This window comes from Lagenorhynchus albirostris, chromosome 9, assembly GCF_949774975.1.
Source record: "Lagenorhynchus albirostris chromosome 9, mLagAlb1.1, whole genome shotgun sequence".
Lineage (NCBI taxonomy): Eukaryota > Metazoa > Chordata > Mammalia > Artiodactyla > Delphinidae > Lagenorhynchus > Lagenorhynchus albirostris.
In genome coordinates this window covers 67636323-68743492 of record NC_083103.1, presented here as the reverse complement: position 1 = coordinate 68743492, position 1107170 = coordinate 67636323, and the positions used below count along the sequence as shown (strand labels likewise).

Sequence of the window (1107170 nt, the reverse complement as noted above, 5' to 3'; positions counted from 1 at the left end):
TTTACCAGCAGTAAAAGAGGCAGGAAAGAAACATAATGCACGTAGAGTAGAACCTAATGCTTGAATTATTGAGCCCAAAGTGAAAAAGGTTAGCAATGAGATCATCCCTCTTCCACTGACATGAAATAATTAATCTTACCATTAATATTATGTTCCATTTTTATAATTTAAATACTTATCATGTCTCTTTCTAGTCAATTAAAATTAATGGTCCACGAGCACACTGAGTAAACCATTCGGTGGTTTGGGGATAACAAAAATTTGAGAAATGCTGGTGAGAGATTGTTGGTGGAAGGAATGGCTAAGGGAATTGGCTAGGTTACAGAAGACCTGACAGTAATGAAAGAGCGCCCCCAGGTGGTTTTTCCTGGTTGTGGACATGGAAAATTGGGAATCAGTGCTGAAAACGGGTGCAAATGTAGGCATTTGCCGTTGGTGACGACAATGAATATGGGGATGACTGAATCTTTTGAGACTTAAAATATAAGTGATGGAAATTATCACATTTTTGTAAAATAAATTGCATCATTAGTCACCATTTTTCAATAAAAATTGAGACACTGACAGAATGACAATAGATCAGAAACCCTTTAAATCTGCCAAACGATGCAAACAATTTTTCCTCTGACAAGAAGATTCACTTGCCAAAATTTCAAAATGCAATATTGCTTTTTGTACGGTATTCGGGGCATCTTCTCTCGACAATTACCGTGAAAAAGCTCATTGAGCTTTGGGAAAAAAGAAACAGGTGAAAGAACAAATATTTTTGGTATCCACATATTTTGTTAGTCTTAGGTCTAGAAATATTTTCACAGCAAGAAAGAGAGAAACTCCCTAGATACTAAATCTCATAATATTATCACCCTTCAATTCAACCTCATTTTCAAAATTGATTAACTCAATGAAATTGCATCATGATGGGTATAGCTGGTAGGAAAAAATTGTTCTAATGGTATGTTAGTCAGGACAAGTAATATAGCTACTCTAACAAATCATCCCTGTAGTCTTAGGCAGAGGGAAAATGTGCTCCTAGGAGCTGTAAACATTATAAAATTACTACTTCTTGCTCATTATAAAATTTTACTTCTTGCTCATGTCACAATGTGCTGTACGTTGGATCCGCCTCTCCCATGTGGGGATACAGTGATAATAAGTTCTTTGCATCTTGTGTCACTGCCACATTAAACTCATGGCCTCCAAGGTCACCAAGGAAGAGAAAGAGAAAGCATGGACAACCTTTAGTGGAGCTTTGTGGCCAGACCTAGAAGAGGGGTACATCGCTTCTACCCACATCCCATTGCCTAGAACCTCATCACATGGTCTGTGTTACTAATTCCAAGAGGGACTAGGAGAGTCTTTCTGTTTGCCCAGGAAGAGGGAATGGGGTTGGCAATCATGTAGTAAGTCTCAGCTAGAGATGGTAATAAAAATACTATTTTACACCAAAAAACAATTATACTATTAAGATCCAAAAATCATGTAAATTTTAAAAATATAGCACAATAATTTAAAGAAATTTTGAGCTTAAGGGTTTCGATGGAGTTAAACTATGGACCCCTGAGAAAACACATTCGCACACTGATGTTTGAAGAGATATCTCGGTAACGAAGTTTGAGAAGTTGCTAGCAATGTCCTCAGACTGAGCAAGCCACATGTTTTCATCTTGGTGATTAATCAACATCAGAGGGTCAGGATCAGGTACATGATCTGTACACTTAGCACAAAGCTTCCTCTCACACATTCCCTCCCATCATTCCATTAATGGACATAACCGACTTATGAAAGATGGAAACAGCTGAGGTGCTGATCTTATTAGCGCTGTGATCTGAACAAGGAGACCTCAACATGGGAACCTAAAAGGAGGAGGTGATTGAAGATTAATTGCTGTTGTAAAAGGGGTGGAGGAATCCAGTCTGTTCAGACTTTTAACAATTTAAAAAAAGGAGAGGAGAAATTTCACAGTGGAGAGGAATATGGAATGATGTTTCACACGTGCTTCACTCCTGAAATTTGTATGTAATTTTTCTCTTCAAAATAATGGTTAGAACCGCACAAGAATCAAACAAGGAATGCAGCCACTGAACCAAATTTAAAAGTCCCTTCTGAACACTGCAAGGTGTCAATAAACATTTGATGAATTAAGGAACAGAGGTAAAGAATTGGATTGCAGTACTGACAGCTCCTGAGTATAGCGCCCGGTCATTTTTCATTAAAAAGGTAAAGTCAATCATTAAACTTGCTGTTTTGAGAATTAATTGCCTGGAATTTCAATAGCATTAAACATGTAATCATTACATGACTTCAAGTAGTTACTGTAAGTTTCATGTTGTTAAGTAAAAAGCATAATTTAATACAGTTAGAATAAATACATCTGGAGATAACAGGTAAACATGAAAGTAACCAAACCTTTACAATGAGTGTAGACCCTACCAAATCACAGATTAACCCTATGTGGTTTGCAAATATTTTCTCCCAGAGTGTAGGTTGCCTTTTCATCCTTTTCACAGGGTATTTTGTAAAGCAAAGATTTTAATTTTGATAAAGCTCAATTTATAAAGTTTTTATTTTATAGCTCATGCTTTTGGTTTCAAGTCTAAGAACTCTTCGCCTAGACCTAGATCCTAAGGATTTTCTCTTACTTTCAAAACAAGTTTTACATTTTTGCCTTTTACATTTAAGTCCATGATCCATTTTGAGTGAATTTTTGTTTAAGGTATGACGCTTAGGTCAAGATTCATTTTCCCCTGTCGATGTCCAATTGCTCCAGCACCATGCAATAAAAAGGCTATCGTTCCTCCATTGAATTGTTTTTACACCTTTGTTAAAAATCATTTGAGGTTATTTGTGGGTCTATTTCTGGGTTTTTTATTCTGTTCCACTAATCTATGAATTTATTCCTCCACCAATATCACACTGTCCTGATTATTGTAGCTATAGAATAAGTCTTGACGTTTGGTAGACTTTATTCTTCATTTTCAAAATTGTTTTAGCTCTTCTAGTTCCTTTGCTTTTCCACATAAATTTTAGGATAATCTTGCCTGTATCCACTAAAAACCTTTTAGTAGGTTTTTTTTTTTTTAGCATAGTTATTTGCTTACAACTTTAAAAACAACAAATGTGAGAAGTCATTGTGTAATCATTTTATGTTCACATCAATTGTGTTCCCTTCTTTCTGGAGGATTCCAGTTTCAGCCTGAGGTCTTCAAGCCTGGTAGTTGTCCGTCTATGTGGGAGCACAGAATGGCTCCCATCAGAAAGAGATGGAGGTCCTCATGCTCCCTTTCCACCAGCTTCTCACCCCCAAGAATCTGCCTCACTTGGCATCCTGAGTATAATGCTGTCTAACCCCTTGGTTTGGCATCTTGCTCCTTACTTCTAACCTGCTGCTTTGTGTCTCTATTAGACTCCGTTAATGGAAGTCCAATGCAGAGAATAAAATAACCTAGGAATTATTTCAGCTATTTCTGATAGTCACTTTGCCAGTGGTAGCTGAGAGTTGCCACCCAAGCACTTCATCTAAAGATTTTTCACAATAGGGGTCAGCAAGGCTTAGGGGCACTTGACTTCATAAATGGCACTTAGACCATTTATGTAAGAGACTTGAGCATCCCCAGATTTTGGTATTGGGGTTGGGGGAGACCTGGAACAAATCCCCCATGGATTAGGAGGGACAACTCTATATATCATATTTTATCACTTCTTTGTGGAGGACAATGACACTGAACAGTTAAGGGATCAAATTAATTATCATCCTCTGACATTATTCAGCTTTAATGGTAATAGCTCTTGGCATTTTTCAAAAATCAGACAATGAAGTAGTAACTTCTTTAGGTGATTATACGAATGCTGCCAGGCAGTTTTACTCTCCTTAAAAATGTAAGGAGACAAAAAAAAGGAGACAAGCTCAAATTAGAGCAGGTCAGATGTGAAAAAGAAGTTCCCAAAAGTGTGATAGACATGGAAATGTTTTATTGAAAGATGGAGTGCATTATCTTGAGATGTCTGCAAAAGATTTAAAGATTTCAGCTTGGAGCAAGAGGAATTGATTAAATTAATTCAGAAAGTCTTTACAGTCTTTAAAGTCTTTTCATTATTAAGGAAATTCTGAACCAAAATTCAGATCCTTGAAAACATGTCTAAAACCTCTTTGGTTATAATAAGGCAAGACCAAACAATCCCAAATCTCTCTGAATTTGAGGATTATTCAGACAATTAAGATTTTGGTATGAATTTAGTAAATTAATTTGGATTAATGTTACAATTAAGATTTTATTACCAATTAGGACCTCCAAAGAAGAGTTGGCTTTGCAATGAGAATTGCAATGTTACTTCAATATGGCTGAAATATTTTGGACACACACACTCATATACCATACATAAGTGTGTTGCAGATGAATGTGTGCATACTCCTATGTCATTAAAATTCTTCTAAAGTATTTATATAATTAAATGAAAACTTCTAAAAAATATATTTTTTATTTCAGTTACATGTTTAGAGATATAAAAGCAAAACATCTGACACCCAAATGTTGCAAATAAAAAAAAAATTGAAAACTGTGCTATAAACAACACATTTTAACTGCTGAAATCCCAACACTATGGATTTAACTGAATTCAGTTTCATGAACATTGAGGGAGCATCTTCTAAGTATTGATGTCTATGTTGAGTACAAGATTTTCATCTCATGATGGTGGACTCAGCACATATTGGGCTGTCCTCTGTCATCAGACCCCTCTGAAATAACAGCGAAGAGATACAAAGGGAATAAAGGCATTATAGCAAAGAGAATCGCAGGAGAGTTGTCAACAAATGAAAGAGACTTGAACTCCAGGACCTTGATTCAGACGTGTAAGCTCCTCCATCCATTAAACCAGGGGTCCCCAATCCCCGGGCGGAGGACCTGTTAGGAACTGGGCTGCACAGCAAGAGGTGAGTGGTGGGCAAGTGAGCGAAGCTTCATCTCCTGCTCCCCATTGCTCCTCGTCACTGGCATTATTGACTGAACCATCCCCCCCCAACCCCATCCGTGGAAAAATTGTCTTCCACGAAACAAGTCCCTGGTGCCAAAAAGGTTGGGGACCGCTGCATTAAACCAATGAATTCTCTGTTGCTGACTCTGGGCTCTTTCTTCCGTCTTGAAGCTGCGCAAGGACAGGCCTTGTAGGCCTACAGGGTGTAGGGGGGAAATGAACAAGGCGGGTGATGTGGTGCTAGTTGGCACTCTTGATCCCTCGTTTCTTGCCCCCATCAAGGAAGCCCAGACGGAGCAGAACTTATACCCTCACTCCAGAGCAATGAGACTGTGAGTAAATGCTCCCGTTTCACCAGGATGTATCAATGGGGTCAAACTGGGAGCTGAACTTCCACTCTCGCCTAGACCAGTACCCTACACCTAAATTGAGTGACTGCCTGCAAAAATGAAGAGAAATAGGATCCAGGACTGATCTTGGGTGGCCTTGGCCTGCAGCAGCTTGAAGCAAGATTTCAGTTCTGCAACCAGAGATTGAAATCAGGCCAAGGCAATGAGTGCTGAATCCTAGCCACTAGACCAGTGGCCAGTGACAAGGCCCTGGCCTGTTGGCTTTGTAGAAATGAATTCCCACAAAGAGACAAGTAAAGTGAAAGTAGTGAAACAAGTAAAGTGTTTATTAGGAGGAAAAAGGCTACGTGTGGATAGACACATGGGCGGGCCCAGAGAGAGTCATGCCGTTGTGGTAGTTTGAATCACTTCTATGGGACATTTCTTCCAGGTTTCCTTTGGCCAATCATCTTGCTTTGCCTGGTTCTGAGTCCGTATTTGGTTTAGCTCAGGGTCCTCCCGTGTGTGCATGTGCATCTCTTAGCCAAGAAGGATTCTAGCAAGGAGGTCTATGGGTAGGTTGACATGACTAACTGTGGGGTGGTGCCCCCTCCCTTTTGACCTCCGAGGGGCCTTTCTGCACATGTGTAGTCGGGAAGGCCTCCTTGACTTCGAGAATGAGGAATATGTGATCTCGTATCTGGTCAGGGCACAGCTCCTTGCTCCTGCTATTATCTTCATCTTGGAGAATCTGCGCACAGGGGACAAACTCCAGCTGCTCAGCCTGGGGCCCGTCTATCTCCTGCCTCAGGATCTCACAACATAATATCCGAACTGTGGGGTACAACCAAAAAAATCACTTATAACAAGAATCATCTCAACGTGAATGAGAAAACACAATCCATGGACGCTGCAATGACAGAGATGTTGGCATTAGCTAGCGAGGATTTTAGAGCAGCCACCATAAAATGAGCAGTTAAGACCATGTTTGAAATAAAAGATAAAATAGAAAGTCTCAGCAAATAAATGATATATATGAGGAGAACAAAGTAGAAGTTTTAGAATGGAAAAAATACAATAGTGGACATTTTAAAAAGTCCTCCATAAACTGACATAAAAAATGAGTCCTCACTGGATGGACTCAATAACAGAAAGAATGTGACAGAGGAAAGAATCAGTAAACATAAAGATATGAAAACAGAAATGACCCAATCTGAACAACAGAGAGAAAATGGGTAGAAAATAAATGAACAGAATCCCAGGGACCTGTGAAACTATAACAATAGATCTAACATTTGTATAATCAGAGACGCAGAAGGAGCAGAGGAAGAGTGGGGCTCAGAGTATTTGAAGGAGATAATAATAATTTAGACCTTTTGGAGCAAGAGATTCCTCTTTTATTTTTTATTTTATTTAAAAATTTTTATTTTGTATTGGAGTATAGTTGATTTATAATGATGTGTTAGTTTCAGGTGTACAGCAAAGTGATTCAGTTATACACATGCATATGTCTATTCTTTTTCAGATTCCTTTCTTGCATAGGTTATTATAGATTACTGAGTAGAGTTAAAACAGCAAAAATTTTCAGAGGCCTCCCCATGGTAGTTTCCATACTTTTTATATGCATCCATAGGAAAAATACAAATAGCAAAAAACTACAATGAATTTAGTGGTGTTTTAAGTAAACCTGTATTGTGTTATCACAATTACCTTGGACATTAGCAAGCATGGGTGTATGTGTGAAATATTTCCTCAGCCGTCCAAACAAGACTTGTTGTACACCATCGTTTGCAGATCCCATGACATAACTCTGACTTCTAAGGATGGTCACTGGTTCATCCACTTGTTCAATCATTCAACAAATACTTACTGTTCCCTTAGTCTGGCCCACGTACTGGGAAGTGTAGTGTTACAGAGAGATTTCTGCACTGGCCACTGCTGTTTCGCAGCTGACCCATCACTTTCTGCTGCTGTAGGAAATGTCTCCTCTTGGCACTGGCCAGCATCAGCTTATCAGTGTGTAGCTTGTAAATCTGATGAGGACCTAGTTGGTCTTTTTCGGTTTTGTTTTCTGAAGTTCTAAAAATCTTCTTTGTGTTAGAAAGCCATTTTGTTATTTGCTATTTAATGTTCTGTAAACAATCTTTCCTTGTAGTTGGGTTTTGGTTTTGGTTTTTGTTGTCACAGTGTCCTGTACTTATTCAACTCTTCACCAAAAGCCCAGTCTCATTCTGGTTGGATCTTTCTGTTATGGAACTACCTTCTAGTTCCCCATGACAATTGCTGCCTGCTTTGTCTGTTACCATCACTGTTGCAACCACTGTCAATAGGTTTGGTCAAGACCATGTGAATTACTGTCAAATGAATTAGAAATTTGGGTGAAGGGAACTTGTTTCTACTTGGATTGAATTTTAGGCCCAACAAATATTTTGTGACCATCTTGCTGTGTTGACCAAGATGGCAAAAGGTCACATTTCTATTCCTCATCTTACTAATTACTGAAATAACAATTTGGTACAATTACTAATTAACTAAAAGTTTGTGAAAATTAAATGTGATGTCAAAGGATAATTTTCAAAAATTGATAAGAAATCATGACTTTCAGATATAAAATGAACAAAGATTTTATTCAACTTATTATATGCATGAATTATAATTCAGTAAAGAAATGTTGAAATAAATTTACAAAAACTATTCTATGCATAGGGCAATAGTCAATTTTATCCCAGCAGGGCACATCTAATTTACATTTCCATAGACAAAAATTGTTTGCATTGCTGTCAGTTTGCAACAAATTAACTTCTATCTCCACAGAGTTGTAAAATAGCCTAGTCAAAGTCACCTGGTGATGGAATTAAATATCAATAATTCCCGGGGCCTTCAGCCTTTTATTGAAAGGACATCCAGTAACCTCTCGCCCATTTCAAAGTCTTAAATTTCTCTCTATAGTGACAAAAGCTATAGTTTTCCTTAGCACAGTTATGGAAGGCAGAATAAAAAACATATTTGCTAAAACTACAGAGGAAGAAATTGCATCTCTTTTATGTCTTGTGCTTAGTTTTTTTTAACAGATAAAAAGAACAAAGCAAGCATAAATATTAATAATTATGGTGAAGACATTGTAAAGACTAACTTCACTTTAGTTATCCAAAATACGAATAAAAAATGCAATAACTATTAACTAAATGCAAAATAGAAACTCATGGTAAATGTGTGTTTTGCTTATGCACAAAGGGCATACACCCTATCAAATGAAAATAGAGATTTCTGTTTTTTTAAGATGTGGAATTATTCCAATCAATTCTTTTCCTTTTAATGAAAAAACATGCACCCCCATGTTAGTAAGTCAGCTGGGAACATGGGCTCTTCTTGCTTAATGTAAATAGCCTAAATGTGACATTCAAAGTGATCTCAGGTGGCCTCAGCCTGCAGTGGCTTGAAGCAGGATTTCGGTTTCCAGCTAGAGATTGAAGTCAGGCCGCGGCAGTGAGAGTGCTGAATCCTAGCCACTCGATCACCAGGAACCAGTGGCAGTGACAAGGCCCTGGCCTGTCAGCTGTGTAGAAATGAACTTCCACATAGAGATGGAAAGTAGTGAAACAGATAAAGTGTTTATTAGGAGGAAAAAGGGTACTTGTAGATAGATCCACGGGCGGGCTCAGAGAGAGAGCTGTGCCCTCGTCGTAGTTTGAATCACTTCTATGGGACATTTCTTCTGGGTTTCCGTTGGCCCATCATCTTGCTTTGCCTGGTTCTGAGTCCGTATTTGGTTTATCTCAGGGTCCTCCCATGTGTGCGTGCACATTTCTTAGCCAAGATGGATACTAGCGAAGAGGTCTATGGGTAGGTTGACATCACTTACTGTGGGGTGGTGTCCCCTCCCTTTTTGACCACCAAGGAGCCTTTCTGCACATGTGTAGTTGGGACGGTCTCCTTGACTTCGAGAATGTGGAATATGTGGTCTTTTATCTCTTATGTGGGCAGGGCCAAGCCTCCTCTCTTGCTCCCGCTATCTTAGAGTATCTGTCTACAGGGGACAAACTTCGGCTGTTCAGAATGGGGCCCATCTATTTCCTGCCTCAAAAGGAGTCTGAGACGCAATTTCCTTAAACTATGGGCATTTGGTTGACTTATTTGATTTAAGATTAATTTATTCTTTTGTCTACAAGTTCAGTGCATTTTAATTTTCAAACAGTAGTTTGTTCAGCAAGCATTGATTATATATCTTTACTAAGTGCCTAAAGCCATACGAACTAGTTTTGTCTTCTATCATTCAATACTATAAAAAATGTTATTATTAAATCAAATTGTAATCAACCATAAGTGGAAGGCTAAGATCAAAGCAAAATTTTTGAACTCAACTGGTAGGAAAGCTAAGTGGGTAAGACAGCACTGGAAAATGCTCACTTCTTTGACTTGGATTTCCAAAAGACATTAAGAGCTAAGCAGTATGTTTCTCCTGCAGCTCCCCCCCACAACCTCATACAAATTCACAGACCTCACAGAATTCTTTGTAGAGTTCAGACAAAAAGGATGCTCATTCACTTTTCCACAATTGTACCAAAACAGAATTCCACACATTGTCATGTTAATTTCCACTACCGGAATCCCACCCCTATCTCCTCCTTCCATACTACACTGAGTTCTTTCTAGGGCAAGATTTGTGTCTTGTACTTAGGTAGGCACCATACGCATGTTCTTAGCACCTAGAGTGCCTAGCGTATAGTAGGCATTTTTTTTGAGTAAAAAGTTTGTTAACAGGTTAAAAGAAAGAAGAAAGAACAAGTTGATAAAAAATGAACAATTAGAGATTTTTCTGAGTTATCAAACATCCTCTATAAAAATTCAAACTTCTCCTAAAGGATTACGGGATCACCAATAAATGACACCTAGCTGATTACTTTCTGATACCCAGCTGTAAACAAAAAGGTGTTGGAAGTTCTGATGAAAGAGCCTGGGGAAGGATGGAGATGTTGTTTCTGAGCTTGGGGCAGGAAGGAAAAGACAGTGCCAGGAATTGGGAGAGACAGCGAGAGATGGGAGAGGTTTGACAAATAATCTCCTTTCCTTCATAGCTCTGCCCCTTACCTACTTGCCTGGGAACTGCTAGGGAACCATTTCTTTTTATAAAGACCTGTGCACAGCAGTAATAAAAGTTGATTGGGTTGATGAATGCTCACCATCACACATCAACCCCATCATCCCACCTTGGAGGGCCAAGGAGGCCAGTGCAAAAACCAGGGTTCTTATAGCCTGGGTGAGGAATGGATTCTCCAGACCCTTCTTCTTCCTATGATTTCTGTTTCCTGGGTAAGGGAATGTTATCCACTGGGAAGAGCAGGGATCAGCCCTGCAGGAAAGGGCCCCTTTTTCTATGAGGAGAACTGAACTAGATTGCCAACTTGCATCTCACAGGCAGCCTTGCTTCTAACATCACTGAAGTCACGGTGACACCACAGGGGAACTCCCTCAAGTTCCCTCTCCTCCTTTCCTAACACCTCTCACAGCAGCACCACCTGCATTTCTTTCTCTCTTGGGTGGGCAGGTAGAGTTATAGACATGAAAAATGCTGAATCTCACAAACAAGATGTCCTCTAGTAGGTGGATAAATAGACTGGTACATCCAAACAATGGAATATTATTCAGTGCTAGAAAGAAATGAGCTCTCAGGCCATGAAAAGACATAGAGGAATTTTAAATGCATATTACTAAGTGAAAGAAACCAATCTGTAAAGGCTACATACTGTCTGATTGCAACTGTATGACATTCTGTAAAAGGCAAAACTATGGAGCAGATATCCTAGTTAATGTTTTTAGCGCTGTAAGCAGTTTGGGGCAGGAAAGAGCTCTTTGCAAGAAAGAGCTCTCTACAGGAGGCCCCTTTTGTCTTGTCACTAAACTTAAACCAGACACCCCCATGCTCTATTAGGAAGTTTTCTAATGATTACTGCTGAAGGATGTCTTGCAATCATAAGAACCACGAGGGCCAGTCCAGTGGTAAAATTGGTTTGGAAAGGGGAGAAGTCTGTGGGGATCTCACTAGGGCCCAGGTGGGTGCCCCAGGCATTTCTAGCTGGTAATGTTACTATCCATGGGCTGAGACCAGCACAAAGCATTCGGGGCACCATGCACAAACACTAACAATGCTGGAATGGCCACTTCTCATTACGTACTAGAATACTGGCTAGAACATTCACCTGTCTTGAGTGGCACATAATAGAAAATGCAATCCAAACTGGGATAAATGAGAAAGAAGATTTGTTGGTCTGTGTGCCTGGAAAGTCCAGCAGAAGAGCAGGCATTAGCCTTTCGGATCCAGCAGCTTAACAATGTCATTGCCAAGGGTGCAGTTTGCTCGCACGTCTTTCGCTCTGCCACCCAGAATGTTAGTTCCATTTACAAGCACATCCCAGTAAGTTGGAAGCTGCCTGACTTCCAAATGAAGACTTGCAGGAGAAAAGGTACATCTTCTGCCCCAGCATTCCAGGTGGAATCCTGATCGGACTAGATTAGATCATGTGCCAAGTCTCAAGAAGATGACCATGGAGAAGACAGTCTCATGGTCACAAGTGCTGCTCAGCCCTCGGTATCAGGGCTCACTGCAGGCTGGAGGGGAGGCTAGTCTCCCCAAGTACAGGGTCTGCAAGGGGCAGAGATGGAAACCTGAGTACTGTAAGCAAGAGGGGAGGGGTGACCAGTGCTGAGTAGACCCCCATAAATGTCCACTAAGTCGCCCGAGGACACTGTATGGGAACCGTGAGTTTAAGTGCGATCAATCACTGGGAGTGATTGAATGAAACCAGGAGTAGAAATAGAATAATGCTGGCTGTGAATTTTGTGAGCATTTCTTTTTTAAAAAATTTTTAATTGAAATATAGTTTCAGGGGTACAGCAAAGTGATCCAGTTATATATATATATATATATAACTGAATATGTGTGCATATATATATATATATAAATTTTCAGATTCTTTTCCATTATAGATTATTACAAGATATTGTGTATAGTTCCCTGGGCTATACAGTAGGTCCTTGTCGGTCTTGTTGGTTGTCTACTTTACATATAGTAATGTGTATATTTTAATCCCAAACTTCTAATTTATCCCTCCCCACCCTTTCCCCTTTTGTAACCATAAGTTTGTTTTCTATGTCTGCGAGTCTATTTCTGTTTTGTAAATAAGTTCATTTGTATGATTTTTTTTTTAGATTCCACATATAAGTGACATTATATTTTATTTGTCTTTCTCCATCTGACTTATTTCACTTAATATGAAAAATTTTAGGTACATCCATGTTGCTGCAAATGGCATTATTTCATTCTTTTTTATGGTGGAGTAGTATTCTATTTTATATATATATATATACTACATCTTCTTTACCCATTCTTCTCTTGATGGACATTTAGTCTGCTTCCATGTCTTGGCTATTGTAAATAGTGTTGCTATTGGAGTGCATGTATCTTTTTGAATCATAATTTCTACAATATAGGCTCAGGAGTATGATCACTGGGTCAGGAAAAAGGTATTCCATGCAAATAGAAGTCAAAAGAAAGCTGGAGTGAGCATTTCTTTCTAGAGTTAAGGGCAGTCACTAAGTGTGAAGGCCTGTTTGTTTTCAGAGCAAGAAATCCTTATTTGGGGAGTTAGATCTGAAATGGTGCCCAGGCTGAGTACGAGCTCTTCCTTTGGCCGAGTAGGTTTCTCCTGAGCTTTAAGTGACTTGGCTGCAAGTGAGGACGAACAAAATCACTGGGCTTCCTGGAGGTCAGCACATCCTGGGATGCTGTCTGTGCTGGCTGATTGGCATTCTCAGCACACAGAGAAAATAACAACTTGAGTTTCTGCTTCTTTGTAGCAAGGAAGCTCATAGGAGATCTCAGAAGTCAAAAAAAAAAAGAGCTTAAGCCAAGTGTCTGGCAATACTCTGACCTGGGAAAGGAAGCCCAGACCATGGGGAAAGGGTCGCTTACAGAGGCTTCACCTCTATTGGCCTGGCACACACCTCTCTGCTTTGGGCCACTTCATGCCCTGAGAAGGAGTTGACATATCATGAGTCCTGGGTTTCTTCATTGCCCTTCAACAATATTTAAGGAGGAGCTGGAGAGTAGGGATGATAATGGACATGATGGAAAGGAGAGGAAAGAATGGCTGGAGAGCGTGGGGGCATGTGCATATGTGTGTATGAGATGTGACTGGACCAGCAGAGGTGGATTGGCCCTTGGGGGCTACCTCTAGATACAACCCAGAAAGTTCCCTGACTCTGTGTGTCCTCTTAGTTTTCTTCTGTCTGTCTGAAGAATCTGGTCTGTAGGTCTGAGTCGCCTGGACATTAAATTGCTAGAAGGGTGAGCAGGAAGGGAGCAGATAGAGCAAACCACACAGTACCCACATGGCACCCACATGGACACAGTGCCACTGCACAAAGCCAGGGAGGGGCCCGCCTTTCAGACCCAGCCAGAAAGATGAACCGTGCTGCTACCAGCCATGAACTCCCACCAATACAAGGAGGAGGTTCAGTCAGGACTCAGGTGACAAAGAACAGAAACTCTCTCAAGTTAGTGCGATAAAGGGGAACTTTCTGGACCCCAGGGTAGCATGTACGACCGTGCCTAATGGGGTCTGGGAGGTTGCTGGGCAGCTGCCCTCTCCACCTCATTTTTCTTGACCACATAGCCCTTAACTTGGGTTCTTTCCACGCTACTGCTCTGGTCTCCTCTCAGCAAACAACTTTCTCTACCTTCCCATAAGTTCAACTTGCACGTGGCTTGTTGTACCATGGTGCTGATTGATCCCAGCTTGACAAGACTTTATAGCTCCAGTACTCAGAACCTGTGACCACCCTTCCTGTGCCAGTTAGTTAGTTAGTGAGAGCCAGCAACTCTGTGGTCAGGGTGGAGTCCCTTGGCATAAATGTGGCCACTTAGGCTCCTTCCCTCAGTATGGGCTGTGGGGATGAGGTGGTCATGCATATTGGGGGCATGTTTATATTAAAAACTAATTTCTTATTTACCAGAAATTCAAATTTAACTGGGTGACCTGTATTTTTATTTGCTAAATCTGACAACCCTATAGGGGGCACTCTGAGGGAGTCTACCATAAGGGCCAAGGAAGCGATAATCTTTCAAGAGCACCTTTTTGTCTTTCAGTCAAAATATCAGCTTTGCTGTTTGTAACAAGTTTGAATCACGTAATTTTCTGAATGAAAGTTATGAAATGGGAATAATTATCTTATTAAATAAAAATAATTAGATAAGATAATTATTTACATTGTTCTGAAATAAAATATGAAATAGAATAAAAAATAAAGCTAATGTGAGTGGGTGGCAGATTTGATCCTATGTGTTCCAGGGGCCGGACTGAAGAATCACCAGGTAAAGTAAGTTAGGCTTCTAACAAACTGTGGAGACTCAGTTATTTTTGGTTCCATTGCAGCTTTCACCTTTCCTCTGCTTTAATCCACTCTTTTATAATGAACAATTCTCACGACTGTCCCATGAACATCCAGAGTTTCTTCTGGGGGCTTCTAATCGGTAACTTGAGAAATACTAATTAGTTGTAAAATACATTTAATAATAAATGTATCTATGGAATGATGGCAACCCTGTTTATTGTTTTAGTATGTGTAAGAATGACAAAGAAAATGCAAGAATTGTTAAGGTAATGGGATGGTGAGGGGTTTCTTTTCTTTACAATTTCATTTACAGTCGAGGTGCTGAGGTAAGGAATACAACTTTATTTGGAAAGCCGGCAGACCGAGAAGATGGCAGACTAGGGTCCTCCAAAAGCCATCTTATTGGGTCTGGATGCCAATTTCTTTTATAGAACAGAGAGAGGGAGGAGGTGAGGAAGTAAAGTAAAAAGACCATTTATCTTGCAAAACATCTCCTTGCATGGCCTGCACAGGGGAGGGGATGTGTTAATTTCTTCTTTTCTGCAGCCGTTCACACACAGGTGGGCACAGTCAGATTGTCACCCTGTGAGCTGAACAAAGGCACTTCAGTTTAACATTCAGGCAGAGGGGCAAGGTTCTCTGAGGCAGGCCATTATGTCTGATTATAACAAAAGCAATGAAAAGCAAAGGTTAAAGTCAAAGAAACAGATCCAACATGGAGTCAAAATTGGCTCTTCCCTGTTACAACTGGATTAAAATGATAAACGACCACTCTACCCAGTGGAGGAGTAAATTCTTTCTAGAGGAATGTTACCTCTTCTGGAGCTTAAACATGGTTTTGTACACGATGCCTGGCAATAAATAAACATTATTAGGCATGCCAAAGACAGGACACTATGACTAAAACCATGAGAAAAATAGTTCTAGAAGACCCAGGTGATCCAAAGATTAGAGTTAGCTGACAAGGATTTAAAAAGAAACATGATTAATATATTTTTTAAATAGAGGAGGAAATAGGTAAAATAGATGCAAAGATGTAAACTTTCATTAGAGTTTGGAATATAAAATAATTAAATTAATTCTAGAACTGAAAAAATATTATAAAAGGACTAAATAAAAATTTGAACTTTAAAATACAATAACAAAATTTAACAATTCAGGGGTTGTGTTTGACAACAGATTAGACACAGCTGAATAGAAAACTGAAGAACAGGAAGTTAGGTCAGAAGAAATTATACAGAATGAAACATGGGGAAAGAAGAGGATGAAAAATACAAAAAGAGGGTATGAGACATAAAGGAGGTAGTGAAAAGGTGTACTATATGCTTAAATGGATTTCCAGAAGGAAATGAGAGAAAGAAAAGGACAGACACCACGTGTGAGGTGATAATGGCTGAGAATTTCCCAAACATATGAATGATCTTCAATTCACAGATAAAAGAGAAAGTTCTGCAAACCCCAAGTATGATAAGTAAAAACAAATCCACACCTAGACACCTCAAAATAAAACTGGTGAAAATCAAAGACAAAAAGAAAATTAAAAAAGTAGGCAGAAAAGATTACCTTCATTGAGGAACTATTACACTGATAGTTGACTTCTCAACAAAATCAAAGTATAGAATTTTGTAGAAAGAGAATAGCTATCAGTCTAAAATCCGATACCTGGCAAAAAGTTCCTTCAAGAATGAAAGTGCAATAAAGGTATTTCAGATATGCAAAACTGAAAGAATTAATTACTAGCAGGCTCTGAAGGCAGAAAGGATATTATCCCTGAATGAAGTTTACAAATATTGGAATAAATAATGAACAATGGAAGAAGGCAAAAATGTCAGTAAATTTAAATGAATATTGTTTCTATAAGCTAATAATAATAATAAATTGTGACTTATCCATATGTTAGAAAGAGAAGGACACAGAAAGGGAAAGGAAACAGAAAGAGAACAAAGAAAAAAGTAAGAGAGAGAGATGGAGGTAAGGGGGAATTTAAATATATAACAGCATATACATCAGCAAAAGTGTAAAAACTGGGAGAGGGTGAATAAAGTTAAATTATTTGAAGCTCCTTGCTTTATTGGGGAAATGAGAGGAAGTAATAAATTAATATTTGTTTTCAACAATTCTAGAATTAGTATTATAGTTCCTAAGAGACTAGTAAAAGAACATATTACTTCTACATGAGCATAAGAAAACAAAAGGAATCATCAAAAAGAATCCGAAAAAAGGCTAAAAAGGAAAGGAAAAGGAACATAGAATAGGCAAGACAAATAGAAAATACATACAAATGTATGTACAAATATATAACAGATAGATATAAATTCAAATACATCAGTAAGTACATTTAATGTAAATAGCTTTATATCATAAAAAAGGTAAAATAATTCAGACATTAAAAACAAACAAAATCTAAACACAAGCTGCTTATAAGTGACATGCCTTAAATAAATAGATACAGACCTTTGACTGCAAAAGGACAGAAAAAAATGCAACTATACCAATATCAGACAAGATACGTTTTAAGTCTGAAAGCATTACTAGAGATGAGAGATGCTTCATAATTATAGAAGGTTCAATTCAACAGGATAATATAACAATTCTGAGTTTGTACGAATGAAATAACATGGACTTAAGCTATATAAAGCAAACACTGACAGAACGACAAGGAGAAATCAACAAATTAACAATTATAATGGGAGATTTAACATCTCTCTCTCAGTAACAGCTAGAATAAAGACACTAAATCATTAAAGCTATAGAAGATTTGAACATCATGATAAACTTGATTTAATGGACATATCTAGAACATTGCACATGACAGCCACAAATAGACCTTCTAATGGGTCATAAAGCAAGGTGTGAAACAAACTTCAAAAAGTGGAAATCATACATTATATTTTCTGTCCACAATACAATTAAGTTAGGAATTAAAAATAAAATATAACTAGAAAACCTTCTTATGTTCAGAAATGAATAAATATATTTCTAAATTTTTAAGAAGATGTCAAGTGATAAGTTAGAAATGTAGTACCTTGGACTATAGCTCAAAGCAACGCTTAAAGAAAAATATTTGTTCTTAAATGCATATATTTGAAAAGAAGTAAAGCTGAAGATTAATGAGCTCAGGATTCATCTAAAATTTGAAAAAAAACCCTGCAAATTAAATCTAGAGAAAGTAGAAAAAAAGAAATAATGACAAGAACAGAAATTACTGAAATAGAACAAAAGTGGACTAGATCAGCAAAGCCAACATGGTTTACAACAGCCCAGGGGAAAGGAATTAAAATTTACTGCATGCCTGTTCTGTGTTTTACAGTCTGCTAGGGCCCTTAAAAATGCTATTTAATTCCTTTTAATAGCTTTATTGAGATATAATTTACATACTATAAAGTTAATCTATTTAAAGCATACAGTTCAGTGGGTTTAGTACATTCACAGGGGGTGCAACCATAATTACAATCTAATTGTAGAACATTTTGGTCCCCACACAAAGAATCCCCACACTCCCAGGCAGTGACTCCCCATTCCTTTCCAGTCTCCCCTCCCCTTTCAAGCCCCTAGCAACCACTATTCTACTTTCTTTCTGTAAGTTTGCTTTTTTCTGACATTTCATATAAATGACCTCTTACAATATACTGTCTTTCATGACTAGCTTCTTTCACGTAACATAATGTTTTCAAGATTCATTCATGCTGTGGTATGCATTAATACTTCATTCCTTTTTAGAGGTGAATAATATTCCCTTATATGAATTACCACATTTTGTTTATCCATTCATCAGTTGAATGACACTTAGCTTGTTCCCACTTTTTGGCTATTATAAATAATGTTGCTGTGAACATTTTTGTACCAGTTTTTTGTGGATGCATGTTGGATTTCTTGAGTTGCAGGAGTTCTTTTTGTATCCTGGATACAAGTTCCTCATTAGATACATGATTTGCAAAATTTGTTCCCATTCTGTGGGTTGCCTTCTCACTTTCTTGACAGTACTATTTGCAAAACAAAAGTTCTAAATTTTGATAGAGTCTTAACAGTTTGGTAGTTTTAGCAGTTACATTTAGGTTTATGATCCATTTTTTGTTTATTTTGTGTATAATTTAATGTTTACAACAGCTCTGTAAGATGAGTGCTATTCTATTCATTTTATATGAAAAATAACTGTGACTCAGAGTCTAAAGTAGCTCCCCAAGATGAAACCAGCATGCACTGAAACAGGGACTCAGACTCAAATTTCAAATCAAATCCAGATACAAAGTTCATGATACCAAAAAGCCTGACTGGCATTTCTAGCATATGAAATCTCAGTCCTTTTTGAAGTTGGCATTTTATTCAAGGGTATACTCATTTCATAAAATGCTGTTTCATTTAGTGTTTAAATTGAAAAAAAATTAAAGCAGTTTGGCCAACATCTTCTGGGGCTGAAGTTCATTAAAAGGACATGTACTATAAGATGAAAATACATACCAGAAGACCAACTAGACTCTCCAGAGCATGGTTAATGAGTCTCCTAAACCACATCCCATTACATTTTATTTCTTAATTAAATGCTACATAAACTATTAAAATGCACCATTTCTACTGTATAGCTAGCAACAGCACTACTATCAAAGGACAGTAAAGAGGTGTCTTAAACCAGCTGCTTCATGGCATCAAATAGCTGATGTTTTCTTTGGGTGAAGAAAACTCAGATGATGCATAAATGAAAAATAGTTACCAGGAGAAAGAATAAAAATAAGTCAGGAAGGAGGGAGCCATCACTTATTTTTGAAGGCAAATGATCTAAACAATGTTTGTTTATGAAACTGTCAGCCTAAAATGAGTCTAATGAGCTGGCCATTTAGGAATATGTTTTGCTGGAAAGTTTCAAAGCCTTGTACAAAGTGCAGAGAGAGAAAGAAGAGAAGAAGAGGGAGAGACAGAGAGATACACACAAGTGATGAATGCTTTCTTCTGTATAGAAAATCTGATGACTAAACACTTGCTCCCTGATTTGGAGGTGGCCTAGAACTCAACTCTCCTATGGATCTCCCAAGAGACAAATTAAAGTACTTGAAACTACTTCGCTGGAAGAAGAGATTGGCAGCAATGGAAAAAGTGAGCCATGCAGGATGTGCTGACATTACAAGTGTATTAGCAAGAACTTTAAGGAGAATTGTGCTTTTGGTTTACTGTCTTAGTCCATTTGGGCTGCTCCAACAAAATACCATAGACTCGGTGTCTTAAACAATAAACATTTACTTCTCACAGTCCTGAAGGCTGTGAAGTCCAAGATCAAGGCACTAACAGCACTGATTCCTGGTGAGAGCTCTCTTCCTGGTTTGCAGAATGGATATATTCTTGCTGTATCCATATGTGGACAAGAGAGAAATTATCTTTCTGCAGTCTCTTTTTAAAAGGGCACTAATCTCATTCATAAGGACTCCATCCTCTTGACCTATCACCTCCAAAGGCCTGGTTTCCAAATACCATCACACTGGAAATTAGGGCTTCAACATATGAATTTGGGGGAGACACATTCGATCTATAGCACTTACTAATACATGAACTGCATACTATAAGTAGAAATGTAAGACAAATTACCAAGAAGAATTTAGTGAGCTTCATACAAGTACCCTAGAGCATAGGCAGTCAAGAAGTGTGGTGTTGTTTTAGTAACAAACATCCTGATTTTCGAATAAAATCTTCTAATCTGTCTCAGAGCTCCCAGTATGTGAAATAAATGAATACAGAGCCTGTCTTCTCTTAGTGGAGGAAATAGCCCATAACCCCAAATTGTTCTGTCTCCTCCACTTTCATCTAAGATACCTTTTGTAAAACATCAGGAAAACTACAGCTGCTCCAGTGCAATAAATTTTCTTTATTTTCTTACAGCATTAAAAATATTTTAAATGAAATAGTGGAAATAATAGATGGCAGGTATTTTGTTTTTAAGACTTTAAGATTTGTCTTGGCAAAAACAAAGCAAAAAAACTGGCAACTATACATCAGCAATTCAAAGTTTTTAGAAAAAGAAAAGCAATTAAACTGTTATGCATTGAGTTGTGTCCTAGCAAAAAGATGTTGAAGTCTTAACCTCCAGTACCTCAGAATGTAACTTTATTTGGAATTCGGGCTTTTACATAGGTTTCATTTCAAACTAAATTTCATTTCAAACTAAAATGAAATTATTAGGGTGGGCACTAATCCAATATAACTGTGTCCTTATTAAAAAAAAAAAGGGAAATTTGGCCACAGTGCCATACATGTGTAGAAGGAAGACGATGTAAAGACACAGGAAGAAATCCATCTACAAGGCAGGGAACACTGAAGTTACCAGAAGCTGGGAGAAAGGCACAGAGCAGACCCTTCCCTCACAGCCCTCAGAAGGAACCAGCATGCTGAAACCTCGATTTCAGACTTCTAACCTCCAGAACTGTGAGGCAATAAATGTCTGCTGTTTAAGTAAGTCACCTAGTTTCTGGCATTTCACTATGGCAGCCTAGGCAGCTAATGCACAAACAAAACTTGAAATCTCAGAGTCTGGGGAACACTGGATAAGCAGACTCAAAAGAAAAATAAGACACTGTCTTTTCCCAGAGAAGGAAGGCAACCAACCTCAAGGGAGTCCCTCCCATGTCCCAGGCATTGGGAAATGTTTGATTGTACTCATTATCACATCTAAATTCTCATAGCAGCATTAAGACATTGGTTATGAATCCAGTTCTATGGATGAGGAAATTGAAACTCAGAGAGAATAATCTGATCTTGTCCAAGATCACAATACCCATAAGTGGTGAGGCTGAGTCCAAAAACATGATAGGTAATATTACTGAACATTTCCTATGTCTAGAAGCAATTATAAGGGGTTTACATGTATTAACTCATTCAATTTTCATAACAACCCTGTGAAGCAACAATACAATTATCTTCAAGGAATTTTCCGCATAGATATCTTGTAATTCTTTCTTAGATTAATTCCTCTAAAATATAGTTTTGTTGCAGTTATACATTTTTCAGTTGTTTATTGATAGTAGAAATAAGTGTTATTAATTGTTGTGAGTTATAGAACACCATGGTTAGTGTCTAGGCTCTAGGTCCACACCATCTGCAGTTTCACCCCTTGCTCTGTGACCTTGGGCAAGGTATTTAATCTCAGCTTTGTGCCTTTGTTACTTTATTTGTATAATGGGGATAATAATAACACTTATAGAGCTGTGCGAATTAAATGAATTAACATATTTAAATTATAAAACTGGTTTATAATAAGTATTACCTCTCAGCATCATTATTTATTGTTATTATCCCATTTTATCTGTAAAATGTAGTTTTTGCCTGTTTGGCCAGAAAAATAGGTTTTCAAGTCAGGCTGACCTGGGTTTGAAATGCAATTCTGTCATCTACTAGCTGTGTGACTTTCACAAAGTTCTTCTCCAGAAGATGGGGAAAAGACAGTCTCTCTAATAAGTGGTGCTGGGAAAAGTAGACAGCTACATGTAAAAGAATGAAATTAGAACATTTTCTCATATCATATACAAAAATAAACTCAAAATGGATTAAAGACCTTAATGTAAGACTGGAAAACATAAAACTCCTAGAAGAAAACATAGGCAGTACACTCTTTGACATAGCCCTTAGTGATAGTTTTCTGGATCTGTCTCCTCAGGCAAGGGAAACAAAAGCAAAAACAAGCAAGTGGGACTTAATTAAACTTAACAAATTTTGCACAGGGGAGGAAACCATGAAAAAAATGAAAAAACCTACTGAATAGGAGAAAATATTTGCAAATGATATGTCTGATAAGAGGTTAATATCCAAAATATATAAACAGCTCAAACAACTCAATATTAAAAAAATCTGATTAAAAAATGGGTAGAGGAACTGAATATACATTTTTCCAAAGAAGACATACAGATGGACAACAGGCACTTGAAAAGATGCTCAGCATCACTAATCATCAGGGAAATGTAAATCCAAACCACAGTGAGATATCACCTCACACCTGTCAGAATGGCTATTGTCAAAAAGACAACAAATAACAAATGTTGGCGAGGACGCGGAGAAAAGGGAACCCTAGTCAGTGCTAGTAGGATTGTAAATTGGTGCGGTCTCTGTGGAAAACAGTATGGTGTGGTTCCTCAAGAAACTAAAAATAGAACTATCATATTATCCAGCAATTCCACTCCTGGGTATATACCTCCCAAAAAACAAAACCACTAATTCAGAAAGATTATGCACCCAAATGTTCACAGCAGCATAATTTATAGGGCTTCCCTGGTGGTGCAGTGATTGAGAGTCTGCCTGCCGATCCAGGGGACACGGGTTCGTGCCCCGGTCCGGGAAGATCCCACATGCCGCGGAGAGGCTGGGCCCGTGAGCCATGGCCGCTGAGCCTGCGCGTCCGGAGCCTGTGCTCCGCAATGGGAGAGGCCACAACAGTGAGAGGCCCGCGTACCGCAAAAAAAAAAAAAAAAAACAAAAAAAAAACAGGTGGGTTTCTGTATTTAGGTCATATTATATACATTTCTGTGGAAATTTCAGTAAGACATCCTCTTCATCCTCATCATCAAATTGTCTGGCAGGTTATTACATAAGTGTATATGTTGTTTCGAACTTCAACCTGATGGTGCAAATTTCTCTACTAAACTCCTCATTTCTGGAAAAATAGTATTTGCAATATAATCATTTCTTATTAGGCATTATCAATATTACTAAAGGGGCTCAAGTAAGAACAATGAAGAAAACTTTCTCTGTTTCTCACTGAGATTGACAACGTCCTTTCAGACAAAGGGATACACGTTGCTTATTAAACTTTTATGTTTTCCTTGTCCTTTTGCAAACACTCTCACGTCATTTTTAAGTTCTTTTCTCCCTTTATCATTAAGTTGTTTTTCTCTTTCCATATACACCTGTCTTCATATCAAGAGGGAAAGATTAGCCATTAGAGTCCAGATACCCCTCACATTGTTGGATTTATCTTTCAGTTTATGTCAAGGGAGCGGTAGAAGGTCAACCTTCTTCTTCTTCCAGCGTTTTCTTTCTGTGTGCATAATTGTAGTGTTTTTATGTAATAGAGATGACAAGACCCCTTTGTAGTTTGAACTCATGCTCTTCCCCCAATCACAGGTAAGACAAAGAGTACCACGGAATGGATAACAAGGAGTATCATATCATTAGTACTTAGCTACCTCATTACTGTTTTAAATAGCCTGTAACTACTTTCAGCTGCTACTAATGAGCTTCAACTGTGGGGAAAACACCTCCTTAAGTAAACATATGGAAAACTACATTTGCTCACCTTTTCAAGTCAGTGGAGAGAGTATATTGGCAGGCTTATTGGCAGTAAAAGTCAGGATGATTTCTTTTCTGTGGACAATCATGTTGAACTTTCATCAGATTGACCATCTTCACTCCACATTTTGGCTTCTATTTTTCCATGAGATTTTTCTATTCAGGGATCAATCTCTGTGAAGCATCTGTTTAATTTCATTCAGTTCACTAAAATCTGGAGAAGTTTTAGCTGAAGGAATAATTTTTTTCCCCTGGTGAGCATCTTCAGCTCACATGCTCAGAGTGATTAGTGTAGACTCTTAACAACCTTGGTAAAGCATATAAAGAATTATGAATAGTGTTTACTCTCCCAAAAGCACCCTCCTTCATTCCATTCCTCAGGAATTCACTGAGCATTTACTATATGTGTTTTTTTTTTTTTGCGGTATGCGGGCCTCTCACTGTTGTGGCCTCTCCCGTTGCGGAGCACAGGCTCCAGACGCGCAGGCTCAGAGGCCATGGCTCACGGGGCCAGCCGCTCCGCGGCATGTGGGATCTTCCCGGACCTGGGCACGAACCCATGTCCCCTGCATCGGCAGGCGGACTCTCAACCACTGCGCCACCAGGGAAGCCCTATACGTGTTTTTGCATCACTGGGCTGCTGAAAAAATTTCACTGGTGTTCCATTGCTTACAGAATAAAATCCAAGCCCCTTAGCCTAGTATTGTAGATGCTACTAGGGTGAATCCACTCCCCATCTTCCCCCAATTCCTACCAACACACACACACACACACACACACATACATGGCCCTCCAAACATGAATACTATTCCTACTTTTGGACCTTTGCTTATGCTCTGGCTACTGCCTAGAGACCCCCTCTCATCCCTATAGATACAGATCCTCACCATCCTTCAAGGATATCTATTATAAGGAAGCTATAGTGTGCTGGTAAACATTGCACAATCAGCTCTCCAGAAAACAAAACAAAACAAAACAAAAAACCCCACCCAACCTAACAAACAAAAAACCAAAAGCATTTACTGACTTCCATAGAGTAAATATTTCCACTCTCGCCAATTTCAATCTACCGATGTGATGTCACTGAAGGCAGAGCTGGGAAGAGATGAGCAGAAGCACATCTTTATAAAGTATTTCTATCATCAGATACAATAAAATAAAATAATCTGAAACATACAGATAATAATAAAAGAAAGTAAAATAATTAAGAAGTAAGGAGTTGAGGGGCTTCCCTGGTGGCGCAGTGGTTGAGAGTCCACCTGCCGATGCAGGGGACACGGGTTTGTGCCCCGGTCCGGGAAGATCCCACATGCCGCGGGGTGGCTGGGCCCGTGAGCCATGGCCGCTGAGCCTGCGCGTCCGGAGCCTGTGCTCCGCAACGGGAGAGGCCACAACAGTGAGAGGCCCGCGTACCGCAAAAAAAAAAAAAAGAAGTAAGGAGTTGAGTATCACTTTTATTTGTAATATATTTAATTGTAACTTTAACTTAATTTTTAGTAATGGCTGTATTTAACAACTGAAAACTTGACACTTGTCTCTTGCAAGCTGGCTAAAGCCAGCTCCAGCACACCCCTGCATGGACCCTACCATACTTCTCAAGCCCACAGATATCTCCCTCTGTACACATGTGCCATCTATATAACTATTTTCATAATTTATTCAAGCAATCATTTATTGAATGGCTACTATGAACCAGACATTCTAGTTCAGGAATTCAGGCAAAAGGCAGATAAAGAAATAAAAACACAATTTCAGCTGTAATCAGTTCCACCAAGAGGACAGTGACTGGGGGGTGAGAGGTACCATTTATAGGGAAGAGAGAGACTAGTGGATGAGCAGAAGTGGGGAGCTGAGGCAGAGGAATAGGGCTTGGTGTTAGAATACATTAGGTTTCAGATGACTTTAGAGCTGAGGCAGAGGAATAGGGCTTGGTGTTAGAATACATTAGGTTTCAGATGACTTTAGACACCCAAGGAGATGCAATTGGACAATTTCTATGAAGATTCTACAGCTCAGAGTGGAACCAAGGCTGAGGGTATAGTTAAGGGTATCATAAGCATAAATGGTATTTAAAGTCACAGGAGGTGATTGAATCATACACAGAGTAAAGATGGAGAAGAAAAAAAAGACAGAACCCTGATACTCCAACATTTGGAAACCACGTGTTATAGGATGAACTCTGTCCCCCTAGATTTCTTCTGTTGAAGTCGTAATCCTCAGTACCTCAGAGCCTGACTGTATTTCTGTTCGTGCAAGTTTGTGAGCCCGATGCACAGTGAGGCCAAACGAACCAAAATGTCGGAGTTTGGAGCAGAGAAAGGTTTGTTGCAGGGCCCTGAAAGGGAGGAGGTGGGCGGCTCATGCCCTAAAAAGCCCAAGCTCCCCGAAGGGTTTCGGCAAAGCATCGTTAAAAGCCAGGTGATGGAGGGAGGTCCCAAGGTATGTGATCAGCTCATGCACAGTTCTCTGATTGGCTGATGGTGAGGCAACGGTGTGGTGTCACAGTGTTAACATTATCAGTACTTAAGCTCTAGGAGGCCTGGACCTATGTGCTCATGGCCAAGTAGTTAACACCTTCTATTTGGTGGGGGGTTTTCACAGCTGTAAAAGAACTCAGGAAATGTGCAGCAAATACTGTTATCTTGGTACTTCAGAGAGGAGTAAAAGCAGTGGATATGGGGGAAGGCCTGTCCCAGAAAGGCCCCCTAGGGTCCTGCTCGGTTACATTTGGAGACAGGGTCTTTAAAGAGGTAATTAAATTAAAATGAGGCCAGGTGGGTGGGTCCTAATCCAATGAGCCTGAGTTCTTATAAGAAGAGACTTTAAGACACAGACAAGTAGAGAGGGAAACCACGAGAAGACCCAGGGAGAAGATGGCCACCTACAGGCTAAGGAGAGGGGCCTCAGAAGTAACCGATCTTCTTGACACCTTTATCTCAGACTTCTACCCTCCAGACTTGTGAGAAAGTAAATTTATGTTGTTTAAATCACCCAGTTTGTGGTACTTTGTTATGGCAGCCCTAGTAAACTAATACACCAGGCAAAGAAATGAAATATATTTTGCCTTCCATCCACTTTTCAAATAGGTATTTCTTCTTTCCTCAGCTAAACTATAAGCTCCTTGAAGACGGGAACCTTGTATCCACCCAGTGTCTATCACACAGTAGTGGCTCTTATCATTCTTGCCTGTGTGAGGGTTTAATTGGGTCCAACGGCAGCAGAAGAGTGGCTGGAGCCCTTTATAGAAAGCAGAAAAACTGCAGAGAACATCAAGATCTTTGTTCCATGCAAAACAGCTCTCAGGCATTCACATCACCCCCTGCCAGTGTGCTTGTGTTATAGGAATACTGGAACGTCTTATATGTGCACTGAATTTCTTTCACACATCATCTTTCCCCCCAGTCACCCACCTGCAAGATAGGCAAAGTGTGTATTTTTACCACCATTCTACAGCAGAGAAAGCAGGCCCAGAGAGGGGCAGAGACTAGCTTAAGGCAGGTCTGGGGCAAGGTCAGGGATTTAATTCAGGTTTCCTATATCCCTGCCTGATAAGAGTCCTAAGGAGTTCTTGGTAAAAAGGCTGATCCCTCAAGGGAACTCCAGGATCCAAGAAAGTATCACATTAAAAGTGTCTTCAAGAGTATAAGACAAAGAATTCCCCAGAGAACAAATAGCACATAAACCAAGGAAGGAAGAAACAATCTTTGTACCAAAGTCAGAAGTAAACAAGTTTGTATTATGCGTTATTCATAAAAGACATTCCCTGTCATGACCCAGAGTGTCATTTCCCTTTACTAGGCTGGGAATTGATCATTTTAATAATAGATTCAGGGGTTCCAGAGGGAGGAACACTTCCTGCATTTGTAAATACAACCTAATTTCCTTTCTTTTAGAAATGACCAAAATGCAGGCTTTGGGTACCAACAAGGAAATTAATATAATTTGCTCATAATATGTTTCTCCAAGGACAAACCTAGAATACATATTCTGACACACCTTCTAACTCATAGTCTCTCCAGACTCTTCAAAGACTGGAGGCAGACTGATCTGTAGCACAATTATCTAGCATAAGTTGCTTTTTCATCTTTGTCTTTGCACAGGATGTAATCCTTACACAGCTGAAAAGCTTGCAAGTGCGTATTTGCCCTGCCAACAAGTCCTCCAAGTGTCAGTGGTCCATTTCACAGGAAAGAACACCTAGCTACCTGCAAGCCACAGTTGGAAATTTTCTGCACATAAAACTTGTTGGACCATTTTAGAAAGAACTGACTGGTGCATTTACCTTTTTGCTTAGTGTTGTTTTTATTTTTATTTATTTATTAAAAATCCACATTAAGTTTAGTTTCATTTACTTGCAGCCAGATGCATCCCAAGAACAAACATAATTTGTAAATGTCTTCAGTCTTTTAGTCTATTACTTACGTCTGTAACATGCTATTTTTTTCCCATATTTTCCATTTTGTATTGTGATAAAATAGACACAACGTAAAATTTACCATCTTAATCATTTTTAAGTGTACAGTTCGGTGGTATTAAGTACATTCATATTGTTGTGCAGCCATCACCACCCATTTATATACATTGTGTATTTTTATATTTAAAAAATATATTTTTATATTTCTAAAAATCATCAAATCAATCTCTTAATCAGCAAGTCACATCTGTGATCCACATAACAATCTATACACATCACAGACACAAGAAGGCAGGAAGAAGAAGCTGTCAGAGGGGAGCTGTTGGATGGGGAGAAAGTGGACTAGTGAAGGAATTAGAGTTCCCTGGGAGGCCTAGGAGTGTTTTGAGGAGGGAGGTAAAAAGAGAATGAGAAGGTCATAAATTGTGTTCAATTAGGAAGAGAATGTGGTTTGAGACAACACAGAGGGAAGATTTCAGGAGAAAGCGGAGGCATGGAACTGAGGAAGTCAGGCAGCAAGTTGAAAAGATAGAAAAATGCTGACCTGTCTGCTGTGGGTGAGTCATGGAGATGCGCCCCCCCCCCCCCGCCCCGCAACCTTGTAGAGAAGCCCTTCCTAGGGTCCAGACTCAAAGCTCTATCAACGGGCCAGTTGCATCCATTCACTTGTGGTGATTAAAGGGCCAGTTGCATCCATTGACTTGTAGCCTTAAATCAGCAAACAATGCTCAGATTGCTAGTCGCACCAAGTGGTACCTCAGCTGTCCTTTTGGCTGAGCTCTGCTGAGTCTCCAGGAAGATGCAAGGTCTGGTGGAATCTTGATAAAAATGGCTCAAAGTGTAAAGAATTCATGTTTACCTGCAATCAAAACACATGCTGCATCACACAGTGATTCCTGTAACAGTAGCAAGTACACCTAGTCTGAGGAGTCAGGGATCTTCCTCTGAGGAAATGACACCTAGGCTGATATCTGAAGGAAGAGTAGGTACTGAGTGTACCTGATGATGAACATTTGTACCCTTTTCAGTTTGGGGAAATATGAGAGTTCCAGTTGCTTTATATTCTCACCAACACTTGGGACTCTCAGACTTTTTATTTTTAGTTATTGTGGTCAATGTTGTACCTTATCACGTTTAATTTGCATTTCTCAGAAAAGTCATGAGGCTGAGTCTCTTTTCATGTTTATCTGTTATTTGGATATCCTCTTCTTTGAAGAGCTTATGTCTTTGCCCTTTTTTTTTATATTGAGTTCTTTGTCTTTTCCTTATTGACTTGGAGGAGTTCTTTCTGTATTCTGGTTGAGTCTTTTGTTGGATATTATTATTGCAAATATCTTCTCCAATAAATGGCTTGCCTTTTCACTTTAATGGTATTTTTTTAAGGAACAGAAGTTCTTAATTTTAATGAAGTTCTGTTAATAAATCTTTTTTTATGCTTAGTACTCTGAAGTATTATTTAAGAAAACTTCTTCTACCCCAAGGTCATGAAGATATTTACTTCCAAAATTTTCATTGTTTTACCTTTAATATTTAGGACTATGATCCGTATGAAATTAATTTTTGTGTATAGTGGGAAGCATAGATCAAATTTTTTTGAAAAAAACATATGAATATGCAATTGCTCCAAAAACATTTATTTAAAAGACCATTCTTTCTCCTGAATTGTAGTAATGCCTTTATTATAAAGTGACTATAAGTATAGATTTGTTTTTGAAGTCTCTATTCTATTTCATTGGTCTATTTGTCTACCCTTACAACAATACAAATTGTTTTGATTTTTATAGCTTTAAAATAAGTTTTGAAACCTGGTAGTTCAGTCCTTTATCTTTGTTTTTCTTTAAAGAATTCTTGGCAATTCTACATCCTTGAATTTCCATAAATATTTAAAAATCAACGTTTAAATTTCCAACAAAAAACCTGCTGGGATTTTGATTGAGACTGTATTGATTGAGACTGTATAGATCAATTTGAAGGTAATTGACATCTTAAAAATATTGAATTGTCCAACCCCTTAATACAGTTTATCTCTCCACTATTTAGAAATGTAGATTTCTCTCAGTATTGTTCAATAGTTTTCAGTATAGTGGTATTGCATATCTTTTGTTAGATTTACTTAATTACTTGGTGGTGTTTGACACTATTGTAAATTGCATTTTCATTTTCCAATTGTTCATTGCTAGTACATAGAAAAACAATTCATTTTTATATACTGTCCTATGTTCGATGATCATGCTAAAATCAGTATTTAATTTTAATCATTCATCTAATTAGATGTTAATTTTGGATTTTTTAATAAACAATTATTCCATCTGTGAATATGAAAGTTTTACTTTCTGCTTTCTGATATCTACACCTTTTATTTATTTTCCTTGCCTTATCCCACTGGCTAGGACTCCCAGGTCAATGCTGAATGGACAAACTTGTCTTTTTCTCATTTTCATTGTTTAGATGCACCTGTACCTCCTGAGACATGGGAATACTTAGGAGAAACAAATGGTTTTTTAAAAAGAGGGCAAGAATTGGAAGCTGTAGCAAGGTTAAAGAGGACTTGTGTTGATTTGGGATGACTTCATGAAACTTCAGTGATGACTGGGACAAGGATGGAGATGAAGCTTCCCAGGCTTATTTTGAAAGGCTGTATCTCTTTTGAAAGAAATGTTGATATTTTTAGACCTTACATGAGGACAGTTATGAAGTATGACTGTGAGGGTGTTGAGGAATGTTAAAAGACTGTTCAGAAAAAATATGGTCAAAAAGTGGATGAGACTTCTACAGATTGTAAGAGGAAACTTAGAAGAGGACTTTCTAAAAAGTAAAAACTCAAACAACAATGCATCCATGGAAGGAAAAGGTGACAGTAAGAATTCCCACAGAGAACCATACCATCAGTCCATAGATTTTTCTCAGAATGTTTTACACACACACACACACAGTCACACACACAGACACAATAGTGACAATGGCTTTTAAATACATATTAAACACAGTAAATACATAGCTCAATGAATGAACCAAGTCACAGGGACCTTTTTGAGACAGCACACACATACATATATACTATGAAAAAAACTTCTGTGACAGGTTACACCTCCAGGAATATCTGATTCCCCCCTGCTTGAACTATATATAACTAGTAATGATGAAGGTTTATCTGCAATGAATATCTTTTCTTCCTGTCTTGTAAAATTAGAATAGAGGAGCTTCTGTGGACTAGTCAATATCCCCATCTCTTAATTAAATGTGAGTCTGATAGATCAGCCAAAGCAATTTGCTATCCTTAAGGGACATTTATTGAGTTGTCACTTAATAATAGTGATCATATATGACCAAGTCTGTTGAAGCACTGCTGGGGAGAGTGACACAAATGTCAATTTCTTCTATTTTTAATTTGTTAAGACTCTTGAAGTATTGAGATTTGTTACAGCAGTTAAAACTTTAAGGTTAGTCCTTTTAAAAAAGTAAAACTTTAAGTTAACTTAAAAGAGAAAATGAAACAAGTGAAATTAATTTTAATAGGTTTCATTTAACCCATTTCCAAAATATTATCACTTAACATGTAATCAATATGAGATATTTTACACTCTACCATCTCCTACGAAGTCTTCAAAATTCAGTATATTACCTTATAGCACATCTCAATTCAGATGAGCCTCATTTCAGCTGCTCAATAGCCACATGTGCCTAATGGGATACTATAGTTCTAGGCTTGATTGGATATAAACATTTTGGGCAAGAATACTTCATAGACAATGTTGTACACTTCATATCAGGAGGCCTAGGATGTCATGGTGTCTCACGATTAGTGATGTAAATTTTATCATTTGATTAAGGGGGTGATCATCAGATTCCTTCATGACAAAGGTATACTTTCATTCGTACATCAGTGAGAAATCTGTAGGCTGATACTTTGGCACCATGCAAATATCCTGTTCCCCGATCAAATTTCACCTACAGATTTTAGCAACCAGTGCTGTTGTTTGCCTTACCGTAACAGAGGCTGGACTCTACTGACTCTAGTTCCATTATTCTTTTATATTCATTAACTTTACATTCGTAAAGAAGAGCTTTATCTCATCCTTTCCCCCTTTTTCGAGGATCACTATGGCTTGTGGATTTTTATTTACTTGGTATGTTATGATTAAATCAGGTTTTAAAATATTCAAATTATTGTGAATTTTGGTGCCTTAAAGCTTATTTCTGTAAAGCAACTGGTAAATTTGTCTTTACTTAGACACTTGACTAAATAGCAGTTTTCCAAAAAACCGTATAATCTACTTTAATATATAATATATATTATCTACTTTAAGTAGATAATACTTAAAGTATTATCTACTTAAATACTTAAAGTATATATAATAATATATATATTATCTACTTTAAGTATATATAATACTTAATATATATATTATCTACTTTAAGTATAATCTACTTTAAGGTAAAATACTGATAACATTTCAGAAGATAACATTCCATAGTCTGTAACATGGCTATATCACAGCTGTTTTTAAAGGTTCATTTCTTATACTAACAGTGGCAGGGATTATCTGTCAGCCAGAATGTAAAAATGTATTCCACCGTACTCTGTCTAAACAATGGGGTTATTTATTTTATAAATAAAACAACTGGTGCTGAGGCAATCATAGACTGCTACTGCTAATCTTTCACTGTCCACAGACGTGCATCTCCCGACAGGTGTTCCATCAATCGTGGTGATAAAGATTATGATGTCATTCATAAGCTGACTCGTGGTATTTTGTTTATTTTGTGTTACCTTATGGGTGATTTTTCACTCTTTCCCCAAACTCATACCTTCCCCCACGCTAATAAACTAAGAAATTTATTTCACATCATTTTAAAAGAACAAAAGCAGGAATCATAAAAACTCTCTTTCCTTTTATAAAGTAAGCCAGGCTTTTCCTGTATGAGCAACTATCCTCATTCAACATCAGGATCATCTGTAGTTCCCCAGATTCACCAGACAAGCATGTTTGGGAAGCTGCACATCCTTCTATGCCTTCATGTTTCTTCAAGATAAACAGTGGAATTTGTCATACGCTTAAGCGGTGATGGAAACATCCCTCCCTTGGGCTGGTGCTTCCCTGTGCCAGGTTGCATGGCAAAGTAGTCCAGGTTAGTAATAATACACAAAACATTACTCACTTACTTTTACTCCTATAGCCCTCTTCTGACCTCACGGCTACTTGCTTATGTTACTTCATCTTATTCAGCAGAAGTGCTGGATTTTCTCTGCAGCATCAATTCGCATTGTCCAATATTTCTGCACGTGGAATATGAGTTTGGTGCAGGGCTGGTCCATTGACCCTCAGGAAAGACATGTCTAAGCATCTCTTCTTTTTGAACACACTCTTGGACCAGAGCTGGTATAGCGCACAGCTGCAGTCTTTGTCTTCCCCAGTCTATTTAATCAGAGCTGGATGAAAATTTGTCATTAGTACTGTCCAGTAAAAATATAACATAAGCTACAAATGAAAGCAAACTATGTGATTTAAAATTTGCTGAGGGGCTTCCCTGGTGGCGCAGTGGTTGAGAGTCCGCCTGCCGATGCAGGGGACACGGGTTCGTGCCCCGGCCTGGGAAGATCCCACATGCTGCGGAGAGGCTGGGCCCGTGAGCCATGGCCGCTGAGCCTGCACGTCCGGAGCCTGTGCTCCGCAACGGGAGAGGCCACAACAGTGAGAGGCCCGTGTATCGCAAAAATAAAATAAAATAAAATAAAATTTTCTGACAGCCATATATTAAAGGTATAATGAATAGGTGAAATTAAGTGCAATGATATAGTTTAATTAATACATGCACAAAAAATCATTTGAAGAGATAATAAATATTTTAAAAAATCATTAATGGGATATTTTACACTTTTTAAAAATGATACCTTTGAAATTTGGTGTGTATTTTATACTTACATCACATCTCACTTTGGACCAGTCACACCTCAAGTGCTCAGTGACCCTCTGTGGCTAATGACTGCATTGAACAGCACAGGTGTAACCCTATTTTCCTCTGAAAAGGAAATAAAAGCATATTCTTCATTTGTTCCATCTGATGACAGCTCACCAGATAAAACTTCTTGTTATATTCTGCTAACAACTGGTCAGAAGTCTCAGAACCAGAAAGATAACAGAACATGCTAGCAGTTGAGGAATTTGACTGTCTCAACTACACTTTGCAGTGCAGATCTGGTTTGGGTGGATAGAGGAATTTTACCCTTAAGGGTATCAAGGGCCATTTCCGTGATGATAGGAAATAGATTGCAGTTTTGCTGTGTTTGGAGGATGCTCACATAAGTAATTCCAATAGGCTCAGATTCCTTAGCCTGCCGTCAGACACTGCCAAGTCTGCATGGTGCAGAAGCATGCGGCTGGATTGCTGGAGGATTACCCTCCTTTCAGCCTCCCAGAATGAGCATTTCCTTGAGACACTCAGAAGCAGCTGATTGGGTGCAAAGACACCTGCTTTCAGTGGGAGTTCATCAAGGAGCCAAAACGTTGAGGAGCTTCCAGTGCATTTAATTTACCCAGAGGTCTCTGCAGGGACAACTAGGTGGCACTGTGGAGGGCTTCCAGGAGGAAGCACACATGGATGGAGTACATCTTTCTAGCCTATGTAGTTATCTGTAATTTGCCTTAGGCAGGTGCTAAAAATTTTGTGATTATATTGACAGCATGTTTTCCCTTGCCCTGTTCAGAACATATTTAGAATAAGGTTAAGGACCGTAATGGTAGCATGACATGCTTGGTGTGGCATTTAATGACTTTCCCTATTGCCCATACCAACAAGCTTACAGAGCTACGGCTCTGCATCACTCAGTATTGCAGGAAGTTTCCATAGATCCGATGTGTGGGAGACAGTACTCTTCCTCACTGTGTAAAGACTACCAGCACCGGACAATTTCCTAAGAAACTTCTGATAACATCTTATCTCCATTTCCCACTAGTTTTGTCCTTTCTCATCCCACCCCCCACCCCCGACACACCCTCACATGCGTACACAAGTTTTTCCCAGAATTAAAGGGCCTGGCTCATATCATTGTCTGTCAAAGGATTCAGCAGCCATAAAGGCATGCTTTAAAGTCATTAATAATCACACGCATAAGGTCCCCTTGCAGAGTTTCTTTTCCACATTTTCTTTATCCTTCACAGTCCTCCTTACAAATGATGGCCTACTGCTACTTGACGACACTCGAGGGTTCATTTTCCCGTTTGGCAATAATCAAACCTGGGGTCCTTTAAGCCGTCAAAATTAACTTTGGCCGCTCTACCCAGCATTCAGTGTGGATCATTATTTTGAGCACTGTCGTGTTTTAGAGCTATAATACTTGGGGTCTGCACAAATAAATCCTCAATGTGATACCCAAGTGGTAATTCACTAGAATGTTCACCTAGATAATTACCTAGAGATGGGTTCCAGTCCTCCTCTGTGATGCTGAAAATCTCAGGGTCACACATGCCAAAGACACCTGCTCTGTAATGCATGCTCTAGTAAAGTAGCCTCTGATGATGTCTGCTCTGGTCCACGTGGGGCCTTTGGCATCCTTCCAACCAAACAAAGCCATGTCAGCACCTCTGAGTTTTCAAGAGGACATATCCGAAGAAGATGAAAACTGATGGTTGCAAGCTCTCACGCTTCTCACTAAAGTGGTATTGGAGAGATTGGACCATACTTCAAATTTATTCCTCCAGCAGCAATCTCATTAATATGCTGGGGGTTCAAAGTAAACACTCTCTAAAGCAACTGTCCTCAATACAGGACCGCTGATGACCGCACCCCAGCTGGGAAAGTAATGCTTCCTGCTTATGACAAAGGTGATGAACAAAATCACCCAGAGGACTTTAAAACGCCAAGCTTCACACGTCTCAGGAACATTATCTGTCACTTCCAGCACTGCATTTACTCCTACAGTACCCTACAGAATACCAAGTCACTGCTGTGGCTTTATATGCCTAGAGGGATGGGTTAGCTGATCTCAGCCTGGGTGCAGTAGAGCACAAATATTAGCTGTCCATCCATCCTGAGAACAGAGCAGAAAAACATGCCCATTAGCGTGAATACAATTGAGCCCTTTTCCAGATCAAAATGATGGTTTTCAGTATCTCAAAGGTATCATAATTAATCTGTGGGTGTATTTCATCTTACCCTGAAAGTGATATAAACTTACGCTATCAGAATGGCAGAATGGAGTGCCATCTCACCCGTCTTTGAACAGTGGTGTAAGCACATAGCGTTCATTCAAACTCCTCTCCCCCAAAGGGATCCCTGGGTTGCAGAGGCAGGGGTCGACCGTGCAGCTTTCGAAAGCCCATCCTGAAGAGAGACCCTCTAGAGAAGGCAGTTGACCAGGGACCTAGAGGATGTCACCTCACAGGCTGCTCTAATCACAGCACTGCGCTCACTCCTCTGAAGCAGGTGAGGCAGCCAGAGAAGAAAACAAGCACTAAATTCACTGGACACTGACTCCAAGGATCACTGCTCCCATCACAGCAGGCAGGCCACGTGGAGATGTCCTACAGTACACTGGATACCCTAGCACTCGACAGCTAACCAGGATGGAAGGACCGTCCCACCCAGAGGTGGCCATCGGGGAGTCACCAAGTCAGCACGCGTGTATGGACAGTTGAGGCTGCTCAGCCATGCACACAGAATAGAGAGCGTCATGTCCACTGCATACATATTCGAAAAGATAGATTTGTCTGAGTACTATCTTTGCAGAATACCAGCCATAATCAGAAGCTGTACATTCTTCTTCCAGCAATGCCATCACTCTCTCTACGGATCAAACAACTTATTCTCTTCGTTCCACTGTGAAAGCTCTTCTCTGTCAACTGGTATCATCTGGCTGACCTCTACTATTTCAGAGCTCTCATGGACCTACATATTTTCGATTCTGAAGCATTTTTGTAAAATGGGGGCGTTGTCCCATATTCCCCAGGAAGCCCAAGGCTCAGAGTGGTCTCTTCCCAAGTGATCGTCTGCTGTAATGCACTCATGCTAAGTCTTGAATTGTGGGTGATAAACAGTCTCAAAGATCAGCACTGGGGCTTCCCTGGTGGCGCAGTGGTTGAGAGTCCGCCTGCCGATGCAGGGGACACCGGTTCGTGCTCCAGTCCCGGAAGATCCCACATGACGCGGAGCTGCTCGGCCCGTGAGCTATGGCCGCTGGGCCTGCGCAGCCACAACAGTGAGAGGCCCGAGTACCGCAAAAAATAAAAAGATCAGCACTGATAAATTTGTTTAAATATTATTAAAATTGGTTCTCAAGTTCTCCCTTTAACTTATTCTGAACATGTGTGCTACATAATTTAATATGAGGTGTGTAGCCTGGGTTCTTATATATATTCTAAGTATTTTGGGGATCCAAAAACACATATTTACCCTTCATAAAAGTCCTCCACTTATGCCATAGCAGAGCCTCACATTCATATTTCTTTGAGGAAACACATCAAAACTCTGACCATTCAGTGTCTTTCTTGAAAGTTAATCTGTGTGTAATTGTCTTTCTGTTGTGCCATTCTGAAAGCTTAGGAGGAGCGGGGAATGCGGTGTGGAACAATTCTCATGCTATGATGATAGACAGCTGTGAGAAAAATATGTGTGCAATTGCGTTGGTGTTTATTCTTACAAGTTACATGGCATTGGCCACAGATGTGAGTCAACCCAGAAACATCCTCATATTTGTCATTCTGTTATAACAATCAGAGTACAAATGTATAAAAACAAATTGGGGGCATCGCTGACTCCCCAGAAACAAGGTGTTCCCGTTCACCATGGTCACATATTAGCCACATCTAAATGTTCCTCAAACAATTCCCCACCTCTCTGCTGTGTCATTGTTTGAAAGGAAGACCCCCAGGCCTTGTGAAGCACCCCTACCTGGGGCACCAGCAGCATCTTGCTTTTCTCTGGGAACTGCATCAGGGCGGCAGCAAAAATAGGAGTGAGCCTCCAAGGGATTAAAACTCACAAGGTGTGAACATTATAATGAATCACCTGAGTACAAAGAACAGATTTTAAATTTCTATGTGCCCTTCCTCTGATTATTTACTACCATCATGTTATCCTCCTCAATCTATCATCAATAAGCTTGCTTTACTCTGCAACAAGGAAGCCCACAGCCTGCTGGACTCACATGAGGCCCAGGGCTGTTCACACTTCTCTTGGTTATTGGAGATTATCATTATTAACCTCGAGGTCCACCTCTGCCAATGAGTCTCTGCAAACTCTTGATGGCTTCTATAAATTATAGTGTCTGGTTTCCATTCCCAAAATGGAATTTGTGGTCATAGTCAATACTATGAAAATTTCACATAGAAATTCTCAGTTTCTTTAAAAAAAAATCTTTTCGATCTCCCCGTTGTGGCCTCTCCCGTTGCGGAGCATAGGCTCCGGACGCGCAGGCTCAGCGGCCATGGCTCACGGGCCCAGCCTCTCCGCGGCACGTGGGATCTTCCCGGACCGGGGCACGAACCCGTGTCCCCTGCATTGGCAGGCGGACTCTCAACCACTGGGCCACCAGGGAAGCCCCTGCCATATTCTTAATAATCTGTGTTTCTAACTTCAATTCTGTTATTGTAAGCAGCTAAGCATTTCCATCAAGATGGATGAGAGCTTGCTATTTTAACCTCACAGTGGTTTATTTGCTTTCAGCCAGACTACATAATATTATAATCTACATACATACAAAATATATGTATATATTATATATACATATTTGTAATATTAAAATTTTCAATAGCACACACCTGTATCACAATTTCCAACTCTTAGCGGGCTTATCACTGGCACGTTTTTGTGCATCCAGGGGAGGGCTAGGGGTGGTATTTGAAACTGTTTTCAAATACCACCATTTTTATTGCAGCTTCTCTCATATTCATATAACAAAAGCCATCACCATTATATAGAAGACGGAATATGTGTCCAAAAAAACCCCACACATTTCCTTAAAAAAAAAGTTATATACACCAATTTTAAACATACTTTCCTACTAACCCTCAAAAAGGAAATGTTTTCACTTACCTTGTGTTGTAGGTATAACTGGACACATGGGGTGAAAAGGTATCAATACAACAAACCAGCCTCCCACCAATTCCCACCATAATTTATTCAAATGGGTAAGAACTGCCCCATATTCACTTCCAAAATGTTTGCTTCAAATTACTGGCAGGTGAGATTCAGGGATCAATCAAAGTGACTTGGTAGGATTAACAGGTGGGCACGCAGCCTCTAACGTGGAGAGAAAAGAGTGGGCTCAGATTACCCCTTTATTTTTGTTCATGAAGGCAAAAATAAAGCACAAATTGAGAGGAACATCTTTCCTTCCAAAAACCAGGTTAGTTACTACACAGACTGTCTATATTTTTGAGTCTTTTCTAGATTGTCAGGAAAGGACTCTTACCACAGCCTGAGGAATAAAGAGGCATTTGAGCCATTTCAAGTCAACAAAGTGTCCTTTTTTCTAATGTCCCCAAATAAGATCACCAGCCCCACCCCAGGGATTTGTTTGCTTCAGATGTCTTTCTGGAGACTTGAATCCTCCTGGAGTTACATGGTTGGTCCAGAGATAGCCCACTCACAAAGCTTCTTTCTTAAATACTGCCGGGGAGATCAACATTATACCATCTGACAGGAAAATTTATGATCCTGCTGACAAGATCATGCCCTTATTAAGTGGTTAATGAGACATACTTTCGGAACGACTCCATCCATGTTGGTGCTGGCAAACCTTTATCCATTATTTTTCAAATGAAAGGATGCTATGCTCATATGCAGACAAGATACCTCTACATATCATTGACAAAATGTGTTAATAAAATTACTACTCATTCCTACAAAAAGTTATAAAAATACTACTTAGAGTAGCAGAAATGAGTCTTTTGGGAATTATTTTAACCCCTCCCACAGTAACCTTGGGAGTTGATGGAGTGCCAGGATCTATAGACCCAAGTCCTTTCATTCCAAAGTCATGTCTAAAATGAGTGATATGCATGCCGATGGAATGTTTTGTTTTAGGTCTCATTGTCTCTTTTTTGGAAACATTTAAGTTTTCAGTGCTATAGGAATAGGGGAGTGTGTTTTTGTATTGCTAGCAATTGCCAGAATCATCAAAGGTCAATGGTGAGAATTTTTGAGTCTGACTTTGTGAGAATTTTATACTTTTAGAAAATATGGTCTATTTTCTATATAGTAATTTATTTAAAAATACTTTAGTAGTAAAAGTGTGGCATAAATCCCTGTTCAGGTTAACCTTATATTATTCAGAAAGATTTGTTTAACTGAGAGTGTCACTCCCCCACACCAGCCCTGCCCACCCCCCAGGAGAACATTTTCAGAAACCCTAGCCAAAGAGTGAAGTTGATTCCCTCTCTCAGACATACAGCATCGCTGGTTGCTGGTTTACACGTCTTCTGGTGTTTGAAGGCAGCTGTTCTCATTAGTACTCTCTAGCTGTGAATGGGAGTTAGAGACCACCACTTCACCTGTTTGCTCACGCCCCGGGAATAAAAGAGGAGTGGCTTCATGTTTCCAAAGGAGAGAGGTACCTTCCAGTATGCTTCATAGGGCAACAAGAAGCATTTTTCAGAATAGGTCACTCTGTCACCATTACATAGGACTGGAACAGCACAGGTGGGCTGTGCACATGGACTCTGTGCTCAGAGAGAAGAGAAACTTTCAGCTGCTTTGTGGGCCTTTCCATTCACCAAGGGCTTTAATTACCTTTAGAATAATGGCAGCTCCAGATCTATTCTCTCCAGCCAGGAATTCTTACCTGAGCTCCAGATAGACAGATCCATTCAGCTGTCCACTGGCTCTAGTGTCCCACACATGATCATTATTCTCTCCCCAAAACCTGTCCCTTGCTGCTGTTCCTCCTCTGTATCTATGCCACCCAGTGTGTCCTCACATCACCCGCCATCCAGAACCCTGTGTGTGTGTCCATACTTCTGAAAGGTGAACAGCTTAATTCAATAGAATTTTGCTTTTCATTCATGGTGGGGGAGTCTGTCTCCTTTCTGTCCAGCTGAAAGATGCCATTTTCATGTGTGGCTCCCAAGGTCACTCTGGACAAGGACACCCAGGCATATGACAAGGGCAGAGAGAGTACATTTGGCCTGCAGCCTGTAGTTTGCTGACCCTGGATTGAGAATGTCAGCTCCATAGAACCAGGAGCCTTGCCTGTCTCATTTATATTTCCCGTGTGCTCAGACATATTTGACCTTCTTGGGGAAGAATCTTCATATTGTGTTTGAACTGAAATCTGCTGGGGTGCTCTTTAGTTCAAGCAGGATGCAGAGGGAAAAATCTTTACTAGATTCTGATGTTTTCTCGCTAATGAAAGAAAGCACTCAGCATATATAAAATAATGTGTTAATTAGGAGTAGACTTGATGTGTGCATTTAAGGCTTGTGAGCAAAATCAGTTTCCTTTAACAAGTGTATTTGACCGTCTAAATGAACAAATAAAGTTTCCTAGAATAAATGTTAAACAAGTTTTGTGGTTCTAACAAATGTATGGCTAAAATTTACAGTGCTGTGAAAGTAAATGAAATTTTTGTAGTTAAATAACTGAATATCTTGGAGAACTGTCAACTTGCTTTTCAACACCCTGGAATTATTGGTGGGAGAGAAAGAGAGAAATTTTAATCAAGAGAGAGACATGTAACCAAGATTCATTGGCTATCAGTAGGCACTGAAAAAGGGAACATAATACAGAGAGGGATTACTTGGGCCAACTTTCCTCCTGAAAACAACTGCAAATACTATATCTAAAAAATACCTCCTCTGTCTGACTTATTTCACTTTGTATGATAATCTCTAGGTCCATCCATGTTGCTGTAAATGGCGTTATTTCATTCTTTTTTTTATGACTAATATTCTATTGTGCATATATACCACATTTTCTTTATCATATAAAATATTATATGACATCACTTATATGTGGAATCTATTGATTTAAAATGATACAAATGAACTTATTTACAAAACAGAAATAGACTCAGACATAGACTACAAACTTATGGTTGCCAAAGGCGAAAGAGGGCAAGAATAAATTAGGAGTTTGGGATTAACAGATACACACTGCTATATATAAAATAGATAACCAACAAGGACCTACTGTATAGCACAAGGAACTATATGTAATGTCTTTTAATAACCTATAATGGAAAAGAACCTGAAAAAGCTGAATCACTCTGCTGACACCTGAAGTTGACACAACCTTGTAAATCAACGATACTTCAATTAAAAAAAAAAAACCTCCTTAAAAACATTGAAGAGTTGACAAGTATGCTAGTTATCAGGGATGTTTAGCACTATTTCAAGTTCTCTTCCTGCTCATAGTAGCTTTGCACTTCCCTACCCTCTTGAAGCTGATGCAGCCTTGTGACTTGCTTTGGACAGTGAAATATGAGCAGAGGTAAAAGATTTGTACTCCTCTTGGCAGACCTTCAAGATCAATGTGTGATTCACCACGACACCTTCCTCCCACCATGACAGCCAACAACACTGCAGACGATCATGCCTCTGTCAGCCCGCATGGATCCGTGAGAAGGGAAAGTGTGGAACACACCACTGCAAACTTGACACAGAGATGTATGTAATCAAGAATACATCTGTGTTGTTTTAAGTCACTGATATTAGGGGGCTTTGTACTGCAGCATACATTAGTTTATTCTGACTTATGTATTAAGATTGTAAGAAATTACCAGACTAAATTGTAAGGGAGAATGTGAACCCAGATGGCTTAAGCAGGAATAGAGCACGTAGAAGCTGTTTTTACCTTGGAGACACTTGCTGATCTGGTAAAATTTGAACTTGGTTTTGATGGTCTTGTGGTGCTGGGGATAGAGGTCAAAGTCCAGGGACTGTCAAAGGAGACCCCTATCATTTTATCCTCGAATCCTAAAGGAACTACACATTAGGGTAAGGTTGAGTCAGAAGGAAACTCACTCTCTGCGCAAGAGACTTCAAAGAAAGTTACCTTAGCATAGAGTACAGCCAGGAAGGGATTAAAAACAAAAACCAAAACTCATCCTTGCAAAATTGAAACCAAAATCTAGCCCTGTAATGGATTTATAGTCCAAATTCTCATCACATCACCTGGTGGCACTAGCCTGGAAATGCCTCCTTAGATGCTTTACAGAGGAAAACACAAATTCTTCCTACAGGAAGGATCTTTTATCCTAGACCTAAAAGAACACCACAAGTAATATTTCCAGGACAGTGATCGGTGGTATACAGTAAGATCAACTTTACTAAGTACACAAGGAAGCAAAGCACTACAAGTGAGAGCCAGCAAAAAACAAGAATTAGCAGACAGAGAATTATGAGGACTTCAGATATTAGAATCATCAGAAGCATTTTTGGTTTTGCTTTTAAAGAGGTTTATTTTGTTTAAATAGAGACAAACGTGAAAATAACTGCAGGGAAGAATGCAGTGATGTAGAAGATTACAAAATTAATCAAATAGAACTTCTAAAAATGAAAAATGCATTTCCCTATTGCAGAATATTAATGACCTACCAGACAGTTTTAAAAGCCAATTAGACAATAGATGAAAAGAGAGAGCTAAAAGAGAGGCCAGAAAAAAGTCATATGCAGCACAGACAGGTAAAATAATAGAAAACATGGAAGTGAGGTTAAGAGATTGAAGGACAGAGTGAGACCTTCTAATATATGTTTAATCTGAGTGCTAGAAGGAAGAAGGAATGGATGGGGCAGAGGCAATATTTGGTTAGATAATGGTTGAGAGTCTCCCGGAACTGATGGAAAAATACCAATTCACAGATCTGAAATTATGATTCCCAAGTAGGATAAGCATAAAGAAATCCCATCCAATACACCATAGTAAAAGTGCATACAGTTTTGCATGCAAAGAATAAATCTTAAAAGCAGCAAGGGAAAAAAAAAAGGTAGTTTCCTTTCAAAGGAGCAATTTAGTTAGATCACCAGCTGACTGCTGAAGATCTTCTGTGGGAGTGTCAGGAGACAGGAAAGCATTATCTTCAATGAGCTGAGAGAATGTAAACTTCCCTTCTCAAATCTATAAAAATAATTTTTTAAATGAGAGTAAAATTGACGTTTTTTCCAGACAAACCGACACTGAGAGAGTTCACCAAAATCAGTCCTGATTGAAATTCTATGGATGTACTTTAAGTACAGGTGGAAGTCTGAGGTACCAGATGGAAGGAAGAGCTAAGAAATGGTAGATCTGTGGGTAATTCGAAATGGACGTGGACTGTATAAAACAATATCAATGGTTTGTAGGATTTTAAAAATAGAATGAAACCAATAATCTAGGAATTATTAGAGGTGTAAATGAAGTAAGTGCTCTAATGTCCCTGTATGATCCAGAAGGAGGGTATAAGATTTGATTAACTCCAGAGGTCTGTTAAATATGCATGTTTAATTTCTAGGGTAACCACTAAAAGAAAAGAAGCTTCCAAACTACTGGAATTAAAAGGAAATTACCAAAAAAAAATTGAGCCCACCCCCCAAATAAAACCAGCAAGAAAGAAGAGACAAGGAATATAGAATAAGCGGGACAAATAGAAAGTACAGAATGTATACTGGTAGACTTAAACCCGAGTAAGTCAGTAATCATATTAAATATAAATGGATTAAATGTCTCAGCTAAACAATTAAAAATTGAGAAACCAGGGGATTGATCTTGCTTAAATGAGGACAGAAAAAGTTGAAATTAAGAAAATAGAAAGATACACAATGCAAATATTAACCAAAAGAAATATAACTACATTAATATCAGTTAAAATAGCTTTAGAGGGTTTCCCTGGTGGCGCAGTGGTTGAGAGTCCGCCTGCCGATGCAGGGCACACGAGTTCGTGCCCCGGTCCGGGAAGATCCCACTTGCTGCGGAGCGGCTAGGCCCGTGAGCCATGGCCGCTGAGCCTGCGCGTCTAAGCCTGCGCGTCCAGAGCCTGTGCTCCGTCCGCAATGGGAGAGGCCACAACAGTGAGAGGCCCGCATACTGAAAAAGAAAAAGAAAAAAAAAAAAGCTTTAGAGCAAAAAGCCTTAATTAATGATAAAAAGATCATTTTTAATGATAAAGCATTAATTTACCAGGAAACATAACAATTATAAAATCCTATTCACCAATAATGTCACCTCAAAATGTATAAATCAAAAATTTATAATACAAGGATAAATAAATCTAAAATATGGCAACAGATTGTAACATAATTCTGTTAGTAATTTGTAGAAGAAGCAGAAAAATGATTTCTAACCATATACAAAATTTTAACAAGTTAACAATCCTGAATTAATAGATGTATACATGCTCTATCTGACAAATGCAGAATACATACTATTTTCAAGACTACATAGAATGTTTTTATAAATTGACCAAAATAGGTCCATAGTGTATGACCAACGTATTTCAAAGGTTTGCACTCATTCAGAGCATATTCCCTGACCACAATGAAATAAAACTAAAAATATAACTAGAACATATCTATATTTTGGAGATCATAAATACTTTACATAACTCATGAATCAAAGAAGAAATTATAATCGAACTTAGAAAACATTTTACACTAAAAATTAACAAACTATGACATATCAAACTTGAGATGCAGCTAAAGACAGACTCAAAGGAAAATTTATCTTTTCAGTGTGCATAATAGAAAAGAAGGGAAGTTAAAAAATTAAAGAGCTAAGCATTCAAACAGCAAAATGAATGCAATGAAATTTTTAAATGAGACAATAAAAATTAAAAAAGAAAACAAACATAGAACAGAAACGTTCTTTGTAAAATTAAGAAAACTAACAAATTCTTAGCAAGATTCGTAAAGTAAGAGAGAGAATTTACAAAAGAGAGAAATCTCTCATTTGCAGCAACACGAATGTACCTTGAGGACATTATGCTAAGTGAAATAAGTCAGACAGAGAGAGACAAAAACATATGATCTCATTTATATGTGTAATATAAAAAAAAAAAAACTGAACCCTTAGATGCAGAGAACAGATTGGTGATTGTGGGGGTAGGGGGCGGGGCATGGGAGAAATGGGAAAGAGTGTTCAAAGGTACAAACTTCCAGTTCTAAAATAAGTGTGTCATGGAGATATAATGTACAGCTTGGTGACTATAGTTAATAATATTGTATTACATATTTGAAAGTTGTTAAGAGAGTAGATCTTAAAAGTTCTCATCACAAGGAAAAAAATTGTAACTGTGTGGTGTGTTGTGATGATGGATGTTGACTAGAATTATTGTGGTGATCATTTCACAGTTTATATAAATATTGAATTATTATGTAGTACACCTAAACTAATATGTCAATTATATTCAATTAAGAAAGAGAGAGAAGGTACAAATAATCAATGATAGAAATATAAAGAAATATTACTACAGATGTTGCAGATATTAAAATACAGTATTATTATAAACAATTTTAGGGCAAAATCTTTAAAAATTTATATGAAATAGACAAATTTATAAAGAAATGCAATTTATCAAAACTGACAAGGAGAAATAAAAACTTTGAATCAGGTGAAAATCATCTAACAAATTGAAATCAGGTAGCAAAGAACTTCCCACACAGAATACAAGCCCAGCTTATTCCAAATGCAAATTCTATATATTTTTTAAAGAAAAAGGAGAAAAGGGAGGAAGGGAAGAGAAAGGAGGAAGATGCGAGAAAGGAGAGAGAGAGTATAAATATTGGAAAGGAAGAAATAAACTTATCATTATATGAAGATAATGCATATATTTATTTAAAATCTAAATGAAATCTATTTAAATTGATAAAAGAATTTAGCAGGGTTGCCACATTTTAAAAAATCAATATATAAGAGTGAGCTATATTTCTACATATTAACAAGAAAATTCTAGAAATGACATTTTAAAAAGTATTCCATTTACAATAGGATCAGCATTGTTAGTTGCAAACAATGGAACTGACTCCAGCGATTGGGTAGCTCATGTTGATGCTAAGCTTCTAGGAACAATGGTTTAAAATCACACAGCAGAACTGCCCTGAAAAGGAGAGGAATTCAACGACTCCTGCCCTGACTGATGCCTTCTCTGCTCTGGAACTCAACCTTGTGACTGCCCTTCAAAGCTGAATAATTCTGTCAGAGTCCTCACCTGTGAAGACTTTCCCACAGGGGGACGCCTTCCTCAAGTTGCTCACTTCTAAATTGAAATCTCATGTGGGTGAACCTGGTTGGTAAAACAGGTGCAAAGGACACTGTGGAACAGAACTTTCTGGGTTCACTTACTTTAAAAATATGAAGTATCTTGAAAAAAATCTAATAAAATGTGTTCAAGAACTTACAGAGAAATTTATTGGGCTTCCCTGGTGGCGCAGTGGTTAAGAATCTTCCTGCCAATGCAGGGACATGGGTTCAAGCCCTGGTCCAAGAAGATCCCATATGCTGTGGAGCAGCTAAGCCCGTGCACCACAACTACTGAGCCTGCACTCTAGGGCCCGCGAGCCACAGCTATGGAGCCCACATGCCACAACTACTGAAGCCTGTGCACCTAGAGCCCCTGCTCTGCAACAAGAGAAGCCACCACAATGAGAAGACTGTCGACACAACTAGAGAAAGTCCATGTGCAGCAACGAAGACAGAACACAGCCAAAAATAAATAAATAAATAAAAAGAACTTACAGAGAAATTTATAAATGTTACTGAAATAAATTAAAACAGGCCTAGATAAATTGAGTAGTATACTACAATCATAGAATCAAAGACTCAATATTGTTAAAATGTAAATTTTTCCCCAAATTTATGTACAGATTTTTACAATTCCAATCAAAATCCTAACTTTTCTGTGGATTCAACAAGATGATTCTTTTTTTTAATAGAAATTGCAAGAATGGCGTAGAGATTTTGGTCTACAGGAAATCAAGTCTCATTTAAAAGTTACAGTAATTAAGAACATGTGGCTTAGTTCAGGGATAGATAAATAGATCAACGAAACAAAATAAAGAGCCCTGAAATAAATCTATTAATATATAGGTCGAGACACATGATAGAAGTGGCACTGCAGAATAATGGAGCAAGGTCAGTCTTTATGTAACAGGGAAGAACAAATCTGACTCCATATTAGATTTTTTTCCTGTACTTTAACCTTTGCATTCTATTGCTTTTGCTACCAGCTAATCACTAAAGTGATGTTGCCTACAGTTTAAAATATACATAATGGCCTATCCCCTGGAACCCTGCCTCCCATGCCTGAGTTGAAGCTAAAATACCTTTGTTTAGCTCACAGGAAACATCCTGACCAGGCCCACCTGTGAGTGGCTGCAGGAAAGAAGAAATTAACACATCTCTTCAGGAGTCTGGCTGGAACCAGGAAACATTTGCAACAACTTATCAGCTTTTTTACTTTACTTCCACACCCCCTCTCTTTGCTCCGTAAAAGAAACCAGCATCCAAACCTGAGCAAGATGATTCTTTGCGACATTAGTCTACCATCTTCTTTGTCTGCTGGACTTCTGAAAAAATTCGCTATTCCTTGTGCCAATAACTTGTTTCTTGGTTGATTAGGCTGTTGTGTGGTGAGCAGTATGAACTTGGACTCAGTAATTTTACCAGAAGTGGTGCTGAGACAAGTAGGTATGGGTATGGATAAAAATGGAATTGCATTCCTACCTTATACCATACACAAAGTCAAGTCCATGTGGAAGGCCAGATTATAAAGGATAGAGGATGATTCTTTCAAATGGTAAAAGGTTAAAAAAAAAAGAAGAGAAAGAGTAGTAACAGAGGAAAAGTTTGATATGTTGGACCACACCAAAAAAATTATAAAGAGAATAAAAAGGTAAGGCACAGAGAGGGAAAAGGTATTCATATCACATAAAACCAACAAAATACTAGAATCCAGAATACAAAGCAAACTCCTACAAGTCAATAAGATAGAGATTAACCCAGTAGAAAAATAGACAAAAATTCTTGAACTGTGTACTTCACAAAAGAAGAGATCCAAATGCACAATAAGCATATGAAATAGTGCTCAACATACCAGTCATCAAGGAAATGCAAATTAAGGAGATAACATTGCTTGTCCTCCTGATTGGCAAAATTTAAAACATCTTGCGCTACCCAACGGTGACCAGGAGAGGGAGTCTTAATAGGCACCATCACTCTGAAAAACAATTGGGTGTGTTAGTAAATTTGAAGATGCCCCACTCCTAGGAGTATTCTCTAGCAAAACACGTGCACCAGGATACATGGCTGTTCATGGCATAAAAGAACACACACTGTATGATTCCTTTGTACCAAATTCCAAAACAAGCAAAACTGACTGATGTTATTTAGGTCATAAAGTGATAAAGAAAAGCAAGGAAATGATTATGACTCAATTTAGGGCAGTGATTAACTCTTTGGGTGGAGAGGTTTGTGATGGGGAAGGGGTACAAGGGGGCTTCTGGGGTGTTGACAATATTCTCTTGCTTGACTACAGTGGTAGATATGTTAGTATTTGCTTTATAATTATCACTAAATAATCCTTACATACTATACATTATGCACTATTTGCATGTGTTACATTTCACAATGAGAAAACAAGGAGTGTTTTATTTTATTATTTGTTTGATTTTAATTATTCTGTATTGGTTTATAACATTATAAAGTTTCATGCATATAATATGATATTCTGACTTCTGTATACTCTACAGCCTGCTCACCACCAAAAGTTCAATTTCCATCCATCACCATTCTGTTCATCCCCTTTACCCATTTTGTTCTCCCCCCACTCCCTTTCCCTTTGGTTACCACTATTCTGTTCTCTGTATCTATGTGTTTTTGTTTGTTTTATTCATATATATTTTTTGTTTTTATTTATATTCCAAATATGAGTGAAATCATATGGTATTTTTTAAAAGTAAGAGCTTTGTTTTACTTGCCTAATCCCCTGATGGTGCTCCTTTTTCATTGTGCTCCTGTGATCATAAGAGTGCAAATATTCCCTGACTTTCTCTTTCTCATTTGCTGAGAATCCAACAGTTGGATTCTCCAAATACTTCCTTCAACAAAATTATTTTCTCTATGAAATATCATAGTAACATCATTTCTTTTAATACTTGCGAAGTCTGATTTAAGTTTAAGCTTATCCTTGAATTCCACGTACAGTAGGTTGCTTAAATTTGTCAAATGAATGCATATCCCATCCATACAATCCTTTTCAGTATAAAGAGTCTATCTCTTTTTTTCTCCTAGGAAATATCCCTTGATTTCAATTATAGTTGCACTGGAAGCCTCTGTGGGGACTTGTAAACTTGTTGAAAGTACTAGAAACCAGAGTTGAATTAATTCCATTTTTCGTAAAGAAGAAGAAAGCGGATTTTGCAAGTCTCTGACAGGTCAGGATGAGGTCAGTTCAAAGCAAGATTCTGGGAAGGGTTGATTGTGATCATATAGATCTGATTTTAGCACTCTTAATAAAACAGGATGTGAACATTTTCTTGTAGAACTAAATAGTAGACAAAGCTTTTTTCCTGCTAGTAACCAGCGTGAATTTTTTTTCAATTTCGATAAGAATTAATAAGATAAGATAAGATTAATAAGATATTAATAAGAATTATATATAATAGAATAAGAATTCTATAATAATTCTATAATTATTCTATAATTATATAAGAATTCTATAATTCTTTTTAATTCTATTAATTCTATAATATATATATAATTCTATTATTTCTATAATAATTCTATTTCTATAATAATTCTATTAATTCTATAATAAGAATTCTATAATTCTATTCTATAATTCTATAATAAGAATTCGATAATAAGAATTATCGAAATTGAAAAAAAATTCACGCTGGTTACTAGCAGGAAAAAAGCTTTGGCTACTATTTAGTTCTACAAGAAAATGTTCACATCCTGTTTTATTAAGAGTGCTAAAATCTCAAATTTTACTGTAAGCTCCTAGGAAATAGCTTTAGGCTCTACATATCAACTATGAAAACCTTTACAGTCTGCACAATTGCATTCTCTTTTCTGCCCTTTGTCAGTCTTCCTATTCTGATTTAGAGCTCCTTGGTCCTGCTTTATCTTGCTTATTTGTGCTCTACCATTACAATGTATGTTTACCGTATAAGACACTTTCAAATCCTTAGTAAAACAAGATAAAGGCAGCAGGAAGAGAGAGGAGGTGAGAAAGGAGGCCAGGGAATGTAAACCTGGTAGAGAAAACCATGACCGTAGGTTCCAGCATAGTTTCTTTGAGCAACAAATCATGGTGGACAAATCTAATTTCCTTCTTTAATGATAAAGAATTAGATTGGACAAATAGATAAGGAAGGTAGGGAGCATAGGTACCTCTGTTTGGGCAAGGTCTTACCTGAAGTGTCATGATACCCTTCTGGTTGGCGTGGAGAAATCTATAACAGAAAAGCACCAGGGAAATTTAGAACACTTGCCCTCAAGTCAAGAAGGTGACCCAGAGGGAGTTTCTGAGTGGCAAGGCTTGTGCTTGGACCCAGGCCCTGGCCACAGGCTCAGTATCTTCACCAGTGACTTGGGTACAGACCTAAACAGCATCCTCATCAAAGTTGCTAACATAGTAGATCACAATTGGGACCATGCATGGAATGCAGTATATCAAAACTGAACGGGGCACGGAGTAGGAGTGAAAAGATGCTGGTTTCAGATTCTACCTCTGCCCACCTATTAGGGTGTCATCTTGGGCAAGTCATTGATGAGCCTTTCTTTCATAACCTTTAAAATGAGAATGTTAATAATATTTACCTTGAGGCTTGTTATGAAAATTAAAGGCAATATATACAGCACCTGGCATAGAGTAGCTACTCAATAAATGTTGAATATATTTGATTGCATAATTAGGATCAGAAAATATTCGGCAGACTGGAGACATGAATCAAATCTAATGAAATAACATGAGATGGTTTTATTTTATAATTCAGATTTGGTCAAAAACAAACAAACAAGCAAATACATCAAAACAGCTTGCAAAAGTTCAGGAAGAGAAAGCTGCGGGCATAGCTCTCTCTACAAAACTGTCTGCACTGGACTCTGACCGGGTCGCTTTGTGCAAACCTTTTAGCCAGAGCAGATCTTGTAAAGAACTGGGAGCTTTTAGTCAAAAAGCAAAATCCCCATATGTCAGTTGTGCGATCTGGTACCACTCCGACAACAAAAGCTGGTGGTTATTCTGCCCTAGGAGTCTGCATGGCAACCTTCCAATGATGGAGACCGTGGATCCCACCACAGTCATTTACAGCCCCCAGGGCAGCACATGGAAAGCATTTGCTAAATTGCATCTCCCTCACTCTGCTTTTCCTAAATCCATCTCGTCCCTGCTTTGAGCACATTCCAGGAAAGCTCTGGCCCTCCTTAGAATTCAGAGGTAGAACTTATTCTTGGTAAGGACCAGAGATATATTGGATTAATATTTTATCTAGACAGATTCTTGACAGCTTCCAACTCATAGAGAATAAAAATAATCTCTTGAACTTCTTTATGCCTGAAGAGACCAGGAGGCTTAAGAGTTTCGCACAAATCCCCTTCACCAGGTCTGAGGAGAAATGTAAATCTAGCCTTTGTTTTTTGGCCCCATTTATTCAACAGAATTTGGTGTGTAGCCACCATGTGTCAGGCACCACATTAGAAACATAAAAATTGTCCACCGAAATAATCAATGCCAATTTATGATAGAAATAGAAGAGTCTTATGTGAGCCAAACTGAGGAATATAGCCTGGGAGACACAGATTCAAGAAGCACTTGAATTGTGTTCCGCCAGACTGCAAAATGGGGAAGTCTTATAAAGGTAAAACCCACAAAATTATCAATACCTAAGTTGTTTGTCAAGAATTATAACTGAAGGGGCAAGAAGTAAGGGTGCTTTTTAAGCAAGGATTGATTGGGGTCTGAAATAGTCACATAGTTACAAGGGGAGACCTTGAGACCACAAGGTTGCAGTTGGCATCTGCTAACAGACACTGTTTTGAGAACAGGCTGGTGGCATCCTTGAATCTGATACAGTTCAGAAAGTTCAAGTTCTCAGTGATACAGGAACGTGCCTGAAACCATGTCCACGATGGCCTCTCAACTCTATATTAAATGAACCACAGTTACTCCATTTTTATTTTTTAAATGCATTCTTTTCTTTAATGGGTAAAGCAGATGTATAATGCAGGCTTAATAGGCCATAAACAGGCTGTTCTGGTTGGCCTAAAGTTCAAGTTAAATCATGTGTAAGCCAGAATGACTTCCCCATAACTCAATATGTGAAAATTTTTTTCGGTCAAAAAGAATAACACTGTCTCGTGTTGGTCCCTTAACTGGCCATGCCCAATCATGCCAGTGGTCACGGACACCCCGTGGAAAAGCAGTAAGCTCGTCCCTCAATTCTGGCTCAACTCCTCCAAGCTCGTATACCCTCCACCCACTGTGACAGTCAGTTCTCTGAAATCCCCAACCTGCCTGCTTGTTTAACGCCTCATCTATTCTCATTTGACTTACACACTGGACTCAGACTCTTACCTTGGCTCTGGCCCAAAGTCCACCCCGGGCTGCATCCAGTGACAGCCTCCACATCCCACACCCTGTGCCACAGGCAAGTCGAGCCCAGGCCTGGGTCGCTGTAGGTTCACCGGCAGCCTCCCCGGCTCCTTAACCACCCAGGAAGGGAGAAACAGCAAACTTCAGTGGATCTGTCAACTCACAAGGCCCTCCAGACCTGCCTGTCCATCCCACGGCCAGCACAGCTTGAAGGCTTCCTCACAGACCCCCCCCCCCGGGCCCCCAAGTGCAGACCAGGTGGGCTCTCTGTATTCTCCTTGGGAAATAATCCATGCAAATGCACAGATATTTAATACTGGTATTCACAGGGCTCCCAGGACCTGGAAGGGATAGCCAACCTGTTGGGTCTCTGCTTACCTTTAGCTGTTGCCTCACTGATGACAAGCCTGCACCTGCTTCAAAGCCAGCCGAGCCTCTGCTCTTGACATCCCACAGCTGAGCTGCACAGCTAACTAATGGCCCACACAGCTGGGTGCCCGGCTTCCAGGTGACTTCTGCCATGAGCAAGTCTCAGCAGCATATGCTCATGCTAGAATCAAGGAGCCTTTCATAGGAACTCAAACTGGCTGCATTTCACAGGCAGGAACTCTCCTTTTCTGCCATTAACCTATCTCATCAAAAATGAGTGTTATTCCCCAGGCTTGAAGGAGCTGGAATGTTTCTATTAAGAGAAATTGCACAGTGTAGCCAGAAGAAATCTGGACTAAGCAGAGAAAACTAAAATTTATTAAGCACCTACTATTTTCCAATACTTTAATCTTCATCACAGTTCAATTTGCTAAATATTTTTACCTCCACTCTACTGATAAGGAAACTTTGAGACTCAGGAAACTTCGAGACTTTGGAAAACGTGCCCAGTACCATGTGGTTGGTAAGTGGCAAGGTCAGGATTTGCACCCAGGTCTACCTGGAAATCTTATCCACCTGCTCCACTACCAGCCTCCTTCAAGCCAGGAGCACTGGGGGGCCATCTTGGATGGTGGCTCTCACACACCACATGGACCAGCCTCTTTCACTCACTTGCTGAGCCCACTGTCTCCTCTCTCAGAGGGGAATGGCCGACCTCACAGTACTTGTGATAATCAAATGTGAAGGCATTTTAACAACTCTGAAGCCCTGAGGCCTGAACTACACCCTTGAGGTAAGAACTGTTGACACCAGGGAATCTGCATGCGCCCTCAGTGGCTGGGACCTTAGGCCACAATTTAGAATGGAAAGGCAAGTTCCCCCGGGGTAGGCAAAGTGAGGGACACAGTCAGAAGATTCAGATGCCCCACTTCACTCGCACTGGGACATATCTCTACATGGGGACTGGAAGGCTGTGACTTAGAGTCCATCTTGTCTCAGCTCCTGGGCTAAAAACCTGGGTGATACCTAGTGCGATCCAGGTATAAGTATGAGTCTTAGGGAAAATGTGGGGTTTCTTCTTTCTGAGTAAGGGGGAAAAGAGGGTCCTGTAATCACTGAGAGTGAAAGCTAGTGGTACTAACAAGGCCAATGGGCAAGACCCAGAGGAGCCTCTTGCCTTCATGAGTGGGGATTACAGTCACTCAAGAGAGGCAACGAAAGCCAGGATGAGGGCCTTCCAGGAGCAGCTACAGAGTGTGAGAGTAGGGGAAACCAAGGAATCCTCATAGGGACTCTCAGAAGGGGACCTTTGCCTCAGGCATCTGGGGCAAAGGGACAGGATGGATTATAGGGTAACCTTTGTATTGGACTGTCCAAATTAACCACAGAAAAGAAATTCAACTCCTTACGGTTGGTTAGGATACATCTGTATGTTAAGTTGTTGGGGAAACAGTGGATCTTTCCAACCTGACCAAGATTCATATCATCTCTACAATTCATGCCTTCTACATGAAAGAGGTTAATCTGATTTTTCTTGTGAGGGTAACAGCCAATTTGCATATAAGTGTATGACACCAAAATGAAGCAGTATCTCCATCATTTTAAATCAGTGATAACCTTTTCTCTCCCTTATATTCATGGAAGAAAATTAAAAGATGCAGACAAGTGAAAAGAAGGAAAAAATACCCATTCTCCTGTGACACAGAGATGGCCCCTTGGGGGAATCTCTTGAGGGATTACCCTTCCACATGCATTTTTACACAAATATTTTCTAGAAGTAAGGTCATGCTATCCCTGCTGATTTATGTGCCTTTTATTCACTCAACAATACGTTTTTAAAATATCAATAACTATTCATCTTCAACATCATTTTTGATGATGGCATACTATTCCACAGCATTGATGTAACTTGATGATTCTTCTACTGGTTGAATATGTAGATAGTTGACTATTGAATTTTTAAATTTTGGGTGGCATATTTATTTATTTTTAAACATCTTTATTGGAGTATAATTGCTTTACAATGTTGTGTTAGTTTCTGCTGTATAACAAAGTGAATCAGCTACATGTATACATATATCCCCATATCCCCTCTGTCTTGCGTCTCCCTCCCACCCTCCCTATCCCACCACTCTAGGTGGTCACAAAGCACCGAGCTGATCTCCCTGTGTTATGCAGCTGCTTCCCACTAGGTATCTATTTTACATTTGGTAGTGTATATATGTCAATACTACTCTCTCACTTTGTCCCAGCTTCCACTTCCCCTTCCCTGTGTCCTCAAGTCTATTTTCTATGTCTGTGTCTTTATTCCTGTCCTACCCCTAGGCTCATCAGAACCATTTTTTTTTTTAGATTATATATATGTGTGTTAGTATATGGTATTTGATTTTCTCTTTCTGACTTACTTCACTCTGTATGACAGACTCTAGGTCCATCCACATCACTACAAATAGCTCAACTTCATTTTTTATGGCTGAGTAATATTCCACTGTATATATGTGCCATATCTTCTTTATTCATTCATCTGTCATTGGGCACTTAGGTTGCTTCCATGTTCTGGCTATTGTAAACAGTGTTGCAGTGAACATTGTGGTACATGACTCTTTTTGAATTATGGTTTTCTCAGGGTATATGCCCAGTAGTGGGATTGTTGGGTAGTATGGTAGTTCTATTTTTAGGTTTTTAAGGAACCTCCATACTGTTCTTCATAGTGGCTCTATCAGTTTACATTCCCACCAACAGTGTAAGAGGGTTCCCTTTTCTCCACACCCTCTCCAGTGTTTATTGTTTGTAGATTTTTTGATGATGGCCATTCTGACCGGTGTGAGATGATATCTCACTGTAGTTTTGATTTGCATTTCTCTAATGATTAGTGACTTTGAGCATCCTTTAATGTGTTTGTTGGCAATCTGTATATCTTCTTTAGAGAAATGTCTATTTAAGTCTTCTGCCCATTTTTGGATTGGGTTGTTTATTTTATTGATATTGAGCTGGGTGAACTGCTTATATATTTTGGAGATTAACCCTTTGTCAGTTGCTTCATTTGCAAATAGTTTCTCCCATTGTGAGGGTTGTCTTTTCTTCTCATTTATGGTTTCCATTGCTGTGCAAAAGCTTTTAAGTTTCATTAGGTCCCATTTGTTTATTTTTGTTTTTATTTCCATTTCTCTAGGAAGTAGGTCAAAAAGGATCTTGCGGTGATTTACAGCATAGAGTGTTCTGCCTATGTTTTCCTATAAGAGTTTTATAGTGTCTGGCCTTATATTTAGGTATTTAATCCATTCTGAGTTTATTTTTGTGTATGGTGTTAGGGAGTGTTCTAATTTCATTCTTTTACATGTAGCTGCCAATTTCCCCAGCACCACTTATTGAAGAGACTGTCTTTTCTCCATTGTATATTCTTACCTCCTTTATCAAAGATAAGGTGACCATATGTGTGTGGGTTTATCTCTGGGCTTTCTATCCTGTTCGATTGATCTATATTTCTGTTTTTGTGCCAGTAGCATACTGTCTTGACTACTGTAGCTTTGTAGTATAGTCTGAAGTCAGGGAGCCTGATTCCTCAAGCTCTGTTTTTCTATCTCAAGATTGTTTTAGCTATTTGAGGTCTTTTGTTTTACCATACAAATTGTGAAATTTTTTGTTTTGGTTCTGTGAAAAATGCCATTGGTAGTTTGATAGGGATTGCATTGAATCTGTAGATTGCTTTGAGTAGTATAGTCATTTTCACAATGTTGATTCTTCCAGTCCAAGAACGTGGTATATCTCATCATCTGTTTGTATCATCTTTAATTTCTTTCATCAGTGTCTTATAATTTTCTGCATACAGGTCTTTTGTCTCCTTAGGTAGGTTTATTCCTGGGTATTTTATCTTTTTGTTGCAGTGGTAAATGGGAGTGTTTCCTTAGTTTCTCTTTCAGATATTTCATCGTCAGTGTATAGGAATACAAGAGATTTCTGTGCATTAATTTTGTATCTTGCTACTTTACCAAATTCATTGATTAGCTCTAGTAGTTTTCTGGTAGCATCTTTAGGATTCTCTATGTATAATATCATGTCATCTGCAAACAGTGACAGTTTTTCTTCTTCTTTTCTGATTTGGATTTCTTTCATTTCTTTTTCTTCTTTGATTGCCATGGCTAAAACTTCCAAAACTATGTTAAATAATAGTGGTGAGAGTGGGCAACCTTGTATTTTTCCTGATTTTAGAGGAAATGGTTTCAGTTTTTCATCATTGAGAACAACGTTGGCTGTGAGTTTGTCATATATGGCCTTTATTATGTTGAGGTAGGTTCCCTCTATGCCCACTTTCTGGAGAGTTTTTATCATAAATGGGTGTTGAATTTTGTCAAAAGCTTTTTCTGCATCTATTGAGTTGATCATATGGTTTTTATCCTTCAATTTGTTAATATGGTATATCACATTGATTGATCTGTGTATATTGAAGAATCCTTGCATTCCTGGAATAAACCACACTTGATCATGGTGTATGATCCTTTTAATGTGCTATTGGATGCTGTTTGCTAGTATTTTGTTGAGGATTTTAGTATGTACGTTAATCAGTGATATTGGCCTGTAGTTTTCTTTTTTTGTGACATCTTTGTCTGGTTTTGATATCAGGCTGATGGTGGCCTTGTAGAATGAGCTTGGGAGTGTTCCTCCCTCTGCTATATTTTGGAAGAGTTTGAGAAGGGTAGGTGTTAGCTCTTCTCTAAATATTTGATAGAATTCTCCTGTGAAGCCGTCTGGTCCAGGCTTTTTTTTGTTGGAAGATTTTTTGTTTTAATAAATTTTTTCATTTATATATTTATTTTTGGCTGTGTTGGGTCTTTGTTGTTGCACGCGGGCTTTCTCTAGTTGTGGCGAGTGGGGACTACTTTGTTGTGGTGTGCAATCTTCTCATTGCGGTGGCTTATCTTGTTGTGGAGCACAGCTCTAGGCACACAGGCTTCAGTACTTGTGGCATGCGGGCTCAGTAGTTGTGGCTCACAGTCTCTAGAGCACAGGCTCATTTGTTGTGGCACACGGGCTTAGTTGCTCTGCGGCATGTGGGATCTTTCTGGACCAGGGATCAAAGCTGTGTCCCCTGCATTGGCAGGTGGATTCTTAACCACTGTGCAACCAGGGAAGTCCTTGTTGGATGATTTTAAATCATAGTTTCAACTTCAGTGCTTGTGATTGGTCTGTTTAAATTTTCTATTTCTTCCTCGTTCAGTCTTGGAAGGTTGTGCTTTTCTACGAATTTGTCCATTTCTTCCAGGGTGTCCATTTTATTGGCATATAGTTGCTTTTAACAATCTCTCATGATCCTTTGTATTTCTGCAGTGTCAGTTGTTACTTCTCCTTTTCCATTTCTAATTCTGTTGATTTGAGTCTTCTCCCTTTTTTTCTTGATGAGTCTGACTAAAGGTTCAATTTTGTTTATCTTCTCAAAGAACCAACTTTTAGTTTTATTGATCTTTGCTCTTGTTTCCTTCATTTCTTTTTCATTTATTTGTGATCTGATCTTTATGATTTCTTTCCTTCTGCTAACTTGGGGTTTTTTGCTCTTCCTTCTCTAATTGCTTTAGGTTAGATTGTTTATTGGAACTTTTTCTTGTTTCTTTAGTTAGGATTGTATTGTTATAAACTTCCCTCTTAGAGCATCCCTTAGGATGTTCTAAGCATCCCTTAGGATTGAGGTTGTCGTATTTTCATTGTCATGTGTTTCTAGGTATGTTTTGATTTCCTCTTTGATTTCTTCATTATTCTCTTGGTTATTTAGAAGTGTATTGTTTAGCCTCCATGTGGTTGTATTTTTTTTACCGTTTTTTTCCTGTAATTGATATCTATCTAGTCTCATAGCATTGTGGTTGGAAAAAATACTTGATATGCTTTCAATCTTCTTATATTTACCAAGGCTTGATTTGTGACCCAAGATATGATCTATCCTGGAGCATGTTCCATGAGCATTTGAGGAGAAAATGTATTCTTTTGTTTTTGGATGGAATGTCCTATAAATATCAATTAAGTCTATCTTGTCTAATGTGTCATTTAAAGCTTGTGTTTCTTTACTTACTTTCATTTTTGATGATATGTCCATTGGTGAAAGTGGAGTGTTAAAGTCCCCTACTATTATTGTGTTACTGTCGATTTCCCTTTTTATGACTGTTAGCATTTGCCTTATATATTGAGGTGCTCCTACGTTGGGTGCATAAATATTTACAATTGTTATATCTTCTTCTTGGATTGATCCCTTGATCACTATGTAGTGTCCTTCTTTTCTCTTGTAATAGTCTTTATTTTAAAGTCTATTTTGTCTGATATGAGAATTGCTACTCCAGCTTTCTTTTGATTTCTATTTGCATGGAATATCTTTTTCCATCCCGTCACTTTCAGTCTGTATGTGTCCCTAGGTCTGAAGTGTGTCTTGTAGACAGCATATATATGGGTCTTGTTTTTGTGTCCTTCAGCCAGTCTATGTCTTTTGGTTGGAGCATTTACATTTAAGGTAATTATCAGTGTTTATGTTCCTATTACCAGTTTCTTAATTGTTTTGGGTTTGTTTTTGTAGGTCTTTTCCTTTTCTTGTGTTTCCTGCCTAGAGAAGTTCCTTTAGCATTTGTTGTAAAGCTGCTTTGGTGGTGCTGAATTCTCTTAAATTTTGCTTGTCTGTAAAGGTTTTAAATTCTCTGTTGAATCTTAATGAGATCCTTGCTGGGTAGAGTAATCTTGGTTGTAGGTTTTCCCCTTTCATCACTTTAAATATGTCCTGTCACTCCCTTCTGGCTTGCAGAGTTTCTGCTGAAGTTCACCTGTTAACCTTATGGGGATTCCCTTGTATGTTATTTGTTGCTTTTACCTTGCTGCTTTTAATATTTTTTCTTTGAATTTAATTTTTGATAGTTTGATTAATATGTGTCTTGCCATGTTTCTCCTTGGATTTATACTGTATGGGACTCTCTGTGCTTGGACTTGGACTTGATTGACTATTTCGTTTCCCATATTAGGGAATTTTTCAACTATAATCTCTTCAAGTATTTTCTCAGACCTTTTCTTTTTCTCTTCTTCTTCTGGGACCCCTATAGTTCGAATGTTTGTGCATTTAATGTTGTCCCAGAGGTGTCTGAGACGTCCTCAATTCTTTTCCTTCTTTTTTCTTTATTGTGTGGTAGTTATTTCCACTATTTTATCTTCCAGGTCACTTATCCATTCTTCTGCCTCAGTCATTCTGCTATTGATTCCTTCTAGAGAGTTTTAAATTTCATTTATTGTGTTGTTCATCATTATTTGTTTGCTCTTTAGTTCTTCTAGGTCCTTGTTAAAATTTTATTTTATTTGCTCCATTCTATTTCCAAGATTTTGGATCATCTTCACTATATTACTCTGAATTCTTTTTCAGGTAGACTGCCTATTTCCTCTTCATTTGTTTGGTCTGGTGTGTTTTTACCGTGCTCCTTCATCTGCTGCATATTTCTCTGTCTTCTCATTTTGTTTAACTTACATTGTTTTGAGTCTCTTTTTCACAGGCTGCAGGTTCATAGTTCCCATTGTTTTTCGAGTCTGCCCCTAGCGGGTGAGGCTGGTTCAATGGCTTGTGTAGGCTTCCTGGTAGAGGGGACTGGTGCCTGTGTTCTGGTAGGTGGGGCTGGATCTTGTCTTTCTGGTGGGCAGAGCCACATCTTGTGGTGTGTTTTGGGGTGTCTGTGAACTTAGTATGATTTTAGGCAGCCTCTCTGCTAATGGGTGAGGCAGTGTTCCTGTCTTGCTAGTTGTTTGGCATGGGGTGTCCATGCTGGAGCTTGCTGGCCATTGGGTGGAGCTGGGTCTTTGTGTTGAGATGAAGGTCTCTGGGAGAGCTCTCACCAATTGATATTACGTGGTTTCGGGAGGTCTTTGGTGGACCAGTGTCCTGAACTCGGCTCTTCCACCTCAAAGGTTCAGGCCTGACACCAGGCAGAAGCACCAAGACCCTGTCAGCCATAAAGCTCAGAAGAAAAGGAAGAAAAAAAGAAAGAAAAAAAGTTATTAAAATAAAAAAATAATAATTAAAAAAAAGAGGAGAGCAACCAAACCAATAAACAAATCCATCATTGATAACAAGCACTAAAAACAGTACTAAGATAAACATAAATATCAGAAACTCTTCTGTCACACACAGTAAACCCCAAGTCTACAGTTGCTCCCAAAGTCCACTGCCTCAATTTTGGGATGATTCGTTGTCTATTCAGGTATTCCACAGGTGCAGGGTACATCAAGTTGATTGTGGGAATTTAATCCACTGCTCCTGAGGCTGCACGGAGAAATTTCCCTTTCTCTTCTTTATTCGCATAGCTCTTGCAGTTCAGCTTTGGTTTGGGCCCCACCTCTGCATGTAGGTTGCCCATAGGCATCTGTTTCCTGCCCAGACAGGAGGGGGTTAAAGCAACACCTGATTAGGGCTCTCTTGCTCACTAATGCCAGGGAGAGGGAGGGGTACAGTAGTCGTAATTGGAACACGGGGCAAGCCTGCGGTGGCAGAGCCCAGGGTGATGTTCCAACAGCCTGAGACACACCATGAGTTCTTCCAGGGAAGTTGTCCCTGGATCATGGTACCGTGGCAGTGGCGGGCTGCACAGGCTCCCAGGGGGATGTGGATAGTGACCTGAGCTTGCACACAGGATTCTTGGTGACAGCGGCCAGAGCGTTAGCATTTCATGCCCATCTCTGGGGTCCGAGCTGATAGTTGCGGCTGTTGCCCATCTCTGGAGCTCACTTAGGCGGTGCTCTGCCTTCTGTGGGCATACGGTGAAGGAATCCCCTTTCCTTGCACACCCCGAAACAATGGTCTCTTGCCTCTTCGGCAGTTCCAGACTTTCCCGGATTCCCTCCCAGCTGGCTGTGGCGCGCTAGCCTCCTTCAGGCTGTGTTCACACAGTCAACCGCAGTTCTCTCCCTGGGATCTGACCTCCAAAGCCCGAGCCTCAGCTCCCAGCCCCCACCCTCCCTAGCGGGTGAGCAGACAAGCCTCTCAGGCTGGTGAGTGCTGGTCGGCAGCGATCCTCTGTGCAGGAATGTCTCCGCTTTGCCCTCTGCACCCCTGTTGCTGCATTCTGCTCCATGGCTCCAAAGCTTCCCCCCTGCACCTCCTGTCTCCGCCACTGAAGGGGCTTCCTAGTGTGTGGAAACTTTTCCTCCTTCACAGTTCCCTCCCAGAGATGCAGGTCCTGTCCCTATTCTTTTGTCTCTGTTTCTTTTTCTTTTTTGTTTTACCCTAGCTAGGTACATGGGGAGTTTTTTGCATTTTGGGAAATCTTAGGTCTTCTGCCATCATTCAGTAGGTGTCCTGTAGGAGTTGTTCCACACATAGATGTATTTCTGATGCATATGTGAGGAGGAAGGTGATCTCTACATCTTACTCCTCCACTATCTTGAAGGTCCCCCTGGAGCATATTTAAAATAGACCTAACAATATTTAAAAAATTGCACAAAAATATCCATGTGAAAATTGCATTTTGACTACTATAAAATAGATCAAAATTCTTGTAGTTAAATCTTTGTGCTTATCTTTAATTACATCACTAGTATAAATTCTTGGAAGTTAACTACTGTCTCAAGTTGTGTGCACATTTTCTCCCAAATTTTTACTTTTAAAGTATTCAAGTGTAGAGAAAAAACAAAAGAATAGTACAATAAACATATAACTTTCACCAAATTCATTTCACCACATTTGCTTTATCTCTCCCTATAATTTTATTTTGGAAAGTATTAAATACTACAAACATGACGTTTCACCCTTGTCTACTCCAGTTCACATCTCCTAAGAACAAAAGTCACTAACCCTTTAACCACAACACTAGTAGCATGCCCCAACTTTTGACATTGATTCAGAAATGTTACCCAAATTTCCCCAATTATCCTCCAAATTCCTGTTAGCTGTCACCCGCATTTCCAGGATTCAATGACAAGTTATGCGTTACATTTGGTTGCCATGTTCTTTTTGTCTCCTTTAATTTGGAATAATTCCTTTGCTCTTTATTTTCTTTCGCAATGTATTCGTTATCTACTGCTATATAGTAAATTATCCCAAACGTAGTGATTTAACTCTAAACACTTTTTAACTCACATTTTCTGTGTGTTAGGAATTTGAGAATGACTTAGCCATGCAGTTCTTGTTTGGGGTTGGTCATGAGACTGCAGTCATAAGTCACTTGAGGATGCAGTCATCTGAAGACTTGAGGCTGGGGGCTCACTTCCAAGGTGGTTTATTCACATGGTGGACAAGATGGTCCGGCTGTTGGCAAGAGGTCTCAGTTCCTCACTACATGGACCTCTCCACAGGACTATTTATGTGTCTTTCACATGACATGGTGATTACCTTCCTCCAGAACAACTAAGAATATACAAGGCAGAAGCCACAATGTCTTTTATGACCTAGTTTTGGAAGCCTTACATAGTCAATTCTGCAATATCCTATTATTTACACAAGTCAGCCCTAGTCAGTGTGAGAGGGGACTATACAAGGGCATGGATACCAAAAACCTAGGATCACTGTGGGGGGGGTGCATCTTAGATTGTGGCTATCACACATGACATTGACATTTTGAAAAGTCCATGCCAACTGTCTTATAGGATACCACACGTTCTAGAGCTGTCTGATTGTTTTCTTCTAACTAGATTCAGATAATGTGTATTTCCCATTGTATTACATCTGGAGATGCATAATGCAGTTTGTTCTCTTACCGGTCATGCTAAGTTTGGCTACATAGTCGAGATATGCACACTAAGTTTTTGACTCACTATTACCTTCTTGACCATCTCTCTTGGCAAAGCATCAAAATCACACATGCCAATGTCTGAGTTGATTTCTCCACCAAAAAATGGAAAGTTTCCTTGTATTTTGGTTACTGAACCAAACTTTGGTCTACTTACCCAAGCAGCACAGAAAAGCCAATCTACTGACACTGGGTTGTGGTGAAGGAAAGTAAAGCATTTATTACAAGATACCAAGCAAGGAACATGGGCAGCAAATGCTCAAAAGGCCCAAACTCCTGAATGGCTTTTGGGGAAGGGTTTTTAAAGGCAAGGTGAGGGAGAGGGTTGCAGGGTGCCTGATCAGCTCATGGATATTGCTTCTAATTGGTTGGTGGTGAGGTCACTAGATGGTATTTGGGGAATCTTAATTATCAACCTTCTAAACTGGTCTGGGATCTATGGTGGGCAGCAGTTAAGTTCTTCCACCTGGTGGGGCTTTTTAGTATATGCAACACAACTCAAGGATATGGCTCAGGATTTTACCCATAGCTCATGAGGAGGAACTAAATGTCCTTGACTTTGTTTTATGGCTAAACAATTATTATTTTGTCTTGACTGTTTTCCTTTGTTTCTGCATTTTCTCACTTCTCTGATTAAATTTGTCTTTGGAACTTGGGGGAGGCCTAGGAGGCTAAAGTTTTTCTACAAAGAAGAAGCAGGGGAAAGGGGTGGGGGAGGGAATGTCTGTCCCCAGGAAGTTCCCACAGGGTCATGCTCAGTTTCATTTTTACACTACTTATCTTTTAGTTAGCAACAACAAGCTGTGTGTGTGTGTGTGTGTGTGTGTGTGTGTGTGCTGTGGGGAGTAGGGTGTTTGATGTTGATATCGATGGACATTTTGAACTGAAGAATGCCATTTCAGTAGGGAAGAGGTGAAGGGGCACACCAAGGAGTGAACTCTGTTTTATTTTTCCTTGTATTCTGATTGCCTTATACAATGTTAGACAAATAAGGTAATAGGCACTTAACAAACATGTGTTGAATAAATGCAAAAACAAACAAGAAAGGAAAGAAACCAGGAGAAGTAGAAAGGCACTTTCTAATTTATAAAATTGTAGAAACCAAAATATTACTTTCCACCAAAATAAATGATTAAGTCCCTCAGAAGTGCAGCCCCTCCCATTCCCATCTCAGGGTGGTTTAAGTCTTCCGTCCCTCCTGTCCTCAGGCCCTGCCATCATGAGGGTTCTGACTTCTGACAGTCCAGGTCTACAGTCTCCATGCTTCATTAGAAAGCACACTACATTCATCATAATAAAATAACTTTAAATGAGAGAAAAAAAGAATACATATGTGTATTTGCACAAAGCATTTCTGGAAAGAAAGAAGAAAAACTTGATACCAGTTACCTATAGGATGGAGCTGCTAACATATCACTGTGTGCTCTTTTGTGCTCTTCATATTCTTTAGCATGTGTCTGCTTTCCTCTTGTTTAAATAAATGGCCAAAAAAAAAAAAAAAAGAAGAAAGCACACTACATTCTAAACCCACTTTTCCTTTTCTGTACCATGATGACAAACTGCTCGCATTGCATCTTGAGTCTTGCTTGACCACTTAGTCACCCCAGGAAGGAAGTAAAGTACTGAGTAATGATATTTTCCTAATGGTGAGAGCCACGGTAAATGGAATTGCCTGAGCTAATCTGAATGCACTTCTGTGTTCAGAATTACCCTCTCACATTCAATTCCATTTTCAATTCATTTTCTCTGTGCCATATTGATTCATGAGACCTTTCTGTTAGTTGCATAAAACTGTAGTAATGTGTCCCATGCTGAAGAAAATAATTAAAATGGAAGGTCTCAGTTTGTAACAGACTTTTCTATTATAGAAAAAGAACATGGAAAAGCACCAGGTACCATGGAGTTAAATGCCCCCTCTTCAAGCCTACCTCATTCAATGCCCTATTACCAAGCTAAGCTGGGTCAGTGGAGGATGACCTTCTCAAACATTTTCTTTCTCTGATCCATTTATATAAATGCAAGAACTGAGAAGCCAGAACATAGCAGAAAGAAGAAAGGAAAGGAAGGAAGGAGAGATTTACCCAGACTACTGTGTCCAGGCACCATCACACAAGCTATTAACACCTCACTTGAGAGATGAGGGCTGAAGGGCATTTATAACTTGCTCAAGGCCACAGGTAGTCAGGAAGTGTCAGGCGGAATTCCAAAACTAGGTTCTCTCTGCTGCCAAAGCCAGTGCCCTGAACATCACACCATCACACTATTATGCCTTTTTCACAATTGGGATAAAAAGCCCTACACCTCCAACTTTTGGGGGCTTATCTCCCATACCTCCACCCGCCCAACACAGTCATACACACCCTGAACTTCAGTCATAGTAGACGATTCTCTAAATACACGATACACTTTAAAGTTATCTAAGGGTGTATATATCCAAAGGAAATGAACTGAGGATCTCAAAGAGATATCTGTGTTCCCATGTTCATCACAGCATTATTCACAATAGCCAAGATATGGAAACAACCTACCTGTCTGTTGACAGGTGAATGGATAAAGAAAATGTTGTATACGTGCACAATGGAATATTATCTAGCGTTTAAAAAGAAGGAAGCCTTGACATTTGCAACAACAAGGATGAACCTGGAAAGCATTGTGCTAAGTGAAATAAGTCAGGCATAGAAAGACAATATTGCATATCTCACTTATATGTAATTAGCCTAAATGTCAAATTCATAGTAGCAGAGAATAGAATGGTGATTACCAGGGCTTGTGGGGAAGAAGGAATGGGGAGATATTGGTCAAAGGGTATAAAGTTTCAGTTATGCTAGAAAACTATGTTCTGGAGATTTAGTGTACAGCAAGGTGACTACAGTAAACAACACTGTAATTTATACTTGAAATTTGCCAAGAAGGTACATTATAAGTGTTCTCACTACAAAAATAAAAATGGTAACTATGTGAGATGACAGATATGTTATTTAGTTTGATTGTGGTGATTATTTATTACACTATATATATCTATGTCAAAATATCAAATTGTACACCTAAATTGTATGCAATTTTATCTGTCAATTACAGTTCATTAAAACTGGGGAAAATTTATCTGACGATGTTTGACAGGTAATATGGTTACATTCAAAAAGTATATCATGAACATCCTCTTGTCCACTTCTGCACCCCACCTCCCAGTTTCCCTCCTCTGAGTCTACACATTTTGTTTCTTGTTCCTTTTCAGAGACATCTTATGCATACATTGCTGAATACTTCTGTTTATTCTTTATTCTATTTTGTCCACTTTATTTACATAAATAGTGGTCTTCCCTACCTGCTGTTCTGCACCTTGTGCTTTTCCTTTATACTATATCTTGGAGATCATCCCATATCGAATTATAAGGAGACTTGTCATTCTTTTATGGTGCCATACTGTTGCATTGTAGGACTACACTGATGTTTCTTTTCACAGTCCCCTGTGACATACATTTAAATTGTTTCCAGTTTTTTGCTACTACAAGCACTGTTGCAATAATTAACCTAGTATGTTTTGCACAAGGATGAGTGTGTCTCTGGGACAACTCCCTAGAAGAGGAATTGCTAGATGACACGTCGGTGCCTTTGTAATCATGAAAGATCTGCCAAACTGTCCTCAGTAGGGCTCAGCCCAGCTTACGCTGCAACCAGCAACACACAAGAGGGTTTGTTTCCAGCACTGCTGATCACACGGTAGCATATACATTTTTTAATCACTGGCAATCTGATAGGTAAAGAAATCAGACTATACATCTCAGGCATCTGTGCCATTGCTTTCGTAGTTTCCTCTGCCTCTCACACCCAGCTCTCTCTGACCGGTGGCCTATCTACTCTGAGCAAGGCCCAAAGGCCAGTCTCTATAAATCCCACAAGCAGAAGACATGTTCCCACAGCACGTTGTCCTTTCTGTTATTACAGGTTCTACATTATTTGTTTAGGTGTCTATCTTCCTGACTATTAATTTCTCTAAGACAGGAGCCTTAATCACCTTGGGGTCCTCAGCACCCAACACCAGGCCTAGCCCATATGTACTTGTTTAATGAACACTAAAAATATTTTGGTTGCATGTGAGTTGGTGACAAAATTAGCACACTAGATTTTCGTAGTTTGAAGTACTTTCTCCTCTCTGGTATATTTGGGTGATGCCCTGCCATACTGGAGCCTCTCTGCGTCAGGAGCCTCCCCTGCTTTGCCTCTTAGTACCCATTCCATGCAGACAACATGGAGATGGTGACTGGAAAAGAACTGTAGAGTCCGTCATCAGACCTGACTCCATGCTTCCTGGAAATGGTCTGGCTTTGACTTCTGAATGCATGTGAGCAAATCTGGAAAAATACTAAATCCTTTCTGCTGTCATGAGTGCCAGGCTTCAAGGGAACTCACCCCATCCAAGACTTAACTAGAAAGGTGTTATAGCTTTAATATTTCAGCCATGGAAAATTTCTCCCAATTTTCCTTGCAAATGTTCATCACTTAAATAAAAGTTTATATTATTGCCAGATAGAACAAGGCAGATTGCTTTTAACTGCAACCGTGGAGCTAGTTTGTACACTAAATATGAATTTGAGGTTCATGAGAACCACTCCTGACTACCCTGAAAAGGAAATGAATGTGACTTTATCACCAACTGTGCCCATTTTTCTCATTATGCAATGTGTCTTCCTCCTAGCCTACTTCTAAGCTAGGTTAAATGAAGAGAAATGATGATGTATCACATCTATTTACCTTAATTTCATTGTTTCTCATCAAAAGCCATTTGTATGAGAACTGACATTAATTAATTCCACCTTCATCTATCATGTAGTTCAACATTTAATCTAGTCCCATGTATCAGATAAAAATATAGTATTCTAAATTCTGGAGTTTTTATCTTGAGTGAAACAGGAGGTCATAAATCTAAGACAGCATTTGTGTCTCTTCCTTTTGCCTGCCACTCCATCAACTGTAAGTAGCTACTGGCTTGAGGAAAGTTCAGGAGACAGAGCCATCAAGATTGATGGACTTAATGTGGAGGTGTGTATTACTGTGACCAGACTCTCAGTTCCTAATGACTCTCAAAATATGAAGTCTATTCTGAGGAATATTATCAGCAATTCTAGAAGCCTTCACTTTGAGTCAATTCTATTTCTAATATTTCTTTATTGTTGTGGATTCCTTTTTTTGAGCTGCAGTCCAGACCCAGCACATTCTGACTCTACAGCTTTGGAGAGCCAACCAAGAGGTTAAGGTCTACAGCACTTTCTCAATCACCTGGAATGGCACCAACGTCTGCCTGTGTTCCCTCCCTACAGCCTTCTTACCCAGAGCTCAGAACATTTGACCCTCAAGTGTAGGCTTGGACCTACCCCTCACACTGCTCAGTGGTCATGTTATAAGTGAGTGGATCTCTTATCTCTGTTCTAAAACTGGGCTCTGCCTTTTCCTTTACAGGTCCATGGCTGTGGCCCTGTCATTCTCCCTGACTCAAGTTTATGTGTCCTCTGAAGGTTCTCATTTGCTCTTGTCACCTCCCTCTGCTCCACCCTAAGGGCTGAGACCCCTCCCTTGCACTTGAAGCTTTGGCTAGGCCTCTGATTTCTGCTGCCAAGCACATTCCAGCCTACACTCCTAGCTAGCCACCCGGGGGTAAGGATATCCTGTACATCTCTGGGACCACAGACACTGGCGGTTTGCCTCAACCTGTTACCTCTCACCATTGTCCTTGAATACATGATTCTAGGTGTTGGGTGTACTTCTTCCCAGTCTTATCAATGCAACAACATCTCCCTCACCCCATTGCTCTGTTAGTACATGCAGATCCAAAGAGTTCATCCAGACCCTGCTCTGTCTGTCCTCTTTTGCTGTGGTTAAGCTATCCTTGCCCAGTGATATCATGATAGATGACAAGTCCTAGCCATGTAGTAGACTTAAAAACATTTTTGGGGAATTTCCTGGTGGTCCAGTGGTTAGGACTCTGTGCTTCCACTGCAGCGGGCACTGGTTTGATCCCTGGTCAGGGAACTAAGATCCTGCATGCCATGCAGCATGGCCCCCCCTCAAAAAAAGTTTTTAAATCTTTAATTGTTATTAAATAAGACATCCTCACATTGGAAAAACCAATAAAGAAGTAAAGTGTAAACTGAGGGTCCCTCTCCTTCAACCACAGTCCATCGTTTTCTCCAAAGGTAAAAATTTGGTAAATATATCTCAAGACTTTTTATTGTGTGAAACACATTATAAGCAGATGAACACACATAAAAAAGATATATTTGAGGGGGGGAAATGATACCATACTATACATGATTATCTTCATTTTGTTGTTGTTTTTCATAATGGACACAATTCCATGTTGGTATGTAAATCGATCCTTGAACACCTACATAGTATTCCATAGTTTTTATGTACTATTTTCTAGTTAACCATAATTCTGTTGATATAGAATCCAATTTTTCAGCGCTACAAATAATGAGGTGATATACATTCTCATACCAAATGGTACAAATCGTCCCACAAGTTAAATTGTTAGGTACGTACATTTACAAGAGAAAGAAACAATGGAGCAGCTGATCATGCAGTTGGAGAGAAAGGCAAGGAAAAATTCATGAAGAGCTTGTGAAATTCATAAATGTGAAGACATACAAGAATGATTTTCATAGGAGGATGAAATAACCATTTGTACATTTTGGAAAAATCACTTTGGTTGGATTATGAAAAACAGATTAGAAGGGAGTGAGATTAGAGCCACAGCAATATTAAAAGATTGTTGCCACATAACATCCAGGCTATTGTGATATGTATATACGTGGAGGGGGGGGTTGTTCACACATCATTCAATAGGTTAAATAGCCCTTCAAGCTACATTAATAATGATTCATCATTTTAAAAGGCAAAATAATGAATTCACAAATACACTGCTAGCATATTGATTTTTATCAATATGAGGTAATGAGGTAAAGCAGTCAACAAAGTATGTACATAAACAGGAAACTGGGCAATAAAAGTTGCCTACAAATAAGCTCCTAGAAAGATTTTTCTGAGTCACCAAAATAAAGGAGACTTAATCTCAGGCTACATTTTAAATTCCATCCAACCTAATCTTCTCCCTGGATGAAATTTTGAGAGGGGACATCGAGCTTTTTGAGGTCTAAAACACGACTTTAGATCCAATCAGTTCTAAACAATGATTCTGGCTATGGTATTGGGATAACTGGTGAGGCAGGCAGTACCCTTCAAGGGCTCTTGAAAGGGGCTCCAATCAGATTGGGGTAGGGGGTGTTCCCCACTTAAGCATCAGGGATCTGAAAGCCAATATGCTTAGAAAATAGTTCATCTCCACTTGGCCCTCAGGATACAACCCATTGTCCCTCTGCATTTTCTTACAGACTAAGAAAGAACACGGGCATTTCCTTTTGCGTTAGAAATGTTCACCATTGTCTTTACCCACATTTTTATTTTATATTCATTTAATATCAATCGATCAGTTAATATTTGGTGAGAATCAAAGAAACACCCCTGAACTGGTTCTAACCTCCAGCTGGAAAGTTTTCAGTAATTCATGAACAGATATCATCTATCTCAAGACACTAAAAGCTCAAGGGAAGAGAATTAGACAGGAAATCTGAGGCTGAACAAAACGGGAGTCATCGGGCAGGTTTGCATCGTCTATCTTTCCTGATAATGGTTCTGCTACTTGTCATAGGATGTGGTTGTTATAGTGACAGCATAGAGGAGTGGGGGGAGTAGAGAGGGCAAACTTGGACAGCAGAGTGAAATGTAGCAAGGTAAAAGAGCTGTGGGCATATTTGCTTCTTCTCATTTAACCGTGCTCAAGTCTTAAGACACCCATAGCCTGCTGACATGATGAGGCCAAGAAGACCTTGGATTGGCTCCTTTATCCTCCCTGACACTGACATGCAGGCATTCATGCGGGTTGTGTCCCACTGCGCCTGACGCCTTCCACTCACTTTTGATGATTTTTCTGTCATTGCCCCCACCCATGCTATCTTGCTTCCATCACAACCACTTCAGCAGTACATCAACCCTTCTCTGTTTATGCTTAAGCTTTCATTAGAAACAATGTGTCTAGATACTGTGTGGTGTGCTGTCACCTGTTTTCCCCCAGCAGCATATCCGAACCTGAGCTCCATTCAGGCAGGATCCTCACTACATAAGGCGCCCAACACAGTGCCTGGGACACATTTCAAGGGGGATTTATAATAAGGGGAAGAAGTAGATAAATGTTTCAACACACTAAACCAAAGGTACAAAAGATAGAAAAGAGAAAGACAGCTATAACAACAGTACAGGACTATCCCAGGATACCTAAGCTGATGAGCTTTGGTGTGTGGATTTGTGTGTGTGTGTGTGTGTGTGTGTGTGTGTGTGTGTGTAAAGAATACAAAACAGACTAAAAAAGAATCACCAAAGACTTTGAAAAGAACTAGAAGAAGCCAATCTGGTAAAGCCAAATGCAATTCTGAATTTTAACAGAGGTCTAATTTTTATACTTTTTGCCTAAAAGGAAAAAAATAAGGATTTTACATTCCCTTTGACTTATTTTCCTTAAACATTTTGGAAATCTTTCAAAGCACTTTTAGAATGAGCTTGTTGTGCGCTGGTCATGTGCAAGGCCCAATGTTGGCATCTTCAATTGAAATACAGGTGGCACTGCAGACAGTGACAAAATAAATATATAAACAGCTCTAATATGAGGCAAAGTAAAGGAGGTAACAGCAAGAATGTGTGTGTCCAGGGGGATGGCATTTCACAGAAGGGAGAGGCCTCAGAGCTCGAGGGAAACATGCATAACCATGTGTGATCATGGTCTCTGAGAAAGACAGGATTCAAGCAGGCAGTGCAGGCAAAACACAGGGAATCCTGTCTAGTGGTGGACCTCAGATGGCTGGGTTTGGCTTGATGCTTGTCAACTCTGCAGAAGATCACCAGAAAACCTCTTGGTCAAAGCTAAGTTCATGCAGCCGGCTGCAGGAAGGGAGAACACCACATTGACGGACTTAGTAGTATCTCAGAAGGGGGAGGTCAGGGAGGGCATTTGTAAGGTTTGCGGGGGGGGGGGTCTGCGTTTAAGTGGTTTAAGGTGAGTCTTTCATGGTGGGTAATTAATTTGAGGTAACAAGTTTTGTGACATAATAGTTTAGGAATAGCAAGTCTTGATAAGTAAACTGTTGCCTACTAGGAAGCTTTCTAAGGTGCTCAATATATTAAAAAATAATACCCTAGTTTCAGGAAAAGGTTTGTAAAGCACGTGAGTTTTCTCTCACTCTTGCTTACCGTCGTTTCTCCTGCATTATATATGAAGTTCTAGGGATGGGACAACTACTTTGCTGAACAAACTGGTGCCAGGCCCTTGACTACACGCAGTCATCAATTCTCCCCGTGAGCGTTGCAGGCGGTTATTAACCTCCACATTTCACAGATTAGGAGCCTGAGGACCCTCTGATGCAGGTCAGAGAATTTAGACGATGAGTAAGTTCTCACTGCTGGTGAGTGGCAGGTCAGTACTGAATTCCACATCTATTTGATCGCCAGCCCATGCTGCCTTTCAGAGGCTCAGTGCGCAAACCCAAAGTGCAAAGGGTCCCTCGGCACCTCCACCTCCAGAGCAACGTGGCTTCATCCTTCTGCTCCTTCCTCAAGGGACAGGCTGCTCCTGGTGGCCAGCTAAGTCCCCCCCTTGGAGAAGCCTCTACCCACACCTCTTCTCTTGCAGCACAACGATCCTGCTCTTTATTGCTGTTACTGTCACAACCCCTGACACTCTCCGCCCACTCTCCACCACCACCTTTGGCTACATTCACGAGCACTTTCTCTGGATCGGGCTTGTCTAAGCGCTCTGCAAACATTGTTACGTTGGGTTCTCACAGAAAGCCTTGCAGGGGGATGGGGAGTGAGGCATTTAAAGGACTATTTCAATTTATACCTTTAATGGGTTGAATTCTTCCATTTCTCTCGCAAGCATTTGACTTCAGGTGGACAGAAGCTAGCATGACTGCTTCTGACAGATCCACCGTATCAGTTTTCTTGCAGTTTTCCCTTGTATCAGTGGATTTTCTCTAAACCTAGAGACCATAGTTTCCACGTTACCCGGGATAGTCTGATTTGGACATATTGTCTTTACAGAATCATTCACAGTTCCTCTTTCATTTCCAAAAGCATTTGGTCATCCTACCTAAATCTGCCTTTGCACCTAAGGAGAAAGAGTACATGTTTTGCAAGGCTGTAGGGCTCACTGCAGTCTGTAAGTTCGCGCTGGTTTCAGAAAGCCTTGCCCAGTGGCAGCATCTTCGCAACCAGCAGGTACATCCCAGCTGTTTTCTTCTCCTGGCCCAGGCCAGGCTTTGTTCAGATGAGTGATGCTGACTGTGTGTGCACGGTGGCTATCTCCGCACCTGATGTGTCACGCTAGCCCAGGAGTGGGCTAGAATTCCTCTTCGCATGATGAAGATGAAAATGATGTGATTTGCAATCCATGCTAAGGAAAACAGATAGCCAAGGAAACACGAGGGCTGGGGAATTTTCATGCCCCGCATCAAGACGAATTTCCCGGTTTCTTTAGAATGCATTCATCATCAACAGCAGTGTACGGGCTCAGGCTGTGGGCTGTTGGCGGTACAGAACCTGATTTGGAAATTGCAACTTGGTCCAACGTTAAAGTTCTGCTTTTTTAAACTTCCGTACACAATCAGAAAAATGTGCTACCATAGCTATTAAAGAGAATTTAGCCCCTGAGAAGGGGGTTATTGGGAACAAAGAGCCCCCTCAGAGATACTGTGGATAATGAAGCAAAGTTAAGAATACTTTGAAGAAAAAAGATGCTTGCTTAGAGATAATCTAAATTGACACCCGTGTCAGTGTGCCTGCCAAACAAATAGGTACCTTATGAGATATTTACACAGTGGGGCTTTCCATGATATGGACCTTATTTTCAGCAGTCACATGACATGTCTAACTAGTCTAGTCTTACATTACTCCTGTGGTGGTGGGCAGAAGTGATTGTCCGGTTTTATAGATGGGGATACTGAGGCTTGGAGAGTGCCCTGGATTCTTCCATGTGAACTGACACCTCCTGCTGGGGTCCACCTCCTCCATCCCCCCCTTTACTGCCCCTCTCTACTACAGAGGTGTGGAGACCAAAAGAGTCAGGGGTTTAGAAGGAAAGCCTAGAAGAGTTTTCTCCTTGCTTTTGAAGTCCCTCCCATAGAACTGTGAGCTGCTCAGAGGGGTGAGACCATCTGCACCTCCTTCTGCTGACCAAACAGTGCCAAGCACAGGTAAGGCAGTCCACAGGTAAGAATCACTGAGTGCAGCTGGCTTGGCATGTGGCAAATCAACGCCACCATCCCTCTCTCACACCAGGCATGTCTGGCGGTGCACAGCGGCCATCTGAAGCAGGTTATCGGCAAATTGCTTCATTCCACTAGGCCCTTTGGGTTTTTTAATTTAATTTAATTTTATTATTTTTTAAGTTTTAAATTAAAAACAATTTTTATTTTATATTGAAGTATAGCTGATTAACCATGTTGTGTCAGTTTCAGGTGTACAGCAAGATGATTCAGTTATACATATACATGTACCTATTCGGCCCTTTGTTGACCTAGCTTCAGGGTGGGGTCCGCTGGCAAGCAGATGTGGGCCTCGTCTGTGAGCATTGCAGGTGGCTTGTTGACCTCCAAGCTTCCACTTTACTACCATAAAAGAAATGGCACTGCTGCTCTATGAGTGTACTCAGAGCTGATCATAACTTGTCAGCATGGGATTTTCTAAAGAGAAGAAATAGAGAACTGTATTACTACTTGTAATCTTTTTCATTGCCCAAAACTGAAAAAACAAAGAATAGTGTTACTTAGTTTACCCTAGTAAAACAAAAATGTGTTTTGGAAAATTTTATATTTAACAGTTTGAATTTATTCGCTAAGGTCATTAGGCCAGTCAGTAGATCTTTCACGTTTAGTCTCCCTCCATTGGGTCGTTGGGTCTTAAAGAGGCAAAATATGTGTTTGAAAACGCACTAAGATTCACACATCCAAATGTGTGTTGTTCTTCACGACGGTCCTCTTGGGGCATTGTACGCATGTTCCTACAATGCTGTGGTCCCAGGGGACATGTGGAAATTCCTCTTTGGGAACTACCTTTAGATGTCAGTCTATAAACTGCACAAGAAGATCAAGCTCAGCTTCCAGGTGTAGTTTTCAATGCTGGCTGCACTTTAGACTCACCTCATGGGGCTTTAAACAAGACTCATGACCGGCCTCCCATAAGCCAATAAGTTAGAATAGCTGAGCATTCTTGATTATTTCAAACTTCTCCAACCATTCTAATGTGCAGCAAGGACTGAGAATTACTCCTCTTTCTTTAACAGATACACCCAATTTCTCTTTGAATGATTTTTGACTGTTTGCAAATTTTAAATCTATCATCAAAAGGCAGGAATGTAGGGCTTCCCTGGTGGCGCAGTGGTTGAGAGTCCGCCTGCCAATGCAGGGGACATGGGTTCGTGCCCCGGTCTGCGAAGATCCCACATGCCACGGAGCGGCTGGGCCCGTGAGCCATGGCCCCTGAGCCTGCACGTCCGGAGCCTGTGCTCCGCAACGGGAGAGGCCGCAACAGTGAGAGGCCCGCGTACAGCAAAAAAAAATTAAAGTTTTGACATTGGGAAGTGGCGCTGGAAGTTGGAGTGATCTGGGGTAATCTCAGTCCTGCCACTTTGAACTTGACCTAGTCACTGAACTTCTTTTCTCTGTGACTATTGTTTCTTCCGTTCCCTTCTTTTCTTTTGGAGCCCTCCTTCCCCCTCCTCACACACTCCACATGATTATTTCTGTGAAGAAAATCCCTTCTTTCCCATGTGGGAATACTGGTCTCTGCAGCGCCCACTGGCTTCCTGGCTGAGTGGCAAAGAAGCTTTTGGCCCTTGCAAGCACATGTGGAGAGAGTCAAGAGCGGCTGGGGGCAGGTGCTAGCTCAGCCAGCTGTTCCCGGGAAAGCAAGTCAAGCTCTGCCGTGTTCGTGTGGCTCATCCCCTAATAATGCCCCAGAAGCTGGCAAACAGCTTGTAACTAGTGGGAAGAACACATTCAACTCCACGTGGAAAGTGTTTCAATTACTCTCCCCCGTTACTCCTGGGGTTCCTGGAGTAACAGTAGATCCATCTGCCCTCAGACGTCATACCATCTCCCGACTTTCTTGACATAATTCCAAGTTAGACAAATAAAATTCTTGCTTTGTCTCCCATCTGTAAGAAGCCAGACCCTGTCTAGATGACAGTCAAAGGGAGAGCGAGTTCTCTATTCATGTTTTCTCCAGACAGGTGAGAAATCAACCAGGACACACAGCACAGCTTAACATCCGGTGCACAGGTTTCTAATGAATATTTATATCACGAATCTTGGCGTGACTTATTTCCATCTGCCTCTATCAGACAGGGCGTATTAGTGCAGACAGACCTCAACAACAAGGTTTTGTACTAATATGGAACTCCCTTCCCTTTGCATTCATATACAAAGCACGTCCCTTCACACATACAGCCACCATAATCCCCTCCCCCCTGGCCTACTTTCTCCTTCTTTTTGGGAAATCTAGTCCTTAATGGGAATCTGGAAATCTGAGAAGGAGCCAGCAGATGTTCAGCTATCTAGTTTTCATCAGATAGGAGAATTCTGGAAGATAAAGCTCTTCCCTGTACCCACCCTATTTTCCTAGAGGAATTTCTTGGTTTTAAATTCTCTGGCCATTGAGCTAAAACTGGCAACGTAGAAATAGATAGTCATTGAGTCATTTGCTCAACAAATACTGCAGAGTGTTTACTAGGTATTGGCTCTGGCCTATGCTGGGGCATGGTGAGCAAGAGAGACACATCCCCTCCTCTTACAAAGCTCGTGGTCTCATAGAAGAGACAATTCAATAAAATCAAGACGTGATGAGGGTTACGATAGGGAGGTAAACAGATGATCTATCATTTCTAACAGGGTTAAACTTTCCATGCCTTGAGGTCCTCTTCCATCCTCCATTTGTTCAAACGTGTAATATATTTATTGAGCACCTATCACACTTGGGTAGGGTGCAGTGATGGATGAAAGACACGCCCCTGCCATTGAGATGCTGACAGTGCTGTTGGGGAAAGAGACACAGAAACAGTGGCTCTTCAGTGTGGTGAGAGTGGGTTGGAGGCTAGCACAAGGTGGTGGGAACAGTGGGGAAGAACTAAGTCGTCTTGGGGCTGAGGGCAGTACTGGAGGATGGGGCTGGTTAAGCAGGACAATTCAGCAAGGGGCCGGACAAAACCACAAAGGCCTGCCTCCATCCCAGGATGGCTGTTCACCTCAAATGGGATCCTACATGGGAAAAAAATTTAAGACATAATAACAGTCTCCAAACGAATGTGAGATATTCTTGTTAGTTATATTCTGGGATAGGCATTTGAAATAACTGAGCAGATAATTTATTAAAAATGTCACTTCCTCACAAATACTAAAACAATGCACTTTTATATTAACATAAGCTCCTAATTAGATTCCCAAATTCTTTGAGGGTGGAGATTGTTTTCTTCCCAAATCACATTGTTTGTGAAAACCCTGGAGCGTGTGGATGAATCATACAAGGGTTGAGTTGAAATCTAACATCACGTTAATTTAAAAAGAAAAGGATTACTAAGCAAGCTAATCATATAAAAAAATAGGATGGGGGTATTTTAACCACTTAAAAGAATAAAATATATTTAAGAGCATATGCACCCATTTCAATAATTAACTGAGATGCTTATTACAAAATCATATTCCATAACCATCAAGGCATTGCTTGGAAACTCTTATGGAGTCATTTTATTACTTTAATTATAACAACAAAAAAAAACCCACCACAATTGTTATAGTACCTTGACGTTTATAATGTGCATTCACGTAAACGGACTCAATTGTTTCTCACAAGAATCCTTTAAGGTTGATTGCATGATTTCCATTTTACAGATCAAGAAACCAACACCCAGAATATGTGAACAGAGAAAGAGGGAGAAAAAGCAAAAAGAGACACAAGAGGAAACCAGGAAAAAGAAATGTCAAAGGGATTAAGGGTGTAGAGTTTTTGGTCATCCACAAGAATGAGAAAAAGCAGAAAAGTGCCCATGTCACCTGCCAGTTAGGAGATCAGCAGTGATGTTAGCAAGGGTGAATTCTGTTGAGTGTTGGAGGATAAACTTTTGCACTGGAGGCTGCCCTCCCAACCAGCTTTGCCTTCAAGAGAAATGGAGAGAAATGGATGGTACTTGGAAAGGGCTATCCTTTGATGGAGAGATTGTGTAAGATATTTTTTTTTCTCTTCTCTTTCTCTCTCTTTTAAATGAGAGAGGCTTGTATCTGACACACGATAAGCACATAGCAATCTTTTTCTCATTGGAGTATAGTTGATTTACAATGTTGTGTTAATGTCTGCTATACAGCAAAGCGATTCAGTTATACATCTATATACGTCCTTTTTTATATTCTTTTCTATTATGGTTTAATCACAAGATATTGAATATAGTTCCCTGTGCTATACAGTAGGACCTTGTTGTTGATCCATTCTATATATAATAGTTTGCATCTGCTAACCCTACACATAACAATTGTAGCTATTATTTATTATTGTAATTTTTATATTATATTATTATTAGTTTTATTTATTATAGTTTTATATTATTTATTATAGTTTTATATTAGTTTATATTAGTTTTTATATTATTATAAAATACAATTATAACAGTTTTATATTATTATTACAAAGAACAAGAAAGAGGCTCAGAAGGTTGGACTACGCTCCCTGGGAGATAAGATGTGAGAAGTCCTATAGGGTGAGGACGATGAAGAAATTAGGACATTGCATCTAGAGTGTAAATACCCTCAGAACTGCAACTTTACTTCCCAACCCCCTAACTTTTCCTCTTTCAGCCATAAGTATTTTAAACTGTAAGACCTCACAGCAGCATAAGGATCTTCTGAGTTTTGCCGCATATCATGCTAAATACAGACTCCGACTTTGTGCGGGGGGAAGAAAAAGGCAGTCTAACATGAAAGTGCTCACACGCGGGGCTGCTAAGGACTCTATGGGAGGAATTATCGAGGATTATGAGCTTTCCTGATTATTTGGCTAAAGACATAATTAAGAGATTTAAAATGCTTTCATTTTTGCCTGGTAAAGAGAAAATAAGTATTCAGAGCCGAAATGTGAAGTTGGAAAGTTCAGGCAATACCAGGGACGGAGTCCAATGGAGCCCAGTTTGGTTTTCAGCTGATAAGAAGCCCTCCGAACCCCAAAAGCTCAGCAGGTTAAAAGACGCCTGTCACCAAGGGGCATCTCCAGGCGTATTCAGTGGTAGGGTAGAGCCTGGATGAAGTGGGCTCCACCTTACCTTGTAACACCTGAAGGGCAGGGGCTGTGGGTCTATTAAATATTTCCTCCAGGCCTTTCAAGAGCTTTTGCCTAGGGTCAGCCTGCTTATTCGATCATCATTTACCTCCTCGATCAACAAGTGGGAGGAAAAGGGGACGCATGGCAGGCTCCGCTTTAATGTAACTGGGGATGCCAACACGTGCCAGGCTGAAAAGCCCCATCAGGAAGGCTGCAATGCAGTCACCGGTTCTGGATACGAGATGATGCAGACTCTACGCATCGCTGGGCATCCAGAGGACAGAGTGGATTCCGGACAAGGACCTGGGTGTTCGGCAAGCAAATCCTCCATGTTTTCCTGTCAAATAGTCCACATCCTTTTTCCTTACAAATCACAGGGATGTCCTAGGTATGGCTATGCGTCCGCTCACTCATAACACCTCTCCGACAGCCTCTTAATCCATCTGCGGTACAAAAATCCAGTGTCAGACCATGGCTCTTGGTCGTCACCAGGGATATTAGGGTCCCTGTGCTGATGGGCCAAGAATCATGAATGCTGTTGTGCTCTCCCCTTGCTGACGGAGACTATCTCGATGTTACAGTAAGGACACGTTTCTCTCAGCTCTCTTCTGTGTGGCTGACAGTCAGGATGGCGCAGGTAAGGGCAGGAGGCTCGATTTTACAGGCAGTTTAAAGCGGGCAGCCTCCAGCCAGACGGGCAAGAGGCATATACACACTACTATATATAAAATAGGTAACTAGTAAGAACCTGCTGTATAGCACAGGGAACTCTACTCAATACTCTGTGATGACCTATATGGGAAAAATCTTTTTTAAAAAAATGAGTGGATATATATATATATGTATAACTAATGCACTTTGCTGTATACCTGAAACTAACACAACATTGTAAATCAACTATACTGCAATAAAAATTTAAAAAAAAAGACAAACTCCCTAAGGAGTCACTGGGGCACAGTTTTACGGAGCCCACTGGCCACACAGGAACAGCAGGGATCAAGATACACCCTAGTGCAGGTGCTACTCGGTGTCTGAGGACAAGAGTCAGGTGTGCTTTGGGCTTTCAGTGCTCAGAGCAATTCAGTTCCATGAGAATTGTACTGATGGCGTGAGCGGTGCTGAGTAGACCTCACCTCATAAAGCAAAATTAATAGCTTCTGTCTCACTGCCTTCCTGGCATCTTGTCCACTTCAATTTGTTTCAGCAAGTCTATATTCAGTTTTAGAAATGGAATAAAAGTCTCCGCTCTCAAGGATCTCACAGTCCAGTGAGGAGAGAAAAAAAACTAAGAGCAATACAGTGAGGGAGGTGTTGTATGGGGAGCCTGGGCTGGGCTGGGGAGGGGGGAAGACAGTAACCACACCTTTTATGCTATTAATGATAAAAATCAACAACCCGCAGGGGAGCTGAGGAAGGGGTTTGAAAGAGATATTCAATAGCCGAAAAGAGGCAGAGAGCTTCCCAAGATGATAGAGCATCAACCTAGATGGGTGGGATGGCGGGGGGGCAGGGAGGTCCAAGAGGGAGGGGATATATGCATAAATATAGCTGATTCACTTCATTGTGCAGCAGAAACTGACACAACATTGTAAAACTATACCCCAATTAAAAAAAAAAAAAGAAGAACACAGACCGTGTGGGAGAGACAGCAGCTCGTGTTGCACTGAGTGGGAGAAGTGAGACAAGTCTGTGACATTGAGGGGGTTAGGCAGTTCCCGGAGGCTTGTTCCAGCCGTGCTCTGGAGCTGGACACCATTCTGTAGTTGGAGGGTGGTCCCTGGAGGCAGGGGTGACCCTGGCCGTGGTAACAGGGAGGGTAGAGGAGTGGGGAAAGCTGTCTGGTGACTATGGACATGGTTTGCTCAAGGGAGGATGAGGGTGTATATTGGGGCAGTAGGAGTAGGGGGGGCAGGAAAGGGGGAAATGGGGAGATGCTATGAGACAAAAGTCAGGAGGGCTTGGGGAATGAAGGAACCAAAGAGGACTCCCAGGGATCAGGTGTCCGAGAGAGGAAGAGAGGAAGGAGGTCCAAAAACTAGCATCGGGTAAGCCGAGGGAATGGAAGGTCTCAAGGAGGGAGTGGCCCTCAGTGTCACACACAGCACAGAGGGGCATTTCCCATGAGGGCAGACCCCAGGGGGCTGAGGAGGAAACGGGAAGCAATGAGGTGATTAATGGATGCAAACTGTTATATTAAGATGTCTGGCTGAAAAGAGGAGAAAGGTAGCCCCGAAGTTAGAAGGAGACATAAGACCAAGGAAGGATTTTTTTCTCTTAAACAAAGGAGCCCCTTGTGTGTGTGTGTGTGTGTGTGTGTGTGTGTGTGTGTGTGTGTGTGTGTAAGCTAAAGGGAAAGAGACAGAAATGGAAAATACAGAAGAGAGAGAAGGAACTTGATGGAGGAAAGTTCTGTGAGAGCAGGAGAGGAAGAGAGAGAAAATACAGGGATGAACATTGGTGAGGTCTGGGCTGGGGATGAGTGACAGGGGCGGGCACAAGGAAAAGTCCTCAGAGCCTGAAGTGTGGCGGGCCCCAGAAAGCACACACCGAGAAATATGAAATGCCACCAGTGCCACGCAATGTGTGAGGCTCTGGAAACATAGCAAAGAGTGTAACACACACCTGGCCTTACCTTCTAAGTTGGGGCAGTGCCCTGAATCTGCCCCCCATCTTCCCTCCATCCCTTCCTGTCTGCCCTGCTCTAGTGCCATCTCTAAAAACGTCACCCCAAAGCACGAGCAACAGAACCTGAAGACAGGGGAGTCCCTCCCTCAAAAAGGACAGTTAATCTAACCACCTACCCCGCTGTCAGGAACATCCCTGCTATGAAGGATGACAGTCTGCTGCACAGAGAAACTGGGTTTGTAAGAGTCAAGTAGAGGATACTGACACCTGCTAAGAATGCTGCTGTGACTTTAATATGGGCTGTGTGCCTTAGTCATTGGAAATACACATGTTCTCATTGTCACAGCCCTATTTTCTTAATAACGATGAATTAAGGAACCAGACTCAATTACAGAAAGCTCTAAGATAAATGTTTCTTAAAGTAAGTCCATACCCTTCAGTAAGAGAAGCCCTGATTAATAGTGGAATGGGTGCTAACTATTCAAACTGCTGTAGGTTTTCAGGCATCTTCTGAAATCTCAATCTGCCAAAGTTATTTAGTTTACATTAATACTATGATTTTTCATAGTATCGGTGTCTATCATCAATAAAGCCATGGGTCAAATAAAAATTGGTTGTGTGACCGGAACAGCCTTTAGTGAATGTGTCAGGAATGAATATCATTTAGATAAAGTGTGAAAATTTTTTCTGGTGCCGGGCTGTAGCAGACTCAAAGGGAGTTAGGAAGGATAGGACATACGGCATGCCAGCAACTTAACAGTCTCATTACCCACCCAGGCCAAATCAATAAGGTTTCCATGAACTTCGCTAGGACGGCAGAAGAGACCAGTCCTCCTCGGGACGGAGGAGGGGAGAATAAGCTTGTCTCCTTCAGGCAAAAGGAAGAAGCACCCTCAACCTTCAGCCACCCCGCCCGCGGTAGGCAGCCCACCGGGTCTCCTCTAAACACCCTGCTAGTCAGGAAGAGAGGCTCTGCCTCCTCCTTGCCTCCCTGGGCAGGAAATGAATTCTTGTGGCTGCTACAGAAGGGCGATAGGATGGAAATACTAAATACAGCTTTCTGAGAGTAACCTGCTCTTTCCTAGGAGATAAGCCTCTGCTCAAAGGACACAATCATATCTTGAAAAAGTTACTGCAGATAATACGAGCATCCACTACTGAAATGACTGAGTTAGAAAGCTTACTTTTTTTTCTTCCAGTTTTATTGAGATATAATTGACATCCAGCTCTGTATAAGCTTAAGGTGTACAGCATGATGATTTGACTCATATATACCATGAAATGATTACCGCGATAAGTTTAGTGAACATCCGTCACCTCATATAGATACAAAAAGAAATAGAAAAAAAGACATTTTTCCTTGTCATGAGAACTAGGATCTACTCTCTTAACAACTATCATACGTAACACACAGCAGAGTGAGTTATATGTGGCCTGTTGTACATTACATTCCTAGTACTTAGTTATCTTGTAACCGGAAGTTTGCGCCTTTTGACTGCCTTCTCTCAGCTCCCTCTCCCCTCAGCTCCTGCCTCTGGTAACCACAAATCCACTCTTTGTCTATGAGTTTCTTTCTTTGTTTTTGAAGTATAATTAACCTATAACAATATGTTAGTTCCTAGGGCACAATACAGGGATTCGCTGCTTCTTAACATTTCAAAATGATCGCTACGATAAGTCTAGCTACCATCTGTCACCATACAGTTACTTCTTCTTAATAATATGAAGTTTCCAATATTATGCACAGAAGCTCACATTTTTATTTTTTGTTTGTTCTTTAGATAAAAATCATGGAGTCACAGGGCCACATAAAATATATACAACAATTTGTTTAAAATAGCCTTTCTGAATGGTCAGCCTCCTTAGAAAAGCATGTTTAAGCTATATAGTTGGCTTTCTGCTATCTTTTCATTTTAATTCACTCTAATATTTGAGTTGCCTCCAAGACCCAAACTGGGAAATGACAAATTGACAAACGGGTCATTGAGCTTCTCCCCAAGCTGGAATGGTCAGTGTGCTCCAGTGACCCTCAGGGCCAGAGTTTAGAGACTCTCTCCCTCTGGTTTTGTTCCCTGGCACACCTGAATATGGGAAAGTTGAAATGAGAGTGGATGGAAAAGGGGAAAATATTCTCAGGATTGCAACACTATTTTGCCAAATCACTATTTTAATCTTCGTTTAGTCCTACGAATTCCCTGTCTTCATTAAAGACCACGGTTATCACAAAACAATTTAGTTCCATCCAAGCAGAGGCTGCAGATGTCTGCTTTTGGCACTCTGTTGTTTGGAACCAAGATGAGGAGATAAGTCTAGGACGAAAATTCACTGGAGCGTTTCCATTCATTCACTCATTGTCTCAGCAAATATTTCCTAAGCACCTGCTGCGTGAACCACAGCGCTTGGCAGGCGATGGAGGTGTTGAAGATGGTGAGATTTCTGTGGCCAGGGAGGGGCACCATGGGGACCCGCCCACAATGGAGCGCCTTGGAGAGCTATGGCTTCCAGCTGCTTGGATTTCCACAGCGCCCCGGTCTGCCAAAAAGTGCGCAAGAAAAACTTCGCCCGATTCACGCTGCCACTGATGCACCAGTGCTTCCTGGTCCACTTGCTAGAGCCGCAAGTCGGGGAAAGGCAGCAACTCACCCTAACTTTTGAGTTCAAGACCAAACTCGGGGACTGGTGAGAGAGAAGGGAACACGGCACGGGGCCCTGACGAGGGACAGGATCAGGGTCAGGGGCAAGACCAGACACCAGAGAGGGGCCCGACGCAGCAGCGGGCGTGGCGCGCACCTGCGTTCCGGAGCTTGCGGTTCCCGAGCACCGAGAGGATGACCAGGAGGTTGCCCACGATGGCCACCACGGCGGTGACAATGAGCCCGACGGACAGCGCGGGCGCCACCCAGGGCGGCCGGGGGGTCCCGGAGGGCCGCGCGCCTCCTGCCCCAGTCCAGACCCGGCTCTCCGCTCGGCCGCCCGCCTCGCAGCAGTTGGCGAAGGAGCCGTTCTCGGGTATCGTGGACCCTCCCGCACCGCGCCAGCCACCACGCACCCAGTCTCTCCTCAGGCTGGGTGCGCAGTGCCAAGTCCGGCGCTCCTGCCGCCCCCTTCCCTACCCAGGTCACGCGGGCCAGGGAGAAGGCCAGTGGGGAGGGGCCTGGAAGAGATAAACATGGGCAAGGGACAGAGAAAAAACGTAGGGACGGGAGGAGGATTTGGGGTGCAGGCGTTGCCCAAGGAGCGCGTCCCCCGCCCCCCCACCGCTAGCTCAGGAGCAGCTGTGACGGCGCCGCCCCTCACTGCCACCCGGAGCCCAGCACGTGCCTGGCCCAGTTCGGGCCTCAGTGCCTGAGCGCACCGTCAGAGAAGCTGTGTTTAGGGACACGCATATTTTCGGACTAGAAAAGGTGCAGTTCGTCGGGGACCTGCTGATTGGTTGTCGGAAGGAAACCATAAACAAGACCAAAAGACAACCCTCAGAATGGGAGAAAATATTTGCAAATGAAGCAACTGACAAAGGATTAATCTCCAAAATTTACAAGCAGCTCATGCAGCTCAATAACAAAAAAACAAACAACCCAATCCAAAAATGGGCAGAAGACCTAAATAGACATTTCTCCAAAGAAGATATACAGACTGCCAACAAACACATGAAAGAATGCTCAACATCATTAATCATTAGAGAAATGCAAATCAAAACTCCAATGAGATACCATCTCACACCAGTCAGAATGGCCATCATCAAAAAGTCTAGAAACAGTAAATGTTGGAGAGGGTGTGGAGAAAAGGGAACCCTCTTGCACTGCTGGTGGGAATGTAAATTGATACAGCCACTATGGAAAACAGTATGGGGTTCCTTAAAAAACTACAAATACAATTACCATATGACCCAGCAATCCCACTACTGGACATATACCCTGAGAAAACCATAATTCAAAAAGAGTCATGTACCAAAATGTTCATTGCAGCTCTATTTACAATAGCCAGGAGATGGAAGCAACCTAAGTGTCCATCATCCGATGAATGGATAAAGATGTGGCACATATATATAATGGAATATTACTCAGCCATAAAAAGAAACAAAATTGAGTTATTTGTAGTGAGGTGGATGGACCTACAGTCTGTCATGCAGAGTGAAATAAGTCAGAAAGAGAAAAACAAAACAAAGTGAGGTAAGTCAGAAAGAGAAAAACAGACCTACTAGAGAATGGACTTGAGGATATGGGGAGGGGGAAGGGTGAGCTGTGACAAAGTGAGAGAGAGGCATGGACATATATACACTACCAAACGTAAAATAGATAGCTAGTGGGAAGCAGCCACATGGCTCAAGGAGATCAGCTCGGTACTTTGTGACCACCTAGAGGGGTGGGATAGGGAGGGTGGGAGGGAGGGAGACGCAAGAGGGAAGAGATATGGGAACATATGTATATGTATAACTGGTTCACTTTGTTATAAAGCAGAAACTAACACACCATTGTAAAGCAATTATACTCCAATAATGATGTTAAAAAAAAAAAAAAGAAGGGCAGGGTTTGAGGTCCCCATGGGGCTGTACAGCCCCAAAGAGGTGGTGACTCCAGGCTATGGGGACAGATCCCAGAGCAAAATAAGGGAGAGGGTTACACTCTAGGCAGCTGCAGGAGAAAGACGAACCTGTGCTATTTATTGAGCACTTGCTGTTTATGTGGGAAGTATTGGTGACGTCTCTGCCCTGTCCTCCTTAAAAAGCCATGACAATACTTAAGTAGATTTAGGAACATCTATTTAAACATAATAATACTTAAATAGATGTATGGTCAATACTGGGGGTTATTATAATGTGGTTTTTGGAGGGGTTAGAACAAGAAGAAGAGTGCACTATGGTTATAGGAAAGAAGGAACTTAGATGCCCTTCCTTTAAAATGCTTGAACACTTTTACTCTGATAATAACAACTGCTCATCCCTCTTGAGGGTAAATTTATGCCAAGCACTGTCTTAAGCTCTGTTTGCATCACTAGAATCAAAATGACTGATTATCTATCCGGCGAAGAAGTAAAGTACCTGGAACTCTCATACATCGCTTTTATGAGAATGCAGAATGGTACAGCCACTTTAAAGTGCTTGGTAGTTTGATAGAATTCTTAATTTATGTTTTATAGAATTAAAACATAATTTTTATGTTTTAATGTTTTCATGTTTTAAGACATATAGAATCTCTGTCTTATAGAATTAAACATATACCATCCTATGACCAGAAATGAAAAGAAAATGAAACATATGCCCACAAAAAGATTTGTGCACGAATTATCCAGAGCAGCCTTACTTACAGTAACCCAGACATGGAAACAGCCCAAAGGTCCCTCGAGAGATGAACGGGTAAACAAATTGTGGTAATTGTGAATACCACCCAGCAATAAAAACTACTGATATACACAACAACATGGATTAATCTAAAAAAATATTATATTGAGCAAAAGAAGCCAGATACGAAAGGGTACATTCTATACAATTCCAATTATAGAATGGCCAAAAGGAGGAAAGTATCATCTATGGTCATCGTAATCAGAGCAATGGTTGCCCATGGGGGTGAGGATTGACTGGAACAGAACATGAAATGAATTTCTGGGATGTTATTTGTATGTATGTTATTACATGTAAATTATAGTCTCCCACCGCCCCCTCCCCCAAATAAAAACAAAAAAGAATGCAGTGGAGAGGAGGGACTCTAATGGCGTGATGATGCGGGAGAAGATAATAATTAAAGCAATAAACTTGAGAGGTGAGCCCATCCGGAGCCCAAGGAAGGTAAATTATTGTTAGGAGAGAGAGGCTTTCTTCCCTACAGTAGAAATGAAGCAGAAGCCAGTACAAATTCAGAAGTGTTTCTAGATTGGCATGAGATGAGGGAGTTCCTCTCTGGCTGCTGTATTCTCAGGGTGTTCGACGCTGCCTCATTAGATTCAGGGGAAAAGAGTGTGGAAGATTTGAAGACAGGAGAAGGTCTGAAATGTCATTACAGAAAAGAGAAACTTTAACTAGGAAAGCATGGCAGGTGTGTCAGGAGAGCATGCGCCACTGTACAGCTTAAGATGATGGTTTAAAATGAAGCCAGTCAGCCTTGCTGTATTAAGCAGTAACTTGGAGCCGCTCAGGATAGACACAGGGAAGGCAGAGTGAACTTCGCTCAGGATTTCGATTTTCCGGTGAGGAGTAACTAACAAAAGGAAGTGTGAGGGTGTGATGGGAAGATGGACCCTAGGAGGACATTAAACAAGAGAAGTTGAGAAAATGGGGCAGTGGGGGGGGGCTGGTGGGTCATGGGAAAGAGGCGGGATCAAGGGATGGGAGGGGTTGAATTCAAAGAGTTGTGGTGGATGAATCGGAAAACATAAATTGTGAGATTGAGAGAGTGACTTGTTTGAAACTGACATTTCTGAGTGTGGATTTTATTGATATGAGGGCTCTGAGGTGATGATGGGAGTGGGTTGCTGGACGAAGCTTGTTTGAAACGAGAAGGTCGAGGACCTAAGTCACGGGCTGAATGTTATGGTGGTGAGAGTAAAGGAAACCCATGATTTGGGGGCGAATCCCCAGTGAACAAGGAGGAATGAGCAGCCAGTCTGTAGGAGAGCAACAGGAATGAGGAAGAGACACAGCTGGATGGTGTCTAGGGGCATTTTCAAAGAAGGGACAGCCATGCTCTCCCTGTTCTTACAAGTGCACATGTAGCAAACATAGAGTAGCACTTCTCTGGCTGTCAGTGGCCCTCAGAGCAATAGGTAAGTTAAATACAATATATGTTGTCCCAGTTCAGACACACCAATAACACACAATTGGTTAACTGTGTATGAAACACAGGGTATTTGCCCTGTGCTGCCCTGGTCTGGGATCATGCACATAGCCACAACAGATACCTCAAGACCTTTGGACATTGGAATTGGGGTGCTTACCGCCAAGAAGTCCATGCTGTCTCCTGGCACAGCTGACCAGGCTGTGCCTTAAAAGGTCAGAAGAATGGTATAGCCAACTTGAAAGACAGCTTGGGACTTCTCTGGTGGCGCAGTGGTTAAGAATCCGCCTGCCAATGCAGGGGACACGGGTTTGATCCCTGGTCTGGGAAGATCCCACATGCCGCGGAGCAACTAAGCCCGTGTGCCACAACTACTGAGCCTGCACTCTAGAGCCCGCGAGCCACAACTACGGAAGCCCATGCTCTGCAACAAGAGAAGCCACTGCAATGAGAAGCTGACACACCGCAACCAAGAGTAGGCCCCGCTTGACGCAACTAGAGAAAGCCCGCACACAGCAACGAAGAACACAGCCAAAAAATAAATAAATAACAAATAAATTTTTAAGAAAAGACAGTTCAGCCGTTTCTAACAAAACTAAACACACGCTTATCACATGATCCATAAATTGTACTCCTTGACATTTCTCCAAAGAAGTTGAAAACTCATCTCCCCACAAAAGCCTCCACATGGGTGTTTATAGCAGCTTTATTCATAATTTCCCAGAACTGGAAACTACCAAGATGTCCGTCAATAGGTAAATGGATAAATAAACTGTGGTACATTCATACAATGAAATGTTTTCCAGCACTAACAAGAAATGAGATATTAAGTCATGAAAGGACATGGAAGAACCTTAAATGCATATTACTAAGTGAAAGAAGCCAATCTGAAAAGGCTAGTAATGTTTCCAAATATATGACATTCTAAAAAAGGCAAAACTATGCAGGCACTAAAAAGATCAGTGGTTGCCAGGGGTTAGGGGAGAAAGAGAGATGAATAAACAGAGCACAGAGGATTTTTAGGGCAGTGCAACTACTCTGTGTGATACCACAATGGTGTATACATTTCATTACATTTGTCCAAACCCATAGAACATACAACACCAAAAGTGAGCTCTAATATAAACTATGGACTTTGGGTGATTCATACATCTTCTGGCGAAACAGAATCCACCCTACCATCAACAAGACAAACTAAAGCAAATCTAGGGAGAGAAGTCACGATGATGGGGAGATTGGAGCTATGACATCCAAGGTGATGGACAGGAGTGCCCAGATTTAAGAGAGAGGGTATCACATTCAAGGAACTGAAAAGACATCCCGAAAGAAGTAAGTTCAGGCCTGAGAATCAGGCTAGAGAATAGGGCAGGAACTGGTCCAGGGAGGCCTCAAGTTCACCTTGAGGACTCTAGACTGGATCCCAAGCACAGTAGAATCTGTTGAAGGGTTTGCCGGGCATCTGCATCCTGCCCCACTCTGGCAGCTTTCCCTTCCAATGCAGAGAGGATGTCTGCCACAGAAAGCAATTGCCATGTTGACGTCCAAGTGTAGAACGGTGGTGACTGCTTCCAGTGTTCCAGGCTCATGGCTTCTTTTCATAATAGGTGAAACCAACAGTGACTGCCAACAGTGAAATTAAATTATATGGGAAGAAAATTCAAACCCTAGAGAAGGGAAAGGAGAGAGCCAAAGGAGAGAGGTTCAAGATTCCTAGCTGGTTTCTTTAAAAAGTAAATCAACAATCTGAACACCTATGGAGTGTCCTCGGGCTACAAAAATGAGCAGTACTGGCGTTCTTTATGCCTGACCCCCAAGTTCAAACGCAAATCAAAATATGCTCACAGAAGCTTAGCTTCCCACATCCCAACAATAATACCTTTCACTCTGAATTGTACTTGAAACCTTTTCCAAACCACTTTTACCCAGGCCATCTTGTATCTCCTTTCAACAGCTCCATGAGGCCTGGTGGGGCAGGTATGATTGGTCCAGTTGGAAAAGAAAGGAACAGACTCTCGGAGATAAATAATGTGCCCAGGTTGGTGGCTGATGAATGGCCAAGATGAGTCTGTAACCCAGCTGTCTAACAGAATCCAATTCTTCTTCTTTTTTTTTAATAATTAATTAATTAGGTTGCACCAGGTCTTAGTTGCAGCGGGTGGGCTCCTTAGTTGCAGCTCGCGGGTTGCTGAGTTGCAGCTTGCTGGCTTCTGTTGTGGCATATGAACTCATAGTTGCAGCATGCATGCCGGCCCCATGCGTTGGGAGCACAGAGTTTTAACCACTGAGCCACCAGGGAAGTCCCAGAATCCAATTCTTTGATTGAATGTATAATGGCTTATATTCCCCCATATGAAATATACAAAGCATATAATCAAAACTTTCTTTAGGTAATCAGTTTGCAACATGGTTGAAAGAGCCACTTGCCCTTTTAGTAATACCAGAAGAAATAATCATAACAGCCACAGCTAACAATGAGTGTTTTCTGTGTGCTAGGAGACATATGGATACTTTCATTTAACCCTCCCATCTCTATGGGATGGGTAGGATTACTGTCTACTGTGAAGAAACTGAGATTCAACTGGTAGGTCTCAGAGCTAGGATGATTCCAAAACCTGGTACACTTTTTCCCTTGCATCGGGGAATATTAAAACCTCTGGGCTCCTTTTCACCTTAAGAGAAGGGGAGCTCGATGATGTTGGGCAGGTTGAACCCTGGAAGAAAAAGCTTGTGTGAGTTTTGAAAACGATGGCTTTTATTTAGATAACTTAGAAGATATACCACTGCTTAGCATCGAGAAGCTGCCCTAATCTTTTCCTGAGGTGTGATCTGGAAAGAGGGATATTGTACAAGAAAGGAGTGAAAACAAGACAAAACAACGAAAACAACAAAAACCCCACCTCTGGACGGTCTTCCTCCTGTTGCCCAGCACGTGCTCATGGCAGAGACCAGCAGAGTGATCCAGGGACCCAGCTGGGCCAGGCAAGGTCAGAGCAGCAAATTCTCTCCGCTGCTGGTTGCATGATCTTTACCTTTTCTGACTTTTCTTTCCCTTCAGAGGAGGCATCAGCCTAAGAGTTACTGTCCTGGTTACTTCAGATTTGAATCAAATCTAACCGCTCAATGTTCAAGCAGCAGGGCTTGACCCTTGCCTTGGAATCCAGTGAACTCCAGATCAGTGTTTATTATCCCACACTATCTAAGATGAATTATTTAGCATATATGTATCATTTATGTATTTATCTAAATAATTTAAATTGTTTAATTCTTGCTTTATTGGAAGATTTTTTTGTTTATAGTTTACAATTAACCAGAACAGTATGTTTTCCTAGTAAAAATAAATTGAAGCAGAAAATCGTAAGCAGCAAGATTCCAGTGAAAGGGCTACACCAAATGTGGGAGGGTTTTGACTTCTGCAGAAGGAAGTTTATCTTGGAATCTTAATGCTTTCCAGTCACAGGGAAATTTCCCAGTCACAGGGAAATTCATTCGAGGGACAAACTGTTAGGGAAGAGAGGTCTCCGAGCTATTAGGGAAGTATCGTCCAAAGGCCAATGTGGATTCCATTTCCGGGGACAGAGGGTGCTGGTGTACCCTCCTGGAGCCTCAGCTGGGTGGGGTGTGTAACCACCCTCCCGTCTCGTGGGGGCATGTTTATTTTAGGAGAATACCCCTGTGTTCCTGCAGAGATGCTGTTAGCAGACCAGGCCTCTTCCCCAGAGACTGGCTCTTATCAGCCCCCAAGGGCCTCAGTCAGTAGTGTCATACCTTTGCCTCCAAGGCCAGTGAATGGGACACTCAGCCTGGGGCAGAATTTTAAACATGAGTGACTTGCTCTATGTTCTCCCTGTGATTGCTTAATTCATGCTATTATTTTCCAGCCAAGTTAATTTGCCAAGGCCTGGCCTGGTCCCCAAACTAATATCCACAGCCAGCTGAAGCCTTCTTGATTATAGAGAGTTGAGTCTGTTCCTGTACTTGGAGAAGCAGCCCTCCATAATGCATGGCAGTGCCTGTATCTTTGGCCTAAAAGTCACCTAGACCAGACAAGCCTGGTTGTCATTAAAGAACATATGGATTAAACATGGAAAACCAGCTTGTTTGGAAGGGCCTGTCATCACCTGTGCTACCAGACAGGGGGCAGAGTACTGCCAGCCACCACTTGATTGACTTCCTGTGATCTGTTGTTGAGGACATGAATGATTTGATCTGGAAAGTGGCCTGTCCTAAGAGGAGACTGGATTCTTCATCCTGTGCCCGGGAACATCATGGGAATAGATGGGCACTTGGCTGAAGTTCCTGAGAATTCACTGTCTACTGTTCCACCCAGCACACACCTATCCCCACTTTTGGTCCCCGCCTCCACTCCCTATACACAGGATCCTCTGGCATTCAGGATATACCTTCATCAACAGGAGAAAGCAAAATAAGCTTGGTCCTCTTGTGGGGTCTATATCCCCCGGCCTCTCATTGTCACCCTTTACTCCTACACCTCTTCTTTTTACTTCTGCACCTACATTCCCTAGCCAGGGCTGCATCTAGTAAGAATAGTTGTTTATCGGGCATATTCAGATAATGTGTTACCACTTCCTGTGCATTACTAAACAACAACTCTCTGATGTAGGTAAGTTTATTATCCATGTTTTACAGATGAGGAAACTGAGGCACAGAGACATTAACTAATTTTCCCAAGGCCATGGAGCTAAGAACTGGCAGGCCCGGGCTTGTCTGCTTCCAAAGCCACTTGTCTTCTTTGGTTAATAATATCTCTGAGATATAGAGTGTAGTAGTTAACCCTAGAGCCAGACCACTAGCTGTGTGACCCTGGACAAGCTGTTTAACCTCTCTGTGCCTTAGTTTCTTCATGTAATATATAAAAATGAAAAATATATAAAATGCAAAATCTTCACACGTAGATCCAGAAATGTCCTCATTTGACATTGAGGTCCTGGAGGATTTTGCAGCTGGTGGGGAAGCCAGAACAGAGGCAACTTCCGGATCCCTGCGCTGGACCTCTCCTCTCTCACTCTGTAAGCATACTGAGACAGGTGGCCCAACCCGGGTTCGAAGACATCTCCTCAGTAGCCAACCTCGTGAGTTTGCTGTGTGCAGGCTCACACAGACCACTGACTCAGCAGAACTGGCTAGTTCTGAATGTCTAGACCCAGATCCTACAGGCAGGAAAAAATATAACCGGGGAAGTTACAAGTGCCCATTGCACGCATACAAATGTTTCTAAGATCCGAACCTTGGAGTGATTGTCTGACAGCCTGGTCTCTAAGGATGTGATGTTGAGGGTCTTACCTACAGTCCTTCGACACTCTGAGGGTAAGGGAGCAAAGCTTGGAGCCTCGACTAAATTAAAGCTAACCTACAGCTGATGATGACTCAGGCCCCACCCTCCTAACATGAAAATGAGACATATCCTGGGCATAAAGCTTCTGCTTACCCTCATCCTCAGGATGCACCAGGCACCTCTTCACCTCCCCTGCCCTCTGCTTTCATATCTTCCCTTTTTAATGAGCCTTCTTTTTTGGTTACCATAGCCAATCCTAGAACCTCGACTCTTTATGACATTCCTTTATGGTCAAATATCTCATTCTGTTGTCAGACCTTGGGTTCCTCCCATTCTTGGTTGGAAAATGCAGGCAGCACACATTTGTCACCTTTAGTCATGACCACTCTTTGTGGCACAGGCTTAGGTAACCCTGGCTGTGTTTCATTCTCATCTCAGAGAAAACACAAATAGGACTACAAACGCATTGAAGAGGACCGTAGATTATTTTTTAAATGTCTTGGGTGTACGGGGATTATGTACATACCACACGGCAAAATATGTCGAGGTCCCTTTAAGCTTTGCCTTCTCTTTTCCTGAAGTTGTTTTCCCTTCATCATCTGGATCTCTTTGCTGCTGCTCACTGTCCCCCTTTGCCCCAGCCTTTCTCTTCCTCTCCAGATTCTCCGGCCCTGAGTCCATTCTAGAGAAATATAGGTCTCTACTAACCTCCTTAACCCGTCACCCTCGTTAGCAAAACAAACTCTCAGTGTTTCTTTTCTTGCCCACTTTCCTTCTCCAACTGGAGGAAGGGATTTCACCCTTCTTAGAAAGCAGTAGGAAAGATATGAAAAAATATTGTTTCATAATGAGAAAGAGGAAGAGGTTGAACATATATCACGCAACCATTATATGCCAGAGATATTCTCATTTCCTGCCCAAGTTAGTATGTGTTATTCATCCAGGGATACGGCAACTTGCTTAAGGACAGGACCCATTTCTTCAGGGAATGAAACCAGGTTGGCTTGGCCACAGAATTATGGCTCCAAAGGTGTTTTCTAAATATTTTAAGTAGATGCAAACCATTAGAAATAAGATCTGGGGCTTCCCTGGTGGCGCAGTGCTTGGGAGTCCGCCTGCCGATGCAGGGGACACGGGTTCGTGCCTCGGTCCGGGAGGATCCCACATGCCGCGGAGCGGCTGGGCCCGTGAGCCATGGCCGCTGAGCCTGTGCGTCCGGAGCCTGTGCTCCGCAACGGGAGAGGCCACACCAGTGAGAGGCCCGCGTACCGCTAAAAAAATAAATAAATAAGATCTAAGCCAAAAAAAAATGACATCTGGCTTCGCTTGAAAAATTGGAGTTTTGGCATGCCTGGCCTGACTACAGTCAGAGCTTCATTGGAGCTGCCACTCCTACCTTCCTTAGCTGGGGCCTGCATGCCACAGGGAACCACCACTCTCTACTGTGCTCTTCATACCAAAGGAGAATCCATTGCCATCTATCAGCATGCTTGTACTATTTCCTCATGGTAAATAGTTAAAGTTAAACGTAGGTACATAAGAGATCTCGGGGGTTGTGCCCCTTGCTCCTACCCACTAGTTCGTTGATCTCACCTGCCTGGCTCCTGCAAGCACTCAAGGTTGGGAGCCTACATAACTGAGCGCTTCTTTCCTAGCTTCTCGTGGTTCTGGTGCCGATGTGTGGCAGACATCCCACAATTCCCGATGGATTGAATGACCAGATTAAATCCCACAGGCCAGGGGACAGCCTCGCTGTCTAATGTCTGCTCTCCTGCATCCTCCCTCCCTCTTTCCTGCTGCTGCCCAAGAGAAGTAGCCCCTCCTTGGTCGCTCGACAAAGCTTGGAGTGCCCTTTTGGGCCAGCTAGTCCAAAATCTTCTGAAACACCTATGACTATGTAAGCAGGAGAAATATTTCAAAAATATCTTAGCAGCACAATATCAGTAAACTATGGTAGGGAGTTCCCAATTGCTGGGTTGTTACAAGCCAAGTCTAAGTTAGATATAAATAGCTCACAGTTTTGTGAATCAGCCAATTTAGTCCAGAGATTGATTTATAATCTATTAAATCACTCAGCTTAGGCTCCCTTTCTCAAAGAGAATTGGCCAAGTAGGGGTGGGGTGGGCAGGAGAGACACTGACAAAGCAACAAATAATATTATAGGGCATCTGTTCTAGATTTTCCAGTACCCCTAATTATGCCTTTTTAAATAAGGATAATCTATTAATTGGGCAATCAAATGTGATCTAATTCTTATGCCTTTATAAATATTTTCATATAAATAATTTTAATAATTAGGGAGAAAAATTCATTGTCACACTATCTGTCTAGATTTTATATGATAGTTAAACTATACAGTTCCTTTCCCAATAAAACTGATACTTGCTGGGGAAACACAAAGAATTCTGAGGCTAAGGTCACCGGGTGACGTTAGGGCTGGGGAAATAAGATATGTATTCCTCAAGCATCCTCGGAAAAATGATGATTTTATTTATTTGTGCCTACCTCTCTCTCTAGTCTACTTCACCTTTATTTTATACCCCATTTAACTCCCTACTGGTTTCTAATAAATGTACCCTCTCCCTCTCGTTAGACCAGAGCAATTTGAGGATGGAGTGTACCTTCTTTTCCTTTTTTAGCCCCATTAGTTCCTCACGTGGTACCCAACATGCAATAAGCTGAAAATTGCTCCGCGAATGAATGAAAATATTTTTCTGCTGAGTAGAAACTCTCACATGTTCCATCACTGTCCCCTCTCACAGCTATTCCTCACTGCTCCCTCCTCATGTGGAGGGAGACCCTGAGTGGGGTGGGGACACTGGAAGAAAGAAGCCAGAACCAAACCCACCTGCAGTTTTTCCCACTTCTGAAGGAAGTGAGGTATGCAGGAGCATCATTGTATCATGACTGTGATGCTCGTGTGAGCTGGGGGTGTGGGCTCACAGGAAGGGGTGGCCAGCTGGACAGCTGGTCCTTAACTGCTGTGTGCCCACTGTGAGGACTAACCCAGCTATTTTAATGGATGCCCTCAAATAGCCTCATGCCCTCCTCAAACTAGTCCACTGGCATCTTATCCTTAATGCTTTAAAAATGAAGTTACCACAGCCATCCCCAAACCTGATGGTTCTCTTTCATCTCCTTGTAAGAAGACCTCCCATATTCATCCAATTCTTTCCATTCGCTGCCACCATCCTATAGGTGTTACTGAACTCAGGTTCCGCTGCTCAACAATCTAATACTGAGAGACAAGTGTTGCGTAAAAGGAAAGATAGTTTTATTGAGGAAGCCAGCAATCTTGGGAAGAAGATGGACTCATGTTCCAAAGAACCAACTCCCCACTGCCCAGGTTTTGTTCAGAGATAATAGAGTAAGTCCTCTACATACAAACGATTTCTGTTGCGAGAGCGCGTTCATAAGTCCAATTTGTTTGTGAGTCCAACAAAGTTAGCCTAGGTACCCAACTAACACAATAGGCTATATAGTACTGTACTGTAATAGGTTTATAATACTTTTCACACAAATAATACATAAAAAACAAACAAACACAAAAAATAAAGAAAACGTTTTTAATCTTACAGTACAGTACCTTGTAAAGTACAGTAGTGCAGTACAACAGCTGGCATACAGGGGCTGGCATCGAGTGAACAGGCAAGAAGTGTTACTGACTGGAGGAGGGAGAGGAGGTGGGAGATGGTAGAGCTGAAGGATTGTCAGCAACAGGAGACGGAGGCCAGGCTGCAAGTTCACTCCTGCCTGACATTGATGGCACAGGTTCTGGTTCCTTGCTGGATTCAACTCTATCTCCCCTCTTGAAAAAACGATCCAGTGATGTCTGGGTACTAGCTCTTCCTTCCTCATCATAGATGACAGGTAGCACTGGATTGCTTCTGAACGGCTGCTGCAACCTTTGTGTACCATTCTATGTTTGGGTCCTGTGCCTCAAAAACTAACAGTGTCTCCTCAAATAAAGAAAATCCCCTTGCCATTTCCAGCTACATCACTGCTGCTTTTACTCTTGCTTCCAGACATCCTGGGCTTGAAATAAAGTTACTGTACTACTGTACTCTATACAGTACTGTACAGTACAGTACACAAAAGCACAACCACTTGTAGAGGATGCATACACATGACAATGTACGGCAGGCACGTGAACTAACTTATGTGATTAGACATGTGAATGCATGTTCGCATCTTTGGAAGTTGGCAACTAGAAGGTTCATATGTAGGGGACTTACTATATAGGGAAAAGAGGAAAAGGACTACTCACTGAGGAGAGGGGTGAGGGGTGAGTGATTGGCTTGAGGACATTCTTCTGATTGGTTGGTGGTGAGGTAACCGGGAGTCAACATCATCACCCTTTTGGTTCTAACTGGTCTGGGGTCTACGTGCATATAGTAGACTTGGTGGGAGTTTCAGTATCTGCAAAACAGCTCAAAGGATGTGGCTCAGAATATTATCTAGAGGAGGAACCAAAGGTCCTTGACTTTGTTTAATGGCTAAACTATTATTATTTTTTCTTGTCTATTTTCCCATGTTTTTGCATTTTCTCACTTACTGATTAAATTTATTCTTTGGAACTCAGGAAAGGCTTAGGAGGCTAAATGTTTTCTATAAACAAGAGGCAGGCAGAAGACTTGGAGGGGATCTGTCCAGGGGAGGCCCCACTGGATCCTGCTCGGTGACAATAAGGATAGGGTGGCAACTCAAGAGCCCCAGATTAGTCAGTCTCTCTACTCCTACCTTGCCTGTCTCCAACCCATTTTCCATTTAGTAGGCAGGACTATTTTGTTTTTTAATGTAAATCAGCTAATTCCCCAGCCCAGTACCCTTCAATGGTTTCCTCTTACACTTAGAATGAAAACTCCAGGCTCCTTCCCCTGGTTGCATGATTTGACCTCATTTGCTACCAGTGTCCCCTTCTCCCCATCATTCCAGCCTCCTGGCCTCCTCATGGGCAGGGTCTCTGCTCTCTCTGCACCTTCTCTCTGAAATGATTCCCTTTCACCCTGTCTTTGGAGGCTCCTTCCTAAGAGAGGAAGCCCCCTTGCCACCCCCAAGCACCACCACACTGCCCTGCTTCATTTTCCTCCTGGAACTTAGTATTAACTGCAATTATCTATTCCACTTATTTCTTTACTTGTTTATTACCCACCTCCTCCATGTTGCAAGATGTTAACAGCACACAGATTTTCAAAGACATTGTTTGGGGTCTTTCCTCACCTTTGGTGAGAGGATTCCTGAAACTGTAGTTGCATACATGAACTCGTTCATTTTAGTCAGCAAAAAGATTAAAGAATTATTGCTAACTTTTTCAAGGAATGACAATGGTATTGTGATCATATATCTAAAAAGTCTTGATCTTTTAGAAATATATATTAAAATATTTAATACTTATATATTGACATGAGACAATGTCTGAGAATTGCTTTAAAATACATCAGAACAGGGCAATGGGGGATGGAAGTGGATAGGAGTGTTGATGAATTGGCTGTAAGTTGATAATTACGAAAGTTGAGTAATACATGCATGGGAGTTCATTACACTAGTCTTTCTACTTTTGTATATGTTTGAAATGTTTCAAAATGAAAAGTAAGAAAGAAAAAAATTCTTACCACATTTTCTGAAACCTGTCATAGACGTAAAGGCTCTTTCATTTAGACAGAGACACACTGTCTGCACTTCAGATCATGCCAACTCAAGTTCATCCTTGGATTGGGCTATACACATCTCATTTTAACAGCTGGCAGAGGTCCACGGTGCACTTCCAGAATGTAAGCCCTGAGAACAGGGAACTTACATGGTGCTCCTGGATGTACTCCAAGCCTCCGGACCGGTGCCTGGAAAAAAACAGGCACTCAGTAAACATTGTTAAACACATAAATAAAGTACCCGTTTCAGTTCATGTCATCCTTATCTTCCCAGTCACTCAGATGACAACTTCGAAATCACCACTGCCTTCCTTCTCTGGACCGCCTCTCTCACATGCGGCCCTTTGGTTCATCCCAGTGTCAATGTCCTTCATCACCACTCACCTCCACCATTGCAACAGTCCAAACTGGTCTCTTTATTCCAGCCCTTCCCCTCGCTAGAGCGTACTTTGAATGTTACCAGAGAGTTCTTTCTGAAGCACATTGAAAAATCTACTTGAAAACTTTCCCTGGTTCCCCAATCTGGCCCCTTATTAGTAATAAACATATTTTATATTTTCACAATGTCTTATAGATGGCAAAGCTCTCTCACATGTCTTTTGATTGAATCCTCATGGTCCTCTGAGGCAGAAATCTCTCTCCCCATTTTACAGATGAAGAAACTGAGACTCAAAGACTCAAAATTAAACAGTGATGGAGTATAGACAAGAATTCAGTGCTCTACAGAATAAGGAGTTAATGGGAAGGAATGTGACTTGGTTGTGGGTTGGAGCAGGATGTAGACAGGGTGTATTGTTAGGTTGTTCACATCTTTTGTGGATTCTTGTAGTGTGTGTGTGTGTGTGTGTGTGTGTGTGTGTGTGTGTTTTATTATAATGAAGTAGAAATTTTCACTTGAGTTCACTTGTGAACAAGGAGGGCTTGTTCTTTTAGCAAAGCTGCCAGGTAGGAGGTGAAGCACACTTTCCTACAGGTGGGCTGGCAGGGCTGAAAGAGGCTGGGAGGGAGAGCTTTCTAGCAGTGGCTGAGCGTGGACCTCTCAGCCAGGAGTTGTGTCTACACAGGCCCTCCAGAGGCTTGCTGTGTGGTATGCTAAGCTAAGGTAGTTCTCTCGCGGCTCCTTCAAAGAACCTGCAGTGAAGATTAGCGGGTCACAAACTGGAGGCTGTGAGCCAGGTGCTATTGGCAGCTGTGATTTTTCAGAAGCGTAAAAAAATTTCTGAGCCAACATTTACAGATGCCCAGAGTCTACGTGGCTTAAAAATCGGAAGATCTGGTGTCCGAGGCCCGTCTTCCAGCACACCCGCCCTGGGCTGAGCCACGTGGCAGCTGACCTCTGAGGAAGGGCTGAGTCTCAAGCCCAGACTAAGCTGATCAACTTTTCCATCATGCCTTCCGGCTCCTGCAAGCATCTGAGTTTGGGACCCTAAAGCTTCATTAGCTTTAAGACGTTTGGAGCAAATGCTACCCTCACATTAGGTGCGGCCAGAAGGTTGCAGAGGTCTTTGGGTTATTGCATCTTTTCAATGAGAGTATATTATCTGTATGTAAAATCCACGTGGATAAAGAGAGAAATAATCGTCAAGTACTCTTCCTGCCAGTCCACAGCTGCCTAACTCATACTTCTACCTTATGATCCGGCACACTTCCCTGTGGCTCAGGCATTCAGGGTGTGCCCATCTACCCGGGTCCCTGTCTCTGAGCTCATGCTGTCAACAGGAACATCCTTCCTGCGCCCTGGAAGCCCATGTCAGATTCATCTTTATATCCTTCAAGTCATTTTCTACTCATTTGCAAACATATCCATATGTGATTCTTTTTAACCTAAACGAGGTCATACTTTAAACACTGATCTTCAACTAGAATGCAAACTCTTGAGGACAGGAGTTTTGCCCGAATTGTTCATTGTTATATCTCATATACCTATACCACTGCTTGACATATAAGTGCTAAATAAATATTTGTTCCATGAGTAAAGTGAAAAGGTAAACTTGTTTTCTTGCTCATAATGTCTGAGAGATCTTTCCATGCCAGTAGATATACGGATCTATTGAATTCTTCTGAATGGCTGCATACCAGTCCATGTTATCAGTTACTGTAAATAAACACCTTGGTGGCATTTATATTCTTTCCGAATTTTCATTATTTTAAACGGAATTGGGAATGATTGTTTCTCCTTATGCATAATATGACTTGCGCAAGTAATTTTTGTAGAAATAATTCCTGGAAGTGAACTTTTGGGGTCAAATTGTAAACTTTGGGGGTCAAAATTTAAAAATTTTGAAGTATAGCCACTTGGTGCTCTTAAAAGGCCAGGCCAATCTATAGTTCCATCGGCAGAGTATGAAAAGTGTCTTCTTCTCTATTGCCTTGCTAACCCTAAATATTACCTATCTGCTTTATTTGGCCAAATGGATTTTAGCACCTTTATTTTCCAGGAGAAGAAAAGGAGGGAAGACAGAAGGAAAGTGGGAAAAGAGGAAAGGAGGCGGGTGCATGTGAAGGAAGTGAAAATGTGTCTTGTTGGATTCCATGGGAAAAACATTGACAAGAGGTATTTCATTTTGATTCTATAAATTTTATAAGATTAATGCTAAATCTGGAATATATTATTGGCCATTGGTGCTTATCTCTGAAATACTTCTGGGAAAGTTGTCAGAACATAGGAAATTGTTGTCAAGAAAAAAAAAAGAAGGAAAATTATAATTAGATCTCTATAAACATTGCAAGATTATCACCATACATGTGAGGAACAAAATTGTTTTCAAGGAAATTTTAGCTATTTTGCTGTATATGATATTCACAAGAACCTGTAGGTGTGTTTCTCCATTTTTATTGATTCTCTGAAGCACAGAAAATCCAAGCAATTAGCTTAGCATCACTCAGTCAAAGGCAAAGACAAGACTTAGAACCCTGCTTCTGACTCTCAGCCCAGTTCTCTTTCCTCTATGGTCTGCACAGTGATTAAACCACCCTTCAGTCAAATGTGGTCCGCAGAAGCACATCAGAGATGTTTTTCAGCTCTTGCAATGTGACACCTTCAACATATTGTTTAGAGCTGGTCAGTGCTGACATGATATCGTGGCTCTGAGAAGGAGAAAATGGTGAGTTACTAAGAACTTCTGTGTGTGTGCTTAACTCAAATCTATTATATCCCAAATGGTGTAGAGCCTCTGGAATGATCATTGCGCTCAATAAAATTAATACACGTGGCTTTCAGATGCAAGGGCTCCTCAACTTGGGGTCCAGTTTTAAAACAAAAAATATAAATAAACAAACAAACAAAATACTTGACTAGATTATGTTCTCGAGGGCCAAAATGATTTTATTCACCTTTGTCTTGCCAAGCATGTGCTTGGCATACAGAAGGAGTTCAAATATCTGTTGGATAGTTACAATAATAGCATACTCTCATTTAAAAACATGAAAAGCAATAACTTCTCTGGAGTTGCTGAAGAGGAAGACAAACAGTTGCATAAAGATTCTTGCATATGTGCAGAGTCTCTGCATTCTCTGAGATGTGTGGATGTATTGATATAATAATTAAGAGCAGAGGCTTTAAAGTCCAGACTTCTACAAAACGTCTGTTCAAGGCCATTTAGGATTTCTCTAACCCTCTCCTCAAAATCCTCCCAGCCTCCTTCCACTGCCTGCACTCCTACATTTTTAGATATTTATTTCAGCCACACTTCTTTTCCAGGTACCAAAATCTATATTAGTTACCTGTTGCTGCCTAATAATTTATCATAAAATTAGCCCCTTAAAATAACAAACGTTTACTGTCTCACAGGTTCTGTGTGTCTGGAAACCAATGTGATGAGCTGGGTGTCTCACACTCAGGGTTTCTCACAAGGATGCAGTCAAGATGTTGGTTGGAGATGCAGTCGTGAAGGCTCACAGGGATGACCCGCTTCCAAGCTCACTCACTTGACTGTTGGCAGAAATCAGGTCTTCTCAAGCTGTTGACCAGACATCAAGACCTTGCCACACCATGCTCTTGATGGAGCAGTTCACAGCTTGGAAGCTGGCTTCCCTCAGAGCCAGAGTCAGAGAGCAAGAAGGATGCTCAAGACAGAAGTTACAGCCTTTTTGTTACCTAATCTTGGCAGTGACACTCTACCACACTTGCCATATTCTGTTTATTAGAAGTGAGTCACTAGGACCAGCCCACACTCAGGGGAGGGTCACACAAGGGCACGGATACTGGAAGATGGAGTCACTGGGGGCCATCTGCCACTTATACCGGCTTAACATATGTACCTTCCATTCTTTCCTTCCCTCCTTTTCCCATCCTCCCTCATTTCCTCTCTACTTTCTTCCAGCACTTACTGTGGGTCTACCACCACCAAGGAGCTACACCAGGCTCTGGCAACACAAAGCCTGAGAACACGGAGGTGCCCAGCCTAGAAAGAGCCAACAAAAATAACCATTTCCCAAGCTCAGTCCCTCACTCATTTGGCCATAACATGGACGTCCTAAACCTTTTCTTGCTTTCTTTCTTTTTTCAAATTGAAGTATAGTTGAGTCACAATATTGTGTTAGTTTCAGATATACAGCAAAGTTTTCCAGTTACATAATACATTTTTTTTTCAGATTATTTTCCATTATAGGTTATTACAAGATATTGAATATTGTTCTCTGTGTTATACGGTAAGTTCTTGTTGTTTATCTGTTTTACGTATAGTAGTTTGTATCTGTTAATCCCATACTCCTAATTTATCCCTCCCCTCCTTCTCTTTCCCCTTTGTGGAATCTAAAAAGTATTACAAATGAATCTATGTACAAAACAGGAACAGACTCACAGACATAGAAAACAAACCTACGGTTACCTAAACATTTTCTTATTCAATGTTTTCTTTAAGTTGATTTGCCTCTAAACTCTGACCTCATCTAAGCCAGTTCTTAACACTGGCTGTCCTTTAGCAGCACATCAGGGGGCTATTTAGCCTATGGGTGAAGGAGATGTGGTCCACATGGGGCAATTCTTCCCATCACCCCACAGCTGCTTTACCACCCACTTACTCCCACCTCATTCCAAGGGGTCACCAGCAGGGAGGTGGTGGCTTCCCTGGGAGGAGGCTGCTCTCCTGCCCTGCAGCTCCAAGCTCCGCCCCCTCTTATTGCCCCTCCCCACCCGCGCTGTCCCCGCACTTGCCCCTTTCATCAGTGAAGGGGCAAAAGGACCTTGCTGCAGCCACACACAGCTCTCATTTACGAAAAAGAAACTCCTTTGCTTTCTCAGAAAGAGATGGAGCATTACTGTGGGCGCTTGTGACCCCCGGTGGTAGAGAAGGGAAAATACAAGCAGTGGAGTCTAGGAGGCTGGAAGGTAGCATCTGTCACCTATGTCCTGGAGTCTCCACTGACACTGTGCACAACGGTCCACAGAGGGTGAAAGCAACACACACACAACGATGAAACACCCTGCCTTTCACCTCGTGTTAAGCAGCTTTATTCACTTCTAAGCAATCAGCACCTCCACTAGTACAAAAACGTCCAGAAGATACAAATGCCCCTATTGTATCTGCATTTTTGTCCCCAGTATATTGGAGCAAGATGTTGGAGGAGCTTCTCAAACTTCCCAGATACCCTACTGGCCAGGAGGACTAATCTATATCTCTGGGGGCCTGGGGGGATAGTCCTAAGCTGCAGTAGCCAAACCAAAATTGTTTTGTTTTTGTTTTTGTATTTTTTTTGCGGTACACGAGCCTCTCACTGTTGTGGCCTCTCCCGTTGCGGAGCACAGGCTCCGGACGCGCAGGCCCAGTGGCCATGGCTCACGGGCACAGCCGCTCCGCGGCATGTGGGATCCTCCCAGACCAGAGCATGAACCCGTGTCCCCTGCATCGGCAGGCGGACTCTCAACCACTGTGCCACCAGGGAAGCCCCCAAAATTGTTTTGAAGTTTCATGATTTATTATAAAAAAGCTCATGTGAATGCTGCATTCCAATGCACTAATGTATCACTATATTTAACATAAAATGATATTTTACCCAACTCTCTGAATAAAATCAACTCTGTAGAAGGATTCATCATCTTTATGCAAAGCACCTTACCCATGACCCCTGGGCCTAAGGGTCCCCAGTGTGAAGGGCATAGAGGTCATGGTCCTCAAGGAGCCAGACTCCTCTGGGTCCAATCCCAGCTCTCCTGTTTCCTGTCCATGTCACGCTGGCAAAGTAACTCCGTGCTCTGAAACACAGTTTTCTTATCTGTAAGAGCCATGTGAAGCTCTGAGCTCTGGAGAGAGCCAGAACTGCCGAGAATGGTGATACCATTATCCATACAGTGTTTTACAAGTTACCAAGCATTTCCGTGTGTTACCTTATTTAGATCAGGCACCTCGATGTGGAAGGAAGCCAGAAACCTAGGCTTGTGCCCGGAGGGACTCTGTGCTCCCCGACAAGTGATTTAACACTTGAGAGCATCTATAGCCTCACGCATGAATGACCTGTGATAATGATGTTGCAGGTTCTTGGGATAATTAAGCATAATTTCCCCCCTACCCCTTCATGAGTTCTTTTGGCTGGCCTAATGATTAAACTGACACAAGACAGCTTAACGGGAGAAAAGAAAAACAACACATTTAATTCATACGCACAGAGGTCTTATAGAAATAGGACAATAGGAAATGACCAAAGTATCATTTTCAGACAAAGAAACTATTTGTGAAGATTTGACAGAACAAAGGGGCTTGTGCTTGGGGCAGCAGACTAATGAAGGAGTAACAAAGTCTCTCTATACAGCTTTCTTAGCCTTGAATTCCCTGACTCTGGTGATAAGGTTGCTTTTTATCTTCCTGGTATGGGGAGGACACCTTTACACGGGAGATTTATTTCCTGCATTTGGGGGCAAGAGAGGGGTCAGGTGTTTGGGGTTTTGTTTTTTGGGGTTTTTTTTGCGGTACACGGGCCTCTCACTGTTGTGGCCTCTCCCGTTGCGGAGCACAGGCTCCGGACGTGCAGGCCCAGCGGCCATGGCTCACAGGCCCAGCCGCTCCACAGCACGTGGGATCCTCCCGGACCGGGGCACGAACCCACGTCCCCTGCACCGGCAGGCGGACTCTCAACCACTGCGCCACCAGGGAAGCCCTGGGTTTTGTTTTTTTAATCTCATTTTTTCCCCCACAGGCTCTTTCTCAATTAACTTTAGTTCGAAATAATCAATATGCCATTGAGGCATATTTGAGGGCAGCCTGCCCTGGGACCCAACAACATCTGTAACGTGGGCAAATCTCAGTAAGCAGTCATTTTCCCTGGTGCCTGGAAGCAGCTGCAGAGTGTGGGTAAGTACACCAGCTCTGCAGCCAGAATGGCTCAGCTCCTACTAGCTGGGTGACCTTGGGCAAGTTACTTAACCTCTTCTGGTCTCAGTTTCCTCATCTGTCGGAGAAGTATGAAAACAGCATCCTCTCAGAGGGTTGCGAAGATAAATGGCTTGATAGAAGACACACTCACAATAGTGGCTGGCCCATAGAGTGTTAAGGACTCCAGTAGGTATTTGTGTGTAGTTGATTGGCCATAGGGACACAGAGGCTCAGAGAGGTTCCCCTCAAAATCAACATGTCTTCCTTTCCCCAAGTGGAAGATCCAGGATTTGAATCCAGATAAAGATTCCAGATCTAGTCATATTTTTGCTGTTCTCCAACAGGGTCTCCTGGGAATAGGGGCTGTGCACGCTACATCAATTTATCCTCCACTGGAAGCCTCAACTCCCTGGAATGGGCCCATGGAAGCCAGGGTTCATCCAGTATTCCCTAATATAAACAGCAAAGCTTCTCAGGCTAATTACTTCTAGTTCCTGAAATAATGCATTATTGCTTCCTGGAGACGTTGGAAGATAGACAAAAGCCCTGTGTTTAATGGAATTTCTTTCTGAGACTAAGCAGCCTTCTCAGTTACCTTAAGATACTATAGGGAGCCAACACCATTGATCTGATACCTAATACCTGCCTGGGCTCAAAAGAGTTATAAAACGTAAAAGTAGAAAGAGACTGTAGGTCATTTCCTCCAAATATAGAAGGGGATTGAGGTCCATCGAACGTAGAGCCCTGACCCACACTCTTATATCCGTTTTGATCTATTCTATGTAATAACCAGAGACTTCCTCATCTGGGCTCCACCAAACACTTTCCCCCACCTATTATCGCTGCCTACACCCACCCTCTGTCATTCTGTGTCCAAATGTCTTCTCATTTCCCTGAAAGACTCCAAATCTCCCTCTGACCTTCCTCCTACTTACTACAGAGAGAAAGTAGAAGCCATGAGGGGAAATGCCTGTAACTTCCACGGATGCACCAGCCGCTCCTTGCCTGTCCCTGGAGAAGAGGGGTCTCTTCCAGTGCAGTGTCTGGGTACCATGCCATCATGCCTTCTTAAGGAACTTATACCATATTGGTTTCCTCACTGTCTCATAAATCTCCCACATCGCCCTCTGCTGGTTCCTTCTACAATAAGTCCCCTACATACGAACGAGTTCTGTTCTAAGAGCACGTTCGTAAATCCAATTTGTTCGTTAAGTCCAACAAAGTTAACCAAGGTACCCAACTAACACAATCGGCTATATAGTACTGTACTGTAATAGGTTTATAATACTTTTCACACAAATAATACATAAAAACCAACAAACACAAAAAACAAAAAAATGTTTTTAATCTTACAGTACAGTACCTTGAAAAGTACAGTAGTACGGTACAACAGCTGGCATACAGGGGCTGGCATCGAGTGAACAGGCAAGAAGAGTTACTGACTGGAGGAGGGAGAGGAGGTGGGAGATGGTAGAGCTGAAGGATCGTCAGCAACAGGAGACAGAAGCCAGGCTGCAATTTCAGTCACGCCTGATGTTGTTGACACAGGTTCTGGTTCCTTGCTGGATTCAAGTCTATCTCCCCTTTTCAATTGAAAAAGCTATCCAGTGATGTATGGGTAGTAGCTTTTTTTCCTTTTACCTTCTTTTCCTTCCATAGATGACACAGTAACACTGGATTGCATTCTGAATGGCTGCTGCAATCTTCGTGTACTAACTGACGTGATTGGACATGCAAACACGTTCGCATCTTTGGAAGTTCACAACTAGAAGATTTATATGTAGGGGACTTACTGTAATCAAAATTTGCACATGCCTCTCCCATCTTTAAGAACCAATGAAAATCTTCATTGATCTCACACCTCCCTCCAGCCACTTCCTCATCTTTCTCCTCTCCAGGTTTCAGCCAGTTTTCTCCAGGTTGTCCAAGCTCATGGAACTCCATTTCTTCACCTCTCAGCCTTCACAACCCCCTCAGTCAGCCTCACACCCTCACTGCACAGCCAACAGGGCCATCACCAAGGTCACCAACAGATGACTGCTATGTCAATTTATTCATGAATTCAAGGTATGTATTTGAATATCTGCTGTGCTGCGGACACTGTCCCAGGCACTGAGAATACACTGTAAGCAAATAGCAAAGACCCCTGTCCTCATGTGGCTCACCAGCTGGTCATGTAGGAGTGCAAAGGTCACATTTCAGTCTTCATTTTCTTACCAAAACTCAGGTCTGGCTGCTCACCACTCGAAAGCCCATACTCGAGAGGCAAGTATTGGTAGAAAGGAAAGTCTGCTTTATTTTGGAGGCCGGCAACAGTGGGAGAGGCGGACTCATGTCCAGAAGCCAACTCCCCACAGTGGGCGGCCAAGATTGCCCACTGATCTTTTAAAAAAGATCAAACTCTCTTTTAAAAGAGAGTTTCAGGAGCGTATAGGAAGAGGGAGGGGGCTACATGCAGAAACAGTAGAGTCAGCTTTGACAGTCATCTTGAAGTTAATCATACAGTGGTCTGGTCAGTGTCGTCTCGATTGTTTTTGGTACAGTTAATCTTCGGTTCCATTTCTTTGGGGCCAGTTCTCAGAACAGTGTCAGCTTATGTAATGGTTACAATCTGGTCATCATGTAGTTAACTTCCACCTGGTGGGGGTTTCAGTATCTACCGAAGAGTTCAAAGGATATGGCTCAGAATATTATCTGTAGCGCTTGAGAGGAACTAAAGGTCGTTGACTTTGTTTAATGACTAAACTATTATTATTTTGTCCTGTTTGACTGCTTTTCTTTTGTTTCTGCATTTTCTCACTTCTCCGATTAAATTTATTCTTTGACTAAAGTTTTTCTACAGACAAAAGGCAGGCAGAGGACATGCAGGGGTGGTTCTGTTCTGGGAAGGCCCCATAGGGTCCTGCTCTGTTTCAATTTTACTTCATCTTCAATGGAATCTAATCACTCACTTATTATTTTTTTTAATGTCTTGTGCTGGGCACCACTTCTCTTAAATGGCTGATATAGCTCAGATTCCTTATCATCCTACCTGATTTTAAATTTTTTCATTCAACACATTTTTATTGACTACCAAGTATGTGGCAAGCACTCTTTCTGGGGCTGAGAAACAGTAGTGAACAATAGAAAGACGAAAATCTCAGCCTTCATGAGGCTTATGGTTTAGTGAGAAGGTAGATGGAGAGTGCCAGGTGCAAGTGGGGCTAAATAGGGTGATCAGTGTCACTTCACTGATAAAGTGACATGGAACTAAGGAGACAAGCTATGCAGCATCTGAGGGAAAAGCATTCCAGGCAGAGGGAACAGCCAGTACAAATGCCCTAGTGCAGAGTAAGAGGGTGAAGAGCTGACAATAAGGTCAGAGAGGAAATCAGGTGGGGGAGTGTGTGTGTTCAATTGTGCAGGGCCTTGTGGTCCACCACCCTGAGTGAGCTGAGGGCTATTGACGGGTTTTGTGCCAAGGAGAGAAATGATCTGACATGTGTTCTAAAGGGAACACCCTGACTGCCTTGTGGGGAACAGGGATGATGGTGGCTTGGACGAGAGTGATGGTGGTATAAGGGTGAGAAGTTATGGAATCCAACAGGGCACTGTGGAGCTCCGCAGGGCTCTTCTCCCTGAGGAGAACACTGACCTTTTCTCCCTGGGGAGAAGAACCATGGCTGCTTCTCCCTGAAGAGAAAAACCATGACCTTTTCTCCCTGAAGAGAGAGCCCTGTAGTGAGATGCCACTTGGGTGACCCCATCTCCTTCCACAGCTCCAACTGCCTTCTGCTCAATGACAGGTCCTACCCAGGCATCTTCTCTGAGCTTCTTCTCGGTGTTTCTATCTGGTTCTTAAAGTCACCTCCAAGTCTGCATGTCTTGCCCCTCTTAGACATGCCACCATCCACCCAGTTGCTAAGCCAGACATTTTGAAATTCACCTTTGATACCTCCTCCTGCTTCACCTCCACATTCACCTAGCTCCATGCCTTGGAGTCACCACTTCTCTCCACATCTTCTCTAGGCCACCACTGTGTTGGCACTAGCCTCCCAACTGGACTCACAATGTCCACGCCTGTGCCTCCAATCCCCACCCCTTCCCTAAGCTGAGGCAAAGAGAACTTTTAAAAATACAGATTTCAACAGATCATACCCCTGCTTAAAATCCTTAAATTCCTTCCCATGGCTCCTAGATAAATCCTTACTAAACAAAATCCTCACAAAACAAAATTCCAAACATACCCTGAAGCACCTCACCCCTTCCTGCGTCTCCAATCTTTCCCCATACCCTCTCCATCCTTCTCTGTACTCCAGACGTGTTAACCTTCTTCGGTTGCTTCCCACTTTAGGGCCTTTGCATGTGATGTTTCTCCTGCCTGGAAGACTCTCTGTCACCCTCTTTACTTTCTATAACCTCTAGGTCTCAGCTCATGTAGCTTTCCCAGGAAGACCTCCCACAAACCCTAGGTGGTGTCAGAGCTCTCTCTCCATATACTCACAACACCTTGGATTTCTCTTTCACAGCATCATCACAATTGGAGGAAATTATTTAAGTAGCTGTTTAATTCTTATTCATATGCTATGCTCTGTATCCTGTCTGTCTTCTCATCATGGTATCTCCCATGTCAAGGACAGTGTGAGCAACAAAGAAAAGGCCCTTAGACATAAGCAAGAAGGTCCCTGCCTGGCTCCTGCTCCTGCCCTGCTCCAGTGAGACCTCGTCTCATGGCGCAAGGAATCTACAGGACCAAGGGAATTGTCTATTCAAGGCTCTGGATGCCCAGGGCCCTGGAATTATTTACCTCAAAGGCCTGGGATCCACTTAGATTGCCCCCCTAAACACCTCTTACCTGAGTTTCCCCTCACAATGGTAGATGATGCCATCAGAGGGAGCCCCCCCTAGGCCTGGGGTGGGTGAATCTGCACAGTGCAGTTGGGACACGCAAGCTAGAGCATCCGTATGCCCGTGTGCAAGGACACAGTGTGCAGACCGAGCTGGGATGGGAAGAGAAGGTGTCAGGCCATGGGCGGGGTCGAGGTCAGCAGTCCTGCCGCATTTGGGCACAGAACTCTGAGAATTCCAAGAATTCTAAATTCAAACCAGGCTTTCCAGGTCAGCTTGAAAGCAAATAAACCATTTTATGTAATGACTTGTTACCTCGATTTAGAATTGTTGAATGGACACATGCTATGTGGATCTCTATTTGTATTCTAGCCCAGAGCCTGATAATAAGTTCTGTTAAATGAATAGATTTTATCCCTGGATCTCAGCTCAACTCATGGAGTGACTAGATGAAAAAATGGACGGACGGTTCATGCAAATCAATCCCCTCAATAACAAATGCATTTTATTTATTTAAAGTGAAGATCCGAGTATGATCCGAGCTGCCGCGTATGATCTGTCTACCGTGGGTGAGATACTTTTCTCGGCGCAGCTCTGACTTGGATGTGTCCTTTCCATGATTCAATGACAAGCATGATTAATCACAATAACTATCATTTATTGGGCCCTTATGTTCAGGCACTGTTTTAAGCTCTTTACATGAACTGATTCATTTAATAGTCATAATCCTATGAAATAGGTACTGTTATCATCCTCTTTTTACAGATGAAAAATTGAGATTCAGAAATGTTAAGTGACTTGCCTAAGGTCACACAGCAAGTGAGTAGCAAAGCTAGAGTTAAGTTCCCAGCAGCCTGGGCTACGTATGTGCAGAAGCCCAAGTCTTCCTGTGCCTCTCCCTTGTTATGAATCCCTGGGAGCTCTTGGAGTCTAAGCCCGAATCTAAAAGTGTTAGGGCCGCACTCCCTAATGCTGAGTTGTCTTGCAATGCGTGAGAAATAATAAGGGATTAAATATGGAGTTTAATTAGCCGGATGTCTAATACCACCCCGACGAGGGAAGCATTCCACACAATCTCTACTTTCAGTCTCCTCTTGTAGCCTTATAGGAATGCAGAGGTAGAACAAAGAGCATCTCATTAGTTTTTAATAAAGTTATTGGATTTTCATTTAATAATCATGACATCAAGGGGCCTGGATGGGGGAAAAATCATAGTTCCTTAAAGGTGAATTTTTTTACAGGCTGTAAACTTTAATTAGCAAATATACTGACTCCCTGAAAATGCTCTAGTCTCACCTGAGTGGGTATTTATTGTTAAGCTGGGAAAACCCAAATCCCAAAGTGAAAACAGAGAAACCCCTTCCTGTTCTCAGGCAATAGGATCACTGGTAGTAGCTCCAAGGACCCCAGGGGCGGTCTAAGCTTCAGGGCTGGAGTAAGAGAAGTAGGATGGGGGAAAGAGAAGGGAGGCAGGACATAGACTCAAAGCTGTGTAACCTTCAGAGAATTATGTCCCCAGCTACATATTTTCAAAAGATGCTCACATTCTCTCCTGTGTGTTGAGGGGAATAGGGGAGAATGAGACCATTACCAAGGTCAGGCTCAGTATCAGATTGATATACGCCCTGCTCTCAGGGACATTAAGAAGCCCCTAGAGAAAATATAGGGTAGCTTCAGACAATGTCAATATTAATCAACAATTTAGATATTTTGCGTGACAAAAATGTTTTTATTTTAATGTTATTCTCTGCAGCATTATTCATAACAGCAAAAAAATGAAAACACCTTTTGAACTCTGGGATTGGTGCTCAACGCATATCAATTCTCTTTTCCTCTTCACCTCTCATCCTGACCTTCCACTTCCAATTTTACAAACCTGTGTTTCACAGAGTCGTTCGTTATGAGAATAAAATGAAACAAAACCTTTCTTTGCTCAACACAATTGCCATTTACTAGTAACCATGATTTGTTGAAATGACGTAATGTAAAATTTCCTAACACATGGTAAACATTGAACACATTTGCTAAACAAAACAAAAATGGTTAGAAAATGGCTAGACTTAAAATGACAATGATCTCCCCTTCCAAGCTTCTGTGGATATGTCCCAAACCAGAGTGATGGAAATAAACCAGACTGCAAGCTTGGAATGGTCCCAGTGATTTCAAAGCAGGTAACAAAATCCAGGCTTTGGCAGCAGTGTTCCTGAAATAAACTGCACACACTTCTCAGAGGAGAGTTACTTCTGGTCCAGCAATTGGCTACCTTCTCAAATGGTCATTCAGAACGTACATTTGTCCTGCACCAGCAAGCACTGGCTGTCTCCATGACTGAATGTGATCTACTCCTTGACACAGTCACCTCGTCTTCCCCTCTGCTTGGTCTCCCACCCTGCTACACAGATGGTTCTTCCCTTCTTGTCACACAGCCTGTTTTGGTAGGTAGATCGCATGGGCCTGGACTTGGGAAGCCTGGAAGTAGAGTCTGGCCTTGTCCTGACCCTGCTTTAGCAATTGACCCTCAGCAAGCTGTCGGCCTCTCTCTGCTTCAGTATCTACATCTGCAAAATAGTAATGGTCTGGGACTTCCCTGACGGTCCAGTGGTTAAGACTCCGCACTTCCACTGCAGGGAGCGTGCAGGTTCTATCTCTGGTCTGGGAACTAAGATCCCATGTGCCACATGCCATGCACAGCACATCCAAGAAAAGAGTAACAGTCTGGTCACTGTGGGACCGTCATGTTTGAGAATCTCTTTCCTGAAACGTTTACTGAACCCTCCGGTCTGCACTACCCTAGCTGTGTGTTACTGAACCCTCCCACTCTCTCGCCTCCGGTTTGCGCTACCCTAGCTGTGTGTTACCTCTCTATTAAAGCACTGTGGATGCTTTGGTTTCATCTTTCTTTTTCTGCATCCCTGGATCTCAGTCTCCTTAGTGCCTGGACAGAGCGATGCTCAAGAACGTTTGATGAATGGATGAATGAATGAATGGGAAAACACTAAAAAGCACAATGCTCTAAATGAGGCAAACTTATTTATAAAAGTCCAGAGTTTACAGCTCAGGCTCTGTGGGTCTGTTGCAACCACTCAGTCGGCTGGTGTGTCCCAAAGCAGCCATTGACGTAGGTAAATGAATGGATGTGACTGTACTCCAATTGAATTTTATTTATGGACACTGAAATTGGAATGTCTGTCATCTGATTTTCACATACCATAAATCATCCTTCTTTTCTTTTTTACTCAATCATTTTAAAATGTAAAAGTCATTCTTTACACACGGACCACACAAAAGCTGGTGCAGGCCAGATTTGGCCCACGGGTCATAGTTGGTCAAGTTCTGCTCTAAAGTAATAGTAGATATTGTTTTTATTACAGGTGATGCTGAGACTGCCCATGGGTCCCTTTCCTTTCATGTGGATAGATACTGAGATCCGCCGAGTGTGTGACATCAGGCCTGTGTCTCCCCACCATCCGTAGGGAGGATCCTCCTGTCACCTGCTGCTTTTTCATCCTGAGGGTCTGACCAGCTACCTTTCTCCCTTCACTCTGTCCCTTCAAAGGATCTGTGACCCTCCTACCCCTGGGGTACCTGGGCTGGTTTTCAGCACACAAGTCATCTTCCCAGCAGTGCGTCATATGTGAGCAGAACGAGGGTTATGGGGGTTCTGACATTCTTTGGACATGTAATTTGGTTAAGAATTGGGGTGAATTCACCTCTATCCTTGCTTATTCATTGTGCAATTATAAATAATGATTCATATTACAATTATAAATAATGATTCATATTACTTTCTTATTCATTGTGCAATTATAAATAATGATTCATACTACAACACCTTTTATTTATTGAGCACTTACTATGTGCTCAATCAACACTGTGCTAAGGGATTTTTCACGTTGTACCTCATTTATAAAATGATTTCAAAGTAGAATTGGTTTCTTCATCACCATGATGGGCTTCTCTCTCTTTGAAGACCTATTTAACAGAGGAAGGTTGGTAGGAACCAGCTTTGGAAGTGTAACAGATTTGTTGAGAAGGGAGGCATAATAAAACCGTCAGTTACTGAGAGTTTAATATATACCAGGCACCATTCTATAGATCCTCCCATGAGAGGATCAAAGCAAATGTAAGAGGGTAGATAATATCATTATTTCAACTTTATGGTGCGAACCAAGGCTTATGAAGGTTTAACTGGTTGACAGTCATTTATCTATAGGAAGTAGTAGAGTGAGGTTTGGCCCAAGTGGTCTGACTCCAGATCCTCCTAACTTCTAACAATTCTGCCCACAACCTTAAAGTCATAAGTGTATCTCATCATTTTCCACCATCAGCATAAAGTATTGGCAAAGTCCCCTCATCTCCTTCCTTTATGTTATTTTTATATCATTCCATATTCTTTTAAAAAATCCTGTTTCTTCCACCATCACCATGGTTTTCCCTATCTCTTGTTATGACCTTGAACTTGAAATCATTCTATCAATTCGGTGCCACGACTTGAAAAAGGTATTGGAGGGGAGAGGACCCTTCAGAAGCTTTCAAAAGATGACCTAGTGACCTTTATTTCAAGCTCAAAGGATCATTTAAATCTCCTTTTGGTTAAGGTCCCAGCCTATTCATTATGATTGAAAATATCCAGTGTGCTCCCATAGGCCTACATGAAATGCCACTTCTACCATAAAGACCTGAGAATAACAAAATATACTTGCATTATATCAGGAAAGCAATATTCCAACGGGTTTTCTGTATCTCAGCAACTGCAGCTGTAAAACAGGGATTGTAATAGTGTCCAGCTCATAGGGTTATAGTGAGGATGAGATGATGCAATGCATGAAGAGTGCTCAAAACCGTGTCAGAAGGTCAATACATACTCTTTTTTAAAAAAAATTTTGTTTATTTATTTTTGGCTGTGTTGGGTCTTCCTTGCGGTGTGCGGGCTTCTCATTGCGGTGGCTTCTCTTGTTGTGGAGCACGGCCTCTAGGCGCATGGCCTTCAGTAGTTGTGGCTCGCAGGCTCTAGAGTGCAGGCTCAGTAGCTGTTGTGCACGGGCTTAGTTGCTCCGCGACATGTGGGATATGCCCGGACCAGAGCTTGAACCCATGTCCCCTGCATTGGCAGGTGGATTCCCAACCACTGCGCCACTAGGAAGGCCAGTACATACTCTTAATGATTCTTGTTATTTTACAGGTAACCCAGTCTTTGGGGTGACAAGTCTACTGGTGATCTTTGCAGTTTACAGTCAGGCTCTTGCTTTGTTCAACAATCATCAAAACAGGCTGGAGGTATGAGTCTTTTATCTTCCCAGTCCAGACCCAAGATGGGGATCTACGTGGATCCAATGGTCAGAGACAGGGCACTGTTTTGTGTTTTAATGGTGTGAAAAAAGGACAGCAATAGCTTACATTAAAAAAGACTTTATTCTCACGTTTGCAGAATCAATAGGGTTTGAAGGGGTCATTTCAATGTCCCAGTTATATTCATACTACATTACACAGAGGAAATGATAAGCATGTATCCTATACGTACATACATTATATGTAGTATTCAGAAGTCTGGGGATTCAAGGTTTGGGGACATCTCTTGTGATTGTTAAGTGCCAAAGATGAACAGGAATGCGATTTGTTTCTTTATATAAGAAATATGACCTCCATGGGGACTGCTCTTCTGTACTATTTTTCTAGGCTCTAAACCATTATTTTCCAAACTGTATTCCTTAGTGCATTAGTTCCATGAGTGGTTAATTGTGTACCTCTAAAAAAGTGTCCCCCAATCAAATACTTGGAGTGATTAAAATGAGTTTTCTTTCAATGAAACAGGGCTCCTATAGAATCTAAAGCATGGATTGCTCTGTTCTCATCACTGATGAGGCTGCTGCTCTACCCTGTGCTAATGAAGACACAGTTCTCCCGCCACTACATTTTTATTGGCTTCTCAGCTACTTAAATTGTACAGATTTTTGTTTTTTGTTTTTTGGGGGGTTTTTTGCGGTATGCGGGCCTCTCACTGTTGTGGCCTCTGCCGTTGCGGAGCACAGGCTCCGGACGTGCAGGCTCAGTGGCTATGGCTCACGGGCCCAGCCGCTCCGCGGCATGTGGGATCTTCCCGGACCGGGGCACGAACCCGTGTCCCCTGCATCGGCAGGAGGACTCTCAACCACTGCGCCACCAGGGAAGCCCTGTACGGATTATTGTTCAGCTGGGGCACTTCTCCAGAACATTAACTTCACCAATTACTAATGAATTCTCTCATTGTTTCTTCTTTTTCAGTTTCATTTTCTGAGGGTTAGAAAAATAGATTTCCTCCGTATGCTGACAATAGCCTCAACTCACCTGCCTAACCTTACCCTCATTCTTTCTGTTTTCATTCCTTCTGTTCTTGCCAAGTCTTTCGACTACTTCAGTGCTTCACCAAAGGTGGCAACCTTGACCTTTTCTACTTCATGGCATCCCCCTCTGCACCCTCATTCTTTGCATGAAGGCTACAAATGTTTATGGCCTTGTTAAAGTAACTCCTCATTCATTCGTTCACTTGTTAAACATTAAGGACCTACTATGGGCTGGGCAGTGTTGTAGGATCTGGTTGAAAGGATCAATAAATGAATGGATTTCCTCCTGCTGGAATTTGGGAAGTTCTGTTAAGTAATGCATGGTTAGGTTATGTTTATCTTTTCGGGAGAAAAGTGCTCTATAAATCAGGGAACTATTATAACATTTACATATTGGTCCCATGAAAAATGATTTAAGCAGTTTCCCTATAGTACGAATCCTGATCATTTGCATTTATATAGCACATTATTGGCAAAACAACAACTTTGTCCCTCTGAGTAGCTTCACTTAAAGTGGCTTTCCTTTAATTATCTCTCACAGAGCAACTATAAAATGATTGTAAAACAATAGGCAAGTATGTGTGTTATCCATAAAGGCTAAATAACAGTTAAATTATAAACACTGTGCAGTGAACCTGACATTCCTCGGGATAATATTTTAGATGTTCACCTGATGTACTGTCAATTCTGGAGCATTAACATCTGGATTAGGACAGATGTGCATCTGGGGAGGTAAGGAAGAGAGTGTGTTTGCCTTAGGAGCAACCCAGAGGAAGGAGAACCTTGCTTTACCCTCTAATTTTTTTTTTGTCTGTATCTTACTGTCTCTCAGTAGACCAAATGAAATGATTTCCAAAGGAGACCAAGGTAGTCATAAAACATGTATGTGTTCAAGGGCTAACAGCATGATTTCAGATTTATAAGATGCTTTAAATATTAACTAACGAATCGACACAATAGATATCTGAGTACTTCCTTTGATCTTTCATTAGTGGGCTCTATGCAAATCACTGTGAATGGCATCTTGGAGACAGCAATGAATAAGTTCGTCATGATCCCTGAGCACCCATCAAAAAAAGGAAGCGTCTGATGATATTTACATAATCACTTTTCTCCTCCAGTGCTCTGGAAGTAACATCTATTTTTTGCCAGCATTGCAGAATTAAGTTTAAAGTCCTCAGTCTCTACTCACTTTGAGTACAGTTGCTCTGTGGATCCCTCATGGACCCTACAGTTTCACTACCAACCCATTGGCTGATTCTCTTAAGGACTGGTGGAGGGAAAAGCAGGAATGTTTATCAGTCCTATTCTATAGGTGAAGAGGCTGCGATTCAGAGTGTCAATAGCTCATGCAAATTCACACTGATAAATGAGAGAAAGAACCTGAACTTAGATTTCTAGAATCAAGGGAGGGAAGGGTGCTCACGTATATGGGATATCCACAAAATGATTTTCCCTACAGCATATGCTTCACAATGAAAAAGGTTAGAATTGGAAACATGTACTTTCACATTGCTACGTGAATGGATGAAAGAATGAACGAATGGGCAGTTCTATGCTGACATCTTCCACCGACTTCTCAGACTCTTGCTGGCTTCGAAAGGAAATCCCCCGGGACATTAACTTTACCTGTGTCTGTAGCATCTCTCTTCTAGCCATGCCACCACCACCCCTACCTCATCCTATTTCCTTCTCCATCCCTGTTGAACCACAGATGAAAGGAGCCCCTCCTTTGCCCCAGTTCTTCCTCTGGGACACTTCTCTGAGCAGGGCATGGGGCTGGAGAAGGGGAAGCCTTGAACAGTTTCACTCTCCATCCTGTGCTGCCTCTGGGCTGAAGTTCAGAATTCACTTGCTTTTGGATTTATACTTCTATCTGGCTTATGATGCAAAGTGAGTAGAGATTGGGAGACTCCAAATTAACTGCAGTCTTGGCAGAGAGATGTCACCCCTAGAACACTGGGGAGGAAAAGCAATTATGTAAATAAATATGATGGGGAGCTTCCTTTGTTGGATGAATGTTCAATAGAGGCACCTGTGATCAAGTCTGTCAGCAGGGTCTACTGAAGGCTTCTGCTCCCACTGCCTGTGTACAGACCTCTGTATTGTGATAGCCTACTGTGTGTGGGTGTGAGTGCGTCACCCTAGCTGCCTGGGACTGTCACATTAGCTGGCCTGGGAATTCCTAGAGGTGCGGATCCTTCTTGAACCACACCTGACACGTAAATGTTTACGTATTCAAATCAGATTGAATAGGACTTGCCTGAGACTCAGTTTTTACATCTAGGATGAGGTGCTGCACTAGAATGATGCCTAGGGGACTTCCAGGAGGTAGCATGTCCTGACTGCGGTAAGTATGTTGTTTTTAGAAAGGAACATGTCTTGATTAAAATTCCACCCCTACTCCTGCCTACATGCTGGTTGTGTGGTCTGGACAACTCATTTTACTTTTCTGAACCATATGTGAAATGGAGGTTAGGCAAAAACAGCTTTGGGGTGGGGATGCAGTAACACAAATTGCTCCGGAAATATTTGTTGAATGACTGATGCTCAGAGAGTTCATAGGAAAAGCTTTCCATTTTAATAGGGCTTGACTAGATCTTCCCACACTGCCCTTTCCCCTTAAAGTTGTCAAGTTCTGGAACTTGAAGGCCCTCTCCCTTTGTCTCTGTGTAAGGAGTTGTTGGAGTAGAAAATCACTAATTTAGAGTCACTCCAATATCCAGTTCTTTGTCTCCTCCGGTGCTTGGACTCCAGCTCCTGGAGTGTGGGCTGGATGAGCCTGGTCTCGCTTCCCTCTCGCGCTGTTGAGTCAGGGAGAGCGGATATCCTAGTCTGCCTCATGCTTCAAGACCACCACGGGAAAGATGCTCTGTAAGTATTTGTGCAAAGAAATAACTCCTTCTTTCTTAGGATTTGATTTCCTATTTTTGCAGGTCTGCAAACTGGATATCTCCTTATTCAGGTGATCAGACCCTGGGAAAGTCAGCTTTCCCTTCTTCTCATACACACACTTGAAATTGGATTGAACTAAGTCAAAACATTTCTTTTTTAAAATTAATTAATTTTTAAATTAAAATACAATTTGTTTACAATGTTGTATTAACTTCTGCTGTACAGCAAAGCGATTTCAGTTATACATGTATCTACATTCTTTTTCATAGTCTTTTCCACTATAGTTTATCACAGGATATTGAATATTGTTCCCTGTGCTATATAGTGGGACCTTGTTCTTTATCCATTCTATATATAATAGTTTGCATCTGCTAACCCCAAACTCCCACTTCATCCCTCCCCCACCTCTTCTCCCCGTTGGCAACCCTCAAGTCTGTTCTCTATGTCTGTGTATCTGTTTCTGTTTCATAGATAAGTTTACTTGTGTTGTATTTTAGATTCCACATATAAGTTTCAGGTGTACAGCACAGTGATTCAGATACATATATATATATATATATATATATATAAAAAACTGAAATATACATATTCTTTTTCAGATTCTTTTCCCTTTTAGGTTATTACAAAATGTTGAGTTCAGTTCCCTGTGCTATACAGTAGGTCCTTATTGTTTATTTTATATATAGTAGTGTGTATCTGTTAATCTCAAACTTGTAATTTATTCCCCCCCTTTCCCCTTTAGTAACCATAAGTTTGTTTTCTACATCTTTGGGTCTATTTCTGTTTCGTAAACAAGATCATTTGTATCTTTTTTTTTTAGATTCCACATATAAGCAATATCATATAATATTTGTCTTTTGGCTGGCTTACTTCACTTAAAATGATAATCTCTAGGTCCATCTATGTTGTTGAAAATGGCATTATTTCATTCTTTTTTATGGCTGAGTAATATTCCATTGTATATATGTACCACATCTTCTTTATCTATTCCTCTGTCGATGGACATTTAGGTTGCTTCCATGTCCTGGCTATTGTATCAGTATTACGTGTTGAACCTTTACCTTTAAAGTTCCCCATGACAAACTCCAGTTTGTTTCACTTTGTGGGTTTCTTCTAAAATTTACTGGTACTGTTGTGCAGACTTAGTCTATGTCTGCGATGGGTTCTGTCTCTAGAAACCTGAATAAACTGAGGAGATCTCATAGCTACACCTCTGCTCACTAACTCTAAAGACCAAGAGGCTTTGGTTAATAGTTACGTAGATAAATTAATTAATATGTGTATTTAGTTCATATGCCAATATTGGTCACATTGTCTAGTTTTTTATGAATCAACCCTCTCTGGAGTAACTTTTCACTACAAAGTCACCTCTTCTTGTATTTATGCAGTTGCCCAACAAGCACATCTTGATCTTATAACTACGTTTGTCTCAGTGAATTCTCATTGCACTCTGCTTGTCATTCTAAATGATTTTATTTCATCCCAACTCCTCTGAAGCCTGTATTACAGTCACTATAGATTCACTTCTAATTCTTAAGTGTCCCAGTCCAGAAACCCTGATGACTTTCTGTTTATACATTGTAAATACTATTTCTAATAAAATGAAAATGAATTGCCAGGACCCTTCGAATTTGTAAATAATGCGAATATTTCCCTAGCGGCCGCCAATTACACTAGGCTGGGAAAGTCGTTCTATCAGGAGTACTTACCCTTCAGCTGATTCCAATGTCAGAAAACCTCTTCATTCTGATTATTCTTTCAGTTCTGAGTCAGCCAAGCCGCAGAGATGTAATGTAAATGGCTTAAATGGAAGAAGTATAATGATAATAATTCTTAATGAGGAGACAGTCTGGCTCAGCAGAAGCCTGGAAACCCTGAGACTAAGGGGTATCCTCCCGTTTCTTCATTTATGGGTACCGTGACCTTGGGCAAATTGTTTGGTCTGTATGTGAGCACTTCACCTCTCAGTGAGTGGAGTCTGGCAGCACAAGACAGGGAAAGGAAGACAGGACCATAGTAGATACTGGTTATGGATCACTGGCCACGTGCCAGGCACTGTGCAGGATGATCAAGTTCAACCTCAAGCGAAGCAGGAGGTAAGTATTATCCCCATTTTACAGATGAGGCAACGGAAGCTCAGAGATAGAAAATTCACATAACTGGGAAGTAGAAGAGGCAGGATTTAGACTCAGGTCTACCTGATTCCGAAGTGCAATTGTCTTACATTCTGAATTTGCCTTTGTGCTATTTCAAAGAGGCCAAAACAAGATGGTACTATAGTCTCACTGTAAGACTAGGGAATTTCAGATCCAGACCAGGGAGAGATCAGCTCAGCTGCACCAGGTGGAAGGGCTGCAGAGTCAGGAAGGAGTCTAGACTCTGACCCTTTAGAATTCACTGCAGGGTCCTCTGGGTACTCTTTCAGGGGCTTGAGCTTGACTTTGGGATGAGGGAGAAGATGTTGACAAAGTCGTGTGTTCCTTATCTTGATGACACGGGGTCCCCCCTCTTTTTTCTGACCCCCCCCTCTATTTATGTGGCATACACGTCAGCTGCACCCCTCGGCTGAGGCCCCATTCCCCACTGCCAGGACTCCTGTGGTGGCCTCCTAAGGGGCTCCCTGCCTACAGCCCCAGTCTCTCGGAGCTTCTCATCACTGAAGGAACAGAGTCATTTTTCCCCCGAGGGCAATAAAGGGTAATCAAGAGATTGAAGCAGGAGGATTACATAATTAGACTTACAGTTTAGGAAAACTAAACTCTGAGGAATTAATGCATAATGATATTCCCCCTTCATCTCTTTAGCCATTGTTTTCTCCCATCCACTTCCTGTCCTCCAGGCAAATTGAGTACAGAATTGTGTTCAACTGATTATTCTACCTGACCAGCACCTCCCTCCTCTATGGGCCTTGAGATGCCATGGTCTTGAAGACCTGTTAAAACTTCTCTGTGAAGAGGTCCTCATCACCCTACACACTTGGGAACTGTCCAAAAGAGCCTCATTCTTAGCCCTCATGACGCACTCATTACATGGAAATAGTTTCTTTGTGGTCTGTCTCCCTTACTAAAGTGTGAACCCCTCAAAGACAGGGGCTGCATCACTCACATTGAATCCACAGCTCCCAAGGCAGAGCTAAGCAGTGGTCCCTCTTACGTGTTAGTGGAATGAATCAGTGGGCTCCGTAGCTCTGCTTCTTCTCTTCCAAAAAGTGACCGGGTGAGGGAAAGTTGTTAATAGTGGGGGACCAAGGAGTTTCAGAACCTTTGGATAATCCTTTGAATATCTTAGACCTTGATTCTTCTATAAAATTGGGGGAGGGAAGGGAAGGGACAGATGTTTCCTGAGGACCCCACTTCTCTGACATTCTAGCTTTTTGGTTCTTTAGGGGTAAATGTGGGGATGATGATTTAAGAATGAGAAATGGGCAATGCTCAAGGAGGTGGGCCTCAATGGGATGGGGAACACTGAAAGTCTAGAGTATTGGTCTCTTGCCATCCTGGGTCCAAGCTTGCGCTGGGGAGAGGGGCTGGAGAAAGTCAGCATTGACCGTGTGTGAGTGATTGAGCCCTGCTGAGAACTTTCCCCGGGAGGGAAGAGGACATGCTCAGCCTCAAAGAAAACTCCAAAGAACCACAGCCAGCCTCAAAGCAGTCCCACAAGCTCTCCCTCAGCAATCCCAGACTGCTGACTTGACGGAGCCCCAGCTGGGATTGCTGTCCGTCATGGAGCCTGAGAGCTTTCCCGAAGTCAGGCCATGACTGCTTCCTAATTCGGAAGCCTCAGCCTCCGGCAGAGTGTTGAGCACTATACTTCTCAATAAACTGCTCAATGAATGAATGAATGGCCACAACCTCTCAGCACCTTAGTCTTGGAAAGTCGCATGCAAAGTCTGGCGCCATGCAGCATTCATTCCTGCCAAAATTATTTATTTCTCTTTCTTTCTATTGTTTTCCTATTTCCAAAATCTTCCCTTCCCCCACTCCACCCACACACCTTCTCACCCACCCTCTCTTCACCCCTATATTCAATCAGTCCAAGAAGTAGTCTGTGCAACTGGGCTTGGGGGTAGGGAGAGGCATTACTTAACCAGTTCCAGCTCTGGTATCAGATTTGGGTGGGACCAGAGGAGGGTCCAGTGCTAGGTTTATAAAAGCAGGAGGCACAGCTGCTGCAGCTCTTGCTGGATTAACTTTGTTTCTTTTTCTCTGGAGGTAGGGACTTGCATGGGGCAGGAGAGAAGTTGCAAACTATGGCGTGTTGGGGTTTCTTGTACAGGAAGTGTGCTGGGGGGGAGGGTTGGATGGGGGGATTGGAAGGATGGGAGGAAGGCCCACACGGGAGAAAGGATGGATGGGCCAGGACTGCTTGGAAGTACCAGCTGTGGAACTGGGATTTTGACCCCTGCCAGGGCGTGAGCCTGGCAAGTCTTTTACTTTTCAGTTGATGCTACCATGTCCCAGGCTCCGGGCTAGGCTGTGAAGTGGGGGTGGGGGGGATGCTGGGCAGGAGCAGAGGGGAGGGGAGGGGAGGAGAGAGGCAGGCCTGGAACGCTGTGGCCTCACCCGCCCCGTGCTCCCCTCTAGCAGTGACTGAAGGAAGGAACCCACCGCCATGGGCAAAGAGACGACCCGTATCAATATCGTTGTCATCGGCCACGTGGACTCTGGCAAGTCCACCACCGCCGGGCATCTCATCTACGAGTGTGGGGGGATCGACAAGAGGACCATCGAGAAGTCTGAGAAGGAGGCAGCCGAGGTAAGGCACCCACGTGCGGTGTTGATGTCTAGCAGTGGGGGCGGGGAGGATTGGAGGATGGATGTCCCACTTCTGGGTGGGTCTGGTGGCAGAGCGCGGACAGTAGGGTGCGCTGTAGGGTGCCATTGAATTCCCTGGGATAGGTCAGTCTGCTGGCCATCGATGTCCTCTACTCACTCCCCACCCCTCCCCAGATGGGTAAGGGCTCCTTCAAGTACGCCCGGGTGTTGGACAAACTGAAGGCAGAGAGAAAGCGTGGCACCACCATCCGCATCTCCCTGTGGAAGTTTGAAACCAGCAAGTACTACATCACCATCATCGATGCCCCATGAACATGATCACAGGCACCTCCCAGGTAAAGCAGCCCTTGTTCCCAGGGCCTTCCCTTTCGGATGGGGGCGGGGCAGGCGCAGAGGAAGGGAGGAAACTCAGGCTTTATTTCCGGGACTCTGGGAAGGAGGGTATCATAAGCCTCAGAAGGTTTTCCTCATCCATGCCAATCATCAATTCTGAAAGAACCAGAGGAGGACAGACTCTGTGAGGCTCAGATACGGGCCCCCTTTCAGGCTGGGGCAGGGACCAGGTTTTCTGATGGCCAGACAAGTAGATCACTTGGGGAGGAAGGAACTACAAGCTCATTTATGGGACTAGGTGAGAGTTTGACTGGGAGGTGGGACCTCTGTGCATAATAGTAACCAAGGGACCCACGAACTTATCAACTTCTGGGGAGCATCCCATCCCCGAGCTTTCCCAAGGGGCCTGGGACTGTCCGGAACTCTAGCAGGCTTCCCTGCCCGGCCGGCGCCCCCTCCCCTAACTAAGCCCTTGACCCCGTAGTGTCTGTGTCCTGCAGGCCGACTATGCAGTGCTTATCGTAGCCGGCGGCGTGGGCGAGTTCGAGGCGGGCATCTCCAAGAACGGGCAGACCCGCGAGCGCACGCTTCTGGCCTTCACCTTGGGCGTGAAGCAGCTGATCGTGGCCATCAACAAGATGGACTCGACCGAGCCCGCCTACAGCGCAGGGCGCTTCCCGGAGATCACGGAGGAAGCGAGCGCCTACATCAGAAGATTGGCTACAACCCTGTGTCCGTGGCCTTCGTGCCCATCTCGGGCTGGCACAGCGACAACATGCTAGAGCCCAGCAGCAACGTGAGTGCGGACCGGGTCTGCGGGCAGGCGGAGTGGGTCCTGGTCCTGGTCCTGGCCCTGGGGTGGGTGTGCTGAGAGCAATGCCCCAGGCTCACCTCCACTGCATTCTGCATCCTCCCGCAGATGCCCTGGTTCAAGGGCTGGAAGGTTGAGCGAAGCACCACTGGGGTGACTCTGCTGGAAGTTCTGGACTCCATCCTCCCGCCCACTAGCCTTGTCAACAAGCCCCTGAGGCTGCTTCTGCAAGACATGTACAAGATTGGAGGCGAGGCGACAGGGCTTCTTAAGGAATGAAGGAGCTGAGAATGAGGTCTGGTGTCTGACTTGCCAGGGTTCAGATCCTGACTTGTAAGGTAGGATGATGTGCCAAAGCCCCCAGCGTTTCCAGTGTATCTGATAGATACGTAGCATAACTAAGCCAGTCCTGGGTCCTGGTGCTTCCTACTAGTCCTGTAGGTGGCCTTGGTCCTTGCGCCCCAGGACAAGGGACTCCCCCAGAAGCCAGTTCTCACTGGGTGGGTCTAGAATCTTTCTGACTGCCCTTCTTCCCATTGCACAGGCATCGACACTGTGCCCTTGGGCCGTGTGGAGACCGGCCTCCTGAAACCTGGCATGGTGGTCGCCTTTGCCCCTTGCAGCGTCAGCACTGAGGTCAAGTCTGTGGAGATGCACCACGAGGCCCTGCCCGAGTCCCTGCCTGGCGACCATGTGGGCTTCAACGTGAAGAACGTGTCTGTGAAGGACATCCGTTGTGGCAATGTGGCCGGAGACAGCAAGAACGACCCCCCCTGCCTCCCATGGAGGCCGGCAGCTTTGTGGCGCAGGTAAGCTGCCTGGGAGGCCACGGGCCTTGGTGCTTGGTGGTGGTGGAAATGCTTCTTAGAAATTAGCCCCAACTTCTACAGAAGGCACAGGTTGGCCGAGAGTTGGCCCCAGATCACAGGTGCCATCCGATCTCCTCTAATTCCATCCTCCTTCCCCACCAGGGTATAGTCTTGAATCACCCGGGACAGATCCATGCCAGTGCTGGACTGCCACATGGCCCACGTCTCCTGCAAGCTTGCTGAACTGAGGGAAAAGATTGACCGGCGCTCAGGCAAGAAGCTGGAGGACAACCCCAAGGCCCTGACGCAGCCATAATGCAGATGGTCCCCAGCGAGGCCATGTGTGTGGAGACCTTCTCTGAGTACCCACCTCTAGGTGAGCCAGGGACTGGTGGCTGCTGAGTCCTGGGAAGGGAAGCACCTCTGACGGAGGCCAAGGAGGCTTTCCTTCTATGCCTCTTTCTAGAAATTTCACTCTTTCTTCTTCCTTCCTTCCTCCTCCAGGCTGTTTTGCTGTGCATGACATGAGGCAAACATTGGCCACTGGCGTCATCAAGGCCATGGAGAAGACAGCATCTGTGGCCAGGTCACTAAGTCAGCAGTGAAGCCAGCAAGAAATGAAGCGTGTCCTTCTTCTCCCTGCAATTCAGTTTCCTCAGCAACCTCCACTATGTAGATTAGATACTTCTGTGTATTGACTGAATAAAATTAATAATAAAATTTAGACTAGCTGTCACGGTTTCTTCCAAGGAAGAAAGCATGAGGTCAATGAGGAACCTCTGGGTAGATGATCAACTAACTTAAGGCTCATAAGCTTCAAAGCAGTTTTATGCTCTGGTTGGTGAACACCCCATTCAGGTCTTAACAGCCTTCTCCTGCCCAGGGCTCTATCCTATCTTCTCCTGTTTCCCATAAGGAAGAATTGTTTGGGGATGTGGTAAAGTATAGTCACGATGGCATAGGGTGGGATCTCAGTGCCAATAGGTTAGTCCAACACTACCATGTCCTCGATTCCTGATGCTAAGTGCTGTAGCATTCAGACTCCTGAAAGAGTCAATGCGAATTTCTCTTAGGCAGAAGGGAGGTACTATATATGGATGTTGGGCTCAACCTGCTGCCCACCATGTTCACTTAGGTTAGGTTACGATGCCTCGAGGGTGAGGAATGAATGGAGCTCTGTAACCTTTTGTTCCCTAATTTCTGTTTTCCATTTTTCAGATGCAGCAGAGTATCGCCTCATGGCACTTAATAAGCTAAATTACATGCTCATTCATCATATACTGGGAATCAGGCCCCCGAGGTCTGCCTGTGGTGTATCCATCCATCCATCAAATATTGGCAGAATTTGTCCAGATGTTAGTGTGACCCCTTAGACTTACTTAGTGTGTAGAGACAAGTAAATATCAGGGGGTGATAAATGCATAAAGCAAGGGAGCGGTGAGAACGGTAGAGGTGGAAAGTGGACCATGAAAGATGCAAGGCAGTGAAGATTTCCAGTCACCCAAGCAAGATGGCAACTTGGACCGGGAGGATAGTCATGATGGAGATAAGCACTGAGAAGTGCTGACTATATTTAGAAACTGACAAATATCTAAAAATTGGATGTGAGATATAAGGAAAGGGGGTTAAAGGTGACATTTACGTTCTTGGCGTGAGGAATTAGAAGGATGGAGCTTCTATGATGAGAGGTGGGGGTGGATCGCTAACTAAAAGAGACGCTGTTCTGGAGAGGGGAGAGGTCCAGGCTGAGATAATCAGGGGCGTAATTAAAACATGGAAGTTTGATCCCTTGCCCAGAAGCATCTGCTAGGAGGTGCTAGGACATGCACATACACCCAGCCTTCCTGGAAGTAAGTTAATCAGCTGCATGATAATTGCAATCAGTTCTCTATTGGAAAAGTCATTCATCTTCAAACATTGAGAATGCTATTAAAAAGTATGAAGGCCTAAGAGGGCTGTTGGAGTCCTTTCTGTAGCCATGTTGGGAATGGGCAGGAAGTGATATTCCCAATCACTTTGGGACTTCGATGTCCAAGATTTAGACCAAGTGCGCAGTGATCTATTTTTTTTTCACTGATCAATAACATTACCTGTTCCTGCCTGTCAAGTTGGCTTCCTTGCATGTGCAAATCCCCAGGGAAACCCCACACCCAGCACAAACCTAGAAATAATAGTGGGATGACACATCAGAGCTGTCACTGTGCCAGGTATCAAAAAGCCCACCTGTCTCCAGTGCCTTGAAGCCTGTCAAATTCCAGCTGCTGTCAGCATGACTCTGCCTAATGGAACCCGGACCAGCTTTGAAGCACCTCAAGCCTGTCAATGTCAAAGGCTACCCAGACCCAGGCCAGTGCAGGAGCTGTGGCTGGGATAGAGCGCAAATTGCTCACCTGTTGGATTCCTCATGCCTCCTGCGGTCTGTGGAAAATGGCTCGTCCTTTTGGTCCTCAGAACACTTTATTTAAAATTCTCAAAAGCATAACCACAGCTTTGCTTAAAATGATTGAGGAACTAAACTTCCAACTTAGATGTGTCCTTAATATATACTTGAAAAACGTTTGTTGATTCGTGAGTGAACGTCCACCTACTTCTGTTGAAATAAGTGAATGTTTGAGTGCCAATTTACTCAATTTTCAAGAACACTCGCGGTCTTGACCTCGTTTCTTAAAGATTCCTTAAATTCAATTTGAAAAGAACATTAAAAAGTGTCATGGTTAATCCTCTAAGTACCATATTCTCTACTGAGTAATTCCACACTGGGTGGGAGTAATTCCACGGCTGGTAAGTGAGCGAATCTCATCTGATTAGAAACTCCAAGAGCCTATCTGTGCAGCACAGCAAAGAGCCACCAGAGTTTGGCACCAAACCATGGCTACGGCAGTTCAGGCTTGTAGCGAGAGCTCCGGCATTTTACCTGAGAAGTCGTGTGTGCTGGCCCAGGCCCCCTCCTTTAGTCCTTAACATGATGTTGCAAATGGACCTAAGGCACCCCGTTCGTTCACAGTGATTAGGTTCTTGGTGGGCAGGTATTGGAGGCCTCTACTTGTTAGATATCACGCCCACTCCTGAGGCCAGTTAGTACGATGAACCGAGTCTCAGACAATTCCTTCACGTATGCTCCTATTAGCAGGCATAAAACAATCACATGTCTGTTGTAGAGTCTGATGAAGTCTCTGAGCCACCGGAGACCTTTCAGTCTCTGATGAGCACCTGGTATGCAGGTGGATGACATCCCAGCAGCAGGTTTCAGCTGGCCTTCTAGTGGGGGACAGAACCCCCTGAAAATGACTCAACACAGGATAGAATCCTTAGGTTCCGGCTGCCACTTCAAAGGGTCAAGGCCCCTGGGTTCACCTGTTCATCCAGGAAGATGCCCGTACAATAGTTCTAGTCAACCCATGTGTCAACTCCGCTCCCTTCACCAGTGAACACTCTTTACTAATACCCATGACAACAAACAACACACCCTCTGGTGCTGATTGGAGATAAATACGGTTGAGACGTGTGATTATGCTGTCCCCTACACCTCTGAGGTCAGAGGGGCTTCTGATTACTCTTTCAAATGCTAAATAACCATCTCTAGAGTCTGTTGTCCCACTTAGAGAACTTCAAATATTAAACAACCACCCCTACTGTACAGAATAAAACTACCCTACCCTGTCACAACACGCCACCTCAGGCCCACTCTTTCCTGAGAGGTCATGTTGCCCCGACCCAGCCTCCTCTCTCACTTCCCGGGAGGCTTGACTCACTTTCCGGGCAGCTGCTTCCCTTCCAATCATGGATGGACGCTGGGGGAGCTTCCCTGCTGTCACTGGATCACCCAAAAGCCTCAGACCCAAAAGGAAGCACCCTGGCTCTGAAATTTTAGTCTATGCCTGTGTCAGACTCCAGGGCTCTAAAAAGCTTCCTGTCAGGTCATCTGTAAGCCCATCTCCTCAGGCCAAATAAGGAGGCTCTGCAACTCCCAACTCACTCCTTGGGGTGGTCTGTGCTTTCGCGAAGGGAGCTCGTTCTGCACTGACACACAGCTCTCACCGGGTCCCAGCCACTCAGCACACCAGGCTGCAGCTGATAGCCCCCAGTCCTGAAGACTCACTGCGGATGCCCTGCTTCCTCCACCTGAGTGAGGCCAGGAAGACACAAAGTCACTTATTCTTCCATTCATTCATCCCCTCTTTCACCAGATGTTCACTGATGGCAGATGGGGTTGAACTGGATTGTACACTTCATCCTGTTCACTTAGATCCCACCACCTGGCAAGGGAGACAGACAAGTGAATAGAAAAGTATAACATGATATAAGAAATGCTGTGACAGGGCTAACTTCAGGACGCTACGGAGAACACAGGAGGAGCAACCACAAAGCTTGAGGAATCAGAGAAAACTTACTGGAAATGTTGACCTCTTAAAAAAATACATGTACAAAGGCCCGGAGGGAGCCGAAGCCCGGAGGTCAGGATGGGGGGCCTGCGGATTGGAAATGTCAAGAATGGGCAGGTCTTCGAAGGGCTGTGATGTCAAGCTGGGGCGTCTGGACTTGGTGGTGAAGGCAGTGAGAAGCCAAGCTCAAGTGAATAGTGTTTCTCTGCATGAGAAGTGTAAGCTTTGAGCTGCCTCGGAAACTTGTCTTGGGCTCTAATGCAAAGAGAACACGGTGACTAGATCTGATTTGACACTCCCCTCTTCTGCTAGGTGGTCAGGGTACCCCTCTGCCCACTTTCATCAGGCCTGAGAGGGCCTACTAGTGAGGGCATCCATGTCATTGGCATGGAAATAAAGGAGCAAATCTACCAGACTGAGGTAGTCCCTTCCCAGGGTAGAAGCTAATTTGGAATTCTAAAATGACTCTCTTGTCATTTGTCTGAATGCAATGGATTTCTTCTTGTTATACTAAACCAAGTCCCAGATTCCAGAAACACAAATCCAAGCCGCCATTGCCCATTCATATAAACAATTGGTATTTTGGCCGTGTAGGGAGATGCACCAGCTCATGTTTACAGAGTGGTTTGCATTTAATGATGACAACGTAACACAACTGAGAAAAGCCACCCTATGGAAAATCTGTTTTCCTTCTGCTCTGAAAAGAAAAATCCCACCACATCAGACAGAACAAACATGTCCAGCATTCACAGATAGCAGTAGACGAAGACCCTCAAAGAGAAATCTGCCCCCCTCCTCTTTACTTATAGGTCAACTTGAAGTTGGAAATATTTCCAGAGAAAAACTTCATACCTTACTCACTCACATTCCCGTAATTAGCCAAGCCCTAATTATTCCCTGTATTGTCTTTGGCACATTTCTTTTATGAGACAATGGCGTGTAAGACAATGGTTCATAACTCAAACACAGGGCCAATCTAAATGAGAAACTGGGGGAGGGCTCATGGGACGATTACATTATTCATGAAAAGACATCAGAACAATTGGAGGATAACATTAGGTTTTAAATCACAGCGGCAATTACAAGACAATTATCCAAAATGGTGTAATTGCCACAGCTACAGGGTGTGTGGCAGAACCGACACAGCGTTTGTGCCACTCTCTTTTAACACCATGATTAAAACTGGTCTGTTTATTGTAAGAGGAAATTCTACAGAAGAAAACATTTGTATTCCCTCCTTCTATGCCCCATAGAGCTGGCAACCCAAGCCTAAGTGAAAAATGGAACCAGAGGCCACGCTCAAGTCTTTCAGGCCCCCCTGCTTTGCTTACTCCAAAATGTGCCGCTCTCAGTTACTCTACCTTGTCCTTGAATTTCAATCCAAGTATAGAACCTGAATTCCACTTTTTCTAGATGATTTCCCTCAGCCAAGGACACCCCATGGGGGGCAGTGGGAAGTCACTTGCTTAGCAGGCAGCAAACTGGGGTGTACTCACTGTTTCAATACTTACTGACAACCCAATTTAGTATCTGCTCTTATAAAGGCAGCTACCATGCACTGAGTGCATACAACATGCAACATGCTTTTCATATCTTTTTATTTATTTATTTATATTGAGGTATAGTTGATTTACAATGTTGTGTTAGCTTCCGGTGTACAGCAAAGTGATTCACTTATATATACATACACACACACACACACACACACATATATATATATATATATATATTTTAGATTCTTTTACATTATATGTTATTATAAGATGTTGAATAGAGTTTTCTGTGCTATACAGTAGGTCCTTGTTTTTTATCTATAGTAGCACTATTTACAACAGGCAAGACATGGAAGCTACCTAAGTGTCCATGAACAGGTGAATGGATAAAGATGTGAGATACACACACACACACACACACATACACACACACACACACACACACACACACACTGGAATATTACTCAGCCATATAAAAGGATGAAATAATGTCATTTGCAGCAACATGGATAGACCTAGAGATTATCATACTAATTGAAATAAGACAGAGAAAGATAAATATTATATGACATCACTTATATGTGGAATCTAAAAAAAAATACAAATGAACTTATTTACAAAACAGACTCACAGATGTAGAAAACGAACTTATGGTTACCAAGGGGGGAAGGGAAGGGATAAATTAGGAGTTTGGGATTAACAGATACACACTACTACATATCTTTTCTTATTTAACTTAACCTCCATGGGTCTTGGTTTTCTTTGTATTATTTATTCAACAAGTATTTCTCTATCTAGCCTCTTCTTTTTAATCAGGCTCTGCTTTGTTTTTTGGGTTTATTTTTGCGGTACACGGGCCTCTTACTGTTGTGGCCTCTCCCGTTGCGGAGCACAGGCTCCGGACGCGCAGGCTCAGCGGCCATGGCTCACGGGCACAGCCGCTCCGCGGTATGTGGGATCTTCCCGGACCGGGGCACGAACCCGTGTCCCCTGCATCGGCAGGCGGACTCTCAACCACTGCGTCATCAGGGAAGCCCAATGAGGCTCTGTTTGAACAGCTTGGGTTGCATCAATGACAAAACGAAGCCCTGCCTTCTTAGCGCTTACCTCATGGGAATCATTTTGCACAACCTCATGGATACAAAGTACTGTCTACAGCATGGGTAGAGCCAAACGCTGATTGGCTGCCAAACATTGTCCACCTTTTTCCTAATCTCCCTCTTTCCTTCCCTTTCCTTTTCTCTCTCCTTTCCTTCCAGGCTGGATTTGCTTCAGAACTCTGTGTCTTTTCAGATCAACTCAACAAACACTCCTTAAGCACCTGTTAATTTGATAAGGAAGGTCTAGCAATATTTAAAATGAGTATATCTTTGATCTTATAATTTTGCTATTAGATCTTTATTGTACAATATTCTTGCACAGGATTGCTAAAATGTGTTCAATGTCCCAAACTGGAAACAAAAATATCCATCAACAAGGGAACTGTTAAATAAATTAGGGTGCATCCTTGCAGCAGGATATTATGCAGCTGCTGAAAGAATGTACTGATTATAGGAAGATGTCCAGGGACTTCCACAAAGTGAAAAGGGCATGTTTCAGATCAGTGTGTACCATTGGGTCCCATATTTGTAAAACAAATTTCACACATTTACATTTCATTATTTTAAAAAGCCAGAGAATACGAATCAAATTATTATATGGGGGTGCCTTTGGGGAGTGAGTTGAAGATAGGAAAGATTTTAGCTTTCTTCTCTATTTGTCTTCTGATTTTAAATGTGTGTAGATAACTTTTATAGTTAAAATAAAAACATATGAAGAATTCAGAGATGACTAAGAGGACATGGCTTTCAGCCCTGGAGGAAGTTAACATTATGTGTCAATTTGGCTGGTCTATGGTGCCCAGATATTTGGTCAAACATTATTTATAGTGTTTGGTTAAACACTATTTTGGTCAAACAGTATTCTCTGAAGGTGCTTTTTTGGATGAGATTAACATTTAAATCAGTGGACTTCAAGTCAAGCAGATTATCCTCCATTATATGGGTGGGTCTCACCTAATCAGTTGAAGGCCTTAACAGAGCAAAGACTGATCTCTGCAGAGCAAGAAGAAATTCTGTCAGCAGACTGCCTTTGGACTTGAACTATAACTCTTCCCTGAGTCTCCACACTGCTTGCCTACCCTATCAGATTTGGAACCCACTAAATCACCACAATCTCACGAGCCAATTCCGTAAAATAAATCTCTCTCTCTATGCATCCTGTTGGTTCTGTTTTTCTGGATAACCCTGACTAATACGAGGAGCATACGGTTTAGTGGACTAATGACTCTCCCAGGGGAGGGGTGGATCCTCCAGGGAGTCCTTGAGCTAAACATGTGTTCAGTGAGAACAGCAACACAGTGACTTGGGGGTTGTTTAGAGCTCCATAATTTTCAGCCACCCCAAATAAATGTGAAACCTAAGAGTGTGCTTGGCCTGCAAAAATAGCTTCAAGAAAGTCTTCATAGGACCTTGTGGAGATTGCCTCTGGAAAACAAGGCATGGAGTTTTAGAAAGCACCCATACCCATTCCTCATGACCAGCAGGGCCCTGGGCTTTGGTCTCTAGGTCTCCCAAGGCCTCATGGAAGCATCCATGTCTCCAAGGGGGCTCATCCTCAAACACAAGACCCTCCCAACCCAGTGGACAGGCTCACGATCCTGGAATGTCCAGAGACAAGGGGGCCTCCTTCTTTCTGATACCAGCCCCAGAAGATTCAAGATTCTTCTCATTCTCCCCTCCTCTCAGCTTTCCCAGCTTGGAAGCTTCATTTTCCATGAATTCATCCATGACCCTCAAATATAAAGAAGGTAAATTATTATTATTATTTTTTAACATCTTTACTGGGGTATAATTGCTTTACAATGATGTGTTAGTTTCTGCTTTATAACAAAGTGAATCAGTTATACATATACATATGTTCCCATATCTCTTCCCTCTTGCGTCTCCCTCCCTCCCACCCTCCCTATCCCACCCCTCCAGGCTGTCACAAAGCACCTAGCCAATATCCCTGTGCCATGCGGCTGCTTCCCACTAGCTATCTACCTTACGTTTGTTAGTGTGTATATGTCCATGACTCTCTCTCGCCCTGTCACCGCTCACCCTTCCCCCTCCCCATATCCTCAAGTCCGTTCTCCAGTAGGTCTGTGTCTTTATTCCTGTCTTACCCCTAGGTTCTTCATGACATTTTTTTTTTAAGACTTCAGGTGAACTTTATTGAGATAAAACTTACATACAATAAGACGCAACATTTTAAGTATACATTTTCATGAGGTTGAACAAACCTACGATCCTATGTAGATACTAGAACAGTCAAGACATAGGACATTATCCCCTAATGAGTTTCAGAGATCATGGATCACCACTGAAATGCAATACGGTTCTCTCATCATTTCTTTTAATGGCATGGTCCTTGGGCTTAGGCATCTTGTGTTGAGAAAGTTCTATATCTTACTGTTATACTTTTCAGAAAAGAAAAGGAAGGAAAAAGTGGTCCAACTGTAAAACAGGAGCACATCTTATCTCCATCTGTTCTTTTTTTTTTTTTTTGAAAATACACCTTTATATTTTATTTTTTTATTTTTTTTATTTTTTTAAAACATCTTTTTTTTTTTTTTTTTTTTGCTGTACGCGGGCCTCTCACTGTTGTGGCCTCTCCCGTTGCGGAGCACAGGCTCTGGACGCGCAGGCTCAGCGGCCATGGCTCACGGGCCTAGCCGCTCCACGGCATGTGGGATCTTCCCAGACTGGGGTACGAACCCGTGTACCCTGCATCGGCAGGGGGACTCTCAACCACTGCGCCACCAGGGAAGCCCTAAAACATCTTTATTGGGGTATAATTGCTTTACAATGGTGTGTTAGTTTCTGCTTTATAACAAAGTGAATCAGTTATACATATACATATGTTCCCATATCTCTTCCGTCTTGCGTCTCCCTCCCTCCCACCCTCCCTATCCCACCCCTCCAGGCTGTCACAAAGCACCGAGCCAATATCCCTGTGCCATGCGGCTGCTTCCCACTAGCTATCTACCTTACTACGTTTGTTAGTGTGTATATGTCCATGACTCTCTCTCGCCCTGTCACAGCTCACCCTTCCCCCTCCCCATAACCTCAAGTCCGTTCTCCAGTAGGTCTGCATCTTTATTCCTGCCTTACCCCTAGGTTCTTCATGAAATTTTTTCCCTTAAATTCCATATATATGTGTTAGCATACGGTATTTGTCTCTTTCTTTCTGACTTACTTCACTCTGTATGACAGACTCTAGGTCTATCCACCTCATTACAAATAGCTCAACTTCGTTTCTTTTTATGGCTGAGTAATATTCCATTGTATATATGTGCCACATCTTCTTTATCTATTCATCCGATGATGGGCACTTAGGTTGTTTCCATGTCCTGGCTATTGTAAATAGAGCTGCAGTGAACATTTTGGCACATGACTCTTATAGAATTTTGGTTTTCTCAGGGTATATGCCCAGTAGTGGGATTGCTGGGTCATATGGTAGTTCTATTTGCAGTGTTTTAAGGAACCTCCATACTGTTCTCCATAGTGGCTGAACCAATTCACATTCCCACCAGCAGTGCAAGAGTGTGCCCTTTTCTCCACACCGTCTCCAGCATTTATTGTTTCTAGATTTTTTGATGATGGCCATTCTGACTGGTGTGAGATGATATCTTATTGTAGTTTTGATTTGCATTTCTCTAATGATTAATGATGTTGACCATTCTTTCATGTGTTTGTTGGCAGTCTGTATATCTTCTTTGGAGAAATGTCTATTTAGGTCTTCTGCCCATTTTTGGATTGGGTTGTTTGTTTTTTTGTTATTGAGCTGCATGAGCTGCTTGTAAATTTTGGAGATTAATCCTTTGTCAATTGCTTCATTTGCAAATATATTCTCCCATTCTGAGGGTTGTCTTTTGGTCTTGTTTATGGTTTCCTTTGCTGTGCAAAAGCTTTGAAGTTTCATTAGGCCCCATTTATTTATTTTTGTTTTTATTTCCATTACTCTAGGAGGTGGGTCAGAAAGGATCTTGCTGTGCTTTATGTCATAGAGTGTTCTACCTATGTTTTCCTCTAAGAGTTTGATAGCTTCTGGCCTTACATTTAGGTCTTTAATCCATTTTGAGCTTATTTTTGTGTATGGTGTTAGGGAGTGATATAATCTCATACTTTTACATGTATCTGTCCAGTTTTCCCAGCACCACTTATTGAAGAGGCTGTCCTTTCCCCACTGTACATTCCTGCCACCTTTATCAAAGATAAGGTGTCCATATGTGCGTGGGTTTATCTCTGGGCTTTCTATCCTGTTCCATTGATCTATCTTTCTGTTTTTGTGCCAGTACCATACTGTCTTGATTACTGTAGCTTTGAAGTATAGTCTGAAGTCAGGGAGCCTGATTCCTCCAGCTCCTTTTTTCGTTCCCAAGATTGCTTTGGCTATGCGGGGTCTTTTATGTTTCCATACAAATTGCGAAATTTTTTGTTCTAGTTCTGTAAAAAATGCCAGTGGTAATTTGATAGGGATTGCATTGAATATATACATTGCTTTGGGTAGTAGAGTCATTTTCACAATGTTGATTCTTCCAATCCAAGAACATGGTATATCTCTCCATCTATTTGTATCATCTTTAATTTCTTTCACCAGTGTCTTATAATTTTCTGTATACAGGTCTTTTGTCTCCTTAGGTAGGTTTATTCCTAGATATTTTATTCTTTTTGTTGCAATGGTAAATGGGAGTGTTTTCTTGATTTCACTTTCAGATTTTTCATCATTAGTGTATAGGAATGCCAGAGATTTCTGTGCATTAATTTTGTATCCTGCTACTTTACCAAATACATTGATTAGCTCTAGTAGTTTTCTGGTAGCATCTTTAGGATTCTCTATGTATACTATCATGTCATCTGCAAATAGTGACAGCTTTACTTCTTCTTTTCTGATTTGGATTCCTTTTATTTCCTTTCTTCTCTGATTGCTGTGGCTAAAACTTCCAAAACTATGTTGAATAAGAGTGGTGAGAGTGGGCAACCTTGTCTTGTTCCTGATCTTAGTGGAAATGCTTTCAGTTTTTCACCATTGAGGATGATGTTGGCTGTGGGCTTGTCATATATGGCCTTTATTATGTTGAGGAAAGTTCCCTCTATGCCTACTTTCTGGAGGGTTTTTTATCATAAATGGGTGTTGAATTTTGTCAAAAGCTTTCTCTGTATCTATTGAGATGATCATATGGTTTTTCTCCTTCAATTTGTTAATATGGTTTATCACATTGATAGATTTGTGTACATTGAAGAATCCTTGCATTCCTGGAATAAACTCCACTTGATCATAGTGTATGATCCTTTTAATGTGCTGTTGGATTCTGTTTGCTAGTATTTTGTTGAGGATTTTTGCATCTATGTTCATCAGTGATATTGGCCTGTAGTTTTCTTTCTTTGTGACCTCCTTGTCTGGTTTTGGTATCAAGGTGATGGTGGCCTCGTAGAAGGAATTTGGGAATGTTCCTCCCTCTGCTATATTTTGGAAGAGTTTGAGAAGGATAGGTGTTAGCTCTTCTCTAAATGTTTGATAGAATTCGTCTGTGAAGCCATCTGGTCCTGGGCTTTTGTTTGTTGGAAGATTTTTAATCACAGTTTCAATTTCAGTGCTTGTAATTGGTCTGTTCATATTTTCTATTTCTTCCTGATTCAGTCTTGGCAGGTTGTGCATTTCTAAGAATTTGTCCATTTCTTCCAGATTGTCCATTTTATTGGCATAGAGTTGCTTGTAGTAATCTCTTATGATCTTTTTTATTTCTGCAGTGTCAGTTGTTACTTCTCCTTTTTCATTTCTAATTCTATTGATTTGAGTCTTCTCCCTTTTTTTCTTGATGAGTCTGGCTAGTGGTTTATCTATTTTGTTTATCTTCTCAAAGAACCAGCTTTTAGTTTTATTGATCTTTGCTATTGTTTCCTTCATTTCTTTTTCATTTATTTCTGATCTGATTTTTATGATTTGTTTCCTTCTGCTAGCTTTGGGGTTTTTTTTTCTTCTTTCTCTGATTGCTTGAGGTGCAAGGTTAGGTTGTTTATTCAAGATGTTTCCTGCTTCTTAAGGTGGGCTTGTATTGCTATAAACTTCCCCCTTAGAATGGCTTTTGCTGCATCCCATAGGTTTTGGTCGTTGTGTCTCCATTGTCATTTGTTTCTAGGTATTTTTTGATTTCCTCTTTGATTTCTTCAGTGATCACTTCATTATTAAGTAGTGTATTGTTTAGCCTCCATGTGTTTGTATTTTTTACAGATTTTTTCCTGTAATTGATATCTAGTCTCATGGCGTTGTGGTCAGAAAAGATACTTGATACAATTTCAATTTTCTTAAATTTACCAAGGCTTGATTTGTGACCCAAGATATGACCTATCCTGGAGAATGTTCCATGAGCACTTGAGAGAAATGTGTATTCTGTTGTTTTTGGATGGAGTGTCCTTAAATATCAATTAAGTCCATCTTTTTTAATGTATCATTTAAAGCTTGTGTTTCCTTTTTTATTTTCATTTTGAATGATCTGTCCATGGGTGAAAGTGGGGTGTTAAAGTCCCCTACTATGAATGTGTTACTGTCGATTTCCCCTTTTATGGCTGTTAGTATTTGCCTTATGTATTGAGGTGCTCATATGTTGGGTGTATAAATATTTACAATTGTTATATCTTCTTCTTGGATTGATCCCTTGATCATTATGTAGTGTCCTTCTTTGTCTCTTCTAATAGTCCTTATTTTAAAGTCTATTTTTGTCTGATATGAGAATTGCTACTCCAGCTTTCTTTTGGTTTCCATTTGCATGGAATATCTTTTTCCATCCCCTTACTTTCAGTCTGTATGTGTCTCTAGGTCTGAAGTGGGTCTCTTGTAGGCAGCATATATAAGGGTCTTGTTTTTGTATCCATTCAGCCAATCTGTGTCTTTTGGAGGGAGCATTTAGTCCATTTACATTTAAGGTAATTATCGATATGTATGTTCCTATTCCCATTTTCTAAATTGTTTTGGGTTCGTTATTATAGGTCTTTTCCTTCTCTTGTGTTTCTTGTCTAGAGAAGTTCCTTTAGCATTTGTTGTAAAGCTGGTTTGGTGGTGCTGAACTCTCTCAGCTTTTGCTTGTCTGTTAAGGTTTTAATTTCTCCATCAAATCTGAATGAGATTCTTGCTGGGTAGAGTAGTCTTGGTTGCAGGTTTTTCTCCTTCATCACTTTCAGTATGCCCTGCCACTCCCTTCTGGCTTGTAGGGTTTCTGCTGAGAGATCAGCTGTTAACCTTATGGGGATTCCCTTGTGTGTTATTTGTTGTTTTTCCCTTGCTGCTTTTAATATGCTTTCTTTGTATTTAATTTTTGACAGTTTGATTAATATGTGTCTTGGCGTATTTCTCCTTGGACTTATCCTGTATGGGACTCTCTGTGCTTCCTGGACTTGATTAACTATTTCCTTTCCCATATTAGGGAAGTTTTCAACTATAATCTCTTCAAATATTTTCTCAGTCCCTTTCTTTTTCTCTTCTTCTTCTGGAACCCCTATAATTCGAACATTGGTGTGTTTAATGTTGTCCCAGAGGTCTCTGAGACTGTCCTCAGTTCTTTTCATTCTTTTTTCTTTATTCTGCTCTGCAGTAGTTATTTCCACTATTTCACCTTCCAGGTCACTTATCTGTTCTTCTGCCTCAGTTATTCTGCTATTGATCCCATCTAGAGTACTTTTAATTTCATTTATTGTGTTGTTCATCATTGCTTGTTTCATCTTTATTTCTTCTAGGTCCTTGTTAACTGTTTCTTGCATTTTGTCCATTCTATCTCCAAGATTTTGGATCATCCTTACTATCATTATTCTGAATTATTTTTCAGGTAGACTGCCTTGTTCCTCTTCATTTGTTAGGTCTGGTGCATTTTTATCTTGCTCCTTTATCTGCTGTGTGTTTTTCTGTCTTCTCATTTTGCTTATCTTACTGTGTTTGGGGTCTCCTTTTTGCAGGCTGCAGGTTCGTAGTTTCCGCTGTTTTTGATGTCTGTCTCCAGTGGCTAAGGTTGGTTCAGTGGGTTGTGTAGGCTTCCTGGTGGAGGGGACTAGTGCCTGTGTTGTGGTGGATGAGGCTGGATCTTGTCTCTCTAGTGGGCAGGTTCAAGTCTGGTGGTGTGTTTTGGGGTGTCTGTGGCCTTATTATGATTTTAGGCAGCCTCTCTGCTAATGGGTGGGGTTGTGTTCCTGTTTTGCTAGTTGTTTGGCATAGGTTGTCCAGCACTGTAGCTTGCTGGTCGTTGAGTGAAGCTGGGTGCTGGTGTTAAGATGGAGGTCTCTGGGAGATTTTTGCCGTTTGATATTATGTGGAGCTGGGAGGCTTCTTGTTGAGCAGTGTCCTGAAGTTGGCTCTCCTACCTCAGAGGCAGAGCCCTGACTCCTGGCTGGAGCACCAAGAGACTTTCATCCACACGGCTCAGAATAAAAGGGAGAAAAAGTAGAGAGAATCAGTAGAAGTATGAAGAAAGAAAGAAAGAAAGAAAGAACGAAAGAAAGAAAGAAAGGAAGGAAGGAAGGAAGGAAGGAAGGAAGGAAGGAAGAAGCAAAGAAGGAAAGAAGGCATGAAGGAAAGACGGGAGGGAGGGAGAGAGGAAGGAAGGAAGGAGGGAAGGAAGGAAAAAAGATAGAAAGAGAAGATACAGTAAAATAAAATTAAGTATAATAAAGTTATTGAATTAAAAATTAATTATTTTGAAAAAAAAAAAGGGATGGATAGAACCTTAGGACAAATGTTGGAAGCAAAGCTATACAGACAAAATCTTACACAGAGGCATACACATACACCCTCACAAAAAGAGGTAAAGGGGAAAAAAATCATAAATCTTGCTCTCAGAGACCACCTCCTCAATTTGGGATGATTCGTTGTCTAAAGTTGGGAAGGAAGGAAGGAAGAAGGAAAGAAAGAAAGAAAGAAAGAAAGAAAAGTATAATAAAGTTATTAAAATTAATTATTAAGAAAAAAAATTTAAAAAAAACCATGGACGGATAGAACCCTAGGACAAATGGTGGAAGCAAAACTATATAGACAAGATCTCACACAGAAGCATACACATACACATTCACAAAAAGAGGAAAAGGGGAAAAAATCATAGATCTTGCTCTCAAAGTCCACCTCCTCAATTTGGGATGATTCGTTGTCTATTCAGGTATTCCACAGATGCAGGGCACATCAAGTTGATTGTGGAGCTTTAATCCGCTGCTCCTGAGGCTGCTGGGAGAGATTTCCCTTTCTCTTCTTTGTTCTCACAGCTCACATGGGCTCAGCTTTGGATTTGGCCCTGCCTCTGCCTGTAGGTCGCTGGAGGGCGTCTGTTCTTCACTCAGACAGGACGGGGTTAAAGGAGCCGCTGATTCGGGGGCTCTGGCGCACTTAGGCCGCGGGGAGGGAGGGGCACTGCGTGCGGGGCGGGCCTGCGGCGGCAGAGGCCGGCATGACGTTGCACCAGCCTGAGGCCCGCCGTGTGTTCTCCCAGGGAAGTTGTCCCTGGATCCCGGGAACCTGGCAGTGGCGGGCTGCACAGGCTCCGCGGAAGAGGGGTGTGGATAGTGACCTGTGCTCGCACACAGGCCCCTTGGTGGCGGCAGCAGCAGCCTTAGCGTCTCCCGCCCGTCCCTGGGGTCCGTGCTTTTAGCCGCGGCTCGCGCCCGTCTCTCAAAGGTAAATTATTAACACTTAATTACGATGCCTTTGTAGAAGCAAGAAAAATATTTAAATATAACAGAGTGAAAAAACAGAAGATGAAATGACGTCTGTACTGTGATTACAATTATGAAACATTATGCAAATGAATGAAAGACTGTAATGATAGAAAATGAAAACAGAAATTGTTAGGGTAGTAGCAGTGTGGCGAGTTCTCCTCTCCTGCAACAAAAGCTTATTTCATATTGCTCTTGTTGCTTATCAATCAAAACTATTCAATCAAAATGAAAAAACAGTCATTTTGCCTGAGGAGGACAGGGTTAGCTATCTCTACTGGGTTTGTTTCTTACCTCTAGGCCTCCTGGAACTAGAAACTAGAATCTTAACGTGTGCCAAGCACCTATCATGTTTGTACCTGTAAGCAGCATCTCATCCCAATTTTGTAAGGTAGATGTGGTGTTTTAACACCAGATTTCAAAATCCATGTGTCAGCTGGGTTCGTTCCTTCTGGAATTTCTGAGGACAAATCTGTTCTGAGTCTCTCTCCTAGTTTCTGCTGGTTGACAAAAATCCTAGGTGCCCCCTGGCTTGTAGTCATGCCACTTCAATCTCTGTCTCCGTCTTCATATGGCATTCTCCTTGTGTGTGTGTTCTCTTCTTATAAGGAAAATAGCCATAGTGGCTTAGGGACCACCCTAACCCAGTGTGACCTCATTTTAACTTGCTTACATCTGCAATAACCCTATTTCCAAATGAGGTCACATTCACAGGCACTGGAGCTAGGATTTCAACATCTTTTCAGGGGACAAAATTCTGAGTGGGACCTTCTGAAATCTTGATAGTACAGTTAGAGATTTTATAGGTACTAAATGAGGCAACAGATATTGGAACATCATTGTAACTCTCTTGAAAATGCACGTCGGATAATTGATGTATGAAAAAGCATCTCAAGTACCCTTGGAAATAGTTAAATAAGCAATGCCTGAAAGAATGTGAAAAATGGGTAATTTAAGCACAATAGGTTGTAGCCCATCTTCTGTGAATGCTGGGTTCATCAAAAAGTGAATTTTTTAAAAAGTGAATTTAATTTTTAACTATGAGTACTAATTGGGGTCTAAAGCTGTTGACAGCCTCTTCCTGTCAAGGAAAGAGAGTTTAATTTGGTGGTAACTCAACATAACCTCCATTATATATCAGAATAATTTATTCATCCCCTTTGTCCCGGGGCAAGTAATGAAATAGATTCACACACACACACGCACATAGTAATTACAAAGAGAGCAACATGGGCAACTTAGTGTTAGAGAAAACGAGAGTCAATTGTAATTTGTACATTTTTCTCTCAAGTATTTTTTCAGCTCTGACAATCATTTCCATGATTTAGATTCAATCATTTGATCCTAACTTTTGCTGCAAAATCAAAAGAAATAATTTAATTTGCTCATTGCACTGTCTGAACATTGCTCTTTACATTATCCAAATTTAAACTCTATGCCACATGACAGGAAAATTAAATTTTCTCATTGTTAAAAATGATCAGAATAATTCAGAAGCATGCCTCCAGGTTACAGTTTCTCTAATTACCTTGTATCTTGAATTCTTAATTAATTATATTCTGAGACATGAAAAAGTCCCTTTGTGCTCAGAGCCCATCCTAAGCTTTTTCCTGTGCTAGGTGAATTATTTACACAGTAAATCTTATCACTGCATTTCAGTTTTGCCCCTGAAGTTGCTGCCCTTTTGGTCATTTTAATCTCATTCCTCTCAGAGTCAATTTCCTACCATTTAGAACAAGCATTCAGACAGTTAGCCTCCCCACATACCAAGATCTCGTCACCTGTCACTGAATTCCTTTGTGACCTAGTTAAATGACATTCTTTTTTTGGGTAGGGGGCGGTTCACAGGAATGATACAGCCTTAAAAATCTCTGCCTGGGGCTTCCCTGGTGGAGCAGTGGTTGAGAGTCCACCTGCCGATGCAGGGGACACGGGTTCGTGTCCCGGTCCGGGAGGATCCCACATGCCGCAGAGCGGCTGGGCCCGTGAGCCATGGCCGCTGAGCCTGCGTGTCCGGAGCCTGTGCTCTGCAACGGGAGAGGCCACAACAGTGAGAGGCCCGCGTACCGCAAAAAAAAAAAAAAAAAATCTATGCCTGGAGAAGGAGCTTCTGAAATTGATCAGGGGTTCGACTTCATTAGAAAATAACTGGGTGAGAGAAAGGATGGGCCTCAACAGGGATGTGCAGCTGCATCAAGGCCCTGTACCTCTTATCTGTGCAAAACACATTTATTTAAATAAGAGGCTGGATAATGCTCCAAAGAGTTTTCTGGCAAAGCATGACTCCAGAGAACACCGGAGCATTAACTCAAAGGATGTGTCTTTTTTATTAATAGCTTTAATCTTTATGAACTGAACTGTTCCTCCAGCAGCCAGACTAGTTGGTGCTCTTGGAAATGATGAAAGCTGCTTCTATACAGGAGGACCAGGATGAACATTAGGAGAAATCATATGTGGCTACGACTGGAGTGTTTCTTATTTGTCAGACACTGTATGCATTGCATCATTGTCTTCCTGTAACCTGCCCGTCTTACAGATGAAGCAACTGAAGTACATACAGAGTGATTAAGTAACTCACCCAAGATCACACAGCTGGTATGTATCAGAGTCCAAGTCAAAAGTCCAGCGGTGCTTCCCAGATATTCATGTACATACATACGTATCACCTGGAGAACTTAACATGCAGATTCTGATTCAGTGGGGCTGGGATTCTGCACTTCTAGCAAGCTCCCTGCTGAGGTTGATGCTGCTGGCCCCATGGACCACTGTCTGAGAAGCAGGATGGTAGAGCCTAACTCCACAGCCCCTAAAGCAATACATTATAGTTCCTGTCGATGGTCCTTTTTTGTTTTCAACTGACAGAAGCTCATATGGAAATTCATGTTTTAAGGCTTCCTTTGTGTTTTTCTACATCACACAGATAATCTTCAGGTTCAAGGTTGTGGAATAACGATGGCTCAGACACAGACTGATGTTATGAGAACCTCAGCATTCAAGCTCTGTAGAATCTGCTTACATTTTTCTTGCCAAAATCTGTCTTGCCTGGACCCTCCTGTTCAAATGTACAGCCTGAAAGCCAGGCATTTAGTGTTCCAGTGAGAATGAGTTCTAGGTGGTTCTGCCAGTCAGCTGTCTGGCCTTCCTCTGTGAGCCCTGCCCTGCACAGGCAGAGAAGAGTGGCCCAGGTGACAATATTTATAGAGACTTAATGGGTCATTTCTCATGGTGGCAGCAAGTTGCCGTAGCAGTCCCCAACCTAGGAGCTCCTAAGAATCTAGAGCTGCAGTATGGCCTCTGGAACATGGGGCCAGCTCCATGTACTTGGTGGAGAGAGTGAGTTATATGTTGCTACATACTGTGTGTAACTATTGGTGAGATTATTATTTGATGAAACCATTTCGAAAGCAATTAAAGTGGGAGAAACACTCAGACTTAAGAATGGACATATTCTTTGACCAAAAAATTCTGCTTCCAGAATCCATCCTTCAGAAATCCTAACACATGTGTACATTTACATAAGAATGTTTGTGAGAGCCTTGTCTGTAATATCCAAACATTAAAGCAGTCCATCTAGAAGAGCATGATTAACTTATATGTGGAATCTAAAAAGTAAAACCAACGAATGAATATAACAAAATAGAAACACGTTCACAGATATAGAGAAGAAACTAGTTGTTACCAGTGGGGAGAGGGAGGGGGAGAGGGACAAAATAGGTGTGTGGAATTAAGAGATACAAACTACAGGGCTTCCCTGGTGGCACAGTGGTTGAGAGTCCGCCTGCTGATGCAGGGGACACAGGTTCGTGCCCCGGTCCGAGAAGATCCCACATGCTGCAGAGCGGCTGGGCCCGTGAGCCATGGCCCCTGAGCCTGCACGTCTGGAGCCTGTGCTCCGCAATGGGAGAGGTCACAGCAGTGAAAGGCCCGCATACTGCAAAAAAAAAAAAAAAAAAAGACAGTGAAGGCTCAACTCTGCCTTCTGGTCTAATGGGGGAGCCAGTGGTCTGCTGGTGTTGGCTTATACCGCTTTTCTAGAGTCCCAGGAATCTGTATGCCAGTTCACATTACCTTGGTAGTTTGAAACCCGCCATGATACAAGTGTTTCTATTGAAACCCAGCAGGACGCTGTGGGGTTCCTGGGCATGGAAGTCTTTCTGTGTCCCCCGCTTCTTGTTTGTAGGGAATAGGCTTCAGCCTCCATGACCTTCCCTGAGTTCCAAACGGTAGGTTCAAGCAGTTGTTAATCAGGGAAGGGAGGGGATGCAGAGACAAGGGAGAAGCCACCAAGAAACAATAGTGCAGCCTTGGGACAGGATCCTGGTTCTGCCTCAAGAGATACACATAACAGTATCTGCAGAACTCAAAGCCCCAACAAATGGAGGATGTTAACTACTTGATGAAGTATTCTTCATTCCGGAGAGAAGGTCACAGTTTGATAACCTCAGGAGAACCACAGAAGCTCATCAGGAGACCACCTGAGACCAGATTAAAGGATTGCACACCCTGATTCTCATCAGCAACCCCACCCTTGAACCACTGCTATAAAACTCTTCACCAAATTCCCCCGCGTTGGGACACACAGTGTTGAAGGGCATGAGCCCACTGTATCCCCCTTTGCCTGGCAAGCAATAAAACTCTTCTTTTCTACTTCACCCAAAACTCTGTCTCCAAGATTAGATCTGGCACTGGTGCACAGAGGCTGAGTTTTCTGCATCGATACCACGGAAGTTGGCAAATGCAACAAATTGGTGCACCCTCTCTTTTATCCAGTTCTTAAGCATTTACGTGCCTACCAATACGTGGATGGACAAGTAACCAGAGGATGCAGCACACCTAACTCTGCCCACGGTAAGGATTTCCAGTAAGAAGAGACTGAATGCCTAGCCAGGGGACAGTGGCTCCAGGCTCCAGGATCCTGGTCAGGGGCAGGTAGGTGGAGTTTTGCTGCTGGTGCAGGCAGGGCCAACTCCAGGGGTGGCCCAGGGCCTGAGGAGGGGCCTTTATGCAGCTGGTGCTCAGACAGTGTGGTTCTTACAGCAGGACCTCGCCTTCCCTCACCAAGGCTGGGCAGAGGGTGCCCCTCCCCTTCTGGAGTCCTTCCTGGTCTCAAGCTAACCTCTTGTAATGTCACTTCTTTGAAAGGTCAGTTTGTCCCTCCTCCCCAACTTGTCCTGTATATGTTTTGACTTTCACTTTGTATAAAAAAATTTCTAGAGCTCTGGTCTTTGGAGGAAAACTCAAGTGCTAATTGTGCCCCAAGCTTTTGGATTTATTTATTTATTTTTTTTGAGGGGGGACGAGGCTTGTTGGAAAAAGCTGCCTAGAATGCGTGGGGATGTGTTTACGAATGAGTTCTGCAGAGATGTGGCTCGACGACCCTTATTTGCTCAAATCTCGAGCACTGTTTTCGTTCTAATCAGGAGAAAACCCTACAGGGTGTGTGCCCGGTAAGAAGCTACAGAAAGTTCCAGCACAGGTGCACCAGAGCCAATGGAAATCTTTCTGGAGGTAAGAAGTTTCTGAGAAAACTACCATCCCTACAAATGTAAGTGCCGTGGGAGCAATTAGCTGAAGACAAAAAAAAGGCAACACTTAAAAAGAGTCAACACAATTGCTAATTTCATTTTTTTCTTTTTACTTGAAAACTTGTTTTAACCATCAAATTTTGGCAGTTACAAACCTGTACACTGTTGGGTTTTTTTTTTTTTTGGCTGTCTTTTTTTGTTTTTCTTTTATTTTTTAGAAAAAGAACACAAGAGTGAATACTGCCAACAGCATTATATGCACAAAAAAATCTATTTCCATAAGGGACAAGACCCACTTTAAGTGTTAGCTTTCCCTTTGCATAACGTTTGGTGTGTGATGTGTGTGCAAGTTTAGGTGAGTGCACATGTGTGTGAAGAAATGATGTAATTCATTCTGAATCTGAAATGGCATAAGAATCAGGTATTTAGTAACTGAGCAAAACACACTTGTTTTCTAAAATATCAATAAAAGCATTTTCTTGGAAACAGAGAGAGTTAAATGAAAATAGTAGAACCAAAGAAAGGTTACAGTACTTTTTGAAATGTTTTCAAAACATCATTTTCAAATGTAAAATGCTTTGTGTGTGTGTGTAGTTACCTCAGAAGTTTGCAGAACAACAGCATGGATGACTTAGAATTATATTCGACCCCCCAAATTAAAGCATCCTGATAGGCATCAAATACAGTATATCTACAAAAGCCTGGAAAATTGAAACCATTATATACAATTTTATAAACATTTTAAACACCAAAACATACATCTTTTACAAACCAGCCTGTTTGTAACAGGTAAATTTACAAGACAATCTCTCTGATACAGTGCTTAAAAAGAACTGCTTCCATTTCCAAACACATTTGAACACATTTGTCACTTCCCGAAATGCAGTATTATGGGCTCATAAAATTGTTAAATAGTAGCAATTCAGGTATTTGCTTGCCAGAAGGGTACTACAGTACATACTAATGGGTCCACACACGCTCCAAATGACTCTATGATTCTCGAGTGCATTCTAAACACTGCAAGAGACTAATTATGGCCTTTGTGTAATATTACATACTTGTAATTATTGCTTTTTCATTATTACATAAGGAAAGAAAATCTTATTCTTTTCCTGTCTCTTAGCTAGCTGGCTAAATGTTAACTGATGCCAAATCCACACATGGAGACTTTAAACCCCAGAATTACACAACCAGAAGCTTAAAGACATTGTGGATTTCCACCAGAATACTGTGCAGTTGAACATTGCAGGACAAAACCCAACACAAACACAGAACCCGCCTTCTCACAGACCACACAAAATGATGACGCTAAAGAAATGCCTCTTCAAATCTCCATTTCTCATGGTTTGAAGCTAAAAACATAAAACATAAAAGCCTAACCACTTTAGCAATATCTGTGCACTGGGAAGGCAGCCGAGTGGACAGCCCAGACAATTATCTGGGCAACCCATGCAAAATGAACACCAGATCTTCCTGAATTATTTCCCATGAAAGTGCTTTCTGGGTCCTAAGTGATTTATTTTGCTAATGTCTATTCCCCGACGTTGATTATGTAGACTCAGCGTTAGTGGGGGCAGTGGGCGGGGTGAGGGCGGGAAGTAAACAGGAGTTGGCCAATAGTGTTTTCCTTGCTTTTTTTCCCAGGCTCTGCTAGTGATTCCCTAGGGTGGTTCCAGGTAAGTTCCAGGAATGCATCATCAATTCCCTTTCTAGGTCTTCACCCTGATTGTCTGATAGGGTAAACCTCAGATGCATAGACCTGACCTATTCATATCACTAAGTCTACCTCAATGGCATTTCATGAACTGGCAGGATATGAGTACATGGAAAGCTGGCGTGGAACGAAACTCAGCAGAAAAATACTCATAGAAGAGAGCAAATAAATTCAACACCTATTTTATTTATCTTTTACAGCCCTATAGCTTCTGCTTACTATATGACAAACATCACTAGTCCAGCTATCCTCAACCTAATCAGAATGTGTGCAATGCAAGTAAAATGCCTACAATAGGCTATGGAAAATGGCTTCCAGAGGTAGCACATACATGTTAGAAAAATATGTATGGGAAAGATACAAATTGGCTTAAATCTTTCCCCCGTGGTTCAGCACGGTGAATGGGTTAGGAATAAACACCAGGGTGGGGATGGGGGAAAAGGAAGAAAAATAAATGCACCTAGTAGGTAATATAATCAAAGTTTTACTGAATTTGCTGACTGGTCTTAGTTCCATTCTGTAATTATCATTCCATCCTCATTTTAGTAAACATTCATTTGGCGAAAGCAGTTTTGATAGATGTCCAAAGAAATGTGTGAATTCTGTAACTGCACCTTTCCTATGGGGGCTGCAAGGAAACCTAGGATCATGAGGCTTCCAGAAAAATACTCTCCATGAGTTCTCTCTTCTAGTATATTCCAAAGCAGGAATGGTGAGAAATCAGAAGGTCTAGCAGAAGCAGGCCAAATGGATGGGTTCTAGTTCTTGTTCAGCTACTTACCTCCCTGTGTGAGCTTGGGGAAGTCCCTTCCCCTCTCTGGGTATGTTTATTTTTTTATAAAATAAGGGGATTGGACAAGCAGACCTTAAGGACCCTTCCAGCACTTGAATCAGTGGTCACCCCACCTAGTTCCATCTTGGCCTGACTGCAAACCATTTCAGAATCTACTGGGAAAGCTATCCAAAAAGTGAAAAGATATCACGAGTTTAAAGATAATGAATCGAAGTATGACACAAGGTTATCTGGGATACATTTAGCTACGGAGCTACTCTGCAGAAAATCAGGGGAAGATATCCTGAAGAAAGAGGTATTTTATACAGGTCAGAGCCAAGAGTGGGCACAATTTTCATGGGTGATTTCACAACCGCATTAGGGTCTATTTATTCCTTCATTACTGTGTTGGTTAGGCACTCTGCCTGGAGGGGATGCTGTGTAAGCAGGACTGACTCATGGGCATTAATCTCCTTCTAATATTTCCTGGGGGCAAGAAATGAATTGTTGGTTTTACTTTGATTGTTTTTTATGTCATTGCATTATCGAAAGTGTAGCAGCAGTTCTATTCTAGACCATTAGTTCGTCATTTTCTCCATGATTCTTGCAAATGGTTTCTTACATAAGAGAAATATCAAAGACTTTATTCTCCCAAGCAGCCTTAGTGAAATTCATTTATTTCAAGACCACAGTGCGGATAATGCTTCCATGAGTAGGTCTGACTAGGAGATAGGAAGAGGAGAAAAGCTGAGAAACCTGTGAAGTTTATGCATAGACTCAGGAAGCTTGGGAATGAAAAGGAGTTTTTTTTTTTTTTTCCTTAACCACGATCTTTCAGAAACACTGACTCCTGCAAAGAAGTGGATTGAACACAACTGAAGCAATTAAAAATATGTCTGAGTGGATGACACACAGATCAGGACAGTACGGTGGACACACCAATGCCATATGTCATCAGAAACTGTGGACACAGAGATTTGCTCATATGCAGACAGTGCAAATATGCATTTATTTAACCATGGCCGCTGCGCCCGTGGCCACGATCTGATTGAAGCAAAAGAGGAAAGTCACTCAACCCGTCAACTTTAAGCTTCGACTACCGGGTTTTTGTATTTCCAGTGGGCTGATTCTCCTGTCAAATTTGGAAACTCAAGGCTGAAGCCCACAGGTCAGATGAGAGGAGAACCCCAGGGTGTAATGAAACTTTACACATTTTTCAAATGAGAGTTTAGTTCTGGAAAATTATAACAAAATACAGTTTTTTTTTTCCCCTAAGAAAGCACAGTTTTGCTTCAAGTTCATATAAATGGCAGTACCAAAATAAAGTGAACTGAACCAGAATAAAATACGGCATTTGGTGTTTCTCTAATATCATCAAGATCAGAGAAATTGGAAGGTTGGCCTCATTGGCAGGATTTTTAACATAGTCTATATCCTAAAACCTTCCTGTCAGCTTTCCTCAAGAGCAGCCTTATTGAGTGCAAGCACATATTTGTACATAGGACCAGAAACACACACTATTATAATTTACACACAAGAACTATCTACTTTCTTCTCCTTTTTTAAAAACATAATTGCATTTATAGTGATGATGCTAACAGTTTAAAACAACACGTACCTTTTATCTGCATTATCAAGAATTGTGATTATCTAGCTGAAAACTTTGAAAGTATTATATTTTCTTTTTTTTCCCTGAATTTGTGAATTCTGCTTAAACCTCTCAATATCTCTCATTCTAGAGAACAATGTACCAAAATATTCCTTTATTTGTCTTTTTATTTCCTGATTCTCAGAACAAAGCCCAATTTCTGCAGCAATGTTAAAGTTACAGCCAAGAATATTTACTGGAAAACACAAAGACAGATAATCACATTCTTTCTAATGTTTGCACAACCTACAAAATGGTACCCAAATACCCTCACGTATTCCTCTTCATTGATATCTTTCTCAAAGATCATAAAATCCAACTATATTATATTGGATGCTTAACACAAACAAACAAACAAAAATAACTGAGCATACTAAACATGTTACCCAAACCTAATTTTATAGCTGAAAATTGGGCAGCTTATTAAAAAAAAAAAAAAGAGTTGATTTGAAAGCCTTCATCCCATTTTCTTATTTATTTAATAATATTTATTCCTCTTTGCTTTTGCCTAAGAGACTAACTTTTCCAACAATCATAACTACTATTTTCATTCCCCCCTCCCCATTGGCTCAAAATTACATGCAACAATGCCTCTTGGCTTGTTGCCAGTTATTAATACTGCAAGGACCGATGCTGTAACACTTTTCCAGGGCACAGTACTGCACAAAGCCATACAGGTGGACTGTATAACAATGGGTGAAATTGTTTCCCCCTTTAAAAACTAGGTGCGTCTTGTCGGTCATGAGCGCAGGGATGCACTGCCAGGGTGATGGGTCACCTCTCAGAAACAATTTCTGAACCTTTCCTTTTCAGCCAGCTAGAGTCGAGCTTGCTTGTGACAGTATGGCTCGGGAAGAAGTTCCCAGAAGAAAATCCCGCATTTCCCGCTCGCTCAACACAGGACCCTTCGTGGAGATGCGAGCCCAGCCAGTCTCGCTCCGCGTTTCTGTAACAAACCGCGCGCGTCACCCGAGCGCATCCTCTACACTTGGGTCTGGTGCTGGGTCTCCATAAAGGGAATGTGAAGGCTGGCGAGGCTGAGCTCCCCGACGCTCTCATAGTCACTCATGGCTACTTCAGAGTCTTCGAAGCCGCAGCTGGCTGACACATCCGAGGACGAGGTGCCTCTGGAATTGTGCAAGGAGAGAGACCCACTGTCTGCTGGGCCCGCTGCTGTCTCTGTGCCCTGGTTCATGCTCACGGCAAAAGTACTGAATTCACAGGTGGCAGGAGGGCCCACCAAATCCGTTTCGTTGGGGAAGGGGTGGGGAGGGAGGTACTGGCTGGGATGGAACTGGGGCCTTCTCCTGCAGTCTGGGCTCAGCGTGCTGGCCAGTGAGACCGGCTGGGAGGGCGGCAGGGCCTCATACTGGTCCGGGAAGTCCTCTGGCAGGGGTGGGGGCAGCTGGTCCTGACTCAAGAACTCCTCTTCGTGGGGGGGTGGGTACTCGCTGTCGATGTCGTAGCCGCCCAGGTAGTAATCGCTCTCCAACTCCCGCGTGCTGCCCTGGTGCGCCGAGCCTCCCTCCTGGTTCTCGTAGTTGGGTACCTCTTCTATGTCCGACAGGCGGGCCCCCGGCATCCAGTCAGAGGTGTCCCAGTGATAGGCTGTGAGAGAGAAGCCGTGTCAGTTAGTTTCCTCCAGAATGGAGCTGGAGTCAGGGCTCCGAAAGGAGCAGGCAAGGAACCTGACATGCAATTCTTAACATCCAGGAGACCCTAAGAAGCCAGGGTCACCCGCATGCTTTTTACAAGGGTCTCTCAGGACCAGCCATGCTCTGGCCCGGGAAGTACAAGGCAATGGCAACTCTGAGGATGACACCTGGTTGCTGCAGCATCTCCCACTCAGCCATGCCTGAAGCGATGGCCAGCGAGGGCATGCCGAGCAAACAACAGTTCTAGAACCCTCTCTCCTCTTCCTAGCCATAGGCTAAGTGCACATCCAGGCTGGCAACATGCTCGAAGAGGTAGATGCATCAGCCGTCCTGTGGACCACAGAAGGGAGGGAGATGTGCGTGCAAACAAGTGAGTTGCTGGAGCAGGGGAGAGGTTGGGGGAGGGAGGATGCTGGGCTGGGACTTTCACTTCCAGTACCAAGCACACAAGACACCTGGAACATGCAAAATTCAGATCAAAGAAACTCAGAAAAGATGGAAGGAGAGTGACAGGGTAAGAACAAACTCAGCAATTCCAAACGCATAAGTAACATATTATGCTGGGGGCATGGCAGAATCACCTCGGTTGTAGTTCTGTCCTTGATCCGTGACAGACACTGTTTAAATACAAAGTGAGAAGTAAAACTGACAGTCCAAGTCATGTGAAGAAGGTACAATAGAACATTTTAGAGGATGTAAAAAAATGTTCCTATTTCTCCTTGTTGTTATTTGCGAAACGAAAAGATAAGTCGCATCTGTACCAGGCCCTAATAGTATTAAATCACTAATAAAAGTTACCCGATTGAAATCAATTCCCATAATATTGTAGTTTTGAATGATTTCTTAAATATCCCCAGCTCACAGTAGGTGCTCAATCAATACATGTTGAATGTAAGGATGAATTTAGTATTAATCTGGATTTCGATTAAGTGGGTACTCTTCTCTCGGAAGGGATTTTATAAAAAGAGTACCTCACATATGAAAAGAACTATGACCTGGATTTTTTTTCGAAATTGTAAAATTCACTCCAATCCAGAGAGAGACGTTCAGCGTCTCATTGAAACCACCTGTACCGCCCCCTCTGCTGCCAACTGATTAAAATCACCTCTAGTTCATAAAATAAATAAGCTACAAAGCTATATTGTACAGCACAGGAAATATAGACAATATTTTACAATAACTATAAATGGAGTATAACCTTCAAATATTGTGAATCGCTACGTTGTACACGTGAAACTTATATAACATTGTACTATACTATACTTCAATAAAAAAAAAAGTCACCCCTAGTTCAAAGTAACAAGGAAGTGATATTTCCAAAAGGTTAACTCTGCACAAAGAAATGCTATGGAAGAAAACAGTAAATACCTTCATTCTCTATAGTGTCAACTACATTGTTGACAAGCTGAATGACAGTCACTATGGATGCTTGTGGCCAGGAAAAGAAGACAGGAGGGAGGAGAAGGACAGCTTCAGGTTAGTTATGTATTTTAAACATACATTCACTTGTCTTAACAACAACAATGGTAACAACAAAGGCACAGCATGCAAACACCCAGAGCTTCCCATAGTCCATCCATTGGACTCCAGTGGACACTTTCATCCCCCTGGCTTCTTGGAGGAAGGGAAACAGCAACAAATCCGGGGCCAGTCCTCCTGAAAGGCACGATCGGCAGGAATTGCTGGGTCATAAATTCACACCTCGTGGCCCAGTGAAATCAATCTAGGAAGGCAAAGGCCATAAGCTTATGCTAATTTCTCATTAGTGACTCCCAAAGGCTCCAAGGAAGACCTCACTATCCCCAGGGATAATTACTTGCTGGTCAGCCATGCTGCTCTGAGCCAAATGCCAGTGATGAAGGATAACCTTTGCAGCACTGATGGTTTCACACTCACATGACGTCACCGATAGCCTAGAACGACCCGAGGCCCAGATCCCACCCGTCAAGTGTAGATGAGAGTCAGCATTTGGCCTCTGAAATAGTCAGAAACTGGGAAGGAGATTTCTGTGCTCATATGGGTTGCCTGAGCACCTGATACCAGTAGCTTCTGGAGAGGTGACCAGGCACTTTAGGAAGCCTGCTTTAGTCAGGACCAACCTAGAATGCTAAGCCTGAAAGCCCAAGTGTGTGATGAAGAAGAGCCTGTGAGAATAGTCAACCAGGCATTATCGCTGGAGCTGCTGCCTGGAGTTTGGAAACACTACGTTCTTAGCTGCTTCTACATAAAATGCAAACCAGCGACAACTTTTCTTCTGGCTGGGGATGAAGAAGGGAGTAAACACCAAGGTAAAGAAATCTGGAGGCCTGCATCTGACCTTCTGAGATTGCTCAGAAGAAATCCACTGTTACATGGTTTGTTACCCCAATGGTCAGATACACTGAGGTTTCCGCACCTCTCAGGAGTGCCAGGGATTTGGGATGGAGGTGGAAGAGATTTGGGGCTGGTGATGGGGAAAGCAGACTATTTGACTTCCATGACTGCTTCTATGGCCTCCGGGCTCCTTTGTTCCTGTCTTTACCTGGGGCGGGCCGGGGGTGGGTGGTGGTTGGCAAAGACTATGTCATTTTCATTTTGTTCTTTGGGCTACAAAATGCCCAGCACAGGATTCAACATTCAGGAGAAACTCAGCAAGGGTTTATGGGGTGAATGATTACATAAATTATAAATATCCAATTTTGCCAATTGTTGATAAATGGGAAAGTAGCATAAGGTATAGACTAAGGTAAGCCTGCCTGTCACTGTCAATGACTACTTGAAATTATTCTTTGTTCACCACCATGTGGTAAATTCTCACTGTTTTATGACTATTTCTGCACCCTTTCCCTGCCCTGAGGGGACCAACCCATCCTCCAAAGCTGGTTCCTCAAGCTCAGAAAACCCAGTCCTTCATTAACGCCCTCTCCACAAACATGGGTTCACAGGAGGTAGAGGCTGCAGCTTTGGGGTGTCAGTGAGGTTTGTGAACCACATGGAATTGTATGCAACATTTTGGGGGTATGTGCATTTTTCTAAGGAGCTGATCCATCGTATCTAAGATTCTCCAAAGGCCCATGACCTTAAATGATTGAAGGAGAATGAAGATACTGCCTCTCTGGGAAGGAGGTTCTACGAGAATGAGGTCTTGCCTCTGAACTAATTTCTAATGATGGGGAGGTTGGGTGGATAGTGAAGTGTGAAGAGATCATCATGAGCTAGAATAAAAAAGGAAACAAATCACACTTTGCTAGAGAGTATCCTTTGGGATGAGGTAGTTCCATCATGTACTAAGTCAAAGAGGACGCATTACTGGAGGTCTGCGGGAACCTCCTCTACTTCTGTGCCTGCTCCCAGCTGCGGCTCAATGAGTGCTTGCTTTTTCAGCAGACACGCAACAGTGGAGCCCAGCGAAAGCTGTGAGCATAAGCAAAAGCCCACGCTTGGGCCAGGAAACAGGATGGGTCCCAACACCTTCCTCTCAACCAGTGATCGCCAGCACAGGAAACAGAGCCCACCGGGAGGGACAAATTCCATGACTTCTTACCATTGTCGTCACCAGAATCTGACTGGAAGGAGCTCAGGGACTGAACTTCTGAGTTGCTGCCTTTATTACTGCCTGCAAAGCAGGTCACTTCTCCTGGGTCATCAACCCCTTTGTCTTCGTGGACAGCCAGAGAGAAAGCAGAAATGACACTGGTTACCTTGTGCGCATTTCCAGCCCCGCCCCCTGCCAGAGTTCACTTCTTGGGGCACTTTCATTTGCTTAGAGAAAATAATTTAGTGCACAATAGAAAACTGACTGTACCATCAGGGGCAAAGATCTGTCAATCAAGAAATTTACATTATGGATTCGAAACCCTTAACCTGTGGTAAATGAGCTTCCAAATAGCTGACAGCCGAAAGTCGCTGTTCCATCCTCAAAGGGAAGCGACTAAGTGAAGAGGAAAGCTAGGATGAAGTGGCTGGGCTGCTCTTTGCCATTCAGAGTTAATTTAGATCATTTACATGAACTGATGTGGTGTCAACACCAGGTTAAATGAGATTACTTTTAAAATAGGAGTATAAATATTTTATAGGCAAGAATGCCATTACACTAATCCGAACTTCCCTCTCTGGGGAGCGAGTGGAGTTCTCAGCTTTGCCTTCTAGAGGGCAGCGCCACATCATTTTTGGGAATGACAGCATTCGGCACTCCGGAGGACAGCAGTCAGCGGTGTGGATGTGCTCTTAGCCACATACTTCTCCTTCTTTGCCATACAAAGAGAGCCTGCACACACACACACACACACACACACACACACACACACACACACGCACTACAGGGCTACTTTCTTATTTGATGGACTAAAAGAAGCAATAAAAACCCATATCTTGAAGTTGTCAAGTGAAAAATGAATTAGTCACCCAGAGACTGTCTCGCCAGCTAGCTCTGCCTTGCTTAACAAAGGGGGAAATGTAGTCGATAAAAGCTCAACAATACTTTGGGGGGACATGTGAGTTTTGGCCTGAGGTGGATTCTGGAAATAAAGCTGTCACATTACGAAGTGGGTGGAGGGAACTGATCACCAGGAAAATCATCACGGAATGTGACGGTATGAAGAGACGGGGACTCGTGATTAAGGGATCAGTTGTTCTTCATGACTAGAGAAATCGCTGTTTCTTCCACAAAACGTGCAGGCACTGCAGCTCTGCATCTGCCATCAGATGCTGAAGCCACAGCAAAACGATGAGTTGGATAAACAACCGATACAAGTGGACAGAGATGCCAGGGAGATATTCACCTCCCAACAGCCATGTGGCAGAAAACATGTGCCTTGGAAAAGCACAAGGTGGGCACCAGGCTTAGCCCTGAACACAAGGAAGGAAATGCCAAATGATCCACCCTGGTGAGTATAGTGCTGTGCACAAAACTCCTTTCTCCACTCTTCCATTTATTCAAAATCTTCACTGCTAAATGAAAGGAGGCTTTCTACTAACCAGGGGATTGGCAAGGCTGCAGGAAAGTCTAACTCTACCACTAATTCGAGAGGGAATATATTTATGGTTAAAATCCAAGGGGAAGGACTTGAAGTATAAGTGTGTCTACTCAAAGGTGGAGTCAGCAGAGAGCATAGTTGGAGCGGTACTAGAATAGAGGCTGTCCTCCATCATCAGGAGACTCTGTCCCTCTCCTGTCCCTCTCCCACTTCCCTGGTAAAGCTCCCAAGAGCGGTCTGGGTAGAAGCACAGGCTTTGGACCCTGATGCACCAGGTGCCAATCCTCACCCCTCCCTTTCCCAGTTACTGCTCTAAAGTAAGTCAGTTCACTTATCCACTCCTCCAGTTGGTCCCATGTGGGGCAGCTGTGGGGATTTAAGGAGACGATCCAGCACACGGCAGTGGTGGTTTTTCATGTTCATCTGCTGCCTCTGTTTTCTCACCAAATCTCTTCGTCCTTAACCCTTGCATGCTGAACTCTGTCTTGAGGACTCATTGGGACATTCTTAAGATCACTAAGAAACTTCTAGGTGTCAAGTGCAGTATTTTGTTAAGACTGTGTCTTCCTGGATGGTTTTACGGTGCTCAACCCTGCTGACCTTATTGCTGACCTTATTGGCTTCTGCTTGGCTGCCCTTTCTGCTTTCCTTGGCCTCTTTTTGTTGACATGTGTTTGTTTCCCTTCCTGGCCCCAACTCCCTGCCCACCTCCCACATGTAGGCATCTCCAAGATCCTTTCTGAGGCCCAGATGGACCATCCTCTCTCTGTTCCTGCTCCCTCGGTGAGTTCACACTCTCAGAGATTCAATCATTTTTCATGTAGTTGGTGTCCAAACTTTCACCTCTGGCTGCCTTCCTCCTAAACAACACAGCCAGACACCCTCAGGTAACCCCTCACGTGTCCCCTGCACTGACTGAGCTGCTTCCTGTTCCCATTAGGCCCTCTCCAATAGTTTCCTACTCAAATCTTACTCATGCTTAAAGACACCAGTAGGAATGCCCCCTTCCTTCATGGAGACGCCCTGTATCTCCTTGGGTCCATGTGCTTTCTAGCTCCATTTGAAACCAGCCTCCCCCCTCCCCCCTTTACCCCGACATACATCATAGTACTGTAATCCTAGCCTTTGGAAACTCCTGCTACCCAGGGTGTCACTGCTACTCGAATATAAAGCCATTAGGCCTGATGAAAAGTCGTAGGATACAACGGAGCTTGCCTTAGTTTCATTCTGACTGATGTTAGGACAGAGAAAACAATCACCACCTCTCCCCAGGTGTTCATATAGGACAACAAACTGGTCTCTGCTCCCTCCCTCTTTGGTCCTATTTAGTCTCTTCTCCATGGATCAGTCAGAGCCATCTTTTAAAAATGTAAATTAGATCAAGCTACTTACCTGATTAAAAACTGCGTTAGGGTTGCTGTTAAAATGTATCCACTCTCCCCACTGCTCACCAAGCTCCAATTACATTGACCTTGTCTATGTTCTTCAATATACTAAAGTCTTTCCCACCCCAGGGCCTTTGCACTTGTGGCTCTTCTCTTTGCCTAGAATTCTGCTGTATGAGGCCAAAAGGAGAGGGAAACACTAGCATCTGGCCTGGACCACTTTTCCTGCTTGTGGTTCACCTTGTTTCCTGAACCCTGCATTCCAGCCAAACAGACGGACTTGCTTTTCTTCTGATCATATGGGTGCCTCCATATGGAGGTGTGGTGGAACACCCTCCTTTTCCTGGACCTTTGATCCACCATGGTCCAACTCAAATGTCCCTCTGCTCCCCTCAAGTCTTCACCCTAAGACTAGAAATACTCTCTTCTGACCTTCCATAGCACACTTCCTGTATATCACATAAATGGCTACGCTGCTTGTTTTATTGCCAATGGTGTGCTATTGTGAGAAGAGCATGGGTTCTACCTAAATGGGAAAAGAATTTGAAAAAAATAGATACATGTATATGTATAACTGAATCACTTTGCCGTACACCTGAAAGTATCACAACATCGTTAATCAACTATACTCCAATATAAAATAAAACGTATTTTTAATTAAAAAAGAAAAAGAAGAGCATGGGTTTTAGAGGCTGACAGCCCTGTATTGGAGTACCAGCTTCCTCTTACTAGCTGTGTGATATTGGGCACATTATGTATGTTCTCTGAGTCTCATTTTCCCCATCTGTAAATGGGGATAAGAACCAGGGCAATATTTCAGGGCTGGTGTGAACATTTAGGGTCAGAACATGTCCTACTGAGAGCTCTGTGCCTCCGGGGCGCTCTCCCTTCCCGAATTTCCTTCCAGTAAACACGAGTGGAAGAAATAATGATGCATTACTACTTCCGACTCACTTTCAGTTCCGGCATCCCAGCCATTCTTCCGGATGGAATCGCAGTCAGAACGGCAGGGGGACACGGCAGGGAGGTTGGGGGCCACACTGCACACGACCACACCCCGCCTGGCCGTCAGGATGCGCGGTGACTCGGGGTGAAATGTAGTCATCTCCTGGTGCTCGCCGCCCAGCCCGTCCGCGATCTTGTCCAGGTTGCTCCTGGAGTCGCTCTGGAAGCACGGGGTGTAGGCCATGGGGCGCACGGGGACCTGCGGGGGCCCCACCTCCTGGTAGACGTTGCGGCTGTCCCCGCCGCCCCGCAGGTTCCGGAATGGAATGCCGTTGCTCTTGTTGAGCAGGGCGGCCGTAGCAGGGTCCTGCACCAGTGTGATGTTGTTGCGGGAGTAGTTCTTGCGGAAGACCTTCTTGCGGAAGAAGATGAAGAGGATGACGAGGACGAAGATGACGCAGAGGACCACGGCGATGCCGATGAGCTCCTCCTTCCCCACGTAGGAGTGGCCGGCCTGGATGTTGGGTACCACGACGGGGCGCAGGCCGCAGTACTGCCCCACGTAGCCTGGTGTGCAGTTGCAGAGGAAGGAGCCAAACACGTTCACGCAGGCGCCGCCGTTCTCACACTCCTCCCGCTCGCACTCGTTGACGTCCTCCTCGCACCTTCGCGACAGAACACACAAAAGCCCCCCTCAAACATCAGGACCTGCGGACGTTCCATGTTAAACCGACATCTTTAAAGGAGAAAAAGCGGACTTCCCTGGTGGCGCAGTGGTTGAGAGTCCGCCTGCTGATGCAGGGGACACGGGTTCGTCCTCCGGTCCGGGCAGATTCCCACTTGCCGCGGAGCGGCTGGGCCCGTGAGCCATGGCCGCTGAGCCTGCGCGTCCGGAGCCTGTGCTCCGCAACGCGAGAGGCCGCAACAGTGCCGCGTACCGCGAAAAAAAAAAAAGAGAAAAAGTACCTAAAGGGTACCTGAAGCAAGACAAAAATGATGTGATGCAGTGTATATGGGAGGTGGGTGAGCATTTATGCGCCCACCGTAGACCCCGGTGATCATCATGCATTAAGGGATTTCTCCCAATGCAGTCTCTCCCACATTCTGACCCTAGCGGGTCGGAGGAAGGAAACGGCTGCCATGGGAGAGAAGAGAAGGAGCAGAAAAAGAAACCACAGATGCTGTTGAAGACGTACTGGTCTCCAAAATGCTCAGGGCCAGATGCATCTCAGAATGTAAAATTTTGCAATTTTAGAGATGACATACAGTACATACCTTTCATATTACGTAGAATACCCACCCCATCCCAGGAAGTGGTGCTGACATAGGCCCCATAGTCAAATATGCCAGTGTTTCTACAGTAAAACATACGGATATTCACAATAAATGAGGGAAATAAAGACTAGAAGTAGCCTCGGAATGGGTTTGGCTGACTTTGCCACCAAATTAGTTTGCCACGAATTTATCCTCAGTCCTTTTAGTTCTCAGAGCTTCTGGTATTGTAGAGCTACACTTAAAGAGCTGTGAAGCTAGACACCCTATAATAGAGTTTCCAGGGAGGAGAAAGTTTTTGGTTCTGACATTTCTCTCTAATGGATACAGTCATTTTTGGTCTCTCTGGGAAGCAGGGGTAATAGGGCGTATGTAGGCAGTGGGTGGAGGGCTAAAGCATCGTATCTTCTGGATTCTATGCTTATGTTAAAGGCTAAGGCTAACGTAGATTATCAGGAAAAATGATTAAAGCATTCTAACGAAAAATAAATCCATTTTATTCTCTTTAAAGCAATCCGTGACTTGTTTTGAGTATAATTATAAGGCAAACATGTAAGTCTTACTCTTTCTTAGTTTAACATTATTTAAGAACATAGATCTTTCTTCTTCCCTGTCCTCTACTTCCCCAGTTATTCTGATATGTTCATTTTAAAAGGCCCGATCACTTCTATCTTTGGTAATCCACCTTTTAAAATGTAGTCAAATGTCCCTAATTTGAACAGATTGAGGCCAGGTCAGCTGGAAATTAGTCAGAATCACAGAGTATTTAAAAATAAATGCAGCTTTATTACTTTAAATTACATCCAACAATTCAAAGTCAGCTAAGTATTTCCTGGTGAAGTCCTCGGGAGATTTACTTTAATGAATACGTAAGACTGATCTGTAATTAGAATATCACTTTGCTTGAGATTACGTATACATATATATATATATACTTCTAAAACCATCAAGGATAGTTGAAAGCATTGTTTTACTAAGAACTTAAAACATTCCCTTTCCAGTCGGCTCACACTTTAATTTCCCTCTTCCTTGGGGGAAAAAAAGATTTGCAAAGGAAACGTAAGTGTTCAGTTTCTCAGAATGATCATAAAATGCTAGAAAGTAGAGCCCAGTTTATGAGTTCTGGGGAAATGGATAGTATATCTGCCTCAGAGCTATACTGGAAATATTAGGGGTCAGAGAAGACTTTCTTTAAAAGGATTGTTTTCCTGATTACAGAACACATAGTAATTGTATAAATTTTTGAAAATATAGAGAAGTATAAAGTAAAAATATAATTAACCCATAACCCCACTACCCAGAGATAATCCCTGATAACATTTTAGTCATTTGTAAGCACGCTTTATATTCAGATAGTAACCCTTTGCCCATCCTATGAGTGGTGAATATTTTATGCCAGTTAGGTGTTTTGTTGTTGTTGTTTTTTGCTTTAATATTTATTTATTTGGCTGCGCCGGGTCTTAGTTGCAGCATGCGGGATCTTAATCGCCGGTGCGGGGTCTTTAGTTGCAGCGTGCAGGATTGTTTTTAGTTGTGGCATGCGGGATCTAGTTCCCTGACCAGGGATTGAACCCAGGCCCCCTGGATTGGGAACATGGAGTCTTAACCGCTGGGCCACCAGGGAAGTCCCAATCCCAGTTAGTTTTTTACTGTTTGGTTTTCTTAGCAACAAGAAGCAGCGTAGAGAAAGGCTAATTGCACAATCTCACTTACGTGACTCCAGTGAGCCCAGCTTTGCAACTGCAGATGAAAGTGTTTCCTATGGGGTCACAGGAGCCTCCATTCCGGCAGGGGTTTGGGAAGCAGGCTGTGATCTCCGATTCACAGTTTCTCCCGGTGAACTGGGAGAGACAGGTACACTGATAACCTGGAGAAACAGAGGAACTCATGAGCCATGGATGCCACTGGTAATGCTCAGAGTGCACGGACTCGGCCAGACATGGCCTAATTCCTCTGAATCAAATCTTAGGCAGGGCCCAAATTCCCAAGATGATTAGCAAATTGGTTATTTTGAACTTGGAACCCATCTTGCCACAAAAATGCCAAGTAATGGTTTGGAGCTTGTGCTAGTCCACAAAAATTCACCTAATTAACCACATACATGAATGCTAGTGAGAATGGTAAGCGACACCCAGGGAACAGATCCCAAAAACAGAAACCAGGATGGGGCAGAAGATGCTTTCCCCACCAGGCTGCTACTGTAAAAGGTAGGATGTCTCCATGAAGGAGTTTATCGTAGGTTCCATACTCATTTCATTAGAACTCATTCTACAGTAGCTTCCTGAGAAGGGGTTTATAAGAAGTCAATGTTGTGAGACCTTGCACATGTTTTTACTCCACCCTCACACTTCTTTGATAATTATGTATGGAATTCTAAGCAATTCCCTCTATGTTACTTTTGAGAAATCCAAAGTTGTTTTGGTTCCTGAAGTTTGTGTGTGACCTACTTTCTTTTTGTCGCTAACAGTTTGGAGGGGCTTCTCCTGTCCCCAACAATTTTCTGAGCTTTCACAATGATGTACACTTAACTTGAACCAGTACTGGGCTCTCACAATTTCTCTCACTGGAAATTGTGAAACTTTATTGCATTGATGATTTCCTTTGTTTTCTCTATTCTGTTTTTATGGAAGTTTTATGGTTTGGATCTTAGATTATTTGGATCTTCCTTTAATTTTATCTTTCTCTCATGTTACACTTCTGTGGGGTTTTGCTTTACTTTCCGAGAGAGTTTCTCATCTTTTGAAACTTTTATTGAGATTTTCATTTGTGTTATCATAAATAGTTTCTTCCAAGTTGCTTTTCTCTGTTTCTGTGATTTGGTCTCTGTGAAGGTAGATTTTATGTATCAAGCTGATTAGGATACGGTGCCCAGTTATTGGTCAAACACTAGTCTAGATGTTGCTGTGAGGGTATTTGTGGATGTGATTAACGTTTATAATCAGTTGACTTTAAGTAAAGCAGATTACCCTACATAATGTGGGTGGATTTTATCCATTCAAAAGAAGGCCTTAAGAAGAAGGAATGCTGCCTCAAGACTGCAACACAGAAATCTTGGCTGAATTTCCAGATACGAGGATTTCAAAGTAAAGACTGAAAAATCTACTCTTCATGAATTTCCAGCCTGCTGTCCTGCCCTATAAATTTCAGACTTGCTAGCCCCACAATCTTGTGAATAAATTTCTTAAAAATCAATCAATCAATCAATCAGTCAGTCTATCTCTCTCTCTACCTACCTATCTATAATGTACCTATCTACCTTTCCATCAATCATCTATCTATCTGTCTATCTATCGTATTGTTTCTGTGTCCCTGGAGAACCTTAATACAGTCCATCTCTTCCACATGAGAGGATTTCCTTTTTCTGGTAATCCTGGCTTATCAGCTCATATTGAAGAGTGGGGTCGAAGAAAACTAGAAATCGAAATCTGATAGGAAGCTCTAAGCACATCAGTGGAGCTTGTCAACAATACTGTGTCAGTACCCTTGGGTTGCTCAAGGTTGGTTAATTTCCACATTAATGGCTCTATCATCTGCCCAGAGGGAGGGTAAAGGCTGGTTTCTAATGTTTGGGGGAGTGGGTGGTAGTAGAGGAAGAGTATTTGTGGGTCTCAGCATCCAACAAGCACATCCTATTTACTTTGGTTTGCAAATAACCATCCCCACTCTTATTTGAAGGGCTCTTGGGCTAACCTCTGCTCCCCAAGTGGTCAGTGACTGATGCTGGGATATTGTAGATTGATCTCTATAGGTATAAGATAGCTAATAATCTATAGATTGAAATACAGCATGCTCTCATGGACGTTTTACTGAATCCCCACTCCAGAGAACTCTCACATACAGGAGGACATTATGACTGTGTGTGGGTGTTCATAGGTTTGGAGAGAGAAGGACTCATCTTCAGGAGGCAAGTGGAAGAGGCAAGAGAGAAATCTTTACATTCCTAAGAGGAAGGAACTGGGTAGCCCCAGCCTCCCTGGCACTAAGAACCCAGAGGGCCAGAGGTTGAGGCTCTGAGAGAGAGACATAATACTCTTGAATGCAACACCAATGAAATACCAGGGAACTAATATATAAGGAAAGACCACTGTTGATGCAAACTGTGTCCAGAGATGGGCGGCCTGAAGTCTATGGGCAGGATGCATTAGTCTGGGGTCTGCTTGCTTCAAATTATGCTGCTGACTTGGGGTAATTTTTTTCCCAATTTGGGCAGTTGCTCACCTAAATGGAAGTGGGGATTGCTGAAAGCAGTTGGAACTGGGAAAAATGCTTCTTTTTGTCACCTGGCTAGTCTTTGGTGAGGATGGCATGCCATTTAGAGGGAGAGTGACTTGTGAGAATGAAGTCAATTCCTTTTAAGACTAAAGGGTGGGGCGGAGCAACCACAGTAGGGAATCTGCAAAGTAGGGCAGTGATGAGTAGGGAGGGCAGTCAGGAGGGGGAACCTAAGGCAAGGTGGGTCAGCTCAGGTACAATTCCTCCCTCTCCAGCTCCTATTTGACAAGCCCTGGCCCTTTCTCAAATAAAACCATAGCAGCAGTAGTAGGGGGCCTGGGAGGGGCAAGGAGGAACTGTCTGGAAATAAGGGACATTTGAATCACTATTATGGAAACTGGATTCTAACGAGGGTCATGGGTTTGATTATTTTGATTGGGTGTCTTTCTGCCTTGGAAAATCAGAATTTAAAATGAGGCACTCCCGTTGGGGCTTCCCTGGTGGCGCAGTGGTTGAGAGTCCGCCTGCGGTTCGTGCCCCGGTCCGGGAGGATCCTACATGCCGCGGAGCGGCTGGGCCCGTGAGCCATGGCCGCTGAGCCTGCGCGTCCGGAGCCTGTGCTCCGCGACGGGAGAGGCCACAGCAGTGAGGGGCCCGCATACCGCAAAAAAACAAAAAACGAGGCACTCCCTCTAGTGCACTGTTTTACTCTCACACATTTCCTTCTGCATTTTGTCATTTTCATTACCTTCTGCGGGATATCCAGAGCTACTTGATGCAGCCGTCAGCCTGACTGATTAACCTATTCACTGAGTGTCTAAGCCATCGGCAGCAGTGTGCTGGAGCCAGCTCATCTAGGGTGGAGGGTACTGAATTTTAAGTATTCAAGAATTGGGCAGACAGTTACTAAACCACTGTTAGCCTGATGCCAGCAAGGCTGGGAATATTTACACCACAGAAATCAGCAAACACGGCAGATCAGGGCTTTTGTTTTTAGAGACTTGGTTTTCCAGCACACCCCTGAAATAGGGACTGGGGATACAAAGCCAGAAAAACACCATCGACGAGCACAGAGAACACTACTAACTTTGCACGAGGCAGAAGCCCTGTTCTACCTCTGAGAAAACTAGCTGTCCATTTTGAAGAAGATGATGATGGTGGTAGCTAACATTTAGTGACATTTATTATGGACCAAGAACAGTTCTAAGCACTTTACATGTATTAACTCATTTAAATCTTAAAACAAGCCTTCAATGAAGGTACTATTATTATTCCAATTTTATAGATGAGGAAACCAGGGTACAGAGAAGTAGAGTACTTATTTGCAGTCATGAAACTAGTGTAGACTTGACCCCTGTAGTCTGGCTCCAGAGTCCTGAGTTGTTCAGTATTATCCTGAATTGTAAGTTTAACAATCATACTTTATTACACTCTCTATCTGGATTTCTGTTTATTAAAAAGAGAAGCAAACTTTCTAGAATCTGTTCTCGTGATGTCAAACCCATGGGACAAGGGAGGCAGAGACCCTTTTGAAGAAATCTTGCCTAAAAGCAAGAAAAAACTTTAAATTTGGAGGGATTTTTATGTCAACATGATGAAAGGGAAAAGCAATTGGATTTAAAAAAGTGGTCAGATTTTCTTTTTTAATGAAAGAAAAGTTATATTTGCTATTTAGCCTTTGTGAAAGAGGCTTGTTGATAAAATTAACCTGTTCTAATGAAGCATTATTTATGATCTCATTATCCTGGCCTGGGCCTTATTATTAATAATTTTTAAAATGTCAACAAGTCTGCCATAATGATATTAAGTGATGTAACGTCTAAAATCACTTTGTCATTCTATGAAGGATCACAATAATCCCATGAAAGGTAAATAAGAGGCCCCATTAACATCCCTACTCTATGGGGGTGCTGGAGAGAATAGTGGCTTAGTTCAACTATGTATAGCTAGTAAATGATCAGTTTGAACTTGAATCCAGGCTTTCAGATTCTCAAATCTTTCTACAAGACTGTATTGGCATTGGAATTTGTCAGTAAGCCAGAACTTACAACTTACTAGGAATCAGGAGGGGCTTGTAGTTACTCCCCACAACTCTCCAGGGAGCCAATGAGATGCAGTGAGACGGACAGCATCAGACATCCTTCTGGGAGCCAAATAATCATCAAATAATAAAGCTAATAGCATAATAAAGCTTCTGCTCTCCCAAAGCATTACCATATGTTGATATAAAACACAAATAGAGGGAACAGAATTCCCAAAGATAGCCAGGCATTATTTGATCACAAATAATATTTTAACACTTTTGTGAATGTAAAAGAAAAATAAAATTCAGTGGATAATCTCAAAGTCTTATTAGAAAGAGTAGATTTTTTGTCTTGGGTTGGGGGAGAATGTCAAATAAGTAAACTATCACCAAGAACAGCAGCTTATTATGCGCTAGGAAAAATGCTAAGAACTTTCCATGCATTATCTCACTTAATACTTGACAACAACCCTCTGCTGAGAGTACTATTATTTTACCAAAGGGGAACTGAGGCTTACATAAGATTGTTTGCCCAAAGTTACACAGTCAGTAAGTGGCAGATGCTACTTCGTACCAGTTTCCAGATGTAAAAAAGATAACTGTCACACTAGCACTGAAATACCTATTAAAAACAAACAAAAACAATGCCATAGCTTCTCTCCTCTCAAATCCTTGTGAAATGAAAAGTGTATTTTATTTTATCTAAAAAATTTTTTAACATCTTTATTGGAGTATAATTGCTGTACAATGCCGTGTTAATTTCTGCTTTATAACAAAGTGAATCAGCTATACGTATACATATACTCCCACAACTCCTCCCTCTTGCGTCTCCCTCCCACCCTCCCTATCCCACCCCTCTAGGTGGACACAAAGCACTGAGCTGATCTCCCTGTGCTATGTGGCTGCTTCCCACTAGCTATCTATTTTACATTTGGTAGTGTATATATGTCCATGCCACTCTCTCACTTCGTCCCAGCTTACCCTTCCCCCTCCCCGTGTCCTCAAGTCCATTCTCTATGTCTGTGTCTTTATTCCTGTCCTGCCTCTAGGTTCTTCAGAACCAACTTTTTTTTTTTTAGATTCCATATATATATGTGTTAGCATATGGTATTTGTTTTCCTCTTTCTGACTTACTTCACTCTGTATGACAGACTCTAGGTCCATCCACCTCACTACAAATAACTCAATTTCGTTTCTTTTGATGGCTGAGTAATATTCCATTGTATACATGTGCCACATCGAGAAGTGTATTTTAAAGCCTTGCCTCAAAGCTGTGCTCTTGTTTACAATCCTTCTAGTTACAGCCGACACAGATGGTTTTGAAATCTGCACCCAGATGAACTTAAAATGCCCCCTCCTTTCCTTGCTCAAAGAAGAACATTGTAAAACCTATGAAATGCAAAAACAGAAGTGGTTTGAGCAATTATAGAATGAATTTGGGCTGTGTAGGCAAATAATCAAGATAATTCCTATCTTACTCCTTTGACTTTAAGTCATTTTCCGACCTGATTCACCCAAGTAATAGCGTCCACCTTCGGCCCTGTTCACCTGGGGTAGGTGAACATCATTCTGATCCAGTTTGGCTGCCTCGATAAGGAAACATCTACCTTCCGCACGAAGGTGGAAGTAACGACAGATGTGCAACTAGCACTTGGGATCTGAAGTCAGCGTCAACCACTATGCTGCTGAATTACGACTGCATTTAGACACTCCAGGAACTTTACAGTTTGGGGAGGCAGCTGTGATGTGGTGGGTCCACGTCTAAGTTCTGGCTGCTCCTCACCAGCTGGGTGTGATCATGGCCGAGCCGCCTGACCTCTAGGGACCTCCCTGTTTTTATCTGATAATTAAGCCTCACTAATACCCACTTCATAGGGGATAATAAGGTTTCTGGATTCATCAACCACAATGCAGCCCACAAACATTAGGTGCTTTATTGTTGTAATTACTGTAATTACTCTGGATTCTGAAATCAGCTTCATTTCTGGGTTGCTCATAAAGCAAACAAAAGAAAGCCATGGGAGTTTTTTCACTCTGACTTTTAGGCTGAATATTGGGAAATACTGAAAATTCTAGTCCACGTGAATCTCAATGAGTTTGAGAAAACTGGTGGCCACGTTATCACGTGAGATGCTAATCATAAGTGGCGTGAGCTTAGCTGAGGACTATGGCCTCTGTCATTACTTCACCCTCTCAACTTGTAGTCACTCTGACCTTTCTCTTTCCCTAAGCAGGGTCCATGCAATACCTTTAGACCTTGTAAGATGAAAACCTTTGCAGGTGAGACCTCTAATTTCCCCTAGGAAAGCTGGCCCACATTTCACATATTGTATATTGGGCTGAACCTCTAATACTTTCCTTGAGGACCTGGAAACATTTAATGTGTTAACATTAAGCACAAAGTAAATTTTCACCTTCTGGCCTGTTCTTTTGTGTCTGCACATAACCTGGCTGCTTTAGGGTTTTTCTATTAATATCAATATTATATTATTAATGCTGTTACCATGAGGCTTTTCTAAAGTACCCCCCAAAATTACCTCAGTATTTAGAAGAAAGTCACCCAGAAAAAAACACTTTTTCCCCATTAGCTGCAAAGCTCAGTCAAATTTGCCCATAGTATATTATCTGGGAGCCTGGCTTTTCCTTTCTCTGTCCCCCTGTGCTCAGTGGGCCAGTGGGCTGAGCACATACAGGGAACCTGTCTAATTCCCTTAAGCCAGCTGTGAAGGGTGGGAGGCCACATAAGTGGATCCACAGCAACACGGAGAATTTAACACAGAGCTCGACACAAATCAGTCACTTCATTAAAGTCTGATAGACTGAATTAATCTAGACACTTACAAGTTAGGGGCCCAAAGTACTCAGCAAAATGATGTGCTACTCAAAGTAGCACAGGTCACTCTGTAGCTGAAGATGCTCTATGCCCAACTATTAACAAAATCTGGGAACTTGTTGTTTTATGCACCTTGCTTAGAGGGAGTAGGTATGCACTATTACTTTTATCTTTGAAAGGGGGCTCAGGTGACCCCAAACTTCTGACTGTCTGGGGAACAAAGTTCAATCTTTACACTAAATCAATTATTAAAAATGCAGGCTGTGCATCTGACATTCAATTTCTGAACGTCTTATGTTTCCTGTAATTCACTGATTCACATTCTGGCAAATACAGAGTTTACTGGGATTCCCAAATGTCAGTGGTTCTCAAACTCAGAATTGCATAAAACTGTCTTGGAGGCTTGTTAAAAACAGAGATGCCCGAATTCCACACTTGCAGATTCTGAGATTCTGATTCGTAGGTTTGGGTCTCTTTCTTCCTCCAAAGTTTTCACTGAGAAATTTTTTCTTGGTGGTAAATTCAGTAACTTGCAAATACAACTCAGTGACCTAGGAGAATGTTCCTTGGATGTGGACAGTGGATGACAGAGACAAGTCAATAGATTCTCCTTTTCCCTTAACAACCAAGAGACTCTTCTATAACAAGGTCTTGTTTTAATCAGGTCCTCAGATGGTACAGAGGCACCTTGGAGTTTGAGAACCACTATATACAACACACAAAAACAGAAAAGAACTCATTTCTTTTTGGCGTTTCAGGGCAGTTCAGAGACAGAGAGAGAAATCAACGTATCACCTAGGGATATTGTTAAAGTACAGATTCTGATTCATTCTGAGTTGCTGCATTTTTAACATTTCCGGTGATGTGTCTTCTGCTGGTCCCTGGAACACACTTTGAGTAACAAGGGTTAAGAGCATAGGCTGGGGGGCTGGGCGGGGGGTAGGAGTTCCGCAAACCTGGATCGCATCCTGCTTCTTCACTTTACTGTGTGATGTTGGGCTAGTTACTTAACCTCTCTGGCCTGTTTCTTTATCTGAAACATGGGGGTTGAAGGGAGCAAAGAATAGTACCGATCCAGAGTACTGGGGTGAGAACTGTGTCACAGCACAGGTAAAACAGTACCAAGCACATAGTCACAAAATGACAAACTAACAAATGGAACTCTACCATCGAAAAAGTTATCAACTTCTCATTTTAAGAGTTAAGCTTGCAGTCTCATGGAAGTCATCTGAATGACTATTTCTGACCTGGTAGTCATCAGTTGCTGCCTTGCTTCGCCAAATTATAGTTTAGCCTCAACTTGGCATTCCGGTCATGGGCTTGAGCTGAGTAGGATAGGATAAGGCACGAAGGACTGGGGCCTCCTTTTCAGATCGTGGGTGCTCACTGGGCTGCTGCCCACCCACTGGGTCTGGAAACGCAGGGGTCACGATGGGACTAGGCCATTTCTTTTCCATGGTGGTTGCTATTTCCAGTTCATGTTTATGAAATACATATAATTTTAAGGCTTTACCAAGAGAGAGCCTTCCCTCTGTGGTTGATTTATAGAGTCATATTTACCCTCTTATTACAAGTCAGCGTTCTGGGCTTTGACTCCCCTGGGGTTCCCGTGGTTTGCTCCTGGGACAGTCAGAGGGATAACCCTGGTCAAATCTGCTGACCATGCCATTCCAAGCTAGTAGACTCGGCTTCCTTGCCCCTCATGCCAAGGGTCTGGTTGGGTTTGGAGGTGACTGGAGCAGAATGCTGCTTCTCTGAAAGAAATCTGCCTCTTGCTGTGGGTTGCCTGCTATTAAAACTCTGAATGCTCTGGAACAAGGGCCTGGTGCTAGGATTGTCACAATTAGAGAGTGGAGTCTGTCACCAGGAGAGCCAATGACCAATACCCCAGCATTCTTGAAGGGCCAAGAGAATGATTATGCTAAAATATGTCTCATGGAATTTTAGAGCAACACATAACTCAGGGTTCCAACAACGGTAAGATGTTCAAACCATGAACTTGTGTTATCAACATTCTCACATGGAGTCACTTTAAGCACCTCACTCTACTTTCTCCAGTTCACATTTCCTATCTGAATACTCCATGCATCCTAGCCTTCGATCTGGGGAAGCAAGACTCTTTTCCTGTGATTAGATACGCTAGTAGCCAGAGGGAATTCTTCCAGGCATGAATATTCTTTCATTAATGACTCAGTATTATTGTTCTTTTTATTTTATTTATTTTTTTTATATTGTTCTTTTTAAACCATCACTCACAACTAAGATTTTTCCTTCATTTATTTATTTATTTATTTTTGTGGTACGCGGGCCTCTCACTGTTGTGGCCTCTCCCGTTGCAGAGCACTGGCTCCGGATGCGCAGGCTCAGCGGCCATGGCTCATGGGCCCAGCCGCTCCGCGGCATGTGGGATCTTCCTGTACCGGGGCACGAACCCGTGTCCCCTGCTTCGGCAGGTGGACTCTCAAACACTGCGCCACCAGGGAAGTCCTCCTTTATTTTAAATAAGCTTATAATTAGCGAAATACTTTCATAGATATGAGGTAAAGGGAAAATTGTTGTTTCTTCCTTTTCTTGTCCTCCCATCCCTCCCTACTATTTGGCAAGAATTTAGGGAATTTGCAGATAGGATACGGAGACCTACCAAGAATCCCTCTGATAATGGGGGCAAGAAAATGGATTCTCTCTCCTCTTTTCTTAGAAATCAAAACCCTGATCCTGACAGCCAGGAAGCAGGTAGGTACCTCCTCACACATCAGAAGAGGGCTCCTGGACTCCCCTGGTGGTGCAATGGTTAAGAATCTGCCTGCCAATGCAGGGGACACAGGTTTGATCCCTGGTCCAGGAAGATCCCACATGCCGCGGAGCAATGAAGCCCGTGCGCCACGACTACTGAGCCTGCGCCCTAGAGCCCGCGAGCCACAACTACTGAGACTGCGTGCTATAACTACTGAAGTCCTCGCGCCTAGAGTCCGTGCTCCACAACGAGAGAAGCCACCGCAATGAGAAGCCCACACATCGCAACGAAGAGTAGCCCTCACTTGACGCAACTAGAGAAAGCCTACACAAAGCAATGAAGACCCAATGCAGCCAAAAAAAAAAGGCTCCTGTGCCTTTGATTCCCCAGGGAAGCAACAGAAACACTCTTCCTGGATTTTCTGGTGAGTGGCCACGAGTTTGGTGGCCCTGGGCTCAGTACTGTTGTGCATGAGAGCACGGTACTTCCCCATCTGGACCACACCCAGGGGCTCCTGAAATAAGGACCACTGGGCCCTCTCAACTAAACGGGTAGTAGGCTTGAGAGAAGGGAGTTGTATAGATGGAGGTGAGGAAAGACACTTTCTTTGTCTAAGGAAAACATTAGCCTCCTGGTACAAAGGAGAGCTTGAGCTGATGAAAGTCTTTATTCCCTTGGAAGAAAGAGTACCTCCTGTAGAATCCCAAGTCCAAGCCCAAGCCCAATCACAGGGGAAAGTGAGGAACAGGGAACAAAGAGGAGTTTGAGAGAGGATGCAACCCATGGGTAAAGTTGGGTCGCTGGGGAGGGGGAAGCAGGTTCTTTAGACCATGTGAAAAAGTATATGGCAGGTGGGTCCTCAGTCCTGAAATTTGGTTAAACCAAACGAGATTAAAAAAATAGAGGAAAATTGCTGTTTCTGATGTGGTTCATAAGGGTCATAGTCATTTAATGAACATACCTGCACTGAATATTTAGCTCAGGGATTTCATGGCAATTAAAAAATTAAAAGGTACACTGAAGAAAAAGCAAGATTCCTCAGTCTTTTTCCTTAATACAGTGATTATTACTATTTTAAAGCTAACCCATTGTGGAAGCCCATAGCTTTGCCGGCAAAAACAACGTCCTGCCATCGTTAAAAGTATGTTACAATTTGTGGCTATGTACCCAGCATTTGACATGGAGTGGTGTTCTATTTCAGCCCAAATTTAATTACATGCTCCTTTTATATATTGTGGATGGCTCACAGTAGCAGCATTATTTTGCCTGGTGAAAAACTGGCCATGACTTGTCATAATGGGCTGGTTTATAGAACCACTGAAGTATAGTTACTGCCCTTCATTCAGGAATTATGGCGCCGTAACAACCCTTTACTTACATATACTGCTGAGACAGTAAAAACAGCAAATAGATTTCTTAAATCGAGACAGCAGAAATTTCCCCCCAGGGCACTTGGCCCTCATTGTGGCAGTAACATATGCAAGTCTAAGTAACTTCGTTGTCTGTGTTTCGGCACTGCATCATTTCATGGGCAGTTTATAACATTCTAATAATAAAATCGACTCTACATTTGGAGTTGGGCTTCACGAACATTAGATGGTAATGCACACAGCAGAATCTCTAAGTGATTTGTGAGGAAGGTTTAAATTTGGTAATCACACTCCCACTGAGAGGCTCTGCAGAGGAGCTAAAGTGGAATCAGGAGTTAGGCTGTTGCGGTGGCAAAGCCTTCAACCAGGAGAGCGCCTGACCTAGTTTATATCAACACGGATCCTGCATCTGGGTAAAGTCAGGGATGCTTTCATCGTCAGACTCCTAGGACTTAAATAACCTTGGCTTTTCCCTCAAACAATAGAAACCCTCTATAAATCTACACCACTCCTGTCCTCTTTTTTGGCCTCCCCTGTTCTTTCTTTCGTCTTCATGATGTATCTCTGGGGGGAATTTTACAGGGGTAAAGTATCATTGCCCTCACTGACTGGTTTGTCCTGATATTTCATGTAAATTGCCCTCTCCTTATTCTCGACTTCCTAATCCTTCATAGAGTTGTCCCTAGACTTATTTGTAATACACACGTTTTAAAAGCATGCTCTAAAACATGTCCACTACACTTCTATTTCTGGGGTGGTGGGTTCACCCCACACATCCTTTAGCTTCTAGTAAAATTATATGGCTACCTGTGAAAGGATAGTGCATGGATGCCATAACTCAGACTGCTACCCATTGTTCTGCAGTGACTTGCAAGTGGTCCAAAGGGGCAGATACTTAAAAGGAGATCCTATTCCTCCAGGCTGCTGAGGCCTGGAAGGGTGTGGAGTGGGCAGGGAAGGGGGCAGCCGTGCCAGCATCTTCTGGGCTCCTGCAGCCAGCTCACTGCGCCTGTGGGATGCTGCAAACGGATTGGCTAAACTGGACGTTCCTGTAATTGTCAAGCTGTGTGACTTCCTTAAAGGGGATTAAGAAGCTGGGCCAGCATTATGGGTGCATACACCTCTCTGGGAGAGCACTTGGGTTGGTCATGCTTGTGACAGCGAGTCCCCCTTCAGGTCTGCCCCCCATCGCCCCTACCCCCCCTACCTCCCCCCACCCCCTCCCGGCAGGGGCAGGGTGCCCAGGGTGCAGGCGCACTCACCCCCGGAGGGCAGTCCGGCGCAGCTGCCTCCGTGCTGGCAGGGGCTGCGCTCGCAGGCGTCAGGGTAGAGCACGCAGCCCAGCTTCAGCTCGGTCAGGCCCACCACCTCGGCGAAGCTGCTGCGCTTGTTCTGCAGCGGCAGTTCGTTGTTATTCAGCACCACGGAGTCCAGGCAGCCCTGGAAGCCGCTCAGCACCTGCGTGACCCGCGTGTCGGTCAGGCTGCGGATGTTATCCGCCTGCACCAGGGCCCCGAAGTAGATGGTACTCTCGGTGCTCAGCGTCTGGAAGTAGAGGGGCGCCCTGCGCCGCTCCACGTAGCTGTCGTCCAGGGACAGGCTCGTGAAATTGCGGTTGAGCTCCAGGAAGACCGAGTGCCAGCTCCCGTCGCTGACAGCGCGGCCCGAGATGCCCAAGATTCCGGGGCCGCTGCCGCAGTCCAGCTGGAACCACAGCTTGCCGTCCACGATCTGTGCGGGAACGAACACCGCAGCGCTTTTCAGTATGCATCTGGCAATAAGTTCCTGGACACCCTGTTCCCAACCAGCCTGGGCTTTAGAATGGACAACGCTTTTGATCCAGCCATAAATCTGCTGTGGTTTGATTTGTAATAGTAACTCTCCCTCCTCATTATATGCCGTGCAAATGCATGCCTGATATTTCACAAAGCTTCTTGTATTTATGAGCACAGGTTCAGAAAGCCACACTTACATATTTAAGAATGCTCCTAGTCTTTCCGTCTTCGTCCTTTAAAAATTCACAGCTATTTCTTGTTTAGGGAGTCTGTTTATTCTCTGCGCCCTTCCTAGTTACTACCAGCACAGGAATGATTTCTGTGGACTCATTAATATTAATTACGAATATTTATTGAACATCTACTATGTGCTAAGCAATGTGCTAGGTGCTATGGGGACCACTGTTAGCAAAAGTGGTCTGCCCTCATGGGGCTTATATTTGAGTGAGGGAGATGGCTATTAATCAGATCAGCACAGAAATACATATATACTCCCCAGGTAAGTTTGTGTGACTGTGCTGTAGGGGAGAGAAAGAGGCCAGGTAGATTTCTTACTTCGCAGCATCATACATATTTAAGATGTAAAAACCCTCCTATTAAACACTAGCCATCTTCTTAAAACAGTTCTTCAGGACCCTGCTCATCATTTAGGTTAAGATTATCTCACAAAGTGCTCAGGGCTTGGCCATTTGCTAAGAATGTATGTATATTTGATGACCTCTGGAACTCCAGAAGGATCTGGTTAACTCTTTACACCTTGTAGATACTTCCAGACCCTGATCTGGGGTCAGCTACAACAGAGACTTGCCTGCTTTTTTTATTGCACTGGTGCAGAGAGGGCATCTAAGTCCCCCCACCCTCAGCAGCCTGACCCCAGAGGGACACCAAAATCAGGAAAGCGTGCTACTAAAGGATGCTGGCGAGTTGAAAGCTGTTGGGCAGGTACTGGTCCTCCATGGAGACCCAGGTTCAACTGTTGCCGAGGACACAGGCTGGCCTTTGAATCCTCTGTCGTCCACCGTCATCTGCATTTCTCAGAAATGCAAGATGGTTTGAGGATCCAGGGATTGAGGGCTGGACCCATGTCTAGTCAACAAATTGTTATTGGTCCCTGAAGGAATTCACAGCTCGAAAACTGTGAAACAGAAGCTACTTTTCTGGTCTTTGTCCCTGGATCTTATGGAGGCCAGTGTCTCAGTCACGCCAGGGCAGCTGGCCTTTACTTAGGATCTATGTATATACCTATGTGAAAACCTGGGTAGAGAACATGAACTTGTGGAGAAAGAGAGGGGAAGGGACAGAAGGGGAGGGAAGACAGACCTTCCAGGCACTAAGTGCCAAGGAGGTACAAATGTCAAGTGAATTCATAGAAATAAACTGAACCAGTCTTTCCAAAATGCGTTTGGCTACTGATAGATCTGTTAGGAATGATCACAACCTCACCCACCCTCACAAATGGGGTATTTTTCTACGCTTCAGTGTCTTCCGCAGACAACTAATTCTTAGGGTCTCTCATGACTGCCCCTATGGCTCTATGAATTTGTTGTCACCCTCTCTTCCTGCATGTAAAGTTTATGCCACATAAATGTGTGTATATGAAAGGCAGGGGGCTCTGTGAACCAGGCAGAGCCCTGGGAATTTAGAAATGAGAAATCTAATTCTGGCTTTGTCATGTATCATCCAGGTCCCTTGGAGAGCACTGGTTGGCCCCTCTGGGTTTGAGACTCCTTCTATGGAAAGCTGTGACTTATTTTATAAGGAGACTGACTGTGTCCACTGCAGCACAGTCAGCCCCTCATTCACAGTTAGTACATACATCCTGCGCTCTGCAATGCAAATGTACGAATGTGAAAAGACTGGAGACAAATTTTAATTTTCTTTTCAGAGACCTTTCGTGTGTAATCTTTGCTGTTGCCTTTGTCATTTTTTCTGTTGTTGTTCAACAAAATGGACTGAATGAATATTGTAAATCATGCCAGAATACTTGCTCAGTGACAACTCCTGGATAATATCCGTATCTTTATTTCAGTGTAGGTAATCAAATGATCAGATGTGACTTTAGGGACTACCTGCCCCTGGCACAGTCCATCTGCTGTTCTGCTCAGTGGCTACAGGGTGGGGTCCCCAGTCTATCAAGGAAAATCTTGTGGTGAGGGTGCAGTTCATCTAAGGTTTGGAAAAGGATGCATTCAATTAATGTATTACTTGGTCCATTCCCCTCCCTAACGCCCTACCTCTTGGGATAATAACCAAGTTACAAACTCATCCAGGAGAACTGATGTGGCTCTGACAGCCTCACATACATCGACGTTCTATCACTAAGGAACAGAAAATTCTCCCATGGTAACACCGAGCATGGTTAAGTTTCCCTTTTTCTTTCCTGTTGAAAAAAATAAGAGCGGCAACACCGCTGAATGAATAGAAAGCCAGATGCCTACATAAGCCTCAGGCTTTTGAAAACAAAAATGATCCGTACCTTCAAAAGTCTAGGAGTTTGGAATTATAAGCCTTGTCTAGATGACAAATAAGAATGTGGATACCAAAAGCTACCTTGCAAAAAGTAATGTTTGGCCATTTCACAAGTATATTATGCCAGGGAGAGGAAAGAACACTTTCATATCTGAGTCCTCTCATCTTGGAAAATTATGTGCCGATCATATTTAGTATTTCTGTCTTCAGAATAGGGTTTATCCAGTTTTAAAGGATCTCTCTTTTAAGAGGACAAAGCTTTCTCAAAGCAGAGGGCAAGCTATTTTAATAGAAACTGAGGTGTGCGTGAAACTGTAAGAAAAGTCTACAGCGAGGATCTGAATGATGTGCGGGGGACGGGGGAGGGGGCAGAGGCACGTAGGCAATGTGTTCAATGAAATGCATAATTCAGAGTGTGGCCCTACTGTTACGAAATACGCAGGTGTTCAGGGTTGTCTGAAATCGGTGATGTGCTTTAACCCGGATCTTCTGTGGCCTGGAGCTTGGGAGACAAGCTATCAGAGCTGTAAGAAGTCATCTTGTAGGAAAGTACGATTTTGAGTAAAAAGTATGAATTATGGCATAAGTCTTACTGCTTCAGATTGTTCATGCGTGGCTCTAGCAAATGCACCATCATGATAAAACTTTTAAGGGGGTCATTAAATATTCTTTGAAAAGCGAACTTCTTGAAAACCTGTTTTTAAGGCAGCCATGAATAGCTATCTGGCATACAGTAGATGCTCAAAAAATACACTTTGAATGAATACGTGAGTGAATAAATCTCATTCCTTCAAATCTCTTCTTTTGATAAACACTGCTGTACTCCTGACCTGTTTGCCACTGCCAGAGGGCCAGGTCCACTACTGATTGGTTTAGGCAAGTCAATGATTCTCTCTGAATCTCAGTTTCCTCACAGGCGAAAAAGTAGGCACTCACATCTATGCACAGGAGAGTGAGAATAAAAATATATGTACGTGAAAGTACTTCATAAACGCTTAGGTATTTCATTATTACTCTAACGTGTAATTATAAGTTAGCTCACTTCTCAGTGATAGCTTTCATATATCCTTGAAACTCTGTGAGGTCTTCCTTGTTACTCTTCTGATCTGTGTTGCAAGGATCTGGCTCTTCCAAGTGGACTGTTTTATAAACCAAATGAGCTTTCCTTGACTATCTTCCTCTTAGTCCTGGGGCCTTAACTAGCCATGTCTGAGAATCATCAAAATGAAGTCATGTTTCATCTATAACTTTCCCCAGAGATCAAATGTGATATTTCTAGATTAACAAGCAAGTACTTCTCGTGCTTCTGCTATAATATTGCACCTGAGAGACTAACATAGGGAAAAAGTTACTTGTGTCTCTCCTGGTGATCTGACATGTTTCTTTTATAGGTTCGAGGACAGCCACAGCATCTATCCCACCATTTTCATCCTGAGTTTGGCTGCCAGGAAACTCAGAGTTATGGTTTGTGTTCAACTAACCCCTGGTCTAGATTTTTCAATGATGATATTCTGTCCGTCCCTATTTCATTGGTTGAGTCTTAACCTTTTGTTTTCATCTTTTTAAAAATTCAAGTATAATTGACTTTGATTCGATATTTTTATACATTACAAAATGATCATCAGCGATAAGTCTGGTTACCATCTGTTGCCATACAAAGTTACTACAATATTAATGACTACATTCCCTACACTGTACATTACATCCTCATGACTTATAACTGGAAGTTTGTACCTCCTAATCTCCTTCCCCTATTTTACCTATCCTTGCTTTCATCTTAATGGTGCTTTGATTTTATTGCATTTGAGTATTTATGGTAAGCCTGGAATCTCTTTTGGAAGGAGACAGGGTATCAATGATGAACAGAAGAACGAGCGCCTTTACTGCTGCTAAAAGACAGCGTTGCTCCTCGTCCATGAGAATGTTCACTTCCCGAGGTCTCCATGCAGTTCTTCAACTGTCTTGAAGGGGTGCTCTTCACCCCACAGATCGTCTTAAGTACTTTTTAGGGAATGTGCTTTAACCGGGAAAATATAAACAACCAAGAGGTGCAGTTTAAACAAAGCATTTCAGCGTAGTCATTGAACCAAAGTGCAAGGCACATACTGTACCTAAAGCCAATGAAATTAAATCTTGCATGAGGCTGAAAATGTTAAGGAAACAGATTCAAATCCCCTAAGTGGATATTCCTGGCAACTGTAGGAAAGTATCTGCAGTAGTTCAGTACAGCTCTGTCCTGCTTTGGGCAAAGCCAACATATGAAAAGCAAACTTACAGAACAGACAGATTGGGGGTGATCATTCGCATCACAGAGGGACTAAGGGAAGGGTTCCTTCAAATAGCAACCATCCCTAGTTTATTAGAGTTCCATTTATAGAGATTCAATTGACACAACTTTCAGAAACACGCTTGTTTCACGAAATACAATATACCTTAGGAGCTAGCACTGACTAAAAGGTTTAATTATTCTTCTTTCCCATCTCCAGGGTTCTGCACATTTTAGACACTTGCCAGTGAAGTGTCAAATGGCAAGCTCCGCTTTAGGACCGAGCCATTCACGTCCAATATTTTTGTTCTCTTTCAAATTTAATGCCATTTAAGAGAATTGCTAATAGAAAGTATTTGCCTCCTAAGGACGTTCAGCAACAAGCCTTACTGAAGCTTGAAGGGGAGAGGTGCGAGGTCAGCGACACCCAGGCGCAGCCCCTGGGAGCTGGTACGTCTGAATGGGCAGAGCACCTTCCCAGTAATTATACAAACCCCACTGCTCAGGGCTAGCTAGAAAGTGAGCTAAGGACCCTAGGCAGGTTGCTTCACAGGCTAGGAGGTTAAAAAGACAGAACTTAGGTTTTTGAATTTATATTCTTCCACCATGAAGATCTGGTTGGAATTCACTGTTTTCTAAAACTGTGCATCCAGAGCGTTTAGCTTGTTTTCTTTTGAAAACACTGCTTTCCTAACAGAGCTGAAATTATTCTCTGAGTTGAATGAGTCAGGGTATTGGGAGATTGCCCATGAAAATGGCCCACTTTAAACTCCAGCTCTGTGCTCACTCCCTCTGGACACCAAGTAATACCTGGCAGTACAAGAAGGAGGTACATAAAGGTCTATGTGGTAGGAGAAGCCACAGGCATTTAATGTTCTACATACTTTCCTCCCTCCAGGATTAAAGCCTGGGTCATCTAATCAACTTGGATGTGACCTAGCAATCAAAGAACAGAAGCTAAAAAAGCCCACCAGGATCCCAGTTAAGCTTAGTGACAGAACAGTAGGAAGGAGAAAATCGCTAGCCATTTCCACTTGGATGGGTATCTCCTACTGGACAGACTTCACCCGTCTCTGAACACACTTACGGTGGGCTGGCATAGCAGCCTGGTGAGAATAACGTTCAATTAAACATGTCTTCCTCCTACTTTTCCCTTCTCCTCTCATCCTGGAAGGCTTAATCTTGTCTACAGATGCCCAGATGTGATTCTGGATGAAATGAGTTATAGTTACAAAACTGAGAGCTGGGGAGAGCATCAAGATAAAGAGCATGGTGTGAGAGACACTGGAAGTCAGGTCCAGGCCTGCCACTTATTAGCTGTACAACTTTGGGTAAATAACTTAACCTCTCTGAACCTCTATATGCTCCTTGATCAAATGGGGCCGATCGTATATATATATAACACATTTATTATATTAGCTTTATGACACAAATCAAATGAGGCATGTCATGCTGTTAGTATTATTGTTGTTGTTTTCATGAAGGGACCAGAAGCTCTGATCTGACTACGAATGCCAGACTTGCTCTAAAGCAGTGGTCCCCAACCTTTTTGGCACCAGGGACCAGTTTCGTGGAAGACAATTTTTCCGCAGACAGGCTGGGGTGGGGTTAGGGTTGGGGAGATGGTTCAGGAGGTAATGCGAGCGATTGGGGGATGGTTCAGGAGGTAATGCGAGCGATGGGGGGGATGGTTCAGGCGGTAATGCAAGTGATGGGGGGAGGGTGGTTCAGGCGGTAATTGGAGCGATGGGGGGGGGATGGTTCAGGCGGTAATTGGAGCGATCGGAGGGATGGTTCAGGCGGTAATGCGAGCGATGGGGGGAGGGTGTTTCAGGCGGTAACGCGAGTGATGGGGGATTGGTTCAGTCGGTAATTGGAGAGATGCGGGGGATGGCTCAGGCGGTAACACGAGCGATGGGGAGCGATGGGGCGCGCCAGATAAAGTTTAGCTCACCCGCCTGCCGCTCACCTCCTGCTGTACAGTCCGGTTCCTAACAGGCCGCAGACTGGTACCCGGCCACGGCCCAGGGCTTGGGGACCCCCTGCTCTAAAGGAAATCTGGTGCCTTTGGAGGGTTTCTGAGGCTGGGCATGTTTTAAAAATTGGGCTACTTGGGCCATAAGAGGGCATATGGAATCTTCTACAGCCCAGATGTCCAGCTTCTTCCCTGAGCGAGAACACAAGTGACCTTCAGGGGTCATTGGGGATAGACCCGTGTGGTAGGAGAGGATACAGTCAGTCTTTTGAAAGGACCACCCTGCCGTGGAATTGATCAGGAAACACATTCTAATGAACTGTTGAGTGATTACAACTCAGAGGAGGCCGGCTCTTGAACCTACTCCAGAGAGAGGTGCCCCAGTCTCCGAAGAGCTAATTTTGAAGCTGAATGTACGAAAGGAAATGGAGTGTTGGCACACTTCCCACTTCTGCTGCTGCTCCCCTGGCCCTAAAGCCGGCTTCTGGTTTCTGAACTTAAAAGACAAAATGATTTCAGACCCCAATCCAAGAGCCAAAATACTAACATGAGAACTGACTGCAGGAAAAGAGAACCTATTTTCATTACCTTCAGAATGATGCAGGGGTTTGCTCTGGTGTACATTATAATCCCATTGCTTTGCAGTGTTCGCAGACGCAGGGCCAGTTTAAAGTCCTCTTCTTTGCTATTTTCAGAAAGCCGGTATTTGATGTAACTGTTTCCAGCAAAGCTGAGAGAAGTGTGCCCTGAAAAGACCATGATGAGGAGATACAGATACTTTTAACATCCAGAAACGAGCAGGGACACATGAAACCACCCAACAACTACCAAGCAAGTGGATGAAAGACCATGGGAAGTTAGGGAAGCCACTGAGGAGAAACCATTTTGGATTAAAAACTGTTTCTCCATTTCAGGTCACACTCTAATTTCAAAGTGAAAAAAAATTTACTAGTCAGATGCTGAAAAATCTTAGTTCTCTCATGTCAAGGACAAGTTGGTATATTCTCTAACCTGAATTTTCTTAGTGTCACTAAATTCCCAATTCTATTTTCTAAAATTAGCACTATTAAAAGATATCCCTTTATGCCCACCCTCATCACTTAGATATTTAAGAATTTTCAATACTATGAAACAAGGGAAAGACAAAACTATTCTCAAAGAATATCCAGGGCTTCCCTGGGGGCGCAGTGGTTGAGGGTCCGCCTGCCAATGCAGGGGACGCGGGTTCGTGCCCCGGTCCGGGAGGATCCCACATGCCGCGGAGCGGCTGGGCCCGTGAGCCATGGCCACTGAGCCTGCGCGTCCGGAGCCTGTGCTCCGCAATGGGAGAGGCCACAACAGTGAGAGGCCCGCGTACCGCAAAAAAAAAAAAAAAAAAAAAAAAAAGAATATCCATATTCCCCAAGTATCCTAATGCAGAACAGACAGCTTAGGTCATTTGCACAAATGTTGATAAGGATAATGATATAAAGGAAGTTCATGTCTTGTGCAGTCACAGCTCTGCCTTTTGACCATTCATTTCAAGGCTCCCCTTCCTAGAATCTTTAGTTGCACCCACATCACCCAATTCTGAGTTAACCCTCTCTTTTTTTTTATTGTCTCCATCTTTATGTTTTAACAAGCAAAGTAATGGCTGAAAAGCCCTCTGGCTGGTGGGGGGTGGGGGGAAAGGGTGGAAAGGGTGGAAATATGCCAAATGGATGATAATCGTGGATTATGAAGAGTTTTCCATATGGAAAGGAGAAGGGAGAAGGGCAGAAAGGGACACCTGAAGTTAGGAGACTTGGCCTTACTGTCACCCTGCAGACCCACCTGCTGTGTACACAGCAGGTGTGTTGGGGTGAGGTCAGCATAAATATCTTTTAAGTCTAAGCCCTAGAAGCCTTCAAAGGCAAGTATGCGGGTGATCTCTTCAGTTCAGGGGCAGCTCCATTCTCGAAGTCAACTCTGAAAGAGCTTTGGCTTCCATTTTTTAGAACGGTGCTTGTCTTTGCAAAGGCTGAGTTTCTAGAACCCAGTGCTTAACAAGTGCCTTGCAAATACTAGGCGTATTTATTCCCATTATAATGGCTATTATAATCATCACTCAATAAATATTTCTTGGATTCCAAAATTGGTATCAGTGTGCCTATATTTGAAATACATCTTCTACCAAAAAAAGGGTTCTATTGGTACCAAAAATGAACAGGACTCTTTTTAGAGGAAAGAAGTGGTAGAGCATATGTGAATCAAAAGAAGTATTGAAGTTGAGTGATAATCAGAAATGGAGGATCATTTGGATTGAAATAACACAAATACTGATTTTTTTTCTTTCTTTAAGAAACAGAGGTGAGCACCTCCCTCGCCTTTTGGGAACACGCAGTTAGTTGTACATGTGCAGTGGAGAGTCTCTTGATCTAGGCTGGACTTACCCTACAGAAGGTCAACTGAACTGGCTCAGCTTTACCTTCTGTTGAAAGGTGGAGGCTCTGAACATCAAAGGCCATGGCACAGATACTCCGACTCCTCTGCCTAACCAACAGCCTTCTATTTTCCATAATTTCACACCCTTAACATCCATGTGACATGATTGAAACACATGCTGTGACCTCCCATTATATAAGGAGCCCACAGGCATTGCATGTTTCCTGAGCACAGGCTGCAGCTGTAATAAATCTCAAGTATTTGAGGGGGGAGGCTAGCTGGGGTCCATGCGGAAGGAAAACGTTGCATGCAGACAGAATGTGAATTTAGACCCTCGTCATCCCGCCCCGCTCTGCACCTGAGCACTCTCCGAGCTTCCCCGGTGGACACTGGCAGAGGAACGGTCTCCTGCTGGCTTCGTAACCGACACACTGCATGTCCCCTGGACACGGCTTCTCCACGCAAGGATCGTTGGACCCTGGGCACAGTCCTCCTGTGACAGAGGGGAACACGCATGATCAGTAGAAAGGCAATCACTCTACACTCCAGGAAGTCCAGGAAGCACAGGAATGGGTCAAGAGCTGGGCTCTATAGGCTCTGAGCTGAGAGACAAAATGGCCGCCCAGAAGCAGGAATGCCTGCATGAGCTTCACCTGGTGTGGGTGCCCATCAAACATCCCTGCATCTGCCAAAAGCTCACTGCCAGAGTGAAGTACGTTGGGGGCAAAGAGTCAATGGTGCTCCTCTGTTTAGGCTAAAATATGCTAAGGTTGTGACTGGGCCAACTTCTGGTGAAGAAAGATCATACCACGTGGGCTCTCGTAGTCTTTATTGGATGGGGCTCCCGCATACTGGGGGCCATTTGAATGCATCACTTGAGTTTAGACTTCTTCTATGCTCCTTGCCTGGAGCCCTGAAAATCTTAGGTAGACTTCACAAGACGTCAGCTGTTGTTTTCAGATTGAGGGAAAAAAAGACTTTTCTAAAGAAAAGTATGACTCATTCTAGATTGTGAAAGCACAACTCGCATCGTTTCCTAATCCCTTCTGCCCCCTGCTATTGTATTGATTAGCTGTAAATGTGCCCTGCTGACTATCAAACATAGCAGAATTTTCCTTGGCAAAGGAGGGCTTCCTTTTCACCTGTTCAATGTTCATAGCACAGTGAGATGAAAGGTTAATTCCTCAGAAAGAAAATTCTGGAAGGCAGATTATCTGATTAAGGTGGAATTCAGGACCCAAGGGAGTTTTTCAGAACTGTGGTGACGGCAACTATGGGTCCACCAAAGAAAACGCACTTTCCAAAGGTCTTGGGTATTTCAAATGTAATTAGGCGAGAGTTTAGGTGGTAAAAGGACTGTAGAAAAGAAGACACAAATTGAAAAGAATTCACAGCTGGGTTAGCAGTGGACTAAAGAAGAACCTTTTCTCTGTGAACCAAGAACACACTGGGCCTTAGCAGCATCTTTCCTCAGCAAGATCTGGCCCATTCTCTTCTTCCTTTCTATACCAACTCTTTCCTCCTCATTATGCATATTATTCCATTATACAGTCATTTCTTTGCCCAGGAGAAAGCAGACATTTAATGCTAACTACACATAAACATTTTAGGAACTGTAATCCTGGAGGGGAGAGATGTAAGTATAGCACTAGCAAACTCAGAGTTCATAAATCTTATTTTCCACTGGTTGAGAGCTCAGCCATAAAAGATACTCTTGGCAATGACCCAGCTTACAAAGTCTTAGAAGATGAAGGGATTTTTAACTGAAAATTCGGACTGATCTTCACAAATGGTTCTAAAAGACCTGAGTGCCCTGAAATACATCTTCCTCATTTCATTCCAAGAAATCTTTATTCCTGCCATGTATTTATCAATATTTATAGAACCTAAAACAGCTGTTCAGCCACTTTATGATCTGTTTCAAGTGGCTTTTGATACCAGATTTTTTTTTTAATTTTTTAATTTTTTTGGCCACACCATGTGGCATGTGGGATCTTAGTTCCCTGACAAGGGATCAAACCCGTGCCCCCTGAAGTGGAAGTGCAAAGTCTTAACACTGGACCACCAGGGAAGTCCCTTCAAGAGGCTTTGGATAACCAGTTTTGGAATTTTTGATGCATTCATCCAACAACAAAAAAATTTTTAGGGCCAGCGAGGTAATAGGCCTGGACATATAAAGATAAAAAAAAAAAGGTCCCATCTCTTCCTCCCCACAGGAAACGACACGCACACAAACACATGATTACAGTACAATAAAGTAACTGCATTGCGAGAGGTATGTGAGTGCAAGGGAAGCCCTAGAGAAGGAACAATTGTGTTTCCTGGGAGAATGTCAGAAGTCCTTGCAGAGGAAGAAAGCATTTTAAAAACTCTGGCTTGAAGGATGAGCTCTTTTGAGTAGCAAGGAACTGTGTTTCTTGGGGATGAATCTACCATCGTTAGTGGCTTGACCGCATGCACGTGTTAATGTTTACCTACGGTAAGTTCACAACTCTCCCAGCCTACTCTGTGCTGTCTCCATGATTGGATTCATTTCCGTTTCTGAGGCTGCAAACTCCTAGGTGGCTCCTACCTGTTGACTAGTCAGCATGGGCTCAAAAATGGAACCACGCCACAGGGAGGTAGCAATGAGCATAAAGGAATCACAGAATTCATCCCATCAAATGGATGTAACTCTAAATTACCTGGGCATTAATTTCCAGTTAGACATGGGAACAGTAATTTATGTATTTAAGAAGTCTGTTCCTTTCCATTCTGTGGACGTGCCTCTTCCCAGGTCCTAGTTCAGCCGGCCAAAAGATATCCTTTCTATAAATGTCTGTGTTTGTTTCTGAGATACAGCTACATATACTACATTCAGAGTCTTTTTTGCCCTAATGCAATGGCTACGTTGCTTAGAAAACTTGCATTATCAATAATGCAGTTTCAAAGCCTCTGTTTGAAAGGGGAAAGGAGGACTAGATAATTTCAGACCCATGATAGCAAAGCTATTTTCTCCTGCCAGGAGTTATGGTAAAAAAAAATAATAACAAAAATTTAAAAAAAAATTTAAAAAAACCTCAGCTGTAAGTGCATATAATAAAGGCTAAACACTGTATTTCAGAATAAACACAGCATTTGAGTACTTCTCCCTTTTATTCACATGTTTTGGCCTTTTCTTTTACCACCAGTCCTGCCCTGGTAGTTAGCATTGGGCTTCTCACTTTATCACCCATATCGCTTATATTGGGTTAAAGCACAAAGTCACTTAGATCAGTAACTGGAGTTCAAATTCACAGCTCTTTTGCTTCTTCTTTCCTTATGTCATAACCATAGAACCCATATAGTTAAATTCATTAAATTAATGAATTGCATTAGATCCAGCCCCCCTTATAAAAACTCTAGCTGGAAGACAGATAGAAAATATATTAATATATTATAATAAGTGCATTCTAAATTAATATAAATATTAAACATATAATAATGTATATTTCTATTCATTCCAGCAGTCATTGACTTTGATAGGTTATTTTTCCTTCCTTTTCTTTTTAATAGGTTTCCTAAGGCAGAAGGGACAGTTCTGGCAAGCGATCTGTCTCTCGATGCTTTAAAAATCCTAGGGGGCCACCTCCCTGCCTCCCGGCCCGGGACGGGAGTAGCCGTAAACGTTCTGGCTCCAGCTACTGCTGTCAGTTTGCTCTGTTCACCATCTGCTCTCTTGTGGCTCAAGGAAGTATGAAGGCAGATTAGAGTCTGGAGGTCAGTGTAAATGTAACATGCTCCTTAGCTGGGGACAGATGTGAGCATGTGCACGAAATGCAGTCTTTTCCAAGTCGAGAAAGACTTCTGGTTACTGAAAAACAGGTTTCCCCAAACCAAATACCCCCCATATGCGATACTGTAGTTCTTCCCTCTCTTCAACTATGATAAGAAATTAGGTCCTTTCTGAAATATTTATCGTGAGAGGGACTTGACCCTCATACGCCAACCCTGAACAATGCCGTGTGTCCTTTGACCTCCGATGTACCCAGGCCTGGGTCTTTGGGACACTTTCCTGGGGATGACAACCCTCTTCCCAGCCAAAGCCGTAAAGTTTCCAGCAACACAGAATCCAGTATGCTTTCAATGGGTGTTGAGGGGTTAACTTGTTTTGAGAAAACATATGCTCACATCATCCCCTGTGCAGAGAAGCACTCATACCTGCTATCGTTAGGAGTCTTAAAGACCCTCTCTCTGGTGGAGGAAAGTGCCTCATCCACTCCTGTACAACCGTTAAGGGACAACAGTGTCTGCTCCCATTGGCTTCTGGGAGGAAGTTTATCTTATTAACTGTCGTTAAATAATCCAGGTTTAATTAACTTGTTCTGTGATCAGTGACAGCTTGGGGGGAATGCAGGCTCTAGACCTTCATGATCTGCATCTCCAGGCATCCATCAGTTTGGTGTCAGAGTGAGCATGAAGGGAGAAAGGTCCCACTTTATCAAACCCACTAACACCATTTGTGGTGAGTCAGGGCAGGGCAGAAGGATCAGATGTTTTTAGCAATTGTCAGAGCATAAAGCAGGCAGAGAAATCTCTGTTTCCCATCCCTAGGTCCCCTCTGGAAGGTGGGGCGCTGTAATAGGAAAGGGTGCGGCATTGACAAGCAGCAGCCCTGGATTTTGGCCCTGACTAGTTATTCAACGTATTTCCTGTGTGGCTCTGAACAAGTCACTTGACTTCTCTGGGTCTTGCTTTTCTTTTGTGAAAAATGAGGATAATGATTCTTCATAGAGTTGTGAGCATTAGATGGGCTAATGTACGTGAAAGCAACTTGTAAAGAAAAAAAAATTAGAATAAAAACCAATTACTACAATGTCCCCAAACTGGAGACACTAGGCTGACAATATGGCAGAGATCTAAACTCCAGTGTAATCCTTTTCTTGCTGTTCTTTCTGGGTCAGAGTCACGATCTGTAAACTGACAGATGATATGAAATACTGTGTGCACGGGAGGAGCTTTTTATTAATCAGCGTCACAGGCCATGTGCAGCTGGGTTAGCCCCTCCACAAGCTTATCTCGGACAGAGGTATTCTTTTCACAAAGTCTCTCTACCAGGAGAAATGTGCCCATGATGTGGCCATTCATCACAAGGATTACCACCCCTGAAACTTCGCTCGGTTGGAAATTTAGGTCACTTTCTACAGAGCTGACAATATACAATTCACTTGAGCAGAAGCTCAGAGCTTTGGAACCTGCAGGGAGGAGGAAGGTGATCCTCCCGTGGTTTTAAAAGGGTCTTACTTCCCTATGTATGACTCTCCTCTCCTTATCTCCCCAGAATTCCCACAGCTCCCAGCGTTAAGTCTATGCCTTTAGCTAATACATCAGTATTTAGCTGTGACTATTATTGCTGCCACTTTGAGCTTATTCAACCTCTTGATTTATATCACTGCCTCATTATACTGAGAATCTAATGACTGATGGTAAACATCCTACACCCTGAGTTCGCATGCTTTGCCAAGATGCCACGTCTCAGCCAATGCCACATAAGTCAATAAGCTTCCTTCTTAACTCCTGGCCTGCATGAAGTTTTAAAACACATTCTCCTAAGGTCCCTTGGCTTCGAAGTGGTTTCTTGTGGTTCTCCCAGAAGCACAGAATCATGTTGATTGGTGTTTGCTTGGCTCCGCCATATTTTCTGGATGATTCTGCTAAAGGCTGAGTACAGTTTCATCCAACATATCCTCTCTGGGGCAGCTGTGTGTGGATGGAATATATAAGGGAGGTGAGAAGCTGGTGTCACCTCCACACTGGGTACCTCCAAACCTCTCCTGGCACTCCAGGACTCATGCATGCTGGAGATCAGGGATCTGCAGAGACATATCTGTTGTGAATGAGAAATAAAAACTTCCCAGTTTTTAGGGGGAATCTGGTTAAGATTCGGAGATAACACTAAATTATTCAGAATCCCTGGGGTTGGCACAATGGGCTCTGTCCTTTGAGAATTAGCATTAACAATCCCCAGCCCAAGTGCAAACCCAATCTCAGGTTGTTTTATGTTTGTTTGTTGTTTTCTTTTTTTTGTGGTACGCGGGCCTCTCACTGTTGTGGCCTCTCCCGTTGCGGAGCACAGGCTCCGGACGCGCAGGCTCAGCGGCCATGGCTCACGGGCCCAGCCGCTCCGCGGCATGTGGGATCTTCCCGGACCGGGGCACGAACCCGTGTCCCCTGCATCAGCAGGCGGACTCTCAACCACTGCGCCAACAGGGAAGCCCTGTTTTATGTTTTTTAAAAACTCATCAAGGCTAAGTTTTAAGTGTCTTACTGCCTTGCAGAAGCGTTCATCATTTTATTTTATTTTATTGTGCTTATGAGAAGTACATCACTGTGGCTGCCTCTCACAGGCTCCTTTTACCTGTCTTACCATATTTTTCCAGGACTGTCCAGACTCCCCACCATCCAACTCAATCCAACTGAGCTCCCTGCTGTTCGGTTCTTGGTCCATGAGAATGGGGACCATGTTAGCCTCACTCACCACTGTATCTCCAGCAGCCCGCCTAGGGCTTGGAAAAGTATTTAATTCACTGTTGAGTGAGTGAGCAAATGAAAGGGTGCCCCGAATCCCTGGGCTTTTCTCTTCACTTCTCTCTCTGCTCAAAATACCTTCCCAGGACTATTCATTGCTTCCAGCGCCTTTCATGGACTCCTTCAAGTAGGACAGAGGATTCCTTCCTTTATGCTTTTTCTGTGCCCCAACTACAGGAATTACAACTCTTTCTAGCTCCTATTTTTCACAGCCAAGGAGCAAAGGAACTTCTGTTGTTTGTCTAGAAAAAGAGATTCAAGGGGTCCTAAAAACTATCCTTAGATGACTGGAGGGCATCTTGTACAGGAGGGGTTAGACAGCTCGGGTTCTGTGTGGCTCTAAATGGTGGAGCTGGGTGACATCACAGGGAGGTGGATTTTGGTGCCCTAGAAGAGAGAAGTTGTCTTAGGTCCATCTTGTGAGGTAGTGAGTGCCCGGACTGGGGTTCAAACCTTGGCTGAATTATTTTGCCAGGAGTACAGTGAACAGGATGTCTGTAGTGGGTGGGAGGTTGGACTGGGTGAATTTCAAGTTCCTTTCACATCTGTGCAGAGGTGATAGGGTACAGTGGTTAGGACTGCCAGGTGTGAATCCTAGCTTGACCCTTACTAAGTCTGTGACCTTGAGCAAGTCAACTGATATTTCCAAGTCCAAGTTTCCTTAGCTTTTGAGGAAAGTTAATGATACCTACCCTTGAGGGTTATGATGAGGGTTAAATGCAATGACACCTGTGTGAAACACAGGACAGTAACAGGTCACTGCTCACTAAATGTTAGTTGCTATGTTTGTCCCTGTCTTTATCTGTGCACTGCACTGCACGCGGTTTCTCGCCTCTATTCCTTGGCTCTAATGCTCCTCAGGCTTGAGCACTCCCTCCCCATCACCTACCTAATTCTAGGCATCCTTTCAGACCTAGTGCAGGTGGCATCACCCTCAGTGTTCTTCTCCCTGCCCTGCAAACCCTCATAGTGGCATCATACACCACTGGCTGAGGGCACGGCTGCTGTCACCCTCAGCCCTGCCAGCACAGAGCTCACCCACGGCAGACGCTCCACGCGTTTTACTGGAGCTCCAGTTTCTAGTCTGGGTTCCATATCTGAACCAGGACTAGACAAATCAGGCATCCACTTCCACTAACATTCTCATAAACACATTGGTCTTAAACTCTGATGGTCTCGTGGCGAGTCCATTCTCTTGGACAAAGCGTCTCCTTTTTGATATATTTCTAGATTAGACTTTTGAAAAATCAATGAAAATTTTCCAAACTGGACAATCATCACTGCCCCATGGGCTGCCCCAATGCTCTGTCCTCTGGCTTCCGCAGAGGAGCTCAAGGGCCTTTATCATTCCCCATCGTTTAGGTTGGTGTCGGGCTTTCTTACCCAAGTGCCAAAGTTCACCGAACATCTAAAGTTTACCAGGAGCCACCGCACGACCTCAGAACTCTCTCTGTAGCTCTCAAACTTTTGTTCAAACGTGATGCTTCATGGGGGCTGGAATATAATGAGGCTCTTTGGCACTAAATTTCAAGCCTGTTTGCATTTTGTCAAAGCAACTCAGCATTTTGGTTTAAGATGCAAATGATGTTAATTTGACCCAAAAGTCTGCATGAGAGAAAGATGGGTTGGAAGTTGGGAGGAGGGCAGAATATTGAGGCCAAATCTGTATAAATATTACTACACAGCCCAGAATGGGCAGCTACCTCTATTTATCATCCTAATTATTCCACCAAGTGGTGGGAAAGTCCATTTATTGTATCTGCCAACCTTCTAGGGTAAACAGACAAGCAGCAGTACTGGGTGTGCGTGTGTGTGTGTGTGTGTGTGTATGTGTGTGTGTTTGGGGGCCTGGGGGCATTTACTGACTTCAATTACCTCTCCTTTCCAATAAATGAGAAAATGTCTAAAATGATTAATGCTTTCCTTAACAGTTCTTCACTGTATTTTTATTTACGAGGATACTTCAGAAAAACCGAGAGAGCCATTACTATGATAATTAAGAGTTTGCCCTCTGAACCCAGAGGAAATTGTTTCTATTTTATGTTGATGTGAGATTTCTTAGAGTTTGGTTTCCTCACCAAACTCGCCAGAATTAGAATCACCCAGGCTACATATATAGTGGCTCCCAGGCTCCACCCAAAACCTCCTGCTATATTTGAGTGTGGGTCTCAGGAGTGGGCATTTCTAGTAAGTCACAGGCATAGTGGAGTCTGAGATCCCCTGCTGTTCTGCCATGGGTCTATGAGGTTGGTGATCAGTCAGGAAAAATGGGGTTATTTGAATATTCTTATAGAGTACATAGCACTGGGGTTATGAATCATATAAAAAATGGAAGAGTTCCTGTTCTTAAGATGCAGGGAATAAAACAAGGGCCCAAGATGAACCTTTATTGAATCAGCATGCCCTTCTCACCAGCCGTATGGCCCTGGGCAAGGCAGGCAGCTACCATATTTATAAAAGGGAGATTATCGTATATCAGCTGCTGAAGATGGGGATTGGGCCAGATGATGTTCTGAGGTCCTTTTACCACTAACATCCAGTATTTTATTTTGCAGCTTAATTACAAGAGTGACTTAAAGGTGCAAAGGGGCTGAGAAGTGAGGCTAGTCTGCACAGGACTGCACAGGACTGAGTTCTTGTTCAGGAAATGCTTGCTTTTTAAACCGAGAAAGCCTCCTCTTGGGACGTCTCGGGGCTGAATCACAAAAACTTCCAGCATTCTGGGTTTCCCGGGAGTGGAAAGATTTATGGGGACTCGAGGACAGGAGTCCTGGGCCAGGATACCACCTTGAAACTCACTGCATTTAAAACATCAGTGTCTCATGCAAAATGCAGAGCAAGACCCCTCTCTCCAACAAAATCTAAATCCCTGCTTTGAAGAAAACTGCTAAGCCTGCCCTCCCCTTGTCTCTTCTTGAAGAACTCATACTCATCCCTCAAAACTTAGAATATAGGTGGTCTCTGGTGCCTAAATGTCACAGAAAGCTTTCCTCTGGCCACGACAGGGACTCTGTCCTTTTTCCTCCCCAGCATTCCTTATAACACCATTAATGCCAACAGGTACTTGCAACAGCTGAGTTCACAATAGCCAGCTCCTAAGAGCAGGGACTGTGTCTTTTTTCACTTGGAATCTGCAGTGCCTAGGACATTGCCAGCACCACAGTTTTCTACTGAATGAAATGAGTTCCCAGAGCACAAGGATTAATTAGCTGGTTTAGTTTCTCCTGCAGAGTCTGCACTGTCCCGTCTCGAACCTCTTTTGAACCCTGCTGTGAATCACTGCAGGAAGGCTCTAGCAGAGCTCTGGTGCATAAATCAGTTTGCCTACAAAGGAAATATGGGTAGGGTCTGGACGACCGGCATTCATAAATCCTGCATGTTGGTGGCTTCTGCCAGAAATGCATTACACCTAGCACACATGCTTGGAGTTCCTTTGGAGCTACTTTGGAGCTAATTTACATATTCAACAGTTTGGATATCACTGCATCTACGTGATGAAAACACAAACAGAATTCACTGGGGACCACGAAGTGAGTGGCCAGCACTCTTCTAGGCTGCTTGGAGGTCATCAAAAGGTCTCTCGAGGGAGCTGTGATCTCTGGGGCCTTCCTCTGATGAACTCATTCTCCAAAGTGCAACACAAAACGTTCTACAAGGGAAGAGGGCAGGGGCCCTGCCTGTCCTCAATTACCTAAAGGATGTTTTATAAATGGCTTCTCTTCTGGCCACAGTACCTTTAGGCCAAGTTTTCACTGGCTAGAAAAACTCCAGGTGCAGTTTTCTTCGAAGAGGGCAGTGAATTTATGGTGCCACATGTCAGAGAGAGAAAAAGAGGGAGAGAGCAAGGTTTCTTGCTGACCACTGTGGTCATGCGACTCTGTGCAGCTATGGCCTCTGACCAGGGAAGGTCAAGGTTCAGAGACCCTAGTTACGTCGACAAATACGAACCATTCCATCTCTGCCGCTCTGAGGGCTGAATCCACCCCTTGACTGTGCTCCGGAATATCTGGCCCCTGTTTTTCACTGAAGCAAATCCAGCTGCCTTTCCCCTCTGCGATAGCTTCTGAACTTCTTTCCCTGCCTCTGGCCCGGCCCCGTCTAACCCATTCACCTCTGCAGCCAGCAGGCTTTTCATGAAATACAGACCTGATTCTGTCACTTCTCTCCCCTCAAAGGAGCCAATGGCTCCCACTGCTTTGAGATAATTTCTAGAACGTCACCCTGGCTAATGGCTCTTCTGTGATCACTGGGCCGACTCACAAGTCTCCTTTGTCATCACCGGAAATCTCTTTCAATCCCCTCATTGTAGGTTGCTGTCTTGCCCCTCAGCCTCATACAAACAGCCCCTCCACTGGAATGCTGTTCCTCCCCTACCTGTTATCACATGTCTAATTCCTACATTTTTTTTTTAACATTGAAATATAGTTGATTTACAGTGACGTGTTAGCTTGAGGTGTACAGCAAAGTTATTCAGTTCTACATATATATATATATATATATATATTCTTTTTCAGATTCTTTTCCATTATAGGTTATTACAAGATATTGAATATAGCGCCCTGTGCTATACAGTAGGTGCTTATTGTTTATTTTACATATAGTACTGTTATCTGTTAATCCCATACTCCTAATTTATACCCTCCACCTTGCCCCTTTGATAACCATAAGTTTGTTTTCTATGACTGAGAGTCAATTTCTGATTTGTAAATAAGTTCGTTCATATAATTTGTGTTTGGATTCCACATGTAGGTGATATCATACGATACTTAGTGCAGCCACCATGGAGAACAGTATGGAGGTTCCTTAAAAAACTAAAAATAGAGTTACCGTATGATCCAGCAATCCCACTCCTGGCCGTATATCCAGAAAAGACAAAAACTCTAATCTGAAAAGACACATGACCCCAATGTTCATTGCAGCATTATTTACAATGTGCAAGACATGGCGGTCAGTAAATATTTTGTCCAATGAGTGAATGAACGAATGCATGCATGCCAGGATGGTAATCCAGGCCACCTCTGAAAGCTCAGGACTGGGGAGGGTACTCTCCGAACCACACTCACCGTTACAGGTGCAGCGCACGTTCCTGTAGAAGCGCGGGCACACGAAGCTGATGCGAGCTGTGCTGTAGGTCATGAGCGCGTGGGAATCCAGCGACAAGCCTTGCTCGCAGTGCTGCTCCTGGCAATCCAGCCCGGAGCAGTTCTTCTCCAGGATGGCTGAGATGCGCATGACGTTCTCCAGATGTCTCCTGGCGTTGGACAGCTTCTGGATCAGGTAGGCCGGCTTGTAGAACTCACTGTTGGGCGTCTCCACCGCGAACAGCATGTCCAGCTCATGGGTGCCCGCCACGGGCTGGATGCTGATGATATGCAGGCTGTCCTGCTTCTGGGTGAGGACCGCGTTCCGCAGGGTGCGCCGGAACCCGTGCATGTGCAGCCCCACAAAGTCCTCGGGGGATACGTTCTCAAAGCGGATGGTGACGGTGTTCTGCAGCATCTCGTGCACCAGCTGCTCCACATGCACGACCACGTCGATGGGCACCTGGAAACGGCCATCACTCACTGACACGTTCAGGATGTACTTCCCGCTGTCCAGGCCTCCTAGGGCGATGATTTTCCCATCATGACTGTTCACCTTGAACAAGCTTTTCTGCTCCGATTTCAGGGCGAATGTGAGGACATCATACACATCTTGATCTGTGGCATGGATCTTCCCAATGACCCCACCAGGAAAGTCGTCCTCCATGGTGACAATGAAAATTTCCAGGGGGATGGCTGTGGGCTTGTGGATGCTTTCCTCGATGACCCGCACGCGGATGTAGGAGTGAGAAACTTGCTGAGGTTTGCCTGAGTCTTTTGCCTAAAACAACCAAGAGGGAGAAAGCCAAGGAAGTAAGAAAAAAAAAAATAATTAAAAAAAGATCAACAAAACTCTGAAGATGTCTGTTCCTTTAACCATGTTTGCTTCTTCCTCCATCCCCTGCCACTATTCTGCAGAATGTTGAGGATGTGCATTTAAGTAAGAGGAGTGATTTATCACCTGGGGTCCCCATATGTACACTCTGTTATGGACAATAAAATGTGTCAACACAGTAAAGCCATGGGGGTGAATTGGGAGGGAGAACAGAGGGTGCTATAGGATCCAGCATGCCCACAACAGGCTGGCCTTGTTTTAATTTTGGACAGAAGCCACAGGGGAACCCCATAAAGTGGCATTCCCACTTGTAGGAGAAATCTTTGTTCTCTTTGGCTTCTTTGCTTTTGATTGGACCAGACAGCACTTTTCTGCACATTTAAGAAACAATGTTATTTAAAGTGAGAAGTACACAATATCAGGGTTTAGAATAAAAGATGGTACACTGAAGGGCAAAGTAGGTAGCCTGAAAAAACCCATTTTGACTTCCTTCTTTACATAAGAATTGACAGAACCACTACCCTGAAACAGATCATTACTGAGAAACTGCCATGTGCAATGTGAAGGTAGTCAGTGCTGTAGGACTTCTGAGAAGGGCAGATTCTCAGGGGCTGGGTCCCCAGGGTGGGTATCTCGAGATGTGGGGCTGCAAAGGACCTTGCAGGCCAGGTACCATCTGAGGAGATGTGTCCTTGTATGTAGAAGGCAGTAGAAAAGCACAGGCTTGCTCATCACAGAGACCTGAGTTTGAATCTTGGCTCTGCCTCTATGTGTCTGGCCTGGAGTAAGTCACTTAACTTCTTCGAGCTTCAATTTCTGTATCTTTAATTTGAATAAAATAGTCATATCTACCTCACAGGATTCTTGTACTGCGGGGATTAACAGACAGAGTGATTGCAACGTACTTAGCACAGGCTTGACTCATAGAAGTACTTAGTATGTGACAGTTAATGTAATGTTGTCATTTTTATTATTACCATCACCATATGCTTTTAAAAATGAATTATATGAACCGGAGATGCTGAAATGGAAAATTCATGTAAGAAGAGATAAATTTAGCAAATTAGGTTGAACTTGAAGTGAAACTGTGTATGGCCTCAAAAGACAGTGATGGGGCTTCCCTGGTGGCGCAGTGGTTGAGAGTCTGCCTGCCGATGCAGGGGACGCGGGTTCGTGCCCCGGTCCGGGAGGATCCCACATGCTGCGGCTGGGCCCATGAGCCATGGCCGCTGAGCCTGTGCGTCTGGAGCCTGTGCGTCTGGAGCCTGTGCTCCGCAACGGGAGAGGCCACAACAGTGAGAGACCCACGTACCACAAAAAAAAAAAAGACAGTGATGAGTTTGGACTCTATAGGCCAGAGGTTGCCCACTCAGATGTTGAAAACCAGAAGGGTGACAGAAAGGCATGAAGCCACTGGGTGTAAGGTGGCAGACTCATGGGCTTGCGGCCTGAGAAGGACTGCACAGTCATGCCTGCCTAAAGTCTGAAAGAGTCAGAATTCACAAGTTTTCAGGCACTAGGGAGCTCAGATGGATTTAGTTTAGGGGTTGGCACACTTTTTCTGTAAAGGGCTAGATAAGAAATAGTTTAGGCTTTGGGGTTATATGATCTCTATCAACTACTCAACTATCATTCCAGCAGAGAAGAAGCCCAGAGCATATGTAAATGAATCGGTGAGGCTGTGTTCTAATAAAACTTTATTTATAAAAACAGGCCGAGGACAGGATGTGGTTCAGGGGCTATTATAGTCTGTTGACCTCTGGTTTAGTGGAATGACATAATCAAAGTGGACTGATATAATCAAAGTGGAATGATTAGCCTGGAGGGGTGTAGGGATAGATCAGAAAAGAATGAGGCTGAAGCCAGAGGAACACCCGGGAGGCTTCTGCAATAGTATGAGTATCGGGCGATATAGAATAAAGTGGGGTGATGGCAAAGGGAACATATCTGATGCACATGGGGACCTTATGAAGGCAGAAACGTGTGACTTGGTGGTAGTTTAATATAAGGGACTAGTAGGAGGAAGCTCTCCATGGTGTTTACAAAGCCTGAGTTGTGAAATATGCTCTCTAACAACCAGAGAAGGTATGCAAAGAACTGTACTAGCTTCTGTGAGAAGGCATTAAAACTCTCTCCTTGCCCTTGAGGACCTATACTGTGATATAAAATCATTCACATAATATTGTTGGACGCGTGGTTGGCAACTGAAGAGTTTATCAATGTGCTTGGACCCAAAAGTCATTAATTTGGAAGGTTTCGTGGAGTAGAGTAAGCCATAGTTTATCCAGAGAAATAAGGTACACAATGAAATGCTACATAAAGAATGGCTATTGTTGTTATTGCCACCATCAATAATGAGTTTAGGTTGCCCTCTGTGCCAACTGTGGGTAAAAAAAGTCACTCAGTTTCACTGATGGGACCCACATCTTGGTACTGGCAAAATTTGCACCCAGTGAATTTTTGGTGCTCTCTCTTTCCTGCTCCTACCCACACCCTTCCCATAATTGCCACTTTTGCCTCTTTGTCTCACTTCATTTTACACCATGACCTTGAAGAAGCTGAAATGTTGGGAGGCCATTGCCATCTGAATCCCTGTTCCCCTCCCATCTCACTGGGGAAACTTACCAAGTTGAGGTCTCTTCAAAAGCAGAGGCCATGAAATAGCTCAATCACATTAGGACAAGGATTGGTTCCTTCCCCACTTGGGTTGACCTGGGAAACACTTCTCAGTACCAAGCAGCAAGGCTTGACAAATGAGTTGTCTTTGGGGCTCGACTAGAACCCCAGGACTTTTCAGAATGCAGATTTAAGCCCAGTGACCGTCAGCCCGGCACACCCTACGGGAACGTCCCACTTCAACAATGATGCTTCCTTTCCTTCCTGTTCAACTTCACATACAGAGGCCACTTTTATTGGTGTGAAATTGAATTTGAGATTAAAATGAGTAATGAGTTATGTTGACTTGCTTGACAAAGAAAACCCAACCAACGGGCCCAGCAACCAGCACGAGAGAAAGCTGGCCTGATGCGGCCAGAGGATGAGGCTGTACCTGGACACACAGCACATACTCTGGAGACTCCATGTGCTGGAAGACCACGGCTGAGCGCAGGATCCCATCCGAGTCCAACACGAACGCCTCCTCTTCGTTTCCCGACAAAATAGAGAAGGAGAAGGGAGGCCCATTGTGAAAGGAGTCTCTGTCTGTCACCACGAGCTGCAAAATGCTGGTGCCTACTGGCTTATTTTCCTGCATAAGAGAGTATATTAAAAGGGAAGATAAAATTACACCTCTCTTCACATTTAAAAAGAAAACCCATCATTACCAGCTGAGAGTGCTGTGCTAGAAACAGCGCTTTTTGCGGAAGGGATTCCCTGTGATGTTATCTTGTCTTCTGAAAATGTGCTGGCCTCTGTGAGCGTCATGTTTCCCATCCTTCGCTGCCACTCCACAGCTGCCCTGTGAGACAGTGAGCTGCAGGTGAAAACATGAGGACTTGGCTTTGAATGGGTTTGCAGGTTCCAAGGATGCTGCTGGTTATACCCTGTCCTCGAAAGGCTGGAATTGCCCTGAGTTCACCCGAACGGCTCCAGAGATACACGGTGCTCATCAGCCTTCATGACGATGTCAGAAATCCTCTCGGGCCAAGAAAACATCAACCTTTCAGGATGGGAAAGCACTTCGTCACACTTACCACAGCACAGTTATGCGGAGGCCCAACATGGTGACACAAAGTCACAATACCGGACTCTTTAGGGGGACATCCTGGCAACTTCCCAGGAAAAATACAAAGGCGGGTGTCAGGTGAAAAACAGGGCTTTTCACCCCAGCCATCAGAACACAGTTTTGCTATTTCTTAAGGGAAGGGAAAGGGGATGGGATGGATATTCCTCAGTTAGCGAATGAAGAGAAAAGGAATCTGTAAGTTTCGGAAGTCCGGATGTCATTATGCCAACAGGATTTTGCAGAAACTCTGCCTTCTACCCCAGATGGAAACACAAAGGCTCCTAGTTACTCCTTCTTGGGCCCAAGGTTGTCCTTACTTTGAAAACACCAAATTGAACTCCTCGGTAGCTCAGGCACTGGTTTCCTTGCTCTGCGCTGTTTAGACTTCAGCATTCCCACAGCTCGGGCCTGAAGTCATTTTCATTCGTTCAGGCCTTCTGATGACATTGACTTTGGATTAACTGAGTTTGGGTCCCAGAGATGGAGACAATGATACCCTACATGACAGCAGTCACGGGCGGGGTGGGCACACTCATGTGTTAGGCGCTGAATTAGTCTTATGAGAACCATGTGTTGGAAAAAGAAAATCATTCTGGGGTGAACAATGGGAGGAGCATTTTTTTTTGCAGGAGAAAAGAACCTCAGATACTTCTCATGTTGCTTCTCCTCTCAAGTGGCCTTTTGGTTATCAGGAACTAGACACCGTCTCCCTCTGGAATAAGTTGTGGAAACGTCCCAGCCCGGCGTAGATTTATTAGTGCAAGCTGACAGTATCCTCAGCCCCACACAACACAGAAGATTTATTGATTTGTTTGCTCTCTCTATAAAAGCCATTTCCTCCATACAAGAGAGAGGGTAAGAGTATGTGTGCCTGAGGGGTCGCATCCGAGGAAGGAGGGTGAAAGAGAACACAGACGGGCCCAGTGTTGCAGACAAGAAGCCACGGTCCCCGCTTGTGGGCTCAGAGTCTCTGTTCTCTCCCTGCTGACTTCCTGAAGCGCGTGTGAGAACAGTCTGTCAAGCTGATCGACGCGTGTCATAACACTGACCTTGAGTAGGCAGAGCCCATTTGGCGCTGGGCTAGTGAGCGGAGGTGGGGGAGGGGGGGCAGAGAGCAGCATCGTGGGGACAGGTGGGGAGCAGAGCCATGGAAGGAAGCGGCAGTAGGGGAAGGGGCAGAGCCTGGGGGGGAGCTCTGTGGAAGCTGGAGAGGGGCAGGAATGCACAGCTGCTGGAATGAGCATCAGAGAGGAGAGGAAACCAAAATACCGCTGGGGAAGGAATCAGGTTTCGCTGAGAAAGGGGTAGGAAGGGAGCAGAGAGCTGCTCAGCCTGATGCTGGGGGGGCTCAGTGGTGTGGGGAGCTGGGGGCCTATAGATGGCCAGACTCAAAGTCTTGAATGTTGTTCCAAAGGCGCCCCTCAAGATGGGCGGGTGATTCTGAGGCTGATTTCCTAAAGTATCCGTGGTCCCCACAAGACACATATATCCATCCCTGTCTCCTGGAAGTCCTCCATGCTGACAGTATTCCTGGACTGGATTTCCTGATCCTCTTGAAGTCGGACTTTCAGCTTCTAGAAATACTGGGAAATGGACGTAGCTTGGAGCTTAGTACCGTGCTCACGAGATATCTTTTGAATTAAAAAAAAAAAATAGCTGGGAAGAAAAGTCGTTCTCTCTGAGAGCAGAACACCAGCAGTAAGTCACTCTCTCCTGCAGTCTAATTTTAGAGAGCAAGTGGGTTTAAACTGCTAAACAAACTGCTTATGGAAGACTGATTTTTTTTTTTTTTTTTTTTTTTTTTTGCAGTACGCGGGCCTCTCACTGTTGAGGCCTCTCCCGTTGCAGAGCAATAGGCTCTGGACGCGCAGGCTCAGCAGCCATGGCTCACGGGCCCAGCCACTCCGCGGCATGTGGGATCTTCCCGGACCGGGGCACGAACCCATGTCCTCTGCATGGGCAGGCGGACTCTCAACGACTGCGCCACCAGGGAAGCCCTGGAAGACTGATTTTAATGAGGAGCAGCTCTAGCCTGATGGCCAGTCTCCCTTTGACAAACAAGATGGTTCGTATCAACCTCCCTCCCCTGCTAGAATAGCACAAAGTGGCTTAAAGGCAGCCTGTCCCTGTGGGAAGAGAATAGTCTTTTCAGAAGACAGACCCGAGTTCAAATGCTGACTCTATCACCTAACAGCTTCATGATCTTGGTTGAGCTACTTAACCTCTCAGATCCTTACCTCCTTCACTATAAAGTGAGGGTGGTCGTGAGGATAGACCGTGTACGGAAAGCACCTGACACTTGAAAGAACCCCATTGGCCATAGCACTGATCGACGTTTTATGAATCAGTTGCAGTAGAAGAATCAGGCTCTTTTCATACTAGCCCTATGATGGGATGAGTTGATATTAGGTAAAAACAAGAGTAAACCATGATGAGTAACTAACAGCGGAGGAAGGAGGATGAGTGCATAAGGACAAGAGCCTGGGAGGCCAGATTTGCTCACCTGAATCACAGCGGTGTAGTTAGCAGGTGTAAATACTGGGCTGTTGTCGTTTACATCAGAAATATCAATGTTGACAGTGGCAGTTGAAGACATCGCAGGAATGCCGCTGTCTACTGCCTGGATGAGCAGGGAGTATCCAGACACCTGCCAAAGCACAAAGGGCCGACAGTGAAGAATCGCAGCGCTTGCTTCCTTCTGGGCTCGCTCAGGCGCTGCAGGCTCACAGGGCTTTGCGGAAGATGAGCCATCTTCACGTTGAGTCTCTAGACCGGGGTGTTTCAACCTCGGCACCAACTGGCCTTTGGGGCCAGATAATTCTTAGTTGTCGGGGGCGGACCTGTGCGTTGCAGGGTGTTTAGCAGCGTCCCTGGTTTCTACTCACTAGAAGTCAATATTGCCTCTGCCTGCTTGTCACAACCAAAAATGTCTCCAAATAGTGCCAGATGTCCCCTGGGGGTAAAATCAGCCTGGGTTAGAACCACAGCTCTTGGCCGTCGTTCAACCTATAACAGTTGTCACAACTGATCTGTCCTAAGTATGACATTTCATACTTTGGGAGTATATTACGGGCTTCTATTACCCAGTGAAGTCTTTCTACGTTTAAGCGTCACGCCTATGGCATCTTTTTCCATAGTTAAATTTCACTTTGAAGACATATTTTTGGTCAAAAAAGTCAGTGTTTAGAAACTTAGTTTAACCTCGGGCAGAGGAATCTGCTGGATCATTCTTTCTGACCTAGATACCTTCAGGTTATCCTTTTGTATCTGCTCACTTAGGGTCAATGCTGTTCATGAAACCAGGACCACAGGATCCCGACGCTGAATATACTTTTCTGCTTTCTTGCTTTGGAAGGACCAAAATTCAAACCATCTAGAAAGCCAGGTTTTTGCTTTTTCTTTAAAGCCTCCAAAAATAAGAAAATACCAGCATCTACTGGCAACAAATTCTTTCTAAGGTCTAATGAAAATACTTCCTGCTGCATTTTAGTCCATCCCTATTTACTCCCATTATTCAATGTGTGTTTTTTTGTTGTCGTTGTTCGTTTGTTTCTTTTTTTTTTTGGCTGCACCTCGAGGCTGATGGGATCTTAGTTCACCGATCAGGGATCAAACCCAGGCTACGGCAGTGAAAACGCAGAGTCCTAACTACTGAACCACCAGGGAATTCCCACTCGCGTTATTTAGAATGGAGAACCTTCCCACTTATACTCATGGAGTCTGGCCTGATTTCAGTGAAGGGGTGGGTGTGGATGGGAAGGGAGCAGGCCTAAACTAGCTTACCCGTTCCCGGTCCAATTTCTTTTTAACCTTCACAAGTCCCAAGACAGGATCCACAGCAAATTCACTGTCTCGATCTCCATTCACAATGGAAAATCGAATCTGTCCATTGGGCTGGCTGTCTGCATCTTCTGCTATTAGCTTCACGGGACACAAGCAAAACAAAGCAAAGACATGACACGACAGACAGAGAAAAGGTTTATTCTTAGGGTCCCAGGTCTGTACAAATGGGCACAACTCTGAGAGTTTTCTTAGGCGTTCTACTCACCAATGCCAGGGGAAGAGATTTGGGGTTGGCCGAAGAAGGAAAGCACTATTACGAGAGCTGCCGTTTTATTTATGTTCATTTTTATCTGCCTACAGCCTGATGCTTGCTAGGCCTGATTCTCCTCAGGCCTTGAGCCAGTAAGGATAGACCCAACACTAACTGATAGGGATACTTCGGGGATTCTTTCCCAATTCGGCAAAACAATGGTCTCTGCCACTGAGTCAGGTATTTTCTAAATGTATGCATTCCCATGTTAAGGAAGTCCAAGAAAATTCCCTTTCCCACATGGCAAACACACAGCCCCACTGTCTGCTGCTCCACATTGGTGATGTTGGGATTTATATGTATGGAAATAGTCTTGTAATCGTTTCAGGCCCCAGGAGAAATGGCCTGGGAAGTCTACCTTGGATGTGTAAAGAATGAACAGCTGGTGCTGCAGGAGCCAGATATGAGGGTGGGTGGAAGGGACCTCTCCCACCTAGGGGTAATGAGGGTGCTGAGGACGGGACTGACTCACTGTTCCCAAATGTAATTTCTATGTCTAAGAGAACCTGTGTCCTCCTAATACATAGCTTGCTCTTATTGGTATAGAAAAAATTCCTTCCAGAAAGAGCTCCTTTAAGAGTAACCAGTCAGTCTTAAGCTTGATCCCATTTGTAGCTGTCCTTCTGTATGTGTGTGTGTGTGTGTGTGTGTGTGTGTGTGTGTGTGTGTGTGTGTGTGTATGTGTGTATTTGGGGGGGGTGGGAAGGATGTTTTTATTCTGTCCTTAGCCATCTACTAACTTGTCATCCAAGGTCACAAGCTAGTAGGAGCTATCATTAGAAATTCATTCCATGGTCTGTTTTGTTTCTCAAAAAAATACACTCCTGGGAGGAACATGATGAGTGATCACTTACACCTTGATATAAATGAACTTTATCAGACCCTTTCTAACAATGTGGAGAAGGAGTAGTTGAAAGGCTGGTGTCTGACTAGAGTTCTTGGGGACCAAAGGACGCTGAAAAGAGGAAGTGCGAAGAGAATCCGAGATAGACTCTGCTCCCTTTTTTACTCTCTTGAGGATTATTAGTCCCAGGTGTCTGGACCACGCCCCTGGCACCTACCGAAATGACAGAGTCCCCGACCGAGGCGTCTTCACTTATGACGGCACTGTAGACATCCTGGCTGAACTCGGGAGGGTTGTCATTCACATCTGTGAGGTTGATGTTGACAGTGGCCATGGCACTGAGGGCGGGGGTGCCCCCGTCTTTCGCTTCCACCACCAGGTAAAACTTTCTGCATAGTTCAAAGTCCAGGACCTCAGACACGGAGATACTCCCTTTGAAGGAAAATAGGGAGCTTTAGATTTGATTAGGAGAAACTCTGGTCAGCAGTCCCACAATCATGGTAATATTTGTAACATCATTTCCAGCCAAGAGTTTGAGATATTCAGGAATTGGTTTACTTAATACCCAGCTCAAAGCAACCCAGAGTCTGATTAACGCTGTCAGTTAAAACATTGCTATCCATCAGACACAATGCTGAAGAAATCAGGTCTTTGCATGTTTCCGCAATAGCTTCTGAACTTCCCTCGGGCAGCCTGAAAATCTCTGGCATTATTCACTCTCGGGCAATTTGGGAGGAGGGACCGGAGCAAGCATCCCCTATGAGCATCTCCCCAGGATTCCTCAGGTGGACCCAGGCAGACTGAGAATGTGCCAAGATGCGTGGACGTGATTGTATGACCCCGTCCCTCATCAGTAAGTATATACTTGCAGACTTAACCTACTCTTAAACTGAATTAACCACTAAGGTGCCTCCCCTACTTATAAGCCGCTTTTCTGAAACTTTTATGGCACAAAGAGGACAAAGACCTCAGAAAGTTCAGGATGTAGTGATGTGACGGAAAAGGAAACACTTGGGAATCTGTTACCAAATAGCAAGCGTGAGTTTAGTGTCTACAACTACAGAGCAGAGCTAATACCCATGGCACAGAGTTCTTAAATTAAGCAAGGAGAACAGGTGAAAGCAGCTAGGTGGGGGCACCTTCGCGAGGGGCTCCTTGAGTGTTCTTTCCCTCCCATCCTAGCCCTTTCTGGTGGGCGACCCAGTCCTGCCTCCTGCACTTGGTAGCTGGTCATTGTACCGTCTGCAGAGCAGTTCTCGAGGGCATTTACCTCTCTCTCCCACCTGGAAAACAGTCACTAGGACCGAGGTGAGTACATCACATCTGTTCTCTTTCCAGACAGGCAGCTTCTCAGGGAGCTAAGCCTGCCCTTCTACTTAAGGTGAGAAATAGAAGTCGTACCTAAAGCAAGAGCCTCTTTCTCTCCATAATTATGTTTTCTTAGCAATTACCACCCCTAGCGCTTTATTTCGCATCCCAGCCTCGTTATCCAGAGCCAGATTTAAACAGTACTCAACCATTTCCCCATGGTATTCATATACAATGGCCATAACTAGACATGCTAAGGCTAACACACATTTAAATGAGGAAAATCCCCATACATTTTAATTTGAAGTAATGCACTTAATAAACAGGGTTATTAAGTGGGAGAAGCTGCTGCTGCAATCCTTCCATTAACGTTTCCACCCTCCTATACTAAGGCAGGGACTACGTGTCCTGCAATTTTTGCACCCCCATGGCATAGCAGTGCTATATAGAGGTTAGAGCATGTATTCCAGAGTCAGGGAGATCTGACTTCAAATCCTGGATCCTCTGCACCACCCACAACTTACTCACATTGGAAAAATTAACCTCTCTGAAGCCGATTTGCTCATACAGAAAATGGGAGAAATAACTAACGACTTAATAGGAATCTGGTGTATCTGCCACGTTACATGAACATTGCTAATTGTGATAGTTTCTTGCTCATATGTCTTAGATTATCCAACAGAAAACAGACCTCCTTTGCCCTCTTGCTCAACAAGTACGTATTCCTTGAGTGATGACGGAATTATGTCCAGTGGCCAGAAGGTATGAGGGACTCACCTTTCTCATCTGTGAAATGGGCTGCCTTGCTTATTCATAGGGGGATAGTAAACAAATAAGAATATCCACAAAAGAGCTTTGAAAATATTAATATAAACACTCTTTGAAAACGCAAGGGTGAGTATGTTTACTTTTCAAAGAATAGCCAAACTTTTTTCTGAATTATCCTCTTCACTTACTCAAAACAGCCCTAATAGCTATTACTCCCCGAGGAAGAGAAAGCCCTAGGGTTCTCTTTGTTCTCTTGGTTTCTTTCTAGACATCTCTTCCCCAGGAGATGCCACACCCTCCCGCAGAGTTTGAAAAGGGCGTGGTGAGAAATGGCGGTGTTCTGACTACGGGAGCAGTGAGTAGGAATCAAATACAATGCCCATTCCAGCCGGCCGGGTGCTGGGTTTAGAAGGCCTGAAGGTCACCGTGCAGATCACTCATTAACATCTGCCTTGGTAGGTGACCAGAGAGTGGCCACCTGAGCGTGGACAGTGGCAACTGGAGGCTAATCCCCAGGAGCTGTTCCAACACAGAAATATAGGACCCAAGTAACAAAAACAAGCAAACAGAAAAGAGAGAGAAACAAACAGACCCTGAGGCTCCATCTGCAAATACTATCTCCCCATCTTGAACCACATGACTGTTCCTGAGCTTGTCAATCTGAAAAATCCTGGAGCCAACCTAGGGGCCAAGTATTTGCCCAGTGAGCCCACAGCAAGGAGCTGAAACTTAGCAGGGGGCATCCTTGGAACAGAGTGTCAGAGGGCACTCTGGGGTCGGCATGCAGGTCCTGCTCTGAGAAGACTTGTTTCCACCGAGAAGGGCGGTTGATTAGAGGGTTAGGAGGAGAACCAGGGTATAGTGAAGGCTTAGATTCTAAGTTGGTTGCTGCTTACCCACCTGTCTTTGGGTTGATCCTAAATTTCCCTTGCTCGTTTCCAGACCGGATGAGGTACGTAATCTCGGCATTTGTGCCTATATCTTGGCTGGTGGCAAAAACAACAAGGACTTGGGTGCCAGGGGAGGTGTCCTCAGGCACCGTCACCATGTAGTCCCTCCTCTCAAACACGGGGGGGTTGTCGTTAATGTCCAGGACGGTGATGGTGACAGTGGCCAGAGAGGACAGGGCCTGGCCGGGGCTCTGGTCGGTGGCCTGCACGCTGATGCTGTAGGAGGACTGTTGTTCTCGGTCCAGCGGCTGCTCCAGGATGATGATGCCAGACGAGCTGTCGATGGAGAAGAACCCGTCGGCTGAGTCGGCCAGGGAGTACACGACCTTCCTGTTGGTGCCTGTGGGAGACGCGAGAGCGTGAGCGGAGAGGGACGCAGGCGGACGCTCTCTGCACTAGAAGACTGTGGCTTTGATGACTGTCTAACGGCCACACAAAGAAAAACGGTAACTATGGAAACCAATGGCTTTGGTCCTACGACGACTTCAGTTTATAACAAATATACAACTGAACCAAATGGTAAAGAAACGGAAAATATGGGTAAGAAATATCAGAAATAGTTGGATCTAAAGCAAAACGTTTTGCATGCATGTGTCACGTTGTTATGAGTCCTTTCTTCAATGTTTTCAAATAACTGACCAACTGTCTTGATCATGTTAGAGAAACTGACTTCAGTTCTTCTGGCTCGTGTGGCTTGGACAAGTTACAGTCTTTCTTACCTGCCTAAGCCACAAGTAAGATGAAAAACGCTTTGAAAACAGCGAAGAACATATAACCTATTATTATTCAAGCCCTCAAGCAATTTCTTCATATCTTTATAACCTCCATCTGAAACTGTTATCCTGAGGATCGCTATGCGTCTCCTAATAAACAATCCAGCAACTTAATAAAAAAAGAAATAGTTGGATCTTCTCAATATATTAAAGAACACCATGCATCCTTAAGAAAAACTCTAAGATGCCAATAGGTATAAGCGTCTCTTTCTCACAGAAAGAGAAAGACAAATTAATTAATTAACTCGACACATTTTTATCTAGACTCTATCAGGCACTATTCCAAAGACTAGAGATTCTCATAATGGACAAGAGACAAACATTTCCTGAGGGAAATTTTTACTTTCTGGTGAGAGTAAATAAGAAATGAACAAGAACAAAGAATCAGTAAAATACATGGTATGTTTGGGAATAAAAAGGGAGAAGAATGAAGCCATAATGGGGGGGAATCGTGAGTGCTGGGGGGAGAGGGAGTTTGGGAGCTGGGGAGAAGGGTGGTCCTTTTAATACAGGTGGTTGGAAGCTTGGCATTTGAGTGAAGACCCGAAGGAGGGAGGGAGGGAGTGAGCAGTGCAGAAATCTGAGGAAGAACGCCGCAGGCAGAGGGACCCAGGCAAGCCTGGGGTGGGAGCTGAGCTCGTGTGTTTGAGGAGCACGGGGGAGAGGACCAGTGTGAGCAGAGTGAAGAAGAGAGATGCAGGCGATGAGAGCAGGGTGGTGACGCACTGGGGAGCAGATCGCCCGGAGGGGTGGTGGTTGGTGGTAGTTGGGAAGCGCTGGAGGGCTCTGAGGAAGGGAGTCACACGGTATGAATTAGATATTAACAGGATGGCTCAGGCAGCTGGTTATGAACAGAACAGCAAGACAGGAAGCAGAGACCCACTGGCAGTCTCCTGCAGGAAGACAGGTGTGCAATAAGGGCAGCTGGAATGGACGGTGGTGTTGGAAGGGGTGAGAGGTGGTCGGGTTCCAGATGTACTCTGAACACGTGGGTGTGAGAAGTGAGGGGCCCTAAATGTATTCTGAACTTGGAGGTGGTGAGAATAGATCGCTTTCTCACCGTGGAGCTGGCAGGATGTGGGATGTGAACGAAAGAGAAGATCCCAGAATGACTGTTAGGTTTGGGCCTGAGCGACTGAAAAGAGGGAGTTATCATCAGTTGCCATGGAGAGGACTGACTGCGGGAAGACAATAGGATTTGGACGAAGATCACGGGCCCTGTTTTGCATCGATTAAGTGTGAGATGGACATTTTATATTTAAGTGGAGATTCAAGTAGGAAGTTAGCAGAGGAGGCTGGAGATCAGAGGAGAGGTCCAAACTGGAGTTACATTTTTGAGGGTCTTCAGCATTCAGAGAGCCAGCAGAGCCATAAGAACGGATGCGGTCATGGGCTTCCCTGGTGGCGCAGTGGTTGGGGGTCCTCCTGCCGATGCAGGGGACACGGGTTCATGCCCCGGTCTGGGAAGATCCCACATGCCACGGAGCGGCTGGGCCCGTGAGCCATGGCCGCTGAGCCTGCGCGTCCGGAGCCTGTGCTCTGCAACGGGAGAGGCCACAACACTGAGAGGCCCGCGTACCGCACACACACGCACAAAAAGAATGGATGCGGTCGTAAGGGAATATAAAGGGAAAAAAGAAATACAGTGGCCAGTAAGCCTAGAGCACCCCATCAAAGGAGGGAGAGGATCTAGTCAGAGGGTGGTCTCCAGTTCCATGACTTAAAGAAATGCACGTAGTTATCAAAATACCATTTTACCTTAATATATACTAAAGCTAAAACCTACCAACCAGGAAATGTTCATTAACAACCAACAAATCAATGAATGATGATTGGACCAACTTCCGATTCTGAAGATTGATTTAACTGTTTTCATCCGAGGAGCTCAGCACTTCAAAATGGTTTCTAAACCTCAAATTCACTAGGAGTTACAGTTTATAAGAAAGAAAACATAACAACTTCATAGGCTGAAAAAGCATCATGTTGAGCCTAAACACTCTTAATGAAGACAGTCATCAGTCATGACTTTAGCTATGACAACTACCTGAAAATGTCTTTTGCGAATCATGGACCCCTAGAATATAAGCTCTTACAGGGAGGGCCTACGCACTGTCATTTTCTACTACACCATCTCACCATGGGGACAGGCCTTTGGCAGTAATAAGAGTTAAACGTTTTACTCCCTCAATGTACAGTTTCCCTTAAGCCAAAATTCCAAGCAAACCAATAAAATCATGGAGGGAATGACAGAAATTGCATTATGTGGCTTTAACCAGAAGGTCAACATTGAGCGTTTGTTCATGGTTCCATTCCAGAGAGTCCATTTTTTCCAAAGTTTCATCATTTACTTCTATTTCTCTTTCAAAACAACCACCCCTGGGCTTCCCTGGTGGCGCAGTGGTTGAGGGTCTGCCTGCCGATGCAGGGGACACGGGTTCGTGCCCCGGTCCGGGAGGATCCCGCATTCTGTGGAGCGGCTGGGCCCGTGGGCCATGGCCGCTGAGCCTGCGCGTCTGGAGCCTGTGCTCCGCAGCGGGAGAGGCCGCAGCAGTGAGAGGCCCGCGTACCGCCAAAAAAAAAAAAAAAAAACCAACCACCCCGTGATATATGAACATCAACCTCTGATTTTATTGGTGCTGGGATGAAAAACAAGAAGTCTTTGCTCTTTCCTTGCTGTCCCTTGAAATAAGGCCCCAAAGCAGGTGTTTTAGGGATGCTTTCTGGCTACTTTCACAGGTGGCTGCAAGATTAAACTTTTCAACATAAATTCCTGGGGTGAATACACAGAGGATCGCGGAGGTGATCAAGCTTGCACCTGAAAAACAATAACCCTGCCTGGGTGTCGGAGCTGACTGTGTGCCCTGGAAGCTGCCTTGACTGACGGGATAGTGTCAGGACACCTCTCAAAGACACAAAAATGCAGTTATGGAAACACATCAGTGATTGACGTAAGTACACCACATGGGTTTTCAAATCACACATGTTCCCTGGGGATTTGACTCCCAGCCCCAGCATATGGAAGAGCACTCTTACCAACAATAAGATGGGGCAGGAAGTTCATGCAGGATCTTTCCTCTGAACATCTGCTGACAACACCCACTTCACTGACGCAGGGATTTCCCTGGGGCCACTAGCATATGTAGGTAAGCAGGAGCGACAAAGTCCTATTTTCAGATGTGCTCCTGGATGAGCTTCCTCTTCAGGCTTGAAGATCACGTAGGAAGAAGGCTATTTCTGACCCTGTTCTGAAAGCCATGGTGCTCCAACCCGCTGAGTTAGGAGAGGTAGGGGCTGGGTTTGCACACTGCCGCTCTCTGTGGCAGCAAGGCCCAAAGGGAAGGTGCTTTTCATGACTGCCTGTGTTTCCTTCACTGGGACAGATAGCTGAAATCTAATTAAAAATACTGCCTGTGTTCCCAGTCTGCAGATTTCTCTCCCAGCCCTATTCAGAGGCCCTCGGCTCTGCTCAGACCTCCAAGCAGGAGAGGCCGTGTTTTCAGAGCTTCCAGCTCAGCCGGTTAGCCCTGTTGTTGGAACCCTGCGTTTACAAGGCTGACACTGACCAGCCACACAAAGACCACGGCTCCCCTCTGGGTAGGTTCTGTTCCTTTAAAGCTTAGGGACAGGAGTTTCTGCTTTATCACAGCAGAAAACCATCCCCAACAAGTTGCGGACCCAAACTCCCCCCACTCCCTGTATATTTTGCTTCTGACAGTATCTTGTGCATTCACACCAGGAGGAACAGGGAGATTTACGGTTTACCTCTCCTTTCTGTTACCAGTCAGACTTAAATGAAAGTAAGACTAGAAAAGGTTGGGGCAGGGTGGGCACCCAAACCAACAAACCTGCTAAGTGGTATCTCTTGTGATTTGGTAGTTCTGAAGAAAAGAGCAGGATATATTTTTGGAATGTATCTAAACTCCAATTTAGACACAATTGCAACAGATTTCAGTGGTTTCTAGAAATCAAGTCAGATGCATAAATGTCAACGTGCAGGCAATACTTCTGTTGGAGCACTCGGGTCTTTTGCTGTATTACCAGGCAATGGGGGCTTTTTGTTAAATGAATGCAGGTCCCGTCACTAAAGTGGAAACTTTCTATCCAAGGGCATTTGATAAATGCCATTCTTCAAATCACCAGCTTTTCGCTACGTACCGGGCAGAAAAGATGAACCCGAGCAGAAGACTTGCTTGCTAATTGGTCTAATGCTCTCACTGCATGTCACGACGTGTTATATTAAGGTATAACATTAATCCATCATTTCGTGTCTGTGTTTTTAAGTACGTAATTCTCTTCTCCAATTTGCACTTAATTTAATGAGGACGGAGCTACTCAGCTTCTTAAGATGCTGAAATGCCAGACTACCAAGAGAAGTATGATTTTCATTGCATGTGAAGTTTCTGCGCGTTAACTGTGGCACATGGAGCAGGCAGGCCTTCAGAGGATTAAAATCAAGTAAACAGAGAATGCTTAAAATCCCGATTTGCTCAAAGGAAGTAACAGGTAGTGGCATTTTGTGGAGTGGGGTGAGAGGAAAGAAATAGCATGTACAAATTCCCAGAGAGAAGGCTATGAAATCCTGGGGCGGGTGGGTTGCCAGGGGCATCTATATTCCCTCCCTTGGAAGATTTCTAAATGGAGGCTAGGTTCCTCTCAACTGGGCCAAATGAAAAGAGGGACTGTTTGGGGAGCATGGACTGTACAGAAAAGTCAAAGTTTCAAATGCTTAGGAATGAAGGCAGTGTGGTGCAGTCTTGGAAGACAGGAGATCTTGCTTGTAGCCCATGGGTTTCCCAAGTATACTCATGTAGCTTAACCTCGTTGGGTCTCAGGTGTCTTTATTTTTAAAATGATAGAACCTAGTCCATTGAAGTGTAAGATGACCTTCCAGCACTGTAATTCATTTGCAAGTTAATTAATGGAGTTGGTTTCATTTTTATTTTCAAAGGGCTGACCCTCTCCTCCAACTGGCCATGAAGTTGCTGGACCTGGGCATAAATGGGCTGAGTCACCAAAGGAAAAGTCCATGTTCAACCCAGTGATGATGAGCTATTGCACTTTTCTGGATGGGATGGAAACTTAACACAGTAGTTTCATACCATTCAGTTACATGTTGAGAGTTCACGCATATAGTTTACAGCAAGGCTTTTATACCTCAGTGAGAAATAACGCCCACTGCTAGGATCATCCCCAAGGATCTCACCTAGTGTCAGAAGAGCTCAGCTTGATACTTGAGATTGTTAGAATCAGTACCAAAACCAAATGGCCAGAGCAGCCAACACAGCAAGGACACTGAGACTTTTTTTAACCTGGTCTTTAAAAATGTTTTCTCCCCTCCTTCTGAGATCAAGCTCCCTGGGCTTAAGGAACCTACAAGAGCTCTGCTCTTACTCAGGGGGTCTCATGATGGCTACTGCTTTGACTCTGTCAGGGCAGGGCCGTGTCTGTGACCTTCACACTCTATCCTCCAGTGCCTGCACAGGATCTGGCCTGCAGGCAGCACACAGAAAATGGGGGTTGTACTAAATTGCTGTAAACCGGCTTTTCTAAAGGGACTTGAATTTATACAGAATAGATATCCGGGGAAAAAGTAATTTGAAACAGTCTCAACAATCATACTCTAGAAACACTTTTAATTTTGGTTCTAATCATGTGCTTTCATATCAGCTTGATTGATATACTGAGGTGTCATAAGTTATGTACAATAACCTGAACACATGTGAAGTGTCTAGCTCATAAATTCTGAGAAAAGTACATCTCCGTGGAACCACTATCCTCATTAAGATACAGAGCATTGCAATTGCCCCTTACAGTTCCTTCATGTCCCGTGGCTGTCAGTCCCTCAATCCCATGACCTAGGCAATCTAATACGTTGTTTTGAACCAACACTTTCTCCCGTCTTCATGAATGTCTATTTATCAGTGCTTGAAATCCCACAAGTACATTTAGATTTCAGTCTTTAGGACCCAGGCGTGGTGACTAAGACACATTCTTATTTAAGCTACAAGGATTACCTTTTGAAGAAAAATGCTAAACAAAGCTTTGGTTCTTGAATATGTCATTGCGTTCCTTTGCAATAGCCTTATCCTTAAAATATAGTCCTTTTGAGAAGCACAAGGGTTCTGTCTTTCTCACCAGAGACCCTGGCTATGACCCTCCCATTTGATAGGGATTTGTCAAGTGCCACTTGTTTGACTATTCCAGGCACCATGCTGAGGTGAAGTGGAGCCCAAAAGATGCTTCCCTAATTCTAGGAGCTTAGCAACCTGACAAGGAATTACGTAAACTATTAACTATGTATTAAAGTAATATCTTAGCTATCAGATCGTTTAGGGTTTCCTGCATGTCTTCCAATCCTACCTGAACTGGAATGTTGAGTTCTTTTGATTCTACCTCTGAGAGACTTCTTGAACGTCTGTGGCCGAGACTCACAGTCAGGCAAGGCTCCACCTTCTCTCACCTACACTGTTGCAAGAGACCCCTGATTGCAAACTCGACTCCATCCCTTCCTGGCTAAATTTAACCAGAGTTAAGTTCCTAAAACGCTGGGTCCAGTCCTGCCCCACCTGCTCAAGATAGTTACTGACTTCTCACTTCTTACAGCAAGAAGTAAAAACGATTGAGAATGGCTTTCCAGTCCTTTCCAGTCTGGTCCCAGCCCACACTCTCCAGGTCACTTCCTGCCCCACTTCCCTGTTGGGTGGTCTACTGCAGTCACTCCTGAAGACACACTCACATTTACTCTTGCAGGCCTCTGCTCATGCTTTCCCTTCTACTCAGAACATCCTCTTCCCCGCCTTCACTTGTCAAAATCCTACATATTCTTTGCAGGGTCTCCTCTGGGATAGCTTCCTTAACTTCCCCAGTTTCTCCCTTCCCTTTGCTTCCTTAACATCATTCTTGCATTCTCATTAGTTATATTTATATCCTTTCTCCCACTAGATTAATGTATCATTTAGGCAGAAGGACCATGTCTTTTTTTTTCCTTTCCACTTTACTTTTTCCCCCAGTTTTATTGAGATATAATTGACATATAGCCCTGTATAAGTTTAAGGTGTACATAATGATGTGACTTACATATATCATGAAATGATTACCACAGTAAGTTTGGGAATAGCCACCCTCTCAGGGAGATACGAAATTAAAAAAAAAAATTTTTTTCTTCATGATGAGAACTCACATAGGATTTGCTCTCTTAACAACTTTCATATATCACATAGAGCAGTGTCCATTATACTTATCATGTTGTACCTTACATCCCTAGTACTTATTTATCTTATAACTATAACGGGAAGTTTGTACCTTTTGACTGCCTCCATCTGATACTCCCCACTCCCACCCCCTTCTAAGGGACTGTGTCTTATTATCTTTGTATCCTGGTTCTGAGACCAGGGCCTGGCACACAACAGGAGAGAATGAATGTTGAACTGCAGAAGAAACAGCCAGGGGACCACAGCAAGCGTATGATGAGCCTGCTAACACGATGAAGGTAGGGGTGGTGTGCACACTGCTGTTACATGCCCACCGCAAATGCATGGGCCAAAGAACTGAAGAGCCTCCAAACAGTGTGAAGTGGAGAAGTCAGAAATATTTAATACTAAAAATGTACATAAAACATTCATAGGGCTTCCCTGGTGGCGCAGCGGTTGGAGTCCGCCTGCCGATGCAGGTGACACGGGCTCGTGCCCCGGTCCGGGAAGATCCCACATGCCGTGGAGCGGCTGGGCCCGTGAGCCATGGACGCTGAGCCTGCGCGTCCGGAGCCTGTGCTCCGCAACGGGAGAGGCCACAGTGAGAGGCCCGCAAAAAAAAAAAAAAAAAAGAAAAACCAACAACAAAAAAAAACATTCATAGATTATATACAAAGCTATTGCTAAATAGATGTTCTCATTTGTGAAATAAACTAGTAACTACACAATTTTCCAAGAATAAGGACTGGCTGAATAGAGCACAGCACATTCATATCACAGAACACTATATATATCATTACGTAAAAGTGTAAAAGAGTATATAGTGACACAGAAATATGTTTGCAAGCCAGTGAAAAAAGCAGGTTACAAAACAGTATCTAGTTTAGAAGCCCATTTCTGTAAAGAACAAGGTGGAAGGGACTTCTATCAAAATGGTAACATTGGTTAGAATTGACTGTTTTTTTCTTTTTGTCTGTCCTTCCAGATTTTACACAGTGGACACAGATCATGTTTGTAATAAGTAAAAGAACTATTATAAAACTCATGTACACAGAAAATAATTCTTTAGTATCTATCTTAGAGAGTAGTCAAATTTTCAGGTTATTTTCCAGGCCAGTTTATTTCTCAACATACATACTACTTGAAATAATTGTAGAAAAAGGTATCTTTATAAGATTCTTTTTCTGGATCTTTCCATTCCTCATTTTAGTTTTTGCTCAGAAAGGCACTGACTTTACTTAGAAAATCACTTTTTTGGGGGTCAAAGTTCTTATTATAAAGTTATTTCAAGGGATACATTCTTAAAACTATTTAAGCAGTAGAAGAAAGTTGCTAGCCTCAAATTCTTCTCTCATTGTCTGTGGGAGGCAAATAAAATTCTATCACAGTGAAAGAGCTCAAACTGAACGTTCTTTTCTGTCTTTAAAATATGCCTTCCGATGATAGGAAATAAAGCAGAAAGTTGCCCTGAGGAGTTCCATGGAATTGCAATTACTTCTGAAGTCATTTCTGACTTTTAAATAGACTCTCTAATTATGTCTGCTTTAAGTGCCTTTTAAAAGTTTTTCATTGGGTGATAACTAATCCTGACACATTCCCACATGCAAAATACCAACTCTGGGGTTCAGTAGTCCCTTTTGACTCTTTTTGACTAGTCAAAAAAAAAAAGACAGAAGGCAGCACCAGCCACAGAGTAAGGGAGATCCTGACTGTACCAGAAACTTCTTGGGGACTTGTCATTTGGGCTGGCACCGGCTCTGCTGGGTAAGACTGGCCACAAGATGTGAGTTCTCACAGAACATAAAAATGCAGGGGTCCTTGTGTGTGTGTGTTTCTGTTTATCCTTCATAAATTCAGTTATTTATTTTTTTATTGGGGTATGGCTGTTTTACAATGTTGTGTTAGTTTCTGCTGTACAGCGAAGTGAATCAGCTATATGTATACATATATTCCCTCTTTTTTGGATTACTCAGCAATTAAAAGGAACGAAATTGGGTCATTTGTAGAGACGTGGATGGACCTAGAGTCTGTCATACAGAGTGAAGTAAGTCAGAAAGAGAAAAACAAATGTCTTATATTAACGCATATATGTGGAATCTAAAATGTTAACAAATGACTTATTTACAAAACAGAAACAGACTCACAGAGAAAACAAACTTATGGTTACCAAAGGGGGAGGCATTAACAGATACACACTACTATATATAAAATAAAATGTTAAAAAATGTTTGTTTAAAAAATGTTTAAAAAATGTTAACAAATGACTTATTTACAAAACAGAAACAGACTCACAGAGAAAACAAACTTATGGTTACCAAAGGGGGAGGCATTAACAGATACACACTACTGTATATAAAATAAACAATAAGGACCTACTGTATAGCACAGGGAACTATATTCAATATTTTGTAATAACCTGTAATGGAAAAGAATATATATATATATGTATATATCTGAGCCACTTTGCTGTACACACCTGAAACTAACATAATATTGTAAATCAACTATACTTCAATTACAAAAAAGAGTGAAGAAGTTTAGTGCAGCCCCAGCAGAACATTAAACCAACGTGGGGCCCTTCTAAACACGGGGCCCTGTACAGTTGCAAAGGCTGCACACTGATAAAGCTGGCCCCATTGCTGAGATTGCCTTCTGTGATCCCTCAGAAGTTGCAGCTCATCAGGGTATAACTCTTTCAAGCATCTATGGCTTGGCACTTTGCTAACTGGGATAGTCAATAAATTTACTTATGTATTAATCAATTTATTAATTTATTTTATAAATAAATTAATCCATCAACCATGTACTCAAAACTCCATCTCTATTGGGGCACAGAACTTCTATGCTGAACTGCTACTCAGCAGTAACACTAAAAATGTTTCCTGGGTGGGTTGTTGACGCTGACCATTGGATCAATTCATTCATCCATCCAATAAATATTCACAGGACTTCTGCCATATGGTAGGCACTGGGGATACAAAGAGGAGGGTCACAGTATCTCTACCCTCAAATGTCTCCTATTTCTCAGGAGACAAACATGTATATAGCTGATTGTTGGAGAGAGGTGGCCAGGGGAAGTTTCCCAGAGATGGAAACAACTGAATTGAACCATGAAGGAAAGACAGGAGTTGTCAGGAGTACCAAAGTGGGAAAGTGACAAGAAGAAAGGGCATTTCGGGTGATGGGAACATATGTGAAGTTAAGAAAGATGAAATTGCAAGGGGCACTCAGAGAAGGGTTAAGGGATCAGTATTGCAAAATTACACATTTAGAAGGGCAGGTGCTGAAGCTGTCTGTTTTCAGAGCTGCTAGCAAATTACCAGAGCTGTTATAAGCAATTATAGCTATAGTAAATGAAAAACTGTGCAGAAGTTAATGGATAAATTAGCGGAGAGAGAAGAAGGAAGATTGGAAGGGGTGAGATGGAGAGGGTGTGTGGGTGGGAAGTGCTATGTACTATGGGAGAAGTTATTCCAAGAGCTCCCCACTGTTGATGGACAACATAATTGCCCTCATCAAGGAGGCTTCACAAGGTGAAATGATAGCACATATCCTGCAGCAAAGCTGATAAGCACACTCCACTGACTCTCAACATCCCCTGCAGAGGCACCGAGCCAAAGCTGGGGTCCTCGGATTCTGCACAAAAGGCACAGGGGTGACTAGAAATTCCTCCAGACAGCTAGCGCTCCCTTAAACCCATCCTGTGTACTGCTGTGTGTTGGATCAGGATCGATTCAAAGGAGCAGCTCAGAAGGCTGTTACCAAACTGTGGCATCTATGGATGAGACAGCGTGTGAACGTGTGAATTCACGGGAATGAGTCACAGAGATCAACTCTTAGAAATCAGAATTCCCTGCCTATAGGTGACCGCTGCAACAGTTCACTAAGATACTCCTTTCTGAAAGGAATGTGCTGTTTTATTTGGTAACTATTGTTTTGACCTCCCCCTGCTTGGAAGACTTTAAAAAGATTAATAATAATAACTTATATGTGTCCAATGCAAAGACTCCTAAACCAGGCAAGACATCACAGTCAACTATAGAAAAAAAATGTACGTCCAGACCCATCTCAGACTTCCTGAATCAGATTTTGGAGATGGAGCCCTGGCCTGTATGTTTATTTTTAAAAACTCCCAAGGGGATTCTGGTGTACAGCCAGGGTTGACAACCAGTTTGTCTGATTTTTGTGTGTTATTTTATCTCTGCTGCTGGATTCTGGATTTGGGAGGGGGTAGTTCCTAGTGCCCTAATCAACTGAAGGCATCCTATTTTCTTGGGCATAGGGGAGGTCAGCCCATTCCCAAATTAAGCCCCGTATGACAGAAATATTATCTCCAATGACTGGAGAGGGGAATTTTCAGCCTCTGAGATTTCTACACAAGGGAGCCCAGGCTCTGTGTGTAAAAACACTTGAGAAAGGAATCCACATATGTTCTAGATATGACGTTAGGGGATTTAGGTGGAATGTCTACTTAGTTCTCCCAACAACTTGGCAGTTCAGCAGACATGTATCGAGCATGTACTGGGTGGCTGGTGCCTTGCCTGCACTGGTGACTAGGCTGGTATGCCAGCCCTCCAGGAGCTCACAGTCTGGAGAGAAAACAAGTAATTAATATCTCATTTTTCCAGGGAGGAAGAGGAGTTCAGAGGGGTTGGGGAACTTATTTAAGGCCAGACAGTTAGTAAGGGTTGGAACTGGGATATTTAATCTGGTCTCAACCCAAAGCCCCTTTGTGATTCCCAAAGTGACAGGACAATGTGACGCAGAGGTGATGGGGTGTCACAGTCTGCCACGTAGCTGCATGTATTGCAGCAGACGTCCTGATGGGTGGAAGGTAAAGAATTCGGGGAGGGTTTTATGGCGCCCTGGAGCTCTTTACTCAGGACTACTACCCATTTTACAGATGCCTTGGGAGGGGGCACGAAGCCTTTTTGAACTTCAGTTTCTCCACTTGTCAGTGGGAGTATCAAGGTCTGCCCTAGCCGTAGCAAGATTACATGTGTAAGGGTTTGGGGCTCTTTGGAGAAAGGCTTCAAGCATGAGATTATCTTTTTTGATATCTATAACAGGCAAAGGGCTTTGGCTACATGTGCTCCAGAGAACAGCTCATGTCTCTGTCTTTAGGGGGATTATTTAGTTTTTACAAACATTTTAACAGTTTCTCAGCTGCCTTCAAAGATTTAATACTTCAGAAAATAGCAGGGCTTGAAAGTTAAGAGAATAAATCATAAGAGTTCTTAAAAAAAAAGAAAATAGCAGGGCTTTGGGGAAGGAAAAGAAACATATTAAATCACTGATTTATACAGCTTAGAGGTAATAATTTCTAAGGCGTTAAGGAAAGACATAGAATACATGATACTTAAGAGCACACAGGCTGACATCAGAATTGAATCCTTCTCAAAACATCTTCTGGAATATATATATTTATATATGTATAACTGAACCACTTTGCTGTACACCTGAAACTAACATAACATTGTAAATAAACTATATTTCAATAAAATTTTTTTTTAATTTTAAAAATAAAATTTTCATCTCTGTCAGAAGAATTGATGAAGCTATTAAAAGCTATTAAGGGCTTCCCTGGTGGCGCAGTGGTTGGGAGTCCACCTGCCGATGCAGGGGACATGGGTTCATGCCCTGGTCTGGGAAGATCCTACATGCTGCGGAGCGGCTGGGCCTGTGAGCCATGGCCGCTGAGCCTGCGCGTCCGGAGCCTGTACTCCGCAACGGGAGAGGCCACAGCAGTGAGAGGCCCGCGAACCGCAAAAAAAAAAAAAAAAAGCTATTAAAATATAAAAAAAAAAACAAACCCCACAACATCTTCTGGTAGAAATGACTAGAGAATAGAAAAGAGCATTGAATTGAGGTGTCAGGGTACCCTCCTTTTAGATCCAGCTCTGCCACTAATGAAGTCATCTTGGGTAAGTCTCTTTATCTCTGAGCCCCAGTTCCCTCCTCAGAAAAAGAAGGGTTTTGACTGGATTTAGTCTCAGGTCCTTCCCAGTATAACACCCCAAGATCTATAAGGACTATGATTCACAGAAGGAGTAGGCCTAGTGCCCCAGGGAGAATCCATGAACCCAGGAGAAGAGCAGCAAAGAGCAGCCAACAGCTGTTACGTCATGACTCACCCTGCCCACGTCATGGCAGCCGTGTTCTCAGCCTGGCTGAGCCGCTTCTCCTGGAGGCAAGGCCCTGTTTTGATTGCCCCTGACCCACGTGAGCCCTTCTTCCCTCTGGGTAAAGCCTGTGAAAGGATAATGGCTATGGTGGGGAATTCTTAAGGATTCGTGGGTAGAATTCAGGAGGTCCATGAACTTGCACTAGTGTATTAGTTCTCTATTGCTCCATGCCAAACTACCCCAGAACTTAGCAGCATGAAACAACAAATATTTAGTACCTCATCGTTTCTGTGGGGCAGGAATGGCTTAGCTGGCTGTCTGTGGCTCCTGGTTTCTCATGAGGCTTCAGTCAAGCTGTTGGGCAGGGCTGCAGTTTCATCTGAAGGTTCCAGTGGAGGCGGGCATGGGGTCCACTTTCAAGCTCACTCATGCAATTGTTGGTGGTCCCCAGTCCCTTGTCATGTGGGCCCCTCACAGGGCTGCCTCACCATATCCTAGCTCTCTTCCCCAGAGTGAGTGATGCAAGAGAGAGTCAGAGGGACTGCTTTGCCCAGAATTGTGTCCCCCACCAAATCCAAATGTTGAAGAGCTAACCCCTAATGTGACTGTATTTAGAGATAGGGCTTTTAGGAGATATTACGGTTCAAGAGGTCATAAGGGTGGGGTCCTAGCCCAACAAAATTGGTGGCCTATAAGAAGAGGAAGGCAGAGAGAGCTCTTTCCCTCTCTGCGCACACCAAGGAAAGGTCATGTGAGCGCCCAGTGAGAAGGCAGCCACCCGTGAGCCAGGAACTGACCATGCTGGCATGCTGAGCTGACATCCAGCCTCCAGAACTGAGAACATTAGTTTCTGCTGTTTAAGCCCCTCAGTCTATGGTACTTTGTTATGGCAGCCCAAGCAGACTAATACAGAGAGCATGCCCAAGAGGGAAGTCACAGTCTTTCTGTAAGCTAATCTCAGAAGTGATATCAGCCATCACTTCTACCATATTCTATTCATTAGAAGTGAGTCAGGAGTCAGCACGTCCAGCAGACTCTCAGGGAAAGAGATGGGAAGACCAAGAGGTAGGGGGGTGGTCGTTGGGGGCCATCTTAGAAGCTGCCTACCACCGAGGGAAAAATTTACATCTTTATTTTCATTAACCTCTAACTGGATTTAGCACAACATTCAATGGTAAATGTTGGCCACCGATCACTGTAGTATGGGCAGCAGCTGTGCTTCTGTAACCAACAGAAACCACAACTATTTTCATAATTTATAGTTGTGGCACATACCCACCCTGCTTACCACTACTCCAAAATATAAAAGTTATGAGATCTACTGTGCTAGATGTTATTTAATGTATTAAGGCAGAAATTCATATTACTATATAACAAGTTTAAAAAATATTTGGACCCCATTCCTTCTGTAACTTTTTGTATTTTATTTTATGAATTGTAAAACATTATCCTGAGACAAGATCTGTAGGTGTCACCAAACTGTTAAAGTACTGGTGGCACAAAAAGTTTAGGAATTCCTAAGCAAGTGGCTCTCCAAGTGCGGTCCTGGGACAGCAGCATTAATATTCCCTGGAAATTAGTCCGATTTCCAACAAGCTCTCAGGTGATACTCTTGGTCCAGGGACCACTTTTTGAGAACCACTACCCTTGACTAAAATATAACTATTGATATCTATTAACCAAGCCTCCTTTGGTGCCACTAACTAGTTTTTCTTTCAGGGCAAGTTAACCCTTCAGAGTTTATTCACATGTTAAATAGAACAATAACAAAAATATCTGCCAACCTGCAGAAGTTGTTGTGAGAAGAGGAAATAATATATCTGCAGTACTTGGCACGGTGCCTGGTATGTGGTAGAAGCTCACAAAGTAAATGTTATTAGTCGTATTATGATTTTTGTCATTTAAAATTCTTACCAAGCCCCAGTCTTGCCTTTCGGGGCTTAAGAGTAGGAGAGAAGAGATATGCAAGCAGTTCCATGTAAGGAAAATCTTGAGATGCTGCTGGAGATTAGAGCAGGATATCCAGCTGCAAAGAGGGCAGATGTGGCTCAATGTAGTTCCCTCATTTTAGTCACTCTTGGGTGAGCCTCTCACTCACCCTTCAAGGTTGGCAAAGCAAGCACTACACCTGTCCTTCTAACATTATACTCATAAAAGAGGAAACAGTCTGAGGGAGACCAGTTACTAGCTGAAGGTCATGAAGCTTGCACACAGCACAGGGCACTAATCATCCAGGGCTTTCCACACACCCATGTGGCCTCTTGATCTCTGGTTACTAGGAGATGTGTCCCTGAAGGACATTTAGGGATTAACCCCACGATATGCAGGGTCCAGAGGAGGCCAGGAGTGCTGGCTCAGCTGAGGTATGAGGCTGCCAAGAAGCTATCTACTTGGGAAGTCCTAAAAGAGAAAAATGGCAGGCCACCTGCATGCCTCCATTGTGGGATACATGGGTACCTACAACTTCCTTCACAGACTCCACAGACTGACACTTCTCTCTGCCCCACACAGCTGGGTGCCAAAGGCTATGGAAAAGGAATGCTTCAGAATTTATCTCTTTTGTCAGGTGTGACATTTTTCTTTTGCTTTTGGGGCCCAGTGTAAAGGTAACATATTCAGCTAAGTCCTTCCAAGAGTACATGCTGAATGGATATTTGTTTTCCTCCATGAGACTAGAAGGTGAAGATGAAAGATTTAAAATCAAACTCCATTACAGGGACCTCTGTGAGACCAGAAGGGTGACGAGGGAATATTTAAAATCTAACAACATCCCAGGAGTTGAAGCTTTGGCCATCATATCTGAAGGTAAGGGAGAGCTCCAGTAGACAAATGTTTCTGACTCTGACAGACTGGTCTGAATGACCCTCCCTCAGACTTCATCCCAGGACGATGCAGGAAACAGCCAGCCCAGAGCGCTCAACCCACATGCTTTTCTGTCATCCTTCCAGCACTTTGTGGTGCACTTGCACTTAACTCATCTCTTAGCTGTTCTACCTGAGACTTTTTTCACGGCTCAACAAGTGGCAGCCACACAAGGCTAGGAATGTGTCAGAAGAGGCAAGAAACAACTGGAGAGATCCATTTAAAGTGGTTTGGTCAGAAAGATCTCTATTTAATAACCCTCAGTGGTTATTTTCGTGAACATTCCTCTCAGGTAAATAATTTCCCACTCTTTCATGAGGAGCTACACGCTCAGATCAAATGATGCTCTGAGATACTGGGCCAGCCCTTCATTCTAACAAGATCCATTCTCTGGAAAACCAAGTTCATTCCAGCTTCTGCCCCATGAGAGCACGCTTGGAGTCATGATGCCATCTATCTCCCTCGTGAAATATGCAGAAAATGAATCCCCAAATGGACCGCAAGCTTACATTACTACAGTGAATGACAGTCCAAAATTAAGGACGCTGAGGGCTGCTGGAAAACAAACACTTGGGTAAAAATGGAAAAGTTCTGGGAATTCCCTGGTGGTCCAGAGGTTGGGACTCCGCACTTCCTGGCTGGGGAGCTAGGATCCCACAGGCTACGTGACGCAGTCAGAAAAAAAAAATGGCAAAGTTCTGTCAAGAGGTACGTGTTCTCTGTTTTTTTCCTGATCTGTTAATATGAGGATCTAACTATTAACTTTAGAGGGAAAAGCATCATTCTGGAAGACTCTGAGAGAGAACTTCTCATCTTTTCAATTTATGTAATTCACTCTACCGGTTGCGTCTGTTCATTTCTATAACCCAGCACCTACAGAGCCCTCAGTGGGTGAGGAATTTCTCTTCCCCACTTCTTTGTGACTCCCTCTCTTGTTGCCTTTAGCCCCTGAAACTAGCTCCCTTCCCTCACCTCAGAGCGCCCAGCCCAGCTGCCACCATGTTAGTCTCCTCTTACCACACGGAGATGTCTGAGGGTGGATGTGTGCCTCCTAACTGGGTTATCCTCAGCATCTCCCTCTTAGTTTCTTCCTTTGAGTGTCAGTTGTTGTTTTTTCTTTTTGCCCCTCTCCTTCCTTTGATTTCTAAGGTCAAGTGGTCTCTCCAAACTGCTGAGGCTCACCCTTCCTACTCATATGAGTAATGCTACCCTCTCCAGTCTCTTTGGGACCTGCTGGGGCAGTTGTCCTTTCCTGCTTTCATCATTGTGGCAGAGACAACGAGTGCTCACCAAATACCCCATGGCCTCTCCTAAATTCCCCAGCCTCTTCTGACTACTTCTGGGCAAGGGAAAGTGACAGAGTGATGTGGGTCTCTCCCAGGCTGAGTTAGCTAAACGCCTGTGTGCCTCCTTCATCCCTCTCCTCTCCTGCTGCAGTGACCTTGGGCACCAAGGTCCAGAAGATCCTGTTGACAGGATGGAGGGACCAGATCTCCACGTCACTGAATGGACTCATGCTAACCTGCACTTTGGGGCAAGAAATAAACTTTTGCTGGACTAAGCCACTGAGATTTTTAAAAAGTTACCTCAGTCTCGTCAAGCCTATCTTGGCTAATACGATCCTCATCTCTTTCTTTCTCTTTTGCTACTGGATCGTTCCCCTCTTCTTGACCCAAGTTCAAGCCCCCACCCTTTTTTTTTTAACATCTTTATTGGAGTATAATTGCTTTACAATGGTCTGTTGTTTCTGCTATATAACAGAGTGAATCAGCTATACATATACATATATCCCCGTATCTCCTGCCCCTTGCGTCTCCCTCCCTCCCACCCTCCCTATCCCACCCCTCTAGGTGGTCACAAAGCACCAAGCTAATCTCCCTGTGCTATGCGGCTGCTTCCCACTAGCTATCTATTTTACATTTGGTAGTGTATGTATGTTCGTTCCACTCTCTCACTTTGTGCTAGCTTACCCTTCCCCCTTCCCATGTCCTCAAGTCCATTCTCTAGTAGGTCTGCATCTTTATTCCCATCTTGCCCTTAGGTTCTTCATGAAGATTTTTTTTTTTTTTAGATTCCATATATATGTGTTAACATATGGTATTTGTTTTTCTCTTTCTGACTTACTTCACTCTGTATGACAGTCTCTAGGTCCATCCACCTCACTACAAATAACTCAATTTAGTTCCTTTTTATGGCTGAGTAATAGTCCATTATATATGTGCCACATCTTCCTTATCCATTCGTCTGTCAATGGACACTTAGGTTGCTTCTATGTCCTGGCTATTGTAAATAGAGCTGCAATGAACATTGTGGTACATGACTCTTTTTGAATTGTGGTTTTCTCAGGGTATATGCCCAGTAGTGGGATTGCTGGGTGGTATGGTAGTTCTATTTTTAGTTTTTTAAGGAACGTCCATACTGTTCTCCATAGCGGCTGTATCAAATGACATTCCCACCCACAGTGCAAGAGGGTTCCCTTTTCTCCACACCCTCTCCAGCATTTATTGTTTGTAGATTTTTGATGATGGCCATTCTGACCAGTGTGAGGTGATACCTATTTGTAGTTTTGTTTTGCATTTCTCTGATGATTAGTGATGTTGAGCATCGCTTCATGTGTTTTTTGGCAATCTGTATATCTTCTTTGGAGAAATGTCTATTTAGGTCTTCTGCCCATTTTTGTATTGGGCTGTTTTTTTGATATTGAGCTGCATGAGCTGCTTGTATATTTTGGAGATTAATCCTTTGTCAGTTGCTTCATTTGCAAATATTTTCTCCCATTCTAGGGGTTGTCTTTTCGTCTTGTTTATGGTTTTCTTTGCTGTGCAAAAGCTATTAAGTTTCATTAGGTCCCATTTGTTTATTTTTGTTTTTATGTTCATTTCTCTAGGAATTGGGTCAAAAAGGATCTTGCTGTGATTTATATTGTAGAGTGTTTTGCCTATGTTTTCCTCTAAGAGTTTTTTTTTTTTTTTTTTTGGTGGTACGCAGGCCTCTCACTGTTGTGGCCTCTCCCGCTGCGGAGCACAGGCTCCGGACGCGCAGGCTCAGCAGCCATGGCTCACGGGCCCAGTCGCTCCACGGCATGTGGGATCTTCCCGGACCGGGGCACAAACCCACATCCCCTGCATTGGCAGGTGGACTCTCAACCACTGCGCCACCAGGGAAGTCCTGAGAGTTTTATAGTGCCTGGCCTTACATTTAGCTCTTTATTCCATTTTGAGTTTATTTTTGTGTATGGTGTTAGGGAGTGTTCTAAGCTCTTTCTTTTACATGTAGCTGTCCAGTTTTCCCAACACCAATTATTGAGGAGGCTGTCTTTTCTCCATTGTATATTCTTGCCTCCTTTATCAAAAATAAGGTGACCATATGAGCGTGGTTTTATCTCTGGGATTTCTATCCTGTTCCGTTGATCTATATTTCTGTTTTTGTGCCAGTACCATACTGTCTTGATTACTGTAGCTTTGTAGTATAGTCTGAAGTCAGGGAGCCTGATTCCTCCAGCTCCGTTTTTCCTTCTCAAGATAGCTTTGGCTATTGGGGGTCTTTTGTGTTTCCATACAAATTGTGAAATTTCTTGTTCTACTTCTTTGAAAAATTCCATTGGTAGTTTGATAGGGATTGCATTGAATCTGTAGATTGCTTTGGGTAGTATAGTCATTTTCACAATGTTGATTCTTCCAATCTAAGAACATGGTATATCTCACTATCTGTTTGTATCATCTTTCATTTCTTTCATCAATGTCTTATAGTTTTCTGAATACACGTCTTTTGTCTCCCTAGGTAGGTTTATTCCTAGGTATTTTATTTTTTTCATTGCAACGGTAAATGGGAGTGTTTCCTTAATTTCTCTTTTAGATTTTTCATCATTAGTGTATAGGAGATTTCTGTGCATTAATTTTATATTCTGCTACTTTACCAAATTCATTGATTAGCGCTAGTAGTCTTCTGGCAGCATCTTTAGGATTCTCTATGTATAGTATCATGTCCTCTGCAAACACTGACAGCTTTACTTCTTCTCTTCTGATCTGGATTCCTTTTATTTCTTTTTCTTCTCTGATGGCTGTGGCTAAAACTTGAAATACTATATTGAATGACAGTGGTGACAGTGGGCAACCTTGTCTTGTTCCTGATCTTAGTGGAAATGGTTTCAGTTTTTCACCATTGAGAATGATGTTAGCTGTGTGTTTGTCATATATGGCCTTTATTATGTTGAGGTAAGTTCCCTCTATGCTTACTTTCTGGCAGGTTTTTATCATAAATGGGTGTTGAATTTTGTTGAAAGCTTTTTCTGCACCTGTTGCGATGATCATATGGTTTTTATCCTTCAATTTATTAATATGGTATATCACATTGATTGATTTGCGTGTATTGAAGAATCCTTTCTGGGATTATTCATGGGATAAATCACACTTGATCGTGGTGTGTGGTCCTTTAAATGTGCTGTTGGATTCTATTTGCTAGTATTTTGTTGAGGATTTTTGCATCTATGTTCATCAGTGATATTGGCCTGTAGTTTTCTTTTTTTGTGACATCTTTGTCTTGTTTTGGTATCAGGGTGATGGTGGCCTTGTAGAATGAGGTTGGGAGTGTTCCTCCCTCTGCTATATTTTGGAAGAGTTTGAGAAGGATAGGTGTTAGCTATTTCTAAATGTTTGATATAATTCGTCTGTGAAGCCATCTGGTCCTGTGCTTGTGTATGTGATTGGTCTGTTTATATTTTCTATTTCTTCCTGGTTCAGTCTTGGAAGTTTGTGCTTTTCTAAGAACTTGTCAATTTCTTCCAGGTTGTCCATTTTACTGGCATATAGTTGCTTATAGTAAACTCTCATGATCCTTTGTATTTCTGCAATATCAGTTGTTACTTCTCCTTTTCCATTTCTAATTCTATTGATTTCAGTCTCTTTTTTCTTGATGAGTGTGGCTAATTGTTTACCAATTTTGTTTATCTTCTCAGAGAAGCAGGTTTTAGTTTTATTGATCTTTGCTATTGTTTCCTTCATTCCTTCTTCATTTTTTCTGATCTGATCTTTATGACTTCTTTCGTCTGCTAACTTTGGTGTCTTTTTGTTCTTCTTTCCCTAATTGCTTTAGGTATAAGGTTAGGTTGTTTATTTGAGATGTTTCTTGTTTCTTGAGGTAGGATTGTATTGCTATAAACTTCCTGCTTAGAACTGCTTTTGCTGCATCCCATAGGTTTTGGTTCATTGTGTTTTCATTGTCATTTGTTTCTAGGAATTTTTTGATTTCCTCAGTTATCTCTTGGCTATTTCATAGTGTATTGTTTAGCCTCCATGTGTTTGTATTATTTACAGATTTTTTCCTGTAATTGATATCTAGTCTCAAAGCATTGTGGTCGGAAAAGATACTTGATATGATTTCAATTTTCTTACATTTACCACGCTTGATTTGTGACCCGAGATATGATCTATCCTGGAGAATGCTCCATGAGTACTTGAGAAGAAAGTGTATTCTGTTGTTTTTGGATGGAATGTCCTATAAATATCAATTAAGTCCATCTTGTTTAATGTATCATTTAAAGCTTGTGTTTCCCTATTTATTTTCGTTTTGGATGATCTGTCCATTGGTGAAAGTGGGGTGTTAAAGTCCCCTACTATGAGTGTATTACTGTCGATTTCTGCTTTTATGGCTGTTAGCATTTGCCTATGTATTGAGGTGCTCCTATGTTGGGTGCACAAATATTTACAATTGTTATATCTTCTTCTTGGATTGTCCATTGATCATTAAGTAGTGTCCTTCTTTGTCTCCTGTAATAGTCTTTGTTTTAAAGTCTGTTTTGTCTGATATGATACTTGCTACTCCAGCTTTCTTTTGATTTCCATATGCATGGAATATCTTTTACACCCCCTCAATTTCAGTCTGTATGTGTCCCTAGGTCTGATGTGGGTCTCTTGTAGACAGCATATATATGGGTCTTGTTTTTGTATCCATTCAGCCAGTCTATGTCTTTTGGTTGGAGCATTTAACCCATTTATATTTAAGGTTATTATCGATATCTATGTTCCTATTATCATTTTCTTAATTGTCTTGGGTTTTTTATTGTAGGTCTTCTCGTTCTCTTGCGTTTCCTGCCTAGAGAAGTTCCTTTAGCATTTGTTGCAAAGCTGGTTTGGTGGTGCTGAATTCTGTTAGGTTTTGCTTGTCTGTAAAGGTTTTAATTTCTCCGTGGAATCTGAATGAGATCCTTGCTGGGTAGAGTAATCTTGGTTGTAGGCTTTCATCACTTTAAATATGTCCTGCCACTCCCTTCTGGCTTGCAGAGTTTCTGCTGAAAGATCAGCTGTTAACCTTATGGGGATCCCCTTGTATGTTATTTGTTGTTTTTCCCTTGCTGCTTTTAATATTTGTTCTTTGTATTTAATTTTTGATAGTTTGATTAATATGTGTCTTGGTATGCTTCACCTTGAATTTACCCTGTATGGGACTCTCAGCATTTTCTCAACTTGATTGACTATTTGCTTTCCCATATTAGGGAAGTTTTTGACTATAATATCTTCAAATATTTTCTCAGTCCCTTTCTTTTTCTCTTCTTCTGGGACCCCTATAACTCAAATGTTGGTGTGTTTCACGTTGTCCCAGAGGTCTTTGAGACTGTCCTCAATTCTTTTCATTCTTTTTTCTTTTTTCTGCTCTGCAGTAGTTATTTCCACTATTTTATCTTCCAGGTCACTTCTCCGTTTTTCTGCCTCAGTTATTCTGCTATTGATCCCTTCTAGAGAATAATTTCATTTATTGTGTTATTCACCATTGTTTGTTTGCTCTTTAGTTCTTCTAGGTCCTTTTTAAATGTTTCTTGTATTTTCTCCATTCTATTTCCAAGATTTTGGATCGTCTTTACTATCATTACTCTGAATTCTTTTTCATGTAGACTGCCTATTTCCTCTTCATTTGTTTGGTCTGGTGGGATTTTACTTTACTACTTCATCTTCTGTGTGTTTCTCTGTATTCTCATTTTGCTTAACTTACTGTGTTTGGGGTCTCCTTTTCACAGGCTGCAGGTTCGTATTTCCCATTGTTTTTGATGTCTGCCCCCAGTGGCTAAGGTTGGTTCAGTGGGTTGTGTAGGCTTCTTGGTGGAGGGGAGTAGTGCCTATTTTCTGGTGGATGAGGCTGCATATTGTGTTTCTGGTGGGCAGGACCTCGTCCAGTGGTGTATTTTGGGGTGTCTGTCACCTTATTATTTTAGGCAACCTCTCTGCTAATGGGTGGGGTTGTGTTCCTGTCTTGCTAGTTATTTGGCATAGGGTGTCCAGCACTGTAGTTTGCTCATGGTTGAGTGGAGCTGAGTCTTAGCATTGAGGTGGAGATATCTAGGAGAGCTTTCACAGTTTGATATTACGTGGAGCTGGGAGATCTCTGGTGGACCAATGTCCTGAACTTGGCTCTCCGACCTGAGAAGCACAGGCCTGATACCTGGCCAGAGCACCAAGACCCTGTGAGCCACATGGCTCAGAAGAAAAGTGAGGAAAAAAGAAAGAAAAGAAAAGAAAGTAATTAAAATAAAAGAAAATATTAAAAATTAATTTAAAAAAAGGAAAAGAAAGAAAGAAGAGTCCAACCAAATGAAAAAACAAATCCATCAATGATAACAAGTGCTAAAAACTATACTTAAAAAAATAAAAGTAAACAGACAGACAGAACCCTAGGACAAATGGTAAAAGCAAAGGTATACAGACAAAATCACTTGAGGAAGCATACACATACACACTCACAGAAAGAGAAAAAGGAAAAAAAAAAAAAAGAAATATATATCATTGCTCCCAAGGTCCAGCGCCTCAATTTTGGGATGATTCATTGTCTATACAGGTATTCCAGAGATGCAGGGTACATCAAGTTGATTGTGGAGATTTAATCTGCTGCTCCTGAGGCTGCTGGGAGAGATTTCCCTTTCTCTTCTTTGTTCGCACAGCTCCTGGGGTTCAGGTTTGGATTGGCCCCGCCTCTGCGTGTAGGTCGTCTGAGGGTGTCTGTTCTTCACTCAGGTAGGACAGGGTTAAAGTAGCAGCTGATTCGGGGGCTCTGGCTCACTCAGGCCGGGGGGAGGGAGGGGTATGGATTTGGGGCGAGCCTGCAGCGGCAGAGGCCAGCGTGACGTTGCACCAGCCTGAGGCGCGCCGTGTGTTCTCCTGGGGAAGTTGTCCCTGGATCCCAGGACCCTGGCAGTGGCAGGCTGCACAGGCTCCCAGGAGGGCAGGTGTGGCTAGTGACCTGTGCTCGCACACAGGCTTCTTGGTGGCTGCAGCAGCAGCCTTAGCGTTTCATGCCCCTCTCTTGTGTCCGCCCTGGTAGTTACGGCTCACGCCTGTCTCTGGAGCTCGTTTAGGTGGTGCTCTGAATCCCCTCTCCTCCGGCACCCCAAAACAATGGTCTCTTGCCTCTTCCGCAGTTCCAGACCTTTTCCCGGACTCCCTCCCGGCTAGCTGTGGCGCACTAGCCCCCTTAAGGCTGTGTTCACGCCGCCAACCCCAGTCCTCTCCCTGGGATCTGACCTCTGAAGCCCAAGCCTCAGCTCCCAGCCCCCACCCGTCCCAGCGGGTGAGCAGACAAGCCTCTCGGGCTGGTGAGGGCTGGTCGGCACCGATCCTCTGTGTGGGAATCTCTCCACTTTGCTCTCTGCATTCCTGTTGCTGTGCTCTCCTCCGTGGCTCCGAAGCTTCCCTCCTGTCACCCCCCATCTCTGCCAGTGAAGGGGCTTCCTAGTGTGTGGAAACCATTCCTTCTTCACCGCTCCCTCCCACTGGTGCAGGTCCCGTCCCTATTCTTTTGTCTGTTTTTTCTTTTGCCCTACCCAGGTACATGGGGAGTTTCTTGCCTTTTGGGAGGTCTGAGGTCTTCTGCCAGCGTTCAGTAGGTGTTCTGTAGGAGTTGTTCCACATGTAGATGTATTTCTGGTGTATGTGTGGGGAGGAAGGTGATTGCCTCGCCTTACTCTTCTGACATCTTGAAGGTCTCTGAAAAGCCCCAACCCTTAAAACCCAACTTAAATGCTACTACCACTTTGTGAATCCTTCCTGAATTGTCCCACTTGAAAATTCATTGCTCATGTTTTCATGTTCCCACAGGGACCTGTGTTAGCATTTTACATGTATTGACTAATCGTTACAAAATCCCTATTTTTTCTGGAGAAAATCATAATCCCAAAAGATACATGCACCCCAATGTTCATTGCAGCACTATTTACAAAGCCAGGACATGGAAGCAACCTAAATGTCCATTGAGAGAGGAATGGACAAAAAGATGTGGTACATATATACAATGGAATATTACTTAGCCACAAATAAGAATAAAATAATGTCATTAGCAGCAACATGGATGGACCTAGAAATTATCATACTAAGTGAAGTAAGTCAGACAGAGAAAGACAAATATCATATGATATTGCTTATATGTGGAATCTAAAAGAATGGTACAAATGAACTTATTTACAAAACAGAAACAGACTCACAGACTTTGAAAACAAACTTATGATTACCAAAGGGGAAACATGGGGGGAGGGATAAATTAGGAGTCTGGGATTAACATATACACACTACTATATATAAAACAGATAATCAACAAAGACCTACTGTATAGTGTAGGGAACTCTACTCAATATTCTGTCATAACCTATATGGGAAAAAATCTGCAAAAGAATGAATATAGGTATATGTATAACTGAATCACTTTACTGTACACCTGAAACTAACACAACATTGTAAATTAACTGTAGTCCAATATAAAATAGAAATTAAATTTAAAAATAAGCAAAATTCCTACTTTTACAGATGCAACTCTCTTGTAACATTGATTCCATTTTTCTTTGAATGTTCTTTTGTGCTTGCCTGTTTCCCACTATGACTGTAAACCGCTCAAAGGCAAAGCCTCCTTACTCTGTCATGATTAACAAACTTATTATCTTTATTCCTGACTTTTTCCTGAAGGACTGTACTTTAATTCCCAATGTGTCTCCAGTTTTTCATCTTTCTACACCAGGTCCTGCTTCAGGCCACCTAAGCTATTTCTGCGCAAACAGCACCTGCACCTGGTGCACGAGTTTGAGTTCTGGTCTAGCCTGTCCATTGTGCCTTCAATCCAGTCAGTACCAAAATCGACAGATTTCACATGTAAAATCTCTCTCTCCTCTGCCCCTTCCTTTTATTTATTTATTTGGCTGTGCCGGGTCTTAGTTGCGGCATGCGGTATCTTTGTTGCCGTGTGTAGGATCTTCATTGTAGCATGTGGGATCTTTAGTTACGGCATGTGAACTCTTAGTTGTGGCATGGGGGATCTAGTTCCCTGACCAGGTATCAATCCTGGGCCCCCTGCATTGGGAGCATGGAGCCTTAGCCACTCGACCACCAGGGAAGTCCCTGCTTCTTCCTTTTAAATCCCAAAGCTACTACTCGAATTTTGCCCCCTGTGATCTTTCTTGATACTCTCCTAGAAGATTTCCTAATGCCCATGTTAGATGCTCCTATCAGATTAGCATTTCCCAAACCCAGAACTGATGAATTTCTTTTCTCCAAAGTGCTCGGTGTTTCTTTTCTATCTATTGGTTTAAGCACACAATTCCTGGTCTTTGTGAACCACCACAATCAGGCCCAGATGCCTTCTCTCATCTCACTGCCTTCTCTCTGTCCTTGACCATGTGATGATCTCCCAACTATTTAATTGGGTCCAGAGTTTCCCAGCTTTGCACCTTCATCCTCCTGGTTCCTGTTTTCCTGAAGGCCTTTCTCCCTCTGCCTGTTGAATCCCATTCATTCTGCGAGCTATGCCTTTTATTCAAGGTCTATGTGTTGCTGATTCATGCCCTTCACTACTGCATAGAACCTAGGCCTGTCACTGCACATTCCTTGTATAGTTCCTTCAAGAATGCCTGCTATGTAGCTACTCATTAAATATCAGTTATATTGAATGGAAAATAAATGTAATGAATGTTACAAGCTTCCAAGTTTCTCCAAAATCCCTGAAAGAAGTTCTAAACTTTGTAGGAAATATTTTACAGGAAAGGGGTGAGTTGCTCATGCGAACATTTCCTTACTTTATGTCCCTGATCCATAAGAGGAAAAATATGTCCTCTTGAATCTCAAATATCTGGACATTCGCCTCTCAATAAATCATGGTCTCTGGCATATTTTCCAGTGCAAGTTTACATTTTATTTCCATGTCACTTTGCCTAAAATGGTCACAGATTTTAGCTCCAATTTTCACCTCTGCATATTCCATTTGCTAGCTTAAAAAACCCTCAAAATTGAGAACCTGGACACAATTCCTATCTTAAGAGGTACGGTAAATAGTAAAATATTAACCCCAAAGAGGTGGTGCAAAAAAAAGTCTCCTAATCTTTACTGAAAGTATTAAATTTTTGTAAATGTTAGGTCTTAATGTCATGTCATTAGTTCATGGGATTGAGGATGTTTCCATTTTACAGGAAAACTAAGAATTTAACGCTGAAATCTAGACAGTTGCCATGCTATTTCTTAGAACTCATAAATTGGGTGCTAAAATGGTCTTGTCTTCCTCTGTTTTTATTTTATTCCTGACCTAGGCAGTTGGTTCATTATGAATAATGAATTTGGCATAGGAAAAGAGTTGTTTGGCTAAAAGCAATAATATTTTTTAAAATTAGGAAACCAGGATATGAAAGGTTAGCAAGTCACTGTAAGCATTTTGAATTTACGAAGCAAGGGAATCGGATTTCAGATTAATATATCTTTGTCTTTTCTCTGCGGTTTATAGTGACTTAGTATATACTGCAGCCAAATGCTGTTGAAATCGTTTGTAACTTGAGGTAAAGGAATATGCTTAACAAAAGAAGTTTCATGAGCCAAATAGCCCTGTCATTTTTACAAATGGAACCAATGTTCTTCACTAGGGTCAGAAACCAGTTAGACCACTTGGATGGATCTCAAAGGAATGATGCTGAGTGAAAAAGGCCATTTTCAAAAGGTGACAAACTACACGATTCCATTTAAATAACATTTGTGAAATAACAAAATTATAGATACGAAGATTAGCGGTTGCCAGGGGTTAGAAACTGGGAAGGAAGTGTGCGGAGGAGGTGGGTGTGGTGGTTACATGAAGCTTCACAGGTGATAAAGCTGCATAGAACCACACCCACACACAACCACACACAACCACACCCACACACAACCACACACAACCACACCCACACACAACCACACACACACACCCACACACACACAACCACACAACCACACCCACACACAACCACACCCACACACAACCACACCCACACAACCACACACACACACACAACCACACACACACACAACCACACCCACAACCACACCCACACAACCACAAACACACACACACAACCACACACAACCACACACACACACACACACAACCACACACACACACACGTACCTGCGCCAAAATCTGAGTGTACTACAGTTATGCAAGATGGTATCATTGGGAGAAAGGGCTGGGTGAAAAGTACATGCCACCTCCTGTACATTTTTGTTTTTGGCAACTTCCTGTGAACCTATGATTATTTCAAAATTAAAAGTTCTTTAAAAATCAGACATTTCCTTGTCACTTTAGAGAGGGGCCTATGAAGTCAGGTGGTAAGATAAGGAAGTGAGGTGGCTGGGGATTGGGAGGGTGAGAACTGGCTGGTATCAAGGAGGCAGCCGCTACTAGGCTCCTACCATGGTGGGACTGTGCACCTGGAATTGCTGAGTCTTCTCAGTGCTGTGTTTAGAAAATGCCAGAAATTGAAAATTCAAATCAGTATCTCTTGACTTTTATTGACAATTAATTAATTCAAACTTTTTGGAACACTGTATGTAAGCCAAACTCAAGATACTGGAGGGCTGAATTCAGTCTTAACGATTCATGTGCAAACTCAGCTTCAGGCCAGAGGCTGAGTTTGGCCACCAGATGATTCGCCCACTCCACACACTGGTCATCTCAGTATGCGGCTCAACGCTCCTCTGTGCTGCCTTACAGAAGACAGAGAAATGGGGAATCAGGCTGCTAATGAAAATGGCATGAGCCCCCAGTCACTGACACCCGGGACTCTGGAGAATGCGGGTTTGACTCTGGAATCCCCCTGCAGGCTCTGACCTAGACCTTCACACCCACCTCCTCAGCATGGTGCCTGGAAATAGCAGGTGCTCAGCTTGCCTTTTTAGAGGTGTTCATTTGTTCTTTCCCGGCTGTCTTAGTTTTTATTTTTTTAAAGCTAAATGAATTCTACAAAAACTGAGAATATGACCCAAAATCTGGTATCCTATGCTCTGGTTTTCCGGAAGCGAATACAATAGCCTGGTGAACACATCTTATATGAGCAACACTCATAACTCCGTGTCTGTTTGAAGCTCTGAGCGTAAGCTAATTTTTTGCTAATTAGTGCAAATGAGCACAGGGAGGTGCCGATAAGGTCGTTATTCTGGGTTTGGTCTTTGAAAGACTTTATCATCTCTGCCCTGCTAATGCCCAGAGTCTGGTCAACCCTTCTTCCCCAACTGCCAACCCGGACAGCTGACTCAGAAGAAGTGAGAAGGACGGAGCTAACTGCATACCCTCCAGCACAACCACATCTGTGAGTCAATAACCTCTCCCCACCTCCACTGTCTGAAACATCATGTGCACTGATCAGACTCCCTCTGTGTTCTGTACAATCTCTAGTACATAGAGCATACCCAGTTCCTTTAGGAAGGAGGTGAGTAGAAAAACTCCAATTTTTTAAAATTGAAATTTTAGTTTAAATTAAAACATTTTTAGATCTTAAAATTTCATCTCTGGCCCAATTACACATTCCCAGAGTTAGATTTAAATTATTAATGATTCATTTGCATGATTTCTGTCCTTTTTCCCCAAAAGTCTGCTATTAAGAGTCCACAGAATGTTTTCCAATCCTCATTTAAAAAAGAGTATTTGTAAATATTACATAATTATAAATCAATAAAAGAGTCTTTTCCGGAATTCCCTGGCGGTCCAGTGGTTAGGACTCGGTGCTTTCACTGCCAAGGGCCCGGGTTTGATCCCTGGTTGGGGAGCTAAGATCCCATAAGCCACGTGGCACAGCCAAAATGAAAAGAGTCTTTTCCTGTTTATCTTTTTTTTTTTTACCAAGCTTTACAATATGCAGATTTTTAAAGGGTTGGTTCTCAGCCTCAGAAATTATGCTAATGAGGTAAGAACAATAATTCATAGTGTAGCCACTAATTTCTCTAAGGGGAAATATGCAGAGACCCTGGGCTCTACATTTGTTTTCAACTAATTATCATGTATTTACTTTTCCATTAGTCCAATAATTTTTCTTTCAATTCAGAATTAAGCAATAAGACCCTGAATTATATAAAGGCCTGTTTAGCATAACAGACACACCCCATCATTCCCCAGTCCTCTGATTTACAGCTCTTAAAATGCACAACCAAGAGGCTGTCTATATGTCCTTTCCTATTTAGATTCCATCATGCAGTCACCTCAATAACTTATGCATTCTCGGAAGGACTACCTAGCAATTAACTCCGATCTTTTCTAACTCACCATCTCATTATGTAAAGTGGATTGGAACACAAACTTTATTAGCAACTTTCAATTCTAATTCCTTCTTATCGCCCACACCTACACCCCTCCTAGTGATGTCAGTTTATATGAGCAAAATACTCTGGAAAACGGCAGTTAAAAGAAGTCCACATTGGACTGGCAGCACATTTCGTAATTGGTCTTTGCACTATGGGGTACCACCATAAATCGAGATTGCCGTATTTCAGCTAAAGCATGGGATGCAATTCTTTATAGAAATGGAAATGAATTCTCCCTGCCACACAACACAGCATTTTAACTTTGTTCAGGAAGAATGGGCAAGTAAGAAAGCTATTATTTTTATGCTAAAGGTTTAAAAAAGTGCAAACCCCAAGATCTTTGTTAAAAGGAAAAGGAATTCATAGTATCGCTTCTTCAAATCCTAGAAAGAGGTGGGAAGATGCCTTGCAGAGTTCTCTTGTGCATATGAAGTGTGTCAGTGGAAGAGCTGAAATGTGGTTTAATGTACTTGTTTTCATGATAAGGAGCCAGGGTGGGCTGATGAAACTAAAGGACAGGTAGCACCTGAAGATGTGTCAGATGTACAAACAGGGAGGCATCCCATCAGTGCAGCTGACTTACCGACATCGGGATCTACTGCTTGAACTCTGGTCAACAGAGCCTTGGTGGCTGTGTTCTCATAGACACAGGCGTTGTAGTGGTCGGACGAAAACACTGGGGGGTTATCGTTCACATCCTCCAGGATCAGACGGACGTCAGACTGGCAGAACCTGCCACCCCCGTCGGTGGCCCTGGCGATGAGGCTGTATGCAGGGACCCTCTCCCGGTCCAACAGAGCCAAAGTTTTTAACTCACCTGTGAAAATAAATGACGTAGCTTTTCAAAAACTGTCTTTCTTTGAAGAGCAGAGAATCAATTATTGTATATACAGAATCCCCAGTACAGGAAGGATTGCTGACATCTGGCTCCAGTGCATCATGCTTTGAAAAATCGAGCAAGTTCAATTTTTTTAAGCATCAGGGAAAAAGTGATGGGATTCTGGACGCAACAAAAAACCAACTGTACGACCTTCAGATGAATTAATCCCACTGTGAAGCCTCTTGTTTCAGGGATTCCTTCTCTTGGCAGCATGGAGAAGCTCCACACCTCTTTAAACATCTCAAGGACTGCTCTGGAGATCGGCCTTGTTTCTGGATTTTCTCCAGAAAAAAAGCATGAAAAATGGACCAGTATCCTTAGTTCTCTAACGGTCAATCAGGTCCATGATTTGTAAACTCAGAAGGGGCAGTCTGTCTGCTTCCAGATATTTAACATTTTTTTTACCCCATCTTTTAGAGAAAAACAGTCAAAACAGGCTGGCTTTAGCAGAAAGAGGTCATGAAGGAGTCCTACTGTGCCAGGCGAACCCCACTTGCTGGAGAGTGGTAGGGCCTGTGGCTGTTGGGGAAGGATTCCAGTGGGGGCTTATCTGAGAAGCTTAAAGCAGCAGCTCTTTGGCAACCAACATGGAGGGAGGTTATGTCTGTATTTTAATCACTCAGATAGCTGTACTGGTCCTGAGTGTCAGCCCCTGTGGGGATTTTGTTATTCTTGCTACCTAAATTTCAATGGATGATGGCAATAAGCACAATGACAGAGCTGAATAAATACTGTTTGGTGAAAAGTAGGACTCATGAAATATTATTATGTACTCTTAACAAAATCAGTAGAAGTCACTGGGACGAAGCCATCTATACTTATAAAGCTGTCCCTCCTATGGCTTCCTGACTGCAGCCAGTTCTCAAATCTAGCCTGGATCATTCTCCCCTTCTCCAAAACACCCAGGGGTTTTTCAGTTGGGCATTCAAGACCCTCCAAAATCTGACCTAAAGTTGTTTTTCCACCACTTTTCTCACGAGCCATTCTGTGGCTCCTCTGACCAGTGACAATGTTGTACACAGCTGTCCCTGGATGTGCCGTGCTCTCTGCCCACGCTGCCCCCGTGACCGGCAGTGTCCTGCTTTAGCTCCTAGAATCCTGGCTCATTTCAAATGCCAGCTCTGCTTTAAAAGTTTCTCCTTCCCTCTTATCAGAATATTAGCTACTTCTTCCTCTGTGCCCAGATATATCTCTCCTGATATCTCTCCCGGGCACTCATTCTGTCTTTCACTATTACTGTTGTTATTTCTGTTATTATTAGTATTGACTTACAGCTCTGTCTTCTCCACTGGGTTACAGTATCTCTTGGGGATGCTTTGTTTGGTTCATCTTGGAATCGAACACAAATATCCCATAAGGTACTTTTAGGTCTAGTAGTTAATAAATGTTACCTATTCAATAAAAAATTGCCAGGCCTCTTTAGCCAAGTAGCATATTGTTATGTAGCTAAGCCCTTCCCAGTAAGATGCACCGGACATGGGAGAGAGCTAGGGAGGAACTAATACCTCCTGGAGACTCAGAAATTAGTTGTTGTTCATTATGATGAACACAACACTGGAAATATGCAAATTATTCAATCTTTACACTTCATTGAAAAATTGTCAATGGATGGGCCATCCAATACACAACACGGAGATAATTTACCTCCATAGACAATGCCTTTTCCATTATCTATGGCCTTCAATGCGGGCATCTGCCTTTAGGGTACATAACCTTTCACCTTATAAATTTTACCTCAATATGTAAGCAAGTCTGAGGACTCATAGCTTTGGAGAAACTAGACAGGAATGATGAATTAAAACCAGACAAGGGCTTCCCAGGTGGCACAGTGGTTGAGGGTCCGCCTGCTGATGCAGGGTACACGGGTTCATGCCCCGATCCGGGAAGATCCTACATGCCGTGGAGCGGCTGGGCTCGTGAGCCATGGCCGCTGAGCCTGCGCGTCCGGAGCCTGTGCTCCGCAACGGGAGAGGCCACAACAGTGAGAGGCCCGCATACCGCAAAAAAAAAACCAAACAGACAAGTATGTTAATAAGCATCCCTATGGATGTAAACCATAGGGATGTAAACATAGGGATGTTTCATCCCTATGGATGAAATCCCCAAAAGGGATTTCAACAGGGCAAAACTCTCCTTACTATGCACTGCTGTCTGGTTTGCATGGAAACTTGCATTTGTGATAGAATTCTATTTATACTATTTATAGGTCAGCTGCTTTCACTCATGGATATGAGAAAGAGGAGAAGCAAACAGACACATCCAATTACTTGGTGCTGCTAAATGTAGGTAAAGTCAGGGCAAGTTTTATAGGCCACGTGAGGTTTCTGTCCTCCAAACACCATGTGCTACTGGTATTTCTTAAGAGTCCAAGATAGCAGGGCATCATATCAAGGCTGTTGTATACTAACTACCCCCTAGTGATAAGACCATGTGAGAGTTTAACTTCTCTCGTGGATTAACAATGGCATTTACCCAAAGAATAAATTTCGCCTTACCACTTTGTGGATCTAGAAAAAATTCATTGTTTCCAGATCCATAGAGTGAGTATCGTATATCTCCATTGGATCCAATATCAGCATCCTTGGCACTGACCTTCAGGATGATTTTGTTTGATGGAATGTCTTCGGGAAATAATGCTGTATATGCAACCTAGGCAAAGGTAAAGAAAGGGAATTGAATCATTAGTGTTTGTGGGGCAATTGTCATATTTAGCATTATAAATGATTTCTTTAAAAATGCATTCGCATAATTTATCTTCAGCTATGTTTTTCCTTTACCACAGAATCATCTTATACCATATGATGAAACAGAGAATATATATCTCTTGCTTTGCGCCTCCCATGCTCATCATCAACAACTACTGATTGGGCACCTACTGTGTGCTAGGTACCACTGAGATGCTAGAAGTACAACGGAGAAGAAAACAGACAAAAATCCCCACCCGTGTGGAACCATGACCCACATCACATATTGATCATGCCCCTCTCAGTCCTTGGGACCCTTCCACTCTTTAAAGAGCCACTACTAACATCTGGCATTAGTATGAGAGACTAAATCTATTTGCAACACTTTTCTGAGCTAAAGAGCACCAATACTGTCTCTCAATCCACATGTAAGGAAAAGGTAAATGAAGAGTGATTTAACTTTGGTAAGAAAGGAAATAAAATCAATTACTGGCACCTTGCATTCGCTGTCACGCTTTGAACTGTGGTGGAAAGGCCACTTCATAAGGGGTCTGGAGACCCAGCTTCATTACCAACGTTGCTACCAACCAGCTGTGTAACCTTATACAAAAAAAGTAATTCATACTTCTGAGTGGTCCATTCTTCTTTTATGAAATAGGTGATTCAGACAGAAAAATTCATAGTGTCCTTTATGAGTCCTTAAAAATTATTTAATTTTGAGACTCCTGGTTCTATTTTTCTGTTTGTTTGATTTTTTTGGTGGGCAGAATTAGGTACTGATCGTGCTAACTATACTCTTTTCATGTTTATAATATTTCATCCTAGAGTCTGCCTCTTACCCTCTTATAACCATTTGGAGCTCGTTATTTAAGGAGATAAGATGAGAAAGCAGCCTGGCCTTAAGGAGAAAAGTGAAATGGGTTTTGACTTAATTTTAGATAAGCAGAGTAAAAAGCAGTGATATATCCGACACAGCCACAAATCTCACCTGATCACACACTGGGCTGTTGTCATTCACATCACTGACAGTCACTTCCACCATGGCCTGAGTGACAAAGAGCCCATCAGTGGCGGTGATATTGAGGAAGTAAATGTCTTGTTCTTCTCTATCTAGAGGTCTCTTCACGTAGACCTTCCATTCGCTCTGCACCAGGCCCAGGGCAAACCTTCCTCGGGGGTTCCCTCCTGTGGTGAAAAGAGAGTTTTTGAAGATGTGAAATGAAAAGCTTTGATCTCCACCTACAGCAAGAGGCCTGTGCGGGGTCATCCAGGTGCCTCTCAAACTGCATCGTTTACGATGCTGAAAAAAAATGGACACTCACTTCCTTTTGACTCTCCTGCAACAAAGCACGATATTTATATACTTGGCTTGTGTGGAAAGTAAAACAGTAACTTTCCAAGAGAAGAAAAGCACTTAGAGAAGCTGGAGATGATCTCTTGTTTAGCTCCCCTTAAGGACAATCAAATTCAAACTGTGAACAATCAATCTTCTTATCGGGCTGATACAACTGTCTTTCTACTTCGTCTCAAGAGAGAATGTAATACACCATAGCTCTTGTTACCAAGACAATTTCATTAGCCGATGATCATGCAATCAAGGAAAGCCAGTCAGTTCTATTAAGGAATCTTAATGAAGCCTTTATCATACCGCAGCTCTTCTTATAAGGACTGAAGTTTGGGGAAGAAAAGTTTGTGTGACAGAGGAAGACCCATTAGGATTAAATAGCCTCAATGCAGGGTCACTGAAGGAGCCATTCAAAGATAAGCACTGCCATTAGATCAAATTTAACACAGGGAAGCTGGTGAAAATGGAAGAAACACGTAGAAAAGCTAGAGTGGAACCGCTCTTGATGAAGCTGAAACAATGAATGTGGTCCCAGCAATATGACTTTCCCACATCACTGAATTACAGGGAGACAAAAGCAGCTTGGAGGAAGGAAGAAGAAAACCACCTTGACCTTCCAAACCTGAAGGGGGAAATAATGTCACTTCAAACACGGAGGAAGACTGGACGAGACAACTGGCAAGAAGTCCGGAATCCAGTTAGGTCATCGCCGTCTCGTTTGTTTGAGCATTCACACGTATTTGTCACCTGCTCTGGGCCAGGCACTGTGCCAGGCAGTGGGGCTACAGCAGTGGCCAAAAGTGACCAAAATCCCTGCTCTTGTGGTGGAGCTCACCTTCTGATGGGAAAGACTGACAACAAACAAATAAATAAGGAAAGCCTACTGCTTGCTGGCTGCTGCTTCACTGAAAAAGGGGAGCCACCTCATCTTCTTACAATGAATCTGTAAAAGAACAGAGGGCAAACCCATGGTCCTGACGGAGGGACTGAGTGAGAAGTAGTGGAACCTTGAGCGTCAGACCGCACTCTGGATATAAGGCATGGGGGGTGGGGGGGACGGGCATCCAGGGGCTCAGCAGTGTGGAACAACTGTAACCAAGCAGGACCCTATGAGGCCTTCCTACAATAGACCTCCACCTGCCTTTTGTCTGTAGGAAAACTTTAATCAAAGAATAAATTCAATCAGAGAAGTGAGAAAATGCAGAAAGAAAGGAAAACAGTCAAGCAAGACAAAATAATAATACTTTAGCCATTAAACAAAGTCAAGGCCTTTATTCTTCCTCAAGGGCTATAGGTAATATTCTGAGCCATGTCCTTTGAGCTGTTTTGCAGATACTGAATCCTCCACCAGGTAGAAGAATTTAACTGTGTGCTGCCCATAAGCACGTAGACCCCAGACCGGTTGGAACCAGGAGGTTGATGAAGCTGACTCCCCATTACCTCACTACCAGCCAATCAGAATGTCTGTGAGCTGATCACGCCCTGCTGCTTGAACACTAGACGACTCTTCATTACCCTCTCCAGGGTGGGACACACAGTCTTGAGGGTATTAACCTGCTGTGGCCCCCTTTGCCTGGCAAAGCAATAAAGCGATTTCTTTCTACTTCACCCCAAACTCTGTCTCCAAGATTTAATCTGGCACCGGTGCACAGAGGCCAAACTTTGGCAAAACAATGACAGGATAAATGGACCGTACTGGGCAGATAGTGCAGAGAAGGTGAGGGCTGCACATTCCTCTAGGGCAGTGGTTCTCAACTCAACTGACAGTGGCTGTGCGCAAACCCCTGGGACATTTGTCAGCGAGAGACATTTCTGAATGTCACATCAGGGGTGATGCTGGTGGTGGTGCTACTGGAATCTAGTGGAAAGAAACCAGAGGTGCTGGTAATCATCCTACAATGCCACAAGAGACTTACCCAGCCCTCAATTCCAGTAATGTTGAGGCTGAGAAACATGCTCTGGTGAGGCACGGGGTCCTCCCTGGAAAATCACTTTCCTCTACCACGGGCTACGATGCAATTTTACTTCAGTTGAATATGATTTCAGCATGCACAAATGTAACCTCTCTATTAAATGCTTCTGGTGCAGGCCCACACTGCTCTTTTGCGAAATAAAATGATTAATCGTCCTTTGTTCATCAGTGGCAGGTCAGCCAAGTTGTGTGACATCAAGAGCAAAAGTTAAAGCTAATAAAAATCCATTGGTGGTTGGCACGGCTAATAGCAGCAGTAGCTTGAAGCTACTCTGTTCTCATTACTTTGGTAAAGTTAGTGGGATGGTCCCTTCAACCATCCACTGAGAATTCAGAGACGATGTGTAAATAATTAAAGCTGAGTATTTAACCATTCTTCCAAATAGAAAAGTATCCTCAGAATGCCTAAGAAGGGTTTCCCTGGTGGCGCAGTGGTTAAGAATTTGCCTGCCAATGCAGGGAACACGGGTTCGAGCCCTGGTCCGGGAAGATCCCACATGCCGCGGAAACTAAGCCTGCGCGCCACAACTACTGGAGCCCGCATGCCTAGAGCCTGTGCTCCACAACAAGAGAAGCCACCACAATGAGAAACGCGCACTCTGCAATGAAGAGTAGCCCCCGCTCGCCGCAACTAGAGAAAGCCTGTGCACAGTCAAAAATAAATAAAAATTTTAAAAAAACTTAAAAAAAAAAAGAATGCCTAAGAAGTTTTTTGTCTGAAACTGAATGCAAATGAATCAAAGTTGTTGCTTTACTCACCTTTCTTTCCTTACCACTATCACTCATGTCTTTACTGCAGAAATATACATTTCAATGAAAAAAAAACCCACAATGAACGGTATCAGACAAAGCACAAATGCATTAAGACCTTTAAACAGAAAACAGCACCGAGAAAACCGTTCCATAAAGAAAAAGAGTAGTGCTGTGGAGGGGAGGTGTGGTGGTCCCGAGCAATGACACATACGCTCTTCTGTGGATCTTATTCTGCAGTGATTAATTAACTTTCCCACTAACATACTTAAGCAGATTCTGTGCCCTGAGGGCACTCTAATTAATTCATTTTTCTCTTTGAATAATGTAGTTTTTCTAAAGGGAGGCCACCTGACTACAAGTACGGATGGATTCTTTAAAATCTTTTGGCACTTTGCTTATGTTCTGCCTTTGAATGTCATGACATCAAAATATTAGCTTTAAAACCCCCAAATAGTTTTTAGGAAGACTGCTCCCATACCACCAACCCTCTCCTCTTTGCAGTTTAAGGCCAGTCACCCCCAGAAAGCTCTTGCTGATCAGTGACACCTCTTCTTCACTCTGACATGAGATCCTCTGCCCCTTAGAGTAATGGTGATGCTTTTTGGGCGCTCTGGGTGACTTCATTTGTCTACCTTGGCTTTCTTATTGCACTGCTATCTACTATCTGGAAAGACAGAAAAGGGATCCAAGAAAATTGTGATGTCAGAAGACATACCCTTTGACTTGGAGTTATAATTGAACATTTTTCAGCAAAAGGTCAAACCGTGCCCTTTGATTTGTATATGTGTGTGTTGTGTGCGTGCACGCATCTGAGTTTTTACTACCAGGAAAGACTTGTAAGTAAAGCTATTTATTTTTCTTACTGTTACAGAAAGTAGGAGAAAGGCATATACTTAAAAAAAAAACATACATTCCCCTGCCCCCCAATCAAAAAGAGCTGTTATTTTCATTTCTTCCACTGAGATATTTGGCTGGACTCTTTTTTAAATGATAAAAATTGACTCGAGGACTGAGTACCAATCTGGGTAATCTGTCATAGGCAAAACAATAAACTCCCAACTAAGGCTGAGTTAGTAACAACCAAAAAACTGACGCTACTCAGATATTTTCCTCAGCCCCAGAGAGGTAAGATAACTTTTCAAACCCTCATCTCATCTTCCTTCTTCTCTCCTACTCTTACCCCTCTGCCACCTTCCATCTTTCTTTAGAAAGCAGAGCACATAGTGAAAAGCAAGGGTGACAGACTTACCTGTAATGTGATAGCTCACTTGTCGATTGATGTCAGAAGAGTCTCTGTCCCATGTGCTGAGGACAGCTACCACCTCGCCCGGAGGGTCGCTCTCCTTCACGTTCCCTCGGTACACCTCGTGGGCAAAGACCGGAGCGTTGTCATTTATATCCGTCACTCTGACAGAGACCAATGCTGTGGAAGAAAGAGAGAAGGCCTCCCCGAGGTCGGAGGCCACCACGGAGAAGGTGAACGTGGGGTCTGTCTCGTGATCCAGGTCTCTCAAGGTACTGATCCAGCCTGTGTTGCTGTCAATGTTGAACGCTTGCATCACCTTTTCAGGTTGGGAATCTGAGTGGAGGGAGTAGGTGACCTGCCCATTGGCTCCCCAGTCCATATCGATGGCTCTCACCTGCGTGAGTTTGGTGCCCACAGGCATCCCTTCCATGATGATCGTCTCATAGCTTGAAGTTTCAAAGACTGGCTTGTTGTCATTCATATCCAGTACCTTGATGTCTACATCCACCGTGAACACAAGGTCTACCTTGTCCAGGGGTATAGTGGCTGCTACTTTGAAGTGGAAAGCTGGGCTGATCTCATGGTCAAGACGTTTGTCCAGCTTGATGGTGCCTGTGTCCTGTTCTATGATGAAGACAGCTCCTTTGTTATTTTCCAGCCGCTCCCCATTAACTGTGCTGAACTTGACTTTCTGAGTGGGCAAAATCCTCAGGGTGTCCACCGTGCTCCCAATGGCTGTATCTTCTGAAATGGTGAAGGAATACTGAGACTGGGTGAAGGACGGCAAAAATGTTTCAGGGGGTAAAACGTGGATGTAGACGGGGATGAGGGAGTGCTTCACTGGAATGCCCCCATCCACTGCTTTGACAAAGAAAGACAGCACTGTGTTTTTCAGCTGGTTAAAATGGCCTTTTGTGACCATCCAGCCATTGTCAGGATCGATTTCCAGGAGGTCAGCCACCGAGACCGAGGCCTCGCTATAGAGGGAATAAGTAATCCTTGCATTCGCTCCATCATCTGGATCCATGGCTTGAACCTGAGTGACCAGGTGACCCCGTCCGACATCTGCCCTGACGCTGGCTCTGTATTCCACCGTCGTGAACTGGGGGGCATTGTCATTTTCATCCACCACAATCACCCTCACGGTGCAGAAAGTTGTTCTCCCTCCGCCATCAAGGGCCCTCAGAAAAATACTGATGTCTCCTTCCAGAGGGTTTTCCCGGTCGAGCCTTTCTGTTGTGATGACCTGTCCATTGCCATCTATAAGGAATCGATCCTTAGCAAAGTCATTGATGATGGCGTAGCTGACCTGCCCATATGTCCCTGGATCCCCATCCGTGGCTCGAACGTGAATCACCTTTGTCCCAGCGGCCGTGTTCTCTCTCACCTCAGCTACGTAGGTGCTTTGAGAAAAGGCAGGGCTGTACAGGTTGGCCCCGAGGACCCTGATATGCACCTGGGCAGTGCTAGTGAACAGCCCATCAGAGACGGACACATTGAGACTGTACAGAGGCTCCATCCGCTGCTTCCGGTGGTTGGAGAGCGTGATGACGCCACTCTTGCTGTCCATCAGAAAGCTCGTCCGGTCATTCCCAGATAAAATGCTGTATTCCAACCTGTCAAAATCAGAGCTGTCTGCATCGGAGGCTTGCACACAAGTTACAAAATGGCCCCGGGGGGCTAATTCACTCACATATGACTCATAAATGAGCTGATTAAAGACTGGAGGGTTGTCATTCACGTCCGAGATGTAGATATGAACCAGGACCTCGCTGCTCAGTGATGGGAAGCCATTATCCGTGGCTCTGACTTTCAAAGTGCAGTGCTGCACTAACTCATGGTCCAGCATCCGCGCTGTCAGGATTAAGCCACTTGCGCTGTCTATGTGAAAATAATCTGTGCTGTTGTAAGTATCCTGGACAATCTGATAATGGACCATTTTATTGTTTTCTGAGTCTGCATCCGTAGAGACAACTTGTAAAACAGGTGTCCCAATGAGAGAAGCTTCGGATAACGTTGTATTGTACGTGGGTTGATCAAAAATAGGGGGGTTGTCATTGACATCATTAAGTAGCAAGTCAACGGTGACTTCAGCCCTGGCCCCAGTAAGGGCATCACTGGCTCTTACTGTCAACTTGTAAACAGAGGTAATTTCATAATCCAAAGGGCTAACGACTTTCAGGACCCCAGTGTCAAAGTCGATGTTAAATTGTTTATAAAGGTCCCCATCAATAATGATGTATATGATGCCTTGGCCTTCTGGGCTGGTGGCGTTGATGCTTAGAATGGGGGTGTTGACGCTGATGTCTTCGTTGATGGACGCTGTATAAAAAGGCTTATCAAACACAGGCATTGCTTTGTTGACAATAGTGATGGGAAGTTCCACGGATGTGGACAAAGAGGGTTTTCCACCATCTCTGGCTAGGATGGTGACTCCATACTCAATGTTGGACAAGTCAGAGTTGAAAGCTTCTTTTAAAATAACTTTCCCTGAATTAGGGTTAATTTCAAAGTGGCCATAGTCATCCTGTAAGAGGTAGGTCACTTCTCCATTTGCACCTTTGTCTTTGTCAATGGCTGTCACTCGGTAAATCAGGGTGCCAGGCTCAGCGTCAACTTGCACAGCAGCATAGTAAGGGAGGCCCACAAACACTGGAGAATTGTCGTTTATGTCTTCGATGTTGACCCTGACCACCACCCTTGCCACCCGCAGATGGTCTAGCTCTCGGCTGGCTTCCACAACCAGCTCATATAACTCTTGTTCTTCACGGTCAAAGGGGACTCCGGTGGTCTGAATGACCCCTGAGGTAGATTTTATCTTGAACTTATTTCCTGGGTTTAAGATGCTGTACTTTAAGGGCTCATTAAGGCGATTTCCCACTGCATTGACAATAGCAACTTTGGTTATGTTCGTGTTGTTCTCTGAGATGGAGGTGGAGTAAAAGCTTTGTGTAAAGTGGAGGCCGCTGTCCATGGCTTCTTTAACCAAGATGGTGACCATGGAAGTACTGTAGAACTTTCCATCAGACACCTTAACTATCAGCATGTAGTGATCTTTGGAGAGGTTGTTGTTTTTAATAGTGAGCACTCCACTATTTGAGTCAATTAAAAAATGATCCAAGCTACCTTCCATTAGGCTGTACGTCAGTTCCGGGGGCACCTCGGAGTCAGGATCCGTGGCACTAACTTTCAGAACCTCCACTCCGACATAGGTAGGTAGAAGTAAGACAGTCTCAAACACGGCCTGAGTGAACACAGGTGGGTTGTCATTCACATCTGTCACTTCTATGTTGACTTCAACGGGACTCTCTGCCGTCAGCTGGGGGCTACCACTGTCTCTCACGTGCACATGAAAATGGAAATGGGCGATGGTTTCATGGTCCAGGTTCGCGATTGTTCTGATCGCACCTGTGCTGGAGTCCACTGTGAAGAACTTCTTGGCCGTGGACTCAACGATCTGATACACAAGCAGAGCATTGCGATTGCTGTCGGCGTCGGTGGCTCGAATCACCAGCGGGCTGTTGTGCAAGCTCCTGACGATGCTATTGATGGGGGCTGCCTCGCTTAGGCTACCCGAATACTGAGAAAAGAGAAAAACTGGCGCATTATCATTTTCATCAACAACCTGAATATTGACTGTGATGTTGGAAGCCATTCCTGCCATGTTCGTGGCCTGGACAATGAGTTGATAAGAGGAGGTATGCTCGTAATCCAGTGCCTTGCGTGTGGTGATGACTCCAGAATAGGGATTTATGGTGAAAACCCCATCAACGTTTCCATCTTTGACTTCGTAAATGAGGGTGGATTGACTGATGGCAGAGATTAGAATGACTGATGTTCCAATATCAACATTTTCATTTACTTCTGCTTGGTAGTCTTTGTGAGTGAACTTGGGGTGAGAATTATCAGACATGGTGACAGAAATTCGCACAATCGCGGTGGCAGACATCGGCGGGGAACCCTGATCCGTGACTTTGACTGACAGGACAAACTGACCCATTGTTGTCATGTCTGGCTCTTTAGAAACAGTGATGATGCCCAGGACTGGTTCTATCTTAAACGTGTTCCCAGTGTTCCCTACAATAGAAAAATCAACAGGGAAATGAGTTCAAGTGGGTCATTTTCTGAAGATTAACTCTTCATCTTAAGGCTACTTTACACAACATGGCCAACAGCAATTATTCATTTTCACTCCTCCTCATTCTGAAATAAAACGAGAGACTTCCCTTTTAGGGGTATTCAAAAGCAACTGAAATGAGTTTTCCAGTAAATTGTGAATTTCAGATCAGTATCTTCTTAATTCAGGTTAACAAGGACAACAACACAGCTCTGTGTACATTCAAACTGGGAAATAGGAGAGTTTGTAGGAAAGACTTTCCCGCTTAGGATTTTCTTATTTCCAGACTGGGCTGGCACATGCCAATGACGCTGATAAAAAGGCATTTATCCTGAAACCAGTGCCATAATTCTGTGTTCTACATTATAAGAAAGAGGGTTGTAGGGATTTCCCTGGTGGTGCAATGGTTAAGAATCCGCCTGCCAATGCAGGGGATACAGGTTCAATCCCTGGTCCGGGAAGATCCCACATGCTGCGGAGCAACTAAGCCCATGCGCCACAACTACTGAGCCTGTGCTCTAGAGCCCGCAAGCCACAACTACTGAGCCCACGTGCCACAACTACTGAAGCCGATGCACTTAGAGCCCATGCTCTGCAACAAGAGAAGCCACTGCAGTGAGAAGCCCGTGCACAGCGACAAAGAGTAGCCCCCGCTCGCCACAACTAGACAAAGCCCACATGCAGCAACGAAGACCCAACGCAGCCAAAAATAAATAAATACATTTAGAAAAATTTAAAAAGGAAGAGGGTTGTAGGAATCGCTTCAGAACATTATCATACAGTCATTCAGTTTAAGACTCTCCCAGAGGTAAGCTTTGCTATGTGGAGTTGGTATAGTTTCATACATATCATCAAAACCAACTTCATCCCAAACACTGCTTGGTGACGGGGGTTTGCTCAGGTATGGAGAATTCTTCTCAAGTCACCATTTGCTTTGTAAGCTGTGAGAATGTTTTCTGACTCTCCTTCTATTCTTCACTTCCCTACACCCCAACACACACATCATATGCACACACAGACATAAAAGTAGACACAAAAGGTATAATGGTTCCATCTGTAACCATTCTAGTTGCTCAATATTTGAGACGTTTCTGATGAAATAAGAAAGTGTTAAAAATCTGAAGCAGCACAGAAACCAAGAACTTGAGCATAATCCTTATGAAACGAAGAAACTGGCACCCCACTTTGACAAACTGAAATGGGAAGGGCTGTGAACCATGACACTGTGGAAAAGAGGAGGAGAGAATGGGGAACACAAAACTTGAAGAATGTAAAGAATGTGTCTCACAGGTAGTGAACAGTGGGAAGCAGCATCCTTCACCATGTTACTTTTTCTTCTCTCATGAGGCTTTCCCATGCTTCTCAAAGAACACATGCTTGTGTGTCTAGATTTTTTTACATCACAAGTTAAAAGTTTGGTTATTCAATTATATCTGAATTTTTCTTTCTTTTTGAAGTGCTATAGTATGGCAACATACAGAGACTTGAAATGTCTTATCATTAAGATAGGCTCCAGGATTGAGAGCGCAGTTAGATAATGTGTTTGAAATATACAACACATACAGCTATTTGCACACTTCTTACTACATACTTATTACTTAAACTTTTCCATGTCTGAAAACAAAACTGTCATGTTCGTATAAAATCTATTTCTATAAGATGCTTACTTATTTCTCAAGAGGGAGCAAGTCCAACAAAGAGATAAAGAATTTGATTCTAGACCCCAAATATGAATATTAAACAAAATTATCTTTGACGTCAGCATGATTTTTTACTTTGCCACCTGAACACGACCATTTTGTGGTGACAACAAGAATGTCAATGAACTCATGAACAAACTTGCAAATTTTCAGTAAATAGCACCGTGGAATTACGTGTGATTCCAATATTCGATTCATAGACCCTCACAAGGAGGCAGGAATCATTTCACGTTAGCATCTCAGGGGAGGAAAATATAGAGATACCTGAGTAATGGTCACCTTCCAGCAGTGGCAACACATGCAACCCTGAATGATGAATGCCACATCCTCATTATGGTGTCCCATGTGGAGTTTCAAGGTGAGTCCTTTCTTACTCCAGGCTCGTACATACACAGCAAGATATATATGGCAGGGATGAAGGAAGGCCAGCTTCCGACCTTGAGGAGAGCTTCCCCATCCCGCTGTTCCATGGCTGCTGACCTGCTTGTTACCCGCTTCCAGGATGCTGTGCTCATATGTCAGGTCCAAATGGGCTCTTTGCCTCTTTCCCTCTCCAATGCACTGTCCCATTTTTTTAGAATCCACTTCCTGCTTATTCTCTTCTTCTGTACTTAAATCTTTGGAAGCTAATCTCTGCTTGCTTTCTTGGAATCTATGACTTCTTATAGACTTTTGGCAACTGGGCAAAAGCTGTGCTGACCTTACTTATCATTATTAATCTGGTATACAGCACAGTGCCTGGCACAAATAAAAGGTGCTCAATAAATATTTGTTGAATGATTGAGAGAGGTAGATCAAAAAAGATGTTTAAGTCTCTATCTGTATATATCTTGGGGTCCAATATGCCCCCATCCTAACTCAACACTTTCTTAGTCCTGGTCTCTCCTGTACTGCCCTGTCTCTGAGCCACCCATGAACCACTGTTGGCACCAAACGTCAAACCTGAACTAAATATAAGACTCGAAGTTCTGCACTTGAATTCCACCTCAGTCTTTCAGGCCAAAATGAAAAGGTTCAGTAGTTGCTTTAGGCCAGACAGGGGATAGGAAATGTATGGCCCACCAGTAAACAGAGTAAAATCTTGCTTCTCTGAGGTTTTTGAGAGCACTTAAATAAAACATATACTTTACACCAACCTCTTGTTATTTGATTCAAAGTCCTGAACTGTCTGGGATCTGCTTGTATCCTACCATGATCCGTGAAGAAACTTGACTTAACTAAAACCAGTCCAGGTCAAGTGTAGGTCTGTCTGTCCTGTAATTCTCATTAGCTTTTTACACATCCAATCAAAGGATACTTTTTGAGATACCAAGCATTCCTGTGGGTTTTCTGGAAACTCGACTTTTCTATATAAAAGATGTTTTAAGGAAATAACTTTTCTCTCTAGTTTTAGCCAACTGTTGAAGAAATGACTGAGTCCTTTCTCTATGTTCAGCACCCAGCTATAGTCTGTGGAAGCTGAAAGACAAGCGAGGCAGAATTTTCAGCTTTATGGTAAATTACTCTTAAATTACTCTGAGAACCTCCAAATTGGTTTCAAAATGTCTGGCTATCTGAGAGGAGTATATGTAGTAGCCTCCATGACAAATATAAAAAGCAAGTACACACGCAGACAAATGCTTAGAAGATGTTAAGAAAAGTAGAAATGAAACCCTATATCAAAATGATTACAATGTCATGAAACAATGTATATGCATGAATGAATTACGAGAAAAGGAAAAATACATAAGATTAGGGGAAAACTATAGAACGGACATAAAGAGTTCTTGGGTTAGGTGACATTTCCTGTGGCAATATTTAAATATATGTATTTTAAAGTTTCCCTATATTATTTGTGAAGCTAAAAGAACAAGGACTGTGTAATGAAATAATTAAAATATCCTCTGACAAACAAGAGATGAAAAATAGCGTTTATAAAAAGAGTACTGTCAGGCTTTAGGCTAAAAGGAAATTCCATGGAAATCTGGAAAAGAAAGGGGTGAATTCTCTTGGGGTACCTGGCTGTTCTGAACCAACATCTTTTCTTCTTTTTTGGTATAGAGTTTAGCACAGACTCATGTAAAATGTAGATGCCTAATAAAGGAAATAGATTTAGATTGTCATTAAATACAGGGGCTATTTTTAAAGAAAGTCATTGGCTTTTTTTCTAATATTTTTTAGTCCAGAACTGTCATTCTAGCATTCATATTTTAATTCAACCACTCACAAAAATGCTCCATATTTACATCAAGGGAAAGAAGCCTTTCCAGTGCTGGCATGGAAGGAAACAGCATTTGGCATCATGCACGACAGACATAATGTTGCAGAATGTTTTGGGAATATGAGGCTTGAATATTCAAAAAAGACAGAACAGGGGAAGGGAAAATAGAGCAGATAAAGGATATTTGTAATTTTTAGGCTCACAGTCCTGTCTTTGCTTGGACATTCATCTCTTCTGTCTTAATTCTTTCTAACTGTCCAACTGCAAACCATCAGGAAACTACGGTCTTGCTTTCTAGATACTAAAATTGATTTAAAAAAAAAATCTCAAATTTAACAACACGAGAATCTGCATTTATTTATCTGTCAGGTTAAGCAAGCAGTTCAGTACCTACCAACTACTCTGCTACTCAGATCACCTCCAATGAAGTGAGTTTGTGCTACACCTAACCCTAACCCTAGGAATTTCTGAAGCCCACAGCCCACAGCTCACCTACTGACAAGTAAGCATTGACCTTTAAGATTCAATTCACCGAACTCTCTGGCAGCCCTCAAATGACGGGAGGCTTTGGTTATTTTAGTCTGAGGCCAAGGCTTGTTGACCCATCAGTAAAAGCCACCGAGTTTATTACACGTTCTTTTCTCTTCTCCATTCCAGAAAAATCTGAGATTGAACACAGTAAAAGGAAACTCCTTCTTCGCTGTCAATGATGGAAAACATCTTACTGAAATGCCAAGAACCTGATACACCATCGTTGTGCGAATAGGGCAGTTGCTTGGCCAAAAAATTCATCTGGAGACATTCCAGTGGTAACTATGTGAATTTTACATGGTGATAAATACTACTGAGGGTCCAATGCCATGCATGACACTGCAATCTGCACCAGCTCTCACCTGCTTCTATGGTATATATGAGTTCTGCATTTTCCCCTTTGTCTTTGTCCAGAGCCGTCACTTGCAGTACAGCTGATCCCAGAGCAGCCGATTCGAACACAGATGCCTCATACAGCGGGTTGGTAAAATAGGGGCTGTGATCATTAGCATCTTCCACGTTCACAATGACTCGGGCCAAGTTTCTTCGATAAGGAAACTCCTGATCTCTGACCTTTAGGCAAAATATAAGAAGCAGTAGGACTAAAATCTTTAAGTTGCAAAGAATTCACCTGGCTGTGCCTAAAGTGAAATCAAAATGAAATAATGCACAAAAACCGCTGGACCCAGTCCCAGGCCCAGAGAAGGTATTCAGTAAGCAGTGCTATTATAGAGCGAGGACGCTGATCGTGAACACAGTGAGAGCTGGGGCCACGCTGTCTTTATTGCTCAGCATTACGCCTGGCCTCTGGTCTGTGTTCAGTCTGTGCTTGTAGAACTGATGTCAGGATATCGAAAACACAGCACTTTCCTCTGCCCCCCCCTTCACCCTCCACCCCCCGGAATTTGTGTATACAGTTGCTAATGGAATGGTGGATGGAGGCCCTTGTAAAGGGGAAACTAAAATGTGGAATGTAGCCACTGTCATTCATTCATTCATTCAACAAACCTTTATTATCATCTATTATCTACCAAGTCCTGGGATTGACTCTTGTGGTTCAGCGGTGGATGAGCTACAGTTCCTGACCTCAAGAACCTTATAGTTGACTGGGGAATCCAAACAAATAAGTAGAAAGATACAAGGCCCAGAGGTAAGTGCCAGAATATGAGTAATTAGTAAGGATGTTAGCCTAGCTTGGAAAAGGTAACAAAACCAAGTAGAAGTAGTAAAGTGCTGGGGGGCGGGGGGCGTGGCATATATTTCAGGCAAGAAGAACCAACATGAATAAAGTCCCAGAACTAAGAGAGAACGCTGACCACTGGGAAGATGAACCAAATCTTAATTTTTGAAATGTGAGACCCCAGCACTGTGAAATCACCAAAGAACTTTGCCTGATTGCTTTAAAGTTTTCCCTGGTTTGCATATGGCAGAAGCTTGCAACTAATCAATTCTTTAACTCTAACACATGATTTTGCTATAATTATATGTAGCATTAATCCAATGTGTGCTTTTTGCTTGTTCAATTTTAGATCCCCTAACTTCAGAGAGATTTGAAGAAATTAGAAAATATACCAAGAAAAGCTATCAAAGGGAAAGGGTTTTTCAGAAATATTAACCTAAAAGGAATTGAGCAAAATGACTATAAGGGCTTAGCTTGGAGAAAGGCAGCATAAAGGAGTTGTCTGCTCTAAATATTCAATTACATAAATGATAAATGATACAGGGTAAGTGCACTGAATTCTAAGTTTGTTAAGGAAAGAATGAACAGAAATGGCTTGAAGAAATCGTGAGAATAGAGTTAGTCACTGGCAGTAGAGTTCTGCTCCTGAAGAGATATATGCAAAAGCTAGCCGGTGAGTGTGATGAGCTTCCCTGTCTGTAGACCAGCCTGCCCCACCCAAGGACCAAACTTGACTCTGTACTTTGGGATTATTGAAATCTAGGTCTGTTCCAATCGAATGTCCAAAGGTGCAGGGACTTTGTCTCTTTTATATCCTCGGTGCCTAGAACAGAATTTAGTATACAGTAGATGCTTGAGAAATATCTGTTGAATGAATGAATGAATGCCCAGAGGGATGGATCTGATGAACCCTGAGTCCCTCTTCCGTTCCCTGGAGTCTCATCTGGAAACCATAGCCAAAGGCATGGAACTCTAGTTTCTTCTTGCCCAGAGACTTGGAAAGGAAGAGTAGTACTTAGTGGAACAGTACTTCAGCTGCTTGGGAATTGGTAGCATCTTAGTGTATTTTAAAGCCAATCAGTACAAAGATTACATCTCTGCCATCCTACCTGGTCTTAAGGAACTCAGGGGGGCCCTGTTAGGCAGTGGCTGTACAATTGTCCATAGGGTTCTTGGATAGTTAAAGGGACAGGTTTTAGGTCATAAACAAGGGTGTTTATTACTAATCTTTACTTCCCAATTATGTAAACTAGCCAAACTTGGTTTTAAAATGAAAGCATCTTCTACATAATTTGGAGACCCCATGAACCCAAATTCAACATTCTCTGTAGGCTTTGGTGAGTTTTGAGATCTCTTTTGTGGGCCAGTATTTACCACTAGGTCCAATGCCAGTGCAATAAGTAATCAATCAGTTCTCTGAATGCTTCCAAGGACTGAGCATTATACAGGTTGATAAATGATTACCCTTGTAATTAACTTCTCAAGGAACTTCTTTTAAACTTTTCCACAAAATCTTCTGGATGTGAACCAGTACAGAAACACGGCCTGTTCCTTCCTGCTCAAATCAGGCTGTCAGCAGCCTTTACTGAGCGGCCACTGTCTGTAGAGCTCATCTAATATTTCAGTTTGGCAAACATATGGAGTCACTATCTAACCATAGTAATTCCTCACTGAACTAAAAAGGCAAGAATGAATGCAACCCTGTGGTTGAAAAGACCAAATTTACTACTACTTACAAAATTCAAGGGCCCTGTACATCTGAAGGCTAAGGCATGTGCCTTGGACGGTCAGTGATTCTGCTAGGAGAGCATATTAAGCAGTTTGGTCCTACCATTATGTTGAGTATGTGCTTGTCCTGGGCTTCGTGGTCCAGCCTCTCGGCTGTGTAGAGCACGCCAGTGCTGGGGTCAATCCGGAACTTCCTCATGCTGACAGAATCTATGCTGCTGTGGACAGTATAACTTAGCTTGTGCTTCTCATCTCTGTCTGTGGCTTCAATCTGCAATATCTCGGTATCTGGAAGCACATCCTCGGAAATTGTCACATCGTAATTTGGTTGAGAGAATTCTGGGCCATTATCATTATTATCCAGCACTTTGATAAATACCTATAGTTAAAAGGAGACAAGAGTGATGACTAATGCCAATTTACTCATTTCTAGTAAAAGAGGTTCCCTCCTTCTCTCCTCCCTCTATGTTCCTGGATCCCAGCTTCTAGCAACTACTTTAATATGTAGGAAGATTCTTATGAAAGCACTCTGTAATTAGAGGTTGACGATAAACCCGTAGTTCACATTAGCAGGAACATAAACTATGAGGATCAATATTCTCACGATTAAGTGAACAGATGAGACAGCCTCTGGGGTGGGGGGTGATAATTCTAGGAGATTATTTGAGGCACAATGTAAGAGATCACAAGGTGACCTTAGTTTGTTAAGCTCCTATTATCTTACATTCTTGTTATGTGCTTCTTATAGTAGACCTAATGTGGAGGCAGTGACAAGATAAGTAACAAAGAGGCAGAGGAAAGGGAGGTGTGAATACAGAGGTGGCTCTCCTTCAGATGGGAGGTGTCTAGCAAAGAACATGGTACTAATGATAGTTAAAATATGAAGTTCCCAAGTTGTTTCAAAATTTTTCAGGCAGATTTTATAAAAGTAATAGCTTAATTAACCCTGAATATTTATCACTCAGCTTTGATAATGATCAATTCATGGCTAACCTTGTTTCATCTTTATGCCCACTCATCACCACCTGCTCCCTCATATTATTTTGAAGCAAGTCCCAGACATCATATAATTTCAGTGTACATCTCTAAAAGATAGGGACTCAAAATAAACACACACATACACACAATACCACTACTGCATCTAAACAGAGAAAACAGGAATTCCTTAATGTCTTTAAATATTCAGTTGGTGTTCATACTTCTGTAATTGTTTTGTAATGAGTTATATATGTTTGCGTACATGTGCATATATATTTTCAGTTTCTTTTAACCAGGATATGCAAATAAGGCACAGACATTGCATTTGATTGACATTTCCTTTAATTACCTTTTAATTTGTAGGTTCTCCCTCTATCTTCATCGATTTCCTTGCAATTTTCATGTTGTTATTGTTGGCAATCAAAAAATTGAGCCCTTTCCTCTTTAGTTCCCACAGTCTGAATTTTGCTTATTGTATCCCCATGGTTTTGTTCTACATGTTCCTCTGTCCCATGTATTTCTTATAACTTGGTAGTTTTATGTAGGAGACAATAAAATTCGCATTCAATTTCCTTCTTTTTTTCTTGACAAAAATCTTTTATGGGTGATATACTTCCATTTGGAGAAACATAATGTCTAGTTCTCTATCTTGTTCCATGATATTAGCAGCCATTGATGATCATGATATAGATAATATTAATTCATTAAAAATACAAAACAGTAGTGTTTTAATTCTATGATTTCTTCCCCACTTATTAGCTAGAATAGTTCTAAAAATAAAGTTTTCTTCAATTATTCGGTTACTCTGAAGTACACTTCATGTTGAAAAGGAAGGAGAATTCTTTTCCTTGATCATTTCAAAATAATGAGTTGGTTCTTCAGCTCCTCCCAAAGTGATCAATAAGGTATTTTTTTTCAAGCATCATTATGAGCTCATGAATTTAATCACATCTGATGTGTTTCTGTCCACTGCAGTTACTATATTTATTGATGCACAAATGGTCCTTCCTTGGCCATGGGGAGCCTCTTCAAGTTGGCTTCTGCAGTGTTCTGACACAACGCAAGTAGTCTTTGATAGCTTCCTTGCTTTCCAATAATTGCTGCTGGTAATTTTTTCAGGGTCATCTTGTACATATTTTCTGCCCCAGTCTTGAATTATCCATTTCTCCAAGAAGTGTTGGTTTCTTTTTAGTTAGAAGTGGCATTTAGAGACCACAGTCTGGTGCTAGGAATGCTTATTGCTGCTAGCTTTGCTAGTTTTTCAGTGGACAGAGTCAGGAAAGTGTTTTGTTTTAAACAATTATTTCATGAGTTCATATTGATACTACCAATTCAAAATTAAGTTGTCAACAACCCTATCAGTGGCATGGCACCAGCCCTGGGACCCTCCGAATCATGTGGCCAGCTGCACTGGGATCCAGCCCCATCCACTGTGGGACAGCAGCCACTGCATGTGGCAGGGCCTGGCAGCCAACTGAGCTGAGAGCCTACCAGCACATCCACAGTAGTTGACCTTGCCACAACAAAAGACCTCATGCAGCCCACATAGGAGGCACCACTAGAACATATAGCCCTGGTGACAGGAGGGTAGTGTGCAGCTGGGCTGCATAGGATGTCTCCTACACAAGGCTACTTCCCCAAGACCAGGAAACATAACTGAACTACCTAATACATAAAACAAACACAGAAAATAAGGTAAAATGAGGAGACAGAGTAATATGTCCTAAATGAAAGAACAAGACCAAACCCCAGAAGAAGAACTAAGCATAGGGGAGATGAGCAATCTACTCCCATGGAATTTAAGAGGATGATCATAAAGATGCTTAACGAGCTTGGGGAAAGAATGGATGAGCAGAGTCATAAGTTTTAACAAAGAGTTAGAAAATATGAAGAAAAACCAAACAGAGCTGAGGAACATGATAACTGAAGTAAAGAATACTCTAGAAGAAGTCAATAGTAGAGTAGATGATACAGAGTAAAGGATCAGTGAACTAGAAGACAGAGCAGTGGGAATCCCAAGCTAAACAGAAAACAACAAAAAAAAGAATTACAAAAACTGAGAATAATTTAAGAGACCTCTAGGCCAACATCAAGCACACTAACAAGCACACTAAAGGTCCCAGAAGGAGAATAGAGAGAGAAAGGGGCAGAGAGCATACTTGAAGATATACTAGCTGAAAATTTTCCTAACCTGGGAAAGGAAACAGACATCTAGGCCCAGGAAGTACAGAGAGTCCACGCCAAGACAAATAATAATAAAAATGTCAAAAATTAAAGATACTCATCCTTTTTTATCATTTTTATTTTTTATAATTTATTTTTTAAATATTTATTTATTTGGCTGCACGAGTCTTTGTTGCAGCATGCAGGATCTTTCATTGTGGTGCATGGGCTCCAGAGCACTCGGGCTTAGTTGCCCTGTGGCATGTGGGATCTTAGATCCCTGACCAGGGATTCAACTCACATCCCTTGCATTGGAAGGCAGATTCTTAACCACTGGACCACCAGGGAAGTCCCAAGAGAGATCCTTAAAAGCAGCGAGAGAAAAGCAACTAGTTATAAACAAGGGAACTCCCATAAGACTCTCAGCTGACTTTTCAGCAGAATATTTGCAGGCCAGAAGGAAATGGCATAATATATCCAAGTGCTGAAAGGGAAAAAAGCCTACATCCAAAAATAATCTATCTGGTAAGGATATCATTCAGAACTGAAGGAAAGATAAAGAGTTTTAAAGACAAGCAAAAGCTAAAGGAGTTCATCACCACTAAAGCAACCTTACAGGAAATATTAAAGGGATTTCTCTAAGTGGAAAAGAAAAGGCCACAAATAGAAATTTAAAAAATTATGATGGGAAAAATCTCACTGGTAAAGGCAAAATATAGCAAAGGTAGTGGACTAAGCACTTATAAAGCTAGTAGGAAGGTGAAAAGACAAAATCAGTAAAATCATCTTTATCTATAATAAGTAGATAAGGAATACACAGAATAAAAAGATGTAAAATATGTTGTCAAAAACATAAAATGTGGGGTGAAAGGAGTAAAAATGTGGGGCTGTTAGAATGCATTTAAACTTAAGAAATCATCAACTTAAAATAGATACCCATACATATTAGATGTTATATATGAATCTCATGGTAACCACAAATCAAAAACCTTTAATAGACACAAAAAAATAAAGAGAAAAGAATCCAAATGAACACTAAAGATAGTCATCAAATCACAAGGGAAGATTGCAAGAGAATAAAAGGAACAAAGGAGAACTACAAAAACAATCAGAAAACAATTAACAAAATGGCAATAAGTACATATCCATCAATAATTACTTTAAATGGAAATGGACTAAATGTTCCAACAAAAGACATAGAGTGACTGAATGGATAAAAAAGAAAACAAGACCTACATATATGCTGCCTACAAGAGACTCATTTCAGATCTAGAGACATGTACAGACTGAAAGTGAGAGAATGGGAAAAGGTACTCCATGCAAATGGAAATCAAAAGAAAGCTGGAGTAGCAATACTTAGACAAAATAGACTTTAAAACAAAGACTGTAACAAGGGACAAAGAAGGGTATTACATAATGTTAAAGGGATCAATCCAACAAGAAGATATAACAATTGTAAATATATATTTACTCAACATAGGCACACATAAATACATATAGCAAATATTAACAACATAAAGGGAGAAAATAACAGTAATACAATAATTGTAGGGAACTTTAACACTCCACTTATGCCAATGGACAGATCATCTAGACAGAAAATCAATAAGGAAACATTGGCCTTAAATGACACATTAACCACATGGACTTAATTGATATATATATATATATATATATATGTGTGTGTGTGTGTGTATATATATATATATATATATATATATATATATATATAGAACATTACATTCAAAAGCAGCAGAATACACATTCTTTTCAGACACACATGGAACATTCTCCAGCAGAGATCACGTGCTAGGCCACAAAACAAATCTCAACAACTTTAAGAATATTGAAATCATACCAAGAATCTTTTCCAACCACCACATTATGAGACTAGAAATCAATCTCAAGAAAAAAACTGCAAAAAACACAGATGTAGAAGTTAAACAATATGCTACTAAACAACCAATGGGTCACTGAGGAAATCAAAGAAGAAATAAAAAAAATACCTGGAGACAAATGAAAATGGAAACACAATGACCCAAAATTTATGGGATACAGACAAAGCAATTCTAAGAGGGAAGTATAATGATGTAAGCCTACCTCAGGAAACAAGAAAAACCTTTAGCCAGACTCATCAAAAAGAAAAGGGAGAGGGCCCAAATAGATAAAATTAAAAATGAAAGAGATGTTACAACTGATACCACAGAAATACAAAGGATCATAAGATATTACTATGACAAATTTTATGTCAATAAAATGGACAACCTAGAGGAAATAGGTAAATTCCTAGAAACTTATAATCTCCCAAGACTGTATCAGGAAGGTAGAAAATATGAACAGATCAATTACCAGTATTGAAACTGAATCAGTAATCAAAAAACTCCCAACAAACAGAAGTCCAGGACCAGATGGCATCACAGGTGAATTCTACAAAACGTTTCAAGAGTCAGTATCTATGCTTCTCAAAATATTCCAGAAAATTGAAAAGGAAGGAATGCTACTGAACTCATTCTACGAGGTCAGTGGAACCCTGATACCAAAACCAGACAAAGATACCTGCCAAAAAGAAAATTAGAGGCCAATATCACTGATAAACATAGATGCAAAAATCCTCAACAAAATATTAACAAACTGAATTCAACAATACATTAAAAGGATCATACACCATAATCAAGTAGGATTTATCTCAGGGATGGAAGGATGGATGGTTCAGTATCCCCAAATCAGTCAATGTGATACACCATATTAACAAATTGAAGAATAGAAATCATATGATAATCTCAGAAGATGCAGAAAAGGCTCCTGACAAAATTCAACATCCATTTATGATAAAAACTCTCAACATAGTGGGTATAGAGGGAACACACCTCAACATAATAAAGCCCATATATGACAAACCCACAGCCCAACATCATACTTAATGGTGAAAAACTGAAAGCATTTCCTCTAAGAAAGGAACAAGACAAGGATGCCCACTTTCACCATTTTCATGCAATTGGAAATTCTTTTACGTATTGGAAATCCTAGTCACAGAAATCAGACAAGAAATTTAAAAATTCAGATTGGAAAAGAAGAAGTACAACTGTCACTGTTTGCAGATGACATGATACTATATATAGAAAATGCTACCACCACCACCAAAAAACTATTGGAACTGATAAATAAATTCAGTAAAGTTGCAGGATACAAAATTAATATACAGAAATCTGCTGCATTTTTATACATTAATGATGAACTATCAGAAAGAGAAATTAAGAAAACAATCTAACTTACAGTTGTATCAAAAAGAATAAAATACCTAGGAATAAATCTAACCAAGGAGGTAAAAGACCTGTACTCAAAACTGTAAGACACTGACTGATGAAAGAAACTGACAATGACACAAACAGATGGAAAGATATACCATCGTCTTAGATTGAAAGAATTAATATTGTTTAAATGACCATACTACCTAAGGCAATCTACAAATTCAATGCAATCCCTATCAAAAAAAATTGGCATTTTTCACAGAACTAGAACAAATAATTCTAAAATTTGTATGGAAATACAAAAGACCCCAATCTTGAGAAAGAAGAAAAAAGCTGGAGGTATCATGCTACCTGAACTATACCAGGCTACATTAATCAATGAAATATGGTACTGGCACCAAAACAGAGACATAGATCAATGGAATAGACCAGATAGCCCAGAAATAAACCTATGCTTATATGGTCCATTAATCTATGACAAAGGAGGCAAGAATATACAATGGTGAAAAGCCAGCCTCTTCAGTAAATTGTGTTGGAAAACCTGGACAGTTATATGCAAAAGATCAAACTGAACTACTTTCTTACACCCTATGCAAAAATAACCCAAAATGGATTAAAGACTTAAATGTAAGAGCTGAAATCATAAAACTCTTAGAAGAAAACATAGGCATAACACTCTTTGATGTTGTGTTAGCAATATATTTTTTGACTATGTCTCTCCAGGCTATGGAAATAAAAGCCAACAAAGCCAAAACCAAAACCAAATGGGACTACATCAAACTGAAAAACATTTGCACAGTGAAGGAAACTGTCAACAAAACAAAAAGGCAACCTGCTGAATGGGAGAAGATATTTGCAAATGATATGTCTGATAAGGGGTTAATATACAAAATATACAAAGAACTCACACAACTCAACATCAAAAACCCAACCTGAATAAAAAATGGGCAGAGGACCTGAATAGACATTTATCCAGAGAAGACATACAGATGTCCAACAGACACATGAAAAGATGCTCAACATCACTAATCATCAGGGAAATGCAAATAAAAACCACAATGAGATATCACTTCACACCTGTCAGAATGGTCAAAAAGACCACAAATAACAAACGTTGATGAAGAGGCTGAGAAAAGGAAACCCTCATGCACTGTTAGTAGGAATGTAAATTGGTAGTGCTGTTATGGAAAACAGTATGGAGGTTCCTAAAAATTTTTAAATTGAACTATCACATGATCCAGAAATCCCACTTCTGGGTATTTTTCTGAAGAGAAAAAAGCGCTAATTCGAAAAGACATATGTACCCTTATGTTCATGGCAGCATTATTTACTATAGCCAAGATATGGAAGCAACCTAAGTGTCCATCAATAGATGAATGGATAAAGAAGGTGGTGTGTGTGTGTGTGTGTGTGTGTGTGTGTGTGTGTGTGTGGTGTGTGTGTGTGTATACATACACACAGAAACACACACACAAACAATGGAATATTACTCAGCTATAAAAAAGAATGAAATCTTGCCATTTGCGACAATATGGATGGACAGAGTATTATGCTAAGTGAAAAATCTCAGAAAAGGACAAATACCCTATGATTTCATTTATATGTGGAATCTAAAAAACAAAGCAAACATAACAAAACAGAAACAGACTCATAGATACAGAGAACAAATTGGTGGTTTCCAGAAGGGAGAGGAGTGGGGAAAAAAGTGAAATAAGTTAAGGGGATTAAGAGGTAAAACTTCCAGTTACAAAGTAAATAAGTCACAGGGATGTAATGTACAGCAAAGGGAATACAGTATAATTGATAATATTATAGTAACTTTTTATGGTGACAAATGGTAAGTAGACTTATCATGGTGATCATTTTGTAATGCATAAAAATATCGAGGCATTATGTTGCACACCTGAAACTAATACGATATTGTAAGTCAATTATACTTCAATAAAAAACAAAACAAAAGACAATATTAAGGTACCCATCAAGGTTTTTACTTAATCTCATTCTTTTTACCTATCTTCCTTCTCTCATGATGACATTTCTCATGCTCAATGACATCACCATAATTATTCACCTATCTGAATGTTCACATATCTGAAATACATGCCCAAGTCTCTGAATAACACCAACATTGTTATTATAATCGCATTACAATTATGGTCATTCAAACTAATTTAATATTATTTTGTCTTTTTGTCCTTTGGATTTATCCCACTAGGCATATACAGTCAAATTAGTATATGTAAAGTCACTTAGAATAGTTCTTCCCTGTGCATACATGCTCCCAACTGGATACACATATATGTTCATCTGCTTCCATTTACTTTCAAATTTTAGACTTGCTTTTTTAACATTTAATTTTGTTTTATATTATATGTAAATTACCAATGTTAAATTTACAAAAAGTTATAGTCAAGCTTAGCTTCTGTATCTTTCTCTTTCATGTATTCCCTTCTTCTTCAGGTAAACTTTTTTTTTTCAGTAATGTTACATTTTATCCATCTATTTTATTAATATTAACATACTGTATACACTCCCCTCAACAGGTTATTTCACTTAACATTATATCCGGGGTCCCCAACCCCTGGGCGGTGAACCAGTAGCAGTCCGTGGCCTGTTAGGAACCAGGGCTGCACAGTGGGAGGTGAGCGGCAGGCAAGCAAGCGAAGCTTCATCTATTGCTCCCCATTGCTTCCCATCACTCACATTTCCACCTGAACCATTCCCCCTCCCCTCCTCGTGGAAAAAGTGTCTTCCATGAAACCGCTCCCTGGTGCCAAAAAGGTTGGGGACTGCTGCATTATATCAATAGTTCTCAACTGAGGATGACTTTGTCTCCTGGGGTCATTTCACAATGTCTGTAGACATTTTTGGTTGTCACAGCTCGGGGGAGGGATTTTCCTAGAACCTAGTGGATGGAAGGCAGGGGAGTTGCTAAACATCCTAAAATGCACAGGATAACCCCTGCAACAAAGAGCTATCTGACTCAAAAGGTCAATACTGTTGCTGCTTTATATCATGAAGACCATGCTACAGCAGTACAGAAATACTTCTCCATGGATAAATGTATCATAGTTAACTCAATCAGTCCTCTATTGACGTGCATTCCTATTTTTGCTCTTCGAATGACCGTGCAATGAAGAGCCTTGTGCTTGTGTCTTTTCACATTTTTGCTAACATATATTTCTGTCCCAATTGGGATCGCTGAAACAAAGAAGTGCTTATATGGTTTTGTGAGATACTTCCCATATTCCCCTACCTATAAGTTTGATTACTTTGCCTTTCTATAGCAGTACTTAAGAATGACTGTCTTCCCACAGCCTTGCCAACAGAGCATGCTGTAAAACTTTTGGGTTTTTGGCCAAGCTGATAGATGAGAAATGTCATCTCAATGTATTTTAAATTTTTCTTTCTCTTGTTATGAGTGAGGTTGAGCATCTTTTCATATGTTTAAGAACCATTTGCATTTCTTTTTCTGTTAAAACTATATAAGTTCATTCTTCTACGGGTTAGATGGTACTTTTTTCCCTTTATTTTGGGAGCATGAGGATACACATTGCAAATGTTTTCAATTTTGTCATTTATCTTTATTTTGTTTATGGTAATTTTTTTTGCCATGCAAAAGATTTTATTTTTATTTTCATGTAGTTGAATGCATCAGTCTTTTCCCTTATTGTTTCTGGATGTTAAATCATAGTTTAGAGTATTTTCTACATTTCCAGATTTTGGTGATCATGCTTATTTTTTTAAAAAAATTGAATTTAAATGCTTCTTTTTTCTTACATTTACATCTCTAATCCATTTGGAATTTTTCCTAGTATATTATGTGAGGAATGGGTCCCATTTTATTTTATTCCACATGGCTCTCTATTTATTTCAATGCTACTTTTTAGCAGACCATCACTTCCTTACCGATTTGAGAAGTCACTTTTACTGTATACTAACTCTACCTATGCAGATAGTATATTTCTGGCTTTTCTATTTTGTTCCATTGGTTTATCTATCTTTTCATGCAACAACATCAAAATGTTTTAATTACAGAGGCTTTATAGTATTTTTTTCCTTCCAGTTTTCTTGAGACATAATTGACATAAAGCACTGTGTAAGTTTAAGGTGTACAGCATAATGATTTGACTTACATACATCATGAAGTGATTATCATAATGAGTTTAGTCAACATCTATCATCTCATATAGATACAAAATTAAAGAAATGAAAAAACATTTTTCTTTGTGATGAGAACCCTTAGGACTTACTCTCTTAACAAATTTCACATATAACGTACAGCAGTGTTAATTATATTTGTCATGTTGTACATTACATCCCTAGTACTTATTTATCTTATAACTGGAAGTTTGTACCTTTTTACTACCCTTCATCCAGTTCCCCCTCTCCCTCCCACCTGCCTTTGGTAACCATAAATCTGATCTCTTTTTCTATGCGTTTGTTTATTTGTTTGCTTTTGCAGTATAATTGAGCCACAATACTATGTTAGTTCCTGGTGCACAAATAGTGATTCCATATTTCCATTATATATATTTTAATTGTTTGGAAAAGCTAGGCCTTCTCTTTGTTCTCTTCAGGATTTTCATGGTTATTCTTGATTGTTGTTGTTGTTGTTGTTTTGTCTTTATTGAATTTGTTACAATATTGCTTATGTTTTATGTTTTGTTTTTTTGACCATGAGGCATGTGGGATCGTAGATTCCCACCCAGGGATCAAACCCGCACCCCCTGCATTGGAAGGTGAAGATTTAACCCCTGGACCTCCAGGGAAGTCCCGATTGTTGTTCTTCTAAATTAACTTTATAGTCAACTTCTATAGCACCTGACAAAATGATAGCATTTTAAACTGGGGTTATGTTAAAAGTACAGGATAATTAAGGAAGAACTAATTTCTTCATGATGGAGTCTTCCTATCCAAGAACATAGTTTGTCTTTTTTCATTTGTTCAAATCTACTATTTTGTTTTTCAGGAGTGTTTTAGTTTTCCTCAGATAGGTTTTGAACACTTTTAAAGTTTATATATGTGCTAACCTAAATAGTTTCTTTTTCATTACACTTTTTCACTGTTTTTTTTTGGGGGGGGGGTGGGCTATATATGGAGGCCATTAATTTTTGTATGTTAAATTTATAACCTGTTGCTTTACTAATTTTCCTATCATTTGAAGTAGTTTTTCCATTCCCTCCTTGGAGCTTTTCAGATATATAATTACACTACATGTAAATAGAGGTCAGTTTACCTTTTCCTTTATAATTCTTATAACACAAATTACTTTATCTTAGCTAATTGTATTGGCTAATACTTACAGCACAATGTTAAATAGTAGTGGAAACAGTGATATTCTTGTCTTATTCCTGACTAATAAGAAAGACTTTAGTGGTTCTCCATTAAATAATATGCAAGCATCTGGCTGCATTCTAGACAATTATTTACTCTTAGAAATAAATTTAGTCAGACCATGGTTGTTCTCTTAAATAACTGTACTATCCATCACTTTGGTGGAGATGTGCTTTTTGAGTGAGAGGAAAAGGGCCGTGCTACGACTTCTGTGCCAGGACGACCTGCCGTGGGAGTGAGCTTGACGCGGGGACAAGCTTTGCTTGTAGTTTATGGTAGAAAAAGTTTAGAGAAGTGTGCCTATAGCATTTTGGGTATTGTTTTATCTCCACTGTATTTGGAAAGCCATACTAGATTCTTTGAATGCCAATTCTTTCCTTTAAAAAGTTCCAGTTAACTTAGTCAAGATGCTAAAATATTTGTGTTCACAGAAGCAGTCATATTAATGGGATAAAAGAGCCTTTCCGGCCAGCAAGCCTGCCCTGACCGTCCTGAGGTTTCAAAGTTGATGTGCTCTTGAAAAGCTTGCCTCTTTCTGCTTGCTTTGTCCTGAGCCTAATCTACAGTCTGAACAAGTGTTTCTCTGTAAAAGACTTCCCTTTCCTCATTTGCTTTTTATTTCCCACAGTTGGGGCCATTTGTGAGCTCCTGAACTACCAAACAAAGCAAAGTAACTCTCAAAGATGTTGTGTTCAAAATGGTAATTGAAATGCCTAAAGAAGTACAATGGATTCAAAGCAGGAGGAAACCTGAGTGTGGGAAGCCTCTTCAGAGCTGGTTTCAGTGCTGCTCACCACAAACACTTTGGGTTTTGCAGGCTCGTCTAAGCTAAGTCTGGGTAGATGCCAAGTCCAGCCTTACAAAGGCTCATGGCATGAAGTGTCCATGGGGTGAGTTGGAGGCTAAGGCCTCTGTCTTTTATTAGAACCAATTAAATCCTGAATTACTGAAAATTCTGTCCTGCCTCTGTTTGCATTTCAAAACCATACTTAAAACATTCTACAGTTGTGATTTCAAGGATGATGCCTCTTGTATTCTCTCCAAGCCTACAAGTTTTGTTTTTATGCCTAAGGAGAAAAATCGTGTGCTTGTTTTCCAGTTTATAAATCTGTACCATATTCATTTCTTAAACTGTATTATCTCTTGTTTCTCAATGAGGAAAATGAGAATCAGAGAAATTAAGGGATGTGCCCAAGTCACAAGGGCAAGGCCACACTCAAATCTAGGTCTTACGGGGCCAAATTCTGTATACATTCCATTATACAGTTTCCATGTGCACTTAAATTATATACACATTAACTATAAATGTACAAAACATACATGTGAACAAACATGTGTGCAAATATTACGTACCTTGCAATACAGAAATCCTAATTTACCAAACACATAACTGACACGACCATTCTCATTTCAGGAACATTAATCAGGGATTATTCTGAACAGAAAGTTCCCTGCTGGGTTTCCCTGGTGGCACAGTGGTTAAGAATCCGTCTGCCAATGCAGGGGACACGGGTTCGAGCCCTGGTCCGGGAAGATCCCACATGCCGTGGAGCAACTAAGTCCATGCACTACAACTACTGAGCCTCTGCTCTAGAGCCCGCATGCCACAACTACCGAAGCCCGCGCGCCTAGAGTCCGTGCTCTGCAACAAAAGAAGCCACTGCAATGAGAAGCCTGCGCACCACAATGAAGAGTAGCCCCCGCTCACCGCAACTAGAGAAAGCCCACGCACAGCAACGAAGACTCAATACAGCCAAAAATAAATAAATAAAATAAATTTATACATTAAAAATAAAGAAAGTTCCCTGCTGCCTTTAAAATTGGAATCCATTGTTAAGAATTGATTTACTCATAAGTTGTCAGGCACGGATCTATTACATTCAGTGAGATTTTATCATTATTATTTTTTTAACAGAAAGTCTCACAGTAGAGTTGGCTTGCTGCCTTATTTCATCTATATAATTGCACTTGTTCCAGCATTGTCTTAGCCTAAATATACAAGGAAGCTTTGGGCCACTGCCTTTTTCACCTGCTAAGAGGGAGATGATATTAAAGGAAACAAAAGAAAACCCTTGATGAGGGTGTCCCTTGAAAGCCCCTCGATCCAGGGATCATGGAAAGGCATTAGCAAAAGTGATTTGTTTCTACCCTCCACCTCCTTTTAAGCTGGTGCAAAGTGGAGGAAAAGGGTAAGACAAAATCCAAATCTTCAAGTTAAAGTCTGCTTTGTAAGAAAGGAGTCCAGTTAGGAACTCCCAACATCACCTAGAGATAAGAGAGGAATGGAATCCCCATGGCCGTCAAGGGCAAGGCTAACCCAGGAACGCACATCACAGACCACCCAGCCCCAGAGAATAGGGACCCGCTGGCTGGAAGGCTTAGCGGCCAATCTAAATTAACTGCCTTGTGGGGCTTAAGAAATGTGGAAATGATCTGAAAGAGAGTTTTAATCTCAGGTTTGGCTGTGGAGCATACAAATACAAGCTGATTTTCATATCTTTATAGATCAAAGCAGGACATGAATAAGAAAAGCATATGAAAATCACAAAAGCACGTATCATAAGTCCCTGAATAAAATCGATGTAATTTTTAGATTATTATTTGGGCATGAATATCTCTGCCGCCTTTCATGAATAACAGTAAAAGCCACACACATAATATTTTATAGTTAGTAGGTATATTATTACAGTTTTAAGTTGAGAAAAGACTACAATAATAAAACCTACATGTGTCTGACACGTCACAGCTCTCATGATATCGCATAATATCTTATTTATTCTTACAATAACCCCTGAGGTATGTAAGATCTTACTCGCATTATGTTGGAGAAACTGAGTCTCACAAGAGATAGAGCTTCCTCCTGTGGTAACACAGTCAACCACTGGTTAAGTGCTGACTTTGAACCTGGGTCACCTGATTCAGGGTCAGCGCTCCTTCCACTAGACCAAATACTTCCCCTAATGAATTAAGCTGTATATTTTATATACATAGACATGTAAGGGAAAGTTCCTAAGATGGTATCTGATTTTGAGAAGGAAGAAGTGGCTTTGTATATCTACCTGTGTACACCTAGGGTGGCCACCTAACCTGTCTGTGCCTCAGTTTTTCACTGGAAAAATGAATGTAATGATAAAACTTGATTTAACTACTCCCAGAGTGTCAGGGAAATGAAGCTTGTTAAGTGCTATTATGCAAATAACAGATGTTATATATTAATTTTCATCTCTTGGTCTTTTGGACGAGCCAGGCTCTAGATTTATTTAAATTTGCAATGAAGATGCAGCAGCTCATATGGGTTTGGTAGCTATATGGGGAAAGTTGTTAAAATTTGTCATTTCTCATCCTTGGTAGTGTGTGTCTCCGTAGCTCATAAGCTCAGTGGGTGGCAGGGAGGGCTATAAAGAGGTTGGGGTATTTTGCTCTCTTCCTAGCGTGTATGACCAGCGATGAAACATTCTAATGGCCATAGGTGGTGCCATGTTTACAGGGCAGATAGTAGAGCCAGATGAGCGTCTCTTCCTGCCTTAGGATAGGTAGCAAAGATTTAATCCTACTTTTGCGAGGCAGCACGGTGTAGGGGTTGAGAGTGCAGAGCAGTCTCTAGAATCCAACTGCCTACATCTAAACCCTGATCTGCTCAAGTTACTTAACCTCGTTTTGCTTCAATTTCCTTATGTGTAAAATGGGGATGCCAACAGGGGATTCTTTTCCTATTTCCAACGTAATAAGCTATCACAGATTTAGCAGTTTAAAATAACACCCATTTATTATCTCCTAGTTCTACAGGTCAGAAGTTTGAGTATAGTGTGGCTTAGAGTCTCATAAGCCTGAAATCAAGGGGTCGTCAGAGATGTGTTCCCTTCTGGAAGCTCTGGGGATGAATCAGTTCCAAGGTCACTCAGGTTGTTGGCTGCATTTAGTTTCTTGAGGTTAAAGGCCCGAGGTCCCTGCATCTTTGCTGGCTGTCAGCAGGATCCTCTCTCAGATCCTTAAGGCTGCCTACATTCCTTGCTGTGTTGCATCTTCCATATTCAAACTAGCGATGATGTTTCAAATTCTCTCATATTTGGAATCTCTGACTTCCCCTTTGCTGCATCACTTCCGACTCCAGCTGGACAAAATCATCTGCTTAAGGGCTCATGTGATTCGACTGGGTCCACCTAAATAATCTAGGAGAGTCTCACTATCCTAAGATCTGTATCCTTAATTACATCTGCAGGGCCCCTTTTGCCATGAAACATATTTACAAATTCTGACGACTAGGACAACATAGACATCTTGGGTGTGGGACGTGGGTGCATTCTGCCCACCACAAATAGTACCTGCCTCATGGAGTAATTGTGAGAGCTAAGTGAGTTTGTTTGTTTTTGAATATAATATAAACACTTGGGTTTTTAATCTATTTTAAGTGTTTCAGTCCATTATAATAATTATTCTTTTTGATGCTCAAATTATCCCATCTTTGACCAGTGGAAGGCAGTTCAAGTTGTCTCTCGTCACCTTCTAACAAGATTCCACTAGGTTTTTCTGGCAGGATAAGATGCCCAGGCTCCTGCCCCAAACCTGGAATCAGCTATTTCTATGAGGAATCCTGGTTCCTTTCCATGGGAAATGGTATGTAGAGACCACAGTCTGGGTGCTAAGAGTAGAATCTCTCTTCAAATGGATTTGTAGTGCTCTTGTATGTTTGGACAATAACTTCATCCTTCTCAGCATCTCATTATTCCTGTCCCTTATGAACCTCTGGTCTCACCTGGATGTTCCCACTTCCCCTCTTATTTATAACAGCCAGTGTTCCTGTGATTCCTCACCTTTCCGCCAACCAGACTGTCCCACTTCTCTTAATTTTTTCATTCTTCTCATCTAAGCCAGACACCCTTGCTCATCTCTGACCTTCTACGACATCAAGTGGGGAATACTTCCATAATGCTGAAGAATAGTGGTACCCTTTTTCACAGATTATTTCTATTTTAAAAAAATTTCTTGAAGGGAGCTAACTTCCTATTTGCTATCCAGGGCTTTGGTAGGCAAACTCAACTCTTTCTTAACCCAGAACAACAGTGCTTTGAAACACCATGGCAGCAGCCAGCCCAGTCACCAGAGCAGGGAGGCATCAGAAAACCAACAACCCCCTCAGGTATGTATGTTTCCTAGGAAGCCTGGGTGACTGCATGTTGAAATTTTTAACTAGAGTTTCTGAGTAATGAAAATATTGAGGAGTTAGTTTACCTTAACCATTTTTGAGCCACCTACCCACTTAAAAACATGATAAATACTAAGGGGCTACTCTCTGAAAAAATATACATGCACACCAAAATATATCAACAATTTCATAAGCTTCAAGGATCTGCCAGGGACTCAAACTATCTTGAAGAGTCTAATTTGTTTGCAAAACTAAGTTCTGATTTGCATTAGCTTGTTGGAAGCAGCTGGATGTGGAGGTTGGGAGGGGGTGTGGACAGAAGGGAACATAGCTGGAACCAGGGTATTGGTTTTAAATTTCTCCACTCAACATTATTCATGCTCTGGTCTAGACCAATGAATGTTATTTCTGGTACCAGTCATGAATTATTTGCTACCATTCTACAATATTATATTTGTAGAAATTGGAAGTCAGCTCTTAATAACTTGGGATAATTCTTGGAATACAGAAAGCACTCAAAAATGTTGGCTGGTTTTAGGCAAAGAAAAGACTGTCAAAGAGCTGTCAAATGTGGCCAACCCGGGAGGGACCATCAGGAACCAGGAAAAGCTCACTAACATACTCTGGGTCTTGTGTGCTTACAGAGCTCTTGACAATTTCTATATGGTTCATCAGCATTGACAGTGCCTTAATGGATCATCTCTCACTTTCTACCCCAAGACTAGTCAGATGGTTTCCAAGATGGTTCTCCACTAAAGGCTTGGGATGCAGCACTGGATAATCCCTTCTTCAGAGCACTGTCTCAGGCACTCACTTATTTCTCACAACAACCTGTGGGGCAGTCCCCATGATACAAATGCTCAGAGACGTTAAGTGATAATGGTAATAATAATAGCAGTAGTAGCTACTATTTATTGAGCACTCATTATGTTTCAACCTCTTGCTATTATTCTTTTGTTTAATTAATTTATTTTTTTATTCAGCAGGTTCTTATTAGCCATCCTTTTTATACATATCAGTGTATACATGTCAATCCCAATCTCCCAATTCATCACACCACCACCACCACCCCCCGCTGCTTTCCCCCCTTGGTGTCCATACGTTTGTTCTCTACATCTGTGTCTCAATTTCTGCCCTGCAAACCGGTTCATCTGTACCATTTTTCTAAGTTCCACATATATGCGTTAATATGCAATATTTGTTTTTAACTTTCTGACTTATTTCACTCTGTATGACAGTCTCTAAATTCATCCATGTCCCTACAAATGACCCAGTTTCGCTCCTTTTCATGGCTGAGTAATATTCCATTGTATATATGTACCACATTTTCTTTATCCATTTGTCTGTTGCTGGGCATTTAGGTTGCTTCCATGACCTAGCTATTGTAAATAGTGCTGCAATGAACATTGGGGTGCATGTGTCTTTTTGAATTATGGTTTTCTCTGGGTATATGCCCAGTAGTGGGATTGCAGGGTCATATGATAATTCTATTTTTAGTTTTTTAAGGAACCTCCATACTGTTCTCCATAGTGGCTGTATCAATTTACAATCCCACCAGCAGTGCAAGAGGGTTCTGTTTTCTCCACACCCACTCCAGCATTTGTTGTTTGTAGATTTTCTGATGATGGCCATTCTAACTGGTGTGAGGTGATACCTCATTGTAGTTTTCATCTGCATTTCTCTAATAATTAGTGATGTTGAGCAGCTTTTCATGTGCTTCTTGGCCATCTGTATTTCCACTATGGAGAAATGTCTATTTAGGTCTTCTGCCCATTTTTTGATTGGTTTGTTTGTTTTTTTAATATTGAGCTGCATGAGCTGTTTATATATTTTGGAGATTAATCCTTTGTCCATTGATTCATTTGCAAATAGTTTTTCCCATTTTGAGGGTTGTCTTTTCATCTTGTTTGTAGTTTCCTTTGCTTTGCAAAAGCTTTTAAGTTTCATTAGGTCCCATTTGTTTATTTTTCTTTTTATTTCCATTACTCTAGGAGGTGGATCAAAAAGATCTTGTTGTGATTTATGTCAAAGAGTGTTCTTCCTATGTTTTCCTCTAAGAATTTTATGGTGTCCAGTCTTACATTTAGGTCTATAATACATCTTGAGCTTATTTTTGTGTATGGTGTTAGGGAGTGTTCTAACTTCATTCTTTTGCATGTAGTTGTCCAGTTTTCCCAGCACCACTTACTGAAGAGACTGTCCTTTCTGCATGGTATACCCTTGCCTCCTTTGTCATAGATTAGTTGACCATAGGTGTGTGCATTTATCTCTGGGCTTTATATCCTGTTCCATTGATCTATATTTCTGTTCTTGTGCCAGTACCATATTGTCTTGATTACTGTAGCTTTGTAGTGTAGTCTGAAGTCAGGGAGCCTGATTCCTCCAGCTCCATTTTTTTCCCTCAAGGCTGCTTTGGCTATTCGGGGCCTTTTGTGTCTCCATACAGATTTTAAGATTTTTTGTTTTAGTTCTGTAAAAAATGCCATTGGTAATTTGATAGGGATTGCATTGAATCTGTAGGTTGCGTTGGGTAGTATAGTCATTTTCACAATACTGATTCTTCCAATCCAAGAACATGGTATATCTCTCCGTCTGTTGGTATCATCCTTAATTTCTTTCAACAGTGTCTTAATAGTTTTCTGCATACAGGTCTTTTGTCTCCCTAGGTAGGTTTATTCCTAGGTATTTTATTCTTTTTGTTGCAATGGTAAATGGAAGTGTTTCCTTAATTTCTCTTTCAGAGTTTTCATCATTAGTGTATAGGAATGCAAGAGACTTCTGTGCATTAATTTTGTATCCTGCAACTTTACCAAATTCATTGATTAGCTCTAGTAGTTTTCTGGCATCATCTTTAGGATTCTCTTTGTATAGTATCATGTCATCTGCAAACAGTGAAGTTTTACTTCTTCTTTTCCAATTTGTGTTCCTTTTATTTCTTTTTCTTCTCTGATTGCCATGGATAGGACTTCCAAAACTATGTTGAATAATAGTGGTGAGAGTGGACATCCTTGTCTTGTTCCTGATCTTAGAGGAAATGCTTTCAGTTTTTCACCATTGAGAATGATGTTTGCTGTGGGTTTGTTGTATATGGCCTTCATTATGTTGAGGTAGGTTCCCTCTACGCCCACTTTCTGGGGAGTTTTTATCATAAATGGGTGTTGAATTTTGTCAAAAGCTTTTTCTGCATCTATTGAGAAGATCATATTGTTTTTATTCTTCAATTTGTTAATATGGTGTATCACATTGATTAATTTGCATATACTGAAGAATCCTTGCATCCCTGGGATAAGTCCCACTTGATCATGGTGTACGATGCTTTTAATGTGCTGTTGGATTCTGTTTGCTGGTATTTTGTTGAGGAATTTTGCATCTATATTCATCAGTGAGATTGGTCTGTAATTTTATTTTTTTGTTTTGGTTTTGGTATCAGGGTGACGGTGTCCTCATAGAATGAGTTTGGGAGTGTTCCTTCCTCTGCAATTTTTTGGAAGAGTTTGAGAAGGATAGGTGTTAGCTCTTTTCTAAATGTTTGATGTAATTCACCTGTGAAGCCATCTGGTTCTGGACATCTGTTTGCTGTAAGATTTTTAAACACAGTTTCAATTTCATTACTTGTGATTGGTCTGTTCATATTTTCTATTTCTTCCTGTTTCAGGCTTGGAATGTTACACCTTTCTAAGATATTGTTCATTTATTCCAGATTGTCAATTTTATTGGCATAGAGTTGCTTGCGGTAGTCTCTTAGGATGCTTTGTATTTCTGTGGTATCTGTTGTAACTTTTCCTTTTTCATTTCTAATTTTATTGATTTGAGTCCTCTCCCTCTTTTTCTTGATGAGTGACTAATGGTTTATCAATTTTGTTTATCTTCTCAAAGAACCAGCTTTTAGTTTTATTGATCTTTGCTATTGTTTTCTTTGTTTCTATTTCCTTTATTTCTGATCTGATCTTTATGATTTCTTTCCTTCTGCTAACTTTGGGCTTTTTTTGTTCTTCTTTATCTAATTCCTTTAGGTGTAAGGTTGGATTGTTTTTTTGAGATTTTTCTTGTTTCTTGAGGTAGGCTTGTATAGCTATAAACTTCCCTCTTAGAACTGCTTTTGCTGCATCCCATAGGTTTTGGATCATTGTGTTTTCATTACCATTTGTCTCTAGGTATTTTTTGATTTCCTCAGTGATCTCTTGGTTATTTAGTAACATATTGTTTAGCCTCCATGTGTTTGTGTTTTTTTCCTTGTAATTGATTTCTAATCTCATAGTGTTGTGGTGAGAAAAGATGCTTAATATGATTTCAATTTTCTTCAATTTAATGAGGCTTGATTTGTGACCCAAGATGTGATCTGTCCTGGAGAACGTTCCATGCACACTTGAGAAAAAAGTGTAATCTGCTGTTTTTGGATGGAATGTCCTATAAATATCAATTAAATCTATCTTGTCTATTGTGTCATTTAAAGCTTGTGTTTCCTTATCAATTTTCTGTTTGGATGTCTGTCCATTGGTGTAAGTGAGGTGTTAAAGTCCCCCACTATTATTGTGTTACTGTTGATTTCCTCTTTTATAGCTGTTAGCAGTTGCCTTATGTATTGAGGTGCTCCTATGTTGGGTGCATATATATTTATAATTGTTAAATCTTCTTCTTGGATTGATCCCTTGATCATTATGTAGTGTCCTTCCTTGTCTCTTGTAACATTCTTTATTTTAAAGTCTATTTTATCTGATATGAGTATTGCTACTCCAGCTTTCTTTTGATTTCCATTTACGTGGAATATCTTTTTCCATCCCCTCACTTTCAGTCTGAATGTGTCCCTAGGTCTGAAGTGGGTCTCTTGTAGACAGCACATATATGGTTCTTGTTTTTGTATCCACTCAGCAAGCCTGTGTCTTTTGGTTGGAGCATGAATCCATTTACGTTTATGGTAATTATCAGTATGTATGTTCCTATTACCATTTTCTTAGTTATTTTGGGTTTGTTTTTGTAGGTCCTTTTCTTCTTTTGTGTTTCTCACTTAGTGAATTTCCTTTAGCATTTGTTGTAGAGCTGTTTTGTTGGTGCTGAATTCTCTTAGCTTTTGCTTGTCTGTAAAGCTTTTGATTTCTCTGTTGAGTGTGAATGATATCCTTGCCGGGTAGAGTAATTTTGGTCGTAGGTTCTTCCCTTTCATCACTTTAACTATATCATGCCACTCCCTTCTGGCTTGTAGAGTTTCTGCTGAGAAATCAGCTGTTAATCTTATGGGAGTTCCCTTGTATGTTATTTGTCATTTTTCCCTTGCTGCTTTCAATAATTTTTCTTTGTCTTTAATTTTTGCCAAGTTGATTACTATGTGTCTCGGCATGTTTCTCCTTGGGTTTATCCTGTATGGGACTCTCTGCACTTCTTGGACTTGGGTGGTTATTTCCTTTCCCATGTTAGGGAAGTTTTTGACTATAATCTCTTCAAATATTTTCTCGAGTCCTTTCTCTCTCTCTCTTCTCCTTCTGGGACCCCTATAATGTGAATGTTTTTGCGTGTAATGTTGTCCCAGAGGTCTCTTAGGCTGTCTTTATTTCTATTCATTCTTTTTTCTTTATTCTGTTCCGTGGCAGTGAATTCCACCATTCTGTCTTCCAGGTCACTTATCCGTTCTTCTGCCTCAGTTATTCTGCTATTGATTTCTTCTAGTGTATTTTTCATTTCAGTTATTGTGTCGTTCAACTCTGTTTGTTTGTTCTTTAATTCTTCTAGATCTTTGTTTAACATTTCTTGCATCTTCTCTACCTTTGCCTCCATTCTTTTTCCGAGGTCTTGGATCATCTTCATTACCATTATTCTGAGTTATTTTTCTGGAAGGTTTCCTATATCCACTTCATTTAGTTTCTTTTCTGGGGTTTTATCTGGTTCCTTCATCTGGTACATAGCCCTCTGCCTTTTCATCTTGTCTATTTTTCTGTGAATGTGGTTTTTGTTCCACAGCCTGCAGGATTGTAGTTCTTCTTGCTTCTGCTGTCTGCCCTCTGGTGGATGAGGCTAAGAGGCTTGTGCAAGTTTCCTGATGTGCAGGACTGGTGGTGGGTAGAGCTGGCTGGTGCTTTGGTGGGCAGAGCTCAGTAAAACTTTAATCCACTTGTCTGCTGGTGGGTGGGGCTGGGTTCCCTCCCTGTTGGTTTTTTGGCCTGAGGCAACCCAGCACTGGTGCCTACCTGGGCTCTTTGGTTGGGCTAATGGTGGACTCTGGGATGGCTCATGCCAAGGAGTACTTCCCAGAACTTCTGGTGCCAGTGTCCTTGTCCTCATGGTGAGACACAGTCACCCCCTGCCTCTGCAGAAGACCCTCCAACACTAGCAGGTAGGTCTGGTTCAGTCTCCTATGGGGTCACTGCTCCTTCCCCTGGGTCCTGATGTGCACACTACTTTGTGTGTGCCCTCCAAGAGTGGAGTCTCTGTTTCTCCCTGTCCTGTCAAAGTCCTGCAATCAAATCCCAGTAGGCTTCAAAGTCTGATTCTCTAGGAATTCCTCCTCTGGTTGCCGGACCCCCAGATTGGGAAGCCTGACGTGGGGCTCAGAACCTTTACTCCAGTGGGTGGACTTCTGTGGTATAAGTGTTCTCCAGTTGGTGAGTCACCCACACAGCAGTTATGGGATTTGATTTTATTGTTTTTGTGCCCCTCTTACTGTCTCACTGTGGCTTCTCCTGTGTCTTTGGATGTGGGGTATCTTTTTTGGTGAGTTCCAGTGTCTTCCTGTCGATTATTGTGGAGCAGTTAGTTGTGATTCTGGTGTTCTTGCAAGAGAGACTGAGAGCTCATCCTTCTACTCTGCCATTTTGAACCAATCTCCCTTGCTATTATTCTGTTTATGTAATCCTCACAGCACCTCTAATGATGTAGGTACTGGTACCCCCATTTCATAGATGAAGGGACTAGGGTGCAGAGAAATTAAGTGACCTGCACCGGCTGGAGGTGACTCAGTTAGTAAATAGTAGAGTTGGGATTAGGACATGGATTTATTCCCTACAAAGCCCAGTTTGTCAAATACTATGCTATTTATATAAAGCACAATAATATCCTACATAAAATCAACAACTCTTTTATACTGAGGCCCTTGTCCAGGAGGTTTTTGTAAAGAGGATGCTTTGTTCTTGTGTTTAGTACGTCTGCATCCTTATAACTTGAAGTCCACCGAACCCTTTTACATTCTGTACTCATGCTAGAGAATCTCAGAGAGGAAAAGGATGTTTATTCGTCACCAGATATTGTAGCTCTGAGGCACAAGAATTCTGGGAGAACAGGCCAAAACTGAAGATGAGGGAACGGTTTTCTTGTAGACACAGAGGTCCCTGAGGCTGTGATTTATTTGACATTTGTGAAGTGAAATTCAACAGGTTTTTTATGGCTGATTTGAAGCCCATGTCATACCATGTTTCATGGTTCCAAATGAACAAAGTAGAGAAAAGTTCCCCAAAGAAAACTGAACAGGTGTTTTGGGGGCTACAGGACATTTCTGTTATATGGTGAAGAATCTCCATTTGATGGTAAATCATTAAGTTGCCTCAGGTCATGGGTTGGAGTGTGCTTTAGTGGTTTCTAAAAGAAGCCTAGAATGCCTTTCCTTTCCACAAATATCCTTTTAGTAAAAATGTCCTTGACACTGAGGGCTTTGACTAATTCAGAAATTGCTCCTGTCAGCACTGCCAGAGGAGCCATGGCAAATGTGAGCAGAGGCCTGGACTGGCAGAGGCTGGTGGGTCCTCAGGCTCAAATACACCCAGATAGACAGAATATTGGTTTTCTGATGGTAATAATGATGGCACACAAATTTATGCTTTGGAAACTGTTAGTTCTCACTTCTTGAGAAGGTCATGGCCCTGGAGACACAGGGTAACTTGGGAGCTTCTGACAAGAAAATCTCTTGATATCCTAATTTATTAACCTATTGAGCTTGGGCTTGCCAAAGGGAACCTCCAAGTTCACCCCAATTCTCTAATTCCTAACTGTACACTAGTCTGAAGTAAGATCAGCAAAAGCAGGATGTGAACAACGTGTACATTCAAAGTCTTGTAATACATGCTTCCATATTAATTTTTTTAAGTGGGTGCACATCAGTTATCTGGGTTTAAAACTCTGAACCACTGTGACTTCAGGCATGTATTACAGTTCCCTGCACATGGTATGAACTCAAGAAATATTTGTAGAAAAGATGCTGTTGAATGATTTATCATCTGGTCCTAATGAAATTCTGAAATAAAAGTTTCATAGATAATTTTTTTTGGTTAACATTTATCAGCTGTGTGCTTTGGAGATCCAGCATACCTGCCATTCAGACCCTATTGAAAATGTAATATCTACTATCCATTAATTCATTCTAAAATATTTAATATGTATCTATAACATTCTGGGCACAATGAATCACCATTTAATTCCACTGTTATGAAACTCTGGAGAAAAGTAAGTAATGAATAGGATTCCATGCTTTTATTTGTATTTTATCCAAATACATCTTATGTTTCTAAGTGGTGCTAAAAGGTTGAAGTTGGATATGTTAAGACACGGCTAATTTAAAAAGTCTAATTTAAATTCCCATTTAAAGTGAATTAGCACTAAAGACTTAGCAATGCTACAAGTGGGTTGTTTTGTATTAGTCTTTAGATTGTGTGATTCATGCAGGATCTCAATCTTGGGGTCCTTTCCAGGTATCCCTATCTTTTGAAGATACTCTGAAGCAGTCTGGATTTAGGTAGGGTGACCATACAATTTACTGTCTCAACTGGGGCAACTTTGAGTGTGATAATTACACCAGTGCAATAAGTATAAATGGGATTCTCTCAGGCAAATAGGGTCGTATATTCATCCTAGGAAAGGACATGGGTTGAAAGATCAGGAGTTGATACACACGGGCTGCCTTATCAAGTGCATGTCACGTCCCCTTTCTGGGTTTCAGTTTATCTGAATGAAAAGTAAAAGGGTTGTACTAAAACCAAAGCTACTGTTTCCTTCAAACTCCGCCACTTTATGCTTACAAACAGTCTCAAAGGAAAGAGTCTCATTATGTTTTTGAAACAGCTTCAAACTGAGAGACAGCTGGACAGACAAACACATAAAACCCTTCTCCTCTCCCCTTTTAAAAACCACACTGTTATAAACGCTTACATCATAGTTGAAATAAATCAACACTTGCTTACTTTAGGGTTGGTAAACATTTCATCTTCAATACCTGAAGCATTGTGTTGAGAAGGATTCTGAGGCCACATCTGCGCTCAGCAGGAAAGAAACCAAAACAACCAAACAAACAAAGACCCTTGATCCATTCGTGATGGTTTCTGGGGTCATGGGAACAGAAGAGAGAGGCAGGGAGGGTGGGAGGGGTTAGGGGCTGTGTGTGTGTGCCAGTCGTCCGCTATAACTGGCTTAAGGTCTCTGGTGCTAAAATACAAAACAAACAAACAAAAATCTCATATGTAGGGTAGATCTGCTCCATATTGATATCTAACACTGTATTAGTCTCACCCAGAGATTTTTTTTTTTTTTTTTTTTTGTTGCGGTACGCGGGCCTCTCACTGTTGTGGCTTCTCCCGTTGCGGAGCACAGGCTCCGGACGCGCAGGCTCAGCGGCCATGGCTCGCGGGCCCAGCTTTTCCGCGGCATGTGCGATTCTCCCGGACCGGGGCACGAACCCGTGTCCCCTGCATCGGCAGGCGGACTCTCAACCACTGCGCCACCAGGGAAGCCCTCACCCAGAGATTTTTTTCTCCTCTTCCTTGTTCTCAGCGCCCTTTCATGAACACTCAAGTAGCAGAGTAGAAGTGATGGTCCTCAAGCCTGGCTGCATGTTAGAATCACATAGGACCTCTGGGATTGGGGCCCAAGCTTTATTGGTTTTAACATCCTCCACAACCAGGGGATTTTACTGTCCAGCCAGGATGAAGAACCGCTGGCATAGGGTCTGGAACGGGAGATGGGAGCCAGGACACCCAGCTCTCTTGTTCTTTATTAAGGCTGTGTGACCTTGGATATATTACTTAGATTATCTTAGTTTGTAAAATGAATTTGGACTCAGGCATTCTCTAGCTTTAACTTTCTGTGACTAAAGCATGAGGAGGTGAAGAATAGCATGGTGTGTTAACTCAGACACTACAGATGTCCTTCTCTTTGTAAATTCAAGGAAAGCTGACTTTGTTGTCAAAGAGATAAATCTTACAGGAAATGATCGGGAAACAAATACACATCACTCTCCCATGCATGAAAAATCATAATTTCTTGAAAGAGGCAGCTAAGTTATGTAATATTGTTGATAGAATCCTTTGTCTAAGCTGTTCTTGCAAATGCTTTTTTTTTAAGTGCTAAAAATCCATGGACATAATTTACTACTTTCAACACATATTTTAATTGCTTGTACCTCTGACTTTAGCAGACTTCTCGGCATTCCCGCTATTTAGTAATTTGACATCTTACCTGAGTGACAGCAACATTTGTCCCATCGGTGACTTCCACACTCATATTATAGATGGACCTCTGCTCTGCATCCAAAGGTTTTGCAATGACAATGGTCCCAACGCCCTTCTCTGCGTCAAAAGAGCTGTCAAAATTGCCCCCTGACGAGTTCACAAAAACAACAGGAAATTAGCATATCTGAAAAGTTATTACACATATTGAAGCATACAGCTTTAAAGGGACATCTTATATAGAAACGTTTTTTGACAGGCATCCCTATTGCTCAATTTTGTACATCTTAAATGGGACCCTTTGTTTTTTAACTTAATTCATATTTCAAAGCACAGCCTCTACAATGCATAACAAATATCACAAAAAAGAATGTATTGCAAAAATCCCCTCAGCACTAATGTTATAGCAGTGAAGCATAAGCTGACTCCAGAAAATATTTAGAAAGCCAAAGTCCCTTCAACCCCTTGTGGCTTCTGGGCTAGGAATTTGTAGATCTTTTGCTTTTCCAAAGTATTGATAGATTAAATTCTAGGTAAACAAACAGTCCAATTATTATTAACAAAAATGAGTAGACACTCTGAAATCCATTCCAGGATTGATGGTAAACATGTGGTTGGTAGAGTTCAGATTCCCTCAATTAGATGTCAGAAATAAAGTTATAAATATTAGAAAATAAGAAAAAGCAATAAAATTGAATTTCTTATTAAAAGTTCTCTCTCTGTAAGTTGGGATATTTATAGAAATATATTTTTGCCATCTTGACAGTGTGACTTAACTTCCTCCCCCCAAAATAGAAAGTTTATGGGAGATTTACAAAATGAAATCTGGAAAGAAGAAGATGAAAACATCAGCTATGGAACATCAACTGATAAAATAATCCATAGAAAAGTTTAGAAAACTTTACTTTTCTCCCCCTGAACTAGGTGTAATCCATAAGCTGTAACTGATGTGCCTAAGACAGCATAGACTTTGTGGAAATTACTGTAGGTGTTTCCATCTCTGTGAACCAAAGTGTAGTTTATGATCTTTTTCAAAATGAAAGATTTTTTTTTTTTAAGGGGAGAGAAGATACTGGTATAAGTGCTGGAACAATTTTAATTAATTATCAGTATATGTTCACAAGCTCTATTTACTTTAGCCTGAAATTTCATCATGTCCACAAATTTTGTTCTTGGACAGTAATTTTATTTAACTACAGCACGTAGGGCAATGCATTTACTGAATTTCATATTTTAGAAAAGAAATTTTGGCTTCTCTTTTTTGCATTTAATTTTGATTATCAGTCAACAATATACAATTTCTATGATATTAGAATTAGAAATGGGCAGATGAGTTAAAGGAAAAGAGAATTTTACCTGAACTGCTGGAATCTGATGTATAATGACACGAAATAAATAATATGGTGTATTTAAAAAAAACCTGGTCATACATATGATCAGGTTTTTCAGATACTTATTGCGTGTAGCTGTCATATACACTTGAGATTATTTAATTGCTAGAGAGAACATAATTGCCCTTGACATTTAATTAAAGTTAAGGAGATATGGGTGTACCAGAGAATTGCTTGGAGATGTATTTTTCAAAAATTTCATCTCAAAAAGAGACTCATCTTCCACTTAATATCTTTAATTGATTTACTGAGAAATACTAAATGTTAACTCCAAAAAATGTCTTTTGAAGAACAGGATAAAGAGAAAGGGGAGGAAATCTAGGCTGAAAGGGAAGTAAGCCTTAGGTCACCATGCCTATTTCAAAGGGAATGTTTCATCTTGATAATCACATGAAATGAAATGTACGACTGATTCAAGTGTCTTGAATAACCCTCCTAATGAGCAAAGAAAAATCATTTGCTATCAAGTGGTATATTATGAAAAAAAAACCTCTGCCATGGAAACTTTCAAAGAAAAGACATAAAATTGCCTCAGACTGTGTAGAAGGAAAGATGGGAAAGCAACTTCTCAAGCCATTTCTAGTGGGTATTAAATCATATTTTAAATCACATTTAAAATCATCTTTAGAATGTCTTCCTAACCAAGATTTTTACTTTCTTAAATTTGAGTACTATGATTTTTTTGGGGGGGAGTGGAGGAGGGTCAATTATTTTGGAAGGTGAAAATTTGTAGGTCAAAGTAAAATAGAAACTACACTAACTATAAGCCTTTAATTTGCTCCAGTTTGAAGACAAATAAAAATGAAATTTAGAGAACACACAAGCAAAGATTTCCAGTTTCAGTTACTGTTTCCATGGGGCAACTCTATTTCCTCTCCCTCACTGCCCTAGAGTCACATTTTCCTCGGGGCCTTCCCTATACAGAAATACATCATCGTTTCATGTGCTTAGTGGCATAAAATTTACATATTTTACATATGGCATATAGATTGTGCACCTTCTTATTAGTCATTTTTTGTATCAAAAAACATTTTTGGCTACGTTTATGGTGGTGTTTTTTAATTTTTATTTTATGTTGGAGTATAGTTGAGTAACAATGTTGTGTTAGTTTCAGGTGTACAGCAAAGTGATTCAGTTATACATATACATGTACCTATCCTTTTTCAAATTCTTTTCCCATTTAGGTTATTGGAGAACACTGGGCAGAGCACAGGGAACTCTCCTCAATATGGTAGTGATTTTTTACAGTTTTCTCTCCTCCTGCCTGCCTGTGTGTGTGTGTGTGTGTGTGTGTGTGTGTGTGTGTGTGTATCTCCCCCATTCACCTTTACTGTTTCAAATACTCTAGAACAGAAAAGTTGAAAGGGGCAGGGGAGATAGACAAAGAAAGCCTGTGAGTGTCTTTCCATCCATCAATAAGGCTAGCAGCCTCTGATACTCACTTCTAGGGCTTTAGCTCCTAGTTAAACCAAGATTTCATGTAAAACCAGGTTCCCCAAATCTTCCCTGAGTTTTAAAATGAATTTCTGACAAGGGATACAGAATCTGGACCAGCAGTTCACCATCAACCCTCCCACAATTTCATAACCTACCACTTAAGCCTCCCATTTCATGAACGACTCCATCTCTCTCCCCCAGGCCTCAGTTTTCAGGCTCCCTTTTAGCCTGAAAGGTTATTTCATTTTGTAGGAACCCATGTCCAATTCATCTGGGGTGAGAATATTAAATGGAAGGAGTCTGCTTTCACTAGCAGCATTCTGTTTAAAGAAGATGTGCTTCCTCAGAGCCAGTAACAACATGCAAAGCCAGAGTGTGCTGGGGCAGCAGCGCTGGGCTAAACAAAGGGTGGGGAGGAGGGAGGACACTGCGGAGCTGGTCTGATTTCAACAAAGTGGGGAATTAAGAGAAGTCACAGCCTGAGCGTTGCTGCAGGGGTGTGAGGCAGAGATGGTTAAAAGCGAGGTTGTGAACAGCCCACATAACAGAGAATTCATGTCAGGGACATTTCTCTTTGACCATTTTCGGTCAAGACGGGTGTTAAGGAGTAAACAAAGAGCACGAGAGAGGCGTGTTGGATTTCTATTGGATTCTAAAGTTAAACATTGCAAGTCAGAGTGTCCCAAAAAGCTTTAAAAATGGGACAGGAATGAAACTACTTTGAGCCAGCAGCTACTGCTGGAATGTACCGGGCAGCAGGGTGTTGGGCCATGATTTAGTTAAGCTTTTCTTTAAAGAATCACCATCTCTCCATAATGAGATCCAATGCTGACTATCTCACAGCTTTCCCTTTAGAGAAGCTTCCGGGCCGCTCCCCTAGCTATGATTCCAATCCACTCTACGTGCGATGGTAAAAATACCAACCAAAATCTAGTAGTCACCAAGGGAGACGAGCTATGGGAGAAGCTTCCAAAACACTGAGCCGCTGAATCTCAATGAATTACAGGAGTTGTTCGCAAGCTGTTCATTCAAGTTCAGCATGTACACCTAACTTAAGGAAAAATGCTAAACACCATTTCTATGGCTTGATCATGAATAATTTTCTGCCTTGGAATGAAGCAAGCACAGTACGGGGCTAAAATGGATATTTACATGGAAGGCAGGAGTTGCAGGCTGGAGGTGGGAAACAGTGGTAGGAAGGAAAATCATGTCTAGAATCTGGTTTGAAATTCATTTTCTTACAAACGATAATATCCGAAGCTGTTTTAGGCTTTTTATTATTTTCCTAAAGTCTCTTCAGGTGTGTTCCTATGGACCACATTGTTGCTATGGAGAAAAGAGAGGCATGTTCGGGATCCAATTAGAAGAAATGATGTCAAGTGATGACTCTGAGCAAGCGTCATCGTGATGGAGGAAGAGCTGTATTAAAAATGGGACACAGACATGGCTTCACTTGGGAGGGGTGTGGGGGAGTTTTGTGATAAAGAAATCTGGCCACGAGGTTAGAGAAGACCCAGAGAGATGAAGTGCTAGTCAGGGTACCATCAAAGACTTTACCTTGCCTATTTGATGGAACCCTATTAAGGGATGGCTCCATTAGGGACAAGGTTGTCTAAGGACAGGTATAAGCTTATGAGACAGAAGCAGTCAAGAACCCAAATTCCGCAGGAACCTATGACAAACTAAGGGTCCAGGCAGTCCTTCTGAACCTGCAACACAGAAATGTATTTCCGCTAGAGCTGGACCCATGTGTTTCCTTGTACCATTAGAGGATTATTTTCAAAGAACAGCCTTTCTCTCCTCTACATATTGGGTGAGGCAAATGAACAGAGATATTTTAAGTGCTTACTGTCTACAAGGAAAACAGTTTTTCTAGTCTAAGTCAGGGGAAAAGCTAGAAAAGTGGGTGGTAGCCTCCCCCATCAAACTGGAGGTAAAGAGGAATGGTTTCAAGTGTGTAATAACGGTGATCTTTACAATACAAATATTTGCCCATGGGATAAGGATACAGGGACCAGATTGCATGCACATTAGAGAGTATGTAAATCAAGATGCTGCTGAGTTGAAATCATAGTCTCCTGAGAAGTGTGAAGATATGTGATAAAGCCACAAAGGATTGTGGGTTAGTTTTGTTCCCTTCATTTTCTTTCCCTTTTAACACAGAGAAGGAACATGCCGTGCAATGGGCTGTTTAGCTACAGAACAGCTGAACTTTATAATGTTTCCTTTTAATTATAGCTTTCTTAACTCGGTTACAAGTGGGCTTCTGTTTCTGGAAGCTGAGGAGAGTCCAGCTCCGTAACATTGTAAGCAGTGGTCTCTCTGGAGGCACAAGAAAGTATCTGGCAGGTCCTTGTTGGTGGGATCTGGACTTGGGAACGAAATCTTGCTCTCGACATGGTTTTTGTGAATTCATATCACGGTGGGAGGAAAAGAAATGCAGTTAAACAAGATTCGGGCAGATTTCGAAATATGGAAATGAGGAGACAATACTCTCAGGGGAAAAGGCATGCTGGAACACTATTTCTGCTGATTTAATGAGAATTCATTAGTTATAGCATTTGTAAGCTATAACTGTTAGGCTGGGAGGTGGTATTGTCTGTAACCATAAGTGTCTGTATAGGTATCTATCCAGCTATAGTACACTGCTATGTTTCTTAAGTACTGAGAATCACTTTCCCTCTCTCTCCTCTATGTTAGCCTGGCCAGGGAAGATGTTTAGGTAAGGAGGAAGGGAAGAGACAGCAGAGAGTTTCAGTGGCCAAGGATAAACAAGCAAGAAAGCTTGAAAGTAAGAATGAAACATCTGAATATGATAAAGGAAACAATAGGTTTTTAGAGAAGGGGAAAGGTGTTGTCAGCGGGTTGAAAAAAATATGACTCTCTTAGATCAGAAAGGATTTTCAGGAGGGGGATTTTCTGGAAGGAGGACCATATCCATTCTGAGCGCAGCCAGCACCCGGGGAAAAGTTTGTAGTTTTGCCGTGAAATAAAGAGTTGACATTTTAATATGTTGGCTGGATGCGGGGATGGAAATAAAATCACGTTCTGTTTGAGCATCTGGCCCAGTAAGTTCAATTTTCAGGAGAAGCTTGACTAGATGTTACGAGATATACAGTGACATCTGTGATGGAAGTATCTACACTAGAGGAACAACCCGGTAGGTCTTCATTAAGAGAAGTACTTGTGTACTAAAACTGAGAGGATTCTATAAAAAGAGTATAGATTTAGGAATAAAGATGGAGAAACATGAAAACGGATGCCATGTTTTTGATCATGATTCCTGGATATGGATTTGAAGCAGCCTAAAGGGACTCCTTCCAGTGAGGACTTTCATCTGTCAACTGCCCGTCTCTTCTTGGACCAGTCCTCATTTGGTCAAAGGTGCTGTGTTGCTCAGGCTGGGAATACAGTGGAAGGTCACACTGACTCTGGATGGGTCTCAGGGGGCATCAGTAGTGTTAACACATGGGCTGCCTGGGGCATCTCCATCGGTCACCATTGTTTATTCCACTCACCGTGGATGGACATCAAAAGAAGCATTGGCAGAAGGAAGGAATCAGGAGGAAAAGACCTTGACCTTAAGGGTTAACAATGAAGCTAAGATAAACACAAATGAAAATGTACACTAGCACTAATAATTCTGGCATGGAATTCATGCAAGTAAGGTTACATGTAGCACCACTAGGCATGCTTACCTATATACACCATACACACACATGCAGGGATGCTGAGGAATTGCAAAAGTGACTGGATAACTGGGGTCAGGTGGTTGGTCAGACTGAGCATCAGCAAAAGCTGTGCTTGCAAGATTTCTGACAAGAAGTGCAAACAAGGGCATCCTGGGGTGGGTGGGATGTGCTGCACGTCAGGAGGTTGCATGCATGCATCACACAGGGAGAGAAGCAGTGCTGTCAGGCTGTAGAGGTGCTTGCAAACTGGAGCGTCAGGGGAGGAGGGAGATGAAATGGTGGCTGATGGCAGAGGGCAACTCCTCTCACATCTCGGGACAGCATGGCAGGAGCCCTGCAGCCTGTTGGCTTTCCACTGTACTCTTCCTCAAGTTATTTAAAAGAAGTCATGATTGCACCAGGGACACATTGAGACTGAGATGCATCTTCTGTGACTGACTGAGGGTGGTTCTGAAGGAATCACCAAAGGTGACAGCACAGACAACCAGACGATGCATAGGTGTGACCCTCTGTTTCACAAAGAAAGAAGACACTGCATTGGATAATAACTTAATGACCTGAAAATGACTGAGAAGATACAGAAGCGGAGACATCTTTAATGGATCAGAAGAGGTTCCATTTCAAATGCGTTAAGTGGAAATGAAGACGGAGTTGAAAGCTTGGGAATGAGGATGGTCATGTACAGGGATGGTGTGATTAATGCCCATTAAGTAAAACACAGATGTTCTACTGGCATTCCATAAAATGAAATTGGCAGAAAACAAGTCCTTTCTTTTGGGGAGTTCAGAGGACCCTCTACTGAAGTTTGACTGGGGGCCATGGGGCGTTCTTTTTCTGTGCTTCATTGAAACAGATGTGGAATGTTCTAAATGCTTTCCCCAGACCCAGCCATTCCTGGGAAGAGAGGCAGGTTCCTACCCATCCTATCCAAGCAGTGACATGTGGAAGGAAATGATTCCCCCAGACCAGCTCTCTAGATTCGCTGCCTTCCACGGAGAACCGTGGGAAGTCAGCTCCAGCTCGACGCAGTGTCAGATCCAGGGCTGACGCACTCTCTCTCCCCTCGTTTTGTTTCCTGGCCCTCAGCACTTATTTCCTCTCCACTGCCTCTCGCTGCCTGGTTGTGGAGGGCAGTGGTGCTGTTTTGCCCTCTCTTTTTGTAGCCTTGCGTGCTTGCTTGCTTTCTTTCAAGGAATTTAAAGGTTGGCTTCCAAGGTCTATCCTGCCTGCATCCATCTGCTTTCTGTATTCAGTTCTCACGGGAAGCTCTCCCTGGCTATATATCTAGGCTGCATTTCCTGCTCTTCCTATTGTGGACAGCAGCCAGGGACTCTCCTGGTGGGGCCTTCTGGTCTACGAATGGCACTCCTGCTGCAAAACCGAGGGGTTGGGATCTTCTTGAATTTAATTTTCAATTGGAAAAGGCCCAGTTAAACCAACCTACAAAAAGATCAAAACAAAACAACAAAAAGCCCACATACCTCAAAACCAAAGAACAAAAAATTTTTTTAAGAAATCAAAACAACCTCCCACCCCTGCCCCAAATCCAAACCCATCAAACCTCAAACAAAGGAGTCACTGGATACGAGTAATGCAATAGCTGTTAGAGGCATGTATGAAATTTGTGGGCTGCACTTCAGCCTGTCACAGGCAGTTATGAAAGATGTAATTTAATTTGCTTAAAAAAAAAAAACCCGTAAAAGGCAGATTGGATAGCTGTATTTTAGCAAATGTGTTTGCACTAAGGGTACCTTCTGTTGAACAGTTCTGCCCACAAGCTGTCTGTAGAATATAGAACATCTCTCGAGCATGCTTGCCACCTTGAAGCAGGGCAGTCGGGAGCAGAAAAAAAAAAAAGAACAGAATGCAGAAAAAGGTGAAGAAAAAGAGAGAAATGAAGGACAGCAAGTCCAGTACCATCAATACATTTAGAAATGAGATTAGCCAAGTGCGACAATAGAATTTAAATGACACACAGAAAGACATTAAGATTGCAGTAAATAACGTACTATGGAAAATCCAGCCAGAGAGCACTTTCTGTTCAGCTTAGCTACAGAGTCAGAATGAAAGCACAGGTCGATTATTCATTTTACTGGCTCTTTTGCATTCCAGCACTATATATCTTTTAATCTTAGTGCTAATCGTTGTGGTTTTTGTTTGTTTGTTTTGTTAGTTGCTCTGAACAGTCAATGATTACATTGCCCAGTACTGCTCTGGAGGACTCGAACTTACCAACGATGTCAAACCACAGAGGGGTGTTAGCTGGCTGCACAGACACCACCCCTACAATCTCGGTGACTCTATCGCTTTCCATGACTGTAAAGTTATAAAATGGCTCATCGAAGGTCAACGGTACAGGTGAAGGAGGTGGTTTCTTAATCCATTCAATGTGGAGGCGGGCCGTGGAGGACTTCTGAGGGCGCCCATTGTCCACTGCCTTTATCTACTCACACACGGAGAGAACAGAAAACTGTCTTAGAGCCTGGATCCTGGTGGAAGTCTCGATCTGTCACTCAAATGTTGTTGGGCTGAGAGTCCTTCCTCATCACAGGGCCAGCAAGGGGAAGAAGACAATGGAGATCTGGAGAGAATGGGCTCAGGAACTGGGGAAAACAACTTGGTCACGTAGGGGGCCCACACGACATCTGCCAGAAGGTGATTTGAATCACTGCCAACCTTGCAGATGTGGAAAACTTGAAAAATAAATGGTGCACTTACAAATTTTAGTGTTTTATGGACACGAATGATAGTTACATGAGTAGCAAGAGCTAATTTGATTCCTTATACCTCTGGTGGTAGTGTTGGAAAGGGAACAAAGTGCATCACATAGACACATAGAATTGTCACATAGGATTCCAGGAGGATAATGGGAGGGAGTGTGGGAAAGGCATCAGCCTTGCAAAATTCGTCTCAGAGGCCCTTCAGTTACGCTAACTCTGAAGAGGTGAAAGAGACCTCTCTTGGTGGAAACATGGGCTCCTCGAGCCAGTGGGGTAAGGAAGAGGGTGTTAATGACTCTTCTTTATGGTCTGATATAAGGACTGAGTAAAGCATGTTTCCTTGCTCAGATATGCAGGGTTAACAGCTGTGATGTCCTGGATTTAAATGTGTGTGTTGGGTGGGGTGGGGGGGAATGAAGTTAAGTCCGACAAGCAGACATCAATGACAGAAATTTAAAAATCAAAATAAAAAATGGATTTAAAAATATTACATCAATAAAAACATTTTTAGGTGCATAGCTAATAGCTATAGCCTTTAAAAACAGTGACAACTCATAGCTCCCTAATGCTATGTTCATGGATGAACACTCTACCCCAGAAAATTCCTGTGAGATGAAGGATGCTTGAAGGTAGATGTCTTAGGTAGGGTTTCCTAGGAGCAGAGTCTGAGATAGGGATTTGTGTACAAATGGTTTCAGGAGGAAGTGTTCTCAGGAGAAAGGGAGTGAAGAAAGCAGGATGGACGGGGAAGATGCTAAGCAAGGGTGTGGTCTCAGTTGAAGTCTAACTTCAGCCTGATCCCAAAGGGAGTTCTGAATAATTGTATCAAAGTGTGGATACAAAGTGGATCCACCTGGAGGCAAGGAGGTTGGACTTTTATATCTGGTGTCAGTTAGTAGTTATTGGCTGTGGGCTGCTGGGCTGGGGTAGGAGTGTGGAACGACTTGGGCCAAAAAGTTCAGCCAAGGATGACCCTCTGGAGAAGGGGGCAGCTGTGAGCCCTTAGCAGCCAACACTCACAACAGTTGGGGGATGTCTGCACCAGCCTGATAATGGGGATCTGGACAGGGTACCAACAGTATCCACTGCAATCCATCCAGTCCTCAAAGATTCCCATTGGCAAGTCTCACACAACTGCAACAGCACATATTACATGAGAGCTGCTAATGGTAGAAACAGGGCTGTTTTTTATTATTATCATTATTTTCTTTTCTCTGCCCACTCTTCTGGATACATTACTGAGCAGGGAAAGGAATCCAAGTCCAGACCATAGGAGTACAAAGATAAATAAATGCACTCTGACTACCCTTTAAAATAATAAAGGATTGACCATTCACAGTGGACAAGGCTGAAGACTAAGAGAAGGATGGAAGATGGTGCTAACTCTTGACAGTTGTTGAGACCCTGGGAAGTGTCCATCACCTGTGAGGCTAAGCAGTCCCCCTTTGGGCATAGGCATTACAAGTCTAAAGTGGTTAGGGGTGGGGAGTGCAGGCTGGCACCTTAGATATGGGAGTTTAAGCCTCTATTTGAGATGGTGCTCTTGTTTGGTTTAATTTTTAAGTTTCTAACAATGAAAAATTTAGTCAGTTTTTACTTAAGTTTTTTCACTTTTTACAGAATGAGCCTAGCTATGATTTGTGTCTCACAATTTATACAGCTAAATTCATGTTCTAACCCATTGTCAACAATTACAAGAGTTGTTTTCTTTGGGAGATTTTCAGGACATAATGAGTGGTGGGAAGGTTATGTCACTCTGCTGTTCCCCTCCCCTCAGTTTACATCTATGCTCAGTACCTTGAAGTGATCTGGGGCCACAGGAAGTGTAATTGAGTAAATGATGGAGCAGGGTGTGTACTGGGAATAGGGAGTTTGGCTGATAGGACACAACCAAAGGAAATGGCCTCACTAAGAATATCACTGAAACAGAAAGTAGCCTTCCACTGTTGTGTGGCTGCACTTTTTACCCCAGAGATTTTTTGCTTAAAAAATATACATGACTAAGAAAATAACTTCCTCCCCCGCATTAATGTTATTGAGGTTCAGAAAAATCTTACCGTTAGAATGTCATAACTCCCTGCTGTAAATTGCTTTCTGGAAGAAACCATGCCAGTCTTAGGGTCAATGAAGAACTTTCCATCATCATTCCCATCCACGATACTGTAGGAAATTTCTGCGTTGGGGCCCTCATCTCTATCAAATGCAAAAGCCCTATAAATGGGTTCTCCCCTCTTCTTCCGGTCACGTTCTGGCAGCTTGATCTGGTAGACCTTCTCTGGGAACTGGGGCTTGTTGTCATTTTCATCCAAAACCTGAACCACCACCCAAATGGTTGACTGTTTTGGAGAGAAACCACCATCTGTCACAGTCACCTGAGTTTTGAAAGAGAAAGCATTTTACAATTAGAAAAGAGAAAAACGTTTTTCGCCACTCTTTCCCCTGCCACCCCATGAAAGGTCTATTCTGTGCCTTAGCGCATCTCAACTTCTCTTATTCCTGTAGCTCATGTCAAATGCATAACTCTTCATAGTTCATCCATAAAAGCAGGGAAGGCCGTAAATCCAGTCATGGTAATCATTGCTGAAAGGGCAGGAAGGAGGCAAGGCTCTTATTGTGGTGTGGAGTGGAGAGGGAGAAGAAATAGGATTGACTTTATGAAATGTGTCAGGTTATATAGCTGCAGTAGACTTAAAATATGCTCCCCTCAACAGACACAAAAAACAATATAACCTTTATTATATGTTAACCCATGGGTATTTCATCTAATTCTTGGGAACTGCTATCAGCATTCGAATTCCTTCAGTATTCATGTTCCTTTCTTTCTTTTCCATCTTCCTGTAAAATTTGTGATTTTTACATTGTCACCGAACAAAAGGAAAACTCTGATGTATACTTCACAATTTTGATGGCTGGTTGTAAGCACCTTTGACAGTTAAAATATGTTTTTAACAGTCACAAAATAATTTTTTTCCTCTGTGGGAAGTGGGGGGGATGGACAACCCCTTTCCATATCTGAGATGCTATTCTTATGCGTGTCTGTGAAAATTGACAGAAGAGAGAAAAGAAGAATATGTAGATAAGGAATTTGCATGGCAGATGTAAAATGTCTTTGAGTCTTAGTGTGGATAATCTTCTTCTTGGTCATAGTGATGATAATTATTATCATATTAATACTTAATATGCAGATGGGGCCATATAAGCACTCTTCCATGTACTATCTCATTCATTTTCCAAAAACACTCTCCTCAGTAAGTGGGGCAGTTTTGTTTACTCGCATTTTGCAGGTGAGAAAACAGAGGCTTGAGGTCTCATTGTTATTAAGCCTAAAGTCAGGTATTGAACTTTTGGCAATTCTTGATATCGTGTTTAACCACAAAACCTAGAGGAACCTCTACTCAATCTTTAAATCATTACCTTGAATAAGACAGCTTATTACCTCAAAATACATATTTGGAGGCTGGAAGGAACATAAAGATGCATTCAGCATCAATAGGAGAAAAACAACAGTAAATTACAGCCTCTGGTCATCCAGTTTTCCACCTAATGAAGCAACCTGACAGGAAGAATGAGGGGGAAAAAAGGCCCAAAATGTAGAAAAACAAATTTATGGCTTTTTAGAAAATGGAACTGCAATCTAGTTAGGTTTCTCTTACAAGCAGCTTAGGAGAATGGATTTAATAGACTTCAGATAAATTTTCGTAGGAGTTCTTGCTTTCTTTTAAAAATCCATCACCCTGATACCAAAACCAGACAAAGATACTACAAAAAAATAAAATTACAGACCAATCTCACTGATGAATATAGATGCAAAAATGCTCAACAAAATACTAGCAAACAGAATCCAACAACACATTGAAGGATCATACACCATGATCAAGTGGGATTTATCCCAGGGATGCAAGGATTCTTCAATATATGCAAATCAATCAGTGTGATACACCATATTAACAAACTGAAGAATAAAACCCATATGATCATCTCAATAGATGCAGAAAAAGCTATTGACAAAATTCAACACCGATTTATGATAAAAACTCTCCAGAAAGTGGGCATAGAGGGAACCTACCTCAACATAATAAAGGCCATATATGACAAACTCAAAGCAACCATCATTCTCAATGGTGAAAAACTGAAAGCATTGCCTCTAAGATCAGGAACAAGACAAGGATGTCCACTCTCGCCACTATTATTCAACATAGTTTTGGAAGTCTTAACCATGGCAATCAGAGAAGAAAAAGAAATAAAAGGAACACAAATTGGAAAAGAAGTAAAACTGTCACTGTTTGCAGATGACCTGATACTATACACAGAGAATCCTAAAGATGCCACCAGAAAACTACCAGAGGTAATCAATGAATTTGGTAAAGCCGCAGGATACAAAATTAATGCACAGAAATCTCTTGCATTCCTATACACTAACAACGAAAGATCAGAAGAAAAAATTAAGGAAACAATCCCATTCACCACTTCAACAAAAAAAATTAAATACCTAGGAATAAAGCTACCTAAGGAGGTAAAAGACCTGTATTCAGAAAACTATTAAGACACTGATGAAAGAAATCAAAGATGACACAAACAGATGGAGAGATAAACCATGTTCTTGGATTAGAAGAATCAATATTGTGAAAATGACTACACCACCCAAAGCAATCTACAGATTCAGTGCAATCCCTATCAAATTACCAATGGTATTTTTTACAGAACTAGAACAAAAAGTCCTAAAATGTGTATGGAGACACGAAAGACCCCGAATAGCCAAAACAATCTTGAGGGGAAAAAAAACAGAGCTGGAGGAATCAGACTCTCTGACTTTAGACTATACTACAAAGCTACAGTAATCAAGACAATATGATACTGGCACAAAAAACAGAAATATAGATCAATGGAACAGGAGAGAAAGCCCAGAGATAAACCCACACACCTATGGTCAACTAATCTATGACAAAGGAGGCAAGGATACACAGTGGAGAGAAGACAGTCTCTTCAATAAGTAGTGCTGGGAAAACTGGACAGCTACATGTAAAAGAATGAAATTAGAACTCCCTAACACCATATACAAAAATAAACTCACAATGGATTAAAGACTAAACGTAAGACTGGACACTACAGAACTCTTAGAGGAAAACATAGGAAGAACACTCTTTGACATAAATCACAGCAAGACCTTTTTTGACCCACCTTCTATAGTAATGGAAATAAAAACAAAAATAAACAAATGGGACCTAATGAAACTTAAAAGCTTTTGCACAGCAAAGGAAACTATAAATGAGATGTAAAGACAACCCTCAGAATGGGAGAAATTATTTGCAAACAAATCAACGGACAAAGGATTAATCTCCAAAATATATAAACAGCTCATGCAGCTCAATATTAAAAAACAAATAACCCAATCAAAAAATGGGCAGAAGACCTAAACAGACATTTCTCCAAAGAAGACATACAGATGGCCAAGAAGCACATGAAAAGCTGTTCAACATCATTAATTATTAGAGAAATGCAAATCAAAACTACCATGAGGTATCACCTCACACGGGGTTAGAATGGGCATCATAAGAAAATCTACAAACAACAAATGCTGGAGAGGGTGTGGAGAAAAGGGAACCCTCTTGCACCCCTCTTGATACAGCCACTATGGAGAACAGTATGGAGGTTCCTTAAAAAACTAAAAATAGAATTATCATATGAACCAGCAATCCCACTACTGGGCATATACCCTGAGAAAACCATAGTTCAAAAAGACACATGCGTGCTTCCCTGGTGGCACAGTGGTTGAGAGTCTGCCTGCTGATGCAGGGGACACGGGTTCGTGTCCCGGTCCGGTAAGATTCCACATGCCGCAGAGCGGCTGGGCCCGTGAGCCGTGGCCACTGAGCCTTGCGTCCGGAGCCTGTGCTCCGCAATGGGAGAGGCCACGACAGTGAGAGGCCTGTGTACAGGAAAAAAAAAAAAAAAAAGACACATGCACCCCAGTGTTCATTTCAGCACTATTTACAATAGCCAGGTCATGGAAGCAACCTACGTGTCCATCGACAGACAAATGGATAAAAAAGATGTGGTACATAAATAAAACGGAACATTACTCAACCATAAAAAAGAATGAAATTGGGTCATTTGTAGAGACGAGGATGGACCCAGACTGTCATACAGAGTGAAGTAAGTCAGAAAGAGAAAAACAAATATCGTATATTAACGCATATATGTGGAATCTAGAAAAATGGTTACAGACGAACCGGTTTTCAGGGCAGAAATAGAGACACAGATGTAGAGAACAAACGCATGGACACCAAGGGGGGAAAGTGTGTGTGTGGGGGGGATGAACTGGGAGATTGGGATTGACATATATACACTAATATGTATGAAATAGATAACTAATAAGAACCTTCTGTGTAAAAAAAAGAAAAATCCATCCAGTTTCCTTCCAAGGTTATTTTCCCAATTGGTTTGTTATGTTTTACAAAAGAAACACGTCAGGTCATTAGGTGCCAAGGCTGGATTTTGACTCTTGAGCTAATTCTTGGACATGGTGATTTCTGGAGAGGCATGTTTTACTGCTGCTGCTGAACTAAAATGTTATACTCCCAGGTGAGCTGTGTTGACCAAAACATGTTGATTTCTTGGCTGCTCAACTCCTCTGCCTCTCTTTACTGCTTGAACGGCTCCTTTTCCAGACAACTCTCGCTGTCTTTACCGTGCACAAAATCACCTCCTCATTGCTTGTCAACAAACTCCCTGCAGTGAGCTCCGAGGTGGAGCTCTGGGGCTGCCTCAGGGCCAGGTGGCTGCCAAGGAACAGAGAGGCCCTCCTGGCTGCAGTTCACTGCTCACCTGAGGCTTCTGCTGCTATAAAGATGCTTGCTTTCAGGGTTGACCTGGATTGAAAAACCCAGGTCCTCGAGGTCTCTGCTTATAGGCAGCGAAGGATGGCAGCTGCAGAGGCTCATGAAGCAGCCCCCACGCATGAGATGGGAAGCAGGTACACCTACATCACCGCCTCACCCTGGGCACCAGCTCTCATGCTCCCCCAGGCCACGTGGGCATCCTTCAGGTGCTCCAACACAGTGTCTTCCATCTCAGGGCATTTGCACATGCCGTCCTCTCCCCCTCCCTTCACTGGATCTTGCCTACTCATCCTTTGGATCTAGCTGAAATGCCATTTCCTCAGAGACGCCTCCTTGGCCTCACAGACCAAGTGACGGCCCCCCACTTTCTCCACCTCCTGAATTATGTACTCTTAATTCACCCTATAGTTTTCTTTTGCAACACTTACGGTTGTGGAAGTTAATTAAATACATGGCTCTCCACCAAGCTGATAGGCTGCATAAGGGCAAAAACAGATTTTGCCTTTTTGTTCACTGCTCTCACCTTTGTGTCAAGCCGTGCTCCATGTTTACTTATTTAATAAATTAGACTCTAACTCAGGTCCTATTTGGACAAGATCTTTAGCCAAAGCTGTCTCACCTTGTAAAGCCTTCGTAGATCATTCAAGGCCCTTTATGAAGTCACCCCAAGCTGCCTCTCCACCCATAATGCCTCCGTTTCCTTACCCAAGGCTTTAACCACCACCTGTTTGCTGATCATTCCCCGATATGCACTCTTGTGTCTAAACCACGTTCCCTACCTCCAAGCCAATGCGTTCAACTATTTCCCAGGAATCTTCTCTGTGGACCTCTCACATGCACCCCAACCAAAAGTCACAGACAAATCATTATCCTCAAACCTCCTCCTTCTTCCATTTGTGTCGTCTCAGTGATGACCACCCCCCCCACACACATTCACTCACACACTGGTCTGCACCAGGATCCTGGACATCCATCTAGTGTCCCTGTTCTAACTATCCACATCCAAGCAAATGTGAAGGCCAGCAGGCATCTCTCACGTGCACCCCTCACGCCAATCTCTTCTGCCATACTGCCCTGGGACAGGCCTCATTTGCATCTTGCTTGGACTCCCACAGGGGCCTCCTGGTCTCCCTGCCTCTAGCCTTCACCTTTGTTGTAAGGCGTTATTTCTTCCTCAAAAATCTGATCATGTCACTGACCTGCATAGCATTTTTTCAGGGGCTCCTTGAGGCTGAGGATCTGGCCTGCCTTGATTCTCAACATGTGCCACCTGCCCCTTTCCACCCTCCATGCTCAGCTACACGGTGAGCCTGGGGGGTCCTGAGTATGCCATGCTCTTACACGTCCATTCCTCTGCATAGCTGTTTGTTTCCATAGAAGTCCTTCTTTTGGGAATACGCCTGACTCATTCCAGAAGCTTGAATTCAAACACTCCTTCTGCGAAGCCATTCCTGCCTCCTGCAGACTGCTGTAGACGCCCTCACCTTGTTTCCACTCCACTATGTGCATAGTTCCAGGACGCTAATTATCATCTTACAATTTTATGTGTCTGTTTGCTTGTTGGTCTGCGCTCAATCCTTCCAGACCATGAGCAACTTGAGGTCAGGTACCATCTCATTCCTTGCTCTGTTCTGACACCTGGGACAGTTCTAAGTGCCAAATACATGTTGTTGAGTGAAACTGAGAATTAATCTACCCCAAACTCTTCCCTATTATAATAAATGGAGAGAACATTCAGACAGTAAAGGGTCTCTGCTTCTTTACCTGTAGGAAATGAAGAGACTGATAACGTAAGATCTCTCAAGTGCTTTATGATTCTCTGAATGGGGGTCAGGTAGAGGTAGGCACAATTTTAACTGTGCACTCTAGGATTCATACCCATCTTGTGTCACTGAGGACATTGCCGATCCCATGATTACTCATAACGATTTCTAGCTACTTCCAAAACTGTGCTTGCCACTGTGGACACTTGTCTACAGTTTACTCCAATGATCTATTTGTGTGTTGGCTCCTTCAGGACACTGTGAGCCACTCGAAGGTAGGAACCTTGTTTTCTTCATCTCTTTACTGGAAACTAGTGTACTCTTGATAAACGTTTGCTGAACTGAACTAACTCAAAGTCTTAAGGTCCGTTATCACTCCTCTAGACCCACTCATGTCTCCAGCCATGTTGGTACCTGGAATATTAATTGTTGACAATTCCGTCAGCTCCTCAGACTTCACACTTCATGCTACCCTAGACCTCAGCCCGTCACGTGGAATTAGCCTATATGGAAGGAGGAATAGCACTGGAGACCTAAGCCAAACTGAGATGAATCCCCATTATCTCCTCCTCTGCATCATTTTTCATTAATGATGCAAGGAATTAGCCATTGTTTAGAAACTATCCATGTGTCCTCTCACTCTGCCACCCTAACCTAGATTTTCTGTTCTCATCATTGATCAATAGTCAGTGGCTTGGCAATTAATCAAAGTTCTGAAAGATTAATTTCTTTAGTTATTTACAGCTAACAAAAGGAACCAGAAATAACACAGTACCCCTGAAAGGACAGCACAGCCCGTTTCAATTTTCTATGATACCCTTGTGGTCTGTGAATACCAGGCAGAGCCAGAAGGCAATCAGCATGGCCCAATGCATTATGATGACAAAATTACAAAGAGGAACCTGTTGTTAAGTCTATCCATGGAAGATGCAAGAGCTTTATAGGACCAAAAATGCGTGAACGTTGAGAATTCTGGAGTTATGGCAGCTGTTGGAAGGCCATGTTTCTCAATCATTGAAACTGCCTGATGTATTTATTTTAGTTTTACCTCTCCATGTAGTAGAATATAAGTACATAAGCTGCCTGAGAGCCGAGACCTTGTGTTTCGTCCACTGCCTTGTCCCCATTACAAGAGTGTCTGAGAATATATTCAATATTTCTAAGATGAAGAGTTCAATTCTGTCATTCTCTTCAGCCCTTAATTTACCAAAAATGGCTATTTCCAGGCCACTAACCACTGGACTGCCAGGGAATTCCCCTATATTTAAAATGATAAACCTCTCTTCAGGAATTACATATCTCCCCCCCTGCTCCACTTTATATTTGCCTTTGACACTTTATATCATCTGATATATTATATACACTTCACATATAAGCTTGTTTATTGCATGCCTCCCTCTTTAAGAATATGAGCTCCGTATATGCATGGATTTTCATCTCTTTTGTTCACAGATATTTCCTGAGCATCTACAACAGTGGATGTAATAAGCATTCAATAAATATTTGTTAAATGAATTAATAAAATATTCATCCAGTGCCTTCTTGGTACAAAACTCTTTTCTAGGCAAATTGGGACATCAACCAACCAACCAACCAACCAACCAGCGAGCATGGATTCCTATCAAATTCACCCCTCCCCCATGCCCCAAATCCTCTGCAATGTTCCTGACCTGCAATCATCTGGCCTTAATTTAGATATTTTCAATAAGAAGAACTAATCCCTTATGAAGCAGTCCACTTGTTGTTTGATAGGTTCAATCTTCCCAAAGTTCTTCTTCTTATTGAACCTGTTTCTATCTACCTATTCTTAGCCTAGAGTGACTGTAGCTTCCTATAGACTACTTTTACTCTTTGTAACTCTACAAAGTTACAAAACTCAAATTCCTCTCCCACATTGTCCCAGGTATCTACTGCTGAGTAACCCCAAATTAGGTGGCTTAAGATAACCATAATCTTTTTATTAACTCTCCTTGTTCTAGGGGTTGAATGGAGCAGTTCTTGTGTGGAATCTTTCATGCAATTCAAGTCCTAGGTATCTGGGCCTGTGGTCATCAAACAAGTCTTTTGGTTGATGGTGGCCACTGGCTGGGACCTCAGCTGGGGCTGAGGTCAACGGGCCCAATATCTACAAGTAGCCTCTTTGTGTGGCCTGTGCTTCCTCACAGCATGGTGGCTGGGTTCTGAGCAAAAGCCCTGAAGGACAGGAAGTGGCAGGTGTCAGTTTCTTAAGGCTTGAACCAGACATTGGCACAGCATCACCTGATCCATATCCCGTTGGCCAGCAGTCCCCGAGTCCAGATTCAAGAGGTGGGGTCATAAACCCCACCTCTAGATGAGAAGAGGGTCAAGTAATTTGGGAGCTATATTTTAAAACTACCATACTCATAAATCCTTAAGGATATTTGAGAATCCACACCCCAGACTGAAAAAATTCTAATTCATGTAATGTTCTCTCAGGTCATTCATTATGTATAATGAATTGCTATTCATTATACTGGTTGCCTCTGTCAGGATGTTTTCTTATATACCAGCTTCCTTCTTAAAATACGATGGTCAGGACAAAACAATAGTATATCAACCTTACTCAGACTTGTGTAAATTGCTGTAGTCTTAGAGACAATCTCAAGTCCATTTATTCAGCTCATGACTCTACTTATATTGAGTGGCAGTCCTGTCACACAGCTCTGTGACATGATTGAATTAAACCATTTAGGTCTTTTTCTTACGAGAAGCACTAAACTATAAGTGTGTGGTTTCCTTCTGAAGGCCAAAGTACAGGATTTTACATTCATTCCTATTCAGTTTCATCTTACTGGAGGTTTTGGCTCCCTATCCTAGGTTACTGGGATAATCCTAACGATGACAGGAAGCAGGTGTCAAAAGCTTACTAGGGGGCTTCCCTGGTGGCGCAGTGGTTGAGAGTCTGCCTGCCGATGCAGGGGACGCGGGTTCGTGCCCCAGTCCGGGAAGATCCCACATGCCGCGGAGCGGCTGGGCCCGTGAGCCATGGCCACTGAGCCTGCGCGCCCGGAGCCTGTGCTCCGTAACAGGAGAGGCCGCGGCAGTGAGAGGCCCGCGTACTGCAAAGTTCAAACAATCTCATGAGATAGGTACTACTATTACAAGCCATTTGATAGACAAAGCAACTCAATTTATGGACTTGTCCAAGGTCACACTGCCCATCGTGGCAAGGCCTTGATTTATTCCTAGCTGCTTGATTTTAAACCACGGATCAGCACACTACAGGCCAAATCTATCTGGACACTTGTTGTTGTAAATAAAGTTTTATTGGGTTGCAGCCACACCCATTCATACCATCTATGAACATGTTTTCTATGACTGTTTTCCTGCTTTAAAGGTGTAGTTGAGTACTTGAAGTAGAGATTGTATGGGCCACAGAGCCTAAAATATTTGTTATTTGGTTCTTTACAGAAAAGTTTGCCACGATCTCTCTTCTAAACCTTGTGTTCCGCTGCCTCTTTGGTTACACGGATATCACTGACTGCATGTCTGCTTTGCTCAGTCCTCTGTGTGATCGTTTACATTAGCACGATTTTTCACAGGAACCCTGGAGACGCTGCCATTTCTATTCTACAGCTGGGGACAATAAGACCCAGAAGCGATGTAACTTTTGCAAGGCCATTCAGCCAGTAAGTGACGGGACGTGGGTTTGCACCCCAGTCAGCTTGGCGTCCCAGCTCCTGCTCTTTTCCCTATCCTGAGCAGCCCATCCCGTGTAGAAGCATCTGTTAACCATCTGTTTAAAATTCCCTCCCCAAGTGTGGCTTTGGATCAGCATCAAGCTCGTAGCTGTGCTTCTAGAGTCAAGCTTTTCCCTCCTTTGATAATTGCGATCATCTTCGTCTCCTGCCTTGTGGCACCCTTCCTGTTCTCAATTGCTGAAAGACTGCCACCAGGTCATGGGTTGTGGCTACAACTTCTTTCAGCTCTCCAAGACTTATTTAGTGCAGCTACACCTTCTCTTACTATTTTGTTACACGTCTACACCTTCAGCTCCCTCTTACAGAATTCGCCACGCCCTTCGCCCTGATAAAGGCAGTGGGAGGAGGGAGGGTGAAACTGAGTGGTCCCCAGTGGCCATTTCTGTTATCTCTTACTCATCAGGCACTTAGTGTTTACTCTGTGCACATACTCTTCTAAGTCCTTAATAAATATTAACTCATTTATCCTTATATCAGTCCCAGGGGGAAGGTGGGATAATTATCCCCACATGGCAGATCAGAAAGAGGTTTAGTGGGACTTCCCTGGAGGTCCAGTGGTTAAGACTTCGCCTTCCAATGCAGGGGGTGCGGGTTCGGTCCCTGGTCGGGAAGCTAAGATCCCACATGCCTCGCAGCCAAAATGATAAAATATAAAACAGAAGCAACATTGTAACAAATTCAATAAAGACTTTAAAAATGGTCCACATCAAAGAAAAAGAAAAAAAAAAGAGGCTTAGAAAGTAAAGTGGATTCAACCTGGGCCAGGGTCTGTGCCCCTAACCACCACCCCATGCTCTCTCTCATCTAAATGCTCGTCCCAACCCCTTCCTGTGAACATGGTTGGAACATGCCCTTTCATTGGCCTCGGCACCATCGTTTCAGCTTTGAGCAAAGCTGGCAAGTCTATGGCACGTCGGCCCTGGCAGCTCCAATCTGGCAGCTGTACCCTGAGGCCACAGTAGGCATCAACAGTTCACTCTTCACACCGCAGGTGGGATGTGGCCTCACACATCTAGGATGAAATCATCCAGAGTGCTGTTACTACCAACCCATCTGCCACGGTCTAGGCTGAACACGCCCCAAATCCCAAATATCTCAGCCTCCCGACTTGGCTGCCACATACCTTCTGCCCATCTGGCAATACCCTTTCTTCTTCCGAAGTACTCTGTGCCCTTTTTCTGAGTCTCCTGATTGGTCTGAGCTATTTCAGCACCTGATACTTTTCTAAAGCAGAAGACAAAGCCTAAAGGAGAGTTATTTTTACCTCCCCCCGTTTCATTACCAAAAGTCTAAAGACCTGGCTAATAGATTCTGTGCAAGGAAGAAATCTAAAGATAAAGCCAATTAAACTAAGGCAGAGCTTCCAACCACATGAGGCAAGTCAGTGTCAGATGTGCTGCAATATTTGATCCTCCTAACTCTTGAGTAGATGCCTGTGACCTCTTACAGCTGGATCTCTAACTGGGGCTGGCCTTTCCCTTTACCTAAAGGTATCATACAAATGTTATCATCGTCTATGTGCACCATAAAGGGAAAATGGTTGGGAAGCCCTGTAATAAATTACAAATAATGTCACCCTTCTCTTGGATCTGATTATATTCTAACACAATATGCCTGGAGGTCACTGGATTCAAAGGACACTCCCTCCATGGGTAGGATTTTAGATGCTGGTGCCGCTGACAGTTAATTCTGGTGAGGATGCCTATCCACTTTCACCAAGGACCAGTTGTGGATAGCACAGTTTTTACCACTTACCTGTGCTTGGGTGTCTCCATTTATGGTCACCACACAGGTAGGCAAATGTATGAAAGGACCACTGTTGAGTAATTTCTTATCCCTGCCATGTCGCCATATGTATTGCAGAACCTCAGGGTAGGAGAAAGTCTCTTTCCTTACCTCTATTATATTCAGGAAAGCACAGTCACTAGACGTTAAGAGAATTCAAGAGTACGTAGAGTTTAGACCCCATTCTGCCTCAATCTGCTCACTTTACAGATGAGGAAATGGGTGTAGACCAATGAGCTTCTTAACCCAACATCATGTTACTGGCAATAACCTCAATCTTTCCAAGAGATTACTTCCACAATTTCAAGCTGCCCTTTGAGTTTCAAATGAGGCATACATTCATAAATTCCCAGATATAAATATCTGTGTGATTTCAATATGGCAGAGGCTTTAATTTAGGTATTTTTCAAAATGCTAGACTCTTGAAACAATAAAAGAAATGTGTTTAGAGTAGATGTTATGTTTACTTTTCATGTTTACTTTTTATCTTCAAAATGTTTCCCAAACATTAAATCTTTAATCCACCCAAGATAGCAGAGGAGAGGTTGAAAACAACTTTATCTCCTCCTCACAAGTGAAGCAACAGAGAATGACCTTCTCAAATAATAATCAGGGGCTGATACCAAGGCAGGGGGTGGAATTCAGGCTTGTGTGCCTATGGGTTCAGACTCCTGCATTGCTGGGAAGACAAGTGCTTCCTGCCATTTCTAGAAAGGAAACTATGAGCAAACAGTAAATTAGAGGGTAGGTTTCAAAGGAGGAGCCACTCTTTTTTTGTTTGTTTTTTTTGGTTTTTTTGGTGGTACGCAGGCCTCTCACTGTTGTGGCCTCTCCCGTTGCGGAGCACAGGCTCTGGATACGCAGGCTCATCGGCCATGGCTCACAGGCCCAGCCGCTCTGTGGCATGTGGGATCCTCCTGGACCGGGGCACGAACCCGTGTCCCCTGCATCGGCAGGTGGACTCTCAACCACTGTGCCACCAGGGAAGCCCTAGGAGCCACTCTTGAAGATAAACTTTCTGAAACCCCCAGTATCACTCATATTTTCCATGGAGGAGGAAAAGAAATAAAAAACCAGCCATAAACTATCTGCCTTTAGATTTATTACATGTAATTCCTCTTATTTGACCTAAAATTTGGCATTAAGAAACCATGTGGGGATGGGAAGGTATCGTGGTCCCTTCCCACCCTGCATTCCCTATCCCATGTTGCTATCTATTAGGTACAGATGAGGGACATATTCTCAGGTATTTTGGGAGATGTATATTTACTAGGTTGAATACATTTAGAGAACGGTTTGTTTTATGAGGGAAGAGTCTCTATCTGAAATTTTTAAAAAGGAAGGGATGAGGAATGAAAGGAAAGAAAGGAGGGAGGGGAGGAAGAGATGAGAGGAAGGAAAAGAAAAGGAGGAAGAAAACATTAAAGTATGCGGTGAAGTAGGGAAGGAAAGAAGGGGAGGAAGGAAATAAGGAAGGCAGGTAGGTAGGTAAGATTTAAGAAGAGGTGAATCTGGATGGAATAGAGCAGTTTTCTGAAGAGAATAGGAGAAAGCCATTGACAAAGTCATGGAAACGAGAAAATTCATTCACTTGGATAAAGAAGATACAGTGTATATATACAAAATGGAATATTACTCAGCCACAAAAAAGAATGAAATGTTGCCATTTGCAGCAACATGGATGGACCTAGAGATTATCACACTAAGTGAAGTTAGTCAAAGACAAATATCATATGATATCACTTATATGTGGAATCTAAAAAAATAATACAATGAATTTATTCACAAAACAGAAACAGACTCATAGACATAGAAAACAAACTTATGGTTACCAAAGGGGAAAGGAGGGGTGAAAGAGATAAATTAGGAGTATGGGATTAACAGATACACATGACTATATGTAAAATAGATAAGCAACAAGGATTTACTGTATAGCACAGGGAACTATCTTCAATATCTTGTAACAACCTATAATGGAAAAGAATCTGAAAAAAATATAAATATATAACTGAATCACTTTGCTGTATGCCTGAAACTAACACAATATTGTAAATCAACTACACTTCAATTGAAAAAAAATCCATTCACTAAATGCTAGGATTGCCAATCTTTGGGGAACAGATTGGAAAAATCTAATGAGAGTTTGCTCTGAACTGCCTTTCAGAAAGTTTGTTTTTCCTAAAAAGTTGTTATTGAAAAGGTACAAACCAGAGGGGCTCCGTGACCCATGGAACCATGGAACCATGGAAGTTAGGTCCTCAGGCCACTGAATCCTACTCCTCATTTTTGTGATCTTTCTCCTTGCCCAGAGACACCACATTACTGGGGAGCCCCAGGACAAAATCTGCTCACAGTCCATCCAGAGACAGTGCGCCTGTGGTCTGTCTTCTGCAGGGCATTGATTCCCACAAGTCTGTGAGCCACTCCCAGGGCTAGAGCAGTGCTAGCGCAGAGTTGGTGGTCAGTACGTATTTGTTGGTTAAATGCACGTTTGAACCTTGCATCTCAGGACAATGAAGGCATCTTTTCCTTGTCACGTGTAGACCCAGCAACTGCTAAATGGCAGCTTTTTAAGAAAGATCCTTGACCGATTCACTTGGGCAGTGGCTGCTAATATTACATCTTTGTCCAAATCCCTTCTTCGCACTTCAGGAAATAAAGTATTTCCCAGCCTGACATCTCTTAAAGCTTTTCTTTCCCTGCAGAGAGGTATACATCAGCTACTAATCTCATCACATTTCCATTTCCTTCCAGGCTCATCCGCTCATCATTTTCTATTCATAAAACTTGCTTGATTCTAATCTTCCCTATCAGCAGGAACTAAACACCTCCTCAAAGTTTATTTAGAAGGATGGGGATTACCACACATGTGCTAACTCCCCCTTTCAGACAGATGGGTCCAACCTGTGTGCTCACATGTGGGCCATTAAGAAAGTTCTGCCATGAACCAAGGTGTGACATCACATTACCCCTGGGACTAAATCCCCCTGCCCTATTTCGCAATTCCCCTGACACCAAGGCCTCAGTCAATCAATACATGATTCCACGCTCCCCTCTCTGTGAAACAGAATCCACCAGGTATGAATTATAATGGGAAGTGTATATTAGTAGCTTTCCCCTCTATTTCACAGCACCGGACCTCACACCTTACGTTACTTTTATCCTGGCAGACTCTCATGCCTTAGCTCCATTGATGATGTGATTTGGTTGTAAGCTCTAACACTCTCCAGGCACCAGATTTTTGGTCTTCCTTTCCACAGTAAGGGCTTAATGCAAAGATAAGGACACTGTTCTAACTACCAGCTCAGGAAACACAGCTTTTCTCCTCTCAGCAATTCAACCTAGGTTTGCAGGGCAACTTAGCGGGTCATTTAATACTTTGTCTACCTAAAAATATGAATTTTAAGGCTATTAATTTAAAAAATTGAGGCCCATGTATGATCGCACATATGGACTAAGGGAGGGATCATGAACTGGCGGCCAAGAGATATACTTTTATTTGGCCCATACAGTGTATTGAAAATATTTCTGTCTCCATTGAAAACTACAGAGATATCACATAAAAATTCAAATGCCCAGTGTCTCCTGAAAAAATCACAATAACTGGCCCACCCCTCTCTATTGTGTTCCTAACTGCCGCCATGTCAGGTGTCATTCATCATCAATACTGTGCAGACATTTTTCTTGGAGTAGAGAAATATTTCTCACTATCCACATTCCTATCAAAAATGGCAGGGCTGGGCTTCCCTGGTGGCGCAGTGGTTGAGAGTCTGCCTGCCGATGCAGGGGACGCGGGTTCGTGCCCCGGTCCGGGAAGATCCCACATGCCGCGCAGCGGCTGGGCCCGTGAGCCATGGCCGCTGAGCCTGCGCGTCCGGAGCCTGTGCTCCGCAACGGGAGAGGCCACAACAGTGAGGCCCGCGTACCCCCCTCCCCCCCCCAAAAAAAGGCTATAAAAGTTAGATGGAGAAAACTATATTCAAAGGCAAAAATGGAATAGAGCATATTTCTTTTGGTAAGTTAAGTACATTCTCATAAGTTTAATATGCAAACACTCAGCCTGCTACATATTTGACTCATTTATGATGCCCGAGTGGGCTCTGTAGACATTTGAGTGTGTAACCCTTGGTTGAAGGTCTTGGTAAAAATCTCTCCCTAATGATAGGATGTATTTATATTTTCATGTGTGGTAGAGAGAAAAACATAGCTCTTGGCAGAGTCTGTTAAGAGGAATATAGATGGACCTTCATCATCATTCCTTCTCCAGGTATTATGACTGCAGATACTATGGTTTTAGAATAATTAAAAGTTTGCAAAAAAAAAAAATTAAGGCATCTTTGGCCATGCGATCATTTAAACAAGAAACATGAGTCATCTTGAACACTTCTCTTGCTTTCCTCCCACATCTCACCAGTCATTAATTAGGGATACTGAAGCTGTGAAATAGAAACAGGTGTCCTTCCTCAGGATGGATGCAGCCCTGCATCTGGAGGCACAGCTTGGTGACAAAGAGTGCAGGCCAGATTCATGCCCAGGGACCACCTTGGCCAGGAGTCCCTGAGCAGGGCACAACCTGTGTCACTCCAATGACAGCCCTGACGAGTTCTACCTCTGAAACGTCAATTGTAGCTCTTGGTTCTTTCTTCTCTCTTCTTGGGGTCCAGCTGTCATTATCTCCTGCCTAAACCAATGCACCTGTCATCAACCTGGTCTCCCTGCCTCTGGTCTTGCCTCTCCTGAGTCCATTCTTTAGAAGATCAGAGAATCTTCTAAAATGAAATTCAGATGATGTCAATCTCCTGCTGAAAGGTCTTTAATGGCTCTCCATTACTTAGGACAGATTTCCATAAAATGTGTCATGGAGAACACCAATCCTGCAAGGTGAAGAGGGTCCAGGATCCGAGAAGTTTGAAGAACACTATAGAACTTTCTTGGAGCTTCACGATGCACATAAGCAGAGTGATGGCTCGGAGAAAATCTAAGCAAAGAAGTTGCCTTAACATTGTTTAAACCAGCATTTCCCAAGCTTATTTGACAACAGAATGCTTTTGTTGAGTGATGTTTATTAACATCCTTCATATTTGACATTTCAAGGAACATACTTTGGAAAGTGCTGAATTACAGGATAAAGTCCATACTCTTATTATTTATTTATTTTTGGCTGTGTTGGGCCTTCATTTCTGTGTGTGGGCTTTCTCTAGTTGTGGCAAGCAGGGGCCACTCTTCATCGCGGTGCGCGGGCCTCTCACTATCGCGGCCTCTCTTGTTGTGGAGCACAGGCTCCAGACGTGCAGGCTCAGTAGTTGTGGCTCACGGGCCCAGTTGCTCCGCGGCATGTGGGATCTTCCCAGACCAGGGCTTGAACCCGTGCCCCCTGCATTGGCAGGCGGATTCTTAACCACTGCGCCACCAGGGGAGCCCCATACTCTTCATATTAACCTTCAAGATTCTTCAGTGTTGATACAGCCTGTCCACTGGGCTATTCTCAACCTCTAGTTTCCACCCACTCTATACCTAAAGTTTTAATCACATAATCAGATCACTTATTCAACAAATACAGTGCTTACAATGTGCAGGGTTTTAGACATGGGGTATACAGTGGTCAGCACGATGGGCTCCCTTCCTTCCGGGACCTCAAGGTCTACCTGTTCTTCTAACATGAAGCATGTACTTCAACACCCTTGCAGCTTTGCTGGGGTTCCCACTGCATAGAATCCCCTTTACTTCCCTGTTCTTGCAGTTCTTACAAAATCCTCCAAGGCTCCGTGCAAATGTCTGTTCTTTTATGATGTCTTCTCAAGAGATCATGTGCAGGTAGGATTACTCCTTTTCATTTTTCACTTGATTTCATATACTAATACAATGCTGATCACACATCTCATTATTACATGTCTGTCCTCTTTAACACCATTGCATTGAACTAGCCTGTAAGCTCCCTGGGGATGAAGCCAATGCCACATCAATCACTATATGGGCAGCATCCTGCATGATGTCCCGATACATAATAAATGCTAAACTAACATCAGTTTCTTTTGGTGTTCATAAGAGGCAGCAGGGAAAAAAGCCCTGCTTTGGTGAAGGAATTATTTATCCTGGTTTTTTTTTCTTATTCTAGTGGCATGTTATCTTAATTTTGAATCATAGCAGAGATAGTTAATAAATTAGGATAAATTAGGTAGATATCCTATGGGTTAGAAACAAACATTATTCATTATCCCATTAACACAGCCATTAAGAAGCCTGTGTTCTCTTGTATTCAACACAGAACAGGTAGGGTTTGTTCTTTATACACGATAAAATAAAAATCCCCGGGGAAACATGGTTCAGGATACAGCTACTAAAAGAGAAAGATGGTTCCTCTTAGATATTTAAAGCATCTTAATTACTTTCACAAGACAAAAGGGAGCATATGCAAGTTTTAAATAAAGATCAATTCAGTAGACTTAAATAGATTCACAAAGATAAATTCAAGGGTGAATATAATGATCAATATGCACTATTTAGGAAGTATTTATCACGTATCTGAATTCAGCAAATTTGTCAGATGTGTATTTACATTCATCCAGCTTTTGCCTTCCAGGGGAATATAAGACACGCATACCCAGTCCGAGGTCTAAACTATGTCTCCTCTTCTGGGAGCCTTCAGAATTTATGCTTATTTCTATCAAACCATCTGTAAGTCTGTATTAAAACTGTCTGTGAGTTCCTTGAGGGCAGGAACTGTGTCTTTCATTTTCCCATTCTCAGTACCTAGAGCAGGATGAATGAAAGCAATGTATGGAAAAGTAAACTGCCAAAGCTATGAAAACTCAGCCATGAAAAATACTAGCAATAAAGGAATTCCATGCTGTACCCAGAAAATGAAAACAATCACAAATAAAAATATAAAACCTATCCATCAAAGAGCCTAGAAATGTTCATATTGTAGCGAAGAATGTGAAAGAAAAAAAATCACACGGATGCTCTAGTATCCCTTTTATTATAAATTCTTGAAAATATGAATGACTGTTGCAAAATCAAGAAGGCAACAATTTTCTTTTTAAGCATTTATATATTTTTTTAAAAATCCCTTCTTCCAGAGATAAGGAAAAGAAAAAAGCCAAATTATCTTTTGACAATGGAATCAAATAGATTTCACAAATCCAATAACTTAAGAAAATAAATAATCACGTGAAAAACTTAAAAAAAAATGACTAAAACTTCCACTTTGTTCCTCGTCAACACTACCTATTGAAATCCCGTTTAAAGCTTAATTCTTCACTTTTCACTCTTCAGCAGTAGAGGCAGAGGGCTAAGTAAAAACATTCTCATCATTATGCCCCAGGCAGCCCTTATCACCAGGCCTAAGTAATGAAAAACAGTGGCTGGTGAACTTTCTGCCTGTGTCAAAAGCAAAATAGATTAAATGTGTTAAATCATCAAAGATAAATGAGTCACAATGCCCAGGAAGCAATTAAAAATGTATAACTCAGGGGCTTCCCTGGTGGCGTGGTGGTTGGGAGTCCGCCTGCTGATGCAGGGGACGTGGGTTCGTTCCCAGGTCTGGGAGGGTCCCGCATGCCACGGAGCAGCTGGGCCTGTGGGCCGTGGCCGCTGGGCCTGTGTGTCTGGAGCCTGTGCTCCGCAGCGGGAGAGGCCACAGCAGTGAGAGGCCCGCGTACCACAAAAATAAATAAATAAATAAAAGTAGAACTCAGTTGTGTGTCTATAAACTCTAGAAATAGTCTTTTTGCCCAGCCAAAACTATTGAAAAGGCATTTGAAACAAAAGACCTCCAAGAAGTACTCAGTTTCTCTGCTGGGTGGAGATATAATACAGTAGTTTCCACAGATGATACTTTACAATCTTGAATTTTATTCTTGGAGTGAGATTATGATGATCAGATATGACTCCCTAGGATGTACCATATTCAGACGGGCCACCGTTGTCCCCATGCTTAACAGATACACCCTCCCCATTCATTTTGTGAACCGCGGCTTGCCATTGCCAGGACAGTTCTACTTTCTCTATTTCCTCCCCAAACTTTTTCTCAGAAAATCATGTCCACAAGTACCTACGAGTGAAACCTGAGATCCCTGGTGGGCAGCGCTGGAGAAAAGTGAATAATGCATAATGAATGTCTCTTTGCAAGAACTCTACTTAGCAGGGAGCTGAAACTATTTTTACTTTATGGCAAAAGCACTCTGAGAGAAATATTCCCAAACCACGTTTCAAAATGTGTGAGAGGCAGCGGAGATTGCCAAGCACTGGGTGAGATTTAACACCACTGCACACTCAGGGAAGGTTGAGGTGTTTTGCTCCAATTGTTCTGAAAAATCTCATTCCGGACATAAACATGGAACTCTGTGAAGGTGCAAAGTTCCTTCTCCTTCTGGCTTTGTCTAAGGAGTGTTTCAGGGATCCCAATATTTGACCAACGTAAGAAAAAAGAATTCACTAAAATATATGGAAAATGTCCTAGGAAGCATTATAGTTTGCCAGTAAGAGGAGCTGGATTATGAAGCTCCCAAGCAGATTGGATTTTTACTAGAATAAAAAACTAACAGAAACAGGGCTTCCCTGGTGGTGCAGTGGTGGAGAGTCCGCCTGCCGATGCAGGGGACACGGGTTCGTGCCCCGGTCCGGGAAGATCCCACATGCCGCAGAGCGGCTGGGCCCGTGAGCCATGGCCACTGAGCCTGTGCGTCTGGAGCCTGTGCTCTGCAACGGGAGAGGCCACAACAGTGAGAGGCCCGCGTACCGCAAAAATACAAAACAAACAAACAAAAAAACCTCACAGAAACAGACTCCCAGACATAGAGAACAGACTTGTGCTTGCCAAGAGGCAGGGGGATGGACTGGGAGTTTGGGGTTACTAGATGCAAACTATTACATTTAGAATGAATAAACAAGAAGGTCTTACTGCAGAGCACAGGGAACTATATTCGATATTCTGGGATAAACCAGAATGGAAAAGAATATAAAAAAGAATGTATATATGTATAACCGAGTCACTTTGCTGTATAGCAGAAATTAACATGACACTATAAATCAGCTATTCTTGAATTAAAAAAAAAAACTCAGCAGAGAGCTTATGAAAAAACTGACTCTTGAATAGACTTAAAGAGGGTGGGAATATATATTGATCATAAATAGTTATCAGTTTCCGTGCTCCAAGGAATAGGCCCACAGCCTTCCTTGGAAATCTCCAGAAATTATTCAAACAGAAAGATCACACAAGGCATCAGGACGTTGTGTCAGCAGCAGCTGAAGGCTACCTGGCAGTGAATGATGTATGGCTGTTATCCAGGTTCTGGTCCTTTTGGTTTTGAAATCTGATGGTCAGGGGCCCAGGACACAACGCTGCAGCCCAGGGCAGGCTGAGCGTGAGATAACCTGTGCTCTCACAAAGCTGTCCCCCTCTGTCGTTTTGGGTCCCTGAGCCAGATCAAGTCTCAGGGCTCTTTCTCAGTGCTTTTGAGTTTGGTGGGTCTGTCGCCAGGGTGATTGACTATTGAAAACCACAGGGTGACAGGGACCCTTCATATTCTGGATCCCTAAGCCACTACAATAACATCATTGACGCCACCTCATTCATGCCACCCCTTTGGAGCACTTTCACATTTGTTCTCCCAATGAATTGACTAGGGAAGTTGCTCAAGCAATATTAATCCCATTTGACAGCAGATGGAAGACCCAGCACAGCACAGGGTCCAGTCCAGGCTGATGCTATGACACCCTCACAGAATCACAGGACACCAGCTCGAATTCACATACACTCCTAGGGAAAATCAGCTAAAAGTGGGGAAGTATCATATCTTTATATACGCAAGTGTATCGTTTATATTAGAATACTTTGCATTCACTATTATCAATCTGAAATATGCATTGTGTTCAATAATTACTTCTTGGGGACCTGCAATGAGAAAGCACTCTTGCAGGGAGAGATTATGAAGATAAATAAGAACACAGTCTCTGCCTTATGTGAACTTACCATCTGGAAGAGACAACAGATATGTTTACAAATAATGAAGGGGTGATGGAAGAGAGAAAAAGCTCTCTATGTGGGCTGTGTATGGAAGTAGTCCGTCTAAAACTTCTTAATGCATCATCAGTGCAATGGCGCCTGGGGTGTCCCAGGGAACCCGGTGTTTTAAAGGAATGCCCTTTACTTTTGGAAAATCAAAGTCCCAGAAAAGAAATCTATATTATTGATTTTTCTTTTTCTAAGGCGATTATGGAAGTCTTCCTCAAAAAGTGAAATGTTTTTAAGTGTATCTGGAGTGATGTAGTTGTGTTGTTTTGGAGGGCTGCCCAGAGGATTTCTCAAGGTTCTGCTTGTCCTTAAGACCTGTACTTCTCACAAAAAATGCTATAGAAGAAAAGCTCATAGCCTTACACATCTTTTTTTTTAATGGGTTTATAGGCTATCAAGGTTATTTACCACTGATTCTCAGCTCCCCCGCCTCCCCTGCCCCTCTAGTCCTGTGTCAATGTGAACAAGGAAATAAGTAGTCCTAGTTGTTTCATAGCCTTCTTAGAACCAAGAGGGTCAAGAGGGATGCTAGCTTCTGGATGACCTGACATCAAGGACAGCAGCGTGGAAGAACTAGGTTTCTTAGCATCTTTACACATCTGAGCAATTCCTAGCACTGCATGGCTTCTGGACTCTTGTTATGTGAGTTATGTGGGTAATACATTTTCTGTAACTTAAAGTTTATTCTTCCCAAACTTCAGTAACTAATTCCACTGAATTAAATAAACAAAAAGTTAACATAATTAAATATTTGAATTTTTATATTTCATTGAAATATACTGAGATTTCTGACTGTTCATTTTTAGAAATTCTGTGTCAAAATTGAACTAGCCAGGTAAATTGTTATCTAATGGCTGGGTTATCAATTTTAGTTATTCACATGGCTTTATCATGTGTTCGTTTATGAATAAACTTTCCTACGCATACATGCAAGCACACACATATACATAGTGATGCAGACGTACACACACTCTGTAACTGTGGTTTAGGAAGATGCTCTGGGTGAGGTCCTTAACCTGCCTTTGGATGCTGTAGGTAGGGATTAGGATCAAATTACTTGCATCTGACACCACCACATCATAATAGAACAAAATGCTCTTTGCTATTCTTTAGACTATAAGTACTGTGGCTACCCAGAGAGAAACCCTGTTCATAATGAAAGGATCCCAGATAAATGGAAATCAGAGACTAAAATCAGGGCTGGTATATCCTCTTTGTTACAGAGCGTAATCAGCAGACCAGGCAGATTATTCAAAATTCCAATTTCTTCCCCCTCTGCTGACAGTACACTTCATCTTGTGCTTTGCCAAACATTTTGAATTGTGACTGAGAATTCTGTGAGGTATTACTGCTTCAGTCTTCTGAAAGTTGCAATTAAGTACGCTCTATGTAGATGTCACCTTGCCACCTTTTTGGACAGGTATAAGAGAAAAAAATTAGCCTTCAGAGGAAATGAATTCATAGTTAAGACTCTTTCTTCTTCCTTAACCACATTCTGTTGTCTCTTTGTGGCGACAAAGGTCTGTAATCAGAGCCTGGTTCCAGCTTTCTAAAGGCATCAATGAGATGAGCAGGAGTGGGGTGGGAGGGTCGCATCTCCTTTTACACGTATGAAAGGAGGAAAAAAAAAAAAAAGACCACCCTGGAAGTGACTGAAATTGCATCTGAGTGACAGATCTTTTAAATGAATGGATCAGATTTTGACCAGATAGCTCAAATACTAGGAATCCTTCTTTTTCAAAAAGGTACAGGTGTTGTTATATTTATGACTTTCTTCCCAAAGACAAACTTTCTACCATCTCAGTATCTAAATGAGGGCTGGGGACTTTCTGGAGTTTTTGGTTAGACAATGCTAATGGCCTCTGGCAGCAGGGATTCAGAGAGAAGGCATAGGTATAGCCTTAAAATGGATTTGTTCTTTTAGCAGTCTCTTGTGGGTCTGACCAAACACCTAAAGGGTCAATTGGCATTCTTTATTTTCTATTACTTAACAATTCTGCCTCCACATGCCATTCTTCTACTCCATTTCACTCTTTTGCAGTGTAATTGGGTTCTACTGAATCAATGGGAATCGTTTTCATGGTTATCTGAACGCAGTCTGGTGGCCTGTGGGTGAGGAGATTACAGTGTGCTCTGTGGAGGGTGAACATCTGGGCCTGGGGAGCATCCTGCAAGGCTGGGGTCATAAAAGTCATTATCTTGTTCATTTCAAAAAGCTGGTGGGCTGGGGGCACCTCAGCTCAGGCTCTCTGCTGGTGTTTCTTAAATGGCAGCTCCAGATGGAGATGTGAAATGTCTGTCAGTGCAAACAAGTCGGCTGCCAAGAGTGGGACTTCTCCGTGATCTGGAAGAATAACTCGGTTCCCAATCACAGCACTGTGCAGAAGCTCAAGGAGGATCACATTATACCTTCAAAGAGCCATCTCCAAGACGGTGGAGAGCAAGAGAAAAACAATACTTCTGGATCACAGAGGTTTGTGTTCGATTCCAGTTTTTCCACTGCTTCCGAGCTGATCCAACCTTTTGGAAAGTTATTTAAATTATGCCTCAAATGCCCATGTCTGTTATATGGGAATAGTGATATCTACCTCATAGAGATCTAGAATTAAATGAAATATTCTGTTAGCTATTCAGAAAACATGTTTAGAGCACCAACTACCTGCCCTGGGAATAAAAAGATAATATATCCTCCACCTCTGTCTTCCAAGAGCTTTCTTTTCCCCCATTGCAAAATGATTACCACTATAGCTGACCACCCCCATTGCATCACATAATTACCATTTCTTTCTTGTGGTGAGAACATTTAAGATTCACTCTCTCAGCAACTTTCAAGTATATAACACAGTATTTCCCAAAAAAGGTATACAAATGTCCAACAGGTACAGGAAAAGGTGCTCACTAATCATCAGAATCAAAACCACAATGAGCTATCACCATATACTTGTTAGCATGGCTACCATCAAAAGGACAAGAGATAAAAATTGTTGGTGACGATGTGGAGAAAAGGGAATCTTTGTGCACTGTTGGTGGGGATGTAAAGTGTTATGACCAAGAGCTTTGAGTCTAGTAGTGTACATAAGTGTACAAAACAGTACCTTGCATGTAGCTGATGTTTAATAAATACGTTTGCTTTCTACTAAATTATTTTCTTTTAAAATGTAAAAAACTTATTTTAAAATTTTTATTATTTTTATAATTTTCCTTTAAAATTGTTAACATGCTCATGGAAGCAGAGCAGTAACTACTATTATTAATTTCTTTTTTTTAACATCTTTATTGGAGTATAATTACTTTACAATGGTATGTTAGTTCCTGCTTTATAACAAAGTGCATCAGTTATACATATACATATGTTCCCATATCTCTTCCCTCTTGCGTCTCCTTCCCTCCCACCCTCCCTATCCCACCTCTCTAGGTGGTCACAAAGCACCGAGCTGATCTCCCTGTGCTATGCAGCTGCTTCCCACTAGCTATCTATTTTACGTTTGGTAGTGTATATATGTCCATGCCACTCTCTCACTTTGTCACAGCTTACCCTTCTCCCTCTCGTATCCTCAAGTCCATTCTCTAGTAGGTCTGTGTCTTTATTCCTGTCTTGCCTGTAAGTTCTTCATGACCATTTTTTTTTTTTTTAGATTCCATATATATGTGTTAGCATACGGTATTTGTTTTTCTCTTTCTGACTTACTTCACTCTGCATGACAGACTGTAGGTCCATCCACCTCACTACAAATAACTCAATTTCGTTTCTTTTTATGGCTGAGTAATATTCTATTGTATACATGTGCCACATCTTCTTTATCCATTCATCTGTTGATGGACATTTAGGTTGCTTCCCTGTCCTGGCTATTGTAAATAGAGCTGCAATGAACATTGTGGTACATGACTCTTATAGAATTATGGTTTTCTCAGGGTATATGCCCAGTAGTGGGATTGCTGGGTCGTATGGTAGTTCTATTTTTAGTTTTCTAAGGAACCTCCATACTGTTCTCCATAGTGGCTGTATCAATTTACATTCCCACCAACAGTGCAAGAGGGTTCCCTTTTCTCCACACCCTCTCCAGCATTTATTGTTTGTAGATTTTTTGATGATGGCCATTCTGACCAGTGTGAGATGATATCTCATTGTAGTTTTGCTTTGCATTTCTCTAATGATTAATGATGTTGAGCATTCTTACATGTGTTTGTTGGCAATCTGTACATCTTTTTTGGAGAAATGTCTATTTAGGTCTTCTGCCCATTTTTGGATTGGGTTGTTTGTTTTTTTGTTATTGAGCTGCATGAGCTGCTTGTATATTTTGGAGATTAATCCTTTGTCAGTTGCTTCATTTGCAGATATTTTTTCCCATTTTGAGGGCTGTCTTTTCATCTTGTTTATGGTATCCTTTGCTGTGCAAAAGCTTCTAAGTTTCATTAGGTCCCATTTGTTTATTTTTGTTTTTATTTCCATTTCTCTAGGAGGTGGGTCAAAAAGGATCTTGCTGTGATTTATGTCATGGAGTGTTCTGCCTATGTTTTTCTCTAAGTGTTTTATATAGTGTCTGGCTTTACATTTAAGTCTTTAACCCATTGTGAGTTTATTTTTGTGTGTGGTGTTAGGGAGTGTTCTAATTTCATTCTTCTACATGTACCTGTCCAGTTTTCCCAGCACCACTTATTGAAGAGGCTATCTTTCCTCCACTGTATATTCTTGCCTCCTTTATCAAAGATAAGATGACCATATGTGGGTGGGTTTATCTCTGAGCTTTCTATCCTGTTCCATTGATCTATATTTCTGTTCTTGTGCCAGTACCATACTGTCTTGATTACTGTAGCTTTGTAGTATAGTCTGAAGTCAGGGAGCCTGATTTCTCCAGCTCCATTTTTTGTTCTCAAGATGGCTTTGGCTATTTGGGGTCTTTTGTATTTCCATACAAATTGTGAAATTTTTTGTTCTAGTTCTGTGAAAAATGTCAATAGTAGTTTGATAAGGATTGCATTGAATCTGTAGATTGCTTTGGATAGTAGAGTCATTTTCACAATTTTGATTCTTCCAATCCAAGAACATGGTATATCTCTCCATCTATTTGTATCATCTTTAATTTCTTTCATCAGTGTCTTATAGTGTTCTGCATACAAGTCTTTTGTCTCCTTAGGTAGGTTTATTCCTAGATATTTTATTTTTTTGCAGTTGTAAATGGGAACGTTTTCTTAATTTCACTTTCAGATTTTTCATCATTAGTGTAGAGGAATGCTAGAGATTTCTGTGCATTAATTTTGTATCCTGCTACTTTACCATATCAGTAATTTCTATTTGCTTGTCTATCTATCTACCTACGTCCATCCATTCATCCTTCTAATCATTCATTCATGTACAGTCTGTGTCCATCAGTTTAACACACACACACATCTGGAATGAACAAAGGATTTAGTGTTCAGTGGACTTCTGGGGTGCCTGAAAATTTGAGGGCAAAAGCTGTATAAATAATGACTTTCATGACACTAGCTTCATGGAGTGGTCTTAAGCAAATGACTTTGCCCTAAGATAGTGAAATCTTCTTCCAGGAAAGACCCCTGTGTGAACTGTGATGATTACTCTCTCTGAACTGCAATTCAGTTTTACAATCATGAAAATGGCTATGATTAGCCCCCTAGTGACCTGAAAGTGTTAATGCTACTTCCCAAGGTGTCAAGCAAACAATCAAGGAGAAGAGAATTGGTGCCGGAAAAATCAAGCTCATCATTCAGCACAAGGTGGGGTCAGATCTGCATATGCTCCAAGTCAGACACGACCTGCCCGGGCTCTACTGAGAGTTCCATATGGTGGCTTTTGAGAACCCTTGCCTGTTCGATCAGCCACCAAGTTCCTTTAATTCTACCAGCCAAATCTATTAAAAATCCATCTTCTTTTCTCGATCCCTACCTTAGTTCAGATCGTATCCATTCCCCTCCAGACCGGGGCAATAGCCTCCTGACTTGTCTGTTTTATCCTGGTCCTGTTCCAACCATAACCCTCCTCCCTGTTGCAGGCTCAGGGATCATTTTGTACAGCAAACCTGATCATTTGCTTGACAGCATTTTCAGCACAACCTCCCAACACATCTGCATACCATGCCCACTCTTCCTCTCTCTGTATGTGTACACACACCTCATTCCTTCTTTCTGGAAATAAACATACCTTATTCTTATTCTTCTCACCTATCTGGCAAAGATTTCTTTTTTCATTTTTGAGCACTTATAGTGTTCCAAGGAAACAAGTGCATTGCTTTTTTTTAAAAAAAAAAGTAATAGACTTTTTTTTTTTAGAGAAGTGTTAGGTCTGCAGAAAAGTACAGTTTTCACATGAGGTCTGCAGAAAAGTACAGTTTTCACATGCCCCCTCTTCCCAGTTTCCCCTATTGTTTTTTGGGTTTTTTTTGCGGTACGTGGGCCTCTCACTGTTGTGGCCTCTCCCGTTGCAGAGCACAGGCTCCGGACGCGCAGGCTCAGCGGCCATGGCTCACAGGCCTAGCCGCTCCACGGCATGTGGGATCTTCCCGGACCGGGGCACGAATCCGTGTCCCCTGCATCGGCAGGCGGACTCTCAACAATTGCGCCACCAGGGAAGCCCCTCCCCTATTGTTTATATCTTGTATTACTGTGGTGCCTTTGTTATAACTGGTGTACCAATATGGATATATTATTATTAACTAACATCCCTGGTTTACAGTAGTGTTCATTCTTTGTCTTGTACATTCTATGGGTTGACAAATGAATAATGACATATGTCCATAATTACAGTATCACATACATTAGTTTCACTGCCCTAAAAATCCCCTGTGCCCTACCTATTCATTCCTCTCTCACTCCCTGAAAACTCCTGGCAAGCACTGAACTTTTTACTATCTCCAAAGTTTGCCTTTTTCTAGAATGTCATATAATTGGAATCAAACGTAGCCTTTTCAGACTGGCTTCTTTCACTTAGCAATGTGCTTTCAAGATTCCTCCATGTCTTTTGGAGGCTTGACAGCTCATTTCTTTTTATCATTGAGTAATACTCCATTGTATGAATATACTATAGTTTGTTTATCCACTTACTTATGGAAGGATATAATAATTGTTTCAACGTTTTAGCGATTATGAATAAAGCTGCTATAAACATCCGTGCGCAGATTAAAAAATATATATATATATTTATTTATTTGGCTGCGTTGGGTCTTGGTTGCCGCACATGGGATCTTCGTTGCAGCGTGCGGGATATTTAGTTGCTGTGGCACGCGGGATTGTAGCATGCAGAATCCTTAGTTGTAGCATGCAGAATCCTTAGTTGCGGCATGCGGGATCTAGTTCCCTGACCAGGGATCGAACCGGTGCCCCCTGCGTGGGGAGCACGGAGTCTTAGCCACTGGACCACCAGGGAAGTCCCTGTGTGCAGATTTTTGCGTGAACACAAATTTTCAACTCATTTGGGTAAACACTAAGGTGCCTGATTGCTGGGTCCTATGTTTAATTTTGTAAGAAACATCCAAACTATCTTCCAAAGTGGTTGTACAATTTCACATTCCCAGCAATGAATTAGAGTTCCTATTGCTTAACATCCTCACCAGCAAATACTGTTGTGTTTTGGATTTTAGTCATTCCGATAGGTGTGTAGCATGTATTTCATTGTTGTTTACCTCCACTTTTTTTTTTGAAAGCCAGCTCAAGTGGTTCTATTAACTTTGTAATGAACTCAATGCTTATAAGAACTCTCTTATATCAGGTGTTGACGTTCTTGAACTAGAACCTCTATGACTACTATGATTTTCAGATATCTGCAGGCAATGCAAGTACCATTTCATTTATGTGCTTAATGAATATTTTGTTAGTCATAACATTGTTTGTCAACTAAGTCAGATAAACAAGCTTATGATATAAACTTAGCTATAGCTAGATATTACGTATAATAAATGTGCCCTGGATTTGACATCACCAATAACTGCAAGAGCTCTGAATCTCTCAATTTCAAACATAACCCTCTGTGACATCACCTCCTACCCTCCCAGCCTGCCTCCCTCAGCACTCCTGCTCAAACGTCACTATTACTTGTGAGACCTGATATCCACTGGCCTTTTCACAGATTCACTATCCACCATGTCCTTCATTCATCCCCTCCTTACTCAGTTTGGATTCTATTCTAGCCCACTCAAGGGCTTTGCTCTTGCAATTTTCACTGCTTTTCCCTGTACCACCATTTTTAAAAACATTTATTTTATTGAAGTATAGTTGATTTACTATGCTGTGTTAATTTCTGCTGCACAGCAAAGGGATTCAGTTTTACACATATATATAATCTTTTTCATATCCTTTTCCATTATGGTTTATCACAGGATATTGAATATGGTTCCCCGTGCTATACAGTAGGACCTTGTTGTTGATCCATTCTATGTATAATAGTTTGCATCCGCTAATCCCAAACTCCCAATCCTTCTCTCCCCCTGCACTTTCCCTTTGGTAACCATACATTTGTCTTCTATGTCTGTGAGTCTGTTTCTGTTTTGTAAATGAGTTCATATGTGTTATATTAAGATTCCACATATAAGTGATATATGATATTTGTCTTTCTTTTTCTGACTTACTTCACTTAGTGTGATAATCTCTAGGTCCATCCATGTTGCTGCAAATGGCATTATTTCATTCTTTTCTATGGCTGAGTAGTATTCCATTGGTGTGTGTGTGTGTGTGTGTGTGTGTGTGTGTATCACATCTTCCTTATCCATTCATCTGTCGATGGACATTTAGGTTACTTCCACATCTTGGCCATTGCCAATAGGGCTGCTATGAACATAGGGGTGCATGTATCTTATTGAATTATAGTTTTGTCCAGATACATGCCCAGGAGTGGGATTGCTGGGTCATATGGCAGCTCTCTTTTTAGTTTATTGAGGAACCTCCATACTGCTTTCCATAGTGGCTACAAAGATTTATATTTCCACCAACAGTTGTCCACCGTTTTTGATTCCCTCAGTACTGGATCATTACTTCAGAATAAGTAATAGCAGTAGTCATCTTAAAACAAAATGAAACAAAAACGTTTCTTAACTCAAAGCTTTTTTGTTACTGTTATTGCTTCATTTCTTCACTCTCCTTCACAGCAAAACCCCCCAAAGACTTGGGTCTACTTGCTATTACCACTTCCTGACCCCCTCTCCCAGTCACCCGGGCTTGCGCCTGCACAGTTCCCTTGAAACAGATTTATCAGTGTCACCAATGCACTAGCCACAGCCAATGGTCTGTTCTGTCTTCATCTTACTTGACTCCTCACTACTTCTGACACCTCCAACGATAGCCATTGTGAAACACAATCTTCTCTGAGCTTCCAAGACACCCCTGCTTGCCTGCTTCCCTGCTGCCTTCACTGTCTCCCGCTCTGCTGTCTCACTAAGATGTTGGGCTGCCCAAAGCTTTCAGCACTTTCGTCTAGTCTATCTACATTCTCTGTCTCATGGCTTCAAAAACTATCCATATGCTGATGACTCCCAGGTGTAGATCTCCAGACTTGACTCTTTTCCTAGAGCTCTAATTCCCTTGAATGAATTAGAGTGTAAAATCCGTTAATGGCTTCCCATTACATTTGGAGTAAAATACAGAGGGTTATTTTTTTTGTTGTTGTTTGTTTTTTTAAACACAGTGTTTTCTTAACCACGTCTAAGTGCTTCCTCTTACTGCTTCCCCGACTCCATCTCTTGCTGCTAACTTACCCATTTAATTGGTCCCAGCGACTCACAGTGTGCTTCTTTCTGCCCCTGAGACGTTCATTCCTGATTGGGGCCTTTGTACTTGTTGTGGCTTCAGGAAATCTTTTTTTTTTTTTTGCGGTACGCGGGCCTCTCACTGCTGTGGCCTCTCCCGCTGCGGAGCAACAGGCTCCAGACGCGCAGACTCAGCGGCCATGGCTCACGGGCACAGCCGCTCCGCGGCATGTGGGACCTTCCCGGACCGGGGCACGAACCCGTGTCCCCTGCATCGGCAGGCGGACTCTCAACCACTGCGCCACCAGGGAAGCCTGGCTTCAGTAAATCTTATGCCCTACCTGCCTTCTTTTCATTTAGGTCTTAACTCAAATAGGATCTCCTCAGAGAGGTCATCTGCTGACTATATTTGCTAAAGCAACTCCCCCGCTCACTCAACTATATTATTTTACTGGTTAATATATTTCTGGTCCATTTCATCCCACTTCAACACCAGCTAAATGAGGATAGGCACTGTAACTGTCTCATCTCTACTTTATCCTCAGTACCTGAACAGTGCCTGGCACAGACTAGATGCTCAATATATACATTTGGTGACAGCTGACATTATCTCATTTAACTGCAAATGTGCCTTAGCCTTTAGAGTTCAATTCAAATGATTGATTTTTCTACCCTGCTTCCCTGATCAAGGAGACCTCTTCTTCCTCTAGAGCTTTACAGCCTTTGGTACAGACCTGTATTTGAGCCCTTATCCACGTTCACTGTGATTGTTCCCTTGAATTGCCCCAAGAAGAATTTGCTGTGTCCCCAGTATTTGACCCACTGCCCAATATATATTAGGCACTCAGATATGTGGGATTCTTACTGACATCACCGACACCAAACTGAACTTCAGCTTGCTTCTTTATCCTCACCAGAGATTTTTTTTTTTTTTTCCCAGAAGAAGGAGGTAGAGTCCCATACACAGGATCTGGTTATTAAGAATTCTCACCATAATTAAAGTAGTGATGTTCCCCTATGTATTAAAACATCAGACACTCAGAGAGTGTTTCGGAGTCTGGAAAATTTAATGCAGCTTCCAAAAGTGCCAATTTATCACAAGGGAGTTACTGAGGACCCTGAACATGCTGGCTTATTAAGTGGAAGCACTTATTAACCAGATGCTTTCCAGCAAAGAAAAGTATACTTATAAGTGCCTCTCTGTTAATAAAATGTCAGACTGAAGCAACTAATTAACACTAGAAAACTTATTTTAAAAAACGGAAATAAAGAACGTGAAGAATCATTTACTTACTCTTGAACAATCATCTATGTTTTGATGATCCCCAGATCTGTACCTCCGGCTTCAATTTTTTGTTTCTCCCACATAGACCCAAGGTCCAAATGGGAAGTTTCGCTTTTTTGACTCCCTTGCATCTAAAACATAATGTGCCAAACTCAACTCACTATTCTCTCTCTCAAAACACATCTGCCTATTTCATCCTGGAACCACCATGCCCTCATCTATCTCAGCTTATAGACTTAATAGGCTCTCCCCTCTCCTTTTCATACTGTTGGTTCTTCTTTCCTGAAGACTTCTATCCATCTCTTCATTTCTGTTTCTGTTGCTCTCCCCAACACCTGGTCTGTAGTTTCATAACTAAATAACAATTACATATCCGGTATCAAGCCTCAAGTCTCTTCCTCATCTAGGACCCTGTATACATGGTGCTAAAGCACCATGTTTGGTATATCACTTTGCAGATAAGAGACCACCATGATGACCAAATTCCATTATAGTCTTGCCTCATCATACTTATTCAGATTGGTTTCTTGAACTTTCAAACGTGAGCCTTGGGCTAGTAACCCCAGAATATGCAAAGTTTACTTGAGTCTTCATCCCAAGCCCTTCCAGAACACACGACTATTTTAGTCATCCATTATATGGTTACCAGGCACTCTATGTCTCCCAGTGGCTCCCAGTTGTATCCAAACTCTCTAGTAAGACCCGCAAAGCCTGTCGACATCCAGCTTTGCTCCTCAATCTTTGCTACTCTGGTGTTCCCACTGTTCCTGTCCCTTTCCTCTCTCTCTGTCTCCTGTCTCCCCTAGATTTCAGTCAGCTACCTACCCCTCAACAAACCTGCCATCTTTATGTCTGGAACACCCTGTTCAGTTTCTTCCTGGGATGAACTTCAACTGTTTTTAACATCAAATTCAGTGGTTTTCCCTCAGGAAGCTGTCCTTTGTCACTTTCCCAGCAAACCTGCTCTGTGATTGCTTGCACGGCACTTATCAAACTATCCTAGAAGGTTTGTTTACTGTCAATTTTTTCCTCACCAAATCATGGCCTCTTTGAGGGAAGAAACAATATCTTACTGATCTTTGTAATCTCTAGAAACATAGAAGGCACTCAAAATATGCTTATTGAGTGAGTGAGTGATGGACAAAAGAATACCTGTCCAAATCTCATCCTATTTTCAGGAGTGTAGATTGGGCCAATTCACTTTCACAGGCTTCTCTATGGTTCAATTCTATTTTGATCTTTCTATGCATGGATTCCTATAGCATCCAGCCATTCTCTGTATTATAATTAAATTCTACATTGCCATATTGTCTTGCTCTCTCATTCCTGAAAGATAGGTCTCTTATGCCTTTCTGGCAATGCTGTGAGCACCTAGCATAAGAAATAATTAGTAAATTGATGAATGAATTAACTGGGTGAAAAATAGATCCCCAGATGGCAAAAATAAAACCAATGGAAAAAGTAAAACTGAAGTTAGAAGGCAGAGTCATTCTGCTGAAGTTGATGGGAAACCACAGGCAACTGAAATTTATGATCTATAACTTGAATACGAAACTCTAAATACAATTAACAAACATTTATTACGCAGTTTTTATGTGCTGCCATTACCCTAGATACTGGCATTATGCCATAATTTAATTTAATGAACTGACCAAAAAAAAAATCATCCTGAAATTATAACAAAAAAACCCCAAACCTATTCTATTAGAGATACAAAGAGAGAACACAGATGAAGGAGCAACCAACTGTACTCTCGAGGGTCTTCTTACTGTCCTGAATTCTTTTTTCCCCCCAAAATGAATCTAAGGTCTCACAGAAATTCTTAAGCCACCAGAGAGCAAAACACTTTCATTACCTTAGATTTGAGATGATATGGGAGCCATTTGCTATGCAAAAGTTACAGAGAAGAAGTAAGAGTGAATCTGGATCTCTTAAATGATGCTGGACCCTCTGTTTTAAATGCATGTTTTGTAAAGCCTGCATCTCTGTGCCTTTCAGTGGGAAAAGAGCTGGGAACTCCTGTGAGATGGAGCTGAAAGATGGGTGCTGTTGTTCTATCCCAGTATTTTTTTTTTTTGGGCGGTACGCAGGCCTCTCACTGCTGTGGCCTCTCCCGTTGCGGAGCACAGGCTCCGGACGCGCAGGCTCAGCGGCCATGGCTCACGGGCTCAGCCGCTCCACGGCATGTGGGATCTTCTCGGACCGGGGCACGTACCCGTCCCCTGCATCGGCAGGCGGACTCTCAACCACTGCTCCAACAGGGAAGCCCCCCAGTATTTCTTAACATGTGCAGTATTGATATTTGGGGCCGTATAGTTCTTTGCTGTGAGGGATACCCTGTGCACTTGGGGTGTTTAGCAGCATCCCTGGCTTCAACCCACTAGATGTCGCCTTCCCTTGTGACCACCACCAAAAAAAAAAAAAAAAAAAAAGTCTCCAAACATTACTAAATGTCTCCTGGGGGCAAAATTGTGCCTTGTTGAGAACGAGTGATCTATGTTGTGCTTTGGAAGAACTTCGGGGTTTGAGAACTGAAACGCAAACCAACAGTTATTTTCTTTATATGCATTTCCGTATGCACTAAAAACATTTTTCCTCTCTTAATGACTTTTACTATGAGTTTTCTTTTTTGACATAGCTATTTACATATTATATATGGATAGGTATGTCTTAGTCACATTGTACATACAGTTTCATCTATGGTCTTTCATTTATCTTTGTTAAGAAACTCTAAATATTCAAGACCTCTCTTAATAATAAGGATAACCTGTCTTCTAGGATTAGTTACAAACCTAGTGATCTCAAACCTAGTCTCTGACAATCCTTAACGTTCTAAATAAAGACTTCCCAGGAATATAAGTTCTAAAACACTACAACAGCGTAAAAATACTCCCTAGCAAGTGTCAGAGACCCAAAGGCCACATCTAATGAATTTTAGGTGTTCAACCCTGCTGTGTAGAGGCCCAGGAATGCTGTGACCAGCCAATATGTTCGCTCGAAGGCTGAGAACTCTGAGAAGGGCAGAAGGTGACAGAGAATTATAAGAATAAAAAATGAAGAAAAGGAAAGGGAAGCGGTGAGATCAGCCCCAGTGAAGGCAATGGGAAGCAGTTATAGAACAGCATGCAGCAGGCAGAGGGAAGCCAGGAGCTTACAGGTGAGTGAGACAAAATACAGAAACATGTAGGAAGTTTAGGATGTCACCTTAAGGACAAAGATCATCTTTAGGGCATGTGAGGAAACAGAAAGGGCCCCTACACAAGAGGAACATGAGAGACTTTAAAGAAAGCCAGCCCCTGCTCCTCTGTCAATGCCCACTTGGCCCTCGGTCTGCACCTGCTCCGGCAGCCCCACTGCATGACCCATGACAACAGATGTGGTGATGCTCAACTCTACTCCCATAGTCTGTTTCGGCAGGCAAACACTGCATTTTCTATTTTTATTCATTTAAAAATAAAAAGCTCTGGCTAACAGGTCCTCCTCTCAGACTCACTCATTTCACACCATGCTTTTATTTTTTTTTAAATCTCTTATTACAACTCAAGCTAAATAACTATTTGTGTAACTTTTATTTAATGTGTGTGTTCCCTGTTACAGACGGTAACCCCCATGAGTTCAGGGGCAACATCTGTCTGAGTCACCTCTGTACACCTACCTTCCTAGCCCATAACTTGTGGCACTTGATATTTATTTTAAAAGAATAAGTCTTTGGGGCTTCCCTGGTGGCGCAGTGGTTGAGAGCCTGCCTGCCGATGCAGGGGACACGAGTTCGTGCCCCGGTCCGGGAGGATCCCACATGCCGCGGAGCGGCTGGGCCCGTGAGCCATGGCCGCTGAGCCTGCGCGTCCGGAGCCTGTGCTCCACAACGGGAGAGGCCACAGCAGTGAAAGGACCGTGAACCGCAAAAAAAAAAAAAAAAAAAAAAAAAAAGAATAAGTCTTTGATTATCTACTTTGTTCCCTGAGGGCACCAGATATCAGAAGAAAACCAAATTGCTAAAAATCGATAGGTTGAAATAAACAATATACAGAATGACAAGTTTGCCAAAGCCAATTTGGCAAAAATCAATGTGCTAAACTTACCAAAACATCTTATTTTTTGTAACTGTTTACAAAGTTAATGAAAATTCATATTACATTGAGTGGTTCTAATAGCTTTTGACGATTTTAAGGAAACATTAGATGACTTTTTTCATTTTATTTTAAGAGCAGCATTTTACTGAATGTTCATTTTATTGAGAGAGTTAAGAATCAGAGTGATTTAGATTTCTACTGAATAGATTTAATATTAAGATAAATTTAATAGTTTCTCAATCTTTTGAGTAGTCCCATCCTATTTCCTTTCTACTGCTTTGGACAGTTCTCATTTTTCACGTTAAATCTGCCTGCCCACTGCTACCATGGTGACATATCCCATTTCTCAGATATCCCAGTGGCTACATAATAACAAACAGGCTTATCATTTGAGATGGAAAGGCTTTAGACATTCCAGATTTCTTTAGTTGTTTTTGAATGTCATTTTCTGTTATGCTAGAGTTTGACCTTTTTCATACTTTCAACCAGAATGACTTATCAGCCTTAATTTGGTGTTTTTGGCAACTCGTTAAATTTTATCATGTCAAGTGTGAAAGGGTGGTTTTGGGCATCTATCTTCCATCCTTTGCCATTAAAAATATTTCAAATTTTATCATTCTTTGACAAATGACACAAAGGGTGTTTCAACTTAAGATTTGTATTCTGTTGTTTTAATTTATTTATTTATTTATTTATTTTTGGCTGTGTTGGGTCTTCGTTGCTGCGCGCAGGCTTTCTCTAGTTGCAGTGAGAGGCGGCTACTCTTCGTTGTGGTGGCTTCTCTCTTGTTGCGGAGCACAAGGCTCTAGGCACGTGGGCTTCAGTAGTTGTGGCACATGGGCTTAGTTGCTCCACGGCATGTGGGGTCTTCCAGGACCGGGGATCAAACCCGTGTCCCCTGCATTGGAAGGCGAATTCTTAACCACTGTGCCACCAGGGAAGTCCCTTAAGATTTGTATTCTAACAATGAGTAACCATACTCACCATATCTTATTGATATGGTTGTTCTGGGTCTTTCCTCAGCAAATTCATGTTTATGATGAATATATAGGAAACTAGTGTCATCCTGAAATTGTAGTTGTTGGCAATAAAATATATTTTTTCTAAAGATCAAACATATTGACAAGAAAATTAAACTATCCGTGATCCTTAGTTTTTGAGAAATTAGATCTTTTTAAAGTGCTGGATATAGAAAAGAAAAACTTGAACTTTGTAGAAACTGTCAAAGCTGTTAAAGCAATTCAACCCAATGTGAAGTTCTGTAAACTTTATAGTTGGTATTTTAATACATTTGATGAAGTGGCTTAAAGCTCTAGACAAGAGAGGTTTTTTTGTAATTGATTAATTAGAAGTTTTAAAAATTAAACAATCTTTAAAATTGAAAAAATAAATGGTCTACTTGCAGAGAGATAATGGAGAGATGTAAAATCTCTCCAGTGTGGCACCCCGACAAGGTTTTTGCCACTATTCCACTCTTGACTCAATAGACAGAAATGTCGAAAAAGAGCCTCTATATAACGGTAAACCTGAGGATTATAGCAAAGAAAAAGGATCTTGCTTTGAAGAAAAGAATAAAAGCTCTTTATAATCCTAAATTAACATGCTATTAAGAAATTTGCCTAGTACTTTTATTAGAAAAATCTCAACTGTATCTGAGGCAACAGATTATAGAAAGAAAAATTTTAAATACCATTTAAGATGCTAGATTTCTCTATCTATAGAATGAGCTTTTAAAAGGTCTAAAGGAAGAAGGTCTTTTTTTTTCTCTTCTTCTATCAGGTATCTTGGAAGCAAGCATTTAATATGATACCATCACTTGGGGAGCTGTGTTCATAGAAAATGAATGCCTAGGGATAGGAAATCAAACTGAACACTCCACTTTGATTAGGTAGCTGGGCGATGGATTTTTCTCCTTGAGACCCAAGCTTGAACCTGAAGAGGATTTTCAAAGTTGGATTGTAAAATTTTTAATGACTATGCACAAAGGTCTTTGTGCTCTTAACTAATGTCAAATGCTGTGGAGCTGAGTGGCTTTTCTGACTCGACCCCGGCCGTCTGCTTTTCACCTATAAGGTGAGTGCCCCTCTCTTAGGGACAACTGGCAGTAAGATGATGATGTCACAGATTTAACAAGGTTGTGAGATCATCTTTGGCAAATTCTGACTAGTTGCTATTGATTTTCCTTTTGATGAGTAGCTTAAACAAGATTGTGGATATTATCTATTTCTTTTCTAACATTAGTCAATAGGATATAGAGTGTTATTTCCCACTCTTGTCTTGATGTGTTTCTTGTTGTTTTCATGTGAATGCTTTGGTCTACTCCTGAACTTTTCCCATTGCTGTGAGAGAAGTTCTAGCTGATAAGTAACCAGAATCAGAACAAAAATTAAAATGAAGTTGATTCTCAATTAGACAATGTGTACTAATTACAGCATCATTTTAATCCCATCCTGGGTTCTCCCTGCTCCTCTAGCTTTGGGCTTCTATTTAATGCTATTCACTTTAGGAACACAAAGAAATATGTATGCTAGGTAAATCTGTGGCAAAACTCAGAAGCAAAATTTGAACAATTTTAGCCATAGCTGCTGCTATCCCTGCCACTTTCAATGGGGTGATTAATATAAAATCAAATACACGTGTAAATATTATGACTGTACATTTAACGACACCCAGGGCCAAATTATCTTCATCATGAAACTTACTTTATTGAAAATGTAAGGGGTAAACTGAATAGCACCAGTTAGATTCAGCTAGATTGTTTGTCATGGTGGATTGTAAAAATGGCCACAAAATTTTGTAGCTCCTCATAGTGAGAGGTGAATTCTATTTCCCTATGTTTTGAATCTGGGCTGCTTGGTGTTCTGGACTGAATGTTTGTCCCCCATCCCCGACCCCACTGTGACGGCATTAGGAGGTGAGGCCTTTGGGAGGTCATTAGGTCATGAGAGTGGAGTCCTCACGAGTGGATTAGTGCCCTTATAAGAAGAGCCCAGAAAGCTAGCTTGCTCTGTTTTCTTCATGTGAGGGTACAACATGAAGTTGTCAGTCTGCAACCTGGAAGATGGCTCTCACCAGCCCCTGTCCATGCCATGCTGGCACCCTGATCATGGACGATATAAACAGTCTATGCCCATTTTTTATAGCAGCTCAAACTGAGTAAAGCATTTGGTGACTTGCTTTGACCAATAAAATGTAGTGGGAGTGACCCCCTGTGCAAGTTCCAATCCTAAGTCTGAAGCTAGAGGATGAGAGGCCACATGGAGGAAAAGTGAGCACCTTGGATGCCAGCCTGCCAACTGCCAGACAGGCGAGTGAGTCTGTCCCAGATCAACTGGCCTTCACGTCAACTGAATACAATCTCTTGAAAAAGCGGAGATCAGCCAAACCAGCCCAGATAAGAACAACCTAGCAACCAACAGCATTGTGAGCTAAATAGAATGATGGTTGTTTTAAGTCACTAACTTTTGTTACATGGCAATAGGTAACTGATGCAGATGTTTCATCTTTTATACTTTTGACTCTATGGGAGCAGGCCCATCACAGTGGGACTCAATAAACACCTGCTAATTGTCATGAGCATCAAGGAGGCAGCATTTATATCTCTTAAGATGCAGCCATGGCCATAGATAAGACACAACTTTTAGGAAATTTCCTAGGAAGTTGATGTTTTCACCTTAAATGTTGCAGTTACTCCGTTTCAACTGAAGTTTTTTAGGATCACTGATGCCTTTATAAGTATATGTAAATTAAACCATTATTTCATTCCTGCATCAGGACACAGCTTTAAAAAAAATCAGCTTTATCAAGATATACTCTACATACCATAAAGTTCCCCTGTTTAAAGTGTGCAATTAAATGGGTTTTAGTATATTTACAGAGTCATGTAGTCATCACCAAAATCTAATTTTAGAACATTTCATCACCTCAAAAGGCACACAGCTTTTTGCTTCATATTTTCTAATACCGATAGCTAATAAGGACCTTTAACATCCCATTTAATTTGTGATAACATATTTCCTGCATCAGCCCAATTATCCTATATTGAAACACATGCAGTGTGCCTTGATACTAAAAACCATGCTACGGCATTTAGAATCCTGGACCATCACACAGAAATCTGAAGAGCAAAACAACCGCTGAGTTCAAATGTTATTTGCATTAAAGGAGCTTATTTAGCAGATTTTGAATTTGAAGTCCCATGGTAGTTTAGTAATTTATTTTTAATGCAGAAATATTAAGCAAATTTAGATGGCTATTAAGACACTTCAAATTGCTATTAACAAGATGAAGAAGAGTTAAGTTCCAGAAGCTGGAGTGTGGAATCTAGAAATGGGAATGTGGAATAGAGTTGAGATATGTTGCACACTTCCAGAAGTGTTAGAAAGCATGTCGGCCACTCCATCATCCAGTGTGCAATACTGTCCAATTAAGGGTGTTCCTTCACCAAATATTTCACAGTTCAGTGTTTCAAGACACGTTTTTAATGAAAACATATCTCTATTTGTATGGTTAAAAAACAAAATGGCAGGGAAATAGATTCATTTTATAGAAACTAACACCATAGCTCACCTTAGGTGTACCTATCTATTTCCTAAAGAAAGGTTAACAAGATTACATTTTTAAAGCATTTTAAATTATAGATTAAAACAGCTATACTGGCAATGACTTCTTGATTCATTTGCAGTATATCAAGCTCTAGGTAAAAGCAGATAATCAACCCCAGAGTTTCCAAGATATTAAAGTGCTCCTGAAGATCAATTAGTAATTATTCCACAACAGGTTTTAGTGCCTAAGAGTTAGATGCTATGATAAGCAGGGGGAGGATACAGATGACAATCAACCTCTTATTCTACTTAACAGATATCCCCTGGGATCTCTCTGTAAAGTGGATGGATTTCAAATTCTAGATCCCTGCATTCTACACGTTCTGGTCATAACTAAGAACATTAATTAAGCCCCGATGGCATGGAAAACATCTCAAGGGAGAGTCATGCAACAAACATTTATCAACCATTTCAAATGTGCTATGGGAGACACAAGGTGAAAAACAATCTGTCCCCCATGGAGTAACCTGAAGGCATGACTCTCAGCTTTTCCCCCAGGGTCAGGTTTCCCTTAAACAGAGGAACGACAACGGAAAGTAAAGTCTTCCTTGGACTTTTCTGTGTGTCTCAGGAGGAAGCATCCACTTATTAATTACTAATACCAAACGTACTTCCAAATAAGGTTTGAGAACACTTAATAGGAAAAGCATGTGTACACATTTAATCATTAAAATTAGGTATATATGTAACATATGATCCAGCAATCCCACTCCTGGGCATATATCCAGAAAAGACAGAAGCTCTAATTCAAAAAGATACATGCACCCCAATGTTCATTGCAGCACTATTTACCATAGCCAAGATATGGAAGCAACCTAAGTGTCCTTTGACAGATGAATGGATAAAGAAGATGTGGAATATATATATATATATATATGTATATATTTATATATTTATATAAATAAAATGGAATACTATTTAGCCATACAAAAGAGTGAAATAGTGCCATTTGCAGCAACGTGGATGGGCCTAGAGATTATCATACTGAGTGAAGTAAGTCAGAGAGAGAAAGACAAGTATCATATGATATCACTTATATGCAGAGTCTAAAAAAATGATACAAATGAACTCATTTACAAAACAGAAACAGACTCACGGACATAGAAAACAAACTTCCGGTTACCAGAGGGGAAAGGAGGGGGAGGGATAAATCAGGAGTTTGGGATTAACAGATACATACTACTATATATAAAATAAACCATAAGGGCTTACTGTACAGCACAGGGAACTATATTTAATATTTGGTAATAAACTATAATGGAAAAGAATCTGAAAAAGAATATATATATAAGAATCACTTTGCTGTATACCTGAAACACAATATTGTAAATCAACTATACTTCAATTAAAAATGCTTTAATGAAAAATTAAAAAAATAAATTATATATACATATTTAAAAGAAAGGTAAAAAGAAAAGGGTTGGGGGATAATAATATGAAAAAACCTAGGATAAGGGAAGCTACTACTGTTTAGCACAACAGTTCATTCCATAAAAGAGGGCTGAACTCTTCATCTCAGAGAGGAGGAAATGCCCCTTAGCCCCACCTCTAAACTCTGAGATCCTGCTGCAAGGGTCCTTCCTGGGAAACAGTGAATAACATAGGTAACAGTATTCTGAGTGGCACTTTTAAAAAATATTCAGAGATAGCTGGATATGGCTCTGTAGCATAAGAACTTCAATAAAAATCAAGAAAATAATGCTGTAAAAATATTTCCATGAGAAGCCAGAGTAAACCAATCCAGGTAGACGGTGTTCTGGCAATCTGACTTGATACAAGGATATAGTTCAAAGCATAGAGCACCAAAGGCTAACATTCCTCAGCCATTCCTTTGGGGGCATCAACTTACAGGAGATGCAGAGCAGGTCACTCAAACTTAAGATCATTAGAATTACCTGCAGTGCAACTGCTCTCTGATGGGACTCTAAGCATCAGGACTGGATACAGAGAAACTAATGTTCACTAGTAGAAGTTCATTCATATACACATATTTACTGAGCACCTACTATGTACCAGCACTAATCTAGAGGCTGAGATTCAGGGGAGAACATACAGACTTGGTCCCAGCCATTACTGAGTTTACAATCCATAGAGGGCAGAGAAGGTAGAGAAATAAAATAATATACATATAATTTTGTTTAAAAGATAATTTCAGGTGCTAAGTGCTACGAAGACCCTTGCAATAAAGAGTAACAAAGAGTCTGACTCCATTTTTCAGTTTGCTGATGGCTTTCAGGCCTCACCACGTTCTCTTCCCCTTACACTCCACATCTGGGCAAGCTGATAAGAAAGCTCAGGTGCACCTTTGGTGTCGGCAAGAAATTCAAGCCATGTCAGCCCCAGCTCAAGGGCAGGAACCCTCACCCCAGCCTCACCCCAACTGCCATATATATAACCCCAAGCCCATCTCCCTTCCCTGCTTTCTCAAGCAACTTTTGGACCAGCTTAGGCGTTCATCCTGCTCACCCCAGAAAGCACATTACTCCAATAATAGACCCTTTCATACCCTCCTGGTGAATGTGTGGCAACATGAGTCTTGACATTTGAACCAGAGTTTGGATGGAGGGGCCATATTGCCTCTGAGAAGTGATCACATCACAAAACAGGGCAAAGTCTCAGGATTACATGCACTATAAGAAAAGCAGCAAGGTCTCTTGGGGCTAGGCTCAGAAACTGAACAATGTCACTTTTGCTGAATGCTATTGGTCATAGCAAGTCACCAAGCCAGGTCTTCACCTCTTGATAGGAGGAGCTGCGAAAATGTGTGGCCATTTTCACAATCCACCACGACCATCTAGCTGAGTGCAGTTGGGCAACACCCAGTGTACCCATTTCGTGGTAATGTGAGTAGAAGTCTTTTGATGAATATCACGACGGATAATTTTGTCCTGATGAAGGGCTTCTCCACTCTGCAAGAGGTCGGGGCTGGGGTCCCAGGGGGCCAAGTCTTATCACCTTATATCCCTGTGAAGCTCAGTATAAAACCTGCATATCCTAGGCACTGAAGAAATTATTATAGACGTGAACTAAAGTGAATTTTAAGCTAAGCACAATGTCATAGCTAAAGCATAGGAGTAGAAGGGAAACATGTCTGTCATGAAACATTTTGAAAAATTTTCCATATATGTCCATACATTATCTCATACATCATTCACATTTTTCAGTCACTTTGAACTCAGCAGTGTCAGACTGAGGCCTCTTGTTAGATGGATGACAAAGCCATTGGAGATCATTCTGACACTCTAATAACATAATTAGGCACCTGATCTGTAGGAGGGTGAGTCATCATGAGCCTCCCGACAGACCTGTGAGATGGGATAGAAGGGCTCACCTTGGGAAGTGTGATGCATACACCCGCAGTTCTATGGACGCGTGCTAGCTGAAGTGCTGAATTAACTTCCCCCGTTGGAAGGCAAACGTGTGTATCTGATTATGGATGCCGCTGCCTTCCTTAGCTCTCAAAATGCCCTTCTGATCTTGCATCCATTGGGCAAGACTTCGCTAGGACTGAGCTAAGCCTTAGGAACAATGAAACATACAGGGGGTTTTGCCCTGAAGAAGAAGGAAACTAACGATACTTGATATATCGCTCTATGCTAGTCTCTTTGCATATGGTTTCTACGCAGCACTTACAACAGCCCAGTGAGGTTTTAATATTATAGATTAAGAATTTGTTCTAAGTCTTTCACCAAATATATGGCAGAATCTTGATTCAACCCCTGGTCAACTTCAACCTACACACCCAGGCTCTTTCCAGCCTATAACAACAGGTTTAGTCCAGTTATGCAAATATTCCATCAGTTTCGATTCTTTGTTAGAATACTAGACCAGTACTACAGTTATTAAAGGAAAACCTCCCTACCTTCCCCCAATGAATCTCTCTTTAGATTCTACCTCTACACAACTGCGATTCCATGGGAGGATGGGTTCATCAGACAACGTGGCCCTGGTGAATGAACTGCTTGCTCGTCAGGGTCAAGTCCCAAGTACATGCAGTAAAGAAGGAAATTAAAATACATGGACGCTAAGTCAAACTCACTTCTGCTAGAAACAGTGCAGTTTCCAGATTAAGTCCTCCCTGATAAATCCAGCTCTTAACTCTTGTAGGACATACAAATTGTTTCTCACAATTGGGTGCATAATTTTTTTTTTTTTTTCCGGTACGCGGGCCTCTCACTGTTGTGGCCTCTCCCGTTGCGGAGCACAGGCTCCGGACGCGCAGGCTCAGCGGCCATGGTTCACGGGCCCAGCCGCTCCGCGGCATGTGGGATCCTCCCGGACCGGGGCACAAACCCGTGTCTCCTGCATCGGCAGGCGGACTCTCAACCACTGCGCCACCAGGGAAGCCCCTGGGTGCATAATTTTATTACGTACTGTTCTGCAGTTAATTATTGATTCACTTGTGTTATTCTGGTGACCTCCAACTGTTTTAGGGTAAACTTGAGTGTAATTACCATGTTTTATGTGTTGCAAGTACTCACGTGTATGTGTGTATATGTGCGTGTACACAAATATGTGTATCTGTAGTTACTTATTTATTGTATTAACCATGGGCTGTTAACCAAATTTCACACCAAATATTTGCATATTCTCATGAATGATAATTTACATAGATTCAAAGTTAATTTAAATATGCCCAGAGCATTTTATTACACTTATTGATAAAATAGATTGTTAAGAAGTAGGCTAGTTGCCCGACAAGCCTCAAATGAGATACGAGAAAAGTTAAGGATTTTTTTAGGTAACCCCAACAGTTTTCTCCTTTTAAATGAGGTTCTAGAACAGATGGGGATTTCCCTTCATAGATCATTCATTCATTCATTCATACAACTATATAGTTCCAGAATGCTTACTGGATGCCAGATACTGTGTCAGGTATCAAGGACATTACTGGTATCAGAGCTCTCTATGGGTAGTTTCTATTAAGCTAAAAGGAAAATGCAATTTCATAGGAGAAAATATGTGGAAACTATCAAGATACTCCAAAGTCTAACGAAAGCTGAATTAGGCTGACGCACAAACTTGGTTGTCCTGATTAAAAAAACGTGTTCCAGCTCCATTTGATTTCTATTTCAACCTCTTCCATGGATACAGATTGATTGAGGTTGGTCAGAGCTATTTAACTGTCACAGATCTACTAGAATTTTCTCTGTTTCCTTCTTTTTGTGTTAGGGGATTGTGATGTAGATGGCTTGGAGGATAGAGACTGGAAAAGCCAGGATATTGAGCCTCTAAATTTTAGTGTGGGAAGTAAAGTTCCTCTGCGTTTAAATGAATTCTTGGACAACCCAATGGCTTTGCTCCAAAAATGGCCTGCTGGAGTGGAGGATAATCTCACATGGGTCATTACACTTCCAAGCGTTAAGCCTCAGAATGAGCATTAAATTAAAATTCCCTGCACCTAGTAGGCAGAACATTGTGATGCTCAAAAGATGTGGAAGTGCTAAATGAATTCTGAGCAATAATATTATTACCACTGCATATTTATTGAGTTCAACAGGGTGCTAAGTACTGCACAGACAGATAATACAAGCAGCCTATACAGAGAAAAGCAACAGCAGTAGTCTTATAACAGTCTCCCATTCATCTACTTTAGGAATAGACAGTGTAACTAGACTTGTTAGAAATAATCTCCTCTTTTCAAAAGCATCCTCAAGGTTTTCTACGCTTTTGTTTGATTGGAAAGTGGCCGATTTTCCACAGTTACCATTTATGAATGTAGCCAAGTCTCCCAATTTCAAAATTACCACAAGAATGCTGCAGGCATTAAAATGAAGAACTTCATCCCCTTGCAACTGGAAATTACGAATGGAGTTTTCTGGGAAATCTTAAATCAGCTGTAAAATATGATATTATGTGCCACTATGTTTTTTATTTGACTGGGGAAATATGCATTCTCAAAATTAATAATATTGCTCTTTTTAACTAGCCTTCAATTTTCTGAAAAAAATGCATACATTTGAATGCCAAAAGAATTTAAAACTTGATGAGTGAAAATATTCAAAGTTGAAGCATGAAGCAAATTTCCTTTTTTAACAAACCTAGACACAAATAGAGGAAAAGTTCAAGTACAGTATACCCAATATGTACATGCAAGAAGCAATAGGCATGAGGATGAGCCTCAAGAATAACTTGGCATACACAGAAGCTAACTGAATTTCAGAATCCTAACTTTATTTAAATGCCAGCCCATCAGGGTTAGAAGAAGAAAAAATTAAGCATTTTAGAGAAAACGGGTTATAAACTGTCACTGTTGAGTTTAGTGTTCTGACAACTTTGAAAGTAACTATAATGTAATTTCTCAAGTTGGTAGCTAAAGTAATGGAACATCTGGATGCCAATGAAACGTATGACAGTCAAGGAGAGAACAGAAAAGCAGCGGGAAAAATGCTTTTCCTCTGCTTATAATTCTTTGTGGTTTTGAGCTCTTGTTCCAAACCTTGGCTACGGCAGTCAAAGGTGGCTCTCTTCTCAATGATTCACCTATCATTCCTGATCCTATGAGCCTATGTCTGGGCCTACTTATCATTTCCAGTAGCTGTCCTTTCCACCAGCTTGCCTCCTCAATGTGCTATCAGGCTTCATGCCTGAACACCTGTGTGAAGTGGTAAGCAGTGTGTATGATGTCTCACGTAAATGGGTCAGATTTCAACCTTGTAGGCTGGGTCTGGCCTTTGGAAATGGTGTCTCCAGATAAAACCTTTATTAAACAAACGCAGAATCCAGTGCATGCTGTCCTGGGGTTAAGTGACCCTAACGTGGACAATATAATGAAGCTGAACTGTAGAGAAACAAGATCCAGATACATTTGTCTTACCAACAGGCAACCTCATAGATGCTGCTTCCTTCTATGGTTTCTGAACTGGCCTTGCCACTTGTCAAATGACTAAAGTTACATATTTATGTCATTGGAAATATCTGGGCCCAGGCCTATGCAGCTTAAGCTCCTCGCGGATAAGAACTAATTGTAACTGAGTTGAGATTCATTTTCTCCTTCCTCTGTCTAACCACAATAAAGAGGATGGAGAAAGAACATTTTCTTTTTCAATTCAGTTCAACCCATACTTACTTGGGGTCTAATAAGTGTAACCTCAGTGCCAGGAGGAAAACTGAAATTGTCATTAAGGACTTCGTAATCTATGGTCTCATAACAGGGACATACTCATGAATGATATATTTCTTTCCATTTTTACCTTAAGAAGGGATATTTCATAGAAGCATATTATTTTTCCTGCCATCCCTCACTAAAAACCACACTTCAAGGTTGTCTGAAAGTGGAGTCTCTCTGGGTGCAAAGATGACTTATTCTTGGCATGCGCACCAGAGTCTTTCCAGAGTCCCTTTTACTTACCAGCGCCAAGTTGAAACTGATGTGACATGTATAGGGAGTCAGGGCTGCCCTTCTTCCTACTAGCTCTCCTTGCCATCATTTGATGGGATTTTGTTTTGAAGCACGGGAAGGCGTATGTACCCTCTCAAAGACGTGTCAAGCCTCAGATACAGTTTGGTTTGGATCCTTTCCCTCTTTTGACACCACAGTTTGTCACCAGTAGAGAATGCAGACAGCCATGCCAAATGTGAATGTCGCCTGCATGCCCACATTTGGCAAATGTTGACCCAGATCTTTAATTTGGGATTTAAACAGTTCATCATCTAGTAGACGATATCTAAGGCCTGCTTAACGCCGAAATTTTATGATTCTGTGGGATTTATTTGCACTTTTGTGAAAAGATGCTGACAATACATCATTTTGCCTTCACTGAGAAAACGTTATAAAGGAAAATATTAATCTACAGTGGAACAGATGGGGATAGTTCGTGTTTGTGGAAAAAACGTTCAGAAGTATAACGTACCTATTTAGTTTACGTGTTCAGGTTTCCAATATAATTTTCCAAATGACATGAGTGAATATGCAGTAGTCCCTTTTTTTCAAGTGTTTTGGAGATATTTATGTAAATATTTTCTGACGCTGCATACTTTTGCCTTCAATAAGTGAATTCTATAAGGTAGGGTCTCACAACTTCAGCCAAGGGAAGGATTTTTGCTTATATTTCTGTGCAGGCTGGTCAAGGGCCTGAAACAATCTGCTAAGTGATATTAGATCATGTCCAGGGTCTTTCTTTCAGTTGATCTACAAGCAGGAGGTTAAGGAAATGCCTGCTTGAAAGTGGACTCCAAACCCACACTACAGAAGTGTTAATAGGAGAGCTAGGAGGCTAGGCTGTATCCATGCAGTCTTCCAGAATAAGTGATGATGGTCCATTACTTAAGGTCATTAAAAACCCTACCACAGACTGCTATTTAATGAGATCTTATGCAACCAAAAAAAAAAGCCATACTGAATCTGAATCTTTTAACATAAAAATTTCCCACAATAAACTGATAAATGCAAAAAGGAGGTTATACAACTATAGGTATAGTATGATTTCAATCTTTTTGACAAATTTTATGCAAGATTATATGTAATATACGAGCTTATACACATAAATGCAAAATAAAAGTTCCTAGATTTTATACTCCAAAACCTAAAAAGTAAACATCATTTCATGCGGAAATTATGAGTGTTACATTTTTCTTCTTTTTTGCTTATCTTTATCTCTCTATTTTTTAAACAACGAATGTGTATTATATATAACATGCTTCTGGTACATCATAGTTACATGTTTCTACTTATTCTGTAATTTGAAATAACTGTATTTAAAAAAGAAAATCCTACCATAGGAACTAAGTAATTTCTCAAAGAAGAGTTTTGAAATAAACTCTAATTTTCTCCCTTTCACTGAAGTGTATAGACACATGCTTTAAACCATTAGAAACTGAGGTCAATCTTCCTTACATACGGATGTCCTTGTGATATGACAGGAGCTTTTAAATGAGTTGCTCCTGGAAGCATCATTTTTGAAGACGGGTAAATGGTTTCGTGCAAGTATCTAAGCACATATCATGAGTCTGTCACAGTCTTGCACAGAGAGATTTGTAATTCTTCACCCTGAGGTGGAGCAAGCACGTCCTGCTACCACTGACAGACAGAACAACGTCTCTTGTTGTAAAAATGCTAAATAAAAACCCCATCGTGTTCTCTAGCTGAAAGCACCTCTCTAATTCCTGGACACCACAAGAGTCTGTCTGCCGTAGCCCTGTCTCCCTGCTGGCAATGCTATAATGTGCTTTAAACTTAATTTTAGCCTTTCTGACTTGATGTTAGTGATGATAAAGGTGAGACTTTGCCAAACTTATTCACCATGGCAAAGAGGCTGCCCCACATTGTAAAGAGAAAAATTCAGTCATCTGGTATCTGTGGGATACCAAAAGTTGCTTTCACAACACTCAATTTAAAGGCAACACAAGAGAAGATCAATTCTCTCTATATGGAGAAGACATTCTGCTTTTTCAGAACACAGGGCTTGATTAATCAGAGGCCCCCTGCCCCGTGGGTACTAGTTTCTTAGTTTAAAAATGTCTTTGTGATGCTTCTTAAGAGGGCTATTAATGAGTACTTATACATTAAATAAAATATTGAGCTTTTCCTATTTCATTTGAAATAGTATCCTAAAAGTAGATTTTATCTCAATTACATATTAGCAAAGTATACCATAGCATGGAACTTAGCCCCATGTGCAATTTAAAGATTTATTAGCATCTTTAAAAATGTATAGTGGCATGCCAAGAGTTATAACAGGGTACCTCATGAAAAGTCTTCCTTCTGAATTATGTATTTATGACCTCCTGAGGATGACAGATTTCAGGGAGGTAAATGTGATGTAAGAACTGCTTTTAGGCTCCAAACACACACTCGGGGGTTTGCAAGAGGCCTCTGTACTGACAGGGATGCAGTGGGGTGAAGGCTTTTCCCTTCCTGCATGGTAGCTGGCACCAGGGGAGGCCTGCCAACCTCTTGCCTAGGCACCGACTTTTGTGGGTTTCTGGGCAGTACAGATCACTGTAGCCTGGGAAGCATGGGTTATCTGGTCTGTAGATTTCCTGGAGCCCTAAACTTAAAGTTCAATCTTTTGTGAACTTTAATGCCCATGATGTTCCAGGTATTGTTCTAGGTGCTGGGAGTACAAAGAGGGGCACTCCTTAGCTTGCCCCCCCCATCCTACTGCTGGCCTCCGCCAAAGACAGGGCCAGGAAGGGAGACATTGCCGAATCTCTAGGGAGCCCATCCTGCAGCTTGCTAACAGAGCTGAGATGGCCTGAAGGAGAGGCCGAACTTGAATCTACCAAGGGCAACGAATTTTGAATTACGGTATCTGTCACTGGGTATTAACCATGGTGTGGAAGACCTCTACTGAGAATCTCTTGCCTATTCATGATCAGTTTTATTATTTCCATTCAACTGAGGTGTTGACATCTGAATGAATCAGGAAAAATTCCCATTATGTGTTTAAATATTAACAACTAAACACAATTTAAGGCCTTAACGTCACTATAATTCTGGGGAAAGCTTGGGAGTTAGTGATGAAGCTGGCTAGGCCTAGAGATGGCTAACCTGGAGAAATTAACGATCTGGGAATGCTACAGCTCTGCCATTTGAGCTAGGATGCCTTAGTCTCCCATCTCAGAGTTTGGCTTAGAAAGCCAGGGGAACTGCACATCATCCAGCAGGGCCCCAGTGACCTTCTTCATAGCCAGGCTAGACCCATGGTTGACTCCTTATTCTGCCTATCTTTGGAGAATGAGCTGTTCCAACTTAGATGGTCATAATCCATTTAAATGGATGCTGGCAAATGGAAGAGGATAAATCTCTGAAACTTTGGGCTTGTCTCCAGAAAAGGAAGGAAGAAATTAGTACTCTTTTGAGTGCACACCATATGCCAGCATCTAGGTACATTCATAGATGCTATCTTGCTGAAGTACTATAAATATATTCAACAACCATGAGCCAAACTATACATGCAATGTAATATAATGCACTAAGTGCTCTGAATTCTGCCACAAGAAGACTGCTTCAGGAATCAAAAGGGAAAATTGTAAGCTTCTAATCATAATAGCTGACACGTGTTAAACTCTTAATATGCGCAATGTACATGCACCATGCCAATCCTCACAAAATCCTATGAAAAAATATTATTATTATTATCCCAATTTTACAGGTGGGGAAACTGAGGCTAGGTAGATTAAGAAAGGTTACGTGAAAAAAAAAAAAGAAAGGTTACGTGGCTAGTGAGTGGCTAGGCTTCTCTGTCTCCAAATCCTAGGCTTTAACCATCTCTGTCTACATTTGTTGTACATGATTAGTTTGATGTAAACTTTAAGAGGACTACTATAATTAGGACATTGTTATGAGAGATGCTTTATTTCTCACTGAGTCAGATTAAATAATTGTGCAAAATACATTCAAAAAGATGAAATAACCAAATTTATTACAGGTTTTCTCAATTTTAGAGGAACTGTATTTGCTCCAACATACTGACCTATTTTCCTGGGCTCTGAAATCTGGGACTCTCTTGACTTACCTTCCTTACAATCATCTGTATCCTGCTTACAACCCTCTCAGCATTTCACTAAACCAGTCCTGCTGCAAAATAGATGAGGTTGGTAGCCCCTGATTTGCCATGAAAGCAAGTCCCTTGAAAGGTCCCCAAACAACAGCTCATTTGAATAAAGCTGTCTGCGGCATGCAGGAAGCAAGCCAAAGTAGTTTTCCTTTTTACTAATAGAGGCAATTGAGTTGAAATCTCAGGTTCTGAACCTGCTGCCACTCCATTTTTTATTTTCCCACAGACAGACTTAAAGTGCTCAGCTGGGTCATATATGGTGTTAGGCATGGGTGTGGGTGGTTTCTGCAGCACCCCAATGAAATCAGACTGGACGGATCATTCTGTAGCTCACAGAGTGTGTTGCACAAATAAACTAGAAAAGCAACACAGTGGGAGAAGAGGGAAAAGGAGCTAGGGAAGCAAACGGCAGAGGGTCAATTTACCATCTCGGCACTGTGGAGAAGCCAGTCCGGGCTTCCGGGCCGTGTGGTTTGTTGGGAGTTCTCATGATTGTTCAGAGCCAGGCAGGAAATCTGAACCTCTTCTCTGAAATGGGATAAGCCATTTGTGTGATACCAGGCTTGCAGGGTAAGGGGTCCCCCCACCGGCCCACAGGACCCAACCATCGCTTGCCCCCGAAACTTGAAGGAAGCAGCAGCATGGTACCACATCAGGAAACCATTCCTAAGTGAAAACAAAAGCAGCGTCTTGGCTCCCTGCAGCCTGTGTGTGCACCTCAACAAGCTGTGATCCCACTGGAGCAATTATCTATCTGCCCGCACATTCCCGGTGAGCAGAGCGCAAAAGCCCGCTCCTTTCCAGACTGAGCCACTGGCTGGAAGGACCATCCCAGGTCCAAGGGAACAGGTTTCATTCACTGTTACTCTACTAATCAGAGTTCAGACTTAAGGGGAAACAAAACAAATGCAACCTTTCACAAATAGGTAAATTAGAGGGTGGTTATTTATGGAATCAAAGATTTATTTCAGGTAACTCTCTTAGCATATGTAAGTGTTTGCCTGCAGGTTATGAACTTGGAGGCTAACCAGGGGCACAGACAAGCAAGGTTAAGGGGTGGAGAACTGCCAGGGGCAGACAAAGCAGACATGATGCCCAAGCAACTCTCTGTCACCCAAGGACCCAAAGCAACCGCTCCCTCCTTCCCTCAGTTCACATGGAGGCTGAGTGGGAAGACGGCCCTCAGCTGAGATCCTAACCAACTCTGTACACTCTATCATTTCGAACCTCAGCAGTCTCTCTTAAGACTTAGCCCTGAGCTCATCTCTTATTTTTTTTATGGGCCCAAAGGGTCATGCTGTGAAAAAATGGGTGAAAAGATGACAAGAAATTAATTGCATTCTACAATACATGTGAATTACTTCCCCTGTGAGATGATTACATATTATGAGGCAAGTAAGAAATCTTCCTTTATATCAAATGTTGCAAAACAGGGGCTCACTGGCTTACAAAGTGTTCCAAAAAAATGGAGGTGCCAAATTTGGTATGCAGATCTGATTTCGTTTTTGGAAAAAAATAAGACTTTCTGGTAAAACTGGCTGCTTCATCTGCCACTGGCTGAACTTTTATAGAAGGGCCAGGTGAGACCCACAGTACTTCTCCCTTCTACCCTCACCAGCACACATGCTGGTCCTCTGAATTACCTGCCCAGCCCTGTGGGCATCTGGCAAACTCTGTTTTGAACAAACTATCTTAGAATTAATTTTTGCTTTGAAAAATTTGCTTGTGTGTCTGATTCAATATTTACTCTTCCGTCAGTTGGGAAAATCAAGTGGTCCGTCTGCAATTCACACTGCTGGGGATGCTCTCACAAAAGATCATTCTTAAGGACCCACACAAACGTAGACTGCTCTGCAGGAATTAGAATGGCAACCCTTGCTCTCACCTCATATGCATGTGTGTGCACACACACACAGACACATACACCACCACCACCAATACTCCTTTTTAACTAGACTGGAGTGCCCAAGGCCATCCCTGCCTGGTTTGCTGGGGCACTGATAAGACATAAAAAATGACACTAATTTAGGAAACTCTACGGATGGGGAAGGGTTTGTTCCTGAGCAAGAATAATTCCTGTGGGTAAAGAGACAAGATTTCTGGGAAAGATGAGCTGGAAATGCTCCCTGAGGAGAGTGGAGGGAGCAGGCAGTCAGAAAGGCAGTTGCTTGAGCCTAGGGAAGCAGGAGAGACCTTCTGTGAAGAATTTTCACTTGCAGGTTCTCCCCCTCCTTGTAGTATGGAGTGTGGAACATGGAGATAATCATATTTAGATGGAGGTTTTAGCCTCCCACACTGTAAGTGTAGTTGCCCTGGTCCCTTAGTAAAGTCTAATGCATGTACGTAGCCTTGTAAGGTGGTGGTGTGAGAAGAGAGGGGCAGGGACAGGCAGTGAATGGTCTGGCCTGCTGTATGAGTTACTAGAGCTGCCATTACAATGGACTACAGACTGGGTGGCTTGAACAACAGAAATTTATTTTCTTATGGTGCTGGAGGCTTAGGAGTGTTACCAAACCAAACGGGTCTGCTCGCCTGTGCGCAGTAAAGCCAATCTACTGACACCGGGTTGTGGTGAAGGAAAATACAGCATTTATTGTAGAGCACCGAGCAAGGAGAACAGGCAGCTCATTCTCAGAAGACCTGGAACTCCTCAATGGCTTTCAGGGAAGAGATTTAAAGGCAGTGTGAAGGAGGGGCTGCAGGGTGTGTGATCAGCTTGTGCACAATCTCGGATTGGTTGGCATCAAGGTGAAGTTTCAAGCATCATCAACTTTCCGGTTTCAACCAGTCTGGGGTCTATGTTCTTGCGGTCAGTGGTTTTCATCTGGTAGGGGTCTGTTTCCTGTAAAAACAGCTTAGAAGTGAGTGTCAGGCCTTCATCTATGTCTTTCAGGGAACTGGGAGTTTGGTGATTCTGCGGTGTGGCAGATTTATAGTCTAAATTGTTACCAGTTTCCCAGCCCAACAGCTCTTCTTTGTTTCTACCTCTTCACCTTTTCTAATCATTAGTGATTGAGTCAGCCTTTAGAGACTCAAGGAAGGCCTGGGAGACGAAAGCAAAAGCCTTTTCCTTCAAAGGACAGGGACACAGGGCCTTGCATAGTTTCAATTCCCCCTTTTCTTTGATACTCCTCAATCTTGAGGGGGACAGGTTCAGGAAAAGAAAGGGAGTAAAGATTTGGATAGAGAGGTTAATCATAAACCCAGCAGAGGAACTCCGTTTTAGGGGGACTCAGTCTTAGGAGTCTGAGGTGAAGGTATTAGCAGGGTTGGTTTCTTCTGAGGCCTCTCTCTTTGGCTTATAGACGGCCGTCTTCTCCCTGTGTCTGCACACGGTCTTCCCTCTGGATGTGTCTGTGTCCAAATTTCCTCTTCTTGTAAAGACACCAGTCATGCTGGATCGGAGCTTACCCTAATGGCTTCATTTTAATTTAACTACCTCTTTAAAGACTCCAAATACAGTCACATTCTGGGGTACCGGGGGTTAGGGCTTCAACATATGAATTTTAAGGGGAATCTTAAGGGGATACAGTTCAGCCCATAACACCTGGTATCCAGTCACTCTTCTGTTGGAGTCCACACTGGCACTCCCAAGACAGGCACAGCATCCTCTCAGATGGACTTTGTCCTGGAGCCTGGGCTGGGGCCCAGCAGCAGAGCGAGCCCCTGTCCAACGCTGGGCCTACTACTCTGAAGAGCAAACAGCTGAGGGGGTGGTAAAAGAACAGCCAAAGAGTGTAAGAGAAAACCTCCACGTGTATGCTGATCCTTGATGGGGGTACTGAGCTGAGCCTTGGGTAAATCTGTTATAAAACGAGAGTGGGAAAAGATGATTCCATTTGCCACACTTTAACACACTGATGGACGTATAGGCCTATATATGTTCTATAAGAAGAGGAAGACCTATACTGGACACTACTATGAAGTGATTGTGTGACCTTGGACCCGTCTCTTCTCTTTTCTAGGTCTCAGTTTCTGCATCTATATAATGGGAGAGAAGCAGTTTGGATGACCTGAATGAAAAACAGCTCCCTGATTCCAAGACAGCAGCTAACTGTAGTAGCTCACAAATAATCAGCAATGTAATCTCTGTGAATAGACCTCAGCACGAAGGGCAAAGAAACAAACAGCCAGTGGGAAAAACATACTAACTCCAAAAACAGAACCTTGGTGCCTAGCCCAATATCAGGCTCAGAATAAGCCTTGAAGAAAGGAAGAAAAAAAAGAGTGAGTTGCCATTAACTCCATCAAAGTTGATACAGCACAAACACGAACAACTAAGACTAGAGAAGGTACAGTCCTAGAAGTAAAGAACGGTAAGAGAGGGTTCTGGGGCTCTCTTGGGAGCTCTGGAGAACAGAAGTCACGATCACTCTCCTTTCGAGGCCCGTGCCTGCTACAGGTGCTGTTTTTGTGCATGGACACACATCTTTTCCTGAAGGCCTACTGGTACTTCCTGTGAAGTTTTCTGAGGGTGGCAGAAAAAAGAGCCTAATGAGAGAAACTGCCATTTCACTTGGAGACAAATTATCAAAATATGGACGGCTTAATGTGTTGAGATAGACCTGCAACTCTTCACCACCAGAAAGTACCATCACCTCAAAAGCAGCTGCTGACTAAAGTAAGAAACCACTAAGGATGTGCACTCACTAAAGAAATCAATTTGCATCCCAAGGCAAGAGGAAATGTTATAAAAACTTACCGAAGAGCAATATTTTTTTCCCCTCAGAAAATAAAACTATAAAAAGGGATGAGAATTTCAGACAGGAAGAAAAAATAGTCACAGGAGATGCACCTTACAGAGGACGATGGATGAGTATTCTAAAGAGACAGATACTAAATAATTTACATTCCTATAGATCTAGCATATTCCTCTGTAATGTGTTTTGTTATTTATACCAACTGCACTATAAAATCTCACCACCTTTTCTGGGCTACTTCAAGATATACCCACACAGACAACATAATTTCTCATCCTCTGTCTTTATACTGGGCCTTGTCATCTTTTTTGATTTTCAAATAAAATACTCTCTCTGTTCTCTTCGGGAGACTTTACCAGAACCATCTGCCCCTGAACAGAGAAGCATTTCAAGATCAAAAGAGAGGCAAAATCATACTCTTTTTTTTTTTTTTTTGCTGTACGCGGGCCTCTCACTGTTGTGGCCTCTCCCGTTGCGGAGCACAGGCTCCGGACGCGCAGGCTCAGCGGCCATGGCTCACGGGTCCAGCCGCTCCATGGCATGTGGGATCTTCCCGGACCGTGGCATGAACCCGTGTCCCCTGCATCGGCAGGTGGACTCTCAACCACTGCGCCACCAGGGAAGCCCAAAATCATACTCTTTTTGCAAACAAGATAAAGATTCACACGTAATTAGGCTGGGACTATAGTATTATTTAAATGGATATAACTTTTAAGAATAATCAAACTGCTGTAAGCTATTCAAACACGGGCCAGCTCTGAAAAAGAAATGGAACTGACAAGGTGTTTATTGAGGACAAGGAGAGCAGGGAGGGGAAAGAGTGTGGGGCAAACAACGGTTTAACAGAATAGTGTCCTACGTGCCAGACCCTCTGTGTAGTTCATTGATGAAGTAGGGATTAGTAGCCCCATTTTACGGATGAGCAAATGGAGGATCAGAGATAATTTAATTTGGCAAAGCAGATGGAGAGAGGCAGAACAGTCCACTCTTTCTGTCTCCAAGCCTATGCACTTTCCTGTGTGCTAATACCCACCTCCGTGATCTCATCTAGGAGTAAAATAAAGGTCTCAGAGTAATCATTCATTCACACACCCTTTATTGAGTGCCCCCTGCTTTCCACGTACTTAACTAGATGCTCTAAATAGAGAGGTGAGTAAGACAGTTGGTGCTGACAACACCCGCCACTGTCCGTGGAACACATTGTCCTACAGAGGTCACCCTGGGGACGTCTCACCTTTCATTTTTCTTTTTTTTTCAAGTTGAAATCTTTTATTTTGCTAAAATTTATGTATTTTGTAAAACATATTTGCTAAAATAGAATATAACCGTCCCCATTCTCTGGTTTCTAAACATTTAACCGCTGATGACTTCCATAAGATATTGTTCTTCATAGTTCAGATGCCTGATCTGAACAAATGTGACTCCATATTGGATCAGTTTATTTTACTTTAAACTTTGTATTCTATTGCTTCTGCTACAAGTTTAGAATGTTGCCTTATAGGATGAAATATACAGGATAGCCCATTCTAAAGCCTCTGCCTTTTAAAGGTATAACACTTCTCCATTCATATAGAGATAAAGTTGCAGAACAGAGAATAACATTTGTCTTGTTGGAGGAACATCATGTCTCTTGATTCATTGGCCTGTCATGCAGTGAGCAGTATGAGCTTGGACTCGGTAACAATTTCATATGCTCTTTACACCAACCCCATGTTAGAAACCACTATCCGCTCTTTACAGATGAAGGAAAGGGGGTTCAGAGAGTTGAGAGCCTGTCTAAGTTCTGTGAGCAGTGCCCACATATAACCTCAGGCCTGCCTGAATGGAACATCCATGCTTTCCCACACCACTTCCATGCACTATCTTGATAAATCAAGTTTCATGCCCGTAAGGAGATTAAATTTAGTAGGTGAGGAAACAATCTATACAAGTGATTATAACATAAGAAAGAGTTAGTGCATTTATTCCCTTATTTCACAGCTGCCTTCTCTGTTAATGAGGTAATCAGGGCTAAAGTCACAACCACTAAGCTAAAATGGTAATTCACCGTTTAGTTTGCGCATCATTTTCAACTTTGTGCATCTATTTGCTAGAATTAGCCTTCTACCTCCACTGCAATCATAACTGGCTATCAAGGAATGCGTATGACTTTGAATAAATGAGCTGAAAATTCCATAGTTTTGCACTTCATGGTAGGGAGAAAAGATCAGGCCAATATTTTCACATAACAGATTTCCAAATTAGGCAAGAAGTAACACTTAGAATTCACCAGAGAAATATAAGCTGTACTTGTGAAGTTTTCTGTAGTCCTTTGCTGCTCTTGTTTCTTTAGCAAGCTCCTTAGATTCTGGTAATGATAATCCCGTCTTATAGTCACAGATTTGAGATGAATGTTCTACAGACTCCAAAACCCTTACAGTGCATACACAGTCAAGCTAAGTATCTGAAATTAATGCACAGGCAGAGTACCCGCAGTATACAATTGAAGTGCTTTCCATCATGGGGATAGCAAACTATAAACAAATCATTAATGTCCTTCTGGCTACCTATGTAGAAGTGTACCTGCCAGGTCAGCTTCTAAATGGATCCTTTCAAGAAGAGTCCATTTTATTTGATTGGGAAGGAGAGATATGCAATAGAACCAGAAGGTTAATGTGAGTTTAAAAGGAGCATAGGGTTATCTTGGCAATTAAAGGCTTTCCAGGAGGTTAATTACCCACACCCAGTGCTTACAACTCACAAAATGTGTCAGCAGTTACAGAAATTTGTGTACAGCAGAGAACTCTCTTCTGCACTCTGAATGATATTATTTTACTCACTTTTTTTGCAGGGCTGAGTTAAAGCAATATTCTGTCCATGATCCATTCAGAAAAAAGAAATGAAGGCCATTCAAATGCTCACAGCAATGTTATATATATATATATAAAAAAATGTGGCTAAGAACTGTACAATTTAGAAAGTGAGAGCAAGACTGTACGTGAGAGAGAGAGAGAGAGAGAGAAGAGGAGGAGAGACAGAAAGAGTAGGAGATAGAGATTCAAGTGGTTTTTGAAAACCTTAGCAGGGTAGTTTACCAAATGAAAGAGCACCTGTGATGGGGAATCCTGGCATGGGGGCAGAGCTGGGGGGCGAGTTAGTGTAATTCAGATGACCTGTAGGTTTTAAAATCTCTACCCTGGAAACTTCAGAAAACCCATATCTGCTTGCTAGCTAGAATCATGATGAGATTTGTATTAGACCCTCATCCAAGTCACCGTCATCTTTCACCTGGGTCCCTCTCAAAGCACCCGCCTTCCAGTCTTCCTGCTACGGAAGCCCTGTCCCAGCCCGATTCTGCTCAGAACGGCCAGTGATCTCTCACTCTGCAATCTTATCATGCCCCGACCCACCCTGCTTACTGGCTTTCCACTGCACTTGGGAGAAAATTCAGAATCCTTACTACAGCCCTATTTGCTTTTTCCAACTTATTTCCTACCACCTCTACGGCCCTCTAACTTTATACTCAATCACACTGGTCTGGGTTCTGTTTCTCCAACAGAACCTTGGCTTCATGTCACCAAATGTCACCTCCTCAAAGAGGCCCTCCTAACCGCCCCATTGAATGTTGCCTATCACCCCCTCATTTTCAAGCACTATTATGGAACCTTCTTTGAGTGGTCTCAGAGAGTTTGTGTCTGAAGTGATAGCATGTATTCATTGATCACGTGTCTCCCCATCCTTCCTGTTCATTCTGTATCCCTGAGACATAGCTCAGTCCTGGGGACACGGGCTGAGTCCACTGGTTGCTGCCTGTGGCTCCTTCAGCCCTGCAGTTGCCTGGAGCTACTGTCTGTCTTGGAGTGTGGAGATGAAGCTGAATCTGTAGGAGAGTTCAGGTATTGTGACACCATATGATAATAAAACCACAATGATACTAACTACGTTTTACTGAGCACCCGTGTTGTCCAAAGGACCAAAGTGTTGAGTGAGTATTCATGTAAGTCTGTAAACGATGTGAAACTGTTTAGGATTCTTTTGGGAAGTGTATTCAAATGCCTGGAAAACACTTTTGCCTCTTTTCCCTAGAGTCACACTCTGCACGCCCCCAAACACCCCCAGAACACCACCTTTCCAGGGACAAGGCAGTAAGTGATCTCAGGCAGATCCCCCAGTTAATGAGACACCCTCTGTTTTCCCTGCTGGGAGGTAATAGGTTCAACTACCTGAGAACATAGCCTCTTCAGGAGGCCCGGACACTGCTGCAAAGGAAAGAAGCCCATGAATATAACATAAGGCGTTTTTATTCTGGCAAACCGACTCTAATTCTGGACCAGGTATGTAGCCCATTAGGATGATTTTGAAAAAGAATTAAAATAATTATTTTTCGGCAGCCTGGAGTCTTTCATCTTTATGTGACGGTAGCAATGTTTTAAAAGGCTTATCACAAGGCTGCATAATAATAATAATCCTTTATTATGTGTAGTGCTTGAGGAGTTTTAAAAATACTTTGATATAAAATATCAAGTTTGATCCTAACAGAGATCCTTTGAGGTATATGGAGCAGCAATTATGTGCCACACTGAAGTCCAGGGCAATGAAACAGCTTCCAAGGCTCCAACCTAATCATAGCAGGGAAGCCCTAGGACCCAAGGCACGGATTCCTAGTCCAGTGTTCTTTAAATAAATCACTACTGGTGAACTGACTTAAAGGGGAATTTCAGAAGAGATCTGAGGAATGTGTGAGTGTGTATAGGACCTGTGGATTCCAGTGAGTGGTTCTTGGGACTGACAAATCATTTTAGCAGCATGGGCACAATAAAACAAAGCTCTACCTCCTAAGCACTGTCATCGGTTCGGTATCAGACTGTCACACTTAAATCGCCGCGTCATACATACTACCCAGGCTTCAAGCTTCCCAATAAAGATACTCGCTATGTATGGAAAGAATGTTCCACAAGACTCTTTCATATCTATTTTCTCATCCCTGGTCTTTTTTCCTCCAGAAATAATGCTCTTATAGTTTTTATTGCTGTTGTTTCTGTCTGCATGAATTATAGGAGCACATTTCATGGTTTCAGAAACAGTCTTCTCAGGCAGTGAATCAACTGGCAGCTTTCTCTCTCTCAATCCCTCTCCCAAGAAAAGAAACGAGGGGCTGAGCAGAGCACTTCTTCACAAAGAACATACTTCACTTTTACTGCAGCACTTCGGCCCACTCTCTTTTTACCTCTGAGGCCATGATGGCTTACAGGGCTCTGCTCCTGAACTTTCTTTTCCAGTTATTGACAAAGGGGCACAAAGTCCATACATCTGCTTGCTTTCAGGAAATGCAAAGTCCCCACCCTGCCATCTACTCTCTGCACACAGGAGTGCATTCAGAGGAATGCACCAGAAATCTCCAACTTCGGAACCAACCAGCCCAAGAGAAACAGCCGCATTTTGCAACCCACTGTTCACACACATTCAAGTTCCAGTTCCCGTGGAAGGTTAAAGCAGTTGAGGAAAAGTCACTTTTAATGAATACTGGCTCCCTCTAGGCGCTTACCTCCAGAAAATGTTCTGCCTGCTGTTCTCGATCCAATTTCCTTGAAGTTGTTGTAATCAGACCTGTGTAGAAATGAGAATATTTGACTTTTAAATATCTGGGGCAAGCAGCTTACTGAGGGTGGGAAGCAAGTCCAGTTAAAGCAAAAGCAAAAGCAAAAGCAATGGGGAACAGTATAACTGGCCAGTCCTTAGTGACAGTCAGATGGTCTCAGAATTATTCTTCAAACAAAATAAAATTTACAAAGAAAACTTGAAAAATTTGTTTCTCAGTTCTGCTTACCACATATGAGGTATTTTCATCACTTTGGGGATATGAAACCTCTCTAAAGAACCATTGTTTTTCTGGAACTTCAATGATTCATTTGCATATGACTGATATTCTACCATAGGAAACTTATTAAAGATTTTAAGAGTTCTTGAACAATTAATAGGTTGTTGAAGCTGATTAGAGGCAGGCTATAAAACAGAACTTTTCTTATTTAACATTTTTCTGCTTATATAATCTTTTTGGTTATACTTGACAAAGAAGGTTATTTCTGTAATAACTACTTGTACACATAATTATTTCAAATATAGTATCTCATATACGGAAGATCTCATATACTGTAGTTTTATCACTTTGTATTATTTGTTTAAATCTTTACACAAAATAAGTTCCACGTGGGAAATATCTATCTTTCCTATGAATGGCATTTCCCATAAATGAATCACCCCTTTGAGTATAAAGGCAAAGAAAAGGGAAGGAGAAGACAAAACCGTCAAGGACACCCAATTTGTCTATTGCAAGTTTTATTATGATTATTGTCAAATGGCAATTAGGACGTCAAATTTACATTCTATTTTTTGATTCTTCAATGCCCCTGAAGATAAGACACCATGGACTGGGCTCCTTTCATGGCATATGCTGATTGACATGAGATAACAGAGAAATCACATGCAAAGCTCACTCCCAATGCTGGTGAGGTACATGAAATATAGAAAAGGTATTTTATCGAAATCTGCTGAGGAGCTCACGTTTTTGTTTTCAGATAGCAGGTGGGAGTAAGACTACCAGAGGTTAGATGACTTCACATGGCCTTCAAAATAAAATCCCACCGCAGGTAGCATGGCTGTTTACAAGCTGACCCTGAGACAGGAGGGAAGGGCACAGGGCACAACCTTTCAAAGAATGACATAGCCGTTGAGGATATAACAAAACTGGTTAGAACCGATTAGGCCCAAGATGGTGGAAGGTTAGACTTCCAGTAGACCGTGAGCCTCCTTATATGCTCATTGTAATACATTAGTATCAGCTAAATGACACACCCACAGGCACTATGACAGCTCTGAGGCTAACCTTAAAAGGCCAAATAGTGAGTGGTGCCCAGTTCCTGGAAATCCCCACCCCTTCTCTGTAAGTGTTGGAATAATCCTCCCACTTTGTTAGCCCATGAAATTACTCAGCCTGTAAAAATTAACCACCCCGTATTTCGGGCCACTCTTGCCTTCTGAAATGTACCGCATTCTGTCCATGGAATGTGTATCTCCCTAAATACACCTTCTTTCCCACTTAGTTCTTGGGGCAGAGCTCCCTTGCCGGGCCACTTATATCCCTCAAAAGCACCCTATGTTAATAAATCTACTTCTTACCTATCACTTCACCTCTCTCTGAATTCCTTCTGTGCAGAGACATAAACAGCTTGAGTTTTAGTAAGTCCTGACCCCAGGTGAGTGATTTTAACTAAAAGACAGTGGGTTCGAGTTCCAGCCCGTGAGTTCAAGTCCCAGTCTGAGTTTTGGCTGGGTTCGAATCCCATCTGAGGTGCGATTGGGTTCCAGCCCCAATCTGACCTCTGTGGTTTCAAACCCACTCCTCTCCACTCTCACCTGTCCACACTCCCCACGGGAGGGAAACCCACATTCCCATTGCATAAATGATCTGCCTCTCCATGAATGCTTTCTGGAATGTGCCCCACTCATCCACAGATTTTTTCGAATTTAGCTCAGGTGTTAGCTCAGGTGTTGGAGAGGTGACCCTCTCTCTCAGGGTTAAGGGTCCACCTGATAACATACTAACAGAATGAGTATACTCCACCACAGTATCATTCCTGGCCTTTTACTGCAATCCTTTGCTCATATGTCTATATTTTACCGCCAGACAGGTTGACAGAGTGACTTCATGGGAAACACCTGCCTTCCGATTCAGAAGCCCTGTGGTCCACCTAAGCCCCTGGCCTAAAACAAAACAGGAAGTTCATTAAGGATCAGTTGACAAAAGTTGCTGTAGAAAAGATGGATTATTCATATTCTAATCTTCAGTTTTGCTACAGACAGACTTAGAAAGTGTTTGTTTTGGAGGGTATTTTTTTGTGTGGGGGGAGAGTATCTGTGGATGGGGAGGGAGTGTGTGCCTTTAGTATTCATTTAAACCATTTCCTAAATTCCTCTATGGGAATGGCACAGTGCTAGGCACTTCTGAACTATTGTCAGAGTTGACAGAGAGAAGACCGTTCTCAAGAGTTTCAAGGGAGAGAATGGGTAACTTCCCTTTCTCTAGCTACCCATCAGAACCTCCCGGGAAACTCAAAAAGAGATCCTGTGCCCCACTCCATCCCTCATTTACTGTGTCTAAATCTCCTGGGGTGATACCTTGAGATGGTCCTCTGATTCTAAGAGAAGGCTTTCTGCAATTCCACTATCCTTTGTTGAATCTCACTATGACTTTTTATTGACATGAATTTTTCTGCCCATCCAAGAATGAAATATACCTGAGAAGCTTTAGCATCTGGATCAGACCTTGGGCTCAGTGTGTGTGTGTGTGTGTGTGTGTGTGTGTGTGTGTGTGTGTGTGTGTGTGTGTGTGTGTGTGTGTGTGTGTGTTGGGAGGGTGAGCGAGGGGGGGATGGAGATGTGTGAATGCACTGGTGCACTGAGGTGATAAAGGAGGAATAAAGAGGAGCCTGCTCTCTGAGTCATGTTGACTAAGGGTCAGCTTGGTCGCACCAGGGAGCATCTAAAGCACAAATCTGATGCCTGCATTTTCAGGCCATGCTAACCCAGAAGATTATATGTCACGGTGGCTCTTTCCAAGTGAGATGTAAGTGTGTTCTCCAAAGGGGGTGGGAGGCTTTCACAGACCTCACCACCTCTTCAGGGGGCATCCTCTGTTAGAGGTCACAACGGGAATGAGAAATACTTGTTATATGGAGGCTATACACAGGTGAAAGGGCTGTCAGCCTCTGCTCTTGTTCGCCTGCTGCCGTTCCAGGAACAAAAGACCAGGAACCCTTTTGCCCTCTGTCTGCACTCCCCACCCCCTGTGGGGATCTCGTGTCATTTCAGGTCCTCCTTGCCCAGGTCATGCAGCCACAGCCCATTGTGGCATGACGGTGCTCAGGAAGGAGGTCAGCTTCCTTTCCCGATTATCCTGAGGGTATTTCTTTAGGAAAGCCACTTCGTTTCACAATGCCCAGGTATAAGTGGGAGAGCAGTGTGTCTCCCTTCCATCTGCCTACCTCCCCCAGGATGTGATTTTCACCTATTTATCAGCCAACAGGGAAGAAGACAGGCTTCCTGAAAAGTCTGAAACAACATAAACAGTGAACCTGGAGCTGTGAGAAAGCCAAGGAGTTTCTGTTTGTGGAGGAAAGGCAAGGAAACCTCTGCATTTCTCTGGGTTTCTATCACCTTTATTTTCACAGATCTAAAGTAAAAGGCAGGGGAAAAAAATCTAAGTCAAAAGTGAAAATCAGGGCTTCCCTGGTGGCGCAGTGGTTGAGAGTCCGCCTGCCGATGCAGGGGACACGGGTTCGTGCCCCGGTCCGGGAAGATCCCACATGCCGCGGAGCGGCTGGGCCCGTGAGCCATGGCCGCTGAGCCTGCGCGTCCGGAGCCTGTGCTCCGCAACGGGAAAGGTCACGGCAGTGAGAGGCCCACGTACGGCAAAAAAAAAAAAGTGAGAATCAGTAGGAAATGGGACAAGTTGGGGCAAGGGACAGAGAGTAACTTCTAAGGGGTACAAGGTTTCTTCTGGGGCTGATGAAAATGTTCTAAAATTACAGATTATGGTGATGGTTGCATAGTTCCATAAGTATTCTGAAAACCATTGAATTGTATGTTTTAAACAGGTGATTGTTACTGTACATAAATTATGTATCAGTAAAGCCAGATTGTTATTGTACGTAAATTATGTATCAGTAAAGCCATTTAAAAATCAGTAGGAGATCACAAACTCTGCCTTTTAGATTTGAACACGTCTTTCATGTTTGGAAAAGACAGATCTTTTTTTTTTTTAATTCAACCTGCTTTTTAAAATTAATTAATTTATTTTAAATCTTTGGCTGCGTTGGGTCTTTGTTGCTGCGCACAGGCTTTCTCTAGTTGCGGCAAGCGGGGGCTACTCTTCGTTGCGGTGCGCGGGCTTCTCATTGCGGTGGCTTCTCTTGTTGCGGAGGACAGGCTCTAGGTAACCGGGCTTCAGTTGTTGTGGCACGTGGGCTCAGTAGTTGTGGCTCACAGGCTTTAGAGCGCAGGCTCAGTAATTATGGTGCACAGGCTTGGTTGCTCTGTGGCATGTGGGATCTTCCCAGACCAGGGCTCGAACCCGTGTACCCTGAATTGGCGGGCAGATTCTTAACCACTGCGCCACCAGGGAAGTCCCTAGAAAAGACAGAACTTTAAAAATACTTAAACGGGGGCTTCCCTCGTGGTGCAGTGGTTGAGAGTCCGCCTGCCGATGCAGGGGACACGGGTTTGTGCCCCGGTCCGGGAAGATCCCACATGACGCAGAGCGGCTGGGCCCATGAGCCATGGCCGCTGAGCCTGCGTGTCCGGAGCCTGTGCTCCGCAACGGAAGAGGCCGCAACAGTGAGAGGCCCGCGTACCGCAAAAAACAAACAAACAAACAAAAAAAAACAAACAAAAAAAACTTAAACGGTTGAATGACTAAGTGAAATAAGCCAGGCAAAGAAAGACAAACACTGTACGATATCTCTTACATGTGGAATCTAAAAAATACAACGAACTAGTGAATATAACAAAAAAGAAGCAGACTCGTAGATATAGAGAACAAACTAGTGGTTACCAGTGGGGAGAGGGGAGCAGGGAGGGGCAATATAGGGGTAGGGGATTAAGAGGTACAAACTATTAGGTAAAAAATAAACTACAAAGATGTATTATACAACACGGGGAATATAGCCAGTATTTTATAATAACTATAACTGGAGTATAACCTTTAAAATTTGAGAATCACTATATTGTACACCTGTAACTTATATAATATTCAACATCAACTACACTTCAAATAAAAAATAAATTAAAAAATACTTAAATGATTGAGTGAATGAATGAATGAGTTAGTTTAGGAATCTGGTAGGAAGAGGGGCTGGAATGAATAGAGCCATCAGGTTTGTCCATGGGGAATCTAGAACATAAAAATAATGAAAGGTACATTTTGGGTTAAAGTCACAACCGGTAGTTATTTGCACTGAAAATAAACCTTGTTGTCAAGACACAGCCAGCTAAACTAAGAAGGGGCAAAAGCTTTCTTCCTTCTAAAGTTGTGTACTTAGGATGAGCTATGGTGCTGTAGCTGCACGGTATGTTTTACAGTCAGACAGCAATGAAGTGAGCCATTCCTCCGGGTCCAGAGGAATTAGTCAAAATTGCCAAAGCTGCATCTTCCTTTCTAAACAACTTTGCTGTAGCTGAATGTCTTAGAACAGGGCAGAAACTGTAACAGATCAATCTCCCTCTTCAACTGCTCTGATTCATCACTGTGGAAGGCACCCTTATCCTGTAATCTCTGCAAGAGAGAGGCGTATACATCACACATGTAACTGTAGACCCATTGGGCACAGTAAGTTGGGGACTGACATGATGAAATCGAATTTCAAAGATAAATCATAGGCAAGCTTTTGAATGTGGTTTGGAGATATAAACAAACACATCATTTGATATAATTACATATGCAAACCTCCAATTTAGGAACCTCCAGTCCTAAGTGAATGATACGCTTTAAAGAGGACGGGAGAGCATATGGCTGGAACCGTGCAATTACTTTAGAAAGGACTGTTTTTGATTTTTTTTTGTTGTGGAAATGGGGGAATCTAATGACCTTTCTGATAAACAGTCTGAGCATGAAAATATGGCTGCCTTTTCCAAAAAGAACTGAAAATGTTCTATGTAGTTATGGTCAGAGAAGTGATACTTGTAAGGATGACATATTTCCCCTGCTTTTCCGGCCTGTGGGTGTCCTGGGTCTCAGCTGTGTAATCTATTGCCATGACATTGACATTTCCCTTAAGTACTGCTTGAAGCAGTGTAGGTCTTAGCTGTTTCAGCATAATTTTCCAGGACTGTTGGAAACTGAGTTTGGTATTACAAATACAAATGGAGTATCAGCCCTGTGAGCTACAATTAGTGCTTACTCTCTGTCTTTTTTCATATTCAATTTCGTCTGCTTACCATTTCTCCATGCCTACCCTGGCTATCTGGTAAACCCTCTCACCATCCTTCCAGATAGTTCAAATGTCACCTATCTGCAAAGCCTTCTCTGACCTTTCCTCCTCTAGCATGTGGTAAGTAACTCATCTATTGTTTGGATCTTTTTCTAGACCACAGTTTCAGGAAGGCTTTGGGTGGTTCACCAGTCGAGCTCAGGAACCTCAGTCAGTGCCTATTATGTTTGTTGAATACAACAGTACTACTAGTGCAGCACCCAATATTTGGCTCTAATTATTTGTTAAAGAGTCAATTTTCCCTAACAGGATATAAGTAAACGTAGTTCATAGATCTTATTCATCTCATGTCCCTGGCATTTAATATAGAACCTGGTACATTGAGGGTATCAAGCAAAACTTGTTTGAATGAGGGTGACATGAATGCAGTCTCTCAGAACACTCAATATTGTTTTGTTTTCTTCTTTTCTTAAAAAAATAAATGTATTTATTTATTTATTTTTGGCTGTGTTGGGTCTTCGTTCTGGTGTGCGGGCTTCTCACTGTGGTGGTTTCTCTTGTTGCAGAGCACGGGCTCTAGGCATGCGGGCTCCAGTAGTTGTGGCACGTGGCCTCAGTAGTTGTGGCTCCCAGGCTCTAGAGCGCAGGCTCAGGAGCTGTGGTGCACAGTCTTAGTTGCTCCAAGGCATGTGGGATCATCCCAGACCAGGGCTTGAACCCATGTTCCCTGCGCTGGCAGGTAGATTCTTTTTTGTTTTTTAACATCTTTATTGGAGTATAATTGCTTTACAATGTTGTGTTAGTTTCTGCTGCATAAAAAAGTGAATCAGCTATATGTATACATATATCCCCATATCCCCTCCCTCTTGCGTTTCCCTCCCACCCTCCCTATCCCACCCCACTAGGTGGTCACAAAGGAACTATCTGATCTCCCTGTCTTATGCAGCTGCTGCCCACTAGCTATCTATTTTACATTTGGTAGTGTATATATGTCAATGCTACTCTCTCACTTCGTCCCAGATTACACTTCCCCCTCCCCATGTCCTCAAGTCCATTCTCTACGTCCACATCTTTATTCCTGTCCTGCTCCTAGGTTCATCAGAACCATCTTTTTTTAGATTCCATATATATGTGTTAGCGTACGGTATTTGTTTTTCTCTTTCTGACTTACTTCACTCTGTATGACAAACTCTAGGTCCATCCACCTCTCTCCAAATAGTTCAGTTTTGTTTCTTTTTATGGCTGAGTAATATTCCATTATATATATGTGCCACATCTTCTTTATCCATTCATCTGTCAATGGACACTTAGGTTGCTTCTATGTCCTGGCTATTATAAATAGTGCTGCAATGAACATTGTGGTACATGTCTCTTTTTGAATTACGGTTTTCTCAGGGTATATGCCCAGTAGTGGGATTGCTGGGTCATATGGTAGTTCTATTTTTAGTTTTTTAAGGAACCTCCATACTGTTCTCCATAGTGGCTGTATCAATTTACATTCCTACCAATAGTGCAAGAGGATTCCCTTTTCTCCACACCCTCTCCAGCATTTATTGTTTGTAGATTTTTTGATGATGGCCATTCTGACTGGTGTGATGTGACACCTCATTGTAATTTTGATTTGCACTCCTCTAATGATTAGTGATGTTGAGCATCCTTTCATGTGTTTGTTGGCAATCTGTATATCTTCTTTGGAGAAATGTCTATTTAGGTCTTCTGCCCATTTTTGGATTGGGTTGTTTGTTTTTTTGATATTGAGCTGCATGAGCTGCTTATATATTTTGGAGATTAATCCTTTGTCAGTTGCTTCATTTGCAAATATTTTCTCCCATTCTGAGGGTTGTCTTTTCATCTCATTTATAGTTTCCTTTGTTGTGCAAAAGTTTTTAAGTTTCCTTAGGTCCCATATGTTTATTTTTGTTTTTATTTCCATTTCTCTAGGAGGTGGGTCAAAAAGGATCTTGCTGTGATTTATGTCATAGAGTGTTCTGCACATATTTTCCTCTAAGAGTGTGATAGTGTCTGGCCTTAAATTTAGGTCTTTAATCCATTTTGAGTTTATTTCTGTATACAGTGTTAGGGAGTGTTCTAATTTCATTCTTTTATATGTAGCTGTCCAGTTTTCCCAGCACCAGTAATTGAAGAGGCTGTCTTTTCTCCACTGTAAATTCTTGCCTCCTTTATCAAAGATAAGATGACCATATGTGCATGGGTTTATCTCTGGGCTTTCTATCCTGTTCCATTGATCTATATTTCTATTTTTGGGCCAGTACCATACTGTCTTGATTATTGTAGCTTTGTAGTATAGTCTGAATTCAGGGAGCCTGATTTCTCCAGCTCCGTTTTTCTTTCTCAAGATTGCTTTGCCTATTCAGGGTCTTTTGGGTTTCCATACAAATTGTGAATTTTTTTGTTCTAGTTCTGTGAAAAATGCCACTGGTAGTTTGATAGGGATTGCACTGAATCTGTAGATTGCTTTTGGTATTATAGTCATTTTCACAGTGTTGATTCTTCCAATCCAAGAACATGGTATTTCTCTCCATCTGTTTGTATCATCTTTAATTTCTTTCATCAGTGTCTTATAGTTTTCTGCATACAGGTATCTTGTTTCCTTTGGCAGGTTTGTTGCAATGATAAATGGGAGCGTTTCCTTAATTTCTCTTTCAGATTTTTCATCATTATTGTATGGGAATGCAAGAGATTTCTGTGCATTAATTTTGTATCAGCAGGTGGATTCTTAAACACTGTGCCACCAGGGAAGTCCAATATTGTTTTATACAGAAAGGCCACAATGGCCCCAAAGCATGGGAGTTAAAGTTACCTGAATGCTTTCATCCATTCTTTGAATAATTTTAATGTTTTCCCAACTTTTGGACAACCTCTTCTGTGCTGATAGTTGGAGATCATTAGAACAGTTCCTGATAGTCTTATTTTTTAATTTTTCAGTGGCTAGTTAAAGATTTCAATCTTTAATGTTAGATACAGGGGCTACTTGCCCATTCTATGGTTCTCCAACATCCTGGTTTCTATCTAATTTATGGGGAAAGGTGGGCAAAAAATAATACAGTAGTATACAACATTTATTGAGTACTATGTACCAAACACTATACTAAACAGTTTGCATATGTGACCTCATTTAATCTCACAAGAGTTCAGAGACACAGCAACTATTTTGACTCTGTTCAGAGTAGGAAACTGAGGGAAATAACTTGCTCAAGGTCAGCTATGACTGAGCCATTATTCAAACTCAGGGACTCTAACTCTGAAACTTCTCCAATATGTTCCTAGCAGAAAAGGATACAGAGCCATGGCAAAGCCACCTGCGTAGGAGCCAGGAGACCTGCGTCTCAGTTTCACCTTGGTCAGTAACTGGCTATGAGATTTGAGCCATCACATCTTTTTTTTTCTAGACCTGTTTCCTCATCTAGGAATATCCTGAAGTCTCTTTTCAATGTGAAGAGTCTATAGTAATATAGAAACATTACAAGGCGATCATTCTTCTTCTTCCTTTCCTGCTCCCTCACTGGACCCCACTTTCTGTTATGGACCTGAGTCCAGCTGTGCAGGACATGGGAGGGTCACCCAGGCAGGAACAAGAGGGGCTGTGTTCTGGTTTTTATTTATCCACAAAATCAACACTTAAGCACTCATATGCATATTTCTAAAAGGAGCAAAATAAAAACATCAGTTAACTATGAATGTATGTTTTTAAGTAGGAAAAAAAAACAACACTGTTGTTATTCTCAGGTTTATTGTCTCTTCCACAAGATTCTAACTTCTAGAAATGTAACAGAGAAGAACAAACCTGACTCCATACTGGATCTATTCCTTTAGCTCTAGGGCTCTGCATCTGGGTAAAAGAATGTTGCCTATAACCGGAAATATATATGATAGCCCATGTTTAAAGGCTCTGACCTTTAAAGGCATAACACTTTTCCATTCATATAGAGATTAAAAAGTTGCAGAAAAGAAAATAACAATTGTCTTGTTGGAGGTTTATAGGAATATTGTGACTAGATGTGGACAGCTGCGAGAACAGAGGATTCCTGCACCAAGTAGTTTGCAACAACCAGCCACACCCCTTCCCCTTTTAGAATAAAAGAAGCCTGATCAGGTAAGTTGGTTCTTTGGGACACTAGTCCACCATCTTTTCGGTCTGCTGACTATCCAAATAAAGTCACTATTCCTTGCCCCAGCAATTCATCTCTCGATTTATTGGCCTATCATGTGGCAAGCAGTAAGAGCTTGGACTCCGTAAGAGAAAGTCTTTTTCTACCTCTCATTTCAGCCTATTAGGAAGGCTTAAATATTCCCTATAGTATCTACAGATGGACATCAGACTGTGCACTGAATTAATTCAAAGAGAATGAAATGGACACAGTACATGAAAGTTTCAGGTTGTAGAAAAAAATTAAAGTTGAGGTGAAAACACATATCAGGTTTGCTTAAAAAAAGACTAAATAATGTTTGTTTGGACTACATGATGTTTCTTTCAAAAGAAAAACCAGAAGGAAAAAAACATATACATATGGGAGGGGTTAAAAAAAGGATTCTGGGAACTGGCCCCATCAGGCATTCTTCTTAAGTAAGGGCTGTTTCATTGGATGTAAAGATTTGGAGTTGCTCAATTGGGCACATAGTGCTGCTATTAAATTTCCTTCAGAAAATCTGGGGACTTCCTTGGTGGTCCAGTAGCTAAAGAATCCGCCTTCCAATGTAGGGGATGCAGGTGCGATTCCTGGTCAGGGAACTAAGATCCCACATGAAGCGGGACAACTAAGCCCTCGCGCCACAGCTACTGAGCTTGTGTGCCTCAACAAGAGAGAGAAAACCCACGTGCCACAACTATAGAGAAGCCCATGCTGTGCCGCAACGAAAGATCCCACATGCTTTAACAAAGATCTCACGTGCTGCAACTAAGACCCGATGCAGCCAAAAAATAAAATAAAATAAAAAAAATTTAAAAAAAAGAAAATCTGACAGGAGAAATCATCGATGGAATTCTAAGCCTGCAACTTGGACTTTTCTTTATAAATAGTGATTTCCAAGATGCTGATAGAAGTTTTAAAGCTGTATAAGTGAGAATGCATCTTAAACCGAAGTATGAAAGACCTTGTGGGTCAAACATGATTCATAGTTGTTGGTTTTCTGTCACAGGTAACTTTCACTTATTTTTCTTTGCAAGCCAATGGATAGAATTTCCCAATTCTGCCTCAGCAGTAGGGAAATCGCAGGCAGTTCTCTCCTGCCAGAAACACTTTCCCCTTTGGATACAGTATTCTGTAGGTACTACAGGTAGCAAAGGGGAAAAGCCAGCTTGTAAAGGAAAAGTGTTCATGCTGGCTCATACCTTGCACCTTCCCTTCAGGCCTGGATGACAGATGGACTTGCCTGCAGCCTGGAGGGAGAGTTCTGAGGTTCAGGCAAATCCCGCTCCCTCACTGTGCTACTCATTACAGATGAAATCGATTGGGGGATCTGGGTCAAGGCAACCTGTCATTAGAGTGAAGGATAGGATAACAAGGGAGGGGTAATGCTGAGGATGTATGGTGGAGAATATTTCCAAAAGCCATCTCCTCTGAGTAATTCTCTCTCATACAAGGTGATCCTGCCACACGCACCCCCCACACACACACACATGTACATGTACACACACATACACTTAGGACCGGAGATGCTGTGTACGAGCCTCATTTTGCCAGAATACCTGGATACTTACCAGTCCCATCTGTTCTTCCCTCAGTTCCTTGCCTCATCACCAATCCTCATGGCTCTCTCCCTCCCAGTCTCACACAGCCCTCCGGCTCTGCCTTCTAATTCAGCCTAGATGAAGAAGTATTTGTGCACCTGAAGAAGTCTCTAGGCGATTTAGCTAAACCTTGAATGCCATATTGGATTTCTTCAGAGAAATTAAGCTACAGATGGTGAACCAATATTAGGGATGTCGCAAGAAATGATGCCATTTTAGGTGCCATTAACATACCACTGATGTGTGTGCTCAGATGTGCAATATGGCGCACGTCTCCCCATTTCTCTTTCTGCCAAGATATATTTTTTTACAGAATTCTGAATATTGGATGATCAAAATAAGGAAGAAGTGGCTGGCAATCTAAATTATACTATATGGATGGGTTTTAAAGATTATCTAGCCTGAGAGGCACCATGAACCACCATCATGTACCATCAAGTAAACAGTACTTAGGCTGTGACATCAGACTGCCTGACTTCACATCCCCGTTACCGGCCCTAGGCAACTGCCTGTTCTTCAGTGAGTTATTTAGCTTCTTTAAGTAAAATGAGGCTTATTAAATTAAATAATCAATTTTAAATGCTTGGCTTGGTTCCTGGGACATATTAAATGCTCAAAAATGTTGCTCTTATTATTAGTTCCAAGAATAATGCCTGGAGTATCATATGTGTTCAATGGTCTAATCTTGCTTCCTTCCCATCTTGAGATTCCCCTCACATGAGTCTGAACATTGGGGCAACAAAAATTGTAAACTTTCTACTTCTTACCCTGTCATCTGACAGATAAGGAAACCAATGCTCACAGTTTAAATAACTTGTTCAAAGATATATTAATAAGAAATCCTTCATCCTTTAACAATCCTTCATTGTTAAATTTTATTGAGAGGTGAGTGTATATTCTTATTTCTCAAAGTGTGACGTGGCTTCGCAGCATCAGAATCACCTGGGAGCTAAGTCAGAAATGCAGAACTGCAGGCTCCTCCCATACCTCGGTGATTTGTACCTATGCTAAATTTTGAGAAGCCTGACTCTAGACCATTGCTGTGCACACTTGGCTGTGCACTGGAATCACCTGGGGAGCTTTAAAAAATACTGATGCCAGGGTCCCACATCCAGACATTCTGAATTATTTGGTATGGATGGGGGCCCAGGTACAGGGATTTTTAAAAAGCTCTGGATGGTTGTAACAGTAAGCCAGGGGTGAGAATCACTGTATATGCATGCAGTCGTTACCAATAGGTGCTGGGGTTATGGTAATTGGTTTTTCTGGCTTATCTAAATGGTCTAGTTTCTCCACAATGAACAACACTCAATTTTATAATATAAGATAATTTGAAGGCCAGTAAAGTGAGACACCTGGCACATGGACCCCTGCATATCTTCCTATGAATTCTGCAAGGTTCTATGCTGAACCCTCCAAGAAGAGGACTAAACTATGTTTGCCAGAGCTGTTCTGACTTCACATCTGCTACAGGCCTGGTGTCTTCCCCTAATACACTGGATTACCTCAGCTACAGTTTTCCTTCTTCACCCTGACACACCTTCTTATATTGTGTTGCACGTTTCCTAGCATCTTCTGGCCCTCAGGATCCTCAGAGCAGAGGTTAAACCCCACCTCCGTGGTGATGCTACCTCTCTCCCACAAAAGCATATTTTTACTTGAGACACCGTGGGAAGAGCCAAGAGGATACAAGAGTAAGTCCCCACATTTGCCCTCATGAAACTAACAATCCAGTAAGGGAAACAGACATGTACGCAAATAACTATGATACTAGGTGCGAGCAAAACACCCTGGACAACTCTGGGTGCCCTGAAGAAGGATTACTGCAGAATTGTGCAACTGGAAAAGATGAGGGAATAAGTTGAATTTGTCCTGGTTTTTAATGGTGAATAAGATTCTAACAGAGAAGTTGGAAGAAGTTAAAATGTCAAATCTGTAGCTAAGAATCATGAGACAGAAGGTTAATGAAAAAGGTAAATCTAGGTTTAAATCTTGGCTCTGCTATTTCTTAGCTGTGTGACCAAGGACAAGTTACATCACTTCTCTGATCTCAGTCTTGTCATGTCTGACGTGGGGATAGTAATAACTCCCTCATAGGCTTTTGGTTAAAAGTGATCCAGATGAAGTGCTTAGCATGGTGCCTTGCACTTAGCAGATGTTGTTTTGAAAAATAGAAACAGCATCTATAAAAGGCAGTGCATTACCTTTAATTTGTATTAAAAACCTGAAGAGCACTGGGATGCTATTTCTGATCACATTTTAAAGGAACACCTTATTGTCTCTAGATTGTTCACCTCTGACAATGTCTAAAAAATGTAATAACCAAACAGCTAAAAGCTGAAGTTTCCTTCTGCTTATTCAAATGAACGCTGTAAAGTTCATTAATTTCTGCCACACTCCAGAGGTGTGAAAGCCACCACTGCACTCCCCTTAGAAATTATTTCACTGCAAATAACGTCTCTACATCTGTTTTCACATGACAGATAAAATCAGGAGGACGGTTAAAGTGCAAATTACTCAGAGGACGTGCAGAGTCTTGAAAACACACACGTGCTTTGTAGGTGTGCAATCCTTTACAATCATCTCTGCTCTATGAGGTCTTAGGTAAGAGCCATGTTTTGAAACCCAATTAAAAACATCTGGGAAAAACATCACTTGTTATGGAGAGCTTTGAAAGTTATCAGAAGACTGACAACACTCTTTTTTTTTTAGATATCACACATTTTCCAGTTAATTTTCACATAAGTCAATCCTTTTCTTTTGTCCTAAATTTTTATATACACTGTTATACCTTATTACTTTTCATTCTACCTAAACCTTATTACTTTCCATTCTACCTATCTGAGAATTTGTAATAGGTCTGTGGCTGGTTGAAGTTTACCTTTGTACTACCTAGGTAAATTAATAGGGTGGAAAGTTCTCAGGGGAATATTTAATGTACTCCAGACAAACCATTTGCAAAGCACTTTAAGAACCCCCATTTTGATGTTCTAATTGCAAATGGCCCACGTAACTATTCATTAGAGTCCATCCAAGCAGGTCTTTTGTTTGGCAACATTTTGTTAACACTAGCATTAACCTTATGTGTTTATTTGAAAGCAGGAAACGTGTGTTTCCTGAAATATTCTAGAATCTGCATTTTCAACTTCTGTTAAATCCTCCTCAATGAGAGTCTGAATTAATGGAATTCCACGGTCCTTCTCTTCTTTGGGAAGACTACCATCTCTTGCAAGAATGATGAAATTTGTGCTTAATCATTCATCAATGAATGCAACGACTTTGTCAAGCCTTTTAGAATGTTGTGTGCCTTTAAAAATGTTGTGTGCCTCAGTTTCTTCCTCTGCAACATAGCAATGATTTAATGGGGAAGCAATTAACTTCTTCCTTACTATGAATAACATATGCTATTTTTTCCTTTATAAATATAAGTGGAAATAAAGGCGGAATTAGAATCCTTTCTAACTCCTTGAGAAAAATGCTTTATCAATTCAGGGAGGAGTTGTATACTCCCTCTACTCTTTTGTAGAAAAATTTATGAACAATTCCATTATAGCTTTATCACTTTGTATTTTGTTTGCGTGTTTGTTTTCTTCAATAGACTGTGGCTTCTCCAGGCCATTGTATTTTTACTCATCTAATGTTTGTTAAAGGAATATCTTTTAAGAGCCTAGGCTTATCTGTATATCTTTCAAAGTTCCTGGCATATGGATGGTGATCAATAAATATTAGCCTATTGGATGAATAAACTATGCTACTGAAAATGTGTATGGAAGTGTGTGTGAACATAGGTGTGTGTAGCACCACCCAAAGCAGGTAATGGTCCACATTCATGGGAATGATCACTCAGCATTTATATTGTGGCTTGCAAAGCTTCCATGCCTTTTGGAAAAAGCTTCCAAATAAATTCTAAATGGAATTATATGCTGTGATAATTAGTATTTTGGATTTTTACCATACAATGTTACAAGTTCATAAAGCCATGTTTTTTGGTATCTAGGTCAGAGTCTGCAGTCTGTGTGGCTAATTGAGGTTAAGGGGGGGAAATGGCAGATTGCCAATGCTAATGAGTTTTTCATTACTCTTTCTAACATGTATTTTATTCCTCTTTTGCCTTTACTTTTTTTTTTCTTTTGCGGTATGCGGGCCTCTCACTGTTGTGGCCTCTCCCGTTGCAGAGCACAGGCTCCGGACGCGCAGGCTCAGCGGCCATGCCTCACGGTCCCAGCCACTCCGCGGCATGTGGGATCTTCCCAGACCGGGGCACGAACCCGTGTCCCCTGCATCGGCAGGCGGACTCTCAACCATTGCACCACCAGGGAAGCCCTGGGGCTAACAGTTTGTACTGGGTGTGTACACAAGACGTACCCATATAAAAAACCAGCAAGCCAAATAAAAACACCACCCATGTTAAAATATCATCATCTTTGCTGGCATTCTGAGTAATTCAGTATCTTCCGAACAAATGGCTGTGCATACAGAGTCTGAGAGTGGATTTTTAAACCATTCAAAACAGTGTCAGTCCTTCTTTCTCAGTGAAAATGAGCTCAATTCTGCTGTGGTTGTAATTAGTGGATAATTAGTACTTGTACGTGTCGATGCTACACGCGATGGAACTGGTGCCCAGTTTAGCACCCATTCAACAAGATTATTTAATTTTGCTGCAGTTTTCATTCTTGTGAGTCACATTGGTGCCCTGGCACTAGAAGACCTGGAACTCAAGCTAGACTAAGGTTTGAAATTATATTAATGGGTTTCATTTTTCCCATGGAAAAGAAAATTGCTGGAAGGTTCTGCATTAAAAAACCAGAGCAGCAGACAGGACAGAGGGCAGGACGCATTGTAGTGTCTCATCAGCCATTCTAGGCTCTGAATTTTTAATATAACATGGACTACAGTTTGAGCCCGAGTGTTGGCTTGGCACCACTGGGGTACTTGCCTTCAGAGAACGCTGACAGTACTGGCGGTGGATAGATAATTATAGCTAAACTGTTGAAGAAAGGTAACACAGGGGCACAGAGGAGTCAGCCTTGATCTCCACCTGAGAGTGCAAGGGAAGCCTTCCCATGATGACTTCTCTTGGTTGAAACAGCAGTTTGCCAGCTAGACACGGAAGAGAGGACCTTTCACAGTATTCTGATGGGACAGGAAAAGTGCAGTAGGGAAGAACAAATCTGACTCCATATTGAATCTGTTTACTTTAACCTTTGTATTCTATTGCTTTTGCTACAAGGTAAGAATGTTGCCTATAGCCTGAAATATACAGGATAGCCCATTCTCAAGGCTCTGATCTTTAAAGGCATAACACTTTTCCATTCATATAGAGGTAAAAAGTTGCAGAATGGAGAACAACATTTGTCTTGTTGGGGGTTTATAGGAAAGTTGTGACCTGACCTACGTGCACAGATGCAAGAACAAAGGATTCTGACACCAAGAAGTTTGCAGCAATCAACCACACCCCCTCCCCTTTTAGTATAAAAGAAGCCTGACTTCTAACTCTGGTAAGATGGTTCTTTGGGACACTAGTCCACCATCTTCTTGGTCTGCTAGCTTTCTGAATAAAGCTGCTATTCCTTGCCCCAACACATTGTCTCTCAATTTATTCGCCTGTTGTGTGGTGAGCAGTACAAGTTTGGACTCGGTAACAAAAGCACACAGACAAGAAGGACCCCAGTCCTGTTTCAAAGTTACTTCAGGACACCTTAGGGGAAACCTTGGAATTTTGTATTATTTATTGTTGGAAATGGAAAGAAAATAATACCTTTTTTCTTACAAGCATTCAGTCAGTCAGCTCTGCAAGGTGCTCTTTTAACTTTTAACATGGAAATGTTTTTACAGCACTGTAGGTGACGATGGGCAAAGTTCTCTCTCTACTTCTGTCAGACTCAGAAAAAAGGGACCAAGACTAAGTTGCAAGCAAGTACCTGAGCCTAACAAAGTGACAGGTCGGGAATGCTAGGAGAACGTCGGTGAGTTACCATTTAAACAGAGCTTCCTCCCCACTCCCTTTGCCTCCTCTAGGAAGCAACACTTTTGGAAGGTGGGCAACCATCTGCCCAAGACTATTCTGGTTTTAGCATCAAAAGTCCCAGTTCTGCATCCCAAGAAACCCCTCAGTCTTGGGCAAATCAGGACGGTTGGTCGCCATAGTTTTAGATCACAACCGAACGCCAGGTTTCTGCAATGAACTTATTCAAGCAGTAAATTTTCAAGGCCAGACACATCTTAAGAGTGTTTACTACTTGGCCTGGTATCCCCCTTGGGTTTGCAGATGAGGAAACTAAGGCCCAGAGAGTGGCAGCACCTTGTCAGATTCCACAGTGCTTAGCTCCAATCAGGTGATGGCCCTGCTCAAAACCACTCAACTGCTTTATGACTTCTTTTTGTCTTCCTTCCATGATCACACATTTTCCTAATAGAGCTAACAACTGGCACCGTTTTCTAATTATTCTCCATGTGGCCAGTGGTGTGCTGAGCACTTTACATGCAACATCTCATTTAATCCTCCTAACAGTTCTAAATTACTGTTCCTAAATTGTAAATACTATTATCATCCCCATCCCCATTTTGCCAATGAAGAGATGGACTCTCAGCAAGACCAAGCAACTTGCAGAAGTTACACAGTTAGTGAGAGATCTGAAACTTGATCAAGTTGTCTGACTCCAGAATCCTTGTTCTTAACCACAAGGACACAAGACTTCTCTTCTGATTCAATTTTATCTTCCACTATTTCATGTAAAATGACTCCATCATTTAACCAAAATATTTGAAAAAGCATAGGAATGATTTTGTTTATTCTGTCTTTCATTTTGTCTCTCATTCATTATTCCATTCACTGGAAAAGCATCTTCAGATAAGTGTCTATACTTGCTTTTCAGTTCCCAGTGGGTTCGGGGCCACATCAAATCTTTCCATTACAGTACTGCTTCAGAAAAGTGCAAATTTAGTGTGTGGACAGTGTTTTTGTCTTAAGCCATTGAGCTGTTGTATGATCAATTCAATTAAGTGTCACTGGGACCCCTGCCCCCCACAATTAACCGAAGGATACCCTACAGGGATCCAAACACCATGCTTCTCTTAAGAACTCTGCCAAGACCAGACCCATATAATTTGGATTCTGCTGGATCTTCTCTGAGGGTTTCTGTCCTTAGGTTCTGTCCTCTTCCATGTCTCCTTGCTCATCTCTTTCTTTTGAAAGAAAGTCTTCACACTTAACAAATTCAACTCAATTCACCAAAACATTGGTAATTTATCACTAGATTCCAGCTACTCAGCAATTCTTCCTTCACATTGAACATGTAAAGCTTATTTCTGCTTTAAGCCTTTGCCCTTGCCCTTCCCTGGGCCAGGATCCATCTCCCTACACCCCCTCCACTCCCCATAGCTGCAGGGCTGATTCCTTCTTCATCACACAGACCTCAGTTCAAATATCATCCACAGAGAGAACACTTCCTTTCTCTGATCACCACATCTAATATCTCCCACTCCTTGTTTTATTTTCTTCTGACCCTACTGTCTGAAATTATCCTGTTTGCCTACTTGTTTACTTATCTATTGTCTGTCCCCTTCTCTAGAATATAAGCCTTGCAAAGGCAGGAGCTTCGAGTTCTTATGCACTGTCATATCTGCCGCACCTAGAAGACTGCCTGGCACATAGTAGTCCCTCAGTAAATGACTGTTGAATGAAAGGAGAAATGCCTCTATGAAAAAATACTTGTAAACATTGCTGAAGCTCTCCTGTCCTTGCCTTTAAATATTTTGCATACTTTTCATTCTACTTGCATTTCCCCAGTGAACGTTTTCGGTATGGGTTTTGATTACATGACTAAAAGTTTCTGGATGCTCTCCATTTGGGAACTAGCCTGAAGGACAGTGTCCTAGCCTGAAGGACAGTGAAGAAAGATCCAGGTTTGGTTCCAAGCTTCCCCACTTCCCAGCTAAATGATCTTGAGCAAGTGACTCAAACTCCTTGAGCTTCAGGTGCTCAAGGCTCCTGAAAGCACCTATAATGCAACAAGGAAGGACTTGATGTGCTCCTTACTCTCTCCTTATATAGTTATTAAGCATATTTAACTTTTATAATTTTACCTAACTATCTGTCCATACTGAACAAGTAAATGATGAATTTGAAAATAGGAAGAATATATGGAAGTTCAGGAAAATCTTAGAATTCGCTATTCTCTTTCAAAATCCCAGGAGCTTGGAGTGTCAACTGTCAGGAAAGGTCTGTTACAAGTTTGGTTCCATAGCAAAGTCTGGAGGTCAGCACCCTGCTGGCCGGAAATTCCAGGGAGAGGACGTAACTTCTACCACAGACCAAAGAGGCTAGTGTGAGGGTTAAGCGATCTAATCTCATTTGAGTCAATGGACTGAATTAAAATCTCAGAGTTGATGTTAATCTCCTGCAAATGAGATCATCAGAACAGCTCTCTGCTCCTCTGGGCAGGCACCTCTTACATCCATATCCCTTCTGCTCAGTTGTAATTTTTTTTTTTTTTTTTTGGCTGCTCTGTGCAGCTGTGGGATCTTAGTTCCCTGACCAGGGATCGAACCCAGGCTCCAGCAGTGAAAGCACCAAGTCCTAACCACCACTGCCAGGGAATTCCCTCAGTTGTAATCTTCTACCTGAGTAAATGGGCTCCTCTGTGGCAAGCCCACAGGTAGAAGTTTTCAGCTCTCTCTTTTTTTTGACCCTGCCCCTGGTGTTTTGCTAAGGGCATTAGTGGCCTTTGGTAAGAAAGGCGGCAGCAGAGGATAGTGGAGAAAACTCCAGGGCCCAGAGAACAAGGCTAAACCCCAATTTCTCCCCTTATATACTCTATAATCTTATGCAAGTCACATAGCCACTCTGATTCAGTGTCTGCATTCTCACAGGGATAATAACAACTTCTAACCATGTAGCTCATCCATTTATCATCATCCCTGCCACCGTATCTTCGTAGCCTATTGAGTACAAAGTCTCAACCCCACCTGATGTTCAGCCCCTTTTGTGATCAGCTCCCAGGCTTCCTTTCTAGCCCTAAATCTCCTCTACACGGTTTCCAGACATAGGTTTTAATAAATGCCAGTTGAGAGAATGAATGAAAATGAGAGGCTCTAAGTAAGACAACTTTAAAAGAGCTATTTCAAATAAAAAGTGTTACTTTAACAAAAATAGGACAGTGATTAAAGTCTCTTGGTTTTCATATACAGAGATATGAATAAAAAAGGTTATATAATAATAGACTCTACAGACATTCTGTAATTAAACAGTCATGCTTTGACTAAGATCCACTTCTCCTAACCGTACCTATTTCAAAACCCAGTCTAACTTTCATCTCATTTATGGAGTCTACAAAAACGTATTGAATGCCTTTGGGCTATGCACCAGGGGTCCTTAACTCCTTTGGGAAATTTCCACGTATGACCATTTGGGTACAACGCCTGCCACTTCATGTGCCTGAGCGGGAAGTGTCTTTGTGGCAATGATGCTGACCTCAGCCAAATCTAGGTTAAGATGACCAGAATCAAACAGACTAGATTCCAGTCCAAGCCTTGCTCTTTACTTCCCATGTGCCATTGGGCAGACTCTCTTTCCTCATCTGTTAGGTGGGGAATAATACCAACCTTTTATGTCTTCCTGTAAATATAAATTACGATCATACACATAAAAGCATGAAGCATGAGGGTTGGAGCATAGCAGGTGACGAGCCCATGTGAATACCTGCCTTATCCTGGCCTTGGCTGGACCAAAACTAAACCACGCATTGGTAGTGGAGCCTTCATCTTGGTGCAATGCATCCTATTACAGCAAAGGTAACAACAGTGATCATAGGCCAGAACAGATAGCTGCCTTCAGTGCTTTACAGGCATTCCCTGTTTCTTTTTTCTGATGCTTGCAACCTCCACCTCTACACTTATTGCCTGCTCCCCTGTTATTACATCCCGGAAGGGATGTCACAAAAGGCTGCTCCTGTCAAGTGGTCTCAGGATGAAAACAGAAAAGACACGAGTATCCAGGCAGCTGCATCCTCTTATAACTTTCTCACCTGTGAAAGCAAGAGGCTGGAGGCATCACCCCAAATCACCCGACTGACCTAAAAGGGGAGAGCGTTTGTTTTTCTCCTGCGAAAACTTTTAACAAGCAATAATATGAGAGAAATCAATCATGTGTTTAACTCCTCTAGGAAGGATTCTTAGCGGAGAATACAATCAAGTGAAATTTAAGTTCAATTTGACCCAAGTTCTCATAAGATAAACACTCCTCAAATGGAGGATGATGGGAACCTCATTATTTAGAATTGGACAAATAACCTACGGCAGTGTGATTATAACCTGGCAGCAGCTCCGGTTTGCTCAGCAAACTGTCTGAACCTCTACTGGGAACATTTAACACCACATGTATTTTGAAATCACAGGCTACATCTACAGGCAATAAAGACTGTTTGTTATCTCTCAGATTCATTGCAGTTGCACAAACACCCAGTTAACTCAGCTATAACACATCTGCCCAGAGAAATATTTACTTTTGGAGCCTCCAGGGTGCTCTTTAATTTTTTCCTAATTGCTATCCATTGAGTTCTAAGTTTAAGTGCTGTTGAGATGGACTTAGGTCCTATTTCTATCCTGAGAAGTTCACTGCTATCAAACGCAAAGAGCAGATTCTCAAATGACCTTAGCCGTACTCTTAGGAATTGTTTTCTCCCTGCAGTCGTGCAGGTGAGATTCTCCCTGAACCTAAGAAGATGAATTTTTCTTGCTGTTCATTCGGCTTCTCAGTAGAGCAAATGGACAATAAATGTTTCTCAAGGATCACAAAGAGTAACACGCATGCTTCTGGCTAGAGAATTAGATTTCTCAGCCACTCAAGCCATAGGAAGCAAATTTCAGGACACGTCTTTAAATTGTGAGGTTAACAAGCATTTATATCCCATTAAAAGGATAAAAAAATGGAGTCAGAGGAAGATCAGTTTCAGAGGAGAAACAGGAATAAAGTCTAGCAGATCTTGTTCCCAGAGGGCGCACTAATTATGAAAACATCTTAATAAACATAACATTTATCCTGCTCCTTCCAAATCTCTAATTATGTACATTTTTCCTAGATCACTATGTGCCTTTAAGAAGCAAAGTGAAGGAACACAATTCAGATCCAAGAGGCAGGTTGGAGTGGGTAGGGGAGGAAAAGGGAGGAGTGACATACTGACCCCAGGTTCTCAATGTTTTTGCACTCAGATCCCCACCTCTCTGTGCGCCAGAGCACGTGTCCAGAAACCTCTTCCTTTCTTTCCTTGCCCAAGACCTCAGGAGCCCCCAGTCCTCGGAGGCACCAATGACACAGTACTTTGTCCTCTACATCTCCAAATTCCTCATTGCTTCCCACATCACATCCAGCACCTTGTCTGGACCACACAAGAAGGGCTCCTCACTCACCTGGGTTTCATACCAATCTTCAGATTTCGGACCGTCTCCATTCCAGACTCCTAAGACTTTTTTTTTTTTTTTTTTTTTTTTTGCGGTACGCGGGCCTCTCACTGTTGTGGCCTCTCCTGTTGCGGAGCACAGGCTCCAGACGCGCAGGCTCAGTGGCCATGGCTCAAGGGCCCAGCCACTCCGCGGCATGTGGGATCTTCCCAGACCGGGGCACGAACCCATGTCCCCTGCATCGGCAGGCGGACTCTCAACCACTGCACCACCAGGGAAGCCCCAGACTCCTAAGACTTTTTTATTGCAGAATTAGAGTCCAGACTAGGTGGAAAAGTAGTATATAATGATCACATTGTAGCAAAGGAAATAATAGCTCAATACGTAATGAACTAACATAGCACCTTGTGAACATTTAGGCATCTCCTAGACGCCAAAATACCAACTGAATTGCAAACTTTTGGAGGAGAGAAATCATGTATCATCCTTTTTTGCATCTGGGTGCCTACCAGTTAACCGCCTCCTGGAAGCCTCCCTAATTCCTTATTCTCCCCCAGGATGTCTTATACAGTCTTCTTGCACTCACACGGTGCCACATGCTAACATCTATCATGGCACGTACCACCAGGATTGTTATTGCTGATACACTGATACTTGTCTGAACTTGACCATGAGTTCCTCATGACAAAGTCTATGTCCTCAGTGTCTAATACTGTCTGACCCACAGTAAATATGGAATAAAGGCTTGTTGGATGAATACACACAATAGGTGTTCCTTAGTGTTTGTTGAATTGAACATAATTGGATAGTTAACAGTAAAAGTTAAAATTAAAATGACACTTGGAAAAAGCTTGATAGTTTATAACTTCTTTGCCGAGTACTGAATATGAGTTGGTCATGTGAAAATGAGGAAATAATCTAATTTCAATTTAATTCCCCTTTTAAATCACTTTAGAAAATTAGCCTGACCTTCTGATCCCAAAGCCTGAAGTAAAGTAGTCTAAATCGAAAGCCAAATCAAACTAATGAATGGTTTTTAAGAATAACCCCATGCAGAATAAGAATAACTAACTCCCAGAGTTGGAAAGAGCGTTAAAGTCCATTTCAGAGCCAGTACATGAATACTTTTCGCAATATTCCTACCAGTCAACCAACCTCTACCTGAATTCTACTCACAGTGTCATGACAGATCATCCTTCACTTTTGAATCTAAAAGGGGATCATAAGCTCCTCCTTCTAGGGATAAAAATGTGTATCCCTATAATGCTCACCTCAGCCTTCCCTCCAGCAAAACACAGAAAAATCTTGTCCTGTTCTACACGGCACCTATTCAAATACTTAATGACAAACACTAGATTTCTCCTTTGTTTTTCAAGAATAATCATTATGTCCCTGTTTCTCCCTCTGATTCAAGGATTTCAGATCATGTTCAGTCACGGTCACCCTCCTCAAAACAAGCTACCCAAATCTGTATATCTGGTTAGATCATAAAGAGATAAAAACAATATGGTTGCCAGAGACTTCCCACCGTAAATCATGACCATTTAAAACAAAGGACAGGGCTTCCCTGGTGGCGCAGTGGTTGAGAATCCGCCTGCCGATGCAGGGGACACGGGTTCGTGCCCCGGTCCGGGAAGATCCCACATGCCGTGGAGCGGCTGGGCCCGTGAGCCATGGCCGCTGAGCCTGTGTGTCCGGAGCCTGTGCTCTGCAACGGGAGAGGCCACAATAGTGAGAGGCCCGCGTAACACACACAAAAAAACAAAAAACCCCACAAAGGGCAGAGTCTTCAGCAGTATTTACTTCAAGGTTTCCAACGTTTGGAAACGCTGCAAAACCCATTTCTGCTCTAAAGATGCGTCTGTTAGATTTTCCTGCCCATCCAGCAATGGGCAGCCTGCAGACCACATGGATGGAGGGCCTGACTCTGAAAGGGTCTTTCAAATGGGATAATGATGCCAGGGTGCTGGGTCAAGTGAACCATGATTAGACTGATGGAGAGCCTGGGGATGAGAGGGTACCCACTGCATATTTTGTCCTTTTTGCTTAGCGTTGAGCCCTGCCAAAGGCCTCATTCATTCATTAATTTATTCCAGAAATTATCTAATAAGCCTCTATTATTGCCTAAGCACTCAGATATAAAAAGAATATAACAAAGAGCAAAACGGATACAATGTCTGCCTTCATAGAATTTACAGTCCAGTAGGAAAGATGCACATTAAACAAATAACACACACACATAGGACGGGTTGCTATAGTAAGTGCTTTGAAGGAAAATCAGTGGATGCAATGAAATGGATAAAAGGGGACCAAATTTACACTGCAGGGTACAGAGGCCAGTTTAAGCAAGAGATCTTAAAGGTGAGTCCTGGAGAATAGGCACAATTTAGTTGGCCTGAGAAGGGGAGAAACATTCTGGGCAGTAACCAGTATGCAGTACCAACGTGAGGTGGAAAAAAACTCGGTGAATTAGTGAAAATGAAAGGAGGTCAGGGGACTTCCCTGGTGGTCCAGTGGCAAAGAATCCGCCTTACAATGCTGGGGATGTGGGTTCGATCCCTGATCAGGGAACTAAGATCCCACGTGCCTCGGGGCAACTAAGCCTGTGTGCCACAACTACTGAGCTCACACGCCTCAACTAGGGAGCCTGCGAGCCACAAACTACAGAGCCCACGCGCCACAACTAGAGAGAGAAAACCTGCACGCCACCAGAGAGAAGCCCGTGCACCGCAACGAAGAGACCACATGCCACAATGAAAGATCCCACATGCCTCAACGAAGGTCCCGCGAGCCGCAACTAAGACCCGACGCAGCCAAACATAAATAATAAAATAAATAAATAAAAAATAAATCTTAAAAAAAGAAAGAAAGAAAGGAGGTCAGCATGACTGCAGAAAACCGAGCCAAGGAGTCATGGGGTGGGCTGAGGCTAGAGGACCAGGCAAGGGCTTTGTATGTTGGATTTTGGATTCTTTTTAAATTTATTTTTACAGCAATGGAAAGCTACTTAAGGGTTTTGAGGAAGGAAGTGACATGATTGATTATCAGCTCGGGAACTGGAGGCTTCCAGAGCCTTCCTCTTGTCCTGTGAGTAAGCTCCGGCTAGACATGGAGTGGTTTTGTGTCCAATTTGTCTACCCTAACCTGTCTCACTTCTCCACTACAGGTGTGACCCATTTATAAAATGCTTTTTCTCTTTTGCAATTCAAGCCATTTCTTCTGCAGATGCGATCACAGTGTAAATAATCTAGCACCCACTTCGGTACAAAAAAATTTCAGGCAATGGAATTCAGGAAACTGTCATGAAACACTATTTGGCCCCAATTCCCAAGCACTCAGGCCGGCTGGCTCAAAAGGACATCTGATATGTCAACACAGCTCATCCCCTAAATGAGGCTGTTCAGCTCATTAACAAAGTACTTCCTTCCAGAGGTAATTTGAGCATCCTCTAAAAGGGTGCGATTTGCTGTGTTTCATTAATAAAGAAACATGTAATGCGGTTGCTGATCTGTATCTAGAAAAGGCTGCACAGTGGTTTTGTCGAATTGGGCAGGGAGAGGCACTGGTTTTAGTGCTGACCAGTATCTTGTCAAGTGAAATTTGTGAACAGGAAGTCTGCTTTAAGGAATACTCCAGAATGGAAAGCAGTTATCTCAACCCAAAGGAATGAAACACCCCTATTACAAACACATTCACTGAAGATAAACTAGAGGTTGCCCATGCTTTAAAAGCAGGTCCAGAAAGCAGATGCCGGGTCATCAGGAATGAAAGCCATCTCTGGGCAGCGCCAAGAGGAAGCGTTAGAACATTAATAAAAATAAGGATACAACTTCTGGTTTTTCCTTTTAGCCAGAAAGCACCACTGTGGTATCCATATGAGAAGACTTATCATGCCTTTTGACAGCTAAGAAAACAGACACAGAGGAGTTAAACGGCTCCTCTGTAGTCACATGGCCAGTTGTTGATGAAACTAGGTCTTTGACTTCTGATCCATTTCCTGTCTACAGCCCATGCTGCCCCTTTGGAAGGGCAGTAGTACTAGCTAGCTCTCATGTAATCTCTACCATCACACTGCAAGGCTGGCGTGATTATTCCCATTTTATGGATGGGAATTTTACTCTGTAAAATGATTTGCCCTAGGGCCTGTAGCTAGTAAGTGATGGGGCTGGAATTGGAAACCGCAGTTGCCTGTCTGCAAAGTATAGGCTCTTACCATTTTTATATTGCCACCAGCTTCTGGATAAGAAGTCCAGCCAACTTTTCCTAATTCAGATAGGAAAAATGGGCTGTTTGCTCATACGGGCCATAACAGGGACAGGCAAAGTACTAAGGAACTGGTAATTGACGTGTCCAAAGCATGGATTCTGTGTAGGACAGACCAGGTCTAGGAAGAACAGACAAGAGAAGGGTTAGGATCAAAATCTGTATATTCACAAAGCCATGGACATGGTAAACACGGTGCCAGTGAAATTCAGAAGGTGGTTGTCAGCAGGGAGTGAATTATTTCATTTAATTAGCATAACTGCACAGCATAGATTTTGTGATCACCGCTCTACAGACTCAGGAGCACTGAGTGACTATGTGAAATCAAAAGGTAGAAAGCTTTGGAGCGAAGGTCTGTCTGTCTGAAACCAAGCCCAAACCCTGAAGGGTGAAAGAGTCGGTGTACAGCAAGTGAGAGAAGGGATTACTTGAGATGGCAAGAGTCAACTTCGATCATTTATCTTAGGGCATAGAGTAGTGTGAAACCATCAAAAAGCTGAAAGAAGATCTAGATAAATCATGGTTGAAAGTACCATAAAAGATGTCTCGGAAAGCCAGGGATGGTTTACAGACCCCCTTGTAATCCTGTAAATTAAAGTCACTGAAGACAGCTATGTCCTCACTAGACAGCCTTTGGAGTTGTTCAAGTACCCTGCTTGGTTTATGACGTCTGTACTTCAGCCCAGTCAAGGGGCTCCTTCCCTGGTTGGGGACGTTTTCATGATGCTTGGACACAACCCACTCTGAAAGTGGACCCCAATGCCAGAGTAGCACCGTGGAATATTAAAGCTTAGAAGATGCTTAGATATCATCTAGTCAAACTCTCACATTTTACAGATAAGAGATTGAAGAAACTGAGACCCGTTTACTAAGCAATTTACTTGGTGTCAGGCGCTGTGCTAGGAGCTTGACACACATTCATTCTAAACCTCACAATGATCCTAGAGAAAAGTATTGTTTCCCTCGTTTTACAGATTATTGGAGAGCCAGGTTCAGGAAAGTGAGGACTTGATCAAGGTCACACGGCTTTCAGGTAGTAGAATCCAGATTTAAACCCACATTGTGTGAGCCCACAGCCCATGTTATTTCTCCCTCTCTAGTTCAATCTCTCTTTCTACACTGGAGACCCCGACCACTGCCTGAGGCCAGAGTGTTTCAGAACAGCCTGGATCACTTTAAAAACAGAGATTCCCGGACCCTCTCTGACAGACCTAACGAACCTCCTGTAGGCAAGGATCACGTCTTCTTCCTTTTTTTTTTTAACTTTTTATTTTATATTGGAGTATAGCCAATTAACAATGTTGTGACACTTTCAGGTACACAGCAAAGTGAGTCAGCCATACATATAGATGTATCCATTCTCTCCCAGACTCCCTTTCCATCCAGGCTGCCACACATAACATTGAGCCGAGTTCCCTGTGCTATACAGTAGGTCTTTGTTGGTTATCCTTTTTAAATATAGCAGTGTGTACATGTCAATCCCAATCTCCGTAAGTATCCCTTCCCCCGACCCTTCCCCCCATCCGGTAACCATAAGTTCATTCTCTAAGTCTGGGATCACGTCTTCTTCTTTGTGTTTTCCACTTTCTGTGCTGAGTTCCCGAGAGGAACTGAGGATGTGCATTTGGAAAAGGCTCCCTTCCTGGGTAACAGGATGGAGAGTGATGGATTGAGGTCACATTCAGCCAACCTCAGTCCTGGGACAGGTGACTATGGGAAGGTCCACTGAGCAGCTTTTGTAAGATCTCCTAGTGAGTTCTGACAACTTTGTTGTCCTGCCACCCAGTTCTGAAGACACACTGTACTCCCAAACCAGAGGAGACAAAAAAGGCAAAATACCAACCCACCAGCCAGGGCAGGCTTCATGCTTCTCTGATGATCTTTCCTAATAGGGAGCCCAAGGCAGTCTCTCGTCCCTCCACCCTTCCCTGAGCCAGGTTCTATTTACACACATCACTAGCTGCTCTTGAAAGGGCCTCGGTGGCGAAAGTCGCTCACGATCCACTTTTATATGAGAGTCTGACATTTGGGAAGCAGAAAAAAAGAAATCAGTTCAAGCCAGTAACATTTCTATGGGAAAGGCCCCTGATCCACAAAAGAGTGAGTGAAAGTGGCAGTTAACCCTGTGGTGGCCTTATTGTTCCTCATTCATGCTTGGGAACACTAGGACCTCCGAGAGGAGGGCTCCGAGAAAGAGGGCTGCCACCTGTTGCTAGGGATGACATCACCACCCCAGCAAGAGCCAACATTCTTTGGGCAGCTTGTGTGTAAGTCGTTAATCAGCACTGGCTCCTCTGCAGCCCCATTCACTAAGGTCTCAACTGTCAGCACTCTGGCTTCAAAATTCCAAAGGCATCTGCCAAAATGCCTGGCCTCCATCCTAAAGGGACTTGGCTGGCATTCAAAATTACCTTGGAGGGGAGGGGTGAGGGTGGTGTGGGTATATTCTCTCAGCTTTTTGTCTCTGTTGTGTTTGTTTACAAGCCTGAGGGGGTTAAGTAGGAGAGAGGAAAGGGTATAAAGGGCTGGAGAGAAGAACAAGAAAAACCTACCTCATCCAGTGTAATGGGAATAGGAAAGAGTGTAATAGGGAAGAACAAATCTGACTCCATATTAGATCTGTTCCTTTTCCTTTAACCGTTGTGCTTTGTTGCCCGTGTTTAGTTATGCCAGCTCTGCACCTTTTGTAAAAGAAGGCTGCCTATAGCCTGAAATATACAGGATAGCCTATTCTCAGGGCTCTGACCTTTAAGAGTATAACATGTTTCCATTTCTTTGGGCAAGAGCCGCCCATCTCCTTGCTTGGCCTGCAATAAACCTTTCTTTGCCCCAAACTCCCGTGTTTCGGTTTTGTCTGGCCTCACTGTGCTTTGGGCACACGAACTTGCGTTTGGTAACAATAAGTCCGATGAAACACTTTAACGTAAGTGCCAAAGCCCACTTCTCACTAGTTTTTTTTTTTTTTTAATGTTTAATTGCTGGAAATTTTCTTTAAGAATTAACTGCAAATGGATACAAACTACTATATATAAAATAGACAACAAGGCTCTACTCTATAGCACAGGGAACTATATTCAATATCTTGTAGTAACCTATAACTTATAATGGAAAAGAATCTGAAAAAGGATATATATAAAACTGAATCACTTTGCTGCACACTGGAAACTAACACAGCATTGTAAATCAACTATACTTCAATTAAAGTAATAAAAAAAGAATTAACTGCAAATGGTGTGGCAGTCATATAAGAGATCTGCTGTCCATTTGGAATCATAGATGTTATAGATACAAGTGGAATCTTCGGCATCACCCCTTCAGGTTACAAGTGAGTAGTAAACTCAGGCTCAGAGATGCTGTGTCTTGGCCCTGGTCCTCTGTTGCCATTAGCCAGCTGCTCACCAGAGCTGGTTTCCTCTTCTTCCTGGGCACACAGCTGGACTAGACTGCCCAGCTTCTCTTGCTGCTGGACACGGCCATGTGACTGACTCCAGCCAATGGAATATGAGGAGATGGGATGTATGCCACTTTCAGGTTTCCAAAGGATAACCTTCCATGCCCTGCCTTCATGCTTTTTCCCCTTCTGCTGGCTCACTGCACTCAACATTAAGGCTGGAGTATAGTTCAGTTCTCCTACCTTCCCTTCCTCCCCTCAGAGCAATTTACATCAGCAACCTGTCCCTTAAGGATATATTTTAAATACCCTTCAAATTCATCCTTAACTATGGATTAGAAATAAAATCTGGATATGCAGACCATTATACATAGGATGGATAACCAACAAGGTCCTACTGTATAGCACAGGGAACTCTAGCCAATATCCTGTGATAAACCATAGTGGAAAAGAATATGAAAAAGAATATATATATATATATATATATGTATAACTGAATCACTTTGCTGTACAGCAATAATTGACACAACAATGTAAATCAACGATACTTCAGTAAAATTTAAAAAGAAGAAATAAAATCTGGATAAATTAATCTATCAAGTATTATCTATTTCCCTGCCAAATTAACATCCTGATCAATTAAACCATCAAACACAAATGTTTTACCCAGACTCCTCTCAAGCTTGATGTTCCTAGTTCACTGCTTTGACTACATTCATAACTCAACCCTTTTCTAAGCCTCTTTTTAGCAGCAAGTTGCCAACAGGCAATGTCATAAAATTTGCATCAAATGAGGCAGAAAAGGTGTTTCAGAATAGAGTGCTGAAAGAGAAAAGATAAGCTTGGAGTGCAAGCGAATTTTTGAAGTGGAAGAAAGGGAAGACCCAATTAGAGCATTTTCCCCCACAGAAAATGTCAGCATCCTTGGAAGACCCTGGCTATACAGGTAGACATGGAATGTTTCTCAAGGTGGCTGGTGGAGAACAGAGAAGGCGAGGACCACAATGAGTCAGAAAGGAGAATATGCACACATAGCTCATTTCCCTTGAAGCTGAGACCAGGAAATGAAAACACCGAGTTCCTGCTTGACTGATCTCTGCTTATTCCCTTAATTTTTAGGGGTTCAGGGACCCGCCACTGAGGTGACACCACTTCTTCCATAATTCAGTTGAGGAAAGTGATAGAAACCCTAGAAGAACTCTCTTGGGGACTCGTTGGGAACTATATCTATTGCTATCACCAGTCTTCCCTATCTTGAGTATTTTCTTCTTCTTTTTTTTTTTTTTACTAATTAGAAAGAGAAGCCTTGCTGTCAGTAGAACCAGATGAACATAACTACAGTTGGTACTTGTTACATTTTCAAAAATCTGTTATTTTCACTGGAGTCGTTCTTCTGTACTTGACAACATCACGTCGTGAGATGCATCTGGACAAACATTCTTCTCTGGCAAGAGCACAAGAAAGATGACTGGAGGTCAGGTATGGCAGGGCCGTGGCATTCAAACCAACTGCCAACATGCATTTGTGGGAGGTTCTTGAGGGATCTTAATTTATTTTTGAGGCAAACAGGGACTCTTCTAACCTCTTCTGTCTCACAGTATTAAAATGATTTTGGCTGTAGAACATAATTGGATAAAAATGACCTAACTAGCTCTTGGAGGAGTTTGAGCACAAATCAGCACAGCAACTGTCATCGATGACAAATGGGACAAATATGACTCCTTGCTGAGGATTTTAGGATACGAATTTCAGATCAAACATACAACCAAAGAAAACTGTTCCTTCTTCATTAAATCTAATGCTGCAAACAAAATCCCAAACAAATAACCAATCCACTCTTGTTGGCAGTGAAGGTGGGTGCAGATGGGAAGGAAATACTAAACGGGGGGAGAGGAATTTATAAAACATTCAAATGGCAAACAGATAAACAATATAATATTTGAATATTTTATATAAGGAAGATGTTTTCCTACAGGATCAGAAGTTAGTCTAACAACTAAAATTCTGGGACAAAGGTATATATCAAATGCATTACCTATTTCACATTCTCATCCATAAGCTATATTGGTAATTATTATTCTCTAAAGAGATACCAAATTTCTCTTAAAAAGTGTATGTGGGGCTTCCCTGGTGGCGCAGTGGTTGAGAGTCCGCCTGCCGATGCAGGGGACGCAGGTTCGTGCCCCGGTCCGGGAAGAACCCACATGCCGGGGAGCGCCTAAGCCCGTGAGCCATAGCCGCTGAGCCTGCGCGTCCGGAGCCTGTGCTCCGCAACGGGAGAGGCCACAACAGTGAGAGGCCCGCGTACCGCCAAAAAAAAAAAAAAAAAAAAAAGTGTATGTGTGTGCATGTGCATGTGTGTGTGTGTTGGTAGGAATGACACATTTGCCAAGTGCAGACAATGTGTTAGATGTTTTATCTCTACTAACTCATTTTACAGAAGAATAAAAAGTAAATTTAAAGGAGATTTGAGAGCCGGGTTAAGAAATGGCATATCAAGAATCCATCACACACCGTGATTCTGATTGTAGTCATCTCTGTCCTTCATTCATTTCACAGACATTGATTAGAGTCTCCTGTATATCAGGCAGCAGCAGGAGAACTAATGTCAATCAGACTATGTCACTACCTTCAAGCAGTTTACAGCCTGGTGGGAGAGGCAGATATGGGAAAAGAGCTTGTTAAAATGCAACAGATTAAAAGTGCTAAACTACTCACTCTATGCACTAGCACTACAGGAGCACAGAGTAATGAATGGACTGATCATTTTGAAGAGGAAACAAAGGGAAGAATCCAGTTGGGTTTCAAACGACGAGTAGGAGATTGCCAAGCAGGGAAAGGACACGCCATGCCGAATGTGCATTTTGTGTAGAAGCATGTAGATGAGAGCAAGCATGTATACGTGGAAAACACAAGCCCAGACATGGTGTGTGATGTGTTGGGGGTAGAGGTGTTAAGATAGGCCAAAGGTAGAAAAGGCCAAATTGTGATGGTTCTTTTATTATACTGTAAGAAGCATGGTTTTAGACTTTGGTAACAGAGAGCCAGTGGTGATTTTAGAATCTCCAAGTCATACGAGCTTATCTGTTTTCAAACAATAACCAGTGGCCACATGGAGGCTGACTGGGGAGGAAAAAAGATAGAATTGAATCAGCTGATCTAGGATGGCAATGAATAAGAGGAAACAATCAGGTTCATGAAGTAGGAGTGAGAATCTATCAGATGTGATGACTGGTGTGCTGTGGGAAGTGAGAGATGGGGCATGTAAGGAGGATTGGTTTGACCAACTAAGTGGGTGGGTGTGCTGCTTCTCAGAAAAGAGGAAAGAGTTTAGACTGGTAGAACTTTTGGACGTGCCAGACGCAAGATTCTACATGAGACATCCCGCTAGAGGGACACCAGAGGCAGTTAGATATTGAGGTCTCCAACTCAGGAGAGAAGGCAGGGGCAGTGACGGTGTATCTGGGTGTCAGTCAGCAACTACCCTCCTCCTGAACTGTAGGTCTGTCACTTTCGTGCAATAACTTCCTCTAGCTCCCCCACTGCCCATGGAATTGGGCGCAGACTCCTTATTCTGGCTTTCCAAGACGTCCTGAACTAGTACCAACCTCTTTTCAGCCTTCTCTCCCTCAACCTGGATGCTCAAGCCAAGCAAACCACCTGCCTGCTTCCTAAACACATCCTTAGGTATTTGCTGTTTTCCCAGCTCAGCATTCCCTTCCTGCCTGTGTTCACTTCACTGGTTGAAATCTGACGTATTTCAGATTTCATCCCAAATCCCATCTCAGCCATCAAATGTTCCCCCAATGGTACCTCTCAGTGATAAACGACCTCCTCTTCCTCTGGCCGCCCATAACACGCAGTTCACACCTCTGATGCATGGTCTTGCCTCCTCCACCTGGCCCATCACTGTCTCCATAAGTCACATTGTAATGGGGGTTTACCAGAGCAGGGTCATCCCCATAGGACATGCTAAATAAAGGAGTGCAGGCTCCTTGGGCTTCCAGCATTGAACGTCCTTTTCTCTGCTCCTGGGAACACAGGGTCTTGCTATCACATCGGAAGCTAAAAGCTTCAGGGCTGATCACTTGGGCCCCAGTGGGGAATAGACCGTTCAGGATGATGTGATGAAACATGACAAATGACTTAGTGAACTGACACAATTGCAAAGATTAGACCGTCTCTCTTTTCTGGTGTTCATCCAGCTTCTCTACTTGTCACGACCCTTCCTGCCATGCCTGAGCATTAAGACTTCCATGTGCAGAGCCCAAGAAGAGGCAAAAATGTGTTTTCTTTGGCAATTTAAGCATGAGGTTTTCATGTTTATATACTCATTAGATTTTAAAAAAATGATTATTGCCACTTGTGTGAAAACATAAGCATCTGTGACCCCGACGATGGCTAAATTCAGGCTGTAACCTCAGCTGTCAACAGCTTAAGATCTTTCCAGGAAAACAACACAACTCGACCTCTAATTATAAAGGAATTATTCTGGAAAGGAATCAGGTTAATGAGGGGTGGACCTCGGAGCAGAGGCAGCCTCTTCTTCTTTGTAAATTCTCTCATCACCTAAGAGTTAAGAGATGCAGAAACAAGTAGAAAGATGCTCTCCACGCCCCAGCTGCTGCCTCTAGTTTCTGTTGTTTGCCAGGCTGATACCACACTGATAATGGCTCCTGGCATAAGATGCCCTAGTCTCACTCTACATTAGTTGACAAGACACTAGCAACTTAGATTCTGAGTGCCAACGTGATGGCTATGTCCTTAGATTCTGGATGGATATGTCCTTAGAAGGAGCTAAAACATAGCTCCTTCTATATTTATACTGGTCAAGCATGTCAATGCTATTCTAATAATTACAGTAACTGTAGTAATAATGTTAATACAGAGGTAGAAGAAACACAGATCATCTGCTTGGCTACCAAGAAAGCCAATTCTTTTGTATAATAATCACCCACATTCACAGATGTGTAAGGCATGCATCTTACATCTGCTTGAAGATCTTCTGGCTGTTAAACAAAATACAAAGATTCTTTGCATCTCCCATCTTATAATTCCTTTCTCACAATCTCCACCTGGACTATATAAATAGCCAGTTCTTATTTTAGTAAAAAATTAGATGCTAATTTATTGATCATCTGTAAAACGCCTCTTCCCCCCTCCAGTTCTTTCTGAAACACGCACTTTTTCAATTTCTAAAGACAACTGAGTTTTTCCCCTACGTGAATTTCTTGATGTTTCCGAACAGGTCAGTGGAGATGGGAACACTTATTTATGTAAGAGGACATGTGTCAACATGCTCTAAAAGAAGAAAGAAAAAAGGACACCAGTGATTCTTCATAGGAGCACTGCCAGCCACATACTTTAATGCCCATCCATTATGCCTTGGAATCCATGTGTGAAACTGTCTTCATGACTCTAGGGGGTCCTTGGAGGCAGGATGTGGATCTTGGAATTGAATTCATTTCAGGGCTTCACCACATATGGTGATGGCATCTCCTCGTCAGAACGGTGGGGCAGTTCTGGACACATCATGGACCATGGCCAGGGTTCAAAAGACCACATAACTTTCTGTCCCCTCGATGTGATCACATTTTATCAAGTTTAACCCATGAATATTTTTTGCGTACCCTTGACTCAGATATAACTGTGTGTTGTTTGTGGAATCTGACAATTTGTGTCTGATTAGCTTATTACCACACAGGCACTTCCTGGAAAGCCCCTCTTGCCCCGCCCCCTCTCGCCCCTCCCCCTATCACGCCCCCCCCCCCACCACAGACACACATCCCAACTCCACCTGCTCCTCTTGGGTTCGGAGCCATTTCCAATACCACTCAACATATTTCTTTGGCTCAATCCCACAACTATTTTTACTTCATTATCAAGTACTTACAAAATGAAGTGGCCAGATTAGAAAAAATATATATGTGTAGATAGAGAAGTAGAATAATATTTTTTTAAAGATTACGTTTTACTAGGTCTGTTGATACTACTCTTTTTGCCATGGGACCTAAATGTTGAAGAATCCCCACTGTGAAGACAGCTGTTGCTGTTTAAGACATAACCTAGAACATGATATATTTTGTGTGCTTCTGATTTTGGAGAAAAATTTAGGTGAAAGCTATATGATGAAAGACTTCCAGCCCATGATGTCGGTGGCAGGCTGACACTGTTATTTCCCTTTGTCTCAAAGTTGTGAAACCCAGAACAAGGAAAAGCTAATTCCACAGTTTAGGACCACAATTTAAAACACTGCAAGAGACCCTGACTTCTCATCCCCTGCTTTCTTCTTAGCGTAACACTGACTCTCACAATGATTACAGTCGCTCTCAGGGGCTTCCCTGGTGGCGCAGTGGTTGAGAGTCTGCCTGCCGATGCAGGGGACACGGGTTCGTGCCCTGGTCCGGGAGGATCCCACATGCCGCGGAGCGGCTGGGCCCGTGAGCCATGGCCGCTGAGCCTGCGCTTCGCATCGGGGGAGGCCGCGGCAGTGAGAGGCCCGCGTACTGCAAAAAAAAAAAAAAAAAAAAAAAAAAAAAGGAACGGCCTTGGGACACCTCTTCACCAGGTTGAAAACGAGATTTCATTAACAAGTGGGCTGCAGTCTGGGGCGAGCAGGACTGGTCATCACTTTTGGACATTTTAGTGGACAGACCTCTACTCTGAACCTCAGAAGAATAATGCCTACTTATCATCACCCAGCACCTGCCCCCATCACTTGGTAAGATGGCAAAGAAAATGAAATGCTCTTGACATTTGTATTCAGTCGGGACTCTAGTGTTAATTTAGGAAATCATCCCTTTCATGAATTTAAAGATACCTTTATAAGCCTTGTTCCCCCCGACCCACAGCACAAATATTCTTGTATTGCAAAGCATCAATTTATTCTTAGCTTAGATGCTAAAATGCTATATGTTATCACTTACATGTGGAATTTAAAACATAACGAAAGGATGAATATAACAAAATAGAAACAGACCCCCACCGAGATATAGAGAACAAACTAGTGGTTACCAGTGGGGAGAGGGGAGCGGGGAGGGGCAATATAGGGGTAGGGGAGTAAGAGGTACAAACTAGTATGTTTAAAATGAATAAACCACAAAGATATATTGTACAGAACAGGGAATACTGCCAATATTTTATAATAACTTTAAATGGGGTATAATCTATAAACATTTTGAATCACTCTGTTGTACACCTGAAGCTAACACAATATTGTAAATCAACTATATTTCAATTAAAAAAAACACTTTGAAATAAATAAATAAAAGGCAGTAGAAATCCAATGAGTTATCTGGGTTTTTATTATATTATACTCATACTTAAGTGGAGCACCCTACAGTTTATTAGACTGTGAAAAAAAAAAACCCTAAGTGGTGCACATAATTGGTACACTGTCTTCCTTAATTTTCCTTTCATGTTTTCCGTATGCTGCCTGGAAAGTACAACCGTATTCCCAACAGGTGGCTCTGTGAGAGTCCCAAGAAAGCTCTAAATCTTGGCTGCTGCTTCTGTGTTTTTTTTCCCCAGTACCTTTCCAACATTCCTCAGAGAGCTACTATGTAACAGCGGCATTCCCATAGGGTTGGTGTCCACACATACCGGGCGTCCAGTCTGAGCGCCCTGAGATGCTCTTGGCAGAAGCTCCATCACCCCTCCCGCTTAGATACTCCCTGCAGTGTGTCTTCCTCATTGTCAATCATCACTCATCACTCACATTTTGGGAACAAGGTCATCTACTACCATCAGCTTCACACCTTTGTTCTTTTCTTTTATGCTCCAGGCTTTACAGTAGGGGTCCGACCGAGGCAGCAGCCCTCCTAAGATATTATTTCTCTAGAAACCAATGTTCCTACACTAACACTTGACTGTTTGTCCTCTCAGAATTTTTCACTGGCAAAATGGGGATAATGATGGGGAAGCTGTGAGGGAAATTGTAAGATAGCACTTGTGAGCATTCTTTTTTTTTTGCGGTACGCGGGCCTCTCACTGCCATGGCCTCTCCCGTTGCGGAGCACAGGCTCCGGGCGCACAGGCCCAGCGGCCATGGCTCATGGCTCACAGGCCCAGCTGCTCCGCAGCATGTGGGATCCTCCCGGACCGGGGCACGAACCCGTGTCCCCTGCATCGGCAGGCGGACTCCCAACCACTGCGCCACCAGGGAAGCCCTGTGAGCATTCTTAGAAAGAGAACGTGAAAGAAGAATCCTTCTTTGATGTTCATCGGCACGGCTTTATAACAAATGGGTAGGAAGGTAGTTTTCCTATCAGCTCTCTGGTCTAACAACTGCACCCTCATTTGGGAGTAGACACTTGAACGTACAACACAATTGTGTTACACTGAGGACTTGCTGTGTTATTACATTCCCTGTGTTCTGTCCTCCAATAAGGATGAACAGCAGAAATAGCATGGAGTTGGGAGTCACATCCCCTTGGATTTACATCTGAGTTCTGCTGCTTGATCCTGGACAAGTGAATTCACCTCTGTGAATTTTAGTATACCCAACTGTTGTAAAGAGGGAGGGACAGCTAGCCAGGCTTCCCTCAGTGAGGGTTATGTAAGAATGCCTAGCATATTTTAGTTTCTTTTCTCTCTTCCATAAACTCCTAGTTTGATACGTAGCATGAGAATCTAGGTTCCCCATCCCCAAACAGAGCTTCAGTTGGATAGTGAGGGTTTTTTGGTTTATTTTTTTAGATGTTGGGGGTAGGAGTTTATTAATTAATTAATTTATTTTTGCTGTGTTGGGTCTTCGTTTCTGTGCGAGGGCTTTCTCTAGTTGCGGCGAGCGCGGGCCACTCTTCATCACGGTGCGCGGGCCTCTCACTATCGCGGCCTCTCTCATTGCGGAGCACAGGCTCCAGACGCGCAGGCTCAGTAGTTGTGGCTCACGGGCCTAGTTGTTCCGCGGCATGTGAGATCTTCCCAGACCAGGGCTCGAACCCGTGTCCCCTGCATTAGCAGGCAGATTTCCAACCACTGCGCCACCAGGGAAGCCCAGGATAGTGAGGGTTTGATAGACTGAAAGGGGGAAAGGGATGATGACAACACTGATGATGATGATGACAATGGCCAAGATCTTGAGGACAAGGACTAATTTTTAGACCCTTTACCCCTAAGGCACCTACAACTCATTCAACAAGCCGTAGACTAAGCTGATGGAGCAGGTTGAGCCAGCCGGTTCCTCAAAAGAGCATTTACCTACTCAGAAAACGTCGTGGGTCCTTGAAGCATGTCTAATTGCAGAGAAGAACTTGAGAAAACAGTGGCATAACTTCACAAAGACTAAAAATGCTTGGGCCTTGTGTTTTATGTAATCACTGAGCCAACAGCCTCTGGGAAGGCAGCCAGGCAAAATGGCAAGATCAGTGGACTGGGGCTTTGCAAAACTGGATGAACTCAGAGGAAGCCAGAGGCCATTCAGTCCGGCTTCCTCCCACCATATCACTGAAGGATGCCAAGCAAGTCCTTCTGCTCCGCCCCTTGTTCCTGACTGAGACCCTGCCTCATCCTAATGCCCACACTCGGAATCATTCTGAATCTAGCCCCATGCTGCCCAATACACCTGCACCATCCTCATGTGGCTACCGATCACATAAAATGTGGCCAGTGCAACTCAGGGTCTGACTTTTAAATTTCACTGAATTTTAAGTAGTTCAAATTAAAATTTAGAAACCGATACTAGTTTTGGAAAACTTTTAAATAGGTTTGGAACCCCTTGGATATGTGAATCTATTTTTTCAACTGTAAATTTTATGAAATCTAGATACAGATGAAGAATTTCTGATGAAAACAGCATTCAAATTGAGATGTGTGATTCGTGTAAAATGCACATTGGATTTTGAAGATTTGGTGTGAAAAATAATGTAAAATATCTCATTCATATTTTTATATTCATTACATATCAAAATTATGTTTTGTACATAGTAAGTTAAATAAAATATATTATTCACATTAATTTTCCCTGTTTATTTTCACCTTTTTTTAATGTGGCTAGTAGAAAAATTTTAATTACATATGTATATCATATTATATTTCTATTTAACAGCACTGGCCTATACACTCCAGAAATGGAGATAAAATTTCCAATATTATCGACTGTTAAAAATGTGCTGGGAATATCATATCTTTTGTAATGGATTTGTCGGGTCTAACAGGGCAAAGGCTTTGGAGCCTAGAGCTGAATTTAAATCTGGTTTCTACTGATTTAGATATCATTGGTGTCTTATTGCCTGAGGTCTCCCTGAACTCTGATACAAGATTCGAAAGAATTTTCTTTCCCTTTTATCTCTAGGTCCTCTGAAAATTTGATAAATATGCCTTCTACTATTCGGTTGAATGATAAAATGCTGTGGAATTCATCTGAGAGGGTTTCAAAGAAGACATGTGAATGCCACAGCACGCTCCAACTTCCCACCATCATTTGTAACAGTCAAGACATCTCCCTCCACAGCCCCATGGAAGGGGCTCTTCTATACTCTACATGTTGACTTCATAGCCCTCACCAAGAACCTGGCTAACTCAGACTCCAGGGCCACACCCACTATTTGCTTTCTGTGTGTCCACAGTGCAAATAATAATCAAATGGTGCCTTCCGCCATCAGAATTATGACCTAAGAAACATTAAATGCATACTTTTACCTTTTCACGATTATCTTTATTGAGCAAAATTGACTCACTCTAAGTTATTGGGCACATGACTGGATGCACTACAGGAGACGTATTTTGCGGATGACTAACCGCTCAGTGTAATAGGGGATCAGCCCAATCCCTATTCTGGGGGTGGAGGGTGCATCTTTTGTGATGCCACTAAAAAACAGACATGCTTTATACAAAGAGATCTGAAAAATGCTTAACAGTGTTACTTTCCAGTGGAAATATAAGCTTTCAATTCAAACCCACCCTCTCCTCTCCTAGGGCAGAGTCTTCTCTAGCTTAATTCTTAGTGGTGGTAATCAAGTTTTCTTCTGTGTCATAGATATTCCCTACCTTTTCTCCCCGTCCTGTACACACACACATACACACACACAGAGCAATCTGTAAGGCAGGTGTTTAGGGGGAGGAAACGTGGTAAAATGAGCAGCAGAGGAGGGGGCAGAGAAATAAATAGGAAAAGGCAGAGCTCCAAGGGGCACATCTCAATTGATCTGTTTCAGTTCCTCCATCTATAAAATGGAATCCGGGCTGATAAAGTCTTCCACCCAGGGATGCTGTATTAATTGGCTAATTAATGACTGTAACTCACTCTTAAAAATTCAAAGAATGCCATTAATGCTAAGTATTTGCTAGGTATTTTTTTTTACACAGAAACCACTTAAAGTAATTAGCAAAACGATGGTTGCTCTGAATTAGAAAGTAAATTTAAACTTGAGAACTCATTATTGGGATGGCAAAAAAGGCAGAACTCATGGTGGTCTAAGCCATCGTTGTGAGAATTTTATGTCAATATCTGGTGGTTTGGTTGTGTCATTACGTCAAGAAGATGGGCTATATGCCATAAGCAGATGGTTTGGGTTATAAAAACAAGTATGTAGCAAACAAGACATCCATGCAGGTGCAAAGAATAAAGTAAAAAAGAAGGCATCTATATGTTGGAGGCTGAGGACCTAGCCCAAGGCAAGAAATCACTTCCGAGCCCCCAGGTCCCTAGACCAGAGCTATAGAGTGGATTTTAATGGAACAAAGCAAATTCATCACCAGTTAGCTATCTATAGGCTACAGTTGAGACGAAGGGAAATTTAACAACCAAGCCCCATCTTCATACCACTGAACATTACATAATTTTGTTTCTATACCCAAGATGACCTAGCACTCATTGTTCCCAGCATAAACATTTGTCAAAGGGAGCAGAGGCAATGGTTTGAATCAAATGTGAGGTCAAGGAACACAATTCCACGGACTCATAAACCCAAAATTCAGAGGTCTGTGAGCCTCTGCCAGCATGTGGGCAAAAATTTCAAGCATTTCGCAGCCCAATCCGTCTTGTGCCCCCCAAGAAATGCAGTGATGGACAGGATGGAATGGATTTAGTGCATCTAGGAGCTTAAGATTTAGTTAGGGTAACTCACTCACTCAACTCATTCATTCATTCATTCAGTATATATGCAATGAGGACTAAATGCAAGGTGTACTGCTGGACAATGTGAGGTTACAAAGCTGAACACGACACAGAACTACTCTCAAGGAGCCTCCTGCCAAACTTCAGAAATCAACCAATAACAAACTACAAAAATAAACACATTTGCACCCAGTACAAAGCTCAGTACCTTGTGGGTACTTAAAGAAAGCTGAATAGCTGAACACCAGGCAGAGGGGGTAGATGCCATGTTCAAAGCAAACACTCTGGCAGGTCATAGTCAGGAGAGGGTACTTCCCACCAAGGAAGGTTGCTGCAGCACCTTAAGTGAGAGCTGAGCCTGAATGATCTGGAGCGGACAGATGGGACAATGAGACAAACGTGTACCGAAAAATCACAACAGTGATAACAAGCATTTATTATTGCTTATTTTGTTAAAAGGCTTATATAACTATCACTAAGTGTCTACAAAGTGCCAGAAATTGCTCTAGGTGCTGGGGATACAGAGCTTTACAAAACTGATACTGTTGCTGCCCTCCCAGGGGGTTGGAATACTGAAGGAAATGTATCCATTACTTACTAATTTAACTCCTGAACACTGCCGAGGATGCAATATGTAAAGTCCCTTAAGTAAGTGGATTTCTGCCATCATTGACCAAGAAAGAGAGTCAAACTAATCTGAAAAACTGCCACAAGAAAATAAAGGAACAATAGCTTAAAATGGAGTGATTTAGTAATTTATAAGCAAATTTTAAGACAAAATATTAAAAGGTTTAGAAATATTACAACATCTCCATGAGACTTCCAGAGAGCTTTGAGAAGTGGTGGGTAATGTGCATAGGTGTCATTTTTCTAGAACCACGAGAGACCTTGTTTTAAAGGCAGTACAACTAATCTATTCTAGTGAAAAATAAGAAAGGAAAGTGTGTGTATTTAAAATTCACTGAAATATTAATGCTAATTAGAGTCATACTTCGGCGGCCAAGAAGAGAAGATGTAATTTCTTAGGTTCACATCAGGAAGGCATAACAAGGAACTGGACTTTCCAACTACAATTTATGAAACAGTGAACAACGCAATGATTTAAGATTGATCGTAAGCCAGACTCCATTGTTTCTTAATACTGCCAGAGCAACCAATTGCTTTAGGAAAGAGAGTTCTGGGTGCTCCCCAACACACTTATAATTTAATACATTTCTGGAAAGCAGAGATCTGGTTTTGATAGCCTTTGTCAGATGCTAATACATACAGAGCATCATACTGGTGGGGAGGTGGGCTACAGAGATGATTCGGGGCTCCTATTTCCAAGAAGCTTACCTAGAGTGAGGTTTGGAAAGTCCACTACACCCCAACTTGTAACACCATCTGCTGTAACGCCAGACAGCAGATGAGGGCCACTGGAATGGTAGAAAGGGCCACTGGGACACAGAAGCAGTTTCAATGAATTCTGGCTTGGGGATTAATATAGGCTTCATGGAGAAGGAACATTTTAGTTGGTTATTGAAAAATGTGCACACACAAACACTGCATGACAAGCAGAGAAGGGGATTTTAAGCAGCCTGTGAGCCCAAATGCAAGATATAAGCAAAGGAAATGAGGTAGGAGCCAGGGCCAGAAGAGGTGGTAATACTTCAGGGAGCATCTCCCCAACTCCTATATTTAAATGGGAGATGCAAATACATACAAAACGATGGCTACCATTTCCCAGCCAAGTGCCTTCAGACTCTTTTCTTCTCTCTGTTTCTGAGGTGCAATTAAAACAAAGGGAAACATTCATCTGAAGAAGACAGTCTTTTGGGTAAGTGGGAGAGAATAGGAGAAGCATGGCATTCCACAGCTCTTTATCCCATGTAAGCTACTGGTTTCTGATTTTAGTCAAAGCCCCGTTTGCAGCTCTGAGGAACACAGGAACAGTTTCATTGGAAAATGTGGGCCAGGGTTTTGCATAAGTTTATCTCTTCAAAGTGGCCTAGTAAATTCTTGAAAGCAAAATCAGTTTGATGGCCTTAAAAGTGGTATTGGAATTAAAAATTTAAAAATTATGTCAATTTGAATATCTGACCTCCTTAATGCGACAGGCATATGTCTGGATATGGCTTACAGATTTGATAAGAACCAAGCTCCTTTCAGGCTGGATTGGAGGGGCCTTTCTGTCAGTGGCAAAGAGTGGGAGGTGATCAGAGCACCAGCCTTGCGAGCAGGGCTTTGGAGTCAGCTACCCCAGTTTCACCGAGGACAAACTGTGGAGTTTTGGGGAGGTGAGAAACCCTGTATTTCAATAGGTATGTAAAAGGCATCATAATGGCACCCCCCTCACAGGTTTACTGGGATGACTACAGTGAGGCTACGTGTTCAATAATGTCAGGGCATATATGAGTGAGTCCCTTACTCTCAAAGTGTTTACAGTCCAGACAGGAAGATGGACAATTTAAAACGAATATGTTATGCAAATTATCAAATCAATTTCCATCTCTTTAAACCAAAGCATCCCTTAGACGTCAACCTTCAAAATCTCAGGAATTCAGGAGTTGGATAGGAAAGATTTGACAAGGAGGGCTTTGGCACTGCCTATGGGAGACAAGTGCTGACCTGTTAGATGCTCATTCCCACACTGTCCAGAAGAGGTAAATAGCAATAGATTGGAGGAAAAACTGGGAAACCGGGAAGTGTGCAGTGGGTCACCCACTCTTTCGTCAGGGGCATCTGTTCTCATCATCAGTTTCATTTCCAGATACTGAGTGTGCACCTCAACTCTGGCCAAGATGGAACTCTGTGGAGTAGGGGCTATGTGGTTGTATTCTGAGAACGAAAAAATTATGTCTGAACTCATATTAAAAGACCCAGATTTCCCCCACTGAGACTCTAGTCTAAAGCAATACACAGTCCCAGATGGGATTAGAAGAGTGACGGGCATTTTTTTATTCCATACTGAGACTGAGTTCACACAGCAGGAAAGCTTGTTCCACGTTTTACCTGTCCCTGAAGCTGGGTGTGTTGACCAAGCCCAGCAGTCCTCTTGGGAGCAATCAGCCTGCAGCACCAATAGTGCTGCCCTGACTTACCTCAGCCCAGCTGGCTTCACAATTCTGTGTCCCTTGTGCACATCTGTCTCCCTCCACTGAACAGTAAGTTGCTAAGCGAGTTCTAGACCCGCTCAGGTATCTCTCCCCACTGTATCTCTTTTGAGAACAGCTCCCATTTAATAACCAATAATTGGTTATCAAATAAATAGGATGATGGAGCTACAGGAGATGATCAGGGCTGCCAGCCCCACTTTGCTTCTCGAGTGAGTTCCCTAAGCCAAAGGAGGACAGTACCTTTCCATAACTGAAACCAACATCATGAGCTGGGTTGGTTCATAGGTAGAAAGTTCACCAGAAATAATGCTATTGCAGAGAGAGGGCTGGATTACTGATGAGATAAGGGTGCCTAGTACTCCTAGCTAACTAGGTATCCCTCACTGAATGGTTACCATGCTCCTTGTGCTTAGCTAAGCTCTATGTATGAAATATCATTGACTCCTCACAATTACCCTTTGGAGCAATTATTTTCGTTTTAACCACATTTCGCATGCAAGGAAGCTGGGACTTGGAGAGGGTAAGTAATGCTCCCAGGGCTGAAAAGGGCTGGATCATGGGCTCAGTCCTAGGGTTGTTGGTGTCTGGTACTAGCACGTGAGAACCAGCTGTGCTCTCATCTTTTACTAACTGTATTTAGCGATTTCACTTGGGTAGCTTGAACTTGGCCGTGGTGGGAGTATATCACCATGGAAATCAGCAAGTACTATAAATCAGGTCTTTGTGTGTGTGTGTGTGTGTGTGTGTGTGTGTGTGTGTGTGTGTGTGTGTGTGAGAGCCAATTCTTCGCAGCACATCCACTGACTACGGCTATCTGATTCCAAAGTCTCTCTGCTAATGAACCATTACCCCATATGTAATCAATAAACAATACTGCATGGACGTGGCAATGCCTGCATGTTGGCATGACAAGGGCCGTGTGTAATGATGACTGCAGACAGAAGGACAGAGGTATGTGGGGAGACTAGAAAATGAACACTGAGTATTAAGATTTGTCAGGAAGCCCCACACACAGCAGGTGAACACTGTGCCCGAAAGACCCAAGCCACCAGAAAGTTATGTTCTTGTAAAGCAGAAGGAATAGTTCATTAGTTTCCACCACAGGCTGGAACAAATATCTCTCAAGATCAACTGGTGCCCCTTCTCTGATTCCTAGCAGACTTCTGATACTTGGAAGGAAGAGCAGACTCCAGCATTCTGGTTGTTAGAAAGTTATACACTCAACTGTAATGACAGAAAATGACACTTTTGTCAGCTCCTTGTGGTCCTGGTCACTCATTCTCTAATGCTTGACCCCCTAGGTGGTCCGATGAAAGCACTCGTCTCTATACACAAAGATAAGAACCCAGCAGTCTCCTCAGAGGAACCTGACTTCCTCTTCATTTATTTCTTCTAGAAATTGACAAGGGAGAAAGAAAAAGGCAAGAATGGCAAAGGAGGTCATATACACAATGGTAAAAGTGGGTGTTCAATCAATGCTTGACGAACAAAGGAGAAAAGGTAGTGAAAAAAACATCACGGTTTTAATTTGATCCTAAGTATCTCATATCTAGATCTCTGATATCAAAACTTGTCTAAGACAGCTCAGTCTGGCTTCATGGGGATACAAGGCCCATTTTCCTTCATTTGGTATCCTTTGCACTACATGACAAATCTATGAAGCCCTCTGAGATTAGAGTCTGACCAACAAAAGCATTCGGCCAAGATGCCGATGCCTGCTCTGTACCTTTGGAGAGGATCCTTCTAAAACATCGGTGGATGGATGCCAGAAAGGGACCTGCTGGCAATCTGACAAGGAGATAAGTCCTCAACAACAGGTACAAGAAATGGGGAGTGAAGAAAGAAAACAGCCCATTGCACAAGAGTTCTAGAGCTCAGTATTCACCTCAGGTGTAGCCTCTGCCTCGGTCAGGCCACAGTTTCCAAGGATGAGTGGGAGGTGTTTGCAGATAAAGCACAAGCAATTTTTTAAGTCATAAACCTCCAGACGAGCATCAGAAGCTGATTTTTATGGTACTCCCTAGAGTCTTGCTTGCTATAAAACACCATCCTAAGGTATCTGTAGCTGTGGACTTCCATTTTGAGGTTCATAACTCTCATAACGGAAATCAATAGACCCAGTGATCCTATATTCTTCATAATTAGTAAGAAATGCTGGTCTTCATCACAATTCAGGGTGAGACCTGTTTCATCACATACCCGGACACTTTTTCACACACTAGTTATGAAAGACAAATATCACCTTTTATGCCTCACTGGGCAGGTACATGAAGCTGAATTATAAAGACAAATAGAGGCAAAGGGACTCAGAATAGGACTGTGGAAAGAAGGGATGGGAAACAGATGGAAAGGAGAGTCAACTGCAAGGTTACCCAGGGATACTTTGCAGCATTCCTGGGTGATCCCTGTTGTTTCTTTTCTTTGTAAATATAAATTTATTTATTTATTTTTGACTGCATTGGGTCTTCATTGCTGAGCGCAGGCTTTCTTTAGTTGCAGTGAGCAGGGGCTGCTCTTTGTTGCAGTACATGGGCTTCTCATTGCAGTGGCTTCTCTTGTTGCGGAGCACAGGCTCTAGGTGTGTGGGCTTCAGTAGTTGTGGCACTCAGGCTCGGTAGTTGTGGCGCACGAGCTTAGTTGCTCCGTGGCATGTGGGATCTTCCTGGACCAGGGCTCGAACCCGTGTCCCCTGCATTGGCAGGCAGATTCTTAACCGCCCTGCGCCACAAGGGAAGCCCCAATCCCTGTTGTTTCTTGACAGTTTCACACTGTGGGGTCATCATAGGCCTTATTTAAATGTGCATCTTCATGCCTGCTATGAGTCCCTGGTCAAAAGTTTGTGTTTCCAATTGTTTGTTGGATCCTGGTCTTGGGACACAATTTTGAAGATGGCCTGTGTTTTGGGGTCAGGTCCCCCAGGAAGTAGACCGAGATGAAGATTTGTGTTTAGGCAGTTTATTGAGGAGCTTCTTGGGATCAGCAGTCATGCAGCTGTGACAGGCGTAGATTAGGCAGATGGAGGAACTGAAATGCAACAAAAGCCTCAGCTGATCCAAGGACAGCTCTGGCGCCAGGATGACCCTGCAGAGTTGTTCTACCTTGAGGAAAGTAGGCATTGGTATATCCCTGGATGCAAACTGTGTCTGGAGAGGGCATATTGGTTCTCTTCAGCTAAGACTATTCCCAGAGATGGAATCAACAGAGGGTCATCAGTTGCCAGCACTCCCAGAAGCAGGAGGGATGGTGTCTCAGCCCTACGGAGCCTGCAGAGCACACCACAGCTACCGCTATAGTTAAGAGCAGTCAAAGAGGCCACAGGCATACAATGCTATCAGAGTGCCTTGTCTGATTTTCAGGGCTGTCAACGACTGTAATCACCCTTCAACTCACCATTTTCACCTTCTTTGCAGAAAGTCTCATTCCTCCCAACAAAAATAGGGCAACTTGATTCATCTGCTATTTACTCTACAACCCAGAAAGAATTTTATCATTTCGCTACCCCACTCACCCCTCCACTCACCAGAACAGATATGGCAGACCAAGTCATCAGAATGAAGACAAAAATGCCTTCTCCAATTCCAATAGCCCTGGTCTCTTAACCACTTTCCTCTTCCTGGGACATTACCAGGTGAATTTCTACTGAAATCTTCATTCAGCCCATTCTATCCCTGGGAGGTGACAGTAATCTACTGAAATCCAGGTATACCGGTGAGATGAGACTAGGTTTGCTTTTCATAGGGTGAATGTACAGCATGGTAAACAAGCACACTGTCATTTCATTTAGCGATTTCCTGTTCTGTACATCTGACATTTATTAAAAAAACCCTGCTCATGCTGGAATGGTCTATTTGTCCCATCGAACATGAGACAAACATCTATCTACTATTTCCTGTGTTCCTTGTTTAGAAAGCCAGAAAAATTAAGATCCAGAAATATGATAAGGGAAACAGAGCTTATTTGATAGGCTGCTCGTTGGCGATAAAGCATAGTGTTGTCTTTCCACCTCTACTCTAAACTTGCTGGAAGTGCAAAATGTTATCTTACTTGTCCTGAGACCTCCCAGACCCCCCAGCAGAGGTTGCTGCTCAGTGCAGAGGAACTGAACAATGTTATAAGAATTTTGAGTTACTCTCTGAATGAGGAAGTAATTTAGAAGAAAATACCCATGAAAAACTCAATTCCTTGAGAAACATATAGGCTGTATCAGCTTGAAATACTTTGTCATACTGATGTCAGACTTTTCCAGTTTTCCAGTTAAGGCAGGCTCCTTTATTGTAGCATTCAAGGATTCAGTTGGGTGATCACAACTCACCTTGTTCATTTTATTTCTAGCAATTACCTCATTTGAAGTCCATGGCTCACATTTGCTCTTGTTCTTAACATCCTCCTGTACCTGGATCCTAACCTAAACTATATATTCTCTTTAAATGAGGATCTATGTTATTTGTTCCTAATGATTTCTATATCTTTTTTCTAACTCTAACCATTTGCATAAGCACTCAGTTCCTGTTTGCTCAATTTATTTTGTGGATGGTTTTGAGGTAGATTAAAGCAAAAGCTCACACAATGAGCTAGCAAAACGGAAAGGGAATTAAAACATTAGGATTAAAGAAAAGGAGATGATTCAGAAATGCCACACGGAAGGCTCAACATAATTGCCAGAGGTTCAAGTTGGGTTCTGAGCCTCCAGAAGCTAATGGGACGAAGCAAAGAGGAATTGTCCTGGTTCTTACCAGAAAGAAGAAAGCAGAACAGATCTAACAAGGCTTATTCTTAGCACGATTCTGAAAGATAACTCTCTACAAGGTATTCTCTAAGGAGGGACGCAGTCAGTGTTTCACAGGAAATGCAGTCGAAAATTATATATGTTGTTTCCTACAGCGCCCTTCCCAAAATGGTGATGGTCATGTCCTTTTATCTCCAACTTACTGCCAACTAACAACTTTTAATTAAAGAAATGCTGTTAATGTTGTCGATCCTTCTTCTACACCAATATTTAAGCAGATGTTCCTTCTTTGGGAATACCCTCCTTCAACATCTTTTAGGTTTTGAAATCTTATCTTTTCTTCCAGGCTCAGGCCAAAGCTCACGCATGGCTTCCATGAAGTCTTCCTTCAAACTGCTGATTTCTTACTCTGCATTCATGTGACGGTCACCTAGATAGCACATACCATTCTTGTCTAAATATTGCTTTCCGGTTGTTCAGTACATTTGCTTTTCAGTTAGATGGTGTGGTAGATTCAAGACGGCTGCAATTATTTCTGTTACTAGAGGGGGAGTCACTTACCCTCCCTTTGAATCTGGGCTGACCTTAGGGACTCACTTAAATAATTAAATATGGTGGAAGTGGTATTATGCCCATTCCAGGCTTATCCTCTCAGATAACTGGCATCTTCTGTTTTGCCCTCACAAAACCTGGCGTTGCCACCCTGTTGGAAGCCCAAGCCATGTGGAAAGGCCACGTAGACGCTACAATCAAGAGTCCCAGTTGAGCCCAGCCTTCCATCCATCCCCGTCAAGGGCTAGATACGATGAAGCTGAGCACCACCAAATGACCTCCATCCACACCATGCAGAACAAAAGAACTCCCAGTGGAGTATTGCCCAAATCCTTAGCCAACAAAATCTTGAGAGCTAATGAAATGTTAGTCGTTTTAAGCCACTTAATTTTGGGGGTGGTTTATTATGTAATATTTGGTAGCAAATCATAAACATCCTGAGGCTGAAATCATGCATTTCTACTTAGTTTCTTAATTCACTTCAACAAATAACCATGGAGTATCCACCATGTACCAGGCGCTATTATAAAAGCTAAGAGATACAACCAAAGAAATACAACAAAATCTCTGCCCTTTTTAAGCTGACATTCTAGTGAGGGAGGTAGACAATTAACATGAAAACAAATAATGTTACTTTTGTAACATCCAAATTGCCAGGTGCAGAGCTAACTATAGAAAGTGACTAAGGGATGCTGTTACTTCTGTGCCCTCAACACAGTTCAACGTGTCACTCTCCATTGTACTGAAAAACAACAACCAAAAGAACGTAGCTGAAACTGAATCCAAGTATTTGAAGACTAAGTTATTAACAAGTCAGATAAGCCAGAGAAGTTGATAAACAACACGTTTCTGGAACGACAGGTATAATGAAAGGATGTCTACCTATTTCTCAAAAGCAGTGTCTCTTTTACCTGTGGAGCCCTAAAACTTTTATTAGGAAAATGAGGGCAAACCTCCAGGTCTTCAGAAATGTAGGTTACTCCCTAACCAGTGTAGAGCGTATCGCTCCATAAAATATCAACATCAAAACAATATAGAAAAAATAATTACAGACAGTGTTAGTCTCTAAGCTGATAAGGACCAGATGGTCTTTTGTATTTATGGTTTTCCTTGTGCATACAAATGCTTTAGGGATCTAATTAGCCTTCTACAAAACTCAAACTGGGTAATTACTATCATTATCCCCTTTTCAAATAAATCTGAAGTCTAAACTGCAATTATGGTTTTTATCTTACATTTGGTATTCACATATTTTAAGAATTGTTCTTTGCCATCTACTCAGAAAACTTCTTAACATGAACCGAAGTAAATAAAGTGCAGGAGGATGATAAAAAACTATTTTTTTAAAAAAAGATGCATCACTCCGTTAGAGGAAAGTGCTGACAACCACCGAAGCACTTTCTCAACCAGAGTCCTGTTTCTGTCACGTTTTCACTCCAATCGAGAATAAAGTCCCTGTTCTCTGAGACTTTAGTTTTCCACTTACGCTTTGCACAGCAGAAGAGAAGAATTTCTACATGGAGACAAAACCAGTCACGCATGTTAGAGAAAGGATTCTCTGTGAGATACAACGTGCCAGCCATTTAAATGAACTCCTGACTCTGCCCCCAAAGTGCTATACCTGGGCTGGCGATGAGCTATGGAAAAGAAGCAGTGCACATAACAAGGCTGGTACGTCATCTTTATTGGATTTTTGGCCTCGGGACAGTCAAGTCACGTGACAACAACATCTCTGGACTGCAAGGCAAGGGGAGACACGATCATGTGCGCCAGTGAACTCATAATAGAGAATTCATCAAAATCTATCTCCAGTGAGAAGTACGTGGGCGCGGGGGGTGGGGGGTGTGAGGAAGCAATTGTTTCATTTCAGGCGCAAGGCCAAGGATTAGAGGTGATCAGGGGCACATGTGTCTTCCTTGACAGGACAAAACACGGACACTGACAAGTGATGAAGAACCGGCACCTCTCCTGCGACAGCTCCCAGGGAAGAGGGTCAACAATACTCAGAATGTCTGGCTGACATCTCAAAATTTGGCATCGTGATGACTGGTCCAGAGGGCAACATCCAAAAATAGTTGACAGAGAGAAAAAGCCAGGTGATGAACCGGAACTGAGGGGGATGCCTGGCCCTGGGGAGGTACCTCTACTAAAGAGGGCTGCTGTATGTCGATGCAGGTTTCAGAGGTGGCCCCCCTGACCTGCCTGACAGAAGGATGGCTCTGGGGCTGCCACCTGGACCCTTCACCCTGGAGACTGCCCTGGGCTGCAGGCAGCAGTGCAGGCGCCCAGACATTGACAAGGATGACCGCAAGTTAAGACTTTATATTCCCTGATAGGATTGCAGTAACCCTGCAGCCCACTGAAAAGAATCTCCAAGGCATGCATTCACTCTTCCATTTAATAAACAAATAGTTACCAGGCATCTTCTTAGGGTTATGCACGGTGTGAGGTGATCTATGCAAGTTCAGGTGTCAATGAAGACATTGGCCTTACAAATACTGGCATCATAAAAGGCATTTGAGACGAAGCCCAACACTGTGGCAGAGTCGAAGTGCCCGGAGCAGTTCTGATGGCCTGGCAGGTGTGTGCACAAGCAGTGGTGAAGTCTTTGTGTTGGGGGATTTGTCATGCAAGGGACTGTCTGTCTATCTCTGAGTTCATGCATCTTCTTGTAATCTCATCTTAACATTTGTACAGCAATTTTTACAGTATCTCTTGACTATCATCATTGCTCTTGTTGGAAGCATGACAGGTGATATTGTTCCAATTTTACAGATGCACAAGATGGATCAGAGGCAAGATGAAAGGACTTGCCAGAAGCTAGACAGCAAGGAGGAAGCCTAAGCAGGACTCACACCCAGGTCTTTTCATGATAAATGCAGACTTTCCAGACACTTCCCTGTCTCATGGGGCTTTCGCTGAAGCCTCCAAATGGAAGTTCGGGTGTGAGGGCTGCTAGGCATCATGAATGTCCCTCTTGCTTCTGAGCTTGCAATTCCAGGGTCCCAAGGAATCTGAATCAGGGCAGGACCAGGGTATCTGCTTTAATTAACATGCAATCTGATACAGCAGGAAGAGCAAAGATTTACTGTCGGCAAGAATAAGTGGCCTGGATGAGCTTCATCAAATAACCTCTTTAGGAGTCTGCTTCCTCACAGGTAATCATACCTGTGGGTATGTAGCAATTAATAGTGAACCAAAAGCATCCTGGGGCTGATATCATGTACACTACTTCATTTATTCATTCATACCACCTCACCAGGTCACAACGAGCATGGAAGGAGATGATGGGAATAATGCACAGGTGCAAAGCCTGGCACAGGGTAAGGATTAGTTCTGCTCCTCTTTCCATCACTCCCCTGTGGGTTTCGTGTATTCTGAAAAGGCGAGGAAAGGGTTTTTAAGAGTTCCCACCATGGGAATGCCCCAGAACTCTAGGCGTCTAGGGAGAGCCTTGCTCTGGCTAAATGTCAGGGAGGAAGCCAGAGGGAAGTGTCAGGCCATGACATAGTCTGCTGTCTCCCCAGGAGGGCAGGGGGTAGAAGCCATGTCCCAGTGCTCTCCAGGTATGCTTGGCCAGTCCTCAAATAGCCGGCAGTGCTTCGGAGTGTGCCCTTGTTCAGGGATGCATACTAAGGGGAGAAGATAATAGCAACCATCTTTGCAATATCATAAGCATTTCTTGCTGATTTAAATATATTCTCAATCCTCCAGTTAGCATAAAATCCGAATCACCTTCTAACAACCGTCTAGCAGAGTGGGCTTCCTGCCAGTCAAAGAGTTTTGTAGGGCCTGGACAATTACTGAGATGACAGTCCAGTCTTGTACTGGAGGTTAAAATAGCAGATTGCATCAGCTCTGTGCCCTGATGGTGATGCACCCTTTCAACTTGCTCGGCTGATGGGGCAGGTGGGCCATGCACCTGCATGAAGGCATCTTTGAGTCATGGTACTCGGGGACCCAAAGACAATCATGGCGCAGGGTGAAGATGGGAAAGAGGATGAAGCTTAAGGCCAAGGCATTTCTGGCAGGTACTTTTTCTCCACCTATATCCATGGCTGCCTTGGATCATTTCCTCAACTTTCACAAAGGCAAATCACAAAGGAAGATTCACAGGCCCCTGTTTCAAATACATGCATCTCACAACTTACCACAGCTGCTCCCATTTGCAGGGTACAGACACGTGGTCCAGGTTAAACCATGCCTTTCACAGGGATTCAGTCTTCCTCAAAGGACCCCAACAGTGTGCTTTGTGATCTCCTTCAACCTCATGTTCCATAGATCCCAGTATCTTAGTAGTAATTAGTATGTTGAAATAATTTTTCAGCTAACCTAACAGCTAATTTTTGTCTGTGTCTTAAAGTTATAGTGATAAACTTCACTTCCAAACTTAACACAAATGATAGAATAATAGGATGGTTATAACTTGTGGGCACAATAGTTGATAGGTGTGTGTAGTGGGTTGAATGGTGGCACCCCAAAAGATAGGTCCATGTCCTCCTAACCCTCAGAACTTGTCCATGTAAATTCACTTGCCAAAAGAATCTTTGCAGATGTAATTCAAGATGTTGAAATGAGATCATCCTGGATTATCTGGGTAGACCCTAAATCCAAAGACAGGTGTCTTTAAAAGAAAAAGGCAGAGAGAAATTTGAAACATGGAAGGCCATATGAAGATGTGGGCAGAAGCGGAGTTATGCAGCCACAAGCCAAGGAAGGCCTGGAACCACAGAAACTGGAGGAAGCAAGAAAGGATTCTCTCCTAGAGCCTTCAGCAAGAACCTGGCTCTGTCATACCTTGAATTTGGACTTCTGGCCTCTGGAATGGTGAGAGAATACGTTTTTGATATTTTAAGTTATCAAATCTGTAGTAATTTGTTACAGCAGCCCTAGGAAACTAATATAGTATGTTTATAACATGTAGATATATGATCTCTATATCTACGTATTTATATCTATATCTGTGTTTCTCTCTCTCTCTCTCTCTTTCTCTCTCCAGTGTGTATGTGAATTATATGGTGAATTTATTGTTTTATCACGTAGGATCTAAAGTCCTTCATCATCCCAGGTTGCAGGATGGGACAAAAACAAGAGAGACTGTCACCCATTGACCAACTGCATTCAACACCTGTGGCTTATGTGGGGAAAATAAATAATTACACTGGGGCTCTTAAAATGGGAATTGAGTAGAAATAAATCCATACAGGGCTATCTCTTACTCAGAAGGAATCATTAAATACTAAACAAAGTTAGTGTACCTGAAAGAATTTGCGCTAACTGCATTAATAAAAAATATATTCAAATGGAAAGGTAGGGTATACTCAATATTCAAAGGGATATACAGCATGAAACTTAAGAGTAACGGTTCATATAAAGTATTTTGTAATTCCATGTCCTTGTTTTTATGTGGATGCATTTGGGAAAACTTCCTGATATGTTTCTAACCTGTTCTACAAATAATAATAGTTACAATGGTGAATTAATATAACCATTAATTAACCATTGTAATGTAATGTATTAATTAATAATTAATGATTACTGAGCATTTACTTTGATTCAGGCACCAGGCCAAACTATTTACATGCATTATCTGGTTTAATGAATCCCTATAGAAGTCCAACGAGGAATGGATCATTACACCTGTTTTTCAGGTAAAGAAGTAAACATCATGTTCATCAACATGAAGTGACTCACCCAAGCTGGCGGTCGTTATAACAAGCAGGACTGATAGGACTCTGCCCCTCTGCTGTCCAGAGTTCCTGACCTAAAATCTGTTGTGGGATCCTCTCATATACTTATAATTAGTGACAAGACCCTGATGTGGCCTCTCCAAACTCCCTGCCCCAATTAGTTGAAGACAGAAAAAACTAAACAAACAAACAAACAAACAAAACTCCACAGTACTGAAATGAAGACTTCCAGAACTAGGAGGTATTAAAAAGACAAATAGAGTTTGGACAGGGAGAGTGGGGAGAAAGGCACTCCAAGGAGGAAGAATTGGGAAGTGGAATGCTAAGGCTCATTTGGAAATCTGTCCTGGCATTGACCACGGACGCCTCCAATGCCAAACTCATGCACCTGAGTACAGCCCAAGCCCTTTCCTATAAGGTGATTAAATAAATTTACTATCTAGAAAACACACTTGTAAAGAGGTTAAGAGTGAGTAAAAGCCATGTAGTTCATAAGATAAAGTGGTGATTCTCAATGGCAACAGAGACTACCTGTAAATAAACCCCACAGCTGGCTGGTAAAGGACTGAAAAGCACAGTATATTTAGAAGCGAAGGCCCCAGAGGCGCTCAAACTCATGTTCCTCACTGGTTGAGGAGATTCACACAACTCTTAGACATTTCTGCTATGAGTTAGGGATATTACTGCTAGGGATATTACTCGGCTCAGGTATATTATCAAGTACCATGATGAAACAGTAAATGGCTCCCAGCAGAAGTGGCAGGCTAGTGGTAGGCTAGATACGAGAGAGACAGAGAGAGAGAGAGAGAGACAGAGAGAGAGAGAGAGAGAGAGAGAGAGAGAGAGAGAGAGAGAGGGAGGAGAGAGAGGAGAGAGGTGTGATACTGAATTTTTCACAACTGCATTGCAGTGCTATGTGCTGAGAACTACAGGATGCTGTGATTCTACCTGAATTGCAGGAAAAGCCACCCGGCTCTCTGTGTATTCATGATCCTTAGAGTTTCATTTATTGGACTAGAGGAATCAGGTTTTGTTTACTCCCCAACGTAAGCAGAATGGGGGGAACATTAAAGACAGTGCCAAGAAATCTTGCTCTAGAGTGGCAGGTATTAAATATGAAGCTCCTGAGATCCCCCTATGGCACTGTCCTTATTTCTCTCCCCTCACGTGCATATGCTGATTCACATAGAAGGGAAGGGCTAGAAGGTTGATTCCAGGATAAGAGGGGATTTGGTCTGGAACGCAGCCTGACTTATTTCATCAATGTCTGTGCCTCGAGCTATTAGCATCAATATAGCTACCATACTATAATAACTAATTAATGTAGTTAAAGGAGAATGTAGTTAATTGAGAAATGTAGGTACATAGGGAATGACATACATTGACTGTGCTTGGGAATACGGAATCTGTACCTTCTCAGTTAGACAGGGCTAATGTCAGACTAGTAGAGGCTCTAAGAGGCTAATCATGAATCAGTGAACAAGTACCATAACATTCTGAAACATGACTAATATCATTACCAGACCAATCATCATCGAGTTCCTTGATTGTATCAGGTTGAACTTCTGGAAGAAGGGATTGATGAGCATTGGAAACCAGGTCTGCAGCCCATAATGGGCCCAGTTTCACTTCTTGCTTCATGTATGTATACAATCCAGAAAAGCAAAATTCACATCAGAATGTCTTCATGACTTCTGAAAACTATTACTGACACTGATATTTGCTGTGATGCATACTAGTACGTTTCCAATACAATTGTAAGATTCACAGTGCGTCCAAATGGTTTCTGGAAGAAACCACATTTCAGAACTCCTATTCATTTAGATTTAAATCCCACAGTGCCAAGTATGGCTTTCCCCATTTATAAAATCTGGACTCCATAAAGCCCAAAGTTATGATACAACAGAGCGTACTCAATTCTCTCAGAGGTAAAGGGAGAATCAGAGAGGTTTTATCAAGATGGACAGTCATGATGGGATATACTTGAGATCTTAAACCAACTGATGCAGAAACACGAGTCAAGAATGCTCAAGAAAAAAGTCTTAAAGTAGGATTCTGACTACTATATTGCACTTGGGTCAAGATCATGGTCAGTAGATCATGAAAAGGCACAGGAGTTCAAGGTTATGTATATACTTGCATACACATGCCTATTTGCTTTCCATATTATTTGATGTAGCTTAAATTTAATATGCAAATGGTTGCCCTATCACCCAGTCCAATGAGTCCCTCTCAACCTTTTTAAAAAGCATGTTAGTGAGCGTTGTGTATTGCAAATTGAAGTCAATAAAATCCGTGTGATGAGATTCATGTTTTCACATGACCCATGCCAGCGGATGCACCACACACAACATGGAGTACATGGGATCTCTGAACCTCAAGAGTACAAGTTACCTGAAGGAGGGGTATGCGCTGTATTAAGGTAAAAAAAGAATATTCAAACGACATGCAGCTTTTGCTAAGAGTCAGTTTTATTTCCAGCTGCCTCCTATGCCTGACATGCTGGTTCATTTATTTTAAAAACAAAAGCCCATGTATAATATATACCGAGAAGATATCATTATCCAGAGACATGACAGAGTCAGTATTATTTCCACAGTACAGAAAGTATTCAGTAGCTCAGCAAGGCAAGATAAACCCCCTTATTCACAGTTACCTTGCTCTTGTTTTCTTGGGAGATTTTCATAAACCACATGGAAGTGAACACTCACAAAGTTCCAACAGCTCTTTCAGCTCTTAACAATGTATGTTGATGCCTGATCATAAGTTACTTGCCTATGCAGTGAAAATGAACATTGTGTAGCTATTTATCAAGCCCTGCTGTGAAGAAGGCATTGGTGACCTCAGTGCGGTTAATGATGGAGACACCGTACAGTGATTATTAGTCTTTGCAATGACACATTGCAAAAGTGAGAGAACATAACAACGTTTTCAGCAAGATAGGTAGCAGGTTACACTGTCTTAATTTTGTTATTAAGTGAAACAAAAGGTGTAGAAATGGGATTCATCCTTCCGAACCACCCCTCCCACCGCCCCATTAGCCATTCTCTTTTCCAAGATAACAGCATGGGGTTCTAAGAAGTACAAGAAGTTTGGTACTTTTTATTAAACCAATATTTGATGGAACATTGGTCTTTCAATCATTCATTCTATGCCTTACACCACCTCCTCCACAGGCTGTCAGCTTCATGGAGGCAGGGGCTGTCTTTTCCTTTTCATATGTCTTTGGACCCCGCCCCCTTTCTCACTTTGGTCCTGACTCTCCCAACAGAACTCCTGGAATTGAATTTTTACCCAGTAAAGGTTTGCTGTAGTTGAATGAGGGATCCTTTGAACGTTGACAGAAATGGGCAAGTTGGAGGAGGGTGGAGAAACCACTCTGAGAAGAAAATGTGAATGGTAGAAATAAGACACTGTTTAGTTTGCAGTGACAGCAAGATGCCCAATTAGAAAGGATGGACAGAACCAGTACTGAAGTTCTGGGTGATATTGATATTTGGAGCCAAGAGAACTTAATTTTACTTAGGATTGGTCATTAGTCATTTGAAGAATGAACTAGCTGAGGCTAACAATGAAAAGGACACAGATGCATTGTCACCGTGGTTCTTTTGCCAGAAACGGGCTTACTGATCAATCTAGCCTGCACCTTCACCTAAGCAAAAGGAGGACGTCTGAAGCCAGTTCGAGCAAAGTCTTCAGTGAATTCCAAACTGTGCTGTCAACAGAAAGCCCAAGAGCTGTTATGAATCTTGCTGACTTAATTATTTTTTTAAATAACACATTGATTTCTCCTTTACTGTTGGATCTTTGCTTCTCAGAAACTAGTAGATGCCCAGGGATGCTTTTGAGAGCTGCTAAAACTCACTGCCCAATAGTTAGGGAGATCTAATTTGTCTAAATTCTATCTAAACCTCTCAAGCCATACTTGTCTCTGCTGCATTAAGTCCTTTAAGAAGCTGTAATGACTGAAAGGAATTGTAATTCACAAAGAACTCTGACAGGATTAGGGATTATGGATAAGGTAATGATAAGTCTCTGATTTACAGAAAGAAGAGTCTATGGTATAACTTACCCTCACCTTCTTCTGCTCAGTCCTATATCATGACCAAAGTCAACGGATGCCTTTGCATCTTTTAAGAATAAAGACTCCTGTAGGAACCACTTACACCTCTCTCTTAGGCTGTGTTACTGAACACCTGGTATGCTTTTCCTAAAGAAATTATAGCCACTTCATATTGAAATATTTATTTTGAGTTGTAAGACAGAACACTTTTCTCCTCTGCTTTAATCTTCCCTTAACACAAAAGACTGTAAGTATTTAAGTCACTCCAGTTACACCAAAAGAGAATAATCAGTTTCTGTTCAGTATTAGCTGAGTTGAACAGCAGCTCTGTTTCCAGAAAGATAATAATGTCAAAAAATTAGTGAGAAAACAGCAGGCATTCAGGGGAATTTAACCGTTCAACAAATGACTGGAAGGTGCTTCAAAGTCAATTTAAATAATTTTTTAAAAATTACACCCTGACTTGAAGCCTAAGAACTCTTTTTCTCTATATATAATTAAAACATAATGCTGAAGACCTCATCAGGCAATGATTCCTGATATTTTAATAATAAAGTAGAATATTCTCATGATATACCTTATTATTATAGATTTTAACATACTACAGATTAAATCAATTCTAGTGGAAAGACTAACTACAGCATCCAGGAAAAGCCTGGTTCAACCAACTCTTCTGCATAATGGTTTCCTCAATATCAGTGACAGGAAAATGCCCTACTGAAAATGTTGTCTTAAATATTCTGCTGGAGAAGTAGATCAGAATGACAGGGGGAAGAAATCTCAGCATCCTAGCAGGCTCATGCAGGAATAAAGCTTGTGAGAATCCAGGCACAGAGGAAGCAGTGTAAGGATTGCCCAAGAAACAGCTTGTATCTGTCTGCTCAGGCTGCCATAATGAAAGACCACAGACTGGGTGGCTTAAACAACAGAGTTTCATTTTCTCACAGTTCTGGAGGCTGGAAGTCCAAGGTCAATGTAAGGGCTTGGTCAGTTTCTGGTGAGGACTCTCTCCCTGGCTTGCAGATGGTCGTCTTCTGGCTATGTCCTTGCATGGCCTTTCCTCAGTGCATATGTGGGGAGGACAGAGCAAGCTCTCTGGTGTTTCTTCTTATGAGGTCATTAATCCTATCAGACCAGGCCCCAGCCTTATGAGCTCCTTTAACCTTAATTACCCCCTTAGAGGCCTCACCTCCACATACAGTCACATTGGAGATTAGGGCTTCAACACAGGAATTTTGGGAGGATAGAAACATACAGTCCATAACACTCTTCATCTCATTCCGGTGTTCATTTCTTTCCTATCCTTTGTGGAGTTCCAGGTCCTTGGAGTGTGCATGACTGTCCCTAGCTGAGGAGAGCCTGGAGCGGATCTCACCACCTCTCTGCTTTCTGAGGCTCTACAGAAAACCCCATACTCTACACCCTTAAGGACATGAGCAGTGCATGATTCAGGGATTAGAAAATGAAATTCATGGAAAAAGGTCAAAGGAACAAGAATTGCATAGCTGAAAGAAGAGAAGATGGAGGGGACTTAACAATCTTTAATATAGGAGGAGACAGTATGCACAGAATTCTGACCAGCTGCTCCGTCTTGCTACTGGGGGCCAATCAGGAGAAAAGGGAATTCAGCTACAACACTGGGAGAGATTTAAATGAGATATAACGGATAGACTGTTGAACACTACAAATTTGTCACCTGACCATGAGGACTGAGAGATAGGAAAATAGATTACAAAGTGGGGACTTGGGCTTCCAGGAGCTGTAAGAAATAGGGGTCCAATTTATTCAAAGAAGAAACATAGGTGGACAATAGGCACATGAAAAGATGCTCAACATTGCTAATTATCAGAGAAACGTAAATCAAAACCACAATGAGGTAACTCCTTACTCCTGTCAGAATGGCCATCATCAAAACGTCTATAAATAATAAAGGCTGGAGAGGGTGTGGAGGAAAGGCTACCTTCTACACTGTTGGTGGGAATGTAAATTGGTGCAGCCAGTATGGAGATTCTTTAAAAAACTAAAAATAGAACTACCATATGATCCAGCAATCCCACTCCTGGGCATATATGTGGAGAAACTCTAATTTGAAAGATACATGCACCCCAATGTTCATTACAGCACTATTTACAACAGCCAAGACATGAAAGCAATCTAAAAGTCCATCGACAGAGGAATGGATAAAGAAGATGTGGTGTATATATATATATATATATATATATATATATATATATATATATATATATATTCAATAGAGTATTAGTCATAAAAAAATGAAATAAAGCCATTTGCAGCAACATGGATGGACCTAGAGATGATCATACTAAGTGAAGTAACTCAGAGAGAGGAAGACAAATATTATATGATATTACTTATATGTGGAATCTAACATATGATACAAATGAACTTATTTACAAAACAGAAACAGACTCACAGACATAGAAAACAAACTTATGGTTAGCAAAGGAGAAAGGGGGTAAGGGAGGGATAAATTAGGAGTTTGGGATTAACAGATACACACTATTATATATAAAATAGATTAACAACAAGGGCCTACTGTATAGCACAGGGAACTATATTCAGTATCTGGTAATAAACCACAATGGAAAAGAATTTGAAAAAGAATATATATATAACTGAATCACTTTGCTATACACCAGAAACTAACACAATATTGTAAAACAACTATACTTCAATAAAAAGCAGAAAATGAAAGAAACAGGGGTCTAAAATGGCAGGAAGAAGTAGTGGTAGATCAGAAACAAAGAGTTCTGTTGTGTGAAATGCTATCCATTTCAGACTTTACTGTTGGAATCTCTGCATTTCCAAATCTGTCCTGGCCTGTGAAGGGCTGCCATGGTCAAGAAGAAGACTGTTTATAACACAATATTCTATCAAGCAGAGGACAGAGGGCCTCGATTCCTTGGCATAAGGAATGAAAAGTTATGTTATACCACGATCATTATATTATGCTCCTGTACCCATCTCTGCTTTAGTCCAAGTCCCCTGAGAGAAGAAACAGTTCATTTAATGCCTATATCCACAGCACTTACTAGCACAGTACTCAGTACATACAGGTAAGGACAAATAAATCTTTCCTTCCTGGAGTAAAAATAGTGACACCTACAGGCAGAGGAGGAACCCAACTGAACCCTGACACGTTCAATTTTCCTGTATCTTTAACCTCATCTATTGAGGGTCTCTCTTGAAGAACACCATTGGAATGGAGATCAACAGTGATCAGACTCAGATTTATCAAGTGATCTACTGCCTTCCGTCCTTAACCTCCAAGACGAGTAAGTAGCAAGATGAATAAGGGCCCGATAGAACATGCTTTGCTGACCAATCTATTGTTTAAAAATGGGAGCTCATTATCTTTCACTCTTAGGCTTGAACCTTTTGTTCTCCTTTCCGAAACCAAGTCAGTCCCCTGAATTTGAGGACAGAGAATGAATAACACACCGTGGAATTATTCAGAAGTCTGTTGGACTATGCTGAGTCCCTACTCAATTGTCGACATTGTAGAGTTCACAGGGCCATTATCTTGATTTTTAGGACGCTGGCAACAAACAAGGCTCTTAAAGTTACTCTCTGACATCCTATTTGGCTTATTTTGGTCTGGAAAATGTAACCATCAAATCCACTGTTCTCTAGGAACATCCAACAGACAAGAAATAGCTCTCTGAGGCTCCGTGGAGCCAGGACTCGCTTACATCAAACCTGGGAAAGCTCTCTCTTTGATATTAAAAGCTATTGACCCATGAGGGATTAAAACCCCTTCAACTGTAGTCCTCTTGTGAGTGAGAAGCACCCTATGTTTGTGAACCTACTTATGCACAGAGTTGGTTATATTTAGTCAACCCCCCAATGTGTCATAAAGTATGAGAGAATGAAGGAAAATAACCAGGAATGCACAATTAATTTATCAAACAAATATAGTCAATTATACTACCAACATTTCAGTGAATTAATATAAGTAAAGGTAGCAGGTACAAAATAAGGAAAAGCATGTAGAAAATAACCATAGGTGGCAATGTCCCCTCAAATACGAGACACTTTTTCGGAGGCAGTGAAAATAACTGTACCTACTTCCCAGCCCACTGTGCCCACGTGGTCTAAAACCTATGTTTCTCCAAAGACCCGAGAAATGAAGATAGGCACTTCCTTTCTGACCTTACGCCCAGAATAGAAATTAACCTCTGATTACACATCCACAGTGAAATTTGGAAGAATAAATTTACAGGCCAGAAGGTGAAACCGTGTCAATGCTTCTCTGTCTCCCGCCTCTGACCCTGGAGCACATGGAATTTCCCTGATGACACAGATTGGGGCTGTGTTCTATTAGAGGAATTTGTGTACAACCATGTCTTGTTTACCTTCTCGACATTTTTGCAGCCCCCTGAACAGAAGCTGGCCCTAAGGAGGCCTCAGTTAACGTCTGCAGAAGAGAAATGACTGCCTCGCCTTCAGGAGCAGTCCAGACGAGTCGAATAATGCTTTTTGAAACCATTTTGCAGGAGCTGATTACCCAGCTGTTGCCTCAGCTCATCCCCGAGCTACAGCTCCTTCCCCACTTACCTGCCTACCTCTTGGCCATTTTGCCTCTCATTAGTGCCTTTCATGAAAGTAAACTGGGAAGGAAAAAATGTGAAATTCGTATGACTGCCGGTTTGACAGCAGGAGAAGACAGATAATACAGAGTGACTCAAGATTCTTATATTATCTGTAGATTTAAATTATCCATACCATGCCTTGTCCTCATTAGCATGGATAGTCAAGGTCTTGCTAGAATGGCTATATTTACTATATGGCAGGTTATGCAGCAAATGAGCCTACAAGTCTTCATAGGTATTCTATGTGGATGGTTTTCCATAGAGTGGCTGAAGCCAAGAAAAATACTGCAGATATAATCCTAAAAGCAGTAACTGGAAACATGGCCTCTCAAATGTCAACTATCACCCATGGCTACACTAATAGTCACTTATTTAAGTTGACATATTTCCTCCAATAAACTACAAACGCAGCTATCATGCAAAGGGCCAGAAAACCCAGCAGGTCTTACAGAGGGAGGCGTAGGGTCAGAAGGAAGCTTCCATAATAATCAAAGGAAAAGATGGAACTTTCATTTCTCCCAAGTCATCATCTGATTGGACAAGGGCTTGCTGCCCTGAGCTATGCTTTCTGCCTGTCCCCAGGGGAAAAGAATGACAGGTTTTTGGAAAACAGTATGGAGGTTCCTTAAAAAACTACAAATAGAACTACCATATGACCCAGCAATCCCACTACTGGGCATATACCCTGAGAAAACCAAAATTCAAAAAGAGTCATGTACCAAAATGTTCATTGCAGCTCTATTTACAATAGCCTGGAGATGGAAACAACCTAAGTGCCCATCGTCGGATGAATGGATAAAGAAGATGTGGCACATATATACAATGGAATATTACTCAGCCATAAAAAGAAACGAAATGGAGCTATTTGTAATGAGGTGGATAGACCTAGAGTCTGTCATACAGAGTGAAGTAAGTCAGAAAGAAAAAGACAAATACCGTATGCTAACACATATATATGGAATTTAAGAAGAAAAAAAAATGTCATGAAGAACCTAGGGGTAAGACAGGAATAAAGACACAGACCTACTGGAGAACGGACTTGAGGATATGGGGAGGGGGAAGGGTGACCTGTGACAGGGCGAGAGAGAGTCATGGACATATACACACTAACAAACGTAAGGTAGATAGCTAGTGGGAAGCAGCCGCATGGCACAGGGATATCAGCTCGCTGCTTTGTGACCGCCTGGAGGGGTGGGATAGGGAGGGTGGGAGGGAGGGAGACGCAAGAGGGAAGAGATATGGGAACATATGTATATGTATAACTGATTCACTTTGTTATAAAGCAGAAACTAACACATCATTGTAAAGCAATTATACCCCAATAAAGATGTTAAAAAAAAAAAAAGAATGACAGGTTTTAGTTTTTCAATGATATTTTGTTACAGATCCAACAGGGAAATCAGAGACTCAGTGAGGAGACTACCATAGTGATCCTTTGTGACAGAGAAGACCCAAGCCACACTGTAATTCCCTGCTAATTGGAGTAGGTCTGGAGAGAAGATACAAGGGTGAGTAACTCATTGTCAAGTTGTGATTCATAGCAATGAAACTAGAGAAAGGTCAGTTTTAAACAAAATAGCTGGCTCTTGCAGCGTGAGGGAAAGATTCCAGCTGACCTAATTTGGTGCTGGGGACCTGAAGGAGGGAAATAAATTGAAAAATTCTCGACTTAATACCAATACCAATCTGGTGGCTGGCAATTCGGGTTTTAAACATGCTAGCCCTGAAAGCTCATCGCTTTGTGTGTTTGATCTGTAAGTAAGAATTCCCAAAGAAGCTGTGTGCTGGATGGCTCACGCTTTCATTTATCTAATTCTATTGATCACCTGCCAGACATTCAGCGAGATGCTGAGAATATAGCATGAAGCAGCCATATTTTCTAACTTCACGGCTCTAACCATCCAACGGGGGTGGTGAGAGCATGAATTACTGCTAGATACCTGGCAGAACTGTTCAAAGTTTGTCACAAAGGGTAATAAAGGCCTGAAGCTGGGAGAGGAGAAAATACAATCAAGAAATATTCAGGAGAAAAACTGGAAGGATTTGGCAATGTTTAATGTTAAGGGTAAGAAAAATTAGACGAAGATGACTTCAAGTTTTGGCTTCATTGAGAGTGGAATCTCTCCGGGGAGAAAACAGGCTGTGGATAATTTAGGGAGGAAGAAAAGTTTTGGACAAGATGAGTCTAAGGCGCTTACAGGGTATCTGGGCACCTGCGTCCAGCACACGGAGATTTTCATGAGAATCTGAAGCTTAATTAAGAGATGGTCAGCGTTGTAGGGACATTTGGGTGTCATCAACATATCTGAGGTAGTTAAACCATAAGAGGGGATGAAATTGCTCAGTGTCTGAGCAATTTCGTAGGGAAATACGATTAGAAGGTTGCGCATGGTATCCTGGGGTAAACCAACAGCTGAGGATAAGGATGAGAAATTAGAATCCACAAAGGATACCAAGAAGGAACCGTCAAAGGGGCAGGAGGGATGCTCCGGAGAGCACAGTGTCACAGGTGCCAAGTGGGGAGAGAGTTCCAAAACGGGTGTGACCCACAATGTCCAGGGCTCTACAACAGGGCCAATGTGCCGCTGCACCCAGCAGTTAGGAAGAACCGCAGTGACCCTGGCAAGAGCACTTTCACTGGCATGAGAAGGATGAAAGTCAGATGGAGGAGGGCTGGTGAGTGGGCAGGAAGAGAGGAAATAAGAGGCGACAAGTATAGATTAGTGTCCCAATACTTGACAGGGTCACCCAGGGAGCATGCTAGAAACAGATCTCTGAGCCACACTCTGAATCTTCTGAATCAAATCTCTTCTGAATCAAGAGGAACCTAGGAATCTGTATGTTATCAGGCTCCCCTTGTGACTCTGATATAGAGGTTGGTTGGGAAGAGTAGACTATTCTTTCAAAACACTTGGCACAAAATAGAATGAGAGAGACGGGTGGGAGTCTGATTTAGATGGGAGGGGGAAGGAGGAATCAAGACAGGAGAGACTTGAACATACTTAAAGGTTGGTGTCGGGGGAGACAAGTGAGAGGTCAGGAGAGAAGAGGCAGAAAGAAGATCCTGGTGATGTTAACTGCCTATCACATAGGAAGAACGCAACAAAATGTCAGTCCTCTCTCTTCATTTTCCCTTTAGCAGAATGAAATGTCTAGCATAGTTATGAGTCATTGAATTCTCTTCCTGCTACTATACCTTGATTCATTTCCAGTTACACTGATTAATAAAGAATGATCAGCTTGTAGGAGATGATCTAGGTGCATGCTACACATTAATTGGCTCTGCTAGCGAGTGCTACAGTTTTACGTAGTATCTTACGTAAGAAAAGTTGTACATCCTTCTTTCTCTTGTCGCTATTTTAATCCTGAATGTCCAAGAAGCCAGGCTGTTTGAGAGCAGAATAGAAGTTCGACTAAATTAGGAAAAGAAAATTTGATGCAGTTTTTCCTTCAAAAAGTCTGTGATAGGATGATTTCAAGAATTCCTGCAGTGCAGTGTGTTTGTGTGTGTGTGTGTGTGTGTGCCCGCGGGCGTGTGCATGGGCCCTTCTTGTTTCAGGAGATCAGGCTGCTAAGTCACCACTTTAAATAATAGCTCCACACACATGACATCATAATAGTCTCCACAGCAACTGTGAATGATATTACAAACCTGTCTGGGACTAAATAGGAAAGATATGCAAGAAGACAGGAGTGGGCGATCTCCTAAGCAACAAATGTGCTTTTTCCATGGAAACACCACCTCGTGGAAGAGAAAAGGAAACAGATAATAGACATAGGTACACAATGGTTCCTAAATATAGCATTTCACTAAGCACTCTGTCAATTGCAATTTAAAGACCATTCAACCTATGAGAATAATCGCTGGAAGAAAAGCTTCCCCTGGTTTAATGCTTCAAGAGAAGGAGGGCAGCGGCATTTTTCTTGAGGTCGGTCATCACATATCATCACAGCTGCTCACAAAAGAGGGCGAATGGGAATGGAGCAAGATATCATCAGTTCAGGTTTGCTCCCGCTTTAAGACAACACCAAAGAACAGAAGCCTAACTTAAGAAGCCAGATAAATTATGAGTAGGTAACGAGCATTATAAAAATCCCGTTATGAAGAGAGTCAAGATAGACTCCTTTGAAACAGTAAGCTCCCTCGTGAACAGATGATAAAATGTACATTCTAAGAGGTTTTTTGGGGTTTTTTTGTGGTACGCGGGCCTCTCACTGTTGTGGCCTCTCCCGTTGCGGAGCACAGGCTCCGGACGCGCAGGCTCAGTGGCCATGGCTCACGGGCCCAGCCGCTCTGCGGCATGTGGGATCCTCCCGAACCGGGGCACGAACCCGTGTCCCCTGCATCGGCAGGCGGACTCTCAACCACTGCGCCACCAGGGAAGCCCCTGAGAGTTTTTTAAACAGTTTTAGGGAATAATTTGCTCAACTGCTAACGACAGTGCGCATATTCATTACTCAGAAGTAAAGATGAGATTGCTAATGGCCCACTATGTGCAGTCACCTGCTACCCCCTGGGCATCAGTATCTGAACTATCCCATTCAGTGACCCGATGAAGAAGACTGTATCGTCCCGGGTGTCACATGAGAAGCAGGAGCAAACATTTTCCAGGACACACGGTAGGTGTCTGGCTATGACTCAGACCTGTTTCCTGACTCCAAAGCCCCTGACTCTGCTCTCTGGGCTCAGTAGCCTCCCTGCCCAGGCTGCTTACTTACAAAGCTGTTCACACCGTGCTTTTTCCTGTAATCCTTTCATGATTAGTGTCAACTCATCCTTATAATGCCGTCAACCTATTTATCAACAGCGGGCACATTTTGCTCTCTACGTTATAATCATCCACTGTTAGAGAAAAGGGAGACTTCAAGAGAGCCTGTCCAAGTTATCTTTTTTTATTGCTCAGGAAACCAAAGTCCAAAGAGAGTAAATTCCTTCCACAGAAGTGAGACTTGAGTCACAGTATTACCTGGCTCTCGAACCCCAGCTTCTCCCCAACCCACATTCCTATGACCTAATCCTTGTTATTTACTGTTGATAAATTATTTTCCTAACTGGGCTTCTCTATCCCCTCTTCCTTTCTCTTGCTTTGTCTCTGCTAACTATAAATTCCTGGAGATTTAGGAGACATTTTATATCATAAAATTTTAAACCCTGGGGACTTATTTCGCAAAGGACTCCCTTTCACTCTGTTAACTGCTTTAAAGGAGACTTTCAGAGGACCTGGCTGCCTTTTTCCATCCCTCCCCAGTGCATCATAAAGTTGTACATCTTTAGGTTGTATTTCTCTTCTCTGATGTAATAGAACCTTCACCTATGAATCAAGCCATCGACCTTATTTGTTCATAGAGGGCCACTGAAATGTTGCCTCTGTCCTCCTTGCTAACCTTTATATAAAGAGGTATCTTTCATTAATCTGCAGGAACATTGATTAATGTTAACATGAGTTACATGCATATCAAAGAAGACCCCGATGCTTTCACAACATTCAATTTCCTTTGAAGACCTTTAAAAAGTAAGACGTCTAGATTACCCATCACTAATAAATGGGGATTTGCAGGCTGATTAAAATTCACAGGGAGAGGAAGTCTATGTCTATTTCAGCAATGTTGCAGCTTCATTAGTAAGATTCACTCATTTTTTTCTTAACTGTATGTCCCTGGGTGAGTTAAAAGTGTAGTTATATCAAATGGCTCTTACTGGGATGAAGAGCCTTAGTGATTGGGTTCCCTCCATATCAGAACAAGTACCATGCATAGTTTATGAGAAGTAAAATAAGCAACCTTAATAGCTGACAGAACCAATGGAGCAAAGGATATCTGCCTTGACAGCCCTGTGACAACCATCCCATTTACTCCATACTCTCCTTAACTCTTTGTTGGGTTGGGGAGAAAATTCAAACCTCTTCACGATCACCCCAGTTCCTTGTGAGAGCTCACGTCACTTTTCCATCAAGACAAAGTTCTAGAACTACTCCTCATTCATTCTGGAGCTGGCATGTATGAGAAACTTGAGAGTCTTCTGGGATATAATATTTGGCCCCAAAAGGACCCAAGCAAGTGTCAGAAACAGTAGCCACCGAGTCATTTGCTTAATTTCATTTCCTTAAATGAAATTAAGGAAAGCATCAGGTCCATGTTTGGAAGAACCCCCAAAATTGGATGTGCCATGACAATGTCAAACTCCCTTTTCCTTGATCTAAAATATCTTTCTGCTTAGCCAACAAAATGATGCAAATAAATTCTTTTTCTGTAACTCTCTAACCTAAAAAGACCCAGCATGTTATTTCTCCAAATTCCCTGATTAAATCAGGGGAATTAAATCAGGTTACCGAATGAAATCTTAACTTTTGAAACTATTATCTCAATTGTCTTTCTTTAAAAGGACCTTTCAGTAAGAATAATTTAGGCAAATATAATACCAGTGTCTTTCTTCAGCTGGGGAGAAAAAGAACCTTGGATAAATCCAAAGTCAGACTTTGGGGCTGCTCCAGGGGCTATAATAAAAGGAGCTTTCCAGAGTAACACTTGGTCATTTTCCAAACCTCAGGCCTCTTCCAGCTAATCCTCCATTAGGATGTCATTCGTTTGGTTCACTTCAAAGCTCTGGCTACTTTCTTGTATTTTTCTGAAAACAAGGAGTTATCTGTGGAAATGATTTTGTCAGGCGATTTGGCAAGTCACTTACAATACTCATCAATGTCAGTACTTTAATTAAATCCAGGAAGTCCCTCTGCCCGATGTGATTCTCCTCTCTGGGTCGCAATTTATCTCCGCCTTCAGCAGGACCCAATGTTTCAAAGCAACAAAGGTGTGGAATCTCAGGCCTGGGGTTAGCTACATATGTCTCAGGATTTGGGCAAGACTGACTAATCTGCTTTAAAAAAAAAAAAAAAAGTGAAGGACAGATACTTGGTTTACTGACTTAGAGGCTGACAATGTACTCACCCTACCTCACGCCACAGAGCATGAAATGACCATAGCCAATGACAACTTGGGGGAAAATAAAGAGTCAGTATGGTGTCTGAGTATATTTAACTGCTAAATTTGACATCTTTGCTCTCTGGGCTATCCGTCTGAGTTTTGTTGGGTGCTCCAGCTGACAATATGATTGTGGAGAGCTTAGAGAGGCTGTTTTTGCTGGCCTCAGGTGTCATTGCCGGGGATGACAGCCGCTATCTTGAGGAGGAGGGAGTTGAAGCACGGATTAATGTCATCCGAGAAGAATGTCTTCAATGCCATAGAATCTGACAGCCCTTGAATAAGCTGGACAGCTCATGGTTTCTCCACAGGGCCACTCCTTTAGGCACTGTCAGGGGACTAAACCAGTAAAGTAAGATGAACACAGAAACAAAGGTGCTGCATAGGCATAAAACGAAAGTCACAAAAGCAAGCAGCTTATGTGACCATAATACTATAATATATTTAAGCAAAACATGGCACGGGCAGCATAGCATGAAACCAGTCTCATTCTCCTACCCCTGCATCTACCAAATCTCCTTCTCTCTTGCTCTCGGTGACTGGCTCCACACCCACTGTTACGGGTTGAGTTGTATTCCCCCAAAAAAGATATGTTGGATTTCTGCCCCCTCAGTACCTTAGAATGTGATCTGACTTGAAGAGAGGGTCTTTGCAGAGGTTATCAAGTTAAAACAAGGTCATTAGAGTGAGCCTAACCCAGTGAGACTGGTGTCCTTAAAAAATGGGGGTGAAATTTGGATACAGGGACAGACACACATAGAGGAACAATGATGTGAATAAACGAAGGTAGAAGATGGCCATCTGCAAGCCAAGGAGAGAGGCTCTGAACAGATTCTGCCCTAACAGCTCTGCTGACTCCTTGATTTCAGACTTCTAGCCTCGAGAACTAATAGAAAATAAGTTTCTGTTTAAGTCATCCAGTTTGTGGTACTTTTACCAGCAGCCCTAGCAAAGGAAAACTCCCACCAAGCCAGACATTGACATTTCCTGTGTCTCTCTCTCTGGACCTATAGCCAAGCAGTGTTTGGTCCCACTAATTCTACCTACCTAATATTTTCAGAATCCATTCACTTTTCTCCACCCATTGTTAGACTTTAGTTCAGACCACCATCGTCTTTCACGTGGGTCCCCACCAGAGGCTTCCAGCTGGTTGGCTGGCCTCAGATCTCATCATCCTCCAATTCCCACTGTTGTCAAGGTGGTCTTTCTACATTGCAAATCTGTTTCTAAATCTTCACCACATACCTCTTGGCATCAGGGTAGAGAAAGTATGCTTAGCCTATACATGCCAGACCCTTCAGGATCTGACCCGGCCAGCTTCTCCTAGACTTTTATCTTGTTAATTTTCCCTCCCTCAAAATCATGCTTCCAGCCTTACCTGGTTTCCTACACCTGACAGGCTCACCCATCTACATGCATTTGTTGATGTTATTCTCTCTGCAGGGAACATCCTTCCCCTTGCTCTTTACCTGGCAAAATACTGTCCTACCGCAGCCAGGTATTATCACTTCTGGGGGCTTCTCGGGGAAGCTTTCTCTCATCCCAGGTATGCTTAGCTCCTTTCCTGAACTTCTTCCATAGTTTCTGTGCATGGTGCTATCAAAAGTCTTGCTACATTGCGCATTAATAGCATCTGGCCTGTGAACAACTTGGGAGCAGAGGCTATGCCTTGTGTGCTCTTGTATCCTTGTTTGTTTTGTATCTAGCCTAGTGCTGGACACATGTTAAGAACTTCATACACATCTGTTGCATGGGAGAAAAGTTTTAATATTTAAAAGCAGGTGATACTAATTCTATAACACTCTAAATGCTACAATTTAAGAAAACATCACAGTATCTTTCCTCTCCCCCGCCCCAATTTATTGATAGTATCCTTTATACAGCAGTGAGCAAGTGATAGATTATCTTGCCCTCATACAACATTGATATAGCGTATTCCCAATCTCTTTTTGGTGCTCATAACCAAAAACATGAGTCCACGTATACTCTGCTCATCCATCTGATTTACGACTAATTAATACCAATCTGATTTAAGTCAATTCAGTGCAATTCTAACAAACACATATGCATGGTGAGTACTGCTGTATATGTTGCACGTTAAGTAAGGGACTGAAAGGTGTGGGAGTAAGGAGGGCAGATGGCATGGGAAAGATCAGAAATACTAAAGTGAACAGCAAGGTCCCTGTGTTCTGTGTAAGCTCAACGATCATTGTAAGCTCACCAATCATCGGGGGAGGCATACCTCCTTCTCTGCAATATTCAATTAAGCTGCTACATGGAACGATGTAGGGTAGACATGACAGAAATGGCTCGTGTTCACATTCTTTTCTAAGTTTCTAAGATGATGTCAGGGCTGAACACTAAGGCTTTCAAGAGCAGACAGTGAAAGGCACTCAAAGACATCCCTGGGGTCAGCCTCGTTACAGGAGGTGTCTTGAATCCAGACTTACTGGGAGGCCACCCTGGGGGAGCTCTCAGTCAGTGACTGATATATCCTCATGGAACCACCCAGGAACACAGCCATAATTCTTTAAGAGGAAGCTTGTTCACACAGCAGAAGCAGACATGAGGCTGCTTTTGCAGTCAAGTTTCTTATAGAGAGTCTCAGGGAAGCAGAGCATCATTTCAGGCAGAAGATTTAAACTCCTTTTAATTAACCTCTGTGGCTTCACTGTGAAACTAGTAGGGCTCAGAGGAGAACTCCACATGACCCTGCACTCGAGAGGCCCTCCTTTCCTCTCTTTTCAGTTGATTTTTCACTTCTTCTTCCTAAAACCTCCTGAAAACAGGTCACGCATGACTTGTGTTGTGTGATGCTTCCGCCCGAAGGTTGATATATAAATACACACAACATGTCTGTTTCTTATCACAAGGGAAAACCTCGCGTGCTCCCCAGAAGTCAAGGCTGAGGAAGCAGCAACGATAGATTCACAATCAAAATCACTCAACAATGATCTCACCCTCTATCTCTCTATTTGCTTGTATAAACATTTGCTGTTGTACATCCTCTACTGCCTCCAAAGAATTGCTCAGCAGAGGATTATTGGGAATACTGTCTAGGATCAATAAATAACATATATAATAGTATGAAAATAACTGCACTAATAACAGGGACCAATCTCAGGAACTCTTTCATAATTATATTCTACAAAAATTTTAAGGTGCTGGATGCCAAAGGTGAGGGCAGAATTCTTACCTGCAATGGGGTATCTACACAATAAGCCCCTAAGTGTGGATCTAAAACTTGAATATATAAGAATTATGTGGTTTGCTAAAATGCAGATTCTTGGGCCTCTACTCAGAGTACCATGCCAACATCTGATTTTTTAAACAGGAATCCCAGGAGTTTCTGATAGAGGGTTACTGCTGATCAAGTCATAAGAAACAACACTGTGAATATTTATTCAGGATGGCTTTTGTTACAGGCTCATACAACTTTCATGTCATTGTTACATGAACTCAGGCAATTCTAAGAACAGACTTTAAAAATCACAAACATTCAAAGAACAGCATGGATTACAAGGGTAAGCCTTTAAAGTGAAAGAACAAGTAGAAGAACCATCCTGATCATTAATGGTAAAGGGAACAAGTTGGTCATGAGCTATATGTACTGTGGAAATTAATGATGTGGAGGACCAAGCCACATCACACAGTGAAGATTTTGTCAAGTGTCTGTGGGTGATTCTCTCCATCTCCCCCAAAGAACTGATCTGGTTAAATGAGGTTCAGCATTTCAAGGAGGAGGATTAGGGAATGAAATATAAACCTTAAGGATAAGCTAGAAGTGCTGGTGATTTAATCCATTGGGAAATAGTTCATCTTAAAACTAATTTTTCTTTTCTCCCAACTTCTTCCACAAGACAAAGAATTCTTCTGCTACCTCCATTTGTTTGGATATTCTTGATTCCCTGATGAGCCTAGAGCACACGTAAATACATTCCCTGGTTGACTGGGAAGAGATATTCAGGGATAAAAGGCAGGGCTAAATTTTGTAGTCAAATTAGGAAGTAGTTTTTAAGGTCAAGCCTTGATTTAGGATGGTACTTTCTATGGACTACATGTTTGTATTCCTCCCAAATTCATATGTTGAAACCCTAATGGCTAATGTGATATCTGGAGATGAGGTTTTGGGAGGCAATTAGGTCATGAGGGTGGAGCCCTCATGATGGGATTAGTGTCCTTATAAAAAAAGTCTCCTTCCTCTTTCTGCTCCCCATCATGTGAGGATATAATGAGAGGACGGCTGTCTGCAAACTAAGAAGAGAGCTCTCACCAGACACTGGATCAGTTAGTTAGCACCTTGATCTTGGACTTCCCAGCCTCTAGAACTGTAAGAAATAAATGTTTATTGTTTCAGCCATCAAGTTTATGGTATTTTGTTACAGCAGCCTAAAAAGACTAAGGCAGTGACAGAGGGAACAAAAAACAGCACAAAAGATCAAATAAAAATGTCTTTTAAGGAAATAAACACAATGGACTCAAACATCAATTAAAAATCTGCACTGCAAGAAGAATTTAAAAAAATAATGCGATGTTGAGAGTGTAGTAAATAAAAGAAAGAAACCAACGAACATTTTCCCTCATTATCTGAGGAGATAGTATGATTGAAATTTGGTTAAAAAAAATGAAGCTAAGCTAAGATTTTTGTTAAAGGAAGCTACTGAAGAGAAAGGTGAAAAAATTAAACATGGGGCTTAAGTCAATAAAAAATTTATACTATTGAGATTTCTGTGTCAAAGCACAGACTGCATAGAACAACTAGGCAAAAGATCGACAAGGAAATAGAAGACTTGAACAATACTATAAACTAACTAGACTAAAGAGACGTCTATATATCACTCAGCAACAAACTACATTTTCTCAAGAACACATGGAACAGGATAGATTGCGGATAGGCCATAATACAAGACTCAATAAATTTTAAAAGATTAGAATCATGCAAAATACATTCTCTAACCACAATGAAATGAAATTAGAAACCAATAATAAAAGCAAGTTGTGGGACTCCTCATGTACATAGAAGTTAAACACACTTCTAAATAACCCATGAGTCAATGTAGAAATCACAAAGGAAACGAGAAATACTTTTGAGATAAATGAAACCAAAAGTATGACATACGAAAACTTATGAGATGCAGCTAAATCAGTGCTTAAAGGGAAATTTATAGCTGTGCATGACTGTATTTAAAACGAATAAAAATTTCAAATCAATAACCTACACTTCCACTTCAAGGAGCTGGAAAAAGAAGAGAAAAGTAAACCTAAAGCAAGTAGAAAGAAAGAAATAATAAAGAAGATAGTGGGAATACCAAAATAACAAAAATAGACCTGGGGCTTCCCTGGGCAGTGGTTAAGAATCCACCTGCCAATGCAGGGGACACGGGTTCGAGCTCTGGTCCAGGATGATCTCACGTGCCACGGAGCAACTAAGCCCGTGTGCCACAACTACTGAGCCTGTGCTCTAGAGCTCACAAGCCACAGCTACTGAGCCTGCGTGCCACAACTACTGAAGCCCGTGGGCCTAGAGCCCGTGCTCCACAACAAGAGAAGCCACTGCAATGAATGAGAAGCCCATGCATCGCAACGAAGAGTAGCCCCCACTTGCCACAACTGGAGAAAGCCCACGTGCAGCAACAAAGACCCAATGCAGGCAAAAAAAAAAAAATTAAAAATAAATAAATAAATAAAACCTAGGAGTCTTAAAAAAAAAAAATATATATATATATATATATATGCACACACACACACATAGACCTATAATAAGTAGAGAGACTGAATTAATAATAATAATTTAAAAAAATCTTCCCCAAAATAAAAGCCCAATTTCAGATGGCTTCATTGGTGAATTCTACCAAACATTTAAACATGAATTAATTTCAAATCTTCACAAACTCTTCCAAAAAATATGGGAGAAGGGAACACTTCCCAACTCATTATAAGCATTATCTTGATGCCAAAACTATCATAAGAAAACTACAGACCCATATTTTTTATAAATATATATGCAAAAATTCTCAACAAAATATTAGCAAACTGAAGCAAGCAATGTCTAAAAGGGATTATACAACATGTTGAGCTGGGATTTATCCCAGAAATAGAAGTTTGGTTTGACATCTGATAATTAATATAATATTCTATTTCAATAGACTAAAGAACAAAAACCATATGACTATACTAATAGATTCAGAAAAAGTGTTTGACAAATCCAACTCCCCTTTCATGAGTAAAACACTAAATAAATTAGGAATATAAGGGGACTTCCTCAATTGATAAAAGGCATCTGAAAAATCCCCATAGCTAACATAATACATAATGGTGAAAGAATGGATGCTTTCTCTCTAAGTTCAGGAATAAGACAAGGATGTATGTTCTTGCCACTTCAATTCAACTTGTACTGAAGGCTCTAGCCAGGGCAATTAGCGAAGAAAAAGAAATAACAGACATCAAGTTTGTAACAGAAGAAGTAAAACTACCTCTATTTGTAGATGACATGATCTTTTATATAGAAAACCCTGAGAAATACAAAAAGAAACATTAGAGCTAATGAGTTCAGCAAGGCTGTACGGTACAAGATGAATACACAAAAATATCAATTGAATTTATATGCACTAACAATGAACAGTCCAAAATGAAATTAAGAAAGTAATTCTATAGGAGCCCATAGCATCAAAAAGAACGAAATCCTTGGAAATTAATATAACAAATAATTAAGTCATACATACAAATGTATGACTTGTACTCTGAAAACTACAGTGTTGTTGAAGGAAATTAAGACGAATAAATGGAAAGATATCTCTTGTTCATAGATCACAAGACTAAATACAGTTAAGATGGCAATACTCCCCAAATTGACCTAGAGATTCACAGAATACCCACAAAATCTCAGCTGGCTTTTTCTTAAGAAATTAACAAGCTAATAATAAAAATTCACATGGAAATGCAAGGGACAAAATAGCCAAAACAATCTTGAAAAAGAAGAAAAAATTTGGATGAGTCAGTCTTGCTGATTTCAAAGCTTACTATATAGCTACAGTAATCAAAACAGTGTGGTACTAGCCTTAAGATAAATGTATAGTTCTATGGACTACAATTGAGGGTATAGAAATAAACACTTCCACTTATGATCAACTGATTTTCAATAAAGATGCCAAGACAATTCAAAGGAACAAAACAGTCTATACAACACATCCTTCTGGGACAACTGAATATCTACATGTAAATGAATAAAGTTGGATCTCTGCTCACATCACAACAAAAAAAAGACTCAAAATGAATCATAGACCTAAATGCAAGAGCTAACACTATGTAACTCTTGGAAGAAAATACAGGATTAAATCTTCATGACCTTGGCTTAGGCAAAGCCTTCTTAGATATGACATTAAAAGCACATGTGACAAAAGAAAAGAGATAAATTTGAGTTCATAAAATTTTTAAACTTTTGTTGTTCAAAGACCATCATCAAGGAGGTGAAAAGATAATCCACTGATTAGGAGAAAACATTTGTAAATCATCTATCTGATAAAGAACTTGTATCCAGAATATCTAAAGAACACTTACAACTCAATAGTAAAACAAACAATGGCAAAGAACCTAAATGGGCATTTCTTCAAGAAAGAAATACATATCCTCAATAAGCACATGGAAAGATAGTTAACATCATTAGCCATAGAGAAAGGCAAATAAACACCACAACGAGACACTGCTTCAAACTCAGTAGAATGCTTAAAATCAAAATAAACAGATAAAGACAAGTGTTGGTGAGGAGGTAGAGAAATTGCTCATATATTGCTTGTAGGAATGTAAAATGGCATAGCGCCTTTAGAAAAAAATCTAGCAGTTACTCAAAATGATAAACATAAAGTAACCATATGACCACATCCACTCCTATGTCTATTCCTAAAAGAAGTGACAATATATATTCACACAAAAACTTGTACATGAATTATTCATAATAACCAAAAAGTAAAAAAATCCAAGTGTCCATTAACTGATGAATGGACATACAAAATATTCCATACAATACAATATTATTCTGCAATAAAAAAATGAAAAATTGATACATGCTACAACACAGATAATCCTTGGAAACATTATGCTAAGTGAAAAAAGCTACTCATAAAAAACCATATATTATATGATTTTATTTATATGAAATGTCCAGAGTAGGCAAATGTATAAAGACAGAAAGTAGATCTGTGGTTGTCAGAATATAGGAGGATTTGAGGGAGGTAGGGAATGACTGACAGTAGGTACAGGCTTTCATTTTGGGGTGATGAAAATGTTTTAAAATTGGTTGTGGTGATGGGTGTACAACTCTGTCAATGCACTAAAAATGATCGAACTGTACAATTTAAAAATAAGCAAATAAGGCACCTATTTCATCACTCATTTTACTACTATCAGCTTCTCAGTTAAGCTGTCTGATACATTGATGAAGGAAGTTCTTAGGGAGTCAGCTGCCTCATTTTCCTTGGCCAGTTCCCAAGTAGAGGCTGAAAGGTGGGGTTTGGAGAGTAACCCCAAAGGATTAATGAGAGAGGAGAGTTGATGGGTCCTTAAATATGAGTATTGTGTTTATGTGTGTATATGCGTGTCTGTGATGTGCTCATGGGATTTTTAAAAATGAATATTGAAAACCAGTGATTAAAAGAGGAGTCAGAACCATTTTTTCTTCTCATTGCTTTTTAAATCAATCTAAAGTTGGTTTAGAATTTAATTGCGTTATTTTAAAACAGTTCATTTTTTACGCTTAATTACTTTCGAACTTGATTATTTTCACCCTTGATAAAGGTGTTTTAAAATTAACTCTCTGGTTTTCTTGTTTTTTAGATTTTAAATTTATTTATTCATTTCTTTCTTATTTATTTTTGGCTGCATTGGGTCTTCCTTGCTGTGTGCAGGCTTTCTCTAGTTGTGGCAAGTGGGGGCTACTCTTTGTCGTGGTGCGCGGGCTTCTCACTGCGGTGGCTCCTGTTGTTGCGGAGCATGGGCTCTAGGCACGTGGGCTTCAGCAGTTGTGGCACATGGGCTCAGTAGTTGTGGCGCACAGGCTTAGTTGCTCCACATCATGTGGGATCTTCCTGAACCGGGGCTTGAACCCGTGTCCCCTGCATTGGCAGGCAGATTCTTAACCACTGTACCACGAGGGAAGTCCCTCTGGTTTTCTTAAGTCCTAAATAGAATAGCTAGAAAATTCCACAAATGAGGAAAAGGGAAGAGGTTAAGAAGTAACAACTGTGAATGACCCAGTCTGGTGACTTCCAAAGTCTTCCTGACCGAAGAAGGCCAAGAGACATTATTCTAAAAAAACATTAAGACCAACAAAACAGAAACGTTGCACATATATACCCTATTATATACTCCACATGAGCTGCAGGAAACTCTTACCTTAGAATCCAAGAAGGTGATCCTTGAGTTTGATAATAGACTATGATTTTCATTTAAAGAACTTTAGTAACTCTAAATATAGGAGATACTTTCAGTAGGTAAGTAAAGTTTACTCCAGGACCCCATCCTACTTTCTAGCTTTGTTACTCAGTCTCTTCTCCCCAACACCTGCATAATACACATTCACGCTTAACGGAAACATCACTATTTCTCACACATCTACCCACCTATGTGCCTTTGCTTATACTCTTCCCTCTGCCTATGGTGCCTTTTCAGGGTTTTATCTTCACCTATCAAAACTGCAGCCATCCACCAATGAACCTATCTATGCAGCAGAAACAGACTCACAGACATAGAGAACAGACTTGTGGTTACTAAGGGGGAGGGGGCTTGGGAGAGGGGTGGATTGGGAGTTTGGGGTTGGTAGATGCAAACTACTACATATAGAATGGATAAACAACAAGGTCCTACTGTATAGCATGGGGAGCTATATTCAATATCCTGTGATAAACCATAATGGAAAAGAATATAAAAAAGAATGTATATATTTGTATAACCGAGTAACTTAGCTCTACAGCAGAAATTAACAGCTACACTTCAATAAAATATAAATTGAAAAAAAAAAGACTGCAGCCATCGTTCAGGTTCTGTCTTCAATGCCACTGTCTTTTAGGAAGCGTCTTCTGATTTCTCCAGTCAGTACCATCTCTCCCACCTGTGAACTTTACATAGCACTTCCTTTGAACATATCTTATTTAATTTTTTTTTCTTATTTAATTTTATGTCACAGAAAGTATGTACTTAAATTGTCCCTACACTAGAATTTAAGTTAGCAATGGATTTGGTTCCGAGAAGGCTCTCAAATATTTGTGAAATGAGAAAGAACACCATCGCTTCTCTCTGACACGATCGATGTCATTTCTCTTCAGTCAATCTTTACCAATTCAATTCCCCGCATGAAGACAAGCCTTCTGACAGACCTGCATATAAATCCTGGCTTAATTCAGGTAAGAGAAGTCCCTGCACTTATTTCTCACTGTTTTTCTTATCCTGCTGTGTCTATGAATATTCCCTAATTAACCAGCACTCCAAGCCCTGTTATAGTGTCCAACTTTCTCCCATTCCTCTAATTGAGAAAAAAAAAAAATCTACTGGTAAAACTGATAAAATAGATTCATATCGTTCTCATTATCAGGTATGGATTCAGAGTCAATGTGCAAAATGGGGGGTTTTTGTGGTGGTGGGATGGAGAGGTAAGTAACCAGTTGTCATTTTTATGGTTATTCTGAGACAGAGAAAACAATGGTTTAGTATAAAATTGAAATGTTTTTGTACGGAACACCTTAACAAGTAAGACAAGGGAGGAAAAATGTGGAGACACTTTCACTCTGGGTTAACTCTAAATATAAGAAAACAATAAAATAGCTAACAGTGAGTGTCCCCAGTGTGCCTAGTACTGTGTGGATTAACCACTTTTCATGTATTATCTCTTTCAATCTTCAAGCTGCCCTATCTTTCTCCCCCATTTTGAAGAGGAGGAAACTAAGACATAAAAAATTAAGAACGTTGTTAGAGGTCACACAGTGAGAGCAAATGTGCAAGTCAAGTTTCCTTATGCAGTCTCAACTCTTCTTTCTTCTGAGGCGTAGAGATGTTTGGCCCTTCGCGATATTTCCTGAATGACCTCTGTTGAGGCCACTGCAATTGGATCGCTTCCCTCCCCCAATTATTCCTATACCACCGAAGTATATCAAGAAACAGAAGGAAGACAGTCATTCAATAATCTTATTTGGCCATTTACTAATTCTTCCTTGAATTCAGAAAAAAAAAAAACCTCTTTGAAGATCTGAAGCCAAATAGGACATATTAGAGATCCAAAGTCAAAGAAAGAAACTAAACTGGCTTTAATCTCTCCTAATCCTGGATTTTGAAATACTCTCCAATTAAGTGTGTTCAGACAAGAACATCTCACATGAAGGACGCCAAGGACTGAGACCAGTAATAGTCTTTGCACATTTGCTCTTTTACTCCGGGGGGAGTATCTGTTAAGTGCCTACTGTGTGCGAGGCATTGTCTTCAAGTCAGACAGACATGGTCTTTATCCAGTGAAGCTTTTAGGATGGAAGAGGCAAGCACCAAAGCAATGTCTTTAATGATGTGATTTCAATTATAAGTGCTCTCAAGAAATGTAGGGTGCTTTGAGATCTTAAAGAGGGGAACCTCACCTGATCTGAGATGCCAAAGACAGATTCCCTTGAGGACAAGACACTTAAACCAAGATTTCACAGGTAAAGAGAGGAAGATCGGAAGCCTGTAACTTAAAACGGAAAAGTTTTAAGAGACACTAAAAGTCTAAAAAAGAGAAATTGGGCCTAAATACTGAACTGAAATATACAAATGATTGAACTTTAGAATATCTTTAAAAGAGTGTAGGTTTATTCTTTTCAAATATGTAATGTAGCATAAATAAATGCTATTAGAGTGTTTTCAGAGATAACACAAACTTGTTTTAAGGACTAGGTATGAACTCATTAGAATTACTCTGCAGAATCCCATTAGTATCTTTAAAAAAAGTCAAAAGATAGTGTCCTTAAGAAGAATCTGTCTGACAAAAACCCGTGCACAGACTAGATGCTCAGTAAATACCTCCTGTAAGGGTGACTGAAATACTCCTTCTGATATAGATTTTACAGCTATATATATGTATATATGTACATATATATATATATTCTTTTTCATATTCATTTCCATTATGGTTTATTACAGCATATTGAATATACTTCTCTGTGCTATATAGTAGGACCTTGTTGTTTATCTATTTTATATATAGTAGTTTGTATCTGCTAATCCCAAACTCCTAATTTATCCCTCCCCCCTTCCCCCTTTGGTAACCATACGTTTATTTAAGACGAACAAACTTGTATTTGCAGCTCTCATAACTGCTGGTTTTCACTTTTGTATCTGATCTCTAGTTTTGTTTTGTTTTTTAATCCCCACACAAGCTTTGATACCGAAGTACATTGTTTTGCCCACAATGTCTCTCAGCTTAGACAGTACCTGAGCTAGAATGAGCTTTTGGCGCGCTTGTTTTTCGTGAGTGCACAAAGCAAATCCACATTCAGATTCCATCAGGGATCAAGTGCTTCACCCCAAATATACACACACTCTCACACGCGTAAAGCAAATACACAGAACAACCTGCAAATTCCAAACAAGTTTTAACCTACATTTACAATAATTATGAACTAGAAACTCTCCAACCCCCATTTCATGCCTCTGGAAGTGCTTTGCTATTATCAAGGAATTACTTAAAAGTTCATTTCTGCTATGGGAGTTGCGGAGACACACCGTGGAACAGAGGCTGTACCTAGTACATTTGAGTTCTGAAAACCGAAGGAACCACAGTTAATTGTTCAGTGATCACGAATAAATATCAGTGGGAAAGCAAGGACCTTTTTGCTCCGTAAGTGCTCAAGGATACATTGCTCAAAATGTATGCAAAACAAAACAGCTATGTTATAAGCAGCCGCATTCATAAACCTCAGATACAAAAGTAAAAAATTAGGAGATATCTCTGGGAAAGGTTTCCATTTATCTTAATGCTTTCCCTTCCTTGCTCTGTGCCACAAAGTTGTAGCCTGGGGAAGCCTGGCAACGGCTTGCTTCCAGCCTTTCCAAAGCTCCTGCAAAGGTAGGTTCTGAGTGTTCCCTGGCTGGCTGACTCTCTGTGGTTACTTCCACCTTCCCTGGCTGAGATGCTGTTCCCTAGGCACTGAGAACACTGCCGAGTTAGATAGGAGTTTTGTTTTGTTTTGTTTTGTTTTTAATGCTGAACTCAGGACTGTATTTTCACAAAGAACATTATCTCACTATCAGGTTCTTTTTAATTCCCTGATTCTTACAAGCATAATTACCCAGGAATGCTCCTAGGCAATCAGCTAGCTAGCCCATTAGAAAAGCTATATCCTGTTTCATGATGCTGTCGGGAGAGAAGAGGTAGGCTGGAGAAGTTTTGAGGTAGGATGCAAAAGGAAGACACAGGCAGAAAATATGTAACCTGAAAATTAACATATTTCACACCCAAGCAGGATTTCTCCATTTCGTTTTCCATTAAAAGCTGAGTAATTGCAATATGAAAGCGTGAATACAGATTGAAAAGTAACAACTAACAGCATATCATTCTGTGAGGAGTTGAAAATGAAAAGTAACTTAACTGAGTGTTGGCAAGTATCAATATCCCGGTAATATAAAACCCATCAGAACTCATGTGTGTAATACTGCCTCAAACAACTCACTGGAAATGGAAATAAAATACATTAACCTAATGTCTGAAGATTGTTAAGGTCGGGGAATTGGTATTTGTTCACAGCAAAAAGGCAGTGATGACTCAGCTCCTTCAGATATATGTGAAATTTGTTACGCTTATCATCCAGGCGTCATTATCTTATGGTTCCTGCAGGGATCCCAGCTTTTAATTTCCTGAACACACTTAAAACCTCAATGACAATGTTAGACGTCGTGGTATTTCATTTTAAGGTGAAAAAGATCAATGTTCCAAAATGGAAGGCACTCTTTGTTTACTTGACCACATTTCTAAGGAAATTTAGGTAGATATGAGAGATGTTGGTCCAAAGCCTTATCAGGATAAAGGAAATTGGACAGGGCTATGGTAAGTGGAAACCAGTAATATTAAGGGTGACCAAACACATACTCACATTTACTCACAGGTATACAGAGAACTTGCCTCACAAATGAATCAGCAAGAAAAGTAAACTACCTTTAAAATGGAAAATTGAGAAATGAGAAAATGCAAATGAGAAATTAATAATAATTTTTTGACCAATGTGACTCATGTGCCAGGAAAAGTTTATAGTAATACATGAAATATGGGGGCAATTTTCACCACATGGTATTCAAGAGGCTGCTCAGCATTTGAATTGTTTATTTTAAATACATGTTTAAAATGTAGTTCTGCTTGGTTAATTAGTTTAAAGACTGAACAGCAAAACAATCATTATCCCTTCAGATATGCAAGAAATTCCTAAACATTTGCTTCTAAGCTAGTTTGAAAACAGTGCGGGAAGAACAGATAAAGTTCCCCAAGGAGACATAATATCCTGTTACTAACCAATTGTTATATTCAAATGTCTCTAGAAGTTAATTTTAAAAATCAGTGTAATTGCTACCCTGTTTCTTTGATCCATGATGACAGATTAAGGCAGCTAGCTGCACTAGAGCAAGTCATTTTCCCCGTCTCTTAGTCTCCTCTGTCAGCAGCCACTCTACCCTGCTTCCAGGCTGGTGAGGAAGAGGTGAGAGAGTGTAAGAGAAATGATGGGTCTCCATGGGAAAATCTCATGAAGTAAATTTCAGCGAGTACTTTCACTGATCACCAACAAAAATTTCTAAGCATCACAGGAAATTCACATCCACCAAAAATACTAAGTGGGCTCCAAACCAAGAGATACAAACATTACAATAGACTACTCAGGTGAAAACTAAGGTCACCAGTGGGATGTGATGGTTAGATTACACATCTTCATTGCTAATGGTTGGCGGCTTGGAACAGAGAGGATGAAGATGCAGGAAGTTGCCAAGCTGCTCTGTAATCTAACAATGTGTTAGGGTCACTGTTCTACCCTCCATTGTCCCATGTCACTGTCTTAGTTGGGAAGGGGTCCCCACGGCAAACCAAATGAAATTGAAGAGAGGTATGGGTACTTCCCACCCCCATCTGCTCACAGGAACTGATTAAGAACCAGACTGGGATTAAGACAGAGTCAGGTTTGAGTCATGAGCAAATCAGTTTCCTCAAGTTTAAAATGTGATTTAGGGCTTCCCTGGTGGCACAGTGATTAAGAATCTGCCTGCCAATACAGGGGACACGAGTTCGAGCCCTGGTCCAGGAAGATCTCACATGCCGCAGAGCAACTAAGCCAGTGTGCCACAACTACTGAGCCTGTGCTCTAAAGCCCAGAAGCCACAACTACTGAAGCCCATGCGCCTAGAGCCCACGCTCCACAACAAGAGAAGCCACCGCAATGAGAAGCCCGCACACCGCAATGAAGAGTAGTCCCCACTCGCCGCAACTAGAGAAAGCCCACGCTCAGCAACGAAGACCCAATGTAGCTAAAAATAAATAAATAGAAAAAATATATAAAAAAATAAATAAAGTAAAATGGGATTTAATAATGGCAACCTCAAGATTAAATTAAACCATGCATATAAAGAAGTTAGAACAACAGGCACAGAGTGCTTTACTCAACAAATGAAAAGTGCTTTTATTACTGCTATTATCATCTTCAGCAAATGGTTTTTTTTTCATCTTTGCTCACTGGTGAGCTGGAAAGAGGAGGTGGGAGGACAGAAACAGTCCAAAGCAGTTTACCTCTCCTGCAGGCTGGAGTTCCAGGCAATGCCCAGGGACTGGGTCTATGGGGTGCCAGGTCCTTGACGTAGAGAAGTGTCCATTCTCGGGCAAGGACATGCGGACTGCACTCTTGCCTTGGCAGGAGGAGGGATAACTGCAAACTGGGTGAGCCTGGAAAGGATGATGAGGCTTCACTCCGAATGAGACCAGAATTTTCTGGTTAGTAATTTAAAAAAATAAAATAAAACCTCATTAGGAAACTCTTAGGACAGAATTATGAGGCTCGAACACTGCAGTAACAGAAACCTCATAACTCGTTGGCTTGAGAAAACACTGAAGCTTTCTTGATTTTACGGAAATAAGTAGAAAGCTGGAGGGAGCTGAGGTCTGGGAATCAGTCACCAGTTGTTGATGGCCTAATGAGGGAAAAAGCAGACGCTTTATCACACAACTAACTCATTCAGCTTGTAAATGAGGAGAGAACATGAGTTTTCGGTTAAAGGATGACATTCTTTGTTCACTGAATTTACTGTCTGCCCCCTCTAGCATGCTTCCCTGGGCTCGTCACCCATTCCAAAAACTGATGCTTGCAGGTGATGTGGCGAAGGGGCCCTGGCGAAGACTATTACATACTGATCACTGGACTATGGGCCCAGGACTGTGGACACTCCTGGCAGCAGTCTAGACTCTGGCTTTCATGAGTTGACTTGGGTAAGAATGACCCTCCCTGAGTTTCAGTTTTCTCATTTGTAAAACGGGGATAATAGTAGCTATTTTATTGCATTATTTTGAAATTTAATTTTTGTAAGGTTTAATTTTTTTGATTTGTATAAAGCATACAAAGTAGTAACCTGTAAGTTGTTTCAATTATTATTATGTCATTTGTACATTCAGAGGGGATTTCTCTGAATTTCCAGAGAGGGCTTTCTCTTTATACTTTATTCTTTCTCATAGCACGCTCTTCTGTCCCTCAATATTTACTAATGTGTGTTTATTGAAGCATCTTTTCCTGCAGATGATACCTGTCTAAGGGCAGATATCATGCTTGTTTTGTTCATCACTGCTCTGCAAGGCCGTGGCCATTGCTGGGTAAGAGTCAGCACCTGGTAAATACTGTGGGATGAGGGCCCACCAACCCCAGTCACTGCCCAGCCCACTCTAGACGTCAGACAAGCGTGGTCCCAGGTGCTCCAGGATACCCTCCTTTGACACACATGCTGCTGATCTACACCCTTGGCCGGAGGAGGTTGGCTCGATTTTGTCACTTAGACAGGAGTCAATAGGTATTTGTCAAGCTCCTCTTGTCTGTCAGACTATGTGGATGTGAGAATTCAAAGGAAGACACAATTCAGGCTTCTGCCTCGCAGGAATTCTGATTGCGAGTGCAGCAGGAAGTTGGAAGGGGACATATTCATGATGCTGGAGGCACTGGGGCAAATTTCATAGCACGCGGCCGGCCCCGTTATAGCTCCCCGCCCTGAATGCAGACTGTGGGCTGGGCACTATGTTTGGTGCTTTGCATACTTACCTCATTTCCATCTCCATAAACATCTTGCAGGAGGCATTACATGTACCGATGAGGAAGTACAAGTTCAAAATGTTTAAATAACTTGCTCACGGGCACTCAGCTAGTAGATATCAGAGCCCACATTTGAACCCAGGCCTGTTTGACCCGGAATCCTCTGCTCTAAGCATTACTGCATGTCCCTACTGCCCTGGCTTTTCTGAGGAGTAGGGGCACTGTGCCAGTGAGGGATGCAGGGGACCAGCGACCAGCCCTCAACACTGCTGCTAGGAACAGAGTAATATGATGTAGGATGGGCATATACATTGGGGTCAATTGGGGTCAATGACAAAATCTCTAAGTTTAAGTAGTGAAAGGAAATTCTCCTCTTGGAACAGTGATTGGTCGTGAGGTAGAGCAGGGTTTGGCTTGGGGGAAAGACTATGGGATTGGAGACCACCTAGGGAGGATTATAAACTAATCACCTGCAAAAGAGGACAATTCTTGTGTCATTTATTCCTTTGTGATTCCCAGCCTGGTAGTGGAGATGTAGAAAATATTAAAGTATAATTAAATATAATTAAGTTGATAAGGTTATTCTGCACTCCTCAAGCACAAATTCATAATAAAAGAGAAGAAAATAATCCTTACCAGCAAATTGGTCCATACATATTAACACTTCACTTTTTTACAACATATTTTTTGAATATTTTCCTATTTGTTTAGCAAGGTTACCCTGGGAAATATACTTTCAGGGATCTGCCCCTCTGGGTGGGAGTACTGAAAACTCATCAGCACAGCTGATGGGCACATTCACAGAACAAAACACATATAAATACTGAGAGGACCCTCAAGGAAATATATATGTGACATGCATTTCACTGTAAATGAAACCTGTGTTGACCTCCTCTACATAGGGAAATTCTGGTGCATACCACAGCATTTCATATATAAGCAGCTGGGAGGGTATTTTAGACTGAGCGTTAAGTGTAAGATAAAAATACATATCTTAGTTTGTTATCAGGATGCAGAATATAAGAATCCAGTACATGTGAAAACAGAGATCTTAGAATGTCTAAAAGTCAGGAAGAAAAATGTATCATAAAAGGATAAATCATGCTTCTTTCTGGTACTATATTTTCAATGCTCATTATTTAAGTACAAGCTGGTGAACTGTTCAGAGCTGTTCAATTTCACAAACATACAGTAGACACGTATTACGTACGAAGCTTGGTGTTAGGTGTTGTGACAATCCAAAGATAGGGCAAGACCTTGGGGGCACAGAAATCAATGGGATAGAAGCAGACCCCAGTAAGGGCTCTGAGAGGAAAAATAAAAAACATGCACTCGAAATATCTAATGATTTAAATGGACTCTATCCCTTTATGAGAAATGTAAAACTTCTGAAATTCCAACTCCTTTTTGAAATTGAGGTGCAATTTTATTTCATGGGGCTCTAATAAAGAGCAAACTCCTTTTATTGAAATGGCCAAGCGATTACCCTTGAGAGTTGCAAATGAACAAACACAGTTCATTATTCTCCCATCATTGAGACTTTGGTGAGTTGAAGGCTCTTGGCCTAACTCATTCATACACCATCTAGTCCTTTGGAAGGAAAGCAGAAGTCACTATGGAACTGCGGGATCCTGGAAATGCTTCTCCCAAAACAGCACGTGACAGGCATAGTTACCACGAGGGTAGATGGGGCAGCAGCAGACAGCTGGAGAGAGCCTGCAATTCTCACTAATGACTTGGAAGCCCAGTGAAGCTTACCAAAGTCTGAGAGTTACTGAGAAAACATAAGCCATCACAACAAGACTTCTGTACATTAATTCTGATTAGTAAAGTTTGACTTAAGTGATTTATCACCCTGTCTCACAGCATGCATACTGAAAGTAATGAAGTCTTTGCAATATGAACTTTCCTTATAGCACAGGCTAGTAAATCTTTGTTGAAAAGCATGTCGAAGCTGCCTGGATGATTATTTTTTATTTTTTGGCTGACACCTGGCAGAGCCAACAAATAAATGAAATGAAAATTTGCCACCAACCCTGAGTCCACTGAATCTTTTGTTCAAGGGCTCAGAAACCTTGCACTATGTTCTTCTTCTTTTTTTTTTTTTTTTTTTTTTTAACAAACCAAGCAATAAATATCTACCATCCCTTCTATCAAGGAAGAGGCTGCTTTGGGGTTGGAGTAGATTCCAATAGCTGTTTAGTAATGAGGAAAACAAGCATGAGGGTCGAGCTGAATAGCAAGCCAGGAGTACCAAGTGGCAGCTCATCTGCGCCTCTCGGATTTACCACATGCTTCATGTGCACCTGTATCCCTAAGCATTCTTGCAGAAACATAAAGCATGGGGGAGGCAGAGTGGTGAAGAGCAGGGACTCAGAAGTCAAGCAGTCTGGGTTCAAATCCTGACGCCATCTCTCATTATCTGTCACCCTGAACAAACTAACTGGCCTATTGTGTCTGTCACCCCATCTGACCAATTGAGATAAAAAGGGATGGGCATCTTAAGTAAGGTAATACACATAGGCACGGAGGACTGTGCCTTGCACATGGTAGAAACTTAATAAACGTCAGCTATGATTACTCTTACTGAGGGAGAAGCAGAACCAAGTGTGTTCTAAATACCTGGCTGGAATCGGCCCAGTTTCATCTTCCAAAGCCCCAGATTCACAGAGTGCACATGCTAGCAGAGTTTAAGGACGAGCTCTTTTGGAATGAGAAACTGGGTGCAGTGTAACTTCTTCTATGGGAACCCTCAGAGGCAATCAGGTCTTGGCACTGATGGTGTGAATACCAACTCTAAGCTGTTCTGCAGAAGGATAAACAGAGAGATGTAGCCTTCTCAGCTACAGAAGTTTATTCCATATGTAACAGATTCCATTGGAAGATTCCACACGTCCCTCCCTCCAACTTTATATCCTTCACTGCCATTCTTCTCAGACTATCTTCCCACACCGCCCCGCTCACATAAACACACACACACACACACACACACACACACACACACACACACACACCCCTTGCATACTATGCTTTTTACTTCGAAGATGCCTGCTTGGAATGGCTTCACCTGTCTATATACTCATCTCCACTCCTGTCCCACCTCCACCTTCTTCTCCTCACAGCATCCAGGCGACCTTTCAAAAAACAGTTGGTTCACATCACTCTCCACTGAAAACCTTCTCCTGTCCTCTTGTTGCCCTTATCACAAAATCTAAACTCCTATGCACTCCTGCCCTCCTCCCTCTCTGATAACATCTCCCACCCACCCCCTGGCTGCTGCCTCAGCATCTTCTCCTCTGGTCCTTGACGTTGCTAAGTTGGCTCCAGCCTCAAGGCCTTGCATTTCTGTTTCTTTTACTGGAACTCTGTTCCTCTGCTCTTCCCATGGCAAGATCCGTCTCGCCATTCAAGTTCCAGCCAGAAGCTCACCTCTCTTGTGGCCTTCCCCAGCCACCTTCTCTAAAGCAGCCCCTGATGGCCGCACCCCATCAGTCTCTATCATTATCTTTGCTATTTTTCTATCTCACTTGTTTCCAGCACTTATTACCCTCTGATGCATTCTATATTTTTCCCTTACTCGTCCTATTGTCTTTCTACTCTCACATACATGTTCCAGGAGAACAGAAACCTTGCTTGCTTGTATACTGTATCTTCTGCACCTATAGTACAACCTTGCCCATAATCTTACTCCATAAATATTTATTGAACGAGTACATGAAGGAGTGAGGGAGGGAGGGGATCTACAACTCTAAGTAGTTCTTTGAGGTTCTACTCAAGAATAAGCAGAATAAGAGTTCTTCTCTTTTTCTACAAAGCTTTCTCTAATGGCTTCACCTAATGTGAACTCCCAATGCACCTACTCTCACAATTAGGCATTTTCTCATGAGCATACTTGTCCTGTTTTATCTGAAGAAATGTGCATCTTCTCTCCCCCACTCACCTAACTTCCTTGAGAGCAGCAACCTTGACCATCTCAGAGACAGCTGCAAGTCAGGAGTCATCAGAAGTTCATGTACTCAGCTAGGGGAGAGGCTGCTTGGGTCTCACTAAGCGTCTATATACTCTTATTTTAGGCACAGTTTCAGCATCCAAGCAGATTCTGACAATGAGAAATGATAGTTAAGAATAAGAGGTAAAGAAGACAGCTATAAAAGAAAAAAGTAGGTATAAGAGGTCAAAAGGCATGTGTGGGAGGGGGATGGCATTACCTGGTGAGGGCCAACTCTGCCTACCTCAACAATGTCGTGAAAGCGACTTCATTACAGCCCATGGAATCATGGATGTGCTGGGGATCACAACCAGTCTTTTTTTTTTAATTGGGGTATGGTTGCTTTACAACGTTGTGTTAGTTCCTGCTGCACAATGAAGTGAATCAGCTATATGTATACATATATCCCCTCCCCCTTGGACCCCCCCCCAGTCCCACCCATCTAGGTCACCACAGAGCACCAAGCTGAGCTCCCTACGCTATACAGCAGGTTCCCGCTAGCTATCTGTTTTAAACATGGTAGTGTATATATGTCAATCCCAATCTCCCAATTCATCCCCCGGCCCCACTCCCTGTGTCCACACGTCTGTTCTCTACGTCTGTGTCTCTATTCCTGCTCTGAAAATAGGTTCATCTGTACCATTTTTCTAGATTCCACATATATGCGTTAATATACGATTTTTTTTTCTATTTCTGACTTATTTCACTCTGTATGACAGACTCTAGGTCCATCCATGGTTGGACAAACTCTAGGTCCATGGTCTTCTCAGGGTATATGCCCAGTAGTGGGATTGCTGGATCATATGGTAGCTCTATTTTTATTTTTTAAGGAACCTCCATACTGTTCTCCATAGTGGCCACACCAAGAAAATCATAATTTGAAAACATACATGCAGCCCAATGTTCACAGCAGCACTACTTCAATGGCCAACACATGGAAACAACCTAAATGTCTATCAACAGGTGAATGGGTAAAGAAGATGTGGTACATATATACAATGGAATACTAGTCAGCCATAAAAAAAGAATGAAATAATGCCATTTGCAGCAACATGGATGGGTCCAGAAATTATCATACTAAGTGAAGAAAGTCAGACAAAGACAAATATTATATGATATCACTTATACTTAGAATCCTAAAAAAATGATGCAAATAAACTTATTTACAAATCAGAAATGGACTCACAGACATAGAAAACAAACTTCTGGTTATCAAAGGGGAAAGGAGGAGGAGGGATAAATAAGCAGTTTGGGGTTAACATATACACACTACTATATATAAAACAGATAAGCAACAAACACTTACAGCTCCCTGTACAGCACAGAGAGCTATATTCAATATCTTGTAATAACTTATAATGGAAAAGAATCTGAAAAACAGTATATATATATATATATATATATATATATATATATATAAAAAACACTTTGCTATAAGAGAAAGTGTACACCAGAAACTAACACAACATCGTAAACCAACTATACTTCAATAAAAAAAGATATTATTGGGATAAATAAAAAAGGAGTCCTTTGAGGTATAAGCACTTAAAAGTATAGGTTTCAGTTGTAAGAATTCTCCCCTTTGGGTGGGACATCTTTTTCCAATGAGGTCAAATAAATAAGGCATTCTTGTTGTAAGCTTAGCACAGCCCTGGGCACATACTTTTTACTGAGGGAACTGTTTCCTTGGGGAACCGACAGCCTAGAATGTGAAATCTAATCTCCACAATCCCTAATTCACTTTGCTAAGGGACAACCATTTGATCTGATATTTTCTGGGATTGTGATGGGGGTTGGTGATTGGCACTTCTGAGCTTTCTACTAAAGTTTCTTCCTGGGATGTTGAGACCATGCCCTTAGGAAAGAAATGAACTCCCTGGATAGTAACACTAAAGAAAGGGGTTAGAAGAAGCAGTGGAACATTCTCATCTCCAGATGTGAAGCAGTCCAGAGGGGATGTCCTCTTCTCAGAAGCTTATTCTATGGCCAGCAGGTGCAGGATGGTAAGGAGGAAAGAGCACAGAGCTAGGAGGCAAAAAAAAAAAAAAAAAAAAAAAGAGCACAGAGCTAGGAGGCAAGAGAAACTGACACTTATTATTTCTTTTGTACTAGGAACTGTGCTGAGTACTTTTTAACCATTAACTCACTGCATATTAAGAATAGTTCTACTAGGTCTTTTCTATCACCACCACCACCACCACCACCACCACCATCATCATCATTATCATCATCATCATCACACTGAAGAAGAAACTGAGGAAGAGAGAGCTTAGTAACTGACTAAGATTAGCCAGGTAGTAAACAGAGGAGCCAGGCCTCAAATCCAGACTTGGTCCCACCACTTTCTAGTTGGATGTCTTACGCATCACCTAAAATTTCTGGGCTTCAGTTTTCTCATCTATAAAATGGGAATAATCCCCACTCTCTCCCTCACAGAGTTGTGTGAAGTTCCAATGATGCCCTCAAATCCCTGTGGAAACTTCTACATGACATACAAAAGTAAGCTCTATATATCTGATTATACAGATGATTTCTATGTGAATACCCACGTAGCACAAAAAACATGTTTTTCTCAAGCCTAAGAAACCCATTTATAAAAGGAAAATGTACCTAGACTTTATACAACAAGTTCATATGTTTTTTTTCCCCTCATCAGAGTCTTCAATATCGATTTCAAAATTGTTCTCCAACTATGAGCTTCTAAGAAAAAGTTACCCTGCGGAGATTGTTCTCTTAGGAAACTCCAAATAAAATACAGATCTTTTAAATGAATAAGGCCATTTGTATTCCCATGGGTTACTGATGCATTTTGCTTCCATATTTCAAATATTTTCCTAAAGGCTTGTTCTTCTTTTGATTCATATAGGTCTGGCATGTTGAACTTAGTTATAAACTTGAGACTAGTCATGCATCCCTGGGTCATTTGTTTTGCATCCTGTTCTCAATAATATATAATAGGACCTACTTCAGAAGAAAAGTCTACATTTCTCAGAACATACTTGAAACAACATTTTTGGCAATCAAGGAAGGCAAGAAATATGCCAAACCTTTTACTCCTATTCTCTATGCAAATACACAGCTAAGGAAGAATTGCTTAAGAAATGGTCAAAGGGGCTTCCCCAAACCGAGAACTCTCCATCCACGAAGGGGCCTCCATAATGGAAATGGTAGGGCTTGGCTAAAACCACAGAGACCAGAGTTTAAATCATGGCTCTATCCCTTCACCAGCAATGTGAGTCTAGGGAAAAGACTTAAACTCTGAGTCTCAGTTTCCTTAGCTATAAAATGGGAATAATGATATCCTATAAATTGCCTGTCACTTGTAGGTGCTCAATAAAATGTTAGCCAAAAAAGAGGATGTATTCATTTAACTTTGAGAAGATCTGATGGATCACTATGTAAAGGCTCAGTTAAGCTATAACTTAATGCAGCTGTAAGAGAAGACCTCCATAGAGTCATTTCTAACCAGAACATCTACCCATCAATGACACAGTTAAATGTGACAGCAGACAAGTTCTCAGCAATTGAACTAATTCATGAAAACACTGTGTAAACCATAAGCACATCCAAGAGGATGAAATGAGATAGGTTTAATGAGAAAGAATACTGGAGCAGGGGAGGTGTTAAAAGGAACAGAGTGAAGTAAGGAACGGGCACAGAGAAGAAAAGAAGAGGATAAACTAAAAAGTGATGGGAACAAAATCCACACACATTCAATATTGGTCATTCAAGTGATGAAGGGGAGGAACATGGGGAAAGAAAATCACTAAATCTCAGTACTACAGGGTGGGCACACTAGGAAAGAACTACTCAGTAACTGCGATAAAGCTCATGAGAACTCAGGTGGCCTTATTGGGGGAACTGGGCCCCAGCAGCTGGTGGTACTAAGAAAGGAGGGATGTCTGACAGTATTGAAGCCTGATATAGGTTGTTTAGTCAAAACTTTTTGATAGAGATTTCCCTGGTGGTCCAGTGGTGAAGACTTCGCCTTCCAGTGCAGGGGGTGCAGGTTCGATCCCTGGTCAGGGAGCTAAGATCCCACATGCCTTGTGGCCAAAAAACCAAAACATAAAAAACAAAGCAATATTGTAAAAAATTCAATAAAGACTTAAAAAAAAAAACTTTCTGATAATCATGGCTACTAGGAAGCTGGGAGGAAAGCAAGTTTGTTGTTCTTATAATTAGATACCAAAGAGCATGGTATCTGACTCAGCAGAATAGAGAAGGAAGCCCATTCTCACTGTACCCATGGCTCACTTCCTTGCACTGTGCATGAGAGGGTCAATAGCAAGATGGTTATGTCTCTCATCATACATCATCGTGCACTGAACACGGTCTGCTGGCCACCCAATTCAGAAAAGCATATCACCAAAGCATGGCACACCAAACCACCATCAGCCCCTTGGGTCATCTGGAACATACGTGTAATCTGAACAAAAAATTGTGTTGGTTCCGAAAATGTGGCCCAAGGCAAGCTCCTGAGGTCCCCACTGGTCTGACTACCCCCCTATCCTATACAGAAAATTACAGAGCTGTTACTGGTGTGTCTTGGAAAGTGAGATTTGGAGGGTGCGAGTGGTGGGCGGGTCGGGGGAGAAGGTGGTGGAGCTGGGTTCCACAGTGGGGAAGGCCTCACAAACCGTGTACTGGCCCAAGAAGGCTAGGCTCTCCCAATGAATTATTTTAAAAAGAATATATGTCCTGGCTATTGTAAATAGTGCTGCAAGAGGGCATGGGGGGGAAGGGTAAGCTGGGACAAAGTGAGAATTGCATGGACATATATACACTACCAAATGTAAAATAGATAGCTAGTGGGAAGCAGCCGCATAGCACAGGGAAATCAGCTCGGTGCTTTGCGACCACCTAGAGGGGTGGGATAAGAAGGGTGGGAGGGAGATGCAAGAGGGAGGGGATATGGGGATATATGTATACATATAACTGACTCATTTTGTTATACAGCAGAAACTAACACACCAGTGTAAAGCAATTATAGTCCAATAAAGATGTTAAAAAATAAAGAATATATGTTAAAATGTAGTATATTTCTTAGCAAAATAGGGGTTACCCTGTGGGAGTTGTGTGTTGATAAGGATGACCTGGAAAACATCACTCTCAGAAGCCTTCTTACACCAATGAGCTCTCTCTCCACCACCTCAATCCCCCCAATCTTTCCTGGACCACACACACAAACATTACCCAATGCTCTCTCTTGTTTTAGGCTAATCAATAAAAAATGGGTATCGATTACTCCTCCAGGACCCAGGAACCTGGATGTCAAGCATGAAAGCATGATAGTTGAGGGTGGGGAGGTGGTCTAGGACTCTGACCAACACCGTTACTGTCTAACATTAATAGCATTTGAGAAGATGCCCATAAGCGCATGAGGTGTCAGTCTCAGGGGTGAAACTCCATATGAATGAGGTCATATTTATTTATTCCATCTAATGCCTGATACACTACCAATGAGTACATACAATGCTTCCTAATGAGAAAGTATGCCTTGTACCTTGGAATAAGATGTGGGAATAAGCTTGCCTTTATAAAGGACTTAATTATTACTCCATTATTTGGGTTACAAAGGTCTTGTTCTTTTCTTTCTTAGTTCACAAACCAACAAAAGAGAGACCAAATTCAACAATGGAAATCCTGGGCCAGGAAGTACCACCATGATGTTCGGGAAGAAAAGCAATTTGTGTTGTGGACAGAATGCATTTCTCTACCATTATACCCACAGCCTGTTAAAAGCCTGTCAGGAAATAAATAAAACACTTTTTGTTCCGTTGCCCACATCCCTGTACTCAATTCAACAGATTCCAGCCTTCTCAGAAATGCAATCGAAGGTGAAGCCAAAGAGGACACACAGCTGGGGAGGGGAAGTGCCCCAGAGGAGGCTCGACAGGGACACGGGCCCCTCAATACTTGCTTCACCAGACACTCTGCCTCCACCACCCTCTTCTGAACTCACATGCTGTTAAAATCAGATTCAACCAAGAGGTTCACATCCCTGACAAGTCCCATCCTTCCTGCCAAAAGGAAGCATTCATCTTACCAAGGAAAAGAGGAGTGAAATTAAAGAGTTCACATGGTTTATGCAGAGTACACGCAGGCAGCAAGATGATCCTTATTCCTGGCTCCAAAGGAATACTATATGTATGAATGAGTACTTTAAGATGTATGCCTTTTCTACCATTATATCTTATTTTAAGTGAACCCTACTGCCTGTATCTATTTTTTCCTGCAAGCAATCCACCTCACGCTCATTCAGAAGCCCTACCAAAATAGAAAGCACTCTGAAGCGTACTGTGGATTCTGGCAGCAAACATCAAGGGTGGGGAAAGGGGCTGGGTTTTACTGTAAAGTAAAGCAATCTGGGGTATCGTTGCAAACTGTATAGGCAATCTTTCCACTAAGAGCCTCTGCCTCATGAGTAATCCATAAGTACCGACAGACCCTAAGTGCCATCCATAAGTTCAGGAACTGTTATCTTTCTCACCACCATATCCCCACACCCAGCACAGTGCCTGACCCACGAGGCATTGAAAGTATGTGTTCAATACAAATGTGGCCCACTGACTAAGTGAAGAATGACAAAGGTATGAGGGGAATTAGTACACAGAAGTGGCAAATGGTCTGGGTTTCATGGTTCTGAACACCTGGGGAGCAAGGAAGACTATTCAATCATTCTCTTATTCTCTTATGCAGATGTGCAAGTTAAATTACTGGGATCCCAGAGTCCCTGCAGTGCACACCCACCCCCAGCTCCCTGAATCCTGCCTCTGATTCTTTCTGGTTCTAATGCTGAGCCCTCACTGTTACACACGCCACTGCTTACCAATGGGTGAAAAGAAGATTGGGGAGAAGGGGCCCCTGTTCCACCTATTTTTGTGCAGGCTGTGGATGCAGTGCAGAGTAACGATCTGTGTCTCTGAAATCACAACCTGGAAGTGGGAACATATGTAACTGAGATAATGCTTTAAAATAAAACTTATCATACCTGGTTATTACTTTTTGCTTCAACAGTCTTTCCTGACCTAGCTCAGGAATCAAATCCTATATTATGATGGTATGTGTTCCAATAAGACATTAGTAAATACATTTGAAATATAATCTGCTCATAATCTTAGGATTCCTTTCAATGTGAAATCCTGAGACAGGGTGCTACACCTTGCAACAGGGTCAGTGTTGCCCACTCTTAACCTGTTGTTAGTTACCCTTCCAGAATGTGGAAGGGACAGAATACATCTGATTGTTAGCTGAGGTCAGCAGGTAACTTTTGATCAGTCAACTGACTACAAGAGAAACACTCTCAGAGCTCAGTACAACCCGGCCCAGGGTCTTTCACCAGCAGGCGCTCCATAAACATTTGCTAAATGGCTAATTAAAACCAAATTAGACCACCTCACACCCATTAGGTTGGCTACTATCAAAAAACCCCCAGAAAATAACAACTGTTGGCAAGGTTGTGGAGAAACTGGAATACTTACGTACTGTTAGTGGGAATGTACAATGGTGAGGCTGATCTACAAACAGTATGGTGGTCCTCAAAAAATTGAAAATAGAATTACCATATGATTCAGAAGTCCCACTTCTGGGTATATACCTAAAATGATTGAAAGCAGGGTCTCGAAGAGTTACTTGCACACCTGTGTTCATGGCAGCATTATTCACAATAGCCAAAAGATGGGAGCAGCCCAGGTGTCCATCCACAGATGAATGGATACACAAAATGTGGTGTATACATACAATGGAATATTATTCAGCCTTAAAAGTGAGGGAAACTCCCACACATGCTACAACATAGATGAATTTGGGGGACATTATGCGTGCGAAATAAGCTAGTCACAAAGAGACAAATAGCACGTAATTCCACTTATATGAGGTACCTAGAGTAGTCAGAGTCACAGAGACAGAATAGTGGTTGCCAAGAGCCTGCTGGAGAGGGAATGGAGAGTTGCTTAATGTGTACTGTGTTTCACTTTTTCAAGATGAAAAGAGTTCTGGGATTGGCTGCCAGACAATGTGAACGTACTTAACGCTACTGAACTGTACATTAAAAAATGTGAGGACAGTAACATTTATGTTATTGTATTTTGCCACAGTTAAAAAAATATAAATCCACAGAAACAAACAAAAAAGATATCCACAATACCTAAAGAGAGATCATTCTTTAATATCATCAAATACCCATCAGCAGTCAAGTGTCCAATGGTCCCATAAATGTAATGAATACTTTAAATAGAGCTTGTTTTCATCAGTACCAAAAAAAATGGTTCATATTCTTTTAAAAAAAGAATTAGGAGATTTAGAAGATTCCTGATCTATTGTTGGGCCATATGATTGTCTACAAAAGAGTTAGTGTCTAGACAAGTTTAAAAACGACACATGTTCCTTGATCCCAAGATAAGAAGGACTTGAAGGCAGGGGCTGTGTCTTATTTACTCTGTATCCCCAGAGCCTAAGGAGGAGCACTGAATAAATGGACAGATAGTGCATTCTTTCATTTTAACTACTGCTGAAACAAGACAGGTCCAAAGAAACAGAAAATGTTCATTTTCCTTTGTAACAATTCATATGTCAGAAGCTGGATGCTTGCTATTCTGCCTGCAGCTAAGATGATAAAATTGCATGCCTTTTTAGGAGTAAAAATATTTTAAGTTCCTGTCATGAGCTTTGTAAAACAACTGGTATGCTTATAGTTTAGGAAAAATTGACTTGGTATTCCTACTAGTCTCTGCAATAGTGAAACTGCATTAGACATTAAAAAAACTCTTTCTGAGAGGATAACATTATAGGTGGAATAAGGCAATTAAGAGTGACGTAACTCTCTACATGCCACACTCCGACATGCCATCCGAGGGCCTGAACCACGCCCGCATACCCCCACCCAAGGCCTTACCTTGTAACTCTGAGGCCCCCCTCTGGCCCCTCCTCCAGCCATGCTGCCTTTCCTGACTGCTGCGGGTTCTGAGACCAGGCCCCACCCCATGCCTGTCACCCCCACCTAGGCCCCACCCCCGAGGTCTTTTCCCGCCAAGCAGTGTCCTGAGCCTAGGCCCTGCCCCCACCCTAAACCACGTCCCCACCTAAGCTCCGCCCCCCCCAGCCAAGGCCTTTTCTGGCCTTTTTTTTTTTAGGTTGTGGTTCTGTTTTACCTTGTTGTTGATTTTTTAATATTTTTATTTTTTTTTCCTTTTTCTGTTGTGGTTCTGTTTTACCTTGTTGTAGTTGTTTCACTTACATATTTATGTTTCCTAACATATTTTTTATTTTTCTTATTTTATTTTATTTTATTTTTTATTCTTTGTTATTATACTGCTCCTTTTTTTTTTCTTTGCTTCTGCCACATCATGTGGCTTGTGGGATCTTCATTCGCAGACCGGGGGTTGAGCCTGAGTCTTGTGGTGGGAGAGCCGAGTACAAACCGATGGACTAACAGAGAACCTCAGACACCTGGGAATACGGATCGGAGTGAGGTCTCCTGGAGGTCCTCATCTTGACCCCAAGACCCAGCTCTGCCCAGCTGCCTGCAAACTCCAGTGCTGGATGCCTCAGGCCAAACAACCAGTAAGACAGGAATACAGCCCCACCCATCAAAAAAATGAGACAACAAAAAAATAGGTTACAGACAAAGGAGCAAGGTAAAAACTTACAAGACCAAATAAATGAAGAGGAAGTAGGCAACCTACCTAAAAAAGAATTCAGAGTAATGATAGTAAAGATGATCCAAAATCTTGGAAATTGAATGGAGTCACAGATCGAGAAAATACAAGAACTGTTTAACAAAGACCTAGAAGAACTAAAGAAGAAACAAACAGTAGTGAACAACACAATAACTGAAATGAAAAATACACCAGAAGGAATCAATAATAGAGTAACTGAGGCAGAAGAGGGAATAAGTGAACTGGAACATAGAATGGTGGAAATAACTGCCAAGGAGCAGAATAAAGAAAAAAGAATGAAGAGAATTGAGGACAGTCTCAGAGACCTCTGGGACAATATTAAATGCACCAACATTCGGATTATAGCAGTCCCAGAAGAAGAAGAGAAAGAGAAAGGGTCTGAGAAAATATTTGAAGAGATGAGAGTCGAAAACTTCCATAACATGGGAAAGGAAATAGGGACCCAAGTCCAGGAAGTGCAAAGAGTCCCATACAGGATGAACACTAGGAGAAACACAAGAACACACATATTAATCAAACTAACAAAAATTAAATTCAATGAAAAAATATAAAAAGCAGCAAGGGAAAAGCAACAAATAACATACAAGGGGATCCCCATAAGGTTATCACCTGATTTTTCAGCACAAACTCTACACGCCAAAAGGGAGTGAGTGGCAGGATATATCTAAAGTGATGAAAGGCAAAAGCCTACAACCAAGATTACTCTACCCAGCAAGGATCTCATTCACATTCTACAGAGAAATCAAAAGCTTTACAGACAAGCAAAAGCTAAGGGAATTCAGCACCACCAAACCCACTTTACAACAAATGCTAAAGGAACTTCTCTAGGCGGGAAACCAAGAGAAGAAAAAGACCCACAAAAAGAAACCCAAATTGGTTAAGAAAATGGTAATAGGAACGTACATATCAATAACCACCTTGAATGTAAATGGTTTAAATGTTCCAACCAAAAGACACAGACTGACTTAATGGATACAAAAACAAGACCCATACATATGCTATCCACAAGAGACCCACTTCAGGGACACATAAGACTGAAAGTGAACAGATGGAAAAAGATATTCCATGCAAATGGAAATCACAAGAAAGCTGGAGTAGCAATACTCGTATCAGACAAAATGGACTTTAAAGTAGACTGTTACAAGAGATAAGGAAGGACACTACATAATGATCAAGGGAGAAATCCAAGAAGAAAACATAACAATTATAAATATTTATGCACCCAACATAGCAGCACCTCAATACATAAGGCAAGGGCTAACAGCCATAAAAGAGGAAATCGACAGTAACACAATAATGGTGGGGGATTTTAACACCCCACTACACCAATGGACAGATCGTCCAGATGGAAAATAAATAAGGAAACACAAGTTTTAAATGACACAATAGACCAGATAGATTTAATCAATATTTATAGGTCATTCCACCCAAAAGCAGAAGAATACACTTTCTCCTCAAGAATATTCTCACAGAATATTCTCCAGGATAGATCACATTTTGGATCACAGATCAAGCCTCAGAAAAGTTAAGAAATTTGAAATCATATAAAGTGTCTTTTCTAACCACAATGCTACGTGATTAGGAATCAATTACAGGAAAAAAACTGTAAAAAACACAAACATATGGAGGCTAAACAGTGTACTGCTAAATAACCAAGAGATCACTGAAGAAATCAGAGAAGAAATAAAAAAAAAATACCTAGAAACAAATGACAACAAAAACATGAAGATCCAAAACCTATGGGAGAAAGCAAAAGCAGTTCTAAGCGGTAAGTTTACAGTAATTCAATCTCACCTAAAGAAACAAGAAAAAACTCAAATAAACAATCTAACCTTACACCTAAAGCAACTAGAAAAAGAACAAAGAAAACCCAAAGTTAGCAGAAGGAAAGAAATCATAAAGATCAAACCAGAAATAAATGAAAAAGAAATGAAGGAAACAATAGCAAAGATCAATAAAACTGAAAGCTGGTTCTTTGAGAAGGTAAACAAAATTGATAAACCATTAGCCAGACTCATCAAGAAAAGAAGGGAGGAGCCTCAAATAAGGAGAATTAGAAATGAAAAAGGAGAAGTAACAACTGTCACCACAGAAATACAAAGTATCATGAGAGATTACTATAAGCAATATATGCCAATAAAATGGACAACCTGGAAGAAATGGACAGATTCTTAGAAAAGTACAACCTTCCAAGACTCAACCAGGAAGAAACAGAAAATATAAAGAGACTAATCACAAGTACTAAAACTGAAACTGTGATTAAAAATCTTCCAACAAACAAAAGCCCAGGACCAGATGGCTTCACAGGCGAATTCTATCAAGCATTTATAGAAGAGCTATCACCTATCCTTCTCAAATTCTTCCAAAATATAGCAAGGGAAGAACAATCCAAAACTCATTCTACAAGGGCACCATCACCGTGATACCAAAATCAGACAAAGATACTACAAAAAAAGAGAACTACAGGCCAATATCACTGATGAACATAGATGCAAAAATCCTCAACAAAGTACTAGCAAACAGAATCCAACAGCACATTAAAAGGATCATACACCATGATCAAGTAGGGTTTATCCCAGGAATGCAAGGATTCTTCAATATACACAAATCAATCAATGTGATAAACCATATTAACAAATTGAAGGATAAAAAACATATGATCATCACAATAGATGCAGAAAAAGCTTTTGAAAAATTCAACACCAATTTATGATAAAAACTCTCCAGAAAGTAGGCATAGAGGGAACCTACCTCAACATAATAAAGGCCATATATGACAAACCCACAGCCAACATCATTCTCAATGGTGAAAAACTGAAATTATTTCCACTAAGATCAGGAACAAGACAAGGTTGCCCACTCTCACCGCTATTATTCAACATAGTTTTGGAAGTCTTAGCCACAGTAATCAGAGAAGAAAACGAAATAAAAGGAATACTAATTGGAAAAGAAGAAGTAGAACTGTCACTGTTTGCAGATGATATGATAGTACACACAGAGATTCCTAAAGATGCTACCAGAAAACTAGTAGAACTAATCAATGAATTTGGTAAAGTAGCAGGATGCAAAATTAATGCACAGAAATCTCTGGCATTCCTATACACTAAGGATGAAAAATCTGAAAGAGAAATTAAGGAAACACTTCCATTTACCATTGCAACAAAAAGAATAAAATACCTAGGAACAAACCTTCCTAGGGCGACAAAAGACCTGTATGCAGAAAACTATAAGACACTGATGAAAGAAATTGAAGATGATACAAACAGATGAAGAGGTATACCGTGTTCTTGGATTGGAAGAATCAACATTGTGAAAATGATTATACCACCTACAGCAATCTACAGATTCAATGCAATCCTTATCAAACTACCAATGGCATTTTTCACAGAACTAGAACAAAAAATTTCACAATTTGTATGTAAACCCAAAAGACCCCAAATAGCCAAAGCAATCTTGAGAAAGAAAAACGGAGCTGGAGGAATCAGGCTCACTGACTTCAGACTATACTACAAAGCTACTTTAATCAAGACAGTATGGTACTGGCACAAAAACAGAAATATAGATCAATGGAACAGGATAGAGAGCCCAGAGATAAACCCACATACATATGGTCACCTTATCTTTGACAAAGAAGGCAAGAATATACAATGGAGAAGAGACAGCCTCTTCAATAAGTGGTGCTGGGAAAACTGGACAGCCACATGTAAAAGAATGAAATTCGAACACTCCCTTAACATCATACATAAAAATAAACTCAAAATGGATTAAAGACCTAAATGTAAGGCCAGGCACTATAAAACTCTTAGAGGAAAACATAGGCAGAACATTCTATGATATAAATCACAGCAAGATCCTTTTTGACCCACCTCCTAGAGCAAAGGAGATAAAAACAAAATTAAACAAATGGGACCTAATGAAACTTAAAAGCTTTTGCACAGCAAAGGAAACCATAAACAAGATGAAAAGACCATTTCAGAATGGGAGAAAATATTTCCAAACGAAGCAACTGACAAATGATTAATCTCCAAAATATACAAGCAGCTCAAGGAGCCCAATATCTAAAAAACAAACAACCCAATCCAAAAATGGGCAGAAGACCTGAATAGACATTTTTCCAAAGATATACAGATTGCCAACAAACACATGAAAGGTTGCTCAACATCAGTAATCATTAGAGGAAGGCAAATCAAAATTACAATGAAGTATCACCTCACACCGGTCCGAATGGCCATCATCAAAATATCTACAAACAATAAATGCTGGAAAGAGTGTGGAGAAAAGGGAACCCTCTTGCACTGTTGGTGGGAATGTAAATTGATACAGCCACTAAGGAGAACAGTATGAAGGTTCCTTAGAAAACTAAAAATAGAATTACCATATGACCCAGCAATCCCACTACTGGGGATATACCCTGAGAAAACCATAATTCAAAAAGAGTCGTGTACCACAATGTTCACTGCAACTCTATTTCCAATAGCCAGGGCATGGAAGCAACCTAAGCGTCTATCAACAGATGAATGGATAAAGAAGATGTGGCACATATTTACAATCGACTATTACCCAGCCATACAAAGAAATGAAACAGAACTATTTGTAGTGAGGTGGATGGACCTAGAGTCTGTCATACACAGTGAAGTATGTCAGAAAGAGAAGAACATATGTCATATGCTAACACATCGATATGGAATCTAAAAAAAAAAAGTTTCTGAAGAACCTAGGGGCAGGACAGGAATAAAGACGCAGACATAGATAATGGACTTGAGGACACAGGGTTGGGGGAAGGGTAAGCTGGGACGAAGTGAGAGAGTAGCATTGACATATATACACTACAAAATTTAAAATAGATAGCTAGTGGGAAGCAGCTGCATAGCACAGGGAGATTAGCTTGGTGCTCTGTGACCACCTAGAGAGGTGGGACAGGGAGGGTGGGAGGGAGACTCTAGAGGGAGGGGATATGGGGATATAAGTATACGTATAGCTGATTCACTCTGTTATACAGCAGAAACTAACACAACGTTGTAAAGCAATTATACTCCAACAAAGATGTTAAAAAAAAAAAAGACACATGTACCCCAATGTCCACTGCAGCACTGTTTACAATAACCAGGACATGGAAACAACCTAAATGTCCATGGACAGATGAATGGATAAAGAAGATGTGGTACATATATATTAAGGAATATTACTCAGCCATAAAAAGAAATGCAATTGAGTCATTTGTAGAGATGTGGATGGACCTAGAGACTGTCATACAGAGTGAAGTAAGTCAGAAGGAGAAAAACAAATACCGTATATTAATGCATATATGTGGGATCTAGAAAAATGGTACAGATGAAGCTATTTGCAGGGCAGGAGTAGAAACGCAGAGGTAGAGAATGGAAGTGTGGACACAGTGGGGGGAAGGGAAGGGTGGGATGAACTGGGAGATTAGGTTTGATATAAATAAATTGCAATGTGTAAAGTATATAGCTATTGGAAACCTACTGTACAGCACAGAGAGCTCAGTTCGGTGCTCTGTGATGACCTAGATGGGTGAGATGGGGGCAGGGGGGGAGGTCCAAGAGGGAGGAGATATATGTATACATATAGCTGATTCACTTCATTGTACAGCAGAAACTGACACAACATTGTAAAGCAATTATACTCCAGTAAAAAAAATAAAAATTAATAAAAATTAAAATTAAAAAAAAGTGACATAATTAACACACTGAATCCTAGCTGCTATGCTTCTATTGCTCTGATCTGATTGTTTACATCAAATGAATGCATTCTTGGGACGCATAGAAATACATGAATACATTCCACAGTGTCCCAGAATCCTTCCGAAATCCTCTCCGAGAATATTCCTCTTTTACAGGGCTCCTTACATATAAGGCCTGTACTATGGACACACCCAATGCAGAAGCCCATTTGTGGGAAGCACGGGGGCCCATTAGGAACCATAAGCTATTCCGGCACTTACTTCAGAAATGAGGGATATTAAACTTCAGCCTTAGAGGATATGAGGTCACCAAAACCACATTTCAAAGCCAGAGGCCGTCCTAAGTACTTTAAAGTGGATTTTATTGTTTTGCTCTTAGGCCAGGTAAATTTACATTTGGCTTGGTTATAGAATTCTTTCAAAGGGTCCTGAATTTGAAGATGTCCAGGCCATTAGCTTCCTCTCTTTTGTATTTGATTTAAACACCCACAGAGGTCAGCCTCCTTGGGCTGATGGTTGAATTTTAAGTCCAGCAATAGAAATGGGTTGGGCTGGCTGCTTTCCAATTTCTATCCCTTTCTCCCTTGTGATCAACTCAGTCTCTGGGTCAAAATCCTAGCTCCCCTAACCATATAAACGCATAGAGGGATTGTTATTCAAAGATGAAGGAAAAGAAAGGATGTAGGAAAAAGGCAACAAGTATCTCCTTTGTTTTGTACCTCTACATCAGCATGCTATGCCCAGCACACAGTGAATGCTGATAAGCTATCATAGTTAAGGCTCAATAAGCAAATGCTTTGGAAGCATTTGTACCTGATCAAATGAGATGATTACTGTAAAACAGAGGACTAGTCTATGGATAAATAAATGTTAGCTTTAGAGCACTCTTTCTTCAGTCTTTTTATATAAAGTCAGCTATGAAGCAGTGATAACTAGCTTAAAATCTGAGTTTGGTCTTATGATGAGAAATTGTACTTTGTGAGCCTGACGACCTTCTGTCACACGACTCCTCAGATGCGTATCCATCCACGATCTGGCCTCTACCTACTCATGTGGTTTTTCTCCCTTACCCTCCACACCCCCTCCAAACACACTAGTGTGCTCTCTTTCTGAACTTTTCCATCTCGTAGCTCAGCTCTTCCTCCTGACAGGCAAAGCCTTCCTACCATGCGTGCCCACCTAAATTTTAAAGGCCAAGTTCGAATCTTCCTTCTCCCAAGAAGCTTCTGCCACACTTTCTCATTTTGATTTACTCTGTCGCTCCCACTCCCAACCTCCTACAGTATATTGCTGAAACCTTGATTATATCACTTATGAGTAAGTTCCCTGAACTAAAAAAAAAATCTCTACGTGTTGGCCTCCATGTACCAAGCGCTTGAATCGTATACACAGCACTTGAATCATAGCAGCTGCTTAAAGAATATTTATAGAAATGATACCAAAAGAAAACAATGAGAAAAAAAGATTCCACAGGGAGAGAAATTTGTTCCAACTTAGAATTCTACTGAAATTTTATTTGGGGTAGATGTGAGCACCTAGGTACCTATTTGTATTGGTCTGATGTAGCAGGCTGGTATTCCATGGGCTTGCTGATGGTACAAGATTGATTTCCTGTATTTAAGCATCCTTTTATGACAAACGGTGCTTGATATGGAAGGAGACAGCAGCCTCACAATATGAATAGCCTCAATTAGGCCTCAGTTAGACGTGTCACATCTTTGTTACTGAGATCGGAGGGGAAGAAATGTCCTTTATGTGGCCACAGAGAGAGAGACAATCAGAAGTCATTCTAAAAGATAAGCTTGCTCAAGTAAAGCAAATATGATTGATATATCCACTTTGCTGAACAAGTGAGCAAGTTTAAGTTTAAATAAGCAGCACAACTTAATTAGGAGGAGAAAATTGTGCCTAGGTGGCATTAGGGGAGAGAGGGTCAGGATTTGGGATCTATAGATTGAAACTTGGTATACTTCTTCATACCTGAATTAACTCATTCAGTGAAAATATACTGAGTACCCATAAGTGCTAGTTATATGCTCTTTGACAAAACTTTCACTAGGAAAGGGGAAGTGCTGCAGAAAATAAATCTGTGGTGGAAACTGTCACTTGCCCACCACTATCTGTCCTCTTTCTTCACAGTAATGGAAAATCATGGCCACTCAGCTGGAAACCACATTCATCCCTTACCCCTCTTTACGGCTGGGTATGGCTAGTTCTGGCCAATGGAATGTAACTCCTAGGTCATCTCCAATGTAGAGGTCAAGCCATATGCCCTGGACTTCCTTCCTTTCCTTTTCTCGTGAGCTAAAACATGGATGTGCCTAGGACTCAGCTTCAACCATAGAGGTCAAGATAATACCCAAGGAAATGGTGAGGTCATAAGATGGAAAATTTCTAGTCCTTGATTGATCACATGGAACAGAGCCACCCCATCTACGTGGACTGTCACCTCATACCTGTCACATTAAAGAGAACTAAACTGTCTTCATTATGCCACTGTACTTTGGAAGTTTCTTCATTATGGCGGCTTAATTTTTATCCTAATAAAATTCCTCATTATTCCCTAATATAAATTGCCCCAGAACTATTGGAATGTGGCTGAATTTAGCCTTTTCTAGAGTCAGAATGGGGACCAGGCTATGATGATCATATTTTGTGGGTAATGTGTCACATACTATTTGCTCTTCTCTTTGTCTACTTTTGCTCCATCCAAACTCATCTGGCTGACGTCTGAAAAAAAGACTGGCTGATTTCTTTCTCACCGGCTCTGATGGATACCAGTGAATTGCTGAATGGTCTGGAAGAAGCTTCTTAACTCTTTTCATCTGCGACAGCATAAATACCCATTTTCCTCTGTGCAGTATTCTGTTAATTCACATCAGTAGAGCAGAGAGTGTTCCAAAGCAGGACTATTACTAAGCCTCCTTTACTGCAACTGCATAAGCAACATTGCAGCTAATCACTCAGGAAGTAAAATCAGTAGGAAGTTGTCAAGAGGGTCAGCCTGTAATTAATCAATGAGTTCCCTGCCAATAAAGATAGTACATTCTGGTACATGTGTAACTGAATTTAATGGATGTACCTACCATACTGGCGAGTTACTGGAAAAGGAAAACATTCCATCTTTGCCCTGGAACAACACCTTATCGCAAAAAACAAATGAAAAATCTGTGCATCATGCCAAATAACATCAAAAGGAAGAATAACAGAGGCCATAGCTAGAAACACTGTTACTCTACAATGGACTCAAGGTGAATGACAGAAAAGGGACATCACTGATGAAAACATGCATGCTTTCCAAGTCTCGAGCACAAATCTATTGGAAAAGATCCTTAGACCTTGTATGGTCATCCTTTTGATAGTAAAGCAAAGTAGGAGACCTAAAGTCTTGGATTTTTTTTTTTTTTTTTTTTTGCGGTACGCGGGCCTCTCACTGTGGTGGCCTCTCCCGTTGCGGAGCACAGACTCCGGACGCGCAGGCTCAGCGGCCATGGCTCACCGGCCCAGCCGCTCCGGGGCATGTGGGATTCCCAGACCGGGGCACGACCTTGCGTCCCCTGCATCGGCAGGCGGACTCCCAACCACTGCGCCACCAGGGAAGCCCTTGGATGTTTTTAAGTGACTCAGAGGTGTGGTGAGGGATTTTACAGCAGACTTTTAATAAATGGAGAGTTGTTAGTTCGTGTTGCTGGCCAACCTTGCTCCAAGTCCACTGCTGAGGAAAAATGAACAAATTTGTTCCTTGCTGAGATTCAGCATTAGGCAAAGCTTGCAATCTCGTCTTCTCCAAGCCTCCCTAGGAATGAGAAGTTCTATGTTCTAGTACCATGATGTGGTCTGAGTCAACAGACTCACCATTCTAAGAACACGATGCAACATTCAAGATCAATATTTCATTTTGCTAAGTTAAATACGCTATACTTTAGCATTTTTAATTATTAAAAAAGCTTAAGTAGTTAAAGTGAGAGGGGGACATTTTAGTTTGTGTGACTGCAAGTATTTTGGCAACACTTATCAAAAGTCTCAAACATATGCATTTCTTTGACCTGCAAGTGTGCTTCTAGGAATTTTTTTCTAAAGGGGAAATCAAAACAGATCCACTTAGAAAGATGTTGACCAAAGCACCTTTTTTTTAAAAAAAAAAATTAGTTTATATTGGAGTATAGCCAATTAACAATGTTGTGACAGTTTCAGGTGTACAGCAAAGGGACTCAGCCATACATATGCATGTATCCATTCTCCCCCAAATTCCCCTCTCATCCAGGCTGCCACATAACATTGAGCAGAGTTCCCTGTGCTATACAGTAGGTACTTGTTGGTTATCCATTTTAAATATAGCAGTGTGTACATGTCAGTCCCAAACTCCCTGACTATCCCTTCCCCCCATCCTTCCCCCGCCCCATACCCATAAGTTCATTCTCTAAGGCTGAGTCTGTTTCTGTTCTGTAAATTGGTTCATTTGTATCATTTTCTTTTTAGATTCCTCATATAAGGGATATCATACATACTGACTGAAGTAAGTCAGACAGACGAAGCACCTTTTTAATAATAGTAAAAAATTTAAAACAGCCCCACCCTGGATATTGGAGACAAAAGAAAAGGGGGTACATGGGATCTGCTGAAATGAAATAACATTAGTAACGAAGTTATTCAATATTAAATATTAAATAATGAAGTATAATTAAATATTCCACTTTCTACAGATCAAGGTCCTTTCCTTGAGGATCATGAATATAATTTAATGAATTCTTTTGAATTTAAGAGGATTATAAAAGTGGGCCCACTTTAGTATCAAGTTAAAAATCCTTAGAAAATATCACATTGATAGTTTCCCATGTCTAGAAGAAAGTGAAGTAAAGAGAAGAACATCAGCTGTAAAGATTCTCATCACTACCACTGCAGGTAAATGTATACTAACGAGAAATCAGGTGTGTAGCTCTGTACATTTCATTTCTGCCATGACTCTCACATTTGAAATTATTCAAAGACAAGGAAAACCTCTTTCCCTTAATTACCTGGAACCAATGTTCTAAAAAATTCTCCAGTTAGTATCATTCAGAAACATGATTTTCACAAAAGCAATTTAGGAAAAGAGGTTGCTGAAATATAGCCCATTTCTTAAAAGCATGGTATTTCAGTGAATCAGAGTACGTTCTCAAAAGAAAGCATATAAAAATATTGTCATTATTCAGACTCATTATTTGCAATTAACAGAAACTTTTTAATCCACAATTAGTGGAGTTTAATAATCCCTGATTCTGGGGACTTGGTTAAATTCCAAAATTTTAAATTTACTGACCAAAAAAACTAGAAAGTAACAAGACAACTGTTACTGCCCAATATTATTTCTTTCTTTTAATATTATTCTTAATATTTAATATTATTATTTAATACCATTGTTATTAATAATTAATAATATTTATTATTATTATTTCTTTCTTTTAATTTTTTTTCAAAATAATTTCAAATTTACAGAAAAGCTGCAAGTAGAGTGTAAAGAACTCTCATATATCCTTTACTCAGAGACCCCACTCAAATTTGACTAGGGGTCCTAATAATTTCCTTTCCAGTCAAAGGATCCAATCCAGGATCACATGTGGCACTTAATGGTCATGAGTCTTTAGTCTTTTCCAATCAGGAAGACATTCTTCAGTCCCTCTTGACCTTCATGACCTTATCATTTTTGATGATGCAGGCTGGGCTCAGGTGTGCTTATTGATACTGAAGTGTCCCTACTGAACAGAGCTAAGAACTATCTGTATATAAATACACACACACGTGCCCTTACATCTATATTTATCTCTACAGATACCTATATATCTTGAAAACATACCAATGCCTCTAATTCCAGTCCAACATCACAGAGTCGGTCTAGCCTATCTCTTCTCCTATTTGCAACATCATTCTCCTCTGACAGTAAGAAAACTGGCTTCCATTATCCACTTACTTATTTGCTCAATACCCAATATGTCACTAGTCTCATCTACTGACATGACCCAGACATTGATCTTCTCAGCACTTTCCTCTCTCCAGCTTTGACCTCAGTCGGCCCAACTCCAAATTGGCATCCCCCTTAACTTGGGCTTTTTTTCCTTTCTTCTGAAATAGAAAGGAGGGGGAAAGAAGAAGGAAGGAAGGGAGGGAGGGAAGAAGAAAAAAATTTTTTGGTAGCAATAGGAATGGTACATTTCAGGGACCAAAAATAAAAAAAAGAGTAAGAGCATGGGCTCTGGAATCAAACTTGGGTTGGAATCTTGAATCTGCTACTGAGTAGCTGTGAAAATTTGGGGAATTTACTTTACCAATTTGTGCCTGGGTTCCCCATCTTTAAAACAGAAATCATGTGCCTATCTTATAAGACTAATGTGTTCACATATGTAAAGCATTTAGAAAAGCATTTGGAACTTTGTAAGAACAATTGAATGCTAGCTATTTTATTACCTATGTATAGAAGTGCATCATTTTTCTCCTCAAGGTAATACTATAAGAGATGTAACTGTGAGACAATCATTTTAATGCGTTCAGTCAAGCTTTCTACCTTAAGATGTCCTGGCAAGTATACTGATGATGGAAACTATAGAGAAACAGTGCAAAATTAAATTTATAGTCACCAGAATTAGAAACAATGAAAATGAAACTCATTATAATATCCAGCCCTAACTCCTTCCTATTCTTCAATCCCTCAGGTCTATAGAATGTCCACATCATAAGAACAGAGACTGGGTTATCTTGATTATCAAAGACTTGTAAATATTAATTACTGTCCCAATAACTTCATTGTCAATGACTGCTGTTATCATTTCCATAATTTTTCTTCCCACAGGATGTTAAATTAGGTGTTTTCTCAGCAGTTAGCATTTCTAAAGTGAAGGTCTCTACATGAATACAAAAGGGTATCATTTTAAATTATAAATCTCTAGCTCAAATAATCTAAGTAAATTCCACAGGCTATTCAAAACACAGCTCAAGGCAAAATACTGCCCTCCAGCTGAGATAATGACTTAATTTTCCAATCAGGGTTGTTTTTTGGCTTTTTTCCAATCTACTGAAAAACGTTCCTCTGCATGTTTAGAAAATGAAGTGGAAATATTCTAATTTATAAATAGTTACCACACACATCTCTGTGAGGATCACAAACTATCAAAGAATTAAAGTATATGCATTCCCATTCTTTTGTAACACTTTTCTTTTTACTATCACGCTCACCGTATCAGTAGCCTGCCTAAGACTGGTTTCCACCTCTATTTCATATTCCTGGGCATAACGATCTCACAAGTCTCATGGCACTAACATGGCCACAAAGTGAAACATTAACTCAGCCTATGCTCTCACCTTTGGCTCTACAAACGGGTTCAGGAACTTTTACTGAATGTTTGTGTCCCCCCAAATCCATATGTTGAAACCTAATCCTCAGTGTGATGGTGTTTAGAGGTGGGCCCTTCGGTAGGTGATTAGGTCATGAAGGCAGAGATGTCATGAATGGGATTAGTGACCTAATAGGAAGAGCCAGGAGAGGGATCCCTTGCCCTTCCCACCATGTGAGATTACAGTGAGAAGACAACTGTCTATAAGGAAGCGGGCCCTCACAAGACACTGAATCTGTGGGCGCCATGATCCTGGACTTCCCATATTTATTTTCTCCAAACTTTGAGAAATAAATATCTGTTGCTTATAAGTCACCCAGTCTATGCTATTTTGTTATAGCAGCCAGAACAGACTAAGACAGGCACATATGAGCAACAAGGCAAAAAAGCTCCCCCAAATGTATTGCTTAGCCTCCAGGAACAGGCTTAGCTAAATGTCAAGTAGCAGAAAAGGCTTTCTGCACCATAAAAACCACTTCAATAAACTCCGTGAATCACAGTTAAATCAATTTTTTTAATGACTGAAAATACAAAGATTGGGTCTTTGCAGAATCCAGGGCCCACCGCTTTGATCACCAACGTCCTTGTGAAAATGAAGTCTCTGTGCCCTGGGAGGGAGGTGAGGAAGCTGTGGGCAAGTGGCTGCTGAGCAAAGGGCACACCTAATTCCCAACCATCCATAGTATATAACAAGCATGATAATAAGAGCCATTGTTTACAGAGAGTCAAAACTAGCCAAGCCATACAATGTCCTTTAATAGTCTCAGAAATACAGAGAGGCAGCTATATTTTATCACAATTTTTTAGACAAGGAAAGGGAGAATTAAAGAGTTTCTGAAACTTGCCTGAGTTCACCCAGATAGCAAGGGGCAGAGCTGGAAATTAAACCCTCTTCTATCTAAGGGTGATCCTTGCCTTGCCACAAGAATTTGCACTTTGCTTAGTACCCATAAGAATTTTGTCTAACCTCAATGACTCAATTAAAATGCTTCATCTACTGTCTCTCTGGTTTTCAGTATGCTGTTTGAAATCATTTTCTGTAGGCAAGTAGAGTCAGACAACCTCAATTCTAAAAGTCCTTTCAACTAAAAGTGAAAGAAGGAAGAATGGAAGGGAGGGAGGGAGGAAGGAAGACTCTTCAGTTGCTGAGCTGCCTGGGAGCTGCATAAAATTAAAATTTTAGACAAAAATAAGCAGAACATCAACTTCAGATATAGCTGATAACAATGACAACGGAGTTGTGGCCTGTGGTCAAAGGGTACGGGAGGTCTTTTTGGAGTTTTAGAGACACGACTGGGAAAGTTGTGTAACTTTCCAGACCAAGGGTCATCAACAGAAGTGTTGGCAAAAAGAGGGGCAGAGAAGGGAGAAAGACTCAGAATAGGAGGCAAGAAGGCCCAAAAGATGTACCATTTACACTTTGCAGTTTCGTTAAAGATCCTAAAGGCAGAATATGTGTCAGATGAACTTTATCCTAGGGTGGTCACAACCTTTATCCTAGGTTAGTTGAGCTTTTTTTTTTTTTTTTTAATTTATGTATTTATCTTTGGCTGCACTGGGTCTTCGTTGCTGCGCGGGCTTTCTCTAGTTTCGGCGAGCGGGGGCTACTCTTCGTTTCGGGGAGTGGGCTTCTCATTGCAGTGGCTTCTCTTGTTGCCGAGCACGGGCTCCAGACACGCGGGCTTCAGTAGTTGTGGCACACGGGCTCAGCAGTTGTGGCACACGGGCTTAGTTGCTCCGTGGCATGTGGGATCTTCCCGGACCAGGGCTCCAACCCGTGTCCCCTGCATTGGCAGGCGGATTCCCAACCACTGCGTCACCAGGGAAGTCCCTGGTTGAGCTTTATCAGTACTTTAGTTTGAGAGGTTACAGACTTCCATCCATTTTCCTCTAAGTCTGGTTTCCACAGACCAGCCTACAGCAAAGCTTTCCAGCAAATCCCTGCCTTCACCCAACAGAAAGGAGGGAAATACAAAGGAAGGGGAAGGCTATCTTGCAAAGCTTCCTACACTTTTCCCCTGTTTTTCTTCATTAATAGAGAAAAGAGTTTCTCTATTCAAGGAGAATATTCCAAGGCGCCCTCCCTAATGGGAAAGGTCTATGTAATGCTAATTAGATTCACTAAATGCAAAGATATTTTCTTTTAGACAAGGGAGCCTGAATTAAATTTGATTTAACATAATTGTAGGAGATGGGTGGTTTTAAAAAAAATATTCTGCAAAGAGCTAATGTGATTTCACTGTAATAACTGTCTAATAAAGGAAACCAATATTTACAGGGAAGTATATTAAGTGTAACAAAATTGCTAAAGAGTATTTAATAGGTGCCTTATCACGCTCAAGATATTTCACCTCCGCTGCTTTCCACAGTACCTACTGTGGCTAAGTTTTGCACCTAGGTTTTGCTTCTATGCTCAGAAGAGGTCCATTCCCATGTTAAAATTAGAGAAATGCATTTTCCAACTATTGAACAGCCCTTTTATCTTCACAACAGAAGATCCGAAGATGAACTGGAGTTTATATGATTCACTCCTTTAAGACAAAGTGAAATTAGGTTACCTTGAACTGGAGTTAATATGATTCACTCCTTTAAGACAAAGTGAATTAGGTTATCTTGAAAGGTGTCATGCCATTCTGTGTGCCATCACATTATTTCACACTTACTAAGCTAAGTATAGTGCTTAAAGAACCTTTCCAGCCAGCAGATTTCATCTGAAATCTAGCTCTGGGCAAATGACTGAATGTCACTGAGCCTCAGTTTCCTCATTTATAAAATAACAGATGTAATAAATGCTTATCTCTTAGGGATGTTGTATAAAAAGGTTGCTAGATTTAGCAAATAGATTTAAAATACAGGCCGCTCAGTTAAATGTGAATATCAGATAAACAACAGATAACATTTAGAATCATTCTTTAGTGTATTACAGGACTCAATATTTGCATCCTATATTTTACCTGGCAACCCTACTTGTGTATATTAAGTTAAATAATTCATGTTGAGGTACATACTGTGTGCGTGTGTGTGTGTGTGTGTGTGTACCCACATACATACATATACACCAGTACAGTCATATTTTCTGGGGGAGGTGCAATGGCAAAAGAGAAGTCTGTAGAATCATCGCCCCTGGAAGACTTTATAAGCTAGCCGTTAAGATGAGATGCCCATTCCTGGAACAATCATAAAATGACAAGTCAGCCAAGGCCAAAATCATAAATGCAATGTATGGGTGAGGATGGAGAAAAAATCAGATGGCCTGAATTTAGGACAAAAAAAATCATAAAGAATGTATCTTGAATTGGGTTCTAAAGAAATTGTTATGAAAAAAAAAATGACTAAAGAAGAGGGTGTTCTACACGAGGGGTCATCCCAGTACAAGCAAATTTCCCCAAAGAGGTATGAGCCTGTGGTCCTCAAGGGTCACCAAGAATAGGCCATCCAAGAGATGGGACTATTTGACGGGACAGGGCAAAGAAGTTCACCTAGAGAGGGTGAGGGCAGATTACACAAGGTTTTGGATGCTGGTGTAAGAAGCTGATTTGTTAGCTCCATGACAACTATAATTCCCTTTCCTACAAGAGGACAGCAAACCTCTGTGTCCCTGCTAGGATCTGGGGGATGCTGGATTGTGACTTGCATTTGGGCTGAAACAAATATAGGGAAAGTAGAGCCAAGAGCCAGTTCCTTTGCAGAATTGAAATGGAAAACCAAACCAAGAGCTGCCCAGTGAGGGCTGTGACATGATGGAATGATCCAGAGAGGCCAAACTCAAGCACGTGGAAACAAGTTAGAAACTAGGAACCTCAAAGCAAACATGGGAAGATGGAATCGAATGAAAAAGGCAATGGTTGGAAAAGTTCCCTGAGCTACTAAACTGTACCTGTGGGGTTTTTATGGGTTCTCAAAGCTTAGCAGGAGAGGGCAAGACTGCCAAGGGATCCAAACAGGCTCTGATGAGGTAGCCAGGGCAGGAATTCAGCTATAAATCACCAAGAGAAGCCCAGAACAAGATGCCAAAAGGAAGAATGACCAGAAGACACTCAATCCAAAGGCATAAAAAGCAAGACAATGGATGGTGCATAAAGAGGAGGCAGGAGGGGAAGCAGATTCAACAGATATTTAGTTAATATCCAATATGTGCAAGATGACATTCTAGGCTTTGCAAAGAAGAGAAGGATAAGTAAAACATCAATGCCTTCAAAATGTTCCTGATCAAGGGGGAAAAGATTGAGATTAAGATAGAGAACAATAAACAGGCAGATTCTGATAAGGTCAAGACAGGGCATGAGCTAGGTACCATGGATGTGCCCAAGACAGGAAACTATCTTACCAAATTGGGGGCGAGGAGGGAATCGGAGAAATGCTTTTTGAGTTGAATCTTAAAGAATGAGTAGGATTTTAACAGGTGCAGCTAGTGTTGGGGAAAGAGCATTTCCAACAAAGGTGACATCAAACAATCATGGTAGCATCACCAGATGAAATGGAACTATGGGTCCAGGATATATTGAGGCATCTAAGTAAGGCTGCTCTGGAATTGGGTGGAAAAACAAAACTAGAGTTAAGGTGGAAATGAGAACCACAACAGCAGATATGTCATTATTCTTCCTGACCTAATCTTCTACTTAACACAAATAAAAAGCTTATATTTAACTTTTTTCCATGCTAACTTAACAAAAACAAGATTATGATGGAGGCCGCCTTACATGCCTTAAGCAATTCAAACTATTGGGCATATAATGTACCCTGAATAACTAGGCTTATGTAATATTCTAGTCTATGCCAAATTATTTGTTTACCTTAACTACTGGAGTTTTTTTAAAGCATATTAATTATATTGAAATATTCAGAGATTACATAATTACTGCTTTTTATAAACTTTTAATAATTTTCAAAGAAGGCATCCCATTTTCTTTGCCATCTGGGTACAAAGATGTTTCATAAGGTGATGGAGTGTGGCTAGTCCCCTAACTTCCAAAATCTTTCCATGACAGGTACTGACTATGGGGCAGCTTTTCTGACGTCATTGCCAAGGTAGTCAGACTTCTGTAGCTATGAGAAAGAGTAACGGTATTATTTCTTCTCGAAAATGGAACAGAGGTCTTTACTTCATATGCCAAGTAGCATTTGATTGGGGTCCTGCAATGCTGCAGCTCTTCTAGTGAGAGACTCCACATACTAAAGCACTCTGTCCCCAAATTTAATTATCTGAGGGCATGACCACACGATATGATAGAATGTACCCTTTTATCCACAGCCTCTAGCAATCCGCTGAGATGGAAAGGTGGCCTATTATTAAATATATCTCCAGAAAAAAAGAGAGAGTCTATAAATTCAATCAATAGTGCATTCCAGTAGCTTACAACCTTCAGACGCATCAGGGTCTCCCTTGGGCACTGCTTACAATCCTCTGGTCATAATTTAAACCAATTTCTTTTCATTCTATCCTCCAGTCACCATCCATCTCTCATATTTCTCTCATCCTGCAGCCTTGTCTCTTATTTTATTTTCTCCTTTCAACCTTTCCCTAACAAGTTCTGCTTCCTAATTCTGAGTCATTTTCACTGATCCATTCCTGACCTTTTCCAAATATTTCATTTGTCATAAGGTCCTGACATAGCAATTTAATAAGAACAGACCACTGATCTTTATGTTACAAATTTTACTCCCAGATTAGTCTGGATTTTAGCTTACAACACTATTAATGGGGCTATAGATACTCATCTGGTTTTGAATAAAGAACTGTCTTAGTAGAACCACTGGCTCAGAAATGCCCTTATAAGGTAATAATACCATCCAGTCACCAAGATAACCGACTATTTTTATTTTCATCAGTTTTTCATTCCTTTCAACTCCTCTGTCAAAGCCACATACTTAATTATTTTTCCAGCATTGGTTTTTTATGACATATTAGACGATTACGGTGAAAAATGTTACTTTGCCATGTGCTTTTCTTCGAAAGAACATAAAGCTTCTCTCACAAGTGATCCAATGTGCCCTTAAAACACTCATCTCTGAGAGATGGAAGGTTTTATTACTCCTTATTTTATAAACAGGCAAAGTGAGGCCTAGAGAAGAGGACATGATTAAGGTTTGACAGACGGGTAAAACAGGGGTGAGAATTGGGGTGGACATCCCCGGCTCTCTGCTGCCTAATGCAGCTGGAAGATTGCACTGGGTAATAACTCTCAAATTTGCAGTCCATTATCAAAATAGGAAAAATTTCCAACCCCGCGTAATGGTGCTGCAAGGAACAACATCACCTGGTGGAAAGCCCATGTGGTATGTGTTCTGAAGTCTTCTTAAAGGTGTGACTTCTAGTAGGTCACTCACGCAATCTGGATTTTTGCTCTGTAAAGTGGTCTCGATAACAGGCTAAATGTTATCAAGGGTAAATTAGAGAGTACACAACAGGACTTCCAAACTAGCTACAGAAGTTTTCACTGCAAATGAGCAAACCATCCTCAAATCCTCGAATCTTCAATGCATTGTATACTTAATTAAAATGACTTAGCACACGCACAATCTGTCAATAAAGAGAACCAAGTAACCCTGTGAACACTACTAGTCAGTGTTGGTAAAATAATCCTGCAAACACTAATAGTGAGTGTTGGTCAAATTACTATTTTTTTCTTTTTTTTATCCTTAATGTTTAATATTCAAATAGTACTTTTCTTGCAACTATTTCAGTATCTCTTTGAGTCCATAATTGTTTAGCCTGCGCATAATTTTTAAACATGAAGCTCAGAGCTACATAAAAGCTATGTGTCCCTTTATACCGTGCATACTATAGGTATTGCATAAGGATCTGCTAGATTATTTCTAATATATTGGTTACTTGCAAATAATTTACTTTTCAGTGTGTGCACTCTCTTTGCACAGTTCTCTCCTTATCTCTTTTTCTATCTAAATCTCAATTCTTTTCTCTCCCAGTTTTTCCACAAATACAAGCGAAGGAAATAAAACAATAAAAAATTATACCACAAAAATTTTAAAAAATCACAAATAGATCTGCGTTTTTCTTTGGAAATGGCCATCATCTGCCAACATTCCGATGCCCTGTGAATTTCTTTGTTGAGTTCCAGGCAGTCTACCTGCAGGAATCTCAGTGCCACAGTAGTAATTGTTTTTTAAAGCATCTTTTCTTTCCTGAGGAGGTTAAAATTTTATTGTAATGCATGTACTGCTTAATGTCTTCTTGGAGGTTATCAAAAGTAAAATCTAAGTTAGAGAAGGAAGGTTTTTTTTGTTGTTGTTCTTGTTGTTTAAGCTGTTTTTTTAATCACTTGCAGGAAAGGTATAAATAGTTCTCCCTATGTTTCTCCCTCCTCTACGTGACAAAGGCTCCACTGATTGGAACTTTTGCCTGGAAGTTAATGCCAACTTTCAGAGGAGGTATTCCTCAGAGGATGCCAACTTAGTGTGCTTTGCCCAAATCTGCCGTTTTTAGCATTTCATCACAGAGGCTAGAATTTGAATGGATTACTCCTATGGCATAAAAACATTTCACGAACTGTACTTACTGAAATAAGAACAGCTTACACATCCTGCTTGGGAATGAACATGTGGTCTAAAACACGGAAATATTAACTCTCTTCTCGGGCTAAAGATTTATAAATTTGCTTGTGATACAATCCACCTGTTTGTCAAAATGTCCCAAAGACCTCACCACAAGATGCTATTCAATGACATAGGTAAGGTCGTGTTAAGGTTGGGACCAACAAGTAATTGAAACCAAACCAAGTAACTAAATATTCTCTAGGAATTAACTTTAGGGGGCTCTCAACCACCAGAGAAATGGAAGGCTGTGTTGCTTCTTCAGTTTCACCCCTTAAGGACCTGAGGTCCTTCCTTAAAAAACTACTCTGATCATTTGCATATGCTGCAGAATCCCATCCCAGGTTGAAGCAATTACCTACATTGGCAAAGATGATACTGAGGATCAGTGCACATTTTTTTTTGGATTTATTTATTTTATTTATTTACTTTTGGCTGTGTTGGGTCTTTGTTGCTGCTACACGTAGGCTTTCTCTAGTTGCCGTGAGGGGGGGCTACTCTTCTTTGCGGTGCGCGGCTTCTCATTGCGGTGGCTTCTCTTGTTGCGGAACACGGGCTCTAGGTGCGCCGGCTTCAGTAGTTGTGGCTCGTGGGCTCTAGAGTGCAGGGTCAGTAGTTGTGGTGCATGGTCTTAGTTCCTCCACGGCATGAGGGATCCTCCCGGACCAGGGCTCGAGCCCGTGTCCCCTGCATCGGCAGGCGGATTCCCAACCACTGCGCCACCAGGGAAGCCCAGTGCACATTTTTAAACTCTCAATTTATAATTCATTTTTATGACAGCTCATTATTAAACTAAATTCGTATGTAAACCTCAAACTAAGTGTGGCAGATTTTACTACAACCTAAAAGGCTAGGTATCTCTACTTTATCACAAATTCTGACTTTCCATTTCTAGTCTCAAAAAACTGAAAATAGTCCTGAAGAAAAGTCTTCTTCATTCTGCCTACTAACACTTCTGCATTAAAATTAAAAAAAAAAAAATTAGCATAATTATAAGAAGAAGATTCTCTCAGGGAAGAAGAGAGGGAGAGAGGAGTTTCAGTTTATTGCTGAAACTGTACCATTTAGAAGTACATGGTACTTCTAAGTACATGGAGTCAGCATGTGCCCTTATCACTAAATTATAATTACAATTCAGTGAAGTAACTATTATCAACCCCGTTTTACGGATAAAGAAATTGAGACTTAATGAAGAGAAGTGTTAATATTATCAAAAACAGAACCCCCTCTACCCACTCTCCCAAAAATACCAAAAAACAAACAAACAAATAAAAACCCCAACCAATTCGTTTACAAGATCTTTAGAAGGGATAATTATATGCTTGGATAATTAAGTTGAGAATATGAGAGATAAAATATAGAAATAGTGTTTAAACGCAAATTTGATTCATTTCAGGACATCTCATTACAGACTTGCACACAGTGTATTATTATTACTATTATTTCTTCTGATCATTTGCAATCAATTTATGGTGTTGCCTGAGAAGTAGAAAGAAGTAGAAGAAACCAGACTGAGGGTTATGCTGGTATCAGGCACTGAATGGGAAGCCAGAGGGATAAGTGTTTATTTCGTGCCTTTAATGTGTCAGAAACAGGGTTAGAGTTTACCTATATTCTTTCAGGTAACCCTTACATCACCTGTATTAGTCTTATATATCGTCCCTCAAAATTCATGAAGTAGCTAAACGATATCCATGGCAAACAACAGTATAAATTATTAATAAATGAGAAAATCAGGGTAAACAGAGAACAATGATAGGACAGTTTTTTTTTTTTTTTTTTTGCAGTACGCGGGCCTCTCACTGTTGTGGCCTCTCCCATTGCGGAGCACAGGCTCCGGACGCGCAGGGTCAGCGGCTATGGCTCATGGACTTAGCCGCTCCGCGGTATGTGGGATCTTCCCAGACCGGGACACGAACCCGTGTACCCTGCATCGGCAGGCGGACTCTCAACCACTGTGCCACCAGGGAAGCCCTAATAGGACAGTTTTTAATAAAACAAGTCATAGCGCAGGAGGGAAGAGATATGGGAATATGTGTATATGTATAACTGATTCACTTTGTTATAAAGCAGAAACTAATACACCATTGTAAAGCAATTATACTCCAATAAAGATGTTAAAAAGAAAAAAAGAAAAAGCAAGTCATAGGCATCATAATAATAATCTGTTTTGTGTGGTTGAGAGCTTGGTCTCTGAAGACACCAGATCCGAATCCGAGTGCAGGCCAGCCATCAACCCCACTCCTTAACAGCGGTGGATCCTTGAGTCAATGACAGACACAACTCAAAGCCTCAGTCTCCTTCTCTGCAAAGTGGAGAATGATAATGGGAGCGTCACTACTCCCACCCAGGGCTGGGACAAGACATAAAGTCAAGAACATAAATACCTAGCACAGTGACTAAAATGAAGCAATGCTCCACACACATTAGCCATCGATATTAAAAATAGTGCACACTACGTAGTGTACAAAGAGGTGTGCCAAAGACCCAGTACATTTACTAGAAGCTGACCAGGATTTGGCTCAATCTCCAACACACTGAAATAAGAAGAAAAGAGATCTCCTTCCAGATTTACAGCTTGTATTAGCAGAAAACAGATCAACTGCTAAAGAGAAGTATAGCTGCTTCCCCTCTGGTTAAGGAGGCTGGTGACAACACTTCCCGTGGTGGCATTATTATCCCCATTTTATTGACAAAGAAACAAAGCCCTGCAAAGTTAAACTCCAGGCTCAGAAGCACAACTGAGAGGATGAGGAGTGCACAGGGCTCGTTCTACTTGAGTCTACTGCCAGGTGAAGGTGTTTGGAGTCCACTGAGGGATTTGGGGCACACCATCATGGGAGCAGACACTTCTGTCATCTCTGACATGCACCATGAACACATTTCAAATTCTAAGTTAGATGTCAGAATGGGGAGTTTGGGGAGGGATTTTTATTTCCTGTTGCTCTGTTGATACAGTATCATCTCAGACACGTGTGTCTAACTTTGGCCGCCAGAGACCATAACACATAAAACAGGTGTGTAGCACTGCTCTGTGGCAAAGAGCCTCACCTACTGCTACACTATTTTCAACTAGCAGGGAGACATAAATCAAATTTCTCTTTCCTCTGAAGGCCCCTGGAATGTTTGGAGGCATGTCAGCCTTGTGAAAACTAATGTTTGCTCTTTTATTAAACGTGCCTTGAATGGAATCTGTCAGTTATATGTTGTGGCTGGATGGAGACCTTTCATTGGAGGTGATTTCAATTTTCTTTATTGGTTTTTTTAATTGACCAGTACGTTAGTTTCCTAAGGCTGCTGGAACATAGTACCACAAGCTGAGTGGCTTAAAGCAACAGAAATTTATTCTCTTATAGTTCTGGAGGCTACAATTCCAAAATCAAGGTGTCAGCAGGGTTGGTTTCCTTTGGAGGCTCTGGGGGAGAATTTGTCCTGTGCCTCTCTTCCAGCTTCTGCTGGCTGCTGGCAACCCTTGGCTTTCATTGGCTTGGAGCTGAATTAACTCCATAAGTTCGATCACTGTCTCTGTCTTCACGTGGCCTTCTTCTCCCTGGGTGTCTCTGTGTCTTCTCCTTTCCTGTGTCTTTTAAGAACACTCACTATTAGACTTAGAGCCCACTTTATTTTTTTCAAGTTATTCCAATGAGAACCTTATTTTATTTTTTTAATTGAAGTATAGTTAATTTACAATGTGTTAGTTTCAAGTGTACAGCAAAGTGAGTCAGTTATAGATATATTCATATTCTTTTCCCTTATAGGTTATTATAAGATATTGAGTATAGTTCCTTGTGCTATACAGTAGGTCCTTGTTGTTTACCTATTTTATATATAGTAGTGTGCATATGTTAATCCCAAACTCCTAATTTGAGAGCCCACTTTAAATCCAGGATTATTTCATCTCAAAACCCTTAATTACATTTATTCCCAAGAAAAGGTCATGTTCACAGGTACTGGGGTCAGGACTTGGACATATCTTTAAGGAGGGAGTATAACCCAGTGTAACCAGTAAAGTCTGTGGTTGTCTGTGTTCACTTCCAACAAAACTGAAAGTGGAGAGATGTTTCTAGGAGTCGTGGAGAGACTTCCTGTTGCGGTAAAGTTTGATCTTTTAGGGAAATTTCTTCTATTCCCTACCAGCATAGTCACCCTTAGGGGGTCAGGGAGCAGAGGCTGAATTAGCCACTTCTTCAGGATCTTCCCACAGCACATTTATTTAAGCATTTATGACCCAAGATAGTAATTTAGCTGATGCTTCCCTACTAGTCTTTTGGCTTATGAGAGACAAGAACATCCCGTTTCATCTTTGTGCCTTAGCACCTGCACAGGTCCCAGAACATAACAATTAACACAGTTAAGCTACCGGGAAGGTGGGGAAAAATTAAAGAAACTGGAATAGAAGATAGAAGATAAAATAGCATCAGTTTTGTACGACTCATCACTGTTGCCTAAACCAAGCCATGGCATTTCTCAGTTTTGACATGAATCTATTTCTAACAATCCACCTTCTCTTTTTCACTTGCATTCCAGGCACCATCTTCATATGGCATGTTTCTTAAATAGGTTAGCAAGATACTGCATGATTATCAGTTAACTCATGAGGAAATCAAATGCTTAAATTGTAAGTAGTGAAAATTCAATGTATATTACAGAAGATGAAGGGTTCTGTTGTCATGGTAACCGAAAAGGCTGAACAACTCACCCATTTGGCAATTAGCTACTTCAGTGACTGGTTAACCAGTTAAAAACACCTCAACGTACACAGTCATTTTAATTCTTTTACTCCTGGGAGAGACTTCAGTTTTATAGCTCTCCTGACATGTGAGTGGTCCTAATGATTCATTGCCATATGCTGCCTTTCATCTAACTATGTTATTAAGATTGCAATGTTGACAGATTTTTTAAAAAGCGTGGTCAGTTGTTAATACTCTGCTCGAATAGCACAGAGAGAGACATTTAAAAAAAATATCCCTTGACATTTAGGGCATGGATGAGAAAATGCTGAACTATCTGTAGTGCTTATTTCATTTTATTTTTGTCGTCAGATGCTCAGGGTTATCATTTCGTCCTGGCTGGCTTCAGGCTGAATCTCATTTGAGAATCTGTAGGCTTTTAAGCATAAAGATTACCCATGAAATTTGTTGGTAGAATAATATAGTAACTTAAGTAAATTATACCTTTAAAACAGTAGACCTCTAATAAGATCTTTCAATTTAAATTGTACAATGAAGGATGTCTTTCCCCATGTTTTACCATAAATCACAAAGGGTGGTGAGCCCCATGAAGACAGGAGCTGTGTCTCCTTAATGCCCATGTGAATTTCCAGTGCCAGGGACATAGGTGACACTCAGCCAACACTGTCTGAATGAAAAAGGGGATTTATGGTCAGGTACCTATGAGGGCTGTAAAAGCCAAATGTCATTTTGAGGTTGAGACTTCAAGCATTCCTTCCATCCCCAAGTATGTGACCGGCAATGCTGCAGTTCAGATGTTTTCAGACATACAAAAATGCTACATCCCTGAAAACTCTCCCATAGTTACCCAAGAGTAAAGCCAGGAGAAAACAGGAAGAAGGATGGTGAGAGAAAAGGAAGAAATCAAATGTGGAAGGGAATCAAAATGGGGAAGAAGCAACAAAAGAGAAGCAAGATTTAGACAGAGAAAGAAAACCAAGGACCAGAGAGAAGAGCTAACTACTGGAGGAGAAAGGGAGAGAAAAATTAGAGATAGAGAGAAAGCAAAAGTGACAGCGTCTGTCCTGGTCTTGACGGCCTTGTGCAGAAGACACGTTAGTGTCTGTTGTTAGCTGACAACAGTATCACATGTTCAAATTCCAGCGAATAGTAACATTTTGCAAAACTTGTCTTAAGTCGTGGTAAAACCTGCAAAGAGAAGCGAGCTGCCCCTGCACGGTGAGGACGGTGGTGACAGTCATTCCGTGAATGAGCAACCTTTAAGCTCGGGAGACGTGGCGTAACTGAGCTCAGGACAGTAGGAAGGAGCCTGCCGACGGTTCGGTTTGGGGTACAGGCCCTGTGGTTGGCAGCTGCTCCTTGTCACTGACTCTCAGAGCCCAAGAGGGAGCCACTGGCCGTCCTCCCCTCTGGCCCCTTGCTGCCTGTGCCCCAGCACCCGAGCAGCACAGACCTGGAGCAGGACATCTGTCCCTAAGGAGAGGGGAAGGACACTTCAAGAGCCTCCCTCCCTTGGCACTTAGCCTGTTTATCCAGGTCCCTTGTCGATGTCCTGGTTTTCCCCTCTTTCCCCTTCTTTCATTCTGCACTTCCAGGCTCTTTTGAAAAAACTCTAAAAGATCCCAATGTTTATAGCTAGAGAGTTTTAGAAACGGCTAAGAAAGTTGCTCTTTATTTTTAATCCAAGCACCCAATACGGTCCCTGGAATAGAACAAAATAAAATGGTAGTCGACAACCTTTATTGAATACTGGATAGAGGACAGGAATTTCATCCTCAGAGGATAAATGCACCAACAAATTAAGAAGCTTCTGACACTGTAATTACACCTTGCTGGGAAGTTCAGTTCCACCAGCTATTAAACAATGAGAATCTTGAGAAACCCTGGAGAAGACTGTTTCTGTGTGATCAGAACAGGGTCCAAATAGATAGGCACTGTGCCTCTTTTAATCAGTGGCATTAAAATGCCAAGTAGAGCCTGCTCTTTGCAAATATCCCTTGAAGGAGGACAATGCAAAGTAAGTTGTGTATTTATTTAATTTACTGAATTTTCTGCACATAAGTGTCAAAATCTTTCCTATATGTTTTCTTCAAAATAGTCTGATGGGTGAAAGGAATGCTAGAGGTATAGATGAAACAAGATTATCCAAGGGTTGATGGCTACTGAAGCTGGAAAATGGGTGTACAGGAGTTTGTTATACTCTTCTCTTTCTTTTGGTGTATGTTTAACAATTTTCATAATCCAAACATTGCGAAAATTTCCCAAGATAACATCACTAATGATTATCCAACACCATGCTTAGATTCTCACTCACACAGTCCTTAATCAGACATTTACTGAGACGTAATATATGCTGAAGCTGCTTTATACGCAAGCACAGAGTGACCAAGGCTGTCTTAGGGAGCTTACCCTCTAGAAGAGAGCTACAACATGTGCATCTATTATTATTATTACATGGCAGAGGCTGAAAAGCGCTGCCAGTGAATATAGGGCTAAAGGGTGAATTCAACTTAATTATAATTTTTCATCCTAGCCAACTACTGCATGCTCATTTTACCCTTTGCTCAACAGCAAAATCCAGTTTTACTACATGGTGCCCACACAGGACGCACTGATCACAATTCTCATCACCAAATGAAATTGTGAATTTCAGACACCTCGCTGTCAGAGACATTAAAGGAACATACATAGTCAGACAAAAGCGAGCAATAACACATCACAGGCTGACAAGGAGGCCTGCGGTGAGATGAAGCCCTCAGTCGTAGCTCCAGATAGCTTGAGCTGTTGGAAATCACTTTTCCAACCAATTACTGCGATGAGTCACTGAGATGGTAAAAGCTTGCAATTCCCACAGCAGACACCAGTCTCCTAACGAGGCAGTGAGCACGCTAGCTTCATTAAATATGCAAAATGATCAAATTAAAGGGGGGAACTTTAATTGAGTGGGGATGTGTCCACTCCACTTCTGATGAATGCAATAGGACATGTAACGCAGTTTCTGTTAGGGAAAACAACAATAAGAACCACGACAACAAAAATTACACAAGCAGCAGTCTTTCTGCTCAATTTCCCTCCAGTACAGCAGGAAATCTATCAAACTTACCAATTGGGAAAGTAGGGGTAATAGTATTTTTAGTGTCCCAGTCTCATCTTTCCTTACCCTTCTTCTCGTGGTTAATATTCCCTCCCTCCATCCACCACATCAAATATTCAAAACAAGCAAGAACTTAATGACATAAATGATAACGTCATTTAAACTTTGACTGAAAGCTATGTATACTTATGTGGACTTGCATAGAGTTTGCATTTTGACCACAGTAGCTACATTGATTCAATGTTCTAGGAGCTGTGCCTTTTTAAGCACATTCCTCCTACCTAAGAACGATGCTGTAAATAAGTATGCTTGTTATCTTCACTTTACAGAAAAGGAAACTGAGGCACTAAGGTTAAGTAACGTAAGATCACAGAGCTAGTATGCAGGGGAGCAGCGATTGCTCCTAGGTTGGCTGGTACCCAGCTTAGCCACTGGGCCAGATACAGACGCACTAGAAGCTTCGACCTTATGTGTAAACACAGGGCTTGGCTACCTGCTCAATGAACTTCAGTCCCGTGACACCTGATGGGGTAGACACAATGGGGGAAAAGAAGACCTTTTAACTCCGGAAAGTCAAGCTATACCCAGAATGTCCTCGGAAGCAAAACCAATGGTTTTCTTTCTTTTTAAAAATTTTTAAAAATTTTTTAATTTACAATAGTGTGTTAGTTTCAGGTGCACAGCAAAGTGATTTGGTTATACATATACATATGTATATACCTGTATTCTTTTTTATTCTATTTTTCCATTATAATTTATCACAGGATACTGAATATAGTTCCCTGTGCTATGTGTGTGTCTGTTAATCCCATACTTCCAATTTATCTCTCCACTTTGGTAACCATAAGTTTGTTTTCTTCGTCTGTTAGTCTGATTCTGTTTGGTAAATAAGTTCATTTGTATCATTTTTAGATTCCACATATAAGTGATATCATATGATATTTGCCTTTGTCTGTCTGACATGTCACTTAGTATGATAATCTTTATGTCCATCCATGTTGCTGTAAATGGCAGTTTCATTCTTTTTTATGGCTGAGTAATATTTCATTTATATATCAATATATACCACAACTTCTTTATCCATTCATGCGTCGATGAGCATTTAGGTTGCTTTCATATCTTGGCTATTGTAAATAGTGCTGCTATGAACACTGGAGTGCATGTATCTTTTTGAAGTAGACTTTTCATCTTTTCTGGATATATGCTCAGGAATGGGATTGCTGGATCATATGGTAACTCTGCTTTTAGTTTTTTAAGGAACCTCCATACTGTTTTCCATAGTGGCTGCACCAGTTTACATTCCCACCAACAGTGTAGGAGGATTTCCTTTTCTTCACACCTGCTCCAGCATTTATTATGTGTAGACTTTTGGATGATGGCCACTCTGACCGTTGTGAGGTGGTACCTCATTGTAGTTTTGATTTGCATTTCTCTAATAATTAGCAATGTTGAGCATCTTTTCATGTGCCTGTTGGCCAAAACCACTGGTTTTCATGAGGACCGGGTGGTGACACTAGTTCACAGTTTTAGTCAGTGAAAGAGACAAGTAAAGATAATTAAAATACAGTGAGCTGAGGGTTGACAGGCATCCAGGTGGAGAAGCCACCAGAGGTCAGAGCACCGTGTGAGTAACAGTTTGGAAACATCCACGGTGACTTCACAAAGGGCATCTTTCAGCAGAGTTTTGAAGGACAAGTTGAAAACCATCAGGTAAAGAGAATGAGGATGACATTCGAGGCATGTACAAATGTAAAAGAAAAGACTTAACAAGACTAAAAAGCAAACAGTGGCCAGAGAGTGAAGGTGCCTGTATGCCAGGCTAAGGAGTATGGACTTCATCCTCTCATCGACTGGGAGATATTCAAGGGTTTTAAGGGCTGATAACCAGTCTAGCCACGGTGATCTAATGGTTGCCTGAGGATCTGTTACACTTTTGTGTATCTGAGCCTAATAGGAACACATTTTCTGTTCTTTGCATTGCTGGCATTAATCACAACAAAGTATCGTCACCTACAATTTTTGGCTCACTCTAAAGCATATGCACAATATAAAAATGGCTTAATTGTTTCCTTTTCCAGTATCTGATGATGCCTGCAGGATACTGTGAATACTACAAGTGGCAGGTCGCTACCTAACTCATGGATAAGGGGCAGTGCCAATATTAATCTGAGTATTAAATATGAGTAAAATTTAAATTCTTCTGATCTTGGAGGAGAGGTTAAAGTAAATGTATTTAGAAATTACAAAATGCATTTTGCTTGTGCCCACTCTGCTGCTCCATTTGCCTACGGACACATGCTGTATGTATTTTTTCCTTGCTATATTCTCAGTGCCTAGAACAGTGCCAGGTGGCAGAGTAGAGATTCAATAATAATTTTTAAAAATTATTTATTGATTGATTGATTTTTGGCCGTGTTGGGTCTTTGTTGCTGTGCATGGGCTTTCTCTAGTTGCGGCGAGCTCTCTTCCTTGTGGTGTGCGGGCTTCTCATTGCGGTGGCTTCTCTTGTTGTGGAGCACAGGCTCTAGGCACGTGGGCTTCAGTAGTTGTGGCTCACAGGCTCTAGAGTGCAGGCTCAGCAGTTGTGGCGCACAGGCTTTGCTGTTCCACGACATGTGGGATCTTCCCGGACCAGGGCTCGAACCCGCATCCCCTGCATTGGCAGGTGGATTCACTGGAAGGTGGCACTGCACCAACAGGGAAGTCCCCTCAGTAATATTTTGTATTGACTGAAAGGGGTGAATTTGTTTTAATTTTTAAAAAATTTTATACAATTTTTAAAGGTTACTTTCTATTTTCAGTTATTAGAAAATATTGGCTATATTTCCCATGTTGTACAATACATCCTTGAGACTATCTTACACCTCATAGTTTGTACCTCCCACTCCCCCATCCCTATAATTCCCCTCCTCCTGCCCCACCCCCATGAAAGGGGTGAATTTTAAATTGGGTTTTAAAGCAGGTTAGGTGGAGGGAAAGTCAGTCTCAAGAATTTATTGATTTTTTCAGCTAAAATGAGTCATTTATCATAATGTCGATCCTTGCCTCATATCTCTTGGCTCAAAGTTAAAGAACACTGAGACTTTTTTTTATTATTGTTAATAATAATGACAATATATTTGGATAACCTTTTAGTTTTTGAAGTTGGTTGACATAAATATGTTTTCCAATCAATCACAAGATATTGAGATGACTGCTCAAAAATGTTTTACTGATAGGAGTACATGATCAAAAAGTTGGGAGACCACTGTGTTACTTAGTAAACCCCCATGATTACTTACAGTCCCTTACATGATTACTTACAGTCCCTCCCTCTTCCTCACATATTTTCTGCTGCTTCCATAGAGCCAATATTATGAACAGAGAATTCCTTTTATACTCAAAGAATAAAGTAGTTACCCAGAAACCATTTTGAAAACATTTTCTGAGCAATTACTCCACAGATGACACTGGGCTTGGGGGAGAAGAATCTACAGGCAGAAGACAGCAGAGAAAGAAGAGGCAGAAGCCCCCTACTCCAGCTCTTCCCAAATATAGTCCAAAAATCAAAGCTGCTCATAAAAATTATCTCAATGCATACTCTCTGAAGCAGTGTTAAATGTTATATCCATTATACAGGTAAGATGATTGAGGCTCCGCAACGTTAAGGACTAATTTACACCAGAGTAACTGGGAGAATATGAATTAACATTATAAATATATACCTCAGCTTTCTATATGCAAGGGGTTATTCTAGAGAATATGTAAAATGCAGAAAGAGGAGAGAGAGACAGGCAGACAGGATAGTTGCCATAAAAAAAAATTCTGTTTTGTACAGTTTATGTGGCTAACTAGTATAGGAGGCAGCCACATGTACACATCATATATAAACAAATATCCAGGTACTGACTCATATATGAAAAAACTTCATGTTAAATGGTGAAAGGCTGAAAAGTGATAATCCGAGTTAAACAGAACCAGGTAAGGGATCAATTAACACTGCTGTTGAGAGGTGAAAGCATCCAGATAATAGAGCAGAGGGGTAAAGGGAAAAATTACCTTGGGCATAAACTTTAATTACTCAACTTAGTGAATGAATATAGATGCTATTACGATCAACATCTCCAAATACCCCTTTTTCATGGCCAAGAGCCATTTAAGATTATCAAATGGTTGATGCCAATCAGAAACAAATTTACTATTCCCTCTGAGAAAACAAAAGGAGAAAGTCATGGTAGCTATGAAAGACAAGGTTTTTATGGAGTTGGATAAATTCCTACCTGTAAAAAAAATATAGCTCAACACTATAAAGTACTTTTAACTGCATGGATTTTGGTGGACATTTTATGAAAATTAAACAAATAAATAGTTTAATTTTCTCTGTATAAATGCTATACTTTCCTTAAAAGAGCTCTCAGAACATTATTAAAACATAAAGCAGATAACATTCATGTATGAGGCAGATAAAAATGTCACAATGGAACCATTTAGGGTAAACACACAAACACACCCTCACACACACACACACAGTAGAAGAATCTGAAAGACTGTCAATACTGAAGGAGAAGAACTAGAAAAGTGTCAGCCACACTGTATACACTGTAGGGTACTGTAGTGACAAAAACATCCGTGAAATTTGGAGAATTTTCCTTGCAGGTGCCTCAGATAGGCTATTAAGTAACTAAAAGAGAAATTTTCTTTCCTACTGATAAGTGCTGCCTAACCAGTCTTAAATCACCTTTTAAATATTCTGTCAAAAAAGTTGATAATATAAGAGGGTAGTGCATTGACAGGCATTCTTCCTTTTCTAAAAGCTTCTCTCAGAATTTCTAAAGCATGAAAAGTTTTTGCAGTAAATACTCCAGTATTTCTGAAGAAATGTTTAGAAGGCCAATTGGTGACAGCAATAGAATAATAACAACAAAAAAATAAGCAACAGATAAATCACAGGAGCTGAAATATATAACTCAGTCAAGAATTGACCAATAGGGGCTTCCCTGGTGGCGCACTGGTTGAGAGTCCGCCTGCCGATGCAGGGGACATGGGTTCGTGCCTCGGTCCGGGAAGATCCCACATGCCGCGGAGCGGCTGGGCCCGTGAGCCATGGCTGCTGAGCCTGTGCATCCGGAGCCTGTGCTCCACAGCGGGAGAGGCCACAACAGTGAGAGGCCCGCGTACCGCAAAAAAAAAAAAAAAAAAAAAAAAAAAAAAAAAAAAAAAATTGACCAATAAACAACATCAAAACACCAACCAGAGGTAGCCCAGCACCTATAATGACCAAAAATGATGTTTGATTGTGGGGATGGAAATCTTTAGAAAACCCAAGGATAAAATTAGATGACAGAAGTTTCTATGATCATGCACAGTAGAAACAGTATTTTTCAACAAATCCCAGTATTCTCAAACCAAGGACTATACCCATAAAAAGGAAACTATGTCTTAGGACAATAAAAGTAAGTAGGAAAGCACAGGGGTAAAATTTTGTGACTCTGGATTTGGCGACGTGTTCTTAGATGTGACAGCAAAAGCACAAGAAACAAAAGAAATGAGCCGATAAATTGGACTTCATCAAAATTAAAAACTCTCATTCATTCTTCGAAGAACACTATCAAAAAAGTGAAGGACAATCCACAGAATGGGAGAAAATATTTGCACATCATATATATCTGATAAGAGACTTGTACCTAGAATATATAAAGAACTCTTACAAATCAATGATAAAAAGAAAAGTAACCCAATTAAAAAGTGGGCAAAGGACTTGAATAGACACTTCTAGAAAGAACAGATATGTCTATAAAGAAGGTATAAAAATAGGCAAGAAGATACTCCACATTATTAGCCCTTAGGCAAATGTAAATCAAAACCACCATGTGACATGGAAGCAACCCAAATGTCCATCAACAGATGAATGGATAAAGAAGATGTGGTATATACATACAATGGAATACAACTTGGCCATGTAAAAGAATGAAATTATGCCATTTGCAGCAACGTGGGTGGACCTAGAGATTACCATACCAAGTGAAGTAAGTCAGACAGAGAAAGACAAATATCATATGATATCACTTATATGTGGAATCTAAAATATGACACAAATGAACTTATTTATGACATAGAAACAGACCCACAGACATAGAGAACAGACTTGTGGTTGCCAAGGTGGAGGGGTGTGGGGGAGGGATGGATTGGGAGTTTGGGGTTAGCAGATGCAAACTACTATATATAGAAGGAATAAACAACAAGGTCCTATGTATAGCACAGGGAACTATAGTCAATATCCTTTCATGAACCATAAAGGAAGAATATGGAAAAGAATATATATATATATATACACACAAAAATATATATATTCAGTTTATATATATATAACTGAATCACTCTGCTGTACACCAGAAACTAACACAAATTGCAAATCAACTATACTTCAATAAAAAATAAAAATCACACAAACCAACAAAATCCCACGATGTGATACCACTTAACACCCTGTTGGGTGGCTAAAAACAAAAAGTCAGATAATAACATGTGTTAGAGAGGATACGGAGAAATTGGAACCTTCAAACTCTGCTGGTAAGAATATGAAATGGGATAGCCACTTTGAAAAACGGTAGGGAATGCCTCAAAACTTTAAACATAGAATAACCATATGACCTAGCAATTCCACCCCTAGGGTATATTCCTAAGAGAGTGAAAGCGTATATCCACATAAAAACGTGTACATGAATATTCATAGTAGCATTGTTCATAAGAGCCACTACAACCCAAATGTCCATCTGCTGATGAATGGGTAAACAAAATGTGGTATATGCAGATAACATTCAGCCATAAAAAGAAATTAAGTGCTGATATATATAACAACATTAATAACCTTGAAAACACTATGCTCAGTGAAAGAAGTCAGTCACAAAAGACCACACATCATATGATTCAATTTACATGAAATGTCTAGAATAAGCACGAAAATAGAGACAGAAAATGTTAGTTGCTACTTAGGGCTGGGGCACAAGGGGAAAGGAGAGTGACAGCTATAAGGTCCAGGTATGTACAAGTTCTGAAACTGACGTGGTGATGGTTGTATAACTCTGTGAATATATTAAAAAAACACCGATTGTACATAAATAGGTGAATTGTGTGGTATGTGAATTGTATCTCAATAAAGCTCTTACAAAAAAAAGTTACTTGGAGGTTACCAGGGGCTGAGGCTGAGGGTGAAAATACACACGGTATCACAGAAATAAAAGAAATACAGTACATAATGGGGTTTTGAGGTTGACAAACATAGGTATGGATTCCAATTAAAATACTTATTAACTGAATGATTTGGGGACAGTCACTTATTCTCTCAAACCTCAATTTACCGCTTCTGAAAAGCAAGTGACAATTACACCAAACTTACAGAATTATAATGATGAGCACCATATTTCCAGTTTGCACTGAAAACTCAGAATTACCTCGTTTCAGTGGCCCACAGACCCCTACAGCTACCAGCAAGTGCAAAACACAAACAGCGTCCTTAAGAGGAGCAAGTGCTCGCCTGTGTACCTACATCCCCAGCCTACAGGTCTGGGCCCTCTAGACCACTGCGTGTGGCACTCCTGGAATAGTAATTGAGATCTTAGGGTTGAAGAAGAAGAATTACTCTTAAAATGCAAAAGCAATTTCAACTTTTAAATACTATGTTACTAAGTCTCAAGTCCCTCACCTCTGGTGCCGAGAGACTTCACTGGTTGTTATGAAGATGAAATAAGATGCATGGAAGGAATTGAGCACACAGAACACCTAGCGTGTTAGAGCATTCTGAATGATTTCTCTGAACCATTGGCAGAAGCCAGAAAATTGTGCTGAACAATGAAGGCTCTGGCTCAGTGTTACTTTCACTGATCTGTGTTTTAATACCCTCTGAAGTTCTCCCTGACCCACACTAAATGGGGCTTGGAGGCATGCGAAGGTGAAGGAATAGACCCTGGAAGGTCTCCCCAAATTAGCTCTTTGCCATCGAGGAAAGTAATTATCCAGGCAGGTGCTGAGCAACTATTTGGAAAAGCTCCTGAAAAATTCTTCTCTGGGTAATCAAAAATATAAAAACACCACACAAACAATTTTGCCCCTGTATTATTAATTACCTTTCAGGACAGAAATAAAACAAAACAAATTATCCCCGCTGAGTAGCATGATAACCAGAGACGGCACCAGATGAGATAAGCCTGTTTCATGCCAGAGACAAATAGGGCTTGCTCGGTGCCAGAGATAAATTGGACAGACTCATCTCCTACTAGAAATAACCCTCAAAATACAAAAGCAGGTTTAAGCACTCAGCAGCTTAAACACACACACACACACACACGCACGCACACACACACACACACACACATACACCAGTAGTACATACAAAATACATCATGCTCTGCACTCACGCTTTGGCTTCTGAGAGACCATTTGAAATGTAATGTAATGCTGGTTAGGCACGAGCTTATCTTCAGGAAAGGAAAACTCCCTTTTACCTAAACAAATATTTTCTGGAGTTATTCAAATAAATTCCTATCAGCGGTTAGTAATTATGCTTCCTGGAATAAGCCCCCTGACAACCAGTACCTCTCAGAGGACAGAAAATGTCCCCTTCTCTTCCAGAGATCCAAGTCTTTTGCACGCCCAGACCCATCCTAGAGAATGATGGCCCTTTACGGGATGCTTCACATCTCAAAGCATTTCTCACAAGCCAGAGGCTGGCGGCAAATGCCTGATATGATAGCAGGAACCATCCACCTTGGCCAAATAAAAAAAGCCATTCCAAAATAAGGCCCATAAAAAAGCCTTCAGGCTTACAAAACTTGCACATTTTGTCAAAGGCAATCCTGGTGAATCTTTACCCCAAAATAAGTCACCCCTCAGGAATAGAGGATGAACTCTTTTATTTTCCTTACTAAATTCAGAACGTTTCTAGGTTCTTAGCACATAAGAGGCCAATATTTCAAGACATATTAAGGCATCCTATGATTCTATTTTCCTCTCTTCTAAACCAGGACAGCCTTACCAAACCATAAGTTCTATCACTCCCTCTATCGCTCGTGAATTTACAAAGGCTCCCTGCAGTCTGACTGGGGCAGAGAGCTGCAGGCTGTCCCCAGACCATGGCTGGATTCAGGGTAGGCCCTGCATCAACACCGGAGTTTATCAAGAATGGAGCAATCCCATCTTGGCAAGATCAGGGCTGCAGAGATAAGGGGGCTGGGGTTAAGCAGGGGGGAAGTCGGGGCTGACTTCTGGCTTGTTGGTTGGTCACAGACCACAAGGCCCAAGGCGGGCAGTGAAGGTGGACCCACAGTGCCCAGAAGAACTTTAATTGGTTTAAGGTCAGTACTCTGAACAGCTTTTTGGGAAGGAATTTAATTTAACAGCTTTTGGGGAAGGAATTTAATTTGCGAAGGAATTTAATAGTTAAATTTAAACTTCCTTTGAGCCTGTGATATTTTGCAGGTTATCGACCTAATCACAGTAGAAAACACAGGTGGAGGAGAGTCCTAGGAGGAAGAGGGATCCCACAATCCATCCCACTGCTTCCCATAACGTGGTAGTGGGGTGCACTGAAGGTAGAAGCAACTGAACGGGAAGCCAAGGGGACTCACATAAGGCAGTGTCAACACCCTTGATAAAATACGAGCCAGATTCTTCTGTAGAAAGTGAAGATGGAAGAGTGAAGGGTTCGGTGGGAATACTTGAAAGAGAAACTGGGAGGAATGGGACAGAGAGTAAAAGGAAGATAAAAAATATGAAAAATGGGTTTGCCAACCAGCAGTTAGAGACTATTTAAAAAGTTGAAAGTGATAAATGCATTAATTGACATGAATTCAAATTTTAATTGAATCCCTACTATAAGCCAAGTTTGGATCGGGGCACAGAGATGTATGAAACAGTGTATGGAGCTCAGAGTTCCGTTGGGAGACAGGTAAGTAAATAGGAAGTTACAATTCAGTGTGTGGTTAGTGCTGTGATCGTGTGGTTAGTGTGTGATTGGGCATTTGTGAATAATAATCTGTATTGGAGCTCTGATTTTTTTTTTTTTTCTTCCTCTAGTGGCGCTTGGCAGCCTAAAATTAACAGAACTGAGGACTTTAGTGACCCAGAGGTATGGACTGATAAATTGGGTGTGGAAACAGTGTGTTCATTATTGTGTTTCAGCACCTTGGAGAGTACCAGGATCCGTGAAGAGCTTTGATTCCACCCCCCACTTTTGGTGGGGGAATTAGAACACAATTACATGAATTAAGGAATAAATCATCATGGCTTTTCACTGAGTAGGGAGGCATGTGAACAGAGAAAGAAGACAAAGGGATTGTGAGAATTCAGTTTCAGGGGCAGGACTCAATGAAAACATACTGGCTTTGCATTGTTAATGACCTGAGGAGTAGAGAAGTTGATTTTGTTTGAAACGATGCATTTTTGATAATCATCATGAAGGCATTATACGCCCTGAGGATAACAGTGAAGGCAAGGATAGAGAAGATGTTGGTACGGAACACACAGTTCATGGGAAAACATCTGGAAGGCTGGTAGATAACAGCGAAAAGAATGGAGAGAATTTAGGGCAAGAGACTGAACATGTTCTTCAACCCTCCTCCTCCGTGTTACGCAGAATAAGAGAATAGCCTCTACTTGAGAAGGTTTCCAGAGTGAAATCCTCTACAGGGAGGTGGTTATGGGTAAACTCATAAAAACAACAATAGTCATAGCCAACATTTGTTTAGCGCTAATTATTACATCCGGGTGCCGATTTAATCACGGTGCATGCCATTGCCCCACGTAATCCTCGCCATAACCCAGCATGGACAGCACTGTTAGTCTCATTTGAAAAATGAGCAGGCTGAGGCTTTCCGGATTCTTGTTGAACTTGCCTGATCATAAGCCCATAGTAGCAGAGCCAGGATGTCAACACAAAGTGTACTCTTAACCAGTAGACTACAGAAAAGGATGATAAGTGTAAGATTTGGGGTGAGTGGGATAATTTATGTGTGTTTGTATGTTTTTGATTAAAAACATAAAATGGCATAAACTTCCCAAAATGAATCTGTGAGTACTGCTGATTCTGTGAATGACTGAGCCGAGTCTCGCTCTGGACCAGCCATGAAGAGGGTGGGTGGCTGCCAGGATTAGTCAACCCAGGCCACCGCTCTCCCTTTCTGCTCAGAACACCAGGCACAAAGGGGCAGTGATAAGAGCAGCTTCCCTGCTTGGCTGGGCTGTGGGCGTTAGCTCAGAACTAACTGACCAGAAGGTGGCCTAGACACGCCTGAATGGACAAAGCAATACAAACCTTAAAGAAAAAACAAATTTGTCCCAGGAGTTAAAGTATACAAACTGTTATCCCAGAAGGCACTTGGCTTCATAACAAAGGAAAACATCTTCAAACAACCACAACTTCCCATTTCCATTTAAAACTAATTTTGTGGCATGCAGTTCAAGTTATTTCCAATGTAAAGTTACATAAGAATATTATTCCTAACCATAACCAAAGGAAACATTTTTTATTTTTTGCACTCAGCTCCTTAAATCGTTAACACTGCAGTACCATATCATAGCAGTGATAATCGCAGAAGCTCAGAATCATCACATCGAGCCATCATGTTTTCCAGGAAGAGAAAAATGTATCTGGGCTTATGGTATCTCTGCAAATTTTCACTTTAAAGCACCAACTAGTTCTAGATATCACAGGAAAAAACTGGAATGATTTTTTTTTTTTTTTGGTCTCAAAGCTTTTGTTATGACCAAAGGATTGTAAAACATGCCTCTGTAATATCAGGTATTCTCTTTCTAAGATACTAGTGAATTAGCACAGTCAGACGAATGAATAAAAAGTGCCACCAGCTCTTTAATCCCCAGTGGCATCATTACCCCAAATCACATAAGCTTCTGTGCAGCAGACACAGAATCAGAAGGTGTGGGGAGGATGTTTCATACTTTCTCCAATGCCAGCCACGGAACTGCTCGCAGCCAGCAAAGAAACTGGCAACAACACATCAGGACACATATCACATATGGTTCCTTTTAAGGAAAGGGGACTCTTCTGCCTTATAATCAGCACACATGGGCCATAGGAAACTTAAGGCCTGGAACAAAAGCAGGGCACAGGAGGACACACTTCTTGACTTTTATATTATGTTAGGAGGAAGTGAGAGCAAAGATTGGGGTTAGAGTTAGGTTGTAGATATTACAAGCATTAATATCATCCACCAAGTCACCTACTTCTGCTATATCTTCTCTAGTTGTGGGTTTGAAATACACAACCAATGCCGCCAAGTCCTCCATTTTCTTTCTCTCCTGAACTAAATCCTATCCCACCCTGCATCTCACAATGATAAAGAAATAATGAATTCTAGAACTTCTGTCCTCGATTTCCCCATCAGTGCCCCTCTAGGGCTTAGATTTGCTCCTAGTGTGGCAAAAAAACCCAGCTTCATTCTCTGTTCTGCACATAAATTTCTAGTTTTCATGAATAATATCAACCTTTCCACATTTGAAAGCTAAACAGGTGCCTGGTAACTCCAGGGTCAGAGTATTCCCAGCGTGAATTCCTTCTTTCTGGAAGAAACAACCTCTCTAAACTCTAAGTTCTTTTAAGCCAATACTTGTATCTCATTATCTTGACACAAAGTAGAAACTCCACAAACATTATTATTACTTCAAAAGGAAAATATCTGTTATTTGGACAAGATCTAGCCTTTGACCTAAGTATAAAGAGATGATGCTTATACTTGCAAAACTACAACTGGACTGTTTATTTTTAGCCATAATATTATCAAATGCCATAAGGAAGGGAGTAATATTATTCCTTGAAAACTGGGGATTTCTTTCTTTTTCTGTTTCTATTTTCTTTTATGCCCCTCTCCCATTTCTATTTTCTTTTTTCTTTTCTTTCTTCATTAAATTTTTTATTAAGACTTTATCAAGGACAGGACTTCCCTGGTGGCACAGTGGTTAAGAATCCACCTGCCAATGCAGGGGACACGAGTTCGAGCCCTGGTCCAGGAAGATCCCACATGCCGAGGAACAACTAAGTCCGTGCGCCACAACTACTGAGCCTGTGCCCTAGAGTCCGTGATCCACAACTACTGAGCCTGCGTGCCACAAATACTGAAGCCCGTGTGCCTAGAGCCCGTGCTCGCAACAAAGAGAAACCACTGCAATGAGAAGCCTGTGCAACACAACGAAGAGTAGCCCCCGCTCACCACAACTAGAGAAAGCCCACATGCAGCAACGAAGACCCAACACAGTGAAAAAATGAATTAATAAATTTATATTAAAAAAAAGACTTTATCAAGGGTGTTAGAGACCATGTTAGAAGAAGAGAGTAGCCTCTTCAGCAAAAATACCAATAAGTCCTGAGCCTTTAAGAAACTTCAAGTTATTTATCTTATAAATAGCAGACCAAGGACTTGAATCCAGGACTCATTAATCTAAAACCAGAATTCATTTCACCATAAGAGTTTGCCTCTCCCCTTCTCTCAACAGTCAATGAAGTACATTCTTTATATTTATTGACAGTAGTAAATATGAGTGCTGTCCTTCGTTTTAAAAGCAGAATATTTTGTTTTCCTCTCTGTAAAAATCTTCAAGTGAGCTGGAATTTACTAATATGATTCTTAAACATGACTTTTTCCATTTGAGTGTGTGACTTGCTATAAAAAGAGACACCCAAAACTAAATAATTTCAAATTTAATTATTCAAGTGATAATTAGTTACAAACACACCTTTTTTTTTTTTTTTTTTCCGGTACGCGGGCCTCTCACTGTTGTGGCCTCTCCCGTTGCGGAGCACAGGTTCCGGACGCGCAGGCTCAGCGGCCATGGCTCACAGGCCCAGCCGCACAGCGGCATGTGGGATCCTCCCGGACCGGGGCACGAACCCATGTCCCGTGCGTCAGCAGGCGGACTCTCAACCACTGCGCCACCAGGGAAGCCCCAACACATCATATTTTTATGTTAAAGAAAGAAAGAGTGTCCCTTTAAGTGATTTTGCCATGGTTTTCTACTGTCATTCAATAACTGCTTGGTGCTGAGAAGGCTGAAATTTTCATTTGAATTCTTATATTTAAATTTTTACATCACTGGCTGCCACTTCAGGGTATGAGCAATTTGTAATGTTAGCAATTCTTTGGAAGCTGAATATTAAAATCTACTTTTATATTTCAAGGGTTATTTCTAATTACATGCACAATTGCTGATCCATCTGCCTACTACATAGATGTCTGTGGTTATATATGCTTGAATAATTATTGAAAATTAAATAACATCGTAAACAGTCAAATTAATTTCTTTGAGCATACTAAAGGCAAGAAGGCTGTGCTAAGACAAAATATGATTTGCCCTAAGAGACATAAAGACAGGCTTATCTTATACCTCACTGAATTTGGCACATTCTATCCTTACTTGATAGAATCTTTTTAAAAAAATTCTGAAATTTGAAACAAGTAACTCCTGAGAATTATTACTGAACATCAACCAACCTTAGGTGGATGAGTAATTTAAAATTTTAGTCTAAAGATGTTTCACGTTCAACCAACCTTAGCTGGATGAGTAATTTAAAATTTTAATCTAAAGATGTTTCACGTTCAAAACAAGTCCACAGCGTGTTTCCTGTAATAACATGACCAAGTGTAGCAGTTTCAATAAGAGATGATTTCATTGCATGTTCTAATGTAATAGAGAACTGTAAAAGACTAAAAATTCCTGGCCTGTCTTCTGTTTCTACAATAACAGGCATTCGTTGTAAAATGTGAAACAAAATAAGAAAGGCTGGATTTCAAAGTCCATGAAAATGATATTTTTCCAAATTTTAGTAGAGAAGTTGAGGAAAAATGGCTGAGAAAACACACAAGCACGCACACACACACACACACACACACACACACACACACACACACACACACACACACACCTCACGGGAAAAAGACAAAGATCACCCAAGCAAGTTGCAATAGTGAAACCGGTCAGGTGGGAGGAAGCCTAAGGAATAGGTCTCCCTGTTTTAAATGCAAAAGGTGAGAGAAAATTAGATCCTCTGTTTTAAAGTTGGCTGAGAGCGTTGGTATTGACATAATAGTTTCTTAGAGTAGAGAGATTTAGAAAGTCCCAAGAAAGGCAAATTTGAACCATATATTTCCACTACATGTTCTTTCAGAGAATGACCCCCAGGCTGAACCCAGACATCTGATGAAGTTGAGGATATTTTCTGGCCTCCAGTTGGTCTATAGAAACCACTGGGGCTTAGCCCTGCCCCAGAGGGATCAGATCGAAGATACAGATAGAGGATGATGGGTAGAAAGGAAAATGTACTTTGAGGTTCAGACTCATCTGGGCCATAGAATTTGGGAATCTGGAGGCTGGGCCACACTCAGAGACAGGCTAGTGAGGGGCCTGAGGTCAGATCCAAGTGGTAGCTCAGGTACCAGGAGAAGAGCAGAAAACAAGTGCTGGTTCATGGACCTAGTGACAAGCAGCAAGTGGGGTGGGTAGACACCTCAGAGCCAAAGAGGCAGCTTAGCTGAAGTGCTGCTGAGGGAGGTCAGAGGGGCAAGCAAGGGGCCCGCTGAACACAAAGAAACCCATAATGAGCTGCCAGAAGACCAAGGGTATACTCCAGTTGGGACCAAAAGGCAAGTGTCTCCTGGATCATCCCGGGTCCAAGATACCCCAAAGACCAATGTATGTCAACACATCATCATATCAAGCCATGTTTAAAACCATGTTTTAAATGTTAACTAAAATCCTTTTCCATAAGTGGTTTCTTACGAGCACAGCTCTCCGCGATGCAGACCTAAGTTAGAACCCTGCTTCTCTATCTGCTGGCTGTGTGACTTTGGGAAAGTCACTTGACCTCAGTTAATAATATACACACCACTTAACATTGTTGTGAGAATTAGAAACGATACTGTATGGAAAGTGTTTAGCACAGTGCCCAGCGCAGGGCTCTTCCCCAGGCAGTTCATGTTCTCATCCTCTTTATGCTGGCTCCCTCCCAGAATGCCCTCCATCACACCTCCACCTATGGGTTTATACACAACCCATCCTGAGACTCCTGGAATCTGGGTTTAGTGTCCCTCAACCCTGGATTTCCACAGCGTCCTGTCTCTTCAGAAGACTCATCACACTGTGCTACTCCTCCGCATCTATCTCTGTGCCCCATTGAACCTTGAACTCTATGATGGCAGCAACCACATGCACCTTATTTGCTGGGCCATCTCCAAACTCTAGGAAGTGCCTGGCAAATAGTAAGCAAAGCATTAACTTTGCTGAGTTAATAAATGAGTGAACGAGTTCAGGTTCTGGATCCTCTGTAATCTCTTAAACAATGTTGAGCTCTCCTTTTCTCAATTAAAGTAGCTATTACCCATGATAATATTTTTTCTTAATTACACAGATTTATACTGTGGCTTATGTCCTGCATATACGTAGGTATACCCCTAAGAATATATTTTAAATTTTCTTATTGCCACCCTCTTCCACATTTAGCAGGGGGTCAACAAACATCCAATGAATTAAATTAGGTTCATGACTTTTGGCAAATCAATTAAACTTTGTGTATCTCAGTTTCCTTCCCAGTAAAATGGTTACATAAGCTCTGGACACCTTTGATTCTATGCTTGTACTAAAAGAAAAGAATCAGGTGTGAATTACCACTCAACACATTGATATACAGCACAGACCCACATACACAATCTGTCTTCTTATAATTTTCAATTAAGGTGCCATAGGATATCAAGAAGCAGAGGACTCCCAAATCAAATCCTGTATCCAAGGAAAGAATTGCATTTCCATATGGAAGGGCACTCATTTTGCTAAGCACCTGTAAAGACCCAAATCTGCTCATGCCAAGGACAGTTTTAGCATGAAAGCTATCAAATAACACACTTGCACACACAAAGCCTGTTTTTTGGGGGTTTTTTTTTGCAGTACACGGGCCTCTCACTGTTGTGGCCTCTCCCGTTGCGGAGCACAGCAAAGCCTGCTTTTTTGAAAGAGAGAAATGTAGCAACCAGGTGGAAGGAACAAGGTAATTTCAAAAGTCCTAGCTTTCTCTTAGCAGGGGATTTGGGTAATAGCTTGCCAATTGCTGGTTACTGCTGCCAAGGACCAAGACTGCTGTGTTCAAATTGCTGGCAATGGCCACCTATTGTTTGTGAATTTCTATCTTAGCAGGGACTCTGCAGAGAGGCTACTCAGGACAGCAGGGAAGTGGATTTGGCCAATGCTCGCAGGGGTCATCACTGCCTAATGTAGAGAAGTCGCAAGAGAGCAACTTGAGAAAGAGGACACGTATGAAAATCTCCCTGAAAAAGTTCCTGAATCTTTAGCCAAATATAAATATATACATATACATATATATGCATATATATGTATATACATACAGATGGATTATGTCTTCTGCAAAATAAATCAAAATAATATTAATAATTATCCACTCTAATCACTGAACATTTACAAAACCAGAGCCTGCAGCCTGCTGGCTCTTCTCGCTTGGCTGGTAGTCTATTCATTTAAGCTGGGTGGTGATACACCACACAACAGCTCACACAACCGGATGAAGGAATCCACTGGGAAATTTTTGTCTGATGAACTCAAATATAGACACTTTGGCATCTCTTTATGGCTTAACTCCCTAGTGTTGTCTGCTAACTACCATAGAAAATGATTTAAAACAGAAGTTGGCTTTTAATTCTTGAAGGTTTCTCCCCTTTCTGGTCAAAAGGCCCAGCATTCTAGAGGCCCTGGAGTAAATCCCAACTGTTGTATTTACAAGCGGTGTGATTTGGGCACATTTAGAAAAACTCTCCGGGCTTCAGTGTCCTCATCTATGAAATGCAGCTAATATAATGCCCTTCTCCGGCTGGCTGAAATGAAATGGAGTGAGAGCATATGTGTAAGGCAGCTCCTATTACTAAACAATGTTGGCTATCATCTCTGTCTCTGTATCCACAGTGTACTGGACAAAAACACAGGCTCTTGAGTCACTGGCTCTGACCTTGAGTCCTTATCCTGCTACTTACTAGCTGAGCGACCCTGGCGAGTTCAATTCCTGAATTTCCTTTTTTTCAATGATGAACTGGGAACGATCATATTGATCATTAAGTATGCTTGGCAGATACACCAAAGTATGAGTCATCAACATCATCAACCTATACCTTCACCAAATGCCAAAATCACAACGTTCTCGTATATCTTCTTCTACTATTATTTGGGATCCACTACTTAATCTGTGTTCCAGCTCACTGGGTCATGGAAACCATGAGGAGAGAAAGGAACTTCAATAATAGGCTGATGGCAGGTGAACAATAACAACCTTAATCTCCAACATAATAAAACTATGTTATGACTAAAGGAGCAGAAAATATTTTGAATGGGCTTATTCGTTTGAAATATTCTTATATACAACTAGATCCGCTCGTACTAAAATATGGGTTATCGCTTGTCCTAAAGGAAAATGTCCTCATAGTGGGGGACACTGCCTAAGATAAGAAAAATGTGAATGAGTCTGTGAGGAAGTGTGTATCCAATAATCTCTATTGCCTTTCCAAGATGAAGAGGCAATTATGACATTTTCAGGCATTAGGGACTATTCTGCACATAAAAGAAGTATTCCATAATGGGGTTTTCAGGCTTATATAGCCTTAGAACCATATAGTATTATGATCTCGGCAGGCTAATTAGCCAGACTTTCTTTTTTAAAACAACTGACTTAATATACTAAATAAAAGAGAGTATAAGCCCGATGTCAACACTCAATGGTCATTGCTGGTGGCCAATGGAACCTGCAAATGCCAACTTCTCTCACTTCAGTATTACATTCTAAATTCCACACCAAATAACTAGCCTTATAATTTAGGAAAAGTTTTGATTTAAACTGTGTTTAAAATATTTTCCTCTTAGTAAGGAAACTGTCTCTCCCTCTTTTCTCTCCTGTCTTCCTAAAACAAAAACATAAACAAATGTCTGTCTTTGAAAAGACCGTTTACTGATACATAAAAGCTACACGGGTATACGTTTCCAGGGAAACTTAAGCAAGAATCTAAGCACCAAGTCCTTTGAACAAATTAATTTTAGAAATTGGACATAGCTTTGAAAATGGTTACAAGGGCCCTAAAAATTGAAAACTTATCACCATCAGATTCAGAGGAAAGACAGGAACTTTTTCATATTTAAACAACATCATCAAGCTAATTTCCTTATGCTGTTCTTTTCTCATGGAAAAGTGAAAGATAATTCAAGTACTAGAAAGGCAGTCTCAGACTGTCCTTGTGTTTAACCAGCAGAGCCTAAAGCAAACAACTGCGGCTGAGAGAGAGTTCCATAGACATTCCCTAGGGAGGAAGTTCTGCTAGGATGAACCAGTAACGAAAGGTCTCAACCATAACTGGTTAGAAAAGCCCTTGATAGGTCAGAAAAAAATTTATTTCATCTCCATTTTCCAGAGGAGGAAACCAAGGCTCAAGGAAGCTAGGTAACATGTCACTGATCTGGCAAATGACTGGACTAAGGATTAGGTTCAAACACGTCCGATACAGTTGACTAAAAAGCCTTTGATTCTACATAAATGGACACTGCCTCTCATTAGCCAGGATCCTCCTTTGTAAACTGAGGTCTTGGACTAATAAGATGATCTCTAAGATCTCACTGGGAACAAATATTCTATAAATCAAGGGCCTAAACACTGCCCTGAGATTCCAGCCACCAAGGTCCCTGCTCCTATAATGCAGAAGGCACCCCCTGGCCCTCCTTCAGCCATGCATCCCCCAACAAAACCAAGAGTCTGAGGACCAAGGAGATGTGCCCACTTGGTGTCACTGCATGACCCTCCACACACCTTCTAAAGTCTAGATTCTGGACCAAGCTCTGGTTTTAGGGATTCTGGAATTCTCTGCCTCAATGACCACCTATAGCCTGTTTCCAGGCCTGAGTGGGTCTCTTCACTGCATCCATTCTCCCTGGGGTAGGCCACGCCTCCGCATTGCCCAGGGTTGGTTAAGAGGCAGCTGTTTATAGGAGGCAAGTGTTGGAGCGTGAGAGAGCAGAGCTTAGCCACGTGGCCTGAGGTATCCACACATGTGCACCTGGAACAGAGACGGGGGTGAGGAGAGAAGCTGGGTAGGAGCAGGGGCTTGCAGGGCCTGCTCTTTCCACTCTACTTTGTCTGGTACTCGTAGGATGCAGAGAACTCTAGTTTTAAATATGGCCTTTCAGCTTTGAATATTTGTCAAAGTCTGAGGATGGAACATATTTTATTAAGTTTTGCTAGCTTGATTTATTACTTTTAAATATTTATACTTGTGGCACGTGGGTCTCTATTTGTTCTTCTTTTGACCTTGGACCTGCGAAAGTTAAGGCCATAGGCACGTTTTGTTAGGTTGGTGCCTACGACTGCTTCTTTTAGATTTAACTAACGTTATATAAAAATTGAGGGATTTTGCATGAAAACCGTGATCTATAGCATCCCTTGAAGAAAGAGCTGGCCACTTCAGTGCAACATTCTGTACTCAATCATCCTTTGGGATTAAAAAGTGGCAACCCTCTTTTATGGGTTGGCCAAAAAGTTCGTTCATATTTTTCTGTACGCTAGCTCTAGTAGCGCTTAGTTGTCTTTAACTTCATTTGAAACAATTTTGTTAGTTGTATTGTGACAGCTGTCATATCAGCGTGCATTTAAAAAAAACTGACCAAAATTGGTGAATTTTTGTGTAGCCATTTTAGTATTGAAGATGGAAGAAAAACAGCAACATTTTCAGCATATTATACTTTATTATTTCAAGAAAGGTGAGAACGCAAATGAAATGCAAAAAAAAACCAGATTTGTGCAGTGTATGGAGAAGGTGCTGTGTCTGATCAAACGTGTCAAAAGTGGTTTGCGATGTTTCGTGCTGGAGATTTCTCGCTGTGATGATCCACAGTCGGGTAGACCAGTTGTAGTTGATAGTAATCAAATCGAGACATTAATTGAGAACAATCAATGTTATACCACGCAGGAGATAGCTGACATACTCAAATATCCAAATCAAGTGTTGAAAATCATTTGCACCAGCTTGGTTATGTTCATCGCTTTGGTGTTTGGGTTCCACATAAGTTAAGTGAAAAAAACCTTCTTGACCGTATTTCCGCATGCGATTCTCTACTGAAACGTAACAAAAATGTTCTGTTTTTAAAACAAATTGTGACAGGCAATGACAAGTGGATACTGTACAATAATGTGGAATAGAAGAGATGGTGGGGCAAGCGAAATGAACCACCACCAACCACACCAAAGGCTGGTCTTCATCCAAAGAAGGTGATGCTGTGTATATGGTGGGATTGGAAGGGAATCCTCTATTATGAGCTCCTTCCGGAAAAGCAAATGATTAATTCCAACAAGTACTGTTCCCAATTACACCAACTGAAAGCAGCACTCGACGAAAAGCATCCAGAATTAGTCAACAGAAAACACATCATCTTCCACCAGGATAACGCAAGACCGCATGTTTCTTTGATGACCAGGCAAAAACTGTTACAGCTTGGCTGGGAAATTCTGATTCATCCTCCATATTCCCCAGACATTGCACCTTTGGATTTCCATTTATTTCGGTCTTTACAAAATTCCCTTAATGGAAAACATTTCAATTCCCTGGAAGACTGTAAAAGGCACCTGGAACAGTTCTTTGCTCACAAAGATAAAAAGTTTTGGGAAGATGGAATTATGAAGTTGCCTGAAAAATGTCAGAAGGTAGTGGAACAAAAAGGTGAATACGTGGTTCAATAAAATTCTTGGTGAAAATGAAAAATGTGTCTTGTATTTTTACTTAAAAACCGAAGGAACTTTTTGGCCAATCCAAATAGATGGGGGTTGGGGGACGGGGGGCAGGATTGTCTGTTTGGCCACCTTCAGTGGTTTCAGGTAAAGTTGCCAGCTAGACCTGTGTAGCCAATGTCCTGTTTTCTGTGCAGCTATTTGACCAGGCTCATACTGCTCCCTTATGTTACCACCTACCTGTCCTGGCAGGCATCTGAGCACAAGACACCTGAGTTGAAGAAACCTTAAGGTATTAGCTGAATCACCTCACCTAAAATTAATCTAACTGAGCTTGTTTTGTGAACAAATAAGTGTGATTTGATGTGACTGAAGATATAACCCCTGGCCTCACAACTCTCTCACTTAAGACAAGAACATGCTGTAATCACTTGAATTGAGAGAGAAGTCTCTTTAACTCTCCATCTTTCTCTGGTTCAGGGCACACTGGATGAGCAGTTAGTTAAAGAGGTCCTTCCTGACTGTGCTCACAAAAAGAAAATTACCCCCTTAAAAAGCTTTGTTGAAAAATAATGAATTCGAACAATGAGAATATCATTTGTATCCTCGTGTTGGAGTCTGTCTTTAAAAGAAGGGCAATGTTGTTTGTGCTTCCATGTGACAATAATATTTTTTCTGGATGTTGAAAACTCTAGGGTGACTCTAATTTCAGTCCAGATCAGAAAGCACCAAGATATGGTTTATGAAAGCAAAATTAATGACGCCCTCAACATCCCTTCTTGGTTTTTTTTCTCCTCATCATGTATTAATCTGCTGGGGATTGTTCTACATGTTAAAATACAAAGTATGAATTGCTGTTAATACGCTGTTGCCAGGTTAAAGTACTAGAGAATGTGAAGATGTCAGAAAACAAATCCCAGAGCGAAATGAAACACTGTTTTCCTTAGCTTACAATTACCATACAAATAGACTCCTTCTGAATTTAAATTACAATGACAAAAAAAAAATCCTTTACATTCACTTAAACACACTGACAAGAATGGAAGGGCAGAGGAGCTGCACACTGCAGTTCTGGGGCTAGTATCACCATTTCTACAGTTTCACATGCAAAAACACAATCAGACAACACACTCTCACTTTGAAACTTGGAAAGTATCATGTTGCAAAACATTACGGCAGACGACATTTCTTGAATTAAAAGCAAAAATCTGTTATCTTCAACCACAGGGAAAAGTTATTATAAACAACGTATGGAAAATCTAACAAGCACGCAGAGAGAGAAGTGGAAAAAAAATGACAATTTCTCTAAATGCAGTTGTAAATGTTTCCAGGATCAAAAGCTTAACTTTAGAAATGCCCGGTCACATCCTACTATCAGTTATCATCTCAGGATGGGAAGGCTACTTGCTAAGCAACAACACATCCAGAGGTGGCTCAGAAATGGCTTTGGTATAGAGCATGAAACACCCATGACTGCACAGGGGAAATGCTATCTTTAAATAGATGCTTGGCAAGGCAAATTCCCATACAAACCCAGGACAGTGGGGAAAGGATGTGTAACAGGGAAGAACCAAATCCCACTACATGTTGGATCTGTTTCTTTTACTTTAACCTTTGCTTCCTGTTGCTTTTGTTCACTAAAAGGACGCTATCTATACACAATGGCCTGCCTCAGGGAACACTGCCCCTCTGCCTGAATGTTAAACCAAAGTGCGTTTGTTCAGGGAAACATCCTGGCCCTGTCCACCTGTGAATGGCTGCAATAAAGAAGAAATGAACACATCCCCTTGCCGAGGCTGGCCATTCCAGGGGACAATTGCAAATCTTATGGCCTTTTTACTTTACTTCACTTGCTCATCTCCTCTCCCTCTCTGCGCTATAAAAGAAACTGACATCCAAACCCCAATAAGATGGTTTTTCAAGAGACACTAGTCTGCCATCTTCTTGGTCTGTCAACTTTCCGAATAAAGTCGTATTCCTCGTCTCCAGATTCACTGGCTTGTCGTGCAGGGAGCAGAGTGAGCTTGGTCTCGGTAACAAATGTACCCGACCACCTCTGCTTCCACACCTTCATGTATAGGTCTCTTCTCTCCTTGACACCTGCACATTTTAAAAATCAAGTTCACATCGTCCCTACTCCCCAGCCTTTTGGTTTGGAAGGTATAATGCATGGCCTCTCGACAGAGAGAGTACAAATTTGGACCCCCTCATTTGTAACCTTTCAGAGTAAGAATTCTGGCAAATTCATTCTCTTACTAATTTATCCAATCATTCATTTATTCATTCAACAAATAATTTACTAAACATCTACTACTTGCCAGTCACTGTTCAAGACAGAATATACAGGGGTCAACAAACAGACAAAAGCCCTGTTTTCATGGAGCCTCCATTCTAGTGGGGAAATAAAGGAGAAGTAAAATAAACAGGTTACAGATCTACTCTGTTAGATGGTGGTAAGTGTTTATGAGAGAAATAAAGCAGGGAGGGGCATAGGAAGAATTGGGAATTGCAGTACTAGATGGGGTGGGCAAGGAAGGCTGCTTTAGAGGATGGCACTGGAGGAAGGAACCAGTGAGCCAATCATGGGGGGATCAAGGGGAAAAGCATTCCAGGCATCAGGACCAGAGGGGGCCACAGCCCCAGGGCGAGAGTGTGCCCAGGTGACAGAGCAGTGAGGAGTGGGGCGTGGGGGGCCAGAGAGGGGAACCCATCAGAACCGTCCTTAGAGGCCAAGGGAAAACTCGTGCTTTGACCTAGTAAGACCGAAATTTTTTGAGCATCTGTGGTACAGTGAACGTTAATTACAGCACATGCCTCTGACCATTCAATAAGACATGGGCACGGTGTCTGGCTCACCTCATCTCAAAACCTGTCGGAAGGGAGTTAGTTGCTTCACTGCCATAAGATCCAACCACAAGAATGGCCATTCCCGCTCAAACAGGAGCTCCCTGAGGGCTGAGGTGGCCGGCTAACCCTGCCTGCCCCCAGAGGAGGGCGCTGCCCATCGAAAGCACCAGGAGTCTTTGTCAATTCTGAGAGCTCTCCTGGTTGGGGACAGGACTCTGGGAACCTCTACTAAGGGTGATGACTCTGCTAAAGGTCCAGGTTTCACAGTGTGATTTACTTCCTGAGTTGGAGGAGACAGGTCAGGTGATGACAGTCTGTCTGTACTAGGGCATGTCTGATTTGTGGTTAAAACAGATCCGTGGCTCTAAATTTACTTTTTTAAAAAAACTTTTACTGAAGTATAGTTGATTTACAATGTTGTGTTAATTTCTGCTGTACAGCAAATGGATTCAGTTATACATATATATATATTCTTTTTCATATTCTTTTCCATTATGGTGTATCACAGGATATTGACTATAGTTTCCTGTGCTATACAGTAGGACCTCGTTGTTCATCCATCCTATATATAATAGTTTGCATCTTCTAATCCCAAACCCCCGATTCATCCCTCCCCCACCGCCTCCCCCTTGACAACCACAAGTCTGTTCTCTGAGTCTGTTTCTGTTTCAGCTCTACATTTAGTTTTGAAAGGATACCAGCTTCTCCTCACCAACATCCTTTTAGAAATGTATTCACTTTAACGTTTAGCTGAGAACTGTATACCCCCAAACAGAACCATCTGAGATTCTTCTTTCCACAAGAGGCCTGACGCCAGGGTTCAGGCATGCTCCTCCAGTGCATGGAAGTATTGGTTTACAGTCATTCTTGTCTTGACAAAGAACCCAGGATGCAGGGGAAATTAAAGCTATTTATGGGTAAGGAGCCATTTGTTCAGTAGGGATCAATAAAAATGACATGAAGTACTGCAAAAATTGTAACAAAAGTCTGAAGACCCTGCCTATCTTAAGGGATGACGTGTTATTCCTTTTGCACTCCCAGGGCCTAGCACAGCACCTGACACAGAGAAGGTTTTCCATATGTGTTTGCTGAATCAATTAATTCATAATTATTACATAAGTCAAGGCACAATAATATCAACTCATGCAAGGCCAGAAAATACTGAGTTTAGTTACGATGAATTTATGATACAGACCAAACCCACAGGTACACAACACGCTGCTTCCAATATTTTGTTTCTAATGAGGTTTATAGACATCTGGCCGTATTTTTATCACAACCCCTTTCTTTATTTTAACTCTCAGTACAATGGTTGGCCTTCCTCAGAAATAAAGGATCTAAGTAAGATTGCTTAGTAACCGAGATTTGTCTGCCGCTTTTGATTCTCAGGTATAAAATTCTAATTCTAGAGAACTTTTCCATAGGTGGCCTAGGTAGACTTTCATCTTGCAAACCAGTTTATTCCAAACCTATCATAGATAAAATGTGTGAGAGTTTTAATACCGTGAAGCATCATATAAATTACAATTATGATTGCAATTATTATTATATCTATTAGCAAAGACCAACTCCCATTTTCCTCCTGTTTATAAAAGTAAAAGGCATTTCCCAAATAATGACCTGCTTTCCCCGCTCCACATGTCAAATCACATTAAAATCCAACATATTAGAAGGACAGCATCACAGAGGTAGAAGGTCACTGTGACATTGTTTTAACCATGCCCACACCTTTAACCATTTCAGTTAATGTTAAGACCTGCCACAAAATTGATGCTGCAATTCCCAAAGCACTTTGATAACCTAGGATTAACTGATTTAAAACAAAGACTAAGGACCACTTAATGTTCTTTTGTGAATACTTAGGAAATTTCCAGGACTGTGTACATTCTGATGACTTGTAGACTGTGTCAATATAAACTTTCTTTCAATTCCTCAGAGGCAACTGAATCCAGAGATGACATTTTGAAAATAGTTCAAATGTCAAATGGAAGTTTAAACAAAAGCAATTAGGCAGGAGAATTTCAACCATGGTTGGACTTCAGAAAGGTGTAAGCGCTCTTTGCTACAAAAGGAGTTCAGAAATCCCTGAGCAATGTTAATAAATGATATGTATTATCCAAAGCATGTATTTCCTTCCCCCCTCCCTCCCTCCCTCCCTCCCTTCCTTCCTTCCATGTTTCCTTAGAGCATCTGCTGTGTGTAAAGCACTGTTATTGGAATGGAAAACAACTCCCTATTTCCCACTGTACCCTGGTGCCTACTTCAGTGTCTGGCACACAGTAAGGGCTCAATAAACAACACTGAATGTTGAATAAATGAACAAGTAAACAAATGATAAGTAAGAAACACGCCTTTCTACTCTGAAGACTCTTGTTTTCTTATAATACAAATGCCAGCACATTTCTTATACTATGAACAGCCTAAAAAAAACAACAGAACATTTACTTGGCTTTACTTGCCTTTGCCACAGATAGCTTGGAAGTTGGAAACCAGAAAACCGTACCAGAAGAAAACTAGAAATCGCCTCAGAGATTAGCTAATAGGAATCCAAGTAGACAGTGAAAAATGGAGTCGCATAATTGTAGGGAAAGCCTAGTAACTATGGCCTATGTCAAAAAAAAAAAAAAGAAGAAAATCATCCAGAATACTGTGATATACAAAGGTACTTATATTTTTTTTAAAAAAGTATAGAATGGTTTCCTTTAGGACAAGAGGACATCAAGCAAGAACAATGCTTTGAAGGCACACGAACAGTTTGAAGGGACAGAAATTACTGGAATAAAAACGTTCTCCCTCAGTCAACAGGGAAAGCTTCAGAGCTCATAAGGTTTATGTGACAGGAGTTTCATGAAAAGAAACCTCCCTCACCATCTTACCACCTATGATTAATTTTGAAAATAAAGTGGGCTTTGAAAATAATTTGTTTCCTACAATTTTCTTTTACTGGAAATGGACCAGAATTGTACCGTCCCACATGGTGTTCATACAGAGGCAGCCTCTTCATCAAAGCAGTCAGTCCAGGAGAGGAGCAAAACCAGCCCTGTGATCACTGAAATTAACGCCACAAAGCCTGGTTACTGATGCTGTGCACTTTTACTCTGTGGGAGGGGTCTTCAAAGTCACCCTTCAGAGCCTGGTGATTCTCAACCTACTTACTATTCGAATCCCTTATTTATACGATGTCTCAGCAGATGAGAAGCATCAAATTAGAAGACAGAGCCCTGGGAGAGAGAGGCATGCTGATAATAGAAGCCAGTGCTGTCAAGCTGAGCTTAAGTGAGGAAACCCAAACAGTAGTACATTTGATGGCCCCAGACAACCATTAAGATTCCAGAGGGAAATCCTGTATCCATGACAGACTACGTAATTTGCAGGGCCCAGTGCAAAATGAAAGCACCAAGCCTCGTGTTCAAAAATTATTAAGCATTTCCAGATAGTGCCAGCAGAGCATTAAACCATATAAGTGGCCCTTCTGAACATGGGCCCTAGGTAACTGTCTGGGTTGTAGGCCCATGAAACCAGAACTGCTGGTATCGTCATGTTCAGCATACTATGCTTGCTGAGTTGAAAGACACATTTAATACACTTTAGAAAGTGATCCAGAAACACAGGTGTTTATTGTAGTTTTGGCACTTAAAGGTTTTTTTTTTTTAATTGAAGTATAGTTAACTTATAATGTGTTAGTTTCAGGTGTACAGCAAAGTAATTCAGTTATATGTATATATATATATATATATATATTCTTTTTGAGATTCTTTTCCATGATAGGTTATTATAAGAAATTGAGTATAGTTTCCTGTGCCCAGTAGGTCCTTGTTGTTTACCTATTTTATATATAGTAGTGTGTATATGTTAATCCCAAACTCCTAATCTATCTCCCCTGCCCTGCCCCATCGCTATCCCCTTTGGTAACCATAAGGTTGTTTTCCATGTCTGTGAGTCTATTTCTGTTTTGTAGATAAGTTAAAGGGTTAAACTTCAGTTACGTGGGAAAACCACTTATGTGTAATTCCTCTATCTTGGGAGGTACTAGATATGACTAAAATTCCAACATGTAACTTCAATAACAAGCTCCAGATTCAGCCTCAAACACGGGTTTTCCCTTTGTTATAAAGTGGTTTTTTGTCTTGCAAAAACAGCCTGTTTGTTTTTTTAGGGCTGAGAAGTTTCCTATATCTTTGTGTTCCTCCCACACCTATGTACAGAGTCCCAAATCCACAAAGGCGTATTAAATCAGAGAGCAATGAAAACACAAAATAACTTAAGCCATCTACTAATTATGATAACCCAGTAAAGTACTGATAGAGATCTATCGAAACCATCTCTGGTATTTCTAAACATATAAATATAAATCCACCAGGTATATTTGATTAACTATAAAAGTGAGACTTTGGAGACTGATTATCAAAGCCCACTTTACATTGAAAACCATTTCATTGGACACTAAAAACACTTAAATACAAAATTATAGAAATACGTCTAAATCTAGTTTCATAATAAACCATTTTAATAAATAACCCTATTTCCCGTGCATGAACATCATTTCTTCAGAGAAAAGCATTTCTCACTGTGACAGAAAACAATTTAACTAAGTAAAAAAATGAACAATTTAGTATGTACATTGCCAAGATAAAGTATGTCTTTATAAAATAGGAAATTTTACAGAGAAGAGAAATTAACTTAAGTGGTAGGAGGTAAAATTGGATTTGCCTTCCTTAACTGAAGTATCTGTAATGGCAACATATTTAAAAACGGTGCACTGGCAAAGGCTCAGCACTTTCTACCTGTAATAGTAAGTTTCTAAAGTGATGGATTTATTTTACATCTCCTCACTCATGATCTCAGATGTTTTCCTTCCGAAAATAGCCTATAAATATTATAACATTTATTACTGCCGGAAAAATGTCCCGTATAAGCCCTTAATATTATTTACTTAATCTATTCATTTTAAAGCTATGTGACAGCAGCAATGAATGACAGCTGATGGTGAAATAATTCTGCACTATGAGATCTGAAAGAGTAGGGTTCTTGTTTTATCATCCTTGGACCCTCTATGCCTAGCACAGTATACTGGTATACAGTAAGCACTCGTAAAAAAATGAACATTTAGTATATATTTGATACCTTCAAGGCTATTTAATCAGACTGATTCTTCGTCAATTTTCAAGAAAGTATTCTTTATAAAGCACATTTTGATGAAAGTCAAGAATGTTGGATGCATTTAATAATAACTATGATAGCTAACATTTGTTGAGCGCTTCATATGTACAAGGCTTAGCTAAGTGCTTTATAAAATACATTGATCTGTTAAATCTTAGCAACAACTGAGTTAGTATCCCCATTTTCCTGATGGACAACGTGATCCATAAGAGGTTAAGAAACTTGTCTATCACCATAAGGTTAACATGTGAACGAGATGGGGCGCCAATCCAGGAAGAATCCATGCTTCTCACGGGTGTACTTGGCGAATTTCACAGGGTGAAACTCAGAGAAAACAGGTGGTTATCATGCACATCTTGTTCAAAAGATTAAGGATAAATGGGGTTGTCTAAAACAGGATAATTTGCTTTTAACAGAATTGTTGGCATATTTTCCTATGGAACACTACAGATAAAATTTAAACCAGCAAATATCCATCTAAGAACTAGTAATAAAGAGAGACAGGGCTTAATCCAAGCACATGCTGGAGACCACAGATACTTTAGGTCATGACTCACAGAATTTCACAAATAAAAGATGAAAAGTGATGGTCAACATTCAAGCTAATGTAGATGAAAAATCCCAGCAATGATGTGACTTATAAAGACAAACGCCTTTCACTGATTTCTCCCTTAATTACTAAACCTAAAGGCTCCTTTTAGGCTTTAACCTTTGTGCACAACTGACACTAGAGAACAGTTCTTCTTTCTTGAGCCTCTCTCCTGACTTCGTTTCCACAGCAACAGTCTTTTATGGTCCTTTCATTTACGAAAGAGACACCTATACCAGACTTTAATGGAAAAAAGTACGTATTATTACTGCAGGGTACGTTAGAGAATCTAAGGGCAAAGAGTACAGCTGAGTGTCACTAACACCTGGACCAGCCATTGGAAAGCCTTCAGGGTCAAGCCTATCAGAGCCTGTCTGTCTCTCCCTCAGCTGCTTCATGCCCACAGCCTCTGTCTTAGTCCATTTGGACGGCTCTAACAAAATATCATCAGCTCACTGTTTTAGAAACAACAGAGATTTATTTCTCACAGTTCTGGATGATGGAAGTCCAAGATCAAGATGTGGTAGATTCGGGGTCTGGTGAAGTCCCACTTACTGCATCTTCTAGCTGCATCCTCACATGGCAGAAGGGGAGAGGGATCTCCCTGAAGTTTCTCTTATATGACACTAATCCTATTCATAAGGGGTCCACCATCATGAAGTAATTACTACCCAAAGGCCCCACCTTCAAATACTTCAAATTGTTTCAGCATATGAATTTTAGGGAGACACAAATATTCAACCACAGTTGTCAGGTTTACAACTCTTCAATTCTACCCCCACTAGAGATTATCTCTGAATCCCAGCAATAAATTCCTGGGAGAGAGAATCTTGGTCCCAGTGTCAAGGAGGGAAGGATTGGGGGTCAGTACTCAGAGAAAAAGGGATGATGTTGTGGGCTACACAGATATCTCTAACATTATTTATAACAAAGTATCTTCTCTGTGAGATTTCAAGCCTGATGTTCCTTTTCACTACACCCCGAAGACTGTCTTCACCTCTTGTGTTCACCCCTTCTCAGAGTTACCAAGTTCCAGTTAACTGTATTTCTATTCTGTCTCTCCTATCAGTCCCCTTCTTTTCTTCCCTTCAATGTCACTGTCACCTAAAGACTCAAAGACTTAATCAGACAATATGGATGCCAAATTAGCTAAAATAAACTCCATACATATGAAGACAATATCACTTTACATTTACTGAGAATTTACTACACGCTAAATGCTTATTAAAGTATTTTACATATATTAACTCATCTAATCTTGGTGGTGAGCCAATTCATTAGTTAATGAACTTATCCCCATTTTCACAGTGGAGTAAACTGACGCTCAGAGATGTTAAGTAATGTGCCCAACATCACACAGCTAAGAAGTGGTAGAGCTGGGATTCAAATGCAAAGACATCTGATTTCAGTGTCCAATCTCTTGGACACTACTCCTTGTGGCTTCTTTCCTGCCAGTGTTATTATGAAGCCCAACCATGATACTGAATGGCAAAGTGCTAAACAGACATTTGTCCTTGTGCTATTAAGTCACGAGACTACTATCAGTAACTCACCCCAGGTTGGTTTTGTAATTTTATTGTTATATTTCCATATGCTTTCCTAGAATAATCTACCTCAACGTGAATAAAATTTATGGATTTTTAAAACACTTGTTCATTTTTATAAGAATGTTGAGAAACTAGGAACAAAGTCATTTAAAAATGACAGCAAATACCAAGGCCAGACTATAAAGTAGCAACAATACTAAAACTGGACTTTGGGTTCTCAAGGTCAATGGTGAAACTACACTTCATCCTGTATTTACTATTCAGGTAGAAACTTCCAGTGCTTTGAAAGAAAAGTGTTTCCAGAGAATCCACTTTAAATGACTGAAAAGTGACAAAATAAATGAGACTCTGATGAGATTCTGATTTATGAAGCACACCAATGACACTCAATAGTAACTTCCACATGGCCTTGTGAGTTACATAAAAATACTCCCACGGGCTTCCCTGGTGGCGCAGTGGTTGAGAGTCCACCTGCCGATGCAGGGCACACAGGTTCGTGCCCCGGTCCGGGAGGATCCCACATGCCGCGGAGTTGCTGGGCCCGTGAGCCATGGCCGCTGAGCCTGCGCGTCCGGAGCCTGTGCTCCGCAACGGGAGAGGCCACAACAGTGAGAGGCCGCATACCGCAAAAAAAAAAGAAAATACTCCCACAATTGGCCCTGTAGGGCATGAGAGCACCACCCACGGATGATCTTTCAGGAGTCCTGAAATGATTATAGCAGCTCAATGCCACACAAATCACTCAGCAAATCCCCTATCCCTTTTATTTATTTATTTTTAAAATTTTCATTGTAGTATAGTTGCTTTACAATATTGTGTTAGTTTTTACTGTATAGCAAAGTGAATCAGGTATACATATACATATATCCCCTCGTTTTTGGATTTCCTTCCCATTTAGGTCACCACAGAGCATTGAGTAGAGTTCCCTGAGCTATACAGTAGGTTCTCTCATTAGTTATCTATTTTATACGTAGTATCAATAGTGTATATACGCTCCCTTTTAGAACTCCCCAAATCATTAAACTTAACCAGATCATAAGTACTGCAAAACAAACAAAAACGATCTATCTAACTAAAGCCTGGATTGACTAATGCAAAAACTGCTAAAATTCTTAGGTTCCATCCTAAGCGACATCATATGATGTTTGTCTTTCTCTGTCTGGCTTACTTCCCTTAGTATGATAATCTCTAGGTCCATCCGTGTAACACTTATATACGGAATCTAAAAAAAAAAATGATACGAATGAATTTATATACAAAACAGAAATAGACCCACAGACACAGAAAACAAACTTACGGTTACCAGAGGCAAAGGCGAGGGAGGGATAAATGAGGAGTTTGGGATTAACAGATACACACTACTATATATAAAATAGATAAACAACAAGGACCTACTGTAGAGCACGGGGACCTCTACTCAGTATTTTGTAATAACCGAGAAGGGAAAAGAATCTGAAAACGTATATATATATATATGTATGTATAACTGAATCACTTTGCTGTACACCTGAAACTAATACAACATTGTAAATCAAGTATACTTCAATAGGAAAAAAATCTGAACAATATATTAAAAAAAAAAAACTGGAAAAAAAAACCCTGCTAAATTCTTAACATTTGGTGTAGTAAGAAGAGCACCATATACTATGAGTCCTTGCTTATACCAACCACCTTTACTCCCTCAGGAGAACTCAAGCTTCCCACCTGTACCCTTGGACTGCCCCTTGCATAGTTTCCAGGGCCTGCCGTAAAGAAGTACCACAAACTTGGTGGCTGAACACAACAGAAACTTCTTCTCATACAGTTCTGGAGGCTAGAGGGTGAAAATCAGGGTGTCAGCTGGGCCATGCTCCCTCTGAAGGGAGCCAGTCCTTTCCTGGCTTCTGATGGATGCTGGCAATCCTTGGCATTCCTTGGCCCGTGGCAGCATACCTTCAATCTCTGCCTCTATCTCCAGCTTCCCATGGCCATTTTCCCTCTGTGTCTGTGTCTCTGTGTCCAGCAGTCCTTCAATTAGGGTCCACCCTAATGCAACAGGACCTCATTTTAACTTGATTACATTTACAAAGACCTTATTTCCAAATAGGGTCACATTCATGGGTACAGGGGGATTAGGACATCAACATGTCTTTTGGAGGGACCCAATTCAACCTCTAAATACCTGCAAAACAAAGAGTGTGTACAATCATCGAAAGGAATTCCCTGAGCACCAGAGTCCTCAGATCATTAATGCATTCATTGAGTTGCTCATGTTTTCACTTTCAATGGCATATGTCTTTAGCATTGGAGACCATTAATCAGAGCAACCCTAGTTCTGTATGACCAGCTGGTTGACCTTGGGCAGGTCACCAAAGTGCCCAGAGGCCCAGTTTCTTCCCAGGACTGTGGTAAGAGCTAAATTAGATAATATGTGAAAACACAGGTCTGGCTTGGGCACAGAGCAGACCTGCACTCTGGCTTCCCTGGCTTAAGGTTCCTCTTCTCACCTTTCCATCACCCCGGGAGTGAGGGGGCACACATCAGGGAGTATCCAGGAGTCCCCCTAACAATGTCGGGAAAGAATGAAGAGAGGTGGGCAGTGGTTTCAATTAAAATTCACTGTTTCTCTCAGAACAGAAGAAAGTAATAAACCAATGCAGTAAATTACTGCTGTGGAATTAATGCCCAGATAAAAGAAATAAAAGGGAAATTTACGACCTTAATCAATCTCTTTTTTCATATATACATATAACTCCATCATCTGCTTTATTTACGTGACTCTATCACCCTCCCAGATAATTCCCAGTAATTTCCAGCAGCAGCTACGCCTGCAGCTGAGCCCCAGGAGCAGGCTGGGTATCTACCGGAGATCTAGGAACACCGCCCCTCCTTCCCACCCCTCCTCAGTGGGCTAGAGGACATGGAAGAGCATGGAGGCCCGAGCAATACCACCAGCCACACAGAATAAGCAGCGTCCATCGCCTCGGGGAGGCGCCTCTGAGCCACCTGCATGTGCAGGGGCAGTTTCCAGCCAGGCATCTCTTCGCTCCAGCTCGTGTCTGTTCAGTCTTCCCTCTCTTTTACTGAAGTTCCTCAAACCTGCCTGGAATTCAATTTTTTTTTTTTATTTTTATTTTTGCGGTACGCAGGCCTCTCACTGTTGTGGCCTCTCCCGTTGCGGAGCACAGGCTCCGGACGCGCAGGCTCCGCGGCCACGGCTCACGGGTACAGCCGCTCCGCGGCATGTGGGATCCTCCCGGACCGGGGCACGAACCCGCATATCCTGCATCGGCAGGCGGACTCCCAACCACTGCGCCACCAGGGAAGCCCTGGAATTCAATTTCATAAAAGTCAAGACCTGAAACTCTTTTTTTCCAAGTAACAGTCATATTAACTCAAAGATCCGAATCTGTCTCTCATGAAGGCTGTTGCCTAATTAGCAGAGCTGTCCATCGAAACGTGACTCAATGTGGGGGTCAAAGTTTTCTTTCCTATGACTGATGGTGGCACCAGTTAGCAAAGTCTTCACAACCCATGGTGTATCCAAGGACCGTGATCTGAGACACTGGTCTAAGTCCCCACAAATCTACCAGTTCCCTGAGGCTTGTATATGAACACTGCGTACGTACAAGGGATGCCAAAGACCTCAGAGAGCCTTAATCTAGATACAGGACTGCAGACTCCCCAACTGAGGGCAAAAGGATTTTTTTTTTTTTCACTCCCTTTCATTCCAGGGAAGTAACAATCCTCATATTTATCTGTCAGAAGGCTGACATTAAGCAGGAACAGGATTTGGAGCTACTTAAGTATTTCAAGGGAATAAACTCTGGGACCCTCAAAATAACCCCTTGATGCTGTTTTCTGAAGAATGCTGTGCAAAACCGACTTTGGTGAGAATTCTGTCCAAACACTCAGAGTTGAGAAAACAATAACTTCCTCCACTTTCATTCTGCTGGAAGTTTTGTTATTGTTTTGTTCTTTTTTTGCTAATGGATTTGATTTCAAATATTCATAAAGCCTTTAAAATACAAAGAACCTGGAGTGAGAGGGAAGTGAGAGGCAGCTTTGGAGTTCTTCCTTTTTTATTTTATATCATTTTATTATTGTTAATAATATATATTTGCATCTGTTTCTATACATAGATAGATATATGCAGACAAGCACTTTTTGAAAATGTTAACAATACCACCACACCTCCCTAATTAGTTACTCATTTTGTAGTGTGTTTTGTTAAGGGCAAGTGAAATAGAGTCTTAGAAAATATTCCACATTAGTTCAGTGGTTTTCAACCGGGGCATTTTTTACCCCAGGGGATGCTTGACAATGTCTGGAGGTATTTTGGCTGTCACAACTAGGGGAAGGGGCACTACTGGCATCTCGTAGAAGCCCAGAAATGTTGCTAAACATCGTATAATGCCTAGCACAGCTCCCAAAACAAAGACTGATCCAGTCCAAAATGTCGAAAGTATTGAAGTTGAGAAACTCTGAAATCGGTACTTACATTCACAAGAGCATTCAAAAAAAAAAAAAAAAATCAAGGCACAGGAAGGCAGAACCTCAGTCCACTCTAGGTGAAAGCACGCTCTCCTCTGCAATGTCCCCCTCTGCACCCTCAGAACCCCGCCACCCCCAGTTCACACTTATGAGTTAATCAAATGGGGAAATGCACAATCTCCCCAGTGACACAATGATAGTGCAGAAAAGTTCCCTTTGTCCTTGTTCATGTGAAGCACATTCACAGGGATGCAAAGGTCACTGCTGAATTTAAATAACCTCCTGTGATAAATCTGCATGAGGCCGATTTGTTCTACTGGACTCGTTGGATTAAATGAACACAATTTAATGTTCTATAGGACAAGGCCTCCTTTCACGGCTGAAAGAAGGAGCAAGGGTGATTTACAGTTTCATACGTACTTATTCGCTACATTATCTGCTTTGTGCCTGGACTTATGAATAACAACTCATCATCCCGCGGTCATTTCTACCCATTCAGGAGAATTTAGCTTTCCATTAGGAAGGAACAAAGAACAAGAGACTGTAACAAGAGATTTCTGCAATGTTCACTTGAAAGAAAAATCATCAATATTTGTCCCCTTGTCCTTCACCTTGTGTGTTTTCTTCTTTGTAATCTCTGATGTTATAACATAAAGCCAGGTCTCCTTCTGTTTTCCAGGAAAAGGTAGTTTGTTAAGCAGATTATCCCCAAACAGAGCTGGGCATCAACAGAAGGCTTAGCTTACTTATGATACCAGATTATTTTTAAGCACCACTCTCTTATGAGCCATTGCTCTTTTTATAATGATAAACTAATATCAAACGTTTGTTGATTCATTAAAGTATTTCGGAATTCCATTTAGCAACAGTTTCTGTTTAATGTTATATATTTGGAAACAAGAGAAGTGTATCCAAACATTAATATAACCCAGAATTTTTATTAACCACAAGTCTTAGGTATCACAATGTTTCTGCTCATGGACCATTAAAGAGACAGGATTTTCATTTTTCTCTACTTCATAAAACAGAACGTATAAGCAAGGGTATGAGAGTTGATTCTGGGGGTGGGTACAGAGAGCACTTTGCATTCATGGTCAAATTTCAAAACCCCAGCACTGTAAGTCAAGAGTATACACCTGAAACTAACACAACGTTGTAAATCAACTACACTCCAGTAAAATTTAAAATAAAGGAGTGTACGGATAAATTACAAACTTGGCTACCTTGTCCTCAGGTCATCGCCCAGCACTGTGTTACCTTCCCTCTTTCGTTTCTCTTTGGATACTGAAGTCTAGAGTCTTGCTAACCTAGTTTTCAGGGGAGCAATGTCAGCATCACATAGGAACTTGTTAGAAATGCAAATGATTGAGCTCCACCCCAGGAATCCTTAGTCTAACAAGCCTGCCAGTCAATCATCATCATGCTGAAATGTGGTCTAGATTTTTCTCTCTCTGTTACTCCTCCAGGTAACACTTACCGGCTTTGTCTTATACCATACACTGAAAGGCAAGCTGGTTTTATTTGTTTGTTTGTTTGTTTATTTTTGGCCACACAATGCAGCAGGCTGGATCTTAGTTCCCCAACCAGGGATCGAACCCATGCATGCCCCCTGCAGTGGAACCAGAAAGCATGGAGTCAACCAGTGGACCGCCAGGGAAGTCCCAAGCTGCTATTATTTAGAGTTGGTTAAAGAACTAATAACATCCAATATTATAATAAGTTATCCCTCCTCTTTGTATAGGGAAAAATGTCTAAGCCCAAGGGAATCAATCGTTAAGGTTAGGCTTTGAGGTATTCCTACAGCACACATGCTTTTGAAGAGGTCCACTTTCTGTCAGCTCGCCTGAGAAGAGGAGAGGGCAGCAAGTCTTCCTACACATAAGTATGCTTTGGTCAGGTTAATCCCAAGAGGCTCACACAAAGCGAAAGCAAGCTGAGCTTCAGCTCCACTCAAATTTAGGTGGCAATGCCAGCGGCCAGAGCATGGACCAAAGGGAGACCTCCCAACTGAAGGAAGGAATTTAGAAAGCCCATGCCCTGGCTAGTCAACCATTAAAAGGTCTGGATTAAATAAGGCTCACTTCCAGAAACACAGGCTCTCAATACAGCATTCCCTAATCCTGGATCTATGTTTAACAGAGGCAAAGGAAAGAATAAAGGGATCTATCTTAGGTATGTTTTTTCCCTCTAAAAAGTTATTTTTTTAGGCCTCTCAGAAGGAAGATATAAGACCCAAGGCTTTTAAAAATCTAAATATCATCAAACAAGAATAAAAGAGATGTGAATAGTTGCTACTTGTAATGTCTTCCAACACTCCAGACATTTATGAGTCTTTTAAAATTCCTTTTCTAATGATATAAAGGCCTCTCCAACTAGCTCATGTAGCAACGGATGGGTTTTCAAGGTCAGCTTAACTTGTTCATAGTCCCTGGGTAATTTTCTCGCTTCTCTCTTTGCAGACTGACCCATTCTTCAGGGCCCATTTCAGGGGTCTGCAAAGTCCTCACACCATCCTCTCCTACTCCAGCTGGCACTGAACTCTGCCCCACCCAGACATGTTATCCTGTTCACGGCTCATATTCCACAGAGTTTGACCATTTATTTTTTATAAACTGCCTTACATTTTTGCTAAAGTACGTAGTCTGTGTGATGGTCCTATTTTTCCCATGACAATAAATTCCCTGAATGCAGTAATGTCTTATACTTCTGTTCTATCACCCATCCCACCAATACCTGGAGTCTAGAACAGCAGTGGCACACAGTAGTGCACAATACACTTTATAAAACCCCGTGGAAGGTTCCAGTGCTGCACACTGATTAGGAAGGAAAGACATCACCGCCTTTCAAGTATGTCTCGTTTGCAGCAACATGGCTATACCTAGAGATTATCATACTAAGTGAAATAAGTCAGAGAAAGACAAATATCATATATCACTTATATGTGGAATCTTAAAAAAATGATACAAATGAACTTATTTACAGAACAGAAACAGACGCATAAACATAGAAAACAAACTTATGGTTACGAAAGGGGAAAGGGGGGGATAAATTAGGAGTTTGAGATTAACAGATACACATTACTATACATAAAACAGATAAACAACAGGGTCCTACTGTATAGCACAGGGAACTATATTCAATATCTTGTAATAACTTATGATGGAAAAGAATTTGAAAAAGAATATATGTGTGTGTGTGTGTGTGTGTGTGTGTGTGTGTGTGTGTGTGTGTGTGTGTGTGTGTAACTGAATCACTTTGCTGTACACCTGAAACCAAGACAACATTTTAAATCAACTGTACTTCAAAAAAAAGACAGTGGGGTTCGGGAGAAGTATGCTTGCAACTCATGCAAACTTGACTCTAGTGGGGAAAACAGGATGATTAATAATAATAAAAACAACAGGGGCTTCCCTGGTGGCGCAGTGGTTGGGAGTCTGCCTGCCAATGCAGGGACACAGGTTCGAGCCCTGGTCCGGGAAGATCCCACATGCCGTGGAGCAACTAGGCCCGTGAGCCACAACTACTGAGCCTGCACATCTGGAGCCTGTGCTCCGCAACAAGAGAGGCCACGATAGTGAGAGGCCTGCGCACCAAGATGAAGAGTGGCCCCCGCTCGCCACAACTAGGGAAGGCCCTCGCACAGAAATGAAGACCCAACACAGCAAAAATAAATAAATAAATAAGCCAAGCATTTGAAGCCCTTATTAAAAAATAATAATAATAATAAAAACAACAATATTTATCGAGTGCTCCACTAAATGCTGGCATGCTGGCACTATGCCAAATGGTTCCCATACTGGAGACATGGCTACAATAAACATTCTGAAATCCTAGAGGAACTTCCCACACCTGTTCCCCAATTCAGCCTGGATGTCCACTCAGCAGCCAGCTTGGATTCCTTTACAAGTGCTGGAAGGAAGCATTTAAGTCCCTGCTCACCCAGAGGGACAGGTGAGCACCAGCCTGCTGGGTGTCTCCTACTCAGAACACGTGGGTAGGACTCCCGTTACTGAGTAGCTAAGGCAGGCGCATGCAGGAAGCTGCCTTTGATTAAAATCACCTGTTCTGCCTGGAATTAATCAAGCGTTCTCTGTACAGGCCAGAAAGGACCTCAGAGCATTACAGCTTTTGTTTTCCTTCTTAAGCCACAGGAATTACCAAAGAAAAGTCCACAGACTACTGACTCTAAGTGATTTTAGGTCTGGTAGGAAAAAAGAAAACAGTTCTTTAGGTAGAGAACAGAGTGTTCATTAAAGAAATCTCTCTCCCTTTCTGGGTCCCGGACATCTGTTATCTGCTGCAAGCTGTGGACCCTAAGTATTGACATTATTCGAGTTCGCATTAATCATGTTAATCTTTATTTATTATGTAGCACATTGCCAAAGCAAAATGGAACTCTATAAATTTCAGCTCTACCACAGAGGAAGGAATGAAAGGTCAGTTTACCAGAGTCCACAACCAGTTGAAAAAATCTAAAGCATAAATATTACCTAAATATACCAGTTAGGTACACCTCCCCCTTCATTCCTCAAAAATGTTACATTAACATAACTATTGCAGACAAAGGACTTTAGAGAGACAGGAAGTATGCCAAAAATTAAACCATCTTTTTGGAGAGCTTGTTGAATCGGACGGAAATTGCTCCATAGGCAGCATTATATCTAGAGCAACAATCTTAACAAGGGTTACACCAGGCTCATGGTTCTGCGAATCTCAATAGAAATAAGAAGAGTAATAACATGATTCTTCTAGAACTTTGTACTTCACCAATGGCCTTCAAACACATCATGAATTCAGACTTCTTGAGCAACTCGTATGAAGTAAGCAAGGTCATTTTCATTTTCTAGATAAGAATCTGAGGAGATTAACTGATGTGCCTGTAATCAGAGTTACAGCAATCAGGATGGGGTATCAACTTTCTTTGCAGTTTCACTGTGCCAGGCACCGTGGTAAGCATTTTACATGAGGACCGCTTTATGCCTTGCAACTATCCTTTCTCACTAAAAACCGAAGTTCAGAGAGGTTCAGTAACCTGCCCAAGCTCACAGAGCCCGGAGTGTCTGATTTAGTCTATCTTTTCCCTGCTGTGGTTGATGGTGTTTCCCAGTTAGAAGTGCAGAGCAAGGGTTTGAAAACCAGGACTTCTAATCCCAAATGCTACCCTCCTCCATGAAACACTCCCTAACTACCACTCTTGCCCACCCCATATTGAGTGAAACTCCTCTAACATAGTCGATTATTGCAAACCTTCACTCTACTTTCACTCTGTCATAAATATTTGTCAGTTTAGTAATTTCACGTACATTGGGTCCCTGATAGGCTTGGGCCATCTCTTAAGTTTATAACTCTCTCTATAAGATCCTGTTTGGAAACTAGTAGGCACAATAAATGCTTGGTGAATGACTAAATGGATAAACAAAATCCAGTGTTTTCTTATCGTGTGTCTGAGAATTACAAAGTGTGCTATATGTTCCTTTTAGACTATTAGAAAAGTTGGTCTAAAATGTCATTCCTGGCACAAATCCTTTTTAAAAATCTACAGCTAGGATGGAGAAATTATAAATATGATTAAGGCTGTTATGTAATACAGTCCAAATTTCGATAATACAGGAATTTCTGAAAATCCATGGGCAAACTTTTCAAAGCTTGATAAAAGACAGCTTTAGTTACATGAGTCTCCATGTTCTTCTCTCCAAATACTGCGTGGTCTATGGTCTTCACTTCCAGTCCAAATTCTTCCCTGTGACATTTATTCTTTCTTTAATTTCAGCCATGAGTGGAGGAAGAGACCAGTTGACATTGCCCTTGTGCAGTGTCTTTTATAAAAGAGGGTGCTGGGTTCACTCTTACTGGCTCAAGTGCCAATGGAATCAAGAGGGAGGATTCGGAATATGACGGGTGTGTTTCAGGCTCCACAGGGGCTGTGAAGTGTGAAGATGTCTATGCCCTCAACTTCTTTCCTGTGACTTTTTTTGTCTTTGTTCTTTTTCCCTCTTGACCTTCTCAAGTATCTGAATTCACTTCTCTGTCACCATATTACACAGAGCTCTAGGTTACAGTGAGAAAGTGAATCAGGAGGGTGGGGGTCCTCACGTGCATGGGAGGCTCCCCGTACTTAAGGGGGTGCTGAAAGGATGGACGCGGCTCCAGTTCTCTGAGTCTTCTCCTTCAAGTTCAAGGATGCCTGAATCAGACACTGATAGCTGATGACCACTCTCTGTCTTCTAATGAAATTAAAGTCAGATCCTGATTCAACACTATTTAAATGCTAAACTCTGCTTAACAAAATGACTGACCCACTCATAATTAGAAAAAAATCAATAGCTTCAGAAAACCCCTTGGCATTCTCTTTAACTTATGTTAATGGGAACCTGGCATTTATAAAACGCTTGGTGTCAGTTATATGTTTCTACTTGAACAAACATGAGCAGGAGAAATAACTATCAACTCGATCAGTACTTTGTTAGGGAAGTGGGACATGTCCCAGCCAACAAACATCAATCACCTAGCCTAACTTTTGACCAAAATCAACTCACCCAGAGCGAGATAGCTATAGTATCTTCTAATTCTTCTAAATTTCATTTAATTAAAACTCTATCCATCACAACTCTCACTGAGTGTTTTACCTGCTTGTTCAGATCTAAAAGAGACAAGTCACAAGAAAGCAACACACTTCTGAGATTTACTCTGCAAAGCACTTTTTTCCAGTGTATGTACTTGTCTCAGAATGCATTCAACCAAACTCCACACCTGCCCTTTCTGGTCCTTAGTCAACAAGTTAAGTTTTCAGTGCACTCTCTAGAAACTTTTTGTGCAAAAACCAAGAAAATTAAAATGTGTATGTTTTATGTAAAGATTTAGATACTGGAAGTTCTACTAAACATTGACATTTCATTGATGGGTAGTACAGAAATCACAAAACATCTGGGGCTTAAAGTTAAGGCTCTAAGGAGATTATTTATGGCATGCTGGCCTAAGGCCAAGCAAGGGAGAAGTTCCTAGAAAGAGAAGTGTGACAAAGCCAGCTACCCATAGAACCCAGCATGGCCCAGGTTACTCTCTCCCAAGATAGAGAAAGGAGGCAGCTGGCTCCCTGAATGGCTCAGGAACCACGTTTTACAATTATGAGTAAAGCAAATCTAAGGCTTCCTGTGAAAGCCTCCGATTTCTATTAGATCACTTCACCTCAATGTCAGTTGAAATTAAAACATACCAAACCAGGCAGGTAAAACGCTCACCTTTTCAAGCAATTCCCAGAAAGGAGGATGCTGTTCTCCATACAATAAAATAAATAACAGGGTATAGCAAGTGTCAGACTCATGAATTTAAAAGGTGGACTAACAACTAGAAACAGTCGTACGAGCATTCCCTTACCTGTTTTGATGTTGATGGCAAAAAAGTTCTGAGGATTCCCACTTGTAATCCTGTATGTCAGTTTTTCACTGGAACTAGAGTCAGGGTCCTCAGCCTGGATCTGAATAACAGATACATCCTTCGGAGAGTTTTCCATGACAACAGGATAATAAATAGGTTCAGAGGTCAGCGGGGCATTGTCATTCACATCTTCAATTTCAATGTAGACCTCAATCGTGGAATAGAGTGGAACAACGCCCCGATCTGTGGCGTACACAGTCAGCCAGTATGACCCTGTTGTCTCTCGATCAAGAATGTCTGCAGTAGAGATGACTCCTAAGAAAAAGCAGGGAAAGTGTAACTGCTATAGCAAAACAGGAAGACATTAGGTCAATCACCCCAAACTGAGGACGGCTGTGCTAAGTGATCTTGGGATATGAAAAAAAAAAATCCATCACACAAAATTAAATGAAAGTGTTTCTCTTTACATCAGAACACTATTTTCTGCAAAACTGTACTAACCAGTTCTTCTACCATTTGAGAAGTATAATTATATTCACAAATACTTTATTTGAATTTCGGGGATAGACTTATCTACACACACACACACACACACACACACACACACACACACACACACACGAGACAGTTGGGAGCAATGGGAAGAGAGTGGGCCAGAGGTCAAAACACTTCCCATGATGCATGGCAAATCAGTGCACTATCGCATCAAAATTTCCATTTGACCTGATATCAAATTGATTTCCTATACAACAAAGAGCTTTCCTGGGATACATTATTTTGTCTGTTCATTCACAAAAATGAAAAACACCTTTAAAATATTCTTTTGCCTGTTAGGATAGAAACTATTTTGCATGCAAAAGTACAAACCTCCTTGACACTATTTCTCTAATCAAATCTAATGTCACAGTTATTCCAAAAGAATCAGAGAAGAAGCCGTAAGCCATACCAACATACTTTCTGAATGAGCTCTAGCCCCCTCAAGAACTCTACAGAGTGCACTAAATAAACTCTAAGCCGCTTTGAGGGATACTCAGGGACAATCATTTTAAATTAGGAGCAGAAAAATGCCCAGTCTGCTGCCTTCCACCTTTCCCATTTCACGGTTGAAACAAGCACCAACCAGGAAGTCAAACATCTGACAGAAAAGCCAAAGAGAAAATGCTGTGCTCTTGAATATCTTTACAGCCCTCACGCAACCACCAAGGCTATAGAAACTTACTACAGGAACTGTTAAGTACTTTCCACTGCGATGGGAAAACTCTGGGATTCAGCTTATAAAATCTCTAAAAGTAGTCAGGATACACCTGGAAGGCGTGTAATTCATGTAAACCTTTATACCCTAAAAAAGATCCGTGGAAGGAGTCAAGAAACACTTCTCCAGTTCTGACCTGAATCTTATATCCTCTGTACTCCTGTTGGATTAGGCACATAATTTGGCCTGTAGATCTTGCATAAGCAAACTGCCAAGTATAGCACCTGGGAGGGAGGAGGGCATCTTTCCAGAAACAGGCCAGAAAAGTGAAGGCTGCCTGTAATTCAGAACAGCTATACGATTCAAAGGGAGATCGCCCAACGGATGCTGAAGTTTCCGTTCTAAAGTTATCCACCAAAGAACTCTGTAAGCTTTATAATTCTCTCTTATAATGAGGGCATCAAGTCTCAGATGTGAGTACATAACTTGTCCAAGGTCACACAGCTAGTTGCAGAAGAACCCGGATCTGTCTTCCTCGAATGTTCCAGTTTCAACCCAGACTCCATGACTTACTACCTCTTTGACCGTGTACAAGGCGTTTGAACCAAGCAAGCCTAGTTCTATCACCCATAGAACCCACACCCATGCTGTGGTGGCAATCATGTAATTAAATGTATGCCGAGAGTTTGGCAAAATGCTTGCAACACAGTAGATGCTGAGTATATGTTAAATCAATATGAATCAAAAGCAACACCCAAAGTCTTGTAAATAGTAACCACCCCCCAAAGCAAGGAACAATCTTGAGAGGAGAGAAGTTTGCGATGGAAAGTCTTGTTAGATATTTTTTTCTCCTCTGGTCATGCGGCATATTGTTGCTTGATCTTTGTGACTTGCCCATGATACCCTTTCATGAAAATATCTGGCCTGTTTGGGGAACAGCAAAGTCAGTCCACTAAAAAGAGAACTTAAGAAGGAACAAAATCAAAGAAGTTAGGTCAGCTTTGTCTGTACCTCGCCTGACCACATACCATGCACACACGCACTTGTGTGTACGCGCACACACACACACACACAGATTTGTAGTCACAGAATTGCTCTGGGATCCCTGGAAGTCACTTATATCCCTTTTCTTGGACCTGTCAAACTGGGACAGGCTCTGGACCTTACAGGCTTTGGACATTAAATGATTGTGAGAAGTCCTTAGATGAAAGGCATCCACTAATGCAAATTAAAATATATGGGTGGAATTTTACTCTATTTTTTAATGAAACATCAGATATGTCCTCTAGAAATTAAAATTCTCTCTCATTAAGATAAAATATGTCTATGGCTATATTTACTCATTAAGTAGAAGTGCAAATGAGTATCCTGGAACATAAGTGTTCAGGCTTTGCTCTCATGATCCAAAAATTTGAGGACAAAATGAAAAGAAGGACTATGAAATGTGTTGACAATTATTATAAGATTCATCCAAGGCTCCATATTAACTATATTAAACAACCAATGCCTAATGATAGCATGTTCTCACTTTCTTCAGTGCTTCACAGCTAATTATGATCCACGTGGTCACAATTAAAAATGTAAATCCACATGAGCTTTTCTATCAAGCAAAAACTCACTTCTGAGGTTGCCCAAAGGTTGCCAAAATCATGTCATAGCCCATAGCTTTGTAACAGCTACCATACATTCTTTATTACTTTTTTCAATTATGGCATAATTGACATACAATAAACTATACACATTTAAAGTAAACAATCTGTGTGACTTCCCTGGTGGTCCAGTGGGTAAGACTCCACGCTCCCAATGCAGGGGGCCAGGTTCAGCCCCTGGTCAGGGAACTAGGCCCGCATGCATGCAGCAACAAAGAGTTAGCGTGCTGCAGCTAAAAGATCCCGTGTGCCGCACTGAAGATACGGCATGCCGCAACTAAGACCCGGTGCAGCCAAAATAAATAAATTAAATAAATTTTAAAAAAATAAAATCCTCTACAATTTCTCTAAAAGAATTTAAAAGTAAGCCATTTGTAAGTTTTGACACCCGTGAAACCATCACCACCAAGATAAAAAATGTGACCATGACCTCCGAAAGTATTCACCTTCCCATTTTTAATCTAATTAAAATGCTCTCAAATTTTCCCTACCCACAGACAACCAGATTAGCTTTGTCACTACAGACTAATTAGCATTTTCTAGAATTTTACAGAAACGGAATGATACAGTATGTGCTCTTTTTCTCTGGCTTCTTTCACCCAGAATAATTATTTCTGATTCATCCATGTTGTTGTACATTTAAAAATACAACAGACCTTCTAATTTATGAGTAGTATTCCATTGCACACGTATAGCACAATTTGTTTTTAACCATTGACTTGTTGGACATTTAGGTTGCTTTCAGTTTTTAGATATTATCTAAGTATCTAAGAAATCTTTGCCTATCCAAGGTCACAAAGATTTTTCTCCTGTGTTTTCTTCCAGAAGTTTAAAGTCCTAGGTTTTACATTTGCACCTATGATGAATTTTGAGTTAATGGTTGTATATGGTACAAACTATGGACCTAAGCTCATTTTTCATATGTGGATGTTCACTGTGCCAGCCCCATTTGTTGCAAAAAACTATCTTTTCTCCACTGAATTGCCTTTGCATCTTTGTTGAAAATCAATTGACCATATAAGTATGGGTCTACATTTGGACTCTCCATTATGTTTCATTGATCTATTTGTCTATTTTTATATCAATATCACACTTTCTTAATAACGCTTCATAATTAGTCTTGAAGTCAGGAAGTGTAAGTCTTGCAATTTTGCTCTTCTTTTTCAAAGTTGTTTGGGTTATTCCAAATCCTTTGTGTTTCCATATGAAGTATAGAATCGGCTTTAGAATCCATATGAAATTGAGAAAAACCTATTCGGATTTTTACTGGGATTATAATGACTCTATAAATCATTTTGGAAAGAACTGACATCTTAACAACTTGGAGTCTACTGATCCATGAAAATGGTGTATCTCTTTATTAATTTGTTTTCTTATATTTCTCTAAGCAATGCTGTATAGTTTCAGAACACAGATGCAGCACATCTTTTGTCAAATTTATCCCTAAGCATTTCATATTTTGATATTATTAGAAATGGCATTATTATTTTAATTTCAATTTTAATTGTTATTAGTATATAAAATACAACTGATTTGGGGCTTCCCTGGTGGCTCAGTGGTTGAGAGTCCGCCTGCCGATGCAGGGGATACGGGTTCGTGCCCCGGTCCAGGAAGATCCCACATGCCCCGCGGAGCGGCTGGGCCCGTGAGCCATGGCCGCTGAGCCTGCGCGTCCGGAGCCTGTGCTCCGCAACGGGAGAGGCCACACAGTGAGAGGCCCGCATACCACAAAAAAAAAAAAAAGAAAAATACAACTGATTTTTGTATATTGATCTTGTATGTTGCAACCTTGTTATACTCACTTATTAGTTATTACAGGGTTTTTACAAATTCCATAGTGTTTTCTACATAGATGATCATATTATCTCCAAATAGGGACAGTTTTACAACCACTATAATCACCTACACATTCATGACTATTTAATCATTGTGTGCTGGGATTATGAATAGGTGCAATAAATGCATTCATCATTAAATTTTTTAAACCTATCATTCATTCAGCAAGTATTTCTTAGTGCCAAGCACTCATGAGGTAGTTACTATTTTTATCGCCATATTACAGGTAAGGAAAGGGATTTAAGTTAAGTAACTTATGAATGATGACTCAGCCAGTAAACAGAAGATCCCATTCTCAAACACTGGTCTGTCAAACTTGAGACTGGTTGCTCACCAAAACAACATTATTTTCTCTTTTATTTAACATCTTTATTGGAGTATAATTGCTTTACAATGGTGTGTTAGTTTCTGCTTTATAACAAAGTGAATCAGCTATGCGTATACATATATCCCCATATCTCATTATTGTCTTTTTAATCTATATAGACATCAGAGTCACATAGTATTTTATGTCCAAAGAAATTCTTTTTTCCCCTCTGTTAGAGAAGTGTCATTAATTGGGCAAACAGTGTTGAGTTAATAGGATACTTTCCTATTTGACTTCTCCAAATTGACTGTAGAAATCATAAAAAGGTACTTCTTGGTATTTCTTTGTAGAATATAAAAACAATCACAACAGTACTGATTCTCTGCAAAGAGAGTCTTTTTTTTATTTATCAAAATATGCAGAACATAAATGTTTGTGACATATTCGTAGTCCGTTACCTAACACAGTCCCGGAGTGTGTATCCCCAGAAAAGAGTCTCCTTCCATCTGCCTGTTAGAGAAAGTACATTCTACAAGAAGAGTATCTGGCTGCTTAATCACTGTGGTCTCACTGCATACAACAGTGCCTGGCATGTAGCAGACACTCAAAAAATGTTCATGTATGAATTTAAATCCTCACACTGAATCAGCAGTAGGTTAGTTTACATCACAGATGAGATAAGTCAGCCTCACTAAATCAGATCTGGAAGGGACTACGAAGATCAATATGTATAACCAAACCCCTAATAATCAGTAGGTATATGCTCCCACAGGATGCCTGACCCAGCACCCAGCCTCTGCTCTGAGTTTGGTGACAGGGTCCGCATCATTTACTAGGGAGTTTCAGCTAATGCAGAGTTCTTCACACTGAGGCAAAACTTCAGTCTCTCTAATTTAAATGTTTTCCTAACTCAAATCCTAGAATAAAATAGAACAAGTCTGCAAACCACCATTCACCTGGGATAGCTCTTCAAATATCAAAAAATGACCCTCTCCATGGTTTTAGCTCTTCAAATATAGCTCTTCAACTATCAAAAAATGACCCTCTCCAGACTAAGAATTTCTTCCTCATGTGCCACATAGGCTTCTATTCTCTTCTTCCTTGTCTCTGCTCTGAACCAAGAATGAGCAATTAATAAATCTTATTTAAAAAATAAACCATCCACAGTGAGCTTCTAGCAAATTTCAGGGAGCGCTGCTCAGTAGAAAGAACTCAGGTGGAATATCCCAGATGCAGATACATCCTTAACCTCTTTGCATTTTCACCTATCACAGAAATGCTCAATGTGGATTCAGTTGAGATGCCAAATTTATGCTGATATTCACGAAAATTTAAAAAATCTTTAGAAATACCGTTGGGATTTTTTTATTTTTGAGATAAGCTTATGTTTATAAAATTTTTCTTTTCCTGTTTCTTCTTTACTTGCTGTATAAGTCTAGTAGCTGACTAGAATTATTTGAGAAACCTAATATTTAATTGTATAAGCAGATACACAAACAGTATTTATTTATTTATTTATTAGAACTGTGCACAGCTTGAAATGGAATTAGTTGATCCCAGCATGAAGCACATTAGCTGTAATTGTTCCTTCTTATTCACAAATATTAGAAAAACTATATGCACCTTTTTCTCATAGAATAAGCCCTACATATTGGAGATGAAAAGAAAAACATGTATGGAGCTGCTCAAATCACACGACCATCACACACTGGGTTATTTAATTTACCTTTTTTCCAGCCATATCCCCATATGTGGCACCCAAAGTCTCAAATGACATCTTGCCCCCAAAGAATGGCAACCAAATACCCACAACAGCTCTAAAACGACCTGTCAACAAATGGTTCAGGGAGTGCTTTGGAGGCTATGGGCCCATAACATGATGAAAATCCCTCTGCCAGGATAAGTACTATAGATTCTGAGGCAGTTAAAAAAAAGACAACAAAATTTTAAAAACACCCTGGTTGCATATTCTTTGTAGATACCTCTAATAGATGTTTACTTGTGCATATATATTTAATTCTTATTCCCAATCAGTCAAAATATTAACTCCCAATTCTCAGTGCATTTAAAATTTGTATTGACTTTTTATTTTGAAATAATTATAGACTAACAGGAAGGTGCAAAGAAATGGACAGGAGTCCCTGGGCAACCTTCACCCAGCTTCCACCAATGTTAACATCTACATGTATTTTTAAATTGCTTATTTCTTCAAGAATCAAACACTTAACTACATTTATTTCTGAGAGAATATGAATTCTTTCATGGGCTCCATAACCCCCTTTAGCCAACCCTTGCTTGCCTTTATTTAGGAGGATCACACAGTTACTATTTTTCTTTCTTTTCCTATTCATCCCCAGACTTGTATAAAGCTCTTATTGCCTTAGGAAGGATCACTGTTCTGAGCAGAGTGTGGTGATAATTAAGGGAAGAATGGGGATTTTATCCTCATAGGCCCAACCCAGGGTCAGTCCATGCACACCCATGGTCATACCTATAACTGTTACCACTCTGAAATATACTGAAATCAACTGAAATCAGCTAAAATGGGATGAACCAAGATGCATAGAGCAATTGCGGGTGGAGAAAATCTTAACTTAGATGTTTAAAATACTTCAAATACATTTTAGCGTACACGTATTATATATGCATATGCTTTTATATACTTTATATATCACGTATTTGACACATAATATATTTAAATATATAATTTAAGGCACTTTTTAAATCGGGAATTTTAAGTGAATCACCCAGCTAATCAAGCGGCAGAGTCAGGCCTGGAATCTGGAGCTGTGAATCGGAGTATGCACTCTTTTCATTACTGGAGTTGCCTGCTGACTTATCCACATGTGTCCATTATCATGAAAAAGAAGGCAATTCCATGCCCCTGCGCTCTCAGTGGGTTGGTATCAGCTCTTTAGTAACAGGAAATTCAATAGTTTCATTACTTTCCTCCATTTCTAAAAGTTGCTGCAAGATATGATTCTGAATCCATTTTTATATCTTCTCAGAAGATTCTCAGTTGTTGGAATGGTTTGAGACCAGGAGAATTAGAAGACTGAGTCTTCCTTAAATATCCAGTACTCCTTTGCTTTTGTACAAAGGAGTCTGCACGTACTGCTCCTTCAGCCCCTGTCTCCCCAAACCAAACCTTCTTCTCTGTTCTTCAAGGAGGTTTCAGATTCAGAGAACACCCCTCACCCAGCCAGACAGGGGTCTGGGGTGGCCTCCATCTGCCTTTATCTTAGCACTTTATTTTTGTCCCTTTCCCAATCTACGACAAGCTCCCTATGGGCAGAGACCATTCTATCTTGTTTTTCTCTATTCTAGGATGGTGGCTAGAAATTTGGAACACTCTAAATGTTGAATAAATGAATGAAGGATAACATCATAATATTTGGTAAATGCAGGCAAGTTGGGATGTCTGGCTCTTTTACAGACAAGCACTCTGACGCATAAGCTACATTAGGAAAAACAAAATGAGTCATCTAGCTATCCTGTTTGCCTGTGATCACTAGCCAGAATAAAATGGGATAGACTGAGCTTGTCATGGATTTTAGACGTCTCTAGCGTATATGCAGAACTGATAGTTAAGTGGCTCTGAAAGTCAACACTCCATCTGTGAATTATCCTATGTGATAAGACAATTTTCTTAAAAACCATGTCCAGTGTTGAGTTGTCCCTTTACTACCAAGAATAAGGATGGTGTCATGGTAACATCTTCAAGGCTTAAAGCCAAGATGCAGCTTGATGAAGACATCAGTTGATTTTATCATGCACTTAAATGCTGCACTGCCCACAGGCACACACCATAGGCAGCCAGAATTAAAGTCCCGGGCCCCCAGATAGAGAACCAGCAAGGTGCTCTCTCTCTGGCCTCTCATCCACTGATTCTCACCGGACACTTTTGTTCTACTCTGTTCCCTCTTCTTCATGCCAACTCCTACTGATTAGCTATCTTTCATCTTTGCAGAAGGAGAAGCAAACATCCACAGCACAGTCGTGGGGAACAATTATGTCCTGAAATGCAAGCCGCCTTCATTCCGTGTTATTTCACAAGGCTCAAAGCTGGAGATCTGCACATTAGATTAAGGTGAAAGGCTGCAGGCTGAATTCAAGCTTTTATTTGGAGTTAATGAAAATGGACAGCTCTCCTTGTCTGTTTGGGACCCAGAAATTCTAAAACTTAGCTGCGTGCTCGAAAGCTTCACGTGAAGTTCCGTGCGCTCAGTAAACATACACTTGGTATTTGATTTTTTCTTAAAGACAAACTTTTCGGGACCTGTTTTCAGTGGACTCAAAATGTACACCTGTGCTCTCTCTTCAGTAATTCTGGTCTGTGTAGCTGGCACCAGGCGCCAACAGCCTAAAAACAGGAAATGGACAGAGGACCAGGCTGTGAGCGACACATCCAGCTTGCATTATTCTTTGTTTGTTTTTTTTCTTCTTTTCTGTAACCCAGATTATTCCCAGCCTCAGATTCTTTCTGTGGTCTGTGCTAATTTGCATACCCCCATACCCAGCAAAATGATCTGGATCCTCACAGCCGAATAGAAAGGAAGATTGAAATTTAAAGCAATGGAGAAAATGATCTCAATATATGCAATAAAGTCAAGAAGTAATTTTGTTAAGTGTCTAAAAACATGGAGGTTACTTCACGAAGGGCGGTAATTAGCTGGATTCTGTTTCTTTAGAAGAACTGAGCATAAACTTCAGCGTAAAGCATTTTGGTTAGATACCTAGAAATATTTTCTGATAGTAATGGAGAGGAACAAAGGGATAGCTCTCTGAGGGAAGCTGAAGTTTCTGTCTATTCCTATGTTTCAGTGATAGTAGAGAGAGAGAGAGAGAGAGAGAATGAAAGGAAGGAAGGAAGGAAGGAAGAACGGGAGAAAGAAAGGGAAAGAAGAAAAATAATGAGGAACTCTTTTGCCTAGCAGAAGCTTTTGGAGCATTCACATTGGTTACTTAGGTAAATCTGTGTTGAAAACAAAATAAAACTTCATTGTAGAAGAAAATATGCAAAATAAATGTTTTTAAAACACTCATTATTTCATGACTCAGAGATAATGACTGTTAATATCCTTGATGTATTGCCTTGTCCTATATTATTTTCACTCCAAAGCAGCATATTTCTCTGTAATTGTGGATCCTCACGTACCATCGTCTACTGAACAGCTTTCCATATTGATAACTGTAATTCTATACATTTTGTTTTTAATGCCTGTGTAGTAATGCCCACTTGCCCATTAGCCCACTAATAATAAAATGTAAGCTCCCTACACGCAAGGGTTTTCTATGTTGCATCTCTGTTGTATACCCCAGAGGAGTGGCTAGTACACACTAGATGCTCAATAAATACTTGTTGAAATACACAGTGTTTATCATTTATATAATGAAGGCCCTCTTGCTAAGTCATTTATTAGGTCATATTTTATTTTTCACTATTATAACTCATGCTTAGATGAATAACCTTGCATCTATATCTTTTTTCAATTATTTCTTAGGATAAATTCCTAGAAGCAGAAACGATGAGTCAAAGGGTCTGTACATTCTTAAATGTATTTGAATCAACTGTCTTCCAGAAAGGCTACACTAATTATAATCTTACCAGCAGTTTCTGATCACATTTTTGACTAAATCTTTATAAGATCTGTATTGTTGGTGAAACAAAAACCCAAAATAGGGACTTCCCTGGTGGCACAGTGGTTGGGAATCCGCCTGCCAATGCAGGGGACATGGGTTCGATCCCTGGTCCGGGAAGATCCCACATGCCGGGGAGCAACTAAGCCTGTGCACCACAACTACTGAGCCTGCGCTCTAGAGCTCGTGAGCCACAACTACTGAGGCCGTGTGCCACAACTACTGAAGCCCACGTGCCTAGAGCCTGTGCTCCGCAACAAAAGAAGCCACCACAATAAGAAGCCCGGGCACCACAATGAAGAGTAGCCCCTGCTCGCTGCAACTAGAGAAAGCCCGCGTGCAGCAACAAAGACCCAACGCAGCCAAAAATAAAAATTAATTAATTAATTAAAAATAAACCCAAAATTTTAAAAAAATCTTCAATTTACCATCTATAGAGGTAACAGCTGACCTTATAAAAACCTTTAATCCATTTCTCATTGTATTTTAACCATTGGACTCAATGACAAAATGCCATGTTTTTGTGGTGAGATAAAACATTATTGACAGAGAGATGGTGCTAAAAATTTTATTGAAAGGAAAGACTTTACATGAGGCACAACTTTAATTAAATTAAAATCTGTCCACAAAACCAAATTCTTCAGCCTTGAAAAGTGCTGTGGGATTTTTTAAATGAAATGTCAGAGCACAACCTTTAGCTCTTCAAGTAACATTAGATATTAGATATTAGTCATACTTTAATCCAATATTTAGACTTATTTACTACCAAATTTCATTCAGCATAAAGGACACCTGGATCCTCTGAGCAGACTAGCTCTATAAAAGTCTTCATTTGGACTGGGAAATTTTTAAAATTTTTTCCCTCAGTTTTATTGTGATACAATTGACGTACATCCCAGGATAAGTTTAAGGTGTATGGCATAACGGTTTGACTTACATATATTGTGAAATGTTTACCACACTATATTTAGTTAGCATCCATGATCGTATGTAGATACAATAAAAAATTAAAAAAAAAATCTGAGACTGGGAATTTGAGTTTTGCTTAGAAAAGGCTTTTCACTTTCAAGAAGTTAGACTTGAAGAAAGACCCCCTGAACCAAAATGACTGGGTAAATGCTTTGGAGTGTGTGCACATACAGGCGTATTCTCAAAAGCTCCTGTGTTTACTCTGCAAGCAATGCAGGATGGTACAAAGTCCACTCTTAAAAATGGGACTTCTCCACTTGAACTTTCTGGAAATTCTCCCTTTTGGAAAACTTTTTCTCCAAGTTAAAGGGAACACTTTTTCCTTCTTTTTGATTTCTCCTATTATCAGAATATGGAAACTATAAGTCAAGCCGCATCCACCCAGATACAAAGCTCTTATCTGCCACCCCACAGGGAGCAATAGCCTTCAGTAACTTCCTAATAAAATAATGAAAGCATACAGCTCACTTATTCTTTTCTCAAGTGAATGCACTCTGACTTTCACAGCTGAGTGGATATTTACCAAGAAAATATTTTTACTGAGGTTGCACAGATAACTGCATATTTGATACCCAAATAGCTGAATTGATTCCCTTGGCAAAAACACAATCTAGGTGATGGAAGTGAAACACAGAGCAAACAAAGAAAGCTGGATCAGGGTCTAAGTTTAGTATTGTGGTTGCTTTTTGCTATATGTGGCCAAAAACTTAATAACTACGTTTATTAGGATACGTTTATAAAAGCTTACCTAGGAGAAAAGTACCCTACAGAACTTCTGTATTCTTTCATCCTTTCAGGTTAAATCTCACTAAATTGTCTTTTCCTTTGATCAATGTTGTGGAAATCACACAGACAATGCCATACTTAAGTAATTAAGTTAGGTTGATTAGGTTATAGGGACTATACATGCCCATTAGAGCACATGAATAAAATCCTTGAAACCACCTTACCTTTCTTCACAATGGAAACAATAAACTCTTTGTTTTCCTATTTATAACCAAATAAGCACCTACAATAGCCCAAAGAAACCAGGGCCCAGAAGGAGGAAAGTGTCTGGTTTTCGCTAATTGAGTCTCCCCCATTCTCATCTTCTATAGATCCCTTGGATTGTTTTCCAATTTTCATTCGCATTTCATCCCATTAAATGGTTCTAACCTCTGACAAGCGCACACCACCCCAGATTCATCTTCTATTCATAACTGAGATGAAATGTGCCCACTCGCTCTGTCGACAGCACCAGAGGCATTGACAGGACACAGATAAATACTCATTCTGTCTGATCAGCCTTGGAGGAGAAAACAAATGCACACTCCTCATCTAGCTATAGTCCTTAAAATCAGTGCGCACAGCACAAGGCATTTTTGGTAAATATGTAGCTGTTGACGTGCAGTGAGAAGTGAAAAGAAGAGGGAACAAACACTGCTATGAAGACTAGTTTGTTGTTACCATGCTGATTTTATGCTGCAGGTAGGAAAGCTTTTTCAAAATTTCTATATTTAAAAGTGCTTAGCAATTCTAAGCTGTGTAAATAGCAATACAGGTAAATGTTAGTTTTAGGACAAATTATTGAGATTTGTGAACAAATTGCTCTGCACTTTTCTCAACATGGAGATGAAAAATCATGTTGATTTTTCTCCCCTTTGTAAGAACATTAATTTAGATACTGCCCATAATGTGACTCAAGTAATATGCATGGGATCAGAAACAACTATATTACGAGCTCTGAAAACAAAGCAGTAATAATGTGATCGCTGTATTACTGTGCAAATTCAAGATAATATGAAAATTATTTTATCATATGATATTCCATTAACATACTGATTAAAACATGTACGTGAATGGCTCCCACGAAGGGTTCTGATGCTAGTATAGACAGTGTATGGACATTACTGATAAATTTCCAATAGCCAAAGGAAAGTTTAGTCACTGAAATTAAAATGTATAAGACTGGTATTTGGGAGGTGTCACTCAACAAATGTGGCTCTAAGTTAAACTTAGGATAGCTCCTTGTCAGACAATATGGACAAAATAAGGTCAAAGAGAAAAGAGAGGAGGTGTTCAGAAAGGAGGCCTCTGGGTTCTCATGGGCATTGCTACACCCACCATTCCTTCTTTCCTGCATCTACACTTCAGAGTCCAACAGGGGTGAAATCCCAGGTAGCACCTAGTTAGCCCCAGCAGACTGGAAACAGGAAGAGCTGCTAAAAGCAAAGTTTAATTAAAATAGCAGGAGGCCCAGCTGAGAAAGTCTAAGCTTCTCACCGGGTGTCACGGTCTTCACATAACCCATGTAAAGCTGCAGTAGAGGTGGATCAGTAACCTCACCCCACTGCAGAGACAGTCCCAGAGAGGGCAGCGACACATACCAGCACCACACTGGAACTTTCAGCTTCAGCTCCTCCAACGTGCATCTGGTGCATAGCCAGAAGCTGCGACCAGAGATGTAAACAAACAGCCAAAGTCATGAGTCAAGTGTAACATCTGCTCAGTCTCCAACAGAAAGTCTTAGCAAGCTCGAGAACAGTTGCAGAGGGAGAGTCAGCCAGAGCCATTCTCTCCAGCAGAGACCTGAGAGCCTTTGCTCAGAAAAACTTGGTTTGTACATGAGCAGGTGAACCCCAGAATCCAGAGTTAGTTCAAAGGAGACAGCAAGTCTACCTCGGCAATCTCTAGTAGGCACGTATGGCCATCTCAAAGACCTTTCCACTCCTCTCTCCAATCTCATCTCCTGCCACCCCCTGCCCCATCCACCTGGACACCCCAGACACCCTAGAATGGCTCATGTTGTCCCCTCTGTCTGGAAGAACCACCCTCCTACACCTTTAAGACACAAATTCAGCACTTCCTGCTTTGTGAAGCCATTAACCCCCAAAACAGACTTGGCCACTTATTCCACCACTATATTTATAGCTGCCTTTACTATGGCACTGAATACACTCTTTTGCAGGTTTTTTTTGTATGTCTGACACCTCAGTGAGTGTCTTAAAGGGGGTCAATGTCCTATTCATCTTCTGTGCTCTTGGTCCCTGACACACATAATCACTTAGCCAGTGTGAACTGGATGAAAAGGAAACCCGTTCCTGAGCTGCAGCCATTCACAGAAATGTCCTGCCAGGGAACGTGCCAACAGGTAAATCTTGTTGGGAAGATCGTAAAGTCCAAGATAACAGGATAATTGTTCTTGTGAAAAGAGAAATTACAGCAAGGAAGAGGAGGCAAATGTGTAATATATTCATTCATAACCAGTTCAAGGAATGCTTCAAAGACATGGCTGATACAGGATTTTTAAATCAGCTATAAAAATGCTTTATTTTTAGTGGGTAGAACTGATCTGTCCTTTGCATGATTTCTTGCAGAGAACCAGTATTAAACTCCTAAGTCACAGTTGTTCACAACCAGCGGACCTTTGGAATACCTTACTTATGTTTCTGCTATCAAATCCGAGCCCTGAGCAGAGACCAGAAAGGTTTCAAATGCCCATCAAACAAACAGTCATATTCTCTGGGCAGCATCCAAAAGAGATGGGTGGGAAAAAAATCACTAAAATAAGTTAGACCTGCTCCCTCCATGCCCGAGTCTGAGCACCGACCTCCCAAGAAGTCTGGCTCGTTCGTGGAATCTGTGCGGTCTTCTGGCTATTACATTGTATTTTTCATGGCGCAACTAGCTTTTGTGTATGATCTGGACCTGACAGCTATGGCTGTTCTAAAATGAAAAACTACAACTATTTAGCTTCCATTACATAATAATTCACAATCTCTGATGTAAATGTTCAAGTCACTTAGGACTCTGATTTGGAACAATGTATCTGTTTTAATTCAGATGACAGCAGTAATTCATTTGGACAACATGATTCATATAATGTGCTTCTCCTTCACTGTAACCTCTGCCGTTATGAAACGACACTGTTTCATGAGACCACCTCGAAAGAGTAAGAAGCAAATCCGTTTACATATGAGTCCTATAATTTATCCAACGTATAGAACTTTTTCTTCCTACAGGCAGAGAAAGAACAAGGGGTGCATTATTTTTTAAATTATAATTAGTAATGATCACTTAGTAAGATATGAAATCAATTTAATAGGTCCAACCTGTATATTTTTTGAATGAAATATAATAGGATGGAAAAATCAGAGTGTGTTCTGTGTGATAAGGATAAACAGTGTTTTGTAAAACTTGTACGTGTGAGAATGAGAGAGAGAGTAAGTACAGTGGGTTGTGATACAAAATGTATTTAAATGTATTTTTTACTGAGGCTGATAGCCAAATAAGGTAGAAAACCACTGATAAACCAACTGTAAAGGACTCCAATTCTGAAGTCAGGAAGCACGGTGAAAATGCAGGTGAAAAATCCTAATTTTATCTCTGTCATTTATTGGTGATGTGCCCTTGTGCAAGAAACAACTTCTCTGCCTGTTTCCTTATCTATAAAATAGGGATGGTACCTCATAAAGTTACTTGAGGTGTAAATAATATAATGTGCTTAATTCACCTATTAAGATAATGGTAGGGAACACTTTACTATTTAAAATGCCTAGCACAGTGCCTGGTATATAATAAACACTCTTTAAATGCTAGCAATTAATTGTTTTGTATATTATTATTTTTAAAGTATTACTATTGTTATGTAAGGTAATATGTGTATTATGATCAGGTATTGCCTAAAATGTAAGAATCAAATATCACTCTCCACGTTCACTGGACATCACTAAGCAAAGTAGACTGGCACTCTTTTTTTGTCCTTGCCACCCTTTCTCATTCAAATCGCTTGATGTTCAGCTGTAAATTAAACCCTGGCTAACAATACCAAGGAACTGTGAACTGAGCACTGTATTAGCATTTCATCAGCTGATCTTAAACTCACTTCCCAGACTAAAGCAAAGAAGATAGGTAAATAATGTTAGAGCGATAGCTACCTTTTATTGAGTGCTTATAGGCACTGTATTAAACCCATTTTATAGATGAGAAAACAGGTTTGAAAGTTTCAATCATGTTTTCCAGGCCATATTATTAGTAAGTGAGAGAATCAGGCTTTGCTCCCATGTCCATTTGGCATATCTTGAGACCCTCAACACGGTAAGTTACATGACGATCATCAAATCCAAACATCCACCTGTGGCAGGCCTCAACTTGTAGCATCCTTTTGGTCTGGGTTTGAAGGCCCATTATATTCATGAGCTTCCTACTCCCCAAACCCTTCTGCTCCATCAATAGGCAGCTGTGACTGTTAGAAAGCCGTTTCTCATATCTGGCCCACATATTTGCCTGCCTACACTTTCCATCCATTGAAACAGTACAGAGTACATATTCAGTCTCTTCTACCTCACATAACTTAATATGATGAATGACTCTCTCCTCTCTGTCTTTTCTTCTCTGGAGTCAACATTCTTAGTTGTCTTTGGACTTCACTCTTACGTGATGTCTCTTACCCATTTTTCACATGCTGTTCATCTTATTTTAGATGATATTCAATCTGAAAACATCCCTTAATGCAACACTCCTGATGCATGTGGCCTGTCCAGGTTACTGGAGAACTGGTTTGTTTAAAACCACACCTGTGTATCCCTGTCCTTGGAAGCTGTGTTAAGCTCCTTGGAAACAAACTACCTCACGCTCTGCTTCATCTCCAGGTTTTGGTCACCGAAAGTATCAAAGTAGTTTTCAAATGAACTGCCAGGCCATCTTTCCACCCTGCATTTCTACAACCACACATCTGAACCTCAATGAAAGTTTTATTTGTGTCCCTATAATATTTCCTTGCCTTGCTTTGGGCCCAGCTTTCCAGCCTAGAGAGGTCACTTCGATTCTTAATTCTGTCTTTCATAAAATTAACTCTTATTCTCAGGAGCATATCACATGGAAATGTAAAAAGCATGCGGTTACATTAAACCGTTATAAGTTGACAGACTATTTGAGCAGATGGAAATATATATATACACCCACGAAAGCATCCATTTTTGCTTCTTTCATGAAACTGTAAACGCCACGAGTTCATGAGCACTGCATCCCTCTCCTTTTACTACATCGTGTGGGCACAAAGGTCACCATATTCATTTTCACTGAATGATTATTAATTTTCACGTGTCAAAATTCACTGCTAGAATTGATGATAAGCCAAGAGGCAGGAGAGGAAACAAAACGCCACACATGTGAAGTACGGGTGCAAAGGCAAGGACTGGCACATGTTGCTTCCCTGAACCCAATCAATCATAGGGTTGACAGAAAATGGAAATTCTTATTAGAAAAGAGCCCGACAGAAAGACAAAGAGAAAGAGACAGGAAGAAAACATGCACATGCACATGCCTACACACACACACACACACACACACACACACACACACACACACACACACACAGTTGACTGGTGAAATCTTCAAGTAGTTACTAGAAGGCTTTCACACATGAATACCGCCATTTAATGGCATTAGATCCTTGACGTTGTGTTACTATTAATAGACAGCCTATTAGGGCCTTGCTATTAATGGGTTTCCACAAGGCAACATGATTTCCCAGTAGTATATTACCATTAATTGGTAAAAGGCACTCTAGGAATACCAGTCTAAGACAATAGCTCAGCCACAATTAAAACAGAATTGCATTTGCTGACCTAAACGACAAAGCAAAGTGTGCCTGGGAAATTCTCTGCAATATTTTACCACCTGAACTAATTAAAGATCACTTTCTCCATACAGCCAAAGAGCAAACAGAGAAATACCCCCAGCTGAAGACTTTCTAGTTTGATGGTTACTATAATGAGTTCAGTCCCAAAGGTACAAGACAATAGAAAGCAGCTTCTATCTGAAGGCTGTGAAATGAAACTCTGACATCCCTTAATTTTGGAGCAATTCTTTCTTGTGTAGTATCAACTCCATCCAAAGGCCACAGTCCAATTTTTCTACAATGAACATAGGGAATGTAGGGGGGAAATTGATCTCATTGTAGCCTGCTAAATTTCTTACACAGATTTAATGTTGACAAAGATTAAGAAGAGCATATCATCATTGCCAGACTGTGTCCTGGATGAATTTCATTTATTAACTTAGGGGAGTCTTCCTGCATCTAAAGCAGGCAGCAGACTAAAAATGTTTTTACTATATGATTGAAGTACCTTTACACAGGCAGCCCTAGGTACCCCAAGTTATTGCTCTATTCCCTGGAGGTAAATTAAGGTGATACTTTTCCTTTTCCCCAACTCTAATAGGATTGTACCTTCTGCTTCCGGCAAAACCGATTACACTATTACCTACTGCCAAAACCTCATTCCTGAATGCTGATGTGTGTTCTGTCACATTTGGCTTGAAAAAATTACCTCTTACTACTTTGTTCTGATAAGGGGGAATCCTGCAAGAAGGCTGTTTTCTGGGAGAGAAAGAGAAACACAAAGGAAAAATGCACATTAGACACTTAATGTGAGTTACCAGACGTCATTATTTGAAAACACTTCATCTTGTTTTTCCTTCTTCAAATTCCTTTTACAATCAAATCATTTTGGCCAGCACTTTAGAGCATCAATGCTGTCCCAATAGGTGCAGGTTATTTTTAATCTTCAAGGTAAATCTGTCCTTAGAAGAAAAATTACCTCATGATAGTAAGATATCTAAAATTAAACTAAATTATATAATAACTTAATCTAAAGTAGTGTTCTATGGCCCAATACAAATCTTTGGGAATTGATCCTTAAAGGAAAAAATAAATATGTAATGTGTGTGATGAGTCTTAGTATTTGTGTCAATAAGCCTTTTTAATTCCAGTCAACAAATATTTATTGAGCATCTACTACATTGCATGCACTTTCTCAGTCTGTGGATACAATGTGGAATGTGAAAGCCCAAGGAGACTTAAAAACATTTTCAATTTTACAACATTATTTAAGTTTTTTCTAGCATATTGCATAGGCCTCAGTACAATCTCAATCTGAGTATGAAAAATTTCTTCATCTATCAGACCCCTGACATTTGTAAAGGGAAAGGATATTCTGCATTAATACCCCAAGTCTCAGATGCTGTTATAGCTTCTTCAACTTCTATGCTATCACTTTTTTGACAAGTCACATTTTTTGTGCATTCCCTTCCAGCACAAGTTAATAACTGGCTTTCCAAGTTTCTCAAGATGTAATATTTCAAACGATGGTCATTTGCAACAAAGCAATCAAAGCTTTGCTCATGTACAAGGTGACTCAAGGTGCCATGGAGCACAACAAAGCCAAGTTCAGATGTGACTGCTGGGAAGTCAGCCAGGCTCATTCACTCTGCGTATCCTTTGCTTCCATGCAGCATTCCAAAACCAGGAGATTACAACTGGATTCTCAGCAAAATTAGGAAGTGCTCATATCAGGTACCCTCAGAGCAGTTCTTATTCAAGAACCGTTGGTGTTAAATCCCTGATTACTAAAAGTATACTCTGCTGGGTACGATTTAGCAAGATTTCACTTGGTTATCAATTATAGTTAACATTTGGATAGTAGATGACAGTTGCCCTTTATAAATTGTGATAAAATACATGGTCCCTAGCTACCACTCAGAAAATCATCTCAAATGATTAGATCAGCTCACACCACGTGGAGACTTTCCCAATTCCTTTCCTGCCTCCCCCCAGAAGAATTAGTCACTCCATCCACTAGATTTCCATAATAAATTCTCTGTACCGCTAATAAAGCACTCACATGCTATACAGCAATTATCCCTTTTAACATATCTATTCAAGGTCATAGGACATACAGCAGTCACTTCTGTATCAAAAAGATAGTAGGTCTTCAACAAATGTTTACTATATGAATGACACCAAAATAGCCTTTATAAGTACACCTGCACTAAACATTACAAGTCATCGCACTGCAGAGCAGTGGGGAAAGAGGAAACTCTGAGAAGCCCTTTAGTCCACCTTTGCTTTTAAGCAAGACCTTACAAAAAAGCCCCAAAACTGCATTCCTTTATACAGTATCCTTGTCCTATTGATTGACGGTATCTGACCAATTTAAGCTGTGTCACCTTAATAATTACCAGATGATGTCACATCAGAAAGTCTTGGAGACAGACCTGGGTCAAGGTCTGACTCTGTCATGAACCAGCTGTGTGACCTTCAGCCAATAATTAAACTTCTCAAGGGCTTCGGTTTCCTCCTTCATAAAAATCGAGCTGAGAATGGCACCTACCTCACAGGGGAGTTAAGCCAGAGCCGCATCGACTTTAGTTTCTATTTGTATCGAGTTTTCCAGGCTAAAATGATATTTTCCCAATGCAAAGTTCTGCACTAGGCACCTGCTGGTGGTATTTAAAATGCACAGACATTAACTTTGATTTGAATCCTTTCACTAAAAATAAACCTCGCAACAGAGATTCACTCATCAAACAAAAATGGTTCAGACCTCAATTAAGCGCCAGGCAGCAGAGAAACAGCTGTGGTCCCTTCTCTGATGGAGTGAAAAGACTAAGAGGGGATGGAAACCAAACCCACCACAGCGGAGAAGATGAAGTGTGTCACTGGATACACATCAAGTTCATAAGGAAGGGGAATCCCAGGGACCTAAGGAAACAGGTAATAGAGATGCAAACTGGGCTATAGAATTCCAGATAAACTCTAGACAAATGCAGCTGAACTCCATCACCAAAGTCAGATTCAGTGCAAAACATGCTCTACTCAAGTGAGGAAGCTAAACAGAGGCCATCCTGTGGCATGTTAAGTGTTTAAGTAATCACAGTGAAGGGGATGGAGGACGGAGTGCAAGTGTGTGAAATCACCTTATGATTATCACCTACCACTGTGAATGCTGGGCATGTAATAGTACTTCCCAGCTCTGGAGTGTTGCCTTCAGGCTCCAACAGCACGGAAGGGTCTCTTCAAACCCTATTCTCAGAAAGTAAAACTTAACCTCCTCCCTCTTTTCCTAAAGTGGTTTGCAAGACTAATACCTTTGGGCTAGGTGCTGAATTCCTTCCTTCCTTCCTTCAATCCAACAAGTAATTGGCAAGTGTCTGCCACGTGCCCATCACTGCCCTAGAGACAGAACCACCAGTGTGACTAGAGCAGAGGCCCTGCACTTGGGGTACAGCTCAGAGGAACTTTGACATATGGCCGTGGAGTGTGAAAGATATGGCCACGGAAGGGTGTGCAGGGGAAAGAGAGGCACAGATGGGGATGCTGTGAACTCCGCCTTGGAAAGGTGTCATAGAAGGTCCCACAGAGGAAGAGCATGTGATCTGGGTTCACAGGATGAATAAGATCGCTAGGCAGGAGAGGAGTTATGGGAGAAGAGGTTTTCCAAGAGGCAGTAGAAAGTCTGGTGCTTGTAAAGGAGGGTGCCAGGGTTAGAAGTGGGGAGGGAGGGAGCAGGGGTGAGGTGGAAAGGCAGGGGAGCAGATGGCAAAGGTCCATGACATTACATTCATACAACAAACACTTACTGACTGCTATGTGCCAGGCACTGGGGATAGAATCGTAAGCAAAATCTCAATTCAACTGGAATATTCTTTAAGTAAAAAGTTACATATGCTGTAAAACCCATTGGCTTTTATTAAATGTCCATTCAGTAGGTGGGGCAGCTGACAGGGTGGTTACGTGATGGTAACGATCCTAATCCAGGCCTTCACCCAATACCCTGCACAAGAGATTTAATCAATCCACAGCCCCCCAGTTTTTTGCACTGAAAATCGTCAGTGCTCATCTTTTGGATGGATCTGCACCAGAGAAAATGCACTTATAAGGAAGATTTTCCAGATTACCAAAATTAATAGCTAAAACTTGGAAATGTCTCCTCAACTCTGATTTAAACCAGCTGATTTGGATTCCAATCGCTAAGAGCTCAGGACCAAAATCTTCCCCATCCCACATGGCTCACACTACAAAGAACTCTATTAAACTACTCTGTCAAGGGTCTGAAAAAATAGTGTACTGTGTACATAGTTCTATTACTCTCTCAGGACCTTCCAGTGGATGTTATGTCTCAGAAGTCGCTGGAGTTGGTTGGATGACCTCTCCAATATGGACTCCATTTACTAGCTGCAAGGAGATTATTCCCAGTGATGACTAAAGACAGGAGAGCGTGTGTTAGCCATTGACTCAAACAGCAAACTTCCTTGCTCTGAAAAGTTGTAGGTGCCTGAGGAAAAGACTTTCAAAACTGATCAATGGTTTGATTTCTGCTTCTTTCCTGCACATGGGCAAACTGGAGATAATGTGCCTCTAAACTACTTTAGGAGAAATAATGGAAATCACAGTGACAAGTATCTTCAGTTGTTTTGAGCCAAATCAGCCAATCAATATTTGCTGAAGATTTCATTGTGTACAAATTGTTGCAGCTGTCTAGTGCCATCCCATTAAAATAGGCGTTTGGGAGAAGATGCACGCTGAGGCAAGAGACCTGTCACTAATCACTTGTGTGACCTTGGATAACTCACCCTTGCGAGAAGCCTCAGCACCTCACCTGTTCACAAAGAAGGATGTCCTTCGCCCTGCCTACCTCGCTGAGTTGCTATGAGTAGCAAATGAGATGAGTCTACAAACGCACTTCAGAAGACGTTCTCCTATCCTTGAGGAGGTTACAGACCAGCAGGGAAGGAAAAACATACTAGACCTCTGTAGATTTCTATTTACCTGACAGCTTTAAAAAAAAAAAAAAATCCTTTAAATTCCATCTCCCAAACCAGTTTTCATGCTGCCCCTAAATTATGCTCAGTGGTTTCATGATTTAAGCTTATAATTTATGTATTAGGATTATTAATGTGTTAGGATTATTTGGTCCTTTGGTCCATTCCTGGGTAGAATTGGGAACTTGAAATACAGTGTTTTTTAAGGTAGAAATCGCATTTTCCACACATTCTGTTAAGGTTCCCACATTACCCAGGACAACTTCCCCTAGTTGTTTCCTGACAACACCAGCAGTAACATATAGGGTGGTCGGGGGGCGGGGGAGGAGTGCAGGTTCCACAGTAGGACTGGTTGCCTTTAAATCCCAATTACTTATTATGGAAAATATTGGGCAAGTCACCTACATTCTCTAATCCCCAGTTTCCTCATCTGTGTAGTATGTATGACAATACAACCTCTTATCTTGCAGGGTTATTGGGGAAAATTTAAAGAAGAAAGTGTACAGAAAATGCCCACCACGGTGCCTGGCACATTAATGTTTATCAATGATCATGATGATGGCAACCAGAGGGTAGATGCAATAAACTCAGACCATGGAGCGGATATATGCAAGGGACACCCTAAAGTCACTCACACATTGGGTATGTTAACCATATAGACTTCTCAATTAGTGTCAAAGACGGGTCAAATGCATTATCTCTAAGTAGATGATACTAACCACCTTTTTACCAAAAATGCAAGTAAGCATCAGAGGACTTAAACAATTTGCATGAGATCACAGAGCTACTAAGTGATGGAGTGAAGACTCTCCCCCAGGTCTGTGAGGCTCCTGCTGATTCCAGCAGGCCATTCTCCCAGCCCACTGCTGATTCTAGCTAAGTCTCTTGGACTTCATATATGGTCAATTCCCAGTGGCACCAAGACAATGAAGCTTGAAGGATCTACTCATAGTTCCATTCCTGCCATTATCCTTCAGCATGTCTGTAAATCCTTTTTGCTTCCTTCCCTGTCTCCTTCTTTATATGCATTGGGGCACAGGTACCAGGTCTGTGAATTCAATGAAGATTCATTTTTCATAGCCCGTTGGCCCTGAGAACTCCAAGTCTTGTCGGGGACACACAGGAAACTAACAAGAATTGTTAAGTATTATAATAAAGATGATCACACATGCTATGTGATTACAGGAGGGAGAAAAGTACTATGGGTTGAGCCTTGGAAATGACGGCCGTGCCCGTCCTTGAGGGTGGAAGGGCAATTCAACCAGAGTGAAAGGAGCATCATATTCAAGGAACAGCAAGCAGAGGAAGGTGTCTGAAGAAGTAACAGAAGATTGGGGCAAAGCTTACTTAAGATACCTGAACTCCAAGCGGAGTTCAATCTGGACCAGGGGAACTCTAAGGGCTTGAGACAGGAAACTACACACCATCAGTAAAGTGCCAGGGCAGTAGCTACAGCTCAGAGTAAGGCCAGGAGCCGAAGGACAGGAGCTGTGAGTGTACATAGGAAAATGCTGTCTACCTCCTGGGGGTCTAGTGCAAGCAGACCCCCAGAAGCCATGGCAGAAGTCACTGAGCCAGAGAAGAAATTCTGAGAGTTCAAGCTAGGCCTGGAGAGAGTGCAACCGGGAGATCGGTGCAGACAAGGTTGAGACCTCCATCCAAGGTGAAAATCATCCATGAGAAATGTCTAGAGTTGTCTAGAGGTCAATGCTGAAAAATTTCACCTTGGAGAATGACAAAACCTCAAATTCACTGAAGTGTGGAGGAGAGAAGACTCTCTGCATCTTATGCAAAACTGAAAGAAAACAAAGCCAAGGAAAACAAAAACTCTGTAATTCCCCTTATTTTCACCCCTGACTTTTATTTAACCTTATTTGTTTTTGCCGGCAGTAAAATCCAGAGAACATCTTGATGATAACTGCCCCAGGGAGAAAGGAACCAGCATTTGTTCAGCATCTACCGTGTGCCAAGAATTTTAAATGCTTTATTTAATTGAGTTCTTGCAAATCAGCCGGTGAGACTCAGAGAAGTGAAATAACTTATCCAAGGTAACAACGCTCTGATTTACCGCTGCTGCTGCTGCAGGGTTAGTACCAGATTGGGATGGTGGGACTATTGTCATGGTAGGCTCTCAGTGTGAGCTCCAAAAGATAGGAATGCATCTTATCAACCTTTTTTTTTTTTATCTTATCAACCTTTGTTTCCTCCAAAGCACCAATTAAAATGGTTGGTGCTGTCATCACACTGTCATCATCCTCGTCATAATAGCAGTAAAAATAAAGCTAACATTTATGCAGCATATCTGCTACCAGTGTTTTAGATTCTTTGCATACTATCTCTAATGCTGAATACAATCTTGCTCATTAAGTGTTATGAGCTCCATTTTAGAGATGTAGAAACTGAAACTTAGGGGAAAGCATTTGTCCTAAGTCACACAGCAAGCAAAAGCCCAAACCAGGATGCAAACCCAGATTTGTTAGTGCACACATATGTATAGGGTTGATGAATATATCAAATAGAATGGATTTTCACCAAGTTGAAGCTGTGGTATAATACAAAGGAGGGAAATCTTCCACGATATGAGTACATACATAGTTATAAATAGGTTCAGAAGCACATAGGGCTGGCAGGTTGCGTTGGCTGGAGATCCACAGCCCTGCATTACTGCAGAAGAGCACACTGGGTACCACTTCCACATCCTGGCCCATCAAAATTCTCTTCAGTATAGACTGTGCAAGGGACATTGTACCAGGGGCCATGGATACAAAGCTAGGAAAGACGTGTTTGGCTCATGTGTTCAAATGTTCACCTACATGTGGTTCGATTCTTAGAAACACCCACTGAGGAGAAACAAGCCCAGATCTGTGAAGCCCTGAGGCTGGGCTTGACTGTATCATCACTGCAGTATAGTCTCTGCATGAGCATCTTAAGAATTGGTGATATTCACAGGCTGTCTGGCAGAAAGAATTATTTATTCTCAGGAACAAAGTGAATTTATAATCCAACTCTTAATGTGAATTACTGCTGGAAAAAAAGGAACTTAACACATCGTTCTAGTGTCATCCCACTACTCCTCCCAGAAACACTGCAACAATGCCAAAGAGCTCAGGATTTCTTACACATGAGGCACAATTTCAGGCCTCTGTACTTTTGCAAACCACATTCTTTGTCAGGAATGCCCTTTCCTTCCCTTGTCTGCCTGGAGAACTTTTAGTTATTTTTAAAAACACAGTTCTGGTGTCACCTCCCCCAGGAAGCCTTCCCTGACTCCTCCAGCTTGAGTAAAGTTTCTTAGCCTTGGCACTATTAACATTTTGGGCTATATAATGCTTTGTTGTGAGAGGTAGGGCTGTCCTGCACATTGTAGGATGTTTGGCAGCATCCCTGGTCTCTAACCATTTAAATGTCAATAGCACCCGGCCAGTTGCAATAACAGATGTCTCCAGATATAGTTAAATGTGGCGCTGGGGTAGGAGGGATTGCCACCAGTTGAGAACCACTGAGCTAGAGTATTCTGGTGCTAGGTCTGTACCTTGGTCATACTGGCTGAGCCTTAATCTAAGCAGAGGAATAAATCATTGGAAGTCCCTTCTGGTTCCATGTTTCTATGCTAAGTGAGGTTGAGATTTAAAAAGAAGAATTTGCCAGGTGGTCCACTCTGGCAAACACGAGATCCCTTCCTATATTTTTAAAATTTCTTCACAGAAGAGAACTATCCTAGTGAGGACAAGAGAATGATAAATTCAAGCTGTATGGACCTTGGACCCTGTCCTAAGTTTAGGTATCCTAAAAGTGGAACTAATTTTTGCTTCCTCATAACGTTTCTGGGAAAAGTGTAATACTTACATCAAGCTGCCTAGCAAGACCACATCTCCCCTTGCCCCAGAAGGTTAGGAATGGGTTAATGTGTGAGAAAATGCTTCATAAATTGTAAGTGCTAAACAATGGTGAGGTGTTACTATCTGGTTTTTAAAAATCAGTAATAAAATTTGAGCTTTCTTTTCTCAATGTAGCATTCAAACAAATTTTTAAAAATCCCTGTTATATGAATTAGCAATAATAATGACCTCCTTTCACACACATGGTCTCTTTCGATGGTCTCTTTGCTCGGGCTGGCGTTATCTGGAAAGTGAGGAGACAACCTGAAAGAACTAAAGAATCGCCCCATGTTCCCCGAGCCAGAAAGCAGACACTCAAATCCAGTTTGTGAGAACAGCCCTCTTTCCAGTGAGCACTGAAGTAATATTTTAAATACAGAACAAAGAGCCATTCAGCCCAGCCTTTCTGAAATTTGAATTACATCCCTATATGCACAACTAGGTAGACAGTGGAGACCATTAGAACTGATTATGTCGATGGCTATCATCATTAGTTGCACATAAGCCAGGATTAAGGATTTGTAGACATAAAAAAGAGCTATTTCTTTTGTCAAAAGCAATTATAATTAATTCTCAAAATATGTATATGTTCAACCCAAATCAGATGAAGGAATAAACCAAGGGGAGAGATGGGCTCCTGCCATAACTCCATGTAAGAACTCTTAATTAAACCCAGACATTCAAAAGTATTTTCAGAAGAAAGGTTAATGAAATGGGGTAGGGAGGGAAAACATCTCCAGAGAACCTTGCAGACTCTAGTTTTCTGGGCCAGCTCTTTTGTTGCTCTCAGGATAAGTAAAAAAGCTACAAAATGCATTTCTCTTTTAGGAGTCAAGGCTGGAACTAAGCTCCTCTCCAGCACACTGCAAAGAGAGCTATGCTGTAATGTATTTTCCAGCACTCTAACCAGCCCTGGAGAAGAGTAGCTGAGTTCTGGACACATAGTACTTGATCTCAGAGAGAAGCCAATATAGTTTGGTTTAGATGAATAATGCCTATTAGCATCTGGTAGATGTTACAACTTTGGAAATACGTTAAAGGAAGAAGGAAAATCTTAAGAAGCAAAGATGCTCAAGTGTTTGACCTCATACAATTACTCAAGACTACCTTTCCTCCGTGCTCCACGGCAACAACAAATCAACAAATTACAGCTGATGGTACAGAGTTCACTGGAACCCATGATCAAGAACGAACCTAACAGACTCTCCATATGATCTCAACACAACCCAGCGGGTGAAAAGTGGAGCTTAAGGGCCAGTACAATTAGAGATTGAAATTCAGAGGAAACTGCATTCCATCCAAGTGGAGAGGATACACATGGATCCGGGAATAGGCCTCCTGGTAATAAGTCCTGGCCCTGTTACTGATCATTCACTCATCACCCATGCACTGTAGCTTTTGACTGTCCATGTCATGCCAGGTACTGCAGGGAGTACAGGAGCTGAGATGAGAAACAAAATGGTCACGGTTCCTACTCTCATGCAGCTTATAATCTAAAAGGGGAGATGGACATGTGCATTCAAGCAGTGAAGTAAAGGAATATGCATCTACGGGAGATCACAACAGTCACAACACAAAAAGCATCACCCTCACCATTTACTGAGAGCATACCAGGTACCAGGAATAGCCCTCTGCATTTAACTCATTTGATTTTTCTAACTTGATGACGTAACCCCACTTTACCATCACCCCCTTTTACTGCAGAAGATGTTAATGTTCCTAACTTGATGAAGGAACCTGCACTCATCGCTTTAGTATTGAAGAAATGGAGGCACAGAAAGGTTAACAAATGTTGTCCAAGATTCCACAGAGCGTAAATGGTGGAACTGAGATTGAAACCCGGACAGATGGATTTCAGCAGCCATACTTGTAACCTCCAAGTGGGTGTGTAACAAGGACTCCTTGTCCAGGCTGAAGTCAGAGAAGGCTTTGCTGAGGAGGTGACCCTTGAGGTGGAAGGTGGTTATGGGTTCATCTAAAGAGAGATCAGAAGTGAATCTGGGGGGAGGGAGGTTCTAGGCAGAGGAGGGAAAGCAGGGAGTGGGGCTTGAGTGGCTGCAACAGCAGAACATGTGAGACTGGCTGGGACCTGGGACCTGGGACCCTTTACTGCAGTGCTTGTACCTGGTCAAACATCTCCAGCAACAGAATACAGAGAAGCTATAAGGGACTAAAAACAACTGCATGCATGCACAGTTGGGGCAAATTATGAACAACAAGATAAAAAAGGCCAAAACCCAACTGCCACTTCTGAGATGTCAGGAGCAAAACAGGGTACTGTGTGCATGGTCCCTGCACACAGCACCGCCAAGGGGATGGGCAGACCACCTAAGTCCCCTCTTTGGCCCGATCCCTGGACCCAGCCCTACTCTCACCCCATATAAGGGATCAGCTCACCACCGGCCTGAGGGAGCGAGCAAGGCGACCTGGTACTTGTTTCCGCTCTCTCTTGCTGCAGCATGAGCCCCAGTAAAGTCTTGCCTGAACTCCTTGTCTGGCCTCTTATCCATTTCTATTGATTAGAGAATCCAAGAACCCTGGTGGGTAACGCATGCACCTTGCAGGCCAAGGTGAGAATTTGCGTCTTTATCCTAAAGCAGCGGGAAGTTGCTGAAAGGCTTTTAGGAAGCAGTAATATGATTTGTGTTTGAAGAAATTCTCTGGCTGCAGTGTGGACGAGGCAGCAGACAGGTTCAGAGGAGGTATGGAGAGAACAAGTAGGATATAAGCAACTGTCTAGGGTCCAGGCCAGTGATTCTCAAAGTGCAGTCTCTGGACGAGCACCATTACTGTCCCCAGGGACGGTTTTATAAATTGAAATTCTTGGGACCCACCCCAGACCTATTGAATCAAAAACTCTGGGGATGTATTAGTCATCCACAGCTGGGTAAAAAATCACCACAAACTTAGCAGCTTAAAACAGCTTATACTTATTATTTCGTAGGTCTGGGGGGCCACTGCTTAGGTGGGTCCTCTGCTCAGGGTCTCATAAGGTGGCAGTCAAGGGATCGGCGGGGCTGTGTCTTCATCTGCAGGCTCAACGGGGGAAAATCGGCCTCCAAGCTTGTTCAGGTTGTTGGTAGAATTAATTCCTTGTGATTGTAGAGCTGAGGGCCCTGGTGGCTTCCTGCTAGCTGTCATCTGGAGGCTGCTCTCAGGTGCTGGAGGCTGCCCACAGTTCCTTGCCTCATGAGCTTGCTCAAGGTGGCTGATTACTTCATCAAGCCAGCAATGTCTCTAGAACAAATCCATTAGCAAGACAGAGTCTTCTATAATGTCCCATAATCATGGGAGTGACACTCATTACCTTTGCCAAATGCTATTGGTTAGAAGCAAGTCACAGATCTCTTGCACAAAGGGAGAGTATTATATCAATGTATGAACGCCAGGAGGCTGAAATTGTGGAGGACCACCTCAGAGTCTGTCCACCATACTCTGTATTTTAAGAAGTCTTCCAGGTAACTGTGATGCATGCTCAAAGTTAAGAACTACTAGTCCAGACTATGGATTTAAGGGGCATGTAGAAGGTACAATCAAAAGAACTAGATGCTGTAGTAGCTCTATTAGACTATGTAGTTTAGCACTGTGGTCATGAGCATGGCCTTTGGAGCCATGAAGATCTAGATTCAAGTTCCTGCCACTTTCTGGATTGTGTGACCTTGGACAAGTTACTTAACCTCAAGCAGCTTCAGGTTCTTTACCTATATCACGGCAGTCCCATGGCATCTACTTCTTAGAGTTTAGGGTTGTGGTGAGAGATAACTGATGATCAGTGTAAACTACGTCTGGATGTCTGACACAGAGATATGCTCAATAAATGCAGGCTACTATTAAAAACATCTGTGGGATTCAGCTTCCTCTGTAAAAATGAGATTAGATCACATAATATTTAAGGCTCCTGATTCTAGAATTCAAATATTATAGATGAAAAATCTTGCTTTACAGAAGGGTGTTTTTTTTTTTTCTTTCCTCTGCTACCTATAATGGTAATAGCAACACCCAGACTATGAGGTTTTTGTTTTCTGTGTGTTTTTTGTTTTTTAGTTTTTTTGTAAATCTACTGTGTTACTGGAAGGAAGCCCCACCAGCCTCCTTTTTGCTAGAGAAAGGTCTTTTGTGTAGACCTCCCGAAAGTTTTGTATACCCTACAGGGACCCAGTTCCTGTACTTGCCTCCTCTGAAAGAAATAATCCGAAACCGATTAAAACAAGTCATACAGACACCCTCAAGGACGTATCTAAGCAATTATTAAGTGAGGATCCCATTCTATGGGAACGTGTGCTTTAGGCATTTACCATGAAGTGTTGTCATTGTGGATTTACTTTTCTATCTCCCTTACTTGACTAAAAACTCCTTGGAGGCAGGAACCACATCATACTGCCCTGGATAAAGGGGAGGAGAAGATTCTTCCTGAAAGAGGTGATGACTTTTATACGCCACCTTTTTTCCTCTATTCTGTCATGTCCCCTCCCTCTTCCCCAATCAAGGTTATACTTCCCAATATTTGTGGAAAGCTTTCCACTAAGAATGCCTGCGAGTAGGGATCAGAAGAGAGTTGGACACTGGGGTAAGATCTTGGTAGAATATAAAGGAAAACTAATTTCAAACCCTCCTCTAGTTCTCTGTGCCCATAAAGGTAAAGATAGAGTTCATCGTTGTGTAAAGAAAGCTGTGTTGTTAAGGAAAACCACCTGAATGGGCTTTTAGCCTTGCAAAGGTGAAACAAAGACTCAGAGAATAGAGATGAGGATGCAATAGAGGAGGACATGAGGAAACTTCTGGATGATACCAAACTTATAGCTATTGGTTGTAGAGTTCTGAGTAATGTTCTTTGGGAAGGCAAAGAGGAAAGATAGACTATCTGGGATTGTTAGACTGCACTTGATTGCAGTATCTTGCACAAAGAAAGTGCTTAAAAATGCTTACAGATTCAACTACAGAATGAATGAATTAATGAAATCAAATGCCATATTCTTCTCCCTGTACATTGTAATTTGATCTCTCTTCACTGACTGCTGAAATAAGAGACGGACATGGCCCCAAGAGCAGACTCATGTGTAAAACAAGCACCAAAAGATGCCCATCTAAAATAGGCACCACCATCTGCCTAAGTTGGAAAGTACAATTTAGTAAAGAAACAGACAGAACACGTAGTTCAGAGAATGTTAATCCACAGTCAATAAAGTAACTAACCAATCCGTAGTAACAGCCCCCCAAAGGACAATTCTGGAGTATTTTATTCCGAGAGCAAATTAAAGCAAAACAAAGAGGAGTCTACCAAAAAAACAGCAGACTCTCCTCTATTTCACATATGAGTCCTTAGAGGAACTCATGGAAATTATCCATGTCTTACCCATATCTCCTACCTGCAGTGTACAGTGTCAACCTAAAATCCCCTTCGTTCGAGCGCAGCTACACTGGATGAAATCTGAGATGAGGGCGCTACCCTTTCTACTCCCTGCATGCAGAATATGTTCAGAATGAACTATTCATGAGCAGTATTGATCTAGGAACAGAGTCAGAGTTTTGATAAGGTTACAATGAGCCAGTTACCCAATCAGAAGTCCTTTCATCAAATCTTTAAAGATTACCTTAAAACAGTAGAATTCTTAGGGTACATAAAAGCTGGTATTTTATTCTTTGCAACTGAGAAGTGTTTCCATGCTTTTCTGGTGTGCTCCAGCGGCTGGCAAGCATTCCCACGGGACCTGTGGTTGTTTAGCACATACAAATTTGTGTGCTTGTGTTGGGGGGGAGGGCAGGATGGGGACAAATGTTTTCATTCACATCATATATACATGACCATAGCATTCGCTTTTCAGACACTACTTCGGGGTTTGGGGCTTTTCATTTCTGTGCAATCTATTTGATTTGCTTCTCTTATCAAGATTACGGAAATATCAGTATGTGGTCCAATTATTTCAGTGGTCTAAACACAGCTTTAGTCTGGTCCTTTTCTGTATCAAGAGAAGCATGACTTAAGAGATCACTTTTCTGGGCTTTTCTAGACACTTGGGACACTCCAAGCTCCCATATGTCTTCCAAAATGAAACCAGCACGGAGAAGAGATGAACAACATATATTTCAGTCTTCAACATTATTTACTATATATGTTTCCAGAGAGTAAGTAATGAACACACATACAACCCAATACTAGGATTCCAAGCAGTTAAAATGGCCTGTTTTCATTACATTATTGGCTGCCATGATACAGGCAAGCTTCTCTTTAATTTGAAGAATTGTTCTATTTGCAGTCAATTGAGATTAAATATGACCTGTTTTTTCCTTAGAGGAGCCACCTATGGGCTTACTTCTTTGTACTTTAACTGTGAATCTTGTTCTCCAAAAATTGTACACTGAGTAAACTGTTAGGCTTATAAACATACACGTGAACACTCCCTCATTCACTTTCATCACACACACATTTTCAAAGACGTTTCTCAAAAATTACTTGTCTAATTAACTTCTTTATGAACAAATTCTCTTCACCTACAGATGAGCTACGGTTGCAATCTAGCAACTGGGTGTCGGATTTCAGAATATTATTAATAGTGGTTATTAGCTGAAGATACAAATTAGAGGTGAACATAGAGAGTGAAATTTGCAGTTACTGATCTGCAGAGAGATGGCAAGAACCACTCAGTCCCTCTAATCTAATTTACATACAATAAACTGGGTTTTAGATTAAATGATTTGTTTTTTTTCCTGTAGTTCACATAATTTACATGAGATAAAATTAATGCATCGTTATTATCATCCTCCAACATTTTAAATCTTTGTTTTTCTTTCCCTGAGGAGGCCTAAGGAAGGCAATATTCCATTGTTCTAAAGTGATTTTCATTTTCTCCCTTTCCCAGGTAGATTTCATCTTGAGTGGAAAACTATACCTGTATCTATCCACCTGGTACAAAGAGGCACTCTTATTAACAGTCTTTAAGAAGTATCTTCCAGAGGTTTCTTTCTTTATGATACTACTCAAACACGAGTGAAAATTCTAACATGGGTAAAATTTGTCCAACCTCAGAATCTACTTTATGGTAATAGTTCTAGAATAAGAAAGCAAATAAAATATAAAATAACAACAACAAAAAATAAAACTGCTAAGGGGAGGGGGAGAATACCACAGTGAAACTGGTGAAGTAACGAGAATTTATTTTTATAATTTATGTAGCAGGCATAGGGCCCAAGTTTCTATGCCAAGAAGACAGACCTTAGGACAGAAGATTGATCTCCTAGAAAATTTGTGCAATGGTCACGTTGAACAAGTGAAGGAATGACAGCCCTTGACCACCTGTCTGTCCCACATGCTATTCTTAGGATCATTAACACTGATTATGACACATGACATACCACTCTCACCTTAGTGTGTAACAGCAATAAAAACTACCTTAACTGGGCAGGCTAGATGGGAATTACGTCACGGCAACAGGCAATCAAAACTTGCGTTCTGTGAGAGAGTGGGCAAGTCAGTTGATAATCTTGAAAATCAGTTGCCTTATTATCTGTAAGAATTTGAAAGATAAATGTAATAAGTATTTACAGAGTGCCTTTCTGTGTCAGATACTATGAAAGAGTCTAGGTTATTCAACCCTTTGTGTTAGATTATGAGCCTAGTGACAGAAGAGGATGTATCTTCCGCACACATCACTGTAACCTCTAAGGGTATGATGTGCTTGGCAGTGCTTGACATAGCAGAGATGCTTAATACACTTGCATGGAAGAAAGGGAGCAAAATAAGGGTAGAGGAAAATATAGGTGAGAATAAAAGAGAAATGGGATAGGATTCATACCCACACAGTCTCATGGTCTAATAGAGTTGCATAAATAAATATTAGAAAACAACTTTGTTTAGAAACAACAAAAGAAAATAAAAGAGGGAAAATAGCGTTTTGCAGGGGAAGTGGGGAAACATTAAGAAAGGAGTTGGGTTATGATGGACATGCCGAAAATTTCCAGAAAAATGTGCTCCTCCCACACAATACTCAGAGTTCGTTCAAATACTGTGTTATCTGTGCACTGTAGTTCATGTAGCTTGTCTAAGAATCGGCACCGGCTGGTGGCTATTTTTGCAATTTGAGTTTTACCAAAAGACACACCAACATCTCCCAGTTCATTTACTTGGCTACTCCCAATACCTGGTTGTGCCAGTGTAATTCAAAGCACCAAAGAGCATTTATGACTCTTTCCGTACTGTACATGCAGTAATTTTTCTTTCTTTTTTCCACCTTGATTTATGATGACAGCTGCTCTTTGTGACTGCTTCTGAGATTGCTGGTCAGCTGAAATCTGTTGGCTGACAGCAAAGGCATTATAAATCCAGGAAAGCTAAAGGGAACTCTCCTTCTCCTCTCACACCTAGGGAGGCTGCGCGTTCTACCAGGAATGCCGTTTCAGCAGCGGAGGCCGATATGGAGCTGGGGAAGGGTCAGGCGCAAAAGAGGAGGGAGGAACTGGATGCCCAGGCCAGTCTCCAGATGTGAGGTGGAAAGCAGAGGTCTTGGGGGTTTCTACAGCAAGCTGGCAGCACCGCAAGGTGGAGAAGAAGCTCAAGCAGAGATAAAAGGATGCACTGGGATGAAGCAACTGAAGTACTGATGCAGACCTGGCAATGGGGCCAGAGGACAGCGATGGGCTGTAAAATCAGAAAGAACGGGGTTTAAGTCCCGATGCCGTTTCTTATATGCTAGGTGACTTTGGGGAAGCTTTTTTTTTTTGGTACGCGGGCCTCTCACTGTTGTGGCCTCTCCCATTGCGGAGCACAGGCTCCGGACGCGCACGCTCAGCGGCCATGGCTCACAGGCCCAGCCGCTCCGCGGCATGTGGGATCTTCCCAGACCGGGGCACGAACCCGCGTCCCCTGCATTGGCAGGTGGACTCTCAACCACTGCGCCACCAGAGAAGCCCTGGGGAAGCTTTTAAATTTCTTTAAAACGTAGTTTCCTTGGCTATAAAATGGGGAAACATAAAAGAACATGCCCACTAGGGCTGTTCTAAGGATTAGAAGGGAATACTGTGCACTCTCAGCAGAAGACCTGGCACATAGTAAGGACCCCAAAGTTACCAACGGCGACTGCTGTTACGATTAAATCTATGATCCCCACTATAAGAATTTTAATTCGAAGAAATGCTTTCATAAGCGCAAAAGGCTACCCATTGTAATAATGTTGGAAATGATGAAAAATGGAAGATGATCCAAGTATTCACTAACAGAAGCAGGGTTTATGGTGTAGTACATCCTTACTGTATTAAAATGAATGAGATCTACTTATGTGCACTGACATGGCAGGTGCCCAAATGTATAATGAAGTAAAAACCACGTTCAACAATATATATAGTATCAGCCAATTCCTCTAAGTAAATTTCATTTAAAAATTTTTGAAAAATATAAGCATTAAGTTATTAGAAATGGTTATCTCTGTGGGGTGAAATTAAAGGAGACTTTAATTTTCTAAATTATACTTTGCATAGTGTGTTTTAACAAAAATGTATCCATTTTGTAATCATATTTTTTACTATTATTTTCAAGGAGCAGATTTTGAGATGGCTGAGCTTTTTCTTAATAGTCTTTTCTCAATGGTCTGTTTGCTACATGGTGTCCTTATGGGCACTAGAATCACATATCTGGTATTTTTCTACTTCCTAGTCAGAAATTTAAAGCCATCCCTGATCTGATAACTCACAAAAGAGAGAAATCAAAAAGTGCAGTAATTGACAGGACAAGAGCTACAAGCATGAAACACTTATATTTTAGATGTTGACTCAATTCATTTCATTAGTCAATTTGCTTCTTAAAATCCTGAGAAATTTAGCAGAACTAATTCAACATTACTCTGTAGTTTTCCTTGCATAATACTAAATGAACAAATCCAAGCCCCCCTTCAATTAAAAACACTCTTCAAAACAATTTCGCAACAAAATAAACTGGATTAATGCACTAAAATAGGTAATATATTATTCCCTTGAATTTAGAAGTTTCCTCTAACCTCATAGCTTATGCTTTGATTGTTTTTTTCCCAGAGCTTTAGCATTTGATTTCTGAAGCAATAATGCAAAGCTAAAAATATCACCAGGATCCCAATATATAATACAAAGAGGTAAACATACTAGACAAACATAATTTTTCAAACTATATATAATTGGAATATCATCATTGCCCAGGGAATTTTACTAAGATGAGCAAGGGTAGAAACCGCATGATTCCAGTTTAACTGACTGGAATAACTGAGTATTTTCCTTGCGATGCATACTCATATATGAGACAGCAAGTCAACAAATGCTAAAATGAAGCAAAGATCACACTGACGATCCAAGTCTTCCCGATCACCAGTTTAGGTTCTTATAAATGAAGCCCTCTTAGTCATCTTTAAGGAAGAAACTCTAAGTTTGCAACAATATTTTGTCACATATGAATGAACAAAAGGATTGGACGATAACAGCAGCTTAGTCGCTTCCCTAAGCTTCTTTCACACAACACGTTTGCAGGAACTCCCTTTAGCATCTTCTCTTACGGGCTCATCCACAAAGATCGTTTCACTCCACATGATTTATGCATTTCTTTACTTGGCTATGCAGCATTCAATGAAAGGATTTTATTAAACTCACAATCAGCAACTGGTTGACTCCCCTTGTGCTTATAACAAAGCATTTACATTCACTTATGGTCACAATAAAATGGGCACTGCTTCCATTTATATGATCCTGGAGCCTTTCTGATCTCCCTGAAAAATCCATGTACATCGTATAACGCTACGGAAAGGGGACCTATGGAGGATTAGCTACCTTTTGCTCATGATCTTTGAGGACACTGGAAAATCTGTTTTGTGTAAACTTACCAGGGAAGCAGAACACCAAGTCAGTTGTTCCTCTTGCCTTTCACCCTGTGGGTTGCATTCCCAAAACACACTCACCAGTGCAATTTTGGTATAGGAAGCCATTTGATGCAAATGCTTTCCTTAATTTGATAGTAAAAGTTCTAGTATTAGTTTGCTTCATAATTCAAATATGCAGAGGCAGCCAACTCCAAAATACATCAACTCTTTGAACTTCCTCCACTTAAAATGTGTGTCTCTGGCACTGTTTTAATGGCCTCCTATTCACCCTGTTATTAAGGGAAGGGTTCCCGTCCTACGGTCATGGGGATGGCTGGACACAGGACACTCAACACTGGACAGATGAGATCAACTGCAGTTTAATAGTCCCAAACACTCACAGGCCAGGTAAGGGGAATGCATGCCAGGCAGGACCACACAGGGGCTGCACTTGGGAACAAAGTGAACCCACAGGGACTATGGGAGACAGGCTTTAATACCAAGACCACTCCTGTCTCTCACCAGACAACGTGATTGGCTTGTCTGAATAATTCTGCAGGCTGGCAGGAGCCAGGCCAGGTCCCTTTGATAAGGGAGAGTATTTATTTGACCAGGGAGCCGAGTGGGGAGAGGAACTTGCAGTCAGGCCATGTAAGGCTTTCCTGAGTTGACTAGACGCTATTAGGGCATCACATAATACTGAGCCCCAATTTTAGGACTTACCCCAGAGGCACATAGTAAATACTCATAAATATTTGCTAAACAAGTGAGCGAATGAGTGTTGAAAGAGGAACCTTGGGCTAGACACTGAACGTCTTAGCTGCACTGCAGCCGTTTATAACGTCTATAAAATGGAAATTGTAGTATCTTTTCTGTTTATCTCAGGAGGCTGTTTGTGGGCATAAAATCATTAACATATGTGGACAACATCCCAAAGCCTTTAAAAGGCCTGAAGGGTCCTCCACAGATGACCTGTCACCCTTCACATCCATCTCCCTCATATTCCAGGCACACTGGCCTTTTTCCATAGATGGCTCCACAGCCTTCCTGCAAGAGCAACGGAAGGTAAAGATATTCCCTTAACATGCTTTCAAAGCACCCCGAATTTCATCTACAACTCAAGTTGAAATTGTCTGTTTGATGTATGTCTCCTGAATGCCTGGCACACAGTAAGTGCTCAAAAAAATGTCTGTGGGTGGAATAAATGAATAGAATGTGATACAACTGTAAAAGCATGCTTAGAAGCTATAAGCATGACACACGATTAAAAGGGCAAAATTATCATGACTTCAACTGTGGGGAGAGTCCACTTACACCCTCATCCACCTTGCCTCCCCGCCCTGAGCCTCGTAGCTGTGGCGCTGTCTGCCTTGCAGAGAAGGGACACTTGGTCTGGGCTCGTGGGTCAGATCACTCAGGCTTTTTTACCTTTCCCAGCCCAAGAGCTGGCTTCTGCCAGAGCAACCATATCAGCCACCTACGAAGCAAGAGGAGAATTTGCAGCGTTAATAGACGTCCATTTTTTTTACAGTGTAAATGGAATTTGACACAACCAGAAAAGTCTGTAAGAAACCAGTTCTCCCAACTGTTATAGGTAACAGATTATCATGAAAAATTCTCAATTTTGTAGAGAGTTCTACACAAACTGAACAATTTTATTGGTGGAAGAAGCTGTGGATGGCATCTGACCTCATCATTTGGTCTATAAGATGAAGAAATGGAGGCCCAGAAGTGACTTGCCCAAAGTTACACTAGCAGCCAGTAACTAAGCTGGAGTGAAATTCAGGTCTCTAGCCATGTATGTTCTTTTCTGCATTTTCTGCAGTGTTCTTTTCTTTTGTGTGTGTGTGTGTGTGTGTGTGTGACAATACGGAAGATGCTGGGTTCCCATACTGACATGCAAGAGAGTGAACAGAAGCAAAGCAACATAATTTTTCCAAACTCAACAGATATGAGTTGAAATGCACATACATTCTTATAAATGTTTGCAGGTATGTTTGCCACCAAAGGGGGTAAAACCTTTTCTTCAAGGGAAGTTCTTTCCCCTGAAAGTAAATGAGTGGGAAAGATTTAAAACATAATAGTTTTGATTATCAATTAAGCACTGGCATACTGGTTGTCTATAATTACGTTGAAACAGCCATTTTTGGAGGTCAAAAACAATCTAATATTGTCAGGGTCAACTGGTTCAGGTACTACACATAAACAGAAGTAGAACATCAAGTTTCTGCCCTCAAGAAGTTTACATCTTCTTGGAAAGAAAAGTCAAAAAGTTATAAAAAAGAAAACTAATAACCCAGAGCAGTAGAAGGGGTTGGGGGGGTGCAGCGTCGTCCTGTAACTACTGTCATGTGTTTACATTGTAATGGGGTATAAATACAAATAGTTTATCCTTTGAACAACTATTTTCAACCATGCCCTATCAAATCACCATTTCCTGACCCTTAATGACAGGCTTGGTTGTAGTGACTTTTAGTTATTAAACTTGGGCCAATCCTGTTTCAATTGCTTTCCCAACATTACCTCAATGAATACTCCCCAAATGTCCAAGAGTAGATACTATTATTGACCTTATTTTCCATTGGGAAAAAATCTGAAGTTCAGAGAAGTTAGTAGACATCCCCACGAGCCGTGAGATAGTATACGGGGAAGTTCCAGATTTACATGCTACCGCTTAAGCAAGGAGGCAGGGATTCATGGCAGGGGGCAGTCACAGGTAGTCACTAAATGAGCTGAAGGACAATGCTGGTGAAACTGGAAGAAACACAAGGACACCAAGCATCATGCTGAAGTTAAAACCCACAGAAATCTGGCTCATGACCCAATAAGGAAGTCCAGAAAGAAACTTTTAAAGAAGAGGAAAAAATGGCTTTCAGGATGTCAAGTCGGGATGACTGGGAAAATGATGTTGTCATCTGTATAGTCTGAGAGAGCGCCAAGGTGATGAATTACCAGCTCACGATGTTCTCTGTGAAATAAATATCTTGAATACCGAAATTAGTATTTCCCAGGCCTAGAAAAGCATTTTATCTTGAAAATGTCTGGCCTCACATAGCCAGTTCTTAACTAGTAAGAACACAGCGGTTCTTAACTGCCTTAAATAACTTTTCTACACTGTAATTTTTCCCTTAAGAACACTTCAGAGAAGTAACACTTCACTGTACTAGCCAACTCAGTCTACAAGGCCTTCTGGTTTCTACTCTGAAGGCTATTACCAGGGATAGAGTTACTGACTGTTAATAAGCCACCTGGTTTCACAGACCCACACCATCCTGCCATTTTGACAGACCTCCCAGAGCATGCTCTTGTAAGTTAACCAAGGTCAAGGCTGATTATGACTTGCATACCCAAAGCTGTCTAACCGATCTCATGTTCTAATACGGACATAGAAAAATTCAGTGAACCCTGAACAGATGCAGCCCTGTACATTTCCTGGGCCTCTGCTCTGGGGTCAGGCGTCAGCTGTGTTAAGTGTAAGAGCTACAAAGCTGAATGACATGTTTTCTGCCTTCAAGAAGCTCACATCCAAGCCTGCACATGGACAATAGAATAAATAAGCACACTAACACAAATTAAGTACTAGAGGAGATGTAGATATAAAGGGTGAGAGAGTAATTGATTCCAGTGAGATAATAAATAAGGTCAGGGAAAGAACATGATGGACTATTTGAAGTGAAGACATGTCTATAAGAACAAGTGCTCACAAAAGCATAGGTATATGAATTACCCAGAAAAGAGAGGAGAGGCACATTTAATTTGGGGGGTTAGGTTGCATATCTCATTTTGTACCTATTTATTCACTTCCCTAAAGGAGTCTGACAGTTTGTATTTTTAGAATATTGCATTCACCACCTACAAAAAGCATGAGGCCATGGACAACAAAAATACACTTCACACCAGAAACCCCCAAAGAGTGAAATCTACATTGTCATCTGCTATACAGAACAAATAGTCTTATGTTACCATAGAAACCCCACTCTCTTTGTGGGAAAGTATTTTAAATAAAGCCGTCAGATTAAAGCTGTCTCTATTAAAAATAATAAACGAAAGACCAATCATGGTCCCTTTGGATTTACCAAGAAAGTTCATCAATGAACTTTCCACCAGGTATTAAGAAACAAAAAGAGTAGCATATGGAGGAATGTTCAACACAATTAAAGTACACCATTAACATTTTACATTACTACCTTTGACTGCTGGCAGTCTGAACAGAATTAAACAACTGGTTACACAAAGCAAGGCTTCACATGATGGTCAAGGTGGTGGAAGAAATAAACAAGTAGAGGAGAAAGTCACAGCAAATATACTTGATACGGGTAATTTTCTACCATTTTCCAGAACAAATTAGTTTTTAGCTCCTCTGTACCACTTTCTTCAACTCCAAATGCAGAGCACTCATAATAACTGGCTTATTTTAGTAAATGTACATTACCCTCTTCCATCCATGTTCCCCCCACCAAGCTCTTTGGGTGTCCCAGTTTACAAAGCTTATGGGTTTCATGAGGGCAAGGATTAGCTTCTTATTCTCACAGAGCTCACTCAGTACCTAACACATAGCTCACTCAATTTATTTTGATCAATTCAGTGCAATCAAATGTCTTCTCTGCCACTCCAAGTGAACTGCTAAGTCATTCACTCTCCACTTTCTGCACTATCATGCTATTGACTCGTTTTGGGCATGCTGCCTGCTTCTGCGCATATAGTGTATGGTGTGTGTGCTGCTCCGCTGCTGAGTCTCATAAAATTCCAAACTTTCTTTCTGCTTCCACAATAAGAGACAGAAGAGACAGTAGACTTTGATGTAATTTTATGACCCAAATATATTTAGATGGCTTCTAAGAATGGTTTTGAAAGTGGGTTACACAAATGAGAGAGATCCTCGCTCTAACATTGTCATTTGTTCAACTGATTTGAGCTGACCTGGTCAGGTGGCTCCAACATAAAGATAGTGGTGATCTAGCCAAAGCTGAAACAAAACAAAAGGCTGCCCTCTTTTTTTTGTTTGTTTTTCATTAATTAATTAATTTATGGCTGCGTTGGGTCTTCGTTGCTGTGCCCCGGCTTTCTCTAGTTGTGGCGAGCAGGGGCTTCTCTTCGTCGCGGTGCGCGGGCTTCTCATTGCAGTGGCTTCTCTTGTTGTGGAACACGGGCTCTAGACAAGCAGGCTTCAGTAGTTGTGGCACACAGGCTCAGTAGTTGTGGCTCACGGGCTCTAGAGCGCAGGCTCAGTAGTTGTGGCGCACGGGCTTAGTTGCTCCCTGGCATGTGGGATCTTCCCGGACCAGGGCTCGAACCCATGTCCCCTGCAATGGCAGGCGGATTCTTAACCACTGTGCCACCAGGGAAGTCCCAAGGCTGCTCTCTTGACATGAGTCCTCCAGTCATATTCTGTGTTTCGTAGATGCCTCTTTACCTCCCACTAACCCAGTCCTGGAATCCCCCCGCCCACACATGCTCACGCACACTTGTGCACACACAGGCTCACTAGCTCACTGCTGGCCAGCCTGGTACCTCCATTAGACACGTGAACCTAGAAAGGGAGTTGATCTCTCAGTTGAGTTGTCTCATAAATCACTAACCTCTTCCTTTGCTCCACATTAACCTTAGGTCTTTAGTTTCTTCCTTTTCACTTGATTTTATGACCTGCTCTCTCAATAAAGCCTTTTTATAAAGACTTGTATGGGGGTGACTCCCTAAAAGTAAATTTCAATTTATATATGACTATGATGATTCTAGTCTGTAACGGTAGATTTAAAATATCACGCTCCAAACACATACACATAAATAAGTGAACGAAGGATAATCAGAACTCTTAACTATTTGAAATATTCTCATATATTTCTTGTTCTGCTGAGGTTCTCTGTTTGTTTCTTTGTTTTGCCTTCCTCTGGTCAATAAGTAAGTGCTAGAAAACTAACAGGGAATTTAGTATTTTGTAAAGTTAGGAACTGAAAAATTCCACCCCTAAGAGTGAGAATTGTACAGCTTTGTCTTTGTGGGGAACATGCAGCCAGCTTTTCACATGTATATGTGGGTTCTTTCTGAACTGTTTCACCGTTTCCCTGACCCTGGGGTCCCCACATGAATAGCAGTTCAGAGCAGCATCCCAGGGTACATCCATGGCCACTGTTCATCAGTGACCCAAAGACAATAAACAGACAGCCTGGAACAGAATAGCCAGCAGAGTGCTACTGGTACGTGGGGTTCTCTGCCAGGAGGGGAGCAATGCAGCTTGGGAGAGGTCACTAAAAATAGCACAAGGATTAAAAAAAAAAAAAAAGGAAAGAAAGATGCAGAGAATCTTAGAATCTCCAAAGAGACAGGAGAACTAAGGAAGAGTGGGATCCCAGAAACTAGAGGAGAGATACAATCTCTACATTCAAGGACCATGCCATGAAAATGGTGAGATACTCAAATAAAAAACAGCCTTTAATCAAGACCCACAATGGTAAGACCTAAAACAGCCATCCGTATCCAGGTAAGGCATGGAGAAGCGAAAATTACTGAAGACCAGTGGACAACTAAGAAAGGTGATGTTCCCATGGGGCCTTCCATGTGTCATCGTCATGATGACATCACTGCTTATGATAGAATCAGTGAGGAACAACAGGTTATACAGACAGCAAAGCACAGCTTTAGGCATCTCCAGTATTATCCCCACCTTCCAGGTTTCTTAACTCCTTTTTGTCACCAGTCTAGGAGTAATCTGATATCAGTCTTTACCTTGGCCTCACCTAAATGGAAAGAAACACTCTACTCTTTCCCTCTTCACTTGATAACTTCAGGTTTTAGCTTTGATTTCTGATTTTTGCCTCAGAAGGCCTTTTGAGGGCCCCTAGCTTACAGCAGTCACCCCTATTCTAGGAGTCCAGCATCTCTTCTGAGACACCCCGACCCTCTGATCCCTTGTCTGAGGCCTCTTGCCTCTGCCACACTACATTCTAAGCACCTGGAGGGCAGAGATGGCACGATGGCATCTATCCCTTCGACCCTGTATTCCCAGCGCATAGAACACACTCAGTCTGTGAGTTCTGACCAATAAAGGTAGAATCTGTGCCCACCTCACTAGTCTCAAACCCAGTATTAGTTTGGCTGTAGTGGCTTGAGGCTGTCATAGGACTTAACCTATTCTTCACTATTCTTTAACCTATTCTTTATATTTTTTGTATGCTCTTTTGAGGGAACATATTGGTATATCTCTCTATTATATCTCCTCCTGGTAATAAATTTCTGATAAAGAAATGTATCACTGGCACAACCATCCTTCATTAGAAGAGAAATTATGATAGCCTATTAGCTGGCCTAGGAGCCCCTGATACAAAATGACGTGCACTTGTGTTGGGAACAACCAGAGGCGTGAGCCTCAATGCAGGGTTTATTGAAGATCACTGGGGTGGTCCAGGAAAGCCTTTCATCTCAAAGGAAAAGAAGGCCGCTCCTTTATCTCCTGACAGTCAAGCATCATACCTTCCAGTTGGAGTTAACATCACCTAATAACAAAGTATCCAAGCAATGTTTGTGATTTCCAGCTTCACAAGCATGCTGGCAGCAGAAGCGTCCTGACAAGAGCCTTAAGTGACAGCGATAGGTACAAAAACAAATCCTGTGGATGCCTGAGGAGGCATCACTTCTTTAACAGTCTTTCTACACAAAACGCCCATGAAGAACCCAAATCTTTCTGGACTAGGACTGCAGGAATGGCATATTCTCTTTAACCTACGGAGAAAAACCATTCTGAGCTTCTTGCCAGTTCCGAGGTTCACACAGTGTTTTCTCTGTGGAGGGACTGGCTGACTTGCATGAGGTATAAAATATATGATTCATGGGACACCCGGCTTTAGGAGTTAGTTTTTCACTTCGGTGCAAAAACAAGTGTCTCATACGCACTTGGAGAGCTCTACCACATTTTGTCACAGGAATAAATCCTAAAATGCAATCTATTTCTGTCCGTATTGATGCCTAAGATGAAGGAATCAAAGACGTGCTTACTAAATTTGCAGGTCAAGTTAAGCTAGGTGACATTCCAATACTATAAATGACTGGATAACACTTCAAAATGCTTGCAATCAACTAAAAAAGGATCCCAGTGGAAAAGGATGAAATGCTAAAGATGGATAGAAGATGGGAAAAGATAAGATGGTGGTTGACTGATTTGATCTTTCTCTTTTCTTTCTCTACGCCCCACTCCCTGAGCAACCTCCTTCTCACACACACACGACTGAGATTATTGCTAATTGCAATTAAGTTAACAAACATTTACTGAGTACCTGCTGTATGGTAAGTACTGCACCAATTAAGTGTACAAACATGAAGGACATAGTCTCTGACTCTAAGAAGTTTATAAGCCTAATTAGGGAAATAGATACACACACCAAGAGTCACAAGTGAGGACCAAAGCCTGCAGAAGTTGATATTCACAGGGACCCAGGAGTACTCAGGAGAGACTGAGGATCAGGGAAGACTTTCCCCAGCCACTTCCATTTAAGCTAAATTTTAAAGGGTAAGTGGGGTTTACCAAGCAGATAAAGGGCAAAGGAAATTTCAAACCTGCAGAAAGAACAATCTGGAAATCACCGATGAATGGAAGAGTGAACAGCCTTCTAAGAACCATGATCTGGCCTGTAGAGTGAGAGCTGGTTAGGAGAGTGCAGAGCTCGGATGATTAAAGGCCTCCACTGCCAGGCTAAGGGGCTGAACATCATCTAGCATCTTCAGAAGCATTTAACTGCAGGGCAAGATAAGAGCTTTACAAAGACTCTTCTGGCCACTGGATAAAGGGGAAGCAAAGTGGGGATGGCAGGCAGTCTGGAGGCCATGACAGTTATGTTGTGTTTACACTGAAGAGTAGATTCAAACGCTGAAAGGGTGTTGGTAGTTCAGTTTTCATGTAGAAAATTCGGTTGCAAGGGAGGCTCACAGCACTGTAGGTTGTACATCGTAGACACTCAAAAACGTGTGTTGACTTGAGTTATTAACTTAGCTGGAAACAACTTGGGAGTCTACTAACCAAGGGCCAGGTAGTTTTCTTTACAGAGAAAAATTTGTTCCGCTGCATTCAAAAATACCCTTGACTCGTCAGTGTCTTCAATCGCTTGTTGGTTATCACAAGACAGATTAGAGAGTGTGGGTTCAAACCTATCACGAGTGGTAGAAAAAATATTCAAAAGTAAGCTACAGAGACCAGATTACCAAGCTGCCATCAGAAATGGTGTTGGCCAGTGTTGGAAAGGGCCGGAGGAATGGATAATCACTTATAGTACTTGTGGAAGTAAAAATCATTCATTTATTTTTCAGAACACTAAAAAGTGCAGTGGAATAATATAATATATACACTATGTACTGCTTATTTAGCTTAAGAGCTAAAACTCACAGATATAAATAAAACCCCACCCCATTTCCCTCCATACATCACTACTGTGAATTTCTCATTTTCATGCACACTTTTTAATATATTTACTCCATGTGAATATCTCCAAAGATAATATATGATGTTTTGTTTGTTTTAAATATTATTTAAATGATATATATAAAACACAAAAGGCTGGCTTTTTTGATTCCTCTTTTTTCTCTCAGTATGTTTTTTGAGATTTATTTGTACTGATCAATGTAGCTCTGGTTTATTCATTTCACATCTATATAGTATTCCACTGCATGAATACACTGCCCTATGTTAGATCCATTCTTCCAGAAATGGACTTTTTAGATGTTCCCAGTTTCTTATTATTAGAAGCAACACTGTCATAAACTTCATGCTCTTTTAGGAGAGTTTTCTCCAATATTGATCAGTGTCAGTGCATTTTCAACTCTTCTAGATATTGTCGAATTGTTGTCCAAAGTTGTTGAAACAATTTACACCCTTCCCAGCAGTGCATGAGTTTCTATTGCTTCACAGCCTCAAAATCACTTGGTTAGAGCCAAATTTAATTTTTGTCAAGCTGATAGGTGTGAAATGGTTCTTGTCATTTTAATTTGTTTTCTTGATTACCAGTGAAGGTGAGCATCTTTTCATGTTCACTGACCATTTGGCTTACTTTTCTGTATACTAATCCTTCATTTAAAAATTTTATAGAAAACAAATTATTGTTATACATTAACTTTAAGGCCTTAAAAATGCTTTCATACCCTTTAACCCAATAATTACACTTAATTAATTAAAACTAAGAAAGTAATAAAAGTCTGTTAAAAGATTTAGGCTTCAAAGATGCTCATCAAAACATTGTAATAACAAAACTTACAAGCAATATACTTAAGTAATAGCCAGAAACATATGAAATTCTCCAACAACAAGAAAAGGAATTGGCATAACCATAAATAGACTGCTATATAGACATTAAAACTGACATTTATAGAAGAATGTTTAATGTGTAGAAGAATGTTAAAAATATATTAAATGGGAGACGCAGGTTGCAAAAAATATGACAGTGTGATCATTGTTAGTTTATAGGATTATAAGTATATTTTCTTCTTTTTATTCTTATCTTTTTTCAAAAATTTCTATAAAGGATATAAAATGTTTTTTTTAAAGCTATGCATATAAATATAATGGGGAGACTCTTTCAGAATTGGATTATCAGGAGAAAAATTAATCTAAGAGACAATTTTGAAAAGCACCAGATTGCAAAGAGCATTGAAAGCTACAAATAAGACCAGTGTGTACATGTATGCAAGACTTCTGTTCCCAAGACCAGATATTTCAGCCAAACCCACTGAAAATGATCACCCTTGGATCACTGCTGTCTCACTTAATGGAGAATAATAACCCGAGAAGTTCTGTGGGTTCCATATACAGCAGGACTCAGTGTTTCCCGAAGGATTTACAATCTAAGTAAGACAGATGACACAATTAAGACAAACAGACACCGGATGGAAAAGGCAATTTGTACCTCAGTCATGGAGTGGGCATATGGTTTCTATGTCTAGGCTTGTATTTGAGGACAGCTTAAGGAGAGTCAAACGAGATCTAAGTAGAAAATATAGCTAGAAGTGGATTCTGAGGGTTATAAGAAGTACATTTTATGCAGTTGATGGTAAAAGACATCATTAACTCAGAACGAAAAGACTGATTTTAAAACACCTCGACCAGAAGTCTAATGGTTTGAACCACTGGCATAACTGTCTTTCGTTTATGAAACACTTGCTTATAATCACCCCCATTTTTGAAAGAATCAAGGTCAAGTGTAGAAAAGAAGAGAGAGAACATCCTTCAGAGTTGGACTCAGATCAGCCTTGGGCATGTTTCTCAACCTCTTTAGACTCAATTTCTTCATCATAAGAATGGGATAGTAACACAGTATCAACCTTGCATGGCTATTGGACCTTTAGAAATAATGAGAATAAATACTATGTGCAGCATGCTGGAAGCACTCAAAAAGGGGAAAAGGTGAATCCCAGGAATACGGTGGTTTCTTCCGCAAATGGAATTGGAGCATCGTTGGATAATATACCCCAGATATTTAACTGCTGCACTATGTAAACTAAATGAAACTCTAAAAGCTTTGACTAAAAGCTTACTAGCAACACCAGTTGGTTTCAAGCTTTATTTTTTCTATTTAGATTATATTTATTTTTCATCTTAAATGATCACAAGGTAGAACGATTTAAAAGATACTTTATAAAAAGGAGTCACCCACAGTCAAAGACAAATCCTAGCTCCCCTGGTTTCTTGCTCCTGTAAAATATACAATTAATATTTTAATCTAGCTCCTAAAATAGTATCCAACCATTTGTCCTTTGTTTTGCCAAGAAGACACAGATGGTGAATCAGCTTATAAATCAGCCCCCAGAAGTCTTGAAGGCAAATAAGTGCTTTATAAATCAGGGTTTTAAAAAGGTCTCATTTTTATAACAGTTATTACTTTGAAGCAATCTTTCCCTAATTATCTTCATTAAACAGGGCTAATTTATGAGTTCATGAACAATTTTGGGTTTTTGAATGAAACAATCAAGATCCCACATGCCTGCCTTTTCTCTTTTAATTATCACTAACATATACACTGACCTTGATCAGCCTTATGATAGGTTCATTAAGCTATGACCCTAATAGACAGTGAAACCGTGCTGAGAAATTATTATTCAGCATTAAAACTCAGAATACACTTGAAAACAACTTTGGGATGATGAGACACCTTGGTAGTTTGGCTATGACCTCACATCCAAGAAAAAGAAATGATCAGGAAAGAAAAGTTATATATAAAGATTGACACAAGCCTCTAAAACTATGCAAGCTCTTTGTTTGCCTTTGTGCTGATCTTATCTCAGTTTCTCAGAGGGAAAAAAAGGGGACATTATGTTAACACCTCTCTTCTGAATATATTGAGAGCTAGTGCATTATAGATGCTATAAGAAAGACATATATATGACAAGAGGACTTCCTAAGGCTTCTATCAAGTTTATAAGGCACCACATTAGGTCAACCATATTCTAATCTGGTGCATTTTATTATAAGAAAATGTTTACTGTTGTCTAATTGAAGAAAAGAAAGTGAAATTTCTATAAAAAGGCATGTGGCATGGAGAGTTATTTTATACAGTGATTCCTCTGTTAGTACAGGGCTACAATCCCTGATCTATCCATAATTCTAAAATCCCAAAAGCTCTGAAAACTCATTTAACTGCAAAACCTGATCTAACCAGAAACAATTTAACGATTAAACACAACCTGGGCCAATGTGAGACTCTTATACTCAACCCACCAGTGTGACTCTCCATATGTTTTGCCACTGAAATATTACAGTATTTGATTACAAGCTACTGCCCTAGACCCAGCTGAGGATGTCATGTAAATGTTACAGTATATGCCCCCTCCCCCATTGCCTTTCAAAAATTCTGGAGAATTCTGAATTCTGAAACACATCTGGTCCCAAGGGTTTGGATATGGGATAATGGACCTGTGTTAACATTTGTATTTTTCTTTCTTCTAATGGGAAGCAGGAGGAAGTTAATGCTGTAGCCTTAGGGTTGGAGAAACACTGAAACCTCAGCAAATGTTCAGAGATGGTGATGTTCTTCCCTCCAGATTAGAGGGCACCACGGTCAGGTCAGCCTTCAACAACATTCATCATCAAGTGTGAGGTTCATTCTGGGCACAGGATGCAGGCACAGCCTGAAGGAACTGACAATGGGCAACAGACCAACAAAAAGGAACAAATCTTTGACTACAGAGCCCTGGACGTATGCAGACGTGATTAACTAAATTATATAGAGGCCAAGGGATAAGGGCATGGAGGACTGGTGAGCGAAGTCATCATGGGTTTGCTTCTTTACACAGAGTAGGAATTGAAGCTGGGATCATGACTCTTCTCATTAACCTAAGGAAGAGAGGGATTAATGGAAAAAGCAAGATAATAACTAAAGGGTCCCCAAGGTGCATACATGTGTGTGTGTGTGTGTGTGTGTGTTCACAAAAGAGAAGAAGATAGTTATTATACATGTCAAAAGACATTAGGAAATGAGTCACAGATGTGGCAACTTGGCCACGCCAATTGGACAGCACGATGGGGACAAGGTGAGGGATGCTGAGTGCAGAAGTGATAGATTTTGAATCATGGTTTCAGAACCTAGAGATAAAATTCTAATAACTCAACATCCAGGAATGATTTTCTTATTTATATATAAGCATACCTCATTCTATTGCACTTTGCTTTATTGCACTTCTTTACAAATTGAAGTTTTGTGGCAACCCTGCTTTGTCAGACGGCGGTTAGCATTTTTTAGCAATGAAGTATTTTTTAATTAGGGTATGTACATTGTTTTTTAGACATAATGTTATGGCGCACTTAATAGACTACAGTATAGTGTGAACATAAATTTTATATGCACTGGGACACCAAAAAATTTGTGTGAGTCACTTTACTACAATACTCGCCTTATGGCGGTGGTCTGGAACTGAACCCGCAATACCTAGGAGGTGTGCCTGTACACCCCTCAATTTTAGGTTTTTGATTGCTTGTTGTCCATTTGACGTTCCCACCTTCTCGTTTAACTGTATAATTGATAACAGTAATAATCATCCTGTATATCTACATAGACAGTACTCCATAATTTAATAAATACATTCAAAGCATGATTTGTTGAGACAACAATGTTCCAAGGACAGGTATTATTATCCCTAAAAATGAAACTGAGGTTCAGAGAGTCAGAGTTCAAATCACCGTTTGAGCTTTCCTACCTTGGATAAATATATTAAGCTATTAAAGCCTCAGTTTCCTCATCTGGAAGATGAGAACAATAGTACCTACTGTACAGAATTGTTAGCAGAATTAAATGAGGTGATATATATGAATGTGCTTTTCAACATTTATTAACACTAAAGCCCTATAACTAGTGCCTGTAACTGTGGCAATTACATGTGTGACTTTGTTCGTGTTTTAGTCTTAGGACTCATCCCCAATCTTTGCTCCTCTCTTCAGCCAAGCCACAATTTATTTTTGAAGGCAGAGCTTTATAACATAGCCGAAGTCAGTACTGGAAAGCCTCAATTCAATTTTCACTTTAAAAATAATTTTGATAATTATACTGGCTTAATACGAACTTTCTGGCGTAAAGCAAACCATAGTTTAGCAAGATACTCAACATTTAGAATGCAGTTCCATTAGCTTGCAATTAGTAGTTTTCACACGTACAGGAAAATTAAATTGATTTAGCACCTTTCTCCTGTCCACAGTAATACTGAGGATTTTTTCCCTTGCCGTTATTGTACCCTGGCTGCGAATATTAGTTACCCTAACTGCGTATCACATAAGTCAAATAAATGCTTCCTCCTCCCAGCCCTCCCCCCATAATCATGTCTGCAGCTGCTCCAGCATGTTTCAATGGCCATCCACTGGAACTCATTAAGAAAGCATTATGTATAGTAAATTAAAATGCAAGGTCTATGATCTGCAGACGAGACAAAAAGATGACAAAGCTTATCAAATACATGCTTTGGCCTTCTCATTAGCTCTCAGAGTTTAAACGGCATTGTCTTCTCAAACAGGTCTGAGAGCATTTTTATTTGTTAGGAGTGGAGCAAAGTCAGGCAAGCTTTATGTGTTACAGATATTTCAACATTTCAAAGAAATAACTTTAAACGAAAATTGGAGCCTGCGATTAAGGTTTGGGATAGTCTAAGAAATATTCAGAAGTAGTTATTTTCGTATTCACCCTTTCAATGTTCTTTCACAATAACCAAATCCATCTGCTTCAGCATTACTGGTCAATCCATGATTATGAAATGCAATGGTATTATTTCATATGAGAAATAGTTCCCACATAGGCCTTTTAAGGGGCTTTAGATGCACCTCTACTGAGGCATTCATGGCATGATAGCTGTCCCCTGAGCTTCCCTCATGGTTGAAGATATCCCTGCTAATGGGAGCCCAATGGAGGGATGGGGAGGGAGCCTCAAATCATCCTGTATGAGAAACAACTGAAGTGGCTGGGGATGCTGACTTGGAGAATCAAAGCCAGAGGGTATATGACATCCGCCCTCAGATATTTCAATACGGAAACTTCCACCAAGGATGAGACTTACTCCGCAGGAAGAGAGAGGGGCAGATATGCCAGAGCCAATAATTAGACTGCATCAGGAGGCAGGCCCGCTTGTGATAGAGCTGTGTTCCATTTAGATGACCATCACTCCCGAGGAATGTTAAAGGAGTAACCATCCCTCCACCAGATGGGACTAGGTGATCTTTAAATGCCCTTCTTACTACTGGGTGCTATTCTTCATTAAAGCCCTAGTCAGCCTTTACATTGCTGACTGCAAACTTAAAGATGACTCTGGTCTTATATCCCCAGCATCTAGCACAGTGGGTAGCACACACTCTGGAGACCAGCAGCCATGCTTTACTGAGCATTTACTATGTGCTAAGTATTCCACATTCACTGTGTCACCACATTCATGGACTTTCATGAGATACCTAGAGGGTCTTATCTCTGTTTTACAAGTTAGGAAACTGAGGGTCAGAGAACTTAATCGTCCAGAGTCACACAGACAGAAAGGGGTTGAGAACTACAGTTCAAACTCATGCTTTTATAACTGTAAAGTCCAGACATTGATCCTTTGCAGTCCTGTAATTGACAAGTCTCAGCACAGATATGGGTACCAGAGTGCCTATGTAAGAATAACCTGGGGTGCAAACACAGATTCTAAAAATAACCCAGAAAAGCTGACTGGGTGAGTTTCAGTGGGAACCAAGAGCTGGCATTTTTAACAAACTCCTGAAGTCAAATCTGATGCTAATAAAAATGGCTACCATTTATTGAACACTTATTAATTGCAGGTTACTACACTAAGTGCTTTACATGGACCATTTCATTAATTCTCCCAGGAACTCTAGGAGGGAGCTGCAGTATTGTCCCCATTTTACAGATAAGGAAACTGATCTTTGGAGGGGTTCAGAGTCCTCCCCAAAGTTACACATGCTGTCAGCTAGCAGAGCTGGAATTTGTCCACAGGCCATTTTGTTCTGGAACTAGTACTCTTAACTAGTACTCTTAACTAGTACTATATTATCTCCCAATAAACACAAATGATTCAATAATTTGTTAAAGAATATCAGCCACTTATTTGTTGAGAAAAGGCTGATATAAACTAAACGCATTCCAGAGACTATATTTAGAAAACAGTATATAAATTTGTATACATTTGTTAGGCACCTTTTAAGTGCTGGCACAAATATTTCTTCCTTGATGAAGCTTATACCCCTTAAAAATAAACTTCTCACTCTACAGTTGCTTCCAAAGCCCATCAAACTACTCTCTGTCCTCACCCCCCACCTCCCCCCGACTCTTGCAGGGCCTTTCCAAAGGCCACAGGACTTGCAGATCTGGGTGCTTAGTTAGCACAGTTCTCAGCAGACACCAGCGTGTGTTTACGGGAGGAAAAAAATAAAGGGCATAAAAGGTGCCAAACGGACAACAGATTTGGTTGCAGGAAAGCTGTATTTCTTTCTGAGACCAAAGAGAGCATGAGGTGTTGGAAGTTTTGTTGGCCAGGGAATAAGACAAACATTCTTTTAACCTCTTACATTTTACTGGAATTCCGATTCCTAAAACAATTCTCCCCGCCCCCAGCTTTACTGAGGTTCTATTGGAATATAACAAATCTAAGTTGAAGATGGTTTGATATGTTTATATTGTGAAATGGTTACCACAATAGGGTTAGTTAACAAATCCATCACTTCACATAGTTACGTTGTGTGTGTGTGTGTGTGTGTGTGTGTACAATTAGAACTTTTAAGAACTACTCTCTTAGCAATTTTCAAGAACACCACACAGTACTGTTAACTATAATCCCATGCTGTACATTAGAGCCTCAGAACTTATTCATTTTATAATTGGAAGTTTGTACCCTTTGACCAATATCTCTCCATTTCCTCCGCCATCCAGCCCATGGCAACCATCACTCTACTGTCTGCTTTTATAAATTTGACTTTAAAAAAAATTCCACATGTAAGTGAGATCATACAGTATTTGTCTTTCTCTGACTCATTTTACTTAGCATAATACTCTCAAGTTTCATCCATGTTGTTGTAAACGGCAGGATTTCCTTCTTATTTTATGGATGAATAATATCCCATTATATTATATACAGGAATAACATTCACATATATATAATATATTACATTTTCTTTACCCATCATCTTTGCCCGTTGTTGACAGACACTTAGGCTGTTTCCACATCTTGGCTATAAAACATAATTCTTAATGAAAAGCATTATCAAAGGAGAATCAGTCACTGCATCAGGATATTCAAACTTGAAAGCTAATTAATAATATAGATTTGGAACTCTCCAGCATTAACTGAATGACTCTGGGTAAAACATGCACAAAGCATCCTAGATTTTCTCTGAGAATAAAAAGGGAGGAGACTGTACTTTGTGGAACTTCTCGATGTGTTCCTCTATGCTCCCCTGGGTTCTCTCTTCTCCTTCGTGTTTTCTCATCTGGTTTTGCCTTCTTCCGCCATTTCTAAACACAGAAGGATGATGAATCTGCCTTAACAACCCAAATAAAATCTTAAAGCTAAGATGAGCGGGCATTTGCTTTATAAGCCAAGGGAAGGAGAATGAACTAAAGACGATATAAACAACATAAAAACACTCACGGATTCGGAGTATAGGATTCTGGTCCTAAGAATAGCCATGGATACAGCAAATTGCTTTCCTGAGTCCCAAATCGTTTTCTTCCGGCAGATTGTTACCCTCAGTCCCAAAGGGAGAATATCAAGGCACTCCCTGCTTTTTTTCTCAGCCAGGTTGATCTCTGGCTACCAGCGTGTCTTCCTGAACAGGAAGGATTAGTTAGGTCACAATGCTTGTTGAGCCCCGTGGTGGACATGAGAAATACCAGTTAAGTCACCTTCCTTGTTTCAGTCTAGAAGAGGAGACAACACGTGAAAAAGCGCTTACTACACCGTGATAAGTATCGTGATTGGGAAGCTGTGGGTGCACCAAGATGAGGCAGAGGGAGAGAGGAGAGTTTCTCAGAGGAGATAGACTTCTGACCTTAACCTTCAAAGGCTTCTCTCATCTGGCCTCTGCCTCTAACTCCAGGCCCCTCTCTTGCTACTTCACTACACCTCTGTCCCATCTGCCACTTATTTACTGAAAGACCACCTTTTTTTCGCTGAAGTCAGCCCTTCACCCAGTGTCCTCTGCCTTGAAGTCCCTCCCCCCAGCTCTTCATCGTCTCCTCAGGTGTTGATCTGAATGCCAGCTCCTTCTCCGTGTGTGGCTGTTTCTAACTCTGCTCTAAGGATTCTCCAGCATCACAACTCCCATCCTTTTTCATATCCCAATGTTTTCTTTTTAAAACAGTGCTTTGCGTTTTGTAAACAAACAAATTATAAATGTGTTTACTCTAATGTTTATAAACATGTTTACTCTGATTTTATAAATGTGTTTAATCTGATTTTGTCTATCATTTCTTCCAGACCATTAACTCCATGAACGTGGGGACTACGCCTGATGCAGTTACTATATCACACAACCAGGCCTGCTGGGGAAGGAGGAGAAAGTGCCAGGCAGCAGAGCCAGCATGAGGGAGGCTCCTATCTCTGTGCTCTCATCTTCTAGAAAAATGCAAAAGGACCCTCCAAGGGACCAGGATTAGAGCAAGACAAGCAAGGTACCTGTCTCAGGTGCAAAACTTAAGAGGGTGCCCGCCCCAAACACCATAATCTAGACAGAAAATATCCTAATACAACATTTAAAAAAAAAAATCAACATTAATGCAATCCTTGATTAAAAAGTATCAAAATTTTAAATAAAGGCAGGATCAGTATTACAGATTTTTCCTTTAACAGCAGGCTCGAAGATGGTAAGGCACGGCACAGCCCTTCAAACACTTCCTTGGTCCTTACAGCTCAGAACAAAAAGCATCTCCTATTTGGTTTCTGGATGACGTCACAATATATCTGTACGTCAGCGGTGATGGCTTCTCAGGAGAGGCGTCCCCTCCGCTGTTCACAGAGAAACATTCTACATCATAAAGCTTCCCACTATATGTCCATAACATAATTATACTTTAGCTTATACAACATCCGTAACATACACCTAATGAGAGAAGAGATGCTGGGTGCATGTGCCCGCACGTGAATGAGCATGTTCCTGCAAGGTATAAAGGTCACTGACTCGCAGCATGATTCTAAATTTCATCTATTTGTCTTACTAGCAGTGGTGCCTTTGGACTGGTAGCAAGCACACTCTATATCATGGGACCCCAGGCACAGACATATACTTTCTAATACTGTTTTCAGAAAGTTTTCAATTTCACACGAGTGCTTTCTTGCCTGCTAAAAGATCACTGTTAAAAAAGTAAGGGCTTCCCTGGTGGCGCAGTGGTTGAGAGTCCGCCTGCCGATGCTGGGGACACGGGTTCGGGCCCCGGTCCGGGAAGATCCCACGTGCCGCGGAGCGGCTGGGCCCGTGAGCCACGGCCGCTGAGCCTGCGCGTCCGGAGCCTGTGCTCCGCAACGGGAGAGGCCACAACAGTGAGAGGCCCGTGTACCGCAAAAAAAAAAAAACCAAAAGAAAGTGAAATCCAAACCCACAAACACTGTCACAGATAAGGCAGCAGCACTCCCAGTCCATTCATTTGTGTGACTCTGACAGCTGCGTAGTTAGTCCAGCCCTGCCGCCTGCCTGTGGGTTAGAGCGGGACCCGTGCAGAACACGATGTACGGTGTGCATCAATGCAGGGGTCACGGCTCTGCTTCAGCTGAGATGTGATTTCCCAACTGGCACCTCCCTTTGAAAAACATCACTCATTCACTAGAAAATAAAAACACATCAACAAGCTGCCAGGGAACATACAAGAGCTTAATTACCTACCCTCTCTTTAATATGTGGATTCAGTATTTATACTTCCATTTCTCTAACCTCTGAAGGAGATACAAAATCCATTTCCCAGGACTCACTTTACAGAGCACTGTTAAAATTAAGCTGCGCCCAAATATCCAAGGCAGGCATCATTGGAGGCAAAACGAAGACAGAGAACAGCTGCTTTTTAAAGCTGGCTAATAAATAGGTCTCTGGCAGCAATAAACTCTGAGCTAAAGACAAAACAAAGGAAAACATATTTTTTTCTTTGGCTTGCACTAACCATAGCTCTTCTTGTTTAATATTACAGTTTGAAGGAGCTCCAGGCTTGCCAACAAGGCATGCAAAGTTCAAGATTAACTAGTATTTGAAGCAATGGCAAAAACACACCAGGTCCTGCAACAGCTAGCTTCCCTTTTTCTTTTTTTTTTCTTTGCGGTACGCGGGTCTCTCCCGTTGCGGAGCACAGGCTCCGGACACGCAGGCTCAGCGGCTATGGCTCACGGGCCCAGCCGCTCCGCGGCATGTGGGATCCTTCCGGACCGGGGCACGAACCCGTGTCCCCCTGCATCGGCAGGCGGACTCTCAACCACTGCGCCACCAGGGAAGCCCGCTAGCTTCACATTCTTGATCCCCAGGGAAACGTGGTTTTGATGTTTGGCCAGAGAGAGGTGTGGTGACCTCAAACCAGTGTTGGCTGTTCCCCCAGTTAAGCAAGTGGGGTCCTTGCTCTACCCTCAAATGAGCAGGAAGAGAATGAGACCCCATCTGCTCAAATTTGAAAATTTGAATTTGACCAGAATGATCCATGTAGTGCTTTCAATTCATTCCATCATCAAATACTTCCAAGCCCCTCTTCTGCTCCAGGCGTAGACAGGGAAGTTAGACAGCATTTCCAAGAATGCGAGGAGCTTATTTAATGGAACCTGACCACAGCTTGGAATGTAAGCACACATGGTGTATTATGGCTATAATGTGGAAGAGGACTCAGGCTCAGAGATGCGCTGAGATTTACCCAAGCTGCGAAGCTGGCCAGGAGCGGAGGCAGGCACCCAAAGTGCCCCCTTCAGTTTCCCGCATTTCGTGCTCTTTTGCCTCCTGAGCACTACGGGAGCAGCTGTCAGGACCAACTGGAAGGCCCTATGCGCAAGGGGATGCACTGCGGTTTCTGAAGCCACAGGCTCTGACGGCTGAGAGAGCTGCGTCACACCCTGCTGCGCTCGCACGGGCCAACGCCACCTCATTCAGGAAGCCGTCCTTCCTGGGCTGTGCTCTACCAGGGTCCTTGCACTGCTAAAGGACAGATGGTCCCACACCTTAGCAGACCTGCTGTAGTGAGGGTCACAGGACTGTAACAAAGGACAATCTGCATTTCAAGGTTGTCAACCAATGTCTTCTTAATATGGAGAGGTGTAATCAACGGTCTCAACACATTATGATAAATAGGTGTAAACGTTGCTTAAATTCAAATTTAGCAAATCATTATCAAGTGCCTGTGCTTGGCCCCCAGAAGGCGTACACAATGTTGGTTGATGAATTTCGCTGAATGAAGGCAATGGGCTAAATGCTGATGGAATCACAGTGCAAGGACTCCCGTGTTCTCCTTAGGACTAGGTTCAGCTCTGCCTGGCAGCCTGCTCAGACCCCAGACCATGCAAACCGTGCTGCCTCTTGTCAGTTCTCCCAACAGGACATCACACCATATAAACGCTAATCACGTAAAACATTTTCGGGAAAGCCAGTGAAAAACCATCTATCTTTCAAATGACAGTCACAATGGCCCGCACCACTTAGGAAACTGAAAAGTCCCTCTGCTGTGGCTGGAAAGTGGAATGGCAGAAATAAGGGGGGTGCAGAGAGCAGTGTTGGGTTTCTCAAAATTTCTTGGCAAAATATGGAAAACAAGTTCGACCTCACTCTCAAATGAACAAGTAGTGGAGAAAAATATATGTTACGGGCCCTAGAAGTTTAAAGAAAATGATTCCGTGGAAAACGCAGCTAATGTAAACCTACATAGTCAGGGGCAAAGCGTACAAGTAAATGTCAGAACCTGGAAAGAGCAACAGAAACACTGCTTCCAAATATAGATTAATGGGCATTGTGGCATTTATTATTTATCAGTTAGCCCTGTATAGTTCTACCTACTGCTTCAAGTCCCCAGGGAAAAAATACAATAAAATTCCATTAGTTAAAATATTTAGAACAACGGAACTGGAATACCACAGTCTCATTATAGTGCTCTTCACCATAGAAGAAAAAATTTGGAAACCACCTGATAAAAGGTGGTGTTTTGGGGAAAACTAGAGATTTTCTTCTGGCCATAAGTAGGAGGCTTTGAAGAGGAAGGTAATTTTTTTTTTCTTACCTGTTTCTCTGTGAGAGGTAAGTAAACTGCTGGCTTAATTCTGACCCAATGCCTTAAGATGTTTCAGTTTGTTCGTTTTAATGTATAATTATATTAAATAGAATCTTATTCTGAGAGATCAGACTGATTTGGATGAGGTCATTTTTGATGATTATTTTAAGGCAAGGATATCCACTAATATTCATCAATTAGCTCTTCTCCCTTTCTCTGGACATGCAAGGTGGGCCAGGGTCCTTTTTGCAAAGCAACTCACATGCAACTACCAGAAGCTCTGCAGAGTGATTACAACCACAAAATCCCACTGCTAGCTTCTCAAAGCTCACAGGTCCAAGCCACACCAGACCATACAGGCTATTCTCCCATCTGAAACACTCTTATGTTTCTTCTGGACCTATTTGTACTTATCTTGTATTTATCACCCACAATATCTACTTCAAGAAGGTTTTCCAGCTGCCCTCTCTCACAGAGCTTTTGGCTTTTCTCTGACCTCTTGGGGCAGAGGGTCATAGCCTCAAATAGCAAGGGGCTCAGGTGACTGGCAACGCAGAGAAGGGTTAGTTCTTTTTAGTCCTCATCTACAGGACCTCCAGGCTCTCTTTTGCTTGCCTTGGAAAACACATTCTAAATATATCACATTCTATACTCCATCTGCCCTTACTCTTAGATTTACTGCTTGGGATCATCTTGCTCCTGTGTCCTCCTCTACCCAGTTCCACCTTGGCCCTTACCTCCTAGCTATAGACCCATGACCATCCTCTTTACTCGTAAGTTTAGGTCAAGCAAAACACTGGAATGAGCTGCATGCCATTTAAGCATAAGATAGTTTCATCATAGTGCTGTTCGCCATGGCACACACACACAGAGGAAAGCACCAGAAGTGGAGGTTGGTTGAAAGAATTACAGTGCATTCGTACAATGAAATAGACTTCAGCCATTAAAAAACATTTGTTGTTGAGAAACATTTATTAACAGATAAAAATATTCACCATTAAGGATAAAAATAGGTTGTAAACAGTATGGATAGTATAATGCCATTTTCAGAAAATGTATATATATATACACACTAAGACAGGGATATGAAGAGCTATACATCAAGGTATCAACCACGTGTATCTCTGAGTAGTGTGATTATGGATTTCAATGTTATTCCTCACTTCGCGTATTTATATTTTATAATTTGTCTATGATGCCCAATTTATTGCTTTTACAATAAGAAAAAATTAAAGTTTTTGTGTTGTTGTTTTGTTTTTTTTTAACAGTCATTAAGAAGGCAATGATGAGGTACTTGGGGTGAAAAAGTTGGAAATTACTGTTCTTGATTACAAGTTATACCACATATGTGGCAATGAATCATAGGTTGCTTATAATTTCATATGCTAGGTCTGCCTCCCCAGGGAAACTATAAACTCCAGAAGTAATAATATTATTATAGGACTTCCCCGGTGGTGCAGTGGTTAAGAATCCACCTGCCAATGCAGGGGACATGGGTTGGAGCCCTGGTCCGGGAAGATCCCATATGCTGCAGAGCAACTAAGCCCGTGTGCCGCAACTACTGAGCCTGTGCTCTAGAGCCCGTGAGCCACAACTACTGAGCCCCCATGCCACAACTACTGAAGCCCGTGAACCTAGAGCCTGTGCTCCGCAACAAGAGAAGCCACCACAATGAGAAACCTGCGCACCACGACTAAGAGTAGCCCCCACTTGCCGCAACTAGAGAAAGCCCACATGCAGCAACAAAGATCCAACACAGCCAAAAATAAATAAATAACTATTTAAAAAAATAATATTATTATATGCAATAGCTAATTGTTCCTGAGTATGTACCAGGAGATAGGTACAGCTTTAGGTGCTTGATACGCTCTGCTTATTTAATACTCATAGAGATCCTATGAAATAGGTATTATTTCTGCACCTTTTTAGATGAAGGAACCAAGTGATGGAGAAACCTGCCCAGGGTCACTCAGTTAAGAAGTAGTAGAGGCAAGATTCTAGTCCAAGTCCTTCAAAATCACATCATCACATAGAACTGAAAGGCAAAAATCTCGTTGCAGATTCTCAGAGCCCAAGGATCCAAACCACACCAGACCACACAAACCTTGCTCCCCCATCTGTAATGCTCTTCTATCTTATCTCTACTTATTTATAAATGGCTGAACTAGAATATTATATTCTTCAGGAAGCTTTTCCATGTTGCTAATTAACAGTAGCCATTGATATATATTTACTAAATAATAATAATAGAAGTTAACATATATTGAGTGTTTATTGGGTTAAGAGTTTGCATCTTATAACGCTAGCTCTATTATCATTCTATCATAAAAGAAAAGATTCTGAGAGGTTAAGTAACTTCAAGATCCCAGATTAAGGAATAGAGCTAGGATTTAGGTCCTAGCTCCATTTAGGTCATCTCACTCAAGAATTCATGTTTTATCCCACCATTCAATTAACAGAACTTCTGCTGTGGTCAAATGAAAAAGACTATATTCACCAAAAGGCATTCTTTCCACCCAAAGTCATGCCATATCCTCAAGCTGGCAGAAGCAGACAATTGTCAATGTTTTCCTTGCTTCCTTGATTTGATTTCCCAGATCACTGCCTACAGGAAGCCATGCTTCAGCCTGGAAAACATCAGCCCATGAATTAACAACATAATTACCGCATGATATCAGCCAACACTGCACAGTAGTGAACAGGTGTCCTGGTAGAGTAAGATTAATGAAGTGACTGCAGCAGGAGCTTGTCAGAGCCACAGTTTCTGGGAACAGAGTCATCATGTTGAAATTGCAAGGCTTGGATAAACTGAAACCATACTTAGAGAATTATCTTGATTCTCCCAGACTAGGTTCAAACTATGCCCTGATTTTTAAAATAGAAATGTTATCATCTTCACATTCACAGAAAGGAAGAAAGTATTTAAACATCCTAGTGTCAAGGATATTCAGAGATGTTCCCTGAAGCACATTCTCATGCAGTGGTTGGTCTACAACCATCCTACCATGACTGCCCAAACTCGGCTTCCATTCAGATCCTAGAAGGTTGTCAATTCTTGAATGGAAGGCACATGGGAATTCCATGTTCTGTAGGAGCATGGGCTCCAGCACTGAATAGAGCTGACAACAGGGGAAGCTCAGTCAAAATTTCCTAACCTGCCTAAGCCTTATTTTCCTCACCTATACAATGAGGAAATTGATAGAATTGTAAGGATTAAAAGAGATGATGCATATTACTAGGGCTTGACCCATGGAAAACACTAAGGAAAGGTTAACTATTACTATTATCATCTATTTCCTAATAAATGCATGCACACATTTCTACGTAAATTACACTGTAGTTGAAATTTCTCTGGCCCTCAAAGACCACTCCAATGTTCTAGTGAAATACCTTGTTTTAAAAATCCACATCCACCTGTCTATCAGGGTTCCAAAGGACAGATGGTCCCACACCTTAGCAGACCTGCTGCAGTGAGGGTCACAGGACTGTAAGAAAGGACAATCTGCATTTCAAGGCTGTCAACCAATGTCTTCTTAATATGGAGAGGTGTAATCAACGGTCTCAACACATTATGATAAATAGGTGTAAACGTTGCTTAAATTCAAATTTAGCAAATCATTATCCAGTGCCAGAAAGTCAACTTAAGTGCCTACCTGAGTAAAATTAAATGTTATCCTGACAAGATTAAATGAGGTTTCTGGATGCCTTCCTGCTGATTTTCATTAAATAATAAAGGCTTCCCCCATTTGTGTTCCCTCTCCACTGGGGAAACTTGACAGTGGAGCTGAATGAAACAGCAACATCGAAGAATTAGAAATGTGTGTCTACGGATATTCACCATATGATCTGCATTCCAGATGGTGTTGTTGGGAGTAAAGGAGAACTGGATGCACTGCACTCCTGGAAGGAAAGGCAGGGAAGACTTTCCCACAGGGGCCATCTTGGAATGGACCCGCATTGTCCAGAAGAGTAGCCACTGGTCACATGTCGCTACTGAGTTCTTGAAATGAAGCTGTGGGAACTGAGGAATGCTTAAGTGCAAAATGCTCCCTGAATTTTGAAGATTTAATAGGAAAAATGGGGAAAAAATGTAAAATATCTTTAATAAGATACTTTAATATAACTTTTCTATTTTTATTTATTTATTTATTTATTTTTGGCTACATCGGGTCTTTGTTGCTGCACACAGTCTTTTCTAGTTGTGGCAAGTGGGGGCTACTCTTCATTGTGATGCACGGAGTTCTCATTGCGGTGGCCTCTCTTGTTGAGGAGCATGGGTTCTAGGCACGCGGGCTTCAGTAGTTGTGGCACATGGGCCAGGCTCATTAGCTGTGGCGCACAGGCTTAGCTGCTCTGGAGCATGTAGAATCTTCCTGGACCAGGGCTCAAACCCGTGTCCCCTGCGTTGGCAGGTGGATTCGTAGACACTGTGCCACCAGGGACGTCCTCTATTTTTAATATTAATATAACTTTTATATCTTGGATCTAGTGGGTTAATAGAATATATTATTAAAATTATTTTCAACTGGGTTTTCTTTGTCCATTTCACTAGAAAATTTAAAATCACATATGTGGTGAGCATTATCTATCTATTGGATAGTGCTGATTTAGACCATGAGGTACTCAAATCATACATGTGTGTACAACATTTTGCTTCCCTTAAATAGAAAATCATTTGATGGTTTATTAGACAGTTAATAGGTGTTACATTAAAACAAAACTGGGATAGGCAATAAAATAATGCCTTGGACAATACAGTCCCCCTCAATAAATGTTAGTCATTTATATACATAGTTTTATCATGTTGAATACAGTGAGTCAAAGTGTAGGTTTAAATAAAGCAAATTTCTTTGGTCTAGGACTTCTCAGAGCTACTACTCTACTTTACACATACTCTATATATCAAAAAGATATGTGAAGCTTTAAATGATACATTAAGCAAGATGGACTTAATTGATATTTATAGGACATTCCATCCAAAAACAACAGAATACACTTTCTTCTCAAGTGCTCATGGAACATTCTCCAGGACAGATCATATTGCGCATCACAAATCAAGCCTTGGTAAATTTAAGAAAATTGAAATCGTATGAAGTATCTTTTCCGACCACAAGGCTATGAGACTAGATATCAATTACACGAAGACATCTGTAAAAAACAGAAACACATGGAGGCTAAATAATACCCTACTTAATAACCAAGAGATCACTGAAGAAAACAAAGAGGAAATCAAAAAATACCTAGAAAAAAATGATGATGAAAACATGATGACCCAAAACCTATGGGATGCAACAAAAGCAGTTCTAAGAGGGAAGTTTATAGCACAAGAAACAAGAGGAAGAACCAAGATGGCAGAGTAGAAGGACATGCTCTCACTCCCTCTTGCAAGAACACCAGAATCACAACTAGCTGCTGGACAATCATCGACAGGAAGACACAGGAACTCACCAAAAAAGATACCCCACATCCAAAGACAAAGGACAAGGCATAATGAGATGGTAGGAGGGGTACAATCAAGTAAAATCAAATCCCATAACTGATGGGTGGGTGACTCACAGATGGGAGAACACTTATACCACAGAAGTCTACCCACTGGAGTGAAGGTTCTGAGCATCACGTCAGGCTTCCCAACCTGGGGGCCCGGCAACGGGAGGAGGAATTCCTAGAGAATCAGACTTTGAAGCCTAGTGGGAATTGATTGCAGGATGTCGAAAGGACTGGGGGAAACAGAGACTCCACTCTTGGAGGCCACACATAAAATAGTGTGTGCATCGGGACCCAGGAGAAGGAGCAGTGACCCCAGGGGAGATTGAACCAGACTTACCTGCTAGTGTTGGAGGGTGTACTGCAGAGGCGGCGGGGGGTGGCGGCTGTGGTTCACCGTCGGGACAAAGACACTGGCAACAGAAGTTCTGGGAAGTACTCCTTGGCGTGAGCTCTCCCAGAGTCTGTCATTAGCCCCACCAACGAGCCCAGGGAGGCTCCAGTGTTGGGTTGCCTCAGACCAAACAACCAACAGGGAGGGAACACAGCCCCACCCATCAACAGTCAAGTGCATTAAAGTTTTACTGAGTTCTGCCCACCAGAGCAACAGTCAGCTCTACCCACCACCAGTCCCTCCCATCAAGCCTCTTAGATAGCCTCATCCACCAGAGAGCAGACAGCAGAAGCAAGAAGAACTACAATCCTGCAGCCTGTGGAACAAAAACCACATTGACAGAAAGACAGACAAGATGAAAAGGCAGAGGGCTATGTACCAGATGAAGGAACAAGATAAAACCCCAGAAAAACAACTAAATGAAGTGGAGATAGGCAACCTTCCAGAAAAAGAATTCAGAATAATGATAGTGAAGACGATCCAGGACCTCGGAAAAAGAATGGAGGAAAAGATCAAGAAGATGCAAGAAATGTTTAACAAAGACCTAGAAGAATTAAAGAACAAACAAACAGAGATGAACAATACAATAACTGAAATGAAAACTACACTAGAGGGCTTCCCTGGTGGTGCAGTGGTTGAGAGTCCGCCTGCCAATGCAGGGGACGTGGGTTCGTGCCCCAGTCCGGGAAGATCCCACATGCTGCGGAGCTGCTAGGCCCGTGAGCAATGGCTGCTGAGCCTCCGCGTCTGGAGCCTATGCTCCACAACGGGAGAGGCCACAACAGTGAGAGGCCCACGTACCACAAAAAAAAAAAAAAAAAAAAGATTATTAAAAAAAAAACTACACTAGAAGGAATCAATAGCAGAATAACTGAAGCAGAAGAACGGATAAGTGACCTGGAAGACAGAATGGTGGAATTCACTGCTGCGGAACTGACTAAAGTAAAAAGAATGAAAAGAAATGAAGACAGCCTAAGAGACATCTGGAACAACATTAAACGCAACAACATTCACATTATAGGGGTCCCAGAAGGAGAAGAGAGAGAGAAAGGACCCAAGAAAATATGTGAAGAGATTATAGTCGAAAACTTCCCTAACATGGGAAAGGAAATAGCCACACAAGTACAGGAAGCAGAAAGAGTCCCATACAGGAAAAACACAAGGAGAAACACGCCGAGACACATAATAATCAAATTGGCAAAAATTAAAAACAAAGAAAAAATTTTGAAAGCAGCAAGAGAAAAACGATAAATAACATATAAGGGAACTCCCATAAGGTTAACAGCTGATTTCTCAGCAGAAACTCCACAAGGAGTGGCATGATATACTTAAAGTGATGAAAGGGAAGAACCTACAGCCAAGATTACTCTACCAGCAAGGATCTCATTCAGGTTCGATGGAGAAATCAAAAGCTTTACAGACAAGCAACAGCTAAGAGAATTGAGCACCACCAAACAAGCTCTACAACAAATGCTAAAGGAACTTCTCTAAGTGGGAAACACAAGAGAATAAAAGGACCTACAAAAACAAACCCAAAACAATTAAGAAAATAGCCATAGGAACATACATATCGATAATTACTTTAAAGATGAATGGATTAAATGCTCCAACCAAAAGACACAGGTTTGCTGAATGGATACAAAAACAAGACCTATCTATATGCTGTCTACAAGAGACCCACTTCAGACCTAGGGACATACACAGACTGAAAGTGAGGGGATGAAAAAGATATTCCATGCAAATGGAAACTAAAAGAAAGCTGGAATAGCTATACTCATATCAGATAAAATAGACTTTAAAATAAAGAATGTTACAAGAGACAAGGAAGGACACTACATAATGATCAAGGGATAAATCCAAGAAGAAGATATAATAATTATAAATATATATGCACCCAACATAGGAGCACCTCAATACATAAGGCAACTGCTAACAGCTATAAAAGAGGAAATAGACAGTGACACAATAATAGTGGGGGACTTTAACACCTCACTTACACCAATGGACAGATCATCCAAAATGAAAATAAATAAAGAAACAGAAACTTTAAATGACACAATAGACTAGATAGATTTAATTGATATTTATAGAACATTCCATCCAAAAACAGCAGATTACACTTTCTTCTCAAGTGTGCACAAAACATTCTCCAGGATAGATCACATCTTGGGTCACAAATCAAGCCTCAATAAATTTAAGAAAACTGAAATCATATCAAGCATCTTTTCTGATCACAATGCTATGAGATTAGAAATGAATTAAGGGGGAAAAATGTAAAAAATAAAAACACACGGAGGCCAAACAATACGTTACTAAATAACCAAGAGATCACTGAAGAAATCAAAGAGGAAATCAGAAAATACCTAGAGACAAATGACAATGAAAACACGATGATCAAAAACCTATGGGATGAAGCAAAAGCAGTTCTAAGAGGGAAGTTTATAGCTATACAAGCCTACCTCAAGAAACAAGAAAAATCTCAAGAAAACAATCTAACCTTACACCTAAAGGAGCTAGAGAAAGAAGAACAAACAAAACCCAAAGTTAGCAGAAGGAAAGAAATCATAAAGATCAGAGCAGTAATAAATGAAATAAGAACAAAGAAAACAATAGCAAAGATCAATAAAACTAAAAGCTGGTTCTTTGAGAAGATAAACAAAATTGATAAACCATTAGCCAGACTCATCAGGAAAAAGAGGGAGAGGACTCAAATCAATAAAATTAGAAAAGAAAAAGGAGAAGTTACAACGGACACCACAGAAATAAAAGGCATCCTAAGAGACTACTGCAAGCAACTCTATGCCAATAAAACGGACAACCCGGAAGAAATGGACAAATTCGTAGAAAGCTATATCATTCCAAGATTGAACCAGGAAGCAGCAGAAAATATGAGCAGACCAATCAGAAGAAATGAAATTGAAACTGTGATTAAAACTCTTCCAACAAACAAAAGTGCAGGACCAGATGGCTTCACAGGTGAATTCTATCAAATATTTAGAGAAGAGCTAAAACCCACCCTTCTCAACCCCTTCCATAAAATTGCAGAGGAAGGAACTCTCCCAAACTCATTCTATGAGGCCACCATCACCCTGATAGCAAAACCAGACAAAGATGCTACAAAAGAAGAAAATTACAGACCAATATCACTGATGAATATAGATGCAAAAATCCTCAACAAAATACTAGCAAACAGAATCCAACAACATATTAAAAGGATCATACACCATGATCAAGTGGGATTTATCCCAGGGATTCAAGGATTCTTCAATATACGCAAATCAATCAATGTGATACACTATATTAACAAATTGAAGAATAAAAACCATATGATCGTCTCAATAGATGCAGAAGAAGCTTCTGACAAAATTCAACACCTATTTATGATAAAAACTCTCTCCAGAAAGTGGGCACAGAGGGAACCTACCTCAAAGTGATAAAGGCCATATACGACAAACCCACAGCAAACATCATTCTCAATGGTGAAAAACTGAAAGCATTTCCTCTAAGATCAGGAACGAGACAAGGATGTCCACCTCACCACTATTATTCAACATAGTTTTGAAAATTTTAGCCACAGTAATCCGAGAAGATAAAGAATAAAAGGAATACAAATTGGAAAGGAAGAAGTAAAACTGTCTCTGTTGGCAGATGACATGATAATATATATAGAGAATCCTAAAAGTGCCACCAGAAAACTACTAGAGCTAATCAATGAATTTGGTAAAGTTGCAGGATACAAAATTAATGCACAGAAATCTTGCATTCCTATACACTAATAATGAAAAATCTGAAAGGGAAATTATGGAAACACTCCCATTTACCATTGCAACAAACACAATAAGATACCTAGGAACAAACCTACCTAGGGAGACAAAAGACCTGTATGCAGAAAATTATAAGACACTGATGAAAAAAATTAAAGATGATACCAACAGATGGAGAGATACACCCCGTTCTTGGATTGGAAGAATCAACATTGTGAAAATGACTATACTACCCAAAGCAGTCTACAGATTCAATGCAATCCTTATCAAATTACCAATGGCATTTTTTACAGAACTAGAACAAATCAACTTAAAATTTGTATGGAGACACAAAAGACCCCAAATAGCCAAAGCAGTATTGAGGGGAAAAAAAGGAGCTGGAGGAATCAGGCTCCCTGACTTCAGACTATACTACAAAGCTACAGTAATCAAGACAGTATGGTAATGGCACAAAAACAGAAATATAGATCAATGGAACAAGACAGAAAGCCCAGAGGTAAACCCACGCACATATGGTCACTTTATTTTTGATAAAGGAGACAAGAATATACAATGGAAAAAAGACAGCCTCTTCAATAAGTGGTGCTGGGAAAACTGGACAGCTACATGTAAAAGAATGAAATTAGAACACTCCCTGCATAAAAGTAAACTCAAAATGGATTAAAGACCTAAATGTAAGGCCCAACACTATAAAACTGTTAGAGGAAAACATAGGCAGAACACTCTATGACATAAATCACAACAAGATCCTTTTTGACCCACCTCCTAGAGGAATGGAAATGAAAACAAAAGTAAACAAATGGGACCTAATGCAACTTAACAGCTTTTGCACAGAAAAGGAAACCATAAACAAGATGAAAAGACAACCCTCAGAGTGGGAGAAAATATTTGCAAATGAAGCAACTGACAAAGGATTCATAGCCTCAATTTACAAGCAGCTCACGCAGCTCAATATCACAAAACAAACAACCCAATCCAAAAATGGGAAGAAGACCTAAATAGACATTTCTCCAAAGAAGATATACCAATTGCCAACAAACACATGCAAGAATGCTCAACATCATTAATCATTAGAGAAAGGCAAATCAAAACTACAATGAGATATCAGCTCACACCAGTCAGAATGGCCATCATCAAAAAATCTACAAACAATAAATAGTGGAGAGGGTGTGGAGAAAAGGGAACCTCCTTGTACTGTTGGTGGGAATGTAAATTGATACAGCCACTATGGAGAACAGTATGGAGGTCCCGTAAAAAACTAAAAATAGAATTGCCATATGACCCTGTAATCTCACTACTGGGCATATACCCTGAGAAAACCATAATTCAAAAAGAGTCATGTACCACAATGTTCACTGCAGCTCTATTTACAATAGCCAGGACATGGAAGCCACCTAAGTGTCCATCAACAGATGAATGGATAAAGAAGATGTGGCACATATATACAATGGAATATTACTCAGCCATAAAAATAAACAAAGTTGAGTTATTTGTAGTGAGGTGGATGGACCTAGAGTCTGTCATACAGAGTGAAGTCAGAAAGGAAAAACAAATACCATATGCTAACACATATATATGGCATCTAAAAAAAAAATGGTCCTGAAGAACCTAGGGGCAGGACGGGAATAAAGACGCAGACCTACTAAAGAATGGACTTGAGGATATGGGGAGGGGGAAGGGTAAGCTGGGACAAAGTGAGAGAGTGGCACGTACATATATACACTACCAAATGTAAAACCGATAGCTAGTGGGAAGAAGCCGCATAGCACAGGGAGATCAGCTCGGTGCTTTGTGACCACTTAGAGGGGTGGGGTACAGAGGGTGGGAGGGAGGGAGACGGAAGAGGGAAGAGATATGGGGATATATGTATATGTATAACCGATTCACTTTGTTATACAGCAGGAACTAACACACCATTGTAAGGCAATTATACTCCAATAAAGATGTTAAAAAATAAAAAAGATATGTGGCCTGTTGTTTCTCATACTCATTTGATCACACATCATTTTTATTCTTTTTTTCTTTTTGAGCACCTTAAGGGACTAATTTTTTTTTTTTTTTTTTCAGAAAATGTTTTGGGAAATGGCTCTAGTCCTTACTTGGACTGTGAAGAGGTAAAAAAGATGAGTCTTCTATTTAGGACCAGAGAACTTAGAATTTGATTAGCACAATAAAAAGACCCAAAGAAAGGGGAAATGCCCATTCGGACTGGCCTAATGTATACAGTACATAGTAGTAAATGATAAATACTTAACTTATAGCATTTGGTTTTATTGGTGAATAGCATGAAAAGCAGCATTTGAGCAATAATTTGCCTTACTATGACCCATTCACTGAATCCAGGCTCTAAGATTATCTTTTCATTAATTTCTTAACGTTCAAATCGCCTCAAAGCTGATTTATTCTGGGCGAGAAGTAGAGAGCTAATCAGCAGTGGTGTGAGTGGTAGTGGGTAGAAATCAGTAAAAAAAAAAACAGGGGTATCAATTTAGCATTGCCACAGTGGATGTTTATGGGGCAGTTATCCCCCTGCCCTCTTTTTAGACATTTCTATCAAAGAACTAATAATGTGCTTGTTCCATTTAGCATTAACTGAATCACAATGCACAGATCATTACAGCACTGTCCCTATGGATACATGTTCCCATCACAGTACTTTAGCGATCCTCCATGCTTTTCAGAAAATCTCTTCTCTGTCATATTCTTATTTATTTATTTATTTATGGCTGAGTTGGGTTTTTGCTGCTCCGCGCGGGCCCTCTCTAGTTATGGTGAGCAGGGGCCACTCTTCACTGCGGTGCACGGGCTTCTTATTGCAGTGGCTTCTCTTATTGCGGAGCACGGGCTCTAGGACATGGGCTTCAGTAGTTGTGGCACGTGGGCTTCAGCAGTTGTGGCGTGCGGCCTTCAGTAGTTGTGGCACGTGGGATCTAGAGTGCAGGCTCAGTAGTTTTGGCTCATGGGCTTAGTTGCTCCACGGCATGTGGGATCTTCCTGGACCGGGGCTTGAACCCGTGTCCCCTGCATTGGCAGGCGGATTCTTAACCACTGCGCCACCAGGGAAGCCCCTCTTCCATATTCTTTATCAACTACCACTCCTAAGTAATTGATCAACCCCTCCTCAGTGGCAAAGGTGTTTATGATGCTCTTCACAATGACAAAGGATTTCCATTAATCTCTAATTGCCTCTTGGTAAATACTACTAGATGCCTGGATCATTTCCTTGAAGGTGTGTGACGTCTCTGTAAAGATCCATGTTTTGGGACTTCCTTGGTGGTCCAGTGGGTAAGCCTCTGCGCTCCCAATGCAGGGGGCCCGGGTTCGATCCCTGGTCGGGGAACTAGATCCCGCATGCATGCCACAACTAAGAGTCCACATGCTGCAACTAAGAGTTTGCATGTCAGAGACTAATATCCTGCATGGTGCAAGTAAGACTTGGCGCAGCCTAAATAAATAAATAAATGTTTAAAAAAATAATCCACGTTTTTTTTTTTAACATCTTTATTGGAGTATAATTGCTTTACAATGGTATGTTAGTTTTTATAGCTAGAAGGATACTCTACGGACACACAGATACTATCACTTGCATATTTTTGGCATTAGCTCCAAATGAAATAAAGGTCATAATGAGTCCAGAGGAAGAACACACCCGTTACCAGAGCTCACCAGCAGAGAGTATGTACAGATGAAATGCTAATGCTCATTGGCTGAGAGCATATCTACAGTCTGCTCTTTTAACTCCCGTTGGCTGAAGGCAAACACCCATATTCAGAGCAGTCATTAGGTAGATAGATAGAATTCTATCCTAATGGATTGTTCTCTCTCTCTCTCTCTCTCATTTGTCCATCAGTCTCTCTATCTATGTACATTTAAAGAAAATTTCAGAGAAAACAGGGCTATAAAGAATCACAGTTGTTTGGAGAAATGTTTAAAAAGACATACACTCAAAAACATTCCTTGCACATTTTTTAGGCAGGTACTTGTGACCAATTCACGCTAGGCACTCTCAGAACTTAAGAAAAGAAAATGCACATACACAATTATTGTGGTCTAAAAGTTGTTTTTGTTGCAAAAACGTTAATGTAACCTACAACTAACTTTTTTCTCCCCTATGAGGAAGTTTAGTTCTCACCCATGTTCATTAATTTGGTTGCCAATTGTTCACGTCCCTCTGTTTCACATGATAGGTGCTACCAAGAAAAATAAAGGGAAAATTCATTATTAAATTTCACAGAAGTATCTACATGCATATGATAAGGAACATCCAAATACTGCTACACTCACATAACTAATGTTCACTTCCCTTCATTCAAAAAGGTTTGCTTCTTTCCTCCTTTAATGTCTTTCATAAATTTGTTCTCCAGGGACTGCTGGCTGCTGTTAATTATGCATATCAACTCCCGCTGTGCCTAGAGGAAACTTAATTATTCTAATTTTCAAGGTCATAGAAATATCCAAAGGTGCCAGTTTGACAGTCCAAAGAATAACCGTAGCCCAAGGGAATCAGAGGCAGGACTTGTTATGGAAGGCTGGTTACAACCTTATCCACAGAGCTGTGCTGAAGGTTCACTAGCTTCCCAACCTGAATTAACTTGTTTAGGACAAGCTCCCCAGAGTGACCGGCCAATGAACCTGGCCATAAATAGGAAACACTTCCTCGCCACATGCAGGGAGCGCAGTTTTCTTTCCAGGGTCCCTCAAAGCTGCAACTTCTTACGGACAGGCAAGTGCTTACTATTGCAACACCACTTAAACCTTCCTGCTTATCTTCTGAGGTTTCAGCCATGAGGACAGAAAAGAGAGAAAGGAAGTGTTCTGTAGAATTTTATTCTACAGAATAGCTGCAACTTCTTACGGACAGGCAAGTGCTTACTATTGCAACACCACTTAAACCTTCCTGCTTATCTTCTGAGGTTTCAGCCATGAGGACAGAAAAGAGAGAAAGGAAGTGTTCTGTAGAATTTTAAATAAAAGCTGTTCTATAGTTGCTGGGAAAAGTAACTCCAGAGAAAATTTCCAGAGATGGACCAGCAAGAATCAGGATCCTGTTTTACATCATCTTGATTTCTCAAGGAACACTTATCTGGAAGCTTTCAGTATGGAAACAGGCCATACTGAAAGATGAGTTTCTAAACAATGCAAATCTATCTGGATAATAATATTTCAAGGGAACATAACTTATAAAATGTCCATACTATCAGTTTAGCATAGCCACGAAGGCAAAGGATATTTTAGGCTCCTTAAAACTACTAAGAAGTAAGTAGGCTTTGGGATTTCACGGCTTCTGGGCTATAACTTCAGATTCACTGGAAGGAGATTCCAAATTCCCATGTCCAACTCTGGGTACAAGATTTACCTTTTTCTTCCTACTTCCCAAATCTTGCTGCTGCTCCTAATTGCTTCCAGCCCTGTGTGCTTCATAAAGCCTTTCAGGAACCAGAGGCTGTGATACCATATCTCCTTCAGGACATTTATCTAGCTTATTCATAAAGATCTTCCAGCAAGGCTCCTAGTGGAAACTGCACCCATAAATCCCTCCACCATCCCTCCACACCTCCCCCACGGAGCCACAAGGAAGCTGAGCTCTGAACATGAACACAATTTGAGAGCAAGGTCCCACCCCTGCAGGAAACTGTGTAAGCTGTCCTTAAAGATGATGCCATTCAGCCATCTAATGCCAAAAGTTTAAAAACTCAATTAAATATTAAGCATCATGATAATCACATGTGAAAGAAAGGGATTTAAAAAACAACAACAACAGCAAGGCTTCAAGGCAGTTAATGGGTCCTCAGCTGGCCTGCTAATGCTGAGAACATCAGGTCAGGCAGGAGGTATGCAGATGGTTGTCACAGTTCATTGGTGCTGAGGCAGCATTCCTCTATGGCTAAGGAGGTGGCACGGCTGGGCAAGAGATGTCACGGGGAAGGAAGCCGATTTGCAAATCATCTGTGGTCTAAAAGCAAGTTTCTCAGACGTGGGCTTCGGTGTACAGGGTTAGAGTCAGTTTTGAGAGGAAGAAGTCCAGTGGCCAAGATAACTTCATAAGGAAGTGACCTATATTATGGAAAACGAGGCCACTAGAACTTTCAACAGCCAGTTAACAGCAAAAGAAGAAGTAGCAAAGCCCAAAGGAGAAAATACCTGCCTACGCTTCTTGGATAGTTTATGTAAAATCTTGTATTGGATTCTAGAGGATGAATGACCTTTTACAGTTCTTTCCTATGTCAAGATTCCAGTCATTCAATTTGGAGAAAAGCTCTACCTCAGCCTCGGTGGAAGAGTGGAAAGATTGTATTGAAATTTCAGCTCCCCTGCTAAGGAGCTGTTGAAGCCTTTTGCAAGTTACTGAGTTTCTCTGTGCCTCAGTTTTCTGATCTGAACTTTACCCTACACTGTTTTCATGAGAGCATATATTCCCTAAACATGCTCCTATGCCCCCTCTCCAACACTTGACTCATTCCATCCATCTCTAGTTGGAGTGACTCATCAGTTTAGCACATTTGGGAAGAAAACTAGGTGCACTCCACTCAGCTCTACACTTTCTCCTCTTGCGGTTGAGCTGCCCATAGGGAAGCGCCTAATTCTGGGATTCATTCTTTGCAAAGCTCATTTGGCTCTGACGCTAACTTACATCTGCCAACTTAGCATCTCTACAGTAAAGATGATATTCTGGCCTCCATCTTTGCTCTTTTGCTTTATTTCTCAAATTATTCAGAACTCAGGCTGAGAGGAGTGATACTCTTTCTCAGTCTCCCTCAGGCACCCCCATCAACCTGCAGACTAGGTATCAGGATGCTGTGAGGAGTAAACGCGGAGGCATCTGAAACCATCTACCCCTGAGCTCCATTCAGAGTCGGATTTCACAGAAAATTGGCTGAATCGGAATCTTGCACTCCTTTGCTGATCTGGTGACCCAAGTGGGCCTCATACCAATAGGCCAGCCAGCCACAAGCATCTCCAGACTCAAGACAGAGGCTGGCACCTGGGTAGCCACACACTGCCCTTGGGAACTACCTGGGCAGCAAAATCTGTAATCCTTGTAATACATTTTGGAGCACGAAAAACTTAACGGCAGAATTCAGAGATCAGTGGCTCTAAAGTGGGCTTAGTGACAGTAGTCTAATCCCAGAGACTCTGAATGCAAGAAAGCTGGGAGGAGGAAGCCTGAAACCACAGTCTTATTTCCCCAGCACACTTTCAGCAGGCAACAAGGACAATAAATTAATGAAGGGGGAGGGAATCCAGCCCGAAGGAAAACTCCAGCTGTGGTTAAAGGAATTTATCACAGAGAATGCGAAAAGAAATTGGAATCCTGAGCAAACATGTTTGCTAAAAACTAATTCATGTTCTAACCTCAGAAGTGTGTGGATGTATAGTTTTTGTTCTGCCTGCAAATATGTCCTGTGCTACCCAGGCCTGTCAGAGTGCAAATTTTGCATCTTGAAGATTAGGAAGGATGATGAACCATTCTTAATATAAAAAATAACTGTCTCCATGACTTTAATAACAGAACAGGCTCAAGACTTATCATTCATAATGCTATACACTTTTCTGCCCCCAGAAAACAAGAAACCTTCAAGAGTCACCTCTTAAGTGGAAATGCACATAAATCCAGGTACAATCATGGAAAAAAACAGGGGAAAAAAACTTGGCGAGAGCAAAACTGACCATTCAGCTCTCTAGGGGTAGATAGATTATGATGGCTAACATTTACTGAATGCTCGCTTTTCGCCATATATTGTTCCAAGCACTTTCATCAATTAATTTCCTTAATCTTCGCAACAAACTTTGAAGGTAGGTGATATTTTTACCCCCATTTTACAATCAAGGGAATTGGCCACAATAAAGCAAAAAGACTTGTCCAAGGTCATAAAACTAGTAAATAGCTGAGCCAGGAGCCAAACCCAGGCCATCTGGTTCCAGAATGAGTTCATTCAGCCATCTCCCAGAAGCCCTCCCTCTGGCTCTAGAATGAGCTTTTACAACTCCAGGTCGATTTGAACCTCATTCTGGATCCTGCCTACTTGTCTCTGTGTTTGCAAGATTTTATTCAGCATACACCTTCTACAAAGGTACAAGCACTCTAGACAGGCCTATCTTCCCTTCCTACTGCTCAAGGGATTAGCTTTGGATAAAAGGGGCCACTCTGGTTCTTTCCTTTCCACTTCTCCTTCCAGAAGTGTTTCCACATCCCTGACTATTGGCCCTCGCTCACAGCGGGGGATGGACATGCTTATATGAAGACACTTGTTTTGGCAACGTACACAGGGAAACCTTGTCCATATTCAGCAAAAGAAGTGTGTTATTTCCAAATAAGACCAGGGAAACTTCACTCTGTGCCTTACCCTCATAGTACTTATATATAAAAGTTTACCTTGCTTTGTACAATTACTGTATTTCAGATTGAGGTCACAGGAATTTTCATTATAATACTGTTTAGCTGTTACTGGGCATTTGGTGGGCCAGGCTTGCACATCTTGACGAGCTCCACCTTTTTTTGTCATTTAATCTCCACCTACAAGTAGATATTACTGTCCTCACTTTACAGCAAAGAAAACTGAGATTTGAAGAGTTCAAATACTTCCCCAAAGTGACTCAGGGAGTGAATAGTAGAAACAGGGTATTAGTCCAAGTCAGCCTAACTCTGAAATATGTGCTCTAAACTACTATATATATATATATATATATATATATATATATATATATATACACACACACACACACATATATATATATAGTTATGTATATTATATATATAAATATGTATTATGTGTGTATAGCATTTCTAGTTACAGAATATGTGAATAACAATTATTAGGCTACATTCAATCAACATTTATTTGCTACAAATTTGTTCTGCAGTATGCCAAACTGCAAATTTAGAGATGGGTTTTAGACAGGATAGTCAGTCTCAAAAACCTTACAATCTAGTTGATTTTAAGAGATAGGAAGTGCTGAAAATGCTATGACATAAGACTGCAAATCCAGATGTATCAACTCCAAGGACTACTTGCAGATATTTACTTTGATGACTACCTGTAACTATTTGAAATTACACAAAATGTCTTTACATAAGTGAAAAACTGAATATGAAAAAATATATGTTCCATTTGCAATGATAAAAAAACACCAGCAGGTCAAAGACTGAAAGATAGTACGCAAAACACAAATAGTTTTCGTATTAGGATGGGATTATGAATATAGCCTATAGACGTATGGATATCTTTACAATTTAATACATGAGAAGATTATTATAGAAACATTATATTCAAGAAGATAATAGCATATTACTTTTTTACAAGTGAAAATAAGAGAATTGTGTAAAGGGACCACTCACTCTACAAATATCTATTGCATCCTTTCTGGTCTTTGATTGGAAAGCTTGTTTTAAACCTGATATTGGTTAGGAAAACTGAAATCCAAAATAAGTTAAAATTAGATATAAAAGAGATTAAAAGAGACTGAGAAAAGGGCTCATGGAGGAGTTAATTGGTAAGTTTAGGGCGAGTAGAGGTATAACTGTTAAGAGCATACAGAAACTGCCTCTGCCACTTCCTAGCAGCAGGACTTTGGGTGAGTTTCCCAACACCTCTTTCCTGGCCTCAATGTCCACATCTGTAAAATGGGTATAGTAGCACATCACACAAGGTTGTTTTGAGATTATGAATATAAACATTTATATCACTTATGACACATATCAGTTACTATTTTGAACTGACTTTCACTTTCCATAGACTTCTTTTTCCCTCCAACTAGATTTTAACTTGTTTGGCTGGGGGATCAATGACTTTGGGTCAATGAAATGTTGCATGAATATGTGACTATTTTCATTCAGTGTCAGATAAATTCTGTCAGATATCTGACAGATAAATTCCCCAAAGAGGCTGATTGGTGTATTCATAAGGAGGCAAACAAATGGATTCGGAGTTCAATTTACACTTCAATTGTGAAGGACATAATGTGTTAGCATCAGACCTTTTGCCCTAACAGCAGGTTTTATAAAGAGAAAATACCGATTAACCTGAGGTCATTACTACAAAACACGAAACTGTCCCGCATCTACTTGTGAAAATCACTCCCAATGTCCTTAATACTTTCATCATTGAACTAATGATGGAAAAAGACATGGGGAAACAATCACAGATCAGAAACGTGAATAGGTTCCCTTGTTGGTGGAATTATAGGTAATTTTTCCTTGTTGAAGACAATACATACATAATACATATAGACACACATACATAAAAATAAATGTTCAGCCATTCTTAATCTAAAATATCATTAGAATCACTCACAGACCATCTTAAACATTCAAACTCCTGCCCCCTATCCCAGAACTCCAAAGATTCACAAGTTAGAATTTCTGTGAATACGTTTTTGTTTTTGTTTTTGTTTTTGTTTTTGCGGTACGTGGGCCTCTCACTGTTGTGGCCTCTCCCGTTGCGGAGCACAGGCTCCCGAAGCGCAGGCTCAGCGGCCATGGCTCACGGGCCCAGCCACTCCGCGGCGTGTGGGATCTTCCCGGACCGGGGCACAAACCCGTGTCCCCTGCACCGGCAGGCGGACTCCCAACCACTGCGCCACCAGGGAAGCCCCTGTGAATAAGTATTTTTAAACAGACATTCAAATGATTGAAAGGGTCAGCCAGGATGGACTATCACTGGATCCATGTGGGATGTCTTCCTTTGCTCTGAGTAACGAGCTTCAACAACCCAGACCTGGATGGAAGATTTGCTTTCCCTCCCCAAAAGGAACCAGTTGGGAACTCTTCTGGGAAGGAAATGTAAATCAGTGATTCTCAACCTAAACTGTATCAGAATCTCTGGGGAAGTCTTTGCAAAACACAGTCACCCAGGTCCTATCTCCTGCAATTCTGACTCCATTGTTCTGGGATGGTACCCTGAGCATTAACTGAAAAAATTTCGAATGTGATTCTAAAACACAGCTGGGTTTGAGAGCTACTGATTTTAAAAAGTATTAGTTCCTAGGGCTGCTATAGCAAAGTACCATAGACTGGGTGGATTAAACAACAGATTTTGTTTTCTCACATTTCTGGAGGCTGGGAAGTACAAAATTAAGGTGTCAGCAGGGTTGGTTTCTTTGGAAGCCTCTCTCCTTGGCTTGTAGATGGCCATCTTTTCCTTGCATCTTCACATTGTCTCCCCGCTGTGTGTGTCTGTGTCTAAATTTTCTGTTTTTATAAAGACACCAGTCAGATTGCATTAGGGGCCATCCTACTGGCCTTATTTTAATTTAATCAGCCCTTTAAAGACAATCTCCAAATGCAGTCACATTCTGAGACACTGGAAGTTAGGACTTCAACATACAAATTGGGGAGTGGGGCACAATTCAGAGCATAATAAACAGTTTTGAATTTTATTGTGTATTATCAAAATGACAGAACGTTTTCCTTCTAAGACAGAAGCCATTGAAAGGGAATAGTCATTACATTTCAGTTCTGTGGTGTCTGCTAATTTCCTCGCAATGTATCTTTTTTTTTTTTTTTTTTTTTTTTTTTTTTAACGGTACGCGGGCCTCTCACTGTTGTGGCCTCTCCCGTTGCGGAGCACAGGCTCCGGACGCGCAGGCTCAGCGGCCATGGCTCACGGGCCCAGCCGCTCCGCGGCATGTGGGATCCTCCCGAACCGGGGCACGAACCCGTATCCTCTGCATCGGCAGGCAGACTCTCAACCACTGCGCCACCAGGGAAGCCCCTCGCAATGTATCTTTGAGAAAGGAAAGGGCATGTTCATTGACAGCTGCCACAATCAAGCATCCTGAGCATTATCTGACTTCTGTGAAACCGAGCCATCCATTCGTAAACACGTGTGCTTCTAAGAAAGTAATATAACCTATATGGTGCATTATTTTGCCCAATAATATTCATTAACATCCTTAAAGTATTTTTCTTCTTGGGAACCTGGTGGACATTTCCCCCTTTGCCTGAGACAAACTCTAACAATTATCTATGTTGCATTCTTTCTTCTAATGACACAATTTTTATTATATTTCTTTATCAAATTTTCAGTGTAGCATTCACTCTATGGAGGACACTAGTTCAAGCCTTTTTACAAATAGATTAGCTCACATTGTAAACTCCACACTGTACATGCAGAGCTAGGAATGAAAATATGGAATCAACTGATAGGAAAAAAAAAATGTCAGCCTTTGAATCAGAAGTTTAAGCTCTAGCTCTGTCACTTAAGCTTCATGACACATAGAAAATAATGTCACACCAAAAAGTCAGTTTCTTCACTAACTCGCTTTGTAAATTACAAAAGAATAAATGACTTGAAGGACATTGTTATTACCTCTTCCTCTTCTTCTTCCTCATCCTCCCATTCTTCCTAATTTCTTTTTCTTCTCCTCATTATTTTCTTTCTTCTTGTTATTATTATAACCCCACCACCAACAGCTTGACATTTTGGAACAAGGAATTGAAAGAGAAGAACTCATTAAGAAATAGTTATCTCCCTACATACAATGAACTGTTTTCTTGCAAAAGCCCTTCAGGAAATAGCTCAAAAGAGAAATGTTTTAGAACAAAAATAAAATACATGCTTCCTGCTAGACTGGCCTTGGCGACTTGAAATATTAACTGGACAATTCTCATGTGTAAGAGACCACATAGCTGTTCATCTTTGGTTTTCAACTTCTGTTTGTAGGACCAAGTCAAGGACTTAAATCACATACTGGCAACAGTTCAAAAGATTCCAGGAGAACCCGAACATTTCTATAAAAGCAAAATTAAAAAAAAAAAAAAACATGTTGCGTTAAGTCCTTAGAACGAAACACATATGCCAGGAATTTTTTCAGTAGCTCTGTAAGCATTTGACAATACAGAGCGGCATGCACTTGGGGACTTTAGGCTACTGATGTCCCATCCCTGCTCCCAAACAGCCATGCTAAATTTGGAAAGCTTATTTTTAGAAACAATGAACTAGGGAGAGCCTCTCTTCTCTCAAAAGACTGGTTTGCTGAGTTGATTTTTCTCTCACTGATTTAGGAGATTTCAGAATTATATTGCCAGGTTTGAAAACATAAGCTCATATAAATGTACAAGACCTGAAAATATTCCTTGACAAAACCTCTTAAATAGTTATGTTTACAATTACAATAGAATCAAAACAGCAATATAAGAGGAAACAACTTTTGGCAGGTCTATCAACTTGTGTTTGCCCATCACCGTAGAGTTTTCAAAGTGCTTATGTATATCACACACTATTTCATTTGTGCTTAGAAACGTTTCTTGGAAATAGAAAGAAGGGAAGCCTTACCTTCGTTTTAGAGGATGCTGAAGCCCCAACACCTCAGCTCAAATATCTCAACTACTAGGTAGCATGGAAAAAATCGGACACTATAAAGATGTACTTTGGGGCTCATGATAATTACCTGCCAAGCTTCATCAGAGAAGGAGGACACATCCTGCTTTTTGGTTCAATAGTGTGAAAATATGGCCTCTCTGGGTACCAGAGCAGCAGGCAGATATAAACACATTAAATGCAGGCAGTTGTATACAGTGCGAGAGCTTGACCAGGGTCATGTCTTGATTCCCTTTACCATCCATCAGCTTTGCAGGAAACTTTCTGTGTCTGTGCCTGACCACTGCTTTGTAAAGTGCATTAAGTCTACATTTGCCAAGTAATGTTTAAGTTTCTTCAATGCAGAGACAGTATGGATACATCTGTTTTATGTATGTATGTATGTATGCATGTATTATTGGTTGTGTTGCACATAGCAATCTGAATGCCACAGGTGCTCAAATATACTTCCTAAGTGTTGCATCTCAAAAGAAAGCCAGCCATTTATTTCAGGGCTTCAATACCTCACAGAATGTCTCATGAAAGAGATGCACTATTTTTCAAAACGTATCAGGTCTAAAGTAAGCCCTGGCTCATGAATGTGCTGGCAGAAGGTGGGCAGCTGAAAGTAAAATTAAGTCTCTGAGGGATCTTTCTAGAGTTTACTGAAGTAGCTTTCATGCCCAGGAAATTGATGAGGTCCTGGATAAAATACATCCCTAGGAGTTTCCTGGTCTACAGTGGCTGGATCTAGAATTATTCAGTTGTTACTACTTACATTTTAAATCCTAATGGAGCTCCACTTGGGTCTGTACGTTAGTTAAGGGACAGAAAGAGAAAACTGTTTTGTGGTGGTTTAAAAACAGACTCCCCTAATGGGCCTTTGAGATGCCATTTTGACTTTTAAATCAGCAGGACAGACAGCAGATCCTCTGGGTTCTGATAGGGAACAATGAAATCAATCAAGCAGCTAAACACTGATATTAAAGGCCGGTGGCACCCACTGTGGAGTTTCCATTGATCATATTCATCCTTCCCGATTTGGGGGTCAGCTATAATTCACAGTCAGTGATAAAATGCTTGAAGAAGTATTTATTATCTTCCAGACACAATTTATTGCTTTTGATTATTCATTTTTCATTACTATGGGAAAGCAAGATTAAATTGTTTCATAAGTGACTGCTTATATTAATCTTTCAAACACATGCTCCACGTAAAACTCTCTGTCAGGGAAACAGATATCATTCCTGCTGCCAAAACAGCCATAGATAAAAGTAAACAAACACGAAATAAAAATAATTCTAGCGTCCATTTGGAGGCTGGAGAACAGAAGCAGACAGAGAAGATAGAGGGTAACGGGTTCAGAGAACAGGGAAAAATGCTTGAGAGTGCATTTATTAGACCCAGCAAATTTATTCTACGAACATTTTAATTTCAACAGTCATTTAAATTAGCTCTTTATTTAACTGTGAAATTAGATTACTCCTCCGTCTCATGTGCAGTACGCTTATGAACTTAATAGACGACAAGGAGTGAGACGGGAGTCACAAGACATCTTTGAATCCAAACAAATTGCCTCTTGGCACTTGGAGAGATTGAAAACAACCACCTCACTTTACACAACAGGAACCTGAGACCCAGAAAGGTTAAGGGACATTCCTGAGGTCACACAGCTAGAGAACAGCAAAACCAGAACTACAACCAACTTTCAGAGCAAGCCTATTCCATTAGACCACTCGGTTAACACGTAATCGGCTAGTTTGGGGGTTTGAAAGCACAATTATGACCATGCTTTTGGTAAAATATTACTTTCCTTTCGACTTTCCCTCCTTACGGAAACTCTCCTTTGACACTGCATGGCATTCCGCTCCGTCTCTAATTTCAGTTTCTTCAGTTGACACCCGTGCACCATGACCACTCATGCAGTGGATGCACCTTAACACTCTAGTCTTTCTTCTTTATATGCTGAAGACTCTAATTACAAACGCCTCTGAGCATCACTGCCTGAGAGCTTTTTATTCCAGCCACAGAAGTGCAAACCACCTGTGCAGGACAATCTGGAAGGGCCAGCATCCATGTCCCTGGGAGCAGTCCTCAAGCAGCAATGGTCCGAGAGCTGTGGACAGGGGCTGCCTTGGCCTCAGCTGGGATAAATCTAAGGTGTGTTACACATCGTTTCCCAGAGCTTTCCAGCAGGGCTGAGCTCCACTGGCCCAAAGTGCTCACTGGCTCCATGACACACCCTTTACTGGCTTCTTTCCCTTCCTGGCCTCACTTCCTTACCCCCTACTAATGTTGCCCAGGATCCCCCCTAATTAAGGGCTTGGATTCAAATCCTTGCCTCCAATTCTGCTTCTGGGGAAACCCATTAACCAAACACTATGCTGGACATCTCTAATTCTGCACTTCAACTTAGGCTGTTCTTTCTGTCAGGAGACACCTCCTGTGCATAACCACCTTTTCCGAGTTACCCATCCTCAAGGCTCTGGGCCAGGCTCTGCCCTCCCAAACCTCCTTAGCCGATCAGCCAGGGAGACCGCCACCATTCCGAGAACTGTGCACCTCTCAGGAGCACAGGTCCCCTATGAAGATGTTTACATGTGTATTTACTTTGACTACAATCCACAGACTAAATCATGAGCTCCTGGGAGGCCAACACCCTGTCATGTTCATTCTCACCTCCACGAGAGCAACTGTGGTTCCATGTGGTAGGCTTTGCTTCACATCTGCTGAAAAAAGGTGAACTTTTTAGAAATGTCCCTAAATAAAACCATGTGTTTCTTCCTGAAGGATGCTTCCTTATGGAGTTATTTTTCTATCTTACGGGGAGATCTGGCTTTCACATTGTATAATAAACATACCTAATGAGACACAATATATGAAAGAAAAGTGCTAAAATACTCTCAATTCTGTTTTAGATCAGAGGTACTGGAGCCTGGAGCCTGCGTGTTGCAGAAAAAAAATTTTTTAAATAGCCTTGTGTTTTGTTACTTTCAGACCATTTGTTAATGCTGATGAAACAAACGTTCCTGTAAGTTAAGGAATTTGGGCATCAGAGAATCCAATTATATGCAACATGAAATTGACGTGGAGATTCTTGCTGCTATAACAAAGGAAGGCTCTCCCACAAGCAGCCATAGGCCAAAATAACGATTTGTGCCTCTATCAAAGTTTTTCCTCATATATGAAACCTGAACCGGATCTGGGTCCCTTGGTTTCCTGAAGTTGGCATGACAGCTTGATCATGGATCTGGTGGCTCAGCTGTCTTACAATCCAAAAGCCTGCAAGTCCCCAGCAGCTCCTAAGTCCATTTCCCATAAACTTGGTGCCCCAAATTTATCTTGGGGGAAAGAACACCATCTAATCCAGGGGGATCAAACATTATAAGCAAAAACACGAGGACAACTTGGCCTTCTCTCAATCCCTGCACTTCCTCTCCACTCCATCAGTCATAATCTTGAGTCAGGATGGGATTTCCCTCATCCCAGCAATAATATCCCAGTGAGCCTCGGAACCTCGCTTTGTATTTTTTAACTCAAATTGTGTTTTGGTTATAAAATTTAAAAATTCAAACAGTAGATAAAAGCATGAAGAATAAAGAAAAAAATCACCTATATTCTAGAGATGGAGAATGCAGATGGCTGCAGAACAATGGTGAATGTATTTAATATGACAGAGCTGTGCTCTTAAAGAGGGTTAAATAGTAAATTTTATCTTATGTATATTTTAATTCAATTAAAAAGTCACCCAAAGGTAACCACTATTAATATTTCAGTTTAAATCCCTTCTGTCTTCCGGACTTTTATGAATGAAGGCATAGGCCATCATATATCCACATATATTTTTTATGAGATCATACCAACATAACATTTCATACCTTCTAAATAACTATAGCATTATTCTGGTAATCTTTGTTGATAAATAACATCATTTTTAATGACTAGATAACATTAAATTATATAGATTTGCCATCCTTTAACCAAGACCCCATTATTAGATATTTAGATTGTCAGTTTTTTGTTTAATAAATGTATTTTATTTATTTTTGGCTGCGTTGGGTCTTCATTGCTGCGAGTGGGCTTTCTCTAGTTGCAGTGAGCAGGGGCTACTCTTCTTTGCAGTGTGTGGGCTTCTCATTGCAGTGGCTTCTCATGTTGCAGAGCACGGGCTCTAGATCACAGGCTCAGTAGTTACAGCACACGGGCTTAGTTGCTCTGCGGCACGTGGGATCTTCCCGGACCAGGGCTCGAACCTGTGTCCCCTGCATTGGCAGGTGGATTCTTAACCACTGCACCACCAGGGAAGTCCTAGGTTATTAGTTTTAAACCATCATCTCTGCATACTTTTCTAAAATCAGAATTGCCAGGCCAGAGGGAGACACATTTGTAAGTTTTCAACATAAACTATCAGAGTACAAGCTATAATTCCACTTTATCTAAAGAAAGCCTCCCTTCCTATCCGTCCTCACCCAATTACTCTCCCTTAGCCCAGGTCTAATCATATCTCAGTCTCTCTTTCTTTCTTACTGTCTGTCTGTCCGTTTCTCTCTCTCTCTCTCTTACACACACACACACACACACACACACACACACACACACACACAGACATACACATACTAATGATTGAACTTTAAATTCCATGTTGGCATCCAAGACAGCCATGATCAGGTTTCAACTACTTTTTTAGAGTTTGCATCTCGCTCTTGCACTCATGCATTACACAGCAGAGCCAAGCTGGATTACTCCCAATGTTCCCATTAAGACCCTCAATTCCCTGTCTCTGTGTCCTTCCTTCCTGGAATATCCTCACCCACCACGAACACCTGTTGAAAATGTAATTTCGCTGCCCAGCTCAGTGTGGATTTGTTCCTGCCCTTCTCCATGCTCCATCATAATAATAGCTAATGTTTACTGAAATGCACTAACCAGGGGCTTATTTCATTTAACTTACAACAGCCCTGTGAGCTATATTGAAACAATTTCCCCTTTCATGCAGATGAGGACACTGAAGCTTGGAGAGGTTAAATAACTTGCTCAAGGTCACATAACTAAGAAGAGGAAGAGCTGGATCCAAACCCAGTTTCTCTGCCTACAATTAATCACTGCGTAATTAACACGGGCAAAAACCATAATTCGAAAAAGAGTCATGTACCACAATGTTCATTGCAGCTCTATTTACAATAGCCAGGACATGGAAGCAACCTAAGTGTCCATCGACAGATGAATGGATAAAGAAGATGTGGCACATACATACATACAATGGAATATTACTCAACCATAAAAAGAAATGAGTTATTTGTAGTGAGGTGGATGTCATACAGAGACTGTCATACAGATAAGTCAGAAAGAGAAAAACAAATACTGTATGCTAACACATATGTATATGGAATCTAAAAAAAAAAATGGTTCTGAAGGACCTAGGGGCAGGAGAGGAATAAAGACACAGATGTAGAGATTGGACTTGAGGACACGGGGAGGGGGAAAGGTAAGCTGGGACAAAGTGAGAGAGTGGCATGGACATATATACACTACCAAACATAAATACACAGCTAGTAGGAAGCAGCCACATAGCACAGGGAGATCAGTTCAGTGCTTTGTGTCCACCTAGAGGGGTGGGAGAGGGAGGCTGGGAGGGAGGGAGATGCAAGAGGGAAGAGATATGGGAACATATGTATATGTATAACTGATTCACTTTGTTATACAGCAGAAACTAACACACCATTGTAAAGCAATTATACTCCAATGAAGATGTTTTAAAAAAAAAAAAAGAAAGAAAGAAACTGGAAACTCAGAGGCCAAAATGGAACCGATGGACCTCAAAGGCCAGAGCCATGTCCTATTGGGTCCTTGCTCCAGGATGTGAGAAGCAGATTTTCATCTCTGTCCATAGGATAGGTAGTTCCTGATAGAACTAGGAACTGGGTTAGGAAGAGCCAGGTACCTGAAGTTATGCTAAGCTGGCAGACAGTGTCTTAACTCTGACAGGTGGGAACCCATTCCGTCCAGAAAAGATTCCTGTCAAAGTAGAGTTAACTTTGCATGTCAAACTACAGGGAAGGGCTTCCCTGGTGGTACAGTGGTTGAGAGTCCGCCTGCCGATGCAGGCGACACGGGTTCGTGCCCCGGTCCAGGAAGATCCTACATGCCGCGGAGCTGCTGGGCCCGTGAGCCATGGCTGCTGAGCCTGCACGTCCGGAGCCTGTGCTCTGCAACGGGAGAGGCCACAACAGTGAGAGAGGCCCGCGTACCGCAAAAAAAAAAAAAAAAAAAAAAACTACAGGGAAGATAAAGAGCCCTTTACATCCGAGAATCCTCAGGGTGTGTCACAAATGAATGAAAGCATCATCAGAGGTACTTTATGCATTTGCAAGTTAGAAACCTGGGAGCTACTAGACCACAAAGATGATGTGAGGTCAGAAATGGTATTTCATTCAACTTAAAATCCCAAGCACTTACCACAGTACTGGACACAGAGCAGACAATGAAAATACAAAGAAAACAGGAAGGCAGAGAGAATCCCAAAGAATAAAGTCCTTAGGAGCTGTGTTATCACCTTTGGCTGTTTCTTGTGATTCTAACGCCAGTTACTATCAGTCACAGTATAGACACCGGGGAAAAGCTACCCACTGGGGCACCAAAATTTCATACATGAGAACAAAAATTTAGAGATTATTTGGGACAGCCATTAAAAAAAAAATAAAAACAGCTTCATTTAACGAATCCTGGCGTACATATATCAATACTAAGTAACGTGTACACTGCTAGAATTGCATTATGTTTATCCAATTGCCAGAACAATTCTGAGAAGCAGATGTGACATCTTCACGCTACGGAGGATCAGAGGCACAAAAGGCCAAGCAGCTTGTGTCACACAGCTAATGAGTACGGGAGACTGATTTTAGGTCAAGATCTACCTGGCTCGAGAACCCGTGCTATGAACCAACATCAAAGACTCTAGACTGAGGCAAAGGTTCTACAAAGGCAGATGCAGGAGAGATTCCAAGTCCCTAAATCCTACTTGGGATCTCTCCCCATTGTATCATGACCACGAGCTTCTAAAGTGATGACCTCAAGCTTGCCTGACCACGTTTTCCATAGAAATAAGGCAGTCTGATGGTTGTTCAGACTAACTACTGATGACGATTCTATTCAACACAGATTTATTTTCAAGAGTGAAAAGAAGTACTTGGGCATGAGCCCGTATTGTGTTGGCTGTCAGCAGAAATGATGTAAATAAACCAGAACATGAGATTCTAAGAGAGCGACAGTCTCCCTTCATCCCCTTTCCTAAAAATCACGTGTGATGCACTGGCAGGGAGGAACGTGAGCATCCCCAACAAGAATTTCCACTGCAGCCCCACCTTGCTTTCCTGGCCTGTGAGTTCTTCAAGTCCTGGACTCACCAGGCTCCCTTAATCCCTTGTGAGGTGAAACACTCCAAGACTGATAGTGCCTCTCACCTGGTCAGTATCCTCTGAAGCTTATCACTCTCAACCAGAGTTAATGGCTCCCTTGAAAAAGTAGCTTTTTGTTGCCATTTAGCAAGCAGCTCAGCCCTCCATGAAGGTATCCAAGGATGCTGAGGGTTGGTTCACCCCTGGCCAACCTCAGGACCCCAGAGCACGCAGGGCCCAATCGGAAAGCTATAATTCTATATTCAAAAGCAACTAGGAAGCTATCTTTTAAAGAAATCCAAACAAGGGAGAAGTTTCATTCACAAAGCAGTTCACTGCAGCATGATTTACAATAATAAAAAAGAACTGGCAAGTATCTTAAAAGTCCAACAGGGAAGAACGCTAAATGACTTAAATATGATGTGCTCACGTGATGAAAGATGATGCTGACTACAAACATAATGCTTATAAAGGTACTTATTGTCACTGGAAAGTGTTCCCTTATTAAGTCACCCGACAAAAACACAAGACATAGAAGTACGTGAGCCATGCAATCTTACAATTTTTTAAAAGTTCACAGAAAACAAGGTGGAAGGAAAATACTCAAACATTAATGATCCTACTACGCTATGATCAGTTATCATTTTCATTCCTGCTCCTTCTTCGTACTTCTTCAATAGCTTCCAGATGTCCTATAATTGGCAAACAATCCTTCTAAAACTAGGGAAAATGCAAAACTTAAGATATTCAGCGCTAAGTTGACTATCGGGTCGGCAAAGATGAAGGACAAGAGTTTCACTTGGATATTTTTCAATATGAAAAGTTGCAGAATTCTCTCTCCTTCTTCAAAGATCCTAGCAAGGCCAGCTTTCTGCTCAGGGTTTACCAGTTACTCTGTTGCAGCCAACTACAGGGCAAAGCTGCCTAATGGGTAGTTCCTGCCACTTCATGAGAATTAAAGCTTTCACAAATTCTCTGGCACTTCAGAGCCCTCACAGTTTATCTTGGAGCAAGAGAAGTGGCAAGTTGTTGACTACTTATAGAGAAATTTTCGTAGCAGTTTCTATAGGATAAACAGTGTGTCCCAAGCTATTCAGGAGTAGTCTTCTCCAAACATTTCATAAAAACATTTTGTAAGATATAAAACAGCTTTAAATACGAAGTTACATATAACTCACATTTAGGTAAAAGGTGATCGAAACCACGAAAGTGAGCTGTTAAACCTTTTTTAAAAAATTATTTTAAGAAGTCACAAGGTCAAATTGGAAACACTCAATAACTTCATTGCCAATAACTATGAATAAAAGTAAACAGCACAACAAAAAGCCTGATAAACTGTCCAGCCTCAGCAGAGCCTTGGGGCACTAAAGAAAGCTTTGTAGCTATGTTCATCCACCATCTGTTCTTCTTAAGTAAGTGGGGTGTGCTGGGTAATTTTCCATGACAGCTCGGCTAGACTATGATGCCCAGTTGTGTGGTCAAACACCAGTCTAGATGTTGCTGTGTAGGTATTTTTTTATGTGATAAACAGTTAAGTCAAGAGACTTTGAGTCAAGCAGATTACCCTCCAGAATGTGTGTGGGCCTCATCCAATCAGCTGAAGATCTTACAAGCAGAGACTGAGGTTTCCCAAGGACGACGGAATTCTCCTCAAGTCTGCACCATGAAAACCCTGCCTGAGTTCCCAACCTGCTGTCCTGCAGCAGCATTTGGACTCAAGACTGAAGCATCAACTTTTAGCTGAGTAGCCAGCCTGCTGCTCCCCTGCCTTACGCATTTCCAACTTGCCAGTCCCCATTAAGCACGTAAGCCAATGCCTTAAAATAAATCTCAATATCCTCCCCGTCCTCTCTCCCTCTCTGTCTCTCCCCCTCTATACAGATAGATGGATCTAGATGTATATAGATCTATATATCCCATTGGTTCTGTTCCTCTGGAGAACTCTAATACAGGCAGAGTGACACTATTTCTTAATTAGCTTGAGGCAGTCCCGGTTTACACCTGTTGTGGTCTAATTAAGAGCTACCCCTTTCCCTCTGAAATGTGTCCTGGCTGGGATGAGAAATCATATGATCTCTTTACACAAAGAGCTAAAGATAGATTTACGATATTCCCAAGTAATAAGCTCTTTTCACTTACAATGTTGTGTTTCAAATTTCTCGGTGACCCACAGTAAGAAATATATTTTCTGTCACAAAACTGAACTGACCCTTATGATGTGCAATGCAATGGGCTATTTTATATTTTATAATGTGTCATTTCAAATGCTCTCTGCCACCCACTAACTTTACTGCATGATCCATGGATGGGATCATAACTCAGTTTGAAAAGCACTGACTTGGACGAATTCAGGGCTGCCTGGCATGCAGTGTTCCTAATTGCCTCAGGACACACTGGGGACAGGGAAGGAGGAAGGGTGAGGCCCGTGTATCAGAGATTCTACTTTGTCTACACTCCATCCAGTCTTCAGTATCACTTCTCCTAAATATAAATGAAGCAATAGTAAATAGAAACCCGTCAACCAGGAATATGATTCTGGAGTGTTTTCCTTGAGTGCATATCTAGTTTCTTGTGACTCCTACATACAGAGAACAGGAAAAATGAATCCATTCTACTGGGTTATGCTGCCTCTCGTTTCACTCTCCTCCAACTCAGTTAATTTCCCTTGCAGGAGGACCCATAATGTCCAGATCCCATCTGTGGCCATTCAGTAAATATCCACTGACTGCCTACCAGGCACAGGGCAGGCAGGGTTTCCTCTGCCACCAAGTTCCAGCAGCTCTCAGCGGCCATAATCCCAGGTGTGTTTCAGGCTCCATGGCCCAGCTTCAGCCTCCTTTCAGCCTTTTGTCTCCCTCACCACACACCTTTCCATGCCCAATGCAAACACACTTATCCATACATGTACCCTGGCCCCAGCATCCTGCCCGAGCCTCTGGTCAAGCACGCTTCTCCCCCACCCCATGCACCCTACCAAGTTTCTTCTTTTCAAAGCCATTCAGCCTCCATCCCTTCTTCTTAAAACTATTACTGTTTGCAGATGGCATGATGCTACACATAAAAAATCCTAACAATGCTACCAGAAAACTACTAGAGCTCATCAATGAATTCAGTAAAGTTCCTGGATACAAAATTAATATACGGAAATCTCTCACATTCCTATACAGTAACAATGAAATATCAGAATGAGAAATTAAGGAAACAATCTCATTTACCATCTCGTCAAAAAGATAAAAATACCTAGGAATAAACCTACCTAAGGAGACAAAAGACCTTACTCCAAAAACTGTAAGACACTGATGAAAGAAACTGATGACAACACAAATGGAAAGGTATACTGTGTTCTTCGATTGAAAGAATCAATATTGTTAGAATGACCATACTACCCAAGGCAATGTACAGAGTCAATGCAATCCCTATCAAATGGCATTTGTTACAGAACTAGAACAAAAAATTATAAAATGTGTATGGAAACACAGACTCCACACCCTTGACATGGCGTTCCAGCTTCTGCCAGTGACTGAACAAGCCCCACAGCTTCAAGATGGAATTTGTCTCAAGCCAGAGGGACCCAAGTTTAACACAAGCACTTTCCCAGAAAAAATTGCCCTCAGAAAATGAAAAAGTGAAGGGGGATCAAAGAAGCACAAGCCAGAGACAAGGGAAGGAATGGGATTGAGAGTCAGGCAAAGGGGGCAGGACGGAACGGTCTAGTTCAAGAATGAATGGGTCAGGACTCAAACAAAGGAGGAAACATTGTGGAAGCAGCTACAAAAGAGAACTAGGTATCTCTCTTTTATTTATTTTGTTGCTCCAGGTCTCTTAGTTGCAGCAGGCAGGCTCCTTAGTTGCAGGAGGCAGGCTCCTTAGTTGTGGCATGTGTACTCTTAGTTGCGGCATGAACGTGGGATCTAGTTCCCTGAGCAGGGATCGAACCCAGGGCCCCCTGCATTGGGAGCGTGGAGTCTTAACCACTGCGCCACCAGGGAAGTCCCACTAGGTGTCTCTCTTGATGGCAGAATCAATCACATTTGACAAGCTAGGCCAAGGAACAGGTGACAGAAAGGTGGCAAAGACACAAAGCAGAGCTCAAAACTTTGTTCTGCTACATTGACTGGTGGACCCAGACGAAGGTCACCTCACTATCTCAATCTGCATTTGTCAGTATCTGCATCTGTCAAAAAGGGAGGAAAGAACAGCAGTTTATGGACAAGAGAGGCTACGATGAAGCACGTGAAGGCTTAGCTTGCTGACCTCGGTCTACCTGGGGCTTAGTGAATATTTGTCCCCTTTCCTGGCAGTCAGTACCCCCTCATAAATGAAAAGCTGCCTCTGGCTCCAGTCTCCAAGATTACAAAGGCACAAGAAGATATGGCCAAGGGAAAAGGGAAATATATCTTTAATGTTTTGAGACTGACTGTCACTCAATAAAATGAAAAAATTTTATGCAGAAGACAGTATTTCAGAAAGCTTCCTCTTCAAGTCTGTTTAGAGACAAAAATTTAAGATCTCCAAAAGTTGCTGGGGCAAATTCCATAAACCCATGTAAGCACACAATTGCTCAATTACCATACACAAGGTCACCTGCCAATAAAACATGAGGAAGATATAAAAATAATGCAGATGCCTTATGCAGGTCTAGATGGCTTCAGCAACAGATTGAAAGAGACTCAACAGAGAATAAAACACCAAATTGAAACTTATTAATATAAGACCAGACGTCTTTTCTAATTAATTTTGCAGACAAGAGCTCAATGAATGAAAACTGAATCATATCTTCTTATCTAAAATGCATAAAATGAATTTTTTTAATGCCTAGGTTCTCAGCAATAAGAAACTATTAAATAGCAAGGCAGAAAAATTAATGTAATTAAATTCAAAGTGATATTCAGATTACATTAAAAGTGAAATTCGACTGAAACAAAAACCGAAGAATTATTCTTCAAGATATATTCAGATAAAATCATCTTATCCAAACCTCAAAGAATGCTCTGTTCGTTCTTTTAAAAGACACATTTCTATTGAGTTACGCAATATCAACGGGCAGGAAAATTATCTGAGACAGGAAAACATTAGTTAATGGAAAAATGAGAAAGTTAATAAACAAAATCAAACTGGGTATTTTATAAGTGCTGCTGAAAATACAATTCATAGAAGTAAAATACCATTGTTATGATGGAGCATAATAAACCGATTACTTGTCTTAAAGGTTATGTGTGATAGAAATCATTTAAATCAACTGAGTTACTGTTTCTTACCAATTTGATAAAAAGGGAAAATAGTGTTAACAGGGCATCAAGCCCTCCTTTGGGAGCTTAAAAACAAGTCAGCTGGGTTTCTAAGTGCACTTTAATCTGTTTATTTTTCCCTTGCTTTTAAAAAAAAGAAAGACAGGAAAGGTTTACTGAGTAAAGCTGCAAAAGTCCTGGAATTTGTAGAATTTAAATAATTAGTAAGCATTTAGTTATGATGGGTATTCTCTCTGCCCTCCAAGCCCCATCAGAGTGGAGAGGTAGATCAGCGCTTACGCGAGCCGGGTCTTCTAAAACTGTTGAATCCTTTGGGACCAGAACTTGGATGTGAAATCCTGCTCAATATAAAATTGGGTGGGATATGAGAACGGGGGCTCTAGGATGTCTCCATGAATGAATGTTGAATGAAGCTATCTACGTGCAATCTTGTTCAGCCCTTCCACCACTGCATTCTTTATGAGTGGTCAAAAAAATATTCACTTTTGGGAAAGCAGAAACCATAATGTAATGACTTATTAAAAAGACCTCTTCCTATTTTTACTGGAGTATAGTTGATTTACAATGTTGTGGTAGTTTCAGGTGTACAGCCAAGTAATTCAGCTATATATATATATATATATATATATATATATATATATATATATTCTTATTCAGATTCTTTTCCCTTATAGGTTATTACAAGATACTAAGTATAGTTCCCTGTGTTATAGAGTAGATCCTTGTCCGTTATCTATTTTATACATAGTAGTGCATAAGTTAACCTAAGACACCTCCATTTTACAAATTATAATTATCAGCTAAATTGCCCTAATAAATATTAAGCATCAACAATACCCCCAAGGCAGGGCTCTACAAACTTGCCCCGTAAAGTGTCAAATAGTAAATATTTTAAGCTTTGTAGATTTGGACGGTTTCTGTGGCAACTATTCAACTCTGCCATTGTATGGCAAAAGCTGTGTCCCATTAAAACTTAACAAAATCAGGCGGCCAGCCTGCAGGCTAGACTTAGCTAAGCCCTGCTCCTATAATCAACTATAGAAATCACAATGGGCTTAAAATCTAAATGGGGGAGACCTTCAAGATGGCAGAGGAGTAGAAGTGGAGATCACTTTCCTCCCCACAAATACATCAAAAATACATTTACATGTGGAAAAATTCCTACAGAACACCTACTGAATGCTGGCAGGAGACCTCAGACTTCCCAACAGGCAAGAAACTCCCCACGTACCTGGCTGTGTGGCTAACAGGATCTTGGTACTCTGGCCGGGTGTCACACCTAAGCCTCTGAGGTGGGAGAGCCGAGTTCAGGACATTGGTACACCAGAGACTTCCAGGCTCCACGTGATATCAATCAGTGAGAGTTCTCCCAAAGATCTCTCTCTAAACGCTAAGACCCAGCTGCACTCAATGACAGGCAAGTTACAGCGCTGGACACCCCATGCCAACCAACTAGCAAGACAGGAACACAACCTCACCCATACCAAACAGGCTGCCTAAAATCATAATAAGTTCAACAGACACCACAAAACCCAACACTAGAGATGGTCCTACCCATCAGAGAGAAAAGATGCACCCTCATCCCTTAGAACACAGGCACCAGTCCCCTCCACCATGAAGCCTACACAACCCACTGAACCAACCTAAGCCACTGGGGGCAGACACCAAAAAAAAAAAAACGGGAATTACGAACCTGCAACCTGTGAAAAGGAGACGCAAACACAGTAAGTTAAGCAAAATAAGAAGACAGAGAAATACACAGCAGATGAAGGAGCAAAGTAAAAACCCAGCAGACCAAACAAATGAAGAGGAAATAGGCACTCAAGAGTAATAAGAGTAAAAATGATCCAAAATCTTAGAAATAGAATGGAGAAAATACAAGAAATGTTTACCAAGGACCTAGAAGAAGTAAAGAGCAAACAAACAATGATGAACAAAATAAATGAAATGAAAAATTATCTAGAAGGAATCAATAGCAGAATAACTGAGGCAGAAGAAGGGATAAATGACCTGGAAGATAAAATAGTGGAAATAACTACAACAGAGCAGAATAAAGGGAAAAGAATGAAAAGAATTGAGGACAGTCTCAGAGACCTCTGGGACAACATTAAACGCACCAACATTCGAATTATAGGGGTTCCTGAAGAAGAAGAGAAAATAAAAGGGACTGAGAAAATATCTGAAGGGATTAGAGTTGAAAACTTCCCTAAAATGGGAAAGGAAACAGTAAATCAAGTCCACAAAGTGCAAAGAGTCCCATACAGGATAAATCCAAGGAGAAAAATGCCAAGATACATAATAATCAAACTATCAAAAACTAAATACAAAGAAAAAATAGTAAAAGCAGCAAGGGAAAAGCAAAAAATAACATACAAGGGAATCCCTATAAGATTAACAGTTTATCTTTCAGCACAAAATCTCCAAGCCAGAAGGGAGTGGCAGGACATATTTAAAGTGATGAAAGGGAAAAACATACAACCAAGATTACTCTACGCAGAAAGTATCTCATTCAGATTCAATGGAGAAATTAAAATCTTTACAGACAAGGAAAAGGTAAGAAAATTCAGCACCACGAAATCAGCTTTACAACAAATGCTAAAGGAACTTCTCCAGGCAGGAAACACAAGAGAAGGAAAAGAACTAAAAAAACAAACCCCCCAAAATTAAGAAACTAATAATAGGAACATACATATCAATAATTACCTTAAAAGTGAATGGATTAAATGTTCCAAACAAAACAAACAAACTGGCTGGCTGGATACAAAAATAAGACCCATATATATGCTGTCTACAAGAGACCCACTTCAGACCTAGGGACACATACAGACTGAAAGTGAGAGGATGGAAAAAGATATTCCATGCAAATGGAAATCAAAGGAAATCTGGAGTAGCAATTCTCATATCAGACGAAATAGACTTTAAAATAAAGACTATTACAAGAAACTAAAACAAGAAGGACACTACATAATGATCAAGGGATCAATCCAAGAAGAAGATTTATCAATTGTAAATATTTATGCACCCAACATAGGAACACCTCAATACATAAGGCAATTGCTAACAGCCACAAAACGGGAAATTGCAGTAACACAGTAATAGCAGGGACTTTAACACCTCACTTTCACCAATGGACAGATAATCCAAATGAAAATAAATAAGGAAATACAAGTTTTAATTGATACATGAAACAAGAGAGACTATTGATATTTATAGGACATTCCATCCCAAAACAACAGAATACACTTTCTTCTCAAGTGCTCATGGAACAATTTCCAGGATAGATCATATCCTGGGTCACTAAACAAGCCCTGGTAAATTTAAGCAAATTGAAAACATATCAAGTATCTTCCTCGACCACAACGCTGTGAGACTAGATATCAATTACAGGAAAAAAATGTAAAAAATACAAACACATGGAGGCTAAACAATACATTACTAAATAACCAAGAGATCACTGAAGAAATCAAAGAGGAAATCAAAAAATACCTAGAAAAAGACGAAAATGAAAACACGACGACCAAAAACGTATGGGATGCAGCAAAAGCAGTTCTAAGAGGGAAGTTTATAGCAATACAATACTACATCAAGAAACAAGAAATATCTCAAATAAACAACCTAACCTTACACCTAAAGCAATTAGAGAAAGATGAACAAAACAAACCCAAAGTTAGCAGAAGAAAAGAAATTATAAAGATCAGGTCAGAAATAAATGAAGAAGAAATAAAGGAAACGATCACAAAATAAAACTAAAAGCTGGTTCATTGACAAAATAAACAAAATTGATACACCATTAGCCAGGCTCATCAAGACAAAAAGGGAGAAGACTCAAATCAAAGGAATTAGAAATGAAAAAGAAGTAACAACTGACACTGCAGAAATACAAAGGATCATGAGAGATTACTATAGGCAACTATATGCCACTAAAAGGGACAACCTGGAAGAAATGGACAAATTCTTAGAAAATCACAACCTTCTGAGACTGAACCAGGAAAAAATAGGAAATATAAACAAACCTATCACAATCACTGAAATTGAACCTGTGATTAAAAATCTTCCAACAAACAAAAGCCCAGGACCAGATGGCTTCACAGGTGAATCCTATCGAACATTTAGAGGAGAGTTAACACCTATCCTTCTCAAACTCTTCCAAAATATAGCAGAGGGAAGAACACTACCAACCTCATTCTACGAGGCCACCATCACCCTGATACCAAAAGGAGACAACAATGTCACAAAAAGAAAACTACAGGCCAATATCACTGATGAACATAGATGCAAAAATCCTCAACAAAATACTAGCAAACAGAATCCAACAGCACATTAAAAGTATCATACACCATAATCAAATGGGGTTTAGCCCAGAGATGCAAGGATTCTTCAATATACACAAATAATGTGATACACCATATTAACAAATTGAAGGAGAAAACCCATACGTAATCTCAATAGATGCAGAGAAAACTTTCAGCAAAATTCAGCACCCATTTATGAAAAAAACACCCTAGAAAGTAGGCATAGAGGGAACTTACCTCAACATAATAAAGGCCATATATGAGAAATCCACAGCCAGCATCACTCTCAATGGTGAAAAACTGAAACGATTTCCACTAAGATCAGGAACAAGACAAGGTTGCCCACTTTCAGAACTATCATTCAACATAATTTTGGAAGTTGTAGCCACAACAATCAGAGAAGAAAAGGAAATAAAAGGAATCCAAATCGAAAAGAAGAAGTAAAACTGTCACTATTTGCAGATGACATGATACTATACATAGAGAATCCTAAAGATGCTACCAGAAAACTACTAGAGCTAATCAATGAATTTGGTAAAGTAGCAGGATACAAAATTAATGCACAGAAATCTCTTGCATTCCTATACACTAATGATGAAAAATCTGAAAGAGAAATTAAGAAAACACTCCCATTTACCACTGCAACAAAAAGAATAAAATACTTAGGAATAAATCTACCTAAAGGGACAAAAGACCTGTAGGCAGAAGACTATAAGAAACTGATGAAAGAAATTAAAGATGATACAAACAGATGGAGAAATATAGCATGTTCTTAGATTGAAAGAATCAACACTGTGAAAATGACTATACTACCCAAAGCAATCTACAGATTCATTGCAATCCCTATCAAGCTACCAATGCCATTTTTCACAGAACTAGAACAAAAAATTTCACAGTTTGTATGGAAACACAAAAGACCCCAAATAGCCAAGGCAGTCTTGAGAAAGGAAAATGGAGCTGGAGGAATCAGGCTCCCTGACTTCAGACTATACTACAAAGCTACAGTAATCAGGACAGTATGGTACTGGAACAAAAACAGAAATATAGATCAACGGAACAGGATAGAAAGCCCAGAGATAAACCCACACACATATGGTTACCTTACCTTTGATAAAGGAGGCAAGAATATACAATGGAGAAAAGACAGCCTCTTCAATAAGTGGTGCTGGGAAAACTGGACAGCTACATGTAAAAGAGTGAATTAGAACACTCCCTAACACTGTATACAAAAATAAACTCAAAATGGATTAAAGACCTAAATGTAAGACCAGACACTATAAAACTCTTAGAGGAAAACACAGGCAGAACACTCTATGACATAAATCAGAGCAAGATCCTGTTTGACCCACCTCCTACAGAAATGGAAATAAAAACAAAAATAAGCAAATGTGACCTAATGAAACTTAAAGCCTTTTCACAGTAAAGGAAACCATAAACAAGACCAAAAGACAACCCTCAGAATGGGAGAAAATATTTGCAAATGAAGCAAATGGCAAACGATTAATCTCCAAAATTTACAAGCAGCTCATGCAGCTCAATATCAAAAAAAGAAACAACCCAATCCAAAAATGGGCAGAAGACCTAACTAGACATTTCTCCAAAGAAGATATACAGATCGCCAACAAACATATGAAGGATGCTCAATATGACTAATCATTAGAGAAATGCTAATCAAAACTACAATGAGGTATCACCTCACACTGGTCAGAATGGCCATCATCAAAAAATCTACAAACAATAAATGCTGGAGAGGGTGTGGAAAAAAGGGAATACTCTTGCACTGTTAGTGGTAATGTAAATTGATACAGCCACTATGGAGGACAGTATGGAGCTTCCTTAAAAAACTAAAAATAGAAGTACCATATGACCAAGCAATCCCACTACTGGGCATATACCCTGTGAAAACCAAAATTCAAAAAGAGTCATGTACCAAAATGTTCATTGCAGCTCTATTTACAATAGCCAGGACATGGAAGCAACCTAAGTGTCCATCGACAGATGAATGAATAAAGAAAATGTGGCACATATATACAATGGAATATTACTCAGCCATAAAAAGAAATGAAATTAAGTTAGTTGTAGTGAGTTGGATGGACCTAGAGACTGTCATACAGAGTGAAGTAAGTCAGAAAGAGAAAAACCGAATACCGTATGCTAACACATATATATATGGAATCTAAAAAAATAAAAATAAATGGTTCTGAAGAACCTCGGGCCAGGACAGGAATAAAGATGCAGATGTAGAGAATGGACTTGAGGACACGGGGCGGGGGGGGAAGGGTAAGCTGGGACAACGTGAGAGAGTGGCACTGACATACATACACTAACAAATTTAAAATAGATAGCTAGTGGGAAGCAGCCGCATAGCACAGGGAGATCAGCTTGGTGTTTTGTGTCCACCTAGAAGGGTGGGATAGGGAAGGTGGGAGGGAGACGCAAGAGGGAGGAGATATGGAGCTATATGTATACGTATAGCTGGTTCACTCTGCTATAAAGCAGAAACTAACACACCATTGTAAAGCAATTATACTCCAATGAAGAAGTTAAAAAAAAGTCATGTACCACAATGTTCATTGTAGCACTATTTACAATAGCCAGGATGCGGAGGCAACATAAGTGTCCATCAACAGATGAATGGATAAAAATGTGGCACATATATACAATGGAATATTACTCAGCCATAAAATGAAACAAAATTGAGTTATTTGTAATGAGATGGATGGACCTAGAGTCTGTCATACGGAGTGAAGTAAGTCAGAAAGAGAAAAAACGAATACCGTATGCTAACACATATATATACAGAATCTAAAAAAAAGAAAAAAAAATGGTTCTGAAGAACCTAGGGGCAGGACAGGAATAAAAATGCAGATGTAGAGAATGGAGTTGAGGACACAGGGAGGGGAAGGGTAAGCTGGGACGAAGTGAGAGAGTGGCATGGACATATATACACTACCAAATGTAAAACAGATAGCTAGTGGGAAGCAGCTGCATAGCACAGGGAGATCAGCTCGGTGCTTTGTGACCACCTAGAGGGGTGGGATAGGGAGGGTGGGAGGGAGATGCAAGAGGAAGGGGATATGGGGATATATGTATAGGTATAGCTGATTCACTTTGTTATACAGCAGAACTAACACACCATTGTAAATCAATTATTCTCAAATAAAGATGTTTTAAAAAAATATCTAAATGAACTTTCCAAGTTTCTCCTGCCTGTGACATCCTTAAAGGAATGATCTTTATATTAAACAAGTTTCCCACATTCCTTTAGGACTGTAACAGGTTATCCTTGAAAGATGGCAACTATCCCTTTAGTCAACTTGTGATTTTGTTATTTCGCCAGAGGGATGGCATGAAGTCTTTCAAATAAATTACAAAGAGTACACCTGAAATTGACTTGCTGGCTCCAGATTGTCACTTGTCTCATTTAAGACCAGTCAGGGGTCCTGGCTTTAGTGACGGGTACGCAGTTGAAATGAACAAGTATACAACAGTGACACCAGTCATAAATATAAAGCATTAGAAAGGTAGAAAGTGAAATTCAAAACTCCTCAGTTACCTTGCTAATCCAATCATGGAGATAAGCACTAACCCAACACACCTAGGGATTAAAGAAATCCGAGGTCCTAAAGAAATGTAATATAATCCTCCTATCTCTGCTTTATATCATATTATTTATCTTCATGGGGATCTTCAGTTTTTTCAAGCCCTAAACTTTCTGCTTCAGGCACCCTTTATAATGGGATTAACAAAAACTAGGGTCCCATGAATTTCCTGGATCTTTGTAGGTCAATATAACTACCCATCACCTGCAACCTGTACAAGGTTTTCCTGGACGTCAGCTCAATTTAGAAATGTGGAAGTCCCTTAAACCACTTTTAAGAATACTACATAGAAATGAACACAGCATACCACCATGAAACATAAAATTTGACAGCAACAGAAATGTTGTGTTCATGAAATCTGTTTTATCATTAAATGCTTACCTAAAGAAAATAAAATCCAGAAGTCATGATAATGGTTCTGGAGAGTTTCTATAGAGACCACTAATACATTTAATATAGAACATGAATTGGGGGTAGGGGAGCAGGAAGCCTGCACTAAAGGTTTTTCAGAACCAGTAAGTCAGAAGCCTGGTGGGGAGGCAGACAGGGAAAGGTCAAAGCCTCTTCTGAACACTCCTTTGCTTTGCTGGTAATTTCTAAAAGCTAGATTGATGTTTGACCAGGAGGTCCAGATATTATAAAAATGTTTTCTTCTCCAGGCCTAGTGATTTCCTAAAAGCTACAATAGGTACATCTATGTTTTGCAAAGACTGAAAGCACTCTGAGGGCAGTGGTTCTAATATCTCTCTTAGTGTCATATACTACAAAGGCAATTTCCAGCAAAGTTATATCAATTTAAAAAAAAAGAATAGAATTTTGATTTGATAAAGAACTCAAACAAATTCCCTAAGCAAACTACATTTTGCATCTGTTACTGCGGGCATGGATGAGCCCTCTTGGCTGGAGTGGTCCCCAGAGCAGCAGGGTCAATAAGCCCTTCAAATGCACAGCGAGGCAGAGGTGCTCTAAGTTGCATCTTTACCAAAGGTGCTCACTGCCTTCTAATGACGCCTGGAGGGTGACAGCGAGGATCTCAGCAAGGCACCAAATCTGACAGCTGCCTGGTGGTGCTATAATGGAAAAGTTTTTCTATTTTATGGAGAGAGGAAGGTTGTTTAACACTTTCACTGAAGTTTGTTGTTGTTGTTATGATTATTCCTAAATATTATTTTTTAAAATAATTTCTTCTCTAGCCTAGTAAAAGCTGGCTTCTTCAGGGTATGAGGTTATCACTACATAAAATACATTTACTAAGTGAAAGATTTACTAAGTGCAGCCGTAGAAATGCTAAGGTAAAAACTGAGCATGGCATTAGCATTAGCATTTACTAATACTACCTCGGTTATCCACTATGAGAGAATTGTCGAGACGTGTGAATTCTTCTCCTTCGTGTGTCAAAATGTATTAAAAGGTATTTTGATAGGTGATGGAATCAGAGTTGGAAGGAGAATTTAGATATCAGACACAGAAACAGCTCATTTTGATCAAGATATAAGTGAGATTCCGCTAAGTGATAAGCCCGAGGCGACACCCCCCATTGGTGACTGCAGGAAGGAGGCTAGAATTCCCACCTCAGAGTCCCCTTCCAGCACCCACTCAACAGGTATGTGCAGGGCACCTGCTCGTTTAAGGGAAAAGCACCTTCTGAACCTACTACTATTATTTCCTCTCCTAAATTTAAGGAAGGTGTTTCTCACGTAAGTTGAAGAACAGCTATTGCTTAAATATCCCCAGGGAGCACCACTGATACTGTATGATATGATTAGTAAAGTCGGAATCTATTACTTATTTGGGTTTTTTTTTTAATTTATTTTTGAAGATTCTGTAAGTCAATTCTTTCCCATCAAGAGTGGTTTAAGACTAAGTACATAAATCTCCCATCTATGTGACTCAGCCCATGCTGCGTGGCTCTGCCCGATAACTTCTCCACTGTACCTTTTCCCTTTCTGATAAATCGATTCAGGTATCATTTCCTCTCTGAAATCTTCCCTGACTCACACACTCCTGGAAAGTTGACCATGGCCTCTTCCATGCTCAGTTTTTACCTTAGCATTTCTGTGGCTACACTCACCCATCACACCCCTCGGTAGTTACTGTTTACACATCTGTCTTCCTACTATATGATACATTCTAGGAGAACAAAGTCTATTCTTCTCATTTTGCTATTTCCACAATCCAGCAAAGTACCTAAGAAGTATTCAATACGTATTTTTTAATGTTGAATTTGAGAGTGTACAATTCAAAATCGAGACCCTGGAATGAGTTTAATTATATAATGAGAAACAGCCCTATTACCAGCTGACAGCAAACTCTTCCCCACAGCTGTGATTTAGAAATAACCTTCATAATAGGTTAGCATTTTTAAAAGTAGGAACTAAACAACAATAAAATCACCACGAATTCCTAACAACTATCAAAACAGCAGGTTGTATCAAGGCAATGATAACTAGGAATTCATTTCTAAACCTGAAAAGGGAGCTCAGACAATCAAACAATTGCTTAAATACCCTCTTTCATCTTCCGTTCCCTTGCTCCAGCTCCTGGATCATTCTGCATGGCTGGTATTTTCCGAGGCACACATCCAAGCTGGCTTGGCCAAATTCCCCAGGCCACTGCCTAACCTCCAGCATCTGTCCTGGCACCCATCCTCTCCAACCAAAAGTCAGACACATCCATCTTTCTCAGCAGGATGTGGACAGACCTGCACCTGTGAAGGATGTAGAGGAGCCTTTGAGAAAGGGTCTCATCAGTTTCTGTGTGCTTGCCTCTGAACTGGGACTCACGAAACAAGGGTATCTCATAGGTGACCTCATGCCTCACAAAAAATCTCATCCATCAGGCAAAGTTTCTGCGGTGGGTTGGTAAAATGTTAATTCCTTTCAAGGGACTGGTGACAACTTTTTAGGTGAGCTTTTTATGTCACAAGTCAAGTCAGTGTTGTGTAATGGATAAAGCACTGACGAAATTTAGAAATAATCTGATCCAGGTGGCACAGCATATCCATTTTCCCAATGAAAGAAAAATGTATAAGATACACTAACTTGAGTGTCATATAAATTATCATTAATGTGAACATGAAAAGTTAAACAAACGGGTTTCAAGGAGTTCTGTCTGTGTGAAGATGGTTTGCTCTTAATTGTAAGCAACAGGGTGGGTAAACACAGGGTAAAAACAGGGTTTTAAACACAACAACAACAAAATCTTATACAGGAAAATGAGTACATTTACCCACATGATTATTCACACTCTTTCTCACCTTCCAAGTGATAGGGGCTATAACAAAGCATATTTCAAGGGCCAACTTGGACCTTGCAAAGCCAATGGCACCAGGGAAACCCCCAAAGTTAGTCCTACACTTCAGATGCTTTGAACCATCTGCCTTGTGCCTGGTGGTATTTTTGTTCCTTTCTGACACTCTAGATGTTCTTTCGTTCAACCGTGATAATACAGGGCCTTCTGAAAGTATAGCATTGATATATGAAGCACGGAGGCACAGTATGGTCTACTGAGACCCCACTCTTCTGAAACTGTGGCCAACATGAGGGGAATAAGTTGCAATTCTGCTGCTCCAGTGATGCAGGAGGACAGATTAGCTAATGGCCTGGGCCATCTGTCCCCAATCCAAGGCTTCTGATTCTATGCCCGTACTGGTTCAGACATGCCAAGAACACACAAACATCCAGGAATGCAGTACCCAAGGCATGTAACAAAACGAGAGGCTGATCAATCTGTGGAACGCCATTAGCACTCATTGCTGAGTAAATTTATCAAATGAGAACATATTCTAAAACTTGGGAAATGGCAGAATTATTCTAGGCTTATAATTTACAAAGAGAACAAGTTAAACAGGCACCATGATTATTCAAGCTGAAACTGGCAGGAGAATCCATTTTTTCCCCAGGACATCAGTAAAAGAGAGTTTCGTATTTTTTCAACTGGGAATGTTCTGAAGCAAAGACACCACTTCAAAAATATTAAAACACAGCCCAAATTGATCTAACTAACTGTATTCTTTAGATTTGTTTTTAAAGCCCAGTTGCAAAAGGTTAGTGTGTTGTGCTCTCCTGATGAGAAAATTACGCTATTATTATATGCAGCTTTGTCAAACACATTTCCAAGAAAGAAAATCATCTAGCCCACATGATGTATTGCTTGTAGGCAAAGAGGAAGTGGAGAAATACAAAACTGATGCAATGCTTTATAAAGGCAAAATAAGAAAAGACAGCCTAAAGTAAAAATTCTATGAACATCACTATATTTTGTTTTGCAATGGAAAACCACAAGTGCCAGAGAAATCACCTAGAAGGTTTAACTTTCTAATCAATGTCAGGTATCCTGTATTGGCCAGAACACCAACGCATGGAGCATTTTTCATGTTCTCTCTACAAACATCAATCTCTCACTTGTTCACTAGTTTCTGGGGCAGTTCAGATTTCATAAGAGCTCCTAGTTCCTTGCCCATAAATTGGGGGCTTGGGGCACGATGATCTCTCCCAGATTGTTTTTAGATGAGTGAATTTTGTTGTAAACAAAATGACTCAAAACAAAGCCTAAGGGGGAGAGACCTTCAAGATGGTGGAGTAAGGCGTGGAGATCACCTTCCTCCCCACAGATACAACAGAAATACATCTACACATGGAACAACTCCTACAGAACACCTACTGAATGCTGGCAGAAGACCTCAGACCTCCCAAAAGGCAAGAAACTCCCCACGTACCTGGGTAGGGCAAAAGAAAAGAGAAAAAACAGAGACAAAAGAATAGCGATGGGACCTGCACCAGTGGGAGGGAGCTGTGAAGGAGGAAAAGTTTCCACACACTAGGAAGCCCCTTCACTAGTGGAGACGGGGTGTGGGCAGGGGGAAGCTTCGGAGCCACGGAGGAGAGCGCAGCAATAGGGGTGCGGAGGGCAAAGCGGAGAGATCCCCGCACCGAGGATTGGTGCCGACCAGCACTCACCAGCCCGAAAGGCTTGTCTCCTCACCTGCCGAGGCGGGCAGGGGCTGGGAGCTGAGGCTCCGGCTTCGGAGGTCACATCCCAGGGAGAGGACTGGGGTTGGCTGCGTGAACACAGCCTGAAGGGGGCTAGTGCGCCACAGCTAGCCGGGAGAGAGTCCGGGAAAAAGTCTGGACCTGCCGAAGAGGCAAGACACCACTGTCTTGGGATGAGCAAGGAGAGGGTATTCAGAGCACCGCCTAAACGAGCTTCAGAGACGGGCGCGAGCCGCAGCTATCAGCGTGGACACCAGAGACGGGCATAAAACGCGAAGGTTGCTGCAGCAACCAAGAAGCCTGTATGCAAGCACTGGTCACTATCTACACCTCCGCTCGCAGGAGCCTGTGCAGCCTGCCACTGCCAGGGTCCCGTGATCCAGGAACAACTTCCCCTGGAGAACACACAGCGCACCTCAGGCTGGTGCAACGTCATGCAGGCCTCTGCCACCACAGGCTCGCCCCGCATTCTGTACCCCTCCCTCCCCCTGCCAGAGTGAGCCAGAGCCCCCGAATCAGCTGCTACTTTAACTCCGTCCTGTCTGGGTGGGGAAGAGACTCCCTCAGGTGACCTACATGCAGAGGTGGGGCCAAATACAAAGCTGAACCCCAGGAGCTGTGGGAACAAAGAAGAGAAAGGGAAATCTCTCCCAGCAGCCTCAGGAGCAGGGGGTTAAATCTCCACAATCAACTTGATGTACGCTGTATCTCTGAAATACCTAAATAGACAACAAATCATCCCAAAATTGAGGCGGTAGACTTTGAGGGCAACTGTGGACTTGGGGTTTGCTTTCTGCATCTGATTTGTTTCTGGTTTTATATTTATCTTAGTTTAGTATTTAGAATTTATTAAGTTTGGTAGATTTTTTATTGATTTGGTTGCTATCTTCTTTTTTTTTTAGACATATATATATATATATATTTTTACTTTTTCTCTTTTTGTGTGTATGCATATGCTTCTTTGTGTGACTTTGTAGAGCTCTGCTTTTACCATTTGTCTTAGGATTCACTCTGTCCTTTTTTTTTTTTTTTTTACTTAGTATAGACTTTAACACTTGTTATCATTGGTGGATATGTTTTCTGGTTTGGTTGCTCTCTTTTTTCTTTCTTTCCTTCCTCTCTTTTTTCATTACTTTTTAATTTCTTTATTTTTAATAATTTTTTTTATTTTAATAACTTTTAAATTTTATTTTATTCTTTTTATTTCTTTTATTTATTTTCTTTCTTTTCTTCTCTATTTTCTTCTGAGCTGTGCGGCTGACAGGGTCTTGGTGCTCCGGCCGGGTGTCAGGCCTAATCCTCTGAGGTGGGAGTGCTGAGTTCAGGACATTGGTCCACCAGAGACCTCCTGGGTCCACATAATTTCAAAGGACGAAAGTTCTCCCAGAGACCTCCATCTCAATGATAAGACCCAGATCCACTCAACGACAAGGAAGCTACAGTGCTGGATGCCCTATGCCAAACAACTAGCAAGACAGGAACACAACTCCACCCATTAGCAGACAGGCTGCCTAAAATCATAATAACGTCACAGACACCACAAACACACCACCAGATGTGGTCCTGCCCACGAGAAAGACAAGATCCAATCTCAACGACCATAAAACAGGAACCAGTCCCCTCCACCAGGAAGCCTACACAACCCACTGAACCAAACATAGCCAATGGGGGCAGACACCAAAAACAACGGGAACTACGAACTTGCAGCCTGCGAAAAGGAGACGCAAACACAGTAAGCTAAGCAAAATGAGAAGACAGAGAAATATGCAGCAGATGAAGGAGTAAAGGTGGGTAAAAACCCAGCAGACCAAACAAATGAAGAGGAAATAGGCAATCCACCTGAAAAATAATTCAGAGTAATGACAGGAAAGATGATCCAAAATCTTGGAAATAGAATGGAGAAAATACAAGACACATTTAACAAGGACCTAGGAGAACTAAAGAGCAAACAAACAACGATGAACAACACAATAAATTAAATTAAAAATTCTCTACAAGGATTCAATAGCAGAATAACTGAGGAGGAAGAACGGAAAAGTGACCTGGAAGATAAAATAGTGGAAATAACTACTGCAGAGCAGAATAAAGAAAAAAGAATGAAAAGAATTGAGAACAGTCTCAGAGACCTCTGGGACAACATTAAATGCCCCAACATTCAAATTATAAGGGTTCCAGAAGAAGAAGAGAAAATGAAAGGGACTGAGAAAATATTGGAAGAGATTATAGTTGAAAACTTCCCTAACATGGGAAAGGAAATAGTAAATCAAGTCCAGAAAGTGCAGAGAGTCCCATACAGGATAAATCCAAGGAGAAACACCAAGACACATATTAATCAAACTAACAAAAATTAAATACAAAGAAAAAATATTAAAAGCAGCAAGGGAAAAGCAACAAATAACATATAAGGGATCCCCATACAGTTTACAGCTAATCCTTCAGGAGAAACTATGCCAGCCAGAAGGGAGTGGGAGCACATATTTAAAGTGTTGAAAGGGAAAAACCTACAGCCAAGACTACTCCACCCAGCGAGGACCTGATTCAGATTCGATGGAGAAATTAAAACCTTCACAGACAAGCAAATGCTAAGAGAATTCAGCACTGCCAAACTAGCTTTCCAACAAATGGTAAAGGAACTTCTGTAGGCAGGAAACACAAGAGAATGAAAAAAAATTCAAAAACAAACCCAAAAACAATTAAGAAAATGGTAATAGGAACATACATATCGATAACTACCTTAAATGTAAATGGATTATAAGAGCCAACTAAAAGACACAGACTGGCTGAATGGATACAAAAGCAAGACCTGTATATATGCTGTCTGCCAGAGAACCACTTCAGACCTAGGGACACATACGGACTGAAAGTTAGGGGATGGAAAAAGATATTCCATGCAAATGGAAATCGAAGGAAAGCTGGAGTAGCAATTCTCATATCAGACAAAATAGACTTTAAAATAAAGACTATTACAAGAGACAAAGAAGGACACTACATAATGATCAACGGATCAATCCAAGAAGATGTAACAATCATAAATATTTATGCACCTAACATAGGAGCACCTCAATACATAAGGCAATTGCTAACAGCCATAAAAGGTGAAATTGCAGTAACACGGTAATAGCAGAGATTTTAACACCTCTGTTTCACCAATGGACAGATCATCCAAAATGAAAGTAAATAAGGAAACACAAGCTTTAAATGATACATTAAACAAAACGGACTTAATTGATATTTATAGGACATTCCATCCAAAAACAACAGAATACACATTTTTCTCAAGTGCTCATGGAACATTCTCCAGGATGGATCATATCATGGGTCACAAATCAAACCTTGGTAAATTTAAGGAAATTGAAATTGTATCAAGTATCTTTCTCGACCACAACGCTATGAGACTAGATATCAATTACAGGAAAAAATCTGTAAAAAATACAAACACATGGAGGTTAAAAAATACACTACTAAATAACCAAGAGATCACTGAAGAAAACAAAGAGGAAATCAAAAAATACTCAGAAACAAATGACAATGAAAACACGATGACCCAAAACCCATGAGATGCAGCAAAAGCAGTTCTGAGGGAAGTTTATAGCGATACAATCCTACCTCAAGAAGCAAAAAACATCTCAAATAAGCAACCTAACCTTACACCTAAAGCAATTAGAGAACGAAGAACAAAAAAACTCCAAAGTTAGCAGAAGGAAAGGTATCATAAAGATCAGATCAGAAATGAATGAAAAAGAAATGAAGGAAATGATAGCAAAGGTCAATAAAACTAAAAGCTGGTTCTTTGAGAAGATAAACAAAATTGATAAACCATTAGCCAGGCTCATCAAGAAAAAAAGGGAGAAGACTCAAATCAATAGAATTAGAAATGAAAAAGGAGAAGTAACAACGGACACTTCAGAAATACAAAAGATCATGAGAGATTACTACAAGCAACTCTATGTCAATAAAACGGACAACCTGTAAGAAATGGAAAAGTTCTTAGAAATGCACAACCTGCAAAGACTGAATCAAAAAGAAATAGAAAATATAAACAGACCAATCACAAGCACTGAAATTGAAACTGTGATTAAAAATCTTCCAACAAAAGCCCAGGACCAGATGGCTTCACAGGTGAATTCTATCAAACATTTAGAGAAGAGATAACATCTATCCTTCTCAAACTCTTCCAAAATACAGCAGAAGAAGGAACACTCCTAAACTCATTCTACAAGGCCACCATCACCCTGATACCAAAACCAGACAAGGATGTCACAAAGAAAGAAAACTACAGGCCAATATCACTGATGAACATAGATGCAAAAATCCTCAACAATATACAAGCAAACAATCCAACAGCACATTAAATGGATCATACACCATGATCAAGTGGGGTTTATTCCAGGAATGCAAGGATTCTTCAATATACGCAAATCAATCAACGTGATACACCATATTAACCAACTGAAGGAGAAACACCATATGATCATCTCAATAGATGCAGAGAAAGCTTTCGACAAAATTCAACACCCATTGATGATAAAAATCCTGCAGAAAGTAGGCATAGAGGGAACTTTCCTCAACATAATAAAGGCCATATATGACAAACCCACAGCCAACATCATCCTCAATGGTGAAAAACTGAAAGCATTTCCACTAAGATCAGGAAAGGGACAAGGATGCCCACCCTCACCACTCTTATTCAACATTGTTTTGGAAGTTTTAGCCACAGCAATCAGAGAAGAAAAGGAAATAAAAGGAATCCAAATCAGAAAAGAAGAAGTAAAGCAGTTACTGTTTACAGATGACATGATACTCTACATAGAGAATCCTAAAGATGCTACCAGAAAACTACTAGAGCTAATCAATGAATTTGGTAATGTAGCAGGATACAAAATTAATGCACAGAAATCTCTGGCATTCCTATACACTAATGATGAAAAATCTGAAAGTGAAATCAAGAAAACACTCCCATTTACCACTGGAACAAAAAGAATAAAATATCTAGGAATAAACCTACCTAAGGAGACAAAAGACCTGTATGCAGAAAATTATAAGACACTGATGAAAGAAATTAAAGATGATACAAATAGATGGAGAGATATACTTGTTGGATTGGAAGAATCAACATTGTGAAAATGACTATACTACCCAAAGCAATCTACAGATTCAATGCAGTCCCTATCAAACTACCACTGGCATTTTTCACAGAACTAGAACAAAAAATTTCACAATTTGTATGGAAACACAAAAGACCCCGAATAGCCAAAGCAATCTTGAGAACAAAAAACGGAGCTGGCCGAATCAGGCTCCCTGACTTCAGACTATACTACAAAGCTACAGTAATCAAGACAGTATGGTACTGGCACCAAAAGAGAAATACAGATCAATGGAACAGGATAGAAAGTTCAGAGATAACCCAAGGAACATATGGTTACCTTATCTTTGATAAAGGAGGCAAGAATATACAATGGAGAAAAGATAGCCCCTTCCATAAGTGGTGCTGTGATAACTGGACAGCCACCTGTAAAAGAATGAAATTAGAACACTCCCTAACACCATACACAAAAATAAACTCAAAATGGATTAAAGACCTAAATGTAAAGCCAGACAATATAAAGCTCTTAGAGGAAAAATTAGGCAGAACACTCTATGATGTAAATCACAGCAAAATCCTGTTTGACCCACCTCCTAGAGAAATGCAAATAAAAACAAAAATAAACAAATAGGACCGAATGAAACTTAAAAGCTTTTGCACAGAAAAGGAAACCATACACAAGGTCAAAAGACAACCCTCAGAATGGGAGAAAATATTTGCAAACAAAGCAACTGACAAAGGATTAATCTCCAAAATGTACAAGCAGCTCATGCAGCTCAATATCAAAAAAAGAAACAACTCAATCCAAAAATGGGCAGAACACCTAAATAGACATTTCTCCAAGGAAGATATACAGATTGACAACAAACACATGAAAGGATGCTCCACATCAGTAATCATTAGAGAAATGCAAAACAAAACTACAAAGCAGTATCACCTCACACCAGGCAGAATGGTCATCATCAAAAAATCTACAAACAATAAATGCTGGAGAGGGTGTGGAGAAAAGGGAACCCTCTTGCACTGTTGGTGGGAATGTAAATTGATACAGCCACTATGGAAGATTGTATGGAGATTCCGTACAAAACTAAAAATAGAAGTACCATATGACCCAGCAATCCTACTACTGGGCATATACTCTGAGAAAACCATAATTCAAAAAGATTCATGTACCACAATGTTCCTTGCCGCTGTATTTACAATAGCTAGGACATGGAAGCAACCTAAGTGTCCATCGACAGATGAATGGATAAAGAAGATGTGGCACATTTATACAACAGAATATTACTCAGCCATAAAAAGAAATGAAATTAAGTTATTTGTAGTGAGGTGGATGGACCTAGAGTCTGTCATACAGAGTGAAGTACATCAGAAAGAGGAAAACAAATACCATATGCCAGCACACATGTATGGAATCTTAAAAAAAAAAAAAAAAAGGTTCTGAAGAACCTAGGGGCAGGGCAGGAATAAAGACATAGAGAATGGACTTTAGGACATGGGGAGGGGCAAGGGTAAGCTGGAACGAAGTGAGAGAGTGGCCTGGACATGTATACTCTACCAAATGTAAAATAGATAGCTAGTGGGAAGCAGCCACATAGCACAAGGTGATCAGCTCTGTGCTTTGTGACCACCTAGAGGAGTGGGATAGGGAGGATGGAAGGGAGACTCAAGAGGGAGGAGATATGGGGATATATGTATATGTATAGCTGATTCAGTTTGTTGTAAAGCGGAAAGTAACAAAAAAAATTTGGAGACTTGGAATAATTATATATGTATTTGAAATTTAAATAAATAAATAAAAATAAAGGTACCACATCTTTAGAGGAGAAAAAAGAAACAAAGTCTAAGGATAGAAGACAAATAGAAATGACAAAGAGAGGAAATGGTACTCCAGCATGCAGCACAACAATGAATTATAAGAACCGAGCATTACGAACAGGGCAGAGATCCATCAAAGAGGCCTCTGTATCAGGACCCTCTCAGACCTCCTCACATAAAACGCAAAGCAGACAGAGAAGGTAGGTGTGGCATCACCCGTTTACATAGCAACAGAGAAAAGGACAACCTATGCCAACATCACCAAGATAAACACACAGATCCCGGAGTTGGAAAGAGACTGAGCCATGAAAATTGCATCTCTTTCATGAAAGGCTCCATTGAGACCAGCCACACCTTCATCTCAGCTCTGCTAAGAACATTTATTTAGTCTTCAACACTTTACAGACTCCTGGGTCAGAAATTTTCCTCTCCTGCCTGTCAACATATATGGAAATAATGTTCTTGGTGAAAACTCAAATGACTATATAGAAAAGTGTCTTAAATTTTCAACTTTGTGCCATTCAGCAAACCCACCCACACTATTTCCTCTTTTATTGCTTTTAGTTCAAGCCAGAAATGCTGAAATTCTAGACAACCAGTGGAGTATGAAGGGGCCTCTCATGGCAAGATACAGCACAGGGAAGCCCAACTCAGACTAAGGACACTCTCCAAAAGGAATCTTTCCCCCATCCCTTACCCACAGAAACTTAAGCACAAGAAAGTGATAAGAACAGAGGTGTAAATGGAGAAAAATGTGGCACCTTTTGACAGATGCCATCTAAATATTCTAGGGCTAGATGAGCAAATGATAATGGTGGCTTAAAAGGCACGTGTGGTGGGCTTCCCTGGTGGCGCAGTGGTTGAGAGTCCGCCTGCCGATGCAGGGGACACGGGTTCGTGCCCCGGTCCGAGAAGATCCCACATGCTGCGGAGCAGCTAGGCCCGTGAGCAACGGCCGCTGAGCCTGCGCATCCGGAGCCTGTGCTCCGCAACGGGAGAGGCCGCAACAGTGAGAGGCCCGCATACCGCAAAAACAAAAACAAACAAGCAAACGAAAGGCACGTATGGTACACAAGTGTCAGTACACATAAATAATAACTCCCATTTGTTAAACACCTACTATGTTCTTTTACATACAATAACCATCTTTTCGACACATGGTTCATGATGATTATCATGAAAGGCAGATCCTTTTCTTCCTATTGTACAGAGGAAGGCAGGGCGCCATGCTCACTGTCTGGCCTATTGCCCCAATAAATGTGTTTTCAAACCAAGAAGGGTTCCTTTGCTGACTTTAAAAATTCCATAGATTCCCACCATGGTAGTTGGACTTTTACTGTGTTAAGAAAGCATAAGAAGTTAAAATAATATTTTGCTAATCCCTATTACAGCTAAATAAGTGAGGGAAAAAAGAAATGCATTTAGGTGGAAATCACAATAGTTACTGAGTCTGCAGACAATGGCCAGTACTTACATGGATCTAAGATTCCATGCGAACAATCCCCAGTTCCCCATGAATCCAAGGACAATATGTTGAAAAATACACTCTCTTACTTCTGTAGGTAAATTCCCACAAAGAAAAGTAATATGTGGGGCTCAAGATATTAATCCACTTGCCTGCAGAGGCAAAGACCTCAACCAGCGCCAGCTATAACTTGGGTCTTTGTAACTTTGGAGAAATATGGAAGATTTGGGGAAAGCCCAGACAAGGGCAACGAAAATGATAAAAGGGTGGGAAGGTAGGAGAAAAAGCTGACGAATGACGATTAATTAGCCTGGGGAAGAAAAGACAGTAGGGAACTTAATATTCTACTTGAAATACAGCAAAGGCTGTTACACAAAATATGATCACCATGTTCACAATTCCACTGAGAATGAAAACAGAGGAAACAGCCTTATGGAAAAGCATGATGAATTTACATTAAGTCTAAAATAAATCTTTCATTCTAAGAGTTGGAGGCACTAAAATAGATGGCGGCTTAAGGACTTTGCAAATTTTGCTTTCCTGCAGTGCCTACTCATGTTCTGTCTGCTTCTCTTGCCCCACTTAAATACCACCTCCCCCATGAAACCCCGAGTCGCTCTTTATACACTGAATATTTCTCCAATTTTAGCAAGCACCAGTATCACCTGGAGGGCTCACTAAAATACAGATTCCTGGGCCCCAGCCCCAGCATAGGTTCAGGCGGGGCCAATGAAATTGCATTCCCAACAAGCAGCAGGACTGCACACTTTCAGAAGCAATGAAATAGATGCAATCTCTCCCTACTCTATGTCTCCTAAAAATACATTTGTAATTCTCTGGGCATCTGCCATTGTTCTTCTACAATGTTCTTATGGCATTTTATGTACTTTCCTACTAGACTTTGGTCTGATTCAACTTTGAAATTTCTACAGTTCCTAGCACAATGGGAGTAGCATGCAGAGCCTAAGTAACACCATCTTTAACTTGTTCCCTTAAAAGTAGGTCATTCTATGAAATAATGCCATTGGCAGAAACATGGATGGACCTAGAGATGATCGTACCAAGTGAATTAAGTCTGGCAGAGAAAGACAAATATTATATGATATCACTTATATGTGGAATCTAAAAACATAATACAAATCAACTTATTTACAAAACAGAAACAAACTCACAGACATAGAAAATAAACCTATGGTTACCAAAGGAGAAGTGGGAGGAGGAGGGATAAATTAAGAGTTTGGGATTAACATACACACACTACCGTATATAAAACAGATAAATAACAAGGATTTACTGTATAGCACATGGAACTATATTCAATATCCTGTAATAACCTATTATGGAAAAGAATCTGAAGCTATACACCTGAAACTAACACAATATTGTAAATCAATCATAGTTAAACAAATTTGTTTAAAAAGTGGGTCATTCTGGGCTTCCCTGGTGGCGCAGTGGTTGAGTCCGCCTGCCGATGCAGGGGACGCAGGTTCATGCCCCGGTCCGGGAAGATCCTACATGCCGCGGAGCGGCTGGGCCCGTGAGCCATGGCCGCTGAGCCTGCGCGTCCGGAGCCTGTGCTCCGCAACGGGAGAGGCCACAGCAGTGGGAGGCCCGCGTACCACAAAAACAAAAGACAACAACAACAAAAAGTGGGTCATTCTGACTTTGTAACTTGCCTAGAGGTTTTCCTGGCTTTATCATTCCTCATGTATTTCTTTATCCTGTTTCTTTGCCTAAGTGACTCTACAGTTTCAGGACCTTCCAATCTATGCATAGGAAATTGTCACATATACCAACTGTACCTAACATTCAATAGTAAGAAAAAAAATCTAGGGTGATATATGAAATTTTCCTTCCAGTAAGGTTTCTTTTTCCTCATTAGACTTTTGGCTTATGTCCCCAAGACTATATTCCAAGAAAACGGCAGGAAAGGAGCCATATTTTTAATTTATTTTTTATTTTGCCTGGTTCTGGCAGGAAGGCCAAGGAGGTCAATGAGGAAATGAGGACCTGGCATGTCTGAAATCGTGCTGGCTGCAGCTGAAGTCTGGGCCAGAAACTGATCTGGAAAGTTATTCAATAAACTCACCCTCCTTCCCATCAGCTACTAAGCTTACTTATTGGCTGAGAACTAAAGGCAAAAAATGACACAAGAATTTACACACCAGCAAGAATATGGACCCCCTAATGGAAAAACTGGGGAAATGCCTCTTGGGCTTCAAGTTAACTCAAATTGACTCAACAAAGGTGTTTATCAGATTATATGCTCGTATCATAATCTCTCAGATGTCTCAAAAGCATGGTTCAAGCTCCACTCTCCCCCGTGATTAGTCCCAGAGTAATTATTCACACACACACCATAAAAGAAATTCAAGTACAGTGAAATTTTAAATGGCCACATTATGCAATTAGTATACAGGTGAAGAAGCCAGGACAGAAAATGGTACAAAGGATTCCTGGATTTGTGGAATCCCAAAGCTGCAGTACATCTGATGATAACAAAAAAACAACAACAAAAATATTGCGGACCACCTTACAAAGAGCAGATAGAGTCATAATCCTAAAAAGATCCTCAGGTAAAAGAAATCTAAAAAGTGGACTTGTTTTTATTCCTTACATCTTGACCCTTGTTTATTCCGTGCAATGTTTTTTTTTTTCCTTTTCCGAAAACCAAACAATGCATCATGCTCTTTGTTACTTCTTACAAATGAGTGGATAAACAAATGCTCCAGCACAATTTAGCAGTCAGAAAGATGATGTCCATTCCACTCTACTTCATTCAGGAAAATTCAAGGTCTGTTATCCCAACTGCCAGTACAGAACGCTGTCTGAGGCTGGCAAAACACAAAAGAAAATAAAAAATACGAGTCCACTTCATCGAGGAACCACAACAAGAAGTGACTCTAAGCTGTAAGTGCTACCCTGCAATCACACCAGCTCAAACTGTGAAATACGGTCATTATCTTATGGAACTGATCTAATTTTGTACTCAATGCCTTAAAATAAGGGGTTTCTTCTGTATACCAAATACAAGGACTGGGACCAAAAAAAAAAAAAAAGATAATAATTTGACAGCACTTTCAAGCACAGCTATTTTCCTTCCTTCTGTCACACTAAATAGTACCAACTGACAACAACTCCACAGGCTCAATGAATGAATGAAGAAGATGTATTTGCTGAGCTACGGAAATGCCACAAATAAACTATAGCAGAGGACTGATACTAGCTCATTAGAGGGCTTAATACGCAAGCACAAACAGTATATTTAACAAAAATCTGCAAAGGTATTGGAATGCAGCTGGCATAACACTTGATGACATTTTTTTCTTCAGTACAAAGGAAGGGAGGGGAAAATATGCTTACCTCTTTAAAAATATCAAGGTTCACGCTGCACTGATGTGTTTATATATATTTACATTTACATATATATAAATAAATATATATATACACAAGAAAACTTTGTTAATTCAGGTTAATAGAGAAAGCAAATATACTGGGGTGACATTTATTAACATCTGTGCTAAAATCAGGAATAAGAATTATATATCTAATACTTGGCCAGAAGAATTTAATTTCAAATACCATGAGAAGAAAGCCCAGAGAAGATGTAGAATCTTTTCTTAGGAGATTTATCTGCAGAGCAGGAAATAAAAACAACGCATCTATACATAACGTTTAATTCATTAACAGTTGACAGGATTATTAAAGAACAATATTTAAAGATGGGCATACTTTTAAAACGGAATTCTGCTGAAAATGATTTCATTTTATTTTCTCATCAAAGAAAGGCCTTAGCCTAATCCCATAATTTGATAGAATAGAATTAAAGTCACTCTCTCATTTATTGAAGTCATTAAAAATGCCTTCCTTAGCTTCACTGTTCCATAATTTCCTTTGGCATTAATGTGCTTGCTAATCCTCTCACTTTCTCAACATCACCACTTATGCAGATTGTCACACTTTCCACATTTAATCCCTGCTTCTGAGGATTTTTCTGCCCTCCTAGACTATGATCCACAGATCACTGAAAGGGGTATCCACACCAAAAATGTGCCTGAGAACCTGGATCCCAGCCTGGCCCGGCAAAGAAGGATGAGGTCTGGGTGGGCACAGTGGGTAAGGGAGGAGCTTGAGGGCTGGCCTTTGTGAGTGTCTGCTGTGGGCCCTGCCTGGGTGAGGGCTCTCAAACACATTTAATTCATTGCAATCTCGTGACTCAGGCTGTGATACTTACCCCCATGGTATATGGAGTTAGAGGAAGAGACTCAGAGAGCCTAAGCAACCAGCCACGGTCGAAACAGCTAAGCAGAAAAAGGTCTGGAATTCAAACCTCAGGCTATCCCAACTGCTATGGACTGAACTGTGTCCCCCAAATTCATACGCTGAAGCCCCAGCACACCAATGTGTGTGTATTTGGAGACAGGGCCTGTAGGAGGCAATTAAGATTCAATGAGTTCATGAGCATGGGGCCTTGATCTGATAGGACTGGTGTCCTTATAAGATGAGACACCAGAGAGCATCGCTCCCTCTCTCTGCCCCCTCCATCTCGTCCTCTCTCCAGCTCTCTCTCTCGGCATGCACTCAGAGGGAAGTCCACATGAGGACAGGGCAGCCATCGAATAAGCCAGGAAGAGAGCTCTCACCAGAAAGTGAATCTTGCTCGAAACTTGATCTTGAAATTCCCAGTCTCCAGAGCTCTGAGAAAATACATTTCTATTGTTTAAGGCCCCCAGTCTGTGGTATTTTGTTACCATAGTCGGAGCTAACTACTCTTCCTTGCCTCTTTGCCTCACGGGAGGCAAAGGTTCATTCCCCCTCAATTTCTGCAGCAAAAGCCTCGTTCTGTTCCCCTTGGTCTTTCACTGTCGCCTTATTAGCTGCATCTATATGAATGAAATGGATGATTCTGAAGGAGGCTCATCACAATTTAACAGGAATTAATGTCCTCTTATTATAAGGGACCCTACAGGCCGCTGCTTCACAGTCAGCAACAACTGGACTTGATTCATGTCAGATGAACATCAAGAAAAATCCATTTATGACCCCGAAGTCATGAAATTTAGCATAATTACACATGCTCTTGTTTGGGTAATTTTTTCTCTCCTCATTAAATTAGAGGTCTACCTTAGATTTCAATCTGATCAGTCCTGACTAGTTATATGTCTGGAATCAAGGGCACTTCCTCTCAAATCAACCCAGGGTTTCGCAGGCAGACTACACTACATGCATGAATCAAAGCCAAGGTACGAGCACTGAAAAACTTAGAAAAATAACAGTTCGACGACAGCAGAGAAATTCACTGAAAATTTATTCATGCTTTCCCTCAACAAACATTTACTGCGTACCTACTACGTGCTAGAGAGTGTTCTAGGTGTTTGGGAGATATATATGAAGCAATAATATGTGAGCATCGTTCTAAGAAGCTCTGGAGCACCGTGCCTGCCTTTCTTTTCACCACTGTAATCCCAACTCCTCAACAGCACCCGGCACTTGGTACTGCTCCATCACCAAACGAATGAATAAACACATTTTCTCAAAAAGGATCCCTTACGTGTTACTAACCAATCTCCGTCTCCCAATCTTTCTCTCTTAAATATACTCTGCCCCTCCTACTCTCTTGCAGTATCTCCTAAATAATTTTTCTAGCAAATAAAATCATCTGGCTTAAGCCTGAACAGAGTTCCCTTGAGTCTGGTCTCTGGCAATTAAAATAATTGTCATCTTCAAAAAAGTTCAGCCTTCCAGAGTCCCTTTCTCTAATTGTCTCCAGGAGTCTAGCCTTCTAAGATATAAGAGAAAATTCCTTAAATCATTAACTTGACAACATTATGAAGAAACAGAGGCCTCTCCAGGGTCTGTAGGGTGGATTCCTCGGCTGGTCAGGAAAAGGGCACAAACCTGGAGAATCTGCTGTTGCCTAGAAGGATGTGTCTATCTAATCCATGTTGGCAGCCTCAGTTACCTGGGTCCTAGAGGCACCTGGGATCTGCCCACTGGGGAGCTACTAGGATGTGCTGTTACTGGTTCCCGGAAAGGGACTGAAATCAGTGTTCCTCCAGGCGAGGCTCACATGGGGCCCATGATAGGAAGGATTCCACGTGAGTTATCTTTCCCTTTGGAAACAATTCTGGAAGCCCGTGCAGTCTGTACGACTTTCAGGCCAGCAAACTAAGCATGTGCATGAAGGAAAGAAATCAGATTATGTTTGGGGAAATGAGATGCTGTTCCCTTGGTTACTCTGATTTAGGAAGCACTAAGGTATTTATTTAAGAAAGGGAACAATGAGTTACAAAGCAACTTTTAAGTATCCCTTATGTGTTAAATATACAATTAGAAAGGAAGTGTATAAACTACTAAAATATGGTTTTATCGGGGACTGGAGTAACACAAGAAACAAAACAGCACCAATTCTGGAGACTACTAACTCCTAAAACAATTTCTCAAGGAACAAGACAGTCTCCATAGAAACATTAAGACAAAGTCATAGAATGTAAGGCTCAAATGGTAAAAAAGAATCCTTTTAAAAATTCTGCTGTTGCCACACTAAAAAGCGAAAATTGAACTCTTAATGGAGCCCGAGAAGGATATATGAGCAGCCATATATAAATCGAGCAGCATGAACCAAGGAATGAAGCGGTTCTTTTTGGCTTTTACAATAACAAGGCACATTTCAAGGGTCAAGATTATGTCCTGAAAGAGTCAAAGTTTCAGAATGTTCATGGGTTTAACTAGGAAACTCGGAAAAGTCCAAAACGATTTTGCTAAAAGAAAGCAAAATGTCACTGGTCATAGAAAATTTTAAAGTTTTGCAAATTGACTAAGGATATAAAATTTCTAGCCACTCCCACTCGTTACTTTCTCTATCCCACCAAATATATACTTTTTCTAAAAGTTCTCCAGTTGGTTCAAGGCTCTTCATGTATAAACGGGAGCCTCATTCTCATGCCATCCTTTGATACCACTCAAAAGAGGACTTGATGAGATCACGTTATATAGCCAGTTCTTGCCAAATAATAAAACCTCTCTGAACGGGGCTTGAGAGGCTGTGCCACCATGAACATCACATACAGCCCCCGGATGTACCTCAGTACTACCTTTGCTTCTCTAAAGCATCACGGGAAGGCGTTAGGATGGACTCTTCCACGATAAGAGTGATATATGTAAACTTGGGGAAAGTAGAAGCAACCCCTACACCTGGAAGTGAAGTCTCTGTCAAACAGAAGAGTTCTGCTTGGGAAGAAAGAGCCATGAAGAAAACAGGAAGAAGCCGTAAATAAGAGGTGTTTTAGGACAACTGCCAGTAAGCCAGCTTCATCCACTGGTCATACTGGGCTCTGGAGGCCGTGACCCACACACTACGGGGTCAGGCCATGACCAAACACAGATGGAAAACCTCCAAAGTCCACAGATGCTCAGTGAGGGATAGTGTGAGGATCTGACAAGGATGGATCATCTACTCGAAGTTATTCGGGCTAGTTTGCTTGGGATTAGATTCTTCCAGCTCTTTGTTATTCTTTCTCCTGCCTGACAAAATTAATCACTACTTATTCTGGGCCTCCCATACCCAGTCATACATTCCACCAGTACGGCACCTGTTGCAGTGCATTTTAGTTACAGACACATCTGTCTTTTTAGTTGCAAAGCCCCTTGAAAGCAGGAATCATTTCCTTTTGACCTTTGTACTCTGAATGGTGGCAGAGAGACTGGTATAGAATAGATGCTTGATATTTGTAAAATGGAGGAACAAATGAATAAGTTCACAGGTGAAAGTTCCAAAACTTTTATTTGTTTTCCTTCATAGGATAAAATCCATACCTCATACTTATCTTCTACCACTCCTCAATATAAACATTTTTCTTCCCACTGGAGCAGAATGACCTACATTGACCCACACATTCCCACCTCTAGGCCTTTAACAATGCTGAAGCCCTGGACTAGAACATCCTTATAAACCCGTTCTACCTCTGAAAATGGCAACCCCAAATTTTAAGGTCTAGTTCAAATCTAACTCCTTTATTTTGACTTCCTAAATGTTATCCCCAGCTTTCATCTCTAAACTCCTACTGTACTTGTGATCTGTAATATCTTCATGACACTTAATCACATGTTGCAATGAATTGTATTTAATTTGCTTTTTCTGGGAGTCTATGTGCCAAAGGGCAACCCTTCTTCTTATGGAATAAGTGGGAGTAAGCGTGGCTCAGGGAAACACAGCTAGTCTGTGAGAAACCTAGGAACGGAACAATTTAAGAAGACACTGAGGGTAGGGACTTAGAAGATTGGGTAAAATAGCAAAGAAACAAAAATTCTAATAAGAGATCAGTGTAATCAGACATCTTGCTCAGCCACCGCAGTCTGTTTCTACTCATTGCCATTACAGTTTTCTTTTTGCCTCCGTCCTCATCCTTTTTTGTCTTTGTTCAGAGACAGAATAGTAGATGAGAGTTTAGGCTCTGAGCTATGCAAGTTGAAATCTTACTCACCCATTTATAGCTATATGAGTAAGCAATTGCTTAACTAACCACTTTAATCTGTTAATCAGATCTCTTAGTTGACAAATGTCTTAATGTTGAACTATCTCCTAGGAGAAATCCTTCTCAGACATAATGTATTTCTGTAGGTTACGCTGTTGGGTTCAGTTGCTAATATTTTGCTTAGGATTTTCACATTTACATTTGCAAGTGAGAAGTGCCTACATTTTTCTTATCCTGGGCTTGTCCAGTTTTTTTTTTTTTTTTTTTTTTGCGGTACGCGGGCCTCTCACAGTTGTGACCTCTCCCGTTGCGGAGCACAGGCTCCGGACGCGCAGGCTCAGCGGCCATGGCTCACGGGCCCAGCCGCTCCACGGCATGTGGGATCTTCCCAGACCGGGGCACGAACCCGCGTACCCTGCATCGGCAGGCGGACTCTCAACCACTGCGCCACCAGGGAAGACCGCTTGTCCAGTTTTGATAAAAAAGGTTAGCCTTATAAAACAAATTGTGCCATCTGCTTCACTCCCCATCCCCACTTTTTAAAATTTCCTGGAAGACTTTGTATAAAATGGAGATTATGGACTCCTTGCAAGTTAGGTAAACTTGATGTAAAAATGTGGATCAGTATCTTGGTGATGGAGGCCAGGTTGGGTAGAAGTGGGAAGACAGTGGAAAAGTTTTGATTTCTGATTCTACTGTCTCATGTTCACCTCACACTTCCCCACTTCCTTTAAGATCGTCTCTTTGTCTTTGGTTTCCTGCAGTTTGAATATGACATGTGTAGGTATGGGTTTTTGGTATTTGGTTGGTTGGTTGGTTGGTTATATGGTATTTAACCTGCTTGGATTTCTTTGAACTTCTTAGATCTATGATTTTGTGTCTGTCATTAATTTTGGAAAGTTCTCAACCATTATTACTTAAAATATTTCTTCTGCCCTGTTCTCTCTCTCTCTTCTGCTGCTCATAAAAGAAACACTGCATCTTTTATACTGTCCCACAGTTCTTGGATGTTCTACTTGCCTTTTTTCCCATTCTTTTTTCTCTTTACATTTCAGTTTGGGAAGTTTTATTGACTTACCTTCAAGTTCACCTATTCTTTCCTTTTGGCTATGTTAAATCTAGCTATGAATCTATCAAAGACATTCTTTGTTTCTATTACTGTTTGTTTTTTTTTTAAAATTTCTGTCATTTCCTTTTGATTCTTTCTTAGAGTTTCCACCTCTCTGCTGAAATTAACCGCATGGGCTTGTATCTTATCTATTTTTTTCACTAGAGCCTTTAACATATTAACCATAATTATTTTAAAATCTCTGATCATGACAAAATCCATGTCATATCTGGGTCTGGTTCTGATGATTGTTTTGTCTTTTCAGACTGTGCCTATGTGTGTGTGTATGAGTGAGAGAATTTTTTCTTGCCTTTGGTATGACTAGTAATTTCTTACTGAAAGCAAGACATGTCCTATAGGATAGTTACTGAAATAAATAGGACTTTAGTGTGAGAATTTATACTAATCTGGCTCGGAGATAAGCTGTGTTTAATGTTTGGTGTAGCTATTGGTACCCAAGGCTTCAAATCCCCATAGTGGGCTTCTGTGTTCCCCCTCTCTTAGCTTTTGGGCTTCCCTTTTTATTCTTCTCAGAAAGAACCTGTGTTTTGCAGCCTCTTCAGCTCTACCCCTCTGTTACGATTACTGGAAGCTTGTGAGTGTAATGGTAGGATGTGGGGGAGAGGAGTGTTCTCAAATCCTCACTTACGTCTCAGGCTTAGTGAGCTTGTGTCTCAGGGGTGTGGCTTTCAGAAGTGTTTTGTCCCTCTCCAGGAGAAGAGCCTTATTTCTCAGCTCCCGGGCTATAACCTTCCCAGTCTATTTCCTTAAAGCTCCCTCCCCTGTTGACTGTGGCTTTTATTTATTTATGTTTCCCTTAGGTGAGAGGAAAGGCTTGGAGGCAGCTGTGGTGGAGCCAGTTCCCTTCCCTCAGCTGGGATAAGGTTTTAGAATTGCCCTCTAGAGAAGTCCTTCCCCCTTGAGAGTAGACCTCTGTTAGGGACAGGAGTCTCAGAGGGTTTCCTTTATTTCATCCCATCTCCTTTCCCAGAGCCAGGACGGGAGCTTTCTTGGATCCTCCTTCTGAGCACCGGGCAGGTTCCAAAGGTAAAGCTGGTGAAAATGTGGTGACCTACACATTCTCCTGGGTCTATTTCAGCTCCCAGGAGCTTCTCAATCTCCCACTTGTCTACACTCAGCCACTAGGAATTCGTCAAAATTTCTATCAGAATGTTCCTACCAGTTTATAGCACTTACTGGTTGGTTTCTGTTCCAGGTAACCAAATTCCACGAAAAGTCAATTTCCAGTTTGATCAGGTGTGTTGTTGTTGATGTGTATAAGAATGCTGCCTGCCATGTCAGTAAACAAAGGAAACTGCAGCTATCAGCCACTACAGCTGCCCCCAAAGGTGAGCCCTGAGGGAACTCAGGATGGAAACAGAATGCCTGCCATCAGGCCATCAGACACTGCAGCCACTCCCCCGTGGTGCACCCTGAGGATACTCAGGATGAGAAGCACAGGATACTGGCCCTAGATATCTGAGATGCATATCAAAGGAATGATTTCAGTGAGCCCAGACTCTTGCACCTTCCCATACACAGAAAAGCGCTAAATACCTTAACTTCAGATATCTGGTTTTCTTTCATTAGCAGTAATCTTTTGATGTTCCAACTACCTGGTCTTTGTTGCAAAAAATCCTATATATCCTGGCTCCCCCCTTACCTCTTTGGAGCAGTCCCTCAGAACTATCTAAGATGCTATGTCCCAGGCTTAGGTCCTCAGTTTTGCCCGCAGAATAAAATGTAACTCTCAACTTTTAGCTTGTGCATATTTTTTCAATCGACATTGTAATGTCGGGGGTAACAATATCCAAGCTCTTTGCATGTCAGAGCTGGAGCTAGAAGTCTCCTTTTTATGGTTTTAATCTTTTCGGGTTTTCTGTTTCTTTTGGGGTCAGTTTCAGTAATCTATATATTTTCCGGAATTGTGTGCATTTGATTTAGATTTTTAAAAGTACTGGCACATAGTTGTTCATATCATTCTCTTTGTGAGTGTCTGCACATACACAAATTTTTAAATTTCTAATAACCCTGTAAATAAGCATTCTTTTGAATATTACCGATTTGTGTTTCCTCTCATTTGTTGATCATATCAATTTTCATTGTTTTATCGTATATTATACTCAGTTTCTACTTTTATCTTCCCTCTATTTGGGTGTTTGTTATTTATCTGGCATTTAAATGTCCAAGTCTCAGTTACTTTGGGAAGAAAACTACATGGAGAATACTTTTCTCATAGAGATGTTTGTAAGAAAATGCACATCTGACAAAGAATAAGTAATGCACAAATGTAAGATGATATGACCATTGACTGCCAACCCACAATACTTTTAATTTCAGACATCTTTATTTTAAATGCTTCCATAATCTGGTTCATGTACAGTGCTTTTACCCTTTCTTACCAACCTTATCTTCTGAGCATTAGACCTGTTTGTTGAGCACTGTGATCTGCAGACAGAACACTTAAAAAAGCACAATCAAAGTCAAAGCATATTCCTTGTGTGGATAAGCGATCCAAGGCTAAGACAGTTACAAAGAAAACGTCTCTTAGTTGTTTCAAGCCGGGCTGCAGATCTCCTGTGTGTTTCTTTGGCTTTATCTCACTGAGTTAATAAAAACACCACTTGACATTTCCTAGTAAATACCTAGTGAAGATACATATCTGCCTTTTTAAAAGTTCAGCTTAAACCCACTTTGCTAGATAAAAATACTGACACAAGCAAAAAGTCACCTACATCAGTAGAGAAAGCTCTTTCTGTGAGATTGTGCATTCTCTTCCTTACAATCTCAGAGGTGTTAAGGAAGAGCCAAGAGGAGCCAATAATCCCTGCACTGAGATAAGAGCATACATCCCAAGAGCATCCTTGAAGCAGAGCAGGCACAAAGAAACACATCTATCAAGCTCATTTCTTTCTCCATATTGTTTCACTTTTAATGTGTCTCCTATTGGCTGGTATATGGTCAGGCCACTCACAGTGGCTGTTCTCTTGCTCTCTGTACATCCCTTGCTTGACCAGTGCCTGCTTCACCTACACCCTACTCACCTGCCTACATACTTGCCCCTGCCCCAGGTAGTGACTGTTCTTATCAAAGGGGCAGTGAGGGGCCTGCCCCCCTCTGCTAGTTTCTCTGGTAACCAATGAGCCAACTGGATGTCAATTCCCCCTATAAGTGACAATCCCTCCTTCCCCTGGGAGCGAAGACAGTAGCCACATCCTGACCACCATCCACAGCAGACAGTGGGGTGTCGCTTCAGACATGTAAGCTCCCCACTAAACCACTGATGTTTCTATTGCTGACTCCTGGCTTTTTCTTTGGTCTTAAAGCTGGGCAAGTGCAGGCCTTGTAGGCCTGGGGGGCGCAGCCCAACTGCTGGGTCCTTCTTTCCCAGCCACACGTCCTGTATCTGTGGTAGAGGTACAGATGGGGAGGGCTGCAGAAGATTTAGACAAGAGTCCCCTGAACGGAGAACTGATTCATGTAAGCAGTCATCAAAATGTAAACGCTCCGTAATCTACCACCGCTTAACCAACTCACCAAATCAACCACTGCTCTAGATTCCTTTGGTAAAATATGAACCCACACCCATGGCTAGACTGAATGGGTTTAGCCAGTAGGCCCTTCTCCGTGATATCTTGTCTTCTACCCCCACCAACTGGGCTGTTAGGCTGAGAATCAGCTGGGTTTGCCAGCTTTACTTGTTAACAACATTGTATAATTTAAGCAAATATTGCATAAGCTAATAAAATATGAGTGGGAACAAAAAGAAAATTAAGTTGAATGAGAATGGATTTTTGTTAAATTAGCCGTCAAATTAGACATGAGTAAGACCACTGTGAAACTTTCCAGGAAAATAGTTAACTATTTTCTACATCAGTAGAAAAAGCTTTACTCAGAATTCTACACTCAGATTGCTCTGTGTTTTAAATTCTCACTTCATTATTTTGAAAAAACCCTCCAAAAGGAAACTATAAGTGATATGGGCTTTACGCGAGAAAAATGATGTGAAACATCAGCCATGGGACTCTTAAGACAACAACAGCAGCAGTAACAAACACAACTCTTGGTCCAACATTAAAAGACTGGCGAATAAATGAATAATTTATATCTTGTACGGTATGTGTATATAATTGTTAATAGTCTGAATTTTTTGATTAACAACTACAGATCCTGATCATGTCAGACATAATGGATTCTGTGTAGTTTCACCGAGCAGATTAAAAGGTACTGCTCCTAATTTCCCTCTCATTTTCACTTCGTTTTTTATTACATTTAACTTACCAAGTATCTCATTATATTTTCCTCTTAATTTTCACTGCAATCCTGTAATGTAGGGATTATAATCTCTATGTTTTATAGGAGGGAACTGAAGATCAGAGAAGCCAGGTTCAAACTCAGAACCACTGTCCCAAACAGTGTTTCAAACTTACATGAAATTAATTTTGTGAGAAATAAGCAACATTTTTAATAAAAGAAGAGAATAGATATTAAGACATTATTTAAGGGTTGGTGTTTATGATGGGTTGAATTGTGTCCCCCCAAAAAAGATACGGTGGCAACCTAATTGGGGCTATCTCCCACTCCATTTCCTCAGAAAGTGACCTTATTTGGATATAAGGTCTTTACAGAGGTAGCCAAGTTAAAATGAAATTATTAGGGTGAGTCTTAAACCAATAAGACTGGTGTCCTAATGAAAAAGGGAAATCTCACCAGGGACAGAACACACACAGAAGGAAGACGATGCAAAGACACACAGGGAGAAGAGAGCCAAGTGACTGCGGTGATATCTACAAGCCAAGGACACCAAAGATTGCCACAAAACCCCAGAAGCCGGGAAGAGGCAAGGAAGGATTCTCCCTTAGAGTCATCAGAGACAACACGGCCCGAGCCAAACTTGATCTCAGACTCTGGCCTCCAGAAGTAAGATAATAAATTCCTGTTATTTTAAGCTACCCAGTTTGGGGTACACTGTTACAGCAGCCCTAGGAAACTAACACAATACCGTTTTGAGAAAGTCTTTGTAGAGTCCCTTTGGAGCGTGTGCTTATGTGCATAGGGATGTACATTCTGGTTCACAATGTAAAATTTAATTCCTACTGTGGATTGTGGCCAAAAAAAGTTTGTGAAACAGTGTTCCATAACACAGGCAAATATATCACTGAAATCTATCTGGGCAATCTCCTTAAGACAGGAGACAGGAAAAAAAGAAAAAAGAAAGATGGAGCGTTTGCAGGGTGGGGAATGGAGGGAGGTTCCAGCTTTTCTGGGAAGATAGGCAGGGAGAGCAGTATAATTAAATAGAGTAGCTGTTGGTCGGGGTAATATACTGTATGAAACTGGCCATGCATCACTTGCAAGAGAAGACAAAAATAGCTGTTTTTGGCAGGTATTTAGGGAAAAGGTTTTTGCCAATCCACTTTGCATAAGTAAAAATGATTTAACCCAGCCCAAGCTTCAAAAGAAATTGTGAGGCATGTTAATGATGTTGGGAACTCCATCCAGACAGGGAGAAAATCAGAGTAATGGAAAAGCAGACCTTCAGGGACCCATGCGCTGTTGACAGCAGACGGCAGAAGATTGCTTAATATTCCTACACAATTAAACTAATTCCCTTTAAGCTTCCTTCACATACCATAAACAAGATCTCCTGATCCCTTAGAAATTAACTTTTCACATCTGGGCAAACGTATTGCTTAATGCCCAAATCCCCAAAATTCCAAGTTCTTTTTTTTTTTTTTTTTTTTTAACAGAGGGCAAAACAAAAACCACTTTGTGAACAGTTTTAGGCTTGCTATTGTAATGCACATTGTGACACAAATTATGTGGCACAAAATTCCTATAACGTACCATCATATTATCATTAACAGAGAAAAACTGCATTATTACCAAATCTCATGTATGCATAAATGTATGTAGTCAATTAGGGTGTCAAAGGGACAACAAAAGGAAACCCAATGACTTATTCTGCTACCAGAACAGGAGGGTGAGATGGGGTAGCCTAGCATGATTTACTCGTGAGCTGCAGTTGCTCATCTGATCACTGTATTTGCGTAGCATCCTGGGCTGGGGGAAGCCGCCGGTTCATACACACCTCAGTACCCATTACCCACCGGCAGCAAACCATCCTACGATGCTATCCCTCCGTGTAAACCAGATCTCCCACTCCCAGGTCAGATTCAAACAGGCTGGGCCCTGGGACCTGGAACCTTGGACCCTTTGCTGCAGTGCTGCAATGCTTACAACATTGAGCAACAAAATACAAAGAAACTATGAGAGATTAAAAACAACTGCACGCATGCGCGGCTGGGGCAAACTATGGACGAGATACAAAGAGACGAAAAATCCAATTGCCACTTCTGAAGAGCTGGAAGCAAAAACAGGGTGTTGGGAGCAAAAGCAGGGTACTGCGCATGCCTCCTGCACACAGCACCACCTAAGGGGTGGGCAAGACACCCAAGCCACCCCCCTCTGGCCTGACCCCTGGACACACCCCTGCCCTCACCCCATAGATGGAAACAGCTCACCCCCCTTCTTGGGGAGCCAGCAAGGGAAACTGTTCCTTGTTTTTGCTCCCGCCTGCTGCAGCAGGAGCCCCAGTAAAGCCTTGCCTGAATTTCTCGTCTGGCCTCTTATCAATTTCTATTGATTAAGGGAAGGTCAAGAACCGTGATCAGTATCAAGATGAGAACGAGCAGATGGACCTTTAAATTCTGCCCTTCTGGCCCCTATAAAATACCTGCATATGAGGTAGCAGGGCAGCAGAGCAAGTAGGGCCACAAAGGTTTAGATAAGGAAACAAATCACTCACAGTGTAACACTCTACTCAGTAGCTCCCCGTCTCTGGTTCCTCAGAAATAAGGCGGATTTACAATCATACTCATCTCACAGAGTTTTTGAGAATTAAATGAGATGGTAACTGTCAAATGCCTGGCTCACAGATGGGCTCAGATTTATGATATGCATCTTTGATTTAAACTTACCCTTCGATGTGAGGGAAGCTATCACCCAGTCCTTCTATAAACATTTCAGTGTCCTGAATGGGCACGGGACTGAGTAGGCATCAGGGTGGGATGGCTGTTAGGGAAGGGAGAAGGGGAAGGATACAAGGGTGAAAAGGCTAGTTTCCCTGAGCTGGACAGGCTCAACACCTACAGAAAGAGACACCCAGACAAGTGTACACCACAGCACAGCTGGTTAAATATTACTTGGGGTCAGGGATGCCCAAGACCAGAGAAGGTGACACTGAACCCGGGTGACAGGGATGCAAAGTAAGGAGAAAAAAGAAGGCATGAAAAAAAAAGTGTGTCTTTATAAAACGGCAAGAAATGTGGTGAAACTGGAATGCAGGACTCTTAGACAATGGTAAGAGAGAAAACTAGTACGAAAGACCTGGGCGTACAGTCTCATTTAGTAAATACAAATGAGCAAAAAGGTGCCCATATATAGAAGGGGACTGAGCGTCAATCAGATGGGCTGCAATATTTCAACAAATATTCATTGAGCACCCAGTAAGTGATCGGTGTGACCCAAATGCTGAATAATGTCAATACTGTCAAACAATTCAAGTGTCTAGTTCAACACTAAGTCTCTTCATTTTACAGAAAGACAGAACAAGAAATCAGTAAAGGACAAAAGGAGGATATATCTAGGGAAATTATAGAGAAAAAGTATTTAGAACTACTGAAAATATTTAATTAATAGTCTTAAACTGAAAAAAAAAAAAGGTTATTTATAGCACTCTTAACTGGGTTAGAAAGGATTTGGGGTTCAGGTATTCATTCAGCAAATACTCAATACCTGCTATGTGCCAGGCATTCTTCCAGCCAATGGGCAAGGCAGAAAAACAAAACAGACAAACATCCCTGCTCTAACGGATACTGAATTCTAGGGATATAGTTACGGTGTTCCAACTTGAAAAGTTAGAGAGAAGTAGGAAAATATTAAAAACTTTTAACCTCTTTTAAAGATTCCAATAGCCTCCATCTGTGTGTATATAGATAGATTCAAATGCTTTATGGCATGTATATTAAGGAAAAATATTAATTTCCTATTAATTGTGGAAACTCAAGAAAGATTGTGAATCTAATTTGGGATAAAAGAGTTTTCTGCTTTAATTCTTGTATACAGATCATTCGATAAACGTTTAAATTTTTATAATCTGTTGGTGACTTAACCATACTGTAATGCCTCCTAAATAAATCTTATTTGTCAGTATTATTCTTTCTCTGAGTGATTTATTGAGTACCTCCTCAGGGCTCAACGTCGTAGTGGGCTCCTAGGAATAGAAAAGAAAAACACGAGCAGCCCTATTTTTAACAGGCTCATCACTTCTTTAGGAGGAAGAGGGGGTAGAAAATAAAACATATACTTTGTTGGGCTTCCCTGGTGGTGCAGTGGTTGAGAGTCCGCCTGCCGATGCAGGGGACACGGGTTCGTGCCCCAGTCCGGGAAGATCCCACATGCCGCGGAGCGGCTGGGCCCGTGAGCCATGGCCGCTGAGCCTGCGCGTCCGGAGCCTGTGCTCCGCAACGGGAGAGGCCACAGTAGTGAGAGGCCTGCGTACCGCAAAAAAAAAAACAAAAAACAAACAAACAAACAAACAAAAAACCATATACTTTGAAACAACTAGAAAGCAATCAATTCTTGAGATATTGCAAGGCAGCACATCAATAGCATATAAAATTCATGTGTTAGTGCCAATAGAAAGTGGGATACTCCCCAACCAGAAGTTAAGACACTCTTTCCTGCCACTTAGGAAAACAACTGCTTCATGCTATTCTGTTTAATGATGCTTCTCACTAACAACAAGCCAGTAGATTAGGCCTTGGAAAAATACTGCTCTCTTTGTAATTAATTAATCCATTCATTACACTGTCAATTACTGTGGATCAGAAGTAAATTCAACATTATTTTTAATACCTATTGTTTCTGAAATCAAAATTACAAAGTATCCCACCACTTCCCTTCAGCTATCAAAGCCAAACACAAGCTGTGCTTATCCCAACCGAGATGCCGGTCGTTGATCTATGATGCCTCACCCCTAAAAGACTTGGGGATGTGGGTCTTACTGCTGATGAGAACATATGGTTTGGGTAGTTTGGCAGGAGAAATCCTGGCAGAAGAGTCTCAGAGCATCAGCAGATGCTGCCATAGCACAGGCATCCAAATGGTGGCATAATTGCCGCTGCTGCTTTGATGCCACATGTTTCACTGTGATGACAGCAATGCCTTCCTCGAGAAGCTGGTGGCAAAACAGAACCCCTCCCCAGTCCCCACAGGCAGAGACACAGGAGTGTGAACAAACACGCTCATGCCCCACATGCATACACGTGCACACAAAATCAGGTGACGTTGGCCTTCCGTGGGTCTCTTTCATCTGTCTCTAATGGTGTAAAGCCAGCTGGAAAGGGAATGGCAACTAGAGAACTATTTTGTTCTTCGCTGACATAACTCTGACATTTAGGTTCCATTCAGAAAACAGGGAGTCACCACCAGCTTTCCACCCAACTCGCAGTCAAGGAAAAGATGGCCTGTTAGCAACTCAGAGATGGGATCAGAGTCCCTTGGTCTCCCTGGCAGTCTGAGGCACTGCCAGGTCCCGAAAGCTGTCACAAATTGCTCAGATTCGTCTTCATCAGACTCATTCAGGTGGTCAACAAATCCTTGTTGATCACCGCTATGGGCTTGAAGGGGAGGGGACTTCAAGAGTCACGACCACAAAAGAGCTGAGGGGTGCTGCGCAGCGTCTTCCTTCCATACCTGTTCATCACTTTCTGCCATTCATTCCACCTTGACCAAGCAGGGCCAGTCTAGCACTACAGTCAGTCTGGAAACAGTTCCAAACAAGACAGATGCGGTGGTCCCTGACTCTAGTAGAGGAGTGAGCCAGACATACTGGCCAATACAGTGCAGCATGCATCCTGCTGCAATACGGTATCAGCTGGTGTAGAGACGCTGAGGGGCGGGCAGCACACTGAGTCCCAAAGAGAAAACACCATCAGCCAAGTGGCTAGGGAGGAGCACAGCCGAGGCAGAGGGAGCAGTTCTAGAGCCGGGCAGAAATTTGTTCTTGTGCGTCAAATACTCCAAGCTCTTCCTCTTCATCTGTTAAATAAGAGAATGTGAGGAAAGAACCTGGGGCTCAATAATTCATAGCCATCACTGTCATTACTATGGTTGTATTAATCATAACAATAACAGCAACATTTGCAGAGGCTTAGAGGTAAGAAAACATATGGAACATTCTGGAAAATTAACATGGTTCAATTTGGCTGAAATATAATGTGTATTTGTGTACATGTGTGTGAGAAAAAAAGAGAGGAAGATGTGAGGAGAGAGAAGGAGAAAGAGAGAATAGATGGATTATCTGATAGTAGATGTCAAAGTTACTTCCAACTTGAGCACGATGTTAAACTGCTGAATTCCAATGGAATGGACACAACTGAGCATTCCAGGCAACCATCACCACTCCACTGGACAGCAGAATAACTCCTGGGCACTATGAACAGAACCTTAGGACACATATCCTATCTATCTCAAAGAATTGTTGATGTTAATGAATCCCATCCCTAACTCTGAGGTGCCAAGAAAAACTCCAGAAAGGACAGTAGAAGTAAGTGCATGGAAAGACGGCCACTGTCATGCTAATTTAGATAAATCTCCAAGTGGGAGGGAGTAAATGATCTAAAAGCACAAAACTGCCCAGCTGTCTATTTTGAATGTCAAACATTTGTGTAGTGTCCATTTGTCACTAACTGAATGAAAAGCAGACAAATTAATGAGGTGACAGAACACAGAGCTAAACCACACATAAATAAGAACTCACAGTAAAGCATACAAATTGTCCTCCCTCGACACTGGAACAAAGTTACTCTGAAGAAGCGAGGGGAAGAAAAACATTATGCACAGGATCTTGTACAAAGCACAGATCCAGGAGCTAAGATGTCAACATAAAGAATCATTTGCCTTCAGCCTTGGGGCCTAAGCTTACAGGTGACTGACACTGATTTCACTTTTCAGTCAGAATAAAAATTAGGAGAATGAGGGGCCACACAGCTTGGGAATGACTAGGCTAGAAAACTTTTTGGGGGACAGGGGTGTTACACTCATTGGCAAGGCTGCGGGAACACTTCGGGATCTTCAACTGTCTGACTCCAGACTCCAAGCATTATCAAGGATGCTAGCCCCAACCTGCACCTACAGGCTGAAGGACGGCTTGGAACAGGTGGAAGAACACGAGATTTTTGTCTCTGGCAGACAAACCCAGAGTTCACATCTGCTGGGTTCTACCTCTTTCCAGTTATGTAGCCTCAGGCCAATTTATTTAGCCTCTCTGGAGCTGTTTTTGAATATTAAGTGGGTCATTACACGTCCGTGAAAAATGCTTAGTAGAGCCTTTCATCAAGCCACTATGAAGATCAATAAACAAACACACAAAAGATAGCCTCAGTGACTCTCCAGTGCCCACAGGCTGAAGTCTGAACTCTAATCTCACATTCAAGGCCCCCGATGCCAGATTCTAGCCCTAACCCATAACTACAGGATTTAAGTACATCCACAACACTTATGCTTTTCCACAGCTATGCACTCTGATCCCCTCCTTGAAGGCTTCTCCTACCCTCTCACTTCCCAGGTCCTACTCATCCTCAAGGTCCAGCTTTGGTCCCACCTGCTCCTGGAAACCATCACAGAGTGTCTTTACTTTTTTCAAAATATAGTCAGTCCTACCCAGGTCAGAGATTGGTTTCCTTTGCAAGGCTTTGAGTATCCTGGGTCATGAAAAGGGGAATGCCGAAACTGGGCGGTTCACATCAAGGCTCAGCAGAATCTCAGGAGGAAATATTGGATCTAGTGGGTGGTCCACCAGTACCATGCAGACAGCAATCAATGAAGGCTTGATAAGCAGTGGTAAGCAACTACCGTGGTTCCTTGAGCTGACATATGGTGCCCATTCCAAAGGTGAAGGAGAGTAGGTTTTGGCTGAGCTCCCAGACATAGCCATGGCCAGCATATGGCATACTCTCCACACTTGGTTTTGCTTGTCTCCTTGACCAGCCCAGGTCTGGTCCCATCACTGCAAGTCTCAGACCCCTCCTCCCTGCTCAAGTCCTAACTAACTCTCCTTCTCTACCAACCCAAGGATCCTCAGCTAGTCTTGGGAGAATCAAGTGGGGAGAGGGAAGCTTCTAAATCTTCCTCTAGTCTCTTTCCAATCTGTGATTATGGCATAAAGTCTAGGGTCAGCTTTTTCAGAGACCTTCTTTTTTTATTCTCAGGAGGCTTTTCTTCTCCCAACAAAACTTAGCCCTTAAGATCAAAATCTGTGCTTTTAAAACTGCTATTTTTGATGTAGACTTCAAAAGCCTATTTTGGAAGTAAAAAATTATATATATAGCTTTTTTTTGGCTTTTGCTTTCTTTGCTTTTCTATGGACATACTTCCTGCTTATTCTGCTCCCTTCCTAGAATGCCCCTAATTCTCCACAAGGCAATGTGAAGACCACCAGCTGATTAGAAAGATTGAACATAAGCCAGTGCGGAAAAGAACAACTCAAAGTTTAATATGTCAGGGTGTTACACTGCTGTGATTGCACATTTAAGAGAACAAGCACTGGAAACAAACAGATCTGACATTTATTCTGATACTTACTAATATGTGATCATTAACTTCTCTGTGCTGATTTCATCCTCAGTAAAAGTGAAAAGTAATAGTACGCGCTTCTAACTGCTACTGAGAAGATTATTATAAAGCACTTCACCAAATGGTCACAGCCATACCACTCAATAAATGAGAGTTTTTTATTGTGTACCATTCATTTGACAATTGATTATGTTTTACCTTAAGGTATATCTAATATCATTAGTCTTTATTATTTAAATCTATTTTTATTTCATTATCCTTGCATGTGAGCCTTCTCTCCCCAACTAGATTTTAAGTTTGTCTACTGTTTTCTCACCTGTAAAACAAGAATAAGAATAACGTGCCTTGTGAAGTTATAATCATTAACAGGAGCGGCTATGAGTATTTAGTCTGATTCCAGGACAGAGAACACTAGCCATTACTGTTATATCCCTGAAAGGCAAAAAACAAGTGCTCAGGAAACTCATCTATGAGCTTGAATCCATGCAGGGAAGGCAGGAGGCTTGGGAGATACTGTCAGGGCCCCCACTGATATCCTAATGACTTTGCCATTTCAGGGTGCTTTGTATGATTTCCCTCCGCATCTCTGTGTCTGAGAGATTTTCCTGAAACTAATTACGGCTATTTTGCCTATCTCATAGCAGGCTGAATGTGCCAGGGAATTAATCCCCCAGCAGCCCCCAACCAGTGACTGAACTAACATGGCACCTCAATACTTCAGCTCCCTCACCCCTTGAACAGAATAATTTCAAAATGTGTTTTATACCATTTCCCAGAGTTTCTCTTTGGAATCAGCCCCAGTTATTCTCTGTGGTAAATGTCCTTCATTGGTTGCCTTCCATTCTTGAATTTCTTCCTCTCTCCCTGTACTAACACTCTTTGCTCCCTGCTAATAATCTCCTTAAATTCAAACTATGGGAAACCCAAGCTAAGAGAGGGGCTCCTGTACCTGTGTATTATTCACAGAGCTTCCACAGAGATGTAGTACCCCTCCACCCACCTTCAGGTACGGTGACGCTAGTGAATAGGGTGGTTTAGTGAAAGGAGCCTAAGTCAAAAGTTCTAGATTTGGTCTTGGCTTTCACTCAACTAGCTGTGTAACCCTTTGCTATGGATTGAATGTTTCTCTCCTCCCAAAATTTCTATGTTGACATAATCCCTAAAATGAGGTATTTGGAGATGGGGCCTTTGGGAGGTAATTAATTAGGTCATGAGGGTGGGGCCCTCTTGATGGGATTAGGTGCCTTCATAAGAGACAGGAGAAACTTCTAATTTCTCACCCTGTTCATCCATTCTTCTCCCAAGTTCTTGGATCATCTTTACAATCATTACTCTGGACTCTTTCTTGGGTAGATTGCTGGGCATATATCAGGAGAAAACGCTAATTCAAAAAGATATGTGCACCTCAATGTTCACTGCAGCACACTGACGACTGCCAAGACATGGAAGCTACCTAAGTGTCCATCAACAGCTGAATGGATAAAGAAGATGTGGTATATATACATAATGGAATACTACTCAGCCGTAAAAAAAGAATGAAATAATGCCATTTGCAGCAACATGGATGGACCTATCAAATTTTCATACTAAGTGAAGCCAAGTCAGACAAAAAAAGACAAACATCATATGATGTCACTTATATGTGGAATCTAGAAAAAAATGATACAAATGAACTTATTTACAAAACAGAAATAGACTCACATACATAGAAAAGAAACTTATGGTTACCAAAGAGGAAGGGAACGAGGAATAAATTAGGAGTTGGAAATTAAAATATACATACTAGATAAACAACAAGGCCCTACTGGATAGCACAGGGAACTATAGTCAATATCTTGCGATAACCTATAATGGAGAAGAATCTAAAAAAGAGTATATATATATATGTGTATATATGTGTGTGTGTGTGTGTGTGTGTGTGTGTGTGTATACATATCTGAATCACTTTGCTGTACACCTGAAACTAACACAACATTGTAAATCAACTCTCTTTCAAAAAAAATTTAAATAAAGAGGAGAGAGCTTGCTCCCTCTCTCTCTCCCACTCCCCCTGTCATATGAGGATGCAGAGAGAAGACAGCTGTCTCCAAAACAGGAAGAGGGTTCTCACCAGAACCTGACCATGCTGGCACCCTAATCTTGGACTCCCAGCTTCCAAAACTGTCAGAGAATAAATTTCTATTGTTTAAGCCACCCAGCCTATGGAATTTTGTTAAAGCGGCCAGAATTGTCTAAAACACCTTGAAAACAGTTTTCAATGCTCTGACTTTGTTTTCTTATCTTTAAAAACGGGGCTAACAATAACACCTGTGCCACGGTGCTATTCTGAGAGTGAGACGATAAATTTTGTGTGTTACCATGGCACTTGCTGGGCCCAGCAGGGAATAGGAAAGTTGAACAGACAGTGGCCTTGCCCTGAAGATGCTCCAGGATAGTGGAGGAGAGAAGACTCAGACCGAAAAAACTGCAATACAAAGAAGCACAGATAGAATGTAAAGAAAGTCCAGTGCAGGGAAAAGGACGCGAGTCTGCAGTCTATTTTAAACAAGGTAAACAAGCATGCAGACTGCCCAGATAGCACTCCTATGTAAAGAATTCCTTAGCGGGCTTCCCTGGTGGCGCAGTGGTTGAGACTCCGCCTGCCGATGCAGGGGACACGGGTTCGTGCCCCGATCCGGGAAGATCCCACATGCCGTGGAGCGGCTGGGCCCGTGAGCCATGGCCGCTGAGCCTGCTCGTCCGGAGCCTGTGCTCCGCAACGGGAGAGGCCACAACAGTGAGAGGCCCGCGTACCAAAAAAAAAAAAAAAAAAAAAAAAAGAATTCCTTAGCACTCCCTAGGCAATTATGCTCTGAGTCCCCGTACTATTTTGGATACACTTCTATTACAACACTTTCCTCGTTGTTTTGCATTTATCTGTTCGGAAACCCATCTTCCCCAGGAAGTTAGTAACCTTCTTCAGGTCAGGACTACCAGGCCCTGTTGCTTTATACATGCAACCCCTTCATCACGCCACCAGGAAACTTACTACAATATCTGATACACAATAGTAAGTCCTAAACAAATACTGTTGAAACATGAACCCAATTTGGTATCCTGCCTCTATATGTAACCTGAGAACAATTAAGAAGTAAATTATAGCCACAGGTTCCTGTTTCTGAATATTTCTTTTCTTTAGTTTTTTTTTTTTTGTATTGAAGTATAGTTGATTTACAATGTTGTGTTAGTTGCTGGTATACAGAAAAGTGATACAATTATATATATAAATTTTTTCCCTAGATTCTTTTCCCTTATTGGTTATTACAGGATATTCAGTAGAGTTCCCTGTGCTATACAGTAGGTCCTTATTGGTTATCTATTTTATATATAGTAGTGTGTTTATGTTAATCCCAGACTAATTTTTCTTTCCCACCATTTCTCTTCCAGGAACGCTCTCGACCTGAGGCTTTGAGCACTATAAAACAAATGGGCAAGAAATATTACCTTCCATCCCCTGGGCGACGGTCAGAAGATCAGGAGGCCTCTCTCTCGAAAAGCATATTAAAATGACCTGGCCCAGTGCTGGCGGGGAAAGGGCAGCGCCCGATCTAGACTCGGCCACAAGGTGAAGGCACATTTCCCTCTAAGAACCGGTTTTTCCTTCGCTTTCAAACACATAAATAATTATGATCCATCCACAAAACCATGCTGAAATCATAAAACTTTCATTACTTTATCAGCTTGGACCCAAAGCATCAAAAACGAGTCAGTGCTAATCTCCGTCTCCCTGCTTCTAAGTGCTGCCTCCCACAAGCCTGGCAGAAAGCCCCCAAATGGAAATGAGGTGTCCAGAGTAGTTCCCTTCACCAGAAAAGATCCTTGTCCTGTATTTAGAACAAGCACAGCAGACCTCAGTTCTTTATGGACGGGACAGTTATGCTAAGAAGACAGAACTTAACGTAAGCCGGTAACTCCCGAACTACTTAGTGAGGAAAAACCAAGAGATATATTGATGCAAGCAGAAGGTCATTTGCATGAAAAAAGCCATGCTTTCCAGCATTACCTCTACAGCAGTGCTTTCTCTGGGCCACTCCCATAGGAAACTGTTGTGTCAGAGGCTCATCAAAATCCACTGGTATGTTTGGCATCTTCCCACCTGAACAATGACCTTTCCCCTGTATATTTAATCTAGATGAAAGGTCTTGGGCTTCCCTGGTGGCACAGTGGTTAAGAATCAGCCTGCCAATGCAGGGGACAACAGGTTGAAGCCCTGGTCCGGGAAGATCCCACATGCCACGGAGCAACTAAGCCTGTGTGCCACAACTACTGAAGCCTGCGCTCTAGAGCCCATGCACCACAACTACTGAGCCCACATGCCACAACTATGGAAGCCCGCGCACCCAGAGCCCGTGCTCCGCAACAAGAGAAGCCACCGCAGTGAGAAGCCCGCGCACCACAACGATGGGTAGCCCCTGCTCGCCGCAACTAGAGAAAGCCCGCGCGCAGCAACAAAGACCCAACGCAACCAAAAATAAATAAATAAATTTATATTTTAAAAAAAGTTCTCACCATCCCATGCGCCTCATGACGAGCCAGAAACTTGAGGACCATCATTAATTCACCCCACCACCACCCATCCTTCCAACGCAGACACATTCATGGCTTGCCAAATTTGATGAATTCTGCCTCCTTAATATCTCGCGAATCAGTTCCTTCGCTCATCCCTGCTGCCCCACCCTTACTTCAGCCACTTACTTCTGGATTTTCCACAACCAGTCTTCCTGATGCCAGTCCACACACCCCCGTCGCCACTCCACGTACATGTGGCTATTGACTAGCTTTCCAAAAGGCTGCTCTGATCATGTCACTCTCTGCTTAAAAATCATTCATTGGCAACCAGCCCCATCCAGCCTTAAACTTAAAGACCCATGCCCCTCCTCGCTCTAGACCTCTAGCCATGCTGAACTAAGGATGATTTTTCACCTTGCCAGCTTTCTTACTCTCCTCAATGTTTGCAAATGCCACTCTTGTGTCCTTGGTTTATAATGAGCCGCACCCACCGCATGAAGCTAATACCTAGCCTTTATTGGGATGTAGTTCAACTGGGCCTCCTTGGGGAAAGGATGCTCTGATACCCTCTCCCTCCAATGCACATAAGCACACACACAACAGCTCCCACAGCCCCTGGACATTGCTAGCTTTCACCATATATCACAGTACATTATAATTCCCCTTTGAGTCACAGGTCTCTCTGTGTTCCCTGCAAATGTCTTTGGAGCCACAAAATCTGACAGAGCTCCTGCCACTCAGTGAGGACTCAGGAAATGTTTGTTGGAACAAAAAAATGAAAAAGATGAATGCATGAAGGCACAGCATATTTCTTATTCTGTGATGGAATGATCTGGCCCCAGATCCACTACCCAGTAACAATCAGGCTGTAGTGGGAGCGTTTTAATCAACTGAGCACACCAAGGAAACCTCCCAAATAAAACAGCCCCCAGGGAGCTCTCCCCTCAAATGGGTACCAAGTGGCTCACAACTTATTTATTATTTCATGAATCTTCTCTTGCCTCCTCTCTCAAGTTTAAATGACCAAAGGGCAGTGACTGACATCCATTCATTCAAGAAATATCTAACCAATACTAATGTGTCAGGCAATAATCATAACTGACACTTACACAGCACTTACGGTACACACACTGGGCTAAGCAGGCCCCATTATGTTTCTGTGTTGCTCTAGGTACTGGACTAGGGACCAGATACATAACTTTGTACGGCATGGGAAACACTCCACCTAAGCATTCATTCAGTGTCTTTTCCAACAAACATTTATTGAATATTTACTATGTTCAAAGTCTTTTAATTAGATCAAGGCATTTTCTTGAAGTAGGTATCCTTATTTTATCAAAGATGAAACTGAGATACAGAGAGATCAATTAATTTCCCCAAATCCCACAGCTGAGAAGTGGCAGAGCTGGGATTTCAATCCAGGTAGCTGGTTCCAGAGTTCCTTTTTTTTAAATCCTCTAAACAAAACCACCTCTTGCTCACGTCTTCAACAGAATAAGAATGGTTATCTCTGAGTGGTGGCAGTAAGAGTTTTCTTATCTCCCTTTCTAATCACCCCGCCTTTTTGGTTTTTTTGCTTATTCGTGTTTTCTAGTTTTTCTACATTGAGCCATGTCATCTTGAGGATAATTTATAACAACAACAAAAAAAATGATTTGGCTGACCATGAGATGAAAACAGTTGCTGTTACATTATAAAGAAAATATGCAGAGAGATAATAAAATGCTAATTTGATGAGCTGTCTAAAATCAGCATGAGTCCACTTCCAGACTCTCCATTGATGGACACTCAGGGACCCCAGCCCACTTCCTGTGCTGCCAGCTATCCCAGCCAGAGCCACAGCTAAGGAAGATGTTGCCATAATTTCAATGCTTACAAGTGAATTTGAGAAAGAGACGTGATCAAGAAAAAAAACAGGAAGACCTGGTGGTTGGTGCCGTTTTCTTAGGAGAAAACTACAACCTGATTTCCAAGTGAAAACATTCAAGTTCAAGCTCTGTTGTCAGCGCATGGGAGTAGGCGCTAGGTGTGCCCATGCTGTGCTGTGCAGCCTGAACTGGCAGATCCTCTCTCTGCTCTGTCTTCTGGGTGTCTGCAGAAATCTGGGTCACTCAATCACATGGCTGACCCACATTTACAGAAACCCAGCCTTCCCATCCTATTAGAAAAACAGCAGCTTTGTGGAAGCGAGCTTTATGAATGACTAAATTTACAGATAAGCCCATTTTAATTAGCTAGAGAAGAACCCCACTCCTTCTTCCAGACAAAGCCAATACTGATTTTTCTACATCAGCACATCTGTAAACATCTCCCCGTCTCTTCCACTGCCCTGGTTAATCTACTTTAAATTCCTTTTGAATATCATTAATTTGCTTCCCTCACTTTTTAAATTTGTACATCAGAAGGGCAGTGCTTTTGAACCATCAATTTTCAAGGGATGATGGCAGTGCATGATCCCCCAGATGCGTGGTAGTCCAGCTTCTGCATGTGCTTAAATTCAGTTTGCCTCAGATTTCCACAATGAATCACCACATTGTGAGAGTGGGGGTGGAGGGGGGCGCTGAGGGAGGGATTAGCTTAAGTGAGTTGTGAGTCAAATTCTTTTCTGCGGTTTCATGGTCAGAATTCTGAGACACACACATATTCCAACTACTTTCCTTTTTCTAGGAATAAACCCTCTAAAAAATACAGTTTTGTCATTCAAATGTGCTACAGGAATTTCCCTTTCTCTTTGGGCAGCAACCCTTTACCTATTTCCTCCCTGATACACAAGACAAACAGAGAAAGGATCAGGGCCATTTAGCAAGAATGGGAGGATCAGGTATGCAGATGAGAAAATGAGGGATGACCAGTGTGAAACCTTCAGAGATTTTTACCGAGAAATGCCCATCTCTATACCCTTCCCAAAAAATCACTGCTTCAGAGTTAAAAGATGCCCCCCTGCTTCCCATCACATAAAGAGGGAGGCTGGTATTAATGACTTACCACATTTATGTCTGCACATGTTCCTGTGGGGAGGCAAAACCTCCTTGTAAAATGCATGTAGATTTCTTTGTTAGGCTCTAGTGACTCCTGGGAAGTATACCTTACAATCTGAGCGTTCCAGATGAAATAACCAAAGAAATTTGTGGGTTCAAATTTATATGTTTGGATCAGCAGGAAAAGGGACAGCATGCCAAATTAGGCTCAATTTTCTTTTCTTTTTTAAAATTTTATTTGCCCATCTCTTTACTTCTTTCCTTTCTAAAAATGTGTTTGCTAAACTGTGGATCAGGGAAATTCTATAGATCTAGCATAGCTGGATGTCAGCAAGGCATTTGACAAAAATCTCTCATGAAATCCCAGAGGACATGACAGGGAAAATGTGGGCCAAATGACAAGCCAGGGAAAGGGGTATAAAACTGATTGAATTTCAGTACACACAAGGCAGTGTCAACTTAGAAAAGAGTCTCCAGCGGCTTGCCTCGGGACTCTGAATCCAGTCTTGCATCCATCAACATTTTTCCTAATGACTGGGATTAGGTCATGGATATCTCACCAAATTTTCTCATGACTCAAAAAGGAGGGACAACAGATATGCTGGATAACAAAGCAAGGCCCCCAGTGGCTTCAATAGGCTAGGACGGTGGTCCTCCAAGTATGGTCTGCATATCACCTATCTCAGAATCATCTGATTTAATAGGAATCATCCAGTTTGAAATGCAGATGCTTGGCCCACTCCATACCTGCTGACTCGTGGCAGACACTCTTTAAGAAACACATGTACCCCAATGTTCATAGCAGCATTATTTACAATCTCCTAGATATGAAAGCAACCTAAGCATCTATCGACAGATGAATGGATAAAGATGTGGTGTATATATATATACACATATATATATCACATATATATATATACATACACATATATACGGTATATACACACACACACACACAATGGAATATTACTCAGACATAAAAAAGAATGAAATAATGCCATTTGCAGCAACATGGATGGACTTGGAGGGCCTTATGCTAAGTGAAATAAATCAGACAGAGAAAGACAAATACTATATGATATCACTTATATGTGTAATCTAAAAGGTATAACAAACTAGTGAATAAAACAAAAAAGAAGCAGACTCACAAATATAGAGAACAAACTAGTGGTTACCAGTGTGAAGAGGGAAGGGAGGAGGGGCAATACAGGGGTTGGGGATTTTTTTTAAAGGGTTATTGTGGGATTATATGAAATCACGTGTGTGAAACTTTTGAAAATTGTAAAGCACTGTAGAATTTAAAGAATCTTTCATTCAATTAAAAAATCAATTCAAAAAAAAACACTGAACAAGAACACAGTCACCTGAAACATTAGGTCCTGACCTATAGTTGGTGGGTCCGTGAACATCTTTCCTTATACACACTTGAAAAAAGCCGTCAAACTATGGCTATCTCAAAATTAGTAAAACCTGAAGGAGGAAAAACCCTCCAGAGTGTTTGTTGTTGTTACTGTTGTGTTTAATTCAAGGAAAGACCAAGGAGTATCTTAAAATGAATTTAAGCTGGAGGCTGACAGGCATCTAGATGGTGGCAGAAGGATTAAAGCCAAAGGACACTCAGGTAGAATGAAATAACGTTCCAGTGTAACCCTCAGGGGTCCCTCTTGTGAGGCAGGACCTCATAAGAATCTCCCCTCAGTAAATGGAAGGTTTTGTTCCAAGTGCCTTCCTGGGACAGTACCTCAGCAGGTAATTCCATTAGCTTTGGCACTTTAATAACAACCAGATTTACCAAATGAAAACTGCAGAAAATATTGAACAAAGGACAAAATACATATTGCTTGTTCCTGAAAATGACACTCTAGCTGACACCACCCCCCCGCAAAAGTCTCTGTGATTCTTATATTTTAAATAGCAACTCTGAAATCCACTTCCAAGAGTCAGTGTAAGACTCATGCAACTTTCAAACTGGAGGAAATTAAAAATACATGTGAAGCCATGTCTTTTCACTATTAAATACTGGAAGTCGATATTAAAATCTGGAATCAAAGGAAAATTCAGATCCTACCCCCTAACAGGAGGCGTTTTCATGAAGTCTGCTGTCTTCTAACATAATATGCAATTGATCTGAGCCAAAGGGTTCAATTTTCTCCTGGATCTTCTGGCATTTTATGAGATCTGGCCCTCTGAAAGTAACTAATACTGCAATGAAGAAGCAACAAAAACTCATGAAGCAAAAATCCTGCCGAAAGTATACAAACTACCCTCCAATGTTTGAGAAAAAGACAGCATCTCATATTTCTTTCATTCCCTTTTTAATGCCTGGTACACTCGACTTCCCATAATGAATATTCGGTGTTCAAAAATATTTCCTTTAAGAAGAAAGAGAAAACAGAATGGGGTACTTAAAATGGGAAATTAATCCATACATTTCCAGAATGTTACTAGGATCCTCCAAAAAATACAATTCTAAAATGAAAAAAAAAAAAAATAGTTCAATTATCTTTCAGCTATCTCGCTATCTGCTTGGACAAAAATATATGGGTTTACTCCTTAAAAGTCAGATGAAAGCTGCTTCAGAAAATTAACATCTTTCTTTTATCACTAAAGGGAAGATAAAGCAAGATGTGGTTTTATTCTTGAAACTCACCTCCTGGATTTACGATAACATAAAAGAAATCCCTGGCCCTAAGATCCCACCTTCTCTTTTAACAATGGGGTCACGTGGCATCTCATTCTTTCATATGGCTATATTCTATGCTTATGAAAAAACGAAACAGAAGATAGAAAACAGACTGGTGGTCTCCAGGTGCAGGGGAGAGAGGGGTGCTTAATGGGTACCCAGTTTGGAACTAGATAGAGGTGGTGGTTGTACCAATGCCACGGAACTGAACACTTTAATATGGTTAATTTCATGTTATATGAATTTCACCTCAATCAAACAAAAACAAAATCAGGAAAATACCAATGTTTCCCTAAGGACATAATCCCATGAGCAGCTCACTGACAGAGAGAGGTCAGTTGCGGGTATGGGGCCTAGAGTGGGAGTCTATATTCTGGTACCCACTCATGAAAATGTGACCCCGTATCTCTCCCAACCTATGAAAGAATTCTGGCTGCTAAATAAAAGACTGACGTGTTACCGGGAGGTTATCTACTAAAAGGGAATTGGCTTAAGGATGAAGGGATCTGGGTTTCACCTTGGCTCTATGAAGAGAGCTAAATTATGCTGTGTATCTCTGAAGTCTGGACAATCATGCCTCAGAGGGTGGCTGCGAAGGTCACATGGGCACCACCTCACATGACAAAGCACAGTTCACATGGTTTCTTTTGGGGTGCTCAAAAAAGAAGAAAAGAAACAGCTGTATAACCACAGTTGACAGATGAAGCAGATGGCCAAGACTGGAAAAGGATGACGGGGGCATGCAGAACCTATTAAGAACCACGAAACGCTGAGGGCCACAGAGCAGGTGGAATGTTCACGTACCAGGTCCACACTGTTCACTCCAGGCATTAGCAAGAGGCACAGTAAGTGTCAAAGGTCAACCACAAAAGGGAATTTTGAAGGTATAAGAGACACATTCTATGTGACAGGCGTGTTCACATTTGTTTTCAAACTGCACCTTCCCCACATAAAATCCCTGTTATAAAATTTAACACCAGTTATCTTGAGAACAGACCCTCACCTGTACCATTTTGTTCCTGGCTTGCTTGAATACACACACACACACACACACACACACACACACACACAAACACACACACACACACAGAGGAATCTGATTTAATGATTGTCAGGCTCTTTTGTCATCTATAATCCAGCTAAGTGATTTTGGTGGAGGCAAAGACAGAATAATCTGCCTTGGTCTGCGTTACCACCAAATAACGTTAGAACTACCTGGTATGTACAAAAGAGATGGTTTCCTCCTCGTGGAGACCATTTTCCTGGCCCCATGAAACAGGGTAACCCCATCAAAAGTGGCATACACTACTTGCCAGGAGAAGAAAGAAGCTATGGCTTGGTAAATACAGAAATGTCTGATAATTGAATGCCTTATGTTTCAAATTTATGAATGTCTGGGTCTGTGGGGACAGGTACTACCGAGCACCAGTGATGCCCATTACATTCCTTTCAGAATGAGAAAGGCTAAAATAAATATACAAGGAATCCTGACCATGTTTGGTATATAAAATAACTCATTTAGTATATAGTACAAAATCATTTGTGGAACAAGCTTAAAACCATGTTATCCCAAGAAGAAAAATAGAATATTTCCTACCTAAGAAGAAGATGGAATGAAGGGGAAGACAGAAGATTTTTAAAGAAGTCAGAAAAGTGTTGCTGACAGAAAGCACATGGACGGGAGGGTGGTAGGCAGGGTGACAAGGCCAAAGATCTAACTTGGAAAACCGGTAAAGTACTTTTGCAAAGAAATACCAAAAGAAGTCAATGCATATAAAGTAGAAATTAAGGATGAAGATAACCTTTAAGAGAGTGGTGAAACTGGAGTCCCTTGGCACAGTGGAAATTGTATGGAAAGTCTTATATAAAAACTGCTGGCTGAAATGAACTCGAAGTTCCAACCAGGGTATGAGGTAGCACCCACTCAAGGAGACAAGGATGCAGAAAGGGTTAGTAAGCTGAAGTGATCAATAATAGGTTTATGGGGTCTTACTGACAAATAGCGGGGAGAGAAGAAAGAGAATAAAAGAATTATGTGGAGGACAAAGTCCTTCCGATAACAGAAATAGAAAGAGTCAGCCTAAGAACTGGCCATAAGGGCATTAAACACATTACAAGAGAAGAAGAAGCCAGGTAACAAGAAAGCACTGGATATCTGAGAGGATGAAATTTATAAGGAAGCAATGGGCAGTTCTGTGGACATTTTGTTGGTTGTGTTCAGGTAGGGAGAAAGAAAGCTTACATAGAAGTAAAAACCCTACGGTGGTCAATGAGACATAGTGAATATCATTAAAAAGTCAAATTATTTTCAAATGTAAGCTTTTATCATAATTTTTCTCTCTACCTTCGATGGCTGGGAAAAAATAAGCCAGTATTTGCAGGGAAGCTCTTCCATAGATAATCCACGTCTCAATTTTCTTTATCTACGTATTGGTTATTCAAAGCTTTGAATCACAGAAGAAGAAAAAGGTACTGGAACAAACCCTCCTGTACTCAAGAGGTGAAGCTGATGGCCAGAAAACACGTCTTCTTCATCTAATCCAACCTCTCGAGAGGAATGAGACAGAGACGTAGAGCGCTATTGGATATACACAGCCAGCCCCTTCTTCTCTTCCTTTCCTTCCAAAAATTTCTACTCAGCATTGATTATATGCCAAGCTCTGACTAGGCAAGACATAGGACACAATTGTGCACAAGAAATAAATCTTTGGAATTTTGGGATTGACATGTACACACTGCTATATTTAAAACAGCTAACCAACAAAGACCTACTGTAGAGCACAGGGAACTCTGCTCAATATGCTGGAACAACCTAAATGGGAAAAGAATTTGAAAAAGAATAGATGCATGTATACGTATAACTGAATCACTTTACTGTACACCGGAAACTATCACAACATGGTTAATCAACTATACTCCAATATAAAATAAAAAGTTTTAAAAAAAGAAACAAATCTTTGGAAATCCTTTGTAGTATATATATCTCACATCTTCTTAAATCAATCATCTGTTGATGAGCATTTAGGTTGCTTCCATGTCTTGGCTATTGTAAATAATGCTGTTATGAACCCTGGGGTGCATGTGTCTTTTTGAAATAGAGATTTTTGTCTTTTCTGGATATATGCCCAGGAGTGGGGTTGCTGGGTTGTATGGTAGTTCTATTTTTAGTTTTTTAAGGAACCTCCATACTGTTCTCCATGGTGGTTGCACCAACTTACATTCCCACCAACAGTGTAGGAGGGTTCCCTTTTCTCCACACCCTCTCCAGCATTTATTATTTGTAGACTTTTTGATGATAGCCATTCTGACTGGTGTGAAGCGTGACTCACTGTGGTTCTGATTTGCATTTCTCTAATAATTAGTGACATGGACAATCTTTTCATGTGCCTGTTGGCCATCTGAAGCTATGGTATATATACACAATGGAATATTACTCAGCCATAAAAAAGAATGAAATACTGCCATTTGCGGCAACATGGATGGACCTAGAGAATATCATTCTAAGTGAAGTAAATCAGGCAGAGAAAGACAAATATTATATGATATCACTTATATGTGGAATCTAAAAAAAGAGTACAAATGAATCTACATACAAACCAGAAACAGACTCACAAACATAGAAAACAAACTTATGGTTACCAAAGGGTAAAGGAGGGGAGGAGGGATAAATTAGGAGTATGGGATTAACAGATACAAACTACTATATACAAAAAAATAGATAGGCAACAAGGATTTACTGTATAATACAGGAAAGTACATTCAATATCTTATAATAATCTATAATGGAAAATCTGAAAAAAACATGTATATTATACGTATATATACACATATAACTGAATCACTTTACTGTACACCTGAAACTAACACAGTATTATAAATCAACTATACTTCAATTTTAAAAAGAAGGAAAAAAAGAGAAATAAATCCTGCCTTCAAGGAGCTTTACAATCAAGCAGAAAGAATAAGACAAATGCACAACTGATGCTGAACCAAGATGATGGGTGTAGTTCAAGCTGGGCCTCTACACCCAAATCTTGCACATGCTCGGCTATTCCAACAAAACCAGCTGATTCCAGAGAGTTAGCTGGAAACAGCCAGTTCAATACCTTGGTAGTATGACTATAAAAAAGTTCTGAAAAAGTTTTGTCACCTGCCTTCTGGGCAGCTGAAGAATCTTAATACAGACAGAATACAGGATACAGAGTCTAGATATGATTTTACATGACTAGACAACAGTTTTTATTTCCTAGGTAAATGGGGAGCACAGTTGGATTTTTTACAATTATCATGTATAAGCTATTAAGTTTATCCACCAGCAATAACTCCTATTTCTGGTTGAGTGTTCCTGGAAGAAAAATATACTTAAACTTTGAAGATAGATTGTTCAAATTGTTAGTCCTAAAATTACATATTCATAGACACAAGAAGAGTCAATATAATACACTGGAAATATGAAGTATTTGGGTAAGTCACCAAACCTCCTTGTGCCTCATTTTTCTCATTTGTGAAATGGAAAGAGATTAATAACTCACAGGCTGCTATAACAATAAAATGAGATGCCACATGCAACAATAACTTTAAAACTTGTTATCATTATACATTATATGTTCTCGTTCAAGTTGCTGTACTCAACTACAGTTGGTGGTCAGAAACATTGGCTCCTATGCACGAACTCTTGTTGGCTTTCATTCATTTCTTTATAGCCATATGTGTACAGAATGCACAGGTTTGAAAATTTGTGCCTGAGCATTCGTAAGCCTTTAAAGCTGCTTACAACTGAAAGTTTTTAATGTCCACTGAAGGGAATTTACACTGTATTTACGACCTGCACATAATCATTACCTTCCAATAAAAATGACTCATTAACTAAAAAGCTATTTCACCCATGAGCTCTTAGGATATATTTGCTTACCAAAGGAAATCCAATAACCTCCTGCTCGGTATGTTCTGCATTTCTTACTACAGTTATTTGTGGTTCACATGTCTATTCAAGGTTCGCCAAATCTGAGTGACTCACAAACACTAAAAGACAGAAAACAATAACAAGAAACACACAAGCTAACAAAACCACGCTCATTTTCCGAAGTGAGAGATGCTAGGATCCATTTGAGAGGGACAGAGAACTTCTGATCTTTATTTGGCTTCTGGTGAGAAGCCAAAACATAGCAGGGCTGCTGTTTCCAACATCTTTATTAAGAATCCCAGGTGCCAACTAGGAAAGATTCCCCTGCAACAGAGAGAAATCTTCTTGAAAGTGACAGGCCATCTACTCAAACCTGGGTACCAAGCTCTGTATGTTAATTGAGTATCTAAGGGCCCCAGAATAATGGACTATTTGCCCCAAAGCCAACACTACCTCTGTGTTACCCACACGGTTGCTTTCCCACTATAGCTCTGTCTGCCTGAAATCAGAACTGGTACTAGACAAAGCAGATGATTTAATTTTACTAAGAACTGGAAATTCGACCTCACAGCTGGAGAAACTGCATTGGGTTTGATCAGAACAAAAGAAGGCAGAAACCTCTCCCTCCCACCTACCCCCACCAGTGGCCTGGCCAGCCAATTCCAGCAGAGAATATTCAACAGCGCTGTGTTCACCCAGGGAAGTCAGAGGACCAGGATTGGGGGCAGGCATCACTGTGTTTAACAGACCCTGCCAGAAGCCACAGGGCGATCCTTGTGTTTGTTTGTGTTTTTCATAGCTCCCTAATATTTTATAACAACAATGCTACTGTTTCTCATTTTAATGTGTAGTGTTTTCATGTTGGGCTTATTTATCTTACCCCAAACAACATAATAATTGCAGAGTAGAAAACCACTTTGGGAAAAATAGTGTTTGCATATGCTAATGATTTCATTTCAAGAGTTCCATGACTAAAAACTGAGCATGTGTGATTAAAAAAAAAAAGTGTGCTTTCATCTTCGCTTCAAATGCTAGGTATGATGTTTTTAGGGCAGTATACAACAGAATGTAAAATAAGTTGTAAAATACCATAGAGGATGGTCACCCAAAATCTTCACAAGTGTAAAGTGAACATACAGTCAACTCCAGTGTAAGCCATTCTGGTAAAAGGTGATGTCAGCTTATGGCAAAGTCGGTAACTCCACACCTCAGTAATAAATATGGTTAATGATGACAACCTAAGACATCAAAAGCGTCTTCTGAATCATGGAGACAGCTCTGAGCAAAACAGTGTGCATGCTTACAAGTCCTCAGTTCAAGACTCAGTGGTACCACTGACCAGCTCTGGGGCTGTGGAAGTCATTTTATCTCAGTAAGTCTCATCTTCCTCAAATGTCAAAGCAGGGTACTGGGCGAAATGTGCTCCAAAGAATCATCAAAGAGTTTTGAAAAATCCAGTTCAATTATAATTTTAGCAGGAAGTGTATTAAATTACTCCAATTCTTTGAAAATTAGTAATTTAGGTACAGGGTGTGTACATGTTTATTTTATTAAACAGGACAGAACACTTCCACTTTGCCTGCACACGTGCCTTATCTTCCCAACTAGAATAGAAGTCCTCCAAGCAAGGAACCAAGATCCACTCCCAGCAGTTAAGACATTACACCTGCTCAGTTGGACACGTTTTAATACAATACCTTTGATAAAAATGAAAGCACAGTTGCTGTGAAACAGTATCAGAAAAATAGACTCTAGAAGGAAGAGGGGAAATAGTTATATAATTAACAAGGGAAATAGTTTTTCCTCTTATGACGTAGGCGCGTTGAAATTAAAGGAAATTTGAGATGGGATACATTTACATCAAGACTTTTGAGTCACTGGAAAATACTTTAAAACAGGATACTTCTGTGTTGCACAAATCTGCATTTACAATTGTGTCTTTTCAATTATATTCTTCCTACAGTTCATAGTGATTTTGTTAATCACAAGAGTAGTTACAGAGTTTGTCTGTGGCAATCAACTGAGTTTGTGCTCCATCTTTCTTGCCTCCCTCCAAGTTGAAATAATAAGTTTCCACATCTAAAATCCCTTCAGGACTTAATCCAGAGGCCATCTTCTTAGTGAGGCCTTCTTTGGAACACTCCACCACCTGATTTTTCTGCGTGATTTTTCTGCTTAGCACTTAAACCCACCTAACATTTTACATGTTATACTTATCTTGATTATTATCTCCTTCTCCATTAGAATGTTAAAAGGATAAGGATTTCTGTCCATTTGATTCGCTGGTCTAGCTTGCTGCCTAGAACAATGCTTGGCATATAGTAGGTGCTCAATATATATAATAACATACCATGTATGAAAATACCAAATACATAACATATTATAACTTATATAACATGTAATACTATATGACATATGTATTATAAATTATGTTGTTTTATATATATTTTATATTATATTTATATTATATACTGTATTATATATTATTATATTTAGTACATATTCTATTTTGTTTATATATGTTCATTATATTATATATTGCATGCTATAATATACAATGCCTATTTTAATGAATTGCTGAATATTGTAGATATTCCCTTTAAGTTCCTAGCAACAAAGGCACATAAGAAAATCGATGCACAGGGCAGCGGCAGGGGTGGGGGCAGGCATTTTTCTAAGAGGACCCGAACATGTGGGCTCCAGGAACAGTGTGTGGTCAGGACAAGAGCAAGGGCTGCGAGTTAGATGATCTGAGTTAAAACCTTGCCTCTGCTACTTCCTAGCTTTGTGAAATTTAGCAAGTTATTCAACCACTCTAAACTTCAGTTCCCACTCCTATAAATCTGGGGTCATAAGAGTCCTTGGCCCATAAGTTTAATGTGAGGACTGCATGAGTTCCAGTACATAAAACACCCTGCAGAGCCTCTAGCAGATAACAAGCTCTCCAATAAAGTGCTAGATGATGGTGGTGATGATACCAATGAGGAGGATAACAAAGATGATTGTATTGTGACAAGGAATGAAGATGGGAGAGTAAGTTCAGCAGACAAAATTCTCACAAAATCCTCAGCTTCTAGTCTCTCTTCTACCTCCCCCTGCATTTCTAGCCCATGAATTCATGCACAAACATTTGATAAAATAGCACTCAGATGTCAAGAAAGGAGAGGTGTTAAAACAGGTTTTGCCCACATCAGTCAAAGAACATGAAGTGCTGGTACTTCTTCCCATGCAGTTCTTAGCAGTCCAGGGCCCAGAGAAGCAGGAATCACAACACCCTGACAAATCAGAGCTATGGGGAAATGTGTCATTTCGTGTAACTGAGTTTTGTAAGTAGCTTAGCATCTGCTCAGGTAGGCATCACAATTTTATGGGTTGTGTTTCATGTTGCTTAGATTTTATTTGTTTGTTTCAACGAAAAATCTGTCCCAAATACATTGCAATTCTCTGCCCAGACCCTGTTTGGGCATCGCCAAGATCCACTCAATTCAGTCTGCTCCACTACTCTCCCACAGCCTCAATTGTTCACCAGCTTCCTGTGAGGAACCCCCAGTGCAACAGCAGGAAAAGGAGCTCACTCACAGTAATGCAGGAATGCTGACCAGGCTGTACCCACAAAGTATTGGCTTTCCCACCAGCGGCCCAAGCATACCCAACGCAACTCAGAAGAGTTGGGGTGTTGATGCCCCCACCTGGTGGCAGATCTGACCAATAAGAGGTCAAAAACGGGAAAGAGCCAATAGAAAAATTGCTTGCCCTTCCCTCCAACTCCAGGCCAAATGGCCCAAGATGCAGAGGTTCTAAGTGGCCTCCCTGGAGACGGCAGGGTGACTGAGAAACAGGCTGGTTTTTGTTGTAAAGCTGTGACTAATTTAATATACCAATTTATATTTGGACTCCCTTCCTTCAGGCCTGGCCTCCTTCTTTCCCTCATTCTTGTTCCCCTGGGATTGCACCCTTAATAAAACATTAGCATGTACTGTAATTTTTGCCTTGGGCTCTGTTTTCTAGGGAATCTGGGCCTCTGCAATAGTTGGGACTCTTCATTATAATGATCATCTCTTATACTGTGAGGTAATGAAGTGATGGGCTCCCTTTGGGTCAGCCCTTAAGGAGATACTTAGGGCTGTTCATCCAGAAAGTGTCTGAGGTATAGTGATTAAGAGCTCAGACTGGTGCTGGCCTGCCTCATTCAAATCCCTGCTCTACCACAAGCTGTGAAACCCTGGACAAGTAATTTAAAATCAAGCTTTTGTTTCCTCATCCATAGATGTCGATAATCGGGGTACCTACCTTACAGAATCCTTGTGAAAAGTAAATGAGTTAATACTTTTCAATGCCTGGCACGTAATAAACACCAGTGGCAATGGGGGTTAGCCACTGATTTCTCTCCCTGTCTGATGAACAGGGCTATTTCTCGTTGTTGTTAGTATGCCTATCTATAGCAATTTCTATGCTGTGCAGTTTCTAAAATACTGTAGGATTATACATCAACAAGTCTAGCTTACTAGAACTGTGTGCAAAGTAAAATTAAAAAGCTCTAGGTAGGGGCTTCCCTGGTGGCACAGTGGTTGCGAGTCCGCCTGCCAATGCAGAGGACACGGGTTTGTGCCCCGGTCCGGGAAGATCCCACATGCCGCAGAGCAGCTAGGCCCGTGAGCCATGGCCGTTGAGCCTGCACGTCCGGAGCCTGTGCTCCACAACAGGAGAGGCCACAACAGTGAGAGGCCCACATACCACAAAAAAAAAAAAAAAAAGCTCTAGGTAAAGGGCTTCCCTGGTGGCGCAGTGCAGGAAAGAAGAATCTGCCTGCCAGTGCAGAGGACACATATTCGAGCCCTGGTCCGGGAAGATCCCACATGCCATGGAGCAACTAGGCCCGCGCGCCACAACCACTGAGCCTGCACTCTAGAGCCCGCGAGTCACAACTACTGACACCCACGCACCTAAAGCCCATGCTCCGCAACAAGAGAAGCCACCGCAATGAGAAGCCCACGCACCACAGTGAAGGATAGCCCCTGCTAGCCGCAACTAGAGAAAGCCCGCGCACAGCAACAAAGACCCAACGCAGCCAAAAATAAATCAAATAAAATTAATTAATGAGAAAAAGAAAAGGTCTAGGTAAAAACCCAAGAGTTCATGTAAAGCAGAACAAATTCATTCTAAAGATTGTTTAGAAGGCTCCCAATAGCAATTTTTGCTCACACTCTGGTTCTTGAACATATTCTACCAAATTATCAAGTTCCAATTTAGCTAATTATACAGTTTTGAGTCATGTGGTATGACTGTGGAATATAGAATTCTGACTTAGCATTAACACCACTGGGTGTCTACACTATCCTAGCTGTGAAACACAGGAATTCAGTGATCATAAATGAAACTCTTACTCATCCCAATTCTGATTATTTGCCTTCTAGGATAAAACTACCTGACAGACAGATGGACGACGCCCGCACTTTTATTTATTTATTTATTTATTTTAATAAATGTATTTATTTTATTTATTTATTTTTGGCTGCTTTGGGTCTTCGTTGCTGCATGCGGGCTTTCTCTATTGCGATGAGCGGGGGATCCTCTTCTTTGTGGTGCGTGGGCTTCTCATTGTGGTGGCTTCCCTTGTTGCGGAGCATGGGCTCTAGGTGCGCAGGCTTCAGTAGTTGTGGCATGCAGGTTCAGTAGTTGTGGCTTGCGGGCTCTAGAGCGCAGGCTCAGTAGTTGTGGTGCACAGGCTTAGCTGCTCCACGGCATGTGGGATCTTCCCGGACCAGGGCTCGAACCCGTGCCCCCTGCATTGGCAGGCGGATTCTTAACCATGGCGCCACCAGGAACACCCCAATGCCTGCACTTTTAGCAACCAGGACAATGTTTTATGAAATTGTCATCTAAAAGTTAATCACCGTGTTTTCAATTCAAGGCTCTTTCAGTCTAATTGTGTGGCAAATATTTCTTTAGAAGTATACTCAAGGTGTGAGAAAGATATGTATAACTCTACCCAGGTTCCAGGAAAGATGCTGATATGCATGGGAACAGGGGATAGACAAACATGGAAGAAAACCTTAACCCTGCTTTGTATCACCACAGCCTCATTCAAGATCTCAGGGCCTCGTGCTGGCTCAATATGATGTGATATCTATTGAATAGAATTCCCTGTTAAAGCTGACCTCAAGTCAATGTTTCTTTTTAAAAATAACAGGGCTTTATCAAGGTTCCAGAAACATCTTGTCAATGCCAGCAGCCCATGGGGATGGAAATTACCGATTGTGAGATGTGCTACTGATATGTACGATATAGTAGCAATAAATTAGATTATCAAAAAACACTTTCATAATAATGTTGAAATTCTGATTAAGTGAAACCCCTAATGGTTTAGGGGAAACCTCAAAATCATGCTTTTAGGATACAGATAATGAGTCAAAGCAAAAGAACTCTGTGACTGTCATTAGGACAGCTCTCAAAGACCCTTTTTTCTTGGCTTCCAGATCCTAGTGTACACTTCCTAGTGAATTCCCAAATAGGTGTTATAAAAGAGAGTGGGCCCAAGAAACAATGCATTTCTCTCACCAGCCAACCACTCAGAAAAGGCAGTAAGCTCAAAACTCTGTATTTTTTGAACTTGCAGACTTCTTACTCTTCAAGTGCTGCTTTGGCTACACACTTCCAGGGCACCTCCTTGAGATACTTGGAGATATCAGGGAGCCAGATCCACTCACATGTAACCGTGATTTTATGTCCTTTGCACAGTTTTGTCTGTTGGTTCAATAATACATGAGAGTGACAAAAACCGTAAACCTGGTCTAGGGGTCGGCAGTCTACAAATCAGGACTAGCCTTTGTGGCCTGGCCCAGCTCAGTCCTTTCCTCCAATGATCTTGAAGACTTAACTTCTTTCAGAAAAATGTTCATTTACCAAGACTCCCAGGCAACACTCCTAGGCACATTTAATATGAAGCTATCAAAGTCAAAGCTTCCAAGCCCCATAGAGGACCCTAGCAATGATTCACAGGGTTACACATTTCTATAAATTTTGCAAAAGTAATATACCTAAACCACAATCATTTAAAACTTCTTTCTCTTTCCCCTCCACTTCTCCTCTATTATACTCTGCATTACCAGATAAAGTAGTTGTAAGCATCTGAGGGATCTAAGGGAGAATGAGTTGAAGATACATTAGGTTTGCATTTAGTGGCATATATTTATGTGGTTCACCATCAATTCCATGTATAGACAAATTGTTGTTAGCTGTCCAGTGTAGGAATGGCTTCCCAAAACGCTTCTACTACCCATTGCACTGAGACACCCAGCATTGTAGCATGGAAGTGAAGGGAAAGAACTTGTATCACCATATGACCATATCCTGGGGTGGCCAGCACTAGAATTACGGCCATTGGGAAGAAGAGACTAGGTACAAAACGTACAGAGCCAGGAGCTAGTGTGTGGAAAATTCCCCAATCATTAGACATGTAAACTTGTAATTAGAAGATTTGGTTCTTGCCTATAGAGTCAAAATCAAAGTTTTGCAGCAAAGTTTTCTCCTGAAATGCAGCATAAGTGCACCATGAGTTCTTTCCTTTGGTGGATTAGATTATCAGACACGGAAATTACTAGACGTTTTTTGTTTACAGAGCACAGACCTGTAGCAGTTATTATTAAGAGCAAGTAGATCTGCAACAGTTCATACGAGAAATAAACTTGATGGAGATGTTTTCAACTTTGACACCGATGGAGAGAATACACATAGCACTACCAATAACAAGCTGTGACTCTAGAGAAACATTTCTAAACTCTCAGTGAAAAAACAAACTTCAATCAACCACGTTGGAGGAAAAATAATCTTTCTGCACTTTTTATAGAAACAATTACAAGATTATTATCCTATAAGAGGCAATCAAAGAAAAAAGGCAACCAAAAAATGCAGGGGAAATAAGTATTAGAAAGGTGTGTTAGACAATCAACAAAATATTATATTTTTCCTGAGCTTTGTGATATTTGTGTTTGGTGGCTTTCAAACTCATGAGTTACTGTGATTTCTTTCCTCATTCTAAACAAATACAAAGACTTTTTTAGTCATACTTTTTATAATTTTTCTCAAAGCAGGCACACAAATTGCATGAGCTTTAAGCCTCACAAAACCTGGATCCATTTCTGGGGTTATGCATTCCTTGACAATTAAGCCTTGCTTATATATCATCATCAACTGACTTTAATGCCCTGGTTATCTCTCAGACTGCCTTGTCTCTAACTGGAATTTGTAAAAATCATCCCACTGTGCCAAAGGGTGATGCTAAGGCCGCAGTGACCATGATGAATGGCCAGCACAAGGCACTCACTTACGTTGTGTCACTTGGGTATCCCACGGTTTGCAATTACATGCTTTTCTATCTCTACTACCCATCCTTGACTTAATCATCTATGCATCTTCTTCAGTGCAAAGCACTGTGCCTGCAGAGAATCTGTGCACTATAACTGTGGCAAGTAGAGAAGGAAGAGGTGGAGGATGAGGGGAAAAGGGAGCAGAGAAGCTGCGAGAGCAAAGGGGCAGACTTTTAAGAATGTGGGGAAAAACTGAAAATGGTTTAAGCTCTATTTTATAGATCTTGGGGCTAAACCACAAAGCCTTTATGTTTTTACCATAACGTGTGTGTGTGTTTGTGTGTGTGTGTGTATGCTGGTGTGTGTGTACCTCAAATTCTTATCTTCATTCCTTCAACATTTATTCACTTTTTGACTCAAGACATTTCCTCTTCAATATATTATTTTTACTTGGTACTATTCTCACTAGCATGCTGCTTTTTAAAAGCAACTCGAATATTAACTATGCTATGTAAATGAAAATCGGTGAATTTAATCACAAAGAGTGTGGCCCTAGAGGAGCTACTAAGTCCTCCAATGTCCAATGGGAAAATTTGGAGAGTCCTATTATATTCAATCATTGTATACCAGTGCCCAGAATTTAATATAAGTTGAATTGAATCCCACACACAACTCTTTGTAGATTCTGTCTGTCGATAAGACATGCGTTCATAAAAACTGGCAAGCTAAAACTACAGGCTGCAGCCCATTTTCATTTTCATTTTCTTTTCAATGAAACACTGTGAATGTAGCGGCATCGCATAAATATTTATCAAACTCTATAAACCTTCCAAATGTGATGATAAATGAAAGTATCCTTCAACAGGCATATAAAACACCTGCCGAAAAAACATTTTTAGGAGACTGAAATGAGACGCAAGCTATCCGAAGTCACAGAAGGCAATAAATTTATCCCACTACCTTCTGGAGAGCCACTAATACATGAAGCAAGCATTTGATTGTTTTTGTAACCTCTGCTTACTAGGCCTCTGAAATTTCATTCTTTGTTAACTGAAGAAGTAAATATAATTCAGTATCACTTGGCATTGAGGAAATCATGACGCTGGCATGAAGGGCCAGGTAAGCCATGGGAAACTTCTATTATTAAAATATAAAAGGAAGGGCTTCCCTGGTGGCGCAGTGGTTGAGAGTCCGCCTGCCAATGCAGGGGACACGGGTTCGTGCCCCGGTCCAGGAAGATGCCACATGCCGTGGAGCGGCTGGGCCCATGAGCCATGGCCGCTGAGCCTGCGCGTCCAGAGCCTGTGCTCCACAACGGGAGAGGCCACAACAGTGACAGGCCCGCGTACCGGAAAAAAAAAAAAAATGTATATATATATATATATATATATATATATATATAAAACAAGACTGATTTCAGAGAAAAGACCACACAAGTTTCTAGGTTGTTGGCTTGCCACCCTATTTGGATTTCGTCTTTATGCTGGTCACTAGTTTTATCATTTACTAGTTACCTAGGGACAATAGCAGCTCAAAGTTGATATACAAGGCAGGCATAATTACAGATTCGAACCAACAGTCTTCTATTAAAACCTAAACTGCCTTCAGCCAACAGTTAAGAAAAAAAGGTCAAGAAGGAGGCACGTGCTGAAAAGAGTAATAAAAACATGCTCTTCATTATTTTCCAGAAGCGTCTAATCCTCTCTCTGGCCTGATTTACATGACAACTACTACGTTCATCTGAATGTTATGGAGTGTTCAGGGTTCCTCCGGGAACATTATATTTCTCTCAAATAATTATGATCAAGAAGTCTAGAGCTAAGGTTAAAAATCCAGAGCCGAGAAAGGTTTCTGCTGTCACTTGATCATAACTTCATTCCTCTCCTTTACTTGCTCTCGTCCCAGGGGCAAATTTTGAGCCAAAATTCAGTGATTCTCTTTTGACCTAGATGGGTAGAGACAAAATATCACCTTGAAAAAAGAATGAGGATGGGCAACACCATTTAGTTTGGAATCATCATGAATTGCACCAAAGCCGCCGAGTAGCATCTGCCTTACACCTCAAATTGTCAAAAAGGAGTTGAACAGGAAAGTTTGGGGAGAAGAAACTGGAAAGATTACCAGTAAGATAGTAAGATAAAATATGATTTCAGTAAGAAACAGTAAGACAGTACGATAAAATATGATTTCTGGTGCCTCTGAATATCAGAAAAGGGAAGCTTATATTTTATGACATTATGCAAGAAACATGACCCTACGGATATTACCCACCTTTTAAAATACCTGGGTTGGGACATCCGATTTCTGCAATGACAAAAGCTTCTCAAATTTCTAACAATACAAATTTTCCCGTTCTTGGTTTTCATCCACCCACTCTTGACTCTCTAATTATTACTCTGCAGATAAAAGAGTATTAGACTCAGCACTGGCAGCCAGTAAACATTCTTCAGTTGAACTAAATAAATAAAAGCTCTATGTATTTATTCTTTCCCTGGCCACCAGCTGAAGTGAATCCTTCTCCCTATAGAAGATCAAGTACAGCATCTCAACACTGGAGAGCTTGAAAGATCCTGGTCCCACTATAGAAGGCCCAGGTCTGATACCTGTAGCTCTCTGTGTCACCACTGCCTGTCCCAGTGCCTTCCACAAAGGTAGTGTCCAACTAATGTTAAGTTATGAAGACAATAGTGAGAGCTGTCACATGCTATGTTAGGCTGTATTATTATTCAGTAATTATTAATTATTCAGTAATTATTCATTCCTCTTCCTCCCTCCCTCTGTAAGAGAAGTACTACTCTCTACCCCACATCAATGTTGAACTTGGCCCCAAGACCTTCTTTGGCCAATGGAATGTGGGCCAGTCTTGAGCAGAGGCTTTAAGAGGCACCACAAACTTCCATCAGCCTCTTGCACTCCTTTGAGAACTTTGAGAACACTACATCCCAGACAGTGAGTACTCCCTTCAGCCTGGGTCCTGAAGTAGGAAACACATGTAGAACAAATTGTAACTCAATCTACAGCCTGCAACAACCTCAACTGTCTTCCCAGACTTAAGAGCAAGAAGAAAAAAATCTCTGCTGTTATAAGCCACTGAAATTTTGTGATTGTTTGTTATACAGTAATAATACAGAAAAAAATCTGACTAATACGTATGCTTAGCAAGGTTATTATGGCACACTGCAGTGGAAAAGAGGGGAACTGACATGAGATTTGGAGTCCATTGCACTAGAGCATCCAGTTCTAACAACTTCCAGATGCCTGACCCTGTTTGGGCAAACCTCACTGAACCTCACCTGCTGGATTACTATGACAACTAGAAAGTACCCACAAAGCACCTAGCATAGTGCTTAGCACACAATAGGTACTTGATAAATGGAAGCAATAATATAATTAGTAATAACGGATGGTAAAATATCTTCCTAATTACCCATGATTAATGTGCTAAACTGGAAATTGTTTATCTGGATTAAATACTTCTTTAACACCAGGTAAATAAAAGAGTGAAGTCATTGTTCAAGTTTGCAGTTTACAAAAGAATCTAATAGAAAATCACTGTTTAAAATGTACAGTGTGTTCTGTATAAACCTTCTAAAACTTCTGAGTAGTCAAGAATATGCATTCCTATTATGTCAAAGAATAAGAATGCGTTCTTTGTGAAGGAAAAAAAAGATTAAATTGCATCTTCCAGACTGGTCATTTAAATTGTCGTCAAATCCACTGTAGTTGGGGGCCCCTCAGTTAATCCAGTTACTGTGAACATTATTAAACATTTATTAAATGCCCATGCATGGTAAAGAATTTCAAAGGTATGGTTTTGTTCACTGAGCTCCAAAAAGGTCAAGAACATAAAACTACTAAATGGATCAACTAATCCCAGCATAAGCTGTCTCACAAAACAGGAGCACTGCAATTACTGAAGCACAGAAATAGATTTTGATCCATTGGGAAGGCATTCAGAAAACTATCACCACTAATGAATAACAGAAAATTTATTTGGATTGGAAAACTTGACTAGAAAAGAAATTTATCTAAAATATGAGCTCAATTCCCTGCCTTTCCAAAGAATAAGGAACAGGATTTTACAGAAAAGATATAATCTGATAGACACACTCTAAGGAGCCCAGGTAAATTTAGGGTAGTGTTTCTGAACCACACACAGAAGGACCGCTTGGAGTGCTTGAATGAAGATCCCTCAGCTCCTACCCCAGACCAACTGAATCAGAATCTTTGGGAATCAGTCCTGGGGATCGGCACTGCTGACAAACTCTCCAGCTGATTCATGTGCATGCATAAGTTTAGACCCATTAAACAAGGCAAGCCATGACAGAACCTTTGCCGGATGACTTAAGGTTCTTGAAAGACGAAAACCCCAACAACTTTAGGCCATTTTATTATACCCAAGGGGTCATATGAAACAACAGAGTCCAAACTTAAGACCCAGTAACAGCTGTAGGGCTAAACAACCACTCATTCTACCAGCAACTCAAGCCATGATTTTTAGAGCTGGGAAGCAAAGAGCTGATTGATCATTCAACAGTAGCGCAAACCCAGGAGCGCCATGGTGATGGCTTCTCTTGTTGGACATACATTTGCCAAACTTCTCCCTAACCCTAGCATCCCCATGGCACAAGTCCAGGCAATCATTTCTCATCAGCTTTTTGGGCTGGGATGTTAAAATCTGCAAGAAGTGAGACAGAAGGAAGATGGTTAAGAATATTACCATATGGAAATTATAATCTTCATAAAGATTTCAACATTAAGTTGAAACTTTTTTCCTCTAACCTAGAGAAAAAGATAGTTTTGCTTCCTAAAAGAAGGAAACAAAATGAAATAAAAAGGAGGAAAAGATTGGGATTGACATATATACACTAATATGTATAAAACAGATAACTAATAAGAAACTGCTGTATAAAAAAATAAAATAACATTCGAAAAAGGAAGAAAAGAAATAGTCACTATGGTTTTAAAAATGAATAATTCTCTAGGAAAGTAAATCAGAAACATGGGTAATGAATCCAAAGAAAAGAGCACTGAGTTAGGACTGAGGAGAGCTGGTTCTAGATCTAAATCCTCTAATGGGTATGTGGGTTTGCACAACGCACTTAGCTATTTGTTACCCCAAGGGAGTTGATGTCATAAGAAAAGAGATTTTTAAGTCACAAAGCAATGTCAAAATGAAAATGGAATTATCATCACTCATGGCAAAACTTACTTTATACAATCCAGAATATAAGGGAATAATGCAAAGTAGGGAGTTGCAGAAACAGACTCATAGACATAGGAAACAAACTTATGGTTACCAAAGGGGAAAGGGAGTAGGGATAAATTAGGAGTTTGGGATTAACAGATACACACTATTATATATAAAATAGATAAACAACAAGGACCTACTGTATAGAACAGGGAACTATACTCAATATCTTCAAATACCCTATAATGCAAAAGGATCTGAAAAGGAATATGTATATATATACACACATATATACATACACACACACATATATATATATAACTGAATTGTTTTGCTGTACACCTGAAAGTAATACAACATTGTAAATCAACTATACTTCAATAAAAATAATTTCTATTTATGTAAAGAATTATAAAAGCAGCTACATCATCAGATGACTATACACACATTTTCTGAAATAACACCCAAGATGAGAACAAAATAGCACGGTACAAACATGGAAAATCTAGGCCACTCTCACCAAATTGCACCTGCTCTTCTCTGCATTAAGCTACACCAAGATGAAACTAATGAAAACAACTCATTGTGGCTTGATGTAGTCATGAAGGTTGCAGTTGTTAATGATTCAGCCTGACACCTTCCTGTTGACCTACCTACCTACATCCACCTGAGTCCCAAAGGTAAGCTTCTCACACTGAAGAGCCACACAAACAATGGGACTGTGAGGAAGAAGGAAGGTGATTAATGGCTGGTGCCATCAGCCAACAAGCCCAGGATTGTAAGGACTTTGAAACCCGTTTAACACTTTATTGCCTTACAGATTTTAGATCAACACCAAATTCATGTGTATCTAGGATCATGCAAGGAAGCCCATACTTGTCTTTAGATGTGAGACAGCAGTGTATACTGCAGTTACTCAGAGCTAAACTTGAAACCAGGTATCTTCTCTGAACATCAGTTCATGAGTTGATGAGTATTAGTTCTGGAGGGGCTGTTGGGAGAATTAAATAAGACCCGACTCTAAAACCCTTCATATGGTGTGTCGCCTATTGCAAGAACTCGATGAAGTCATTATTATTAATAGTAAAGTATTAGCATAGAATAGACACCCAGTAAAGGTTACTACTTTTTCTTTCTCATTTTGTACCTCAAAGGTAAAAATATATTCTAATCAAATGACAAGCTATATATAATAAGATAGAGTATATGGCTACATCAGAACCCAGTTTTCTTGACATTTACCTTCTCCTTCATTATGGCTATGGAGATCAATTTTACAATTTACACTAGCCAAAATGATAAACCATTTATACAAAAAATTTACAACTTACAGTTTACATTTTTGACAGTATACACAGTTTTGTAACTCCTATCCAATATTTAATACCTTCTCAAACCCTTTTTCTAGTATAATTAATGTACATCTAGCATCCCTATGATGACACCTTCCCACTATCTGTTTTCTTCATCATCATTACTGGGAACAAAACACCCTGTGAGTGTTGTAGAAAATGATTTACTGGATACAAATGTGCCCCCAAACTGTAAAGTGCTAATAGTACCATTCACACAGGAATAGAGAAGACACAGTCCCTGTCTTGAGATGTGTACAATCTAGAGAAGATTAGAAAAAGGCACTGTGTTGATCAAGGAACACACACACACACACACACACACACACACACAAGCAGGTGTCTAAGCACCTGTACATTTAAAGGCAAATAATGACAATAATAAGAATAGAAATAAAATCTAGACCTGTATCTATGACAGTGTATAAATAAACAGGTAGGGGACAACGAAAATATTGGGACTATTTTGTCCCATATTTTAAAGTGTTTCTGTAAAAGGTAAATCCTTACAGATAAAATCTTAAAACCATTTTTTAAATAAATAAAAGCCACAACGTGCCTCCTCTAGTCTATCATGGAAACATTTGTAGAAGGTTGCCTCCATGCATTAATGGGGCCGATACAGTGCAAATGCCTGTCATTCAAGGGCCAGATGTGCCTGGGAAACACAAGAGACCAAGCAACTAATGCAATATCACTTTAGAAAAGCCTTACTATAAAGGGAAACACTGGTATATAAGATCCATTTGAAAATCCATTTCACACTTCTAATTTAAAGCCAATTCAAATGTAATTTACTTTATCAGGGCCCTTAATTTAGTGAAGGTCAGAAGTGCACTCAACAGAAGCGAAAATTATTTACACTTATTGAAAGATAACCTGGTGATGGCAACGCTGAACAAGAAAAACAAAACCCAGGGACTCCCACTGAAAACCACTGGCTATCACTGTATAAACAGGTTTTCTTACAAGTCAATGCATTCTACGGAAAAGCTTTTACTTGCATCACCTCTGCACCAAATGCAACCTCATTTGTCATTCCGTTTGAGTGCAAGAATAGCCATTCACTTTTCCAATGTTGACAATTCATGAGAAGAGAAACAATAATTCTGGCACAAAATATGAAACTTACCACTCTCGTCATCTATGTTGAACCTTCCAAGACCACTGCCATCCCTGATGGAGTACTGGATCTCTCCATCCCTCCCGGAGTCCTCATCGTGGGCAGTAACCTGCAGCACACTTGTTCCAATCCGTGAGTTTTCTTTTACAGATCCAACAACAGCAAAGTCTGGGAAATAGGGAGTATGGAGGTTTTCATTGACGTCCACCACTTCCACCTCAACAAAGGAAACGGATGACAGAGAGACAGGCCGCCCTTTGTCTTTGGCCCGAACGGTGAGGTTATAGAACTGTTGCTTTTCATAGTCGAGCTCTTTGCTCAGGCGGATGGTGCCACTTGCTTTATCTATTTCAAATCTCCCATTATAATCATTGACCAAAGAATAGCGCACTTGACCCCCCAGTCCCAGGTCTGGGTCATGGGTCTCCAGCCAAGCAATGACAGTGCCAATGGGGAGATCTTCAAGAACCTTCACACTATAGCTACTGGGAATGAAAGCCGGGGAGCAGTCATTGACATCATCCAAGAAAACCTTCAGGGTGACAACCGAAAACAGCTGCTGGCCACTTTCGGCCTTGTCTCTGGCTTCTATTTTTAAGGAGTAGTTTGCTTTGGATTCCCGGTCCAACTGATCAGCTACATACACAATTCCAGTGGAGCTATTGACGGCAAACTGCTGTGTATCTGTCAAGACTGAGTAAGTCACTTCACCATTAGAACCCAAGTCTTTGTCTCTGGCTTCCACTTGAATAATCTCAGTGCCAATACTTGAACTTTCAAGAATGTTAACTGAGTAACTGTCTTGAAGAAAAATCGGGCTATTGTCATTAGCATCCTCCACATTGATGGTGAGCAACCTCCACGCAGACTTTTGTGGATTACCTAAGTCATAGATAGTGATATTAAGGAGATAGAGGTCTCTGTGTTCTCGATCCATGGGCATAAGGACTTGAAGCTGCCCGGTCTCCATATCAATATTAAAACAACTGTCCGTATTCCCATCGGATATTGTAAATAGCACCTTTCCATTGAAGCCAGAGTCGGCATCATAGGCTTTAATCTTCAGGATGTTAGCACCAACTGGCAGATTCTCCTTCACGGCCACATCAGAAGGAAATGACTTGTCAAAATGTGGCCCCTGCCTATTAATTGAATAAAAGTCAAGAAATCCATCTTCCAGATTCAGCTTCCCATTTGCTTTGGCCTTAATGAGCAGTTTCTCTGCCAGCTTCTGAGCCACGCGAGTTTCTCGGCAACTGAAGTTCTTTGAAGACACCTTCCCGTGCAGGACTGAAATGTTAACAGACATAGGATCCGCAAAATTCTCCCCATCGGTGGCTGTAATCCTAAGGGCAAAATTTCCATTTTTAATTCCAGGATTCATCAGTGACTTTTTAAGCTGCAATACACCAGAGTCTGGGTTTAAATAAAAGAAACCAAGTTCATTTCCAGAGATGATTTTGTACTTTACGAGTTCCAGTTCATCGATATCGATCGCTGAGACAGCTGTGATATGGCCCCCAACTGGAAAGTCAGAGGAAATAATTCCCTGGCAAGCCACTTTTTCAAAGAGAGGGCTGTTGTCGTTGACATTTCCTATTCGAATAGTCACATTGACCTCACTTTCATGGCGGTATGGCGAACCCCAGTCAGAGGCTCTGACAATGAACCTGTATGTTTCTGGCGAGGATTCAAAATCCAATGCTTCAGTTGTGCTAATAACACCTGTAAACTGGTTAATGGCAAATGGCAACAAATTCAAGCTGGCAATACTATAGGTGATGTACCCATTTTCTCCTTTATCCTTATCGGAAGCTGAAACTGTCAAAACGCTTGTTCCCGCTGGAACACTTTCATTCACAAAAGCATCATACAGTGGCTGCTGAAATTCTGGGGTGTGATCATTCGCATCCTCTATGCTGATGGTGACTTGTGCTTTTAAATCTCCTTCTTTATTTGTCACCCCTAGTTTATAAACCTCCTTCTTAATGGTATTCAGTGGCTGTGCTGTGACGATCAGACCTGACCGAGGATTAATTCTGAAGTACTGTGCATCCTCTCCAGGGGATAATTTGTATTCCACATCTAGAGGTTCGGGACTTAATTTCACTATAGCAACCACGACACCAGGAGGGGAAAATTCACTAATGCTCACATCGTACGTTTCTTTTTCAAACCTAACTGGGACAGTGTCTCTTTTGGGGTTGGCAATGTGGACTATCTTTACTGCTGAAAATTTCTGAGGTGACCCCTTGTCTTTGGCTTGAAGAGTGAGATTGTAGCCATAGGGAAAGCTCTCCCAGTCAACCTGCTTCTTCTCCTTAATCCTGTACTCATTCATCCACTTTCCTTCCTTAGCCAGGAAGAACTGATCTAAAGGATCCCCAGCCACGATGGAAACAGACTCAATCTCTCCATTGGCTCCTTCATCTAGGTCATCCACGGTCACCAGCGCATATATGGGCTCTTTGTCCAGTGAGGAAGGAACATGAGTGACCACGTGGAGAGTTGGAGCGTGCTCATTTATTCGTTCAACGTGAACGTAAAGCTTTGCAGTACTGCTCACTCCATTGTTTCCATAGAGCTTCATCCCCCGGTCCACAGCCAAAATTTCCAGATCATACCTATTCTTTTCATCATAATTTAATCGTCCACTTAAAGAGATGACACCACTCGTGGGGTGAACTGAAAAGAGATCAACTTTGTTCTTAAAGTAGTAGTAGAATTCTCCATTGGAACCGATATCTGCATCTGTTGCTGTCACCTGGGCAACACTAGTCCTTAAAGGTGTGCTTTCTGCGATTGTAACAGAGTAGGTTGTGGGTGAAAATAAGGGTCTCAGATCATTCATATCTAAAACCTGTATGCTCACTTTAGTCCATGCTTCCAAATCTTCTCCTCGAACAGAACCTTTTACTATCAATAAATAATTGTCCTGAATTTCCCTATTCAATATGGCAGAATTGCCACCTTTAGTTCTTATTCTGAGAAAACAAAAATCTGCAATGATGACTTCCTCTGCTTTGAAAAAGCCTTCTTCATCTCCAGACACTATTCTGTATTTGATATCCCAGGACAGATCTATTAAGGTGATGCCCATTCTACTCTGGCTGTTGACGTAGGTCCTTGCTGCCGAGTTCTCATACACGGTAGCATTATAAATGGAATGTGTGAAGTGGAAACCAAGGGGCCCGGTCCCTGGCAGCCCCTGAGAGACAGTGGCCAAAAGCTTGAGAAGCAGGAGGATGAGGCAAGAGGGAGGCCGTGTACCTACACAGTATCCCATAGTTATATCCATCACATCATACTTCCATCCTGGAGGGGGAAAAAGAAAGAGAGAAAAGATACATTAACCTAGAGGAACATGGGAGAAGGAACAGGAAATAACTGTTATGAAAGAGTGCTTTTTAAAAAATTTATTATAAAATCTTTTTACTAAAACATCAATATGAGAAAAAAAATTAGAATCCTTACCACTACTAGATGGAATACCACAAGGAATTCAAAACCACTAGGATTTAAATTTACCTTATTTGATTTTTTTTAAAACGACACTTTTACACTGCTGACAGCATTGTTTATTGGTAGAAGATTTCTTGCATTCTGAAGGTCAATTTAGAAATATGTTCTGGAAGCCTTAAAAAGTGCATTTACCTCTGACATAAAATTACCTTCTAGGCAATTATCCTATGGAAATAATTAGACAATTGTACATTTAGAGCACAGTTTAAAATACAAAAGATTGAAACAATATTAACTGCTTATCAATAGAGAAGCAATTAATTTGTGGCATATTTCATAAAACAAAATACTATGAAGCCATTAAAAATAATGATAAAAAATAAATAATGATAAAAAGATGTATATTTTCTGATGAAGTAAGATGTAATGCTAAATTTAAAAAAATCATAAAACAGAATGTATATATGATATCATTCTATTATTATTTAAACATTTATATATACAAGTGCATTTTTACGTTTAAAATGAATTAACTGTTGTGGGTTTGGGGGCATCTTTGCATTTTCTAATATTTCTTCAGTTAACATTGTTCATCTATGGTTGTGTAATTACTTTTATAACTATGATCTTTAAAGAAATGTTTTCAAGGTATCACCATCTTCTGTTGTGTTGACTTTTACACTGATCAAGATTAAGGCATAATCTACTACCATGAGGATGAACAAAACAGCATGTAACAAACAAAGCAGGAAGGACCATCCCTAAGGAGTTGCATGAGCTAAGCGACATTCACAAGTGGACTGTGCCACTAAGGACAAGGGAGGTAAGAAAGATTTTGTGCAAGAAAAATTTAAAGAATGACAAGAGATTTATTTTCTTAAGAGTCACTGAAGGAATTACTTCCAACTATTTTTATCAGCCACTATTAAATTTCCAAGTCACCACAGCTCTGACTATGTAGATTATCAAAACATTTTCCTATTTTAACTCTAAAATCTGTCAAGTGCTTTAAAAATAGAGGGGAAATGCTATTTAACAGGGAAGAGCTAAGCCTGTTTATACCATGATGGCTCAGATTTTTAGAACAACCAAATGTATTAGTTCTTCCACCAAGACATATTCACCGGACCCTCCCATTTCCTCTCTCCATCTCTTCTATAGGAAACAGAATGGGAGAGAAGAGGAGATAGGAAATGAATCCTTTAGCCGGCACACTGTGACTTAGCCCTTTTGTTACATTTAATCCTCACAACACCCTAAGTACGATTTCACCCAACTCCATGTTAGAAAACTGAAAGAAAAGTTAACCCACTTGGTTGAAACACTGGCCCAACCAATGTCTCCCAGCTGGTAAGTAGCAGAGCAGGATCTCGAACCCTGGTCTTTCTTGCTCTAAAAGCCATGCTTTTTCCTATCACACCACCATTCTTCCTAAATTATCTATAAGCAAGAATGATATAGTCAAGGTTCCCTAGAAGCACATATGACATAATTTCATTCTGTTGAACTAGTCAGTATTTATCATTGATGGAAAAGCATAAAACCCACACGTCCTCTCTATTTGATGATCTCCATTCTGGGTTTAAACTAATTGCAATCACTGGCTGCAAGCTAAAAAATCCCCTATGGAAGTTTAGCATCTACAAAGATATCTTTGTAGTTTATAAAAATATCCAAGGTTGGCAAGACACATGCTATTATACCCTTTTTTGGATGAGAACATCAAACCTCATTTTCCTAGTAGCACACTCTCTCCACACCCCATACACTTTCTCATTTTTTTCCCCCCAACTCTGCCTTACAGGAGACTCTCATAAGTGAAATTCTGGGCTTGCATTTGCTTGGTTCCAACTGAGGAGGAAATATGCCTTGCTGCTGTCACCTGGTGAAGTACCAAGGAAACACTGAGTAGGTGGGTAGAAAGAGTACAGTTTACTATACGGATTTTGTAAGCAGAATAGACAATAAAAATGAAAAGCAGAAAGATGGGATGACTTTTTATAAAAGAAGTTAATTTCATATGCAGTTCCTCCGGCTGGCTGTCCTTTGGAAATGCCCCATGTGCTAAGTTCTGTGCAAAGCAGCAGCTTGGATGCAGAAGGTTCAGGAGAGTGAACCCCAGGGGACCAGTGCGACTGGAGGTGCCTCTCCGTGGAGGACACTCAGCTGAAAGATGGGAGTGACAGAGCCCTCTGTAGAGACCACAGATAGAAACCAGCAGAAGCTTTGATAAGAACCCGTATGACTCATGAAATTCTTTTATTTCATCATCTGAGAATGCTCCAAAGCAGAAGAGGTATTTTAAGGTTCACTGTGAACACAATGGAAGGAGACAAGGTTTTTATAAGGGGATGACCGAAGGCATGTGCACTCTCTTAAAGTAGCAAACAGGTTACTCCCAGCATCTCCAGGGAAATACAAAGCAAGTTTCTGCCTCGTTTCCCACTCACTAGTCTACACCCAGGGCACTCCTGGGGTTTCACCAATACTTAGCCCAAGGAGTCTGGACTCTTTGATCACCAGAGAAGAAAACCATTCCAACGGTAAATTCAGTTCAACAGAAGTTTTCTTAGTCTGTCTCCCATCCCCACCCTAAGTCCAGATTGAAGGAAACCTGATGGGATGAGCCGAACTTGGGCACCACACTCTTCCCAGCATGCAGTCCGGCATGTACCACCAACCACATACCACGTAGGAGGCATACAATACTGGTTTGCTGAATAGAATATTAAGGTACAGAAGTAAACAGAGGCCCAGAAGCCTTTAACATGCTCAGTTTCCAAATCCCCAAAATAAGCACATCTTACTTCAGGAAACAGAATCAAGAAATTATACTGATTCAAAGGAGCCTTAAAGAACATCTGTTTCAATCTCTTGAGTTTACAGATGAGGAAACTGAGGCCCATAAAGAGGACGAGATTCCCTAACATGAGGTCTCAGATCTCCCAGGTTCGAGCTGATACCAAATGGAAATGTGTGTCAATTGCATCAGTTTTCCTTTGAGTTATATTACAATTTTAGCGCTGTGGTTTATCAACATTTTGCAGCCATCTTTGTTTTCTGACATCTTATTAGTCTCCCTGGTGTTACTGCCTCCTCTAAGTAGTTAACTGTTTATAAGTAAACGTTGAAGTGCCCTGGGGGAGAGTTACTTTTACAAACCCTTCTGGTGAATCCTTCAAAACACAGAATGCTGTCATAATATGAAAAACATCATTCATGTTAACTATTTGAAAATCAGTACTTTTGCATACTGAGTTTTTCTTTCAGCAAGATACACTGCTGAAATACTTTTCTTATAAAGCAGAACCAATGGTCTTAAATGCAAATGAAAAGACTTCAAACCACGCTGAAATGGAACTGTATTATTGTGCTCTGAAATTTGGATTTAACTCCAAAAAACTTGAGCAGGATTGAGCTTGTTGGCTTCAGTTGTTAAAACCAAAAAATATCTCATGAAGTTTTGGTATCTTTATTTTTGAGAAAAAAAAAAAAGTCTTATATGGCACAAATTATTTCAAAACCTTGAAGTTTTCTCCATCAATTTAGAAAATAAACAAGTGCTAGAAGTGAGAACTTCTTTAAAATTCTGCAAAGTAAGTACTAGAATTCGTTTTTGGCTTCCTTTTTTTAGTATGCCAAGATGACTGTTAAGATGTTTTCTTAAAAAAAGAGTCCTGCTTTCTCCACACTGAAGCCAAGCTATCTGTGAAGCCAATATGATAGTGATGGTGTTTGAGAAGCTCTGCACATTGATTTATTTTACTGCTTCTGGATTATTTTAAAGAAAGCACTTAGTTCCCAACCTCAGAGCCTATTTTCTACGACTTAGTAACATAATCAATAATTTTTGATATAATCTCCAAAGAGATCATCAATTCATCAATCTTGGAGACATTTATTTTCCAGAAGCAGTCCAGCATGCCTCACTGTCCACTCAGATAGAGGGGATCTTAGCCTGGGATGTAAAAGGGCATGCGGATTTTCTTTGTCCACTCAGATAGAGGGGATCTTAGCCTGGGATGTAAAAGGGCATGCGGATTTTCTTTCCAGGGATGAAAAAATACCACAGACCTCAGGGCAATGAACAGCTCTTACAAAGGCCACCTCTCTGGGAGTGCCTTGACTCAGTGGAGTCCTGGAGTGCCTCTACTTGCTTAGGTAACCCGAGGAAGCTGTATTTTGCCATCAGTTAGCTGGCCTCTTTAAACAGCTGGGATATCTGAACAGTAGAAACAGCATCTTAGAAAAGCATTCTATTTTTACTCCATCTCTTCGTATGTTACAGATTTTCAAAGGGTTTTGTAAGCCAGAGATGATGCTTGGGGAACGTGCTATGACAGCCTGTGAAACAAAGAACAAAGTCAGTCTCTGAAGGGCCGCCCCTTTACAGGCATCCTTGACGAAGATGCCTTATGTTCAAACTGCAAAGGGAAGGTCAGTCACGGCTCAGGTGTGCTGCGACTGTGTCTGAAACCTACACAAACGCTCTGTGTACACTGGTTCTAGAACACACACTCTGGTGCATGACTGCCTGGTTTGAATCCCAGCACTGCTCTTTATTATTTTTTTTTTTAACAAATGTATTTATTTATTTATTTATTTATTTATTTATTTATGGCTGTGTTGGGTCTTCGTTGCTACACACGGGCTTTCTCTAGTTGCAGAGATTGGGGGCTACTCTTCACTACAGTGCGCGAGCTTCTCGTTGCGGTGGCTTCTCTTGTGTGGAGCACGGGCTTTAGGCACGCGGGCTTCAGTAGTTGTGGCTCGCAGACTCAGTAGTTGTAGGTCAAGGGCTCTAGAGCGCAGGCTCAGTAGTTGTGGCGCACGGGCTTAGTTGCTCCGCCGCATGTGGGATCTTCCCAGACCAGGGCTCGAACCCGTGTCCCCTGCATTGACAGGTGGATTCTTAACCACTGCGCCACCAGGGACGTCCCTAGCACTGCTCTTTAGTAGCTGTGTGACCTTGGGTAAGCTATTTAACCTGTCTGTGCCTCAGTTTCTTCAACTACACAATGAGAATGATACTGCCTACCAAATCGGATTTGAGTTAATAAATATAAAGCACTTAAAATAGTCCATGGCACGTTTTAAGTATACAACTGCTGGCTATTAATATCATTAACTAAGGCAGTTTTTAGAGAGGGCAAAATCTGTGAGTCACAAGAGAGGGATAATGGAGGAAATTTACAACCTTCGGTGACATTTTTTTTTCCAACAAGAGAAGCCACATTGAAGGGAAAGGAAAGGATGTCTTCTTTACTAAAAGTAAAGGATCACTCCATGAGACCCAAAGGTCAGAGATATCTGACTTGAATAGAGGTTTGCCACTTACTGGCTGGGTGACTTTGGGGTAACACTTAAAGCTTTTTTTTTTTTTGCGGTACACAAGCCTCTCACTGTTATGGCCTCTCCCGTCGCGGAGCACAGGCTCCGGATGCGCAGGCTCAGCGGCCATGGCTCACGGGCCCAGCCGCTCCGCGGCATGTGGGATCTTCCCGGACCGGGGCACAAACCCGCGTCCCCTGCATCGGCAGGCGGACTCTCAACTACTGCGCCACCAGGGAAGCCCCACTTAAAGCTTTTTAATTCTCAGTTTCCTTATCTTTAAAACAGGGATTACACCAGTTCCCACTCTCATGAAACAGGCTTACAACTATGTCTGGCACACAGTAAATGTTTCACAAATATGTACTGACACTATAATTATTAAGGTGTTCAGAAGAAGGGATACGGAGTAGAAAATAACTGAAAACTGGGCTGAGGATAAGGGGTCAAGAGGAAGACAATCCATGGGGTAGTCCATCCCTAATAGGAAAGACACCTTTCCACAGACCCAGGCTCCTGCCATGGGTTGGGGTCAGAGCCAGGGAGGGGTCTTTTGCATGGTAACACAGGCTAAGGGTTCTTGCCGGGGCTCTGTAACTCATTCCCAAATCCTGAGTGTACACTTTCAAACTTAGGAAACTATAGCTGCATTAGGGACCTAGTCCTCAGATTTGGCCTTTAATTCCTGACAAGTTCTAGCAGGATTTCTCCTCGCAATGATGAGCCCCAGCACAGCCAGATACTGCTATGCCCTATCTTCTAGAGCAGCATACTTCAGTATGGCTTAAATTACCATCCTCATGGCACTACTTTATGTTCTGGGTCCTTGCTCCTGAAATCAGTTAGAGACTGGCTGTATGACACACTTGGGAATAAAGTTTCACTCTCTGGCTGATGGTAATGGCTGCCTGAAAAGTAGAAAAAATGTTTACTGTGTAGTTTTCTTAATACAAATCATTGTAGCTAGAGAGTGTACCGGATAATATACTAAGCATTTGCGTCACAAATAATTCATGTCATGCCATTACTCTGATGACATTATGATATACTAAACCAGAGGCATGGAAACCCAATGAGTTTTACAGACACAAGGATCATAAAATTGTCTCATCCAACAACCCAGTTTTAGAGTTGAGGAAACACACCGAGAGAGGTTATGTAATTTGGACAAGGTCACACAGCTCGCCAGTAAAAAAGCTAAAATTAGACCTCAGATCTCTACTGTGAATCTGTCTCGTTGCTATTGCTTCCTTTATAATACAGGTCTCTACCTGTTCATGCCTATAATTATTTTCCATCTTCTTAGATTTAGCTAAAATGCCTCATACTTTATGAAGCAATCCTGGAGATACCCACCTGCATCCAAAAGTGAGCTCCACATCTAAAGCTGAGATTCTTAAACTTCAGCAAATGTCGGAAACATGGTAGGACTTGCTAAAGCTCACATTGCAGGGCTCCACCATAGAGGTTCTGGATCCGTTGGTCTGGGGTAGGGGCTGAGAATTTCTTTTCTGACAAGTTCGCAGGAGATGCTGGTCTTGGGATGACCAGTACTCTGAGAACCACTGCCCTAAACTGTCTGTAGCTTATCTATATGCACCTCCTGATAGCACTGCCTTCCTTGTATCAAAGTTACTTATGTGTGTTTGTAAATTACATACTGGACAGTAAGCTCCCTTGTTTCTTCTTCTTTTACAGTATCTAACTTGAAAAGGCAAAACTTCAGTCAATTTTTGTCGAGTGAGACTTGTCTAGCCAGTGTACACGGTCTAGACAGTGTACTTCACAACATGCTCCAGGGAGAGGATGAAAATGAGCATTGGACAAATCAGGAATTATAGTCATTAAACCTAGACACCTTGGAGAAATAGTACACCATTTCCCAAACTGTGTCCTATGACACATCATTCTATGATATGAAAATAGGTGTGCAACTAAAAAACGTTTTAGGAAATGCTGGTTGAACAAAGCTAAACGGATTTCTTAATTTAGAACTTCTTGGAGCCTTTACTATGCTCCAAAATAAACATTCCCCATCTCCCTTCCTTAGTCACCTCTAATAATTTGCCCTGCTTTGTTAACTCCCTAGGAAAGGACAATCTGTATTTATTGTCTACTTACACTAGGAAAAGTAAAGTTCCTTGGTACTTGGTCAGGATTCAGAAATTCTCATTGCATGCACAGACATACTATGTAAATTTTGATCCCAAGGGATAGTATATGCACTACTTCTAAAATGTATTTGATCATGAATTTCCTCCCCATTCCTAACCCCTCCCCATACCACCACCAGCAGGAGAAGAAACAATATTTTGTTGGGGAAACACTGATTGAGTCCAAGCTAGATATTGTGGCTCAGACAGGTCAAACAGCTGCCTGGAAAGCTTTGGAGGTGAGGGCTAATCCCAAGATTCTTGAGACTGGTTCATTATTCTTCACCATATCACAGGGTATGTTTTCCCATTTCAACTAAGCTGAGACTTATCCCTGAAGAAACTGCTTCAATAGTTGTCATATAAACACATCTCCATGCTCCAACTGAAGAAAAAGCTGAATGTTCTATAGTGTGCTGTATATTTTCTTTTCTCATTAAAAAAAAAAGGCAAATAGAGAATTTTCACAGTCCTATGAGCTACAAAGACTGGTATGAGAGGAAGAACCTTATTAAAGTTAAATAATCATCCTTATATTTTCATAGTTTTTATTATCTGTTTTTACTTAGTCAATGATCAAAAGCAGTTTGCCAAATCAAAAATATTCTGAGATGCAAAACCTAAAACCAAGTTCACATTTCACACCTCTCTGGAAAATGGTGCTTATCTACTTGAGCCCCAAGCCTAAGCAGGGATTTACAAGCAAAAGAGTATTTCATTGACAAGGATAAGATATCAACTTCTGTCATTCTGAACAAGGACCAAATCCCAAACCAAAGCCTCCAGTTGGCTCTGCCAACCAACCAAGCAGAATGTTACCCAAACCCAATCTTTTTCATTATAATAATACTGTAAATTCTCATTTTTTCCAGTTGTGCATATCTTTCTATTGTCCAAGAGTGGTCTCTCAGGAGAAAAGTCAGTCAGCATGAAGCAAGTGTAATTCAAGTTGGTCCTGAGAAAAATGGAAGATTCAGGCCACACAGCGGCAGTGTTATGAACACCCTCCTTTATTTTCTCCCCAGGTGCTAGAAATATTTCCATACAACAGTGGTTAATGTCAAGTATCATTTCATCAGTAAATGCTTCAAATTCAGGGGTAATTCAACCAGGGGCTATAAGAAGGAAGATTAGCATGTTGTTCAAGCCTTTTAAAAATCACTTTTCCCTCTGGAGAAAGAAATTCATCATGGGGTAAGAGAAAAAAAAATGTATGGAGTGGATATAATTTGCTTCTATGCTTGGCTGTCTGGGAAAATGTTCCAGAAAAATGCATGATTTCAATTTTTCTCTGGTGGGCCTCGCTGACAGAAACCAAAGAGTAAATACATTAGTGTTCACTTATGCTCAAGATTTTTTTTAAATGAAGAAAAAAAAAGCAAAAAAGAGCCTTTTCCAAGTAATAGCATTTACTCTTGCATAACTGCCTGAAAGAAAAAAGAACCCAAATAGTTTCAGATGGAACAATTGTTTTTAACAGTGTTCATTCCAATAGTTAGGGGGCAAAATGCAGTTGAAGGGAAATGTGTTCTCTGAGCCCTTAGCTTAGTACGTTCTGACACAACCCATATTTACTGCTGTGTTAAATCCCTGTGGTCTGCCCTATTTCCAAAAGTTAACATCCTTTCGGCCATCCCAGTTGCTGTACCCCTTTAAAAGTGGGTCTCCTTCAAGGAAAAGAGTATTCTGCATAGTAAAATCAGGCATCAGGAAAGCAGAATATGGGGGAGCATCCCTCAGTACCTCCCTTCCCCACTGTGATAAGTGATGGTAATGTTAGGAAGTGCATCCTTGGGAGAGCTGAGGAAGGGTGAGGTACACAGAGCTCTGGGACCAAAACAAGGTAACGGGGTATCAGGTTTCCCTCATCCCAAAGAACCTAATCACCAAAGGAAGATGTGAAAATGATAAAACACCCTAAAGACTACTGGAGGACTTCTGGGAGAATTCATTCAACTCCAAAGTTTTCCAAAATTACACATGGGATCTGGTCTTATTCCGGACAAAGCAGGTCACAAGTTCTAGAAGGCAGTTCTGGAAAGGCCTAGGTGTTTGGCTAAATGCCCCCCCCCAAATGTAAGAAGGCAGCAGCACTGGTCCCTAAATATTATGCACAGTACAGCATTGCTAAATGAATCTGAAAAGAAAAGAGATACACACTCAACTCTCTACAATGGCGTGATACTATATGTGTCACCTCATGAAGGCTGGGGAATGGGCAGATGAAGATGGGAAAAAGAATACGTGGGCAAGAAATGAAGAAACAATACATCCGGGAATGGGTGAGAAAAATGGAAGGAATGGGTGAGACTCTTTTAAAAATACATCCGGGAATGGGTGAGACTCTTTTAAAAAAGGTATTCTAGGCAGCAATCCCAATACACTCAAAAAGGAGAAGAGATGAAAAAACAGGTTAACTTATGGAAGATGAACACACTATGGTGAGAGGTAAAGAATACAGGAGAAGGCAAAGAAGACGATTTGGGAATAAGCAACGAAAAAAACTGGCCAAGATTTAAAACAGCTCACATGTAGGTTAAAAAATGCAGTCTCGAAGTTTGCTGACAATCCAGAAATCTTGTCAGTCATGTCTCCTCACATTGACATCACTGACAACTGTGCCTTAGCAAACAGGGCACAAATGCAGATTGGCTTCCTTCAGCTCTCCCATACTCTCCATTAAGGTTATTTGTTACTGATTCATGGGTTTATACTGACACTGCTTGGATTAGTACCCAGTGCTAATGAGACCAAGGTCACAGGTTCAATCCCCACTACCCAGAGTCTTCCTAATAACAGGTCATGAAGGACAGCTGAGCATCAACTTCCCTCCATCTCAACTGAGAAGGCCAAGGATGCAGAATCATGTGTCAGTGGGGTCTTCACGTTCACTAAAGAAAACATATTTCCTGAGAGGGATGAGATATTTGTAACATTTCTGTAGATCCACATGGAAGGAGTTGTCAAAGAACCTCGGAGCACCTAGATAGTAATTTTCAGCATAACCAACCTTAGCCTAACATATTAGGTCCGGGGCAGGGTTACTATCCTTGTAAAAGCACTTGTAAAAAGACTAGGTGTGAGCACCCAGTGCCTCAGAGCTGGCTTGACAAGAACTGTGCCCCCTCGAATGGAGCCAAAAGGCCAAGGGTAGGTCCTATCTTTGGAGAATAGCTACTAAGCACACACGGACAAGGCTGGTCAGTGGAGTCACCCTGAGAGATGCTAAACTGCTACTTTCTGCATCTCTGTCAATGCTGCTGCACATTACAATTTGGGAAGAATTAGGACCCAAAGTGGTGGGCGTGGCTAATGAAATGGTTTCCTGGGACATCCCCTCACCCCGCTTCTTGGGACCCTCGTATCATTTTGGAACCTGAGAGCCAGAAGTGGAAAACCAGTCAAATGTAGTAGGTTCAAAAAGACAGTGAAAAGAAAAAAAAAAAGAAAGAAAGAAAGTGAATGTTATAAGAATGCAGCAAGTTCAAATCCAGGACTTTGGAGCTGCAGATTAAAGTTCACTCACGGCTGACGAGAATGAGGGTGCCACTGAGGGCACATTTCCTGTGCTTTCAGGATAATAAAGACCAAAACTGTTAAAAATGCCTGAGAAGGTTCTGCTGAATGTGGCCCTCGCTTCTTTTCTGGACTCATCTCTAACCACTCTGCATTTAGCCACACTGGCCTTTTTCTTGTTCCTGGCAGATCACCTCCTGCCCCACGCACTTTGTACATGCTGTTGCCCCTGAGTTTAACTCTTCCCAGCCCCATCTCCATCAGGAAACACGTTCCCAGTCACCACAGCGTCTGTATCCCTCCAGGAACATTTCTCCGATCACCAAGACTAGCTGTGGCTTCTTGTTATTGGTCCTCAGAGCACCCAGAACATTTCTTTCATTACAGTTATTACCATTTTAATTATATTTTAATAAGACCATTTGGAGGGCTTCCGGGAAGATGGCGGAAGAGTAAGACGCGGAGATCACCTTCCTCGCCACAGATACGCCAGAAATACATCTACACGTGGAACAACTACAGAACACCTACTGAACGCTGGCAGAACAACTCAGACCTCCCAAAAGGCAAGAAACCCCCCACGTACTGGGTAGGGCAAAAGAATAAACAGAGACAAAAGGATAGGGACGGGACCTGCACCTGTGGGAGGGAGCTGTGAAGAAGGAAACGTTTCCACACACTAGGAAGCCCCTTCGCGGGCGGAGACTGCGGGTGGCGGAGGGGGAAAGCTTCGGCACCGCGGAGGAGAGCACAGCAACAGGGGTGCGGAGGGCAAAGTGGAGAGATTCCCACACAGAGGATCAGGGCCGACCGGCACTCACCAGCCCGAGAGGCTTGTCTGCTCACCCGCCGGGGCGGGCGGCACTGCGAGCTGCGGCTCGGGCTTCGGTCGGAGCGCCGGGAGAGGACTGGGGTTGGCGGCGAGAACACAGCCTGAAGGGGTTAGTGCGCCGCGGTTGGCCAGGAAAGAGTCCGGGCAAAAGTCTGGAGCTGCTGAAGAGGCAAGAGACTTTTTCTTCCCCCTTTGTTTCCTGGTGTGCGAGGAGAGGGGATTAAGAACACTGCTTAAAGGAGCTCCAGAGACGGGCGCGAGCTGCGGCTAAAAGCGCGGGCCTCAGAGACGGGCATGAGACGCTAAGGCCGCTGCTGCCGCCACCAAGAAGCCTGTGTGCAAGCACAGGTCACTCTCCACACCCCGCTTCCGGGGAGCCTGTGCAGCCCGTCACTGCCAGGGTCCCGGGATCCAGGGACAACTCACCCGGGAGAACACACGGCGCGCCTCAGGCTGGTGCAACGTCACGCCAGCCTCTGCCGCCGCAGGCCCGCCCCGCACTCCACTCCGTGCCCCTCCCTGCCCCCGGCTTCTGTGAGCCAGAGCCCCCGAATCAGCGGCTCCTTTAACTCCGTCCTGTCTGAGCGAAGAACAGATGCCCTCCGGCGACCTACACGCAGAGGCGGGGCCAAATCCAAAGCTGAGGCCCTGGGAGCTGTGAGAACAAAGAGGAGAAAGGGAAATCTCTCCCAGCAGCCTCAGAAGCAGCGGATTAAAGCTCCACAATCAACTTCATGTACCTGCATCTGTGGAATACATGAACAGACAAGGAATCATCCCAAATTAAGGAGGTGGACTTTGAGAGCAAGATTTATGATTTTTTACCCTTTTCCTATTTTTGTGAGTGTGTATGTGTATGCTTCTGTGTGAGATATATATCTGTATAGCTTTGCTTCCACCATTTGTCCTAGGGCTCTATCCGTCCATTTTTTGTTTTTGTTTTAATTTTTTTCTTAATAATTATTTTTTATTTTAATAACTTTATTATATTTTATCTTATTTTATTTTACTTTATCTTCTTTCTTTTTTTCCTTCCTTCCCTCCTTCCTTCCTCCCTCCTTTCTTTCTTTCTTTCTTTCCTTCTTTCTTTCTTTCTTCTAATTCTTTCTTTCTACTTTTTCTCCCTTTTATTCTGAGCCGTGTGGATGAAAGGCTCTTGGTGCTGCAGCCAGGAGTCAGTGCTGTGCCTCTGAAGTGGGAGAGCCAACGTCAGGACACTGGTCCACAAGAGACCTCCCAGCTCCACATAACATCAAACGGTGAAAATCTCCCAGAGATCTCCATCTCAACACCAGCACCCAGCTTCACTCAATGACCAGCAAGCTACAGTGCTGGGCATCCTATGCCAAACAACTAGCAAGACAGGAGCACAACCCCACCCATTAGCAGAGAGGCTGCCTAAAATCATAATAAGGCCACAGACACCCCAAAACACAGCACCAGACATGGACCTGCCCACCAGAAAGACAAGATCCAACCTCATCCACCAGAACACAGGCACTAGTCCCCTCCACCAGGAAGCCTACACAACCCACTGAACCAACCTTAGCCACTGGGGACAGACACCAAAAACAACGGGAACTACGAAACTGCAGGCTGCAAAAAGGAGACCCCAAACACAGTAAGATAAGCAAAATAAGAAGACAGAAAAACACACAGCAGATGAAGGAGCAAGATAAAAACCCAGCAGAAGTAACAAATGAAGAGGAAATAGGCAGTCTACCTGAAAAAGAATTCAGAATAATGATAGTAAAGATGATCCAAAGTCTTGGAAATAGAATAGACAAAATGCAAGAAACATTTAACAAGGACCTAGAAGAACTAAAGAAACAAACAACGATGCATAACACAATAAATGAAATTAAAAATACTCTAGCTGAGATCAATAGCACAATAACTGAGGCAGAAGAACGGATAAGTGACCTGGAAGATAAAATAGTGGAAATAACTACTGCAGAGCAGAATAAAGAAAAAAGAACTGAGGACAGTCTCAGAGACTTCTGGGACAACATTAAATGCACCAACATTCGATTTATAGGGGTTCCAGAAGAAGAAAAGAAAAAGAAAGGGACTCAGAAAATATTTGAACGTATTATAGTTGAAAACATCCCTAATGTGGGAAAGGAAATAGTTAATCAAGTCCAGGAAGCATAGAGAGTCGCATACAGGATAAATCCAAGGAGAAATGCGCCAAGACGTATATTAATCAAACTGTCAAAAATTAAATACAAAGAAAACATATTAAAACCAGCAAGGGAAAAACAACAAATAACACACAAGGGAATCCCCATAAGGCTAAGAGCTGATCTTTCAGCAGAAACTCTACAAGGCAGAAGTCACTGGCAGGACATATTTAAAGTGATGAAGGAGAAAAACCTGCAACCAAGAGTACTCTACCCAGCAAGGATCTCATTCAGATTTGATGGAGAAATTAAAACCTTTACAAACAAGCAAAACCTGAGAGAGTTCAGCACCACCAAACCAGCTTTACAACAACTGCTAAAGGAACTTCTCTAGGCAAGAAACACAAGAGAAGGAAAAGACCTACAATAACAAACCCAAAACAGTAAAGAAAATGGGAATAGGAACATACATATCAATAATTACCTTAAATGTAAATACACTAAATGCTCCCACCAAAAGGCAAAGATTGGCTGAATGGATACAAAAACAAGACGCATATATTTGCTGTCTATAAGAGACCCACCTCAGACCTAGAGAGACATACAGACTGAAAGTAAGGGGATGGAAAAAGATATTTCATGCAAATGGAAACCAAAAGAAAGCTGGAGTAGCAATTCTCATATCAGACAAAATAGACTTTAACATCATAAAATAATAAAATATTAGAAGAGACAAAGAAGGACACTACATAATGATCAAGAGATCGATCCAAGAAGAAGATATAACAATTGTAAATATTGATGCACCCAACATAGGAGCACCTCAATACATAAGGCAAATACTAACAGCCATAAAAGGGGAAATCGACAGTAACATATTCATAGTAGAGGACTTTAACACCCCACTTTCACCAATGGACAGATCATCCAAAATTAAAATAAATAAGGAAACACAAGCTTTACATGATACATTAAATAAGATGGACTTAATTGATATTTATAGGACATTCCATCCAAAACAACAGAATACACATTTTTCTCAAGTGCTCATGAAACATTCTCCAGGACCAATCATATCTTGGGTCACAAATCAAGCCTTGGTAAACTTAAGAAAATTGAAATCATATCAAGTATCCTTTCTGACCACAACGCTATGAGACTAGATATCAATTACAGGAAAATAACTGTAAAAAATACAAACACATGGAGACTAAACAATACACTAGTTAATAACGAAGTGATCACTGAGGAAATCAAAGAGGAAATAAAATAATACCTAGAAACAAATGACAATGGAGACATGACGACCCAAAATCTATGGGATGCAGCAAAAGCAGTTCTAAGAAGGAAGTTTATAGCAATACAATCCTACCTTAAGAAACAGGAAACATCTCCAATAAACAACTTAACCTTGCACCTAAAGCAAGTAGAGAAAGAAGAACAAAAAACCTCAAAGTTAGCAGAAGGAAAGAAATCATAAAAATTAGATCAGAAATAAATGAAAAAGACATGAAGGAAACGATAGCAAAGATCAATAAAACTAAAAGCTGGTTCTTTGAGAAGATAAACAAAATTGATAAACCATTAGCCAGACTCATCAAGAAAAAAAGGGAGAAGACTCAAATCAATAGAATTAGAAATGAAAAAGGAGAAGTAACAACTGACACTGCACAAATACAAAAGATCATGAGAGATTACTACAAGCAACTCTGTGACAATAAAATGGACAACCTGGAAGAAATGGACAAATTCTTAGAAATGCACAACCTGCCAAGACTGAATCAGGAAGAAATAGAAAATATGAACAGACCAATCACAAGCACTGAAATTGAAACTGTGATTAAAAATCTTCCAACAAACAAAAGCCCAGGACCAGATGGCTTCACAGGCGAATTCTATCAAACATTTAGAGAAGAGATAACACCTATCCTTCTCAAACTCTTCCAAAATATAGCAGAGGGAGGAACACTCCCAAACTCATTCTACGAGGCCACCATCACCCTGATACCAAAACCAGACAAGGATGTCACAAAGAAAGAAAACTACAGGCCAATCTCACTGATGAACATAGATGCAAAAATTCTCAACAAAATACTAGCAAACAGAATCCAACAGCACATTAAAAGGATCATACACCATGATCAAGTGGGGTTTATTCCAGGAATGCAAGGATTCTTCAATGTACGCAAATCAATCAACGTGATACACCATATTAACAAATTGAAGGAGAAAAACCATATTATCATCTCAATAGATGCAGAGAAAGCTTTGGACAAAATTCAACACCCATTTATGATAAAAACCCTGCAGAAAGTAGGCATAGAGGGAACTTTCCTCAACATAATAAAGGCCATATATGACAAACCCACAGCCAACATCATCCTCAATGGTGAAAAACTGAAAGCATTTCCACTAAGATCAGGAGAGGGACAAGGATGCCCACTCTCACCACTCTTATTCAACATAGTTTTGGAAGTTTTAGCCACAACAATCAGAGAAGAAAAGGAAATAAAAGGAATCCAAATCGGAAAAGAAGAAGTAAAGCTGTCACTGTTTGCAGATAACATCATACTATACATAGAGAATCCTAAAGATGCTACCAGAAAACTACTAGAGCTAATCAATGAATATGGTAAAGTGGCAGGATACAAAATTAATGCACAGAAATCTCTGGCATTCCTGTACACTAATGATGAAAAATCTGAAAGTGAAATCAAGAAAACACTCCCATTTACCACTGCAACAAAAAGAATAAAATATCTAGCAATAAACCTACCTAAGGAGACAAAAGACCTGTATGTAGAAAATTATAAGACACTGATGAAAGAAATTAAAGATGATACAAATAGATGGAGAGATATACCATGTTCTTGGATTGGAAGAATCAACACTGTGAAAATGACTCTACTACCCAAAGCAATCTACAGATTCAATGCAATCCCTATCAAACTACCACTGGCATTTTTCACAGAACTAGAACAAAAACTTTCACAATTTGTATGGAAACACTAAAGACCCCGAATAGCCAAAGCAATCTTGAGAACAAAAAACGGAGCTGGAGGAATCAGTCTCCTTGACTTCATACTATACTACAAAGCTACAGTAATGAAGACAGTATGGTACTGGCACCAAACCAGAAATATAGATCAATAAAACAGGATAGAAAGCCCAGAGATAAACCCACACACATATGGTCACCTTATCTTTGATAAAGGAGGCAGGAATGTACAGTGGAGAAAGGACAGCCTCTTCAATAAGTGGTGCTGGGAAAACTGGACAGGTACGTGTAAAAGTATGAGATTAGATCACTCCCTAACACCATACACAAAAATAAGCTCAAAATGGATTAAAGACCTAAATGTAAGGCCAGAAACTATCAAACTCTTAGAGGAAAACATAGGCAGAACACTCTATGGCATAAATCACAGCAAGATCCTTTTTGACCCACCTCCTAGAGAAATGGAAATAAAAACAAAAATAAACAAATGGGACCTAATGAAACTTCAAAGCTTTTGCACAGCAAAGGAAACCATAAACAAGACCAAAAGACAACCCTCAGAATAGGAGAAAATATTTGCAAATGAAGCAACTGACAAAGGATTAATCTCCAAAATTTACAAGCAGCTCATGCAGCTCAATATCAAAAAAACAAACAACCCAATCCAAAAATGGGCAGAAGACCTAACTAGACATTTCTCCAAAGAAGATATGCAGACTGCCAACAAACACATGAAAGAATGCTCAACATCATTAATCATTAGAGAAATGCAAATCAAAACTACAATGAGATATCATCTCACACTAGTTGGAATGGCCATCATCAAAAAATCTAGAAACAATAAATGCTGGAGAGGGTGTGGAGAAAAGGGAACATTCTTGCACTGCTGGTGGGAATGTGAATTGGTTCAGCCACTATGGGGAACAGTATGGAGGTTCCTTAAAAAACTACAAATAGAACTACCATATGACCCAGTAATCTCACTACTGGGCATATACCCTGAGAAAATCATAATTCAAAAAGAGTCATGTACCAAATGTTCATTGCAGGTCTATTTACAATAGCCCGGAGATGGAAGAAACCTAAGTGCCCATCATCAGATGAATGGATAAAGAAGATGTGGCACATATATACAATGGAATATTACTCAGCCATTAAAAGAAACGACATTGAGCTATTTGTAATGAGGTGGATAGACCTAGAGTCTGTCATACAGAGTGAAGTAAGTCAGAAAGATAAAGACATATACCGTATGCTAACACATATATATGGAATTTAAGGGAAAAAAATGTCATGAAGAACCTAGGGGTAAGACAGGAATAAAGGCACAGACCTACTAGAGAATGGACTTGAGGATATGGGGGGGGGGAAGGGTGAGCTTTGACAAAGTGAGAGAGAGGCATGGACATATATACACTACCAAACGTAAGGTAGATAGCTAGTGGGAAGCAGCCGCATAGCACAGGGAGATCAGCTCGGTGCTTTGTGACCGCCTGGAGGGGTGGGATAGGGAGGGTGGGAGGGAGGGAGACGCAAGAGGGAAGAGATATGGGAACATATGTATATGTATAACTGATTCACTTTTTTATAAAACAGAAACTAACACACCATTGTAAAGCAATTATACTCCAATAAAGATGTTAAAAAAATTTAAGTAAAAAATAAATTTATTTAAAAAAAAAAGACCATTTGATTAATATCTGCTCTCCCAACTGGACTACAAACTATATGAAGGAAGAGACCATCTCTTAGGGTCATCATTCTTGTCCCACACCAAACCTAGTGTTTGGCACATAACAGGTGCCCAATACTTGCTGTTGGATAAACTCTAAATGTCTTATGAAACCATGGAATTAGAGCAGTGGTTCGCAACTCGGGACTATTTTGTCCCCAGAGTACATTTGGCAGTGTCTGCAGACATTTTTCATTGTCACAATGAGGAGAGAGGTGCTACTAGCATTTGGTGGGCATGGGCCAGGGATGCTGCTAAACATCTACAAGACACAAGACAGGCTCCCAAACAAAGAATTAGCATCAGGGCTTCCCTGGTGGCGCAGTGGTTGAGAGTCTGCCTGCCGATGCAGGGGACATGGGTTCGTGCCCTGGTTCGGGAAGATCCCACATGCCGCGGAGCGGCTAGGCCCGTGAGCCATGGCCGCTGGGCCTGCGCGTCCAGAGCCTGTGCTCCGCAAAGGGAGAGGCCACAACAGTGAGAGGCCCGCGTACCGCAAAAAAAAAAAAAAAAAAAAAAGAATTAGCATCAGGAGTAAGATATCAATTAATGCTGAGGTTGCAACTGGACTAGGGCAACGAGGGCAATTATATTGAGAAGGGTAGTAGCAAGTATATAAAATAAAACGACTCCCAAGAAGAATGGTTCATGGAAGAGACACTGCACAGAGCTCTTCTGCTGCCCTTGAGATGTTCACAGGATACTGACCCAGGGAGAACAGCTCTGAGTGTCTGGTACTAAGAATTGAGCTCCCCTCTGTGAGGGATGGGATGGCCTCTATCCCCACAGTGTGAACCTGGCTGGGTTCTCAGCTACCTGCCCACAACACAGAATGAAGAAACCTTCACCTCTCGGTGGTGGAACCATTTGACCTGATTTCTCCAGGAAGTATTCACGTGTGGCAAGACCATCAGTCACCCTGACAGCTAGACTCCCTGTTTGCTCCCAAGGACTAATGTTCTCCAGTTTTCCAGCAACCTGACTTGGATCTCAGTCTTTACAGAAGCATTTATTCTGCCAACAGAGCCAAGACCCTGGGAGACTGATCTTTCCAGGTCAATGGAGGGCCACCTCTCTCAAGGGTCACATAATTTTCTCTGCATGACTACGAAGACCACAGCCTCCCCGGGCTTTGAGCTGCCTCACTTTTCCATGGCTTCAAAAGAGTCATTTTCCTCAGCAGTGTGGTCTACCAGGCAGAGTTCTCAAACCCAGTCCTGGATTGAGAGGCCAGGCACAACTCCCCAAATTACCCCAAGCTACAAGAGCCTAAATAGATTTTTAAACACTCCTTTGCATCAACAGTTGCTGGAAAATAAATGGGGCTGCAAGTCTAACAAGCCTTAAACCAACTACTCCCATTCCATGAAGTTAAATAGAGCTTTCTTCCAGTCCGCCCTGAGTCGATGTAGTTAAAAAACAGGTCTACACTTTTCCACCAATTATGTATTACAAATAAATAGTTTATACAAGCATGTGTAAACTGTGAAAGGGGGAAGCCGCCATACCGAGCAGCCAGGGCAGATGTTTAGGGACAGCTGTACAGGGAAGCTGACAAGAATTTAGATGAAATTTACTTTAAAGTCCCACAAGAGTGAGAGAAGGTTTGTTTAACCTTTATCAAACCATTCCACCTAAGGGGTTCAGATCTGAATTTTCCTTTAGAACAGATTTCTGTTGTGTTTAACATGCCTTTCCCACTTCCTTTTTTTAACTAAGGAAAGAAGCCCTAGTGGTTTGACCATTATGAGCAAATTTCATCCAACCATTACAAACGTTAAGCCCAGAAGCATGCTTTTCAATGTCCATGTGTTATTAGTAAATGCGAACAGACAAGAGTAAATATTATTAATAAAGAATGTAGCAACAGAAAAATCTGTATACCAAGCACTTTAAGTTCTGAGCTTCACGAATCCACCAGGCTATACTAGAGTTTACAAAAACCTCTATTTCCACATCCAAAAGAGAAGTGCTAGCTCTCAGCCTCACAAAGGTTACAATACCATCCTTCCACTACTTATGTGTTTTTAGGAGAAAGAACAAATGATATTAGTGAAAAATTACTTAGATTAAATGTTCCTAACTAGAATTGTAGGCATCGCTACTCTTTGCCTCCCATATTTTCTGCAAGATCAAATACCAGTCATTCAATAAATATTTGTTGACTTGGGAAATGGTAATAACAGCTAACACAGAATGAGTGCTTACCACATGGCCAGACATTGTGCACTGTTTTGTTATCTAAGATAACTTGAACACTGGTGCTTCCAGAGTTAGGGAGGTTAAGGAGGAAGGAATTTTGGAGGTAGTTTTGTAATAGGGAAGAACAAATCTGACTCCATATTAGATCTGTTTCTTTTACTTTAACCTTTGTACTCTGTTACCTGTGCTTAGCCATGCTAGCTATGCACCTTTTGTAAAAGAATGTTGCCTATAGCCTGAAATATACAGGATAGCCCATTCTCAAGGTTCTGACTTTTAAATGTGTAACATTTTTCCATTCATATAGAGATAAAAAGTTGCAGAACAGAGAATAACATTTGTCTTGTTGGAGGTTTACAGGAGCATCATGACATGACCTACCTGGACAGGTGCAAGAACAGCTGGAAAAGGATTCCAATACCAAGAAGTTTGCAACAACTAACCATGCCCCTCCCTCACCTTGCCTTTCAAAATGCTTTGCTGAAACCCTTTGGGGGGGATTCAAGGTTTTTTGGGCACGAGCCACCTGTCATCTTGCATGGCCCTGCAATAAACATTTCTGTGCTCCAAACTCTGACTTTTCAGTATTGTTTGGCCTCACTGTGCACACTGAGCACGTGAACCTGTGCTCGGTAACAGTTTGGTGCGTCAACCTTGCCATGGAGGTCGAAAGATAACGCTCAGAACTCAATACTCATCACGTGGGCTTGCTGATGGCAGGGCCAGGATAAGAACTCAAGCTCTAAACCAAAAATAAACAGTTATAAAACTATTATCTTTTAAAATAATTTCTAGACGTACAAAGAGAATGTTTATTTACCATACTCTGATAGAATTGCAAATGGAAGCCATATGGTCTGCAACCCTACTTCTACCACTCCAGAGTTTACTTGGATTCAACATGTCACTAAGAAAGAGTCAAGAAACATTATTTGGTAGTTTAAGGTTATCTGGTTTTACCATCGAAGAGTTACTGGTGATTTGATTTTATTAAAAAATGGCCCCCAAAAGTCAGTTCTGTTCCAGATTATCATAATGTTGATCTCTCCACTAAGTAAAAGTGAAGCCAACAAATAAATGATTTGTATATTTTTGCCCTTCACAATTCAGACACAGATTATATAGAATATATACTCATGTGATTCAATACATATCAATCTTCCTTTGAAACTTTGGACTTTGATTTTGGGGACAATTTTGTGATGTCCTTCTTGCTCTAGCTTCTTCCTTTTCTACTGATTTAATTTTAGTTTCAGTTCCACAATCTTTTTGTTTTTAACAACATGTTCACAATCTCTGTCATATTGTATGCAGTTACTTCTGGACTAGGACCTCCTCAATACAATTAGCCTATAGTTAGAAAATAATGTGAAAACACTTAACACTACTGAACACTATATTTAAAAACTGAGGGCTTCCCTGGTGGCACAGTGGTTGAGAGTCCGCCTGCCGATGCAGGGGACACGGGTTCGTGCCCCGGTCCGGGAAGATCCCACATGCCGCGGAGCGGCTGGGCCCGTGAGCCATGGCCGCTGAGCCTGCGCGTCCGGAGCCTGTGCTCCGCAACAGGAGAGGCCACAACAGTGAGAGGCCCGTGTACCGCAAAAAAAAAAAAAAAAAAAAAAAAAAAAAAATTGATAAGGTGGTAGATATTGTGTTACATGTTTTTAAATCACAATTTAAAATAAAGTATAAAAAACATTAGCCTTCCTCAAAGCCATGCTCTTACATTTTTTTACATCAGATTTATATACTGATATACTATGCAAAGCCTCTGAGATTTTTGGAAAAGCCATAGTTCTTTTGGAAAGTGGGTGTGATTGTTGTAGATTACATAATGGCAAACAATCACCTCACTCAAACGCACGGAAGTACCCAATAACTCTAATACAACACCTCTGTCCATCATCCATCCGATCAATCAATTGATCAATCAATTGCAAAACCCCACTGCCCGACAAGAAAACCATAATCAACCACTTAACCTAAATAAAAAGTCAAAGGAGTGAAATCTTCCGTTTCGAGTCATTTGGGAATTTTGCATACATTCAGCGTCTGAGTCAGGGGAAAGACAGTTGGGGAATGTTTGCCTTTTTTTTTTTTGAACAAAAACAAGTATGTAGGTTTCCCTATGTAGATCAACAGAAGAAGGATCCAACACTGAGGAGGGGAGGAAATGGGCTAAATGTAACTCCCAGGATTCTCAAAGTGAGCAGATGACAGTGATGGTGTCCCGTCTCGTGTTCCCGGTGCAGCATCATCAGACATTTAATGCAGTCAGCGCTTCTCCTTTCTAATACATGCAGAGTTCCTCAGGATCCTGGCCTAGAGTGCTTTCAGGATAAGAATTTCCACAGGTCTAATCAATGGTGAACATACAGGGCAGTCCCTCCAGCCCGACATTCCCTCACAGAAGCCTAATTTAATTGTGATCAGTTCTTATCTGAGTCAGCTCTTCACTGACAGAAGAGAGCATCTCTGAACAGGTTTCACAAATGCTGGCCCAGGGTTGTTTCAAAGGCTTCCCATAATTGAAGCAGCTATCTTTTCTCCTCAAGGTGGTGTTTTCGTATTCTACCAGGGAGAGAATTATAAGCTTGATATGAATGGCATTATTTGCACATAAGATGCACCCTTCTAACTCAAGGAAAGAATCACTCCTTTATCAACGACACTCTCTGGAATCCCTCTATAGATGACTGAAATTTAAAAATGGAGAAAGAAAGAAAATCATCAGCTATAGATTAGCCTCTTAGGTGGGAGTATAAAATGAATCCTGACAAAAGTCATAAGCCATTAGTAAGATATTTTGCAAAGTCTACCAAAGATAATGATGTTACTTTCTTTAAGTTATGACTCTCACTTCCTTTGTGAAGTCACTCTAAAAGAGAAGAAAGGCAATATGGAAATACTGGAATACTGGTCAGTTCCTTTGCTTAGCAATTCCATTTTCACCCTCAATCCTTTACCAATTGTAATCTACTTAACTGGGAGCAAAATGAAAAAGATTTTCTCCCCTTTTGATTTTGTGGAGGGGCGGAGGTGGGAATCAGGGGAGGGTCATGATTAAACAGATGCTTTAGGAGGAGTACTAATGCTTCACAGCTCAAGAGTGTGGGATATAACTGGAGAGAGCCCTAATATCTTGTCCTTTCTTCAAAAATGTCTCACTGCTGCCTTAATGGAGAAATAAAAAATACTTTTAAATTAAAACCTACATTTATGAGGCAGACGTAGGGAGGATAATTTAAACATGATTAAGGTTGGAAAAAAACTTTCACAGTTTTTCTTGTCTTTGATACTTCAAGATAAGAATCTGGAGAATTCTGAATACGTTCCAGGACTTGCAGCTCCAAATTCCCCACCAGATAAGGAAATTCAGAGAGAAAGAGCAGCTGTATAGATAAGAGGAGGAGGAGAGGTGTAGAGGGACAGCCAAACAGTGAGCGCTGACTATACTTTCCTCCCGGGCACAGGTTGGGGTGCAAGTTGCTGCTTCACTTGACTGCCCGACTCCCTTACACCAGAATTTCAGTGATTCAGGTAAGTCAGTTAAAATGATTAGAAAGCTAGCATTGCTAATATGATTTAATGAGAATCTGAAACACAGAGAAATCCCCATTACAATAAATATTTGTAACTTCACAAAGAGTGCAGATCAAATCACTGGTGGCAATGTCCAAATACCCTGGTTATGATTCCATGTTGAACGACCTTGCATCAGCTATTTGACCTCTTCGGTCCTCCCCAGCTATTTATAATTTAAGTATCTGGCTTTCAGTGCTGCTTATTTTCAGCTCAATTTTAGTTATTACCCTATAAAAATGATGCTTGGGTTTTGGCATGACCTAGGAACCATTAATTATCTAAAATTCCCATTTATTTTATGATGAAATCATATAACCCTCACTGTTATTAAGCCCTGGTTCAGCAACCTAACTTAATTCAACCAACATTTATGAAACATCTAGCAGAGATAAACTTCAAGGAGCTTAAGGGAAGGAAAATGCTAACAGAACACGGCAATACTATAAAGATGCAAAGTGTTGTAAGAATTCAAATAGGAGGCTAATTGTTTTGTAGGATGGAAAATAGAGAAACTCCACGAAGAAGTAAGCGTTTAATAATATTTTACTGAGTGCCTACTAAATGCCAGGCATTGTGATCATATACGCCTTACCTATATCATTTTATTTCATTCTCACGATAAATTCATGAGGTATCACTACCTCTGTTTCACCCATGATGAAAGTGAGGTTTGGAGAGTTTAAGGTTCTTGCCCACGTTCTCATTCACATATGATAGAACTACAATTCCAGCTTGGTGTGTCTGACTGCAACGCCCAGGCTCTCGCCCACCACGGTATTACACTCTCATGTGAGGTGGGTCACAAAGAATTCTAATGATTGATTGGAATCTTTTTGGTCCCAACTCCAAGAAAGTGAAAACACAGATGTGGGAAAGTGCAAGGCCATGAAAGAACCAGTGACCCAGTGTAGCTGGACTAGAGGAAGCAAGAGGACACGATAGGGAAAGAGGTAAATAAAGCTCAAGTGGTTGGCCTCCAAGCCTTAAATATCAAACTGAAGATCATGAACTTTAGCTTGGAGGCAATTCTGGAACCTTCTCCCTACCTATTTTTGTTGATTAAGGAAGCATCAGGACGGAAGAGCTGCTTCAGGAAAATTATAGCTCTGTAGCTGGTATGTGTAGGATGCAATTAAACGAAGAGATAAGAACCAGGGAAGTCTGATAAGGGACACTAAGCTAAGAGAAGGCGATCTTAATTAAGAAACGTAATATAATAGCCTTTAGTCAAGTTAATTCATCTCAGCTTTAGTGTTTTGTATATGCACTCTTGTCTAATGTATTATTTCTCCTCTTATAAATCCCCCTTGTTCCATATCAATACTACCTTTATTCAACAAAGTAAAAAATGATTTTTCTTGGAAGGAAAAAAGTCACAAGAATATAGTAGAGAAAATTCTTCTTTAAAAGCAACGTTCTAATTCTGTTTTCATTCACATTAGGTTTCATTGTATTATGAATTTCACAAGCTAAAGACAAGAATGTCAGTATCGCACTACTGGAGTATCTCAGTCCATGATCAGGGCAAAGAAGTGAGGAGGCAATGTTACGGCCACTTTGATTCAAAAGGACATCAACTTCTCCTGAAGCCCTGCGGCAGAGACTTTCATAAGGAGGGGTTCACTGCCAAAAGTACAGCCCGCACCTGCCCTGGGGGGCTGTATCCAGTGCTATTTTACTAGGATCTGCATTTCATGTGCCTCCGCCATAAGCCTTTATTTGGTCAAACTATAATATATGATCTGCCTGAAGAGAAAATATTTATTCAGATCAGAGAAGGACTTTTAATATCGTAGAGAGGTTTCGATGGAACCCACATTTCGAAAAAAATGGAAGAAAGAAAACATACCTTATGTGCACTGCATTTCATGATCCATTCAACCATAGATAATGTTTAACTGTGCAACAGGAATGCTAAACAATGCTAAATGACTCTTGATCTATTACATCCAGAGATAGGCTGAAAACTTATCTCAAACGGCACTCCAAGTATACATTTTATTTGACATGATAAAGTATTTTATTTTCTTAACATTTATTGTTAAGAACAGGTTTTATTTTCTTAACATTTATTTATTCAACTCTGTACAGATTCAATAACAGAATCTGAAAAGCTGTAAATGTGGTTGTAGATGTTTCTCTCTCTCTCTCTCTCTCTCTCTCTCTCTCTCTCTCTCTCACACACACACACACACACACGCATACACACTGTCCTCCTGTCAGTTTCACTAACAAGAAATCCCTTCCTTTACTCCATTACCATAATTTGCAAGCTAAAGTCAATGGAAACTCATTAAAATGCTTCACGTTATTCAATATTTGCTATGTTTATCAGATATTTAAAGGCTTTCCTTCCAAAGTGCTAATGCTCCCAATAATAAAACAATTACACATTTTGAGACATAATAGCAACATGTAAATGAATATTTACTCAAATAAATGACAAGGAAGCAATAAAGTACTCCATTTATTTGCATAGTTTTTTGTCCATTACCCAATGTCAGGTCCTTACAATTTATAATAAACCCTAGCCAAGCAGTGGAGCTGAAGAAACTGGATTTGGAAAGTGAGTAGGAGGTGAACTCCTGCTTGCTTATGACCCTGGGCAAAACATTTCAACTTTCTGACCCTGTTCCACCTCTCCTATCACACAGAGCTACTATGAAGCTATGTATCTGAAAGTAACCAGAAGTGTAACATATGAACTGTTTCTCAGTATACTGAGGAGGAAGCCAAGGACAAGAGAGAGGAGATGTCTTGCAGAGTCCAAATCCAGTAGGCAACAGAGCCAAGACAGCCGGGCTAGATTCCCCCATAGGCTGACTCACAATTTTGGGGGCATCAGCAAAGCAGAAAGGGGAAGAGTGTAGCTTCCATAAATTCATGCCAAATTCTGCAGTCATACGGTCAAGAAATATATTATTTTAATTTCAATATACATGGAGACTTGTGACATTTCCCCCAAAACAGCATTTTATTTTGTTTTACATATGGTCTCTAGGATAATAATTCAGCTCTTCTGCTATCTCCTTCAGTTTTCTTTCCACTACCCTACCACTGCTTTGGGGTTTGTCTGTTAGTTTTCTTCTTATGCTAAGGATTTACAACCCTTGCTTTAAAATATTAAAAGTACAAAACCATTAATGTTTGAGTTTAAGAACATGCCCGATTTCTAGCGACTATGAAAAATACATTCAAATGAGGCTGACGTTTATTAAGCCCAGGTAAGAACTTCCTATGATATCACCAAGTGTACAAGTTTCAATCTTACCCCACAGCTTATTACTGCAGAAACTGTCAAGGTACTGACTCACTCACAGGTAAGGCTCAAGAAGGCTTGGAAAAGGGTAACAATCTAGAAAGGAAGAGGTTTGGGGGGTTTTGTGTGTCTGTGTGTGTTTGGGGGTTTGCCTTTTGTTTCTTGTGTGTGTGTGTGTTTCTTTTTCATTCAGCAACAGCCTCCTTTTTGCAACCTGTTCAGACCTCCCTGCATGAATCTCCCAGGCTATCACAAAAGAACTGGATGCTTGTGCAACGATTACCCTCTGTTTACTGTCTGAGACAAGAAACAAAGAAAGATAGGTGCCCAGCAACAGAAGCGCAGCAGGAAGAATTTGAGTTGGCCCCCATCTTTCAGAAGCTGAAGTTAAAACAAGTTAGCAAACAGAGACAGTTTTCCCCCAGCAACTCCCTGAATCCTCAGGGCTCAGCTGGCTTGAGGTTTTAACTGACAAGGTTGTGTTAGGTGCAAACAACTCCTAAGGATCTATGAAAGCAGAAAGATTAGTGCCCGTTCAGAAACTGCCTGCCAAGATCCAATTCCCACAGAGTTCTCCAAGGTCTAGTTTTGGAAATGTCAGCTCTGGAGTAAATGAAGAGTCATGGGGTTTTGTAGCAGGTAAGTGAGAATGCAGCCAAAGGGTGGATGGATGCTCTAGTGCCTGTCTCTAAACAGCCCTTCATCTCCCCAAAATGAGAGGTGGGGGGACTTTTTGACACTCCAGCTGGCATTCCAGCATTTTAATTTGAGCTGGTGCAGAAACAATACAGAAGCACTATGAGATTCTAAGAGGGACACAGATACGCCCCAGCTCTCAGCATTGCAGGTGAATTTGGAGCAGAGTTCAGTGATAATCTGTGATCATCACCAAACCTCTGTTTAGCATCTTCTATGTGCACAGCACTATGCTAGCCGGACACTGGGGGATAAACAAAAGTAGACAATGTGATCTTCACTTCAGAAAGCTTAACTCATCACCCCTATATTTACAGTGTGGAAAAGACAATTCAAATTTCCCTTTTAATGTCATAGTTCTTTAAAATGTATCTATAATGCCAGATGTTTCAGGGTACAATGAGTCAAGATACAACCTTCAATGGCATCAGAGGAAACTTGACCTATATCAGAAAGAAGGCCAAAAAAGGTTCACAATCATTTATAGCACTAGTACACCTTATAATCTCACCCTCTGCACAGAATTTTCCAAATTATTCAGGTAATTTTTATATGGACCAGCTAGCTTTTTCTTCACAGCAACTCTCTGAAGCAGGCATTATTTCTCATCTTACAGGTGGGGAAGCTGAGGCTCAGAGAGGTTAAATGACTTGGGAAAAGTAGTCAGCTCCTAAGGCCCACAGCAAGGACAAACATCCCAGGGTCTTGGTTCACAGAGGTCTCGATTATTAAGGACCCCAAGCAAAATTACTTCAGCTATGCTTCAAGTCAGATGAGACAAGCATTAATTCATGAGGACGGCTTGTTTCTCTTCAGTAGATTTTAGTTTAAGGATTTTAGTTTAAGTTATAATTGGTTTAGTGAAAATCTAATCTTCAGAGACTTCTCTTGAAAAAAATTTTGAACACCCTTTTGTGATGTGGCATGCATCTATGTGTCTGTTCCATCCTGACAGAGACACTGCAAAGCTCAGGGTCTGGTTCCCTCCCTGCTCCCACCTCTGACCTTGGGATGACCACATCCTTCACATCCCGATATCCTTTTCTGCTCCCTTTCGTGAATCTAAAGATTCAGAGAAAAGGGGACTCAAAATAGATCAAAATTTCACAAGTGATCTTCAACTGCCTTGCAGCCCACCATCTTCCTAACCTAAGATCTGGTTTCTGTTTTTCTAAGAAAGACTTGCTGAGGATAAATTCCTTCTGCATGCATTTTTGTCCTGACCTCATTTCCTCTATAAGCAATTCTCTAAGCCAGTTACCTATATATGTTCCCTAAGTCATTCATACACTCGGGTGACTTGAAGACATTTTTCATGAATTCCGCTATTTTCTCATTCTGCACTGACAACAATGCATCTGCTTTATGAGTGGGATTCTCTTCCAGAAGAAATATACTAAGTTCTGCAATCCAGCATAAATGCAGGTCTTTCTCAGACTCCACTAAACTTTCCCCTTCATCTCAAGATGCTTCCCCTAGAAAATATCTTCTTGGTCATCACACCTGTTCTTTTTGTTGCTGTTGTTGTTGTTGTTGTTGTTGTTTTGCGGTACATGGGCCTCTCACTGTTGTGGCCTCTCCCGTTGCGGAGCACAGGCTCCAGACACGCAGGCTCAGCGGCCATGGCTCACGGGCCCAACCGCTCCGTGGCATGTGGAATCTTCCTGGACTGGGGCACGAACCCATGTCCCCTGCATCGGCAGGCGGACTCTCAACCACTGTGCCCCCAGGGAAGTCCCACCCCTGTTCTTTTGCACTGTCTACTAAGGAACCAATTCAAATGACTAACTCATTATCTTTCATTAGTCACTAAACCCTCGTGGACTGGTCCTGAAACACATCATGATGGGCTTAAAAGTAGGGGCATGCGATAGTTTACAGCTTCTAAGATCTTGGTGGGGAAATTGCTTCAAGGGACCCCACACCCTGTGAGTGATTTGGATCACCAACCTCACCCCGAATGGCCCTCCAGATCCTGGATGACTAGGAGTTCATTTTATTTTTGGTGCAATTTTATATCTTATTTTCTTTCCTAAATAACTGTTAATTTTTAGCGCTTCGTAGTAAAATGAGAAGTCTACCTACAGTCATACAAGAATCAGGAATCTATACCCTAAAAGAAACAAACAAACAAAAGCAAAAGAAAAAAACTTTAAAAGGACTAGAAAAAAAAATTATAATATTTCCAAAATCTTAGCAGGGAGAAGTCCTCCCTAAAGATGGCACAATGCTTAGAAAGCCATAAAGGCAAAGGCTAACAGATTTGACCACATATAAATTAAAAACGTCTGAGTAGCAGAAGATACCATAAACAAAAGACTAACGACAGACCAGAGAGAGCTCTTACAGAGGAAAACAAATACAGTCAGCCTTCCATATCCACAGGTTCTGTATCTGTGGATTCAACCAACCATGGATCAAAAAGATTCAAAAAGTAAATTGCAGAAAGTTCCAAAAGGCAAAACTTGCTGCTTGCTATTTACATGCATTTACATTGTATTTACAACTATTTACATAGCATTTCCAATGTATTAGGCATTACAGGTAATCCAGAGGTGATTTAAAATATAGGGGAGGATGGCCTAGATTATATGCAAAGACTATGCCATTTTATGTAAGGGTTTTAAGCATCCAATGATTTTGGTTTCCAAGGGGAGGAGTGGGGTGCTGGAACCAACCTCCCATGGATACAGAGAGAGAGAGAGAGAGAGAGAGAGAGAGAGAGAGAGAGAGAAAGAGAGGGAGAGGACTGTACTGATAAAGAAATTTGGAACAAGGACATGAACTAGCCCTTCACAGCAAAAGACATACAAATAGCAAAAAAAAAACTATGAAAAAGATGTACAACCTTCACATGACCAGGGAAATATAAATCAAATGAGAGCCTGTTTTGTTTATCAAATTGGCAAACCAGAGTCACATTCCCCAACGTTGGTGAATATGCGGGGAATCGGGCACACTCAAACTCTGCTACTAGAAGGGTAATTGGGGATGATAGCTTTGTAGGATGATGGGATGGCACTTTCTTTGACTCTGCAATTTCACTTCTTTGAATCTATCTACAGAAATACTGGCATAATATGTTCTACGACATTGTTTTTAGTAGTGATGTACTAAAGAAAGACTAAATGCCCTTCAGTCAGGAAGGGTAAATACCTCTGGTGACTCCATCCAGTAGAATTATCAGGCACCCGTTAACAAAAGTCAAGTCTTTTTTCCTAACAGGGAAAGATTTTCTTAAAACAACTACAATTCATTTTTTAAAAATATGTATACAGATACATACACTGTATGGTGTAGAAAAAGGCCTGGAAGATTACACACTCAAAAATCACCCAAAAGAGGGATTCGAATGGGGTAGGAGATGTTACATTTTATTTCACATTCTTCTTTATTGTTTGAAGAATGAAGAGCTGTTTAAAGCATACTATTTGGAGAATAAAGAACTGTGATTTTTAATTTGGTGGTTTAAACACAATCTTCTAAAGTATCAAAGCAGATGGCAGCCCTGTGCCACAACTGCCCTCCCTGTGTCACATGAAGTACGGTCACCAGGTAGACAACTGCCCACGTCATGGTATAAAATTGCCCCACTTCTAATACCACACAATCCAACACTGGTCTTCACTGAGTTCACTTTTAAAAGATGGGGAAAGCTAAAAAAGCCCATGGTGGTAGATGTTTTAAGGCTGCAAAGCTGATCCTACATACAGTTGAGCACCCTCTGATTTATAAGTCATCTTCTAAAGTCAGCATGTCCCTTAAATACGTGGTGGCCCTTTGGCCAATGTACTTGATTCAACAGGGAAAAGGAAGATGAGGAAAAGGAAGTGGCACTTGTGAAGAGGCGCTTCTTACAGAAGCCAGAGCCCAGGATGGGAAGACTTAGGTGCAAGGTCTTGGTTTTTCACTTTTTAGCCAGCCGGCCTTGAGCATTATCTGCTCAACCCATCTCAGCTGCTCAAATGAAATAAATAAAGTCCCGGAGGGATATCCCTATTTAGTTCATTTTCCTGGTGTGACTAAACATGATGATTAATGTGAATGCCTTTTGAAGTGGATAAAGCATTACACATAGCGTTATTCTTATCTTCTCCACATATCCCACAAACTAGCGATCCTTTTCAGGGCCATGCTCTTTAAAAATGCAAATACCCTTGCTAAAGTTCAGCATCATTTAACAACCTGACGTCCGTCAATGTCATCAAATAATCTGGCAGCTAGCTGAGTGTGGCTTTATGTTCAGAGAATGGAAAAGCTACCTGGAGAGGGGAGTGGCATTCTGAAGCAGGAGGGCATGTCTGGGTGGCGAACAAGCATCCAAAGCACTTAATCTCTGGGAAGAACTGAGAAGAAAGGGAGAAGGGTGATGTCCCTAAATCCCAGATGGAGGGGCAGCAAGAACAAGACAGAAACCAAAGCCCATGCAACACTCAGAGTTAGTCTGCAAAATTAAAAATCACAGCCTTTCTGGGTATTACCCTGTCTCTTGCGAGAAGAGGAAAACAAAGATAGTGACAGGGGCCCATGGAAGCTTCCACCTCTTCTTTACCCATTTTTATATCTGTTTAGACTCAGAGCAATAACCCAAAAATCCCCAGATTACCTTAAAACTGCACACCCCACAGTGAGAGCAACACCCTGATTTTAGAAGCTGAAGAGGCCAAACAGACCCATTGTTTTATCGGTAAGAACACCCTCAGATTAAGTGATTTCCTCAAAGTCATTGCCAAATGATCTTTACTGGCAAAACCAGTGGCTGGGACCTAGGAATCTCAGCTAAGGGGTCGGCTACTGTCTCCATTACGCAGCCATGTGGGGAGCTGGTGATGTCCAAAGATCACTCAAGGGCTATATGCAACAGAAGAGACACATTCAACTCATCTTCTAATTATCTTGGGAAAAGCCATTTGGCTCTTCTTGACAAATGATTACAGAAAATTGCCAAACTCCTTTTACTAGGAAAAAACACACAGACTAGTAAATGTTTTTTCAATGTTTTACAGGCTGCCATACTATAAATTCTTGGCTTCTGGCTTTTCTGAAACACTCTGCCCCCAAATAAGAATCCATCAGAGTCTGAGCACTCCAAGAAAACCCCATTGTCCTGGTCTTTCAAACACAATGTGACCTATTTCTGTCCATTCCCTGCCTCACTCTGCTTGAACTATAAAGAAACTTGAATTCTCTGATTCCATGGTTCTGACTCCTGGCTTTGCAAGTAGAAAAAAATAACAATAATAAAAGGAAATCTTCCATTCAGCCTAAGTGCCTTTGAATAAGAAGCCTACAGAGGTATTTTTTTTCTTTTTATGCAGAAAAGAAAAAGTCAGTAACAAGCTGCATGATAAGCAAAAGCGATTCCATGTCTTTTCATAAATATAATTGAAAAGCATCTAGGCTGTATAAGGAATACCTTAAAGTTCTGGTTATGCCTGTTTCACCTTGAGAAAATGATAGAGGAAAGGAAAGGGAACTTCAAGGTTGCTTCTCAGATGCAATACTAGGATAAGCAAGTAACTACTTTGTATTGGGCCAGTGAGTGCTGATTTTAGGAATGGTTTAGTCCCTAGAACTATTACAGATTTATTCAACTTTGACTCACTAATCTAGATAATGAAACTGAGTCAATATACTTCCCTATTTCTAAGTGAGTCTTGGGAGTTCATAAGACAATAGGAAATTAGCCTCCAGTTTCTGATAAAGTAGGAGTGAGGGTGGGGGTGGGGGAGGGTGGGCTCTCACCTAGATGAATGCAGACTGTGCAAGGAGAACACACCAGGGGGCTTCCCAGGGTCCCAAGAGGGTGAATCGGGAGCAGCAGGCTTCATGCTTGTTTGAATGTTTTTTGGTGGAGAACCAGTCATGGTCAAAGATGGTCCAACATCACATCCATTATATCCATCATAAACTACAACCATCCTGATGGATGTAATCAAGGGAAGGGAAGCCATCCTGAAGCAAAGGATGGAGACTGGGGCAGGCAACTGGTTGGTTCAAATGCTTCCTTCTTTGTCCATTGCACCTAATAAATAATACAGACATTAACCGTGTTCAGTTCACATGGAGGAGGGTTAGAGCGATTAGGATTAACTGTTTTCCCCCGGGCATTTAATTCCTCTAGTGCAGAAGGCAGCTGGTACAGAAACTAAGCTGAGGTCTGCAATACTGCAGAAGACCATTTTTGTCTACTCAATATTCATCATCCTGCTGTTGCCTAACTAACACCATATTTATTTAGAGAGCAAATATGTCCAACTACAGGTGGTGATCACAGTTGGTCTCCTTTGCAGGTAGGATGTGATTCAGTTTAGGTCCATGAGACTAGCAGAAATAAGGGATGATACTGGGTGACAGGCAGCATGCCCCTTCCTCCTTCTTTCTTTCTTCCTACCTGAATGGGGATGTGATGTCCGGAATTCAGTAGCCATTTTGCAACCATGTGGGAAAAAAAGGAGGGAAATCTTCGAGAATCATAGAAGCACTGACCCTAACATTGCTGAGGTCCTTAACCAAAGCTAGCAATCACCCACCTCAGGACTACTTGCTATATTAGAATGATAAACTATTTGTTTAAGCTGTTGTAGCTGGGTTTTCTATTACTTGCTATCTAATGCATTTCTAAAGAATACAAACATTTTCTATCTTCTTCAAAATGAAGCGTTAGATAAAATACATTTACATATAACTAAGGGGGAAACTCTAAACACAGCCAAAGTAAAAAAGAGAAGTTAAGGAACACCTTAAGACTTAAGGAAGACCAAAGACAGCCACCAACATAAGATAATTTCCTGAGAGCAGAGATGTATTAATTCAGAAATTCTATTCCAGGTTCATATCCATATCATTTACCACTTAGTCTTTCAAGGAAAAGAGATAAAAAATACATTCATTTTATGTTAGTGAAATTGACTCCAAACAATAATTATAGTACCACTTATAAAGTACTTACTATGTACCTCACACTTGTGTTTTAAATGCACTGTCTCATTTCACCTTAAGATGACCCTAGGAGGTAGTTTTAATGAGCTGCTTTTCACAGATGGGCAGCTGGGGAAACTGAGGCGTAGAAACTAAATTACTTGTGCTAAATCACATAGCTAGTACAGGATGGACCCTGGGTGACCCCGATGCTCAGAGTTCTTAGCAAGATTATGTTGCCTACTCAAGAAATACTTGTTTTAAACTACTTTGCCAACATGAATATGGTATGGGAGCCAGGCCCTAAATTACAAAGGCTTAGGCATGCATGAAAGAAATGCACACATCCCCACAAATAAAAAGAATGACCCTTAATCTATGTCACTCAAGCTGCTGTAGACATGCCACAGTCCTGCATTCCAAAAGCACAGACACCACTTTAGCTAGATGTCAAATGAGAGTTAAGGTAAGGAGTGATCTGACAGAATAAAGAAATGTCAGCCTCCAATTAAAGCACAAGTAAAAACAGGAGAAAAAGAAGAAGAGGAATTATACCCATTCTGTACACCTAGGGAGTCATCGATAATAGGCCCAAGGTTTCTAACTTAATAGCGACCATCAACAGAGGGCCTTCTACCTTTTCTCAGCAAAAATTTCTTTCATGCAGCTCTAGCTACAGGGAGCAGCATATTTTCACTGTGCTACAAGGAACCAAGAAGAGGTGTCTTCGGGTCCCCACCAACTGTTCGGAGCTGTCAAGTCTGGCAGGCACATCAGAAAGGATAAAGTCTAGCTGGTCATAATTGTACCTTAATGACTTCACAAGCTATAGGACTCTCACCTGCTCTAAATGTCAAACAGCAATCCCCAGAGAATGTTCAGATTCCAGAGATATCTCCCCAGAGCCCTGACATAATTTACCTAACATGCTTGAAATGGGTTTTAAATGTGATCAGATTAAAGGTCCTGGTTCCTGGAGTATCCCTGCCAGAATCATCTTCAAATTCCTGGTGACAGTCTTCAGTCAGGGCCTCTGTCTAACCCACAGGGAGTTCCAGCTTGCAGAATGTCAGCGATAATTGGTCTTTTCTTCAGAGAATCTTTAGATCAATTATTATCATCATGAAATGGGTTAGAGGCCACCACGTGTGCACTGCTGTTGGTGCTTTGTTATCATATTGTACATGCACGTGGCTTCACTGGACCCTAAGACAAGGTCTACAGTGAACCTGAGTCTGCACTTCAGCAATTAAGGTTTTCGATGACTGAACAAAAATTTTCAAAGCCCTTTCATCTACCTATGATCTCAAAGGTCCATGGTACTGAACCTCAGCCACAGTCGCTTGAACAGAAATGGTGATCTGGTTTGCAGTGTCTTAATAAGTGAGCGGAGACTCAAATGTGAGTTTATGAGAAACAGCTTTCTACACAGAAGGATATTCAAAATGAAAAGAAGGTTGTATTTGCTTTTCACCTGATTCTAATGGCTGTGAAGGGAGCTACCGTTAGAGTGTATCATCTCCTCTCAAAATACAGCTGCATCCCAAACGTCTTCATGGATGTCCACACAGAATCCTAAGTCTGCAGTGCATTGCCTCAGTTCCACAGCTCAGCTCTGAGGCTCTCAAATGTGGCATCAGAGCACGTATGAGGAGAAAGTTAAACCCCTTTGGAGGGGCTTTCCCAATTTCTTTCCCCTCAGAAAAATCATCTTCTTTTCAGGATCAGTATTTTCTGTATTGTATTTGTCTAATTATATCATTTTAATTAAGTCATTGTCATAACCCCCTTCAGCATAATAAATTAATAATCTAGAGTCCAGTACTAGAAACAATCAAGATTTTTTTTAAATTGAGATCATTCACTCTCTCCTCTCTTGGAAGACTTATTTATTTTATGCCAAGAGCTTATCAGGGCTTCCCTGGTGGCGCAGTGGTTGAGAGTCCGCCTGCCGATGCAGGGGACACACCCGTGTCGTGCCCTGGCCCGGGAGGGTCCCACGTGCCACGGAGCTGCTGGGCCCGTAAGCCACGGCCGCTGGGCCCGCGCATCCGGAGCCTGTGCTCCGCGATAGGAGAAGCCACAGCAGTGAGAGGCCCGCGTACCGATAAAAAAAAAAAAAAAAAAAGAGTTTATCACACTCACTTTAATTACAAAATTCCCTATCTCTGGAGATTTGAGTTTTAGAAATCAAATAAGTTTAAGCATTATTCCCTAACAATTTGAGAGAACAGAACAGTTTACTACATATTACATTCAACATCTTGGGAAAGTCTGCTGCAAAAAAGAAAAAAAAAGTCTAAGGATAATATAAATGAAATAAACAGCACTATAAAAAATAATAAATAACACATCACTGTGGGCTCAAAAAACTGCACGTGATCTTTAGTGCTATCTGAACCACCACCACACACAAAATACACAACTCAAAGGAAAGTCCCAAACCAATACTTGTTGATGGTCGTATTTTTCTTTAAGCCTTTAGTAAGAGAATGCATTGACCAGCATTTTCTAAACTGTTAGTTCCATAAATGTCGACATGCATTTCTCAGACAAAAGGAGTTCGGCAGTTAAATAAATTGGGACAGGAGGGCTGCAGTCTGGCTGACAGTGGTGCCTTGGACCCCTGCTTGGACCCCATCTATTTCATCTATTCAAATAGATGAATTCACTGCCTAAAGGTGGTCTCCCAAAGGTGTTTTCAATGGAAGTCCCCAGTTCCCACCTCCCACAGTTTTGATACAGTGAGTCTTTGGAGCCCAGAAATTTGTGATTATGATTTCATATTTGGGAACTACCTCTATAACCCACGTTGGAGATTTACAATGCACATCAGCAGATTAAAGATTACAAAAAAGCATGTGTAAGAAAAACCTGCTTACTTCCTTTAGCCCAATGTGCTAAACTGCTTTGACCAGGGAAACTCCTTCTGTCCTCCCCTTCCCCTCCCCCATAACTATTAACATTTTTCCATTAAATAAAGTTCAGTAAACAGTAATACAAGCAAATGCACTGTTTTCATAACCTTCATATTCTCAGAATCTCATCATATATATATGATATATATATATATCATAGATATATATAAAATTTTTAAATGAGTTTCAGAAGAAGATTCCCATAATACTTCCAAATCCGAGTTGGGATATCGAGGCTGCCACACCACCTGTCTGTATCTCAGTTTGCCCATTTCTAGAAATCCATGCCTAAATGGTGTTTTCTCTGTCTCATGGGATGATATGTGATTTGGACTTTGCAAAGTACTTTACAAGACATTTTCAAGGTAAAGGCAGATAATTTCTGTTAAAGGATAACTCTCTCCCTCCAGTCACTTTGGACCAACTTCAATCACAGGCAGCAGCTTTCATATTAAATAAATGCAAACAGAAAAATAAAGACTATTAGAGTCAAGGTCCCATATTTTAAAGCTGGATAAGGCTGAGGCCATGTAGGTAAAAGGAACTGCTCAAAAGCAGTCGGTTAAGAGTAGTGACTGCATTCCTGACCCCGGCCAGAATACTTTCTTCCACCATGTCCCCTGTAGCCTGTAATTCTAGGAGTCTGAAGACATGAACAGCCTTCAAAAAAGTTGTGAGCACTAAAACAGTATAAGGCCACTCTAGTTAGCCTCAAGTATATACTTACTGACAACAAGGAAGAAGCCACAATCAACTGCAATAAGGCTTTACCCAGCCCAGCAAAGAGAACTTGATATTCAGCAATACCTGTGAGCAGGGCTTTACTGATTGCCCAACAAAGCCACTCCAGCTCTCTCTTAATTCCAATCTCTTTCCCCACCACCAGCTCAGCCTCTTTCTACAAGGCTACCTTAGCCAGAGCACCAGGCAACTTGCCTTTCTGATGCTAATGTAATTCAAACAACCAAATCCTTTGATTTCCCAGCAAAATTACCTACCTGAGGTCATTCAGCTATAAAAAGGCAAAACGGAAAGGACTTCCTCTAAAAAATTTAAACATTATATTACACAAACAAAAGAATACAACTAAAGTTGAGGAAGAATATATGTGAATCTCCATGTCCACATGTTTGGAGGGAGAGGACAAAAACATTTTTAAAGTACATGTTTCTGGTTTTCTTCATCCTTCATTTTTCCTCGATTTTTCCTTCCACCCACCTTCCTTCCTTCCTTCTGACTTTCCACCTTCCTTCCTTCCTACCTTCCACCTTCCTTCCTTCTTTCCTTCCTACCTTCCACCTTCCTTCCTTCTTTCCTTCCTACCTTCCACCTTCCTTCCTTCCTACCTTCCACCTTCCTTTCTTCCTTCCTTCCTTCCTTCTTTCCTTCTATCTTCCTCCTTCCCTTCAGTGCCATCTGTCCTGAGGTCCCAGTTCCTCCTCTGTCAACTCCTTAGTGGCACAGCCAGTATGCTCAGTATGTTCTAGGATTGGAAAGGCAACTGGTTAATTCCTTCTTTGTTCAAATTAAGCCATGGCTTTCCCTCTTCCCAAGGCACCTGGCTCCAGAGTGAAGGAGAGGAATGTGGGAAATCATTGCCTAAAAGCTACCATGAGGCTATGAAATAGTGTACTCAGCTCAACACACAGCAGCACAGAGGTCCCACAGACCTTCCCTAACCTAGACCTATGATCATAAGTAGAGTTGATGTGAAATCAAATGAATCTAAAGTGTGATCTAATCATTATTTTTTCTTTTTCAACACAAAGAGAAGGTGGGTGCACTGCAATTCCTGCTGTAATTTACCCCGTATGCATTTTTCAGCTTAATTTTACAGAGATATTAGAAAATAGATCAACAATTTGGTTCTTTCATTTGCCAAGACTAACCGAATCAGTTAATTATGAAGTAGTCAAGAGGTAATCCAATTCAACTTGTTATGCATGGATAGCTAGGGGCTTATTTTTGGCATGATATTAAAAGGACCATTGTAAACACAAAAACAGACAGATTTTTTTTAAAATCAAAGCAACTAAGAAATATGTATTTTGTTTATATTTTTTCAACAACCAACAGTTATACTGCTGCCAACAATCATGTTATCTTAGGGTGCAGCTTGTGTCTGAGAACTGAAATGTCTCTTTCTCAGCTCAATGAAACCTTCTACACTTAACGGAGCTCCAAGTGGAGTGTCTTCTTTATACTTCCTAAGGAATCGCTTCTTTCTTTCCATCTTTGTATTCCTAATTCTGCTTTGTTCCAGGCATATCAGAGAACTATAGACTCTACAGAGGCCTTGGGAATCTTTCAGCCTAGCATTGTCTATTCGCTTTTCACTTGGGACTCCTTTTTTCACTCTAATGCATCACCACTGGAAACCCCTTAGGAAAACTTTTAATCATTTCATCCTTTCTGCATGGTAGATGATAAGGGATTTAAAATAAAGCATTTCACTTGAGATCAATATATTATTAAAGATTTTATCTAAAGTTCATTTAATAAAATTTTAATAACATTCATTATGTATGAAGACAAATTCCAGTTTTTTCCCATTTAATAAGTAAGAAATGCTATTTCATTTACCTTAAGTTTGTAAGAAAACTAATCATTTGTCTACAATTTAAATTTAAAATAAAATTATATAAGGTTTCATCTTAGGCTCAAGCACATATTAACATGTACATTGAGGCTTAACTGCACCATATTGTGTGAAAAATAAAAAAACAAACTTCGTGATCTGATAGCTGAAATGTTTGCATCATAGGCTTAACCCACTTTTTTGGTAATTTTCATGGTTTCAGGTTTCTATTTGCACACACATCTCAACAAATAACCATAGAGTGGATATGAATAATTTTTTTTTTTTAATGTTTTTGGCTGTGTTGGGTCTTCCTTGCTGCACGTGGGCTTTCTCTAGTTGCAGTGAGCAAGGGCTACTCCTTGTTGCAGTGCGTGGGCTTCTCATTGCGGTGGCTTCTCTTGTTGCAGAGCATGGGCTCTAGGTGTGTGGGCTCAGTAGTTGTGGTGCACAAGCTCAGTAGTTGTGGTGCACAGGCTTAGTTGCTCTGTGGCATGTGGGATCTTCCCGGACCAGGGCTCGAATCTGTGTCCCCTGCATTGGCAGGCGGATTCTTAACCACTGCGCCACCAGGGGAGCCCCTGTGAATAATTTTTAATCTCAGTGAATGAAGAGCCATAGTGGATGGAGCAGGTACTGTGTCTTCTATTTTTAGCACCTGATACGCTATATAAGAACACTGTTCAACTCAGCTTGAAGATCTGCTCAGGACAATCTCAAGATTGTTAATAGGATTATTACTTTTATGCTTCTTGGCAACTTACTTGTATTTCAACGTCAATTTTCTTGTTTCCTCTCTTCAACCAGAAATTCATTAAGGTGATGAATTAAACTGTGTGTGTGTTTTAGTCAGCTTTGGCTACAATAACAAAATACCACAGGTTGGGCAGCTTAAACCACAGAAATTTATTTCTCACAGTTCTGGAGGCCAACAAGGCCAAGACTGGAGTGAAGACTGTTTCAATTCCTGGTGAGAACTCTCTTCCTGGCTTTCAGACTGCTACCACCTTCTCACTGTGTCCCCACGTAGGGAAAGAGAGAACTCTGGTGTCTTCTCTTCTTACAAGGGCACCAGCCCTATTGGATTAGGGCCCTATTGTTATGACCCTCATCTCTTCACAGGCCCCATCTACACAAACAGTGACATTGGGGTGAGGGCTTTAACATATAAATTTGAGGCGGGTACACAAATGTTCAGTCCCTAACAGGATATTTAATAAGAGTAAAAACAGGTTAAGCATATATAATGATCAAGGCACCTGCCCTCTAGCCAAGTGAGTAAGTTCTGAGCATGGCCATCTGACCTAAGGACTGTGGATGTGCCCAGGAAGCTTTCAAATGGCTACAGTTCAAAGGGAAAAGTTCTCATGAAGGAGCTGGAGAGAAGCTCCATTTTACAAGTCAGGACGAAAGAGCCTGCCCATGTGGCCTGACAGGCACTACAGCTAGAAAACAGAGGAGACCCTAGGACAACGCAAGGGCTCCATTTGCAGCTCCAAACTCCGGCCGTCATGTTCAGTTGCCTGGAGAAGTTCTGCAAAGTTCTGGAGGGCAAGTTCAGTGGTGAAAGAAATATTAACAGAGTAGGTAGTGGCAAGAGGATACCCTGAGCAGCATATGGTGTAACTGCTTGTGGCCAAAAGTCAGAACCCTGAGAAGCATCAGAAACAAAAACACAGCCTCCAATTCCCAGGCTCACAGTAAGCAGACACTGAAAACAAACCAACAACCCTACAGTATAGATTACCTCTCTACCACGTCTGAAGATGACAATTGCCTTTCCCTTCTACCAAACCAGGCCAGCGTTCTTCCTTGTTTCGTATGATGAAGAGTCCAGCATTTATTTATTTATTTTTTGAGTAAATGTAAAAATGATCCAATTTGCATTCATTTGATAAAGTTTTATACTGCAAAATACAACATCTACATGTTTTAAAATCTGAACTTTAGAATCGGTTAAAATTATATCGTCCAATGACCTTAAATATTAATTAGCCAAGACCAGAAAACTCTACTTATTCCTAAGATTGGACCAAGTATATAATCATCTTTCAATGGTCTTCACTTTTGGGAATGTCATACAACTTTCTCTGAAGTTTGCAGTTTTGGAAAATGATTATTCTGAAGCAAACCTATAAAGGCACTGGAAAAAAAAAATGCAGGTAGGAAAAAGCAAGCCAAGTTGTCCACACTCATAGAAAACAATGCTAGGACATGCTAAATGTCCTCATCACTAGCCTCTAAGAATTTTATCACACCAAGATCCATTACAGTCAGTTCTGCTATAACAAAACATAAGTGTTCCCAAAAGTCGTGATACAATGCAAATCATGCAATAAAAACCATAGGACTTAGGGGGAGCATGGGGTTAGGGGTAAGCACTCCAAAAGGATATCAGTAACATTATTAAAATGCAGGACTTTAATATCAAAGTTTTATTTGTGTTAAACGGTTAAGAAACACATAAGAACTACAATAAATATGGCACTTTACCTCATTAAAAAAAAAAAGCTACAGTTTGCTTTGGACTTGGGTGCAGGAAGAGATGCGTTTATTGTGAAGTGTGGTAGAAAAGCGATCTGAAATGGGACGGAAAGTTGTTTCACACCAAACGTGGATGGATGGGGCTCATAATTCATAAGTAAAATGAGTATGTAGATAACTGGGTGTCGTACACACTTTGGGGTAATCCTATGTGGCGTTAAGCTTGGCTGCAGTTTTCTGCCTTCACCTAGTGTCTCTCTAGGAGGAAACTGCAAATACATTTCTTTTATGTCTGTTCTCTAATACGTCAATTGCTTTGCAACAAATCTGCATTTTCAAAACAAGTGTTATAGCAGAAATGATTACTGAGAATTGATTAAACTTATAAAAGAAAGACTAAAATTCAGAGATTAGAAACCTGGGAATGACTTAAGGCTCATCTCTTCTAATTCAAGTCTTCAAATCACAGATAATATTAACATATTAGTATCTCTGAACTTTTGTTAAGGGTCTTGCCCCTATTGTCTAGATACTCTCATAATTTTTCAAGACTGAGTCTAAAGTAGAAAAGACACTGGAGGACAGAAACTTTGATAGGAAAAACAAATGCTTAGGTCACATACCAATTCCAGGTCTATGGAGACAGAGCCTCATCTGATATGTAATGTCTACCTAGGTGCCTTCAGAATTGTTTGGGAAATACATAATAATTATTGGGTTGGCACAAAAGTCATTCAGGTTTTTCCGTAAAAGCCCAACAAAATTTTGGCCAACCCAATATTATTCAAGAGGCACACTTCTACTGGTCCAAGTGAGAAGATACACACATAACCCAAAAATATACATGTGGAAAGAGAATGTTTTCAATTGGCTGGGTTCTCTCCATTGTATCATTTTGAGGTTCATGAGAGAGTCCTGGGACTGGAGTACACAGTAATTTCTAAGAGGTATGTTAGTATCATTGCTATAGAAGTCACTTTGTTTTGTGTGCTAGAAAATGATTAAAGGGCCCTTATTCATCTATTTTCAGAGGTTTGAAAAAGTCTGCAAAAGAAGTCCAGCCTTTCAAAACAAGCCCTATTATTTCTCAACTTACATGTAGGAAGCATAGAAGCTTGGACATGGCCTTCTTTAAATTCAACTAAAGAGGAAGAGGAACAGATTTTGCAATGAGTTTTATCCAATGTGGCCTGTTAGAATCCACTCTGAAAACACTTCAGTATTTAACATTCATTGGATATTACTGAACACCTACCATGAACCAGGCATGGATGTAGAGTTCCAGAACAAACTCCCTGACGGTGGCATCACTCAATCACTTTACAGGTGAGTCCTATGGACACGCCCAGCCTGACAGTCACTGATTTAGTACATTAAAAAGTGTCCAGTTTTATATAAGGGACAAATCTAGTTTAAACTTTAGAAAATAAAGTATGAAACACTTGAAAGAGAAAAAAAAATTTCATATGAAGAAGTATCTGGTTTCTTTTTTTTTCTCCTTGTTTATTTTTTCTTTGTATTAAGAAGGAGATGTTTGGAATAAAACATGGGAAGAAAGATTTTTTTTTCTTTTTTTGCGGTACGCGGGCCTCTCACTGCTGTGGCCTCTCCCGTCGTGGAGCACAGGCTCCGGACGCGCAGGCTCAGCGGCCACGGCTCACGGGCCCAGCCGCTCCGCAGCATGTGGGATCTTCCCGGACCGGGGCACGAACCCGTGTCCCCTGCATCGGCAGGCGGACTCCCAACCACTGCGCCACCAGGGAAGCCCGAGGAAAGATTTTTAAGGTCTCCAGGAGTATGTGCTGATCTGAGCCATCTCCTGTTGATCTCAAATGGAAGGTCAATCTTAGTTTTGGACTTCCCTGGTGGTCCAGTGGTTAAGAGTCTGCGCTTCCAATGCAGGGGGTGCAGGTTTGATCCCTGGTTGGGGAAATAAGACCCCGCATGCCATGTGCGGCCAAAATAAATAAATAAATAAATAAATGGAAGGTAAGCCATCCTGCTGACACATTAAAGAAACCAGAGGGACTTAATGACAAGACACTGGACAGTGAGGGTTAGGGTGAGGGGTAGCTGTGGGAGAGAAACAGCCTCTAAAATCTGGGCCCTACTCTGTCGACTCAATCTCTAGTAGTCCCACTAGGAACACGTGAGTCAGGGTTAAGGAATTAAAACTTTCCCCCTTTACAGACAGCATCCTCGCTTCAGTATCCACGTTACTTCTTGTTTCTTCTCAAAGTCTAATCACTAAAGAAATCCAGTTCGTTTTGCTAATATCACTAGGTTTTCTAAGTAGATGCATCAATATGTTGGAGGAATATGCATCAATATTGGAGGAAACATTTCCCAGAGGCCCTTTGGCCCAAATTTTATAAAGTAATAAATAAAATAAGTTGACTTAAATTGGGTGTCCAAACATACACCTTTCCTTCATTTATGGCTCATGAGACAGATTGATAAATAGAGCCAGATTGCAACACACATCACACGCCCCAAGTAGCAACTATAAAAGAAAATATCATTAAAGCGACCTCCATCTCCAATAAAATACAGCCTACACTCCTACCAAAAAGTCTCCATAAATCACCAGTGCTTACGAAAATAAGGTGTAATCATTTTTTTCAATAAAACTCTGTTGGTTTCCAACTGTACAAATTCCATAGCGATGGGCAATCTGTTTCTGAAATTATGTTTCTTTAACCAAAGGTAAGCTTTTTTCCCCAGGGATAACAGGCATCTGATATTCTAGTTTCAATTACTTTAAGTAGGTTAAGTTTGAGAACCATAAGTTTAAGGTCTCTATAATTTTATAATAGTTCTATTGTTAAGATTTTTTGGCCTATATTTCAGTTCATATCTGAATTCTAATCAGAAATGGAAAATTTCCTCTAAACACACATAAAACAAGAGGTATAATTGGTGATTTCTATTTATCAACATATATTTACACACGCTAAAGTAACTGACCAATCAGTTATGCGACTTCTTGTTTAAATACTACTTGTAAATGCTACTTCTTGTTTAAATAGTCTCTAACTTTCCTCATTCTGACTACTCAAATGCACTATAGTTCTTAGTTGGTAAAAATGCAATCCGCTGGATGAAAATATTATTAGCTTGGGATAAACCTACAAGTCCTATTCCCAAAGTTTACAGAAATCACTGAAAATAGTGACTACGTGTACCCCATCCCTCTTCACTGGTAAATAAAAAGTTTTAGATGAAAAGAAAGAAACATCATGGAATCAAAAGTTTTTTGCTTTTCTTATTCCCCTGGAAGACATGTAAATAGACCTTCCATTAATGGCCATAAGATTAGCCAGGATTATATTTTCTTCAGATATTTTTTAAAAAATCAGAGAAATCTAACAGGATAGGCCACAGAAGTCAAGCAAAAACCCTCATTCCAATCTTCCCTTAAGAGCCAATTAGTTGAAGGCCTTAGAAATAGAACAATGCACCAATTCTTTGCAGCAGCAAATTACAGAAGCCCTTACCTTTTAGTCAGAATAAGTGACAGATACCCAGCAGACTAAACTCAGCAGGCATGCCTGCAACACACATTTCTCAGCGGACTCCTTCTGCAGCCCCCAAAGAACTGCGCATAAAAACTCCAGCCTGCCTGCTCCATCCGTCACTGTCTGAGATACCCACCCGCTACCACGGTAACAAGAAAGGGCCAAACTAAGCAGCAATCTTAGTTTCTTAAAGACCTTTGTCCTGGAAAAACAGAAGGGAAAAGAGCAAGGGGTAGGAAGAGGGAAAAATGGAGAGGAACAGAATAATGACTTTCATGAAGGTGAAGTGGTGTTTGCCATAAACTAAATGCACAGCTACCAGCTTATTAAGTTTGAATAACTGCCTGCGAGCTCCTAAAAGTATCTGCTCTTTACCTCTGCCTCATAAGGGGAAAAAAGTGTGTGTGTGTGTGTGTGTGTGTGTGTGTGTGTGTGTGTGTGTGTGAGTGAGAGAGAGAGAAACTAGCAAGTGCATGCCAATGCCTGGATGCCTGGACAGGGAAGGGGAGACTACTGAAGGGATTGGGGGGAGGGGTGGAGGAGAGAGCTAGGATGTGACCCACATATGGAATGAGCCTTAGAACAATGAGGACAGGACAGCCAAACCAGTGTACTCTGGGGCAGCAGTTTTCAAAACAAGTCTTCACAGCTTTGCAGGAAAGGGGGGTGTGGGGAAACATAACACAAAACAAGCTAATTGAAATAAGCAACTGGATACAAAATGAGCTGGCCAAATCACCAGCAACTGGGACACTGTGGGCTCCTGGATTTCATTTTTATGCAGCCTGTGGGTTATTTCCCCTCCTCACTAGAAAGCTTTCAGTCCCGAGGGTTTAGAATTCCAGAGGACCCAATTAACACCATACTTGGCTAGCTCCCTGGTATGATCAATATGAAATAAACTGGCTCTTAGCATCTCCATAAAATAACACAGCCCAGAAACTGGGTCTACTGCTTTTTCATTTCCTCTGTAGAGTGACAGCCAAACTGGGGGTGGCAGGCGGTGGGGGTAAGCCACACACATACCAGACATTATGTAAGGATAGAAGAGCATGAGGACTTGGTTGAACATCTTTAAGAAGCGTAACTCCAATAGAGATTTTTGTTTTATTTATTTATTTTTGGCCGCGTTGGGTCTTCGTTGCTGCACGCAGGCTTTCTCTAGTTGCGGCGAGTGGGGGCTACTCTTCGTTGCGGTGAGGAGGGCTTCTCATTGCAGTGGCTTCTCTTGTTGTGGAGCATGGGCTCTAGGTGCGCGGGCTTCAGTAGTTGTGGCACGCAGGCTCAGTAGCTGTGGCTCGCGGGCTCTAGAGCACAGGCTCAGTAGTTGTGGCGCATGGGCTTAGTTGCTCCACGGCATGTGGGATCTTCCCGGACCAGGGCTCGAACCCGTGTCCCCTGCATTGGCAGGCAGATTCTCAACCTCTGTGCCATGAGGGAATTCCCCCTAATAGAGTTTTGAAGCCAATGAAATCATCTCTGCTGTATCCTCAGGTCTCTGATGGCCCGCAGGCTGTTTCACGTGTGAGGTGTCCTGAGCTTTAACTCATAAGGGACTCCGGTGATTGCTGGGTTCTTCAGAGCCGAATTCTGGTGTTTTGGCAAATAATTCACTCATATACATTTTAGAGAACCTGACTTGGTTCCCTCAATATACTTCATAGCAAGTCTTCCTTAAAAATGGTATTCTTTCTGTCTCTGATTGATTTGATTATCAAACAATTGATTTTTTTCAAAGACCAAAGATAAAACATCAAACACAACATTGCTAGGGGGAACCCTCCTACACTGCTGGTGGGCATGTACACTGGTGTAGCCACTATGGAAAACAGTAAGGAGATTCCTTTAAAAACTAAAAATAGAGTTACCAGATGATCCAGATTTCTCTGGATATACGCCCAGCAATCCCAATCCTGGGAGTATATCCAGAGAAAACCATAATTCGAAAAGATACATGCACCCTGAATAGATACATTGCAGCACTATTTACAATAGCCAAGACATGGAAGCAACCTAAATGTCCATTGGCCGATGAATGGATAAAGAAGATGTGGTACATATATACAATGGAATATTACTCAGCCATAAAAAAGAGATAATGCCATTTGCAGCAACACGGCTGGACCTAGAGGTTATCATACTAAGTGAAGTAAGTCAGAAAGAGAAAGACAAATATCACATAATATCACGTATATGAGAACCTATAATAAGGCACAAATAACCTTATTTAAGAAACAGAAACAGGGGCTTCCCTGGTGGCGCAGGGGTTGAGAGTCCGCCTGCCGATGCAGGGACACGGGTTCGTGCCCTGGTCCGGGAAGATCCCACATGCCGCGGAGCGGCTGGGCCCGTGAGCCATGGCCGCTGAGCCTGCGCGTCCGGAGCCTGTGCTCCGCAACGGGAGAGGCCACAACAGTGAGAGGCCCGCGTACCGCAAAAAAAAAAAAAAAAAAGTTATATATAAAACTGAATCACTTTGCTGTACACCAGAAATTAATACAGCACTGTAAATCAACTATACTTCAATTAAAATATTGCTAGATGTATTTCATTAAAAACAGGAACCATTGTCAAGTGAGGGTTCCAAACCATCAGCCTCTTCATTTAACAATATTTTATTGACGTTTCTAGCATAACTAGTTTAATTTGTGATTTCAAATCACTTCTATATTCTGTCCCCTGCTTACTCTGGAAACACAGATATGGAAGTAAAAACTTCTGAACACGCACACATGCAACACACACAGACTGTAAAAGTCAAGAGAGAGAAGGCAACTTCAGAATGAATGCCTTGTGTCTTGTAATTCTAATCTTCGATTTCAAAAGTGTGTGGCCAGAAAAAGAAAATGTCTTTTGGTAAATTCAGGGTTAGAATAGCTAGGCTTTAAAAAAAAAATCACTCTCATAAAATTATTAAAGATCAAATTTCCCTAAGAATAAACTCGATCTAAAATCTTCATAGAGAAAGAGGTCATTAGTTCCCATGTGTTACAAAAGGTCTTCAAGAGTTAAATCACAGAATATGAAAACCTATGTTTAAATAATTTTTAGGCAATGACACAAGCTGAGGAGGGAAATAAAATTAATAAGTGACAGGAATGAGGGGCTGTCAACACCAGCTCCAAATTTCATGCTCCTTGGCTTGATCCTATATTTTATTTAACACAGATTTCTACATATGGATAATTGGCCTCTTCTTGTGAGGTCTGGTACTTGAAAATCTGGGCTGTGAGCTTATCTGACAGATAGATGAAGTGGGATGAGCTTGTGGCTGGGCTGGGGGTCGAATTTTCAAGTATCAGCTGCAACTCCAAGTCAGTCCAAGCCATGTTGCTTCTAAGTGTCCAAAGTGTGCTCCTCTGGGCAGTGACCTTTTGGATGCAGCAAAGCTGATCTTCTGACCAAATGTGCTCAGGTTCGGACTGCTGACATGGATGCTTTTCATTTGCATTCGCCTTTATTTGATTCTAATTTTGCCTAGCCGAGTAGTGAACCAAATCCAGCAAAGGAAAACTTTTTTTTTTTTAATTTATTTTTTGGATGCGTTGGATCTTTGCTGCTGCACACGGGCTTTCTCTAGTCGTGGCAAGAGGGGGCTACTCTTTGTTGCAGTGCACGGGCTTCTCATCGCGGTGGCTTCTCTTGTTGCCAAGCACGGGCTCTAGGCACATGGGCTTCAGTAGTTGCAGCACGCTGGCTCAGTAGTTGTGGACGTAGGCTCTAGAGTACGGGCTCAGTAGCTGCGGCGCACGGGCTTAGTTGCTCTGCAGCATGTGGGATCTTCCCGGACCAGGGCTTGAACCCGTGTCCCCTGCATTGAAAGGCAGATTCTTAACCACTGCGCCACCAGTGAAGTCCCAAAGGAAAACTTTTGAATTAGATTGTGGCATCCGCTTGATATAGTTTTCTTCTCTGCTGTTTTGAACTGGTGAGCCAGAATGGAAAGAGACTGCATGACCTTGTGTGGGGCCACCTCGGTCAAAATATTCCCAGGAAGCAGGAGCATTTCAGGTATTGTGGGGCCTGAAGCTTATACCATGTGGAGGACCCTCTTTAAGAAACAAGTATAAAATTATCAATTCAAAATTAAGTCAGAAGGGTTTGGAAGAGGCCCCTGAGCGAGAAGCGTTCTGAAGCCAAAGCTTCAATAACTTCACGATAAATATGCCCTATTATCAATAGGGTCTCCCTTCAGAGCAACTTAAGGGTAGGAAGACTCAGGTAACTGGGTGGGTAAAGCTGGACCGTCCCTGCCCCCTTCGGTAGAACTTTGAGTATCTTCTCTTATTGGTGATGATGAGAGGAGAGTGCAACCTTGAGAAGCTAAAAAATTTAGTCTGATATTCAAGTAAAATGATAACATCAAAGGGGAGTCTCCATGCGCTTTAATTTTCTTAGAAGAGCGACTAGGTATATGCAGAGACAGGATATGTGGGAGTTAGTGAAACCATTAGTTCAATGAAGCTTAATATCTCCTAAAGAAAAGAGTTTTACTTCTTTTTTTATTTCAAATTTACAAAACCGTTGAAAAATTAGCACAAAGAGCTCCCATATATCTGTCACTCAGCTTTCCCAAATGCTCATATCTTATACAACCATATAACAATTATAGGAAATTAACACTGATGCTACACTCTTAACTAAACAACAGACTACACAATTTTTGCTGATTGTCACAGGCATGTCCCTTTGCTGGTCCAGAATCCAATTCAGGAGTCCTCACTGCATTTAGTTATCCTGGGTCCTTACTATCCTTAAACCTGTGACATTTCCACAACAGCCATCACTTTTACATTTGAAAAGTACTAGCTAGTTATTTTGTAGAATGTCTCTCAATTTGAGTTTACCTCATGTCTACTCATGATTAACTCAGGGTGTGTATTTTTGGAAAGAATACCCTAGAAGTGATGTTCTCCTTTCTCCTGCATCAGACCAAGGGTTACATGATAGTGCTATGTCGTGTAAAAATAACTTTGATCATTTGGTTAAGGTAGTGGTTGCTAGGTTTCTCCACTGTAGAATCTAGACCCAGGAGGAACCCTGATTCATTAGGCAGCAGGAATAGAGGTAGAGGTCAGTAAAAAAGCTACCAAGCCCCCTTCTGAGCACCCACAGAAAGCTATCCTGAGGCTCACTCCTCAAGCTGGCATGCCTTGGAGAACCAGAAAACCACCAGGAGAGGATTAAGGAAGGAAAAATCTTATGAGGAAAAGGTTAGAGAGTGGCTTGAAGACCACATCACTTTGCTCCCTGACTTTCCAGGTACATGCTCTGCAAATGCCCTTTAAAATCACTAGACCACCAAACAGAATATGTTGTCAAACCCCATGAGCTCTGCGTCAAAATTTTACATAACCATACAACTGCTAAAACAAGGTTCTATATTTATTATATTACTAGAATCAAAAACTCTCTAAATTACATTTTAATAGGCTGTCAAAACTTTCTCTAGGTTTTCAACACCAGGTGCTACATTTTCATCCAAAATGAAATGCTTATGTGATGAGGTGAAGCCAGCCCACTCCCTGCTTTGATACCATGGTTTCTCTGACTATCCATCCCAAGTTACAAATGTTTTCTAAGGGAAAAAATTTAAAAAGCTAGTTCAGCACCTAAGCTCTGCTACTGAAACTCTGAGGTAAACAATACATTTATTGTTCTTAAATTCATCTTTAGGGCCAGAATTTCAAAGACCATCTAGACTCTATAAGAGCAATATACTGAAGAAATGCCTACCACTTGGTTCAAAGTGCAAGACTCAATTCTTCAAATCCTAAGGTGATCAAAACTGTGTTAGCTCCTTTAACCAACTACGTTAGTAAAACACTAACGTGTTTTAAGAGCTGGAAAACTAAATACTCTGAGAGGTGAACCTTTGGAAGATACTCACAAGATACAACCACGTGGGCTGGTGTAAGAGACAGGGATCTTTATTCTGACAAACGGATTAATAACCCCATCACCATGCAATTAAGAGACGGAAAATGGAAGAGAAAACAACACAACAGAATTTTAAAACTAGCACCAATCTTAATTTTAAAATAAATTTTACCTACAAATTTGTAAATAAATTCCTCGCAAAGCTGATTTCCACTTAATGGGAAATCTGTGCATTAAGAATCAGCACAAACTTAAAATTATACAGGGGATCTCAACCCTCCTCATTAATTGGCGTCGACCAAGCATCCACAGACACATCAGTCTGGTAGAAGCTAACCATCTCTGATCCAAACTGCAAACACTCCAGTGAGGTCGGGCACCCCTGTGACTCACAACCTATTTTTCCACAAGCACCTGCTCCATTCATTAGCTATGCACTAAAATAGAAGGTGACAAATTCTGAATCTGTGCTTATTTCCATTATTGTTATTAATTAAATACCATTTTGGTGAATAAAATTAAACTAAACCCACATACATGAAATTACTTCCTCCCTTTCCTCGAAATCTTGTTAACGTAACACTGCCAGAAAATTAATCAACACCACACAATTGTTAAATGATCAATAAAAAGAGTGATTATAATAATAAATTCCAACTTGAGACGAGTTCTCATTCAAAATAGATCTATGAGTTCTGTTTGGATTGAGAAAAAATTGTTCATAAATGTAGAAACTGTTTGTAAATGCAGTGCCTTCTATGCTTCTATGCTACTATGGAAGTTAGATAATATTCCACAAAGGGGTGATTTCTACCAATTGGTATTAGCAATTTTTTTCTTCTTTTCCCTTAATCAAATTCAATATACATATAAATAGTGCTCAGCCTGAAAGAAAAAAAAAAACTTAGGAGGTAAAACAACCTTTCCAACAACAAGCTTAACATGAGAAAAGGTTAGGTAGATAATTACAATTTACGTCCACACAATGAACTGCCGGAGTTTTTCAGCTACTAAATGTACTCTAGTTCATTATGTAGCCATGCTACAGACAAAGGCCGTTTCTTTCCCTTAGAATTTCAGTTTCGGCGACATGAAACCACCAGGAGGATTGAATATCATCCAACAGTATTTTAAAACTGCATAGAGAAATACTTCCATCTTTTGCTAATGATCACCAAAGAGAAACAAGGTAACAATACTCTCACAGTGGAAACGGTTATATGTACAATTGACCACAGGTTTGAACAACATGGGGCCACTTACACACGAATTTTTTTCAGGAAGGCCAGTGCCCCTAATCCTCACCTTGTTCAAAGGTCAACTGTGTGTGTGTGTGTGTGTGTGTGTGTGTGTGTGTGTGTGTGTGTGTCTGCATCTCCATCCCTAAAGCAGAGACTACAGAAGTTAACACCCTGACGTTTCATTAGGATGTGTCAGTGGGATTCTAGGAGGTTCTGCAGAGTTAGCCTGTACCCTGAATGGTTCAGGGCTTCTATGGGCCCTTTAGAAAGAGGTGGGGGATTTTGTGGATACTTGTGCTTACAGCTTAACCTAAAACATACACGCGTGCGCACACACACACAGACACACACACACACTCTAGACCTAGTATAAGGCATACAAAGATGATCCAGTTATGACGTCTGACACTTCAAGCATTCTGATCCCCATGCTCCCTGGTAATAACTGCAGCAAATTATAAGCTCCCTTAGAACAGAGAAACAATAATAACAGCTTAACTGGCTGTTCTGAGTCCCAAGGCTGAGAACAGTAGGTATAACTGTCCCCACTGGAGAGGGGTGATGGACTTGCCATCGAGCAAAGCTAGCTCCACACCCCTTATCCCACTGCCCACCTCCAGATTATGTAGAAGAGGGTGGTTAAAGTAAGGGTGACTTGGGCTTCCCTGGTGGCGCAGTGGTTGAGAGTCCACCTGCCGATGCAGGGGACACGGGTTCATGCCGCGGTCCGGGAAGATCCCCCATGCCGCAGAGCAGCTGGGCCCATGAGCCATGGCCGCTGAGCCTGCGCGTCCGGAGCCTGTGCTCTGCAACGGGAGAGGCCACAACAGTGAGAGGCCCGCGTACCAAAAAAAAAAAAAAAAAAAAAAGTAAGGGTGACTGGTTGGCAGAGAGCTGCAGGCCCAGAATTGGGGCATTTTATGCCTATGGAAGGAGAAGCAGATTCTACAGGGGGAGGGAGAGGGGTGCTCATGCAGCCACTTCCACCCAAGTGGGCAGGGCCCCCTGCACTCAGGACTCTCAAGTGGTTGGAACCCCAGGACTTCCCAGTCATGGGCTTATCCATTGTATCTCTCTCTCCTTTGTCATCCTATCCTATTCCTTCAACTCCATGCCCTTATTCCCTTTGGAACAGTCAGCAGTCATTAAGGAAAGAAGACAAAAACCTCTATGCTGTCCCTCTCAAACTTAATTCATATATCAGGGTGGGCCAGCTGACTTGATGGAGACAAACAGCTGAAAAGGACAAAGGAGATCAGAAGCCAAACTCTGACCCTGGGATGCCAGTTCCCAAAAGCACAAGAGTGGAGGGTCCAGGCCTCCATGATTCAGAAAAAGCTCTGTGAAACACCTGCTGAAGACCACTCATGAAAGGCCAGCAGCCCGGAGCCAAATGTGGCCAAAGAAAACACGCCATCCCGCCGCCCTTACCTTCCAGGTGCCAGGAAAACTCAAACCAGCCCAGAGAGAGAGAAGAAGACACTGGAAATGTGCGAAGAGCTCAGTTTTAAATAATAAAAATGTATGTTAGATGAGAAATACAAATCGGGTTAAAAGGGAACCAAATGCCTTTCATGGATTAGACAAATACATACTGAAGGCTTTCTACTGGTCAGGCACTGTTCTAGGTGCAAGTAATCCATCAGTGAACAAGACACACAAGATCCCCACTCTTAGAGAGCTGTCTGAGCTGTCTTAACAGACAAAAGCACTTACGAACAAGGACCTACTGTATAGCACAGGGTGTTCAATATCTTATAATAACTTACGATGGAAAAGAATCTGAAAAATTATATATATATATATAAAATGGAATCACTTTGCTGTTGTACACTTGAAACTAGCACAATATGGTAAATCAACTATTCTTCAATTAAATAAAAGCAATTAAGAAGTAATTTCACACAGTGATGGGTGCTATGAAGACAAAACACCTTGACAAAGTGATGAAGAGAAACCTGGATGAAAGGAAGGGTCTGTTTTAGAGAAGGTGATCAGGGAAGGCCTCTCTGAGACTGAGTCATCAACTCAGAGATCTGGGACAAACATATTCTGGACAGAGGGAACAGCAATGGCAAAAGCCCTGCCGTAACAGCCGGCCTGCACGTCTGTAAACTTCCGTTAAGCTCCTATTCTTCACAAAGGTGAACTAGCCAAATCCCTTGCCTTTGAAGGCCCCATGGTATAGTGGGGAACACAGACCCAGTGACATAATAAGTGTACCCCAAACTCCCACCCAAACCCCAATGGGAAGAGTCCATGAACATTTCTAAAATGTGACCTTTGACCATGACCTCGACTGAAGAGTTGGATTTTGCCACCAGACTTGTTAAAAACATTCTGGGCCCAGGAAATACAATGAGGGAAGGAACAGTGGCATGAGAGTGTATGACATGTCTGTGAATGACATCTGTACCCTGTAGAAGTTACTCTTATGGCATTTAAGCACTGAATTCTATGGATTTGTTCCATGTCTTTCCCCCTTGTTAGAATGTACATTCTTTAACAATAGCAAACTTACTCACTTTGGATCGTAATAATCTAGCACAATGAGTTGGGTGAAGAGTAAAAAGACAGGTTCACAGCAGTTAGTGAAGGTTGAAAGGTGAAAGTTGGAGAGAGCTGGACTTCTTTCTGTAGGTACGGGGGCCATTAAAGGTTTTGCAATTCACAAGAAAACCTCAAGGATGACAACAGTGAGCTTAACCTACCAATGAACCCGGAAGCCTGACCTTAGAAAGCCTGTACTGGTAGTGCTAACAGCTACTGCTGATGTGGTTTAAATGAAGATTTGGCTTTTTGTATCCTTCACCGAAGAGACATATATTCATTGCAGTGCTTTTTCAGACATGAAGCATGGTTTTTAAAGCTTGATAATCTCATCTACTACAGGTTTCCTGCTGTGATTGTCAAATATACAAGTCTTCACCCCTTCCCTGTGATCCACCACTCTGCTATTACCTGGCTCCACGCTGAATCAGTTAACCCATGTGTACGTATCATCTTCTTCTTCTGTGCACAGCAAGGATCATCGTGTGAGATAACGTATGCTTCACACATCAGAATCATAAAATAGCCTTAATGGCCTTTGAATAGAGGAAGCAAGTTTATAGCATTTTTGTTCCTACTGTACATGATTATGAGTCCAACCCTTTCATTTCATCTTAAAGATCTAGTCCAAACCAGGTAACCTGTTTGGCTCCTGAAAGAGCTCAGATGATAACCTGGGTTTCCTGGCTTCAGGTCACCAAGGGACCACACCTAGTCCTTCTTGAGTACTTTGAAGGATGCCTAACACAATGGCTCAGCACTTCCAAAGCTCAATACATTCCCTCAGATTAATTCATCCACCCTGTGCCCCACCCTTATAACTATTGTCGTGTCTATCTCTGTACCCCAGCGTACCTCTCCAATCTCTACTCCCTTTTCAGACCTCAGCCAGCTGTCAGGGCATTAGGCTCATGGAAACCTTGAAGCCATAGAGAGCTGGCCCCCTACAGTATAACGCTGTTCATCAGCAGGAACCCTGGCACGGCAACAGATGCAACATTTGGCCAGCCAGAAATAACACAGATGTGGCCACACATCTTCAGGCATACGAGGCGCTAAGATTAGATAAGTGTCCGAATTTCAACGAAAATGAAGCAGAGATGGAGGAAGCCCAGTTGATAAAATAGATCCAGTCCTTCAAGGGACCCATCCCAATTATGGAAAGGTACCAGGGAGCTCCACTGATCAGGTTCAGACGCAAACTGGACACCCCGAGTTTCCCAATCTCACTCATACCCTGACAAGTCCAAAACTGTGTTGGGATGAAAATTTTTAGTTATTTAGTCTGCATGGGGTTGTCTGGCTTAGAGATAAAAATTAGAAGTAACTTAACGATTATCTTTAATAGTATGATGGCTTATCATGAGAAAGATAACAGCAGTTAGTTGTCCAGGTCAAAAATGTTGAACCAAAAATCAGATCATCAGAGAAAGCATGAGACTTCAACAAGTATGATGAATGTCCCTTTCGCTATGCTGCTATTTGTAATTCAAGTTACTTGCTAATGCTCTAATACCACCTCATTTTACAAAACACCAATTTGGAAATTAGAAAGGTAAGGCACATAAAGGAGACATCACTATATACAGAGAAGCCAGAAACCCAACAAGAGAGAGGGAAACAATTGTTCTCTAAAGGAATGAGACCCATGGGAAAGGACTACTATTCAAAGTAAACTAACAAACGAACAACTTTTCTTCAACAGTTGTGCACATTTCCATTTACTATGCACAGAAACATTTCCTTTAGCTGAATGCATTTATCTCTCTAAGACAGAAAACCGTAATTTAATTAAAGTTAAAATGAAGAACTTAAAGATTTGCTACATTATTAGATCCCTTTGAAAGAGTTAAATGTTCCCCTGCTCAGATCTCCTCTCTTCCTGTGCTTCAAGATAAGTACTGAGAGATTTATGTGCCATGAATTTCCAATTACCCATTTCCACCAGCTGGGCTGTCAATCACCACTTGTCTTATCCTGGATGTCTTCACCACCCCCGTTTCCTTGTTGTGCACACAGAAACAAGCTTATTCTTCCCCAAAGAGCTTACCACCAGGCAGGAAAATGCTGGGTTTTTATGTCCAGCTTCCACTGGACAGAATTTCTGACTCCAGTTACTGCCACCCCATCATTCCAACATATTCAAATAAAGCCAGAGTTGCCACAGATTGTGAACAATTCAAGATCTCAAAAGAGAATTTACATCGTGCACCTTCCCAGTGTCCACTGAAGCAGAATTGATGAGCTCTCAAGAGCAATCCCTCCCCCACCTTTGACATCTGGAAGCAGGTGGGAGAATTCTAAATGATGACTACGCTCACTTAAGACACCAGCAGAACACACAAACCAGTACAGTCGCAAATGTGTGGTTACATAATAGTTGTGAATTTGGAGGAAAAAATATTAATGGTGAAAGCTCTTCATTGCTTTTGGCCATGGGGTTTGTCTGGATGATGGACATCAAAATTAAGATATCAAAAAAATTCTTAAAAGGACTCTACAAGGCCTGGATATCAGTGCTGCAATTAAACACCTGAAAAGTAAATGACAGCTGTCTTTCAATGGTCAGGATGACAGTGGTGAGTCTTGATGGTACGATTTATTTCTTGTAATTGTGCCCAAAATATGCATCTGTTCAGTTGACGGTCACTGCGTACTTACTTTGCAAAAAGGCTTAGATGTTAAGGGAGATACAAAAATAACTAATACAAGTCCTTTCCCACAAGAAGCTCGTAGAAATATGTGCATCAATAATTTTAATAAAAGAAAGCCTGTCATTAAAAAGTCACTGAAACACTACAAGAATTCAGAAGAGGCAACACATTGCATCTGGCTGAAGGAGGACAAGAATTCGAGGACAGCTTCATGAAGAAGAAGGACTTTACCAGCGATGAACTAAGTCCAGTCAACTACAATTATTCCAGGGCTGTGGCCCATCTAGTCTTTGGGCTTCTCCTCTCCTCCTGTCATACTTTGCTTTGCTTGTTTTTAGAGGACAGGACAGAAGCAAGGTAACTGAAATCAAGCTCTAATGCTGCTGCTTATTTGAAGCGTGGGTAATGTTGATGCCTACAGAGGTTTACGTTACTAAAATGAAATCTAGGGATCGCTTAATACTCACTGCTCTGGGTCACTGAGTGGTCTAAATAACACAGGAGGCACATTCAAATTCAGGAAAGAAGTCAGTCCTTCTTTCTAGGTTCCAAGCCTGGAGAGTGCTAAGGCATCGGGACTGCCATGATTCTGGCCATCAGGTGCAATGGAGTCATCCTTCACATCCCATCCTGACAAATAGGGAGGTCAGTGGTGAGGTGGAAAAGGCAGGTTAACTGCTAGCTCAGCTCCATTTCATTCTGGGTTTCAAAACATCTATTAAATATTTCGTCAGTTTATTCCACTGATTGTCAAAAACCCATCGAACAGACAGGCCATGACAAGTTGGACCTGATATGCAGTTGGCCACTAGTAGCTTCCTGAACTTGCTTTCCATCCCTAGGTCATCATTTAGATGGTGATAACCAGCACTGCTAGTGCTAGGATTCGCACTCAGAGCCCAGGATCTCTGGTTGACCCTCGTACTAGATACACAGCTACCCTGAAAGTGAGCCTCCCTCTGTAGCCGATAGAATGAAGTGCTTACTCTTTGTGCACAGTCTGTTTTAACCATTAAAAATCCTGAAATGCATGTATGATTCTACCATTCTCCAGAGGTGGAACTAAGCCATGAAAACATAAAATAGCTGCTTCAGACACACACCTGATAAGTGCAAAATCCAGGATTTGCATTCCTTTCTTTCCAACTTCAAAGCCTGTGACCTTGACCATGTGCTCTTAGCCATGACTCTATAATGCTTCCCAGAAAATGTAGAAATTAGAGGTGGATTTCTGAGTTTTTAACCTAGGGAAGCTGTCAAGAATGTGGGTCTGGGCTTCCCTGGTGGTGCAGTGGTTGAGAGTCCGCCTGCCGATGCAGGGGACACGGGTTCGTGCCCCGGTCCGGGAGGATCCCACATGCTGCGGAGCGGCTGAGCCCGTGAGCCATGGCCGCTGAGCCTGCGTGTCCGGAGCCTGTGCTCCGCAACGGGAGAGGCCACAACAGTGAGAGGTCTGCTTACCGCAAACAAAACAAAAACAGAACGTGGGTCTATGTCTGTCAGACTTATTTCAACATAATACCCTCCAAGTCCAAGAGAAAGACAAATACTGTATGATATCACTTACACGTGGAATCTAAAATATACAACAAACTAGTGAATATAACAAAAAAGAAACAGGCTGGGGCTTCCTTGGTGGCACTAGTGGTTGAGAGTCCACGTGCTGATGCAGGGGACTCGGGTTTGTGCCCCGGTCCGGGAAGATCCCACATGCTGCAGAGCGGCTGGGCCCATGAGCTATGGCTGCTGAGCCTGCGCGTCCGGAGCCTGTGCTCCGCAACAGGAGAGGCCACAACAGTGAGAGGCCCACGTATCGCAAAAAAAAAAAAAAAAAAGAAACAGGCTAACTGATATAGAGAACAACTAGTGGTTACCAGTGGGGAAGGGGAAGAACAAAGGGGCAAGATAGGGGTTGGGGATTAAAAGATACAAGCTACTAGTGTAAAATAAATAAGCTACAAGGATATATTTTACAGCACAAGGAATATAGCCATATTTTATAATAACCATAAATGGAGTATAACCTTTTAAATTGTGAATCACTATGTTGTACCTCTGAAATTTATGTGATATTATAAATCAACGATACCTCAATTTTTTGAAAAGAATGTGGGTCTAGACCTGGAAAATCTATCTCAATTATATTTAGACACTCTGAGTCTGGCCCTGACCACTGAACCAGGAGAAACCACTAAGTGTCTTCCTTCATCTGCTCCTTATGTCCTATCCCCCCTACTTACCAGGAGCAGCGGCACGTGATCAATCACCCAACTAACCGAAACCTGGTGAAAGTTGAACTCAACCTGGTAAGATGGCGGTTCTCCACCTTGCTGCACACTCTACTGGCCTGGAGCAGGACCTGGGTGTTCAAAACATCCAAGGTGATTTGATTGTGCATCTGAGAATGAGAATTATTGTGTTAAGAGAAAAAAGTCAAGGGTTTGAGGCCCCTTCTTTCCAGTCAACAGAACAGCTGGTTTCATCTCAGGATTTTGTGGAAGCACATGGAGGTGTACATATATCTTGATGACACTACAAAGATCAGAGAACCTCTGAAAAATTATAAAGAGCTTCATGAGAGCACGGCTGTGCAGCAATATTACTACAAACAGAGCTGGGGTCCTTCCCTGGGTGCTCTGACTGAGCCTCCAGTGGCCATGAGCACTGGACGCACGCCCTCAGGATCCTCTCTTGGAGGCCTCTCTCTACCCACGCCACAATTATTTTCTAATTGCTCAATTAAGAAAGCCAATGGCTAATAGATTAACTAAAATGGTATGTACTGTATATTCCAATTGGATAAGGAAAAAATTACAGAATATCTGAGGCTCCACTTTAAAATGGTAACTGATTATATCAGGGTCAGATGGTTACGGGCATGATTATAATTTTCTTCTTTATATTCATGTACGTTTTCTAAATCTTCAACAAATAATTAAATTACTTTTGAATGAAGAGAAAGAAAAAAACCACACGGGGTGAAGGCTATGGACTCCTCTAAGGAAAAGACTGACCTCCTTCCTTCCCAGCAACCTCACCACTGCCCCTCCCTCTGCAGGCAAGAGAGGAGCCGTGAAGCTGGTAGAAGACCTCACACCTCCTCCAGGGCCTCACCCTCCTCTCTGCTCTCCATTGTCACCCTCTCCCTGGAGATCAGAGAGGTCCTGGGAGGGCACCCACCACAGTTGCCAAATTGCTCTTCTCCATTGGCTCGGGTCACTGAGAGCTGATTTTATTCAGAAATGTTCAGGATGTCCAACCCCACTACCCTGCCCTTCTTAAAACACCCTCGCTTTCAGAGTTCAGTAGGAAATGCCAGCTCGTGCCCAGAGCATGCATATAGCCCACTGCCAGGCACAAAGAAGTCTCTCGATAAATGTCAGTTCCCTTCCTTGCTACTGGGCTCCACACCAAAACCTCTCTTTCAGATAAAAGTGGCATTTCAGGTGCACAGAAATGTGCTATACACAGTACAGTCTAAAAGTTTTTGTACATAGTCACGGAGCTACGCAGGGGCATAAACTGGATCTGCTTAATAAACACAACAGCATCTCCATTCTGTGGTTTAAAATGACACATGCTAATTTTCTGGAAGACAGAAGGCGAGTGTCACACAAATTAAGTTTCCTCACAGACAAAAGCAGCTGTCTTACCTCACTTCCCATCCCCATGGTCATGTTCAACAGCTCCAGCTTTGAAACTCTGGCTGGAAGTATGTTTAAATTTGAGGGGAAATACAGTTCTGGACATCTGGATTCATTAAAAAATAACCTAGCCCCTTCTCTCCCTAAGGATAATAATGATAAACCCACACTTAATGTAGTCACAAACTTATGCACTTAGCATATTTTTAAAAAAATATTCTTCTGTTTATCGTTAATCTGAGAATATGTTTAACCAACAGGCTGTGCCTTGATTTTACAGGTCATTGATATCCATTAATTAATACACTTGTTTGGGTTTCACATCCATGGTTAAATTTTGCCTTGTGATAGATAAGAGGGATTAAAAGATCGACCAAACTTTCAGATGCTAGCATCTGCATATGCAAATCAATATCTTTTTCAGAGAATAAACTGCAAACATGAAAGCAAATCATGATGCTGCTAACCGTCCTTCATTTGTATTAAAAACAATAATTGCAAATCTTCAGTTGTGTTCTCCATACCAGGCTAAATCCTAAAGTATTTGCCAGAGAGACAGGGAGAGAACGTTTCACAGGAGAGGGCCAGGGTGAGGAGAGAAGGTTGTGTGGGAGCACTTGTGTATTCTTCCAGAAGGATGGAGCACACAAAATAAGGAAGTACTGCAGGATCTTTAAAATCCATTCCAGCTCTGAAATCCTCCTATTTGGGTGATCAGAGTAGATAAGGGCTTTTTCTGTGGCTCAGACCTAGGAAAGCAGAAATAACTTTTGGCCCCCCAGAGCAAGACATCACATTTAGACCAAACTGCTTTGTCAAGAGAGAGGTAGGAGGCAGGCACTAAATCTATGTCCAGCAAAGTTAGAGACTAGGCTTCTCTTCCCAACTGAGTTTCTGACAAACTAACACTCCTCCCTCCGCAGCCTGAAGCACAGAGCTGGGTCCCAAAGCTGAGGGTACGGGCTGGATAGCAGCCCAGCCCTTGAGCAAGGGATCCACACTGTTCTCACTCTGCCGTCTCTCTCCTCTCCCACTGGACCCGATTTCATGACTGGGTGTCAGGCTCCCACCAAGGGCAGAAGCACCTGCCTGGTGAGAAAGGAAGGACCCACCCAGTGAATCTCTGAGGAGTCAGTCCTTCCAATAGAGCAGAGGAGTTAAGACATCTCCTGACTTGGCCACTTCCTCACCTTTGAACTTGACAAGTTACTTAAGCCCTTTAAACCTTAGGGTCCTCATTTGCAAAATGAAAAAAATGCCCACCTACCTCACAGAATGTGTGTGTGTGTGTGTGTGTGTGTGTGTATGTGTGTGAGTGATAACAAAAAGCATTTAGCAGAGTGTAACCCAGAGTAAAGGCTCAACAAGTGTTAGTTATTTTTGTTATGGTTGGTCTCTTTAAAGCACACTTGGGGGGGCATCTGGATTCTCATATATCTTAGCAAGTCCAAGCCTTTCAAGTTAGTATGTATAATATCACCCTTATAATTATGCAAAAATTCCCTGATTAGTTAGACAAGTCACACTGGTGTTCTAAGGTGGCCGGTGTGCAGCTGAAGAAAGCATTATATAAATTAAACCCATTGTTTCTGCTGGTGAGCTTGGAATATCTCTTATTAAATATTAACACCACAGAAAACAGAACCTTTGAGCCATGAAAAGGCAGATTTTGCTGGAAAGCATTCATTTATGCAAGGCACTGATGGCTTATTATGAATCAGCCCCCATTAAGGAGCTAGTGACACAGGCACAGACAAAAACCAGATGATATAATCTTTGCCCCAGCGAGGTTTACATTCTGGCAGAGGGAGAAGGAAAAGAAATGGAGAGAATAACTAAAACATATGATGATAGGGACTGTGGAGAGAAAGACGGCAGGAAAAGGAGATAAGCAGCGCTGCAGGCGGGTAACAGTTTTCAACAGGGCATTCAGGGAAGGTGTCACTAAGAAAGTGAGGCTTGAATAAGGGGAGGAGGTAAGGGAGTGAGCTATGTAGGTGTGTAGGGGAGAGGATGCCAGGCTGAAGATGCAGCACAAGTAAAGGCCCTCAGGTGGGAAGAGGCCTGCTCTGCTGGAGGAACAGGAATGAGAGCACTGTGGCAAGAGTCCATGAGGTGGAGAATGGGAAAGATAAAGTCAGAGACAAACAGGGTCCAAATTCCATAAGTCTTTGCTAAGTTGACTCGGAGTCAGATAGGAAGCCAACAGTGTTGTGAGCAGGGGAGTGAGATAATCTGATGAGCGTTTAGCAGTATTACTGAGCTGAGGTGTTGAAAAAAATCACAGCACAGAGGAGTAGAAGTAAGGAGACCAGCTAAGAGGCTATTACAATAATCCAAAAGAGAGATAATGGTGACTTGAACTGAGGTGGGAGCAATGAAAAGTGGTCAGATTCTGGAACTATTTAATTTTTAAAGTATATAATAAATATATTTAATATAGATATACATAATTCATAAATACAATTTATAAGTTTATGTTATAGTTTATTATTAATTATATATATATATATATATATATATATATATATATATATACACACAGGAGACACCAAGCTGGAAGGATGATGGAGCTGCCATTATTAAGGAAGATGGCAGAAGAAGCAAGTATATGGGGTAAAGACTTGCAGATCCATATTGACCATGTGAAGTTTCACATGTCCTCTGAAGGTCCCATTTGGATGTTGAATGAAACACTGAATATACGAGTCTGGAGTATGAGGGGGTGTCAGGCTAGAGCTCTACATTTAGGATGTATACATGGCATTAAAAGCCACGAGACTGGAGATCATTAAAGAATGAATCTTGTTTCAGAAGAGAAGGGAACTGATCCCAGGGCACCCCAATATTTTGTGACAAGGGAGACCAGGAGACATCAGCAAGGGAGACTGAGAAGAAATGGGCAGAATAGTAGGAGGAAAGCCAGTGTTTCCTTCCATGAAGAATGAGTCTCAAGGAAGAGGGAAGAAATGACGGATTGTATCCAATGCTGCTGATGGGTCAATTAAGAAGAGGACTGAGTACTGACCACTGGATATAGTGATCACCGGGCCACAGATGACACTGACAAGAATTGTTTCAGTGGAGTGATGAGGAGGAAATGGAAAGGAAGTGAAAGAAACAAGAATAAGCAACTCTTTACGGAGTTTTACTGAAAGGGGAGCAGAAAATGGGGCAGTGTCTGGAGGGAGATGTGAAATCAAATGAAGGATTTTTTTTTTTTAAGATGAAGGGAATTCCAACATACATGCATGCCATTAGAAAGTAACAGAAAGCAGAGGATGACACAGGAGAAAGAGACAGTGCGATAGGAATTTCCATTTAGAATCAAGGGACCCAGAAATGGGTCCCCAAACCTGAGCCTGGAACTAAAACACAGATAAGAAGCAAGGAAAACTGTCCCCACCTCGACAGGCACTGGAATCGGACCTGGGGGATTAACCCTTCCAACACTGGAAGTTTCCAAACGGCCAGCCAATGTGTGTGACTAAAACCATCAAAGAGGTCACTTAGAGAACACCTGCTCTTAGATGGGCCCCAGAAGGGTTATCTATGATTGTTTTTACAGCCCTGCATCGCTCTGCCTCAAGGCCTGACCTAGAGCCCTGACTCCTGAGCCCTGCAAGGAGGGCCTGGAGCTCACCACAGATCATTCTCAGGCTCCAGCAGTTCTGAGGTGGAGTTGTCAGCACATTCACAAGGAATAGAAAGGGAAGCAGTGACATGGGAAACCTTGCTTTTCCTAGATCAGGTTTAACAACTACCCTTCACCAAAAAGCTAACCAAGTGTGGTCCCAGCAAACCAGAAAGATTTTAAAAATTGCAAATATTTGATTCATGACGCTCATTCCCTAGCAAGATTTTCTGAATACTCATAGGAACATGATGGAATTTTAGATGCTATAGGTTTGTTTTTGTTTCAACAAGGTCCTTACCTTCCTGCGACTCCAATTTGAGGCGTGGAAGAGGGGAGGCAAGCAAGATAGACAATCACTTGCAGATTTACAATATAGATAAACAGACAGATGACAAGAATGAACATGTTAAAACACAGAAGGCCTAAATTCATTCAGTTATTGATGTGCTGCCCTGTTCCAGGAAAGATTTGAAATAAGGAAATGCGTAAATAGCCAGCCTACAGAGCTAAAGGACAGGAGAGGCAAGAAGCAGACTCAGGTAGTATGTGGCTCTAAGTCTCCAAAGCTGTCCTTTCATAGCTCTGAGCCACAGTTTTCTCATCTCTAAAGCAGGGGATAGAACCAGAAGATGGCAGGGCCTCCTCTACCTCAATGCTTTTCAGATCTCACGATTCATCTTATTTCCCAAAAGGTATTTCTCAGCCCGGCAGTGACTTCCCTTTGACAAATGCACGCCTCCATACACACACCTAGATCAGAGACCACTCATTTGCTCTGCAACTTTTCTGCGCCTGCCAAATGGCTTCAAACTCAGGTCACTTTAACAAATGCCCTCGGTTCTGTGGCCATTCCAACGTGTTCAGTTCACAGCAGACCCATTCTGGAAGAGCTGCCCCCTGGCACAGGGGGCATCCTGGAGCAGACTGGCTCTCTCCAAGCCAGCACCACAATGTTGAAGAGGCTGGGAGGGCTCGGGGCAGTGATCACAAAAATCGGCAGCTTAGAAATCCAACTCCACAAAGCAACTCATAGGGAGCACAGCTGGCTTCTTCAAGAAATATTATGGCTGCTACTTGAAGACAAAAGGGGAAAAAAGAAGGGGATCACTTAGAGGGGAGCACAGGTATTTGGAATGGTGAGGGGAGATCTTAATCAGGGAGGAAAAATGTGAAATTTGGAAGATTTGGGATTTGCTTATTATTTCTGCCCAAAATTCTACTTCTTGACAGTGGCATTTCTGATTCAAATGGCAAGATGGGAAACCCAGGTCCAAAATCAGAGCTAAATATGGCTACAGTACAAAATATTATACCGTACACCAGGTAGAAGAAGAACATTTGTAAAGGCCTCATGGTGTTTCTGAATAAGTTTCTCAACCACCCTGCCCATTTACTACCTTAGATATCACAGCAAGTTCTCACTTCAAACCACCTAGGTATGTAGATTTTTAAACACCACTTAAACGACCTTCTCCCAAAGAATTCAATTACCATGTATAGCCTATTCCTCTATTAAAAATTAATAAATTTACTAACTCCTAGGCTGGAGGCCTTCATTTGTTTCATAATGAAAAAAAGCTTTGATCTGCAATTCTCCAAGGCTGGATTGTTTTTATTCTTCAGCTCTTCTTATTAAAAATAAATACCTCCACTCTCTAAGATACACCTGCAAAGCACTTAAAACACCCATTTGAACAACAGGAAACCTATTTTCATTTCCCTGCGAAAGACTCTACTGTTTCAAGTGCTTCTGCAGTGAGAAAAGCGCTTTTCTTCAGTACCCAGGCACCAATCTGGGTGGTGAAGGACCAAAATTGAAGGTTTGGCACTAATCAGTATTTACAGAGCAAGCTCAAAGGGCACCTTCTTAAAGCTGAAGGTTTGAGCTATAATCAGAATTCTTCACATATTGTCTTTTGCTCAAGAGGGAGTAATAAACCAACGTGAAGTCACAGATTGTGTTATTGCATCCTTCAGGCTACACCCCTAATGCAGTCCAAACCGCCAGGAGCAGCTTTTTTTTTTTTTTTTTTTGCGGTACGCGGGCCTCTCACTGTTGTGGCCTCTCCCGTTGCGAAGCACAGGCTCCGGACACGCAGGCTCAGTGGCCATGGCTCACGGGCCCAGCCGAGGAGCTGCTTTTCTTAAACCGATGCCACAAGCCTTAACAGGAAAAGGCAAATGAGCTCTTAGTGCATAACCTAAAACATGGCTGGCACCAGCTAGAGTTTTTTCTCCCATGCTATCACTACAGTAAAATGCTCATAACCAGGCTCCTAAGTGTTTAATGTATTGTGAAGATGAGGGAATTTTCTAAACAAACTAGTTATCAGAGAGTATTGCCACTTCACATATGGTCATTCAGGAAACCTGCTACACCAGAACAATGTTCTATATTTAAATAACAGGAGCCATTCCACTCCAGTAACTATTTGTTGATTTACATAAAGAACAAACAGAGTAAGTTCCCTCCCATGTATATAAGGGAAGGTTTCTCAAAGCTATTTCCAGAATCTGGGCATTCATCTCCTTTACTCACCGCTAGATTATCCAGGCTTCTGGGACATGAAATTTAGAATAATCAAAAACCCTGGACTGATCCTGTCACTGGCAGTGAATGCCTGCCTAGAAGTCGATAAAATAGACTTGACCCCTGAATTCTTCCAATCCACAGACACCGCATACTGAATGCCTGCAACAAATCAGCTGCTGGAATGACAAAGCATCACCAGCAGTGTGTATCCCCGTTGCCAAAACTGGGGAGAGTTTCCCGTTAGGAGGCATCTCTGATCTAAAGCCTCGAGCCAACAGTGAAGGGAGGCAGTCGGTCTCCAGGGAGAGGAGGGGAGTCACGCTGCTGGCTAGGAGCAGGTTTTGCCAACACTCTTATCTTGAGGAAGAGCATTAGCAGTGGTACCCAAGAGTGCACCCACTGCCTGCCATCCTGCCCACGGACCCCACCATCATCCACCGCGGAGGGGCAGGGGAGCAAAGTGGAACATTCTAGAAAACAAAACACAGACTCCCCCAATACGCTGCCATTTCCACCCTCTGCTGCCTCAATTCAACACACATACACAAACACATAAGTGACTAAAGAGAATTTCGCTTAATTTTGGCATTGAATTAAAAATATACGAATGCCTCCTCTTAGGAGACAAAACACTGACCTGCACAACAGAACCAGACAGAAGATTCTTCTGCCAGGATACTGGTTTTCCCTAAGTATAAAGGAAATAATTCCAAATTTGGCTAAGATACATGCTTTCATGAAAACAGAGGAGACCTAACTGCCTGTCCCCAGATATCACACGGATGATCAAATAGCCACTTGAGTAGACTCCTCAAATGAGCTGCAAGAGAGGGATGACGCTCTGAGTAAAACACGTTCAGCACTTCACAAGCTGTACTATTACTTCTGCCCAGTATCCTAACTCTTTCCCATTCCTGCACATAGTCAACTTACTCCCATTCTAGAAAGCCTAACCATTTGGCAAAACAATGGTAATAATAAAAATACCATGTTAATAGAAAACAGCTTGTTCCTAGTAAAAACTGGATGTGCATACCAGTGTGTATCTAATTGGAAAAACAAACAGACTGGGTAGGTTTTCAGAAAACCCAGTTGCATGTGTAGCTGCGCACATGCGACTCATAAGCAGAGCCTGCAGAGCTATGTTAAATACCCTGCTCTCTCTCACTCCCCTATGAAAAAGGGGAGACGTCAGTCTCTGACGTCACCATGCAGCCTCAACTTTCCTGATTCACCTCCTCACTCGTGTCCTAGGGAGAACCACTGATTTGATGACAGTTCGCTGCCTTCCTCTTTTTGCTCCCTCCCAATCCCCATGGCATAAGGAAACCAGGAAGATAATACCTGTAGTGTCATTTTCCTAGGGGTAAATTCTATCACCAATAAGCTAAGAGCACCTAACTCTGACCTAGATGGAAACTTCTGCTTCTGATGTCCCCGAGGTGAATACTATTATCTTTGGCTATACTTCAGCAATTCGATTCCACTCAGATGATATTTACAGAGGATCTTCCATGTGCCAGCACTGCACTCAGGCTGGGGAAACAAAGCAGCCTCAGCCAGTTGCAGCCACCTGTGGAGACGACTGACCTGCAAGCATCCCTAGGACAATACAGTAAGTCCGCTACATATGAACGAGTTCTGTTCCGAGAGCGCAGTTTGTTTGTAAACCCAACAAAGTTACCCTAGGTGCCCAACTAACACAATCGGCATAAGTTTATAATACGTTTCGCACAAATACATAAAAAACAAACACACACAAAAAATAAAGAAAACATCTTTAATCTTACAGTACAGTACCTTGAAAAGTACAGTAGTACGGCACAACAGCTGGCATACAGGGGCTGGCATCGAGTGAACAGGCAAGAAGAGTTACTGACTGGAGGAGGGAGAGGAGGTGGGAGATGGTAGAGCTGAAGGATCGTCAGCAACAGGAGACGGAGGCCAGGCTGCAATTTCACTCACATCTGACATTGATGGTACAGGTTCTGGTTCCTTGCTGGATTCAACTCTATCTCCCCTCTTGAAAAAACGATCCAGTGATGTCTGGGTAGTAGCTCTTTTTTTCTCCTCACAGGTGACACAGTAGCACTGGATTGCATTCTGAGCAGCTGCTGCAACCTTCGTGTACCGTTCTACATTCGGGCCCTGTGCCTCAAAAACAAACAGTGCCTCCTCAAATAAAGAAAATCCCCTTGCCATTTCCTGCATTGTGAATCTCTCCGGTTCTTCAGTTACTTCTGCTTCCTCTTGTCTCTCTTCATCTTTTGCCTGGGCCTCCAGTTCCGTCAGGTCTTCATCATTAAGTTCCTCGTGTTGCACAGCAAGGAGTTCAGTGAAGTCGTCCTCTTGCAGATCTAGCTCCATCTTCTCGCTGAGGGTCACTACGTTTCTGGAGACCTCTTTGGACTCCTCATCCACCTTCTCAAATCCACGAAAATCGTGAACAAACTGCGGGCAGATTCTTCCAAACCCTTTTCATGGTGTCGGCCGTAACCTCACTCCAAGCAAAGTCAATGTTTTTTATGGCCTTGTAGATGTTATAGTCCTTCCAAAATTGTCACAAGGTTGTTCCTGATTCATCACTCACCTTTACTGCCTGACAAAAAGTGTGACATAAATAGTATTTCTTTAAAGTTGCTATAACTCCCTTTCATAGGTTGGACGAGCGATGTAGTATTTGGTGGCAGATGCACGACTTTGACGTTATGATGAAAGTCATCCACGAATGGGGGGTGGTCCGGAGCATTGTCAAGCAGCAAAAAAAGTTGAATGGGATGTCCTTCTCCCAGCAATATTTCTCTACTTCTGGGATAAAGTGGTGGAAAAACTAGTCCTAGAAAATGGACTGTGTAACCCAGGCTTTGGCATTACTCTTCCACACAACAGGAAGAGAGCACTTGGTTATGTTTTCAAGGGCTCTTGGGTTCTCTGAGCGACAAACTAAGAGAGGCTTAGCTTCATATCGCTGGAAGCATTGCCACCAAACAACAGAGTTAGCCTATCCTTTGCTGCTTTATATTCAGGCATCAACGTTTCCTCCTTACTGATGCAACTTCAGTCTGGCATCCTCTTCCAGTACAGTCCTGTCTCATCCACATTAAAAACCTGCTCAGGTAAATACGCGCCTTCATCAATAATTTCTTGAAGCGTTTCAGGAAATTCCTGGGCAGCTACCATATCTGCACTGTCTGCCTCGCCACTTACTTTTACGATGTTAACATTGGCTCTAGCCTTGAACTGACGAAAGCAGCCATGGCTGGCATTACAAGACGCACCCTCTGATTCCTTGCAGTGTTCTTCAAATCTTCATAAAGGCTTTTAGCTTTCTCTTGACTCAGCATTCAGCTGAGTGGGACTCAACCCTGACGCTGGTCTTGCATCCACACACTGAGAAGTTTCTCCATCTCCTCCATCACTTTTCCACACTTCTTCAATATTATTGTTGACATCATGGCACAGCAGACTTCACGTTCCATGATCTTGTTCTTGTTCTTTAGAATCGTGCCGATAGTTGAACGATTCATGTTATATGAATGAGCAACGTCTACCATCTTTTCTCCTCGCTCCACTCTGAACTATTTTCATTTTTGTTTCCATCGTTATCGCTTGACGCTTCTTAGCAGTACCAGCTACATCACTGTTGCTTTTATGCTTGCTTCCGGACATCCTGGCCTTGAAATAAAGATAGCGTACGACTGTACTCTATACAGTACTGTAAAGTACACAAAAGCACAACCACCTGTAGAGGATGCACGCACGTGACAATGTACGCCAGACACGTGAACTAACTTACATGATTGGACATGCGAACACATGTTCGCATCTTTGAAAGTTCACAACTTGAAGGTTCGTATGTAGGGGACTTACCGTATTTGAGGTACTATGTTGGCAGCACGTGCAAAGAGCTAAGGGGCAGAGCAACAAAGTCCTCTGAGCACTCAGCCTCTGCAAAGTTCATCTAAAAAAATCCAGCACACGTGTTTTGAAACAGCGTGGCCCAAGACTGACAAATGAAAACAACACTCAAGTACCCTAGGGTGGGATGGGCCCATTCCAAGGGCCCTGGCTTCTTTCCCATCTTAGTCCTACTCAGTCCTGAGCTCCTTGAAGGACTGCCCAGGCTTTGATTCTCATAACATGATATTCCCATTCTGATGCCTCACCTTTCTTTACCTTAAAACCTAAGAGGTGGAGTCTTTAGAACTGGTGCAAAGGCCAGTGAGCTGCAACATTATTGGCTATTTGTTGCCTCCTCTGCAAAACCCCATATCAGACCCAAAAGGACCAAAGCTCCTTTTCCAACATGATTTCCATTTTCTTACCTTGGTGAACCCCACACTCCATCCAAAAGGAATCACTCCTGGAATCACAGAAGCTTTAATTCTTTTCCATTTCCATATCTTTAATACGCTGCTTCCACTGCTGTAATGCCTTCTCTCCTTTTCCTTCATGTCCATCCTTCAAAGCCAGCTCAGATGCCAATGCCTCTACCATCTTCCCAATGGAATTGTACTTCATTCTGCACCTAACTTTCTTACGTGCTTATATACTCACCACACATTTATTAAAAACCTATCCTGTGCTATGCCTGGTACTAGAGCGGTAGAAGTGAATGGACAGAATTTCTGCAAGCCCTCACAAAACTCACAGAGACCTGGACATACAGAAATGCAATACAATAGGACACAAGACTTAATAAAGTCCCAAGAAAACTTTTGTGTCCCAAGACACAAAAGGAAGAATATCATCTGCTTCAGTGGGTCAGCAAAGGCTTGAAGGGAGAGGTCTTATCACCCTTTCTAGACGTTAAGTTACTTTAGGGCAAGGTCAGCACCTGGTTCGTTCTCTCAAAGTGCACTAGCTCAATAAACAGTCTATGAAATAAAGGAGTAAATGCATGGATGAATGAATGACATAGCCAATGCACCCGGTGGCTCTCACTTTGCGCAAGGCCACTTTAACGAAGCCTTCCAGAAAGCACCAGGATTCCAATTGCACTGAGAAGTACATCACTAGCTCTTCCTGAATTGAAGGTGAGACCAGAAGCTTATTCAAGTGAACAGGTCATCAGTGACTGTAAAATCTGCAAAAGAAACTGGATTCAACTCTTTAGGGCGTTCACTGAACTGCTAGCTAAAAAGTCTCCGGAACCCAAATGAGGAAAACTAATGAGTAGAGAATCTAGGAGGTGTTACGGAGCCAGTATCTTGATAGAACCAGGCTTATCTGACTGTCACAGTATCTAAGATGCTTCAGAAAATGATCTAAGGTTTAATTCTTGATGTGGCCGTTTGGTGTCAAAAATTTTGTCTGATAAACATTATAATACTCCAACCTACACACCAAGTAAAAAATCCTAATGCCTCTCAACTCAGGAGCAAAGCTTGTCACAGATAAGTCTCAGATTGGATTTTGCTTTAATGGGAATAAAATGGTTAGTGGTACGATCTTTTCTGAGGAGATAACACCAAGACAAGAGAGGAAGATTTTCCAGAGAATGGGTCTGGGCTTTAGACAGAGCACTGAACTTGAATTTGCACAGGAGTAGAATTCTGAAGATTATGTTCCAGTACCAGCCCCATAACTTAATTGTAACTATGGAGAAATCATTCAAACTCTATACCCTAGTTTTCTTGTCTATAAAACAAGGATGAGCATGCTTATTTCAGAGGCTTATTTTATAAAAGTTAAATCAGATTGTAAATTTCAGGTAAAAGTAATGGATAAAAGATAGACTGATGATTAGTAAAGTTCCATCCAGTGCTGAAATTACCTTTGTTCACAGCAAAGTTAATGTTCAATGAAAATTAATTTATACTTCCTAAACAGCCTCTTTATAGGAGGCCAAAGCGAATCACTTATTCTTGTTCTATAAATGAGGCAACAGAGTAAGAAGTTGAGTTCTACTGTTTCCATCTTCCAAATTTCACTTTACACTGTAAGCTCTCAAGCTCCATGGATAGAATACCTCCTGCCACCCAAATCCAGCCTCTTATCAACTCATATTGGTGGATTTCAGTAGACTCCCAACTGATCTACCTTCTTTCTGTACCTCCCCCTGACTCCAGGTTTTCCTCACTACAAACCACCTTTCCAAACACTTTACAACACTTTACAAAGTGCCCCTTGGGAGGGGCACTTCCTAATTCAGAGCTATTGTTTCCCTTCCCTCTTCTCTTGATATTCCTGTGGTCCTCAAAATCCAGTAGTGCCCATCACAGAGGACAGGAAGCTACCCACGACGTAAACAGGCAAGAGTAAACAGGGCACACAATCAGCAAACACTGTGTTTATCGTCCTCGAGATAGACTGTCTCCTGGGATGGGCTGGTCTCCAGAAAAACGTCCCTTATTCTATCACCATATCTTTTCCACTTGGCACTCATCGCAAGGGGAACTAACATGAATCATTGCATGTTGCAGATTAACTTTGTGCAAATAGGATTCAAGACTAAAGAGCTGAATCACAACTTGTTTTTGTTCATCCATTTATTTTGACAGTTGCTTATAATTTGTTTATGTAGGAGTAGTATACATACATAAAATTTTATGAAGTATATGAAGTATGTGTGTATATGTATGTACTTCATAAAGAATACATACATAAAATATTTATATATAATTGTTCACCCACCTCAGCTTCCAGTTTCCATTAGTATATATTATCTAAAATTATTTCTAGATTTAATAACCCTGAAAATTGTGACCCTTAAAATTGTACGTGGAAAATCCAAAGAGGCCCAGCAAATTCTAAATGTGTAGAACATCCAAATATATGCCTACCTATAAGAAGAAATATTATAATAGAGAAAAAACATGAAGGAATGTTTACTCCAACAGTCCAAACTTCATAAATGTCCCAACAATTTACTACAAGGGAGCAAACCCCAATGAAATATCCCTAACAAAGCTGCTTTCCAACCCAATAGTTGGTCAGTTAATCAAAACAGGTGATTAAAGTAGGAAATCATGCCTTAAACATGTAATTTTAACATAAAATACATAGATATGAGTTCATTCACCCATCATTTGAGATGGCCAAGTCCTCTCTCAGCTCTACCCTATGTGAACGGCACACACAGGTTTGCCTATGATTTCCAGTTAGGCATTCTTTAAAGTAAAGTAATAACTTAGGGATACATCCATAGCAACCTTCTAGAGCTTACAATTTTTCCATTCTTATACAATTACCTCACTTCCCTTATTTGACAGAAATTTTTTGGAAACTAGCTTTTTCCCAGCATTTAATGTGGTTTCCCAGAAGCAACTATCTTTAAACAGATGCGTTTCACTAATATTTAATTGAAACATATAAGTACAACTGGTATCAGCAAGTTTGAGCACAACTAAAATTTATTCTTGTAAGCACCTAACAACTGTTGGGGGCAGAAGCATATGGGCACTTTAACAAATAAGCTACCAGCTGCCAGTGATCAGTGAGTCACGGGCATCAGTCAGACTGTTTTATCGGAGTGGGAAGGGAGTGTCTGTGAACCCAGAAAGGAACTCAGTAAACCAGTTAGTTAGGAAAGTTTCTACCAGAAATGGAAATGATTTAAAAGCAAATATGGCTGTCCTATGCTATTACAACAATTAGCGGTTGCCACAATAATGTTACATAACAAACTACCCCAAATTCAATGGCATAAAATCAATCATAAGCATTTTATTCTCGTGCTTATGGGTCCCCAAGTCAGCTGGGATCTAGGCTGGTCAGCATCTCTGCTTCAAGTTTTGGGTCAGCTGAGCTTGATTCCTCACTGTGGAGGAGGCTGGGTCTGCTTGACACACATGCATGCAGGTACCCAGGTTACCTGGGGGAAGTTCTTCTCACAGCAATGGCAAAGCACAAGACACCTTTCAAATCTCTTTTTGTGTCATGAATGCTAATATTCCACTGGTCAAAGGGAGCCACCTGGCCATACCAGTCATCAAAGGACAGGTAGCAGACTCCACCAACCTTGAGGGCAAATCAAGCCATATGGCCAAGTGCAAGATCCCGGAGTGAGAAAATATATTTCTCCCATGGAGACAGGGAAGGTAGTGAACATTTTCAACAATAATCTAATCTACCATACAGACCAAAGTAAAAGGCTTCCTTGTGGTCTTGTATAGGTCAAAATTCCGGTTAAAATTGATTGTCAAAGTCACTTTTAGCTCTATCATTTTATGATGTTACAATTTTGTGACTACTTTGATAAAAATGTATTGCTGGACTGATTGATAATGTTAATAGAAATAAAAAGATTTAGTGTTTTAGGCATTGTTTTGTTAAATAGTTTGAGCTAAAAAAAACAGTTTTATTCAGGTCTAGTTACCCATGCAGATTCAAGCACAGAGAACTGCAATTTAGCAGACAAAATGTTCCATCATACGACAGCAAAGCAGCCTCCTTTTCACATTCAAAACTTGATGTAGTGAGTTATCAGTTTCTTTTAAAAACTATTCTTACTCTATATGTATCACATACATATGACATCATAAGCATATGATAAACTATGTACTCTTAAATTTGACTGAAATTTTAATGGTGAAAATATTCTCAAAATGAGACACTTAACTCCTTCATTTTATAGGTTAGGAAAGTTGCTGGAAAACTGGAATTATTGAAAATAAAAGGTTGTGATTAATAAGCATAAATGTACACAAGTCTCCAATTTGGGAATTATTATCATCAAAATGAACATTTAAAAGGTGTCCCTTATTTTCCACAGTGCATGTGCTCCTGAAAAGTAACCATTCAATTGGTAGTTGTGTTAAATTAGTGGCAGAAACAAGCGCCGTCTTCCAAATGAGGAAGAGCAGTGATTTGTGTAGATGATGAAGGTAAGAATCAAGATGAACTTTACAGGATAGATAAGTACTGACAAAATGAAGGAGACTTAGGAAATACAGTCCAGAGAACCTGGGGGAAGGGAGTCATAACTGATGTCTTGGAAATAAGAAGCGTGGTATGTTTGCCAGTCAATGGAACCAAAGATGAACGGAGGGGTCTCTCGGCATTTAGAGAAAAATAAGGTAGAATACAGAGACTGAGACCAATTATGGCAGCTTTTGAAACCCAGACACAGGCGTTTGGATTTAATATGGTGAGGGAGTTAATGCTGAAAGTGTCTGAAAGTGGGAAGTCACTCTGGCAACATGGATGGACAGCTAGGGAGAAAGTAAAAAGGCAGAGAAGTCTTGCAGACGTCTATGGCCCTAATTCAGCATGAGATAAGGAAATGAGGGTCTGGCCCAGGATTATAGCACCCTTCAGGGAGAGATGGAGAGATGGAGAAGGCTCCTGCTTTTAGTGTGGTGCCTGGGAAGACCGAAGAATCAAGGGCTTAGAATTCATGGTTCATCTTGCTGCAGAAGTCCCCTGTTATTGTTGCTATGTTGATTCATATTGCATTAAATGTCTGACATACACAATTAAAATGTGGAAGTGACCAACGTGTATGTGCGCAAATGGGTCCTTATATGAAAAATGTTTCCTAGTAATCCTCAGTTAAAAGTCGTCGTTCTTTCTTTCACAACTATGAGAAGCTCTTTATATTAACATTCGTAAAAGCAAACAGCACAGCAAAATAAACATACAGGAAAGGCTAGACAAATGTGGGCGCCCACAGAGTCATAGGAAAGGTCAAGAACTCAGTGTTTTATTTTCCTCTAGTTTAAAATAATAGGTAAAATGAGACTATTAAGATGACAGAAAGGTCAATATACTATACTTCTGACCCTAAGCTGATAAAGAAAGGGGAGAAATATAATGAAATAACATAAAGCTTTTCACTGAGTGTAAAATACTTTTAAAGATTTAAAAGTGCATGTACACCCTTGGCCAAAAAATCTTCTAGAAGAAGAAGTCCTATAGAGTTTAATTATTTAAAAATGCCTTATAACTGACATCACATTCACAGAAGATGAGATTTGAAAATAAACCAGAAGTGGTCAAACAAATTAATGCATCTAAAGTGCTCAGATTCTCGGACTCTAAATTTAAACCTAACATTTACAAGCTATTTAATTGCAATTAATTGCAATACTATTTAATTTTTTAGAAAACCTTCTTTTTTTCAATAATTCTAAATCAAACATTAGTGACCCTCCAAGTAATCAGAAATTTTTAATTGAAGACCAAATCAAGAAAACTTGCAGTATTATTACAGTAAAAATACCTACTTTGTGAAATAATAGAAAAAAATACCTATCTATGTACTGGTTTCTGCTCCCAGTAGTTGGCACAGAGTTCCTAACACGCTTCTAATTTCCTAAATGATAACAGCACAAGGAGCATCATTTTGTTCTAGTATTTGGTGTTTGGTTCCTGACAAAGAGCTCCTAAATCCCTTGGAATTTCCTGAACAATGGAGGTATCTTTTGTTCAAGGAGGTGACTCTTGGTAAGCTCCTGTATAAGCTTCAGGATCGGGGGTTTGTCACCAGAAAGACCAAGCCATGATTAGAAGCTTGAAACTCTCAAGACTAAGCCATGATTAGAAGCTTGGAACTTTCCACCCCATCCTCATCCTTTGGGAAGAGGAGGTGTACAGGAGAGGAGTTAATGATTGAGCATGCCCATGTGATGAGGCCTCCATACAAATCCCCAAAGTACAGGTTTCAGGCAGCTTCCAGGCTGGAACACGTGGAGATGTGCGCCCGGAGAGGGGATGGAAGCCCCGCACCTCTTCCCACATGCTTTGACATGTGTACCTATTCCATCTGGCTGTTCATCAGTATACTTGATTATATAATAAACTGGTAAACGTAGTGTCCCCCTGACTTATGTGAGCTGTTCTAGCAAATTATGGAACACTAGCAGGGGGTCATGGGAACCCTGATTTATAGCCTAGTCCGTAAGAAGTACAGGTGACAACGTGAGACGTGCCACTGGTGCCTAAGTGAAGGCAGTCTTGTGAAACTGAATCCTCAACTTGAGGGATGTGATGCTACCTCCAGGTAGATAATGTCAGAACTGAGCTGAACTATATAGGACACCCAGCTGGTGTTGCAGAAATGCCTGCTGTGTGGAAAACCCACATATCCAGTGTCAGACAGGAAGTAAACACAGGAGCGTGATTTTCCAACTTATGCTTATTTTCCAAAAAAAAAAAGAAAGAGAAATCTCCCTTTATTATGCTCCATCATTCCTCTATAATCATGTTCTAGATTATGCATGTGAAGAAAACAGTGACGAAACAATACCGGCAAAAATGTGAAACTTCAAGAATTTTAGTGCCCAAGAAAGACAATGAGAGTACAAACTGATTAAAGTAATAATGAAAGTTTTAGAAATATCAAGACCTGATTTTTTTTTTTTTTTTCGGTACGCGGGCCTCTCACTGTTGTGGTCTCTTCCGTTGCGGAGCACAGGCTCCGGACGTGCAGGCTCAGCGGCCATGGCTCACGGGCCCAGCCTCTCTGCAGCATGTGGGGTCCTCCCGGACCGGGGCACGAACCCGTGTCCCCTACATCGGCAGGCGGACTCTCAACCACTGTGCCACCAGGGAAGCCCAAGACCTGATTTTTTAATAAGGACACTGAGATATACCATCATAATTTTCATTAAATTTTTGATAACAGCAGACATTTCATTATGGGCTATAAAAATCAATATGTTGAGCTATGCACTAAACGTGCAACCTGCTGATAGCAGGCCCCTCATAAAGTCAGTTTATTATACCAGAAATGTTCTAGTAAACTTAATCACAGTCTACAAATCAAGCAACTTTGCATGCTAACTTACATCAGCTCAGAAGAATAATAATGGCTAAAACAAATGAGGGGATGAGAGCATCATTTTTTACTCTCTGTAGAATAACAGAGCCTAGAGACTCAGAGTCCCATGAACTTGACTTTGAGAAATCTATTCTGGCTACAGAGCTTTATAGTTCTCCTCTAATTTGGTCCTGTAGGACCGAATATAGTCTGTTCTTCCTCCTTCATCAACTTCTAGACCCTCTGACTTTCGCTTCATTTTACGCAGAGCTCCATAACAACTTCATTTGCCAGCTTTTAAATTATTTTGATAAAGTGTCTGATATTATACAGTTATTACAACTAGGACCGTAGGAAACATTACCAGATTTATATCACCATCTCCCATTAAATGGCGACTCAGTGTGTCGGTAACTTCCTTTCATTAAACTTCAAATCCTAAAATACCCAAGATCTCTTTTATTATGTCCTCCTTGATCCCTGCAGGCTTAGAATGTTACAGAATCTGGAAGCGCGGGGCGAGGATGACGGCAGGGGGATGGGTAGAGATGAAGGGAAGGGCTTAATAGGACTGCTACAAAGATGCTGAAGAAGTAATTTTATTTTCCCCCCAAAGCTGAAATGATTTTAAAGGCAGAAGACATTAAGTTCCGTACAAACAAATTTGGCATCTCAGCATCACTTATATAAAACACATGAGATAGGCTATGTAGGTGGTTTATAATTTGCGTAAACACGTGGTACATCAGACTCATGATTTCCAGATACTATTTAGGATGAGATTCGATTTACTTAAGTAAAACAGAGGACTGATTTAAAGGAAAATATGACGTAAGTAGGGGTACAGGGGGTACCCATCAGTGGCATGTCAGTAGAAGGTGGTACATGAAAATCTGACTTAGGGAAACCACTCACACTGCTGACCTCTGTTTTCAGAAGTGTGTTTAAATTATTTAATGTTAATAATCTTGTTTTTCTGCATTAATGGTTGTTCAGAAAAGGAAAGCACAGTCACAGCAGTAGAAAGTTCTCCATCATCCAGCCAAAGCAAAACACTGTTTCCCCAGCCATGGCTTGAAGGATGTGCCAGTTCCGTTGTGTTTCCAGATCCCCCTGCTGTGGTAAGACAGGTTCATGGAGAACACTTCTGATTAATTTCCTGTTTGTTTTCCTTCATAATTTACTAAAATAAAGCATCTACTAGTGTCAGATCCAAGAATGTAAACTGATTCTGTATTAATGTAAATAAGATTATCTACTGAAAAAAAGTGGACCTCAGAGTACATGGCTGACGCTTCCCCCAGTTTCCCTGCTGACAGATACAATATTGACAAGGTGTAGGGTCAGATCTCCATCTGAAGCTAGATAGGAGGTTTGCAGATCAATACTTTATTGGGCTCAACAGATCTTACTTTTTCAAAAGGTCTAGCAGGCTTCCTGGGCAATCCTTTCTTTAACAAGGTTGTCCAAGGTCATTGACAATGACAGAAGTGAAGGATGCCTGAGGATTACCCTTCCTTAACATTTCAGTCATTTGAGGCACATTTTCCCTGGCTGCCCCACCCCCATACCACATGAGCTCCTCAAATGGCCCCTCTTCACTGCAGCCTTCCTTCTTCATTCTCCCCCATGTAACCTACATGTAACCTACATCCCAACCTACATGTAATCTCCCCCCTTTCAAACACCCACCACATTTTGTTCCTTTCTTTCCTCTGGCCTAAATCATATTATGCCCTTTATGTTGATTATTCCCATATTTATTAATGAAGAGCTCCCTGAGCACATGATCCATGTCTCAGTTATCTTCCCAACCACTGTCACCACGACTACTCAGTAACTCACAAAATGTCACACATTTACGAGGAACTCAGAAAGTAGTCTAATTGTGCCATGCGAATGCAAACTTTATGCTGGAACAGAGAGTCCTTAGCCAGAAAGATGGTAAAGGCCACTCAGCCTTACATGCTAGACTTCTATCCTGCTTGGTCATCTGCAACCAGGTGGGACTCCCATGGAAGTAGGGTACAGTGAACAATGGTACCCACCCTCAATTTCCCCTCTAATACCTTTCAGTGGCTTCACTGTTCCTTCCCATAATCACCTCTACATCTGATGTGAGCAGGAATTTACAATGACATCAATAAAAGGGCTCTCTTTGATGAATAAGCCAGGGATTTCTCCTTTGGCAACCCAAGAGAAGTAAGGTGGAGGAGGATGACTGCTTGAGAGAACTAATCTAAATTCTTACACAGCTATATAATAAAAAAGATGCAATCTTAAGGCAAGCCACTCCCGATCCAGGAGAGGAGGGAGAGAGATTAGTAGAGTCTGCTTCTAAGAGTTGCCACGCACAGGTTAAAAATGGGACGACGATATTAAGACATAAAATAAATCCACTTCCAAATGGGTACAGGAAGACAGAAAAAGGCAAGTTACATAAAAAAGATTAATAGGGGAGGATTGGTTCAAGATGGCAGAGTAGAAGGACATGTGCTCACTCCCTCTTGTAAGAGCACCGTAATCACAACTAACAACTGAACAATCACTGACAGGAAGACACTGGAACTCACCAAAAAAGATACCCCACATCCAAAGACAAAGGAGAATCCACAATGAGGCAGTAGGAAGGGCGCAATCACAGTAAAATCAAATCCCATAACTGCTGGGTGGGTGACTCACAAACACTTATACCACAGAAGTCTACCCCCTGGAGTGAAGGTTCTGAGCCCCATGTCAGACTTCCCAACCTGGGGGTCCAGCAGTGGGAGGAGCAATTCCCAGAGAACCAGACTCTGAAGCCTAGGGGAATTTGATTGTAGGACTTTGACAGGACTGGAGAAACAGAGACTCCATTCTTGGAGGGCACACACAAAGTAGTGTGCATATCAGGACCCAGGGGGAAGGAGCAGTGACCCCATAGGAGACTGAACCAGACCTACCTGCTAGTGTTGGAGGGTATCCTGCAGAAGCGGGGGGTGGCTGTGGCTCACCGTGAGGACAAGGACACTGGCAGCAGAAGTACTGGGAAGCACCCCTTGGCATGAGCCCTCCCAGAGTTTGCCATTAGCTCCACTACAGAGCCCATAGCATCCACTGCTGAGGCACCTCAGGCCAAATAACCAACAAGGAGAAAACTCAGCCCCATCCATCAGTAGACAAGCTGATTAAAGTTTTACTGAGCTCTGCCCACCAGCACAACACCCAGCTCTACCCTCCACCAGTCCCTCCATCAGGAAGCATGCACAAGCCTCTTACATAGCCTAATCAACCAGAAGGCAGACAGCAGAAGCAAGAAGAACTACAATCCTGCAACCTGTGGAACAAAAACCACATTCACAGAAGGAGAGACAAGATGAAAAGGCAGAGGGCTACATACCAGATGAAGGAATAAGATAAAACCCTAGAAAAACAACTAAATGAAGTGGAGATAGGCCATCTTGCAGAAAAAGAGTTCAAAATAATCATAGTGAAGATGATCCAGGACCTTGGAAAAACAATGGAGGCAAAGATCAAGAAGATGCAAGAAAAGTTTAACAAAGACCTAGAAGAATTAAAGAACAAACACCTAGAAGAATTAAAGAACAAACAGAGATGAACAATACAATAATTGAAATGAAAAAGATACTAGAAGGAAACAATAGCAGAATAACTGAAGCAGAAGAACAGATAAGTGATCTGGAAGACAGAATGGTAGAATTCACTGCCGCAGAACAGAAAAAAGAGAAAAGAATGAAAGGAAATTAAGACAACCTAAGAGACCTCTGGAACAACATTAAACACAACAACATTCACATCACAGGGGTCCCAGAAGGAGAAGAGAGAGAGAAAGTATCCGAGAAAATATTTGAAGAGATTATAGTCAAAAACTTCCCTAACATAGGAAAGGAAAGAGCCACCCAAGTCCAGGAAGCACGGAGTCCCAGGCAGGATAAACCCAAGGAAAAACACACCAAGACACATAGTAATCAAATTGAATAAAAGTTAAAGACAAAGAAAAATTAAAACCAACAAGCAAAAAATGACAAATAACATACAAGGGAACTCCCATAAAGTTAACAGGTAATTTCTCAGCAGAAACTCTACAAGCCAGAAGGGAGTGGCATGATATATTTAAAGTGACAAAAGGGAAGAACCTACAATCAAGATTACTCTACCCGGCAAGGATCTCATTCAGATTCCACAGAGAAATCAAAAGCTTTACAGACAAACAAAAGCTAAGAGAATTCAGCACCACCAAACCAGCTCTAAAACAAATGTTAAAGGAATTTCTCTAAGTGGGAAACACAAGAAAAGAAAAGGACCTAAAAAACAAACCCAAAACAATTAAGAAAATGGTCATAGGAACATACAAATTGATAATTACCTTAAATGTGAATGGATTAAATGATTCAACCAAAAGACATAGGCTCGCTGAATGGATACAAAAAAAAAGACCCAGGTTCTTTCCTGGTGGTGCAGTGGTTAAGAATCTGCCTGCCAATGCTGGGGACGTGGGTTCCATCACTGGTCCAGGAAGATCCCACATGCCACAGAGCAACTAAACCCGAGCACCAAAACTATTGAGCCTGTGCTCTAGAGCCCACGAGACACAATTATTGAGCCTATGTGCTGCAACTACTGAAGCCTGCATGCCTAGAGCCCATGCTCTGCAAGAAAAGAAGCCACCACAAATGAGAAGCCCCCACAACGCAACGAAGAGCAACCCCTGATCACCACAACTAGAGAAAGCCCGTGTGCAGCAACAAGGACACAATGTAGCCAAAAAAATTTTTAAATTAAAAAAAAAAAAAACAAGACCGTATATATGCTATCTACAAAAGACCCACTTCAGACCTAGGGCCACATACAAACTGAAAGTGAAGGGATAGAAAAAGATATTTCATGCAAAAGGAAATCAAAAGAAAGCTGGAGTAACAATACTCATATCAGATAAAATAGACTTTACAATTAAAAATGTTATAAGACACAAGGAAGGACAATACATAATGATCAAGTGATCAATCCAAGAAGAAGAAATAACAATTATAAACTTATATGCCCCCAACATAAGAGCACCTCAATATATAAGGCAATTGCTAACAGCTATAAAAGATGAAATCAACAGTAACATAATAGTGGGGGACTTTAACACCTCACTTACACCAATGGACAGATCATCCAGACAGAAATTTAATAAGGATACACAAACTTTAAATGACACACTAGACCAGACAGATTTAATTGATATTTATAGGACATTCCATCTGAAAACAGCAGACTACATTTTCTTCTCAAGTGCACATGGAACATTCACCAGGATAGATCATATCTTGGGTCACAAATCAAGCCTCAGTAAATTCAAGAAAATTGAAATCATATCAAGCATCTTTTCTGACCACAATGCTATGGGCTTAGAAATAAATTACAGGGGAAAAAAATGTAAAAAACACAAACACATGGAGGCTAAACAATACGTTGCTAAATAACCAAGACATCACTGAAGAAATCAAAGAGGAAATCAAAAAATACCTAGAGACAAATGACAGTGAAAACACAACGATCCAAAATCTATGGGACGCAGCAAAAGCAGTTCTAAGGGGGAAGTTTATAGCAATAAAATCCTAACTCAAGAAACAAGAAAAATCTCAAATAAACAATCTAACCTTATACCTAAAGGCACTAGAGAAAGAAGAACAAAAAAGCCACAAAGTTAGCAAAAGGAAAGAAATCATAAAGATCAGAGCAGAAATCAATGAAATAGAAACAAAGAAAACAATAGCAAAAGTCAATAAAACTAAAATCTGATTCTTTGAGAAGATAAAATAAATTGATAAACTATTAGCCAGACTCATAATGAAGAAGAGGACTCAAATCAATAAAATTAGAAATGAAAGAGGATAAGTTACAAAAGACACCACAGAAATACAAAGCATCATAGGAAACTACTACAAGCAACTCTATGCCAATAAAATGGACAACCTGGAAGAAATGGACAAGTTCTTAGAAAGGTATAACCTTCTGAGACTGAAGCAGGATGAAATAGAAAATATGAACAGACCAATCACAAGTAATGAGATTGAAATTGTGATTAAAAATCTTACAACAAACAAAAGCCCAGGACGAGATGGCTTCACAGGTGAATTCTAGCAAACATTTAGAGAAGAGCTAACACCTATCCTTCTCAAACTCTTCCAAAAATTGCAGGGGGAGGAACACTCCCAATCTCATTCTACGAGGCCACCATCACTCTGATACCAAAACCAGACAAAGATACGACAAAAAAAGAAAAGTACAGATCAATATCACTGATGAATATAGATGCAAAAATCCTCAACAAAATGCTAGCAAAAAAGAATCCAACAACATATTAAATGGATCATAAACCATGATCAGGTGGGATTTATCCCAGGGATGCAAGGATTCTTCAGTATATGCAAATCAATCAGTGTGATAAACCATATTAACAAATTGAAGAATAAAAACCATATGATCATCTCAAGAGATGCAGAAAGAGCTTCTGACAAAATTCAACACCCATTTATGATAAAAACTCTCCAGAGAGTGGGCATATAGGGAAACTACCTCAACATAATGAAGGCCATATATGAAAATCCCACAGCAAACATCATTCTCAATGGTGAAAAACTGAAAGCATTTCCTCTAAGATCAGGAACAAGACAAGGATGTCCACTCTTGCCACTACTATTCAACATAGTTTTGGAAGTCCTAGTCATGGCAATCAGAGAAGAAAAAGAAATAAAAGGAATCTAAAATAGAAAAGAAGAAAAACTGTCACTGTTTGCAGATGACATGATATTATACATAGAGAATTCTCAGGATGCCACCAGAAAACTACTAGAGCTAATCAATGAATTTGGTAAAGTTATAGGACACAAAATTAATGCACAGAAATCTCTTGCTTTCCTATACACTAACAATGAAAGATCAGAAAGAGAAATTAAGGAAACAATCCCATTCACCATTGCAACCAAAAGAATAAAATACCTAGGAATAAACCTACCAAAGGAGGTAAAAGACCTGTACTCAGAAAACTATGACACTGATGAAAGAAATCAAAGATGACACCAACAGATGGAGAGATATGCCATGTTCTTGGATTGGAAGAATCAATATTGTGAAAAGGACTACACTACTCAAAGCAATCTACAGATTCAATGCAATCCCTACCAAATTACCAATGGCATTTTTTACAGAACTAGATCAAAAATCTTAAAATTTTTGTGTTCAAAAGACCTCAAATAGCCAAAACAATCATAAGAAAGAAAACAAGGAGCTGGAGGATTCAGACTTCTTGACTTCAGACTATACTACAAAGCTAGAGTAATCAAGACAATATGGCACCTGCACAAAAACAGAAATACAGATCAATGGAACAGAAGAGAAAGCCCAGAGATAGACCCATGCACCTATGGTCAACGAAATCTATGACAAAGGAAGCAAGGATAAACAATGGAGGAAAGACAGTCTCTTCAATAAGTGGTGCTGGGCAAACTGGACAGCTACATGTAAAAGAATGAAATTAGAACACTCCCTAACACCATACACAAAAATAAACTCAAAATGAATTAAAGACCTAAATGTAAGAACGGACACTATAAAACTCTTAGGGGAAAACATAGGAAGAACACTCTTTGACATAAATCACAGCAAGACCTTTTTTGACCCACCTCCTATAGTAATGGAAATAAAAACAAAAATAAACAAATGGGACCTAATGAAATTCAAAAGCTTTTGCACAGCAAAGGAAACTATAAAGAAGACGAAAAGACAACCCTCAGAATGGGAGAAAATATTTGCAAATGAATCGATGGACAAAGGGTTAGTGTCCAAAATATATAAACAGGTCAATTTTTAAAAAACAAACAATAAAAAAAACCAAACAACCCAATCCAAAAATGGGCAGAAGACCTAAACAGACATTTCTCCAAAGAAGATATACAGCTTGCCAACAAACACATGAAAGAATGCTCAACATCATTAATCATTAGAGAAATGCAAATCAAAGCTACAATGAGGTGTCACCTCACACTGGTCAGAATGGCCATCATCAAAAAATCTACAAACAATAAATGCTGGAGAGGGTGTGGAGAAAAGGGAACCCTCTTGCACTGTTGATGGGAATGTAAATTGATACAGCCACTATGGAGAACAGTATGAAGATTCCTTAAAAAACTAAAAATATAACTACCATATGACCCAGCAATCCCACTACTGGGCATATACCCTGAGAAAGTCATAATTCAAAAAGAGTCATGTACCACAATGTTCACTGCAGCACTATTTACAATAGCCAGGACATGGAAGCAACATAAGTGTCCATCGAGAGATGAATGGATAAAGAAGATGTGGCTCATATATACAATGGAATATCACTCAACCATAAAAAGAAATGAAATTGAGTTATTTGTAGTGAGGTGGATGGACCTAGAGACTGTCATACAGAGTGAAGTAAGTCAGAAAGAGAAAAAGAAATACTCTATGCTAACCCATATATATGGAAAGTAAAAAAAAAAAAAAAATGGTTCTGAAGAACCTAGGGGCAGGACAGGAATAAAGACGCAGATGTAGAGAATGGACTTGAGGACATCGGGAGGGGGAAGGGTAAGCTGGGATGAAGTGAGAGAGTGGCATGGACATATATACACTACCAAATGTAAAATAGATAGCTAGTGGAAAGCAGCTGCATAGCACAGGTAGACCAGCTCGGTGCTTTGTGACCTTCTAGAGGGGTGGGATAAGGAGGGCGGGAGGGAGACACAAGAGGGAGGGGATATGGGGATATACCTATGCATACAGCTGATTCACTTTGTTATACAGCAGAAGCTAACACAACATTGTAAAGCAATTATACTCCAATAAAGATGTTTAAAAAAAATAAAAAGACAACCCAATCAAAAAATGGGCATAAGACCTAAATAGATATCTCTCCAAAGAAGACATACAGATGGCCAAGAGGCACATGAAAAGCTGCTCAATATCACTAATTATTAGAGAAATGCAAATCAAAACTACAATGATGATGTATCACCTCACACCGGTTAGAATGGGCTTCATCAGAAAATCTACAAACAACAAATGCTGGAGAGGGTGTGGAGAAAAGGGAACCCTCTTGCACTGTTGGTGGGAATGTAAATTGATACAGCCACTATGGAAAACAGTATGGAGGTTGCTTAAAAACTAAAAATAGAATTACCATATGACCCAGGAATCCCACTGGGCATATACCCAGAGAAAACCATAATTCAAAAAGATACATGCACCCCAATGTTCATTGCAGCACTATTTACAATAGCCAGGTCACAGAAGCAACCTAAATACCCATCAATGGACAAATGGATAAAGAAGATGTGGTACATATACACAATGGAATATTACTCAGCCATAAAAAGGAACGAAATTGGGTCATTTGTAGAGACATGGGTGGACCTAGAGACTGTCATACAGAGTGAAGTAAGCCAGAAAGAGAAAAACAAATATCGTATATTAATGCATATATGTGGAATCTAGAAAAATGGTACAGATGAACCAGTTTTCAAGGCAGAAATAGAGATACAGACATAGAGGAAAAAACATATGTACAGCAAGGGGGGAAAGGGGCATGGGGAGTGGGATGAACTGGGAGATTGGGATTGACATATATACACTAATATGTATAAAATAGATAACTAATAAGAACCTCCTGTATAAAAAATAAAATAAAATTCAAAACCAAAAAAACAATTAATAGGCTGTGGCAGGATAATTTCTTTAGATGAATGGGGCAAATCTAATTTACTCAGTCCAGCATATCAAAGGGAATTTTTACCTCTCTTTCTAAAGGAAAAATTAAAAGAGCTACAGAAACTAAGAGGCAAATATAATCGACCAGTGTTTATTGAGCAGCTACTATGTACCAAGCACTGTTGTTCTGGGCACTGAGGGGACAGCAGTGAACCCCATAGACAGGCCCCCAAGGACCAGAAATTCTTGTGGTGGAAGACAGAGCGTAGACTATATAAACACAATCATTTCAAGTACTAAAATGTGCTGTGAAGAAGATGAAATAGGATCTTTCGGAGAGAGAAGTTTGAAGAGGGATCACTTCAACTAGGACAGTCAGGCGTGGCTGCTTGGAGGGGGTGAGTCAACACATAAATGATAAAAAGCAGAAGAAGAAAGACTTGGAGGAAAAGGAAGCAGAAGGAGCAGCAGAGACAAAGGTTATGGGGCAGGACATTTTGGAGGTTTACGTTACAGAGAAAAGGCCTGTGTGCCATGATAACCAGAGAGACAGTGAAGGGAGAGGAAATCAGAGAGACAGACAGGAGCTAGGTCACAAGGAACCTTGAGGCTAGGGTAAGGAGTCTAAATTTTATACCTATATCAATGGGAAGCCACTGGAAGTTTATAAGCAAGACAGTGACATGGCCTGATCAACACTCTAGCTCAGCGTGGAGGATGAATTTTAAGAGTGGGAGACTGGAGGCAGGGAGTCCGCTCCTGGACGGGAGCCGCTGCAGTGGTCCAGGGAAGAGATGTTGATCCCCTGAACAAGGGCTGGAACAATGGAAACGGTGAGAAGTGGTCAGGTTCGGGATATATTCTGCAAGTAAAACAGACAGGATTGGATAATGGTGTGGATGTGGGAAATGAGGGAAAGAGAGGACTTGAGGATGATTCCTAGGTTTTTAGCCTGAGAAAATGGGTGGATGATGGTGCCATTTATGGAGGTTGAAAAGATGGGGGTAAAAGCAGCTTTCAGGGTGGGGGCTGGTAGAACATTAGTTCTCTTTAGCCACATATGTATACAGCCCTCAGACATCCAAGTGGGAGTTCAATCGGATATATAAATTTAAGAGTAACCTATAGATGGTATTAAAAGCAATGTTAAATGATATCACTAGAGGTAAGGAAGGGGACTGCAGATAAAGAGAGAAGAGGGTCCAAGTTCAAGCCCTGAAACACTCAATATTTAGAGGTTGGTAGGAGCGTCAATAAAGGAGACCAAGAATGAATGGCCACTTCGGTGGGAGGAAAACCAGGGCAGGGTAATATTACTGAAGACCAAAAATGAAAGTGTTTCAAGGCAAAGGGAGTGGTCACTTATACCAAAAGCTGCTGAGAAATCTCACCACCTTTGGCAACTTAGGGTCTTAAAATACAGATCAACAAGACGTCATCAATCACCTGGAGAGAAAGAGCCTTAATGGAGAGGAGAGTGGCTACAGCCAAAGTAGTAAGGGAACATCTTATTCTTCAGATGGTTTCACCATCAATTATTTCTGAAGTGTCCAAACTAGTAAATTAATGCATGTTAAAACAAGTGAGTTTCAACTGACAGCAAGAAAATGGAATCGTGGGTAGCACCAGAAGGTGTAAGGTAGAACTCTTCCCAAAGCCCAACTTTCCAAATTCCCAAAGTTGCTAAATGGGAAGGGGAAGTGGGTCATAGTGGGCAGACTGGTGACAAGAGAACAGTGTTCTTGGTTTGATTCTGCAAATCGTCTTACCCATTTCAAAAATGGTGATACTCCACACTAAGTACCCTCTGTATACACATGAATAAGGAAGAAGACAGGTAAATATTTTATTGCCCAAGAGCACTTGGTACTCGGTATATGCACAGAATTGCTATATTACCCTTTCTTTTGCCATCCTTCTAATGAGAAATCTGCTCAATACAGTTTCCATCTTATGACTTCAACCCATACGCTCTTTCAACAAATAACTGAAAGACGAATTGAAGAGCGAAAGTTCTGTTTGTTCCAATTATACGACCCAGTATGAACCAGATTCATTTTTTCATGGGATGTGGATAAACCAGGAAAATGAAAATAAATCAGTAGAACAATTTCCAGTCTCATGTAAATATCTTGTGAAAAGAACCAGTGGGAGTATTACCCAGTACACACTTGCCTACAGATCTAACACAGACCTAAGTGATTTGAATTCAGGGTACTTTTGAGTGGTCGAGGGGCTAAATGGCCAGGCAAAAGAGTGTTTTTAGCTCATTAAGACCACACATCTCTAGCTCCTGAGGCCGTTCTGGAATCTGTCAACATTGTGAATCATATCATAACTATAAGGAAGTCTTTTAAACTTAACTTTTGACCTTCGGTCTAATGAATCCTCTAATTCTACCGGTTCAAACTGTTGAATAATTCAACAGTGTTCTGACCCAAAGCAATTTAAAATATGGTGATATTTTTGCTCAGATGAAGAGGAAAAAAGAGCTGATTCTGCATTCCATTCCAGCTCATCATGTTAAAAACACCTGAATACATCTATTTTTTAACTTTTCCTATGCTGAGGAAAAGGCTGAAATGGAAAAAATAATGGTTTCAAACCAGTGTCTTTTCTGTAACCAAAATCTCCCTGGAAAATGTTTCTTTCTCTCCCCCCTTCCTTAAAAGGAAGAAAATTGTAAGTTGGAACACTGCTTACCAAGGGGTATATTTTGTGCGTGTTTCTAAATGCCAGAAGTTTTCTGAAGCCAAGGGTAACTTATATTTTAGTCAACTCTGTATGAATGCCTGGGGAAATATGTAAAACATTAATCAGGGTAACCACAATTGCATACTCATCATCTGAACGGAAAAGAAATATATACAGAAGAACTACCAGAGATTAAAATTAAGTTAGTGAAGTGTCTGAAAGCTCAATTAGCTTCTATGCAAAAAACAAAGCTTTAAAAAAAAAAAAGGGAGGGAGGATAGTGAAATTACAGTCTCAAGGAAAATTATTTTTACTTTTGAAAAAATTAAGAAAGTGGAATTCTGTATTAATCTTTTTTACAATTGGCATACATGTTCAAATTTTTCCAAGTTAAGTAGTATCATATATTAGAAAGATCACTGTTTAGGGGAGTAAGATACCTGGGTTCTAGTCCATTCTCTTTAACACTAACTAGTTGAATGGCCTTAACTTGGGGTAGTAGAAAGAGTATGGGCACTGACACTAGAGAGATCTAAATTTAAAACTCATCTCTGCCTTGTGCTATGTTTCCCTGGGCAAGCTCCTTAACCTTTCTGAGTATCAGTTTCCCAATATGTGAAATGGGGATAATAGTTATCACACAAGGTTAAGATTGAATAAGTTAGTGATCTGAAATGATTAGCCCAGAGCTGGTACTAGGGTTTGTTCTCCTTCTTTTTTTCCCTCTGAACAGATTAGTTGTTTTTGGTTTTGTTTCCTTAATGAGGAACTTAGGGCAGATAACTAAATTCCCTTTATACTCTAAAAGGCTATAATGTTAGTGAAGTACACTGAAAGAAGAAGAGCCTCAATTTTCGGTAATTTAAGCAGCTTCACGAGGAAGTGCTACCTTACTCAGTCTGAAGAACCAGCTCCCCAAATCCTAACAAATCAGGGCTCGCATACGTCATTACGCAAACGACATACTCTTACACAGTCCCATAAAAAGATTTTCACAGACTCGATTACTTAAGAATTTCAGGACACCTTTATTAGATGGAGGTATGTTCCCCCTATGCCCACCTTCTGGAGAGTTTTGGTGTTGAATTTTATCAAAAGCCTTTTCTGCAACTATTAAGATGATCATATGTTTCTTATTCTTCAGATTGTTAATGTGGTGTATCACATTGATTGATTTGAGGATACTGAAAAATCGTTGCATCCCTGGGATAAATCCCACTTGATCGTGGTGTATGATCCTTGTAATGTATTGTTGGATTTGATTCCCTTGAACAACAAGGGGGTTAGGGCACCTCTGCACAGTCCAAAACCCATGCATAACTTACAGTCGGCCCTCCTTATATGAGGTTCCACCATATTCATGGTTCTGCTCTGGTGAATTCAACCATCTACGAACCACGTAGTACTGTAGTATTTACTATTGACCAAAAATCCACATATAAGTGGACCCTCACGGTTCAAACCGGTGTTGCTCAAGGGACAACGATAGCTCCAAATAAATAATGGTCACCAATAGCTTCTGTTGAGAACTGTCAGAATTAAACATTCCATTTTTACTTCGCTTTAATACTTTCAGATAAAACTACGTTTTAGCCACTTAATCAGAGGATATAAAAAAAATGGACAGGATGTGAGTAGTCTAATTGGTAGCTGTATTTAGGGGGGTTCATTTCCCATCACCATCACTGCTTTTTTCCATACTTCCAAACCCTTTAGTTGTTCCTTCCTAAAAGCAATTGTTCCCAAACTGCCAATCTTGGCCCAAAGACCCTCCCCAAGTTCTATGCATCTTCAGTCTGCTAAGGGGACCTCTAGCTTCTATGCTCTCTTTCCCCTGACCCCAGCAAAACATATCCATCATATTCTTCTTATACTAAAGGTTGACTAATTAGAACGAATTAGATTTCTGGTAGGAAGTTTCAGCATTTACTTAGACATTCTTTACAAACATGAAAGAATGTACCTACAATGAACAATCTCTACACTGTTTTCACCTTTGATGAGTGTAGGTGCATACAAAAAGAATTTGCTTTCTGTCCCACTGCTTCTGTCCTGAATAACAAGTAATATGACAAACTCATGGAGGCCAAGTACGTTTCTTTTCCAGTAAATGTTGTCGATAAATGAGCTGGTACAAAGCATCAGCATTGTGCAAATTTAGGGAGCTATGGCTGGTGACATGCAAGGCACTCACTGTCAGGCAGGCAGCCTTCCAACACCTTTCCACACCAGAGTGGAGTAGTGGCTAAGTCCTAGGTTCTTCCAGAGGATTTCTATCGGCACAGGGCAGCACGCAGACACATGCTAATGGGCCCTTTGCTTATGGGATGTTACTCTGTGGGCGATATGTCAGAATTAACTGAGAACCTTGGGGCATGAATTACAGAGAATGAAAATCATCAGATGAAATCAGGCAAAGGCACCCAAAAAGCATACCCAGATTTTCAGGTGGTGTTTCCATAAAATTTCCAGCAGTCACCATGCAAATAGAAGATACATTCTCCCTGCAAAACAGAACTGTAAATGAGGTGAATCTCTGAGAACCATTCCTGCTACCCATCAGCAGAGGACTTTCAACCAGAGGGTGGGCAAAAAGGCTTTTCAGTCACAACCCTCCAGACAGAGCAGGCTGAGGCTGTCAGAGTGGAAAGGGACATGTATTTCTCCAAGGCAAAATGTTGTACTGAAGTCCCTAATATAAAATACGCCCACTAGAGTTAACAAAGGAATGAAAGCACCCTAGATTACACTTAATTTTCTGACACAGACAGTGATAAAAGCTGAAAAATACCTATCAACACAGGCCACACAGCTCAATATGCCTCCCTAATGACATTTTACCAAAGAAGATTTGTACGTGTCAAACACGGAATAAACAGCATTTTGGATCTGAAGACGCTTTAGCTCCTGCCTATACGAAAGAGAAAATACAGTTTCAAGGATGTTTGGGCATAATTTTTCATTGTGAGGCCAGGTTCTCAAACTAGAGAATGAAATGAACAGCGTGAATTGCTCAGAGAGCTACGCTGATGAATTTTGAAAAGAAATGTAGCTTATTTATTCCTCTTTCTCTTAATGAAAAACTAGTCGGTATTTCTTTAAAAGCAGCATTTAGAACCTGAGATAAATCTCCTTCCAAGTTAAACACTTGGAGGAAAATATTACAAATCGTGCCTTATGTTTAATAATAAAAAAGTAGTTATTGAAGACAGTTTCAGTTCAGACAAATATTCAAGGTAATCTGAGAAAACGGGAAGAAATGATGAAAGGAAAGGGGAAGGAAGAAGACAGGAGAAGAGAAAAGAAGCCTGGAGCCTCCTGCCTTTGCCCCACTCAGGAAGTATTACCAGCACCAGAGGCCTTGGTGTTCCCCTTGCCCTCTCAGGGAACGTTGAGTACCATGTTGTAATATCCTGTCTACACATCTGTCTTCCCCCTGAGACTGGGGCTCTATGAAGATAGAAAAAGAGGTCTGCCCCAGGCATCATTTTACCTGCATCTCCTAACACAGTGCCTGGCACTCAGCCAATATTGAAGGGTACAGAAAGAAGGAGAAAAAAGAGAATGGAGGGGTGGATGGAGAGAATATGGGGAAGCCCAAGGCTGCAGAGTTGTACTTTTTAAAATCTCCTGGAGCTGGTTTGCAAATAGCCTTGACTGTGAGGCTAAGAGCCATGAGAAATTACAGCTATTTGGTGGTATTTCTAGACGCCTTCACAGGACTCACCAAATTTTGTACTTATTGTCTGTCTCATAGATTTAATAGCCTCCCCACTCACACGATGATGGCCTAAGACTTAAGAGTTCAAGGTGGGACTTGTGAATATTTACAATTAAGTGCAAAACAACTTTGTTCCTCTTATAAAAAACCATGCTCCATATCAGCAAGAAGCACCCTATCTCCCTCAAGATTGAGGAATGTATAAAGAAATAAGAGGAAATTGAAATAGCACGTAACACACTGACCAGCAAAAACTGGCTTTGCTTCCTTAAAACAGGTTGAGTATTCAAACCTGTAGTTATTTCACAGAGATAGCACTATGCATGTGCAAGATGGGAATCTATGGCTCCAGGATGACCCCAGAACCAAAAATCTTGAGTCTACAGAACTCAAAGAATAGAAACGTTGCCACTGGAGCCCTTTACAAGGTAAGAAGTCCTTCAATAAGGAAAAATGGCTTCCAGATGGATGAGTTGAGACTAGCCAATCAGCTTTTGCCAAGTTCGCCCTTAAATTTTGCTCTGAACTCTGGATGGGAAAGACAGATTTGAGTCCTGCCTCCTGTCCTCTTGCCCGTCAGCCTCGCAATAAAGCTCTTCCTTTCCTCCAAAGCCAGCGCCATAGTACTGGCTTCTGTATACGTCGGGCAACCGGCTGGGTAACAATCCTTCCTCGCATCTCTCCAACCTCTGTCTCCGTCAAGACATCTCCTTCTCTGACCCCGACTATTGTAAGGACCCTGTGATGACACTGCCCACTCAAATATTCCAGGATAAACTCCCCATCTCAAGATCCTTAACTTAATCACATCTACAAAGTCTATTTTGCCACGTGCAATATCGTGATTTATAAGAAACATGTATATTTGGTCAGGCGGCCAAAATATTTTTTCATATATATTTAGTCTTCATCCACAGTTCCTGGCTCACAGTTCCCCAAACCTGGGAACTTCCTGGGCAATAGGAGCATCTTTTGTCATAATATTTGGTCTCTATCCTTAGTTCCTGAAAGTATTTCAGAGCCATAAACGTGTCCTGTTATTCATAACAAGCCCTTTTTCACCACAACTAAGTTTTTGTTAATGAGATGACATTTGGAAAGCACCTAAGGATGGGGGCTGGTTGTCGGGGAACCAACCTTGAAGAGAGAGTTGGAACTTTCAGTTCCACCCTTGACCTCTGGGGAAGGGAGAGAGGCTGGAGGTCCAATGGCAAATGATTTCATCAACCATTCCTATGCAATGAAGCCTCCATAAAAACAACAAAAAAAGGAGGTTCAGAGAGCTTCTGGGTTGGTGAACGCATGGAGATTTGGGGAGAGTATTGCACTCGGAGAGGGCATAGAGGCTCCGCACCCTTTCCCCATACCTTGCCCTCTGCATCTCTTCAATCTGGCTGTTGCTGAGTTATATGCTTTTATAATAAACCAATGATCTAGTAAGCAAAAACAAAAAACCCAAAAAACTCCTGGGAATTCCCTGGCAGTCCAGTGGTTAGGACCCCACACTTTCACTTCCGAGGGCCCAGGTTCAGTCCCTGGTCAGGGAACTAGGATCCCACAAGCCTTGCGGTGCAGTCAGATAAATAAATAAGCAAAAAAACAAACAAAACAAAATAAAATCTCCTTAACAATGTTCATTGTTAGCCTTGTGGAGCAGAAGCCAGTATGTCTGCTATCTTTCAAATAAATATAGGGTTTCAGCACCTAGCTGGCTCAAAAATTGCTGAACCATCTACAGCTATTTGATTCTTCAGTGATCATCTTAACTTACACTGTGGGTCCCAGAGAAGGGACCTCAAGAGAAAAAGCCCCAGGGAGACTGGGGTAATTTCTAGACTCTTGACTTAGCAACTGTTTTGTTTTTTCCTCCTCTCTTCTACCTTTTTCTTCTTCCCTGAATGCCAAGAACGCCCCCCACAGAATGTTCACAGAATGAAGTCCTTACCATCTGTAAAGGAGGGGGGGGGGCACTGTGTATCTCTGATTCTGAATCCTCTTTACCCAAGGCAATTTAGATTTCAAATCCAAGTTGAAAGAAATATGTGCTAATCTTTAAACGAGAACAGTAATGGAAGATGTCTAATCTCTCCTCATCATTGCCCTTAAGAAGAGATGTCAGCATAGTCTAGCGACAGCCAAGCTGAATTCCAGGAACTCCACTAAGGGATGGGAGTGAAAAGGAGAAACAATTGCGTAACTGAAGAAATATGGTTAGTGTCTTCCTCACTTCTTTGTCTTTGTAACCTGAAGTCAGAAAAGATAAATATGAAACGTGAACTTAAGCAATATTCCAGCTTTGTGCGTTTATACTCTAAAAAGGAGACACTGAAAATATTTTCGTTGTCATAGCAACCTGGATTCACCCACAGTAAGTGTATGGTATGTGACAGTGGTCATCCTGAATTACTGGTTAAGCTCCCTCTAAATGCACAGTATGTTCTACAGGACAAGGGGCAGAGATGACTTTAATGTCCTTAAAACGACCCACGATTGGTTTCTACAATTTAACCATTTCAATACACATGTCACTTACACTACAGATAACCATTTTCATGTTCTGTTCTTCAGATGTGGAAACCAATGCAATAAGCCCCACTATCCTGAAATGGGTACAACACGAAAACAAGGCTCAAAATTCAAGTCTCAGGTCATTCCAGATTCAAATCTGAAATACATATTAGCATTACAGTAATGTCCCTTGGCTTCTCCTGAGACAAGGAAAATGTCGTGTTACCCTGGTTCCTATTATTTATCATTTCTATACTTAAATTAGCTGAAGTCAACAAAATGACACCTTAGAATACACAGGGTAGAAGAGGCATAATGGTAAAATCGAAATGAGACAGTGGGCTTGACAGTGCTTGGTCAGTAGCTCAAATGTAACTATGGGCCTATAGTATTTAACTACTCTGCACCTAAGTTTCTCAATAGAGGTAATAATACCTACCTCGTAGCACTTCTCTGAATACTGCCTCTCTAGCACAATGCCTAGAACACAGTGGTTGTTCAGGATATGTCAGCTTTCTTTCCTCCTAAGAACTGATACCAAATGTAGATCCCTACTCTTAGGGGCCTTAGAAAAGTAAGTCAAGATGAAAAAAAAGAGAGAAGGTTAAAAGCAATACCAAGTAGGATATGATCAATGCTAACAGACGATAAATTGGGGAAATATTTCATCATTTGTTCATGGGGAAGCATTTAGAATTCAAAATTAAAATTATAACACGCATATATACTTATATTCAAATGCCACACTTTTAGAAAAAATGGAATTTTTTCTAAAAATGGCATACCACATTTTAGAAAAAATGGCATACCACATTTTAGAAAAAATGGAATTTTACCTAGCAGATCCAATCTTCACAACCTGTGCAGACACAAGGAAGGAAATTTTAGACAAAGGATAAACAGTGTTTTGCAAACCCTTAAAATCTTTATAAAGCAGCAATACAGTTATTACTCCCACAGTGTTGATGAAATGAAATCTTTCTCAAGGAATCAATTTTCTATTTACGACAGTCTAATGTGACATAATGGCAAATGCTATACATATATATATATATATATATACACACATACTATATTTTATATATATAATATATATATTTGCTTTTTTCTTTGCTTTTTTAAAAATGCTTTAGTCTTTAGAAGAGTAAAGATATATATATATACACACACACTGTATTTTATATATATAGATATTTGCTTTTTTCTTTACTTTTTTTTTTTTTTTTTTTTTTTTTTTTTTTTTTTGCGATACGCGGGCCCCTCACTGTTGCGGCCTCTCCCGTTGCGGAGCACAGGCTCCGGACGCGCAGGCTCAGCGGCCATGGCTCACGGGCCCAGCCGCTCCGCGGCATGTGGGATCCTCCCGGACCGGGGCACGAACCCGTATCCCCTGCATCGGCAGGCAGATTCTCAACCACTGCGCCACCAGGGAAGCCCTTTTCTTTACTTTTTTAAAAAAATGTTTTAATCTTTAGAAGAGTAAAGATATATGTGTGTGTGTGTGTGTGTGTGTGTGTGTGTGTATATATATATATATATATATATATATATATATATATAAAATTCCAGACTGTGATATGACACAGAAAACCTGAGGAAAACCAGGTTAAAAAATTGAAAAAGAAAATGCTGGACAGAACCTTGAGAGGTGTGAAGCCCACAGAAAGTTGGCAGGGTTAACACTGAGATGCCCCACCACACACAAACCATTATCTCTTCAGCACTGCACTGTGAATACTGGGAACAAAACCACCAAGGATTCCCGGTGGATGTGACAAATATTCCTTTTATTAGAAGAAACAACGTGGGGTACAGCAACCAGCTACAAAGTGAAAAGGAATAAAGAAGGAAAAGAAGATAAAAGACATCATTGTAGGGGCACCACAGGCCCAAAGAGGAGTACCTGCATTTCAGTAGCTATTTTGACCAGAATAACTGTCTCTATTTCTCTATGCTTCTATTATTCTGTTCTTTATGGAAGAGAACTGACAATCATCCTTCAGAAGTATTTACAATCACTTGCTTTGGGGCCAGGTGTTATAGATTCAGAAGCACGGATACTGACACCTCACCCTTTCTTCTGGGAATGTTTTCTAACCCTGGTCTTATCTCAGTCCCACACGGAATCTTCTCATTTTCTCAAGAAGGGTATGTATAGATTCCCAAATAGTTACCAAAGTAAAACTTCTTTCAATTCTTTCATTAAATTATTTGAAATATATCATGCTCTGCCCATTCACAAAGGACCAGCGAAAATTCTAATTGATGGAGAAACGGATTTGTTTAATTTCCTGAGATGGTGAAGGTGTCATTAAAGGGTCTGATGATCTTTTCTGAGTTCCAACAAGAAGGACCAGGCCAAGGATGCCTTAAAAGTGTCTCATAATTGTTAAGGGATTCGTGTCTCCAAATTCTGAGGTAAGGTTTCCTCAGCTGATGGAAAGAGCTTAATATGTTAAGTGACTCCTCTGAATTCAATAAAAGTGGAGCAAATTCAAAAATTTGCTCCTTCTATCCAGTCCTCAAAAGAGTTACCGAAACTACTTCTTGACACCTATTTACAAGAAAATATAGGGGAAGGAAAGATGAGGAATTCTGAAGGATATTAAAACTACCCATGAGCAGTTATTACCAGTTAAGGGCAGCTAAAGAGGGCTCCTTCTATTTTGTGATCTGTTCAAGAGTGGAATTTCCAGTTAAATGTTCCTTCTCTGGACGTTCTTGTCATAATTCTGCCATTTCAGATGCCTCTGGTAAGCAAAAGCTAGATCTAATATGGTAGCCTCTGGGCATGTTCCCTTAGGTCACATGGAAGCAAAATAATGCCTAAGTCCATTTACTCTTCTAAAGACTAAAGCATTTTTTTAAAAAAGTAAAGAAGGGGCTTCCCTGGTGGCGCAGTGGTTGAGAGTCTGCCTGCCGACGCAGGGGACACGGGTTCGTGCCCCGGTCCGGGAAGATCCCACATGCCGTGGAGCGGCTGGGCCCGTGAGCCATGGCCGCTGCGCCTGCGCTCCGCAACAGGAGAGGCCACAACAGTGAGAAGCCCATGTCCTGCAAAAAAAAAAACAAAACAAAACAAAAAAAAAAAGTAAAGAAAAAAGCAAATATATAATAAAGGAAAGCAATACAGGAGTAAGAAAATCTGGAATTCAGGAGAAAGAGGACAACATAATTTAAATGAATAATTAATTAGAAGGCATTAATTTGGGGAATCCTTAATGAAAGGAATGACTAAAATGCCTTTGCATCCAGCCAGCATGAGTAGGTCAAAGAGCCAGGGCTTCAGAGATTCAGAGTACATTGCCCTTACCTCTTAGTTGTGGTATTATTCTGCTTTTAGAAGGAAATCTTTTGAGAAATCAAGTACTAATATATAAGGTATGTAACCACCAAGGGGTTGGAATAATACAAAGGTTTGTAAGATACAAGACCCTTAGATTGAATACTGTACTAAACTGGGTGCAGTTGGTGACTGCAATTTTGCTGTTCTATTCTGAGCTGGGCTAAAATGTTCATAAATAAGAAAACAGCCAAATTAAAAGACAAAGAGAGAGAGAGAGCAAACTAAGGTTTGTACCTCACCTTAAAGCACACTTCTCAACCCTTGTGAGTACGAGGCCCTTTTAATACCACCCCCAAAACAGAAAGGAATTCAGTTTTTATTCATTAAGTTCATAGGCAATGCAGGTCTGACACACACTGCAATCACCCAGAGGTCTGAGGCCCCAGGCTGGGGAGAGTTGTGTTAAGATATCTTTAAACTCGGCATATTCCTCCTTACCTTTCCTATTTAATGATATGAACTCAGTAAATGGCTTTCTTGCTTGGATGAACTCCTCCCTGCATTCTAAAATTTCTCCCATGAAGAAACTGAAATAATTTTGCCTCTGAAAATACTATCTTTTCACAAATCCCCTGAGTACAGGGATTTGGGATGATTTATGGGAGCAACACTCATCTGAAGTAGTACATTGTCACAGCATTTTTTAATATGAATAATGATACATCTCCTTCTTTTTCAGTAACTTGGCCCTATAATAAACTATCACCACACCACCCATGGCTAATGATATAACAATTTTTCCCCAGCTATTCATACTGCTTAATATCCACAGACAAAAAGCGAATAGGATACCCACTACTTAAGTTATTTTGCTGTCTGTCTGATGTCCTATGTGTTGGCATACTCAGCCTGCAATTCTCAAAATCTCCTCAACTCTCCTATTAAAGGATGTTCTAATGTCCACTTTAACTTAGCAAAGACAGGCTGTCCACTACACGTACCCCCGCAGGTACAACCTAAGATGGTAACTACACTGTCTCAACTTCAGGATGACAGGAGAACAGGTGATATATTAACTTTAGGATCTGTTTATTAGAGATATGTAAAATAGGCTTCATGGTCTAGATCTTGGGTCCTGAATTAGATTACAGCTTCCTTCCTGTAACATACCTGGATGGGAGCTTATTACACTGATGCATTTACCCACAGGGCCTTGAAAGACCTAAAAGAACTGTTGAAAGTGGGAGTTTACAAAGATTTTAAAGAAACTGTCAGCAAAATTCAACTAAAGGAGATCAGTCTAGCTATTTCTATGCCATCTGTTCCAATTTCATGCCTTACCACTTTTATAAGCAAATAAGAAAGCTGATAAGGATTTCTGCTCTTCCTTTTCCCTGTAGGACAAAATTTTCAGAGCCCTGAGTCAAGGTTTTTGTTTTTTTGTATATGACTCCTTGAAGACAAACAGGAGTCTGAGTTCAAGCACACAAATGAAGACTCTTAAAACACACACACACATCCTGCTTATAAGCTGCTAAATCTGGAACATTCCTAACAGGAAACAAAAACAAAACTGATGAAAGAAGAGGGCTAGCAGGGAAAGAGGCTACAGCCGAAGGCTGCATCTGCCCAGGAAACCAGGCCATACTGACAGGTTTGTAAAATGGGTGCTTAGAATTCTGCATGACAGCTGTACAAAGCTCTTCAGCTTCACTTTCCTACCTCAAAAACAGCAGCTGCTCAGGGTGTAACGGATCCTATCCCTGGTAAGTAAAACTGTCTTATCCTTGAAAGACTGGAGGGCAAACTCCAGTCTCACCTTTAAAACACCCCAACCGTGGCTTCTGTTCCCCATCCCTTACATGAAAAATACCCAGAGGAAGAGGAGATGAAAGCAGGTTGAAAACTTTCTTCTCTAAATTCTGGGGAGGTCATTTAGGTGCCTTTCAGTATTTAAGAAAGCTCAATCCATTAGCTTTCAATGACAGGTCCGGTTCCTTTCCAATTCGTTTAACTCAACAAAATTTCAAGTAGCTTAGAAGCCATAAGGTTATTTACAAGTTGTTAGATGTAGAGAAAGATTTCAGTTCCTTCTGAAGTGCTGAGTTTTGAACACTAAATACACCCACCTATACCACCAGTCCCAAGCGGACCTCTTCTCGTGTCATCTACCATATATAAAGGCAAGACAGGAGCTTGAAGGTTCTCTTTTTTTTTCAGCTTGTAATATTCATATTTGTGTCGGTCTCTTTGGAAATTTCAACCCATTTCTTATTTATCACTCAATGCACAATTAGCCTTGATTATAAACGTGGCGTGGGTAAGTGCCACCCCAAATTATGGCCATCTTAAGTGTCAAAGGGGGAAACTTCCTATCACTAACTAATTGACATACCCTCCATCATTCATAAATTGTACTTTTCTGCTGTAAATGTCAAGAGTCTAAATCTTATGCAGCAGCAGAAAGTTCAAAAGATTTCCATATTGCATTTCCTGTTCCTCTTTTTTCTTACTTTCTGAGAACTGATGGAACCATTCCATTCTCTATTTTTCTTAAACAAATAATATTTGGAATAATAAGTCATGAGAATTAAAGACGTATTTTACAGATGTAGAATGCTTAGATGCTTAGGGGGGTGAAGCTGCTTGCTCAACATTACATGGCTAAGGAAGTATCAGATCAAGTTCTGAAAGAACGCCAGCCTGGCCACAACTCCCTCCTGCCCAACAACCACACACACACACACACACACACACACACACACACACACACACACACACTTCTCCCTCCTCAACTAATTCTGTTAATGTCACCACCTGTCTCTTTGTCATCCAAACTCTAATCCTTCAGCTTCTCGCCACAGCCTTCCCACACTACTGGTTCAACTGCTGGTTCTCCTTCCCCAGCGACCTTGGTCTCTGGTCTCCATCTGCATCCCACCTGCTCTAGGTCCATCGGCTATCATCCTCATTCTAACCCACCTGATTCTTTTGTGTCTGTCCGTGCCCCCATGTTCCTACAATCCACTGTGCACACCACACTGCTTCCAGGTAACTCTACAATAATCATGGTTCTCATAATGATGCCAAGATGCTCACATCTTTTCAGCAAAACCTGACTGTCCAATGAATAAAGCCCAAGCTCCCTCCTTGATGTCCACTACTATTCAAAATCTGGCTCCGACTTCTCTGCCACTACCATCCTCCACACAACCAATATGCCAATCAAATGAAACCATGCACAGTCCCCTGCCAGTCACCTCTGTGCTCCCCAGTCCTGGGCCTCTGCTGGTGCTGCTGGACCCAGCCGGACCCTCCTTTCTTGGCACAGGCAAGACTGCAGCTAATTCAAATGATCTCTCCCATGATCCCTCAAGCCAAGTTGAAGTCTCCTTTGTCTGAACTTCGTAGCACTTGGATCCCTTAAAACTCTCGCCATAGTATACTGGGTATTTTTCTTTCTTCTGTAATTGAGTTACTTCCCCAATCACGAAAGCAGCAAGTCAGTGTTTGTTCCACGTGTGGGTCCATCGCAGCTGTAACACGACATTAGGCACCCAGCAAGCACGCACATTTATCGGTCCAATGAACGCTATGTGGGATCACAGAGGCTGGCTCCCTCTATTGAAGCGTATTTATTCCCAAAGCCAAGCACAGTCTTACACATATCGGCCAATAAGAAAAGTTAGAGGGGTAGGAGAGCAACAGACACTTTATCTTCCTGGGCCATCTGAATAATAACCAAACACGTTAAAATAGAACAGTTTTGGGGACGCATCCAGTGGGGGTGGGGTGCAGGACTGAGTTTAATGTTCCTGGTTCCAGATACAATTTCCAAGCAAGATGGATGTGGGAGGTGGGCGGTGTTCTGGGTGAAAACTGACTGCATAATGGGTCCCTTTGAGCAGGAAACCCTGGTATGCAAACAGCTAAGCCACTCAACAAATACCTTTATATTCCATGGAAAAACAAAATGCTCCATAATAATTAGGATATACTGGTCATTAAAATATAGTCCCAGCTGCACCCAAAGCCATCTTGAATGGAGCTGAATCTCAGCATTCAGCAGTGATTCAGAAAGGGGAAATAAGGTTATGGAATTTGTGAGTTTCAATCACACTTCAATCCGTTTCTCCTGCATGTGTCTCCTCTGGCCTGTCTCTGTCCCAGAACACACCCATTCTTCAAAGGCTAGACAGGAGGGCAGGAGTTTATAGTCCTGAAGAGAAATCAAGGAGGTTCGGGTTTCACATTTTTGTTGTTATTTTTTTTAATGCAATTTTTTCCTTCCTAAAATTTTGAGAGATGGAAAATCCATTAGGTAATTATGGCCAACCCAGGAGACCAATTCAAGCTTGTTCCCTACAGTTCACTCTCTAGCAATTTTCCAGTCCAGTTCCCTGGGGAAATGCTGAAGTTGTCTCCCCCAGAGCTCCTTTCAAATTTAGCCTGAACCTGGTACCACTGTAAAGCTTTAAATGTAAACTATAACAAGACCTGAGCTGAAACTGCAAACAGCTATGAAAACCAGGACCTCTGCTCTTCGCAAGGGAGCAAAACAATCCTAGGCACAAATGGAAAAGACCACGTCAGGTTTTTATGCATTTGTGAGTTAATTTCACCACCGTAGCTGTTCTCCGCTGCAAGCTTCCATACATAGAAATTTATTTTTCGGTGTTGTCATTCTCAGAAGAAGTGACAACAATCTGAGCTAAGGCATGAGGTTTTCATTTGGATTCTTGTAAGTAAACACCAGAATGGTCAATAGCAGGCTATAGACTTCTAAAACTCAAAAAAAAAAAAAACTAGTAAAAGAGAGGAGCAAGGTTTGCTCATAAAACTAAGACCTGTTGCTAGTGTTACCAAAACTCCAAGTTTCCCAGGGGCTGAGATTGTACGATTTGCAGTCTCATTATGGTCAAGAGTAAAGCACTAGTATCAGGGCAGATCTGGGTTCTAATCCAGGCTCCACAATTGATCAAGTATATAATCTCAGACAAATTAAGTGACGCCCTAAACCTCTGTTTCTCAATAGGCATAATAATGCCAACCTCAGAGAACTGTGATGATCTTGACACAGCACAAGTAAAATGTTAAACACAAAACGTCCTGTGGCCCAGAGTAAATCCACAGCAAATGCAAATGGTAATAAAACACTTAAATGACTATTAAACTCAAAAGAACCACAGCACTAAGTGTAAGCAACCTTACACTTAGAAAAGCCTTGATCATAAAAAAGAATGAAATATTTGCAGCAACATGGATGGACTAGAGATTATTATACTTAGTGAAGTAAGGCAGACAAAGAAAGACAAATATTATACGATATCACTTATATGTGGAATCTAAAAAATAATACAAATGAATCTATATATAAAACAGAAACAGGCTCACAGACAAAACAAACTTCCAGTTACCAAAGGGGAAAGGGAGGAGGAGGATAAATTAGGTGTATGGGATTAACAGATATATAAGCAACAAGGATTTACTATATAGCACAGGGAACTATATTCAGTATCTTGTAATAACCTGTAATGGAAAATAATCTGAATATATATATATATATATATATATATAAACTGAATCACTTTGTTGTATACTTGAAACTAACACAATATTGTAAATCAAGTATACTTCAATTAAAAGAAAGAAAGAGAGAAAAAGTTTGATTCACACATGCCAAATGACGCCTGGATTTTCTTTTGGTTTTGTACTTTGGTTTTCTAATTCTCTATCTCCTTTTTATTTAGTTGTCCCCTTGTTTGTTTATAATATTAACAATATTAAATTTGGAGGGTATCTTTTATCTTATGACCAACGGTGTTTTATAACCTTTACAAATGAGTCATGTACAACCTTGCTCACTTGGAAACTCCTTGACTATAAATTCCAAACATTTAAAGCATTCCTCTGTCACTGAGGGAAACCGTGAACGTTTTACCAGTGTGTGTGAACTAAGTGTGCACTCTTCTCAGGGGTCTCCTCTGGACCCCCATCTTCTTCCTGGAGCAACACACCCTGCTCCATGAAAGACCTATCTGCTGTGCCAACAGACAGATGCCCAATCCTTTCCAAGTGAAACTGGGAAATCACGAAACAAAGCAGCGAAAAATACTCAGCGTCATTTAGGCTCAGGATAATGGATAATGGATCCACTATCACACTTCAATATCCAGATAAGAACGATGGGTTTTTGTAGATCAGTTTTTCACAAAAGTTAAGGGTATTTGCATCAGAGCTCAACGTTCTAGTTTTACATTTGACCCTTGAACAACAAACACGGGTTTGAACTGCATGGGTCCACTTACATATTTTTTTCAACAGTAAATACTACAGTACTCCATGATCTGCAGTTGGCTGAATCCACAGATGCAGAACCTCGAATATAGAGGAACTGCTTACACAGAGGGATAAGTTATACATGGATTTCCCACTGCTCCCCTGACCCCCATGTTGTTCAATGGTCAACTGTACTTGATTTTCTCTGCTGTAATGGGGTAGCTGTCACCTCCATATTTCAATTACTTGGGCCTTCTCTGGTTTCACCCACTCCTGACATCCTTGTCCCAGTAAAGGCCCTGTTTCTAATTAGTAACAGTCTGAAATACACATGGCAGAGGAGTTTCTCCCTACTTAGTCAAGAGCCCGTTCATTCACCTTTACCCCACTCCTCTTGGGCACTCACTTTGTGTCAGGTCCCCCTTCAAATATTCATAAAACTCTACAGGTTAGGTGCTATTATTATCACCTTTTACAGAGAAGAACATTAAGGCACAGAAAGGTTAAGTCAATTCCCAACATCTTAAAAGCTGGGGAGTGGCAGAGCCAGACTCAGTTCAGAGCATCATGTCTGAAACTACTCCAGTAGGCTGCCTCCTTGGTACCCAAAATGCCCACAACAGTTCCTTTTCCCTGAAAAAAATGTAGAAATCTGATTGTTTCAGCGTTCATTTATTCATTCATTCAGTATGCTTTTCAATTAAGTTTCTTTTATATGTCAGGGACTGTGCAAGATAGCAGGGTTCCAGTAATGAAGAAGACACGCATTGTATCTGCCTTCAAGGCAGCTATTGAGAAATTCTTATTCAAAAAACCCTAATATTAAAACATACCCAAATAATTAAATAAAACTCACCAAAGAAAGACCTACAATAAAAAAAATATGTAAGTAAGTAATTAATTAAAGTCAGGATCATTGCTACAAGCCGGGGAGGACCCTGTGAAAGGATGGATATAGCAGAGGGCCCCATCCTGGTCTGGAGGACCAGGGAACACAGATCTCTGATGTTGATGATGGGGCCCTTAGCTAGGGCTAATTTTAGCCATAGCACCTACAAAGGCAAAGTGGCCACTGGACTTGTTTCTATAACATCTGGATTCCTGATTCCAGCCCAGTGGAATTGTTCAGCCAATTGCTATTTTTTGTTTTTTTGGTTTTTTTGTTTGTTTGTTTGTTTGCGGTACGCGGGCCTCTCACTGTTGTGGCCTCTCCCATTGCGGAGCACAGGCCCCGGACGCGCAGGCTCAGCGGCCGTGGCTCACGGGCCCAGCCGCTCCGCGGCATGTGGGATCTTCCCGGACCGGGGCACGAACCCGCGTCCTCTGCATCGGCAGGTGGACTCTCAACCACTGCGCCACCAGGGAAGCCCTATTTTTTGTTTTTTAATAATACGAGATGTCTGCCAACAAAGCTTCAAAATGCCAACTTTCCTTCCACCTCTCCCTGGCTGTCTATGTATGCCCAGGTATTGGGTAAGTTTCTATAAAAGTTTGATAAAGTAACATGTCATAAAATGCTTTCCCCAGCCCTAAAATCTCAAGTAGTTCTCTACCATCTAGCCTGGCATCCACCACCAGTTTGAAGTTTACCTAAAGCTCCTCCCTACCTAAGGATTTGAAAGTTTTAATATATAAATGCTTTAACATATTGTAATGCCCTGTTTTTCTCCAGTGCTTTGTGAACAGCGTTAATATTTCTAGCCATCAAGATCTTAACTCTTTGAAACTTCCTTTTTACAGTTTGTCCTTAAAAATCTTTCTAAAATGCATTAATACGATGTTTTATCTTAGTAACAGTCTGGTGACTAAAATAAACTGATCTCTGATTAACTCAGGATCTTGGATCCTTCTGCAAGATTTCTCAGGATATCAACATTTCTTAGATCTTGCCTCATTGCCTATATTTGGATGTGCAGATTAGGGTCCTTGGTGTGGAAAAGATGGTGTAGTTTTAATAGATGACAGTGAGCAGAGAGATTTGCTGGATTTCTACTTTTCCTCCACCTTCCATCTCTCAGCAAGAAGAACTAGGTAGAAAGGACCAGGGGATATGTAAGAATCCCCCCTAATTCAGAGCCGTCTTCCTCTGCAATCAGAGAACTCTGCTTTCATCTATTTCAAATCTAGAACTTCCGTGGAGAATTTCAATGTCAAGAAATGTTGCCACTGCTTTCAGAGGTGAGAAAACTACCAATACCTTATTGGAATTAGTTCAAGTATCCGAACTCAAATAAATTAAATCTTGGAGAGATCTAGGAATTTGCAGTGTGATCTCTTCAGTCCAGAAGTCATCAATAGTAGACGACTAACAATCTTTCCTAAATCCCTTCCAACTTGAGATTCTATGACTCAATGAATCTGTTGTCAGCCTGGACCACTTACCTTGATGTTTCTGCAGTTAAAAAAAAAAAAATCCCCACGAAGGCTGACTTTCTTAAAAGTTGTCCCTTCTAAAAGTACTGGGAAGAAAAAAATATGGCTAGCTCACAGGTGCAATTTAGCGGTACTTAAGGTCTAAACCCAGGATTGCTTCACATTAAAGAAACCCGAGTTACTATAAAGAGATGCTCTCTATAAATTCCAAGTACTGAATAATTATCCTCAAGCTTTCCAGTTGGTTTACTTTCCAAAGAGCCAATAAATATGTCCTAGGAGTCCTTGGCAAGCAAAAGCACCAGCTCCTTTCACATGGAAGAAAAACTCAGAGCAGAAACCGAGAAAATAAGCAGGAAAAACTAGCAAGAATGAAGGGCAATGCTGTTAACTATGAAGTTGGTGATTTACATGATAGGTTTAAATCTACCAACGAGAGGACAGATCAACTGAAGAGAGCTCCCCCAAAAAAGAGGAGGAACCATAGCCGAAGTGCATTAGTGGGAAATAGAGAAGCGGAAGCTGTCCAGGATGTGGCGGGGAGAGGAAGAGAGGGTACAGCCCTTTTACGGTGTGATGGACCAATCTTCTTCCCTCTGAGTGGATGTATTACCCAGATCCACTCAGCAACACCGGACAGGGAGAATCCACTTCACCATTACAGTGAGAAGCTTGGGCAAACGTGTGAAGGTCGTGCTCAGGGTCACTCACAACTGCCCAAAGGGAATAAAAGACACACCTCCAGGCTGCTCCCAGGACGGTGGGGGAGGGGTGACTGAGTTTATGCAACAGGCCCAGGTACCTGCAAAATACTGCTTGATTCGGGCAAAAAGGCACAAGCAGGAGGAAAATATGCAATAATTTTAGAAAGAGCAGGAGGTACCTGGGCTTGAGTGCTGCTTTCAGAGTGACAGTCAAATCCCCTGGGAAAAACAACATAGAATATTTGTGACTCGTTCCTCCCCACAACTTACTCCACACCCAGCATTCTATAGGGCAGGAGGGGAGGAGGGAGGTGATGAGAAGATGACCTTCCAGCAAATTTGCAGTAGGGGTTCAGAGAGAGAGAATTACTTATTGCTGTTGGAAGATTACTTGCACTTACTTGCTTATTCTTTGCCAAGGAAATGACCTGAAACAGTTGGACCTGGGAATCTAACTTGTAGAGCTCCCCTGATTCTAATGCACAGAAAGGTTTGGGAACCACGGCTTAGGAAACAGCTTTGACACTGGCACGCGACTGTTAGGGACTCAAGTGGATGGGGCCAAGAAACAGTGAGAGGAAAGGAAATGATGCACCGCTCCAATGCTGTGCTTGCAGCCAAGTAAATTCTTTGCGATGTTCAGCAACATGATTTAGAGGAAGACTGTTCTCTCCTTGATGTCACCTCAGAGAAGAACCATAGCACAGGATTCATGAGAAATGGTCATAAAGTTCTAGACTTAGCCCTGCAGCTGTGTAACTGTGTCACTTTGGGGCAATCCAGTTGACAGGGTCACAGAGGGCAGCTGAACCTAAAGGATTTCACTCCATTTGATTCCATGTCTCTCCAGCACTGACAGGGATACACAACTTAGGAGAAAGAGCTCTCAATTCCAAGGATTGCTCAAAAAGCTGGTCTTTGGCAAAGTTGCTAAATTTATTTTCTGCGTTCTTCCCTCTGGTACTTCATTCCTTTCATCAGGTATGTGGTTCCTGACTCCCCAGGGCCTTCTAGAAGTACCACCAGGCCCACTGGCTTCTAATGCCTTTACACATTTATGATCAACCCTCAAAGCCTTGATAATTCATCAAGTAATAATTGTTGAAAGGGGGGAGGAATAAATTAGGAGGTTGGGATTAACATATACACACTACTACATATAAAATAGATAACCAACAAGGACCTACTGTAGAGCACAGGGACCGCTACTCAATATTCTGTAATAACCTATAAGGGAAAAGCATCTGAAAAAGAATGTGTGTGTGTGTGTGTGTGTGTGTGTGTATCACTGAATCACTTTGCTGTACACCTGAAACTAACACAGCATTGTAACTCAACTATATTTCAATTTTTTAAAAAATGGAGTACTATACAACCCCAGATTATCTAATCACATTTTAAAAAGTAACCAGTGAATTACTTATGTGGAACTTCCAAGTTTGTTAAAGCAAAATAGGAGGGAAGGTTTTCCCAAGTAAACTAATAGTACTTTTCAACACATCCGTTTGTTTGTTCCTAGGATCTTTCCAGATGATAGCTAATTCAAAATGGATAAAAGCAAATCAGATCTTAGCTATTAGCTCTCTTTCCCCTCAAAAACCTGGAAGTTTCATGAAAGCAGGATTTTGCCTGTCTTGTCCCCCATGTATCCCTGGCAAAGTAGGCACTCCAATTTCCTATTTCTTCAATGAATTAATGAAAAGGTAATTTTTAACTATGAAATATAATCTGTGGGCTTTTATCCAGCAGATTCATCTTTTTAAAATTAGATTTCTACTTTGAGTAATACTAAAAGAAATACGAATTCCTTAAGCACATTACTGGAGACGTAAGAGGTAAGGAAACCAGGGTAGAAAAAATATCTGGTTGTGGAAAATCATGAGGTCATTACACTTCAGTAACATCATCAATTCTTTTTCATTGTTTTAACAATTAAGTACCTGCTTTTTTGTCTAAATGCTAACACTCTAGAGGTTCCTAAAAAAATTAAGATGAATAATTAGATGAATTCAATTAGTATAACCTGATATATTCTACAGGTTTTAAAGAAAAACTACGATAGCCAACATACTTGGTTTCCATTATTCATCATATGTGGAACCATCAACTCGTTAGCCTCCCTCAAGCTCAGTTTTCTCATCTATAAAGATGGACAGTATTTCGCTCAGAGGCCAGAGGTAAGGAAGCTTACATGAGACTGTCTATACGGTATTTAGCACAGTACTGCCTTTCAATTAATAATGATGCTTATTTGTACTAAAGTACTTGAAATGTATTTTATTTCAGTTTTTCAGATTCTGGTTTCAAGGGAATTTCTCTGGATCTGTTTATTTACTAAAACTGTCTCAAGAAAGCATCACATGCACTGCAGACAGTGACTGATCCACAGTAAATATGGCTATCTTCTCTTACCTCATTTCGTGGATATGACTCTCTGTAGCAACATGGTGAGACTTCATGTCATCTTACTAAACTAGCGCAAAAGACACACTTCTGCCTGTAAATTCTGTTTGCAAACTCCGTGAAGAAAAGACAGCTATTCCCAGACCATTTCCCGTCCTCCTTCTGCTTCCTCCTCACAGAGAAAAATAGAAGCAATGGCTCTGAACCACCAAAGTGAAGATGGGTTCACAGCCTCCCTTCTCCAGCCTCAATTGTTTTGCTCTTTCAAAGCACCATCCCTTTAGAATAAGCCACTTCTCACACGTGAGGGCTTAGAAGCCTGGAGTGCTTCAGAAGTCAGCTCTATTAATTACAGACAACCTCAATGGCAGTTTTTGCTTTCTTTTTCCCTTTTGATGTATTAAACTGGCTGTCAGAAATTAAATTAATGCAGAAAGGAATGGCTGAATATCTCCAAATTAAATCAGCTGTTAAAGAATGCCTGGAATATGATTTTTTTTGTTGCTAATGCTGGACTACAAACCTACAAAGTAGACTCCCTTGTAATTTAAGAGGACAACAGACATTAATATTATACAACTGCATAGGCCTTTCCATAAAAGTCCCACGTGACTGGTTTATATTATAAGAAAAAATGCATAGATGCCAAAAATAGGAAACTATCCCTTCAGTGTTGACATACCAGTTTGTATCAGTAAATAAGAAAAAAAAAATGAGTATTTTAGGATTCATCTCTAAAATAAGAATTTTAAATGTCATGTAACTGCTTTATATTAAAATCAAAAACACTCAGGTACTAAAAATAGGAAAAAAAATTCTTACAGAGTTTAAATATCAGTTTGTATCCAGAAACAGTAAGAAGTGGATGTTTTAGGATTCATCCATAAAACAGGAATTTAAAATGTCTCTAGTGGAGAGAACAATGACTTTTTTTCATGAAAAGGATAATAACAAAGTTCAATTCCTAAGATTTATAAATTCGAAAAACTTTTAGAAGCAGAAGAGATCATAGGTATCCAGTCTTATTATTCTATTGCAGGCACATAAAATGTAGCCCTCCAAGACAGACGAAAATCTATTCTATCCTGTACCAGGATTATGGATTTGCAATCAGGTAGGAATATCTGTTGTTATTTGCAAAGGTGGCATTTCATTACATAATTAATACTGAATTTACTTATTTATTTATTTACTGAATAATACTTTTAATATTTTAAAATAATAATTTATTCACTGAATAATACTTTTCTTGATTGTGAAGTCTCTCCAGCTCTCCCCAATCCTTCCATGTGTGTAAGGTGAGAGTTTCCATTAAACCCAAGAGGGCTGGCTGTTAGCGCTCCAGGTTTTTATAAGGTGTTTCCACTGCTTTTAAATCTGTTTCATCATAATGACACTGTCTTTCGATGTCACTCTTGCATATGAAACTGAAGGAGGGAAGATGAAGTTCTTCGTTACTGTGATTCGAGTATCAATCTTTTCCAGTAGTCTCAGTCTACACACACAAAAGCCAAGAAGCCTATTAAAAGAATGTGATTTATGAACTTGTAAAACCCAAGAAGTCAATCAATATGTAATGAAGTAAAGAGAAAGAGAAAGAAAAGCAGGCAGGTGTGACAGAACGCTCGGTCGATGGCAATTACTGGCATGTCTGGATTGAAAGCATTCAGTGCGCTTACGAAGACCTCCAATTCTGATAAATCCTGATTGATGAGTGAGAGACACATCTCGGATTACACGTGCCTCTGCGTTTTCACTTCTCCTCCAAGTCACAGGTGGTGGCCCTGTACTTACAAACACACCCTGCCTTGTTACAGTCTCCCATTCCCCCTTCCGATCAATAATTTTCATCTCAGTTATTCCCTGCAAGTTCATTTGAGTTTGTTTCCAGAATGACATAGTTGTCAAAACGTTCCCATATTTTGTGAGCTAAATGCAGGTGCTTTAAATTGATACAGCCACTGTGGAGAACAGTATGGAGGTTCCTTAAAAAACTAAAAATATAACTACCATATGACCCAGCAATCCCACTACTGGGCATATACCCTGAGAAAACCATAATTCAAAAAGAGTCATGTACCAAAATGTTCATTGCAGCTCTATTTACAATAGCCCGGAGATGGAAACAACCTAAGTGTCCATCATCGGATGAACGGATAAAGAAGATGTGGCACATATATACAATGGAATATTACTCAGCCATAAAAAGAAATGAAACTGAGCTATTTGTAACGAGGTGGATAGACTTAGAGTCTGTCATACAGAGTGAAGTAAGTCAGAAAGAGAGAGACAAACACCGTATGCTAACACATATATATGGAATTTAAGAAAAAAAATGTCATGAAGAACCTAGGGGTAAGACAGGAATAAAGATACAGACCTACTAGCGAATGGACTTGAGGATATGGGGAGGGGGAAGGGTAAGCTGTGACAAAGCAAGAGAGTAGCATGGACATATATACACTACCAAACGTAAGGTAGATAGCTACTGGGAAGAAGCCACATAGCACAGGGAGATCAGCTCAGTGCTTTGTGACCGCCTGGAGGGGTGGGATAGGGAGGGTGGGTGGGAGGGAGGGAGATGCAAGAGGGAAAATATATGGGAACATATGTATATGTATAACTGATTCATTTTGTTGTAAAGCAGAAACTAACACACCATTGTAAAGCAATTATACTCCAATAAAGATGTTAAAAATAAATAGATAAATAAATGCAGGTACTTTAAGTTACTTTTAAATCACAAATAAGTCTTCTAAAATGCCTATCACACCTTCAAATTCAGTCTGAAAATGCTAAAGTGCTTAAATCTAGATGCCCAATTAGTGATGGAGCACAGAATTCGGATTTTAGAATATTCGAGTCTAGCCCCTCACTAGGTCCCTAATTAGTTCCACGTTCCTGGGCAATTGATTAGCCCTCTCGGAACCTCGGCCCATCTGTAAAGAAAGAAGATTAAATCAGATTCACTCTAAAGTTTCTTCCAGCCCCTAAGACTCCATGGTTTTTACATCTTTTCAGGATCACTAATGGAGCTATGGTGTTACAATTTATTCTATCTCTTAGGAATTGTCTATCTAGTACAGGTTATTTATTCAAACACCGAACTCTATACCTCACTAAAATGTATGTGGAAATGTTATTGTCATGTAGTCAGTTTTGAGATTGGATGTTGGTCTGCCAAAGTACAATCACCATCAGTGGTTCTTCTTTCTCTTTTTTCCAATATATATTGTTTCCGCCAATGACAACAGACATAAAGTTGGGATAGAGTTTTTGAAAGAAAATTTTATATTTCTTTTTCATGTTTCAGTTCTGAAAATACTGATGGATGTCAAGTGCAGGGTAAAATTTTCTGCACAGATTTAATCAAAGGGAAAACTTTTATACGTTCCAGAAAAACAGGGTATTCATAATATCTGACAGTTATTCTAATAATCTTTCCCCAACATTCATTTACCTTTCATATTCATATCTTTCCTTTGGAAATTCCAAACTGGAGGGGAAATATGCAAAGGGTAATGCCATCTGTATGAGATATGAAATCTAGTGTGAGATGTTATGATTCAAATATTAAAAAATGATACACTCTTTCAATTCATTTTCTCAGATTTTTCAACTGATACATGAGAGCATGAGATATAAATCAAGCCATTCCCGTTAAAAAAAAAAAGCATCAAAGACAAAGACAAATTCAAAACATAGTCCTCTTTTCTGTAGGTGAAAGAAAATGGTTGTATAGAAAAAGAGAGGAAAAAGGAAGGATTGGGGAAATGGGGAGATACTCCTTTTGAAGCATGAATCCTCTGTGGTGACAACATTTAACCATTTCTTTTAAGCCCTTCTTAAATGTTCATTTAAAGGTTATTTTTCTTAGTTCATTAAAGTTATCATACATGAGCTTGCATTTTTTAGTAGAAGGGATCCAGTTCCTTTTTAGAAGGTAATTTGCAACCAAAAGCTGGAAAATAAAAGACAAGTGAGCCCAAATATTTTACAACAGACAGACTTCCTCAAAGAAGTCAGCAACAATACAGACTCGGAGGTACCAGCAAATGTTCAATGATGCCCAACAATTAGTAAGGCTTGGTAGGGAGAAAAACTTACTCTCTCTTTTATAGAGGGAATTGGAAAATAGCTTCCTTCCGATTTGCAAGGAACAGTCACAGACGTTCCAGTTACCAACAGAGACGTACCCTACTTGTCTATAATCTTTCTTCGTGCTTCTGCCAGGGGAGAAAAATGAGGAAAGAAAGAGGGAACATGTGTGGTGAGTTGCTTCAATGGTCACACAAGAGATATGTCATGCCAGGCAATGGCAGAAGCAGACCAAAAGAACAAGAACTGGGGAGCCCCACAAAAAGCAAAACACGACAGTTTCAAGGCTCCTCCAGGTAGAAGAAGAGGCAGGTCCCCTGCTGTGCCAAGCGCTTCCTCCTCTCCTGCCATGACTTAAGTAACTTCAAGATCTACCTTGCTAACCTATCCAACCTACCCCCCTCAATTCCTGAACACACCCCCTCAACTCGACTTCAGAGTCTAATTCCACAGCCACAGCCCAGGCCCTTGGAATTGCCACGTCTCTGAAATCACTAAGAAATCCCAACATCTCTAATAATTTCCAATCCTCCTCAACCCCCTTACATCTTCCTCTAAACCTGCTCTTCTTCATCTTTACCAAGACTTCAACCTATGACACGGGTACCACTCTTGGTTTCCTTTGCTTCTCCACTTTGTTCTCCTTCATACTCCCATTCACAGGCATCTCCAATTCTATCGCCTCATGTCTTTCTGACCAACGCCTCTTGACAACCTGCAATTCTGAATAACCCTCCATCTGTTACATGTTCTACAGTTTCCAGGCAGCTACAGACTACAGGGAAATTCCATATACCAGGGTGACATATGGACGCTCATAAATGAGCTTAAACTCCAGCAGAGTCCTCAGTGCTACCTGGTATGCATAGTACTTACCTTTGGTATACTCTCTGCCTCACTGCCTACTCCAAACCATCACCGCTTTCCTTAAAATCCCTACTTGTCCCACAATCTCTTCACTCTAGCCTAGCTTCCAACCTTTCCAAGAAACAAAGGCTATGGGTCGGGAAGCCTCTTACCTTCCTTCCTCAAAATGGAATGATACTCACCCGCTCTTGTCTTACAAAAGTATTATCCTTCTCCGGACCAAGGGCAATTTCTGCAGGCTCTCTTAATCTCCCTTCCCGCTCTGTTTCTTTTGAGAACTTTCCCCCATTAATGATCTCTTCTCTCTTGTATTTTCTTCTGCTGCCTATTCACGACCTGCTGCACAACCTGTGGGGAACCATCTTCTTAGGAGACCATGTGTTTGCAGCCCAGGCTCCTGCTTCTACTGGCCCTTTCCTCTCTGCCTATAAACGTACTTGTTTTCCTCTTATCCTCATAAGAACCTTCTCGGACCCAATTTTCTCCTTAAGCGTTAGCCTCGAACTCCTCCTTTCTTTCACTGCCAAATTTCCTGAAAGAGGATTCAAAATTTGCTGCCTCCACCTCTTCCTTCACTTCAGCCCACTGCCATCTGGCAGGCATCCCTCCCCACCACTGTATTCAAACGACTCAGTCAACAGTGGTCATTACATCCTAACTGCCAAATCCAATGGCCTCTTTCAGCATTCATCCCCTCCCACATCCTTAATTGCTCTGAGACAATAGATGAGGAGGATTGCTTGGCTTTGGGGATACTCCCCTGGGTCTTCTACCGTGGTTCAGATCACTCTTCCTCTGTTTCCTTTCCTTCTGCCCAATTTTTAAACCTGGATGTCTTCAACAGTCACCTTTTTTTTTCACCCTAGAGCAGGGCCTGCAAACTGAAGTTGACCCAGGAGCCCAATCAGGCCAGTATCCTCGTTTTGTAAATAAAGTTTGATTGAAACATAGCCACACCCCATTTATTTACATACTACCTGTGGCTGCTTTCAAGCTGCAAAGGCAGAGTTGAGTAATCATAATACAGACAGTACAGCCTACAAAGCCTAAAATATTTACTATCTGGTCTTTTACAAAAAAGGTTTGCAGATCCATCTCTAGAGAGTCTACACTGTAGCTCCCAAAGCTTGGTCCCGGAAGAGCAACACTGATATAAACTGGAAACCTGTAGGCTAAGCAGTCCTTTAACCCCACCTCAAGTTTACAAAATCATAAATTATGGAGTGAGGCACAGGAATCAATGTGTTACAAACCCTCCCAGTGATTCTGACGTTCACTGCAGTTTAAGAACCTTAGGTCAACACAATGACCCTGGACAATCTCCAGGGCTTCAAGTACCACCCGTGCACGTGATAGAGACTCTTGAATCAAGCTCTGCTATGCTCTAAGTTAGTATTTTCAACTAACTCCTGGATATTTCCCCTTGGAGGCTCATTCAGTCATTCAACAACCCTTTCTCAATACCCTGTATAGGATGAGCTGTGATCTGTGCAGGAGTTGGGTGGACAGCCAAAACTACATCTCATGCAATATTGGAGATATGCTAAAGAATTGTTGGTTGTTCAAATTCAAATTTAACTTGAGATCTGTATTTTTATTTACACTACCTAGCAATCCTATGCGGGAGCTATAAAGTGAACATAAAAGAGCTTTTACTCAGGAGTAGTGAGTGCGGAGTTCAATCAGGGAGCCGATGATATAAACACAGTACAAAACAATACACTTACCTCAAAATCTCACATTTCAAAACTCTCCTCCCCTCTTCCTACGTCAGTTAATAGCTGCAAGGTCTTTTGGGGCTATGCTACTTCAAAGACCTCTTCTAAATACCCCAAAAAGAGATTCTGACCCTAGAGTTGAGGGAAAAGTTGTAAGGCAGAGAGGAACATTCTAATCAAGTGTGTGTATTAGAAGAGGGTTGCCATATGAATGACAATGGAATGATAAGAAAGGCATTAAATGTATTTGGGTGCTCATTTCTTTAAGCCCTGACCTTAACCCATTGTTATATATAATGCACAGTAACAGAGTTGATATTTACTATTCTAAGGCATTTTAATAAAGATTGGATCCATAGTTTAAAAAATCATGCCCAGTGAAAAGTTCATGATTTGGAATCTGGATCTAAAATTCAAGTCCTTGGCTCATGGTTCAGACCACAAACCAAAGCCTTGTGGCTCAACTGGTAGCATTTTACCCTATTAGCAGGCCAAGGACCCAGGAAGACCTCTTTAATGTTGGGTTTGCAAACACTGATGACAACAGTGATGTAGAGCAGTCTTTCAACCAGCATCTTTTGCAATAAGAAAGTCGATTTCTAAAACAATGTATTGGGTAGGATGCAAAATGTTAGACCTACTAATTTTCAATTTTCTGACAGTTTTCTACTGAGAAAAAAAAGACAATTTCCTAAAACAGAGAACAAGGTAATTTTTTTTAAAAAAAATCAGGGCTTCCAGCAAAGAACATTTCCATCTAACTCTGAGCAAACTCATTTTTAAAACTTTCCTCAAAAGCCCCAGAAGAAAACTTACCACTGTGATAATTCACCCACGCCTGAAAGCATTCCACTGAATCATCTGTGTTATTGGAAACAGTGACAGCAGAGACAAACAGTATGCAGACTTTATCTCATTTTAGCTTCTACGTTCTCTAACTTTGTCTCCTCTTTTCATTTTAATCAATATTGGTTGATTTCAATTCAACAGGTCACACACCCAACATCTGGTTTAGGTGGAAAACCGAAGACCATAGAGAAGGGGCAGCTGCCTGCCAGGGCCCAAGATAATCTGCAAACCAGATATAATTATTCCCGGATTTTAATATTTCTAACATCATTTTGGTAAATTCCAATTTACAACTCATAAATTATATTTGTCTCTTTACAAAAGAATAACTTAGAGGGCTTCTTTACATGAAAAGATTTCACAACAATTAAAAAAAAAACCTCTGAAAATGACATATTCTGTTTCCTAGAACGCACCTACTAAATAAGATTTCCTTCTAATTGTTGACTGAATAAAGAAGAATTGCCAGGATAGATTAGGAGCATCAAGTTGAGAAATTTGACTCTTCAAGTGTTAGTTATTGGGTAACTGGCCACCCTCGGTTCCTGTATCAGGGTGCTCCAGCATTGAACAGGGAGTCCTGCTTTCAGAGGTGTCCATAAGAGATCAGAAATCAATTCCCAGGTGAGTTCAGAGAAAACACTTCTCTGCCCAAACTAGCAGAGCACAGCCACTGCAGCAATACCACGTCTTATTCCTTGATGGTTACTGTAGGCCTTATCTCACCCCCATACCTTAAATTCCTCGAAGTCAAGAACAGTGTCAAATTGACCCCCTGGCCCTCCCAGCACCCAGCAAGATGCAAAGTATAACAGGGTCGCCATGAATGTTTATGATCCAATAAAGACGAGGACAGGAGGTAGGAAACCACAGAGAAGGGTGATTCTAAGTTTTCACTCTAATGTTGCACTTAACTGGCCCTTGAAATATTGTTCCAATTTTAACTAGTAGTTTTCTACTGCCCTTGATCAAAATCATGATGGTGTAATGCTGCTCTCAGCAGAATTCAAGATAACCTGTCATTATCAGATGTCTGAGCAGTCCTTCACACCAGTAGGCAGTCAGATATGACACTCTGAAAGGTACTGGTTTATAAGAGGCCAAAGAAGCTTTTAAAAAATTTTTTTGGATTTGATTAAATACTTTAATCCAGAGATGCCTATTTAATCCATGAAAAGGGTCAAATCCTCATTCTGTAATTCTCCATGTGAAACACAGAGTTGTTCAAATCACCCCTCTCATCAATGTCAACATTTTAATTCTTAATGTGTAGGGGACCGTGGTGTAAGATGAATGTTCTTCTCCAGAGTGCCTAAGCCTTCTTACACCAAGTACAAGGCATGCTTTCTTTGTGTTAGCAGTTATTTTACCCAAGTTCTCAGAACTAACTCAGTGTTTACACAGCTCTGTATCTGCTCGTGTGTAAAGAAAATCCACTACACTGAAATAGTCACTAAGAGAAGAATTACATAACGAATCAACCATTTAAAATATGGCCAGTTGCTCAAACTGCAAAATGCTCATTCAAAACTGGAATTATAAGACAAGTGGATCCTACTTTTACAATCATACTGTAAACGAATCATACTAGCAAATCAAAAACACCCTTTAACCAAGCAAATGGAACACCAGCAATAATCTGTACTCATTAAAGGTAGTTGGTTCTTACTGAATTAAAACCAGATTCCACCACTTACAGTAACTACTTACTATTAACACACCTGCTAAATCAGATGAAATCAAATTTGAACTGTGGACAATTAATTTTAAAGTAAGTATTACGTGAACATTTACCAGCCCAGACACACATTTTTCTACGGAATATTTGTAAGAACTTGTCACAGATGCAAGTGAATAAAACATCTATCTAAATGTATAGTATTTAGCAATGATAAAAATACTTGAGACAGCAAAGGAAACATCACAAATGAGCTTTCCCAATACTGTCTTGGCATACAAACAAGTGTATCTTGCAAACAGGAGTACTGGGTTTCCTGAGGTACCCACAGTCTGAGAAGCTCAGAGCAGAGAAGCAAAGAGGTCCCTAAAATGCAAACATCCACTAAAGAAGGAGCTGTTGAACTCAGCAGACTCAAATAGCAGGTTCAAAGCCAACAAAGAGTTAAACACCTAGGCCACCTCAGTAATGAATGCTTAGTAAGTTGGGCCAACGAATATCAAGTAGATACCGGGGCTAGAGCAACTGCTAAAGGGATGACCTCCTTGAATCTCATTTGCATAGCAATGAGATGTCACAAAGGCATTAAGTCTGCAACCGCAATGCTGTTTCTAATCCATGCTTTATTTTGTTGTGACATTTAGCAAAGTGCTTTTTAAAGTAAAACAGAAAAGATCCCAGCAATGCAAGGCTGGGTGTGGGGGGAACATGTATGGATTATAAAACAGACTGGAAAACAGCTATGCAAAGAGCAACTGAGCAAAACCAGCTGAAAAGAACACTAAAGTAAGAACTTTCAAGGATATTTCCAGAGTGAGGCCAGGTAAGTAAGTTGCTGGCTTTTGTCAACTGATATATGTTACTTGGGCCAAGAATAATTCATGTCTACTCACAACAGACAAAACAATATGTCAATAAAATGAGCCAAACTCTCTCCAAGTGTATCTGTTACAGCCTTATGAGGCTGTTGCCTGTAATGATGCAAAAACCTTCAATTACATTTTAGGGGTTTTTTTGTTTTGTTTTGTCTTTGTTTTAAAGGATTGTGCTTGCAAGTATTATTATCATTAACTACTACTAAGGGAGATTGAGGGCTTTTTGCTCTACTATTGAGGAACGCAACTTCTTTTTAATACACTGGATTAAATTACACATACAGCCAAGGCTGCAAAAGAACAACGGAAAAAAAAAAGCATTGAAGTCAAGCTTTTGTGTGAAAGCAGTTACAAACTGAAAAGGCATTCAACAAAATCTTGAATATTCAAGCTCTACCCATACCAAAAAAAAAAAATACTTCCAAACTTCAAATGTCACAAGTTCATTTCTCTCTCAGAATCTTATGCATCAAATTCAAACCCAGTCACAGTGCAATTAAAGGAAAACAAAACAAAACAAATCTCCTGCATGATGCCTTAAACATGCAACTTACCCAGTTACAGTTGTTTCACTGCAGTAATTACCAAAGAACATAAAGAGTTGTACTCATTTCTGTCATAAACACAGGCAAAATGAGAGTGAAGTTTCAGCTGCCTGTTACTAAAATTCCTGAACCACATTTCCAAAGGCAAAAAAAATAACTCCCTCACTTTGTGATTTTGACAGAACCTCAAGTTATTCACCAGATCATATGAATCTACTTTGGGCAATGAAATTAATATTTCAGTAAGTCTTCGTCCAAGAAACAGGAAGCCTTTTAGTAATGACCTTGGACCGGATAATAAGAAAGGCAAGAAGGGGCGGTGGGGGGCGGGGGGTCCAAAGCCAGAGGGAAATTGTGATTCAAAGAGTTTTATGCAAATAAAGCCCCTAATCAAGCTAATGCATTTATCTCCATTTTTCTCTTCCATCTTTTTATTTACATTCAGCTGAGATATCAAAATCAGAAAACAGCAGATTTCCCACTTCTTGATCCAACCTGTCCTGTGCAAGCACAGTCATGGATAACTGTAGGACAGTCACTTGGAACCTAACAGCGCAACTCCCAGGAGTAAGATGAACTCAGACCAGCCCAACAATTCAGAAGTTAGTTCCAGCAAGGTTGCAACAACCCACATTTACGGGCATTGGTTAACTTTTCCACTTCCTTTTGTGTTGTTATGTTATCCCGGAAGGGAAAAGTAATTTCCAAGAGGGAACATCTGTACTCTTCCCATGACCCTCTGGAGGGGCTCCGTTTGCTTCCTGCTGACCTGGGTTGCATACTCAAGTTTTAGAAAATCAAACCAGATTTGCCATGCACTGGCAGGTGTTTTAAGGGATACTGCAGTCTGGAGAAGGATGCCTCTGCAGGATTACTAGAGGGTCGCTATAACTATGAGTGAGGCTGAGGACAGGCCAGGAACTGAGAACTTCACCAAGGAGAAAAACAACTGGTAGCCCAGCAGAGGGATAAAGAGCACAGGTTGTAAAGTTAGATAAAGCGGAATTTGAATCCTGACTCTGACACCTCCGAAAGTATGTCACCTCGGGCAAGTCACTTGTCAAGTGTGCCTCAAATTCTTCATCTGTAGAGAAAATAATAGTACCTGTCTCATAGCGTTGTTGGTGGATAAATGAGATAATATGTGTAAATCTCTCATCAATGTTAGTTGTTGTAAAAAAATGTAAAAGTGAATGACAAATTATAAATGGTAAAGTTCTAAGCAAATGCAAGTTTTTGATATTGTCAGGAATTACTTTCTAATAGTCATCTACCAATAAGTGACTGCTGACCAGCAGAAGTTTGGGAATATTCTGTTTTTCAAGGATTCTTAATCCACACTCTTTTCTCAAGTATCTCCTTTAAGTTTTATCATCCATACAGTAAAACGAGGATAAAACGCCATTTATGACTAACCAATTAATCATATGCACAGTAATTGTTATTGGCGTCGTTATTTTTCAGATAATACAGCGAAGTATGTTTCTGTGCGTACTTCTCAAACTTGGATTAACAGCAGTTACAGCAGGGTACTTAAAGCTCCTGATAAACAAGACGAAATCATGGGGAGTTTTGGCACCTTCCTCATCTCTAATAGCCCCATGCCGCTGCAAATAAGCATCCAATCTAAGTAAAAAACTACACTTGAAATGGGAACAAAATTTCAAGACAGGTTCCCCAGTCCCTCTTCCAACCAAATTGCCACCTCTGATTCTCTCTTCATGGAATTCCCAGAAAAGTCCCAGAGGATACACTTGGAGCAACTTTAGGTGGGTCCATTGTAATGAAAGACTTGGGGCAGAAAAATTAAGCACTTTGATAATCAAGTAACTTAAAATATTATTTCACATTCAACCAAACACATTATGGAACAGACTGTAAGATTCCCATAAGTGTTTGTAGAAAAATACTCAGCCTTCAAAGAAATCTGACTGATGCTATGGCCTATCTTTGGGCTTCACCACCAAGCTCTGACAGTATGAGACCAACCTCCTCTTCCGGTATGGGGATTTGTGTGGCTACATTTGAGAAGCCCTGGTTGTCGACAAGAGCTGTAGGTTCAAATCCCTATCCTGCCAACTAAGGTCTGTGACCTTGGTTCAATTCCTAACCATTATTTGTCACCTATGAAATGATAATGCTAACAACCACCTCCCAGAACACAGTTGATGCTGAAACAAAAGCACATATGCAAAGAGCCTGATGTAGTAAATGCTCAATAAATCTTAGCCATTTTCTTCTTCCATCCCCTATTCCCCTTTTCCTCTTTGTTATTCGGGATCTCAGATCTTAATGATGCTTGGAACTCCACCAAACATCATCCATAACTTCTCTCAAAAATGCTAAATCCTTCCAGCATCCAAACCTATACAACATCCCATTCATTCATCCATCCAGCAGATATTCATTGTGCATCTATTTTGTGGCAGACACTGCCTATGAGTGAAAGGGCTAGAAGGCAAGAAAGGGTGTGCAAATATATTACTCAGGTCATCATTTCAGAGATGAAGTGTTTTCCGTGACATCAAATGACTACGAAGTCTTCTCAGTTGGGGGAAGGAGGGAAGCAAGGACAAAACATGCTGAAATTCCAGGTAATTCCAGTGAAGCTTAATGTTCTCTCCAGCGTTCACTGGGATACTGGGGTCCCAATCCAGTTCTCATCAGGGATATTAATAATAACCAAAAGCTATCAGTAAGGCCAAGAAAAAGAAATGAAAAACCCCCAGACCCAAACAAAGAAGAAGGCTTCCTGCAGCAAAGAGCTACCAAGAAGAAACTGCTGGAACTTGGTCACCTGTGCTTCATCTACACAGCCTGCCCATTTACTGCTGATGGCAGCAGTAACAGCCACCACACCATTCAGACTCAGTGCTCACAGACTGCTCCAGCCTGCCCAGAAATCTGCATGGAAGCAAAGGACCAAAATGCCTTTTCATCTAAAGAACTGTGAATTAACTCTCTGCCTTTTTAATTACTCTCAATTACTTTCCCACTATTTATAAAGATTTTTTTTTTTTTTTGCACAACAAAATCCAACTCTAATCAATATATGCAGTATATCCCAGCTGATTAGGGTAATTCTTACTCCACCATGATGCTGGAGTTCTGCCAGCCTTACCTAGCACACAATTAAATGTCTGCTAGTGCCTGCTGCTACCCAGCAGGCCTCATGAGTTAATAGGGAAAAAACAGGATTCACATTTGCCTCTACCAGCCCCTAAGTGCCCTCGCTCCCTCTCATCTGCTTGTAGACACGTACAAAGCGTGCCTGGAGAAATAAAGGCCTTCCACAATTCACACAAACCTAAAAGGCACCGGAGCATCAGTAAAGGATCTCTGAAGTCTAACTCATCATCTTCTCATTACAGAGAATGAAATGAAATGAAATCCTTCCAGAAATAAGCTATCGTTCTTCCCACCCCCTAATTCCAATATGCGCTTGTAAGCACATTCTAAGTACAGAAAAGACACGGCTATCTAGACTCACCTAAATCCAATATTATGAATTATGTTCAGTGTACCTTCAAGCCAATTTTCAATAAACACAAATCACTTAATAAGAAATTAAGAGCATTACACATTTCTCATGCTCCCATGAATTCAGCATTAATGAGATTTTGTCTGTTAAGCTCACAGAACGACAAAGTGTCTAAAAGACAGACACGGCCTTTTCCAATTTCCATTCATTCGAGAAATAGTTATTGAACATTTTTTGTAATATGACATTCCCAAGACACACACCTGTTCACATGCCGATTTCACTGGCCTGCCCCTCAAATAATGCTTTAGTGCAGTGTAATTGAAAAAAAATAAACAAGATACTTGGAATTTTACAAGACTTGCTTTTAGTTTATTCTATTACTAACTGCCAGGTAACTCTGTGCATTCATTTATACACACAAGCTTTACTACCTGCCAGACACTGTAAATTCAGCCCTTAAAGCAGGATTCTCTTGCCCACAATGGTCAGAACTGGGTAAGCAATACCCCTGGGAACCTCTGTATCTTCGTACCCACTGGAATGGTACATTGATTGTAATTTAGTGTAACAAGAGTTACAGCAAAGGTGTTTACAAATAATTCAATTTTTAAATATAAATTTAAAAGGCTTCAAATTTTCTTATAATAACAACATTCTTACATATGCATTCCATGCTTTCCTGAGAAGAAAAGACTCAGTACTGAGAAGTGCTCCCCACTCCCAGTAAATCTGACCTTTGACTGTGAACATCCATCCAACGTGCATGTTTTTGTACCCTTAGGTTAATAATTCCTCTATCAGAACCTCCCGGAAAACAAGGTGATGCTACTAAAAGGTAACAAATATTTGGATGTACCCAACATGCCTTCTTGGTGTCTTCACCACACTGGCTGAGAACTTATTGGAAAGATCCACAGCTTTGACAGACCAGCCAATCAAGAACCTGGGTGTACATTCCTGGAGGGTCTTTTGTTCAACTAGAAAATGAGGACCTCGAATATACTACAGTCGTCCTTCAGTATCCATGGAGGATTGGCTCCAGGGTCCCCCTTGGGAACCAAAATCCACAGATGCTAAAATCCCTTACATAAAATGGCATCGTATTTGCATATAACCTACACACCATCCTCCCAAATACTTTAAATCATCTCTAGATTACTTATAATACCTAATACAATGTAAATGCTATGTAAATAATTATAAATTCAATGTAAATGCCACATAAATAGTTACTAGCGTGGCAAAATCAAATTTTGCTTTTTGAAACCACTTGGAAAAATTTTTTTAATATTTTCGATCTGTGGTTGGTTGAATCCACAGACACAAAACCTGTGGATATAGAGGGCCAACTGTATATCCCACCAGTACCAGTATCATAATAAGTCCTAATATCTCAGGGATATTTTTCAATGTTTGGTCTTAGATGTTCCATTGTGAAAGTCAATAATATACTATTCAAGTTAAACATCAACAAATATGGTCATCCAGTTTTAAATATTAAACACTGGTAAGATCCAGCAGTAATAAGAATGGGGGATCAAAGATTTATGTTATTTCACTGAGCCCAGGGAATGATGGTCTATAGGAAGGAAGAGACACCAACAAAGGTAAGTTCATTACAAGATGGAATTAGGTTTCATGATAGTAACACAAACAGTAGTGGGCAACCGTGTGTAGAAATATCAGCAAACAAAGGATGTTGCAGCTATCAGCCACTACAGCTGCCCCCAAAGGTGAGCCTTGAGGGAACTCAGGATGGAAAGAGAATGCCTGCCATCAGGCCATCAGACACTGCAGCCACTCCCCCATGGTGCACCCTGAGAAAACTCAGGATGAGAAGCACAGGACACTGGCCCCAGATAGCTGAGATGCATATCAAAGGAATGATTTCAGTGAGCCCAGACTCTTGCATCTTCACCTTCGTAAAAAAGCGTTAATTTCCTTCACTTGAGATGTCTGGTTTTCTTTTATTAACAGTAATCTTGTGACGTTCCTACTACCTGGTCTTTGTTGCAAAAACTCCTATATATCCTGGTACTTCCTTTGCCTCTTCAGAGCAGTCCCTCAGAACTATCTAAGATGCTGTGTCCTGGGCTTAAGTCCTCAGTTTTGTCCACCAAATAAAACAACTCTCAACTTTTAGGTTGTGCACTTCTTTCAGTCGACATCACAAAGGAGCGGATATCATCAGAGGTGTACTTCTGGGTTGCACTGGGCTGGCCCTACTGCCCAGAAATTCTCAAGCTTTATAACATTTCCTCAGTCTCCACAAATGACACGGACATTCCCATCCTCTCTAACTCCAGGCGTGTCTTCCCCGTTTAGCTTCCCCTCTGATGCTTCTCTTGAAAGCAGTGCAGAGGGAGAAGGACAAACTAACTTTCAGTTCATCACATATTTAAAAGAAAATATATTTTCCATAGGTATACACTCTTGCTTCTTTTTAAGAAAGCTGATATACAAACATTGAAAGTTGAAAAACAGGTGAATTAAGGAGAAACAAAATATTCTTTACTTTATAAAAGAATGTGCCACAGGATCTGCTTAAATAGCGAGTTTTCCCTAATTGAATGCAGTTAAAATGTGATTTGCTTGGAAAAGTGGAACTTACACTCACATTTAAAAACATATCTATTGTATAAGAGCAATCTAGGCTTATTCACTTTGATTATTATAATAACCACTGATGAGCTGTATTGTATGAAAGTGGCAAATGCTATAAAAATACCTGTACTTCCCTCTCTCTCTTTGGAGAGGAAGTATAATATGTTATTAATCCTACCTACTTAACAGAAATAGGGAGAGTATAAATTGAACAGACTATATGTACTGCTGAATACAACTTGGGAATAAAGTCATTAACGCAAGTAATTACACATACAAAATCTGCACTTCCAAACTAAAAGAAGATTATCTAATGATTGGATAATTCAAGGAGATCTAGGAAATTGATTTGGCAAGGTAGTATGTTTTTGTCTTACATTTCCCAGTCAATTGCCTAGACTGCATAATTTCCGCACTGTAGTCACTGTCTTCTGAATGTAAATGGAAGGCATACTGTCCCCTTGCTAATGCAGGCATTTCCAAGGAGATGATGTCACTTCATCTCAATAAAAGCTGCTGGTGCCACCTTTCTGACTTTGGTCCCACAGGCATTTTGTCCTTTTCTGGGCCTATCTAGGTAAACAAGAGCCAATGGACAAAGCTAACTTTTGAAGGGTCAGGCACCACATTTGTTTAATATGCCGCGTGCAAAATCAGTACAAGGTAATAAGAGCACTCAATACATTTTTGCCAACAATGACACACAGGTTTGAAGAACCCAGCACAGGCCCTCAGAAAGGCTAACAATGTAATGTGTACTTAGTTCTCCCAGACTGTGAATGATCTGCTATGTCTACGGGAAAGATGAAATGCCAGATTACATTAAACTGCTGCTAGTTAGAGAACATACCTATGAAGACAAGGAATTAAGAGATCGTATAAAACTAGCTGTTCACATTAATACCAGTACGGGAGGCAGCTAAAAACTGTAATCAGGTAGTGGCAAATCCTCAAGGATTAGGTGAACTGTGTTTCTCCCTCTTCCTCACTTGTTGTCAACATTCCCAAGTTATTTCTTTATTAATTACAGTATTTTCAAGGCTTTATAACCATCAAATGCAGTTCAAAAAGAAATACATCCCACAACAAAGATATTTTAAAAAGAAAAGAATTTTCCAATCTCCTGTTTAACTGGGAACTTTTCCATAGCCACAATGTGGAGTAAAAAGGATTGATACCATTAACTGATCAACAATAAAACTGAAAAGGACGCAGAGAAGTGTGGATTTCAATATCAGATAAATACAATATAGAGGGTGAAACATGCCATGAGAAAGAGACCTTCTGTCAATAAATGCAAGTCCTGGTTCACTAATTAAACCATGGAATACAGCATCTGAATATGCAGACACCAGACTTCAGCATTTCTTAATTATATTCAATTCCAGGCATATTTTTCCATTTAATTGACATTCTGAAATGCCTTTACAGTCCTATCAGATAGGTACCAAATTCTCAAGGGAGATTACTACATACTTTTGAATTCTGGTTCATCTGACTGAAATGGTTATTATGAAACCTTTTTGGAAATGTGGGAAAGATGCACATTTTCTCCCTAAATCCAGCAATGCTAAAGTTGTCTGCATTTGGCCTATTTTCGTGTGTGCATTTCTTTACTGTGAGGCTTTCTACAGCCAGGCCAATCTGATGAAACCGTAGCTACGCACTCCAGCCTGGCACAGGTCCACGCCACATGTATCACACAGTGCGTTTCTCAACCTATCGCGGCACCAACAGCCATCATTTAGCCACCACTTAGAGCCAAACAGAATTTCAAACCAGTCTTAAAAACAGACTTCAGATGCCCAAAATATTAATCACATACTCAGATGTTTAAAAATCAGCGAAACGTCATTTGTAACAGATGCTCTAGGTTGCAAAAAAGACCAAGCTACCCCTTCTCCCAAGATATAGCCTCCTTCTGCTTTTGAAGAGAACACACACACTCACTGTTTATCTGTTAGAAAAAAAACATGATATTTATACTGTCATTAAGCACATTTGTCACTAGATTTAATCTGTATTATCTGGCATGCTTTCAGATGTTTATGAGTGTTAAGTAATGTTCAATGATACGGATATTTAGTAGCACTAATAATTTGGAGTTTATTTCAAAATGTGAAATGTAATAGTCGCTCCACTGTGCTCACTATTTAACCTTCTCTGGTACGGTAAAGGCTATACTTTTTATCAGATTGTTGGGAATTTCATTTACTTGAAGTCCTAAAGTTACAATTAAACTTCCGGTTAACCTTTCCTATCTGTGCGTCACTCAACAGCTAGGCTTGTCTCTGACATCTCAAAAAAGAAAAGACAAGAAATAAAGAATAACTGAAACCGTATTTGCAACTGCTTTGCAAAGTGCAAGTTTCAGCAACTCACGCTGAACATCCAAGGTAAAAGTTCCGGCCTTTTCACCCATACACTCATTCTGAAAGCTAGCATTACTAGGCTTACCATTTACTTGACATTTTTTTTGAATGTTAAAAAGCCAGCAACAGACCTGAATGCTGAATTCCTAAGTGACAGAACACCTCAAAGTTCTCTGTGCTAAAGCTAATTCTGAGATTACTAACTAAGCGTCAGAGGAAAATGGAACTAAGAAGACGCCAATTACATCAGTATATGGGAATGAAGTTTCTTCCTAACATGTGCCAGAAGCATGCCTGCCAAACTTCATAGATCCCTTCACCTCCAGCATTAAACAGTGCCGTGATTTTTTTCCTTAAGTGTACACATCTCGAGGCACAACTAGACTGTAAGCTTCTTGAAGACCTGATTCATTTTTTTGTGCAATGCATTTCTTGTAATCCCTACAAATAGAAAGAAAAGGGAGCATATATTGATGGATTACATTGAATTCACTCCCCAAATTCAGAATTACATTAAAAAAGAAAAAAAGACTCCAGATAGAGCGAGAATCCAATGTGAAAAAAGGAAGGAATTTCTGTTCCTGAAGCTGTCTGAAACTTTCCAAATATCATTTACCAGCTCCTAGGCAGCACCGTGATTACCAGCTGGAGAAGGCACCATGGCGAACTAGAGTCAAACAGGCTAAATCCACATTAGGCCACAGGAAGAACGTTAAGCACCGGCAAAACTGAGAACCAAGAAAAACACAGGAGGATGGAAGCCGGGACCTTCCTAGCCACCTCGGTCAGGGCCAGTCCAGCTTAACTTCAACACAGTAAAGAGTCCCAGGGGTTCCATTCCCAGCAGGAGAATGCAGAGCACGCGTTTTTGATTTCCATTCAAATTCCCTGGGGTCTGGGAGCTTCGGACAGGAGTGAACTCTAACTCCCAGATGGAGGTACAGCCTTTGTAGTAGTGGTCCTTGGCCTTGGCTAACCAATGAAATCCCCTGGGAGGCTTTAAAAAATACTGATGCCTGGGTGCTACCTCCAGAGAGTCTGATTTCAACGGTCTGGATGCAACTTGTGAGTCAGCTGTTTTAAAAGCCTTTGGGTGATTCCAAAAGTGCAGTCAAGGTTGAGGACTCCTACTTTAGTTTCACTTTGGGGAGCTTTGGGTGGTGTGAGAAGCCTCCCAGAGTTCCCTGTTGAATAATAATAGGTAGTGCCATAAAGGGCCCATTAAATTTTATGCAAAACAGCAAAAATGAATGATTCTTTAAAGAATCAGTAGTTGCCTCCCTAAAAGGCAACTTATTTGCGCGCCCATACTTTCTTTTTTTTTTTTTTTTTTTTTTGGCGGTACGCGGGCCTCTCACTGTTGTAGCCTCTCCCGTTGCGGAGCACAGGCTCCGGACGCGCAGGCTCAGCGGCCATGGCTCACAGGCCCAGCTGCTCTGCGGCCTGCGGGATCCTCCCGAACCGGGGCACGAACCCGCGTCCCCTAGCATCGGCAGGCGGACTCTCAACCACTGCGCCACCAGGGAAGCCTACGCGCCCATACTTTTTAAATACTACCAACAGGAAAAAAAAAAACCTTTAAAAACCCAGAATTAGTGATGGAACCACTAGGAAGCCAGAGTGTGTGAATACATAGTGGAGGAAACGGGGGCAGGCAGGTGCACCTGCATGCAGGCTCCCAGACACACTTAAAACGCCTAAAAGTTCCTCTTTGAAGCTGGGGGTGGGGAGATGGGGAACCACACAAGCATAATGGAGAAAAGGGCCTGAATAAATTCTGGTGTCTTACCAAAATACTGAATAACATTCCAACAGCCTATTTGGCCTGTTCCGTGAGTGTGTTCTTCCAAAAAGGAGCACTGTCCTAAAGAAATGAAAGAATTGATTAATTTTGTACTGTCTTGCTTACATTACAGTTTCACTAAGAATTATGAAATTGGATTATATTCACTTTTATACTCCCCCTAAAAGTTTGCTCAAGCTCATATTAATCTATCCCTCCAGGACCCTGCTCAGCGACACTCTTTTGTCGATTAACGCATATGTCATGTGTTGATTTCTAGTTTGCACACATGGGTATCCTCCCCTCTTCTCAACAACACAGTAAGCATACAGGAGCAAAGGATACATTTTACTTTGACAATGGGCATATCTGAATCCTGCGTAGGGTCGTAAATATTACTGAAAAGAAATTTAAGTGAAATAAATTTCTTCAAGAGATAAAAGAAACAAAAAAATAGGTTTAAAAAAGTAAAGCTTTTTTTAAAAGGAAAAAAAAAACCAAAATGACTTTAAATTCAGTGTGACATAACAGAATAAAAATAAAAGGATAAATTTAAGACACACAAAGGCAAGAATTAATTAAGCAAATTTCCTTTATCAAATAGAGGTTGTAATCCACAATCCTGGAACCCTGGAAGATCGGAAAGGTGAAATACTAAAATCTGCTCAAGGATTCCTCTCGGGGTCCCATGTATAACCTTTCTCTCCAGGCCAGGCAATACTCTCATAAAGCATTTTCTAAAGAAGGACAATCTCACAACCCTCCCCCGACCTCCTCCCAGGCCTCCACATTCATACATATCTATCCAGCGAAGGAAGTAACACACTTTGATTATATAAAGAGTTTGCTCATTAAGTTTTGAAATCTGTTCTCTATTTTCTGCAACCACCATCATGCCAGGAAATCCATTCTCAAATTTTCAATCCTTCTACTTTAATACAAAAATATCTCAATCCTAGAACTGGCTAAAATTAAGACTAACCAGGGAGTGCCATTCCAATCCAGAACTACTAGAATGGTCATTTGTCACTGTTACATGTAACTGATAGCCTATTTTGGTAGACCAGAAACTGGCTCGAAGCCACCAGACAAGTGTCAAATACGTTCTCAATAAATTCAATCTGTGGCATTAAACTGAGCCTTTTTGTTTTTATTTCTTTAAGGAAAGGTAAGCTTTCCTAAAGTTATTCTTGGAAAGAAATTTGGGGAAAAGAAGCAGTGTAAACAAAGAAAGAAAAAAGCCAGTTAAAGAAGTAGATACTCTTCAATTGACAGAAAAATCAGTAAGTTTGAGAAGCCTGTAGAATAAAATGGAGCAAAACACAGAAAAGAAATGTACCATCAGGGTCTTCACAGAGGAAGTCACCTAAGCCACAAATATTTATTTAGCATCTATTAGGCAGTAGGCATGGTATCCTCAAAGGACAGACTATAAAAATAGAGCCAACCTTCACAATGGTGTAGAAAGAAGCTCATAAAGACATATTCAACAATTAGAGGTTGAAACATATTTCAGAAAATTGCATCAATAAGCAAAGCAATCTACACTGGGGTGTGTTTCTTCCTTTAATTTTTTAAGATTCTGCACATCTGTGGAAATCAGGGGCTCTCTTATCTTCAGGAAGGAATTTGGCAGCAGACATGTCCTCCCCACTAGGTCTGTCAGATCTCTTTTAGATTATCATTCCTTCCTGGTGTTTGTCACAATCAGCAAAGACAACAGCTCATCAATAGTCCTTCCTCAGCAATCAAAGGAAATCAATCCAAATGTTTGGTCCCACCTGATCCCATCAGACGATCCCCACTCAGTGCTCTTGCAGAAGAAAAGAACCAAGGAATGACTCACCATTCAAGTAACCAAACATCACCAATATCATCCTTTCCCTCTTGTTCAGCAGGAAAAAGCCAACCTACCAGTCAACCGGACAGAAGTGGGGTGTCAAGGAAAGCCACACCCAACTCCACAAACAGGAAAATAAAGCCACCATGGTCTTCTTAGCCTCATGAGCTATTAATAAAGTATAACAACACAAGAGCCACTCCTCACACCAGCTGCTAATGACTAAATATCCACTCCTCACTGGTAACTGCCTACTTCTATTTAACATCATTCATTAGCCAGATGACAGTGGGTCATTCTGCAGCGTATGAAGAAAGCAAGGCTGATAACATAACCTGACACATCAAAAATGTGTCATCAAAAAATTCTTCTGTGAGCAGCGTGAAGAGCCGTTGATTTACAAAAAGCTGTGAGCTGGCAAACTAACCATACAGCATACAGGTCAGTGGGCAGCCACTCTGTTTATTGCTACTCATTTCATTTTTGAGTAGCTCAGCACAACTGTAATTGCTAGTTAACAGATAGACTGGGTCCTGACTATTTTTTTTAAAAAAAAAATCCCCAGAATGACTCTGCCAGGAACCAGAACAAATAAATTTGAAAAGAAGGGGAGGGGGGCTTGATACCGGTCAACAAACACTGGCTGTGAAAATCCTACAGCTCCAAGACATGGAGCCAGCCCAGCAGCTGACCGATTTCTGATCTCTGAGCCAGCTGCCTTTCATGTGAAGGTCTCTGTGTGGCTCTGATATGAAGACATTATAACTGGACAGTTCTGGGAACTTTCTCATCCCAGCTCACTGTGCACAGAAACTGGCCCCACCACCATTCATTGTCAAAGTTCCAAAAAAGGCAACAACAAGGATTCACGATTAAATATCAGCATATCGCTTAATTCTAAGAGACAACTTTTCTCCTTGTAAAACGTTAAATACCCTTCCCCCACTCCACCCTACGAGGACAAGAAGCACATCAAAGCGCTAAAGTTATGCATTTTTTTTGTCTTTGTCTCTTGGCGCCCTGGTTTTCTTGTCTGCCCTTTATTCTCTCACGGCTCAACTGCTCCAATTTAGGAATACGAACTCAAAAAAAAAAAAAAAAAGGAGCAGTTGGCTCGGTGCAGTTTCCAGGATTCTGCAGAATCTCAATCTCTCCATCTCTCTCCCTCCTTCTCTCTCTTCTATCCCCTCCCTTTCTTTCCTTCTCAGATTCAAATCTCCACGTCACAAACCAGAACATCATTGAGGCTTTCGATAAACGTTAAGAGAAGTTGCATGCCTGCCGGTGGAAGCGAAATCCCGGCTCTCTTTGATTGATACTGAGAAGGGAGCACCTCAGTTCTCGATTCCTAGATGGCGGGCTTCCCCATTCTACCACCTGGACTTAACGCCTGGATGCGGGCAAAGTCGTCTACAGTCCTTCTGGTCGGTTCTCAGTCTTTCTGCATGTATTTTAACCTAGCCTGGGCGGAATCAGAGAATCTAATCCTAGCAACAAAGCCGGGAGCACAAATCCACCGTGATGAACTGGTCGGCCCGCTCCCCCGCCCCCGGCCTCCCACCGCCCCTGACTCGCCTTTAAAAAGACAGGCGTTGGGGCCAGAAAATTAAAACGTCCGAGGCGAGGAGGAGAAAAGCGGCGGAATACAAGTGGCCAGAGCGGTTTGGGTTTCGTGGTTTGTTTACGTGTCTCTTTTTTAAACATCAAGGACCTACAAACGTGAACCCAAGCTAGTCCAGCCCCCCCGTGGGAGCGTCGCACTGCCCTAGGCGCTGCCCAGACAGCTCGCCCCCGGCCCCTCCCGCGTCTGGCTGGGGCCAGGGTGAATGGGGGAGGTTCGCGCGGGTTTGTCTGACACTTGTAAATGGAAGTGGGATCCAACTTGAAAAACAAACGCGCCGGAGTCTGGGGGCGGGGAGGAGCGGGAGACTGGGGGGAGAGGAGGAGAAAAGACTCTTCAAGCAGCAGCGCGCTCCGCGCTTCCCTCCCAGCCTCCCACCGCGGCTGCTGCAGGTTCGCCCCAACCAGAAGCAAGAGTCCCGCTCGGCGCGCGGTGGCGATGAGACGGAGCCCGGGGCCGAGGAAGGTTGAACCGACCAGACGCCGCGAGCCCAAGACACCGAGCGGCCACGCTCCAGGCCGCAGGCGCCTCTCCCTCCCGGGGGCCTCTCCAACCCGCCCCGCCCCTCCACGGTGACCTCGCCAGGTCCCTGCAGGCTCCCTCCCTCTTCACATCCTTTCTGGGATCCCCTTCCACTGCCAGGTTTGCCCCCATTATCACGCGGAGCTGCAGCCGCTGGATGCCACCACCATCACCACACACACATCCCAGGAGCGCCCTCCTCTCCTCTGGTCGCAGGCTACCCAAGAGGCTCCCTTACTTCACAGCCAACCTCCCGCCACCCCCGCATCCTTGCCCCCTGCTCGCCCCCGCCCACTAGAGCCGAGCAGGGAAAAGCGAACAATGAAAGCTGCTTTCCGCGAAGCCTAATCGCGGTCAATGTTTAACCGTCTCGGAAAGCACACGCGACAGAAGTCAGCGGGAGAGTGGAGGGAGGAGTACGGACCACAGGGCTGCTAAAAATTCCCCGGGCCCGCCACCTCGTGCAAGCCGGGGGGCCAGATGCACTTTAGCTCAGCGACCCCCACTGGCGGAATCCTGGTGCTCAGCGCGCCGCGAGAAGGCTGCCCCGGCCACCTCGGCTGCCTCCCCGCCCGCGCGCCTCAAACCCCCGCCCGGACCTCGCACCCACACTGGTCGCCACCGGGGAGTCTACCCGGCACCGCCCAGGAGGGGGCCCTGAGAGTGGAACTGGCGCGCCCTCGCGTTCGCCCCCACTCCCCAACCCAAGGAGGGCCGCAACGCACCCCCAGGACACTCAAACCCGCGCGGCTTTCTTTTCAAAGACAAGCAACCTTCACGCACGCCCGCCAAAATCCGTGCACTCCCAAGGCACTCCGTTTCCCTCTCCCTGTCAAGATAGCAGGGAAAGTCCCACCTCCCCGCCACTCCGTAAAAGACTGTCTCCCCAGTCCGAGAGCCGCTGCCATTCAGCACCTTTCACCCTGCCCATGACCCCCGCAAACCGGAGTCAAGCATGGAGTGGACCCGCAGAATGTCTAGTAACCCTTTCCCCTCCCTGGCCAAAGTGGAGTGTGGGCTCCCTGCTCCACCCGGCGCCTCGCCAAGCGACGACCCAACTTGAGCCTCCGGGTCCCTCAAGTGCATCCATTGGCATCTGAACGTCCCCCACAGCGCCCGCCAGGCAACGGCTACCAAGCAGGTTCGCTGCCTGGACCCTCTCATCCACCTGCAGCGGGCGGCCGGGGCTCGGGGGGTCGGGGGATGGGTGCACTGATCTGCAAGCCCCCTCGGGTCCCCTCTCCAAATCCTCAGCCCCAAACTTAACCAACTCTACATGCCAACCTCCCGGCTACCGCCACGAGACCTAGGCTCCTTCCCCTCTTTTTTGCAGCGGCAAAGACTGCTCGGAGCTGTGCTGAGGCAGGAACTTTACAAGGTGAAAAGTTTCCCCCACGCGCTCCGCCGGCTCTCGCCTACCCGAGCCCACCTCGCAGCCACTTTGCACCCGGCAGCTGGAGCTGTGCTGCGGAAGGCGCGCTCCAGCCGGTGCACCGGACAGCCAAATAATCACGTTAAAAATGCCCACGCACCCTTGCCTCCGCCGGCGATCCTCCGCTACACCAGGCGCTTCCCCCGCTGTTCTTCCTCTCCCGGCGCTCGTGCCCGGGGCGAGCCGGCCACCCGGCCGCTGCCGCCGCAGTGCCTGTAGCGCGCTCGCGGGGACTGGAGCCACGAGCAGAGGCGCTCAGCGCTCGGGACGCCGCCGCCACTGCCGCCGCCGGGGCTCGCAGGCAGAGGAGCGGAGCTGGGACGAGGAGAACGGCAGCGGGAGGAGGGGGACGGTGGCTCGAGATCCCAATCCGCAGCCCAGATCACAGCGCAGCCTGCCGGGAGGAGCGCCGGCTCTCGTGTGTGCCCCGAGCTGCCGCCGCCGCCGCTACTGCTCGGCGCCTGGCTGCTCCCAGCTCCCCATCACAGCCGACGCCGACGCACGGCCAAGCCCCTCTCTCTCATCTCCCCCTCTCCCTTCTCTGTCGCTGTCTCCTCCTCCCAAACCGCGAGCGCAAAGGGCGAGGGGGAGAGAAGCACCGGCGTCCGGGATGACTAGCGATCTCGGAGCGCCGCGCTGGGGAGAGGGGGCGGGTGGAAAGGGGGATGATGGGGGAGGCGCGGCGAGCTGGAGGGCGCTCCGGGCGCCGGGCCTGGAAGCTGGACTAATTTTAGAGCTCGAGTCTTCCCCCACCGGGTCCCTGGGGCTCCAGGATAACACCAACGTTCCTTGGTGGCGCGGGCGAGACGTGGTGCCGGCTTCAGAGAGCTCACCCACACCGCTCTCAGTCTCATCTCTACCACAGCCCCGCGCAGAGGTCCAGCACATGTTACTCTCGGAGGACAGATGAGGAAACTGAGGCACGTGGAGATTAAAATGGCTAATCTAAGATCCCGAGGTTACTTTGTAGCTTGAAGATGAAACCATCCAAAGTGACTTTTGATTTTATTACGTGCTTCCCAGAACGGGTTCCTGCTGCTTTCCCATACATTTCTGGATCGTGGGGTCATCTAATTCCCCTGTGGAGGAGAGAGTATTAAACTAAAGGAGTAACCGTGGCGCATTTTCTTCCCTCCTTCCCTGCCCCCAGATCGTTTTAAACATTTTTATGTCGAAATGGAGGAGAGGTACTTCTAAATGGAATGAGTGATTGATTTGGGGCTTGATGATTTGCAACTGCAACCTGTCTGTCCGCCTGTTCCAGTAACTTGTGCGCCCCCATCCCTCCTACGCTTCCCAGACCACACCCCGACTCCACCCCCGACGCACACTCTGCTGCCGCGAAGCCTACACTCGTTCTGCTCTCCGTGTATCCTCGCACTTCCGCCTTTCTTCCCCTCAGAACTGAGAAGGGTCTTAACAGCCCCCCCACCTCCGTCCCCCATCCCCACTCTCCACACACAGCAACGCGCATCTGTCCTTTTAGCAGGCACACGAGCTGGCGCGTTACCCCGATGCTCTCTCCCAGGCGGTTTGTCCCCAACTCTACCGTTGGCACCAGGGGAGGGGTGAGCTAGGCCTGAAGATCTCTTCTCCAAAAGAAATCCTTACCTTTTTTGAACCGTGAAATTCTCCTTGGGGCATGAGGTAGGGGTGGCTACCGGGGGCTTTGTGCTCAGTCACTAGAGCGAGTCCTTTGAAGAGCCAACTGAGTTTACCTTTCTGTCCTTCCAGTTCTCAGCCTGGGGCCGCAGCCCTGCCGCAGCTACACAATGGCCCCGCCGCTCCCCACAGGTGGAAGGTTCCCCTTGAAAGCCTCCAGCAGCCTGGCTGCCTTGACTGCCCCATAAAGCACAGGCATGCTCTGGTCACTCTGCCCTGAGAGTTTAATGTGAATACTAAACAACAGTGACAGCTCCCCATACATCAGCTAATTCGGAGGTCATCAGCATGATGTTACCTAGGGCTTCACTGTCACAGAAGGCCAGAAGATGGGTCTGGAGTGAGGGAAAGCACCAGCAGGGCTAGGAAGACTTTCCTGTCCTCCAAAATGTTATCATTTGAATAATTTAAATCTGATTTTATTTTTATTTCAGTAACTTTCTAAGGCACTGGAAAGTTTATTATGGTGTGTGTGTGTGTGTGTGTGTGTGTGTGTGTGTGTGTGTGTGTGTGTGTGTGTGTGTGTGTGTGTGTGTGTGTGTGTGTGTGTGTGTGTGTGTGTATAACCCTGGCAGGGCATTTTGCTTGTGACCAACAGAATTCAGCCAACTGTGCCTCAAAGTTTGTAAGGAATCGATATTTCCCACCCAGGGAAGTGCTGAAACGAGTTGGCTCCCGAAACCAGGCGCTTTGGGTAGAGTCAGTGAGTGGTTGTTTGGCCACTAGGATGCTCAAGGAAAGAGTGCTGGCAAGGAGACAGGACATCTTCCACCTTCCGCCTGGGAAGACTGCCAGGTGAGTGTAGGTGTGGTTGCTGCTACAGCTGCTACTGCTCCTGGATTTCAGCTCCTCCGAATGTTCTCTTATGCCTCGGAGGCACCTTACAGATAAGTACAGAAATCTGTCTAAATTTCAGCCTCCCCTATCCCTAGGCAGTACATAGATAATAAAGTAAACAGTCTTTACTCCCTTGGCAGACATAAGCCATTTACAGCAGGGGGTTAGAGACTTCCTACAAGAATGATTAGATGGTTTATCTAGTAGGACACCCCTCTGGTCATTTACGATTTGCATAGTACTTAATACTCATTCTCAGAAGGCCATTTTATTTCTTTAAAAGGTGCCTACTGTGTGCTAGTACTGTAGTACTATCCCCAGTTCCCTACACAGGTCTAATACAACTCAATGAATATCAGTAAATATCCAATAAATATTCAAAGAATGAACAGAAAATGAAAGCTTGAGAATCTTGCATTAAACCCAATGAATATGATACGTAGGACATTCCTTATAGGAAAGTAGGCCAAGAAATGAAAAACTGTGAATTGAATAATAAAATAATTTGATTAAAATAATAATAAAATAATGTTACTTGCTATATCACAGCTCCCATGTACCACCTCCTATCCTCTGGGCCTGTCTCTTTTAGCCACTGCAGGAGCCAAGTTCTCAATGGGCTTCAACTGGCTTCACACAGGTCCAATCTGACAGTGTCTCACCCGAGGCCTCTCTTACATCTCTTGTCCCACCCAGAGGCTTGTTGGTTGAAGTTTTGGTTTAGACGAAAGCCCAGAAAGAAGTGTGACAGCTTAAACACCCTGTGGTAAATCTTTGCCCAGTGGGAGTCCATGGCTATCTGTTCCCTTTTCCATCCTCCAACAAAGGGTCCTGGAATGTGTTCCATAGAGCTCCCCGGGTGGTCTTCCTGAGGAGCCAGTCAGCTGAAGCAGTGGCCAGCTTGATAGCACATCCTCCTCCTGGCTCTCCATCTTTAGCTGGGTCCCCTAGGGTCACACTCCCCAGTAAAGTATTTTCAGTAAGTCTTTGTTATCAGTCTCTACTTTCTGACAAAATGCCAAGCAAACACCCACCATCAATTCTAAATATTTACATTAAGGAGCAAATTATTTTTCAAAATGTGCTATAGCATACACACACACACACACACATGCACATACATGCACACACACTGGCTCCTCTGTGATCAATTATATCCCACCCAGATCTGTTCTTATTAATCCCATTCACTGTGTTTCTGTGCTCAGAAAAGCAATGATCAGAGAGGAACTTGTCTAGTATGACATTTGAGGCAGGGCCTACCTCAATGTTAGCCTTCCATAAACATTCCAGAATGGTTTCCTTTAAAGAAGAATTTGTTACCACAATGGACAATTGAGAAAAGTGCTGGAATTTCCTCCCTGGAAGTATTTAATCAAAGGATAGGTGTTTATCAACTTGGGATAGAAGTGGATCTGTCAAGAAACTGTGGTATTAGGATGTTTTGGAAACAGATAAAGTCAAGTTATATCATGGCAGGGAGTCAATTTAGGGTGGTGGTGAAGCGAGCAGGCCCTGGAGGGAGACAGAATGACAGTTAGAATTCTCACTTTCCACCTTCGAGTTGTATTATCCTGGATAAATTACCTAGTTTCCCTAGATTTTAGTTCCTTCATATGTAATATAGGACCTATATAATGATAAGTATATTGTAAGAATAAATGAGATAATTCATAAAGCATGTGCTCAACATATAATAAGCACCCAACAAAATTTAACTATTACTCTTCTTTTAGATACAAATCTTTAGGCAACAATTTTGTATCATCTGATCTTAAAGTCAGTGCTAGCAGCTGGAACGAAGTTCAGACTTACTACTATCCCTTCCATGCTAAAATTCTGTAATTCTCAGCAATTAAAGGCCAAACTTTTATTCAAGTACAGCAAAATGATATTCCAGATATTCAATATCATGCAATCCATAAAATGTATATATTCAACATACAAGGGGATCACTTGTGGATGGGAACATCTATTTATATCCTTTTTTGCTCTTCATTAATAAATAAACCTCCTTAGATTTCAAATTCACCTTTTGCAGGATTATTATATATAATATTAATATATATTATATTATAATTAACAACAACATGTTGTCATATACTACATATATGACTATAATTATAATTCACATATTTTCATAGAAAAATGTTTCCTCATTTGACTCTGTGTATTATAAAACATCAAAGAATATAGAAGAGGGACTTCCCTGGTGGCGCAGTGGTTAAGAATCCGCCTGCCAATGCAGGGGACACGGGTTCGAGCCCTGGTCCGGGAAGATCCCACATGCCTCAGAGCAATTGAGCTTGTGTGCCGCAACTACTGAGCCTGCACTCTAGAGTCCACGAGCCACAGCTACTGAGCCCATGTGCCACAACTACTGAAGCCTGAGCACCTACAACCCATGCACTGCAGCAAGAGATGCCACTGCAAGGAGAAGCCTGCGCACCGCAACAAAGAGTAGACCCCGCTTGCTGCAACTAAAGAAAGCCCTCACACAGCAATGAAGACCCAACACAGCCAAAAATATTAAAACATTAAAAATTTGTTTTTAAAAAGGATATTATAATAGGGACATCCCTGGCAGTCCAGTGGTTAGGACTCCACTTCCTCACTGTGGAGGGCCCAAGTTCAATCCCTGGTCGGGGAAATAAGATCCCACAAGCTGCACAGCACAGCCAAAAAAAAAAAAAGAATATACAAGAGACTTTGGATACACTTTATGTTTTTTGGGTCACAGACCTCTTTGGTTAAACTTACAGAACATCTTCTTAAAAATACACATATACATACATACACATTCTGCATTCTATTTCAGTAGTTTCTGAGTCCCTCTAAACTCCCTCCACAGAACCCAGATTAAGGGAAGTGTTGCACATGAAAAAATTTAGTCCAAAACTCACGTTCTGTCTCTTCAAGTTTTTAGTTACTTTAGTTGCTTTTTCAAACCTCCTGTAAGGAATACGTAGTATCTCAGGAGTTGTAGGCACAAACTGTACCTGAAATGAACTTGGATTATTCCAGACTCTTAAGCACTTACTCTTAAGATAAACATGTATAGCCAAGGCCTCCTGTGCTGGGGGACCTACTATGCAACTAGAAGTTCTCTGAATGAACTTCCACTTAGACTACAAAGCTTAGTAAAAAAAATAAGGAATTAAAATATGCTAATTTGGAATTTACAAACTCCAGATGAAAACTCAACAGTAACTAAATTAAAACAAGAGTAACTGCAGGATTTTTTTAGAATTTAGACCAAAAGAGACCTTGTTACAGAGGAAGATTTTATCACTGACGTTTTTAGAGTTGCAGGTGTATAGTAATACTAAAGAGCAGACTGACTTCTCTTTTTAAATTTTCTTTTAAAATTTCTACATACGGAGAGCGCTTCTATCCAACCAATGCCTGCACACTGGGCAGAACTCTCCTACTGCCCCACCTTTTGTACACAAGCCTCTGATGCTTCTTGCAGGGGTCCTTCTTTGCCACTGAACTATCCTAAAGCTGATCAATCCCAATCTCCCTTATTTTGAAACAATAACCAAAGAAAACTTGGACAGACCTAACCGCTTGGCTTTCACCAAGCAAATTGTATTACCAACTGTCCTTATCCTTGGGGAAATTTCTCTTTATACATCTGTCTCTGGCTACAACTCTCCCCTCTTTGGCTACACAGAGACTAATAATAAATGCAATATCAGACACTCATTTTTAAGGCATCTGCAATTCTATATTCTTTAGACCATTCCTCTTTTTCTTTTTTAGTCATTCAAGCAATACTTCCAAGCAGCTACATACTTGGCTCTCTGCTAAGTGCTGAGGATATAATCGTTAGCAAAAACTGATATCTGCCCCCTTGGATCTTTGGGCCAGTGGAGAAATCACTATTTATCAAGTGATTATATAAAGAAATGTAACAGGGCTTCCCTGGTGGCGCAGTGATTGAGAGTCCGCCTGCCGACGCGGGGGACACGGGTTCGTGCCCCAGTCCGCGAAGATCCCATATGCCGCAGAGCGGCTGGACCCGTGAGCCATGGCCGCTGAGCCTGTGCATCTGGAGCCTGTGCTCTGCAACGGGAGAGGCTACAACAGTGAGAGGCCCGCGTACCACAAAAAAAAAAAAAAAAAAAAAAAAGAAATGTAACAATAAGAAGGACTACAAATGAATGCTTCAAGTTGTTTGTTTAAAGATCACTACCACCCCATCCTTCTTTTTTTATAAACTAAAGTTAGTTTATAAACTAAAGTTCATGGCTATTAAGCAAACAGGATATTTAGGGTTACACCTGATATGTGTTTTGACATAATACTATAAGTGATAAATGTCATCAAATACTAAGGTATTAATAGTTTCAGGATCCCACTTCATCATCTTCACCAAAAGTTTTCATCTACCCTATTGACCTTTACCTAAACCTTCTTTTCTTCCAGTATCTTGAGGTGAAACTTTAGTTTTTTATTCAAAATCACTGCTTTTAAAATTATTCATAAAGTATTGATATTTATTGTCTGCCCCTATATTTCAATACAATAAATAAGTTGTATTATAAATAAAACATGCTTGTGTGGGCTAATCTAGTCAGATCACAATTTATAACATATTTCTGTGGGAAAAACATTCCAAGTTTAAAACAACTGGCTTACAAACTTTGGGAACACGGCTTATTTGTAAATTAAGATGTTCCTTTACCAATCAAAGGGAAAGTTGCTATGTAACATAAAAGTGAGGTCACCATTTATTATAAGTTCCATAAAATCTTAGACTGGAAAAGAGTTGGAAAAGTAGTTAGAATTTATCTCCTGTCTTTTAATTTGCCTAAGTGTCTTAGCTACTTATTGCTTCAGGCTTTAGTGCATCTCCTAAAAAATAGTCCAGGCACAGAACAAAGACTTTTGTCTACTTGCTAAAAGGAAGAAGTATGAGATCTTCTACCTTATTCATTGACTAATCCAAAAAAGGAATGTTAAAAAAAATCCATCTAAACTCAGGAGCCCCCAAACCAAAGAAAAGGAAAAAGCCTTTCCAAGAGGTTGGTGAACAAATTATAGCAATTGATTTTATTACATGGTTTTAATTGAATCAGCAAAGTATTATTAAAAATAAATGTTGGCATATTGCCTTAAATTAAGGAACATAAACCCCCTTTTCATTTTGAATTCATGAAAGGTCTACTTACCCTTATTTTTGGAATACTTTAGCTCAAACATTAATACCTATTTCATTTCACCGGGCCAAATGTTAGCCATGAATGTCAGCATAATTTTTCAAAAGTGAACTGCATCAAACTATTTGCATAACAAAAACGTCACTGTGAACCAGCACCTTGCTGCCTGTGGCTGTTGTCAAAGAATGCTGGCAGAACATCATCTATTTTTGTACCTGATAACTTTGTTCATCCAAAAATAACTACTTGCCAAATACAGTTGATTTTCAGTAAAGTGAAAAAAAAAACAAAAAACAAAACCCTACTGATTATGAGGAAGTAGCAGCTTCGAAGAGTTGATCATAGGATTCAGGTATTTTTGTGTTTTTTGTTTTCATTTCAAAATCTGCCAGTCCAAATTCAAACCAGATTTGTGGTGATTAAATGTTCTTTTCCTCTGACTCTGATTCAGGAGTCAATTTGAAAAAAGCTACTTCTCTCCATACATTTTCCATTGGGCAGATTGTGTCACTAGACAGCATTTATGAAGCATTGACAGCAACTCATTCATACACTAAAAACCTACTGCGTGCAGAGGGGCAGATGGAGATCTTTGTGGCATAAATGGTCCCTGAAATCAGGAAGCTTGCCCATGACAGCCCTTGGATTCATAAGACTGACTTTTATGGGTGCAGCCCTTGGATTCAGTAAGGCTGACTTTTATGGATGTTAACAGACCTCTCAACCTTAACACCTTTATTCTCAATTCTTTGCTACCCCACCAAGCCCAGAACTGATAAACCTCCAGTGCCAGTGGAGTGTCTGTGTTCCCAGTGGCATCCAGTCTTCACCTCTGTGATATCACTTCTCACACTGCCTCATCCTTATCTTCATCTGGTTTTGTGTCCGTCTTTCCACCAGAATAGGAGCCTCTTGAGGATAAAGGCTGGTGATTATCTCTGTATCACCAAGGTGAGCATCACATGGTGGGTGCGCAACAAACTCTTTGCAGGTTGAATGAATAAATACATCTCAGCCTCATTTGAGTTTCCAAGAGGTGGCAGAGCATGGAGTTGCCATAGGAAACCTTGTACTGTTTTCATTTTCTTGACAGAGAGAGCCCTAGATCAGTAGATCTCAAAATGTGGTCCCTGGACCAGCGGCATTCATGTCAATGTGGACTTGTTAGAAATGCACTTTCCCAGGCCTCACGCCAGACTTAGGGAACCAGAAATTCTGGAGGTGGAGCCCACAGATTGGAGTTTTAACAAACTCTCCTGGTGATTCTCTCCTCTGATGCTTGTTAAAACTTGAAAACCACTACTCTTCACAACACACATGTGTTCAGAGTAAGCCCATGTGAAGCCTGATCTGTGTCCTCAAGGATGGAAGTACCACACCCCTTTAACTCAACCTGTAAATCTATGCACAGGCTGCAGTCAGGTAGTCTAATTTGTCAAAAACTACACATTATTCTCTTTCCTCCTGATGACGGGGTGGTGTTTGGGCTTGAATTGCCAGGTAATTGCTTCAATTAACCAATTCAGTTAGCTTAGGCAGGCACAGCTGGTGGGAAAACCATCCACAGTATCCTAAAGGTGTTCTAACCTACACCCCGCAGGTTGGAAGCAACTACAGACCTGCTGGGGAGGGGAAATGAACCATCTGGGGAGAGAACAGAGGCTATGTCTGCATTTATTTGGCCCTGTTTACAACTTTCTTTCCTTTACACCCTGGTTCATATGATTTTATGCTACCAGGGTCTGGCATGTGAGTGATAGAAGGAAGTGCTTCTCTGTATCAAGTACAATTTGGATGCATCTCCCCCAGCATTAGAATCAAAATAGGGGAAGTGGAGGAGACTGGGGAAATTCCTGCTGCCTCGGCAGCTTTGATGTCCTGACAATGTTAAGTGCTGTTTTGCATGGGTGTGAACCTGAACTTGTCTGTGCACCTTATGAATGCTGTTGCCATCATAGTCACAGGGGCACACAATTTCTGAAACCTTGAGATGGGAATTTTGAGGCAGGTAATTACAAGCAATCCTGGTTGGTTGTAAGGAGCAATCGGAAAGATGGCGGAGGAGTTAAGACGTGGAGATCACCTTCCTCTCCACAAATACATCAGAAATACATCTACACGTGGAACAACTCCTACAGAACACCTACTGAACGCTGGCAGAAGACCTCAGACCTCCCAAAAGGCAAGAAACTCCCCACGTACCTGGGTAGGGCAAAAGAAAAAACAGAGACAAAAGAAGAGGGACGGGACCTGCACCAGTGGGAGGGAGCTGCGAAGGAGGAAAGGTTTCCGCACACTAGGAAGGCCCTTCACTGGTGTAGATGGGGCGGGGGCGGGGAGAAAGCTTTGGAGCCACGGAGGAGAACACAGCAACAGGGATGCAGAGGGCAAGGTGGAGAGATTCCCGCAAAGATGATCGGTGCCGACCAGCACTCACCAGCCCAAGAGGCTCGTCTGGTCACCTGCCAGTGCGGGCAGGGGCTGGGAGCTGAGGCTCTGGCTTCGGAGGTCGAATCCCAGGGAGAGTACTGGGGTTGGCTGCATAAACACAGCCTGAAGGGGGCTAGTGCACCACAGCTAGCTGGGAGGGACTCCGGGAAAGAGTCTGGAACTGCCTAAGAGGCAAGAGACCATTGTTTCAGCGTGCATGAGGACAGATGATTCAGAGCACCGCCTAAACGAGCTCTAGAGACAGGCGTGAGCAGCAGCAATCAGGATGGACCCCAGAGACGGGCATGAAACGCGAAGAATGCTGCTGCCGCCACCAAGAAGCCTGTGTGCGAGCACAGGTCACTCTCCACACCCCGCTTCCGGGGAGCCTGTGCAGCCCACACTGTCAGGGTCCCGTGATCCAGGAACAACTTCCCTGGGAGAATGCACGGCGCGCCTCAGGCTGGTGCAAAGTCACACTGGCCTCTGCTGCTGCAGGCTCGCCCCACATCCGTACCCCTCCCTCCCCCCGGCCTGAGTGAGCCAGAGCCCCCTCGTCAGCTGCTCCTTTAACCCCGTCCTGTCTGGGCAAAGAACAGACGCCCTCCAGCGACCTACACGCAGAGGCAGGGCCAAATCCAAAGCTGAGCCCATGTGAGCTGTGAGAACAAAGAAGAGAAAGGGAAATCTCTCCCAGCAGCCTCAGAAACAGCGGATTAAAGCTCCACAATCAACTTGATGTACCTGCATCTGTGGAATACCTGAATAGACAACGAATCATCCCAAAATTGAGGTGGTGGACTTTGGGAGCAACTGTAGACTTGGGGTTTGCTTTCTGCCTCTAATTTGTTTCTAGTTTTATGTTTATTTTAATTTATTATTTAGACCTTATTATCATTGGTAGATTGGTATATTGATTTCCTTGCTCTCTTCCTTTTATATATATATATATATTTTTTTCCTTTTTCGCTTTTGGTGAATGTGTATGTGAGTGCTTCTTTGTGTGATTTTGTCTGTATAGGTTTGCTTTTACCACTTGTCCTAGGGTTCTTTCTGTCCATTTTTTTTAGTATAGTTTTTAGTGCTTGTTATACTCGGTGCATTTGTTTGGTTGCTTGCTTCTCTTATTTTTTTAATTACTTTTTTATTTTAATATGTTTTTAATTTTTTATCTTAATAACTATTTTTTTCTTTCTTTTATTTTTTCTTTTCTCCCTTTTCTTCTGAGCTGTGTAGCTAACAGAGTCTTGGTGCTCTGGCCAGGTGTCAGGACTGAGCCTCTGAGGTGGGAGAGCCGAGTGCAGAACATCAGTCCACCAGAGACCTCCCGGCCCCTCATAATATCAATCAGTGAGAGCTCTCCCAGAGATCTCTGTCTCAACTCTAAGACCCAGTTCCACTCAACGACAAGAAGCCTCCAGTGCTGGACACCCCATGCCAAACAAATAGCAAGACAAGAACACAACCCCACCCACTGGCAGAGAGGATGCCTAAAATCATAATAAGGTCACAGAAACCCCAAAACACTCCACCAGATGCAGTCCTGCCCACCAGAAAGACAAGATCCAGCATCATCCATCAGAACACAGGCACTGGCTGCCTCCACCAGGAAGCCTATACAACCCACTGAATGAAACTTACCCACTGGTGGCAGACACCAAAAACGATTGGAACTACAAACCTGCAGCCTGTGAAAAGGAGACCCCAAACACAGTAAGTTAAGCAAAATGAGAAGATAGAGAAATACACAGCAGATGAAGGAGCAAGGTAAAAACCCAACAGATCAAACAAATGAAGAGGAAATAGGCAGTCTACATGAAAAAGAGTTCAGAGAACCAATAGTAAAGATGATCCGACATTTTGGAAATAGAATGGAGAAAATACAACAAACGTTTATCAAGGACCTAGAAGAAATAAAGAGCAAAGAAAAATGATGAGCAACACAAGAAATGAAATTTAAAATTCTCCAGAAGAAACAAATAGCAGAATAACTGAGGCAGAAGAACGGAAAAGTGACCTGGAAGGTAAAATAGTGGAACTAACTACTGCAGACCAGAATAAAGGAAAAAGAATGAAAAGAATTGAGGACAGTCTCAGAGACTTCTGGGACAACATTAAACACAGCAACATTCAAATTATAGGGATCCCAGAAGAAGAAGAGAAAAAGAAAGGGACTGAGAAAATATTTGGAGATTATAGTTGAAAACTCCCCTAATATGGGAAAGCAAATAGTCAATCAAGTCCAAGAAGTGCAGAGAGTCCCATGCAGGATAAATCCAAGGAGAAATACCAAGACACATAGTAATCAAACTATCAAAAATTAAATACAAAGAAAAAATATTAAAAGCAGCAAGGGAAAAACAACAAATAACATACAAGGTAATCCCCATAAGGTTAATAGCTGATCTATCAGCAGAAACTCTGCAAGCCAGAAGGGAGTGGCAGGACATATTTAAAGTGATGAAAGAGAAAAACCTACAACCAAGATTACTCTACCCAGCAAGGATCTCATTCAGATTCGATGGAGAAATTAAAACCTTTACAAACAAGCAAAAGCTAAGAGAATTCAGCATCACCAAAAAAGCTTTACAACAAATGCTAAAGGAACTTCTCTAGGCAAGAAACACAAGAGAAGGAAAAGACCTACAATAACAAACTCAAAATAATTAAGAAAATGGTAATAGGAACATACATATCAATAGTTACCTTAAATGTAAATGGATTAAATGCTCCAACCAAAACACATAGACTGGCTGAATGGATACAAAAGCAAGACCCATATATATGCTATCTACAGGAGACCCACTTCAGACCTAGGGACACATACAGACTGAAAGTGAGGGAATGGAAAAAGATATTCCATGCAAATGGAAACCAAAAGAAAGCTGGAGTGGCAATTCTCATATCAGACAAAATAGACTTTAAAATAAAGACTATTACAAGAGACAAAGAAGGACACTACATATTGATCAAGGGATCAATCCAAGATGAAGCTATAACAATTGTAAATATTTATGCACCCAGCATAGGAGCACATTTGCCACAATACCTAAGGCAAATGCTAACATCCATAAAAGGGGAAATCGACAGTAACACAATCATAGTAGGGGACTTTAACACCCCACATTCACCAATGGACACATCATCCAAAATGAAAATAATAATGAAACACAAGCTTTAAATGATACATTAAACAAGATGGACTTAGTTGATATTTATAGGACATTCCATCCAAAAACAACAGAATACATTTTCTTCTCAAGTGCACATGGAACATTCTCCAGAATACATCACATCTTAGGTCACAAATGAAGCCTCAGTAAATTTAAGAAAATTGAAATCATATCAAGTATCTTTTCCGACAACAGTCCTATGAGATTAGAAATCAATTATAGAGAAAAAAACATAAAAAGCACAGACAATGGAGGCTAAACAATACACTACTAAATAACCAAAATATCATTGAAGAAATGAAAGAGAAAATAAAAAAATTCCTAGAAACAAATGACAATGAAAATATGATGACCCATTATCTATGGGATGCAGCAAAAGCAGTTCTAACTGGGAAGTTTATAGCAATACAATCCTACCTCAAGAAACAAGAAACATCTCAAATAAACAACCTAACCTTACACCTAAAGCAATTAGAGAAAGAAGAGCAAAAAGATGCCAAAGTTAGCAGAAGGAGAGAAATCATAAAGATCAGATCATAAATAAATGAAAAAGAAATGAAGGAAATGATAGTAAAGATCAATAAAAATAAAAACTGGTTCTTTGTGAAGATAAACAAAAGTGATAAACCATTAGCCAGACTCATCAAGTAAAAAAGGGAAAAGACTCAAATCAATAGAATTAGAAATGAAAACGGTGAAGTTACAACTGACACTGCAGAAATACAAAGGATCATGAAAGTTTACTACAAGCAACTATATGCCAATAAAATGGGCAACCTGGAAGAAATGGACAAATTCTTAGAAAAGCACAACCTTCCAAGACTGAACCAGGAAGAAATAGAAAATATAAACAGACAAATCACAAGCACTGAAATTGAGACTGTGATTTAAAATCTTCCAACAAACAAAAGCCCAGGACCAGATGGCTTCACAGGTGAATTCTATCAAACGTTTAGAGAAGAGCTAGCACCTATCCTTCTCAAACTCTTCCAAAATATAAGAGGGAGGAACACTCCCAAACTCATTCTACGAGCCCACCATTACTCTGATACCAAAACCAGACAAAGATGTCACAAAGAAAGAAAACTACAGGCCAATATCACTGATGAACACTGATGCCTAAATCCTCAACAAAATACTAGCAAACAGAATCCAACAGCACATTAAAAGGATCATACACCATGATCAAGTGGGGTTTATCCCAGGACTGCAAGTATTCTGCAATATACACAGATCAACCAATGCGATACACCATATTAAAAAATTGAAGGATAAAAACCATATGATCATCTCAATAGATGCAGAAAAGGCTTTTGACAAAATTCAACACCAATTTATAATAAAACTCTCCAGAAAGTATGCATATAGGGAACTTACCTCAACATAATAAAGGACATATATGACAAACCCACAGCCAACATCGTTCTCAACGGTGAAAATCTGAAACCATTTCCTGTAAGATCAGGAAAAAGACAAGGTTGCCCACTCTCACTGCTATTATTCAACATAGTTTTGGAAGTTTTAGCCACGGAAATCAGAGAAGAAAAAGAAATAAAAGGAATCCAACTTGGAAAATAAGAAGTAAAGCTGTCACTGTTTGCAGATGACATGATACTATACACAGAGAATCCTAAAGATGCTACCAGAAAACTACTAGAGCTAATCAATGAATTTGGTAAAGTAGCAGGATACAAAATTAATGCACAGAAATCTCTGGCATTCCTATACACTAATGATGAAAAATCTGAAAGAGAAATTAGGGAAACAATCCCATTTACCATTGCAACAAAAAGAATAGATTACCCAGGAATAAGCCTATCTAAGGAGACAAAAGACCTGTATGCAGAAAACTGTAAGACACTGATGAAAGAAATTAAAGATGATACAAACAGATGGAGAGACATACCATGTGCTTGGATTGGAAGAATCAACATTGTGAAAATGACTCTACTACCCAAAGCAATCTACGGTTTCAATGCAATCCCTATCAAACTACCACTGGCATTTTTCACAGAACTAGAACAAAAAACTTCACAATTTGTATGGAAACGCAAAGGACCCTGAATAGCCAAAGCAATCTTGAGAAAGAAAAATGGAGCTGGAGGAATCAGACTCCCTGACTTCAGACTATACTACAAAGCTACAGTAATCAAGACAGTATGGTACTGGCACAAAAACAGAAATACAGGTCAATGGAACAGGATAGAAAGCCCAGAGATAAACCCACGCATTTATGGTTACCTTATCTTTGATAAAGGAAGCAGGAATATACAGTGGAGGAAAGATAGCCTCTTCAGTAAGTGGTGCTGGGAAAACTGGACAGCTACATGTAAAAGAATGAAATTAGAACACTCACTAACATCATACACAAAAATAAACTCAAAATGGATTAAAGACCTAAATGTAAGGCCAGACACTATAAAACTCTTGGAGCAAAACATAGGCAGAACACTCTATGACATGAATCTCTGCAAGGTCCTGTTTGACCCACCTTCTAGAGAAATGGAAATAAAACCAAAATAAACAAAAGGGTCCTAATGAAAGTTAAAAGATTTTGCACAGCAAATGAAACCATAAACAAGATGAAAAGACAACTCTCAGAATGGCAGAAAATATTTGCAAACAACAAAGGATTAATCTCCAAAATATAGAAGCAGCTGATGCAGCTCAGTATCAAAAAAGCAAACAACCCAATCCAAAAATGGGCAGAAGAACTTAATAGATATTTCTCCACCCAAGATATACAGATTGCCAACAAATACCTGAAAGGATGCTCAACATCACTAATCATTAGAGAAATGCAAATCAAAATTGCAATGAGGTATCACCTCACACCAGTCAGAATGGCCATCATCAAAAAATCTACGAACAATAAATGCTGGAGGGCATGTGGAGAACAGGGAACCCTCTTGCACTGTTGGTGGGAATGTAAATTGGTACAGCCACTATGCAGAACAGTATGGAGGTTCCTTAGAAAACTAAAAACAGAACTACCATATGACGCAGCAATCCCACTACCGTGCATATACCCTGAGAAAACCATAATTCCAAAAGAGTCATGTACCACAGCGTTCATTGCAGCACTATTTACAACAGCCAGGACATGGAAGCAACCTAAGTGTCCATTGACAGATGAATGAATAAAGAAGATGTGGCCCATATATACAATGGAATATTACTCAACCATAAAAAGAAACGAAATTGAATAATTTCTAGTGAGGTGGATGGACCTAGAGTCTGTCACACAGAGTGGAGTAAGTCAGAAAGAGAAAAACAAATACCATATGATAACACATATATATGGAATCTAAAAAAAAAAAAAAGGTTCTAAAGAACCTAGGGGCAGGACAGGAATAAGGACGTTGCCATAGATAATGGACTTTAGGACATGGGAAGGGGGAAGTCTAAGTTGGGACAAAGTGAGAGAGTGGCATGGACATATATACACTACCAAATGTAAAATAGATAGCTAGTGAGAAGCAGCTGCATAGCATAGGGTGAACAGTTCGGTGTTTTGTGACCACCTAGAGGGGTGGGTTAGGGAGAGTGAGAGGGAGACGCAAGAGGGAGGGGATATGGGGATATATGTATACGTATAGCTGATTCAGTTTGTGATACAGCAGAAACTAACACACCATTGTAAAGCAATTATACTCCAATAAAGTTTTTTTTTTTAAAAAGAAACACTCATATTTTAAGGAGTTACATGGAAAATATTTTCATTTTCTTCAATTTGTACCTAAAATCAGTAAGTTTTGTTTTAGCCATGCTGCAAGTATTACTTTCCCTGAGATATTGGAAACCTGGTGCCAGTAACTTTTTATTTGCCTTTAAGACGAAATTTACTGGAGCCTTCTATCTTTCCGAGTTGGAAGGCTTAGGTGAAGAAATGTCTGAAGAAAATTTCATTTCTCAGAACATATTTCTGAGCTTGTTTGAGAGTGACAGTAGTGGTGTTACAAGGTATTGAAGCACTCTCCCAAAAGCTAGTGGAGAGGCCAGAGTGGTGTGAAAATCTCCGGCAAACCTGTCAAGCATCCTCCAACTCATTAGGGTAGCACAGAGTGTTTTTAACAGTGGTCCCAGTCAAGGAAGCTGGCCCAGTCTTCATATTGACAAATACCATTTAGAGATCACATCATATTTTTGCTTAGTGTTTTTTTAAAATGGGGGCAGAGTATATTTTGTTTTTTAAACTCTGAATAAACATGCATGCTTTATCCCATGATAGTTAGAATATTCGGAAGCTCTAGAGAATTCAGGAAACACCAGGTTTTAATTACTAGAAGTCTGAGTGTTACTTATGGGAGAGGATTTATAATAATATTCTGTTAAGGTTAAGTTTGGACTAATAGACTCCATAAGAATCAAGATGGAAAAAGAGTTCGTTCATTTATTAGCCCGTATACTTACTTGGGCAAGCATAAATGCATTCTATACACACTCCTGAGTGTTTATTATGTTCCAGAAGCAGAGGGTCTAGAGGTTAGTATGACACAGTTCCTGCTTCAAGAAGCTTGCATCCTACTCTCGCTGTATCTACTCACCTTTTCTGTGCCTTAGAACACAAGTTAGCAGCAATTTTAATTCAGCCTAATAGTTATACTTGCTTCCTTTGCAGGGTCCCTGTCCCTTTCAGAGTATCTCCAAGTCCCCAACTTGCTTTTATTGTACAGAGAAAAAGAAGCTCTTTTTTTTTTTTTTTAAAGTGAACAACTATTTAAAAAACATTTCCAGAACAGCTACTAGGATCTCAGATGCGTATCTCTACTTCACATGATGTAGAGGGCCCTCGACTGGTTCCTGAACGGTCCCCAGGGGATGGTTTCCAGGAGTGTTTTCTCTTGGAGAAACCGGATTCCTCTGGGAATAGGAACAGCTGCTGATGGGAGATTGCTCAGCACAAATCATTCTCTTGCCCCCAAAAGGGTTAGAAACAGCCCTTCTGAGAACAGACTTGGAAGCTGCTTCTTTACTGTGGTGGCACATGCCAGTGCAGGAAGGAGACGGCTTCTCCCTACTTGCACTCCAACGTGGTACATCCTTGGTCAGTTTCATTAGCATTTCCCTAACAATTGATTAACTTGGAAGGAACAGTAGGGTTTATTTAGTCTGAATGATCCTTTCATCCTAAGTATAAGCAGAATATCATAGTGGTTTGAGTTTGTTGCTAAATAACAGTCTTTCCCAATTCTTGCTTTTCCCTAACAGGGTCATTCCCTAACTTGCCCCAGCATCTTGGGTGGTCCTCCCTCATGTCCCTGGTAAAGACACTGAGAAACTGCATCAGCAATGATCTCGCAGCAAAGTCTGCCACACACAAGTCCATAGCTCTTGAATGGAGCCAGTTTGAAATCTTGGCCAGGATCACTGAACTCCAATCAAGCCTCCAGGCTGAAATGACCCTGCATTTGTCTCACAATGGCTGTCTCCCAGCATTGGCAGTCTCTGCCCTGCAACAGAGACACACAAGGACCTTGCCAACCGAAAAGAGCAAAGAGGCAGAGAAAGAGGGAAGGGTAGGGACATTTTACTGTCCTTTTTTGTTCTAAATCAATAACCTCAGATATATTTTTAATATATGCCACCTAGCTAGCCTAACCAAAAATACGTAGTTGCATTAACCATTCAACCAGTTATTCTTAGATGCCAGATATAGTGTCTGTTTTGTTTGCTTCTGGACATATTCCTTGCTCTCAATATGCTTATACTCATGTTTTAGACTCCTAACAAAGACCAACAATCATAAGGAACATTTTTTTCTTTTTTCTTTTTTTTTTTTTTGCAGTACGCGGGCCTCTCACTGTTGTGGCCTCTCCCTTTGCAGAGCACAGGCTCCGGACGTGCAGGCTCAGCAGCCATGGCTCACGGGCCCAGCCGCTTCGCGGCATGTGGGATCTTCCCGGACCGGGGCACGAACCCGTGTCCCCTGCATCGGCAGGCGGACTCTCGACCACTGCGCCACCAGGGAAGCCCATGGGGAACATTTTTAACTGCCTAGACATGTAATGAGAGATTTGTCGTTTCTGGGACATGAGAAATTTTTGCTTGCTGAGATAGTCAGGAACTTTGTTGAACAGGTGCAACATGGGCGAATCCTAAAGGATGGGAGGGGATTCAGAGAGAGCGGCAGAATGAATTGGTAATTTCAAATGACTTATATAAAGGGATCCCTGTGGTGGGCTAGAGATTTTCAGTGGGAGTTTTTGTGGAAAATACTAACATGAAGTCTAGATTTGAAAGATCCTGGAAAGCTAGGCAGGGGAGTCTGAGTGTCATCTTAAGGCAGCTGACAGACACTGAGGATTTTCAGTTGAGAAATGTCAAGGTGAAGACAGTGTTTTAGGGCACTAATGGTGATTTGTCTGATCTGCTTTGAAGAGGGGAGAGTCTAGAATTAGAGAAACAAGTAAGAGTGAGGAGGGCAGTGGCCAAGAGGGTGGGATTTGGAATTTGATAGATCTGTGTTCCAGTTTTAGCCGCTTCATTTCCTAGATTGTGCAAGTCACTTCACCCTTCTGAGTTTCAGGTTTGGATAATAACCTTTATCCTCTTAATACATTCAGCAAAAACTCCTGAGAACCTACTCTGCCAGGCTCTGTTTTGGGCACTGGGGATAACGTGGTGGGCACAATGAACAAACCCCCTACGCTGAGCTCCAATTCTCCACGGCTATAGGAGAATTGGGAGGATGAAATGAGGTAATGTACAATAAATTGGTGTCCATGGTGTAGAACAGATGCTCAATAAATGGTGACTAGAAAGTCCATGGTAGTTGTACTCAGGTAATGAAATAGAAAAATTCCAACAATATGCTCTTCTAGAACGATTGGCTGCCAGAGAACAGACACAGGTACACATTTCAGGATATGGGTTCCATGCCACTGGCTCCTTCTCAAGGAAGCCTCTATCCTTTTGTTTCAACTGGGCTGGACTTCAATAACTTGAAACTTTCACACCTGCGTGGACTTATCTTGCTTGTCGCAGACCCATTGAGTCAGACGCCAGTGATCCAGGAGGAGTTTCCCCCTCTCTGGATGTCTGGGCCGTGCAGTCTGCCACAGGCCTTTCCTCAGCCCAAAGCAAGATGCCTTTTCTTCCCTCGGTCAGTCCTATATCCTCCTGCTTTCCACCTGACAAGAGAGCGAGAACTGGGATTATCTCCTCAACATCCCGGTGGTCAGGCCAACTCTGCTAAAGCAAAATGTATCCTTAAAGGATTTGTTCATGATCTGAGCACCTGTGGTTTTTCTCGCCAGCTGGTGGACCAAAAGAACAAACTATGTTTGATATCTTTAATATCTTCCAAAGCAATACCAAGAAGAAGCACTGAAACACATTTTATTTTTATTCTGCATTTGCAACTCTATAATTTGACTTGGAGTCTGCTGCCAGTGAGTTATTCAGCAGTATTTCCTGACTCTCCATTACAGGTGGAATATTGTGCTGGATGTTAGGGTTGAAAGTCTGGAAAAGTCCGTATTCCTCATTGTTATACTTCAAAGGAAGTATCACTAGACTGGGGAGACAGAAAACAAGGGTTCTAGCCCTGCCTGTGGCGTAGGATCCTAAACAATGCATTTAAATTCACTGTGAAATCTGAACAATACTAAAACAGTTAACATTCACGGAATTACTATATGCTTGATGTACTAAGTGCTTTACATATATTATCTTATCTTATTCTCATAGCAACCAGACAAAGTGCATATTATCATTATTCTTCTTTTATACATGAGTGAGGTGAGGCTTCGAATGCCCACCCCCCCGCCCACCACACTGCCAGTAGTGACAAAACCAAAGTTGAAACTACATCTCTCTAAATCCAGAGCCCTGAGGCTTAACCTTCATTACCCAGGGTCATTATAAACCTCTAACTAGTTAATATATATAAGAGTATACTTTGAGCTTGTAACAAATGTAGAAAATGCTCTTTTGTCAACTGTAAAACCTTTGAAATAAAGGGTTGTATCTGATTTTCGTGTATATCTTACTCATACTTGGTGTGAATGAGTGGGTGATCAAGGCGTATTGGACAAAACATTTGTATACTGTGCTACCTTATTTCCAGCTGCACTGCCATATCGAATTAATGTCCACTGAACTGCCCCAAACGATGCTGTTTACAGAATGGGGACTGGATATCGTTTATGTATTGAAATGAAGTGCCCCTAGCTCTCAAATTCTATTTTCAATTACTACCCAATTTTGAGGACATGCATATCTGTAATAGGGTAAACTGTCATTCTTAGGAATTTCTACCTTGTTAAACTGAGAGTCCGTCCTACGAGATTGTCATGACTGCAGTATGAAGAGAGCACAAAAATGCCAGGAGAGAATCAAGCAAGCAATGCTCATTCAGGGGGAATAAATAATGAAAGGCATCACAGAGTAATTATTTTTAAGAGGGTTTTGAAGGAATGGCAGGCAGTTGTGACTGTCCTACTAGGATATGACACACCAACCCCTGTCCCCTGGTTTTCTTCCCTCATACCTCTCTTGGCCTCCTAACATTGTAAGACTAACTGTAAAATTAGTAGTTCTTTTAAACAATATTTACTGTTTTTTGGTCTTGTGTTTTGAATATTCGTGTAGCTGCAGACAGAGCAGACAAGGCATTAGATCAGACACCACTTCTGCACCACTTCCCTGTCTCTTTTCAGCTCAGCACCAGCTTCCCAGGCCTCATGTGGTCATGTTGCCCCAGCTGACCATGCCTTTCTTCTGGCTGATGACCAGGGATCCACCTGATATCCATGCGTGTGCAAACCCAAAGTGCAGAATTAAAGCTCCGTGGACTGAATCTGAGTCCAATGGGAGATGGGTGCATGTGGATAAAGGCTCTTCCTTCTGTCCTCCTATGGATGACCTTGAGATTCTGGTTATACAGCTTCCTGAACATTCCTGTGGCAGCCAGCTTGATAATGCATCCTTGTATTGGCTCGCCCTCCTTCCCCACTTCTCTCCTCTTCTCCCCCACTTTTCCCTCCAGTAAATTAAGAGCATACATACCCTCAACCACAGGCTCTGCTTTCTGGGATACTCAGTTTGTGACAAACGTTAAGAATGGGAGGTCAATATCTTAGCCATGAATATCCTTAAAACCAGGTCTTTATTGTTTGATTCATGGATATCAAATGTGACCATGAGAAATGTAGAAGTGAAAACGTATCGATGGATTTGTTGAGCTACCCTAAAAGCATAAAAATCATATCCTTCAAGAATATTTAGTGAAAATGATCTGGGTTAATGACCACAATATTAAAGATGAATAAAAGTAAGCTATCTATTCTCTGTGTTCTAATTTTATGTAAAATATGTATTTATGTATATGCAAGAGTAACATGAAAGAAAAGCACTAACGTGTTAACTATGGTTATCTCTGGGTGATGGTATAATGGCCGATGATTTATTTAGTCTTTTTATAATTTTCCTTATTGTTTATGACCATATTCTACTTTTAAAATTAGAGGGGAAAAAATCTAGTTATTAGAAGTGAGCCTAAGGAGTCATTTATTCCTTCTTTAAAGTTTTGTTCTCCATAAAAGCAAATGTGTGTTTCTGCCTGAGGAAGCATCCCAGAGCCTTCTCTTTTTCACAGATCAAGAGTCGATATGGTTTATGCTATAATTCAGTTGCCAGTAGAAGCCTAGAGATGGCTTTACACTTCAGGTGTGTGGGAGCTGCCATGGCAGTGAGGCAGACGACACATTTACGGGTAGGAGGATGATGTTAATGACAGTAATGATGGGGGAAAAGCACAGACTGAGTACTGACAGCGTAAAGATGTTGTCAGAGCACACAGGTGAATACGGTCCCAAAGTCTAGATTTAATCTGCATTTCTATAAGACATCCCGACAGCCAGCCCTGAGCATCACCCTCAATTGGTGATGATTGATAAGGAGAACTAGGTACAGAGACTCTTCTGGGCCTTTAGCATCATAATTGCTCTACATATGGGTAAAATAGGTGGCTGCCTATGTAGCGTAGTGGGAGGATTCTGCCTAACCCCAACGTCCTTCATAGGTGCCTGAAATTCCTCCATTATTACCTCTTTGTGATAGATTAAGCAATATCCAGCCCCAGGTTAGGCAGAATCCCTCAATGTATTCCTGGGAAGACATTATATTATACCATTATCGGTACTGATCATTTTATATTATTAGATTTTTCCATCTTTGAAAACAAACTAAGAGCAGATTAAAAGAACAAGGAGTAAAAAAAAGGGGAGTCTGACTTCAGATATTCTGTAGGAGCAAGCTATTGTCTACTGTTAAGAGAGCCAAAGGACTGTATATTATCAAAATAATAATTTCACATATTTCTCTCTCTCTCCCTCTCTCTCTCTGTCTCTCTGTCTCTCTGTCTCTCTCTCTATCTGTCATATATCTATCACACATAACCTCAGGCCTATGTGACTGCAAGGTCCAATTTTTTTTCATTTATTTATTTTTATTTATTTATTTTTGGCTGCACTGGGTCCTCGTTTGCTGTGCGTAGGCTTTCTCTAGTTGTGGAGAGCGGGGGCTACTCTTCATTGTGGTGCACGGGCTTCTTATCACGGTGGCTTCTCTCGTTGTGGAGCACGGGCTCTAGGTGTCCAGGCTTCAGTAGTTGTGGTGCTCGGGCTCAGTAGTCGTGGCTCTCAGGCTCTAGAGCACAGGTTCAGTAGTTGTGGCACATGGGCTTAGTTGCTCCGCAGCATGTGGAATCTTCCCGGACTAGGGCTCGAACCCGTGTCCCCTGCATTGGTAAGTGGATTCTTAACCACTGCGCCACCAGGGAAGCCCTGCAAGGTCCAGTTTGACTGCAAAGTCCATAGGGTAGTTTGCCCCCAATTCTTCACCCTTTCTATATTTGTTCCCTTTGCCATGTGACTTTACAGTTGCTCCCTCTAAACTTTGAACTGAGCTATAAATCTTGCTTTGACCAATGATCTATGAAGAGAAATGGCAGCCAAATGCCATTGTTATGATAAGAACATGCCCCAACCGGTCCACTGATCCAAGATGAGAGATATTTGAAGTAGGACCTCCTCACAGAAGCACAGACTAGATCAACTGGCCCCCAGCTGGCCCACAGATGTGTGATCAGTAATTCATGATTATTAGTTTAAGCCAACAAGTATGGAGTGATTAATTACAGAGCAATACCTGAGTGATACAATGTTCTTTCTGTTCTTACAACCTAAATTCATTGGATCATAGCTCAAAAAACTTGGAGCATCCGTGTGGGCATTTTTTTCTCCAGCACAATGTTTGGCATTTGATATGCGATTGATAAATGTGTGTTAAATGAATGATTCTTCACAATAGTTTCCAACTGATCTTTTCAGCCTTAACTCTATGTTAACGGTAAATTGGGTCCCCCGCAAAAAGATATGTTGAAGTTCTAACCCCCCGTACCTCAGAATGTAAACTTATTTGGAAATAGGGCCTTTACAGTAGCAATCAAGTTAAGATGAGATCAGTAGGGTGAACCTTAACCTGATGTGACTGATGTTCTATAAAAAGAGGACATTTGGATACAGAGGCGGACACACACACAGAGAGAGAAAAGACAATATGAAAACACCAGGGAGAAGATGGCCAGGTGACTTGACTGAAGCATCTACAAGCCAAGGGATACCAAGAATTGCCAGCAACCACCAGCAGCTAGGAGAACACAAGGAAGGATTCTCTCCTAGAGTGGCGAGAGAGAGCGTGGCCCTGGTAACACCTTGAGTTCAGACGTTTAACCTCCAGAACTGTGAAACAATACATTTCTGTTGTTTTATTTCAAAAGCAAACTTATGGTTACCAAAGGGGAAACGTGAGGGGGAGGGATAAATTAGGAGCCTGGGATTAACATACATGCACTGCTACGTATAAAATAGATAACCAACAAAGACCTACTGTATAGCACAGGGAACTCTACTCAATGTGCAGTAATGGACTACTTGGGAAAAGAATCTGAAAAAGAATGAATACATGTATATGTATAACTGAATCACTATGCTGTACACCTGAAACTAATACAACATTGTAAATCAACTATACTCTAATAAAGTAAAAAATAAAAAGAGACCCACTGTTTCGTACTTTCTTAGGGCAGCCACAGGAAACCAGTGGACAGCTCCACTACTTTCTCTCTGCTTCAGTCACATCTAGCCACTGCCTTGTCCATGTACTCCTCTCTGCCCTTATATGTAAAATTCCCCTCTTTTGGAATTCTCCTCTTTTTCTTCCTCAGCTGTTTAACTTCCTATGCAACATTGTGAAGCAATTATACTGCAATAAAAATGTGAAAAAAAAAAACCCAACAGAAAGCTCACCTCCTCTGAGAAGTGTGATCCAAGTACCACAAGGAGAGTTCATTTCTCACTCTACTGTGTTCTTATTTTTCTTGCTTCATAACTGCCCTGTAGTATGTGTCATGTTGTGGTTCTTTACCTGTTTGGATGCATTTTTTTCCTCTTGTGGACTGTAAACTCCTGGAGGGTAGGACCTGTATATTATTTACCTCTCCTTACATCTTCCACTTCTGCTAGTTTCTGGCTGTTAGAGGTCCTTGTTCCGTACTTGCTGACTGACCACAAAGGCTTAATGAATGAGGCTTCCTTTGGGAGTATAGCCTTGAGAGGTGGCCAGGGGACACGATGGTGGCTGGAGGGCACTGGTATCTGTGGGGAGAGGGCATTCTGTGGGGCTGGAGAGGCAGACAGAAAGGAAGATATAGGCTGGATGCTTAAGCTTTTTCTCAAAGGAGAGTCCAACTCTCCCCACAGGAAAGGTGTGAGTAAAAGTGCCCTTCTGGTTCTAGTCCATACACTTAGCACCTGATTATTACTGTTGGAAGTTTATAACCGAAGAGATAAAAATGAAGAGGGCCAGAAGCCTCCATGTAACCAACTTTCTCAGAGCCCTGACATTAGAGAATAAAGATCTTGTGGAGGAACACGTTAACGGGCAGGGCCTTTGAAGTCACGAAGACTGCGGTTGGAATTTCCCTTGTACCACTTGTCTACTGTGTGACCTTGACTAATTTCTTTAACCTCTCTGAGCCTCTGTTTCCTAATTTATAAAAACGGAGATGTCTCTTTCTGCTTCATAAAGCTGCTGTAAGGATCAAAGGATACACGCAATCTGAAAGAGATGGGAGCATGGGTAGTGTTCTTAAACACCAGCTTCCCTGCTTTAGGCCTAATCAATTAATAGCCCAATCCAGAACAGGGATGCAGCCTCTTTGGCAACACGAGCAAGCAATTAGAACATTCTGATCCTTAGATCACACTGCTTTATCCTGCGCTAATCACAGTAAAATACACGTAAGTGATTAGAGGGTATAAAAAATTGGGGCAAACTGTACAATTCTGAAGAATTTACATCAAGTTCAACCCTTTATACAGTTTTATAGATGAAAAACTTACGGAAATCAAGGTTGAGATGAAAATGGACAGACTCTTAACTCAAGCAGTAAAAGGGGTCTCTTTTTGTAATGATATAAGTACAATAACTCCTGGTTGAATTTTATCAGGGTTCACAGGTTTTTCACTGTTGGATAGAAATTGCAGTATGGTACCTGCATTCAGGAAAGAATATAAATAATATATTCATAAATGCCAACAATTTTGTGCTCTTATTTCATACCTGTCACCTCACATTAGGAAATACATCTTTCTGTGGGTATTCAAACACGCCAACCTTCCTTTCGTCTTTAGAACTGTTTCCATTTCCATTATTAAAGCCTGTTCAGAGGCAAATTCTTATTCTTGAAAATTGCAGTTCATGAAAAACATTTTCAAACTGAGCAAAATTATTTCCATAGCATCTGGTTCCTTCTTGTGTGCATTTATTTTTATTCACTAGAAGAGATTTTCTGGCAGCCAAATATAGATTCAGCAACAGGTTGGCAGGTATGCCAGGTGCTTGATTGTCCTTATAGCCATGGATCAACCTCTACTCAGAAGGGCCGCCCCTAATATACCTTCCAAATGAGGATTCTTCTCAGCCTCATAGCGGGAATAGAGACAAAGCTTTGCTTTATGGTGAGTACAAATATATTTAAAATATATTTCCCCCTTGAGGTTTAAGTTTTACTGTGTGTAAAAAAGAGAATGTGAGTTTTAGTGCCTTTCCTAACCAAGATCTCCTATTAAATTCTTTAAATTACATGTGTGAAAAATAAAATTAAAGAAAAGCAATATAAATAACAGAACTGTAGAGCATGTATAATAAACACCTCTAAATCAAAAGGGCTCATAAAAGTAATATTTTGAAGCTTTTACTAATAACAATCTAAAAACACTTGAAAATTAATATACCTACACAGTGCTGCCCTTTCTCCTCCAGGAAGCTGAAAGTGTTTCACTGATACTCTTTGCCTACCTTTAACACATGCTACAGGTTGCGGAAAGCACAGAATTTATTTCTCTTGATTTGTGTATGGGAAGATCTGACCACAGAGAGGTCAAGTAGGTCTCCTGCTTGCTAAACCCCACGTTACAAATTTAAGATTACACTTTTGCAAATTCTTTCACACAGCACATCTCATTTTATTCTAGCCCAGAAGATCTGGCTTTAGTCATCCCACACTGCCTTCTACCAGCCCAGAGCCAAGTGGCTTCCTTTGTAAATCTGGTGTTCACACCTCCCTTCCAGTTATGCAGTTGCTTGACTCCTCTCCCCAGATCGGCCCTCAGGCAGAAACCAGCTCAGATTAGGAGAGTTTTGTGCAATCTTCTTCCTCCCACAAACTCCTGTCTAACAATCAGACACTCCTCGGTGTACTAACTCAGATGGTATAAAACTAGCTGAAAAATTAAAACACTGAAGACAAGGGTCAGACCTGACTACTTTAAGCCTCAGGATAGTCCTGTAAGGTAGGCTTTGCTTTCTCCTTGCAGGGAGTCATGAGTGCCTGCATTGACTCTTCAATTGTTCATGGATAAGCTGTGCTCATTACTGGGAATACAAAGGTAAGAGACCTTATGTTGAGATAATGTTGTGAATTGTGCATTTAAGTACCATCCTCTCCCCCAGATAGGAAAGAAAAACAAACAAACAAAAAACCATAGAATGAGAAATTTTTAAAGATTTTTATGCTTTAAAACAAGACAAGTATCTCCATGGACCAGAAATGAAATTTAAATGCAAAGTAAGGACAAGGCTGAAGGACTGTCCTGTTGGTCTCCTCTTCCCAAATAAGCAGAGCCAATCAGGAGACCAGTTTATGCAGGATAACTGGACTGAAAGTGCTTCTCAAAGAGGTGGGAACCGGAGGCAGGCTCAGTGCTTGAAAGCAGGGACCAGGGTGCATCTCCCACTGGTGAAACGATGTGGAAAAGGTATTGTCAACTGCTTTCTAGGCTGGGGTCCATATGTAGCTATAGAACTATGGAAACTGGAGGACACATTACTGCATTAGGAGGTAAGATCAGTGTCAAACCAAATTAGATCACTTGAGAAGTCACATAAAAATATAAAATCAAGATGACTTTTGAAATACTGATTTTTTTTTATTTTCTTAACGATCAACCCTAAGTATAAATTGTGTCCTAAACTATTTACAATACGGTAGTTTGAAGCCAATATAATTATCAAGATATTGAGAACATTGTTTAAATTTTTATATTAAATTTTTTGTATTACAATATACATTTATATAGCCCAATTTACAATTTACAATTACGATTTACAATATACATTCTATATCAGAAGAATAGTACTGCAAGTGACATAAATACATATACATAAATTGGCTTGCTACCTCAAACATGGTTCACTGATCGGATGCTGGTATCAAATAAATGTGGAGACCATGGAACGGAAGAGATGCTTGTGGTGCTCAAGTGATGAAACACTTGTGAGTGCAGAGTCATATGGGAAACATTTGAGGAGGAGATAATCCAGCCTAGAGGAAATTAGGGCTGAAGGCTGAAGGGCAGATATCATTAGCCAAGCACGGAGTGGGTAGGAGGGCATTCCAGGCAGAAGAAGCAAAATCAGCAAGGGCCTGGCAGACTTGAAGAACACCAAGTCATACTGATGTAAAATGTCTAGTGTTTTCCTTGGGAAGCAATAAAATGTAGAGGTTCAACAAAGGAAAAAAAAAAAGCACAGGCTTTAGAATCAGACAAACTGAAGTCTGAGTCCAAGCTGTGCCACTAGCTCCATGAACTTAAGTTGCTTTTCTTTGATGAGCATGGATGCCTCATCTGCAAATGATAATAATCATACCTATCTCATAGGATCACTTTGAGGGTCACCAGAGATGGTGTGCTCTACTGAGCACCATGACTTGCCTATGTCCAATGTTCAGTGATTGCTGTAGGTGGTAAGGATTTTCTAGGAAAGATTAGTGCAGGTAGGCAGCAGTGGTCCAGATCCACCAGGGGCAGCCTGCAGACTGCATTGTGAGCGAGGACAATTTTGGCTCATACATCCTACCCTGAACCTTGCAAGGCAGTAGCCTTCAATACTCTGAGGTAACCGATTAAGAAAATGAGGGGCAAGGAAGAGACATTTCGAATGAGTCATGATGGAATGGAACAAAGTATTGAAAGAGGTAAGGAACCACTTAAAGAAACTCCCTGTGGAGAGCACTTTTAAAAGAGCATTCTGAACTGGGGGAAAAATGACCCTTCTCCCTTTTCTTTTTTTTTTTAATAAATTTATTTATCTTATTTATTTATTTATTTTTGGTTGCATTGGGTCTTCGTTGCTGCGCGCGGTCTTTCTCTAGTTGCGGGGAGCGGGGGCCACTCTTCATTGCGGTGTGCGGGCCTCTGACTGCGGTGGCTTCTCTTGTTGCAGAGCACGGGCTCTAGGTGCACAGGCTCAGTAGTTGTAGCTCACGGGCTCTAGAGCACAGGCTCGGTAGTTGTGGCTCACGGGTTAGTTGCTCCACGGCATGTGGGATCTTCCCGGACAAGGGTTCGAACTCGTGTCCCCTGCATTGGCAGGCGGATTCCCAAGCACTGCGCCACCAGGGAAGTCCGACCCTTCTCCCTTTTCTTTGTCAGGAAAATCTGGCATACGATGCTGCCGTGCTCCATAGTCAGGACTTGTCTGAGGGCTGGGGATGGGGACAGGGCAAAGGTTTCCACTTGTTTCTTCCAGCTGTGTGTCTTCAGCAATGCTCCAAGGAAGGCAGGGAAGAACAGTAAGTGGAGTGTTAGACAAAGCAATGTCTGCAAAGAATTTCTATCACCAAGAAGAGAAAGGGGAACGCAAGACAGGAGAAATAAAGTTGGGGTGTGTGTGTGTGTGTTTCAAGGGAAGGATTTTCTTTTTTCCTTTTTTTACATCTTTACTGGAGTATAATTGCTTTACAATGGTGTGTTAGTTTCTGCTTTATAGCAAAGTGAATCAGTTATACATATACATATGTTCCCATGTCTCTTCCCTCTTGCGTCTCCCTCCCTCCCACCCTTCCTATCCCACCCCTTTAGGTAGTCACAAAGCACCGAGCTGATCTCCCTGTGCTATGCGGCTGCTTCCCACTAGCTATCTGTTTTACGTTTTATCATAAATGGGTGTTGAATTTTGTCGAAAGCTTTCTCTGCATCTATTGAGATGATCATATGGTTTTTCTCCTTCACTTTGTCAATATGGTGTATCACGTTGATTGATTTGTGTATGTTGAAGAATCCTTGCATTCCTGGAATAAACCCCACTTGATCATGGTGTATTATCCTTTTAATGTGCTGTTGGATTCTGTTTGCTAGTATTTTGTTGAGGATTTTTGCATCTATGTTCATCAGTGATACTGGCCTGTAGTTGTTTTTCTATGTTGAAGAACTCACTGGAAGAGAATTGAGTCATTCTATGTTGGAAAACTTAACTCAAAAGAGTGACATTAGAAATCAGAATAGGAGGCAGAGTTCTTCTCAGCTTCATGGGAAACCCCACAGCATGTTGTCACTTAATCATAGCATTGGTGACAGTTTGCTAGTGTTGTTGTTGTTGTTGTTTTTTTAATCCTCATGACTGTCTTGACTTCTGTTTGAATCGGCAGCTACTAGAAGGCAGAGGCTGAAAGACACAGGGAATATCCACCAGCCTGAATTTGCTTTAAATCCTTGTCCTAACCAGTGGACTGCCAGGGAATTCCCTAACTTTATTTTTAATAAAATTTATTTAATGGTAAATTATAATAATGAATTTTTAATAATGTCTCCTTTTAACAGTGATCTCACAAAATTCCTGAGAATTTAACAATTGGGTCTTTGGAGACATCATGAGCTAGCTTCAGTGCATTATTCCCTAACCCACGCTTCTACAGAGGTTAAGTTCCAGCCTCTTTGAAAGACCCTCTCCGCCATTGCTACCCAAAGGGGAGGAGGGGATGGGAGGCTCAGGAGGTTATTCAAAAAGGAAGCAAACTCTACCGAGATGCACCTCTACCTGAAGACAAAATCATTATTACACAGAACAGTTAAGCTCCACACACCTTCCGTGTCAGAGAATGATTTTTGCTTCACTCTCTGTAACTAAAAGTTCCACCAAAACATTCCTTTATAGACAAAGGAATCATCTGCTCCAAAGCCAAACTCTACTTGCCACCTCAGAAGGCAGACCCTGCTTATAACTTTTTAAATAGATCTCCCTTTCTTTATAATAAGGATTGGCTTAAAAAAATATGCAAGACAACTCTATGTTCTAATGTGCTCAATTTTATTGTAGAAGTTCTGTATATCTACAACATATACACACTGTAAATATTATGTTAACCGTATCGTAACTGTTATATACAACTGTATTTTACATAACGTTTCCTATTTTTCTTTCCTCACATAATATATTGTATACATTTCCCGGTTGTTTGTAATTCCCATTTTACTGGCTGCATATAATATAGAATATTTCCTGCTGATTATAGTAACAAGTTCATTTAATAAAAATTTATAGAACCTACATGCCAGGTATTGTGGTGCAAGCAAATCATGAATGATGCATAAAGCGCTCATGGTCCCCCTTCCTGCAACTCGCAGTCCAGGGGAGGAGAGAAACATTACACCAGACACGCAAATACTTAGACATGGGTATAAAAGATGAGTGGAAAGCATATGCTTGGAAGGAATAGCAGAGACAAGACCATATAAGGTTTGGCAGACCATTTTCAGAAGATAAAATTTTATTTATTCTGAGTGTAATAGGAAGCCTTTGAAGGTTTTTAATAGGGGTGTGATGGAATGCAGTTTACATTTTTCAAAGCTCTCAGTGGCTCTTATTTGGAGATCATTGGAGATGGGAGCAAGAGCACAAGTGAAAGCGTCACTTGGGAGGTTGGGAAGATGCTAGTAGTTTGGAGCAGGGTGGTTTCTGGGATGCTAGAAGGACATGGAGTTTTCTGACATGTCCTCTGGGATTAGCATTGAAGGATGTGGAAGTGATTTGATGGAGGAGTTTGAGCAGCTAGGTGGATGGAGCCATTCACAGTTCAGGGAGGAGAAGAGGGTAGGAACAGGCTTCAGGGGTTGGGGATTACTTGGCAGTGGAGGGTCAAGGATTCAGGGAATTTGTTTGTATGGGGCTTTTTTGTTTGTTTGTTTTGCGGTACGCGGGCCTCTCACTGTTGTGGCCTCTCCCGTTGCGGAGCACAGGCTCCGGACGCGCAGGCTCAGCGGCCATGGCTCATGGGCCCAGATGCTCCTCAGCATGTGGGATCTTCCCGGACCAGGGCACGAACCCATGTCCCCTGCATCGGCAGGTGGACTCTCAACCACTGTGCCACCAGGCTATTTTTAATTTAAACATATTCGGTACTTCAAATTTTGGTAAGATGAGGTTAATCTATCTACTTATTTTCTCTTCTGAGGACAAACATAAAAAGTAAATTTAAAGTTTCAGAGCAAATTAAAGAATACGTCTTATAGGCAACAAGATACACAAGAAACAAAAAAAATTCTTGGAAACTACTAGAGAGAAGAAGGAAGAAAAAGTTTTAAAAGTTTCTGTAAATCAAAAAGAACCATTGGAATTATACCATGTTATGAAATTCTGCAAGAACTAGCTGGTTATTGGCATACAGTGATTGGAAGCTTATAAGTTTCATGCATGTAATTTTTTCCTACTTATTAAAATCGGCTTTTGCTTAAACCACAAAAGAGGCTAGGGGTTAAATAGTGTAATAAAAGGGAAAGAAACTCCTTATAAGTGATTTAGCTTATATTGAGGTTATATCTTAGCTGATCCGAGTTATAAGGACTTTGAATAAATTGCAAAGACACTTTCAGTTTCTTTTCTAAAAACAAGACTCCTTCTGCAATGTGATGCCACAAAAAGAATAGACCAGATTTAGTTACTCTCTGGTTACTGGTGGTTCTAACCTGTGTACTCTGGGCTCCAGAACCTTGGTTGTGATTGTTACTTTGGTCCCACAAATTCCAAGTCTTCCCTCTTACAATATCTTAAAGTGTTCTTTATGGGAAACCTCAAAAGGACATCTAATACATATAATTAAATATATAGGTATTCAGGAAATTACACATAATATCATAGAACCATGCTCTTGGAAAAGTTGCTTAGCCTCTCTCAGACTTGGTTTCCTTATGTGAATTGTATGGCTAGTAATACTTAATTCGTAGGGTTACTTGAGGATTAAAGGAGATCCTGTTTATAAAGTGCTTCTCACTATGCTTGGCAAAGAGAAAGCCCTTAATAACTAGCAACTATTATTATTTTATTTACTAAGGTCAATGCTGTCCTTCTGATACTGTTCTCCTATCTCAAGTTTTCCCCAATAAGGATTTGTTGAAACCTTATTTTCTGTGCTTTACTAGAGTTTGATCTTTCTGTCACTTTATTCCATAATACCTGCTTATCTTTCATTGGAAATTTCTCCTGCACAAATTGCTGCCCCGACTATCACTTATTGAGTTGTTGCTATGGGTTACAGGATGTTTCAAAAGGATTCTTCTTGCCTCAGTTTGGGCTGAGGCCCCAAATCAGTAGGTGCGAGTGTTACTGAGTCCAAGTCCATACTGCTCACTGGATGATAGGACAATAAGTTGAGAGATGAGTTGTTGGGGCAAGGAATAGCAGCATTATTTGGAAAGCCAGCAGACTGAGAAAATGGTGGACGAGTTTCCCAAAGAATCATTCTACTCAAGTTAGAATTCAGGCTTCTTTTATACTAAAAGGGAAGAGGGTACGATTGGTTGTTGCAAACTTCTTGGTGTCAGAATCCTTTGTTCTTGCATCTGTCCTTGAGGGTCAGGTCATTATGTTCATGTTCCTGTAAGCCTCCAACAAGTCAAATGTTGTTCTCTGTTCTGCAACTTATCTCTATGTGAATGGAAAAGTGTTATACCTTTAAAGGTCAGAACCTTGAGAAAGGGCTATCCTGTATATTTCAGGCTGTAGGCAACATTCTTAGCTTGCCCCCAAAACAGCAGAATACAAAGGTCAAGGCAAAAGAAAGAGATCCAATATGGAGTCAGATTTGTACTTTCCTATTAAACAAGTGCTCTTCTACAATGGAGTGAGGTACCAGGCCACCTATGCAGGATTTGCAGAAAAGCTTTCAGAATTCAGTTTTGTAGCCCTTGAATAACTATCCATTTTTGAAAGAATCATGAAGTGACAAGTAGAGAATGTGTGTGGAAGTTTTTGGAGTGCTGAGGCATTTTCTCTCATATTACCCCCACTCTATCCACACTCACCCCAAGTTGAGTGAGAGGTGCATTGAGGAAACCGTTTGACAGATTGACCTACGTCTTCTGTAGGACCTAGGTCAAGCCTAGAACAGCCTAAAGTTACAAGGTTATTGTTGGTTAGATGTGTCCGTAGCATAGCTGGCAGTGTTAGGGAAGCCTGAACAAAGGATGGGTGAACTTGAGCAAAGGATTGGTGAGGGTTGCCTGATGAGCAGATGGGGGACAATACGAGACAAAAATCTGCCCAAAGCTGTTTTACAATGACTTTCTCCAATAAGGAGAAGTGATGGGTCCCCAAAAGGGAGAGTCTGTGAAGATTAGGTCACTCAAATGGGGTAATTTTAAGGGATCAGCAGTTATGGGAACTCAGGCAGAGATCCCAGTAATGACACTGTCTACAAAGAACTAAAAAAAATAAAAAAAAAAGAGTCTAAACTTCTGCCAAGCCCAAAGAGACTTAGTTTTAAACTTCCACATTATCTAAAGGAAACTAAGGGTAGGTTATTAACGTCAGGTAAGCAGTAACTTTCCTGCTCCCTTACCTCTTTTCTCTTCCTTGGCTTCTCCCCTAGAAGAGTATGTGAAGCCTAGGGCTGGTAGAAAAGAGGTGGGAAAGGAAGCAGTAGCTCACCCCATCATTGGAGGAAGTCACTGAGAAGATGTGACTGCTGGTTGACCTGCAAGCTGGACCTGGGCAATCAGAGGCTCCTCACCTCTCCCTCCCCATCCTTGGAAAGTGGGTTCTGCTCACCATTCCCATAGTGGGAGTCATTTTCAAGGATGCAGCCTTGAGAGAGCAATGTGTTGCTGAGACCTTCTGGACGGTATATGTGACTGATTGTCCACATTAAGGACTCTATGTAAACTTTTAAGAATCTGGTAGGTGGGTGCCAAAGATCTACACATCTTGCGGCTGCCCAAGAAAAGCCATGTATGTAAGTTCCCTTGTTTATTACCTAGCACCTACCAATCTGGAGTACAGTAAGTTCCCTGCATATGAACCTTCAAGTTGCGAACTTTCAGAGATGCAAACATGCGTTGGCATGTCCAACCATGTAAGTTAGTGCACGTGTCTGGAGTACATTGTCACGTGTGTGCATCCTCTACAAGTGGTTGTGCTTTTGTGTACTTTACTGTAAGTACTGTATAGGGTACAGTAGTACAGTATCTTTATTTCAGGCCCAGGATGTCGGAAACAAGAATAAAAGCAGTGGTGATATAGCTGGTACTGTTAAGAAGCACCAGGAATGGGAGGCCCAGAGAAAGGAAGGAGAGAGACAAGAGGAAGAAGAAGTAACTGAAGACCTGAAGAGATTCATGATGCAGGAAATAGCAAGGGGATTTTCTTTATTTGAGGAGGCACTGTTAGTTTTTTAGGCACAGGGCCTGAGCGTAGAATGGTACACGAAGGTTGCAGCAGCCGTTCAGAATGCAATACAGGGCTACCGTGTCATCTATGAAGAGAAAAAAGAGCTACTACCCAGACATCACTGGATAATTATTTTCAAGAGGGGAGATAGAATTGAATCGAGCAAGGAACCAGAACCTGTGCCATCACCATCAGGCATGACTGAAATTGCAGCCTGGCCTCCGTCTCCTGTTGCTGACGATCCTTCAGCTCTACCATCTCCCACCTCCTCTCCCTCCTCCAGTCAGTAACTCTTCTTGCCTGTTCACTCGATGCCAGCCCCTGTATGCCAGCTGTTGTACTGCACTACTGTACTTTTCAAGGAACTCTACTGTAAGATTAAAAATGGTTTCTTTATTTTTTTGTTTGTTTTCTATGTATTATTTGTGTGAAAAGTATTATAAACTTATTAAAGTGCAGTACTATATAACCGATTGTTAGTCGGGTACCTAGGCTAACTTTGTTAGACTCAAGAACTGGACTCAGAACGGAACTCGTTCTTATGTAGGGACTTACGGTAGTGTGTGCCTCTGTTTTCAGTCTCTTTTTGCTCTCTGTGTATGGGGGCCAGCTTCAGGTTTCACCCAGGAAGCTCCTGAGGTTTTGAACCAACACCCATCCTTCTGACAGAGGAGAGGAGGAGATTTAATTTTGGATACCTTTATCATGCTGAAGTGAACATATACATTCCTGAAACAAGACTATTGTTTGGACTGCTAGTAACCCATGTATGTATGTCTTACTCATGTGTACACATCATCCAAGCGGGAGTAGCCAAGGTATGGAGACTACCTGAGATTTCACTTAATGGCAGATGAAGAACACATCCCACAGAACGAGACCGAATGCACAGTTGGAGGGCAGGGGCAACTTCATTGCCTCTGTGAGTCCCACTTAGTCAATCTGCTAGTTACATTTGTGCCTGGCTTTGTACCAAGTGTTTGAGTAATATAGGCTACCGTTTTTGAGCACTAACCACATGGTAGATGCACTATGTTCTGTCTGCCTCCAGCACAGTTTTCCAGACCCAATCTACTTGCCGTATTTATTATCATACATCCGCCCTCTCATCAAAATAAAAGGCCCTTATTTTCTACCCCAAAGGTCCCTGAAACTCCCTAATCTAGCACTTACTAGAGATTTTTTTTTCTTTCTGGTTTAAACAATTCCTTGTTTAATTGTTCATCTTCTCCAATAAACTGTAAAAAGTGTGAGGACAGGTCTTCCTGGGCTGGTGACTGATATTCAGTAAGGTATTTTCAGAATTTTCTCAGTTAATTATCATAACAATTTAAGATGTTATTGTGCAGGTGAGAAATGTGAAGTTCAGTGGTCATAATGTGCCTAAATTCAATCACTTCTGGTGGGTGATGGAATCAGAATGCACACCTTGGATTGGGGTTGGTCTCCTTCCTGCCAAAGAATGTGAGAATTTATATGGTCCACTCTCCTCTGACAAAAATGACTTGGTTGCTGTCTAAACATCTCTTGGCATTGCAAAACTGAAGATTTTAAGAACAACACAAGTAACCGTAAAGGATTCTACCCATTGAATGTATCATGTTACCTTTAATCATAATGCAGAGTCCCAGTAGCTCTTTTTAAAAATGCCAGGGTATTAAAAATTAAATGTAAATTCAATAATTTGTTGGTCATTACTGCCTGTTTAACTCTTTTTTATTAAAGAGCTAAATGTTTTGTACATTTTAAGCCAAAATAGAATATACATTCATTCCTCATCCTAATTCAAAAGTTTAGCAAAATTCCTTGGGATTTTTTTTCTGTATCAGTGTGCATATCAAAGCAAAACTGCACAGTAAAAGAAAAGTAAATGCTTCTGAAAGCCTTTCTCTTCCAAGTTCTCATGATTTAAACATTGTACAGCACTGACACTTAAAGTGCACATTTTTTAGACTGAATTCAATTTAGAACTCATTTTCTTATGCCATTCATGCTCAGGCCACTGTGCCAGGTACTGCAGGAGACAAAAAAGTAAATAATCTGTGGATTCTCTGCCCTTAAGAAGTTTATGATTTGGTGAAGACAACAAAAAGTGAAGTGTTGCAGAAAGATAAAATGAAGAGTTCAGGAAGCAAAGGGAAAAAAAAAGGAGAGCAACAAGTTGTAAAAAAGACAAAAGAACAAAACTTCTTAGAGTTAAGTCAGGACAAGACTTTTGATTAAAAGCCCATTCAGTACAGAAGAAGAGAAAAGAAAAGCATCACACTTGATTTGCTGACTACCTTTTCTTTGTCTCGCTACATTCACTCTCCACCATTTATCACTTTCTAACATGATGAATGATACCATCTGGTCCCCAGCCCTCGGGCTTTTGGGTGGGTTTTGCCACTGGGAGTCCTAGTTAGAGATGGGAGGGAGGAAGAAGGGTAGGATCAGGGTGTTTGTCTGTGGGTCCCTCTATGTGGAGTCTCTTCAAACACAAGTCACTGCTGCTGTCAGGTCAGTTTTCTGTATGTGACTCCCTGGCCATCCCATCTTTCCTTGTCCCTTTGAGCTTAGGAGTGGTAACAGCTCTGTGATGACTGATCCTGAGTCATGGCAGCATCCCTTTAGACTCTTCCATATCTCCCATACCCAATACCTTTGTAAATATCCTCCAGATTAAATCCTCCTCAACTCTTTTTATTAACTTGAGTGGGCCACTGTTGGAAGAGGTCGTTGAGAGGACGTGACTGCAGGTAGACCGGAGAGCTGGACCCAGGCAATCGAAGGTTCCTCATCCTCACACCTCCCCCATCCTTGGAATGTATGTTCTGCCCACCATCCGCATCACTGGAGTCATTTCAAGGACAAGGATGCAGCCTTGAGAGAGCAATGTGTTGTTGAGACCATCTGGACAGTATACATGGCTGAACCCAGTTAAGGACTCTAAATAAACTTTTAAGACTCTGGGGGGTGGATGGGGAAATCTATACATCTTATGGCCGCCAAGACAAGCCTTGTATGTAAGTTCCCTTATCAAACCTGCCACTTACCAGTCTGGAGTGGTCTGCCTCTTTCTTTGGTCTCTCCTTTCTCTCTGTGTACAGAGGCCAGTTTCAGATTTCACCTGGGGAACTCCTCTGGTTACACGTAACAGCCATCTATTCTTATGGGGATCCTGACTGACAAACTGAGATCAATCATCATGAAATTTCAAAATATCAGGGAAAAAGAGAAGGACTTTAAAGCTTCTGGAAAGGAAAAAAAAAACCTACAGTAGGTATCTACAAAGGAATGAAAGACAAATTGGCAAGAATTCTCTTCAACAACACTTGCTGAGAGATGACAACAGAAAGATGTCTAAATATTAGTCTAAGGGAAAACTATTTTAAATCTGGAATTCCATTCCCAGTCAAGTTACTTTGAGGGCAAAATAAAAACATTTCGTACATTCAAAGATTATACCCTTCCTATCACATCTCTATGCACCCTTTCTAAGAATGAGACTCAAGGGAAATTTTGGTGAAAACCAAGAAAGAAGATAAAAAATTCAAGATACCGTGGGACTAAACTAAGAGTATGATTAAAATTTATCCGGTAATGATAATTTGTGTAGAGGTCTAAAAGAAAACTGTTGTAAATTGCAAAAGATAGTCAGAAGATTCCATGAGGAAAGTCCTCATGAAAAAAAAAATGGAGTGGATTATAAGCAGTAGAGAGAATAATCAGAGGGCTGAAAACTGGCAATATTAGTGAAGTTAGTGAGTTATTTTGTCAGGAAGAAAATGAAAGACAATTAGAAACTTATGGGAAAATTAAATAGAAAGTTGTATCAGAAGTCATGGTCCAAATATGAAGGAAATAAGAGGCATTACATGAATTAACAACATATGAGATAAAACATTAGTGAATCAGTTTGGTCTGGATAGTAGAAACATTCTCCTCAGAAGGGAAGTGAGGTGGCATCAAAGGTAGGAGCACTAATAGTTTCACTGTACATAACTGAGAGTCAAGGTGTACTTTCAAAAGTTGATAAAAAAGATTAACAGAAATCAAAAAATTGGGAGGGGGATAAGAATATGGAAAACAGGTAAATAAGTTAAAATTTAGCCTTTCATGGCAGGAACCAAGATATAATATCTTAAGTTTATAGCTCAAAAAACAAAAGAGCTAATATCTAGAAGGGCTAGTATACAAATATTAAAAAGCTGTTACCTTTAGGCATTGGGATGGTTGCAGGAGGGTGGTGCCTAGCAAGATAAGGAGGGGCAAAGACTGTTGTTTTCCATGAAGACTTCTTTTGTGTGATTTTTTTTGTATGATTTTAGAATCATTATCATATGCTCATAGTGTACGGTTATATTACCTTGACACAAAATGAAATAAAAACCTTTGAAAGGTGCTCACAAAGAAATACAATAAGACACATGATGTTATAAAGTGAAAGACAAATGGTAAAATACATTTGAGGACTACAAAAGGGAGAGGTCATTCTGGGCTAAGAGAACTAGAGAAACCTTCATAAAAGAGGTAGTTTTAAATCAAGGTATATTTCTGAGAAGAAAAATTTAGGATCAAGCCATTTTAATTGTGTGTGTGTGTGTGTGTGTGTGTGTGTGTACATAGTGAGTTGTGCATGTATGAATCACACTAACAAAAACTATTGCCTTGAGAAAGAAATCAACAATGTGCTTTCCTTTGGCCAGAGATAGCTGTAAAAACCAAATGAAATTAAATTCTAGTGAAATAATTATAAATAATCATTTTTGCACCTCTAACACCTAGCACGTTGAGTGACATAGAGTGAACACTTGGTAAATACAGGTGAGACTATTAGCTAATAAGTGAGTGAATGAATCACAAGTGATTAAGGAATTACTTTAGGAAAGCGTGCACATCTGCAGCAGGAAAGTCATGGCTTAATATATAAAATACATCAACATACAATATGACCAGTGTGTCGTAGAGTGGAAGAAGCCCCCACGATGAGTGCCAAAGCTATAGGAAAAGGCCATTATCAGGTTCGTGTTCTATAAATCATCCAGTGTACATGAGGCTCAGTAAAAACAGGTATGCGATGAACTGCTTGTCTCTGGTCTTCGTACTCACATCATTTCAGATACTAATTGGAGAGAGGTTTAAGGTTAGGCAACAAGCAACCATGCTGAGGAAGTCCAGATTTAGTATCCAAGATACAAAACCAAAACAAAACAAGAACAGAACTGAATTGTAGGCATAGGCAGTCAATTAGAATTTGGCTATCTTCTCATGGCTACCTGAGGGTTTCCCGGACATAAGTAAGTAAAATAAGTCAGGAAGTATTGCTCTCTGCATTTCTCCCTTTTCAACTATAGGTTTTGCAGATTGGAGGAAAGAACGCTTAACTTGATAACTTTATCCAGGTCTTTCCCAGGCTGGAAACACAAGTACCTGTTCACTAGCATATTTCCAGACTATATAGTTCTTGGCCCAGAGCAGGTGCATTACTGATAACTTTTTAAGAGGAAAGAAACCCACAAATTTTGAAATTCTGACTTATTAATTCACTTTAAAATTGATCTCAGCTTTTCAGTGTTCTCTGAACATCTTCAATGATGGTGAATTCACACTGGCTGGAAAAAAGGAGATTCTATTTGTAGATAGTGATACATGGGTCATATCCCTCTTATATCCTGGCCCCAGATCCAAATTACTGCCCCAGAGTGACCTCAGTAGTACAAAATAACAGGGCACTACTCCCTGCCTTTTTTTTGAACTCTGTGTATCTACTGAGTTAATTGACTTTTTGGTCAGTCATGCCAAAGGGTTTTTATTCATATTGAATTTATAATTATTTCTCATACTTTTACATGTACGCATATTAAATCATCTTTCTCATGTTGTATTTATGAATTTTGAAAACCAAATAAAATAGTTTATGGTTATCTATGTTATATTTCTGGAGGGGGATATTTTCCATTTAAAAAATACTGGTATATCTTGCATACAGTAAAATTTGCTTTTTTTTTTTAACATCTTTATTGGAGTATAATTGCTTTACAATGGTGTGTTAGTTTCTGCTTTACAACAAAATGAATCAGTTATACATAAACATATGTTCCCATATCTCTTCCCTCTTGTGTCTCCCTCCCTCCCACCCTCCCTATCCCACCCCTCCAGGCGGTCACAAAGCACCGAGCTGATCTCCCTGTGCTATGGGATGCTTCCCACTAGCTATCTACCCTACATTTGGTAGTGTATATATGTCCATGCCTCTCTCTCGCTTTGTCACAGCTTACCCTTCCCCCTTCCCATATCCTCAAGTCCATTCTCTAGTAGGTCTGTGTCTTTATTCCTGTCTTATCCCTAGGTTCTTCAGGACATTTTTTTCCCTTAAATTCCATATATATGTGTTAGCATACGGTATTTGTCTCTCTCTTTCTGACTTACTTCACTCTGTATGACAGACTCTAGGTCTATCCACCTCATTACAAATAGCTCAGTTTCGTTTCTTTTTATGGCTGAGTAATATTCCATTGTATATATGTGCCACAGCTTCTTTATCCGTTTATCCGATGATGGACACTTAGGTTGTTTCCATCTCCGGGCTATTGTAAATAGAGCTGCAATGAACATTTTGGTACATGACTCTTTTTGAATTATGGTTTTCTCAGGGTATATGCCCAGTAGTGGAAATGCTTTCAGTTTTTCACCATTGAGGACGATGTTGGCTGTGGGTTTGTCATATATGGCCTTTATTATGTTGAGGAAAGTTCCCTCTATGCCTACTTTCTGGAGGGTTTTTATCATAAATGGGTGTTGAATTTTGTCAAAAGCTTTCTCTGCATCTATTGAGATGATCATATGGTTTTTCTCCTTCAATTTGTTAATATGGTGTATCACGTTGATTGATTTGCATACATTGAAGAATCCTCGCATTCCTGGGATAAACCCCACTTGATCATGGTGTATGATCCTTTTAATGTGCTGTTGGATTCTGTTTGCTAGTATTTTGTTGAGGATTTTTGCATCTATGTTCATCAGTGATATTGGCCTGTAGTTTTCTTTCTTTGTGACATCCTTGTCTGGTTTTGGTATCAGGGTGATGGTGGCCTTGTAGAATGAGTTTGGGAGTGTTCCTCCCTCTGCTATATTTTGGAAGAGTTTGAGAAGCATAGGTGTTAGCTCTTCCCTAAATGTTTGATAGAATTCACCTGTGAAGCCATCTGGTCCTGGGCTTTTGTTTGTTGGAAGATTTTTAATCAGAGTTTCAATTTCAGTGCTTGTGATTGGTCTGTTCATATTTTCTATTTCTTCCTGATTCAGTCTTGGCAGGTTGTGCATTTCTAAGAATTTGTCCACTGCTTCCAGGTTGTCCATTTTATTGGCATAGTGTTGCTTGTAGTAATCTCTCATGATCCTTTGTATTTCTGCAGTGTCCGTTGTTACTTCTCCTTTTTCATTTCTAATTCTACTGATTTGAGTCTTCTCCCTTTTTCTCTTGATGAGTCTGGCTAATGGTTTATCAATTTTGTTTATCTTCTCAAAGAACCACTTTTTAGTTTCATCGATCTTTGCTATCATTTCCTTCATTTCTTTTTTATTTATTTCTGATCTGATTTTTATGATTTCTTTCCTTCTGCTAACTTCGGGGTTTTTTTTGTTCTTATTTCTCTAATTGTTTTAGGTGCAAGGTTAGGTTGTTTATTCGAGATGTTTCCTGTTTCTTAAGGTAGGATTTTATTGCTATAAACTTCCCTCTTAGAACTGCTTTTACTGCATCCCATAGATTTTGGGTCATCGTGTCTCCATTGTCATTTGTTTCTAGGTATTTTTTGATTTCCTCTTTGATTTCTTCAGTGATCACTTCGTTATTAAGTAGTGTATTGTTTAGCCTCCATGTATTTGTATTTTTTACAGATCTTTTCCTGTGATTGATATCTAGTCTCATAGCATTGTGGTCAGAAACAATACTTGATACAATTTCAATTTTCTTAAATTTACCAAGGCTTGATTTGTGACCCAAGATATGATCTATCCTGGAGAATGTTCCATGAGCACTTGAGAAAAATGTGTATTCTGTTGTTTTTGGATGGAATGTCCTATAAATATCAATTAAGTCCATCTTGTTTAATGTATCATTTAAAGCTTGTGTTTCCTTATTTATTTTAATTTTGGATGATCTGTCCATTGGTGAAAGTGGGGTGTTAAAGTCCCCTACTATGAATGTGTCACTGTCAATTTCCCCTTTTATGGATGTTAGTATTTGCCTTATGTATTGAGGTGCTCCTATGTTGGGTGCATAAATATTTACAATTGTTATATCTTCTTCTTGGATCGATCCCTTGATCATTATGTAGTGTCCTTCTTTGTCTCTTCTAATAGTCTTTATTTTAAAGTCTATTTTGTCTGATATGAGAATTGCTACTCCAGCTTTCTTTTGGTTTCCATTTGCATGAAATATCTTTTTCCATCCCCTTACTTTCAGTCTGTATGTGTCTCTAGGTCTGAAGTGGGTCTCTTGTAGACAGCAAATATATGGGTCTTGTTTTTGTATCCATTCGGCCAATCTGTGACTTTTGGTGGGAGCATTTAGTGCATTTACATTTAAGGTAATTATTGATATGTATGTTCCTATTCCCATTTTCTTAATTGTTTTGTGTTCATTATTTTAGGTCTTTTCCTTCTCTTGTGTTTCTTGCCTAGAGAAGTTCCTTTAGCAGTTGTTGTAAAGTTGTTTTGGTGGTGCTGAACTCTCTCAGCTTTTGCTTGTCTATAAAGGTTTTAATTTCTCCATCAAATCTGAATGAGATCCTTGCTGGGTAGAGTAATCTTGGTTGCAGGTTTTTCTCCTTCATCACTTTAAATATGTCCTGCCAGTGACTTCTGCCTTGTAGAGTTTCTGCTGAAAGATCAGCTGTTAACCTTAAGGGGATTCCCTTGTGTGTTATTTTTGCCTTGCTGCTTTTAATATGTTTTCTTTGTATTTAATTTTTGACAGTTTGATTAATATGTGTCTTGGCGTATTTCTCCTTGGTTTATCCTATATGGGACTCTCTGTGCTTCCTGGACTTGATTAACTATTTCCTTTCCCACATTAGGGATGTTTTCAAATATAATCCCTTCAAATATTTTCTCAGTCCCTTTCTTTTTCTCCTCTTCTTCTGGAACCCCTATAAATCGAATGTTGGTGCATTTAATGTTGTCCCAGAGGTCTCTGAGACTGTCCTCAGTTCTTTTCATTCCTTTTTCTTTATTCTGCTCTGCAGTAGTTATTTCCACTATTTTATCTTCCAGGTCACTTTTCTGTTCTTCTGCCTCAGTTATTCTGCTATTGATCCCATCTAGAGTATTTTTCATTTCATTTATTGTGTTGTTCATCATTGTTTGTTTCATCTTTAGTTCTTCTAGGTCCTTGTTAAATGTTTCTTGCATTTTGTCTATTCTATTTCCAAGATTTTGGATCATCTTTACTATCATTATTCTGAATTCTTTTTCAGGTAGACTGCTTATTTCCTCTTCATTTGTTACGTCTGGTGGGTTTTTATCTTGCTCCTTCATCTGCTGTGTGTTTTTCTGTCTTCTCATTTTGCTTATCTTATTGTGTTTGGGGTCTCCTTTTTGCAGCCTGCAGTTTCGCAGTTCCCGTTGTTTTTGGTGTCTGTCCCCAGTGGCTTAGGTTGGTTCAGTGGGTTGTGTAGGCTTCCTGGTGGAGGGGACTAGTGCCTGTGTTCTGGTGGATGAGGCTGGATCTTGTCTTTCTGGTGGGCAGGTCCACGTCTGGTGGTATGTTTTAGGGTGTCTGTGGACTTATTATGATTTTAGGCAGCCTCTCTGCTAATGGGTAGGGTTGTGTTCCTGTCTTGCTAGTTGTTTGGCATAGGATGTTCAGCACTGTAGCTTGCTGGTCGTTGAGTGAAGCTGGGTCCTGGTGTTGAGATGCAGATCTCTGGGAGATTTTCACCGTTTGATATGATGTGGAGCTGGGAGGTCTCTTGTGGACCAGTGTCCTGAAGTTGGCTCTCCCACCTCAGAGGCACAGCACTGACTCCTGGCTGCAGCATCAAGAGCCTTTCATCCACATGGCTCAGAATAAAAGGGAGAAAAAGTAGAAAGAAAGAATTAGTAGAAGTAGAAAGAAAGAAAGAAAGAAAGGAGAGAGGGAGGGAGGCAGGGAGGAAGGAAGGAAGGAAGGAAGGAGGGAAGGAAGGAAAAAAGAAAGAAAGAAGATAAAGTAAAATAAAATAAAGTAAGATAAAATATAATAAAGTTATTAAAATAAAAAATAATTATTAAGTGAAAAAAACAAAACAAACAAAAAAAAGGATAGATAGAACCCTAGGACAAATGGTGGAAGCAAAGCTATACAGACAAAATCTCACACAGAAGCATACACATACACACTCACAAAAAGAGGAAAAGGGGAAAAAATCATAGATCTTGCTCTCAAAGTCCACCTCCTCAATTTGGGATGATTCGTTGTCTATTCATGTATTCCACAGAGGCAGGGTACATCAAGTTGATTGTGGAGTTTAATCTCTGCTCCTGAGGCTGCTGGGAGACATCTCCCTTTCTCTTCTTTGTTCTCACAGCTCCCAGGGCCTCTGCTTTGGATTTGGCCCCGCTTCTGCGTGTAGGTCGCTAGAGGGCGTTTGTTTTTCGCTCAGACAGGACGGGGTTAAAGGAGCCGCTGATTCGTGGGCTCTGGCTCATTCAGGCCGGGGGGAAGGAGGGGAACAGAGTGCGGGGCGAGCCTGCGGCGGCAGAGGCCGGCATGACGTTGCACCAGCCTGAGACGCGCCGTGCGTTGTCCCGGGGGAGTTGTCCCTGGATCCCGGGACCCTGGCAGTGACGGGCTGCACAGGCTCCCCGGAAGCGGGGTGTGGAGAGTGACCTGTGCTCGCACACAGGCTTCTTGGTGGCGGCGGCAGCGGCCTTAGCGTCTCATGCCCGTCTCTGGGGTCTGCGCTTTCAGCCGCGGCTCCCGCCCGTCTCTGGAGCTCCTTTAAGCAGCGCTCTTAATCCCCTCTCCTAGCGCACCAGGAAACAAAGAGGGAAGGAAAAGTCTCTTGCCTCTTCGGCAGGTCCCGACTTTTCCCCGGACTCCCTCCCGGCTAGCCGCGGCGCACTAACCCCCTGCAGGCTGTGTTCACGCCGCCAACCCCAGTCCTCTCCCGGCGCTCCGACCGAAGCCTGAGCCTCAGCTCGCAGCCCCGTCCGCCCCGGTAAGTGAGCAGACAAGCCTCTCGGCCTGGTGAGTGCCGGTCGGCCCTGATCCTCTGTGTGGGAATCTCTCCGCTTTGCCCTCCGCACCCTTGTTGCTGTGCTCTCCTCTATGGCTCTGAAGCTTCCCCCCTCCGCCACCCGCAGTCTCCGCCCGCGAAGGGGCTTCCTAGTGTGTGGAAAACTTTCCTCCGTCACAGCTCCCTCCCACAGGTGCAGGTCCTGTCCCTATCCTTTTGCCTCTGTTTATTTTTCTTTTGCCCTAACCAGGTACGTGGGGGGTTTCTTGCCTTTTGGGAGGTCTGAGGTCTTCTGCCAGTGTTCAGGACGTGTTCTGTAGGAGTTGTTCCACGTGTAGATGTATTTCTGGTGTATCTGTGGGGAGGAAGGTGATCTCCACGTCTTACGCTTCCGCCATCTTTCCGGAAGCCTCCTCAGGTAACTCTTGATAGTTCCAATTTCTCAAAAATTTGGACACTTTGACTGCCTCTATAACATCTCTTTCACGCTGCCTGTGTCAAAGCTCCCGCCCCTGCTCCTCCTGCTTTCTTTACTGTACAGTTCTTTGAGTTTTGGAAAATTTATACAGCCATGTAACCGCTATCACAATTCAGATAAAGAACAGTTTTATTGCTCCAAAATAGTCCCCAGTGCAGTTTTGTAGTCAACCATTCTCCCACTCTCATGTCTGGCCATCAGTGATCTGTTTTCTGTTCCTATAATTTTGCCTTTGCAAGAATGTCATTTCAATGAAATCATGCAGTATGTAGTCTTTTGACTATGGCTTCTTTCATTCAGTAGAATTCATTGGAGATGCAGTTATATTGTTGTGTGTCTCAAATGCGTTTGTTTCTTTTTACTGTTGAGTAGTATTCCATCTTACAGATATACTGGGGGTTTATCTATTCCCCAGCTGAGAGACACGTGAATTGTTTCTGGTTTGGGGCAATTAACAGATAAAGCAGCTCTAAACATCTGTGTGCATCTTTTTGTTTAAACATAGGTTTTCATTCACTTGGGTTAATATTTGGTAATGGAATTTCTAAGTTGTATGGTAAGTGTATGTTGAACTTTATAAGGAACTGTCAAAATATTTCCCAAAAGTGACTGTATTTTTTGCATTTCTCTGAGAACTGTTTGAGAGTCCCACTTACTCTACATCCTCATCAGTACTTGATGTTGTCAGATTTTTTAGATTAGATTTGATTCTAATAGTTATATAGTTATATTTTATTGTGGTTTTAATATGCACTTCTCTAGTGACTATTGATGTTGAGCATCTTTTCATGTACTTGGTTGCAATATGAAGTGTCTACTCGGAGCATCTTTTCATGTACTTGGTTGCAATATGAAGTGTCTACTCAAATATCTCCCCATTTTCAATTTGGTTGCCTGTTTTATTATTGAATTTTGAGAGTTCTTTATATAATCTGGTTACAAATTCTTTATTAGAAATATGATTTGCAAATGTTTTCTCCCTCTCTATGGCTTGTCTCTCTTCATTCTGACATTGTATTTCAAAGAGTAGATGTTCTTAATTTTGATGAAGTCCAATTTATCAAATATTTTCCTTATGGATTTTGCTTTGGGTGTTTTATCTAAAAAATCATTGTTTACCTCAAGAACACAACATTTTTTTTTTACATTTTCTTTTAGAAGTTTTATAGTTTTAGGTTTTACATTTAGGTCTCTGATCCATTTTGAGTTAATTTTTGTATAGACTGAGAGGTATGGATTGAGGTTCATTAAAAAACCAAAATTTCCCCATTGTTATCTGATTGTCTCTGCACCATTTGTTGAACTGACTTTCCTTTCTCTGTTGAATTGTCTTTGCACCTTCATAAAAAACTAATTGATACTATATGTGTGCATCTATTTCTGGACTCTCCATTCTGTTCCATTTATTTATATGTATTTCTTCTCACCAACATCGGACTGTCTTGATTTCTCTAGTTTTATAGTAGGTTTGGATATTGGGTAATGTGAAACTTCCAACTTTACACTTTTTTTCCAAAAAGTTTTAGACTACTCTAGTTTCTTTGCCTGTCTACATAAATTTTAGAATGTTTGTTGATTTCTTTAAAAAAATCTTCTTGGGATTCTGATTAGGATTCCATTAATTCTGTAGACCAGTTTGGAGAGAACTAATATAACAATTTTGAATATTCCATTCTTTGAACTGGTATATCACTCCATTTATTTAGATCCTCTTTGATTTCATTCATCAATATTTTATAGTTTTTAGCATACAGATCTTACACTTACTTTGTAATATTTGTACACATATATTTCATTTTCTGGTCCTATTGAAAATGGTACTTCAAAAAATTTAAACTTCTGATTATTCACTACTAGTATATAGAAATATTATTAAATTTTTATATTGACATTGTATTCTTCAACTTTGATACTCACTAATTAGTTTTAATAGCTTTTTAAAAGATCTGAAATTTTCTATGTCATGCCTATACAATCATGTCATTTGCAAGTAGAGACGGTTGTATGTCTTTCCAATGTGTATACCTTATTTTTTCTTGCATCTCTACTACACATATATTTTTATTTAGCCCATTGTTCTAGCCTGTGAAGAACTTTGGAATCATGAAAGTGTCATCTATTTTTTTCACCGTTGATCAGAAAGTTCACCAATTCCTCATCCTACTTTTTTATTTTTATTTTATTTTATTTACTTTTTTATTTAAAAGTACTGAACCGGATAATTTTTGTAAACAAAACAAAACAAACCCACTTTATATTAGGAGAAATTTAAAGCATCTATAGATGTGGAAAAATAGTATAATGAACACCTCACTCCCATCACAAAACTTCAAAAGTTATCAACACATGGCCAACCATGCTCCTTCAGTACCTCCACTGATTCCCTCTTTGTGTCCTTACCTTCCGGTTATTTTAAACAACATATTATTTTCAGATAGAGATTTGATAGTGAACTCCTCCACTATGCTATAAGCTATACAGAGTAGGGAATGATGTCTTATTTATAATTTTATGTCCACTGTAAAGCTCAGCACATGGAATATATGTTCAAGATATTTTTGTTGAATGAAACGTTTATGGAATCTCTCACTTCAGTATAGTTCTAGATGCCCTTTCTCCCTTTGCTTTTTGAAAATCTGTCTAGTTTACTTTGAGGTCCTTTTCTATATTTAGTTATTTATATAATCTTCTTTTCAAAGTATTTTATTTGACACTTATGACAAAATATAAGTAATGCATATGTATCAAAGCATAGTAATGCATGTGTACTTAACACCCAACTCAAGTACCAGAATTTCAGAGTCACTGGACCGCTATGCTCCCCATCTTTTCTAGAGATAATCTCTATTGTGAATTTTATCATTCATATTTTAAATAGTTACATACATATGTAGATGTACATCTTTAACAAGCATATTTTTTAGTTTTGCTCAGTTTTGAGGCTTGTAATAATGCTATCATGTAGTTAAGTGTCTGCAAATTATAATTTTTAAAATAACAGCATTCAGACAATTTATATAATTATTGGTATGGTTTGATTTAAATATACCATCTTGCTCTCTATTTGATCTGTTTTTGTTCCTTTTTTGGCTTTTCTTGACTTCTTTTGGATTAATATAATATATTTAAGATTCTCTTTCATCTCCATTTGTTTTCTTCTAGTTAAATTTCCTTTACAATTTTTAGGTGATTGCTCTAAGGTTTACAATATATGTCTTTAACTTATTATAGTCTATCTTCACATTATATTACATTACTTCATACAGGTTGTGTGAACCTTGCAACAGAATTCTTCCATTTCTTCCCTCCCATCCTTTGTACTATTGTTGTCATTTTACAAACCTTTATTATAAACCTTGTAATACATTGTTACTACTTATGCTTTAGACAACATATTTTCTTTTAATATTATTAAAAATAAGAAAAAAATCCTCTACCCACCCCCCTTTCCCCTTCAGTAACCATAAGTTTGTTTTCTTTGTCTGTGAGTCTCTTTCTGTTTTGGAAGTAAGTTTATTTGTGTCTTTTTTTCTTTTTCTTTTTAAATTTTGGATTCCACATGTAAGCGATATCATACGATATTTGTCTTTCTCTGTCTGGCTTACTTAACTTAGTATGAAAATCTCTAGGTCCATCCATGTTGCTGCAAAATCCATGTTCCATTCTTTTTTATGGCTGAGTAATATTCCATTGAGAGTGTGTGTGTGTGTGTGTGTGTGTGTGTATACCACATATACACACTATTTTGTATAAAATAGATAATCAACAAAGACCTACTGTATAGCACAGGAACTAAACTCAATATTATGTAATAACCTATAAGGGAAAAGATTCTGAAAAATCTTTATATATAGATACAGATATAGATATAGATATAGATATAGCTGAGTCACTGTGCTATACACCTTACAAGCTATTGTAAATCAACAATACTTCAATAAGAATTTAAAAAATGAAATAAAATAAAATAAATGGAACAAGATAACCAAGAAAAAAATAAGAAGAAAATCATCTCAATTTTAGCCATCCCCTATGCACCTGGGCCTTGGGGATAGGGCATTCTCAGTGTTTCTGTCAGTTCCACCTGTGTCAACCAAACTCTGCCTTGTATCTGTGGCAGGTATTGGGAAGAAGAGTTTCCTGACCCTCCCCTAGGGTAGCAGATTTCTGCTTTGTGTTGGTTCAGAACACTGGGACATAAAGATTTTCCTTTGTCTCTCCCGGGGAAGACATCTTTGTTCCTATCATTCCCTAAGAAGATTTCTGGTGGCAGGAAGGGGAGTGTCATATTCTTCCTCCAGAGGCTAATGGGTTTTGCTATTATCTCTTCCTCAGTGACCCTGGACGCATAGAGGATTTTCTCTTCTTCCCAAAGTGGCTTTTGTTTTTGATGAGAGATGGGTCCAGGGAAGTGGATGATGTTTTTGTGTCTGAATCTAAGCAGAAGGTATTCTCCATCTGCATACACCACTGAAGGGACATCTAGCTGGTCTTCTGTCCTGCCCCTGATCTTTCTTGAGAGCATTATTGGAGCCCCATGGAGAAGAGCTGGTGTGTGAATAAGAACTATCCTGGGTCTGGGGCTCCTAGTTTTTCTAAACTTACATGCTAGCCCACATTTGGCCTTTAGGAATTTGTTACAAGTTTAGCTGATGTCTCATCTTCTTCTCGAGTGGCCTCCTATTTCTCTTGATCTCTGGTAAAGGTAAAATAATGTTCACGTCTCTCTTTAGAGGGGTTTGTCTTTTTTTTTTTTTACATCTTTATTGGAGTATAATTGCTGGCTTGTCTGGTTTTGAAATTCAGTTCTTATGACTGCCTTATGACCTCAGCTCTCTGATGGGTTCAAGATAAGTTATAATTTTGTATACTGTATTTTATATATTATTTTGTATATTGTTTTTGTTGTTATTAGGCTGGGAGCAACATTCTCTCTCAGCTTTCTATAGCTTAAGTGGAAGTGGGGTTTATAAGGATTATTTTCTTCACTCAGCATTAAATTTTCAAGATTTATGTTATTGCTTATAGCTGTAGTTCATTTATTCCCCCTGATGTGTAATATTCTAGTATGTGTATATATTACAATTTATCCATTCTTCTGTAAATAGGCATTTGGGTTGTTTCGGGTACTTTACTTTTATAAACAACATCGCTTCAAACACTCTTAGTCATATCTGTTGGTCCACTTTTGTACGTTTCTCTAGCTTGTATATCTATAAGGGGCGCTGCTGGATTATAAGGTATGTATGCTAATGTTCAACCTTACAAAATAATGCTTTTGATTTTTAATTTATGCGACGCCTTCCGAACAATAAAGAAAACTGCACACATCACTTATATTTGTCCTTTTTTGTTTTTTTTTTTGGTCATCGCCTATGTCTACCCTTCCTTTCCTTATGATCGTTTGAGTTCTAATTCCTTCTGTTTTTCTATTTGGATCCTGTGGTTTATGATCCAGCTCTTGCTTTCATCTTAACCTTATTACTTCATTTTCTTGATTTTTGACTCAGTGTTTCCCAAAATATTTTGGCTTGGACTTGCTACTGTAGCTTGCATTGTGTTGATCTATAGACTATAATAGTCCTCATCTTATTCAGCCACTTAATCCCCCATCTCCAACTCTGGCTAACTGAGCCAACATGCTAAGTATTTACTCCTTGGCCTACTCTGTGTGTGTGTGTGTTGGGAGCAGGGGGCATGTGTGAGAGCATGTGCATGTGTGTGTATTACTAACTTGAGGTTATTATAGCTTGAAGTATCACAAACACTTGAGGTTGAAATAACTCTACCAATCATTATCCTTTAGGTAGACTTAATTTCATCCTAGAAACTGGTTTAAGTAGTTAACTAGTCACAACTCCAAGCCACATTTCTCTGCTTAGTCTTTAAGGATATTAAGAAAGATAAAATCGAGATTTAGATAAACAGTGATTTTCTTTTTTTTTGCCCTCTAACTGTAGGTGGCTCAGAGAACTTGCTTCATAAGGCACAAATTAAGATTATTCTTTCTGCTTTGGGTTCCTTGTAATGACTCTTCGGCCAGAATTAGAGTGCTCATGGGAAGGCATTAATACTTGGGCCATAATATGTATGAGGACAAATTTAGTGAGCGATTCATTGTTATGCTGGTGATGTCAATTGTCTGGGAATATACTTTATGCTAACAGAAATATACATAAAGAACAAGAGAGAAGTTATGGGAGGAACTAAATAAAGAAACCCAGATTTTCTATATGCTATGAGTTTTATTTTCTACAGGGAAATATTGATTCAAAGCAGCTATGAAGTGCATAGAATACTCTTAGATTTATAGTTGTAAAGTTAGGAGAAAACATGGTCTGTGCTCCCAAGGATTCTAGAATTTAACAAAAATTAGTATCCAACCAATACCAATGAGTGCATCAATAAACACGTGGCAGATAACACGTATAAATAAATATAGATACTCAGAAGGATATAATTCAGTGTTATGCAATAGCTGAATCAGAAAAAGACAGGAAAAGACAGTTCAAGAATGAGTAGCCTCGGGGCTTCCCTGGTGGCGCAGTGGTTGGGAGTCCGTCTGCCAATGCAGGGGGCGCGGGTTCGTGCCCCGGTCCGGGAGGATCCCACATGCTGTGGAACGGCTGGGCCCGTGGGCCATGGCCGCTGGGCCTGCGCGTCCGGAGCCTGTGCTCCGCGATGGGAGGGGCCACAGCAGTGAGAGGCCCGCGTACCGCAAAAAAAAAAAAAAAAAATAATGAGTAGCCTCATTGAAAAGATGGCATGAGTAAACATTTCCTCATCCAAAGGTATATTTTAAAATATGTGTATCTTTCCATGCTGCAAACATTGAAGTATGGTACTGGGTGTTGTTGATGACCTGCTGAGATACCCCTTAAAAGGCCAGAACATCTAGCTGCCTTGACTGTTGGCTGCAAAGAGCTCACTGCTGCCCCACTTCCAGAGAGCTGTCTGAACTCAGTGATCTCAAAGAGTGGTTTCCAAAAGGCAGCGTTAACTTCACCTGGAAACGTACTAAAAATGCAAATTCTCAGACCCCACCCCAGATCTACGGAATCAGGCTTTCCGGGGGTGGTACCCAAGAATCTGTGTTTCATGGAATTCCACATGACTCTGATTCACAGCAAAGTTTGAGAACTACTGTACTAGCTGATGGAAGCCGCTTGGTCTTGGAGGTAAGGCACCACCGCCACCCAGCTCCACAGTGGCTGACTGACTGATACAGGGGACAAAAGGCCAAATTCCTTGCCTCTGAAGTGGGGAGAAGACAGCAACTCTGTGATGTGATTTATACTCTAGAGAAGGAGTCAGCAAACCATGACCCTGGGGCCAAAACTGGCCCACGGGTTGTTTTTGTAAATAAAGTATAATTGGAACAAAGCCAGGTTCATTTCTTTTATTGCCTATGGCTGCTTATATGCTACAATGGCAGAGCTGAGAAATTGCGAGAGAGCTGATGAAGCTGCTGACTCTGTTCTAGAGTTTCACTTATTCCCAGCATATGAGGCCAACCCCAGACTACACATGCCACCCATGTCCTTGCTTGGTTCTCTCTCCTTTTCTATTATGCTTCCTTCCCTCCCTTACAGATTGCATTCAAATCTCTTCCTCAGGCTCTGCTTCTTAACAAGGGAAACTGACAGTATACTCACATGTTTCTTAATTTTCCTGCTATTTTTTCTGTGTTTCCATTGGCTCTAAAGGAGCTGTGAAGTGTCCCAGACTGATGTACGAGCAGTGCTCAATAATCAGTTCCCTCCCAGTTGGTCTTTTGGATCTGTGATGCTCCTCTCAGAAAGGGAAGGTACTCATCATCTCTGCAACTTTTCTTTCTACTGCTTCTCTAATGGAGTGACAGTGATTACCCAGAACGGTCTTTGTCACCCTAGTTCCAAGGGTCACAGGTTATTATTATTTCATCTGCATCTATAATATTTTTTTAGAGCATCAGAGGCTTCCAAGGCATTTATCACCATATGATGCATGATGTAGCCAATGTCCGAAGACCTCTGGGAATATAAAAATGCTCACACCATCCACCAGCGATGATAAATTATGGGTTAGAATGAGGTGAGGATATTGCTGCAATTCATTATATTAAAAATAAGAAAGAGAAAATATGTTGTCTACAGTTTGCTAAACGTCCTACAGAAAGAATGAAGCTGTGTTTAAATAGCACCCAGTCCTGCAATCTCCTGAGTTTTCTACCTTTATAATAATGAAGCAGCACTGAAACCTTTCCATGATAGTAATCTTCCTTGTGCAATTACCTGCAGTTGATGCTTAGAAAAATATTCATGGTTTCTAATGCAGTAGGCTAAATTTTTTTTCTTACTGAGAAAATAAAAGAAGTAGTAGGACTAACACACAAAATGAAAAATATAATTAGTATCAATAGTTGAAATAGCCAAAGTCATTTTCTGGAAGGATAAAGAGGGGACTGAGAAGAAAGTGAGAAACTTATTAATGAAATAGGATCAAGCGTGCTGAGGTTGCACTTTAATATTGGCTGAGAACTTGGACTGGGATGAGCAGTGAAGAGACTATTCTTGTCTGTGAGTAGAGACAATGGATCATTTCATAAAGTCTGAGGAGGTTTCTCAGGACATAAGAGAGGTATAGTTTCTCTCTCTCTTCTCTGAAATAGCTGTTTGCAGGTTGGCGGCCCACTGTAGGATTTTCAAATGGATGGTTTCACACAGCTTGCAGGAAGGTGCTATATATGTATGGCGTAAGAAGAATTTCTTTGCCAGAACAGGAATTTTATGAGCTGAAGTTTAATTTAGAATGTCATTTGTTGATGAATTTCAGTAGAATATTTTACATCTGAGGGACGTTTACCAAAACCCTTTTCAGCTTTCCAGCTGATTAAAAATCATTGCTGAGTACTAATAAGTGAAGCGTGGGGCACTCAAGATTCAGAATTACATACTCACATAGAACCATTAGATTGATATATATATATATATATATATATACACATATATATACATATATATATATATATAGTTAAATACACAGTATTCTTCTTACCTCTGGTGCAAGTTGAGTAATATATTATTTTTTATCCTTATGGAACTTTTTTTTTTTTTTTTTTTTTTTTTGCGGTACCCGGGCCTCTCACTGTTGTGGCCTCTCCCGTTGCGGAGCACAGGCTCCGGACGCGCAGGCTCAGCGGCCATGGCTCACGGGCCCAGCCGCTCCGCAGCATGTGGGATCTTCTGGGACCGGGGCATGAACCCGTGTCCCCTGCATCGGCAGGCGGACTCTCAACCACTGCGCCACCAGGGAAGCCCTGGAACTTTTTTTTTAAACATCTTTATTGGAGTATAATTGCTTTACAATGGTGGGTAAGTTTTTGCTTTATAACAAAGTGAATCAGTTATACATACACATATATCCCCATATCTCCTCCCTCTCGCGTCTCCCTCCCACCCTCCCTATCCCACCCCTCTAGGTGGTCACAAAGCGCCGAGCTAATCTTCCTGTGCTTTGCAGCTGGAATCTAAAAAAAAAGTTTCTGAAGAACCTAGGGACAGGACAGGAGCCATTAGGTTTTAATATAGTAATTCAAACCTGACAATGATCAACATGAAGGGGTAGCAGATAATAAAACACTTCACGTTTGTACATCACTTTAAAATTCAAAGTACTTTCATGTTTTTAATTTTATTTTATCCTCACAACAATACTGCAAAGGGGAATAGGTATTTAATTCATTGATGAACTTAATAATCAAGCTCAAAATAAGCTTGTTATAAAAATAAATATATATGAATTTTATATATATATATATATAATTAATGTTGTTAAATAGATATATAGTAGAGTCACAAATACGAGAATGTGCTTTGGACAAAACTAGAAAAAAAATCTGGGTTCCGACACTGACCCTGATTCTTACTAGTTTTGTAACATTGATGATGTTATTTGACACACCTGAACCTCGACTTTAAAACAGAATATGGTATCATTGAATACCACCCAAGGTTGTAAATGTGAACTACCCGACACACAGTAAATGTTTAGAGAATTCTGGTTACTTTTATACTTACCTTCGGCTGTATGCCTCCCAAATTAAAAAAGATAAAAAGCAGCTTCTAAGATAAATATCATGTAAAATGGATAGTTCATGACTGAAACAGAAGAAACACTATCTAAAAAAAACACAACCAAAAATAGATAGTGCTATAAACCGGCAAGTGAGTTAATTTCTAAGGTATGTGTGAATTTAGCTCTGAATTTCCTGACATCTAAAAGGAAACCTCATTAGTTACCTAAAATTCTCTCCAGACAAAAGAAAGCATACTTTTACTGACAAGAAACAAAACTTTCCTTGGAATTATGTTAAATGAGGTGAATTTCTGTGGGCCTTTTAAAAACTGGTATTTGCAAACATAGTGGACACAGCTTGGCTCCAGCTTTACAAAAACAACAGAAATACTGATGAGACAGATTCCCTATGGACCCTCTATAACGGCTCAGGGCAAAACCTTGTATCATCAATCAGTGAAGGTAGTTCTATGGAGAACTGAGATAATTTGGTCCAAGTACATTGCTTCTTGATGATCTAACTTATAATGCAGTAGGCTTGGAGAGTCTAGGAGAAAGGGTATGTAGCATACCCATTACACTGTCTTTTTCAAATATCAGATGCCTTAAGCCAGCCCCTGCTGGGTGCTGGCTCACAGACAATTCCTGATTGAGCAACAACTGATGACATGGCTACTCTACACTCTTGGCTAATGTGAAAGTTACATGCTTTAGACACCAGATGTGAGGAAGGCAGTGTTAACATTATGTTATGAACATTAAGAGCTTTACTTATATTTTTGCCAAGTCAGAGGACCAACCCATTTGAGTAGAGGTTTGGGAAGCGGGAGTACATGTAGGTTAAATTTGCTCTTTCCCTTACAGAAGAGTTCTGACTTTTCCCAAGGGCTTGCATTCCTCAAGTTCTGTGCCTTACAATGCACAAAGGACAAGTAAGTATCATCTTCCTATTCCAAAAGAGAAGTGTCTCTCTGAAGGCTGCAGTCAGCAGCATAGGTGTCACTAGAACTTTCCTTCTCTGATTCCCTGGACCAGAGTGGTTTACATTCGTAGGCACTGCCTAAAGCTACGGAAACAATCCGATCACGATTCTACTTTAGCTTATTGCTTCTGCCATTCCTTCTGGTTCAATCCATTTTAGGTCAAATTCTCAATAATCTTGTTTCATGTCCTAAAATTCTGCTTGGGATATGTGTTTCCACAGATGAGATTTTTTCATACTTAGCTGGTTGCCCTGGTGTCAATATATGTTTTCAAGGACTTTGGCCCAGTCATGTAGAGTGGACCCAATTTTTCAGAAAGACCATTTCTGTGGCTCTTATAGATAGTTCCATGTATTTTTATGATTCCTCTTTCAAGAGATAGTAATTCCAAGATTTGGAGGACAGAATGTGCTTTGGAAGTTTAAAGGCAGCCTTCTCATTCACATATTTGACACACAAGTGGAATTATGTCAATGCAGGTAGCATTTGTTTGAGAGATTAAACTGTTGTTTGTACAGTACCTGCTCACTTATTTGTAAGATTCTTTTACTGATGATGCTGCAATTTCCATATCCTATACCTCTGACATCCACAGCAAAGGGGGATTATGGCACTAATACATGAGCTTAATTCTGTCCAATGTTGCACCTGGATTCCTAGTTAATGACGTATTTCTTTATTGTTATCTGTCTTTTGTAACAGGAAATTTTCCAGGCATGGGAAATATATCATATCCTCTTGAGTCTCATCACAGAATTAAAATTTGGCAGTTTTGCCTCCATCTTTATTGTTTTTTTAATTACAAAAAAGAAAGTCCAAGTTCTGAAATGTTCAAAGTGAAACATGGAGCTAGTTCTTACCCCCATTACATCCCTTTGGGGGTAATCCAAGAAAATACTTTGATATGAATCATTTTTGAAAATTTTTGATTAATGTTTAGTCCTAATTCAAGGGTTGATCACAAAAAAAATATGTTCATAAATATATTGTCTCAGTATAAGATTACATAAGATTTTGTGCTGGGAACAATGATAGCTGTTTAGTGAGGTATTTTTAAATGTGCATGTCTGATTTTTAAGCTGTGATTAAAAACCAATAAATCGAATAAAAATACATGAAAACCTTCCTGTAGCAAAACATGAATTATCGCTATTCCAACAACTCTCCATTCCAGAGCCAATCAGTAAAGTTATTGAGAAGGAATTTTATTCTTCGTTGTTCCGGGTTCACTCAATCAGGCACAAGTAGAGGCAGATTTCCAGGGCTGAAACAAACCTCTTGTGCCTCAGAGGTTTAGAGGATAGGTTTATGCTGTTTGTGAAGAATATCTTCATTAATAAGCCTAAGTAAATGAATCATTTGCCTATTTTTATCCACTCTGTAAACACTTCAACCGGGACTGGTGTTCTTTTAGCAAGATTGAGTCACACACATGAGCTAACTACATGTAGCTCTGCACTGTGCCTTTGCAACACATCTCCGATTATCTCAGGACAGGATAGGCAGGACCCCTGCAGCACAGAAAGAATGCACAGAGATGTGCAATGAAGGTCTGAATTATTCAAGGCGAATGCAAGGTAGGGTCTCTAAATCCTTTTCTAATTCCTTCAAGATTCAGTGTAGAATTAGATTGCCTTGACTGAGAAGTTTTCCATGATCCCTTAGGCCTGGGTTAACTGCATCTCCGAGTTTCCATGGTATTCTGTGCACATAGAACATTCTATTATCATCACAGTTTACTTGAATTTCTAAATGGTAAGCCTTTTGAGGGTAAGAATTATGTCTTATTAATGATTGTCTCCGCATCTCCTAGCACATTTCTTGACACACAGTGGTCTCTCCATAAGTGTCTATCAAATAAATAAATACATAAACACATGAATAAATGTTTATTAAGTTTTCCAACCCCATCAGTGGCTTCCAAGCTCCAGCTTCAGGGTTTCAGGGTTTTGTTAACTGGCAACACTAGTCACTAAACATGCTTAAGAAGGCTAGCTTGATCTTTTCTGAGACATGGCTCAGTTGTCACCACTTTCATGATTCTTAGATAGGAGAGGTATTATTCTGAGCTATGTACTGAGTTGACACCCTTCTAAACAGGCACATGTAGGAGAATTTGAGAGGGTGCCTCCCATTTACATCACCTAAAATTCTATCTCAAGAACTAAATACACTCTTAACAGGCAATCCTGTTAAGGAAATGCCAGCACCTAGCTTATTTTCCTTTGTGGTTGAAGAGCTAAAACATACCTGTAGGTCACTGCCAGGGTACCTGTGGGCATTCCCTATATTGGACAAAATAGAACACAGCATTTGAGTGGTAGGGGTGCTGCTTCCAGGGTGGGGAGATAGGCAAGTTTCCAGTACTTCAGCTGCCTGTCCTTGGGATCTCCACTCAAAAAATAACTTTCTGGTGAGAGTTATAACATTTTTTGTAACTGAATTATAATTGTCCAGTTTCTTGTCTTATTTCTTCACAAATATACAAATTCATTGAACCATGGTTATATCCTGTTCATTGTTGTGACTTAGCTTCTCATACGTTAAAGTAATACAAGAAGTAATGTATAGGTAGTTATTTCTGCTCAGTGGGGAAGATTTCTCAAGTAGTATTAAATTTGGAAGTTATATCAGGAAGGACCAAGAATGTGTTTTTGGTCCTTTTCCTTCCATAACTAAACAGAGACAGAAAATTAAAGCAGGCAGTTTCACTCTGTATGTGTTGGAGAACTGGGCCTTAGGTTCTTACACTGAACAGACATATCCAGTAGATAATTGAAAACAACCATGTATAGAGCTATAGAAATAGAGATAACAGAGACCCTCCTGAAATTGTTAATTTCTGGAGTTAGTTTTAAAAAACATAAAGAAAAGGGAGGGAAAAGTTTTCATTATGGGAATTGGTAAAAATAAGTGAACAGTGCAGAAAAGAATGAAGCAAGATCAGGTCAGAGAACTTTAGCTCATAAACTTGTTCCTGAGAATTGAACACATTTGTTTCTTAAGAGAAATTAAAGTGAACAATAATGTCTTCATTCATTCATTCAACAACTATTTTCTAGGCAAAATGTTAGGCTTGGAGGATTAAAAAAAATAGTGGTACATATATATGCAATGGAAGATTACTCAGCCGTTAAAAAGAATGAAACAATACCATTTGCAACAACATGGATGGACCTGGAGATTTTCATACTAAGTAAGTCAGACAGAGAAAGACAAATATCATATAGTATCACTTATATGTGCAATGTTTAAAAATGATACAAATGAAATTATTTATAAAACAGAAACAGACTCACAGACTTAGAGAATGAATTTATGGTTACCAGAGGGGAAAGGTGGTGGAGGAGAGATAAATTGGGAGTTTGGGATTGACATGTACACACTGCTATATTTAAAATAGATAACCAGCAAGGACCTACTGTATAGCACAGGGAACTCTGCTTAATACTCTGTAATAACCTAAATGGGAAAAGAATTTGAAAAAGAACAGATACATGTATATGAATAACTGAATCACTTTGCTGTACACCTGAAACTAACACAACATTGTTAATCAACTATACTCCAATATAAAATAAAATTAAAAAATTAGTTCAGGCCTTCATGGAGTGCATTATCAAGTAAGGAACAGACAAAACCAGAATAAAATAAGAAAGCAAATAATAAAGCAAGAATAATAACACTTTTTACTTTAAGTATGAAAGTGTACATGGAAGGGAAACTTACTGTATCTTGAGAGATGAGAGAGTAGAGAAGGTGATGTCTGAGCTTAGTCATGAACTCTTGAAGACTAAGGTGAGGAATACAGATAAAGGCCCGGATATTTGCAAACAATCCCCAAACAAAGCAAACAAAAAAAAAATCATCATGCTCTATGTAAAGGAGTAGAAATACTTAGGTGTTTTGGAATGTAAGAAGCAAGACATGGAGTTATTGGAAGAGATTGAAAGGTAAGCAGGGTCACTTCTTTTTTTTTTTTTTTTGTGGTATGCGGGCCTCTCACTGTTGTGGCCTCTCCTGTTGCGGGGCACAGGCTCCGGACGCGCAGGCTCAGCGGTCATGGCTCACGGGCCCAGCCGCTCCGTGGCATGTGGGATCTTCCCAGACCGGGGCATGAACTCGTGTCCCCTGCATTGGCAGGCGGACTCTCAACCACTGCGCCACCAGGGAAGCCCGAGAATCAGTAATCTTAACAGGAACTTTAGCTCTATAACATAAACAGGATTTAACATCCATGCAATCCTCTTTTCACACTGTTAACCAAGAAGTATGTAAATCAACAGTGTTCCGGTCTGTGGTGACATTTCGTTAATACTTCATTAAGAAGAGTCAGCTCTTGGTACTTGAGGTTGTGCCAGAGATGGAATATTTCTTTTCCTTGAAATCCACATATTTTTCCCCAAAGCTCCAGAGCTTCTGGGAATATCTATTAATATTTGTATATATTTCAGCTGTAATTCAAAAAACAAATGGCTTCTGCTAACATTCCTATACCTCACAGAGGGCCAGAAGTTCTGAGCTTCCAAGGATTCACTTTAGATCCAAAGTGCTTTACTTGAGAATATTTGTCCTTACAGCTAACCCTGGTGGTGGTGGGGTTATGGAATAATCTAGAACGGGGTAAGTTTGTTCCATTCAACAAAGTTTTTATTCATTCAGTATTTATTAAGCACTTACTGTGTTCTAAGCACCCTGTGAGGTTTTGTGGATAAAATATAAAGAGGTTTCAATCCCCATCCTTGAGGAATCCATTGAGTAGTTGGGGAACATAACTATATATATTTTATAATGTAAGATATAAAATATATAATATAATGTAAGATATATATCTTACAATGTAGTGTATTAAATTTCAAGATTGGATTATGAACAGTGTGCTATGGGAGCCCTACCTAGGGCATTGACACAGAAAAATTGATATTTAGTCTGAGCATTTGAGGATAATTAAAATTTTTCCATATGAAGAAAAGAATGTGTGTGTGTGTGTGTGTGTGTGTGTGTGTGTGTGTGTGTGTGTGTGTATTCCTGGGGTTGGGAATGGAATGGGGTTTAATAAACCCCAACTGTTTCCTGCAGTACAAGAGGGAATGATAGATGAGACTATAAGTGCTATTGAAGCCTAGAGTATTGAGCCAGAGAAAGAGTTCCACCCTAGATAATTTTAACTGAACAGCTGGACGGACCTCAACCAATTTCAGCTCCTGGAGCCCTATTGGAAGTTCTAAGAAATTTCCAATACATAAGGTTGTAACTTATTGAGCAATAGCTTCAAGATAATAGACATCTGAGTCTCAAACATCTGGGCCCTAAGACCATTGAGGTCCTGCACTGAAATACCAACTGAGGCCCCAAGTTTTTACTTAAGTAACTTTGAGTCCTGGGATTAATGTAGGAGATGGATGATCAACTGCTCATGACTTTCAGGTTTATGTCTGTCCACAGTGCAACACAGACTTCTTTGTTTCTCCTTGTCTGTGGGGTTCTAATGCCACCCTGAAAGAACAAGCAAAATAAATGTCATTCCCTGCCTCCTCAGCACGCTGAGCGGTGCACGTCTACCCTTTCAGGAGGGTACCTGTGTGCACCTTGCAGCTAACGTGCTGAGACAAAGTGTCACTTTTGTAAGAAGGAAAAATGTTGGGCCACATTCAAATAGTAGCATTTCTAGAGTACTGAGTCAGTTTCACAAAGGACTGATTATTCTTCATCATCAGCTGAGCTCCTACGATGGGATTAACACTGGTTGAGATGGGTTTTCCTTGTAGAAAGAATTTGGGTTGGCAAAATCTTTTAGTTCTTTCAAGATCCTGGGGATAGACTATTAGCTCTTTGAGGGCAGTGGCTGTGTCCATCTTGTTCAGTGTTATTTCCCTGGCACTTACAAAAGTGTTCATTATTTTTGAGTAAACAAATATTTCCTGGATAGTGTTATCTAAAAATTTTCTTAGGTATCTTTAAAGTTCTGTTTGAAAGTATTTAAACTTGGTGGATGACAAAAAGCAATGTAGGTGTCAGTCTGTATATTGGGAATTTTCTTATAAAGTATTCTTATGATCTTCCCTTGGAAACAAAGAGTAACAGAAGTCATAAAGACTATATTTAGGGTTTATATAGTGAATGTATCTTGATTTAAAATAGATAGAACAAAAAATAATTCCACAGATTTATTCATATTGGTCGGCATGACCCCGGCAGAAAAAATGTTTTATTTACTATAGTTTCCTAGCTAAGACAGAGCAGTTAAGCCAGTAGTAGTAAGACCCTAACCTTTTGCCCTGGGTTTCAGAGGAGACAACAGGAAGGGGAAAGAAAGCACCCATGTTTGAGGTAATAGCCTTGGGGGAGCTAGGTCAGAAGGTGGGAAGCTAAGTCAGGAGGTGGGAAGAAGGTGGTCACTGAACACTCTAAGAGGCTCTAAGCCCTTCTCAGGGCTTGGGACTGACATCCACAATTGTCATCCCATTCATTCAAATGGTCCCTTGAGACCCAACACTACATCTCCATTTCCCTCCAGGGCAGGAAAAGCCAGACAGCACAGCCGAACTCTAGTCCAGAAGGAGTCATCACGACTGTATCTGCTTTAAACTGTTTCTACCCTGAGGGTCTCATGCTTGATAGGGAGGGTTTATAGGGTTACCACGTGCCAAGCTTCCAGTAAGGGCCATTCCCTTTGCTGACCATTGGAGGGTTCCTTGGAGGTGTGCAGTGAGCAGTGTGGCCATGGGTGGTTCTGATCTTCTATGCTGGGAATAGGACTAGAAACATGGCAACCATGGAGGTGGTACAACTCTCCTTTTTTTTCCCAACTTCAAATAATAAGCCCCTTTCCCCCCTTTTAAAATATATGCTTGATACATTGCTTACATTGTTTGAAACAGACAGATAAATTAGAGTCAACAGAAACAGATTGTCTGCAAATAGCTCAATGTGGTACAGTAGCCTTTCTGTGATTCCAACTAGAAATAACCACTTACAGGGCAAAAAAAAAAATAAATGCCTATCTCATTTACATCAGCCAAATGCCGGTCAGAGAAGGGATTCATTGTCCTTTTCATCTTAATTTTAATTATCTGCCAATTATTTATCACTGTCTGTAAGCCATAGACTCTCTTAGGTGCTTAACACAGTCTTACTGGAGGAAGGTGCTCACCATCTTTGCAGGAGAGATCCAAAACAAAGCTTACTTCCCTTCTTTTCCTCTCTTTCTTGTTCAAGGAAATAAGAGCTGGTATACGAAAGAGGGAAAAATAACTCAGTAGTTCTGCTCTTAGCATTGGGGGCTTCATTAGGAATAGGCGATTGACAAGTATCCTAGTTTGACAATTGCACGTTATGTATTGCTGACCTGCCGTCTGTGGCTGGTGGCTTTATTTTGGTGATGCATTGGCAAGACAGTTGGTTTTACAGCTAGAATGCTCCCTCGCACTTAGTAAAACATTCTGTCACACATGACTTCAGATATCATAATTCTTAGAACAAGAACCAGCATTTCCAAGGAAGATTTTCGGCAGTTGCTTGGAGCAGGTTAAATTAAGGCTGCATGTAAGGTTAATATGTTTCCTTTGATCAAATTGCAAAGAAAATAAAGTTGCAGACTCACAGGACTACCTTTGAGGATTTGCAGAATAATCAAGATCCCCATAATTGGTAGGCATTTTTGGTGATTTTATCTACATAGTGTTTCAGATTGTGATGTGTGATAAAAATTATACATTCTGGTTTCTGTTAAGTAAAAGAATTTCAGAAGGAACGGGTTACTTATTTACTCGAGATCTTTGTTTTACTGTTAATAAAATCAGTATATAACTGGTTTACCTCATGCAGGGGTTAAAGAGCAGCTTAGAGAGAGAATAACTGTATGCTGTCCTGTGAATATTTTAGTGGCACAGAAATGCTTATTATCAATAATAATAGTAATAAGCAGTGAGGGATTCAGCTGAAGAAGTCTAAGGCAAGACATTGTCACATTGTTTTCTTAGAATTAAAAAAAACTTTGGCTTTCTTGTGCATGTGACACTTTCAATTGTATTGGAGAGAATAAAAGCTCTAAATGTAGTGCTTTGTTGTCTAAGGAATTCTTGATGGAGACAGACTTCATAGGAAGTCTAAATTGTGTCACTCACTGTCTGAGTTTTAGCATTAAGATCTTTGGAAGATAATTTGTTTATTCTTCATGTAACTGCAGGCTGAATTCTCTCAGGTTATCATCATAGAAGAAATGTCACCCAAAAGCAGAAAATATCCCTGAGATTGCTTCAGGCATGAGCACAAATTTTCCTGTCAAAAAATTAAGTGCAGTCCTGAAGGCTACCAGTATTTGCATACATACCCCTATTCTTTTTGTTTCCCTGGGACTAAAGGGCAGAGTGAGTAGAATCAGGACGAAAGATTATTCTCACACTGAAAAATACTAAAAATTGGTTGATAGTATTTTCCAAGGCTGAGTACACGAAAGATCTCTGTGTACCTGCTTGGTGTATCCTTGAGTTACTGCAAAGAAATGTGAGCTTTAACTTCGTAGACAGGATCCCCAGTCAATTGCTTATATTCAAGTACTTTTACCACTTCCTCCCCAAATATCAGTTTATTTTAAAGAATAGGTACTTTTTAAGTATATATGAAATTACATATAAATTACTTTTAAAGTAATATGACATTGCAAAGGGCAAATTAACAGTATTTCCACTGCATGGCGTGGGTTTTTTTGGTGTGTTTTCTATGTGGAAAATAGAAAGGCAGCATTCACAGTAAATTCATTTGATTTAGCAATGTTCTTTCACTCATGGAAAGCAGCCTTGGTACAGAAGAGTAGATATTTTGGAAAACTAGACAGAGAGGGGCAAGGGAACAGAGGCTGGCGAGCTGTTGGGAGGGTGTGTGACTCAAAGCCCACCCTTTACCTCCTAAACAGAGGGAAAATGTTAGGGTCTCATTCTGTAATTACAGTGTGGGACTCACTAGTGATCTGATGCATTCTGGAGTCCAAGATATTTCTTGATGAATTTCAGACATCAAGCTATCCTAGAGGAATTTTGTTTTCTTTTTTAAGCAGATGTTCGCAGGGCTACGATCTTTGTTAAACACCAGCACCAGGGAAACGTTACAGACAGGAATTCTCCCTGTCCATCACATGGATTGGTTTGGCAAAGAATTACTAATGATTTGGAAAATTCCAGAAAAAGTTTGATGTCAAGGTGTTAGGAACACTTTATGCTGAGGCTAGAAAGGTGACTTTCAACCTCTGGGGGTAGCCAATAACCTAACCAAACCACAGATATTTTATTCAAGACACCACCCTAGGCCTTTCGAGGGGCACATAAAGAATTATAAGACAGTCTCTGTAGACAAAGAGCTGCATTTAGTTGTGGAAAAAGTCAAAAGTGGATGAAAAATTAATGGGATAAGGCAGTATATAGAAAGTGCTCAGTGAAAAGTAGGGAAAGTAAAGGTTAAAGGGAAGAATGTGTATGCGTTAGTGTTCTTTGATTCAAATCAACAGTAATGCTCTCTACTTGAGCAAAAGCGAATTTATTTGAAGAATTTTAGGAACTCACAGACTTGCCAGGAAATTTTCCGGACGCGCAGGCTCAGCGACCATGGCTCACGGGCCCATCCGCTCCGCGGCATGTGGGATCCTCCCGGACCAGGGCACGAATCCGTGTCCCCTGCGTTGGCAGGCGGACTCTCAACCACTGCGCCACCAGGGAAGCCCTGCCAGGAAGTTTTGAGGGTCTGGCTTGGAGGCCCAGGGAAACCAAGCTTGGGATGGCTAAGAAGGCAGGCTTGCAGGAGCAAAGCCAGAAATCTGGGGGTGCCCTCAATCCTGGGATTTGAAGAAATTCTGTGTTCGATCACTCCAAGTGGTGGAAATGATTTGACACTTTTTTATATTCCACCATAGATGTGGAAATGATATTTATTGCATACTTGGGTTGATGCAAAATTCCTTCTGCTTGGAATGAAGGGTAAATGCATGAGGAAAGAGATCAAGCTGGTAAAGTAAGTGGGAGCCAGATTATGGAGTGCCTTGCTAAAATTATCTTGCTGACAGTGAGAAGCTATTTGGCATGTTTAGCAAGAGTGTATCATGGTAATAATAGCAATATTTTTAACTCTCTATTTTGCAGTGGTGTTTTCAAAGAAAATAGCTACTCCCTTCCTTATTTCTGATGTGTTTGATTTCAGCCTGTGGCTAGTCTCTTCCTGAACTGCTCGCCTTTCTTGTAGCAGTCTCTCTCTTGTCTTCCCTAGGGCAGTGTTTCTGAAAAGAGCATCACAAGGCTACTTGCATCAGAAGTAACTGGGGAGATTTGTTAACATGCAACTTCTGAGGGCTCTACTGAATTAGAATTTTTGGGAGTGGGGGCAGGAATCTGTATTTTTAACAAGTTCCCTTAGTGACTCTTTTGTGCACCAATGTTCAAAAACCACTGTCTCGAGGAGTGCTTAAATAGAGCAGACGGACGCAGAGCAGAGGGAAGATGCTTTCTGCCTGCCTTTCCTTCTTTTTTTTTTTTTTTATTTTTTTGCGGCACGCGGGCCTCTCACTGTTGTGGCCTCTCCCGTTGCGGAGCACAGGCTCCGGACGCGCAGGCTCAGCGGCCATGGCTCACGGGCGCAGCCGCTCCGTGGCATGTGGGATCCTCCCGGACCGGGGCACGAACCCGTGTCCCTTGCATTGGCAGGCGGACTCTCAACCACTGCGCCACCAGGAAAGCCCCTGCCTTTCCTTCTTGATCGTCTCTTCCTCTTCCTTTCATTCTCCAAATTTTGCTCCTCTTCCTCTGTCTTCTCTGACTCACTTAATAAACACCGCATTCATCGAGCACTATTGTGTGCAAAACACTGCCGAATGCTTTTATGGACACTGGAGACTTAAAGGCATACCTGAGGAGCTTAAAATATATGTCTGTTCCAAATAAGCATTGGCAGAAAATCAGTGCTATTTCAGGGTGAGCCTTTTATGGAAAAGATGTTTAGCATTTGCTTTGAGTAAGGCTGCCTTTGATTTGCAAGCTTAGTAAGGCTTGAGTCAGGAAGATCTAAAAATTTTTGGCTGTTGATAAAGGGACAGCAGCTGGTGAAATCAAATGGCAGCAATCAGGGAAAGAGAGTCTCCTTCAGGTCAACCCAGAACCTCAGTGAGAGGATAGAGCCAGTTAGCAATGCTTGGACTGATTCTCTTTCCCCGTATTCACTGTTCTTGTGTGAGATATCATAAAGAGAAACAACACTTATTTAGCATACTTCATGCTTTATAGGTATCCTCTTATTACTAGAATAATACCTAGCACATAGTATACTTTGAACCAGTATTATTGTTCATGGACTCACTCATCTATTCGTTCAATAAATGCTAGCAATGGTCTTGGCACAGGAAATGCAGCCATGAAGAACAAAATACGAATCCTTGCCCTCATGTAACTTACCTTCTAGTGCTGCATGTTATTTTATGTCAACCCTAGGTGGATAATATAATTCCCATTCTACAGATGAGAAACTGGAGCTTGGAAAATTTAGCTTGCTAGAGGTCAGAGAGCTGCGAATTTGGGAAGTCTGTAAGAAACAGATACCCACATCTGTTTGGCTGCCAAACTCATATATTTCCTATGACATCATTACAGCTTCAGGCAGATTTTTAAATAAAAAGCTATCTTCTTTTCTCTGGATAGGTTGGTCACCCTTTGGAATCGAAGTGAATTTCTTAGAAAACAGCTTTTATGCATAAGGAGCGAAGAAGAACTGAGAAGACACCAAACCATCCATCACCCCATCTCTTGCACCCTGTGCAGAAATAAAAAGACTCCAGTTAATCTCCAGTAAACTGAGTCGAATTGAAAACTTGCATGCTGTTTGGAAACGTCCTGTCTCGTATCTAAAATATACTCCTGGCTGTGACATTTCTGCCCATTGCTTTTGGGAAGGGCTTTGTGCTCCTGCCGATAAAGCAGCCAACTTGTGCCGCGTTAACAGTCTTGCATGTTGTTCACCTAGTTGAAAGGTTATCCTCCAAGCCTCTCACCCACGTGCTACTTCCTGTTTCCTTTCCATCCTACTGTCTCTTTTCTCTGACCAGCCAGTGTGCTGACACTCCCAGGGCCTGTCAGACACTGCTGAAAATGATCTTAAAAATGACCATGTAAGAGATGTGATACCTTCCTTTTCCAGTGTTTGCATTTTAGAAGAGGGCAAGGCTGAGCCCAAAAGAATGACACCTGTCAAGGATGGCTTAGAGACGGTACTGTCTCTGAGGTTCACTCCAGTGCCCCTTCTACTCTGCAGATTTCCCCTTCCTCCCAAGCAGAATTAATTACTTTTTCGTTTGAGTCCATAACATTTTGCAAATACTCAAACTTATCACAGTCTCACCCATTTGATAATTAGCCGTGATTGTGACCTTGTTATACGGCAGGGCTGGACCTGCATCTTGAAAATATTTGTATGCCTGTGGTGCCTAGAACAGTCTTTGCACTCTGCAGGAGCTCCACAATGGTTTAGTGCATTGAATGGAATTGAAGGAGTTATTCTGGGAAAGGGCAAATTAAGAGAGAGTGTGTACTTGACTTTGTGTCCATTCAGAATAACTTGCCAGCGATGTAAATAGGTGTAGGGAGATGAGATGGGCTTTCCAAGTCATTCTCTAAAGAGATCAACTAAATGCAATTTTTTGGTCCCGACTATACACTTAAACACTACAAATTTGGATACTGTGTGTCCCTTATTAACTGCATAGTGACCTTGGGACAAGTTACTTTCTCTCTCAGTGACTCAGTTTCTTCATCTGTAAAATGATACGTTTATTGTTAAGATTCAATGAGATAAAGCCGTGAGCACATTCCCCAGCACATAGTAACTCCTCACTAAACGTTCCTTATTTTTACTTCTATTCTCACAACACTTTGAGAGTCATTGCACCTTCACTTTACAGATAAAATATACCAGCCACTATCATTTATTGGGTGCAATCTTTTGTTCAATTTTTACAGCAAGCTTGTTGGGAGGCATCATTATCATCCCCACTTTCACAAAGAGAAACCAGGCTGTATTCGCAATCACCCAGCTGGGTAAGCAGTGGAGCTGGAATTCAGACTTAACTGATGAACTCCTGAAGTTTCATTCTCGCCACTATGACAAGCTGCCTGTAAGGAATGATTGCCACTTCAAAATTGCACTCAGCCTTCTTAAAATACTTCTGTTCTTCAAATGAAATCCCTCATGTCAGTTCTAAATCTGTAATACTTGGGGAATTCGAGCTTCATCTCATGTAATGCTGCAGTGTGCTCTCTGCACTGCTAAAACCTCAGACACGAGGAGTTTTGCCCCTGAGGCATTTGAATTTCACGAGTGAGTGGCTGGTCTTTACCCCATCTATGAGGTGCTGTGAGAGCCCTCTGGATGGAGCACGGTTGCAAATATAAGCCAGTATTTCTGCACAAGACGAATTTGTTGCAACTACTGAATATATTAGTTCATTATATATACTTCCCCCAAATACTGAGAGCGCATGTGCAACAAACGTTATAGAATGCATCCATTTCAAATCCTGAGCTGGCATTTTACAAGCATTAGTTATTAACATATGAATTTGAACTCTTGTCCCCTGCCAGAGGTAACTGATGGCAGAATAAAAATCGTTGAATATAACTTCAACATTCAAATGCGAATGGATAGGACCAGAGCAAAATCTTCTGATTGGAAACTGGCCCCTTGCCAGCTTTTGAGTTCTGAGAGAGATCTGAGACCTGGGGGGAAAATAGCCAATATTTAAAATATGATTTCCGTTTGCTTTCACTTTGTTTCTTCAAATGTAACATTCCCATGTAGTTCTCAGTTATGTTTGATCACATCAAAGCTAACTTAGATACATCTTCTGAAATCCTCAAAACATTTTGCTGAATAACCTAGAGAGGTCATTTATTTTAGTGTGAATAAAATCCAGATCTATTAGAAGTGATTGCCAAGCTTTTCTTTCAAGATTGGTACCAGTCTTTGAAAAAACTTTCACAAATCTTTGGCAGAATGAAGGGCAAAGTGGCGTATTTTCCATAAAGCTAAATACATTCAATGATAAGTGCTGATCCTTTATTTTGAGATTTGATTTTGCAAAATGTTCTGTGTTGAAATGTCCCTTTTATTATAAAATGGTGGTATTAGTAGATTGAAGTTTTTACGTTTAACGTTTTTGACAGTATCCAAAGTTGCTATCTCTATTTCTGTTTGCCAATTTTTTTGTTTGTTCTTAATTTACTGGACTGTATAATGTAAATCTGGAAACCACTGGTGTGGAAGAAAAAGCATGGGCTTTGAAAGCAGAAGCCCCTGTGTTCCCCTCCTTGTTGGATTTGCTATGACCAGATGAACTGAACCCTTACTGGTTCTATGAGAATTCCAGTTTCTCCATTGGTAATGTAAAGGCAATAGTGTTGTTGAGAGAATTAAATATGATCACATATGCAAAATGTCTAGCTCACAATACTACCTAATAAACAATAAGCTCTCCTCTTTATTTTTCCTGTTATAAGCTCAATTCATGAGGAGAAGAAGAATATGAACATTGGTTGAGATTTGGGGGTGGAGCAGGTAAAGGACTAATCATAAAATAGAAAGTGAAGGTCCCAAAGGCAGGTTGTGTTTGAGGTAAGCCTTTTTTTCTATACCTTATAACATGTTCTGATATTGAGGAAAATCTTGGAGGGTAGGGACATATCTTGTTACCTTTGACTCCAGCATCTGGGCCAGCACAGGCTCAGAGGAGCACTGCTATAAGTGGTATGAGTAGACTGATTTAGCTATTTGCATGAGGGAACTTTGTAAGGGTGCATTTTCCAGTTTAATGCCTGCAGGGGAAGTGAAGGAAGAAGGCCTAGGCAGAGATCTTTGCCAACACTACAGGGAGTTTTGGATTTGAGATAACTGCTAAGTTGTTCTGACCTGGGGCAGGGGATCTGGGGCCTTTATACTCCCTTCACTGATCAATCATGGGATGTAGGTTGATATGATACAGGGAGGGGGCAAAACTTGGGAGGATTGGCTTTCTTCAGCTGAGGACAATCTCAGGAGAGCAGTTAGCTGCAAGCTCTCAGTGGCTGCTACAGGTAGAATTGTCTCTCCAAAAGATGTTGAAGTCCTAACCCCTGATATGTGTGAACGTGATCTTATTTGGAAAAGGGTCTCTGCAGATGATCAGGTTAAGATGAAATCATCAGGGTGAGTCCCAATCCAATGATGATGGATTAAAAAGGGGGAAATTTAGACAGAGAAATAGACATGTGTAGAGGGAAAACAAGGTAAAGACTCAGGGAGAATGCCATCTTCAAACCAAGGAATGCTTGAGGCTACCAGAAGCCCGAGAGAGTCATGGACCAGATTTTCCCTCACAACCGTCAGAAGGAACCAAGCCTGCCAACATCTTGATTTTAGACTTCTTGTCTCCAGAACTTTCAGACAATCAATTTCTGTTGCTTAAGCTGCCCAGTTTGGTTGCGGTAGTTCGTTACAGCAGCCCTGGGAAACTTGAACAGTTGCCAACACTCTGGACATCAGTGCTATGCATGCCTGAGTTATGAAGTGGGGGCAGCCCTTGGCACGACGCAGTGTTAGTAACAGAACCCCATGATGTTTGTGGGATGAAGGAACCTTCACGTTCTAGTTTTGAACAATGCTGGCTCAAGTTTCTCTGCTACAGAATTCTGCTAACTAGGCAATGGACTCATCCTTTCTTCTAATTATGTCCACATACCTCACTGCAATGAAACGCCCAGTCATGCAAGGCTACCTTGAGGCTAACTGTATCCAGAAACTGACAAAAAGAGAGGGCTCTGCACATGCTCAGAACACTTTGAATCTGAGGTGACCTAGAAACCAGGTATATTTATGGAATTGAGTCTTAAGATAGGCTAGGACTGTTCTGGGGCTTATGACCGCTCTTGCATTGTCAGTTTGAAGAGTTTGTTTAAGGAAATGAGGTTTTAAAATCCATTAACAGTCCTGCCTATGGAGAAGGAAGGAGGTATCACAAAGTGAGAATAAGGATTCTTTATGTCACAATATTGCTTAGCGTAAACACTAATAAGCAATTCTTTTAGGATAGAAGGGAAATGAGGATGGATTCACATAATTGTAGATTGATATTTGCTGGTACTACATGTTGCTCTGTTATCTTTGGATTTTGTCCAGCCTTTCAAAGGCAGGAGATGTGTCTTATTCATCTCTGTAATCTCAGCACCAAGCAGAATGGACAATGCTGGGGATTGAATGTGTGTTTAGAGCTGGGGGGCGGAGAGGTTGGTATATGAAATTGGCTTGCATAATCCTCTTGCTGTATTCCTGCAAGTTGTGGGTGTTAGCTGTATTCATCTTCCAGCAATAGAGCAGTAGGAGAGGAGGAATCCATTGTCTCACTCACGCCAACAACTAAATCGTCATCAGAATTTGAACTGCAAAATCTTTATTTCAGGTCAGAGACAGGAAATCAAGAAACAACTTGCTTTCTGCTGAACTCCAGGTAAGTACTCAGGGCTTGAAGTTGAGTAAGGTCATCGTTGAATGAATACTGAAGGCAAGATGAAAGTCCTTCAATATTTGCAAGTTTTGCTTTTTGGACGGTATATGATAAGTTTATGCCCATTAAGGAAACCACACAGTTTAGTGCAAAAGGCCCAGACTTCCAACCCCTGCTTGCAAACTCTGAGGATTCATGACAAGCATGTAGTAGGTGCTCAGTAAATATATTTGGAATAAAATTCCATGCTTTATGATAGAAACAGGTTCCCAAAATGGAATATACCAGGGCTCCAGTGAAACGTCTTTCAGGAGAGGAGAACAATCTCTTAGAAGGTACTCTTTTCTTCTCCCCCATCTCCCTTTCTTGCTCTTTTCCTTCCTTTTTTTTTTTTTTTTTTTACTGTTTATTTGTGAGCCTCCTACTCACTTTCCTAGGGCTATAACTCCAGCCCCAGGGAGGAGATACAGTGGTGGGGACTCTGGGCAGCTCCATCTGCTGGATTCAGCGTTTGTGGGGTCCTCAGTAGCAAAGGCGACAAATGTCCACGGTGTGATGAGGATCGCTTTGCTTCTCCTGCTCTCCATTTCCCTGCGGGGTGAAATCTCTCTGAGGGAATCCCTCTTGGTGCCAAGCTGCTCTATACTAGGGGTGGGATGAAGCAGGTAAAATCTTTCCTATCCTTTTCTATGTAACCATCTTCCATTTTTGAGCTCAGCTGGATTTCTGCTGCTTCTTTATTGTAATCTAGAGCTTTCCCAGAGCTATTTTCATTTTTTGTTTTTGTAAGGGAGACAAGCATTGGGACCTCCTAGCCCACCATCTTTTTGACATCTGTCTGAGGTCTTTTCAAGACAGACACTTCTGTACTTCAGAAGCATTCACCTCAGGAACATCTCTCCAGTTTGAGGGAAAACTGAATACCACAAGAACCCTACATCCAAGCAACTTCCCTCAACAGCAGTCTAAAGAGTTGAGAGCCATTCCAGCCAAGCTAGAAGGAATGCTAGCTCCTAATGTGATTCTGAAACTCTAGACTGTTTTGTATTGTAGAGACTTTTCCAGATTGTCAGCCCTGTCAAGTCACCCTGGGGCCAGACTCCCATCTGTTGTCAAAATATTTATTATAATTTCTTGTGGGGTTTCAGAGAGCAGAGACTATCCATCACTTACTTGGACAAATGACACCACACATGGCACTTCCTATAAGGGATCCAACAAATATTTTCTTGATGACATAATGGCTAGTGAGGTTTGGATTCTGCTATTAGCTCTGAAATTTAGGCAACTTTGAAAATCACTCTGAGCTTAACTTTCCTGACACCATATAGGATCATGGCAAAGATCAAATGAGAGAGTGGGTATCAAAGCCCCAAGCACATGATTGATACATATTAGGCATTACAGATCTCTTTATTTCTTTCTTCCTCCTTCTAGATCCTCCCTCCTACTGTACATTTACCTGTCATTGCCACCTCGATACTAAGCATAGGACCTACATTCTTTTCTTCTTTCTTTATTCCTCCCTCAACTACTTCCTTCTTTCTCAACCTTTTCTCCTTTAGCCTCTTTCTTTAGCATCTTTATTCTTCCCTTTTACTCAGCACTCAACCCAACTTGTACCTGGCTTCTCTGCCTTTCTGAAAGTTTTGCTTGAACACCTAGTCCCTCTAGCCTACCAAAAGACAGGCGATGGAGACTGGGCTCTTTAGATCTAAATACTAGCTTTCAAATGTCTGCGGGAAAAAGACTCTTTGTGAAGCTTGTCATCTGCTCCCTAGCGAGACAAAAGGGCTTCCCAAGGCCATGCAACCCACGTGCTGAAATATTAATAGGAAAAGACAGCAAGGCGAGGGCATGGCAGTTTGGGTGTGAGACCAGCATGTCTTCTGGAGCTCTCTTCTGTGGAGCCCCACAGGAGGGATGACATTCAGCGTGCCTCTACCCGGAGGTGCAGATGGCTGCTAAGCCTATTTCAGGGAGCAGACAAGGAAGGGGGTGGGAAAGACTGGCAGAACAGAACCACAGTTCCTTTCTATGGCATCAAGATGCCAAGATCAAAGACAATTAAAGATGGATAAATTGAGGGAAGACACACAGGGAGACAGTTTGAGCCTTATTAAAATGCATTGAAAAACTCTTTTTTTGGGGGGGGAGGAGGAAAACTTATTCTGATTTGTTTTTAAGTTACAAAAAAATAAATCTCTCTCAGGATTGGCATCTCCTAAATAGGGTCAGTAGGGGCATGGGTATGTAAAAATAAATCCAATAGGACTTTCCACAGTATTTTCCTTAAAAAAGATGCCAATACATTTGTAATACTGCCAAGTTCCAGAGGAACAGATTGAAATACTCAGGATTAAAAATTCAAAAAATTTTTTCCATTGAAATGGCATTTTAATTTCTTTCCCTAGACTACCCCAGGGTGGGGAGGGATCACTGTCTTTCAGTCGTTTCTTCTTGTCGCTTTTTTCCCCCTAGCGGTGGGTTCTGGTTTCATTCAAAAAATACAAATACTTAGGTAGATTAGATTAGAAATCAGAGGATGCTTATACTCCTTAGCACAAGGGACAGATTTTTAAAGTACAGTGATGTTATGGAAGAGAATTACTAGATTCTAGAGAAAGACAATTTAGTCTTTTTTGATGAAGTAATGCTCAAGCTCCGATCTGAAGGATGAGTATAATTTTGCTGTGGAAAACAGAAAACCAAAACACGCCTGGACTGAGGTAAAAGAGAACACAGAAAATTCAAGGAATTAAAAGATATCTAGTACAGATGAAGTATAAAACACAAAGGGATAGAATGGCACTTGACAATGCTGTACAATAAGTCATATCACTTGGGCTTCTTAGACTTTATCTTAAGGACAAAGGGAATGAAGGTGTTTAAAGACAAGTTTTTTTTTTTTTGTATGGATATGACATAATATTTGCATAAAGTTGGAAGAATGGGGAAATAAGGGGAGGAGGTAGAGTAGTAAGAGAGGAAGTGAGGATACCAATTAGGAGGCTATTATAATATTAGAGAAAATAGATAACAGTATTTTACCTAAATTGCTAGTAGCGGACCTGAATTACAGATTTTGTCCCAAGTCCTCTGGAAAAATGCTCAACTACTGTCAGAAATGATTTTTATCAAGGTATTAATGCACACAATTTTAAAATGCATAATTGCAAATCAATTCAATGTGGTTTAATAAAGAATTTTCAAAAGTCAAAAAAAAAAAGATTAGAAATCAGTTTGGGGCTTCCCTGGTGGCGCAGTGGTTGAGAGTCCGCCTGCCGATGCAGGGGACACGGGTTTGTGCCCCGGTCCGGGAAGATCCCACATGCTGCGGAGCGGCTGGGCCCGTGAGCCATGGCCGCTGAGCCTGCGCGTCCAGAGCCTGTGCTCCGCAACGGGAGAGGCCACAGCAGTGAGAGGCCCGCGTACTGCAAAACAAAACAAAACCAAACAAAAACAAAAAATAGAAATCAATTTGGGATTTCCCAGTAAAACCCTAAGATGGAAGCAGTGTCCAAATGTGCAGATGACAAACTATTAGCTCAGTGTAGTTTATTATTTCTGATAATGCATTCAAGGCTGGGCAAAGGCCATCTTCTCAGTTTCATTCATATGCAATAAATGAGCCTTGCTTTAAAAAATGTATACTATTTTATTTTTGGCCCTTTCTTCACCATTATAAAGTTTACTAGCTCATCATTATAGCATAGTGCTTAAGAGCTTAAGCTCAAAACCTGGATTTCCTTTTGGGTTCTATTCTATCCATCATTTATTAGTTGAGTGACTTTGGGTAAATTACCTCAATGCTTTAAGCCTTGGCATATTCATCCATAGGATGGGGATGTTAATCCCTGTCCCTGACAACAGTGAGAATGGAATGGGGTCAGCATGTAAAGCACTAAGCAAACTGTATCTGGCAGGCATGCAGGAGTCAATGTTATGTTAACTAGTAGTATTTCTGCTGCCTGAAGAGTTTGTATGACACCAACATAATAACTTCTGATATTTTCATAGCACTTTGCAAATTTCGAAGCATTTCCACTTACATCATGTCACACATCCTGTGAGGCTGATAGGGCAAGAATAACCTAATCTCCCTTAGCATATCATATTTAGACACTTACCCAAACTCATGCAGTTGGAAAGTATTAGGTCGGGCTTGAACCTTGGTGTTTTTTCAGTCCACTGCTATGTTACGAAATATTAATAATATGTTTAAAATTTAGTGAGTCCTTACAATGCACCAAGCACTATTCTATGTGATGTACATTAATGATCTCATTTAATTCTTATAATATTATGGTTTAGGTTCTCTTATTTCCCCATTTTACAGATGAGCAAACTGATCTTTAAACATTAATATCTGGTCTCTTAACACAGTCGCTAACTTGTAGGTAAAAACACTCAGGACTACTTTAAGTATGTCTGAATTTTCAGCTGTGTAACCTTGGGGAATTTCTTTGCATTCTCGCTTCCTTGTCTATAAATTGGGAACAGTAATTGAAGCCCACTTCCCAGAGTTGTGAGGATAAAATAAGAAATTCGAATGTCCTTTGGAAAAATAACATGGGGGTACTAACTATAAATATGGTAATGGCAGTTATGTGGTTGTGTGTAGCTAAAATAATCACCAATGATCTGGGTCTTTTTTTTACTTTTTCAAATGCTGTGTTGACAATCTATAGACACAGATATGAACAGAGATCACTAGGAGCACGTCAGCCTAATCATTGCAATTATAACAACTGTGATTCCTTCAAGAAATGGCTACATTAGCAACATTTCCACCGCTCAGATAATTTGACTTTCGATGTCCAAATTGTCCACAGCCAGATCTGTGTGGATGCTGAGGTTTCCAGCTCATGGCTTCTGGACTGACGGCCAGTAAATCCTGGACATCACTCTTTACTGGGTTAGAAGTAGTTCTAAATTCATGGAAGGCATTTTAATATTTATGCAGATAACCCATACGGAATCAGCAGCCACAATTGATTTTGGCTGTTTATTTCTCAACTTGAAGTTCACTTAATGCAATTGTTTGAGGAATGGTGTCTGAGTAAACATCTGTATGAACAGACTTAGGAGCCCCTTCACCAGTGTTGTTTACCTTAGTATTTAAAAAAAAAAATCAAACAGTGGTGAATTGAAAAACATAACTAGGAGACATTGTACTCTCTTTGTCGAGATAGTTTCCAGGCTCACAGAATGTCATGTTTTCCTAAATGTGTTAACACAGGTAAAGCCTGGATGTAGGCACACCCAATAAATGATCCCTTTCCTCTTCCTTCGCCTTTAGCTCCCCACTGCCTGAATATAGAGGAGCAGAACGGCAAGAGCTCTGCTACCAGACACCTTGGTAGAACTCCTGGCTCTAACCTGTATTAGTATTGCAGACTTGATAAGTTCCCTGACTCTCTTTTCCTCATATGTAAAATGGGGCTAATAGTAGACAGTTTTGGATTAAAGATAATGAAGATGCTATAGATAAAGTGCATACACAGTATAAAAATCATTTCATTAATTTTCGGTGAGTTCTCTACCAACTGACCCTCCTCCTCTCTTACAATATGAAGTTCTAAACCACAGGTCTTTAGGAAAAGTGTTGTGGAAGATGGGATGATGTTAAATGTGAGGTGTTTTACACTCATTATTTTGTTTTCTCCTCACACAATTCTATGAAAGTACCGTCTTTACCTTCCAGATAAGAAAATGAGCCCATAGAGAGGTTAAGTCACGTGTCCAAAGTGCCCCATCTAGTAGGTGAAAGTAGGTGAAAGGCTTTGAAATTAAACAAAACACCAGATTGGGAGTCAGGTGACTTTTGTTTAGATGACAGTAGTAGAGTTAATACTACCCGAGCCTTCATCATATATCAGCCCTGTCCTAGGCAATTCCAAGTACCAGCTCCTCATGTTCACAATGACATTCTCCCCGTTTTACACACGAGTAAACTGTGAGGTTACCTATCTTGCTTTAGGTCAACAAGCAAGCAACAGAATCAGGATTTGGCCGCAGGCAAACTGGTTCGAGAATTTCTATACAGTATTATCTGAGGCTACATTCACCTCTGTCACTCTCAGACATGACACTTCTCTGCTCTGGGCTTCAGCTTGCTAATTGGTAAAATGAGGGGATGGTTTAGATAAACCATAAAATCCCTTCCATGAGTCTATCCAATAGAGTGAATCAATGCTGCCATAATAAAAATGACATCAGGGCGTGCCCTGCAGGTCAGGCCCATACTCACCTCTGAATCCGTAACAGGGACTTTGTACCTTCTCCTCTGTCCCTGAGCTGTTGACACGAAGTTGAGGTTTACTGGATTCCAGAGAAATGTGTTATCTATGTGGTAGGAACTTTCTGTCCTTTGAGGCGATTCCTCCTTGTTCTCCTTGTAATTTTCTTCCCAAATTTGAACTTCCTTTCACTATAGTCAGGGTCAAGATACATGTAGCAAAGGGATGGGTTATTACAAGGGTTGTATTCCTGGTTCCCGAAAGTGTAATTGTAATAGACACACTTGGCAGAAACCCTTACGTTGGTTTCTTGTTCTGTACAATGAGAACTATCGTAAAACAGGCCAAATTGAAGCTCCCCAAACTGCCCCTCAAGTAAATGAAAATAAGAACACATTTTGTAATGCCAGCTAGTAATGTCACCCTCAGGATTGGTGGTCCCTAATCATATCCCTGTTTGCTTCATCAGTCTGGACCCTGCAAAATCCAAGTGGATCATGGTGGGTGATAGTGGGTCACCCAAACATAACCAAATATTAGTGCCAGTGACAACTATATACTGATGTGGTAGCTTTCCTAGAGCCGATTAACACAGAGTACTACTCAGCCATAAAAAAGAATGAAATAATGCCATTAGCAGCAACATGGATGCAACTAGAGATTATCATGCTAAGTTAAGTAAGTCAGAAAGAGAAAGACAAATACCATGTGATATCACTTATATGTGGAATCTAAAATATGACATAAATGAACCTATCTATGAAGCAGAAACAGACTCACAGACATAGAGAACAGACTTGTGGTTGCCAAGGTGGTGGGATGGGGGAGGATGGACTGGGAGTTTGAGGTTAGCAGATGCAAACTATTACATATAGAATGGATGGACAACAAGGTCCTACTGTATAGCACAGGGAACTATATTCAGTGTTCTGGAATAAACCATAATAGAAAAGAATATATATCTATATCTATATCTATATCTATATATATATCTGAGTCACTTTGCTGTACAGCAAAAATTAACACAAAATTGTAAATCAACTATACTTCAATTAAAAAAATGAAAAAAAAAAACCCGTGCAGACTTACGTACATGGTATGATGCTATTAATTAATTAATTTTCCATACTCATCAAGGAGTATGGCTAAGAGCAGTTCACATTCACAAGAGACAAGTAACAATACACATTCATGGTTTAGTGACAGCTCTGTGAACTCTTATGTTCTCTGTCATAATATATTCCAAAGGGGCCTCGACTCTCTGGACAATTCAGAACATCACATTAGTCTACAAAACTGACCTGATAAACATTAAATGGCAAGTAGTTTGGATGCCTTAGAAAGATACATGCACTACAGAAGACGGGTGATAAATCTTACGAAGATTCAAGGCCTGCCACATTGGAGATTTTAGGGACCCAGTGGTCTGGGATATGCCAGGACATCTCTTTCAAAGGACAGGGCAAAATTATTTCACCTTGCTCCTTCTGCCAGTAAGAAAGAAGTATAGCACTTGATAGCACTCTTTGGATTTCGGAGCCAGTCTGTTCCACACATGGGAATTTTGTTATAACCCATTTATCAGGTGATGCAGAAGACTTCTAACTTTGGTTGGGGATAAAGTTGAGAGTCATGTGGAGTCTCTGGCAGGACCCAATAGGAGGGTCATAGAGCAGAATCTCGTGGTTCTGGAACAAGGTCCTGCCATCTACCGCAGAGCACTATATAACGTTCTAAAATTTCTCCTGATGTGCTTCTGGGTCCTGATTGAAATTGATCCTCTGACTACGTGTTATCAATTGACCAGGTGAGCAGAACTGTAGATCAAGTGATGTATTATTCTGTCAAACCCACCAAGTCATAAGGATGAGAATTCCAGCAGCAATTTGTCGCTAAATAGAAGTGGTGCATCTAGGATCAGGCTTGAGAAGGCACAGTGGGATCAAGTAGAGGGCAGGAGGTCCGGACCCAAATGTCACTTCGTATACCGTCACCTTTTCCTTAGCTCACACCTAGACCCTCATGGTGGGAGTTCCACAGGATCAGGTGATGACGGAAGAAAAAGCCTGAGTTTAGTTCATGAATGGGCTGGCTTTGTGTGTACAAAGTACAAGCCATACAGGGACTGTTGCTTCACTACAGCCAATGTACACCATCCTCTTATGAGTTTGCCAAGAAATTGACATCAATGAGAATTCTGAGAAGCTATACTCAGAAGGAGTAAACTTAATGTAAGAAACACATGAATACAAGTAATGCAAGGGGTGGACTGTAGTGGGTGCTGTTCATGCCTTGCCCAGGTTTTTAAAAATCAACCAGTACATTCATTGTTACCTGAGAATAGTTCATAGCTGTTCTCTTTTTTGGAGAATTGCCAAAGGATCACCTCTCCTTGGAAGCTATCTCTCCTTCCCTCTTTTGGGACAAAAGACTCACTGGCATAGTGATATAAAAGGTCAGCCAGCCCACTTGCCTGAAGGTGGGACTAACTCTGTCGTGCAGTTTGTTCTCCAGAGCTTCCCTGTGACATCAGAATGATGAAACATCTAGATGAGACTATTCAGTTTTCTCCCCCTTGCCTTATCCCATCACTCACTCCCTTACTTTGAAAATTCTTCTTGAATAAATCACTTGAATACATTTTTAGGGGACACTACCTAACACACCCTATAGCTTTCACTCATTTTGTACCCATGGTTCTTTGTACAAAAGAATGTGAAATCTTTGTGCTAAAATATAGGGAAAAATAAAGCATGATATGGTAACGATAAATTGTATAAATCTGTCTTTTCACTATTACAAACTCCAAAATGGAGGCCTCTTGACACCCACCTCTAAACTCATTTCCTTACTAGTCTCTGAGAACAAACTGGTTTAATTCTAGGATGGCTTAAGGAGACTGGTTAAGAAGTTGCTAAGGCATGTCATCACATTTTGAGTGTTTCTTACTTTCCATGAAGAATTGTTCTGCTCTGACCACTTCAAATAACTGTATCCCAGCCTTACTGCCCATACTTGAGTTCCTGCTTTGCTATCTTGCCTGGTACTTAAGTTCCCTCAAGACTGAGACTTGTCATAGTTTAGATGGGCCCTGCTAGGATCTATAGTCCTGGCCCTGAATCTTATTTCAGCTGTGATGTCTTACTGCATGACACAAGACCCCACTGATGCTAAGTGTTTGCTTGTCTACCTGGATCTCTCATTTCACCTCCTCTGAAACTGGCCTTTGTACCACTTCCTGGACCATCCTATCGCTACACCATATTTTTCTGGATCCTGTGCCCAACCTGCCTGCCTGGACTTCCTCCAGGTACCTTTTCCAAGGGATGGCTCATCCCTATGGGCTCTGCTTAGATTTCAGAAACCCTTGGCCTCCCCTTAGCTTTTCCACTCAGTTTCTATATGATCTTGTGAATGTTACTTAACATCTCTGTGCCCAATTTCCTCATCTAATAAATGGGACTAACAGTTTATGAAGAATAAATAAGAAAATACTCATAGAGCATCCAGAAGGGTGCCCAACAAATAGTATCATTCAATAATGGGAGTTATTTTTGTGAGTTAGTTATTATAATCTGCCATGCAGATCTGTCAGGGAAACGAAAACCACTTTAGGAATTTCTAGCAGGAAGAAAGTTGATGCAGCAAGAGATAGACTTTCACAACTTGGAAGGACTTGGGGCAGGAAGATTTGGAAGGCTGCTGCTAAATTTTAGAACACACTCATATTTAGGAATCACAGAGAAGCCACTGCCTGTGGTCTCAGCTGCCAGCCTCATGGAAGGGGTTGACTATCAGGTGTTTGCTAGGAAGTTTCTGCAAAAATGCTCTACCTCTGAATGCCCATATGCCTGCGTATAGCTGAAAAGAATGACTTCCTTTTTCTTTTATGTTTTATAAATCTTGTGCAAGTACCTCATTGGTTAAGTATAAATCTTGGAGGAAGAATCACATTCAAGGTAATAGGTCCTAGGCTTTCAGTTCTTGCAGTAGAGGGGAGCTTAAAAATGTAGGGATGGATCAACAGACAATATATGCCACAGTTATTTGGTGTGTTTATTATGATTGCCTTTCCAGCTCTAATCTGTTAAGAATCATGTAAAGGGAAATCTGAGATGGAAGTCAGAGGATATGATAATTGGAGGTGAGCATTAGAGCTTTCCTATGGGATTCTTTTTTTTTTTTTTTTTTTTTTTTTTTGCGGTACGCGGGCCTCTCACTGTTGTGGCCTCTCCCATTGCGGAGCACAGGCTCCGGACGCGCAGGCTCAGCGGCCATGGCTCACGGGCCCAGCTGCTCCGCGGCATGTGGAATCCTCCCGGACCGGGGCACGAACCCGTGTCCCCTGCATCGGCAGGCGGACTCTCAACCACTGCACCACCAGGGAAGCCCTTTCCTATAGGATTCTGAGTGGATGCCTAGTTGGCTGATCTGCAGAGAGGAATGAGCAAGCTCAAAAATAGAATTTACATGATTGACTGTAATGAAGACATGCCAAAAGCCTGGTCATGGATGTTCTTGGGCAATTTATTGCTTAGCCTCTCAAAGCAGCTAAAAGAAGTCAGAAACAGATATACCTGGTGGAGGGGACATCAGCTCATGGGCTTTTACTGCTGACACTGCATCGCATTTCACCTCATCACACTTGGCTCCAGTAGCAATGCTTCTCCCTGTCACATTCAGGAATGACCTCTCAGTTATGGCATTGCCTTCATGGAGATCCAGATACAAGGTGTTATCACAACACCAATGTTGGGAACTAAGGATAGAAAGGCAAATTACAGGTAGCTCCTCTATTTCCAGGGGTTTGCACTGTGCCTGTCATGTAGAAAGTGCAATAGTGTGGTTTGTTAAATGAATGAAAGAACATTTAATCCAACTTCTGTGCTTCCATGTCAAGGGCCCATACCTTCTAGGGGCAGTTTATTCCACTGAGGGTTATGATTACTCAGAAGAAGACTCCAAATGTTCTTGCAAGGTTTTGGCGATTGTGATCACGAAGGTAAGGAAACATTGAGGTAGAAACTCCATGGTTCCACTCGGGCAGCTCTCTGGCAGTCTATCTTATCTGAAAAAACAGTGAATTCAAGGTCACTGCACACATGCTGAGCAAATAAATGACTTGAGGGGCTGTCTAGGCTCTACGGAAGGAAGAACATGCCCTTTGGGAATGCAGAAAGGCTATGCTAAGTGCTCTTTGTGATACTCTAAGAGAGTAGGAGCTTAACCCAAAGGATCTTTGGGTTCCTTTTACACTTGACAGAAGATAAGTAAACAGATCTCTTTCACATTCCCTAGGGTCACAGAATTTCAGAATCAGAAGGACTCTTGGAGACTTTCTGGCCATACTCTTACCTGGTACCTGAATTTTTTTTTTTTAATAATTTTTAAAAAGTTACTGTCCAGCTGCTATTTGAATCCTTCCATGGACAGGGAGCTCACTGCCTTCCAATTCCTTGCATTACTTTTAAAAATTTATTTGGATCTGACATCTTCCCATAGTTATCAGTGTTTAATTTTAATACTCCATGGAACCCCCAATGTCCTCAGTTATTTTTATTTATTTATTTATTTTGTGGTACGTGGGCCTCTCACTGTTGTGGCCTCTCCCGTTGCGGAGCACAGGCTCCGGACGCGCAGGCTCAGCGGCCATGGCTCACGGGCCCAGCCTCTCCGCGGCATGTGGGATCTTCCCGGACCGGGGCATGAACCCGTGTCCCCTGCATCGGCAGGCGGACTCTCAACCACTGCGCCACCAGGGAAGCCCTCCTCAGTTATTTTTCTCTCCCTTCTTATATCTTAGCTAGAGAAGATCTGTGGTCCAGTCCATTTTAACCCTCTCTTTGTTGTGGACCATGTGATTAACAAAAATCTTGGTAAAATCAAGATGGGGTTCCAGGGTTGTTTGACACCTAAGCCTGGACTCTTAACCATCACATTATAGTGTTGGGCAAACACATGCATATGTGTGTTCACACCGTCTTTCCATCAGAGTCAAGTTCTCCGAATTAAAATTTGGTCCCCAGAAACATCCTTCACATGAACCTTACGGATCAGAGGTAGTTCTTTCAAGAATTCTTAAACTCTAGGAGGGATGCTTGTGTGGCACTTTACCTTTCTTGCAGACTCAACTAGACTATCCGAGCCAGAAGGTATCTTAGTGAGTGTTAAATAAAACTCTTATTTTATTAAAGGGGAATGTAAGGACCACAGTGTGAGGTGTTGGCCCAAGTTCTCTCAGCTAAGTAGCTGAAGAGTCAGCCCTCAACCTCAGGGCTCCAAAATCTTGCTTGTGTGAGCAGCAATGCCTGGTACCATGCTGATCAGAGTGGGGCAATCACACATACCAAAAGACAGAAAGACTGAGATCTATAGTTATCTATCTATCTATCATCTATCATCTATCTATCTGTCTTTAGGTTGGCTTTTAACCTTCTTTGGAAGCCTAGACTAATCTATCAGTGTAATTTCCTGTTGTTCTTTTTATTCAATAACTCACATCATTCACAGCTATGTATGTGAACACAAATTATTGTCAAACAAAAGAGCAGAGGGGGAGAAACAGATGGAGGGATCCCTGGTATTAATGGAAGACAGCTGGACCCAGGATTAGAGCTACGCTTCCTCTATAACATGAGACCAGACCCACGGTCTCAGGAACCCAGTAGGTGGCAGTGATAAGAACCATGCTGATCTGGATTCAAATCTCACTTCTTGAATTTTCTAGCTTGAATGAGTTTCCTACTCCTGCTTGGCCTTACTTTCCTTAGCTGTAAAATAAGATTTTGTAAGGATAATGAGAAGCATATACATAAAAGTGCTTTGCTTGGTAACTGGGGTATAGTAAGTGCTCAATAAATATCATACCCTATTATTATTATTATAGCTTATTTAACCCCTTGTTCTATTTCCATAAAGTGGGTATGTAATAGATTTCTGTTGAATAAATGTATACAATTCACAAGCTCTTGTAGTTATGATAAGGGAAGAAAGATAATATCTTTCATTTACAACCCCGACAATCAGAGGAAGAGGGCTCCTGGCATCAGAAATAGTGAAGGCAGATCTAAACCAGGGTTTGGCAAACTCCAGCCCACTGGTCAAATCCATTCCACTGCCTGATTTTGTAAATAAAGTTTTATTGGAACACAGGAACGATTATTCATTTACATATTGCCTATGGCTGCTTTTATACTACAGTGAGAGTTGTGGCATTGCCACAGAGACCATATGGACCTTAAAGCCAGATTTACTATCTGTCCCTTTATAGAAAAAGTTTGCTGTCCCCTAATATAAACAGATATGAGCCAGTTGGGTACATAATGGAGATCTCAGAATGTCTACATCTGTGAGCAAATGTATGTGAAGGAAAAAAGAGAAACAGAGAAATTAGGCTGTATGGGTTAGTGGAGAGATTATGAACTTAAAGTCAGGAGACTTGAGTGACAGTCTCACCCTCACTAGCAGTTAGCTGAATGACATTGGGTAACCACTTCTATCCTCTAGGCCTGCTTCTTTTTCCGCAAAATGAAGGAGTTGGATTAAATCAGCCCTATAGTCATTCAGTCACTAATGGTCTATGATTCTTTGGAACCTAAGGCTAGGGCAGAGAGGAGGCAAGGCTTGGACCGATACTTCCTTTATAAAATGAAACTCCTTTATCTCTTTAGGATGTAGGAAAGGCTGGGAAAGGAATGATATAGAGGTGGACTTGAATTCAGAAAGAATTACAAAATATACTCCCCCCCCCCCAAACTGGAAGTGAAGTATAAGCTTTATTAATATTTTTCAAATTCTAAGGGGAGTCAAGAGGCTGCATTTTATAAAGCTATTTTTGGCTTTTGTCAAGTGCAATAACCACATGGTTCAGATATAAGAGCCAAGCACCTAAAGCATTAGGGGGAATTCCTTTCCACAGAGCATTGCTAACATGAGATTATGGCAACAGAGCTCTCAAGTTGAAAAGTTAAAAAGCCTTTTAGAAAGTTACTTGGAAGAAATAGATTTTAGTGTTTAAAAATTTATATAAATGTGTGTATGTATACACTTCTTGAGATATACATGAATGTATCATTAACTTGTCCCTAGCCTGACATTTAGTAGTAGTTGAATAAATGCTTTTGAATGAATGAATAAAATCCACTAGAGCTGCTACATTATACTACTTATTCCTTCAATTCAACACATGTTCATTTCATGGGTATTATTTGGATTTTTGGGCCTTTTTCAGGGGTTACCACCTTACAGAGTGTAATGAGTTCCTTTTAGCACTCCAGATGTTATTAATAATGTTCCTTAGATGAAATCCAAGGAGGGAATCCCAGAATCATAGTTTTAGAGCTGACAGGGGCTGGAGAAACCCCCTTAAATCTTAGAAGTCTTCTTCCTCTGTCTCGTACCCAAGGTCCTAGGGATACTTAAAGGCAGTTAGGACTACAACCCTTTCTTTAGATTCCTAGTTCAATGTTTTTTCTTGTATAATACCTCAACTTACATTTTAGAATTTTATAATGATATTCTAACACAGAGAATCATGACCATGATAAGGAATTTGGGTGTTCTTGTTAATGACAATATTCTTCATCCATTCATTCATTTCTTCAAGAATTTATTAAATACACACCATAGCTGTTGAAATTTGCTAGTCACTCTTATGGATGAAAAGGAATGAGACGTAGTCCCTTCCCCTGACTTTGGGGTCTCCTACAGGAAGATATCCCTGAACCTCACCTGCTGCCTCAGGCTCACCTCCAGCAATATGCCTACCATATTACATTGTAATGTTGTATTAAGAATCTATCTCTTCCATTAGTCTGCAAGATACTTGAGGGCAGAGACCATATCTTACTAATCACTGGGCACATCCTGTCCCCTTCCCTCACCTTCCAAAAGTTCTTTGAACTGCATTAACCTGATATCAATATATACTTGAAGGAGAGAGGGAATAATATGTAGCTTATTGGTTTAATACATATGTTATGGACTGACTGTTTATACCTCTCCACCCAATTCATACACTGAAGCCCTAATCCCCAATGTGATGATGTTTAGAGATGGGCCCTTTGGAAGGCAATTAGAGTGAGATGAGATCATGAGGGTGGGGCCCTGGTCTGATGGGATTAGTGTCCTTATAAAAAGAGACCAGATCTCTCTCTCTCTCTCTCTCTCCCTCTCATGGCACTGAGAAAAGACCATGTGAACACATGACAAGAAGGTAGACACCTGCAAGTCAGAGAGTGTTCACCAGGATCTGACCATAATCTCAAACTTCCAGTCTCCAGAACTTGGAGAAAATAAGTTTCTGTTTTTTAAGCCACTCAATTTGTGATATTTTGTTTTGGTAGCCTGAGATAACTAATACAAAATAGTAAACAATTTTTTTAAAAATTATAACCGTACTGAAAATCACAGTCTTCACAAAATTACAACTTTCAAAACTTTGTAGCCTTTCTGGATTTTTGTGAGATTTCCTAGTGAACCAAAGCATCTCTAGTTGGATAAGACTTAAAGTTAACAGAACGCTAGTTAAATGGAGAGACTCTACTTGGGTAAGAATCATGACTGTATTTGTTTCTTGCAGCTTCTATAACAAAGTACCATAAAGTAGGTGGCTTAAAATAAGAGAAACTGGGCTTCCCTGGTGGTGCAGTGGTTGACAGTCCGCCTGCCAATGCAGGGGACACTGGTTCGTGCCCCGGTCCGGGAAGATCCCACATGCCACGGAGCGGCTGGGCCCGTGAGCCATGGCCATTGAGCCTGCGCGTCCAGAGTCTGTGCTCCACAACGGGAGAGGCCACAACAGTGAGAGGCCTGCGTACTGAAAAAGAAAAAAAGAAAAGAGAGAAACTTATTTTCTCACAATTCTAAAGTCCAGAAGTTTGAAATTAAGTTGTTAGCTGAACTATGCTCCCTCTGTATCCTCTATGGGATGATCCTTCTTGCCTCTTCCAGCTTTTGGCAGCCCCAGGGACTTCAAAACTCCAACCTGTGCCTCCAACTTCTCATGGTCATCCTCTCTCTGTGTGTCTCTATATCATTTTCTCCCTGTGCATGTCTATCTCTGTGTTTCTTCTCTTCTTATAAGGACTCCAGTTATATTGGATTAGGGCTCACCCTAATGATCTCATGTTAACTTGATCACCTCTGCAAAGACTCTACTTCTAAATAAGAACACATTCACAGATATCAGGGGTTAGGACTTCGACATAAATTTGGGTGGGGGGGACACATTTCAACCCATAACAATGACCTAGTCCAAAATTGTATTTTTCCCTTCCTCACAATAGTAGCATCAACTTCTACCTTTTGGACCATGAATTACGTACCAATCAAGCTGCTAGATATTTAATTATTTCATCTTATCTTCTCAATAAGCCAAAGAGATGGGAAATGTTAGCATTGTTAAAGCTGTCAAATTGAGAGTCAAGGAGATTGAATACCTCATACCAGGTCCTATACTAATGGTAGAGCCAGGATTTAACAAAGATCACTGATTTGTAGATCTACATTCTCAACTAAAATGCAAGCATTTCTCCTTTTTAAAAAATACCCGTGAGCCTATTAACCATTTGGGGATTCCCTATATTTTATTTATTTATTTATTTTTGCGGTACACGGGCCTCTCACTGTTGTGACTTTTCCCGTTGCGGAGCACAGGCTCTGGACACGCAGGCTCAGTGGCCATGGCTCACGGGCCCAGCCGCTCTGCGGCATGTGGGCTCCTCCTGGACCGGGGCACGAACCCGTGTCCCCTGCATCATCAGGCGGACTCTCAACCACTGCGCCACCAGGGAAGCCTGGGATTCCCTATATTTTAGAAGTTTAAAAACTCTTTTTCTAATGTCTGCCTTGAGAATCATCCTGTCATATATTCAGCCACAACCTAACTGAGGCCAGACACAGGTCTGCTGTTGCCTGGTTAGGTTCTTTAAGACTTTATTTCACCTTTTCTTTATGTCAACTCATCTGTCAGCGTCCCTTCTCATCTTTCCCTTTGTCTTCATAATCCATATCATCCCTGAAGCCATTTCTAAATGCTAGGTCAGGTCCCAAGGAGAAACTCAATCATTATTGTCTAGACTCTTGTTATTTCAACCCTAGCCTGAAGTTAATTTCTGTATCAAGAGAGCCTAATTCTCATACTGCTGTGTTCAGTCACTGCATCTTCAAAACTGACCTCAGACACAAGTTCAGTCAATTTGCCCTGGATTTGAAACTCTACCATGCACTCCACTCTCTTCCTTATCCTCTTTTTCTGACCCTGAGCTCCAGCCAGAAGCACATCCATGTACCAGCCCCACTTAGCTCTGCATGGATTCTCCCAAGGCAGTTGGAGGACTCGTCAAATTATTTGTAATTGTGTTCCTGCATTTTGCAGCTGTTTGAAAAATTCCAGATTGATTTTCAGCCGAGCAGTGCAGCCTCAATCCTAATAAGGTCCAAGCACTGAAAAAGTACAGCGATGAACCATTGATTAAGTTGACACTACAATCTATTTTCGCTGCCCCTGGTAGGCTGAACTGGTTGCTTGCACTTGCATTTGTTAAATGTTTCAGGCTTTTGTCTTTGTGAATAATCTTATCGGAAACCAGAGACGGTCCTGTTCTCGGTTGCTGTCTCTGGGTATCTGTCAGTACCTCTTTCTACGGATGTGAAAATGAAAGCTGAGGAAATTAAGGGTCGTGCACAGGGAATTCACCAATCTAAAAACCTAGTGTCCTGCTCTGCTACTGTGCAGTCCCAGCTTTAGAGCAGAGAAGGAAGACTGTGGCTGGAAAATGAACATGTCCACAGGGAAATAACACAGCAGGAGCGCACACGACTGAGTGTCAAGTTTAAGGCAGCGATGGCCTTTCCACATTAGGCAAGAGTCCCTAGACAGTGGCAATTCTGTTGCAAACATAAATCACTGAGATGTACAATAGCAGATCCTCTTCTCTCCACCCTAATTCACCTGCTTCTCCAGCTTCTTTGAAATGATGCGTTCCATGGTGAATCAGATTCTTAAAACTCACCTGCTGTGTGATCTTGGGAAAGATCTTAACTTATCTCAGCTTCAATATCCTCATCTCTAAAGTGGGTCTATTACTGATACTGCCCTCACAGGGTATTGTTATGATAAAATAAGCTAATGGATATAGTGAACCTAGCCTACAGTAAGCATTCAATACATTAATAATAATGAAGCAAGGTTTCAATTGGAGACAGATAAAAGCATGTTGAAAACAATCCATTTCAACAAAGATTTTTTTTTTCATTACAGTAATATTTAAATGAGTGGATGAAAAGAAGTGGTGTGGTTCCCACAATGGGAACGGGTGGGAGGGAGCAGGCAGACAATCAGAGAGACCCCCCTGATGGAGTTATCAGCCAGATTCACAATGTCACAGCAATGAGTTGTTACATCAGCAGTAACAGGATGGAAAAAAATGACTGGGGAAAAGGCATATTGCTCACAAGCTGCCCACCCCTCCCTGCTCTGCCTCAGCAGAGGCAGCCTCCCTGCTCTCCTTTCTTCAAAGTGATTTCTAGTTGCATAACAGTTGTTCTAGGATGGCAAACATTAGGTCTTTTGACTCTAATGCAGATAAATTTTAACCGTATGCATAGAATAAATATATACACACATCCATACACATATATTATCTCCCATGAATATTTATTGGGAGTATATAAATGATTCACACACAAATCCCTCTTATTCTAGGAGAATGGAGAGATGCACTGTTCTTTGACCTGACTCCTCAACCCCATCAGAATGCAAATCATCTAACCTGGACATGTAATTGCTTCAATAACACGGGTCCTAGAGAGCTGATTCTCATGTGAAGCACAGCCATACCCCGGAAACTTTCATTGGTCTGTGCCTTCAACAACAGTACCCCAGACATTTCTGACCAGCCCTGTGCCTGCCTCCAGATTATCCTAAAAAATTACAGCCGTCCTGTGTGTGCATTTTAAAATATAGATATATGTGGGGGGAAGCTTGAATCAGACTCTAGAGGAAGTTGTTGCCTTAAGAGGTGGAGGCAGAAGGAGGTCTTTCAAGCAGCACTGTCCAAGAACACTTTCTGTGAAGATGGAAATGTTCTTTATCTGTGCCATCCACTATACTGGCCACTGGCCACGTGTGGCTAGAGGGCACCAGAAATGTGGCAAGTGGGAAGGAGGTATTGGATTGTTAGTTAATGTTAACTAGTTTAAATTTAAATAGAGATTTGTGACCAGAGTTTACTGTATTGGAAAGCATAGCTTTAGAAAACACATAGCCCAACCTTTTAAAGAGGTAAGCAGGAAATGGATGTAGAAATATGGTGAATTGGGGTGGGAGGAGCAGGAAGGAGCTAAAAACATTTTATCTTCTGACTAAAACACTCAAACTCTGAATCCTCCAGATCTTTTAGCATGAGGAAAAATGGAAGGTTTAAAGATTACTTATCAAATCCCCAGTCGTTTACTGAGAACTTTTCTGTGTCATTTGATATCCTCATTATGCAAACAAGTGGGGATGAAGAAATAAATAAAATTTAAAAAAACAACACACCTTTGCCCAAAGTGTGTATATTCAGAACATCAGACAGGCACACATCAAAATAACCTTATACAGTGTTTAGTAGAAAAGAGACCATGAAAAATAACCAAAATATTATTACATTTTGAGATTAATTCTGATTGGGGTTGACAATTCTTATTCATTATGGTATTCAACAAATATAAAGTATAACTACATGGAGTTAATACACTCTATAAAAAATTGAAATATAGTTGATATACAATATTATGTTAGTTTCAGGCATATAACATAGTGATTCAACATTTAAATACATTATGAAATGGTCACCATGATAAGTCTAGTAACCATCTGTCCCATACAAAGTTATTATAGTATTATTGACAATATTACTTATACTGTATGATACATCCCTGTTACTTATTCATTTTCTAATTGGAAGTTTGTACCTCTCAATTCCTTTCACCTATTTTACCCAAAGCCCCATTCTTCCCTCCCCTCTTGCAATCATCCATTTGTTCTCTGTATCCATGAGTCTGTTTTCATTAAGTTTCTTTTTTTGTTTGTTTGTTTCTTAGATTCCACATATAGTGAAATCATACTGTATTTTTTTCTCTGACTTATTTTACTTAGCATGATACACTGTAGGCTCATCCATATTGTGACAAAAGGTGAGATTTAATCCTTTTTATGGCTGTGTAGTATTCCTGTGTGTGTGTGTGTGTGTGTGTGTGTGTGTGTGTGTGTGTGTGTATGCCACCTCTTCTTTGTCCATTCATCTATTGATAGACACTTAGACACTTAGGTTGTTTCCATTTCTTGGCTATTGTGAATGATACTGCATTGAACATAGAGGTCCACATTTTTTTTTTCTGATTAGTGTTTTAATTTCTTCAGGTAAAAACCCAGAAGTGAACTTGCTGGAATGTAGGGTAATTCTATTATTAATTTTTTGAGGAAACTCTTTACTGTTTTCCAAAGTGGCTGCACCAATTTACCATCCCACCAACAGTGCACAAGGGTTCCCTTTTTACCACATCCTTGCCAACATTTGTTATTTTTTGTCTTTTTCATGATAACCATTCTGACAGGTGTGAGGTGATACCTCATTATGGTTTTGATTTGCATTTCCCTGATGACTAATAATGTTGAGCGTCTTTTCAGGAGCCTGCTGGCTATCTCTTTGTCTTCTATGGAAAAAATGTCTATTAAGATCCTCTGCCCAGTTTTTAATCAGGTTCTTTGTTTTTATGCTATTGAGTTGTATGAATTCTTTGTATATTTTGGATATTAGCACTTTATTGGATTTTTCTTCTTCATTCAGCAGGCTGCGTTTTTGTCTTGTTGATAGTTTCCTTCTCTGTGCAAAAACTTTTTAGTTTGAGGTAGTCCCATTTGTTTATTTTTGCTTTTGTTTCCCTTGACTGAGGAGGCATATCCAAAAAATATTGCTAAAACCAATGTCAAAGAGGGTACTGCCTATGTTTTCTTCTAGAAGTTTTACTGTTTAAGGTATTACATTTATCCATCCTGAATTTATTTTTGTATCTGGTGTGAGAAAGTGGTCCAGTTTCATTCTTTTGTATGTAGCTGTCTATTCTTTTGTGTGAGTCTGCCTTTTCCGCATTGTATATTCTTGCCTTTTTTGTTGTAGATTAATTGATCCTACAAGCTTGGGTTTATTTCTGGGCTCTATTCTGTTTCATTGATCTATGTGTCTGTTTTTGTGCCAGTACAATATTGCTTTGATTATTGTAGCTTCGTAGTTTAGTTTGAAATCAAGGAATATGATACCTTCAGCTTTGCTCTTCTAAAGTTTACTTTGGCTATTCTGAGTCTTTTGTGGTTCCATAAAAATTTTAGGATTATTTGTTCTAGTTATGTGAAAAATGCCATTGGTATTTTTATAAGGATTGCATTAAATCTATAGATTGCCTTGGATAGTATTGAAATGTCTACTCTGTGCCACACACTTTTATAGCATGCAGGAAAACTTGCAGAACAATGAGCAGTCTCCTTGGCTCTGTCAAGATGGAGTAGCCCTAGTCCTCCCAAGTTCTCTCTCTTATGACTTAAAAATTCCTGATGATAAAACAACAGACAAGGCCAGAAAGACTCTGAAAGATGGAAAGAAGAAGGTGACCTGCATGGGGACATTGGGGTCTGAGGAGCAGCATAGTGATGAGTTTCCTAGGTTTCCTTATTGCCTCCAATATATCCCCAAAAGGGTTTTGCAGAAGCCTCCATCCCAGAACCACCAACAGGCACAGATAAAATTCTCCAAGAATGTCGTATTCCTTTTAGCCAAAGGACTAGGGAAAGAGTGTCCTAACAACAGAAAACCTTGTGGCAATATCTACTTTAGGCAAACGCCAACAGAAAAATCCTATCACACTTCCCCCCATTTCAGCTGGCCAGCAAGGAGCTGACCTTTCATTCTACCTCCTAGCCCTTACCCCATGGAAGCTGATGCTGTGTACCAATTCGCTACTGGCTGAAGTCAGCTGGGTAGAGCAGGGACCTACTTTTCCATTCCCTGTTTGGCAGAAGCTGGTGGCAACACTGCAACATCCCCACCAGATAATATTGGTGGGCTGAGTAGGAAGCTGGTCTTCAATCTCTCACCCAGAAGAACATGGCAGCACTTGAATTCCCCACCATGTTAGTGTCATTGCTGTCCATTGGTGAGCTGAGCCTCCACCCCTGACTGGCATCAATGAGGCTGACAAGGTGGTACAAGTTGAGAGTAGTAAACACTTCATTCTTCCCCATTCCCCACCCCATGTCAGTTGGGCCCACTGGGGACCTAAGCCTCCACTCCCATTCTTTAGCAACAAAATGTTATTAGTCAGCCCTCTGCTTGTCCTGTACTTGGTGGCTGCATGACCAGAGTCAGAACGTAATCTTTACTCCTACTTGGGTACAATCAGGCAGTGTGACCTTTGGTGCCTCGTTTTTAAAGGAAAGGAGTCAGTGGAGCAGACAAGGGAGCTGAGTGTCTTCTCCTCCAACATGAAATGGGGCAGTGTTAGTCAGTGCTTCTCTATTGCTGGATGGTATTGTGGGCCTCCTGGCCCTCATGTTACACCTCAATAGAAGGACAAATTACTAAAAAAAGAAAACGATTAAATAAGATCCAGAGTTTCATAATATCTAATATGTTCAGGAAATCACTTATTATACCAAGAATCAGGGAAATCACACATGAATGATGACAGAAACCATACCAATATGAATTAGAAGACAAAATTATCTGACAAGGATTTTAAAGCAGCTCTCATAAAAATGATTCAACGATGATCTTGGAGCAGAATAAAAAATATAAAATCTCAGCAAAGAAATGAATGTTATAAAAAGGAACCAAATGTAAATTATTGAGTTGAAATATATAATATTTGAAGTAAAAAAAAAAAAAACCTCACTAGATGGGCTCAAAAAGTAGAATGGAGATGAAAGGGATAGAATCAGTGAACTTGAAGATAGATCAATAGAATTTACCCATTTTGAATATGAGAGCAAATAGACTGACACAGAGAGGGGGAAGGGTAAGCTAGGATGAAGTGAGAGAGTAGCACTGACATGTATACACTACCAAATGTAAAATAGATAGCTAGTGGGAAGCAGCCGCATAGCACAGGGAGATCAGCTCAGTGCTTTGTGACCACCTAGAGGAGTGGGATAGGGAGAGTGGGAGGGAGGCACAAGAGTGAGGGTATATGAGGATATATATATACATATAGCTGATTCACTTTGTTATACAGCAGAAACTAACACAATATTTTAAAGGAATTATACTCCAATAAAGATGTTTAAAAAAAAAAAAAGGAACAGTCTCGGGGACCTGTGAGACAATGACAAAACTGCTAACATTCATATCACATAACATTCATATCAGCCAGAAGGAGAGGAAAGGATGGTACTAAAGAAGTATTTAAAGAAATAATGACTGGAAACTTCCCCAGTTTGTCAAAACACAAAAACCTTTAAAGGCACATCAAAATTAAGCTTCTGGGGGCTTCCCTGGTGGCGCAGTGGTTGAGAGTCCGCCTGCCGATGCAGGGGACACGGGTTCGTGCCCCGGTCTGGGAAGATCCCACATGCCGCGGAGTTGCTGGGCCCGTGAGCCATGGCCGCTGAGCCTGTGTGTCCAGAGCCTGTGCTCCGCAACGGGAGAGGCCACAACAGTGAGAGGCCTGTATACCGCAAAAAAAAAAAAAAAAAAAAAAAAAATTAAGCTTCTGTAGCTAAAGAAAGAAATGAAAGCAATCAGAGAGAAACAATGCATTACTTTTTAGGGGAACACCAGTTAGAATGACAGTAGATTTCTTATCTGGAACCATGGTGGCCAGGAGGAAGTGGTGCACCATTCTTGGAGGACTGATAGAAAAGGACTCTCATGCCTGAGTTCTATATTCAGCGAAAATATCCTTCAGGAATTAAGGGAGAAAAAAGACACTTTTCAGATGAAGAAAAACAAAGAGCATTATTTGCTAGAAAACCCCTCTTTGAAGAATGGTTAAAGAAAATTCTCTAAACAGAAAGAAAATAATAGCAGAAGAAGGCTTGGAATTTCAGAAAGAAAAAAAAAAACATCATATGGGTACAAATAGACAAAAATATAATAGGTCATCCTACTTCTCATGAGAGTTTCTTAAATAATAGTTGATGACTGAGGCAAAAATTATAAACATCTGCTGTGGTTTTTAATGTAAGTAGAGGAAATACATAAGACAATTATACTTTAAAAGCAGGAAGTGTAAAGAGACCTATATGGAAATAGATTTCTACACTTTACTTGAAGCGGTAAGACATTGATACCACTATCACAGACCACAAAAAATTATGTATGTATATTGAAATACCTAGAACAACCACTAGGGAAACTATACAAAGTTATATACTCAAAAACACTAAAAATAAATCAAAATGGAATGACAAAATGTTCAAATAACCCATAAGAAGGTAGAAAAAAGAAAGAGGAATGGGGAACGGAGGAAACAGAGAAAACAAACAAACCAACATAGAATGCAGACTTAAACCCTGCCATATCAATAATGACCATAAATCGTTGAAATTAATTAAAATACAAGATAAAAATTGCCAGGGTGGACAAAAAAAAGATCTGACAATATGCTGCCTACAAGAAATTCACTTCAAGTATAACAACATTGGTAGACTGAAAGTGAAAGAATGGAAAAAGTCACATCATGCAAACCATGATTAAAAAATAAATTTAAAAAAGCAGGAGAGGTTCTAATATAGGATAAAGTAGATTTTAAAGTAAAGAAACAGTCTCTGCTCTCAGAGAGCTTAACATTTTACATGTTATTAGAATGTTACGTTTTCAATTTTTAGGAGGAAAACTATAGCTAACTGCCCCCAAAGCCAGATTATGGGTTTGGAGATACAATTAAGCAGTGATTTCAAGTTAATTTCTTTTCATATATAATCAGCCCATAGTGTTTATTTTTAATATGTACTGAGCATTGCGCTGTGTGCTCTTGGGTGATATACCTAATAGTGTTCCGATTTCCAATAGAAATTCCATGTGAAACACGGTGTAATGAGATTTTGAGTGGTTTTGGAGATTTAGGGAAGTGATCTTTTGAGTATCAGACACTTTCAGTTGATTTGTTAGAGCATAGATGAATAAGACAAAACAAGGTAGATATGGTTCCCGCTCTCATAGAAATTAGGATGAGGATGATAATGCAGTAATTAAGTTGCAAAGTTGGGAAAATAGGATAATGGTGAGGTCAGATTAGGGGGAGTTAGGAAAAGGATTGGTAAAAGGATTAACCATTGCCTTGATTTTATCTTTTGCTAAATTTATAGTGAAAATTAACTATATTTAATGATGAAATTCTTCTAATAACTGTTCAATCTTGGAAACAGTGATTCTTGAGAAATATGTTTAAAAATTTATCTATAATATTAAGTAAAATAAAACTATTTTCTTTCCTGCCCTGTATTTACTGTGTAAAAAATAGTCATGCACAAAGACTGAAAGGGAAACCAGACCTATGAAAATAGCTAATTTCCTGGGGTGATGGGATTGAGGGTGATTTGTGATTCCTTTTAAATGACCTTTATTGATATAATGTAATCTTTAGAATAAGTGGAAATTGGCAGGAAATAAGTAAGCTGAACTCAGAGAAGGAACAGAAGGCTCATGTGTTCTGCTGTCCACATGTGAAAGATATGAAGGCTGGAGGGAGGGCAGTGGGCCTTTTCTCACCATGAGCATCGACTTCTGGCCTACTTGGGGATGTGGCTCTAATTGCTAGAGCCTGTCTTTGGCTGAGACTCATGTTGTAGAATATACTTTCCAATGCTGCACATGGATTGGCTTGGTTTTCTCTCCATTTATCAAAAAGACAGATATAATATTAAAGCTACTTCATATTTGCATTTTTCTGAGCATTTTGTGTCATTATCAGTCCCTATGAGAATGCTGTGAGGTAGGCATGGGAGGAGTTACATCTACATTTAAGAGGCAAGGGAGAAAACCATAATTCGAAAGGATGCATGCACCCCGCTGTTCATTGCAGCACTATTTACAATAGCCAGGACATGGAAGCAGCCTAAATGGACGTCGACAGAAGAATGGATAAAGAAGATGTGGTACATATATACAATGGAATATTACTCAGCCATAAAAAAGGCATGAAATAATGACATTTGCAGCAACATGGATGGACCTAGAAACTGTCATACAGAGTTGAGTGGTCAGAAAGAGAAAGACAAATATATAATATCACTTATATGTGGAATCTATAAAAATGATACAGATGAACTTATTTGCAAAGCAGAAATAGAGTCACAGATGTAGAAAACAAACTTATGGATACCAAGGGAGGAAGGGGGTTGGGATAAACTGGGAGGTTGGAATTGACATATACACACTACTATGTATAAAATAGATAACTAATGAGAACCTACTGTATAGCACAGGGAACTCTACTCCAGGCTCTGTGGTGACCTACATGGGAAGGGAATCTAAAAAGAGTGGATATATGTATATGTATAGCTGATTCATTTTGCTGTACAGCAGAAACTAATACAACATTGTAAAGCAACTACACTTCAATAAAAATTAAAAAAAAAAAAAAAAGAGACAAGGAAATAGGCAAAGATTTCACCACTTAGTACCTTTGGAATTTTTGGCCATAAACCTTCTGTGACTCAGTTCCCTCAACTATAAAGTAGTGGTGATGATACTATTAAATTATAAGGGAATTTATGCAGTTAAAGAATTTATGCAATTAAAGAAATTACATATAAATTACTTTGAACAGAGTCTGGCATGTAGGAAGAACTCAACAAATATTAGCTATTATTATTTAAAAATTTTAATATTATTATATTACTTAACTTTCAATGTTTATTTAATCCACTGGTGATGTTAGGACTACAGCCCTGTTTCCTACACTTTCCTACATCCTATACTTCTTTTTTTTTTTTTTTTTGCGGTACACGGGCCTCTCACTGTTGTGACTTTTCCCGTTGCGGAGCACAGGCTCTGGACACGCAGGCTCAGTGGCCATGGCTCACGGGCCCAGACGCTCCGTGGCATGTGGGATCTTCCTGGACCGGGGCACGAACCCGTGTCCCCTGCATCGGCAGGCGGACTCTCAACCACTGTGCCACCAGGGAAGCCCCATCCTATACTTCTTGAGAAAATAGTGTGGTGGAGAAGGAAAAGAAAATGTGCACATCGTATCTGAGAAAGAAAAAGTCCTTATTTCTAATCCTAAGTTTTTCACGAAGCTTAGAGATATTGGAAAATTATGAATCTTAGTTTTCTCATGTTTAAAAATGAAGACAATGATGATAATGTGAATGATTTCGGCTTTAGCCTCAGTTCTCTAAAATACAGAGCTTGAATAAAGGATTAATTGCTGGTGTTATACTTGGGAAATGCCATCCTGGGGCATTGAGAGTGAAAAAGGAAGTGTAGCAGGTAAGAAAAGGAAATTAAAATAGGTAACACGATGCAGTAGTATGCCAGCCACCCTGGCATGATCTACACAGACACAGCCAGTCACCTGGCAAGTGTACCAGTTTGGCCTTGCAGGATGTCTCCAGACAAACAATACTGTGCTTCCACACTGGCCATCAGTGAGAGGAAGGGAGAGGGAATTTATCTGCATATACTGTCTGCAACTGGTCACAGTTTATCCCACAGGGAATTAACTTCGGCAGCTGCTCAGAAAGTCAGATTCCATACCCTGTTGCATGGCAGTTATACCGGAGTCTGGAAGTGGAAGTGGTGGGAAGAGTTAGCAACTATAGGAAAGAGGCTAGTCGGCTTGTGGAGGCAGGACTGCCCAGATCTGCACAGCTGCCTTTGCTGCCCAGTGAGGACAAAGCAGCCAGCAGTCCAGGGATCTGAGGAAGTCCATAAGACGTGCCTGTTAGGTCCTCATAGGCTGAAATAGGGTACAGGGCTTGTCTTCGTTCTGGCTGCTTTTCCTATAGGTAACAGAATAGGCAGTTACTTATTCAGTTTTGTTAACCTGTTCACAGTTTTGTAGCCTGAGAAGTCCAAGATCAAGGCTCCAGTAGATTCATTATTTGCTAAGGTCCCATTTCCTGGTTCATAGATGATGGCTGTCTTCTTGTTTGCTCACACAGCAGGAGAGGAAAGGGAGCTCTCTGGGGTCTCTAAATGGGCATTAATCCCATTAATAAGAGCTCAACCTCATGAATGAATCACCTCCCAATGGCCCCACCATCACATTGGGGGTTGGATTTCAACATATGAATCTGGGGGAGACACAAATATACGGTCTATAGGTGGGCTGTATACTAATATTAATTATTAAATTTCATCCACCCTGAATTGAATGGGGGTGGCAACAGGGAGATGGGCTGCTCTGTGGAACTCTAGAAGGCACTTTTAAAATCACAAGAGCCTAAATGTATTAGATACTCTGAGACACAACATCATCTACCAATGTCATTCTGAAAGCAAAGCCGTTGCAGGTGTTCATGTGTGATGCCTTATTTCCTTAGCAGGGGCACCTAGTGGTCTGCCACATAAAGAACAATAGCTAGTAGCTATTAGCAGCAGCATAAACATTGTATTGATATAATATTTTTTAAATGCTTATAAGTTTAGAAACCTCTATCTCCTATAATAAGATGGCCACACTAATGTATATCTTATCCCAGATGATCTACCTGCAGTGTGACATTGATACTCCTCCATAAGAAGGTAAACTCTATGTTCCCATCCCTTAAAACTTGGTTGGTGGGGGATGACTTCATAACTGCCTCATCCAATAGGATACAGTGGAAGTGATGCTGAATTTTTTTCAAGACTGGGTTATAAAATGGAAAACATCTCCCCCTGGCTCTCCCTCTTGGCACATGCATCTTGAGAGCCTGATCTAACATTAGAAGTCTAGCTCCCCAGAAGCTGCCTGCTGGAGACATGATGTGGAAAGACAGAGAGAGAGAGAGAGAGAGATGTTTGAGTTGCTGCAGCTGTTTCAGCCCCAGCCATTGGAATCTTCCAGTCCAGGCACCAGACACATAAGATAAGAAGCCTTTGAAATGACCCAGTCCCAGCCACCATCTCTGACTGCAACCTCATGAGAGAATAGAACCACACAGCTGATCTGCACAGATTCCCAGCCTATGGAAACCGTGAGTGAAAATAAATGATTACTGTTGCTTCAAGCTGCTAAGTCTTGGGGAAATTTGTTAGCAGCTATAAAAACTACAACATCTGTAGAGCCCCGAGTGCTTTGATACAAGGCTATCGTGGCAGTTGTTTTAAAAGTGTTCGCTTTCATTTTGTTTAAAATGTTTAACCTTAATCGTTTTGTTAATAAATAACTTATTTATTGAGTGCCCACTCATTGCCCAAACTGATCTAGTTGCAAGGAGTACGAAGAAAGCAAAACTGTCCCTGATTTCATGACGCTTAGAGCCCAATTGGGAGGGGAGTCTTACAAGTATATAAAGAAGAACCACGTGCTACAGAGATGCCATACACTTTTACAAAGCTATTCTTCTCCCTTTGGGGAAAACTATATATATACACATTTATATGTATGTATACAGTATAATTTGCAAAAGTAAGATATTTTAACTGAAAGCCTTTGAAACTGTCAACTGAAAAAAAGATGCACAACCTTAAAGTTGAGGACTTTCTAAGGTATTTAAGCCTGGAAGACAGCCTCTTGGATAGCTCTGAGGGACTGCTCTGAAAAGAGGGAGGAACCAGGATATATAGGAGTTTTTGCAACAAAAACCAGGTAGTTGAACATCAAAAGGTTACTGTTAATTAAAGAAAACCAGACGTCTCAAGTTAATGAATTCAGTGCTTTTCTATGTATAGGAAGATGCAAGAGTCTGAGCTCATTGAAATCATTCCTTTGATAGGCACCTCAGCTATCTGGGGCCAGTATCCTGTTTTTTCCTGTCCTGAGTCCCCTCAGGACTCACCAGTGGGAGAGGCTATAGTGGCTAATGCCTTGATGGCTGCAACATCCTTTGTTTATTGATATGGCAGGAGACATTTTTCCTCCACACAACCCATGTTTCTTTCTGCTCTGGCTTCTCCTCCATTGTTCTTCCCCTCCTGTCGGGTGGTGTTGGAGGCGCCATGACACTTATGGTATCTTCTCAGAGGAGCTTGAGTTGAGGATGCTTTTGGTTTGACTTTAGTGGGTCATATGAACATGGCTTCCAGTTAAGTTATTGCTAGCTGCCCTGGTGTGGGGATGGTTTCCAGGGATACTCCTGCTGCCCACTGTGCTGACTCAATCAATGTCATGAAACAAAATTTTGGAGCTAGGAGTTGTCTTGTGAGAAGAGCACACCCCGTATAGCCAGCACCCACTGCTGGAAGTTCATGGGTAGTGAGACAGAAGCAAGGTTTAATACGCATGGAGCCAGGAGCTGGTCTGTGGAAAATCCTTCTAAATCTGAAGGATTTTAAACTGAGGATTTAATAGTAAATGAAATTGTAAACTGAGGACTCCATTCTCACTGCCACTTGGTCAAAAGAGAAGTCTTCTCCAATCAGGAGGATTCTCAATAATCCAGTGTATAAAATTTATTTATTTATTTATTTATTTATTTTTGCGGTACGCAGGCCTCTCACTGTTGTGGCCTCTCCCGTTGCGGAGCACAGGCTCCGGACGCGCAGGCTCAGCGGCCATGGCTCACGGGCCCAGCCACTCCGCGGCATGTGGGATCCTCCCGGACTGGGGCATGAACCCGTGTCCCCTGCATCGGCAGGCAGACTGTCAACCACTGTGCCACCAGGGAAGCCCAGTGTATACAATTTAAATGCCAATGATTAAAAGTTGACAAATAGCTCAAGCATTACAAAATCCAGGAAAATAACATGATAGTTTTATTATTTAAGCATCAAATCAGCAAGAAATTAGATACTTTTGCCAATGTTTTTATGACCCACTCCTCTTCATTAACTGGATTATCAAATAACCCTGAAGTCTATTTATTAATGCTATTCAAAATTCATCTTATCCTCTTCATAAATTATTGCCTTGGGTATGATGTGGCAAAATTATTTTTACAATTTTTCTCTCCACGTCAAAACAGTTTCTATTGATTTCAGTGCTTATCTTGTTTGCTTTCCTTTCATATTTCATTAAATTTTAATTTGATTTTTCTCTGTTCTTTACTAAGTAAATATAAGACAACAAACAAGGTAAGCTTCCGTGTTGATCAAATTGTGTGTAATTTCTCACTTGCTTTAAATTTTTAATGATCGTGATATTTTTCTCATTATAGAGAAATGAAAAAAATACTTAATTTTGAATGCTTTTTATTAAAAGCATTAGGGTTTGGGGGTAAATACTTAATTACTGCTAGTTTTGAGATGTCTACGTGAGCAAGTCTTTGTAGCTTGTGCATTGGCAGAATGGGCCAGAAGCTTAGCGTTGTGACCTGTATTTTTCTTTTGTTTTTAATAATGTATCTTGAAATTAAAAAACAATTATACCTAATTTTGAATTTTTTTTTTTTTTGTGGTACGCGGGCCTCACTGTTGTGGCCTCTCCCGTTGCGGAGCACAGGCTCCGGACGCGCAGGCTCAGTGGCCGTGGTTCACGGGCCCAGCCGCTCCGCGGCATGTGGGATCTTCCCGGACCGGGGCACAAATCCGTGTCCTCTGCATCGGCAGGCGGACTCTCAACCACTGCGCCACCAGGGAAGCCCTTGAATGCTTTTTTTTATTAAAGAAGGACATCCAAATTATAGAAGCTTCAGGTCTCATACACCTGGATTCATTTCTGACTGGACAGTGGGAAGAGGTGAACACATCTGTTGAAGCATGTCTTCTTTTGGGAATTCTGTTCCAATAGCCCAAGCCTAAGTTAAGCACTATTTTGATTTCCAGATTGTCCTGTGCTAATCTCTAGAGCTCACCACTTTGAGACAGAGGCATAGTTTTTCTTTTAAAGCTTACAGAAGCTCTGTGAGGTAGCGTGATACACAATTTTATGTGTCAGTTTGGCTGGGATATGTTGCCTAGTTGTTTGGTCAAATACTAGTCTAGATGTCTCTGTAAAGGTCAGTTGACTTTAAGTAAAGGAGATTATCCTCGATAATGTGAGTGGATCTCATGCAATCAGTTGAACATTTTAAGAGTAAAAGTAAGGTTTCCTGGTGTTACAACAAAAATAATAATGAGGTTTTTCTTTCCTATTAGTAAACAAGTAAATAAGGAACAAGTGAATAACCGTAGAAATAGCACACACAAGCCTGAAAGTGTTAAGCAATTTTAGCATTACTTTAACTGTTACTAATCTGTAGTGCCTGTAACTATACTTGTCCTTCACAAAGCTAATTCCTTAATTACTCTCTGACTCTATGTGGATTATATCCTGCACTTGGCATTCTTTTCCTCCACACCCCCTGTAACACTACCTTGTAGCATTCTTCATTTCAGAAAGGTCATGAGCCAATAAACTGGGAAAAGACCAGCCCCAGTTACCAAGTTGCCTGACGCCAGCTGTACTGCCTTGAGCCCTATCACCTACCCCAGACTATGAGCCCTGACTATAAGACCTCACCCTATTCCCCAGGGAGGGGCAGCAGAGTTTTTGAGGCTCTATCCTCCTGTGTTCCCTCTTTGCCTGGCAAAGAACTAAAGCTACTCTTTCTCTTCCTCCAAAACTCTGTCTCCATATTTCTTTTCGGCATCGGTGCACAGAGAGCCAATATTTTGGCAACACTGGCAATGAAGCAACTGTGTAATATAAACTGCTGCCTCAAGAATGTGATATAAACTACTGTATAGCACAGGGAACTATATTCAATATCTTGTAATAACCTATAATGGAAAAGAACCTGAAAAAGAATATATATATGTGTGTGTGTGTGTGTATGTATATATATACATATAACTGAATCACTTTGCTCTACACCTGAAACTAACATGACATGGTAAATTAACTATACTTCAATTTTTTAAAATGGTTAAAATAAATAAAAAGAGTGTAATATAAAAATTCTGTCTGAGTTTCCAGGCCTCTGAACTGCCCTGTGGGTTTAAGACTTGCAAGCCTCCACAGCCATATGAGCCAATTCATTAAAATAAATCTTTCTCTATCTCTCCCTGTCAGTACACACACACACACACACACACACACACACACACACACACACACACACACACACACACACACACACACACACACACACACACACACGCTCTGTTATATTATCTTGTTGGTCATATTTCTCTGGAGTACCCTGACTGGAAAAGGTAGCATTTATCGGTATTTCGTGGAAACTAGACAAGGTTAGCAAGTAACTTAGAACACACAGCTGGTAAGTGGTGGACCAGGTCGGTGGACAGGTCTTGCTCTCTCTGCTCTGCAGCATTGACTCTTTCTGGAGTCAGAAAGCCTCCTTAGTCCGACTTTGTCTCATTGTGTTGAGTGATCTTAGAGGTTTGATACCCAGCCTCCCTCAATCCCTCTTTCTTCATGTGTCAAGTGTGGTAGCAATGGCTCTTGACTTAAATCCATCACATGAACTGTTTTGAGGTTCAACGAGACAAGTAGGTGAAGACAAAACAAGTCGACAAATATAGTTCATTGTTAAGCAAGAAATGAACTTCATGACTTTTCCCAAAGAAAGAGCTGCTTTTCCCTTTCCTGAGTATTAATTTCTTCCTCTGTGTTTTTGCCACCTCTTTCTCCCACCTCACAGCTCCTCCTTTCCGGTGGTATTAGACTAAAACATTTGTGCTCTCATATACATTTTGTTTCGTCATCAGGACATGCTTGATTATATAAATATTATACCCATTTCACAGATGAGGAATTGACACACAGAGGTGTCCAAAGTAATATGGCCAGATAACAATAGAGCTGGAGGATTCTTTCACTGTATCAAAGTGGAGGAAAAAAATACTATAAAATTTTAATCAGTTGAACCCTGGGACCATTGCCATAAAAAAAGAATCCCTTACTTTGCACGAAGAAATGTCTTTAATTCAAATCCCCTTTCTGCCCTAAAGGGAGCAAATTATAATTTCAATGATTAAGCGTTTAGAGTCAGTATTTCTATTGGAAGACTCTGTGTCTGATTCACCTGCCAGCACATAACTGAAGCTATCAAGAATTTGGTGCCCAGCTGGCTGAAACAGATTAAACTCCTGAAAGGTATTTAAATAAAATTTAAATAATTCATAATTTGCCTCCATCTGAATAACGAAGCTTTTCTAGTGCAAGTGGAAGAAGTAGCAGTGAAGTCTTCAATAGAAGGTTGAGTTAGGGAGGGAAGAAAATCCGGAATCTGATTTTCTAAGTAGATCGTGGCAGACAAAGGGAGTTGATATCTTGCCTTTCTAAATCTCTAAACTAACGACTCTACAAACCAGTTTAAAATTAGAGTGCACAGAGAATGCAGTTTATATTGAGACTAGAATTTGGTTACCATATTTTCAGCGGGATATTGACAAACCAGAGCAAATTTTAGGATTGTGAAGACCCTGTTGTAAGAGTCACAGTTGAGGAGCTCATGATCATATCAGCCTGATGAAGACTCAGAGGAAATAAGAAAATGGTTTTTCCATATTTGAAGCGTAGATGTTTACCTCCAGAGGGCCCATGGGTAGAATATAAAGGAAAGCAGATGAAAATCCTTTGTAACAAGGAGTGTTGTCCAAGCATGGAACAGGCTGGTTAGTGATGTGGGGCTTCTCGCGCTAAAGGTGGTGACCCGTGATGCTGATGTCTGAATTCCTGCTTTGGGGTGTGCGGTGTTGCACTGCCCAAAACTTAAGGTCTCTTCTATTGTTAACATTCAAAGAGAAGATGTTGATAGGAACTGTCCTTCCATTAAAAATATAGAGTCTGTCATACAGAGTGAAGTAAGTCAGAAAGAGAAAAACAAATACCGTATGCTAACACATGTATATGGAATCTAAAAAAAAAAAAAAGGTTATGAAGAACCTAGGGGCAAGATAGGAATAAAGATGCAGCCATAGAGAATGGACTTGAGGACACAGGGAGGGGAAAGGGTAAGCTGGGACAAAGTGAGAGAGTGTCATGGACATATATACACTACCAAATGTAAAATAGATAGCTAGCAGGAAGCAGCCGCATAGCACAGGGAGATCAGCTCCGTGCTTTGTGACCACCTAGAGGGGTGGGATGGGGAGGGTGGGAGGGAGATGCAAGAGGGAGGAGATATGGGGATATATGTATATGTATAACTGATTCACTTTGTTATAAAGCAGAAACTTACCCACCATTGTAAAGCAATTATACTCCAATAAAGATGTTAAAGAAAAAAAAATTCAATAGTTTGAATCCATTTAAGCAGAAAACTATAACTTGCTCATTCATTTTGTCTCAAGGGTAATTGGTATGTATTAAAGACCTTTTACTCATTTCTAAAAATCTTGATTCTAAGTCTCAGATTCTTTATACATAGAATGGAATAACTAAGGTGCATACTTCATAAGGCTATTGTGAAGATTGGTTTGAGATGATGCACGTCAAATGTTGAGTGCCTGGTACATAATTTCCTAAGAAGTGTAAACTACTATTATTGTTGTTGTTATATGTAACTTTTTTCTGGCTTATAACCTTGTGAGATTGATCATGTCATCCACATTTTAGAAATAAGGTAGCAGAAGCCTCTAGGTCAAATAAATTGCTTGAGTTCCTATAGTTGGAAAGATGTGGAAGTGCAAGTGTTTGACTATGTCTTGCTGATACCAAAGCCTCAGGTTTCCTTAGTATTCCATGTGGATGAAAAGTTCTTTCTTGTTTTGTCAGACATTTGCCATGAAAATGACCCTATTATTTCATTTCAATGTTTAATCTTTCTGAGTTCCAATGGAAGCAAAACTGTGGCTTTGTGTTACATACATCCAGACACATATGCACTCATACACACAACCTCAGTGACTAGAGTAGAAACTGTAGGCATTAACGTGACTCTATTATTTGAAACATCATTCACTGACAGCTCCAGCAAAGCTTTTGATCATGCCAAGCTGTGTGGCTCAGTGAAATCCATGTATAGAATCCTGTCTAGCTGCAGAAAGATTGCATCAGAGAAGGCTGAATGGTTCAATTGCTGCTATCCTAAAGCCAGCATTCTGGGGAGAGCATTAGTATTCACAAACATCAAAAGAGTCGCTAGAATGGAAATTGACCCTGTCTTGTAATATAAACAGGTCAGCTGTTTGAGAGTTTTCAAAGACAGTTATGATGTAATAGCCTATATACAGTACTCACACTCTAATCTGTTTTAAGCTTCTCCTCTGGCATTTCTCTTTCCCAGGAATGAAATAAAAGGAAAAGTGAATAAAGATAAGAGAGCTCATCCCTTTTGCCATTTAAGAAACGGCCTATTGTCCAACCTCCATAGGGAAATGACATTGCTGGTAAACTCAATATTTACATCACCGGGTCTGTTTTCTCAGAGCCATTTTTTCCACGTGAGATATTATCATCTTGTGATTTATGATCTATGCATCTCGGCTGACATTTTTTTGGAAGTTTCCATTGTTCATAAATGTACATGACACCAGGCAAATAACTAATGCTGATCGAGTCAGCTGCAGGTGCAGCAGACATTTTAAATAAAAGCACAATTAAATGGAAACCTGAATTCTAGCCAGCAGGATGTTAACAATAATACAGTACACTGGCATGCCATTATATCGATCCCGTGGTGTCTCTATAAACAACAACTCACAGTGCATTTGCCACCCAAAGATGGACGTGTTTCATCAGAACCCTCTCCCACTCAGTGCGGTAGGTTGTAGGAGGGCTTGGGTTGAGGCAATCCGTTCAGATGTAAAATGTAAGTCGAGGATGAAATTATACTGTTTTATCTAGACTCTCCTTTTCTTTTAAATTTGCTGATTTCACTAGTTTCTTGACAATCCCTCCCTCCCCCAATCTCCTACAACAGTTACGGTGAGCATAAAAATTAAGAGTGAAGAATTAATTTACACTGAAAAACATAAACTCACAGGTTTCCCCAAAGTGACTTTTTCTAAAATTTAAGGTGAAAAGCCACCAAGAAATTGCAATTGGCAGAAATGCAGACTGATTTAACTCATCGCTCTATTAAAATTGAATATAGAGCTATATAATAGTGTGTGAGTTTTACCCAGGCCAGTCTGTTCTGGTGGCATGTTGGATCTGTAAGACTCAGACCAAATGTCATACATGTTTCAGAAACAGGTTAAGAGGTCCATGACTCTGAGTCAGGTCAAAAGCATGGTGAGATTTTCATATGGCTGGAGGGTTTTCAGTTGCGTCTTTCACAATCCACACTGTAGATCTCTAAAGTTTTTCCCACAGAAACTTACTTCATCATGGGTGATGCACAAACATGTTAACATTTTTGGAAAATCTCTCAGTATAAGGTTTCTTCCTTCCTTCCTTCCTTCCTCCCTCCGTCCCTCCCTCCCTCCCTCCCTCCCTCCCTTCCTTCCTTCCTTCCTTCCTTCCCTCGCTGCTCCGCATGCAGGGCCATGCGGGAGGATGGAACCTGTGCCCCCTGCAGTGGAAATCTTAACCACTGGACCACCAGGGAAGTCCCTATACGGTTTCAAAAACAGAAGTTAAATGGAAAGAAAATAGTACCTTACTATATGTATTTTTCCAATTTATGGTTTTTTGCATGTGTAAAAATTAACTATCCATTAGCCATCTTATAAAATCAGCTACACTAGAGCAGTCTATGGCCAATGAGTCCTATAGTCACTCCCCATTCTCGTAGAATCCTATTAATTTCTTCAACTGCCCACTGGCAGTTCAGACTCTCCCATCACCACCCCTGACACACATTTATATGTGCAGTGTAATTCTGGTATTCCAGCATTATGTACTCTGTCTACTCTCACAACTCCATTTTCTACATAAAAAAGTAGAAAGAGCAACTGAATCAGAGAAACTAAAGCCTGAGTCCCAGCTCTGCTGTTTCCTCCTTGATTTTGTCCAATTACTTATCTCCTTTGAGTTTTGGGGTTTCTCATTTGTAAATAAAGAAATACTTTACAGAGTTGTGAATATTAAATTAAATAATGAGTGTAAAACGCCTAGTACAATGCCTAGTGTATAGCTGTCGCTCAATAAATGTTGGTTTGCATTTTCCCTGCGTGATGCAGGGATGCAATGAATCAATCAATGTTTCCCTTTCGTTGACATGAATTATTTGCATTTTAAAAGGGATCCCTTGTAAACACAAAGGAATAAAATATTGATGGTGGAATTTTAGAGAGGAGGGCAGGCTGGTGTGAGAGTTATTGTGAGAGTTATTTTTAAGTCATGAGATGTTCCAGGTCCAGTAAATGTCACAGTGAGGACACCTAGTCCATCCATGTTTCTGTTAACACAGAAATAAGAACATTATTATAAGAACATAAAAGTGCACTAAATAGTGCCTCTCATATGCTCAGTGATCCAGATTTTAGGAAATTAAAGATCATTATTATTTGATTGCATTTAATTAAACAGAACCCACCACCTTAGAGCCCCTGGGCTTCTCTAAAGAGACTATGAATGCTATGATTAAATTAAGTCACAGCCAATAAAGATTCTCATCAAAAAAGAAAATGGAAAAAATTATCTGATTGTGAACTCTGAGTCAGTTACATGGCTTGGGTGTTTCATGAAAAGTTATTGAAATTTACCTGTGCTGAAATGGAGAAAAGACTGCTTAGAAAATATAACACATTTATTTGTCCATTCATTCATCCCATATTTATCAAGCCTCTTCTCTGTGGTAGATGCTTTTCTGGACATCTTGTGAGAACTACCAGGATAAATGAGATGCATTTCCTGGCTTCCCCCCAAAACTTGGAGTAGGGAATACTTCTAAATGAATATAATCCATAGAACTTGGGATGCAGAAAAATATATCCATTTTGATCTGAAAATATCAGGAAAATATTTTTTGAATAGATAGTATTCAGTTTAGGCCACAGAGTTAAGATGATTCAACAAAAGTAGTTCAAGCGTTTTTCATTATATTCTTACCAGGTGTCAGAAGCTATCCTAAGTCCTAGAGATACAGTTTCAGAGGGAATGGGATTGTGTCTCAGCTCTGCTATTTTCTGGTTGTGAGCTGGCTGTAGTAAAAATTATTTAATCTTTCAAATGCTCAGTTTCGTCAACTCAGATAAAATAAGTCTTGAGCTCACAGGTGAATATCGAATGAAATAATTCACATAAAAGTAATTGTGTGCTCAAGAAAAGTTAGCTATTGTTATTATAACATTCCATTGAGCTCCTCTTTTCTTTTGTATTTCTCTAAACTCTTCTATCTCTGGCTGTCAGTTTCAATCTCATTAAGCAAAACTTTACTCAACAAAATCCAAGCAAAAATTTGGTAGCTTTTCAGCATCTCTTGAGAAACTCTAAATAAATACTTTGCTTTTGAATTCACAGTGTAGCATGATGTGTTTCTACCCATTTTATTATTTGTACTGTCTAGTTTCTGGATAAACCAAATTCTAGGATGTTGTGAAAATGTTCCCTGGGCTCCGCTGCCTTTGTGTCTTTAAACATCTTTGAGGGAAAGATCTTCGCTTTTCCTTCGATTAGAATTCTTATTTCCTGAAATAGTATTCAAGACCCAGCTGAAATGTCACCTTTTCTGTTAAGCCCTCCCTGATTGTCCCAGGTAATTACCCTCCTTTGAATATAATATTGATCATGTTAAGACACTGCTCAAGAACTTTGTTGGCTTTTCATTCCCTGATGAATCAAGTCTAAACATTTTAGCATGGCATGCCCTTTAAAATCAAGTTATCCATATGATTTCCCAAACATACTGTGTACTTTTGTGCCTTTCTCATGCTGTCTTCTCCACATGGAATTTCCTAAACTGCTTTAAAATCTCTGGCCTTTTTAGTGGCCAGATCTGTGAAGCCTTTCTGGATCGCTTCAATAGAATTAACCTCATCCATCCTTACAGCACCTCGTTTACATTCTGTTACAGCACTCAGTGACATGTCAACACACACAGCTAGCTGTATGTTCCTACCTTGCTTCAAAGAGTATGAATTCCTTAAGACACAGACTAATTTTTATTTATCATTAAATGACCCATTTGTATCGTAGCGCCTGTCACGTACTAGGACTCAATAAATGTTAACTGAATGGCGTAGTGAGCACAGAGTGTCCCAGGGACAGAAGAATGGCTCTCAATGTGGTGCTCATTTTGCCGGATTCAGGAAATGGCTCATTTGCGGTTCTGAGCTTCATTTCAGTGTTACAAGCAAGTAGAAGGAACTCCTCTTGGATTTCTTCATCTCAGAATTAGGGATCTTGTTAGGTTGCTTACATAAGTCATTTTGTTTGCCATGGGCTTTAAAACCAGAAACCTTGAGGGAGCCATGGGGTGACTGACACCAGTTGGCCTGACTGGTCCCTTGAGGGATGATGAACACTGGAGAGCACTTCTGGAACTAAGCAGATTCTTGCATTTGGGCTCAATGCCCAGGCTTCAGTTCCACACTCTAGGTTCAGTTGTTGCCTTTGTGAGGACTAAATAGCTATGTGTCTGGCACTGGGCCTGGAATATTATAGTTTCTCAGTAAAAATGAGATTGATTTCTCTTTCCCTCCACCCAACCAGTTTAGGACTGGTTATATATTTAATAGAATATGTAATTAAAGAAATAGACTCTATCTTCTAAAATCTGTATGAAATCTTGAAACACAGTAGTTATGATGTGTTGATGTCATAGTTCGGGTCTGCTCTATGTGCTCAAGCACCCTCTGCTGCATACCCACTTAAGGCCTGCTTCTCAAGGTCAAGGGCTAGATTGCATTCTGGCTTCTGAATAGTGGCACTCAAGCTACCAGGCAATCACAGCTTGGTGCCTTCTCTTTCTTGGATACATTTTAGATGGGAGCAAGTTCCCTGCTTGGTTTTCTTAAGGATGTGTGGTACTCTTTAGTGTTTGCTAATCAGCTGCTCTGATCTATTATTCTGCACTTGAGGTGAGAAGAGAGTCTAACACGGCGCTTCTGTCTTTTCTATCTGGTCCATGATGCTTTGCGGAGAGCGAGGATGGGGATAATGATGGGAAGGGAGAACGGGGAATAATAACAATAGTAACGTTAATGACACAGTTGGTAAGAGATAAAACTACCATTAAAATCTAGACCAAAACATGCTCTGTATTTTGGTTGCGTTAATCCTGAAACAGGGAATACAATTCAAGTCATTATTTTCCATATAGTGAGCTTCTCATTAACAGTGGCATGCAAATGTTAACTACTTTGGGAGGAGAGACAAGGGAACTTCATGATTAGTTTTCTCTCCACTCTGAGATTCTGTATTTTCATGAAAAGATGACCACAAATCCCATGAGCCCCTACATCTCCAGACATCATTGAGCCCACAGGTGTGATAAGGATGCCAGAGCTCCAGGTAGCATCATGGAGCTGCCCAAGGGGCTGCAAAATCCATTGCCCATGATGTCTACCCGTGGTCGTTATCTTGGCTATGGACATCTCCAAATCCACTTATATTCTCTATGGGTGAAAGGACTGAACATTCTGGGCCCAGATAAGGACCTTGGCGAAAAGATTCTATTTCTTTTAACTTCCCTTCCTGGCAGGTTTCAGCCGACAAGGATGTGAGGTGGAGGATGAAAGGAGCGCTCTGGTTCCTGAGAAAGAGTGAAGTTTGGAAGGATCCTAGTGTCCTTTAAATTTTAATCTTTAAAGCTCTCTTCACTGATGTAGTTAACGAAAACTAAGAAACATCAAAAGATTAGGGTTGGTTTGAAATTGAGAGTAGAGTGCTTTTTCTCAAAATACAGTCTTCCTGGTAATCCTGAAAGGATTTGAGCATTGATGTCACAAGAAAATAACACAGGCAGTCTCATTGTAGGCAAAGGTACTCTCATTGTAGGCCAAAAATTGCAAGCAAAATGTAATGATATCCGATCAAATAACATAAGATACTCCCTTTTTAGCTTTCTGTTCCATCTAATCTGATCTTGTGACATCCCCAGTCCTGGTCATAATGGCTAATATCACTGAAGATGTGAAGTCTTGAGGAAAGCAAATGAATACTTTTTATACTTTTCTATAAACAGCAGTGAGAGAAGTCTTGAAGAATCTGCAATCCTAAGGGTCAGGCAAAGTCACCTTCAGAAACAGTGAAATCTCTAAATGAATTTGTAATCACTCAACTACCTATTCAAAGATAAACAGCAATACTTTTAAGATACAGGACCAAGAACGATGTAATAAATAATGAATAATAAATTTAGTGGATTCCATCACTGAAGAAAGTAAAGCACTTTAAATATCTTTTTAAAAATAATAGCTTTAATGAGATATAATTCACATACAACAAAATTCACCATTTTAAGGTGTACAATTCCTTGGGTTTTGGTGTATTTACAAAGTTGTGCAACCATCAGTACTATCTAATTTTAGAACATTTTCATCACCCCCAAAAGAAACACATACCCATTTTCAGTCATTCCTCATTTTAACTGTCCCGAGCCCCTAGGAAACATGAATCTACTTTCTGTCTTGTGGATTTACCTATTCTGGACATTTCATAGAAATGGAGTCATGCAATACATGGCCTTTTGTGTCTGGCTTTTTTCAGTTAGCATAATGTTTTCAAAGTTCATGAACATTGTAGCATATATAGTACATTTTCTCTTTATATGGTTAAAAATATTTCATTGTGTGGATATACGATATTTTAAAAATCCATTCATAAGTTGATAGAAATCTTTTTTTTTTCCTTCTACTTTTTGGCTATTTGAGTAGAGCTGCTATGGACATATATGTACGAGTTTTTGTGTGGACCTAAGTTTTCAATTCTCTTGGTTATATACCTAGGAGTGGAATTACTGGGTCATATGATAACTCTATGTTTAACCTTTGAGAAACTGACGACTGTTTTTCGAAGTGGCTGCACCATTTTACATATACACATAATGTCTTTTTAAAAAATAAATTTATTTTATTTGTTTATTTTTGGCTGCGTTGGGTCTTCGTTGCTGCGTGCGGGCTTTTCTCTAGTTGCGATGAGCGGGGGCTACTCTTCCTTGCAGTGCATGGGCTTCTCATTGTGGGGGCTTCTCATTGTGGAGCATGGGCTCTGGGCGTGCGGGCTTCAGTAGCTGTGGCTCACGAGCTCTAGAGTGCAGGTTCAGTAGTTGTGGCACACAGGCTCAGTAGTTGTGGCACACGGGCTCTAGGTGCTCGGGCTTCAGTAGTTGTGGCACGTGGGCTCAGTAGTTGTGGCTCATGGGCTCTAGAGTGCGGGCTCAGTAGTTGTGGCGCACAAGCTTAGTTGCTTTGCAGCATGTGAGAGCTTCCCAGAGCAGGGCTAGAACCCGTGTCCCCTGCATGGGCAGGTGGATTCTTAACCCCTGTGCCACCAGGGAAGCCCCCATAATGTCTTTTTAATCTCCAGTATAGATGAAGAAGTTTATTCTGCCCTGGAGACCATGTTGTCCTAGAATTGCATTTGTTAAAAAGTCCATCACATTTGAGGGTATTAAATCTCGCCATTTGGCTCTCTTCCTTCTGCCTTGGCAGAGTGCCCCCGTAACATTTATAGGCAGTCTGATTATACTGAGAAAGGGCCTCAGCCAGCGAGCGAGACAAGGCTCTGGGCTACTGCATGTCACTCAACCTTGAAATTATTGCCCGTATTCTTCCTCCACTGGGAAGTCTCTGATTCTCTTGATCACATTTGCACTACCTAATTTCAATCACAATAAGAACATATGATAAGTGAGTGTCTACTTTGTGCCATGTACTGTATTTATTCCTGGAGAGAGTAAGACATCAACACTACCATTCAATGGTTTCACAGTTCCCCACAGGCACTGATAAGTGCTTCAATAGATATGCAAAAGAATATATATCTTTCAAAGGCAGAATGATGTAAAGCAGAGTTTTTCAATTTCAGCTATTGGTATTTTGGGCCTGATAAATCTTTGTTGTGAGTTGCTGTCCTAAGCATTGTAGGATGTTCATCAATATCTCTGGCCTCTACTCACTATAGTCAATAGTACCCCTCCAACTGTGATGTCTACAAGTGTCTCCAGATACTGCCAAATATTTCCCTGGGGCAAAATTGCCCTTGGCTGAGATCCGCTGGTTGAAAATTTAGAGCATGCGCTTAGGTAGGATCCAGGTTTCAGGACACTGGAGAGGTAGCTAAATCTTTCTGAGCCTTATCTTCAAAAATGGAACTAATGATAGCTACCTTATAGGGTTGTTGTATGAACTAAACAAGACAAAGCATATAAAACCCCCTAACAAAGGGTCTGGTGCCCTTTCTCCTGTACTGTGATGAGGGCAATTCAAGAAAGTTTGCATGTCAGTTTGAAGATATTGGAGAGGACGGCTCTGGGTTTTTTTTTCCTCTCATTATTATTATTTTTTTTTTTTGCGGTACACGGGCCTCTCACTGTTGTGGCCTCTCCTGTTGCGGAGCACAGGCTCCGGACGTGCAGGCCCAGCGGCCATGGCTCACGGGCCCAGCCGCTCCGCGGCACGTGGGATCCTCCCGGACCGGGGCACGAACCCGTGTCCCCTGCATCGGTGGGCGGACTCTCAACCACTGCGCCACCAGGGAAGCCCTCCTCTCATTTTTTCACTTTTGTTAAACTTGAATTTTAAAATGGAAAACTAGGAGAAGGGAAAAGGAATGAATAAGTGGGATTTTTATTGAGTATCCTTGTGTGAATGAATGGCTGGAATGCTGGATGGTTATGGAAACAGACACCTGTTCATTGGTGTGTTCACTCATCCATTATTTGTTCATTAGAAATATTCACTGAGTGTCTGGCCCAGATCTCTTTTTGCCCTTCTGCTCTCCAGTCATTGGGTCGGTTCTCTGACATCCATTCTCCTTCCTGTCTCAAGGATTTTCCATATTTTCTTTCTCCTGCCCGGGACACTCATCCTAATTCACTCCTGTTCATTGTTGAGTCTGCAGTTCAAATTTAGTGTTTTCAGAGCTACATCCACGGACACTCCTGCATCCACTCCATCCCAGATTAAAGCAGAGTGCCCAAAGCCAACACTCAAAGCCCCTGGATTATTTTATTAGTTTATTTCCTGTGGACCCCACTAAACTCTAAGTCCTATCAGCGAGGCAGTTGTGTCCATTTCTCTCACCACTTCTCAGCACATGAGTATTTGGTAAATATTTTCAGACTAATTGTCTGCTGACTGGCTGATTGAATGAATGAACAAGTGTTAGGCACTGTCTAGGTTTTCTCTAGCTTTTCTAAAAAATGATGGACTTGATGGTGACTCTGACCTGTGTCAGGAGTGATGAGCACTTGCTGGCCAGGTTGTCTAAGGCTGACCAGTGAGTGTCCTCTGATGATAGGAGTGAAGGTGAGATAGTCCTGGGAGAGGATGGGCAGGGGGGCCCAGCCGTCTACTAAAGTTGGGCCTGAAATCTTCCTAGGGCAGAGCTGCCGTCTTACCTTAGGGCACTGCAGTGACTTTGGCTATGGAATAAAAATCCTTCCTTTGCTCCCCACCTGACACATGCACTCTTTTTTTTCCACCAGTTGAAGCTAAAATTCTACTTCACCATCTTTCATTTTTTTGCCCTACGAAGCAGTGATGCTTAATTCTTGAACATGATTTTCTATGCAAAACAACTCTTCATAGTCTAGTCAGAAGTTAAGTTAGCCTTTTGTTTCTTTTGGCTTATTAGTAATAGGCATGATCACTGGGATGGCCAAATATGTTCTCAATATACATAGAATTTATTCTCTAAACCTATAAGAAGTAAATTTAAAATATGCATATTTGTTATACCGTCCCTGGGCTGCTGAGAAGGGTGGCTTTTTTTTTTTTTTTTTTTTTTTACATAAATGGGAGCAAACAGCCTTCATCAGGGTTTGCAAAGTGCACAATGAAAGGTTAACCTCTCACCTCCTATGAATGAATGCCTTGCTCGGCACGGACTGAGAGTTCTGCTGATTTGTGCAGTGACACTTTGGGGTTCACCCAAGAGAGGAGTCTAGCTTGTTCCTCTGGGGAATGTGAAGCAAGGTCTTGTTCCCACCACCGATGCTGACTACCAGCTCTGAACATACATCTTGTCACACCAGATCGGAGGCCAATGGTGCAACATAACGCAGCACCTTGCAAAGCGAAACAGTGAATCTCTAGCGCGAATATTTATATGTTATTTTGGAAAGCTGCTCCTTTTTCCTGTGGCAGAGGCTGGAGAGCAGGGCTGATAATCATCCTAGAGCCGGGCAGTGAGGAGGGAGAGGAGAGATGGAGAGAGGGGTGATGTGTATGTGCCTCCAACCATTTCCTTCATTGCTGATGCAATTTGGATGAATGGGTATATTTTCCACCTCTTTCCTGGAGGCCTGTGAGTCTTCTGTAAGTGAATCTTCATTAACTAGTTTAATTGTGAATTCTGAGGAGGCCACTTTCAGCATCTTGTATTGGAGATATCATCTGCAGATGAGATGTTTCATTTCTCTGTTTACAGCAACCCGGAGTTAGACTTGTTTTGTTATTTACAGCACTTGTTTGTACAGTGATCTCAATAATGAAACCAAAATGTCACCAGATCCATATGCCTTTCCATATCTTATTTCCGTGTCAAAAGGTTTATCCCATAGGAAGCACCTCAGTTTCAGTCAAGTTCTGATTTTGCCTTGGGGAAAGAAGACACAGAAAAACAACTTGGCTTTTCAAATGTTTTACTTAAACTGTAGGACAATTAAATTTATTTATCTACAACCACGCCACAGAAGTAATGAGACGATTAAAATATTCTTAATGAATTTGCATTTTCCAACTGTTTGACTTGATGTAGCAATACATATTTATGATTTTAATTATTGCTTTGGCCTCAGAAAGTGTCTGTTTTATAAAGATAAGCAGGGTTCATGAGACAGTTGATATGTTGACTTGTTGACTTCTTGATTTTTTCCTTAGGCTATTAGCAATTAAAATAGTATGCTGTGGTGGAGAAGTAGTTTAACAAATTTATTTAAACATGTGAAAGCCTTTAAAAAATAGAATGCTAAGGTCTCTTTTCGTTTTAGAGTAATCTTTAAGCCCACGGGGTCTGGTAAGCATAGCATAATCCATGTAGCATGTAGAGGTGATTAACTTGTAAAATGGGGGAAGAGTCTTATGTGCCACCTCCCGTTTCTTTAACTCATTCTCATCTTGGTAGATGAGCAGGGGCTCTGAGAGGTGGGGGCTAATCCCACTATCTGTGCTCTGGCACTTTTTTCCCCCAGCGACTCAATTCATCAGTTATCCATCTCTCCTGTTTCTTCAAGCTCTGCCACTGCTTTTCTCTTGGTCTAAAAAATACTCATGTCCTTCCATGAGTATAAAACAAAAGCATAAGAAAATCCTTCCTTCACATTATAGCACTATTTCTCGATCTCTTGGCTTTTATTTTTCCCTTGACTTCTAAGTTGTCTTTTCTTTCATGCTTACTTATTCTTCAACCTCAGGCAATCTGCCTTTTACCCCATTTCTTCATCGAAAAAGCCCTCCCTTTTCTCCACACCCTCTCCAGCATGTTTTTAAACATCTTTATTGGAGTATAATTGCTTTACAATACCAGCATTTATTATTTGTAGTCTTTTTGATGTTGGCCATCTATATATCTTCTTGGAAGAAATGTCTTTTTAGGTTTTCTGCCCATGTTTTGATTGGATTGTTTGGTTTTTTGTTATTGAGCTATATGAGCTGTTTGTATATTTTGGAAATTAAGCCCTTCTTGGTTGCATCATTTGCAAATATATTCTCCCATTCCATAGGTTGTCTTTTCATTTGGTTTATGGTTTCCTTTTCTGTGCAAAAGCTTATAAGTTTGATTAGGTCCCATTTGTCAGTTTTTGTTCATTTCCACCTTAGGTCATCTTTACCACTCTAGATCAAGCTTCAGTAACCAACTCTGGATTATTGCGTTAAGTATTCACAAAGGTCTACCTTTTGATCCAGGCCTATTCTCTACAAAATTGACAAAATAATATTTCTAAAGCACACATTCTTCAAAATATCTTATCACTTTGAGGAAACAACTTAAGCTCATTAGTAAGAACACTGTTCATGAATGTTTGTTGCTGTTTTCTACAGCCATTACTTAAATGATGCCTGGTGGTGACTGTCTATTTTGAACTCTATATGTTTCTGAGAATTCCTCATACCTTCTTTTGTCTTTGTGGCTTTACACTGAAATCTATATCTATAATGAACGTCCTCCCACTCATTACTCACCTGCATAATTCCTGCTTGTATTTCAAAATTCTGTCAACTTGTGGGAACGTAAAATGTTGCAGACTCAAAGGAGAACATTTGGCGGATCCTCAAAATGTTAAATGTAGAATTACCAGGTGGCTAAGCAATTCCACTCCCAGGTGTGTACTCAAAAGAACTGAAAACTGGGACTCAAACATACTTGCACAGGAATGTTCATTGCAGCATTATTCATAATACCTAGAAGATGGAAACAATCCAAGTGTCCATCAGCAGATGAATGGACAAACTAAATACGGTATGTACATATAATGGAATATTATTCAGCCATAAAAAGGAATGAAGTTGTGATACATGCTGCAGCATGGATGAGTTTTGAAAACATTATGCTAAGTGAAATAAGCTAGCCATGGAAGGACAAATGCTGTATGTATATTTCTAGATATAAAATATCTAGAATAAGCAAATTCATAAAAAGAGAAAGTAAATTAGAATTTACCAGGGGCTGGGGGAAGAGGAAATGGGAAGTTATTGCTTAATGAGCACAGAGTTTCTGTTTGGGTTGATGAAAAAAATTGGAAATAAATAATGGTTGGTAATGGTTGTACAACATTGTGAATATAATGAATGCCACTGAATTGTACTAAAGTTAATTTCCTAGAAACTCTCATTTATTGCTGGTGGAAATGCAAACTGGTATATTCACTTTAGAAGACAGTTTGACAGTTTCCTACACAAGTCAACATGCTCTTACCATATGATCCAGCAATAGCACTCCTTGACTCAAGTGAGTTAAAAACTTGTGTTCACACAAAAATCTGCACATGAATGTCAAGAGCAACTTTATTCATAATTGACCAAACTTGGAAGCAACCTGGATAATTAAGCTGTGGTACATTCAGATAATGGAATATTATTCATCACCAAAAAAGTTGAGTTATCAAGCCATGAAAAAATATAGAAGAAACTTAAATGCATGTTACTAAGCAAAAGAACAAAACTGCAAATGCTACATACTCTATGATTCCAATTATAGGACATTCTGGAAAAGAGAAAACTATAAAGACAGTAAAAGGATCAGTGGTTTCTAGGGGTTATAGGGGAAGGTGTGATGAATAGGCAGGCATAGAGGATTTTTAACTACCATATAAGATACTATGATGATGGATACATGTCATTATACATTGGTCAAAACCTATAGAATGTACAACACCTAGAGTGAACCTCAGTGTAAACTATGGACTTTGGGTGACAATAATGTGTCAGTGTAAGTTCATCAATTATAATAAACGAACTACTCTGGTTTGGGATTTTGATGGTGAGAGAGGCTTTGCATATGTGGGGGGCAGAGAGTATATGGGAAATTTCTATACTTCTGCTCAATATTGCTGTGAACCTGAAACTGAAAAATTAAGTCTACTGAAAAATGATTTCCTCATTTCAGCCTCCACTCTACGCATCTAAACTAGCTCCTTCTCTCCAACAAGAACCTCTTCAGTTTTCTGCCTGTCTGGCAAAATAAACCAGCAAAACCTTGCTCTCTCTGTCTTTAACCCAGCTACTACTAACCTATCTCTACTGGTTTATCTCACTCCGTGTTCCTTAAGCAAGTAACTTAGAAGTGTGAGTCTCTATACACTTGTTAGTTTCACTTCCTCCTTTCCCTTTGAATCCTCAGTCATCAACAGTGTGGTTTCCATTCTTACTGGACTGACAATGCAGTCAACAATGACTTCATGTTGTCAAACATAATAGGCATATTTTGGTCCTTATCTCATTTGACCTCTTGCCAGCATCGGCACTTTGTACTGATCTTCTAGAACATTTTTTGTCTTGGCTGTTGTGGTACCTTCTTTCTCCCAACTCCCTGACTCTTCCTCCACAATGTCCTTCAAAAATACTCCTCTGCTTCCCTCTAATGTTGATGCTCCGGCCCCAGGCTCTGTTTATAACCCACCTTTCTTCACACTACCTATTTTGCCTGAATTAGCAACAACTTGAGCATGGTTTTTAAAGAATTCCTATATACAAATTATTCTCAGGTCTACATCTTTGCCTCTGATTTCTCCTCTTAGCTCAAGACTCCAGCTTCTTCCTGATGATGAATCCATCTGGAGGCTCCATATTTACCCTGAATTCAACACGTTTAAAACTGATTTCACTGTCTGCTCCTCTGACCCCAGCCTCTTCACCTTCCTGCATTCACTGTCTCCTAACTTCTCAGTGTCCCTCTCTAGCTTGTAGGCTTCGTGTGCTGGTTGGGTCGATATGTGGTCATGTCTAGAACAGGACCTGGCAAATATTTACATCTCAAGAAATGTGTGCAATTATGACTATTGTTATTCTTGTCTCAGCTAGTGATATCACTGAACCACAAACTCTAGCCAGAATAGTGAAAGTCATTACAAGTTTCACCATCTTCCCCAAGCCTCTCCTTCTCCATAACCAAATAACTACAAGATCTGGCCTCTGCCTACTTGTCCATCCTTCACTCCCACCACTCCCTGCATCATGAATTTTGTTCTAGCAGGCTCAGATAGTGGAGAATTTAAAAAATTCTCTCTCCTCTCTCTCTCTCTCTCTCTCTCTCTCTCTCTATCTCGTGCAGTTCCCTATGCCTAGAGCCATCTTCCTTTCTTTCTTTACCTGCTTCATTTTATGTTGCTTCTTGAAGCTTCATGTCCTTCAAGAATCTTCATTGTCTCTCACTACTTAGAATGATTTGGATGTTTATTCTCTGATTTAGCAAAGTGTCCTACGTTTTCTTGTATCACACACAGCCTTTTACACTGGACTGTGAGTTTCAAGGACTATGCATTATTTATCTTTAGCTTCATTTCACTCAGCAAAGTGCCTGGCATATACTGTATACTCAATAAATATTGGTTGAATTAACCTAAACTCCTGATTCAGTTTAAACATTGAATGATAACAACCTCAAAACCTTGTGCTGTGTCTCTTCATATGTTTCAGAACCCAACTCTTTTAAGTTATAGAACCACAGATAAATCCCCATTAAATTTTCTTTGTGTTAGATTCTATGTGTATTTTGAAAATAAGGAGGAGGTTTTTTCAAATGTTGATCTTTCCTTCTTTTTTCTTTCTAATTTTTTATTATAGTTCATTTACAATATTTTTTTAAGTATCTTTATTGGAGTATAATTGCTTTACAATGTTGTATTAATTTCTGCTGTACAACAAAGGGAATCAGCTATATGTATACATATATCCCCATATCCCCTCCCTCTTAAGCCTCCCTCTCACCCGCCCTATCCCACCCCTCTAGGTTGTCACAAAGCATCAAGCTAATCTAGGTGTGCTATGCAGCAGCTTCTCACTAGCCATCCATTTTACATTTGGTAGTGTATATATGTCAATGCTACTCTCTCACTTCGTCCCAGCTTCCCCTTCCCCTACTGTGTCCTCAAGTCTGCTCTCTATGTCTGCGTCTTTATTCCAGTCCTGCCCCTAGGTTCATCGGTAGCGTTTTTTAGATTCCATACATGTGCATTAGCATATGGTATTCGTTTTTCTTTCTGACTTACTTCACTCTGTATAACAGTCTCTAAGTCCAGTCACCTCACTACAAATAACTCAATTTCATTCCTTTATATGACTGAGTAATATTCCATTGTATATATGTGCCCATCTTCTTTATCCATTCATCTGCCAATGAACATTTAGCTTGTTTCCATATCCTGGCTACTGTAAATAGTGCTGCACTGAATATTGTGGTACATGTCTCTTTTTGAATTATGGCTTTCTCAGGGTATATGCCCAGTAGTGGGATTGCTGGGTCATATGGTAGTTCTAATTTTAGTTTTTTAAGGAACTTCCACACTGTTCTCCATATTGGCTGTATCACTTTACATTCCCACCAACAGTGCAGGAGGGTTCCCTTTCCTCCACAACCTCTCCAGCATTTATTGTTTGTAGATTTTTTGATGATGGCCATTCTGACTGATGTGAGGTGATACCTCATTGTAGTTTTGATTTGCATTTCTCTAATGATTAGTGATGTTGAGAATCTTTTTATGTGTTTGTTGGATATCTATATGTTTTCTTTGGAGAAATGTCTATTTAGATCTTCTGCCCATTTTTGAATTGGGTTGTTTGGTTTTTTTTGATATTGAGCTGCATGAGCTGCTTGTATATTTTGGAGATTAATCCTTTTCCAGTTGCTTCATTTGCAAATATTTTCTCCCATTCTGAGGTTGCCTTTTTGTCCTGTTTATGGTTTTCTTTGTTGTGCAAAAGCTGTTAAGTTTCATTGAGTCCCATTTGTTTATTTTTGTTTTTATTTCCATTACTTTAGGAGATGGGTCAAAAAGGATCTTTCTGTGATTGATGTCATAGAGTGTTCTGCCTGTGTTTTCCTCTAAGAGTTTTATGGTGTCTGGCCTTATATTTAGGTCTTTAATCCATTTTGAGTTTATTTTTGTGTATGGTGTTAGGGAGTGTTCTAATTTCATTCTTTTACATGTGGTTGTCCAGTTTTCCCAGCACCGTTTATTGAAGAGGCTGTCTTTTCTCCATTGTATATTCTTGCCTCCTTTATCAAATATAAGGTGACCATATGTGTGTGGGTTCATCTCTGGGCTTTCTATACTGTTCCATTGATCTGTATTTCTCTTTTTGTGCCAGTACCATATTGTCTTGATTTCTGTAGCTTTGTAGTATATTCTGAAGTCAGGGAGCCTGATTCCTCCAGCTCCGTTTTTCTTTCTCAAGATTGCTTTGGCTATTCAGGATCTATTGTGTTTCCATAGAAATTGTAAAATTTTTTGTTCTAGTTCTGTGAAAAATGCCATTGGTAGTTTGATAGGGGTTGCACTGAGTCTGTAGATTGCTTTGGGTAGTATAGTCATTTTCACATTGCTGATTCTTCCAATCCAAGAATATGGTATATATCTCCATCTGTTTGTATCATCTTTGATTTCTTTCATCAGTGTCTTATAGTTTTCTACATAGAGGTCTTTTGTTTCCTTAGATAGGTTTATTCCTGGGTATTTTACTCTTTGTCTTGCAATGGTAAATGGGGGTGTTTCCTTAATTTCTCTTTCTGATTTTTCATTGTCAGTGTATAGGAATGAAAGAGATTTCTGTGCATTAATTTTGTAACCTGCTATTTTACCAAATTCATTGATTAGCTCTAGTAGTTTTCTGGTGGCATCTTTAGGATTTTCCATGTATAGTATCATGTCATCTGCAAACAGTGAAATATTTACTTATTTTCCAGTTTGGATTCCTTTTATTTCTTTTTCTTCTCTGACTGCTGTGGCTATAAATTACAAAACTATGTTGAATAATCATAGTGAGCATGGGCACCCCTGTCTTGTTCCTGATCTTAGAGGAAATGCTATCAGTTTTCACCATTGAGAATGATGTTGGCTGTGGGTTTGTCATATATGGCTTTTATTATGTTGAGATAGGTTCCCTCCTTGCCCACTTTCTGGAGACTTTTTGTCATAAATGGGTGTTGAATTTTGTTGAAAACTTTTTCTGCATCTATTGAGATGATCATATGGTTGTTCTCCTTCAATTTTTTAATATGGTGTATCACGTTGATTTGTGTATATGGAAGAATCCTTGCATTCCTGGAATAAACCCCACTTGGTCATGGTGTATGATCCTTTTAATGTGTTGTTGGATTCGGTTTGCTAGTATTTTGTTCAGGATTTTTGCATCTATGTTCATCAGTGATATTGGCCTGTAATTTTCTTTTTTTGTGACATATTTGTTTGGTTTTGGTATCAGGGTGATGGTGGCCTCATAGAATGAGTTTAGTAGTATTCCTCCCTCTGCCCTATTTTACAATATTTTTGTATAGCAAAGTGATTTAGTTATATATATATATATATATGTGTGTATATATATATATTCTTTCTCATATTCTTTTATATTATGGTTTATTACAAGATATCAAGTACAGTTCCCTGTGCTATATGGTAGGATCTTATTGTTTATCTATCTTTTGAATAGATCGTTTTTGGAGTATAAAAGTACATATTTAACCTTGTGCAAAATTCGACTGGTTCTAGAACAGAGTACCCAGAATCCTTATTTTCATTAGTAAGTACTATTGGTTGTGGATTCTTTATGAAATATTTTTTATTTTACCTGAAAAAAGTGGTTTTCTTTTTTTCCCTAATGACAACTATAGGAAAGTTCAATATGGTAATATTAGAAAGCATGGGAATTTATAGAGAAAGAAAACAAAAAATAGCTATAATTCTACCACAAAGGTAACTAAAATGTTAAATTTTGGTGTGTTATCTATCAAGATTTTCCATAGTTTTTCTCTTCAAAAATGCCACAATTTAAGAACTGTTTTGAGGCCTGTTTCATTTTTATCTTAGCAATATAAGAAAAACATTTTTTCTGGGTCAATGAAGATTTTCCTGTAATGCTATTTTTAAATGTCTGCTTTTTTTTTCAATAAAGTATTTTTATTGTATGGATATATTTCTTTACTATTAAACATTAAAGTTGTTTCTAAAAATTGCAATACAAATATAATGCACATCTTTGCTGTATCATCTATTTAGATATTCTTTGTGTGGTAGAGTACTTACATACATATATAAGAATAAAGTTTAACCATACAAATATGTTTTAGAATGTTCTCTTGTTTATATGGATGTGTCTCTTGGAACACTGACCAAATAGGGCCCACAGTGATTCATATATTCCAGTTCTGTAGCTGAGAGGAAAATAATACTTCCTTGCAATTTCCTGGTGCTGATTTGTAAGTGATTCATTTATGTAGGATTGCTAAGGCATGTAACTTTATGTTCCTCAAGGTTTTACCTATAAAATGGAACTAATAATACTTGCCTGCAACTTCTGTGGAAGATAAGAGAGTGTATTAAAGCACAGAGGAGAATGATGCCACATAGAGTTTTCATGGTTATTGGCTTTTAATTTTTCTCATTGTTCTTCTGTATTGTAATTTTTTTCTGTATTTTTACTACCCTACCCATCTTATGAATGAATGATGACTCTTAAGTATAATTTCCTTTCTGCTTGTGTGTGTTCTGTGGGTTTCTTTCTTTTTAATAAGCGATATTTTGTGTTACACAGAAATACATAATAAATATATTTCTAAATTACATTTCAAAATGAGCTATTGTTTCAAAGTGAACCTGAAAATGTGGGAAGTCTCTGAAGTGGAGGAAAAGATGAAACGGATGGATTAAATGAGATGTGGCCACTGCAGGGGACATTCTACTTCATACAAGTCCCAGAAATTTCAATGAAATCACTACATAATTTACACATGTTCATAAATAATCCATCTCATCCTTTTTCTTTAAGGATTCAGTTTTCAGGAGCATACACTAAGCAATCCTGGTGACCCACCTCCAGCATGAGATGGGGAAAATATATTTCAAGTTTAAAAAATGACGTCATGGGTTGTGGTTAATGGAATATTTGCCAGTTTCTTTATCGAGGTCAAAGGGACATTAGCAAATGCACACCCTTTGATCATTTATTAATGCAGCATGCGCTGCGCCTGTTAAAATAATTTTAGCATTCAGGAGTTTGCTTATGAGAATGGAAGAAGCTTGAGAGGATGGCTGGGCTGTATTTTGAAAAGTGCTATTACTGTCCTGGCTGAACTGTGCTACATAATCCTCGCCCTTGCTATAATTAGACACAGGTATCACTATTACAATTCCAGTTTTATTAGTGGGATAAAAAGTAGCAGAGGAGATAAAGGGGAATGTTTTTTTCCTCGAATGATTCAGAGTCTGCACAAGAAGAGGGAACATTAGGGTCTGGTGCCGAATTCTAGCGTCTCAGCAATGAGGACTGCACTCCAAGCTTCAGAAGTAACTTCAAGTATTAAAGAGCACAGATTTCCCTTCATTGATAGATGAGGGTCTTGCCTTAGCCAGGATAGGAGCCTCGCATGTGCCTAAAAAATGGGGATTAGGGCTTCCCTGGTGGCGCAGTGATTGAGAGTCCGCCTGCCGATGCAGGGAACACGGGTTCGTGCCCCGGTCCGGGAAGATCCCACATGCCGCGGAGCGGCTGGGCCCGTGAGCCATGGCCGCTGAGGCTGCGGGTCTGGAGCCTGTGCTCCGCAAAGGGAGAGGCCACAACAGTGAGAGGCCCGCGTACCGCAAAAAAAAAAAAAAAAAAAAAAAAAAGTGGGGATCAGCCCTGTGGAGACCAGACATGCTCGTCCCTATCTTCCCTGAAAATTATCCCACGGGCGAAGAGGCTATTCATCATCAGTGAAAACACAATTCACTTCCATATTCTCACACACAGGACTGGTCTCCCAAATGTGCACATCTGGAAATCTTATCTAGGCCTGTGTAATGATCAGTGTTTAAGCATAATCAGTGTGTAAGTGAATTCAGCTGAGAGGGAGTTTGCCTTTTGGCTTTTGCTGTCTGAAGCCTTAGCCCTACTGAGCTTTCTTCCATTAAGTTTTATCATCTGCACAAGAATATTAATAGGAGCTGGACAAGAGACTCTGCTGATTTTAAAGAATGTGGCCATGCTTCTTGCAATAACATTGTAGAGAATGGATAGCACCACTGGATAGCTCAGTAGCGTTCAAGGCTCTGAGCAAGCTTTTGTGGTCTTTTGGACTACAGTGTCTTCTGATTTCACAGGTGTGTGTCCATAAGGAAGGGTGGGTATTGCACAAGGGCCTAGAATTTGTGTTCTTTGTGTATTATGGGCAAAGAGTCGTCCAGCTGCCTTGTGTAGGTTATCTCAATTAATCCCTACAGAGTCCTTGGAGGGGCATTATTACCCAGATGTATAGATGACAAACCTGATGGTCAAAGGATGAAGTGACATGCCTAGGAAGTGGTATAGCAGATATTGAAGACCACTTGTACGACTTCATGAGTTTCCCTTACAATTTCGTTCACAAAATTGTCTGTGGAACTCAAGAGTTCACCGATGGGCACTGACTTTTTTTTTTTTTAATCCACTAGTTGGTTCTCTATATCTGTGAGTCTGCTGCTTCTTTGTTATATTCACTAGTTTTATTTTTTAGATTCCACATATAAGTGACATCATACAGTATTTATCTTTCTATTTCTGACCTATTTCACTTAGCATAATGCCCTCCAAGTCCATCCATGTTGCTGCAAATGGCATTATTTCATTCTTTTTTATGGCTGAGTAATACTCCATTGTATATATGTACCATTCCTTCTTTGTCCATTCATCTGTTGATGGACACTTAGGCTGCTTCCATATCTTGCTATTGTAAATAGTGCTGCCATGAACACTGGGGTGCATGTATCTTTTTGAATTAGTGTTTTCATTTTTTTTCAGATATATACCCAGGAGTGGAATTGCTGGGTCATATGGTAGCTCTACTCTTAGTTTTCTGAGAAACTGCAATACTGTTTTCCACAGTGGTTGCACCAATTTACATTCATGCCGATAGTGTACGAGGGTTCCCTTTTCTCCACATCCTTGTCAACATTTGTTATTTGTGGATTTTGATGTTAGCCATTCTGACAGTTGTGAGGGGATATCTCTGTTGACTTTTTTTTCTTCTGTCAAACTGCTAGAGAAAAGGATTGGAAAGCCTTCTCTGTCGATGGAGAGAACCGGTAAATATGAAAAGACTGCATGGATATCCATGGGTCAGCTGCTGGCCTAGAGATAAGTAACATCATTGAGGGTCCAAACTAAAGGGACCACCTTCCAGGGGCTTCTATGTGGATGGTCATTGGTGGACTTATTTGGAGCAGTGCTGTGGGTGGTTTCATCACAAGTCCCTTTCAGCACAACCAGAGCTCCTTATAATCTCATCTTTAGTTTTGCAAAGGTTTTAGGATTTTATTGAAAGCTCAAGAGTCCCTGAATATTGACAGATAGAAATGGAAAGAAGTACTACTTCTAAAGGGAGTCCTGCTACTTCTTTTTGTCTCTTTGAGAAAACTGAGACTGTTTCAGTTTTATCAGGATGTTAATCAGTGTATTGTTTTAATTAAGAGCCTGAGCTCTGCATTCAGGCAGATCTGAGATTAAACTGTGGCTCTGCCAGGTCTCAGCTCTATGACCATGGCAAGCTGTTTAACCTTCCTGAACTTGCTCCTTTGTGTATAAAGTGGACATGTTTGTAATTCCTTATAGGAATTACACGATTATTTTAAAGGTCAAATAAAAGAGTGATGGTAATGCACTAACACAGTGCCTGGCAATGTTTCTGTTGATTAATTTTATTTGTAATACTATTTCAAGTGGTTCCAGAAAATGTTTACAAAAATGTTAAACAAAAGTAGCAGAAGGTGGTGTCCACTACTGTTGAAACTTTATAAAAATATGCACGACTGCAAATGAAGGCAGAATAGTTTAGCCATGCAGACCTTACCTTTAGAGTCTGACAAGTCTGAATTCAAAACTTGATTCAGCTTATCTCTGTGATTTGGGAGATTTTTTTTCCTAACCACTATAAGCCTCAGTTTTCCCATTTTTAAAATGGAGTTAATTATAGTTCTAGTACATTCAGGGTGCTCTAAAGATTAAATGAGATAGGTCCTATAAAGGTCTTAGCCCAGTGCCTGACACATAATCAGAGATCAATACATATAAAATACTGCTAGGCAATAAATATAGATGTGACAGTGTGATGAGACTACCAGCATTTTAATGGAAACAGAACTTATCTAATATCATCTTTACATGTTATCTCAGTATAAAAATGGGAACCCCTCCCCTGAATCAATGCAACTAAAGTCTGCCCTTAGAATTAGGATTCAATATGATACTTATCACAAACGAACCTATTATGAAACAGAAACAACCTCGCAGACATAGAGAGCAGGCTTGTGGTTGCCAACTGGGGAGGTGAAGGAGAGATGGATTGGGAGTTTGGAGTTAGCAGATGCAAACTATTATATATAGAATGGATCAGCAGCAAGGTCCTACTGTATAGCACAGGGAACTATATTCAGTATCCTGTGATAAAATATAATGGAAAAGAATATGAAAAAGAACGTGTATATGTATAAGTGAATCACTTTGCTGTACAGCAGAAATTAACACAACATTCTAAATCAACTAAACTTCAATAAAAAATAAAAAGAAACAAACAAAAATTTCAAAAATATTTATGATCTCAATATTTACATCCGTGACTCTTGTGATCATTTTTAACGGCCTGAAAATATCCGGGAAAGTCTATCCTGAGACAACTCCAGACTGAAGATGACAAATAAAAGGAAGCAAAAAGAGGAAGTGAATTGTTCTTTGTACATATGGAAACATGATTGGTATTTGGGAATATGCTTTTCCAGACGAGGAAGTTGAATTATAAAGAGAACCTCATTCCGCTCCCTGTGGGAAGAGGGATAACAGGGCCATCCTTGCGAACGGAAAAGTGAAGGCAGCAGGGTGATGATCCCAGTAATGTCATCACTGTCAATTAGACCCACTGAGGTCCCATGAGATGCACACGTGGCTTTAAGCCTCCAAGCCTGTCACATGGAATCCATGTGTCAGAGCCAGGAGTGACCCTAGCAAACACCTTGTCAGTCCTTCTCATTTACAGAGTGGTGAAGTGAATTGCCCCTTTATGTAGCTCATAAGTGGAGTAACCACTGCTTAAACTTTCTCTCACAGCTCCTAGGCTAGCTCCCTTCCCGCTCTGCAGGGACCTGCCACCTCCAGGTAGTTTTGACGAAATTCCTTAGGAGGATGGGCATAATCCATAAAGAAATTAAGATAGTGTGGGAACCTAGGACAGTTCCTTATCCTCTCTGAATTTCAGCTGCCTCAACTGCACAGGGGCGAAAGAATTCAATTAGAAAATGTTCATAACATCAGCTACATAACAATAAAAATTAGCAAAAATTGGTTACTTAACTATGGGCCAGTTATTACTCTAACTGCTGTCTTACATAAATATCTCATTTAGTCTTCACAACCACCCTGCAAAATAGATATTGTCGTTATTCCCATATTATAGATATTCCAACCAAAGCTTAAAGAGGTAAAATAAATTTCTCAATTAGAAGGTAGTGGAGTGAAATTTTATAGGGGTTCTGACTCCAAAATCCACATTGCCAATTACTCTGAAATTCTGCCTCTGTAGTTGGTCCTCCATACATGGAAGCCACACTGTCACGACCAGTTTCACGCAAAAATATTTGACAATCTAAATAATAATCGCATTGCTTTATGGTAAGGGCTTTGTCAGTATCTCTGAAACAATCAAGGCAGGATAGTGATGTTTCTAGCAGTTAACCAGAGGAGTCTCCCTGGTTGTTTAGGTTGTTAATGTTGCTCGTAATGACAGTAATGATAAAAATGGCTCTGGATGAATGGGGAGAAAACTCCCAAATTAAGGAGCATACTAGCAAGGGATGCTTCCCCCTTCAGAAGGGAAAACGACAAAAGACACTAAAGTTTGTGAGGTGCCGGGTATAGGCCAAGTACCTTGCCATTAGATCTGCATAGTTCGCTCAATTAAATCTTTCCGTAACCCATGAAGGTACATGCAATTGTTCTGTTTCATTGATAAGTCACTTAAACCCAGAGGAGTGAAGTAACATGCCCAAGGTCATATGACAAAGTAAATGTGAGAGGTAAGATTTAAATTTAAGTCTGTCGGTCACCAAGGTTTATTTTTATATTTATATTTTTATATTTTACCTCTCTTAACCACATAGAGACTAACGCACACTCCTCAATGCTCACACACATCTCTCCCCACACACACAGACCCTGCACGTCAGCTCCCCTGACTGGGTCCTGCATCACCTTTCACATCCGGTGGGTCCCATGAAGAGTCCTGTGCTTCCTCACCATGATAATTAAATTGATTCTTAGAAACTGACGAGGCTGGAGAGACAATATGTGCTGATGGAGGTTCTGAATCACTGCACTAACGCACTACATCATTGATTCATCTACGCTGATCTGTAGTCTACATGTTCGTTGAGAGAAAGTGGAGACTCCTTGTAATAAAACCTAGACGAGCTTGCAGAACGTACTCCACTGGGCATTTAAATTCTGAGGAAAGCATCACTTGCCCTTGAACAAGTGCTGCAGCTGAGCCCTGGGAGAATTACAAGAAGATACGGAATTCACCCAGAAGACTCTGGGTGTCCCTAGGAGGTAAATAGGAGCTTCTCCATTGCAGTCCAGGACTTATTCTCAGACCCACCCTCTGGCCTCAGATCATCAGACTGAGAAAGACTTGCCTTGTAATTTGCATTGAGGTATATGGACTTTGTATGCTGCCGTCATTCATTTACTTGTTTAATCATTCATTTCTTTAACAAGCATTGAGACTATTGTACGAAGACACTGTGTGTGAAAACACTGTGTTAGGTGCTCAGCACACACCTACCAGTGAACTAGACACAAACCCAGGATTTGTGATCGGATCTATCCATTGAGATACAATGCTTCACCACATTTTTATCTGTCCTGACTCATGTGATGGTAATCTTAGGCGTACAGTGATTGTTATTGCTCCAATTCATCATATAATTAGAGTTACTCTAGTGTGTTACAACACTCTGGGCAAGAAGGGATAACAAACCAGTACACATGGTCCATCTGTTATCAGCCAACCTCTTTCATATACCTCATATTGCAGGGTCCTCTATTAAGTGATTGGGTCACTCAAAGCCACTTGGCTGTCTTTTCTACTGCAGCCAGTTTGATCACCTGACCATGTCTATCCTCTGAAGCAGGCATTGGAACTCCCCTTCCCAGAAACTCAGACACTGTTCAGACACACTTTGATATTTACACCCTTATTAGGCCATGTGGTGGGACAGAAATCAGACATATCTGAGTATGCATCTTGGGCCCATCACATGTAGCCGGTGATGAAGGACAATCCCTTAGCCACAGGCATTACTTCTTCTGTAAAAGAGGGTAGCAAACTCTGCCTCTGAGGGGAGGTGGGATGAATTGGGAGATTGGGATTGATATATATACACTACTATGTATAAAGTGGATAACTAATGAGAACTTTCTGTATAGCACAGGGAACTCTACTCAGTATTCTGTGGTGACCTAAATGGGAAGGAAATCCAAAAAAGAGGGGATATATGTATATGTATAGCTGACTCACATTGCTGTACAGCAGAAACTAACACAACATTGTAAAAGCAACTATACTCTAATAAAAAATTAATTAAAGAAAAAAAAGAAGGTAGCAAACTCTGCCTCTGAGGTCAGCTGGCAGGATTAAATGAGATAAACGAAGTAAATGTTTATTCCCCACACCTCAAGTAATTACTTAGTTTCACATCAGTTCTTTTGCTACCCAGGAAAGCATGTCTGGAAATATTTGACTCGTGGTACAAAAATCCTCCTAAAGGGTGCCCAGGTTATTCTCCACCCTCGCGAGTAGAGAGGGAATGGTTATACTGATCCCAATGTACTGTACACATTTAACTCTGTCCACCAGACCGGGAATCCTGGAGGGCCGGAGTCACAGAGAATTTGTTCTTGTATCTCTAGCTCAGTTCTGGCCTGCCATGGTGTAGGCACTTCCTAAATTCTTTTTTTTTTTTTTTTTGCGGTACACGGGCCTCTCCCTGTTGTGGCCTCTCCCGTTGTGGAGCACAGGCTCTGGATGCGCCGCTCTGCGGCATATGGGATCTTCCCGGACCGGGGCATGAACCCGTGTCCCCTGCATCGGCAGGCGGACTCTCAACCATTGCGCCACCAGGGAAGCCCCTAAATTCTTGTTAAATTAAACGATGTTTTAATCTCGGAACCCCACTGCTATAGACCTAGCACCTCAATGACTTAATCTTTATGATGGCATTTGAATCTCTTCACCATCAGATTAGATCTTATCTCCTGAGTCTCTTTCATTTCCAGAGCTGTTATCTTTTTAAAAAATAATAATTTAGAAAGACTTTGTGTTAAGAATGTCATTTCGAACTGCTTGACTGTCTTGGGTTATAGCCATTTGATTATGCAGCTAAGAGTGATACTATGACATCCTGCAGCTTTCTGGGAAAACCCATAAGGCTCATACTTGAGTATAAAATCAGGTTTGCCACAACTGGAACTCTGCCTGTGTCAGCAGAGTTTCCTTAATGAGAAGGTGATTGGAACTGAAATGTCTACATTATTTTGTTTACTTGAGGTCTGTGTGACCGTTTCTTCATGCTTCATTCAGTCACATTAAACCCTTCCTGTAAAGCATCTTATTCAAACACAGAGTTTTTAAATTTAGTGAATTCTAAGTGCCAGGAAATAAGCATTGTTCCATTATTCCTATTTGAGGGGTAAAAAAACTGAGGCTGAGATTAAAATGAGTATAGGTCGAAGATAAGCCCGAGAGTCAATACAACACTGCTTTTGATTAACAAGGGGAAAGATCTATGTAAATTAGTGAAAAGTCTGAACATGCAGTATAAAAGTACAAGATTATTATTTCCAGTGACATAAAATTATACAAAGAAAGTCCTCCTTGGTATGTTCTACATAGCATATTATTCAATAATAAGAAAGAGGAATTTAAAATTAATTTGATTTTATGCAACAGTGATCCTATAACTGAGAGCAGTCACTAAAATCATAAGCTAAACTATTAAGTTTTCCTCCATCTCACAGAAATTAAAAATAGGGGAGAAATCGTTGATTAACAGTGATAACAGATATTAAAATAATACGAAGAAATTATTATGGTGGTCTTAGGCCAAACGCTAAAGATTACATGCCTCCAGTCTTGGACCAGCTTTGTTGCCTTGGTGTGAAGTCTCTGGGGGAGGTCTATGTACAAAGAAGTGTAGCAGGGCACACTACCCTTTATTACTCAGGACTTTGGTTCAGTAACTGAAGCTGGAGCATAAGGAAGGCTGCTTTTTTCTAGGCTATTTAGGATTAAATTTTTTCAGAAAGAAAACAGTGAGACCTATTCTTTCTACTTTTTCCAAGCCCAAAGAAGAACTTTCTTTCTTCTTAGTGGGAGAAGAGACCATCCAAAACAAATTAGAGACACCAAGTGCAGTTAGAGACAGATCGAGAGAGGTGTTTTCCCTGGAGTGCCGAGCTGAACTGGCCCAGGCCCATTCCCTCATTCCCTCAGCCTTGCTGAGGAGAGAGAGAGAGAGAGAGAGAGAGAGAGAGAGAGAGAGAGAATGAATAAGAACAAAAGCTAATAAACCCTGGATATTCTTTCCACTCAGATACAATGGAAAAACTAAAGAAGAGGATGAGGTCAAACTAGGAGCAAAGATCATTTAATTCTACTAGGTTGTTAGCATAGCTTCTTATGCCCGATGCACAGTGAGGCCAAACAAACCAAAATGTCAGAGTTTGGAGCAGAGAAAGGTTTATTGCAGGGCCATGCAAGGAGACAGGTGACTCAGGCCCAAAAAGCCCCCGAGCTCCCCAAAGGGTTTGGGCAAAGCCTTTTTAAAGGCCAGGTGAGGGAGGGGTGGGGGGGTGTTGCAGGGTATGTGATAAGCTAGTGCACAGTTCTCTGATTGGCTGATGGTGAGGGAGCAGTGCGGTGTCACAGGGGTTAACGTTATCAGTCCTTAAGCTCCAGGAGGCCTGGGGACTGTGTGCTCGTGGTCATCAAGCAGTTAACATGTTCCATTTAGTGGGGGGTTTTCACATCTGTAAAACAACTCAGGAAATGTGCATCGAATACTGTTATCTTGGTATTTCAGAGAGGAGCTAAATCAGAGGATATGGGGGACGGGCCTGTCCTGGGAAGACCCCCAGAGGGTCCTGCTCAGTTACAATTCCTTCCTTTTCCTTGATACTCCTCAATCTTGAGGAGAACAAGTTTTGAATAAGAAAAGGAATAAAGGTTCGGAGAAGGAGGTTAATCATAAACTTGACGGAGGTACCCACAGGGTCCTGCTCAGTTACAAAGTGACTGCATTTAAGGACTCAGTGCCAAAATAACAAAACAAAACATGTCGTAAAACTTGATTTAACTACCGTGGGTGGGTCTTCTTCCTCTTGGGATGCAATAAGGGAAAGGCACATAGAATTCCTAGAGCAACTTTCATATATTTTCTCAGCAGGTGGTGGTGGGGAGATATTATTAGACCCATTTTACAGATGATTAAGCTGAGTTTCAATGAATTTAGGAAATTTGCCCAATTCACAGAGTCGGTAAACCATGGAGATTCTAACACAATTCTGTCTGACTCCAAAACTTCTAAAACCAGATCTGGCAACAATTCCAGTGCCACCAATTATTCATTGCATGACCTCCAGCAAACCAGCAATAAAAACTTGTTGGATGAATTAATTCCCAGATGAAGATATCTGGTTTCCTAGCCTGAGAATAAGTAATCCCTATTTCTTAGGGTTGCTGTAAAGATAAATGAGACAGTTAAATGATAAGCTACAGATGATAATAAGACTCTTAAAGGGCCGAAATAAATTCTTACTGATTTAAACAGAGGAGCTAGGGCATGTTTTTCTTAATCTATAACCTTTGAGGTAGGTGGCAGAAGGAGCAAGTGTTCTTTCACTGTCTATTGTCAAAAATCTAATGAGGAGTAAGATTGAGCAGTCCTCTATGAGTTGAAAGTGACCACTTTGATATTCTTATGTTCACATACAATGGGTGCTTTTAAAGTGCTTTCAAGCACTTTGTTCCCTGAAGAAACAGAAAAATTCTTCCTCGTTATCTTATGCCTCTTATGCACACGATTATTTTACCGGCCTGCTTCCTTTCTTTACTAAGTACAAAGATTCCAATTCAAAGATGAATAATCCCATTTTTCAAAATAACTAAAGAGTCAGTGAATTTTTGCTTCTTCTGCAAATACAAATCAACTCAGATACCTGATGAAGTGCCACAGACCACCTGAGTTACTCTGAAGCTCAGGTCGATCCGAAGCAAGCCTTCTGGTTTATGAAACCCCTGTGCAGTACTTGGCAAGGGTCAGTGTCTATTTACTTTGAAAATTTTCAGTAAGACTTGGAGCCTTTTTGAAATTGCTAGCTTCTCTGTGTTTAAATCATGACTAAATTTGAAGAGATTTGTCAGAACCGCTCAAAAATATTTATGACTTCATTAAGGCTTGCCTAGATAATTCAACCCAGGAGTCTCAACATATATTCTATATTTTGAGTCTCTATACCAACACCTCCCCCTTTTTTGTAGGTCAATACTTCACTTTTTCCTCCACCCACCACATATAGTCCCAACAAAGCCCCTTGTATTTTCTTTGCCTCACTCTCTCTGAGCAAACTAGGAATATATCTTAGTCCTAAGAAGAATTTGATTTTAATCAAAATATTCTCCTTTTGTTCTTGCCATACTTCTTATATCTCTGGAAAGGACTTATTTTATCTTCACTTTTTCTTATCTTCTACTCCAAGAGACACCTCCATTTTCACAGCTAAACTCTGAGAAAACACGGAAAAATTAACACATTTTATTTGGATCCAACTGATAACACCAACAGAATTGACCTTCAGGTGCTACTCTGCTCTTCTCTCCTTTTTTTAATCAGCATCATCATTCATCTATGTCACCCAAGGTGGGAGAACCACCTTTGAGAGCACATTTGGTCTGCAGACTTGATAAGAGAACTTTATAACTTGCAATCCTGATTCCCATATTTTATTCATGATTTTGATACTCCTAGTCATTATTTCCAGTAATCTTCCATTCAAAGGCTGCGGGTTAATGTACACGATAAGGTTTTCTGCCAATGGCCCTAACAATTGACTGGCACAGCTGGAGACAGTCTCTGGCAAACAGTATTAGGCTCTTGGTTAGAGAGGCAATTGTATGTACAGACTAATTCAAAGAGACCTAAACTATTTGAGGGAAGGCTCTCAACCAAATTACATTTCTACAATGTGAATTTTAAGGATCAGAATTAAGCTCATTTTAAACACTGTAGTTCATAACCTTACTTTTGTAACATGGATTTGAATTCATTTTGTTGAGACAACTGGAACATTCTTTTATGTAAAACATTGAACTATAATTAATGCTGGACTGGAAGAGCTATACTAGACTCAATTATGTCAGTAATTGTCTGTGTGACCTTAATTAATTATATTAATTTCTTTGGTTCTTAGTTTTCAGATGATGGTTTGAATTCTTTAATAATAGATGATCAACAAGTACTATGGAGTGAGTGTGTTAGAATGTAAAATCCTCGTGCAGCCAAAATTTTATTTGGCAATCATCCAAATAAAATTGTCTGCTCTCTATTCCTGTTCTCATTCTTTTAGTTCAGATCACTCTCATTGCTCTCCAAGATTATGTCAACTGTTGCCTAACTGTTTTCCTACTTCTGATCTTGCCCCTCTGTTAGTGTCTTTTTCACAACACAACAAGAATGATCTTTCTGAAACACACATTTGATTGTCACTTTCAAGATTAAGGTTTTTGCCATAGACTGAATTTTTTTGTCCCCCACCCCCTCTTGTATGTTGAAGTCCTAACTCCAATGTGATGTTACTTGGAGCTGGGGTCTCTGGGCAGTGATGAGGGCATGAGGGTGGAGCCTTCAGGAATGGGATTAGTGCCCTTGTCAAAGGGACCCCAGAGAGCTCCATCACCCCTTCTGCCACGTGAAGTTACAGAAAGAAGATGATCATCTATGAAACAGGAAGTGATTCCTTGCCCAACAGCAAATCTGTTCCCAGCCTCTAGAACTGTGAGAAATAAATGTTTGTTGTTTAAGCCATTCAGTCTATGGCTTAGACAGTTCCTCTGTTGCCCTTACAATAAACTGCAGGTTCTTGGCCATCTCTTAGAACTGGCTCCAGTTTACTTCTTCAGCTTCATTTCTTCAATATTCCTTTCCTCTTCAAACACTTTGAGCTTCTAGGGCTTTTCAGATGTTCTTTCACCTCTTTGCCTATGACGTTCTTTCTCTGTAAAACACTAGTCTCTCCTCCCTGACAAGCTGGCTCTTCCTACTCATCCTTCAGATCATAACTCGCAAGTCGGTTTCTTTAAGAGGCCTTTGCTGACATCCTGAATTTAGTGTTCTTATGACCCTCTGTTCCTCACCTATCTCAGCAGGTTTAAAATTGTAGTATAATAGCCAATATATTTGTCTGTAACTGTCCCTAGACTGTAAGCTGTACTGAGGGACAGGAACTACGTCTGTCTTGATCACTGTGGAATCACAATGATCTAGCAAAGTGCCTGGAAATTTATATATGTTTGTTAAATGTATTAAAAAATGCAGTAGATGAAAGGATGCTGCTAGGTTCTTTCATTTTTTTTCTATAGAACATGGAGGCAAATGTGTTACTATGCACTGTTTTCAATTTTGTACCCCTATCTGATGTAAAATGCACTTTATAACATACAGAGAAAACAGGAAACAAGAGAGAGAGAAGGGAGAAATATGTAAGTGTTAAGAGATGGCAACAAATGAATGATTTCTTTCTTCCTAATTACCATGCAGGCATACTAAGCTAAAAATGGTATGTTCTTGATTAACCTCATATACCTTAAATGGTATTAATAGGCTCTCTGGAGTGCCAAATGAATAGCATTATGCTCTTCTGGGAAAAAAAATAGTCGCTTTCTAATAATGAACTAGCTGTGAGACATTAGGATCTGTGAAGAAAGATATTTAGAAAAAAATAAAGCAGAGATTAAACCAAAACTTAATTTTCTTTTGTTGCATATGTTCAGAGAAGAAAGTCAAAAACATAGTTTCAGATGGCATATGCAGATTGCTTAATAGGTTTATGACATGATACAAAAATCCATGTGAGGATGAGCATGAAGTGATGCTTAAATTATATTTCAGTAGCTTGAACTGTGTTTTTTGTCCATAAATATTTCTGGAATGGTTGAGTCTCTGGTTTAATATTTTGAAGTTAGAGCCAAAAAGATTGGCTGATTAATTGGATGTGGGAGTCAGAGAAAAAATTAGTCAAAGATGTCTGTAAGTTCTGGCCTCAACAAATGGACAGATGGCATTGCTAACCACAAGGAGAAAGAAGGCTGAAGATAAAATAGATTTTGGGGAGAAGATCAGAAATTCAGCTGCAGTCATGTTAAGACACAATGCAAACGGCAATGCTGAGTAGGCAGGGGATAGATGAATCTGGATTTTGGGAAAGAAATCTGTGCCTTGAGTACAGTTTTGTACATGTTTGAGACACATAGGCATGCACATGATACCTACAGCTCTGAGACTAGGTAAGATCACTAAAGGAGTGAGTGTAGATAGAGAAGGAGAGAGGAACAAGGATGGAGATTGGAACACTCCAATATTAAGGGTAAGGGGAGAGGAGGAACCAGCAAGGGAGAATGAGAAGGGGAGACAAACAAGGGAGAAGGAATACCAGGAGAGAGTGGTATCCAGGAATCCAAGTGAAGACAGTATATCTAGGAGGAGCAAGTGATCATCTGTGCTTAATACTGTGGTAGAACCACAAGATGAAGGCTGAGAATTGACCATTATGTTATCAATGTGGAAGTCACTGGTGACTTTGTAAAGGGAGGACAGAGGAAGATTCCGAGTTGAGTGGGTTGAAAAGAGATTGGGAAAAAGGAATTTTGGACTGAGAGTGTATACCACTTTCTATAATCCATGTAGCATATATTTTAAAGTATTTTTGACCCAATTATTAATGATTCCTTTCTGAGTTTTTACATATTAAATGTTCCATGGAACTAGAGTCGCTCTTTCTTCAATGAAAAAAATTCCCTAGTAACAAAAATACAATCTACGTGAGCAGCAGTGAGGAAGCATATGGGTTTTAATGATTGCTAAGAATACTACAACCCACCTACAAGCTTGCTGGCTAGAAGGATTTTATTTTAAATGGCATTTGCCATGAGCATATCCACAGAAATATATCCAGTATCTTCATGAAGATTGTAGGTCTCTTGGTTTCCCTAGTCTATTTCCATTGAAATCTGGTATCTAACCGCTTTGTTCTGTGTCAGTTCAGCTCTTTTAACACCTTGCACATTAAATAAAAGGCTCCTCTTTGCTCACTGAGCTTAGAGAGGACATTATGGACCAGTATAGGAATGGAAAAATGCTCTGAGTTTTCATTAGCTGTTGTAGCTGTTCTGAAACAGGCACACTTTTTAATTAGCCAGTTCTTTGTGCCATGATCACAAAATTTGAAGATTCTATTTGACCCAGGGCAAGGATTTCATCCTTAGATTAGTATTTTAGGTATCTGTTATAGCTCTAAGTAGCTGCCCATAGAAAATGGCCTGGAATTAGTCTGCAGTCCCCATTTCTACTGCATAGAGTCCTTGGAAGTACATCAAACTCATGAATGCCTCTGTGAGTATTAACTGTGGTCTCTCCCGCATGTGTGTCTAGTCCGTTTAGTGGACTATCTTGTGACTCACTCCCATTCCATGCTAGAATGGCAGCTTGGTCTACTCATTCTCAAGAAGAGGATCTCAGCAGGGAAATAGAAATAAGTCCTTTTCCTTTCCCCAGGTACCCCTACTCTAATTAAAGACCAGAGCAGTTAAAGATACCTCTGTTGAGAACCTTATTACAGTGACCGATTCATCTTTGTATCTAGGTCTTTTTTGTCATCAAGTTCATAGCAAAAGAGCACAGGGATGCATGTGTAAGTTGGAATACAATATGCTAAAAACTGTGATAGAGTTTGTTTGTGAAAATGCTATGGCGACATAAAGGGCAGTGACAAACTGCTGTTAGACATTTGAACTAAATGTTCAAGCAAGACTAGGAGCTGACCAGCTGGACAAGAGGCACAGTGGCACATGTGGCAGTGACCAGCAGCCAGCATGAACAGAACAGAGGCTTGGAGGTGGCAGTGAACCTATTCGTTGGAGTAAAGGTAACATGTGCAGTGTGGCTGGAATACTGGGTGTGTAGGATGAATGTGTACAGCAGTGAGACTTGTCATCTTATTCCTGGTTTAATACTGAACGAGACTCATGTCTGGTTAAGACTTGTCACTTCATAAAACATTTTGTCCTCAGTTAACTATTTTCGTCATTTGTTTAATAAGAGGCTAATCGATTTTGAGCATCAGTCAGTAAAGAAGATAGAATCCATAAGTTCTATGGGTCAGGCAGGATGAGAGGACACTATGCCTGAGACTTGGGAGGTGAGATTCTTCTTGACATATTCTGTAAGATGGCAGCCTGCTTATGGTGCTCTATCTTGACAGTATGCTTCCACCTCCCAGGGTTGCTCCCTGTCTCTGTGACCATGACTGCATGTTTAATTTAAATAGGAAGAGTGACAGATGACCTCTTTTTAACATTCTTTGAAGCTGAATTCAGCCTCTGTACCCTGACACCAAATTAAATCTCGGAGACAGAGTTTTGGGTGAAGTAGAAAAGAATAGCTTTATTGCTTTGCCAGGCAAAGGGGGCCACAGTGGGCAAATACCCGCAAAACTGTGTGTCCTGACCTGAAGGGGGTAGTGGAAAGTTTTATAGTAATGGTTCAAAGAGGGTGTGATCAGCTCATGGATGTTCTTTGGATTGGTTGGTGGTGGGGTAAGTGGGCATCAGCATCTTCAACCTTCTGGATTCAACTGGTCTGGGATCTATGTGCCTGTGGGCAGCATACAGTTAACTTCTCCCACCTGGTGGGGGTTTCAGTATCTGCAAAACAGCTCAAAGATATTATTGTGTGTGTCCCTTGAGGGGGAACCAGGATCCTGCCCCAAGGCTGCACTACTATTTCTTGACCATTCTTCCCTTGTCTCTGTATCCCCTCCCTTCCCTGATTAGCAATTGTTTGAACCTCCCCATTGGAACTCAGGGAAGATCAGGGAGGCTGAATGAAGCCTATTTCCTATAATCAAGAAATAAGGGACATAGAAAGACTTTGTGCCCAGGAGCCACACAGGCTCCTGCTCAGTTTCACCTTTGCTCAGTTCCAATGGGAGAACTCCCCATATGGCAGTGTGTCTTCCCACAGGCTGTCTACCTTTAACTCTGCCTGGGTAGAGTCCCTCATGACAGAACCTACTGTTTCTCTGACTTGGCTCTGTCCCTCCACTCACATAGCACATCTCCTCTCCTTGGTCATCAGAGAGCAAGTGGGAATAGGGTTCCAAGGCTATGAAATTTTTGATTCAACTTCCTGCTTATTTCTTAGCACAGAATTGTAGAAACTTCTGCCTTATCTTCCAAAGTAACCTTCTGTCTCATTCTAAGTCTCACCTTCTTTTATTAAAACTTATATTTTGTGTTATCACTAAATTGTATTTTAGAAAGATCTGACAAAAACAAGTAAGAAATAAGAGTAGAGTCTCCTTTGCTTATATTTCCAGAGACTATCTGATTTTAAAAATATTTGTTAGCTTTCTGGAAAATGAGTCAGTCAATGTGATTAACTTGGAATGTAGCTTTTATCTATGGTTGAGAATTCATAATATAATTAGGTCATGATTTCCTATGTTGATATTTGCTTCATGGTAATTCTGATAGCTGATAGTTTAATTGAATTTTCATGTGTCTGAAACAGATGCTATAAGCTAACTCCCCCATCAAAGTGCAAATGTTAGTAATGCAAATTTAGAGGAGAGCACTCCCTCATTGTTCATTCCTACATTTCAGGGCTATAGCTGATTTAACAATTGACTCATTTAACCACAAACATTGACATTAATCATAGGAGTTGTGTGTTTAATTATAAGTGGCCACCAAAAGAGACATTTCAAAAAAAGATTCAAGCCAAGAGTGTGATATAAACTGCTTTTTAAAATTGTTTTCCTTATGCAGGGCTAGGGAAAGAAAATGACTAGGCTTTTCATGATCCTATGCTCTTTAAAAAAAAATTTCAGTGTGTCAAAATTTATTTTGCTTTTTCTCTTGATTAATATCAGAACATACTGTGTGCATTTTTGGTTTAATGACTGATATTTGGGGGAAAACAGATGCACGCATCAAGAGAACCTAAAATAACATTACCATGAGTTCTATTATAACAAATGAAGCATCTAGAATTTATAGTAATTACATACAAACTTATAAATAATGGAAGAGACTTAATCACGTTGACCTTGCTCCATCATAAATAACAAGGTTGCTTTAAACTCAATCTAATTGCTCCCTCATTATACAGAAACTTTTCTAATCCTTTCCAGCCATGGGAACCTGTGTAACAATCTACAGTGCTCCTTTGGGTGGATGGATTTCTTTTTGAGAAATTATTCTTCGGTTATACTTTTTTCCTTGCACTCTCCCCTGTTCTTTGTGTGTTATCTCCCACTGCAATCTCTATCTTACTGATACAAGTGATTCTCCATGTGTTTGTCACAGGAGCTCTGGGCTCTTGGGAGGGCCTACCCATGCAGAGAGTTAGTCAACACTTGCTGCCTTTAAGCAGTGACACACAGAAGTGCAAAGTTTCAGTATTGAAATTGCCACTGCTGTGTAGAAAATTATGTGAATGAATTTTCCCCCAATGTTGTTAAATAATGCGTTTTGAGAAAGAGTATATATAAGTGATGTGAGAATGATATGTACTTTTTAAAAAATAAAATGATGTGTTTGGGGGACATAATGTAATATTAAAGGGGCATAGTAAAATTCTATTACCTTATTTATGCAGTAAGAAGAATAAACATAGGAAGAAAGAGCAAAATTTTTTTTAAATGTGGGTAGAATAAGGATATTCCCCATGTCTCCAGTCAAACACTTGGAAGATATGACCAGAATATGCTAGACGGAGAAATATTTTTTCTTAAAATTTTATGTATAAAAATGTAATAGGGAAAAAAAATCTGACTCCATATTAGATCCATTTCTTTCACTTTAATCTTTGTATTCTATTGCTTTTGCTTTGACTTAAGAATGTTGCCTATAACCTAAAATATACAGGATAACCTATTCTCAAGGCTCTGACTTTTAAGGGTATAACACTTTTCCATTCATATAGAGATAAAAGTTGCAGAACAGACAATAACATTTGCCTTATTGAAGGTTTGCAGGAACATAGTGACCTGACCTACGTGAACAGCTGCAAGAACAAAGGATTCTGACACCAAGAAGTTCGAAACAACCAACCACGCCCCTCTGTCACCTTGCTTTTAGAAATGCTTCTGCACTCCTTTGGGGAGTGTGGGATTTTGGGGGGCATGTGCTACCCATCTCCTTGCATGGTGCTGCAGAAAACCTTTCTCTGCTCCAAACTCTGATGTTTCAGTATTGTTTGGCCTCACTGCGCATCGTGCACACGAACTTGCATTTGCTAACAACATGCAGACAACAGCACATACATAAGCACATACATATACATGTGTTTGTTTGTGTATATGTGTAAAATAAACCCTGGGCATTAAAAAAAGACAGTGAGTATTTTTTGGAGAGATGTGAAACAATAGAAATTTTAATATTTTTCTATTTAAAATACTTCTTCAGGGCTTCCCTGGTGGCACAGTGGTTGAGAGTCCACCTGCCGATGCGGGGGACGCGGGTTCGTGCCCCAGTCTGGGAGGATCCCACATGCCGCGGAGCGGCTGGGCCCGTGAGCCATGGCCGCTGGGTCTGCGCATCTGGAGCCTGTGCTCCACAACGGGAGAGGCCACGACAGTGAGAGGCCCGCGTACCGCAAAAAAAAAAAAAAAAAAAAAAAAGAAATTAAAATATTTCTTCAATATGGTTATGTCACATTATAATGATACATAAACTTTAAAAACCTGGCATCTTGTTTGAACTGAGTTGTACTGTGCACATTTTTGGTTCCAACAAGGTGGACGTCAGAAGTCTTACCCTACATGCTGTGATGCCCACACCTATGCTCTGGAGGAGGAATCACTAAGAACTAATTACAACACTCCCCTTTGTTTGCTGCATGTAGCACGGCACGGGGCAGGGGAACATAGAGAAAGCAATGGCACAATCATCATAAAAGATCGCTGTTCTGGTCTTAACGGTTAGTGTTTTTCACCCATGTGACTTGGGCATGAATAAATAATGGGCACAGATATGCTGTTTTTCGCTCTCCATGACTTTGTTGTGAGCATGCTATTCTTATCAGTGGGATAAATTGATAAATTCCTGGAACACAGGTTGCAGAATGAACCATGAGCGCTGGATCCATGTTAGTTTTCCCTGTTCTTCCTGCCAGCTTGTAAGGTTTGTCCTGTAAATGTTCCCGGGGCTTGCTACTAGCTACTGAACACATATTTCTGGTTAACAGCAAAATTCATCCATAAGCAAATGGAAAACTAATCAGCTTAGCAATAAAGTTGAAAAATAATCACAGCGTCATAGACAAAACCTGCAAGGTGACTTCACAGTAAGAGTGATGGCAAAATTGCTGGGATGTGAGTCGAATTTACACTGCAAATGACTGTCACGGGGCCGTAGCACCGAGTGCCAAATGATGGTGCTATGATGGCTGTGCAAAAACGTATTTGTGTATTCCTGTTACAGACAAGAATGCCAAGATCTTTTGGAAAGTAGAGCCTCTGAGTACTTTGTCGTGTGCTCTTTCAGAGTAGGAGGAGTGTTCTTGTTTGTCATAGACTCGTACTGTATAAACAGAGCAGACATCATCTTATTGGCAGGTGGCTTCCTGAGCATCTGATGAAGATGATGAAAAAAATAGCTACATTTTTGCCTGTTTCCTATGTGCCAGGCATTGTGTTAACGATTTTAATACACCTTGTTTCCTGACCTCAAATACCTATGAGCTCTTTGGCACCAGTTATCTCATTATCTCCGGACTGACTTTCTGTCCTAGACACATACTTTATTCTTATTATTTGACTGATAGACCTGACCTTCTGGGTCTCCTTCTCAGTTCTTATGTCTCACATGATTTCCCTGTCCTGTGCTTAATACTCCCAAGGTATGTATAACGATAATGATAAGAAAGACTTTTCAGATGCTCACTATTTGCCAGTAGGCGCTATTCTCTCTCTCCTTCTCTCTTTCTCTCATCTCCCTCTAATCCCTCTAGCATCAGCGCCCTTCAGCGAAAAACCATGTGAACCCAGAAGTTGAACAAATTGAGTTTATTACTAGTTACCTAGAGGGAGAACACATGAGAACAGGAGAAGGGAACTGTGGGGTGCCTCAATAATAGGGTGTTAGAAAGTACTTAATAAAGGATTTAGGATCTAATTGAAGGATTTGGGGGGAAAGTCTAAGGAAGCAGGAATTTCTTTTAAATTGGATGCTGTCAGAAAGCAGGAACAATTTTATGATGGAGTATCTCATTAAATCTTATCTACAGGGAGGGGAGATTAGAGCCAGAATCAAGCTGTAAAGAAGTAGCAGTTCTCATTCTAGCCAAGGGGGGGGGGTGGTGTTTAGCATTTTATAGGCAGCACAGTGACCTTGTTTTTGTCTGTTCTTAGACAAAATTATGAAGTGGCTTTGCTTTGTCTTACTTTATCATTGTCTCAGAGTAACTTGGTCTGAGGTTGGTATTCTGTGAGATTTTTTATCTCCAACAGGAGAATAATATGGCCTGGCTGTGAGTGTCTGGCCAGCTTCCACATGTTAAGGACTGTTCTTTTTTTTATTTTTTAAATTATCTATCTATCTATATCTATCTATCTATCATCTATCTCTAACTACCAATCATCTATCTATCTATGCTCTTTTAATAATCACAACAATGCTCTGGGATAGGTATTATAGTTATTTCCATTTTACAGATGGTGAAACTAACAGAGAGAAGTAATGTGTTCAAAGTCTTCCTGTTAATGTATAAAGACCTGGGATTCAGACTCAGGCAGTCTGTTACCATAGTCCATGCTATTCATCACTCTCCTGTACTGGTTGACCATGAACCCATGTATTAGATAGTCCATCCTTCCACCACAGGTAGCCTGGACCTTTCTATAATGATCTTCCACACTGTTGCTTCAGTGCAGGAATGATAGAATATTGAGCTAGTTTGGAGGAAGGAATGCTCCTGACATGCTGCTGACATGGCAGCCTGATGGGCAGAGATTTTTTGTGAAGAAGAGGTTTAAGGGAATCTAAGTTTCATCTTGAGGATAAGTACCTCATTCACCCAGCCTTAGCTCTCAAGGGGCTGAGCAAATCAGGGGCTGTCAGCAACAGAGATCTGGAAAGGGAGCTGCACCAGCCTGTGCTTCCTTACCTCCTGGGGGGAGAGGAGTGTCTGAGGACAGGAAGACAGATACACTCATCTGGCCAGGAGGAAGAATGAGAAAAAAGTAAAGACAGCATGAAAAGGTGGAGCAGGGAGAAGGGTAGGGGACATGGAATGAGAAAGAGGGGAAGCAGGCTCTGGTCCTTGCCTTACTTCCCTTGGGTTCTAAGAGTGAGAGAGTCCCCAGGGTGCAGAAGCAGGGGAAGAAGAGGTGACTAGAGCATCCCTTGTGTTCTGATACTAGTTTGGCCCAGTGAGGTGTTTGCCCCATAGAGGCTGATTGCTATGCTCCTATAGAAGATCCTTCCCCCTGGGAGCATGGGTCTGTCCACATCCTTGGGGAATAGGAGATAATGTGGATAGAGGAATAAAGAGAAGGCCCACGTTTTGTTGGAGACTAACAGCAGGAAGGACAAAAATCACACACTCATGATGTCTGCCCTGAGTGTTAATCTAAAAATCCAAATAGAGTAAAAACTCCTAACCTCAGAACTTGCAGTCTATCAGATTAGACAAAATGGAAAGTCAGGACAGAAAGAAACAACCATAATCTTAATTAAATAGAAATAAGTGACACACAGCACATGTTGATAATAATCTTGGGTTTAAATTTTTCTTTTTCTTTTTTCTTTCCTTCATTCATCTCATATTTATTCAGAGTCTACTACATTTCAGGCACAGTGCCAAGCCTGGGGATACAATGACTAATGAGTCAGTCAGGATCTCTGCCGGTCACAAAGTAGGCCCCAGACACTAGGTCATACCATTGATTCAGAGACAAGAATGTATTCTGAGAACATCCATGAATTGGGGTTTTAATGTGTTAGATTTCCACCAATCAGGCTGCTTCATGAGAGCCAGCTTACCTAGTTGGAAGAAATATAATTTGAATTTTGAATCGCCGTATTTCCACACTGAGTCACTGTTGCTTCTTGCTTCTTCAGGAAGCAGAGAAAAGCCCTGCTCTCCATGCTTACCCAGGATTCCTACATGATTAGGTGGATTGAATTTGCATGTTTCCTCTTATCTGCCTTTGATTTCTGTCTCCTTTCTATAATTTAGGAGCTGAAATCTCAGTTGGGTCAGTGCTTCATCAGGTGCCTAGCAGAATGCAGTTGCTCAAGAAATGAAACTAGGATATTGTCAAGGTAAAGCCACCTCTGAACCCAGGTGAATAGCACTTCCTAAGTGCTGCGTATCATTGCTCACTCTCTTCTTCCTTTCTAACTCTCCCCATGGGAGGATGGGTTAGCTGACAGGTCCCAACCTTTCCCACCTGAATTGAATCTTCTAAATAGCCACATACAGTCATTCCTCCAAGCCCCCAGAGATGGTCAATAAGTCCAGTCACAAAAGAGTATTCAGGGATTCTGTTTCTCAGTCAAAAGAAAGTAGGGGGAAGAAAGTCTCTCCTGATACTATCACTCTTTTAGCTTTAATTTCTCATTAGAGAGATATTTCAAAAAGTCTAAAGAAAGCTTTCAATAGCCAGACATCTTGTGAATACAAGCTATTGTGCTGCTAAAGTGTCTGTTCGTGTCAGAAAACATGAGGTCTGGGTGCGTTTGTCCTGTTGATCCACTTTAGATACCTTTTCATTGTCTCTGAGAAACCTTTCATCACAGACCTTTTACCTTCCCCTTCTCAGTGGAGTTACAGAGCAGTTAGGCATAGTGTGTAGCTCATTTTCTGATGCACATGAGTCTTCTGCTTCAGTTTTAATTTTTTGTCCTTTCTAAGTTGACAGTTGAGAAATCCTGAAGGACACCAACTCCTGGAGTTGGATTGTGAGATTTCTGATAAAAAACCCTCACCCTCAGCAAATAAAAACCAAAACCAAAATCAAAACCCCCCCCCCACCCCCCCCCCACACACACACAAAATCAAAAAACAAACAAAAAACCCAAAAAACAAAAAGCAGAGGAACAAGGACAAACACAAATCCCAATTCAAAAAAATTAAAACCTCTATAAAGGGCAATTTTCATCCTCTATCTCAGACAAAAATATTCATGAAACCTTATGCAACCTACCTTGTAAATTTACATCTGCTTTAAAATAGGGGGATAAGGACATGTTCTTATAATGCCTGAGATTGCAACTGAAAAGTGTCTGGATAGTAAGGGTAGCATAGTTGTAGAAAATTGACAATTTATTAGCCATCTATGCAAGTAGCAACTGTAGCTGTTTTGAGTTAACAAAGAAATGGACTTCCATATTTTTTTTTATTGGGTTTTAGTGGGCAGTCATCTTTTGATGAGTGAGAATGAGATACTCCTGAATTGTCACTAGATGCCACAGGAGACAACGTGGTGTCACTCCTCCTGCTTATTCTTATACCATCTAGTCTCTAATCTGATCAAAATTCCAAATACTGTGGTTTCAAATCTGATTATGTCTGTTATAAATGATGTCAGCAGAAGGTGGACTGACCTCATGAATTGGATCCTATGAGGTTTGAGTCGAAGATTTCCTGGCCAAAGATTTGCTTGCTCCCAAATATCAAGTTGGGAACCTACCATTTTCAGTGGTTTCTTTGGAATCATTTAATGACTCCCTTGCATTATCTTTACCTTCACAGTAGAGATTCAGCTCTTTGTGGGCTTGTTAATAGCTGTATTCTAGATCTAAGCATGGTGTGGGCTGCATAGTTGGTGCTCAAGGTTATTTATTTATGTATTTACTTTTATTTTTAATCAGTAGTTATTTGTGAAAAAATAAGAACAAATGAACAGTGTGTGTATGTTAATCCCAAGCTCCTAATTTATCCCTCCCTTTCATGTTTCCCCTTTGCTAACCGTACGTTTGTTTTCTAAATCTGTTTTGTAAATAAGTTCATTTATGTCATTAATAAAAATTAAATTCCACATATGAGTGATATCACATGATATTTGTGTTTCTCTGTCTGACTTACTTCACTTAGTATGATAATCTCTAGGTCCATCCATGTTGCTGCAAATGGCATTAACATACACACTACTATATAGTGTTGACTACTATATATAAAATAACCAACAAGGACCAACTGTATAGCACAGGGAACTCTATTCAATATTCTGTAATAACCTATATGGGAAAAGAATCTGAAAAAGAATGAATATATGTGTAAGAATAATGGAATCAATTTGCTGTACACCTGAAACTAACAAAACATTGTAAATCAACTATACTTCACTAAAATTTAAAAAAAAGAATAAATGAAAAAATGAATGAAGGAATAAATGGATCTGAAAAGTTTTGAGTCTTTGAATTCCTCATATGAATACAGATAGAGTCTTTTCTTGAGCAGATATGAGCCAGTTTTTTCAGGTGCTATGAAATGAGATAATACAGGAAAGTTTCTAGCATACAGCATGTGGTCAACAAAGGCTAGCTCTCTTCCCAGCACATACTCTGGTGATGGTTTGGATGAATTCTGAAGAGAGTAGGATCTTGAAAAATATGGGGGAGGATAGGCCTTGAGTGCTGGGAGGGCGGAGAGGGCTGTTTTAAAGGATGAGGGAAGGTACCGAAACCACACTTTTTCAAACCCACAGTTTTCTTTACTCTGGGCCTGAAGCACTACCTGAATTGCCAATATTCCCTCCTACTCAGGGATCCTGACTCAATAACCTACCTTTGTTAAAATTCCACTCAGTGATGCCGGGATTTCTTGAGTAATAATAATGTTTAAATTTCTATTTGTGACCTTACGTCACATACAAAAATTAACTCAAAATGAATCAAAGACCAAAATGTAAGACCTAAAACTACAAAACTCTTAGAAAGAAACAGGGGCAAAACTTCATTACATTGGATTTGGCAGTGATTTCTTGGCTATGACATCAAAAGCACTGGCAATAAAGCAACAAAAAATAAATTGGACTGCATCAAAATTTCTATTTGGGGCTGGTCTAAATGCCACCAAAATTTCCTCTTTCTTATGTGAGACTGACTAACAGCTAGGGTTTGTGCCTTGTAAGGATGGGTGGATTCACTTACACATTTTGTCCTGTGTTAACTACACAATGGAAAAGTACATCTGAACAACACTTGTCCCCACACCTCTTATAGTTGACTGAAATTATCCCTCTCAGCACTGCAAGGTTGCGGTATCATTGTATTTTCTGTTTTTGGTTGTTTTGGGGGTGTTTGTTAGCTTTTGGTTTCTGTCAACAGAAACCCATTTTGGCTAATTTAAACAAAGAGGTTGCTTAATGAAAGTGTCTGAGTTGATTCACAGAACCAAAGGAACATTTGAGGAGCCACCGTGGGAAGGGTTTGGAAACAAGAGAGCTCTTGGGAAATCAAGTAGCAAGAGTTAACCTCAGTCTCATCAGATAACACTGTGGACCAGTCAGCTCCAGTCATCTTTTCAAGTCCTTTGTCTTATGCTCAAGGTCGTATTGGCCAAGCTTGAATCATTAACCCCTATTCTTCCCTTCAAGAAAGAAATAATATCTTTATTTAGGACCCACCAAAACTGCGTGGAGTTCAAGAGCCCATTCTATCAAAGGAAACAGGGTGCTCTTTCCAGAGAAAGGGAGCTTGCTATGCAGCAAACACACAAACACGACAAACAAATCAACCAACCAACCCAAGTCCACATACTGTGAATTTGCACTTATCATCCGTTCATGGGGGGAAACTGAGATCCAAGAATTAGATCCAAAGGGAATGTAAGGAGAGGTAAAGCTGCCATTGAAGTCACTCTTTCTCTCCCTGAATTGTATTCATATGTCAGTCTCCCTAAGGCATACTGCAACACTTGAGGCTGTTGGAGTTTCAAAAGAAAACTTGTTTCTCATTACAGAGCAGTCATTTAGCCTTTAATTATGTTTGACTGTCCTGTTTCAGGTTTACGGCCATATTTGTCAAACAGAAATGATGAGTTCCAAGTGTATAAATAATTGTGATCCTATCCTGTCATCTGTGCTGATGAATAGAACCACACCAATAGCTCACACGCTCACAGTATATTTTCACATATGCTTTCTCAGTCAGTTCTCATCAACGCTCTGGGAAGAGAGAGATTTATCATTCCCATTTTACAGATGAAATGAGGCTCAAATTGGCCACATCTTCAACCAAAATCACAGAACAAGTCAAGTAAATGATAAGGCCCGGTCTTCTGCTTCTGAACTGTAATAGGAAGCACTTGCTCAAGTCAGGATCATATTTTCTACTGCTTTATTATTATTACTTTTAAAATTTTCTGATAACATGTCACACAATGTTGGATATAAAGAAGTTATTCTGAATAAATGCAGAGAGAAGAACAGACTTTCTCCTCTCCCAGTGTTTGTTTTTTCCCTTTCTCCTTCACCTTTTTCTTCATTCCTCTTATACCTTGCTCTGCTTTTAGTCAGTTTCTCTCTCATCTCCAATTTATTTTACATTCACTCATGTCCTTTAAGTACGGGAGGGCATAATGATATCTCTATTTGCATAGCACCTTGTTACTGATGAAGAAATTTACCTATATCAGCTTATCTGATTCCTCTGATTCTCTTAACAATTCTGCGAAGTAGTTATTATTATTCTCAGTTTACAGATGAGGCAAACAGAGACTCAGAGAGCTTAAGTTTCTACTTTAGCTTCGTATAGCTGGTGAGACCTGGAACCAGTTGTGTAACTGAGATTTGAATCCAGATGTTTTTAAACTCCACACTCTGTTCTCTTCCTATTTCTCACCCTGTCTCCCACCAGCTCATCAAAATGCAAGACAGGACATACCAGAGACTGAAGTGTTTACAGCCTCATTCACCTGTCCCCCAGCTCTCTGCTAGTCAGGATATTTTCTCATTGGGAAATTATTAGATTGTATATACGTAATAATGAATGGAAGACAAATGTTTCATGCCCACAAACAATAATATTTCCTAAATATTTCCTAAATATATTTCTCTAGTCTAATTTTATCATGCAACAGTTCTTTGTGTTATGAAATTGTGCATCCTATTATTTTTATTGCACTTGATTTGATTCAGATTTGCTTTGCTGAGGACTTACTGCAGACACAATAAATGACACTTGGAACAGTCGAACAGTGGACAGATATCCACTTAGTGATGTTATAGAAAGTAGTCATGTTTCATGACTGGAGTTGGGTTTGATTATCCCAAAGGTTCCTTCCACAAGCTTTACTGAGGTTGTCTTGGGCCAGGTACATACAGATTAGGAAAAAAATATGTTGTAGATAGTAAAAAAGGTATTTAAAAAAATGATTTAATTTGGTTACTGGTAATCTATATGGAGTGGATATATCAGCATAAAGAATAAGAGTTTTGGAGTGAAATAGACATTACTTTAGTGGCCCTGGGGAAGCATTTAATCTCTATGAACCTTAATTTCTCAACTGCAAATTGGGAATGATACTAATATCCCTTTCAGAATAATTGTGTAGTTAGAGATAATTCCTACAAAGGTCTGTTACCTGGCATATGTTAGGCATATATATTGGTATATAACAATCACAAAATGGTAAATAGTTAAACTACAGAAACCATACTGTTTTCACACCTAGATATTCTTAAACATTAACTCTTTCACAAAACTTTCCTTTCATAAAACCAAATTCTTCTTTATTTCTTTCTGGGTACACACTTAGACAGAGCTGGCTTCATGAGTGTGCAGCCTGTGAAGTTGCATCCGTCACCATGCTCAGAGGGCCCTGTGCTCAGTTAACGCTCTGCTGTCGCTGTTTTAAAAATTCTTAATAATGTTATTTTTGATCTTGTGTTTTGTAAGTCAAGTCCAATGGGAAAATAGAGTATGTGTACAAGCAGGGGAACTACACATAACATGCATGTCTCCTGTTCTCTGCTGTCCCATTTGCATACGGTTTTTGCAATGTCTCATGAGCACAGAATTCTGGTGCACCCACCACGTGTGGAAGTGCAGTGAGACTCAAGGTGAGTGCAAGGCCAATATGTTACATGTATGAATAAAGAAGTCACTGACAACCTTGAGAGACCACCTTAAGAGACCCTTTGAACCTGAGCTCGCTTTGAAAACGGAAGCCAACGATGGTCTAAGAAACACAAACCACCAAGAAACACTATCATATCCTTTCTTACTTCCTTATGTTAGCCAACCACTTACTCTGAAAAAGATGACATAGAGAAAAAGGGAAAGATGGGGTAACCCACAGTTCCTTTTCCTTGCAGTTCTTCCTTACTCATCAGAAAGCTGAAGGTAGAGAGTGTTGGCAGAATGTACCAAGAAGTGAAATAAAAAGAGCTGAATTCATTTTGTGCACTGTTTCCACTGTTCTGGTAAGAACAAAATATGCATACGTGCACATGTGTGCAAGCTACCAAAAACAAATTGTGAATTTCAGTGATTCCACATATGGACTAAATACTCATACTTGCATATAAAGCTGGCATTGTGCAATACAAAGATGAATGGCAAAATTCATGCTAATAATCTAAAATTTTTATTCTTTCCTTAGAAAGACACTCAATATCAAATTAAAATACACTATGACAAATTGAGAGAGAGAGAGAGAGACCACAGAAGAAAAGTAAACGCTTTATATTTTGGTATCTTTAACAGCACTTTTTTTCCTGCTTTTTCAAAAAGAATCCCCATCTTTTCATTTTGAGTGAATATGGTCCTGTTAATTATATAATCAGTTCTGTGGCTAGAATCCATTTCTCAATCTCGATTGTAATTAGGTATAGCTATGAGACTGAGTTCCTGCCAATAGAATATGCGAGAAAGGGATGTGTGCTGCTTCCAAGTTAATAAAACTGTTAATGCACACATGAAACCCTTCCTTTTCCACTAATGGCATATCAAAGTCCTAGGTGACCTAGGAAACAGGAAAGCACATATGCAAGACGACAAAGCCTCTATGTGCTTGGATTCCTAAATGGCTGTGTGATAACAAGTCCTCCAACTGATCTGGACACATTTTGGACACTATACAGAGTATACATGAAAAATAAACACACTAACTAATTCGTGCGTTAGCCCATGTGCGATGGGTCTAGGCGTTGACTTATAGAAACCATCTTGCTTACAATGCTTTTACCTCTCTCTAAACTCTTACACCATTTTCTTGCCCCTGCCATAAAGTTGATAAGTACTGCATAAAATCTTCTATTCTTATTTGATTTTTATATTTCTCTTCTCCCCAGTTAAAATAGCTTAGGACTAGACTATCTCTGGTGCTCTAACTACATCTTTTTGGCACTCACCATTCCTGTTCCTCCCAATCCAATATCCTGCTGCTCTTGTATATTGATGACATCAAGTTAATGTGACTTGATGAGTAGGAAGTGGCAAACAGTACTAATCCCTCCGTAAGGCACCAGAGCGTGGAAGATAAAACTTACAATGCTTCAGGGGTTTGTGCATTGGTAAAGTAGTCTAGGGCAAGTCAGGACATTTCTTTTCAAGATAAAGTTATTGGTCCTGCACATTTAACCATTAGGGATAAATTACAGAAGTTTAGAGCATTTTTTTGATTTTAGAAACAGCATATACCGTACTTGAAAATATTGTTCCAACTTATTTATAAAGTGACTCTTAGAAGGCTACCAGTTTTGAGTCAGACCCAGAGCAAGAGATGGCTTTACAACAAGGTAAGAGCAATTCTGCCTTTTGGACCATGAGACCTAGTAGATCCAATGGTGCTAAAGTTATTTGCAATCAGGAATAAGAAATAAATGTACTTTTAAAACTAAAACAAATATGCAAACAAAAATCAAAAAGCCCAAAACAAAACTTGGGCCTGATTCATGAATAAGTTAGCTTAATATGTTAGTAAAAGCTAAAAAGAGAGTGTTCTGCCCCAACTCAGAGGTGAAAGACAAGGTGAAGGGAAATTTTTCTAGTAGTCAGAGATCTGAAGAGGTAACTGGTCATTGACTTTCTGTGGAGGGTGGTCAGAGGTAAGGATAACGATATACATACTCCTGGGAAGTGGCAAATGGCTCAGCTGGTTGATCTGAAGCCTGGAAGGAGTAATTTTGGAAGATAAAATCAAGCAGGCCTGGGATAAAAGGAAGTGGATAGACCTAGAGAAGTGGGCGTAAAATGTGTGGATCTCTGTGTCTCATGTAATACCCATCAGACTGTGGCAGGCATATGCTAAGATGGTCCCAATGATCTTTGCCTGTTGTTATCCATGCCCTGAGTAACCCCCTCCTCTTTACTGAGGGGCGACCTAGCTACTATAACTAGCCAATGTATTGTAGCAAAGATGATGCAATGTTACTTCTAGATTTTGTTGCATAAGATAGTTACTCCCATCTTGCTGGCAGTTTCTCTTCCCCCACCTCTCTCTATCTCTCTATCTCTATCTCTCTTGCTGACTTTGGTGAAACAAACCACCATAGTTAGGAGACCCATGTGGCAAGAAACTGAAGGCAGTGTCTAACCAACAGCCAGCAGGGAACTGAGGCCCTCAGTGTAACAGCCTGCAAGGAATTGAACCCTGCCCACAGCCCCTTGAGTTCAGAAGCAGATACTTCCCCAGTTGAGACTTCAGATAAGATAGATTCTAGCCCTTGCAGAAACCTTGTTGCAGCTTTGTGAGATACTTGAAGCAGAGAACCCATAAAATCAGTGGCTGGATACCTAACCCACAAAAGCTGAAATAATAAACATGTTTTTTTGTTTGTTTGTTTTTACCTTGTTAGTCAGGTTTATTCCCAAGTATGTTCTTGTTTTTGATGCAATTTTATTTTTTATTTCATTTTTTAATGGTGGATTTTCTTTTAAATTAATTTTTATTGGAGTATAGTTGCTACATGTATTGTTTTAAATTGCTAAGTTTGGAGCTAATTTGTTATTCAACAGTCAATAACTAATACAGAGAGCATATATCACAGAAGAAGCATTGAAAAACCAGGTGAGTAGATGACTCACCCAGGTAACACCAGCCAGTTTCTGTCCTCAACCACCCAGAATTGCACACTAGGTCAATGACAGGGTAGGGTGGCACAGATGCAGAATATGCAGGAGCTCTACAGTATGGACTCTCTCTCGCCATAGCTGACCTCGTTTCTCCTGGTGCTGAATGTGTGACCTGTCACAACAGAGGCGATGCTGACGCTTCAGTATGGTATTGTCCCTAAAAGAGGACAAATAGCTACTTGAGACATCTGAGCTTAGAGGCTGAATTACAGGTCCATGCCTTGCAGCCAAGGTTTTTAAGTCAAAGTCTATGAGCAATTTCTACAAAACTCAACTAATAGCAAGGCTAATTATTAAGTATGCCCCCTACTTATATTCATCCTTTGTTCTCTGTAACTTTGCTGTTAAAATGTTTTGGCCTCTTCACTTTTGTTGACAGATTGGCCCCATAATTGGAATCACTTTCCTAAAGGCATCACAGAATTGATATTCCCCCAATTTAATTAAGCAACTATGAAAACCCAGTAGCTCTCATTAAGGATGAATACAAATAAAATTATTTGGAAAGAAACCTAGGAGATAAAGGAAATAAAGGAAAGAACCTAGGAGAATGGATAGAATATGTTTCTTTCATATTAATGCAGACCTCTCTGGAATGCTGTGCTATTGATTTATTCTGCTCGGTAAAGAGCAATACTTTCTTCTTTTGTGACCATTTTATTAAGCAAAACCTTTTTGAAACTGTCTAGGTGTGCAGGTATTATATCTGATACCAAGGCTGAAGGATTTAACTTTCAAAGCCTCATGTTAGAGGCCAAAGGCTATCTATGTAATTCTAGAGCTGAAAATAGATAATAGGACTCTCGTTCTTCACTGTATCCATCAGTCACATTGCTTTCACCCTATATTTATTCACCATGAATTCCCATTGACCTAGGCACTGTACAAAACATACATCAAAATGGGGCCCTGCTCTCAAGGAACTCTTGGCAGCAGGCAGAATCTATACCAAATGAATTGCAGGCGTGATTTTCCATATCATCTAGGTCCTCGGGCTGTGTTCCTCATTTTTACATTTTTGTGCTTAAAGAGGAAAATAGCATCTTCAAATCCTTTTAGGAATAGAAATGTTAAAAATTATTTTTAGGGGCTTCCCTGGTGGCGCAGTGGTTGAGAGTCCGCCTGCCGATGCAGGGGACACGGGTTCGTGCCCCGGTCCGGGAAGATCCCACATGCCGCAGAGCGGCTGGGCCCGTGAGCCATGGCCGCTGAGCCTGCGCGTCCGGAGCCTGTGCTCCGCAACGGGAGAGGCCACAACAGTGAGAGGCCCGCGTACCGCAAAAAAAAAAAAAACAAAAACAAACAAAAAAACATATCTGGAAACTCATTTCCTCAGGGTTTAACACTGTTTTTCTCAGACTGGTAACTCAGTTGAACGAATGTATTTTTTCTCAAACACGTATTTCAACATAAGTTTGGTTAATGCCGGACCAGAGGAAGACACTGACATGGAACATTGATAAAGCCAATGGGAAGCAGTTTGGGGTTCAGAAACGTGGGGTCACATTTTAGCTTTCACTTACGATGGCACCTCCTCTCTTTGAATTCAAGCTCCATATTTCAAGCAAGTGAGGTAATCCAGTGTTTAATAATAAGTAAAGGGAATTATAAACTTCTTCTAAGACAGCTAATTCTGAATTGTTTGAGCATCATTCAGGTCATTATTTAATCAAACACAAGCTTACCAAAGACTCAATTCAACTGCATCAACAACTTAGATGAATTATTTGCTTAAATGCTTGCTAAGTACGAGTGTAAAAATAAAACCTTAAGGGACCTCTTGAAGGGATAAGATATTTTATAAGGACTTAGGATTCTTGATAAAGAATGTAATACAGAAAAAATCTCTGTGGGCTCAAATAATAACTATTTTCTAAAACTTTAACTCAATATAATACTCTACAGGCTAAAGATCCCACTTCATTTGCACCATAATTTGGCTGTTTGATTTTTACAAAAGCAATAATTGGCTATAAAGGATGATATGTAGTAGAATTTAATCTAGTATTTGCTTAATTAACAATTTAAAGATAATACAGCATGAGGATAATTGAAAAAATAATTCTAATGTTTGGAAAGATAACATCCTATTTGTTATCTTTATATAGATTAGATTTACAGCACTATGTTTCAGTACACTCTGAATTCTGAGGGAGAAGAGAACAGCAAGAGTATGGCTTATGGAACTGGGAATCAGGTAACATCAGCTCTTCCAATAATAAGCTATGTTGCTTAGGAGAATGAAAAAGTTAACTTCTCTGACTCTCTTCTCCAAAGCTATAAATTTTGAGGGTTGGAAAAGGTGATATACTTTCCTTCTAATATTGGATGATCTTTTTGATACCTGATTTTAGTGTTTTAATTGTAGAAATCGGCAAGAACCATTTCTTTGGTATACAAGTAAGAATTCATGATAAATTAAACACTGTATGGTATTACTCATTGTGTGTCCTGTATCAATGGTACTTAAAATATTCTGACTTAATTTAAGGTTTTTCCTTCTCAAATGATATGCCTGCAATTTGTCTTCTGGCTATTAAATACCAATTTCAGTTGAGATTTCTCATTTTTAAAATTCCTATGAATTAGTTATCATTCCCTTAATAAATTATTAGAAAGTAAAGTAATGGCTCAGAAATATAAAAACAAATCTAAAGTAGCTATATAAATTCTCTAGTTTAGCATTTCCCTGAATTACACAGGATGAGATTTTTGCTGCAGGCTATGAAGGAAAAACTGATTTGGGAATTGCCATTCCACTGTGAAGAACTAGCACATTAGGCAAAATCCATGAAACAGTTATGTTCAGACATTGGACAAGAAAGAGGCTATGTAGGCTGTGACCACTGAGAGAAGGGAACACCTGAGGTGTGTCCTGTGATTGCTTTGGCTTTCTGCCTAGAGGCAATTTACAGGCCATTGTGTAGGGAGGGAGAATTCAGGTAGAGCATTGTGTCTTCCTGACTTGTGAAATAAAAATTTACTGGGTGGACTTAATAGAAGATTAGATTCTACTGAAGAAAAGATTGATGAACCGGAAAGCATTGTAATAGAAAACCTACAAAATGCAGCATAGAAAAAGGAATGAAAAAATTTTAAGAGCACCTCAGTAACCTGGTGGACAATAGCAAGGAATTTAACTTTGCCAATATGTAATTGATATCTAAGGAGAAGGGGAGCATTAAAATTTTAGAAAAAATAGTTAAAAATTTTCCGTATTTGAAGGGAACTTTTATAGTATTTTATACACAAATCCATGAATTTCAATGAATTCCAAGCAGAGTATACTCCAAAAAACCAAACAAAGACAAATTATATAGAGGAGAAAAAAAGATAAAAATGACCTCAGATATTATCCAAAATCAGGGAAGCCAGAAAACAATAGAAAGACATATTGAAAATGATTAAAGAAAAAATATTCAACCTAGAAACCTATATCCAGTGAAATTGTATTTCAAAAATCAAGGCACAATGAAAAATTTTCAGATAACCAAGCTTGAGAAAATCTATTGCTGGCAGATCTGCATTATAAAAAATATTAAAGGAAGTTCTTCAGACCAATGGAAAACAATATCAGATGGAAGCATAGATCTATAGAAAAAAAAATAAAAAGAAGTAGAAATGGTAAGTATTAGGGATTTTTCTTTTTATTTCTTTAAAAAATAACTCACTGTTTAATGCAAATATAGTAATATATCATAAGGTTTATGACAAAAGTAGAACTAAATTATATGTCAAGAATAACACAAAGAACAGGAGGGGGAAAAATGAACATTTTTACATTATATGTGAAGTGGCAGAATATTTGATAAGTTTAGGGTGTAAACCCTAGAACTCCTGCTTAAAATAAAAGGGATGTATGGCTAATAAACTAATAGTACAGATGGAATGGAATTTAAAAATTCACTTAATCCAAAAGAAGACAGAAAATAATAATAGATGCAATAATGGAAAACAAATAACAGTATTATAAATTGAAATCAACCATATTGATAATTACCTTAACTGTATATTGTATAAACATAACATTTAAGGCAGAGATTATCAGACTGGATAAAAAAATACCCATCCAATTAAATATGAATCTGCAGATAAAAGTAAATTAATGAAAAGCAAACAGGAATCAAAAGAAAGTAGGAATAGCTATATTAGTATCAGGCCAAGTGTTCTCCAAAATAGAGAATATTACTTATGATAATGAGGGAACTTTGCTAATGATTAAGAGATTAAATCATTATGAAGAACTAACAAATTTCAATAAAAGGAGATGTTGTAAGCATTTGGAAAAGAAAGCAATGGTTATTATTAGACTTATGGTTCACCGAGAATAAATCATCCATGGTAGAGTCATTTCCTTCTTTGGTGAGTTAGGTATATACAGTACATGTTTACATTTCAACATGATGTTGGAGTCCCCTATGACAGTGGTCCCCAACCTTTTTGGCAACAGGGACTAGTTTCGTGGAAGACAATTTTTCCACACACCGGGGTGGGGGATGGTTTTGGGGTGATTCAAGTGCATTACGTTTATTGTGCACTTTATTTCTATTATTATTACATTGTAATATATAATGAAATAATTATACAACTTACCATAATGCTGACAGGAGGCGAAGCTCAGGTGGTAATGTGAGCGATGGGGAGCGGCTGTAAATACAGATGAAGCTTCGCTCACTAGCCTGCTGCTCACCTCCTGCTGTGCGGCCCGGTGGTTGGGGACCCCTGCCTGTGACATCTTTGAATAGGTGAATAGGTGGAACAGTTAGAGGATGCTTTAGTATAAATAGAGTAATTCACAGGAAGTCCAAAGGCTAGATTCAGAGGGTCAATGTTTATTTGAATGGTGATATTTCTAGACATAGGACCCTTCATTCAATCTTGTGTGTGTGTGTAGTTTATGTTTGTTTTTTTTACACTTTAAACAATGTCATGTTGTTTTTTTAGACAAGTTCTTACATTTTTGGAAAACATTTTAAACAAGGATGTGATTCAAATATGATATTTTATTTTATTTTTTTACAAATTTATTTATTTATGGCTGCATTGGGTCTTTTAAACAGGGACGTGATTCAAATATGATTTTTTATTTTTTAAATAAATTTATTTATTTATTTATGGCTGCATTGGGTCTTCGTTGCTACACGCGGGCTTTCTCTAGTTGTGGTGAGCGGGGGCTACTCTTTGTTGTGGTGCACGGGCTTCTCATTGCGGTGGCTTCTCTTGTTGCGGAGCACAGTCTCTAGGTACGCCGGCTCAGTAGTTGTGGCTCGTGGGCTGTAGGGTACAGGCTCAGTAGTGGCACACGGGCTTCACTGCTCTGCGGCATGTGGGATCTTCCTGGACCAGGGCTCAAACCCGTGTCCTCTGCATTGGCAGGTGGATTTTTAATTACTGTGCCACCAGGGAGGTCCTTGATATTCTAAATAATGTCATGCTGACCAGAATTTTATATGGTTCAAAGTTGAGAAGGGTAGTTAAAATTTGTGATTCTTGGAATGTTATCCATAAGGAATTCAAGTGACTCTGAAATAATAGGTGGACGTTTGAAAGAAATGAAAGTAAATAGGTAAAGGTAAGTTTCTGCCACTGGTTTCACAATAAAAATAATTGTACTAGTGAAATATGACATAAAAGTGCTTAAGGATTTTAAGTTGATTCTAAATGAAATATAGATTAACGATTGGCATGCCTCGCCAAGATACCAACATTTATAATGGTTATAGTTTATTGAATATCTATTACATGCCAAGCATTATTAGGGACTTTGCATACATTTGCCTGTAAAGTTTATGGACATCATTAATTTTTAAGGTTAATTTTTGCCATTTTATAAATTGAAATTTTAAGCTCAGGGAGATGAAATAATTTGCTCACACAGCTAATAAGAGTAGGGACTAAGATGACTGATCTCAGATCCTTTTTTCCACAAGATTCTTACTCTTTTTCTCTTTCTGCCTCATTAGTGTGATTGTAGGTTTCATTAAGGTGGAAAAAATAACTGAAATAAAGGATGTAATAGGCACAGTTTAATCTAAACTGTTCTGAGTTCCATTTTGAGTTTTCCCTTTGATTGAGAACACCCACAGTTTAAGAGGAAAGCTGGAGTACTTCTAGAGTACAGGTAATCAGATGGAGAAGAGATTTGAATTTATTTTATATGAGGAACAGCCCAAAGAACTAAGAGTTTTTGACCTGGAAAGCAGAGCCCACAGTAGCTCAACATTGGGAGGACTGTTATTTGAAAAAGATGTTACATTTTTTTCTCTGTGACTCTACAGAGTGGAACTAGGACTAATAAATTAAAGAGTCATGAAGCCAGCCTGGCATAACATAAGTTAGAATTTTCCAACAGAGCTGTCAGCAAGTATACTGAAATCTCTGTGTGGTGGTGAGCTGACTGACATTGGAGGTATTCAAGTAGACGGTAGCTGATCACTTAGTTGGAAATCAGTGTAGAATCACTGGTAGTCTCAGCAGACTTTTAAAATTCCTTTCAATTCTTGGAGTCTTTAATGTTATAGAAACTGCAATATATTTAAGGGGTGGTTGTTAGCACACATTTCTTTTTTTTTTTTTTCAGTTGGTAACATCCCTTTTTTATTCCTTGGTAAGGGTTTAAAAAATTCGAGAACAGACACATTTTTTTTTTTTTTTAGTCTTACACAGGAAATTTCCTTCCAAAAGTCTCCTGAGAGGTGTATACCATACACAGGAATCCATCTTCATCCTTCTCACTTTAGTACACTTCACAAATCAGCGTGGACACACTCACCATGCTATGCCCATTCACTAACAGGAAGACTTGGTTAGCGTTGAGCTGTAAGCACCTTCTAATTATCTTGATGAGCTCACTCATGTTGACATGATCAGACACCAAGAACTTTGTTTTATCCAGGACCGGAAGCTGCTTCTCACCTTTGTATTGTTCTATTATTACTGGGATTTTGGTAGGATGCTGCTCTCAGGTTAAGTAGGCCATCTTCTACTCTTTGTTCGAAGGTTTGGTGCTGTTTGAAGGTTTTCTACGGCATGGCGGGGCAGGCTGGGCGGGGGCGGCGAGGTGGAGGGTCCCGGAGGCTCCAGGCGGTGGCTGCAACAGCCAGCACACATTTCTTAAAAGGTAATTTTATTGAATACTTTCATTATGCAACCAGATTCAAACAGAAACAAGCAACAGCACACCTACAAGTTAGAGCAGGCAAGTAGTCGTTGGTAAGGAGAGAACAAGATTTATGTACAATTCCATCCACTGTGTTAAACACTTGCCAAACAATAATTATTTACTTTTGGACAAAGATCCCTGGTGTGTATTTTCGACATTCTTTAAGGGAGCTGGCTTAAATGTTTTCATCTCCATCTCCAGCATGTCTTAAGTCTTGGCAAAGGAAGAAGCCAGGGGAACCTTTACTCTATAGAAGGTGAATGTTCTTGGCTGTGATGGGGGTAACTCTGCAGTTACATGGGGCTCATTCTTTCCATCTCATACATTGAAAAGACCTCCCAGGAAGAGCTGCCAAGACATCCGTGGGCCACGTGGCCTCCTCAAGCTACACTAGGATGCTTTGTGGACAGCGTGCTGGACCTTCATGCAGCACTTGCAAAAGATAAGGCATATTCTATCCTCCCCACCCTCATCCCTCCAAAAACTTCCTTTGCCAGTTTTCTTTACTGATCTGTACTTAATAATGAATAATGGCCGTCTGAGTAAAAGTGTCTTGAAAGTCCCTTTTTGTATTTTATAACCTTGATACTCAAAGTGTGGTCTGTGGACCAGCATCAACATCACCAGGAATTTGTTAGAAATGCAGGTTCTTGGGCCTCACGACAGACCTACTCAACCAGAATCCACATTTTAATAAAATTCCCAAGTGATTTATATACACATTAAAATTTGAGAAGCACTCTTTTAGACTACGTGCTCATGATCTTACACATTTTATAAGTGTGCTATATGGTTCAGTACTTTCTCACAGTGTTCCAATTTCACTTTGTACCTCTTAGTTTGAGGACAGTAAGATTTCTGGAACTATTGCCTAAACGCAAATCTTCAACTAATCCTTTACTCTCAATCCTCATAACCCAATTGCCCACCAATTATATAACTTTAAATCCTTCCTTCTTATTGCCCCTCCACCTGCTACAACAGACCTGGATAAGTCTCCATCATCTCCATCTGGACTGTAATTATATCCTCTTGCTAGATTTTTTCTGCTTTCATTCACTCTCCAAACTGTGGGCAAAGGTAATTTTTTATTGAAATGTATCCTTGCTCCAGGGCAATGTCCTAACTTATTAGTCTGCATTCAAACTCTTCTCTAATTGGTCTCCAGTAACCTTTTAACTTCTGCTATTGACACATTTCTATCAAACATGTTAATTCTAACTATAAGCTACTACTGGCCATTTCCATTTTCCTGAAAGCCCATCCTCACATTTCTTCCTAGACTCATCATGAAAATAAAGCCCTCTACAGTTTTCTGAGGAAGAATGAATAGCTTCTTCCTTTGGTAACATAACACAGTTTACACACCTGTGTCATGTTCCACTTTTATTCATTTTCTTATCTTCATACACTGTTAGATAATGATGCTTGTATGGCAGGGATAAGGGAGGCATTTAGTGTATGGCTTAAAAAAAACTAAGTTCTAGAGTGAAAAACTATGTCAAATTCATTCCCTCCTTACTACCATGTAACCCTAGGTCAATTACCCCTCTAAGCCTCAGTTTCCTTATCTATAATATGGGATAATTACACCTATATAAACGGATTTTGTGAGGATTAAAATAAAATGTGAAGGTTTAGTTCATATTATGTTTAGTTCATAATAATAATTCAGTTTTGTTCTAGAAGGACACAGTATATTGGGTGGTAATCAAGGCAGGGGTGGTGACATACCATGGAAAATGATATGAATGCAAATTTTAGAATTAGAAGACAAGGGTGAGGCTTCACCATAGGGGAAATAAAAAGCCCAATAATTAGAACTAAGATGTAGGACTAGAGGATTCACAGTGACTGGTCTTGATGCTGAGTTCCCTGGACTGGAGCTTCTGTGGATTGACTCTAGTGGCCCCAAGAAGGTGGGCACAGGTGATGCAGAACTAGAGAACAAATTGTGTCCCTATGAAGTGACCTGTAAGAAGTGTGAGGTCATGCTTTCCATTTTGTTTCTTCTGTCCTTCCTGATGACACCCAGCATTTTGTGGGTCTTGGCACGTGAGATTCTTCCTCCCTCCCTGCCTTCCTTCCTTCCTCTCTCCCTCCTTTCTCTCCCTCCCTCACTGTCTTTCTTCTTTCTTCTTTTCTGGTCTTCACTCTCCCAGCTGAAAATGTCAGAAAGATCTAGCAGAGTGAGTTTAATGACAGTGAATATTTGCTCAATATACACTCAGTTAAAACCAACACACACAGATGGAGACAATTGTCTGTCATTATCAGCACTGACAGATTTGAACTAATATCCTAGAATGGAAAGTGACCTGCCACTTTCTATGAGTCATATACAGTGATTCTGATTGAAGAAGACAGTACTAAATTAGAGACATAGTCCATATAATAAAAAAAAACAAATCTTGAATCTTAATTTCTAACATGTATCCTAAAAAAGGCTTCATTCTTGGAATACTGATTTATCATCCAACAAATTCTTATTCACTTTGAAGGGAAGTAGGAAGTGAGAAAGAGGTGCCTTTCCTAGATTGTAGCCTGGGTACCTAGGGCTCAGACAGACTTTAGGATTTTAGGGTGGGGAGCACAGATCTGTAGACTTAGACTTCTCATCTATTTGGAGCCCAGTCACAGACTGAGCCCAGCAGCAGGGTAGTCATAGCCATGTACCAGGGTGTTTTCATAGGTGTGCTGCACAGTTTAATTAATACACATTAATTTTTGCTACGACAGAGCATATATCCTGTGTTATGAAGTCGAGGAATATGGTATAGGATAGAGTACAATCTGTTGCAAGAAAAAAGAGACAGAGTGTGAGGCCAAGCTGATGCCAGAAGAGTGGCGTTGACTGGATCACATGAGAACTTGGCCTTGTGAGTATGAGATGAACACAGTTATGGCAGTGAACAATTTTAATTGTACAGGAACATGGTGCTGATAGGCAGATGACAACATGGATAAATTATGTGATATCTGTGGATGTTTTTATGCTACAGAAGTCACTGGGTTGTAATTTTTTGGTTTACAGGTCTAATATCTTGAGTCTTTGTTTCATTCAAGTTTGACCTACAGTTCTAGAATTTAAGTGTGCTGAAAAAACAAAACAAACAAACACTGCAACAGTGCTGTTACTGCTTTCTATTCTTTTCTCAAATTTATAAAAAGTATGGGGAAAAGTTTAATTTTTACTGCATAGCTACTACGTGCCATGTTGTTATCAGGTATTTTACCCATCTTGTTTCATTAAATTCTCAAAATCATTAAGGTAGAGATTAACAATTCCATTTCATAGATAAGGAAGCCAAAGTTTCAAGGGGTTGAATAAGATATTTAAGATCACAAAGCAAGTTCTAAGATAGGTTTTAAATGCAGGTCACTTGGAATACACACACACGCACATACACACACACATATATGTATATTTTTTTCTATTTGTTTTTATGGCTCTTAGATTACAGGACCCACAATCTCAAGATACACTGAGACAGACACAGGCCTGGACTCTGTTACTGTCCTCACTACCAACTCTGTGATATTAAACAAATATGCTTAACCCTTCAGGGACTCAGTTTTCTAATCTGTAAAATTAGAGGACTTGGACCATTTGCTTTATGTAACCCTTTCATGCACTAATCTCTGTGTCCACACAAAGTTTATGTGTAAGAACTTCCACTTAAAATTCTACTTGGGGACAAAAAAATTAGAATAGCTAGAGACTTAAATAGAACTAAGGAAAAACTTCAGGGAGCACAGTTCATGGCTTAATTGGCTTTGAACTAACCAGTCTAGTTGGAGTATCATGGGCTTCATGGTGGATGAGCAGAAATGGGGAAAGTTCAATTAGGAGTAACTACTGCTGAGGCAGTGTTGGATTGCGGTAGAGTAGAAAGAGCATGGAATAACAGATACCTGAGTTTGAATCCTGATTTGATCAATTACTAGTTATATAACCCGAGCATAATTCTGACTCTCAGTTTCCTGCTCTGTACGTCGGGAGTGATTGTGGAGCTCTTGTGAGAATGGAATGAGGTCCTGGGGATGAACCACCTAGCACATGACATAGAACATGGTTGGTACTCCATGAATGCCAGCTTCCTCCTTTCTCTCCTATGTGTGTGACACTGGCACAAACTCTGCACGATAAAAATCTGAGCTGTGTCAGCATAAAATTCCCCAGGCAATATCTCTGGACCATCAAACAATTCTAGGAAGATCAGAATTGTGGAAAAACGTCTAGACTGACTCCGTCCCCACCTCCTGTTCCAGAAGCACCACACCATCCATTTCCCTGATCTTTCTATTTTCTAACAGTCTCTGAGTAATCCCTTTTGCATTTTTTGAGGAAAGTTTGATGTGTGAGGAATGGAGGCCTGGCCACACACCATGGATGTTTGATTTTCCTTCTCCCTCGTTCTCCCACCCTCTTCTCTTGAAGAAGCCTTAATCAGAGCTGTTGCCAGGTGATGAGGTCTCCACATTCTTTCCAGCAGCTGCTATTGATGTACGGTGTCTGGTGGTGTTTTAATGCCTGGTTCAATATTTACCTGTGAGGGCTTTACTTAACTCTCCTTAGTCACAGAATTGAGCTGTCCAGATAGTACTATCTTGGGGATTGCTATGAAGTATCCCCAAAGCTGACCACTCAGCATTCACTCATCTTTCCAGAAACGTTCTTCCAGGTAGCATAGCAGGCTCTGAAATGAAGTCTGCCGCCATTTTTCCCTGGACTCTTGGAGCTGTGAACAGTAGGAACATGGTGAATTGGTTAAAAGAAGCACATCACAAGTGTGTGGGTAACTGAAAGTTAGAAACAAGGGGATAGAGTGTTTTATTTGCCTCACTATACACTCTTATGAGTCAAGAGAAGAAGTAAAAAAAACTCTTGACTCAAACTCTTCAGCTGCAATGCCCACTTGAAAAGTCATATTGGTGCAGAACCCTGCAGTAAATATGGTGTTTTCAGATCCGTTACTTCATACCAGTAGCTCCATGTGTCAGCACATGGCTGGTGTTATTATCCCCATTTATAGATGGAAATGCAGGCCTAGAGCAGTTGGGTAACTTGTCAAGCCATTTCAAACGCTTTGCAGAATGAAATGGGAAGTAATTAGGCAAAATAATACATATGTAGAAAGAGACACATACGATCACTTAACAACCAGATTTACTATAGGACTGTTACCATCAACCCATTCTATGGATGAGAAAACATGGCTAACAATTCTGTCTTAATTTGCCCAATTATATCAAATACTTTTCAGAATGATGGAGAGGATGCATTTGTACAGTGTTAAAATAAAATGACTGTGGTAGGAAGTATGTCATGGAGTTGGGGGCACGGACACGGGTTTGGATAAGCCTGTCTTTGAATCCTTGTTCCCCTATGGAAGTAAATTAACTCTTCTGGTTTTGACCCTAGTTGCCCATCACTCTGTAGTTCAGTTTCCTAATTTTTAAAATGGGCATGAATAATTTCTAATTAGCACTGTTTTAAGAATTGAAGTCAATATGTCTGGGAGAGACTCAAGGCTGGCTCACACAATGGAGATTCGTTCTCAGTGTCTGCGATTCCAGAAAGGTGCTCACACCATTTCGGTTTGTCTCTATTTTTGACTGATCCTCTGGGAATTGAGGAGAGAGAGGAACTGGCTTGAAGCAAACCACCACTGCATGCACAGAATCCTGGCTTGCTGGCCAGGTCTGTGTCCTCTGTAATTACAATGACATCTCAATATGTTTTCATGTCTCAGGTAGTCTTGCTTGTATCACATTTGCGTTTGAAAGTTACAGCTCCGGAACCATAAATGCTGAAAGGTCTCCAGGTAACTTGATGCCAAGAGCTCGCCTTCAAAATGCTGTCAGGAAGATTCACTTTTTACAACACTTTTTATAGGAATTCCTGTGGAGGAGAATACTCAGGAGAAGAATTTGGCCTCCCAGGTTTGAAGCACATCTGGTTGTTTGAGTTGTGAAAAGTAGTCCATAACAATGGAGAAAATGAGGTAAATGTGAAATTCGAGCCGGACCAAGTCAGGAGAAAGGCAAATTGCAGACAGCTTTATTTATCTTTCAAAACATCCTGCTGGTTCATAAATTAGATTGGGATTCCTTAAATTAATCAAAATGAAAAACCAGTGGTGTCCCAATGGAGCTATGTTGATATAGTTAATTCTCTTTATTCAGAGGATACTTACCAAATTGTGGATTTTCTGGGACTCTTGCTTTTCCCTCTGACATCCAATTGTTTACGTTTTGGTTTGTTCTCTTTCTGCCTAACCCTATATTCCATAATGTGTGGGTAGAGAAGGCGGAAGGGACCCAGGAAATGAACTATTAGTATAATCCAATAGCTTAGTCTCAGCATTAGGTATGCACTTATGAGCTATTTACTAGATGAAGGAAATCTGCTACTTATGAGCAGTCTGAATTAATTAGGTTCTGGGGTTGCCATGAAGTTTGTTAATCCATTTTATTCTCACTCCCTATGTAGGTAAATGATTGAGCCATCGGAAGTCATAATGAGAGGTTTTTCTTTGGGCTGTTTGTATTTTCATGATAGCTCATGGGTTAGAGAAAATAGATTTGGAATTTTGTGAAAATTAAATTGTAACCAAACCAGTAGAGACATCCAATTATCCTAGTCAGAAGAAGCTTCTGGTTGCTCTGAACTCTTAAATAACAGTGCATATCTGTGTGTCTCCCTTTGGCAATTGCCATATGCCTTGCATTACACTGCTTTGGATACAGTCCATCTCCCCCACTAGACTGCAGTGCAGGCACCCTGAAGGCATCTCTGTACTCGTCTTTGTTGTAATCAGAGCAGTCCAGTAAGACTATCATGTTAGCCACATTGGTAACTTACCATTTTCTAGTGGCCACATTAATTAAAATAAAAACAGAAAAACAGATGAAATTAACTTTAATAATATATTTACTTAAGTCAGTACATCCAAATTATCATCATTGTAATATGTAGGTGATATAAGAAACCATTAGGGATGTCTCACACCCTTAAAAATTCAGTCTTGGATATCTCGTATGTATTTTACACTTGTGGTACATTTCAATTCAGGCAAATCAGATTTTAAGTGCTCAGTAGTTACATGTGGCTTACTGGCTTTCATACTGGACAGGCCAAATCTAGACCACTTCACTGTGGGAGGTTATATAGTGCTCTGCTAGCAGACTCTGGATTGTGTGGGTTCAAATCCCAGCTCTACTGATTCTCTAAGCCTCAACTTCCTTTTCACGAGTAATAGCAATAATGAGACTACTTGGCACATGGTCTGTATTCAGAAGGCATTTGTTCAATGAATCAAAGTATTTTTCATAGAGGATTGCTTGAGGGTTGAATGAGATAGGGTAAAGCCCTTAGCACAGGGTATGGCACGTGAAATCTCTTCGATAAAAATTAGCAATTACGGTTACTAAGGTAGTGTCTAGACACTAAAATCGATTCAGTAGATATATCCCCCCCTCATATCTGTTAGTCAAACTTTTCGCCATTCTTTATACATGTCTCACAGAGGATCCCGGTGAAGCTTTCATCCCTTCCGACCAAAGCCATAGGAATCGTTTCTTCTGCTGTTCCCTCACAAAACTGGGTTCATCCTTTTAAAGTTCCTTATCGCATTATAACTTAAGGATTGTTCTGTTTTCATTGTCCTGCAGATTGTAAGCTCCCACATGCAGGGGCATGGTCTGTTTATCTAGGGATCCCCTGTGATGCGCCACACATTAATCGGCACATAGTAAGTGCTTAGTGCATTTTTAACATACAATAAGTAAATAAATCCATTTCTTTGTATACAGCATGAGAGGCTGAGCTCTTTTCCAGAAGGAAGCTTGATGGATTGCTCTTCTGGTCTGAACTGTGCTGAGAAATAAATAAATATGCTGTCAGCCTTGAGTTTCCTCTCAAACACTTATTGAGCTGATAGAGAGTTCTTGAGATATTAAACCTCATAACTGGTTTTAATACGACAGTTATGGACCCGAGGAGAGGATAAAGTGTCCATGATTGCTAAGTGATGGAAACTTTGTAAAAAGCCACTGAAACTAATATAGCCGACACGTTTAAACTGAAGATAATATGTTCCTTTTTCATTGTGGGTCACAGCTGTGTAGGGCACTAGCTAGTTCACGAAGGGTGTATAGTTACCCAGGATTTAAACTTACATAAACTCCAAATCTGCAGCTGTCAATCACAGAACATTCCCTGTATTGGCCAGAGCGGAGCTGTCAGCAAGGACTCCTTTTGCTCCTAGGGTTTGGCCCTTAGGGCCACATCTGTATGGGTCCCAAGAAGCTTCTCTTTCTGGGGCTAATGTTATTCCTTTACTTCCATCAGATAATGTGGTGGTGGGGCTGAAGTCCTAATTGCTGGTGTTAGTTCAACCAGTCTTATGTAGGGTAAGCTTGTGTGGAAGATATTAACGTTTGCTTGTTCTTGCTGTTAAACCTGCTCTTGACTTTCATTCCCATTTTCCCTGTCCTCCTGTACAGTTAAAGTGAAGGTAAATAGTTAGTGCAATCAACAAGTGTTTACTTATTCCACTGATATTGGTGTTACTGTGTTAGGCACTGGGGCACAGACATGAATAAGAAGTGGCCTGTTCTCTCCTATGTGACAGGAGAGATGGACAAACCTACAATTGCTAGAGAGTACTGTAAGGGCAGTGGCAGACGTTTCTACAGATCAGTATGGAAGTATAGAGTAAGGACAATTAAGAGTTGCTGTGCATTAGATAAAAGTTAAAACAGAAAAATCATTGGGCTCTATCTCTTCTTGACCAGGTGACCATAAGTAAGGTGTGATTGCACAGCATTCTGAATGCTTCCTTTCATAACATCCTCACAAGCGTAGCCGTAAGTTACATGAAAGTAGAGCCCATGTCCGTCTGGCTTACTGCTCCTACCCTTGACATCACTTGACATATGTCAGACACTCAAAAACTATTAGACCAAGTGAAGAAACCAAGGAAAATAGAGATTTGATTAGATAAAAATTAAAATAAATAAGAAAACCTTTGTGCCATTACAAATCACTGTAGAAAAAAAATGATTTCAAAATGGTAAAGACCTTTCTACTTTTTTTCCTCTACTCGTAAATCACCCCCAAAACAAGAACTAAAGGCAAAACACAAACACCATCTGCAATGAAACTCTCTGACAAATGAAAGAATGGTAAGTTAATGGCACAGAGCAAAATGAAAGTTAAATGCCTCCAGACTATGGCATCAATGGGAGACATTCTGATTTAACCCATTAACTTCAATAAGGCCCTGGAACTGGAAGCACCAAGCATAAGTTATGGAAAAAGTGAGTGTGTGTGTGTGTGTGTGTGTGTGTGTGTGTGTGTGTGTGTAGTGGGGGAGGGTTAAGGAGGAACTTGCTGGAAACAGAGGATTTGCTTGAAGTCTTTTTAAGGAGCAATTAGATCCCTAGATGCTGACTGTCTACCCAGAATAAGCTAGTGACTCTGGTAGAATGGAACCAGAGAGGCTAGAGGGAATGGCAGGTATGGAGAAATGGGGAGCTGAGCAGATGTGATATAATGGTGACTCAAATATCATGAATGACATTGCCACTGATGACATGGCTTTGTGAAAAGAACAATTCTTGATAAAGTTCCAAATAAAGTGATGTATAATGTCCAGAGAAAATACCAGAAAGCCACGCAGGAGGCAAGGAAACTCTTACTGTGTGGGTTGTCCATGCATTGCGAAACATTCAGTAGCCCTGTACTGCTCACTAGATAGAGGAGAATGCCACTTGTGATGACAGCAAAAACACCCTGGAGAAATTTACAGAAGGACGGCTTCATTGCTTTACAGCCCCACTGAGAAACACTGGCTGAAAGCCATTTTGAAAGTTTTGCCATTGACTAGGGACTGATACAGAAAGCCACTGGAAGATTTTCATCAGGAAAATAATATGATATGACTCATGTCTTAAAAAGAAAACTGCGCTGACAATAGGCTATAGAAAGGAAGGACAGAAGCAGAAGTTTTGTTAGGAGGGTCTGTAATCAGCCAGGACAGCTGCCTCTCAGGGTGTCGGTGAGAAGTAGCTGGATTCTGGATATATTTTTTATGTAGCGGGATTTTCTGATGAATTGCCTGTGAAAATGATAAAAAGGAATAAGTCGAGAATAACAAAATTAGGCATTAGGCTTTCTGAGGGGGTCTTAGAACACATTGTCCATGATTCTTTTGCCCTGCTTTGTTGTCATGGAGGTTAATCATAAATTGTCAGGTTTTGCAAAGATATACCATTTGTTTGTCACTCGTCTGCTAAGTTATAATTCCTTCACTTTTGCCATTCATTTGTCACCCAGAGCCATCCATGGAGACCAGAGTTTTGACTAGAATATTAAAATGAGTGCTCGTCTAGAGTTCCTTTAATGAAGGTATAGGCATGGTCCAAAACTGCAAATCTCATTAACCTGAACATCATAATGTCACTGTACTACCTGATCATCTTACCCCTGCACATCTAGGAAACTGGAGAAGGAGGTGAAATGAGGGTTCTAGCCCCCAGGGTAATAGGGTCAAAGCAACACAAAAACCTCTGCTTTTCGTGAACAGTATCCTTCAAGCCTAGAGGCTAATCACTAAAAACAGAAGTCAAATTGGGATTGACATATACACACTACTATATAAAAAGTAGATAACTATTTATAACTATCTATTATAAATAGATAAGGACCTACTGTACAGCACAGGGAACTGTACTTAATACTCTGCAATGACCTATATGGGAAAAGAATCTAAAAAAGAATGGATATATGTATACGTATAACTGATTCATTTTGCTGTACAGCAGAAACCACCACAACATTGTAAATCAACTACACTCCAATAAAAATTTAAAAATAAAAAAAAGAATAAAACTATTGTAGGGTAGTTAATGTTCTAAAACTCTTACATCTTACAGCAGTAGGGAATCAATGTCCTAGTGGCTGGATGAAAGAATCAGGGAGTGAATCTAAAATGACCTTCAGTGGGTAATAAACTTCCTTTAAATCACATGTCTATAAAATTCATGCAAATTTTGAATTCTACTCCATATTATTTCTATACTTTCTTACAAACAAAAAGTAATGTTATAAATTATTTGCTATAAAGTAAAATTGATGTATTATTTTTGTTTTGTGGCTTCCTGTACCCTCATGTATGCTGCAAGGGTAACCAAAGGGCATTTGTATTAGATTGGATCAAAAAGGTGATACAGACAAGCAGAGGAACTGAGAAAAGTCCAATGAAGGCATTATTTTGTTTTATTTTATTTTATTTTATTTTTTGCGGTACGCGGGCCTCTCACTGTTGTGGCCTCTCCCGTCGCGGAGCACAGGATCCGGACGCGCAGGCTCAGCGGCCATGGCTCACGGGCCCAGCCGCTCCGCGGCATGTGGGATCCTCCCGGACCGGGGCACGAACCCGTGTCCCCTGCATCGGCAGGCGGACTCTCAACCACTGTGCCACCAGGGAAGCCCTGAAGGCATTATTTTAAATAGGGCAGGCAGAGTTCAGGAAAACCAACATAGAATAGTGAGGTACTGCAGTGCGTTGAATGGTAACCTCTCCAAAATATATGTCCACATCCCAATCTCTGGAACTGTGAATATCGCCTCATATATCAGGAGTGACAATAACCTTATAAGGTAACAGATGTGATTATGTTAAGGATATTGAGATGAGGAGATTATCTGGGATTATTCAGTTGGGACCTAAATGCCTTCTCAAGTGTCCTTGTAAGAAAGAGACAACACAGAAGGGATATAACAGAAGAGGAGGAGGCAATGTGAAGATGGAGGTGGAGATCAGAGTGATGAGGCCATGAGCCAAGAAATGTGGACAGCCACCAAACACTCAAAAAGGCAAGGACTGGATTTTCCCCTAGAGCCTCTGGAGTATAACTCTGCTGGCACCGTGATTTCAGACTCTGACCTTTGAAACTGAGAGAATAAATGTCTGTTTTTTTTTTTTTTTTTCTTTTTGCGGTACGCGGGCCTCTCACTGTTGTGGCCTCTCCCGTCGCGGAGCACAGGCTCCGGACGCGCAGGCTCAGCGGCCATGGCTCACGGGCCCAGCCGCTCCGCGGCACGTGGGATCCTCCCGGACCGGGGCACGAACCCGCGTCCCCTGCTTCGGCAGGCGGACTCTCAATCACTGCGCCACCAGGGAAGCCCCAATGTCTGTTGTTTTAAGCCACCTGATTTTGTGCTAATATTGGGGCAGCCACAAGAAAGTAATGCAGACACCTTTGTGCCAGCAATCCTGTGGAGCCATTTGCATCCCTGGGTCAGCAGTGTCGGGGGAGGGAGTGGCTGCCAGCACGTGGAGAGGACTGCAGCTGCAGCTCCAGCTGGAGCCAGAGGAGAGAGCCACTAGGCAAGTGCTGAGGCATCAGGCAGAGGAACGGTCTGACAGGAAGGAAGCCAGGGATGTAATACCCTGATCCATTCTGATCCATCCATTCTGATCCATTTTCCATGATGGCTGTTGAATCCAGTTGGAAGCTTGGCATCAGAAGAGACTGGTTGATACAATCCGTAGAAATCAGCTTCCCTGGAGAGAGCAGAGTGGAGCAGGATAGTCGAGGGGGAAGAGAGAATATCCAGCATCATATTTGTACCTCAGTTCGGTCACTTCAGGACGGTGAAGATGTTATTGGCTTACGAATCAGGACGCTTGAATTCTAGTGTTTCTGTCACGAGCTGTCTGTGTACTTAGTTATCTCTGGGTTCCATTTTCTGATCTATTAAAAAATGACTTTTTTTTTAACACTTTGGAAGTTGGAGATGTCTCAGAAGTCATTAGCCACACTGAGGCTTAAGAAGGAGAAAGAGACTTAACATAGGGCACGTGACTCTTCAGGTCAAAGCAGGGCCCCCATGTCACACGTGGGAGTGCTCGCCATGCTTTCCTAGACTTTGTGGAAGAATCTATGGCCACACACTGAGAGAAGCAAGAAGTGCTACACAAATAGAAGGTGAGTGACAGAACATTCCCTGTTGGAGTGCGGGCTTTAATTTTCTGGGAGATACTGTGGGATGTTGTTTCTGTTCCTTGCACTTACCATTCCCTGTTCTCCCTTCCCCATCCTCTACCCCATCCTACCTCAGGCCTCTGAGAATCAATCAAACATCTGTTCCTTAGGGATGCCTTTCCTGACCAACAAAGTAAATCTGTTCTTAAAATAATCTGGGCCACCTATGTGCTTTGTACATTTCTCTATTATTTCACTCATTGCACTGTATTTCAGTGATTACACTGCATGTTTGACTCTGCCCGTTGACAGAAATCCCCTCAAGAGCAAGGAAAGTGTTGTGTTTCTCCTTATCTTCAATTCCTAGCACAGTGCCTGGCACCTAGTGGATCTTTAATATTACTTACTTAATGAATATATGGGGTTGCAAAGAAATGCATGAAATTGTGTAAGAGGATGACTTCACCAGAACCTAGATGTACCCAAATTTTGTACTATGTGCCTAGATTCACTCTAGGATTCAAAAATAGTTCAGTCAAAACTTGTTCATTCAGAAATTTTTTAAAACAGAGGGAATTTCCTGGTGGTCCAGTGGTTAGGACTCTGCACTTTCACTGCTGGGGCCCATGTTCGATCCCTGGTTGGCGAACTAAGATCCTTCAAGTGGCACGGTGTGGCCAAAGAAATAAAAAATTAAAAAAAACCACATTAATTCTGGCTGGCTCCTTGACTGGCTGGCTCCTCGACTGTCCTAATGTTTTCCATCCACCTGAGTGATCCCGTAGCTTCTTGGACAAACATCAATCTAGAATATACCATGGTGTAAAAATTATCTCTTGTGTGTGTCCCCCACTATACTGGGAGCCCCTGAGGATGTCAACTATGTCTTGTTATATTCCTAGCACATATCACAATGTCTGCCACAGAAGAATCAATTAAAGTTTATTAAAATTAACTGAAGGTCTACCTAATTGACTTTAATTTTATTATTGCTTTGGCAATTGCCACAGTATGTAAGCAGTGGATGGATAGATTTTTACCAATTTCTGGATGGTATGTGTGGAAATGTATGATGTAAATTAAAAAAAAGTATGTGGCATATGCAAGATTTATTTTTGCAGGAGTCCCAGGGAGCAAACTCAAAGAGCCATTATCTGGAGTGGCTGAAACTGAGTAACAGTGAAGAGCCCATGGGACTTTGGACGCAGAGAGACATGGCATATGTATGAGAAAACATGCAGTGCTTTCAAACAGAGCCCCAGAGCAAAAGTCACTGGGGTAGGTGCTTTAAATAGTCAGCATTGATTTGTGTCCAGGCTGCTTCTCAGTTGGGCATTCCTGTGTTGCCTGCTCTGGGATGAGTAACAGCAAGAATTTTTAACTACAGGTAATGATTCTCTCCAGCGACGGGAGACAGCCAGCTAATCTTCATGATGCCAACTGCTTTACAAGTACATTCTTGTATATTAGTCCATTTGCTCCTCCCAATAACTCTGTGAGGAAGTTACTGTATCCTCAATTTATACGAGGAAGCTAGGGCTCAGAAAGCTTAAGTGACTTGCCCGAGCCCACAGGACTAACAGATCATCAGCTGGGATGCACACCACCATCACCTGATGACAAAGATGAAGATTGTTTCACTAAATCACACTCCCTTCCCTGATAAAAGTTGCGAAAGAGGGCTTCCCTGGTGGCGCAGTGGTTGAGAGTCCGCCTGCCGATGCAGGGGACACAGGTTCGTGCCCCGGTCCCGGAGGATCCCACATGCCGCGGAGTGGCTGGGCCCGTGAGCCATGGCCGCTGAGCCTGCAGGTCCGGAGCCTGTGCTCCGCAACGGGAGAGGCCACAGCAGTGAGAGGCCCGCGAAACGCAAAAAAAAAAAAAAGTTGCTAAAGAACGTCAGTCTTCCGATGGATTCTGTGCTCTGATGGATCCCAGTCTTTCTCTCTCCATTGATGGATTCACATGTTAATGAGGGAGAAGCGTTGAGTAACTCAGGGCTTAATCTCCTGCCTGAATGCTCCGAGGTTTCTGATGGAGCTCTCTGTCTCTTAGCAAGTTTTTAATTTAGTCCTATGATGGAGACTAATGACACAGTTAGAAATTCAGGTAGAACCTCAAAGAGAAGCTTTTCTGAATGTGTCTGAGCCCTTAAAAAGTTTTTCCCTGTCCGTATCTGTTTTAGACAATGAACAGGAACTAGAGTGAACCCAGGAGAGGGTTAGATGCTTAACGGCGGGTGATGGAAATAAGAGGACCTACTGCACTCTGTCAGGAAATGTGCCTTCTACCCTCAGCTCCTGCCAGGGTTGGGTATTTATCAATTGCCTCCTGGTTCTGATCTCTCTGACAAGGCAACTGTCATTCAATCTCATCTGTCACCAATTTCATTCCTCCTGCCAAGTACATCTTGAGTGACATTGAATGACTCCAAATGGTAATTTTCCATTGATGCATTTGGCAATGTGGGAGAAGGAGGAATGAGATGGTGGGCAAAGGTGATCAGCAGGTAGAATCTGAGAAGACTAGGAAGAAATCTGCTCTGTTTGGGTCTCTGCAAGTGAATTAACTGAGAATTTTGCCACTGCCAAATTTCAGCTGGCCTGGGATTTTGATCTCTGTTATCTGGCTTAGCTCCTTTTCAGAACAAAGTGGGATGACTGTTGACACTGCAGTGTGAATGTGATGCTACACCGTATGATGCCATATACTGTAATAAAAATGACCCGTGGAACTCGTGCCTTCCTGGCATTAGCTGGTGGCTACCAGCTTGGACTTCAAAGACAGAGACCCAAATTCAAATCTCTACCTTCCCATTTTATAGCTGTGGGCCTTTGGAAAATTATTTATCTCTGTGAGTCTCAGTGTCTTCATGAATAAAATAATAGTGCTTCCCATGTACAGTTGAGAGGACTAAACGCTTAACAACGTGGCCATGCTTAGCTAGCATCCATAAGTGCTCATTCGTACTAGCCTTTAACATATTACAGTCTCAACACTGGCTACACGTTAGAATTACCTGGGGAGTTTTTAAAAATCCCAATGCCCAGGCCACACCCCAAATCAATTAAATCTGAATCTCTGGTGTTAGATATCAGTAATTTTTAAAATCTCCCTTGGTGATTCTAATGTGTGGCCAAGGATGGGAACTAGTGTTAAAATCTATTATTAGCCCATAAAATTTCATCTTGTGCAGATTGTATCTGGATAAAAATAAATGATGGAATGAAGTTAAATTCTACTTAAGACCAATCATGCCTGGTGCTTTTCACGATATTGCCATTTCATGGGTGAGCAAACTGAGGGGTTCAGGATGTTAAAGCAGTATATGATAGAGCTAGAATTCCAATTCAGGGACTCTAAATGTGAATCAATGCAGTTTCTGCTGCACGTGGTCCCCGTACTATTTTTAGGCTATTCTTATGGACTGGTGTTTGGATTATTTCAGAATTTGCTCTTCTTGTTAAGTTTTGGAATAAGCCCTGCAGGAAGCGAGCAGGTAAGCATTATAAAGTATTTGTTGTTCTTTTCCCCATTATCACACAGCTAAGAGGAGATTACTGCTGATAGTGGGTGGTTATTTGACTGAGTAGAGGCCTGGGAGTCAGTAGGCCAATTTTTTTTTTTTTTTTTTTTTTGCGGTACGCGGGCCTCTCACTGTTGTGGCCTCTCCCGTTGCGGAGCACAGGCTCCGGACACGCAGGCTCAGCAGCCATGGCTCACGGGCCCAGCCGCTCCGCGGCATGTGGGATCTTCCTGGACCGGGACACGAACCCGCGTCCCCTGCATCGGCAGGCGGACTCTCAACCACTGCGCCACCAGGAAAGCCCAGTAGGCCAATTTTTGAAAGAGGCAGATAAAGTGTCAGAAAACCCTAAACTGTCTTGAGAAAGTTCTTCATAATGAAGCAAGTCGGATCAAGCCTCTAGGTGAACCTTGCTTGAAGGTGAGTAGGTGGGCTGCTCCCTGGGGTCCCTCCAGTCTGACCGACCTCATCCTCGGTCAGCAGGTCCTCCCTAGAGCAAGACAGAGCTGGTCTTGGTGATCTTCACGCAGGAAGCTCTGCAGCTTTCTTTGATTTAACCCTTCCGTGGGAGAGAGGAGCAGCTGGCATGGGCTCTTGTCCCCCACAATGTTCTCCCATCAGAGATCAGATGCTGAAGAGGGTCCTAGGAGGAAGGTCCTGAGTGGTGAATATCCTGCCCTCCCCCCTATTCTGGCAACTGAGAAAGAAGATCCCCAAGAGTCCTGTCCACCAAAGTCATCCCTGGCCCAGCACTATCCTCCACTGGTGATCAGGAATGTCCCAACACCAACCACAGATTTGTTCCTGTAAAACACAACCTGGACACACAAGCAGATCATATCCGAGTTGATCTGCCTTCCATTGAGTCACTTTGAAGATCTAACAAGATGTTTTTGTATCTCTCTACCAAATATTCTTTTGTGTTTTTAAGTATTATTCTATTAAGGGAGTATGCAATGGCTCAATTGGAAACATGATGGGTTATAATTGTAAGTATAATAGATTAGAGCTGTAGAATATAATAGGAATTTTATAGGTCAATAGATTTAATTTTACTTAATTCACAGATAGTATAATTAGAGGATTTTTGCTGTCATTAACTAAAATAAACCAGACACACAGTATATTGGCTCCTGTTTACCATGCGCCCTGCCCCCTCGTCGTAAGATCAACCTTAGTCAGAGTTTTACATGAAAAGTTGCCCCAGTGAAAACATTTCAAACTTAAGGTTTATTTCTATGGAGCAAGGGCTCATTACCCTCTGGTTATAAGATTAATATTATTTGCCATTATAAAATATGATTAATTAAGAAAGCCAAAAAGCTTTTAAAAAAGGATAATAGACCTACGTTTCTGAAATTACTTTTGCTTCTCATTGGGTCATGTATATGAAAAGTTAATTATCCAGTATCACTGAGTTATTGTGGAAAGAAATAGATTGAAAATACATTGTAGAATGCCACACTATTATCTGTTTCTTTGATGATCTATCCCCTCCCTGTACTTACTGGTGAAAATATAGTCCAGAGAAGTGTTAACTTGACCAGCAAGATAGTAGGTTCTTGTCAGGGGTGGGAATGTACCCCAGATTTCCGAATCCCAGTCGTGTTCTTTTTTGTCTAAATGATGTTTTTTTGTTGTTTTTTTTTTGCGGTACGCGGGCCTCTCACTGTCGTGGTCTCTCCCATTGCGGAGCACAGGCTCCTGACGCACAGGCACAGCGGCCATGGCTCACGGGCCCAGCCGCTCCGCGGCATGTGGGATCCTCCCGGACCGGGGCACGAACCCGCGTCCCCTGCATCGGCAGGCGGACTCTCAACCACTGCGCCACCAGGGAAGCCCAATGATGGTCTTTATTCTCCCTCCATCAAGGTACCTGCTAGTCATGAAATGTGCTGTACTTAATATCAAATTAGCAACTAGAAAATTAATTCAGTCAGAGTGGCATATACATTTGTACAAATGGAGGATTCAGCATCAACTGCTTTGTTTAGGGCACTCACAGAGTATCAGCCTTTTGGAGGCCTGAATCATTCTGTTACACTTACAGTTTATTGTAATCACTATATTATTTGGTTTATATCTGGGTTATATAATTAATAGTTGGATTGAGTTGGGAAGAAAATATTTAAGCTAATGCTTCTTTGCACCCAAGCTTAGAACTTTGACTGATACTTGAGACCTGAATTGGAAGGCTTGTAGAATATTTAATTTTAGGATTTGGGAATTTAGAATACAGTCATTTTATTTTTTCAGCTTACTGTGTCTGCAAGGTCAATGATTGTTACTGAGCACTGCAGTGTCTGATAATCCCCATGGTTTGGCAGAGAATTCGCTCCAGGATGCATACCCCTGCATACCTTCAGAAGGAAATAGCTTGGCACAGATTCCTGTTTGTGTGATGGGTGTCCAGGGACCTGAATTATTTCAGTGCCTGTATGGAGGCTGAATGACTATTATACATGCTATCATCCAGGGTCACTGTTCATCAAGCACATTGCAGTGTATCAAAAAGGACAGAAGCTTTGTGCTGAAGTGCAGTGGGGAAAGTCATATAAAAGACCCTGAAAAAGTCAGTAACAGGAGTAGGAACTGATAGAATGAGATTCGGTTTTGGTAAATGCAACCTGATATATATGGGGCAAAATCATGTGAAATACAGATATTCAATGGGTTAGAAAAACCTGGAAAGCACTGATGGTGAAAAGGATCTTGGAGTCTTATTAGCAGATGATAAATTAGATTTGGATTTGTAATGGGCAAACAAAATAAGCTCATGCTATTTTTGGCTAAAGAGACTAACTTAAGTACCACGTTATTCTAGATATAAATCTAGTAACTTGAAAAAAAGCTGTTATTCTTATCCTACTATTCCCTTTTCACCAATTTATGCAGCCCACCTCCCCCAGACTTTTCTGTGGTATTGGAAAAGTTACTAGTTTGGCAGGAGACAGGCCTGCAGAATGTGAGATTTTATTTCTGGGACATCTCATTCCACAGCTATGTATATCATTCAGTGCGATAGAAATGACATGATGATTAACAAAAATGGAAGAAGAAAAAGTAGATGAATCTTTTCTGGAGTAAGTAATTTCCATTTCCATACCGATTAGAGGTGAAGAAATAATCTTATTCTGGGTAAGAACAGATCGATTTCTGTAGGAGAAACTCAATGTGAGCCCACCAGCGTCACACATACATCTGAATGCCAGCTGGCGATTAAAGTAGATTTAGGGTTTTGTGTATGTGGTCAAGACCAAAGGTCTGAAAATGGTTGATCTAGTGTTCTTGCCTGTCTTAAGGAATTAATGACTGGATTTAAAACGTTGAGAGCCCAAATTCTGATCTGATTTTAAAAATGCAAGTAATTCATTTGTCAGCTGTACCCTGACATCTATAGACTGTTTTGATAATGAATTACTTACAAATGTTTCTTTATTGGGTCCCTTCTAGTGTATGTATGTGCAATAATAAATATAGAAATTGTTCTCCAGAGTCTGAAGGACTGGCAGATATATCTAAGTGTAAGAATTCTGAGCAAAGTTTCCATAAGAGGGTAAAAGATAATGAAGCAGTTACATACTGAATCTTCCCAAGGATTTCTATTTTTTCAAGAAAAGTGACCACAGAGGTCAAGTTTTAGATGATTAAAAAAAAATAAAAAATATGTGAGTAGGAGAATCACCATCACAGTAAAATAACTTTTCTTCCCCATTCACTACTGTATTTTATAGCATACTTATAGTGCACTTTATTACTCTATTTATTGTGTGTTTTTCACATATAGTGTTACACTAGACACTATGGAATACAGAAAAGTATAAAACCTAGTTTTTATGCCTTGGAAGAAAAAAGAAAGAGTGATAAAATGATGTACTGACCGGTGGAAATTGCTGGTGTGTATTAACACTCTGACCGTAGCAAGTTATTAACCACTCCAAGATCCAGTTTCTTCATCTGTAAATGGAATAAGAGTGTATGACAAATAAGATTTTTGTTAGAATTAATTTAATGATGGTTTATATGCCCATACAGTACCTGATACCTAGGTAAGCACTTGATGAATTTTAAATCTCTTCTCTCTTAGGGTTTCCAAAGGGGAAGGGAGCTGGGAGGGATAAATTAGGAGTTTGGGATTAACAGATCACACTACTATATATTAATATAAAATAGATAAACAACAGGATTTACTGTATAACACAGGGAACTACATTCAATATTTTATAATAACCTATAAGGGAAAAGAATCTGAAAAAGAATATATATGTGTAAATAAATAACTGAATCACTTTGCTGTACATCTGAAACTAACAAAATATTGTATGTCAATTGTACTTCAATAAAAAATGTCTTCTCTCTTTTAAATGACAGTATGTGGCAGTATGTGGTAATTACAGAAAGTGCTTAAGAAGGAAAAGGTTTGAAGTAGTGAGAAAAGATTTTGCAAAGATATGGGACTTCACAAAGGGAAAGATGAGCTCAATATCAATGCATTTTTTGAATAGCTCTTTAAAATAAGTGAGGACCCCAGTGACTAGACATTGACACTCTCTCATAGATAGGCCAATGTAGCTTTGTGAAGGAAAAAAGGCAGGTGTGGAGAGTGTTGTGTAGAGCCTGAAAGTCTGTGCTTTGGCATCAGAAAGAGCTATGTTCCCATCTGGCTCCATCAATTACTTGCTGTGTGATCTTGGGAAAGTTACCTAACTTCTCTGAGCATTAGTTGCCTAACCTATAAAATGGAATAATGGTATCACCCTCAAAGGGAGTCTGTGAGGAGTAAAACAATTAATTATATGGAAGGTACTCAGAACAGTGCCTGGCATTACCTCTAAAAGAATTCACACATGTAACATCTCTGAACTCAGAACACACTTTGTAACCAATGACATGTCCACATTTCCAGCTCTAATAGCTGGAGTATCCTAGAAAACAGGGCCTGAAGCCAAGATTATACACTGACGTTTTTGTGTGGGGAGGGCAAGGGTGAGAGGTAAAGATTGCAGTCCAAAAGAGTGACAGAAAGAAGGAAGTGAGTCAGGAACAGAAAGAAGCAAAGCAAACTCAGGAGATGCATTCCCAGGCTGGCCACAGCTTCACAAGAAACCCAGCCAGTTCTAGGTCAGAAAGGACGTGTCTGGAAAAGCCATATGGAACTACTGTGTCTCAGAGCACTTTTTTTTTTTTTTTTTTTTGCGGTATGCGGGCCTCTCCCTGTTGTGGCCTTTCCTGTTGCAGAGCACAGGCTCCGGAACCGCAGGCTCAGCGGCCATGGCTCACGGGCCCAGCCGCTCCATGGCATGTGGGATCTTCCTGGACCAGGGCACGAACCCGCGTCCCCTGCATCGGCAGGCGGACTCCCAACCACTGTGCCACCAGGGAAGCCCTCTCAGAACATTTTGATGTGTGTGGGGGAATGGTGAAAAACTTCCATAATGTCTCCTGTCTCTCATTGGTCAGAGTTTGGTTTAATTACCCTCACTTCTGGGTTATGTTATCTGACCTTACTGGGGCAGAGAGACCCTGCAAAGATCTGGGTAGATTGGACCTGAGTGCTGGAGCTGGGGAGGGCCCTACCACAGTGAACATGGTGGAGGTCAGGACGAGGCTGGGTGTTCGTATGTTGGAAGGCTGACCACTTTCTGGCCTTCCTGCCCTCCTAGGCCTTGGTGGCCATGTCTTTATATCCAGGGAACTTCTGGAGATATCATTGGAGCTAGAAGCAGGACAAGGAGCCCCCGCTAGGAAAGCTGGTGAGACTGAGTAAACTGATGAAGAATGCAGCTAGGTCCAGTATAGAGGCACAAACATTAATCTAAGATGGTATCTCAGATTGAGTTAAATGCCATAATATTAGCACCAACTTCTTGGGGTTAAACACTTAGCATCAAGTCTCACACACCACAAGTGCTTACTCAATTTTAACTCATGTTACTAATATTGTGCCTCTTATTCTCAGAAACCTACGGAGACAGAAAAAGATTAAAATAAGGTGATAGAAAAAAATAAGGCTTTAGGACTGATGAAAAGGCTGTGACAGGAAAGCAAAGGCAGGCCTTTTTGCTCTTTAACTTGTACTGTCCTTATTTCCCGCCCTGGATGGATAATCACGGTGCATCAAAGAGATCTGTGATCTATGAAGATGACATTAAGTACAGAAAGGCCTGGTATTAAAAACGTTTGTGGGTATAGAGTATTTCCAAATTCTTTTCAAACCATTTTCTGAACATTTCTTCAAATAAAAAAAAGTTTATTGAAGTATAGTTGATTTACAATGTTGTTAATTATTGCTGTACAGCAAAGTGATTCAGTTATATATATATATATATGTGTGTGTGTGTGTATATTTTAACATCTTTATTAGAGTATAATTGCTTTACAATGGTGTGTCAGCTTCTGCTATATAACAAAGTGAATCAGTTATACATATACATATGTCCCCATATATCTTCCCACTTGCATCTCCCTCCCTCCCACCCTCCCTATCCCACCCCTCTAGGTGGTCACAAAGCACCGAGCTGATCTCCCTGTGCAATTCGACTGCTTCTCACTAGCTATCTATTTTACGTTTGGTAGTGTATATATGTCCATGCCACTCTCTCACTTTGTCCCAGCTTACCCTTCCCCCTCCCCGTATCCTCAAGTCCATTCTCTAGTAGGTCTGCATCTTCATTCCCATCTTGCCCCTAGGTTCTTCTGACCATTTACTTTTTCTTTTTTTTTAGACTGCATATATATGTGTTAGCATGTGGTATTTGTTTTTCTCTTTCTGACTTACTTCACTCTGTATGACAGTCTCTAGGTCCATCCACCTAACTACGAATAACTCAGTTTCGTTCCTTTTTATGGCTGAGTAATATTCCATTGTATATATGTGCCACATCTTCTTTATCCAATCATCGGTTGATGGACACTTAGGTTGCTACCATGTCTTGGCTATTGTAAATAGAGCTGCAATGAACATTTTGGTACATGACTCTTTTTGAATTATGGTTTTCTCAGACTATATGCCCAGTAATGGGATTGCTGGGTCATACGGTAGTTCTATTTTTAGTTTTTTAAGGTAACTCCATACAGTTTTCCATAGTGGCTGTACCAATTTACATTCCCACCAACAGTGCAGGAGGATTCCCTTTTCTCCACACCCTCTCCAGCATTTATTGTTTATAGATTTTTTGATGATGGCCATTCTGAATGGTGTGAAATGATGTCTCATTTAAGTTTTGATTTGCATTTCTCTAATGATTAGTGATGTTGAGCATTCTTTCATGTGTTTGTTGGCAATCTGTATATCTTCTTTGGAGAAATGTCTATTTAGGTCTTCGCCGATTTTTGGATCAGGTTGTTTGTTTTTTTGATATTGACCTGCATGAGTTGCCTGTATGTTTTGGAGATTAATCCTTTGTCAGTTGCTTCATTTGCAAATATTTTCTCCCATTCTGAGGGTTGTCTTTTTGTCTTGTTTATGGTTTTTTCTGCTGTGCAAAAGCTTTTAAGTTTCATTAGGTCCCATTTGTTTATTTCCATTTCTCTAGGAGGTGGGTCAAAAAGGATCTTGCTGTGATTTATGTCATAGAGTGTTCTGCCTATGTTTTCCTCTAAGAGTTTGATGCTCTCTGGCCTTATGTTTAGGTCTTTAATCCATTTTGAGTTTATTTTTGTGTATGGTGTTAGGGAGTGTTCTGATTTCATTCTTTTACATATAGCTGTCCAGTTTTCCCAGCACCACTTATTGAAGAGGCTTTCTTTTCTGCACTGTATATTCTTGCCTCCTTTATCAAAGATAAGGTGACCATATGTGCGTGGGTTTATCTCTGGGCTTTCTATCCTGTTCCATTGATCTATATTTCTGTTTTTGTGCCAGTACCATACTGTCTTGATTACTGTAGCTTTGTAGTATAGTTTGAAGTCAGGGAGCCTGATTCCTCCAGCTCCAGTTTCCTTTCTCAAGATTGCTTTGGCTCTTCAGGGTCTTTTGTGTTTCCTTACAAATTGTGAAATTTTTTGTTCTAGTTCTGTGAAAAATGCCAGTGGTAGTTTGATTGGGATTGCATTGAATATGTAGATTGCTTTGGGTAGTAGAGTCATTTTCACAATGTTAAATCTTCCAATCCAAGAACATGGTATATCTCTCCATCTATTTGTATCATCTTAAATTTCTTTCCTCAGTGTCCTATAATTTTCTGCATACAGGTCTTTTGTCACCTTAGGTAGGTTTATTCCTAGATATTTTATTCTTTTTGTTGCAATGTTAAATGGGAGTGTTTTCTTAATTTCACTTTCAGATTTTTCATCATTAGTGTATAGGAATGCAAGAGATTTCTGTGCATTAATTTTGCATCCTGCTACTTTACCGAATTCATTGATAAGCTTTAGTAGTTTTCTGGTAGCATCTTTAGGGTTCTATATGTGTAGTATCACGTCATCTGCAAAGAGTGACAGCTTTACTTCTTCTTTCCAATTTGGATTCCTTTTATTTATTTTTCTTCTCTTATTGCTGTGGCTAAAACTTCCAAAACTATGTGGAATAAGAATGGTGAGAGTGGGCAACATTTTCTTCTTCCTGATCTTAGTGGAAATAGTTTCAGTTTTTTACCATTGGGGACAATGTTGGCTGTGGGTTTGTCATATATGGCCTTTAATATGTTGAAGAAAGGTCCCTCTATGCCTACTTTCTGGAGGGTTTTTATCATAAAGGGGTGTTGAATTTTGTCAAAAGCTTTCTCTGCATCTATTGAGATGATCATATGGTTTTTCTCCTTCAATTTGTTAATATGGTGTATCACATTGACTTCCATATATCGAAGAATCGTTGCATTCCTGGGATAAACCCCACTTGTTCATAATGTATGATCCTTTTAATGTGCTGTTGGATTCTGTTTGCTAGTATTTTGTTGAGGATTTTTGCATCTGTGTTCATCAGTGATATTGGCCTGTAGTTTTCTTTCTTTGTGACAGCTTTGTCTGGTTTTGGTATCAGAGTGATGGTGGCCTTGTAGAGTGAGTTTGGTAGTGTTCCTCCCTCTGCTATATTTTGGAGGAGTTTGAGAAGGATAGATGTTAGCTATTCTCTAAATATTTGATAGAATTCGGCTGTGAAGCCATCTGGTCCTGGGCTTTTGTTTGTTGGAAAATTTTTAATCACAGTTTCAATTTCAGTGCTTGTGATTGGTCTGTTCATATTTTTTATTTCTTCCTGGTTCAGTTTTGGAAGGTTGTGCATTTCTAAGAACTTGGCCATTTCTTCCAGGTTGTCCATTTTATTGACATATAGTTGCTTGTAGTAATCTCTCATGATCCTTTGTATTTCTGCAGTGTCAGTTGTCACTTCTCCTTTTTCATTTCTAATTCTATTGATTTGAGTCTTCTCCCTTTTTTTCTTGATAAGTCTTGCTAATGGTTTATCAATTATATTTATCTGCTCAAAGAACCAGCTTTTAGTTTTATTGGTCTTTGCTATCATTTCCTTCATTTCTTTTTCTTTTATTTCTGATCTGATCTTTATGATTTCTTTCCTTGTGCTAAATTTGGTTTTTTTTATTCTTCTTTCTCTAATTGCTTTAGGTGTAAGGTTATGTTGTTTATTTGAGATGTTTCTTGTTTCTTAAGGTAGGCTTGTATAGCTATAAACTTCCCTCTTAGAACTGCTTTTGCTGCATCCCATAGGTGTTTGGTCATTGTGTTTTCATTGTCATTTGTTTCTAGGCATTTTTTGATTAACTCTTTGATTTCTTCAGTGATCTCTTGTTTATTAAGTAGTGTGTTGTTTAGCCTCCATGTGTTTGTATTTCTTACAGATTTTTTCCTGTAATTGATATCTAGTCTCATAGCGTGGTAGGAAAAGATACTTGATATGATTTCAGTTTTCTTAAATTTACCAGGGCCTCATTTGTGACCCAAGATATGATCTATCCTGGAGAATGTTCCATGAACTCTTAAGAATGTGTATTCTGTTGTTTTAGGACAGATTGTCCTATAAATTTCAATTAAGTCCATCTTGTTTAATGTGTCATTTAAAGCTTTTGTTTCCTTATTTATTTTCATTTTGGATGATCTCTCCATTGGTGAAAGTGGGGTGTTAGAGTCCCCTACTATGATTGTGTTACTGTCAATTTCCCCTTTCATGGCTGTTAGTATTTGCCTTATGTATTGAAGTGCTCCTATGATGAGTGCATACATATTTACAGTTGCTATATCTTCTTCTAGGATCAACCCCTTGATCATTATGTAGTGTCCTTCTTTGTCTCTTCTAATAGTCTTTATTTTAAAGTCTATTTTGTCTGATATGAGAATTGCTACTCCATCTTTCTTTTGGTTTCCATTTGCATGGAATATCTTTTTTGATCCCCTCACTTTCAGTCTGTATGTGTCTCTAGGTCTGAAGTGGGTCTCTTGCAGACAGCATATATATGGGTCTGGTTTTTGTATCTATTCAGCCAGTCCTTGTCTTTTAGTGGGAGCATTTAATCCATTTACATTTAAGGTAATTATCGATATGTATGTTCCTATTACCATTTTCTTAATTGTTTTTGGTTTATTATTGTAGGTCTTTTCCTTCTCTTGTATTTCCTGCCTAGATAATTTCCTTTAGCATTTGTTGTAAGGCTGGATTGGTGGTGCTGAATTCTCTTAGCTTTTGCTTGTCGGTAAAGCTCTTTCTACGTCAAATCTGAATGAGATCATGGCTGGGTAGAGTGATCTTGGTTGTAGGTTTTTCCCCTTCATCCCTTTAAATATGTCCTGCCACTCCCTTCTGGCTCACAGAGTTTCTGCTGAGAGATCAGCTGCTAACCTTATGGGGATTCCCTTATTTGTTACTTGTTGTTTTTCCCTTGCTGCTTTTCATATTTTTTCTTTGTATTTAATTTTTGATAGTTTGATTAATATGTGTCTTGGAGTGTTTCTCCTTGGATTTATCCTGTATGGGACTCTCTGTGCTTCCTGGACTTGATTAACTATTTCATTTCCTATATTAGGGAAGTTTTCCACTGTAATCTCTTCAAATATTTTCTCAGTCTCTTTCTTTTTCTCTTCTCTTCTGGGACCCCCTATAATTCGAATGTTGGTGCATTTAATGTTGTCCCAGAGGTCTCTGAGACTGTCCTCAATTCTTTTCATTTTTTTTTCTTTATTCTGCTCTGCAGTAGTTATTTCCACTATTTTATCTTCCAGGTCACTTATTCGTTCTTCTGCCTCAGTTATTCTGCTATTGATCCCTTCTAAAGATTTTAAATTTCATTTATTGTGTTGTTCATCCCTGGTTTTTTGCTTTTTATTTCTTCTATGTCCTTGTTAAACGTTTCTTATATTTTCTCCATTCTATTTCCAAGATTTTGGATCATCTTTACTACCATTATACTGAATTCTTTTTCAGTTAGACTGCCTATTTCCTCTTCATTTGTTAGGTCTGGTGGGTTTTTGCCTTGCTCCCTCATCTGCTGTGTGTTTCTCTTCCTTCTCAGTTTGCTTATCTTACTGTGTTTGGGGTCTCCTTTTCGCAGACTGCAGGTTCGTAGTTCCCATTGATTTTGGTGTCTGCCCCCAGTGGCTAAGGTTGGTTCAGTGGCTTGTGTAGGCTTCCTGGTGGAGGGGGCTAGTGCCTGTGTTGTGGTGGATGGGGCTGGATCTTTTCTTTCTGGTGGGCAGGTCCACGTCGGGTGGTGTGTTTTCGGATGTCTGTGGCCTTATTATGATTTTAGGCAGCCTCTGTACTAATGGGTGGGGTTGTGTTCCTGTTTTGCTAGTTGTTTGGCATAGGGTGTCTTGCACTGTAGCTTGCTGGTCATCGAGTAGAGCTGGGTCTTGGCGTTGAGATGCAGATCTCTGGGAGATTTTTGCTGTTTGGTATTACGTGGAGCTGGGAGGTCTGTTGTGGACTAGTGTCCTGAAATTGGCTCTCCCACCTCAGTGGTACAGCCCTGACCCCTGGCTGGAGCACCAAGAGCCTGTCCTCCACATGGCTCAGAATAAAAAGGAGAAAAAAAAAAAAAAAAGAACGAATGAAGAAGATAAAATAAAGTAAAATAAAATAATTATTAAGAAAATAATTTTTTAAGTAATAAAAGAAAATACAAAACAAAACGGACAGACAGAGCCCTAGGACAAATGATAAAAGCAAAGCTATACAGACAAAATCACACACAGAAGCATATACATAGACACTCACAAAAAGAGGAAAAGGGGAAAAAATCATAGATCTTGCTCTGGAAGCCCACCTCCTCAATTTGGGATGATTCCTTGTCTATTCAGGTATTCCACAGATGCAGGGTATATCAAGTTGATTGTGGAGATTTAATCTGCTGCTCCTGAGGCTGCTGGGAGAGATTTCCTTTTCTCTTCTGTGTTTGCACAGCTTCCAGGGCACAGCTTTGGATTTCCGCCTCTGCGTGTAGGTTGCCTTAGGGCATCTGTTTTTCGCTCAGACAGGACGGGGTTAAAGGAGCAGCTGAATAGGGGGCTCCGGCTCACTCAGGCCGGGGGGAGGGAGGGGTACAGATGTGTGGCGAACCTGCGGCAGCAGAGGCCTGCCTGACGTTGCACCAGCCTGAGGCGCGCCGTGCGTTCTCCCAGGGAAGTTGTCCCTGGATGACGGGACCCTGGCAGTGGCGGGCTGCACAGGCTCCCGGGAGGGGAGGTGTGGAGAGTGACCTGTGCTCGCACACAAGCTTCTTGGTGGCGGCAGCAGCGGCCTTAGCGTCTCATGCCCGTCTCTGGGGTCCGTGCTGATAGCCGCGACTCGCGCCGGTCTCTGGAGCTCCTTTAAGCGGCGCTCTTAATACCCTCTCCTTGCACACCAGGAAACAGAGGCAAGAAAAAGTCCCTTGCCTCTGTGGCAGCTCCAGACTTTTTCCGGGACTCCCTCCCGGCTAGCTGTGGTGCACTAACCCCTTCAGGCTGTGTTCACGCTGTCAGTCCTCTCCCTATGATCTGACCGAAACCGGAGCCTCAGCTCCGAGCCCCGCCCGTCCCGGCAGGTGAGCAGACAAGCCTCTCGGGCTGGTGAGTGCTGGTCGGCACCGTTCCTCTGTGCGGGAATCTCTCCACTTTGCGCTTTGCCCTCTGCACACCTGTTGCTGCGCTCTCCTCCGTGGCTCCGAAGCTTCCCCCCTCAGCCACCCGCAGTCTCTGCCTGCGAAGGGGCTTCTAGTGTGTGGAAACCTTTCCTCCTTCACAGCTCCCTCCCACAGGTGCAGGTCCCGTCCCTATTCTTTTGTCTCTGTTTATTCTTTTTTCTTTTGCCCTACCCAGGTACGTGGGGAGTTCCTTGCCTTTTGGGAGGTCTGAGGTCTTCTGCCAGCATTCAGTAGGTGTTTTGTAGGAGTTGTTCCACATGTAGGTGTATTTCTGATGTATTTGTGGGGAGGAAGGTGATTTCCGCATCTTACTCTTCCGCCATCTTGAAGCTCGTCCTATATATATGTTTTTTTCATATTCTCTTCCTTTATGGTTTATCACAGGATATTGAATACAGTTCCCTGTGCTCTACATTAGGACCTTGTTGTTTATCCATCCTATATATAGTAGTCTATTTCTTTAATTTGGAGAGCATAAAACGTATGATAATGAGATGCTTCTTACATAGACTGAATATTAAAAACTAGGAATAAGCACTTAAAGGTTTTGCTATCCATACAAACTTAAGTATCTGTCATATTATTTGCAAATGACATGTAATTCTTTATGCAAACATATTTCAAAATATCATTCCATGGCTGCAAGGCAAAAATTCTGAATCTTGTTCCCAACTCACTTGGAAAAGTCAATCCCCACTGTCTGCCTTACGGTGCAAGTGCCAGGTAATTTAGAATGGTTCCTTTCCCTTTATTATCAGTTGTCAGGGTTTTTTTTTTTTTTTTTTTTTTGTGTGTGTGTGTGTGTGTGTATGTGCATGCACGCGTGTGTATGAAATGATACTTAATTCAAGCTTAAGGCTCAAATACCATACATATGCCAATTAGGAGCAGGGCACAATAAAAAATTAATAGAGGAACCAAAGCAGAATCCAGTGACTGAAGGTACCACTGACAGGTGCCACTCAGCAAACTTTACTTCACACTCTGGTTGGATAAAAGTGCCTTTGGTTGCACTGCTGACTTATCATTTTAAAAAAATTATTCTGAACCCCTCTTTAAAATATGTAAATGTTATGCCCTTGGTGGGAAAGAATACAAAGATAATTGTTGGTCATATGCTTTTATTAAAAAGTTTCAACAATTCCTTATATTCCTTAGGGTAAAAGGCAAACTCTGTAGCAAGGTGCTATGGACCGAGTTGTGTCCCCCGAACCCCAGAATTCATATATCGGAGTCCTAACCCCCGGTGTGACTGAATTTGGTTATAGGATCTTTAGGAGGTAATTAAAATCAAATGAGGTCATAAGGGTTGGACTCTCACCTATTAAGGCTGATATAAGAAGTGACACCAGAGCTGGCTCCAAATGAAACCTATTTTACCCACACTTTGATCTTAGACTTCTCAGCTTCCAGACTGTAAGAAATAAATTTCAGTTATTTAAGCCACCCAGTCTGTGGTATATTTCGTTGTGACAGCCCTAGCAGACTAATACAGATTCTGGTATCAAGAAGTGATACCAGTGCTTCTGTAACTACAAATGTAGAAAGGGCTTTGGGGCTGGATGATGGGCGGAGGCTGGAGGACTTCTGAAGTGTATGCAAGAAAAAGCCTAGATTGCCATGAACAGAATGTTGGTATAAATGTGGATGTTAAAGGCCATGCTGGAGAGACCTCAGACAGAAATGAGGAACAGGTTATTAGAAACTGGAGGAAAGGTGATTCTTGTTACAGAGTGGTAAAGAACTTGGTTGAATTGTGTTCTAGTATTTTGTGGAAGGTAGAACTTCAAGCCATGAAATCAAATATTTAGCTGAAGAAATTTCTAAGCAGAGTGTTGAAGGGGCAGTTTGGTTCCTCCTGACTGCTTTAGTAAAATGTGAGAGGAGAGATATGAATTGAAGAAAGAATTGTTAAGCAAAAGAGAACCAAAATGGAAAGATCTGCAAAACTATCAGCTTATCCAGATTGTGAAAAAATGAAGAAGCTTGTTCTGGAGAGAACACCAATGAGGGAGCTGTATAATCACTCCATAAAGAGGTTACCCATAATGTTAGCCCTGTCAGCAGAAGTCAGGGATAAAAATGGGATGATACCAGCAGAGAAACTGCTGGTATGGACTAAAGGTTACAGAGAAAGTGGGACAAAATGAAGGAAAGCTGTCAGACTTCTTGGACTGTGCAGGACCAGGCCATATGCCTATTCCACTGTGAACACGGACTATTCTCCAAGGAGAGGGAGGAAGGACCCTAAAGTTAATTCAGAGACCATCAGGGCTGCCACTTCCACCACAGACCCATGTGGCAAGGGTGTTTCTATCTTAATTTCAGAGGGCAAAGCCACCACAGAGAGCTGCAGGGGGTGATGCAGCCATCCCAGTGGGCCTGGAAGGAGGGACATTGAACCAAAGAGGATTATTCTCAAACTTTAAGATCTAGTGGGATTTGCCTTGCTAGGTTTTGGGTTTGCTTGGAGCCTATCACCCCTTTCTTCTTTCTCCCTTTTGGAATGGGAACGTCTATCCTATGTCTGTCCCATCATTGTGTTTTGAAAGCACAGAACTTGTCTGGTTTCACAGGTTCACAAATGGAGAAGAACTATACCTGAGGATGAATTGTACCTTCAGTCTCACCCATACCTGAGTTAGATCATATTTAGATAAGACTTCGGACTTTAGACTTACAGTTGATGCTGAAATGAGTTAAAACTCTGTGGGTAGTCGGATGGAATGAATGAATTTTGCATGAAATAAGGACATAAATTCCAGGGGGTGCAGCCAGGGGCAGAATGTTATGGACCTAATTGTGTCCCCCATACATTCATATGTTGAAGTCCTGTAGCTCAATGAGTGGGACCTTATTCTAACAGAATTGTTGTACTTATAAGAAGGGAAAGACACCAGAGCACTCTCTCTCTGCATGCTCATGCACTGAGGAAAGGCTATATTGGCACAACTTGAGAAGGTGGACATTGGCAAACCAGGAAGAGAGCCCTCACCAGACAGAACCTGACCATGCTGGTAGTCTAGTCTTGGACTTCCAGCTTCCAGAACTGTGAGAAAATAAATTTCTGTTGTTTTAGCCACCAGTCTAGGGTATTTTGTATGGCAGTCCTTGCTGACGAATGCAGATTGGACCATTCAGGGCCCGGCTACTTCTGTAGTCTTTCCAATGTATCCTTTCACCCTCAACCATTCACCCCAAACCCCACTTCCAGGAAGCTGGATTCATCCATGCTACTCCTTTTTTGTTTTAGCTCATTCTCACCTATTATGAAAGGCACATCTGAAAAGGAACTTGTGTTAGAACCTTTCCCTCATCATTCCAGGCAGAGTGCTGCTATCATGCCTCCATGTTCCCTTTGAACTTTATACATAACTCAAATATTAGCCACTTTTTCACACAATTATACAATTATTGATTCAAATATTTGACTCACTGGACTGACCCTGAAGGTAAAACTTCATTCTATTGGTATTTAAATTCCTTGGCCCCATGGGATTTATGGGAAGCATGGTTCAGGGGTTAAGGTCTGGGACCTCAGACTCAGCACCTATAGATCTCTCACTTACTAACTTGGACAAAGTACTCAACCTTTCTTAGTTTCTTCATCTGTCAAATGGGGATGATAACAAGGTTAATTGTGACTGGAGGGCTTGTTAAAATACAGATGGCTGGACCACACCAGAATTACTGATTTAATAGGTCTGGGGGATGTAGGGTACAGGAATTACCTTCCTAATATGTTCCCAGGCAACTCTATGCTATTGGTCAAGGTATCTACTGTGAGAATCATGGCAGTTTGAGATTCACAACAAAGCGACTCCTATATTCATTTATTTATTAATTCATTTACATATTTATTAAGTATCTTTGTAAGTCAGATTCTTGGTAGGTGTTAGGGATGCAGGAGTAAATAAGTCAAAGTTTATTTTCTTAGAGACCATACAAACCTCTGTTGGAAACAGATGTAAAACAATAAATAAAAAATAAAACCAACCAAAATAACTTCAGATGGTGATCAACGTGAGGGTGAGGTGATAGAGAACTTCATGAAGGGACTTTGATTGGATTGGTGAATAAAGGCCTCTCTGAGGAGGTGACATCTGATTTGAGACCTGAGGATAGGAAAGAATCTACTATGTTAAGAATGTGGAAAAATGTTTCTAGGCAGAGGGGAAAGTAAGTATAAAGTCTCAGAGCAGGAAAGAGCCTGGCTTGTTCAAGAAACAGAAAGGAACCCTATTGTGCTTAGGGAGAGTATGTGCAAAGAGAGGGTGAGCTGAAGTAAGAGAGGAGCCAGACCACCTACTGACTTACAAACGGTAAGCTGTTTGGATTTTATTCAGAGTACAACTGGTTTAAGCATAAGAGGGGTGTCATCTACTTTACATTTTAAAAGATGATTGGCTGCTATGTGAAGGGTTGTAGGGAGTAAGACAAAAGCTATCATTGGGTTTTGCCAAAGTTCAGGGAAGAAATGGATGTGGCTGACATTAGCATAATGGAACCGTATATGAAGAGCAGTGGACAAGATTTGAAAACAGAGATGGTAGGACTTGGTGATGGATTAGTTGTGGGGATGAGAGGAAGAGAGTGTTCAGTAGAAATTAGGTTTTCAATAAAAGAAGTATAAATGATTGAAATGCCATCAAAAATGCCTGTTGGTTCCATGCATGACATTTAGTTTATTATAAATTGTAAATTATCATGGATAGCAGATCTATTCACCCTGTCCCCACCCCCAGGTAGAAAACTGCTGACTAAAGCTGCCAAGGTATTTCAGGCATTGTATCTGAGGAAGTGGGCACATGCATCATCGAGCACGTGGACTGATGCACTCCTTAAAGACAGTTATGATGGACTCTGGATGAACACATTTCTACCCTGAATTCTTGATTGTGTAGCAAATCAAGCTCCAACAGTAAGGACAGCAAGTCATTTGGAGGAGAAAGGGGGCTGAGTAGTGACCTGGGCTTTTTCTTTTACCCAAATCTTTGTATCTCCCCTTAATAAGCCCTGTTCTCTAGTCTTCTTAAAATTCCCTTTATGAACTGAAGAAAAGTAATGAAAAAACAGTAGCAACCTAAGTGTCCAGCAGCAGGAGATAGGTTAAACACATTTCGGCACATGCTTGCAGTGAAATGCTATTGAAACTAGATGCTGTTTGACGTAGGACCAAATGCAATTTCTTTTCTTGTTGTGTCTGCCCCTGTCCTTCTTCCATTACAACTAAGCTTTCACCTGGAGCTTATGGCTCTTGGAAAGAAAATAGAGACATCAGACATCATTGCTTTGACTTTCAAACAATTCCATTTTAAAATTAGTAGTTAGACTTTCAACTCAGATGCATAGAATTTTACATATAAAAAAGACAATACCTAGAGGCTTGACTATAGAGAAAATCAAAGAATAGCCAAGAGGAGGATGTGATATAAAGATTTTTGCTACTTATTAAAAGGAAAATTACTTCGTAAAATTGTGAGTGGGCAGAATAAATCTAAGGGAGAGAAGAAGATAAGGTAAAAAAAAATTAGGGACACCCAAATGTCATGCCTTCCTTTCTACATTTGAATCGTCATGGAGAAAAAAAGATTTGAGATTTGGAGAATTCAAGGAACATCAGGGCTGGTAACCTAAAATCCTAGGCATAGTCTGGGGAGGATGCAAGTTTCTCAGAAGCATTCCCAGTTCAACACAGCCCTTTGTTCAACAAGCCATCAGAATGATAAATGAACAGTGGCTGTGGGAGATGCCTAGTCCTGTAGAATTGAGGAAATTTCAGTCTTGAACACTCCAGTGTGGAATTAACAGCTGAGAATTCTCAGGCTCTCTAAGCAAGATGCAGAAGTGCTAAGAGGGCCAATGGAATTGAAGAATTTGGGATTCAGGACTAGAAGAGCATAACAATGTGGTCGAGAGTGGAGCTATGGACAAGGTCCATAGCCACCATCAGTGGGTCATAGCATGACTCCTAAAAGGCCAAACGGCACGAGCCATACCAAAGAGATACTGGTGAAGGGCAACTAGTGATTAGTTAGGCTAAGCTGTACTTTAGTGAATACTGCAAGGACCCAAATGATATCATGAGGCCCAGATGCCCCTCATATAATGCTGTGAAAAGGCCATCATTTCACTGAGACATCATTTTGGGAAGGAGCGTCCAAGAAAGGTGGGGAGAAACCCTGAGAGATGGAGGAATTACCATTTACTGAGTGTTTTAAACAGGAAGACAGGGATACTTTCACTTGGAAAATTTAATGTTTAATCCTCAGTGGGAATAAGAGCTCAACAATACAAAGAGATTTGCAATGGAAAATAAAAGAAGACTTTTTGATATTTATTGCTATATTTTGTAATTTTGTACATCTATGTAAACCTTTAATTTAGCTACATTTACATTATGTAATCACTTTTTAAATGCTGGAACAGAACACTTATTGATATGTAGCCATTTTGCCAACATTAAAATTTATAATGAAAAGAAGGCCATGGAATGTTTTTATAGTGTGAAAAGTTTGTGGAAAGAAATAGTACAAAATATATACATACATCAAAGTTTAAAACATGACCTGTGGGTGATAGTATTATGAGTAATTTTTCCTTTGTGATTCTGTTAGTTTTACCTACATTTAAAAGGAGATATTTAAAATCAATTCTATTGAAATACAATTTACCTATAATGAAGGGCAGAGATTTTAGGTACACAGTTCAGTCAGTTTTTACAAATGTATAAATCCATGAAAACATAACCCTTATCAATGTCATACAGTATTCACATGTGTCCCTTTGGATTTGAAATATACTTTCTGCCCCAAGCAAACACTGATCTGATTTCTATCACCATAGACTTGACAGTATTTGTGTTTGGCTTCTTTGGGTCAAAATAATGTCTATGAAATTTATCCATGTTGTTTCGTATACCAGAAATTTATTTAAAAAGTTTCTAACTAGTATTCAATTATATAGTTTATCTATTCACCTAGTAAATGATATTTGGATTGTTTCTAGCTTTTTAAATTCATTTTAATTAGTTTCTCTAGAGATTACCATATGAAATTTTAAATTAATAGTCTTCTTAGAAATTATATTGAAATATATTACATGCCACTTCAAAAATCATATTTCACAAATTTGTAAATGTTGTGAATCTTGTAATAGTTTAATTTCATTTGCTCCTTTCTTTGTGCTGTGGTTTCCATATATTGTAATTATTTATAGATTATAGGTGGATATTACAATGCTATTATTTTTGTTTCATACCTTCATTTTCCCTTTAAAGAAATGAAAATAAGAAAAATACTATTTTTTTATACATCTTTATTGGAGTATAATTGCTTTACAATGGTGTGTTAGTTTCTGCTTTATAACGAAGTGAATCAGCTATACATATACATATATCCCCATCTCCACTCCCTCTTGCTTCTCCCTCCCATGCTCCCTAATACACCCCTCTAGGTGGTCACAAATCACCAAGCTGATCTCCCTGTGCTATGTGGCTGCTTCCCACTAGCTATCTATTTTACATTTGATAGTGTATATATGTCCATGCCACTCTCTCACTTCGTCCCAGCTTACCCTCCCTACTCCCTGTGTCCTTAAGTCCATTCTCTACATCTGCACCTTTATTTCTGTCCTGCTCCTAGGTTCTTCAGAAACTTTTTTTTTTAGATTTCATATATATGTGTTAGCATATGGTATTTGTTTTTCTCTTTCTGACTAACTTCACTCTGTATGACAGACTCTAAGACCAACTAACTCACTACAAATAACTCAATTTCATTTCTCTTTATGGCTGAGTAATATTCCATTGTATATACATGCCACATCCTCTTTATCCATTCATCTGTCGATGGACACATAGGTTGATTCCATGTCCTGGCTATTGTAAATAGAGCTCCAGTGAACATGGTGGTACATGACTCTTTTTGAATTATGGTTTTCTCTGGGTATATGCCCAGTAGTGGGATTGCTGGCTCATATGCTAATTCTATTTTTAGTTTTTTAAGGGACATCCATACTGTTCTCCATAGTGGCTGTATCAATTTATAGTCCCACCAACAGTGCAAGAGGTTTCCCATTTCTCCACACCCTGTCCAGGATTTATTGTTTGTAGATTTTTTGATGATAGCCATTCTGATTGGTGTGAGGTGATACCTCATTGTAGTTTTGATTTGCATTCCTCTAATGATTAGTGATGTTGAGGGTCCTTTCATGTGTTTGTTGGCAATCTGTATATCTTCTTTGGAGAAATGTCTACTTAGGTCTTCTGCCCTTTTTTGGATTGGGATTTTTGTTTTTTTGATATTGAGCTGCATGAGTTGCTTGTATGTTTTGGAGATTAATCCTTTGTCAGTTGCCTCATTTGCAAATATTTTCTCCCATTCTGAGGGTTGTCTTTTTGTTGTATGTTTTTTTATGCTGTGTAAAAGTTTTTAAGTTTCATTAGGCCCCATTTGTTTATTTTTGTTTTTATTTCCATTTCTCTAGGAGGTGGGTCAAAAAGGATCTTGCTGTGATGTATGTCACAGAGTGTTCTGCTTATGTTTTCCTCTAAGAGTTTTATAGTGTCTGGCCTTACATTTAGGTTTTTAATCCATTTTGAGTTTATTTTTGTGTATGGTGTTAGGGAGTGTTCTAATTTCATTCTTTTACATGTGGCTGTCCAGTTTTCCCAGCACCACTTATTAAAGAGGCTGTCTTTTCTCCACTGTATATTCTTACCTCCTTTATTAAAAATAAGGTGACCATATGTGCATGGATTTATCTCTGGGTTTTCTATCCTGTTCCATTGATCTATACTTCTGTTTTTGTGCCATTACATTACTGTCTTGATTACTGTAGCTTTGTAGTATAGTCTGAAGTCCAGGAGTCTGATTCCTCCAGCTCCATTTTTCTTTCTGAAAATTGTTTTGACTGTTCACAGTCTTTTGTGTTTCCACACAAATTGTGAAATTTTTTGTTCTAGTTCTGTGAAAGATGCCATTGGTAGTTTTATATGGATTGCACTGAATCTATAGGTTGCTTTTGGTATTATAGTCATCCGCACAATGTTGACTCTTCCAATCCAAGAACATGGTATAACTCTCCATCTGTTTGTATCATTTTTAATTTCATTCATCAGTGTCATAATTTTCTGCATACACGTATTTTGTCTCCTTAGGTAGGTTTATTCCTAGGTATTTTATTCTTTTTGTTGCAATGGTAAATGGCAGTGTTTCCTTAATTTCTCTTTCAGATTTTTCATCCTTAGTGTATAGGAAAACAAAAGATTTCTGTACATTAATTTTGTATCCTGCTACTTTACAAAATTCATTGATTAGCTCTAGTAGTTTTCTGTTAGCATCTTTAGGATTCGCTACGGATAGTATCATGTCATCTGCAAACAGTGACAGTTTTATTTCTTCTTTTCCGATTTAGAATCCTTTTATTTTATTTTTTTCACTGATTGCCATGGCTAGGACTTCCAAAACTATGTTGAATAATAGTGGCAAGCGTGGACATCGTTGTCATTTTCCTGATCGCAGAGGAGCTACTTTCAGTTTTTCACCATTGAGAATGATGTTGGCTGTGGGTTTGTCATATATGGCCTTTATTATGTTGAAGTAAGTTCCCTCTATGCCTACTTTCTGGAGGGTTTTTATCATAAATGGGTGTTGAATTTTGTCAAAAGCTTTTCCTGCATCTATTGAGATGATCATATGGTTTTTATTCTTCAACTTGTCAATATGTGTATCACATTGATTGATTTGCATATACTGAAGCATTCTTGCCTTCCTGGGATAAACCCCACTTGATCATGGTGTATCATCCTTTTAATGTGCTGTTGGATTCTGTTTGCTATTATTTTGTTGAGTATTTTTGCATCTATGTTCATCAGTGATACTGGCCGGTAGTTTTCTTTCTCTGTGACATCTTTTTCTGGTTTTGGTATCAGGGTGATGGTGGCCTCGTAGAACGAGTTTGGGAATGTTCCTCCCTCTGCTATATTTTGGAAGAGTTTGAGCAGGAAAAGTGTTAGCTCTTCTCTAAAAGTTTGATAGAATTTGACTGTGAAGCCATCTGGTCCTGGGCTTTTGTTGTTGGAAGTTTTTTTTTTTAAACATCTTTATAATTGCTTTACAATGGTGTGTCAGTTTCTGCTTTACAACTAAGTGAATCAGTTGTACATATACATATGTCTCTATATCTCTTTCCTCTTGCATCTCCCTCCCTCCCACCCTCCCTATCCCACCCCTCTAGGTGGTCACAAACCACTGAGCTGATCTTCCTGTGCCATGCACCTGCTTCCCACTAGCTATCTATTTTACGTTTGGTAGTGTATATATGTCCATGCCACTCTCTTACTTTGTCCCAGTTTACCCTTCCTCCTCCCTATATCCTCAAGTCCATTCTCTAGTAGGTCTGCATCTTTATTCCCATCTTGCCCCTAGGTTATTCTGACCATTTTCTTTTCTTTTTTTTTTTTTTGATTCCATGTATATGTGTTAACATACAGTATTTGTTTTTCTCTTTCTGACTAACTTCAGTCTGTATGACAGTCTCCAGTTCCATCCACCTCACTACAAATAACTCAGTTTCGTTCCTTTTTATGGCTGAGTAATATTCCATTGTATATATGTGCCACATCTTCTTTATCCATTCATGTGTTGATGGTCACTTAGGTTGCTTCCATGTCCTTGCTATTGTAAATAGTGCTGCAATGAACATTTTGGTACATGACTCTTTTTTAATTATGGTTTTCTCCGGGTATCTGCCCAGTAGTGGGATTGCTGGGTTGTATGGTAGTTCTATTTTTACTTTTTTATGGAACCTCCCTAATTTTCTCCATATCATATCTGGCGTATCAATGTACATTACCACCAACGCAAGAGGATTCCCTTTTCTCCACACCCTCTCCAGCATTTATTGTCTGTAGATTTTTAATGATGGCCATTCTGACCAGTGTGAGATGATATCTCATTGTAGTTTTGATTTGCATTTCTCTAATGATTAATGATGTTGAGCCTTCTTTCATGTGTTTGTTGGCAAACTGTATATCTTCTTTGGAGAAATGTCTATTTAGGTCTTCTGCCCATTTTTGGATTGGGTTGTTTGTTTTTTTGATATTGACCTGCATGAGTTGCTTGTATGTTTTGGAGATTAATCCTTTGTCAGTTGCTTCATTTGCAAATATTTTCTCCCTTTCTGAAGGCTGTGTTTTTGTCTTGCTTATGGTTTCTTTTGTTGTGCAAAAGCTTTTAAGTTTCATTAGGTTCCATTTGTTTATTTTTGTTTTTATTTCCATTTCTCTAGGAGGTGGGTCAAATAGGATCTTGCTGCGATTTATGTCATAGAGTGTTCTGCCTATGTTTTCCTCTAAGAGTTTGATAGTGTCTGGCCTTACATTTAGGTCTTTAATCCATTTTGAGTTTATTTTTGTGTATGGTGTTAGGGAGTGTTCTAATTTCATTCTTTTACATGTAGCTGTACAATTTTCCCAGCACCACTTATTGAAGAGGCTGTCTTTTCTCCACTGTATATTCTTGCCTCCTTTATCAAAGATAAGGTGACCATATGTGCATGGGTTTATCTCTGGGCTTTCTATCCTGTCCCACTGATCTATATTTCTGTTTTTGTGCCAGTACCATACTCTCTTGATTACTGTAGCTTTGTAGCATAGTCTGAAGTCAGGGAGCCTGATTCCTCCAGCTCTGTTTTTCTTCCTCAAGATTGCTTTGGCTATTTGGGGTCTTTTGTGTTTCCATAAAAATTGTGAAATTTATTGTTCTAGTTCTGTGAAAAATGCCAGTGGTAGTTTGATTGGGATTTCATTGAATCTGTAGATTGCTTTGGATAGTAGAGTCATTTTCATAATGTTGATTCTTCCAATCCAAGCACATGGTATATCTCTCCATCTATTTGTATCATCTTTAATTTCTTTCATCAGTGTCTTATAATTTTCTGCATACAGGTCTTTTGTCTCCTTAGGTAGGTTTATTCCTAGGTATTTTATTCTTTTTGTTGCAATGGTAAATGGGAGTGTTTTCTTGATTTCACTTTCAGATTTTTCATCATTAGTATATAGGAATGCCAGAGATTTCTGTGCATTAATTTTGTATCCTGCCATTTTACCAAATTCATTGATTAGCTCTAGTAGTTTTCTGGTAGCATCTTTAGGATTCTCTATGTATAGTATCATGTCATCTGCAAACAGTGACAGCTTTACTTCTTCTTTTCTGATTTGGATTCCTTTTATTTCCTTTTCTTCTCTGATTGCTGTGGCTAAAACTTCCAAAACTATGTTGAATAAGAGTGGTGAGAGTGGGCAACCTTGTCTTGTTCCTGATTTTAGTGGATGGAAGATTTTTAATCATATTTTCCATTTCAGTGCTTGTGATTGGTTTGTTTATATTTTCTATTTCTTCCTGGTTCAGTCTTAGAAGGTTGTGTTCTTCTAAGAATTTGTTCATTTCTTCCAGGTTGTCCATTTTATTGGCATAGAGTTGCTTGTAGTAATCTCTCATGGTCCTTTGTATTTCTGCAGTGTCAGTTGTTACTTCTTTTTCATTTCTAATTCTGTTGATTTGAGTCTTCTCCCTTTTCTTCTTAATGAGCCTGGCTAATGGTTTATCATTTTTGATTATCTTCTCAAAGAACCAGCTTTTAGTTTTATTGATCTTTGCTATTGTTTCTTTCATTTCTTTTTCATTTATTTCTGATCTGATCTTTATGATTTCTTTCCTTCTGCTAACTTTGGGTTTTTTTTGTTCTTCCTTTTCTAATTGCTTTAGGTATAAGGTTAGTATGTTTATTTGAGATGTTTCTTGTTTCCTGAGGTAGGATTGTATTGCTATAAACTTCCTTCTTAGTACTGTTTTTGTTGCATCCCATAGGTTAGGGGTCATCGTGTTTTCATTGTCATTTGTTTCTAGGCATTTTTTGATTTCCTCTTTATTTCTTCAGTGTTCTCTTGGTTATTAAGTAGTGTATTGTTTATCCTCCATGTGTTTGTATTTTTTACAGATTTCTTTCTGTAATTGATATCTAGTCTCATAGCATTGTGGGCAGAAAAGATACTTGATGTGTTTTCAATTTTATTAAATTTACCAAGGCTTGACTTGTTACACTATATATGATCTATCCTAGAGAATGTTCCATGAGCGCTTGAGAAGAAAGTGTATTCTGTTGTTTTTGGATGGAATGTCCTATAAATATCAATTAAGTCCATCTTGTTTAATGTACCATTTATAGATTGTGTTTCCTTGTTTATTTTCATTTTGGATGATCTGCCCATTGGTGAAAGTTGGGTGTTAAAGTCCCCTAGTATGATTGTGTTACTGTTGATTTCCCCTTTTATGGCTGTTAGTATTTGCCTAATATATGGAGGTGCTCCTATGTTGTGTTCATAAATATTTACGATTTTTATATCTTCTTCTTGGATGGATCCTTTGCTCATTATGTAGTGTCCTTCTTTGTCTCTTATAATAGTCTTTATTTGAAAGTTTATTTTGTTTGATGTGAGAATTGCTACTCCAGCTTTCTTTTGATTTCCGTTTGCATGGAATATCTTTTTCCATCACCTCCTTTTCAGTCTGTATGTGTCCCTAGGTCTGAAGTGGGTCTCTTGTAGACAGCATATATATGGGTCTTATTTTTGTGTCTATTCTGCCAGTCTGTGTCTTTTAGTTAGAACATTTAATCCATTTACATTTAAGGTTAGTATTGATATGTTTGTTCCTATTTCCGTTTTCTTAATTGTTTTGGGTTTGTTATTGAAGGTCTTTTCATTCTCTTGTGTTTCCTGCCTTGAGATGTTCCTTTGCCATTTGTTTTAAAGCCAGTTTGTTGGTGTTGAATTCTCTTAGCTGTTGCTTGTCTGTAAAGTTTTTAATTTTTCTGTCAAATCTGAATGAGATCCTTGCTGGGTAGAGTAATCTTGGTTGTAGGTTTTTCCCTTTCATCCCTTTAAATATGTCCTGCCACTGCCTTCTGGCTTGCAGAGTTTCTGCTGAAAGATCAGCTGTTAACCTTATGGGGATTCCCTTGTATATTATTTTTTATTTTTCCCTTGCTGCTTTTAATATTTTTCTTTGTATTTAATTTTTTATCATTTGATTAATATGGTCTTGGCATATTTCTCCTTGGATTTATCCTGTATGGGCCTCTCTGTGCTTCCTGGACTTGATTGACTCTTTCCTTTCTTATATTAGGGAAGTTTTCAACTATAATCTCTTCACATATTTTGTCAGTCTCTTTCTTTTTCTCTTCTTCTTCTGGGACCCCTGTAATTCAAATGTTGGTGCCTTTAATGTTGTCCCAGATTTCTCTAAGACTGTCCTCAATTCTTTTCATTCTTTTTTATTTATTCAGCTTTCTGGTAGTTGTTTACACTGTTTTATCTTCCAGGTCACTTATCCATTCTTCTGCCTCAGTTATTCTGCTATTAATCCCTTCTAGAGAATTTTTAATTCCATTTATTGTGATGTGCATCATTGTTTTTTTGCTCTTTGGTTCTTCTAGTTCCTTGTTAAATTTTCTTGTATTTTCTCCAATCTATTTCCAAGATTTTGGATCATCTTTACTATCATTACTCTTAATTCTTTTTCAGGTAGACTGCCTATTTCCTGTGTTTTTTTTTTTTTTTTTGGTCTCATTGGTTTTTGCCTTGCTCCCTCATCTGCTGTGTATTTCTCTGTCTTCTCATTTTCCTTAGTTACTCTGTTTGGGGTTTCCTTTTCACAGGCTGCAGGTTTGTAGTTCCCATTGTTTTCAGTGTCTGCCCCCAGTGGCTAAGGTTGGTTCAGTGGGTTGTGTAGGCTTCCTGGTGGAGGGAACTAATGCCTGTGTTCCGGTGGATGAGGCTGGATCATTTGTTTTCTGGTGGGCAAGACCTCGCCCGGTAGTGTGTTTTGGGGTGTCTGTGACCTTATTATGATTTTAGGCAGCCTCTGTGCTAATGGGTGCGGTTGTGTTCCCTTCTTGCTAGTTGTTTGGCATAGGGTGTCCAGCACTGTATCTTGCTCCTGGTTGATTTGAGCTGGGTCCTAGCATTGAGATGGAGATCTCTTGGAGAGCTTTTGCCGTTTGATGTTACATGGAGCTTGGAAGTGTCTGGTGGACAAATGTCCTGAACTCAGCTCTCCCACCTGAGAAGCACAGGTTGGCCAGAGCACCAAGACCCTGTCAGCCACATGCCCAGAAGAAAAGGGAGAAAAAAAGAAAGAAGGAAAGAAAAAAATAATGTTACTAAAATAGAAAATAAAATATATTTAAAATGAAAAAAATTAAGAAGTAATAAAGAAAAAAGAAAGAAAAATAGAAGAGAGCAACCAATCCAAAAACCAAATCCACCAATGGTAGCAAGTGCTAAAAACTCTACTAAAAAAAAAAAAAAAAAAAGAAGACAGAACTCTAGGACATATGGTAAAAACAACGCTATAGAGACAAAATCACAGAAAGAAGCATATATATATACACACTCACAAAAGGAGAAAAAGGAAAAAAACTCTATATATATAAAAAAAAGGAAGAGAGCAACCAAATCAAATCTACCGGTGATAATAAACTCTAAATACTAAACTAAGATAAACATAAGACGAGAAAAAAATTAGATGCAGAAAGGAAACCCCAAGTCTACAGTCGCTCCCAAAGTCCACCGCCTCAGTGTTGGGATGATGTGTTATCTTTTCAGATATTCCAGAGATGCAGGGTACATCAAGTTGATTGTGGAGATTTAATCTGCTCCTGAGGCTTCTGGGAGAGATTTCCCTTTCTCTTCGTTGTTTGCACAGGTCCTGGAGTTCAGCTTTGGATTTGGCCCTGCCTCTGTGTGTAGGTCACCTGAGGGTGTCTGTTCCCTGCCCAGACAGGACGGAGTTAAAGTAGCAGCTGATTAGGGGGCTCTGGCTCACTCAGGCCGGGGGAAGGGAGCGGTACGGGGTGCGGGGTGAGCCTGAGGTGGCAGAGGCCAGCGTGACGTTGCACCAGCCTGAGGCGTGCCATGCATTCTCCCGGGGAAGTTGTCCCTGGATCACGGGACCTTGGCAGTGGCGTGCTGCACAGACTCCAGGGTGGGGAGGTGAGGATAGTGACCTGTGCTCGCACACAGGGTTCTTGGTGGCTGCATCCACAGCCTTAGCAACCCATGACCGTCTCTTGTGTCCATATTGATAGCTGCAGCTCATGCCCGTCTCTGGACCTCATTTAGGAGGTGCTCTGAATACCCTCTCCTTGCGCACCCCGAAACATTGGTCTCTTGCCTCTTAAGCAGTTACAGACTTTTTCCTGGGCTCCTTCCCAGCTAGCTGTGGCACGCTAGCCCCCTTCAGGCTGTGTTCCCTCAGCCAACCCCAGTCCTCTCCCTGGATCTGACCTCCGAAGCCGGAGCCTCAGCTCCCAGACCCCACCAGCCCCAGCGGGTGAGCAGACAAACCTCTTGGGCTGGTGAGTGCTGGTCGGCACCGATCCTCTGTGCGGGAATCTCCCCGCTTTGCCCTCCGCACCCCTGTTGCTGTGCTCTCCTCTGCAGCTCCGAAGCTTCCCCCCTCCGGCACCCATAATCTCCGCCCATGAAGGGAGTGTGTGGAAACCTTTCCTCCTTCACAGTTCCCTCCCACTGGTGCAGGTCCCGTCCCTCTTCTTTTGTCTCTGTTTTTTCTTTTGCCCTACCCAGGTACGTGGGGAGTTTCTTGTCTTTTGGGAGGTCTGAGGTCTTCTGCCAGCGTTCAGTAGGTGTTCTGTAGGAGCTGTTCCATGTGTAGATGTATTTCTGTTGTATTTGTGGGGAGGAAGGTGATCTCAGCATCTTACTCTTCCGCCATCTTGAAGGTCTCTCTCCAAAAATACTATTCTTTTTCATTTAGACACATATTCCTTTTTCTTGAGCTCTTCTTTCCTTTATATAATCAGTTCCCATCCTGTGTCATTTTCTTTCAGCTTGAAAACATATTCCTTTACCATTTCTTACGATATATATATGTTGGCAACACTTTTTTCAGCTTTCATTCATCTAAAAATAAATTTGTTTTGTCCTCGCTTTGTGGAATATGTTCAATAGACCCATAATTCTGGGTGGAAAATCTCCCCCTCTGTTCCCTCTCCCCTTCCCCAAATTCCAGTTCTTTAAATATGGACATTTCTTTGTGTTCTGACTTCCATTGTTTCTAATGAAAAAAGAAGTGTCACTATTTTTTCCTTTTGTATGTAATGTACCATTTACCTCTGGGGGCTTCTAAGATTTTTCTCTTTATCTTTGATTTTCAGCAGTAAGTATGACTGTGATGTGAATAGGTTTGGTTTCATTTTTATTTATTCTCCTGGAAGTTAGGTAAACTTTTGGGATCTGTACATTGATATTTTTCACCAAATTTGGGAAAAATTTGGTCACAACTCCTTTACATATTTTCTCTGCTCCATTTTCTCTCTCCCCTTATTATGGGACTCTATGTACACATATATTAAATTTCTTAATGTCTTCCCACAGGGCAATGAAAATCTTTTTTTTTTTTTTCTACCCTATTTCTCTGCTTTTCAGAGAGGGTAATTTCCATGGATGTCTTAAAGTTTATTGAGTTTTCCTAATGCTATTTCCAATCTTTTATTAATGTCAAATAGTGACTATTTTAAAATTTCAGAGGTTATAATTTTCAGAGTTAGTATTTCTAGTCACCTTAAAAATATAATTTCCATTTCTTGGTGGAGATTTTCCATCACATCACTTATTAAGACCTATTTTTCTTTAAATCCTTCAACCTGTTTAACAGTTGCTTTAAAGTCATTGTCTGCCAGTTTTATTGTTGGGTCATTACCCTTTGATTTATATTTTTCTTGATGATGGATACTATTTTTCCTGCAGCTTTGAATGCATAGAAATTTTTTATTTTATAGCAAGCTAGACATTGTGGAGTATATATTGTAGAGTTTGGGCTATATTGTCTTCCTTTAAAGAACATTGAGTTTTTTTCTGACAGGCAATTGATTACTGGAAGGTTTCCTTCATCTTACTGAAGCTCTGTTTAGTGTTTCTAAGGACATGTCTAGAGTAGCTGTAAACTAAGACATGGTTCTTAAGAAACTCCTGAGTCCTGGCCATTCTGGGGTTTCAGCTGTGTGCTTAGGATATTAACAATGCTTTTCACTCTCAGTGGGCCAGTATTTCATATTATTCTTTAAAACATCTCCATGCCACCATCAACCTTGTAGCAGTAGCAGTTACTCTGATAGATGTTACAGAATCTCACACTGAATATGCATAGGCTAGGACTTGCCCAGGGATCTGAAGAAAACCCCTCCTTCAGACACTCACCTATGGTATACTGTTGCCTCTTACTCTCTGCTGTCCTGTGCTACACTTCTAGGTGCTTCTGGAGCCGTGCGCTTGGACCTTTTCCTCCTCAGCTCAGTGAGACCACTGAGCTATGCCTGGGTTCTAATTCTCTGTGCAGTGCTTGGGAAATTATATATACATATACCCAGGCAGAGAACAATATAAATCACGGGGCTTACCTGTTTTGTTTCCCCTATCTCAAGAATTGTAGGGGTTTCCCTGGTGGCACAGTGGTTGAGAGTCCGCCTGCCGATGCAGGGGACACGGGTTCGTGCCCCGGTCCGGGAAGATCCCACATGCCACGGAGCGGCTGGGCCCGTGAGCCATGGCTGCTGAGCCTGCGTGTCCGGAGCCTGTGCTCCGCAACGGGAGAGGCCACAACAGTGAGAGGCCCGTGTACCACAAACAAACAAAAAATTGTAGTACTGGGACTGCCCTGGTGTCTAGTGGTGATGAGTCTGCCTTCCAATGCAGGGGACGTGGGTTCGATCCCTGGTCGGGGAAATAAGATCCCACATGCCACAGGGCAACTAAGCCGATGCGTCAAAACTACTGAGCTAGCACCTCAATGTGCTTGCCACAAACTACAGAGCCCACATGCTCTGGAACCCGGGTGCCACAACTACAGAACCTACATGCCCTAGAGCCTGCATGCCACAACTAGAGAGAAGCCTGTGTGCCGCAACTAGGAAGCCCACCTGCTGCGACTAAGACCTGATGAAGGAAAAAAAAATAAAGAATTGTATTACTCTGTTGCCCACTATCCAATGACCGAAAGTAGTAGCCTTATATATTTTGTCCTGTTTTTGTTTGTTTAGGGCAGTGAGATAAGTCTAAGTCTGGTACCTGTTAATCCAACATAGCAGGAATGAGGAATCTTTCAACTGAGTATTATTTTTAAAATTTATTTTATTGAAGTATAGCTGATTTGCAAAGTTGTGTTAATTTCTGCTGTACAGGCAAGTCATTCAGATATATATATATATATATATATATATATATTCTTTTACATTATGGTTTGTCAAAGGATATTGAATATAGTTCCCTGTACTATATAGTAGGACCTGTTTTTTTATCCATTCTATATATAATAGTTTGCATCTGCTAATCCCAAACTCCCACTCCATCCTTCTCTCATCCCCCCATCCCCTTTGTAATCACAAGTCTCTTCTCTATGTCTTTGAGTCTATTTCTGTTTTGTAAATAAATTCATTTGTGTCATATTTTAGATCCCACACATAAGTGATATCATATGGTATTTGTCTTTCACTTTCTGACTTACTTCACTTAGTATGATAATATCTAGGTCCATCTATGTTGCTGAAAATGACATTATTTCATTCTTTTTTATGGCTGAGTAGTATTCCATTGTGTGTGTGTGTGTGTGTGTGTGTGTGTGTGTGTGTGTGTGTGTATCATATTTTCTTTATCTATTCATCTGTTGATGGGCACTTAGTTTGCTTCCATGTCTTGGCTATTGTGAATAGTGCTCCAATGAACATTGAGGTGCATGTGTCTTTTTGAATTATGGTTTTCTCTGGATATGCACCCAGGAGTGGGATTGCTGGATCATATGGTAACTCTATTTTTAGTTTCTTAAGGAACCTCCATACTGTTCTCCATAGTGGCTGTATCAATTTACATTCCCATCAATAGTGTAGGAGGGTTCCCTTTTCTCTTCATCCTCTCCAGCATTTATTATTTGTAGATTTTTTAATGATGGCCATTCTGACCGGTGTGAGGTGGCACCTCATTGTAGGTTTTATTTGCATTTCTCAACTGAGTACTATTTTTTTCTATAAATTTATTTATTTTTTTATTTTTGGCTGTGTTGGGTCTTCATTGCTGCATGTGGGCTTTCTCTAGTTGGGGTGAACGAGGTACTCTTTGTTGCAGTGCACGGGCTTCTCATTGCAGTGGCTTCTCTTGTTGTGGAGCACGAGCTCTAGGCATGTGGGCTTCAGTAGTTGTGGCATGTGGGCTCAGTAGTTGTGGCTTGCAGGCTCTAGAGTGCAGGCTCACTAGTTGTGGTGCACAGGTTTCATTGCTCCGTGGCATGTGGGATCTTCCTGGACCAGGGCTTGAACCCGTGTCCCCTGCATTGGCAGATGGATCCTTAACCACTGTGCCATGAGGGAAGCCCCTGAGTACTATCTTTTTTTAATTAATTAATTTTTTTTGCGGTACGCGGGCCTCTCACTGTTGTGGCCTCTCCCATCGCAGAGCACAGGCTCTGGATGCGCAGGCCCAGTGGCCATAGCTCACGGGCCCAGCCGCTCCGCGGCACGTGGGATCTTCCCGGACCGGGGCATGAACCCGCGTCCCCTGCATCGGCAGGCAGACTCTCAACCAATGCGCCACCAGGGAAGACCCTGAGTACTATTTTTGACGATAGGAATACACAAAAGCATTGTTAAAATTCACTGTGTATGCCACTTTGTTATATGGGAGCCTTCAGTTGCAAGGTAGAGAATTCATTATTAGTTCAGAGATGTGGGTCTACAGCACATAGTCAGAGGTGAAACACATTTGTGACTGACTGACTGACTGACAATTTTTTTCATAGTTGATGAGAATTTTGTTTCCAAATTCAGATTCTTTCTCTGTTATTCCCAGATTACACAATCATCTTCACAAAGTGACAGAGATTTTCACATACACAATTCAGGATCAAGCAGGAAATGGCCAGTCTGTGTTGTCACCTGTAACAGGAACATTGATTTTATTTTGTTCATGATGAAAGGTTAAGGAAAAAAATAAAAGAGAAATGTTGTATTAAACTTTTTAAACTGCCAATCGGTATGAATCAAATAATCCTTCCCTTATCCCCACTTGCTCTTTCCCTTTAATTCTTTTCTTCATTATATATATTTATTTCTTCTTTTGATTTGTCTTTAATGTTAAGCATTGGATACACATACAGACTTTGCTTTATTTCTCCTTCCTTTTTATTCTCTATTCTATCTTTAACCACTAGATCAAGGATATAACTAAAGACATTTTAAAACATCTAAATCAGTTTCTAAGTCAACTGTAAAATGGTCTTCCTTTTGACAAGTTATTTGAAGGATCCATCTATTTAAGCCTCTAAGTCAGATCTGGAGGAGCAATGCCCGAAAAAAGAAAAATGTCTGTTTATTTTAAAATGTTAAATCAAGCAATTCTTAACTATGAAGTTGGTTTTCAATATGACTTTCATAACACAGTACATCTATTTGCGTTGTTGCTGTTGTTTATGGTCTGTTCCCCTTTTGAAAAGTTATAGAGAATTTTGCTCTTTTTGAATTTAGTGTTTGTGGTTTCATGTTGTAATACTTTAGATAGTTCCCCATAAGTCTCTTGGCAAAGGGGCATCAAAACACAGAAGTTTGAGTTACTAATTTTAATATTTTCATTTTAATATAATTCTTTTGCCTCTGGTTTCTTAGCATACTACCCATTTTGGTATTTTCCCCCATTCCTGGAAGAAAAATGACCCTAGGTTCTGTCAACTGACACACCAGCAAACCTTTGTGTCCTGAAATGTTCCTGGAAAAATCTATTCATGGTACATTGACTCAGCACTGCCCTACTGACCATTCAGCTGCACAACTAAATTCTTCTCTCAGATACACATTTACACAGCTCCTGTTCACAGTTATATCAAGTTTTAAATGGTGCTGAAATTTCTGATACTGTAAGAAACAGTGGAAAGTGCACCTAACGTGGAATCAGATAAACCTGGATTTGATTCTTAGCTCCATTGCTTGCAAGCTCTGTAGCCCCTCTAAACCACAGATTCCTCACTAGTAACATTCAAATCATAAATATCATTCATATGTCCCACGTAGATAATGTACCTTGCAGCATTTATGAGCCAACATAGGAGCTCTTAGCAAGTGTATCGTATTTGTAATTCTTTATAAATACTAGTCACTTAACTTCAGAAAGCCTGGAGGTAATAGATTCTCATTTCACCAGAGTTGATTTATCAAACAATTAAATGCTTTTTTTTTGTTTAATTAATTCATCTTGTCTTGAGGGAGTCCACACCACCCTTTAGGCAGTTGGAGCCAGCGGGCTATCCCATATTGACCAAGCGACTGGGAGCAAAGGTTTTCTGGCTAACTTGGCAATGGACATTTCTCAAAGGAAAACAAAACGGTTTGTTTTGCAAAAGTCTAAATTCTTTACTCTCTGCAGTAGATCTCATTCAAAGCTCACATCTTACTAGGTTTTTGTTAAGCTGTTTTTAAAGATAAACCACAGGCCCTGTAGCCAGAGAGAAACGGAATAAAAATCCCAACGTTTCTACTTCCTAGCTGCATGCCATCACTCAAATTGCCTATTTTTTATGAATCTCATCTTTATTACTCATTAAATGGGAATAACATGACCTACTTTTTAGGGTGTTTGTCATGATTAAATGAGGTAGCCTATGTAAAAATGTTCACCCTTGACTGCCGTCAAATATTAACTGCCTTTCCACTTCTCCCTTCTGCCTCTGATCTATGCTACTGAATAATGACTTGAAAGATCTCCTGGATTTTAGAAGCCAACATGTTCAATCTCATGACCAAAAAAGTATATCTTGTACTTTGGTCATTTGTGTTGGTCTAACAATCCATGCAATTTCTGAATCTGAATTTTACCTTAAAGTTTTAGCATGAAAACCTATATGTGACTGAAATTGTATAAGTAGAATAATTTAAACCATTTGGCATTTCTCTTAATATTATTAAATGGAATACTTTCATTGATTGCAAACTGTGAAGCCTAACAGGATTTTGGTCACACACTTGGGATAATTCATGTCATATCTAGAATGTTACTCATGTATCAAGATGCCCCTGTGTGATATGTATGACATCAGAGGCCCAAAGTTTTTGAATCAGTGATGAGGAAAAAATGAAAAACCTGGATTGATATTAGGGCACCTCCCTGTCTGGCTCCAATTAGGCTTTGTTATTTAGAGCATTATATCAAATACCTTGGTAAATGTACAGATTTGAGATTATTGTGTAACTGTCTTTGGGGTTCCAAGGGACTAAACTGTGTAAATCATTCTAGAAGGAAGTGAATTTTAGTGTGGGAAGTAAGTACATAAAAGACAGGTTTTGTGATGAAATGAGAGAAAAGCTTTTTTTCATTTCCCTGGGTCTGAGAGACAGTTTGGTGTAGGTACAGAGCCATAGAGATGACCTGAGCCTTTCTGGCAATGGGGATGGGAAACTGCGCTTGGTTCCAGGGAAGCAGCCAAGATGGCTCAGGGAGATGGCCCTTAAAGAACATTGGGAGTTGTCTGGGCTCCTACAGTTTATTGTAAATCATTCTGTGTCTTGCTTGTTGCCCTTCCATCATCCTCTGGACCATCTATTAACCTTCATCAAGAGTAATGGAATCTTTTTTATTTTGTGAGAGATTGAAAAGAAGGGCATGTTCTCTACTTAGAACAATATAAGAAAGTAATAGCTATATTGGCTCTCCTGAGTCTAGAGTGGTGATTGCAGCTATGGTAACCAGCAAGGATAGCTGTGTACATTGAAGCAGTGAGCTCTCAGAGGTTGCTGGCAGCAAAAGCAATCAACGGTGGTCCATCAGGAGGGGAAGAACTGGGTTGAAAGCACACAGAGACATTTTTCTGGAGATGGTACCCTGGAAATCACTGACAAAACTGTGAATATACAAGGGTCTAATTACCAGCAAAGAAGGCAGTGAAAGCTCTTATTTTTGGAACTTGAATTATACATTGACTAAATAGAATTTATTCATAGGCTGTTTTGAATTAACATTTTAACGTTTATAGTAAGAATTCAGAAAAAATTAAATTATTCAGATTCAGTTATGAAAATATAGTTAATATATTATATGTTAATCTTGGGAGTGGAGTATTTTAAGCAAGATCATAAAGATTTGTAATCCTTGCCACTAAGAAAAATAAATATTTTCCAGATTGGGAAATTGAAAAAAAATGGGTTGCAGTGGGAAGAAGAGACTGAAGGAATGGAATGACAGGAGTTTTATCTCTACACGAGGAGCATGTGGCCATGTTGGGGGAGGAGATTTCAGAGCAGCTCTTTGGTGAAGGTCATAGAATACAGTTTATATAGATATTTGATATAAAGAGAAGGTACAGACTTGAAGCATTTGAGCTGCATAATTACTATCACTTTAAAAAAGCAAAAATTGTTTATTATCTCTTTTTTTTTTTTTTTGCGGTAAGCGGGCCTCTCACTGCTGTGGCCTCTCCCGCTGCGGAGCATAGGTTCCAGATGCGTAGGCTCAGCGGCCATGGCTCACGGGCCCAGCCGCTCCGCGGCATGTGGGATCCTCGCGGACCGGGACACAAACCCGTGTCCCCTGCGTTGGCAAGCGGACTCTCAACCACTGTACCACCAGGGAAGCCCCTGTTCATTATCTTTTAATCAGCTTATCTTCTTGTCTCTGTGATGGTACTTCTCCAGCAAGGATGTACTGCTTTATATGGATTATTTTCCTTTCTTTCCAACAGAGCTTGAAATAAACATTTGTGTTAGCATTCTTGTATGCACTAAAGCATTGGGAAGTTAGCCACCTTTTACTTCTAGGATTTAACATTAAACCAACAGACAATTACAAAGACTACCTAAAGTTCCACATTGTTCCTTAAGAAAATATCTCACTAAGTTAAACCTCTGATTTTATTGGCTCTCTTCTAGGTACAGAACCTCAAAAGGCTGAAGAATATTAAGGATACCATAACATTTTAGCTTTGGAAGTTATCTTAAATGTCATCTTGTCTGATCCTCTTAACAATTCAGGAATCTTTTCTGCATGATCTCTAATGTTTCTTCTGTTTAAATGTCCTACTTCTTATTCTTTATAAATAATACTATTCGGAGCAACTCAAGAAGTTTTGAACTTTCTGAGGTTTAAGCTATTAATCTTCAAATTACACATAGAGAAGGCCCTGATAAACTTTACCACCCTCTTGCCCCCTTTAGAGACTCAGCAGTCTCCTCTGATCAACAATGAACTTCCCTCCTTTTTCATGGGAGGTTAAGCCCAGTGACCTTTAAGATCTCTGCCTGCTCAAAATCTCTCTTGTTTGGAAGTCTATAGTCGAGAGGCATGCGGAAACTTTGATGTCACCAGATCTCTCTCTAGCTATGTGAGCAGATCACAGATGTTGGGAGATCCTCACTCGTTATTGAGAGATCCAGAGCTCTTTCTTTACTATGGGATTCTCTGTTTGGGATGCTTCCTCAATTGCCTTTCTGTGGTTCGTCAGAATTAATGTGAATGGAGAGAAACCGTCAACCACAATGTAGCTAGACACACACTTTAAGTGCTCAGGGATGCAGCTGAACGTGAACTGTAAGCTCTGATTCATAGTAGTGGTCCTGGCGCAGGCAACAGAACACCCCAGGACCTTCTGTAAAATGAGGAAAGCTACAACAGGATTTAATCAGGCAGGATGTTGAAGTATTGTACTCATGGTTGGGTCCTCTTCTCCCATCTGTGTAGTATCTCCACATCTCTGCTGCTTCCTTGGACCGGGTGGGTTCTTAGTCTACTTAGCAGGATGTGATGTTAACCCTTGGATAGTTTGGTAGAGATGACTTTCAGAGTTTTGTGTCAACAGTATGGTCTGCAACTATTCACTGAATACCTATTGCCTTCTGGCATAATGCCAGAGGCTTCACCAGCCTTGTCTTACAGTTTTTTTCAACACTAACCTATAAACTAGGCATTATTACCTTCAGTTTACAGATAAAGAAACTGAGACACTGAGAAGGTTAAGCAATGGGCTCAAATCACATGGCTAATGAGTGGCACAGTTGTATTTGAACACAAGTTCCTGTATTAGTTTCTAGAGCTGCTATAACCAATTACATAAACTTAGTGGCTTAAAAGAACAAAATTTACTACCTTATAGAACTATAGGTCAGAAATCCAACATGGTCCCCACTGGGCTAAAATCAAGGTACCCATAGAGCTTCTTTTCTTTCTGGATGCTCTTTGGGTGAATTGGTTTCCTTGCCTTTTCCAGCTTCTAGAACCCACATGCATTCCTTGACTTGTGGCCCTCTTTTTCCATCTTCAGAGCTAGCAACATGGAATCTCACTGACTCTGCTTCCATTATCACATCTCTTTCTCTCCACAGCTGGGAAAGGTTCTTAGATTTTAGGGACCTATCTAAGAGGATTGGGCCTAGGAGAATCTGCATCTCAAGCGTCTTAACCACATCTGCAAGTCACTTTGCCATGTAACATATCATATTAACAAGTTCCTGAGATTAGGACATGAACATCTGGGGGACATTATTCTTCCTAGCACCCCTCCTTTTGATTCTATTTTCATAAACCTATTGTTCCAGACTAGCCTTTGTTCATAAATTTTGTGACATTTCCAGCATCTAACTTATTCCTGACAAATGGTGAACACTCAATAAATATTTTTGAGCTAATGAATAAATATACTAACATACCAGAATTTGGTGGGGTTGTTTCCCTGCACACAAATGGACTAATAATGATTGATTCAAGGGGTAATTGTTTGTAACATCATTCTAGACTCTTAAATTGGAGGATAAAGGTTAATCAGTTTTCCCAGAGGAGCAGAGATGCTTACTCGGTGTGCAGTTGAAGCAATACGATGTGCTTTTGCTGCACAACCCTGGGTAATTAGTTGACAGCATTGCTCATGCATGTATTATTGGGAATATTACGAATGCAACTGATCTCTGCTTTAAGGGTGATCCCTTTGGTCTGGAATCCTTCTGGGAAAAGAATATTCAGAAATTTCAAGTAAGCTAAAAAAATTCAAAAGAAAGAATTGATGAAGTTTTCCTTATAAGTTTTTTTTTTTTTTTTAAACCTGGTTCGACTGGAGACTGGGTATATGCAATTAGTCAGGATGCCAGAAAATAAGCCCCTTACGATGCACATTAATTGGAGTCAGTGGGAATACTGCAGGAATGCTTCTCTGAATTAAACACATCTAGCATGAGAGGAGGAAAATTGAAGTCTGACAATTTGGTGAAAAATAATTGTTTCTGGTGTTAAGCTTCACTGGACAGGGGGGCAGAGTGGGAACCCTGGAGGGGATGACTGAACAAAGGTGGGCTAGCTGACACATTGCGAAGACCAGTCTGAATGCTGAGACTTGAGGATGGGCTTGGAGCTAGTAAGCTCCCAGGGTAGTGGTACAAGAAACTGCGATCGGTACTAAACCAATTTTTAGACAAAGTGTGAAATTAGATCATGGATCATCAGGGTACATAACAAAATAATACCTTGACTAGGTTTTGGCATCTTTATGCGGTTAAAGAATCCTGTTTAAACAGGGAGTGAAAGATGGCACAGTGCCCTTGGCAGGCTTTCAAAATGCCCAGTATCTCTCTTTGGCTTGCCTCTAGTCTCCCTAGAGACAGGTACCTATAGATGTTACACGAACCCAAACAGGCAGCTGAGCAAGGAAAGCAAACTATAAAGGGGAGTCGGTGTGCCTTTAACGAAAAACTGAGGGTGTAAGTGTGGGCTTCCCCAAACAGAGATAAATACATGCATTTCTCAGCGGTACTGAAAAATAACTGTGAACAGAACAGCAATGTCACTTCAAATTACTTACTGCTTGAGTTAGGAGAGGCAAATGTTTTATTAATAAACAGGTGGTTAGAGCATTATTTGTTCCCAGCTATCAGAGTCTAGGAGGGCAGGGGAGGCCAAGCTGAAAGTTCCGACAAGAGAAATGATTTACTGATTTCTTGTGAGTGACAGACTGGTGATGAAAAGGGACTCGACTGTGCAGCGTCAGGGGGCAGCTGAAGGGAGGTGGTCAGAGCTCTGGGAGCCCCACTTCGCTGGGATGGAGACCTTGCTCACAGGAGCGAGATCCTGTCCTGCCTGGATTGATTAATGTGGACGTAATCAATCCCTCCTTGGGGAGGAAGGGAGAGAGAGAGACAGAGAGAGACAGACAAAGAGAGACGGAGAGGGAAAGAGATGGAGAGGGGAGGCGGGAGGAGGGAGGGACTGGGAAGGATATATGCTTCGTTTGGTGCAGCGTGTAATTTAGGAACTGCTCACTCATCCATCACAAGCTGGCTAATAGCTAATCAATGATTGCAAAGCCCTCGGAAGGTAGTATGTTTTATACAAATGCTAAATAACAAAAATGCTGGAATTTGGTCGAATCTAGCCTGCCAGGGAAAAGCTGGGAAGGTGATTGGCTTGGGGAAGGGCGAAGGTGACTCTAGGACCCTCACTGTATAAACCACAACCAGAGATCACCATGCGGGAGGCGGGAGGTGGTGTTGAAGAGCTCAGGGGCAGCTTAACTGTGGTGTAATTAGGGGTACTGCACTCTAGGAGGCAACTCCCCACTCTCCTGGATTCCTGGCCACTGTTTTCAAACTGGCCTGTTCCAGGGACAAGCTCACAGCACTTGTTGGTTTGTATGAATGAAACTTCCGGATTAGAGGCTGCACTGGTTGTGATTTATCAGTGTAGAGCTGTCACAACAAAGTCATTGTAAAGACATCCCTCATTTACTACCAACACAAACCCTCCTTCCTTTTGAAAAGGCTTTGGCTTTCCACAGACACCTGCCCCTTCCCCTAGGAACGAGACCTCACAGTCTGGTAATTCTTCACCCTGTGACAGCTCTTTGAAGAGAAAAACTTAACACACTTTTGATTCCCGAAACTCTTTGCCATTTTAGGATCTTTGGTAGTTCTCTACCTATATCGTTGTTACCGTAATCATTTTGTTTATTTTTTAGGAAGAGAGATATACTTCCTCCTCTTTAAGAAATTTAATTACCAGGGTATTAATCTGTCAATTTCAGGCTGCTCAATGAAGTCCTACTGCAAAAACAGCTGTAACCAACAATATTGCAACAGTGTATTCTTGTCTCTGGAATGTGCCTGAATAAATATTAATTAGGAAGAGAAACAAGACAGCAATGAAACTGTTTCTATTAATTATTTTGACTCCTTTTCAAATTTGTCACAGTTTATCTGACTTTCTTTTTCGGAAGCTCTCGGAATAATCTGTTTTGGCCTATTTATGCACGGAAGGTGTCTGAAAGTCAGGGACTAAATTTACTGGTAAGTCCTCCTTAGAAGAATTTTTTTTTTCTTCTTTGCTAATCTGGGCCCATGGTGAAGGCAGAGAGGAGTTATTTTCACTTCCCCTGTTTTGGCCAGATGGTTCTTGTGGACAAGCTGTTGGGAGATTCCCAGGACTTCTTGGCTTTTATTGGGCCTTCTTCCCAGTAACTGTTGACTCAAAACTTCCCAGAGTCTTGTGGTGCTCAAGAGCTCAGATAGTTTGCACTGAAAAGACAAAAAATAAATACAGTGCCAATGCAGAAGACTGTTAGTCATTCAGATGAATTTACCTGGGAATATCTATTCTCTGTAGCACAGTAAACACCCAGAAGCAGAACACAGCATTCTCTGAGCAGCTAAATGAGTGTCCAGAGAGCATTTCCCAGTTAATTTAACATTTTATTTGGCAAAGTTCTAGCCAGTTTGATTATTTTTTTCAAATCTGTCTATTTATTTATTTGAGCCCAGAAAAGATGAGAAGATGTGAAGAAGGTAAGTACAGTGCAACTGCTAGAGATGTGTAAAGGCGGGAGCCGGAAGTGATCCCTGATGCCAGATTAAGAGAGATTAGAATAAGTAGATGCAGCAGCAGGTCTGAAAGCAGTGGCTAAACCACTGAGAATGATGAAGACAGAAACCCGCACGTCCCCTCCACCGTCAGAGTCCTCACCAGAAAATATTCCACATTCTGAACCACAGCCTTTTATCATCAAGAACAGAATCAATTTAATTCACAAAAGAAGAATAGCAAATGGCTGATAAACAAAGGAAGAGATGTTTGCCACAGGTAATCAAAGAAATGCAAATTAACCCTGAAAGCCATATCTATGTATCTGTCAAATTGGCAAAGCTTTAAAAACCAAATGACAGCCAGTGTTGCCAAAGGGGCAAAGAAGCAGGCGCTCTCAGCTGTCTTGGGCAGAGTTGTGAACTGGTACAAACTTTCTAATGGACACTTTGACAGTGGATGGAAAAAGCTTTAAAATGTGTACACCCTTTGGCCCAGTGTTTCTAAATATAAGACTTTGTTCCCTAAACCATTGCGTGCTCATAATGTGTCAGGAGTTTCGCTAAGCTATGTCATGGCATTGCTGCCTCGGCAACCCTTTTGTTTGGCCAAGTGGCCAGTGGGGGCCTTAAAATGACACTAGCCCCTTTTTGCAAGCGTGTACCCTAAATCACAGCCCAGAGAGCTACAAGCAAATTTAAGTCCCTGTGATCTACAGTCTTCCCCACCTCCCAGGGCCTTGCCCTGGAGCACTCCTTAGGTAAGACCTCTTGTGGAGCTAACCCAAACCCCTTTCTTTTTGGTTTGAATTGGTGAATCCTGCCTTAGTTTGAGAACCCCGAGGCACTTCATCCATGGATCCCAGTAAAAGCAGGTGCCCCAGGTCCTGCCTCTCTCTTTGCCTTCACCGTGCCTCGATTTCCCTGTGTGACCCTTTAGGTGTGCCCTTTACTTCCTCCAGGATGTGTGAGTAATAATCTTCTTGGTTTCAAGTTCTCTTGTGGTCTTTTGTTGAACCTCAGTTCACCATCCAGCAGCCTGTGCTCCACTTAACAAATATGGATTTAACAAAATTGTAACATAAGAATTTAACTTCAAATATTGTTAGCAGAGAATTTTTTGTTCCAAAAGAAAAATATTCTAATATTCTAAAAACCAGTTACGACCTAGCCAGGTAAAATAATACAAAGTAGTCACTAAATATGATATAGAAACTCTTTGTTGATATGGAAAGATTTTCCTGATAAATTAAGTGGAAAAAACAAAAAAGTTACAGAAAATTTACTGATATATCTCTAGTTTTGCTTAAAAACACCTAGAAAATAGAAAAACATATATCAAAATACTACTAATAATCTTTGAGTACTAGATTTGACTGGGTTATACATTTTTAATGTTCTTTTTTATTCTTTGCCTTTTTTTTTTTTTTTTTGCGGTACGCGGGCCTCTCACTGCTGTGGCCTCTCCCGTTGCAGAGCACAGGCTCCCGACGCGCAGGCTCAGCGGCCATGGCTCACGGGCCCAGCCGCTCCGCGGCATGTGGGATCCTCCCGGACCGGGGCACGAACCCGTGTCCCCTGCATCGGCAGGCGGACTCTCAACCACTCCGCCACCAGGGAAGCCCTATTCTTTGCCTTTTTGATGAAACATATAATACTTATGTGTTAACATGGAATAAAAGTTAAAAAAATAAAAATTGGTCAATAAATTCTACATATTTTATAAGGAAAGTATTAAAAAGACAGTTATATGCACATATTGTACTTCAAAAATAATAGGAAATGGTGCAGCACATTTTAGAACTATCTCCTTTTTATGATTTGCTCATTTATTCCTTTATCTGTTTTCTAGCAATACTTTCTGAGCACCTACTATGGGCTAGGCACTGAGTATGCAACAGTGAACAAAAAAATACGTTCCCTTCTAGGGATCTGATATACAGTATAGTGATTATAGTTATTAATGATGTGTTATATACTTGAAAGTTGCTGAGAGAGTAGATCTTAAATGTTCTCATCACAAAAAAATGGTAATTATGTGACGTGATGGAGGTGTTAGCTAACGCTCTGATGCTAATCATTTTGCAAAATATAAGTGTATCCAATCAACACGTTGTACACCTTCAATTTACACAATATTGTGTGTCAAGTGTATCTCAATAAATCTGGGGAAAAAAAAGTAAGTCCTGCCTTAGTGAAGCTTACAGTCGACATGGGGAGATGGACAATCCTGTAATTACACATAACAAAAATTGCAACCTTGACAAGTGTAAATAAGAGAGACACCAAACCTATCAGAGAGAATTAGGATGGGTGCAGAGAGCCTTTGGAGGGAGGGGACCAGGGAGCATGATGGATTGAGGGAAGGTAAAATGCAGCAAGTAAGGGGCTGTTAATGCAGGGTGTGGTTCCATAGGTAGGTGTGGGTGATGGAAGGTACAGGGCCTTGAAGTCCATTCTAAGTTTTATCTTAATCCCTTCAGGGGAGCAAAATTTGCCACCCCAAAATGTCTCTTTGGCATGTGGATTATTTCAGGCTGAAAACAATTGAGGTCAAAAAGGTTCAGGAAGAAACTTTGACCTTGCCCTAACTGCCTGAAAAAATATAGATAGAGGGCCTGTTCACTGACTAGAGCTATCACCAGAGGTATCTGCAAAGTATAGTAGCTAGATGCGATGGAGAAAAATTCCAGGAAGGGCTTAGAGACCAGAGTCCACTCTGTGTCCCATTGTCTCTGCGTGGCCCAGCAAACATTTATTTACCAAACATTTGCTATTCTATCTCCCTGTGCATTACCTTCCTCCCCTTTGAAATACCAAACCACTACCCCCAACATCCTTTTTTGTCTTTAGCTGAAGATGGTATTTAAGGTGAGGTTTTCTGCCATTCTGGGAAGTTGCTTAATTCTCCTGGGTCTCTCCCATGTACACATGTTATTAAAATTTTGTTTGATTTTCTCCTGTTAATCTCTCTCATGTCAAATTAATTCTGTGCCAGCTAGAGGAACCTAGAAGTGTAGAGGAAAATTTCTTTCTCCCCAGCACCCTCTTAAAGTAATGGGAAGCTTTCAATACGTTCAGGCTTAGATGTGAATATTTTGTTTGAAAAGGTAATTCTGACTCTTGTGAAAGACACATGAGAGAAAGGCCTGAATGGGTGCAGACATAAAAATTAGAATGTTATAAAAATAAGGGAAGCAGAAAAGTAGAAGAGGAGGTTGCCTTGAAACATATGGTGAGCACAGTAGAGACTGAGAAAGGGAATCCTATTTGAATGTTATTCAAGAAGTGAGTTTGGTATGGAGGTTCCTTAAATAACTAAAAATAGAGCTACCATATCACCAAGCAATCCTACTCCTGGGAGTATATCCAAAAGATAAAAAGATAAAAACTCAAATTCAAAAAGATACCTGCTCCCCAGTGTTCATAGCAGCACTATTTACAATAGCTGCAACATGGAAGCAACCTAAATGTCCATCGACAGAGAAATGGATAAAGAAGATGTGGCACATATATACAGTAGAATATTACTCAGCCACAAGAAAGAATGAAATAATGCCATTTGCAGCAACATGGATGGACCTACAGATTATCATACTAACTAAAGTAAGTCAGACAAAGACAAATACCATATGATGTCATTTATATGTGGAATCTAAAAAATGATATAGATAAACTTATTTATAAAACAGAAATAGATGCACAGATATAGAAAAAAGACTTATGGTTACCAAAGGGGAAAGAAAGGGGAAGGGATAAATTAGGAGTTTGGAATTAAAATACACATGCTGCCATATATAAAACAATAAAGACCTACTGTATAGCACAGGAAACCATATTCAGTATCTTGTAATAACCTATAGTGGAAAAGAATCTGAAAAAGAATGTATATATAAAACTGAATCACTTTGCCATACACATGAAACTAACATAACATTGTAAATCAACTACACTTCAATAAATAAAAAAGAAGCGAGTTTGGTGATACAGTGGATGTGGGGCTAATGGAGAAGAGAGTCAAAGATAACTACTGTTTTGCCTGTACCATGACTGACAGGATGCTGGTACCATCTCTTGAGGTAAGAAACAAGGGCCAGCAGCCAAGGTTGGGGGCAAGGTGCGATCTGGTAATGATCTGATTTTGGACATGTTGGTCTGAAATGTATTTGAGACCCCCAAGAGGAAATGTCAGATGATAGGTGATAATCCTTGTGAGAAATTAAGAGAAAAGGAAGCATCACAGAGCTTTCTCAAATCTGGTTTATTGTCACCCGACCCTGAGCCAAAAATCTGTCCTATTTTTTTCTTTATTTTCCTCAGAATAACTCTTCCCATAGAGTTCATGTATTTTGAGGGAGCCTTGGCAGCATCTCATAAAGTAAGATTGTCACACATGACCTGAAGTTTAGTTTGATGCAAAAACTGGGATCCACAGTTGATGATGGCCACCATCATGGGAGGTGATGGAGAGACCCATATTCTGGGTGTTTCATTGTGTGTTGCTACTATCATCTCCTTTGAGAGCAGGTGGTGTATTTACACCTTCCTTTGTTTTTGAATAATGCCAAACACGGAGTTGTCATTTCAGTTGGTAGTTGGTCAAAGCTAGCTCAATACATAAATCAATAGACAACTGGCTGAATCAATGTGTGAATTCAATTTATTTCTTCAGTACACATTGCTTCGGTATGTGTGCCACACATTTGTTGGATGTAACTGGTGTTTCTGAAGAAGAGATGATGGCGAGGACCTAGAATTCTTGGCTGGTTCCAGTCACTGCCTTGCTGCCTTGCTTGGTTCTTGCTCACAGGGCCAGGGCACACTCAATTGCTACTAGAGTTTAGCCACTAAGCCTAGTTGGCCTGGGCCAGAGGTCCTGTCTTGTTCTATCAGCAGGAAAGTAGTCTGAAGGCATGTTCTAGCTGTCCTTTCATCATTTCCCTCAGCCTGCAGTGACAGGAAAGTGCAAGGGAAGAGTCCACTTTCACAGACTGAAAACAGGAACACAGCCAATGGCGAGAAACGTGGTAAATGAAAAATAAGTAACTAAAGCAGTCAGTTCACACCTACAAAAGGAAACATCTATAAATATACAAAAATGGACTAAAATAAATGATTATAAGAGTTACATTTTTATCAGATTTACAAGAATTCAAAGAACTGATCCCAATTAATACAGACCAGGGAAAGAGACACATTTACCCACTGTTGATGTAAATTGGTACAACTCTTTTTTTGGAGAGGGGGGCACCCATTCAGCAACATATGCTCTTGCTCCAGCAGTATTACTTCTGGGTATTTACCATCCTTTCAGTAATACCTAAGAGTTTGGAACTCTGACCATGTGCCAGGTGCTAGTTTATGCTCTTCAGAGGTATTAAGCTGTTTATTTTTCACAAAACTCTATGAGATAGTTCCTATTCATGTCCAGTTGCAGAGGTGAGGAAATTGAGTCCTAGTAAGGGTAAGAAATTGTCCAAGTCCATGCTGCTAATGAACTACGGATCATTACAGACAGTTCATTACAGGTACTTACCTGTACCTGTCTTTATTGTCTTCTTGTACAGATAGGCCAAAGGCATGGTGTTGAAGAGTTCAGGCTCTCTGAAAACTGCCCCACCGCCTCTTTGAACCGAACTATAGACCCATCACAAGAATAGCAGGAGCACCCGCATTCCACTGGACTTATAAGTGGGATTCAAAAATAGGCAGATGTTCTATGTCTGAGCACAGACATTTTGACACACCTCTGTGTCCTCCTTTCTGATTTACCTGACACTGTTCTGCATAAGTTTCCAGGGTACCTGGAACTTCTCTGCACATATTTATCAAATGCTAGCTCCAGGGGTGGGTGTGGAAGCAGGTCCCTGCTTCTGTTTCCCAGGTGAGAAGATAGGCTGAGACTAGCCCTTGGAGGTCCTTAAATAACAGGCTGCATTATTTTACTCTTTACTTTGCAATAATAATTATGCTGAAGATGACGATGATGATCATGTACAAATTATAACAAATAAGAGAGCCAGTTTATGAGTTCTAACTAGGCACTAAGAACCTTTATATATATATAAAATCTCAATTAATCCTCACAAAATCCCATGAGATAAACACTAATATTATCTCCATTTTGTAGAGAAGACTTGAGCAACAGAGTGACATTATTTGACTGATGCTTTAGAAAGGTTTGTCTGGGAGCCTAAGTGTGAATTCACAGTCAAGACAGAAAGTAAGAAAAGTCTGGACTGGACTGGTTTGGGAATGAGGTAAGGAAAGGGGACAGATGTGGCCAAAATCGTGGAGGTAACATCCATAGGACTTAGTCACTAACAAAATATGGGTGACTTGTGGGAGCCGGTCACCATTAATCTTCTTGGGCTTTTAAACCTAGGGAACTGGAGGGATAAGACTGATTTATATTTATAGACTAAACTCTACCAGCTAGTTGTATTGGTACCCTTGAGTTGGTAGGGGTTGGGGATATGCCAAACTACTCACCAGAGGAAGGTTATGATGGGCCAGTCATTTGATTACTGAAAGGCTTAAAATGGACTTGTTCTTAGGTGAGGAGAAAATGAGTTCAAAATTACTCTGATCTACTTTCAGAAAGAAAATTACTTTCAGAAAGAAAATACCATGATATCTATTTTAATATTAGGATCAAAAGGAAGGAATCTGATGATTGTTGTGAATTTACAGTGTTAGGTAAATTTATGTAGTTCATAGTAAATATTTATTTACCTGAGTTGGAATTATTTTCCAGTTATCATATATAGATGAGAGAAGTAATTTGCCCCTTGTCACATGGATGGTAAATGTCAGAGCCATCTTCTGACTCTAATTTCAGTGCACTTCAGACCACCAAAAAGCCCAACATTGCTTTTTCCTACATTTTTCTTTTCTACTTAAAAAAAAAAAAAGATTATAAAAACTGAGTACTTATCCTAGTTTCTTCAGCAGTCCTGTTCTTGTCCAGTGGTCCCACTCTAACATACACCAAACTTCTATGAATCTTCTGGTCTGTGACTCACATAACTCTTATCACTGGGCCCTGGCACAGTCCAGTAATACTTGCCTCTGAGGCATTTCATCTTCTTATTTACCACCTTCAGGCCCTGGTCTTGGAAAAATAATATAAAATAATCTGCTTTTGGTGTCCTTGTTTTCGTCTACCTCTTCCGTTTCATTAATCATGTCCATCATTTCCCTGATGCCCTTCAGATGCTCAGATATCTGCACTGGAGGCAAATCGGTTTTATTTTATTTTATTTTATTTTACATTCTATCTATTCTTTTCTATTCTATCTTCTCCATAAAATGCATTTATCTTGTGTATCATCCTTTCAGAGCCTAGAGAGCTGAATAGCTAATTTGGTATAGGATTATGATGACTGTCTTCTTTTCCTATCAAAATTTGCCCATATTACTCACGGTTCTCCAGAGAAATGTAACCAAAGGGATATGTGGGTGTGCGTGTACATATGTATATATACATGTATATATATGTTTATATATGATTTGTTATAAGGAATTGGCTCATGCAATTATGAAGCCAAAAGTCCAAATCTGCAGTGTTCGTTGGCAGCCTGGAGACCCAGGAAAGCCAATGGTGCAGCTCTAGTTTGAAGGATTACAGGTAAAGACCCAGATTACCCATGCTGCAGATGAAGCCTGAAGGCAGTCTGCTGGGAAATTCCCTTTTGCTCTTGGACGTTTTGTTCTATTCAGACCTTCAACTGATTGGATGAGGCCCACCCATGTTCTGGAGGGCAATCAGCTTAGTCAAAATTAACTGATGTAAATGTTAATCTCATTTAAAAAAACCCTCCAAGTTGATTCATAATATTAACCATCATATTCTCTTACTAGTTATTCCTGCATAATGCATTTCAAATGGAATAATAGGTGACCTATTGGCAAGTCAAGAAGAGGGGTTTGAGTAAGAGGTTTTTCCACCATCCCGTCCCCACCCGCTCACCATATAATTAGCTCATTTTTCTTCTGTTTCATGAGAATGAGCTGTTTGGAGTCATTTTGCTACAGCATCTGTAATCTAAGGGTGTCATTTATTTTATTTTTAAGAGTGTGTGTGTCATCCAGTGCCAAATTCACATGAATTCGGCGAATTCCATTAGCTCAGCAAACATGTGAGCTGCTGAGGCTACTGAAGACAAAGGGTGGTTTTCCATTTGCCTCCTCCTTTATTTCCTCAATCCCCAGAACTCTCATTGTGTAGGTCATAATCTAACTTTCTTTGATGTCTCTCTGGGTATCCCTAGAACTTGGAAATGTTTGCCTGCGTCGGGTGTGCCACTTTTGTGACTGGGCTGATAAAGAATACATCACAGCGGCAGCTTCTGGGTGCACACGTAGGGAAAATACATAAACAAATAAGAGAAAAAAAATCCCCGACTTGTAATTCTTATCTAGCTGTATTCTCCAGTTTATTCTGTAGAGCCGACTTAGACACGTGCATTGTACAGCAGCCTGGACTCCTCCCCTTCAGTTCAGAAGCCTCTTGAACATTGGACATTTATTTCTGTATGGGACCAAGCTGCACAAACGGGGACCTGAGGTGCTGTTCCTCAGTTTTATAGATGTTGCTGCTGTTGCCAGAGGTTTTGGTATTCTTACTAATATCTGTATGATATGTTTGGGGGCCTAAATAGATGTTTAACAAAGTTACAAACCTTGAATATTGGGAGAATGTCCAATAGGACAGAATTCCAAACTCATATGCCTATATGGAGCCAGAATGATAATACATATGTATGGTGAAAGAAGGACTTGGCAAATGGGAGAGCTTATGCTTCCTCTAACAGAGGCAGTCACTATTCAGGTAGAGCTATAGAGAAATGAGAGCCCACTATGGCCAGTTCTTCATGCTTTTTAAAATATATGGATTTATATGTGATCTGTTCAAATGGAATGATAGGTAGAGCATCAGTGACATTTAAAAATGGATGAGGATATAATGTTACTTAGATGACTGGATTTTTTATAAGGGAAAACATTAAAGGTCCCTAGCTTACTCCGTTCACCAAAATAAATTATAGATACCTAAATATTCTTAGGTTTTAAAATTCATAGAAGGACAAGAAATCATTATAGATGAAGATTTATATGACCCAAAGGGAAAGAATTTTCCAAGAACTATATCAAAGTCAGAACCAGAAAGCATGAGGAAATTGATGGATAGATTTGACTACTAAAACACTAAAGCTTAAAAATAACTTTTTGACAAAAAATATATCCTTAAGAAAATTATGAATTGATGGTAAACTATTTTTGACATGTAGGAGTCAAATACCTTTGCCTATTACATGGCAAAGTATTTATAAGTATTTGACCTAAAGAAAAATACTTTCAGAATAATGGGCAAAGGATATAAAGAAGCAGTTCACAAAAATGCAAAAATGTTTAGGCTCACTAGTAATATGTTTCAAATTAAAATGTAATATAATTATTCCCCAACAAAATTGGAAATATTTTAAAATGATAAGTAGGAGGCTGAGGTGGTGAGAAATTACAAATCACATACGTTAGTGATGGGGAATGCAGTTGGGAAAAAAAATTGGAAGGCAATTTGGCAAAAGGTATTGAAAGACTTAAAAACATGCTTGCTGTTTAACCTGAGAATTTTGCTTTTCAAATCTACCCTAAGATAGATATATATTTCAATCTCTCTCTACCTCTCGCTGCCTCTGTCTCTGTCTCTTCTCTCTCTCTCTCTCTCTTTCTCTCTCTCCTTCTCCCTTTCTCTTACTCACTAGAATGTAAAGTTCATGAGGTCAAGGGACTCTTGTCTATTTAATTCCCTATGCTTTTACTTGAGCCTAGAAAACTGCCTGTCATGTAGTACATAATTAATAAATGTTTGTTGAATGGATTGTTATTACTTTTTTATTTACCAAGGACCTTGGCATCTTAGAGTGTGTCTAGGGAAGAATGACTAGGATGTTGAGGAATTTGACGTTAGATCATGTAAAAGCAAGAGAAAAGAATTGTTGGAGGAGTTGCCAGAAAAGGATCTGATAACTGGCTTCAAACGTTGGAAGGGATATTATGTAGAAGAGTGATTTGACTCATTCTCTACAACTTCTAAGTGAAGAAATAGATCAGTGGATGAAATAAATAGAAAGGCAACATGAGGGCTCTATTTAAAGAACTTCCAAACAACTAGAGTTGTCCAGAATGGATTTGACTACCTTGGGAAGAAACAATTCACTATGGCTTAAAATATTCAAGCGAAAGTTCTTATAGAAAGATCCATAATGCAGAATAAGACCTTGACTAGATAACTGCAGATTTCCTCTGCTAAGAAGACTCACCTCCTTTTCTTCTCTAACATCACATTCTATACCTTCTCTCCTTTCAAAAGTAAGTTACTCCTTCTTACTTTTCAGATGCCTTACTAAATGTTACCTCTCTCTAGAATGCTTTCCCGACTACACAACGCAACATAGTGTTGTTTGTTTATGCCTCTTAAAGACATCTCACTTTCCCCTTCATGTCACTTAGAGTTCATCATAATTTTCCTTTTGCCTGACTGTCCTCCACTAGGATACAAGCTTTATGGAGGCAGAAACTAGTTCTATCTATGTTGTTTTTTTAACTGAAGTATTGTTGATTTGCAATGTTGTATTAGTTTCAGGTATACAACAAAGTGATTCAGATATATATCTGTATACATACTCTTTTTCAGATTCTTTTCCATTATAGGTTATTATAAGATATTGAATATAGTTCCCCAGACTATACAGTAGGTATAGTTGTTGTTTATCTATTTTATATATAGTATTGTATATCTGTTAAACCCAAACTCCTAATTTATCCCTCCCCCCATCTTTCTATCTTGTTCCTCTTTCTATACCTATTGTCTAGTACAGTGCCTGGTACTTAGTAAGATCAAATTAATCTTAATCAGGCATGTACAAAAGTTGAAATAACTTTATATTTAATTTCCTTGGGAACCAGGAGTTATTAAATCATGGATGCACATCTATTTTTTTCCTCATTTGTATTCACAGTTTCCAATACCTCCCGGTTCTGTTCATCTTGTGGGTGCATTGGCCTATGCATACACCTTAGGGGTTGTAACCAGAGGACTTACAATGGCCTTGCACCATCTTTGCTCTTGCAGGCCTCCAACCACCCCACGTGGATCCACTTAGTCAGTATGTGCGGGTGCAGTGCAGCCCTACTTGTTGGCCTAAGTCTTTTATCAGGGAGACTATGGAAAGCTTGGTAAAATTCTCCAGAGGTTCAGCATGCTCAGCTTTGATGCAAGCCTTTCTCAGATGTTGACTCAAATTCTGGAAAAAGACCTTTTTGTTTTTCTAAATTGGAATTAGGTTTTTTTTTTAAATTAAGAATGTCAAAAATAATTATTATAAAAAATTCAGCTAAAACAGAGATATAGTAAAATCAGCCACAGTCTACCTGAATATGATATTTATTAATATTTTAGTATATATCTTTCCAGATTTTAAGAAAATAAGCATTTTATGACAAAATACTATCACGGTATAGAAACTATCTTATAACATACTTTTACATGTGATATATTGAGAAATCCTCACCAGGTTAATAAATATATATCTATACTATCCTTTTATCATGCCTATATAACGTTCCACACTATGAGTATCCCATAGTTTAAATGATTTTCTGTTTTAGGATATTTGGGTTCTTTCAATCTGTCACATTTAGGAGCAATGATACAATAAAACTTCTTGGTTGCATATCTAATTGCATATAATCAATTATTACATTAACCAAAATTCAAAGATAAAAACCTAGAATTAGGATTACTGGATCACAAGATACCTACAGTATTTTAGCTTTGGTATATATTATTGTCAAGTTGCACTCTAGAAAGTAGTAATTTCCACAGGTTCAGTTAGCATAATTCCATTGATGGGATTGGCCAACTTGATGTTTTGTGGATTTTAAGATAAAGTTCGTTTCAAACTACATGATGGGAAACAGGAAAGTTGATAGAGCCCTGAGGCAAGATAGTAAATATGTATTGTTATCCTTGCCATGTGTAGGAAAACTGTTCCTGATTGTTTCTTAAAGCTGATAGGAATGAGGACAAAGTACCTTTATTAAGTTAAAAGTTACACGTAAAATTCCAAAGGCTGCATTGGTTTATTGACTAAAAGTTTTACATTTAAACACACACCTGTAATTTGCATCACCTATTGAATAAAGTATCCAGCTTTCCCTTAGTTGAATAGACCCAGGTGTATGAACTGGCTTAGATCTAGAAATTGTGCTATATAGGTTATGGATCCTCACTACTGATGCTTAAATTAGATTTCTGTCCACCAGACCTCTATGTGCCAAACTGTATCTTAGTGGGCTGCTTATCTATTTTATTTCTGGGAAACTTGTGATCAATTAACTATTGCCACAGAACCCTATGAGTCAAAACATTCTGATTATCAATCCTCCATGTTTTATTGTGGCAACTTCATGCATGTTTACTCTGAGAGTTAAGTGCAGCTATTTGGTTTACCACTCTAGCATTCCATTATTCCCTTTGAAGTTCGGGACCATCCAGTGTAGCAGTCACCACCATCCTGTCCAGTCTACAGAGGACCACTACATAAAGCTCTTTAGGAAAACTGGCATGTCCTCTCCCCTAATATTAAAAATAATATTTTTCATACTAAGAAAGAAGTATCTTCTGAATTTTCCAATCAGATATAGTTTAGGGGGTGGATGAGAACAAAATTGATTCATTCCATTGTTCCTCTTTCCTTAAGTCATCTGTCTTTGTTCTAAAATATACCTGGGATTTTGTTTTAATTAAGTATGATAAGATGACAGATATGAGACAACTCATGAGAAAACTGCCTTGAAAGAAGGTTTATTTTTCACAGCTCCCAAGAGAATGGGACGTGCCATGCCATGTAGGGTCAGATGTTGAAGCACTTGGGTTAGTCAGGAGGCAGAGGAGCAAAGGGAAACACGGCCAGAGGCTTTATGTATTTTTTGAGGGAAGAAATAGACAAGGTATGGTAGGTATGCTGAGTAAACTTAGGCTTGGAGGCTCTGGGTTATTGGGGTGGTTCCTAGTTGTCAGGTACCTAGCTCTGGGGTGATTTTGGGCAGGGGGAATATTGGCTTGGTGTGTGACAGTTTGATAGAGGAAGTGGTTGGGGGAGTATGTCCTCTGATTGGCTGGTTTGCATATCAAAAGTGTGCTTGAAGGCAAACTTTTTGTTGTTTCTAGGAATTACTTAACCTTGGGAAGGACAATTTCTTCCTGGGTCTGTAAGGCTCTAAGATGTCAAAGCATCAAAAATTTAAAAAATGTGATTAGTGCATTCACTGTCCTCTACAATACACCAGGAAAATTATGGCATTTTGAACTCATTAACTGTAGACCACCTAGCAGTCAACTAATGCCAGTCCTACACATTTGAGCCAATATTAGGTGAATAAACACATCTCAATGAATTTGGGCTAATCGTGGCTTTGATTTGTTTGCCATTTAATGACCTTAGAGTCCACTCCCATAAAATCCAGACTTACGGTGATACAGAATGACATGGTTCTATAAATTTTTCTCTTTATAGGCTATCTCATCCCAGAGAAGACCAGGTATTTCTCAGTCTGGACTCTATTGAAATTTAGCTCTTAAGTATGGACCTGGAGGTAATAAAGGATGCTGTGTAGGGGTCCTTAGACAAATTGACATCAGTTGGTGAGGCATTGTCCCAGCCTTCATCACTGAACAGCTTTTATGCAGGGGAATCGCAGGTCCTTAATCCTGTCAGGGGAGGGAGTCTCTTTTGCTAATAAAATTGATTCAAGCAGATTTAGGAGTTCAAAGTTCTCAGCCTCAGGGTTTTACTTTTTTCCAACCAGTGTATAAGAGATTTGGTGGAGTTCAGCTCTAAATTGAAATGCTGTTTTGCACCTTTTACAATTAGGTCCTAGATTATCAGTAATGCAGCTCTGTGACCACATACAGGAGATGAGGGAATTATTCTATGCTGCCATTAGGCTTTATGATTTTCCTCACTGTGTTCTTAATTGCATACCTTTTAATTTCTTATTTTCTCTTTTCCTCTGGCTCTCTAGGGTCATAAGAGGAAAGTAGGTGACTTCATAATCTCTGTGATCATCATAGCACTAAGTGTTATAGGCCACTTGATATCCCAATTTGCCCTCTACTTGCATTTCATCCCATGGCACTACTAGAGATAATTTCAGTAATTTTGCTGCCACCAATATTGTGGATTATTCAAGTTTCATTTGCCTTCAACTGGAGGTTTTCTATGTGCTTTTCAGTTATGTATGCAACCCAATCTCAAAATACCATATTTTGGGTCTGTTTTGTGGGATCATGATCCCAATTACTATACCAGTTAGGAGTCTAACAGGAGATAAATGACAAACCAAAATTAGCACCTTAAAATGACATCCTAAAATAAATGATCTAAAATTGGGTAATTTTAGAAGATTTTGATAAAGAGATGATTGATAAAAATACAGGCCTAGTGTAGGGAAATTGCAAGGGATAAAGTGGTTCACAGACCTAGCAATAGTGAAGGATGTTACCATTTCTAGCTCTGAAGGGTAAGGGGTGGGAACAATTATCAGAACCTGGAGACAAAAAACTCTGGGAAAGGACTATTTAACAGAATTTGGGACCTTTGATTATGGGACATATCCAACTGCCAGGGCTACTCATAAGAGCAGGAAAATAAATAGCTTGATCTCTTCATCCTTTGTTTTGTTCTCCTGTAGCTTCTCCTCATGGATTGAACTTAACTAAAAGACAAAGTAACTCACTGATATAATCCTTACAAATCAGCCTCCTGGAGCACAGAGGACTTCCCTTGGGTGGGCTGTGGATATGCAAAGGCTCAGTTTGTGCCTTGTGGTATAGTCTAGCTTGATTTGGGCTAGACTTGCTCTCTAAAAGGGTTGAAATCTATGACCTGACTTCAACAATCCATCCATTTAGTGCTGTCACCTAGAGAGGCTGGAAGGGACAGGAAATGGGGCCAGTTCCTGGTGCGGAGTGCATCAAAGAGCAATTCCTGGTGAGTTAGGGAATTTACTCTATGTTCCGGTATTTAGGACAGAGTTTTAGTCATTACAGCAGGGCCGGCAAACTTTACGCAAAGTGTCACATAATAAATATTTTGGGTCTTGCAGGTCATATGGTCTTTATCACAACTACTTAACTCTCATTATAGTTCAAAAGCAGCCATAGGCAATACCTAAGCAAATGGATGTGAACAGTTTCTTATAAAACCTTATTTACTGATTAGGTTGAGGACAGCATTTGCCTCAGGGGCCATAGTTTCCAGACTCTTACTCTATTGAAGCTGGAATCAGAAAGAGGAAATTGAATTAGAAGCTCATTATATAGCCTGAACCAACCCAGCAATAATTGGTGAATGCTGTGAATTAGTCAGCAATTTCATGCTCAGGCAAACTGACCTATAGCAGTGAGTCTATGACTACAAGATTAATTTCTGATCCCCCTGACTGTAGGGTTGATGATGCTGAAATGCTGTTTTTCTAGTTAAGTTTGGTTCAGGAACCCAGCGGAACCAAGCCTATAGGTAGGAGGCACCCTTGACTTTTGAGAAACATAAAGGTGTCAGCTACCCTGTTCCAATGGACTCCTAAGACATTGGCATGAGCCTCACTTTCCTACCAGACCCTCCCCCATACTTTCTTGCACTTAGGCTTCACCTGTTGCTCTGAATTTCAATCCCTTGCTTATTCCTGGGTCTTAGAACAGATCTGCACTTATCCTGTCCAGTGGGCCTGCTCTCCAGATTCTAGCTTTTCTTTATCTGGCCAGTTCTGATTAGGCAGGACATAGATTAAGATTGTTTCATTTCCAGCTAGTATATTTGTACATTTTTCATTTACTTTCACTGTTAAAATTTGGTTGTATTTTACTGGTTATTTTTAAAATTGACCTGGACTTCGTGCCTATATTTTTAATCCATTAAACGTTTTAATTGGGTATTCAGGAATGGAATCCATTTGGATCTCCAGATTTATTCGCCCTTGAATCACACATAGCAGAAACCAGAACATTGGAGGGCTCTCATCTGGATTTTGAGTTACTTCCTTGCGGTTTCAGCATAGAGAAGACCCAGTTCAGGGCTTTTAGCTCCAGATTCATACACTTGACTGTAGAGAGCTCTGGATTTCTTCCAAAAGTTCTGGCACTTGAAAAAAGTTATGCACTTTTCTTTTATAGTGGCGGGAATGGCTTTCCATGCACATAACAACTTTCCCTAGTTCCCCACCTATTTACTTTTCTGACCAAGGGTGTACATTTCAGTGAAAGGGGTTGGCTTGAGAGTGTGGCCACATGCAGAGCCATGATAACTGGCCCATGCAGGAAGAATTGAGCTTTGTTTGTGCCTTATTAATTGGACTAGGCAGAATAGTGAGTCACCTGAAGTAATCTCAGAAACAGACCAGCTCACCACCCATCTAGTCTAGTGGCTGTTTGCCATTCGTAAGGCAGGATGTGAAAACCAGCAGCAGTGGCTGCTAACTCAACCCTTCTGGAGGGCATCCAGAGCAGCTGGAGGGGAGCACAGAGTTAGGGTGGAGGTTCCATTGGATTTCTCTCAAGACACCAAGCTGGGGTTATGGCTTCCCACAATTCTGACCACCACGGAAGAGTTAGAACAGTGACAGAAAGGAAGTACCTCTGCTTGGGGCCCTAGACAGGTACATGCATTCTGTGGAGCTTCTGAAGGTCTGAGCTTGGGCAAGATTACAAATTGGAAAGAGTCTTTGATGGAGGAACACGAAATCAGGATTCCAGTCCTAGCTTTGCCTTAATTGCTATGTAAGTGAGGTCTAATCATTCAGCCTTTTCTGGGAGTTGGTTTCCTTATCTGTAAAGTAGGGATAATTAGTCCTGTCCTGTCTCACTCAAAGAGATGATAAGTACTAAACCAGAACATTAATGAATGTGAAAGAACTTCAAAAATTGTATAAAGCAAAGGAAAAAGACATTATTATGGCTGCTGCTAATAAAACCAACTGACTCACTAGCAACACAGTGCTCTCTGTACCAAACACGAACTCCTCATCCAGGCTTGCAAATCCTTCTTTCAACTGGACTTGACTTTATTGAGAGATTGATAAACTAAGCTATTCTCACAATATTTCTTTCCGCAGCACATTTTGCTCATTCCCACCTATGCGTTTTCTATATTTTGTTTGTAGTCTCCTTCTACCTCTTTTTTTCAGCTCCCTCCTCATCCCCCACCCTGCTTCTTCTTTTTTTTGGGGGGGGGATACACGGACCCCTCACTGTTGTGGCCTCTCCTGTTGCGGAGCACAGGCTCGGGACGCGCAGGCTCAGTGGCCATGACTCACGGGCCCAGCCGCTCCGCGGCATGTGGGATCCTCCTGGACCGGGGCACGAACCCGTGTCCCCTGCAGCGGCAGGCAGACTCTCAACCACTGCACCACCAGGGAAGCCCACACCCTGCTTCTTAAAGCTAGTTCTATAAGGGTTCCCCACTCAGCTCCCTTCTCACTCAGAATAGTCCTTTGAAGATCACTTCTACTCCTGTGGCATCAACGGTCATCTATAGGCAATAAGTTCTTCTCATTTTACAGTTAATGACAACACCACCCTCCCATTGGAAGTTAGACAAGATGTAATCTTCTCCTTGCCTTCATCCTTTCTCTCATCCTCCCATTTTCTTAGACATCAAGTCCTGAGCATCTATCTCTGGAATCTCTGTATCATTGCCACTGCTTTACTCTGGGCCCAAACCTCTTATAACTTGGATTATTGTCACGGCTTACTGATTAGATTCCCTGTTTCCAGTCTGTTTTCCTGCCAATATATCTTACACGCTTCTGCCAAACTGATGTTTCTAACACACAAATCTGATCATGCCATTTCCCTGCTTCGAACGCCTCAGTAACTCACACTTTTCAGAATTAAGTTCAAACATAGCACAGTAGCACACAACTTTCATCGTGATCTGGCTCCCACCTATCTCTTTCCCTGCTGGTATGAATCCTTTTAGGTTGAACTCATGTAAGAATTTGAGGCAACAGAAAAATGTGTAGGTAAAGATTTGCAAACAAATGATGATTTGCTCTTGGAGCTCATCCCTGCCACGCTTATGGGTCACCACGTTTGTGGTTCCTCTTCAGCTTTCCTCCCTGCCATTCCTCACCCAGACACTTGGCTCTGGTCATGCAGACGTTCTTGGAGTTCTTCAGTGATGTGTGGCTTTTGGTGCCTTTGTGCCTTCATATTTTGTGTTTCCGCCACCGGGAATTCCCTTCTTACTGTTTTTCTTTGTTTGTTTGTTTGTTTTTTTTTTTTGCAGTACGCAGGCCTCTCACT

At 41.0% G+C, this 1107170-nt stretch overlaps 1 protein-coding gene and 2 pseudogenes across 1 annotated transcript; 1 reads left to right on the top strand and 2 right to left on the bottom strand.

Annotated features, from left to right (window-relative positions):
- Positions 1-127668: 127668 nt before the first annotated feature.
- LOC132526519 (elongation factor 1-alpha-like) lies at positions 127669-130461 on the top strand (annotated as a pseudogene).
- Positions 130462-157070: 26609 nt separating this feature from the next.
- Positions 157071-853884, bottom strand: FAT3 (FAT atypical cadherin 3). Its single transcript, XM_060157887.1, has 28 exons — positions 853858-853884; positions 715143-718448; positions 544475-544789; positions 368384-368445; positions 304941-305255; positions 302396-302606; positions 293654-293793; positions 266460-266735; positions 263811-264021; positions 254904-258977; positions 250573-250769; positions 249396-249549; positions 246604-246837; positions 214456-214849; positions 211701-211911; positions 210330-210467; positions 209050-209193; positions 205872-206069; positions 201970-202768; positions 190719-190853; positions 188546-188703; positions 180735-181203; positions 168014-168167; positions 165038-165693; positions 161267-161380; positions 159112-159171; positions 158325-158360; positions 157071-157696 (listed from the first exon to the last, which is right to left on the bottom strand). The coding sequence occupies exons 2-28, from the start codon at positions 718429-718431 to the stop codon at positions 157071-157073; spliced, it is 13770 nt and encodes a 4589-aa protein (XP_060013870.1). The 5' UTR covers positions 718432-718448; positions 853858-853884.
- A 174928-nt stretch (positions 853885-1028812) lies between these two features.
- On the bottom strand, positions 1028813-1029185 carry LOC132525339 (microtubule-associated proteins 1A/1B light chain 3B-like; annotated as a pseudogene).
- Between the last annotated feature and the right edge of the window lie 77985 nt (positions 1029186-1107170).

What these genes read in the sequence shown, in the direction of transcription:
- FAT3 (XM_060157887.1), bottom strand. Translation starts at nt 718,431, where the DNA reads ATGGATATAACTATGGGATACTGTGTAGGTACACGGCCTCCCTCTTGC. An exon ending in AGAAATTGGACCGGGAACGG is followed by an intron (nt 209,194 to 210,329) that starts GTAAGCTAGTTT and finishes GTGCTTTGGCAG; the next exon opens with GTGTCTGGATACTCCCTGCT. An exon ending in CTGGGATGCCGGAACTGAAA is followed by an intron (nt 161,381 to 165,037) that starts GTGAGTCGGAAG and finishes CTGTCCACGAAG; the next exon opens with ACAAAGGGGTTGATGACCCA.